General features: G+C 41.1%; 1 protein-coding gene, 5 long non-coding RNA genes and 1 pseudogene across 44 annotated transcripts; 2 read left to right on the plus strand and 5 right to left on the minus strand.

The window, feature by feature from the left end:
- The first annotated feature begins 243025 nt into the window (after window positions 1-243025).
- On the plus strand, window positions 243026-253310 carry LOC140628084 (uncharacterized). Of its 4 annotated transcripts, none has more exons than XR_012026501.1 (6): window positions 243026-243093; window positions 243478-243579; window positions 248381-248548; window positions 250038-250079; window positions 250896-250994; window positions 252067-253310. It is a non-coding gene; the product is annotated as an uncharacterized lncRNA (long non-coding RNA). The 4 variants fall into 4 exon arrangements; XR_012026497.1 differs by having other exon boundaries at window positions 243033-243093; window positions 243438-243579; XR_012026498.1 differs by lacking the exon at window positions 243478-243579.
- Window positions 253311-262901: 9591 nt separating this feature from the next.
- ZFHX3 (zinc finger homeobox 3) lies at window positions 262902-787636 on the plus strand. Of its 34 annotated transcripts, XM_072817136.1 has the most exons (24): window positions 263005-264019; window positions 294451-294561; window positions 369426-369523; window positions 379732-379823; window positions 385613-385721; window positions 416275-416367; window positions 423634-423752; window positions 430496-430641; window positions 432035-432203; window positions 461758-461848; window positions 465127-465366; window positions 470800-471078; window positions 472789-472921; window positions 474825-474904; window positions 515145-515525; window positions 628414-631175; window positions 636219-636715; window positions 690228-690459; window positions 741621-741728; window positions 758652-758785; window positions 758939-759139; window positions 770801-770903; window positions 772127-777607; window positions 781626-787636. In XM_072817136.1, exons 16-24 carry the CDS (start codon window positions 628460-628462, stop codon window positions 783311-783313), a joined length of 11160 nt encoding a protein of 3719 aa, XP_072673237.1. In that variant the 5' UTR covers window positions 263005-264019; window positions 294451-294561; window positions 369426-369523; window positions 379732-379823; window positions 385613-385721; window positions 416275-416367; window positions 423634-423752; window positions 430496-430641; window positions 432035-432203; window positions 461758-461848; window positions 465127-465366; window positions 470800-471078; window positions 472789-472921; window positions 474825-474904; window positions 515145-515525; window positions 628414-628459; the 3' UTR covers window positions 783314-787636. The 34 variants fall into 34 exon arrangements, 33 of the variants coding, with proteins under 33 accessions (XP_072673136.1, XP_072673237.1, XP_072673212.1 ...); XM_072817111.1 differs by lacking the exons at window positions 385613-385721; window positions 416275-416367 and adding an exon at window positions 339269-339408; XM_072817128.1 differs by lacking the exons at window positions 369426-369523; window positions 385613-385721 and adding an exon at window positions 339269-339408.
- On the minus strand, window positions 269846-269983 carry LOC140631298 (U2 spliceosomal RNA; annotated as a pseudogene).
- LOC140624456 (uncharacterized) lies at window positions 395340-400870 on the minus strand. The gene is made up of 3 exons (XR_012023935.1): window positions 400284-400870; window positions 397005-397131; window positions 395340-395609 (listed from the first exon to the last, which is right to left on the minus strand). It is a non-coding gene; the product is annotated as an uncharacterized lncRNA (long non-coding RNA).
- On the minus strand, window positions 526734-541137 carry LOC140628177 (uncharacterized). The gene is made up of 3 exons (XR_012026552.1): window positions 538209-541137; window positions 529844-530015; window positions 526734-528002 (listed from the first exon to the last, which is right to left on the minus strand). It is a non-coding gene; the product is annotated as an uncharacterized lncRNA (long non-coding RNA).
- LOC140628095 (uncharacterized) lies at window positions 543700-551426 on the minus strand. 2 transcript variants are annotated; one of them, XR_012026506.1, is made up of 3 exons: window positions 550559-551426; window positions 546429-549811; window positions 545870-546222 (listed from the first exon to the last, which is right to left on the minus strand). It is a non-coding gene; the product is annotated as an uncharacterized lncRNA (long non-coding RNA). The 2 variants fall into 2 exon arrangements; XR_012026503.1 differs by having other exon boundaries at window positions 543700-549811.
- LOC140628174 (uncharacterized) lies at window positions 676102-681041 on the minus strand. Of its 2 annotated transcripts, XR_012026551.1 has the most exons (4): window positions 680827-681041; window positions 676927-677242; window positions 676377-676453; window positions 676102-676286 (listed from the first exon to the last, which is right to left on the minus strand). It is a non-coding gene; the product is annotated as an uncharacterized lncRNA (long non-coding RNA). The 2 variants fall into 2 exon arrangements; XR_012026550.1 differs by having other exon boundaries at window positions 676102-676453.
- Window positions 787637-1153433: the final 365797 nt, after the last annotated feature.

The raw sequence follows: 1153433 nt of genomic DNA on the forward strand, positions 1-1153433 counted from the left end.
CTTCCCACTGAGAATGCCTCATTTTTAGCCCAGCACACATACTATCACTGTCAATTCTCCTCCATCAGTTTGATTGCTATTTTTTAGATCTTTTCCTTAAACCAAGCCTTTTTCTTTTTTTCATATTTACAGACTTCTGGATTTCTGGAATTCTTCTGTGAACAGGAGAAGAATAAATCAAAGAAGAATTCTTACCTTGGTATGTACACACATCCCGTTGGGGATGCCCTAGAATTATCCATGGAATCCCCTTCACGGTGCCTTTAAAAAAAAAATCAAAGTAGTTGAAGTTTGATTTCAGCAGGGAGGGTATTCTCCTGTTTGATTTTTTAGACATAGTGATTTGGAATATTTGTGGCATAAGACCAAACAACTTAAACGTTAATGGCTTCACTTCACAAACTCCTATGTATTTATTCTGATACTTGTCATGAATTTCACCTCTGTTACTAGGGCTTTGATGTCCTCTGCATAATAAGTACTCATCAATGACTCAACTTTTGTTTCTGAAAAAAAAATTAAGCCAGTTGCTAAAGATCCTATTGGTGTGTAGGTAGAGGAAATTGGCAATTTCTAAGGAAGGTACGGGTGATGAACTTGGTAATTCTAGTGGTTGGTTATGGCTGGTTGTGGTGTGTGTCTTGTGGATGACTCATAGATGTGCTCCTCGTTGAGATTCAATATAACTCTGGATCATCATTGTTCTAGAAATGAATGAAGCACAGTAATGGGAAAATCCATTGAGTAGTAAAATAGGATGTTGTTTGCAAGTCGTTAGATGTTTCTTAGAATTCATTTCCATTTCTAAAGCTAGACCTGAGGATATGGCAGATGTACTCACCAGAAAATTGTGGTTTATGTTTTCCTACATAAGGGGGGATGAAGGGGGAAGAGAGATGGAGTTTGAGTGTTAGGACATGTTGGAAGCAGAACCATATTGACATTTGCCATTCCTAAGCCGCTTTTCTATTCCAGAATGCTTTTGACCATGGGAGCATTTCAGCAAAGCATCTTTCTCTTTGTCCTGAAGTATACAAGGCAATATTTGGTATTGCTTTGGAAATACACTTTTCCATGCTGTGATTTGAAAATAGCAAACTGTTAAGAAAGAGCAGGGACTTGGGTGAATGCATCATTCATTTGATGAAGTGTTGAGTAAACCAGATGGTTGATATCAAATGCCTTGATAAAATATTTTAGAAATCAGAGCTCGTTCTCATTAAAAAAATAATAAGCCTCTCTGGAGGGATTTGCTTATGACTCTCCATTTTGTTTTCATTTATTTCAAATAGTTTTTAAAATTAAATATATCTATGAGCACAAGCCAAGCTAAAACTATAGATGTAAAAAAAAAAGTCAACGGGCTTGACCCCAGATATTTGATCCCTAACTATGGTTCCTGGTTGCCTGGTGGCCTCCTCCTGGTTATCAGAGCAACATCTGCAAAGATGGAGTATTGACATTTGTGCACATTGGAGCCAAAACACTTGAATTCTCCAACAATGAGAACATTGGATGTTTCTCTTTGTGTGTGCTAATGGTATGGACTGATTTTGCAGAATCACTGCAGCAGGTTGTAAATGATGTATGAAATGAGAAATTCCTGTCCAGTGCACAGAGTGAATATATACAGTTCTATGCAGTCACTGCAGTGCTGGGCTATTTGTTTTAATATTTCCTTCAGACATATAGTAATTTTTTTGGTGAGTCATATCCAGATGCTTGTCATTGGCCCAAAGCACAGAATTTCCTTTATATATATTTCAAATGAATTTCACACATGTATAAGTATACTTAAATTAATAGAATACTGGATTGTAGAGGACTTGAAGTTTAAAAAAAGAATATTTTTAGGAAAACAATAGCAATATATTTGTTTTTAAACATTTGAGAAATAGTCAAGAGCCCCCAAATTTAGAAATCCCGTTATGGAAAAATACCCTTTGTTTACATTTAGTATATATCTTTTAAGGTTCTATCCCCTGTGATTAGTTTAGATTGCCCCCAAAACTTATCCTATTAATTTATTTGTAAAGTTTAGTCCTAATTACCAGTAACACTTGAACATCTTTCTGTGACTTCTATAATTTAATTTTTAACACCTACATGCTCTTCAACAGCATGGCTGTAGCTTAAAGAACTTTCTTTAAGCTCCCGTTCCTACTGAGCAGTGAATGTGTAGGTAGTTTCTAGTTTTGCTAACATAAATAATTTCCTATACCAATGCTTCAATGTTTACGTGATTGTTGTCATTTTGGCATATATTTAGTAATGTCAATCTTGCCTCTGCCTTCTCTTTCAAAATTATTTTAGCTATTATATCTGTTTTCCTGTTGGATTTTGATGATGATTAGATTATACTTATAAATGATCAGAATAGAATTGGCATCACCATAATATTGTGGCACTCCATTGGAGAACATACTGTGTCTTTCCATTTATTGGTAGATTTTCTAAGAAGTATCTATTCTTGTATATCAGAAATAAGCCTCTCTAAGTTGCGATAACATTTTATTTAGAGTTTTTGCATATAATATCGAAGTTATATCTGTAAAGTTCTCTTTTTGTGCCATTTTAGTTACATTTTTTGAAACAACGGTAATTGTCGCCTCATAATATTAGTTAACAAGATTTCCCTATCCCCTCTAGCCCTCCTCCTCCACCATCATGCTCTGGAGCAGTTAAGTATGAGGAGTGACCCCTCTTCTTTGAATGTGATAGAATTAATGTCTCCGTCTGGTGTGTTTAGGGGGATAAATTACTTGAAACCTCTAATTTCCTTTCAAGGTTATTGACATATTTAAGGTGTTTTCTGTCTCTTATTGAATCAACTTTGGTAATTTATGGTTGCCTATTGAAATATCAATTTATCTAGAGGTGTAGTTTGTTAATACAGATGCATACAAATTATTCGGTTACCATTTAAAAAAATAATCCTGTAAATCTATTGTGAAGTCACTTTCTTCATTCTTAATATGAATATCTTTATCTTAATGAACTTTGCCAGAGGTATTTTTGAAGAACCAGCTATTGAATTCACTTACTATTTCCATAGTTTTGCTACTTTCTTAACAGCTTTTTTTTTTTTTTTTTTTTAGATTTTATTTATTTTTTTGAGAGAGAGCATGAGTGGGGTGGAGAGGCAGAGGAAGAGGGAGAAGCAGACTCCCCATGGAGCAGGGAGCCCCATAAGGGGTTTAATCCCGGGGCCCTGGGATCCAAGCGGAAGGTAGACACCTAACCAACTGAGCCACCCAGGTGCCCCTCTTGCCAGCTTCTGCAGTTGCATGCTGGGTTGATCTTTCTTGTCATTTATTAATAAAAATATTTCAAACTATGAATTTTCCTATGATTCCCATTTTAGCTGCATCATATGCCTTTTGATATGGTAGGTTCATACTTATTAATAAACTGAAGTGGCAAAAAAAAATAAATAAAAAAAAATAAACTGAAGTGGCATTTTGGTATCTTCTATGACCCCCCAGTTTTTTAAAAGGTAAATTTGAAATTTTATTTTTTTATTTTAATTTATTTTTAGATTTTATTTATTTATTCGTGAGACAGAAAGAGCAGCAGAGACACAGGCAGAGGGAAAAGCAGGCTCCATCCAGGGAGCCCGATGTGGGACTCGATCCCAGATCCTGGGATCACACCCTGGGCTGAAGGTAGATGCTCAACCGCTGAGTCCCCCAGGCTCACCCAAATTTGAAATTTTAAAATGGTTGAATTTTAAAACTCCATCTGTTATGATTAATTTCTCTGAAACATACCTGCTATGATATTTACTTGAATTTTATTGACATTATCTTTGTAGAAGACTGTGTCAGATGATCTTTGGGAAGGAATCCATGGACACTAGAGATGAAAGTTATTTTATTTAGAGAATTTAATCTTATTAATTATATTAACAAGCTGTTCTGTATCCAGCTCATTTTTTATCTTCTTTGATCTTCTTTTACCAACTGTGAGGGAAGTTAGAGTCCTTTATTAATTTGTTCTTACTGGGAACCCTGGGTGGCTCAGCGGTTAAGCGTCTACCTTTGGCCCAGGGCATGATCCTGGGGTCCTGAGATCGAGTCCCACATCAGGCTCCCTGCATGGACCCTGCTTCTCCCTCTGCCTGTGTTGTGTCTCTGCCTCTCTCTCTCTGTGTCTCTCATGAATAAATAAATAAAATCTTAAAAAAATAATAATTTGTTCTTACTATTCTGTAACTTATTTATAGAGATATTTATATTCTGTAAGTCAGTGCAGTATTATCTGACACATAAACATTGTATGTTTGCATTGAACTGTACTCCTCTAATATGAAATCTCTTTTTCAACATATAATGTGTTTTGCCTTGAGTTTTCCTGTGTCTAATATTAATATTAAAACTTCGATTTTCTTTTTATTTGTATCTCTTTAGTATATCTTTGCTCATCTTTTTACTCATCCCTTTGTACTCATTTGTCTTACGTGTGTCTCCTGAAATAAACATACAGTTGGCTTTAGTTTTGTAATCTGGCTTTCTCCTTTTTATTCTTCTCACAGAGAAGTTTAAGGCATTTACAAATATTATCATAAACAAAATATTAGCCTTACTATTTTCATTACATGAAATGAATGTATTACTTTCATTTCATTTTCCTTTTGATTCCTGGGTGATTTTTCCCCCATTCTTTTCTATCTTTGAGCATACACTCTATACTGTTCTTTTTTAATGTCTCATAGAGTGTATGTTTTGTATTAAGTTCTGTTTTCGTTTAAGTCTCTCAAAAGTATTCTTTACTCTATTAATCTCTGTCAAATTTAAGGGCAAAGAGCATTTTTACACCTTCTAGTTAAGTGAAAGAATTTAGCGTACTTCCCACTCCCATACACATACCACTCTTCTCCCTCAGTCCTATACACTGGGCTGTGATAATATGATGGCAGGTTCTAGAAAATTTCTATTATTTTAAGAAATTATTGTTCTTTTAATATATGCCTTCTTTTTCATAAATAATTTTTATGACTCCTTTTTAGCTTTTAAAATAGACTTGATATAATTATTTTGTCATTTCTATATTTAACTGGTTTTACTATTCCTACTTAGATTATTATACTTTATCTTTCTTATTTTTGACCTCTTAATTTTTCTTAATCTCTCTGTGAGTTTGAATATGGCTTTAGATAATTTTTCAAGAAGGATGCATGGTTGGTTTTCTGAATTTGGATATTCTTCCATTCTTTCTTTAGACATACCATTCTTGAGTTGGAATGTTCTCCCTCACAATTCTGTAATTCTGTTGAACGAATTTTTGCATCAAAAGAGAAGTCTGAGGAAAGGCTGATTTTTTTTTTTTTATCATGGATATTGGGGGTAGTGTTGTTTTCCCATGCCTGGAGGTTCGTGAGTCTTGATTCTTGTAACTCAAACATTGTGACAGGATGCATCCAGGTATGAGTTTGCTTTGATAATAAACTTAAAAATCTGAATTCACTGGACTTTTTCCAGTTGATATGTGTTTTCATCTATTATACTTTAAATTATTAATTTTTCCCTGTTAATTCTGATCTTTTCAGGAACCCCAGTGATCTAGATGTTAGTAAGTTCTCTGAAGGTAGGAACCATACCAGTTTTGTTTACTCTTACACTCTCCTGATACATTGGAGATACTAAATAAATACATATTTTCTAATGGATAAGTGAATGAATAAGTGATAAATCCCAGCTCTGACCTTAATAAGTACTTTTTCATCTTTGATAACTTTCATCTTATTTTCCCCTCTGCTTTTGAGGGAATTTGAGGGAACCGAGCTTTATAGGAAACCATAAAGCTGAAGGTTATACTTCAAGGTTAACCTGCTCAAGGTTACTTGGGCATTGACTTTGCTTCCCTTGTCTCCCCTCCCCTGACTTCTCATCAGGATACGGCTTTACCAGAACTGTCTTTGGTTTAAGAACCAGCAGTTTCATAAGCCTGGAATGTTCCTTCTTAACACATAACTCATTTAAATTCTTCCCAAGCAAGGATTAAGTCTAAGTCTAAGGACGAGGTGGGGCAGCTAGTTCTGAGCTAAGATCCAAAGGCCCCCACTTGGGCAGAGAATATTACTGACAACTGAATACCTCTGGGTCAGCTAGTTTTTGCTGCCTAGCCTTCTCTCCCCAACCCCATTTATTGGCTTTAAAAAGCAATCATTTAATGGTTCAAGATTTTGTAGGGCAGTGGTTTGGACTGGGCTCAGTTGGGCAGTTCTCATGTGAGTGCAGTCAGTGGGTGGGTTGAACAAGGGTGAGCCTTATGCATGTTTCTGGAGTTGGAGTCACACATCTGAAAGTTTCTAAAGCAGCACGTGAGGGCCAACTCCAATGCTAAGCACTTTCCACAGCTCTGCTTGCATCACTTTACTAAGGTTCTGCTGCCCAAAGAAAGTCACCTATCATGGATTCAAGGGATGGAGAAATGAACTCTAGCTCTTTTTTTTTTTTTTTCTAAGATTTTATTTATTTATTCATGAGAGACAGAGACAGAGAGAGAAAGAGAGAGAGAGAGAAAGAGGGAGGCAGAGACACAGGCAGAGGGAGAAGCAGGCTCCATGCAGGGAGCCTGATGTGGGACTCGATCCTGGATCTGCAGGATCACACCCTGGGCTGAAGGCGGCACTAAACCGCTGAGCCACCGGGGCTGCCCTGAACTCTAGCTCTTTAACCTTTTTTTTTTTTTTTAATTTTTTATTTATTTATGATAGTCACACAGAGAGAGAGAGAGAGGCAGAGACACAGGCAGAGTGAGAAGCAGGCTCCATGCACCGGGAGCCTGATGTGGGATTCGATCCCAAGTACCCAGGATGGCGCCCTGGGCCAAAGGCAGGCGCCAAACCGCTGCACCACCCAGGGATCCCTGAACTCTAGCTCTTAATTGAAGAAACTGGCATGTCGTATTGCAGTGGCATGGATGCAGGGAGTGGGCAGATTTGAGGCCTCTTTATGATTCACTCTACTCTCATTAGGCCTCTCATTTGAGGCCTCTTTATGATTCACTCGACTCTGGAAACCAAAGGAATTCATGCTGAGACATACGGGCTCCTTGACTATGTTGCTCTCTTGACCAACTCATTTGGAGCTTAATCTAACTCTATAGTGGCGTTTGGTCTCTTCCAGTTGATTTGTGGTCCTGAAATGTTATACCATGTTTCTTCTACATTATCCTTTTGGTATCTACTCCCTTTAATGTGAATTTACGTCCTGTCCATGCATTTTTGGTTACATATACTCTCTTCTTACCTCACTCGTCTTCCTTTTATTATCCTGTTTCTGTTTCCTATTTTATTTCTCCTGACAGTTTCCTGTATTTTTTACAGTGAGGTCTATTTTGCTATTATAGATCTGAAACAGTTTAATTGATTTTAAAAATAATCATTATATGTTTATTTTGTGCCAGGCACTGCTTGAAATGCTAGAAGCACACCAGTAAACAACACTCGGCCCCTGTCCTCAAGAATTTACGATTGGGTAAAAGCTCTGACTTCCTCAAATATAGTATTTTCAGAGGCACTGATCTCCCGCTGAGTTGGTGGGATACTTTTGTTCTCTTCTTCTGCAGTGGCCTATCAGAGATGCTTTGTTTGGCACTTGTCATCAGACTTAGGGGTTTCCTCTAAGGGGTCTGTCTTCTCATGTAATGGTCAGGTTTCCTTCTTGGGTCTGTATCTAGAGGAAATATTAACGTGTGTTCCTCCTTGTTCACGTCCCAGTTTTTGAGGATCATCATCTAGAGATCTAAACCCTGAAAGTCTAGATCTCTGTTAAAATACATAAAACACTCTATTTTCCCACATGTACTCTTGTACTTCCTTTCTTCGGTTTTGAAGATTTCCCAGGGAGGTGCCATACGACCCCACCTCCTTCCTCCACTTTTTTTTTTTTTCTTTTTGTACTTGGAGTTTCTGAATGGATGGCAGAAGGATTAGTGGACAGATTTTTGTAGAAAAATATCCTAGTTCATCATAAAATAGCTCTTGACTGGTATAGAGAAAGGTTCCGGTCTTCTGATCTCTTTGGTCTGTAGACTGTGAGGCTCTAAAGAGTCTTTCACTTGTTGGTGATGGGAGTGAAAAGGATCATTTGACAAGGAGAAATAGATTTTTTCTCGCCTTTCCCTACTTTGTTTTTACTGGTAATATTTTATGCATACAAATGAAATTTGTACTTAATACTGCCTCGCCTTTCAAAAAATAGTTCTAGTTAATAAATATGTTGAACAGCCTTTTGTGTAGATTTTTAAAAATTGTTGAGTGCTATAAAAATTTGTATCACACTGAAGGCAGACTGATGCTAGTGATAATATATGTAAAATTTGGCCAGTGTGAGAGTATAATATGCTTAAATATTTGACAGACACAAAATGTTCTTGATAGCATTCATGAGACTCTAGGAAATACTGTTTTAATGTGTGCTGTTAAAGTAGTTAGTCCTATCGGATACCCTGAAATTCAGAAATGTTGATACAGAAGTCTTCAACACTTGGGATCACTTGATTTCATTCAAGCATGCTAATCATCTCTCAGTGATATTTCAGATCTTTTATTTTCTCCTAAGTTTACCACACTCACCTGATTCCCAGAGTGTTTCTTAAACCTTCCTAAACTGATAAAATCAGATTCTAACTTGGAAATACACCTCCTAGGGGTGTCTCATTAGAAATTATATGATAGTGTTTTTCTAATAGGTTTTATCTGCTACCCAAACTTCTCTTATATACATGACTCTGTCCTTAAACGATCATTGATTTTTATTTGCTTTGGTTACTCATATTTCCTAACATGCATGTTTTCCCCCCTCACATCTGTCCCTTATTCTTAGATAGTATCAATTTTCTTCACCTAGTGTTTCTGTCTTTGAAAAAAGCAGAAGGATGACACTGTTAAATGGGCCATTTAACTGCAGAATGGCATGTCAGACGTCCTTTTTCTATATATATAATGAGAGAGAGATGTATATAGGTTAATGTATGTATTTATAGAGATGAACATTACAGCTATTTTATGATATTTAAGACTAAATGCCACAGTTGTATTTTTTTAAGTAAGTCTAAACTTCCCTTAAAGGAAAGCTGAGAAAAGTAGTAATTTGGAACTAGTTGGCTTAACTTAAAAAGCTCCCCTGTGACATCGGAGTGTGTTTCATGCAATTGCTTTCTCAGACTTCCTCATTAAAATATTGACTACTCTTTTTCTTCAGTAAATGCTAATCCCGGCTCCCATGTACATGTATTTACATTTCACTGCAGGCAGCCTGCCAGGTTAGAAATAAAACCAATTTGTTAATATCACTATTTCCTTTTCAGCAAAGAAAATATGCATTAAATTAAAGACTTTCTAAAAATAATAAGAAGCGGCTCCTGTTGATAACCAACCATTTATTTGTCTCTCTGGTTTAGGATGTAACGGCTCATCTTTCTGAGCCTGCATTTCTCTGCTTCTCTCAGCTCTGGCCATCTCTGCAAAACTCTGGCTTCTGCAAGACCCTTGTCACAGGCCCCGAAGGTCACTCTGGCCCCTTCTCTTCACCTTTCCCACCTTTGCACTTTTGCTCATCCCTGCCAGCACCTATCTGAGAGTACAAAACACTACTTTTAAAAGAGCGTGAGCCAAGTATGGTTAATCCTGGCTGACAACATGCTGCTTTGCTGGAGCATTCTCTCCAGAAATCTTGGAAATCTTTGAACTGCAAGAGGGTCCCCATTTGATTTATGATTCATAAGTGGATCAGTGTTATTAAAATCCACAGGAGCCCTTTGTTCATGTAGCCGTTCTGAGGGCCACCCATCATGCACTTCCAGACACTCTTTTGCACAGGAGCACCTTCCTGGAGCCCATAGCTGTTTCTTAAATAATCCTTCAGCAGAAAGCAGCTGAACACCAAGGAGTTCTAGTAACTCTAGAATGTTTGTGCACGTTGGGTTATCCAGACTTGTAAAGTCAAGTGAATTTTCAATAAAGCCAACAAGTTATTAACCTTATCAGTATACTTTGCCTCGTTGGATGCTACTCTTTGTTGAATATTTTATTTATAAAATGGATTGATTGCTGTTGAGTATCATTCCTATGGCCCATAAGGAAAGAGGAGTCATTTGTAAATGTCACTGTATAGTTGGTGCCAGGAGAAGGGAAACCTGGCATCTAAAAATTGTTGCATGTATTTTATTAGTTTCCCCTGATTTTTCTGCTTGTTTCATTATGTTTTCCCTGTTGTTTTCCTCCCTAGTCAATGTTGGCCTTTGCTCTAATAAGGTTAGAAGAGTAAGGTCTTATTGATCATCTTTGTTTCATTTCTACTTTGAGAAAAATGTTAAAGAAAGAAGAGATTTAGCTTAACTAATTGATTACTTCCTTTCTGGATTTGCCTTAACTGGCTTTAAGATTTGGGGGGCCTTAGTTCTTAACTGCAAAGATTCCATAATGGCCATCAACATGGGAATCTGTTTCCCCCTTTGTTTTTTAAAGATTTTATTTATTTAGTTATGAGAGACACACAGAGAGAGGCAGAGACACAGGCAGAGGGAGAAGCAGGCTCCATGCAGGGAGCCTGATGTGGGACTCAATCGCAGGTCTCCAGGATCATGCCCTAGGTTGAAGGCAGGTGCTAAACCCCTGAGCCACCCAGGCTGCCCCTGTTTCCCCTTTTGAGCTCTTTTGTCTTTCAGTCATCTTTTTTTTTTTTTTTAAGATTTTATTTATTTATTTGAGAGTGAGAGACACAGAGTACAAGCAGAGAGGAGGGGCAGAGGGAGAGGGAGAAGCCGACTCCCTGCCGAGCAGGGAGCCCGACACAGGGCTCGATCCCAGGGCCCTGAGATCATGACCTGAGCTGAAGGTAGATGCTTAATGAACTGAGCCATCCAGTTTTTTTCCATCTCACTCCCATTCCGCTTGAAGGAAATTGTTGGCTTATCTCTTGCATTGTTGGTTTTATATTTCAGATTGGTAGAGCATCATGTCCATCTCCTAAAATCCTGTACAACCTTGAGATGGATTCCTAGTGGGGGCTTACTAGTCTTTCTGCTATAGTTTTTGGTCCTGAAAGTGTTCAGCATTGAGATACTTCTCAGGAAGACATATTTAGCAGTGCAGTGTTGTTCCGTGAGGAAAACTGCCTCATCCAGCTGGTAAGCAATTTATGCCCTGAAGCATGAAGATTTCATAGCCCTTGTAATTTTATCCTTTCTGGTGTCGCTGCAGGTGCTATTTTTATTCATATAAATATTTAATCTTCTATAAAACTTATTAAGCTGTTGGCCTCAATAATATTTTTTGGCAGCAAGTTCCCTAGGTTAAAGGGACACAGTCAAGTACAACAGCTTAGCTCAAGATCACAGTTTTAAATAAAGGTATAAAAGGTGATTTTCTGAGATTTTTTTTTTTTAAAAGACTCCAGCAAGGCTGTTTGGGGTTCAGCTGTGACATTTCCCAATAATGCTGCCACAGTCTCAGTAGCATTGAGTTGGCATTTGAGAGACCAGGAAGCAAGCTCAGTTGAAACTATAGTGAGAGTAGTAGTTATCATATGAGTGTTTTTTCTAGACCTTGCAAAGAGGAAGAACAGATAAAAAGTACGGGCAATATTCTTCATTTTCTTAGCTGCCAGCTTTCACGTTAAGGTTTTTGCATGGCATTTATTTATTTATTTATTTATTTATTTTTAAAGATTTGCTTTATTTACTCATAAGAGGCACAGGGAGAGAGAGGCAGAGATGCAGACAGAGGGAGAAGTAGGCTCCATGCAGGGAGCCCCATGCGGGACTTGATCCTAGGACCCCAGGTTCATAACTTGAGCCAAAGACAGATGCTCAACCACTAAACCACCCATGTGCCCCTACCTGACTTTTAATTCATGGAATTATTTTTCCTTATTAGACTTCTTTTACCCTCTTAAAGTAGTTGGCTACTTTTGATGAATAACCTCTTTTCTTGTAAAAACATAAAATTTCCTGAGTTTTTTGATTTGTTGGAGGACCACCCAGCCATGGGGAGTAGGGTGACTGGCATCTTCTAGTTCCTTTTAGATATTGTCTGGAGATTAAGTGGAGATTTCCCCAGTAGAATTCAATTGAGGCAGATCCACCCTGGACATCTTAAACATAAGTACATTGGCTAACCAGAAGGATGTGAGTTGACTCTGGAGTCATTTATTTCTTTGTCATCTTGGATATTTATAGTGGTTGGTGCATTTGACCTTGAACATTATGGACATTTGTACCACAGAATAGTCTGGCATACATAGACCTATTCTGGCTTAGAGGGTAGACAGTTGAGTTGATCTCTTTTGGCAGCCGTAATATAAGAAGAGTAGGATCCTCAAGGAGGAAAAAAATGAATATACATGTTTTTAATAGAATGCAAACCATGGGACATATAATGGGAATTAAAAATGATGAGGGCTGTCTGAATTCAGAGAAGGAATTGGTTACTGTTGCCCAGCTTCAAGAGAAGCTGATACTTGAACTGGGTCTTCAGGATTCTTGAAGTTTGGACAAGGGATGTGGAAGTTAGGGGAGAGAAGGTAACTGTCGGGGGCGGGTAGCGGGTGGTGGTAATGCAAAAATGGCAAAACTTCAGTGTAATAGGTTTTGTGACTTGTAAAATAGATTCTCACCTAAAGAATCATTAATGAAATTAAGTGTTGGCTCAGTCCATCTTATGTGGAACTGAATTTAGTGCTAATCTTTCTTTTATTGATTGCTATCCATTTTATTGACATAATTCTTTAAAATCTCCTCATGGATCCACATATCAGAGCCCAGTATTTTCTTAAACTCCTTCAACTCCTGTTGCTTAGCAGCTCTTTAACTTCCTAAGTTAAATAAGTGACCAAACTCTCATATATGCTGATGGAATGGAAGAGGGGACCACACATTGGAAAACAGGGTAGCAGCGTTTTATATGGTTGAATATACAGGTACCATATGACCAGAAAACCTGTTCCTAAGGGTTTTCCCAAGAGGGATAAAATTTGTGTTCATGCAAAAACCTGTCTGTTAAGGTTTATAGTGCTTCATTCATAATCTCCCAACTTTGGAAATTGTCCAGGTGTCCTTCAGTTGGTGAGTGGATATAAGCAGTAGTCTAGCCATATGATGGGATACTATTCAGCAATAAGAAGGAATGAATTCCTGATATGTGCAACAACATGACTGAATCTCAAATGCATTATGCTAAGTGAAAGAAGCCAGACTCTGAAATCTCCATGCCATTGATTGCATTTATGTTGCAAAGCTATAGGAATAGAGAATGTATCAGTGGTGGCCAAGGACTAGGGCTGGGCAAGGAGTTTGGAGGAGTGATGGAACTGGGTGTGGTGGTGGTTACCTGAGTATACATTTCACAAAACTCATAAAACTGTACACTAAAGGGAGACCAGAGTGGCTCAGTGGTTCAGCGTCTGTCTTTGGCTCGGGTCATGATCCTGAGATCCTGGGATTGAGTCCTATATCAGGATCCCTGCAGAGAGCCTGCTTTTCCCTCTTCCTGTGTCTCTGCCTCTCTCTCTTTCTCTCTGTGTCTCTCATGAATAAATAAATAAAATCTTAAAATAAAATGACCCCAGGACTGTCCCAGATGAATGGGCAGGGGGTTGGAGGCACAAAGGCAAGGTAATCCCTAAGCAAACGTGCCAAGCAGGCAATGCAAATCTCTGCCCTCCTCTTCCCCTTCCCTCTCTATGTGCTTCCTGGCTGCCTCCCTTCCAGGAGTCGAGGCCCTCCTTGCTATGTCTGGCTGCATCAGGCACCACAATCTGGCCTGATTTTGCTGCTTGAAGGCCTGTGTGATAACCAGCCCACCTTAAAAAAAAAAAACAAAAAAACAAAAAAAACAAAAAAAAAAAAACAAAACTGTACACTAAAAAGGATGACTTTTCTTTTATATAAATTAAATAACCTTGACTCTAAGAAAGAAGTAGGCAATAGTCTGATGTTCACAAATCTGACATTATGACCTCACATTGATACCCTGTGGTTGAACCGTATATGCTTCTCATGGTAGCATCTTCTACATCTTAAGAAGCTTTGTTTTGAAACTTCTATCATCCCTTGAAGGAATTGTTATTTAAAAACCCCTTAGATTTTTGGTGGAGATGCTGAAAGACACTCAACCAACTGAGTCACCCAGGTATGCCTGGCCCATTTTCTTTTGAAATGGATTTGAAGTGGCTCATCTTAGAAAAACAGATATTCTAAAGTTTATTCACTTTGTGGGGTTGTGTTGCCACTTCCATGCCCTTCACTTTGATGGAACAGTCTCTCCATTTCACCTTGGACAACTTTCTACCTTCTTTCTTGGTCTCAGCTTCTCTTCTCAAAAGTGAGCGATTACAGATGATTTGAGAAATCATCTCCTCAGTGGCTTCCAAGTATCCATTATGTCCCCTTTCATTACATTCGTCACACCATATTTATTACTTATTAATTCACCTTCTACATTAGACTATAAGTTCAGTGGGACCAGTTTTCTTTTATTTACTGTGATATCCTCAGCAGACAGGAGGCACTAGTGAAATATTTGTTGAATAACTGGACAGATGTAGGGCACCAGCCATCCCATGAGGGTCTTCCCTCATTCTGCTGACTACATCTGACTGCATGTTTATACCATTCTGTTTTAAACTGGGTAGAAGACTGGTGGAAATAGTTGAATCAAGTATCATCTATGTGCAAAAAAGTTGTTGGTAAGGGGATTGCCGTTACGATTAGTTTTGGTGGATCTGAATGCTTTGTTAACATTTCTTTTTTGGTACATGGTTTGAATCTTTGCCTGTTTCTTTCAGCTGGAATGTAACTAGGTGGCAGCTCCTTCAAATGATTGTTTAGTATGGTCATCTTTGTGCTCTTCATAGTTTATGTATGAGTAGCATTGAGTATGTAGTTGGTGGTTGGTCTCTTGACCTATGCACAATGGCAATTGCTCCTTAGGGTGGCAAGTCCCAAATGGCAAATTATTTGGGCTTTCCAATTTCGACACAGATCTGTGATTATTTATACATATTGATGGATTGATTTTTTTTAACTAGTTACAGTCATTGATTGTGGACTAGCATTTTAAAAAGTAGGTTTCTGAAAGGAAGTAAATATGTGGCCATTACATAGAACTTACATACTATGTATATCTGTGCTGGATATAGAGCCTTTAACTTTAAAATTAAACCATCTTGGATTTTTGTATTAAATGTTGATGCAATTATCAAAGCCCCATTCCTCCATTTACTGTAGTTCTTTGTTCTTAATGGAAATTTAGGTCAGTACTGAACAGTGCCAGGGCATCCCAAGAATTTCCTCCAGAAAACAAGGATGCCAGACATGCAGAAGGTCAGCAACACTTGGCAAAGTTATGTTCCCTCCTTGTGGCAGCAGTACCTGGTCCAGTTGTTAAACAGTGACTTGCAAAAGGATTTCCTTTTTCTCCTTTTTTTTTTCTTTTTTTCTTTCTTAAAGCTCTTGCCCTTCCCAATGTAAAATTATTTTATATCGAGTTCTCTCTGAAAGCAATGTATCTGTTTAGAGAAAAATGGAAAGTAACTATGCCCCATTTTCAAACAGCTACGTTCCCTGCAGCTAGGCTCTGCAGAATTTTGAGTCTTTTGAGTCCAGATGATAACTGCATAAGAGCATCAGGGTGAGGTTGGAGGTAGGTACAGCAGGGAGAGGTTAATTTTCCCATTGAGATGGAAACATCTACATCCTGAAGCCAGTCCAGTGCTCTCTTAGAGATAGTAGACACATAGCACTAGATGCCATTGATTTAACTTTAGTATCTACCTATTACTATTTTGTTCTGATTTTTTTTTTTTTTTTTTTTTGGCTCATGATTTCCAAACTACATTCATTCTTCAGTTAACAAATATTAACTCACCGCCTCCTCTGTCTTTGACACTTTCTGGGTCTTCGGGATGCGTCTTGTCTTTAAAATGAGCCAAGCGCTTTCCCCTTGTTTTCTGTTATCCTTCCAACTATGGAAAGCCAGTAGGACTTTTCTTTATCATCCCCACTAGGAAATGAGAGAGTTTGTGGCTTTCCTCTGAGATTGCACATGAAGTTATTGGCAAGATTGGGACTAGAAACCAGTTCCAAGAAATGTGCTCCCAGCTAACCCCACCATTCATTATACCAGTCAAGACCCGCGGGTGGGGAGTGGCAGTAGTCAAGGTACCCCTTTTGGATTGGTGCCTGTTGTATTTGTCCTTGGATTGTGACCTTCTGAAGGACCACTGAACAGCTTGTCTTTGAGAAATGACCTGCCATTTACAAACAGCATCAAGGAGAGTCAATTAGACAACAGGACGGGAACCAAAGTATTGAGTTTTAAATTTTCTTTTTCTGTATTTGGAAAGAGAAAAATGTGTGACTCAGGGAGAAGGTGTAAAGCAAAAACAGTTTTTATTTAAAATTCTTTTTGCCTGTAGAGACACTACTAATCAGAGTGGGTTTCTTTTTTCTTGCCTCCCCCTTCCCCCACTCCTGTGCTTCTTTTATTTTTTATTTTTTTAATTTATTTTTTTATTTTTGGAAGGGGAGGGATGACCCTGCTGAGTTTTGGAGTATGCCTGTAGCAGCTTTTAGCAAATCACAATCCCAGCAGTAGGTTCAGCTTTGAAGAAAGATTTACAAATCTCTCACTGCTTTATAAATATCTGCATTTATATCTTAAAGAAGAAGAAGAAAAAGCCCCTCACGGTCGGCCTCAGCCTTCTCGCCCTCTCCCCCCTCCCCACTTCCCCTTTTCTTGCTTTCCTCTTTCAGAAATTAAAGATTGTGATGTGTGCAGGAAATGAGGGTCTATAAAATTGTGATAAAATGTTCCTGCAAAATTGCCTTTGAATTTTCGCCTTGAATTGCAGGCGAAATGAAATTGTTCGCTTTCAGCATTGCTTTGTTTTTGACCCCTTTTTGTGAATTCTCAAAGGAAAGAAACATATTCCCATCTTTTATAGTAATCAAATTTATCTGGCATCTCTCAGCCTCTTGAATTACTTATGCTAGAGTTGGCCAGCCTCAGGAAGGCTGTGGCTGGTTTATTTATTTATTGTTCTAAAGTGAGGGTTTTTGACATGAGGTTCCCTACATCATCCTAGGGGAGTATAGGAGAAAAATCGAAAGTGCTTTCTGACATTGCATATGTGTCTTATGTATATATGTGCATACGTGTTGGAAAGGTAAAAGAAATAACAGGGGACTTCATGACCATAGGTCATGGCTGTTTAATATTTTCATGTGAGAGGGAAAAAATTTCATGTTACTGAGATAAAATTATATGGAAAAAGAAAAAAAAATCTGGGAAAACACTTTGCATTTGAACAAAAGTACTAACAGTAACTGGTTGTAAACCTGTTTAGAAACTAGTTGGTTTACCAAGTATTATTTCTCTCTCTTTCTCTCTTTTTAAGATTTTATTCATTTATTCATGAAAGATACAGAGAGAGGCAGAGACACAGGCAGAGGGAGAAGCAGGCTCCATGCAAGGAGCCTGATGTGGGACTCGATCCCAGGACCCCAGGATCATGCCCTGGGCCAAAGGCAGACACTCAACCGCTGAGCCACCCAGGCGTCCCACCAAGTATTATTTCCCTAACAGGTGATTATATCATCTTGTAATCTGAGGGGTTTAATAGGACTGTTTCATATAAGAATGTGGGATCAGAGGGCAAACATGGGCCATCCCCTGGAGCTGCATCCCGGCGAGCCCAGCCTTGCCTGGTTACCCCGGGTTCTCCTGTGACACAATTGATCCTCTTTTTATTTCCAGTGCCTTGTGTTTATGCTCAAAAAAACCTAGGCTGCAGGTGCAAACCTACAGAAATCAGATCCAAGTTTCTAAAGTAAATCTCTCTTACGTTGAGAAAATGAAATAATATACAACTATCAGGAAGAGCAGATAAATGTACTTTGTGTGGCCTAACGTCCACTGGGCTCAAGTTAAAAATTTGCCAAGAGCAATTATTTTTTGAAACTATGACTAATGCCTCACACACCTGTTGTCCAAGCCTATGCTAAGAAACTGTGATGCATACAGTTCCTGGACTTCTTCCATGGGTAAACATTTCTAGGTTTTAACAAGTAACCTCTGTAAAGCTCTAAACAGTTATTTCATTTCTTTCCTATCGTGTTTTATAATATAAGCAAAATATGTTTGTGCCACTACCTATTCTCTCCCTACTAAATTTTCAAAGGTTTTCATTGTGTGTTTCTGGCTTATTACCTATACATTTCCTAAACAGGAACTCACATAAATACCAGACACCTTCTTTACAGCAATTCTTCTTTAGGTCAGTAAAAGGTCCATAGAAGTTTAAGAAAATATAAAATAAAAGTCCTTAGGGGAAGGTGTGATGTGTGTAGTTTGGGTATCCCTTACACACTCAACTCCTTTGATAGTGTAGACTTTCAGAATTCTTGGAAGAGAGGATGACATGCAAGTCACTGATGGAAAACATCTATCTTTGCATCAGCATCTTAGTAGAACAAATCTCAGGATTAAGCAAAAAGTCAGCAGGTTCGGTGTAAGTGAAAAGGTTTGCATTGAATTCATTAGTAACATTAGATTTACTTCAGAAATACTTATTTTAACAATCATTACCTGTGACTAAATTTCTGATAATTTTTGGAGTCGAAGGAACCAACCAACCCAACTGTCACATTTTGTTTTTGATGAAAAAGAGAAGAAGATTCGAGAAGATTTAAATGCAAAAGCCTAAGTTTTCACAGCATTTCCCAGGAGGCTACAGATTTCAAGAGGATGTAGCATTCTTTATGAGCCGTGTACCATAGATCAGCAACTTGCATTTCAATGGCTCCTTTTTTCCCTTCTATATATATAAAAAAAAAAAAAACCTCAACGTTTATATAAATACTTTCACCCACAGAGGAGTGGATTACTGTGATTCTTAATTGTGGCAGATGAGGAAATAGAAAGCTCAGTGTTTATTTGAAATAATTTTAAAAACAGTTCTCTTCTCTCTCCTCAGAGAAGGCAAATACTTTTCTGGTTTGGACACAGTAATTTAAATGTGTCCAGTTTTGCAGTTGTGCCTGCGAATCAATTTAGTGTGGGTTTGTTCACATCTAAAGGAAAGTTAAATGCTGACTTTGAAAGTAGAGAAACGTTCCATAGATATCCTTTGCTTTCAAAAAGCTTGCGTTTGACTGTGATCCTTAAAAGCTCTTATTGAACTATTTTCTTTTCCTGTTTGCAAAATTCACAAAGGGCTGTTCTGTAAGCCCTCTTCACATTTTCCCCAGTTTGTCCTAAATTTTGCCTCAGGGGAATAAACAGCAACAGTGTTCAATTTCCCATTCTGAATGTATATGCCAACACCGAGAGCTTTTATTACGAGGAAAGAAATCAAATCATTGTCACCTAAAGTGCTAATTATGGCTGATAAATGTACGGCATACACTTAATGCAAAGAGAGCTTAGGAAATGATACACCTTCCATAATTACAGTGACCAACCTAGCTCCATCAATCTAAATTTTTTTTCAATCCACGTTCATTTGGGTGGCTTTATTTTTATTAAATGGCTTTCTTAAGCCTCAACAGCCCCACTTGCTGCTAATAAGGAGGCTCACGTTAAGTATTTTGGAGCCGCTGCACTAGGAGGCCTGTTACACGACACACGTGGAGGTGAGCGCACCCACCTGAACGGGAGCCTCCAGCACGTACTGACATGTGTCTCCCACGGGGTGCGGGGCTGCAAACCGAGGGTGAGATTTGCCACTCTTTGCTCGCCTAATGATGTTCTGTATCCGGTTAACTAAGGATAGGACATTGCAATTTCAGGGGGGCCTGACATCCTTGCGTGGAGCTGCCGGCAGACCCTTTGGCCCCCTCCCCGGGGACATTACTGACCCAGGGAGTTAGGCCTGCTGCCCCCGGAACCTTCTCTTTCCCTGTTTTATCCCATGAAAGAAAGCCACCCTGCTCTGCAGAGCCGACTTGTTTGTGGTCCCTAATCAAACCTGACACCTTTCCACAAATGAAATCAAAGTAGGTTTTAATTAGACCAGAGGATGCTTATTTCCTTGGAAGCTGCCCCAGCCCCTCTCCCTCGGGTCCTCCGGCTCACACACTCAGTGGTTGCACACGCACGTGCACAGTGGGCCGCAGAAGCGCTGCCCCCAGCGTGTGTGAGTTCGTGGCAGGCTGCAGGGCCAACTCGGTTTTGCCAACTTGGTTACCACCGTTCTCGGCTTGGGGGTGTTGATATCAGACCCGGCCCAGGTGCCCCCCGTGGGAGCCGGCCCATCTGCGCCACGTTCTCAGCAGCAGCTGAAAATCTAACCTCCTCTTTGTTGGTTTTTGCTGTTTTTCTTCATTCGTTCCCCCCTCCTCCCTGTCTCTTTCTCCATGACTCCTCTCAAGCTCTAAATCTCCTTAATTCTTCTTAAACTGTCTCACATTTCTCTTTCTGGATATTGTTTTTATTTTTCACTCTAGACTTTTAGCAGAGAGCTACTTGTTCTAAAATCTGTATTTCGGAGGACAGCGAAGAGGCCCGTACTTCTTCCACTTCCCTTTGGTTACCTATCTGAGGATCTTTGTGGGCTTGGGGGAAATTAGCGCTCCCTGGTTGAATGAAAGACTTAGCGGGAAATATTGAATTCTGCACTTAGGATTCCTTTTTAAATCTTAACTTTCTGCCTGAATTCAGTTTTCGTTGTATCTAGCTGTATACGGTTAAGTTGAAACAGTTCTGTTTCATTATACAATTATACAGTTACATACAGCTCTATGGGTACATCTTGATGTACAAAGATGTAGTGTTATGGAATACATTTTTTTCTTTTACTCTTAGCTAACACTTTGTAAAAAAAATTTTTATTTGTTTGACAGAGAGAGAGAGAGAGAGAACACAAGCAGGGGGAGTGGCAGACAGTGGGAGAGCGAGAAGCAGACTCCCCACTGAGCAGGGAGCCCAATGAAGGGCTTGATCCCAGGACCCCGGGATCATGACCTGAGCCGAAGATAGATGCTTAACTGACTGAGCCACCCAGGTGCCCTATTAGCTAACAGTTCTTCACTCAATTTTCAAGTTGCCCATTCCTTCCTATCTTTAGTAGGATTTGGTCTCTTTAAAAATAGTAAACATTCGGACTCATTCCAATGGGTTCTTGATTACATAGGTAGGATGATTTAAAGAAAAAAACAACTTTTTTTTTTTTTTTTAAGATTTAATTTATTTTAGAGAGAGAGCACACACGAGGGAGGGAAAGGGTAGAAGGAGAAACAGACTCTGCTGAGCAGGGAGCCCGACTCACAGGGCTCAATCCCAGGATCCTGAGATCGTGACCTGATCTGAAGGCAGATGTTTAACCAATGGAGCCACCCAGGCACCCCTCCGACACACACACACACACACACACACACACACAAGATTATTAAATAAAGATAATTAAAAGATTTGTCATTGTAGCTTGAAAAACTCTGAAAGTGTCAGAAATATTTTAAGAAACTTCCGGTGAGTTTAAAAGACTAGTATTTCCTGAAATGTATACGTTGTAGTTGAACATATTTAATCATAATGATCAAAGAATAAATGTGATGTTAATTGTGGTATTGTATTATCATAGTGGAAGTGATAATGTACTTACTGATTTGGTAATCAGTTTTAGAAAACTAAATAAAAGTTTATTTCACGAGGCAGGGCAAGATGGAGGAAGTCACCTGTCCCCACCAACTTACCTAGATAACTTTCAAATCATCCTGAAAACCAACGAATTTGGTCTGAGATTTAAAGAGAGAACAGCTGGAATGCTACAGTGAGAAGAGTTTGCGCTTCTATCAAGGTAGGAAGATGGAAAAAAAAAGTTTATTTCACAAAGCCACTCCCTAAAAATAATAAAGAAGTGCTTTATTATTTTATTATACCTAAAAATAATAAAGAAGTAATTGGACTTCTTTTTTTTTTTAAGATTTTATTTATTTATTCATAGACACAGAGAGAGAGAGGCAGAGGGAGAAGCAGGCTCCATGCAGGGAGCCCGATGTGGGACTGGATCCTGGGTCTCCAGGATCACACCCCAGGCTGCAGGTGGTGCTAAACCACTGCGCCACCAGGGCTGCCCCTGTAATTGGACTTCTTAATTATGCAGTTTGTGGTAGTTAGGTGTAAGTCAAATAGTAAAATATTAGGAGTAATTCCATTCAGTAGCGTATACCCTAGAAAAATTAAAACCTGTGCCCACACAAAAACTTGTACAGAAAGCTTCATAGCAGCATGATTCATAATAACTGAAAGGTGGAAACAACCCCAAATCCACTGATCAATGAGTAAATAAACAAAATGTGGTATATCCATACAATGGAATATTATTTCGATCATAGGAAGAATGAAGTACTATAATATGGATGAACCTTGGGAATGATTATGCTAAGTGAAAGAGCCAGACATAAAAGATAACGTATAAAATGTTCCAAATAGGCAGATATATAGACATTGAACATAGATTAGGAGTTGTCTGTCTGGTTGGGAGAGGAGGAAGGTGGGTTATGTAGAGGGGAAGAGCTAAAGGGTGTTAAATTTCTTTTTGGGATCATGAAAACTGATGTTGGCATAACTGAGTATACATCAAATCATACATTTTAAGTGGGTGAGTTATATGATATGTGCATTTATAGCTCAAGGCTATAAGAAAAAAATTAGGACTTGTATTTGTATGGTTTATGGTCTTCAATGCTAATGAGCAAAGAAAAAAATCCAATTACTTTTGAAAAAGACAACTATTGTTTGCTTAAAGATACTTTGGCTAGAGTGAAATTTCTGGGTTAACACTCCAGCTAATATTATACATATTGATATTCTATCCTAGGACTTGCATTTTTGTTGTAACAGAAATAATTTATTTTGTGAGTGAAGCTCTGTAAATAATTTCTTTCTATTGGCTATTTTTAACATTTCGATATAAATCAGGTCAAAATTTAAGGAGAGTAAGAAAAGAGGAGTCAGAAGTCGAGTCAATTATTATTATTATTATTATTATTTTTTTTTTTTTTTATTAATGATAGTCACAGAGAGAGAGGCAGAGACATAGGCAGAGGGAGAAGCAGGCTCCATGCACCGGGAGCCCGACATGGGATTTGATCCCAGGTCTCTAGGATCGTGCCCTGGGACAAAGGCAGGCGCTAAACCACTGCGCCACCCAGGGATCCCGAGTCAATTATTTTTAAAATTGTATATGATGCTAAGCCTTTCACATTTAAGTTTGAAAATAGAAATCTTTAATTTTTGTTTTAAAAATTATAAACTAGATAATGGAAGCAATACTTTTCTGTTTCTTATGTTTCTTACCTTTTTTGAGTGTAAAATTTAGCATTGATTTAGAGAATCATATAAAACATATTACGCATATATGTTTTATATATACATTCAATATACCTGATTTTTTTTTAAGATTTTTATTTATTTATTCATGAGACACAGAGAGAGAGAGAGAGGGATGCAGAGACACAGGCAGAGGGAGAAGCAGGCTCCATGCAGGGAGCCTGACGTGGGACTCCATCCCAGGTCTCCAGGATCGGGTCCGGGGCTGAAGGCGGCGCTAAACTGCTGAGCCACCTGGGCTGCCCCATACCTGATTAATAAAACTCCTATGCTACCACCCAGATTGAGGAACAGATCGCCGTCAGCTTCCCTGAAGTCCTTTTGGTGTCCTCTTGAGGACAATCTCTTCATCCTTTCCAAAGATAACCTCTATCATACTTTTTAAGATAATCATTTCCTTTCATTGCTTTATAGTTTGCCAATCCCTGATTTTAGTGATTGTGTAGCTATAGTTTATTCATTTCCATCATTGTCCAGCATCCTATAATTACATCAAAATGTATTTATCTTGGGATGCCTGGGTGGCTCAGTGGTTGAGCGTCTGCCTTTGGCTCAGGGCGTGATCCCCAGGTTCTGGGATCAAGTCCTGCATCGGGCTCCCCCCAGGGAGCCTGTTTTTCCCTCTGCCTGTGTTTCTGCCTCTCTGTGTCTCTCATTATAAATAAATAAATTTTTTTAAAAAGTATATATCTTTTCTATTCTTTTTTTTAAAGATAGAAATACTTTTTATGTTTGATTATTTTTTTTAAAGATTTTATTTATTCATGAGAGAGAGAGAGAGAGACAGAGAGAGAGAGGCAGAGACACAGGCAGAGGGAGAAGCAGGCTCCAAGCAGGGAGCCTGACGTGGGACTCTATCTGGGGTCTCCAGGATCAGGCCCTGGACTAAAGGCGGCACTAAACCGCTGAGCCACCAAGGCTGCCCTGTTTGATTATTTTTAAGTGTTTATTTTAATCACCAGGTGCTCATCAAGGCCGGTGGACTCCTTAATCCCCATCCCTATTTGACACATCCCTCCACCTACCTCCCCTCTGGCAATCATCAGTTTGTTCTTTGCAGCCAAGAGTCTGTTTCTTGGTTTGTCTCTCTCTCTTTTTGTCCTTTGTGTGTTTGTTTTGTTTCTTAATTCCCACATATCAGTGAAATCATGTGGTATTTGCCTTTCTCTGACTACCTTATTTTGCTTAGCATTACACTCTCTAGCTCCATCCCTGTCATTGCAGATAGCTAGATTTCATTCTTTTTCCTAGCTGAGCAATATTCTATTGTACGTATATATCATATTTATTTATTCATCATTTGATGGACAGTTGGGCTACTTCTATAGTTCAGCTATTGTATAACACTACTATAAACATAGGCGTGCATATGTCCCTTTGAATTAGCGTTTTTATATTTGGGGGTAAATACTCAGTAAAATTGCTAGATTGTAGGGTGCATCTATATTTAACTTTCTAAGGACCCTCCATACTGTTTTCTAGGGTGGCTGTACCAATTTGTATTCTACCAACAGTACCCAAGGTTCCTTTTTCGCCACATCCTTGCTTGTGTTTCGATTCGAGCCATTCTGACAGGTGTGAGGTGATAGCTCATTGTAGTTTTGATTTGCATTTCCCTGATACATGATAATGAGCATCTTTTCATGTGTCTCTTGGCCATCTGTATGTCTTCTATGGGAAAATATCTGCTCGTGTCTTCTGCCCTTTTTTTAATTGGATTATTTGTTTTTTGCATATTGAATTTGATAAGTTCCTTATATATTTTGGATACTAACCTTTATCAACTGTGTCATTTGCAAATACCTTTTCCCATTCCATAGGTTTCCTTCCTGTTTGTCAATTGTTTCCTTCGCTTTGCAGAAGCTTTTTATTTTGGTGTAGTCCTAATAGTTTATTTTTGCTTTTGTTTCCCTTGCCTCAGGAGACAGATCTAGAAAAAAGTTACTACAGCTCACATCAAGGAAGTTACTTACTACCTGTGTAATCTTCTAGGCCTTTCATGATTTGAGGTCTCATGTTTAGGTCTTTAATCCATTTTGATATTATTTTTGTGTATGGTATAATCCATTTCAACATATTTTTGTTTAGGGTATTTTTGTGTATGGTACCATTCTTCTGCATGATGCTGTCCAGTTTTCCCAATACCATTTGTTGAAGAGCCTGTCTTTTCTCAATTTGATATTCTTTCCTGCTTTGTTGAAGATTAATTGACCATTTCATTATGGGTTTATTTCTGGGTTTTCTATTCTGTTCCAATGATCTATATGTCTATTTTGGGGCCGTTACCCTACTGTTTTTAATAGTATAGCTCTATAGAACAACTTAAAGTCTGGAATTGTGATGCCTCAGCTCTGCTTTTCTTTTTCAAGATTGCTTTCTATTCAGGGTCTTTTGTGGTTCCATACAAATTTTAGGATTGTTTGTTCTAGTTCTGTGAAAGGTGCTATTGGTATTTTGATAGGGATTGCATTAAATGTGTAGATGAGGGCAGGGCAGCCCTGGTGGCTCAGCGGTTTAGCGCCTGCCTTCAGCCCAGGGTGTGATTCTGGAGACCCCAGATCAAGTCCTGCATTGGGCTCCCTGCATGGAGCCTACTTCTCCCTCTGCCTGTGTCTCTGCCTCTCTCTCTGTGTCTCTCATGAATAAATAAAATTTTTTAAAAATTAAAATAAATAAATGTGTAGATTACCTTCAGTGGTATAGACATTTTAACAATTTTTTTCTTCTAATCCATGAGCACAAAATGTCTTTCCACTTCTTTGTGTCATATTCAATCTCTTTCTTCAGTGCTTTGTAGTTTTCAGAGTACAGGTCTTTTACCTCTTTGGTTAGCTTTATTTCTAGATATTTTATTATTTTGGATGTAGTTATAAATGGGTTATTTTCTTAATTTCTCTTTCTGCTGCTTCATTATCGGTATATAGAAATGCAACATACTTCTGTACATTTACTTTGTATCCTGCCACTTTACTGAGTTAATTTATCAGGTCTAGCAGGTTTTGGGTGGAGTTGTTTGTATCACATCATCTGTGAATAGTGAATGTTTTACTTCTTTATCAATCTGGATGCCTTTTATTTTATTTTTATTTTCTGATTGCTATGTCTAGGACAGTTCTATGTTGAATAAAAGTGGTGAGAGTGGACATCCTTGTCTTGTTCTGGACCTTACAGGAAAGGCTCTCAGTTTTTTGCATTGAGGATGATGTTTGCTATGGGTCTTTCATTATGGCCCCTTATGTTGAGTTTTGTTCCATCTAAACCTTTGTTGAGGGTTTTTATCATAAATGAATGTTGTACTTTGTCAAATGCTTTTTATATATCTATTGAAATAATCATATGGCTCTTACCCTTTCTCTTAGTGATGTAATGTGTCAAATTAATTGATTTGCAAATATTAAATAACCTTTACAACCCAGGAATAAATCCCACTTGATTATAGTGAATGATTTTTTTAATGTATTGTTAGATTCACTTTGCTAGGATTTTTTGAGAGTTTGGAATATTATTAAAAATGCCACTATAGACATATTTATATATGTATTTTGGTACAATTAGACAAGGTGTTTTTTTTTTTTTTTTTTTTTAGAGCATATATGCCTAGGAATAGCAGTAATGGGTTACTGCCTATGACATCCTCAGCTTGAGTTTTAAACGTCAAAATGTTTTTCAGAGTGGTTTTTTTTCAGTTTACAATCTCACTAGAAGTATTTTAAAACTACCATTATTTAATAACTTCCTCAATACTTGATAATGCCTGAGTTTTTAATTTTAGTCAATTTAGTGGTAATGCTATCATTTTGTGTTTATTTGTATAGCCATGATTATTAATGGGATTTTACACCTTTTCATAATTAGGCTTTGAAATCAACTTTTTGTTAGATCTATTCCTAATTATTCAACTTTTTTGATGTTGTTATAAATAGTATCTTTAAATTTTATTTTCTAACTTTCTTTTGCTGATTTATAGAAATTCATGTGATTTTGTATGTTGGTTTTGCTCGAGTGTCCTTTTTAATAATTTATCACTAAATTGGGCAGCCTGGGTGGCTCAGTGGTTTAGCCTCACCTTCGGCCCAGGGTGTGGTCCTGGAGACCCGGGATCGAGTCCCACGTCAGACTCCCTGCATGAAATGGAGCCTGCTTCTCCCTCTGCCTGTGTCTGTCTGCCTCTCTCTCTCTCTCTCTCTCTCTCTTTCTGTGTCTCTCATAAATAAATAAATAAAATCTTTAAAAAAAATAATTTATCACTAAATTATTTTGTATATTAAACATGCACAGTTATATCGTGTCAGGAAAACAACTGCTTACTTTGCTTCATTTAATCCTTATATATTTTGTTTCTTTTTCTTGCCTCATTGTGTTGGCTCTGATCTTTAGTACAATGCTTAGTTGTAGAGGTAATGAGTATCCTCTTTTTCTTTTTTTTTTTCTGGTTTCAAGAGGGAAAGCATTTCTACATTGAATGTGATAATTGCTGTAGTTTGGGGATAGATAACCTATGTCTAATTAAAAAAAAAAAAAACTTTCATTTCCTAGATTGCTAAGTTTTTTTTAAGTGTAAATGGGTTGCTAAATTGTACTAACTTTTTAAATCTTACTTAAATGATTGTATAATTTTTCTTCTTTAATTTATCAATATGGTAAAATATATTAATTGATTTACTAATATTAAATTAACCTTGTATTTCTTGTATAAAACCAAATTAATAATGACACTATCTTTTTATATACTGCTACTATTTCTTTAACTGAATTCATACTTTTAGCTCTTTTCTAGATTTTTCCTCATATCTCAAATCTTTCTCTTGGGACTACTTCTGCCTTTTCTTAGATTATAATTTCCTTTAGTGAAGACATTCTTGTTGCAAACTTCATCAGTTTTTATTTGTTTAAAAAAATGTTTTTATTTCCTCCACATTCTATAATAAGGAATCTGACTCCTCCATTGCTGATGGCTTTTAAGCCTCACCTTCTTTTTCTTCCCCTCTGCTCTATATCTGAGTAAGTGGATAGGAAAGTCCAGATGCTTTCTCCTTTGGCCTCAGTGGTAGAGTCAAACCACACAAGCCCTTTCTTGCGTCTCCTCCTAGGCCCACCCCCTAACAACAATATGAGCCCCCATGCTAGTCATCTTTCAACAGAAGACCTTGAGAGGCCTGCCATGTTCTCCCTAGAAAGGTTCAATTATGTAAGCGATAAACTTTTCATCCCTCTTCATGTGTGTGTTTATGTTGTATGTGTGACATTGGTCTCAGCATCCAAACCAAATTTTCGGTGAGGGTCTACCCTGTCTCCCTCCAGTATGCCCAAAACATTCTTAAGAGATATTTTCTCTTAGTATAGAATTTCATTTTTATAAGTATTTTCTTTTACCATAATGAGGATACTATTCTACTGTCTTTTGGCTTTCAGTGATGCTATTGAGATGTCAGATGTCCATCTAATTACTGTTCTGTTGAATGTAATTTCTCTTTGTATTCTTTTTTTTTTATGGCTGAGGTTAAGCTCTTTACCTTCAGTGTTCTGTAGTTTCACTGTCTTGTGTGTGTTCCTATATTCCTTTTTTTTTCCTCAAGTAATAAAGTTTGAGATCTTTATGGCTTCTTGAACCTGTAGACTGTTCTCTCATCATGTTTAAGAAACTCTCTGTCACTATTCTTCACCTATGTTCTCTTTCTCATTCTGTCCTATTTTTGAACACCCATCAGATATATTGGACTTTCCCATTCTATCATCCTATGAGTCGTAATTTTCTTCTTTATATTCTATTTTTTTTACCTCTCTGTGCTACACTTTAGATAATTTCATCTGACCAATATTCCCATTCACTTACTTTATCTTCACCTGTTTCTTATCTGCTATTATGCTCACTTAATGGTGTTTTTAATTTCAGTTATTGAATATTTTTATTTCTGGAAATTATAGTTTGTACTTTATCAGATCCATGAGGATGTATTTTTACAGTTCTCTGCATGTATTTTCAAGCTTCATTTATTACTTTAACTCTGATAGACCACTGTTTTGTAGTCTGTGCCTAATAATTCCAATTTCTTTTTCTTTTCTTTTCTTTTTTTTTTTTTTGTCATTTGCCCTTCTCTATTTTTCTTGGTAGGGTACTATTTCCTGTTATATACTTGAATTTTTAAAAAAATATGAAATGCTTATTGTCTTTGAAAATAATTACTTGTTTTACTTGAAACTGAGGATAAAAGTGGCTCCTTCCATAGATTATTTGAGTTTGCTTCAGCCAGACACCTAAGAAAATTACCTTCATGACTGCCCTAAATTGAATTCTTAGCATTAGGTTTGTTTGAATTACTTAGTTGTGAATTTAGTCTCCAAATCCAAGTGAGGATAATGTTTTGCCTTTTCTCAATGTCATTTTTCTCCCAGCTCTACTTAGTTCTCCCGGCCACATTACTTCAGTCCCTTGAGAGTGAAAGAGGGCTGGGTGGAGCTTACTTCTGGCTTACTCTTGTTTTGAGGGTGTGAGCCTTAGGGAATCTAGTTTAATTTGGAGTTCACTTTTTTGGAAAATGCCCTTAGGGCCGAAGAAATTTAGTGCTCTGCTTCTCTCTCTGATATTTTGAACTAATATTTTTACTACCTATCAGATCTTTGATTTTAAGAAGTTACTTTAAAAATGTCCAACATCATTTGTGATTGTTTTCAATGGGAGGATTCATCCAAATAGTTTAGCCTTCCATATTCTCAGAAAATAAAGTTTTGAGCCTATTTAAAAAAAAAAAAAAAAAAAAAAGATTCTGATTTGAACCACCAGTTCAGGCTGTGGAAAACAAACCCTGCTCTTCAGCATTGGGAGAAAGTCCAGAGTCACAGGCAGAGGATATATGATCAGAGCCTCTCATCTTAAGATCCCAATTCTAAGCTGATAGAAGTCATCAGTCCTCATAAGGTGTGGTTATCACGGTTTCCTTCATCTTAAAGATGAGTAAACTGAGGCATAGGTAAGAGTTGCTTGTCATCACATGATTATTTTAAAGATAGAGCTGTAACTCAAAGCCAGATCTCTTTGAACCACAACCTATGTTTTCATTCATACATATATTTCCTCCTAGCAGGTTCAAAATTATTCTAACTGTTCTTTTGATTGTGTTGCTCTGCTTTGGCCTTTGGCCTCTTGTGAGTTATATCTACAAAGGCCCTGTAGTCATGGGCTAGTGTTCCTGGGGGTTACCTCAACTCTCTGCCTCTGGCCCCAGAAATCTGAGTCTGTAACCATTAAGAAAGTTTATTTTTATGTCCCAAAAATGTTACAAAGAGACTAATTAGCTCTACGTTGTACCAGATTTACTGACCCAAACACTCTGTAACTAACACGTTTATTAAGACCCTTTCTTGATATAAAACACATACATACTCATCATGGAAAAATCAAAATGCATAAATGAGCAAAACCAAGAAAACAGAGGATACTTGTTATCATACCCAGGCAAAGACAATCACTTGGAAACCCTTCCAAACTCTATGCATATACAGACGCTCTATATTTACATTTATATTCTAAAGGGGAATCATGCCATGCATTGTTTTATAGCTAGGTTTTGGCTGCATGGTATCACATGCCTTAATGATTACTGCATGTTGAGTAGAGAACAGTATATAGATTGAGACCAAAGCCAGAAAGCAACAGGAAATCAGGCCAGAAGCCTTTCCTAAGATATTGCAAGCTTTGCTTTGGGAGGAAAAGAAGTGTATGATATGACTTATTTTCCAATTTCTAATATTATGCAGCAAGTCATTACTAGGGAACATCATTGAAAAGAGAGCACTTGTTCTCTCTGAAGCAGATATAGTTATGATGGTTAACACAAAAAGCACTGTCCCATGTGGTTAAGGGCTATTGTGATTTTATTCCTGTTGATCAATTTCTTCTTAGTAGTTATTTCAAAGCATGTAACATTGAAAATGAGAACCATAATGTCCAAATGTAAAGATATTTGCATGTAGATGACCCTTCAACATAATACTTAAAAGTCCTGGAAAAATTGTCTTTATTTCTATTAAACTTTTGAAAACCAGAAAATGTGGAAGGGCAAAGTTACTCATCCAAAGGGTGGAGGTGATTTTAGAGGATGAGTTCTAACAGCTGCATAGAAGTTAGTATGTTTCCAATCAAGGGATTATAAACAACCATAAAGACCTTAGAATAGAAATTGTCCAATAGTGGGTCAAATCAAACTATAATAAATATTCTTGTTTTATGTTAGTGAATGGTCTGTAGATTTTAAAGCCCTTGCTTATGCACAACTTCTTCTAGTCCTCTATATCTAACTTATAGTAAGTCATTGAATCTCCTTTTTTTTTTTTTTTAGTTATTTATGATAGTCACACAGAGAGAGAGAGAGAGGCAGAGGGAGAAGCAGGCTCCATGCACGGGAGCCCGATGTGGGATTCGATCCCGGGTCTCCAGGATCGCGCCCTGGGCCAAAGGCAGGTGCCAAACTGCTGCGCCACCCAGGGATCCCTCATTGAATCTTTCTGAGACTGTTTCATTACCTGAAAAATTAGTACTTTAGGTTGTTTGCAGTTATACATTATTATTGAAGTAGTAGGGCAGTAGGCACCCTCACACATACATCTTGATGCCTTTGACCAAGTGTTCCTGTAGTAGGGATGCCTAGAAGGGAAAAATTTATATCAAAGATACACATGTATACAATTTTGGCAAACAATTGCCAGATTATCCTCCAGTTCACATTCTTACCAAGAATGTATGACAGGGGCAGCCCTGGTGGCACAGCGGTTTAGCACTGCCTGCAGCCCAGAGGGTGATCCTGGAGACCTGGGATCGAGTCCCACGTTGGGCTTCCTGCATGGAGCCTGCTTCTCCCTCTGCCTGTGTCTCTGCCTCTCTCTCTCTCTCCCTCTCTCTCTCTCTCTGAATGAATAAATAAATAAATAAATAAATCTTTAAAAAAAAAAGGATGTATGGCAGACCACACTTTTTGAGACTTAATATTATTTTTTTCTATCTTTATTGATATATAATTGGCACATAATAATACTACTAACAGTTATTTCTTTTAAGCAGATGGATTCAAATATAAAATGCTATTTTTTTTATTGAGGTCTCCTTGGTATATAATATTATATAAGTTTCACGTGTACAACTTTATAATTTGACATCCATATGCAATACAAAGTGATCACCACTAAAGGTCTAGTTACGATCCATTATTTTTATTTATGTTTCAGTCATTCCTGGTGGGCTTGAACACATTTTTTTATATGTTTATAGTTCATTTATATTCATTTTTTTATAAACTGAGTTTGTATCTTTTGACTATTTTTCTATTGTGTTATTTGTTCTTATTGATTTATAAGTGCCCTTTAGCAGTGTGTATAATATACATGTTTTGTTTATTTAGAAACATGCATCACTAGGCCTAGATTTTCTTTTTTTTCCCCCTCTCTTTTGCTTTTCTTGACTGAGAACTAGAAAACCTTTAATCTTTTTTCTAAACTATGGTGCAGTTTTCATAACTTTAGAATTACTTATCCTTTGAAAGTTGGTACAGTGTAGCCATTTGTCCTGATTTGCCTGAAACAGTTCCTCTTTCTCATATTGTCCCAGTTTAATTATTAATAACGCTGTCTCTCACTCTCCAAAGTGCCTGGTTTAGACGATAAATTATATGGTTCCCCTGGGATGAGCTCACTTAAAACAACTAGCTGAGCCTTAGGCATTTGGGGTACAGATCTTACACAACTTTTTCAGTTTTTTTATATACTTATTGTATATTTAGATTTTTTAAAGTAATTTATTTTTGAGCCAATTTGGAAGTTTGTTTATTTTTCTAAAAAATCATCCGTTTCACTTAGCTTTTGAAATTTATCAGTACACAATTGCATGGCCATCTGCTTTCAAGTATCCTTCTTTCAAGTATCCATTTTGGCTTCTGCATAAATAGTGTAAATAGGTCTCTTTTCTGTTTCCTAAAACTAAGTATGTCTCTTCCTTTTTGCCAGAAAACTGTCTCTTTTACAAATCTTTTCATTTATCATATCACATTTAATGTATTTTTGTTATCTTATTTACACATCTCTGCTTTCTTTGAATTTACCTTTTCTAGCTTTTTAAATTAAATTTAGTTAACTTACCATTCTTTCTTATTTTCTATGAAATACCATATAAACTATAAATTTTGAGCTGTGTACCACTTTGGCCATATCTCTTAGATTTTGAAGTGGGCACTCTTACTGTATCATCTCTAATTAAAGTTTGTAATTTCAGTTTTGATTCTATAGAACTATGTCAGAATATATATACTACATTATTTAAATTTTCCTGAGAGCATTCCTTTGTAATAGCCCACTCTACTTTCTTTAATTTGTCACCTAAGTTTGGAAGTTTATCCATTTTCTTATTTTTCACTGTAATGGTAATACAATGAATATATTTTTTCACTAGTTCATTTCTTTCTTTTTTTTTCTCCTCTTTTAGGGAGAATAAAATTTTAGGTATGGAATTTTGGTCATTGGCTGGTAGTCTTTTGATGCTTTTCAAAGTTACCCATTAGAAAGAAAGCATCAGTTTTCAAACTCTTATCAGCACTGCATGAGAATGTGCATTTCCTCACATCTACAACACTGAGAATTACTAGTTTTCAGCTCTCACAAAATGAGTTAGAATTTCTTATACAGAGGCTAAGGTAACCATCAAGTCTGACAAAATTAGGAGAGGGAAGAATGGTATTAGGGGATCCCAATGTTAGATCTGGAAGGTACCTGAAACATTATGCTATTTAGCTGCCTTATTTTTATATATTATAAAGCTGAACCAGTTTTTTAATGTTTTTAATTTTTTTCTATATTAAAACTTTTTTCAAGTAAATATTCTCAAAGCATCATTAATAAATGTTATACTAGCGATGTTACTTATTTTTATAAATAAAGTAAAACATGGCATATGTATACATCCTCTCATCATCAACATTGGTACTTAGTGCTAACTAGGTAAAACCTATAAATGCTTAGAATAGAGGCTTATAGTTAAAGATGGTTATTTAAATACTACACTTGGAACCCCCAGGAAAACATTTGTATTTACTGTTGGTAGAAAAGTAATCAGGATTTTAGCAGGAAAAACCTTTCTTAACCCTTCTGTTTACCAGTTTTCCCAGAAGAACCTGGTATATACGAGATACTGAGGCAAATTTAGTAATAAACCTGTCCCTGCTTCCCCCAAATTTAGCAATAAACCTACCCCTACATCCCCCAAACTATGGTCAGTTGGTTTATCGTGCCACATAAGTCAGGTGTTCAGCAATATTCTGTTACCAGCCAATTCATCCCTTTATCAGATAGGTCTTTGTGCCAAGCCCTGCTGTAGGTCCTTTGAAGAAGAATGTGAAATATATTGTTGCTTTGTGGTGGGAGTCACACACACGTAAACACTACTTCCAGTGGCATACGAAACACTCTATCGCACGTGTTTGTGTGAGGTGCTGTGGAACACCTTTAATGACCTGGGAAAATCAATGTGCTTCACAGAGCCGGTCAGAAGGGGCAATGCACACAAAGTCCTGGTGACGTGGAAGCATGTGTCCTCTGTAGGGAACTGGGCACCTTTCCGCTGACCGCTGATTAGGCCATGCAGGCTGGGGAACCGTCGGGTTTGCAGTACCTCGAATTAACCAAAGGAGGCTGGAAGTACACCCCTGCGCTTTAGAGCAAAGCAAAGAAGGCCTGGGAGTCATCAATATGTGTTTGCGGTTTAACACCTTAACCCAGAGAGGCTGGGTTGACTGGGAGAGAATGGCGTTGAACCAGAACTCTGGAACCATCCACGTCAAGGATGGAGCAGAAGGGAGATGTTATCTGTGGGTGAGTCTTCTGAAAGACGGGGCTGGGCCTATGACGGGGACAGGCCAGGCCGATGACGGGGACAGGCCAATTCACCTTCCGTCTCCAAAGAGCCATTGGATTTGGCCCTAAGGAGATTATTTGCAGTGACATAAGGACAGGAGCCGATGGCAAAACAGTTCTGAGAAGACAGTTTGGAGGGAGCCGATGTGGATAATCCTTTCAAGAAGGAGGCGAGAGAAGCGAGAAGGGGGAGACGGGACCCAGCCTGCAGATGGGCTGCAGGGAGATGGTGGAGAGGCGCGGCAGGGAGGTGGTAGGACTTGGGGAGCCGGAGCCTCCTGTAAACAAACTTAGGAGACACCCCCTCAACTTAGCCCGGACCCCAAGTTAATGAAACATTGGAATTGCTGGGAAAGAACATTGGACAGCTTTTCAGATTGGGTTTTGAGACAGTCTTCAGAAGGAAGAAAAAGTAGTTTCACCTTTAACAGAACGTTGATTTGAAGCACAGTTCAGTGTGGTGCCGGCTACAAATCAAGGGCATTAAAAAAACGATGTTGTGCTTCGCATCACAGCCCAAGCACTTGGTAATTCGCCTGGTACGTTGGTGGCCGACTTTTGGTTCTGGTCTACATGTTGTTATGGTCAAGCAGAGGGAAAGTAAACCCTTAAAACAATCTCCAGAGAAGGGTTCGCTGGTATTTGTAATCTTGGAGGACCGATCTCATTTACAGTTTTCACTAAATAGCCATTTCCAAAGAATTTTATGCCAAATGAAATCTCTCGATTTCCTCAGTTACTGGCCAAGACCCTTAGGTATGTGCTACAGAGCAAATGTCTTGAAACTGTTTTGCTTGACGTGATGTCTTTGGTTCTTTCGTGAGAGGTGCTGGCAGGACTCCCCGATACCAACATCTCTGTGCTTGGTGTTCCTTTTCGTGACCCTAAGAGTTAAACTGCTGCACTGGGGGATTTTTCTTTAAAATTAATGTAACTGAAAATCCCTTCAAATTGTATTGTTGGCTTTGGTGCAGGGCATGAAATAATTTTCCACCATACCCCACCGTTCCTCGAAGGTCAGCTTTTGAATTGGGCTGTTACTGTCTTGCTGCAGAATTTCTAAGCTACGTTAATTTGGGGTCTGCCGTTGATGGATGGAGCAGTTTGGATTCTGACATGTAGCAGGCTGACTTGAATGACCTGCAGAGGCAGATGTCATTCTGTTATTTTAGGCCTGTTTGTCAGGCAGGAGAAACTACGTCTGTTGGGGTGGTTCTGTGCTGGGTTTCCTATGTGGAAGTGTGCAAATGTGTGCGCTATTTAATGTAGATAAGTGAGGACATACGTGGCATTTATAGAGCATATATAATATGCTGACGTGTAAAGGAACGCACTAATGACACGGGCATTTTGTTTTTATTGGCCCTTTTATATTTTGGTGCTGTAAATATGTTGTGTGGATGTCAGCAGAGGTGTGTATCTTGTATCTTGAACACACTGACCCACAAAGCGGGGTATGGATAGAAGCGTGTATCCATTGATCCCAACTCCTTGCTCTTTCTGTGGACGTATATTCCTTCCATTGAGATCGTTGGCTATGCACCAAAATTGCATCAGTGGAAGGAGAGCATGGGTGGATCCCAGATACCAAGGAAAGCAACGCTGTGGAGTTTGACGTGTGAGGCTAGCAAGGCGGGAGTGAGAAGCCAGAGAAAGTGCAGAAAGGCTCTGTCCACATCCCGACAAAGGACCAAGCATAGGGTCGGAATAATCTGATGAACCATCTAATACAGTGAAAGAAAGTGGTGCCTCGTGGGGAGTCAGAGCCGCTTTCATGAGTGAGTAGAAATGACCCTGAGTTCGTGAGTCGCTGTGACCTCTGGCCATCCACCCCCAAGGACCACCTTTCCTCCTTAAGCAGCTTCCTTGACAAAGGGAAGTGAGTTGGGTGGAAGGGTTCTCAGAAACTGCCCAGATCCAATGTTCCCTGAAGGGAGGATTTGGAGGAAGAAGGTGTGGACTAGCCCTCTTCGTCCCAGCCCAGAGCTAGTTGTACCGGCTTCGTCTACATCTGGGGATCTTGCACAGAGATTAATTTGCTGAGACTGACTTTTGTTAGCTTACTAATTTTAATTTTTATTTATGATGCACACAGCTTTTAAAAATAATACCAAAAGGCTTAACATACAAAGAAGGCTTCCCCAGCCCACCTCCCACACCTAATCCTGGTCGGCGAAGGGAGCTACGTCCCATTCATTGATCTGTGTCTTCTGGGTTTATATACTTCTAAATAAATTCCTTAATTTATCCATTTTAGTCCTAACGCATAGGCTTCTATTTTAGTGGTGAGGATTCAGCTCTCCTCTACATCATCCCCTGCATCCCCTCCCCCCTCCTCCCTAAATTAGTATTCAGGGTCATATCTTTATGCTGAGTAAATGTGTTCTATAGTTAGATTACTTTTATTACACAACATTTTTTTTTTGCACTCGCTTAATTTTAAAGAACTCTTCTCAGGAATTCTTTCCATGTGCTCTAACACCTACCCAATTGTGTTTTCCAGCTAGTCACACCCATCCGGTAGTGTTATCAGCTGCGTCCGTCGGGGGCTCTCCGTACCTCCTGTTCAGTGGGGGCAGCTCTTTCTAGGCCGGCTCCAAGGCCACTTGCTTGTGTTCTCAAACTTTTGTTGTCATCCTGAGAATACCATTTCCCTCTTGCCTATTTTTGGTCACGTTTCCTGGATTTTATGCCTTCTTTTCTCAATTTACTCTCTCAGTTTGTTGGGGCACTTTACTGGTAGCATCCTCAGAAAACAGATGTTTTGAGAACTTAAATATCTGAAAGTACCTTTACCCCACACTTGGAGAAACTAAATATCTGGAAATATTTTTATTCCTTTCTCAAATTTGATCGCTTTTTTGGATATAGAATTCTAGTTTTAAAATAATTTTATCTCAGGTTAAGGCACTGCCCCTCTGTCTTCTAGCCTCCACTGCTGCCATAGAGAAGATGGATGCCATTCTGGTTCCTATTGCTCTGTATGGCCTATTATTCCCCTTCTGGAAACATCTAGAATCTTCTCTAGGTTTCCAGCTTTTTGTAATTTCACAAGGTTGTGCCTTAACTTGTGTCTGACTGCATTCATGGAGCAGGGTACCTGTTTGGAACCTCTTAATTAATGAAGGTTTTGGGTCTTTTAGTTCTGGGGAACTTTCTTGAAATGTTTCTCTGGTAATTTTTCAGCTCTGTTTTCTTTTTTCTCTTGTTTAGAAACATTAATCAGAAGTTGGGTCCTCCTGGATGTATTGTCTAATTTTACTACGTTTTCTCTTCCGTTTTCATTTTGCCTTCAAGAAAATGTCCTCAGTTGTATCCTCCTGCCATCTGATTGGATTTTTTAAGAATTCTGATAATGTGGCATTCTGGTTTTTTAATTGTTCATAGCTACATAGCGGTCTGTTTTTGTTTCATAGATACAATACTTTCTCTCAACTTCCGGAGGGCATTATTTCTTTGTAAAGCTTTTCTTCTGTCTCCTGTATTGTTTCTGTTTTCTTGGAGTTGTATTTTAGCAGTTCGTTTCAGCCCCTACCATCCAGTCATTCCAAATGTGTTACGTTTTTTGACTTCCTGGGTTCAAGAGTAAGGCACTAAAACATTGATTGGCAGGGCTGGTCTAGTGTAGAGAGGGGCAAGAAACAAGTGTTTTTGTTAGGGAACACCTCCCCCCACCCCCCATCCAAGTGGTAGGTCTCCTTCTCAGTGCTGTTCAGTTTCTCTAGAGGACCGTCTAATTCCTTGCCTGAAGGATATAATCCTGGCTGGAAGAAATCTGGAAGCCTGGTGGGGAATATGGTCTGGGGGCCACATGGCTCAGCTTGCAAACGTTTACTTACTGTTCCCAGTGTCATACTCAGGCCCAGGAATGCTGAGTCTGGACCCACTTGAGCTTAAATACTCCCCAAAAGAAACGTCTCATCTTCCTCAGAAATGAAGCAAGAGTCGTGTCCTGGCTTTGCAGGGTGGAGGAGGGAATAGAGAGCTCTAAATGCTCCTTCCACAAACTTGCAATCAATCCTCCTTTGCTGACATTTCTCATCCACTGTCATCTTCTTACCCATTTTCCTTTTTCTTGTAAGTTTAGACCTTTTTTATTCTTTGATTATTATTTTTAAAATTTTCATTACTTTTGTAGGATTGGGAGAGGAAACAGAGATAAACACATGTTCAATCCACCTTGTTTTAGCTAGAAGTCTATGAGGTTTTACTTTTCTAAATAGAACCCAATAATGTGACATATTTCTGTTTTAATATTAACGTTCGTGAAAGGATATAATTAAACCACTCTGCTCTCCAGAGCATACCAATAAAGAACTCTTCAATGACTATTGAGTCTCGTGGGGCTACTGTAAACCCTGGTTTAGAAGATCCTTGGTTTGGAATTTTCTATTTGTGGACAAATGGATTTATCTTCTCCAAAACACAGTAGTGCCTTTTCTTGCATAAATAACAATGGAAAACTCCAGAAGGAAAGAAATATTCCCCGGCAATATATCTGAGCAGGGGATCTGGTATTTGCAGATTCAGCCAAGATTGTAGCAGGAAATGCCACTGTGAACTCGATGAGGCTCCTGATAAAAGTTCTAAGATGTTCTATAGTAGGTTCTTAGACAGGGAGAAGGAGGATATGGAAGAGTAAAAGACATAAAAGAATATTGCCCTGCCACCTCCCTGCAAAGGACCATTACTACATGGTACTTTTCCTGCATGAATTCTTTTGAGCAGACCACAAGCTCACCTCTTTCTGTGCCTGAAAATCTAACAAACTGCTAATATACAACTCTTCTTTCTTTTTATTTTTGCTCTCTTCTCCTCTTTTCAACAGGACCCAATGAAACCTTGGTAGATTTCATCAAAGTTAGAGCCTATGCCCCGAGACCTACTTTCAGATGGCTTCATTTTTAGAACATAGATATAAAGAACCCATGTTAAGAGAATGAATTGGGTTCCTACTCATTCATTCATTCAATAAACATTTGTTGAATGTCTGTCCTCTATCTAGCACTGTGCTTTGTGGTACTGTCATAGCATTGAGTAAACCGTTGAAACTTGCTCTCAGAGACAGTTTGGTGAGAAACACAGATATTTGGTTAAATAAAACACAATGGTTAGATAAAACACAATGCAGCAGGTGCTATAATAGATGTTTATTCATATAACAAACATTGATTATTAAAGGCATATTATGTTTAAGGTTTATTAGGTGCTAATATCCAAAATAGAACTCTTCAAAGGCCTCACAGCCTTTTGAAATCTTTAGAAGGACTGAGGGAAAGAGTATAAATGAAAGCCTTCATGCCATATATCAAGATATTGAAAAGTCACAGGTAAAAATCAACATGTTAAGTAAGATATTTGCAATTTTTAATGTCTACCTGGTCTGATTCCATTCTTGCCTCTTGACAATCCATTCTGGACAAAGCTGTCAGACCTTCTAATGTACATCAGGTTAAATCAACTACTTTTCCTAAAGTGAAATCAATCCCCTATTAATTTTCCTTTTTGAGAAAAGTTAAAATCACACCATCATTGAGCATGTATCTTTACTTTATATTCATGATTATTTCCATAGAATAAAATTATCTCTGCATATGATCATCTTATAACCCTTGAAAGATATTGCTACATTACCCTTAGGACAGAGTTTATAAGTTTATACTCACATTAACAGTGTACATTAAGGTCATTTCCCCTGTACCCTACCTGACACTCGGAATTGTAAGTTCTTTTTTCTTTTTGTATATTTTTTTATTGGAGTTCGATTTGCCAGCATATAGTATACCCCCCAGTGCTCATCCCATCAAGTGCCCCCCTCAGTGCCCGTCACCCAGTCATCCTGTACCCCCGCCCACCTCCCTTTCCACCACCTCTTGTTTGTTTCCCAGAGTTAGGAGTCTGTCACGCTCTGTCACCCTTTGATATTTCCCACTCATTTTCTCTCCTTTCCCCTATAATCCCTTTCACTGTTTTTTATATTCCCCAAATGAATGAGACCATATAATGTTGTCCTTCTCTGATTCACTTACTTCACTCAGCATAATACCCTCCAATTCTATGCACATTGAAGCAAATGGTGGGTATTCGTCGTTTCTGATGGCTGAGTAATATTCCGTTGTATACATAGACCACAGCTTCTTTATCCATTCATCTGTCAATGGACACCAAGGCTCCTTCCACAGTTTGGCTATTGTGGCCATTGCTGCTAGAAACATCAGGGTGCAGGTGTCCCGGTGTTTCACTGCATCTGTATCTTTGAGGTAAAACCCCAGCAGTGCAGTTGATGGGTCATAGGGTAGCTCTATTTTTAACTCTTTAAGGAACCTCCACACAGTTTTCCAGAGTGGCTGTACCAGTTCACAGGGTATTATAAGTTCTTAAAAATACTTATCAATTTTATTGATAATAAGGACACATCATTGCTTTATTTTGGGGCCTCTGTTAACCAAAGAAGGTGAAGACAATTTCTTCTTTCTTTTTTTTTTTATTGGAGTTCAGTTTGCCATAATATAGCATATTACCCAGTGCTCATCCCATCAAGTGCCCCCCCCCAGTGCCCGTCACCCAGTCACCCCCACCCCCCGCTCACCTCCCCTCCACCACCCCTTGTTCGTTTCCCAGAGTTAGGAGTCTTTCATGTTCTGTCTCCCTTTCTGATATTTCCCACTCATTTTTTCTCCTTTCCCCTTTATTCCCTTTCACTATTTTTTACATTCCCCAAATGAATGAGACCATATAATGTTTGTCCTTCACCAATTGACTTATTTCACTCAGCATAATACCCTCCAGTTCCATCCACGTCGAAGCAAATGGTGGGTATTCGTCGTTTCTGATGGCTGAGGAATATTCCATTGTATACATAGACCACAGCTTCTTTATCCATTCATCTTTCGTTGGACACCGAGGCTCCTTCCACAGTTTGGCTATTGTGGCCATTGCTGCTAGAAACATCGGGGTGCAGGTGTCCCGGCGTTTCATTGCATCTGTATCTTTGGGGTAAATCCCCAACAGTGCAATTGCTGGGTCGTAGGGCAGGTCTATTTTTAACTCTTTGAGGAACCTCCACACAGTTTTCCAGAGCGGCTGCACCAGTTCACATTCCCACCAACAGTGTAAGAGGGTTCCCTTTTCTCCGCATCCTCTCCAACATTTGTGGTTTCCTGCCTTGTTATTTTCCCCATTCTCACTGGTGTGAGGTGGGATCTCATCGTGGTTTTGATTTGTATTTCCCTGATGGCAAGTGATGCGGAGCATGTATTCTAAGTCTTTTATTAACACTCTTTAACAAACTGTCTAAGCCAGTTCCTGTGTTTCTATTTGGTTGTTCAGCATTTCATACTCGGCTTAAGCACTGTTATATATTGCAAATTTTTGTCCTTTGTGCTAAGCGCATGGCTTGTTTTTCAATTTGTTTGCATAGTTACTTTTAGTATATATGTTTTGTATATTAGGCTAATCTATAAATCTCTGATTTGATGAAATACTCTGTTTCTGATTCTAAATAATGATATATTTTAAACATTTAGAAAATACCGTATTGGATACCCATACACATACCACCTGCTTTAAAACACACACACACACACACACACACACACACACTTCAACTTATCTTTTTTGTTTTGACATATCTTTGTAAAGACAAAAAATAGGGCCTTAAGATCATTTATACCCCTAATAGCTACTCGTCTCCATGTATTTATTTTTTCATGGCTAGTTTTTGTATTGATTTGAAATGCCACATTAAGTTAGACAAATTCTTTTATATATTCAAGTATATTTTCTCACGGTATTTTGTTCCATTAATCTCCCTTTTTCTTTTCTTTTTCTTTCTTTCTTTTTTTTTTTTTTTTAGATTTTATTTATTTAAAGAGAGATAGAGAAAGGCAGGGACACAGGCAGAGGGAGAAGTAGGCTCCCCACAAGGAGCTCGATGTGGGACTCCATACCAGGACTCCAGGATTATGACATGAGCCAAAGGCGGATGTTCAACCCCTGAACCACCCAGATGCCCCTAATCTTCCTTTTTTTCAAACCAGAACATCACTGTTTTAACTACATAGCTGTATGCATTTTAATATCTGCTACACCAATTCCTCCTTATTCACTTTTTCCCCAAATTTTCTAGCTAAGATCGTTTTTATTTTTCAGATGAACTTTAGAATCATTTCATTAAATTCTACCCCCACTCCAAAGAACCTTGACGTTTAGTGCAATTATGTTAGATTTATAGATAAATTCAGCCGAAGTTAGTAGCTTTATAGTTGTATATCCTTCCATCTAGCTACAAATACGACTTTGTGTCTGTATCTATTTAAACTTTCCTTTATGTTTCATTGTAAAATGTTGCAGTTTTCACCGTATAGGTACCATACAATTTTTATTAAATATGTTTTTGATAATTATGTATTCTAATTCTTATTGTGAATGAGATATTACCGTTATTTTTTCTGCTTATTGCTGACATATAGGAAAGCTTTTTTTTTTTTCAAAAATTTACTGAATTTTACAATTTACACTTTGTTGAGTAGGTTTTTGAGTAGGCTTTTATACTTTTTAAGTTGATTCTCTTAAATTTACCAGGTGACAATTACATCATTAGCAAAATGGATACTTTTGCCTCTTTCTTTCCAATATGTATACTTCCTAGTTATTTTCTTATCTTATTGCTTTGGCTAGAACTTTCAAAACAAGATTGAATATTATGAATAATGACAGTAAGAGCAGGCAAACATTGTTATATTTGTTTTCAGGGTTTTGTCATTAAGTTTGATACTAGCTGTTAGTTTCCAATAGATATCTTTTAATATGTTGAGGATATATTCTCTTCCAGTTCATTGTAATAAGTTTGGTTTAAAGATAGTGAATTTGAGGAGTCTGGGGATACCTAATTGGACATAACAAGCTAATGAAAGAGATCTGGTCAGGACTTTCATTATTGTATCTGAGAATTGAAATTATGAGAGTAGAAGTGAAGTTTTAGGAAGATAAGCTCTTCCAGGGAAAGTACATAAAAATGGTTAAAAAAATAGGATGAGGAGTGAAAATAAGCTACTCAATTTCATTGTCTGAGGCCATTGGTGATGATAAGAGGAAATTACTAATCCTACTGAGTACAGATGTGTGCTGTCCGTCATAAGGGTAGAAGAAAAATTACAAGGGAATCCAAAGAATGCATATCTGGAAAATAGAGAAGCCAATACAAAAGACTCCTTTAAGTAGTTTTATGTTAGAGGATATAGGCTAGTGGCTTCAGCAGGAAGAAGAGGCAGAGGAAGAGATAGATATTGTTGACAAAAAGGAGGAAAATTTTAAACAAAGGAGAGGGAGGCTACTTGGGTGGATATGAATGGTAACAGGAGTAGATGTTCACTAGTCAGTAGGATACAATCCAGATCATAGAGTGAGAAGTTAGCTTTGGAATCAAGGACTATTCTTCTGACATGAGAGGAAAGGAAAGGTACTTCTGTTTCTAACCCACCACTGCAAACATCATAATCCTAGGATGTCAGCTCCTCTTATACAATGTAACAGAACACTGGGTCACACTTCTGTTCATACTTGTGTGTGTGTGTGCGTGTGTGCGTGCGTGTGTGTGTGTGTGAGAGAGAGAGAGAGAGAGACAGACAGACAGACAGACGGAGGGAGGGGAAAGGAGAGAGAGAGAGAGAGTGTGTTTTCTACATTCTGGGCTGAGAACCTGAGTAGTGTGTAGCTCCCTGTACCTCTGACAGAAAGTTGAGTATGTAATTGCTAAACAGCTGAACAATTCATTTATCCAGTGGCTTCTACTGGCTTTCAGAAAAAAAGGTACATCAGTGAATAATGTAGTAGTTTGCTAGAGTACAGCATGTGTCTATTTCCACTAGTAAAATTCCTTGGAAACTCACTACCTTCTCTTTATAATTGTACCACACAAAGAGCTGTGCCTGAATTTTCTTTTCATTTCTTTTTTTTTTTTTTTTTTTTTAGTGAGGAAACTGACAAGAGTCCACTAGAATAAAACACTATAGTATGCAAATTTGAATTTTCTCTTCCACCTCCTCCTCCTCCACTCATGACCTCAAATTATTGCTTTTATGGTGGAACTGATCTTTAATGAAATCATTGAACATATCTTAAAGCCTGGAATAAAAGTTCTAAAACAAAAGTTTAGAAGTTACAAAAGAGAACGTGGTAACTCTCATTTCTTCCTCTCTACCTTCTTTGTCAGCCAACACAGCTTCCACTGACACAGAAGGATTTACTGCTTCTAAGAAGCCTATCCATTAATATTCAAAGAGCACATTGCATCTGAATAATGGGTCCTTCCTGTTGGTTGTCCTCAAGAAACACTACAAAAAAGACCTCTGTGTGCCCTTCTTACTTGTAGGACTCCTGCATGCAAATGGGTTAAATAGCTTGCTGATACAAACTTCTCTGAACACTGTATCTATACTTGTAAAATCTGTATCTATCTGTAAATATGTGGGAAAGCATACCAATGTTTATTCTAAATATTAAAATATTAATATTTTAAATATTAGTACTAAGAGATTATGATTTTTATAATTAACCACATATAAATATTATGAGCTGAGTTGCTTTCTCCATGACTGCATTTTTTTTTTTTACCAATACAAATGACCCTAGAATCATTTCTTAAATTTAAGTCATTTCTTCATATGAGCTACTTTGAAGTGAAAACTTCTCTGAGGAAAAGGAGTAGATCTGGTCCCTTTTTAGGAGAGAAGAAAATAATGTTTAAATTTTAGTTCACCCATGAAGCATAATTTCACATAACACATACATTTCCTTTTTATATTATTGACATCATACAGTGTGTGTTTATAAGTGTGTGTGTGGATATAAACAATATCTATACGTGTGTGTATAGATAGATCTTTGTATTTCACTTTGATCATGTAACATTATATTTTGATCATTTGTGTATATTATAAAAATGTCAAGATTATTGTTTTGATCACTTCATAATATTCACTTATAAATGTTATAATTTTTTACTCTTCTTCTTTTATTGTACATTTAGGGTATTTTAAATATTTTGCTAATAGAAAGAATACTTTGATAAACATCACTGCTCTTAAACCATTGTTTTTGTCTTGGTTTTTTTCCAAGACTAGATGCTTAGTAGTGAAGTTAAGAGAGTCACAAGCCATTTTTAAGGCGCCCGATGCCTGTTGCCAGTGCTTTGAAAGAAGGCCATGCTGTCCTTGCTCCCATCACAGCCGCCAGCACTGAGCAGAGTTGTACCTTTTTTCCTTTATTAAATGAACTACTTTTGGTATAGAGAAAAGTTACAGAGAATAATGGACTCAGACTCACATATCCACCACCTGGCTTAAAGAAATCAAACGTTCCAAATAGACCCAAAGCTCCCATCATATCCACCTCATTTTTCTTCCTTCCTTGATCATTGTTTCATCATTCTTGTATGCATCTGTGTTCTTCAGCTGTACTAGCATCTCCCAAACGGTGACTCATGTGACATATGAAAATACAAGATTGCCTTGTTGATTTAGTTACTATTTCTGTGGTTACCCATGAGTTTGAACACATTGCATGGCTTTGGCCACCCATAGTTCCTTTTAGGTGAATTGTCTGTCCCTTTTAAAATTGGCCTTTGCTTTTTTCTCGTCAGTTTCTATAACTCTTATATATTAAGGAGATCCATCTTTAGACATATTTGTGGAAAACATTTTATATGTTGTCTTCCGATTTTAAGTTAATTTTTTTTCGATTTTAAGATAATTTTTGAAACCTCGACGCCAAAGTACGACAAAGCTATCAATCTTCTTAGGTTAACTTCATCCACAGATTCTATGCTCATAAAATCCTCTGTGTCTGGAATCTGCTACAATCATGTGATTCTCTACTGTTTCTTTCGTTTAGTTCTGTAAAGCCAGGCATCTCCCTAGGTGCTTAGGTTTTAGGTGCTAATGGGGCAAGAGTGAACTTTCATGGGGCTATGTATATTCTCTTCTTCCAAGGGAGTGTGGACACTTTTAGGGCAAGAACTCATACATATCCTAACTGCATGTCCAGTACTAGCCCTGCAAGAACACAGAACTTGCTAGAATGTGTTTTTTTCAATGAGAAAATGACCATTGTCTTCATATTTTGCTCACAGCCATTTTAAGTGAAAACGGTTTATGATGACCCTTTTGAAATCTCACCTGGGCATTTTCTTTCTCCCCACATGCTCTTCTCTTTTGTGTTTCATTATCTTAAATAACCTTAAGTAATATTGTTTACTTGCTTCATTTAGAATAAGCTAAATTTCTACTTAGAGATGCAAAGCATTTTTATTACAGAAAAACACAAGATGTAAACACCAAGGAAAAAGTGAATTGCATGCTTCTTCCAACCTGAACAGCTTGTTGAATTATCCTAACCCCAATTCTGTGTGTAGATTTATAATTTATAAATAGATAGAAATGATCTCAAGATTGATGACAGACACATAGGTGAAGTTACAGTAAGATGATAGATAGATAACAAGACAGATGGAGGTTAAGTGTTTTAAGTTATGTAACCCACTGGTTTTGAAGCTGGAATTTCCTTGACTTTTATAGCATTCATTTTTCTTGATTCTGGAGCTCTGAATGCTGCATCCAGAGTTATTAAAGAGATTATGACCTTTTAATACTTCCAGAGGATGAATTAATATTCCCCAGATGACACTGGGTATTTGTGGGCCATGTTTGGTTTCAGAGAGCTTCCACCTATAAATGTGGAGGGAGGGAGCTAAGAATTCACACCTGACATGCGTCCCCCACGCAAGACCCAACTCCAAGTTTCTCTTCGGCATCCTCAACAATTCTGATTGGTGAGGCCTCATTTCATCCATCTCAGAAATTGCCCTTCGCGGTTCCATGTGGAAGCACACTCTCAGGGAGACCTCTGATGTACAGAATCAGTTTTAAGTTGGTAAAGCCTAGTGCTGATGCACTTTATTACAGGATTAAAACGAGCAGAGGAAAACAGAAGTAGAAACTCAGGGCACCTCTTTCTCTGGGAACGTCTCTTGCCTAACCACCCCCTTCTCCCAAAGAAATTGCATTAAAAAGACATTAAAAAAAAAAGACATTTAGGGATCCCTGGGTGGCGCAGCGGTTTGGCGCCTGCCTTTGGCCCAGGGCGCCATCCTGGAGACCCGGGATCGAATCTCACATCGGGCTCCCGGTGCATGGAGCCTGCTTCTCCCTCTGCCTATGTCTCTGCCTCTCTCTCTCTCTCTCTGACTATCATAAATAAATAAAAATTAAAAAAAAAGACATTTAAATAGCAACGAGACTGTGATTCCTCCTAATCACAACTGGGAAATTAAAATCCTTAACTGGGACCACTGTGGCTTATCCCACTGCTGGTTTATGACTTAACAGTCATAAACTAACCAGCTAAACTTTCTATTTTCTGACTCATGTTCACGAATGTCACCACTGTATCGAAATATGACTTTAAAACGCCGTTAATGAGCTGTTGTTCGTGGTTAAGATGTGGCGGCAGGTCCACTCCCTCAATCTGGTTTCTTCTTAACTTGCTGTCTGTTCCCCTTCCCATTTATCCATAAGTACTGGGTTTGGTGGAACCCAGTACCCTAAACGATACCGAGCAGCACATGGAGTCAGTGGATAATGTAGAGTTGTCTTAAGTCACTTTATGGCAAGGCGAACTGACATTTGAGACATTTTATAATTAACTTCATTTGTTACAGAAAAACAATGTGGATGAAGTAAGCTCCCTAGATAAGACCCGTTTCTTCTGAGAGCAGGATGGCCCCCCTCCAAATGATCAAACTTATTTCCAGTTTCCTTTTGACCATACAAAGGGTTTGGTGTGTGTGTGGGGGGGGGGGGGGCAGGGGGGTGGAACTATATCTGGCAACTTTCATTTGTCTTGATTTTCTTGCTAAATGTAAACTGTTTCAAAGAAGGTTGAAATTAGACTAACATTTTCCAAAGTGTCTACCTTTCAGTCTCACTGAAGAAAACCTCTGGAATTTTTTTTCACTGTGCAGAAATATCATGACACCTGTCTAGACCAATTAGAGAGGGAGAGTGGTTGAGTCTCTGCAATAGAAATGATGGATGTGCTGGGGATGATTTTAGTGACTCATTAGCCAAATGCTACAAAGATATAAAAGTTTTTGTGGTTTTTATTTTCATTTACATCAAGAGCCGGCGTAAACCCGTACCATTCTCTCCATTACCTCTTTCTTGTGCGGTTGAAAGAAACTATCTGTTCAAACCACCCGGCATGCCTCGCATTTAGTATGCAACCTGTCTTGTTGCCAGTGTCTTTTTAGTTATTCCAATCATATTTCTAACTAGTAGGATTTCTAAGCTGGAGGAGGAAAGTGGCAGGAATTTAAGTATGCCTTAAATTCAACTCTTTATGTCCATCTCCCAAACACAAGTGATGGACACGCTATGGGATTTTTTTTTTCTTTTCATTTCCTTTCTACTTCATATCAATTGATGGCATTTGGGTTTGCTTTTGTCTTTTATTACCCTCATCCAGCCTCCAGCCTCTCATTCCCTCCCGGGCTTGGTCCCCATGGCAGGTGCATCTTTCTTTGGTGCCTTGGAAAACACTAGGCCTTTATTCATCTAAGTCCACACTATCATAAATGAAATTTCGATTTGGGTGTAGAGGTGGTCCTACTTGTAATATGAATCATAAACACCAGCAATGCAATTTTAAGAAGCTGATTATTTTTTTTCCCAAGAAGGAAGGAGAATAAAATCTCTGAATCTGCTAGAGTCAGACCACCCTCCCTGCTTACTTACTCCGAACAAAGGCTAGGCAATCCCAGCCCTTCTGAATACCGTATGAAATTCCAGGCAACATACAGAGCATGTATGGAAACGGAATGTGCAGCAGGAGATGGATTGCACCTCTTGCAGTATTTACGTATCAGCAGCCTTGTTTGCGCACACACACGTACGGCACACGGGAGGTGGGAGGAATGGCTGGCTGTTGGTACAGATTTATATTTCCCATCACTGCTCTCTATCCTTTGGGATCAACTTTGTCACGGGAACACCGGCGGGGGTTTATTACAGTGTGTGACAGCAGGTGTGGGGCTGTATGCACATTGTAGATTCATTGTCCTCCTGGATCAGGATTTATACAGTCACACACCCCTTCTTTCCAAGAGCTTACTTGGTGCATGGACATTCGTATATCTCCGGGACCGGGTCCTGCACAATGGCCCTTGGGTCAGTGACCAGATCCTGCACGTCTCAGCCAGGGCGGGGAGTGCATTCAAAAAGATTTGGTTCTAAATGCTTGGTGCTTTTCTTTTGAAAATGTAGATTCTTTCAGAGACACGAATGCAATTGAAAGGAAAAAGGGAGACTCACCATGCAACAGGAAAATCAGAGGTTTACCAGTGTGATTCAGGACAATTAAAATAGACACAGCGTTCTCTAAAGCCATCAATTTAGTTAAATCAGTGTTAATTTATTGAGTATCTACTGCAGGCAAAGCAGGCCTAGTAAATGGTACTAGGAGGAACACAAGAGGGTTTCTAGAGTTAGAAAATTCAACTTCTCAGGATTCAAGTGGTACAACTCCCTTCCGGTCCTCCTGGCCCTCTTGTTTTCTGGTGAAGAAATCCTGTTTAGAACTGAATATAAGGTCATTTGGGCCAGAGCCCTTTCTGGCAGACTATATTTTCCAAGCTTGAAACATAGAGATGCTTTATAAATGGTTGCCTTTTCTCTAAGTAGATCCATAAATTTGAACCCCAGAAATCAACTAATTTTTTACAGCCGCTTAAGAGAAGAATTAAAAACACACATTTGGGTGGGATTTGGTGTAACGATAATTTTTATAAGATTGTAACACAATGATTTGTTTGATGACAAAGCAAGCTTACAAATTGCTTTTCGTATTCCCGGATACATGATAAGGTAGGAAGTAGTGCCTGGCAGGTGGAAAGAAGGGATGAAACTCCAGAGAAAAGCCGTACTGGCAGCAAAGGGCCGGAGACCATTTCTCGGTGACCGTATAGCCCAGATTTTATAGGTGGATCTCATTTCATGTCACTTATTTCTTTCTAATGAAGGCCATTCATCAAATGAATGTCCAAATGTAACTTGATTTTCATATCTCCTTCTCACGTGAACAGACTTTTAAGTCAGAATGTATATATCTTCACTTTAGATTGGAAAATATGGGTACACATTCCCCATGTAAATTTGCATTTAAGGGTAGAAATCTTCTGTTCTGGGGAGGAGGGCACAAATCGAGTCAAGGAAACCAAAACAATATTTTCTTCTTTGGCTCTTTGCTCTGAGTGTTGATTCCTGTGTACCTGGTTCCTTCCTGTGTGTAGGAGACATACAGATATTCCTGCCCAATATGCAGTGAAAACCACAAATTTGTGACATGACGTGTCAAATATGTTACTTAGTCTTATGCGAATGTCCTTTGAGAATATCATTTCCTAGAGAACAGGGGGCCTTTGTAACCTTGCTAGTCACTGGTTCCAGGACTGCTTGGACCTTATTCTAAGACTTGGGAGTTTGCTGGAAATGCAGAGTCCTGGGCCCCACCGTGGACCTACTGAAGCAGAATCTGCATTTGAACAAGCTCCCCAAGGGATAGGGATGCTACTGCCCTGCAGTCCGTACTTCGAATAGCAAAGCTTGCAGCCTTTTGCCACCGGGGTTCCTCATCTGAACCACAGACACACAGAAAATGGTCGGGGAGGGTGTTTTCTCAGTTTTCCACAACTGGTACATGAGTATTACATTCTGGATGCAGAGGTAAGATGTTAATTCATTACATACAACGTATGCCTTGGAGGATTCAGGCTTGCTTCTTTTATGGATACAAAACCAGGAAAGGCATCCAGAATCCCAGACTTGAAGGAGATTTGAGGTTGGTTCTATTACATTTAAACTTCATTAAGTGTGAGCACATTGAGCTCAGCAGGTGTGCATTGTGATCTCACCACGAAGGGTGTGCCTTCCCATTGGTGAAATGTTTGTTTCTATTCTGAATTATTGAGAAAAAACAAAACAAAACAAAACATAACCAGCTTCCTAAAAACTGCAGCATTTGAAAAATTTAGCAGACTTTGCATGCCTGATTTATAAACCCCAGTGGTGCAGATCTATCTGTGGCTGATTTAGGTAAATCAAAAGCATGGCACATGTTTTTCATAGCTCCACATATATATTGTATTTAAATGACTTCAGAATCCAAAGACATGTGTCTCAGACGCCTAAAATAAAAGTCACTCTTTTTTTATTCTTCCCTGAGTGTGTAGCAGGAAAGATGAAATTTTTTTCTGGGCTCTGGGCCCATGAAAATGGGGCCATGATCAACATTATTTGGCAACTTTCACCATTAGCATTCAGTACGACAGTCACATCTGTCCTGGGTGTGTAAATGTGTGTGAGATTGGATCTGGGGGAAAAGCAGAGATGTCTGAGCACGCGGCAGCATCTGGCCTCACTACCTGGAGTAAGAGATCAGGAAACGCCGAGGCACATGACCAGGGACTTCTGACGGTGACCTCCTACAAAATTGGATCAGGCTTTTCCCTGGCAGTTGTATTAAGCTCACACATTTGATGAAATGTGCTTATGAAGCCGGCATATTTGACTGCTTTCTTGCTTTTCCTTTTTTTTTTTTTTTTTCTAGGGGATAGATTCTTTATTATCTGCTGAATTCATTTCACTCTGTCAATATTCTATAGAAAAATGATGGACATTCTATAATTTTGACTTTTATATTAATTCATAATTTTGATGGCTCTACCTTAGGGCTGCTTTCTCTCCCACTGCCTTTCTTCTCTTCTCTCCTTGCCCCTGACTTGCATCTCTGGTTGTTCCATTCAGCAGCTAAGCTTATGACAGCTGCGTTGCTCCTTATTGCCTTCGCATACTGCAGGTCTTTTTTCATATTAAACCCACGATAACGGCAATGAAATTCAGATTTATAGCTGGAAATCAGCCTATTTGTAATATAAAACATAAACATTGGAGCATTTGAAAAAGCCAGAGAATTTCCCCCCCTGCTTTATATTTTTCTTTTCTTGGAACTTCATGACTTGAGTCCCAAACAAGTGCTATTTTAAAATTTTCTGGCACCATGTAATATAATTGATAATAGTGTTTAAGCAGCATCTAATATCATCCAGCATAGTGCAAAGTGAGCCATCCTAGGATATGAGCTTAAAAAATTGCATTAACACTTAGACAAAATGAAATTTTTATACTTGATTTGCTCATGGTTGGACGGATGCAACTAAACACAATTTGAGCTGTCACTTTGCAAAGGGGAAAAAAATATGCAACTTTGGAATGTTTCAAATGAGCCCAATATTAGATTCTATAACTCAGAGTGACACGGGAAATACTATTTGCAACATGATTGGTTCATTAATATTTGGTAATTGTAGTACATCATTTTAAGGGGGAAATAAAATGCAAACAAATGTTTGCTGCTTCCTGTCAGTCACTGCTTTGCACTTGGCACCACGAGGAAAGGTTTGGGAGCTAAAGGATCCATGTATTGGGAAGGTTATATTTTCCCCTCCCCATTTTCATTTTGGAAGAATAATTTTCATCATAAACCAACATGTCAGACAAAGCATCTACATTTAAAAAAATATTATTTCATGATTTTCCACATGCACATTTGATGTAAACCCTGGAGGTGTATTCCCTGAGTACCTATTAGCTCCATTTTAGGGAAATTACATTAAATTATTAGTGACAAATTTACTTGTCTGCCAATGTATTTTTCTGGAATTTTACTACAACATCAATACTTGGCTGTTTTATATGGGCCCTCATTTACCTGTCTTTGAAGGCAGCCACCCCTTGGGGAGCCCTGTCTGTCACTAACAGAAGCCAGAACGAGTCTTTAAGTTTAACATTCGCAGTTTTGAATTAGATGGAAAAATACGTTGCACTTTAAAAATGTAACGTGGCCTTGTGAATTTTATAATTAGGCAACCTGTTTTGCAATCCATTGTCTCGTGTTTTAGGTAAGGATGGAGCAACACAGATCCTCAGGTGTGGGACCTGCACAATGGACGCTGTCTTAAAGTGTCGAATTTGTCTGCTAGGGACCAACCAACAGCAAAATGGGGATAGATGGTCACACTTCCTGTGTTTATCTTGAGGAAATGAGTGCAGAGAGGATTTCCTTTGACTTAGACGAGACTTAATTTTCAGGGTCCCTCACTGGGAGAGTGCCCCTAGTGTCTTGGGAGCTGCTGGGAGCTATGGAAGGCTCCAGGTGAGGAAGGGGGAAAGCCAGGTGTCTTCAGGATGCTAGCAGACATCTCACAAGAAAGGGATCTGAAAGATGAAGACCCAGGTCTCTGTTGTGACTTATTTTCTCCTTTTAAGTAAATATTAATGTTGAAACCTAATTCTGTATTCCTTTCTTTCAGAGAACTCTCTGAATTCTGTTAGCTTCAGACCTCACAAAATCTAGACTTGTTACTAAAATAGGATGTTGTTTTTCTTTGCATCCCAGTTCATGAACAGAGTCCTGGTAAACAGCAGCGTGTCTAACACACAGAACAAGAGTGACATCTCGAACCCTAGAGTGCCGTGGAGGGAAGTTATAAGGCGGGTGAGAATGGGGTAGGAAGATTACTTGAACAGAAACAAAGGGAAAATGAAGGATAATGAAAAAGAATGTAAATCACAGAATTCTTCTTCATTAGAGTTTACTGAAGCAAGGCTTGGCTCTGATGACATTTAAAAACCTCCTCCACTCTATTGTGTCTGGTTCTCTGGTTCGTATATGATTTTTTTTTTTTCTCTGAGACCCCTACGTAGTTTGGTGGAAGGCTTCAGGTCATTTTTAGCTGAACATCTGGGGTCTTCGAGCTGAACAAGACCTTTCTATGTCTTGGTTTTACCCAAAACATGCAGATAATCAATTATTGTAGATGCTTAACTTAGAGTCGAGAATTGCGCAGATATGCCTGTGTCCTAAATTCTCAGGAATTGTTCTGAAGTGTGCAGCTCCGTGCACTTCAAACCTTGGCTGTGGCCTGTTCCTCCTCATTCTCTGTTGGCCAGAAGTCTCCATCTTCCGAAGGCCTTTTCCTTCCCTCACCAAATAAACACAACCATTTAAATGACTTTGACTAGAATATCTGACCTAAATTCCTCCTCTGTGAGGGCTTGGGAGGCCTGACCTTAATTAAACCTCTGTTTTGCCAGAGAACGAGACTGCTGGAAGGGAAGACCATATGAATTTCTGCTTTAATTTCAGGTGGAACAATTGTAGCACCTGGGAATTGATTGTTTATGAAATATTTGTTTTATCTAGCAGTGGTTTGTCAAAACCTGGAAATTTGGCAGTTTGGCAAGTCTGAATGGGGAAGAATAGCTAACCCCACCGAAGGGAAGGGGGACCGTGCTCCTGAAGGGGAGGTCGGTCCTCTTGAGGGAGGCAGACGAGGCGATACCTCAGGACACCTGGAGGAGACCTGTGGTCCCATGAAAGCAGGATTTCCTCCTCATCTTCCTTACTTCACCATGGGCCTCGATGCCAGGAAACTAAAACTCCTCATTCCGTTTAGTTATCACAGGCACCCTGTAAGGTAGACACCATGATCCTCGTCTTCCCCAAGAAGAACCAAGGTGCAGGGCGATGCCATAGTCTGCTTACGGTTCTCTAAGCCTCCCACTGGGATTCCCACCGACTGGCGCCTCCCTCGAGGGCCCATTTCTTCTCTGCTCCATCACCTTCTCCTCCGCTACCAATTCTGAGCATTGCAAATGTTTACTCTTAATTCTTCAACCAATTTTAGAATCTCCTGAACGCTACCTTGTAGGCTTTGACTGTGTTGTCAGAAGTGGAAGAAAAAGCAATCAGGAAATAAAGAGGGAGCTCAACGACTCCAGTCCCTAAGGCATTGCCTGAACTTAGGGGGACAAGATCAGTGATGAAATTGGGGAGGAAAAGACAACAAATCAATGCAAGCAAGCCGGACAAATCTATGCATTCTGTCTTAAGCTGCATCAAGTCAAGCGGCAAAGCACTATGGGGCTCACATTCCTTCAAACCAGACTCTTTAGTCAAAGACAATGTTTAGAAATGTTAGGCCATCCTAACATTGTTGCTAACATCTCCCACGTCTCCACCCCCGATGGCTTCTGAAAACTTCATGATTGCTTGAAACCAAACAAAAAACATGTGAAGAAGGTTTGGGTTGGGGAGCGACAGCCGCCCAGTGGAAATGTCGTCAAAGCCTTTCAGTTTTGTTTTTCACTTATTGCCCTAAGAGCAATATTTATGTTTCCTTGACACTCGAAATCAATGCTTCCATTTATAAATCTCAAGCCGAGAAACAGATGTGTACTGTTACTCTCGGGCTCTTGTTCTTAGGATGCTACCGAGATAGAATCTTCTATCTCTCCGGCCCCTTCGGTATCTTGGGTGCTCCCTACTCGCCCAGTGCGGTTGGAGCCCTGGGCTTTTCAGGGCAGCGGGTGGGTTAAATCACTCAGCTGCATAATGATGAAGTATTTATTAAAGCCTGGGAGTGTGCTAGGTATTTTGGAATTCTGGAAGGTTGAGCCATGCTCCTAAAGGTAGTCAGAGAAACAGCCAACAGTAAAATTGATAGGGCGCCACCTGATGAGACGCTGCGGTGCGGGATAGAAACTGTCGTGGACACTCCTAGAAACAGGGGACCAGGGACAGTTTCACAGGTGTGTCCGGGGGAGGGGGGGTAAGTAGGCAGGAGGTGGCACAGAACATTCCTGGTGGGAGGCACAGGTGAGGCAAGAGGTGGGAATGTCCTGCATTTTGCAGCAGGGTATCAGGAAGAAGTAGAAATGGTTGGATAGAAAAGCAGAGAACTCTGCACACTTGGTAGGCTATTCATCATGAGCCATTGAAAGAACATTGAGTTCAGAAAAGGTAATATTATTGATTGAAATGCCAAGAGCTTTGCAGCCCTATAATTTTATTTTCCCTGGGCTGCTCATTTTTATTAATTTTGGGATAGCTTTGGGTAGAATTTTGAAGGTATCCTTGTCTTGAACCTTTGCACAAGACAGCTTTTATGTTTGATTTTGCTTAGCTTCCCATCTTAAATGTCTGTTGATACGGATCTGGTCAGTGTCTTCACAGACTAGAACATTCCCAATTTAAAAAATGCTCTTCTTTTTTCCCCCACAAGCCTCCTCCAAATTATCCATGGCAGTCAGCTGTGACAGGGCATCGTCCCATCACCCTCACGCTTCATGTCACATCCTAGGCCAGTATGCTGGTTCAGAAAATGGGATCTAAACTTCGGAGAGAAAGCAACCGAAAATGAGTGGGGATCCAAGATTGAACCGGTTGCACCAGAGATACAACGTGTCCACCTTGAATCTTTGGGGTCAACCTTAGTTGGGGGGGGGGCGGCACTGCTTTGTCATCAGAGATTGAGCAGAATTCGTTCTCCCTTTTTAAAAATTCAAAACCATTTCCATCATGAAGAGTCTGTTTCGGGTCTAAAATAAAGGAGTGGGGTTCCTGTCCCCTTTCTGTGGTTCGAAATCTACGAATAAGTCTCTTAAAGGTGTTTCTTGGTTCTTTAATCCCCTCGTGAAAAGTAAGGGACCCAGCTCTGAATATGGACTCTGTCGTTACGAGCTGTGGAACACTGGAGGAGTTACTGAGGTTCCCTGAGCATCTGAGCGGTGTCCATAAACAGAGAATTATAATAATCCTCTACTCTATAGGCTTATGATAAAGAGTATATGAAAATGTAAGAACCTGGCAGAGTGGTACTAGAGGATGCTTCTATCTTCGCGTTTGCAACTACAGAGAGTGTTCTAATCCCAGGATGTGGTGGGATTTAATTTGGTGGAGAATCATCGGCAGGTAAATTCAAGAGCACCAGTGGACACTGATGGCGACCTTGCTTCTAATAGCCTGGGATTCTTAGATGGCCCAGCTTTTAGGAGCTGCCCTAAATGTGGAATCCTATAATGATGATCATTATTGACTGAAGTATGGGTGCCAGACGGCACTGCTAGCGTCCGGCTGTAACAGATTCATTTGCCAGGCAAAAGGAGACCCTGTGGGTTGCATGGATTTTCCGTTATGAGTGACCCGACAGTACCTGAACATTAGTTAAGGACTTAGAAAGAAGTGGCTCAATCGCCACGTAGGCCCACGTGCAGAGCCCAGAGAAGCTCACGGGTAGCACCGCCTCGGGAGTCAAAGAGAAATGACAAGGACATTATTTAAGACACCCAAGTGAGACTACATGAGTGGAAGGGGTAGCATCTGGGTAGCTGAAGGAAGGCGCTGTCATTCCCTTACTCAGAAAATACGTCAGTTCTAATGATTTGAATGAGATTTTTTTTCTCCTTAAAACAGGGTAACATTTTGAGAGTCCACCCTATGATATGTTCTTTTTATAAGATAATCTCCTATAAATGAGGTTTCTTCGGTGATTTTCACCTGGAAAAACAGTCCCAACAAAGACTACACATTTGGTTCATAAGTGCTCAGATGATTGCATCGATTTTTCTAGAAATTTTAATAAAGAAACAATTTTTTCCGGCATCTCCATCGCATATATAAATCTCTCTTAAGTAAATTGTACAGATTTATCTTCCTAGATGAACGCACTGAAGTAGATGGTCAGTTTTCTTGGTGGTGTTTTTCAGATGTTTTTAAACTGTATCCTGTATAACATGAAGCTGCTTGAAGATGATTTATTTAGAATACAAATAATTATATTGTAAGGATGTATATACCACATTTACCCCTGGGTCCCCAGTGGGCATTTCAGCAACTTCTCCTGGAAGAATTCACATCTCGTATTGGTCTGAAATATTCCCGTGCCTTTTATTTGCCCTTTGCTGCTTCCCTCACCCCCCTGTCAGTGCTGGTGAGGAGTCAGCTGCCCGAGTGGTCGGCAGCTAGATCCCATATTATAAGCATCCCATCCTATAAATTACAGCTGACGTGAGAGCCCATTTCTCCGGGTTGCAAGGGTTACTTACCTTCCAAAATGGTGGGGATCAAGGGTGTAGGTTTTGAGCAGAAGGAACTTTTCCATGCACTTGCTGTTTACCAACTCCTCTGCACCTCATCTTTCATTTCAGCTCAAGATGGAGGGTTTATGATTAATACAGTTGATGCAGAAAATGGCCGGGTGCTTGGCTTCTTTTAAATATATCATGCTCGCTGCACACAGACTCTGAGCATCAGTTAGAGAGAAGTGACAGCCGACTTGACCTTTCTCTCTGAAACGCATGTGGAAAAAGGGAATTAGCTTGCTACAATAGTACTTGAACTTGCTTTAACTTATCACTTTCCTCTTTAGAAGGAGGAAGGCACGCTGGAAATGCAAAATCGTCTTCAGGCCTCATGTTGTTTAAAAGGAAATTAAAATTCCTCATAATCTGAAATCAGATGTGTCTTTCGAAGTAAGGTGATCATAATAAATATCATCCAAGTTTTCTTTTCTCTCTCTTTTTTTTAAACAAGCCAATATTTACATTTAGGGTTGAACTGCATTTGTGTATGTGCGTGCGTGTGTGTGTGTGTGTGTGTGTGTATTGGATTTTGCAATGGCTATTGAGCTTCCCCAGGAGAACATATGAACAATAGGTCCACTAGTGAGGTACGAGTTATAAAAGCTTTTAAATTGGCTTCCATGTAACTGGAAACCAAATAAATGGCTATGGATAATGCAAAAGGAGACCTAGCAGGGCTTTTCCATAGTTGCCAATTACTGCTATTAGAAGATCTAGAATGCTCAGCCTATCCCTGAAACCACTGTGATTGACGCAGGCCTCAGCCAATCCTAGTGTTTCCTTGTCAGCTGTCATTAGCCTGTGATCAATTACCATGATTTTAGACCAACTTGAATGGCAAGTAAAAACACATGGTTACCCAAAAGCTCATCAGGTAAATATGCCGTATAAAGAAATATATCTTCTCTGACCTCTCTGACATTTTCAAACTGTTTAAAAGCTGAAGTTAATTCTTTCTGATGGCCTTTCATCTTTAGTTGACAACAGAGAGCCCCAGAGTGGTGACAGCTCTTGTCAAGTGGGACTGTCTTATCAAAAACAATACCCTCCAGATCTTTCAGTCCAAATATTCTAATCTAAAATAATTGCATTTAAAATTTCATGTAGCTTTTATGTCTTCCCTGAACCATCCTGATCTGAAACCGCACGAATCTCTTCCTGCAACCCACTTGAAGCTTCAAGTTTTCAATGCTGCTAGTTTAAAAATGCATTATAGAGGTAGCATGCGAGCATTGAGATTTTAAAACTGTAGCCAGAGTGAAGGGCTACAATTTGTTCAGCTATGTCTTTTTATTTGTTCCCTCACGCTTGGAAGGGGTTTCTGCAACTGCCGGTCCCTGTTCTGTTTCTGTATCACTGTACCTCTGGCGCTTAACCCAAGCAGCATAAAATCTTTGTCTTCGCAAAGACAGCAGAGATCCTGGATTTTGGCTCTGAGATGATATGAATCATCTGTTGAATATTTAGATTTTTTTAACACCACGTGTCCGATACACCTTCTGAACTCAGTTCAGTTTGTGATTTGGAGGAGGCCTGAGATCACCGTGTAAGTGTAAGCAGCTCCCAGTTATCGCCCACCTCCGTGCTGAATCCCATGATATTTGTAGAAGGACTTTGCTGGTTCCTGGATTTGAGACAACTGCCCATCGCCTCTTACCCGCCCTGCTGAGACAGGTACCGATGTTACCAAGGACCAGTTTATATGCTGGGTTCAGAAATCTTTATTGGCGGAAACCTGCCACAGACCTCTGCTTTTTCCCTTGTGAGGTCTGGAGTCTTTTCTCCATTCCATGACCAACCCTATCACAGGGTCATCCCTGACCATTCTTACCCTGGTCTCTCTTCCAGCAGTTGTCTTGGGACACACATTTTCTTCAACCATCCCTTTCCGTCCTTCCCCCCTCTCACTAGATCTGACTTCTGAACTGTGTGCCTAGTTGTATCAAAGTTTTTTTTTTTTGGTTTTTTTGTTTAATAGCTTTTCCCCTGGAATAAGTTATTTGGTTGGGTTTGTTCTGAGAGAGGATAACATTTCAGATTGGAAGAAAAAGTTGTCCTACTCAAACCAGTTTTCATTGTTACAACATAGCAGACTCACTTTCCGCTTACACAGGGAAGGCAGGGCTGCCTTTCTCCTATAGATTTAAGGTCCCAGATTTAAGCAAAAGGAACTGAGAAATAAGACCCTTTAACATCTTCTCTGATACAAATCCTGAGAGAAAACAATAAAAGTGAAAACATTCATTCTCTTTCAGTGCTCATTTCTCTCTTAGATATATGGTACCTGTAGAATATTTGTATTTTTCATTTTAAGCTTTTACTCAAGAAAAAAGAAAAGAAGGAAGGGGGGGGGACCAAATGGCGTTTACATCTTTCACAAAACGAATATGAAAAGGAAATAGTATGTTCAAAATAAGAGGATGTCCTTCAGATCTGGAAGTCTGTCCACTCTTGGGAAAATTTTGTTCAGAATCTGAGTTGCGTTTCCACATCACATGTGAACTCCTGACCTGTATTCCTGAAATGACCTGGTGCCCAGACACACGTGTTCCTGATGTGACCAACACCTGATTACCAACTTCACTTGATTCCCTGCGCATCACACGTATTCAGATGTGAATCATTGCTGCCTGTCCTCCCTTTTCACACCATTCTTTTTCCTTCTTTTTTTTTCTTTTCGGTCTGGTCATGAAATGTCCTTAATCTTTTCTTTCCAGATGTAGATTTCCTAAGGATATTGTAAAAACCCTAAGATTTCATCATTCATTTCAGGCAGTGTAAGCTGTAGTTCTCAGAAAGCCCAGGTTCATTGTATAGCTGGATCTTTGGATCTGAAGGAAAGTTCTAGTAGAAAACAGCAGTGTGCTGAGGGTGTCAAAGCGGTAAGGGCTCAAATCCCAGAAGCTGATTTTATTAGGACATTAGTGGTGCTGTGACCGCACCCTCCCCTTGCCCCAGTGATGGGACTTGGTCCTGCATTGTTTCTGCGAGATTAATGGGTTTAGGGTTGTTTACACATTACTGTTCACAGGATGTACAGATGCAGACACCAGTCCTGAGTCCCACACCCAGTTAAAACTAGTACAAAATCTCCATGGATGGGTTCTACAAAAACATTTAAAGTAGCTATCATCCCCCATTTGGGAACCCCATAGTGCATCATATGCCCCTGAGAGGTTATTTTTGCAGGGGGGGGGGAGGGACTAACATCTTACCATTCCTGTGGCTGAGCAATTCCTACCAGCTTCACTCTCATATAAATTAAAAAGTTACCTTTGTCCCCAAAAGAGCAAGTTGCAACAATCCTACTTGTAAAACTTCCACCTGTCCTCTTAAAAACTGCTGGTTTGTATTGCTCCTGCATCAGGATCATTGTGATTCTTAGAATCCTGCCTTGCTTCCAAAGAACAAAAGCAAAACCAAAAAAGGTATTGGATTTTTCTTATGTAAATGAAAATAGATAATGAGTCAGCATCTCTTTATTACTCTTTTACCCAGAGGCTTTTCTCTTTTTTGAACATTAAGAAGAATTTGGAGTGGAAGCCTTGGTTGGATCAGAGTTTAGGGAAAGAAATTCCTTTTGTCCCACAGGAGCCTCATCTTCCCCAAATGAACAGGCAGCCACTGGAGATTCTGGTGAAATTGTTTTGACCCACAGACAATTCTGAAAGTTTGGATTGGTTTTCTATATAACAGTATATCAATATTGATCACCCGAAAACTAGATTTTTATTTTCACTAACTTAAGTGAAGACTCACTTTCTATTTCACTTTTCGAAATGAATTTTTCACAATCTAATGGAATTAAATTCTCTACTTTGATGTTTTTGTAGTCGTTTATCTTAGATCCTTTTCTACTCTCACAATTTTTTTTCCTCTGAGAATATTAGAATTTAGAAGTTCCATTGGGAATATGCCCTCATCTTCTGCTTTCTTTGTCTGAAGTCCTGACTTTTTTTTTTTTTTCATTTTATTGAGTTTTGCTTTTTCTTTTTGCCTATGCCATTCTTTGCCTTTTCTCTTTTTGCATTATTTCTTCCTCTCATTCTTCTTTTCCTTCTTCCACTTTTCCTCCTTTTCCTTCCTTCCTTGTTGGCTTTTTTTGTGTTGTTGTTTTTAAGATGCAGATACACTATTTTTGTGTGTCCTTTAAGAGCTTTAGACAATTATTCCAAAATGATCCATTACATTTTAGTTTTATCAGAAGCAGACTGTTAAATCGTGGTTAAGGTGTGTTTCATGCTTTTAGAATGCAGTTCACCTAACACTTACAGAGGTCAAGACTAGTGTGTGAGTTACCCTGTGGATTGAAAATCCCTAGTCGCCAGGCAGTTCTTATTTACTAATCTATGACAAGACATCCTACACACCCTCTCGAACTCTTTTTTTTTTTTTTTTGCACCCCACTAGAGATGCATGGTTTTGTTTTTAAGTGGCTTTATTAAGATAGAATTTACAGGCCATACAATTCACCTATTTTAAGTATTTCAAGGAAGGAGAAGCTTCCTTCTCATTTGACTGTGTAAGTTTATTTATTATTTGAAACTGGGAAAGCTACAAAACATGATCAAATGGAAATCTTAAGACATTCTGTGAACCCCATTCTATTTTAATGCATAATTTTCCTATTACAGCGCCTGTTTGCACCTCTGGAGTTAAGGTCACAGCAGCGTTTGCATTATAAACCCTTTTTTCAAGCGTTTATAAATGCAGCTGCTTTTGTTTGCTTAGGACTGAAGCTTGCCTCATGAGGTTTCCATGCAATAGAGCAGCTTTTTGGGGTTGAGTTTTCTTTAACTAAATTAAAATTTTAAAACACCACATTGCCCTTTAAAAAAATCATTGCAAGTGTCAAAAAGTCTAGGTAGGAATTTCTCCCCAAATAATGTTTTTATGCATATGCCATTTTTAATTGCCTTTAGTTTCCAAAAATTCTCCACCGTGCTCAGTTTGTGATTAATGTTATTTGCCTCAAATATTTACAAACCTAAATCCAAGTCGGTTTATAAACTAAAGAAACATGTTATATACAATTGCTGTCTTTCAGCATTGTTAACAGAATTATTTTACAGTCACAATAAAGCCTAAAGATGGAGTGAGAAGATAGCCTGTCATCCCTCATGAGAAGTTATACATATATATGTATGCATTGGAGAGGGCATGTTCTCTGGGAGAGTTTAAAATATTTAGAAAGAAAGCCATTTACATTTTTAGGATCATATTTAGCCTTTTTTCAAAACAGTAGATGTGGGTGGTACAGGATACAGAAACAACCATGAATTATTGAATTGGTCTTAAACGTTAAAGAACATTATATATATATATATGTAAATATATATATATATTTATATATATAAAATCACTAAGCAAAATACAATGTTAAAATGTCAGTGTAACTGAAGTATAATTGAAAATCTTGACTTGGTTTGCACACAATTGCCAGAAACTTTAATCAGACCTTCACTTGGTAATTTTAGGAGCTGTTTTACTTTTCATTCACAGACCAGTAAGTATGAAGTGTAAGCTCACCCTATGTTTCAGAAGTCTGGTTTCACCTTGCTCAATTTTCTTTAAAAGTAAAAGAATATTTTATTGTCCTTTTCATGCCAATACATATTTTGCATGGAAAAAAGTGAATAAGATCAAATGCCAAAGATCACTATTGAATATTGTGTTCTGACATGTAGGTTTTTGATGGGAAACTGCTTTTTCTTTTCCTAAACATCGATGATGCTCAAGCCGAAAGCTTTTTTTTTTTTTTTTTTTTTTTTTTTTTTTAGCCAGGTCTATCTCAGGGTAGACTCCAAGCCCCTAGACCTCAGGGACCCCCTTTCCTCCCAGGGCCATTTGTGGCTTGCCCGGCTCAAAACAGTCCCTGCGGCCAGAAGTTTGGCTGAACGAAGAATGACTGCCTTGCACCCCCACCCCCACCCCAGGCCTTAGGACAGACAGCAATCAAACACCCACAAGCCAAAACTGTTTTTCTAACCTTCTTCCCACCTCCTGACATCCGAAAACAAAACAAAACTAGCAAACAAACAGAGAGGTTTAATCTGGATTTATGAGACCTAGCACGAGGGTGACAGCTGGAGTTTGAGGTTCCAGCGGCGGCTGACAAAGGCGGCATCAGGTGCCAGAGAAAGGTTGTCTCCGAGTCTTTCTGTCATCGGAGGCTGCGACAAACTAGCCGAGCCGATAGCCATCCTAAGCCCTGAAATGTAGTCGCTTGGCTCCCCACCCTCCTGGCTTTTGACAATCCTTTGAATTCAGAATATATTTATCTCATCCAATTTTTTTTCTAACCAAATAAATACAATCCTAAACCAGTGTTAGGAAAATAAATGTATTTGTTCCCTGCTAAGATATGTAATAATCCTCCTTGTCTCTCCCAGTCTGAGATATATATATATATATATATATATATATATATATATATGGACTGAAGCTTGCAATAGCTTATATATATATATGTGTGTGTGTATATATATATGTATACACATATATATATTTTTTTTTACTGGAGATTCTAGGCATCACCTCTGTTGTTGTTTTAAGACGATATTGTTTCATTTAATTGTACTATAAATTCAGGATCATTAGAGGAATGGGAAAAATAATTTTATAAATTCACTGCTAGCAGGTTTCAGTTAACAGACTGTTTCTCCTGTGGGTAAACAACAACAAAAAGGTGCCTTTGAGCGCCTTTATCCCCCGTGAAGTGCAGCTTTGCAGAGCAAGAAATGGAAGAAGCAGGGTGTGGGGGGGTGCACAATGTTTCTGTGTAGTGATTACACCCAAACAAACATGCCTTTCTGTATTCCACATTCACACGTGTGCGAAGAAAAAGGGGCACCCAGCACCCGGGGAAGAAAATACAACGATGGAGGTGTGAAACCCTCTTCTTTTGTGAGTGAACGCATCAGATTTTCATTCTGGAGTGAAAATGAATCCATCATTTCCAGCCCACCCACTATTTCCCATTAATCCCGGAGTAGTGTTTGCTCTGAAGTTAATGCTATTAAGTGTGGGCACTTAGGCCCTGAAAAACCCAGAGTTCAGGGCTCCCTAAGAAAAATTAAAATCCTGTGCTTTATTTGCTCTCCTGCCTGTGGGGTGGAATCCTGCTCAACCTGGCTGGACTGCCGAGGAAGGAGGCACAACAGCTGCCTGTCCACCCCCCCCCCCCCCCCACACACACACACCTGGTCAGAGTACATATTCACAAATCCCAAATACACCTGTACGCATTGCAGATTGGTCAGTTGAATCAAGGACTCTGGGGGTTTTGGAGCCCACATAATTTCAGAGTAATGCCTCTCCCTCCTGTCCGATGAGCTGGAATGAAATTAGGATTTGACTTGATTTGCTTCGAATTTTTGGATGTAGCCATTGTCACTTGGCATCCATAGAGACTCCTCTTCCATGAGTATACATATCCCTTTTTTTTTTAATATTCCTGATGTAGGCAACATGTCTTAAAACAATCCCCCCACTCTCCCCCCTTCCCTCCCTCACTCTTCCTCCTTCTCTCCCTCCTCTCTTCTCCCTTCCTTTTTTTCCCCCTCCATATCATATCACCTGTGGTTTCCCCATTAAGTATTCTCCCAATGGCTTAGGTTAAAATCCACAACCTGAATTCACTTTGTTTTTTAAGTTTTCACTTAAAAAAATAAAAATGTAGGTGCTTCCCATGGTGGCTGCTGGATACCCTCTATTTAAATCTCCGCCTTTCTAAAGGAAAACTTCTTTTCATTGTTGGCAGCACATCCAATTTCCCTTCTGCTCCTGATAGGGACAGTAATGAAGGGCTTAAAATTGATCCCTTTATTTTTTGAAATGGAGGAAGTGTCAAATATTCTAATTTGTCTTGATCATTTATTTTCCACAAGCGGGGAGTAAACACCGCGCCGGCAATTCCTGCACGTTCTGTAGGTGGTTATGATGAATAAATTGGTTGTGTGATGCAGAAGCCAAGGGATGGAGGGATGAGCAAATCAAATGTCTTTGCGTTCTCACTTCTGAAATGGCGTTAAGTCAGAGATTTTTCTAAGAGTGATTCCAAACGTCTGCTTCTCTACCAAAATGAAAGTTGCAGCTGGTGCAGAGCAAGACTGGAAAACCAGAAGGATTTGTGCCAATTTAGAGAGGAGGAAAGACGTCAGATTGAGAAGTTTATGGATAATTGAAAGTAGGGTGGCTGTTGCTGCATTTTGTGAAATTTCGGGGCATCCACAAGTCCCGGGGAGAAAATAAATGGAACCTGGAACCTAAGGAATGAGAAGGAGTAATTAAGAGCTGCTCACAATGAACCCAGTTAAATGCATGTGCAGCAGGCAGTTTTCATGGCCAAACTCACTGACTCACCTTTCCTTTCCTTCCCTTCCTTTCCCTTCCCTTCCCTTCCCTTCCCTTTCCTTTCCTTTTCCTTCTTTCTTTCTTTTCCTTTTCCTTTTTTTCTTTTTTCTCTCCTTTTCCTTTTTGTAAAACATCTTTTAATGCTTATTAAATCTGAAACCAGAAGCCATAAAGCGAGAACTGTGCTTTTGGACCAAAGCTGATGATCACACCACGTATGGTGCCCTTTCCAAGACAGAACATAAATCTAGTGGAGGGTAATTGGCCTGTATTTAGTGATTAGTTAATATTGCGTCACTCCAACTAGAGGGAGAGTCACAAGAAAACATTTCATCTGAAACATTTTGTTGTTGCTTGCTTTGAAATATTAGCATTAACAAATATTTAGCTCTGGAGAAACTTTTTTTTTTTATTTCATCAAAATGAAAAGCGGTGTTGCTGTTATTTTCTACTTCTCAATAATCTCTGAAACTGCGCAAATGATCTCACCTGGCCTGTGTTTGTACCATTTCTTCAAAGCACAGACAGTCAGCTGAATGAAATTCAACACCATGGATTTTCTGCCCTACTGTGGATGAGTATTACTAGGCCAAGCACAGTTCAGAATCTTCTATACCACCCTGTTGCCATGTCGGAAGGCTCTACACAGTCTTGTGTTTTAGACACGGGGCCAGCTTCAAGAGAAAGGGCACAGGACAATTGGGGGAAGATGTGGGATTTGTGTACAGAGAGCTTTGAGACCCAAAGCCAATTTCTATACATTGTGCCCATTTCTGTTCCTCATTCTAGGTGAGGATTGCAATGCTCTTTCCCCACGGTCACCTTTATGAAGCATACCCTTTGTGAATCTCATCCTTCTCTCATTCTTTAGGTCAGGTTATTCAGCTCTACTTTAATCCTTTGTGGCCTATTCCTTGTCGAGATGACTGGTGTCTGGTTTTTCATGATGAAACGTGGTAAAAAGTTTCCTTAAAAGTAGGACTCACAGTGATAATACCTTGTGTTGCTGTGGACATTTAAAATTCATCATAGTTCTTTCACACTTGTTTCCTTGTTGGATCTTCAAAAACAATCGTGTTGGATAACTGGGGATACTTAGTATTTTTCCCATTTTATAGAAGGAAAGATGATTTACATTAAAATCCCACGGAAAGAAATAGAACTGCAGCTCCCTTATTTGTAGCTGGGGAGCTCTATCTGCTAGCCCAGCCAGGGGTCCATAAACTGAATCCCCAGGGCCAAGCCCAGCCTGTTTTTTTTAATGGCCCTGTAAGAGAAAGATAGTTTTTACATTTCTAAGTGGTTGTATTTTAAGTGGTTTCATTCGTACTTACATAAGAGCCTTGATTTCACCTCTTCGGCCCACAATGTCTGCGACAGTTCCTGTCTGGCCCTTTAAGAGAACGTTTGCTGACCACTACCTCATCCTAACCTGCCCCCCAGTCCTACTCCCTAGCCCAACTTTCCCTCATATCCTACTCTCCCCTCCCTGGACAATAGCTTTTTGACTCTGTAAGCAGATAACTCCCCCCCCCCCCCCATGCATTTGGCACAAAAGGTTTGGGGCTCTATGCATGTAGGAATTTGGCTAATACTATGTGACCATTTAACTTACCCAGACAAACCCAAGTATGCCAGTTATGCCTGGAATCCTGCCTTAGTTTGGGGTTAAAGTTGGAGAAGGGGATGCGGTGAAAGTGGAAAAGATCTAGCTGCTATAACTTCAGGGTTTGATTTCCAGCGTAAAATTGGTTTCATTCAAACCCGGACCTCCAGCCACAGAGTTTTCTCTTGTATCCCTGTTTCTCAAAATAAAGGGGAAATGCGTATTGCATTTAGGTCCCTGTGCCCCACCAGGTAAGTCAGGGAGTTCCTTTTTTTTAGCTCCTCTGTAATTGTTTGTAAATAAAGACAACAGAAGAGGCAGTGTTTGCTAGACGTGGGTTCTATTCTGAGAGGGTCTTGAAGGTTAAGTTATTTGAATGACCTCCTCCACCACCCATAGACCTTTCCGAAGATGAAATACTTGGACCGAAATTGTCAGTTTTTTTCCTTAGAGAAGAGCCAGAGCAGCCAGGAAAGTAGAGTGTGACTTTGTTAGGCTCTCAAAAGCAGGTTGCAATCAATGACTCCAGGCTCCACGGTCTCCAGGAGTGGGTCCAAATAACCGTGTTAAGCGAATGGGATTTAAACAGGAATCTGAAACACACAGGTGAAAAATAGATTTTCTTCTGCCTCAGTCTACCCCAGGAGAGATTTGAGAATTTGTCTCCATGTGATGGCTGATGCCAGTATGGTAGCAGACATGAGTCAAACACTCCTCCTACACTGCTTAGCAAGAGGCAGAGAGAACCCAGCAACTCCTCCTGATCCTGGGAAGAGTTAACAAGGCAAATTGCAGGTGAATTAGATTTGAAATCACCTGGGTAGATGTTTTTTTTTTGGGGGGGGGGCACATAATGAGTTCTCTTCTTTGAAAGCTAGTTTATTTATTGCTCCCTTTTCTGAATTATAAAATGTAGTTCAATGTAGAAAACTTGGAAAATCGGAAAAAAATCCATAATCCTTCTATGCAGGTACTATTTCAGCGCATTTAGCTTTAGCTTTATTTTCTGTGTGTGTACAATTTTCACAATGTTGAGAGTATACTAGGTTTCTCTTTTGCTGTTTATTTTAATTAATGATGTAGTATGGGGTTTTTTTCCCCTGGGTGTTTTTGCTGAGCATGTTGATGGTATAACATTCCCTCCCCAAATTAAATAATTATTTCTGTATTCATTCTCCTAGTTTTGGCCATATAACTTGTTTTCGTGTTTCCGTTTGTTATAATAATGTTGTGATGAATTTTTTAGGAGGAATATCTGGAAATGGGATCACTAGTTCAAGGGGTTAAACCCTTTTCAATATCTTGGATAATTTGTATCAACTTATATTCTTTTCGGGTCTCCATGAGAGCTCATTGTCACTAACTTTCATATACTCATTTATTTCTAATCACTTGGCCACTCCAGTTGTTTAAAAGAACATCTTGATGTTTTGATTAAATTTATTTTTTTCATGGACTTATTAACCAGTTGTATTACCTTTGAGAGTTATTGGTTCATGCTTTTGCCCTTTTTTGGGGAGGGTATTTTTTTCTTACTGATTTACATGGTATCTTAAAGCCATCAGATAGTAATATTTTCAAATTATTTTACCAAGGAGGGTGAAGGAAACCAAATGGAAGCAATCAGAATTAGGAATTCATGGAAGTTGTGGTTTTACAAGAAAGATTTAAATAAATGTAAATGTTCTCCTTAAAAGCTTTTTTGGGTATGGTATGAAGATTAGGGCAGACCCCACTGTAGGAAAAAGGCTTTGGTTCTTTTCCCTTCCATTTAGGGGTATGACTGCTTTTCATAGTGGGAAGGTGTTTGCTTCCCTGTCTCTGCGTCCTAGTTAAATTTTAAAATCAGAAGCTCTCCGTTTTGTTATACTTGAATATATAACCAAAACGCAGCCTGGGTGTTTCAAGAGGTAGATTTCTCTTTGTGACCAAACTTTGTGTGGCTTCCCAAATTGAAACGATTAAAACATGGTTTAGAATAAAATATTGCATAATAAAACCCACCACCCAGGTTTTAAAACGCTAACGTTTTGCCATAGTTGTTTCAGACCATTGTTGGTTTTTTTCCTGGTTTTCTTTCTTATAAAATAAGAAGTCACAGTCTGCTAATCCCATTTGCACCCCAACTCCTGAGGTTGACGTGTTTTGTTCTTGAAAATGTTATGCTTTTACTACCCCATGGATGTTTGTTTCAGGATCCTTTATTTTTTTGTGTTACCTTGTTACACTGAGCATCGATTTCAGTAACTTTTTTCCCTTCACTTAACATTATTCTCAAGATAGCATCGCTTTTTAAAATAGTAAAGTATACATTTTCAAATGCTGTATATGTCAGGGAATATCTAGTGGGGCGATATGGTGAAAGTGACAAAATTGAGCAGAGAACAGTGGGGTGCTACAGAACCAGAAATCAAAGAAAGCGTCTAGGAAAGGCCTGTTCTGTTGGGTTACTGTGAGGGATGCACAAAGTCACAAACCTGCTCTCTGCCCTCCAGGAGTTTTATTTTAATTCAAGAAAAAGAAAAGTAAAACTTAACTCACCATAAGTTATGACAGAGTGCTAAACAATTGTTAAACAGCAGTACAAGAAAACTTTTTAAATGTCACAAAGTAATATATATTTCAACGTCAAGACATGAATTGAGTTTTCTAACACTTAAAAGACAGAATGGAAATATATTGGTTAGTAGAACACTAAACATTTTCTGGGGGAAAAAAAAGGCAATCGCTCGTGGTGTTGAGGTTGTCTTCAAATATTTATTAACCACCCACTCCGGGTGGGGTGTTATGTTGTGTTAAGTATAGCCTGCAGGTCTGGAGTTAGACTGGCTTCCAGCCCCTAGGTCCGGGGCACTGGTGCTCCATGATGAATCAGATTTGGGTTTACCCCTCTAGAAAGGGGTAAGGTGAGGGTGGTTGACCAAGCCTCTGTTAACAAAGACAAACTAAATGGTACAGGTTTCAAGGATCCACAATGCTATTAGAAGAGAGACCATGAATTATGCCCTGACCCAAAAGATATGGCAGGCATGGTGATATGGGGCAAGAGGAAACGGGGAAGAAAAAGTTAGCTGTCTTCACATTTCTGGGTAACTTTCAGGTGCCATCTCTTGTGAGGTTTCTCATGATTCCTTCCGAAGCTTTTCTTTAGAAATAGGACACTTTAGACCTTTCTCTGTGGCCTTTGGTCTAATTTAATTAATACAGCTTTTTCCAGATTGGGAAGTTGGTCCAATTGGTGTGCATGAGCGAGGTATCCTAACACTTATGCAAAGAAGGTCTGGGAATTTCCTTACAAACCACTGAGATGTTTCCATGTACAAATAAGATGCTCAGTATATACTTACCAATTCAATTATTTAGCAACTCTAGCCCTCCCAACTTTACCCCAGAAGTGTTGGGGGCCTAGGTGGGGGGGGGGGTATGTGGAAACTAGGAGGGAAGAGCTAACATCTGCAGCAAAATCTGAGCAGAAAACTTCTCAAACAGGTGAAGCCCATCAACACCAATAGGCTTAAGAACTCGCAACATAAAAATTCTACTCTCTGAAGAGAGGACTCATTTTCTCTGTCCTGAAAGTAAGCCTCATTATACCAGGGGAGATGTATTCACCAGTGGATTGTTAAAGTTGTTTTTAATTTTTTTAATGACATTTTAATCTTGGATTTATTATTCATTGTATAAACCATTTATACATTCTCAATCAGCTGCTATCAGTTTTGATGACCTATACTAATGGAGGGAGGCCACTGTGGACAAAATCCAAAGCGATCGACCATCCCAACTCTGTTAATGTTTGCTTGTGAAATATAACATCTGGTTTTTGGCAGATGGGTTCAGATTCATGGGCATGCCACCTGTGCCGTTGCACGGGCTCTCTGCTCGGGAGGGCCCTGCTCCTGACTTAACGCTCTCCTGTCACTGCCTTGAGATTCTAATCATTTTTAAACAAAGGAGCTCCATATTTTTCTTTTGTGTTGGGCCCCACAAATTATGTAGTTTGTCCTAGTTTCACATTGGCTTTTTTGGGATTGACTCTAACACGATTCCACATCTCAGTCAACAACATCCATAGTGACAAAAAGTGTAGACTTCCCAAAGGCAGGCTGGGCGTTTGGTCTCCAGCCCTGTGGTTTCCCTTTGTCTAATACCCACATGGTTAATGGAGAGGTAACTGACCTACAGTGAGAGTCTGTCAAACACCCAGAGCAGAAAAGGGGAGTGTTACGTGTAACTTCAGAAATTAAAAGTCACAGAGAACAAACTTCTCCTTTAGAAGAACTAGAAAGTTATGGAGAAACCCACTCTTTAAGATACTGTTTATATAAATATATGACCAAGAAGGTGTTCTAGCCTCCCAGTGTGAATTTTAAGTCCTGCTCTTGGCCAATGAAAGAGAACAGGTGTGAAGTGAGTTTTGTGGATAAAAGGTAGAGTATCTTGACCTGGCTGGGCCAGGAGAATTTGTCCTGAGGAAAGCCTTGATGAAGAGGAAGCCACAGGAGAAACAGAAGTAGGTACGAGTCTGTGAGTTTCTTCAAGGGTCCTGGGCTTTGACCTTACAGAGAAGCCTTGCTTCTCTCTTAAACATCTGCCTTTTCCCAACTGCCCTGCCCCGTACTTCTGAGCATCCTGGGAGTCAAGGTTTCTGGGGTGCCCTAACTGCTTAACAGGAGCCCTTAACCTCCTCTCTCGTGTTAAATCAACCTTGGAAGTAGCTCATCCTTTCTGCAGGACCTAATGAAGAATTGTTTGGGAGCCACCAGGGGCCATCCCAAATGTCTATGATGATGATAATGTCACTATGTGTCCCAGAGTCGTGCAGGACAAGCCTCAATATTTTTTCATTTTCTCATGCAACAGTTACTAAAATTAGCACCTAAATACTATACTGACTGAACTTTAATGGATACACAGGGTATTCATCTCCTAAGGCTGCTGTAACAAATTACCATGAAGTAGGTGATTAGAACAAGAGAAATTTATTCTGTCACATGACCTTGGTGTCATGCTCCCTCTGAAAGCCCCAGCGAAAAGTCTATTCCATGCCCATTCCCTAACTCCTGGTAGCTGCCGGCAATCCTTGGTTTGTTAGGCTCCAATCTGTACTGTCATCTTCACATGGCATTCTGCTCTCATGTGTTTTCACATGCCTTCTTGTAAGGACAGCAGCCATTGGGTCCAAGGCTACCCTAATCCAATATCCCTTCATTTTAGTTTATTTAGATACTTACATCCTCAAAGACCATATTCCAGATAAAGCCATGCTCGGAGGCTCTGGGTGGACATGACTTTGGAGGGAGAGGCACAATTCAACTCAGTACGTACAGATTTTTTGAAAAGATAAATTCACTGCTCTGAAGTTGCTTGCCATCCTGAGTGGAAAAGAGAAATAGACATATATGGTCAATAGATAAGAAGTGATAAGGCCTATTAGGAATATGTGGGTCAAATACTTTGGAAGCCCAGAGAGAGGGAGACAATTTGCAGAGGGTGAGCAAGGAAAGCTCTATGGAAAAGATGACATGGTTGTTGGGTTTTAAATGATAAGTAGGACTAAGACATGTAAAGATAATGTCCTGGGATTTTGGGAAACAATATGAACCGGGGCAGGGAGGTGAGAATCACTGGAGCACATGCAACCTATGAATTATTCAGGTTAGCTGGTAAATAGAACATGTGGTGATGAACAATATCCAGAAAAGTCAGCTGGAACAGATTATGAGCATCATGAATGCTTGAGGGGATCTAATGCCTGAAGCATTAGAACTTTGTTCAGCATGCAGTGAGAAGTCACTATTTTTTTTTTAAGGAGGTGATAGACTGTGCTTGATCCCTGAAATAGAATCCGTATGGCAGAGATGTATAGGATGCATTCATTCATTCATTTGTGCCACACATAGTTTTCCTCTGCTGGACTCTGAGGATCATAGGAGATCTGAGAATATGATGGTCAATTACAATTACGTTTCCTACCCACTAGAAGCTTCTTGTCCAATAGAGAAGACAGAGAACTAGTTAATAGACATGGAGTATTGTGATCAAACAGGCTAAAGCTGTGATGCAGGGACAGGTGGCAAAGACATGTTTGAAGATCTGGAAGCTACCATTATAGGAACCGAAAAGAAGTTCCTTGGAGGAAGAAGGGTAGGGTAGTAAGTGGAGATGGCCAGTCCAGTGTGGGTAGAAGTAGGGGAGGAGGTCAGAAATGAAGCTACAGAGAGAGAGAGAGAGAGAGAGAGAGAGAGAGAGAGAGAGGAGCAAGTATAAACTCTATCCTAAGGGCAATGCTTTAGTGAGAATAGCATTTTAGAAAAACTTCCAAGGGCTATTTTGTGGAGAAGAGATTAGAAATTGGTGATGAGGGAGAGGGAGGATGGAGGGCCGGGTCTATAGTAGTGGCAATGGAGAGAAGAAAGCAGGTTTAAGAGCTCTTTAGGAAGCACAATCTATTGGACTCCAGAGTGGTTAGATGAAGAGTTGAGGAAGAGACAGTGTCCCAGATGACCATCATGTGAAGGCAACCAAATAAATGATGCAGGGAGTTAGAGATCAGTGGACGTGTTGAGGGGTAAGATGGTGAGTTCAGTTTAAGTGAATTTGAGGCCCTTGGGAGATACTTAGGAGGAGATATCCATCCAGTAAAGAGATACAAATTAGAGTATCAGCCAAAAACGTCTGGACTCAGATAACCGTGTCGAAGCCATCAGCATATTAATGATGATTGAGTGTGGGTAGAGTCAGAACAGAAGAAGACCTACCCAGAACAATATAAGCACAAACAGTTAAGGAATGGGCAGGCAAATGGGACCAAGTGATGTGGCCAAGAAAGTAGGATGCAAACCAGACTGGAATTGACTCACGGATTCCAAGGGAAGACAGTGTTTCAAGAGGGGACTGTTAATTTTTTGTAATACAGCTGAGAGGTCAAGTAAAATAAGGGCTGAACATTGTCCATTGGATTTAGCAAACAAGCAGTACTGGCTCCCTTTCCAAGGGGACTTTGGAGGCCATCATCTGGCCCATGAGATGTGCTGACCTGGAAGAGGGGAATGAAGGCAGAAAGAAATGAGATGATTAATAGGCAGGCAAACAATCTCAAGCTTGGGTAACAAGGATGATGGTGATGTTATTGACAGAGAGAGGGACACAAATGGAGAAGTTATTTATGTGTGGGAATGGGAGATAATGAGCTCCATTACTTGCAGTGAAAGTATCCTGAGGAATTGTGCTTGTTCAGGCAACCTTGAGACCGATACTCTCACACAGATTCCCTTGGAGACCTATGCAAGAGCTTCTCTGAGGTTTTGATGAGAAGTGGAACTGCTGAGTCATACTTGAGTGTAAGGACATTTAAGCCGATTGGGTAGCTCTTCAGGATGGTTCTCCCAGGGCACCTGGGTGGCTCAGTGGTTGAGTGTCTGCCTTCGGCCCAGGGCCTGATCTCAGGATCCTGGGATCAAGTCCCACATCAGGCTCCCTGCAGGGAGCCTGCTTCTTTCTCTGCCTGTGTCCCTGCCTCTCTGTGTTTCTCATAAATACGTAAATAAAATCTTTGGAAAAAAAAAAAGTTTCTCCCATTTTACGCCTCTACCAATAGTGTATGAGGGTTCATGTAATTCCACTTTCTAGTGTTCGTCATTCTGATAGTTTAATGTGGTATCTCACTATTGTTTTCAAAAACATATTACCTATTGCTGGGAAGATTATATCTTCATACATGTATAAATATTCAGATATTTTCCCTTCTTGAATTGCCAAGTCGTATCCTTTGTCCATTTTTTTTCCTTCCTGGTTTCTTCCATCATTTTCTCATTGTTCATTTGTTCATTGTATGTTTTTGATGTTAAATCAGACCAATGGTTTTCATTTTTTAGAAACCCATAAATTTAATGTTGTCATACCCTCAATATTTCTACTGTGTGATCTCTTTTCCCTACCACCTTTCAACATCACACATATATTCTCTCATTCTTTTTCTTTTTATAGCTTATAGGTTTGACCTTTTATTCTACACTTTTAATCCTCCTGGAAGTCCCTTTTGAATATGATGTGACATAGGAATCCACCTGATATATCTCCCTCTGGTGAATCAGCTTCCCCAAATAACTTGGTAAACAATACACACCTTCAGTGGTTGCTTGTTCTGACGACATCGCACGTCTGTGCCAGTTAAGCACGTCTTTTGTTTTATATCTTGATGCACTTAGAAAGAGATCCACATTTTTTGTTCTACTTTATCCTTTGATATAAATTTAAGTATAATTTTGTTCATCTTTTTAAAATCCTGGCATAATTTTGATTGAAATTATAGGCAAATTTCAGACCCATTTTAGAACAATACAATACAAATTGTACATTCATGAATACAAAACTTACAAAACTGTTACATCCATGAATAGGATATATCCCATTCTCATTCACATCTACTTTGTAGTCTTTAATACATTTTAAAACTTGTTTTAGGGACACCGGGGTGGCTCCGCGGTTGAGCATCTGCCTTTGGCTCAGGGCATGATCCCTGGTCCGGGAATTGAGTCCCATATCGGACTCCCTGTGAGGACCCTGCTTCTCTCTCTGCCTGTGTCTCTGCCTCTCTCTCTCTCTCATGAATAAATAAATAAATCTTTTAAAATAAATAAATAAATAAAACTTGTTTCAATTAGGGTCTTGTGTCCTTTGTGTTAGATTTATTACTTCATGCTTTTTAGTTTGGGATGTTATTGTGAATGGCATCTTGTTTTCCACTAGAGTTTCTAGTTGGTTATTGTTGATAGAGAAATGCTATTGATTTTTTTTTAGTTGATCTTATATCTGGCACAGTGCTGAACATTTTTATTAGTTCTAATAGTTTATCTGTGGTTTTGTTGAGCTTTCTATTATAGATGATCATATCAACTACAACAAATGACAGTGTGTCTCTAACTTTCCCATACTCACAGCCCTTATAATTGGTTTCTTGTATGAGCTGGTCTCTGTGGTGTATAAACACAAAGTACCTTTGTTCTTCCTATTAATTGCTCCTTGAAGCCCAAGTGGTGGATTGAATTGTGGACCCAAAAAATATATCCACATCCCAACCTCTGGACCAGTGAATGTGACCTCATATGGAAATGGGGTCTTTGCAGATGTAATTAGAGTAAGGACCTTGAGATGATATCACCCTGAATTTAGGGTGGGCCCTTTTCCCTCCAAGTTTTTATTTAAATTCTAGTTAGTTAACATAGAGTAATATTAGCTTGAGGAGTTGGGGTACATGCACCTTATATCCAAAAGCTGATGTCTTTATAAAGTTGAGGGAGATTTGGAACATACAGAGACACAGCAGAAGATCCATGAAGATGGAGATAGGAATGATGTATCTGCAAGCCAAGGAAAACCAAGGACTGCCTTAGCCAATAGAGTCTAGGAGATAGGCATGGAATGAAGTTACCCTCAAAGCCTCCAGAAGGAACCACCACTACACACACCTTTATTTCAGACTTCGAGTGTCTAAAACTATGGGAGACTGAATTTCTGTTGTTTTGACCCACCAAGTTTGTGGTAATGTGTTACAGTAGCTCTAGGAAACCAGCGCACCCACTGGTGGGCTTAACCTCCACTGACTCTGGAAGAAATTATAGGAAAATCCCATAGCTTTTCTAGCCATTCCATTTCTGTCGCTCCTGCTATTCTAACTTCTTGAGTTAGATGTTTAGGTCCTCAATTCTTAGACTTTATTTTTACTAATATACACATTTAAGGCCATATTTTTTTTCCTCTAATGAGTTCTTCCTGCATTCTGCAAAATATATACACTATATATACACTATACTAAATACACTTACATATGCATATATAAATGTATGTACTGCAAATGTTGGCATATGATATTATCATTAAGTTCCAAATATTTTCTTTTATGTATTTCTTTTCTTTTTTTTTAATTTTCTAACTTCCATTATGGTTTCTCTTTTGAGCTATGAAATATTAAGAAATGCGCTTTTGTTTCTAAGAGTAAGGTTTTTGTTTGCTATTGCTGTTCTTGTATTCTGTTGTTACCAGTATTTGTTTATGGTCTTAGAACAGGGATTAATTTCATCTTTAGCCACATACTCCTTTCTACACCGATTCTGCAGTATTGTCTCTGTCACATATCTAGAGCGATACATTTCCTGATCTCTTTCTAGACCATTCTGCTCTATTGGTCAGTTTGTCTTATGTCCACTAACATCACACTGTTCTAATTGAGATGGGTTCATAGAAACTCTGGTGGGACAAGTCTTCTCTCTTCCCAATCTTAGTTTGGTCTTAATTACTCTTCTAAATTTCTGCTACTAAAACCCCTGTTGGTTGGGATTTTCATGGTCATTGCCTGCTGTCTATGGATGCACCGGGAGGTGACTGATACTATTGTATCCTTGAGACTTTTCATCGTTGAATGTGGCATGGTTCCTATTTATTTAGATCTTTTAAAACTATTCCGATAAATGTTTAGGTTTATTAATAGGCACATTCTGTGGTTATGTTTAAATTGCAAATAGTATCTTTTTAAAATTTAATTTTGTAACTTGTAGTTGAATTATATATAAATGCAATTGCTTATTGCATGTTGATTCAGGGTAACGTTGCTAAATTCTCCTGATAATTTATCTGTAGAATTCCTTTTAATTTTTTACCTTCACAGTCATATCTTATTTGAATAATTTTGTTTCAGTCTCTCCAATCATACCTTTTATTTCTCTTCTTGCACTCTCTGTGACCTCCACTAGAATGTGAATGGGAGTAGTGGGAGTGGGCATCCTTTCTTAGTCTCCATTTCAAATAGAAGGCTTTCAATATTTCATTATTAATAAGATGTTTGCCAGAGGTAAACAGCCTTTATCAGGAAAAGGGTATTTAATTCTATTTCTATTTTGTTAAAAGTTTTCATGTTGAATTGATGTTGAATTTCATCAAATTCTTTTTTGCATCTTTTAAGTAAATCATACTTTTATCTTTAATCTGTTAATGTAGTGACTTATAATAATTAATTTTCTAATCTTAAACTTTTCATCTCTGGGATAAGTCCTTTTTGGACATGGCATATTATCATTTTTACATACTGCTGTTTTGGGATTGTTAATACTTTAGTTAAAATTTTATATCTATTTATTTTTACGTAATATTTTCTGTAATTTTTCCTCCTCACAAGGTCCTGGTCAGAGTTTGGCATCAAATTTTGTTGGCATCCCAAAATTAATTGAGGACTGTTCCTATTTTTTTTTCTTCTTTGTATTTCAGAATAGTTTTGTAACATTAAAAATATTAGTTCCCTGATTAGGGAAACTGAATTGGAAAACCACTGAAGCCCTCTTTGTGGGTGGATTTTTGATTACTGATTTAATTGTTTTAAAACTGCTTAGATTTAGGATCACCTCGGTGGCCCAGTCAGTTAAATGTGTGATTCCTGATCTTAGCTCAGGTCTTGATCTCAGGATCATGAGTTCAAGTCCCATGTTGGGCTCCACACTGGGTATGGAGCCTGCTTAAAAAACAAAAAATAAAAAAAAGTTTATGTTTAAACATTATGTTTAAAATGTTTATTTGGTTTTTCTTTTTCTTTTTTGAGTCACTTTCGGTAAGTCAGATTTTTCTAAGAATTTGTCAGTTTGTCTAAATTTTCAAATTTGTTGATATAAAGTTGGTCTTGCTTTCCTCTTATATTCTTATATCTGTGTAATCTGTAAGTAATCTCTATTTTCATTACTAATATTGATTTTAACTCTTTCCTATTTTTTTCCTCTGTCTACCAGTGGTTTACTGGTTTAATTAATTATTTCAAAAATTAAAAGTTGGTGTTTTGTTGAATCATTTCACTGCATACTTATTTTTAAATTTCATGTTTCTCCTACCCTTATATTTTACTCTTTTCCTGCTCTCTACTTTTTGCTTAAACCGTTTTATTATGGAAAACTTCAAATATATGCAAAAGTAGAGAGAATAGCAAAATGAACCATCATGTACCCATCATTTAACCTCACCAGTTATTGATGTATGATCATTCTTGTTTTATTTATACCCCTACCTACTTTCCCCCACCCTGAAATTATTTTGTAGGGTATACTTCCTGCCCCCATAGAATTTTCTCCATAAATATTTAAGTATGTATCTCTAAATAATAAGGAAAAGTTGTTTAAAAAATTTTTAATTTTTTTGACAAATTTCAAATATATACAAAAAAATAAGAAATATGTTCATCCTTGAACAACATAGGTTTGAACTGCACATGTCCACTTATATGTGGATTGTTTCCTATAAATGCAGTTCAGTACTATAAATGTATTTTCTCTTCTTTATGATTTTCTTAATAACATTTTCTTTAGCTTATTTTATTGTAAGAATGCAGTATGTAATACATACAATATGCAAAATATGTGTTAATTGCCTGTTTATCTTATAAGTAAGACTCCTGGTCCACAGTAGGCTATTAGTAGTTAAGCTTTGGGGCATCAAAAGTTACACAGGGATTTTTGACCTCCTGACTGTAATACAGTGGGCCTTAATGTATGTATCTTCCAGCTTGAACACTATTGATGCATATCTTATTTTCTCTGTATCCCTCCTATTCCCCTCCTCCACACTTTTTAAAGATTTTATTTATTTATTCATGAGAGACACAGAGAGAGAGAGAGGCAGAGACACAGGCAGAGGGAGAAGCAGGCTCCATGCAGGGAGCCTGATGTGGGACTTGATCCCAGGACTCCAGAATCAACCTCCACATTATTTAGACAAAATAATTATTTAAAGAAATATCCACACTTATCTTTCCATTTGCAACTATGTGAATATATCTGTAAAAGCTAATGACTTCTTTATAAGATCCGTGGACATAACACAATTTTCATGACTAAAAATTATAAACAGTAATTCCTTAATATCAAATATCCAGTGTTCATTTTTCTAATTGTCTCATTTTTTACCATTTCCTTGAATCAAGATTTAAATCTATACATTTCATTCATTGATCTGTAGCTTAACTCTCTTTTTTATGTTTAGTTTCCTCATCTCTCTCTTTTACTTCCTAATTTTTGCTTTGTTTTATTTGTAAATTGGTTGATTGAAGAAACCAAATCATTTGTCATGTAGATTTCCCCACAATCTGAATTTTGCTTTTTGCATTCCCTTGTTATCATTTAGTGTGTGTTGTTCCCTTATCTAGTGTAAATTTTTGTTTAGATCTATAGACTTAATTAGATACTGGCTTGATTTTTTTTTCTTTTCATAAAATCTTTATAGGGGTGAGATATACTTCTATAAGGAGACTCATAATATATAACTTTAAAAAAATATTTTATTGGTATCCCTGGGTGGCGTAGCGGTTTGGCGCCTGCCTTTGGCCCGGGGCGTGATCCTGGAGACCCGGGATCGAATCCCACATCGGGCTCCTGCATGGAGCCTGCTCCTCCCTCTGCCTGTGTCTCTGCCTCTCTGTCTCTCTCTGTGTGACTATCATGAATAAATAAATAAAATCTTTAAAAAAAATTTTTTTATTTATCTTATTTTTTTTAAGATTTTATTTATTTAATCATGAGAGAGAGAGAGAGAGAGAGAGTGGCAGAGGCACAGGCAGAGGGAGAAGCAGGCTCCAGGCAGGGAGCCCGACCTGGGACTCGATCCCGGGTCTTCAGGATCATGCCCTGAGCCGGAGGCAGTGCTAAACTGCTGAGCCACCCGGGTGCCCTAAAAAATATTTTATTATTCATGTGAGACACAGAGAGAGAGGCAGAGACGCAGGCAGAGGGAGAAGCAGGTTCCTCACAGGAAGCCTGATGTGGGACGTGACCCCCAGACCCTGGGATCACACCCTGGGCCAAAGGCAGACATTCAACCGCTGAGCCACCCAGGATTCCTGATATCTAATTTTTTTGTTGTGATATTACAGCTATTGATGATTATTGCCTTTATCAATGAATTCATCAGAGGTTTCAAAATGGCAACATTCTGTCATTTGTGTTCTATTTATTAGCCAGAACATTTCTTAGAGCAAAATAACCTCCTCAGCAAATATTTGATTACGGGTAAAGTTTATATAGGAAATGCAGGGCAAATATTTGATTCTCTCCCTTTATTTACCAGTTTTCAAACAAGGGTTGGTTTTCTAAAATAATGATGACCAATGTCATCAAAAATATTTTTATGAACTCATGGAGTTTAATATGTTGATATGTTTAGATGGGCTAAAGTTATTGGTAATAATAATGCCGCTCATGTTGTCCCATTTGTGGCTGTTGGGAATCTCTTTAAATTGGCTCCTGTTCCCTTTTGATAGAGCTTCGGTCATCATTGGCACCCTTCTTGCTTTCTGGCATGACAATACGTTCCACGTTCATTTTGTACAATTCTGTCCCAGACTGGGAATCTATTATGTTTCCAAGGAACTCTGGTTCCTCTTAGCTGAAAATAATTGAGACCACAATCTTGATGGGAGACTTATTCATTGATAGTAGGCCTGTCATGGTTTTTAAGAGTTTTCAATAGATGAAGTTAGAACATTGTTTGTTTGTTTGTTTTTCATGAATTTATACTGATAGTTCCAATTTCAGATTTAGGACTACAAGTTTGTAATTACCTTCATCAACCTTATATCTGTATATCCTTTCTCCCATTCTGAAAATTTCTTTGCCACTATGATTACTTATTTTCTTTATCCCATGATATGCATAGAAAAGTCTCAGCATAATGAAACCAAAACCATCACCAACAATATGATTGTTGAAAACAGTTTGAAATTTTTAGTGTAAATACCATTAAGGCACTTGGAATATTTCTTCTTTAAGGGACGTTGCCTACTAGATGCAATTAAGTGACATTGTTGTACTTTACTTTCCATTTTTAAGGATTGCATTTTTTTTTTGAGAGGATTGCATTTTTAAATTTAATGTTGTTTTATACTTTTACCAGATTCCAAAGTCAAATCCATAATATACAGTCATAGCTAACATTATAATTTCTTTTACTATCTATTCCTTCTCTCCCTATAGCTTGCCATTGTTTTTAATTTTTTGACTTATTCATATATATATGCATAATTTCTCCTAAACTCCACTAAGTAACTACTTTCCCAGTTATCTTTATGTCATTGATTTTAGTTTAACTGCATGTAGTCAGAGAACATTCCAATGTTCTCTGTAGTAGTAGTATATTATGTAACCAGTCGTTTCAGTTCTTTGAAATTTGCTGATGTTTGCCTTATCATTAATACCCAATATATGTCCCATTTTTGTAAATGCTTCCCATGTGCTTGGAAAGAATGTGTATCCTGCTCTGTGGTCAGTTGATGCAATGTTCTATATATTTAAGTTGTACTATAGGAGATTGCTATTTTTGGATGTCAAAATGAAAATTCTGCAGTTTTTGGAAAAGCTAGTCTTGTTTATTTAAAACATATGCAATTAGCATTGTTAGTTTTTTCTCTGAATGGAAGATTTCATTTTTATAAAATTTGGCACTTTTAGACTGTATAAATTATGCAAACCCTCCAATTACTACTTCTCCAGGAAATGTTTTGTTTATTGGGAAGCACTCCAAATCCTGATAAAGGCAGTAGCACATTGGATAAAAGTCTGCTGAGAATGTTGGACACAGCTAATACATGTGGCCCAATTCAGTTAATTTTGCTGTGGCAATCTGTGACGAGCGTGGTAGAGCTTTGGAATCCAAAATCAGTGTGGGTTACTTTTAGATGAGTGTTTGATGCACCTTTTCAATTTCTCGATCATACACAACTTCTACTATCTAACTCAAGTTTTAAAAAGAGTAATACATTATGACTTTCCCAGCCCAACATGCAGTCCCAAGAACCATGTTGGTAGTAGTTACAGTTTTGGTGTGTGCTTGGGAACTTCATCAACATCCAGCCGTTGTCGGGGTCATTTGCCATGGTCACACAGCTGATTTTCATCACTCACTCTAAAAATGTCTCTGTGATAGTAAGAAGGGAGTGTATTTCTAAATGTCTTTCTTTTAATCATTTAGCAGTTAGTGTATTCACCTATGTGATTTTGTATACCTTTTCTATTGCAGTCAGATGTTGAGAAACTGTCACAGAATTCAAATTATGAGTTGCAGATTAGCTTCTTTTACTGGGACTTTGTGTTTTCGTGCCTTTTTTTCTTTTTTAAGATTTAGTTATTTATTTTAGAGAGAGTGTGTACAGGGAAGAGGCCGAGGGAGAGAGAATCTCAAGCAGATGCCCTGCTGAGTTTGGAGCCTGATGGGGTGGATCGATCTCATGACCCTGAGATCACTACCTGAGCTGAAACCAAGACTCAGATGCTTAACCAATTGAGCTACCCAGGTGCCCCAGCTTGTACTGGGACTTTGAATTGACCTTTGAAAATAGTTCTTTGAGATTCTGAACCACCAGCAAACAGCTCTTTAACTAACAGAGCCGTCTCCAAAGGAAGAATTGTTATTACAACCTCTTTCAATGGTACTATGTCTGGTTAAATTCATATGTTTTGGTTAAAAGCATTTAAATTCTTTTGAAGACATTATTATGGGGAAAATAACCAGTAGCAAAAACAGCCCAATTATCAAAGAAAATTAAATAGTATATCAGTTCTAAATTCAAAAGAGACAGTAGGAAATGTACTAGGTAACAATTTTACTAATCTCGGACTATTTTGAACTCATCCTTTACTAGCTATTTTGTGTGGTAAAATGTAATACTTCCATAAGATCAATTTCAGCTTTCTGTTTTTCAAATATTGTATGTTATTACTGATCTGTCTGCTTCACCTATCAGTAACAGAAAGGAATGAGTTAAAACCTTCATCTGTGATTGTCAATTTGTTTCTTTCTCCTTGTAATTCTATCAGCTTTTGCCTTATGCATTTTGAAGCTGTATCATGAAGTACACATACATTTTAACTTTCTAAATTTTCCTTGTGAAATGACACTCTATTTCTATTAAATTTTTGACTTATGGCCTATTTTGCCTGATAATAACATAAGCTGTCATAGGATTTTTTCCCCCATACTGTTGCTTTCATTTACATTTTCCTTTTTTTTTAACTTTCAGTTTTTCTTTATGTTTTAAAATGTCTCATAGCCAGCATATTGTCGCGTTCCTTAAGCTGTATTTTAAAACCTTAAATATATTTTTACCTTGTGTTATTTTATCTTTTATACTTGTATTTCTATGTACAGGTGAGTCTTGAACAATGTAGGATTGAATTGCGTAGGTCCACTTATATGTAGATTTTTTTCTGATAAAATACAGTAGCATAAATGTATTTTCTTTCTTTGGAGTTTCTTAACATTTTCTTTTTTTATCCTTATCATGAGAATATAGTATATAATACATGTAAGATACAAAATATGTGTTAGTTGAATATGTTATTAGTAAAGCTTCTGGTGAATAGTAGGCTATTAGTAGTTAAGTTTAGGGGAGTCAGGGTTATGTGCAGATTTCCAACTGCATGGGGTCAGCTGTGCATTTTTTCCCCTCTCTCCTTCTTTTGGATTAGTTGGTACTTATTCCATGTTTTTTTTCCCTACTGCTCATTTGGAAATGATACACCCTCTTCCTTTTTTCTTTCCTTTTTATTTTTGGTGTTAATTACAGTATGTATTAGTTAATAAAATTCTAAAATCAATCAGTATATTTCCATACTCTTGAGTCACTCCAAAACCCTAAAACATTTTAACTGCATTTACCATCTACATATTAGTAGTTCCATGTTTTAATTTTATGTGTTTAACCCCACAAGTCATTGATTTTAAAATTTTTGTTAATGTACCCACACATTCAGATTTATTTTTTTTATTAATTCACCCACACACTTTTTATCCTGTGTGCCTTTCACCCATTATATCATATCTTATCTTTAACCTATAATAATTTTCATAATGCTCGAGGTATATCCTTTAGACTCTCCTTTTGTAATGGCCCAATGTTAGCAATCTCTTTTTTCATCCTTATTTTTAAAAGATATTTTCTGCACTGTTTGTAAGAGTCTTTATTTATAATTATTTGCTCTAGATACATTGAAATTTTTATTCTGTGGCTTTTTACTTCCATCATTGCTGATCAATAGTCAGTTGTCAATCTGTTTCTTTCTGAAGGCAAAGTATATGCTTATGACCTTTTCTTTTTTTTAATAATAAATTTATTTTTTATTGGTGTTCAATTTGCCAACATGCAGAATAATACCCGGTGCTCATCCCATCAAGTGTCCACCTCAGTGCCCACCACCCAGTGCTTATGACCTTTTCGTTGTCTTTGCTATTTCTCAATTTTATGGTAATGCGTCTAGATAAAGGTTTACTATCATCTGTCCTGCTTGGATTTTATTAAGCTCTATGAATCTGCCTTCCACTACATATGGAAAATTATCTGCCATTATTTCAAATATATCTTCTGTCTCATTCTCCCTGTCTCTCTCTCCTCCTAGGACTCCAATTAAATGTATGTTAGAACTTCTCCTTCTGAATGTCATTTCTCCTAACCACTTTTTCCACTTTTTTAAATTTTCCAATTTTTATCTCTCATACTACACTCTGGGTAACTTCTTCAGATATATCTTCTGATTCACTAATTCTCTCCTCATCTGTTTTTAATCTACTTTTTAACCTGGTCTTTGAGTTTTTAGATTTTGGTGACTATTTTTTTTTTTTTAATTTCAAAATTTTCTATTTAATTTGTTTTTAATTTGCCAGGTCATTTTTCACAATGGGTGATTCTTTTCCTGTGATTCTTATTTTATTCTTTCTTATATGGCCTTAATAATTTATGTGTACTCATATCACAGTCTCCATCAGGATCTGATAAGAATCTATAAGATTCTATTAAAAGTTCTGGAGAGTCAATATTCTGTTTGATGGATTTCGTTAATCCTCTTGTGAAGCAAGTTTTTTTTTTCATGGTATATTTATTAATATGAATTGTGAGCTTATGTTCTATGAAGGCATTTGTCACCCAGATTGGGACATATCTGTCTAGAAGGATTTTGTATACATTAATTTCTGGGATTTGGCATTATTGTATACCTTTTTTTCTGCTTCAGATACCAGGGAGAGATAAATTTCTTTGTTATCTCCTTGAGTAGGTTGGCAAAATTTCTTTCTAGTCTACCTTTTATGAAGCAGGAGTCCTTTGAGGATTTCAAGTGCAGTGGGAGTGATTTTAGCTTCCCAGGATACAAGGCACAGAATTTTCTGTCTCTAAATTTGAAATATGTCCCCTGTCCCTGTGACACTGTGCACAGTGATAGCTCATGTGCTTAACCTCCTGGTTTTTCATTTTTGTTTGTGGATTTTTTTTTTTAGATTTGTATTTATTTATTTTTGAGAGACAGAGAGAAAGAGAGAGAGAGGGAGAGGGAGAGAGAGAAAGGCAGAGACACAGGCAAAGGGACAAGCAGGCTCCATGCAGGGAGCTGGATGCGGAATTCGATCCTGGGATCACACCCTGAGTCAAAGGCAGATGTTCAACCACTGAGCCAGCCACGCACCCCAACTTCCTGGTTTTTAACCCATTCTTTCCTTCTGGTACCTGAAGATGTCCTTTCTTTTTTTGTGTGAGAGTAGCTGTGGATTTTAAAAAAAAACTATTATGCTTTATTTACATTTTCTAGGTTTGTTTCAAATGGAATGGTTTGCAGCTGCAACATGTATTAGGGGCTCATTTGGGGGTGGGTTGAGGGGTGTGCAGGTATGGAGGCAGATGAGAAGGAGGCTTGATTAGTCCAAATATAGTCAGTACATGCTGAAATTTTCATAAGTATCTTTCAAGACAATTCAGGGTCCCCCCTGGGAAGGCCGTGGTTTGCCGATACCCAACAATCCTACAGTTATAATTTGCCCCCTCCATTCTAAAACTAGTTCAAGAAGTGAATCACATAGCTTTTTATATTTGAACTAATCAAATGCTACAATTTATTTAAAACAAGGCAGTATCATAATGACTGGAGCTTCACAGAGTTGTTAGTACCTGGAACTAATCCCCAAACTTTTAGCATGTGGATTTTATATGGCTGCTTAAGCTCTCCTGCTGTGTGTCATCTGATAACACTCCAAGGCAAGGGTTGGGTCCAGATGGGAAATCTGGATAATAAATAGTTATCATTAGATTTAGACTTAATTTCTTATCTTCCTGTATCTTAACTGTAAAGAATGTTGGAAGTTTGTAAGAATGAGATGTTTGTCTATTTGGGGTTTTGTGGGAATAAGTACATCAGAACTTTGGGTTTATGAAGAGTAGACACAACCTCGTGGAAGGTGAGTGAAAACTAAAGTAAAAAACATATCCACAAGAGTTCTCATTTCATTGTGGCCTGATCTTTGCACTGATTGTGTCTTGGAGCTCCTCCTGAACTCTCTCAGGAAAGACATTCTTGCTTCGAGGGTTTTGTGCTATGGATTTTTTAACTTGAATTTTTCCAACAAGCTGTGTGCCTTCATTTGACTTTTATATTCCAGGATTTCTTAGTCCTGTCCACATCCGTGTTTTATCTCATAGTATAATTATGCTATCATTCATCTGAAAAGCTGGATTTCATTTATTTCAGAGGGAACTTGAAGGGGAAGTATATATGTATACCTAATCCATTATTTTGAATGGAAAACTTGTTTAAAGTTTTATGATCAGTGACATGGATGGAATGCAAACATTAACAATTCTTGTCATAGAATTAATGACTATTTAAATATAATACTTAAAAAATATTGCTTGTACTTAAACATTTCTAACTTGATCCCCAGTAACTTACTGAAAGTAACAACAGTAAATTTTTAATAAATTTTTGTTGTTGTTTCTACAAATGATAAGTCTGATTTCATATGTGAACAGAGAAGTCAAATCTATACTACTTATGTAGACAGTATGTCAAAAGAGAAATTATTAAATTTGGTTCCCAAGTACTGTAGTTGAAATACTGATTTAGATAGGACTTGAGGAAGAATTAACATATTTCATGTGAAATCACATGCATAAACAAAAGTGAACCACTCATTAATGCCATCAGTTTATTTTCTATGTTGGTAAGTTGTGCTTAAATTATAACATTTCCTTCTCTCAAAAATAGAGAAGGCTAGTAGTCTGGCTATTATTTAAAGCCTCTTATTTCTAAAATTTTTCTTTAAAAGGCAAGTAGATATTTCTCAAACCTGTCTACTGAATAGGCCTAAAAGTAGTGGTGACCCAAAAGTAGTGGACGTGCTTAGTGTCCAGATTGGGGTATCTAAATACCATTCTCCACTGAAAGGAACTAGGGCTTCTTCTTTTTTTTTTTTTTTTTAAGATTTTATTTATTCATTCATGAGAGACACACAGAGAGAGGCAGAGACATAGGCAGAGGGAGAAAGCAGGCTCCCTGCAGTGAGCCTGACCTGGGACTTGATCCCAAAATCCTGGGATCAGAACCTGAGCCAAAGGCAGATGCTCAATCACTGAGCCACCCAGGCATCTCAGAACTAGGGCTTCTTAAATTGTTGGCTAATTCTCCTCTGGCAGGAAATACATAAGATCACAACAAGATATCTTACTATACCCTCAGTGATAAGTGAACACTGGGAGCTTTAAAAAAAAAAAAAAAGAAGAAGAAGAAAAAGGAATTTAATTGGTTGAAACACAGAGTCCAGTTGCACTCAAATGAAGAAAGGGGGAGAGAGATTGAAGAAAGGAAAACCAAAACAACCAGTATCACTAACTGGATATCATTAGAATTAACTTTCTGCTCTGACAATTGGTAACTAAAAAGAAAGAAATAAGTAAGCACTTATCTTTCCTGTATGAATTGTCTGAATAACTAGTCCCAGTTAATGAGGGAAATTTATTATTTGTTTATTTGTTTGTTTGTTTATTTTTATTTTTTATTTATTTCTTTTTTCTTTTTTAAAGATTTCATTTATTTATTCATGAGAGACAGAGAGAGAGAGAGGGGCAGAGACACAAGCAGAGGAAGAACAGGCTCCATGCAGGGAGCCCGATGTGGGACTCAGTTCCAGGACCCCAGGATCATGCCCTAAGCCAAAGGGAGGCGCTCAACCACTGAGCCACCCAGATGTCCCTGAGGGAAACTTCTTTTAGACAGAAGAATTTTAACTAATACATAGGGAAGAAATAATGACATTAGAGAATCATTCTTTTGGGATCCCTAATGAAATAATTGGTACTTCATAATGCTAAAGACAGGATGTTTTCATTGAATCCCTGTAGCATGTAAGTATTTTATACATTGTCCAAGGAGGAAAAAATAGATATGTGTGTGTGTATGTGTGTGTGTGTGTATGTGTGTATACATATATATATGCATATGTGTGTATATATATATATATATATATATATATAATAAAATTCATTTTGTATCTGTATAATATTCATATGAAAACAGGGATAGGTCGAGTAAAATCTGGAGAATTATTGAATCTGGATAATAGGAATATGGAAGTTATCTATTTTTTTTGCTTTTGAGGATGTTTGGATTTTTTTCATAAGAAAAATTAAAATAAATGCATTTGGTTTAGTTGAAAGGACTGGAGTGGGAACTTTTAGGTCCTGAATTCTTGTTTTAACTCAAGATAAGGGAGGTACTTTTTTCCTTTTTTTACCTTCTTTTTTAGCTGAAGTATAGTCGACACAATGTTACATTTGTTTCAGGTGTCCATCATACTGATTTGACAACTCTATATGTTAATCTGCATTTACAACAAGTGTAGCTACCATCTGTCACCAGACAACACTATTATAATGCTGTTGACTATATTCCCTATACTGGACCTTTCATCCCCATGACTCATTTATCCTGTAACTAGAAGCCTCCCATTCCGCTTCACCCATTTTGCCCATCCTCCACGCCCCTCCCCCTGCCAACCCAGTTTGTTTTCTCCATTTAAGAGTCTATTTCTGGTTTTGTTTGTTTATTCATTTATTTTGTTTTTTAGATTCCATATGTAAGCAAAATCATATGGTATTTTTTCTCTGACTTATTTAACATAATACCCTCTAGGTCCTTCCATGCTGTCACGAATGGCAAGATCTCATTCTTTTTTATGGTTGAGTAATATTCCTGTGTGTGTGTGTGTGTGTGTGTGTGTGTGTGTGTGTGACATCTTTATCCGTTTATCTATGGATGGACACTTCCCTATCTTGGCTATCATAAACAATGCTGCAATAAACAGGGGTGCATATATCTTTTTCAATTAGTGTCCTCATTTTCTTTGGGTAAATACCCAGTAGTAGAATTGCTAGATCATATGATATTTCTATTTTTAATTTTTTGAGGAATTTCCTTACTGTTTTCCACAGTGGCTGTGCCAATTAACATTCCACCAACAGTGGACAAGGATTCTTTTTTCTCCAAATCCTCACCAGCACTTGTTATTTCTTATCTTTTTGATTCTAGCCATTCTTACAGGTGTAAGGTGGTATCTATTTGTGGTTTTGATTTGCATTTCCCTGATGATGAGTGATGTTGAGCATCTTTTCGTGTGTCTGTTGGCCATCTGGATGTCTTTGAAGGTAAGAGAGGTATTTTAAATGAGACAAATAAATTCTTTGAGTGTTTGCTTCCCTATTTATAAAGCAGTTTCCCTCTACATCACAGTGTGTCAAAACTCAGTAATTAGAATTCTGATCTGTAGAAATTTTTTTTAAAAAAGGATTCTGTGCTGAATGTAAGCTTAGAAGAACCTGCATATTCTCCTTTTTTAGAATTATAATACATGTTAGAAAAAAAATAGAATTATAATACATATTTGCATATTAAAGCTTTTGGGAACTCCTTGGCAAATAAAGAATTGATGTAACAATTGAACATCTTGAGCTCTGCATTTCCAAACTTAGCCAGAGAAAATACCCTTCCCCTCGATTTTTTTTTTTCATTTAACACTTATGAAACTTTGAGGAAAATCCTCGACTATACAATCTGTGAAGACCCATTTGGCACAGAAATTCTAGGAGTCTAATTCTGTAAGTTTTTAAAATATCTCAAGAAAATAAGAATTACCAGTTAACACAATGGGAAAAAAAAATCCAACCATTTGTCTGACAGAAGTGTTCATTTAATTCAGTCCAAGTATTTTATCAAGTGGCCCCAGGTAGACCAGGTTGAGTGTTTAAAAAAATAATCTTGGCAGCATCCTATTAATCCAAGCTTTGTTATACTTGTGAAATGCTGAGCTTCAGTAAAGATACAACATTCATTTGGTCTGTCGCAGTGACCAATGCTGATGGCTCGACAGTCAGATTGGTCCCAGTGATTGATGTCAATCAGAAAGCTCAAAAAATGGGCAAGTTCACTGTTCTGCATATTGTCCAGAGTGGCTCATAACAACCGCTGTGGCCTCATTTGGAAAAGATTTGATATTTGACCTGGAACATGTTTGTAACTATTATATATCCCCCATAGATGTAATTTTTCTAATCTTCACTCAGTTATTAAAGCTCATGGGGTGGTAACTATAAAAATGTGAAGGATGTAAGGAGGTCAAGGGCTGACCATCATTTAAATAATTAGTTGTTTTCCTAAAAGATGCATATTGTCTCTTTTATCTTCCTTGAAGACAAGTTCAGAACTTTTCAAAATAGAGGATAAGCCTCAGTCTTAAGGAAAGAAAAGGCTGCTTGCTGTCAATAGTTTTCTTGGGTTTGCTGTTAGTAGAGCTTCCTAGAAGATTGGGAAGTGAGTGAGAGGGAACAGGCACATGAGCTGAAGTGATTCCTTAACAATAGGATAAAAACCCCACCCAAATCTGTGTCTCTCCTACAACTATATAGTGTGTGAGTTTTTATTTTTTATTTTTTAAAAGATTTTATTTATTTATTCATGAGAGACACAGAAAAGGGGTAGAGAGACATAGGCAGAGGGAGAAGCAGACTCCCTGCAAGGAGCCCGTTGTGGGACACAATCCTGGACCCCAGGATCATGACCTGAGCCGATGGCAGACACTCAATCCCTGAGCCACCTAGGTGTCCCCAGCTCGTGAATTTTTAAATGAGACTTTTCATTTTGAGATAATGGTAGGTTCACATGCAGTTATAAGAAATACTACAGAGAGATGTCATATATTCTTGAGATAGTTTCTCCCGGTAACATCTTATACAACCCTCTACCGCAACATTGTACCTAGAATCACAGGGTGCCATTTGTAAAGAGTTTAAAGGAGATGCCAAAGTAAAGAAAGAAAGAAGGAAGGGGCCAAAGGTAGGTGACTGCATAAACTTCATTTCAGATTGCCTTCGTATCTTCGACATTTTAAAAGAAGAAATCCAAATCACTGTCTATTCTCAGTAATGAGGCATCCAGGTGCTTTCTCTCTCTGCATTTGTACAAGTAAATTATATGATTTTCCATGTATATAGAGTGTTAGCATACTCAGAAGTTATCCTTAGCATAAGCATATACAGTATGATTTTGCATATGCTCCCACACACCCCTCCCCACCAAACAGATAAGGTTTCAAATGTCTCAAGGTGCAAACCAAAGCAGATTTATCAGAATCCAGGCCTAATGAAAAGATCCCATGGAATGAATTTGCTGTCTTATGAAATTTTAAACCTGTCATTTATTTTGAATGTTTAGAGGAAGGACTGTACAAAACACCTCTCTGCTTGGGATGTACGTAACGTTTGAACGGTCAGCAGGGTGTTGGCTGGTCATGTCCATTTACCTTTAACAGACTTTTACTCCCCTGGGTGCATCTATGATGATGAAAGAATCATTTCTTTTCTTTCCTCTCTTCTTAATAATTATTTATCCAAATAGTGGTGCCAGATGAAACCTGTGCATTTTCTATTCTTGCCCATCGTTCGGATCCTTGGGTGATGTGAACGTGTGTGTGTGCCAAAGGTAAATATTTGACCGTGGTTCCAGCCACCACTGCACAGCCCCTGAGTGACCCTGCATTAATTAGCTGAGAATTTCAGGGCTTTGAATCTGATTGAATCAAAATATTGTTTTTACAAGTTGATGAAGGCTCTTGATTGATGTGGGCCCTGCTGATTCTTTAAAGGATTAAATTGTATGTACAGATACGGAGTCCTGGCTGTCACTGCTTAAAAGGGGATTGTTTTTTAACCAAGCTAAAAAAAAAAAAAAAAAAATAGTGATATGTTGTGTTTCCCTTCCCGTGGGCGTCGTGATCATTTCAGTGGGCATGTATAAAAGAGAATTAGGAAAATTACGGGAAGTGGTCAAGAAAAACATCAAGTAGAAATAAAAAGGCAGAAGAGAAAGACAAAAGGAAACAGATAAAGAAAAAAGAAGGGGCTTGGCTTCCATTCATCCTGAAAATTCGTTTTGCATGCACATGTCCCATGGCGAAGCCTGCCATATCTTACCCTGGGTTCAGGAAAGGAACACAATCATTGGGACCTAGAGCAACTGAATGGCATGCAGCCTCTCCAGAGACATAGAATCAGAGGGCCTCAGGTAACACAGCTCTCTGCCTACTGAACCCCAGAGCCCCGCAGTGCAAGGGAGGCACAAGACCCTCAGTCAGGCCCTCGGCCAAAGAAAGGGTAAGACAAGAAAAGCTCTAGGAGGAGAATGGCAAGAATAGAGTGGAAATCCCCCGGAAAACCTCCCCTGTTAATGGGAAATAGCCACATCTCCAAACAAGGCAAGTCTTAATATGTTGCCCCTCTTATATTTCTCTTTCTCAAGATCTCTCCTATTGGTCCCCTGTTGATGTTTTTCCTACCTGCAAATTTAGAAAACTTTAATCTAATTTCATCGTGCACCCGTTAACTTGAAAAATGGCTTTTCTCATGGAGTCTGTGTCGTGTAATGAATCAAAACCAATCAGCATACGGAAGAAACAATAAAACGGAGCGCAAATCATCATGTATCCAGAGCAGGGAGATTGCTGAAGATCTTAGCCAGCAACCCCTTGCCCAGCTTCTAAGAACGAACCTCTTGTTTTTAAAGAGTTCTGGGAACATACCACCTCCATTACGTTCCTTTTTGGACAAGTTAGCTAGAACTTTGAATGCTTTTTGAAGTTTTATTTTCCTTTCACTTGTGTCATGGAGGGGATCCTGAAAGTTGGTTAACCTATAATATGGGAAGTGGTGGGCAAAACACAGCGATGGGGAAGTAACCTAGAGCATGGAAATGGGAAATCTGTAGGAAATATAACCATATAAACCTATGGCTTATGTTAAAAAAAAAATCCCTGCACAAAACTGCATGAGGATCATTTAAAAGAGCATGTTAATGAGTTTGTCCTAATTCACTTGGATGGCTGTAAGAAAATACCAGAGACTTTGAACAAACAGAGCAACAGAACTTATGACCAACAGAAGTATATTTATCACAGTTTTGGGGTTAGGAAGTCAGAAATCAGGATGCCAGCAAGGTTAGGTTCTGGCGAGAGCCCACTGCCAACCTTCTTATATCCTCACGAGGCACAGAGCAGACAGGCAAACAGTTGCTCTCTGAAAGTTCTCTTGTGACCCATAAGGACACTAATTTCATTCATGACAGTTTCTACCCTCATGACCTCATCTCATCCTAATTACCTCCCAAAAGCCCTCCTCCTAATACCATCACGTTGGGACTTTGCAGGGAGGGTGGCACACAAACAAACATTCAGTCTACAACACATGCAAGATGTGGGCTTAAAATTAACACATGAAAATGGGAGATAAGTGGAACCACAGAGAATACTGAGTAAGATGTGGTCGGTGGAGAAGACCAGCAGGAGGCAGTGGGTCTTCAGAGGCACCTTGAGGGAGATGGCAGGTGTGAAGGTGCTGAGAGCAGAGGAGACTCTCCTATGGGACAAGGGAGAGGTCTTAAGAGGTCAGGACTGTTGGTGGTTACTTAGCTTGGTCAAGGCAGGAGAGTTTCAGTAAAGAGCTGAAAGACAGTTTAGGAAATGGCTTCTTTTTAAAAATATTTCCTCCTCTTTATTGACCATCTGTATTTCTTCTTTTGTGCATTGTTCATATTGCTTAGTTTTGCACTGGGGTGTTTGTCCTCTATTACCTATTTTAAGCATTTTCTGGGTATTAGATGATTTTTTTTCATATATGATATCGTTCTTTCTTTGCATTTGTTGTTTGTTTCTGAATTTTGTCTCTGACATTTTTTTTCTCTTGATGGAGGACCCTGCCTACCACCCTGAGATACCAAAAGCAGAGGCCACAGACACCTAAGCAGAGGGGTGACAGCAGGAAGAACCCCCACATGAGGGATATATAAGTTCCTGGTCTCTAATCTCAGAGAATTTGATTTAGTAGGTCCATGGTAGAGGGTCTGTAAATAAGCAATTGGAAGTCCCCACTGTTAGGACTTCCAAACTTTAAAATTGCATAATGACATGGGGATCCTGTTGGAAAGCACATTCTGATTCAGTAGGTCCAGGGTAGGGCCCAGGATTCTGCAACTGTGGCAAGCTCCTGGATGCATGGGGCGCCAGCCCCTTCCTGAGTAGCAAGACCAAGATGATCTGATAACCAGGTATCTCTAGGACCCACATCCTGAGAGGATCTGAGGCCCAAGAACAGAGCAGGTGCAGTAACCTATCTATCCACATGCAATTTTACATCATTCCTTTCAGCAATGAGAAATAAAGAGGTGATTTCTTTTTAAAGGAACCAGAACATGACCATAAAACAGTGAGACTATTTCTTTTTTTTTTTGCATCCACATTCGAAATTAGTCTCATTGTACTTTAGCCTCACAGTTAGTAAAAGCGATAAGAAAAAGAAGTCTTCAGGTCTCCCTGGAATATATAAATAATGGATTATTCTTCTAGGTCCTTCTTCCCGTCTCAAGAACCAAGCTGGCATTATTTCAAAAGAAAGGGAGGAAAAAAGAGAGCATAAGAGAAGAGGAAGGGTAGGGTGGGGATGGGAAGAAAGGAGGGAACAGGCTAGAGAGTCAGTCACTGGAGATACTTACTGCTCAATGGGGAAGACCATTGCTGTGAGAGAGAGGAAATAGAGAGCTGCCTCTAAATTGTGTGTGTGTGTGTGTGTGTGTGTGTGTGCGTGCACATGCACAGGAATGTGCATGTGTGTCTATATGTGTATAACTATATAGTGACCTATAATTATGTGTATATATACGTATGTGTCTGTACAGTCATATATGATATGTGTGTATATGTATATACTTAGATTTCTGTGTGTGTGTGTGTGTGTGTGTGTGGAGAGAGACAGAGAAGGAGAGAGAGAGATACATAGAGAGAAATGACCAAGCTGGTTGAACATAAACCATCTAAGGGCACCTGGGTGGCTCAGTTGGTTAGGCGTCTGACTCTTCATTTTGGCTCAGGTCATGATCTCATGGTTGTGAGATTGGGCTCTGCGCGGAATCTGCCTAGCATTCTCTCTCTTGCCCTGCCTACCCACCCTCTCCCCCTCTCTAAAAATTAAGAAAAAAAAATTTTTAAATCTAATTTCTAACAAAATAGTTGGAGATATTACGGTTATGTATAATATCAAGAGATATTAATATAATCCAACAGATTATAATCATTATAAAGTTGACCTTATCTGATACCCGCCTGTGGCAAAAGTGTTCTAAGAACCACACTTCACTGAAACAAACGTTTCTAATCAGGTATAGCTAGAGCCAAGACCACTGACTACCCTCATTCCCATCTTCTCTTTTATGCAGATGAAAGTTCCATCCTCCCTTTACAGACAAAAATCCTGTTCTTTTTCCACGAAGGGCCGGGGTTGCTCTGTGGCATGGCTTCAGACAGCGCGTACGCCTCTACCCCCTTACCCAGGTCAGCCCAAGAACACGATACGCCTCGCCCAGGCTTAGCAGTGGAGCTTGGCCACCACCGAGAAGTCTAGGCAGTCTTCAGCTTACCTTCACTTCCCTTCAAACTGGGGACTTGGGCATAAGAGGGAGCTTGGGCCCGAGGTCTGGACTTCTGGGGGGCGTCTGCTGCGGGGTAAATACTCTTGCAGAGAAGCAGTGCATCCAGTGCAGTAACATGCACCCCCTCCCTTCGTTCGCTATAACTCTCTTATTATCCTGGGCTCAGGTGTGTTGCATGAATATACAATAACAGGGCTAACGAGATGGTTTGGGGTCACAGAGGGATAAACCATGGCGTAATCCAGCTCCGAAAGCCGTTCTGGTAATGAAAATTGTACAGCAGTCTTGTGGCTAGTTTGTAATAAAGATATACAAAGATGAATATAGGTTTCCAGGAATTAATCTGAGAGCATTTGATCCAATTTATACTGGAGTGGCTGCATTGAAGGCAGCTCGGCGGACGGGATTCCAATTTAGGTTGATAGAGTGCTGTGGGGTCCCGGGGAGGAAGGGCTCCCTGTAATTGGGAGATGATTTTATTTTTGAAATGCCCATCTCTTGGCTTTGTCAAAGGCTGTGCCTCTGTCTGCCTCGGCCCGCGTGCAGCCAGGCCGGGCCGAGCCCTGCGGTGTCCGCTTCTGGGGCAGAGTCAGCGTGACCCACAGGCTGCCAGCGCGATCCTTTCCGAGGGGACCCCAGGACACGCTGCGTTTTACCGTTGCCGTCGTTCTGTGGCCGGGGCAGCACTGGGCCCTCGGAGGAGGGGGCTCCGGACGCGCTAGGCCCCTCGCTTCCCCCCTTTGTGCCACCTGCTGAAAGTGACCAGGGTGAAGTCTCCTGAGAGTCCCTGCTCTGAAGCCAGGAGTTCGGGGCAACCGTGCTTACCTTGTCCTTGGAAGGACGACAGGCCCTCAGACGGCCAGGTGCGGGGCAGCACGGGGACAGCAGCTGGACCCCCCCACCCCGCGGCTCCCGGACACCCGGGATTCCTGGCACAGTCGTGACAAGACCGCCGGCCACCCGGGCACGTCGGCTCTGCCGGCCTCTTTGCCCTGCTCTCTGTTGCATTCTCGAAGCTGCCAACTCAGGAAAGAGTTGCCTCAAGAGTACTGAGATTCAGGACCCACTGGATGCTTCCTGTTGACTCTTATTTTTTTTTTTCCGGTGGCATGAGGGCGTCAGCCTCTCCGAGTCCTACCTTGGTAGCTGCCAAGAGAGGCTTGTGTTAAAACCCCTGCTCTGCTTAAGATGCATCCGAAAGCACTGGCTCCTGGCATCCTCCGCTAGCACCTCCGGCCTCCCATTTGTCATCTCATTTAGTCCTTTTCACTGATTTGACTTTGGACGTCTCTGAGTTTATATTTTTTCTCACTGATGAGTTTGGGTATTTGTGATTCACCATCAAAAGATATCATTGTTCTCAGAGCATCTTTTTAAGCCCAATTTGAAAAGAAGTTTGTAACACATTTCCATTTGCGTCGCGAATGACCACTTAGAATTTTCGTATCAGTATTAGAAAAGTTGGCCATCTACCTTTTTGTTGTGGTGTGTGGGAAAGAGATTTACTTATTACTGAAGGCTTTTATTTCTTCCCCCCATTTTTAATCCTATTTTAATATTTCCCTAAATGGTGTACGTTGACTTGTATACTGTACACACAAGGGGGTGTAAGATTTGAGCTGCCTTTAATAACAAATAAAAAAGCAGTTTGTATTCAGCTTAAAATAGCCCACAGCTAAAATGAAGGATATAGCTTTGTAGCCAACGAACCCAGAGAGAGTTTAATCATTTAGCCTGCAGATTACAACTTAAGGCATTTGTAGAGGATTTTCAAATATATATATAGATATATATATATCTATATTCTGGAATTTGCTTATTACTTGTATAAATCACCTTTTTGTTTAGCACAAAACCACAAGCTTTTTAGTTCATTTTTACTTTTCTACTATCTTAGCTTAGATTATCTTGGATGGGAGGTGGGAGTGGTATTTTTAGATGCAGCAAACGAGAAAAAAATGCATTTTCAATTGTCAGTAATATTTAATTTCTATCAATAATTTCTTAATTGTTCTCCTGAAAAGCAAAGCTTTAATGTGTCAGCCTAAATTACAATACAAAAGAAATCAGAAATTATGCTGTTAACATTTCCCATTTTCAGATATTACTGATTAGATTAGAGAAAATTATTCCTTATAATTTCACTATAGAAAAGCTATATGTCTAGTCATATCACTACATCGAAACAAAATTAAGGAGAAACGGTTTCTTAACACAGAGTTTGCAGATTTTTTTTTTTTTTTTTTGAGAAGGAAAGATTGCAGCATCTAATTTTACCCATGATTTGTCTTTATTAAAAGCTCTTGTCAGGGAATTAAACTTTTTAGGTCTGGGCATTGCCTTAAAAATACAAAGCCTATCATGATGTTGGTCTTATAATAAAAATTAGACTGATTTTAATTTAAAGAGATTTATAAGTGGTTCTCTTAGGAATTTTATTGTTTTATTCACCAAGTTAGTAGACCAGTGGAAACATACCAACGATGTTTAGCTTGCAAGTTAATGAAAAACAAATCCCCTATTGAAATAAACTAGATATTTTCTCCTTTCAATATAGAGAGATCAAGTTCATGCCTAAGAAACTTTTCAAATAGAAAAATTCTACTAAATCTCTTTCTCACGTTTTTAAGATCGGATGCCTTCTGCATCATGGAACTCACCATTTTGGGGGGAAATCTCACCTTTTTAGAATTCAGTCTGATGTCAATGTCTAAGATACAAAAAAAAAAAAAAAAAAAAAAACCCACACCTGAAGGAATGAGAAGAGCATTTAATTTGAATGATTTGTCTGTAGGCATCTCAGGAAACACATGTATCGTGCATGAAAAAACCATGCCTATGTTGTAAAAGATGCTAAATCAATGTGTGTTTAACTTCAGATGAAAGTTGAAGAGCAGAAACAAGCATCTATTAGGGAAACACTATATGGGGTTGCGCTTGTGACGGGAATCCTAAGGATGTTTCTGAATACGGTAACTTTTTGGGATAACTCTATGATGAAAGCTTAGGCAAAGCAAGTCTATTTCTTAACACAAATTTGTAAGGACGGTTTTGATATCTTTACCTTTAATGCTTCAAAGAAGTTTTGTTAAAGTCCAGTTTCTGTAAAGTATGTACTTGGAAAGTGTCAGATCACAGGAAAAGAAGACTTTTAAAAATTCAAGGAATATTTGTTTTTTAAGTAAAGCTTCTGAAAACTGCCTGGCAAGCCTGTTTTTAGGATTCCAGATACCTCTGCCCAGGAGCACACTCTACCTTCTCAGACAGGAGACAATACAGGGAAAATGAACGCTTAGGTTTCTAACTGCTATTTACAGCAAATGATCAGTTTGCTATTTTTCTTTCCAAATACGCAGATTAAGATAATAAAAGACGTGACAGTGGATTCCTTGTGGAATTGACTGTTGTTCTCAAGCTTCACCCTGGCCTCAACAGCATTTGTGGGCTCTTCTGGCCCTGCCTGCGAGTATACATGTTTGTATATCCCAGTTTCACTGGCAGACCTAATTTCGGAATACATAATGCATGATTTTGAAACCAATTTGTTATTGTAATAAAATATTTTTTAGGAATGCATGGAAGTACTTGAGAGGAGAATGTTAAATTATACATGCATCGTGGCCGAGTGGATTCATTTAGCACAGTCTGCAGGTGAATCTCCCTGTGACCTTGGCACTTGCTGGCTAGTATAGAATAACAATCAAAGCTTGGATTGGAAATCCGACCATTTCCAAATATTAACAACTTCTTTCAGAGGAAATGCTGATTTCAGCATTTATGTTAATAGGGACATCATTATCTCTTTCAGAGTTTTTAGGGGAGGGGGAGAAATAAAAATGAATGAATGAATGAATGAATGAATGAATAAATAAATAAATAAATAAATAAAGGCAGCCCAGGATCTTAATAGGATTAAAAGCCAGGCTTTTTTATTTGCAAAATGCTAATTTGTTTTCAGCATTCTGTTTTCCTATCAGGGCTTGTTATTCACTACCTTAGGACCCACAGGCCATGGAAGCCTCACAGAATCGCATTGGTAACGATAAGAAAGTGACATTAAAGGTCTCTGTCTGAAAGGAATGCTATGTTCTTTCCAAGCCCATCTCGCCTCTGATAAGTCGGCCTGTGGCAGCGCATTTTCCAGCTGGAGTGGGGAGAGTACAGCCCTGCTGCAGGTCCCTGGCCTGGCTCCTATTTACTTCCCCTCCCATGTTAGGGAACAAACTTTAGTCATTAGAGGGGCATTAATTGAAACAGCCTGCGACCCATATGGATCAGAGGAACTGCCTGGGCTGGGGAAGTTTGGCTGTGAAGTTGAGTGGCCCGAGGCACATAACATTCTATAATCTGCTTATCTTGCAGCCCTTCACCGGTAGCTCACCCATGGCTGAGGAAGCTGAACAACAGAGCAGAGAGAGTAGGCCAGAGCTGAGACCGTAATTCACCATGTAATTTGTTTTGAGATCCCTCTGATAGATTTTGCTTTCAAAGAAACTTGCAAGTGAAGGGGACCCTTACACCCTGAAGCCAGCCTGATCTTGGGACTTGAAAAGGCTGCACCATGCCTGAGCCTGGCGATGACCTTGGGAAGTGGGACTCACCTCTACTCACCTGGGCTGAAAGAGGGATTCCTCTCTGTTCTCCTTCTTTGCCTTTTGCTTTCCTGTCCATTTGGAGGATGAAGAGAGGACATAGAAAAGTTGCATGCAGGTTGATGAAAACCGGGTGTAGCAATCCAGAGAGGCAGGTAATTGTAAGTTCACGTCTGTTTGGCAAATGAGGTGTCCCATTTGGGGTAATACATGCTCGTGTTTTGGTCCAGCAGGTGTGCTAATGCAAGGCAGGTTTCCTATAACTGCCTTATTTAGGGGATGTTACAAATGGAAAGACTATTTAAATACCCACAAAGACATTAACAAAAAAATATTCCGACTCTCAAAACCCTTTTCTGAAAACCAGAAAAAAAAAAATCAAAGGGAAAAGGCCCACGCTTCGGGTTTTGCTCACTTGTGTTTTTAATAGTTGTTTAATGACCTATAAAGTCACTTTTCTAAGAAAAGAAACATAAAGGAATTTGGTAACTAAAAAAAAATTTTTAAAGGGAAGGGGGGGGCTGCTGAGACATTTCCTTCCAGCTGCGGAGAGAAACCGAACTGGCTATTTTCTCTGGTGCTTTGAATGGTATTTGCAGCATTCACCTTTTCTTCCTTCCTTACCGACTTTGTTGGAGAATACAAATACTGAGGCTATTTCTTTCTCCTGCCAGAACAGTTGGTTTGCTGGGAGTTGTGTTTTGTTTTCTGTTTAAAGGAACAGCAGATAAAAGGGGAGGCATCGTCTACATTTTGCTTAGTACATAGGTTTCTGTTCAATGTCCTTTTGGAAAAAAATAAATTCCTTCAATTAGCATCTCTCGCAGAAACAAAGAGTTTGTTCTGTTCAGAGCTCATTATTGAAATATTCTAAGGCATATACCATCATAGCCTGTTGCTATGAAAATGATTTGTAAGTCATGTCTTAATTAAGGGGTGCTTAGGCCCGAAGATATTCAAGCAAACCCTGACTTGGAATGGGAACAAAACAAATGGATGAAGCCTGTAAATGTCCAACTTTGTCCTCCAACTTTGAAAGGTATTTTCTATCTTCCTGTTCCTGTTGAATAAGTACTGTGGAATCTGAAGAAAAAGAAGACAATGGAGCAGACATTGATTCAGTGGAATGACCTTGGCATACAAGAATGTTCTGTTTAGAGAAAATGTGGCTGAAGATGGCTGGTTTTATCCCAGTAGAATTACCTGCAGAAGATCCCAAAGAAGGTAAATGAGGAAATCTTGTAGGGATGACAGTGACTCAGGGTTCTCCATCTTCTTTGAGGGCAGGGGAAGAGGAGTTGGGCTTCAGCTTAACATGGAACATTAGTTGAGAGGAAGAAAAATCGTTAAGTGCTTAAAATGCATTTCCCAGTATGGTGGGTTGAATAGTATCCTCCCAAAATTCAGATCTACTCAGATACTCAGAATGTGATCTTGTTTGGAAATAAGGTCTTTGTAGATGTAATTAAAGACCTCAAGGTGAAATTGTCCTGGGTTTTGGGTGGGCACTAAATCCAATGATTAGTGGTCTTATAAGAGAAAAGAGAAGGAGATGTGACTCATAGAGATACACAGGGGAAAGCCGCACAGAGACAAAGGTAGAGATGGGAGCAATGAGTCTATAAACCAAGGAATGCCAAGGATTTCTGGAAGCTAGGAGAGAGGCGCAGAAGGAATTCTCCATCAGAGCCTCCAGAAGGAACCAACCCTGTTGCTCGCACCTTGATGTTGAACTATGAGATGATAAATTTATGTTGTCTTAAGACACCAGCTTTATGACGATTTGTTATGGAAGTCCTCAGAAACTAATACACCCAGAAATACGGCAGCCATTGTGCATATTTTAAGCCCAACAAGAGAAGATCCTGACAAATACAGATGAATAGGAGATAAATCACATCTTTATCTGCCATCTGCAGAGGCCTCTTGGTCTAGCTGATAAAGCACCTGGCTTGTAGGGTGTTATCAGGATGCAGGGCCCTCTGGCATGCCAAAACAGATCTTCAGCTATCAGGAGACTGCAGATTGAGTAGGAAGCTTCCACAGGGAGTCTTCTATCCAACTGGATATAAATTCTTCCCATTTCTCTTTGGTACCAAAAAGATTACTCTTATGGCCTAGAGTTTAGCCAAGGAATCCTGAGCACAGAGATTCACCAAGTACTCACCTTTCCCCATTACGGCAACGTTAAGTTAGGCACGCACGTGAGGTTGCGTTGTGCGTTCAGAACTCCCCGACTTGGCAGATTTTGATGGCAGCCAACTTAGAGAATATGTTTACATAAAAGAGGGATTGACCTTGTAGTAGAGTATAGAAGAGCACTAAACCTAGATTTGGAAGGAAGGCCTGGACTGGTCTGGGTGATCTTGGACAAGTCATTTAAACCATAGCACCTTTTTTTTCATTATCTATAAAAGTGAGACTAGCTTATTCTCCCCCAGGTTCTGAGGCATAAACAAAATAATATGTATGACAATAATTTGGAAACTCTTAGGTACCCTGCAAACCTTAAGTATTTGAGGTAACCTTTAGGGAAGAGGACCCCAGTTAATTTTTTACTACTTAGCACCACCTTGTGTCCAAGCCACTACTCTTGAATTTTAGAGTTCTACATTACAAAATGGATCGGAGGTCACTGAAGGACTTATTGGAATTTTCTTCCCAATGCCATCCATGTGAAAGCAAAAAGTAAAATTGAATAAACTATCCATGAGCCTCACTACTTCTTAGAATTAGCAGCAGATACGAATATGTGATAGTAGATGGTTTTCTACTACACGGGATACAGGGCAACTGAGAGGCATCTCAAACCCCTCGATTACAGTATTTTTCTCCTAAGAGAACAAAGAGGGACTCCAAAGTTAAATACATTGTTTAGCTACCAGTATTTAACACCATAATGAGAAGATGACAGGATTTTGGAGAAACTGCTGTCTAGTTCCAATAAACTGAGCAGACTTGATGACCAGGCACAGAGAGACCTTAGCAGTAGGATCCTGAAGTATTGGGATTAAGAATGGATTCAGCAAGAGAACATATCCAGTTGAAGGTCTGATGCCATGGGTTGGCCAGAGGGCCTGATGAAGGAGTGCCATGGTGTTTTGGGTCTAGTCCTTGCCTTGTTTGTATTGAGTTTAAACTAGTTGGGGTGGTGATGGAAGCAGACAGAAAGCAGGAAGTTTAGGAGCCAGGGTCTTGGGATAGTGGCAATAACTGTAATCAAATGTAATGATGTTGGAACTCACATCTTCAAGTGATGGGATACTCGGTGTAATCTAAGGATAGAAGGAGTACATCTTATCTTTAAGGGGATGAAACCAAGGGTTGGCAATAGCCGGAGATGAGGCCGGGGCCAATCATTGTGGAAGGGAACTTGGATGTAAACCAAGGTACAGCATGGACTGTGTTATTTCCAATGAGTGAGAAGAAGCTGGGCTTAGGAAGCTTGCAGGTACCAGTCCAGGGAAGCTGTGCTGTTATGGAGAGTGAGGGTGGGTATAAGTACACATGGCCAGGTCTAGATCCCATGGACTCAGGATGGGGAGAGGTGGAAGTCAAAGGTCAGAGATCTTCTAGACCTAGAAATGGGGACTTGTGACCAGGTAGGAAGTACGTGCTTGACTTAGCCTAGTCGTGGCCATGACCGAGTGATAAAATTATGCTCTGACTTACAAACACAATCTGTTAGATTTTGCCCTTGGCCTATCCCTAATATTATGTATCTTGTTTTGGATTACAATTAAAGCCATCTTTGAAGAATTTCATCTATTTGCTTTTTTATTATTCAAAAGATGCTTTGAGTTACTTGAAGATTTATTTTGGGGGTCTTTGACACAGTGCTTTGGCATTTCTTTTGTGGGTGTTTTGTCTTCCTACCTAGACTATAAGCTCTTTTAGGATAGTATCTTTACCTTTAAATGTTTTTGCTTTTTCTATAAAACAATGCTAGGACTGAAAACCAAAACAGACTAAGAACTGAAGCGCAGGTACATGACCTACTGCTTTCTGCAGCCAGGGGTGGGGAACAGCAGGATGGAGGGTGGGAGGAGGGTAGGGAGTGATATTATACTTAGATTATTGCTGTTGCACTCAACATGGAGCTGGGCAGCAACCATTCACAACCCCTAATACCGTAGATTTTCACATGTGACATTAATGCGTGGGAGAATTGGACCTTTAAGATTGCACATTCAGAGGCTAGTCACCCTCCTTGACATCCCCTCCATCGACCAAGTCTTGGTCTTTGTCTTCATTTGTAAAGAGTCTGGGTACCACTGGTTAACTGAAATTTTCCAGAGCAGTATTTGGAATCACTGGCATTAGACCTGCAACTGAATGGTTTACAGTTTTTCAGGCAAAGGTCTTCTTAAATGGAGGCAAGGATTTTCTGCTTATCTTCCTTTAATGGTACAGTAGCTTTGCTAGGGGGTGGATTCTGAAGTATCACTTAACAGCAATCTAGTTCCTTAAGATTCTTGATAACATGGTTTGTATTTCACTACTAATAAATAGGACCAGTTTCACAGAAAGGCTGTTAACAACACAGATGCATTGGATTTGCCTGTACTTAAAAAAGAAAAAAAAAATCATTTTGTTGATTGTGTTTTGACCCTCTCATTGTCATTTAAAAGCCATCTTTGTGAAGGGAGACACCTTCTCTATCCTCCCTGGTGAGACAAGTGAATAAAGATGCTTCTCATGGCCTCTCCTTAGATGCATCCTGTCCTGGCACTTTGCAGTTCAGAGCAGTGGGGACACAGCCTTCCACCATATAATATTTTAATGATGATTCTAATAGAGAAATTCCTAAAACAGGCGCCATCCTGGCAGATCCTAGGGAATGTTCAGATCCAAAATAGTATAGGGACCCAAGGAAGTGGCACATTTTAGGGCAGCCTGCCCTGGGCCCCTATAATAGATTTCCCAAATATTCTGCTTCAGTAGATGAATTTATTGGGCCATCTTTGAAAAGAGACATTAACGACAATGCTTAAAACTATATCCTCTCTGATCGAGGGATTTGCTGTAGAGATTTTTATCTTGCTCGAGTAAGGCAGTGGATGGGGAAACCTGGGTGGGTGGATTCAGGAAATTAGCTTTTCATTTCTGCTCTAGGTGCAGGAGAGGCTCAGACTAGCCTACCTCACTGATTCCAGAGCCCACAGACATAGATCAAATACGCTGGGAGGGCCTGGGACAATTAAAGTCAACTTTTGTTTGGCATTTGTATCATAGAATTTGTTTGTATTTTTGTTTCCTTTTCAAGAATAAGCCCATTTTAGGTAATGAGATTTTATTATAAACTGAAGGGAAAAGAGAAAGCAATCAGTGTGTGTGTGGGGGGGAATCATTTTGAATAAAATATAAGAATGAGAAACCTTAATTATTTTGTATTTGATAAATTCTAAATTTGTGATAATTTGGACCTAGTTAGGAGAAATTTTAGATTTCTGTAACCTCGGCACACAGTTTGTAAGTATGGACTGTGACAAAATATGATGAAGCATTCCTAAGCTAAAGCAACTGGTCTGTTTTTAAGGGTTTGATCTAATTAATTGTGATATGCAAGATTTTAGCACCAGTTGTCTGTATATCTTTCCTTAGGCCTTTTACTTAGAAACAAGTCCTTTTATCTCTGGTGACTTAGGCAATTGTATACACAGTATACGTGGTAAAACCAATCTTTTAAAAAACAAAGAACAGCTCAAAGGTTCAAATGTTTCATGAAGAACAACCTTACCACATAGTTCCCATCTACACATGTGTAGAAATTGAAACATATTACCTGCCCAAAGTCTACTGTTGGTAGAAGAATCTAGAACTTCAGTCCCTTGCCTCTGGAAATCACGTTCGTTCAAATACGTCATGGGATTGTCAGCGTTAGCAAATGAGAACACTGAGCACCTAGATGAATTTGAATTTCAGATAAACAATTACTTTTTGGGGGGTATAAGTATTTCCCGTGTTTGGACATACTCATACTAAATATTTTATACTAAATATGCTAAATATTTTAGCATGTTATCTGTATATATAATACATCCTGTATTTTATAATACATCCTATATAAATACACAGATCATTTATTGACCTTAATTAAGGAGAGATTTAGATTCTGTTTATACCTTTCCTCTGATGATTTCCTATTATTTTGCCTATTCAATCAAACCCTGAAGGTCTCTGTATTTTAAATAAGGGACAGAGTAGCACCGCCCAGTCTCACGGAATATTTTTAACTTGTCCTGCCTCTGACCTAATGGACCATGAAGTAGAAACAACTCACACATGTGAAATTTCAAAGGCCATATCAAGTCCTACCAGCCTCCCATCTCCTGGTTATGGAGGCCTTATTTTTAAATTGCAGACAGTGTCCATATGCACCATGTGCTGTTGATCCAAGTAGAGGTCAGAGACTTGACCAAACCCCCAACCAGGGCTGCTCTCTGAGCACCTTGGAGCTCCCCAAGGATTTTATCATTCTGATCTGGACCTGCTCCAAGCCCATTCCTGGCAATTAAGATGGTAGCGCTGATGATTGAGGCTTTATGAAGTCCTGACTTGATGAGGTAACATAAGGGAAGAACTCCAGTCATAAATGTAAAGAGCAAGCATGAAATCGGTGGGAAATTTGGCTTCCAAAAGAGCGTTTAAAAAATCAGCTCTGTCAATGTCTTGATGATAAAATGGCTTTGACTTTTGAAAGGACTTTGCAGCCAGTTGAAGCACCGACAGGTCTATTAAGGGGTGCTGTTTTTGTTGCCTCTGCTCCCTGGACGCAGGAGGGGGAAGGAGGGCAGTCTTGTTTTTTAGTGCGATGCTTACTTAGAAATAATAAACCGAAGATCTTTGGCACATCTGTGGTCCCTGAAAGAGGCCATGAAAAGACTTCCGTAATTGGGAAATCATCAGCATCTTGTGACTTATTTAACATTTGGTGCAAAGACCAGTCAATAGAAAACAAGTGAAAGCAAAACTGGAGAGAACCTGACAGACAAGCCTCCGATCATCATAGCCCTGGGTTCTCCCCTGCTTCCAGGTCTTTAGTGGATGAAGTGGCAAAGGAAACAAGCCCTTTTAGTTCTTCTATGAAGCCCAACGTTTAATAACAAGCATCCCGGAAGAGGAACAGGTCATATTTGTCTTCTGAGATGTGACGGTTGGTTGGTTCCCTTTCTGAGCACAGACTTGCGCACAGGACTTTGTCAGGGGCTCAGTCCTGACAAGTTTGCAGATGCTCCCGCTCGTCCATTAATCAGATCCAGATGCTTCTTCCAAACAATTTTCTCACTGGCCTTGCATCCCTTCCCATGGCAGAGATGGCGGTGGAGAGAGGAACCGAGGAGAGCCAGCGCTGGCCAAAGGTCTTTTTTATCCTGAGAAGTCCTGCCATGTTTTCTTGATAATTCCATGTTTGTTTCAAACGTGGAGGGTTGGCAGTGGCCAAGCTCGTAAATGTGGGATGGAAGGAAAGCTGCCAGACAGACACACTTGCTCAAATTAGACGCCGCCTCTAGATACCAGGGAAGCATGCGTGTCTCCATTTCCATTCCTCACTCTTCCGACAACTCATTAGGTGGTCCGCTCTCTCCTCAGTTGAACTTGGAAGGATGCACAGAGCTGAGGGAAGAGCAGAAAGAGGGTAATTGCATTAAGGCCCAGTGTCACACAGCTCTTTCCATCAATTAGATTTAGCATCTATCACTGACCCGCCTTTGGAGCCCTTGACTCGTGGGGGGGGGAGTGGACAGAGGAGGGAAAACTTAACATGGAAGGAGAGGTGTTCTCTTTTGTGTGCGGGGGAGGGGGTACGTGAGTGTAGAGCTGGTCCTCAGAGGTTTGGGGTTCACCCCTCCCCCTGGTCCCGCCAGTTGCTGCTCATCCTCACACCCACCACTGCCATTAAGAGCGCCGAGGTGTTCTGTGTTGAATCGACGTGTCCCCATCTGCTTTTGCAATGAGAAATAAGAGGCCCCAGCAGTGACTCCAGGCATTGTGGTAAAAAATCCCGAGCTTGAATACTGTTTGACAAGCGAAAGAATTAACCTACTGCCACATGGCGCTGGTGTTGGGAAGCGCGTTCCTTTGGAAAGTTCCAGGTGCCTTTGCTCTCTGAACACACCAACTGTTTACGAGGCAAAGTTGTCCTCATTTATAGAGGGTCTGTTTTCTTTCTTTCCCTCTTGAAGAAACCTGTTATTCAGTGGGCTGTAAAATGGAAAATAAAGATCAGAGGTAGTGGAAATAATATAATGTATCTGGATAGAAACACTAGAACTCTCCCATAAAATGAAAGGCATTTAGAAATTTTCACCCTATTATTTCACCATGGCCTGTTGGGAAGCTATTCGTCCTGCTGGTCCTCTTGGCCTTGTTCTGGGACATCTTCATAAATTTGTGTTCTCGTTCCTTTAACTCTCGGCTTCCCGAAGGAGGGAGTGCCCATTAAGAACCACTTTGGATGATTACATTTGGTTTTCTTAGCTATAATTGCTTTGATACGGGCTGGCGTGTTATGTCCCCACTGAGAGATTCCAGAATGGCTTTGGTCTCCACCTGGCCATCCCGAATAGTGTGATTTGGGGTTTTTCATGTAGCAGGTAAGTGTTTTTTGTTTTGTTTTGTTTTTTTCTTTTTCTTCCAGTCCACAAACTGTCTCGCAGATAGCATAGTACTAACAGATTGTTGTTTATTTTCCCAAAGCCCCATTTCTGTCTGCTTTACGGTCCTGCCGCTTTGATGGTGCCAGAAACCCTTTGCTCGCCGGATGCTCTCTACCTTCTGGGCAGCTCTGCAGCATGTTTGCCTGGTGGTTGGCTTCCTGCTAGGTGGGCCCGGGGGAGGGTCTGCGGTGCCCCGGCCTCCTTGGGCCCGGCCACCTGGATCCCCAGCGGGCCGGGCTGCCCGGGGGGCTTCCTGGGGTGGAAGGTGCTCGCCAAGCCCTGGACGCGCACCCCCGGGGCGCTGGGCACCGGCCGGTTTGCAGGAGGCCCCTCCCGGAGCGCCTTCCCCGGGTGCTGGTGGCCTTCCTCCGCTCTCCCCGTCCCCATCGCCCCCCAGCAGCCGCCTCTGGCCCCCAGGAGCCCCGCAGGCCCTGCGAAGAGTGCTCCCCTCTTGGTTTCCAGGCCAACAGGTGGTCAAGGGCAAATGACAACTCGAGCTCCCCTCCTGAAGTAACTGGAGATCATTTGTATTTTTTTTTTAAGATTTTATTTATTCATGAGAGACACAGAGAGACAGAGGCAGAGACACAGGCAGAGGGAGAAGCAGGCTCCACGCAGGGCGCCCGACGGGGGACTTGATCCCGGGACCCCAGGATCACACCCTGGGCGGAAGGCAGGTGCCAAGCCGCTGAGCCCCCCGGGATCCGATCATTTGTATTTTGAACCAGAACTTGAGCACTGTCAGAAGGCAAGCAGGCCAACCGAGCGGTGGTGCATCAGCCCCGGGCTGGCGCCCCCTCCGCTTCTCTCTCCTTCCTCGCCTCCGTGTTTCCTTAATCCTGGCTCCGGGCGATGGGCACGACCGTCCCCGGGCTCTGTGCGCCTCGTTTTGGGAAAGCACCAATAGCTTATTAAGGCCAGTGATAATCTCTTGCACTGATGCGTTGTCGCCTTCCCGAGGTCCAATTAAGGGCACGCATCGGAAGCAAGATCTCGTGCACCTCCGGCTCCGAGCCTCGCACAGTTTGCAAACATGCGCGGGCTGCTTCCTCATTTCTGCTTCTGGATGCCACCTGACTTCCTATCACCGAGAGCAGTGTGTCTGCGGTGCAGAAAGGGGACATGCTCCTCTTTCACTGCCTGCCACCCTTCCTCTCCAGACACTTAAAAAAAATTTATTTTAATTTCAGAAGCCTGGCTTTGGGCCCCACCTCTGATGTGAAGCATGGTATTGTTTACCTCCTAACTGCATCCTTTCCAAGAATTGACAGTACTTCCTGAAATCCCACTTGGGCAGGCAAGGGAAAGAAAGCCCCTGCAAATAAGACATGCTTTGCACGTTCTAGAAAAGAGACCTCAAGGAAGTAGCGTGTGGATTTCCCCTCTTCCTCCCCCCATCATAAATTCACCCAGGGCCAGCAGCTTCTTAAAGCAAAAAATGCACAGGGTAAGAAATTTGATATTCTTGTCAGCCTCCACCTGGGGGGGAATCCAGGTGAAAGACATGCTGCTTTCTGGAAGTGACCATGATACTAATCCAGCCAACTGGTAACTGCACCATCTGGGCATTGCCAGGTACCAGGGACACTCTGGCCTCTCGGCCGTACACGCTGGCGAGAATCGGGAGGCCCAGGCCTTCCCAGAGAGCTCTGCCCCTCACAGGCTCCTTCGGGGGTGCTGGGCAGGAAAAGCAGTCAGTCACCTGCAGATCCGCTGTCTCCCGAGTGCCAACCTAGGAAGGAAACCCAAGCACCACTTGGGCGAAGATGAAACCCCATCCTTCCTATGCTCAGGTCTCAAAGGCAAGAAATTAGCAATGCTCTGCCATGAAAAAAGAATCTGGATATGGTAACTAACCCAGAAATAGAAGTTTTATTCTCTGCCACCACGGAAAGTTTTAATCTCTAGGTTCCAGGGGGAAGGATCGGAAGCAAAGACTGAAGTCTCTCTACAGCATGTTGAAGTGCTATTTGCAACAGAAGCGCCGAAGGCAATATTGTATTTTATTCATATACATCTGGTTTATTATGAAGCACCTCCCCCCCCCCCCAACTTGGAGAAAGAAAAGAAGATATTGCCGTGTTATTCCTGGCTTTTTCTTAACCACCCAAAGTAAAGAAATGGCTGCAAAACCTTTAGAAGCAATTCAAGTACCTCGGTGGCTTTCATCAGACGTTCTCTGTACAAGGAAAAGAAAAAAAAATCGTTCTATCTTTTTATTTTTACTTTGCTTTAATCTTATTTGATGATGTCTCAACAGGCTGGGACATGCTTTCTTGGATGGCAATTTCACTGCACCATATGTGTCTCTCACAAGATAGCAGAGTGAGATGAATCTTGGCAGGAAGAGAACTAAACACATCGACAAAGAAAAGAAAAAATTTATTTACTTAACTCCCTGTTGCCTGCATACATTTCCCCCCTTGTACTCTGACTTTCCATACAGGAGTTTAGACTTAGTTTGTTAGAAACAACTGTGTGAAATGCAGGCCCCCATTTATCACTTCTTCTGATCATCTGCTCTAGTTTTTCTGAAAACCTACATTAAGCATTTCGGTGACCAGAGAGTGAAGCACAGTGTATGGGAAGAGAAAATCTTCCCACCCTCCTACCCCAACCCTTTGATGTCAGAAGAATCCCAGACCTGTCCCTAGAAGCCCCAAGAACCCCTCCTCTACCCTATACTTGCTGATGTGCCTGGGGTCTACTCTGTCTTCCAGCCAGGTGGGATCCTCAGTTCTGCTGGACACCCTATCACCATCTCGTCCTCGGATTAGCTTTGGATGTGGTATTGCCATTAGTCATCATAAATGGATTAATAAAAAATAAATAGATTAATATAGGTGGTCTCTGCAGGATAGATTGCAGTCTAATTACTACCAAAGAGATGGGGGGAAAAAAGTTACTGCAGGAGCATTGGAGGTGATGGCTTGGTTTGGGCTGTATTGGGAAATGACTCTGATATATCAGAGTTCTAGCACTTTCATCACAGGGACAAGGACTGTTTCAGAGGGCAGGCTAGAGCCCTGGTCTGGACATTTCGGTCACCTTGGATGAAGAAGGAGGTCGTTCGCTGTTAATGCAATCAGGTCATGTTGGCTAAAGGTCTAAAGACAATGTTAAAACTCTGAAATCTGTATGCGTTCCTATTGCATCACATTTTCAGCATAGCCTAGTGACCTCGTTGTGACCTCTAGTGACCTCTAGTGACATACAGCCCAGAGACTGAAAGTCAGTGAGCTATTTTAAAATGTGTTGAGGTTTAGGTGAGATCTAAATTTGAAAAGATGCAAATAGCAATCCTTTTCATCAGTCAGCTTTGAGAAAAGAGGAGCTGTGAGACTGATTTTCCAGGTATCAATTTTAAAATGCTTGGACACATCATTTTATCCAACATGGATGTTTCATGGGACCAGTGAATGGAATATGCCGCCCCTGTCACCTTTTGGGTCAGATTCACAGGTCAGATTAGGGCAGTTAGCAGAGCCCAGTGACATGTGACAAAGGGTGCCTGAAGCATAAGGTTCCCCTGGAATTGTCAGGCCTGGCCATACTGGGGGGTGACAAGAATGGGACTCAAGTCACAAGAAGAGAGAGTCACATTCAGAATCAGCCTTCAGGTGTGCATGTGTACTGGTATGTGATTTTCCAAGAATTTTGCAGGCATAAATATCAGTCTAGAGCAGGACATTTTTTTTAAAATACATAAAAAGGAATATAAATGCAGCATGACAAACAGGTTGTCTAATGTTCTTTTGCTGCTGGACGAAACGCCTTGCATCTCTCACTTATCCTCAGGTCCCCGGAGAACAGAGTTCAGAAAGAAATTCAGTCTTCTGGTTCTCAGAAAAAAAAAAAAAAAAAATCTCAGCATATAGAGTTGTGCAGAACCCATCCCAATTCCAGTGATTTTTCAGTTAGAAATCTCATCCCAGGGATAACGTGAAAATATTAACATGGAATTATGGTTTCTAATTGTTTTGGGAAGCAGTCTGATTTTATGAACTTAGTGGATTCCACATTTTAGGCCTTTGCAACCTCTGCCTCAGGAACTTACATTTGGATCGGGATAGAATGTAGTTAGTATGTATGAATTTCATGACTAATTTTTAAATTACTAATGGTACACTTATTAGATGGTGCTAGAAACATATAATGGGCATCACAGATATATATTTCTCTTAATTGTGCATACTGTCTTAGCTTTGCACATTGAAAGGAAGAGGTGGGAAAAATTACGGAAAGCAGGGTGAAGGGGGAAGTTTACTGGCAATGATGTAATTTCCCTTTGGTATCTCGTCCCACTAAAAACTCAAGATTGCCCCATTATAAATACCAGATCAATGCAATTTATTTCTTGAGTTAGGGCTCTCGTTAGAAGTCTATTTAGATGAGATGAGTGAAAGATGCACGACCATGCGCTTGCTTGGTAGTGGGCTCGCTCTCCCTTGCGTGCTCTCTCTGTCACACACACACACACACACACACACACACACACACACTCTCTCTCTCTCTCTCTCTCTCTCTCTCACTCATTCAGTCACAAACACACATCTCTGTGTTGGGATTATTCCTATCCTTTCAACATAAAACTTAAAGATGGAGTTAGCAAGTGTTGATAGTTGTGCATACACACACACACAGAGTACACACAATATCAATTGTATATTGAAAGAAAACGAGTTTACTGTAACTCTTCTCCTAAGAAGCATACCGAGATACAAATCCCCTTAAGTTATGTGAAGCCTCCAAATCCACAAAAATCTTACTTTTAAGCTTTGAGAACAAGATACAATAAAGCAGGGTTGTGAGTGTGTGTTTTAATTTATCCAGCTTCTCTGGAATGAAGCAGGCCTGAAACAACATGAAAATGAGATGTAACCTGCAGGGTTTGATAAACTGACTCCTTTCAGAAGAAAAAATACTGAATTTTAGCAAGCTCGAAGGATTCCAAACTGTCTTAGGAGACAAAGCCTATGAACTCTGGAAAAGTCTCTCTCAGGTTTGGATAATGTGAAGTAGACAATGAAAGCCAGACGCTTAGCTCCACCTCCCTCACTCTTGGTTAAACATCTCCCCACAGCTGCTTCCTTATTTATCAGAAGGGTAGTTAATAGTTCAGTAAATAGATTATCTTGCTAATTAGATTTCTACTTTTAAGACAAAACAGATGCATAATTTGGTCAAATTATTAGCTCATTTGTACTAACTTTTTTTTTTTTTTTTTTCTAATCGTGTATTGCTCACTAGTCTTGTTTAAAGAAGGGAGGGTTGTTTCTGTTGGATTCAGTTTTCGATTAGGGGGGCCACTTAAAAATCCCCTCTCATTTTCCCTTCTAATGCAGAATCAGTTAATTCTCAAGAGGAATCCAGACAAGGTGTTAAAACTAGGATAAAAGCATTGTAATACCAGAAAATCTGCTCTGTCAAACCAGAGGCCGCTTTGCTGGTGAGAAAGCAGAAAAAGTAAACAGTAGCGATCTCTCGCGTAACAGAAGATTTAGGTATAATTTGTTTAAATAGTAGCAATAATGATTATTAATTCACCCTTTGAATGTTAACAAAGACCTGGTTTTTGTTAGTTTGTGCTTTCGATTCATTTTCAAGCTGAAGTTTGTTTTAGGCTAATGCTGCCATCGATGGGAAATGCAATTAGCTTGAGCTTCCCACTCCCCTGCCCCCCCCAAACATATTTGATGTTTGGTAATACAAAATAAAATGATTCCCTTCCAGAACACTGCCTTGCAAATGTTAGGATCACAATGGAGTGAATTTTCGTTGAATTCTCCTCCACTTCCCTGGGAAACAATAAGGAATTCTTTTTGTTCTTTGCCACAGAAGGTATAACAAATGGATTTCAAAATACCTGCACTGTATCAGCACTGCTTAGAAGAAAGAGAAAAATCAAAGCGAGAAATAAAAATTACAAAATGGTAGAGCCTGAACACTTTATCCACAATTGGGGTCCGGCCTCCTTGTTGCAAAATTTTGCGAAGGATCCCAGTGGCTGGTTTTTCTCCCTTTGACGCTGGAACGTTAAAACTAGTTTTAGGTATATTTTATCCCGTTGGGTGTAAAAGGGACAGAAGCCCTGGAAGACCTGAGTACAGGGACCCCTGGCATTCTCCAAAAGGCAGTGCCGTACGGGGCCTGCTGTCACCATGGACAGGCTCAAGGGCGAGGTCCAGCCCTGTCCCATCAAGTTTATCGTCCACTCCATCAAAGGGCCTAATGGTCAGCGGAGGGAGCTAAATGTGTCCCCCGTGACCTGACATTAACGGAGGGGACTGGTGTAAGTGTTACTGAGGGGGTCTCAGAATGATTTGGACGCCAATACCCGTTTCCCTCAATAAGCCATCATTTGGGTCATGACTCAATACAGCTTTGCACTGACACGGCCCAGCCCCGAAGTGCTCCTAGGGGACGTGGCCTCACCTCTGAGACCAGCAGACAGCGAGGCTGATCAATGCCCTCTGACAACAAGTGAAACAATCACCTTTTCCCTCACCCCGCCACCTCTTTGCACCTCCCACCCTCTAGGCCATCTGACCAGCTTGAAAATGATAAAGAGAAATGGTTTTATCTAAACATAGAGCCTGACACTGAGAAAAGACAGGAGGAGTGAAGAGAACCGCCCAGTTTGTCGAGAGTCTTAGATTCCAGCTTTTTGCTTCTCATGTAATTTTGATGGAAAAAAAAATCAGTCTGTATATCAAATGTAGAGCTCGACTGATCCAGGAAAAAAAAAAAAAAAAAAAAAAAAAGAAAGAAAAAGAAAGCCCGGAGTTGTGGTGAATATTTCTCTTCAGATTTAAGCTGGCCTGTAAACATTAGCTTTGTAGGTGTTAAGGAGACACAGGGCATTTTCTGTGTTTGGATTGGGATTTTGACAAAACCATATGCATAGGAAATAAATTTAAATTATAAGGTTCTCTAAAACGCTGAGTATTTTTCAAAAGGAAACCAAAAACATAATACTGATGTGAGAAATCTTTAGAAAAGGCTTGAAATACTGTTAAAAAGAAGATTCCCTGCAGAGTTCTAAAATAACCATTTAAACCATTTTTACATTCCTATTTATTTGGATTTGAAACAAAACTAGATAGAAAATGTACATATTCTCTTGTTATCATGACTGTCATTTTCTTCGTGACATAAAAAAATACAAACCCATAATAATTCCCAAGTAAGAAGTGTGACAGATATACATGAAAAAGGTATTTTAAAGAAATATGTAATTTAGAAAATGTTTAAAATCTATACATATGAAAATATTTTAAATGTGTTTGGAATGGTTGAAGTAAGTGGATTAAAACGTTTAAGAATTAGGTTCCATTTACTAATGATAATGTCATTTCTTGGATTGATTTTAATATTTCTTTGTAAAATCAGTTTTAAATCATTTCCTTAAGGCAGAAAAGATCCAGATTAGGTCCAGATTTATACTTTTCATCTAAAAGTACGATTACTTCTGGATGTTTAAAAGATAAAAAAAAAAAAATCAGAAACTTTAGTTTCAAAGCGTCACCCTTTGAACAATTTCTCAATGTCCCTTTTGTAATTTCTGCGAAGAAACTAAAATTCCAAGTGCAATTTTTTTTTTTAAACAAATACCTGTTTTCATTTTTTGGCTGATGAGAGCTATCTCCACTCACACTATTTTGTTTGCTGAAGCAAACTAGAAATGTAAATAAATCAATGGGACAAGCATCCATTACTTTGATTTTTGAGAGAGAATTTTGATTTGCTAGTGGTTTTTTTTTTATCATTTGATGTTTAATTTGTTTCGATAGCAATTCAGTACCACTTTTTATTTAAATCATTATTTATGGAAGTTATTTTTCCTTCTTGGCTTTATTAATTTTTTTTCTATTTTGCTTACGCTCTCCAGCAGAGTGGAGTAAACATAGCATGTATACAGGGTTTCACTGAGTTATTTCAAAAATAGTTTATACTATCAGTTACTTAAAAATGATGTTTAGAAAACGTACATAGTTATATGGGTTATTTCTAACAAAAGAGTGAAGTACATTTTATTCTTTGTATATTAGCTTTAACAACAGATTAATGTCTTCCTTTTGGGAAGCACAAATATTTATTATATAATTGCACTGGAGAAAAAAAAAAAAAAAGGCTAAACACCCAAAGTGTCAAAAGTCAAGCTTAACAAATTTAAAAGCAATGAAATGAAAACCCAGTTAAGCACAAAAGGTCTTTTTTGAATTTAGTGAAAAGCTGTTGCAAGAACTAAAGAAGACGAGATCTGTGCCTCCAGTATTCGGTTTATTAGGTCCAATGCTCTTCTTCAAAGGAATATCACAGCCGTGTGGCATTTAAGGATTTGGAGGAATTCTGAGAATTTAAGTGCTTTTTGCCAAAATGGATTCCGTGTGCACTTTAGCCATGAAAACTGATTTAGGACCTTTTACTCCCTCTTTGTCCTCCAGCTATATTTGTACAGTCAGATAACTCTACCAAATTATCAGGCCGTAGAGGTAGAAAAATCAAGGAGGGACAGACCAAAACAAAAATTCTGCATCTTAGCCAAGGAAAAATCGACTCTTCTGTTTACGGTGAGGAGCACACAGGTGTGGTCACAGAGCTGGCCACCAAAAGAAGAGCCTGCAAGTCTTCAGATGCTGCAGCAGCATTCGGATGTGTCTTTACCCACCCAATGCCTATGAAGATGTTTGTAAATGCTTTTAAAATAACATTGGCCATTGTCTGTGCTTAGAAGTTTCAAAGTAATTCAGCAAAACCATACTGGTAGTGCACTTTTAGAAACAGGAGCTGTAAGAACATGGTAGGGAATGATCCGAAGTGCCCAGGGGAAGCACAGAGCCGGGGCGGGACGTGCCACCAGGGTGGACTCCGTTACTATCCACCCATGACATGTCCCTTTCTTCATTCAGGCTTAAATAAGACAGTTGAGACCTAGTTGAAATAAAAAGAGCACAAAGTCAACCTTGTATTCTGAAAATCAAACCCTCTTGATTATGAAGATTTTTAGCAAGAGCTGTTTCTCGACTTTACATACCCACTTCCACCCACCCGCCCCCTGCCGCCCCCGCCCCAGGTCTGTCCATGGATGAAACCTGGTTCTAGGGTTAGGAAGGAAAGCGACAGGGATCTTGAGAGAACCTGATTTTGAGGTGAGGGTTTCTTGTCCCTGGAACTAAAGGAATAAACCCAAAGAAAGGGAATGTTTCAGGAGAGGGGCCAGAGGGAAGCAAGTCTGAACTTTGAACAAAAAGAATGAAGTAGGATTTAATTTAAACCAGGGTATTACTTTCTTTTTTTATGAGTTTTGATTGTATATAAGATGTTGCACAGTTTTCTTTTTTTTCTACCTTCATTCTATTTTTCATTTAAAGCCAATTTGGTAACATGGGGCTGGTCCTGTAAATATAAAAATAGTACAACAGCCTATGTGCAGGAGGGGAAGAGATGGGGGCATGCACCGTAGCTATGAAGATCACTGACTTTCTTACACAAAGAACAAATCTCTCCATCTATGTTGTCATTAGGACAGAAAGATTTCTTTCTTTCTTTCTTTCTTTCTTTCTTTCTTTCTTTCTTTCTTTCTTTCTTTCTTTCTTTCTTTTTCTTCTTTCTTTCTTCTCTCTTTCTCTCTTTTTTCTCTTTCTCTCTTTCCAATCATTTCAATATAAGAGAAGGACCCCTCTCAAGACAAGCTTCCTGTTTTGCAGTGTTGGATATGTTGTTAGTATAAAATGTGCTTATATTCTCAGCGTCTTACATTAACAATGGGGGCAGGGGTAGGGGGTGGGTCCGAGGGGCCTGAAATGACAGAATGAGAGGCACACAATAGGATGGCCGTGACTCTGAACAAATAAATAAAACATGTGAATCACAGTCTCTGCTCTCTTTCCCTCCTCCCTCACCCCCCAACTGTGATTAAATTTGCTGTGGTCATTTCCCAAATGTGTGCCTGATAGCAGCAGCAGCAGCAGCAGCAGCAGCAACAGCACCCAGAGCCTTTTCTCACAGCGCCCTGGAGCGAGGGCCCTAACCGAGCTGGCCGTCTCCTCTGCTGCCAGTCACCCCCCTAGCGCAGACACGCATGCCGTTCTCATTAGTGAAAACGTTCCCCGTCCTATTGCTGTCACCCCCCAACCCCCTAAAAGGAAAAACAAAACAAAACACAAAAACAAAAAGCAAAAAACAAACGACCGACCCTAGAACCCAACTCTGCCCCCTTAATAAACAGCTTCCCAAACTACCCCCCTCCCTCCAGGCATCACACTGAAACCCTAGGCGCCCGGAGCTCAGTAATGGGATTTCTCATACCCCTTCCTACAACCACCAACGCAGCTTCCCAGCAACCTATTGAATGCACAGGGGGAGAAAAAGAATACATTTTAATACATCGAGGGGAAAAAATGGTTTGGGTCCTGTAGCCCTGTTCTTTAGTAATAGAAAAAGGTGAGGTTGTTGAAGGGGGGGGGGGGAGAGGGGGGAGGAATTTAATATTGCAAGAGATAATAGCAACTATGTTAATATCCGGAATTTTCAATGTACCATAAGTACATTTTGTTTTTCCTTTTAGCACGATTTATAATTAAAGATTTTAATCTGGCTTCACATTGAGTTAATAAGCCCTTTGATTGATTAGGATTCATAAAATTGCCATTTCCCGCTGATGCTTTGTGTTTCTGGGGATGTTCTTTTGAAAAGCTGGGCTAAGGTGAATAGGAAGCAGCCATTGTTTGGGCTGAGCTGTGCCAATTCTGGGAACTCGGAACTGCTTTATTCAGAGTTTGTCCCCTGCAATATCTTGTTGTTCAGCCAAATTAATGCAGATAGGATCTGCTGGGCTCTAGTTTAGCCATTTTTTAGGGGAAAACTTTTTATTATTATTATTATTATTATTATTATTATTATTATTATTATTTCAGCAGGTGTGCCATGCAATTTCTGCCTCTGTTTCCTGACCTGTTCTTTGCCTTAAAAAAAATAAAATAAAATAAAATAAAAACCACAATGAAATCGCATCAAATTGATAAATAGAACGTTCCAAACTGTTTCAAAGATAAAAGAGAGAAAGGCACAAACCAAATGAATATGAATGCAGCAAACCCAAGAAAACTGGCCTCCGATTTTTCTTTTAAAAATTCAACTTCAGAGGCTGTATACCCAATAAATTATCCTCTTGCATTAATGGCCAATACAGCAATATGTGGGAAGTGTCCTCCTTCAGCTAAAGGGATGTCTTAGAAATGTAAACACAAATGAATAAATAGGAGCGAGAGGCCGAGGGAAGGAGGCGGGCGAGGCGGTGTGCTAATGCTGTTTATCAAGTTAAATAATACATCCTGCCACCCCTCCCTCTCTAACCAAGCCCAAATTAAGAGCAAAATCAAGAAACAATGATAAATTCTGCAAAGAAGAAAGGAAGGAAGGAAGGAAGGAAGGAGTAAAAGAAAAATATAAGAAAGAGCCGGTGATTTGAAATGTCCCGTCAAAGGGTCCCTTTTATTCAGTTCATTGTACCCGGCGTGTCTATACGGGAGTGTGTACAAGAGAATTCTTTCTTCCCCCTTATTTTTAGCACGGGGGGAAGAAAGTGACTCTCTTCAGCTTCCGAAAGGCCTCACTGTGGGGACTGGACCAGAGCAAATTCCCTTTGTGTTGCTTGCTCCGAGGGGACCTGCTATTGTTGACCGCGGGGCCTCCTGTAAGACCAGCCGGGCCGGGGCGGGGGCCAGGGCCGGGGCGGGGGGCCAGGGGCGAAGCCTCTGCAGATAGCCTGCCCCGGCCTTGGGGCTGACACTGCCTCTCCTCCGTCGCCCACCCCAGTTACTTGGCATGACCAGCATTTTCCAAGCCTTTTATCATTCGGAGGTTCTCCAAATGCAAACACGTTGAGGGCTCAGGGAGAAAAACTAGGAGGCCTGTGCAGGGCCTGGGCGGCAGGGAGCAGGTCCCCAGGCAGCCTCCTCCCCCCAGGGGGGCTGGGACGGGCTGCTGAGCCCGCCTCTGCCGCACACCTTTACCTGGGGCTCCTCCTGGCCTTTGTGACAACCCAGCTCCGTGTCTGTGCTGCCAGGACCTCCCCGGCCAGCCTCTTCGGGGCTTTGCTCACTGAGTCCCCAGCCCCCTGATCCACGTGGGGGATCCGTCCCCCCGCCCCCGGCCCGGCCCCTCTCCCCCTGAGGTTCCTGTTTTTGCCATAAAACAGCAGACATCAGCGCAGAGTGGGCAGCGGCCAGCCCCGCAGAGTGAAACGAGTTTGGGTTTCTAAATAGACGGCGATGTCGCTACCTACCCCAGGAGTCCGTGCCTTGCCATCTCTGACCTCATGAATCCAGACCTGCAGGCCTGATTGGTGGGCTTTTAAACGTGACTAATGAAGAAAATTGACCCTCGGGGGGGACAGCCCCCTCCCTGCAACCAAACAGACTGTGACCTGATGCATTTTATATATATATATATATATATATATATATATATAAAACTATTTTTTTTGCAAGAAGGAAAGAAAAAGAAAGCAACAAAACAAAGGCCCAAACACACATTGGTGGCAATGCGAGCATAAAATAAATTTAAAACAAACTCCCCCCTCCACCACCACCACCCCTTCTTCTTTTTTTTTTTTTTCTTATCCCAGGTCCTAGGCAATGACAGCAAAGAAAGAATAATTCCCGGTGCAGTGTCTTACATCAGTTAAAGGTACCTTTGAATGAATGTCAGCTCCCTTCTACCTTTAGTGCCAGTCGATCGATGCTTCATTAGGGCCGAATTGTCTTTTGCCCATGCAACCTTGAAAACAGTCCCTTTAATTACCTGTGAGGAAGTCGGGACCCTCCTTTCCCCCTCCGTCTCCTGTCTCCCTTCCCTCCTCTGTCTGTTTCCTCTCTCTCTCTCAGCTCAGGGAGGTGGGGGTGGGTGGATGGGGGTCACTCACATTTATTCACTCAGTCTGAGTTTATCACTCCTCGATAGAGAAGCAGGGAGGAGAAGAGAAGGTGGGGGCGGGAGGGGGGGAATAGCAAAGAAAGAAATATCGGACCCTGAGGTGAGAGGGCAGGGTTCAAGTCCAGACTACAGATCTATTGAAGAGGTTTCAGCCAGGCAGGCCTCCACTTGACTTTCTCAGCAGCCAGCTTTATGGATTCTCAGCTGCTCCCTTTACACCAACGGCGTCTTACATCTCCCCGCTGCTAATTACTAGGGGTTTCTAATCCCGCAGAACTAGGGGGCCCCAGAGGATCTGGAGTGGCCTCTCTCCAGGTCTCAAGGAAAAGGGGAACCTGTTGGCCCAATCTTTCAGAGAGATTGGTCAGAGATACACAGGCAGCCGCACGGCTCGATCTAATCCCTCCCATCAAAACCGAAGGCGTTCCAAATAATTGTAGGCCTGGCAAGTTGAGTGCTGGAAGAAAGTGCATAAATAATCGTATTTGTTATGCACTATTAAAAATTCAGAAAGATTTTAAATTCAAGTGATAATCTGGTCATCCTGAGGGATAGGCTTGTATTTAATAGCCAGGTATTTTTACCTATTCAATTATGATGAGAAATATTCTAATGAAGTCATAAACCTCAGCAGAGAATGTTAATCACCTCTGCGTGCTCTGTTCTCACCGTGTTGAAAAACATACCTGCCCAAGCTGAGCTTCCCCCCAACACGGTAATTCAGTAGCGTGTTTGGAACCCTTCTTCCCTTCCGAGAGGTCCCCAGGCACCTGGAAATAGATAGTTAAAAACCACAAAACTCATCTGATCTTCTCTCCAGTGGCCGTGTTTCTATCCGAGCTGGGAGTCAGGGGTTAAAAATGCATTTCTCCCCAAATTTACACAACCGAATGAAGTCATGTTGCACTATCCCCTTCTTGGCCCCCCAACACCCCCCCCTGCCCCACCCCACATACCCACACAAATCCTGCGGGTTTAGGGTTCCCAGATAAAATACTGGATGCCAAGTCAATCTGAATTGCAGATAAACAACAAATAAACTTATACTTAAATACTAAAATATAAGTATGTCTTAAGTATAAGTATACTTTTAGTATAAGTATACTTATACTAAAATTTAAGTATGTCTCAATTCTTGCACAAGCCATACTTATCCTAAAGAAACCCGTTGTTTATATGAAATTCAAATGGAACTGGGCATCTCTGCGCCGTTTGCTTTGTTTTGTTTTACTCGCTAAATCTGGCAACCCTCGGCAGATTCCTTTTAAATCTAGATATTTTCTGCAAACAAATGAGGGCAGCGATGATTTTTAAGTCACTTGAAAGAATATCATCGTAGAAGGATTTATTCACACATTTTCAGGTCTAGCTTGTGACACTGAAACCTCAGATATGACATGGAGTCTGTCCCCAGTATATGTGCACAGAGTATTATGCCCTGCTGCGTCCACAGCTATTTCATTTCAGTCTCGACATATAATCTGCGCAGGTTGAAGAGGTTAGGGCAGGCACGCACCTGCCTGTGGGGCTCAGTTGTATGAAACCGAGGACCCTGGATAAAACCCCTCCGACCCCTGCTTCGGCGTGCTGGGGCCGTGCCATCGTCCTCGTACCATGCATCAGCCCAGTACTGCCAAGGCTTGCCTCCGCCACACGCGCCCCCGTGGCCCCCGCGGACCGCAGCTTCTCGTCTGGCAACACGCAGTGACCCTCACGCCCCCCAGATCTGGTCTCAGAGAGCGGCGGAGAGGAGGGGGACGCGTCCTGCAGCCGTGCTCAGCACTGGGCCGCACTGGGCAGCCTGGGAGGTCACCTCGTGAGGCTACGGCAGCCAGCGAGCAGGGAGGCCGCCCGGCCGGAGAGGGGGCGGCAGGAGGAAGGCAAGCGGTGCCCGACGTGCGTGGCCAGCTGGACTGAGCAGCCTCGGTGCCCGGGGGTCCTGTCCGGGGCGGGGGCATGCAGGACCCCGGCCTCGGCCCGTTCGCGGGCTCTCCACGCTTGCGCTCAGCTAGGGGCTCGCGGAGCAGCCTCGCTGCCCTTGCTTAGTCCGCGAAATAACTGGAAGAATCGGATTTCTATTCACGTGTCTCCGTCCGCGTGTGCTTAGTCGTTCGCACGGGGCGGGAGGCTGCGGCCGCTCGCGGAAGGTGGCTGGGGCCGGTGGAGACCCCGGAGACGAGGACGTCCCCGCTGCAGAGCGGGAGCAGCGCGGCCCGGCCACGCGTCCGACGCTTTCGGGCCCCTGCAGGGCGGGCGGCGGGCGCTGCTGTCCCTCGCGGGCAGAGCAGAGCAGAGCAGAGCAGAGCAACGTGGGCTTCGACGCTGCCACGGCCTGCTGGGAAGGAGCGTCTGTGCGCCCGGGGCCAAACCCCTGCACTAAGAAGCGGAGGCCAAGGGGCACGTGGCGGCGCCTCGGGTGTGCACAGGCCTCCGAGGCTGAGCACGTCGGTGCATCCTGCACGAGGGTGATTCTGCGGGTGTGCAAATGTGGCGCTCCTGGTGGTGGCTGTGCTCAGGCGTGTTTGGAAATGCCAGCACAGCATTCGATCTAGAAAACAGCGAAGGTGCTGGCGTGCGAAGATGATTTTCGGAATGATACGGTTTCTTTTTCTTTTTATTGTTTTTTTAAATTTATTTATGATAATCACACACACACACACAGAGAGAGAGAGAGAGAGAGAGAGGCAGAGACACAGGCAGAGGGAGGAGCAGGCTCCATGCACCGGGAGCCCGACGTGGGATTCGATCCCCGGTCTCCAGGATTGCGCCCTGGGCCAAAGGCAGGCGCCAAACTGCTGCGCCACCCAGGGATCCCAATGATACGGTTTCTTAAGGGGGGGAGGGGGGCAAGCCACAGGTGGTCAACACTTAAAAGAGAGGAAAAAAAAAAAAAAAAAAGAGCCCACATCTGTGACTTCTGGAGAATCAGGGAATCGAATTTTCTCCGGAGGAAAATATAAACTATCCTGTCTTTTTCCCCTTTGACTGATGCTGAAGTGACTTATTCCTTTTCTGGTAAGGTAGAAAGGTATGAGATGAGGACTCTCATCCAGAAAATTTTCACAAGACCAAAAAGTAGGATTTGAAATCTTTGGGGTGCTGAAGGACAAAAGGGTCGGTTGTGTCCTCTAGAGAGCTTCTCATCATGAGAGAAGATGTGTTTTTCCTGAAAGTAGATGATAAAAGTGACTATAAAAAACAAGCGAACAGGGGCGCCTGGGTGGTGGCTCAGTGGTTGAGCATCTGACTTCTGCTCAGGGCATGATCCCCGGGGTCCTGGGATCGAGTCCCACATCGGGCTCCCTGCATGGAGCCTGCTTCTCCCTCTGCCTGTGTCTCTGCCTCTCTCTGTGTGTCTCTCCTGAAAAAATAAATAAAATCTTTCAAACAAACAACCTACCACCCAAGTTCAGCCTGCCAAGCAGATATGTCCTGTTTCACTGTCTCTCATCTAGGAGTTGAACGAGTCTGGTGGCTTTGAAAGCAATTACTCCGACATGAAAGCCACAGCCATGTCACACCACAGAAACATTTTGTTTAAATACAACGAGCCTATGTTACAAATTATGACAGTGAGCTCCAAAAACCTCACGGTGACACGAGTTCCTGGAATATGTCGCTTGTAGCTGCAGAGACAGAGCTGCTTAAGCTCAGGGATATTTGGGATGCCGCCTCACACCCTCTTGGCACGATACCCACCATAGTCCGAACACCTCCGTCTATCCACGTCTGTGAGTCGGCAGAGATAAAAACAGTGTCTGTATATACTGGGCGTCAAAAAGCAATTTCTTGCTGCAGTGAGTTTAATGTATTCCGTAACCTTCTGTTTATTTGGGTATTATTTGCTGAAGACACTTGGAGAGCTTTGGCGTCAGAGTATAGGAAACCCCAGACCAAGTGTCAATCCAGAGCTCCCCTCTTCACACACCGATGGCCCAGACCCTCTGCAGACGGCAGAGGAGCTGGCTCTCTTTACTGCATAGCATCAAATAAGGCCAGTAATGCTGCTTGTGCTCCTTCTTCTTTCATTGTCCATGTTATTGAGGAAACCCATAAAAGTTCCCTCTTTTGATATCTTGACCCACGGTGTTGCTCGCATGCTGCTTTGTGGTTTAGAGATTTAAAGAAACAGAGAGGGAAAAGGAGTGAGAGAGAGAGTTTGCCTTAGGTGATAAACAGCAGTGTAAGGCCAGAGGCCTTACAAAAAAAAGAAAAAAAAAAAAAAAAAAAAAAGGAAGAAGAGAAGCAGCCATAGCAACAAGGGAGTTTGGAAATGTTCAAGGGTTCAGGAGCTTGCAGGAAGACGTGGGGGCATGTAACCCAGGGCAGAAAATCCATTCCACCCGATAACAATGTAAAAGAGAATTCCAGGCATTCACAAACTCATTTACACTGTAGCTTGAGTGCAGGCGTATGACATACATGTCCGCAGGGGCCAAATGGTCACGTAAAAAACACTTGAATAAGCCACAGGTACACTTGCTCAACTCTCCTCTGTTTTCAAAGACAAAATACAAAAAACAAAAAAACCCTGTTTGATGACATAAGTTATTGGTTTCTATTTTTAGCAAGAAGTTGAAATTAGGTGCCGTCATTCCTGCCCCCATGCCGCCTCCCCCCAGCCCCATCATCTTTCCTACAGGTCCCCCCTTAGGCAGGCCTCGCTGTGCATGCCCCCCCACCTCATCTGTTACCAGTGGTGTTTCTTGAAGTAAGATGTCTTGATGACTCTGGATTCTACACATGTCGCAGGTTTATTGAGGTAACCACTGTCCATTCCATGTGGCTTACGTGGCACGTCTGTCCAAGGCGATGTGCTGATTGGAAAAATGGCAGAAGGAGGTGCTGCTGTTGTGAGTTTGTCTGGTGACCAGGAGGGGCAGAAGTACCTGTTTATTTCTTCCGCCTGCTTCCATGTGTGGTGTCAGGCTAGCCTGTGTGATGATTTCTACACCGTCATGACTCCACTGTGTCAGCGGATGGGTGTGTGCCAGAGGGTGAGGGATCAGGGGCCGTGTGAGGAACAGGACCGCTTGTATAGGAAGCGGTGGCATTTGTCTGTTTTGTCTGCTGTCTGGATATCTCCTCAGACCCTTGCTTTGAGGAGAAGTAGGATTGTTTCCTTGGAAAGAAGAGAAAATGTACATGACTTTTTTCCGGAGAGGTGTGATTTTAGAAATAAATACTGAGGTTTTTATTTCAGGAATGCAGTCAGTATGCACTTATCGTTGGTATAATTTCAGAGGTGGAGTTTGGGTTTTGTAGTACTCAGGTACAGGGTGACCTTTTCCTTTTTTAATGGACTTTTTATTAAATTTCATTCCAATACTCCTTGGTGGGATTCAAAAAAACAAAAAAACTTTTATAGCAGGGGAAACAGGAGAGGGCATATGATGAGAAGCTGGAGACAGTGACATGAAGGCTTTTCCATCTTTTGGTTTAGTCTGGTTAGTGAAAAAAAAATAATGATACAGTAGTCATTGCTGTGTTATGTACATATGTCAGGTGATAATGTGCTCCTCACGCTCAACCCTCAGAATATTCTCATGTGGTCACCTGGATGGTGCACCTCTTTTATTCTCACAGTTTATTCAGACCAAAAACAAAACAAAACAAAAACCAATAATAATAATTTAAAACCCACAGCAACAACAATGACAAAAAGCCAGAATGCAAAAATGACTAGCCAATATTTTTCCAAAGACTTGTCAGGCAGTGAGCCCCATATATGAAGAGTTAAGGCAGGGAGAAAAGTTACTTTAAACAACGGCCTTTTCAATACTACATCAGTAAGTCCCAAACTCTTTGTGCAGATGGCTTATACTACTTGTGGCTTGAAAGTCTGTAAACATTTCAGTAAAGCCAAGACCCTAATGGGTCAGCTTTGCTCTCTTTACCGTACGTCAGCGTTACCTGGTAACGTGTAAGAGAAAGCTGATTTTTGTATATATGCCCTGGCATCGTGTCATGGTGCTCCTGAGCAGTGGCTGAGCTGCTCCAGGTCTACAGAGGGGCTCGCTCGGACTGGCTGGTGTCAGGGCCCTCAGACATTGCTTGCCCACTAAGCACGGCTGTGACCTCTGTATTTACGGGTCTCAGACACGACCCCCCTAAGTCATTAAGGAGTGGCTGCAGAGCTGGGATCAAAACACAGGAAAACACTCCAGAGCTTTCTTCCCTTCAGACTGAAAGTAGTGTTGGTGATGCTGAGCTTGTAGCCATCAGCTCTTGAAGTTTTGAAGATAAACATCAGCTAGAAACATCATGCCTACTTAGGGCTTGGATATTTCGTCTTGAGGGAATAAATTCATTCGGTCATAACTGAGTCAAGTCTCCTATTCACTCAGCATGTGACAAGATAGAGAACTTAACTGCTGGTATCTTTTGGATGCTGGGGTCAGATAAACACTCAGGCAAATCAACACAAACTTGAAACATAGGATTGGCTAATGCTCACTATGCAAGTTTCCTTCTTCTTTTTCTTTTTCTTCTTCTTCTTCTTCTTTTTTTTTTTTTTGTAATAAAGAATGTCATCGAATTAACCTACGCAAATACATCTTCCCAAATAATAAAACACAGATCCCTTAGTTAAATGTGTGCCTACCATATCCTGCTTTCATTTTAATAACAGCAGATTAGGTCTTCCTGTCATGGAGACTCAAAACGGAGTCCTCTGACAAATCCAGAATCTTGTGAGCACTGCAGAGTGACTAGAAGAAAACCACATGAGACAGGAACTGCTTTAGAGAATCTGGCCTAACTAAAGTGGTGTTTTCCCTGTTATATCCTGCGTACCCCTTTAGATGGCACACCCAGCAACATTTCTTAATCGTTTATTTATTTTAAGATATGTTAAAATAAAATTAACACATTAAATCCACCATTTTATAGATATTTTGGCTTAGGTTGCAATTCAATGAAGTTACGCTTTATGCAGATTGAATGAATTGCATTTCTTTTCTGCGGTACATTGACTTTGACGATGCACAGTTATGGCAGGAATCATAAAAGTGGTACAAGAATGTCTGAAGTTGGCAAATGACAACCTTATTGGTAACACTGACCAGTATAAATTGAAGCTGCAGCTCCCCAAATGTTCATCTCCAAGAACCTATTTTATTTTTTTTCCTGATATAAACTTCACTTTTGAAATATCTTTTTCACTTTTAACAAATACACTCTTTATGCAGTCATTTGTTTTTCTGTTTAAAGATACCTGTACCTGATGAACATAAAGCAGTCAGTGTTACTGATTACATTGGTATAACTCCAGCCAACCCCAACTGATAAACAGAGCATGTCTGATCCTTGTTGCTTGCAAGAATCAGAAGCCAATTGAAGCTTGACCAATGACAGGGAATTTATTTTAGATATGGAGAGACATCTCATGGAACCCAAGTACCAATATCAGGAACAGCTGGATCCAGGAATTGGAAGGTGGCCAATGCCCCACTGAGAATTTTCTCTTGGTCTTCTAGCCCCGGTTCTCTTTGCAATCTTTATTCTCCTTTAACAGACTACCTCTTCCTGCTACCCCACCCTCACGGGATACTGAGGATGGCTGTCCGTTTATATTCCCAAGTTATATTCCAGCAATGTGAAGGACTGGTTCTCTCAGCTCTGATTTACTGTCCCTAGGGAAGGGACTCTGGCCTTGCGTGGGCCAGATGTCCACTCTAATTGTACCACTGATATACCGATGCTTGCTCATAGTAGTTCCCGAGAGCCAATGGTTGAATTTTCAGGAATTTTGGCACGCAGGTTATTAAATACAATTATTACTGAAAAGTGAATTATTCAAACTTACAATTGAATAAATTATATTTTTAATGTACTAACTCCTTGAAACATATGACTTCATAATCAGCTTGTTACATTTTACTATTTATGCTCTTGAGGTTATTTGTCTATTGTATCCAGATGGTAGAAGTACTATTTAGTGGTACACTACTATGCGTCTCTTCTCAACTCTCCATTTAGTGGTATAATGTTGGAAGTTTGAAACAACCATGGTGGGAATATTTACGCTATGAAAATTGGTGAACACTACAAATCAGGGTGGTGGCAGTGTTATTTCCTGGAGAGCTGGATATTAAACATTTATAAGTACGTCACTGAATCTAGTCTATTCCAGGTGGCTATGGGGCCTAGGTCCCTTTGCCTGTAAAAAGAATGGTGACAATATCGCACCCCATGAATGGGTCAGGGGAATGGGATCATTAAGGGAACCACTGTAAGCCGGATTCTACACACCAAAATCTAAAGGCTTCGCTTATATACATAGTGAATAAATATCCTGCTGCTTAGTCACGTATTTATGTACTTTATGCTACAAAATTTCCAGAATGCCACGAGAAAGTCTCAGACACCGTTATTATTTGGTAACTTGGTGACAATAATGATAGTGATGATAGCTCACATTTTGAGCACTGTTTTAAGAATTTTTACACATATGGGGATCCCTGGGTGGCTCAGCGGTTTGGCGCCTGCCTTTGGCCCAGGTTGCGATCCTGGAGTTCCGGGATCAAGTCCCGCATCAGGCTCCCAGCATGGAGCCTGCTTGTGTCTTTGCCTCTCTCTCTCTCTCTCTCTTATAAATAAATAAATAAATAAATAAATAAATAAATAAATAAATCTTTAAAAAAAAGAATTTTTACACATATGATCTTACATTATCTTCAGAGTATTTGTCATTTGAACTGAATTCATTTTAATTCAGCAAATAGTATCAAGCACCTGAAATATACCAGGTTCTTTTCTACATATATAAGATACATTAGTGAGCAAGACAGAGATCCCTGGTGTTTTCATTCTATCTGGGGCAGACAGACCTAAAATATACATAGTAAAGTTACACATTATAGAGTGCAGTGGAAAGTGATGCAGTCAGTGGAGTAAAGCAAAGATAGAGCAGGGTAAGGGGAACTGAAAGGCCTGGGGATGGGAATGGGCTGCAATTTTAAATGGGGTGGTCAGAGTACAACTCCTTGAGAAGCCATTTAAGCAAAGACTTGAAGGGGGTGAAAGAGTCGCTTTTGTGGGCATTTGGAAGAAGAGTGTGTTCTAGGCACAGGGAACTGCAAGTGGCATGGCCCTAGGTAGAAGCATCCTTGATGTGTCAAGCATTAAAAAGACCAGCAAGCATTGGAGCCCAAGGAGGAAGAGGAAGATTAATAGTTGGTCGAAGACATAAGGGGGGGAGGGTATAGATGACCTGATAAGACCTTGAAAGAACTTTACCTTTGACCTTGAATAGAAGGGAGAGCCATTAAAAGGTCTTGAGCAGAGGAGTAACATGACCTCACTCAGGTTTCAAAAGGCCCACTCTGGCTTCTGGGTTCAGAACAGAGGGCAGACATAGAAAGGCTACTGTTGGAATCTAGGTGAGTGATGACATTAGCTCTGACCAGGGCAGCAACCGTGGTGGTGATAAGTGGTTGGGGGTCAGATTCTGGGTGTATTTTAAAGGTAAGACTGAGAAGACTTCCTGATGGTTCAGGTGAGGGCTAGACAAGAGACTTCAAGGGTGACTCTAGTGCTTTTGCCTTCGCTTGAGCAACTGGGAGGTTGAAATTGCCATCACCTAAGGCTGGTTAGGTTGAAGGGAGAAAAATGGTTTAGCTGAGCTGATTTTCAGATGCTGTTAAAAATCCATGTGAAGATGTAGAGTTGCCCATTGGATATTGAAATTTGGCTTTTCCAAGGGAAGTCTGAGCCAGAGATGCAAATGTAGGAGTCCTTGAAACATAAGTGGTGTTTGAAGTCATGAACCTGGCTGCGGTCACCAAGGCAATGAGGATAATGAAGAAAGAGGAGGAAAATGGTGATGGAAGAGAGGAAAGGGAGACTAGCTAGAGATTCTTCAGTCGGCAAGAAGGGTAAGGTCTAATATGAAGTGAAGGGACTGGCTTTAGATAAGAGTGTAAGTAGATGATGTGTGGTCGTAAGATGGCACAGTATAGATGTGCAGATGCTCATTGGTGAGTGAATGTGGTAGTCAGAAGTCTTTGAAAATTCACAGTCTCTTTGCTTCACTTTTCTTGGTAAAGTAGGAGGCAAGGTCCTCAGCTAAGAGTGAAGATAAGGAAGACGGCAGTGATGGCTTGAGATGAAAGGAGAAAACGTATAGTCATCCTTGGAGAATGAAATGGTAAATGAACTGTAGAAATACAACATGATCTCTGGACAGCATAAAAGGTCTGCTTGAGATCGATGGTCACGTTATGGGTACAACGATTATTTTTCCATCACAGTGCAGGAAACTAGGCTCAGAGAGCTTAAGTTACTTGCCTAAGCTTCCACACCTAGTAAGTGGCCTAGTCAGGATTTGAGTTCAGGTGGTCTAGCACCAGAAGCCATCCTCTTAAGCACCACAAGCTAGGTTTTTCGAGTTAACTAATAAACAACTGTAATTCTCCTTAGAATGACTACTAAAATAACAGCACTTTATCTATGGGATATAAAAAAATCCACAATTCACATCCACCAAAGGTAATAGCCTTAATTAAAAAGACAAAACAAATCTTATGTAAAAATTCTTAGATAAGGAAAGCAGCAAGGTAAATTCTGGATTAGTGTCTCTTGAAGGGAAAACTGTTACTGCAAGGTTTTCAAAAGCATTTAAAATAGTAGGAGAAGCTGACCTGGAAGCTAGGAAGAAACCCATCTCACCATATTGGGCAGTGGGGATTGTGAAGCAAACCTGTAACTAAGGCAGAGAAGGAAGGCCAGAGCAGTGTCAAGCCCGAGCCCCAAACCCATTACATGTGAAACAGATTCCCATGAGGAAGAGCAAAATATCTTGAGTCTTTTAAAAGTCACACAGTTCATAAGTGTCCCATCAAATAATGATGGCTTGGAGGGAAAAACTATTGGGCATATTTGACCAAAAATACTTATAATTCATTTCTCAGTTAACAACTCTAAGATAGCCTTTCGGTTCTCAGCGTGTGGGCATGCCTCTTCCATGCACGACTCTCCCAGTTGGTGGCTGCTGGTTGAGCCTTCACCAAGGGACAGATCTGAGCTCCAATCCACATCTGGGTGTCAAGTATTTTCTCTGCTGACACCAGGGTTATGAAGATGAATGAAATACAGACTTGACCTCACAAAGATTATGATATAGAAACACACAGATAAGTGGACAATCATTGTGCGATGTGAAAAGTGCGTGGACAGTAAGATATATAAAAGATGACACTTCAGAAGCCATAGTGAGCTTATCTTAATGTAAACTTCCCGAAAAATATAGCAATGCTGACAGGGTTAAAATCATAGCTTAGAGCCTTGCTCTTTAAACAGTGGTCCACATGCCAGTGGCACTGGCATTATTTCTTGGCAGGTTTTTTTCTTTTTTTTTTTTTTAAGATTTTATTTATTTATTCATGAGAGAGAGAAAGAGAGAGAGAGAGAGAGGCAGAGGCATAGGTAGAGGGAGAAGCAGGCTCCCCATGTGGAGCCCGATGTGGGACTCAATCCCAGGACGCCGGGACCACGACCTGAGCCAAAGGCAGATGTTTAACCACTGAGCCACCCAGGTGCCCATTTCTCGGTGGTTTTATATGCACATTACAGTCTGAGAATCTCTGTCCTAACTTTTGGGATAAGGGAAACAGACTTTCAACCATAGGGATGAATCTCTGGAAGTTCTGGTCACATCCAAACTGCTTAGGGAACTTAATAAGCCTGGGACCCAAGTGACCTCTTCCATGCCCACCACAGATTCCCTCGTAGAGCTGAATCTTGGGGATGAGGGGAATTGTTTTCTAAGAATTCTCAGTCGCCCAGTTGCAGCACGTCATCACAAAGCCGGAGATCGCCCAATTAAGCCACCAAGAAGCAGGTGCATCAATCGCGATGTAAAAGCAACAATCACAAATGGCACAATTATTTCCAGCACTTGAAATCAGAATGTTAGAGTGTGAAAATTCTTTTCCACTACATTGCTATCTAGGTGAAGGCATCAAGTTACAGTGCCATCGACTTTCTTGGACGTACGCCTCTTTCGCAAATTTTTGCCACAGATTCTGATGAGTACGTTCTCCATTTGTCACCGGGAAAGGCAGGGGCCAGAGAGCAGATCCGTGGAGCCCGACAGCTGACCTCAGCAGCTTGGAGAAGGCAGGGGTCTTCCTGTCTCCGGGCGGTAGCGCTGCTGGGGAGCTGCCAGCAGCCCTCCCCGTGGGCCATGCTGTTTCTCTCAGCAGGCCACTGGTGGAACACAGCACAGAATGAAACCTGCTGAATTAGCTTCTCCCAAAGAGCCAGAATATTTTTTATTAATCCTGTTCTTTGGCATCAAGCTGCCCGAGTTCTCCTTTCCCATATAGGTTTGCTTTATGAGCTTACCTGAAATTAATAGCAACTCTTTGTACCCAGGGCAGCTTTTCTCTCAGCAGCCACTGTGTGCAATGGGCAAAATCATCATCTACATGTAAGGGGCTGGGCAGGGGGGTGGGGGGGTCTAAGCAGCAGCAAGAAATATAGAAGCAACCCGTGTCCAGATAATTTAGATCCCCCGTATATTTTACTGTATTTTCAAAGTCAAGGGAAAGCTCCTCATCCCCCAGCCTCATCACATGTATTGTTTTCATACAATGTGTTTATGCTGTGTGACCTCTTCCTTGGTGTACTCATATTTTATTCTGTGCTGTCCTCAAGGAAACCCTAGCTTATTAATTGTTAAACACGTTAAGGAACTGGGGATTCATTACATGCTGTTCTCAATTCAGAAGGTTGGATGGCCAGATGCCTGTCCTGTATCCAGGAGGTTGATGTTCAGTAATGTATCATTATAATGTAGCTGCTGTAATGAAGCTGAGGTCCTGGGTGTGATTCCCAGGGCGCCAGTTAGCTCGGTTCTGTGGCTGCAGACCGTGACTCTGTTTTGGCGCTGCACTTCAAATGTTGTGGGGTTGGCCAAAGGGAGACTGGGCAAGGGCCTATGGTCAACACATCATGGACATCTCGGGAACAGGAACTCACAGCACATTCCTTACTGCTCGCCTGTGTGTCCATTCCTTCTTCCAGCCACTGCCAGCCAGAGCTGGATTCTGCTTGCCTTCTCTGAATTCCTACTGCCCTCGCCCACGCTCCTGAAACTTACCACGTGCTACTCTTAGATCCCAGCACTTAGCACACTCCTATATTGTCTTCTCTGCTGGCTTGTAAACTCCTTGAAGACATAAACCACACTGAATACATTTTTACGTCTCTTCCAGTGCTCTTGCGTGCTTGGTGGCTGTGGAAAGGGTGGGTAGAAGGATGAATGGTCGGAGAAATGGGTGGGATGAGTAAGTGTGCAAGGTGTCTGCAAATTTGTTGGCTGGGGCCTCATAGGTACCTATCAAGGACAGAGAACTCGGAGATGTAAAATATGGTATAATAATCATGCCTGGTTACGATGCTACATCTTCCACAAAACTGATCATTCTGATGGGTAGTGTACATCAGTTACCCATACTATGCTGATAATGCATAGAATTTCCCTTCCCGCCATCTGAACCAGATCTTTATAGATATTTAATTCATGTCTAAAGCCTCTCCAGGAGACCTGTTCCCATTTCAGAGACGAGGAAACAAAAACACGGAGCAGGTCCATTGTTCTTCATAAGATCACGTAGTGCATAGTAGGATCAGTGGAACTACTGTGTGTGTTACTTATTTACTGATGTGTAACAAGTTATCCCAAACAATTAGCAGCTTAAAACAACAAACACTTGATGGTCTGTTTCCCTTAGGAATTTGTGCGCAGTTTAGCTGGATGTCTCTGACTCTAAGTGTGTCATCAAGCTGCAGTCAAGAGGTCAGCTGGGGTTGCTGTCTTCTCAAGGTTGGACTGGGGAGGATCCAATCCAAGCCATTCCCATGGCTGTAGACAAGTCTCAGCGTCTTGCTGGTTGCTGGCTGCAGCCATCAGTTCTGGCCTTGGGCTGCATACACATGCCAGTTTATATCCCCTGGACCAAGGAATCAAAATGAGAGAGTGAGAGAGAGAGAGAGAGAACGAACCAGCAAAAGACAGGTCATAGTCTGTTTATAACCTAACCCCATAAGTGACACCCCATCACAATTGGTAGAAATGAGTTGCTAGGTCCCACCGGCCCTGAAGGGGGAGGAAATGACACAGGTCCTGAGTAACAGCAGATGAGGATCCTTGGGGGCCATCTCAGACACTGTGGATCACGGCCTGTCCCAAGGATCAGAGAAGGACCGTCTGCAGACTGCCCCTTATCTGTCTGTACATACAGTGGTGGTCAGAAGGTGGTGCCAAATAGGAGATCACAGAAACCACCTGTCCCAAAAGTGAAATCTCTTTTCTCCATTTTGACAGAAAGTGAAACTCGATGTGGCTTCTTGCCGGAAAGTTCTACCAACCACTCCTCACATCCTGAGTGGCACCTAAGCCTCTTCCACCCCCACTGCCTGCGCTTACTCTGATAGATGGCAATGGATTTCTGGGAAATTCAAATAGATGTATAGCCTCACTCTGCATCAACGTGAGCACTCAGCCCGGGACCCTCTGAGATGGCAGGATTGCTTTCCCAGTGGGATCAGGGCTCAACATGGTGAGTTTGCAGGCAGAGGAAGGAAAAAAAATCCTTCTTGATGTTTGGTGGCTATGAAACTCGGTTCTGAAACCAGTGGTCTCTTGTGTTGGAAATGAATGCTTCGAACTGACTAAAATCCCCTGGGAGTTTATTCCTTTGTGTCTCTTGAAGCGAGGCTTTCAAGATAGATAGAATCAAAGGGACAGAGTGTACCGGATGAGGAGCAGAGGGTATTTTTAAGCCCCTTTTGCTTCGAATGGTCATCTGCCCTGCAAGCCCACTGTTATCACCAAATCTCCTTAACTCCTTAAGCAAGATAATGACTTTTTATTAAAGAGCAATTGCTAGATTATTAGCCACTGGGCTTAAAACACCGAAGAGTCATCACTCTCGGGCTTCCCTTGGCCTCAGATCAACATGGTTTCAGCCGCTTCTGAGATGTGAAGTTCAGAGCCAGCAGTTCTCTCCATCTCCGCTCAGAATTAACCAATAAATTAGAATAACTAAGTGAGTGAGGGTGAGACAAAGGCAGTGTGGAGCCGGGGTCGTCCTGAATATGAAACGGAGCATGGTTTATGTTTTGTATTTTATAGGTTTTAAAACAAAGCTAAAGTATAGCATTAAGGATCAAGGTCAGGGTGTTATCTTTTGTGGGGTGAATGGGGTGGGGGTGGCGAGGTCACAGCTCATGCCAAAGACTTGGCCCCTCCTTTCTCCGTAACATTTATTTTCCCGAGCTTCTGTCTAATTAATATAAGGCCTTGCTCGAGCACACTGGCCCTCATTGGGCCTGTCACTCGTTAATCAAGCGACCCTTCTAGCCTTGGGTAATGACCTTGAAAGAATATATCAGCCCATGATGGCGGAAGTGAGGAATTAAATTGTTTCTCTGAGTGCTTATGGTCATTGCTGACAATTTATATCTCGCAGCTGCCCTGGGCTGGCCATGCCGGCCATTGTGCGGCAATCATTTTCCTGGCCGGGAATGGATTGTGTGCCGGACAGGGACCACGCTGGCCTCCTGTACATCTCCATCTTTTATGGTTGTTTCCCTTCCCCCACCTGCTTTTAATCACGTCTTTGTTTGAGAGCCAGGGATTGTACAAAGTTAAAAGCTTTGTCTTTAAGGCCACCAAGAGCCAAAAGCTTGGGGTAAATCGTGTGTCTGGCTGTACCCTGCTTTGTCTCCGAGCACTCTGCTGTTGCCTCTGCTGATGTAAGGCTTAAAAGGGAAGTGTCTTGAGAATTATGTTAGCTCAAAACTCATAAGAGAAAAATTACTGGAAATATTAAAAGGCTGCAAAGGGTGTATTGTGTACAAGTGATTAAGCCTGAACCCTTCCTGGGTCTTGCTAGGAGGTCAGGGAGATATTGGCTGCCGGTCCTGGGGGGAATAGGCACGGATGGGGACTTTCATCCTTTTACCTTTTATGGTGGTATATTTCAACTTAGTGGTATCTTGGGGTACGCTGGTGCACAGCCAGAGTCGTACCTTCCTACCAAGATAAATATTATATGTACCTGAAATTAAGCACCATATATCTACTCAGAACTTGTGCATCCCCTTCCCTTTCACTGTTTGCTCTCTTTGAAACTAAGTGAGTGAATTTTAAGAGCTCTTTTCCTGGGAGAAAGTTTTTTTCATTGTTTTACTACACGGTTAGGCTTGCAAAAGAATTAAGAGGGAAATTCTTCCCATTACCTAAAATTGGCCAATAAATAGCATCCCTTTGCATAGCTCCAGCTACAATTACTAGATTTTGTGTCTGAAGCCTTATAAATACAATGGTATAGCTTGGATTTGTCCTGGGTTTTCTTTGTGTGTAGACATTCACTAGTTATCACTAAATGTATGTGCTAAAACTTCAAAGAAGAGAAATCACCAGCAGGGCCCTCCAGAGGTGGAGAGAGAGTTAAGTATTTGTAAAACCTAAGTTAGGATTCCTTCCTCTTGCTGGCTCCTGGCTTCATGCCTAGATCTGTTTATCATTATTGGACGGTGCCTTCCATACACAGGGAAAATCCTTTTTTTCTGTATGTCTGTAGGTCTGTATGGGATAAGAGCTTCTGCGGGTCCCAGCTCACCCTCCAAGCTGGGAATCCCCCTTAATATGATGACCATGTTATGTAGAGTGGTTGGTGGAAGGACGGGGATGTGGTGAGGAGAGGTTCTAACTGCTCAGGCACACTGGCCCTTCATGGAAATAGGACAGATATCCATTCTGTCTTCAGCCCATCTGGGAGAAGACTGTGTACAAATGTGGAAAATGAAGACTCCTGGCAACACCAGTGCAAATGAAGGCAGATTAATAGAATGCCCGCTGACAACATGCATGCTGATTCTAGTAAGTTTCATAACACCATGTTTGTCCTTTAAGGCAGAGCTCATGGAAGGCAAGCCACATTGTTTTTATCTTTGGATTCTTTACCATGTCAAATACACTGGTTCACATACACTAGGCATTAAAAAAAAAAAAAGAAGAAGAAGAAAATGATTAGTTGAGTGATGGGATTAACCCATTCATTCCATGGTCAGACTTTGTAAGTCAAGCAGGTTCTGCAGCTTTTCAATTAAACTAACTGCCATGAGAGTGATTCTTACCCTGTGCCTTCCTGTTTTCATTGCATGCATCTATTCTAATGGAAAGAGGGCAAAACTGAAAGTCAGAGTCCTCACTTCCATGCTGATGCCGCCATTCCCTTGAGCATCAACTTTGCAAGAGAGTCATCCCTTCTCTGGGAACATCAGAGTCTATAAATCTTAGACAAAGGGTTTGGACTTGCTAATCTCTACAGTCCTTTCCAGCATGACATTACTATAATTTCCGAGGACTGCTGTCGTCTCGTGGGGGCAGAAATCCAAGTCAGGAAGAGAATATGTTTAAGTATAAAAATGGTCAGGGTTGCCTCTCTGCCTTGCACTTGGTAGGTACCCACCAAAGTGGATGGAATTGGTTTTTGGAAGGAATTAGATGACAGCCAAGAAACTACTCAATTCAAAGCTATGTCCACACTCAGCCTTCTGGCCTTCCCTTACTCAGACATTTATGTCACCTATTTACCATAGCTTTTGGCACAAGCAGAACAGTTTATTATTAATTATCTCTAGTTTTGAAATATAATTCTAGCAAAAAAGGCTACTATTGAAGAGTCTCAAATGATGGAGGTTTTGAAAGTGTCATCTGCTTTGTTACTAAGTTCTTAAAATCGGTCACCCCCTTTTGTACTGTCATTGAGTTGGCTAGATTTTTATGTAACTGTCTGCTTCTGTATTTTCAGTGATGAAGGTCTTAGTCGCTACATCTAAATATTATCAGCTTGTTGGTTTGTTGGTTTTGATAAAGGATAGAGTTTGAGGCATGCGAGAGGCAAGGCAAAAAAACAAAGAGGGGAAGCTTCAGAAAGAGGTGAGAGAGAAAATGTCATCCATCCCCTTTCTTAGTTTGTCATCCCTTCCTTCAGAACATACACATAAATAAATTAACAAAACAAAACAAAACAAACAACCCTGAGCTTTCTTTCCCTCAGCACCATGTCAATTGCAGTGACACATGCATCCGGGGTGAGGGGCCATTTGCAAGGCTGATTGTGCTGTCTGCGCATGTGAGAAATGCCATGAATGTGGAGCATGCTCCCAAGTGTGTCAGTGAACTGTGCCCGTGGGATAGGGGCTTTATATCACGGGGAAGACAGGACCAACCCCACCCCTAAAATGACACCTTAGATGCAGTCAGCAGAGTGTGCAAATCCAGGGAGGACACATGTGGTTATGAGCTTGGAAACCCCTTAGTGTCAGGGCTTAAATCTGCATGGTAAGAGATCTCATTGTATCAGGCAGGAACTGAGTTCCACAAGTTCTTTGCTAAATAGCTTTCATGTGTTTTTGCTTCTTTAGCTTTAAAAAAAAAAAAAATCTTTTCAAATTGTAAATAATCCCAAATCACTTCATGGCAAGTCATGTATATTTGTTATGCCCCAAAACAAGGAACATTCGTGCTCTGATGCCAATGGTCATTGAGTGAATAATGATGAATTCTTCCTATATTCATTAAGTGCAGACACATATAACTAACAGTCAGTACTTCTGTGAATAATTGGATGCCCAGGGCTTCCATGCAAACTTGCTGTAATTTTAGCCATAGGGAAAGGGACCTGGTGTTTTCATCAAGGCTTATGAAATCTTTAATGTGGGAAGATACTACTTTTGCAGGCTCAGGATTCTAAGGACCCAGGGCAGAAAACCACTGCTTTTACTGGTGGAGGTTTAGGCACCATAATAAGCAGAAGTAAAAGAAAGTTGTTCAGTTTGAGAGTTCATCTTTTTGAGCAAGGTCCCTAATCTAGGGAATAAAGAAACCTTTTTTTTTTTTTTCAGTTTTCACAGATGTCCGCTTTTCTCTACATTCACTACATTTTCTCACAGTGGCTTCCATGAGAGTCACCAGGGAAGAAGGAGGGTGACATGGGTTGGGGATAGAACAAGTGTGGGGTTCAGTGTGAGCCAGAGATATCATCCCTCCTCCAACCTGTCTATAGGATCTATCTGTTAATTTTAGTAAAAGTTTACCAGCACTGTTCTGATAGATTCAGAATTAGTGACACAGTGACTTAGGACAAATGATTACTACTATTATTACTATTATTAATGACCATTCACATTCATCTAGTGTGATTATATGTCAAACTCCTTTCCAAGCTCTTTATAATAACCCTTAAGGTAGGTATTATTTTCTACATTTTATTGAGGAGATTCCTCAACCAGAAAGTGCCATAGCCACCGTGACATCTGCTCTTTCGTCGGCTGTACAGCGTCCAACCAACCAACCAACAAGGATACCTAGTTCAAGTTTAATAATGGAAGGCTAAAATTCCCTAACTACGTTGAAAAGCATGGAGCTATTTAGGATTGGCTTGTTTGGTTCAGTCTTTTGCACTGTGATATTTTGAAATGCTGGATTCAGTACTATGAAATTCTTAAGGATCAGAAAATTGGTTCCTGGTTCCTCTAACCTTAATTGAGAGTTTATATCTCCCTTCTCTTAAGGAATATTAACTTGTCCCAACATATTATCACTATCACTCCAGTATATATTTATCTCTGTCCTTCCTTGTCCTGTATTATTCCATGGACGCTTTCAAGGCCGAACATATATCTCCATAGTCATCATTTGTGTGTGTGTGTGTACATAGTATATGCTAAATAAATATTTGTTAAGTTAAATTGCTTTTGTCTAAATTTACATTTAACTCCATAGATGATCCAGTTTATTCCTTTACTGAACATTGATTTCACTTGAGAAGTGAGAGAAGGAGCTAGAAGGTGAGGAAGTTGGGTGGAGACTTTGAAAGGCAACTCAGCTGCTCTCCTAAAACCCAAAGAAAGAAGAAAATCAATATTTGAGCTGAAACTTACCAAAATGGCAATTTCATAGATATTTTACAAAAATCTATTTCCTCAAGTGAAAGCCCATGGCCAGTTTTGCTCCACGTATGAACTTAGAAAAACTTCAAACAGGTTTCTTTAACTATGCATTTAAATTTTGGTTTTCATTCTGGATCAAGAAAAAAGATTATACACTTCTAATCCTAGTTGATAAATTTGGGAATTTTAATGGAAAGTTCTAGAAAATGGGACCTTGGGGATTACATGTAATCATAAAATATACAGCAATCGTTGAAAGACATAATAATATGCAATTAAATATTTTTTAAATGAGGTTTGAAGCAATACTTTTTTGAAGATTTTACTATTTTATGTATTTTTCATTTTTTAAAAGATTTTATTTATTTATTTGAGAATGAGTGTGTGTGAGAGGGAGAAGCAAACCCCCCACTGAGCTGGAAGCCCAACACAGAACTCAATCCCAGGATCCCGGAACCATGACCTGAGCTAGAGGCAGATGCTTAACCAATTGAGCTACCCAGGCACCCTGAAGATTATTTTTTTAAGATTTTTTTTCAGTTTACAGTAAAACTGAGAGGAAGTTATAAGGATTTTCCATATCTCCCTTGCCTTTGCATATGCACAGCCTCCCCAACTGTCAACATCATTCATCAGAATAGTACATTTTTTTCTACCAAGGACAAACCTACTTTGGCACATTATAATCATCCAAAGTTCATGGTTTTACCTAAGGGTTCACTCTTGGTGTTGTATATTCATTGGGTTTCCATACATGTTTAATGATATTTTTCCATGATTATAATATCATACAGAGTATTTTCACTATCCTAAAAATCTGCTGTGCTCTGCTTATTCATCCCCCTCCTCTGGCAATCACCAATCTTTTTACTGTCTCCATAGTTTTGCCTTTTTCAGAAGGTCAGATAGGTGGAATCATACACTCAAGGGCTTTTTTTTTTAAGATTTTATTTATTTATTCATGAGAGACACATAGAGAGAGGCAGAGACATAGGTAGAGGGAGAAGTATGTTCCTTGCGAGAAGCCTGGGATCACAACCTGAGCCAAAGGCAGATGCTCAACCACTGAGCCCCTAGGTGTCCCACTCAGTGGCTTGTTTAATTGATTTCTTTTTCTTAGTAATATGCGTTTAATGTTGTTCTGTGTTTTTATGGCTTGGTAACTCATCTCTTTTTAGTGCTAAATAATATTCCATTGTCAGGATGCACCAGTTTATTTATCCATACATCTACTGAAGGATATTTTGGTTGCTTCCAAGTTTTGGCAATTATAAGTCAAATTGCTATACATTTCTATGTACAGGATTTTGTATAGACATAAGTTTTCAACTCATTTGGATAAATACAAAGTGCAATTGCTCAGTCATATGGTGAGAGTATATTTAGTTTTGTGGGAAACCACCAGAGACATCTTCCTATGCAGCTATACCATTTTGCATTCCCACCAGCAGTGAAGGAGAATTCCTGTTGATACACATCCTTAACAGCAATTGTTGGTGTTCTGGATTTTGGTCATTCTAATAGGTGTGTAGTGATAGCTCATTGTTTTATTTTGTATTTCCCAGATGACACAGGATGGGAGGCACTTTTTAATATTCTTATTCGTCACCTGTATATCTTCTTTCATTAGGTATTTGAAGGTCTTTGGCTCATTTTTGAATCAGGTTGTTTTCTTACTGTTGCGTTTTAAGAGTTCTTTGTATATTTTGGATAACAGTCTTTATCAGATGTGTCTTTTGCAAATATTTTCTCCCAGTCTGTTGCTCATCTTCTATGAGGCAACACTTTTTTTTTTTTTTTTAAGTGAGCTCCGTACTCTGCAGAGTGTGGGCCTTTTAAGTGCCCCCCTCCAACTCAGTGTGGGGCTTGAATTCAGAACTCTGAGATTCGAGACCTAAACTGAGATCAAGAGTCAGACACTTAACCAGCTGAGCCACCCAGGTGCCCCAAAGCAACACTTTTAAAATACATTCATTATCTAAAAGAAAACCTCACTCTTCCCATCCCAAACTTGAGTTTGTGAAAAAGTGCCTGGCATGAAATTAAATCAGGTATACGATGAGTCTATATAAACCAATCACAAATGGCAGCACTTTCCATACTTTCTTTCATCTTTATTTTTTTTTTTCTTTCATCTTTAAATATGTAATTTGCCTTGTACCTAAAATGCTATGGTTTTAGCTTATTAAGAAAGGCATCCATTTTTTTCTCCATTTATACTACAAATATATACATATATGTTTCCTAGGGATTTTCATTTTGAAAATGAAATAGTCTTAATTCCTAGTAGTTTGTAATCAATGCCACTTAAAATAGCTGAGGATAGTTGATTACTCAAGTTGTTGCTTAGTGGCAAGTGACTCTTGGTAAAAGAAATAGTTCTAGCTGTGGAGATACCACAACTTTGCCTTACTCTGGAGAATACCGAGAAGTGCTGGATCTGCCTCCTGAGCCCCTCAACCATTGATGTCCTGGGGAAGAGAAACTCTGGTGAAATGAGAACAGAAAGACTACACAGGTGACATGTGACCAGCAAGAGCCAGGGACAGAAAGATGGTCTCATCTGGGAGGTAGGAAACAGAAAGGGGAAAAGTTTGACTTGACCAAGATTAAAGATCAAATGTACGTGATTCTGAAAGTAGAACAATTTATGAATGAGAATGAATAATTGGCCCAAGGTAAAGAGGAATGGAAAGGAGTTAAGAAGGAAGGAAACATTTTTAAAAAGGAAAGCAGATAGTAATTTAAAAATAAATAAGCTTTTAGAGAAATGGGGGGGTGTTAAAAGCAAGAGAATTCATAGAAAATCTTAAAAGAGATCGATTAAATGTTAAACATTTAATCTTAGATAAATGAAGAGGGAAAGAAATGGATCTTTAGACCCAATATTAATAACCAATAATGGAGAACATGTCTTTTTTCCACTGGAAACTTCCCGTCTTCAAATTTACTGATGCTTTGGCTGTCACAAATAGCCATCAGAGATACTGGAACATTTTTTAGGAGTAAGGTCAAGAAGGATGTGTCATTTTGAATCCTCTGGATTGCCGCAGATCACCCCTTTTTTCCTAAGAAGTTGATGGTTTGGAAATGTTTATATCTCTGTGTTTATGTAGATGAGACTTGGGAAATGACCATTTTCCATTAGGAGACAGTGGATACCATTTAGTGCCTTTGAGATTTTCTTGGACTTTGCAAAATCTCTTTGCCTTTACAGCTTTGCCTCTCTGATGCAACACATCTCAGTGCTTTTTGCTCCATGGCATAATGGCTGCTCTTCTTTTTGGCTGGGAAGACATGTTAACCTTTTAATAGCAAACTGGGCACCAGGTGCCCATCATGCACATTTCAAAGTCCTCTGTGGACTTGGAAATGAAGGCAGGCAATAGAACAGAGCAGGCAAGCCAAAACCAACCAACCAAACAGCTTAGAGATAATTGAGGTAAGAGGAATAGAATTTTTTTTTCCACAGAGAAAAAAATGTGTTAAGAAACTTAAGTTTGTTATTGGAGGAGTTTGCTGCATCTCCCTCCATGGAGGTCTTTAAAATTCTTGTCTGAAATGGTTGACAATGTCTTACGCAGGGCAGGGTCTCCTAGCCGTTAGCCGCAGAGCTAAACTTCCCCCTTGGCTGAGAGCTGGACAGGCACATCTCCCTCTCCTCTCTGAATGGGGAATTAACAGTGATTTCTCCTCACAGAAGGTTAGGGACCTGTGGATAACGTGCCTTCAGAGAATCAATCATTTGGCAAAAGGTAATTGAACAAGGCAATAAAGAAGGAACTAATGGGAAGGTACACAAGTAAATCCTAGAAGTATACTTCTTTATTCAGGGGCATAAGACCTAACCACATGAAAAAGTAAATAACATTTCTAAACAATGTATGCTGAGTCTTAGATCAGTACTTTAAATAGTCAATTGAGAGAAGATGATCTCAGTGTCTGGAAACTGCTGGTGTAGCAGATGCTCCAAGTGGCCTTCCAGTATACCTTACCTGAAACCTGCACTGTCCAGTAATGGCAGCACCAGCCACGTGTGGCTACGAAGCACCATGATAGGTGGCTAGTCCTCACTGAGATATGCTCTACATATAAAATGTGTACTAGCTAAAGACTTAGTATAAAAAATGTAAAATATCTCAATAATTTTTAATGTTAATTACATGATAAAATGATCATATTTGAGGTGACATATTGGGTCAAATATATTGACTAATAAAAACACATATTATTGAAGTTAACCTATTTCTTTTTACCTTTTTAAATGTTGCTACTGGAAAACTTAAAATTACATGAACTATTTCAGGACCTATATCTCTATACCTGAGAGCTTCTTCTGGAGTTGTGGTAGATGGAGATAACTGGGATTTAATGTTCTTCGCTTCTCTACATTGGTCTTCAACAAGTAACTTTTAGGAGCTGGTGTATACCCCAGCTCCTTTACCTTACAGATGAGAGAGTTCCAAGGTGCATGTTTTGAGCCATTTCCAATACTTTTCCCTGTGGTCCCACTCTCTTGCTCATTTTCCTTGCTCTTCCAAGTAAACTAAATGTTCTCAGATTTCTCACCTTACATACTGAGACTACCAACACAAACTCAGACCGTCAGGGAAGAAGGCTGTAGAGTTATTCATGGCATTTAAAAGGTGGATGGGATTTGTAAAGATAGATGGGAAGGAACTTCATCTGTGTATTTGTATACCCATGAATTTTATTGATGAATGTAGAGAGAGACTTTGTGAAGGCAGAGATGATCATGCCTGTTAGAAGAGCATGAGATGACAGATATTTCTAAAGCAAAGGAGATGGATGGGAGACACAGGTAGACAAATATTCAGACCCCCAAATCTGGATGATCCCAACTGCTTTGCAATCCAATAAGCCACAGGGAGATTCTCACTGGTGGTGTCAGATGATGGAATTGCCACAGAGCTCTAGGAGATCTTTAATGGGAATATGGGATAATATGAAGGGAGATTCTGAAAGCAAGCAGCTTATTATATTTGTTACGGGATCATGAAGATCTCAACTGGGGTGCTGGCAAGCAGAACTTAAATAATTATCCTAAATATGTATGGTGTTACACAGTTTACTAAGCGTTTTCATGTGCTCACTCCCATTTTATCCACCATCAACCCAGTGGGGTAAACAGTGCAAAGAAGCATTTTGAAGAAAGATATGACAGGGTTCGTGTGTAACTGGAAAGGAAAGTATGAAAAGTGCCCCACATCAGGGAGAAAAGTGGTATTAGTGTTCAATCCATCTATCCATCCACACAAACCACTCAACACATGTTCACTGAGTACCTACTATATGCTGGACACTGCTCTGGGCCTTGAGAATACAGTTGTGAGCAATTCAGACAAAGCCCTTTGCCCCCATTAGAGTTCACCTTAGAGTTCACATGATAGAAATCATGGGAAAATAAGAGGAAGGGAAAATTATGTTGGGGAGAAGGTGATGATTTTATTTTTAGATATATTGGCTTCAAGGGACAGTTTTCAAATGGAAATGCCTAATGATCTCCAGGCACTTTGAACTGTCATTCTGGAGAAAGGGCTGAGCTAGAGGTATGCTGAACATTACCTGCAAAGAGGTGGTATTTGAGGCTAGCATCACTACCCAACAGCAGCTACGTGTCATGTGCTGGAACATTCAAACAATTAAATTTACACACAGTATAAAAATAAATTTTGGGTACTTGAATATATTTTTCATGTGTGTGAGTATGTGTGTCTCTTGTGTACAGGTATATATATATGTAAGTGTTTACACACTAGTATTTTCTTTCCTAACCATATGGTTCCACGTACATTAGCCACAGTAGAATGTAAGTCCTGTTACAAAGGAAGACGTGCTGCTTTAACTTCCTCTGTACAGCCCCAGCTACACAAGGTGACTTAATGCTGTTATCTTTTCTGGCAGTGACAATATTTAGTGTTACGATTTTGTGTGACTTCCTTAACTTTTTAAAATGCATTCATATAAGGTCATGGCATTGTATTCTTAAAAGAGCCCATGGGTCAATGTTTAACAGTTATTGCGAAGAGTTAGTAATGAAGGTGCTGACATATTTTCCTCTGCATTCTGTCTTTGAATGTAAATTTATTTCATAGGGATTCCTTAGTTCTACGTTATATCCCATGAGTGGCAAATGACCAATGGAAACAATGCGTTTGCATTTGCACAAAGAATATAACATTTTAACTGACTCTACATCATCTTCCAGATGGGCTTGTTTGACTGATTTAGCCCATCCATCCAGCCACACAATCATTCCGTTTAAACAGCTGGTCAAATGATCAAAATAGTTAGACATAGATACAGCTCAAAGAAATGTCTCTCCAACAGAGTCCCAGATTCCTCCATGACAGATTTTAAATGGTCCCAGATTCCCTGTAGCCATAAATCATTTCAAGGGATTATTTTCCAGACTCTTCTCCATTACGTACTTCTAAAGAAACCATCTCCTCAGATTCCCATATTTGTTCTCCCTCTCCTCTCTCTGTCTTCCTCACTCCTCTGACTTCTCCTCTCCTCTCCTTTTGCTTCTCTAGCCTAGTTCAAGCCCTGTTTTATTGGCTTCCGACCTCAACTCCATCTTTGTTACCCAGAAATCCCTTTACATATTTGACTTGGTTATCATTAACCAGTACATTCTGTTCCAATTTAATGTGCTGTGTCCTGCACATCCCCGAGTGCACCGAATTGGTAATTGGCAGCCTGGGAAGCTTAACAAAAAGACGACAAGACTTGCAGAGCCTCAATTGTGCTGCCCTTCTGCACACACAAATCCGATTTAGGTCAATGAAAGTTATGTAGATAAAGGCGTGGAAGGGAGCCTTCAGAAAGCAGATTTCCTGGCCTGTATGAGATTTAAAGCATTCTGGGAAGTTGCATGGCGAAGCCTTAGAAAAGCATTTGGAGCACATGTCTTGCAGGGCATATGCTAGCGTTCTCTTTGGTTTTATTTATTTGTTTCTTAAAACACAAGTCCTTTTGGTTTATGGGGAAAAAAAGAAATTGGAATAAAATATCAAGATGGTAAAGATGACTATGACCAGCTCAACTGTCAATGTCACATATGTGGGAAAAAGAGAAGGAACGGATAGAGAAAGGGGATAGCAGGAACAACAGTATTCCTGAGGTGGATCAAGAACCTTGGTAATTGAGCTCATTCATTTGTTCACTCACTCATTATGGCTTGATCAAGCTCAGTGGCCCACCCTCACCAACCTTCTGTCTCTGACTTCTGGTCAGAGATTGGCGGGGGAGGGGACATAAAGTACTTTGGTAGAAGGTAGCCTTAGACCTGGCAGATATGATGTTTAAATTCATCACCTGTTTTAGTTTACTTTAGTTGATCACCTGTGAATGTTTAGTTCATCACTTGTAAAACAGGAATAATAATACCTATGTTGTAGGGTTATTGATTCAATGAGGTGATAAGTGCAAAATTTGTTCTTAAGCATTGGTTGTTAGTATCACTGGTGGAAGGAAATAATAATAATAAAAAATCAGAATATCAAACTTGACATATAAAATGGTAATTAATAAAAATAGGATCTGATTCATAGAGTTATTGTCAAAGACACATTGGAAAATAGATATAAAATGCTTAGAGTAGTATTTGACATATCATATACCATCAATAGATGGTCGTCAGTATTCTTACTAGTAGTAGTGGTGGTGGTGCTGGTGGTGGTGGTGGTAGTAGTAGTGGCAGTAATCATCACCTTCCAAATACAGATTCATCCTTCATTATGGCTGAAACACTACTTCCTCTTTCCTTCCACTGTCAACCCCTCCTGCCTCGGCAGAACTAGTCACCTGGCCCAGCAGAGGAGAGAGAATGGCTGATATCTTCAGGATGAGTCCTCCTGATTATTCATTGCCTCCCCTGTAGTGGGCCTGAAGAAAAGAGCCATGTGCTTTGTGCTCACTCTCAGAGGTCTAGCAATATGTCTCTTTCATAGCCCTCCTTGTTTCCAATCTTCCAGCCTTACTCCTTCCAGGCTCCTGACCAACCAAGCATTTGCCACTGCTCACAAGGGTTTATATATCTTCTGTCAAACCATTATTTTTCTCTTCACCCCAACTTTATGACCAAATGTCCTAGTCAGAGCTCTGCTTTAGAGGAGAATAACCCATCACCACAGTCTTGTAGGCCATCCTTGAGTGATGCTATCAAATCATTTACAGTTCACACCAATATACTGTGGTAACCTACTCATGAACCACTCCCAAGTTCTTTCTTCCTCTGTCATCTGATCCTAAGGAAATACTCCTACAATGAGCAAATGGTATGGATTGAGGAAAGATGTCAGTGTAACAGATTGGTTGACATAGGGGTCTTGGCCATCTCTCCACATAACTCTGGACCTTCTTACATCTGATCCTGAATATCCCTACTATTTTCACTGTATGATGCTGTTTTGGTCTACCTCCTCAACCTTGTGACTAATGGTTCTACTAACACCCAGCTCATGAAAGGCAGCTCCAGTCACACAGTCGCTTCAAATTCCATGATCAGATTTGCAGTCACTACTTGGACTCCGCTGCACACTAGTGACTACTTTTCAAAGAGCTGTCTCCATCTATCTCATCCATCAAAACAACATGATTTTTAGCCGCCTCCACAATTCTCAGATTGCCAGCTCAACCTTGCTAGCCATTACAATAATTATCACCCTCCTACCTTGAATGGTTAAGTGCCATTATCTGACCTCTATCATTCCAGAATCCTGTCTTCCTCATTGAAATTAGAGAAACTTGTTCTAAGACAGCGTTCGTTGTTGTTGCTGTTGTTGTTGTTGTTTACCTTGCCCTATAGTGGATATCTACCAATGAGTTTCATAAGGAAGTCATTGCCACTCTCACTAGTATGTTCTTTATTGATTCAGTGAAGGGAGTGTTCTCTGGGCCTTTCTAGGTAACATACTCAAGTAGTGCATTCTATAGTCTTAGATGACAAGTCTATTCTAACATTCCTACCTCCTGACCCTTCTGACTCTTCCATGTATACAGTGCCAAAGCGGTTCTATAGCTCTACCCCATTTGCTAGAGGCTATCACCATCCCCAAGTGTTTAGGAACTACCCCAGGCAAGCATTAAGATCGGCTTCAGCTTTCTTTGCCAGACCATACTGGATTCTTCTTATTATGCTAAATTCTTCCTTTATTTGGCTTATTCTCCACCCTTCCTGTTTCAACATCCTTTAGACCCATTCTCATGGATGCTCCATGTTTCACTACAAAAACTTCAGTTCCTTCAGTGAATAAGCTGTTTCTTCCTGGACCACATAATTATTTCCCCTCTTGAATTCTCCTGAGGCCTAACCTTGGTTATCAGGGTATCAGCAACAAGAGTGGGCGCAGTGAATCCTGAGGAGGACAAACACGATCTGCCTCAGGTGAGGTGTTTGTAGGTGAGTCTAGGTAGGCAGAGGCTGTTCTGTTCTGTTCTGGCAAAGAGGAGAGTTGTGTGCCTCTGTCAACTGTACAGGTGCAGAGGAGTCCAGAAATTCAAGATTCATGGGATCATCTACCCGAATGATTACATTTCAGGTTTATTTTTTTTTTAATTTTTATTTAGTTATGATAGTCACAGAGAGAGAAAGAGAGGCAGAGACAGAGGCAGAGGGAGAAGCAGGCTCCATGCACTGGGAGCCCGATGTGGGACTCGATCCCGGGTCTCCAGGATCGCGCCCTGGGCCAAAGGCAGGCGCCAAACCGCTGCGCCACCCAGGGATCCCACATTTCAGGTTTAAAGGTCCTATTATTTTTCTGCGAGTCCTGACTTTGGCATAGGATACCTGTTGAGGCTATGCATTTAACCTCCTTTGGAGATCTTCTACCCTCAAAATTATATCATTGACCTTATTTTCAGTTCTGTCTGCCACATGAGTATAGAAGATGAGAGTCTTCTCAAATACTGCCATAGAGACTGTTGGTTTTTTAGCTGCCTTGGATTGATAGTTGTCTGATTGGAGTTTATCATTTTTTGATTTCCAGAGCAGCTAACAAAAGTCATTCAATTCCATAATATTTATAATTACCATTTCCCAAGGCCATGCAGCTGTCACCAATACCACATGACCTCATGGTTTGCCTTTTGTTTGCCCTTCATTCCAGTCTACCACAGGTGAGAATCTTAGCAATTGTGATGCTACTGCATGTCGGCATCATTACCACTCCTGCTACCAACCACCCTGGTCTTAGTTCCCCCAGGAAGAAGGGCAGGGGAAAGATATTTGGGGAATAATCTCCGAGAATAGAAATGAGAGGTCTATAGGAAAGATATATGGAATAAGGAAGAGATATTAGAACCGGATTATTGAGTTAGTCACTGCTATAAGCAATCAGTGCTTAATCCCATCTGGAACTTGTGAGGAACTTTTTGAGATAGCTCTCAGGGCTGTCTGCCTGGGTTATAAAAGGTAAAAGCAATTTTCTATTAGCTTCCATCTCCAGTGGACCAATTTCAAGGTAGCTATGACTCCTCCAGTGTTGAGCAGGTTTGTACAGGTATCTCATTTCACAACACCAGAGAATTGTATGGAAAATGCCAAAATCATGATGTGTCATCCAGGGGAAAGCACTGTACAGTGCCTGCAAAAATCCTGTCAAATATTTTTGTACAAAACTGGTTATCACATTAATTGTTGGGATAGATGGTGGCAGAGAAGATAAGAAGTGGTGCTGCATGCAAGATTCCACTGAGATCTACCTTTCTAAACCCTAAGGTGTAGACCGAGGGGGAGGTTAGCCAAGGCAAGTACATTGGGTACTGAACATCTTCCTAGAGGAAGAGGTGAAGTAAAAGATGAAGACAAATCTGAGCTGCCATTTATAGTTATTCAGGATGGATACTGTACGGCCCTGTGGGCTGTCATTGACATCACTGTGTTGCAAGTTGTTCCCTTTGGAATTATTCAGTATATCACTTGCATATCAGTACATGGCAACCCTGGGTGATCTTCCTAACTTATAGTAAATAGTGAAGAAAATTTAGTCCATACCCTTCAGGTTTCACAGTTTAGTAGAGGCATCACATAAGCAATTAGAATACTATATGATTGGTGTTACAATTGTGATCTATATGAAATGTTATGGGAAATCAGAATAGCAAGTGTTGAATTATATGGGATTCAGGCTGGAACATTCATTCATCATAAACTTATTAAGTACTTACTATCTAGGTGTTGGGGATACAGTAGCAAACAAGATAGGTACAGTCTGTATCTTGTGGAGCTTACCAGTGTAAGTGGGAGAAAACAGATGATGAATAAATGAACAAGAAAATTACCAGATAATGATAAATTCTATGAGAAGAATTACAATAGGATGATATAATAGCCAGTGGATTGTTACTTTAGAAATGTTGATCAGGGATATCTAATCAGAAAAGGTGACATATGGCCATGATCAGAACTCAAGAAGGAGCTGGTCATATCAAGCTCATAAGAAAAAAATCTCTCTCTTGAGAGGGAACAACTAGTATAAAGGTCTCAAATTCTCTGGGAACACTTGAGAAAGAGAAGGAAAGCAAGACTGTCTAGACCAAGGTGGTAGTGGAAGGAAATTAAGTGGGAGAGGGAGTCAGAGCCTAAATCATGCAGAACTATGTGCATTGACCTTTATTCTAAAAGGGCATTGAAAGGATTGGCTGATAGATCGGTGTAGAAGGGGAACACAGCAAAGAATAGTTGAGAACTTGGTGATGGTGATGTGGTCCATGCCATTTACAGAAACAGAAACGGATCTGGGTTTTAACGTGTGTGTACAAGTTCTCCAGATGGGGGAGAAGGAAGGTATTTTTAAAAGAATTTTAGAATAACTGACAAAGCCCAGATATGAAGACTTTCAGTTCTAGTAGCTACTCTTATGACAATCTGTACCCATGAGAATCAAGGCCAAAGTCAAAGTAGCTATGCCAGAGATGAGACCTTGAAAATATCTAATTAATTAGTATCACCTATGTGAATGTGTTTTTCTCCATGAGACTACATTTGGAATTGATTTGATCCATTGGCACTGAATTTCTCTGGCCCTGAAAGAGTGTGAAGAGTGCCTTGAGTGTTCATATTTGAGCCTTTATACATTTGGCACAGGATTATCTTTTTCCAAGATTTATTCAAAAGACATCATGGATCTTCAGCACAGTTCTTATTTTTGTGGAAGTGTCAGAGACACACAGCCTCCTTTGACAAAAGAGGAGAGAGACATACCGCTTCTATTTGTGCCATTTAAAGCCTAAGTCTTGCTAAGCCAGTTTTCATTCATGTCTGGACGATCATGTACCATTGCGTCTGTGTATATTTCCATTGTGTACTATTCCCCTGGACTGTGTTTTGCCTGTTTTTGATGATGACTTGTTGGATGATGGAGAATAAATTGAGTATGATTCAGGGTTGTCCAAAGTTCAGCTCATGCTATTTCCCTTAACTGGTTCCATGTGATAAAATGAAAGCTTTGTTTCTATGCTCTGCTCTGCTTAACTCATATATGTGTAATGACAATCCTGAAGAGCTGCGTGTCTGTGCTTCAAGAAGAATATCCTTTCACCTGCATGGAGTATTCCATGGTAGTATGCTCAAGTCTTTTCCCCTGGTACCTTTGTGGTAAGATATATGAAGAGGAACAAAAAGTAGTCCTCACTAACCGATCTAATTTCTTTTCATAAATTGTAGACATTTTCCCCCAGAGATCTTAGAATTATACTAAACTTTAATTCTTCCATTGGCCCATCTCCCCCATTTTACAGATGAAGGAGTTGAAGCCTAGGAAAAATAATTCAACATCCTAGCAGCAGAATGAATCTATTTATCTCTCTGTCTGTGAGCTTTGGGTACATGTTCTCAGAGCACCATGCAGATTGTAATGGGTCTGGTTGTCCCAGACCCATTATCCATTGACATTTGGGGAAAGTGACTTTATCAAAGCCAAATTATCATCTTTAAGCATTTGCAAAAGGACTACATATATTATTATCCTTCCCCTCTGCCTCAGTACTAATATTTGTTGAGCTTCTATTATATATAGGCACTAATCTAGTTTAATTTTACAAACATTGTATAAGCTCATTATAATTACTCCATTCTATTGATGGCGTGACCGAGGATTACACGGGTTAAAAACTTGTCTGTATTCTCATAAGTAAAAAGTGGCAGAGCAAGGGCACCTGGATGGTGCATTCAGTTACACCTTGGACTCTTGATTTCAGCTCAGGTCTTGATCTCAAAGTCATGAGATGGAGCCCCACATGGGGCTCTGTGCTCAGTACAGAGTCTGCTTAAGACTCTCTCCCTCTCCCTCTGCACACACACACACACACACTCTCTCTCTCTCTCAAATAAATGAATAAATCTTTAAAAAAATTTTTTTAAGTGGCCAGGCACCTGGCTGGCTCAGTGGTTGAACATCTGCCTTAGGCTTAGGTCGTGATCTGGAGGTCCTGAAATCAAGTCCCGCATCGGGCTTCCCACGGGGAGCCTGCTTCTCCTTCTGCCTATGTCTCTGTCTCTCTCTGTGCCTCTCATAAATAAATAAATAAATAAATAAATAAATAAATAAATAAATAAATAAATAAATAAAATCTTTAAAGAAAATAGTGGCAGAGTTGAATTTCATGGTCATTCTCTGCCACTGAATCCACCAGTGTTTCCATTGTATCTGATGCTAGTTTAGGTACCATGAACTTTCTGGGTTAAGTAGTTATTTTAGAAGTCATCACAGGGTGAGAGGTATTTTGCTATCTAATCACCCTATCCTAGATCCTATCACAGGGTGAGAGGTCACATAAAGGGATATGGCTTTCAGCTCATAACCCAGGATCTATCACGTATACAGTAGGTGCAGTCCATTCTGGATCTTCTACACCACCTTGTTTTTCTATTCTCTCTCCTTTACTGAAACATTTTGCTCTTTTTCTCCTTGAAATGAGAGGACTCCCAAATCAGATTGTGTTTGTTGAAAGAGGTAAAAGAGATGTAGGCAGACATGAGAACAAAAACAAAAACAAAAACAAAAACAAAAAAAACACAAGGCTCTTCCCTCCTTGAAGGAGACAAGGGAAGGGCCTTGACTCTGTCCCAAGAGTGTTGATACAAAACTGGTTAACCTAAAAGCCAAGAGGCTGTGGAGGAAGAAGTGCTCTGTGCTGAAGTCCAAGGAAGGAGCCAGGTGAGAAGAGTCCTGTTGGAGCTTTTAGGGAACGCTGACCATTTCCCACGGCATGGTTTAGAATGGATTTCCGGACACGAGATACACATTATCACCTTGGTTCAGCCAAGAAGAAGGCTCTCTCTGAGGCCACATGCATATTAAAGTGTGTAATCTTAAAAAAAAAAAAAAATAAAGTGTGTAATCTTGCCGTTACTATGGGGAAATAATTTACAGGATCATACAACCCGCTGCCTCCTGTCATCTGCTGGGACCCTGTGGTTGCCGTGGCTGCACGTGGGGACTCGGCTACCGAGTTAATGTCACCTACTGTGTAAAATTGCACCTCAGCAAAAAAAGAAGCCTGATTGGTCTTGGCCAGGGCTACATGTGGTGAAGGCTTAACTAGGAGAAAAGCTATCTGAACCCCTGTGGCTCCTGACCAAGGGGGTGTCAGAGCCAGGCTTGACAGATCTGCATTGGTGTCATAGTGTAGGATCTTTCTGGCTAAAACACATGGACATTCTGTTAGCCGATCTGTGCTAAACTTCAGAGCGTTTCTTTGGGACTCTGTGTTAACATCAGAATGTGAGTATTCAGCAGGGAAAACAAATCTGGAAACTGAGTCTGTATGTCCACAATATCCTATTTATTTTAGGGGGAAACAGAGTTAAGACGTGAGATGTAGAAAGAGATGAGACAGAGAAAATGGGAGGGAACTTGCCCATTAGATTTCTTAGGCATCCCTAAATATCAGGGCCAGGTCCAGGCAGAGTGGCACTGTGGGGGATGTGGGAGGCAGGTTGGAAACAGTAGCATTTCATGAAAATACAGATAAACTTGCTGTGAAAAATCTTGGCATTGGGGGTCCTGGGTGGCTCAGTTGGTTAAGCATCTGCCTTCGGCTCAGGTCATGATCCCAGGGTCCTGGGATCGAGCCCCACGTTGGGCTCCCTGCTCAGCAGGGAGCCTGCTTCACCCTCTCCCTCTGCCCTTCCCCATTGCTTGTGCTCTTTCTCTCTCACTCTCTCTCAAATAAATAAATAAAATCTTAAAAAAAAAAAAAAAAAGGAAAGAAAAATCTTGGCATCTCAGATGAGATCCAGCCAAAGGCTTAGGAGATTGTCTGCAAGATCCACTGTACAACAGACCATCTGTGGAACCAAAGCAAATATTTATCCACTTGAGGTTTCTGTGTCTTTATCTGCAAAATGGTGAAGTTTGAACAAGCTGAACTTCAAGACACTCCATCCCTGACCCCATCCTGCTATAACATAAGCTCTTCTGTCTTCATTGTCTTCACACCCCGTACACACTGTCCAACCCCAACAGGGTACCTTGCACATAGTGGGAACTCAGGAGATACTGAGTGGAGGAGGAGAACACAGCCCGTGGCAGAGTGCCAATCCATCCTGGTGCATCGAGCAGGAAAGATTCTGCTCCAGTGCGTCCCTTAGTGCTAATGTGGCCATGTCCCTTGGTTGCTCCACAACGCCTCAAGTTTTCCATCGTGGGAAGTGAGAGTACATCTCAAGGCAGGCAGAAAGAATCTCACAGTGTCAGCTGCTGGGAGCCAAGTGAGAAGCAAACTCTAGGATCGGGAATGACCAGGTGCAGCTACCAAGACTTACAGCGGTACAAGAAGTAGAGCTTTCAGCCTGGGGAATCATTAAGCATTGGATTCTTTAGACTCAAACCAAGTGGCCTGAAATCTCTTCGATCTTAGCGTGACTTATTGGGCTTCTGATTTTATTTATATGTATCTTTTGCCTTTCTGCTTCTCCCCAATGTGCATCAGCTTTAGTTAAGGCACAAGGGTGACTGGCTAGATAGTTAATGGACGGGTCTCCTAGGAGTAGAGAGACAGAGATAGCTCCTTGACTTTGCAATCGAGCCAGACGTTAGAGTTCATTATCGAAGGGGACAGGGGAAGAAACCAGTTAAAGAGAGAGTGAGCAAGTGGTCAGCCCCACTGTTCAGGCCCTGCCTCCCATAGGTGACGTAAGCCTTCCCAGAGAGGCAAGATTATTTTTTTTATTTGTTTATCTCCACTATCAGGTGGTGCACTGGCTGGCATTCTGCATTTAGACAGCAGAGCAGGGAGGATATACATATATATTTATATTTATTGTATTTTTTCAAGCACATTCATCTGAAAAGGCTTGGGTTGATTAATATTTTCTGCTGTCCGGTAACCATGGCAATAGGGTCAGCAGATATAATACTTAATTTAATCTTCCAGCTGCCTCAGTGTGCTTCACCGGTGTCCCGAATAATAGAAAGCCTTTTGCCTCTCTCTCGCTCTCTCTTGCTCTCTCTCTCTCTCTCTCTCTCTCTCCCCCCTCGTATATTATTATCTTTGCCAGTGGCTCCCTCACATGACCCAAAAGGAATACACTGGGGTTTTTTTTCTCATTTCATTTTGTATATGCACCTAAAATAAATTCCTATGTGATTCCGCTTCCCACTGAGCCAGTTCCCCCATCAACAACCCAACCACCCTCTTCCCCCCTCCACCTCCACTCCCCACTGCTCCCCCCCACCCAACACTCCAGCAGCCAATCTCCACGGAATGACAGGAAACGTGGGAAGATCCTGATAGCTTTCATAGCTGCACCGTAAGGTTTATGAAACACACTCCTCGGCCAAATGAACCCATGCCGACTCTCCTCCCCGCCGCAGACCCAGGCGATTGGCTGAGAGCGCCTTGCTGGTCCGATTGCTCTCCAGGTGGGTTAAGTGCATTGCTTTGTCTTCATTTGGCCCAGTTCCCTTGTGTCATATCTCTTTATTTCCTTTCTCTTTGCCTTCCTCCTCCTTCCCTCTGATAATTATCTTTTTTTTTTTTTTTTAAGCTACCATGTTTTTGCACACACTCAATATTTGGTTGGTTCCAGGAAAAAGGAGAATTGGTTTTCAAACCTAGATAGACTTTAAGCAAGAACAAGCCCAAAGAAAGACAGTCTGGGGAAGACTGAGGGGGTTGAGATCTGAGATGAATATTTTTATTTTTCCCACTTTTCCAAAAAGCTGATGAGAATTCTCGGATTTGAGTTCACTTGGTTCTTTCCTCCTTCGGTTTATCATCCTGCCACTCTTTATTCCAGAGCTGTTCAAAGAAAACATTAAGATTAAAATAATACTTTCTTCCCAAAGCTGGGGAGGAAGGTAGGTGACATGGTGAGGGAGGATATTTAAAAGAAAAAGAGGGCAGAAAAAAGAGAAATGATCCGAATATGGGTTCTAAGAACACTGTAACATTTTTTCCCATTTCTCTTTATTTATTAATCAGACTTTATTAATCCTGTCATTGACTCAAATAATAAACATATTTTCCCCTGTATGCTCCCCCTGTCTACCTTTTGTTGTTGTTTTAGAAAATAGAATAATTGCAAGAGCAGAACAGTATTTTTTAAAAATGAGGAAATGAACGACTATCACCCTCATTTCTTCCTCTGAGGAGCATAAACTCCATTTTATTCCTTCAGGATTTATTTTTCTTTTTGGAAGATACAGGTAAAAAAAAAATTCACAAAGAAAGTGCCAATGGTGCATCCATTGGCTTCGGTCTGAAATTGGGCCAATTTGGTTGATTACTTTTTCCAAAATGGAGGAATCGCCCCACCTGTCTCTGATGACGCGTGTCACGGAGATGGGCATTCACTGCCTTCGCTCTTCCAGGTCAGCTTCCCTTTCCTCCCATTGCCCCTTTCAGGAAGCCGCGCATCCAGTTAAATCATAAGGTTGTCTGCAGTTGACACGGTGCTAATTGAAAGCTGAGGGAGTCGGGTTGGGACGCAGAGGAGCAGGGATACGCAGCTGTCAGTGTCCTCAAGTGGGTGCCGCCGTGGAGCTGCCACCACCAAGAGTGGACACTGCCGTCAGTGCCTTTTACAGACAGGTCTCGTGGGAAGCCACGTGACATTTCTCAGTCAGCTCCTGTTTGGGTGAACATTTATGCCTCGAAGCAAAAGGAAGCCCACAGTTGTCAATACGCTCGGTGTCCCAGACATCCTGGGAGACAGAGGTCCCTGTCGCTTGACCTGGGGCTGTTAATGCCGTGGACCTGCGTGGCCATAACATCCGGGCCCTGGAATGATAGGCACACGAGCAGCTAAGGATGGATGTCGAGACAAGGGCCCTAGCTCATCGCCATGGCTACAGACACCTCCCAGGTGAAGTCCCGGATGGCCACAGGCCACAGGCCACAGGCCACAGGCCCTGTGCCGGGAATGCTCACTCCCATCTTCTGCGGGCACCATCTGGCTCCGATCAGATCGTCCCTCAAGAACGTGGGAGGGGGGCTCTGCAACACGATGGGCCGGAGCCCCAGGACAGCCGAGCGAGCGCCCCCCGACAGTGCCGGCCATCACGTCTAACACGGCTACGCCAGCGTGTCCGGGAGGCGCTTTGCTGTCACACGGCGCCTAGCCTATCTGAGGTGACCGCCATTAACGAAGTCGATTGTATTTATTTATTTATTTGTTTTTATTTTTTCAAAGTTGATTTTAATAATACCCGTGGAAATGAGAAGAAGAGGAAGCCATTTCATGAGTACACAGCTAAGGGTCAGGAAGAACTGGAGTCCCTTGGGGACCTGCGGTAGCTCCAGTGGCTCAGCTGGCGTGGTGGTCCTCATCCTCGGGGGGACCAGGCCAGTCTTTGGCTCTGCTTTTTCTCAGCCTCTGCAGCCCTTCGCTCCTACTTCTGCGAATCCGTCGAGTCTTAGACTAGAGATCTGAGAGATCCACCGATCTCCTCCTGTGCTTCTGCTTCTCTTTCTCCTACTGGCCCCAGTTCTCTGTCCTCTCATGGCCCATCTCTTGTACCTTCTTTCTGTGAGGTCCTCAGCTCCCGCACCACCTGCCATCTTCATGGGTCTCAACTCCACGCTCCCCACGAGCGAGGGTCTGAGTGCTTAGCCTCCCCACGCTGCAGAGCAGCTGCTTAGGCCAGGCTGCTTCACCGGCCACTGGTGCAATATCTATGATTATCTGAGATGAGGGGCCCATCTCTGACTTTTTTAATGTTGTGGTCAATCAGCAGGGCCATAAGGTAGAAAGGAGGCCTGATGACTCCTTCGAAAGGGAGCATGCTGGGCCCCCTTGGTTTCTCAGTAAACATCTATAGCCATTAAGTGTCCCAGGCTCCTCAACTTAACACTGCCTGGCAGGTCTCCTTGGCACTGGGCACAAGGCTTTATCAAAGAAAACCAAGGGAAAAAAAAGGTGCATTTTCCAGGCCGCTCTCCTTAATGGCCTTTTAGAAGTTCCCATTTGTATTCAAAATGGACTAACCACAGTTTTCTTGATCTATGGCCCTTTTTTGCCTGACCTGTGACTTTTAATGCGCTATCTTCAACCACTTTCAGTGGGTTTACCTCCTGGTAGGAAGAAGCAGAAGAGAGAGAGATAACCTGCTGCTTGTGGGAGGCACAGTTTATCAAAGTAAATAAATGGCTCTTTGTTTTGTTTTGTTTTAAATCCTCCATAACAACAACCAAGCCTTGTGTCCATCGGGTCTCTCCCCAGAAGTGGAAGGAAAGCACCTGCAGGGGCTCTTCTTCTCCCTGAGGGGAGGCGCTGGGTGCGGTCCCGCACCTGGGCCCAGGCTGACTCTGAACCTCCATCTCCCCCACACGGCAGCTATCTCCCAGGTTACTTTTAATTTTTCTAATTAATTTTGAGAGCTCTTTGAGACATTTTCCATTTGGTTCACAGTTTGAGTCCTGCTCTGGGGTGTTCCCAGTAAATGTCTTGGTGTCTTTAGCAGGATTCTTTCAGAGTAATGGAACCTTCGGAAGAGACACATCCTCCCGTTTAATTTACACACCCGATCTGATTGTCATTTTCAATCCAAAGATGGCTTTGATTATTGATGGCAACCTATAAATCATGAGCCCTCAGAGCACAGCTCAGAGAGGGAGGTGGGAGACTGCTGGCTAAATATTCCAGAAGTAAGGGGCTTGTGGATGGGGGGGGGGGGGCGCCTGGGTGGCTCGGTGGTTGAGCGTCTGCCTTTGGCTCAGGTGGTGGTCCAGGGGTCCTGGGATCGAGTCCTGCATTGGGCTCCCCACAGGTCCCTCTGCCAATGTCTCTGCTTCTCTCTGTGTGTCTCTCATGAATAAAGAAATAACATCTTAGAAAAGGTGGGGAGGGGGGCTTGCAGATGACACGATTGCTTCTTATGAGGTGCCAGGGGAGCTCTTCTTCTAAAACAGTTGGTTTATTTCACGCTGAAGGCAGGTCTGTTCCAGAATCTCAGATTGTGAGTGGGCTGGTGGGGGGGGGGGAGTTGTGTTGAAGGAGAAACAAAACATGGAAGATGTTTAGTGTACATTTTTGTAACCGTTGGATATTTTTTCTGTTCCCATATGTCCTTCTTTTACTTGCCGAGGTCTCCTCTCACAATATCGATAGTCTCCTCTCATTAAGCTTTTATCTGGATTGTCACAGATTTGGTCTCGTTGGTTCTAGCATGAAACCGTGCCCCTTCCATGTTTGCGCATCAGATGGATATTTGTACCATAACATGAGGAACTTAGGAGGCAATTCAGCTGTTTTCCCAAATGTGTGACTTGGAAAGATCCGGTATTCCACAGTGTGAAAAACACAGATGTCCTCCTCCACTTCAGAGAATGCTTGTCAGTCAGTTGCCACCTGTTCAGAAAGAGAACTGCTGAATGCAAAGTGGCAGCTTGTCACCAACTTCCCCAACCCGAGCGCACTAATTAACTCATGCCCCCTCACGAAAACTCATTTGCAGCCTGCACAAAGATGCCGCTCCCTCTAACATGGTGGCACTCGGGGGAATGCCCCTTGGGGAGACGAGCCTGCTGCTCCCCGATTGTCTTTCTTGGCCATGACCCAACAGAGGAGGTCATGGGCTTGAGGGACTAGAAGGCGCCCCCGAGTGTCTTCCCATGGGCCATTGGATTCTCTTTAGCTCCATAGTATTTACAGGCTCAATATCCTGCTACCTGGGGGCCAAACGAGATTTTAATTTAAATAAACTACTGTAGTTCTGCCCATGATCGTAACCCTCGCTCCAGGTCTCATAAGCACATAGCTCACACGTTTTGGGTGCTGGGATACCATGGGGACAAAATGGTACCGCTCCTTCTTGCCTCTGCCTTGTCGTGGAATCTTCCAGCACCATCCAGATCCTTCCCCCACTTGAGAACAGAAGTGTTCATTCCCCTGGCTGTTGGAAATGTTGGAAGCTGACCGTTCTCCACAGAGCCCTCTCCCTAGGAGTGGCTCCAGGTTAATCAACTCTTTTCCACAGAGGCAGATTACATCCCATTCTGGAGCTCCCCCTCAGATGATGCTTTGGTTTGATCTGCATCACAGTTCAACTTCTTCCTCGACCCGACCCTGCTTCCTTCACCCCACCAGGGGCAGTGCTGATCCTAAACATACTGCTCAATGAACTCCTACCTGGAGAAACCCCTCATAGAGTCTCCATACCTAAGACCCATTCCCATTAAGACCTTCAATGTGGTGACCAAGGGGCAATTCCAGGCATTTCTAGGCAACCCTGAGACCTGAGAGATGCGGTCTGATGTATATGGTACCCTGCTCACCAGTATCCTTGGGCTAAGACATGTGTCTACCACAGCTGCCAAATTTCATGAAAATGCCCATCCTTTAAAATGATGGTATAGCCATCATTTTTCTGTAAAGGAGTATCCCTTCTTCAGCTGTTCAGGGGTTGAGGTTGTAGGTCTTTTGGAAAATGATTATTTTCGAAAATGATTATTTTCATGTTTTTTTTTAATTGAAGTCTACATACATTATAAGAAAGAGCACAGGTCTTAAGTGTAAAGCTTACAGGTTTATTTTTACACACATATACATATATATATTTTTTGATGTAACTAAACCCATATCAATATGTCAGACACCTCCAGCATCCCAGGAAGCTCCCTCATATACCCAGCCAGTGTTCTTCCACCAAAGCCAATAATGTTCCAACCTCGACCCACGTAAATTAATTTGAAAATGATGATCTTGTGCATTTTGAGTTTCCACCTTTCACTTATGGTCTTGGAATTCGGTGAGTGCTGGTGGAAGTCATCATTTCTGTTATGCCTTTACAAAGCAATATTTAGGAAGCAGCGCACACAAAGAAAGAACTCATAATTCCGTATTTACACCAAGTGCTTAGAAGCAAGAGCAGTGACACTGTTAATATTATACACATGCAAAACCAAATAGGCATTTATAATTTGCAGAGAAAATGGTCGCACAATACTACATGACCAAGATGTCAAATTATTTATAACTTAGCAGGATGGTGAGGTTGGAGTTGGAGGGAATCATTAGGCTGGGAGTTTGAAGTTAAATTAGGATACACAATTTAAGCTCTGAATATATCACCTTTTTTTTTTTTTTTTTTTTTTTGGTTCTGTTTTCTAAAAAAGTCATAGATTTTATAGGGTATCACCTTGTAATTCTTATAATCCTTTCTCCGGTGCTGTTGAAGTTTTCCACCTTTTCTCACCATATCCTTTGGGGCACTTCAACCTTCAGTCCTGCTCCTTTCAATGTTGTTGAACCCGGATTCCCAGAAAGTGTCAAGTTGCATTTATTGAGGTCCACAGCAGAGGCTTTCTTTCTCCAGGGGGATGAGGGGAATAAAGATATCGTGTAATAAATGTGGTTGCGGCAAATTTGTCAGATGGTCCCTGACAGGCTGATAGGACTGGGTGAGGCTGGGAGCAGATTTGGAATTTGCTCCTCATCCACACGTTGATCATTTGGAGCTGATGGTGCAGTCTCCACTGAATCAGTCCGGTCCCAGCCAGTGGATGAGGGTGATGTACTTTATACAGGGAGCTTACTATGGGGTCTAGTTCCAGCAGTGCTAGACGGGCTCAGAGAGGCAATCAAAGATTAGCAACAGAGGGAAGCCTAGAAGAACAAAGGGAAGAGGCAATGGTACAGAAGCCGAGGAGTGGGCGCTCTGCATGGAGCTAGAATCACTAGAGGGCTGGCAGGCAGAAGCTGGACTATGCAGGAGAAGCAGCAGCTCCCAGTGGGGCCACCCAAAGCCAAGGCAACAGCGGAGAAGTGGGAGAAATACCTGGCTTCTCCCTTATTCCCACCCCCCAGGTTCATGCCAAGGCCTCCTCTTGGCACGGGAGCTCTGGGGAAGCAGAGTTGGCACAGGGCAGTCCTCTGGGATGCCGAACCCAATGGAAGAAGAGCGGGTTTGGATCTGAGAGCACGGCGGCCCATGACCACTCACCCCCCTTTCCCATATCTCATAACCGACGAAGAGAAACCCTTCCTACCACGTTGATGTAGAGTTCATTTGTTAAGATGTGTTTCTCAGGAGAGCAAAAGCTAACCATTTAGCGTGTCTTTGTTTTCGGGGCCCGGGGACTTGCAGTGGAAGCCTGTGCTCAGGGGCTCTCTGTCTCTTGCTCCGCGGGAGCTTGTGGATACAGCGCCTTACTTTAGGATTTACAGGCTATCTCAGTTTCATAAATCAGCAATGTGCGCCCCGAGTGTGAGAGTCTGCAAATTCTAAACTAATATGTCGCTCTCTTTCTGTCTCGCATCATATTTATGTTAAGGCTCCATAAATCGTGCTGTACGTTTCTGCAGCACAGCCACGATGAAAAGTGATGGAACCAACAATAAGAAAGAATGGAAATTAACATGCAAGAAAACAAAATGAAATAAAAATTCATGTGACCTGCAATTTCAAGCTACTTATTCCAGAAATGTGCATTGATGAGAGAAAGGGAATCAAGCATTCAGTCTGCGTCTAGCCATTTGGCCGCCAAGCCATTCACCCTGTGCTGGCCACGTCGGGTACGCCTCTTGTCAAGGCCCCGAGAACTGTGGCTGGATCAGAGGTGATGGTGGGGCCTTAATGTCTTTTCTGGGGCAGAATTTCCGGAGGGATTTCCTGGTGCATTGAGGTGGGATTGTAAGGGCAAAACCGCCACCTTCAGAGACCAAGTTTCCAACCAGCTGGTGAAGACAGCAGAGGGACTCGGGGAAGCCCTTCTCAGGATTGAGTTGGGAAGTTTGCCATTTCCTGCCTAGCTTAGCAGACCAGAGCAAGGTGGACTGGGGCTGCTCCGTTTTAGCTCAAGCATTTTTGATGTTCAGATTTGCATGTGTTGCGTGCACACGGATTTCTTCCCTCAGTATCGGACCCTGGGCACACCGAACGGCGCTGACCCCGAGCGGTCAGGGCTGGCGCGTGGCGGGTGGCACAGTGGTGCCAAGGACCACGAATGCCCCTGGGCTAGAAAACAGGCCTGCTGGGGATCCCTGGGTGGCGTAGCGGTTTGGCGCCTGCCTTTGGCCCAGGGCGCGATCCTGGAGACCCGGGTTCGAGTTCCGCATCGGGCTCCTGGTGCATGGAGCCTGCTTCTCTCTCTGCCTGTGTCTCTGCCTCTCTCTCTCTCTCTCTCTCTCTCTCTGTGACTATCATAAAAAAAAAAAAAATTTAAAAAAGAAAACAGGCCTGCTGAATGGTTTGGCTGGCTGGTAGAGGGCAGTGATTTCAGAGGGAAGCCACCCAGACGAGAGCATGTCCCTCGTCTTTAGGGGGTTTGCTTTTCAAGTTTGTTTATTACCTGCGAGAACCAACTGAAACATCAGGTTATGCATTAGACCCAGGAATAAAAGGTAGTATTTTAACCTGCTAACGGAATTCTGCCGACGAGTCATGAGTATCAATCCATCACAATTATTAGAAACAATGTACTCTGCGGTGGTAAAGAGATCCAGCCAATATGCAGACGCACACTAAATAAATTCCCTCTTAGACTGGCTGGTTCCTCCCCAGCCCTGACAGATGCAGAAACTGTTTATACAAAAAAGAAGTGTTGAGAAGTGGAACTCAACACTGCACAGGTTCCCTCTCCCCTCCCCCTCAGAGTTGCATTCATTCCTGCAAAGTCTCTGGATAGAGCTTACATCAGCATTCCTCCCCCCCCCCCCCCCCCCGTTTCCCTCTTAAAAACACAGATCAGCTCTGGATTTAGGGGTCGTACATACACAGAATATGATCATCATACTAATGATTACATGTGAGCATCAACAAAAACAGCCTTCTGGGAGGAGGAAACTGCGGGGTGGGGGGAAGATGCTTATTGATTTAGCCCAGAAGATAGGCCTCACCTAGGCATTTGTGCACATACGGATACTTGCTTTTGTTTCTATTTGAGATCCTTTCTTTTCCAGCCACACCGTCATTAGCAGGGAGAGCGTTGGAGGCAGCCCCTCTTTCCTGTAGCCATTTGCTTTGCGTAAACCAGCTAGCAAACCGCTCCGTTAGTATTGATGTAGACATTACCACAAATCGCCACTTAGGGACCTGAACGAATTGACTAACTGGTTTCAGATCCAATACACATAACTTGATCAGACACAAAGTTTAAGTACACTTGCAGGCGTGCCAACTGCACCTACCAGGAAGTGACTCTTTGGCTGCCAGCTCCAAGAGGCCCTAAGGGAGACCCAGGAGAAAGGCATACAGACCTAGGGGCGAGGCAGCAAGGCTGGAGGTCTAACAGCCTGCGGTGGAAAGAAGGAAGGCCTTCAGGGCAGGAAGTAGGGCAAATTCAAAAAGCACATGGACACCTCAGGCCAGGGTACACTTGATACAACTCTCATTAATTTGGCTTTTTAATCCCCCGTAGAGTGGCTCTGAGGTCCAGAAGGCCAAGTGCCAGATGACTTGGGAGATGCCTGAACTCCGATCAGAGAGAAATCTCAGCTGATCAAGGGGCAGCTGTAAGTGCGTCCGCCCTCCAGGCTGCCTGGCACCTGGGAACACTGGCTTTTGCATTACTTGTCCTCTCAGCAGCCGGAAAATGACCCAGGGAGAACTGGATAAAAGTCCCTGGACAGACCAAACGGCGCTGACCCTGAGAAGTCAGGGCTGGTGTGTGTGTGTGGGGCGAGGGGGGTGGCATGATGGTGCTAAGGACCACGCAAACCTGTTCCACCCAATCTGAATGTTAAAGCCTTACCTACTTTTTACAAGCCTTTGGGGTAAAAGTTTTGGCTTTCCTCCATGCACCCTAGGAGTAGGCATGCTGCTTTTCTGTGGCATGAGGCTTTCCCTCAGAAATTATATAGGAGAATGCTGGATGTACAAGTGGAGGGATAGGTTGGATGTGTAGTCATAGGAGTTGCTGGAAAAAAGAATAAATGAGAAAAATCTGTCAGTTCAACACAGGGAGGTGCATGAATGTGTGTGCATATATGTATGTTGGGGTGGGGGCAATATTGATAAAGGTGAAGGCGGGGAGGGTCCTGGCAAGAAAAGAATGTATAGTCTATTAGAAGCAGGCCAGGCTAACAGCTGCAAAACAATAGGTGGCTCAGAGCCGAAGCAAAGTTAGAACAGAGTGGAGGTGTTAGCTGCGGGGAGAGAGGTGGATATGGGGGACTTCAAGAAGGAGGATTGTATTAGAATGGGAAGCCTCTAAAAGCAGGAGAAAAATCCTAGTTTAAACATAGACAAAAATACGTATTTCTTGTATTATCATATATTTATTATATGTATATTTAATATTTTATTTATTTTATCGTTCATTTATTTAACATGTACTTATTGACCACCTACTCTGTCGTCAAAGCATTGTGGATGCAGGAAGAAATAATACAGACATGGCTGGTGACCAGGTAGAGTTTGCAGTCTTAAAATGTTATCTGTGAGCACATTATTGAAGGCTGAAGGCATTTGGCCATGCTCAGTCCTTACAAATTGAAATAATTTAATGTTAAAGGTGATTTTTAAAATGATCTAATAATAACACAAGCAAATAATTGTGACCTAAATGTACCCAGGAATTGTGCTGGTAGATCTCTATGTCGTATCACATCATTTAATTCTCATGACCATTTTATAAGGGAGAAACTTTTAGTCCTGTTTTATATCTGTGACTTAGAGAGGGTAAGGTACATTCTTCATGTTATGGAGGAAGACTTAGTTTTTGAATTTAGGCATATCTGACCCCAGATCCTCTCCTCATTCTATTCTACTATGCAGCTTCCCTAGAAGGCATCTGGAATTATGAAGGTGAAGAAGTCAGGAGGGGCCCCTAAGGTTTCCAGCTAGGATGACTAGAAGGGTGGGAGGTCTGTGACATTAGAGAAGGTGGAAACAAAGCAAAGAGGCGAGACATGGCAATGAATGCCCTTTTGAACAGATTTCATGTAAAGAGACAGTTGGATATCCAGATAAATATAACAGATAGTTGGATATATGTCATTTGAGAGAGATCAAAGTTAGATATACAGATTTAGAAACCTTCAACAAAGGAACCAAGGAAGCAGGAGGACATAGCTGAAAGCAAGCAATTGTTCAAAAACACCTAATGGGCATAATGGGCAAGATGCATCTCATGGACCATCTGGTAGACCAAGGTTTCTCAGACTGAGCTCCATTGACAATATAGGCCAGATAATTCTATCCCGTGCATTGTAAGATGTTTAGCAAAATCCCTGGACTTTACCCACTTAATGCCAGTGGCAATACTCCTCCAACTATAACAAAAATGTCTTTGGACACTGCCCAATGTCCCTCGGGGGACAAAGTTGTCCCTCGTTGAAAGCCACTAGGTAGATGAAAGAAATTCATTCTAGTCCATATGACTATTTATATGTATGCATATCATGATACAGAACTTCTTTATACATGTTAGGTATATCTATGCTACTCTTCCAGTCCGTGGGACTCAATGTTACTCTTGTAATTGCACATGCAATGAAAAATGACTCTGATATGAAATGGTCAGACTGCTGTGTATTTCTGAATGCTTTGGCTCCAGTTACTAGCTTATAATTTGACATTTTTTGAGGCTTGTTCAAGCTCACTTAATTATACAGTTTTATTATAGTGTCTGTGTCAAAGACAGTTGGAACCCACTAACCACCCATGTGCTCTCTTTAATTTCTGAGACAGATGAGTTAGAGCCCGGTGACTAGTTCTAGTCAGTGGATTGAGAGAGAGAAAGTAACATATATCACTTGTGCGCTGAAACAGGGAAAAGCCAGGTGCCTTTACCATTTCTCTTCCTCTGACACAGTGGCACCAAAGGCCATATTCTAGATGACTTAGCTTCAAGGTGGAGAAGGAGTGCCTGAGCCATACCAGACTTTGCATGGATATCATGTGTCAAGTCACTGAGGCTTGGGGTTTATTTATTATCACAGCAGATCTTAGCTTTACCCTGACTAATATAAATATCATAAGTTTAAAGGCAGGAGGAACGTTTTAATGAGCTTTTGCCAAATGCATATCCACTTTATAGGAACGTGACAACCATATATAAAAACTATACCTAATTGGAACGCCGGGGTGGCTCAGTTGGTTGAGCATCAGACTCTTGATTTCACTCAGGTTATGATCTCAGGGTCATGAGATCCAGCCCTGCATTGGGCTCCATACTCAGTGAGGAGTCTGCTTGAGGATTCTCTCTCCCTCTTCATCTGCCCCTCCCCCTGCTTGTGTTTTTTTTTTCTCTCTCAAATAAATAAATCTTTAAAAAAAATGCTATACCTAATAGAGTAGTAAGATAAATGTTTGTCATCATGACAAATCTGGCATCGCATTATGTATTCATTCAAAGAAATATTAGCAGTCACCTCTAGTTTCCTGGTTTCAGTGGAGTTAGTTTTTATAACACAAGATGATTCTGTTAAACAGAGCTTGTAACTATGGAAGGTCAGTCTTGATTTCAGATGTATCCTATGTACTTCAACACTAATTTCCACATGGCTAAACCCAAATAAAAAGATTGCTTGTTTGAACAATAAGGGAATCACCTATGGTTTTTTTTTTCCCTGTGTGCTTAAAAAGTCTTAAAATAGGAATTGGGCAAAACTTCACAGCTCTGTTACAAAAAAAAAAAAAAAAATATATATATATATGAAAAACATCCTGTCTTTGTAAAATACGCTTATAGAAGTGCTGGAATTAATATGATGACTCTTGAACTGGATATCTCAGTTATTCCTCCATCCTAAGTGGCAGTAGAATTCTTGAAATTGTTAGCATGTGGGCTGATAGTATTTTCATTAATTTTAAGGTGAAAATATAAAGGTTTTAAGATACTCTTCTAAAAGTGTTTGAATAACTGCAATGAAATTTTGTGGGAAGAAATTTGTAACAATTACATAAATGGGGCATCTTAGTTTTTATGCTTGATACGATGTTTTTCATATTTATATAGCATGAGTGGAAATGCTTTAATCATTTTGTGATTTTATTGAAGTACAGATCAGATATATCTTGACATTGTGGAACACAATATTTAAGTGACTGAGCCCTTGCTCTTAAAAGAACGCTAATAATGCTGCAATTACTGTGAACTTTGCTTTATTCAGTTGTAAAAAAAAAAATCTGAAAAAAATGTTTTAGGCATTCTGAATCAGAACTTTGGTTCTTATTATGAAGTGTTTTCCCCTATAATCCTATGCTTAAGAAGTGGGGGGAAATTATACTAAAAGCAGAATTATTGGTGAATATTTTCCCTTGATTGATTTAGAAGAATGCAAGATTTCTAAGATAATGCTGTTTAAGGAAAGTTATAGAACAAAATTGCTAGCAGTGGCATTTGTTGCAATTTGGATCCAGTGCATCGGGTAACAAGGGTGTATGATGTTAATTATTGAATTATTCCAGAGCTTTGAAAGGCAAATCTCAGTGCTTCTGTGAATTATACTGGATTCAGTTGGAAAAAAGCCCTAAATGGGATGATCTGCAGAAGATATCGAATCATTTCTATGTTGTTCATCTTACTTTGTCATAAAATGATCTTTTTAATGAACTTTCAGTTCTTAAATCATATCTTAATGAGAACTTGCTAGCCAGATGGGATAGAAATAAAGATCAAATATAGTTGAATGTGCATATAGATTTTCATCAGGAATATATTAGAATCCCAAACATAAGGAAATACAGAACTTTCTTCTCTCCCTACCAGTTTCAAATGCTGTGATCCAGAGGGCATTTTCCCTAATTAAAATATTTCAGGTATCAGAGAAGGTATTGATGGTATTAAAATGGTGAGATCTTTGTGGATAATCCAAATGAATTACTCAGAAACCTTGAGAAAATGTGGAGGGCTAAATAACTATTGAAAATAATGATAATATAAAGAGTTTGCTATGTACTGGATACTGTGCAAAACATTTTGTTTTTTTTTGTTTTTTTTTTGTTTTTTTTGTGCAAAACATTTTGAATGTATGATTCTGTAAAATCATCACAGAAACCATATGAGATAGGAACTAGTGCTATTTCCATTTTACAGGTGAGGAAACTGATGGTAAGTAAGTTGCCCGGGGCCAACAGCTAGTAGGTGGTTAAGCTGGCATTGGGTTCTAGAACAGATACTCTTAATCGCCATTCTGTCTTCGCCCCTAGCAACTGGGCACACAGTTGGACATTACCTTCAGTAGTGGATGGGATGATGAAAATAAAAACAAAAATAACGTCTAGGCTAACACACAACTTTTGCTGGGTTTTGTATGTCCTGTCATAGAGCTTTATTCTTTGCGCTTCCCATGCTTTCCTAAATCGCAGCTAACTGCCTGGAATGGTGGAAACTTGATTAGTACAGCTTTTCCCAGTAGTTTAACCCATCCCACTCCATGTATTCTTGCCCTAACAGAATCCTAGTAGGCAGCCATGTAGATTTACATGCTGTATCCATCCACATCAGTATCAACACCTTTCCGTTACACTGTGCTTCTCCCAGTATGGACCTTGCTGTGGCCTGCCATTTGGCCATGAGATCCCTACTGTTGTGGGCTCTGTTATTCTTTTTATCTTTCCGGCCTTCCCTTAACCCCACTCGAACAGTGCTGGCCCATGTTACTTTTGTCATTACCACCATAGTGAGCTGTCCCTCCTCCTTTTGCCACTGTCCTGGCTGCCATATTTAACCAGCCATGGTATTGTTAAAAATCTAGGTGAATAGCCCTAAGGGATGGCCCCATTCTTTTAGTTTTCTTACAGTATTTGTAGCTTTTTTTTTTTATTTTTATTTATTTATGATAGTCACAGAGAGAGAGAGAGAGGCAGAGACACAGGCAGAGGGAGAAGCAGGCTCCATGCACCGGGAGCCTGACATGGGATTCGATCCCGGGTCTCCAGGATCGCGCCCTGGGCCAAAGGCAGGCGCCAAACCGCTGCGCCACCCAGGGATCCCCACCACATTTTATTTTCAAATTTTCAAGGAAAGTAGCTCTTTTATCAGTTCCTAATAGAGTAGCACTGTTCTCTCAAGTTCTCATAGGCTCCTCTCTTGAGGACCTTGTATCATTCATCTATTGCTGAATAACAAATCACCCGCCAAATTAGAAGCTCAACACAAAAATGATAAATTATTAGGCCACTCATCGGTATGTGAACCATTTGGGCTGAGCTCCGCTGGGACAGCTCATTTCTACCCTCACATAGTGTCAGCTGAACTCTGGGACCTCCGTTGGGTCAACTGTAGCTGGACCTCTCTCTTCATTTGGCTTCTCGTTCTCAATACTAGCCTAGGCTTCTCTCGCATGGTGCCAGAAGCACGAGCAAGCAGCAAGAGAAGACAAACTCCAGGGCAGGGGCACTTTTCAAACTTTTGCTTGCCTCACATTTGCTGAAGTTCCACTGACCAAAGCAAGTCACCTGACCAGTCGCAGCATTAGTGTGAGAGGGTCTACATAATCACGTGCATCACACAGAGATGTGACTCACTGGGTCATTGCTATAACAGGGTTTGGTCAGAGTCCTTCTGGAAATTGCTCAGAAGACATTTAAGCGACTGTGCCCTATCATGGCAAACCCAAACTGTCCATCATCAACTAAAATCTTCAGGTTGATATTCAAGGCTCTCACCAATGTAGCTCTCTTCCAAAACTATCCTTTTATATACCTCTTCAGGAATCCTGTACTCTAGCCACTGTTCCTATTTACCATCTCCTTCCCATTTCCTCAAGGTCAACCCCTTGCTCTTTCTAAATAGCAGTTATTTCAGCTTAAGGAACACTATTCTTCTACCAAACTCCAATCTCCAGTTCCATTTCCCATCATTTCATTTCTGTTATTGCTGTCATCTCCTAAGCCTTATTTTTCCAAGGAGGTTTTATGCTCTAACACATGTATACCTAAGATATAAACAATCATGAGCCTGCATTGATTTGGGCTTATGATGAATCTGCCTTACTGTGAATTCCCTGCAAGGGCTGAAGTGGTTTTGTTCCAGGTTACAGGTAAAGCCTGAAGTATGCCGAGCAGGGCAGCACACAGAAGGGTATATTCCTTGCAATGTTTGTAAATAAAAATGAATTTCATTTCTGAAGAGAAAAAATAAAGGAGGGAGGCCCTAGATTCATCAGGAAGTGAGGAAGGTTCTGGGCTAGAATGAAAACCACATGACAAAACCCATGAGGTCAACAAGCACCATTGAGCTAATTTCAGTATTTGGAATACACACCGGTCTAGCTTTCTGTTGGGGGCTTGCTGGGATTCTCGAGTTGATAGGCTTTCTGGCAAGCAGAATTCCCCAGTGCAAAAACAGAGCAGTGGAGAAGTGTTATCAAGTGACACTTAAGGCCCTCAATTAAGCTGTTGGAAATCAATTAGGCTTTTGGATAATCAGATGGTATTTATTTAACACGTGTTTATGGCTCAACTACTATGTGCCAGGCCCTGTGCTAGGTAATGGGGGCACAATGGTAAACAAGAGAGAGGCGGTTCCTGCTCTCAAGGAGCTTACAGCTTTGGAAAAACGAACAATTAGAGAACTTTCTATTAGTTCTAACACTAGCCACTCTGAGAGCACACAGGAGAGGGCTTACCTCAGACTTGAGAGGTCAGAGAAGGCTGGCAGAGGGAGTAACGTCTAAGCAGAGAGCACAGATGAGTCAGCCTGAGGGGAGAGAGTGTCCACGTGTGTGCTGGCAGGTGCTTGTGTGACAGAATAGAACGGTGCACAGGGATGGTCTGGTTGGCAGATGGTAGTTTGTGTGAAAAGTAAGAGGTGAGAGAGAGCATGCTGGGTTCAAGACGCTGAATCCTGCTTAGTGTGGTTGGACTTCTGAGGAGGAAAGAGGGAGAAATGAGGCCGGTAAGCTGGGATGTACAGGCCTTGTCAGCCATGCCAAGAGGCAGAGCTAGAACAAAAGCCCAACCATGGTCACAAAATGGAAGGGTATTTTTTTTTATCAGATATAGATATAGATTTTTTTTTTGCTTTAAAAAGAATTCATACATGTTAGAATTACACACACCCCCTCACCCCCACCCCACCTCAAGTTTCTCTTCAAAGAGACGTGAAATCTGGATTGTACCCAGCAGTTGAGCATTCTCTATTTAAAACTTGCCAGGAATGGAATGGGTCAGGGGAAGCTGCAGAAAGAGACACATGATGCCAGTTGTTCCCCTGTCTACTGAGTGGGGTTTGGACATTACAGAACAAAAAGAAGCCAGCATCTTGAGCCCTACCTCTCCACTCAGCTCCATTCCCTAGATTGCCCATTGGTCCCATCTGCAGTGACACTGTGCAAGCAATTTGTCATTTCCTTTTACTCATTATTCAACCCTGTTTGACTTTGCTGTGACCTGATCTATTTTTACTCGTTCTCATGTTTTTGCTAATTTTCCAAATGTGCACAACCAGCCATGAGTTCTTTCTCTACCCTTTGGAGGACAAAATTGGTGGGATCCTTTTGTAGCTGCATCTCTGAGGAGACTTTAAACCTTCTAGAACAACTTTTTTGTTTTCCTTATGGGAAATGCTGTCTGGTTTTAAAGGTGTGTGTGTGTGGCTGTACCTCTCTGGTTCTCCAAGTGGACGGTTCCTCTTCCCACCCATGTTTTAACACCGTACATTTATGCAATGTAAAATAAAAATAAAATGCCAAGGCACTGCATGAAATGTCCCTTTGCCACGAGAGGAATGTAAATGAAAGGCCTTATTTCCAGAGAGGCCTTTTTCATCCAGGGCATTCCTCTGGCAGAACAAACAGATGCTGAAACAAGGGAAATTGGAAGTTGATTGCTCTGAAGGAGAGAGTGGTTTTGGAAGTGTGTTTCTTCACGCTGTAACTTTTAAAACACAGTTGGAACTGTGCCCTCTGACGCCCCCGCGCCTCTCAGCCTCTCATTTGGGGCGATTTGGCCCCGAGCTGACCATTCCCCTTCCCTCACCCGGGGCCACACAAAGGGGTGAGCTCATCCCAGCGTCATCTGATATTCCGGGGGCCCATCTGGTCACCAGGCACCCAGCTCCTGGGAACACGGAATTAGGCTATCTCCAGGGAATGCCCAAGGCGAAAGCCTCCGTGCCTCTTCTCCAAGAATTTGGGCCTTAATGCATCATGACTGGAGGTGTTCAGGCGGGGTATCTGAACTGTCAAGACCGAAAAGGCAGCCAGGACTGAACGCTCTTTGGGAGGGAGATGGGAGATAAAAACCCGGCTCTGCCCGCCGAGGCCACGTTCTCTGGACCACCACCGGCATAGGGGCAGGACCCTTCTGGAAAGAGCGCTCCCGGGCGCAGCAGTTGCAGAGCCTGGGTCACCCCCCAGGGCCGAGTCCCAGCGGGGGCCCCGGTGCTCCTGCACCTCTCTTACCTGCACACCTCACCCCATCCACGTCCTTCCCCCTTGCACACCTGACATCCTCATAATCGACTCCCTCGCCGTCTGGGGGGCGGGGGGGGGGGTTTCAGGCTGTTTTCTTATTACTAAATGGAGAGGTATTAACAACACAATGCAGAAATTAAAAAAAAAATAAAGGCAGAGGGTGAGGAGCAGGGGGGCAGAAAAAGAAAAGACAGCCGCCTGCTCTTTTCTTCTTGGTATTATTATTTGTGACAAAGCCCCGGGTCCATTTTTCTTCATAATTTGCAGGACTCCTAATGGGAACAGCACCTCCCAATTACCATGGCTGCCAAAGGCTAATTTGGTTACCCTCCCGATCCACAATAGCGAAACTGTGTCGAGCCTTTGTCGATATTTGCATACTATACATACCAGGAATGTAAAACAGCTGCCCGGCCCCTCGCCCACTACCGCGGCAATTAGGGGCCATTAGCTGGCCGCGCCCTCCCGGCGGCTCCTCGCCCCCGCCCGCCCGGCCAGGGGCTGCAGCTGGCGCTCCGCGGACCTGCGGGGGCGCCGGGCCGGTGACCGCCTCCCCTCCCTGCGCCCCGCCCCGCGCGCCCCTCCGCCCGCCCCTGGGCGAGGTGAGCGCCGCCTCCGGGCTCCGGGCTCCGCGCTCCGGGCTCCGCGTTCCGGGCTCCGGGCTCCGCGCTCCGGGCTCCGCGCTCCGGGCTCCGGGCTCCGCGCTCCGGGCTCCGCGTTCCGGGCTCCGGGCTCCGCGCTCCGGGCTCCGCGCTCCGGGCTCCGCGTTCCGGGCTCCGGGCTCCGCGCTCCGGGCTCCGCGTTCCGGGCTCCGGGCTCCGCGCTCCGGGCTCCGCGCTCCAGGCCGCGCTGCGAGCACCGGGCCGCCTCGAGCCCTAGAGCACCCACGCGGGTCCGCCTTGGGAGGAGCGGAGGCCTCACTTCTCAGTTTTTATTTATTTTATTTATTTTTATTTATTTATTTATTTATTTATTTATTTATTTATTTTTATTGCATCTTAGCCCCACGGAGTAGGGGGAGGACGGGACGAGGCGGGGGGTGGTGGGGGGGAGGCGAAGCATGCGGAAAGCGGCTTAACCGTGACGTGCTCTCTCCTTCGGAACAATGTGTTGTGTCTTGCGGTAGTTAATGGGAAGTTATGGTTTTGAATATAATTTTTCCCCCTTCAAGCTGCTAATTTTATTGACAATATGGATAGATTGAAAGACCCCAAGCTTTTGTGTTGTTTTGTTAAAGCAAATAAGTGAGGCACAAATGTAAATTACATCTCCAGGTTCACATTAGAGGTTTGCAAATAATACTGAGCTAATGGTTATTGCAAAGGAAAATAGCACTGGGATCAATATTCTATACAGTGGAAGGCGATACCTCTCTCTCTTTTAATCACCTCATTGCAGAAATGGCATTGAAATTTGAAATCTCATTTTCTCCATTTGTACAAATTGAACATAAATCACCATGAGTGAGGGGAGGTGGCAGGCAGCTTCACTCTTTGCGGGATTGCATTACTAATTAGTGTTGGGCTAAAGCCGCGCACAGGCCGGGAGAGGTTTTTGCTAGACCTCTGGCCAAAGGCTGGATGCTCTGGAAAGCCTGGGCATGTGGGGGAGGGTCTGGTGGGGAGTGAGTGAGGCCGGGGTCAGCCCTGCAAGAAAGAATGGAGACAAAGGGCAAAAGGCATCCAGGCCCTTGGTGGCTTACATCATTTTCTGTGCCGGGGTGGCAGCTCCCTGCCAATCCCCTTAGATGTCAGTGGGTCGCAATGAATACGACATCACTGTTCCTAATAAGAGCAGGTGAGATGGGACTTCCCAAGCCCTACCTCTGTATGCGTCTGTAGGGGGGAGAGCACAGGGTATGTGAGAACGGAAGAACCCCGCTTGACATGGGCACCCCGGGTTACCTCCCCGCATCTGCCTCCTGTCTCCCAACACCAACAACCCCCCCCCTTTCCTCTTGCTCTTCCCTTCTGTTGTCCCTGGACTTCATACACTTGCATCGAGTGGCCGTCACAGCTCTGAGCTGGGTGACAGATATGAGCTACAAAAGATATTCCGAGATGTCAAAGGGCCTCCGGTATTAAACCCACTTCAGCTCTATTTTCTCCCGCTTACAACTTACTTGACCTCAGTGGTGGGGTCATCGGGGGGAAAAGCAGTCAAGACCTCCTCCTCCTGTTGACCCGAAACAGCTGATGCTTGTGCACTCCAGGACTGGGCAGATGGGAGGGAAGACTGTCTTTTCTTAAAGGTGACAGAGGTGGGTGAGAAAGTTGGTATCTGAAATGCGGTTGGGGAGAGAAGAGAGTGGGGGGGGGGCGCATGGAGAGGCATCATCTTGGCTTGTGGAACCCCTGGATCAAAGACTTTGTTCCTAAGGATTGGGGAAGCCAGCATCGGGAAGAGTTGTGCACACAGAGCCTGGGACTCATCCTTGCAGATGGCCACTTGCCCTCTCACTTGGAGTAAATAACGTTCTGCTGGGTGATGAATGGAGGATGTTTAGCTCATTAAACTTGATACCCCAAGGGCAGGATGGACTGGTGAAATATTTATATATTTATATGAGAGGCTGCTCCCATCGGGACCAGTGTGTGCAGATTAGCCCAAAATGGGACAAGCCGGTGTCCATCAAGGTGAGGCCTCGGCGGTCACCACTGACACCGGCATCCCCTGATGCAGCCAAGGGGTGGCCATTAGGATGAAGAAAGGCACCTCTTCATTGCCAGTCAGGAAGGCCATTAGGAAGGCCAGAGTGGGTCCTGCCATGGCTAAGGAGGATGGCCAGCCAATGTGGGAGGCAGCCAGGGGGCCTGTAGCATCCCAGGCATCCTTGCGCCCTCTTCTGCTTGCCCCTCCTTCTCCGTGCCTGGGGAGAAAGGCGGGGGGACTCCCGTGGATTCATCAACACCCCAGAAATTTTCCATCCTTTTCCTCATTCTTAACAGTGGCAGGAGGAGTTAAAAATAGGGGAGGTGAGGGGGAAAAGTGGAAACAAGATTCATTACCTAAGGTCCTTCTCATCCATTTCAATAGATGAAAGCAAAGAAAATACAGCAAACCCCATCCAAATAGTAAGCAGGTGGTGGCCGCTAATAGAGAAGAAATAAAAACCTTTTAGAAATCAGAGCCAACTACAAAAAACACTGACAAAGTGGAATGAAAGTTCTGAACAATCAGTTCAAAGAAAAGGGTGTTTGAAATAAACCCTTAAAAACATTTCAAATGGTGAAGAAGAAAAAAAGAAGCTGTTTTAGATATTTGGAGCCAGGATGACTTAATCTGGAGAGAGGATTTTTTGGATTCTGCTTTAAAAAAAATAACAAAATAAAACAAAGAAACCCTGATAGGTTCTTGGAGGTAGTGGGGCTTGGACAGACATCCATCAGGTGCACGTGGACTGCCTTGATTACCAGTCCCAAGTCCATAACCAGCTCCTGGCTTGACCTGGGGCTTTTAACCTCCCCATGCCTCCATTTGCCCAGCTATAAACTGGGGTTGCTAATAGGTATGTCCTCTTACCCCCCAGGTCCCTGAGGAGGTATAATAGGATAATGGTCCAGATCCTATTGATAGAGAATGAGTAACTGTCATTTTGTGACCTCTGCCTCTAGAGGCCAAGCAGGTATCCTTCTGGACACCTTTGGGGAAACCTCCCCGCTCTGTGAGTTTCAGGATTCATTAATTTCACATGAGGTGTGCCTCCCATAGTGGTGCAGTGGTATATGATGACAAGATGAGGAAAAGCACACTGTCCCCTCCCTCCAGGTGATCACAGGTTGAATGAGGCAGGCAGCTTGACGGGTGACTATTACGCAGTGTGAGCCAGCAGGCAAGGGATGTCCTGGGAGTGCAGCCTGCAGAAGAGGCTTCCTGGAGGAGGTGATGATTAAGCTTGTTTCTGGAAGAACAGCGGAAGTGGCTGGGTGTCAAGGCTGGAAAGGCATCTCAGCCAAGGGAATAGCATGTGCAAAGGCTGAGAGGGATGAGTTTTGAGAACAAGAGTCAACAGGACTCCTATGGCAAAGGATTTGGGGCGCAGAGGGCAGAGTGGAGACAGGGGAGCCCGGAGTGGGAAGCACAAGCTACCCTAATGAGCATTTGAGTAAGTCAGGAATTGCATTTAGTGGTGCGTCTGGAAGTTGGCAGTTCATACTTGTGGGAGCTCTGAGTCATCAGCAACTCAGGACCCTTTCATTTATCCAAGCCACTTTCCTTGGCAGGTGGCTTTTGTCTTTGACATGCCTTGCAGATGAGGGGGAAGGGTAGTAAGGACACAGCAGAGGTGTGGAGAAGGCTCTAGCACCACCTTTCCCCTCCCGACCCGTGTGGGAGTGCATTTATCCCGGGTGTGGCCCGTGATCATTATCTCAATGAGATGTGCATTCATCTTGCTTTAACACCCTATCAGATATTTGCACCTCACCACCTCACTCTTTTTTTTTTTTTTTTTTTTTTTTTATAAAAGGCCTTGGAATCCTAAGGGATGGACAGGCACACAGGAAAACACTTAAGAGAGAAGAGGATAAGGAATTCAGGGATTAGCTGCAATGAAATAGGACATAGGGTGACAGGATACCCTAAATTTGCCCAGGGGAGGCCTGGTGTGTGCCTATTTCAGTGTCCCATGCAGCTTAACATTTGTCCTAGATTTTACTTTTATTATTTTTATCAAAGTGTCATTGTTAACTGTTACATTAGAATAAGCCAGGAGCGGCTGGTACATCTTCATTTTGTTTCACGGGCTTCTGCCAAGGTCTCAGCCAGCTGTGTGTGAGATGCAAGTTCAGCAAACAGAATTCTCATTGTAACTTTTGGTCAAGGCTGAAAGACCACTTTGGGGGACTGGTGTCTGTTTCTCCAGTTGGTTCTAGAAAGGTCGTGGACACTGCCTTCCAAGTGCAACTTGCACGGTGCTTGCTGCTGATGCAGGGTGTGCTCAGCTGTAAGCACTGGGGTTCATGAACACCTCCGGGTCTCTGGGGGTGAGAAGCTCTAAGGCTCCTACCAGCCACCTGTGCCTGAGACCCAGAGGGTACAGCAAGCCACTGCGATGCCTGTTGGGGGTCTCTCTGGGAAGTGTAGGAAACTACAGTGTCATCATGTAGGAAATAGTGGTCCCATGCAGGAAACAGAGTCTGAGCAGCCCTCCCAGAGAGCAGAGAATGCTCTCACAATAGCACTATTGTCTATTATCATTTAAATCCACAATGTTTATTTTATTATTTGGTAACACTTTTATTTCCAAATAAAGCCTTTCGGCAGCAGTGAGCTCAAAAAAACAAAAGTACATGTTTAATGAAAAATTCATTACTGAGTTTCTTATGAAAGTTGATGAACTTGCACAAAATGTTTATCAACGTTTTCCATCCACTGTGGCAAATGACTCCAGGAAAAAGAGGAGGCAAAATTTGCTAACAAAACATAAGCATCTAATGTTAAGAATTGGTAGTTATTTTAAGAAGACTCTGTTATAGGTGATGAATCTGCAGAAGGTGGGTTTACAGATCCCTCTGCAAAGCATGGGTTTTCATTTGTATCAAAAGATTTTTTAAAAATAAATCTCCCTCATTTTTTAATTCTAAGTATTCTTACAGATGCACAAAATGTGAAATGTTTGCAGTTAATAAGCTGGTGCTTTAAGCGGAAGAAAAACTGCAAATACTTCAAGGCTATCAATTTTATTACTGCTGTGAGATGCTTTGCAAAGAAACTCAGTTCATTCTAATAATTGGTTCAAATTTTTACTTCCAATGGAGGAAGTGAAAATAAAATTTCCAGAAGTTTATTCTGAAGAAGGTGAAATATCCGATCTTATTGTTAGTTAACACTACTGTCAAATTCATTTTTTAAAAATAAACAGTTTAACATTGAAGATTAAATGATTAATTTTTGTAGTGAGAACACACTTTCTTACTTTACTTCTTGGTAGAAGCAACATCATTACAAAATTAAGAAACTTTTGGTGCAGAAATAGGTTTGAGATTGGTTTTGGTGTTCGTGTAATTCATACTTTCCTCCCACTGGGCTGCAATGTTAGATCAATTAAAATAAAAGTTGCAGTGGTTTAAATTTACAAATATTTTTGTATATCCTGTTAGAGTAATTGAACCCCAAAATTTTTGTGATGAACCTGATGGTGGATTGCAAAAAAAAAAAAGATGTTCCTGTCTCAGTATGCACTTTCTCTTTGCTCTCCACCATCTTTGCTGCCTTTTTAAAGATATTGCACTTTTAAAAAATTACTTTTGTAAATCAACCTACATGTTTTGCAGTGGTATTGAACTTCTTTCATAAACACATTTGTAAATTTTGGTTGTATTTTATTCAACATCTGTTGGATAACTTGAACCTAAATTTCCAAAGAACAGAGTGTTTGAAAAACTTCATTTTAAAGCTTTAGGACAATTTTGATCTTTGAATATGCTGCTTACAAACAGGAAGAGTGAAATTTATTCCTATTACAGAAAGGGAAAAAGTGAACAAATTAAATGTGGAGAGCTCAAAAAGTATAGAAGATTTTAATTTCAAAATTATAATTGCTCTTTGGAATATCTTGATGTATTGGAAAACTATTTTGATGACATTATTTTAATTGTATAAGTTATCAGCTTATGATTTGGAGTCACAGACACAACTTATTTGATGGGTTTTTCCCTCAAAATAAATCTATGAAAGATAAATGCTTGGGAGATTAAAAGACAATATCTGAGAAAGTATATGGGCTAAAATATTTACTCATTTTAATATGAAAAACAGAGAATTGGAATATACACTAGTAGAATTTGCTCTAAACTTATAAAGCATATTAGTAACTTGAGAAAAAGTATTTTTCTCAATTAAAAAACAATATAATCTACAGAGGAGATTCAATTGAGGATGTCAACAGTTTCAAATTTATTAGAAACAAAATGCAGTGTTAGTACTTTCCAGCATGTAATACTTCAAAAAGCTTTAAAAATGCAACTTCGAAGATTATTATATGCAATTTTATGAAACAAAAGTATTAAAAAATCTGCGTTAAAAAAATTCTTCAGGGAAACTCCGTGACATAATGATGTTAGAAATAAACATGACTTAAAAAACCATGAAAATATATGAATATATGCCAAGCACCATTATTCTGCTAATGGTATTGCTTAATATTTGGATAATAGATGGACCAAAATAAATTATTTCTAGTTTGCTTTAATGAGCACAGATATATTTATTTGGTGGCAATAACTTCATTTTTTGAAAATAGGTTTTAAATAAAACTCTTTTATGATTCCACCAATATGAATAAAATCAACCTATTGGTCAATACATTAATATTTTAAAATATAGAATTTTGATCATTCCTAGCACTCCCTTTTACTCTCAAAAATATCCTCATTCGGTTGATAAAGTTGGTGACCTCCCAGATAATAGAAATAAAAGCTGAAGAAATCTTCAGCAATAACTCAGCAAGAAGAGTTAGCAGAGGATGGAAAGGAAGGAAATCCATGGAAGCACAAAGAGAGGAAGAGAAGGACACAGGAAAGGAAGTGGGGAGCCCCAAAGGAGCTGAGGCATCGCACATGGCTCGAGAGGAAATCTCTCCTAGGGACTGCATAGACCAGGAGAATCTCAAGTGTCAGGCAGAGTTTGCCAACTGCTGTTGGCTTCCCATACGCCTACCTTATTCTTGTCCTTTTCTTCATTTAAATGGAAGTGACCCCATATACAAGTCAGCTAATGTAGGCTATTGTTATCTGATACAGTTCTACCCTACGTACCCAAAAGAGCTGTGTACCCCAGAGTATACACCTGACATGAGGGTGGGCAACAGGGAAGAAGCAGTGGTGAATCCCATGACTTCATAATATAGATCCCTCTGGTGGGAAGTACCCATCCCTCTTTCTGAAAAAAATCATTCATCAGCTAGAAGGACAGTGCGCTCAGTGCTGATTCTTCCATTCACTAATTCATCTCTTACTCATCCGCACAATCATGCTGTAATCCATTCAACCAAGGAGCATTTGTTGATGAGTTACAGTGTGCCAAGCGCTTTGTTAGGCACTGGCAGGGCACAAAGTGGAGTAAGGTAAAACTCAAAGGTGTGCATGGTTTTTAGTTCCATAGATGGTCAAGGAAGCTGCCAGTTGGAGTGGGGGCATGTTGGAAGCCTATGGGGCACCCAGAAGGAGTGTCTGCTTGGGGGGGCGGTGTGTGGAGGGGGGAGGGTGATACCCGTTTCTCCAGGTAAAATAAGCCTCCTCCTCCTCCTCCTCTGCTGTTTCCTTACCCCCATTCTTCCACCCCATGCTGTCTTACCTGGCAGGTCAGGGTTTTATGTCAGAATGCAAGCCATGGCTCTTTGCTCGTGATATTTTTAATAAGTAGAAGAAGAGCAATAACACGGATCCCTAAGAATGATTCTATTTGCTCCTTGGTGTGCTTTCCAACTGTTGTTTCATTCCTGTCTGCTCTCAGACAGTGTCCTAGAAAAACTTTCAGGACCCAGTAGCTGTTTCCTGTTCCAGGTTCCTCATGTGTTGTTTCTGGGCACAGAAACAAATCCAATTCAAGCAAATAATGCTGTCATCAGGATCCTGTGCAGGCGTTGGAGAGGGGGAGGCCTGGCCAATGGAGTGCTATGTTTAAAATATCTTGAGATCTTCAGAAACATTTGTTTTTGTTCAGAAGTGTTCATTTGATGTTTCCCTGACCCACGCAGTTTCCCTATGGGCTTAAGCTCCCATTTGTTAAAGAAACAGATGGGGAACCAGTTCAGTTTGTGTTTGTTTTAGCATTTAAGACAGCTTACCATGAGTTGGTAGAGTTTGGACATTGCAGAGAGTGACACATTATATTTAGCAGGCATGCAAAGGAACAGAATCATGTGACCAGTTTAGAGAGGTAGAAGCAGGGACCTGCCCAATTGCACAGAATAAATCACTGGTGGCACTGGGAGTAGAGTCCTGTGATCCCACTGTGTGGTCAGGTAACTTGAGTGGCGTGATCTAAGGTGGGCCAGGAGGATCTCAAGTGTCAGGCACATTTTGCCAACTGCTGGTGGTCTCCTGTATGTCTCTTAACCTTCTATCTGTCCTTCTCCCTACTCAAATAGAAATGACTGTACACAAGTCAGTGAGTATAGGTTATTGTTATCTGATACAGTTCCACCCATGGTGCCCCAGAGAGCAGAGGACTGCCCCAACTCACAGGGATGGCCCCTGTCATGGGATCCTAAAAGGGGAAAGCCAGCATGCTCAACATGTTAATTTGGTGAAGAGAGTGTAACAATGGAACTGTTTGCAAAAGCGGAAGAGTAAAGGGTAAAGGGAACTGATGAAGGATGATGAAGAACCTCAGAGGATTGAGGTGGATTGAGACCATGTTTCTGGTCTCTGATGAGACCTGTAGCTGCAGGGGGAGCTGTGGCCATTGGTAGAAGGACGCAGTCACTGCCGTACACATGGGGGCAGAATAACCAATATGACATCCGACCTCCTTCTGGGCCTTCCCATTGGTAAAACCCAACTGTGAGCCGGAGGACCAGCTAATCCAGGGGATGAGTCTGTGGAGGTCAGCCTCCCAGGATACAGAGCAGAGTAGAGAGGGCTGAAGGCTGGCAGATGGGTCTACCCTTAACCCCTAAGAGGGGCAGACAGAGTAACCAGCACACCCCTTACTCTTACAACACCCTCTTGATTCAGGCAACTACCATCTATCTAAAACACCATATGCTGTTTCTCCCTTTGCTGGCAAAAAGCAGAGAATGTGCCTTGCAATGTGGTGGAACTTCTGTCAGCAAACTAGAAGCTTTGTGGCTCCATCCGAATGCACAGTAGAGGCAACAGCCTACAAGCCAGCTAAGGGCGACTTTACATTGTGCCACCACAGGCAAGGAAACCCAAGAGCTATTTCTTTGAGTCTTTAGGTTTGCCATTTTTTTTTTTGAGATTTAAAAAAAATAGAGTCCTGAATTAGGAGTCAGAAAACCTGGGCTCCTGTTCCAGTTGGCTGTGGGTGATCTACTCTGTGCTTTTTGTCATCTGTGAAATGAGGAAATTGGGTTAAAAGCTGGCTTAAAGCTCTGTTGGCTCTAACGTTTAGTAGGACTTTAAATCAAAACCAAAAGACTACTTAGGAGAAATGATACATGTATGCGGGGGAATGTGTGAGCATCCTCAGACATGACTATATGAAGAGGCAAGTGGAGGTTCTGAAATGCTCAGTCCGCTGGACTGGTTGAGAATCATGTGGTCAGACTCAGGAGGTGGGTAGGTGACTTCTCCCCAAGAAGCAAGCTAGCTCACATGCTGAGAATGCTAGCTGCTCTCAGATGCCTCCGCTTGCTTCGGGGTCTTCTCCTGGCTGAGGGTAAGTGTGAAGAGTCAGGCAACATCTTAACTTTGCCCTTCTAGACCCAGGAGAACAGAGAGAGACATTTGAGTCTCCCTTAAGTGAGTTCCTGCCAAGGGAGAATATTAGCAATATGCCTCTGTTCCCTCTCGCCTAGTCCCCAGGGGTCTCAGAACCATAAAGGGTCCCCTGAGATCTCCTTCTCTTACCATTACCCATGTTATTTGAACCTGTAGTTAAGGGTAGACCTGAAGACAAAGGAGGTTTAGAAAGGCAGTCATGAAGTGGATGTCTGTCCTCCCTACCTGTAACATGAGTAGGGTTTGAATAGCCTACCTTGGCCCATCTCTAAACTCGTGATTCAGAGTTGGAGGTTGTGCAATGGTCAGCAAGAGCCTGCAGAAAGAGGTGGCTCTGCTACACCTGCCACTTCATAAGAACAGCCCCCCAAAGCAGCTCCAGTTACACATCCTAAGAGCAATCAAGATTCCTACGTGGCACAGTTAATTGTTGACTATGATAACACATCTTGTTATCAGTTTTTCTTTAATGAATTCCCTAATAGATGTCATTAGGCATTAAGTGCTACATTACTTCCTTTAAGAAGAAGTATTTGAGGAAACTACACACACACACACACACACACACACACAATTCTGAATTCTGACTCAGCCCTGAATGCCATCCTTAGCAATCACCAACCATGCTATGGAATCATGTTCTTAGTGCTGTGCTTGTGTTAGCTTCTTTGGCTTCTGAGAATATGTGTTCCTGAGGATTGAATTTGAAGCTTACAAGTCCATGCTCATTCCAGAAAGGGGGCAAAGACTTTGAATTCTAAGAAATCCATTGGATCCCATAGGAAACGCATAGCCATGATGAAAAATAGATAAACAATCTCAGTTTGTCAGCACCCTGCGTAGGGAATTAAACTCACAACTTCCATGTTAATGACACTTTCACATTTAATTTCCTGTGTGCCACACACACATTTCAAAATGCATCTGCTGAAAGTGGAATTTCAGTCCATAGAGCTGTCTTATTAAGTGAGTGTGTGTGAGGCTGTACCTGTCAAAACAAGATTCTGGAAGCTCATTTAGAACTATAATTTGGAAGGGGGGGGGGGAGATATACAAAGGAGATTGTACCATGTAGAACTATCATTGTTTTCTCGATGTCATTATTGGTATTAGTAAGTGGTTACTTATTAGCACTAAGCATTAATTATTAATATTAATAAGAGCTGTACTGAGCACCAGTAGCCTCCTGTCTGCTATGTCCAACATGGGCCATTCTAGATCATCAGCTTAGGGGATGATATCCTAAACATGAGGGCAGATGTAGACCAAGCAGCAAAGAGCAGAGCCGGAGTCTTGTCAGGGAGGGTCTTGTTACAGGGGCAAATCTCCTCTGGCCTCCAGACGGCCTTGCATAAGTAGACAATGCATTAAAGCCCCCATGAGGATAAACCCACATTATCTGTAGGAGAAAAGCAAGAGTCAAACTTGCTTCTGTAAGTCAAGTGTGCCCCAAAGATGGGCCGCATCAACGTGACCTGGGAGCTTATTAAAATGTGGTCTCAGGCCTCTCCTGGGCCTTCTGAAGAAGAACATGCATTTTGCATAATTCCAAAGTGACAGATTCACACATTAGAGTATAAGGACCCCAGCTAGAGTCTAGTGATTCCCTAACTTTATGGCATAGCAGAATCCTGTTGGGAATTTTGAAAAATCCCAATGTCCAGGCTTTATCCCAGACTGATGAAGTCGGAATGTTGCTTATTATCCCTTCTAGGTGAGATCACCTGTTTAGAATTCCTCTGCTCTCAGGAAGCCTCTGTGCTTTTCTTAGGCATCAGTTATCTGATGGAGGTAGAGGGGCTGAGTGGTGGGAGAGACTGGGGAGGCTTGCTCTGTGTCCCCAGGCACTTTGCTAGTGGCCTCTAAAGATGAAGGCCTCATCATCAGTCTTTTGCATTTAGGGAAGCCTCCGTTTCTTATCTCTAACGTGATGGTGGCAATACTTACCCCACACTTTGGTTATTGAATTCTAAAGCATCTATTATGAAGCTTCTTATTTCTTTCTCCTCCTCACTATATGATCAGGCCAGAAAGGAGACCATTGTCATGGAGGTTAATTGATAAGGGCAGAGCTGACCCTATGGCTAGGAAGAGTCAATAGAAATTTATAGATGTGTGATTAGAGCATTTTAGAGAGACATTCTCCTTGTCTTTCTCCCTTTTTTCATAGTCATATAATTTCTGTGTTGGGTGCATTGGTGCCAAGAGTTAGGACTACATTTCCCAATCTCCCTTGCAGCTAAATGTGAACATGTGACTAAGCTTGCATATCAGTTTCCAGGAATCTCCCTTAAGAGATAGCTTGATCATGCTGCTGTGTTCCTTCTTGGTTCCTGCCATCATCTTGCAGCTTGAAATATAGGGGCGGCTGCCTTGAACCCTGAAGAGGGGGATTATCCACTAAGGGGTTTGGAGCAGTGAGCTGGAAGAGACAGGGTTCTTGAAATGTTTGAGGTACAGAGCTACTTCCATTTGGACTCGATTCATGTGATCATGAAATGAATTTCCATCTTGTTTACCACGATTGTTTTTTTCTTGTCTGACCTTAGCAACTGAATCTAATCCCAGCTGATAAACCATCTATAGTTTCTTCTCCACTGGCCAAAATTCCACTTCTGAAGATTTGTGTCTTTGGATGTTAAAGACTTGTATCACTCATTAGGGCAGAGCTCACAAACTATAGATTCCATAGCATGGGCTCAAGCTTCAGTCTTTACAGGTGGCATCCTTAGTGGGTTGCCCAGTGCCGGGAAACAGTGTGGACAACACTGGGGGGCTGAAAGGCAAGCAGAGACAGTTGAAGAAAATCTACCCTTTCACTATTGTGCCAACTCGTCTTGGGGACAATTTGTCTGGAGAAACAAATTGATTAGCTTGGATATGGTTACCTATTTTTTCTCTAATTTTTTTATTATTAAAATTGGCAAACACAAAAAGTTGAAAAATGTTACCATGAACAACCATACACTCACCATCTACATTGGTGATGTGAACATTGGTGCATACTTGCTTAATTCAATCTATGCGTTTGTCCCTTTGCCCAACCTTCAGCCCATCTTTTTTTTTTTTTTCATTGTATTTCAAAGTAAGTTGCACACATTGATATGCTTTCTCTTGACTTCTTCCCTCTTACTTAAACTTTGTTCACTTTTATAACTTCGCTGTTTCTGTTCAAACCCATTTCCCTATGAGGAAAGAGAGTGGGAGCTCCAGGGCCAAGAATTATGACCTAGAAATTTTTCTCTTGACTCTTTCAACCCCCAAAATTACAGGGCAGTGAGAGGAAGATGGAGACGTTATCCTTCCGGAGATAGCTTGCTTCCTCACTCTCCACTCTTAAATTTGCTCTAAGATGGGTGCATGGGTGGCTCAGCGGTTGAGTGTCTGTCTTTGGCTCAGGGCATGATCCCGGGGCCAGATCGAGTCCCACATCAGGCTCCCTACTTCTGGAGCCTACTTCTCCCTCTCCCTCTGCCTATGTCTCTGTCTCTCTGTGTCTCTCATGAATAAATAAATCTTTTTTAAAAAAATTGCTCTAAGATGGTTCTCTAGATTTCCTTGAGCCCTACGGTTCTCGCCCCTTGTCTGACATGTGCCATTTACTTCCATGGCTTTTTGAGGTTACAAAGATCATTCCTCCTTAGCGAGAATCTTCTCCATTCTCTTCAGCTCCATTCTCTTCATATCTTCCTGCATACGCTCTGCAGTGCAGCCTGCCTCTTTTTGTCTTCTTAGGGCATCTGCCCAGCTGTTCTGTCCATGTCACCCTAGAAAATTAGCTCACCTCCCCTTTGCTCAAAGTTCATGTTTTGCTCTGTGCTTCCTAGCTTAGTGCTTACTGTGGCTGCAACTCAGTATTTTTTTTTTAAGATTTATTTCTTTATTTTAGCAAGAGTGAGCAGGGGGAGGGGCAGGGGGAGAGAAGAGAGAATCTGCTGCAGACTCCCCTCCGAGCATGGAGCCCCACCTCACAACCCTGAGATCTAAATTGTGACTTGAACCAAACTTGGGAGTCAGACGCTTAACCACCCAGGCGCCCTGACACCCAGTCCTCCTCCCACTCTCTGGAAACCCCAGGATATCAGACCTCCTGGAGCTGAAGAGTGAATGAGGATTTCAGGATTTGCTCTCCGTGTTTTCTGGCAACAGGAGAGGTACCTAAAGGGATTAGTTTGATTAAAGCTGCCGCCGCTGGTTGAAAACTCACGATGTGCCCGGCGCTTTGCATGTGTGCACATTACCTCATTTTATCCTTGCAGTAACACTTTGAGGTAGGTACTTTTATTTTTCTTCCTTTTGTAGATGAAGATGGACAGAGAAATAACTGGCCCATGCTTGCTCGGCTAATGAAAGTCTTCTAGAAGTATTTTTTGCATCAGGGAAGCACAGGTTCGAAAGGATGATTTTTACAGGGAATTTGGATCTAGTGTCTTATAGGGCTGCCCTTAGGTTTATATTTTCATACTGCAAGGTTTTTGTTTGTTTCTCGAGGCAATGTTTTTCAAACCAGAATCTTCAGACCCCAAAGGTTTATGAATATTCTTGTGTTTTACTACGTTTTCTTTCAAAGGGCTGTGTGCATTCTTCCAGCTTGAGAAACGATATCTTAGAAGCCAGGAAGGTGGTGGCTTCCCCCCCAGTCTGTCTCCTCCTTGGTGTCATGGCTCCCAGACTTATTCCAGGCCATGTAGCAGCTTCTCCCCTTCAACTAGGTCTCATAGTCCGTTTGGAATAATTTTCTTAGCCATCTTATCTGCACAGCGGGCTGGAAGAGGGGCCAAGAAATGAGAGGACTCAGGGAAAGGGAGAGGTGGATGAGGCTGTATTCCAGGTAGGAGACAAGTCATAGCAAAGGCCTGGAGGTGGGAATTTGCTGGATCTCTCTGGAATAGTGGGGAAGCTCATCACCTGTGGTTGCAGGGCTGAGGATAATAGCTGCAGGAAGGCCTGCAAGCAGCTTATCTGTAGAGCCTTGAATGCCAAGTTAGGAAGTCTGGACAATGCTGTTGGCAATGGGGAGCCAGAGAGGAATGGATGAGCAGGACCCTGCTCAGGTACAGTTGCCAGCAAAGCCTTGGAGGAGACAGAGGAACCAGGACAAGACAGGCAAGGTGGCTTCCCAGATGGGAGGACATGAGGTGAGGAGTGGACAGGGCTATTTCAGCCCTGAGCTGGACCTGCTGAGCTGCCCAGAGAGCCACATGGGAAAGGAGGCTCTCTGGTTCTGTCCCTGCAACATGCTGGAAGGAAAACATAAGCAGTGAAGATCCTCAGCTCTCAAACCCTAAATATAGTTTTTAGCTCTCCTTCTTTGGAAAGAAAATTGTTTAATTCTGCTTCTTGAGCTGCCCTTTGCTTCAGTGCAGCATAAGCTGAAAAGAGAGAAAATAATTATTAACCCAGAGAATCGAAATCAGTGCAATGTAGTCAGTAGTTCCCTGTATTTCTTGTAGGCACTGGAACTTTCTCTGCAGTGCTCTTGCCTGCACTGGGAGACCAAGAGTGGCCTGGTCCCCTGATCTAGTGACCAGGCTAGCCCTCTCCTGTGTTCACAGCCAGCCCTGCCTGCCCCCAGGAAGGTAAAGACCCCCACCCTGGCACAGCCTCAGCAGTCCCCTATTAGGTCACCCCTTGTATGTTCCCACCTCCCCAAGAACCTGAATAAGACCAACAGGGCTGTGGCCTTCAATGGTCAAGGGACATACCGAGAAAGCGAACTTTCCCATGTGGACAAAGGAAAGGCAAGGAGAGAGGGACCCAGAGGCAGGTCAGGGACTAAGTTGGTCCCCAAGCCCCTTGGCGTGACCGAGCCCCAGCACAGCTGTGACATTAGCAGCCGGCATTTGAAGCACAATAATAATTCTTCAGATCAAAGCAGCTCCGTCTTTAGACAATTATAGTAAAATTGAAGCTCTCCTCTAAAAGAAACACATGCTCTTGTTGTGTTTTCCCCCCGCCCCCTCCTTATTTTATTCTTTATGAACAAATTGGTTTTCAGGGCTATAGAAAGAACCGATTGGAAGCTTAAATTCTCACTGTCTGCCCAGGGGTGGATTCGCAGGGGTGGACATGGAACATCTGAAAGCTGATTTTTTTTTTAAATTGATATCCAAGAATAAAAGGGAGAATGGTAGGAAAAGCTGATCAGGAATGAATAAAGTCTCCTTTTAAGCTGAAATAACCCCCTCCCCCCATCTTCCCTCCAGAAAAGCCGGACTGTAATTGCTTGCAATCACTCGGCACAAATTGTCTGCTCGTATTTGCTTTTTAATTTTGTATAATCTGGTCCATTTCGCTCTCTCTGCCTTTGAGCTTAACCTCTCTCTTTTTCTCTCTCTCTCTTCCTCTTATTCCTTCTCTCTTCCTCTCTCTCTTTAATTCTTCAGGGCTATTCAAAAAATTAGTAATAATTCTCAGTGATATTTGATGGCTTTTACCAAGCAAAGGCACTCAGGGAAAAGAAAAAAAAAATACACACACACACATACACACACACACACACACACACACACACCAGAATAGAATAGATCCAGGCTGCATCTGCTTCAATGTTCATTTCTGCTTCCAAAGTATTGTTTATTTTAGTGAATTAATACAGTTTCTTAAGGCATGGTAGACATTTTAATTAAAAACTAGACTGACCCCAAAGTGAGCAAAGAAAAAGCCAGAACAAGAGAGGTGATTTCTCAGGGTAAATGTGCATCATTTTCTTCTAGTTTTAAGCAGGCTTATGTCTACTGGCCCAACAGATCCCCACTTGCTCTCACTCTAACGGGTGTGCATTCTGTTCAATGTGCTGCAATGTCCGTCCTGCCACCTCACCAGCCAGTTTGTTGTGTCTGTTCTTCTGCTTGTATTTTAATTCTGTGGGGCCCAGTGAACCTGGAAGGAGACACATCCATTGGTATTGCTTACTTCTCAACTGTATAAAAGGTGATAGGGATGTGAGGGGGCATACAGGTGGGAGAAGTCCAGCAGTAAAACTCAATGGGCAGAAAAAAGAAGAAAAATAAAAAAAGATGTGGGTGTGAAGAGAAGGTAAACAAGGTGAAAAGCACAGGTGATTCAAGAAGCCACGGATGTGACTCAGATTCAAATATATGCTTTCTGTGGGCACCATATGCTGTGGTCTTCTGGAAGAGACATTATATGCCAAGAAAAAGAACTTTAGTTGAGCAGCATGGCTAAGCGTTTGATTTCTGTCCTGCTTTGGATCCTTACGGTGTGTTTGTTTACAGCTTACTTCTCTGTATTTCAGTTTCCTTCTCTGTAAGGTTAGAATGATGATATAACCTTCCTTAGGGGGTCGCTTACGTGAAATAGCAAATGCGAAGTGCATAGCAGATGCTTAGCATGCTTAGCATGTTTTAAATGTTCATTAACAAAAAAAATTAAAATAAAAAAAATAAATGCTCATTAACTATTTTATTATCAAATTACTTATCAGGATTCAATCAGGGAAGTAGATATGAATATTATGAAATAAAGAATTTATTGTAGGCATTAGAAGTGCACACTTAGGGAAGAAAGGGAGGAAGCAAGATCTGGAAGGAGAGCTAGAGAAACAGAGAAAAATCACTGGCCTGGTGGTTTCACTGCAGAATTCTACTACATGTTTAAGGAATTATCACCAATTCTACATAATTTCATCCAGGAAGAGGAAAAAGTAAAGATACTTTTCCAATCTATTTCATGAAATTAATGGTATCCTGATAGTAACACCAGACTAAGTACCAAAATAAAACAAAACAAAACAAAAACAAAAACAAAAAAACCCTGCAGGAAAACTATGGACTGATAAACCTCATGAACATAGACGTAAAAAAAATTTTTTTTTAATTTATTTATGATAGTCACACAGAGAGAGGGAGAGAGAGAGGCAGAGACATAGGCAGAGGGAGAAGCAGGCTCCATGAACTGGGAGCCCGACGTGGGATTCGATCCCGGGTCTCCAGGATCGCGCCGTGGGCCAAAGGCAAGCGCCAAACCGCTGCGCCGCCCAGGGATCCCCAGATGCAAAAATTTTTAACAAAATGTTAGCAAATACATATCAGCAATATACAAAAAGAATTATATACCATAACCAAGCAGGGTTTATTCCAGGAATGCAAAGCTGTTTGTGTATTCAAAAATCAAACAATATAATCCATCATATTAACAGGCTAAAGAAAGATTGCATAACTATATCACTTGATGCAAGAAAGCATTTGACAAAATTCAATACCTATCCGTGATAAAAATGCTCAGAAAAATAGGAAGAGTCAACTTTATAAAAAGCATATACAAAACCCTACAACAAACATTATACTTTACTTTTTTAAGTAGGCTTCATGCCCAGCATAGGGCTTGAACTCATGACCCTGAGATTGAAACCTGAACTGAGATCAAGGGTCAGACGCTTAACCAACTGAGCTACCCGTGTGCCCCACAAACATTATACTTAATGATGAAAGACTGAATGCCTTCCCTCAAAGATCAGAAATAAGGCAAGGATGACAACTCTCACATTTCTGTTCTACACAGTGCTGGAAGTTCTAGTCAGTGCAATGAGGCCAATGGAGGAAATTAAAGGCACAAGATTACAAAGGAAGAAATAAAATGATCTTCACTTCCTTTTTTTAAAAAGATTGTATTTATTCATGAAAGACACAGAGAGAGAGAGAGAGAGAGAGAGAGGCAGAGACACTGGCAGAGGGAGAAGCAGGCTCCACACAGGGAGCCCAATGTGGGATTCCATCCCAGGTCTCCAGGATCACACCCTGGGCCGAAGGCAGGCGCTAAACTGCTGAGCCACCCAGGGATCCCCTGATCTTCACTTCCATAAGACATGATTGTCAACTAGAAAATTCCTAGGACTCTACAAAAATTAATAATAAAACCATCTAGAATGAATAAGCAAGTTTAGTAAAGCACATACAAGATACACATACAAGAACCAATTGCATTTCTATAGACTAATAATGGATGCATGAAAATAAAATACAGTGCTATTTTTAATAGCTTAAAAATGAAGGAATAGGTGTAAATCTAACAAAACATGCATATCTTGTATGTTGAAAACTACAAATACTGACAAGAGAAATCAAAGAAGACGTAAATAAATAGAGAGAAGTACTATGTTCATGGTTTGGAGTATTCAACATGGTAAAGATGTCAATTTTCCTAGAATTGATATATTCCTCAATGTAATTCCTATAAAAATTCCGGCAAAGTATTTTTGTAAATATACATGGAATTATTAAGAAAATTTATATGGAAATTCAAAGAAACTAGAATAGCTAAAACTGTTTTGAAGAAGAGTAAATATATGGGAGGAAATCAATCTATCCAATGTAAAGACTTGTTATCTCGCTACAGTAATCAATGCTGTGTGGTATCATCACACACATCAGTAAAGAAGAATAAAGAACCCTGGAATGGACCCACACAAATATGCAGAAATTATTTTTGACACGGATATGAAAGCAATTCAACAAAATAAAGATAACCTTGCAGCAAATGTTGCTGGTGCAATTGGACATCCATTGGCAAACAAAAATAAACTTCAACCTAAGTTCACAAAATAAACAGAAATTAATTCAAAGTGGATTGCAGAGTTAACTATAAATCATAACATTACAAAACTTTTAGAAAAAATAGGAAAAAGTCTTTAGGATCTAGGGCCAGGAAAGATTTGTCAGTGTTGACACCAAAAGCCCAATCTATATAAGGAAAACTTGATAAATTGATTCAACAAAATTAAACACTGGCCAAGAAAGATTTCTTAGTGTTGACACCAAAAGCCCAATCTATATAAGGAAAACTTGATAAATTGATTCAACAAAATTAAACACTCTTGCTATGTGGAAGATCTTTTTAGGATGAAATAATAAGCTACAAAGTGGAAGAAAATATCTTCCTATCCAACAAAGGACTAGTTCCTAGACTATATAAAAACTTTTAAAACTCAATGGTAGAAAATAAAAATAAAAAAGCAACGACCCAATTAGAACATGGCAAATGACATGAAGAGTCATTTCACCAAAGATGATATACAAATAGGAAATAAGCACATGGAAAGATGTTCAACATCATTAGCTATTTGAAAAATACAAATTAAAACCACAATGAGCTATCATTACACACCTATTAGATGAGATAAAATAAAAAGCATAGTGACAACACCAAATATTGGTAGGGACGCAGAGAAGCCAGATCATTCATACATTGCTGGTGGGAATGCAAAATGATACAACTGTTCTAGCAAAGAATTTCGGAGATTCTTAAAAACTAAACATGTGATTATATAACCCAGCCATTGTGTTCCTGGGCATTTAATTCCAGAGAAATGAGATATACCATGCAAGAACCTATATATGAATGTTTATAACAATTTTATTTGTTATAATAAAAAACCTGGAAACAACCTAGTCATCTTTAAACAAAGTGTGGTACACCCACACTGTGGAATTCAACCCACCAATAAAAGGAACAAACTATAGATACAGCAGCTTAGATAGATGAACCCCCAGAAAATGATGCTGAGTGGAAAAGCCAAACCCAAAAGGTTACATACTCTATGATTTTATGTATATAACATTATCTAATTGACAAAATTACAGAAATGGAGAACAGATTTATAGTTGCCAAGGACTGAGGAGAGAGTGGGAATGGGAGGGAAGTAGATATGGCTATAAAAGGTCAATAGGAAAGATTTCTGTGATGATGGAAATGTTCTATATCTTGACTGTATCAGTGTCAGGATCCTGGTTGTAATATCGTCCTGTAGTTTTGAAAGATGTGTCACTGGAGGAAACCAGGTAGAGTACATGTGACCTCTATGTATTGTTTCTCAAACTGCAAGTGAATTGGCAATTATCTCAAAAAAGTTTAATTGAAAGAAAAAAACAGCTCAGTACATCCAGTGACTCTACAAACTTTTCCACTTTTAAAATAAAATCAAGTTTTTGTGTTTTCTCTGGTCTTGTTGGAATTATCTTAGTCTATCTCAAATATATGCCTACTCTTTCTTCCTCCCCGACCTTATTGATACCCATCAACAGGTAAGCAAGTCGGGAGGAAGAGAGATGCTGTACAAGGCGGTGGATAAGTTTGTTTGGTTCACAAACAAAGCTCATTATGGAAATGAGCTTCTTAGGCAAGTCAGTTGGAGTACTCTAGACTGGAACATTTCTTGTAGGCAGGTTTTAATTGCCTAATATGAAACCTTATTGACATGTTTCAGTTATGTTGGTTCCCTAATTATTTCAAGCAGGGAGAGGAGAGTTTCCAGAGCAGGTGATCAGAAATCATTTTATTTTTTTTAAAGAATTTATTTGTTTGTTTTTTGTTTTTTTTAATATTTTTTTTTATTTATTTATGACAGTCACACAGAGAGAGAGAGAGAGAGAGAGAGAGAGGCAGAGACACAGGCAGAGGGAGAAGCAGGCTCCATGCACCGGGAGCCTGACGTGGGATTCGATCCCGGGTCTCCAGGATCGCGCCCTGGGCCAAAGGCAGGCGCCAAACCGCTGCGCCACCCAGGGATCCCTATTTGTTTGTTTTAAAGAGAGCAAGTGAGTGAGAGAGCAGGGGGAGGGGTGGAGGGAGAGGGAATCTCAAGCAGAATCCACCATGATTGTGGACACAGGGCTGGATCCAACAAGGTTGCCAGAGATGGCAACCTGAGCCAAAATCACGAGCCAGGTGCTCAAACAGCTGAGCCAACCCCACACCCAAGAAATCATTTTAGAAGTATTATCAAGAAAGAAAATATCATACTAAAGATTGGGGGATAAAAGTTGGGACAAGGAAGAGGTGAACTATAGTAGGGAGAGGAAGGTGATAAGCATGAGGACAAAAGCCAGGAGAGTCAGAGCAGTTCAAAGGTCAGGTATAAGGATTTTACTTGGATGTCTTAGGCAGCAGGTAACCACTCTGGGACTGAAAATTTTGTCTAAAAGGAAGAGAGAAGAAGAAAGAGGGAGAATAATAAGAAAGAAAAGGAAGTTATAAAGAGAGAGGGAGAGAGATTTAAGGATAAATTTTTTAGTTGACTAAAGAGGAGACAGAAAAAGGAGAATCAACAGCTATTACCAAAGTAGGAAACTATTGGGGGCAAGGGCTGCGATGATGCAGGCCGAAATGGCCCTGACACCTTTCTGTGAAGCCAGCACATCGAAAGTGACAGAAGGACCTTTCCAACTACTGAGCTCAAGCACCTTCTTCTTCAGGTAGTGTCAATCTTCTCAGAAGGAAGCTGGGATGGAATGCAACTCCAACCAGGCTTATGTGTCCTCAACTAGGCTGTGTGCAAAGAACTTTCCATGCATTATCTCTTTTAGGCATCACCATGAATCAGGTATTACTCCCTCATTTTATAGGTGACTGAGTGAGGTTCAGAGAGATTATGTGGCTCCTGCAAGGTCTTTCTGCTAGTAAGTAGCACATCTACCTGGAAGGAAACTTTCCACCTCCCACAATGCAATCAAAGCCAGTTGCTTCAGGGCTGCTACTGGTCTATGAAACGAGGGTCAGGTCTCATGGCCTCCATATTTGATGACCAGGATTTATACTCCCAGTGGGAGTGTCTCATCATTACCTCTTGACCCATCAGGCTAATTTCAAGGGAAATGCTACCCCATGGAAGAAAACTGTCGGTTTCCTCGATAAAAATCCTCCAACATTGGAAGGACTATATTGGTTTTAGGGGGAGGGAGGATATAGAAAAGGGAGTGAACTGGGTCTTCCAGTTTACTCAGAAACAGAAGGTGGTGGTCCCCCTTCATTTCTAAGATTGGTGCACTTCCTCCCTTCTAAATGTTATCTCTAGTGTGTCTGATCCTAGAGCTCAGGATCCTTCCATTACATCATACTGAAGGAAACTTATGGGATGATACTCTGACTGACCATTCAAGTGCTTTTGCCTGAAAGGTTATTACAAAATTTGAAAGGGAGGTAGGCAGAGAATTATCAATACTTAAAGTGAATGCGTATGGTTTTTGGTAGTTGATGGTTAGTAGTTTTTTGTTAAATAAATAAATTATCAAATGCAGCTTGATTCCATCTTTCCATCCAGATAGAACATAGTATGACATCTGGATCTCATTCTCCAGGCCTTGGAGCAGCTTCTCATTCATTTCAAGGTTGTAATTTTCATTTTGATGTCAAGGCAGCTACTTTTAGAACCGAAACAGAAGAGATGAAAGTTTGTGATTTTTGAGTGGCACCTCTTTTTTTTCCTTTACCATATTTGGCTTTGGTCTTTTCTATCAGAACATATTGTCCAATGTTTTCACAGTTTTTAGCAATAAGTGTTCTATGTCGAGAAAGTAAAATTTGCCCGAGATTGAATTGTTGTGGATATTTTGTAGAGGATGTAGCCCCAGTGACACTTTGTTTTGTGTTTATCTTTTTGCTTTGTGTAGTATGCAAGGTGATCTATGTAACCACATGTGCCTTTCTGTGCTGCAGAAGATGGATGGATGGATAGATGGGTGGATGGATGGATGGATGGGAGGAAAGGAAGGAGGGAGGGAGAAAGGAAGGGAGGAAGGGTAGAAGGAAGGAAGGAAGGAAAGGAAGGAAGGAAGGAAGGAAGGAAGGAAGGAAGGAAGGAAGGAAGGAAGGGGAAGGGGAAGGGGAAGGGGAAGGGAAAGGAAGGGAAGGGAAGGGAAGGGAAGGGAAGGGAAGGGAAGGGAAGGGAAGGGAAGGGAAGGGAAGGGAAGGGAAGGGAAGAAAGGAAGGAAGGGAGGGAAGGGAAGGGAGGTCAATCTATCTTTGACCTTGGCAAAGATAAATTAAGGCCCAGGTTACTTTGCTATAGCAGCTGTTTTTTTCTGCTTTATGTTCTAATATCCTCAGTTTCCCAACATTGTTATTATAAATGATGGAAAGGAAGGGAGGAAGGGAGGGAGGGAGGGAAGGAAGGAAGGAAGGAAGGAAGGAAGGAAGGAAGGAAGGAAGGAAGGAAAGAAAGAAGGAAGGAAAGAAAGAAGGAAGGAAGGAAGGAATATCTTTAATTTGGAAATTGACCCCATCTCTAGCTACTTTAACAACTCAAGAAATTGAGAAAGCTCTTTCTTTTCTTTTCTTTCCAGGGACTTGAAGAGGGAAATGAGGAGCAGCTATAAAGTGTCCGTGTCTCATGACCCTGTCAGATTCTCAGGGAAATGAACATATATGGAAGGCTACAGGATTTCCTAGCAAAAGAGGCAGCAGGTTTCTGACTCTTGAAAAGAACTCTACCCTCTCTCACACATTCCCCATTGAAGGGAGTGCTCCTCCAGCACCCTGATCTTTTTTGGATTGTTTCCTGGACTGGAGAAGTCTGACTCAATTTTCCCCCAGGTAAGTGATACTTCTCCTTCAGATTCTAAGAATTCTAAAGAATAAAAAAAAAAAAAAAAAAAAAAAAGCAAGGATAAAGAAATAAAAAAAAAGAAATAAACATTGCATTGTTTGGGAAAGGGCACCCATTGCCTGGGTGCTAGGGCATGTGCCGCAAGTGAAAATAATATTGGAAGCCTCTACCAACCTAGGTTACAGGATTTCTCCAGTTGTGCCCCCTCTGTCCTTCCCAAATCAAACATATTCCCTCCGTAAAAATAAATTGGTACCTGCTTCTTAACAAACAAAACCTTTGAGGGCAAAAAAAAAAAAAAAAGCAATATTAAAAAAAAAGAAGAAGAAAATTACACGTGTATTTTCTCCTGACATAGTTTTAAAAGCTGTTTGTAGCTGATTTACAATGCTCATAGTATTCGGCTTTTCATTTGAAATTCTAATAAGTGCTTTGAATGGGTTGGAGCTTGTTAGAAAGTAAAGGGAATGAAATGTCTTCACTGGATTGTGTGGTTTTACTGGCTTCCTCATGGATGTCCTAGTTCTCTCTTCACTGTCACCTTTCTTTCCATGGAATGTTGTTGAGTTGATAGGACAACAAAAGCCAATATGGAATCAGAGGATGGCTGTGTAGAACCATCATGTAGGCTCCATCTTTGCAGTCCTCTGGATCTATATTTCCACCTCTTGGCCTGCATATTCCTTTAATGTGCAAGTAAATTAAAAGAATTATTTTTTCCATTCTCAACAAGAAATTATCCTCTAAAAAATACAAATATAAAGTTTCTGGGAAGTGTTTGGACCTCTCAGATCAAAGGTGCTATTTTTATGGACTAAACATGGTCACTTTTGTTCTAAAAGCAAGTGTTAGCTGATATAAAAACCAGGCCTGTGCAGATCTCGGTTCCTATCAATAGGCCATGCTGTAATTCTATAAGCTGCCCCATCTGTGATGGGCACCAAACAAAGTTATAATGATTTTAAAAAAGGAAGTCAAGTCAGAATTCATTAATGATAAGCTTCCATTTCCAAATCATTTAAAAAATAAGTAGCATGTTCTTGGTGTCAAAGGTCTAATTCTCGTTTGGTCTGACCTTGGCAAAGATAAATTAAGGCCCAGGTTACTTTGCTATAGCAGCTGTTTTTTCTGCTTTATGTTCTAATATCCTCAGTTTCCCAACATTGTTATTATAAATAATGGAAAAATCTTGAATATTTGTGTAACATTATAGAAGATTTGTGACTGAAAGGATAGGATGTTACTTATGCAAACCATATATATCTCTTCCTGTGTGTTCCTAGTCACTTCTCAATCCTCCTCTGGCTCCTCTTCCTTAACCACACAGCCCCTTTCTGGGGGATGACTTTGTAACTTGGAAAAAGAAATAGGAATTGTGAAGGGTTTGAGTGGGTTGAGGAAAGAATAGAAGATGAAGAAATTGAGAACATGAAGATTGGCTCTTCTGAGAAATTTAGCTGTGTGAGTGAGGTGAAAGAGCTTTGATATTTGCTAACTAACCTGAATAAAATTTCTGGAGAAATGGCTGGATTTGACAGGTCTAATGGTCTCAATACTGTGTTCAGGGATTCAAAGAACACATGTGAAATCCTTATAAGATACTTATTCCCTTGGGATTGTCATCAGCTTCAAAATTGTAAGTAGTTTTATTGTCTGCTGTTTGCTTCAAAGAACATGCCATCTTTATGTCATCTGTAAAATAGTTTCAGGTTGCATAAAGTTGTCTGGATTTTCTCTCTAGAATAAAAGCAACAGGGACCCGAAATGGCAGCAAAGGCATGGCTGCATATTAAGGCCTCTTAGGATGTTCCAGGTATCTCTTGTTGCCTTACAAACCACCTCAAAATGCAGTGCTGGAAAATGATGATGAGTTTATTACTCTCCTGGGTTCTATGGCTCAAGAATTCAGATAGGGCGCATTGGGGATGCTGCCGTCTTTGTTTAGGGCTCAGGGCTAGTTGAGTGAGATTATTGGCTATGTTGGATTCAACAGCCGTGTCTTCATGTGACCATATTTCTGGCATCTGAAGAGATTGAAAAAATGTTTTACGTACCTAGGATTTCCTATGTGTGTTAGACTCCATGGTGTCTTTCTGCCAGCTAGAAGAGTTCGTTGTATTTTTAATGTGATTAAAAAATTTAAATAAAATAGTGATTTTTATATATAGACATTGATGAAAGATGTGTTTTTAAAGCAGTAAATTAAAATCTCATTAATATTTCAATGAGAATATTTTGTGCTTATCTGTTTCATCTCTATTTTTGACCTATGGCTTAGAGTTCACAGCATGAAGGAGATGGTGAAATCTGTTCACCATAAAATGTTAATTATAAGTAAATTACAGCACAAACGTTCAATCAGCCACATTAATTCTATATAAAGTGAATTATTGTAGCAGAAAATTTTGAAATGTGACTGAATTTTGTAATCTTCAGTTTCCTTTTTTCTTCCTTTTACGCCAACTCTGATTCCCATGTGTTTATTCCAGAAACTCTGAGTTCTTTGTGTAGAGTTGAGCTCATTCTACTCACTGTGTTTTCAAAGTTAAATACAGTGTGCACCACCCCCCTCCATCTCTCCAAATGATTCTGATTTGTACATAACTCTGTTTGCCCATGGCAACTTAAATGAAAGCTTTGATATTGTTCAAGCAGAGTTTGGCTTTTAAATGAAGGTGTTGGGTTTGTCATATGAAAGAGTTCTCTCCTAAAATATGATCAAAATGTCCTCACATTTGTCATATATATATATATATTATATATATATATATTTGCCATTTTTCTCTTGGATTTAGGTCTGTTTTAAAGTTGCATTTTTTAAAAAATTAATTTTATAAACAAAAACCAATGGATCTTCCATCTAGGATCATCTTACAGAAAAATAGTAAGGGAATCCAAAATCTTACTCAAAGAGTAATAATAATTTAGAAAATGCTTAAAACATCCAGACTGCATATGGCAGCTAAGCTAATTTAATTGTTCATTAGAAACAAAAATACAGGAGCTTCCTTGAACAAGTATGCCTCTATATATTCATTTTATAATCAGAAATAGGGCTACTGCTCATTATTAATAGGATATTGAATGCAGTGACTAGATGCCGTTAGAAGATAAAAGATTTTGCAAAAAAGAAGAAGATACAGATTTTGCAAAATACTAGGGGGATTACTTTTTATTCCTTGGTATAACTAACAGTCAACTGAATTTAAATAAGTAGTCTAAAGGTATTGCAAGCAGGAGCTTTCAACTTGTAGTTATCTTCAGGTCTAAAGTATCTTATGATGGATCTGGTATGCCTCCTTCCACTTATCAAGGTCTAGTGCATCCTAGTGGTTCTAGAATGTTTATGTTAAAAATTTGGATCGTATTCTGGAGGATCCATTTCAGATCCCTAAGACAGAAGCTGCCAGCGCTCTCTGATTTCATCTCACCCACTGTGCTAACATTATTACTCAGGTATCTACTCGGTGACCTCGAGAGAACTCCATGACTTAATGGAACATAAAGAATAGTACATGTATTGTTGCCTACCAGTGTCTGGCTTCTGTATTAAGGATCAGTGTCCCCATTAGTTGAAGGAGGTAGTCTTTGTTCCCTCAGATAAGCCATTCCATTTAACACTCATTAACTCAACAGAAGGCTGAAACATCCAAGAAAAATGGAAATGCTTTATAGACTGGATTAATAAAGGAAGATGCAGAAATGGGAATCAGAGTACTACTAAGAGAAAAAAAAAAAAAACTCCCGCTATAAGAGGGAGGAGGAAAAGAATTTCCAATTTGCTAATGGAAGAAGCTGTTAATCTGCAAATGTATGCAGGCATTGGTGAGTCCGCCTTTGACATGCTCAGGAAACCTTGAGGATTAAAATAGCTGAGAGAGTCAGAATTAGGGATCTGGTAACCATTAAGAGAAAAAAGAAGAATCTGCTTCCTAAGAGGCTAGATCTTCTAAAGAAAGTAGCAGAATAAACAATGTAGTAAAGTTGAAATGAGAGCTACTTTTTTTGGAACCATAAGCAGAAATAAATAAAAATAAAAATAAAAATAAAAATAAAAATGATGTGATGCTTCCATTATCATTTTCTCCCCCTTTCTTGATGCCCCAATTTCACAATCTTGGTTCTTAGTATCTTCCAGCTTCTACTTTTCTTTTCTGCCACATATAAAATCATAAATACATTGATAATGAGGTGACAGATGCCTGTATTTTTTCTTTTATAGAGCGATGACTACTGTTTTTTTTAATAAATTTATTTTTTATTGGTGTTCAATTTACCAACATACAGAATAACACCCAGTGCTCATCCCGTCAAGTGCCCCCCTCAGTGCCCGTCGATGACTACTGTTTTTGTAAAAATTGTATATGTTCACATTTTAAAATTAGAAATGGAAAAGTACAAAAAAGAAAGCAGAGCTCCACTAAAAGTCTCACCGCTCAGTAACAGTCATCTTTCTCAACTGGTGAACACTTCGCCCAAAATTTATCATGTACGTAGAAAAAAGAGAAAAGCAAGAGAAACAGACACAATGAAGCGCCCAAGGAGACTGAGAAAAACTGAGATTTTTAAAGATTTTTAAAGATTTTTTGTATGACAAAAAAAAACTATTAAGGCCAATGGTACTAAATTATTTGGGGGGGTACTAAATTATTATATTAAAATTTAACAGAAAAAATTAAGAGGTGAAACTAAAGAAATTTTGGCTCCTGGGTGTGTGCGTGTGTGTGTGTGTGTGTGTGTGTGTGTGTGTGATGTTTTTCTTTAGAATATACTTCTTAAGTGATCTATCTATGATTAAGAAAAAAGATTAAGAAAAAACTTTGTCTAGATTCCTTATTCTTGTTTAACTTCATGTTTCGGGATTATATAATAGTGGTTGACTCCCTGCTTAAAAGATGAGAAAATTAGCACACAACCACCCAATTTCCTTCCTGTTTTTTGGTATTTAGTGGTTATTGATTTACTTTGTCAAAGTGGTGACATTTGTCATCTTGTTCTCAACCATGAATAACACATTACTTTTGTCATAATTTTATAGATCTATATTCAGATAACAATTCAATGCTCGATTCAAGTTTTTAGGCCTGTGTTCTTAGATTATTAAAATTCCATTTCTTTTTTAGTTGGATGAACTTTGTTTTTAAATAGACTTTTAGAAGACATTTAAATGCCACATTTTAAGCTTTGCATGCTTGAGAGTGTCTGTTGCCTTTTTATTCAAGGTGTAGAATGAAGGCATAGGAAGTAAAATAAAAATGAATTAATGAATAATTAAAGGGACACATTAGCTGGTGGTAAAATTTTCAGATCATGCTTTCTTTCCTCAGAACTTTGGGAAACCTTTGTTCCTTGTCTCCTGGCACCGGGTACTGTCCTTTAATCACAAAGTTGTCATTTATATATTGATTGGTAGATAGACTAGTGGAGTCCATACTGGGAGTTCTTTCATATTTGAGAATGTCTCAATGTTGTGTTTGTATGTGAACATCAGCTTGACTGGATATGATTTCCTACAGAGCATACTTTTTTCCTTTAGCACCTTCTAAATATTGCTTCCTTGTCTCCTGGGATTAATGCTAGGGAAAGGACTGAGGATCATCTAATTTTTCTGTTTATAGAGAATTTGATTTTTCTACCTGAATAACTAAAAAACTTTTTTCTTTATCCTTTAAACTCAGCAGCTAAACCAGAATATGCTTAGCATAAACTAATTAGTGTCAGTTGTTCCTAGAATATACTGTGTCCTTAGATTGATGATCTATTTCTTGATTTTTTAAGAAATGTTTCTTCCCCATATATATCAGAATTTTATCCCATGTGTTGTATTCTCTGCTCCAGGGCCATTCATTATTTTTTTCTTTATCTCTTTTCCTTTTCATTCATTAAGATTATCTCAAGACTTTCCCCTCTGCCACGAATTCTATTTTCAGCCATGTTTATTACATTCTACTTATGCTCATTTATTTATTCATTACATAATGATGTTTTGATCTTCCATTTGTCTCCGAAGCTCCACAATCTTTTTCTTGTATCATTTTGCTACTTTAATAACCTACTGTTTAGTAACTATTTTAGTAAATTTGTGACATATTAAACTATTCTGTAGCACGAGTACTCAAAAAAATTCTATTTTTCTTTGGATTGTGTTTCCTTCCAGGTGAGTATTCCATCTCTCTTCTGTGTATCTTACTTACTTCCTTTTGAATGTTCCTTCTTTTGAAATCCTGACGTAATGTGGGGAGGTCTCTTACTGGATTCATTACCCTGGATGGGCTGTGAGCCTACTGATATCTCCCCCACCTCACATCTAAAAAGGCTGTCAAAATCAAAATCCAAATTTTCACACTTGGCAAATATCCTCACTCACTGACAAATGCCAGTGGGCTAAAGAAGGGCTCTTGCACTCCCTGTTCCTTTCAGAGTTCTAGAAGTCCCTTTAGTTTGACTGGCTTCTTGATTTCTCACTGTTCTATGCTTTTTAGATGTTTTAACACATAGGAAATTGTTTTTAGCCAAAGGTCTAGTTTAAAAGAATAAGTTTGCCATCATTAAAATATACAAGTCCCTTCATGTTTTTAAAAAAATTATTCACTCATTCATTCATTCACTGGTTCATTCATTCACTCATTCATTCTTTTGTCTGTTCTAGCTTAATATGTGAAGCCATATGGAGATCTTTTACACCAGCAGATGTTGGGTAAATCTTACTGCCCCCTTCTGACTTTATCTGAGACCTGTTTTTCCTCCTCCCAATAACTTAACACTCCATCCTGTTGTCCATATCCACAGTACTTTGTTGTTTTTTTTTTTTAAGTAACATTTCTTTTTTTTTTAATTTTTATTTATTTATGATAGTCACACAGAGAGAGAGAGAGGCAGAGACACAGGCAGAGGGAGAAGCAGGCTCCATGCACTGGGAGCCCGACGTGGGATTCGATCCTGGGTCTCCAGGATCGCGCCCTGGACCAAAGGCAGGTACCAAACCGCTGTGCCACCCAGGGATCCCAATATCCACAGTACTTTGAAAGAGGGATTATTCTGATGGACTTTGTCTCAGAGAATCAAGACACAGAATCTCCTGAGATTCTGGTAAATGTCCCTCCTCAGAGTTCACTTCACCGAGTTGGGAATATATCTTATTACCCTGAAGCCCTTGCTCTAAAATATTGAGTCTGGGAAGTTTTTCCTGCCCCTAATAAGACTGAGATCATATAGTGGTAGGGCTTCCATTCTTAAAATTACTTTCCTGAATCAACCCACTCTGCTTTTCATTTGTTTCCAAACTGTGAGATATTCAGGGAAAATTCTAAACATTTTCTTTACTTCTTTCTACATTATTCTGATGTTCAGGGTCTAGTTGAAAGCAGCATTGAGGTACACCAAAATATTATCTCCTCCTCTTTTTAAATGATATTTTGAGGTTACACCATTTTCTTTGACTACCACTGGTGAGCATTTTGCTGATTTTTTTGTTCCTTCTGGTAGATATTAGAGCAGGGAGATTCTGGGTTCTTTTTTTTTTAAAGATTTTATTTATTTATTCATAGACACAGAGAGAGAGGCAGAGACACAGGCAGAGGGAGAGAAGCAGGCTCTATGCAGGGAGCATGATGTGGACTCAATCCCAGGTCTCCAGGATCACACCCCAGGCTGCAGGCGGCGCCAAACCGCTGCACCACCCGGGCTGCCCAGATTCTGGGTTCTAAATTCACTCCCTCATCTCCTCCCATCACATACAAACCTAAGATTCTGCATTTTAGAGAATGCAGAACCTCCTAGCAATATTGATGCTGTCCCAACTGAATGACCACATGTCTTTATTTGGATTCTCTTAGAAATAGACCCTGAGACAAATATCTGAGTAAAAGTGATTCTATCTGTAGGGTGAGCCGAGGACCTAGAAGAAGTATGGGGAAGCAAAGTAGGGAAGAGAAGGTGCTAAGAAAGAGTATATTAGAAAGCAAGTTGACACTGTGGGCAACAGAAGCTTAGTTTAAATAGTAAAACTCAAAGAGTACCTGGGTGGCTCAGTTGGTTAAGTGTCTGCCTTGAGCTCAGGTCATGATCCCAGGGTTCTGGGATCAAGCCCCACATTGGGCTCCCTGCTCTGTGGGGAGCCTGATTCTCCCGGTCCTCCCACTTGTGCTCTCTGTCACTATCTCTGCCTTTCTCTTAAATAAATAAATAAATTCTTTTTAAAAAATAATAAATAGCAAAACTCAGAGAAAAATGGATAATACACACGTTATAGTTATCCCACCCAAGAGAAAAGGGAGCTGGTGTTTTTATACACTAATTCCTGTTATTCATTGGTTAAGACTTGCTCCCAGGAATGTTAATTCCCTTTCATATTCTACCTGCCACATGTTTAAGCAGTGCAGCAGGCTCAGATGGCCAAAGAAAGAGCTCAATGAGATGTGGTCTCTAGAAGTTGGAAGTTGGGCTGTCATGCCCTGAAATGGCAAAATTCAAGGGAAGATAAGTAGGACATACTGTGTGATTGTGAATTTTAGCTCTCTTGGCACTTGGATAGAGTAATACTGGGAAGAAAAGAGATCATCCTAAGGCTGTTTGGTGGTTTCCTCCTTAATACCAAGTGTAGATCTTAGGCAATGTTCCCTCTAGTTTATATAGCTATATCATCCCTTCAAATTCAGTGGATGCACTTAGAAAAAATTAGGGGAAATAATTTGGGAGGCCTATACAAGGGTGAGGGGCAGCTGTTTTAGTTAATAAACTAGAAAAACCATGGATACTTTCTAGAATTAAATATATGTAATGACATATATGGAGACACACATGAATTCTACCCTATATATACATATATGAAAAAAATTTTTTTGATGAAAATGTTTTTATAAGAAATGAGTATAGGTGAACACAAAATAAATGTAAGATGCAGAATGTTAAATGGATACTATATGGACACTTCAATTTAGAGCATTAAGAATGTTGCTGAATTATATTCCCATCTGTTCTGATCTGACATACAGAGAAGGAATTACATAGTTCTTATGGAGGCCACCACATAAATATACTCACCCACAATCCTACTTTCAAATAATCCCTTTTAGGGATGCCTGGGTGGCTCAGCAGTTGAGTGTCTGCCTTTGGCTCAGCGTGTGATCCCTGGATCGAGTCCCATATCAGGCTCCTTGCAGGGAGTCTGCTTCTCTCTCTGCCTGTGTCTCTGCCTCTCTCTCTCTCTCTCTTTCTGTGTGTCTCATGAATAAAGAAATAAAATCTTTAAAAAATCCCTTTTTAAAAAGTATCATACTGATTTCAGTTTTAGAAGGGACATTATTTTTGACTGCTATATATGTCATATGTTAGAATGGAGTCCCACAAATCCATCACTTTCCTTCTGTGTGAACTATCTAACCTAGTGGCTAAAAAGTGGTCAATTACATTAAACCTGAGAGGAGTTTAGCAACTTGTATTAGCAAGCAAGTTGACATTGTGGGCAACAGAAGGTTAATTTAAATAGCAAAACTCAAAAGGTACCTGGGTGGCTCAGTTGGTTAAGTGTCTGCCTTGGGCTCAGGTCATGATCCCAGAATCCTGGGATCAAGCCCCACACTGGGCTCCCTGCTCTGTGGGGAGCCTGATTCTCCTGGTCCTCCCACTTGTGCTCTCTGTTGTCCACAATGCCAACTTTCCAAGCTTATTGATTAAATTAGAGAGAAAATGATCATGTTAAATACAGCAAGTTGGGAAATTCCAGTCAACTATTTTGCATATAAAGTATATATAGGGATCCCTGGGTGGCGCAGCGGTTTGGCGCCTGCCTTTGGCCCAGGGCGCGATCCTGGAGACCCGGGATCGAATCCCATGTCGGGCTCCCGGTGCATGGAGCCTGCTTCTCCCTCTGCCTGTGTCTCTGCCTCTCTCTCTCTCTCTGTGTGACTGTCATAAATAAATAAAAAATTAAAATAAAAATAAAGTATATATACAGAATAGTATACTCTGAAAGGTAGGTGTATTTCAGAAGTCCCACCCAAGGGATTTGAACTGTGTGTATATTCGTGTTGTAAAAAATACCAACTTGCTTCAATCCTTATTTAAAAAAACGTTTTGAGTGTTCTGTGTATATTTTACTGAAGAAAAGCTAAAGCTAGGATGTCAGGTGGGTAAAGGAAGAATGTCTTGATAGTTACTTATGTTATATATATGTTACTACGTATAATATAATGTAATTATCATATATTGTGATATTTGTTTCTCTTTTAAAATAAGAGAAAGCCAAGAAGTAAACTTAACTACTCCCATATATTTTCTGTGGATATTTCTGAGTAATGATTTTCCATATATGTGGAGGGAGGAAGGGAGAGAAGGAGGCAGGGACTAGGGTAGACCAGAAGGAATGTGAAAGAGAATGAACTCCCCAAAGTCATGAAGCCTTGAAATCCTGAACTTTGGTTTCCATTAGCAAGAGATTTGGGTCAGACGTTAGAAACAACTTTTTGGTAGGCAGAGTGGATAAATAAACAGAGCAGATCTCTAAGGGATTTTGGAGAGTGCCCCCTTCTGAAGTGTTTTAGAGAAGAAACTACCATCTTTTATGAAAGGCTTATGTGAAAGGTCTAGGCCAGAATTTGAACATTATTATAATGCCTTGGAAGCTCTGCTTATTCTGCGAAGGGGGATTATCTATTGTTTTAGGAAAATGTACCTTCAGAAGCACATCTCAGTAACTTCCATCTATAAAACCATCTGCTTTACCCAACCTCTTGGTTTCCAAATCTTTACAGTATGTCACTAAACATTTGGGCTGCTCCATATCCTTGCAGATTTGTATCTTCCACTCTTGATGTGTCATTGGCACGTTAGCTCCAAATTCATCTATGAATATACATGTTGTCATGGGCCAAATGTGTCCTCCCTCCCCCCACCCCCAAATTCACCTATTGAAGTCCTGCTCTCTAGTAATTCAGAAGATGACTGTATCTGGAAATAAGGTTTTACAGTGATAATTAAGTTCAAATGAGGTCATTAGGGGAGCTTTAATCCAAGAGGACTGGCATCCTTAGAAGAAGCAATTTGGACACAGCTGTGTACAGAGCAAAGGTGATGTGAAGGCACAAAGGGAAGATGGTCATGTCTAAGGCAAGGAGGGAGACCTCAGGAGAAACTTGGTGGCTTGATCTTGGACTTCTTGCTGACATCTGGATCTTGGACTTCTGGTTGCCAGACCTGTGAGATGACAAATTTCCATTGTTTAAATCCCACCCCACCCCACCTCACCACCCCAGGTTTGTGCTATAGTAGCCCTGACAAACTTACACAGATGTCCTTCCCTTCTTATCATGTTTCGCTGCCCTTTGCCTTCCCTTGGATGAGCAATTAGGCTAACATTTCTTCTCCTTCCAGTCATCCTTAAAACATACCCACCTTCCCTTCCTCAGGTTTCCACCCACGTATCTTCACTCAGAGCCGTCATTTCCCTGCTGCCCTACCCAGGCCTCCATCAAAGAGGAGAGAAAACATTGTGAATACCGAGACTCTGACTGGTGATCAAGTTTTCATGCACACAGATGTTGTCTTCCATCATTTCCATTTTTAAAAAGGTGCACATTTTCGAGTAACTTATGCATTTGTGTGTGACACATTGCAGTTTGCAAAGGATTTTTGCAGATCTAACTTTGCTTAGTCCTTCCCCCATTTCAAGTCAGTGGCTTTTCAAGATCCTGAAATCCAGAGAGGTTAAGTAACTTGATCAAAATTACCCAGCTAGCAAAAGGTGGAGGTGGAATTTGAACCAAGGCGAAAATAAGGATTGTCACTATTTCCCACTGCAGGATGGTCAGCAGAGCTGTTTTATGGTGGGGCTGCTTTTTTCTCCTCTGAATTGGACATTCATGAGCTTTGTGTTGATATGCTTCATTACCTCTGGCTAGGTACTTGCTCACGAATCATTATTACCCCAAATAAATTGGAAGCTCTGGGGAGGCAGGTTCTGGGCTGTGCTTCCTATTTAGTTATAGTGTTTGAGGAATGTTTGTTGATTAATTGGTTAAGTGGACTTTTTTGCCAGAGAATTTGGCACATTTCCTGGCATCCGATTTTCCAAAGATAAATGCAGAAGTGACAGGGATCTCACAACACGGATCTGGTCATTTTAGACAAAGATTAGGAATGGGTATGTATAAAAAAAATACTATGGATTGACATTATATTATAATGATTATTACCTCTATTTATATAGCATTCTCTCTCTCTCTCTCCCTCTCTCTCTCAGGGGTTCATAGTCATTTGCAAGCAGTGGGCCTTATCCTGCTGCTAAACAGAAAATAAATTGCTTATCTCTTGGAAGAGAATTAACTCTTTCAGGACATTGGGGTACCACTTAGTAAATTAGTAATCCTCTAAATGGCACTCTAGATATGTAAGATCCCCCGTATAAACTGGAAAATGAACACATTCCCAGTGCTTAAAAGAAATCAGGGCATGCCTAACAGAAATCAGACAGCAAGCTTAAAATATATGTAATGTGTTAGTCTCTCTCCTCTAATAATTTTGTGTTCCTTCTCATGGAAATCTGTTTGTGACTAAAGATGAATCTATTTGCTAAAAGCTGGCACTTCTGATCTTTTAACCTAGCAATATGAGAGCAATCAAGGGGAAGGGGGCAGATAATAGTGTAGTATAGAGCAGTAGTAGTAGATAGATAGTAGTAGATAGAGTAGTAGTGTTTATATGCACCTGATCAGTGACGATTTGCTCGGCTACACACATTTTGAGAAATTGATGAGAAAGAAAGAAAGAAAGAAAGAAAGAAAGAAAGAAAGAAAGAAAGAAAGAAAGAAAGAAAGAAAGAGAAAGAAAAAAGAAAAGAAAAGAGAGAAAAAAAGAAAAGAAAAGAAAAGAAAAGAAAAAGAAAAGAAAAGAAAAGAAAAGAGAGAAAGAAAAAGAAACAAACCCCAAACATTTGAAAGGCTTGCCTTGATAGTTTCCTTAGATCCTGAAAATGTATATCTACTACCAGAATAGTAGTGAGTTGGATTTAGCCCCGTGGGTCTCCTTGGAACTATCCAAGCTGGGTAAGGGTTCAACCATGAATCAATAGTAGCTTCAGAAATTCAACTCTTAAGCAGTCGGAAATGGAGTTGCGGACATTAACACAAACCCATATATGCTGGAGATTTTCCACTGCTGGCACGGAGAGACTGGAATGGTTAATTGGTACTGAACTGGACCATTTTTTAAAAATAAATAAATAAAACAGATCAACTGCAGGCTTTCTCTCATTTTCCCTTTCCTTCTCTTGTTCATCTCCCACCTGCTGCCTTTCAGACATTGCTTCCAAAATTATGATCTGACCACTTCATCTCATTTAACATTTTTGGAGTTCACTCATTGACTCAGATGCCTCTTGGACGCACTGGCTCGTTGAGGTGTTGCTACGCTGAATTCTGATTGTAATTCAGTAACACATTATTGATTGTTGAGACTTTCGGTTTATGTGCAATGAGATGGGATTTGGAAACTGGTGCTGTCTTATTGACTTTCTGATTTGTGCTGCTGGGAAGCTCATTGGACGGTCAAATGGGTGGCTGCCAAGCAGTTTGGCAGGTCAGGGAACACTCTGGTTATTCCTCTGAATCGCGTAGCATGCCCAACGGCGCCCTCTCCCTCGGATCCCAGGCGCTCAGGAGCAGTGCATTTGACCACTAACTGCCACGCTTTTCCCTCTCCCTCACCCCACACCCAGGAGTTAGTCTCTCTCTGAAACATCATCCCTCCCCTTTGGTTTGTGCTTTCCTCTTCCTGCCCCACTGACAGCCAGCTGCCAGGGGCCTCTTTACACAAGCCTCAGCTTTTCAAGGTAAATATGCCACGTAAGTCCAATTTCAGCAATCCACACACCTCTGAGCCCCTCGAACTCCAAGGAGCATCCTTAAAGAGAAGAATCAGCAGGCTGAAATCAAAGGAGATCAGCAAAATGTCTTGAAAGAGGAAAGGAAAGATGAGCCCCATAGACTAACGGCCTTCATTTTTCCAGGAAGCCATGTGACCGGCGACAAAAATAAACACTAATGGGGAAAGTGTACATTCGGTCTAATTGTATAATTGCAGGTTGCTTTCTGTACATCACACAGGGACTGAAGCATTGCAGCACCGGGAAGCAGCCCCGTGGTTTCCCTCCTGCATGTGTAAACATTTTGCAGTTAGTTGCGCTCTGGCAGAAGTAAAAATCCAAATGTACCAGGTTTGAGGATCCTAGTACCTATTACTCACCATCTCCAGATGAAGGTCAGTTGCAGTAGCGCTCTGAGCCCAGAGGTAGCAAAGTGAGGTGAACAAAGCTGGCAGGAGAAACAGAGCCACTAATTCATCTCCCATGTGGCCCTTTTAATATTCCAAACCACATTTAATCATCAAGCAGTACGTTGAACCAAGGAGCCTGGTCAGCAGTGTCCTTCTGCTGACTGACTTTTCAAACTTTTTAGCAAGTAAGGAAGCTGATGGATTTCTTATCTCCCCGCCTACTGCTGATACTAGACCCTCAGAGACTTTTCTGAGGATGAACAAATGAGGTTATGTTCATTTCTTTTCGTTTTGCCAGAAGGGCAAAACCCCCATTTGGTTCTATCCTAGGATGGTATGAGACTTCCCTTGCCTAAATCTCCATCTCTCCGTTTTTGGCATTTTATTGCTCACGTATTTCACTCTCCTCAGCAAATGCAGCCACCACTTCCTGGCTCTGAGCTCTCAAGCATCTTTGTCTCTGATCCTGGCTGCCATTTCCTTTGCTGTTCGTAACCCCAGTCTCCTCTTGAGTAGAAAACATCATTACAGCCTGGGCAAGTGGGAAGTTTTTTACAAAGAGGGCATTTGCACTGGTGTTGTTGCAGTAATTACCACATTTTCTTTTCTTTTTTTTTTTTTTTAAAGATTTATTTATTTATTCATGATAGACACAGAGATTGAGAGAGAGGCAGAGACACAGGAGGAGGGAGAAGCGGGCTCCATGCCGGGAGCCCGATGCAGGACTCGATCCCGGGACTCCAGGATCACGCCCTGGGCCAAAGGCAGGCGCCAAACCGCTGAGCCACCCAGGGGTCCCCACCACCAATTATTTTCAAATTTTCAAGGAAGCTGGGAATGTGGAAAGAGTTTGAGGTTCTAAAAATTCTAATTTGGCACAAATTTAGTAATAATTATTAAGGGTTATCATTAACACATTATTATTTTTCCACTTTATAACTGAGAACTTTTTTAATTTCTGAATTCTGTATAACCCAGAGGAAATGCATCAATGAATAATATGATCTGCATTTGATATTTGTTATTTTCCCTGTCAATATGGAAAATTGCTAATTCGCAAGAACTTAAAGTACATTTGGGTGATTTTCTTTCATCTAGTTATATGCATCTTGTAATTTGCTTCCACATCCTCTTCACTCATGATTTTTGTGTCTTTGTTCAAATGGCCAAGACTGCCTTTGAGCCACTGAGTTCATAATGATTGATGGACTTATCCTAGGGACCGAATTATCAGCATCTACCCTTCTGCAGGGAAAACATCTTTACCAGGGAAGATCCAATTTTTGTTTCCCCCTATTTGTTGTTAATCTGACTTTGTGATAATGTCATCAAGCCTTATTCTGTACTTTTTCTTGATGAGCTAGAATTCTCTGGAGCTGAGAGTTGCAGGCATGGGAGAGAGTGATAAACTGGGACCATGGAATTAGGCAAATATACTTCTGACATTCCCTGCCTCAGACATAAAATTGATAGGCCCACATTGGCATTTCTTAGAAAATTAAGAATTAAGCTCTGTTAGAACATCTAACTCAAGAAAAGGATGCCAGAGAAAAAGTTGAACATCTGTGTTGAAAGAAAATATTGCCTTTACTTTCAGCTTTCTTTGGTGCCCATTGGTTTAAAAAGGAGGCTTACTATTGAGAAAGACTACAAAGGAATTTTCAAGGACCCCTTTGGTCTGCAAATACTTTGAAAAATTAATAGGCATTAATGCTTCATGGGCAAAAATGGGAAATAGGGCACACCTAGAAACGAGTAAGATACAACTTTCTTTTGATTAACAGTTCCAAGTTGGAAACAGTGTTACTCTCCAAAAGCTGGTAAACATAGACTTGTTAGTGAAAATATTAACAATAGATGACCTCATTTATTCAGAAATTACATACAGTATTACTGACTATTTAGAACAAAATAAGAAACTCCCAAGCAATGGCGGGGGAAAGCCTTCTAACAGAATAAATGGTATGACACCAAATGCACACACTAATACTGATTAGGTAAAAATCTTTAACATATTTTTGTTTAATATGTTTTAGAAATATTTTATTAAGGATATTTAAAGTGGAAACAAAGCTTTGATGCTTGAAGGTGTAAGTTCTAGTTTTCTACCATGTTCATACATGAATACCCTTTAATGCCATGCCAATAAGAAAGGCACTATTGTGAAAGACCCCTTTCCTAAAATTAATGCATTAACACTTTTTGTAGTTTGCAAGTTGAAGATAGTCACCAGGAAGGGAACTGAGCACCTTGTTCTTTGTCCTTTGTTACTTGTTAATTGTGTGACCCTGAACCAGTCATTTAATTTCTGGCCCTAAGTTATTTCATCTGAAGAATAAGGTATTTCTCCAAAATTAAGTTTCTCCTATTTGTAAGAAGTCAAGTGATTCTTAGGCATAATTGGTTCCAGTTGATTATATCAGGTAGCTGGTGGCCTCCAGGCCTCCCCAAAGGCTATGTGGCCAAGAGACTGAGGAAGTTTTTGTCTATGAGAAACCAGACTAACATGAATCCATTATAAGGCATCAGTGGAAGGAAGAAAACCATGATTTGGAACTCAGGAGAATCATTGACACAGATATGTGCTTTGGGTCAACCTCCCTAAGACTCTTATATGAATCCAAAGACCTGTTTTCAGTGAAGCTCTGTACTACCTCTAGAGAATCTGTTGGATTGCTTTGGTGTCCATCTACTGGAGCCTTAAAACAAACCAGAGCCAACCCCCCCACTTCAGCCAGGATATCAACTGGCTTCACTGCCTAGATGGTCTCAGAGAACACTGGGAGCCAGCCACAGGGGGCCCTGATAGCCACAGTAGCAATGGTGATGGATAGTCATTGTCCAGCACTCTGGGCCAAGGGAGAACTCACCACCCATTTGGGGAGCATCAGCAGATATGTTCTGGTGGGGACATCAGTGCTGGGAGGGCACCCTTGAGGTCTATAGGGCAACCCAGCCTTCAGTAACAGATAATCACTAATAGGCTGAAACTGCCCAAGAGGCAAATAGCAGTTTCCTAAAGTAACTCATTTGTGAGTACCTGTAGGAACCAACCCAATGAGTGGGGACACTTGAGGAGAGGCCATGATTCTATGGCAGCCTATGAGGGCACTAGACTGGGAGATAAAATTCATGACTGTGACTGTATCATGGCGGTTCTAATCCAGGGCAATTTTGCCCTTTGGGGACATTTTTGGCTGTCATAACTGGGGGGACACAAGTGCTACTGGTATCTGATAGGTAGAGGACACCAGTGTTACAAGATGCAGGACAGTACCCCAACAAAGAGTTACCTGGTCCAAAATATCAGTAATACTGGGACTGAGAAACCCTATGGCACCCCCTGCAAAAGTGACAAAGGAAAACACAGATTCCACCTACATACCCCAGGAACTTGAATGTGTGCCATATGGGCAACCAGTTTAACAATAAGAATGATTCTATGAAAAAAAAAAAAAAAAAAAAGAATGATTCTATGGTCATAGTAACACAAATCATATCACTAATAATAACGAACATGTACGGAGTTTTATCTGTTACCTGTTAGATTCTTCTAACCATTTCACAGGTATTCACTCATTTCATCTATATCACAACTCTGAAAAGTATTCTTATCTACAACTTATAAACAATATAAATAGTGCTGGAAATGTATTAGAAAGTATCAGCCAAACTGTCTGTTTGATCAATTTGAGTGACAGCTCGGGCAGTCTGTGCAGAAGGGACCATTGAAGTCACTGACCTTGCTCATCTCTACCACCGTCACAGCAACTGGAAAGCAGGAGGCTAGCCCAGCACTCCCACACAAGCCTGTTCTGCATCTTGAGCTCAGCCCCGATTATGTGATCTGAGCACCTCCAAAAGCAGATTATTGTTTTCTGTGGAGTTGTGGGGGGCGGGGGGGGGGGACTGCAAAACCAGAGACAAATCAGCACAGCACAAGGTCACATGGAAAGGAGTTGGCAAGAATCCAGTGACTCCAAGGATCTGTTCAAATGGATCCTGAAGCCTCCAAACTGTTTTTGCCTCAATTATTCAAACACATGCAGATTGTTTGTAAATTACCCAGATAACTGGGGCACATTAGCCCTGCCCTGTTTTTGTAGGATTTTAGTAGATCCACTAATGAGAGGGACTAATTAGTCCTTGAGTCCATTGTTCTGTGGCATTGGTGTCTTTAGAGGAATACCACAGCCCTCCCATTCACCTTTTATCCCAATCAATCGCCTTGTATTTACTAAGGGCCCCAGGAGGGGGGTGCGGGAGGTGTAGATCATTCAATTTGTCACAGCACATATTTTCAGTATTATGATAAGAAGACAAGGGACTCTGCATTTTGTCAACTCACAAGGCCAAGATCGATCAGCAAATAGATGGGCCTCCCCGTATTCTGAATTAAAGTGTGTGTTTTTTGGCGGTTTATTGACAGTTGATAACTACTGACCACTAGTCCTGATAGAGTTACAAAGGTCGGGTCAAAGCAGGTCAGAGCCACAAAGAATGCCTCCCGCTCCTGGAGCCCAGCACCGTCCCAGAAGGGATGTGCAGGTCAATAACTAAGCCACCTGTAGGGTCTGAAGTCTTTTCCAGACTTTTTCCTTCTAGCTGTGCCGTGAACCAGCCCCTGTGCAGCCCCATCCTCCCTTTTTTTTTTAAAAAAAACCCCAACGTGGCTGCTGCCCTGGGGGTCCTGCGAGTGCCAGTGAAGCCAGGACTCCACCAGCAAGGACAAGAGGCTCCGTGATGTGGGCCTAGCTCTGCGCCCCACTCCAGATGCTCTTCTGAAAGGGGTTGCCAGCACAGGTCGCACTCCTGCCCAGGACCTCAGAGAGTTAAGGACACATAGAAGCAAAGGAAGTAGCCGTGTTTATGGCTCCCCCATGAGTGCCAGCCCTCCTGCATACCACTCTTGGTAAGCAGGAGTTTAATTAAAAGCCTTTCAGAATGCCTCTCTGCAGCTGGGGTGGGCCTCGGTCACCAGGAGGGGCCTTTATCAAGTGGATGTGAAAGCATACGAATGATAGGTCTTGTTCCCAGGGAATGTCATCAGGTCTGCCTCACTTGGTGCCTTGCTGGAGAGGAGAGCAGGGTGACTGTGCCCATGTGTTTGATGCAGTATCCATTGTCTACCTGGAAGATGCAAATGATATTCAAATTTGGTTCCAGTGTATAGGCTGCTTGCATATACCCCACAGCAACCCTCAAGCAAGTGACTAATGGGAACATGTGTTCTTTCTATTTTTATAAGGCTGGGAGAACAAGGGGATAGAGGGCTAAGCTTGTGGGGTTTGAAATCTCTCTTTCCGGGGGACTTGCTGCTGTCTGGAATGATAGTAATACCCAGTGGCAGCTCCATGGCAATGGCCCAGACCCGCCTAGATGCCTGGCTCCTCGGAGGCCCTGAAGCTGGGTAAATGGCCCTGCCTCTCCCTCCTATTCAGCCAGAAGAAGACAGACCAGGGGACACACGAGGGCTCTCAGGACAGTGGCAGGACCCCCTCTGTCTCCTTCCTGATGGCTTGCCCACGTATTAGTCTTGGCAGGCCTTTATCTCAGCCAACATCAGTGGCGTGATTGTCCTCCGCATCATTGTTGCTGATCCCATCTTGGCCTGGGTTTCTAATTAGACGATTTCTGCTAGGAGGGAACTTGAAGTTGCCTTAAATAAAACCTGTGCCTCTCGAAAGCCTCTCCTAACCTCTTACAGCCCAAATCGGAAAAAAGTCAAAAGAATGATTCTATCCAAGACAATCTCAGTATCAAAACTCCATTGTTGCTGCTAAGCCCCCGTTGCTGATACTGTTGTGATGGCCGCGGTGGGCCTGCCACACGGCAACTGCCTCTGCCTCGACCCAGCGACCGGGAGTTGTGTGCGAAGAGGACAAACAAGAGGCAAATGAGCCCTTTTCTATGAAAGGTGATCTCTTACTGTGTGAACAATGTGCAAGAATCTGGAATGCTAGGATTTGAAGGGATTGAAACAGATTGACCCAACTGGTGACATCCAACAGGACCGTAAAAAAATCTTTTCTGAGCGGAAGGAAGTGGTTTGGGCTCGGGACTCCTCACCCCTTTGTACAACAGTCTAGCTCCAACTAATTTGTCTTACAGTGTCTATTTCAATAGCCAGACTGTAAAATGAGTTATGTGCTAACTCCAGTTGACTATCCAGGCTACTCGCATGGCTGTGATGAGGACCTTGAGGCCAAATCCAAGATCTTTGAAAAGGAGGCCTGTAATCGCCAGTCACAGGACTGGGAAGTCATGGCAACTATCCCAAGTGTCAACTTAAAAAAAAAAAAATGGTTCTGAGATTTTGAGAAGTTTAGAGACCATCAGACTCTATTTTCTTGCATTTAGATGGGAATCTTCATTGAAACCTAGGCATAGGGCAGCCAGGGTGGCTCAGCGGTTTAGCGCCACCTTCAACCCAGGGCGTGATCCTGGAGACCCTGGATCGAGTCCCACATTGAGCTTCCTGTATAGAGCCTGCTTCTCCCTCTGCCTCTGTCTCTCTTTCTCTCTCTGTGTCTCTCATGAATAAATAAATATAATCTTAAAAAAAAAAAGAAACCTAGGCATAGATACATGTTGATTTTAGTGATGAATTTTACAAATGCTCATCGTAAGTCTTTATCAGCTGAGAAGTTCTTAACAACCTCTTGGTATAAGGAAACCAGCTGGCTGCCTTCATAAAAATCAAACCTCCACCTTCCTCTTGCCATATGGAGGAAAATCTTGGGGATGACATTAGGATGCCAAGATCTAGTTACTTCTCCCTGTGTAGAAATCCATCTCCATTGATATTAGAGGAGGTCCCAGCTAGTCTCAGCAAGGCCATTGGGTATCTCTTTACCCTTGGTTATAATTATTCTTAGAGGTCTGGTGCTTTCTATGCTTCAAGGATTTTTTTTAAAGATTATTTATTTATTTATTTATTTTAGACACACAGAGAGAGGCAGAGACACAGGCAGAGGAGAAGTAGGCTCCCTACAGGGAGCCCAATGTGGGACTTGATCCTGGGACCCTGGAATCACAACCTGAGTCAAAGGCAGACACTCAACCACTGAGCCACCCAGGTGTCCCTGCTTCAAGAATTTTAACCACAGTACAAGCCCCTAACCTTCTTGGGTTTTCTTTCCTGAGGAAATAAATCATGGAATCATATATAAGAAAAGAGGGAATCATGTATAAAAAGATGCTCATCATATTATTGTTGCAAATAATTTTAAAAACAGATTAACTAATTGTCTAACAATAAGTCATTGAGTATATAAATAATGAAGATTTATGGATGTTATATATGTGTGTGGATATATACATATATATGGAATAGTATAAGGCTTGTACAGATCTTGCTTTTTTAAAAATATGAATGTTTTTGAACACTGAAGTGAAAGAAACAGCATACAAATTACATAAAATGGAATCATTGATTATTGTATATATGTGTATGCATATACCTAAAGGGGAGAAATACATATATACACACACACAGACATATGTGATAGAAAGTGATAGAAGAAGGCACCAAATATTGACAAGGACTATCCCTGAATGTGGGAATTGTGGGTGATTTGGGGGCCTTTTGTAAGTTTTCTCAATTTTACAAATGACTTTTACAACCAAAAACATGTTTACAAAAAAAATAAAGCCCAGGCTTCCATAAAAATTAGGGTCCTTTATTTTTAAGGGTATCTCTTCACCAACGTTCCTAGAAACAAGTTGCCGTAGAGAGCATCTATGAAGGCAGAGTGAAGTGAATTGATTTTTAATATCCACTTGTGATTAATATGTAAATTGCATTATTCAGTCTAAACAGAAAACCACTCTTTCTCTGATGTTAGTTCAGCCTCCTTTATCAGGGAAGTGGCTTTAAATTTTTATTTCTCTTTGCTTACGTGGCAAGCAAAATTCATGTCTTGTCGTGTGCTCAAGCAGCCAGAATTTGACCCGCTGGGCTGGCCCATTAAGTCCACAGGCCAGCAATGTGTAAGCATCGGAAATTCAAAGATAATTAGGATGCCATCCCTTCCTTGGAGGGATGTGTGGATTAAGTGAACACAGAAATGTAGACAACTAAAAGTTAGTCCTACGGTCACCTGTTACAATGCTTCTTTCTTACCACCTACTTCATACCAGGCTTTGTCCTATACGTCAATACCTGAGTACATTACTCGTATGTTCACATCAGCCTGCAGCACAGGTGCCATCTCCCCATTTCTCAGATGAGAACAGTGATGCTTCAGCGGCTAGCTGGCAGCTGGTAGAGCCAGGACTCAATGACTCATCTGCCTGGACTGCCTTCTAGTGTAAGTAACTCTTGCACCAAACTGATTGATGCTGGTAGAGAAGAGGAAACCCTCAACTCTGCCTGCAGGCCCTCGCTCCACATGGAAAGGGATTTTGTTTTTTATTTTGTCGTTTGGTCCCCTTTTGTTTCCTGCTGTATCCTTCGCATCTACAACAGTGCCTGGTAAGAATGTCAGGCGGGGGGTACTGTAGCAAAAGTGGCCAGACTGAGCAGGAAAAAATAAAGGACACCAGTTGAATTTACATTTCATATAAGCAGTGAATATGTTTTAGTGTAAGTGTGCCTCGTGCAATACTTAAGGTGTGCTTATACTTAAAAATTATTCTTTGTTAACTGAAATTTACATCATACTAGGCCTCCTGGTATGTCTCGCAACCCTGAGCAAGTGACTGTAGGTTGTGCTCAGTTAAGCTGGTGACAGGTGGGAAGGCCCTCCCCGATTATACAGGATGGACAAAGCAGAGTCATGAGCAAGGCACAGGGGGGTGAGGATGTCTGATTCGTGCAGGGAACTGTGGGCGGCATGTTGGAACCAGAGTGGGGAGCAGGCTTTGTGTCAGGAGAGCAGTGCCTGACTAGGTTTCCGAAGGTTTTTATTTCCCAATAACAATGGTCAGTAGGTGAGTAGCTGTCCCTTTTGTCACTTTTGTGGGGGTGACAAAGGAGACTGGGCCCTCCCAACAGCTGCACTCTCCTGGGCGAGCTTTGGATGTATATCTCTCTCCTTGGACCATACAAGTTCTTCTGTTTGTTATGCCTGTAGGACAGCGATTGGATTAACTGCTACCCTGGTAGGAGGTGCCCAGCAGAATTGTCCTGGTGTGAGGGTGACTGGGGGCATTACCACGCCCAGCATGGGTGACTGGGGGCATTGCTACGCCCAGCGTGGGATGACTGGGGGCATTGCTATGCCCAGCGTGAGGTGACTGGGGGCATTGCTACCCTGGTTTGTGGAGGTTCAGAAAAAAGGAAAAGTCAGGAAGGCAGGCAGGCCAACCGGCTCTTGTCTAGGTTCTCAAGTACCCGTAAGCCCTGCAAGGAATTCTCTTCTGCAGACAGAGGCGTTGAGCGGGTGCTTCAGAGAGCAGGCATGGGGCACACCCACGTGTCCTCTAGAATGTGATGCTGGTGATGCCACAGGGACAGACGGGAGCAGACCGCAACTGAAGTCATTCCGGAAGCCACTGCAGTAGAGGAGGGTGGTGAAGGTGACAGGGCCAACAGGATGTAGAGGCAGTCTAGAGAATCGTTACCCATCCTCAGATCCTTGCAGAAGGTTCTGCGTGCTTCCAGAATGTTAGACTCCCCTTGTGAGCCAGTGATTGCTTGGTGAGGTCAAGTGGAGGGCGTGATAGGTCTAGGGGATGAGGACACACAGTGATCTAGGTGCGTGCAGTCGGTCCTGGTCTATCCAGAATCTATCCACGGGGCATGAAGACGGAAGGAGGCAGCAGATGGAGTCAGAACGAGGCACGGTCCCCCCATTCGCTCTCCCAGCTCCCCTCGGCCAGGGGAACCGGCTGCTCACCTGCCCTGTGTGTCCGCAAGGCCAGGGTGGCTGGGGGCAGGTTGCTCAGAGCGGAGTCGGGCTCACCGTCGGGGGTCGGAGGGCGGCATCCCGCGATCGGCCCCTCACAAGCAGCGTGGGGAGGTGTTTTCTTCCCCAGTAATACGGTTGTCAGAGCCCCTCGCTGGCTGGCCGGCCCGGTGGAGGCTGCCAGCGCCGCGAGCTCACTCTTCTTAATTAGCACTAATGCAGTCAAGCCTGTTTTCCTAGCCTGACCAAAGGGAATAGTAATTAATATGGTGGAGGAGACAGACGGAGAGGTCAAGGCCGGCATGTGTGCCCCTGACCCCGGGGTCACGGGGAAGGAGAGCCTGGGAGACAATAGCCTGGCTCCCACAGGCCTGGACAAAGACCGGCCCCGTTCTCAAACCTTTGCTCTCCGCGGCCTTCCCATTAATGAGAAGCTCTGTCCTCCCACTTCTGGAAAAGGAGTCTATCAGGTCTCCCCGCTAAGGTGTGTGGATGTGAGTGTGAACATAGTGGTCACTATGCGTTTTAAAGGATCATTTTTCTGCCACTTAAACTGCTACCTCCGTAAAGCCCGGGATCCTTCCTTCTCAGTGCTAGTACACGGCTCCTTTTGGTGGTGATGGGGCCTGATCTCTACCCCCAACAGGTAGGATGTGGGCTCCATAGTATGCTGTTGCACCCCGAAGCTTGCACAGCATCCAGGGCTGGGAGCTCAGAACTGGGGATGGACTTTTACAAGCGGGGAAGCGGTCCCCTGAGGGGGAACAGGTAGCTGAAGCCCAGGTTCTTATGTCACCAGCGGGCTGGGTAGCAAACATACTGACCCTCGCATGGCAAGGGCTGAAGGAGTGTCACTCCACCTCCCAGGGATTCCCTGCAGAGAGGGAATGGGAGCCAGTGGGATGGTGGTGAGTGGGATCTGAGTGATCGTCTCCCTCATTAAGGATGACCTGACCACTCCAGATGACAGGTGGACACACTGCGCCATGGCTGAATGAAAATGCATTGGATTCTCTGTGACTCGTCCTTATTTCAAGATATTGGTTTTCCCCGAGATGAATTTGGTTCTTTTAGCTTTTGCCCTCGACTTTGCTTAGGCTGGTGGTTCTTCTTTTTCTTTCTTTCTTTCTTTTTTTTTTTTTTCTTTTCTTTAATTAAATATTGCTGCCTGACTCTTTCAGGTCAGCAGCAATGTCACTAGCATCAGCCATGAATCACAGCCGAGCTGACATTTTAAAAATGGCATCATCAGGGCAGCAAGTGCAGGCCAGACACCCAGGCACAATGGCTGGACCCCGTAAATTACACTAAAAGTCTAATCAGAATAATCAACACACTGACATCTTTATGCATGTGGACAGAACTTGGGGAAGGGAAAGGCCTTGCCTTGGACTTCTCTGAGATTTCCCCTGCAGGAGATAATGATGCTTTTTGAGGATTCCGAGAGAGTTGTCAAGGTGTGTCGTTGAGTACTCCGTTATCTCTTTCTTCATGTTTACATTTTGTGATAAAAACAGATCTAATGAGTGCCTCTCAATAGTGCGTTGGTTTGTATGTACCTCATGCAGCACAGCCATGTATTTTTTTTTCCTGTTAAACACCCCACATACACATATTTCTTCATCAGTGCAGGTGCACATGAGGGGCTCTCACTCTTGCACGCATATACACAGACACACACCTCCAATGAATATGATTGAATTCAGACATTCTTGGGTGCTTCTGGCTGTAGAACTATAGTCAAACTCTTTCCTTGTAAGAGTTGCCTTTCATAATTCTGACCCAAATTCTCTACTGATCCCCATTTATGTGATTTCCTGAGGCCAGACAGGACAGCCACCGTCTGGCTGAGACCATTCATCAGCCCTCACACTCCATTTTAGTTTCTGACCTTTCCCTTTCTCTCCTTTGAGTCTTCTCTCTCTCTCTCTCTCTCTCTCTCTCTCTCAAACTGCCCCCCTCCCTTCTTGTCTCTCTAGTTTAAAAAAAAAAAAATAACCTCTCCCAAAGCTTTGGGCTCCCTGCCTCTAATGGAAGGTCAGGGGTGCTCTTGGCCATACATATGCAGGAAGAGCGCCTCCCGGTGATTAATTGGTACTACTAGGTCATAGGCACCGAGAGCCCATTTGTCACCAGCCCAGCTCTGCCATCATAGCCAGGCTGCCCGGAGCTTGTGGGTGGGAATAGGCAGTTAGTGCCCACTGAGGTGTGGCCAGCAGGGGCCCCAAGGTGAATGCTATGGACTGGAGGCAATCAAGGGTGGCAAGGGAAACAAAAGAAAAAGAGAAGACAAGGCGAAAAAAGAGGATCACAATCAAAAGATGAAAAATAGAAACATTTTCTTAAAATGTTTCTTAAAAGGTAAAGAAATTGGTTCTCTTTTACATTACTTGATCTCTCAAGCATTTCTGAAGTAGCTACTATGTGCCGCAATCCGGTGCCAGACTGCAGTCGATGGAAGTGTTATGAATAGATTTTGCCCATCTGATTTTTACGGTGACCTCAAGAGAAAGACATGGCTAACACTCACATGCTAGTTCTTCACATAGGCACCCCTGAGCCAGAGTCTCTGTGATTTGCCTGAGGCCATCCTGGGAGTGGTGATACCTCTTCCTCTAGGGCTTCTCCTATTTATACCTTACACAAGAGGACCCCCATCAGAATGGCTCAATTCTCCCAAGCCCTAGGTCCTCCAGCATCTTCTGACCAAGCCCTCGAACACTTTGGCTCCTGACTATAAAATATTTGGGCTCTGGTTTGAGTTTTGACTCTTCTATCCATCAGCTATATGGCTTCAGACAAGTCACTTTCCCTTTTTTGCATCCTCAGTGTCTCCATCTATAAAATGGGTTTCATACCCTTAAAATGTTGGTGATTAAATGAGATAATAAGACCCAAGCCATTGAATCTGGCACAGAGTAAGTGATTAGCAAATTCCCGGGTGTGGTGCATATATATTTGTATAGAGACGCTCCTTGAGGGCTGGGCCGTCTGGGTGCCCCCAAGTGGCCGCAGCGTAGGCATGCATCCTGAGCCACAGTCTGGCCAGGGAGTTGAATGCAAGGACAAATGCCCCACAAAGCAGTTTCCAGATTTACTCTTCCCCAGCTTCTCCTTGTTGATCCTCATATCACCAGTCTCTTCCCCAACCTTCATTACAACCATCAACTACAGCCAAGCAATTGTTCAATGAGTACTTGTGGGTCATGACTCCTGGAAAGCACCGTATTAGGAGTTGTAGGGCAGGGCAGGTTGGGGATGAGGGGAGGAAACCCAGCAGTGAGAGAAACAAAAGAGAACAAGAGAGTGGGAGACACTGGACATGGGACCCCAGTTATGAGCCCACCATGCAGACGTGTCCTGCTTAAGAAAGCTCCATATGTGAAAGTGCGCCCCAGTGAACAATTGCAGGAAGGGGGGACTCCTGTAGGATAATACACACTTTTTTACTAAGGAAAGATGATTGACTTTTAGGTCAATAGTTTACACTATTTGACAAATGAGCTGGTTGCAGAGTTCCTTGAAATAGGAAGCTGCCTGGGTGAATTTGATAATAATTCTGCATGCAAGAGTATCAGTAGTTTGAATCATCAGGCCACTCTGCTTATGAACATGTATGTGGGAGGTACAAGGAGAGCCATTTCCAAGACACCAGAAGACCTTGGAAGGATGCAAGGTAGTCACAGCCCTTATTTTTGAGCACCTGCTAGGTACGAGACAATGCGTTGAGCACTTCAGGTGGCTGATCTCACCCACAAGTAAGTTACACAGTAATGTTGGAGTGTATTATTGTTGCTATTTTACAAATAAGGGAACTGGGGTGCTCAGAGTGATGAGTGAGTGGCCTAAAGCCATTCTATGAGTTAGGACGATTTTAGATGAAAGTGGTAAAAAATCTCCTTCAACTTGGCTTACATAATAATAAAAAAAAAGCATCCATCTCACCAAATAACAGTTGAGTGGTAGGGCAGGCTCCCCAGTGGGTGAGTTCCATGGTTCAGTGATGTCATCAAGGACTGGACTTGCCTGATCTCTCCTAAACAATGCTGTCCTTGTGTTAGCTTGCCCCACCTTCAGGTCCCCCGGAGGTTGCAGTAGGGGCACTGGAATTCCAGGTGTCACCCTGAGACCCAATATGGGCCTGAGGTAAAAAGGAAGCATCATGTTCTAGGTTTCGTAGTAGCAGACCTTTGCCCAGAAGCCCCCAGCAGACATTTCTTCTCCCACTTAAGCCAGATTTGAGTCACATGACCAGACCTAAAGCGATCACTAACAGGTGAGAGGAATGACCATGATAGTGTAGACATGTCAGAGGAGGTGAGGACACAGGTGCGCGCGCACACACACACACACACACACACACACACACACAGGAAAGACCATGTGATGACATGGAGAAGATGACACACGGGCATCTACCAACCGAGGAGAGAGGCCTTGGGAGGACCAATCCCCCCAACACCTTGATTTCAGACCTCGAGCCTCCAGAACTGTGAGAAAATAAAATTCTCTTGGGCTGGTTCCCCAGTCTGTGCCACTTGGCTCTGGCAGTCCTGCAAACTAATACAAGAAGAATGAGATTTACAATTTCCCTTCCAATCCATAGTATTCATTCCAGATTGGGAATGCTGGCGGAAGTTTAGGGAGAGAGGGGGAGGACAGTGAAGGAACAGGGAAAGGTGCAGAGGAAGGACTGCATTTGAGAACTAGGTGGAAGGTGTGGATGTGCTTCTTGGGGCAAGTTGATCCATCAGGCAGCAAATTCAGCCCTGAGCTTGGGTGCCTGGAACGTTCACAGCACTACTGACTTACCGTGGATTTGAAAGGGAGAGTTGCTTTGGATGGGAAAGGTGAATTTAATTTAGGAAACGGTCTCTTTACTCTCTGGTAACTATGAAATAAAGAAATTTAGTTATTTTTCTCTGCCAGTCACCATTCCAGGATAGGAAGGTGGATAGACAGTAGGACCCTTGACTTCAAGAAACTGATTTTACTAGAAAGCAAGGACTTCCAGGAGATGAAATACATGCTCTATTTGCCCCCCAAGGGTAACAGAGCAAGTATACTTCTCTGATGAAGAAACCCAAGGCAGGTGGTGGATCTTGTTGCATAGCTGTGCTTTGTCATGTGATCTTGCAGATTGTCCTGGTGGACTTCAGAATGGATTGCTCCAGTTGAAGGAATCTGGGTTGATTTCATTTGTGGCTTTTTCTGAAGTTCCACCAAACCTAAGGCTTTATCCAGAGTAAGTCAAAGCAGAGCAATGCCTCAAGTCTTGCCCTGGGCATGTGGGCTCCTGGGGGGGCCAAATCCAAATCCTGCCTGGCGTCCTTCCCCTGCCAATCTGAAATCTTAGAGAGGAAACTACGGTGACTCATATATTAACAAACCTAGGGCATCTGAAGGCCCACTGCAAATGCAAACTCCCTATCAGCCCAGCCCAAAGTGGGGGGGGGGGGGGGGCTTATGGCAGATCCACAAAGATGACAATTTATTTAGGCTCTCCTGCCTAGAATTTCTTGTCTTTTTTTTCCCCTCTTGATTTTTATTGGCATAAAATGTTTTACATTTACTTTTGCCCATTTATCACTATGACAGCAATGTTTGGATGATGACTGTAAGTGAAATATGTATGCATCCTAAAGATATTTGTATAATTTAGCAAAATTATTTTTCAGGTTCTTTGAAAAGAATCTGCTCAGTTCATGTCTTGCTAGCACCACAAAAACATTTCACTAATCGTACCCTAATGTGGGAATGAACACACATTACTTAAACATACCAAATATGTGAACATATAAATAGCGTTTAAAATATCTCTTACACAATAAATTACGATCACTGTGTTGAAATACCAATTTCTAGAGAAAATTGATTTAGGAGAAATGGCTAATCACAGTATCCAGTGAAAGCAGCATCCTTTCAGTATCATTTAATTTTCAAGCCAAGAGATTTGGACTATTGTTTCATTTTGTGTTCCATTATTTTTTCCCCATTCATTTGCTGAACAATAATCTTCTAAAACATCTCACTTCTGCAGTGGTATCAACTGGCATGATACCAAAAAGATGTAAATGATTTAATTGAATTAGTTTAATTAGGTAAATTAACAGTTAAGCATATCACACACAAGCTTGTTCTGTTTATCCTACGTTATGGAGATAATTTAGTGCAGGAGAACGGGCATGACCAAAATTCCAATGCAGTGAGCCAGATTAGCTGGCAAAAGAAAAAAATACACAGATAGCAGTCACTGGAATTAAATCTGAGTAAATAATTTATGTGCTGGATTCATTATGTAGTTTGAGCTGTAGACAACGGCCAGTTGATAGTCAACGAATGTGCAAAAACATTGCTACTGAGCAAAAGTGTAAGGATAGCCAAAGTGCTCCTGACCTTTCCAGAAGCCTCTTCCCAGGAAAATTACAGCGTTTCTTGGTAATTCGGACAAATTGAGGCAACAAAAGCCTGTCTGCCTAAGCCAGAAATCTGAATTAAAGCCGAAAAAAACAAACAAGCCATGGTTTGATTGCTTTCAAGTCCACACCGTTGAATCAGATAAAACAGAGTTTCACAACCTTGGCACTATTAACTTTCTTTTGGGGGCGGGGGTGGGGGACTGTGTCTTGCATCGTAGGTGGTTTAGCAGCATTCCTGGCGTCTACCCACTAGATGCCAGTAGCACCCCTCTGCCCCTAGCTGTGACAACCAAAATGTCTCCAGACATGGCCAGATGTCCTCGAGTAGGAAGACCCAAATCACCCTCCTTGAGAACCACTGAAATAAAACCATTGGACATTATCCAATATGGGTCTTTAGGAACCTTGCTTTAGTGAATTATTCACAAAGACTTGTAATATTCATAGCACTTACATAGGATGTTTATAAAAATTTGAAAAATATTTATTACCTTAAGTATTTAAAACATCCTGTTCTTTCCTCCTCCATTCATGCATTTGGCAAGCAAATATTAAGCACTGAGCATAGGGTATTGGCAGATACAGAGTGTCAACCTCTTCTGCAAGAAGCCCTAGGCAGACCTGTGGATGGAGGATCACCCCCACTTTGAATGAATGCTGGCAGATATGGGGAGGCAGGGCAGGGAAGTCATGTGTCCTGGGCAGAGAGCCCCAGCCTTGGGTAACTTGCAATGTCATGGAACACAAAGGCCAGAAAGGACAGCAGGTGCCACCACTAAGGCATAGAAAGTTGGCTAAGACATTAGTTGACCCAGTGGCACTGTGAGAAATTAGAAGGTTTTAAGCAAGAGTGTGTTTCATATGATCAGTGTTGACTTCTGGAAAGAGCCAACATCTTTAGAAAGGTTTTTAAGTCACACCCACCCAAATTAAATCCTAACTTTGCCACTCACCAGTTGCGCTGTCTAGGCAAATTGCAGATTTCTGAGCCTCATGTTCTTATGTGTACGTTGGAAGTAATAATAGTTATGTCATTGCAAATTTTGAATGAGACAGTGTATATAAAGCACCTGGCATGATATCCACCCCACAAAGTCACCCAATAATTATTAGTTTTTCTTTTTCTTTTTTTTTTTCACTAGCCCATATATCCCTCTTACATCTTTCTCACAAAGATGCAGTGGAAAACTTACATTTATGAGGTCTGCATTCCCCCACATCTGGGTTATATCGTTTAATGTCACTGAAGTTGTCCAAATCTTGCCACTGGATTTTGTTTACTCTAAAGCTGAGTGTTTAAATCTCTTAAATTGGTAATGTCAGTTTGACATCCATGTTAATCTTCCATGAGATTTTAGGATCTGGAATCTGGAGGTGGCTTTCTCTACCACATCCACTGATCTGGAGCCAAATGTGGCAGTTATTACCATGGGAATCAGGGGCAGCGTGCAAAAGCACCCATTGGAAGAAATGCTCATTTTCTGTATATACAAAGGAATTGAAATGTTTTGCCAAGCAAGTTTCTGGCAACATGTCTTGAATACCCACATTTTCATTCTCTTGGAAAACAGGGATAACCAAATAGAGGAGAAGGGAGACCTGTTTTGCATTTGGAAATACCAACAAAACCACATTCCCACCCCTTCTGCAGATTTATCACTGAGCTTTGTATATATAATGGAATGCAGGGCTAAGCTGTTTTCTTTGCGATTTTGACATGTCTCTTTCTCTCTCGCACATACACCCTTCAGTGATCTATGTAAAAATGAGGAAGACGTTTCCAAGAACACACTTCATTGTCAGAAACATATATACATAATGTAGTAGACACCATGGACAAAGATGTCCTCTTCCTCCCCCCCTGCCCTGAACCTGTGGCTGGGCACTCCCTTCCTGTCATGTCCCGGGATAATGGGATCCCCCAGTCCAAGTTAAGTCAAGTGAACCTCTAAGAGTGCAGCCTTCAGGGTGGCTGGCCTCAGACCCCAGCCAGCCCTGAAGAAACTTCACATCACTCCTTGCTCCACTGGCCACCAACTGCAGCTGGTGAGCAAATCAGAACATCTTTAATCCCTTCCACACCCAGGGACTTATTCTCAGGAGTTTATTTAACTTGTGTGTGTGTGTGTCTGTGTGTGTGTGTGTGTGTGTGTTATGACTATAATAACATACAAGCTCAGATTAATCCACGAGAGAAATGCAAATTCCCAGTGTTCTCAGATTCTAGACAGTTCTAGAAGGAACAGTCCACTGCTGTGCTACATCTATATCCCATTATCCGCTGTCTGTCCATCCTCCCTCTGACTCCACAGCGTTGCCTTTTCTCTCTTTGTAGAAAAATTTATTTTAAAATCATTTTAGGCCTAGTAGAAAAGTTACAAAAATAGTTCAGAACGTTTCCATATTCTCTTCACCCAGCTTCCCCCAATGTTAACATCATATATAACCATAGTACAATGGTCATAACTAGGAAGTTAATAATGGTACAGTATTATTAACTAAACTATGGTCTTTTTTGGTTTTCACCTGTTTTTCCACTCATGTCCTTTTTCTGTCCCAGGATCCAACATTGCATTTAATTGTCACGTGTCCTCAGCCTCCTCCAGGCTAATGTGAGTTCTTTCTTCTCTTGTCTTTTATTGACTTTGACACTTTTGAAAAGCCCTGGCCGGTTATTTTATAGACTCTCCCTCTATTACCTTGTGTCTGATATTCTCATGATTAAGACTAAGATACACATTTTGTGCAAGAATACCCCAGGGGTACCTGGGTGGCTCAGTCAGTTAAGTATCCAGCTCTTGATCATGATCTGCAGGTTGTGAGTTTGAGCCCAGCGTTGGGCTCTTCACTGTGCATGGAACCTGCTTAAGGCTCTCTCTCTCTCTCTCTCTCTCTCTCCCTCGCTCCCTCCCTCCCTCCCCCCTCTCCCTCCCCCCTCCCTCCCCACCTGCCTCAAATAACATATTAAAAAAGAATACCCCAAAAAAACAAAAAATAAAAATAAAAAAAATTTAAAAAGTAAAAAAGAATACCTCAGAAGTATGCACTTCAGGGGGTACATGATATCTCTGTCTCCTTACTGAGATCAATTTTGGTCACTTGGTTGAGATAGTGTCTATTGAGTTTTCCTGGCCTAAAGTTCTTTGTAGTTTATACAACTTTACAGTTAATATCTTGGGGGAAATGCTTTGGGACTTTGCTCATCTTCTATTTCTCCCCAAACTTTTGTCCTCTGGGGTTAACATGTATGGTAGCTACCTCCTGCCTGTACCAACTGTCCCTAGGCGGTTCTCATGGCAATCTTCTACTTCTCTCATTTCTTCCACATTCATTAATTGGAAATCCCAAGATCTTTTGCCTGACTCTCCACAGAACTTGTATCCTCACCTTGTAGGATACAACCCTACCTTGTAGGGTTTTGCCTGATCTCACACTCAGGTCTTCATATAAGATATTTTGGAAAGTGGAAAGGAAGAGGGGAAAAAATTGACAAAGAAATAAAAGAACCCAGAAAGATTCTCATCTGGGCTCCCTGTGTGACTTTAAACAAGTCAACGTCCTTCTCTGAGCCTCAGTGTGTGTGTTTCTTCTGAAAATGCCATCTCTGAGCCCTTTCCAGCTCTAAAGCACTATGATTCGGTGACGGGAGACTAGGTTGTGACCCAGTCTGCAGCTGGTGTCACCAAACTGTCCAACAGTGAGATGAACACAGGATAGCAACAGCCATAGACAGGAATGCAGGGAGAAGGGGAAGAAATGGCCCATGAATCTTTTACAAGCACTAGTGAGACTGACATTAATAATACTTTCCACACCGAGAGCCACACTGGAGGGGAATGCCAAGGTTTGGGGAGGAGGCAGCCCCATTTGGGATAAGGTCTTTTATCTTTGCCTGGCCCCTGAAACAGATGAATCAGCCCTTTCTCCACAGATTGAAGAATCCACACTGTGTGTTTCCACTGTCGATTTCATTACTTTGCATCAGGCTTAATACTCATTTAAGGCTTAATGGCTGCAGAATTACACTGGATGTAAAGTGTAGTTTTTAACAGGATAGTTAAAGAGCTGAAGTTTCGCTCTTATCCTCTATATAAAGCTCATGCAACATGCAGACCTCAAGGCTAAGACATTCTCTCCATCTCTTCCAAGCGAAATCTGTTTCTACTGATTTCCAACAGAGAGCTGATTTTCGTTGCTATTTTAAATATACAATTAGAGATTGCAGGTTATTTTATTTTATTTTATTTTTTAAGATTTTATTTATTCATGAGAGACAGAGAGAAAGAGAGAAAGAGAGGCGGAGACACAGGCAGAGGGAGAAGCAGGCTCCATGCAGGGAGCCCGACGTGGGACTCGATCCCAGGTCTCCAGGATCACACCCTGAGCCAAAGGCAGGCACCAAACTGCTGAGCCACCCAGGGATCCCCTGCAGGTTATTTTATATATCTTTGAGATAGATCAGACATTAGACATCATTTACAAATGTTAGACCACAGACATCATAAAAAAAAAAAAAAAAAAAGACTGAGGGTGAAACATTTGTGATTATAAAAGGGAAGACTGGCTCCCAGAGTTCACTGTGAAGGCTGAATGGGGCAGGACACCCAGGAGCTGATCAGTGGGCTTCTCTGTGACAGGGGGAGCATTCTAGAGATTAAATAAAATCAAAATTAGTCCCCAACTCTTTTTATTTGAGCCGGTATTTGTTAAACCCCTTTTCCCAGCTAGTCTCTTCTCAGATCTGTTAGCAAATAGAGGAATGTACTGGTTTGGGATCAGACCTCTTAATCCTCCCATTTCTAATAAAGGAATTTTCAAAATGTCACTGTAAAATTGCCTTTCTGTAAATATAATTTAGAAAATCACAAGGAGAGTGAAGGTAGGAGAACAAGTAGCCAATTTGGGACAAATTATTGTGAAGATTCTGCATTACTGATTAAACATGAGTTTAGTTCCTTACAGACGGGAACACATATCTCTTACTTACTGCTTTATCTCTAATGCCAACCACAGTGCCTGGCACATGGTGGGTGTTCAGTAAATCCCTGATACATGACTAAATGGTTGATTATAGAAATTGTCTTTGTATGAGTTACACCCCAATACAGTCACTTTTCATTTAGCTTCAAGGTGAGGATTGTAGGTGGGAGGCAATCTAACAACAATAATTGTACATCATAGGCTATATCTTGCATTTATATAATACTCTGTAACAATATTTTTCAAAGTGCACCCTTTAGAAAGTTAATAGATACTATTCGGTAAAAATATATCAAAGTTTGAACAGTGAAGGTTAGACTATTTGTTTGTTTTAAACAGCAGGACTTATCAGAACCTTTGATACCTTGAATGAGTGTTAGGACTCACCAAGGGAGCCATAAAGCATCAGACTTCTGAATCTTTTTTTTTTTTTTTTGGTAGCATCTTTCATGCAATGACCAAATGAACAGTTTGAGAAACATCGATATATACAGAGCATTTTATTTGTATGTATCATTCTATGACATTTCTTTTCTCCTACCTTTGACTTTAGACTCCTACCCTTGACTATAGACTCATATGTGAATCCAGCGCATAAGATGAAAAATGCCCTGAGCATTCCACTTGTTCAGCGAATGAATGAGTGAATGAGTGGCTGTATCAGAATAATATTGTTAGATAAATGATATGGAGAGTAATACCATCATTAACGATATCTAAAAAAGTTGTTGACACTTCAAAAAAACCATGGATGTTCTCATGTGCAACCCTTTCTTACCATCCCCATTGCCACTCCCTCTGCTGCTTTACCCCCAGCATAAACTACTCATTAACTTTTGCTAATTGCAGTAGCTTTTTAACTAGGGTTTCCACATCTTGTCTTGCCTAAGCATGTAAATTCCTACAAGGCAGCATTTGACTTCCTTTGTTTTCAGTGCCTAGCATACCTCCTTACACACAGTGCATGTAAGCTAACACCTGAGTTGAGCAGTCCTCTTAAGTAAGATCCATAATATATCTCTGTTACCTCTTTTCAGTACAGCAGCATAAGGAGACACAGGTCTTGCCTTAAGGAAGCTTAAGTTCCAGACGGGGAGCCCAATTATCTTCTAGAACTTAGAAACATCAAATTTACTAATGGGCTACATTGCAGAAATTTATTTTAGGTCTGTTGTTCAGAATCTGGGTTCAGTTTTCCCTTAGAAACAGTGTTATGCCCGGTGGTTGTATCTCCAAGCCAGCCCACAAAAGCCTATTTAACTTGTAATGTGTCTAAAGTCCGATACTAATAGCAGCCCCCGGGGTTCAGCGGCCTCTCCTCTCAGGCCATTGCCAGTCTTAACACTAGACCTTGCCCTGAGGCAAAGTATGAGGCAGAGATGGGATGGGATCAGGGGCACAGTCTCTAGCAGCTGTGGACGATGGAGGAGAAGGAGGGAGGATGGGAGGCGAGGTCTATCTACCGTGAGCAGGAAGGGGAAAGCAGAAGGAAAGTGACCATGAGAAACTGAGCTAGGGCATCTCTAGTTGGTGATAGCCCTTCTTGTGTGATGGGTCCAATGTGAGCCAAACGCATGAGATGTTAGGGGATAAATACATCCTCTGACATTTGCTTTCATTAGAAAGTCATTGGAAGGCTGCCTGCCTCTGCCTGTCTTGGAGGCTTTGGTGATTCTTCCTCAGGTTTCAGGAGAAACTAAGCACATCAACAAAGAAACCAAGGAAAGACTTATTTCAATATGTGGAGGCATCTACTAAGATATAGGCCGGACTCCACAAACTTAAATGCCTACGGGGCCAGGCAAGCCATGGAGATGGACGATGCAGAGCAGGAGTTAAGGATGCTGAGGACTCTGACAACTAGCCAAACACATGCTCCGTCTAAAGGCAGCAGGTTCTGCTTCGCTTCAGCCAGGTGTTCACCCAGGGCCCAAAATATTCAACTTTTTCAAAAGAAGCTATGAATCTGACTTTTTAGTACTATCCCCTGGATTTTATATGTTGATAGTTAATTTTTTTTTAAATGTAAACATTATATAAAGCAGACATATACACACATACACAGATTTTTGGACCCCACCCATGAAATTTTTGCTGTATGGAGTCGTATTTCACTTAATGTGCTCCTGGGAGGGGGAAAAAAAAGAATTACAAATAGAATGGTGTAGGTAGAACCATATATTCCCATTAGATGGACATTAAAATTTCAGAGATGTTTTCCCTCAGAAAAAGATTTCTGTTCAACAACACACTTGAAAATCATACTTCAGGGAATTGTTGATATACATATTTCAAGGAGCAATTGCCAATTTCTGATAAAATTTTAACAATAATACACCAATCTCAATTACATTTAATTGCTAACACTTCTGACACCCAGGGTACAATAGTTCAGAAAACTGAGGAAATTCTCAAAAAAGGATTAGAAGACTTTGGGCAGAAACTCACATCAGCATTTGTGAAGTCATCCCCAGCACGTGGCCATTCCCATTCTCCAGAGAGTACCACATGTCTTTTTATAGTAGCTACTAGGGTCAGTCGCCCAGTGTCTAGGGGCCTATAAGGTTTCTGGCTATGCTCTGTTCACCCTTTGATAGTGTCCCCCAGCATGAAAGTCCTTGTGTGGTGGTCATCAAAGATATGTTTTGAAAACCGTGACAGCATGGTCTAAGAGAACAGCCATATCCATCTCACATGGCAGCGCTCTATGCTCTGTGGGGGGGCAACTGGAAGTCAAAAGCATAGCATCTTGCCTGAGTTGAGATTCTAGATTCTAGTTCTAGAGCTGCCAGTGTGAGCATATGGGCAAGGTACTCACACTCTCTGTGCCTTAATGTCCACGTCACCAAAAAGGTACCTGTCCCGTGGGTTGTTATGAGAGTAAGATAAGTAATTGTGTGCTTAAGCATAGCATACCATTTTGTCGGCGGCTGATGGTGACTGTTGGGATCATTCGTATTAATGATATCATTAGCATCAACAGAGAGTATGGCCTCTCCTGCTTGGTTTTTCCTCCATGCACCCTTAAGATCACACTGGTTGGGGAGTAGGAGACAGATCAGCATTCAACTGTGCCCTGGGTGCAACCATAAAATAAGAGAGATTCCATGAGTCAAGATTTCTTACCGCTTGATCCAGGATAGAGTTGTCTCCAGACCAAAACCAACTTCTTTTTTCTTGTCTCTGGGCATTTTCAGGGTTGATGATTCAGCCATAGTCTGTCTTCTTTATGCTCAGATACTTCATTGGGTTCTCCAGGGAACGGGAAGCTTTGAAAAGACCGAGCATGTTCTTCTGTCTTGCTGTCTGTGCTGCCTGTCTTGACACTATAAACAAAAGGTACTAAGAAGTTGCTTTTTTGCAAAGAAAGTACTCGTTTTGCGTGAAATATTCATCCGGGAGATGAGTTAATGCTTTCATGTCACCAAAGCTGGCTTTGACCAAATGAATGGATCTGTGTACTGAAAGCAGGGAAAAACCATGTAAAGGAACAGCAAAAATCTCTTGCACAAAGCCATGTTGAAATGAATGGGGAGAGAGCCAAGCTTTTTTGGGAATCCCTAGAGCTCATGTCCACAAAGTGTGATCCAGTCTGGCAGATGAGGACAGCTCTGGTTGTCTTGGCTGCAATTGCATGCAGCTTGTCATCCTCTCCCAGGGGGCAGTTAGGATAGCACATGAGCCCCATATAAGGCCGTACCTGTCTCCCTTCTGAGCAGAGGCTGAGCTGTTTCTTCAGACACTGACACATGGCAGCATCTTGGCCAAAGGCCTGGCCCTCTGGTCTACCCAGTGGGACTGTCAAGGCTACTGCTGCCCTACTTCAAGTGTAAAGGGCCCCAAGGTCAGTTGGAAACCAGATTTCCAAAGCTCTGCTCTGCTTGTGCTCCCTCATTCCCAAAGGAGCAAGTATTCCCAGCCCAGAGGCTCCCAGACACCACATATTGAACCACAGCCCTTCCAGCTGTTAGGATTCTGACTTGCCTTTATTTCTTGGCCAGACTGTACTGGGGATGAAAAGGAAGGGCAGATGTGTCAATGAAGAACCAGTAGCAGCTGCATCTGCTGCTGGTTAGTGTTGTTGGCATTCAAATCCCTTTTTCTGTCACCCCATTGGCTTTAGACCTCAAGACCCTGTCAGGGACTCAGCCTTGTCCTGTTCTTCCCCCTGAGTTCACTCTCTCTCGTGAATTCTGCTCCCAGATTGCTGTTTCTACACATGTATTTTGATGGTGGATAACAACAGAAGGCTTCTCCTTCCTCTGTGTCTGTTCTGATATTACTTAATGCAGAAATGCCTTCCGGGGCCTTGGCATGAGCAACCATCCTTTTAGGTCCTGGGCCAAATCCTTCCACCCAAATGGATGAAGCAGCTCCACAGGCTTCTGCAACTAGAGCTTCTCCCCCCACCCTGCCCCCTGCACCATGATACCCCCCCACCCCCCGCAAACACCTTCCCACTCCTATCCTTGGCTGCCTCCCCAGGGGCCCGAGTCTCTTGTTTCCATCAGAGGAAAGAGTGGGTGCACTTCCCTCAATGACTGTTTGCTTTCCCCCCGCCTGTGGGAATCAGAGGTTGGGGTAGGAATTGATAAAAGTGAGCATTTTGCCATAAAAAGAATCTAAGAGGGCAATGGAAGGCCATCCGTACGATTCCCCAGGCTGTCTGTCTTTGAAAAGGAAGATCTGGCCAAACCTACAGAACTTGCTGCCTCTGGAGTTTACTCTTTATTTCACTCTGTGCAGCACGTCCTTGTGTATGAATTAAAGATTAAAGGCAACTTAACCTGCATTTTGCTATATCTCTATATACAGGAGAGGAAAGGAGGGAGAGGTGTGTGTGTTCGGCATCGTCTCCTGGTTCTAAAACCAGACTAGGGGATGGCACACTAAAGGTGGTCTCTTTCCGACCTGCCACTCCTTCAGGCGGTGGCCTCTGGCAAGTCCTTGAACTGGGCTGTGCCTCCATTTCATCAACCTTAGAAGGAGTATATAAGGATTGTGATAGGACCACCGAGGTGTCCTCTGCCCCGGCCTGAGGGCCTCCTAGCATGGATGACGTCATTACGGCCCTGACCATTTGAAATGGGCCACAAAGCTTGAATTACCCCTCAGTGGAAAGTCAGCATTTGGCCCACCCTTATTTTGAAATGAAATCAACCTTGGATGGTACTAACCTGTAATCCCAGATGCTTCTAGTCCACAAGCATAGGACCTACCTTTTGCTGTCCCTTTGGGACACAGTTCTAACCTCAGCACAACTGATGTTTTGGGCTAGAACATTTTCATGGCAGAGGGACAGCATTGGTGTGCATCGTTGGATGTCTAGCAGCCTCTCTGGCCTGTAACCACTAGATGCCTGTAGCATCCCCCAATTGTGACAACCCAGAATGTCTCAAATTTTGCTAGATATCCCCTGCAGGATGGAAGCACCTTCTGTTCAAGACCACTTAAAATCAGGACCTCTTGGAGGAGGCATCACCAAAAGCCTGGCACAGTTAAGAAGCTATAACACAAATGCATGGGCTGATGCAGTGCCTTCTTCGGGAACTGGAAGGTCATAGTTCAGACAATATAAACTAATTTCGACAAAATTTCAAGAAGATAAGACTGCAAGAAGAAAGTACACTCCCAAGTCATTCTCTCTTATTTTGCACATTTTCTTTATGCCACTCATGTCCTGTTGGTGCAAATCGTAGATCATTGACCCGAGGAAAAGACCATCCTAGAGCTCCAGGGTTGTACTAGCATCTTCTGGGCACTCGGTTTTTCGGGCACAGGGAGGATGTGAGCCGTGAAATATGTTACAGATGCATATGGTCTAGATGTGCCCATTTGGCTCTGGAACTGTAGTTAATGTCTAGGTAACAAGTGTTCAGCAGAATTTATTGCAGTCCACGTGAATGCATGAACTTGGAACAGCTACCTTAAGCTACTGGTATCTGCCAAAATGGGTATGTCTTTAGGATGAGACTTCTAAAATATCAAATAGTAAAAAGGCAGGAAAAATCCCTAACGGTAGATGCTATTACCTGGGGTCATGTGAGATTGTCTAGGTCTAGCAAGGTCCCAGCTGGTCCTGCCTTAACTGTAATCCTGTGCTGGCTCCTCTGGCTGCAGAGACCCCGAGGCAGGGTTTTGTAGATGGATACAGTGATGCCTCTATTATTTCCCCCAAATCAGTAAGTTGTAGATCCCCAACCACAATCACTATTGTCAGAACAGAAAGAAAGGGCTCTTGGTGCCTGGACGGGGTTGACTCCGAGACAGAAGGATTATTCAGGGCGCTGTTCACTGTTGCTTTACACCAAGGCATCCGACAGAGCACCCTGAGGCCAGCTTCCCAATCCAGATGTTTCTGCTTGGCTGCCTCCTCCTCGAGATCAGGCGCTGTACGTGCCCCCCTCTGCCCCCCGCCGCCTCTAGCTTGCACCCCTGCAGGCATCCACCCTGGATGACTCTTGGAAACCACATTCCTGGGAGGAATTGTTTGTATGGCACTTTACAGCCTCCCCTGGAGCCAAGAAAAGATTTACATTTTGCTGTCCTTGTCCAACAGGTCCCAGTCATTTCCTCTCCTTTCAAGAAGATTCCAAATGAACATAAATCTCACCCCGGCTCTGACAGCCCCCAGTCATCTGTTTACCAAAATAAACTTTAAGCATACATTGAAAAATAATTCCTAGTGAAATATGCATCCCCATGGCATTCAAGTCTGGTATTTAATGTCTTTTTTATGGTTAATAATGCATCAAAAGCATCCCCAGTCTGAAGCTGTCATTACATCACATACATGATGTGCAGGGCCCATTTCAATGACTAAAAAACTCAGAGTCCATTTTTATTAAAAAAAAAACCTAATGTATAATTACAGTGGCCTGTTTCCTTCTATGTGTATTTCTTTTTAATAAATCTGCTGCTTGATGAGATCAATCCGCTGAAAATACCTGGAGAGGTTCTTTGCGTTATACAGATAAAGAGGCATGCTATCTAAACAACTCCAAAATCCCCTCATTAAAACTGGGTTCTGTTTGAAAAGCACCCTGGTCCTTTTTTTTTCCATGTTGCTTTATTTAAAAAAAAAAAAAAAGTCATCCAGGATTATATAAAGGAATACAGCTAAGCCTTGCCCTTCTTGGTAGACATAGAAAAAAAATAGAGTATTTGAACCAAAATATCGACATTCATTTTAAATCCAGGCTTCTAAAGTTAAAAAACATCAGGAAAGCTCCATTTGCCTTCTGTTAATGCAAAATGAACATGATTCTAGAAGTCGTTCCTTATTTCCTGTGTGGTGACTGGTGCTGAGAACAGCAGCAGGCCTGGGAGGTATGAGGGGAGTCAGACGTTTCCTTCCTGCCTTACCTAGAGCCTCCTCTCACCCTTTAGGTGTTAGAGCCCCAGATCCCATCACTGCCTCCTGTAATGACCACATTTATGACCAGAAGTGATTTCGTTGCCACTGTGGACCATTTCCAATGGTCTGAGGATGATGTGACTCTGTGGGAGCAGCCAGCTTATAAGTGCTTAGAGGTTGGGCAGTGTCTGCTTACCTTGATTTGTGGCTCTGAAGACCAAGTGAGATAATTAGATAATGTATGTAATTTGCTGAGGATGGCCATGCACCTGGGAGACACTCAGGAAATGGCAACAGTTAGGATTTGGAGAGAGAGTAGAGCAAGCAACTAGAGCATAGCTGTGGGCTCAGATCCTTCCAGTGGGACATTCCTAGACTCAGAAACCTTGTTTCCTTTCGTGTAAACTGAGGGTAATAGTTGCTTGAGAGAGTAGATCTTAAGTCTTCTCACCACACAAAAGAAATAGAAATTATGTGACAGGATGGAGTTGATAGGGTGATAATCATTTTACGACATATAAATGTATCAAATCAACACATCCAATACCTTAAACTTACACAACCTTATATGTCAGTTGTATCTCAATAAAGTTGGGGGGAAATGGTAATTATAGGACCTACCTTACTCTCTTACGTAGTTAGCATGAGTGGACAATGAACTAATACATGTCAAGTGTGAAGTACTTACGCCAACAGCAATACGTATCACCAGCCCTATAATTTGTGAACACTTAGGTTATATGATTTAATAGTCATTGTGTGTCCCCTTCTACTTCGGATTAGCTAACAACAGACGAATCAGACCTGCAGCACTAAGAATGAGCCAAGACTCATCGTAGGACATCCCAAGAGTCTTTCCTCCCCTGCCGAAGTGGTAAACACATGGTTTAGGAAGTAGGGAAAGAAGCCAAGGACAGCTACCTTTGGAACTTGCAGGTCTTGCACTTCATGGTGAGTTCCACGAAACCATTGCAAAGCACAGGCTGTAGGTTGAAGTCAGGCCTTCTTTTGTGCCTGGTGGAGGCCTCTCTGTCCAGGTACTGAAGGCTGGCTCTGTCCACGGAAGCTCAGAGAGAGCTGGGGAATGGGGTGGTTGGAGGGATGCTGTTAGCTTCTCCCCAGCCCTTGACACCCGTGACACTGGCTCCTCGGCTCCTCCCCATGGGGGTAGAGTGCTTCTGACACCAAACCCTGAAAGTTCCCCTTGACAGAGGAAGCATTTGTAGTTTTGCTTTTGCTTTTTTTTTTTTTTTCTAGTGCTCTTCTAAGATCTCCATTGTGGGGTTCCCAGGGGGGACTCCTGCTCCCTTAAAACTCCTTATAGGAGTTTTTCTTCCACCGTTGCCTGGAAAGAAATGTACTGACATCGAAAGCCAAAGCAGCAGTGACTCCGCATGCCACCTGCACCGGGACATTTTGGGCAGTTTGTTCATCTGGCTCATTGACCCTTCATCTCTTCCTCACTCTCCACTGTAACTCTGGTTTCTGGGCCCCCCTTCCCAGGGGCTGACAGGCCTCACAATCTGGAGATAAATGCTGAGGGCTCTCCCTTTCACAGGCGGTTTAAGAAGTTACCATTTGGATGTGTTCACCCCTGGCTTCCTTTCAGCTCCCCGGCACCCCCGCCCACCCGGTTCAGATCCTTTCTTGGTTTCCCTATTGTCCGACTCCACGGTACTTTTTAAAGTGTCAAAGCAAATTTGTGTTTCCCGTAAGAAAGCACCTTTTGCTTTTTGCTTTTTTTAATTGCATGTGACCCTCGTGATTCTAATTCCCACGGAAAACTTAACTGTATCTCTAAGAAAAGGCGCACGCGCATGCACACACACACAGACACACACATGCAGCCAGCAGACGCTCCTGTGCCTTCGCACACCCGTGCAGACACACAATTGCATACCGCAAAGCTGGCTAATGTTGATGCATCCAGGTTGGAAATGACAGGATATTGTGGAGGGCCAGTCACTTAATGAACCCCTGCGGGACCAGTCTTGGTTACTAACAATTTCTCTCCAATTCATCAGGCAGGGGAATCACAGCCCTCAGTGTTTCACTCCATCACGTCCCCCCACTGCCCCCTACTTTCCGCTCTACACAAACAAACCAATTACAGCAACGGATATAAATTGGACCCCTTTTCTGAAAATGCTCCCTCAACCTTTTTCCTGCCTTCCTTATTCAGCTCCAACCAGCCTGCCCACCAAATGGACTGTATGCATCAACGTGCACACCCATGCACACATGCGCACACATACACACACACATGTGCCTGCGTAGGCATACTCAGGCATACTCTTTGTCCCACAGCCTTCGCATACTTCTGGTTCTTTGGTCCAGCGTGGTTTTATCTGTTTTTTAGCCTCTTAATCTACTAGTACATGGAATACAGATTTAAGATCACGTTTCTTTAATTTTTTTCTTTTACTTTCTTTTTATACAGCAGCCAGCCCTAAACCTTCCCCTCCCTCCATCATGACTTAAGGTAACTTCCTAACTTATTCTTGGATAGTCCCTTGTGTAACTCATATTGGTGTTAATTCTCCATCATAGTTGTCAATTGATCATGTAGCGTGGAGGCTTTATATAAAGACCTCTTCCTGGGCAGCCCCAGTGGCCCAGTGGTTTAGTGCTGCCTTCAGCCTGGGGTGATCCTGGAGACCCGGGATCGAGTCCCGCGTCAGGCTCTCCCTGCACGGAGCCTGCTTCTCCTTCTGACTGTGTCTCTGCCTCTCTCTCTCCGTGTCTGTCATGAATAAATAAACAAAATCTTTAAGAAAAATAAAGACCTCTTCCTGCTCGAAGACAACTTTTAGTAAAACATCAGATTTACAAGTCTTAGAAGAAGTGAGAAGTTGCATGGTTGGGATTTGAGGAATTGAAAGTAAGATAGCACAACAGTTTATTGCCTTTACATCAGTGCTACCGAAGGATGGTCCATAGGCCAGTCCTGGTTTGTGAACCATTTGTTAGACGTCCTCCACAAATTTAGCACAGAGATTTAGAGCAAGAATTTAGAAACTTTCATAGTAATCTCCCATTGCTGCAACATTCAAGCACCATGTTATGTTCCTAGTAATTCCTTTTTTACATATTTTACAAAGTCCTGGTCCAGGAAGGATTGGTTGTGGGCAGTGACAGTGACAGAAGGGCGTTCTTCACTGCAAAAAATTGAGAAGTAGGTTATTGCTCATTGTAAAGACATCCAGGTTTACATCAAGTAACAAGGGGTCCCTTTGAATAATCAGATAGTTTTGGTACGATTAAATGTTTACTTACAGATCTTTAATTGTTGGAACAGATGGTGTGATCAAGATAGGGCAGATAGGGTTAAAATTCAGATGCTCCTTAATAGAGATTGACAAAAAATGAAGATAAACTTCGTCTGGACTCGATGAAGGTATGTGGGAAATGATTACATTTTGTGGTGATTCTGTTTTCAAATGACTTTTGGGAAACAAATCTATCATGCAAGGCTACCTTGGATCCTAGAATGGTGAACCCATGTCCCTTTTCTAGAGGGTGACTCTTTTATAACGCTGGGATCAGGCTATCTTACTAACTTGTCTATTAAAAGCTTGATGCTTTTGTTTTTCAGAGGAGGGTATCGTTAGTCCTTCGGCATCTACAGATCTCCATGGAGTCGAAACCTTGTTATTACAGGGTTCTATATACCTAAGCCTCCACAGAGATGTACAAACATTTCAAAGAGAGACTTTTGTTCCCTCTGGCATGTGGAACAATTACCCAATTATCTAAGTAGAATGATAGGTGTCTATGACAGATTGTAGACTGGAGACATTTTAGAAATAATAATAATAACTTGCATCTTTAGTGCACTTTCCCGTTTACAAAGCGAGTCCAATTCTATTAATTCTGTTGATGCTCAGAGCTGGTCAGCAAGGGAAATCAGGCAGTCTATTACCTCCATTTTAAGGTGGGCATCTGTTACCTAGAGCTCATCTGCGCCACTGTCTATGTGTCTATCCAAATGCTGCCCAAGGCCCAAGGCGATGCCAAGGAAATGGAAAGAACCTCTCCTTGCAGTCCTTTTTACGTCGTCGTAAAACTCAAGGAAGCCTTACCAGGGGGGCACTGGGAGATTCCAACCACCCTCTGGGTTTTGGGGTGTTTTTTTTTAAATCAAATACCTGTGGGTGTTATTGGCTGGATTGTGACTGGAGGCAGCCAGAAAAAGGGAACAGTAGGCATTAAAAATGACAAAGCACTTTCATTTGTGAGAGCCATTCAAGGAAGGTGGAAACGAACATATTTTTCTGAGAGAAAGCAATTTCACAAGCCCTGCCTGTGTACAGATGAGCAGGACAGTGAAGAGGCACAGGATGGCCTCCAACATTCCTGGGGAAACAGGGATGATTGATGTTTTCTCATTATGTAGGCTGGGAGGGAGTTTTATGCAAAATTCAAAGAAGGAAAGAAAACCCCAGCTCTTGCCCTTCTTCCTTTCGCAGGGGCCTTCCTTGAACTGGAGATGGCCAGACGTGGCAATAGAGCAGACCCAGGATTACGCAGAGGTGATGGGATCATTTCTGAGGGTAGTTAGATGAGCCAGACATAGCCAGGCCTGGTTGCTGGAGAGGATAATGTTTCCTCCGGGGAAGAACACGAGGTAATAAATGGCTTTTGCAGCAATTAAACGCGAGAGCGAAAGGTGAGCCTCCGACTCCACGGTGCCATCTCTTTTTTAAGAACAACAGCAACGCAAATGACCACGAGGCACCGATTGCAAAGAACCGTCCCCCTCACCTGGACATAGGCGGCTGTTTTCTCTCTTGGTGAACTTTTCACCGCACCTCCTTATGGGTTTCGCAGAGCCGATGTTCCGTGGGAGCTCAGAGAGTCCTTTTCCATCTTGCATTTGCTAAAATGCACTCAGCATCCCATTATTATAGATTATGCAAGATTGTAACATGGTTGAGATGAAAAAGTAGCCCTTGATGCTTCTGAGAGAAGGAATTCAGACTGACCCCTTGGAGACCAAGCTACTGACTCTTTGTTTTTCCACAGATCTACTTGCCTGAGGGAACAGGTCAGCTATTCCTTCCTTTTAATTCCTGTCTTGTGGGAGTTGTGAAAACATGAAGCAAGGAGAGAATATCCCTGCAAACGCGCGTCACATACCCACAGCTCTCCACATAAAGCAAGCTCAAGCACACGCGCACGCACACTCACACATCACACATCACACACGCACACATGCATGCGTTAGAGTCAAGGTTTTAGAACTTTACTTAGGGCAGCTTGCTTATGGGGAAAGGGGCTCCAGAATTGGAGTTCAGGAAGGCAGGGACTCACCTCTACTCTGATTAGCTATGTGGCCTCCCAGAAAGCGTTTCACCTCTCTGGGCCTTTGTTTCCTCATTTGAAAAAAAAATGAAGCTTTGGATTTGATGACTTTTGTGATTCCTCACAGACTCAACGTTCTCAGATTTAGTGAATCCGTTTCTAAATGCAAGCCTCATTCAGGAAGGCTCATGAGGGGTGTGTGTGTGTGTGTGATGCATCCCAGCTGTGCACAGCAGATAATACAAGGACTGTGTTTTGTTGCCTCCCAAGCTCACTCTCCCGTGGACGTGCTCTCTGCTGTCCACCCCTCCCCCTGGCTTCTGTGCACTTTTCATGGCCCCGTTATATCCAGACAGCTACATCTTCTGAAAATCATAATTAGAGTGAGGCTGGCATGACACATCTCTCAAGCCCCAAACACCAGTGCAAACCAGCACTCGATTCCTGTTGGGAGGCAGTCGAGGTAACCACGGCCCACTCGAGCGTGCAGGGAGATTGGCTGTATGCTCCACTGCACCGGAGCATGTCAATACTCCTGAATAAACTAATCAACCCATTTGCACCTTCGTGAAAACGCACCTTGGAGTCAATGAAATAGGCGTGGTAGTGACAATACCAACATAGAGTAGGGGAAAAGAAGGAAGAGGGTTACAAAGAACAAACTCGCTGTTTTTCCAAAAGGAAAGGAGGTGCTGTGTGTCCAGCGACTTGGGGTGAGGTTAGAGAGATGGCCCATACATCCCAGAGATGGAGATCCCTCTGCCTTCTTGCCCCTCGCCATGTCCCCACCTTGATGTCTACACCAGTGCCCCAGAAGGAAGAAATTTCCCAAGTCCCCCTGCTCTTTTGCAGCTACTGTTGAGTAGAAACAAGATGGTCTCACCTTTCTGAGGACTCATTCTACCCAAAGCTGGATATTCAAATTCCAAGCCTTACCTTTGACTTCTTTCCCAGGGCTGCTTAAGACCTGCTACTAGTAACCATCTGTCTTGTGATGGCAAAGGACCAATGCTGGTTCAAGTTTAGAATGTTACTAGAGTTCCTGGTTCATGGGACTGTGCCACTGTGTGCTGTAAATTATGGGCCCTGTGGGCCAGCTCCTGGAGGAATGAGGTCCTATACGTGAGTGCAGGTGGCATCTGGAGATCCCACTTCACCCCTCTGATGAGGGTGAGTCCTATGTCCTCCTAAAGCAGGCAGGGGTCAGTGCTGTGCTCATAAGCTGGCTTTCAATTTTACCAAAAAAAAATTTACCAAAAGAAGCCTCAGTTTGGAGCATTTACTGATTTCTATAGTATAAATGATTCCACTGTCACTCTCACAACAATGGCCAGAGTTGACAACTGGCTTGTGAGATTCCTGAAAATTTAACCACCAGCTCCTATGAGCCACAGGCCAGCCCCACCATCCTGCTGAAAGAGATTCCCATGATGCTAATTAGAATTTCCAACAGTGGTCCAGTGGTCTTCTTCCTTCCCCTAGAAGTCTGATGGGTTGTTTATCCCAGGCATTAGTAGAGAAATGCTAAATGTGTGCTCAGCCGATGCTTCTTTTTCCTGGACTCCTTTTCTTCTTTCTCTGTTTCCATTCGCTAAAAGGACAAATATAGGTCCATTACTTTATTTTTAAAATTTATTTCTTTTCAAGAGAGGCAGGTGGAGAGAGAGAGAGAGAATCTTAAGCAGGCTCCACGCCCAGCACAGAGCCCAATGTGGGGCTTGATCCTACCACCCTGAGATCATGACCTGAGCCAAAAGCAAGAGTTAGGTACTTAACTGACTGAGCCACCCAGTTACCTATAGGCCCATGACTTTATAGTCATTTATTTGCTGAAGACTCCCTAAATTATCTCCCCTGAACCCCAAATTTTTCCATGCAACCTCCACCTCAAACTTGGCACTTTTACAACAGGCCTCTGGATGTCCTCCCCCCAAAACCTTCCTTACAAGTCTTGCCTCATTCAGTAGATGGTACCACTGCTTGCCTGCTTAGGATAAGAACTCTCCTTCATCCTCCACATCCAATCTGTCAGCCAGACCTGCTGATTTTATCTCTTAAACGCATCCTGAGTCCAGCCCTTCCTCCATCCCCACTGCCGACATGCTGGCCCACACCAGCACCATTGCTCACTGTACCACTACACCTAGATCTCCACTGTTCTTCATTCTGTTGTTGACTCCTGCAATCTGATCATAGCCAAAGTCATCATCAATCTCCAACCAAATGGTACCTTTTTCACTCTCTATCTACACTTACCCACACACGTCTTCCCAGTGTGTAAAGCTCCATGGGCTTTGTATCACATTTAGAATTGCCTCCAGACTCCTTATTCTTACTCTCCATCCTCACCCAGTATTGTTACCCTAATCACTACACGCCTGCGCCATTATTTTCCTCTTCCATTCCTCACACACAAATTATTTTCTACCTTTGCATTCAGTTTTCCATCTTCCTGAGCCGCCACGTCTTTGCCTGGCTGACTCTACTTAGCATGGGGGTCTCGTTGTAAACATCACTTCTTCAGAGAGACCTTCCCTGACTACCTTCTGTATGTAGTATCTGGTTAGAATGTAAGCCCCACGAGGGCATAGACCAGTATCAGGCACACAAAGCAAAGGCTATCCGGCCAAGAGGCCCAATGATAGAGCAGCCAAAGAACAGCAAAGTGAATTTCTTGCTCACAAGTGGGCTGTTCAGGTTCCTCCTTTCATGTGCTTCTGCTTCCTTCCAGGGATCATTGCCATCTGCAGGATCAAAGCTGGGTCCTCACAGATGCCTCCCAGTTGGAAAGGGATCAAGTAGGAGGCAGCATACCCAGTGTCTCAAGGTCCAGGCACAGACATGGCTCATACTCCCTCCACCCTCCTGCCACCAGCAAGACTCTTCCACGTGGTGGCTCCTACCTATATTTGAAGCAGGGAAATGGACCCTGTCCTGTGCCTGGAAGGGTACCTGGGCACTTAAAATGTATCAGATGAATGAACAACAATAAAAACAAAGAATCTCCAGTCCAGCAGATAAACATGTCAATTTTCCTTGGTTTGGAAGCTATCAGTGCTGCAAAAGGAGGGTATAAAGGCAAAATACAGCTTTCTCTGGTTGATCCTAAGGGGCACACTTGCACCACAGAAGGCACTCATAAATAAACCAACTTTCAGTCATCATGGGCTGGACACGTTTTCCATCCTCACCTCCCCATAAGCCTATCACCATCACAGAACCTAGAAAGGAAGGGAGTAACGTGTCCACTGGGAGGCCAACAGAGAATACTGTGTCTTTCCCATTTTCAAGCCTCCTACCTTCTTCTGAGACCCCCCAGCCCCTTCTCCCCAACTTCAGCAGAACACTGCATCCCTCCAAGGCCCTGTCCTATTTACTTCAGGTAGGGTGATGATTATAAAAGAACAAAGGAGAAAAACAGGAATCTGATAGTAAGCCGTTGTTTTCTTCAAAACCTTGTCAAAAGCTTACCTCTACCTAACACGTACATGTGAGCACATTTAACTGAGTCTCGTGGGACAGCTGCTGTATACAGGAAGAAATCTGAAGATGCCTTATATGTATGCTCTTAAGGCGGGAAACCGGGGTTTATTAGTGGGATGTCTGCAGTGAGTTTTGCACATTGGACCCTTATTCTGCAGTCAAGTCCAGTCTGTAGTCCTTTTTATTATTTTTTAAAAGATTTTTATGTATTTGGTAGAGAGGGAGAGAGAGGGAATGCACAAACAGGGGGTGCAGGAGAGGGAGAAGCAGGCTCCCTGGATGTGAGGCTGGATCCTAGGACTCTGGGATCATGACCTGAGCCAAAGGCAGACGCTTAACCGACTGAGCCACCTATGTGCCCCTCTATAGGGCCTTTTCAAGTATTAATCACAATCATTTATGAAAGAAAAACAATTGGTATCCTTAAATAGCAGTGTAGGGCTTTAATAACTTCACAAAAAATAATCCATTTGGTGATAGTTATAAGACCATCAACAGTGACGATTCTGGGAATGAGGCAGTAAGCAATTCAGAATTTCTTAAAGAAAATCTCAGATAGCACAGTGTAGGGTTTCTCAGCCTTGATCCTATTTGCCCTTGGGCACAGAGGGTTCTTTGCGGTGGGGGCTGTCCCCTGCATTGTAGGATGTTTTGCTGTATCCTTGGCCCCCAACCACTAGATGCCAGTAGGTATGACAAGTAAAAATGTCTCCAGATAATGTCAATGCCCGTTAGAGGTAAAATTACCATCATTGAGAACCACTGCTTGAGTGAGGAAGCACATGGTCTTTGAGATCAGATCTGGGTTCAAGTCCTAACTCCACACACTGTTAGCTTCAAAACTCTAGGAATATTTCTTTATCTTTCTGGGCCTTGGTTTCCTGATCTGTCAAGTAGTTTTATAAGAGGATGGTATGAGATAATGAACATAAAAGATGGCTGAGGTCAGTGCTTGGCACATAGAAGTAACCTTCTGGAAATGTTATCTAAAGGGTATGCAGTTTCATTTGCTCTGGGACCATGTATACATTTCAGTTAGTATAAAATCTAGAAGGTTATTTATAATGCCAGTTGTGAGGATTTCTTTTTTTTTCTTTTAAAGATTCTATTTATTTATTCATGAGTGACAGAGAGAGGGAGGCAGAGACACAGGCAGAGGGAGAAGCAGGCTCCATGCAGGGAGCCCAATATGGGACTCGATCCCGGGTCTCCAGGATCACACCTCGGGCTGCAGGTGGTGCCAAACCGCTGCACCACCAGGGCTGCCCCAGTTGTGAGGATTTCAACAGGTTTTGTGTATCTTTGTAAGCAGATCTGTTATGTCTCTCTGTGTACTTATTTGAAATATTAATCAGGACATTAGTAGAGTTGGCAGCAAAGAGACAGAAAGGGCTAAAGAGTTCTTGTTCTTAGTGAACAATTCAGTATTTTCTAGCTCTTTCCTTTGCAACAGCTCTCTGGCCCACTGGATATTGTGGTGACTCCCAAGAGAATATGTTTTCCTGAAGGTATCATTGTCCTTTTCCCAGAAAGCAGGTCCCGACTTTTAGTTTATTCATTGCAGTTGGAGCTAGGATGTAGCCTAAAGTGTCAGAGGGAAGATTCACGTGAGAATAGAGGTGTATTGCCAGTAGGAAGTAGAGTTTGTCCTTTAAGTAGATTTAAAAGTTGTGAATGGCTCCAATTACATTAGGTATGGGTTCATTTCTGCTTCAAATTCAATATCGAAACTTTGGTAACAAAGGAACTGGCATGTGAACAGCTGGCCAGATTAGTAGCACTGAATGTTAAGTTTGTATGAAGGAAGGGAGAGGGCCAGGAATGGCAGTGTCTGGATGATGCAATACTGTAACAACTGTGGGGTGACCAGTAAGGCCCAATCATCAGACTGTGGGAACTGACAAGAACTACTGACAGATGACATGCTGATTTCATCAAGGAAATCTTAAGCTTAAATTGGGGGGATAGAAGGAAAAAATATGAAGCAAATTACATTTTAAGAAATTATATAAGGTAGAAGATTTTGAAAAGATATTAAAACAATTCCAAAAGTTTTCTGATACTTTAAAGGAAAAAAAAAAACAAGAATAATAATCAGGAATAGTCTTTATGCCCCAGTTTTCTGTATCTCAGCATACTTTAGGTTAACTAAGAAACAAAGCAAACTTGAAAGTTTAGTGCAGGTATGAAGACACTCTGTGCAACCTAAAAATTAAACAGTAAGGCATGGACTCCTTGAACCAGTGGCTTGAAATGTGATAGAGAATGTGTGCCATGGGTAAACAGAAAGAGATGGAAATAATATCCTTGTGGGAAGTGATATCCCTACAGGAAAGAAATGGAAGTGATGTCTTATTACTCTACTTTGGCCCACCCAGTCAGACAGATCACCTGGCTCATGCTTTCTTATCCATAACTCTGAACTTCATGTATGGAAAATGTACCTTTCCACATATGCTGTGTATCTCCTGTTAAAAATACACTTCCTGGGTCTCCTGAATGGCTAAGTCAGTGGAGCATGCAACCCTTGATCTTGGGGTTGTTGAGCCCCAGGTTGGGTATAGAGATTACTTTTAAAAATATTTTTAAAAAGATATGCTTCATGAAACGTTCTTGAACTTTGTTCAGCATTTCATCTACTAAAGGGTTAAGACAAAAGAGTAACTGCCAATTCTGGACTTAATTCTAATAAATCTAGAGCAACTGGTAGTGAAATCGATTGGTGAGATATATTTCAATGAGAGTTTTAATTTTTTAAATTTAATCTTAATTTTATCAGTTACTCATACACATAGTTTTAGGATATACACTCTTCCTTGAAAGTCACCCACCAGTGCCTCCTGTCCAGAGATGAACTCTTTCAATTATTTTAACTGACATTCTAAGGAATTTATCTCCACATCTCTAAGTACAGTTTTTTGAAATTTCTATTTCTAAATTTTTACTTCTAGGCTTTATCTATTGACTCTGGATAATGAGACCCAGCTCTCTTTTAAACCCCCCTTCAAAAAACCACATAAAACTCCCATCATCCCAATATTGTAGTATGATATTCATTAGATTCATATTCAGCCTGGCTGAGTCATGTAGTATACTATAATTACTCATTTTTCCCCTATATAACTCTGTTTTCAGAGGGGTTTTTCTTGCTTTTCTTAGTTTTCTATGTAGTAATCACAGACATAGCAATAAACTCTTCCCCATTTGTGTACATCTGCTCTCAATATATTCAAATATATTGGGTGTTTTGTTGATTTCATCTTATAAAAGTCCTCTTAGAGCTTTCTGACCTGTTCCCATTAAGACTGGTGGTATCTAAATTTGAAATCCAGTCTTTGCCTCAGAATATCCCTTCCCATCATCCGGGCACTTTTTCCTCCTCTCTGATATGTTGGAGTCTGTTTCCTGCTGTTCCATTTTGCTTAATCCCTACTCAAAAGTAGCTTCTGTTATTGGTTCTATTTTGCAGGTGAGTAAACCAAGGCATGAGGAACATAAATAAAAATTTCCCAAAGGCATATGATCTAGGCACAAATGGCACAACCGGGCCTCAAATCCAGAATCCATCTGACACCAAACCTGTGCCCTTTACTACTCACTGAAGAGTCACGGCAAACGTCTGGCAGTCTTGAGGTGGCCAGGTGGTGGAAGTGGGGGGCACCCACAGGTGGTGAAGGGCCTTGTGTGGGCTGTGCTTCCCATATTCAGGGCATTCTGTTGCAACATTCCTATTTCAAAGCACTTTTACAGTCCCTGACTCACTGTCCCTAATGGCAGCTTCTTATTTCTGGGATTAGTGGGTAAAAAAAAAAAATAGCTTCTGGGCATGTGACACTATTCTCAGGCCTTTAATGTCAGAAATAATGATCGTGTTAAATTGGAGCTCATTACCACAGAATGAGACCTCATTGAGCCCTCTTTTTGGGGGGTTGTTTAATGATCCCCCTCCCCCCCCCTTTTTTTTTGCCTCCTCCTCAGTAGCTCTGACATGGTACACCAGGGGGGATGTGGGTGTTTTGGAGTGGCAAATTTTTAAATAATAAAAAAGATCTCCTTTCATCGATGTAAGGAAAAGGGTTCATCCTCCATTGTTCTCACCAAACGCTGGCTGTTCTTTTGTTATGGTCTCAGGGAAATTTCCTGAGCCCCTTAAGCCACTAATACCAGTTGTATCCCCAGCAGCCACAACACGTGCTTAAAGCATTATATTCAGCACAGCCTTTCCCATAATGAATCTGACAATCCCGTTTTTATGATTTGTTGAGTGGTTAATTCAAAATACACCATTCTGTAGGACTAGCTTTCTGGAGGCCTCTAGCCACTGGCACAGAGGCATGGTCTGACATTCTCAGAGGGCACCACAGGGCCTGATTAGACCATGGCGTCACCCTGTGCCTGGTACTCCAGAAAAGTGAACAGCCATCTCTGCTTGCTGCCCTCTGAAAGCGCCTCTGCTGACCTATCAGGAAGGTGCTGATGGAAGTAAATGCCTTGCTTAGAGACCCCAAGTTGACACAGACTTCTAAGTGTAAAAAGGACAGTGGCATACAGGAGCAATGACAGAGGGGGCAGGGAGCTTATTCCACACCATACAAGGAACAATACTGGGACTGGGGCATTCAATCTGGGGGAAGCAAAATAGAAAGATAAGGCTTGTCCATTGTCTCCAAATCTTGATGTGTTTGTTATCTTATAAAGGGGATTGTCCCCCTTTTCCTGACTGGCCCCAAAGGGCAGAATGGGAATCAAGGGGTAGAAATGATAAGAAGTTAGATTTTCACTCTAGATTTAAAAAAAAAAAGAAAGAAAGAAAGAAAGAAAGAAAGAAAGAAAGAAAGAAAGAAAGAAAGAGCGTTTTCCAAAGGCTGTTGAGAGAGAGAGAGAGAGAGAGAGAGAGCACTTTCCAAAGGCTGTTGGGAGACTTTGCAGGCTTCCCTATGAGCAACTGTGTGCTGCCATGGATTGGAAGTGTCCAGAGAGAGGGGGCGCCCACAGATATTCCAGAGGAGAATCACACACTAGGCTTTAGATGGAACTAATTGTCTCAAATACATCTTGTAATTATGGGGCTGAGTCTAAGAGGTGGAGGTTTATGAATTATTTTTAAATGAGAGAAAGACCTTTTGGCAATTAGAGAAAAGAAAAAGATTTTCCAGATAGTGTTCTACTTTAGAGGTCATTAGTAAACTTTTTCTAAAGGGTCAGAGAGTAAATATTTTAGGCTTTGTGGACCTTATAATCTCTCTCGTGACTGCTCAACCCTGTTAGAGTGCAAAAGACAACACACAATAGGTGTGTCTGCATTCCAATAAAACTTTATTGACAAAACAGGCAGGGTGGGATTTGGCCTGTCACCCCTGCTTTTAAGGATACTTAGCAGTTCCAAAAATAAAAAGGCTTGGCTAATGCCATGAGTGTGCTTGTGAGTGTCACACTCATGTTCACTACAGACATGTGCATCTGTGCTCCGGGGAATGCCTATTTGTTTAAACGTGGCTTCGGGAATAAGGAGTGGCGAGAGAGAGAACAACACCTGCACACGGAGAGATAAAGCCTCCAAGGTGTGCTGGTCATGCTCTGCACAGACCAGTTCGCTGTCGCAGTGATGTAAAGGCTCCAGCCCCAGGGGTACCCCAAGGGGAATTGTACTCAGTGTCTGAAATTCCTACTACTCCGCTCTCTTTGCTTTTGGCATCTGCCTTGTGAAGGAAAAAGCCCGACTAAACGTAACTTTGTCCTGCAGGAGGGAAAAACAAGGTTACCCAGATGGGCTGGTTGTCACACAGGCCTTGAAAGGGCACACTCAGGCCAGGCTGTGGCTCCTGACACAGTGAGGCACCGCAAAGAGGGCCTCGACTCCTGGAAGGGAGGCAGCCAGGAAGCCAGTAGAGGGAAGGGGAGGAGGGGGCAGAGATTTGCACTGCCTGCTTGGCACCTTTGCTTAGGGATTACCTTGCCTCTGTGCCTCCAACCCTCTGGCCATTCATCTGGGACAGTCCTGGGGTCATTTTATTTTATTTTTTAAAAAGATGTTTATTTATTCATGAGAGAGAGAGAGAGAGGCAGAGACACAGGCAGAGGGGGAAGCAGGCTCCATGCGGGGAGCTGGCTAAAACCCCGGGATCACAACTGGAGCCAAGGCCAGACGTTCACCACCCTCACCCAGGTGCCCCAATCTTGGGGTCATTTTAAACAAGATATTTCTAAGCAGCTGTTGAGCATCTGCAGAGACGTCTCCGAGTCCTTGATCTGGCATGATTCCAGGCGGAGGTGTTTAAAATCCTGCAAATTCCAAGTGTCCTGGAGTCAACCTAACTTTCCTGGCGGGCTGTTTCTCCCCAGTCGCCGCCCTTCACTGTTCTCTGACCACTTTCGACGCCAACCGCCCCTTTCTTACCGCACGAACCCTCCTGCTCTGCACGCGGGCCATCCACGGCCCAGGTGGCCGCGGTAGCCCCGCCCCCCGCCCCGCCCAGGTGCGCGCGCACAGCTCCTCAGGCTCCCAGAAGCCCCTGCGCCTGCACCGCCATTTGCCGCCGCTTCGCTTGCGGCGGCGGCCACGTCGTCGCGTCTGAAGGGAGGGCGAGCGCCGCCGGCCCCCCCGTCCTGGCGAGGTACGCTGTGTGGCACTGATTTTTTATTTTTTTAATTTAATTTTTATTTTATTTTTTTGTCCAACACAGAAGCTCTTGGGGGGAAAAGGAAGGATGGAAAATTGTCGAAAATAGGAAAATTGTGCAAGGGCTTCATAGAAATTAACTGCATCCAAAAATCCTGAAAATCATCGTTAATTCTTCCCACAGACCCGGGAAATGAAGACTATGAACGGTTTCTGATTCTCCGAGGTAATAGGTCACCCTGAAGTCTTCAACGTTACTCCTCTTTTCTTGTCAGAAGCCTAAGGTCTGATTTTTCTCTCAAGCAGAATATTATTTATTAGAGGTTTTTTTGTTTTGTTTTCCCCAAAATGTCAGACTCTACCACCATGGAGTTGTGGGATTTGTGAAGCAACTTGAAATGTGAGATTTCCGGAAAGGGAAATGGCGAGGATTTGCTTGCCGAGCACCAGTGCCCTGGAAACCGCATTTCGTGTTAACGGGGCTCGAGGACCTCGTCATTCGCTCACGTAATGACGTAACAATAGGTTATTAGTACAGCGAGGACGCGGGACTCCCACAGTCCCCACCGTCGGACGGCAGGGAACACCAGGGATGTGCTGACGCCCGCGGGTCACTCTGTTTTGTCAGTTGAACAGGAATCCTGGGATGACCGTTCTTGGACTGAAAGAACTGCTTCTGCTTCCCGTTGCCCCTGAGCCCTTTATTCAAGCTACTGGAACAACGGATTCTGAGCGCATTCTTAGTTTCTGTGAAGGACAGCGTCTACAGACTTGCTGGTTCATGTCTCTTTGACCAAATAGAAAACGCCTGTGGGGTAGGAGGCTCTCAGCTTGTCCCACCAATCCTAAGATCATCCATCAGAATTCGGTGATGTTAATGCCTTCTAAGAAGTATATATTTTAAGACCCGAGTATTACCCAATGGCCACTCCAGTCTCTGGAATTCCTCTTCTGGCTTCTACGCATAGGGCCGGTGGTTTGATTCTCAAGGTCATTACCTGAGGACTCTGCAGCCGGTAAGTGGCCATTTTCCAGACACAGTCCTAGGAACAACTCTATTGCTGGGACTGAAATTCCAACATTGAGTTATTAATGTTAAGTTAAGGAATTGTTCCCGGGACGCTGGGGTGGCTCCACAGTTGAGTGTCTGCCTTCAACCCAGGGCGTGATCCTGGAGACCCAGGATCGAGTCCCACATCAGGCTACCTGGATGGAGCCCGCGTCTCCCTCTGCCTGTGTCTCTGCCTCTGTGTGTGTGTGTCTCTCATGAATAAATTAATAAAATCTTTAAGAAAAAAAGAAAAGGAATTGTTCCCTGTGAAGAACTAAAACAATATTATGACTGTAATATGATTTTTGCAATATAGTAATAGTATTACAACTAACCACTATATGTGTTATTTCATCTCACTATGATAACCCCACAAGGTAAATATCTTAAAAATAAGGAAACTGGGATTCAGAGAGTTTAAACTTATCCATACTCACACAATAAGTGGTGGACCTGCGATTCAAATCTAGATCTTCCTGAGAACTGGTGTACTTGATTCCTGTGGGTAGTTTAATAAGACCCTTTCCAATTTGTCTGCTAGGAGAGAGAGAAAGAGAGGCAGGGAGGAGGGAGAGAAGACACATATTGGTTAATTTAAGATGCTAATGAAAGATGCTATGAGAACCTGGAATAGTACTAAAGAAAATACTAACTGGTGTAGTTTTGCCTGGTGTGACCTGCCCTTTGATGGTTCTTTGCGCAGTTAACTTGAGGCAGTATTCATGAGCCCTTTGGCCAGGATCTCTCTTCTGGAAACTGAGAGAATGTTGTGACATGAACTGATTGCAGTTGGAGAGATTGGAGCTCCCAGGGTCAGTAATAGCAACTTTGGTGATGGTCAAGCAACGGGTGCCCCAACTCTGAGATGGGTAACTGTTTCCTACATGCTCTTGTGCCGATGTGCCAAATGTGTTGGAGTCTTAGAAGAGTGTATATGGGAGGAGTGCACATGGACCAAATGTTCAACCACAGTCGAATGGAAAGTTTTGGTAGCTTTTCCCATTAGGACATTTTTTTTTTCAATTGCAAGACTCAGATACCCCAACTCCAAATAGCAGAAGCAGAAGAGGATGCATAATCTTACATAACCGAAAAACTTAGGATTAGGTCCATTTGGACAGCTGGGTCAGTGGTAAAATTTGATTAGGGACTGAAACTAGGTCACCAGCTTTCTTCTCTCCCTCTAACTTGGAGCTATCTCCTCCATACTGGTTCCTTTTCCTTTAGGGTCATGAGATGGCTACAGATGTTCTGGGTGAGAGAGAACAAATTTTTCACAGAAGTCCCCACGAAAGTCACATGGGTCCCGTAATCATCCCTCCACCAATCTTGGTGGTCCAGGGGAAGCGCAGTATGCTGTTTGGTTTAGGCCCTGATCAGATGCTGTCTCCCTGGAGTTAGCCCTGCCTGAGCCCTGTGAGCCGCAGTGGAAGAAGAGACATCTCTAAATAGCTCCCATTGGGAAAGGAGTGAATGGATGTGGAGGGTCAAAAAGCAGAATCTGTCCAACTTTTTGGCTGTTCCCAGACATGTGGATGAACTAAGTAGAGTGTTCTAGTGCCTTCTTTTGGTGAGTGCTCCTAGGCTTGTATCAAAAAGTGAAGCCAGAGAATCAAGGATGCCCAAGACTTCTTTTGATTGTAACTTACTCAAGTTATGTGAAGCTGTAGGACCACATTCGTGCTTTGTATCTGGTTGATACTTGAGGTTTATTAGTTCATCATACCTTTATTTTATTTTGGAAAAGAATGTCCTAGAACCTTGCTGCTCAAAATGTGACTCACAGACTATCTGCATCAGTGTCACCAGGAAGCTTTTTAGAAAACCAGGATCTGTGACCCCCCCCACCTCAGACCTGCTGAATCTAGACTGTGGCCTGGGGCATGGGGCAGCACATTTTTCTGTAAAGGGCCAAATGGTAAATATTTCAGTTTCACAGGCCTTATCACTTCTCTTGTGATGACTCAAGTGTCTTGCTGATGGAGCTCAAAAGCAGCCCATGGAAGATATATAAATAAATTGTTGTGGCTATGTTACAATAAATCTTTATTAAAAAAAAAAACAAACAAACCACCAGACTGTAGAACAGATTTGGCCCTTGGGCTGTTATTTGCTAATCCCTGGCCTAGAGGATAAGATATCATGGCAAGATTTAAAGTCACCTGGTCTTACCTCCACTTTGGATTTTTACATACCCAGATGGATTATTAGAACACAAGTAAAAACAGTCTTCTCATGCATTTGTTTCTTCTTCAAATAGCAGATATTCAGTGTGTTGAATATCTGCTATTTGGGAGGCATTTTGGCGATACAAAAATGAGCAAAGGGATCCAGAATTTCCTGAGGGCCTACAATGTGGTAGTACCCTCCAGAAGGCACACACTCTTCTCATGTGTGCATGTGCACAGTGCAAGGCACTGCCGTCAAAGACCAGCATGTTTGGCGAATAGGGCCCTTTGTGCTCGTCTCCCTGGGGAACCAGACACAGGCTCAGTCATGGAGAAGAGAACATCTGCAGCTTGCCCAGATGCAGCTGTGAGGTGCAGATTTGCAGAGAACTAACAGTGTCCCCCCTCCTCGCCCTCCAGTGCCTTCAGATCCACTTTCCTTTGCCTGCTCCACCAGGGATTGCAGACAACAGAGAGGCCTCCACAAAGATAAGCTGCATCCAGCTCTATGGCAGGCTGCAGGGTCCCTCTGTGGACATGCTATTCTCTTGCCTTTGCAGCAAATGTCAGCTCTGCTGCCTCTCCCTAGGAGCTCACGTCTGTGTGTGTTCTTTCATTTTTCTCTAGAGATCCCTCCTGTCCAGGACGTTTTTTATTTTACATTTGAAAAGGCAGAGTCTCTGCACAGAGCCGAGTTCCCAGCTCTAGGCCCAGCGCTGCCAGAGCAGCCTCAGATGTTTGCCTCTGGCTCCCTACACCCTTGCAGGGGGAGGGGGAACCTTCCTTTGTGCCATTACTCGAGCTGCTGGTCCTGCTGCGAGGTGGGTAGAACCCACTTCCTAGCTGAGGAGAAGCAAGTTGTTACTTCTCTCTGACCACTTACTTACCAGTAGAAAACTCTTGGCTTCATACATGGAAAAAACCGACTCCCAACCAGGTGCCTGGGTCCTCACTCCTCAAGAGCAGAGAAGAAATTATTCAATGCAGTCTTCCCCAACCAGGGGCTGCAGGCACCTGCCCATCCCCTTTCCTGTGTTTGTCAGTGTTCCCCCTTCCTTCTTAGTGTCATCCACTTCTTCACATGCCTGGCCTCATTAGAGCAAGAAGTCACTCATTCCTCAAGATTGCAGTGGGTCTCCTTGCTTCCCCATCACGTCCCCATAACCAGAGCCAAGAAGAACAATCAAACTGAACCATGTGGGCCAGAACAGCAGGATTATCTCAGGATCCACCCTGGCCAGAGCAGGTTCTTGGGTTCAGACAACCAGTAGCCCACATTTGCTTAAGTGAAAAAATTAAAAAAGAGTCATACCATATTGTGAACCTTGCCTTCTCTCAGAGAAAAGATCAAGAAGTCAGGCCAGGAGCCCTTGGCCAAGAAGCCATAGGGAGCATGGCATAGATGTTTTCATCAAAACCAGCCCATGTTTATTGAACATCTATTAAGTCCTCTCTGGGGAGTCTGCAAAAACATCCTGCCTGGCTTCCCTGGTTCTGTGATTGCCCCCTGCCCCCAACAATCCATTCTCCACACAGCAGCCTGAGTGGTCTTTTTAAAACATAAATCATTATCGCTCCCCTGCTCAAAACCGCCAAAGGCTTCCAATTGCACTTAAACCAAAATCCATACCCTTTGCTTATTTTTCTATTAGGCTGTTGCTCTTTTTCTTGCCAGTTGGTAACAGCTCTTTGAGGATTAGAAATAGTCATCTGTGGTGCAAATATTCTTCTCAAATCTATTGTTTTGTCTTTAGACTCTTTATGGCATCTTTTGTTGTATAAAAATTTTACATTTTTATATAGTCAAACATATCCAACTTTTCTTTTATGGCTTCTGGTTTCTTGACTTGATTAAGATGGATGCCTTTCTTAACATAATCGTACTTCTAGTCTACCTGGATTTTTCTTCTAAAAGGTTTTTGTGGTTTATATTTTACATTCGAGGCTTCACACCATTGGAATTTATATTTGTATTTGGTTAGAGATGAGGAGAGCTGGGGGAAGGGGGGAGGATGCTAATTTTATCTTCTTCTAGACCAGAAATTGACAAACTATGGTCCACAGGCCAGTGCTTATGTTTGTAAATAAAGTTTTATTGTAACACAGTCATGGGCATCCATTTACATGTTGTCTTTGCTGTTACTACACTATAATGGTAGAGCTGTGTAGCTGTATCGAAGACCATAAGGCTCACAAAACCTAAAATATTTATTGTCTCTTTAAAGAAAAAGCTTGACTACTACTGCTCTAGATGGTTATCCATTTTTGCCAGCACAATTTGTTAAATAAAACCACCTCTGTCCTCTGAAATGAAATTGTCTTTGTCATATATGAAATTCTAATGTGTCCTAGGATCTTTTCCTGGACTTTTCCTTTCTGTTCCACTGAACTCTTTGTCTGTCTCTCTGCCAATACCATTTAGATTTGATTACTGTGATGTTATATCTGGCAAAGTGTATCCTTCATTACAATTATTTTTCTTTTTTCTTTTTTTTTTTTTTTACTGTTCTCCTGTGATTACCTTTTCATTAGAATTTAAGATATTTTTATCTATTTCCAAAAAAAAAACTTTTTTATGATTCTAATCAGCTCGCATTAAATATATATGTATGCACATATCACTTGTATACATACAGATATACATACATGAAAGAACTTATAGTTTTCCTATCTAAGAAAATACTTTTCTATCTTTTCAGTTCTTGCTTGGGATCTTTTCAACAATTTTATCTATATAGATCTGCATTAGTCAAGGTCTGGTCATAGGCAGAAACCACACCAGTTATTGAACATGGAAAAGATATATAAAGACTTATTAACTAGTGATAGGTGATTAACTTTCTAAAAGAGGTAAAAGAGGACTCTAAGGAATATACGAATAGCAAATGCAGGAAGCAGCTATTATTTGTAGGGCTGAAAGAAAACACTAAAGGGTGGAACAAAGAACTTGGAAGAGGAACCCTCCCCTCAAACCCAAGGCTGAAATTCAGACATCACTGGAGAAGGTGTAGCTCCCACAGGAGAATAGGGCCGAGTTCAAATTATCTTATGTTAAATTTGTCCCTTTGGGGCAGCCCCGGTGGCGCAGCGGTTTGGTGCCGCCTGCAGCCCAGGGCGTGATCCTGGAGACCCTGGATTGAGTCCCATGTCGGGCTCTCTGCATGGAGCCTGCTTCTCCCTCTGCCTGTGTCTCTGCCTCTCTCTCTCTCTCTCTCTCTCTCTCTCTCTGTCTCTATGAATAAATAAATAAAATCTTAAAAAAAAAATTGTCCCTTTGTATGTTTATAGTGTTTTTTTTTTTAATTCTATTGTAATTTTTCCTATTCTCACTTCTAGGTACACATTGCTAGTAGAGAGTGAAGTTATTGATTTTTTGTGTATTTATCTTTACTATCTTTACTCAATTGTCTCATGTATTCGACAAGTGTTTGATTGGAGTCTCTTGGGTTGTCTAAGTATTCAAACATATCAGTACAAAAGAGATAGTGTTATCTATTTTTCTGAATATTCATACCAATGATTTCATTTTCTTACCTCAGTGCATTTACTAGTTTATTAATATTAACTTTAGCAATTTATCTCTTCTTCCAAGTTTTTAAAAATACTTACTTCCCTCTGTCCTTACTTAATTTTGTCTCCTAGATATGTCCAATTCTAGGACTATGTATGAATATCACACCTCATTTCAATTAAAATCTTCTTGTAAAAAAAATCTTCTTGTATGTTTACACTTGATCTTAGCCAAAAGGCCGAGAAGCGATCTTCTTGTATGTTTAATAGATTTTTTCTTTATATATTTAGTTATGTTGTATGGTGCATACAGGTTTATGGATATTATATGCCCTTTATAAACTGTGCTTTTTAACATTATACTGTTAAATTCTGTTCTGTACCTTCACCTTTAAATTCCACCTTTTCTGAAATTCATATTGCTATTTTTGCTTTCTTGCTTTTTTTTTTTTATCCCCCTGGTTACTCTTTATATTTTCCATTTCAATTCTTCTTTCTCAGTTTCTCATTGTAAAGCCAAAAGATACAGCTGTCACTCTGGAGTTTCTCTAGAAGTTTGCACAGTAACTATGTTTCTGGACTCTAATACTTCTGGTTGCTGTTTCCAGTGAGTGTTGATAGCACTTGATGCTACCTTTATTCAAAAGTAAGCATTTCATATTTACTCTGTTATTTCCATACCTATTCACCCCTAAAAGAGGGGATAGTGCACTTGAGCTGGGCATAAAAGGAGATAAGAAATGAGCACGTGAAAAGAAGGGATTAATAAGACGGGAACAATGAGAGGAAAAGCATGAAGGGGAAAAATATATCACAATGGGAAAGAATGCAGAGCAGACCAAATTGGTCAAGGATGAAAGTTTGTGTGAGAAGAAGAGTTATGGTAGAAGGTAATGCTGGATTATTTTGGTGCTGATCACGCTTAGTGTAAAGACTTTGAATCTCATCCTGTAAATAGCAAGAAGCATTTGAAAGTATTGGAGCAGAGGTAGTAGGTACACCATAGCTGCTTATAATTATTGATTTCACAATGGTTATACTGGGTGCATTGGAGTGGTGTGAGAAAGAAAGCAATTTGGTAACTGGTACAATAACATTTCACAAAAGAAAAACTTTAAAGGATCAATAATCATTTGGGAATAACAAATAGCTTCACAAATTATTAAGTAAATGCACATTAAAACAACTATGTGGTAGCTTTCTTCACCCTCAAAATCATTTTAAAGTATAATAATCAATGTTATCAGAGAAAGTGACCTTGACTCTTTCATTTGCTGCAATTGGGCATAGAAAACATTTTAGGGAAGAATTTGGAAATTTGGACCCAGATTTCCTAAAATAACAAAAGTACTTTGACCTATTTTTTTTTGTCTGAAGACTAATCATAAAGAAATCACAATCATAAGTAAACAAGTCTGTGTTTAACATTTTAGATACAAAAATCTCCATTGCAGGACTGTTTTTAATAGCAAAAAAAAAAAAAAGCCACTGAAATATTAGGAGTGAGGTGTGATGTTGAATAAATGGTAGTACAATTATGGTATATTCATGCAGGCAATATTCTTTAGCTATTAAAGATGGTGGCTTGGAGGCCTGGGTGGCTCAGCGGTTGAGCATCTGCCTTTGGCTCAGGACATGATCCCAGAGTTCTGGGATGGAGTCTCACATTGGGCTCCCCAAAGGGATCCTGCTTCTCCCTCTGCCTACATCTCTGCCCCTCTCTCTCTCTCTGTGTGTCTCTCATGAATGAATAAATAATCTTTTAAAAAAAATAAATAAAGATGGTGACTATCAATAGTGAAATATGGTCATAAGTCAATGTGTTTATCCTTTCCTTTTGGTGTCCAGAACCACCTGTGTCATAAAGCAAGCTTCTAAGTCTGCAGGGATCTATCTCTGGGTTTGTTGTTCTGTTTCATTGGTCTCTTGCTGTGACACCACACTGTCTTAATCACTATAGCTTTATAAGTCTTGAACCTAGTAGGTCTAATTCCCCTGACTCTGGATGCTATGTGAACAATAGATTTGGGTGGAGGGACAAAGGGTGAACAAGTGAGACACCGTTGTAGTAGTTGAAGGTTGAGGTAGCAGGGGAAAAGTTTTTGAAAAAAAAAAAAAAAAAGAAGTTACTCTAGTGCTCTACCAAGCCCAGGGTAATATAGGGCAATAATAAGAACTTCTTACCCCCATCCATCAGCAGCTCAATAAAATAAAACTCAATAAAATAAAGCTCAATAAAAACAACTCCTCTCTTCTCAAACCAGTTTTAAAATTATGAAGGAGGAGAAATCAGTTGCTAGGCAGAGTGTTGAATTTAAGGCTCTTTGTCCCCTAACTCACCCACCATGTCTTCCATTTATGGACTGAGATACAGAGGAGGTACATACACCTCCCCCAACTACCACATCCCATTGATCTTTCAACTACAGTTTCCAGAAAGTGTGGATCGTCTCGTCTAGTTGCTGCCATTATAAACACTGTGAATTAGGACTTCAACATTGACTTGAGCCAATGGTGAAAGAAGTGTAACATTGTTACTCACACAACAAACATTAAGAAATCCCAAATGGTTTTGCTTTTTTAGAAGAGCTAATAAATGATGTCAAGGGGTTTCCTTCCTTCCATGAATTAAAGTTGAGCAAGTAGGTGGTGAAAGCCTTGCTGACATGGCTGAAAAATTCTATCGAAGAGCTGATTAAAGGTCTGGGAGAGAAAATGGTCCAAGACCATTTTCTAAAATAATTTTTCAGGAGTTTTCTACAGTACTAAAGAATTACAAGTTAGTAATGACCTTCTTAAATTTGAACTGTTCTAGGATTTAAAACTGTAACTTCAATGATTATGATCCAGAACAGCATGGAAAACTTGTTGGTTCTATACTAAATGTGTGTGTGTGTGTGTGTGTGTGTGTGTGTGTGTGTAGGACATGTATATAATGTAAAGTAAGAAGTAGGTATTATTATCTTTAAAAAGAAACCAAATGAAGTATCAAACATAACTTTTTAAAAAGTTCCCTATAATGAGAAGAAGGGAACACAATGAAGAGGGCCATGATAAATGTCAGGAGTTAAGCTTGTTGGACTATACCTTGTTTTGTACATTTGGCCTTGAAACTGTGTGAAGATTTACATAATTATAAAACAGAAGCAAAATTTTAGAAGTCATTCTTAAAATCAGGATGAAATAAATAGGCCCAACTATGTGTTCAATGGGTGGTATGACCACAGAGATGGACTTGTCTCAATGAACTTAAAACATAGTAATTGGACGTGTGTCATTAAGGATAAAAAGAACTGCAAAAAAATATTAAAGTGTTTCCAGTAATGACATTAGGGATAGTTATAGTGTCATTGTTATTCTGGGACCATTGGGTATATAGAGTGGGAAAAAGCAAATAATTATTTAGGTTAGCATCACAGAAAACTAAGTTTTCAGCATGGGTAAAAGGAAATAGAGCAAAAGGATCCAAAAATTAAATTGAAACCTTATAATTCTGAACTTGAATAGAAAGTATCACTATTAACTACTTATACCATATTTTATCTTAAATATATGTGTGCCTCATAGTTTATATAATTTACATATTAGGTTGTGTATGTGTGTTTCCTTAAACAGTGATGAGCACATTAGCAATGACCTACCCTAGCATCCAGATTGTGGTCTCTAAATATCACTTATCAGTGAAAAATTCCAGGGCTCCTAGGAGAAATGGCTGATTTCAGGTCTGCAGCAAGAAATAGACAAAATGAACTTGGAACATTTTGTCATGCCAGAAAGCAAATACTCATGAGCCAACTTGAAGAAGCTTCTAATGGCTAAACATTAATACGATTACCAATGATAATAACCACAATTAATTTCATTGGATTTAAATACAACAAATTAAATAGGCTTAGATTTAGGAGTTCGTAATTTTTCAAAACAACCAACCAAACAAAACCCAAAGACTCGAGGTAACAAAATCATGGGAAACTCCTCTCTATGGAAGTATGCCAGTTTTATTAGAAAAAGTTCTGAGGGATGGGAAGAGGAGGGGGAGGAGGTTGGAATGATAGAATTAAATGATCACCATTTTGTAATCCTTAATGGATCCAGGCAAAAATCATCAGTGATGATTCACATCAGGAAAAGAGAGCTAATCAAAACATTAAACCCCTCCTGATAGAGATACAAACACCACCACCTATGAAGTAATCTTTCCAAAGAAGTGAATCTAATGAAGCCTCTTGATCCAAAAGCCACTTTACCAAAGATGAGAGGAACAGCAGAACATGTAAACACCACCACGAGGATAAAATCTGCAAAATCCAGGCTGTTTGAAACTCTACAGGACACATGACCCAGTTTCTTCAACAACAACAGTGAATTTCCAAGGACAAAAAGAGTTTGAAAGGGAACCTATTGATTAAAGAGATTTAAGAGACCTGGCAGTCACTCTCCAAGTACAGAACCTTATGAGATCTGGATTCAAACTTTCAAAAGGTAAAATTTGAAAGGACAATCTGGAAAATTTAAACACTGACTGGGGTATCTGATGATGTGAAAGAAAAATGTGGGGGTGTGATAATGGTATTAGGGTTATGCTTTTTAAAATATCTCATTATCTTTTGGAGAGGTATACTAAGATAGTTACAGATGAAGCATATCTGACACTGGCTTCAGAATCATAACAGCGTGGAAACTGGGGTGAGCAATCAACCAAGACTATCCATGAGTTGGTGAGTGTGGAAGCTAAGTGATAGGGACATGGAAGTTTATATTTTTATATTATGAAAAGTTTTAAAAAGACAATCTACATAATTTCATTTTACATATGTATATAATTCAAAACTTGGCATTCTTTAGGAAATAACCAATCTGCCCTCTTAGGCTTCACTTTTTGCCCCATTGTGGGCTCTCTTATCTTCTCCATTAATTGCCTCCCTTGCTTCTGCTGCCAACAGTGAGTTGATGGGCCACTGGCAGGGGCTGGAGGAGCTGGCTAAGCTGCTATAGCCCAGCCTGCCCCGTGCATGCTACATTCCCTCCACATTCACGTTGCAGGAGTATATGGAAATCCCATCAGTTTTATGTGCAATAATATAATGTAGAGTTTATTTTAGCAGCATCACTTTTTTCAGTAACTTTGTGAGTCATTATAGTCCCAAGTTTACACAATCATTCATAGTCTGAAAGGGTTAGCTTAAATTTTTTGCTTAGACTTTATTGTATAGGGAATTCGTAGACCGTAGTAGTGACAAAGAGAGGAGTTTCTGAAGCTCTCTAAATTTCTACACCAAAGAAGTATTCAGAGGCATGGCCTGAGGCACGGAAGGAGAATTTTATCATGTACTGCTTCATTTTGTTCTTTAAACAAGGATGATCTTGTGCACCCACCCCTAGTAGGACTCATACTTTTGCTTTTGTTTTGCCATTACCTCTCTAGCTGGACTGACAGTGGCTTGATTTTCTGGCTGACAGGAATTGAACAGAGAGGCAAAAGAGACAGAACGCCATATTGTCCACATATCCTGGCCCCCTTAGACTCTTGGGGGTCAACCTTCAGGGAATCTCATTTGGATGAGCCAGTCCTAAGAGGCTCTTCCATAGTGCCAGCAGGGGCCTCTATGGCACCTAGGTCGCTGGAGGTAGAATGTAGTTGGACTCTCGTCTTGTAATCCATCTCACCCAAAATTCCTGACTCGAGAGCTCTGCTTCATAAAAGACAGTACAGTCAAGCCAAGGGGCCATGGAATGAATAGCCACCCAACTGGTGAGAAATGGAAGCTGAGAAGCAATCTGACAATTTCTCTCTCTTAAATTAGAGAAAATGGATCTGGAGACTTTGGGAACCTCCCAGCCCCACAAATTTAAGTCCCTAGGCCCAAGTGCTCTAATTCTTCACACTGGAAAACTTAGAAGCCTCAGGACTGGCGGCAACTACAAGTCTGTCTCTGGATGCTCAACTCATTAAACTCTGTGAAAGCAATTTGACAGCATCTGGGACGTGTTTTGTCATTAGGGGTGGGACTGGCACTGTTATTTATTTTAGCTGGGAAGAGGTGTGTGTGAAGGTGTCTGCATGCGAGAGTGTATGTTTCAGATGTAGGTGTCACTGAGTTTGTGTGTGTTAGGAAGGGGTGTGAGTTTTTTGAGGGCTTCATCACTATTTTTGTCTGGTGTGGTTCCTCCTAGAGAAATGGCCCTAAGCCCCTGAGTTTAATTCATCTGGCAATTCTGTGCTTTTCTTCCAACGTTACTAGAATCATCCAAAGCACTGTCCTTCCTCTCGACCATTTTGACCAGATCATTCTGAGCAGCCACAGAGAATCATCTCTGAATTTTACATGCCCCTGTCCTTTCACCTGGAGGAGGGGGTTGTCATTCTAATCGAACAACAACTTTATTACATGATGTGAGGAGTAAAATCTCCTGAATTACTTTCACTAAATTCCAGTTTAAATAAAGTCTTGCAAATAATTACTTGAACATAAATTATTTACCCATTAATTCTTTATTTGAATTTGGAGGAATTCAAATATGTTTTCTGGCAAGTGCTTCATGATAAATGACTTGCTTAATTGGCAGTAAGAGTGTTATTCTTATAATTTCTAGTGTATAATAAGCAGAACCCAGCCATTTCTGTCTCATGTGTTCCTTTTTAAACCCTTTATCTCCCTTAAAAAAATCTTGTTTAATAGATCACAGACATGATCTTTTAAACTGTTTTCAGTAGTTATGCAAAATCTTCACAAAAGTACTGGTGGGCAGACTACAGGGACTTCTCGACTTTAATCAGCCATGAGAGTAGCAGGATTTAGAAGTCATTTCTCAACTCAGGATCACCTGCAGAAAATGAAAAGTCCCAGGGAAGACTGCTGAGTATAAAATGCCATTGTGTACATAGACTTTTATGGACTCTGAAAAGCCCTTTGACTCCTTGGAAATAGAAGCTATGTTGGAAGTGGGAAGAGTAGAAAAATTTGTGTGACATGCGCATGTGAACGCAGCACTGATGTTTAGGCTTAAAAAAGAGTGAAGAGGTCTGGGAAGGGGGCTCGTAGCCACTGAAAACCTTAACTGCTTGCCCAGAGGGGCTGGGCCGAGACCTTGAATGGGAGGGAAAGGGCATCAAGATCAGTGAGAGAGACTTTGAACTGTGTGCTAGTGACATGGACTTCAGAGCCCCAAACCAGACAGCAATAATCCAAGAACTGGAGCAAGGTATGGAAAATGGGCTCGGCATGAGGAAGAAGAAACCATATTTAAAGGAAGCATGATAAAGGATAACTACTGTTTAGGAGAAGCTGTAGACCTCACTAGTGTCTACTAAAGCAAACCGAGATGGGTGACATGGGGTTGCAAAAAGCCCACTGGTTTCTGCTGGCAGATGGAGCTTCCAGTCCTGCCTATGGCACTTCTCATTATGTGACCTTGAGCAACTCATTTCACTTCTTCGGGCTCAGTTTCATCACCCATACAGTTGGGGGTTAGAATGGCAGACTTTCAGAACGCTTACAGATGTAACATTCTACAATTCAACAATGATGTAGAAGAGGAGAGAGTTTGGCTCTCTAAAAGCACTCCAAAGTTAGAGAATTATCTCCCAAAGCTTTTTTCTTCTCTTCACTCCTAAGCATCTTGCAGCTCTGGGGAGCAGCCACCCATGCATCTATGGTAGACTGTCCAGAAAACAGGAAAGGACCCATCAAGTCGTACGATGGCTAGATGAAGAGGAGAATGATCTAGATTTTATCGTGGCTGGGGAGGTTGAATTTCAAAGCAGTCAATACCAGGAGAAAAGAAGCAGCAGTCTCAACCATAGCCCAAGATTGCCTCTTGACTGAGCCCGGGCACTGTGCTCTCCATGTCGACCCTGGAATGGAAGCCTCTCCCAGTTGACCCTAATAACATGGTAATCACACCGACAGCCCTACCATAAATAGAGAGGGGGGAAAACTCACAGCCAGGAAATTTGAGTTGAGCCTACATCATATTATGGGGTTAGCACATGGGCTTTACTGTACACTGGCTAACCACGCCAGGCACCTCTGAGCTTCCTATTTATGTTCATGTACCACCCAATTAACACCCCATTAATGGCTGCACACATACATGGGCTTTGCCTTGTCACCACTGCCCTGCAGCTCTTAACTCCCCCCAACCTGCCTTCCCATATAATAGAACCTTAATTAATACTCTCCCATTCAGCCAGAACACAAGCTGTTAAAAAAAAAAAAATCAAATGGTTTTTGATGAGAGGATGTATGCAACTTGTCAAATGTAGCCATTCTGTGGGTCTCAGAAACAGACACCTAGGTGAGAAGCTGGGTGGGTTACAGGGACATGTGCCAGGTGCCATGAAAGCCATCACCATACAATTGGTTTTCTGACTGGATTTGAAGTATTTCCAAAGAAAGGCTGCTGTTGTCTATCTGTTCTCACTGGCACTGGTCTTTTATGGTTATGCGGCAACCAGAAACCAGAAGGTTGAGGTGGGAAGCTGGGAGCTCGGTGTGAAAACTCCTGCCTTGAAGTTGCAGTTTCAGGTGATGAATAATTCCTTGCCTTGTAGCATGGAAGGAATCTTTTGTGTGTCTTAGAGCCATATCACGGACAGACTGACCAAGTGATATATTGAAACGATTTCATAGGTTTGGTTTCCAGGGCCTTGGAGCTTCAAAAGGGCCTTAAATACAATCTCAAAACCAAGGAGGGACCATCCTCATTCTAAGTAATTAAGCGGAGTGTTCTATAGTCTGTAGTATATTTTGCTTGGTAATACATTGCTACTTGATCCTGTCTGTGCATCCAAGTCATTTGGAGCTTGATAAAAATACAGATGCAGAGGTGGGAGCTCCTGAGTATGAATCTCGAAGAGTAGCTAGCACCTACCATTTTAACAGGCATGCGTGGTTTTATTGCACAGTCAAGATTGGAAACCTCCAGCAGGGTGCTTTATGGTTAAGCCAGAAACTTTCACCTGTGTCATTTGGTGAAATTTTGGTTCTCCCTACAACCTGTGAGACAGGAATGCTTTCCTCATTATATTGAGAAGCCAGGGAGAGAATCGAAAAGCTCCAGTGCTTTGCTCAAGGGCACAGGGCTGGTAGGTACCCGAGGCAGCCTGGACCTCCACTGCAAGGACTGTCTTCATGGGGCCTGCGTAGTTGCTCAAGATCTGTCAGTTAGGAGCCCCCTGCTTGGTTTAAATCTCTGCAACTGCCATCTTGAAATTCTTAATAATTTTTGAACAAGCGCACCACAATTTCATTTTGCACTGGGTCCCACAAATCATGTAGCCAGTCCTCCTGTGTACATCGTGTTGCTTCAACCATTAAATCCATGCTGGGGAATAGGGAGTGTTTCCCCCCAAAGTGAATCCCAGTTCCAGAAACGTTAGCTTACGTGTGCTAGATTGGCGCCCCAGGGGAAAATAATAACAATATATGAAAAGACTTCCACTTACTGAGCACTGTGTTCTGAGCCTTTCCTAGATTTGATCACCTCATTCTCACAACAACCCAGTATCATTATTGTCACCATAATTTCCAAGTGAGGGAACTGAGACACAGAAAAATTAAGTATAAAAAGAGAGGTCATGCCTATATGATGACAGTGGTTCTGGATTCAGATCTCACCTCTGCCACTTATCAGCTGTGTGACCTTAAGCAAGTTACTTGACATCTCTGAATTTCAATTTCCACAACCAGCAAAATGAGGGTAATAATAATTGCTTTAGAGAATTGTTCTGAGCATTAAATGAATTAATATGAACAGAGAGTCCAGCACACAGATACTCAATGAATACTGGGGCCTTTAACAACCTTTGCACTCAAGAATATTACCCATTACATACCGAAATAGGTATTTAAATGGTACCTTACTTAAGGATCTGAAGTGTTTTCACAGCACTGGATAATATAGTCAAGGTGCAATTAGCCATACATTATAATATTTTTAAGTGATTCAAGTGACACTTCTTATGTCTAAGTGTAATCTTTCCCACTTTAGCATTTATCATAGTTTAATAACTTCTGAATGCTGTTGAATTAAAATACCATTCTGTCTGGGGACACATTGACCCTTAATGTGGTAAAACTCATCCAGAGCTCAGCTAGAGCCTCGCAAAAGGCTCTCCAGAGCAACTGAACTCATATGCTCTTTGGACAAAAGAGAAGACCCTAAGTAAAGTGGAGAGTCTGTGACCTTCTGGAGAAACCAGACAGCTTCACACCCAAGTGAGGAAAAGGCATAGGCTAGGGGCTTACTCATCATAATGATATCTCAACAACACTTTACAGAGATTTTTTTTTTTTTTTGGTAATTCTCCCATACTTAATAAGCTCATTTGTTCCACTCAACAACCTGTGTGGTAAAAAGATGTGATGTTAAGATTTTCTTCAATGGTCTCCTCTATATATGCCCAGCAGAGTATGCCTACCATATGCCTATATCCTGTATTCAGTGCTGTATGTAGATTAACCCTCAGAGCTCTCATACAACCTGCAGGGTAAGTAATACTGCCCATTTTACAGATGGGAAGAGTGAGGCTCAGTGTCTAGAATCAATGTGTTTGATGGTGGAGGATGCCAACCCAGAGTGGGCTGGCCAGAGCCTGTACACCTTAAGTCCTTATTCTTTCCATCCTCAAGCCATATGTTCTTCATACTCTTTGATGAGAAGGAAGAGGCCAGGCATAAGGAAGGTGGTCAGTAAATCCTCAGTGAATGAAGAATGTGAGCTGGATAGAAGAATACTATGGCCTTGTGAACTGGCTTGAACATGTGACCTACTCAAATGTACCATTGTTCTAAATTATTTGAAAGCTATGAAATATTTTTTAGGGACCACTTTTCTTTTCTTTTCTGTATTGCATGCCATTCTTCCTCCTTCACGTCCTGAAGAGAACCAGCTTGATTTAAGGGCATGTGGTCTTCTTGGGCAGTTAGCCATCTTGGTTCAACAGTTTCATGAAAACTCTTTCTGTCTTGTACATCTCAGACCTGGCTCAACACCCATGGACTGTCATTCTCCCAGTGACCATTCCCTGGGAGAGAATTTAATATTTTGTAAGTCATGTGAGGTCATTGAAGAGAGAAATCCCTTCATTCTCCAGAAGTTTCCTGGTGAGCCCCTTGGGACCTGGGCAACTAGATGAAGATTGCTCACTGGGTGAGAGAGGAAGTGTGTACATATGTGTGTGCATACACTTGCACTCAGTGCCCATTCCAGCAGAGTGAGGGCAAAGGACCCCACAGGCAAAGTGTTCATGATGTGCTTTCCCAAACTGGGTGCTCAGAATGTTGGGAGATAGTTGTTAGACACGAACCCTCCAGCTGTCTCAGAGAACATTAGAATCCCAACCACAGTGGAAGATCGTATGAGATATGGTGATTTGAACTGGACTCTGTAGTCTTGACATGGTCATAGAGCCCTCTGAGAAGTAATGAAATCTTAGAGCCGGGAAAGAATTTTCACATGCAATCCACACACACACACACACACACACACACACAGTTTTGTAAGTAGTATCAAGTGATTTGTGAAATCTGTGAATTCCTCTATAAAAGTACTGCTCTATGACATTTCTTTCCAGTCTCAAACAGTCTCTAAGACCTATGTTTTTCTCTTTTATCCATTGCTTTCTGTCACTTGTTCCACTTACAGGTCAAAACAGGGCAGGGTTATATTTTCTACAGCTTCTTAATTCACCGAGTTATATCATAAGTCCTTTTCCATCTTCCTGCAAAATCTTCAGAATGACCATTCTCATGGCTGCAGAATATCCCATCTGGTAGCCATCTCACCCTTTTCTTAAGGCCTCTGTTATTGGTGGACATTGCTTTGGTCTCTAATTTTTGTCTATTTTAAGCTAATATTTCAGCAAGCAGTTTGCCCCCAGCATTGCCCATTCCTTGTTCACACTGTCAAACCTTTTCCATTTTCTGGAAGTATAATGGTGGCCATCATTTCTCTTTGCTTGATTTAAATGTATTGCTCTCTGTCCTTCCTGCCTGACCTCAGTGCAGTGCCTTTCTTCTCTACCTCCTCACCTGGAGGCGTGATTCTATCCCACCTTGCCACCACCAGTTGTTCCTTTTGCTTCTCTCATACCTTTGGCTTTTCCCTTTCACCATGCCTGCCAGATTCCTTTCGTCTAGATCAGTCTCGCCTCCATGAATTTACAAGTGCTGATTCCTCTGCCTGGAGTACTCTTTCTTGCCACCTGCACCTGGGAATCTGTACCAAGCGTTAGGCTGAGAAGAGCCATTGCTTCACAAGATGACGCCAAGGGGACAACGTGACTTTCCATAGGGGCTATAGAGCGTTATAAGCTGAGCTCCGGAGGGCTCATGTGGCTCTGTGCCCATGCCTAAGGAGTCAGTCTCTGCAGAAGTGGAGATTTTCGGGATCTTTATAGGTTCCCGAAGCAGACCTGTGTACTGGAAAGAAGTCAGTGTTTAGAATGGGGCTGACATTAAATCAAGTCACAGCTCTGCCATTTACTAACTCTGTGACCCTACATATGTTGCTAAACACCAGTTTTTTCCATCTGTAAAAGGCTTCGTGAGATGTTCCCTGGCCCGGTGTGGAGCCCCTTCGTTAGTGTCTCATACATGGTCTTTCTCCACTGTCACGAGCCTTCCCAGGCTGGCAGCGTCTGGCCTCACACTTGGCTCAGAGCAGACACCCAATAAATATTTGTTGAATGAATAAACATTGACTGGCAGCTCTAAGGCGTGGGCACTGGCTCTCATCTGCATCCTCGCTTGTTGCAGCCCGGGCCAAGCAGTAGAGGCCGGGAGCCTGCAGTGGCCCAGGGCGATCTCTACTTGAAGCGATTGGGAGCGTGCACACAGCCGGGCAGCAGCTGTCCCCACAGAACCCGCTTGGCTGGGTGCCTCCACAGAGACACACTAATGGTTACAATCCCTCCTGTTCCTTCGGCCGAGTGCCGCTCTCCTCAGAACATGTGGCACTTCACAGAGTTCATCTCAGGGACATGAGGGGGTCAAGTGCCACACACTTGCCGGGTGCCCTGTGGAGGCTCATGTCCTCTTCCTGCAGGTGGAAAGATGGCAGAGAGTGCTTTCAACAGCTCTGCCACCATGGGGCCTAGAGAGCTAAGTCAGGATCTCTTTCTGGTCTTGGTGCATCTGGGCAATTCCATGGGCCTGGGTCAGGCTCGGCTGATCTTGGCCGGGCCTCGTGATCTATCTGCAGTCCCAAGGTCTAGGCTTTGGCTCTGTCACTTTTGTGAATGGAAAAATGTCCCCCCCAGTGGCAACTGTGAGATGGGAAGAGGGAGATAAAACCTCGCAGACCTAGACTGCTCACTAATAAACAGTGCAAGTCTACAAACTTCTTAAAACTCAGTCCCAAGGGTTTAAAACTATACAGAATAGGAACGTCGTGCAATTCCCCAGCTCAAGTTGGGATGATGGTGGGCCAAGAGGTTTGCTATGCCCAGGAATTCTGCAACCATGCCTCACCCAGGCTAGATCATGCTCCTCTGTGATAGCATCCTGTGGTTTTCCTCTCTGACACTTGGCTGATTTGTAATGATTTATTAGCTTGATTATACATATAATTACACATATAGTCTCCTTGACCAGACTGAAAGCTCTGTGAGGTCAGAGAGTACTTTTGTCTAGTTTACCAGATATATCTATATATCTATATCTATCTATCTCCATTATAGATAGATAGATATATATATATATATATATATATATATATATATATATATATATCTCCATTACTAAGTACACAGCACTCAACAAGTCTTTGCTGAATGGATGAATGAATTATAAATCTCAAATGAATAGGAAAAAATAAGCCAACAAAAATCAAGTTACAGGAAAGGAAACACCTTGTATCAGGATAAAATGGCATTTATTCTGGATATACCTAAACGAGAGCCTTACTTGTAATTTCGACCTGCATTTGTACAGTGATATTAGTTATTCTTTGTTACACAAAATTGATAATGTACATTTCTATCACTCTGTAAGGTCAGGGATCTATCTGTCTTGCTTACCCATTGTATCCTAGGGGTTAGCATACTACATAGCACAAATTATGTACTAAATAAATATTTGCTGAAGGATAGATGGAAGGAGACTGCAGATGCTTTAAAATTCATCAGTCCATGCCCCATTAATTAAGAATATTGGATAATTAAGACATACTCTAATTGAGTTTTTCTCTTTACATTTTATTTATTTATCTTGTATTTATCATCATTCTCTGCCTCATCTAGAAAGAAAAATTGAAGTGCCAGCAAAATAAGTTTATTATGTACTATTCTTTTACTCAACAAATATTTATTATGTGCCTATTTTAAGCTATGCACAGGGTTTGGTGATGAGGCTGTAACGGGAGAAAAGACAGTTCATAGTGTCTGTCCTCGTAGATGTTCTAGAATTGAAAACATTTTGGCCAACCAAGTCAGTAGAATCTGGAGTAGTGTTTAAAATATGTACCAGTTAGCTTTTGCTGCATAACAAACCACCCCAAAACTTTGTACTTGAAAACAAAAACCATTGATTTAATTTGTGACTCAGCTTAGTCGTGTCAGCAATTTGATCTGAGCTCATCTGGGCAATTCTGCTGACCCAGGTCACATTTAGCTGATCTTGGCTAGGATTCATTTCAGAGTCTGCAGTGAGCTGCTAGGCTGGCTAGGGATTGGCTGAATGTCATCTGGAGTACCTCAGTTCTATTCCATGTGGCCTCATTTTCCAGCATGTTAGCTGTGACTTATTCACATGGACATCTCAGGGTTCCAAGAGGTTGAAAATGTAAGCTGCATGGATGCTGAAGGCCTAACCACCAGAACCCACACAGTGTCACTTCCGCTGTATTATTTTGATCAAGAAACATACAAGTCCAGACCAGATCCAAGTGATAGAGAAATAGATTCCACCTTTGGATGGAATGTGTTACAACGTATTATGGTCATTTTTGAAATCTACTACAACGTATATTTTATTATGATAAAATTCCATAACATAAAATTTACCATCTTAACTATTTTTAAGTGTACAGTGCAACAGTATTAAATACATTCATAATGTTGTGCAGGCATCACCACCCCCTATTTCCAGAACTCTTCATCTTGTAAAACTGAAACTCTCCCCATTAATAACTTTCCATTTCCCCCTCCCCCTAGCCCCTGGCAACTACTATTCTACTTTCTGTCTTTAGGTCCTCTATAAGTTACTCATATAAGTATAATCATACTGTATTTGTTCTTTTTGTAGCTGACTTTTTTCACTTAGCATAATGTCCTTAAGGTCTATCTAAGTTGTAGCATTTGACAGAATTTCCTTCCTTTTAAAGACCAAATAATATTCCATTGTGTATATATGTGTGTATACACTACCTTTTGCTTATCCATTCATCTATTGATGGACACTTGAGTAGCTTTCACATTTTGGCTATTGTGTATAATGAACATGGGGATAATAATATCTCTTTGAGTTCTTACTTTCAATTCTTTTGGACTTTCTGCACATATTCACCAAAACATGTTTTAAATCTTTTTATCTTACTTTAGAAGTCCTCACTTGTATATAAACTAAGCATGATACTTAGAGAGATACGGAGCTGCCAGGAATTTTATTTGACAACTTTTGGTAACTGTTTTAGATTCCTTAATTCTGAGAGCCTGTCTGCTTTCCCCCTAACCCTATATTAGGGTGATGCTATTATTCATTTTCACCTCCAAGAGACAAAGACTGCTTCATCACTGTAAACGCATGAGGGCAGTATCAGTGGCTAGTGTTCAAGGACCCTATTAGTCCTGCAGCATCTTGCATCAAGCTACATGTCTCAGTCATATACCAGGTATTGAAATATTAGATGAATTCATCCACAGTTCTGGATATATCTTTGTAGCTCATTTGTAGTATCCTTCAGAACACTCTGTGAAGTGTGCCATGTGTGTCTGGTGAGGTCTGACACCCATTAGACACTACTGCTGTAATTGGATGCACCAGGCCCCATGAGCTGGTGCCTAGGTGTGAATTAGATAGAGATGTTTTTGACTGTTCCTCTGGCCTCCTGACTCTGTTCCTGGGTCATCCCATGGCAGTCCAGGCCTCCAGGCAGCATACCTGACCTCAGCTGCCCAAAGATATGGGTAAAACAGTAGGGAACTGTAACAGCTCCTGTATCCTGTTTGCAAACTGACAAAACACTGAGCTCTCAGTGATCTGAGCTTCTACTGATTTCCTCTCCTTGGATGCAGATATTCCTTGGGTAGAGAGTGTTGAGGGAACCAGAGATCCTGGGGAGACAAGGGAAAGCGAGAAGGCACGTAGCCCAGGGTGGAAAGCCAAACCATTTTTGGCTACCATAATTTCTCCCAAATCATGTTGGAACAAGTTGTCTGGGAGGGATTTCCCCTCCGTGAGGATATGAGAAATAAAAGTTGCTTACTAAGTCCCTCTGGGTGCACATTCTTCTCTGAGGGAGCTTAGAAAGCAAATCAACACATTGATTTAGGTTGGTTATAAGCACAGAGGCAGGGGGATGGACTGTGTGGTTAGAGGCAAGTTGACTTTTTTTCAGTCATTGTTTACGGATAGAAATCCCTCGTTTTGGCCATGCTGTTGCCATGTGTTATGGGGAGAACTGTCATCCTCATTTTCAGATAAGTAAAGATGGTCATTTTAGCGTAATGTTGCAGTAGAAAGTCGTCTCAAAAAACTATATATTATCTTTGAGTGTATATATATATATATATATATATCTGTTATGTAGAAGGTTATGTAGAAGGTTAAAAAAATAACTTTTTGTAGAAGGTTATGTAGAAGGTTATGTAGAAGGTTAAAAAAATAACTTTTTTAAATGGATGGACACCACACCCCTAATTTGTTCACCTCTACAAAAGTAGAAGGAGATCAGAATTGGAAATGGTAATGAAAGAGAACTTGAGCTTTATCTATATTAGTCTATTTTTTTTAAAAAAGAATGGATTTCTATGTATCCTTTGTTATTAAGAATTAAATTTGAAAGAGAAAATAAGGAAAGTCACTTCTCTTATCTGATAAGTAGAATCAGCTACCTCCAGACCTAGTGGCTTAAAATGACAGCCATGTATTATTTCTCACAATTCCAGCTGGGCAATCCTACTCTCGCATGACAGCTGGGGCCACCACACGGCTGCAGTACACTGTAAACTAGGTTGGAGCTCCAGGCTCTCTACCCACTTAAGTCCAAGCTTCTTTGCAGAATAGTTACTGGCTTCTAAGGGTACAAGCCCAAATGCAAGCTCTTACCAAGCCTCTACTCTGAATGGAAGGCTGATGTCCCATTGGCCAAAGCACCTCCCATGACCTCAGTGGACTCAGTGTGGGAGGAGCAGACAAGGGCATGAATCCTGGGAGGCGGGTTCACTGGGGGCCACCAGTGTCCGCAGTCTACCGCAGTCCTTTGGTTATTCCAAACCACACGGTTCTCTCGGGGACAGGACTCAGACATATAACATGGTAGTTGCTGACACTTTCCAAGCTTTGACGAGCCCTCCTAAATCTCAAATTCAGGAGGGCAAACTACCCACCTTTCCTCATTTGCTCTTAAACTTGCTTTTGCTTTTTCATTCTCCATTCTCATCTCTACTTTCCTCCCTCATTCAGGATTTTTGGTGGGGAAGGGGCAGGAGGTTTGTGATCCTACATTACTTTGTTTTGCATCACTCCCTGAGCTGTCAGGTCAGAAAAATAGAAAAACTGATCCTAGCAGCTTGCAAAGAGTTAATAAAAGGGACAGCATAAACTTCTAGGTCCTCTCATCAACACATTAGGCTCTCAGTTATTGCATGTATTTAGCACCTGCGCACCAAACACTGCCATATGTACAGTAAGACTGTATTCTCAGGGGTTAACAGTGCCAGCTCTGGACGTGGGTTACCAGCTTCAAATGCTGGTTCCACTCTGTGTAACCTGTGGCAAGCTTCTGTGCCTCAGTTTTTTCATTGGCTGGCTGCGAGGATTAAATTAGTCCATTAGCTCAAGATTATCCATTGCTATTATAATTACCATCGTACCATCATCACCCCCAGGATCTTGCTTAATTCTCCTAACTTCAAGTTGTAGATGTTAGCTCTCTTGTACCTATCAGGAGCCTGGGACACAGACAACTTGAGTAACTTACCCGAAGCCACGCAGCTAATATGTGATCAACCCAGGATTCAAACCAATGTCCGTCTGGCTTCACAACTATGCACTCAATCACTACATGATATCTTACTCAGGGTTACAGCCCCTCGGACAAGGTAACTTCTGGTGGGTGATCCTAATTTAGTTTTCTACCAATAGTTGTTTGATCATTTAAAAACGCAACATCTAACAAGACCTGCCCTATGATCAATACCCATCTGCATTGAATCTTTAATGCTCCGTCTTATCAAATTTGTGGTGCAGTTTCCACCACAACTCAGGGGGGAAATAAATGTTCTCTTGACTTTAAACACACACTAACTTGCGAACACCGTGCCTCCAGGCTTTGGTGGCTTGTGGGTGAAGGGAGCCACTCTCAGGTACATCTGCATCAACCCAGTGAGAATGCAGTTCTGGATGAACCATGCCACCACAGGCCCCAGTGAGCCCCACAGTCATGGCCCCTCCATCACCAGGCCTTCCTGTCCCTTATTCCAGGATCTGAGATGTCTCCAGATGTCCCTGGGTGCACAGCACACCACCAGGCAGCCTCTCCACTTTGTCCTAAACTCAGCTGTAATAATAGGAGCTTCTTGGGCTCCAGGGTCTCCCTGCTCTAAACCCTCCTGGCCCCAACACTTTCCCCAAATACTTAGCAAGCCAGAAACTTATCCCCCCATCCTATAGGCTCTAGTCTAACACTTGTCACTGCTGTACAAGTTTCCACATTAATTAGTGTCGTGCCTTCCCAGTACTCCTCCTCCACTCCAGCCAAGTTCCTTGCACTACTGTCTCCTATTTTGCTCTGACCTCTTGTTCTGTGCTCACGCCAGGGGTCCTTGCTGCAATTCCCATTCCTTCTTTTTATGCCCACTTTGAGTCTAATAATCTTTCATGCCTTGTTAGAGCTTCACCACAAAACATTCAAGAAGAGCCCAGCCAATTTTCTTTCTTTACCTCTTCTAAACCCCTTCAATATTTTGAATCTAAAGAGCATGATTTAGCAATTGTCTATTTCTTTATGTTGTCTTTCTTTGTGAGCTGAGCCATCTCCCCAGGCAGAAAGCAAGATCCTCAATTTCCAAAAATTATATTATACCCTCTTTTATAATCTTCATAAGAACAATAATGGATAGCATTTATTAAGTGCTTATTAGGTACCCAGTGGTGTTTTGAGCAGTTTACAAGTGTTACCTTGTTTAGTCCTCACAACCGATTTGTAAGATGACATTATTACCTGCATTTTGCACGTGAAGAACCAAGCCTAGGGGTCAGATAACTGGCACCAAGACATCTAGGTGGCAAGGGATGAAGCCAGAATTTAAATCCTGGTAGTTGGACCACAGCAGCTGCTCTTAGCCACCAGACTTTCGGTAGTTAACACAGAGCTGTTTTATAATCAATACTTGTTGTGAAATGGTTCCCTAAAGCATACACTGTCACTGACTCTATGGAGTAACCACATATAAGGATGAAATACAATCTGAGTTTGTTTCTGTACTGTTGCATTGCAAATTTCCCCCAAAATATAGTTGCTTCAAACAGTGTTTATCATCTTAGCTTCTTTGAGTCAGAAATCCTGGCAGAGCTCAGCCAGGTGCCTCTGGCCCCGGGTCCCACAAAGCCTGCAGCCTAAGTGTCAGTCACCTCAAGGGTTTGCTGCAAGCTCACTTACCAGGTTGTTGGCCAGGTCCAGTTCCTCTTGAGCTAGAGACTGGAGGCTGCCCCCAGTGCCCTGCCATATAGCTTCTCCGCAGTGCAGCTCACAACATGGCAGTTTGCTTCATCAAAGCATGCCAGGGGGAGAGACGGAGAGAGTGCAACCAAGACAGAAGCCACAGTCTTTGTAATCTACTTCTGGAAGTGACATCCCAATGCTTTTGCCATAGTCTGTTCATTAGAAGCAAGTCCCAGGTCCAGCCCACCTCTAAGGGGAGGGTTTTCCAGAGGGTTGCAAATACTAGAAGGTGGAAATCATTCAGAGCCATTTCAGAAACTGCCTACTACAAATCTATAAAAGCAATTAGGAGAGGCCTGCATTAGGAAGGAGCATTCAAGCTGACCCCTGACAGATGAATAAGAGTTGGCCAAGATACATGCATGGGGTGAGGAGGCCAGACAGAAGGAAGGGACTGAGAGGCCTTGGAAGGAGCTGGTCTTGTCCAAAGGACAGCAAGACACTCCATGAGACTAGAGTGTCAGGGGGACAGGGAGAAAGACCCACGATGAAGTGTGGGTGAGCCCTCCGGGCATATCTGGAATCTTCCTCCTCCTGAGAGCAATGAGAAGTCCCTGACAGATTTTCGGGAGTGACATCAGAGTATGGAGAATGTGTTAGAGAAGACAGGAGTGGAAGAGGGTGATGGTGGGGGGTAGGAGGCTATTACAGCTGGGGAGGAAGAGATGTGATAAGTTTGAGATAAAACTGAGATGAAGAATTGACTCAACCATCCTCCCGTCCAAGACAAAGGATTGTTCAGATTTCAAAGTGCTCAACAGTTCCTGCTAGATGAGACCTAACTGCTTCCACACTGCTGTCTGGGAGTCCTGAGTAAAACTGTCATCCTCCGACTCTGTTTAGAATCTGGAGGAAAGGGGTCCCTTTAGGGTAAATCCTCTTGGCTCCTGATAGGATCACCTTGCCACTGAGCTGGCTCCTCTGGAATAGGGCTGTGCGCATTCTCTAGGCCATGTGTGTGCCTCTGTGGGTCTCTCTTTCTCCTCTGTCCATCTGTCTGCCTGCCTGTCTTCTAAGGGGCTCTGGCCTTCCCTTTTCTCTTCTGACTTGCCATCTGAGATACCCAGGCCATTTCCATCACCATCTGTTCCCTTCCAGAAGACTTCACCACTGTCTTCCCATTCCTCTTTCCTCTTTCATTGTGTGTCATCAGTATCATCAACACTTATGTCTCATTTTGGGTTTTCTCAGAAACAGAAGCAGAGATGAAAACTAGAGACATTATCTGTTTGGGAGGTGATTCCAGGAAACACCAGCAGGAGAGTGGGGAGGGGAAATAAGCCCATAATATGTGTATTATTGAGGACATTTCCACTGTGGACAACTGGAGATTCATCCTGCTGGGCCACTTCAGTGCAGAACAGACACTCAGAGTTGCCCCACCCGAGGGGTAAGGAACCCCAGTCCATCTTTGCTTGATTGCTCCCCACCCTGTTGGCTCTTTGGCTCATCCCAACGCAGGCTTGGAGACACACAGCCCAGAAAAGAAGGCCCTCTCTGGGGGAGTTACTGGTGTTTGCTGCCAACAGCCTTCATGTGGAGGTTTGTTGAGAGGGCATGAGTGGAACTTAACAAAACCTAATGTAGTAATAATAGCTAGCATACTTTCATATAATTAGTCTATGTCGTCCTCACAGATATGCTATCTCAGTCCTTGACACATGAAGGTGCTCAGCAAATGTTAATTATACTTGTTAGTGTTGTCCCTATGTTGTCCAAGGTCATCCAGCTTGTAAATGTCAGAGCTGGGACTCCCACCAGGTCATCAGTGCAGAGTCCACTGGTCTTGAGGTTGTAGAACAAGGAACATGTCACTGCAATGAGGGGTCCTGCCTCAGCTGTAGAGACAAGTTGAGAAGAAAGGTGGAACGGGTAATACAGGGGACTGACTCTGCAACATGGCCATCTTGCCCTGGGTCAGCCCAATTAGCAGGATTTGTCTGATAAAATTACAAAGAGGGAAAGCCCCAAATGACCCCTGGGGATGTACAGGAGAATCCAGGAAGAACAAATGAGAGTGAAAAACTATATACCAACTGTCTCTCTCCAAGCCAAAAGTACCAGATTGAAAAAAACGAAAATCCTGTAGGCACCATCTCGTATTTACTTCTGGAGACCAAACTAACTCATTGGACTGCTTTTTTGGGAAATTGCACCGCTCAGAAGGAGCCCATCCAGGTAAAACTAGGTGGATTCCTTGGTTGTACCTATTGTTGACCATAATCTTTTGTTTTAGCACCTTGATGGTCTTTCAGAAACGTGGGTCTCTAGAGTAGATTCTAAGCAGAGTAGAAACCATGAAACGGGAAGGTTGCTGGAGGGGCAAAGTGAATGCTGGACATGAGAAGGTCTATGGCTGTAGGCTCGGCTCTCTAGGTGACCAGACACCATTCTGAGTAAGAGAGGAAGGGAGGAGACCCCAATATCCGGCACTTCTGCTGTGTGTCAGGCAGTGTCCTTCATGCCATCGCACAGAGGCCCTTTATAGTGGCCCTGATCATCCCCTTCGTATCAAGTCTGAGGCCTTAAACAGCTGGCCCAAGGTCACCTCTATCAAGCCAAGAAGCATTTGAACTCATATATCATGGCTCTTTCCTCAGTTTCCTTTTGTGCTTTACGGAACTCTTTATCAACTGCATAGGAAATGCCTTTTTTTAAAGTATGATTTTCTGTACACATTGATGTAGATCATTGACAAAGCAGTGTGTGCCCCAGCTCCTGCTCTGCTATTCAGCACCCCTTTAGGAGGAGGTGTCCCCAGAACGCTCCGCCTGCTGCCCTTTCTGTACCAAGTGAAGAAGGCTATTACTTGGGAGAAGGTTCTCCTCCTTATCTGCAGGTCATCGGGACCCCATCTGGTTCTGGCCAGAGAGTTAGCAAAGCCCAAATGGAGAGGGTTTTTTTAAAGCCAGGTTTCCTTTTTTATTATTATTATTCATACCAGGAGACCCCTGGGAAAATCTTTATCTGCATTAAAACATACATAAGAAGAAGAGAGAAGAAAAGGCAGACAAGAGTGTGTCCTACAAAGGGTTTCTTTGAGCCCAGCTCTGTTCGTCTGTCAAGTTCTTTGCGGCGCTCTCCACAAAGATGGAATCTGGGTTCAAGGTTGAATGGAAGCCGGCTCCTGATGGAACGGCGTATCCCCTGAACACACCTCTAGGAGATTAGCCCGTCATTAAATATTTGTAGGATAACAGGAGAAGCCTAATTTAGTTTTTGTTTCTTTCTCTCTGTGGTTTAATCACAGATGAAAGAGACTAATAGCACTGCAGAGCTTTCTGGTGATCAAAGGCCAATCAATCCCCTTTGTGGAGTAATTAACTATTTGCTAAACTTGCAGAATTGATTTCCATTTAGGGCTAAGAGAGAGGGTTTTAAATGAAGACCGATTCACCAGGCGAGAGGAGGGAATCTCGGGGCTGATGCCAGGAGATACTCAGGGTGATGAATTGGAATCTGCTAATTAGAGACTGAAAAATACAGCCAGAACCTGACCCTATTCAGGAGTACTTTAGGGGAAGGACAGGCAGGAAGGAGGCTGGACGGCGATGCTGTCTTTATCCGCCAGGCAGCTGTGCACACTTGAAGTGCACACTTGGGGAAAGTGCTGGCATTCTGTTTGGGGCAGAAAAGGTTTGATTGCAGACACCAAACGGGCCAGGAGGCAGAGTGATGTGGCCAGGAAGTCAGCAGGTGGCCAGAGGGTGGAGCCCTGTGACATGAGGGCCCCATGTGGGCATGCCCCAAAGCACCGAGCTGATCCTTACGGACCCTTGAAATTCCACTCAGGCACTTGAAACTTGCCTTTGAAGTCAGTCGAGAATTTAGATGCTGTCAGCATAGAGGCCCTGAGAATCTGACCAGTTGAATACATGCAGGACCTGAAATGAAAAGTCAATGCCAGCTTGAAACTACGAAGACTTGAGACAACCTATTAAGACGTCTGCTTAGGGTTGCCAGATAAAACATAGGATGCCCAGTTCGCCGTGAGTTTCAGATAAGTGAATGATTCTACTTAGTATAAGTGGGTCCAAATTGCCTGTTGCTTTCGTAAAAGTATGTCCCAAATGATTTGGGATTGCTTAGAAATTCATATTTAACTGGCTGTCCTGTAATTTTATTTGCCAAACCCTACAGCCTCCCTCTAGTTGGATTCTGGTTCTCTACATACTGGGTTAGAGCTTCCAAGTCTCAGTTTTCCTCCCTGAGTAGTTTGCTTCTCATTAGTAGTGACCGAGTGTTTTATTATGAATATTAAATATGATAACTGGATGTGATCCCTGCAGACAGTGCGGTGCCTCGCATGGTTTATATTCTCTGCACACGTTACCTGTGATTATAGTGAACGCTATTGATTTGATAAATACAAATAATAATCTTAAGTATTAAAAATGTATTTCCCTTTTTCCTGTCTCCTCCTGTCCTGTATCTCCAGCCTCTTTTCTTCCTCCCTGTCTTCTCCTGCCTCTCCTCCCTCCTTCTCATTTTGCACTGTGAATCAGGTGTGTGCTGCAAACATCAATGTTTTCATGTAAACTGCAGCATCTCTGTCTGTTTTCTCTCCTGCGAAGGAGCAGGATGGGTGAGTGGCCATGACCCAGCTCATGGTTCTGATGCTGGAATCTCCGCCATGATCTTTTACCTTGTTGTGCCTCAGTTTCCTCATGTGGAATGATAATAATGTGACGTGTAAGATTAAACGAACTCATGCAAGGAGCACACTTAAAAGAGTGTCGAACTCCTTATTACCATTATTCCTCATAACATTTATGTGTTAGTGAGTTTGGGTTGCCCCAGAAATAATGCAGTAAATGTTCATCTATTTCAGTGAGATCACTTGAGTCAAGCTGGATGCTGATTCATCCCAAGGGAGCAAGTAAATGGATGTGGATCCTACCTTTGGTTTTCTCAATTCTGCTAAGGCCAGAGGAGCTCCGAGGTAAGTGAAAACCAGAACTCAGTCTTCGGTGACATGAGCCCACGCGTGGTTTCAGTGTTTGAAGTAAATGAGTACATTCTTCTTGCCTCCTGCAGACCTGTTCTAGCTATGGATTACCATTTTCCAGAGCAGAGGTTCCCAGCAGGTCGATTGTGATTGAACAGTGTTTCTTGAGAACTTACAGGATTGATTTCCTCAAAGGCCACCACGACCTCTTTGCCACAGCCAGTGTGGGTTCCCCCGGGGAATAAGGTCAGGGCGATTGAGGGTATTTTTTTTCTGTGTCTTGCTTGGCCCCCAAACCATACAGCTCCTGGGAAAACAGTCCAGACCAGGCACCTGCACAGGTTGGGGACCCTTGCCCCATACCAAGCCAAATTAGAGAGACTAGACTAGATAGCACTGCTAATTGATTAGCAGTCTATAGACTTCACAGTAGATGAGGTCTCAGATGAGGAAAAGATTTGGGCAAGCTGATTCCATCATATTCTCTTTATACTACCCCAGAAGTAGCCAATCATGCCTTTACTTTATGCTTTATATGTAAGGGGCTTGGTTCCAGAAGCTGGGCACCTGTTACCTTAGTTTAGCCTTATCACAACCTGATGCAGCAGGTACTATCATCACTTCCATTGCACAGATGAAGAAATACATGAATGGGGAAGTTAAGCTGTTGTCCAAGTTCACACAGCTGTCGAGTGGCCCTTTTGTCATTACAGATCACTTAAATGGGACTCCACAAATAGTAGCTGAGTCCTAGGTTAGACAGTGCAGCGCACTGGGTGCTAGGTACCCAAGGATGCCTCAGACCCCATTCTCGCCCTTTCTGTGAACTAGAGACATGAACTAAAGAGATGCGTATCGCCAGTATGGTAAGTGTTCAGACTGAGAGAAATATGTGAGTTTCTGAAGAGATGAGAAAGTGATGAGTAGAAAGGAAAAATGGGGTCTTTGAGGCTTGCCACTATTCCCACAGCCAAAGAGAAGGTATTTCATTTGGACATCCTGGCAGGGGTATAAAGCTTATCATACTGCAGTTAATAGGCCTCCTGGCCCTGGGAACCCATTGAGATTTAGAAGATTTTTGTAACATTCAACTGGAATTTCAAAGATCATGCTGTATTTGACCAACTGGGACCAGGACTGAGTGATTCTAGGGAGGGTCTTTTGCAAAAGTGCCCTGTGCTGAGAGGTCAGCCCCACCGACCAGCCCTGGCTGGCTGGACACACAGGGGTAACTGGAACCATGCTGCCAAGAAGCCCACAGAGAAGGGAAGAGGTTAAACATGGTAGTGTTTTAAAAGGATTCTGTTTGATTCTTTATTGTAAATTGAATTCACCTATCAAACAGCCAGGACTTGATATTCATTGGCACATGAGACCGATGTCTCTGCAGCTCCCCATAAACAGGAGCAAGACAATGGCCACTTAAGACGGAGCTGTGCAAAATCTCCATTGCTCATTAAATTATTTAGGAAGGGGGGGAGAAAAGTAGCTGGAAAGAAAACAGATAGCTTTCCCAAGTGGTGTTCAGAGAAGGCACCTCGAGGCCGGCCGGCCCCTGTCCAGGGCTGACCAGCAGCGTTTAAATGCAGGGGCTGCCGTGAACTGACTCACTGCCGGATAATTACGTTAGGGACCAATACGGCCTGTTGAAAATCAATTCTGTTGGACCAGTGTGTTTGTTCGGAAAGCCACTCAGCCAATTCAGGAGTATATTAGGCAGCAGGCCCAGTGCGGTGACCTCTTCCGGATTGGGGTTGACACTTGAACGAAGGCGTTTGTCCAGGTAAAGGACAGTGCTAGCAGCAGGCCCTTATCTCCCCTAAATTGGATTACTCAGATCTGCTTGTTCTCTTTAAAGATTGCTACTCTTGGGTTTTTTCCCCTCTCTTTCTATCTGTCTGAGATGGTTACCTAGTGATTACTGTTTAACTTGCCATCCTTATGTATTCTCAGACAGTTAATGCTTAATGCCACCAGTGTCACGTCCCGTTCATACGCGGAGAAGGTCATCTGATGGTGATACCTTCCTTCATTTTTCCGGTCATCAGGTGCACCAGTGAGTGGGTTGGGATCCAGGTTGGGATCCTGGCCTGTGTGGTCTTAAGGAATTCAGAGTTGGCAAGCCTGTGATTCACTTTTCAGGGAACATAATACAATCCTAGAGATAACACAGACTTTCCCTCAAATGTGCCAATTCCTTCCAAAGGAATTGCTCCCAAGATAGTTTGTGTGGCTTGAAAACTCTCAAGCCTGTTCACCAACCAGTGTGCCTTGAGTTGGGGTGCCACCAGGCCACCAGGACCATAGACAGCAGCTGCCTGCAGCCCTCTGGAGCGTTATCACCCTTGATGGAAGGCAAGAGTACAGGAAAAATGCTCACTGAAGAGGGTGCCTCTGAGAATCCTGAGAAACCAAGCATGGGCCAAACTCTCTTGCTAGAGTCTTCGCTACCCGAACTTGCAACAGCTGCCACCATACCGAAAGTGGTGTAAGGTGTCAAGAAGACATTGAGAAGCCCAGGGAATCCCGCATAAACCTCTTGAAAGAATCCAGGAAAGACTTATTGCTGCAATTATGGTTCCTTTAATGACACATAAAATTAACCGCTTCACATAACCATTCACTTTGACAGCTGAGGATTTCACTGTGATAAAAGTAGGGCCACGCACACTGTCAGTGATTTACATTTCCGTATCCCAAACCCTGTCAACCAATTAGACTGCAAGAGTGAGCGGCACCATTTTCTAATGAAGCTATAATCAGGCTGCTCCCTCACCCAGAAAGAGCAGATATTCTTGTCCTGAATGGAGAAGGTAATGATCAGGGAAGAGGGTTTGAATAAATCAGATGTGATATCAGCATAGCTTGCCATAGGTCCATTATAATTGGAATCTGGGCTGATGGAGGCTCAGCATCCCCTTCCAAGTGTTTCACTTAAAAGAAAGTAGGCTTTTCTGTGTAGAGAAGAGCAACATGGTTTCTGAAATAAACAGTTGGGAAGGCAAAAGGCATGGGTATCAGGCCTGAGTTCTCAAAGGTCCACTGAAATGTGGGGAGAGAAGAAAAGAGGGGAGGGAAGGAAAGTAAACAAAAGGGAAAGAGAGAGAGAAAGGCAGAAAGGCTCATGGGAGGGAGGGAAAGAAGGGTGGAGGGAAGCCTAGAGGGAGGGAGGAGGAGGGAAGGAGAGGAAGAGAGGAAGGAAGGAGAAAACAGAGAGAGGAAAGAGGAAGGAAGGGATGGTAGGAGGGAGGGAGGAGGGAAAGATGAAGGAAGATAGATAAAACTTGCTCTCTACCCAAGCTTCCTCACATAGAAAAACTGATTAATAATATCTATGCTCCTTGTCTCTTGAAATGATGGAAAATGAAACGAGATCCCGTAGGTGAAAGATACGATGTGATGGCCTTTTATTAATATGGCTGCTAACCCACCTCTTAGGGGTTAGCACTAACCACAGCGCAGCGGCTCACAGATCCTCTTTGGTGATGATGATTGGGTACTTGGCTTATGGTAATTCTTCTCATGAGCTAGTTCTCCAACAGGTGTCAGGGTAACTCCAGGGAGAGGGAGAGGGAGAGGGGAAGGGTATGCAAAAAGTATTTAGGGGAATTCCAAGGAAGTGTGGTTGGCAGCATTGACAGCAGAGCCTCCCAGTTCTCTCTCCTGCGTCCTTTCCAGATTTTAAGATTTTCAGTACCATTGCTGCATCAGAACAAAGGTGTGGAGGCACTGGGAAGCTGTGAGGAATCCCTTGGGAGATTCCTGGGTGGAAAAGGATAAAAAATGCATCCTGGGAATCTTTTCTGCTTTGATCTATGTTATTGAGGCTCCAAAAGGAAGGCCGAGAAATTCAAGATCCATTGGGTCCCCAGACAGGATCATGAAACCATCCCCCAGGTTGCTGCTCCAGATTTTTTTTTGAAAAGTATTATTTTCCCACACTGTGTTTGAAGAAAATCATTGCTTCTCAACTGAACCAATTGTATTGCCACAAGAAAACATCTGATTCCCTATATAAACACATCAGTGTGTTTCCAACAGTTGAGAATTCCCTGGATTTCTGGCAGCTGACTTGGCAGGGCTCTGCTTCATGCTGGCCTTGGTGAGGCCAGTCATCCCCAAGGGAATTCTCTCATCCTTCACTGGGAACACAGGTCCCATGAGAACCTCCCAATGAGCACCAAGGGTTCAATGAGAAGAGATTTGAGTGCACCGCTCGTGCCAATTTGGCTCGTTGGCTAATTGCACTGTGTGCAGAAAATAACACCTGCAAAGATCAGTCCAGCCTCTGAGCGCCAGACTCTCAAAGTCAACGACAAAGCTCTCTGGGTGAAGCCCATCAGTAGAAACACCCATGGAAACATCAAACAGCGGCTTCAAGTGGAAAGGGGCTGAGAGCAAAACTTTAAAGATCAAGGAGAAGGCTAAATTGAACCGAATTCTTTCAGGGTCTGAAGAGGATGGAGGCCCTGGCTTGGGGGCTGGGAGGGGGGTGAAATGACACATCCTGAGGGTGAAGGACCCTTCCAGAGAGGTGATTAACAACACATCGCAGAAGACTTACTGACCCCTCCCATTTTCCCATTTCCTCGAAGAATGGGACAATACTGAGCGGCTCCTTCAGACTTATTTTCTAACCCATGTCAAGCAAGCTTGGAGTGGTGGGGTGCTGGAGGTATAATTACATGGAGCATGCCTTGACCGCCAGCACAAAATAAACCATGGCTTTAGTAGGTTGGGGGCAGTTTCCTTTTAAGCAGGCTGCCTTTCCAAGTTCAAGGAGATTAGTAAACAGAGACAGAGGGGCCTTGTTTATAGTGACAGTGAAGCCAGCCACGCTGGCCCTTTAAAAGGTGTTTGTGAAGCTGCTTTTTTTTTCACCCCCACCCCCGTCACCAATGGGCTGCCTAAGGAACAAGCTTGATATTCTGACAGCTTTTTAAGAAATACTTAAATATCGAAAGTTTTCACTCTTTTCTGTGTGTGCAAAATATCAGCTTAAAACCCAATGGGAGTCAAAGTTCTTGCTTAGCATACAAAGGCTTAGGAGTTTTATAGTATTCAGGACTTTAATCTACAAAGTATAATTTAATCCTCTTTGTGCTATCTGCACCACAGAGCCACGGTTGTAAATAAACCGTATGGTTGCAGTGGATGCAGCCACAGCTGCCTGCCTCCATCACTCACCCTTAGTAAATATTTCTGCAAAACAGATGAAATTAACTACTGTAACAGATAAACAGAGGATGCAGCGCTCAGAGCAAATGTTTTACCATGGCAGTCATGCTGAAACACAGCCAACAGCTCCAAGTCGACACTTGGCTACCTGCCAATGACTTTCTATCTGCCCTGGGCCCCGGTGAACTGGCTTCCGGTACCTACCTCTGAGAAAAGTGAAGATGGCACAGATCTACCCATGAAGCAAAGAGGGTTTGTGTGAGGGACAAGCCGAGTCATCAAAGCTCACTCAGATCTGCTGGTGTGCTGATGTGTGTTGCATTATTCCATGACAAAGCTGTGTGCAGTTGGGAGTTGCAGGGATATCCCGTCTGGGCATTGAGGCATGGAGAGCGGAGCCGAGTCAAGTCAAGGAGAGGAGGTGGTTCCCTTGGAGGTGAGGTTGCTCTAGGTAAAAAGAACGACAGCAATTGAGAGTCCTGCCACATTGGGAAGTAAAATACGATGGAAGAAGATTGCTGGGGATGACCTGGAGGGAGTACTTAACTGGTACACTTGGGCGCTGTGGTCATTTGGAGCAGTAAACATTTGAGCAAGTCACCTCTCTATGACTCCGGCATCACAGAGACCCAGATTTGAAACCAGATTCTTGTATCTGACAGCTGTGGAATTCTGTGCTGGTTATTTTACCTCACTGAGCTTTCTTTTTCTTCCCCTGTAAAATGGGAATGATCATACCTCCTTACAAATTTATGAGCATGAGGATTAATTGGAAAAATCATTATCATTCTTAAAGGAATTATTTATTATTTATGATTGCAATAGTGAGGATTTAGTTCATGATATAGGGTGGAGAAGAAGCTCCTGTCTCTGCCTTGCACTCTTTAAGCCATGGGTCTTTTTGACTAGGGCTGTGGTCCCCATTTCTAGCATCTGAAACTCATGATAACCACGGGTGTCCTGTTCCATGGCTCTGTCACTCTCCTTAAGAGGTCCAGTGGTCCTCTCTGCTTCAGATACCACAGGGCTTGGCTGGCTAAGCAGTAAGCTACCTGTCTTCTTCTGAACTCCACCAAACACAGGAGGCCCTGCGCTTATGGCTGGGGCAAGGCGACAGAGAGCAGGAAAATACAGAGGGTCATAGGTAGGTGAGATTGTCAAAGCCAGGTGTTGGCCTGTGAGGGACAGGTATTTACCTGAAGACTGAGGAAGTTCCAAAAGGCAGGTAGAAGGTGAATCAATCAGATCCATATATCCATGCTGTGCTGCAGGGTCCCCATACCTTCAGGGAAAGGAGGTGCCATGCTTTCATCCCAGCCTGGGAGACATCGCCAAGAAATAAAGCAGCACACAGAAGTGGCTCAGTAGAAAATCTTGGTTTCTTATGGGCTCAGCTTCACAGCTCAGAGCCAAGATGTTCCAAATCCCAGCCACAGCTGAAGCTGTAACACATGTGCCCCAAAGGTTGGCAGGGCCCCTAGCTGGAATTGCCGAGGGACACAGCAGCTCCAGAACAGCTTTTGAGAGTTCTCACTCACTAACATCATGTTTGAAAATAGCCAGGCCTAATTGGATAATATTTTTTAAAACAATAAAAAGGATTTAAATCCTAGGCTATACAAAAAAAAAAAAAAAAAAGCTATTAACTGGGAAGAGGATTTTTTTTTTTCCCCAGACCGATCATATTCACACCATTTAAGCTGGGAATGGGGCTGAGGAATTCCACCAACAGTACAGGAATACTCAAGGAGGGTTTGGTCCAGCTTGGAAAACAGAAACCCCAGGGACCCAGGTTCTCTCCAGAGCCTCCGAGTTGCTGCATCAGTGTTTTCCCCTGAGATGTGGTGTGTATCTATGTCATTTTTCTCAATCATTTAAGAATAGGTTGCTCATCTTGTACCCTTCTACCCCTAAACACTTCATTGCATATTTCCAAAAAACAGGGATATTATTTTCTATAATCACAGGACAATGATCTAAATCAGGAAATTGAAAATTTATACAATACTGTCAACTAGTCTGGAGTCCAAAGTCAAATGTTGTTCATTCTTCCAATAATGTGCTTTACCCAGGACTACGTACTGCCTGCAGTTGTCACATCTCTTCGGGTTCTTTTGAAATAGAACCTTCCTCATTCTTTCTGTATCTTTCCCTGTTCTTTCTCTTTAACCTTGACATTTTTGAAGAGTACAGACCATTTATTTTGTAGAAGGTTACTCGATTTGGGTTTGTCTGATGTTTCCTTGTGATTAGATCTGGGTGATGAATTTGGGGCAGAAAACACCCCAGAAGTAATGTTGTGTCTCCCTCGGTGCATCCAGCCAGAGGGATGCGATGTTGGGTTGGTGTCATTATTGGTGATGTTATCTGTGATTACTTGGCCAAGGTGCCGTGTGTCAGGTTTCTCCACTAGAAAGTTGCTTTTTTTTCCCCTTTGTGATTAATAAGAAATTTATGGAAGATACTCTGAGACCATGTAAATATGCAATCCTTATCAAACTTGTACCCGCTAATTTGAGTCTCCATTGATGCTTAGAATATTTGCCAAATGGTGATTTTTCTCATTGTGTCATTCCACATTTATTAGTTCAGTTCTGCTGTTGAAGATCCTCCCCTATCCCATATTTATGTTTATTTATTGATTCATTGATATCTGTATGAATTCATGGAATGTTATGCATTATTCAATGGATTGTAATCCATTACTACCACTATTTATTTTCACATCCACATTGTCTCAGAGTTGAACAGTGGGATTCCTTTCTGTCCTTTTGACATTCATTTTTTGAGCAGTTTCTGGAACAAGATGTTCAGGCTCGTCTTGTACCTTACCTGCCCTGAAATCGGCTGTCTTGCAAACAGGGCCTAAATCCTTTGAATAACAGAAAATGGAATTTTAAAAACCAAGATCTGGGCATCAGGTTCTGGGCAGGAGAGCTAATAGTGTGTCATTGTTTCTAGGCCCTCTCAATGGACAGAGCTAAGATCTGTATCTGTTTTTAAAACATACTGATACCTTCAGTTCTAATCCCACTGCATTCTGGGCTTCGCCTTCTTGAATATTTTTTTAAAATTACTACTTCTCCAATAGTGAGATATCTAGCTCCCCTTTTTTTTCAATATATTTATTCCTTTGCTGAATCCTAGAATACATACAAAGTAGTTTTTGAATCATTCAATCATACCACTGTAAAAAACAAAACCACTAATTAGAGTTCAATATTTCTCTATGCTTCTTTTTGTCTTTAGACTGAGGATATGTAGTCAAAACACTGTCTTCGAAATTTACTTCACATAATTCTCCCTCCACCCTTTGTTCAGCATGGTTATGCCATTCATTTGAAATCTAATTTGGTTCATTTGTTTCTGTTAGGAGCTTTCTCCTCATCCTTGTAGATTCTTTGAGTACACGAAACACTAATATGACTATAAACATCAAAACTAGTTAAAAAATGTTATCCAGAGAAGCATCACTCCCCTTAACTCCTCCTCCCTATGGCCACACACCCCTAACACGGAACTAATCTCCTTCACTTCTGGTTTTCTCCCCCACGTTTCTTTTTGCTAGCATAATTAAATACATATACAGTTTGTTTCCTCTTCTTTCTTATAAAAAAAAAAGTGGGGGGGAGAACATGCTATAAATTAATTTTTGTACTTTGCTTTTTGCCTTTAACAATGCATCCTGGAAATCATTCCCATCAGCTCACGGAGCTCTTCAGTGTTCTTTTCTGGCTGTGTAGTATTACACTGAGCAAATCTACCACAGTCTGTCCAGCAGGGCTCTTATTGGTGGAGATTGAAACTGTTTCCAGTGTTTTGCAGTTACAATGCTTCAGTATTCAAGCTAGCATATAGTATTTTCATATAGTTGGACAGCATCTTCAGGGTAAATTCCTAGAAGTGAGATTGTTGACTGCTAGGAATAAAATATATAGTTTTGCTAGATATTGCAAAATTCCTCCTTAGTAGTCATACCAATTTGTTTTCCCTCAAAAGGTATGAGAGTGCCTGTTTGTTTTCCTTTGGCCTCATGAGCAGAATGTATCAAGCTTTCTAATATGTACCACCAGTCTCATAGGTGAGCAATAATATCTCAGTGTCAGCTTTTAAATCAGCTTTATTGAGATATAATTCATATACCACACAATTTACCCACTTAAAGTGTACAATTCAGTGGGTTTTAGTATGTTGATAGATAGCTGCAACCATCACTATGTCAGGTTTAGAAACCCAGTACCTGTCAGGTACCACTCTCCTACTCCGCATTCCCCCAGTCCTAAGCAACTATTGATCTACTTTCTGTCCATAGATTTGCCGGTTTAGGAAATTTCATGTAAATGGAGTCATACAATATGTGGCCTTTTGTGATTAGCTTCTTTCATTTAGCCTGTCTTCAAGGCTCATCCATGTTATGGCATGTACCGGTATACCATTCCTTTTTATGACCAAGTAATATTCCATTGCTCAGTCAAGTAATATTTTTGTTTATTGATTTGTTGATGAACATTTGGGTTGTTTCAACCAGTTGGCTATTGAGAGTAATCCTGCTATAAATATTCATGTATTTTTTTTTCATGTGAACATAAGTTTTTATTTCTCTTGGGTATATATACCTAGGAATGGAATTGCTTGATCATATGGTAACTATAATTGTTGGAGAAACTGCCAGACTGTTTCAGTGTGTTTAGACTATTTCGCTCATGTGTGAAGTTGAGCATTTTTTCTTATGTTTAAAAGGCTATTTTTATATACTTTTTCAAATTGTCTGTACCTTCCCTTTGCCCATTTTCCTATTTGGTTGTTGGTTTTTTCCCATCAGTTTTTGAGAATTCTTTGTATATAACAAATTAGTCTTTTATCTGCAATACACATTGCAAACATTTTCTCTCATTTGTTATTTTTTTGTTTTTACGGTATTTTCTTCCATACAAACCTAAAAAAGATTTTTTTTCTGCTATCAGATTTATCATTTTTTTCATTTATTGTCTTGGGACATTGATTCAATTTAGAAATCCTTTCTCCATACCTAGGAATTCACCCATGTTTTCTTCCAGGACTTGTTGTGTTCATTTTTTCCTATAACTCTCTGATCCTTTTCAGAGTATATTCTTGTACATGGTTGGAAGCATAGGTCTAACTTAACTAATTCTACTAACTGGCTACCTAGTTGTCCTAGAAACACTTATTAAAAAGATTATCTGTACCCTAGTGATTTCCAGTGCCACCTTTATGTTTACAATGTACTAAATTTTCATATATGCTTGGGTCTCTTCCTAGACTTACTGCTTTCTTCCAGTGGTCTATTTATTCAGACACCAACACCATGCTGCCTCATTTCTTATGAGCAAGTTTGATGACCTTCTCTGGGCATCTGTTCTTTTGCTACGACCCTTGCTCTCAGAAAGTCCTTCCCTGTATTTGTGTTTCTGTCTCATTGCAGCTTAAGCTCATTTCCTCTGTGAGTTCCTGTGAATGCAGGGCTCCCTTTATACACTTCTCCCTGAGTTGTCAGGTGCTATGGGCTCTCTCCCTTTATGTAAATCTGGCCGCTGCTTTCTGGCCCAGAGGTGACTCTCTCTCATTGACAGCCCTGACTGCCGACTTTACAAGTAATTTGCTGAGTTTGTCAAGCACTGCAGAATCATGTAAATGCCATTATCGTTTTTGTCATCATCATCATCATCAACGGAAGCATCAGCGGCTTCCCTTCCTTTGCCTATTGTTTAGAGCAAATGAAGTAGCTGCTGATGTTCAGAACAGAGGCTTTATCTGTAGACTATCCAAAGTCATAGCCCTTGTAGGTCAGTTCATATCTTAAAGGTGTCACATAGGCCAGGAGAAAGATCGTCATACACCACCTACTCTTTGTGGTTGGGAAGTTGATATGTCTCACATGGGTTGGACAGCAGTCCTCTACCTGTACCCCAAATGAATTTTCTTTCCTGATCTTGGTGTGATAGCAAAATATCTAATTGAAAATATATTTATAATTCAGAAATAGTTGTTTTTAAGAGTGCCTGGGTGGCTCAGTCAGTTGAATGTCCAATTCTTGATTTCAGATCAGGTCATGATCTCAGGGTTGTGGGATCAAGGTCGAGTTGGGCACTCAGTGCAGAGCCTGCTTAAGATTTTTCTCTCTCCCTCTATCCCTTCCCCATGCTTGCTCACTCTCGCTCTCTCTCTCTCTGAAAAGAAAAGAAAACAAAGAAAGATATTGTTGTAGACTCCATAAATCTATTTATCTCAATATTATAAGGGAGAGTATAAGGTTATATATGCTTGGGACAATTCACCACTATTTGAGTACATTCAACAAATATCTGGTGAGCAACTGGTGTGTGTAAAGGCACTCTAATAGAAACTGTGAAAGACTCAAAGATGGATAGTACAGGATCCTGTCCTTTAGGAGTTCACTCACAACTGCAGAAGATAACGGCAAGAGAGAGAGCTAGGCACAAGCAATGTCATTATAAGGCAAATGAGAACAAGTGGGAAAAAAAAGGAAAAGTCCTATGTGAGTGTAGAAGAAAAACTACTCATTCTGGGGTCTCCTTGGAAGAGATGAGACTTAAAATTGGACCCTGAAGAATAAGTTGGATGACCCAGGAAGATAATCTGGCATTTAGAATGGCTTAAGCAAAATTACAAAGGTTAAAAAAAAAAAAAAGAAAAGAAAAAACAAACAAACAAAAAAACAACCTTTATATTGAATTAAGCCATATGAAAGGACTGTTTTGTAGGTCAAATCAGTCACATGCGGTCAAATGTATATGATTCACTCTAATACATCATTTGTGAGGATACTGCAGACTGGTTATAAATCTCATAGAACTAATAGATTAATCTGGACAGGTTAAGAGATCTTATATGGGAGACCAGGCTGTATAGGATTTTGATTACTAAGTTGAAGAATTTTGCCTTTATTCAGTGAGATTCATTTAATTGTTTATTTATGAAATATTTGTTAGGTCCCTATTATGTGTCCAACCTCCTGATTGGGGAAGCTTTGGGAACAGAGCCATGTTTCAGAAGGATAATTCTGGCAGTGGTATGCATGGTGGAGTGCAGAGAGGAAGCAGTGTGAATGAGGAAACTACTTAGGAGTTCTAGGAACTGAAGAGTAAATGAGGACCTGAGGCAGGATATGATCGTGAATAGGAGGGATGGAAGTGAAAGCCATTCCAGAAATGGAATTGACTCCAGCCATTGTGATTGAATCAAAGTAAAGGCAAGGGAGAAAAAGGCCAACCAAAAGTCTCCTAGCTGCCAACTCAGGAGAACGGGGAGACTCCCATTGACTTCCATCTCTTCATCCATTTATTCATCCATCCATTCCACCAGTGTTTATTGCACACCAGCCATGAGACGAACAATGTTCCAAGAGCTGGAGACACAGCAGAGAACAAGAGAGGCACACATGTCTAATGCAAAGAGACAGGCAAGGAATAGATAAATAAATTAACATATGATGTAATGGTAAAGATGGGAAGCACTATAAGAAAGATTATTCAAGGTAAGAGAACTGTGGAGAGTGGAAAAGGTATATTTGCAAGGGATAATCAAGGACTATGAGCAGATGAATTTGGAGCAGAGACCTGAATGATGTCAGGGAAGGAGCATGAGAAAACCTGGGGGAAATTAGTCCCAGGAAGAAAGTACAACAAATACAGAATCCTTGAGGCAGGTATAAGCTTGGAGTGTTTGAGGATCAGCTCTAAGACCAGGAAAGTTCGATTGAATCAAGAAGTAGGGAAACCAGTAAGACTTTAATGGTGGGATGGGGCAAGAGCATGTCATGGCAAGGAGTTTGATTTTATTTTGAGCATACGAGATTTGGAGTTTGAAGAGATGGCCTTTTAAAGTTTCTCTGGCTCCTATGTGGAGAATTGACTGTAAAGAGACAAGAAAGGAAGAAAATATGGCAGGGTTGGTGAGAAGTGGTCAGATTCTGGATGAACATTGACATTACAACTAACAGAAGTTGCCAAGGAAATAGACACAGTGTAAGAGAGAAGTGGAAGTAAAGGATGACTGCCATTTCCAAGTCAGAGGAAGGAGCAAAATTTGCAGAGAGAATCAAGGTTTCTGGTTTGTATTTGTTAAGTTTGGTACACTCAAGTAGAGGGAATGAGCAGGCAGTGGGGTACAGGAGCCTAGACCTCACAGGAGAAGTTGAGTCTAAATTTGAGAGTCACCAGCATATAGATGCATTTAAATCTCTGAACCTGAATGAGACATCTAGGGAGTGGGTGTAGACAGAGAACAGGAGGAGTTATCAAGCTCTGTGATCATCAGGTAACAAGGGAAGGAAGAGCCAGAAAAGGAGACTGGGAAGGAAGGGTCGTTGAGGGAGAAGAACCAAGGGAGTTTGGTGACTGGGAAGCCCTGCAAAAGAAATATTTCAAAGAAGAGGGGATGGCTGGCAGTGTCAATGCTGCTAAGAGGTCATATAAGATGAGGACAGAGAATTGACAAGAAAATTAGCAAGAAGGAATGTTGGTGACCTTGTGAGGCAGTTTTAGTGGTGTGGAGGAGGAAAAAAAATCTGAGGAGAAAATGGAAAATAAGGAACGAGAACAGAAAATATAGACCACTCTTCTTAGGATATTAGCAATAAAGTGGAATGGGAAAACAAAATGATGTTTTGGGGATGGGGATGATATGTGTTTAGACATGGAAGGGCTGACAATAATGATCAAAATAAGGGAGAACATGATGACTAGTAAGTAGGGCAGAGGGGGCAGGTTGGAGAGCACAGTGGGGATGTTGGACTAAGATAGGAACTTGGAACCTTTTACCCATGTAAAGAAGGACACAGATGAAAGGACAAAGATGCCAAATCCATATATTTGGCAGTAGAATGTATGAGAAAGTTCTTTTTTTTAATTTTTATTTATTTATGATAGTCACAGAGAGAGAGAGAGAGAGAGAGAGAGGGGCAGAGACATAGGCAGAGGGAGAAGCAGGCTCCATGCAGGGAGCCCGATGTGGGATTCGATCCCGGGTCTCCAGGATCGCGCCCTGGGCCAAAGGCAGGCGCCAAACCGCTGTGCCACCCAGGGATCCCCGAGAAAGTTCTTATTATTGTCATTTTCTTAGTGAAATAAGAGGCAAGGTGAGAGTTAGGATGGAGGAGGAGGTGTCCGACTTTGAGGAGAGGGTGAAGGGTAGGAGAGAGAGCTGGGTGAGTGAACTCATTAGCCATGTGTGCTGGGGTTGCTGGTGAGATCCAGTGGTAAGGTCTACATGATGCTTGTGGTTGTAAATTTGAAGTAAGATCCATCACCTTGGCTATGTTGTTTTCGTTCAGCACATTCTGCTCTCACCTACAGGTAAAGAATTTTTTAAATTGTATTTTTAGAGAGAGATATAAAGAGTACGTATGCATATGAGTGGGGTGGGGAGCAGAGAGAGAGAGGGAGAGAATCTTAAGCAGGCTCAGCACAGAGCCTGACTCAGGGCTCGATCTCACAACCCTGAGATCATGACCTGAGCTGAAACCAAGAGTCAGACACTTAACTAAATGAAGCACCCAGGTGCCCCATGGTAAGGGTTTTATTTGTTATTTTTTTTTAAGATCTACATTTAATTAAGCAGAGTCATGGTTTTGACAAGGACAGTGGAAAGTAAAAAGGTTGGAAAGAGGCTGAGGTTATGCACAAGAGAGGGATTTCATTATAAACCCTCATATAAAGAATGAATAAGGAGGGGAATGAAGCCTGAAGCAGACGACAGACATTGAAGGAACCCAGAAAGGGGTTGAAGATTTGGTGAAGCTGAAATACTAGAAAGAGTAAGGTGAGAAGATGGAAGCTTAAAACAAAGAGATGCTTCAAATAGAGGGTATTAGAAATGATGAGGTTGCTGGAAATGACAAGGTCTAGGGTACGACTGTGACCTAAGTGGGACAGAGAAAAAGAGCATTAGGAGTGAACAGGTCAAGCAGCTGAGAGGCCAGAGTGTTAGATGAATTGTCTATGTGGATATTGAAGTCATCGAGAATAATGACAGGGAGTGAGAGAGACAAAGACAGTTGATCCAGGCATGAAAAGATTCAGTGAATCAGTAGATGTGTTGTGCAAGGTGGTCAGGGACTGCTGTGAGGAGGGGTATTGGGTGGTACCATGCAATTGCATGTTCCTCAAAGGAGGTTTTGAAGAAGAAAAAAAAAAAGGAGGTTTTGAAGAAGAAAATAAAATCAGCCCAGAAATAGCAAAATGAGTGGCCATGAAGATACCCACCAACCTCCTGGCTCTATGGTATATGGGATGTGGGAGGAGAAAAGTCACCACTTAAGGGAACACAGGGGAAGTAGTGACTTCCAGAGAACACTGGTGTAAAACAGTAAAACATTTACAGGAGAGGTTCGAGTGTTGGGAGATTTAGGTGGTAACAAATCATGAGGTCCAGTGATCATGGATAAAGATTGGGCCAGACTAGGTTAGAGCTGTACAGACGCGGAGGGCAGGCATCTGGGGATATAGAGATGGTCTAGAGTCTTGAACTTACAGATAAACTGAGGTAAACAGGGATGCAAAACATGATGGTATTGAACATTTTGGTCTTTTTAAAGGGTAAGTTCTGAATTACTTCTCATTCTTGAGATAGCTCTTTGGCTGGTGGTGGTGGTAGGAAGTAGTGGGTGATCAGACCAGGAGGCCAGGGAACCCTGGGGGCCTGGCTTCAATTTTTCTGTGGGTAACATTACAACTGGATAGGGAACTTGTAAGGAGGAACAGTGGAGTTTTATGGGATGGGGGAAGAGAAGGAAGATGAGATGGACATTGGAAATTGTAGCTGTTGTATCTTTGATAAAGCAGATGGCCCTTGAGGGTAGGGGAGATGAGGTCACCAAGATGGCAGAGAATGGATTCAGCTTTAGTGGATGGGAAATTTGGGGCACAGGATTATGAGGAGGGTTAAATGGGGTAAATTCCACCCATTAGATAACTATAGTCCCTGGTACTTAGTAGGTGAACAGGGTTAGTTTCCCCACCCCCCTCCAACTTCCCCTGCAGGTGCATGCAGGGGGACCCCACAGGACGAATGGCAGTGTGGACATGGATCCGTATAGATCCATCTCCAGCTGTTAGAACAACTTAAAACACATGAACTGCTGCAGATGGCTAGAGGCAGAAGTGGGCATTGAGTTAGAAGAAAAAGAATCTGTAATGTGCAGTTTTGTAGAAATGTGGCCCAAACATTTCAAGGCAGTTGCGAAAGCTCATGATGTTGAGCCCAGCTATTGGCAGAATCGAATAGGAGAACCTTTAGTATATTAGGGACATTATCGTAAGTGCATGAAATTTAGCCAGAACAAATGCAATCAATACCTTGATTCCTGAGTCTGCATTGGCAACCAACAGTAGAAATAGCTGTCAGAATTGTATTTGAGTTTGTTTTGATCGCTTTAACTATAAAGTTATAGACGGTTACATCAGTACCTTAACTACGTCAATTAAATGAGACAAATATTCTGTAGCTGATACTTGGCACTTGGAAATATTAGATAGAGTCAGAAAAGTTATAGAGTAAAAAATAAGCCTTTTGAGGAGTTCTTTATCACTTCATTTTTTTCATCTCCATTGCACTCCAGTGTTTGTTGAATTCAGAGTTTTAAAATTTCTGGGAATTCTAAAGTCACCAGGAAAAGAAACTTGTCTTCATTTGTTTGTTTGAATTCTTTGTTTCCTGGGGAATAAAAAAAGGACAGGACCCTGCACATAACCCTTGGTAAACATTGTTATTATTACTGTTATCGCTGTAAGAGTTTGGCACTCTTTTCTCAAATTTACCTTATTAACCTAGGAAAGTCAGACACATTGTGCATTTCTTGGCTTTCCTGAAAAATAATCACATTTGGGGTATTTAAAGCCCTGGTTTTGTCACAGAATAATTGATCCCACATTTACTAATTGAATTTACCTTTAAATGTTTTAAACTTTGTTGTGAATAGAGCTGCCTTAGGTGTTTTTTTCTTTTTCTTTTTCTTTTTTTTTTCCTTTTGTGAAAAGCAGGCAAACTCAAGAACAAAACAAGCCATCAACATTAGGGTAGAACAAAGAGAGTTCTTGCGTCAAGCAGATTCAGAAAGCATTCATTTTCCAAAAAGGGATGAGAAAGAAAAGGAGGAAAAAGGATCCCCTTAACCCATTTAATGGAAGATCCTAGGACTGAGGGGAGGAGGGGCCAGGTTCAGACTTGGCGGCAACTCTGAAGCCTGTGCACTTGCCCCTCGCCTCTGTCTTGGAGCCTCTTGAGCCGCAGCAACTTGGTTCTAATCTCTCCAAGCACAAAGGAGAGCGACTGCAAGTGGCCACTTGGCCGTGGTCCTTGGAGCAGCGGGCAGACAATGGGCTTTCTGCCACCCTCCAGGGCTGAAGGGGGCAGGAAGTTGACATCCGTAAAGGAACCACTTCCTTCAATTCCAGGAACTGAAGTGGTCTCCTGGAGGCAAGACTGTATTTCATTCTGGCCTATAAGTTTATTATTCTGTTTGTCCTCCACACTTAGGGTAGTTAATGAGTTTTTTGCCTTTGCTGATTTTCTGCCCTCACCCTCCCCTCACTCCATGACACCCAGCAGTCTGTCCTCTCTCCTCACCACGAGTCAATAAACTCAACAGCCTCATCATCCTTCTTACCCTGTGCAGCTTATCCTCAGCACAGAGGCAGAGATGAAGCTGATTGCTCTCCCTGGACTCTCTGCTTTCTCAGAATTCTCTCTCCTACTCTGGCCCTGGGGACTCTGTCCTTGTTTTCTGCCTTTCGTGTTAACCTGGCTCTTCTTTCCCCTTCCACCTTCAGAACATAAGCTCTGCCCCCAAAGACCCATCCTTGGCACCTTTCTCTTCTCTCTCTGGTTTCATCCTGAATATTCCTCCCCATTTATTTCTGTGTGCATCATCCATTTTCAAGTCCGCATCTCCAGAGATTTCACCTTCTAAACAACTCACCTGCATGAGTGTCAGGATCTTAAACTCATTGGATATAAGGTGGAAACTAGCAGCCTATCCTTAACGTGCTCCTCCTCTTGTATACTGTCTTCCTTATAAAGGTTCCTTGGTGACTTTTGTCACTCAGGATAAAAGAAAAACTCCTTTGACTTCCTGTTCTCCTTCATCCCACATCCAATTTGTTATCAAATCTGACTGTCTCTGTTTTAAGCAGCTCCCTCATTCATCTTCTCCTTTTCCATGCCCCTTTGCCATTTCCTCCTAGTTTTGGACACTTACTACCCCTGGAAAATCAAAATGCCTTCTGCCTATCTCTCCCACACATTCACCTTCATTATTGCTCTATGTCAATCCATCCTGTAACCCCCCCATCAAATTAATATTCCTAAAATAAAACCATGATCAGGATTTCAGTAGGCACCATACAATATATTTAATCCCTTCCTCCCCTAAAAATATCTGGCAAATAAATGTAGAGGGAGGGAGTGAATGGATGAATAGAAGGAAGGAGAAGAAAGGAAGGAAGGAAGGAAGGAAGGAAGGAAGGAAGGAAGGAAGGGAGGGAGGGAGGGAGGGAGGGAGGGAGGGAGGGAGGGAGGGAGGGAGGGAAGGAAGAAGGCACTGTAAGAGAGCAGCCGTAGATTTATTCCTAAATTTGTTGTTAATTTGGCCTCTGGAAAAAATCACTGACCCTTCCTGTGCCTCAATTTCCCTCTTAGAAATTGTGAAAACTCTTGTCACCGATCTTGTTGCATAGAATATATTCTTCACTGACTACCTCAAGGATTCCACAAGCCCTCATGGAAAGAGATCACTGCACATTTATTAATACTATTGCCTCTTCTCCTTTGTGGTTTTGATTAGTTCCAAGCCCAAGTGTTCGCTGGTCACATAGTCCTCTTCCATTCTGTAGGATTAATACTCTTAAACACCGGCAAAATACTCTGTTTCTCCTCCTAACCAGATAAAAGTTTTGAGAGAACTTCGAAGATGGTTTGCTCAATAAATGTAGTGGAAAGAGGCAAAAAGAAAAGTAGCAAGTTTTTCTCTGGGGTAGTAGTTTTAACCAGAAGCCTTTCTGACTTTAGATACTCCAGAGCATTTGCAGACAGTGAGAATGACAAGCCAAGTTTCCCGGTCCATCCTTCTGGGAAGAAAGGGCAGCTTAGGGCTTCATGCTAATCTAAGTGATTTCATCGCTCATGAACAAGCTTGGGTTCCTTCCTATCCCTTGACAGTAGATAAAGTTGGTTATGTGCTTTCTTTCTTCCCATGTATAATTCCCGTATAAAATCCCCATCTCCTGGAAATGACTTCCTATTTATTTAACAGCTCCAATTTTCCCCAAATTCCATTTATATCATCTGACTTTATATGTAGCCAACTTTTTCAGGGTACCAAAAATATCTCCCAGCCAGCCCTTTCTTGGGAAGGAACTTTGGGAAAGAGAATCAATATGCATTTTTGGGTCCTTGGGCTCTTTAAAATGTACCTAGTCCACTTACCATAAGACAGAGTTGAATGTGGCCAGGAGAATAGCAAAAGATTTTATTGCTTACGTCTGCCTTGTTTTTCCTTCTGGTGTATGATGCAGTACTTTTAACTACTGACTAACCAACTCTCCTCCTATGTAACCCTGGTTTGGGTCTTTCAGATCAGGGGTAAACACTGCTGAGTTTAGGTTGCAGCAATCTTTTTCCAGTTCCAAGATACAAGTTATTGGATAGAAATGTCAAGGCTTAAAATCTCCCCCCACCCCCATTATTGTTCTTAAGTTTTGACATCTTCTCTACACTAGACTTAGGTGTCACATCACTGTAGATATAGCAGAAGTTGCCTATGTGTTATTCTAATATACCATATCAACAGTCCACATTCTTCCACAGAAAATGCCAAGACTTCTAGGGATGTTCACCATTGAAATAAGTCGGAGAATTACTCCTTTTAACTAGATCTCATGTACAGATTATGACACTCATGAGAACAAATGATGCTCCCTCTGTACGGACCAGATAGCATGGTTGTATTCTGTTGCAACAGAAGATGAGGGACTCCAGGCAAAAGGCTCAACCCAAAGTACTGCTCTTGTTACACAGGGTGATGCGGAACACATTCTTTCCAATGGTCTCTCTCATATAGTTTCTGCTCTTGGAATGCCCTTTCTGTAAATATGGCCCATAACTTTCTCATCTAAGATAACTGAGATAATCTGTGATCAGTAAGAAAAACAGATGCATAGGAATTCATCAGAATAAGACCAAAGTGAAGAGAAAAGAAGAAACACAAATGAGTCTGGGTTTGATGCTATTCTTCCTTTCAGAAGAGACAAAACCAGATAATGGGGGAACCAAGGTGCTGTAAGCCTATTTATTGTCTTGGCATCTTTCTTTTAGTTACCTCCCTCCCCTTCATCAAATCACAATGACCCATCTCCCCCAATGCCAGGATGTCCTCACTGCCCCGTTATGAATGGTATTATTAGAACTGACGAGCTCTTTCCCACTCAAGCCTACTTTCAAAATTTAGCCAGGCCAACTATGTCTTAAAGAAAGCCCTTAACTAACAATCAAGGCACTTTCAACTACAAAACATTGACATTTTGTCTCTCTCACCTTCCCTGTGTGGTATGTAATGTAATAGACTATCTCCCAACACATGTATGTATTGCTTGCCTCTACTTTGCTTTATACGCTCTACCCTTCACCACAACTGCAATTAATCCCCTTTTTAAGATCTATATTAACTAGAGCCTGAATGACAACACCCCAATAACTATATCACTTAACCTGCCCCAATTCCTTTTAAAATCCAATTCATTGACTGCTTTCTCTTTGCTTCCTGGTCATCAACTGCTCCCTGAGCCACCTGGACTTTTCCTCTTGCCCATCAGTAGGTGGCTCAAGACTCTCCTTTCTCTTTCCCCCTTCCTGCCCTAAGTGTACAGCTCTGAGAGTGGCGCTTAGGATGACCCTACTTGATCCCTGTTACATTCCTCCAGGGTTGTCAAAGGTTTGCATTGTGTCCCTGAGTAGCTGGGGCATGCCATGAAGAGCAAGCACGGCCCAGCCCTAATCATGACAACTTCAGCCCCAGTGAAAGATGAATAATAATAACTGCTCTAGCCAGTCCCAGAAGAGCCCACTGAGGACGTTTGTTTTGGAATAATGAATATGGAAATTTGGAATCCATAATAAACTGCAAGCAGTCTTTCAACTCACTCGTGCCGAAAATTCACACTCGCCTTTCCCATAACTTGTCACTTGTGTTTTTTATTGTTCGATATGTAAACAAGGCCGGGAAAGCCTTTGTTCCTTGGTGCCTACTTAGATTTGCCCATTAATCCCAATCCCCCCTCCCTTTCCCACCAATGCATGCAGGATTACACAAAGCAAAAGTCATTAATTTTTATCTCTGACTATCTGTAGGGTTTTTAATGTGGCCTGGCTTGCTTATGCACCACCAATTACATGTCATAAGTGCTTGTAGATGCTGGAGCAGTATCATGGGCTGATGAATCACTGCCTCCTCTCCTGATTAGTATGCAAGGGGCCGTGTTCCTCCTTGAGCAGCTGGCATGCCAATGAGGATCTGGCTCCGCCGGTCAAGGCATCTGGACATGAATTCAATATGGATTGCTTTAATTAAATGGCTAAGCGCACAAGACGCTAAGAAACAACTCCATCATTGAGTGAAACTCAAAAATATAGTCGACAGAAGCGAGAGGGTGGAAAAGGTAGGAAAATATTCCATCATCACTGCCCACTCTACCTTAAATCCTTGAAAAGCACCCCCCCAACCCCCTCCATACCATGTGAAGCACAACCACTTGCTAAAAGCATGATGAATTGTGGAATCCACAATGAAACACTGGAGGTGAATCCAGTTCATCACCCTTAAATTTAGAAATCAAAACAGCAGAGCAAAACCTACTCTTCTGCCCTTTGAAAAGGTTTTATTTTAACTATACACTCGATTGCAAACTACTGATGCGGCGGATTTCAAGAAGGAAGGATGCCAGGAGAGGTGGGTAGTAAAGTCTGAATGTACCTGTTACCGGCAGTCTTGGAGGAAAAGAACAAGCTAATGCAGCTTTGCAAATATCAGGAGGCCCAAGTGGTCCGTCAGTGTGCTAATTGGCTGAAGAGGAGAAGGGAAAAGCAGCATGGATTCACACTGTCCACTTGGGATGGGCTTTGCATAGATCAGAAAGATGAAGTATCTGGCAGCTCATGTTTGCTTTCAGCCTACCTTTTATTAGTCTATTTCCATAAGGAAACAAATGGAATATTTTCATAACGAATAGCTGTTGTAGCAGTAACCCCAGTTTTATTCTTCTGAGCACTTATCTTTAATTCTGTTGCAAGTTTCCTCTTATCTTCACCCTCACTGTATTTGGTTTGCCAGTGTATTTCACTGGGAGGCAGGATAGAATCATGGCTGAGAGTAAGGGCTCAGGATTCAGACGCATCTAGACCGTTATCCTGGCTTCATTCATTTCTAAATGTGCGGTTTTAGGCAAGTTATGGGACTTCTCTGACTCTCCTTTTCCCCCATCTCTGAAAGCAGGGTAAGAATAATACCTACCTTACCAACATTTTGTGAAGATTGATTAGTCCACATCAAATCTGTAACACACACTGGAGACTCTCAAAAATGATGGCCACTATTAATGTTTGTGGAATGTGTTCTTGTCAAGTGTTGATGTTTTACTGACCACATTCAGGGAATACCTGTTTCCTGTAATTGACTAGATTTACCTACGTATAGCAGCAAGGATTTAAAGAAGACCTTTAAAATATATTACTATGCAACCACTACCGCTCCAGTTTCTACTTCTTCTCTACCCCCGCCCCATCAAAGATTTGGTACCTTCAATAATAACATGCACTACAGATGGACCTGGGGCTCTATTTTCTTTTTTAAATAATTTATTAAGATACCATTGTTAAAAAGACCCTGAGGCACTCTGCTTTAAAAAGGTGGGGGAGGGATATTAAAAATGGTAAAAACATTCTTGCTGGCCCTCCTCCCTTAGTCTAAACTGAAAGGTTGATGAACAGGGAAGGAAGTTAAATGCTAGTATCTGTGCTTTCTCTGTCCTTGCATGGTGCATTCTCATAGATTTTATAAATCCATGGGGGATCGGAACAGTCCACGTCAGCAAGATCATCAGAATCCTAAGAGTCCCCCAGGGGCAATGACAGAAAGCCAACTGTCCGTGGTGCACAAAATTCACTTAAACCACACGTGGACAGTATGTGAGATTGCACATTGTGATCAATCACAAGGATTCCATTCCAGGACAGTTCAACATTTGACACACCAGGCTACTAGATCTAAGCTTGACATAAAGGCAGAATTCTTGAATGCTAAGGCAAGACACTCTCCTTTGGACCTGCACAAGATAAAAGTCCAATCTAGGTTCTCCTTAGAGTACCATTCATTCACCTGCTAGCTGCCGTCTTTGGAAGGAAGCGTGTTAGTAAAGATGGCTATCACTGGAGAAGGGGCCTATGATCTGATCTAACTCTGTCTTCATCTTCAATGTTTTAAAAATAGTGGACCCAGCTCTCCTTCTGGGGAAGTTGGGGGAGGAGATAGAAGAAGGTGGTTTGGTTGAAAGCTGACTCTTTGAGGCATGAGAAGAGGCTCATACCTGGTCTTGTGAAGTAATTGAGACATTGAGCAACAGTCATTACAGGCGTGTGTAGGACACAGGAGTAGGAAAGAGCCTATTCAGGTCTGCAAATCAGCTCATATATCATATGAGCTTCTCCTTGTTCCAGGTGGATAAGAGTAAATGTAGGGCATACACAGAACTCAAGAACAAGTAAGCCAATGGCCTATCAGAAAACTACTATATGCCAACAAAAAAAACAAAAATAATTCAAACATGAAGACCCATAACCATTTGCCCAGGCTTCTTTCTAGCCAAATGTTCCGTTTTATGTTATTTAGACAGGGCCTTTCAAAAAGACTTTGTAGGATATGGTTTCCTCAGTGGTGAGACATCTCCTCTACCTACAAGTGTCTAAGTCCCATTTCAGTTCTTTAAAACCACAAATACATGTCGAAAACTAAGATGTCAAAACTATCTAAGATGTCAAAATATGAACTTCCATAAGTTTGACAAAGGGATCAATTCCCGTACCTCCAAGGTAGGTTGGTGTAAGGTGTTTTAATAAATTAATTAATATCTAAAGCTCCAAATGACCACACGTTGCATAAATGCAATGAGACTTTAAGGAGAAGGTAGATATGAAACAGGAAGAACTCTAAGTCACAGGGAGGTGATCTGCCCCTGACTACTGCTCCCACCACCACAGACCTTGAGATCATGAACATGTCACTCAGCCTCTTAGCTTCTGTATCCCCATCTGTAAAATGACCATGCCTCTCTCAGGCTTCGAACCTTCACTGGCACCCCCACTGCTTGAGAATCAAATGCCAACTTCTTAGCATAATCATTGGAGCCTCTTGTGATATGATATGGCCTCAGCTCACTCTTTCAGCACCATCTCTCCTATACTCGCAGAGGTGGGCCACATTCTCTAGTACTGGCATATATATACCTCTCTATATCCTGCTCCCTCCACTTGGCATGCCCTCCTGCCTTCCCCTTTTTGGAAACTATCCCTCATCCTCCCAGGCCCCACTCAAATGCACCATTCCCCTATGTAAGGCTTCTTTAAATTCCATAGGCAGAGTTAGCAGACTCACCCCTAGATCCTCGGACACTTTGTTGATACTTCAGTTAGAATAATTATCTTGTTCCATAATTATTTGTTTCCACATCTGCCCCAGCACCAGATCTTAGTCAGTCTTCATAGACAGCATCTTTAAGCACACAAACCCTGTCACCATGTGTGAGCTATAGTAGATTTCTAGAAATGTTTATTAAATTTATAAATTAGTGAATTTGAGAGAATAGACCTTAAGGTAACCATCCACTTCTCTCCATCTTCGTGTCATCATCCTAGACTAAGCTACCATATTGCCTCTTGCCTAGATCACTCCAGAATGCCCTCTTCTTCTGCCTTTCTATGACCCATTCTCTACCCAGAAGTCTAAGAGGTTGTGAAAGAGTCAAATGAGACCTTATATACATGGAAGATATTTGTAAATTCTAAAAGCATATACACATATAAGGTTTTTAATTATTTAATTTTATGCCTGTCCAATTTTGATTTTTAGAATAAAAGTGATCAAGGGAAATGTTGAATTCTTTAAGATAATCGGAAGCACTCTGAGCTGTCACAAAACTGGGGCTGAGAACTACAGGATGCATGATTGTTTTCTCAAGCCTGTTCCCCATACCCAGAGCATGGAAACTCTGACTTCACCCTTTCAGTCTTCATGGGTATCCACTCCAGAAATTCTATAGTTCCTGTCAATGGCCCTGAAATTATAGAGTTCAGGTGAAGCCTCACCCATCCCTATACCTCCTATCAGTGGCCTTTTCTACTGTGTGTAATGTTGAGCATAATGGCTAATGTCACACCCATGCTAAATCAATAGGACACTTTCCTTCTGCCCACTTTTGTCACTGCATTCTCTTCTCTCTCTTTCTCCATTCTGCTATGCTCTGCCACCCACTTTCCTTATTCAGTTTCCTTTTGGGAAACTAACTTCTTGCATCTATTCTTCCCATAAAATTGACCTTATTCTTTCTTCTGCCAAAAATTGTGGCATCTTTTCATGATAAACACTATAAATGGAAGTATGAAATTGCCAGCACACTGTGATTCCAACCTTCCTAGCTACCCAAAAAAGAAGCTACTGAATCAAAATGTCCAAATCCATCTGCTTCTTTCCATCCTAGATTAAGGCACCATTGTGTTTTGTGCCTGCACCACTGCAAAAGTCTCCCTGTTTCCATTCTTCCCTCCTGTGGGTCATTCTCCATAGAGAATTCTGAAAGATCTTCTTAAAACAAAAATAAAACAAAACTGAATCAGATATATCATACCATTTCCTTGCTTAAAATCCCACAGCGTTTCCCCATAGCATATAAAATTGAGGTCAGACTCCCTAGTCCAGCCTATGACCTCTGTGTGATCTGGCCTTGACCTCCACCCTTTGTTTTTTCTCTCTTCCCTGCACAAGCAAACCCAAGACTTTGTACTATCTGTTCCTTCAGCCTGGAGTTTTCTTTCATTCCCTCCCATTACTAGCTCTGGCTTACCATTCAGCTCTCAAATTATATGCCATCTCCTCAGAGAACCTGTTTCTGCTTCCAACCTAAAGTATCCCACTGTATTAATCAGGCCAAGCAAGGTTGTGCTGTGGTAACAAACTTTCTAAAACAAACAGAAAGATTTGTCTTCTGTATTATTTTACTAGGGCTGCCAAAACAAAATGCCCCAGTTTGGATAGCTTAAACAACAGAACTTTCTTTTCTCATAATTCCAGAGACTAGAAGTCAAAGATCAAGGTGTCGGTAGGTTTGGTTTCTCTTCAGTCCTCTCTCTAGTTCACAGATGGCTGTCTTTTCACTATGTCCTCACATGGTCTTACCTTTGTGCACACATATCCCTGATGTCTATTTGTGTGTCCAAATCTCCTTTTCTTAAAGGACACCTATCACATTGGATTAGGGCCCAACGTCATGGTCTCATTTTATGTTAATCATCCTTTCAATGGTCCTATATCCAAATACAGTCAAATTCTGAGGTTCTAGGTTCATTCAACACGTTAATTTCAACAACATTATTCAGCTCATAGCAACTCCCTCATTCAAAATCTACTGAGGGTCCAGATAACTCTTCAGAGCTATTGTCCCTCCATTCTTAAAAATCCATGCTCCTACCATTTCTTTGTGCTTGTTTGTTTGCTTCCTTTGTTTTGTTTAGGTTTGGTTTGTGGGGTTTTTTTTGGGGGGGGGTTGTTGTTGTTTTAAAAAAAACAAACTCTTTTTTTAAATATTTATTTATTCATGAGACACACACACACACAGAGAGAGAGAGAGAGAGAGAGAGAGGTAGAGACACAGACAGAGGGAGAAGCAGGCTCCATGCTGGGAGCCTGACGTGGGACTCGATCCCGGGTCTCCAGGATCAGGCCCTGGGCCAAAGGCGACGCTAAACCACTGAGCCACCCAGGCTACCCGGTTTGTGTTTTTTACTGGGTTTTGTTGTTGTTGTTGTTGTTGTTGTTGTTGTTTTTGCTCCTACCATTTCAATATAAGCAACACAAGGCCTCTTCCTTGGTTGCCACAGTAGGGTTAAAAAGTTCTAGAGTATTGAGGTGGCTGTGTGGCTCAGTAGGTTAAGCATCCAACTCTTGATTTTGGCTCAAGCCATGATCTCAGGGTCATGAGGCTAGCCACACATCCAGCTCTGCACTCAGTTGAGGGGTCTGCTTCACCTCCTCTCCCTTTGTCCCTCACCCTACTTTTGTGCTTGCGCGCTCTCTCTCTCTCTCTCTCTCAGATAAATAAATAAATCTTAAAAAAGAAAAAAGTTTCACACACTGAAAATTAAATGATCCAGCCAAACAGTAATATGATTCACATCTATTCCAATTTCACTGGCCACATCATTATCAAATTGCCATGCCTTACTTCAAGGAAGACAGAAAATACAAACCTTTAAGTGCCCAGAAAAAGAGGAGAATGGATATTGGTGAATGGTAGTAATGCTTACCACACTGAAAGATCAGTCCTCCAACCTACAGCAGAAAACAGAACACTGTCAACTTGTCCATGATGATTAAAAATGGGCTGCGCCTTTTGCCTTCCAAGAATGACATTGATGTTTCAGGAAAAATCAATCTAACAATATCAAGTCCTGATTTCTCAGTGAATTTCAGAACCTTCCAACTCAATTGCTGCCATGCATATTAGTCACCTCCTGTCAACCCAGACCATTAGGTCTAGTCTCGCTACATTTGACTGCCTGCCCAATCCAAATGTTCTTGTCAGCCACTCTAGTCCCTCTTTCACTCATGTCAGAGATGTTCCCATCCATTGTACTTTCTCCTGGACTAATCTCAGCCTGAACCACTCAACCATACACTTGGACCCAAGCCATAGACCCCTGCTGAGGGAAGTCATCAAAGCAAGTGGATGTGGCCTCCCATGGAGAAATGCTGTATGATACTCTGTGATACTTCAAGGAGACTTTGTAGCTCCTGAAAAGATCTTGAATTCCCTTGTCCCAGCTTCTTAGCCCCAGGCCAGCCCATCTCTGCTATCTGCTGACGTCAGGGAGCATTGCCCATCTTATCCACCCCACTCTACTCCCACTTTCTCCACACTCCTCATTTCCCAGCTTTGAAGCTCCTCAGATCCTTCTGTGTGCTGCTTCCTGAGTTACCATTAGACATACACAGCCTCCCCTAACCTGACAAATTATGCACTCAATTTTGCCTTTCACTCAAATTACCAACCTGTTTCCCACCTTCATTTCTTAGTCAAATTTCCCGAGCAGGTGACCCATACTCACTGCTTCCAGTTATTTATTTTCTTGTTATTGCTTTACCTTTCCCACTCCTATTCTGATGAAAGATAGCCAGGGCCCTCCTCCTCCCTCACTTCCTGCAAATCTACTTCCTCCTTGCCTTTGGGAATCCCACATTTTGCTGGCTCACCCCCCCCCCCCCCACCTCTCTGACCATCTTTTCTGCCTGGTGCTCTGGAACAAATCTGGCCACTCTAAGCAGATGGCTCTCCTTCTGTCCCTCAAACAACAATGCTATTCTTAATGTCTGCATCTTTGCCCTTATTCTTCCCCCCACCAAGAATGGCTTCTCCACTCCTTTCAGGTTTCTCTCACTCTTTTCAGGTCTCACCAGGCCCTATGAAGGGCCATCCTTTCCATTAACCCTTTACTCTCAGCTACTGTGATCACTCCTCTTCTAAACCTAGAACATCTCAACCAGGCATTGACCAACTCTTTTGGTAAAAGACCAGATGGTGAATATCTTAGATGGACCATATAGGAGAAACTATTCATCTCTGCCATCTTGGGAGAAAGCATCCACAGACAAAATGTAAATGAAAGGGCATAACTATGTTCCAATAAAACTTTATAAGCACAAGTAGCAGTCTAGTTTGGACTCACAGGCAGTAATCTGCCAACCCCTGATCTAACTTGGATTTTTAGCCTTAACTTTTTTTTTTTTAAGATTTTATTTATTTATTCACGAGAGACAGAGAGAGAGAGAGAGAGAGGCAGAGACACTGGCAAAGGGAGAAGCAGGCTCCATGCAGGGAGCCTGACATGGGACTTGATCCCAGGACTCCAGGATCAGGCCCTGGGCTGAAGGTGGCACTAAGCCACTGAGCCACCCAGGGATCCCGCCTTAACTTTTTTAAATAGCATGTTACTCTGCCCATATGATCACTTTATCTTCCAACTCAATTATAAAGTCCCTGGAGGTAGAAACTCTGTTTCATACTAAGAGTATGTTGAAATATACTTAGTAAGACTCTATAAGCAGTTGTAGGTATTCAGGAAAGGGAGTGAATGAGTGTAGAGACAGGCCTTATGATGGGGAGACAGCTGGATGCTCTGTGGTTGGAGCACCCAGCAGAGCTCCCCAAACGCATTGGGAGTTCAGTATTTTCTGTTGCAATTCTTTCTAAAAAACAGTTCCCAAATCAAGGCCTGTCAAAGAAGATTGGAAACCAAGAGCAAGTCTGCCTGCACACCCAGAAGCCATGTGACATCCCCGGGTTTGCTCTGCAGTCGCGGTGGGACATCTCTAAATTTCCTCGTCACATTTCAGTATCACAGCGTTTTCCTATCACTCTTCAACCTGATGGAACTGTACATCAAGACATGCTACATAACCTTATTATTCTGTTATGGCACATTTAAATGGGGGAGTTTCTTTAAACCGAGCTGCCTTGCCATTAAATGTGTGAAAAGTATATCATAGGCTGCAAAAAACAGTAACGAAGATTCAGATGTCTTCCTTTTTTCAGTGTTTTCAGACTGATTTCATCTGTGTCCAGGCTCCCCCTATACCTCTGTGTCTTTATACTGCGCACCAGACTGGTCCCGGGGCAGGTCTCGGGGCTGCCCTCACTCTTGGAGCTGGGTGCACACGACCAGTGCCGCCTGCTTACTGAGCAGAGGCAAATCTGCCGGCACCAAGTGAAGGGAAACAAATGAACTGTGAGGGCTGGACTTTGATGCCTTTTGGTTGGGAAATCACGAGTTTTATTTCCAGCCTCTACCTCTGGGATTTTTATGTGCTTAACGATTTCGTACACTTTGTAGTTATTTTGGTCCTCAGGAGGGAACGTGAGTGTAGCTGTCATGGAAAGTTGATAGACACCAGAAGGTTTCTCTCTTTTTTTTTTTTTGCATACAGTTTACCATGCTTATGAGGAGATCCTTACCCACCGTTTTGGGGAGAGGGACAAAACTGATATTTTGTCAGTAGTCAAAATACAAAACAAAATGAAAGGTGTCTAGCAGAGTAGCAGAGGAAGGCACGTGGAGTTGCCTGCTAAGCCTGCCTCCCTGGAGGCATCCAGGAAAGAAAGTTCTGGAACAAATACATCCAAGCTGTGTTCTGCACTGGACCCTTCCAAAACAGTTGAAAAAATTGTTGGCCTGTTGGTTAAGAGCTCGTCATCTGAAAATTAGGCTTTTCTCTGTCACTAAAGTAGCGCTGGAATGAATGCTGCCAGCCACAGACTGCCTAGGTCAACAGAGAGTAACAACAATTAGTAAAATGTAAATGCTCTAGATTGAGCGCGTCCACTTACAACTATTACCTCATTTAATCCTGCCAGCAATCTGAGGACTTTGGGGACTCTTCTGCTCCCACTTTTCAGATCAGAAAACTGAGGCTCAGAGAGATCACCCAGCTACCCAGTGACAAAGCATGGCCTCCCCCCTGAGCTGTCCTGCCTCCCTGTGCTGGATTTGTTTATATAGCTTTATGAGGAAGCCAGAGAATGTTCTAGGACCCTGAGAAATATGAAGGAGTGATGTTCTTCAGCCTGAGACTCAGGAAAAGCTGGTGTTGGGAGTGGAGAGACAGAAATGTTCAGTGGTGTTTGGCTTTGCCTCTGTCCTCATACTCATCCCCGCCTGCTGGCGTCGCAGCTCCATGTCCCCCGTCCTGGGCCACAACACGAGCTCCCAGGGCCCAGGTCCCCACTGCTGGTACCTGGTCCCCGTGCACCCAGAGCCCCGGCGTAAAGCAGGCGCCAGGTCAGTGGCTGACGTAGAACCCAATCCTCTGGCTATAGGGCAATTGTCATTAAAAAAAAAAAAAAAAAAACACCAGTGACACTGCCAAGCTCATCTTTCTGCCGTGTTGTGTTTCCAAAGCAGGAGACTTTTGTGGCTTGTGAGGCCACAGACTTTATGATAATGAGATTTTTAAATAAAGCGCGGCCAACCGTAGCCACTGAGAGATGGGAAGGGGGCAGCGTGAGTGAAGGGAGCACAAATTTGGAGGGTTCGGGCGTCTACAGACGGTTTATGGCATCACCGGGACCCCGCCGTGGGCTTACACAGCCCTGTCATCCCCGCCTTTCTCTTCTGTGGGCCTTAGCCAGGCTTGCTCAACAGCTGACAGAAATCACACTTGGGTAGGTAGGAAGGGTTGTTGGGATAATATCTGCAGAATTATAGCCACCCCTCGATGTCAGCAGGGGGAAAAATTGTCCCCACATTAAAGGAGACGTGAAACCCGCTTTCCAAAGGAAATGCTCCCCACTAACTCCGAAGTGATATGATGTGGATCGGTGGCTGTCAATGGACTTTTACATTCAATAAATAAATGCTGTGTAATTTGCCACCTTCATTGTTATTAGAGTATTTTATTTAAGTGGCGGTAGCTGAGCTATTGGCTATGTGGGCAGCTCGTGCGCTGTTGATGTTTGCCGGAGCCGGGGTACTGCAGGTTCATTTGGCATGTGTTTTTTAAATAAGGAGTCATTAGCCCAATGGGCTGATTTGGATGACGGATTCCGCATCAAACAAGACTCGGTGTCTGTCTTCTGAATCTCAGGCCCTCAATTTAGACACAGAGCTGAGGATCTTTCTTTTCAGTTATTGTATCCCTGTGGTTTTTCCCTCTTCCAGACCTCCAACCTTTTCCTCCTCCTTCTCTTCTCCCTCATTTGTACTGGTTGCTAGTCTCTGTCCAGCTCTCTCTGGAGATAAAGACTCGCTTTAGCATACAGCGCGCTCTCCTTAATGCAACCGAGTTCACTCTCATCATTTTAATAGTGGACCTAAGGTATGTTGCCATGTGAACAAGCCATCATGTCACCATAGCAACCAGCCAGATTGCTGCACACCAGTCTGAGGACTGGACCTTTTTTTCCCCCCTCTCTCTCTCTTTCTCTTCCTCGCCTGGGCTCTTTCTTTTGTTAAATTTGCTGAAGTGCTCACAATAGGAAGATTCAGTCTGCTTTTTCAAGCAGGGTTTCATTTAAACCTGTAAATTGTTGTATAAACAGAAAGGCCAGCGTGGCACTAGACTTACTTTCAAAGACGACTTGATGAGGACTTTGAATGTGGACCCCACCCCCACTCTCTGCCATGCCTTGCAGTTTGATCAAAAAAGGGACGATCACACGTATTGGTGGCATTTGGACTTAACCAACCCCCCGCCCCTGAGTTTCTTCTTAGCTTCCCCCAGCAGGGACTCCATGACTCTCCCGCACAGGCCCGGTGACCATAGCTAAGCCCTCAACTACGCTCGGAAGCCCTTTGCAGTTTCTGAGCTCGGTAGGACCCGAATTAGACCCAATTAAAGATGTGGATTCTCCTTCCCCGTTCCCTATTGCCAAGTAACCTGTGCTGGCTCCAATTCCAACCGCGTGGGGAGAGCAGGGATGTTGAAAGGACAAATGATAAAGGGACATGTGTCGTGTCCGCCTGCCCATATTCATCAACGTTGCTTGGCCTCTGATGCTCCTAACCTTCTCAGCTTTGTTCGGGGAAGCATAAAGAATCATTCTCCCAGGGCCTCACATCTTTTCCCATTTTATCCCCTGCTCTCTTGTGCGTGGTGCATCTATTACCTGCTCAGTCCCCGCACATCTCTCCCCCGCCACCCCCCACCCTGACACGGCTCCCCTTCCCTTCGGCTCCTCGCCCCTTCCGTGGCATTTACTGCCGCGCCTGTGCTGACAGATGCACCGGGCATCCAGGCTGCGTGTGGGCCCGACCACAGGCTCAGCTGCAGGCCAGCCTCGGCCGGAGGGTACAATGAACTGCCCTCCACGGGCAAGAAGGACCAGTTCAGCTTTGTGCATAAAATTACAGCAAACAAGCTTCAAATAACACGGGACACTTTCATAATTGATTTATGCAGGGGCGCTGAAAGTTCTATTACCTTTTGTTTAGCTCAGGGGGCCTGACTCCATGCAATCCATTGCTGAAACTAATTACAAGATATAATTAAACTGTGACACAAAGATATTATACCGTTAGTTTACTAATGACACCGCGAAGCTGTACCACCAGCACAGGACAGTGATTACGCTTCATTTATTATTTATCCTTTTGCTAAATGAGACGCTGACATTTTCAAAAATTACTTTGAGGTTTCTTAATTGTCGGCAGCAGGATGGACTAGAAGGAGATCTCCTTCCTCTTAGTTACTTATCCAAACCTCAGAAGCATTATTAGCCAAAAGAAAAAAGAATAGGGGAGTGGGGGGGGGGGGCGCAAAAAACAGTCTCCCAATAGTAATAAGTAAAGCCTAATTGCATCTTTGGACATTTTTGAATTTTTACAAACAGCACTCCGTGGTAGACAGGGCTGCTGACCCAGGGTCTAGGTCCAGAGGAGAGGAAGCATTGTTGGGAGATTCGAGGTGACTGTTACTCTGTGGCGGGGACGAGGGCAGGTGGCCCTGGGCACGTATGGGAGGAGGCTGGGCATGAATGGCTGGAAGCTGACCCCAAGGCCTTGTCCAGGAGCCCGATTCAGGAGGCAGAAAGCAGGTAGGGCTCTGATGTTACTATTATCATCGGGCTTTCCTTTGACAGCCTTCCCCTTACTGGTTTCCCCCGACAACATACTGCATTAGCAATGCTGACATGAAAACTTCTGCATGTGAGAAAAGACAGGTCTGCTTATGGTTGGGACTAGGGCTAAGGCGGCTCTGGTTGAGCCTTTCCTATTAGCTCATCCGGGGATGAGGGGGTGGGATTTCCTCTACGGACCCACTTGCCCCAAACGGATGCTTTTGCTCCGTGGGAGGGTTTCCTGCCTCATTTTCCCTCACTGTCGGTATCGCTCTGCCTATTGTCAGACAGTGCCCTGGAGAAGACTGGGACTGGCGGCCTGGCCCAGCTTTAAGGGCCGGCATTCTCCGGGCCTGTGTATCTACCGTCCCCACTCTCTGTGTGCAGGCCTTGCTTTATTACTCTCTCTCATTCACCACATTCTCAGAACAATAAAAGATTAATTCACTGGCCGCCGCTTGATGAGTTTTTGATGCTGCGAATCTGTGCACACACGGGTGTGTCTCCTGACGGCCCTTCTGGGTCAAGCACCCTGCGAGGTACCCTGGCCCCGGATGGCCACTAACCTCTCCGTAACCCCAGTGGTGATGCAATCACAGCAACCACTGGTCGGCTTGAGACAGGGTTTAATTTCTTCTGAGTGTAATGGCATCCGGCATCTATAATTATGCTATTTTCTCTCCTGTGCTGATTAAATACGATTTACCCAGAGAGCTAAATGATGAATATTTGAGTGGAGTGTGTTGAGCCAATAGCTGGTAAAATAGCCACAATAAATAAACCTGGAGGGGGGAAGGGGCTTGGCCAGGTAGCACAGGCAGGTGCAAGTGGGGAGAAAGGATTAATGCTGAGACCAGAACAGCATCCACCCCCCCAGCACCCCACCCCAGCTTCTATTTAAAGGAAAAACAACCCCGAAAACTGGAAATCTCACCTTGAGATCTTACTGAACCTCAGCAGTAGTTAAACAATCAGACTCCCCCCCACCCCCCTCCCTGCCATCAATATCGTGGTTGGGTATTGTTTCCAGAGCCCTCCCACCATCACCATCACACTACCACCCCCACCCCCCCTTGCCGACAAGAATACTCTTCATTCCCTAGCACGGAGCTGAGAAATGAAATTCAATATCACCTCTTCCCTGACCCTGGACCCGCTCATCTCACAACTCCTGTGTTTATTAAAAAGAGGCCTGGCTTGTCTCAAGGTTCCTCTTTCTGTGTCAAAGATTCTCACAGATGGAGTGAAACGTCTGTGCTCTTCTGTTGAAAGGACCAAGAGCCTGATACCAAAACCGGTCGGGAGATTCCTGCAAGCCTTTCCCTATTCTTAGCCCAAAACACAAACAAAGAATCTTCAGCGATGGCACTTCCTTTCCCCACCCATACCATAATTTCTATGTGAGATGATGACGTGGCTGTTTGCAGCTACTGGTCGGGAAGGCAGCATGAAAGTAGAGACCTACGCGTTGCACTGTTTGGAAATACAGACATGGAGAGGATGCAAATGGAACAGTTTATCACCAAGAATTTACTGAGGTCACCAAAGTATTAGATTTAGTGAGGGTAGAGAATCTCTAGCAAGTATATGACAAGGTCCTTTCTTTCAAGGCACATAGAGTGTTATTCGGTAAAAAAAAAAGATTCTATACACATGGGACCATTTGAGAACAATCCCAAAAGCAACTCCTGAGTATCAAATTAAAGGATAGTGATGACATAAGTCACCTGAGGTCAGAGGCGGAATAGGTCATTGTGTGTTGGGGGACAGCAGTGCCCACATGGTGACCCTTAAGGTGGGTGGAAGCTAGGGCATGAGAGTGGATACAGGGAGGGACGAAAGGAGAGGCCAGAAAGAGAGGCAGCAGGTGTCTGTATAAAAAGCCCAGTGTCGGGGATCCCTGGATGGCTCAGCTGGTTTAGCACCTGCCTTCAGCCCAGGGCGTGATCCCGGAGACCCGGGATTGAGTCCTACATCAGGCTCCGTGCATGAAGCCTGCTTCTCCCTCTGCCTGTGTCTCTGCCTCTCTCTCTCTCTCTCTCTGTGTGTGTGTGTGTGTGTCTCTCTCTGTCTCTCATGAATAAATAAATCTTTTAAAATCTTTGAAAAAAAAAAAAAAAGCCCAGTGTCCTGTTGCCTTTAGACTTTATTGCTTAAGACCCCGCACTTTCTACATATCCAGTTTGGCTTTGCTAAGTGGCACTCACTGATGCTTGAGGTTACACTGCAGTGGGAATAAGGTGCACACTGGGAACCTTCCCCTGGGGTGAGAAACCTACTGTCTCTGATAGAACACCTAGGGCTTGCGTTGGTCTAGAAGCTCCTAAATTTGTTTGCTTCTTCATATCTACTTTCTTTGTGATGAAGCATCCGAGAACAGGAGAGACCAGGGCCCAAGAGCCTCTCACGGTAGACAGGCCAGGGTGGGCCAGCTGTTCATGGCCGCCTGAGGCTGGACCTGGCAGGGGTGGCCTGGGCAGCAGCTCTGGGCGGTGGATGAGGTTGTGTCTCACCTATCTTTGACTTTCAGGCTTTAGCATCTCCTCCTTTAGCGCAACACCTTCCTCCTTGCAACTCCCACGGGGGCTGCAAATGGATTTAAAAGCTTCTCTTACATATAACTGTAAACGGGAAGTGAGCGGGCAATGACATCCTCATAGGGAAATATTCTTTGAGCATATGTTGGTGCATACAAAGAAAATACCATTTCCTTAGGCACTTTGCGTTTGTTAGTCATTTTGCTTTCCTTCCTTCTTTTGCTAACCTTGCTTTTTTCTTTTTTCTTTACTGCTGAAGGCTCATATAATAAAACCATTGTATTTCTGTTTGGGTCTGTTTCAATGCTTTTTTTTTTTTTTTCCCCCCCGATACCTGGTCCCATGGCATGTTTTTGTGCTGCTTTTGTCTGTTTTGTCTTTTTGTTTGGAAATTACGCAAAAGATGAGCCACCAAAAGAGAACACACTCTGGATGGTCTAAAGAGAGACTAGTATTAATGAAAATCTGGCAAAAGTGAAATTTAAACTGAGAATATCAAGAGGGTTTTTTTTTTTCTCTCAGCGAAGGCTTTAGTAAACCAAAACGTAGAAATGTTATCACAGGAATTGCTGAAACCAGGGAAGACTCAAAAAGCTTTGGAAAAAGAACAGTGCATGCACATGCTTCTGCTTTTTCATCAAGTAGAGACCAAGAGGAAATTTCATGTAGTTGGATTATTTGAAACATCTGGGTGGTGTTTAGCCATAATTCAAACACAAATTATCCAATGAGTGTGGAGGGTAGGGGTAGCAATACAGTCTCCTCTTATTGAAAAGCATTAAATATTCAGTGACTTCTTTTTCACTTGAATCAAATGGTAGCAGGAGGAAGCAAAGGTATTGGATCTTTTTGTCTTTAATCTGTTGATTATTGAGAAATGTCCTAAAGTGATGGAGGCTATCTGGAAGGGGTAAAAAGGCCACTTGGTAGAGGGAGGAGCCCAGACATGACATCTTTTCTCCCCAGCCAGCTCTTCCTTTTCCTGCTTCAGGAGGTTACCTCTACTAGTCTCCTAATGTCATGTCACCCAGTCAGGCAAACATGCCACAACTGATAGAACAAATAGCTCCAGAGAACTTCACATAGAAACTCAGACTATATAGCCGGCTGGTCAGTTTCCATGCTGGCTTGGCCATCTATTAGTTGAGTGGCTTTGAGCAAGCCCTTTGATGTCTGAGTCTCTGTTTTCTCATATTAAAAATGAAGATAATGATTGTACCTACCTGCATTGGTCAGGGTTCTTTAGAGAAACAGAACCAATGTGGTGTGTGTGTGTGTGTGTGTTTAGAAAGAGGTTTATTATAAGGAACTGGCTCACATGATTATAAAAGCTAACAAGTCTGAAATCTGCAGTGTGGGCCAGCAGGCTTGACAGCAGGAGAGCCAAGAATATAGTTCCAGTCCAAAGGCCAGCAGGTGGATCCCCAGAAGAGCTGATGGTATAGATAAAGTCCAAACACAGTCTGCTTGAGAATCCCCTCTTTCCTGAGGAGGCTAGTTTTTTTTTGGTTCTGTTCAAGCCATCAACTGATTTGGTGAGGCCCATTCACATTATGGAGAGCAATCTGCCTTATTCAGAGTCTACTGATTACATTTGTTGATCTCATCCAAAATCACCCTCGGAGTTGACACATAAAATTAATCAGCACACTGCTTCATAGGGCTGCTATGTGTCCCTGACACATAGTATGTGCTGTATAAGTGTTTGTGCCATTACCACTATGACTGTGATGACAGTGAGAATTATTAGTAGCTGTTACTGATACCACTGTGGAGTCTAATATACCAGGTTTCAAAACCCAGATCTACCATGTGAGAGTTTGTGATCTGAGCAGGGGCTTCAACCTTCCCAAGTCTGCACTCCCTCATCTGTAAAATGAGGATAAAAAGAAGAAGGTGTATTAAACAAGTGTATGTAGGTACAGCATTTGGAATTGTGTTTGACACATGGTAAGCACTACACAGTGTTTGCCACTGCAGTTAATATAATGATGCTGATGAATATCACCATGATTAGCAGTGCACCAGAATCTGACACATTTCTGGCCTCGGACAAGATCCTCAAACCCTCTCCCCTGCCCAAGGCTCATCTATAAAATGGGGATACAGGCGTAGCATTTTGAACTATGTTTGATTTTAGTAAGCATTATAGGGGTGTTTGCTACTATAGCCATGATGATGATAATGAGCATTGCTATAATTAACATTGCTGTAGAACTTGATACATTTATTAGGTGTTGCTTTGGACAGGGTCCTAAACTTACCCCAGTCTGCATTTTCTCACCTGGGAAAGGGTGTTAAGTTGAAAGGAACAAGTTAGAGCGTGGGTAAGCACTTGGCCCCATTCCTGGCCCATGGCCCATGGAAAGCATTCAGTGAAAGTTGGCTGTTGTGCATTTCTTTATGCATCAAGCACCAGGTCCTGGGAACACATTCATAGCAGCACTACTGTCTCATTTTCTCAGCTCTCTGTTCACTCTATAGCAACCCTGATGCACTGTCACAAAGTCAGTGGTGGGGACCACATGATGTCCCAAGTTAGCCACCCTATTTTCGTATAACTCTTAGATTTAGAAGAGTTTTCTTTTCTTGTTTGGAAATTATGTGAAAGAAGATAAGTTATCAGTTAATATCAGTGGTTAGTGCTAGCTCTGTGGTCTGGGCCCATGCAGAGCGCATTTGTCCCTCTCCGTGTGACAGCCCACCAAATATTTGAAGACAGCACTCACTTCTCTCCTAAACGTTTTTGTCATCAGACTAAACATCTCTATCTCTTTCACCCTTTTGTCACATAACACAATTCCCAAGCTCCTCACTTTATTGATTGCTCTCATCTGGACCTACTCCAGGCTTTCAGTGGTCACCCTAAAATATGTCATGTGGACTGTATTCAGCCCTCCCGATGAGCACACTTGCCCTACAGAGGACTGCTACCTACCTCATCCTCGTACAACCTTAATTTATTAAGATGTCATAGGTTTGCCATAGTTCTTTTAGCAATCCCTTCTGGCCTCTCCTGTTTTATTTTAAGCTTTAACTGACTGACACCATTTATACATGGACTGGTCATAAGCAAGACTGTCCTCCTCCTGCCTTTGATAATTGAAGCTTTGAACCTATGTGTGCATGTCTCACAGTCCAGTTATATTTGATCTTGTTAAGAGTAGCCAGTATTTCAAACTACTGAGATGTTTGACAGACAATTATTATATTTTTATTAGAAAATGATTTTGTGCTTACTGCAAGATATTTGGGAGATACAGATAAGCGCAAAGATGAAAATAAATATCATTTATTTCTCACCATCTAGAAATAACTATTGTTGGCGTTTTGGTAACTTCCCAGACCTGTTTCTTGTGTTGGGTATATGTGTGCACTTGTCATTACAAACTTGGGGTCACATCATATATAGAGTTTAGATCCCTCTTTTTTTCATTTAATATTAACCAGAAATTTCTTACATAATGAAATTATATTTGGAAATCTGAACGCAAAGTACATCCTGTGGACATTTGGATATTCCATAATGTATTTGACCATTGCTATTGTTGGGAATAGATTATTTCCAAGATTTTGGTATTAGAAATAATGCTTCAATGAGCATCTTTGTCTATATCAGGATTTCTCAACCTCAGCACATTGACATTTGGGGCTGAGTAATTCTTTGTTGTAGGTGCTATTCTGTGCTTTGTAAGATATTTAACAGTATCTCTGGCCCCTACCTACTAGGGGTCAGGTACATACACCTGCCCACCAAGCTGTAATGATCAAACATGACTCCAGACATTGCTAAGATTCTCTTAGGGTTAAAATTGCTCCCCCTCCCAAGAGAGAACTACTGGTCCCTGTCTCTTCAGCTGAATGCAAAGGAAGGAGGACAGTGCACACAGCCTATCCCAACTGCAAAGAGTAAGGACTACATTGTTAATGAATTTTAAAACAATTAATAAAACCAACTGAAAACTTACCCATTTGTTTTATCATCATCATGTCCCAATAATGTCAACAATGAAAATTTCCTTCCTACTAAGGTAGAATGCTCCTGTTTCTCTTCCATCACTACCACCCTCAATAGTTTCGCCATTGTCCCTTTTTTAAAAAAAAGTCCCAAAGCACACTGTTTATGTTCCGCCAAAGTTAGAGAATTTTAACAACACAGCTTTCTGGGTGAATTTTGCCTATATTTTTGCTTATAGCTCTCTTGTCGCAGATTTCAGACCCACTGGGGACAGAGCTAGGAGATACTTGCTCTACTCACAGTCGTCTCGTCCCTCTGTTGGGTACTGTTTTCTTACTGGATCAAGTTCAAGGAGCCTTACTCCCTCTTCTCTTCAGGTGTGTTCTCTCTCTGGTTCTTGGAAACATATGCCTGAGGGTTTTGGGGCACTTCCCTAGTTTGCTAAAATATGCTTTCGTTATAATACTCCTCTGTTTAAAAATTATTTTCATTGCCTTTATTTCCTGCCAATCAAGTGTGAATACTGCTTTAACCTGCCCCCTCCCAGACCATCAAACTGAATTTCCCACAATCCCTTGACAGGCCACGTCTGTTGCATAGACCCAGTCTCTGTGCTGCTCCAAGAGCAGACACTAGACTTGGTGGCTTCACCTATGTTGCTCCACTTCCTTGGAATGCCCTTCCTGTTTCCTACACAAATCCTACACACAGGAAACCTTTCTTGGGCTCTAAATCTCTCATTGATATTCTGCTTCTCTAAGCTCTTTCTTAAGTGATTTGTATCTTATCATATCATTTAGTATCCCTTGGCACTTAGCTTACCCATCTATGTATTTCTAATTATTTTAGTAACTTAGTCTTTTTTTCTTTTTCCTTTTTTAAACTGTGAATTATGCATACTAGTTTCCTGGTGTTCATTTCCCATCTCTCTCTCACTAAGCTGCTGCTGAACTTCAGTGGTCAGAAGTAACTCATGAAATTGTTCCCATTCTAGTTTTTTTTTTTTTTTTTAAGATTTCATTTATTGGTCCAGGGGAAACATAGAGAGCTATGGAGAGACATAGGCAGAGGGAGAAGCACGCTCTTTGTAGGAAGCCTGATGTAGGACTCAAACCCAAGACCCCAGGATCATGACCTAAGCCAAAGGCAGACGCTCAACCACTGAGCCACCTGGGTGCCCCAGTAACTTAGTCTTATCTCAACAATTAGAATGTCTTACCCTTGAAAATCTTCTCGAAAACAAGTCTATAAATATTCAATAAATAGCTGCTTATAATTCGCTCTGTTCCAACATTACTTAACTTCCTCATTTCCTAGCTTAGCTCTATAAAATTCAGTGCAAGAATTAAAAATATGTGTTTGAGTCATTCAAATATCTTAATTTAACCTTAAAATTAAATTTTTAAACTTAAATTTAAAATTAAAATTAACAAGCTAGACATCCAAACCTAAATTTCCAAAAAAGTCCCAGAGTTTTCCATCCCTTATCTATCTGGTAAGTATTTTCTGCAGGCATCAAATGACCCGTAACTATCTCTAACAGTTCTAGCACCCATCCGCTGGCCCCTTTGGTTGTTTATATCCTTCAGCTTTCAAAGCCAAGCCACCATTTAGCACAGATTGCAGAAATCATGGGAGCTAGCAACTTCGCTGGCTAGAGTGCTGGCTCTACAGAATCAAGAAACTTCCTAAATTTTCTGTTTAATGTTCCCGTAAAGGTAATTACTAACCTTCTGGGTACCTGGTACCCATTTCCAAATGTCATCCCACAGTTCATTTTACATGAAAATAATACCTAATACTTCTTGTCATTTCCCCCAATTTTTCAAACTCTGAACTTTTAAGAAATTATCATCATTGCATTATGAGGGGGAGGAAATGAGGAAAAGTTTAAAGTTGAATTTTTAACAACCCAGAATACCAAGAAATCAAAAAGATGCCGTAGGAGGAGAAAAGATGGCCAAGGTGAGAAGGGAAGAAGAGAAGGATCTTGCATCTAGGTTTCACTTGATAGTCAGCATAGTGCTTTTGTGTCTCCATCTGTAGGTCCTGTTGCCATACTGCCATCGCCAGTCACAGGGGTGCCCAGAGAGCATACTGGAACAAAATAAAGTTAACCTTGACTTGGTAACTGGCACAAGAGATTCAAAGGGCTGTCCTAGAAGAGACCAAATTCTATTCTGAGGATATGTTTTTGTAGAAAGAAGCAGATTTTCCAGTTTCAGAGAAACAAGAGAGTTCTTTTAAGTCCAGCCTCCAAAAGCTCCTTGACCAACAACCTTCCACACTCACTGTCCTCTTGGGGTCAGCCCAGATTGATTTAGTGATTAACTCCAACATTTTTCTGGCTTCTCCACTACACCAGCACATTTCAGGTTTCTAAATATAGGTCAACCCAGGCAATTAGGAGAGAGCTTCTGTTTTTGAAAGGTATTCAGCAGGCAGAAAGCCCAGTTTACAAATGAGTGATCATGTTTGGCCTCAGTTGACTTGACTGACAGGGACTGCTATATTCTCAGTGATGTGTTGGGATATATGAGAAACTTCCACAATTATTACATCAAAGACTATATTAACCATAAGAAACTTTACTTTCCCATCAAAAAGTGTATTTGTCACTGACCTTTATTAAGCACCTTCATTTTAGGTTTTGCCAGTTTTGTGATCTTGCTGCTCCTGTTGAATTGGAGAGAAACTGGGGTTATGTTGAGGGAACCCACAGTTCCACTTACCAGTTGGTCATGAGTAACTTAATCAGCAAAGGTTTCAATATGGTTTCCACCTCACTCCACACCCTTCTCTCCGTACTACCCTAAACTGGGAAATTGATCTCACTGCCTTGGGAAGCTAGAGATGATAATGTGGCCTTGACTCTGGCTGGGTAGGACATTATTTAGGAGGTCACCACTCCAGGCCAGTATTCTGCATAAACGGTCAGAGTCCATTTGGATGAGGCCTTGCAGCCTATCACTGCTGGACCCCAAAAGTCAATGGCCCCAGATCTGACCCTAAAAGAGAGTCTCAATGAGGCACTCTTGTCATTATCCCTAAATGAGATGATCATTTCATTTTGGAGAATTAGAAGTATTAAATGTGAATATTCAAACTACCACAATTTTTGAAGCTCCATCTTGATATTAATTTTGGAAAAAAAAAAAAACATATGTAGACCCAAGAACAAAATATATGGGAACAAAGGAACACATGGACCCTCCCCTGGGTTTGGAGCCTGCATATACATGTTAGGGAAGGAGAGCAGTACTGTGCACATAAAAACTTGGTTAAACCTAAAACCTTGTTCAATGTATGGTCCAGCAGTGTCAGCAGCATCTGAGAGCCTGTTAGAAATGCAGACTCTCAGGACCCCCAGACTTACCGAATTTGCATTTTAAGATCTCTAGGTAATTCCTATGCACTTTGCAGTTGGTGAAACTCTGATCTAGAAAGCCACCAAAGTTTGGGTTTGGTCATCAGACTAGGATTATGTGGATTTCAATGCGCATAGATAGTAGCTAGGACTATACATTGTTCCTGTCAGGATACTAACTACATTTTCCCCTCTCTGAAGAGGAAGCAGCATACAAAATGAAATAATCTACCATTGTGAGATGTTAACATATCAAAGTCATATTTTCTTTCTTCCTTTCCTGTGCTCTCTCCCACTGTAATGGATATGGCTGGCACGTTAGTAATGCAGAAACTTCCTGGGACATGGGACTTTTCAAAGGGGCGGAAATTCCTGGGCATTGCGGTGGTGAATTTTGGCTTCAGCACTGCCAGAAGGTTTCAAGTTGCAGAGATGATAAAACATACCCGGCCATGTGGGCGCTCATTTCTAGCTGGGCAGAGACATGCGAGTCAGTGAAATCTGGGAGTCGACTGATTATAATTCCTAAGCTATAGTAGCGTCTTTCTTCCTCATCTTTAGCTTTCAGACTGCGACAACTCATCTTAGATGTCATCTCTAGACTATTTCTGATTCCATTGTCCTCTTTTCGTGGACCAGCTGCCTAGAATCTGACCAGGGCAGCAACAACCTAGCTGAGCCTCAAAACTAATTTCCATTGCCCTCCCTTGCCATGAATTATTGACTCAGGATGGGCTTTCCTCTCCTCCAACAGCTTTGCCTGGTAGAAACCCCTTTCTCCGACCACCCCAGGTGAATTGCTTCCTTCTTGAGGACTCTGAATTGCCTGGCTTATTCCTCCTTCCTCCCACCTAGTCACTGTGGTCACACTGGCGGCTCCTCCACAATTGTGAGGTAAGCTCCTTCCTGCCACTCTTGGGCCATTTTTCCTAGGCTGCCCTTTTTTTTTTTTTTTTAATTTTATTTTATTTTATTTTATTTGTGGTCTCTGTCATTCTGCCGGGGCAAGGGGGTAAAGAGATCTGACACTAAGTGCGGGGAAATGCTGAATCTGGAATCTATCTTCCAGACGGCACAAGAATAAAAATTCATGGCAGGACAGCAGCTGCTGACACACTCCCAAAGACATATTGCAGGTAGCATTATTTATTGTGGCAAGGAGTTCATAGAAGTGCTACCTCAAAGCACCCTGAGAGATCCTGAAAAGCCCATCTCCCATCACGTGAGGCAGATTTATGGGGGCTGCTCTTAGAGAGGTCAGGCGGTGCGGCTCAGGACGCGGCTCCTTCCAGAAAGCCTGGATTCCCTTAACATATTCAGTGCAGTTTGATTGGTTCAAAGGAGGGCTTGAGTCTGTAATGTTGACCATAAAATTGCAGTGACACGCTGCTTTAGATAAGAGGGCTGGAGGAAGGGGGCAGGGATGCAGCCAGCACAGGCAAGACCCGAGCATGCGTTCATATTTTAGGTTAATGTGCGGGAAGAGGATGGGGGATGGGACCGGGCGGATTAATGTTCACACAAAGGAAAACTGAAGCCACCAGCCTGGACACATCAGACACCCTGCCTCTGTCCACAGAAAGCCACATGCGCACAAACACATGGAGACATGCAGGGACCCGGAGGTACCACCCAGACTCCCCATTGTCCTGGAGTCACCAGGAGGAGGGGACTGCATTCCCCATGACCCTTCCCAACTAGATCAAGGGTCTCCCAGGCTCTCATCAGCCCTCTTGAAATGGTGTCATTCCCCACGCCGCTCACTAACCAGCCTTAGATGCGCAAATTCCCCATCCACACCCGTCACCGAGACACAGCTCAGCAATGAGCTGCTTGGACAAGCTCAGTGGAGCCCAGATTGGTGCTCCTGCGGCTGCCGGAGAAGGGCGCTGATTCCTCTTTTCTTGAAAGAGTGACATCCGGTCAAGCCAAGAGGCCGTGAAGGAATGACTTCCGTGCCTTTTCCCAAATCTGGGGTTTTAGAATTTCAATCAGATGGGTGAGCACCACTTACTGATTCCAGGCGAGCGTCTTCTGGATGAATTTGTTTATCCGGGTCAGTGTCTACTGGTAGTATTTCAGAGCCACCACATTTGTAGACCAAATTCTTGGCCTTCTGTGGGCAGCTTGGTTAAGAGACTTAATTGCTGTCAACTTTCCACATCTGAGTTAGAGAGATGGACTGTACAAGGGGAAGAGATGGCCATCTAAATAATTGAGGTTATTATCTTTTTCTGAATTATTCAGCTAGGACCTAAATTGTCCTATAAATTCACAGAAAGGTAGGTTTTGGTTTGAATTATACAGATAATAGCCTTAATTCTTCACTTCACTCAATCCTGTAGGTCCAGTTGAAAAGTGACTCTTTCTTCCTTTGTTGAAACCGACATCATTTAGATTTTTGCATCTGCCTGTCTTCAGCTTCCTACCCTCCACCAAGTCTCTCTTCTGTCTTCTACGTGAGGCGTTTGGGCCATCCATCTTGGTTCGTGAGGTTGGCCTCTGGAGTGTGAACAGTGGGAGTGGGAGCCTAAAAATTGTTAAACTTACTAAGATGGAGAACCTCTTAAAATATATCTATTGCTTTTTCTCCTTCAGAACCCATTTCGAGACTCCCCATAATTTGCATCCCCTGCCAATCTCCCATCTCTCATCCATGATTTTTAAGATCGAAATCCCTCCCACTCTTTAATGTTGCCTGCTCACAGCAGATAGTCCCAGGCACTGTTATTTTTCTACTTGGATTCCAGCTCTAGCATCCTTGCAGGCTCTGTCCTGAGGGATGTGACCACTGACTTCGTCAAATCCAGGAGACCACTCGGAGACTCTGAGCACCACTGCTCAGATGGTCATCCTTGCCCATTGGCCTAAACAGTCGCTCCTCCGAGCACCACTGTTGACCTCCTGAGGTCCAACGCTTGACCTCATTAATACAAAAGGGGAGAAAGCTAAGTGAATGTTTTCACAGTCGCCTTTTTCTGCAGGCCACCTGGAGGTTATCAAGGCCAGAGGCTGCTTTCTAGTTCATAAACCTGTTAGGGTATTCGGAGTCATGATTCTCTTATTCAACTGTCTGTGCTTTTCCTTGGGACAACTAATCCCTCAGCGTGACTGGTGGAAGCCGCAGTATTGATTTCTGTGTCTCTCTAAACCTCAGTTGTGTTCAACGCTTGTTAGACATCTGAAGGAATATCCAGTGGGCTCTGGGGGCAATTTGAGAGCGAGGCGCAATAGGCCCGCTCTTAAGAGAAGTTTCTGTAAGGTTGCCGGGCAAGCCAATTGAATAAAATGAGAAAGAGAGGGGATGGAGAGGATGAGAGGGAAGAGAGGAGGGTAAAAAAGAGAAAGAGGAAAGAGAAAGAGAAATGAGAGAAATAGGAGGGGAGAGAGAAGAAAGGAACGAAAGGAGGGAGAAGAAAGAGAAAGGGGACTCTGTCTCCGCTAATAGGAATCTTAAAGGATTTTCATCTTTTCTGCTCCTTTCCATCACAACTCTCCCTTTGTTAATAAAAAAGCGCTTTTCATTTTCTGATCAGCTCCAAATGAAATGAGAGGGTGTCCACATGTGTGGCTGGTGCAGACGCAAGGGGAATTGCCGAGGGCGTGGCCTTGTGGCTTCTATGTAAATAGGGAGGGCGTGACCGCAGATGCACCTGCCGGTGATTTGAAGCCTGGAGAAAGGTTGATGCAAAACGCAGGGTTCTCTTCAGGGTTACCACATGCTTGAAAGATGAATGCTTCTCATAACAAGAACAACAACAAAAGCACTGGAATATGATTTCATTGCAGGAATTATAATCTCAAAGTGGAAGACTGGCTCACTGCAATAAGGCATCAGAGACTTGGCAATGATTTTCCACTGTCATTCAGTAAGAATGTCATTCGCTTCTTTAACATACCTAGGTTGTAAAGCCTCTAGGTCAGTCTAAGTTCTCAACTGGGGGCAATTTCGCACCTCCCTGCCCCTCCCTCTCCAAAGGACATTTGGCAATGTCTGGAGACATTTTCCATTGTCACGATTGGCGCATGCTACTGGCATTTAGTGGGTAGAGGCCAGGGAAGCTGTTAAACACCCTACAATGCACAGGAGAGCTCCCCCCACCCCCCACGACAAAGAATGGTGCAGTTTGAAATGCCATTACAGCCAACGTTAAGGAACCCTGCCTCAGCTCTGAAAAAAATATGATTTCCCATTTTTTTCTGCCGTATTTGCTTCCCACTTCTACCTAAGACATTTCCTCAGCCAGTAGTATATGATAGCTACCTCTAGGGAATTAAAAAAAGGAAAAAGAAAAAAGAAGGAAAGACAAAGATGCTTTTCTGTCCAGGCCACACTTATCAAACCTCTCTGGGGATAAGGCCCAGGAATCTATACTTTGAAAAGTCATCCATGTGATTCTTACAATCAGATCTGAGGATCCTAGAAAAAGATAGGTAGCCCTTTCAAGAGGCTGTCGAGTGTGAGAGCACATGTCCAGATTGCTTTTCAATCAGAAATCTATTTCCTGAGTTCTAGAATCGGAGGAAGGTTGACCAGCCTGACACAGCCCAGAACAATGCAGCTCCATCTTATGGATGCTGTAGCATTAAGTCTCATTTCTCTACCTAAGAATCATATTCTGCTCCAGCATGAGTGTTTCAGACTCTTCCCAGCATCTTGCCTTCCTGAGCTGGAAACGCCTGGACATTGGTCTGCAAAACCCGAGAACTCTTGGCCATTAGAGCCCCTGTGTGCTGGGGCCCAGAGCCACCTGCAGGCCATGCCAAGATTACCTTCATTGTCAGGGCTCTCCAGGTAGAATTTAGAGGAGTCTGTTCAAATGTTCACAAGCTATTTGGACCACATCAGACCCGGCCTCCGAAATGGCTTCCTCATGTCTTTGTCTTCTAGCGTGGGGCTTTTGGAGGGGTCCTTTGTCCTACCAAGTGGCTCTAGGAATATATTTGGGAAAGAACAATAGCAAAGGAATCATACCAAGCTCATTAACAGAAAAAAGGCAGAGCAATTCATGGTATATAATAGTCAAAATAGAGCAGAGACTTCAGATGATACCATGGATCAGTAAGATTTATAAAATCCATTTCTGCCACTGAGAGGAAGGAGAGAGAGAGAGAGATTAGGAGATTACTCCAGTTGTTAGTGATACTTGTCATAGTCCTCTGCTTGCTGGGCCTGTGGAGAGCTGACTTGGAAGCACAAAATGCTTCCCATCACTTTCCCTTTGCTTCCTTAACTCCTGTGAACCTGGTGGTCCCTAGAATGTGCACAGTGGAATACAGGGCAGCTTGCATAAATAGGGCCAAATGGTCGACCCTTGCTGGGCCAGCCTCAGTCTGCCCCTCCTAAACTGAGACGTTTTATTGGTTTCCCTCTTCATCTGCAGCATGGGCTCTTGCCCCTCCTCATTATCATTACCTTTCCGAGACTCGAGCCTGCCCCTCATCAAGATTTATATCGCCACATTCATTAGGTGATACAATACTGTCAACAGAATCAGCAGTGGCAGCAGCGGCCTCATTATCTCCGTGGTTAACCCCTGCCTCCCCAGTGCTGGGCCCTGTCAGGGATTTTAAATTCAAATTAAATTTTCATGCGGCAGCTTTGATGTTGGAGGTAGAACTGCCTAGTCAGGAGGTGGCTGGGGGAGGAGATGCTATTGTTACCTTACCTCTCCCTCTCAGGGGCTCCAAGCAGCACGTCCTCAGAAGACATTCTGGCTTTGCGAGGGACTCAACAGCACATTCTGCTGCTGGAATTTATTTTGTTTTCTGGTTGGAATAAGATATTAAGGAGGATATATCTCAGAGATCTATAGATCATACCAGATTGTCTAAGGACTGGAGTATTTGGGTCCAGGTGCTCTATGAGACCCTCGGGGCCAGCTAAGGGATCCCAGCCTGTAAAATAATAATCATCATAATTTAAATTCAGAGAGGAAATTAGTCACTTTCGAGACTTTCTGACATGAGAAAGAAATAGCACCCTTTTTTGGATCTTTATCTCCTTGTAGCTCTCTGTGGGTACCCAGATGTTGGTATGGTTCAAGATATCAAAAATACACATAGTTTTGATCTTTGTGCATGTATGCACTAAAGTTAAGTTGTCCCAGGCATACTTGAAGCACTGCAAAGTCCAGAGTTTATTTTGGGCATCGTTACAAAGTAATAAAATGAATTTTCACTCTGGAACTGGCATATGGTAGATACTTGCCAAACATTACTTTCTCCTCCACCTACTGCATCTAACCTCACACACACACACACACACACACACACACACACACACACACACACCTGCCCTCCGCCCATGCCTTTAGAGTGATGATCCTCAGTAAAAACTTGTCTGCTGGCCTGGCTTGTATCCTAATAGCATCCCAGCTGGCCATTTCAATCACATGGTAAGGCCCAGAAGCCTAAAATATACCCTGTGAGCTTTCTACCTAATTGCCCTCTATAACAATCAGCAACAGAAATGGTTGATTGAAGGAGTAGACCTAAGTAAGGTCTAATATTAATTAAGTTCTCACTATGTGCCAGGCATTATGCTAAGTGCTATCTCATCTTATTTATCCTGCCCCACAACCCCACATGGTAAAGTTATTATCACACAATTTTCAAAGGAAGGAACAGAGGCTCAGAGAGGTTCTGTAACTTGGCCAAGGTCACATAATAAAAGAAAGGTTTGGAACCTCTCCTGCCCTGTCTTCAAAGCCTATGCTCATTCTCCCTCTACTGCTTCTTGTTTCTCTCTTAAAATGAAGAGTTCACCTTGCATCAGATCCACATCTGTCCTCTTTGACTTCCGCATGCTAAAGAAAGTGAGTTGCAGCTGGAAGTCCTACCTGTAATAGTTTAGCTTTCATTTACCTCATACTACTTACTCAAGTCCCATTATACCTAAGGGTAAAAACAGGGATCATGTATATGTTATAGGCATACATATCTGTAGCAAGCCTCTCGTGTCTATGTAAGAGGACAGGATGACCAGTTGTCTCAGGAGTGGCAGTGCCTCTCCACACTCACGTGAGTTTGCCCTAGAACTAGCACCTACATTACTAAGCACTTGGGCTTTGAGACCTGAGTTTGCCTCTCCACAGCTTGCTAGCTCAGTGACCCAGGGCAAGTACTTACCCCTTCCCAACCTCAGTTCCCATATCTAAAAAAAAGGGGGGTGGGTAATAGTCCTTCCTGCTTCACATGACTATGACAAAGTTAATGAGATGGTGCATATATAAAGCATTTTGAATTGTGCACGGCCCATGGTAGATGCTCACGAGACACTTATTATCATATTACCATTTTACCATGGTTGAAATCATTAGTACTAGTATTTAGTCCTAGGCAAATCAGTGCAAAGAATCTATGCAGAACTAAGACCCAGTACGTAACAGCTTGTCTTGGATAACTGATCAAGGGCATGGATTCTATTTAGTCATCTCGTTGAATAAGGGACTGAGAAACAGAGGGGGTAGGAAGCAAGAAGGAAACCATTAACAGAATTGTTGTCTGATAAATTTGTTAGATTTTTTAATGTATGAGTCAATCCTGAACATGCTAAAAGAGTAATTTTCTAATTGTGCTGATATATATTATCTCCACATTAGAACGGCACTGTCTGTTCTCAGATATATTTGCAGAGTGAGCCCTAGAAATGCAGCTGTTTTGTGTTAATTTCCCACATCGAGGGTATAGAAGGCCCATTAAAGTTCTCTCATGCTTCCTTCCCGGACTTTATTTCCGCAATCTTCATAATTCAGTTGTAACATTGCACTTACGCATTATCATACAAGGTCTTGGCTTGTAGTGATGTTTTTAAATGAGAGAATTTGGACATTTTTATGCTTTTTCAGTTATGTCTCTTAAAATGAAATTTCATAAGCATTTAGCTGGTAATATGAACCAATTGCCTGAGTTATTTCCAAACACAGAATACAGAGGTCAGGATACTATGGTTTGAAACACACACACACACACACACACACACAGGATTGTAATGAAAGGCCTAAGACTGTGAGCCTCTCTGAGGATAATGTATGAATGGTGGCTAAACCAGGGGAGCCCATTCCGGGAGTCACAACAGTGGCTGGGACACCATTCCTGGTGTCACTGCAATAGGAAAGGGGCAACGAGCCACAGGCAGCTGCCTCACATTGTTGGGAGTGGGAGAAAGCCACTTCCTGCAAGAGGTCCCTAACAGGCAAAGGCCAGCCAGGCAGGGCTTTTGGCTCCCTCTGCCACCACCCTTCTTGCCCCTGCACCTCCTGCCCCACCACAATCCCCTGCTCTCCCAGTCCCTTGGCCAGATGTGAAAGGGCAACCACTGCCTTGTTATCCCAGGCCCCTGTCCCACCCAGTCCCACTCCACCCTTGCTCTCACTCCTTGCTCTCACTAACCCCTCATCAGCCGCTTCGCAGCAGCCTCCTGCCTCTGCCATTAACTGAAAGGCAGATGGCTTTGCTGACATCCTAAATGTTGTTACCTAGCTCTGGAAATAGAAAACGAGCAACCCTAAGGACATGGCACATTATTCTGGGGGGATTTCAAACATCACACAAAAAGGTTGTGGAATTCCAGAAAATGTGCTGAAACCCAGTCATATAGTTGGAGCTTCATTCTTAGAGCCGGCGAGAGAGGTTTAATAAGCACAGCAATTAAGCCTTCAGAAAATTCACACTTTTCTTTAGATACTTCCTGCAGACTTCTTCCTCCAGTTGATACCAAAGCCTAGACACGGGTGAGTTGTGTTTCCTAGCAATTTGCCATTCATTCTCTAGTGTAAGTGCCAGTGAGGGTACTGGACACAGAAAAAGAGAGAAGCAAAGATTTTGAGTGGTCCCCCACCTGGCTCAATCCCTAGACAGTCAAGGCTCGTTGCTCTTAGAAAAGTATGGCTGTGCGTGTTAAGACTAATATTCATCCACCAAAAAAAAAAAAAGAGAGGATCCGCACTTTTGCCTCTTCCATGGCTAACACACCTCTCCCATTTGGGTTCCTTGCTCCCAAGCCTGTTGCAAATCAGCACACTACTTAATGATCTCTTGTGTTCTCCTGTCTCCAAAAAAAGTATAGGATCCAGCCACCTACTTTCTCGTTTTAAGAATTTGGGCTGATGTTTGTAGAAAATATAAGGATGATCGACCTATCACCACTGTAGGTGGAGGGATTGCTTATCTAGGGAGAGACTTTGAGGCTCACGGTGTGGCATCCATCACTTGGGCGATTTTATCCCTTTCTGGGAAGATGTGATTCTCAACCTTATGGGCTAGGAAACTGATGTTACCCATGTTCTAGGGATAAGCCCTCCTCTTCTCAAGGACAAACACTCTTAAACAAATGTGTGAAATAAAACAAGGGCAGTTTACAATCTTACAATAAAAAATATAATCCATTATAATAAATATTCAAACACATCCAGCTGTTTTTGTCACTAAAAATAAAAGTACCTGGGAACCCAAGTCATCATCAAAATATAAATGTTTTAGGGGCACCTAGGTGGCTCAGTCAGTTTAAGCGGTTTTTTTTCTTAAGATTTTGTTTATTTATTCATGAGAGACAGAGAGAGGGAGCGAGAGAGAGAGAGAGAGAGAGAGAGAGAGAGGCAGAGACCTAGGCAGAGGGAGAAGCAGGCTCCGTGCAGGGAGCCCGATGTGGGACTCGATCCCAGGTCTCCAGGATCAGGCCCTGGGCTGAAGGCGGTGCTAAACCGCTGAGCCACCCAGGCTGCCCAAGTGTCTGACCCTTGACTTTTTAGCTCGGATCATAATCTCAGGGTCATGAGATCGAGCCCAGAGTCAGGCTCTGTCCTCAGTAGGGAGTCTGCTTGAGATTCTTTCTCCCTCTCCCCAGCCCTTTCCATGCACTCGCCCTGACTCTCTCTCTAATAAATAATCATAAATATATTTATATATTATCTATATATAAATGTGTTATTTTGTAGTAAGAGGCAGCTGTCCCAAGACCAAAATTCACAGAGTTGTAATGCTGAGCCCATTCTTATGGGAATTTCTACTTGGACAACCAAGGAATAATCCAAAGGTTTTCTAGGGAATCTTCTCACTATTGCTTTCATGTACCAATAGCAGAAAATAGAGTAGAATAAAATATGGGACATTAAAGATACTGAAATCTCATATGTACTATTTATAGTCATTCCTGGCTTTCATCTAAACTCATACTCCCCTTCCCAGAAATTTCAATGATCTCCCTGAAAATCAGTCTACCTTTACCCTGTTGGTGTTGGATCCTTACTTAAGGGTGCTATGAGTTGGTTTCAGCTTTAATAGGATTCAAAGCCTCTTTCATAACCTTGTTTCCTAAATTTCTCATCAACTGTGACTCTTGGTATTATGCAAGAGTTCTCAAAAATCCTAACCTTATAATGGTTTATCACACCTGCCTATGGCTCCTTTCTCTGCCCCATCTCCCCACCTCAAACCTGTGTTCTTCCTCTCTGAAGATTTGCCTATGACACATACCAGCTGGTTTTTAAGGCTGATGCTACCTTTGGACACAGTGTGTTATCTGTCCCTTTTTGTTACAGAATAGTAAGAATGACTTCTCTCTGGAGGCCACATGCTTCCGAGGGAGACACCATCCTTGGATCCCAGCAGTGTTGTCTTGTCTCCTAAAATTCTCAGTGAATACTCTGTCTTCCGTTTTTAAAATTCAGATCCCCTACTAAACATACCAAAAAGTCCTGACTTTCAGCCTGAGGAATACTTTCCATTTTCAACCTATTACACAGACTAAGATGTCTTGGGATCTAAGTTTTCCAGGCTCATGTAGCCAGCCCCAACCATACACAACCGTATTGGTGACCTACCAGATACCACGCTTTTCTTCTCTGTACCCCACACAGACATACACAAGCATGCAATAAAGTATCAAGAGTCAAACAATTCTGCTTAGATGCTTCAGGAAGACTTGGAAAGAACTGATGGCAACAATTGGTTTTTGATTATTGCCCAGTTCCCTCCAGAATTTAAATATTGTGAGTGAGTTCTTATTTTGGCCTCTTAGAAGTGTTCTATTAAAAATGAAGCCTGGGATGCCTGGGTGGCTCAGCAGTTGGGCATCTGCTTTCAGCTCAGGGCATGATCCTGGAGTCCTGGGATCAAGTGCCACATTGGGTTCCCTGCATGGAGCCTGCTTCTCCCTCTTGCTCTGTCTCTGCCTCTCTGTGTGTGTGTCTCTTATGAATAAATAAAATATTAAAAAAATAAAAAATAAAATAAATTAAATGAAGCCTGGCAAATCTGTAACTCTTAAATATCAGAATGTTCTAGATTTGGGCTGGATATTAAAGCTGCAGACACTTCAATGCCCCATCACGCAGGACTAGGGAAAGCTGGAACTTCTTTGCAGTCTCTGAATCCCATTATTAATAGGTCTGACAAGACCATCTCCCTCAAAAAAATTCTGCATCCCCAAGGCCACACCCTATTCTGTACTCAGTAAGGTATACTGATCACCAGATAAGGTTATTCCCTGCCCTGGTTCCACCCTTTTCTGCTGTAAACTACAGATTTCCTTTTCCTCTAGATTTACAAATGGCAATGAGCAATGCTTACTTTTGTTTTATTTTTGTTTATAATTTTCTCCTGAATCTCTACAATTATTTGTGGGCGAGTAACATATTGAACTTCAACCTGAGACTTAAAGAGCATTTCAGAACCTCCCTTGTATCAATACTTAGCAACCGCAATTCTGAGCCTGCTTACTCCTCATCAGAGGGGACATTCAGAGGACCCTATCAAGACTTTTTCTGCAAATGTAGATAAAATGTCAAACAAAGGGGAAAAGCAAGAAGCTTAACAAATGACTAGCAACTGAAAGTTCTTCCCCGAATATATGGAATGCTCAAAGCCAGCTCTAAAGCTAGCCCAGTTAATCTTGGCAAGGTCATACAGAGCTCTCATGTGGAATGATGAAAAGTATTTTCACAAAAGCATGTCAAGCTTTCTTGAAATGACCATGATGGTCTTGATAGATTCTGGTTCCAGAATGTGAACAGTCAAAAGCACATACCCAGTACTTCAGGGTCAACACACCTGGTCACCAGGTGCTCAGGACTCTTAGGGCAGCTATCCATGGGAGAGAAAGGGAGAGGTGAGGCGAACAGATGCTATCCACATTTCAGGCTTTCTAATCAGGGCCGAGCAGATGCTCTCCTGAACAACTCCATGTTGAGATGTCACTAATGTAAAAATTAGTGTTTTTCTCTTTCTGCCAGAATACAGGATTTACATGATCCCTCACACATATCCCTGGAGGACTGGGGTATAATCTCCTAACCAGCAAGGAGCCAATAAACCTTCATTCAGGGGAAAATTTAACTCTCAAAAAAATTCAGAGACCTTGCTTTCACTGGAGGCTGGCCAAACTCCTCTGCCTGTGTCAGGGAGCCCATTCTCATTTCCAGGTGTAGGTCTTTCTCACCAGCCTGTGGTCTCCTGCCTGTCCTGTGATGGAGGTCATGAGCCAGGGTTGTATGAGGCAGCCTGTGATACCAGTGAGGAGGAAAATGAGGTAGAACCCAGGTTTAGGCAAATGTATCCCAAGCAGGCATGGGATCGGAATGTTGGCAAGTGCCAACCTTGGGCACTGTCAGAGGGAGTGGACGCCCGGGAGAGCAGTTGGACTTTAGCTTAATGAACTGCATGGTAGGGCTATGGGGGTTGGTACATTGTGGCCAGAAAAATCAGCTGATCTCCTGGAGCATCTCTCTAGTGGCTTTACATCTTCCAGCCTCTCCTGGTCAACTGTGGAGGTCACTCAGCCCTGGTCAGAAAGTTCTTCTGGGGCCATTCCCACATGCCATGTTTTTTCTTCTTGCTCTTCATATTCTAGATTTCCCATTTGCTCATTCATGATGCTCTTCTGGGTTTGCTTTTTTTTTTTTTTTTAAGATTTTATTTATTTATTCATGAGAGACATACACAGAGAGAGAGAAAGAGAGGCAGAGACACAGGCAGAGGGAGAAACAAGCTCCATGCAGGGAGCCTGATGTAGGACTTGATCCCAGGACTCCAGGATCATGCCCTGGGCCGAAGGCAGACGCTTAACCACTGAGCCACCCAGGCGTCCCATGGCTTGCTTTGAATATGATTTTACTCTACTAACCAGGTGCTTAACTCTCCTCCCAAGCATATAACTAAGCCCCAAGGCCATCTAGGAACTTGGGAAAACAGAGGCTAAGAGGCTGGTGGCTCTTCGAAACCCATTTGTTGCTTCTCCCTCACCATCTACTTGATACTTACAGAGCACAGGGGTGAGGAGACTCTGAGCTAAAGCAATGGGGCAGATCCTCAGTGAAAGTTGGGGCACCACTGTGTAATGTGTAACATTAGAGAAGAAACTCAGCCTCACCATTAGGCTCATTCTCTGAGCCCCAAGCACAGCTCGCTTGTATTCTTCATGTTCCTGCCTATAACAGGGCCTTTGCATAGGCTCTTCTTTCTGGCTGGAATGCCTTTTCACCTGCTTCATGCTGACTTGTCTTTCGCATCTCAGTTTCTCCACATTTCTTAGAGAAATCTCTGACTACTCAGATGAAGTCGTCTCCTTATCAGGTTTTCATGGTGGTAAACACTCTGCATTTTATACTCACTTCATCATGTTGGTTAGAGGCTCTCTCCTTTATTTAACTATAACCTCGATGAAGGAAAGTACAGGGTCTGTTTGGGCTCATCACTAAGTCCCTCAGTTGTAGGCTCAGTACCTGATTTACAATAGGCACTCAATAAATACTTCTTGAAACTTTGTGATTTGTAGATATGAGCTTTCTTAGTTTATCCGTATGTGTCTATGTGCATATGTGACTTATACTCTAATGACTGTAGCTTCTCCTGAATAATCTTTATACTACAATTGATACTCAGAAACTACCTTTGCTCAGCAGTCCTGAACCAAAGAAGGAGCCATCCCAAAGCATCCTGTGTAATTTTGCATGGGGCCTGGTGTGGATGCCCACCCCCTCTCCCCACGCCCACCCCGCCTCCCCCACCGCAAGCCTGCCTGCAAACCCTTCTCTGTCACATTCCCTCCCTAATCTTGGTTTATGTTCACATCTTGGTTCACCTGCTAAGTTCTTTCCCTCCCAAATGGCACCTAAGTGGCTGGGTGTGTCTTTAGCCCCCATTGACCCATAGGGCTGAGACTTAGAGCATACAGGAAAGGGTGGGGCTCCCACGTGTGTGGCTAGTAGCCTGGAAATGGTGCCTGTGGTGACAGGGGCTGGCAGGTCAGCCAGGGATCTCAGTGGGGATCAGAGTGCTGCCTCAGAGCTGCAAGAACTGCTTCGTGTGCCCCATCCCTTTCTTGTTAGACATGAGTCCCTGGGGCCCATCCCATGGGGTGCCAAGCCAGGTGGTGCTTTCCTCCGCACTGAAAGCAAACAGCTGGGGTCCCCTGAAGATGTGGTTTTGAACCTCCCACTGACATTCCCACCTAAAGGGTGGTGTAATTGCTGATGAGGGAAGCCCATGCCTCGTTCTCCCCTTCACTAGGTGTAGCTGGAACAGGAGCACGCATGGAGGAGTGTTAGGGGCGTTTTAAATCACTAACCCAAGCCCCAAGCTTGATCTGTTGTTTTTGGAGGATGTTTGACCAGGCGCAGGCACCTTCCTCTTCCTCAGTCATCCAGCCCTGTAAATAGTCCATCGCATGCTGGATGGGGCCAGCCCTTGGGTGGAGGGGCCTCTCCTCATTCGGGTCTTGAGCTCCTCCACTGCACGCCTTCCCCTTTGAAGAAGCAGGTTGATTCAGTACTTTTGGGACTTGGTGACATTAATGGATCTGTTTTATGTAACACAAAGTCGTTATTAACAGCATCCTAGATCATAAAAAAGGTATAACAAGAGACAAAGAGGTTTTCTTCCCCCCTTGAAGATAATAGCAGTCAGACTGAAGAAGAGAGAGGTCATGGAGCTGCTCGCTGATTGGTGCCTTCCACCCCGCATTGACATTTCTGCAGTTTCATCAGAAATTCTAAATAATCCATGTGAAAACGGACGGTTATTTACCGAAGATATACGCACTGCATGGGCCCATAATGCACTGAAGACATAATCTTGGCTCTCAGAGCTGCCTTTTTTGTGTGTAGCTGCCGTGGTAGCAGCTGCCGCAAGCCTCAGATGAAGGGGACCTAGGCCTTGGTGGGGAAACTGAGTTAGTGGGTGACAAAGTATGGGGGTTTGATAACACGAAGCCTCAAGAAATCCATCTCTGCTGTGGACAGCAGGCGGACTAGCTAAGTAGGCACATCTGGCCAGCAGCTTTAGCCAGGACCAAGTCACAGAGCCTCCCCGCACAAGCAAGCACCTTGGTGGTTTTTCAAGCTGGTTCCCATTTTCCAAAGGTAAAGAAAAGCATCTTCCGCCCTCCGTGAAGGAGCAGACCCATGGGATTCTGTCCCTTGGGCGTTGTCATTGAAGAGCTGGAAGCGTGTATCAGCACGGAGGGCTCAGCCTCTGGGCTCGTTTTTCCCTTCCATGCTAATAGGAAGGATCTAGAAACAGAATCACATGGAGGGGTGCTGAATCCCACTTCCATCTGGGGCCAGGAGCTCTGATTCCCTGGTTGGATTCACATTGGGTGCTTTCAGAGCCTGCTCCTCTGTCTCCTTCCGATCCGCCCACCCGCAGCACCATGGTGGCTGGCCTTCTCCCCTGTCCCTCTGCGGGATGGCAGGCAGGAGATGTGGGCAGCTCGGCTGAGGAAGAGCCAGCCCCCCTTGCTCCTCCTGGGCTCCCCTCTGAGACAGAACATCTGAGAGCAAACAGACAGGGTCAGAGGATTAATGGGGACACAGGCATTGCATCCCTGCTGGCCCAGGTGCTCAGTGCAATGTTCTCAATCCTGTGTGTGAGGGGACAGCAATGGGGACAGCGCAGCAGGACCCCGCTGAGCAAGGCTCCTGGGGAATGTGAATGTAGATGTTTGTTTTCCCAGGGTTTGAATAAGCCTGATGCTGGGGGGTGCTTGCTCTTTCTCTCACCTCTCTCTCCTTCCTAGCCCCCTCTCTCCCCTCCTCTCTCTCTCTTATACACACACACACACACACACACACTTGCACACTTCTGCACCCACACACGGACATTTCAAGGTGATGGGGGTTTGGGCCACTCCTCCTGTATATCAGCTGCACCACTTGAGTTCAGATTCAGCTTTTATCCTCTGAGTCACAGCTTGGTAAATCTGGGGAACATACTTCACAGGGGTTCCTGCAGCCATTTCCCAAATTTGTTGCAGCTTGATCTATAGGGTTCTGAATTGCTGCTTTTCATGAGGTTACTTCAGGAGGAGAGGGAGAAGGTGTGTGTGTGTGCATGCGTGTGCACACATGTGAGAGACAGACAGACCACGGGAGCTGCAAAGGGAAGGATTGGTTGGCTCAGTCTAAAGCATTTGTATGGTAGTGCCTTCCAGAAATGTTTGCGCATGACAGACTGTCCCAGATCCAGCCGGGCAGAGGCAGTTTCCAGCACATATTATGAATTCCAAAATGTATAATAAATACACATTTTACAAAAGCAGTATGTGTTTTAAAATATAATATATGCAAACAATCTTATAAATCACTAGGCTTGACACTAGTCAGCCGAAGAGGTTTCTGGGGAAATGGTGTTGTGTGTGTGCGTGTGTTTTTAATAATGTAAAAATATGTGTAATATGTTTGAAAAACAACAGCCAAAAACCCCTTCTACCTGCCAACTCTACAGTACTTATTTCCCAGGAGCCTGCTGTATCCTAGACTCTCAGGAAAATAAGTGGGGGGTTTAAATAAAAAGTATAAATATAAATAAAACAAGAAAGCTCCACCCAACTCAGGATATATTTTCCTGATGGACTTGAGCAGCCCAGGCTTCATATGTCAAAAAAACAAGCACTTTGTGATCCTGATGCAAAGGTTTCTGTAACATTATTGCATGAGGTGGAGGCACAGATAGCAAGAGGAGAGTTTGTTGAAGCCCCCACTCTGACATACCCCATGGAGCCTTACGCTGTCATGGTGTGTTAAGGGCTAAATGTCAACCCAGACTATGGATTTTTGTGCCCTTTGTCGGCTAGAGACACCCTTTGGATTTTTTTCAGGCCCATTTCTAGTATTTAATGGTTTAATGGAGCTCTCCTGGTGTTAAGTAGCAATGGTCACAGTGGGATTTCTGGCTCTCACAATTACTCTCCACTGGATCTCCTTAATCTCTTCAAGTAGCTACGTGGGTCTCCTCTCCTTGTGGGTACTGCCTCACAGGGCATCAGCATCCGGGCCCTAAGCCAGGGTGGGTGGGCAAGCAGTGAACTTCACGTGCTTCTCCGATCTGCCTCCATCTCCACAAACCCGACCGACCAAAACTGACAGAAGGGACAAAATTTCTTAAGTGTAACAGCCAAATTTCTAGCACAAAAATGAGACAAGTGCTCAGACCAGGCGAAGCATATTTATGAAGAAAAATTCAATTGTAACGTGCACACTGGGGAAAAAAAGAATATATGTGTTTATTTAGACAAAATGATATTTATTCCAGTGTTGTTTATAATACTGCAAAAACAGAAGCAAAGTAAATTTCCAACCATGTGAGTTCTTTAAATAAATGATGGTACATATGTGCAGGGGAATACTTTGCTACCATTACAAAAAGAACATTTAGAGTCTTGGAAAAGTTTCATGATATAATAGGAAATGCAAAAGGCAGGTTACAAAACAGATCCATTTAAGAGCACTCTGTGTTCTACCACGTATGTTCTTACCATCATGTAGTACTTTTTTTTTTTTTCATCATGTAGTACTTTTTGAAGGCTATGGACAGAGTGCTAGATAGTCACTATGAGCCCTTTTTAATATTTTCATATATGATAATATAAAATTATACATTTAGTCTATATTAATACCCAATATAGATTTACATTTGTAGAAACATATTTGGAAGAACGTACCTGAGAATGTTAATACTAGTTATCTCCAGAGGAGGCATTTGATATCATTTCTTCTTTCTTCTCTTTTCCTAATCTGTATTTGTTTCTGCAGCGAATAAAAACTGTTTTTAATAGGAATAAAAGATATATTTTATTTTATTTTATTTTTTATTTTTTTAAAGATTTTATTTACTTATTCATGAGAGACACAGAGAGAGAGAGAGAGAGAGAGGCCGAGGGAGAAGCAGGCTCCATGCAGGGAGCCCGACGTGGGACTCAGTCCTAGAACTCTGGGATCACACCCTGGGCCGAAGGCAGGCACTCAACTGCTGAGCCACTCAGGCATCCCAAAAGATGTATTTTAAAGAGCATTTTGGTGGCCTAGGAAAATAAGCCAAGGGTTAAACGTATAAAGTCTATACATATAAAGTAGAAATCTAGCAGTAGAAGCCTGAGTCAGCCAGTGTCATTGCAGAACACCTCTGACCCCATGCTCCTTTAGGAAAGTCGCACTGGTGGCTCCCTTGTTTGCTTCGTTCTGGGCCCCCATTAGTGGGCAGTCACCCCAGGACCAAGGCTGTAGAGCTACAGGGAGAAGTTAGCATCAGGTTCCAAACTTTAAGTCTTTCACATTGGCAATTGGAAATGGGCTCTGGCCAGAAGTGACCCAAATGACCCTTTTACTCTTGGCCTTGAAATACTTATCAGTAAAGGGGATGGGACTCAACGCATAGAATCCATCATAGCTCTTCTTCACTCCCTCCTTGCTGGATGGTCTTTGATCTGTTCACTCACTCCAAACCAGGAACTTATACCACATTGCAGTACAGGCATATAAAATAGGTAGAGTGCCCTCAAGGAAGCAATGCCAAAGAAAGCATAAGAATAATGTTGGTAAAGAGTTATCCTAAACCAGGTGTCTGAAAAGTTTTATTGGAACACAGCAACACTCATTGGTTTATCTATTGTCTATGGCTGCTTTTAGGCTACAGTACAGAATTGAGTAGATGACCTATGGCCCACAAAGCCAAAATTATTTTCTATATGGCCCTTTACAGAGAAAGTTTTACTTAATGTTTCATTATGTATTTGGAGGTTTTTGTCTGTCTCCTCTGTCTAAGATGTAGTGTCTGTGACAGCAGGGAATTTGTTTTCCCCCATGGTTCTCTCCCTAGCATAAAGAATAGTGCCTTACACATATTAGATACTCAATAAATCAACATCAAATGAATGAAATTTAGCATAAAAATGACAAATGAGGGACTTAATCTGGAGAAAAACAGAAGCCAGGGAAAAGAGGACCATACTATGCAGTTGTATCATGCTGTTAAAAAAATGTAATACAAACATATTTTTAAGGGAGACCAGGAAAAGAAAGAGACCACAAAGTTAAAGAAATTGAGGGGAAAAAACACTATTATGGAGCTCATAGATAAATTAGGATAGCAAAGACTAAAATATTGCTAACTAAAATAAAATTCTGATATAAAGAATGCTTAAATTAATCATGGTGAGTACAGAAGAAAAAAATAAATTGTCATCAGTGTGCAGTCTGAAAGTGATTCAACATAAAGATGTTCCTCAAATAGAGAGCCCACAAATGAAATTTCTTTCAAAGATAGAGTGACCAAGAGAGCTCTCTAAAATGAGAGAATAAGGATATTGCAAAGAGAAAATAAATTCATTACAGACTGGTAGAGAAATAACCCTAACTATATTCTGGTTAAAATTTTTAACCTTAAGAACGAAGAAAAACTATCCAACTTTTTCTCAAATCTAAAATACAAGTCTCCACCAAAGAGGATGTAGTAGAATCTGACAACCTTTTGCCCTTGCCAAAGCAACACCCATTAACAGAGATGGGGAATAATGTCTATTAAATACTGGAGGAACCAGTATGATTCCAGGATGGGGAAAAAAAATAGAAGGTAAAAGTTTATCTAGTTTACCAACATATCTAGAAAAATAAAAGATGCAGACAATCCATAGACTTCAGAAATTTTCTTTAGGTTTGCAATTAGGTTTTTTCATATTGTGTTTCATTTTGGCCTATCTGCTAAATTTATTTGAGGCATCATTGTGTTGGGAGTCCAGTGGATTCTCATTTGATTGTCTCTAAAGCTGGCTTCTCCAAAGTACAGCCCTAAATCTGGCCAGCTAATCAGGTAGGCTGCCTCTCCAATTCCCCAATGTCCTGCTATTAATTTTGTCTGATTAGTGTGCTCCACTAAGCCTTTGTAACATGTATAATTATTATTAGCAGATTATAGGAGCATTTTAGATACTTTTTAATTACTTGCAGTATCTTATTTTTGGAGCTGGTGATTGCTCCTTTGGATCTACCCCTGGACTCTGTTCTGAGAGGAGCAGGGTTAATATTTCATGCAATCTCCTTTAAGCTTCAGCTATATGTCCTTATGCCTTGAGCCTGTTCTGCTGAGAAATGACTTCCATTACCTGCCAAGTTTCTAACTACAAGGAATAATGCCATTGTTAAGAAGATCCAAAAACCACATGAATGAAAAGATCTGACTGCCTTTACTACATTTTGTAAGACCTTGAATGGTGTAGCAACAAAAGAATTACTCGGTATTGATATTTTAGAGAGTTCAGTTGCAATTTCCACTGGGATCCTCATTACCTTTGTCCTGAAATCATCTTCCCAATGTAAGACACAATGTTCCATTGCATATGAGCTCTTCCTTTCCTTCCTTGTAACTATAACATAGTATATATCACTTTCAAATCACTAATATGTGATAAACTATAAATACATTGCATACTGCTGACTCCAAGTAGAATAAAATACCCAATAGGCTTATTTATGGCAGATATATGCATCTTTTTTGATGGATAACAAGAACATGATCACTCTCTGGTACTCAGTTCTCTGAAAACTTCTTGAAGGGAAAAGCCAATACTGTTGACTGGTTCTTTGGGGTTACAGTTCCTGTCCTAGTTTAAAATTTGTGCAAAATAAATTAACTGTAAGGTGGGCAAAAAAAATATGTAGGATAAAATGACTTGCATCTTAATTTGCAAAGATTAGGAATGGGCTCTATAGACAGGAAGATTAAGACTACAAGAGAAGTTGTATTAGAATCAACTGAGAAAGTAGGAAGAAACAGCAGAGAGATGAAAATTCTTTGAAGCTGCCCTCTGGAGCAAGCAATCACCACTTTCTTCCTCCATCAGAATGATGATTATGCCAAAAAATCGCCTGCTGGGATTGCCTTAGTATTTTGGCTGTCTGGGACTATAATTACAATGTGGTAACAATGAAGTTGCATGACAGGAGACTTCCAATGACAATACATACCTTATGTTAACTGAGTAGATATTAAGATGTGTATTTTTACCTTGATTCAGTTTGAGAAACTTCTTCCTTGGGTTTAAATGATCATTTATCAAATGAATGGAAAAGAAACAAAAAAGCGCCCAAGAGTATTTCCTTTTGGACATAAAAATTGAAAAGACACATCTCTCTTTCTACCAATGCATGGAAGATGAATTAAAGTAGAATGAATCAGAAAAATCTTCAGTGATGGCTCTCCCAGCTTTTATTAGGTACATTGGTGTCCTACAAACAGAAATGCTTTCATTGGTGACAACTACAAAGTGAATAAAGTCATGAAAATTTAATTTATTCTACAATTTGGGGAGTTATTCTCCTCTATAAATGGTGGGCCCTAAGGAAAATGCTATCGTACTTTTGGATTTTAATAAAGATTTCATGCACCCAGTAAGAATGACAAATAGGATGCCACCTAGAGCTAAAAGCCACAGAGAGTGGCCTTGCTCTGGGACTCTGGAGGCACGGTGCTGCCCTTGAGAATGATTCATCATCTTAGGCAGGGTTGATATTAAGTAAATCTGGGGTGACTTTCAGTTCATTCTGAAAATTAAATATTTTCATTAGACGGAAAACAAGGACATGAACATGCAGTTTGTCAGCCCTGAGATTTACCATGATTAAAATGCTGCAATCGTACCCACAATGCTTCTTCTAAGTCACCTTAACAAGTATTTGTCAAACCCTTAGCAAGTTCTTTAGAGGGGAAAAAAAGGGTGAGACTTAATCACTTAAAGATCCAGCTTATGTTTAATGAAAACAATTCAGGATACCAAAAAAATACATATATAATTTCACCAATTTCTCAGTTTCTACAAAATCTTTGTAGATTTGAGAGAAACTTAGTGTTTTGTTCATATTTGACCTAATCATCAGAAGTTCCTCCTACACTTTGGATGATAGAAAGGACTGACTTTTCAGTTGTTGTTGTTGTTTTTTAAGATTTATTTATTTATTCATGAGAGACAGACAGATGCAGAGAGATAGGCAGAGGGAGAAGCAGGCTCTGGGGAGCCTGTGGGGAGCCCAATGTGAGACTCGATCCCAGGACACCAGGACCATGACCTGAGCCAAAGGCTCAACCACTGAGCCACCCAGGTGCCCCAACTTTTAAGTTTCTGAAGAGCTTTGATTTAGCTCATATGATGGAATGTTTGTGCTTACTCCAAAACATGCTTTCTCCCTATGGAAACAAAAACGCCCCTCATTCCTGGAAAATTTGGCTTAAGTGGTTACCCTGTCAGGCTGCTATTACAATACTTTTGAACAAAATAAACAACCAGAACAGAATTTATGACAAGATGGTTTTATATTTGAGAGCCAAAGAAATAAGGGAGGGGTATAATTTCCTCACATTTTATGGATTTCAATATTATGCAAACCTATACCATGTAAGTAATAATATGTAAGAAATACAGCCATTGGAAAACAATGACTACTCCAATGCCTAATCAAACAGCTTCCTAAATCAAACAGCACGACCAACTATGAGAGAGAGAATCCGTATTCTTCAGTCCACCATGTTAAGAAAAAAAGAGCATTAAAAAGTGAGACATGAAGTATCATCATCCAATAAGACCTCAATACTATCCTTCCCTGTCCCTCTTCATCACTCTTTATTGCTGCTGACTTTAGAGTAGAGCAAAAAAATGGTATCTGTAGGTTGAATTCTTCAAAAGTCTCAGTATATTGCTAAGCAAATGAGAAGTTTAATTTATTGACATATTTTACTTCTTTTCTTGTCCTTTTTTTCCTTCTTTTTTTTGCTTACTGATTTGATAAAGAAAATAAATAAAACTCAAAAACTCCCAAATATTAGGAATGGAAAAGGGATGGTAAGTACAGACAGATTGAAAACTTTAATAGTTATAATTTTATGTCAATCACTTTGAAACATACAAAAAACCTTTAAAGTCATCAAGAGACAAATATAAAGCACATAATCTCCAGAGGGAACAGAAATAATAGCAATTTAAAAATTGAATATATAAACAAATTTCCCACCAAAGAAGACAGTGAATTCAGAAACTTTTAACCTCTCGGAATGGCTAAAATTAACAACACAAAAACAACAGATATTGGCGAGGATACAGAGAAAGGGAAAGCCTCTTGCCCCCTTGATAGAAATACAAACTGGTGCAGCCACTGGGATAAACAGTATGGAGGTTCCTCAAAAAGTTAAAAATAGAACTACCCTATGACTCAGCAATTGCACTACTAGGTATTTATCCAAAGGATACAAAAATACAGATTCAAAAGGATACATGCACCCCAATGTTTATAGCAGCATTATCAACAACAACCAAACTATGGAAAGAGCTCAAATGTCCATCAACTGATAAATGGATAAAGAAGATGTGCTATATCATATATATATATATTGGAATAATACTCAGCCATCAAAAAGAATGAAATCTTGCCATTTGCAATAACAGATGGAGCTAGAATGGATGTATTATCCTAGACAAAATCAGTCCAAGAAAGCCAAATACCATATGATTTCACTCATGTGGAATTTAAGAAACAAAATAGAAGAACATATGGGAGAGGAAAAAGAGAGAGAAGGAAGCAAAGCATAAGAGACTCCTAACTACAGAGAACAAACTGAGGGTTGATGGAGGGAGGTGGTTGGAGGATGGGCTAGCTGAGTGATGGGTAGTAAGGAGGGCACTTGTTATGATGAACACTGGGATTTGTAGATAAGCAATGAACCACTGAATTCTACTCCTGAAACCAATATTATACTATATGTTAACTAAACAAAATACTATTTAAATAAAATTTGTAAAAAAAGAAAGAAAAGAAAGTTTTACAAATCTGTGCCAAACTTTAAGAAACTGAAAAATCCCTAACTTAATCTATTTCAGGGAATTTTTTTAAAAGAGGAATGTTGCCCAATTTATATTACGAGGCTAGTATAATCCCCAATTCTGGGAAAACCAAAACAAGAAAAGAAAATTAGAAATCAAACTCATCTGTGAACCTAGATGCAAAAGTCCTAAATAAGCAAACAAATAAACAAAAAACTAACAAATCTAATTTTGCAGTTTATAAAATATAAAAATTCATATCAATAAAGAAGAGTTAATTTCAGGAATGTAACATGGTTCAAACTCAGGAAAACAAATTATACAAGCTACCATATTACCAGATGAAAGGAATAACATCATATGATCACTTCAACTGATAGAGAAAATCATCAAACTAAATAAATTTATGTACAATATAAAAATTCTTAGAAACCTAGTCATAAGAAAGTTTTGAACCCAATAAAGGGTATCTACCAAAAAGATGCAGCAAATATCATACTTAATAGTATCCCCACTCATGTCATTATACTTGGAGACCATAGAGGAAATTAAGAAAATAATATTGGTAGTTATTTAAATAAATATATATAGATGCTGGCTAGTAATTATTGTGAGTATGTATGTATATTCACATATATATATGTATATGTATACATATGCCTATACTGGCTAGGATATTGCAGGGAGGAGGTAGGGAAGAGTGATGGAGTGATTTATCACTATCAGATTATCAAAACAAAATAAGAAGCAACAATAATTAAGCCAATTTGATGTTGGTAAAGAAATTTCTGGAATCCAGAAATAGACCTAAGTATGAAGTAAAGATAGGATATCAAGTCAGTAGAGAATAGACAAATGTTGATAAATAATGTGGAATACCTGACTAGTCATTTGAGGAGAAAAGAAGTGACATCAATAAACCCAATAAATTCCAAATCAATCAAAGGCTTTAAAGTGACTAATAAAAGCATAAAAGTTGTAGAAGATGGCATAGGTGAACTTACTGTCCTGAAGTGGGAACACTTTCTAAGAAGAAGATAAAAAACCAGAAGCCCTCAAGGAAAAGATGATAAATTGGCTATATGAACCCAAAACGAGAAGCTGAACCCAATGCAAAAATAAGCAATGAAGAAACATCAATGTGATAGTAAAAGTCAACTATCAAATTTGCAAAAATGCAGCAGTTTGGGAATAAACCACCATTCTTTGTAGGAATCTAAATTTGTGTAACTATCTGGAGAGCAACTTGGCAAAAACTATAAAAAATTTAAATATGTATTACTTTATATAATATTCTGCTCACAGGAATTTGCAGATATGCCTCAAAAGTACACCAAAATGTATATACAGACATACTCATTGAAGCATTATGTTCAACTAGGGAGAAAAAACACTCAATATTTAGCAAATGGGGGTATTGATTAAAATAAGGCTTGTAGGTATAACCTATGATGGAATACTATGTGGCCTTTAAAAAGAAGGGGACAGATCTGAATAGACTGATATGGAAACATTCCTAAAATATACCATCAAGTGAAAAATACAAAGTACAGACAAACATGGGTTAGTAGGAGTCTACTGAGGTAAAAAAAAAAAAAGGATTATATATATTATGGTTTTTTTAAGATTTTATTCATCTATTCATGAGATACACAGAGCAAGAGGCAGACAGACATAGGCAGAGGGAGAAGCAGGCTCCCCACAGGGAGCCCGATGTGGAACTTGAGCCCCAAACCCGGAATCACACCCTGAGCTGAAGGTAGACAATCAACCACTGAGCCACCCAGGGATCCCCCCGCCTTTTTTTAAATTATATATTGTATTATGTATACTTTACGTATAAAGTTTTATTATATACATGTGGAAAATGTTTCTGAAAAGATAAATGGAAGTGGCCTGCTGGGGAGAGTGAGGACTTAGTTGTTGTTTATGTCTTCCTAGTTTTAAGTTGAATTTTCTAACCACGTGGATAAAATACTTCTAATTTTCATATCTGACAGGGGTTATTCAGATAGTAGTTGTATGGACCATTTATATTCTTCAGATTTTAAAATTTTTTTTATTTAAGTAATCTATAACCATTATATGCCTTGCTCTCTTCACTACCTCCTTGTAGTGGGTAAACATCAAGAATATGACTAAGAGAGAGTTAGGATACCCTTTCCAGTTAATCTCACGGGGGCTGATCCAGTACAGCAGGAATAGGATTGTGTTCTAATGGGATTTTTACCCCCTGGGGGTCAAAAGTATAACAAATATTGATTTAATATTTTGGCAATACACCAATAATACTGATAATATTGATAGTTCTAAAAGCCACATTTCTTCTACTTTCCCCAAACTGTTAGAAATGGCATTGAGCTTACTGAGGGCAGCGACTGTGTTCTGTTTGTTTTATGTCCTCCCTCAGACTTGAGCACAGTGCTTAGGACAAAGCAGATGCTCAGTAACTATTGATGGAAGAAAATTAAATGAGAAGCTTTCCCTTCCTTTCTTCTATTGGCCACATGTTTGCCCTGGAAGATAAATGTCATATGCATCAATTTAACAAATGTATATTGTGCATCTTTTTAAACATAGCTATTCTTTAGAGTAACAGATCTCAGACTTCTTCACAGACCACTAACATTTCACAAAAACAACTGAGAGAGACAAATATAGGATACCCAGTATTTTATTTTGCAATGCAAAGTCATTTGAAAACATCCACTACAATCTATTATCACTACCATGCATTTAAAAATGTGAAAAAGAATTCAACACAGGAAGGAAAGAGGGAAGGAAGGAAGGGAGGGAGGGAGGGAGGGAGGGAGGGAGGGAGGGAGAGGGAGGGAAGAATAGGAACCTATAATCTCAGAATAAAAGCTAGTTCTTTAACTATAGTTAGTGTTCCTTCTTTCATCTCATTTTCACCTCTAAGTGATGAAAATGCTGTCAGGGATGAATGTTATCTCATGGACTGTGTGACCTTGGCCAAGTACTGGGCCTTCCTGAGGTTCAAGTTGTTAGGCTGTAAAACAGGGCAATAACAGCACCCAGCTCTAGGATTATTACGGGGATTGAAGGAGGTAATGCACATAAACCACATACCATTGCCAGGCACGTAGTAAGCATTCAGTAAATATCAGCTATTATTATCCTTGTGGATGATGTGGTTGTCTTGGGACGAAGACTAAGAGGAAAACAGACCTTGTTTCTGCTGAGAACTTAGCATCTAACAGGGAAGAGAAACAGGTGGTAGGAAAGGGCCCAACGAGTGATGTGGATGATGAGAGAGGCATGGAGGTGTGGTCAGGGGAGGGAGGCAGTGCACCAGATGGGACGAGGTGCCAGGTCTGAATCAGCCGGGGTGGGTTGCTGCCCTTTCTCAGGCGCTTACCATGCTCCCCGCCACCAGGTTTGTATCGGGTGCTTTACAATCAACTCATTTTATCCTGGGTCAAAGCTGTGTGGCTCTTCCTACTGTCATTCCCATTTTCCAGGTAAGGAAACTGAGGTGTGAACTCACAAAACTAGTCAGTAAGAGAGGTAGGATTTTGATCCAGTTTTCTCACACTTGAAAGCCGGGCTGTGGTGTAGACCAAGGCATCTGTCCTGTGCTCTTGGCAGTGCTATGCTGTCCCTAAGAGCAGTGTAGGCTTTAGTCAGCAGGAGCCATGGAGGAGTAAACAGGGCCATGACCTACACACAGGGCTGCTATAGGTGATACAATAAAGTAGTGAAGACTACAAGTAAGTAGACTGCTTTAGAGGGAAACCAAGAGGGCCCATTTTGTTGAAGTGGTTGATGCTTAGAATGAGCACTGTGTGCCCAGAATCTTCCCTCATGGCTTGTAGCCTAGACTTGGTCATTAGTGGACAGTATGTAACTGCGTGGCTCAACCCTGAGGCACATTCCACTCTCTGCCAAGCTCTAAAAAATGTCCGTGCCTGGGCCACACCCAGAAAAATTAAATACCAGCCTCTGAGTGAAGCCCGATGGGAAAGATTAGGTTTCATGAAGCTTCTTGAAAAAAAAAAACAAAATCACCACCAACAACAACAGCAAAATCCAATGCTTAACATTTCTTTAAAATGAGTGCAAAGGGGCTCCTGGGTGGCTCAGCGGTTGAGCATCTGCCTTCGGCTCAGGGCATGATCCTGGGGTCCCGGGATCCAGTCCCGCATCGGGCTCCCTGCATGGGGCCTGCTTCTCCCTCTGCCTGTGTCTCTGCCTCTCTCTGTGTCTCTCATGAATGAATAAAATAAAATCTTAAAAAAAAATAAAAATGAGTGCAGAAATTATACAGATTACTGAGTTTCAGGTCCCTTGCTTCCTGATAACAACCTGGCTTCTTCCCTGCCTTCCCAGAATATTCTATAACTCCTAGCATAGCCCAGCATTCACAGGGTACCATGCAAGTGAGGGGTCCTTCCTAGCTTCAAGGGAAATCTGTGTCTGGCCCTAGGCATCTTTAAAAAACAAAAAAACCCTACCTGATTCTAAAGAGCAGCCTGATAAAGGACCTCTGATCTCTATATTGCGTTCATGCCCTCCACAGGACAGAAGAACCTCTCACTAAGTGGCCAATCCACCCTCTGGGGCCTAACCTCTCCCAGAACATATGCACACATCCTAGTCATGTCCACTGGGAACATGAGCCACCATCTTGCCTCAGTCAATCATCAGATATTTATTGAAGCACCTGCCATGCACTTGACCCTGAGCTGGATGCTTTGGGGTGGGAAGGAGATGAAAAGACCCAGACCCTATCCTAAGATGAGCTCAATATGTAGGAAAAGTTAACTTAGAACAGTGTTGCTGTCAGTGACCTCATTGCTGGGTCATTACTTTGTTTTGCCTTTCCTGGGATGCACTTTTTTTAGGCCCTTGGGAGGGTTTTGACAAATCTCTCCTAAAATGAGGTGCATGAGAACTTGCTTCAACAAGAATTTGGGTAGAGTGGATTTGAGGTGACTATTTAAGGTAAATTATAACATGAAAGGTATCTCAGAATCATTAGTTATTAGGAAAATATAATTTAAAATCACAACGAGATACTTGCAGGTGCCTACTAGAATGACTAATATAAAGTGCTGGCCGCGAGAACTGTAACCCACATACACTGCTGATAAGAATGCAAAATGGCACATCCACTCTGGAAAATATTTGGGCAATTTCCTTTTTTTTTTTAAGATTTTATTTATTTATTCCTGAGGAACACAGAGAGAGAGGCAAAGACACAGGCAGAGGGAGAAGAAGGCTCCCTTTGGAGAGCCCAATGCAGGACTCGATCCCAGGACCCCAGGATCATGACCTGAGCCGAAGGCAGACACTCAACCATTGAGCCACCCAGGTGTCCCTTGGGCAATTTCTCATAAAGTTAAATATATAACCAAGGACCAAAGAATTTCACTCCTACCTACCCAAGAGAAATAAAAATTTATGCCCAAAGACTTATACATGAATTTTCACAGCAGCGTTGTTCCCAGAGCCAAAAGGGGAAACACCAACATATGTAAATCCTGGAGAATGAACTGGGGTTCATCCATGGTATACCACTTAACAATAAAAAGGAACAAACTAAAAAAAATAAAATAAAAAAAAATAAAAAGGAACAAACTGCCAATCCATGGGACAACGTAGGTGAATCTCAAAAGCATTGTGCAAAATGAGAGAAGCCACTAACAAGAAACTGCTTACTAAATGATCTCATTTATATGAGATTCTGGAAAAAAACAATAATAGCAGTGAAAATAAGATCAGTGATTGGGGGGTCTGGGAGCTGGAAAGGAAGAGTAACAAGAAAAGAGCAAGAAGGAATTTTTAGGGGCAGTGGAATTATTATATATCTTGATTGTGGTAATGGTTACATGACCGTTCACATTTGTCAAAACTCAGCATGGTACACATTAAAAAGATGAATTTCTCTGAATGTAAATTATACCTTAATAAGCCTGACTTCTTAAAAATTAAAATAAATGATAAATATCAATTAGGATAAACAGTGCATTCTTAGAATAAGGACAGCTGTCAGGTTAGAGGATGACACTTAGAGGAAACAGTAACCAAGGAGCTTTCCACTCCGCAAGTTGGCTCAGGTCTTTATTCCCATACGCTATGTCCGCAGTGGTTGCTGAACGGTACCTAGCATCGGGCACTGCTCAAAGCCAAGCTTCTACACAGTCATGGGGCATTCCCTGGGCCTCCCTGTCAGCAGTTGCCCCACCAGTAATAGTGGCCTGAGTCCCCTGCTGCTGTCTGTTCTCGTACGGAGGAAGCGTGTGTTCAGGACTGGCACTCCCCACCCACACTCCAGGCCTCCCCTGGGTCTCCATGGTTATCACCCGCCAAGAGGAGAATGTAATGTTTCGGGTTGCACCAACCCCTCATTTTAAAACAAAAGCCTAATGAAAGGGCAGGTGTGCCCGGAGCCCTCTGTGATTAGCTGTAATTCTTGGCAGAGTGTGACATGCTTATTCTTCTGAATTAGCACAGGGCACAAGGCATTTACCACGGTGCTAATTGCTATTGGATGAAAACAAGCAGCCCCAGTATGTGGGCATGAGGCAAGACAAAACAGATGCCAAAGCCATTCAGAGCCATACCCTGCATTGGGCGCTGCGCCGGTGGCTGAGAACACGTTTGTCTAAATGTCAGTCTCCTGTGGGTAGGGTGTGGGGAGGCAAGGCTGGAAGCCAACATGATTCTGGTTGGGTAACTGGGCAACCGCACACCCTCCTTCCTCCCCTCTGATACAGTCAACACTTGCGTTCACTGCTGTTCTTTATATTCATGTAGAGTTAGGGAAATAATGTGCACATTCTAAAGCATCTCCCCCTAAACTCCACAGGATATGGAATTTCCTCTGGAAGGGAGCAATTGTGCTCAAGCAAAGCCAATCGTAGGCGAAGTTTAACTCATCTACCAGACTTCTTCAAAAATGCGAATGTAAGAGAAATGACAGATTCAGTGTCATTTACTGTGGAAAAAAGCCTGTGCATATACCACTTCTTCATTTTTTTTTCTTGTCTTCCTCCAAATCACCAAAGACATGTGGAGATAGACATACCAGATCTTCTAAAATCTTCCAAATATAGTCATGGAGGCCAATCATAGAGTTAATATCACTGTCCATTTTTATCAGCAGATATTCCCAGAGGTGGTGATGAGGGGACTTCATTAATTGAAAAGTAAAATATTCTTCTTTATGGTTCTTAAACACTTTTCCTATAATTTAAAAATAAAACTCTGGGAAAAATAAAATGGGAAAAATTCACTTAATGAAGGGTAGCTTTTCACCTTCAAGGTAAACGGAATCAGTGCTGAGTCTTTCAGATTCTTCTGGAGTCAACTGGGTCTGCTCCTAAGAGTCTAGTCCAGCTGCCCCTCAAGGCTACCACAGGCTGGACCAGGCCTGCTGATGGAGCCCTCTCTCAGGCAGAAAGAAGCCTGGACCAAAGGCGTCATGACAGGTTGTCATGGCTCAAAAGGGAAAATGCTTCCTGTAACATCCTTTGTATAAGGAAGCTCCATATTTTAGTGACTGTCCTATTTTCAAGGAGGGGATTCTATGTTGTTCAACAACAACAATAACAACAACCATCACCACCATAGGCCCAATATGGTATCACTCAGATTTCCCAAAGCAGAGCTTTGTACATAATCTAATTGCAGTTTCAGCCTACCCCAGAAATGTAGTCTTAACCAATCAGAACTTTCTCGGTCAGGCCAATGAGCCTGCCACTTGGATTCTCTCCATCCATACCTACCCCCCATCCCCATCCCAGCAAAAACACTGAGACCATCTGCATGACAAGATGCTTTGCTTTTCCCCCTAAGGGAAAGCCACCTAAAGTAATCCTTTCCTTCTGCCAATAACTTTCTAGACCCACCTTCCTTCTATAAAACCCTTTGATTTAGTACCTCCCATGGGCTTCACGTCAGAGCCCCCTCTAGATCGGGGTTGCAGATGGGATGCTGCCCCATTCTGGAATCATTTCATAAAGCTAATTAGATCTTTAAAATTTACTTGGCTGAATGTTTATTATTTAACAAGATAAATACAGATCTGAGCCTGGTTAGTAATCACCAGGGACTACTTTGTATGCCCAAATTCTACTTCTCCCAAACCTCAGCATTGAAGCCTGGCTGCCCATCACAGTTTGGGGTGATCATGTTGAAGCCATGTGTCTCCTGATTAAACCAGATAACCCCCCAAGACCCTGGACCCCTGGACTGCAGTGGACATTCCCCAACTGCAGATAGAAGCAATGGGTATTCCACAAGAAACCGAAGGGAAAGATGGTTAATTAAAGTGCTTGCTTGATGCAATTGAAAATGGATCAGAGCTCACTTCTTCTTGCCTTGCTCGATTCCCAGTCAAGTTCCTCTGCCTTAGATAGTTTTTTCCCCCACTCAACTACACCACACTCCCACAAAAATGTGACCAAGCCACAAATCATGTTTTTGCTTTTTCATTACCAAGCACTCAACTGCAGGGCTATCCTGGAGGTGTACTGGCATTAGGCTTAGGATACCTGAGTTCACATCTCTTTTCTGGGTCTCAAAAACCAAGCAGTCATGGCCAAATCCCTTATGCGCTTAGAGTCTGTCTTTGCATCTGTAAAATGGGGACACAATGATGAATATTTCTCCTTCACAAAAGCCTTGTGAAAATTCTAGGTAATAACAACACCTCTCATGGTGGCTAGCACCTCATAGCTTTTCAGGTATTTCTTGAATTGCAATGGGGAAAGTGTAGATATTATCTTGTATTTAAGTTTGCTTCAAAAAGGGAACTATATAGGGGCACCTGGGTGGCTCAGTAGTTTAAGCGTCTGACTCTTGATTTCGGCTCAGGTCAGGATCTCAGGATCACGAGATAGAGCCCCACATGGGACTCTGCTTGAGATTCTCTTCCTCTTCCCCTCCCCCTGCTCTTTCTCTCTTTCTCTCTCTCTCTCTCTCTTTCTGTCTGTGTATCTGTCTCTCTCTCAAAAATAAATAAATCTTTTTTTAAAAGGAAGCTGAGGGATCCCTGGGTGGCACAGCGGTTTTAGCGCCTGCCTTTGGCCCAGGGCGCGATCCTGGAGACCCGGAATCGAATCCCACTTCGAGCTCCCGGTGCATGGAGCCTGCTTCTCCCTCTGCCTGTGTCTCTGCCTCTCTCTCTCTCACTGTGTGCCTATCATAAATAAATAAAATAAAATAATTTAAAAAAATAAAAGGGAGCTGAATAGTCATTCTTGAAAGTGTGTAGTAGTTCATGCCCCCAACCCCAACAAACAGCAGAATTTGTAATGCTAGGCTTATAGAAACACTGGCACCCAGAAAGGAATCCAGCTTGAGCTGCCTACTGGGTGCTGCTGGCAACAGGCAAACAAGCTTTGCTGTGAGTGTTGTTTTGCTTGTGGCACCTAAAGGTTACATTTGCATTTGTAATCACTGCCCTGTCACGTTTTTGATAAATTGAAGAGCAGCCAGTTCTCTTGAAAAACTTGAGTCCCCTCACAGTAAAGAGTAGGAGGTTTGTTCTCCAAACTGACTGCCCCAACTGCCACGTTTCCTCCATTCTCCATTAGCAGTTGAGAGAGTGGTCAGGTTTGGGAAATTCCTGCTGAAGATAAAGTAGCTCATGTGACGCCCACACCCGGAGGCTGTTTACATTTATATTACTGTCCTTGGGAAATCTTGTTTTTCCCTTTGGGGACATTTGTGCTTTGGCCAGCAGACCTCAACTCCCATGAGGACTAGAAGCTGAACCACTTTCTGATGTCTCTTGTCAGATCACTGCAACCATTTTTATACAAATGCCCAGAAACTTCCATTTAAAGTGGAAGATCTCCATGTGGGACAGAAAACCAACCAGGGAAATTCCAAAAGGGCCGATAAGGTCATGAACCAGAGTTTCCAGGGTGACAACACAGAGATTTCCTCGTTCCTCCTTTGAAGCACCTTTCAAAAGTACCAAATACCCCACAGGCTGATGGGAGTGGTCAAAACCACTTTCCTCCAACCTGAGTGATCAAAGCATCTCAGTTCAGTCCAAGAGTCCTGTGAAGAAACTTGCCATTCACACAAAACCAATGTGCAATTCAAGAATGATGGAGTTCTGAACGCTGTGTCCAGCACCAAGTGAGAAGCCAGGGAATGACTCCAGTGAGAAGGAACAGCCTCCATTGTGACCCCAGCCCACTCTCTGCTGGGCCTCTCCTCCCCTCATGATTTCTGGGTCCCCAGCTGACTCCACTCTTGTCTCCTGAGCCCGTTTTTCCTTTGCCTTGTGCACCTGGCCTCCTGGTAATGGAGGAGCCAGAACTTCCTAAGACTGTGATGAGAAGAATCTTGGGACTTTAATCAGGAGCCTAGTATCTTTACAACTGTATGAGAGCAGTTAGAAAGAAAGTCTTAAAAGGGAAAAATGAAAAAAAAAAAAAAGCCTGAACTCAGAGGGATGGGGAGTGGGTGTAGGCTACAGGTATGAAATTTAATGGGAACCGGAAACCCTTAATTGATTTCTAGAAATGGAAATGAGCACCTTGAAAGAACAGGGGTGGGAGTGGGTGTTGTTAATGAAAGCCAAGTAAAAGGGAAATGAGGGAGGAAAGGGAGATGATAAATGAAAATTTGGGATCATATGACTCAAGGAAATCATTCCCTGGCTTTCATTTTCATAGGATGTTCTCCTCTGTTTGCACAGCACCTCCCAGGCAGTGCCCATGAAGCCCCCTCCCTTTTATTCCTACAGGAATAATCTAACAACATATTTGCATTCCAGTCTAGAGTCTGTGAAAGAAGAGGTGGGATAGGAGGGCTCTCCAGCCAGCAGTTTCCTGGGTCCTGTGCCAATCCCTCTTGCTGTTGTTCAGCTCAAATTCCGTGGGATGGCTGGGCTGGCTGGACAGCTAGGGTAGCTCTGCTGGTCTGGACCAACTCGATTGATTTTTGTGGTCTGCTGGTGGCTTGGCTGGAGTTGGATGATCTAGGGAGGGGGCATTTCACTCACGTGTCTGGCACTTGGCCAGCTGGTTGTTGGTCTAAGAGGACCTCCACTGGGACTTCTTGTCTGCACTCTATGCGGTCTCTCATCCTCCCACAGGCTAACCTAAGCCTTATCCTAGAGCAGCAGTGTCCAAGAGAGTGAGAGCAGAAGCTGCAAGACCCTTTGAGGCGGAGGCTCAGATCTCACACAACCTCAATTCTGCTATATTTGAAGAGTGGGGAAATAGATTTATCCCCTTGATGGGAGGAGCTACAAGGTGTGTAGTCATTTACAGTGTAACACAGCTGGCAATCCCACCACTGATGTTCTAGGATTGTATCTACTTTCGTTGACTATGCCATGTTGGACCACCACTTTTTCTCCTTGAGTCCCATCTTTATCTCTTCATCACCTGGAAAATAAGAGACATGAATTAGATTATCTTTGAGGGCCCTTCTAGCTCTAAAATTTCATGATGATAAGAATTAAAATTTAACAAGTATTGGGGAAGATGTAGAGAAATTGGAAAATTTGTACATTGTTGATAGGAAGGTAATATGTTACAGCCCCTGTGGAAAACAGTAGAGGGGTGGGTGCCTGGCTGGCTCAGGCAGTAGAGCATGTGACTCTCGATCTCAGGGTTATGACTTCAAGTCCCACACTGAGGACAGAGATTACTTAAAAATAAAATCTTAAAAAAAAAAAGAGAGAGAGAAAGAAAGAAAAGAGTGATGTTTCTCAAAAAAATTAAAAATAGACTTCCAGGATCCCTGGGTGGCGCAACGGTTTAGCGTCTGCCTTTGGCCCAGGGCGCGATCCTGGAGACCCGGAATCGAATCCCACGTCAGGTTCCCGGTGCATGGAGCCTGCTTCTCCCTCTGCCTATGTCTCTGTCTCTCTCTCTCTCTGTATCTATCATAAATAAATAAAAATTAAAAAAAAAAATAGACTTCCATATGATCTAGCAATCCTACTTCTGGATATTTGTTGAAAAGAATTGAAATCAGGATCCTAAAAATATATTAGCACTCCCATATTCATTGCAACACTAATCACAATAGTCAAGATGTAGAAACAACCTAAATGTACTTTTATGGATGAATAGATAAAGAAAATGTGGTTTCTACACACAATGGAGCATTATTCAGCCTTAAAAAGAAATTCTGCAATAATTTCAAATGCAGCAACATGGATAAATGTAGAAGTCATGATGCTAAGTGAAATAAGCCAGTCACAAAAGGATAAATACTGCATGATTCCACTTACATGAGGTGTCTGAAATAGTTAAATTCATGGTAGCAGAGAATGTAATGGTTAGTTGCTATGAGGACTTACAAATCAGTAGGTGTAAAGTTTCACTCATACAAGATGAATAAGTTCTGGAGATCCATTGTACATACAAGGTTGTAGCTATAGTTAACAATACTGTATTTATTGTACACTTAAAATTTTGTTAAGAGCATGGATCACATATGAAATGTTCTTACCATAATAAAATTAAGATAAAAACAAATTATAGCTTATATCTATCAAGTGATTACCATGTGTCAGCATGGTTTTAAGTGCTTCACAGGTAATAACTCATGACCTGTAATCCTCACAGCTATCCTAGGAGCCCCACTTTACAGGATAGGAAACTGAGGCACAAACCGGTTAAATAACTTGCCCTGTCACAGAGCTAGAGTGGCAGAACCAGAATATGAACACAGTTCCCTGACTCCGAAACCTGTGGTCTTAACTGCTAGGTTGTGTGGCCTGCCTAAAGCATCACCATTCTTACCTGAAGCATTGAATAACAACAATGCATTAAAGATGATCTACTTAAGGACTGCTCCTTAATGTGCTCCTGTGCTTTTAAAGGTTCTTTTCCTGAAACTCAAGTATAAAACATAATTTTCCTCTCAACTTCCTTCTCTTATAACTTTATCCATCCTTCTGCCCATTTTTTCATTCAACAGATAGTTCTCAAATTCACATATATATGAGAATGTGTCATGACTGGCAGTCATATTAGCTTGACACTTTGTGTCTTCACTCTTGCTTCAATTTCCTTTCCTCTGGCTTCTGGGTTGATGATATTATAACCATATAACAGATGGAGAAGTTAAATCATAAAAGTATCATAAGACTGTTTATATTTATACTAAGAGATACTTATCCAATTGTAGTTATGCTTTTAGCTCACCTGTTGTCCCAGAAAACAGATTTCCTCTTTTGATATTTGAGTTCGTAATACTTTATATTAAAATAATACTTCATTTTATGTTTTATAGTATTTTTTAAATATTTTATTTAATGAATAAATGAGAGACACAGAGAGAGTGGCAGAGACACAGGCAGAGGGAGAAGCAGGCTCCATGGAGGGAGCCCGATGTGGGACTCCATCCTGGGTTTCCAGGATCACGCTCTGGGCCAAAGGTGGTGCTAAAACCACCCAGGCTGCCCTGTTTTATAGTATTTTTTAAGGCTTCATATGATTCCAAATTTAAATGGTACAAGAAAGTTTATGATGAAAGCTTTCTTCCCTCTGTTGTACCCAAATGGCCCAAATCTTCTACCTGTAGTCAATATTTTTGGGGTTTTGTAAGCTTTTCCAGTGCTATTTTATGCATTTATCAGCAAGCATATACACATATATATGTGTATATGTTTTCCCCTTTTAGCACAAACTGGTACATAGTTTACCAGTAACAAACTGGATACATAGTTCTATAAATTGATTTTTTTAATGTAACAGTCTACTTTGGAAATAATTTCTCAATCTTTTATGGATGCATAGTATTCAATTACATGGACCTAAATTATTTAACCCTCTTGATGAACCTTCAGGTTGTATCTAGCCCTTTGCTATTCTATATAATGCTGCAATTAATTATTTCTACATAAATCTTGTTTAAATGTATAGGTATATCTGTTGCAGAAACTTCTGAAGGAGAAACCACTAAGTTAAAAGTTAGGTCACCCATTATAAAGAACACACCTAGCACTTGTATCTTGGTTTCTAAATACCATTCTCCCCTCAAAAAAACCAAGGCTCCTTAGAAAATGGTCAGTTCCAGAACAGGAGCTGGGCAGGCATGAGATGAACCTGGGGCATCTTAACAGTGCCAGAAAGTAAGGAAGTGCTAAAGAATAATGGAGGGTATATCAAAAGGACACAGAAGTCAGCTTGAATGAGTGTTCACTGACCAGGCGTGAAGCAATTTGGTCATGATAACTAAGGACAGTAACCCAATCTGAGTCTGACCTGATATAAATAGAATATCACCATAGTCACAAAATATCTCCCCAAAATACTAACTTACAAAGGAAAAAGCAGTAACTTGGCAGATGCCACCATAACCAAGTGATCAAAATAACATGGCCAGTAGTGGGACAAAGTGACATCAAGTGTGTACTGCCTGAGAACACAACATGACTTCCAAAAATGCATACTTTCCATCTAATTATAGGAAACATCAGACAAGCCAAAAGTAAGGGATATTCTACAAAATAACTAAACAATACTCTTCAAAACCTCCAGCAAGACAAAAAAAGACTGAAAAATTCGTCCCTGTTAAATGGGACTAAAGAGACAGGACAACTAAGTATAACACATGACTCTGGATTGGATCTTGGAAGAGGAAGAAAATACTTTCTTTTATGAAGGACATTTACTGGGGAGTGGATTAAATTTGAATAAGATATGTGGGTTATATAATAGTATTTTGTTGATGCTAATTTCTTAGTTTTTTATAACTTTTCAATGGTTAATAATGCAATGTCTTTGTAGAAAATTTTCAGAGGTAAAATCATTTTGGAAAGATAATATATGTGTGTGTACATTTATGATGCTTATAGATACAGATACGTACAAATGAAAGAGAGAAGGAGGAGGGAAGAGAAGGAGAAATTGAGAATTATAATGCAAATATTATAAAACACTAACGTTTTGGCAATTTGGGTCACACTAAGAATTCTTTTCACTATATTTGTGAGTTTTCTGTAATTGTGAGATTCTTTAAGTTAAAAGAAATACATGTGCATTTGAAATTTTGATAGATTTTGTCAAACTGCCTGCTATAGAAGCTGCAAAGACTCTCTCCCCCCACCAGCCATGCAGGAAAGTGGCACTTGATATTTACAAAATATACTCACGCACTACGCCAGAAGAATTTATTACTACTCATACGAATACGCAAAGGTATTTTCTCCATTTTACATAACTGAAGCTTCCAGCAGTGTAGACAGTAAGAGGAGTGGTTAAGAACACAAGGTTTTGAAATAATAATTATATGCTATTTCGCCCTAATCAGGCTGGCAAACATAAAGTTTGAAAATACTGAGCATTGGCAGGGATGTAAAGAAATGAAAACTCTTACAGTCTGTTGGAGGGAGTGTAATTTAGTGCAATCATTGTGTGGAGTGATTTGGCAATATTTAATACAGTTGAAGATGTGCACAGCCTGCAACCCAGCGATCCCATTTTGAGATGTGTGTCCTAGAGAAACTCTTACACACATGCAGCTGTATTCCCAGCCATGCAACTGAGGATAGTAAAAATGGGAGACAAACTAAATGCCCACCAAGAGGGGAATGGTTGAACATATTGTGGCCTGTTCCATACAATACTGTAATTAAAATAAAAGTATTAGTGAAATAGTTTCAGCATAGAAGAAAACTCTAAATATAAGGTTGAGTAAAGAAAGCAAATTGCAGAAGCAAGTGTCCCCTTTCTATGCATTCTGGAGTGCTATATATGGTTTGTGAACATACATACACATGGAAGGTGTATAAAATCTTTCCCAGGGAATTTATAGTACCAGCTTCAATAGAATGGTTATTTAGGTCAGGAAGTGAGAGGAACAGAATGAAAGGGGGAGACTCATCTGTATCTGTAGCACTTTATTGCCAAAAAAAAAAGATACAAAGTAAATATGACAAAAATATTAACATTTGTTAAATTCAGAGTACTAAGTACGTAGGTATTCTTAGATTATTCTCTTTGCTTTTTATAATGTTTAAAATATAGCAAAAGAAAAAAGTGGGGAACAGTGAACATGTGCCTTCATGTCAAAAATCCTGGGTTCAAATCTCCAACACTTACCAATTGTATACATAGGGTGTTTTCCTGGCATCTGTGGACTTCAATTTCACCCTGTATAAAATGTGTGTAGTATTGCTTACTTTGAAATGCTGGTTTCAAGACTGAATGTGATGTATATAAAGCTCTACCACGACACGCTAATAGGTGCTCAAAACTAGTAGGTATTACTATATCCAGTAATTCTCAACAAGGGACAATTTTGCCTCCCCCACAGGGGACATTTGGCCGTGGCAATGTCTAGACACATGTCTGATTGCCACAACTAGGAATCACTCATGGCATTCTAATAAGTAGAGGCCAGAGACGATGCTAAACATCTTGTGATGCGCAGGATAGTTCTCCTCACAGCAAAGAATTATTTGGCTCCACATCTCAGTAGTGTCAGGATTCAGAAATTCTGCTCTTTCAAAGTGGTCCAGAATTTGAACTGGACCTCTTGATTCCCAGTTGCCGCTACAACACATGATGCTATAAGAACACAGACTTTCTATTAAATGACTTACATAACTGGTGATGGGTATTCACCCTCATTCTAACCAATCAGCTTCCGAATGGGTAAAATACACTACAGAGCAGAACAACTGCCTGGCATAATAAAAATCTTCATAAATATTGAATGAATGAATGAATGAATGAATGAACAAGTCAGTGAATAGTGCAGCCTCTTAAATTGTGAAGATCTAATCACTATCCTTGGCATAACTTCTCTGATTGTCCATTCATTTAAAATGAGGAGTCTACTCAGTTTTCAGTTTAATATATAAAGAGAAGAACAAGTGAATGAGAAGTTCTCAGAGCCTGGTCAGAGGGGTCTTCTATGAACTATGAAGAGGGGTCTAACTATGAACTAACCTTCCAGCGGCCCTTGTCAAGGCACATCTGGAATTTGCTAAAACGAAGAACCCTTCAGCTTCAATTTGCCATGGCCACACAAAGTAAAATGAGAAATTAACCTAAAGATGAAGAGTATAATTGACATTTAAATCTGATTTGGTTCTAGCATAGCTTATGAAGAGTGCTTATTATTTTAATGCAGCATCAGGAATAAATACAATTTCTTGCAATTGTTTGCTCTTTGTTTTATCTCAGGCACTGATTTGGGGGAACCTGGACATTGTGGTTGTTCAAAGGACAACTATGAATCCCTTCTATCATCTTCTTCACTATGGATTTTAGAGAGGGTAAGTACCATTTCTTTCTGAATGTTTGCTTTGACAATACTGAAGATCTCACCAATTACCTCAAAGGGTATAAAACTTTTAAAAACAACTCAGCCATATTCTAATTTCTACTTATGTGTGTATGTATCCAACTGGACTCGTGGTTTGGTTTCCACAAACCATACGGTATAGTAAATGCAAAAGGCACAGTAACTAGATTTTGCTTCTAGTCTTGACTTTCCACCTTTAACTGGCTGAGTGACTTTGAGAAGGTTACCTAAGCCCTCAATTTCTTCATCTGCCAAATGAAAGGTTTGGGTTGGATTATTTAGAAAGTATTTCTCTCAACTTCTTAATGTCACACCCTCAGGAAGATTGAAAGGCAATGATTTAAAGCAGTGACTTTCAAAATATAATGGGCAGTACATCTGCTTCTATCACTGGAGTGCTTGCTAAACATGGGCATTTCTCGAGTTCCATGCCATACCTACCAAGTCAGAATCTCTGAAGGCTAAATAGCAGAAATCTGCCTTTTTGAAAGACTCCTCAGATAAACTGAATGCACAGTGACATTTGAGAACCACTGTCTTAACCACTTAAGCGTCCTTCTGTTTACATGTCATTTAGTTCTGTGGGATGTGATGAGCTAGGTCTGGGCCAGGCAGCAACTGGCTGGAATCACTTGTATTCATAGAAGAATTAACAAGGTCGGCATTGATGGCTGTTTTACCTTTTGTTTCTTGGCTCTGTACTTTCCCCTTTGGCTCAGTCCTCTCCTCAACACTACTTTGGCCAGATCTAGGTGTCTTACATGGGCTCCTTGGATCTCCTCCCCTTGGCTGCAGTTGAATGAGAGTAAAATCCTTTTGGAAATTACCATTAAAGGATGGCATCTCTTCTAGACTCTATTCAAAATGTGATCCTGTTTGTGTGTGTCACTCCCAGAGATGTCTGGAGTTATTGCCTCCTCATCTTACAATGGCTTTGCCATCAGTCTTTTGCTATGGAGGGTTGGGCTTTGCTCCCAAGGATGTCATCACTATGAAATAACTAAGGGGATGTGGACAAAGATTAATCATGTTTGTGTGGAACCAAGATGGCAGACTTCTAGAGAGAAGGGGCTGTGCCCTGAGATCCCAAATCAGACAGCACCAGACCATGCTCAGAGCTCTGGACTGAGAGTCAGAAAAGCATTCGACTGCGCTATAATCTGGTTCAGTGGCCAGTACAGCATCCTTGGCATTTCAGGCTTTCTAGGTTGTGTGCCTAAACCCTCAAGGAGTCATAGGCAGCCCTGAAGAGACTTATATCTTAAAGGAAAGCTAAAGCCTGGCTTTGAAATAAAACAAGGTCTCCCAGTACTGCCTGCAGAGACTTCCTATGAGGACTAGTATACTTGCTCAGTGGGGTGACTGTTGTTCTTCTCCAGAGCTTTACCAGATACTATTTTCTGGCATCAAATAAAGGGAAGTGGAGCTTTAAGAACATAGTGCTGCTGCTGTCTGCTGTGGGTCAGGCATAAAACTCTTCTCCCAAATCACGCAAGACATTGGATGTGATATGTCAGGTAAGGAACTAACAAGTGCCCCTTCATGAGAGAACCACTTGCCCATAAAGAGCGTTCCAGATGACACCCACTGCTGGCTGGGGATGGATGTGGGCTTTATTTGATTTGGGATTGATTTATTTGTTTGCTTTGCTTCTAGAACAGCATAACTTGGATTTAATGTCTCAAATACTGAATCCAATATTTCTAGGTTCACTGACTTGTTATTATTTAGCATTTATGAAGTATATGTCAATGCACTTGGTGCTTTACAATGACTCATAAAAAGGCATGATCCTGGTTGTTGAGCATACGGTTGCTATCAGTTGAATTACTGCCTACGTGAAAATGATCACAGGACAGATCTGGATATCCTTTGCCCAGAAAACAACTATATATCTGGGTTCCTCACTGCATCCTAATCCAAACAGAGGAAGGGTAGCTGCTGCTACCATTTTGTTAGCAGTATCTTGATACAGTGGAGGCATCATATAGTTCCTGACACTAAGGAAAAGCTTAGCAAATGTGGATGGATGGATGGATGGATGGGGGGGGGCTCTCTCTTCAGTGGATATATGTCATTTCCTATTTGTCCCTCCACCTAATGGCTTTATTTATGCATTTACAAACCTTGTGGTTATAGACCTGGTTGACTTGGAAGGGAACTGTCACTTAAGTGGCCTTTTGCATTGGAGATGAAATCAATATATCTATGATGTGGACAGAAACATAATGAGAAACAGATTACCCCAAATCATATGAACTTGTTAACAATATTATATCAATATCAATTTCTTGGTTTTAATTATATAAGATGTTACCACTGGAGAAAGCAGGGTGAAGGGTTTGGGGGAAATCTCTATACTATTTTTGCATCCTCCTGTGAGTCTGAACATCATCTACACGTCTTTGTAGCTACCTCTTTGCCTATATCTTCCATTCACTAGGCCTTCCACTAATAATAGCAGCCCAAGTATGTCCATTCAGGACTTCCAAAAAAGCAGAAGCTAAAATAGATTTAGACATGTGAGAGATTTATTGGGAAAAATGCCTGGGAAGCATAAAGTGAGAGGGAGTCAGGCAGGAAGAATCTTCAAACTGCCAGGCAGTTCTAATACCTGTAAAAGGAGAGAGGGAGGAGGGATTGGGGAGGAAGAGCCTCAGACTGCAGAGAAAGGTCAGAGGAAAAATTCACCCAAGCCGATGAGGAGTCCCTGAGCAAGCTTAACTCTGAGAGGAGTCCCACATGGGGGAAGGGGGTACCTCCACTAAGGTTAGTCCTCACTGGAGCAGCCCGGAAGCAGCCTGGGACACATATTGGGTAAATCCAAAGGTGCAAACACTTCAGGAGACTGTCGGTCAGCTATGCTTCCAGAGCAGGTTACCTTAAAGGGAGAGCTGAGCCTCCAAGGCCATCATACCAGGCAATGTTTTTCTCTCAGTCCTCTGGCTGTTCTATCCAGTCCTTAGTGACCTTGACCCCTTGTCCCTCAGTTGGACACATACTCTAACTCCCAAACCAGAGTGAACTCCACCATCTGCTGCTTCTATGTATCTGCCTCCTGCCCACACATAGTTTTTAAAAAGTCATACAGTGAGCCAGTTGATCCACCATATGTGTCATCCAACATCAGGTAGCCCTCATTCCCCCCAGTATCTTTCACCGTCCTCCTCCTGTTGACTCTATGTCACACTTCTCACTGTGTTGATTGCAACCCTGCTGCACTTGGATGGAGTACACATGCGGCCCACACTGTGGCTGTTTGCTGGATGGCCTACCCCCATGCACTCCCTAAGTGCTCCTCTCACCATCTCCACATCTATAGATTTCTTCATCCTTTTCTCCTTTCTTTAAGTGTTGGAGGAAGAAAGGCCCTTCTCCCCCAACACTTCATCTTGTACTGTGCCTTCCATGACCTTTCACCTTATCTCTCACGTCCTTCCTCTCCAGATGTTCTCTGCCTTTGGCTTCTAGGCCATGTTGCTCTCATCTCTCTTCCTCTGTCTGACTTCATCCTTTCTGACTCCTAATTGCCTCTAAATGTAAATGTCCCCCACCCCCAGGACTCTGTCTCTATCACTCTATATCTGACTCTACATTCTTCGCTATTTCCATGACTTTGACTCTCCATGTTCTGCAGAAGCTCTAGACCCCCCTCTAGCTTCCCTCTCAAACTCCTGTTTCCCAACAGTATTCTGAAGCATCTTGCCAGAGCTTCAAATGCCCTCCCACATGCTCTTCTCCTCCCAGCCTTCCTGTTTCTCCTCGTGAGACCCCATTCTGTCACTCACCCGGATTGGTTTCTTGTAGTCATCTTAACCCTTGACATCCATCCCTCTGGCCTTCCTCCACAGAGCCTCTCCCAGCCTCTACATGCCCATGGTCACTGCCCTCCTTCCAGCCCTCACTACCTGTCCTTCAGGTTCCTGTAGACATCTCCAAAGTGGCCTTTCCACTTGAGTCTTCCTCCTTCCAGGCCATAATAGTCACTGTTTCATTTTCCTAAAAGCATAGTTTTCATTATATTCCTTTTGTGCTGAAAAACCTTTGATGGCTTTACATTGTGTATTCCACTCCTTCCTGCCTGGTAGCTAAAAATAATCTCCTCCCAACTAAACTGCCATATTTTTTTCTGAATGCCTTTCTTTTAGCGCTTATTATTAACTGATTACTAACAGGCTAATTCTCCCAGTTCTGTGCCCCACCCCTCACTGATCTCCAAAGAAATAAAGATGTGTGTGTGTGTGTGTGTGTGTGTGTGGTCTTATTCCTAACCTATTTCTGTATGTTTTTACCTGGAGCAACCAGCTTCCTAGAAAGGACACAGGAGTAAAGCATTCTGTTGGGTTCTACTCTTAAATAATGTAGTGACTAGGAGCAAAGCTCTGGGATCCACTTGCCTGGGTTCAAATCCTATAATCTTTGTACATATAATTTCCCTCTGAGTCTTGAGTTTCTTCATCTATAAAATAGGCTAATAACTATGTAGTGCCATAGGATTATTACGATGACTACCTAAAGTAATGCACGTTAACAGCCTTAGAACCATGCTTGGCACCTAACGGCGCTCAGTGTTAGCTATTGTTATTACCATCATCATTATTGTTTTATCACACTTGCAGCATGACATTATCCACAGCTTAATTAGTCACTGTTTGGCACAAGAGACTAACTTGGGAATTATACACAACTGGTGAATTAATATCCTGAGTACTTCCACTAAGACATCAGGCTAATAATTTTTGGTACTTTAGATAACCCATGATGGGTCCCAGAGGATCCTGAAACCAAGAATCTACATTTTTCCCAGTAAGAATGGATTTTTTTTTTAACTTTTAGCTTTCCATAGTTTAATGTAACAGCTTCCAGTACTGGACAACTGTAAGCAGAGCTGAAGAAGGAAAGAAAGTCCTATTGACACAGAAATCTGTTCCCCCACATATGAGATAACACACATGGTTAAGGCTGTAAATGAAACCAAGGACCTGGCAAAGGTGGTAAAAGATAAAATGTAGGAAGAGGGAGGGGCTATATTAGAGGAAGTTTTAAAAAAGCAATTTGAAGCAAGTCAATTCTAACAAAGACATTAAAATGAGGGTGAAAACTGGGCAGCTAGACGATTGTACGACATAGCAAATATAATTAATGTCACTGAATTGTAGACTAAAAGTGTCACATTTTATGTTATATATAGTCACACAATAAAAAAGTAAGTACACACACCAGAAAAATGAGACAGCTAAAATGTATAGCAATTTATAATAATGGTTTTATTTCAGATATGTTTTTTATATGACACATCTGCTTATGTCAGCATAGTGTTCATTGGGCATCTACTACGTACAAGCACTGTGTTTGGTATATTGTATCATGGTATGTAGCTATATATTTTTTTATACTCACATGATCATTACTGTTGATGACAGAATTGTATTACCCATGAAAGTGTAAATGTCTATCAATGCAATCATCATAGACCTATGGGCAAAGTACACTTGTCTTTATTGAAGCACAAGAAAGATAAGGACTTGACTTCAACATTGCTTGAAAAGAACCTTCTGCTTTAAACTTAGACAACTCAAGTATGAGCCAACCAGCATCTATATACTTATAAGATCCTTAGATCACATAGGTGATATCACCTCCATTTAGAAGCTTGGTTGCTTTTGGACTCCTCTGCATATTTAGGGAGAGGAAAGGGATAATGACTCTGTCTGATATAAATGATCATCTTAGAGTCTGTCCCCAACTCTCTTTCCCTAGCTGGAAGAGGAAAAAAAAAAAGGAATAAGAAAGGAATAAGAACAGGAGTAGTGATGCTTATGGAAGAGCTTCTTATAATGGGAAGGAGAATCAAGCAGACTTACCAAAGGTAGGCAGGTTACACTTTGGTTAAATTTGATTTTGGTAGCAACATTTAAAGCTTTGGTAGACACAAAAGTTTATTTTTACTGTAAAATGTAATGTATATTAGAAAGAGCACATACATATAGTTTAATGTATAATCATAAAGCAAATGAGTATGTAACTGCCTCCCAGGTCAAAGCATGGGACATTGACATCCCTTCAGAAATTCCAGCCCCCACTGTAAGTTCCTTCTTGATCATACCTCCTTCTCCAGTATTGATAACCATTTTCCTGAATTTTATGGTCATCACTTCCTTGCTTTTCTTCAGGGTTTTTGTTGTTGTTGTTGTTGTTGTCATTTGTGTCTTGCTTCTTTTCTTGCTTCTTTCCTTCAACATGATGACTATAAGGAATGTTCTTCAACATGGAATGCATTCATTTTCTTTAGTCTAATATTCTGTTATGTAAGTAGTATGCACAGTATTGCTGTTGATGCATACGTGGTTGTTGCTGTGACATTTTTGTCCTGTGTCCTGTGCCCATGCTCACAGATTTCTCTCAGGTGGTACTTCTACTTGAGAAATCATTACCATCACCCTGCAGGTTCACAGATGATGAGGCTCCATCCTCAGAGTGTCTGATTAGATGGAACACGGGTAGCATTTGAGAGTTCACATTTCTAAGAAGTTCCCAGGTGTTGCTGATGCTATCAGCCAGGAATAGGGACCACACTTTGAGAGCCACTGATTTAAGTTATTGGGAGGGATTGGGGGGGGGGGTGGTCAAGGAACATGCATCTATTCAGCTTTACTAATTAACGAAAATCTGTTTTCCAAAATAGTATCAATATAGTATATGAGTATCCCATTGTTGTGTCACACCCATACCGACACTTGTTATTGCCAGAATTCAATTTTTGCCAAGTCAGGGGGTGTAGAAGTGGCCTCTCATTGTAGCTTATTTTGCATTTCCTTAATTCCAATGAATTTGAGCACTGACTGGCCATTTGGATTTTGTGTGTGTGTGTGTGTGTGTGTGTGTGTGTGTGTGTGTGAAGTCTCTATTCAGTCATCTGCCCATTTTTTGGTGGGTTATCTGTCATTTTCTTACTGATATGTCAGTTATATTTATTGAAAAAAACACGATAAAAATTTCATTAATGCTTAAAACTTTTTAAAAAGTCTCAGTATAGTTTATATGACAAAATCTCCTTTAGTAATAGCAAGAATGCGGTATGAAAGAAGTCATTAGATAGCCTCTCTTTTGCAGATGGATTCATGGAAAATAAGTTAAGGAAGTTTGCTCCAAACAAATTTTCTCCAAACTGGAAAGGCAAAGCCGCAGAGAGGAAATATCAGCATTCTTGATACGTTCACTGAGACTGTGGCTATAAGCACAAGGCCATCTTTAAATGATAATAATGCAACTGAAATAGATCATTCAAGGAAAGGAGAACTATTATTGAGGCCAACATGACCATCGACACTTGTTAGCTTGTCTCTGAAGAACAAAATTCTGAGCAGCCAAAGCTTAAAGTAAATGAAATCGTATCCAATTCTCAATCTAATGAAAATGCTTTGGGCTCTGGGCCAGAGAATAGATTCGAACCATGGATGGGAATTTTTTCAGGGCCTTAAATTTAAATGACTAAAATTATTTCTAAAGTACCATTCTACTCAATCTTTTGGAATAAAAACATGGCTTTCATTTTTTTAAAAAAACTTCATTTCAGTGTAAGGGTGGAATACAAGATCTTTACCCTTAGGTGGTCCAGAAAAGCAGATACTTCATTCTAGTGCATACTTCACATGGAGTAGATGCCTATTATAGCCACACACACTCCACATATAAATATACACAAAAAAAAAAAAAAAATTTACACACAGACACCTTATATATACAGTAAACATTCATATGTGTATACACACATGTACAAACACACATGCACATATATACACAGACTATTAAATACACATGTATATATGCACACACACATACTTTGTGAACAAAAACTTGAAGCAAATATGCATATATGTCAACTTAGTTTAAAAGGATTTTTCCATTTTGAAAACACTATGTATTATATCGTGAAAATATCTATAACCCTCAGTTTCTTAACCAGTCAAGAACAAAGGAACCATTTTAGAATTACTAGTTTAGGTAAAACTTAATTATCTAGGAACTGAAGGCATTTGAAAGTTCTAAGAGTGGAAAACTGTAGCTTATTTTAGGAATGTCATATCTAAAGAATATATAGGCTTGCTTTAAAATATAAGCATTTAGGGGCACCTGACTGGCTCATAGAAGAGCGTGTGACTCTTGATCTGGGTTTGAGCCCCACGTTGGGTGTAGAGATAACTTAAAAAAAATTACTTTAATAAATAAACTTTTAAAAATGCAAACATTTAGAAGGAAAACATGTTGCTATGGCTCCCTCTCACTCTCTGGCTCTCACTCCCTTAAATAAATAAGGTAGAACTAACAGTAAGTATAGATAAATCAAGAGTTTGGGATCTGTATAGCTGGGAAACATCCTCCCCTGCCCCCATAGGAAGCGTAATCAAGCTGCTTCCTAAAGCCCTTCCCCTACCCACAGCAGCTCAGGGCTCAGTGGGTGGCAGTACCCAGCTGACTACTTGAGCCAGTCAGCCTAGATTCTGTATTCCCAATCCATTTGCCTCCAGCTTCCTGATCCCTGTTCATGATCATAGCTCCAAACCTGGGTGGGGAAGTTCTGTTTGGAAATACAGATTCATAAATCTGTGACTTAAGAGCCCATCATTGGTTAAGCCTTCTTCCTCCAAGCCCCTGGCCATGAGGAGGAAGCCTGGGCTCAGTGATCACCATCAGGCCCTGGTATTCAGGACACTTCATTTCTGGGACCTCCATGGACCAATGTGGATCAGCTCCCTCCTAGAATGTTACAACTCTGGGGCTTGGAATCAAGAGACAAAGGGCCACCTATCAGCCATTGAAGGGTACCTGGCCATGCCCCCCACCCTTACCATAGAACATTGCCTGAACACCCTAGGACTGCTCAGAGGGGAGTGGATCTTCTCACTACGTTCTCAGAGAAGGGGACAGGGAATGCTTTGTGTTATGACACAGTATCTGCCACCCACAGCTACCTGAGGTCCATATCCCACTGGAGTATGTGCAATTACGGTCCAAGGCCAAGGGTCAAAACTTCTTGAAGTCCATGGATCTAATGGCAGCATAAGTGCATCTGCCATTCCTTCATACCTTATAGGGCCCTTACTTTTCTTACTATTTGACCTCTGTAATTATCAAGACTTTAAAGTATCTCTGATCATTGCAGAGTTGTGGTGACTTGTTTTGGAATAGTTAAATCAACATTAGGGACTACAAAATAGTGAGGTTTTTGGAGGTGCTGAAAGAGCCCATAGAGGAGCCAGCTTTAGACTGTACATATTCCCTTGAGCTCCCTTCAGCCCTTGTAGGGCCCTAAATGGGGTCTTCCATTTCTTTCCACACAATGTCCTAGGATACAATCCTCATTTATTTTCATAACCTTATCTCAGATGGCCGTCTCATTTGTGACATCTCTTGATTTATTCGTGTATTTATTCATCCAACAAACATTGATTCGGTCGGTGTTTCCTATTTGGCTGACAATGTTGAGTAGTGGAAATCTACAGATGAATAAAATATAGTCCCTTTCCTCGATGAACTTACAGCTCACCATAGGAGACAGATAAATGAATTAACAGTTAAAGAACAATATAGTAACTGCTGTTAGCTTTGGGCGAAACAGAGACAGAAGCTTCTAAATCAGTTATCATGTCCAAGAGAAAACAGTTTGACCACTTCTGGCACCCATCCTCTTTTCACAGGATTTCCAGGCATAGGTTGCTGAGAATAACCAATTTCAGGTCATGCCCGCGTGGAACTAGGATCATGTTGATGTGCGTGGCTGTGACATCCACCTACAATTGTAGAACTTCCATTCTCACTCAAAATCTCCCTCAGGCACTCTAGGAAATAACCCACAGGGACTATGTCAAGTGTATTTACATACGTCCTCTCTGTCCCTGATCTCTGAGTCCTCTACCACATAACAGCCTCTGAATGTGCCTCATTCTGCCACTGTCACAGCTGCTCTGAGGGTACATGGCTGCCATCCAAGCAAAAGCACTGCCTCCAGTCATTCCCAACACTGGAGGCATTGCTCTCTGCCAGCTTTTCCCCACTGCCAAAACTGGGGATATCCCATATCACTGTGCCAGTCACCAAGGAGAATCTGTTGAAGCTGGCACTGATATGGCATGAGAACCCATGTCCACTTCAGGTTGAAATTTCTCATTTTTGTTCTACATTCAGTTATCTTGGTCCCCAAGTGCTCCTGGCTCCCATGTCGCACTACTCAAAATGGCTCTATGTGAAACTCGCTCATGAGCTTTTAACTTATCACCAAGACTCAGACCTGTGTCTGGGCTTTGGCCTGGAAGAAAGAAGAATGAAGGATCATCTTCACGGGAAGATATCCTGTGCCCCAAATCTGCCCACCCTATTTATTACCCTGTCATTCTTCTTGAGTCAAGTTTATATGCCTGACCTTCTCCTCAGGACAACTATTTTTCTGGATGATTTCTTCATCTGCTACTCAAATATGCTGCCAGCAGATCTTTCCATAACTCTCCAGCCACACCCAGGGGTGTGGAATTCCCTGTGGATGCTGCTATTAAATTTTAGATCTCTGTTGGTATGACAGGCAAGGTTTCCTGTTAATTGTGAATGACAGGCAAGTGGAGGAGCTCTCTATCCTCCATTTCTCAATTCAGATATTCTCAGGTACCCTCTAAAATAGTGGCAGCTGAATTAAGGAGATATCCTAGAAACCAAGAAGAATTTCAGATCTAGAAGCATCAAATACTATTGGACAAGCAGTGCCATTTCCCATCCCTCCCAGGGGCCAACATACCCAAGATAGCCTTCATGAGTATCACATGCTAAAAAATATATAAGAGCCTATATCCTGCTTATGCAACTTTTCCTTTCAAGAGAGGGCAGCCTTGCATGATGCCATTACCTCCAAGAGCTCCTGCCCATCAGTGTACCATTTAAACCTGAACTGGAAGATGGCTTCCCATCCAATAGAGACTAAATGTTGGAGAGACTGACATTCCTGAACTTCCATACATGTCACTTTAGCAACTTTCCTATCTGTTATAGGGCTTTTATTTTCACTTAAATACAGGTAAGTAAATAGCTGCTAAATAGTTGGATTCTGGATAAGTGAGATGCTGCATAAAGCCAAGCTAAGTCACTGAACAGACTATACCAAAAAAAAAAAAAAAAAGCATTGTGCTGGATGCTTATATGTATTCATTGTGATCTTTTTTTATTCCTGGAGAATGATGGAACTGCTGAAGCAAAATCCATTGAAAGCTATTCACAATTTAGCATTCACCATCATATGGAAATGTCAGTTTCACTAACAAAAGAAATATTAGAGACATGTTTAATATAAAATGCAAATATAATAGCTTGGTAGGCTGGATAAGTTAGCAGTGTTTCACTTAAACCTATTACCTTGGTGGATTAAATACAGTTCCAGATCTTTTGCAAAAAGGATATTCTGATGAAGTTACATCTTATACCAGCTTTTGTGGCTTATCAGTTCAGTTGCATATAAGTAGAAAGAGGACAAAATAAGAGTGGGATACAGCCATAGAGAAATAGGAGGATCTGCCCCACAGAACTTCCAACACCCACAAAGAAATACTGTTATTTGCTCAAGATTAATTATGAATAATTATGAATAATTTGTAGCAAAGATTAATCTGTCACGTGATAAAATAGGTGAGGGTGCACCAATCCTACCAGACTTGCCTAACCACTTCCAAATTTTGATACTTGCTTGTGTAACCCAATTCAGCTGAACAGAGGTGGGCCCAGCCTGACCTGTGAAACTGGCTCTGCCTTAGTGCTTCTGTAGCCATGTGGGGTACCCGGTTCCCTTAGCTGAAACCCCACAACAGCAGACCCCTCCCTCCTGTGACTGTCACGCACTCCAGACTATGACCTCATCTTCACCTCCAGGACTCAAATGCACATCATGCCTTGTACATGGCTTTTGTTTTTTTTTTATAATTACCATGTCCTGCTGGATATAACATCTTACTTAAATGCCACATAATTTATCATTCTGTGGCACTACCCAGTACCTTCAAGAGCTCCTAGAGGATTAGCTTCCCTCATCTCCCATCCTACACCTCCACACCAATGGAAGTATTCTGGCTCCTGAAACAGCACACTTTGTACCTCCACTCGGTAAGACAGGCTTGGTGGAAATTAACCAGCCCCATCCATTTTGTCCAGACCAGTTCTCTTGTCCCATCATTGCAGGATTACTTATAAGCTTTGAGGTTTATACCTCAGATGGCATTTCCCTGTGGGCTCTTCCAAAGGAGCATCTTGCAAATTACTGCAGAGAACTACAAAATAACCAAACCCTTTTTAAAAGAGCATTCCTTCTGTAGCTTCTGTGATTCTTTTTGCTTTGTATTACATTATTATACTGGGAATATGATTTGTTCATAGCTATATATATATATAGATAGATAGATATTTATATTTTTATATACAGTCAAAAAATATGAAGAGATTATGCTCAGCGATTCCTGCTCTAAAATACTCTATTTGCTGTTGCTACTAGCAGCAAGTCTGCCAAAGAAGATAATAATCCATAGAGCAATGGTTACCAGTCTATTGGATAAGGAAGAAAAGGTGGGAGACAGATGATATTTGTAAAAAGAGGTTCTAGAAGGGAAACATGGGCACAAAGGACTTCACTGAATAGTTGTGAACTGGACTTCAGAGAGCTGTGTTCCACTTTTGATTCTGCCCTAACTAGCTGTGGAATGCTACACTGGCTAATCCTGTTCAGCCTGTACAGTGGTTAATCCTGTGTAGCTTCTGCACAAATGGAAGTTGCCCTAGATCAGGTCTTTCAACTCTGGTCTTCCATGTTTCCACGACTATGTACTATCCAGATGTCAGGGCAGATGGCTAGTTAGGAATCTAGAAAATTGTAACAAAAGCAACAATTACCAATTCTCATTTTCATAGTATTTTCTGCCAGACTTCAAGCTCAGCACTTTACATAACATTATCTCGTTTAGTCCTCACAGACATTTCTGGAGGTTTGTCTCATGGTCCCCATTTCCCAGAAGAGGGAACCGCTCTCAGTGCAATTATCCAATTCCATTAGGATGGCAGCAAGAATACATAACAGAGCTGAGATTCCAGTCCTGTTAGAACCACCTCCAAGCTCACTTGTAGTGAGACACCGTAAGAAGTTCCAGAACCTCTTCTCATCACTCAAGATCTGAAATCTTGCCAAGCTTTCCCTTCCCTCTACACTCTAAATTCCTGATTTACCCCTTCTCCTGACTTCTAAAACGCTTATGTGTCTGTGCCTCTGGCTTGTGTGAAAGGGTAACATAGAGTTCTTCATCCATTCTTTGCAACCCGATGGGAATCAATAAGAAAACAGCAAAAATAGAACTTCTGAGCAGCCGCTTGCAAGATGAAATATAAGTAAAGATATGACCCAAAGAGGGCAAGACTTAGCTCAAAAGAATGGCTTTTTAAGACAGTCATATAAAATCCTCTTAATATAGGCAAAGATACCTAACATGAGTCAATTGTAATTTTGCTGAGGCCACCTTTAAATCATAAACACCGGGTGGGGGTGGGGTGGTAGTGGGAGATTTCACCTACCTGGCAATGAAGTCTAAATAATTGCCCAGCCTTCACATGTTATCAGAGTAAACCAGTTTTGTTTCTTTGGGGAAAATGTGCCATCCCACCCCCAACAATATGACAACTTCTAGTGAGTGGTAATTACGTATGTGAAGAGTTACAAGAAAACGAAGGTGATCCTTTGCCAGAAAGAAGTTTTGTAAAATTAAGGAATGAACTCCAAAGTCAGAATTGTGCTTGGAACAAGGTCATCATAGCCTCTACTTGGAAATAAGCAAAAGCTCTAATGTTTTATCAATATACTCTGGTAGTACAGTCAATCTTCATCCACAGATTCTATACTTACAAATTCACCTCTTCACTTCAATTTATTTGTAACCCACACAGAAATACTTGCAGTGCTTTCATGGTCATTTGTGGATATGTACAGAGAAGGAAAAATTTTGAGTCCCCCTGCATGTACATTTCCAGCCGAGGTTGAATGAGGCAACACTCTGCTTTCCTGTTTGAATTTTCATACTGTAGACAGGTGTTTTATTCCCTGTGTATTTAGTGCTACATATTTCACACCTTGTGCTTTTGGTTTACTGTATAAAATGACTCCTAATCATAAATGCAGAAGTGTATAGTGTTATTAAGTGAGAGCAGGCTGTGATGTGACTTACCGAGAAAGCACATGTATTAGATAAGCTTCCACCAGGCAAGAGTTATAGTGCTATTAGCCATGAGTTCAATACTAATGAACTAACAATATATATTAAATAAGATATCTTTAGGGGTGCCTGGATGGCTCACTTGGTTAAGTGTCCAACACTTGATCTCAGCTCAGGTCTTAATCTCAAGTTTGTGAGTTCAAGTGCTGCATTGGGGTCCACACTGGGCATGGAGCCTACTTAAAAAAAAATTTTTTTTAAGAAAAAAGAATTTTTAAATAAGGTTAAATAAGGTGTCTTTAAACAGAAACACACATAAAACAAGGCTATGCATTGATCACTTGACAAAAATATGACAACCAGAGGCTCAAAGGAACCTAACCCTGTACTTCTCCTAGGAGCAACAGTTCAGTATTTACTAATTCAGAGTCTCTGTGGACTTTATAGAACATAACTACCATGAAAAATGAGAACTGGCTATATTTACAACTTTAGGAATTCTTAATGATGTCTTGAGCTATTTCTTGGGACTAGCAGGGGACTGTGGACCTAACGATTTCATGCCATTTTCTGCTTCATGGAAGATGGGAATTTACAAAGCCATCCTTATTCTTCCTCCTATGGTAGGCAGCTTTCATCCCTATTCAATTCAACCAGTATTAATTGAGTGTGCCAAAACCTAGTGCTATTGGAAGATATGCAAAAGAAGCATTTAGCAGTCTGACCTCAAGGGATTTTTACCTTTGTTAGAAAGACCAGGTTTAATGTGGCAGATATAGCCAGGTCCAAAGCAAAGTGGAAACATCTTAGAAATGGCAGGGAGAAGAACAAGCTCCCTGAGGCATAACCTAAGGGAAACAGGCTATTTTTCTAATAGTAACCTTGAACTGTTAATTTAGCGTTTCCTCCAGGAACTCTGCAAAGGAAGTTCAGCTTTAGCCAAAGCTTCTAATTAACTCCAAAGTCTCTACCACATCAGCAAACACCTAAAGACCACCCCAGTGTTCATTTCTCACCTGACAGAAGTCAAAAAACTGATGTAAGTGAGAATTGCACCCTAGGAAATCTTTTTTCACCATGGGAAACGGTTGCTGTATTTCCCTCATTTTGATGATTTGGGGGACCCGTAATCTTATAGCAAAAAAAAAAAAAATAGCATTTATGATACTCAGAATAAAAATAGTAACATTAATTTATTAGACACCCAGTATATAGTAGAACCTGTGCTGTGTTCTGGGAACACAGAAATAAAAGTCATGGTCTCTACCTTCCAGGGTCTCATAGTCCAAAGAGAAGAACCTGATTATTGTGCCAGTGGAAAAAATGCTGTGAGACAGGAGGCCGGGGTAGGGGGTTTGTGACAGCACATAACCTATTGTGGCGGTTTGGGGCAGAGGGTAATGCTTCTTGCTGGAACAGAATCTTGACGGTGAAAGAGTTGACCAAATGACAGAAGTAGAGGTGAACATCCAAGAGGTGGGAACGTTGTATGAAACCCTCGAGGCATAAAATAGTCATGGGTATTCCGTGACCTGTAGCACAAAGTAGGAAATGGAAGAATTTTAGGAAAGAGGGCTGGGAAGATGCAAGATCTTCATCATGAGGAGCCTTGAAGCCCAAGTTAGAAAGCTCAAATCCACTGAAGGTTCATAGAGGCAAGCGAAATAGTTCTATTTGCACTTTCTGTAGATCAATTAGAAGTCATACAGAGAATGCATTGTGGGCTAGGCTCCTCTGAGAATGAAGAGAACAGCTGGGCTGGTAGAAAAGCCAGTGGAGAAATAAACCAAGAAAGGAGTGGTCAGAATGTGGTAAAAGAGAATGGTTAGAGAGGAATTAGGAAAGCTGAATTAGAAAAACCTGAAGAGTGTGTTGCAATGAAAGGTGTGCGGGAGAAGGGTTGCTTAAGGAGGAGAGGGTTTGGGGATGATGAGGAGTTAGGAGTGTATTGAGTTAGGACTGCCCAAGCTGATAGCAGCCAGATACCCAGAGCCGAGCTCAGGAGAGTGGTTTGACCTGGAGATGAGAATTCCAGGAGATGATCAGTTTATAGATGAGTGTCAAAATCAAGGGTTTACGTTTATACAAGGCAAAGTATGTCCAGTTGAGAATAGAAGAGGACCAAAGAAACACTTTTTGGGGAGTACTGATATTAAAGGTGTTAAAAAAGACACTAAGTCTGAGATGAAGCAGCCATACATGAAGGAGGAAATCCAGCATAGAATAGTGTCAGATAGGAAAGAGGAGAAGAGTATCATGGAGAAGGGGGTGATCAACAGAATTTAACTGCAGGGAAGGAAAGCACAGTTGAATGAGTAGAAATGAAAGCAGAGGGCTTTGTTAGAGATGCAAAAGAAAGTGAAGCACTAAAAACGGCAAATGTAGGCCAGTCTGTGGGTAAACTTGACTTTCGAGGGAAGGAGAGAGATAGGCACAGATAACAGGAATGGAAAGCTAAAGATGGTTTCTGCGAATGCCAGTTGGAACTGAGCAGTGGCTTTTAATTGCTGGCAGGATGTAAGGAGCACTTTCAAATTGCACGTGACTACCAATTACACAGATTCCAAGATGAAAACCGTGTAATAAGGGTGTCCGGTAGGGGGATGAGAGAGGATGGAGAACAGAAGAAGCCTCGGGTGAGAGATTCTGAAGAGGACATTCCTAGGAGAACCTACAAAGAATAATAAAATGGCATCAGATTAAGACTCAGAAGATCCATGAATGCCTCTTACTAGTTTTCAACCTTATACAGTTTTATCACCTCCCAGAGCCTGAGTGTCCTCATCTGTAAAATAAGCTCAATACTATCTGCCTTGCCAGGCTCTAGTGAGAATTAACCAGGATAATATGCATGGAGAGCACTTTGGAAATTGCAAGACCCTGTTAAAATTGTATGAGAAGAGGGGGCCCTTCTTGCTGCCCTTTACCATTTGCTGAGGTGTCTCTTCCTGCTGAGGTTATTTCAGGTGCCATGGGAAAACTTCCAAACTATATGCAGGATCTCTCTTCTGGGGATTTCTATCTTTTTTTCCTACCCACTTGAGATGTAGAGTTCTGTGGATGAATAAGAAGAAAAATATATTTTAATTTCCTTTAAATATTAGCAAAGCACTAATCACTAATGGTAACAAAAGATGGAGATACATATGAAAATATGCAAATACATTTCTAGGTATTTAATCTTCCTAGTTATGGTCTTTATAAAAAAAATCTTTAAAAAAAATATCTTTGTAGAGATCACTACCTTAGAAAAAGATGGCATTTCATCATGCCTGCTAAGATGCCAGTGACCACAGGGCAAGTACACCATCCCCTCTTTATTGTTTTAAATTAGCACTTTCCTCTTGGTCTAACAATATATACAGTCCCATTGATATTCGCCTTGTAGTTGCTAATATCTATATATTTTTAACTGAAACAAACTAAAATATTTCATAGAAAGACTGGGCATCAAGAAAATATAAAACAAAACGAACATACTTAGATGCTAGGTATTTTGAACCAAAGCATAGATTGCAAAGTGGCATGCTATGGACCAAGACCACCTTCAAAAATATATTTTGTTTGACCCAAAGATCATTGAGAGAAAAAACAAAACAAACTTTGAGCCAGTATTTCAAAATCAATATAGTTATATTTAAACACACTACCAATACCTACCGCCCCTTAAAACATTGGAAGATGAGGCAACATAAAGCACAGCTTTTCTTCCCCTTAACAGAAGTGAGTGGCTCTGTTGCCACTTCATCCCAAGCTCTACTCTTCCCTATTGCCTCCTCAGGCTGGTGCCCGCAGGTCCCTGAAGTATGTCGGACAGTATGACCCCTGGTATAAGGCAAACCAGTACAATGCACAATACAAAGGAAAAGAAGAAGTTTGTTTCCAAGGATAGATTGGCTAAGAGAAAGAAAAAGGAAACAAACTTTTCCCAGCCCGAATACTGGTAGCGAGTGCCTGCCCAATTCTTAGCTCTTAAACAGCATTCTATCTGTATTACTATGGGGCTCTGCAGAAGTACAAGTCAAATCTTCCTTGTGAGCGTATGATAGAGATTAAAATAAAAGCAGCTACTTCCTCTGGGAAGAGTCTAATGCATAGCCCAAAAGAAAAATTTGTATTACTTCAGAAGCTGAGGCAATTTGCCAGAAGATCCCAAAAGGCTCTTCCTATCCTCACAAGGTCAAGAAAATTTGATAACCGCTGATGGAATGGAAAGACATCTGGTAGACCACACTTAGAGTTAGGAAGATAAAGCTCATCTCTAAGTTTTATTAATACAGACATACTGGCCATGGCTGGTCTTTGCCACAGAGAAGAAATTCCCAAGCAGTGCATTCTTGGGCTCTCATCAAGTGGTCTGTTGTCTGTGGAATTTCCTATTCTCCAGCCCCAGAGCAGAAATCAACCCCCACCCCACCCCGGCTTTGGCCGTCATGAGGTTTAAAGAGGATCATTTGTTTTCATTACAGCCCCTTGAAGCCCTTCCTTCCCTCCTCATTAATGAATTTCCAGTCTTTCATCAAAAAACAAAAACAAAAAAACAAACACAAAAAAGGACCTAACAGAGGACATGGTTAAGTGGCTGGCGCGCATGGCGACGCCGGCTTTAAAGAGAGTAGATGGCCATTTACTGATCGCAAGGAGGGGTTGACATCCTTGGTTAGTATGCTAATTTCTTCTCTTGCATTTAACATTCAGATCAGGTCTGTACAGGCCCTCCAGAGCCGCAGAGCCCGGGCATGGGTGGCTGTCTGCCTCACAGCGTTGAGCATTCTCGGCATGAATTACAGAAATGCCCAAGCATTCTCTCTTGCTCCGACTTCGTTCTCTTTTTCCCTCCCTCTCGGAGGGACACACAGACACAGAGCCACACATAGGTAAGCACACACCACGCATAGTGCCACCATCCACACGCACACACACACACACACACATACACACACACACAAGCATAGGCGCACACACACATAAACACTATAGACACAGGTCTCTATGAATGCTGAAGAAATGCCACGCAAGGTGCCCGAGTCATCCATGACTGGCTTAATTCCTCCTCCTTTTGGTGTCCAAGGCACACTTCTGCAGGATAGATTTCTCCTGCTCCAGAAATTCGCCATGTATTGGGGAGTCCACATTTAAAAAGCAACATGAAGAATCAAACCCCAACCAGAAGGAGGACATCTTATCTATTGACCTTCCAGTCCCAGAAATCCTTAAAAAAAACAAAAAACAAAAAAAAAAAACCAACTCCATTCATGTGAAAAAGGACCAGATAGCTCGGTTAACTGAATACCCAGAAAGAAAGAAGATCCAGCTCATCACTTTATTCCTTGAGGTCTCCACCTTGTCATGTGTGTTTGGAAACCTTTATTAAAAGGGTCCTACTGGTGACCCGTTTGGGATTCACCAAGCCACGGCCAGGTGACAACAGAAGAGGAACCCCAAACTATCTCCCCCATTCACATGGCGGTTCAAATGGCAAAGACAATCGCCTGGCATGATTGCCAGAAGCCCAGTCTACGGAAAACTGGATTTCCTCAACCTCCTTTTTTCCAGAATATTTTTGTAACCTTGCAGCAGCTTCCTGGAGACACACAGAGAATCAGCAGCTCCTATTATCAGAAGGCACATTTAGGGGTTGCTTTTAATAAACTGGAGCAATTTTGAACAAGCAGGAGCTCCAATTAAAAGGAAAGGACAGGTTGGTTTTGTTTTTTGTTTTTTGTTTTTTTTACTGTTTTGTTTCCTTAAAGTGTGGCATAGCTGTGTAACCTGGCATGCCGTGGCTCCTTCCTGGGGACACCGGTGGTCCCTGGTCCTGTCCCCTGGTGCCCGCACAATATTCCATATTTGGCCGAGGAACCCCGGGCAATTCCTATCGGAGCCTCCGACAGGAGTAAGGGGTGTTTCCTCTGAGCTGCAGACTTGATTTGCCTCGATTTTTTTTTTTTTTTTTTTTTGGCTCTGGTCCAAGATGTTTTCCTGTCATCATTTCACTGTCTTTTCCTGTAATCCCTTTTTTAAACATTGCCAACAATTAGTCGATTTATCTCCACCACCATCACCACCACCACCCCCACCTCCATATCCACGCAAACACACACTCCACTAAGCCCCATCACTGTCTTGTTTTGCCTTGAAGTATAAGAAATTACAGCTTCTCATTAGCTGGAGAGCACGTTTGGAACGGCTTTGTGTTTACTCACTTAGTAAGTGATGCTGGCTTTTTTAATTATTCTCCCTCCGCGTGCCATCAGAGAGCAGCAAGCTGTTCCAGCCAAACCAAGCGACTGCGTATCCTCCGCAAGGCAGTTGGAAGCAATCGTGTTTTACCTCCCTGGTGCTGCTTTCTTCCTTCCGTTGTCAGCAAGCCAAGGAATCCCCCCAAAGCTCTTACGTAGGAGATACCAAAACCGTGAGTCACGTCTCAGTCCCCGAGCAGAGGGAGTCCGCTGCGTGAGGCACAGAGCAGCACACCAGGATGGGGCTCTCCTCCAAGCCACCGAGATCCCGGGACCCAGACGCCCATCGCCACTTGGTGTTTCTTGCTATTGCTCCCTCTTGCTCTTCCACCCCGGGTCCCTTCCTTCGCCTTCGAGCGCCTTCCTCTTTTTCTCTTCCTTTCTGTGTTGCCGTCAGCCGCACACCCAGCAAGAGCTGGGTCCCTCTCGCCTCCTGTTATTTTTTTTTTCCCCTGCAGCAGGCTTTGGCTGCTACCTCTGCAAGCTGGATCACCAAAGACACACGACTCACTCACAATGAATAATCAATACAGATATTGATCTGCGGAAAATGTTTGTAAATTCCTGAAAGGGAATCAGGAGCAGGGGGCAGGGAGGCTCGTGGGGGACGACGCTGGAGTGCTCGTGGCGGTAGCAAGCAGAACTTCATTTGGATCCCAGGTCTTGCTGGCTCCGAGGTGACGGTACCGGAATGCGTGCGAACGAGGGTGTGCGCGTGTGAGTGCGCGTGTGCCGAGGCTGTTGTGCAGTCTCCTTTCTCTACAGCTGCTCTCCCCGAAGAATCAAGAGCCAAATGGTCGGGAGCCCCCGTCAGTGCCATGTCTTGGCTGCGGGCCAGCACTGTTTTGTTTTCATTATCACACGCTACTTTGCAATTTGCATAAATACAGGGTTATTTTTTATCGTGTCGCCCAAAAGATAGAGAGAGAGAAAAAAAATAGAAGTCTTTGTTGTGTGCAAGAGGGGCTTGCCGCCTACTCATCATGGCTAAGGATTTAGTGTATGTCGAGGGCTCCAGAAGAAATGCGGCCAAAGAAGTAGCAATCACAGGGAGGAAAGAATGCAGGAGAGACAAAAAGAGGACTTTAAAGAGAACTGCAGGGCGCTCAGCTTGGTGGAACCAAATATTAGGGATGCATTTTCGTCCATAAAGAAGGGGTAGAGAAAGAAGAAAGGGCGCCAAGGTCTAACCAGTGCCCTGCAGGACACAGGCTCCGCTCCGGCAGCTGGAATGGACCATTTGTTCTTGGTGGGAAAGGTACACGGGCCATTGAACACAAACTTGCTTTGTCCTGCCCTCATCCGAAACCTAGAAAGAGCAGGAGCAGAGGAAGCATTCCCTCAGAGCGCTCTACGCCAATGGTTTTCCAGTAGGCAAGGAGTTTGGGACCTTGGGCTTTTATCCCAGAGCCGCATCCCTTCCACTGAGCCTCCTGCATTGCATCATCAGCTCTAGTAGTGAGAGCCATGCGCACCCTCCCCTTGGCTTTGGCCGTGGAGACGAGGCCTCCTGAAGCTATACTCCCAAGTGGATGCCAGGCAGGCTCACATGTCCCAGGGAGTGGCACTTCATTTCAGAAAAAAAGCTTCTAGCTCTCTCAGGCCATGTGGATGTCCCCCTTTGATTTCTTACTCTTTCATCTCTCCCCCACTCTGTTTTTGTGGTTCAGTGGTAAAATCTCCTTGGGATCATTCTATTCCTTTCTCTCATTGCTCTATCTCCTGCTGGCCTGGCGACAGAACGGGTATGTCACCTTTGAGATAGCCATCTACAGGGGGAACCTCCACAAGAGGATTCAATTCCAGCACCCCCTGTCCTGAAAGGAGCTGTATGCTTTATCAGCCAGCAGCAGCAGCAGGAGGAGGAACATGGGTTGTTTTTTTGTTTTGTTTTTTGTTTTTTATCCCCATTCTGGCTTCTGATTAGCTCCAGCAATCCAATTAGCAGAGGAATTTATATCACATGAGCTGAGGTGCCCCTACTCATCACAGCAGCCCAAACCCACTCATAAATTCTGCAGATACTACATCCTCTTGGGACATGGATTAATTACAACATCAGACCTTCCTGAGTGGGTTGACCACTGAAGGTATATGTGAACATCAGAATTGAAAAAAAGGCAAAAAGGCAGGACTTTTGTGCCTTACCAAGGATGCACGAAGGCTGCTCTGTGCACCCTCCACTATGTGCATCCCTCATTGTTCCAATGTGCATCCAAGAGGCCAAGTGGACCAGAATTGAGCATTATGCAGGAGTGGCTCAATCATGGCACACCCATGTATTTTCTTCCTGTCTTTGAGACGTTTATTGTGAAACTTCAGGGCTCCTAGAGACTGGCTGATTTCCTGCTTCCAGCCTATACTTCCCCCAAAATAGTTAAATTATTTAAAATGGCTCCATGAAGAGAAATGTCATTATCTTCATTGGTATTCCATTCTAGTTGGGGACAATCGTGATATTGTACTCTTATATCTATCTGCAACTTCATTCCAAATTTATCCTTGCATTCATCAATCTTGAGCATCTATCTCTCCATTCATCTAACTATATTCATTTATATATCAACTCTTTATTCTGCTTCCCAGTCATCTGTTCATCCGTGTGCGTCTAGCTATCCATTTTCTAACCAGGTATTGATCTATGAATATCTTTCTATTATCTGTCATCTACTTGCCTATCCTTTGTGTCTCTATTAATTCATTCATCTGTATTATCCATCTGTTTTTCTATCTATTCATTAATCTATTCATGTATCTATCCATTCAATCATCTATCATTTGCTTATCGGTTACCTTTTACTTTGTGCCTTTTGTTGGCTATGATCTTAACAGAATCCCAGATTCACATTCTCAATCATTTTTAAGGTAAATACTGCCCAATTTCCTAATGAAGTCTATAAATGCTTTACACTTCGTTATCTGTTCTCTGGCTTAAGAGTCTTATAAATTAAAGAAGTCAGTAAAATCGCATGATTTTAAATGAGTTAAAAACTGCAAGGAAAATATTTTATCTTGAATTCCTGGGATATTTTCTTTGCTTAATAGAAGTATGCATTTCTACTCCCTCTTAAACCATGGCTTTAAAAGAGGGAAATTTCAGATAATGTCTTACACATAAATCTCATTCAGGATGTTGTGTCTACCACTGAGAAAACTTCATGCAAGTGACCCAATTCAACCAGAGTTAACTTGGGATTATTTTTTATCATAAAGCAAAGCAGACACTAAACCCTAACGTGGTAATGTGGTCATACTTGCTTGGACTTACCTTGTATCCAGGTTGGCGGTCCGAGCAGCAATTTGGGAAGTAAAAATAGATTTTTCTTCCTTATTACTTTTATTCAGAAGGCAGTCAGGTCTGGACCAAAACTGGAGATTCAGCGTCTTCTCAGAATGACCCCTAGTTTGTTAGCATCCAAGAAAATGGGTCAGTGAAGCATTATTGGGTTGGCGAAAAATGTTAATGGATGAATCTCATTTCTGTTTGGGGCAGAAACTGCCATTTGTTGCTGTGAGTGAGGACTAAGGCATTTGGTGGACTTTTCTCTGTGTTTGCAGGGAATCACTTCCCAAACAGCCTGGGTCAGAATCCGAAGAGTAGTCAATGTTATTGTCTTTGGCACTAGCCATCTCTAATATTCTGTTAATTTGTAGCCAGTATTATAAATTAAGGATCCAAGTTTGGCTGTTTGTCTGCCTGTGTGTGTTTAACTAAATTTAAGTGTATTCTTTAGGATAAATCCAATAGAGACCTCAGTGGTTCTGGAGTTACACTTCTCAAAGAGCAGACAAGGACCTGAGCCATGTATCCTCCAAAAAACCGAGGCGGATGGAAATCACTTCATTCTTCTTATCATGTTACTTCCATATGTCCCATCACCATAGCTTGCTGGATCCCATTGTAATCAGAAATGAAGTTACATGCTTCCATGTTCAAGTCTTGATTTTTTTGCCAGGCTAACCAGGGCCAACTTCTTCTTGAGGCTCAGGAGACACAGCACCTAAGGCCCACAACACTTTTAGGGGCCCACAGAAATGTCTTAATTTCTTCTAAAGTCATTAAAATGGTAAAGGTTTTGGTCAGAGAAGATGGACTCTTTCCAAGTTTTTTATTTTTAAGTAATCTCTATACCCAACCTGGGGCTGGAACTCAAAACCCTGAGATCAAGAGTCACATGCTCTACTGACTGAGCCAGCCAGGCACCCCACTCAAAGAAAATGCTTTAATATCTACTGTTAATATATTTATCTTAATGTCAGTGCAGTCATAAAATAGAAGTTTGAATAATTGTTTAGGTAGGAAAGAGCCCATGAAGGCAAAAACACCCAGCACTAACAAAAGCTACGCATGATGTGGCTTTGATGTTCACCAGATCACTTTTAACTTAGTTATGCTCAAGCCAGCCAGGACCTACTCCGGCGCCAAACTGCCTGGGTTCAAATCCTAGTGTTGTTGCTTTGCTAGAGTCATTCAACTTCTCTGAATCTCTCCTTAGCTGTGAAGTGGAGACAATGATATTATCTAATGCATAGGGAGGCTGAGGAGGTTAAATGAGATAATATGTATAAATTGCTTAGCACAGAACCTATGTGTAATAAGGGCTCAACAAATTTGTTATAGTAATTGTCATTGTTCTAACTCTGATGTCTTTACCTTTATTGTCTGCCTCTCTGTAATCCAGCAGTTATGACTAAATCAGTTCCTTTAAAAAAAAAAAAAAAAAAAAACAGATTATCTCCTAGTCACCGTGGACAGAAAGAAGAAAAAGGTGGTAATTGAAGTTTCTTCCCTATTCTGGAAATCAGGAAATTTTCCTCTCTTAGAAGTAGTAAATTCTGTACTCTCTACCTGGAGCCAGGTCTTTATTCTGTATTATAAAACTCTTCTAATAAATCAGTGTCATCTGTCTTGATCGGAGATTTGATTCTTTCCTAACCTAAAACAATTCCTGCAAAAATCTTATTAAGAACCACAGGTTAAAAAGAATATTGTCAAAACTTTCTCTCTCCTTTTTTCTCTTTACTTTATTATCCCTTCATTTTTTTTGTCATTTAACTCCAATTATGAGATGCTAAGTGCTTTTGGAAATTTCATTGTTAATATCTTCTTACAGTGCTATTAACGTAAATCAAGTTTAATAGTGTCCCAGAAAGTGTAAAAGCAATCAAAAATTCAGTACTCACGAATCATTCTGTAATTTCAGCATAAAATGTTAATAGAAATAATATCCAATACCATAAAATATCAGTAAATTCAACTTTAAATATATGTGATGAATTACTTCTCCATCCTATAGCATTCGTGGAATATTTTGGTATGAAGTACTTAATTGGCCAAGCCATACCTCAGTCATGCTAAGGCCGCCAGAAGTCCCCTCCTCTGCTTTTCCTCTTACTAGCCAATCCTGGCAGAGTAGACAGCACAGTGACAGGCATTTCTTTATCCCAGACATGCTGAGTTATGTGGCCATTGGGAAAAATGACTCTGGATCAGGGTGGGGAAGTATGGTCAACTTGAAGGAATTCAAATTAATGAGAACAAAGACGTTTTGGCTCAATTCGAAGAATATTGATCAGCAGCTACAAGGCCTTAGCTCCATGTAATCAGCACAGATGGCTAAGATAGAAGCCCTGTCCTTGAGGAGCTCACATCTTATGAGACAGGCCAAGGCCAGGACACATACGACCCAAACAGTATTTCAGGCTCAGCTGTGAAAATGACTGTCATGTTCACCTATAGGTAAGGCTCTAAAGAACCAGTAGTTGGCTTGTAAATTGTAAAAGTTGGCTAAAGTAGGCAGATTATATGTGCATGTAACATGTACTTTAAGCATTTTAAATGTAAACCACATACATCTTTTTTGCATAAACCACTGTGCTATTGCTTGTCTACAGTTTCTAGTCTTTGAAGTGAAGGGAGAATTTAAGGCATTCAAGAGGCCATCAGAGTGAAGAATCCTTCCATTACATTTGTCCTACCTATATGGCAGTTGTCAGTGACTTACCTGAGCGTTTTCATAGAGTTAGCTTAGCCATCAGAGAAACAACTCTTCTTGCATCCATATATCTCTGGCTTATATTTTATTTAATTATGAATTTCATTAGCAAGAATGACTTTAATAAAAAAGGCTGGGGACAAACACAACTGACTCTTAAGAAGGGTACAACTCAGCTGGTGAAGGACTACTCAGGTGCATCAGGGGGTAGATTATTCTCTGGGATGCCATGGGGTACTGTGGGCATCTGTCAGTGGGGCTTGCCCAGGGAATGGAGAATGACTGCCAGTCCAAGTAGTCAGCAAAGTGGGTGTTGCTTCAGGAGTTTCTATCCCATAAACAGAAAGGTGAGCCCAGAGATAAAGAATACAATGTTGGGTCAGATCACAGACCACATGGGCCAGTAGTCAATCTCTGCTAGGATCATACAATGTATTGTATAACACAATGTTAATGGTCCACCTGACATCAGGGAGCCGAGTTAGTATCTTTATACCCATAATTGAACAGCTTGTTGTGACTCTGACCTCCAGTCATATATTCAAATCTCCTTACACCCGGCTTCATTTATACCCTATGAGGATATTCAGAAGAACAGATCTCAAATGTTTGCTCTCTATTGTAAATAGTCATATTTTCTGTATCTGTCCGAAAAGGGCTTTCCTTACACCAGTACTTCTTCAAGTGTGGAATGCATACCTGAGGGATGAAAGGCCATGTTTGGAAGAACACTAACAATATGTCAAAAAATTAACATTTATGCATAATAAAAATATAACTACACAATCTCATGTTTTCATGGATGGTGTCTCAGGATGAGGCTAAGTCCACTTAAGTAGAATTGTGAGTCTTTTGAAAGAAAAGCGTGAAGACACAGTGAAGGTGATACAGGAATAGGACAGAATCATGAAGGTGACAGTCAAACGACTGAAGTTTAGAAGAGCTAGCGTAAGCTTGAAGAGAAACCTCCAAGTTCAAGTATTGTACAGTTCAGCCCCTCCACCATTCAGACTTCTCCAGCTGAAGGCTCTGGACGTCATAGGTAGTCTGTATTCATGTGAAGCAATCATCTTCCTGATTTTTGTGCCTATTTTCTGTGCCTTACTATCTATATCCGTTTGATTGAAATATTTGGGCTTGCACTCACTGGCTTGCACTTAAAGATACCCAAGAGACTTCTCGTTAGCAAAAAATTCTAGGTGGTTGGTACAGCCTTTCATGAGTCTGCCAACATGGAGTCCTTTTTCTTATAAACAAGACTCTGTTGGCCACAGTTCTACAAAAGCTCTTCTTCCTTCACAGGCCACACCTAGAGATACAATGCAAGGCACTTAGAAACAACACTTGAGGAATATTACTTATTTGAGTTGACTTGTCTTGCTTAGGTGAGGTCGACCTGCTCTCCATGACTCTGTCCTTGGAAATTTCCATGTTCAAGAAAATTGATACAACCACAGAGAAGCGACCTCAAAGCTCAATATGTGGCTGATTTGAACAAGAAAAATTTCTGGGCATTTTGTATACATGTTGTGCTGCTAAACCCACCTTTTATTTTGCATTTTCTTACATTGTAAGAGAAAGTAATACTTTAAAGCCCTGTATTTTCAATATGCCTTTTTGTATTGTCAATCTTAGTGTATGACACTCCTATGAGGAGAGATTATTCACACCTAGTAAGTATCTTGTTCATCTATAGAAAATAATTATAGCCATCAGTGATGACTTCAGAGTGTTCAGTGTTGAGGAGCATAAGAAAAAGATGTGAGAGGTTTCTGGGAGACAATCAGACATGGGGGAGAAGAAGGTTCATCACTGAGTTTCATATAATAGAGAAAATTTTTAAATAACCTGAAAATCCAAAAATAGGGGTTCTATCAAATACAATTTAGTCTGTCCATACCATCATATACTGGACAGCCATGTTGTGAAGTGATATTTAAAGACCTGGAAAGTATATACAATACATAAAGTAATTTTTTTAAGTTAAAAAAATAGCATAGATAAGAGATCCCAATTTTATTTTTCAATCTATAAAAGTGCAACCCAAAAGTAAAATGTATAAAATGTATACTCATATGTGAACAATCTGTAAAAAGAAAATAAATACTTACATATAAAAGTGCATAAAATATAGACATCAAGATTGTAACCATGAATAAAAGTATTTCAGGGGTTTTTATTTTCTTCTTTTTTTCCAAATTGTTTATGATGATCACATATCTTTTATGTGAAAAAAAATCACAGATACAGATATATAGTTATAAATTATAAGACAAGACACAGATAGCAACCTGACATACAGAATTACTTTTATTTATGAGGCATTTGGCTTTAATGCCACCAATTTTGTAATCCTAGAAGCATGTTTATCTAGTAAACCCTGTTTTCCATTATGATTATGGCCATGGGTTGGGATGTTGTGATTAGTCAGATCTTCTCAGAAGTATCCCACATGGAGTACCAGTTTTCAGAGAATTCAAATATAAATACAACGAAACTAGGCAATATCAAAAATAATTTAATCATTCTGAGTTGATTCAGAAGGAATCTCATAATCCCTTAGTGTTCCGATATTCTTTTCATTTGGAACATCAGTGACCTCTGAGTGGAGGAAGCACAGAGGTGAGAATTAATGTGTCCAGTTCAGTGCCCAGCTCAGCATCTCCCTAAAGACTTCCTGGCCCGTCCATTACACTGAGGTGATGTCATCCCATCTCTCTCTGTGGTCTTGGGTTTTTAGTGTATACCTCATCCTATAGCATTCAGTCAGCTCTTTCCCTGCCTCTAGTCTCCCAGACCCTCATCCTGGACTCCCTAAGGCCCCATATCCTGACCAAGAAGGAAAGCTTAGCCTCAAGCTCAATCTTCTAGGAAAGTCAGATTGAAGGCATGTCCAGGACCTCAGATAAGGTGGCTCAATTACAACAATGGGGTTCTGCTCTGCTTCCTTGGTCCCTAATGAATTCCAAGGTACAGTGGCCCGAGGGATCAACCTTTGCATTCCTGTATTAGTCCATTGGGGTGGCTGTAACAAAAGTACCATAGACTGAGTGACTTATTTTTCATAGTTCTAGAGGCTGGGAAGTCTAGGATCAAGGCATCAGTAGATTCAGCATCTGGTTGGGGCCCGCCTCCTGGTTCAGAGATGGTCCTTTCTCACTGTGTCCTCACTCTGAGATGTCTTTTATAAGGGCGCTAATCCCACTCAGGAGGATTCTACTCTCCTGACCTAACACCTTACAAAGGATCTCCTACCATCACATTGGGGATTAGGTTTCAACATATAAATTTGGGAGAGACACAAACATCTGGTCTATAGTAATTACATTGCTGTTGGAACAGTGCTTCTGGACTACAGCCTTGTTGTATCCATTAGGATATGCCCAGCAATTCCCTAGAACATTCTTGTTCCATACACACATCCTCCTTCTCACACACAAACACATCCATTCACAGTATTCCACCAAAAAGGGTATAGGGATCTTGTTACCTACAGAGCATCTTATGAAAATTAGAAGATGGAGACCATCCTTAGAAGACAGACAAACAAACAAAACCAAACCCCCCTGGGTAAACACAGCTGCACAGTCCCTTTATGTGGCAAACATACATTTCAGCTCCCAACAGCTCCAGCAGGTAGATACCTTTGTGTAGCACAAACACTATACAATAAATAGCAGCAATGAGAGATTCCACAGTCAAAGAATTTCATAAAATACCATATAGTGTATCTGGCCTCTTGGAGGTTCAGGATGCACATGGTTATATTAAAAGGCTCTGCAAAGACCTGTATACCAAGACCTGTTTAACTTCCTTGAACCTAGCAGACTTCACCTCTCAGATTTGCTTGTCAGTAAAGCCCACTCCTTTTTTTTAATGATTTACATTTCACCTAGCTTTCCCTCAAATGTATTTTCCTTGGACCCGGCTAACTGGAGAAAATAGCCTTCAAGCTCTCACCAACCTCGACTCCTGTATAGGACCAGTCCAGAAGCAGCCATCACAGCACTCCCTACTCTCTGTCCTATGGGCCATTCCCTTCATTTCATGTTTCTTATCACTAACCATTTTTTGAAACAGTGATAGAAAATTGTAATATCCCTCAGACAAATGACCTCACAGGCCCAAAAGGGCCTTAGCTGTCAACTGGGCACATCTTGGATACCTATTGTGTCCCAGTCAACAGATTTCCCCAAGGCTTAACTCCCTTTTGGTTCCATAGTATGACTTATTCATGGATCACCTACATTATTCCCTAATTATTCCATATAATTCTTTCATCATTTCAAGTCACCCAAACACAGCCCTTAGAGGCAAAGACATGAACTTATCAAGCAATTTTATTGAGTGTCTCTTGTACAGTACCTGTTGACAGTCTACTAGGAGTAAAACATGCTGAATAACATGACCATTAAAAACTGCAACAACAACAACATTTGAGCTGCATATTGTTTATATGAATTTCTGTTATAATGAAAATAAACTAAGGGGCACCTGGATGGCACAGTCAGAGAAGCATCAGATTCTCGATTTCAGCTCAGGTCATGATCTCAGGGTCATGCAGTCAAGCCCTGCATTAGGCTCCATGCTCAGCACAGAGTCTGCTTGAGATTCCCTCTTCCTCTCCTTCTGCCCCTCCTGCTCATGCTCACTCTCACTCTCTTTCTCTAAAATGAATAAGTAAATCTTTTAAAAAGAGAGAGAGAGACTCAAGTCAGGTCCAAGAACCCAAATGTCCATCAACAGATGAATACATAAACAAAAGGTAGTATATCCATGCAATGAAGTATTATTCAGTTATAAAAAAGAATGGAATACGACAAATGCCACAACATGGATGCAACTTTGAAGACATTGTTATGTTTAGTACAACAAGCCAGACCAAAAAGACCACATATTATGTGATGCCATTTTTTATGAAATAGCCAGAAAAGGCAAACCCATAAATACATAAAGCAGACTTGCAGTTGCCAGGAGGGAGGGGGAAGAGGAAATGGGAAGAGACTGCTAATAGGTACAGGAATGACGAAAAAGTTCTGGAGCTAGAGAGTAGTGATGAATGGTTGTACAACCTTGTGAGTGACCTAATGCTGCTCCATTGTGCACTTTAGGATGGTTAAGATGGTAACTTTTATGTTATGTGTGTTTACCACAATAGAACACTGTAAAGATGCTTACAAGAATTAGTTGGTCATTCCCTAGAGCCAGCTCAGGATTATTTTCCATAATCCTCACCCATAAAATTTCACTGGACAGGTTAATCACTACTTCTCTATCATGAGGTTTTTCAGATTAGAATTCCTTTTCATTGTGTAGACCAAACAATACTGAGTAGTTTCCTTTTTCTTATTTGTGCATGGTTATGAAACATTATAGAATTTTCCCATAATGCTATCTCTAGCCTCCTAATATGTATAACTCTAGGTAAGACCATACTGTATTATGCTCCATTCTGGGTACCCCATACTGCAAGATGAGTGATTCCAAAGCTACACTAAATATGGCTTAACTGAGGAGATGTGAGGGTTGGGGGGGAGGGGCAGGGGAAGGATGGAGTGACATAAAAGCTTTCCCTCTTAGAATCAAACTGAAGGAAACCATAACTTCTGTACTCTAGAAAAGGCTCATGGACAATATAAATCTCATAATATAAATATAAATCACCAATCAATTTTTCCTTAGTCCTTTTTTTTTTCTTTTTTTTTTTTTTTTTTTTTTTAGTCTTGGCGTCTATAGGTTAAAAGAAATTGGATTTTTTTTTTTTTTAGGTTAAGTACAAAGCCACCAGCAGGGGGAAGTACACAAAGGGATGTCAGAACTGCCTTGGGGCCCCAAAATGTCCTGGGCTCCTCTGTAAACAGGGGGGTTTCTTTTGTGCCTTCAGTTGAAAAAAATAGCCCTATTGTGAGGCTGTGAGAGAAACAACCTTTAATCCTTGCAAAGCCCAATAATATTATGTATATTGACTAAAACCCTGTAGAGTGGGCCTGACAGGGTTTTTTCATTACCACGGTACATTGTAACCTAGCTACCTTTGAAAAGTAACCAACATCGAGAGGCACTTGACATTTGCAAAGTATTATGGGTGTCCTCTCTATGTCCTCTCAAGTTCCCAAATTTACAATGGTCTTAATTTAAAAGTTAAGCCAGGGGATCAATTGCTTAGTGTAGGGCCAGGCTGCCCTTTTTAAAACAAAACAAAAAATACCAAACCCCTGTGGGCCAGTGTGACCTGACTTCCTCATGTGGCTCAGGTTTTGGTGGGCTGCACGTTGTCTTGTGTTTAATTTTGAAGCAAGGTGTCCGAACCCCAGCTGGATGGTCATGTTCCACTCCTCCAGGTGTTGCTGAGATGTATGAAGGCAGCAGCAGCTGGTAATGAGTTGGTGAAAATGAAAAAGGAACATAAGTAGCTTCTTTAGCAAATCCCCTGGAAATGACACAGAGCCTTGAGGATCGATAGCATCGATCTATCCCAGGGCTACAGCCCTGTTCCATCTGACTCGTCTGCAACAGTCAGTCCAAGGAAAATAGCAACATTATTACGGGCAAAACTGTGACCAAATCAACTGGGAAAATCAAACTCCGGCCTGCTTTCAGCTCCCTCTATTTGGGCAGTGGCCATGGGTCAACATTAGAGCAAGGATCAGGCTGAAAGCCCAAGGGAGAACTTAAGTGGGCCATGGCCTTGCTTTCAGAACATATCTTCATGACCTTCAATGGTATTTGCACCACTGTCTGTCTCCTACGGAAGCCCAGATCATTGTGTAAACCTAGATTCCTGAACTGGGAAATTGGGGGATCTAAGTTACTTTCTTAAAAATGTTCAGACAACATTTGAGTCTGTAAGCAAATGGTCTTATTGATGTTCCCAATGAAAACCAGCAGGTTATAATCATTATGAAGTAAATTCAATTTGTTTACGATAGGCTGGTGCTGACACTTCAAAGGTGAATGGACTGACTCTTGACTTGACTCTGGAGTTCAGTCTTCCCAGGAAGATAGATACAATACTAGTGATATCCAGTAGGATAAGAAGTGTTGTAGCAGATAGCAGAAGTGCTATAGAAACCCCAAAGGAGGGGAACCAATCAGGTCGGGAAGGTTTTGCAGAGAGACTGACACTCAGGGTAGAAATGGACTGAAAGAGGCATTGAGTGCCGTGGTAGAGAATTTGGACTTGTCCTATGAGCAGCAAGGAGCCATGAAGCCAGGGACTAATACAATCACATGATGGTCTCAGAAAGATAATTCAGGTGGCAATTGTACCAGTCAGCCATCACCACAACACTGCTATGTAACAAACCTTCCGAAAACATGGCATCTTGAAACAGCAAACATTTATTTTTCCCTTGCCTAAGCTGGCTGTGGCTCTGCTCTGCTTGTCTGATCAGCTGAGCTTGGCTCCAGCCTGTGCGATAGGCTCAAGTCAGCTCCAAGTTTCTTGTCATTCTTATTAGACCGCTTGTTATCCAGTGCTTATTATTCTTATACAGATAACCAGAGCATAAGAGCAAGAACAGAAGGATGCAGTACCTCTTGAGCCTCAATCCAGAGCGAGCATGCTCACACACCCCATTAGCCAAATGGAATCACACGGTTGATTCGCACAGCAATTCAATGAGGAAACATAGTCCACTTGTAGCGGGAGGAACTGCACAGTCACAAAGCAAAGGGTATAGCCATGCAGTTCTAATACCCAGAGGTCAGGAAGCACCGCAAACAGCGATTCCCTCCACCGTACCAGGAGGAGGACAAGCGGGGGGTGGAGAACCATCGGCAGCTTATGATATGTTGAGTATGGTCCATGTAAAACAGACGGAAGCAATTCACTGAGTGACACAGAGAACTTTTCTGAAACTACAGAGTCCAACCAAGTTGGCCTCACCCATATATTTAGAACAGGGAGAAAACGCTAGCTAGAACATTATTAAATGGTTGGTTGAAACATTTAGGAATTCCCGGTTGAATTATAGTCTTGGCAGCAGCTGCCTTCCAGATCCATCTGGTTTGAATTGGCAAAACTGCAGCTGTGCTTGTTGGTACGGGTAAGCCTTTCTTTTGAGTAATGGGCCTGCATGGAAGGGGTGGAGAAAGGAAAGAGAAGGATGAGGCTGTTGTCATGAAAAATGGGTAGAGAGAACAACAGAGCTACTACTGTTTTGCTCGGCAGCATGGAAGTGGGCCTGTGGTTCTGGACTGGAGGACAGACTCTTGTAGGATTACTGGTCCCCTCTGCTTCTCCTGAGCTGTCATACCCAATAGATGCTGTCACATTGCATACTTGGGTTATGAATTGATTGTTTCGCTTTTATGGGACTGGTATAATTAGTTTCACATTTTTAATTTATAGCATCAGCTAAGCTTTTTAATCCGTTATTTATGGCAAAGAACTAAGAACTAAATTGCCTCCTGCCCCCCTCACAGAAAGCATTTCAATCCCACAGTTTGGTATCAGTTATTTGGTTAAGACATGTGGCCTCCTTAAAGGAAAACTTTTCTCACAGAGGAGTTGCTGTGGCTTCTTTGCATTTCTTCATGTTTGAGTCCTGGAAACCCAGAAAAAAAAAAAAAAAGCCTCAAATGTTTAAATGGAGTAATGTTTCTCTAAAGCGCTGCTTTAGGAGAAAGTGGAGCTGGCAGGGTGGAGAAATTCATGCCAGAAAAGTTCCATTGAAAGAAAAGCTCCTGTGTTTGGTGGCATTTTCTGTCTCTGGCCGCCCCCTATGCAGTACTCGGGCGTATCATTATCTTCCTGAAACAACGAAGGAATGCTGAGCGTATGAGAAGTGAACTCAAAGAGTTGGGGTGTGTAAGAAGAAATCTGTGCTGTTAACCAAGGGTCTTGGAGGTTTAGGTGAGTGAAGGACAGAGCAGCCTGGTAGGCTCAGAAGACATCTGGTCTGCCTCCAGTCTACTTTGGGAGAGCAGCTGGGAGGTTTTTGGCATCTTCCTCCTGTTGAGTTGTATCGATGGCCCCACCATAAGTCACTTAAAAAAAAAAATCACAGTCACACTTATGGATCTGGAAAGACCAGATGCCTCATAGCTCACACTCAGCATGGTTGCTGAGATGGCACGGAGGAACATGGACTCTCTCCAGACTGGTAGCCCCCATGGTAGCTTGAGCTGTAAGCTATAGTTTAGGCTTCCATCCTGGCTTTGATCCTTTGCCCAAGCCCATTTGGGCTGGAGTGTTGAAGGGTTAAAGATGAAGGAGCAGACCGCAGCAGGAGCAGCTCCTACAGGACAAAGGAGGCATTGATACTGAGCTGGGGTCCTCCCCCTGCCCCTGCTCACATCTAGGCTGCGGGGTCTCAGTGTTTACTGAATGTTAAATAAATACCAATTGAATCGTATGTTTAATGAGGTGTATCAAACATGTAATAAGATACATATCTATTAAACAGTTGTGAAATCTCAGTAAATATGTTCTTAATAATAAAGGGTGCAGATGGTTTGCAGATTGGACCAAAGAACAAAGACTAAAGGAGCTTATGGAAGGAATAGGAGAGCCATCTTCTGAAAACTGAGAAGACAGCTGATTCTCAGCCAGAATTTGATACATGTATCTGTGCTCAACTAGAGCAAAAATGGGACCCAGGCCCATTAAGGAGGAGACTATCAACTTTGAAACCTAAAGACTAGGAGAAATAGCAACTAAAATTAAAGACAGAGAAAAAGCTCACAAAAATGTCACCAATGTTTGAAATATATCTTCAGGTTTTAGCAGTACACGATTCTCACCATCACACGTTCACCCCTTGAGTTTCCCCAGGCTGCAGGGCCTAGCCAAGTATTAGAAAACAAAAGAGTCACATGATATGTAGGTAAAGGATTATTAACTTGTTTTTCTTTCTCTAAAAAGTGGTAATTATCATATTATATTGCAATATGCTATCGAAGTTACATCAGCAAACTACTATTGAAAACTGATCTCTTTCTCCTTGCACACACAGGTCAGGCTAAGAGCCTGGATATGCGCGATTGTTTGCCAAATAATTGGTGCTTCCAGTGGAGGGAGAAGAGGGAGAAAGCAAAATTTGCAAAGGGTGGGTGTCTCAGAGTGAATTCTGAAATAAAGACAAGGCTCATGGTCACGCTTCCCAACCTTTCTCAACTCTTTGCACACAACGAAAATGATTCTATTTGTTTGGCTGACTGGAATAATCAAAGGCTGGTTGCTATCGGCCCAGGGACTCTGATCCCTCAGGCCTTGCCATACCATCTTGAGGGCAAAATGAATCATTTTCTCGACACAGTTTGGGAAGCTATGTCCTATATGATACAGAGACACTGGAGCTTCCAGACATTAAGAGTAATGTTCTGTCCTTCAGATCAGAAGCCATCCCAGATATGAAGCAGTCAGAAAGTGCGCAGGTGTATATACGATTACAATAATTAACATTTATATTGCTTCCCATGTGTTTGACATTGTTTTAAGTGTTTACATTTACTAACTTCAACAACACAATAACTATGACCTGGGTATTATTATTACCTCCACGTAAGAAGGTGAGGAACGAACGTGACACAAAAAGGGACACAAAAAGAAACTCACTTCCCTAAAATCCCCCAGCTGGTAAGTGGTAGCAATGGGGTTCTAAGCCAGCTGGTTTGGCTAGCCCGGGCTAGCCATATTTGTCACTCCCACTCTGTAACAGCACTTTCCAAAAATTTTTGAGTGATGGATCACATAGAAAAGACCTTCTTTAGAGTATATTGAAGTAAATACTGGAGACCCCTCACCGCCCCAAGCATAGGGCTGGGGCCAGAGCGGTAGGTGAGCTGAGCGGCTGCATAGCCCACACCAGAACCCTCTAGCACTATACTATACCCGTGTGCCATGGCATACGAGTTTAGACGTTCTGCCCTGTACAAGTATCTAGAATGTTCACAGCAGGGTTATATATAGCAGCAAACAAATGCCTCCCAACAAGGCATTCAACAGACTTGTGGCCTGTTGAAAATGTGTAAAGTCCATATGCTAACATGCAAACCTCCCTAAGATTTCATAAAGTTTGATGTAGACGTATATTTGTTGGCTCAGAAAGATGTTCATAACACATTATGGTAAAAAGAAAATCAAGTGACAAAATAGTAAATAGAGTTTGACCTCATTTTCATTTTTTAAAAAAGAACATAGGTATTATGCATACCTCGTATATCTGTTTACCCTATCTTTTTTCCATAATGAACATGGATAACTTAAAAGTTTTTAAAAAGGAGGGGATTCATCTGCTTAATCCTACAGAGGAACTATGAATGTACAGGTTCCACTTCACTCTAAATGTAGTTTCCCCAGACCAGTGACTTTCAACCTTTCATTGTCATCGTTTCTAGCAGCAGAATTCTTTTTCTAATAAAATCTTACTCGCAGCCTCAATATATAAAAACAAACCAAATGGAGCTTCTCTGATTGAAGCCAGGTGTGAAGCCCAGAGCCCACCACCCACTTACCACCCTCCTTCCCCACCACTCCATTTCCAGTTGGGCCCAGTCCACGGAATGCTGCCCTGGACCATTACAGGAGAATCTTTGTGGCCCAAAAAAAAACATGCTTTGGAGGAGTAAGTCCATCTCAATCATCAAAATCATTATAACTGAGAGAAATAATTGAAAACTTGTTTATTAAAAAAGAAGATTCTTTAGGACTTAAATTTAAATGTAGGCTTTTACCAAACCCTGTTCTATGGATAGTAAATAGAGACAACCGAGTAGTTTATCCATGTGGCAGCTTCCTTGTACCTAGCACAATGCCTCCATCATGAATACAAGTTACCCTGCTTTGTATATTTACTACTACTTGATTTCTGTTCATTGCTCTGTTGTCCTTAAGTGTCATTGAACCTCAAGAAAAGTCCAGAAAGAAGCCCAATGGCCCAGATACTCTACTTTCTCACACCTTGTTTAAGTTTGCATTTATGGTAATTACCTGCCTTTTCAAGGGGCAAATCAATTGCTGTTGGTGGAAAGTTATTTTAAAGAAAACTGGGTGGTTGTGTTTTTTTAATACAATATGGTCCCCAACAACCAGCATTTGTGGCTGACCAATCATGGCAGGGTGCGACAAAACAGAACCAAGCCACAATACTGCCCTGATGTAGACTTTGAATCTAAATTCAGGGCTGTTGACCTCATCTTGTGTTTCTCTAGAAAGGACCCAACAGTCAACCGAAGAGGTAACTTTCTGCTTGTATTTACTATTCATTCTCAAGAAGAAAGCTGAATGATCCATAACGGGTCCATGATCATTCAGTCATTGGAGAGCTATAGTTTTTGTTAACTTTGCCTCCCAACCATTCAGGAAACCAAAATAATATTTGAAAAAAAATCTTTCTGAAAAAGAAGCCTACAAATTCCTACCTCTTTCCTCTTTCCATGGTTTTCATGTCTGCCATCTCTGTTCCTCAACATCAGAGTAGCCTCGTGACTCTTAGAAAGGATTAATTGCGACACTATAAGCTCAACTCTACTGAGCTGAGTCGAAATCTTGTTCTGTATGCTACAGGTTATTAGGGTTAGCTGAAAGAATGTGCATTTATTTACTGAAGGTACTTTATAAATCAATATCTTGTTTTTGAATTCAGGTCAATAGGAATAACTCTGAAACACAACCAACAACTATAGCAACCCTAAAACAGCACTTTCAACTTATTGATTTTTTAGAAAAGTATCTTTTCCTGGCATTATTCACACACCCTTGATAAGCAACTCAATGCAATCAAAAAATTTAATGGATTTTTTTTACCCCCCAAATATATATTTATATATTTTTCAACATGCCTTTGAATTGCAGCCAGTTAGGTTCTTTGAAAAGGATAAGTTCGGGAGAGACATGAAAGATGGAGTTTGCATTTACTCCTTCCCATTTGTACAGGGAAGCATTTTGCTGATTCAGTGTTAGGGCAGAGCTCACCAGATCCAACAGCTATTTACCATTTAATTTCATTCAGTCTTTCGGCGATTTTAGATATTTCTCTAGTTTTGCTGAGAAAAATTCATTTCTTGTCATGTGCCAGTATTTATCAAGCAGCTTCACCAGTCATGGTCTTGACCTGGGGCACTTCAAAAAGCAAATGTGTAGTCAGAACATTTCTTTCCTTCCAGGCGAAGTATTCTTAATCTGGGTGTCCATAGACATCAGGGTATTGGTGAAGTTGCAGAGTTATTCACAAACGTGTGTATGTGTGTGTACATGCATGCGTGTGCATGCTTCTTTCTTGGACAAGGGACAACATGCATGGTTCCTGGGGGAACCATGGCCCTGAAATGGCCATGAATTGTTGCTCTAGAACAACAGTTCTCGAAGTGTGGTCTGGGAACCACTGGGTTTCCTGTTGTCTCTGAGGTCAAATTATTTACATATTAATAGAAAGACATCATCTTTTTCACTCATTCTCTCACAAATGTACATTGGAGCTCTCCAGAAGCTACATTAACATATTATATTGCAGCAGATTGAACTCAGAAGCAGAGCTGAGAAACTAGCTATCTTCTCTTAAGACTAGATGCTAGAGATTTACAAAATGTGATGCACCGCCACTCCTCTCACCAAATTATTTTGGCTTGGGACATGTAATTGTTTTTATGAAAATATGTGATTTGTGTTAACATATAATGAGTGCATTATTTTATTTCTAAATGAGTCAGTTGTTTAAAAAACATTTTCATTTCCATCTTTCATATATCCAGACAAAACCTCGTTGGCATCCTTAATAACTTTTCAGATTGTAAATAGGCCCTGAGGCCAAAAAAGGTTGAGAATCACTGGTTTAGAAGATTTAAGACTTTCTTTGAGCAACACTAACAGACCAAAGTAAAAATAGCCATACGGTCTGAGAATTAATTTTCCAACTAGACAGTTTGTGCTGTTCCTTGAATATTGGGTTGAACCACATGAAATTGCGAATGTTCAACCATTATTTGCTTACAAAAAAAGGGTCATTTCATTTGGTAAGCCTAATAAAAAATGATATTATTATTTATTATGTCTTTGGCTTTTCAGATTTGATTGGGCAATGCTGGTAAGTTTCACTGCTTTGTGTGCACATCCTTATCCTTATCCTGGTTCCTTTTGTAAGCTAACATTTTCCTTTCTAAGTACTTTCTTCAAATTTTAATTATGAAAGTAATATATATATGACTTAGGAGAAGTATAGAAAAGTACTAGAAGGGACATCCCAGATCCACCATCCAGAAATAGCTTCCTGTAGAGTATTCTTACCAATATGTTACTTTCACTCAGTTATCAAGGCACAGTTCACCAAAGTAAGAGCATACTGCATTTTTTCAATCACAAATCCTATGTTTTTCATTTAACACTATTATATTAACATTCCCCATTTTGTTTAAATCTCATCACTAAAAAATCTGTCATATTTTTTTCTGATTATAAAAATGAACAGGCTCATCTTTTTCATCTGTGAAAGTATAGAAAATTGTGAAGAATTAAATCTTTCAGTTAGCATTCTCATGCCATGCCATGCCATGCCGAGAATGCCAACTCATTCCTTTGGCTTCATTATTACCTAGTTGCTAACCAAATGAACTAACTCTAAATATCTCCATTCAGAAAAATCATGCCCATGATTTTGTTGTATTTTTCTCTGTTTATGCATATTGTTTTATACTCTATATCATACCGTTTACATGGTTTTCCATTCTGTTTTTCATACAACGAACAGTTTTTGTGTCAGTGGAATGCTTGTCATAAATAGTTTGTTTATGGGATAAGTTTTATCACGTGATGTAACATTATCTATTAACTATCCCACTATTTTTTATATCACTGGCACTTTCTCACAAACATAAATAAGGCTGCTGTGAACATTTTGAGGCATACATAAATCTTTTTCTCTACTGGAGTTTTTTTCACCTTGTTTCTCAAAAATGGAATCATCCCAACTCAGAGGTTCCTGTCACACAAGTGTGTCACTGATGGTGTTAAAGGAGATAGTAGTCCTGCAGGAAAAGAACAGGTCCCCCAGTTCTGCAGTATTGAGCCAGAGGGCAGGAACATACATTTGGCTCATTTCTTGCAGATTGCTTTCTAAAAAGTTGTCCTGGTATACCTTTAAATGTGCCATGTTGGAGTGGCTATTTTATTTATCTGTGCCAGAAGTGGATTTTCCCTGTGTCTCTTTCCCCTCCCTACCCCTCTTGTCTCCTCCCCTCCACCCCTCTCCCTTCCCCTCTCCTCTGTCTTCCAAAGGACATTAACAGGGAAAATGTTATCTTATTTGGATGATTCTAATCTGTAGTGATGTAGAAATTGTTTTCCCAAATATTATTTGCTGTCTACTGACTTTGCCTCCCTCTCTAGTGAGTCACTTTTGTTTTCAAGGTGGCTAACTAACACTGGAGTCAAACCTTAATAGCTCTGGTCTATAGTTATAAAATGAGTGAAGCCAAATGGCCCACAGGGCACTGAACTCATTCTTTTGGCTTCATTATTACCTAGTTGCTAACCAAATGAACTAACCAGCCACTGTTGGAAATATCCCTGGCTAGAAATACAAAATGTTAAAACCACAAGTAACCTTCTCATTATATCCTACACTGGTCAACATCCCACTGCAGTCTAATTTAGGGCCCTATAATTTAAGAGGAAAGTGAATAACTTATACTTCAAAAAAGGAGTTTATTCAAAGAAGAATAAACTTGAAACTGGCCTTATTTAACTGGGAAACAAGTGGTTAGGAAGCCCTGCATATCATCTAATACCTCCCTATCTCTTTCTTTGGAGTTGAAGTTTCTTGAAGGCTCTCAAGAGCCTTTCTCTGGATCTATGTATCAACATATTTGAGATAGTAAGTCTGACAAGACAGAGCCATGTCTAATTCTCTTTTTACAATTTTGCACCATTTCCTTCCTAAGCATGGCAGCCTGTGTAGGAATTAAAAAGGAAGGTGGGAGAATTGTTATATATGTATTTAATGAAAAAAAATACTGAATACATGATAATATGCGAGAGGGCTCCAGATGCCAGTAAGAATCTTTGAATGATGGATCTTGAGAAATCCTACCAAGGTGTAGCTGTAAATATGGTCTAGATAGCAAAGGCAATTATGAACCATGAACTTCCCTAGGGATAAAAAGAAATCAAAATTGAAGGAGAAAGACCCTAAAATGAATGTCTAGAGGGATGCTTGGGTGGCTCAGCAGTTGAACATCTGCTTTTGGCATGATCCTGGAGTCCCAAGATCGAGTCCCACATCAGGATCCCTGCATGGAGACTACTTCTCCCTCTGCCTCTCTAGCTCTGTCTCTCATAAATAAATAAATAAAATCTTTTTAAAAATAAATAAACGTCTAAAAACGGGGGAGTCCTTGTTTTCCTGAGTTCTATTGGCCAGATCTATTTATTAATTATCCCTAGGCCTGACCAATATGAATGATGGTTCATAGTGATGACCTGGAGGTGAGGGGCAGAGTAAGAAGTGCTCTTGAAGTACCCTCTAACTCTTCAAAGAAATACCAAAGTAAATATATTTTTTTGTGGGCTAATTCTTTCAAAATTGGTAATCCATGTGTGGTACGTATGATAATTCCATATATTGTTTTATTTAACCAGAGCACTACTTGAATAATCCATTTCCCTACAACAGTGAAGAGTTGATGCTAGTCTTTAAGATGGAGCTAAGCGCCAATCAATTGCATCTCTATTGTACATTGCTCAAGGAATTTACATGAGCACAGCTGAATATCAGTTGTTTTCTTGCTCTGTGATAGAAGTTCATTTTTAAAACCCCAAATTGCAATTTGTCAAAGTCCATTTGCCAGTTCTTTAACAATTTCAGCCAAATTGTAAATTGTATAACTGTCTACATCATTTGCATACATAATCATGTTAGAGTGATGGTATAATCTGGGCACATCATTTACGGGAAAAGGGAACAATAGCAGCCAGCTTCCAATTCTTGGTATACTCAGAGTAATTTATTACGTGGCTGATGTTTTCTTTCTAATTTCCACCAAATGATCTCTTTTAGAATGATGAGCAGTAAGGATGGCTGTCCCTTGTGTATTATCTTTACTGCTTTCCTAATCTTGAATTGAGAGCCAAGATGAGCACCATGTTACATGTCTGCTTCATTCACACACAAACACACACACACACACACACACACACACACACACATGCACGCACAGTAATTTCAGTCCAAATAATATCACAAGAGTTCAATGAAACATCCTCCTCAAATGATGCCCCTGTGTTAAATTAATTTAATCTCTGGATCTAGTTATTGAGTATTCTTTTCTGTGCATTGACAATTTGCCAATTGCTTGCTTCCTATTTTTAATCAATCTTGCAGATAATTTACCAGCCAACTAAATCGTTTTACTGGCCTATCACACTTCTCAACCCGACAGAGAGCAAAAGTAAATACAATCAGTCTTGTGTTGCACCATCGGAAATTTATGATGACCCCAGGCAAGTAGCTTTCTGCAAGACTAATTTATGTATAGTCACATCTGTCACTGTGGCACTTGGACACGTCTTAGGTTTTTTTATTAGTTATTCCTGGTAACAACCCAGTGAGATCACAAGGTAAGTTAGATACACCCTTTCTTAAGAGGCCTCTGAAATTCATTAGATGCCCACATTTTGAGACTCAGCCTTCAAGTCAGGAGCATGGTCCAGACCATAGATCAGAATAATCTCGAGTCCTAAGACTCAGAATCTCTGCCAGGCCCAAATTCATTATTCTGCTTATTCATTTCTTCCCCTACAATAAACACTGTAGCCCAGAGAGGAATTCACTTCCCCGGGGTCATAAAATAATTTAGTAATAGCAAGATTAGGCTCCCTTGTAAGTTAATGGTTAACACAGACTCAGACAGATCTGGATTCAAATCCTGCCTTAGTCATTTACTAATGGTGTGACTTTGGACAGGTTGCCCAGCTTCTCTTGCAACACCATCAGCTTCTTTAGAATGAGGAAAACAGCCTGGATGGCTCAGTCAGTTGAGTATCCAACTCTTGGTTTCAGTTCAGGTCATGATCTCAAGGTCGTGGGATCGATCCCCACATTGGACCCCACACTCAGTGAGGAGTCTGCTTGAGTTTCTCTCTCCTCCTCTCTCTCTGCCCCTCCCCACTACACACACACACTCTCTCTCTCAAATAAATAAATAAATCTTAATACATACATACATATATACATAAAATGAGGAAAACAGAACCTACACTATAGAGGTTACTATGAGAGTTGAAGTAATAACAGCTCCCCTATCTGAATGTTTCTGGGCTAAGCTGTGTATATTTCCTACTGTGTTTAATCTGCACCCCAGCCTTGCAAGGTATGGAGGCATATCTCTGCAGAGAGCTCCAGATATAGGATCTATACTTGCTGTTATTAGGATACTATATGGTAAAGAACACCAGCTTGGTTGTCTTCTTATCCTGTCTGAAAACCTGCTGTTTATTTATCAAAACACCTTAGAATCCAAAGAGAAATTTTTTCAATTCAAGTTGCAAAATCACAGGTTAATGGAATTTAAAATAATTTTGGCTTAAAATACTCAAGTGTGGGCAGAGAGCAACTGATGAAGCTCTCTGCTAACTCTCAGAACAAATCCATATAATCTCAGCTTTCATATACAAGCATGAAACTCAGCAGATCCAGCTGTCTCCTGAGTTACAGATTCACAGTGCCACTACCTCCAGCACGAGTCAAACTCATGACTACGGAGCATTGCTGAACAGTGGTTTTATACACACAAAACTCTTAGAACAGTGTGTGTCCTACAGTAAGAGTTCAGTTAGTGTCGGATCAGCTTTTTTAATATCCAAAGCTAAGAAGATTCCCCTATCCAGTTTGAGATTTGATGGACTGGTACTTTTTTATGGCCTAATGATACCATAGAGCTTTCCATGGATGTTTATGGGACAGAAACGCATGTGCACGCATTATGGGCAAGGCATCTTTAGAGATAGAAGGATAAAAAAGATGTGAATTTTGACCTCAAAGAGCTTACACTCTGTTGAAAGAGTGGTGGGGATCCTGTCCATAATGCAAATCAAACTGTGGAAATTTTTTTAATAATGTATATAAGTAAAATGCAATAGGACAGGAGGGATCATATAAGGAAGTGCCATGAGAGCAGAGCCCTGAGGGATTAAGTCACACTTCCTTCCTTTTAGCCATCTATTCACCCTTCCTATCCAACAACAGGCTCTAAGTAATAGGAATACAAGATCAATGCATGTATGATCTCCATCATCAAGGCCATTTCAGGTATAAGGAAGAGAGACACATGTAGATCAGTGGCTACTGGACAGTGGTGTGGGTGCTCATAAAGTAGGCACAAAGGGGCTATAGGAACCCAGAGAAAGGTCTTCTAAATTGAATGAGAGATCAGAGAAGGCTTTCAGGAGGAGGTGATGCTTGAACCAAATTTAGAATAGCTTAGGGAGACTGAGAAGAGAGTAGAAGATGAGGAAGAAAGAACAAGCTAGGTCAAGGCATAGAGGCAAGAAAAATGGTGGAGCTTTATGGCACCCCAGCTAGTTCAGAACATGCAAGAGGATAGGGAATGAAGGCACAGTAAGGTAGGCAGGATGGCCAGGACTCTGATGCAGCCAAAGCAGAGCAAGGGAGGGAGAGGGGGCAGCATAATCAAAGGCATTAGATATAAGAGTGAATTACGTGAAAGACAACAAGTGGTGTAGCATGGCTGGAAGAGAGATGAGTCTGGGAAGGTAAAATGGGGCAAAGTCCACATTCCTCCAGTAGAATTCCTGTCTGGCTCTCTCAGCACTGTCTGGTTGGTCCAGTTCTCAGTGATACAGTGTAGTCATTCTGCCTCCAGCAACTGAAACATCTTCCCCTGCCTTACTGATAGTTTTATGACTTTGATTTTGATTCTGGGCCAAACTGGCCATATGGCCAAGCTGCCTTAGTACAGAAACTCTTTGAGCCATTTGCCCTAGGTACCATTCATATTTTTCTTCTCAGGCTTCAGACTTCTCTTCCATGTGGCTTTTGACTGACCTCATATTTTGGCCAACAGTTAGTGTTGGAAAAAGATGGTTAGGAAATAAATACCTAGGAGATAGTTGGTTCAAAATGAAGACATTCTTTGAACAGTGTTCATTCTAGAGAATCTCGAGGACTCAGCAGTGTTGGATCTAGCCCAGATTTTGGCCACATCTATGACTTCTAACAAGACTGGTATTCTTACCTATTGGCCTGAGGTAAAGAGTGGGTGTTGGGCTGCAGCAGCTGTAGAGTGAATAATAGTAAATATAAATCTCTGCATTCAAATGTCTTTTTTTTAGAAGATGATTATATAAGTCACAGAAAAAGAAGGCTCGTCTTTTTATGATCTTGCTGTTTTCTGGGAATTTTGTCAGTCTATAGAGAAGAGTCTGATCACTTTTAGATTGCATTGGATTCCTCAAAAATACTGGCATGCCCCAAGCGCCTTTTCTTTTTTTAATATATCGTCAGTATTAATAGCTGATGGCATTTTTTTTCCTAAAAAATTTAGTCCAATAAATGCATACTATGCCCCCACGTCTTTGTTTGGTGTTATAGATACCAGTGAGACCCTATGCCTTTCTTCAAGGAGATTTCATGTAATTCAGGATTACATAAAACAAAACAAATCTCCCTCTTCTTTATTATATTTAAAGGTCTTTCAGTATCTCTCTTCTTGCTCTAGAAGAGCCTTTCTCAGACCAAGTTGCAGAATCAAGTCTAAGATGCTTTAGTAGCATTTTCTTCTCAGCTGAACAACAAAATCATTGAATTCCTTTGAGTCCAGTGAATCTGCCTTAACAGTCCAGGTTTATTTCAGAACAAAAAGAAATCCACTTGGAAAATGTAGAGCCTTCATAGACAAAATTGCCCTGACTAATCAAGCTCTTTAGGCTGAAACTTGTATTACTTCATACACTAAAATGCCTGGGGTAGGTGGCTTCAGGCTTAGCTGGATTCAATGGCTCAACCAGTAACACCTGTCTTACTTCCCGACTCTTCACACCACCTTTGTTCTGTTTACCTCATTCCCCAGCGGGCTGTTTGCATGTGGTAGCCCCTTGCAGTTCCAGGCTCACATCCTGCTCATATAATCACCCCAAGGGCCAATGGTTCTAGCAAAAGTCCTAGTTTGGGCTTTCATTATCTCAGTGTGGGTCCAGACTGTGGACACGGTGGTGTGGGGTCCAGCTGGCCAGACTCAGGTCAGCCTGGACTCAGGGGTTTGGGTCAGCCCTACCCAACCAACCAGACTGAGGGCAAAGTCAGGTGTCTCCTTACCAAAGAAATTTAGAGTCAATGTTCCAAAAGAAGAGGAAGAGAGACAGAGCAAGCAATAACCACTGTCCACTGCGATTACCTCAATACATTCTAGCATATTGGAAAATCAGGTGGTACAAGTCAGGTAAAAAACATACAACTAAAAAAAAAAAGATAGTAACAACAACATAATTACTGATGGTCAATTAAAAAGTAAAATATGCCCCCCCAAAATTTTGGGTTTTTTCTTGATCTTCAAATGCCTTTGATTTGATTATTTGATTGGATTATCCTCACTGATTTAAACAGATTACACTGCAATTGGCCTAGGTGATTCCTAAACTCATTTTAAACAAACAAACAAAAAAAAGTTGGGGGAAAGGGGGGTGGGGTGGGCACCTGGCTGGCTTAGTCAGTGGAGCATGTGACTCTTGATCTCAGGGTCATGAGTTCAAATCCCATGTTGGGAGTAGAGATTACTCAAAAATAAAATCTTTTAAAAAAATCCCACAGTTCTATGAATTGGTTAGGTTGATTAGTTCACTGTTTTGGAACCATCTAAGGAAGGTTTTTGGGTCATAAAATTAAGTAAACTAACATAGTACTGTGTAAACATTCTGACACTCATCAGGTTTTTTCAGGCCATAGTTTCCCTAAAAGGCCAATCTAAGATACACCCCTTCAGGGGATTCTTTATTTAATATCACTTCATAGAAGAAGTGAAGATGGAATTCAGCCCTATATTTGGATGAAACTATATCATTTTTATATGATTATTTAATAATATTATATTTTTTCTTCAAATGTATAAGCACATTCTCACCATGACTCAAAATATATAAAATAGAAATTCATGAAGGAATTTTATGGGTAAAATGGAAAGTATTCCATAGAAATATATAATAAAATAGCTGAATAAGTTTTTAATGATAAACTTTTAAAAGCAAAATAATAAGGTCCAACTCTGAGACTAGAAATTCCACCAATTTTATTTGATTTACTAGTATGGATCAAAATGATACTTCCCTCAAAAAATATATAATTTTTAGTTTATTTTCCTCTTTATGACACTGGTGTGTTTTACCCAAACAAAAACTCTCCAGAAGATATTTACCATTTCATTCTATATTTTTCTATTGTGCTCATATTTTCTTTTACTTACATTTTTTCCATGGGAACCTTGGTCCCAATAAAAAGCAAAAATCTATTTCATAAATTGACAAGAGTGGCGACTCCTTTTTTTGAAAAAGATCATAATAAACCCAGCTTTATCAGCTTTACAGTTATTTCATAAGCCTTTTTTTTAACTAAGTACTGCCATCTACAAAACACTCTTAATTTCATTTCTGAAATAAAATTTACATGAAGTTCAGTAGCTCATTGAGAATGCAACAACATTCATTGTGGAGTTAGCATTGTTCATCTTCTCATTGTAGCATTTGAACTATTGTGAGGCTATCTTCCCATCCACCATGGCCTCCCACAGGTACTTGTTTTCGCGATGAGATTCGCCAATCTTTCATTATTCCAGAAAAGATAGTAGCCGACTGTCTCTCTCTAGTGGACTCGGTGATCTTACCTTGAGGTGTTAAGAATCGCTAAGGGCTATAAGGACTTGTGTAAATTACAGCCATGCAGAGAGGTGTTGAAAAATCAATAAGTAATGAAATAGTACTGGAGTGAAGTAGCCAAGAGAGCAATGGGTGGGAAACTCCCGAGGATGCAGTTTCATTTTGTCAAAAGGTAAAAGAAGATGTTCTGATGTGTTTCGATAAAACTGGCTTCCTTGGAAATGAGAGGCTATTGGCATAGATGGCGGGAGAGTCATTCCAACGCGCCATAAAATACAGTGGACTGTGGACTTCTTCGTACAACAGTTTAATTTTAGACAACCATGCATTTCATTCTAGTGGAGCAATAAGTAGGGCATTTTCTTCAGCACGTTGGGTGTTTGCCCTGTCACAGTTTTCTGTTCCCTCAATACTTGAGTGCACCCCCATTTCTTCTCTTCAGGGGATCATCTATATCGCCTTCACAAATCATCTTCATCCTTTCTGATCCTGCTTTAGCAATGTTCCCTCAGAAAGTCATAGTGTGGTTGCCTGCCCACCTGCTCACAGAAGGCTCTAGATACATTACAGCCTAGAGGCTGAAAGTCTCTTCTAAGCCTAGTAGCCAAAGGGCTTTGTTTTGAATGAAACATTTGTATAGTTGAGAAGCCCTGAGCTGATATTTAAATCTCCTGGTTTCTTTTTCTTTTATTTTTTTAATTTGAAATGACATATATCCATGTTTCTTGTGTTGATGACCTGTTTTGAGGAAGTAGAACTGATTTTTTACAAAAAGAAGTTCATGGGGCATTTGAATATAAAAAGGAAGTGGGTGGGGGAGAGAGATCTAATTCAGTCAAGTTTGTTGGAGAGAACCTGCTTCCCCCCTGCTTCTGGGGGAAGGACCCCTTTGTCTCTACCCTTCCCAGTGGTGATAATGCCCTTCACTCCTTATGTGTCCATCTGGTATATAAATGAAGCTATCTACAGAGAAGGATCAACCAGCCACCAATTGAATCTAGAGTCCTAGATCAAGGAAAGGGGAACCATAAACATGCCACCCAAGAACTGGTTGAAATGATGGAATTACACTTGCTTTTTGTGTCTCTTTTTTACTTACATGTAGCTTCTAGCCTTTGTTTGTCGATACACCAATGAAACCTGAAAATGTCCCCAAGCTGTCTTTTGGGTCAGTTGGTGTCACTCCAGCAGTAAGAGTTGAAACTTAAAAAAAAAAAAAAAAAAAGATAACCAGTATGGAAGAGAAGAGAAGAAAATAACCAAAGTTTGAATAACCAAAAGACTTGTAGTCTTGGTGGTACTGTGACTTGTGTCTTAAAATACCAAATAAAATATTCTACTTACCTATTTTCCCCTTACAGACACCCAGGTACATCTGACCGCTGACAAGCAGAATCTTTCATATCTGATAAAGCAGGGCAGTAACCACAAAGTGAAAAGCATTGAGATGTGAACCAACTACCAGTCTATTCCCAGCCTTTTTATGATATGTTGAGTATGTTTCCCAGTAAGTAATGAACTGGTCTTAAGTATTATTTCTTATTCTATGACTGTGTCTGCCTTTATCATGTAGTATTGGAAATGAAGACATATATACATTTAATAGAACTATGTACACTTCAGGACTCAGGAAACCACTTTCTCTCTGAAATATCCAGATAGAGAGTAAGTGGCTTGGGTAGCTTGAGTTATCTGGTGATTTGACTTCCCCCTTTCACTTACATGAACATATAGAATAAATTGCATTGTTTGTGCCCGGCATCTACTACATTTCTAGATAAGAGCACAAAGATGACAAATCCAACAGACCATAGACAAGTACTTGTGTTGCTCACTATAACCATTATGCTTGGCTGTCCTCTACGTGACATACCCACAGTAAATCCCTGCTAGTCATGCTTCCATACCATGGACATAGCAATACCCATCTGCTCTGACAATTCATCTGTTGATGCCATTATCCATTGTTTATGACATTGCAACCACAGTAATGAATTGATATGTCTTGATCTTTGAAATGCTCAGACAGGAGGCCACACATTATAAGAAAAAACAATGTCATGACAACTCTATTCGGCAGGGGTTGGAAATGTATATTGTGCAGGAAAATGCATTAAAGTTGAGAAGGGTTTTGTTTAACATGATGGTTTTAAAGACGTAAACAATTATGATGGGCAATAACTCCTTCAATCAGAAGATTGTGAAAAAGCTCTACACAGGGTGCTGGTGTGATTCCAAGTCGTGCTACCACCACAAAACACTAGGGGTCACCATATTAATACCAGTGTCCTGGCTCCATTGCCCTCCAGAGAGCCTACCATCCCAAAGCAGTAGGCTCCCTGTTTATTCAAGGAATGTTGCTCAGTGCCTATCTTCATGACGTGTAACCATTTGCAGTTATTTCAAGCTCCACTAAAATAATGGGGTAGAGTCCTCTCTAGGCCTCTTTATGGTGAATGACATTTTTTTAAGGGCCACCTAAGAGCATCAATCCAATATTTTGGGCTAGAGGTAATTATAAGGGGTGTGCAGGCCAATTAACCAAATATAGAACATTTTCATTCAAGAGCTACACAGTATGCCAATTCAAATGTTCTGCTAAAGCTTGAGTCTCTCAGACCAAGATGATACTTTCCCATTTGCCAGGATGGGGGCTTCTGTTGTGTGTTGACTTTAAAAATGAATGTCTTGCTCTTCCTTTGTTCCTCATCTCTATGCTTTCGATCCCCAACTCAGAAATTATTTTCCAAGGACAAAATTTCAGCAGTTGTCTATCAGCTACAGATAGGCAGTCCCCAGGCTTCACCACAGCCCTTAGGCTCAGAATGGGAAACGGGTGGCCCAGGTCCATAGGGGGCCCCAACCTCCTAGTGACATGATTCTACTTACCCCTTTTTCAGCTTTAAAGGATAATCCTACCCACCCCACCACCATAAGCAGGAAGCAGTAGTTATCTCATTTGGGGTAACGCTTCTGAAGGCTGGGATTAAAGCAGTTGAAGATCTGTGAACAGCATTTAAACCACAAAAAGAGTATTGCAAGGGAAGCAGATGGCAGGTGATAATAATGGTAAGATCATAGCCTAGCTAAAGTGCACTTTCAAAGTCAAAATTAATTTCAAAGCTTCTGGATTTGTACATGTTCTCAGTGTTTCTCTTTCATTTATTTACTGAGTACCTAACACATGGAGGCATGTGTTAGGCAATAGGGGAGACACAAATATATACATGTGCAAAGAAGATAACTAGTGGGTACTGTGTCCTTTTCCTTGTCCTCACCATTTGTGCAAGTGCCTTCCTTACCCAAATATATCCCTTCTGTACCTGCCACTTGTCTCCTACCCCATTCAGTCATGGTCTCTTGCTTTCCTCTGCATTCCCTCCTCTTCTGGACTTCCCATCACTTACCTTCGTCCTTCCTTTTTCTCTCTAGCCCATTTGATTGTACATAATTATAGAGAAACTGAAGTGTACTTTGTAGTATGCACTTACCCTCCTTAGACTTCATTTTAAGGCAGGCATTTCTTTCTCTAAGAAAAGAAAATATTGATATGACTTTGATCTTCGCATATAACCTTCAACCAGTTCTTTTCTGCGGGTTTATCAGCCCTTGATAGAAAAAAAACAAGGGATATCCTCTTTCTTCCCCTAGAACAACCATAGTTTAGTGGGAAAGTGGTTGAAGATATTTCTATGTAGCAAATTCTGCAAAGCCCATGGTACAGAAGTAGAGAAATAAATCAAATGCATACAAAAGGTATTTGTTAAGTAGGTATTTTGGGAGACTTGAAATATGCTTCTGTCTAACCTGAAAATTAAACTCTTGTGGGTCTAACCCATAATTCCTATGAAATGACAATGGAGTCATCCAGGGTATAATCATATCGAAGGGTGTATTATTTGCCATTATTTGTTTTTTAATTTAAGTTCTTCCAAATTCTAGCCTATAAACACCATACATAAGAGAGTTCTTTAACTAGAAATAAGGAAGCTTTCATTGTTAACTCAGAGGTTCATGACTTTAACCTTCCATTTCTCCAGAATTGGAAATTCTTAACAAAGTGACCCTTGGTTATTTGCAGCTGCCAAACAGTGGGAGTAGAGAGGGAGAAAAAATTTCTCCAAGGCTCTCAGAGCAGTGTATATTGGGCTCAGACAAAAATTGCAATGGTATGCATCAAGGTCAGAGGCATAGTACTCAAGAAAGAGATAGTTCAGAGTCAGTTATATCATACATTTTGTTTTCTTTTTGGATCTCTAGTTGATGGCAACCATAATATAATTTTCTGATCAGAGATTCCTCCTCTTTACTACATCCAAGGCTATACCTGAATGTTCCTGATAATACATTAAATGAGAAGGCATTAAAACACAAGTTCCTAACCAGAGGTCTATGGGCCCTAGTAATTCCATGAATAGGTTGGAGCCCCCTGAAAAAAATGTGAAATTTGGGGCATGCATTAACTTCTCTGCAGAGTCTATAACGTTTATCATTTTCTCACTCGAGCTACATTCCCCAGGAGCTTAAGAACCCATTGGATGTGAGTGTCTTGACTCAAAGAGGTCTTTCATGACTGAGTCAATAATCTCCTGGTCAAGCTTTATCATCACATGAACAAAGAAAATTCAAGTAATAAGGGCAGCTCGGGTGGCTCAGCGGTTTAGTGCCTGCCTTTGGCCCAGGGCATGATCCTGGAGACCTGGGATCAAGTCCCACGTCAGGTTTCCTGCATGGGGCCTGCTTCTCCCTCTGCCTGTGTCTCTGCCTCTCTCTCTCCCTCTGTCTCTCATGAATAAATAAATAAAAATATTTTTTAAAAAAGAAAATTCAAAAAAAAAGAAAAAAGAAAATTCAAGTAATAATAATAATGCTCTTGACACTGATGTGGGTGTTACCTAGTTGTATCTCTAGGGACAATGTGAGCTTAGTATCCTCCTACTCCAGCAACTTCCCCAGAAGTCAAGTTACCCATAATAATAATGCTCTTAGTATTGGCTGAGTGTTTATCATATGCCAGAGCATCGTTCTAAGGACATTATGCATATACATTTAATCTTTCTCCCAAAGGAACTATTATGATCCCCGTCTTATAGTTGAGAATGCTAAAATACAGAGAGGTAGGCAGCTTGCCCAAGGATACAAGGTGGGAAAAGTGGCAGAAGAAGACATAACCAGGGTCTGGCCTCAAAGTCCGTGGGCTTAACCAAGTGCTTTAACCACTATGCTCTAGAGCCTCTTGGCTGAGGGGTACTCCCAGCCAGGGTTTGCCCCTTTCAAAACAAAATGGAACTGAGAGTCAAAGGAAATGTGGCCACTAAAACATGAGTAAGAAAATAAAGCTTACTTGCTTCACCCCACTACCCATTCCCAGGATAGTAGCAATTCAGGGGAATATGAGCAAAATGCCAAGGTACTCGTCGGTGCTGGCGAGGGCTCCAGGGGCAGCAGGCAGGGTCATGGGGCCCAAGGGAACTGATTGGTCCTTAGCTTTCAGGATCTGTGGTCCCTCACATTCGAATAGTACTTTCCAGTTGGCAATTCACAAACCCTTCTCTCCTTTCTTTTAACATTCCCTGCCACCTGCAAGGAAGACAAGGGGTAGATTTTTAACAGACTAGGAAATGAAGGCCCCAAAAATTTGTACCTTCCTTAAGGCCATGGGACGAGGTTACAATAAAGTTGTGTCTAGGGCCTGAGTCTCTGGACCTTGGGTTCAGTTTTTTTTTCCACTGTTTTTGCTGCCTGGTCTTTCAGTGTCACTTGGTATTGGAAACTGAAACACCCCATCAGGCAAGAATTCCATGTACACCCAACTCCATGCAGCAGATTTTTTAAGTTTTTTTTTTTTTTTTTTTAAGATTTTATAGCGGACACCTTTTTATTTGTGGGCACATTTTAGGCCCCAAACCGACACAAAGCACATTACTTCCCTCATCTCATTTAATCCTCAAAACAACCCAGTGAGGTGACTGTTATTTCCCCAGTTTCGCAGACAGGGAAACTGAGGCATGATAGCACAGCTAGTAAACTACAAACCTGGACTTCAGACCCAGCTATGTCCCATTCCCCACCGGTTGCTCTTCACCACCGGGCCATGCTACCGTCCAAGGAGACAGGAAAAAGCAGAGGAGGAGGAAATGAACAGCCTATTTTGTATGATGAGCAACGCTTTCTACCTTCTCTGAGGACGGCGCAAACGGAAATCTGTTTCAAGCACCAGCACATAAGGTTAAAATTAAAGAGGACAATTATGAGCGATTAGTCACTGGAGTGGGGCTCCATGGGCGTCTTCAAAAATAGGATCAGCTCTCACTCACTTGGACCTGGCACAGAGGAGCCGCCAGAGAAGCCTTTTCTAGGCTGGGATTCTGTGATTAAGTCTTTTAAAGGAGCCGGACTGCTGAAGCTCGTGGGAAACAATGGCCCCATTTCTCAGGGGCCATCGAGTCAGGCAGGTCCCAAGGATATGTCCTTGGCTCCCAGCGATCGTGAAATCAACACCAGAGGCGCTGGCGCTGGATCACTCCCCTCGGCAGAGCTCAGGAAGGGAGCAGCCACTCAGCCCTTTGTTCCGAAAGCCCAGGAAGCCGGGCGGCCAGTGGTTAGGGTTTCAGCACCTCTGAAGGCACCGGTTCGAACGGCCGCGCCTCCTCAATCTGAACTCACCCTGCGGTCCCCAGAGAGGCGGCCTGAATGGACGCGGGAGGCTGGGCAGGGCTTTGAAAGGCCGGGGGGACAAAGTGCTGGGAGCGAGACCCGGAGCTGGAGGCACGGGCGACAAGCGAGGCTTCCGCGCCAGCTGCCAGGCCGAAGGGGCCCCTCCGCCTCCGGGTGCCCCGGGAGGAAGGTGAGCGCCCGCCTGGGTCCGAGCTGCTGGCCCAGAAGGCCGCGCCCTTGATGTGCTGGGGGGGGGGGGGGGGCGGTAAAACTCCCCTTTGTGGGCCCTTCCCTCAGCTTCCAGCATTATGTCTACTAAAGAGTGTTTTCATGTTGCACAAGAGGCCCAGCTCGACCAGGGCCACAAGCCAGAGAGGCCACAAGTCTCCCTCCAAAGGTGGCTCAGAGCCGCGGGCAGCACAGCTCAGGTATCTGGCTCCAGCCCGCAGGGAATCTGGACTTGTCCTCCAGCAGCAAAAAATATGTATCTCGAGGGTTCTCCCTGACAGAGCTATGGGTAGGAGGAAGCCAGAGCGTGGACTGACTTATGGCCACTATAGAAGGAAAGGCGAGAACTAGGGGAAGGAAAAAAAGACAACAAAACAGGTGGAGTAGAGTAGTGGAAGGGAGGGTTTTATGTGTGTGTGTGTGTTGGGGGGGGGTTCTTTTCTTTCTTTTTTTTTTCCTGCAGCAGTGTCTCTTTTGGAGATCTAAAATCTGCAAGTGTTACGTCAAAGCTTTCTCCAAATGACTTGATGAGGGTTTTTTGTTGTTGGGTTGCTGCACTCCCGGGACTCATTGGGATGGCAGGATAAAAATTAATTAGAGGCTGTTTGGAGGGGGCTTTGCAAGACAGCCTGAGGCTACGCTTCAGTCTGGTTGTTAGAAGCAATATCATCACCGCCTCCTCGCCGAGCGAACAGACCTGCGCTGGGGCGGCCGGGGGGAGCCACGGAACGTTCAACACAGACATCAGAGCCAAGACTTCCTCCCAGAGAGATTACTTACCACAAACCAGTGGATCTACCTGCTGACAACCTCAGAAATATGTCTTGTTTCATTTTCAGATTTTTAAGAGGGGTTACACATGAAGCTTACAGAATCCTGATAAAACCGCTCCAGGAGGAGGACGTACCGCCTCTGAAAATGACATTCAGGCCAGGCAAAGCCACCAAGCAGACATAAGGAAGGCAAGAGCCTTTCCAGGTGTGGATTTGCCTCCTCTTCGGGGGTGGCACACTGAAAAGGGGACTTCTAGAAGTTAGCACGTTTCCACATGACCAAGGCTGACCAATGATTATTTCAAATTCAGGCCATTTACAGGGAAAATAACCCAAGCTGTCTTTGCTCTTCTGGTCTTTATGTTTCTCCCTCTGCTTCCTTTGCCCTGAAGTCCTCACACCACCTCTCCTCTCTTATCCACATGTAATCCTCCCCTACCTGAATGTACTGGGTCAATGAGCGACCTTGAAGTTTAAATAATCGGGAATTGGCTCCTCGAATCCAGATAAAATAGTTCAAAACACAATATTAGCCCTGACGTTTCAACAGCCACCAGTAGCTCTTCTGGCTCTATATTTCACCCTGGAAATGGAATGCAACGTGAGCAAATTCCTGGGTCCCCTTCTTAAGAGCATTTTCAACCATCATGAGAAGTCTTGCCCACTTCATATATGTAGTTTATCTCCAAGGCCAGCATAATAATGTTAGCTAGTTAGTCCTTAAAACATTTCCTGGGATGCAAACAAAATTCAGATCCCTCTTTTATGGATGGAAAAACTGAGTTTGTTTGTATTTCCCACGTCCAGAAAAAAAAAGAAAGAAAAAAGAAAGAAAGAAAGAAAGAAAGAAAGAAAGAAAGAAAGAAAGAAAAGAAAGAAAGACATCTATGTGTGAGCTCAAAGAAAATAGGGCAACTCCTAGGGCCCTTCCCGCTCCCTAAACTTAGCTGTGTCCGTTTTATTGCCTATAATTGCTTCCTTGCATCATATTGAGAGGTGGGGAGGTAGGGTAAACCAATGGGAACAATTGCCAAAAGAAAAACAGCAAGCTTTCCCCCAAACAGCTGTTTCCAAAATGAATTCACCATCTGCATAATCTGAAATGGCAGGGCCTCACAGCATTTTAGCCACTTGACACTTTCAAATGCGCCTTCTTTCGGGTGAGTCTTACTCTCCCAACCTCACAATCAAAGTTGATCATGGTGCTTGCTAACATCTTCAGAAGAAACGAAAAGACCTTCTAGCAAGGCTCACCATTGAATCCGAACACTTGGCTTACTTCAGAAGGGGTGCCAGAGAATGGTGAGCCAAACTAACAGCACTTCCATGCCCCGATGGCATGTTCTTACACATTACCGGGAAGACAAGAACCAGTCCCCGGGCACGGAGACAATAGTAACTGGTTACCGAGCTCAGGGGGGAGCCTGAGAAAACCCCTTGCCCGTTTGCTCCCTGCCAGAGGGAGGCAAAAGGAGATGGGTGAGGGCTGCATTCAGAAACTAGGTACCTACTAAAGTGAGGGTCAGGGGGTACGACTACATAAAGCCAAATCCTCTCCACTAAGTGCTTTCAAAACTAACCAGTCTGCCTGAAAATCAATCTGCCGCTTTATAAGCAGCCAGCATATTTAGAACCATGGAAATTAAAGATGGAAAAGACCTATTAAGTCTTCTAGAGCATTCCCTAGGGCCCAGTGCAGACTCATTCCCTGAGGTATATTTGTTAGCGCTATGTCAGGCCTAATTTCAAGTGTCTCAAGCAATGAACATGAAGGAGGCAGAGACAGAGGTGTCTGCCCACCGCAGTGAACAATGATCATGTGATTAGAGTTCTCCCAGCTGCTCGCTGGCCTTTGGCATGCCCGGAAAGGGTTTGGATTCCCCAGGGCTTGGCCCAGAAGAAAGCAGCAGCTTCTAGAAAGTAGAGACATAGAGAACATCTCTCTACCTCTTTGTGTTTAAGCAGAGTAACACGGTGTCTTTCGGAAGCATCCAGGCACCAGCCTCTCTGTAAATAAATTGCCACAAAGGAAGAACAGAGAATCCAGGTGTACTAGAACTCATTTTTTTTTTTAATAAAATAAATCCTACCCTTAAGGAATCCAACCTTCCCTCTCACGGGTTTTATTCTGGGTTGGTCAGCAGTCAACTAAATCACCTTTCCAACTGGTGACAGAATGGAGGAAGTACTTTCAGAGATGCCAGGACTTTATTCTAGAACATTTAGGACCAAGTGAAATGAAAATAAGAGCAGGTGGCTTCACAATAGTACAGTCAAGGGTTTTCTGAGAAAACCATTTCTCTCTTTGTCTCTGTTCCCAGCTAGAGAGGAAGCAAGTGAAATTCACAGTTTCAGGTGGGAGCGTCTTCAAATGGCTGGAAACAGAAGCCAAAGCTAATAGAATCCAGAGAACAAAGGGATCAAAACCAAATACAAACAATGTTCTTTTTATCTCTCAGTTTTGAAATGATGGAGAAAGTCCCTTTAGATATTCTAAATATTAAAAATTCGAAATCTGGGCATTGTCAGGTCCACCTCTGCTCTACGACATGAGTGAAATGAACAGTGAGTCATTCACTGGCCCCGGGCAGAAACCCTGCGACAGTTCTCCTCTACCCAAAGATCGGAAAATTGTGACCGCTTCACATTTCTGGGAATAGGATCATCCAAAGAGACTCTCCTGCTCCATTTCTGCTCTAAAGAAAGAACTCCATTTTCTTTGCCGGATACTTGAAGCAAAACTGAACTTTTACAAGCCTGGAGTTTGACTCACAGGCCCATTCACTCCTGGAGCGCCGCCCCCCACACCCCCACACACACCCTTCCCCCTACAGCCCTCTTCGTCTAAAACATTATCTCATCTCAGCATTGCAGCTTTTTTAAGTTCAATGTCAATAGCTAGTTAGGAGAGGGCAGGCGGGTCAGGGCTTAGGACTCCGAACCGTCCTTGACGTTTCTCTCTAGACTGATGTGCTGTTTGCATCAGCCCAAAAAAAAAAAAAAAAAAAAATCCCCTCTTAACTATCTGAGAAAAGATCAGAACAGGAAAATGTCAGTTTGAGAGCTAAAAGAATTCTGATAAGAATGAACTGGAAACGAGAGAAAGAATGGAAGAAATGCTGTCACTCTAAGAAGTCTTTAATTTAATGTTTTTAGACAAATATGTTCCCCGCTGAGTGTGTACGTGTGTGTGTGTGTGTGTGTGTTTCTCACACACAAGTCTTCCATCCCTCCACCGCTTTTCCAAATGCTCTTCTTGAGAGAAAGGGCTGTCTATTTTGACTTGATTTGATTTGATTTTTACGGTCTTTCCACAACCTTTCAAAGCTCTGGAAGGGTCAACCTCTCTGGCCTGAAAGCTGTGAGCACATTCACTCCCACAGAATTTCTTCTAAGCCCTGGGACAGTTTCCACTTTCAGAAGTATCCATACATATTTTTAGAGTTAGAGAGATAATTTAAATTCTCAAGCTTAATTGAACCGACAGAGTGCCGAGCGGAGCGCTACAGATGGAAACACTTTCCTGGTGTGACGACCTCTGAGTTCAAATTTAATACCTACATAATAAAGGCTTGAAGATAATATAATGGGCATTGTTTCTCTTGCCCCCCCCCTTATTATTAGAGGAAATGGCGGGGTGTTTTTAAATACAGGCTACACGAAACATCAAGAAGTGACCCCCATTAAAAGAGATATTTTTCATGAAGAAAAGGCCGAGTCTTTGATGAATAAAACACTCAGTAGGAGTTAAGTGTTCTTCTGAATGAGAAAAGAAAAAAGTTTTCTGGAAACCAAGGAGCTGCCTGGTTTACCAACAAAGTGTTTATTGAGTACCTCACTCTGCACCTGGCATTCTCCTGGACATTTTGTAGCATCGCAGCTAATCCCATAATAATCCTAAGAGGTGGATATTACTACCCGCACTTTCCTGTTGAGGAGAAAGAGACGAAGTAAGAGTGGGTTTGCCCAGGGTCACACAGAAACGGTGTGAAAGACTCCGGGTGCCAACCTCTAAGTACGGGACATCTCCCGTAACTACTGCGCTTGTTTGTGTTTTTTATTCATTTTGTCAGGACGCCTTACACGTCCTGTATTCAGCTATTTGTAATAAGTTACAAAAGTTCTTTAGAGCAATTTTTTCAAATTTAACTGGGCGTTCTGTACTTTTATTTGCTAAATCTGGCACCCCTAACATCTGGGTCTCATGATCCCAAATCCAGAGGTTTCCCCCTTCTTTCACACAAAAGGAATGTTTGGTTGGTTGTTTTGTTTTGTTTTTTTTTTTTTCCTGGACATTTCATGAAACAAGCAATATTTACAATAGGTTTGGTGTATAGTAGTTAAGAGTGTGGACTCTTGAGTCAGTCAATTAGTTCCAAATTCTCACTCTGCCACTTGCAAGCAGTGGGACTTTGGCAAGCTTCTCAACCTCCCTGAGCCTTGGGTTGCCTATGGGTAAAATGAGATCAAGAGTAGTGCCAACCTCATAAGGTTGTGTGGAGAGTTTTCTTTCTTAAAATTTTTATTTATTCATTTGAGAGAGAGAGAGAGAGAGAGCGCGCGCGCTTGAGACAACACAAGCGATGGAGAGGGAGAAGCAGGCTGCCCGTTGAGCGGGGAGTTTTTATGCGAGGTTCAATCCCAGGACCCTGGGATCATGACCTGAGCCAAAGGCAGATGCTTAACCAACTGAACCACCCAGACACCTCAGGTTGTGTGGAGATTTAAAAAGAGAATGTGTGTAATAAAATAATTAACTCGGTTCTTGGCACATGGTAGGCATTCAAGAAATATTAGCTCTCACCTATGCCCTCAAAGTCATTCTACGATGGCCCTTCCAAAGCAGAGCTCTGTTCATCCCCTTGCTTTAAGACACTCCTTCATATAGACAGTACGGATTCCTCAGCCTTATAATATTTCACGTGTACTGGCTCCACCAAACTTCCCGGTCCTATTTCCAGCTTCTACACATAGGAGATAGTGTTTGTCAGGATAACTTGTTGAATATAACTCTGAATTTAATTAAGGAAACAACTACATTTTCAGGTTTAAGTGTGAATTCTTCTCCCAAATGAGATTCAACGAGTCCTTGGGCCTCCTTGTCCGCATAGGTGGCTATCAGTTTTGAATTCAAGATGCCAGAGAGCCTAGGATACTCTGAGCAAGAACGCCACACTGGAGGGGCCAGAACGCTAGAGAAAGTGCCTGTAGGAAGACTTTTGTCAGGCAGAGACTCCAGGTTTTGCTCTCCAGCACCCTGGGGCTCACCACCAGCCCCTCCCTCTGACCAAGCCCATTTGAGATGATTCCCTACTTGAGTCACATCGCCTCCTGGCTTAGAAGCAACCAGGCCATAAACACCAAGGAGGAATTTTACTGGCCCATCCCCAGCTTGCCCTTTTATTGTCTGGCATTTCCTGTACCTTCTCTCGAAATTGACAAAAGTATCTTCTACAAAACCCGCGTTTGGTTTTCCGGGCTCAGATTTACGTTATCCGTGAAGGCTTCCTACATAGCTGCATCCTCTCCTTTCACGCTTGCCGGCTTGGCTCCGGGTTCCCCCTGTAAGGCTGAGACAGGCGGGGTCAGCCGCTGTGTGGCCACTTCCATCGCTGACCCGGGAGACACTGAGAAACCCCCAGTCCCTGCTGGCACCGCCGTCCACATGGCGTCCCATGCCCAGGACCGGAGGGCAGGGGATCAGGTGGGAGGTGAAGTCAGAGAGGAGGGTGGAAAACAACCCGAAGGAGCCGGCCTTCCCCTGCGAGAGAAAAGAAGCAGTAGGCCAAAGGCTTGCCTTAGTGAACACCAAGGATACAAAACAGGCCTCTTTATAGACACATGACCTGCATCCCCGAGGCCCTGCTCTTTACGGATTCATGCACTGGCATAAGTTCTAAATTGCTGCCAGTTTCACAACTGTTTTTAATTTAAAGGCCTTCAGGCCATGATATTCCAGGGCAGGGAGAGCTTTTTCGGCAGGCAGAGCAGAAGAACGAGATCAGAGCGCCCCCACGGTTTGCGACAGCCCACTTCGCCTCCTCCAGCCTCGGAAATCCTAGTTCATTTCTCTCCGTTTCCAGAACGTACTTCCATTTGGAGATAAGCACACATGCTGGAAACCATTCAGCGGAGGCTCACGGGGGCAGAGCAGTCAAGCGTAGCAGCTATAAACATAACTTCCTTTAAGGAAAAAAAAATAAAATAAAATAAAAAGGACGTCTCAGAGTCTTCCAGAACTTAAGACAGTGTGTGACGTCTGAACTGTAACATCAACCATCTCTGGAGGCTGATGGAAAGAGATGGGCTCAGTGACACCCCCGGACAAGGAGTTCACTCAGGCAGGGAATGCTTGACAAATCCCTTCAGGGAGGAAAAAACAAAGGAACACTCACCTCACTTTACAGTAACCCAGTTGCGAAAGAATGGGAGAGTGAGCCAGGATAATTATACAGGCATTTTATTATCCACTGCTGCCTTTTAAAAGGCAAAGTATGAACTTCTAAATGCTCTTTTGGGATCTTCTCCACTTTTCGTCTTCCCAGTTTCAAGGAACAGGCCAGAAGAATCCGGACCTTGTCCAGCCTGTTCTGGACCTTTGTGCCATTTAGAAAAGGCTACTCCCTCTGCAGGGACAATGAGAAAAGAATGCCCCAGTTGATAGACAAAAGCCCATGGGCTGCATGTTTGAGTGACCAACTTCTCCGGTGTATGAAGAAAAAGTTCCATCTCCCTCCAGGTGGACATCCCTCTGTGACAGGGCACATGGCACGGCAGCTTGGCAGATAGAATGTCGGCTGATTTCAGCCTGCAGTTGCCCCTCAGAGGGGCACCCTGATGAAATCCACGCAACACCCAACCACGCAAATGGGAATTATACCCCCAGCACACTTCCGTCATTTATTGACATCACCTAGATGATCGTCTCCCTCCTCCCAATCATCAAAGCCTGTTTATCCCACAACATTTTTTGCCCAGTTCCCTCTGAGTGATGACTGCATATTCACAGCCAATGGCACAAAAGGAAAGAAATGAAAATTGGCTTAGAAGGGCAAAATTTAACTCCAAGACCATTCGTAGATAACGGAGGCAGCGGTATTGTTAAAGAGCCCTCACGCAGGTGCCCCCTATCCATCATACACAGACGTGCACTGCCACTTATCAGAGCACGGTGGTTTGGGGAGATGGTCACACTCCCACAGGCAGAGCTGACAAACAGAAGTTCACAAGGCTCTGGAAACTGGGACCTTGCTTTAAATCCTGCCTTCTACAAATTGTTCTAGACATTCCCAAAGGAATTTCTCCTACTCAAGAAGAACACCATATAGAAAGAAGCACAGTGACATGGACCACATAATACAGCTGGAGAGACCAGGATGGCAGAGCAAAGCTCTGGCTCTCCCTGGGAACACCAGCATTGGCACACCAGAAAGGGTAGGCAAGGTAGATGGGCATGGAAAGCTTCCTGGCAACAGTTACCAGCCCCCAGCCCCCCTGTGCAGGTGGGCTTCATGCCCACTCTTGTCTCCTATGTCCTTCCTTCAGCATCTGTGACCTCAGGACCCCTGCTGGCAGGCAGGGCACTCAGCCCAGGTGTTCCATATCCTTCTAGTGAGTCTAGACCAGACTTGAGAGCAAAAGCAAAAAAGAAGAAGAAGAAATAAGAATGAAATAATAGGATCCCTTGTGAATGGATCTAAGTCCTGAATCTCTTCCCAACATGCCTTTAAATTTTCCCTACAAATATTTGGATCTGTGCAGAGCAAGTCTGATTTCGTAGAGAAACTTGCTCTCTCGATGACCCCTGGGTCCAAGAGTTGGCTGGAAACAGAAATGACTGGCCAAAGCCTGGATGGATTCAGCTGGGCTCAGTCCCTGAAGGCTTTGTTCTTCAATCTGTTTATACAGTTTCCCGTAGGAGTCTGTAATTTTAATCAGTAAATATCTCCCTTGATTTATCACCTTCTATTGACATAGTGGTAATTCAAGCAGTGGAACTAAAGCTGGGCCTGCTGTGTGTTTTTTCCCCTCATTGTGCCCGGCCTCTGTTTGATTTTTCTCAGTCCTCTTAGATAATTGGTCCGCCTCTAACACTCTCTGTATGACCGGCTGTGGTCAGGGGTCAGTGGGCTCCCCCTTCCGAAGAGCAGGATGTTCTAACCAATCACGATACAGCCCCATCTTGAGTTTGCTAAAACCAGAGCAGACAAACCACAGACTGATAGGACCCAGTGGATTTCATTTTAAAAGTAGAAATCCAAGATGCTTATAAAGAACTGTTATTCTCTCTAGCTCCAGAGACAGTTTGGAGACTTACTCTACTGATTTAGTATCTCTGAGTTGAGCAGAGAGATCCTCCTTCCTAAACGTTTTGGAGCTGCCAGTTTCCACATGAGCAGATTGATCCCTCTGTAAACATGCCATTGGGTAAGGCCTGGTACTCGTTCTGCTGTTTATTCAAGTGTTTATTTATTTAGCATTGGTACCGATGGAGTGGTAAAATTCACTGGGCACCCATATCCTGATCTCAGTATCACACTTAATCAAAAATGATCTCCTTGATGGCCAAGGTAAAGAAATGAGGACTTGATTTTTAATCAAGTCCTTGAATCAGGTAGATTCAAAGCTGGCTTGATATGCTCCAAGGTTCTGTGCTAAGCTGCTTGTGTTTGGAGGTGGCCTAGAACCACAAAGAAGGTCTCAATGTTGGAGAACAGGGTCTAGATTTCCAGAATATTTCCATGAACTGAATTGATGGGCTGAAATTTGAAAGATACAATCGATGTAAAGTTTTGAACTTTGGTTCCAAAAACTAAATGCCAGGGCACCAAACAAGGGCAATCTGTTTAAACATAAGTTTTGTGAGACTGTGTTAGTAGTTTTGAGGTCCACAAGCTCAGTATATTTACTGTATGTCCCTCGGCTGCCAAAAGTACCAATAAAATCAGACTGTGTTGGTATGAGAATGGTTCCCTTTAATCATTTCATTAGACTTGACTTTCATTGAAGTTTTTCATCTTTTTATTTCCTATAATAACTAGAACATTGCCTCATATCACAGAAGCTTATTTAAGTATCATATGGATGGACGGATGAATGGATGGATGGAGGACGGACAGGTAACAAGGGAAGAAAGAGATCCATTGGTCAACACCTATCTTAAAATTGTGTCCAGTTTTCAATGCCATGTTAAAGGATGGACATGAATAAAGTATAATGTGTCAAAAGAAGAAATGTCCAGATAGTGAAGAGTTTGAGAATCATGACATAGGTGAAAGAATTAAGAAAGCTGGTACATTTAATCTGAAATAGGAGAAGGCAAAGGGATCTTTGGGTGAAAGAACACTGGGAAAGGGAGAGAAAAATTATCCAGATTTAGAATTTTGAAAGCTGATGTGTAGGAGAGGGATCAAAATAATATCCATTGCCTCAGAGAACAAAGCTAGAAGCACATGGTAGAAGCTATAGAGAAACAGTAGATCTCAGCTTAGCACAAGGAAGAAATCTTTACCAGTTAGAAGGGTTTTTGGTACCTACGGGGAAATGGTCTGATTCTACTGATGGGTCTTTCTCTTTCTCACTTACAGTATCATACACAGCCCCTGCCTGGAGCAGCTCCTCCACTAAGATGCCTTTACAACTAATTGTCAATAGTCCTTTCTCAATGCTTTATTTAATAGTGCTTTGTGTTAAATTTAGTTTATATGTCTGTCTCCTTCACTAAGTTATAAATTCCTTGAGAACAAGGCTGTTGCCTTTCATATTCTTTATACGTAATAGACACTCAATCAACATTTACTTCATTTGTCGAGTTAAATAGGACTTGGCAGCCTCTTTGATTCAAGACTAATACCAAAAAATTCGTTTGGTTTAGTCTGAGATCTGTGGAAGCACAGACTCTGGAATGGTAATATAGCAATGTTGGCTCTCCTCCAAGGTTCTGTGTATTTGGGGGAAGTGATCATCTGTGAATCTACTTTTCCCATCTTTAAAGTAGGGAGACCTGTAAATTCTAGAAAATTCATTGCAGTAAAACCCATTTATCTACTTCCCATCCAAACCTATATAAACCAGTGAAGTCTTTTACATATAATGGAAGAGATCTTTATTTTCTTCTTCTCTTAAAGCAGTTAATAGCTCTTCAGTCTTTTCCTAATAACTCAAATCACTGAATGGTTTAGTCTGGAAGGATATGCAGATTTCACCTTCAGATCGTATTAAAGGAACAGAGTGCCTCAAATGTGCTGATAGACTTGCTTTCACGACTGAGTCACAGTGATGGTACAGATGGAGGTGGGGCCAAGGATGAAATGATGAAGGCAGCTATCCTTATGCTTATTCTCTTAGATGAAAAGAAAAGCTCTGATGCAAGCCCTGGGCTATTTCTCATGATTACATCATTGCCTTCATATTGTATTAGATTCCAGGGTGGGGCTGGACCAGCACTTCAATGAGAAGACCTTTCTTGAAGCTTAGCACTTATCAATCCTACAGTCCATCACACTGCCACATTCTTTCCCAAAGGTGGCAGCATTCTGGTGAATGGGAAAGTAAAATGATTTCCAGAGAAGTAATTAGCAAAGTGCACAGAAGCTTAAGGAGGGAAAAAAAAAAGGACAGGCTATCAATCAATAAATAATAAAAAATTCAGTCGAGGGCATTTTCCATCCTGGTGTTCTTGATTATGAGAGAGAGAGAGGGAGAGAGAGAGAGAGAGATTCATGAGGACAGGTCAGGTTACCTCTTCTCAGCTCATACTAAGCTCAGCTTCCATATATACAGTGTATACACAGAGTGAGTGGCGATAAAGATAAAAGATGGGAACTATAATTTCACCTCTACCTGGTTTCCTACCATCCTTCTGGGCTTTCAGGTGGGGCTGCAAGATCCCTGATCATAGATGTTTGTGAAGTAATTGCATAGACATTGATCTCTTAATGGCAGAAAATGAGTTAATTCATCCCAAACCCTTCTAACTTGGCAGATAAGGAGTTATTAGTCATCAAACTCACTCTGCGCATTATATATTCTATTATTTATCATTTACATATAAATGAAAGCATGAGCCTTTCACAGAAGAAACTGGCTTACAAGTAAGAGAAAAAGAGTAGAGCGATAGAGGAAGGATGGAGCAGCCCCTGGATGATTCAGAGAATTTCCAACTCCAAGAGACCAGAGTCAATAGTGGCAAGAGGAGGAGAGAATAAATAAATATAGGATTTGGAGAGGAGAGGGTGGCCTAGGAAAAACATGATGGGTTGGGAGGAGTGGTTCTGGTATTAAAAGAGGAAAGGAGAGGAGCTCGACTGATTCATTTATGCATTTATTCCGCAGATGTTTCTCGTGCTTGATAAGAATATGTAGTCATAACCCTGCCCTCAGGTAAACAAATCACATGTAATTGCCAGCTGGAAAAAGTGCTAGGAAGGAAACAAATAGAATGTTCCAGTACAAAATCACGGGATTGGGGGAGAAGGAGTAGGACCCTATTTAAATAGACTGATCAGAGATCTCTAAGGAGTTTGCATTTCAAGTCAGGTCTGAAGGATAAGAAAGCACCAGCCACACAGAGAGAAAAAGGTGAGTACCAGAGGCTTTTGTGAAGGGAAGTCCTTGGCAAATTCAAGGAAGCAAACTGTGAATGGCATTTCCATTTATTGAGTGCCTATCGAGGACAGACCCTGGTCCAGGTGCTTCATGTGTGTGAAAGCCTCTATTTCTCTCAGTCCTTTACATAGGTGTTGTTGCAACTCCCGCTGTACCAGTGAGGAAGATGGGGGGCTAGTGTTTCTGCAGTAGAGGGCCGAGAGGGATGGCTCAATAGCAAGTGGGAGAAGTAGACAGGGATCTGCAGTTTCCAGCAGAGACGCGCAATTCCTCTGATTTGGGTTTTTAAACCGCCCCTCTGGCCTCTCATCGATGAGTAGACAGAAAGACGCAAGACAGGACCTGGAGGGACCACTTGGAAGGTGTTTCAGTCTCCAGGCAAGACTAGAGGTGGCTGGGCCAGGAGGGTGGCAGAGGAGATGGCGGGAAGTGGTGCATTCGAGGCATGTTTTGGCCGCATTGAGATTTGAGAGGCAGCCAAGCAATGAGGACACAGAAAGAAAACACATGGACTCAAACCTAATCCCAGCTGCCTTCTACTATGAAAGACAGGGAGGGAACCAAGAGAGTGTTGAGAAATAGACTCCTTGAAATTGGAAGACTTTCAGGCCCCGGACCAGGATCCTGCCGCGCTGTCAGTATAAAACTTAAATACCCATCGCCTGCATGTTGCGGTTTGGCTGCCCTAATTTCTCTCATGTTTTTTTGTTAAATGGATAACACACACACATACGCACACACGTCCCTCCTGATCCACTAAGCATTGAGAAAGAGTCAACAAGAAAGGTTTCCTTCTGGAACCAGAGAAGTCTCCACGCAGAGAAGTGAGACCAGCTATTCAGAAACTGCAGTTAGAAAAAAAAAAAAAAAACGGAAAAACAAAAGAGACCAAGAAGACTAAACCGCGTAGACAGCTCACCTGGGGAAAACAGGTCTCGCTAACCTCAAGCCAATCATTAACCCTGTCCAAGGCCATCGGGACACTCACTCGCTCGGGAATTTTAGGAGCCTGGAAACTAAGAGCAAAGTTTATTTTCAGAACAAGGCCTGAAGAAGGAAGCAAAGGATAAACAGAGACCAAATGTTTTAATGATTTGAAATGGTTTCCACCCAAACACCGTTCCCCAAATCTTAAAAGAACAGAGGTCGGGGAGGACCGCTGGGGAGCACTGTCCGTCAGCTCTGTGCCGGGCAGCCTGCAGGGGCCCCATGCTCTCCCTGCCACAACACTTCTTCACTGGCAATGGCTGGGGGTACCTGGAGGCCAGTTTGTGACTTGGCCAGGGCCGGGCATTGAAGCCTGGTGAGTTCTCCGGGCGGCCATCTGGAACCGTCCTGGCTGCAGAACGGTAGCCACAGTCGGCTCTCCAGGGACCGCCTCTGACTTTCATGCGATACAGTTCTTCATCTGGGTTTTATAGAGAACAGGGGTCTTGACCCCGGAATGGGAGAGAGCACAGCCTTGTTAGCACCCTGTCCGGGGAGAACTGGAAGGATGAATGTGGGGAGGAGGGGGCCCCGGGCAGGCCGAGGCGCGCAGGCCCTCCAGCCGGCCCTCGGCTCCCGCGGGCTCCCAAAGCGCGTGGCTCCGGACCAGGAACCCACTCTGGGCACCTCGGGGAGGGCGGGCGCAGAGGACAAAGGTGTCGGGAAAAATAACTGCTAATATGATCAAATGTGAGTGGATACGACAGGCCGCAGCCCATCGAAGATCTCAGGAAACACAGCTCGGAAAAAGTACAAAAGTCCTTCAGTGTGAGGTAATGAGGCGCGTCTAATTATATTTAAGAAAGAAACAGCAAGAAATGCTTTCAAAGCCTTCCCCCTCTTTCTTCCCCCCGCGAACCAGTCCAAATCCCAAACGGAGGGACACCGTCATTTCAGAGAAAGTGAGGAATTTCTGAGAGCATCACGGGAAACAAGGTTGTGATTTTCCCAGAACTGAGAAAAACTATCACACAAACCTTCCCCTGGCCCTCCTCTCCCCTCCCCCAAAAAGCTCCCATCAGGAACCAGCAGGGGGAGGAAGAAAAAAAAAAAAAAAAAACACACAGGCGGCCCCACCATGAGAAATCAAGGCAGTTGAAATGACATTTGACACCGCCAGGCCACAGCTGAAGAACAAGGGAAAAGTTTTAGGGTGACTGTCACTGACCCATAGTCTCTCACTCCTAACCTTGCTTTCCAACATATGTTTCTCATTTCCTTGCTTATAGCTGGTCCAAGCTAATGATATGTGTTTTGGCCGGGATCCCGTGCTTGGCATACAGCCGGTCTTGTTCTCATTGTCCGGGCTACTTACAGAAACCTCTTTCTCTGTCTCTTTCTCTCTCTCAAAAAACCGGCTTGAAAGAACAGTAAATATGCAAAACAGCCCCGCGCTCTATACAGCTACCATCTTGAACATGGCCCCCTCTACCCTAACACACCCCACAATAAAGGCCTGAAGAGACTGCCCACGGGTGAGGGGTACGTTCAACACAAAAGCAGTGGAAATTCAAACAAATTGGCCCATTAGAGTCTCACACGGCTATAAATACAGCTCGGCGCGGGCTATTTTGAGGCATGGTGGCATGGGAAAGTTCTGCCTGGAATCTTGAGTTTGTCAGAGGAGACGGATCTCTCCCAAGACATGGGAAGAAGACGAAGCACGCAGCAGACAGGGAGGAAGGAGGGCATCGGATCTGGTCAGCTCCAGGGCAAGGTTAGCATCAGATGAGGAGACTTGGCCAGGCCTCCCCGCCTCCCCCGGCCCGTTCTCCAGCGCCACTGGCCTTGCCATTGGAGGTTTGGGCTCTGGTGTCACTCAGAGTGTCCATAACCTCTAAAAAAGCTGAACATGCCCTTTTGCTCCTCAGAGGTCAATGGACCATTTCACTCTTCCTGAAAGACCGGGCAGGCGAGAGGAGGAGGGGTGGGAACGAGAGCAGCCTAGCTAGTCTGGGCAGGCCCCAGGCTGCAACCAGCATCTCTGGCTGACCACAAGGGAATCCTGGGGACGCCATTTTTTTGCTGGTCAGACCCCAAAGTGTGGCACCCGGTACATTTATACTATGAAATTAGAGCAGACGTGTGGATTTTAGGACATTGGGACCCTTACTGAGCCTTAGCAAAATATGCAGGCAGAGAATGCATATGCAAATATGGAGAGCTGCTTCACATTTCCCCTCGGGTGTGTCAACAGATGGCAATTAACTGCTAGCAGTTAGGAATGAGTAAACACAGAAAACACGGATATTTCTGCATTGTGTACCTGCCCGCTTTGGGGGAACACAGATTCCTCGGATCCCTCGCCGTGCAGTCCCTCTGCTGGGTCTGCTGTACTGTCCTTATTTTTAGTGGACCCGGTATCTGTTTCTGTTCAGAAAGCATACCCAGGATGACTTTGGATTTTTTCACTTATTTAATAAGACTGAGCACCTGCTGTATACCAAGCACTGTCCGAGGCATGCGGTCGCACAGCCTGGGGGATGCATTTGATCTGTCCCCGACCCTAGTGCAGTTTTCTTAACTGCACATCCCACTTTGCCCAGGACAGCTCAGTTTATCTCTGTTGTCCCCTCTGTTGTGTAATTATTAATAGCGCTTCTTTTCATTCTCCAAGTGTCCCAGTTTGGATGATAAATCATATGGTTACTCGATCTACAGTCCCTTTTTTAAAAGTGCTTTTTTTGGTATGAAATCTAATACACAGAGAGAAAAGTGCAAAAATATAGCATCCTCTATTTCTGAGGCTCTTTGTAACTTGCAAAAGTCAAGAGAGGGTTCCCAAATTATCAAGACAATGGCTTCAGCAGATTAAATTTTAATTAGTTCAAGAACAGGCTCCACTACATTCTGGGCTTGAGTCCTCACCACAGGCTGAAGTTGGTTCTGCCCTCCCAGACATTGCCTGCTCTGGATTTTCCTTGTGGCATCTGAAACCTCACAGGGACTGCCACCACGCACGGGGACAGCTGGGGCATGCGAGGGCACTTGTCCCTGTACAGGCTAGAAAGGAAGAGCCATTCGGGTTACCATGACAACACTCTTTCCTGAAAATCTCTGACTGACACTTCCTGGGGAGACAGGAAGTAAGGACAGGAAGACACCGAGGTCACTCTCTTCCCATGTCCAGTGCTCCCACCTCCCGGACTTGTCTGATATATGACCTCTTCTAGCTGAGTCTTCTCCTGTTCCCATCAGCAAAGCTGTCCTGGGGGCGAAGGCAGCCCACTGCTTCTGTCCTTCCCTTCTTCACCACTAGCCGGTGGAACCTCCCACGTAGCTCAGTAAGAAGCTCTATAGAAGTAACTAGATGCTCCAGAAAGCCACAGAGCTGATTCCAAAGTAAAAGATGAAAATTTGGGGGCACCTGGGTGGCTCAGTGGTTGAGCCTCTGCCTTTGGCTGGGATCGAGTCCCCACATTAGGCACCCCACAGGCAACCTGCTTCTCCCTCTGCCTGTGTCTCTGCCTCTCTCTCTCTGTCTCTCATGAATAAATAAAATCTTCAAAAATAAATATTTTTTGGACAATTTGCACTTTCATAATCCATGTGACGACATGTAATAATCATTCAACAAATGTTATTGGGTGCCCACTGTGTCAGGCCTTGTGCTAAAGATTGGATGTAGGGTATTGACCAAAATGGGCACGGTCTCTGCTATCATGGAGCTTACAGTATCTCGAGGGAGACAGACATTAAAGGGATAATCCCGCAATAAATGCATAACCACGGATTGTAGTAAGGATGACAAAGGAAAGGTACAGAGTATAAGAGAAAGTCCAAGGGGACCCAACTTACAGTTGAGTGAACCAGGGAAAGCCCCCCTAATAAGGCAACTTTAATCTAGGACTTAAATGAATAGGAAGTAGGTAAAGAAGTCCATTGATATCAAAAGCCCATGAGTCACCACGGTATTAAGCCTAACTTTCATATTTTACTGAAATAGGTCACTTCAAGATCAGAAGAGCTTTGGGATGCCTGGGTGGCTCAGTCAGTTGAGCATCCGACTCTTGATTTTGGCTCAGGACATGACCTTAGGCTCATGGGATATAGCCCCCACTCCTCAAGCTCAGTAGAGAGTCTACTTGTCTCCCTCTCCTTCAGCCCCTCCCCACAGCTCATGGTCTCGCTCTCTCTCTCTCTCTCTCTCCCTGAAATAAATAAAGTAAACCTGAAAACCTGAAAAGGAAAAGGGATTAGAAGTGTTTTGTGGGTATGTCTTTCAAACCTACAGATTTATAACCTGCACCACAAATAAGACAAGGAGGTAATAGTAGATCACTTCTAGGTTCTTAGTTAATTGTTTGAAAAGCTATAGGTGAGGTATTTGAAATTTAGAAAGTGCTCAGAGCATGGCATTCATCTCCCTGGAGCTTTTTTAGCAAATGTGGGGTCTCTCATATATGAATCCCCAACACCTAGCATGATTCAAAGTAGATTTACATAGTAAGTGCTCAATATACATTGAATGAAGGAAGGAATCCAGGAACAAACGAATTAACTTTTATAGGATGTCTTCTGTGAACCAGGCACTAGGCCAGATATTTTCACAAATATTCTCTAATCTCAACACCATAACATGATTGCACCTTTCTCGAGGCTAGGATTCTAACGTGCTGAACTGAACAATAGCTCTGAAAATAATGATAAAATATGACCCTAATGAAGTTTGGAGAAGCAGATGAGGGAGAAAGTGCTTTTCGGGAGCATTTTGAAATAGCAAGGGAAGATGCAAGCCAATGAAATGAAAAGGCACAAATGCTCCAAAGAGTCACGGAAGTGAGACCAGAAGGCTCTCATGGGAGGATGTGAGGCAGGATGGGCAGCAATGCTAAAACCCACAGAACAGTCTGGGCCCCTGCAACAGTCTGCAGAATGTTTTGTCGGTAGAGATGATGCAATTGGAGTGTGTTGTCCTTGAGACAAACAGTAAACATGCCCTCAAAAGTCTGGGTGGCGGATTGTGTTTGTAGAGAACAGAGAGAAATGAATTTGGGCTCGGTGGAACATTTAAGCGCAGAGAAGCTTCAGAAACAATAATGTTATAAGGCTAGCAGTTATGGGGCAGGTGGTCATAGGGCCATTTTCTGAAACAAATGTAATAAAGGGAAGTGTGAAGTAAAAAGTAGCTCTGAATCTCACTGGTTTGAGAAAGGACATTGAAAAAAGAAGAAAACTAAACACAGAATTTTATATTTTAAGGGGTTCCTCTAGTCTAAAAGAGACAAGTCTTATAGTGAATGATTCAGACAGGAGAGTGTAAACAAAGGCAGGAGTTTATGCTATCAAAGATGGGAATGGGAAACATAGAATCATCTTAGGCCCAGAAATCTCTACATTTAAAAACCATCCACAATAAATTGGGGATGAATGGAAAAAGGAAATGTCTGAATAGGTTCAAGGGGGTTGGAAAAAACCCAAAGGCAGAAATGATTGCCCCTTGTAGGGGGCTCTGCTTTCCAGAGGATTTTCTGCAGAAATGGACCTGAGCTTAAACTTGGTGCTCTGTTCGGCTGAATCCCGGCAGTTCTGCGGGATGGTGACAAGTTCTATAATTGTCCCAGCTTTATTGTTTTTCCTCCACAAACCTATTTGTGAAAGTGCCATAAAATCGTCTTACCCAAAGCTCTCAGTTTCAGGAAATATGATACACCGCAGATCAGAGGAAATTAATATTTTTTTTTTATTTCGCAGCGTCTGGGCCCAAGTTCAGCACTGAAATGGTTAAAATATCAGCACATTTCACTGGTCTTGGGTTACTCATAAACATTCAGCAAAGCAATTTCACTCAATCGCACATATTAACTGCTTAAGTTCTTCTCTCCGAGGATGTGGGCTGTTATTTTATGCCAAAAGTCCTGTAATTAAGTTTGACATAAGCGCATGGATTAAATATGTGGTTGGGGCGGGGGGCGAGGAGTGGAAGGTTTTCTCCCCTCGCCGTCTTGCCATATGGAGACTGTAACCAAATAATGTGCAAAAATTTTTAAGAGAATTTCCAATCTTATTACTCACTGTTGTTTATCAGGTAAGTCACAAGGCCAATGCACTTACAAAACCAGTTTTTCTTTTCCCCAATCTGGCAATAAGAACAACACAACAGTATTCTTAAAACAGCCCCTGGCCCTCATAGTACAGTCTTTATAAGGCAGACCACAGGACAGCTACTAAAACCCCTCTGATGGGCAAGCAACTGTGGCTGTCGTTTGGAGCTAATTTGTCAGACTGATCATCCAGGCATCTATTTTGAAAGCGGAGACCATGATGAGGGTGTGATGCATCGCATTGCTTTGTCAGTGATGGGAAGGCCTGCACCATTCAGATGCACTTCATGCTGTGGGGATTTATATCATGTCCAGAGTCTCCCTGTCCAAAGGGTCCTCAGGTGACTCTGAAAAGGCCCAAATCACTTAAGCAGCATAATAACAAATTTACTTTCAATTTCTGGCCATATTCATGAAGGTTACTTGTGGTTTGAGATATGAATGCCCTTATTCCTCCTTTCCTAAAAACAGCTGAAAAGAGTTTTTTGAAATGTTGGAAAGAGAAAACATCCTTCTTGAGTCCCCCCGCGCCCCCCCCCACATCGGAGGGAGCGCCCAAGAGATTACCCCGAAAAAGGAAGTTAAGCGGCAGGCTACCTCCTACCTTCCATCCTGTTAGACTTGCTCTAGTGCTCTTACCCAATTCTGGATCTTTCCCTTCACTGGTTGAACTGAGTTCGCTACCTTCTTGGTGGCTTCGTCCTGCTATACCTTCTTTAAAGCGTCAAAGCACATCATCCAAATCACTGCCACCCTCAAGTTCTTTATACCTCACCATCGCTCTGAAGAGTCTCATCGTAACTGTTCCCAGTTACCTTCTGCTGTGTCCGTATAACTCAGCCCTGAATCTTCTCCTTTCGGAAGGCCACCGTCTGAGCTTCTCAGAACATTGGAAACCCCATAAATCCCCATGTTGTGCTAACTTCTCGAGTGGACTTCTGACCATTTTAGTGTGTCCATTTTTATTTTATAATAGGTGGCACAAGCTGAGAACAGTGTTGAGATAAAGCCTTGATATTTGCTACAGAGGAGTGAGAATAATTTACTTAGGTTCAGCACAACCCTCTGTATTCCCCGTAATTTGAAGGAATATCTACAATATCATTCAAAAGCCCATCCCAAACCCTTCAGGGATGTTCTTGTTTCTTAGTTTATCTTCCTCATTTTATAACTTATATTTCTGCTCATTAAATTACATAAGCCTGTTACTAGGTCCACAGCCTTAATGTATTCCAGGCATTCTGAATTGTACTGTACTCTTCTGTATTATCCCCCCAATCTGGTACAAAATAGAATTACCTTCGACTCTACTATCCGTGTTATTGTTGGAAATTGTCTGATTCTCTTAAATGGTTTTCACTTTTTCTTTGATATCTTTGGTAGTTCTTTTTTATTCTCAAACCTTACTCTCTGGAGGAGCCAGTTCATAAGACTTGTCTAAGAGAGCTGATGAAATGTGCACCCATGTCCTGGAGCTGGGCTGCCTCGGTCATGATGGGTGGGGGGAAAAGACAGAGTGGATTGCCCCTCCCTGAGTCTGGTCTGATGACTTGAAATTAATGGGACTGACCCAAGGCACTCTGAGGGAGATGGGCGCATTCCACTTTCTAACCATGTCTGGTTGCATTCTCCATGGACCCGTCTGCCACTGTCTTCTATCAGTATCTTATTCCTCCATAACAACTCCAAAAAGAAGGGAAAGCCAGGCAAGGGTACAAGACTGGGCACCAGGTGGAGTGTGGCTGGGGCTGCGTGAGACTGCCCTGAGTGGGACATGTGTGGTATGTGAAGAACCCAGGAGCCCCAGCAGAGTTGTACAGTTCTTCTCAGAGGCCTGTTGAAAACCTTCTGCACTTGAGCCTTTCTCATCTGTGTCTCCAAGTAAGAATCTAACTCCATTTTTCCTCTTAGATGCTATCAGGTCTTGCCTCCAGGCTGGGATAATTCTAGCATGGATCATGTATTCCTCCTGCATTCCCTGTCTTCCCTCTGATGTACCCATGGGACTGAGAATCTATTGGGGATGTTTGAGGTCTGTGCTCACAGCTTTCTAAATCTGGCAGTTGCCCCACTGAAGAGGATGGTCATTTTCTCTGCAGTTGATGCATAGTGTTTTTTCAGTTCCAGTCTTCTTGAGTATGATTCGAAATTACACACCCCCATGCTTGTAAAGGAGTCGTGGAACCTAACAGTGCAGTGAATAAGAATGCAAGCTCTGAGGCCCGACCACCTGGGGTCAAATCCAAGCTCTGACATTTATTAGCTGTCCAACCTCAAGCATGTTAACTTAACCCTGGTGACTCATTTGCCTTATGCATATCACAGGGAATAATAGAACATTCCTCATGGGGTCTTTGTGAGGATTAAGCACATAAGGGGTTAATGAGAGAGCCTGGCCCATGGAGAGCCTTCAGTAGGTGTTGGCTATCTTCCAAATATTCCAAGTAATGTCAGCTACATTGTTTTTGGTTTGAGATGAACTGGTCCTTCAAAGACCTAAGATATTCAAGCTCTCGAGAGGATGAATGCTGAACACATCCCTGTCTTCAGGTTGTACTTTTCTTGACAGCATTTAAATATAACCTTTCGTCAAAACTAACAGTCAACCCATGACTCAACCTCTCAAAGCCTCGTATTATTTAAGGACATGAGGACTCAGGAAATGGAAACACCAATGCAAAAATTAATACAAGAATTTAATTTCAAAATGCTTATTGTTTCCTCTGCTGGATATAGATACAAATTACAGTTCTCATATGGGTTTCCCATAGAGGCCAGAAGCTTGCTAGAGTTTCAGGGTAAACCAGCAGCTCTGCAACCTCCAGCAAGAGCTTCATCCAGACTCCTGACCCTTAGCTGCCACACTGGGGTGATTCACTGTGCCATGCCTACCTCACAAGGCTGTTCCAAGCAAGAGAGTAAAAACATTTGGAAATATAATCGTTGTTATGAGACACATAGTTTCTATTAAATAATGTATCTTAAAATCAATAATACCACTTTTTAAAACTTATGTATTTATATTCATGCAGAATATTGCAACATACTCTGGAGGACTGCCTTTCTCCCATCTCATTGTCCAGGTGTCCTTTTCTAATGCCCAAAGTAAGCCTCACTTCTAAAAAGTCACCCTGCACATAGACATACAAATGCAACATTACATTTTCTCTCTTTTGAACTATTAGCTCACTACTGTCATTTTCACTTGCTTTGGTACTTAATTATCTATTCCAGGAGTCAGAGGGCTTTTCTCTAAAGGTCCGGATAGCAAATATTTTAGCCCTTGTGATCCATACTATCTCTGTCATAACCACTTAACTCTGCTATTGTAACACAACAGCACTGTAGACAATATATAAATGAATGGGCATGACTATTTTCCAATAAAGCTTTATTTACAAAAACAGGTACGACCCATGAACCATAGTTTGCAACTTCTAATTAATAGCCTGAGTTGTTGTTGAACATTTTTATTTGTGCCTCTGTAGTCTACCCAACTGGACTGTCAGAACCTCAAGGACAAGAGTCTTAATTAGGTGTTTGTAATGCCCCACTTCCCATTTCTCCTGAGCCTAGCACCTGGTTCAGTACATACCTGTTGGATTAAACTATCTCATGGGAAAATTGTATACTTATTGTGAGTGAATTAACTTAGGCAATCAAGCCATGCTGAAAGCCCTAAAGAGTTAAATCAGGGAAAAGAGAAATGTTGTCCCTATGGAAGGAGAGACAGCCATCTGCACGTCAAACATATGACTGTAAGAGAAATGTTGCCCACTGATCACTGTCAGATCCTGAAGGAAAAGCTATGGAAAACACCTGAAGACCACATGTTCCTGGAATTTGAGCTCTGTGCATGAATAATGTCATAGAAGACCCAGAATATGGGTAGCCTGACTCTTTCCTAAGGACATAGTTGTAACTCTGAATTTACAGACAGTCACTATTCTTTGAAGGTAACTCTTTTATTATTATCCATAAACTTAGAATAATAATAACAACTTCACTGTTGTTTCCCATATAGATTTATCTGAAAATAAATATTTTTATTTGTGGAAATATGATACTTCAGCGGCAGGGAGAATAGTGGTTAAGAAGAGCAGGACCTAGAGTTACATCTCACTCAAACCTATGAGCCTTTGAGTAAGTCACTTAACCTCTCTAAGCTTCAGTACTTCCTTCTGAAATGGGAATCTGGAGAGGGTTAAATGAAACGACATATATGAAGAACTTAGTATAGGGCTCAGGACTGAGTGAATACTCAGTAATTATTAGCATCTAGTAATAGCAATAGTAGTAGCAGTCAAAATCACAAGACTCAACGATATTTCTTTAAACACAAACATGTGGCCTAAGGATTCCATTCCTAAGCACACCCAAGAGAATTGAAAACTTATATGCACAGTAAAAAATCCATATACAGAGAAACCTGTACAGGAATGTTGATAGCAGCATTATTCATAATAGCCGAAGAATGGAAACAACCAAATGTGCAACAACAGTCAAATGGATAAACAAAATGTGGTATATCCATACAATGAAATATTATTTGGCCATTAAAAAAAAAAAAACAATGGAGTGCTGATGCACACTACAACATGGATGAGCCTGGCAAACATCATGTTAAGTAAAAGAAGCAAGTCACAAAAGACCACATTTGTGTATATAAGTTCATTTATATGAAATGTCTAGAATAGGCAAATAGGTAGTACAGAAAGTAGATCAGTGGTTGCTGGGGGCTGGGGATGGGTGTGATGTCAGGGTGAATGTGGAATGACTGATAATAGGAATGGAGTTTCGGGGGAAGGAATGATGAAAATATTCATGGGGTGCCTAAGTGGCTCAGTCAGTTAAGCATCTGCCTTCAGCTCAGGTCAGGATCCTGGAGTTCCAGAACTGAGCCCCAAGTCCAGCTCCCTGCTCAGCAGGAAGTCTGCTTCTCCCTCTGCCTTTTACCCCATCTCGTGCACTCTCTCTCTCTCTCTCTCTCTCTGAAATAAATAAATAAAATCTTTTTTTAAAACTCCAAAAATAAATAATGGTTATTGTTGAGCAACCAAAAATAAATAATGGTTATTGTTGAACAACCCTGTGAAATACTAAAACCACCTTAAAAGGATAAATTTTATGGTCTGTAAATTATATCTCAAAGAAACTCTTTTTATTTTTTTTAATTTTTTTTAAATGTTTATTTATTTATGATAGTCACAGAGAGAGAAAGAGAGAGAGGCAGAGACCCAGGCAGAGGGAGAAGCAGGCTCCATGCACCGGAAGCCCGATGTGGGATTCGATCCCGGGTCTCCAGGATCGCGGCCTGGGCCAAAGGCAGGCGCCAAACCGCTGTGCCACCCAGGGATCCCAAAGAAACTCTTTTTAAAAAACATTTTAAAAAAGTAAATTAACTATCCTCACAAAAAGCAATCTGTAATATATAACTTTTTTCCCCTTGATATGAGCCAGAAGTTTATAGTTTAAGAATTCTACACACACAAAAAATGTGTCATGTGCAGATAGATTTTAAAAGCAGATTACTTATGGGGCACCTGGGTGGCACAATCAGTTGAGTGTCTAACTCTCGGCCCGGCTCAGATTGTGATCTCAGGGTGGTGAGATGAAGCCCCACATAGGGCTCCGCACTCAGCACAGAATCTGCTTGAGTTGCTCTCCCTCTGCCCCTCCCCCTGCTTATGCTCCAGCATGCTCTCTGTCTCTAAAATAAATCAATAAATGTAAAGAAAATAAAGGCATTTTAGCTATTAAGTTCGTACATCCATGGTGTTTAAATGTACTCATCAAGGATGTGTATACATAATCTTCATTTATAAACTCCAGTTAGTTGTAAGAATCACTCAGTCAGGTCACCTGGGTGGCTCAGCTGGTTAAGCATCTGCCTTACTCGGGTCATGATCTCAGGGTCCTGGGATCAAGCCCTATGTTGAGCTCCCTGCTCAGCAAGAAGTTTGTTCTCCCTCTCCCTCTGCTCCCCACCCCCAAACACACTCATGCTGTCTCTCTCTCTTTCTTAAATAAAATAAATACATAAAAATCCAAAAAGAAAGAAAGAAAGGATCAGTCAGATTCAATAACTGTGTTGAGAACCTACTGTGGGCTGTACATTAACTAGGACATAGAGACATAGGGGAGAATAAGATCCTAGGATCATGAACATTTATGGTTCCGTAGGTCTCTTTGCACATCACACCAAACAGGGTGATTTCATCTCATTCCGCTTTTCTGTAGTTTCTGTATCATAAGAACAATTGCATTTTTTCTAAATAGCCATCATATTACCCTCTTAAATCTGCCCTTTCACATCCTTCTCCTCAGGGGAGGTCACCTCCATCCCCGGTTGAAGAATCATCATTCTGGATTCTAGAAGTTTCAATGAGTTCAGAATCCCTTAGTTTTACAAAAAGAGGTAAGGAGACTACCAGGCCATGTATGGGTTATATTTTTTCACTTGGGGACCTGCAGTAAATGAGAGATTCTCAGACTTTTATGAACCTAAGAATCCCCCAGGAACCCCAGGCAGGTTCCTGGGCCTCAGCTACAGAAAGGCAAATTCAAGAGGTTCGAGGAGGAGACCAGGAGACAGAATATTTAGCAAGTACCCAAGTCACTCTGATGCAAGAAGGCATGAACCACACTTTGAGAAATGTCACGCTCAATGTTGGAAACCAGTGAAAGCATTGCCAGATGTTTACTGTGCACCAAACTTAAACACGCACATTCTAGGCACTTTGGGTGATACGAAGACATAGAGTCTCCACAAGGAGCACATAACCAGGTCTGGAAGACCTGAAGGACACAAGCATGATAACTGACTGCCTGCTGGACATGATCTATAACAAATGAGTGGCCAAGCCCCTCGAGGCTGTAAGAATTCAGAAGAGCACCACAGCCCCATGGGCCCCAGTGGCTGAAGACCCTTACAGAGGAGAGAGCTTACTTAAGCCTAACCATAAAAGGTAACTGAGATTGTAAAGAGGTGAATAGAAGGATCTGATGCAGACAATGGGGGAAATTTGTCTCAGAGAAGTTGGCCATAGTATGTTTACGTGAGGAATAAAAAGAAGCCCCATGGTAAAGCAGAGTGAGGTCAGATTCTGGAAGGCCCTAAATGCTTTTCCAAGGGACAGGGATTTTACCCATTGTGGATAGGGACCTACTTTCAAACAAGAAAGTGGCAAGCTGAGATCAGGGCTATGAAAGGCTTCATCCAATAGTAAGTCACTGTGAGCATTTTCAGAATGAAGTGACACATAAATAATGAAGTAATAGCAGGACAGAAGTAGAATCCAGAATGGACTGAAACAAGGGAAGACTAGAGATGAGAGAATTGTTTGGAGGGTCTAGGTTTAATCCCCACAAATAGCTTCCCCCCCTCCCAAACAGCCAGAATTCCTATTATACTTAAAAGGGAAAAGCAATGTTGATATTATTTCTTTCTTACACTCACAATAAGAGAGATGTTACTTGAAAGATGCAATCCAGGGCTCCTGGGTGGCTCAGCAGTTGAGCCTCTGCCTTTGGCAGTGATTGCAGGGTCCTAGGATCAAGTCCCACTTCAGGCTCTCCATGGAGAGCCCGATTCTCCCTCTACCCATATCTTTGCCTCTCTGTGTATGTCTCTCATGAACAAATAAATAATATCTTAAAAAAAAAAGAAAGATGCAATTAGGAAGTAAGATGAGAATAGCAATAATAAAGGACACAACGATGGAAGAAAGGATTTATTTAACCAGCCTCGGAGACAGAAAACAATGCCTGGAAGGTGAGACAGAGAAAGGCATGGAAAGCCATGTCTTCTCATCCTTAGGACCTCGCTCATGAGAGCTGGGAGGAGCAGCATAGCTTCCCAGGAAAATGGTCCACAAACACGAGAAGCAACCTTCGCAAATGACCACAATGACTACTCAGGAAAACTTGGTAAGACTCTTAATCAGAAAGGGAGAGCTGTCATTGTGTAATAGTTAATAATCCTAAATCCAAACAATGCCTTGTGTTTAAGGAACTATGTCCTTTGCAATAAAGCTTACAAGAGAAAAATAACAAGGCACTTGGTTCAGGTCTGTTACACAGCTTTTGCCATGTAACCAACCACCCCAAAACTCAGTAGCTTAAAACAGTAAATCATTTCTCACAGTTCTGTGGGTAGGCGGGACAACACACCAGGTCTGAGTTGGTTTGACTACAAGGGATAAACAAGAATGGCCTTGTTCTCCTGCGCTGGGCTCAGTGTCAGCCCAAGTGACTCCCCACCCCATGACAGACTCGCCAGGGCTTCTTCACATGGTGGCCTTGGGGTTTCAAAGGGCAGCAAGAGAACCAGCCTCAGGTCTCAAGCAGTTTCGAAGCCTCGTTCGCCGTTGCCCCGTTGGCCAAAGGTCACACAGCTAGACCACAGTCTTGGAAGGCTCTGCTTGAGAGCACAGAAAGAAGGGGGACTGTCTGGCCATTTGTACTCTGTCTAATATATCATGCTCCTCTAAAGGAAGTGGCAACTGTCTGCTTAATCTTGCTTAAAGGATCTGGAAGGATAAGGGTCCATGTGGGCTTACGCTGTACTTGTCTGAAAGCACATATTTGAGCTGCTGTGAAAGAAATTCATAAATATGTATTACTGATTTTTACAAAGTCTTTTAAAGAGGAGGAGAGAGAAAGAAGGAAAGAGGTTCTGAAGAAAGGAAGGAAGAAGGAGGAAGACATCTTTCTTGGCATATCCAATTTTATTCCTTTGCATTGCCAGAACACTACCAATCCCATAAAGATCCTAAACTCTCTGGTTGTCATTACTTGTCTTGTAAAATAGCCTCCTATCTCCCACACTTCCTCATGGGTCAGGCCTCGGCGCTGGGAGGCGCTGGGAGGCGCTGGGCCGTGTGTGTGTCGGGGAGGCCCCAGTAGGGGAACAGAAGCCCACATTTCCATTCCACACAGTGGTAGTGCTTCAACTGCTGGCGCAGCGTCAGGAAGGCCGAAGATGCAGACCAGCAACGCCCCATTCTTAGGACATAATTAATGCGCTGTTAATTTTTTTTTCATCAACAAAGGATTACCAAAATACCGCATGATTTCCTTCAAAAATGTGACCCTCCCTTTCCTGTCTCATTTTTCTTTTCCTGGATCTGAACGTGGTTTCCATTGGCCTCACGAAAACAGTCATTTCTGTTCATTTTCCTCAACTTGTCTCAGCTCCTTGATCTTAAGGAGGGCAGACAGGCTAAAGCCAACTATCAGTAGAAATTTGAAGGACTGCTTCTCTCACTCAGAGCTCTTCTCAAAAAGTGCTTCTCCCCCCTTGTGAGGCCAGTGGCTTCCTCTATGTCCCACAGCAAACCTCATGGTGTTATAAAAAGCCAACTAACTAAATAATGCCATAGGAATCTTAATGACTAGGGTTATTTGGCCAACAACATTACACAGTTTTTTCCTCTCAGAATTCAAGCATTTAAAATTACAAATATCCCATCCAATTCAAATTTAATTACCAGTGTTCAAACTTTAAGAACTTTCTCGTTTTCAATTATGTATAATTGGAAATAATGAACTACAGCTAAAAGATGGTGATTCGGCTCCTTTTTTTAAAGGGGGAGCAGGAAAGTGGCATAATTGTTATCTCTTCCTGATAAAAAATTTTTCTTGCCGACTGCCTTTTTTTTTTTTTTTTTTACCAAACTTCCCTAAATCCCCCAGGCCAATTTCTCCACGTTTATTTATCATCAACCACGAATGAAAACTGTGATGAGTCCTGATGTCTGAGTTGGCCATAGACACTGTAGTTTCCAGAACAAAAGCCCATGTCTGAGAGCCGAGCCAATGCAAGCTTTGACAATGGCAGAGGGCATGTGAAGTAAGAACTGTCACGGAAAACCCAGGATTTAACAGTCACCAGCAGCCCAAAGAAGCTCGGAGCTACTCCGCACGATCTGTTGGGTGAGGAAAGGAAATCGGATGGGTGGCAAGGAGGGGCCCCACAGTACGTTTGGGGCTTCCAAATGATCCCACTCACAACTTGTTCTCCTTCCTGTCAAAGGCTAGACTTTAGAGTCAGCCACTTCTGGTCATGCTCCAGAGACGTGGCCTCTGAGAAGGCAGGGCCGGAAAGCAAAGCCTTCCCTCAAGACAGCCCTCCCTGTCTGGGGACTGTCTCCTTGAAGTAGGGATGGGTTCATTGTTCTCAGAAAAACCATTTCAATACTGTGCAATCTCGTCCATTGTCTCTAATGACCATCTTTTAAAAAAAAAAGAGAAAACACCCTCCCCCCCAGTTTTTTTAGTACTCCAAATCACTTCTTGAAGTGAGAACCACCCACCTGTCAAATAGCTCTTATAATAACCAGAAAAGAAAGTTTCCCCGTACGTGTGTGGACACATGTCCATACATGTGTGCGTGTGTTGTTATTCCACTAGCATCCATCAGAATGGGCCACATCTTGTCACCATGGGCAGTTCTGTATACATGGAAGGTTGAGGAGACTTTTCTTTCCACTCAACTTTCTCTCTGGAAACAAGAGTCCTTGTGTCTGGGAGATGCTCCCAAGTTTCATGCAGGAACAACATCCTTTCTATTAACCAGGAAAACCTAAAGCTCTAAGGATTATTCACCTTTGAATGTGTGCTATTTTGGCTCTGGAGTAATCTGAACTCTTTTTGAGGCGGGGGGTGGTATCTATGCCAACTGAAAAAAAATCCCACTTTATGCTGGGATTGTATTCATGCGTCTTTCTTTCCATAATCTTACTTTGCAGTTTCTTTTTTTTTTTTAGTCGACTTCACTGCACTCGTCTCCCCCATTCTTTACCCACCTTTAGTATTATAAGGTTTTCTGAAGGCTGAGCATTTCAGATCTGACTCACACTGTTTCCCCAGAATGTATTTCTGTTTACCAAAATCTCAGATTACCATGGCAACTATCAGGAGTCCCTAAAATGTATGTTGCCTTTTCTGTGCTCAACCTAGAGCCGAGTCACTGCAAATGGTCACAGGGATGACATAAGAATTACATCCATGGGGGAGCAAAGAGCCGCCCACCCTCAGCATCACCAATTTCTTTCCATTTTCGTGTGTCTCGGGGGAGATCGAATGGCAAACCTAGGAGGATAGTAAACTTGTCAGGACAGACTCTTGTTGTTTCGCAGACAGGGAGCCACTGACTGTCCTGTGCTGTGTGTGCCCTGTCAGTGGTTCAGGACAGAGAAGAGGAAACGCTGAAAGACGGAACAGGAAACAGATGGGAGATGTGATCTCTCCCAGCTCCCCAAATTCTGAAAAACCTCAGACCAGCCTGGTTGCTTGAAGATTAAGACAAAAAAGTGAGATCTGTGCCTTTCCCAAAGAGGGGCCAGCAGAAGCGGGCACAGCAGGGAGTCCTGTCACAGGGACCCCAGATCCCATTGGCTGCGGTTCAGGGCCAAGGGGAAGTGAGAAAGCTCCATCGAGACTGAGCCAACGTGGGCCTGGAGGTGGGGAGGAGCCTTACACTCTTGCAGGGGGAGCCTCAACCCTCGCTTCATGTTGACAGCTGAAATCTCTGTCATCATGTGCTTTGGGGTTAAGAATACTTCTTTCTTTACCAAGAATTAGGAGGTGTTTACTAAAAATTAGGCCTGTAGGAGCACCTGGCTGGCTCAGTTGGAAGAGTGCCCCTGACTCTTGATCTCGGGGCCGGGGGTTCAGGCCCGGGGGTTCGGGCCCCATGTTGGATGTAGAGATTACTAAAAAGCAAACAAACAAACACCAAAAAAATTAATGAATTTTAAAAATAAAAATTAAATAAAACCTTAAGTCTGTAACGGTGGCCAGAGGAAAGGGAGTCAGTCTTCCACCTCTGCAGGCTTTAGGGATCATGCCAGGAAAAGGAGGGAGCAGAGTCTGGAATCCATGGGTTGGGATCATTTTCAATGATTTCCCTCCCCCAACACAGAGACATCAAAGAATCTAAATGGCATCCTTCAAATTCACTTGAAGGTGCAATTATATGTCCAAAAATGATTCCTATGCCTGCGTTCAGAGCTCTGGGAGAAATTCTTGAGGTGATTGTTTCCCGGGAGGAGATTAGGACGCACATCCAGCCTAGAAGTTTCCTTTGCTTCACTGGTTTGGCAAAGAGGGTGTGGGAGGAGGGGGAGAGGGGCAGTGATCCCTCCCGAACCACCAGCAAGTTGAACCTGCTTTCTGAGGAGATGCTAAAATCCCAATAGCAACACCATCCAAAAATCCCGGACACCCCTCCCCCTCCCAGAACACCACATCTCACTTGTGACCTTGTACAGCCTGTGGTCAGGAAAGAGCCTTTGAACACATCTCCAGAGCTGCCACGATGAGAAGGTCTTTGATTACTCAGTTCAGCTGGTCCTCCCTCCTCTGTAATTCCCTTCTTCCCTCCCTCAGCCCTCTTCACCTTGTCCGGTAGCCCAGGCAGGTTTGGGGGTTTTTTCAAGGCAACCCATTTTTTTTTCTCTTTTCATTTTCCTATAGCATCCTAAACCTCAAGATGCAGTTAACGCTAATCCTGATTTATTTAGGGTTTATCTGCATTATTAATTCTGATCATGAAAAAAAAAAGTGCTCCAGGCCCTGGTTTGTATACAAAGTTTGGGTGTTTGTGAAAGGGGCCAGCAATCCCTGGGAAACCGATTTCCTTTAGCCATCTTTTAAATGCAAACAACTCTTTTGCTAGATTGAAAATATTTCTTGAGATGGTCCTCTCCTTAACAATTTCATTTATTATTATCCAACACCTCCCCCCCAACACCCCGCCAGTCAATATCCTTTGAAGCTGCTTCCTGCATTAATCTGGACTTAATATGGATTTAAACATTTACAATGGAAAATAATTTGGGTTAAAAAAAATAATCTCCCCTGATAAAGCTAGAAAACCCCCACGACTGTCAGCATCTCTGACAGCCAGGAATAGAATGAGATTCTTGAATATGCATATTGAAGAAAAGGAGCAGCAAGTCTACCAGGGTGTATGTTATATTTTATATTTGTCAGCTGTTATGACTGGACTGGAGCTGAGTGATATCCCGGGTCTTGACTTGTTGTTTGAATGAATTCATCATCACTCAGAACATAGGAACTGTTACTTGGTACCCAGAATATACTCAAAAATGCCTTCCGTTGGAGTGAAAGAGAGCTGTCTCTCAGAGGTAGCAGCCTGCATCCATCACTCCCAGCCGGGCTGCTCAGGAGCTAGGGGGTTCCAATGCCCCCTCCACCATCCTGTCCAGTCTTGCATTTTCCACTTTACTGACCAGTAGAACACTGGAAATAGAAAGTTCATATTTCTCTGGGCAGTCCCCCAGCGTGGCCACTGTTATCAAGGGAATTCATCCTGGATGAAGGAGCCCAGGGGACTGGAATATTTTCATAGGAACTTAAAGGAATTCAAATCAGACCTCCAAGTCTGTTTTGTCAGATCTTGGCACTTCAGGCTGACCTACAAAGGTTTTGATTTCTTAGGGTCTTGCAGAATGAGGCTAGACTAACCCCAAGAAGCACCCCCTTTCAGGGATGGGAAATAATGTGGCATGGATGCCATCATGCCTCATTCCTATGCCCATGGCAGATATCACTGATCAATCCCAACATCCTCTTCCATTGAGCCAGAAGGCAGCCCCTGCATCCTTCTCAACACAAGGCCTCAGGAGGCACTGCCTCTTGTTTGGGACACACATTGAGAGCTACTTGCCGTTGCTGCTGGGCCCTGTACTACTACTTCAGAAGACTCTGAGCTGATCTCCAGGCTTTCAGCATTCCCCTTCAGCCTAGCTTGTGCACCGATACTGGTTGTGTTCCTGTCCTAGAGAATATGGCCCCGTGGTGTTAGAAGCAAGTCTGACATGAGGGCATATAAATTCATTGTACAAATTTTAGAAAAGGCAGATATACAAAAAAGTGGACAATTAAAATGACATAATTCCCTTAGGATATACATATTGATGTATATGCTTCTCTTTTTATAAAATATTTCTTTTTTTAGTGTTAAAAATTCACATATACTTAAAAAGTGAGTGAATTTTATAAGTTCTTACCTATAAATTGCACCTTAATAAGCTGATCACCTATCTATATATTATACATTTAAAAAAGTGTATGTAGTGCATCTGAACTTTCCGTGCATTTTAAACCAAAATATGGGTTTCATATTTTATATATTCTATTGAAGAGTCCATAAACGTTATTATCTGTACACTTTTAGATCCTAAAATATAGTTGAGCAGTCTTAGGGCATATACCTACACTTCCAGCATTCCAAGGATATCTCCATGTGTTTGCCCATTCTTTTTTAAATTTCTTAACAGCTTTATTGAGGTAAAATTTACATCCCAAGTAATTTACCCAAAGTGTGCAATTTCATGGTTTGGGGTATATTCACAAGCTTTTAACTAATATTTTTAACTAGTATTTTTTTGAAGTAGGCTACACACCCAGCATAGGGCTTGAACTCACAACCCTGAGATCAAGAGTCATCTGCTCATCCAGGCACCCCTAATTAATATTTGATTTTGCACTGTTTTGATAAAGATGCGCAAATGTTTTTCCAGTTTATTTCATGTATTTTTACGTCTGTACCATGCTATTTTATAAGCCAGCCCAAGACAGGAACTATGCGCTCTATTTCTTTTCTGTTATGATAATAATATTAATTAAAATTACATCAGCTGTTATTTACTATGTATTTTTTTATTTCATCTGCAAAACAATCCTGTGAGGTAGCTGCTGTTATTTTCATTTGCTGTTAGGGAAACTGAGGCTCAGGATGATGAAGAAACTTGCTGAAGGCCACTCATCAGTGACCTGGTAGTCACTGAACCACATTAGCCCCCAGCTAAAAGGCATTCTTAGAGGCCAAGTTAATGATACCATCTACCTGCCATTCTGCTCACCTTGGTCCTGGCAACCTGAATGAGTCTCTGGGGGTGAAGGATCAAGTCAAAATGTCTCAAGTCTTCATCCCCTGGCACTTGTGATTGCATCCATTCCATTGTTCTCTTGGCAACGACTAGCTCCCCACAGAGCTCCTTCCATTTGGTAGAAGAAATCACTGGATATCATTTTTGGAATTTACCATTTTGGAATAAAACTTTAGAAGAAGTAGTTAAGGCTAACAAATTAGGATCTTCTCAACTCCCAAAATGTACCATTCTGTAGAGCAGCGTGACAAATGGCAGGATTGGAGAACTCAGGCTTCCCATTTGGGACTTCTAGAACTGTCCAACTAGCTTCCTAATATACGCTTGACTGTACTGTGCCGTCATCTTCAACAATAAGGCAGGTTACATTCGTGACTCTACATATCACAATGAAGACACTCAATAAATATTAAATAATAATTATTGTTTCTTTCACATTCACTGACAGGATAAAATCCCAGTAAAGAACCTTAAAGGTCTAATTACTTCGTTGGCATTGAAACCAAACTGCTAGTTGAGAAATTAATTGTGGAGCCGTCGGAGATGGAGTAGTAGGAAGTTGTTTTGAGCAGTGATGTCAGTCTGAAACTCCGAGGAAGATGTGGAGCAATAAACACCAACGCAAACTGCCGAAAGTAGCTGAGGAGGAGGAGATCAGATGTGCAGCTGGCACCACACAGACTTCTGTTCATTTACTGATTCCTTGGGCACACAAAATACATGTGGAGTGAGTGACCACCTGAGTTAATTAATAAGCAGAAAATGTCTCTAGAGATATTTAGAACCATGTGGAGATGATCTCCAGCACAAATGAAGACCCAGAATATTAATAACCACAATTATAAGAGTAATTAACATTAGCTGAGCACCAGCTGTGAGCCAGGTCCTATTTCAAGTGCTTCAAATATATTATCTCATTTAATCCGTATCACAAGTTGTATAGCAAATATCATCCTCATTTTTAAAATTAGAAAATGGAGGCACAGAAAAGTTAAGTAATATCACATCCCAACATCACACAGTTGAGCCGTCCAAAAAATAAATAAATGAAGAGTGCTCAGTTTCAGCCAAGTGAAAGTATATTCATTGTGCCACTTCCTAATCTCTTAAGAGATGACTGAGTTTCCAAGACCCTAAAGAAATAACCAGAGATCGCCCAGTCCGTAGTCTTCAGACTGCTCCCCTGGAACCAGGGGAGTTGCTTCAGAGGTCAGTCCTACCAACAATAAAGTATTTGTGCCAAACAGGGATGAGTTCAGCCTTTGCTGCTTGAACCTACTTTAGTTATAGGATTTCCACATAACATTTTGTTTTCATACAAAAGAGAGAAAGAGTATTCCATTGGTATAAGTCTTAGGCAGGCAAACATTTTCTTTAAAGGGCCTGATAGTAAATATTTTAGGCTTTGTGGGCCACACTGTATCATGGCAACCCAACTCTGCTGTTATAGTACAAAAGCAGCCATGGACAGTATGTACATGAATGAATGTTGCTGGGTCCCAATGACACCTCATTTATAAAAGTAGCCTCTGGTCTAGGCCATCCACCTCTGGTCAAGTGGAGTTTGCCCAAACTTTTTGAATAGGGGTTATCGTGCCTGCCCACAAAAAAAAAAAAAAAAAAAAAAAAAAAAAGTATACTGTCCAAGACCCCTATATTTATTAGTACTTGTCATCTATCAGAAAGTCCATGCCATAGTTTAAGGAAAAGGAAACTAATGTGTATTGAATGTGGATTTTGTGTCAGGTAACCTGCTACTACTGGTTCTCCATCTGAATTGATCCTCATTGTAATTATGAAAAGTGAACTGAATGACCCCCCCCCCTTTAACAAAGAAGGACACTGAGGCTTACACCATATTGACATGGCTTAAAGCCACATTGCTGCCTTGTGACAGACTGGAAGGTCATCTATAAGTTACCCACTGGCGATTCTTCTCTAGGGAAAAGCAGTCAAGTTCACATCATAACCTCACTTTGCTGCCCCCTAGATACTTCACGAACATCTCTATTAAATTAGGGATTTCTATATGAGTTTTCCCAAGGCTTACCACGGGAAGTGGATAACCTTGCAATTTCAATAAGCTATTCTCCCAATTATGCTTATAGTCATGTATTGTCTATCTTACCAGGTTGCATTGGGGGTGTGTATTAGGTAGTGATCCTCCATGATTCATACGTCTTTTGTCAAGATCATTTTTCATCTCTATACTTTACTCTCTACCTCTTGTACTTGCCTCTCTTGAATTCATACTGTGCTGAGAAATTTTGGAATTCTAAGTCTTCAGTAAACTCATTTTCTTCCAAACATCCACTGGCAGTACTAGCTTGGTTATATGCCACCAGTAGATAAAGAAATTTAATTTCTTCCCCTGCATGGGATAGGTTGAAATTTTGAGGCTGAGGTATTGATGGTTGGTGTACTGAATCTCTTCCAGAACACACATTTATTGTCTTCCTTCGTGTGCACCAAAATGCCTTGGAATGAAGGACCTTTTACATCTATTTTCAACTCATTCTGGATCGGTTTCCTTTTAAGAACCATCAGCCCCATTCACCTGGCAATCGGAGGTTGGTGCCAGAAGTCAATGAAAGCATAGCCTCTGGTTATGCATAGCTCTCAGATCCAAAAATCCAGGTCTGTGAGCCACCATAGCTTGCCTCCACAACTGAACTGTAACCCAGCTACGTGTAAAGCAGAGGAGAAATCCATCACACGTGGAAAACTTAGCCATCAATAAGCAGCTCTGCAGGCCTTTCAGTTGAGGACCAACCACAGAACTGGCTCTCCATCAACAATCAAACAGTCTTTAGCTGTGATCAGCCACTTCCGTCACCTCTGAGACTGGCAGATTTCCAATAAAGCCAATAGCCCCCTCCCCCAGGGTAAGGTCATCAGCAGGAGGCAGGCATTGTCGTTTAGCCAAGCAATTTGACAACAGTGTTAGCTTACACTCTATTAGCCAGCAGCTACACCCTGACCCCTGACCCTGACATTGACCTCAGACAGCCTTCTCCTGAGGTAGACTCTGATCATTTGAGGTGGCCCGCCCTGCTGGTTAGCATGCGAGAAGGCCCATCAGGACCAAGCAGGGCTCCCTAGTCACCCCCACTCCCAACAGGAGGCTTGAGGCTTGAAGTACAGAAACAAGCCAGAGTTGAACCCAAGATGGCAAAGGTGAACATTCAGAAGCATATCCATCAGCAGCCTGTCACCAAAGGGCGATGTAAGAACTATGGAAGCTTTCAGCGCAGGGGTAGCCATTGTCTCCAGACAGTTCTGCTCCTTAATGGAAAAGACATATCAAAATATGGCTTACAAAATACAAAATAATGGACTGAGATGTACATTATATGAGGGTGTTAGATTGCAATGTACTTTACAGTGGGGGAATTAGATTGAAGTGTTATGCCAGGGTAGTTAGGTTGAAATATGGATTATCCTAGGAATGTTAGCTTGAGATGTGCTTTATAACACAGTTGTTAAATTAAGATGTGCTCTTCAGTGCAGGCATTAGCCCAAGATGTGCATTATAGCAAAATTGTTAGGGGAAGATGTGGATCCCACTTTGGGAGGGGATAAGAGAGGAAAACACCCTGTGTTGAATATTATTCAAGGTTACGGAACGTCTTCTGCATTACGTGGGTTGCAGGGCTTTGAATGCGGGGGAATGAGAGAATGCAATATATAATGTTCCTTCCCTGCTCCCTTCTCCCAGCCAAACAACCTGCCACTTTCCCCACTTTTCCTGTTAGGGACTTACAGGCCTCCCCCATCAATAAAAACATTAGCTCACTAAACAGCCTGATGGCTTTTCCTTCCCTGGCTTAACCCTTCGGGAGCTGGGGTTTCCTTTGGATTTGTAAAGATATTGATCCTGGATAATGTTTGCTTTTCTAACTCTCTCTTCCCTAGACTTGATGGATAGGTTCAGGGCTACATCTCGGCAGCCCATGCACCGCAGCTACCCAGGGAAAGGGGAATGGGAAGCAAGGCGAGCGTTCGGTAGTTAACACCATCGGAATGCTTTTTCTGGGATGGACAGGCTGGGGAGAAATGTGAGGGCCACAGTCACTTTTAATCAGCACAGGATTTCACTTTCGATTTTGCTCATTCTTGTCCTGATCCCTCCACCAATATTTCTTTAGTTCAACTCAAAGCGTTGTATAGTTTCTAATTAATATCAGATGCTATCTCGAGGTTGGCTGCCCTGAGTTCCATTTTCAAAGACCGCTTTTTCAGTTAAAGAATCTCTAGCCTTATCAACATGGATGAATCCCAGTAGCTATGTTGTTTGCTTGCAACGCTGGCCGAGGTGGGGACGACTTTAATAAACCCTCACCATAGATATAAATCTTACCCAAGAAAAAGAAGTGAAGAGGAATGGGAGCATCATCTCGCTCATTAACCACTTGGCCTACGAAGGTTCGCTGTCTTCCCAACAGTGTTTTTGTTCTTTCTTCTCTTCCTTAGTTCAGAAGATATAATTTACAGCCTCCAGAAGTCTAGGTGAGCGCAATTGGATGATGTCCAGCTTCGCCGGAATCAGAGAGGTGAGTTCCAGCCTTCTTGTTTCTCAATGAAAGAAAATGTTATACCAGGTGAGTCAACTCAGTCGAAAAGACTAACCTGCCAGACAAGGGCACCAAACAAAACCAAACAGTTCAAAGGAAATTGCAGTGTTACTAGACACCTCTGCATTGTGCCCTGCGGTTCCAGGAAAGAGGCAAGTGGGCACTTCTGTGTGCATTTTGTCAGGCTCTGTTTCTCTAGACAGAAAAGAGGGTTTGCTGCGGGACAACAGCACTTTACCTTCCCTGGCGGAGCTTGCCATGGGCAAAACACAAGGAATAGGAGAGAAATATGCTGGCCAGGTGAAAAGCAGTTTCACCCACCCTAGGATGTCTTTCCCAATTTTAGCCCATCAGTATTCCCGCTCCTTCTCTCAGCATTTTTGGGGTATGCACTCTGGAAGTTTGCTGTGTTCTTTTCTCCTCTTGGTATCCATTCCTGCCTCATTTTCTAACATCACATTTTCCTTAAAAATAGGCTATGAGAGCTATTTCTGTCTGCTGTCAAGGGATCTGTCCAGCCAGACTCCCACGGGATGTAGGAATGAGTTTAAAACCAATCCCGAAGAAGAAAGAAAAGAAAGGGTTGGCTTAGTCCCAGACTCTGTTTTTAAACAAATCTGTTGGGTCAAGTGATGTATTTGTGGCCCTTCCCTAGAAGGGGAATTACAGTATGGTACTCTTGAAAACCCTCTAAAATCCCACCCCAAAGAAGACACCACATAGGATCACAGGAGAATCCTGGTGGCCTGGAGGTTGGAAGCAGTTCTGGAGTCAGTCCTAGTCCATCATTTGCTTGCATTGTGGATTTGGGCAAATCACTGGACTTTTCTGAACCTCAGTTTTTCCATCCATAAAATGGGTTTGATGGTAGTAGCCACCTCACAGGGATATTATGAGGGACAAATGGGCTAATGTGTATAAAATGCTCCGTCTTTGGCCTGCCACAGGGTAATCACTCCACATGGAGTGGCTGAGAACTTTATAATTTTATCACCATACCAGCAGCTAGCAGGAGCAATGTGCCAGTTTACCACGGGCTCTGACACTTGAGTGTCATACCACCACCAGCACTGACTTATCACATACCACGCCGACCCTCATGTGTTCATCAACCCATCTAGTTTTAAAAACATGCTGTATCCCTCAGCCTTGCCCCTTTCCAAGACTAGGGTTTATGAGGATTTTCTCTGCAGAGGAAGAAGGGCAGCCCTGCCAATGAGGGGCTAGACAGATTAGAAGGGCCTCATTGATGGAGTATAATCCCCCTCTGTACTCACCGGTAACTATCCATGATTGTATTTCAAAGGTAACTGTTCATCTCCACCGTGGGGATTGGCGTGCACTCCACAAATAGGGCCTAATGTGATCCGACAGGCCTGATTTCTCCAGATATATATTAAAACAACATGCCCAGTGCTGATGGCTCCAAGGTCCTGACCTTTAGCAAGAACTTATGACGTAAGGCAACCTGCCCAGGAGAGCAAGTGGAGCAGAAGGCCAGAGGGACAAGGTCATCAGCTAATGAAGTGGTCAGCATTGAGTTTCTGTCACTCAGCTGGTTAAGAGGAAACTGAGAGGGAAGTAAAAGAAAATGGGAGCATTTGAGAAACAAAGAGAAGGACCACGTTTGAGCTGATGCTCCAAAAGTGAGCAGATGTTGTCAGAACCAGGCTGAGGAAACGCGGCCTGTCTGAGCCTTCATTATAGCCTCGCTCAATCCTACCTGCTGAACACAGGCTGGTCAAAAGAACATTGGGAAGAAGCTAATTCTGTACAAATGCCAAGTTAGAATGAAAGTGAGCAGCTCCTAAAGCAACCTGCTCTTTGGTTCCTATCAGCCCCAGACATACAGTAAGGACAAGTGGTCAAGAACAAGGGCTTCGAGATGTGTTCCAGGCCTGTTCCGGGTACACTACCCATTGAGCTTCAGCATCATTATCTGGAAAACTGAAAATGGTCCCTACCTCAAAGAGGGGTTCATAGAATTACAGGAGAAAATTCATATCAAAGGGCATAGCATGATGTTTGGCATAAAGTAGTCACTCAAGTGTCAGCAGCGACCATTGTTATTCTGTAAACACAGACAATCTCAGACAGAGAGTGAGTGCCTGGTTTTAAAAAATGGGTAGTAAGTCGTGTGTTACAGACTACGAAGTTGGTTCCACCGGTTTCACACTGGGAATTCTAATGTTTCCCATTAGAGGAGCACTTCAAACTTTTGAATGACTCGCCTGGTTGATGAACATTTATTGAAAATTACTGAGTGCTGAGCACTGTCCTTGGTGACGCTGAATCAACTTTGTTCTTCACCACCTTGCTGGGGAGATGGAAACATCGAGACTCAGAGCCTAAGTGGTAGTATACTTCGAGAATGTAGCATGGGGTAGAGACAACGACTCTTCTTGAGAATATCAGAGAGAAGTCAAAGAGAGGAGGACATTCATTCCTCTTTCATCACTTACTCCTTCAGATGATGCCTTAGGGTGCATAAAGCTGGTGTCACTCTCCCCATTCATTTTATGTATGAAAAAGTTGAAATCCAAAAAAAAAAAAAAAAAAAGGTTGAAATCCAGGCAGGTTACCCTTGCTTTTGTTTGCAGCAGTTCATAGGAGAACTGAGACTGTTACCTGAGTCTCCAAGCTTCCAGAAGGGAGATTCCTCAGCAACATCAGGATGAATTATGCCCACTGATGGCCATCTGAGATCCAGAACCATTTCTCCTAACTGGCATTATCATCGTAGCCAGATTAATAATCCAACTCTTAAGTCCCAGTGCACAGAGATACAGAAGGCTTCAGTTCCGTTGCTGAGTTATTCTAAAGGTTCTTTCAAAGCTTTACCCTCTTACTTGTAAAAGTGAAGTGCTCTCTAGATCAGGGGATGAAAATGATAGACTGAGGACCAGCATGCTAATCTCAGCAATACCCTGGTTTCTTTCACATCCCGCAATCACTGATGTTTCAGGTCCCCAGATTAAGATACTTATGTTACCTGCCCACCTCTACTTTACAAAGATGATAGGAGGATAAACTGAAGGCATTGATCTGGGGAAGTACTTTGAGTGTTTAGTGGGGAACATAAAGTCCCAGTGGAAGTGATTATCAAATTAGGCTGTGGCAGCCTAGGAATAAAGACTTAGAGCGTCACCAGGGCCACCAACCCCTGTGCTGGTCATGACCCAGACAAACATCCTTCTCAGGATTCAGTTCCTTGGGACTTTTCTGGGTTTCGAGACTCCAGTGGAACAGCACAAATACGTACCATTAACCAAAGCTACTCTCTTTTTTCTTTCAAATATGGACCTAGCCTCAAGCTTTTTTCTGATTGTGGAGATAGTATATAGTCTCTTTTTAAGATGCAAGCAGTTTATCAAAGTATAATGAAAATTAAAACCACCCAAAATTCCACCACCCAGAACAAACACTATTAGCTTAGACTACCTCCTCTCAGACCTCTCTTCTGCACACATATGCATATATGTGTCTTATTTTATGTTACTGGCATTATATCATACATGCTAACCAAAACAATAGACCATGTCATTGAATTATAACTTCACGTTAGATTCATTTTCAATGACTACATAGTAGTCCACTGTTGGGTGTACCATCAGTTACTTAACTAATGTCCTACGGAAGGCCAGTAATGTTGCTATGAACACTACTCTAATGAATATCCTTATGCTTAGTTAATCTGTCCAATTATTTCCTTAGGATAAATTCCCACAAGTTGGAACTGTTAGGGAAACTACTCCCTTCACCCACTGTTAAGAAGGATTTACCTGGAGCAATGAGGGAATAGAAGGGCAAGGACTAACCACACTGGAGAGTCCCTTCAATCCTAGTGATCCTCATCTATTCATCCATGGGAAAATGAGCATGACAGAGGTGAATTTTCATCTCCCCAAGATTAAGTGTCACACCATGAGGTTCTAGAAGCTTGAGTTGTTTTGTGTTGTGTTTGATTTTTTTTTTCAACTACTCTTCTTGCCCTGGCCTTTGGATCCATTGCACACCATACAACCCACTCTGCAGTACTCTTCCTCCTCAGACACTGACACGGTGGATTCCATTTTCTCTTTACTGGGTTTTCTTTTGGGTGGCTTTTCTCTGTATGGGGCCCAACGGTTGATTAACTCCTTTGGGTTAGAGTCAGCACTGAGGCCAGCCAACCAGTGAGTTGGGTTGCGTGATTACATTGCAATGTTTTAATTTGTCTTTGGACAAATTCTCATAAGCTTTCCTGAGAAAATCTCCCATTAGACGTAGTCGTTTAATTTAAGAACGGTTGGGAGAAGAAGATGAGCTAAGATGACAGATGGAGGAATGCAGATGTGTACGTCTTAGGGGGACTCAAAAGCACTCTGAGGATTTGGCATCCAGTGAAGCACAATGTCGGCTTTTACTGCTTGTGTCCATGGAGTTGAGAAATTTTCAAGAAATCATTAAAATACAGGGATTTGCTTAGATGACAAGCAGGTTTTATTATTTTTTCTTGTCTACAAAATCATAACAAGTTCAACTAAGGAACTAGCTAGCCCCCCTCCCACACACACACACTCCCCAAGTCCAGAAAACATAAAAAATAAAAATTTGAGTAGCTTCTTAGGGAGGCAAAACAAAGCAAGAAATAATAATAAGGCTGCTGTTGGAGAGAAGTTTCCTTTGGTCACATTACCACAAAGATAACTTTTTAAATTCCGTGCTTACCCTGGTTTCCTTCAAACAGTTTTTCTGGACATCCTAATTTGGAGTTTGTATAATTCAACATCTATTATTGTTTTAGGACCATGGTTATTATTTTTAATTATAATTTAAAGCTGCCTAATATACCCAGAGGTCACCAGGCACCTAAAAGAAATAAATAAAAACAACTTGCCATTTTTAAAAGCGGCATGTTTATTTGGAAGTTTCACAAGCAACTCAACTAAGACATCATAAAACCTTCAAATAAACTAAAACGGAAACAAAATAAAATGTCCAGCCCTAATCTCCTTAGAAGGCAAGCAGAAGAAGGTTGCAGCTAGCTGAATGCTAGCATGAGAACGTTCAGAATGATTTTCTTACTGAGTTTGGGAACTCCAGGGTATGTCTTCGTGCCCACACTCTATATTGCAATCTGTATAGTCCTGGTCCAAGATTTGTAATCCTCGAGCCTCAGTGTGAAGTTTTAGTCAAAGAGAGGTCAGTCTAACAACACACTTGGTGCAGAAAAAGCAGAAGACATGCTAGAGGCATGGAAGTGCCTACCCACTGACTACTTCATCCAGGTGGCTTTGGATGGCCTTCTCCAGTGCAGGTGTCCATAACGTAGATTCAGGTCTCATTAACTCTATTTTAGATGTAAAATTACTGAAATATCAAAGTCTACTGATTTAACATTTGGAAGTCTAAAGAAATTTCAAAACAGTTCCATAATGTTTCTACATGTGAGTTTCCATAACAGAAAACAGTAAAATCATTTTCAAACCATTTACTGCTAGTATTCTCCATGTAATCAGAGCTGTTATGGTTTGTTAAGCAACAGAGTTATCTAGTGGGAAGGAGGTTTATGCTGCTCCAAGACCTTCTAGCTACATAAGTATGCAAATCTGTAAGTATTATAGAATCTGTTGAACAAGCATAGTTAAGATTTCCAGAGGGAAGCATCTATTCTCTCCACTCCCAGAATAGTGTTAGATAGTTCAGAGTGACTCTCTTTAGGGCCCAGAGAGCTGTACTGTCAAATTCAGGTCACTCAGAGTTCTGAGGCTAAGGCAGAGAGTGGTGTTCTCAGAGTGGTACAGAAAAGACTCCTGGAGATCTCTGTGGAAGAAATAAGAATGAAAAGAGAGGAGAGAGTAGAACAGAACAGAAGAGAAAAAAAGAAAAAAAGGAAAGAAGTTGATCCCCGCGATGACAAACTTGAATGGCTGCAATGATTAAGCAAAAAATATAAATAGGTGAAGTGGGCAATAGGGAGTGGTGGGGACTGTGGAAAATGTGCCCAGCCTACAGGGCATCTGTTGCTCAAATCCAGCTGAAGGCTTTCAGGCCTAGCATAACCAGAGCTTTCAGTTTTTCAAGAGAGGCTGGAAGTGTAGATTCTTTTCACTTGAAATACCTCAAATTTCGAATGTTGGCCATCAGTTTTATTCAGATACCCACACAATATTTGTAAATTGTATGAGATAGAAGTAAGCAGTTGGGAACTAAAAATAGCAACAGGTTTTGAAGCATGGAATGGATAATTTATATTAAAGAGTTCTTCTTTCATCCTCTGCCACAGATAAGGGAGAGTCTTATCAAGCCTTAGTACTAATTCTCCTCTATAAAGGAAAATATATATTTTTTCTCTCCCTTCTAGCCAGTGCCCTCAAGTCTAAAATAACTTTTAATCTGCTTTATCCTGTCTTTCTGATTCTCTTTGTAAGTATTGGGCTGGCGAATGAACTCTGGGTATACTGAGCTAAGCAAATGCTTATGATCTCTTAGCCTTCTGAGATGGGGATGGATTGATGCATAGAAAAGATTTGCAAAAGGTGGAAAGCTGTTCTGAGCCTATTTGCAAAATTTCTGAGATAAATTACAATATAGTTTATTAATTATTTAAAGATATTATCCTTACAGCACTCCTGGCATTTCACCTTAGAAATATTGGTATTTGGAGGTTATATTAGTCAGTTTTTATTAAATAATGTTGCAGTAACAAATAATCTTCAAGTCTCAGTGGCTTACAACCAAGATATATTTTTCATGTATAGGTTGGTTGCATCTCTCCTCTAGTTCATCTTTGTTCTGAGCTCTGGGCTGAAGGAGCAGCTCCTCCCACGATATGGTGCTAGAAGGGAGAAGAGAAACCACATGAAGGCTTTTAAAGCTTCTTCTCAGAAGTAGCATACATTACTGCCTCTCACGTTTTATTGGTGGCCAAAGCAAGTCACATGGGCACGCCTGACGTTGATGAGGCAGGAGACTTATTACCCTCTCACAGGGAAGGGCAATAATCAGGAACAATTAAACAATCTCCCGCAGAGGTACCACCTTGGGGGCTTTGGAAGAGAAAAATAATGGGGAAGCTCCCCAACATCTCATGTTGGAGAAACAAAGCTGACCCTTGGCTCCATTCTGACCTCCGAGGGGAGCATTGAGGTAATTTAAGTAGAGAGTGGTTAAGGGCATGGTATCTTGAGTCAGACTTCCTGGGTTTAAATCCTGGCTCCACCATTTCTTGGCAGTGAGGCCTTGGATATGTTACTCAATGCTTCTTGTCTCATTTTCCTCATGTAGACACACCTACTTCATAAGGCTGTCGAGAGGATTCAATGAGTGAGGATATATGTTGAGAAGGAGAGAATATTTAGAACAGTGTTTGGCACATAATAAGTATTGACCATTACTCAGTGATGATGACTGGGAAGCCATCAGGTCAAATGCATCTCAGCCACCTTCTCAATAAAGGTCAAGATTTCCTGTTATAGAAAGACTCTTCCAGGCCTTTTCAACTTCAAAATCCTCTATTAAAATGCATTTCTGGAAGGGCTAAACCCTTAGGTCTTTATCAACTAATACTTTGTGGGGACTACTTTGGAAGCAGATTCTAGCAGGATAAGATGTAAGAAGAGTCCTGGAGACAGTGAGGCAGAAAACAGAAGTTGGGGAACAAGGACCCCTAGAATAAATTTGTCACACATGATGGTTTTACCAAGAGCTAGCTGACTAGACCAGTAATTCTCATCCTTAGCTACATCTTCAAATCCCAGGGGATGCCAAGACCACACCCTAGGTCAACGATATCAGACTCTATGTGGCTGGGATGCAGGACTCAACACCTTAAAACTCCCCCATAGTCTTTCTATGTCAAACCAAGATTGATGCATTGGAGCAGTCTACCTTCCACTCAGAGTACCTGATTGCCTCCTTCGTGGTACATATTTTACTCTACCATGGGTCTGGATTAACCCTATCTCTCCAGCACAGTCCAGATGAACTGACCAGGAGAGGAACACTTACTGACAAAGACAAGGGAGAGATATGGCCAAAGTGGAGCATTCGTCTTTTCTCCCCTTCTGATTGATCACTTTATACAATAATAAAACTTTTAAAAGGTTGAACCTGAACTGAGGCTGTGACTGTGACACAATTAATCAAACTCTTGAAGAATCATGTTACATTATGTGCTTCAAGCATTGATCCACTTCACTAAAAGTTGGCCTGAAATATTACCTACACAGGATACTAGATTCCTAAGAAATGGCCAGGATGTCATCTATTGCTTTGCATCTCCAAATAATATGTGGACCTGCAGCTGAGCAAGACCATACAGCAGGACAGATTTTGACACATCAGAGGGTACATCACCGGTCCCTACCTTGCCCCAGATTGCTGGGAGTAGGAGTACAGAGAAGAGAGGGCTGATGATGATGTGTTCCTTAAACCTGTTATCACTAAGCCTAGATAGCAATGATACTGTTCATCCACAAGGCTCCCAGTCTCCCTACCTGTTTTTTTTCCCCTACCTGTTCTTGAATAAAATGCAGACAGTGTCAGCATCCCTGGCACCATAAGCCCTACCCCATGGAGGCACATTTTTGGGGTCCTCTCTAAATCTAAGTTTAACAACAAATGCATCCTCCTTTTTAATTCACAGATACACATCAAGTCAATAACAATATCTAGCATCTCCATGCAGTTCTTTTCAGTTAGACAAATACTGAAAAGTGCCCAGACCATTTGAGCCTCACAACACCCCCAGAAGGTAGTTAGGTGAGCCAGGATTTATGATCCCCATTTTACAGAAGAGGAAATTTGCTAGGGAAGTGATGTGAGTTGTGAGGTCATGGAACTGGTGGTAAAACTGGAACACCTGGTTTTAGGACTCGGATCCTGTGTCTTCCAGCAACTTCCAGGCAACATAGGAGACCACAGAGGAAATCAGATCTTGTGCTGGCCCCAAGGCAAAATCACATTATAGACAAAGCTCCTTGGATGCCTTGCCTCTTGCCCTTCACCAGCCTTCTTCCTCTCCTCCAGGTGTCCCTCTCACCTTCTGCCCTCTTAATGTGTCAGCCCACACTTTCATAGGGTCCCCTGGGCCCAGGGGTCCTTCTGTGTGCTCCACTACCCGCCTCTTGAAACTACCCTGGTCTTTAGCTGGCCCAGTGGAAAGACAGATGTGCCCTCCAAGCTCAGTTCACCCTTGAGACCTAGCTGCATGACCTTGGGCAAATTGCATTATGCTTTTAGGTTTCCCCTTCTGCAGAATGGATTATTACTAGTACCTACTTCTTGGGGCTATATGGAAGATTGTACAAGTCACGTACATAAAACACTCCAGACCATGTCTGGCATTTATTAGGCACTTAAAAGGGGTAGTCATTTCAGAAATCATTTCTGTTTAGTCATTAATTGTATATGATAGCAAGCAGTTTTCAAGACCTACTATGTAATGCTATATATCAAATTATGCTCAGCACTTTTCATGTACTATTCTCTCACTGATTCCTCAAGACAACCCCATGAAGCAAGCACTATTATTACCCCACCTGACAGAGGAAGAAACTAAGAGATTAAATAGAGCCATCTAGACCCTAGATTTGGCCTCCGTGGGTGTAACTCCAGAATCAGCGCTCAGTTTAGGCATGAACTTCAGCTGTGGGAGGTGGGGGGATAACAAACATTTAACATTGCCTCCTGCCAGTTACATTTTTAACTAAGAATATCTCTGAATAAAGAAATAACTTAAGCATACAGTGCTCACATGGAGAGGAGTGAGTCTATGATCGTGAAATATCTGCCAATATAGCCAAGAGGACAGACAGACCATAAGTAGGAAAGAGGGCTTTCTAGGTCCTGCTAAAATTATACTATGAATATGCTTTTTAAATTGAAGGAAGAAATCACAAGAACATGTTTGTGGGACATAGGACTTAGCTCAGGTGAGGATAGCAGGGTTTTTCATTTTTCATTTTGGACTTTTCCATATTATTTGAATTTTCAAATAGAGCTCCCATGTTGATTTTGTTTTATAGCAACAGGATTTATCAGAACCATACGACATTTTATTTTGTTATGTATTATTTTTTCCTTGTACACTTAACATTTAAAAATTAATGAATGTCATCCTCAAAAATTATACCACACAACTAACCACCTTCTCCACTCCAATGTCACACCCTCAAGCTGCTTATCATCTTAATACAAAGAGGAGACAGGAGAGGCAGAAAAATAGGAGCGCCCAGCAAGATGGATTATAATTAAGTGCCTGAGAATGCAGAGCCATCTCTTGAGACCATAAGAGTACAGCTCCCTTCCCAAACATGGTATTTTCCCTGATGGTTTTTTTTCCCCCACCAGAAATTTTCCACTTTAATTATGTGGGTTAGGTTAGAGAAGTTCACCTTCGGAACTTTAAATGCGCAAACAGCTAATCCCTTCCATAAGACACATTTCTGGGAAAGCCCAAAGATAAATGTTTACAGCCTGTGCTGAGAGAATAGAACCCAGTGAAATTGGAAGTGATTTAAGCATTATGTACCCATGCCCGAAGAAACAAATTAGAAAGAGCTCTAGCCTCTACGTTCTGGAATCCTGACCTTCATTCTCACAAAGAGTGGAATCATTGGCAACACTCATAGGCTCGATTTTTTTTTTCTCCTTTTTCCTGGTTTTGACTTCAACATGAGGAGGATGGTAATTAAAACCATACTTAAAATATTAAGTCTACTACCTAAAGGAATGAAGTTTATTGAAGTTGCTAAGTGTTCAGTACAGAAACTCAAAATAGCCCAAGCATACTCCCCTCGGCATATAACCAAAATATTTGTTGAAAGGAACCTGAACATAGAAATGGCACACACGTGTATACACACACACACACATACACACACACACATCAATACATTGATGTATCAATAAATGGAATACATTTGTCAAGTAACTAGAATTTGACAAGCAGAGAGCAAAGATGACCCCCTAATTAAGGTACTTAGAAGGAATGTTAGTCAGCAAAATTATGAAATGGTCTCATAAGAGCACAGAGAAAACAGGGACCAATAATAGATACCAGTTAACCTCTTAGAGATTGAGTTTTCTCATCAATCATATGAGGTCAGTATCCATTTGGGAAGGATATGGGGAAGTCGTAAGGAGATACCCAGCATGACAATTGGCACAAAGTAAGAAGGTACTTAGTTTAAGGTCCTTTGCTCCTACAGGGTCTCATAGCCATTCAAGTGACAGGAGATGAGCACTCTTCCTTCTCCCTATAGGGCTGGATGGGCTCTACAGGTCAGTCCAGATAAACTCCAAGTATGGTCAAGAAGTCAGTCACCATCTTTCTCTCCCACACCTACACTCATAAGGAAAGGGCAGCATGAGGTAGTGGCTAAAAGTTGAGTCCCGGGTTCAAATACCAGCTTCGGACATGGGACAACTCATGGCACCATCCTGAAGGTCACTGTGAAGAATGAATGTGAACCTGAATGACAGGTGCTCAGCACATAGCACGTCCTGACTGTTCTGGGCTGCTCTGCTCCCCGGGGGCTCCTCTCCCACCTGCATAGCTGCCCAGATGCCCTGTAGGCTGGACACGAGGGTGAGGAGCCTTTTAGGAGCTGCTAATAACTGTTTATGAAGGAGTCATAATAAGTGCTACCAATTACTGGACTGCTATTATGTGCCAGGCACTGTATTTCAAGAAAATCTTCACTGCATTATTTCATTTTAACTCTACCAGTAGGAGGGAGGCACAAGAGTTTAACAGAAAAGAAAATAGACTTTAGAGGCATAATTTGAACTAGCCGCCCCCTCCATCCTTCATCATAGCTGGTGACCTCTGGAAAAGTATTTAAATTCTCTGAGCCTCAGTTTCCTTATCTTAACAATGGGTATAATGTAATGTCTACCTCCTAGGGTTGCTGTGAAGACTTAAAATTAGATGGATAGATAGATAAATAAGTAGATAGATCATAGATCTCTTATATATATGTACATGCACACATACATATAAAATCACAGTGTACCGGGGCACTTGGGTGGCTCAGTGATTCAGTGTCTGCCTTGGGCTCAGGGTGTAATCCCAGGGTCCTGGGATTGAATCCAACATCAGGCTCCCTGCATGGAGCCTGCTTCTCCCCCTGCCTGTGTCTCTGCCTCTCTCTCTGTGTCTCTCATGAATAAATATAATCTTTTTAAGAAAACCACAGAGTATAGTACAGGTAAGATATAGATCTCTTATATATGTATATACACACATATTCATATAAAATCATAAAGTACACACACAGATATTTATATAAAAAATGCTTAGGTTCCTTTCAACCAGTATTTTGGTTATATGCTGAGGGGAGTATGCTTGGGCTATTTTGAGTTTCTGTACTGAACACTTAGCAACTTCAATAAACTTCATTCCTTTAGGTAGTAGGCTTAATATTTTAAGTATGGTTTTAATTACCATCCTCCTAGTACAAAACCTAGAATAGAATGTTTTTAAAAAACAAGTGAAAAATGGCATATGATAACACAGTAAGATGTGTGTTATTATCCCCATTTTATAGATGAGAAACTCCTCAGAATGAGGTCCTCTGACAGAGGCCATTCATCCTCTTTTAGTGATAAGGTGTTTCCTTGTTGTATCATAAATGAGTAAGAAATTGATGTGGAATTTTAGAAATACCCAGGATTGGGGTAACAAGTAGAGAAGAATATTCCTGACAGGCTCAAACCCTACTGAGGCTTTGGGGATGAGGGAAGAGGAACAGTGAATGATCAGAAGAAATATTAGCCATATTTCCTTCTTTTTTTTTTTTTTCTATGTTGAATGCTTGGGGATGAGACAGTTGGTGAATTTATTCCCAAGCCTCTACTAGGAGACATGTTATTTATTAAGCACCTAGGCTGACAACCAGGATAGGAAAATAGTTAAGGGAGAGTACTCTAGAGTCACCTGCCAGGGTTTGAATTCCTGCCTGTCATTTATAAGCTGTGTGACCATGGAAAGTCTTTGGACCTCTGTGAACTTTGAGTTCCACAAACTATAAAATGAGGATAATAAGAGATCCTTTGCAGGGCTGCTTTGAGAATTACACAGTTAATAGAGGTAGAAACTGTGTTATGCCTAAAACTTGGAAGCATTCCATGCATCATAACTTTTATTATTGCTGCTGTTTTTATATGTTTTATGTGCATCATCCAAGATTTGGGTAGATTAGGCAATGGCCGAATCACCCAACTACTAGCAACTGGTAGACATGGGATTCTGAAATCTGATCTACCTGTAGCAGTCAGAAAGGTTCACTTATGCTGTATAACAAACAAGTCCAAAAATACAGTAGTGGGACACAATAGAAGCCTATTCCCTACTTAGGCAAAATCCAATGCAGTTCTAAGCAACTATCCATGTGTTAGCTTAACGTTCCAGACGGGTCTGCTCTTAGCCACACCACCACGTCGTGATGACCGTGGCAGGCAAAGAACAGGAAAGCTGTGCACTAGCCTTTAAATGCTTCCATGCGACGGTGCACGTGACTCTTCTACTCACACCTTACTGGCCAAAACAAGTGACACAGTCACGCCTACCTCAAGAAAGAGACATGCAACCCTTCTGAGCACATGGAAGTGGAGGAAATTAAGTTATCAGCGAACACCGGAGCCCAAAGCCAGCCTCCTAAGCAGCTCGGCGGTGCTCCCGCCCCGGTCAGTGCTGGGTGCGCCCGTTGTTCAGCTCTCTCTTACTGCAGCAGTAGGTTCCTACAGCCCTTACTTAAGTTCAGAGAAAAGCATCAGCATTTTAAATGAACTAGTTCATCGGTGACTGTTTCACAGATTCCAGGCTGGCTCCAGTCCCCTTCATGCGTGGCAGCACAAGTCGCTCCAGCTGCTCCCTGGGAAGGCTCTGGCCCCCAAATATTTAGTTAGCAGCCATTCAGTTAAGTGGAAATGACTTTTTATCGGCTCTCCCCTGTACAGCTGCCACCAGCAAAGGCCGTCTCCTCCTTCCCCCTTCTCTGCCTGGCAGTCCCCCCCACCCCCCCATCGACAGCCTTTAGCTCTGATCAATAGTAACCGCTGTGTAACAGCTCACGCCCGGCTGCTCTGCTTTGCATCGATCAGACCCTTCTTCCAACAGGTAGTCGGCTATTTGAGGCAATGACTTGAGATAAACACCTACTTTTCCTTCAGGCTAATTCATCTCAGGTGCATTTCAAGGAGGCTCTGCACCCCGTCTCTGTGAGACAAGCTGAAATCATAGAGTCAAGATCAACTCCTCGTGGGCTCAAGATCCTACGAGACCTTTCTTCCACTCCCCTTTCCGCCCCCCTTCCCTTGTATGTTGTAAGTGCCACTTATAAACAAGATACCAAGACTTGGGACATTGAAAATGCCACTTCAGAAAATGTGTCAGCCAGCTGTCCCTCTTTCCTTTTAATGAGATGCATCCGGGACTGCAGAAAACCAAAGGCCGCCACGGAGGCAGCATTGTCGCCGGGCAACCAAGCATCCTTCCAGCTTCCCCAGAACTAATCTCACAATATCCTGCAACCCTGGTCCTCTCACAACCTCAGGGGGAAGTCCTTGAATCCACCCCCATCCTCGTTCCAGGCTCGCAAGTGAATGTGCCGGGAGCTGGTGTTACAAAACCAGTTGTTATTTTGAAATTGACTGGGGGTTGGTACAACTTCAGGGCATTCTAATCAGAATGCAGGCAAGACTGGAGGATACACACTTTTCCCCCCAACATGTACACTAAGCGGGGCTGAATGGTACACCTGTCAAAATCATGACTCTGTCACCTGAATCTCAGAACTCCTGTCCTATCTCTCTTTTTTCAGACCCCCTCACATACCCAGTTCATCAGTCCCTAAGTCTCTTGAGCCCTCCCTTGCAGTGCAGTGTTCATGTCCTGGCCCCTCATTTCTGGTATCATCCTATTCCAGCCCTCACTCCCTGGTGCTCGGACCATTGCAGTACCCACTAGCTGCGTGCTTGGCTTCCGGTTGTTTCTGCTTTGTTAGTTTCACCCTGTACACGGGTTAATCTTCCTGGTGACTACCTTCTCTTCTCAGAAGCCCTCAGTGGCTTCCTATCACCTACCAGCATGGAGGCCAAATTCCTTAGCTTATCATTCCCACCCTTCAGACACCTGGTCCTTACCTCTCTCTCCAACTAACTCTAACTCTTGCAGTCCTCCAGCAGAAACCCTGCACCCTAATCCATCTACGTGACTCCTTACTTCTTCTATGATGGTTTTCTAGCTCCGTGCCTAAAAAATGAATGTCACGCCCCACACCATCCTTGAGATTGTTTCAAGTCCTAATTCCACTACTTATTACCTGTGTGACCTCAGTTGAATTATCTAACTTCTTTCTGCCTCAACTTCTTATCTGTGAAATAGGGATAATAATAGTATCTACCACAGGGGCGCCTGGGTGGTTAAGTCAGTTAAGCATCTGCCTTCCGCTCAGGTCGTGATCACAGGGTCCTAGGATTGAGTGATACGTCTGGCTCCCTACTTCTCCCTCTACCGCTCCCCCTACACATCCTCTGTATGTGTGTGTGTGTGTGTGTGTGTGTGTGTGTGTGCGTGTCTCAAATAAATAAATAAAATGTTTTAAAAATATAGTACCTACACATACGATGGTCATGTGGATTAAATAACTTAACATATGTAAGGCATGCAGAATGGAACCTGCACATAGTAAAGTCCAAGTAAATGTTTCATCTTATCGCTCTTGGTTATTATTTTGCCACTTCCTCAAGTCACAACCCAAAGCATGCCATCTCCATGAATATTCTCCAGGTTACCCTAGCAAAAAAATATTCATTTCCTTTTCTGCCACCCAGAGCCCTTCCTTTATACTGATAATGTAATAATGATTGTTGGGTGTTAAGTACATGCTCAGTACTTTTATATGCATGCTTTTAAATTCTTGGACCGGGCTGCCTGGATGACTCAGTCAGTTAAGCGTCTGCCTTCAGCACAGGCCATGATCCCAGAGTCCTGGGATGGATCAGTACATTAGGCTCCCTGCTCAGTGGGGGGCCTGCTTCTCTCTCTACCTCTGCCTGCCACTCCCTCGCTTGTGTGTGCATTCTCTCTCTCTCTCTCTCTCTCTCTCTCTCTCTCTGTCAAATAAATAAATAAAATATTTTATTTATAAAATTAATCAATTAATTCTTGGACTGGACACCTTCTGTTTGCCCCACATCCATTCTCCCTCCTGTTCTGTCTTGCTTTCGGCCACTAGAGGCTGATCTGTATGTCGGCAGCTTCGAGTTAGATTTGGCCAATGAGGAGTGCTGGCAAGAAGTAAGCAGGAGGAGCAAGTATATAGATCAGAGTTTTTCTTCCTCCAGCTCCTTTCCAGTGGTGTCACTGCAGAACAGCTTCATCTCTCAACCTAAAGTCACCGCTCCTGTCAGATGGCCCACTTGGACCAGCCTGCTCTGTCTCCAGCTCCCAATCACCATGTGCTCTCCTTGCCTCTTCACACCCAGGATGGTAACATGGCCCCAGGGCACTGCACTCTCCCTGTGGTTGCCCAGACTCCAACCACACTTTTGTAAATACAAGTATCGCTTGATAAAACCTCCCCAAAATGTCCTCATCCCTGTGTGTTGCCCTGGCTGATGCAGTTCTCTTTACAACCCTGAAAATTAGGTACTACCATTATTACCAAAGATCATACCAAGCAAGTGATGGAACCCCATCTACCTGATTGCAAAACCTGTACTCTGAATCATTCTGTTATAGTAAGATGTAAGGTACCTGTTTCTCTATATATTTCCACACTTCTTAGAGTATATTAGTTTGCTTTGCTATAAAACACCCCAAAACTTAGAGGCTTCAAACAAGGATCATTCATTATCTCCCCCCATTCTGGGGACCAGCAATTTGGGCTGGGCTCAGCTGGGATGTTCTTCTGCTGGATTCACCCGGATTTGCTTGTATGGCTGCAGTTAGCTGGAAGATTTTTCTGAGACCTGGTGGTCCCCAGTGGTGTCATCTATCTGTCTGGAAGCTGTTGAGAAGCCACAGAGGTGACCAGGCCACCTGTCTCCAGTATCTAGCAAGCTAGCCCAGACATTTTCATACGATGGTGGGTTCCCAAAAGAACCAAAGAGAGCAAGCTCCAGTGCACAAGCACTTTTCAAGTCTCTGCTTGCATCAGGCTGTCTGACATCCCATGAGCAAACCTAGCTTTAAGGGCTGGCAAAATCCATTTCACCTCTTTGGTGGGAGGAGCTGAAAAATACTTCAGCTTTTCTTTTCTTTTCTTTTTTTTCCCCCCTTCCAACCTACCACATGAAACATTCTTTCTGGAAAGATCTGTGTCTTGACAACTTCATATCCTGTATCCTCATAACCCAAGTCAGAAAAGCAATGCGGGCAGGTCCTATGTTTTAGTGGGTGGGGAGTATCCACTTTATGAATATCTGACACTCTTCCTGCCTGTTAACCACCAGACTGAAAATAATTCTGAAAGCAAAGTCTCTTAAAACTTAGCATGAGGGAGTGGAATTTTTTTTAATTAGGCTTCAGCAGAATTTTTAAAAGAATCTTTCTTTTCTTCAGTTGCCTCTCCCTTGTTATAAATTTTAACTCCACCCAGTGGCATACCACAGCTAGCCTGGCTTCTCCTTCCCAGTCTTCCACACCACTGTTTGCTTGGCTGCGATGCTTAGCTCACATTGCCACAAAAGGCAGAGGGAGAAGTCTTGCTTCCTGCTTTCCTCACTTCCTCTTTTCTTTCTTCCATTCCTCTTGGGGCTTATTCTTGTCTGTTCACTCCTGCTCTGTACCATCTGGTGCCCTCCTAAGCGCTAGATTCTAGGAAGAGTTGGAAGGTTTGCCTCCAGGGATGCCCTGTATTGACCCCCAGATTGGGCACTGCACATCATTGTGCAGCCAGAAGACCAGACCATTAGGAAGCCCTAAGACAGAATATTAATCTAAAAAGTAGTTGTGTATGAAATTATACTTTGAAATACCAATGAGATTATGAACTTTATATGGTTAGCCATTTGTGAATTCATTTCACAAGTATTTGTTGGATAACTACTACTTACCAGGCACTGTGCAGGCCCTGAAGTATAAAACATTGGTCACTGCCCTTGAGAAACTTACAGTCTGGGGGCAGGTGGGAAGAGATAGACACATGAAGAAATAATATCAGTTAGTGAGGTAAGTGATAGCACTTATAGCATATATGTAAGAGAAGGTCACAAGAAGGCAAGAGGCTGCTGTACCTAGCCTTGGTGATTGAAGGAAGCATTTTCCAGGAGATGACATCTGATAAACTCTAGTCCAGAACTGTCCAGTAGAAATATATTATGAGTCATGTATGTAATTTTAAGTTTTCCAGTAGCCACATTAGAAAAGTAAAAACATGAGGCACCTAGGTGGCTCAGTTGATTAAGCATCTTACTCTAGATCTCAGCTCAGGTCTTTTTTTTTTTTAAAAAGATTTATTTATTTATTCATTCAGAGAGAGTGAGAGAGAGGCAGAGACACAGGCAGAGGGAGAAGCAGGCTCCATGCAGGAAGCCTGATGTGGGACTCGATCCCAGGTCTCCAGGATCACAACCCAGGCTGCAGGCAGCGCTAAACCACTGTGCCACCAGGGCTGCCCTCAGCTCAGGTCTTGATCTTAGGGTTGTGAGTTCAAGCCCTGCACTGGGCTCCTTGCTGGGTGTAGAGCCTACTTTTTAAAAAAATGAAATAAAAACAAACAGGAGAAAATAATCTTAATAACTATATATATATATATATATCCAATATATCCAAGCTATTAACATTTCACTACCCAATCAATATAAAAGTTATTAATGAGATATTTCACATCCTTTTTATTGTACTAAGTCTTTGAAATCAAGCATTTATTTTATACTTACAGCACACATCAATATGGACACCAAGTGGGCAGCCCGGGTGGCTTGGCGGTTTGGCGCCTGCCTTCGGCCCAGGGTGTGATCCTGGAGGCCCAGGATCGAGTCCCACGTCGGGCTCCCTGCATGGAGCCTGCTTCTCCCTCTGCCTGTGTCTGTGCCTCTCTCTCTCTCTGTGTCCCTCTCATGAATAAATAAATAAAATCTTTAAAAAAAAATATGGACACCAAGTTTTCAACAGTTAACATAAAATGCAGTCCCATCAAAGCAATGAAGGTGTGTTTAATAGAAACATATTTTGTATTGCTCCAATTTACAATGTTTTATTTAATTTAATTTAAGTGGAGTAAAATAGACTCAATTTCTAACTTCCACTAGCCACAACTCATGAGCTCAATAATTATATGTGTCTAGTGGCTGCCATATTGGAGAGAACAGGTCTAAAAGGATAAATAGACGTGAAGTAAAGAAAGTAGAGAAGATGGGACATTCTTGAAAAGAAAAAAAATAGTGTGAGCAAAGGCACAAAAGTTAGTTAGCATGCAGTATGGAACTCTGCAGTTTGATATTATTGTGACATAATAGATAAGACTAGTGGTGGGAAATGAGCCAAAGGTGAAAAGATAGGCAACAGTCATAATGAGCCTAGAATGCTCCAAAAGAATTATATATTTCATAAATATATACTTAATATGTGGGAAATTGAGCACAGAGAGAAGTCTCAGGTGTATGCTCCAGCCAGGACCACTAAAATGTAATGTAAAGGAATCTAGACTCCTGGTGGCCTAGGACAAAGGCTTAGCAAGTCTACGTCTGAGGTGACAATGCTTTGCAAAACAAAGTATAGAGTCGATGAAGTACATATTTTCTCTAAGTAAGAAAAATCAACTCAAACAGATTTCAATAAGGTGGTTTACTGGCTCATATGGGGACAGTCCAGAAGTAAGGCAGACCTTGTGGTGGTTGGTTCAAGTGCTCAAGAGTATAATGAAGGGCCCGCCGCCCTTCTTCCTCTCTACTCTGTCATTCACAATGCTGACCTCATTCTAAGACCTGCTCCCCTTGGAGTCATAGGACGACTGCCAGCAGAGTTTGAAGCCCCATGTTTCCTCATTCACATTCAGCAGTAGAGAGTGTTCCATCATTCCAAATAAGATTCCTGAAACGTATCTGATGAGACCATCCCAAGACACAATGCCCATACCTTGAGGAATAACAATAATCAGGAGTTAAAAAGGTACAGACTAGCTCAAGTTATTAATAGCTCAGAGCTAGAACAGCCCACAAACTCCATGGGCTGCATGGGCATATAGTAGCCTGAGAGAAAATCTGGATACTATTAATATGGGAGAAGGAGACATGAGTGCTATGAGTAGCAACCAATAAATGTCGACTACAGTCCACCCCTTCAGCCACTCAACATCTGTTCATGCCCATCTGCCACAGAGACACTTTCACAAATGCCCACATCCACATAAACATTCATTCACCTCAAATGGAAAGAACCCAAAGGCTCGTATAACTACATCTTGTGAAATCCCTCTCCTTGGAATCCAGGCATAATTCCTTGTGGCTCAGTGACCTTTGGCTAATGGTAAATTATCTGCACAGTGGATAAAAAGCAGGAGGTATATAGTAAAAACTCTATTTGGGAAAATGGGGGCAAAAAACATATCATATCCTGTAGAGCAGAAGTAATGAAGACTCTTGGCAACAGGAAAGATTCTTGGCAATAGAGACCAACGAAGGTCATCTTTGTCCAGTTGTCCTTCATGAGCATATCTGAGAAAGGCACTGGGAGGATGTGCTTTCTGAGAATTATATTCCTTTAGCCATTGACAACCATTTGGTGGAAGTTTGAGGTCTTGAGATTGTCTTAAAGTTTGCCCTAAAACTTGAGCAACTGAAAATAACTGTAATTTTACACAGTTTCTTTGGCAACACAGTTCGTGGAAAGTTTAGGCCTTTCACCTTTTGCTTCTAGTCAACTCCATTGAGTAGCACTCATAGCCAAAGGTTTTGTTTGGTTATGAATTTGAACCTGGAAATGTGTATTTTCTAGCCAGAAACCTCTGTGCTTTATCTGTCTGAGTAGGCTACTAACTTTCAAACTTTTTGGCCATGACTCACAATAAGAAATTCATTTTAGGGATCCCTGGGTGGCGCAGCGGTTTGGCGCCTGCCTTTGGCCCAGGGTGGGATCCTGGAGACCCGGGATCGAATCCCACATCGGGCTCCCGGTGCATGGAGCCTGCTTCTCCCTCTGCCTGTGTCTCTGCCTCTCTCTCTCTCTCTGTGACTATCATAAATAAATAAAAATTAAAAAAAAAAAAAGAAATTCATTTTACCTCATTACCTCATACCCGGTATATAATTATGCATATGTATATATTTATGTATAATCAAATCACAAGTTTCATGCAACAGTATTTACCCTTACTGCATGAGATGCATGGTGATATTTTCTATTTCATTCTATTAAAAGAAAGAAAAGAACAGAGAAAAGGAAGAAAAAGAAAAGAGAAAAGAAAAGCTGGTCACAATCCACTAAATTGATTTTACAACCAACTAATGGGTCACACCCAGAGTTTAAAAGCATTACCTTTAGTTGAGGCCTAGTTTAATAGCCTCTTTGTTCATTTTAGCTTCTGCTTTAAAGGAAATAAAAATAATAACAAACTGAGGGTTGCTGGAGGGGATGTGGGTGGGGAGATGGGGTAGCTGGGTGACGGGCATTAAGGAGGGCATTTGATATAATGAGCACTGGGTTTACATGCAACTGATGAATCACTAAACTCTACCTCTGAAACTAATAATACACAATATATTGATTAATTGAGTTTATTTTTTAAAAAGATTTTATTTATTTATTCATGAGAGACACAGAAAGAGAGACAGAGACTAGGTAGAGGGACAAGCAGGCTCCTTGCCAGGAGCCCTATGCAGGATTTGATCCCAGGACCCTGGGACCACACCCTGAGCCAAAGACAGACGCTCAACGGCTGAACCACCCAGGCATCCCTGATTAATTGATTTTAAATAACAATCAATTAATAGGCTTCCATGGAGAGATTCTTATGATTTTTTCTAGCCTTCAGACTGCTCCCAGATACAGCTTCACAAATCATGTGAGTCTTCCCTTTCTTAGAGAATGTTTAATGGGATGTGCTGGGACAGCCTAGGATGGGGTGGGTCAGTAGGTTTCTGTGTCCCTATCTCACCTCCTGGGAATCCTCTGGTCTCCCTGCATCTGTGTGTATTAACCTTGATTTGAGATAGAAAATGTGGCCTTGCGAGCCCCATGGGCCCCAGGGTAAAGACTTTCAGCCATATTGAATTACAAGCCATAGGCAAAAGGGCTCTCTCTTAGCAAAACCATATTCCCTTCACTTTCTGCATGAAAACAAGCCTCCCTCAGCCTGTCTCTTATAGTACTTTATTGAAGGCTGCCAGAAGTAGCCAACCCACTACAACATCCTGAACTTTTTCTACCAAATTGAGCTTCAGTATATAGCCAGCCTGATCCCTAGGTACAAAAAGCAACATTTTCACCCATTGTATAATGAAGACCTCCAACTTTCCAGCTTGGGGTCTGGCACCCTCATAGGCCACTCCTGGCCTCCTCCAGTTGCAATTCCATGATTTAGGGGGTATTTCTTACAGTACTTTCTGGTCCAAACTCTCATTTTGCCCCCTTGAAAATTAGTCTGAGTCTTCTAAACCCTCCTTGTCCTAAGGAAAAGGCCATAAAATGAGTAGCCTTCAGCAAATACCTTTTAATATGTTAGTCAGAATTTTTATAGGAGCCCCCACCACTTCTGGAGTGTCAGGACTTCTGCAGAGAAACTCTTAAAGATAGAAACAGTCTTGAGCATCCAAAGAGCTGAATCTCATTGTGGAGTTTTAGGCATAGGACGGAAGGCAGGATGATGGAATGGGGAGAGCGAGACTTTTGGAACCAGGAATCCTGGGATTTGAGCCCTGGCTTCATCGTGAGCGGTGTGAATTTGAATCAGTTACCTCTCTAAGGCTCGTTTCCTTGGCTGCAAAATTGTGAACAGTAATATCTCTTATGATTGTGAAGGCTAAATTGGAGATATAAAGCACCAAGCACTAGGGTGGCCATAGAGAAGGTGCCAAGAAATGTTGGCATCCCATTCCAGAAGTATGGAAATGTGATGAGAGATGCTGAAGGAAGCCAAGTATGCATAACAGGTTCCAAGAGCCTATAATCTTGGGGCCAGGGTGGCCCTGGGATCCCTAGAATCAGACCCCAGGGTCCCCCTAAAGGCACCAACTCAACAGTGCCTGCTGACACTTGAAGATGAGACAGCCAGGGTTAGAGTTTTCTTTCCTTGGCCAGTGCTCCTGAGCCTCCAGGTGTCAACTCCTGCAAGGAAGAGCCATGCTCAGAGCTGGTGGCCAGCAAAGAAGCCTGGAGAGAGGAACTGTAGACAGATACTTCTGTGACTTCAGACTCTTCTGGAATAGTTACAGCAGGGTCTAGGTTCCCAGGATAGAAACAGAGGCCACCTATTGCCTATAAGCTGCCCCTGTGATGAAAGACAGGCCCACCATCCATCTCATGAGGTGGCAAAGCTTAGATTCTTGTAGAAAATCGGTAAATGAGTCTGCCCAATTTTTTATCACAATTTAAGGGAGGATTAATAAATAATATTAAAAATGCAACCTTGGTTAATAAAATTCCAACTTACCTTCAACCATCATGTCTGGTCACCAAATAGCCTCAGAAAAATGAGTAACGTAGGCAAAATTCACCACCACCACCACCCACCCCCACTTAAAGTTTCTGAAAAGAGGATGACCATTCGTGAGGATGACCACTTAATTTAAACCTTTCTACCCCCACCTTGTAGGAATCAAGACCTACCGTATGTGTTTGATTCCACTTCCTGTTACGTCTTCTAGAGCATTCCTTCCTGTGCATTTGTGGCATGTACCTCCTGGCCTCGCCCCAGCAGGTCACACAGTGGGTATATGTGACAGCCCCTGGGGGTTCTAGAGGCTGAATGATAGTTGCATCAAAGCAACCCCCGGGATGATGCCTGACTCTCCAGGCTGTAGCAGGGGCTCGGGTGTGGATACAGGCCGTGTGCATCATGGCCTGCCAGCAGAAGCTTTTGTACTTCCTCAGGGCTTTTGCTAACCTTCATCTAGAACTTGCTCTTGATTTCCCAGCCAGGCTTACTGGCCTTCAGGATATGGTAAAGGGTCTTATGTTACTATTTCCTAGGAATACAAAATGCCTTCCTCTTCCCTTCCCGGCTCTTCTTTCTGCCATCTTTCTTCTTTCCTCTCCTTGTTTCTCATCCTGTCCCTTTCACGTGTCATCCGTCCTCTTCCATCCTGTTGTCCACCTTCTTTTGGTCCTTCTCTTTCCCTAGCACTCTCTCTTTTTTCTCCTGTCTCTCTCTTCCGCTCCCTCTTGCATTTCTCTCTTCTCTACTTCTCTCTCGTCCCCCTGCCTTCTCTCCCATGACTATTTTAACTGGTTCACTGGCTGCACTGTTCTATTTGCTCGGTCACTTTGAATGTGTGCCCAGAGATGTTCAGGCAAAGGGAGGACTTTGAAAATCCATAAGCCAGTCACATCCAGGGTGCAAGGGTCCTGTGGTGCCTAGGCCTGAAGCATAAGCACTGTCTCCATGGCGTGGAGGAGAGAATGGACATGCCCAAATCAAAAGCGGCTGCAGACCTCCTTAGCTGATCAGCCAGGCCCCTGGGTCAGCAGCTGGAGACCCTTCACCAGCTCCCCTTGATGCAGAAGGAAAATGGGTGATATCTGGCATGCTTTTCTCCACTCCCCCCTCACTAACCTCTCCTTTCCCACCTTATGAGGAAATCCTTCCTGTGTGGCTTTGTTGTCATCATTTCAATTTAGGAGACCAAGAATCCCCATAGTTTATTGTATCACACATCCCTCCCCACTCCTCCCCTCTCTCCACTTTCTTCTGTCCTCTCATTTTTATCAACTCCTCTGTGGTCTCCTGCCTCTCTCTCTTGGTTACCCTTCCTTGTTGATGTTGTTCCTTATTTCTCTCATCTCCCTGACTAAGGAGTACCAGGAGCAAAGAAAAATGGGGCACTCTGGAAAAGTTAGTCAAACATATCTAGGGCATTATCCAGAGTTTTCTCTAGAGACACCCAGACACATGATTCCAAAATTCCACAACCACAAACCCACTCCCCAACCTCTCTCAAGTGGGTTCTTAAGTGAGGAGAATTGGTGAGCATTGACCTGAGTCTAAATCCAGGTTCCATCACCTGCCTCTTGGTGTATGCGAGACCTGGAACAGATGTGTTACACCTTCTGAGCCTTGTTTTTCTATCCGTGAAATGGGACAGTAATACTTCTGGGAGTTCCAAGCACAGAATGAAATAGCAAATATGACAAGTGTTTGGAATGTGTTAAGCACTCAGTGAATATTAATTTCCTTCTTTCCTCCCTGAGAATATTGAACCTGTAGGAACTTAGAATAAATAATAAAGCTTGGCAGTTGAAGCTGGTAAGAGCACAGCATTTCATGTATTGGTTGGTACTGTTTCCTGTGGATAGCAAGACCCTGCAGGTCAATTTTTGTTCTGGGTATGCTTTAGTAACTGCTTACATTCTTCAGTGTTTAAATACTGACTCTTTTCCTCTAGTTGGTGTGATGGCTAGATCTCCCATAGTGTGCTTATTTATTTATTTTTAATTTCACTAGCAATGCGTGAAAGCGTTCTCATGGGAAAAAGCAAAATCAAACAAGATAAGATAAAATTAAAATGTCCTCTGGCCGCCCTCAGAAACATGGGGTGTCACCCAGAGGTGACAATGGCATGACGTATCTTCACTCGAACCAAAAGGATAAACTTTCATTCATGTGCATATGTGTACATATAGAAATGTCCAGATTTATTTGGGGATTTTTTTAACATAAAATGTATCCTTACTGTCATTATTTTGCAACTTGGCTGTTTGTTTCTTTATTAGGTGAAATGCTCTGGAGATGTTTTCTTGTCATTATGTAGAGCCCCACCTCATTTTTTCCTGCTGCAGTGTATTACATAATCCTCCCACTAGAATATAAGCTCAAGAAAGAGATGTTGTCTTTTTCAATTCTTTATCCTTTAAACCTTTAGCATTACCTGTCACATAATAGGTGTTTTACTACTAGGTTAACAATTAAAATATTTCTTAAATCACTGAGTGAATTGGAGAATGGGGGTGGCTCAGACAGTTAAGTGTCTGCCTTCCGCTCAGGGCATGATCTCAGGGGCCTGGGAATGATCCCTGTATTGGGCTCCCTGCTCAGCAGACAGTCTGCTTCTTCCTCTGCCCCTCACCTTGCTCATGCCCGCTCTCTCTTTCTCAAATAAATAAAATATTTTTTTAAATGCTTAAATGAATTAGTATGGATATACCACATGCATCTTTTTCTCCCCCAAGGTGGTCCCTAGATCTTCCTGCATCAGAATCACCTAGAATGCTTTTTATTCTTCCAAGATTTTATTTAAATTCAAGTTAGTTAACATATAGTGTAGTATTAGTTTCTGGAGTAGAATTTAGCAATTCATACCTTACATATTATTAAATGTACCCAGTGCTCATCACACAAGGTGCCCTCCTTGATGCCCATCACCTATTTAGCTCATCTGCCCCCCCCCCCATCAACCCTCAGTGTGTACTCTATAGTTAAGAGTTTCTTATGGTTTTCCTGTTTTTTAGCTTATTTTATTTTTCCTTCCCTTCCCTTCCCCTAAGTTCATCTGTTTTGTGTCTTAAATTCCACATATGAGTGAAATCATATGGTGTTTGTCTTTCTCTGACTTATTTTGTTTAGCATGATATGCTCTGGTTCCATCCACATCATTGCAAATGGCAAGATTTCATTCTTTTTGATGGCTGAGTAATATTGTGTAATGTATATACACCACATCTTCTTGATCCGTTCATCCATCAATGGACATCTGGGCTCTCTTCATAGTTTGGCCATTGTTGATAGTGCTTCTATAAATTCTGGGGTGCATGCGCCCCTTCAAATCACTGCATGCATTGTTAACCATTCCCCTACTGATGGACAATACAGTTTGTTTGCTTCCTACTGCAAACAATACTACAGTGAACATCCTTATTCCTGCCTTTATGTGCACATATGAATGGATTACTCTACCATAGGCCCTAAGAAGTAGAATTGCTGGGCCAAAGAAGACTTCTCTTTTTTTTTATCAATACTGCCAAAATGTCTTCCAAAGACTGTGGTGCCAGTTTATAAACCTACTGATAATATCTTAGGTGTCTTTTTGACATATTTCCAAAATAATCATATGTAGTCCTTTTCTGTTTTGATTCCAGGAAGGGTGGAAGAATGATGACAATTAGAAAAGAAATAAGGGGAGGCCTAGAAATTTATTCATTCATTCATTTGTTTTCTAACCATTGATTCCATTCTAGGCCCTGGTCTAATGCTGGGCACATAAAGATAAATGAGGCCTGGTCCACACCTCAAAGGATATCATAGCCTGGACTTAATACTTAAATACTCAATTTTTAAAAAAGATTTTATTAATTTATTCATCAGAGACACAGACAGAGAAGCAGAGACATAGGCAGAGGGAGAAGCATGCTCCCTGATGCTCTCCATCAGGGGAGCCTGATGCTGGACTCGATCCCAGGACCTTGGGATCATATCCTGAGCTGAAGGCAGATGCTTAACCACGGAGCCACACAGGCATCCCTAAAATACTCAATTCATAAAGGCAATGGCATGAAGAGACATGACAACTAAAATGCAAGGTCTGATCCTAAATTTGATGCTGGATCAGAAAAAACACTAGCCATAAAGAAAAATATTGGGACATTTGGTGAAATTCAAATGCAGGGCAGCCCAGGTGGCTCAACGGTTTAGTGGTGCCTTCAGCCCAGGGCACGATCCTGGAGACCCCAGATCGAGTCCCACATCGGGTTCCCTGCATGGAGCCTGCTTCTCCCTCTGCCTGTGTCTCTGCCTCTCTCTCTCTCTCTCTCATGAATAAATAAATAAATAAAATATTTAAAAAGAGAAATTCAAATGCAATCAGTGGATTAAATAATATCATATTGATGTTGAATTTCTTAATTTATACTATCATACTGTGGTTATATGAGAAACCATATTTTCTGGGATGCCTGGGTGGCTCAGTTGGTTAAGCATCTGCCTTTGTTGCAGGTTGTGATCCCAGGGTCCTGGGATTGAGCCCAATGCAGTGGAGCTCTGCTCAGTGGAGAATCTGCTTCTCCCTCTCCCTCTGACCCTGCTCTCTCTCACTCTCACTCTCACTCTCTTGCTCTCACATGTGCTCTCTCGCTCTAATAAATAAATAAAATCTTTAAAAAAAATAGAAAATATTCTTTTTCTTAGAAAGTACACATTGAAGTGTTTAGGGGTAATCTCTTCAACTGACTCTTAAATGGCTCAAAAAATAGGCATTTATATAATACAAAGCTTTCCAATGGAACCTTCCACAATGATGGAAATGCTCTATACATGCTCTGACAATATGGGAGCCAAAAGCTACATGTGATCACCAACCACTTGAAATATGGCTAATGCAACTAAGGAATCGAATTATTAACTTTATTCAATTTAAGTTTAAATGACCACTTGTGGCTAGTGGCTACCATAGTGGACAGCAATGATATAAACAGAGAAGGAAAAGAATAATAAAACAAATGGGACAAAAGTGTAAAGAGTTGAAACTTTATAAAGAATAAGTGGAGGGACACCTGGGTGGCTTAGTGGTTGAGTGCCTGCCTTTGGCTCAGGGCGTGATCCCAGATTCCCAGGTTCAAGTCCCACATCGGGCTCCTTGCATGGAGCCTGCTTCTCCCTCTGCCTGTGTCTCTGCCTCTCTCTCTGTCTCTCATGAATAAATAAATAAAATCTTTAAAAAAAAAAAAAAAAGAATATGTGGAAATTCTTTGAGTTATTCTTATAATTTTTTTAGGTTTGAATTAGATATTTTAAATTATATAATAAATGCAACATCATATCAGGGAAATTCAAATTAAAATATCACTGAGATATATTTTATTATAGTTAAAATGTCATAAATAGGGATGCCTGGGCAGCTTAGTGGTTGAGTGTCTGCCTTCTGCTCATGTCATGATCCTGGGGTCCTGGGATCAGATCCCTCATTCAGGCTCCCTACAAGGAGCTGCTTCTCCCTTTGCCTGTGTCTCTGTGTCTCTCGTGAATAAATAAATAAAATCTTTTTAAAAAAATAATAAAATGTCATAAATAAATAAAATTATACTATCTGGAGGCCATGAAAAGGGCACACTCAGACATTACTATTGGGGATGCAAATAGGCACAGGCTTTTTTGCATATCCCACAGAAGTGCTTGCCCAAGTACATGAGAAAACATGTGAAGATGTTCACTATAGTTTTATTTGTAATACCAAGAAATTGGAGATAGTCAAAATGTTCAACTAAAAAAAAAAGATGTTCAACTAGATAATGGTGAAATATATTTCCCTTTGGTCTTATCCTGAATTACTATAAACTCTTCACCAGATTGAGGCAAATCTTTATGCACTGGTATGGAAAGGTGTCCAAGATAGATAGTTGGGTTAAAAAAAAAAAAGGCAATTTACTGGACAAAATAGTTAATATGATTGCATTTTTGTAAGAAAAAAACTCTAAACCACACACACACATGCACACATAAGCATGCATGCATTCACACACACACTCTCACTCACTCACATTTATATGTACATAGGAAACTGGAGAAATACACATGAAACAGTTGCCAGACCATTCTCCACAAGTTCCCCAAGTCCTGTGGAAAGACCACCCAGATACCTCCCTCGGGTGCTCAGACTGGCTGTGGAGGGTCCTCTCTGAGGCGCCTTGTGCTGTAACAACAGAGGTGCCTCTGGCCAGCCAAAAATCTCAAGCTGGTGCCCATCAGCTTGTTAGCTGTACCTCAGAGCCTGCACAGCCGGGTCCCCAGGAAACATCCCCTCACATGGCCTGCCGGTTCCAGGCCTGCACAAGGCCCCTCCCCATAGCCACCGGGCCTGCGGGGCAGGCAGGGTCATTACTGAGTTCCAAAGAAGGGAGTGTTTATTATTGTTGTAGGTTTGATGCTGATCCCAAAAGGACCTAATCAACAGGTAATAAGACCTCATGGGAGCAATTAGAAACCTCAACTTTAACCCTATTAGAACCACAGCAGGGAAAGCTACAGTCACCACATGCACTGTGCCCCTCATTCTACAGGACCTGACTGGGGAGGAGATGGAGGGGGGATTGTGGAGAAAGCCAGAGATGTCTGGTGGTTATGCTTAGGGATGAGTTGAGAAAGGAATGGGGGTGGTGAGTGGTGAGCAGGGGCACATCCAAGTTGGATCCAAAGTTGGATCTACCCAATGATATACATCAGCAGCATTATCATCAACCGTTAATCCAAGAGCTGTGCTAGGTAGATGGGATACAAAGATAAATAAGCCCCTACCCTGTCCCTAAGATGCTCATAGAGATGGGGAAAAACATTTGCCATACAACAGTAGCTACACAACAGAATGGGTTTATTTAGGGCGTAGGGGTGGGATAGAATTATCAGCCTTACTGGGTGAGTCAGGGAAGGCAAATGTACCAGCAAAGTGCTATCTTGTAGGTAAATGTGACAACAGCCGTTGGTTGGGCACGAAGGGCTCACATGGGTCTCCTTTTGTCCTTGAAGCTGTTTTAAATCCTTTTTTCTTTCTCAATAAGGTTAGAAATAAACAAAACCAAATAGTAATTAATTTTAAAATACAGGACCCCTGGGTGGCTCAGTCAGTTAAGTATCTGCTTTTGGCTCAGGTCATGATCTCAGGGTCCTGGGATCTAGCCCTGAGTCAGGCTCCCTGCTCAGTGGGAACTCTGCTTGTCTCTCCCCCTCAGACCCTCCCCTTCTTCTCTCTCTCTCTCTCAAAAAGATAAATAAAATCTTTTAAAAAAAATTTTACAGACCTACTTTTTTGGTGTTGCAAGTGACTCACCTGCCAACAAGTTAGTTGGAAAGTTAGTCCCATCCATTAGCACAACTTAATAATGCCTGATAAGGTAGTAATGTCATGACCCACTTCTCATCACCCACATAGTGACCAAGAGCACAGTTGCATAATTATTACATGAGAACAAGCTTGGAACTGGACCGACTAACTGCACACAGGCATATCGTCATCATTGTCGATGGATATTTGATAAATATTTTGATTACTTAACATTTCCAAAGCAGGGCCTCAGTGATGAATGATGGAGACAAGGAGACAAAGTTACATCTTCAAAGGCCAGGTTGGCCCCCAGTCTTTTCCAACTTGCACACAATTACAAAAGCTTCTCTCGTTGTTGCACAAATATACACATTTTCTAAAACTAGCTGCAAATGTCATGTCAGCTTGGTTGGCAGATTTGACCAGTCCCGAGAGCACAATAAAATAGCAAAATTGGATAGCAGTACGACAGCCATCTCACTGCTCAATCTTTTATAGCCTTTGAAGAACATCATCCTTGGAAAAAGAGAGTTTGTACATATGCTGCTTGCTTAATCCTGGGTTCTCATTCTACTAAGACAAGAGTCCTGGAAAACAAAAGCTGACACCATACTAAAACCAGTGTACATTTAAAGCCTTCTCAGAGCTTCGTAAAGACCTTCAACTTTATTAAATAAAAAAGAAATGTAAAATTACACAGATTCTTACATTGTAAACATTCATCCAGCCACCTAGCACCTGGTACTGGGTCTGAGAAAAAAAGAACAAGACAAGATCTTTGCCCTTAGAGAGCTTGCCCTCTAATTGAAGGAAACAGAAATAACCAGAACATGATGGCACAGGTCAGAAGTAGCAGAAGCTCTGGGATCTAAGAGGATAAACCCCTAATACAGATGACAAGAGGCATCAGACTACCCCCAGTTAGCTTGGAACTTCGGCTATATTACCAAACTCCTTTTCTTGATTTCTAGGCCTTTCTCAGTATCTGCTTGAACAATCCTGGTTTGGTCCGAAGATCCAGGATCTATGTCTTCACATAGATCATTTTAGATCTGTGAAGAGGTTTGCAAATAAAAAGGTGTTATTTTATTAAACCCAGAAAACATTCATCAAACTCTTAGAATTTTCTAGGCACTGTGATTGGAACAGAAAGAAGCATAAGACCTAATCCCCACCCTCAGGAGTTCATGGACTCACCGAGGAGTTCAGATACAAAAACAAATTAACTGTAATTCAATATGAAAAGTGCCATAATAGAGGGAGGTTCAAAGTACCGTGGAAACACGGATGAGGAAGTAATTAATTCTCTGCAAGTATCTGCAAATGGGTAGCCAAGGGGAGGAGAGATGCTGCAGGTGGAGAGAGCTGCTTCAGAAAGACCTGGAGAAATGGGGGGCACATGTCTTGTTGAAGGATGAAAAGGAGCCTGGGTTGGCACGATTGAGTATGAGGTATATGGGGCAATGCCTGGAGATGGGGATGGAGACTGGAGATGCTCTTGGACCAGGATTTTAAACCTCATCCAATAGAAGCAAGAGCCAGTAGAGGCCTTGTAAATGGAGAGCCACCAGGACCCAGTGGCTACCTGTGCTAGGAACCACATTAAACACTCACAGGTGTTTTTTCTTTCAACCTTTACAACAGCTTTTGTGTTAGGTGCTATTATTATTATTCCCATTTTACAGAGGTAAAACTGAGGCTAAAAGAGGTGAGGAACTTTCCCAAGATCCCCCAGTGGGTGACAAAGCTGAGGTTCTAAGCTCAAGGCCAGATAGTTGTTGTTGTTTTAATTTAATGTCCATCTTTGCAAATGCAAATATAATGAAAGATGCAAATACCAAAGATGCAAATAGATCAATGCTAGCTAGAGAAAAGCTAGCCATGATTATGATTGCAAAAGTACCTTGGATGTTTGAAAAATCTATACAAATATCACTCTACATCAACAGTGGGCCTGTGGTCGAGTAATTCACTGCTCAATTTAATTCAACAAATATTTTTCAACGGACCAGCATCATGTGAGGTCCTATGCTATAGAAAAGCAGAGATGACATAGCAAAGAAACTCACTTCTGGGAGCTTCAAGTCCAGTGGAAGAAATAGATAAACATGCAGAGATATATCCTGAAAGAGTGGACAGAAAATAAGTGTTGGAAAAAAGGGGAAATGTGTACCCTGGATTTGAAGGCTGAATTTGAGATGATTCCCAATTTTTTTTTAAGATTTAATTTATTTATTCATGAGAGACACAGAAAGAGGCAGAGACAGAGGGAGAAGCAGGCTCCATGCAGGGAGCTTGACGTAGAACTTAATCTCTGGTCTCCAGGATCAGGCCCTTGGCTGAAGGCAGGGCTAAACCGCTGAGCCACCCGGGCTGCCCTGATTCCCAATTCTTAACTTAGAGGTGCAGAAGTGATGGTGGTAGAAACAGTGCTGAAGAGGTAGCCCCAGTTAGCAAGGGGCACATTGGGAGGGTGATAAACAGGGAGGGGATGACTGGAAGGTTGAAATTTGAAGCTTGTGGCCTGTGGAGCTGTGGTGTCATTAACAAAAATAAGGAAGTCAGGAAGAAGCCAGTCTCAAAATAAAATTGAATTCAGAAGAAATGCTACACTTCTTTGTGGCACTGAGCTGGATATCTCTTAGAGCAGCATTTTCAACCAGGGGCAATTCAGTGCCCCCAAGGGACTTTTGGGGCTCTCTTTTTGGTTGTCACAACTCAGGGAGGGGGGTACTACTGGCATCTATTGGGTAGGGACCAGGGATGGTGCCACAATGCACAGAAGAGCCCCCACAGCAAAGAAGTATCTGGCCCAAAATGCCAAGGTGGAGAATTCATTCTTAGAACATCTCCAGAAGTATGGCCTCAACATCCTATGCGAAAATGGAGAAATAAGGATAATTCAAAGGAACAAATGGATTGTTTTTCAAAGTACATGTTTCTAGTGATAAAAATCAGAGGAAGGGCAGCAGAGAGCTTTGTAAAGGATTCCAGAATGTTCACCTGTGATGACTACATTCTAGGCCTCCAAAGAGCTCATACCACCTGTCTGGATTCCTTCTTTCTCCTATCAATAAATGGCAGGTGTCAACTTCAAGCCAAACCCCAATCTTGTGCCTTCCCTCCGCATACAGAATCCTACTCGTGGTAACTGTGCAATATTTTACTGATATGGTAATCATATTACTCATGCCAAAAGACTGTGTTCCCAACTTCATGAGTAGTTCTGAGGGGTCAAAACTGACCTTAGAAATTCTGCTTTGTGGGGCATCTGGGTGGGTCGGTGATTGAGCTTCTGCCTTCAGCTCAGGTCATGATCCTGGGGTCCTGGAATAAAGTCCCACATCAGACTCACCTTGCTTCTACCTCTGCCAATGTCTCTGCCTCTCTCTGTGTTTCTCATTAATAAATAAATAAAATCTTTTAAAAGAAAATTCTGGGGACGCCTGGGTGGCTCAGCGGTTGAGTATCTGCCTTCGGCTCAAGACATGATCCTGGAATACCGGGATCGAGTCCCACATCGGGCTCCCTGCATGGAGCCTGCTTCTCCCTCTGCCTGTGTCTCTGCCCCTCTCTCAATCTGTGTCTTTCATGAATAAATAAATAAAATATTTTTTTAAAATTCTGCTTTGGTAGGTCTTGGATGGGGCCCAGAAATGAGTGTATTTAACTAGTACCCCTGGAATCTCTGATAAGATGGGCCATGGCCACAATTGAGAAACCCTTGCTATAAGGGTGCAAATGGGGCAAGGGATGGAGGGGTATTTGCATCACACTGGGCAGGGCAAAGGCCAGAAGGGCTCTGAGCTGTTGGCATGCAGACCAGGTGGGTCTCAATGAGTACAGAATGAGTGCAGCAGATGAGAAGAGCCTGGAGCACGAGAGAGGACATGGTAGGCTCTAAGAATCGTTGAAGAGAAGAACACCAGAGAGGTGCTGGGAATCAGTTCTTTTCTGATGTTTTACTCTCAGAATCCTTTTTAAAGAGAATCCTGGGAATTCTAACCCATAAACCAAAAAAACAAAAAACCTGGGAGATGTTCTGATTGAAGTAGGGTGGAAGGGCTGTCTTGAGCTCTGCTGCTTCCTGGTATTTCTGAGAGCCAAATTTTACCAAGGATTTGCAAAGTTAATCAAACCCAGCCGACCCTGTTTGGCCAGACCAAAGAGGAAACAAGGCACACCCATTGGTCAGATCACATCAACTCTTAAGGATCTACTGACCGATGTTTATTTGTTCATTTGATAAATATTTTCCCGACTGTCTACCCCGGGCCAGAGACTTTTCTGGAATATGAGCAGTATAGTAGGGTCATCCATATGTTGTCCACTTTTTCATTCTTTCTCTGCTTATTTGCCCAGCTCACAGAAATTAGAGAAAGGAGAGGAAAAGAAACTAAAAAAATTCAATCCATTTGTCTCCTTGCTTACAGTTTTAATGAGCAGTGTTATGGTGGAGGTTTGGAAATTGTCAAAAATTAAACCTAAGGCTTCTACCCAGGTGTTCCTTTTTTTTTTCTTTTTCTTTTTTTTTTTTATTGGAGTTCAATTTGCCAACATATAGCATAACACCCAGTGCTCATCCTGCCAAGTGCCCCCCTCAGTGCCCATCACCCAGTCACCCCAACCCTCTACCCATCTCCCCTTCCACTACCCCTTGTTCATTTCCCAGAGTTAGGTGTCTCTCATGTTTTGTCACCTTGGCTGATATTTTCACTCATTTTATCTCCTTTCCCTTTATTCCCTTTCACTAATTTTTATATTCCCTAAATGAATGAGACCATATAATGTTTGTCCTTTTCCGATTGACTTATTTCACCCAGCATAATACCCTCCAGGTCCATCCAGGTCGAAGCAAAAGGTCCCCAGGTGTTCCTTATCTGAATTCTCCTTGCCCTCCTTCCTCATGTATAATGGGCTTATTACTATGGTGAGATGGTGAACATCAAAGTAGCATCTCACGTACTCAAGACAATGTTCCCAGGAAAGGGAATTCCCCCACGAGGGCCTCAGAGGGTCAGAAGTGGAAGGTCCCCTGGGATAATACCAAGACATGGTTGGTGCTAACAGCAGACCGAGGGACCCAGATCAAGAGGAACATGTGACCTGTTCCTGCTTCCTCCCTACCCACCCCCCTTCTGCTTCTCCTCAGGACACACAAAGCTCACCTCTTAATATTTCCAAATAATGCTGTTTTAAGAACCTGGCTGTCTGGTGCATGACAAAAGTAAAAAACCCCCGACAACAAAAATTACTATTCAAAGTAAAGTATTATTTTAGGGTGACATTATTTTTTAAACTCACATTTTTCATTTGTTATAACATGTAGCAGTTCTGTGAACACATAGATAAGAGGATACAATAGATATTTGACAGTGTAGTTCTCAGAATATTTGCATATCCAAGAGATTATTTTAGCAAGTATACTTAGACTGACCCTATTAACCATTCACAATATTTTGTCTTGAATCCAATTCACACTCTATAGACATGTCCAATTCACATTTCAGCTCTTATGCTGTTTTCCCTTTTAGACTTTATATTAGGAAATAAATCCATAACATCAAATTTCATGACAACATCTGCTCTGGCTGACATGATTGAAAGGAAATTTCACTCATGCCAGATTATTCTGTTTCTTAATTTGTTCTTTATCATAGCTGAGAAGCAAGCCTGTTTTAGCAAGTCCAATGTAGAGAATGGAAGCTCCTGGTACAGAACCCACAACCTATACCAGCCTCAGAGATGCTGAAAATTAACTATAAGCAGTCCTCTGGGGCGGAAGTGTTGATAGGATGGCAGGAGACTAATTCCCAGGCCTGAGTGGTTTTGCTTTTTGTACCCAGGCCAGCTCTGCCAAGCTAGCAAGTAGAGTACTCAATACAAAGGCAGATCCGTGTATGTAACGTGCAATGACCTTTTATGAGAAAATAATGTAATGGTCAAGAAATATTAGTCTCTGTACATTAGGGACTCGGATTTTTGTATACAAATGTTCATAGCAGGGGGATCCCTGGGTGGCGCAGCGGTTTAGCGCCTGCCTTTGGCCCAGGGCACAATCCTGGAGACCGGGAATCGAATCCCACGTCGGGCTCCCGGTGCATGGAGCCTGCTTCTCCCTCTGCCTATGTCTCTGCCTCTCTCTCTCTCTCTGTGTGTGACTATCATAAATAAATAAAAATTAAAAAACAAAACAAAACAAATGTTCATAGCAGTATTGTTCCCAATGCCTGAAAAGTAGAAACAGCCCAACTGTCCATCCACAGTTGAGTGGTTAAACAAAAGTGGTATCTCCACGCAATGGAATATTATTCAGCCCTAAAAAAGAATGGAGCTCTGGTCCACGCCGCAACACGGATGAACCTCGGAAACATGCTAAGTGAAAGAAGCCAGCCACGAAAAGGCAGATATCGTATGGTTATACTTATATGAAATATCCAAAAGAGTCAAAGCTATAAAGACAGAAAATAGATTAGGGGTTTTCAGAAGATGAGACAGGAGGGAGTGGGGAGTTAATGCTTCATGGGTATAGAGTTTCTGTTTGGAGTGATAAAAAACTATTGGAAATAGTAGTGAGAATTATCCATGCTGTAAAATGATTGATGCCACTGAACTCTACATTGAAAAATGAAATAATTGTATATATTTAAATAATGTTCATATATACATACCTATGTGTAGATATGGATATGTAGATACATGGGTGGATGATAGACACCTCCAGATAAATCCTAAAACCAGACAATCAAAATAAAAAAAAAAAACACATGAAAGCTATAAATAGGAAATTAAATAAATGGATGGTACAAAAGATAGTAAGCAGCCACCTCAGAGCTATTCAATTCAAACTGTCTCAGAGTGAAAAATATCTATAATCTTCCCCTTGCCCGGGCTTCCCCTTATGAATGTGGGTGTTTGTTTACAGCATATATTTGTGGCTGCATTTTGAGACCTCACCTCCTACACTTGGGGTGATGGCACCTGTCTTCTCTGGCTGAGTTCCCTTCTGGGCCGACGTGAGATGGGCTCCAGAAGCAAGCTTGCTCTCAAACACACTCTTGCTTTAAGGGGGAGTTGGAACACAGCATCCCTGCCTTCTCCTGCCGTGTTTCCTTGCCACCATCAGACCATTGCTCCTACTAGGAGGAATTGTTTGTTTTCACCGGTTTAAGAAACACGAAGGGATACCCATAAAAGAGTCTGTGGAATGTGGGGAGGTCTCTGAAGCTCACAGGCCATGAGAGACCTGCCCATCTCTCAACCTCCAGCTCCTACTGGTCATCATGAGAAGAAAACGCTACTTTCTGGAACCGTTATGGGAGCCCAAACCCAGCGCCAGCAGCAGGAGCAAGCAGGCAGGAGCAAAGTCTCGAAAACCCTCAGGGGATGTAATCACATTCTCCAACCAGGTGCTAGGAATAGGCTTGTGGCTTCCAACCTTTTTGGCCCGGGGCCAGAGTTTCCAGGCCTCGCTCCACCCTTGGGCTCCTTCCCATCATCTTCCCAACCAGAAGCTTGTTAACTGTTTTCCTGTGCTTTTATTCAGATTTCAAGGCACCCTCTGTGTGTTAAACTTCAAAGAAAGTTTGTTCCAGTAAGTGCAGTGCTGTAGCAAGTGGAAGCGCCAAACAGCTCTGCGGAAAATGATTTTGTTAAAATGAATGGTGTTGGGACTCAGTCCCCATCCCCCCCCAACCTTGCTTTCAAATGAAATTGCATTTGTGTCTGGATTAAGTTGCCCGGTATCAATCCTGAAATTTTTAAAGATGAAAAGCAGAACAGCCACACAATATTTAAAATGTGAAATGATTACAAAATGGCACTGGGCCAATGTTTATGAATCATTGAATATGATCATAAAATCATAAAAAATAATCACCAAAAGGTAAATAAATTACCCAGCTTACTGCTTATTTTCACATAGGGTCTGACACAAAAGCTGCAGCCATGAATGATTTATACCTGTTTTAACAATAATACTCATTTTACTGAAAGATGGTCAGCACTTGGGCTGCTGTGGGCAACATGCCAGTTGTCGAAAGGTTAATGTTTCAGCAGCAATACATTAAATTATGAATAATACTGGTCCCAAAATGGAAGGTTATTAGCTCAGTATGCTTAATTAGCTCAGCTAGAACTTTGCCATCAAGTAGCAGTGCCCATTACTGCAGCCGTAGCAATGATGAGGGATGGCAGCGTTGGGACTCTAATGCCAGAAGCGGGGGCAGGTGGAGAGGTGGGGGGGGGGGTACGAGGTGTGTCCTTGATTTTCACTTCACTAAGTGTAAGGCTCTGAGAAGCATCTTAGCAACTGGTTTCCAGCATTTTGAACTCTCCTGTAGCTGATCTGTGAAGACCCCCGGGGGGGGGATTATTCGGGCAGGTATGGCCCCTGGGGCCATGGACCACCACGGCCTGCACTGCATCTGCTTGCTGCTGCTTAGCTGGGACTAGAGTAGCGGAAGGCACCGTTCACAGGCCGGCCCTGCCGTCAGCACTCCCCCAACAGACACCTTCATTAAACAGCTACTACACACAGGCCCGGACCAAGGGGTTAACAAGAGCGGATGCAAGCCACGGGAGGGAGGAGACAGCCTTACACCACCACCAGGCCCCTCGGTTGGGGCCAAGGGGCTGACACGAAGGGAAGGTTGAGAATGCCAACCCGAGGCCTGGAGTTGGGGTAAGGGTTCCTGGAGAAGGTTCCTGGAAATGGCATTTCTTGAAGGAAGCTCCATTTGCTCTGATCTCTAAAGGGGGAGCAGGAATTAGCCGGGTGGGTCTCCAGGAGAAACCTCCAGGCAGGGAATATTGTGAACCGTGTTCGGGTGTCCGAAAAGGAAGAGACTAGAAAAAGATGCAGCCTCCAGGGGGGTGTTGGAAGGACGTTTGCCCGCCAGAGCCGCGGCCGTGCCCCCACCTGCCGGCCCGGTGCGTGCCCGCCTTGCCCGCCCGGCCAGGTGTTCGGCCCGACGCGCGCCCGGAGTGGCCAACACTCACCCCCGGGGCCGCCGGCGCCCCGGCCGGGCTCCCCTCCTACTATTAGTAGCTTGTTTTTCTAAGCCCTAAAATTCATTTTCTTTTCCCGCCTTGCTTCCAGAAAAATAAATAAAAGTGAACACATCACTCATTTAAGACGAGGAATGGAATTCAGGGTGCGTTTTTCTTTCTATTTTTGTGATTAGTTAGAATTTTCCTGGGAACGCCGCCAGGAGGGCATTATGGTGAGATAATGTCCTGGATTTAATCAGTGTGGCGATGGCGAGCTGCGCTCTGCGGGGAGAGGCCGAGTTAACGCATCCTCCTCTGTCCCGCCTGCTTTCAGGATGCGACGGGCCGGCCGGAGGTGCAGCCGAGACTGACAGGTGGCAGGGCTCCAGGCCTGTGTGACAGCCCACGGGTGGACAGCATGCGGCCGTGACTCACTCTGCTCACGCGGGACCCGTCAGCTCGTCAGCAACGAGAGCCCTGAACCACCCCCTGTCCCCAAGGAGCTGAGGGAGGAGGGCCCCACACCTGACCAAAGGGATCAACCTTGGCCCTGCCTCCGGTGGACCCTTCTGGAATCTTCCCCCGTGGCTTTCAGACGGCTGTTGGCCTGGACACACTCCTTGCCTTCAAACGTGCATCTCTCCCCTTTGCGTCCCAGACACAATGTGTGCAGAGGAAGCACGAGGCTTCTAGGGGAACCTGAACTCAGCAACAGGTAGGACCGGATCGGCTTCTTAGCTCTGCGTGTGCTCGGTGGTCCAGAGAGACCCAGAACCTCTGCTGGCGGTGACAGCTGGTGGCTTGCGGTCCTCGGAGTTGTTCTGCTTTCCTAGGTGGTCTGTCCGTCACGGGAGAATGAAAGAGTCCCTGGCGGGGGCAAAAGAGGAGAGGATAGCTTTGAAAGATGTCTTAGGGAGATGTCTGAAAGGAAGGAAGAAAATGAGGACCCGGGGAAAAAGGAGAACAAGTGTCACCTCGAGGAAGGGAGCACAGAGGACAGGTAAATGGATGCAGATTGACCTTTCTCTGCAATTAGCACCGGTGGCCGGGAAACCAGGAGCGCATGGGGCACACAGAGCCTTTCACATTTACTGTTGTCCTTGTTAAGTGTGGGGTCTGCGGGAGCCGTCTGTTCAGGTGAGGGCAGTGGAGAGAACAGGATGCCCCAAGCAACCCATAAATAGCAGGGTGAAGACAAAGTGTTTATTACTTAGCCTCATGAAGCCCATATAAGTGCTCTCCCAGGGTGCAAGAGAGCAAGAGCATGTGTGAGCTGGCCCGCGTGTGTCTCGGGAGTGGGAGTCCCAGAGCCGGTGTTCGCGCTTGGCTTGATTCTATGAAGGCGTCTATTTGATGGAACGTACTGGAACAGTTCATAGCCAGCCCAGCAAACCTTGTGTGGAGACAGAGCTTTCTTTTTCTCTTCCCTTTTCCTGTTTGCAGTGAGAATGAGGCCTTTCTCTTCTCGGCTCTTTGCTCTCCCCAAAGTTGTCTCACGAGGTCATTGGCAGCTGACAGGCTTCCTTTCAGTGCAAGGTTTAGATGGAAACAATGCTCTGTTTTCTGGGGGGCTGGTGAGGCTCTGGGCCTATTCCCGACCAGGCTGCCCTAAATTGAAATGGGTTATTGTTTCAGTAGGACTGTCTGTTTCTGCAGACAACTCAATCTATGTGGTGTAGGACTTTATCCTTGTGTGTGTGTGTGTGTGTGTGTGTGTGTGTACATATACACACACTTATCATCAATACTGAACAGCAGAAAGGTTTAAGATCATCATGTTTGGTTTCAAGCCTGGTTCCACCAGTTACAAGCTGTGTGTCCTTGATCAAGTTACTTCCCTCTCCTCACGATACTGTGATTGCATGATACATATTTGACAATGAGCTTAAAACCACATTTTAAAAAATAACTTCTACATCAACAGAACCACTTTTTAAGAGCAGTCAAGGATATGTGCCAACTGTTCCACTGAGTCTCCTGAATACTGAATTTATTGGTTTGCAAAGGTGAATGGAAAGTAGGGGAGATCTGTGTTGTCATGGTCTTGGGTCTTGAAAAATCTTTATTGATGTACTCAGGCTTGTCATCTGTACTAACCTTTGTCACCAGACGATAATGTTTTGAGAATTAAGAAAGACTTTCAAAAGTATACAGTGGGAGTTTCTGAATGAGACACCCTGCCCCCCAGCTCTGCAAACTCTTTCATCTGATGAGAAACAGCAAATAGATAAAAAGCAATTCACCAAAACTAAGGTTGACTATTTTTGATCATTATTCATAATAAACATAATATCAAATCCCAGAGCCCTCAGAGGAAACAGTAGGATAGAGACAAGACTTAGCAAGGCCCAGCCTCTAGGATGCAAGGATCCCTCTGGCATAGCCATCCTGGTGCTGGCTGGCGCCGCAGAAGTGTTGCCAGCACAGAACTGTGTGCCGGCCTTCCAGGAAGGTAAGTCAGTAGCTTGGCCAAGAAAGAGGGATTCCCTGGGTTTTTCCAGTAAATGCAGTAGGAATCACAGCCCCTACAGTCACTGAAGGCCATTGCCAACTCCTTTGTAGATCTCAATGAGGTGGTCTCTTCCAGGCTGGCTGGTCAATATCCTTTTTGGAAGAGCCTAATGCTGCTCTCTACCTGGTTAGTGGTCCTTACTGCTTTTTAAATCTTCCTACCAACTTTCTTTCCTTCCTTCTACAAACATGTATTGAATATATCCATGTGGCAGACACTGTGCCAGGTACATAGTACTCATATACTAAAACAAATGGTCCCTGAGCTCAGTGGATAGCATGGTCAGTGAATCCATGATTTAATTGCAGTGGAGTCCTTGATATTTCTTATATTAGACCCTTTGTTCAATGATACAGTTGGTTTCATGTTGCTCCTGTTTGAGTTTTTTTGTTTTTGTTTTTGTTTTGTTTTGTTTTGTTTTTGTAAAAGATGTGCATTGATTAAAGAGATGCAAGTACATTTTGTGAAGATATAGTACTACCTTTGCCTTTGGAAGTAGGTGTATGACTATGCAGGCTCCAGAAATCTGGCCCCAGGGCTGCATCAATGTCCCTGTGCAGAAGCCCCACCCAACCCAAAGCCTTCTAGTGAGCTTTACTTTTCTGCTTCTGGCTCTCTCTGGCTACTCTCCAGCCCAGTACTCCGGCCATGAAGATTAAGTAGTATGACCTCCCTTTTCGAAACCCACATGGGACCAAAAATCTACTGTTTAGCCAACATGACCAGCACCACTGGAGTTGGAATATCAGCTTCTTGTGATGAGTTCTTATTAGCAGTTAAGTCATCTGAAACTAATGTCTCAATACCCCGATCTCCTTTGTCTATAAATTTGACCGCCTTGACCTTCAATACCTACTTTGTAATGTTTTAAACCTCATTTGATTACCTGGATTTGTGACCTCGAAATCTGCTTTGACTTGCCATACCTACCTGGTCCCTAAAGCCTTGAGTATGAAGCCTTAATCCTCATTCGCCCAACTAATACCTCCCTTCTTCTTCTCCATGCTTGGATTTGACACTAAGACAGACTTCATTTAGGTGATTCCTCTTGTACTCAAGGCTATATGTAATCTTGGAGATGGTGAGTACAGGTATATAGAATAAAAGAAATTAAAGTCCAGCTTATCTGATAAACTTTTTTGTCCCTTACAGTTTAAAACATTCCCTGATCTCTGAACCACATTAAATCTCCTAATGTATTAGAATTAGGCAACGCTATCTTTTACTGGAAAGAGCCCAGAATGACATGAACAAAGTAATCTTTTCCATGAAAGAAGACATATGAATGCCACTTGCTTATAGAGTCCCATGGGATTCTCGTCTGTCATCCTCCATCTTTAATTAGAGTTGTAATCTGCTCTCAAGGGGCATCTGGAGGCTTCATTAAATCTACCAGCTTCCCTATGATCTATAAAACTGGTGCTGTTTAAAATCTTGGTCAAATAAAAAAATATCAGGAAGTTGGGGGAAATGTATCTGTTATCTAGGAGCTTCAAGTAAAATGAGTCCCCTTTCATACTACAGGACTATGACTTCTCTTCAGTCAGCACCAAAACAGCACCCTTTCCAGTTGGTACATTTGCTTCATGTCCACCTCACATTCCTGAAGACTTAAGTCTCCAGTTACATCATTAGCAGCTGTAGTTGAGGGCTTTTTTATGACCATGAACATGGCTCACTGATGCTTCTTGCACGATTCTACTGAGCCTGCATTCCTTCATCTGTTGAGAAGGAGGCTGTCTTCTGAGCAGAGTTCACTAAGCCTTTCCAGTAAGCTACTCTGAAGCAAAACCTATAGCTATTAGGGGTGCTCCAGAACCTGTCTACTTCCATTCCAGCCCACTGGCTAGGTCTTCCAGCCTCATAATAGAACTGCAAAACATCTTACAGTGATTGTCACCCATCTTACTTCGCAGATCCCCAACAGGTAGCTTCATGACCCTTTGAGATGGATCAATCTTTCCATGCTTGGCACTAGAATCATAGCCCTAGACCAGGGATTCTCAATAGTGGCACTGGATATTTTAATTGAAAATTTTCATAGATATAATTACCATTGGTATTTTGAACCAGATATTTCTTTGCTGGTGAGGAAGGTTGTCGTGTGCGTTGGTGTTCAGCAGTATCCCTGGCCTCTACCCACTAGATGCCAGTGGCACCTGTTCCTCAGTTGTAACAAGTAAAAACGTCTCCAGACATTGACAAATATCCCTGGGGCAAGGAGGCAAAATCATCCCCTAGTTGAGAACCACTGCCCTGTACCTCATGCAGAACAAGTAAGTAGACCTGGAGCTATCTGGCTTTTCCAGTGGGGGAATGTTCCAGAGTATTTATGGAATCTTCTCTGGCCTACAAAACATAGGAAAGACAAAATGTGACCACAAAGAAAGTCACATGAGCCATAGGAACCACAGGACTTCGCATCATTCTTTTTTTTTTTAATTTTTTTTTTTATTTATTTATGATAGTCACAGAGAGTGAGAGAGAGAGAGAGAGAGAGGCAGAGACACAGGCAGAGGGAGAAGCAGGCTCCATGCACCGGGAGCCCGACGTGGGATTCGATCCTGGGTCTCCAGGATCACGCCCTGGGCCAAAGGCAGGCGCTAAATCGCTGCGCCACCCAGGGATCCCGCATCATTCTTTTATAGTTGTTCACTCTACTATCTTATATATCAGAGGATTATTCAAATCTGTTAGCAGTTGTGATGTAGAGGGAAGCCAGATTTCCTTGTCCAGCCATCTCATGTCCTATTGATCTGCTTTGTCTGTGTCATCATGAGGGGTCTTATTAGAATGAAGCCCATAATATGTTTGCATGTCATGCTGACTTAGGTGGCTCCACTAAGCCAAGGTTTTTCTTTTACTTTTTTTAAGATTTTTTTTTTTAAGAGAGAGAGAGCACGTGCAGGGGGAGGGGCAGAGGGAGAAAGAGAATCTTCAAGCAGACTCCTTGTTGAGAGGAAAGCCTGATGCGGGGCTCAATCTCAGGACTCTGAGATCATGACGTGAGCTGAAATCAAGAGTTGGCTGTTTCACCAACTGGGCCACCCACGTGCCCTGCCAAGATTTTTCTGAAATGCACTTTCCTGTGTCTCGTTTGGTCATTGCCACAGATTCTAGTAAAGTGGTAATGTTTTAGAAACTGTGTCATCATTTCTCAGTGTTTTCATCACACTTCATCTCAAAGAATGCCTTTATTCTAACAAGCTCATTTGAATGGGCAGTGACTAAAAGAAATAATTGGGCCTGTGGAGATCTGTCCAGGCACACCACTTCCTTCATGCCTAAGAAGCAGAGTCTCCTAGTATTCACTACAGAGTCTGCTTTCATCCTGTACAAAGAGGTAAAGTAAGTTAGTGGGAATAAAATGTAAAATTCATTCATTCATTCAAAGAAAAGTTTTCAAAGAAAAGTAGGACATTGTGCTAGTTACCACGAGATATTTAGAGACACATAAGACCCAACTTTAGAGTTCAAGAGCTCCCTTTCCAGTAGTAGAGTCAAAATGTGGGCAAGAACATTTGCAATACAATGCCTAAGTGCCATAGGCATTCAGAACAAGGTCACAGGAAAAGGTGGATTCTGCACACTACACTCCATTGCCTGGCCACAGATTCTAGAAGGCATGTGTAAATGACCCTCGAGAATACTTCATTTTCCTCTTCGATATGACAGCAGATAAGGGAAATATAGAAGACAAAGAACAGTTGGGATTTATTGAGGCATTTGGCAACATGGCAAATGACAATTTATCCATTTACCTTATGGGAAAAAGATGAAGTAGGAGTTTGGTAGAGCTGGTTGACCATCGTTGGTGTCACTGTAGAGGGAAATTCTGAATGCTGGGACATTAAAGTTTTTTATCTTAATCCATGCACAGTTTTTATAAAGTCATATGTTGCAGAATATAGAGTTCAGCAGATTTTGATAAACCAAGGCAATGAATCAAATCTAACAAGACAAAATATAATGCAAGAAAATGGGATGTCTTGTCTCGGATCCAAAAATTCATCTGTGCAAACATGGGGGTTAGGTGCAGGCTAGACAACAGATGTTTAGAGAGCAATTTTCCCCAAGATTGTGTGTGGATTAAGAATCATCTAGCATTCTTGTTTAAAATGTGAGTCCCCCCAAAAAAATAATTAAAATAAAATAAAATACAGATTCTCAGGTGTCCCCTCCACCCCCGATTGTCAGACTCCACAAATTTGAGGTGGTGCCCAAGATTCTCCATTTATCAAGGCTTCCTGGGTCTTTGTGAAATAGAAGCTTGTTAGGGACACTCTGTAAACCGCTATCTTAGAGGTTTAAATTGATAGCAAGAGGATTCAACAATTGTATTGAGCAAAGTGTAGGTAAGGAGAAGAAAGGAGGTGATAAACCCTGCTCTACTGTGCTAGGTAGAGGAGCAGATGTAGACAGTTTGTATTTAAATTTGGGACACCACCCTTTAAGAGAGTCAGACTGAGAATGAGGAGGCAAAGGACTCAGAATCAGGTCTTGTAAAGAGCAGCTGAAGGAACTAGTAGTGCCTAGCTTAGAAAGATCAGAAGAGGGCAGCCGGGTGGCTCAGCGGTTTAGCGCCGCCTTCAGCCCAGGGCGTGATCCTGGAGACTCGGGATCAAGTCCCACATCAGGCTCCCTGCATGGAACCTGCCTCTGCCTGTGTCTCTCGTGAATAAATAAAGTCTTAAAAAAAAAAAAAAGATCAGAAGAAGACAGCACAGAGGAAAGATTGTGCCAGGGAATTAGACTTGCTCTGGGTGGCCTCACAAGGTGACACAGGGACCAGTGGGCAAGAGCTACAGGAAAATCACTTTGTGCTCAAAATAATGGCCATCCTTCTCCAATAGTCAGAGCAGTCCACAGGGTTGGGGGTATCCAGTCATGGGCCGGAGAACATGTTTAAATGAGTCTTTTAAGAAGTTGGCTGTAAATAGAAGGGGTTGAATGGGTGATGGAATCCGGGGAAGTTTTGTTTTATTTTGTTTTTTAGTAAGAGAGAATAGAGCATGTGTAGGTTTCCAAATATAAATGGGTTGATTAAAGAAAGATAGGAGAGTCATAAGGCAGGCATGCCATGAAGACAGGAGTAAGGAGAGAGAAATAGAAAGTGGGGGAGTGGAGAGACCTGGAAAGGTCGGGCTTTAGAGCCCAGGAAAGATTTGCAGAAGTAAAGCAGAATAAGAGAATGGAGGTAATGGGTAATGATACAAAGGCATTTAATAGTGGAGAAGAGGTTGCAGAGCAAGGCACTTCAAGGTAATGCAATGAGCAAGTTGATGAAATTGATTCCAATCATGGTTCCAAGACATAAGGGTTTTAAATCTTTTGCTGTATGTTAAGAAAGAGTGCAGTTGGTGGGAGATCGAAAAGGGATGGAGTAGCAGGTTTGGGGAATTTGTTCAGGAGCTAAAAACCATCCATGATTGGCTACTGCATTGTAGAACACTGTAGAGGATACAGTCAATTCAAGCTACTTACATCCCCAGCAGTGTTGAGCAATTTGGAGGCCAAAGTGAGAGGCAGGTAGCAGGGCTAACCTGAGCATCAGCATGGTGCACCCAAGAAAGGATACAGGAACTTAACTTTCAGGCTCACAAAGATTGGTAAAAATCAGGCTTTGTCCTGTCAAGGGCGACTTCAGGGGCTTTAAGCAAGCATCTGTCTCCATTAATCTTAGAAAGCCCAAAACTTAGAGATACCTAGAAATACCAAGAGACCCCAATTTCATTTCAATGAGTGGCCTTTGTGCTCCCATCTTGGTCTCTACAGAGTTGGGCCTGGGCTGACTTTAATGTTGTATACATGCAGTGTGGATTCTAGAAACATTGACTTTTTAATAAACTCTGAGATTTTAGGAAGTGTGCAGAACCTAAGGTAACTGTAATTTATGTTATGTTGTACATTTAACGGCTTTGACTTGTGTGAGACTGCCTTTGGTCTTGAGCCCATTCAATTCAGAAATCCATTTGGATTCTATCTAAATCCATAGTAGAGATCTGGAAACGGGCCTGTCAAAGTAGAGTTCTTAAGCTTTGACCATTTGTTACCTCATTGTTTTCGAATGATCAGCTTCAAATATGCCTTAAATACTGGTAGAAACACCTCTTTTTTTAAGTAGACTTTTTTGTAGGGCAAAGTTTTTTATAAGGGAATCTGTTATTGTTGGCTAAAATCATGGGAGAGTAACTTCATTTTTAAGAACTTGGAAAGACTGAAAAGAAGCAAGATTAATGCCTCTATTTTTAAAAAGCAAAGAGGAAGTTCGTAATGTCCTAATCTGGAACTTTACCTGGAAAAAATGATTGCCAAATCACTTCTAGAATAATCTGCAGTGAATACAGTGTTGGGAACTTATATCACTTGACAGAACAAGTCCTGTCAAACTGATTCATTTCCTTCCATGAAAAAGTAACAAGATTTTAGTAGATTGAGGGGAAATGATAAATGTAATCTATATTTTATTTAGCAAGATGCTTGAACCTGCTCCATCCAACATTTTGGTCGATAAATTCAAAAAATTGGGGCATTGGCATTAATGTCTAAGGGGCAATTGAGCTCCTATCCTGGGGTCTGGATTTGATAGCACATCCTTTTTGTAACAGGGGAAAAGTTACCTGATCTGCTTTAAGAGGAAGAAATAGAAATGATAGTAACTTACCCCAAAAGGATCCTTTATGCTCTGAAAAAATTTATCTGCTGTTTGTCATTCACGGTTTTGATTATTTAGATATGCTCAGAAGATTGGTTATGAATATATATTTTTTTATAGAATAAAATAGATGCTCGCTGCTCACAGTCATTCATATAACCCATTTGTACATCCTCCTGAAAATTCCCCAAGAACTTCCTGACAGAATCGGTTCTCAGGCCTCTCTATCACCAAAGAAGGGGGAAAAAAATAAGAGGAAACAATAACTCTGAAAGCAAGTGAGATGTGTGGAAATAAATCTGTCATAGTCTGTAATTCCAAAAGGGAAAGATACTTCTGGAAATTCTCTTCTGGCCTAGGAAAGAATCTGTTTCTAGAAATGGTGACGATATTATGTTGATGATTATTCCTTGGATTTACATATCTCCTGTGCTGTACAGAGCCCACGCACCTTGATAACTTGTGTCACTTTTAACTATTAATCTTTCCAAAGCCCTCCCTGAGGAAGTCTGGTGGTTGCTTTCATTCTTCATTTCAGTAACCATGTGCCCAGAATTAGGTATATCAGGTACCTGTGTGTGCAGAAAACTTGTCCTTGATAATATAGCTTTATCTCTGCCCCATTTCCCACTATTTCTTTCCCCCACTATCTGAAAGTAGAGCGCTCCTGTGAAAACTTTCATAAGCCAAAATGGTGTAAAGCAAAGCAGCAATTACCATTAATTTATGCAGGAAAATCTTTGAGTGTTTCCAGACCCCCAAAATAACCTCTCTTAGGCTTTTCTGTTACCTTAGGACACATCATTGCTAACGGATGCACAAAATAAATCGAGATAAAGCACAGATGCTCATAGACACAGTTCAAAGCTCTGGCAGCTGGTGCCGAGATGCTGGGAGTGGATATAGAAGGAGCTTGGTGGGGCCACTCTGACTGCTTGGGGTGTGTGTTGCCTCTCTTAACGGCTCGCTGCAAAATAAATGCTTAACGCTGTTTTTGTGTTTTGCATATATATATATATGTATATATATATGTGAAAACTGTCTTCGGATTTCTTTTGATTAGCAAAAATAGGTAATAGGTCTCTTGTCAAAGTGAAGTCGAGCAATGTGAACTTTTGAGAGGCAAGGACTGTCTGTGCTGCCCAAGTGAGCCCAGAGCCCAGTAATAGCTGGAAAGAATGTCTTGGGTTTGTGTGAGGCTATCTAGCTTATGAGGCACTTCCACAGGTGAGTGGTGTCAGGATAGTAACCATTTGTACCGTGTACTGGAACACCTGCCAGGTGGTAGGAATTATGACAGACACTCTATATTAAGCATCTTACTTGATCTTCCAACAACCCTGTAGGGTATGTATTGCTGCCTTCGTTTTACAAGGAGAAAACACGGTCCAGCATGAAGTCACTTCCTGGAGGCCCTCTGGCTCTCTTTGGTGGAGCTGGACCAGAACCCAAGTCTTTGGTGATCCTTACACTCTCTAGGTCTTAACAAAAGACTGATTTTTTCCAGGTAGTTGTGGAATTTTTTCTTCTATTTATTTACTTTCCTATATGTTTTATGTATGTATGTATGTATTTATTTATTTATTTATTTGACTTTCCTATATGTTTTAAAAACTGTTGATTTGCGTATTGTGCATCACTGCGATGTATGGCTACTTCTGGTTTGCAGGCCTTTGTGCTTGACCATGATAGGTGTCTTTCTTGGGCTACCAGCATCGCCTCTCTGACATCCTTCCCCAAGTAGTTAGGAGAATGGATCTATGCTCTAGGTGTTAGCAAAAAAACTTTATGTCCCGTGGTCATCTGCTTTGAGACAGGGGAGTATTCGGCATCTCAGTCACAGTGATGATGAAAAGTGATTGCCAATTTACGTTATGTTATTGTTTGCCATTTTATCCCAGCCCACAGGCTAAGCAGTTGAGATTGTTTCTCTTAATAAGTAATGATGAAGTAAATACTTTTTTTTTTTAAAAAGAACCATTTCTCAGGAAGCACTCAGTGAAAGTCCTAAACTTTATTCATTCATTCTGTGTTTGTTGAGCATCTCTCTATGCCCAGAACTGTTTTCATCCTTGACTCATTATTAGCAATTTAGTGTCATCATCGTTGTCATCCTCCTCCTCATCATCAACATTATCATTATCCTCCTCTTCACCACGGGCACATCACTGAGTACCAATTAGCACCGTGGGCATTTATGGAGATGCGTACAGTGTATACTCCATATGGTGCCTATCCTTGGGGAAGCAGGTGGGGTAACACATAACATGAATACAAATGTATTCATAAGTGCATGTGCGTTTCCACAGCATCACAGGTATTTGAGCAGTGAAACAAATGGATCTTATTGATGTTATTTTGGTGCGTGTCAACTAATCCAGGAAACCTCCCCCAGACCGCTGAATATGAGAAGCCAGGTGAGGTCCACTCCAGCCTCAGGTCTCCATTCGGGGAGGTGAACCTGAGCTAGACTCAAAGATGGGAAAAGAACTTCCTGCACATCCTTTCCCAGATCCCTCCAAAGTTGAAAGCCAGCATATTCAAAGACCTAAAATCCTCCTGTATCTTTTGCATAATTCACCTCTCTCCACCACTCTGGGCTTTAGTTTGACAAACAATGATAATAACTGGATAGTGTAGAATTCATGACAGAGGCATCTCAAACCCACAGGGATTTGGGAACCTGTGCTCCACCCTATTCTTTTGTGCTGTTACGTTAGCCAGGGTCCCATAAATATTCATGGAGATGATAAGAATGACATTGAGACTCTGCATACCACTTTATTTGGGTTCTAAAACCACAAAAATCATTTAATTGACCAACAGAGCTATCTACCTAATTGACAACTCAAAACAGCGAGTCCTTGGCCTATAACATTTGGAAGTTTAAAATTAGAACTTGCACAAAATATTTAAAGCCAGTAGAAAGTTCTGGATTTCCAGCCTGTCTAAAGAGGATTTAGATCTTAATATGCCTGAAGAGGCATATCTAGGACTGAACCTCCTCCAAAGACACCCCCATCTCCCCTGGCTTTGTACATCGACCTATGAAAAGGTCTTTCCAGAAGGTGACCTCATAATATCTGAATTCTCACCTTACTGGCTGCCAGGGCCATTTAAATGTGTGCTGAAAACATTTTTCAAGAAGTAGGAATGCATCTGAATGTTGAAGAACAGTACTATTTTAATGTTGAAATCCATCCCTAGATTTTACTAGGGTCTTTCAACAGGATGGTATTATTCCTGATTTTCAACATAAACCAATAGTAAACATTCCCACTAAAACACTCATGTCCTCCTAGTAGGGTTCCACCTTTATGAGAGTTGAGGATTATGAGTTCACACCTAAATAATAATTACTTAATGGTCTCACTCCTTTGTAAGAACTTTGAAATTCCAGTTAACAAACAGTGTTATATTATTTTCGGGTGCACAATACAGTGATTCAACACTTCCACACATCACCCGGTGCTCATCAGGACAGGTGCCCTCCTTAAAACCCATCACCTGTTTCACCCACTCCCACCCCCTGCCTGGTAATCATCAGTTTGTTCTCTATCATTAAGAGGGTTTCTTGATTCTCCCCCCTCCCTCATTCTCTCATTTTTTCCCCCTTTGCCTGTTCGTTTCTTCAATTCCACAGGAGTGAAATCATACGGTATTTGTCTTTCGCTGGCTGACTTATTTTGCTTTTAGCATTATACTCTCTAGCTCTATATTGTTGCAAATGGCAAGATTTCATTCTTTTTTATGGCTGAGTAATATTCCATTGTATATATTAATGATCTCATTCTTGCATGACTTCACATGCCTCCTTCGACCTCCCGCCTCACCCCAAACTACAAGGTGTATGAGCTCAGGAGCCTGGGGTTGGGAGGTGGGAGAGAAAGGGTGGTGAGAGTCTATTTTCTGCCCCTTTGCCAGGGGCTAGCCCACTCCTTTGAAGGCCCCCGTTGTTTTACCCTCTGGCCTCACCACCTTACAGTCCACTTCTGAGGCAGTTTCCAGGGACATCGTATCTCCACCTTTCCATAAAGATAAATAAACAGTTTGAGACTCCCCTGTCTTTATTAAACATTTCCTCTAAACTGCATGCTTTGGCTCTGCGCCCACGGGCATCAAGCAAGCCTTCCGGGAGCAGTCCAACCCCACAGCCCTGCCACTTGGTTCCGCGCACAAATAGCCCTTTGAGCAGGCAGGAGGCACCTGCGCTGACCACTGGTCCTCCTCTCTGCCTCCAGGGTCCTCCCAGCTCCCTGGGCTGGAAGGGTCCTGAGAAGCCCCCTCAGCCCCTGACAGAAGGAGGCGCAGCAGCAGCAAAGACCAGGAGCCAGATGCCCGTGCTCCCTCCACACGAGGCCAAGAGCCGCTGGGACCTGTGGTCTGGCTGTGGGGAAGGGCAGGCACCCCATCCTGCAGCAGAGAGGAAGCGTGGGAGGGAAGCTAGAAGAAAGGCTGCAAACAAATAAATAAAGGAGGCATGTTTGACCAAACCCCCAACACCTAAATCTCCAAGCCCACTGGAGCAGGAAATTGAGTGGCTGGACGAGGCAGCCTTGCTCTGGCCTCCCCGCCACCCCCCGCCCCTCCCAACCATCCTGGGCCTCAGGAAGGGTCTCCAGGCCTTCCAGACCTCTTTTTTTTTTTTTTTTTTTTTTTAATAAATCTCCAATCTATAGGGAAAGAGGAAGTGTATTTTTAAAACCAGTGGAGACTCCATGGCCACAGATCTGAAAGAGATTGAAAGGGGGCAGAGAGGCTGGTTGAGAGGAGGGAAGAGGATTCCCAGAAGTGTGTGCGTGCGCGCGCGTGCGCCCCACCGTGTGGGAGACAGCCTGCGAGGAGAGAAAACAAAGGAAAGTGTGACCGGGAGAGTCAGAGAAATAAGTGGGAGAAGGCGCGGGCGCCGGGGGAGGGGCGGCGGAGGCCCGAGGCCGGGCGCGGGCGGGCGGGCGCACGTGTGCCAGGGGCACGGTGAGCTCAGCATTTCCTCCTGGGCCGGTCACGTGGGCCTCGCCAGGTAAACAGGCTGCACCCGGGCTCGGAGGAGGTAGCGCCCGCGGGGGCAGGGCCTCCCCCCGTCCCCGCCCCCCGAGCTGGTTGCAGGCGGCGGCCAGGTGGACTCGGGCTGCAGCGGCCTGGTGACCGCGCAGGCCCGCGACCCGCGGAGGCCCAGCTAGTTGCTTTTATAATTAGCTCCGAGGAGTTTAGAGACGTTTTGATTTTAAATAAGAATGGAGCTTGGGGACGAATGCCTGTCAAAGCTCGGATGCTGCCAGAGAGTCTGGGGCCCGGCATTGCTTATCCTCATTTGTCTCCTTACAAGGTTGGGGGGAGGAGGGGGGGGCCCAGATGGGTGTAGATGAAGGATGAGTGGGGAGGCCGCAGCTGAGAAGAAAAGGATCAGGGGCGGTGATTATCCATATTAGGAACAAGGGAATGCTAACAGGCTGTAGGTGAATATATTAAAGGACACAGCTCAGAATGTGACCGGGGTGCCCCAGGGAGGCAATGAGACCCGGGAAAGAGATCAGGGGATAAGAAGACGTTAAGAGCAGAGTTTCAAGCATGAAACTTTTGCTTTTTTTTTTCAGGGTGATACAGAAAAGGGTCCCTAACCAAACTGCGGCGGGAGTTCTGGGCATTTTGGAATGGCAGAAATGTGTCTGGAAACTTTATCTGAAAAGCTGAGCGGATGGAACAGGTGATTTTTCCACCTGGAAAGCTCTAGACTCCAAAATGGGGGTGGGGGGGGAATGGAGCGTATGCCTCTTTCTTCGAATTCCTGGAAATAGAGCCTTTGCATCTATGATAAAATAGCTTATTTAGGTCATTCTTTGAATAATTTTGAATCAAAATGAATTACCTGGGACTCCTGGGTGGCTCAGCAGTTGAGCGGCTGACTTTGGCTCAAGGCCTGATCCCAAAGTCCCGGGATCCAGTCCCACATGGGGCTCCCTGCATGGAGCCTGCTTCTCCTTCTGCCTGTGTCTCTGCCTTTCTCGCTCTCTGTGTGTCTCTCATGAATAAATAAAATCCTTAAAACAAAACAAAACAAAATGAATTACCTTATCTTGGTCATAATTTTCTACGTCCTTGTGAAAACTTAGCCAAACCTATGGGAGGGAGACTGACCCACCGTCCCAGTTTCCAGAGTTGAGGGGGTTCCCGGAATGCAGTTTTCCATCTAGTGCAGTGTTGGACAAAGTGGGACCAGTTGGTCAGCTGTAGTGGGAGGCCTAGTCTAGTCTAGAGAAATAAGAAGGTAACTCATGCCCACCCTGTTCCATCAACAAAACAACATCAACAAAAGCCCTTTCCTCCATTTCTTCCACTCTCTCCCCTCCTTTCTTGCTCTCAGCTGTCCCTGACCCATTTGAGTATATGGGACTCTGTATATGGACTTGGGAGCTGGCATACGCAGCTACCTTGAACAGTTGGCTTTTGTTGCTCCTGGGGGGAAAAAGGAGGGGAAAAAGAAATGTGCATCCTCTACCCCCCCCCTGCCCGGGCCCTGCCCACCCCACCCCAACCTTCTTCATTCAGTGGGGGGGAGGAGGAGCCCATCAGTGCCACGAGTGTACTTTCAGCCCTTGGGTTGAGAGATAGATATTTGATACCCCTCTCTGCTAACTAAATACGTCACTCTGACAAGACTCCCAGCCCAGAGTTATTTTTGTGGCATTATGTAATTGGATTGCCTGGTCAGGAGTACTTCCTTAACAAGGCTTTCAGCAACCCCTCCATGTGGGCCTGGCCAGTCCTGCCCAGTTCCACACTCTCGCTTCAGCCCAACACAACCCAGCTCATGTCACTGACCCAATTACGACATCCCCTCGCTGCAGAAGCCACACCCCCCTGCCCCTCAAGGAGTGCTTCAGTACCTAGTGGCACAGGGAGGCCAGGGTTGGCCAGAGTTGGCAGGAGACTCTCCTGTAGCCTTCCTCCAATAGCCACAAAGCAGGCATGTCTGTTCTGAGGGGGCTGCAGGCCTACAGCTGCAGGACAACGCTTCCTGGCCCCCCTCCCCCCAGCAGTGTAAAACCGAGAGCTCCTGGGGCCAGCCCCAAGAGTGACCAGGAGACCCTCCGCACGCCTGCCATTTGGATGTCACTGCCCTCTCTTCTTCCCACTTTCTGAATTTCCTCACATTTGTTCATGAGTAATTGGTCATCTGATCATCCCTTCCTGTCAGCCTGCTGACTCACAGAAGTTAGGAACTCAACTCGTCTGAGCTTCAGACACAGAAAGAAAATTTACAAAGGAAAGCGAGAAAGGCCTGGTATGATCTTGCCCTGGTCTGGCTGGGGCAGGCCCACACCTCCAGGAGTCCAGGGGTGATTGTTTCAGGGTGATATGATGTTGCTGTCATCCTGGGCTGGGGGCCTGTTCATCTTAGGTTTCCTTGTCCTTTCTGTCTGTGGCCTTTTGAGGACAACCTCCATGACTTTCTATGATGGGTCTCCCAGCCCTCAATCCGTATCAAAACCAGAGAGCCCTTCTCAGAATCTATTTCTTTCCTTCCTCTCAGGGCATGTGCACTGTGTATCTATCTCTCTTTTATTTTCCCTGGAGTCCCTGGTTCTCCTGACCTTGACTAGAGGCAGACGGTGTAATAAAAATAGCTCGAAAGCCAGATGGAACTGGGTTCAAATTCAAGTTGAGCCACTTAATAGCTGTGTGATCTTCATCTCTCAGAGTCTGATAGTCGTCATCTATAAAATGAGACTGATAATACCAGTTTCCCAAGGCTACTGAGAAAACTGAATGCAATTCATGTAGAGTGCCAGCCACCCTTGAGCACCAAGTAGGTGCTCAACAAATGTAGGGTTTTCAGGGAGGTAGGGAAGAAAGAAGAGGGCTGGTTTGCCAGACTCCCAAGAGCAAACCTCGTCTGCTTTACTACACCCCTGATCTCCAGCCAGAACACTCTTTTTAGGGGTGCAGGATTGAATCTCACCATCATTTGGGGGAATGAGGTCAGGAGGGAAAGAGCACCAAGAACACAGACCCCCATGGCTGTTCCTTTTGGAGAACCTTCCCAGTCTGACACTCTGGTCTCTACATACCCCCTTACTGGCAGCGTGTCCCTGTAGACCCTTCCAGGGCTGGGCACTCAGTTGAAGGTATTTGCTTCTAGTTTGCCTGCACCCAGAACAAAGAGAAAAGGGACAAGAGTAGCTTCTCCCCAAGTGTCCACTTGTGTGATCCTTGCATCCTTGTTGCAGTGCAGAGTTCATTCCAACTCCACAGCAGGAACTAGTTGGAACCCATAGGTCAGGGATCCCGAGAGCAAAGTGAGGTACAAATAGCCACAGGCAACATAATGGGGGGGCAAGGAAGGAGAGGTTCCCTGGAGGTGGGGAGAGATGGGAAGAGCCAGCACCTGGGGGCATCTCTCCCTGAAGTGCACAAACAGCAAGAGGCTCTGATGTTAGCTGTACCTGGGGGGAGAGGGGAGGAACAGGGGGAGATGGAGGAGAGCCTGTGGCAGAGTGCCGCTGTTCCAGTTGGCAGGAAGCCCTTCCCTGAAGACTGTGAGTTTAACCTTTAGCATTCAAGTGTCGGGGCTGAAGTGTCGTTCTGAGCACTTCTTCCTGCTGGAGCGCTCCCAGACTGCAGAGAGGGTCGGCACCAATCTGCCTTTCCTTTTCTCTTCCCAGACAAAATGAGAGGGAGGGCGATACCCAGAACCAACCACACAGACACAGGCACCCCTCATGTCAGGCCCTTGCTAACCCTAAACATCTAGTCCCACCTCCTCAACCAGCCTAGTTTCTGATCAACCTTAGTGATGAGCAGGACCCCAGGGGGCTCTCCACTCCCAGATCTCCCTGGTCCATAGGGTGCACAACCATTCCGGACTGGCCTGAGTTGGAAGCCTTTTCTTGCAGGTGGACTCAGGGCTCCCAGCAGCCCCCCGTGGTGGCTGCTGTTTGCCCCCCTTGGTGTCCCACAGGACAGGGTTGGAGCATCTGTGTCCTGAAAGAAGCTGGGAAGCCCAGGGAGGGCAGTGGAGAGGGAATCAAGCCCTGGGAGCCCAGGGTGGGGAGTGGAATCAGAGCTGGATGCAGGCACGGGGCTTGGGCAGCTCAGCTCAGGCCTGAAGTGCATGGATGACTTGCCCTCTCCTTCCCAGGTGGCTGCTGGGGCCAGGCCCTATGCCTGCTGGTTTTCCTGGGGGTGCCCTGCAGGGGCATAATGGGGTGCTCGGATTGTTCCGCAGCAGGCCATTTACTCACCCAGTTGAGGGGGTGAGGAGCCTTGCTAGGCACGCACCTGCGAGGGGCACCTGGGTCCCAGGGCAGTGGCTCTGCGCTGGCTTCGGCTCCCCAGCCAGCTTCTCCAGGGGCCTGAGCTCCCAGGCTTCCTCTCAGGATCCCGGAGCCGGCAGGAGAATAAAGATTTCCCGAAATGGGGCTGGGTGTGCCAGACATTAAGGACGCAAGCCCTGGCTCAGTGAACTGTGGTGAGTGTCTCAGGAAACTGTCAGGATCTTTGAGATTATGGTTCCTGGGGAGGTGGGAACAGTGCCTGGTCCAGGCGATGCTGAGCCCAGGGGGCAGGAGACGAGACGCACAGACGGTGCGCCCTAAGCCAGGACCAGAGGAAACTGGCCTTGAATGTTCCTGCTGCCCCGCTGAGCCCTGGAATTAAACCTGGAGGTGGCCATGCCCACAGGGGACCACTGCCCTGCATGCTGCCCTGGCACGAGTTGGGCCCGCAGGACATCTGTGGGGAGCCCAGCTACCAGAGCCCCGGCCCAAGAGCCCCGGGGTTGGCAAGCACCTGACCACGGGGCTGCGCCCTGCCCTGCCCTGCCCAGCCCTAACCAAGCACTGGCCCCAAATTTTGAGCCATCCGTGTACAGGAAGATCGGGTTTGCCTTTTTCTCTATTTCTAAGAATTGGAAACAAACGAATTGGAAAATTTTTGCTTTGGAAAAATATCTGTTCGATGTCGTTTGGTGCTTAAATTGTCCTTGGAATTTTTTTCAGCTTCATTTGAAAAAGAAAAGGAAAGTTGACGCGAGCGCCCCAAACCTTGTTTCTCTTTAAATCGTCCCCTTAGACGTACAGTCGGTTACTGCAGATGTTTTCTGGGGCGAGGAGAGCAAAATGGAATGGGAGGGAGGATGAAGACTGGGAATCTCTGATTTTAAATCCCATTACTGGCTTTGAGGAGAGGCGTGAGCGCACGCGCGCGCGCGCGCGCACACACACACACACACACGCGCGCACACACACACACACACACAAAAATCAGGAAAAGATAGTTCGTCCCCCACTGATTTTCTTCACTTCAAAGATTTCCCTCGCCCCTTAAATCAGAAATATTATGGTGCTAGGTATTTCTCAGGGAAAAAAATGCACGTTTCTTCAGAATATGTACACGGCATAGGTCCCTTTTTTACATTTCTCAGCAAAAAAAAAAAAAAAAAAAAGCGGGGGGTGGGGGTGAGTGGGAAGGCACTCAATTCCCTGGCTATTAAACAAGCCATGCCTGCAAGAAATGCAGGCATCGGGGGATTGCTCAGCCGCGCATCCCTCCATTAGCGCACGCCTGCGTGTCTGCGTGTCAACAATGCACGTGCTACCACGGGCACTGACTCCCCACGCCAGCCCTAACGGGCTCTGCGCAAAGGGGTGCCAGGTCTCAGGTGCCCGCTCTCAGCCCTGCTCCCTAGCCCGCCGCCCATGCCTCCCAAAGATCCCTTTTTTCCTGCCTCTGGCTGGCAAGTCAGAAACCTCCATCGTTCCCCCCGAAAGTTATGCCCTTGGAAATCCCCAAAGCGAACATAGCCCGACCGAGGGTCTCTTGCCCTCAAGTTGTTCACTCTGTTGTGCAGAGACGAGGTTAGTTCTCTTCTTCACCTGCCCCAGGCTTTAGATGGGGTGCAAACTTCTGGTACCAGGTCACCAACAGGGAAGCCAGCGCTTGCCAGCGGTGCAGGCTGTCTGGAACCCAAGAGAGCCACCAACTCTGAGACGACTCCTGCCCCAAGGTTGGATCTCAGATTTCCATTGCAAAGGATCCGAGGATACTGGAAATCGGACTCAAACCCTGGAACTGACTAATTGCCCTGCATTTTCACAGTGCGCCATGTATTGGGAATCAAGGGCAGGCTTTATCATTTGGAACTCTTTTCAGTGACCCAGGCGCTCTAAGTTTGGGGCTAATTCTTTAAAGGGTTTACTTCTGAGAAATAGGGAAGAAAGAATGAAAAAATGAAACATACCCACAATCCTTGTATTGGGGATGGCACTCAAGAGTAGGTTGTGGTCTCTTTTGAATCGGAGTTCAAAGAAAAAAAAAAAAGGCTTGTTCCCTCCCCCTTGCCCCAGGGATGAAACCTCTCTAGATTCGAGCGGCCAATTTGGTTTGATTTCCGTGGTTTGGAGGCTCTGGCGGGGTTAGGGGCGCCGGGGCTAGGAAGACAGACCTCAGCTGCCTACTGGACCAGCTGGTCCACTCTTGGCCCTGGAAGCAGAAGCGGAAATCGGGGTGATTCGCCCTCGCTCCGACAGCTGGAGGGAGCGCCTGGGGAGCGCGTCACCGAGCCTCCGCGGGCAGTGCCTTGTCTGTGGACACCCTCATGCGCTCATCTCCCTACCCACTCTTAGCATCCCCCACCTGTTTTGTGTCCCCCCAGGGATCCAGTTCTCCTCTCTCTCTCTCTCTCTCTCTCTCTCTGTCATTTCCAGCCAGTTCTTTTCCCACCAAAAACTCCTTTTCCTTGGAGTAACTTTCCAAAAGAGCTGTCGTTATCCTAAAGCCCAACCTGGTGGGGGGATTTGGGAAGCTCTTTCTCAATTAAAGCTCCTTTTGTGGGCACCGCGTATGCGGCCCACGGTGCCCAGGACGTCACCTGGGCACTGAGCCCCACAACCAGGTGCTTCCGTGGAGCGCCATAACAAAAGGGGACTTCAGATGCTTTGCTCTTTTCCAGTGAAAAGGCTCAGAAACAAATCTGAATTTGGGTTTTGGTTATCTTTCAGGCGTGAAAAATATTTTGACAAAAGTATTCTCCAGGCTGCCCAAGCTGGGGGGAAAGAAAGCTTTTGGCTGAGATTGTGGGCACAAAGCAAGAAGCTGCATGTAATGGACACCACTGTGTACATCTGCTCAGGAGGATGAGGAGGAGTGGGATCCGAGTCTGCGGGGTTGGCGCCAACATCCAAACTCCCCCACCCTGGCAAGGGCACCCCTGTCTTCCACAAACGGGGAGCATTTTTTTTTTAAACCCAGACCCATCTGCTCACCCTCTGGTGCATTAAGAGCAAACTTTCTGATTTGGTGTTTGGGGCTTGGATAACAGAGGCTCAGCACTGGGATAGAGCTGGGGCTGGAACAATTCTGGATGCTCAGAAGGACCTCACCCTGCACCCCTAGCAGAAAGGGGAACTGTTCCATTTGTCTGGGGGTCAGAAGGTGGGCTGGGAGGTCAGGGAGGAGGGAATGGATGGATGGAGCGCCAAGTGCCGCGCCTGGCTGCCTCTCTCTCCTGTTTCTCCCTCCCTACCCCATCTTCTGCCGTTTCCAGAGGCAGGAGAAAGGTGATCTCGGACTTGACCCCTAAATCACAGCTGCTGGTGCCGGCACCTCGCTCCGGGGAGAGCGCAGCCCCTTCCCAGAGCTCGGGCGGCTTTAACCCTTTCGCTTCCTGGCGCACGGGGCTGGCGGCAGCGGAGCCTGTGACCCCGGACCTGGAGCAGCCCGCCTCCTCGGCGCGGCACCTTGGATCCCACCGGGAGACTACAAAAGGGCGAGACTGCAGGGTGCTGCGCGCCTGGGGCAAGGGCCGGCCAGCCCCGAGCGCAGCCAGGGACCCCGAGGAAGAGCCCGAGTCAGCGGAACGAAGAGGGATGTTTGGATCGTGTTAACTACCCAGACAGATGCACTTCAGCATGTCTGCATTTATGGGATCCATATGTTGTCGTGGCAAATGAAAGGAAAGTAACATATACATACAATAGACTTAGAATAACAATACACATTCAAAAAGAGACCCGCACATTCTTCACCCTGCAACCCTGCTCTCAGATCTAGCTCTAGAGTTGTGCGCAGAGGCGTCCTTTCAACCTCCCCTGGCTCCTCACGGATTTTCTTTTTTTTTTCTTCCTCCTTCCTCCCCCCCCTTTTTTTTGTTTGTGTGTACCCCAACACCTCCCCCCCCCCAACCAGAGGAAAACCCAAGGCCCAGAAGCTAGGCTCTTTGGAAGTGAGATCTCCTAAGATCCCCTTCACCTCTCTTTCTCCTTAAGACTGGCCCACGGCATCTTCAGCCCTTGGACCAAATAATATCTGCTCACATTGCAACCCCAGATTCTGAAAATTGCAGGGAAGCAGATTCTTACTCAAATTCACCATCCACATCTTCATCATTAAACCAACACTTCTATTTTATATTTGCAAAAAAAGTAGCTTCAAACAGATCTGCAAACAAAAACCCCCAGCGAGAGCACACGCATAGCTCTGTACAGTACCTGCATTTATGTATACCTTGTATATTTGTGTGCACATATATTCAGCACACACAGAGACGCAAAGACATCTAAAGTCATTCAAATGTATATTTATGTACCCATTTATGCATATATCTTTGTGTTTGTATCCATTCATTTGAGCGAGAGGCAGAGAAATATACACATCAATGCAATACTTAGCCTACATTCTACTTTCTGTCCCTACTGTAAATGTCTTAAAAACAGATTGGTCTAAAATTTTCTGCCCTCTTGCCAGCTAAATGAAGGATTTAGATTCTGAATTTCTTGGTTCCTTTTTTCATTTTGTACATAAAATAATCCATATAGATGCTGGATTATCGCCTAAGCATTATTCAATCATACAAGCTTGGTACCTCTCCTCCTTATAACGAATTCACTGAGTAAAATTAGCATAAGTATTTACCAGATTAAGCTGACATTTTCCTATATTGCAACATGAAATACATTTATATCCAGAATTTCCCCCAAATAGCCTATGCCAGTGGAGATACTGACTTCCTCCGCGCTGTTTTGTATAACAAGCTACAAGTTCGCTCCTAGTACTATTTACATTTTTAAAAGAAAATAAATACAGAGAGCATTAAAGTGAGTTTCCAAGATCTACAAGGAGAAATTTAATTCTGCTGCATCTTAAAAAAATAAACCAACAGAATTATGAAGATTTGTGAAGATAGATAAATAAGAGGCAAATATACTCCTGAAGGTCTGAGCAATTTTCCTTACCTGATGTATTATGGAAAAATTCAGAATTTACCAGTCTTCTTTCAGTCAGCTACATTTTACACTGACCTGCACTTTGGACTGAAAGGGAAAAAAAAAAAAAGATTAACTGTTGCCAATGAAAAATTTAAAATAATAATCAGAAACCGGACAAACTGAAGGTAAAAATATACAATGGTTACAATAAAGATAAATATTTATTTAATCAAAGTAGAAGTTGTGTTTGGACTGTAGGAATGTTTCATCCTTCCCTTAAAAAAAAAAAAAAAAAAAATCAAGAAAGAAAAAAGCCAGAGTCTTTGCAGGCTCCTGGAGAGTTCCCATTGTCCAGGGCTATCGAGAGCCCAGAATGGCATTAACCTCACAAAAGACACATTGTGCAGGGGACAAAAAAAAGCCCCTTCTTCTACAATAACTTTTAGCTTTTTTATTTTTAGAAAATGACAAAGGTTTTGCAAGCACTGACTGGTGAAACCTGTAGCAAGCCAGGCTGGACTTGGCTTTATTGATCAACTGTCCCGCATGGAAAAGCAGCCAGGAAAAGTTTGAATGGCAATCCAGATTTGGCTCATAGAGAGGAAACCCCCGATTTTTCTAAATGTATTTTCTTTTTTTCTCTCTAAATAAAACAGCATTATTCCCAGAGTGAATTCACAAGGATTAGATGAGGTAACCCTGCAAAATCCTAAACCGTTTTCTCCTCCTAGTCCTGACTAAGAAGCTGCATGCTCTTAAGAGCATTGGAAAAATCTCTCAAAATGAAGAATTCCTTTCTAATCAAATAGATTTCCCGATTAATTCCCCAATTCTTTCTAAAATAAGTAATCCAGTGAGGCTGAGGGAAAAAAAATCTTTTTTTACCCCTAAGAAAAATAAGTTTTGGTGAGAGCTGTCTACCTGATGTTACAGGGTTCACTAAAAATACCTTCAGAAACATCAATGTTGTTTTTGCATTTGTTTGCAGATCACTTAAAGTGCAAATTGCATTTTATTTTATTCCAGACATTGTAATTTCAGTGGTACTAGTTCATATTTAGAACTTACATAAATACATACTTGTCATTAAAAAAAATCTATTGCATTAGCAGTGACGCTAAGGCTAGGATTTGAAAGAGGGGGTAGAGAAACAGAGAGAGAGAGAGAAGGAGAGAGAGAGAGAGACAGACTGAGACTCTTGTTCTTCCTGCGTTTGTTTGCTTGCTTTTTGGAGGTACCGTACACCCGCCTAAGTGATGGCTTTGATGTACTGGGAATCGGTACAGTAGCAGGGTCCCTGGCTGCTGTCTTTGATTCCAGGGATCTCCTTTGGGCTCTGGTGGGATGTACTGCTCCTAGTCTTTATCTGAAATCCATCCTCTCATTTCAAGCCCTTTGGCTTCGAGACTCTGCTCCAAACTCTTGGAGGAAGCTGTGAGACTTTTTTTTTTTTTTTTGGCATGAGGGAAGGGGTATATAATTTCCCCCCTTTCTCCACTCTAGACCTTTCCTCGCTATTTAAATATATTGGCTTTCTTTCTTACGAATTTAGTTTGAAATTATTTTTCACTGCCTTTATTACATCCCTGCTTTTGATGGCAAAATAGCTTCCTGTGTTTTGAAAACATCTGCTTTCCAGGTTTTACACGAGAAAATTGATTTTACTTTTCTCTTAGGTCCAAAAAGGTAGAAAGTTGGACTTGTTTCCAAGTGCAACTTTTCCTTTTCTTGTCTTTCCTTTAAGTTAACCCCCTTCTCAGTTCTGTTTCACTTTCCCCCTTTTATTCCTTCTAATCATCACTCCTGCTTCCCCTTCTCCTTCTAAAGAACCAGAGAAGATTGATTGCATCTTATTTCAGAAGACAAAATTAACATATCATATATATATATATTTTGGTCTAGTCTATGGTACGTGCTAAAGTTTTGTCCATATTATTTTTTTTGTCCTCTGATTTTTTTTTTTTAGGGGGGGATAATTTTCCTTTTTGGGGAAAAAAAATCTCAGATTTGCAATTTAAAGTGGCCTCTATTTTGTCTCGAGCTGCTTCTCTGCCTTTCACTTAAATCTTTGCTTTAAGCTGTCCCACTCCATTATTGCTTCCCCCCACCCTTGCTCCCTTCTTCTTTGAAGATGCTCTCTTATTTAATTTAAACATTGCTGCATTTGGCAAAAGAAAAAAAAAAAGAAAGCAAGAAAAAGGGGAAAAAATAAGAAAGAAAAGAGAAAGAAAAAAAAAAAGGAAAGAAAAAATCTCAAAAAAAAAAATCTTAGCCAGGTTCCTATTGTTGCTTCTCTGCATTTCACTTCTCGGTGTGTATGTGTGTGTGTGCGTGTGTGTCGTGTGTGTGTGTGTGTGTGCGTGTGTGTGTATGTGTTTTTAATACATGCATAAACTTTTGGTGCCTCTCTCCCTCTTCCTGGGCTCTTCTCCCATCCTCTCTTCCTGCTCTCCTTGCCCTGCTCATCACTTTCCCCCGGTTTTTTTTTTTTCCTCCCTTCCTCCCCTCTGCCTCCCTCCACCTCCCCCTTTTCTTTTTTGCTGAATCTTATTGATCCAGAAGGTGGCTAATTAGCCCTTCCCGTCGTGCCTGGGTAATGAAGCACATGCGCACTGAATTAATCACAGCCATTTTTTGCAGGAAACTAATTAGCAGAATAAAGATCCAAAGACTTTTTTTTCTTTTCACTCATCAGCTCCCACTTCCAGCGCGTCCCCTCCGACCGCTGCAGCCGCCGCCGCCGCCGCCTCCTCCTCCTCCTCCTCCCGGCCGCAGCCGCCGCCGCCGCCGCCTGCTTTGCATCCCAATTACAGCCTAGAGCCGCTGCCGCCGCCGCCGCCGCTTCTCCTCCGTGGCCCCTGCCCGCTCCGGGGGCTGTAAACTCCCCGCCAACCATGCTGCTCGGCGGCAGCGGCGGCGGCGGCTCCGGCTCCCCGGCTGCGGCCGCCTCCCGCCCCGGGCTCCGCCGAGCGCGCTCCAGCTCCGCCGCCGCCGCCGCCGCCGCCGCCAGCAGCGCGTCCTCCGCCGCCGCCGACCCCCGCCAGCCGCCGCTGCTGCCTTGATGGGCTCCGCGGCCCGAGCGCCTCTTTTCGGGATTAAAAGCGCCGCCAGCTCCCGCCGCCGCCGCCGCCGCCAGCAGCGCCGCTGCAGCCGCCGCCGCCGGAGAAGCAACCGCGTAAGTGGCAACTTTTCCCTCTTTTTTTTTCCCGCCGCCGCCGCCGCCGCCGCCTGCTCCTCCTCCTCCTCCCGCCGCCGCCGCCCGGACGCGGGGCTCCTCGGGGCGCCCGGGCTGCTTTGCATGGGGCTCGTCCTGCCCCCTCCCGGCTCCCGCGCCCGGCCGCCGCCGCCCGCGCTCCCCGCGCCCGCGCCCTGCTCGCTCGCTGCGTCCCGCTCGCCTTCCCCCTGCGCCAAACTTTCTCTTTCTCTTCTCCTTCCTCCTCCTCCCGCCGCCGCCGCCGCCGCCGCCGAGCCCGGGCCGCCCCCTCCTCCTCCCGCCGCCGCCGCCGCCGGCCGCCCGCGACCCCCGGGAGGGTGGAGGCGCCCGGGGCGAGGCCCGCGCGCCGAGTTTGGAGGCGCCGCGGGGCAGGGCCGGCCGGGGCGCGGGCCGAGGGCGGGAGGGCGGCCGGGGTCCGGGCGCCGAGACAAAGGCGGCGGCGGCGGCGGCGGGGGCGGGGGGCCGCGGTGCCGAGCGCCCCCGCCCCCGCCGCCCCCGGCCCCCAACTTTGCCCCACCCCGAGAGGCGCCGGGGCCCCGGGCTGAGCCGCCGCGCGGGGCGCGCACCCGGCCGAGCCGCCCCCGCCGCCGCCGCCGCCGCCGCCGCCGCCGCCGCCACCGCCGCTGCTGCTGGTCGGGCGGGCGGGCGGGCGGGCGCCTTCCGCGGCGGGGCTCGGCTCGCGGGGCTGCGGCCGCCCGGCGGGAGCCCGGGTCCGACAGCGGCGCGGGGCGCGGCGGCTCCGCCCGGCCCGGTACCTGCGCGCCCCCTGCCCCGCCGGCCGCGCCGCGAGCGCCCGCAGGGGCCCTGCCCCGGACACTAGGGGCTCCCGGGGGCGCGGGGCGCGGGGCCGCCGGCCTCGCTCCTGGACCAGCTGGGCCGGGGACCTCGCCGCGTGCCTGCTGCTCTTTCTTCGTTCTCCTCCTTCTCTCTCTTTTTTTCCTTTTTGTTTCTTCCTTCCCTTTTTCTTCTTTCTTTCTTCTTGCTTCCTTTTTTTTTTTTTTCTTACACGAATCTGGGATAGTTTACGTGCCATTCCCCACTCACCCCCTCGCCCTGCTTCACTCTTTGCCATCAGGCGTTTTCATGTACATCTTTTTCTTTTTTTTTTTTTTCGTATCTCTTGGAGGCTAGATGTGAGTGTATTGGATGTGCTTAGTATATTTAAATCGTGAAAGGACTCGATGAGTCGTAGGTTTCTTTATTATGTTCAAAAAATAACATTTTACTTTACAAATTAATCTGTTGCTCGGAAGCTGACTTTTTGCAAAAGGTTGTGCAATTCCTTCGACTGGGGCAAATTCTTTGATTACAAGTGCTTTCAAAAATCACCCACTTAACTTTTCCCCCTTGTTGCTTCCAAGTTAAGGGAAATATGACAATTTTTATTGGTCTCAATCATTGAAACGTGATCTAAGGACTATATGGAAGGAGGCTGATTGCCTTTTCTGGCCTCCACTTCTAGTGACTTTGAAAAGGGGGTTTGTTAAGCACCTTTGAAGAAGATGACATACGGTGATCGCTTGACTGTAATGCAAATTGCAAAGCATAAATTCACTTTGGAATTAAAAAAAAAAGAATCCTTTTGGGGGGAGACACTTGAGGATTTATGATGTTTTTTTAAAAATTGTTTTTTTTCTCCCTACTTTGGGAGAATGGCTAGTTACAGAGCAACTTATTTGGAGGTCTTCAGAAAGAGGCTTGGGAAATGGAGAGGGGAAAAGATTGATCACAATCTGCATAATCAATAGGGCAGCGTGCTGCAATCGTGTACCTACATTTACTGTAAATTTCTACAATATCTGCAGTGTGGGTGCTCCAGTGCCTCAGTCGGCTTCTTAGAGCGGATTTAGAGGCAGTACAAGCAGAATTTACTGCCCAGCTCTCCGGAACAACATAGGGGAAGTCCACTGGATAGTGGCTCATTTAAGAACTCCTTCATTTTACTGTACATTGGGGGGGGGGGGGCAGATCTGTTTACATATGTGGATTTCAGTAAACCCCCAAGGTGTGAGTATCCTGTAGGTTGAGGGGAGTAGGAAGTATTGGGGGGAGATTGGGAGTAGGTGTTCGCTCATTGAATCACCACCTTGGGGGCCCTCCTCTCATCTTATGTTAGATATCTTTAGTGCAAATAATTTAGAAATATGAATACGGTAGAGAGTAATACACCAGAGATTGAAGCAATGTCAAAAGTAAGGATTGCTGTGTGTGCATTTGAGAGAGAGAGAGAGAGAGAGAGAATACAGACACTTATCTTATAGTCAGGCTTGAAAGCTTGGTGGTAGGTGAATCCATATTTGGAGATGATTTTGAAATAGTCTAGCAAATGGTGCACGAACAGGATTTCGTAAAAAGTGTACATGGAGTCAGTTTTGAAAGGATTGTGGTTTGGGGAGATGAGGTGTGGGCAGGAAAACCCACTCTAGGCCTGTAGCCTTCTTCTGCCTGTGTGTCTCCTCCCTTCCCCCTCCCTGAGTTTTAGTTTTTAATTACTTAATGCTGAAACGCACAGGGCTTATATAAATATTTGCAAATGCTCTTTCCTATTGATTTCTCTGAATAAACTGCCCTGCTCAGGTCCAGAGAGGAGGCAATTCAGATCTGTGGACTTTTTAAACATATAAAGTCTCTGGAGGAGCGTTGGTCTGTGCATGCATGTGTTTATGGGTAGAGTTGTAGATACGAAGATTTTGGGGGGCTTTAGAGAGAGTTCAGGCTCTCGGCTGTGTGAGCTGTGAAAGCTGGGCTGGACCTGGCCCCACGGCCTGGCATCCCTGACAGATTGTGTGTGTGTGTGTGTGTGTGTGTGTGTGTGTAAGTACATAGTGTGTGGGTGTCTACACTGGGGGAGTCTGAATGCATATGCACTTATACTCCCTTCATCCCCCCCCCCCCCCCCCATTACATATGGAGCAGTTCCAGGGCTCGGTGACTGCCTTCTCCTCAGGGTCACATTGAGTTCGAATCTGACCCAAGGTGCAGGAATCCTGCAATAGGGAAATAAAAGAATATACAGAATGGGGTCAGGTCAGCTGCTCAGAGGCCAAAACCCCTACAGCTGCTTTGATTTTATTTTTTTTTGTGTATATTTTAGGCTCCTCCTGCCATGTTACAAATTGTGCCTCCCCCTCTCAGGTGTTTGCTCTGTAGCTTAAAGGCACCAGAGCCTCTTCCTGCGTGGTTGTCTGCTCCCAGCAAGAACAGAAAACCCACAATACCAAATCCAAAACAAAACAAGAGAGGAGGGGGGAGAAGAAAAACCCTATTGAGTTCAGGCAAATAAGGTTGGGTCTCCAGATCCGATTACAAAGCTGCTTTGAATATGCAAGACAGCACACAAGACCAGTTATTCCAGTTACAACAAACTATTAAAAAAAGAGAGAGAGAGAAAAGAAAAGGCATGTTTAGGTCGTAATTTGTTAGTACAAGGAAAAGAATCCCACATAAAGCTGCCCTCCCCCCTCCCACACACCCCTTTGCTGGCTTCACATAGAATTCACTCACCCTTTTCCGATGAGTCTACTATATAGGTTCTTTTATTAAAATCTTTTGGGTTTAGGAAGATCGCTGCAAGCAACACATTTTCTGTATTTTTTTCCCCTTTATCTTAGAGGAGAGTTGGCAGGGGTTCTGTGGTTTGCAGTTACACAATATGTTATCATGTTTTTAATCACTAAATCATTGCAGTGGTTATAGATTTACAGTCTTGGGGTATTACAGAGAAGAGAGACGGCGGCTATATATATGCTTTTAAATTACACCGATGTAAACTGAGTGCGGCAGCTGTGAATATGGTCGGCAGACTTCGGCCCCCCCCAGCTTCTTAGCTTCCTCCCCCTCCCCCGATTTTTTCTGTATTGTCTAGCTTTCTCAAAATAAGCTCCCCCCCCCACACTCCTGCACCCCTTGTCTCTTCAGCCTCCCCCAATTCTCATTGCACACTTCTAACCCCAGATAGGTTAGAATTCAAACTCTTGAAATATAACTTGGGATCCAAGATGATCATAATGGCAGTCATAATAAAAAGAGTGGATTTACTAAGAAATCCTCTTGGTTTCCATACCGACCTCCTGTATAAGGATGGAGGGCTGACGGCAGACCGGGAGATGGGGGTGGGCAGGGAGAGGGAAGGGAAGGCGGGCTCGTAGCGCTTGCCTGCTTGGAACCTCCAGTGGCCTGTCACCGAGAGCCCACTTTCAGCTTCTGTTTTTCATATTATTATGTAACAGAATCCTTGGCAGCATTAAAAATTCAGTATTACAAGCTGATTGTAATGCTGCCTCATTAGACAGCACTGTCTGGCCTTGTATTAAGTGAAACACAGAGCATGGCTTTTAGATTATAAACACCAATAAATATTAAGGATCAGCAGAGGGGGGAACTCGTCAGCTGGGTTTTTGGCCCCTTCTGGTTTTCTATCTCCTCCCATCTTCTTCCCTTCATCCCCCCCCCTTCCTCCCCCCTCAACCCCCTCCCCCTTTGGTAACTGTCATCCGTTTTCTTGGGATGCTGATGTGTCGACCCTGGTGACATTTTAGGAGGGCTTTTTATAGAGTTATCTTGTATACACAAAAGGTTTGGAAGTTTGTTTTGTTTTGATCTGCAATAAACAGGTCCTTCACTTTGCTGATGTCATTTCCGTTCATATTTGAGTTGTTTATTGTGTTTCTTCGCTGGGCCCTCTCATCCCTACCCCCACCTCGCTTTTTCAGCCTGAGCCTGGGACTGACTGCCTGGGGAAGGGGGGGGGACGTGTTCCCAAGCTGCCAGGTCTGGGTTCAAAGGCTGAGGGGTTGCGTGTCACTGCCTCGTCCTAGGGTTCACCCGCTGGGGAAGATGTTTCCAGGTTAGAATCTGGTTAAACACTCCGACATCCACTTGCCCTGGCATTTCCATGGCATGCAGTGATTCATCTCAGCTTCCTTTCTTTGAAGCACCCCCCCACACCCACACCCACACACCTATGTCTTTAGTACAGCCTTATTGTCCACTTCTCCAGGCACCCCTCCACCCCCCCCCAAAAAAACCCCAACCTCGTAGTGATGACTTTGATTCACTCGCAAATCTGAAGCTGGCATTAGCGACTTCATGCTGTGAAAAAAGAACATGTTTGCAGGCGTTGCCCCACAGCTTCCCGACTATCACCTTCTATCCCTATTCAGTTTTTCCCCCCTTTTGCGTTTATTTTTCTACTCCCTGCCTTTCTGTAGACATAAAGGCAGTTCTCTGGTGTTACTAAAAATGACCACAATGTCCAGTGTCTCTTATTTCCATGTGATCTACAATTGGAATCCTCCCTTCTCTAAAAAAAAAAAAAAAAAAAAAAAAAGAAAGAAAAAAAAAAGAAAAGGGAAAGAAAAAAAAAAGAAAAGGAAAAAAAAAAGTAGGGTGGGGAAAGGAAAGAGGGAAAACTTTGTAGGTCCCCAAGGCTTTCCTCTAATAGGATGATGGGTTTTAGGTTTAAAAAAATATTATTGTTTTGTTCTTTTAGGTTTAGAAATAATAGGGGGAGAGGGAAAAGCAGTCATTAGGAAGTTCACTGAGCTGCTTTCCAACTAAGACGGGTGAAAAATGAACCTGCATTGACACTTGGCTCCATGTGAAAGCCCCAGTAACCTCTCCCCCCTTCCGTGGCCCTGGCCTTTTGTTCCTGGAAAACGGAGCTAAGGTGCTTTTTCTCCCAGACCAAAGGCAGCAGGCAAGGAGTCCCCTTGTGTGCGCATCGCCTTTAGATGGCCTTCTCATGGTTATTGTCAATGCAGACTCCCCCAAACAATTGCTCCAGGGAGACACAAAAGCAAAAACATTTGTCCTATTTTTTTAACCTCTTTGTTTTAGGTTTTTTTTTTTTTTTATCCATTCTTTAAATTTCACAGTTTCTATTTGTCTGCAGAGAGACAAACGAAACAGCATGAAGCACATTTTACCGTAGGCCTCACTGAGGATTGGAACAGCCTCAATAGAAATCCAAATTCTAAAACACTGGCTGACTTGGAGGATATGTGAAATTTCAGCTCTGGCTCTTAAGTCAGATTAGCACAGATTTCAAACAAAAACGCACCAAAATGGAAAGATAAGAAAATGGGATTCTCATTTGGGAAGTGTGAACTGGGTCATCTTTTGTTTATCTCTTAGTGTCCTGCCCCAAGAAGTGGTTGCTTGATAGGAAGGCATTGCAAAAGCTAAATGAAATTCTTCACTTAAAAAAAAAAAATCTGATCCTGGGTATTGTGCTCCTGGCATATTGTTTAATTGATTGTTTTAACACATGTGTATGGGAGCTGTTGGTACATACTATGGAATTGATGTTGAGATTTTTTTTTTTTTCAAACTACAATTAATATAAAGAGGCCACATTCCCCCCCCCACTTTCTTTCCTCTCCTGTTTGCTTTTTCCTTTCTTCTCCCTCCAACCTGCTTCCCTCCAAGAATTCTGTGGTTTGCATCAGGCTGAGCGCAAAGGGATGTGTCAGACAGTGGGGATGGCCCATGATCGAAATAGGAATCCACCTCTTTTTCCTGGCCCCAAACAAAGCGCTTCTCAACTGTAATGTATGGACTCTGGTCGCGATGCTATCCTTAAGCATCTGTCTGCCTTTTCATTAAAATTCTCAATTTCAAGGTTTAGAAACACAAATGTAAGAATCCCCCTGGGTATAAAAGTCTTGCATGGCAAATTCTCTTTGCCCTTTTAGAAATAATATTTTTGTTTAAAAAAAAAAAGAGGGAGAGAGCAATCCCTTTACCTAATGCTTTAAAGCTGTTTTAAGGCAAGTTCTTTATATTTTGCGGTCTTAAACTTAGGCTTTGCAACTTAAAATTAATTTGGAAAAGCTTCCAATCAGTTTTTAGAAAAAAAAAAAGGTTGCTCATTTGTGTCTTTCGCATGTGTGTCATTGACAGATTTAGGGTCTGATTTGGGGAGGGTGGGCAAGTAAACTAGATAATGCTCCAGCCATGATTTGGGGGTAAAAATTAATCTCTGGAATTAGCGTTGTAGCGATAGATGGAGGCCTTGAGGTATGTGTCAGAGAAATGTGAATCAAAACATCTGCGCGTAGGCCTTGGCACACCAGCCTCCCATGGTTATGGAGGTGAGTGTGGGCAGTTCTGAGGAAAGCCTGTATTCTCTGTCACACCCAGGAGGGCCTGATCACCCGGCAGGTACCACATCCCTAAATATAACTGCCTAGAAATGAAGGGGTGAATCCAGGGCATGGTGTGCAATTTAGCTCTAAATGACTTTTATTGTTTGTTTCAGGGACTTTTGTTTTTGCCCTCTCCTGGCTTTTTCTTTGTTAAACCCTCAAGGTTATTTAAGCACTAATTTTAAAATCCGTGTGAATGTATATTTTCATAAAAATACAGGGATCTGAAGGAATACACTAATCTCCCTGAAACCCAGCTGTGCTGTGAAAATAGAGTCCAGGTTTAGCTGGAAGTCAGAATGCTGACATTCACTGTGTCTGAGCTCAGAGATCATATTTACCTTTGCTGAAGTGAGGGGACACAGCTCTGGAGAATGAATGTGTATGTGGAGAGAAAGGCAAGCCAGTTTGGCTCAGTTGGGATCACTGTGATTTACCAGTCAGTTAAGTGTTGGGGTGGGGTGGGGGGGCTGGCCTCTGGCTTGGAGAGTGGGTCACGGGAGGAGTAGGGAAGAGGTCAGCATTCCCTGATTTATTTTTAAATATTTATCCTTTTGGCTGTTGCCAATTACGGTGTCCAGAGGAGATGAGACTGGTTATGGAGAACTGCCTTTTCTGAGAGTGGGTTTATTTGTCAACAGTGTCTAGGAGCCATGAACAAGCCAGGCTGCCTCTGCTGGGTAGGCCATGGGTTTAACTACAGGCATCTGCCCTCAGAAGGGCCAGGGCCTTTCAGAGCTGGAGGACAGGATTTGCAACGTGTGTTTCAGGGAAACTGTTGATTCCATCCCTAAGTGCAAAAGTTTCAGAATCCCTCTGGAGAGGTATTGTTTTGTTCCTACGGATTTTAGTATGTGTGCTGCTGAAGCGATTGTTAATAGGGGAAATAAGTTTTGGTAGAGGTAATGCCCCAGCTTTTTGGCAGTCCTGTATAATGCTACAGAGGCCATGCATAGATTACTTGCCTGTGGATTCACCTGTTAAAATTTTGCCTGTAACAAAGGAAGCTGGCCAGCTCTGAGCACATACGTAGCTGGTGCTGGAGTAAGATAGAACCACGGTCACTCTCAGTTCTACTTGTCAGGTGGCCGCCCCTCGGGACCCTGGCAGGATCCTGCAGATCCCCCCGGGGCCTTCTGTCCAGCACCTCCACATCCTTCCAGCTTACTTTAGAGCAGGTTCTTCAGCATTCTAGCTTTTATTTTATTGAAGTTATTTATCTGTCGGCCCACCAGGTTCGTGATGTCACCAGATTATGAGGTCGTCCCCTGTTAATAAAAGTTAAGATAAAGCAGCAAAATTAGATTTTCTGGGAGTATAAACATTTTCTTATTGTCTCTATCTAACAGGCTATGGGGTGGCTCCGAGGTAGGACCCAGAAGCCTGGGAGTCCTGAGGTTCCTGAAGACCTTTCCAAAGTCATATCTGGGTGGCGGGCGCCACGTTACTTGCGTTATTGCTAGCATCATCATCTTCATGTATTATTCATAGTGACTTTTTCAATTAAATTATTAATTGGTTTTTCTTTAAGGTGTTCTCAACTCCTGTGGCTAATATAAATAATAGTATGTTTTGAAAACACCACCTGTTCTTGGGTCTAAAGTCAGGTGCTCTGGAAACAGCTCGACAGTGATCGCACTCTGGTTTGCAAAATCATCCTCCACTTTGCCCTTTTTTGCTCTCCAGTCCTCCTCCCCATACACTCTCTCATGTGTGACAGAATTTGGCTTGTGCTCTCCTTTGTCCCTAATCGGACATGATTCCCTAGAGGCAGTCTTTTCTCCCAGGGCCCTACCGGAAGGAAAAAAAATTTTTTGGAGTCTCTTTTCTGCACTAAAACGTTAAGATGTAGGGAAGGGGTTGTCTGTCCCCAACAGGTTGGATGTTTACGTTAATTTGAACCCAAATTACGTTGTGCAGAACGCCTTCTACGCGGTGATGGGATAGTTTTAATCAGCCAGGCATCCTCTTTCCCCCTGCATCAGTGTGTGCATAGTGCTGATACGGTTCCATACCTACAGCTTTTTGCCTCGTGAGCTCATTGTAGTTCTCACCCTTGCACGGGTCATTGTTGCGCAGTTGGACTCTTCGAGGCTGTGGGGCCAGCCTGGGTGGGTGGCTTTCAGCAGGGGACAAGCAGGTGCCTTTCTGTGCTGAGAGAATTGGGCGGGAGTAAAATCAGACAGAGCTGAGTGTGGGATTCTGAGAGGCAGGACAGGGCACTTCCGGTGAGGTTTCTGTAGGGCTTGCCTTTGCATATCAGAATGGAAAAAGGTGAACCTGGGGAGATATAAAAACGTCCAGCAGTTGGCTTTGACCAACTGGGGTGCCCCCCCTATTAAATTCGACCTGGCAGTAGAGTCTCCCCGGGAAGGGCCTGATGTATGCCTTATCTGAAATGATGTGGGTTTTTAAGGCAAGTCTTAAAAAAAAAAAAAAAATATAAAAATAAAAAAAAAAAAGAGAGAGAGTGTAGGCTTCCCTTGCAAGCTGGGACTTCTCTTCCTGTCTTCTTTCTTTCTCTCCCTTGGAGAACTCTATCCTTAAAGTCTCACTGGAGAGCAGGGGATGTTTTTCTAAGTTTCTGCAGCTGAAAAACAGAAGTACTCTGTAAAGCAGTTAATAGGATGGGTGTGTGTGTGTGTGTGTTTCCAATAAATTCCTGTCCACATTGGCTAATGTCCCCGTGCTGGAGTGGCCTGGCTGTGACGTGGATGGGGCCCGAGGCCGAGGGCTCGGGTTCTGAGGCCCCAGGCTCCCTTTCTTGTGGCCGAGGGCGCGCCCCTTTCTCCTCGTCCGATTCTAGGCCGGCCCCTGACTTGGGATGCGCGGGAGCGGGGTCGCGGCCCGGGAGAGACGGGGCTTTGTTCCCGGGGCGGCCCGGCCTGCGCAGCGCGGCGCGGCGAGCGCCCCCGGGGCCCGGGTCCCCGCCGCCGCCGCCACCGCCACCGCCACCGCCGCCGCCGCCGCCGAGCCCCGAGCCCCGAGCCCCGAGCCCCGAGCCCCGGCCTGCGCCCGCGCGACTGTAGATGTCAGGCTTTGCCCGGGGAGCCGAGCGGCGGCGGGGCTGGGAGTTTCGAATTAACCTTCCGCTTTGTTGCTGTGTAATGTGGATCCCCGAAGGCCCCCCGCCCCGCCCGCCCCCTCCCTCCCCCGGGCGGTGAGCCTGCAAACTGCGAGTTGAGCTTCATTTACATAAAGCGATTCCGGGCGGGCGGCGAGCCGGGAGCCGGGAGCCGGGAGCCGGGGACCCGGACGCGAGCGCGCCCCGGGGGGGCCTCCCCGCCCCCACCGCCCCCACCCTCCCCGCCGCGCGCCCCGGGGCGCCCCTCCCCTCCCCCTCCCTCCCTCCCGGGGAGGGGCGGCCGCCAGCATGAGCCCCCGGCCCCGGCCCGCGGCCCCCCTGCACCTAGCCGGAGCCACCCCGGAGCCCCGGAGGAGGCCGCCCGGGCTGGGCAAGCGCGGGGCGCGGGTGCCGCTGCCGCCCCCGGGACCTGCGGGCGCCGCCTCCCCGCGGAGGTGCGCGGAGCCTTTGTGTGCCAGGTGAGTGCAGCCTCGCGCCCGGCCGCGGCGGGCAGGTGCCGCGGATCTTGGCTGAACTTCCTCTCCGCGCGGGGCCTGTGGGGGAAGGGCGGGCTGCATGCACTTGAACTAGTGGATTCCGGTGCAAGCTACCTGGGGGTGGGGAGCGGCTCCGCTCTGCTGGGCCCGGGGGAAGCCCGCCGCCTTCCATCCCCCCACCTCCTCTCTCCCTCTTCTTCCCTTCTTCCTTCCTTATTTTGCTTTTGGGTTAGTTCCTGCCTTCTGAATACTTGGCAGCGCTAGTGTCCTTTAAAAGTTTGGGTTCCTCCGCCCCCCAAAATGCACCCTCTTCACCAGAGAAGTCGCTGGTCAGTTTGAAACAATGTGAAGAATGCGCTTATTGTGGCCTCACTGAAGGGAGAACCGGGTTTGGAGCTGGAAGGCACCTTTGGAGAGGAGAGCCGCTCGCCCACCCTCTAATTGGAGTTTAGGTCGCACCCTGGGAAGACATTTCCGTGGGGAGAGGGGTGGAGGAGAGGCGTGGAGAAGAGGGAGAGCTATGATGTTTGTCCTGTTAAAGGAGAGAGATTGCCCAAGTTAGGTCAACAGCAGGGGGAAAAAAAAAGTAATCATTGTTGCACACTTAGTAGAAGGAAAAGAACTTTCTGGAAAATGGTCTCAATGCGTTGGACATACCTGTCTTATAAGAATGGTGAAACACCTGGAGGGCAAAGACCATCCCTGGTGCCTGGTGTATTACAAGAGTGCCCTGCCTGGCTTTAGCGGTGCACAGGATGTAAACTGGTTTAAATGAAAGCCATCAGCAGGTGAATCCAGGAGCGTCGTCACTGTCTCCACCCCCCCCCCCCCCCCCGTTTGTGTCATTTCACAGGCCTGGAAGACTCTAAAAGCCCCTGACAGATAAGCTCAGAGAGATCAGAGGGCCCCCACTTGGGCACAGGGAGAAGGCCTTTTCCTAGGGCTGGGGCCTGCTTGGTGGAATGTATCAAGGCACAGCAAGGAAAACAAACTTAAGCCTTGAAGGTAGATAGTGAGAAGGTTACACGTCATCCTATTTCACCCCATGCTTCGAGATCCTTGGAGACAAGTCACTAAATAAATAGAGTATAATTTAAAGCTCGCTCTCACTAGTTGAGGAACTTTGTTTCTTTGCCATCAAGCAGCAGGTGCGAGTTTGTAGAGTTGGCCCCTTGAGTCCCCTCATTCCTAAATTCAGGAGGTGTCAAACCTTCGTGTTCTTTTAATGGCTGTGGTTTCTGGATAAGTTTCAAGGGGAAACCCTAAAAATCATGAGTTCCAGGAGGCTGGGCTGGAGAAGGAAGCCCGAGTGCTGGGGCAGAGACCTGCATGTGAGAGGAAAACCTACACCTTCCAAGGTAACTGATCCAGAGAGGCCAGGGCCTGAGCATGGCCTGTTCCTTGTTACTAGAACAGCCACTGGCGGCCTGAGATTCTGAATCCTCTTTACCCAACCCAGACACGAAAAGCAAGTAAGGAACAGAGGTGGGATGTGTGGAAAGTCAGGATGATCCACAGTCCTCAATCATGTAAGGGTTTCAGGAACAGAGTCCTCAGAGAGAGGCATACACCTGGATGTTTGCACACCTGTATTTTTGTCATTCTCTTTTGCAGAGACCCGGAAGGCCCCCTTTCAGAGGGTGTGTGGCTATGAAGGCCAAGAGAAACTTTTCCTCTCCCTCGTCCTTAAATTACAGGACTAAGGAGACTGTCTGCATTTACTTTCCAGCATGTTTTCAGAGAGCGTGTAAGTGCCTCTTGGAATGGGCTAGGGTCACACTTTGCTCTTTTATTTAATTGCCCAAGTGTTATTTAACAACATGGGGCAGATGCAGAAACAAGCACTTTTACACTTTAAAATCAGCCCTTTTGGAATCAGAGGGAATTAAATGACTTGGAGACCTTCTGTCTTCCTGACATGGGTCACCTCTCTCTCCCAGCTCTCTTTTGAAGTGGCTGTACTTTCTCTGGGATAGAGCTGCTGTTTTCCAGCTCTCCTGAAAACAGTTGTGATTGACAGGGAACTATTGGGAAACACTTGGTAACTCTTCAAAAAAAAAAAAAAAAAAAAATCTGAGCTGCTTCCCCAACCACCTGAAACTTTAATTTTGGTTTCTTCCCTTCCGTCTTTTATTTGCACAAATGAATACTCAGGGAGGGTGGAAAGGACCCAAATAAAACAGTGCTCCCCGCAGGCCTCTGTTTGGCTCCTTCCAACAGGACAGCGAAGTGCCTTCCTTCTTGCTGCTTTGGGATTGGCTCGGACTGCCGTGTAAACTCGGTGCCAATTGGACTGCCAGTGGCAAGGAGCTAAAATAAGCGAGATTTCACTTTTCATCATTATTACTTAAAATGATGATTGGTAGGCGCTACCAGGACAGGCCTGGTTCACCTTGGGTGACCCACAGGTGGAATAAATCTGTGATTGCGGAATCCCAGTGAAGTATTATCTGGGGCTTGTGATGATTTAGTTCAGTTACCTCACTTCTGGTCACAAGTGGTATTCGGGGAGTGTGTCCTTACTTATTGTCACTGTGTGCTGTTGGGCATTGGAGTTTTTGTTTGCTTGTTGCTTCTGAGGGGTTACTGTGAGAGCCTGGAAGTGCTGGGGGGCCCAAAGCAGACCTTCACCTAGGACTCGATTTGTATTGTGGACTTGCAGCAGCCTCAAGTTAACATGTAAATATTTAAGTGACTAAGCAACATTTTATAAAAGTGTGGGGAACCCTTCAGAACACTAGAAGGGAGAGCGACTTATTACACCCACTTTTTAGAGTATCTAGTTTGCTTCCTAACCTGAAGGGTTTACGCCTCATCATCTTGGTGAGATGACAGTGATAGTGATTCCGGCCTGAAGAAACTTGCAGGCTTCATCTCACACTTGCTAGGATTACAGGGATAATGCACCTGACTCTGTAACCTCAACAAGCATGGTGTGTGCTGTGGTTTATGCTTTCATTTGTTATTAAAATGGTTACTTGCTCTTAGGCTGGCCTATTTCTGTAATGCTGGGGCCTGCTGGCCTACTCTGCTTCCCAAGGCTGGTGTAATTAACCAGGATGGGGGCGTTACCATCAAAACACAACAGGAAGGCAGATTCCATTGCAATGCACTTCACAGGGGTATCCAAATGCTCTGGTAGGAGAATTTGGTCATAATGGGGATTGTGAGAAATCCCAGCACAGCCCAGAATCACCATGCTCTGCCTGGGTTAGAAGCTGCGGTCCAGGAAGTAGGGACCCAGTTTTAATGGAGCGCGGGCAAGGGAATGCCTTTGCAGGAGCTAGTCTCAGCCAGACTTTAAAGGGTGCCTTTTCGGTCCAAAGCACAGTGTCCTGAGTCCTTAGGCTGCTCAAATGGAGAAACATACAGAAGCTAAGATTGAGTCAAATTGCCCCGAGGGAGGAACTCTGGCAAAAATCTTGGCTCATTGGCAAGCCACTCTCAAAATCCAGATTAAGGAGAAAAAGTACAAAATCAACAACTGTCAGGTTTCCTTTCTATATGATTTAAAGTTGGCTGCCAGATTGTCACTTTGCACATGTTCAAAGAGATCAATCAGATGTTAGAGGGTCCCCTCCCCCAATGTGGTAAATGTCTCCTGTATGGACAAGAACTGGGGAATTGACAGCAGCTTTGTGCTGAAGCTTCACAGCAGTGAGACAACTTGAATGTTTTTTTGTTTTTTGGGTTTTTTTTTTTCTTTCTTTCTGGTTTTCATTCTTTGGAGCAGAGGACAGGATGGTGGAGACAAGGCCGTGAGTGGTCTAGCAGTGATGGATGTGTTTCTAGAGAGTTCTTTGCCCAAGAAAGGTGCCTTAGCTGCTGCTTTGTGACTTTTAAAGGTGAATTTTTTTTCCTTTGATGTTTCTTCCCTTCTTTCACCCTTCATTGCTGGAGTTTCTTGCTTTTGCAAGGATAGGGGTGTGAATAAAAATGGGAAACGAGACAGAGAAAGTTTGCTAGGTGACAAAATTGGCTTCATTTCAGAGTAAGACTTCTGTTTTGTTGGTTTTAACCCCAGACAGGACCTCTTAGTAAAATGCCTGGGCTTAATCTGCCTTTTGGGTGAAGCCTTCTCCCTTCCCACAGGAGGGTCCTCATTCAGTCTGTCAATAGGAGGATTAATGGGGGGGGAGTTGGGGGGGTTGGTGCACCCCTCCAGAGGGGCCTTCCCTGTCCTTCTGTGCCCTGAGGGCAGGGGTCTTAGGTGTTTGAGCTGCTCATGCTTTAAATTTTGTCTCCCTCCAAGATTTTTCCATCCTCTCCCCTCCTTGAAGGCTGCCATGGAAGGGAGGAGTGGGGTGGGCTGAACCTGCACTCCCTTCCCGCCCCCTGCTCCCTCTGGCTCTTGCTGGCTTGAGACTGAAGCCATGAAGACCCCCCTGAGCAGTGAACTCAGGGAGTTGCCAACATCCATCTCCCCTTCTCTTCTGCTAATCACATAATAGCCTTAAAGGCTCTCTTAAATGATTATCTTGTCTTTAATTTTTTAAGTGGGCCTTTTGGGGCAACATTTGGGAGTTCATAGAGTATCTTCCGTCATCTGAACTGGGAAAACTGGCTCCGTTGGACTCTGTGAAAAGACAGTGGAATTTTCATCTGCTGCTGATTTCACGGACTGTCCTGAAAGTGATTTTGGCCACAAACCTTTGATCTGGGAGTGAGACACTCCCCCCGCCCCCCAACCTCAGGCTTCTGGAGGCAGAAATTGGAGACTGCTCAGATCTCCCTACTTTGTGTGTGTTGGTGTTAATGTGTGTGTGTGTGTGTGTGTGTGTGTGTCTTGGGGCAGCAACAGCCCTAGAGAAGAGCCGGGTATTTGGGTGATGGGAGTGATGGGAGGCTAAAGCGAGGTAGGGGCTAGCAGACCAGGAGGGGACAATGTGTAGACTTCCTGAGGGGTAAGGAGGGCTGACCTGCTTGGAGATTGGGGGCTGGGTGGGGAGGAAGTGGGTGCAAGAAGACAATTTTGTGGTTTCTTGGTTATGCCCAGTTTCACCCAGGAATGTGACTGGGGAAAAACATGTCTGTGGCCTGTGCACACCTCTGCCGTGGGCTCTGCATTTCAGCCTTAAACTGCCAGTTCCCAGGCAGGTGCGGGACTTCTCTCTTGGATCTCTGGAGTCAGATGAGCCGAGGGAAGAAAAGACCGAGGGGCTTAATTTGATATTTGATTTCAGCCTTGCAGGCCCTCCCCACCCCCCCCCCCAGTCCTATAAGTGCCTGTTTAAATATGGAAGTCTCCCTTCAGTGTATAAAAAGCCCTTTTCAAAAGAGTTTTAACTCTTGTAAGTCTATAAAAAGTACATACGTGTAGACACGAACTTATTTGCTTCCCACACTTAACGGTCTCTGAGTGGCCTGTTTGGGACAACTTTTCTCTTCCTGACATCTTTTTGTCCGGTGAGAATGTGCTAAAAAAAAAAAAAAAAAAACCAAAAACCAAAAACCATGTGTGTGCTTTTTTTCTCCCTCTCAGCAACTTTCCTTTCTTTTTTTTTTAAACAATTTTTCTTAACTGCTCAAGAAACAATGCACGCCTCTTCCACCATTTCAGGCCCTGCTTCCTAAAATGCTCTTTGGCTCAGGGCCCTGGTTCTTAATGTACATTTGGCTTGTAGGGGGAATGGGTTTTGCTTTTCTTGTAACAGCTCTGTATTTCTCCATGGAACATCTGCATCCTTGCTTACAGCGTCAGGTCAACTTCTGGATACTTATGAAGCCTGTGAATTCACTGTGTGTCAGGAGGTTGGTGTCAGTGCTCAAGTGACTGTTGTTAAATACCACCTCTGTTTTACCAGCTTCTTGAATGGTGTCACTTTTATGTTCCATACGTAGTTCTTGCCAGGGGACAGGCTCTGATAAACACTGTCAATCGGTGTACCTGGCTGTATGAACACTTGTTACCTGGGCCTACTTGGCTTCCTTTTAAAATGTATTTCCAGGTAAAAGATGTGACAGTAGTGAAAATGATACAGCTCAACATCATTTGAGATTGAGCATCAACATCGCTGAGATTTTCAAAGAAGTTGGGTCTGGTTTTTCCTCTACCCAGAGGCAGAGTTGTCTTTAGGGAAACAGGAGAACTCCTACATTTTTGGGAAAGGCCCGTCACTTTATTTTGCCCTGGCTGGGGAAGCTGGAACAGTTGTCCAGACAGGGGAGACATTGGGGAATAGACGAGATCCTAGTGCAGACGCTCAAGTGTCTAACTGGAGGGAGGTGCAGTCTTCCTCATTGGTTGAAGGAATGAGATAATTAGTAAAACCGGGGAGAGGTCACTTTAGGATCAGAGAGCGGCTAATGAGCCAGTCCTTACACTGGGGGTTCTTTTGCTCACACTCGGTTTTGTGGGAGAAGCGGAGGTGAATCAGATGAGCCTGCTTTTTTTGGCAGGCGGGCTGGTGTTCTTCACCCTGCGGTTAGCGTGTACCTGTCTGCCTGCCGGGGTCACGGACCTGAGGCCCAGCTCTGGCCTGGCCTAGCTGTGTGACTGGACCAGTCATCGAATCTCTCTGAGCCTTACTTCCTTCATCTGTAAAATGGGCATAATACACACTTCACATTAAAGAGGGGGTTCAGCTCCGTAGAAAACCGCCTTCACGGCAGTTGGCTTGCAGAGTGGCCTCTCCACAAATGATAGCGCCCATCCCCAACCTTCCTCTTCCTTTGTGTTTCTTCCATTGTGGCCGCTGCCCTCTGCTACTTTTGTCTTTCAGCACCCTGGAAGAAATCAACCCAAAGGTCCAGCATTTCTTCCGCTCTCCCCTTAAGGGCTGGGAATAAGGCCAGCTCTTTTTGACCTGCTGCAGCTAAATGTGTTTAGGAGTGAAGCAGACAGAGCGTCCTCATCCTCCCCAGCTCTCCCCTCCCGTGCCCCCCACCCCGCCCCCTGAAACTGGCAGGCGGCCCTCTAAGTGAGCAGCCCACTCAATGACCCACCTAGAGAGGCCTTCCCGGGCTGGCTTGTATATGCTAATAGGCCTGACTTGTCCTGGCTTGTTTGTAGTGATTTGTGGAGGCATTTATATGCAAATACTATCAACTTGCTGAGTTAATTATCATGTGCCTCCCCCCCACCCCCCCTTCCTGCTTTGCCTCCCAGCCTGTCTCTGCGGAAGGGACTGTTCTCATTCATCCTCCGCTCTTCCTCTCTGGGCCTCGTCTGTCCATTGCCCTGTCCCCTTCCTGTCCCTGCAGGTTGGATCACAGCTCCTTGCTTCTCAGTCGCCCATCACTGGAACCTCTGAGTCAGGGGTGGGCATGCAAGTGGCTGGCCCAGTTGAAATCCTCCATGAGTGGGGTCATTTTGCATGGAGGGTGATCTGGGTCCCGTTGCTCTGAGTTTTGAACCCCATCTTTTTACCTACTAGTTTGAAAAACAGAGCTACCCAGACCTATCAACCCATTGACACCGTCCTCAGACTGGTGAGAAAATGACTGTTGTTTTAACATTATTACTCTTACTCTTTTCACATGCCCACATTGTTGATGCCACGAAATCTTGTGACCACCTCTAAGCGTGCAGGCAAACCATTTTGTGAAGGGGCGCCTCCTCTGGCCCCCTGCCCCTGGAAATCTGAGTATTGAAAGGTGCTTGAGTGGACCTCAGTTCTAGTTCCTTCCTGTTTGTGTGTGGGCACTGTTCACATTTGCGGTTGGGTGGTTCTTCATTGGGGGACGTGGGGGGTATCACTGACTTCTCCCCACTTAGTAGCATGTCCCCCCCCCCCCCCCAAAAAAATGCCTCTAGGAATTGCCCACGGTCCCCTGGGGAAGCAGAATCATTCCAGGTTGAGAACTGCTGGGACAGAGATTGCATTTGTTCTGTTGGATAAAAAGATGGCAGATTCCGGCCTCCTCCAAGTCAGACATGTTGACCGGCCTCTCAGCTTGTGATGTGACCAGCAGATATCAGATGTCGCCATTTGCTTAATTTTTGTGTCTTTTTAGCATTTGAAAACTAAGAGCCTTTCCTTTTAGGGCATGGTAACAGGTCCTGTTTGAGGCTCTATCACTGTTGTCCTCTAGAGTGCTGTCCCGTAGAAAAAGAACCCAAGTCCTATAGGCAATTGTACATTTTCTTGTGGTCGTGTCACCAGAAAGTAAAAAGAAACAGGTGGAATGAAGTTAAAATGAGGGATGTCTGGCCAGCTCAGTCAGTAGAGCCTGTGACGCTTGATCTCGGGGTTGTGAGTTCAAGCCCCATGTGGGGTATAGAGATTATTAAATAAAAGTGGGTATTTTATGCACCGCATGGTGTGACATTCTTGTTCTAGCAGTTGGGACGAGCGGCATTTCCAGTGCCCGGGAGCCCTATGTGGCTAGTGGCCGCCCTATTGGGACACCTCAGCAGTATCTAGGATGATTCCAGCCCTTGTCAGTGCTGAAATCACGCTATTTTCTACTGAGTCCGGAAGAAAATTTTTTCCTTCTTTCTTAAAAAAAAAAAAAAAAAAAAAACTTTATGTTTATTCTCTGAAAAGTAGGGCCTTGAAGGCACAGCTGCAGCCACAGAGCCAGGCAGAGGGAGCTGGGCCTCTAATCTCTGGGGAAGCTCCCCCGGCCTCCGTGGGGGAGGCCCTCTGGGCAGTACCCTGGGCCGGGCCTGGAAGGAGGGTAAATACTCTGAGGGCTCAATGTACTCTCTCACACCGCACAGACTAATGGTTCGGGTTAATTTTGTGTACAAGGTCCCTTTTGTTGGAGAAGGGGGTGAAAGTCCGCAGCTGTGACCGGAAACAGGGCAAGGGCCTATTGGGATGACCTTGTTTTGGAAAAGTCTAAATGGAACACTAATGGCAGAGATCTGAGACGGGTGATGTATGTGTGTGTTTGACTGGGCCTAAAGATAAGGTGAAGAGTATTTTAAAAGTTACTTTAGTGCAACCTTCCAGATAATCTCAGGCCTGGGGCCAGTTACAATTTATGGTGAGCTGGTAGTCAGGCCTGTATGTTGGCCTCATTTTATCTTTTGAGTCCAGGCCCTGTAACTTAACTGGTGGTGCACTGTTTGTTTATTTTATCTTTTTTTTTTTTTTTTTTTTTGGAGGGAGGCGGTGGGGGCTCATCAGGTTTTTCAGTGAAGCATGGCAACATTTTATAATGCATGGAGAGCTGTTAGTATTCCTGCTCCCGAGTGCCTGGGGACACCTCCCTCCTAGCTGTCCTTCATATAATGTAAGCTGGGATATTAGCCGTAGAGTCTCCAGAAGCCTGGCCTGCAGGGCCACACCTCCCCCAGTGCCACCAGCCTGCTAAAGGTGCAAGCTAGGGAGGAGGTGTGGGGGCCTTAATATAGCTCCGGGCCCTAGGTTTCTTTCATGTCTGAGGTCAGCCTTTTCTTCTTGCCTCTCCAGTTACAGAAACAGCGTCTCTGGGCTGTCCAGCACACCCAGCACACTTTCCTGTCAGGACAGCTTTGGGCGGTGAGATCCCAGCTTGTTCTGGACAGCGGATAAGTAGGGGTGTCTTCTTTCACCCATGGTACCCTTTCATCCCTACACTGAGCCATTCCCTAAACACTGCCCTTCTAGAGTGAAGAGATCCCAAAGCTTACAAAGAAAGTCACCATTGATTTGATCGATGGATTTGCACGGGGACTGCATGCTCAGCTTCCTAGGCCAGGATTCCCTAGGAAGCACCTTGCATCACAGAATACTCCCAAGTTTGACGCTCGGAGAAGATCTATTCCTCAGCTACTGGGGACTTTGCTTTTAATAATACATTTTCTATAACCGGGTTGTGGCACTTGGGTGTCGTTGAGTCTTGCATGGTTTCTTATTTGCAGTTTGATGAGGTATAGTTTGGTGTGTGTGTGTGTGGGTCTTTTCTTGGGGGATGGTAAAGGATAAAATGGGAGGTTCTTTTAGGGTTTGGACTTACTTATAAAAATAATTTATTTATTGATAGATTGGAGTATGTTTACAGATTTTTTGAGGGGTTGGGGTGGGGGATGTGGTCTAAGATTCCTTCAGACTTTTCACTTTACCTCTCTTGTAAGCCACTGCCATCTGCTTTAAAAAAATTATTTTTTCATTTTAAATCCTCAAAGACAAAGGGACCTGGAAGCTCAGACCTGTCCTGCCACATTCCTGAGTAATTTGGTTTTGATTAACCCAGGGAGAAAAGTTGGTTTCTCCTAGCGACCAAGGGGATCAAAGCACCAGGAGGGGCAGTTCCCCCTAATACACACAGCGGGCCCCCCCCCCCCCCCCCCCCCCCCCCCCCCCGCCTCCCACCTCCCACCTCCCACCGCCTGCTCCCCTTCCCTGGGCTTTTCAACCTCCCGTCTTTAGAAAGCCTGAGCAGGAGTTATTTCCACTTTCTGACTCTCAGAGAGGTGGAAGTGTATCATAGAGCTTCGGATGGACAGACCAGGGAGAAATGACCCCCCCTTCTTTTCTTCCTAAACTCCCTTTCCCCCCACAAAGCTGCAAAGCACATTCCTGTGCTAATCCTGCTGCTGGAGGAATGCAAATGGCTGTAATTGTGTGCCCCAGGACGGGCCTTCCGCATCTGTGCTGCTTTTCTTCTTTGAGGAGGTGGCTAAAAAGTTCATTTACATGGAGAAATGAGACTGGCCTGTGATCCCTAGTGGTAGGATGGGCACTTTCTAATAGGGAAGGGGCCATGCCTGTGTTCTCTGTTGCTCCTCCTCCCCCTTCTCTCCCCATATAAAGTGTGTGTATACTGGGGTGGGATGCGGGGGTAGGTAGCAGGCTCCTGCTGGGCATATTTTATGGGATGGGGAGGGCAATTAAAAGGGGAAACTCTGCTCCTGACAGTAAGAAATCAAGCTGGAGTATTAGGCAAGGCTTGGAATAGGCAATCCTTGCCTTAAACCACAAGAAACGACTTTTCATTATTATTTTTATTTATTTATTTATTTATTTTTTCATTATTATTTTTAAAGGCAAACTCTTGGTCTCCGAAGTACTTGGTGATGTTTTGGAAGAGGTGCTCTATGCCACTGACCTTGTCTACCTTCTGTTAGACACCTGATCTGACCTTCCACCTTTTTTTCCCCCCTTGCAGTTTGGCAGTGGCTTATTTGGATACTAAGAATTTTCAGGGCAATTAGAAGTATCACCTGGGAGTCGGTACATTGTAGCTTTAGGGGGATGTTCAAAATAGACCAGAAAATTCTGTCTCAGTCATATTGAAGGACACTGAGCTCTTGGCTGAATCAGAAGATGAGAGGTAGACCGAGGTTCTAGGACATCACTGTTCTAGCTGGAGACATGGTACGAGTCACATGCATAGCTTTAGATTTTCCAGTAGCCACATTCGAGACATTAGAAAGAAAGTGGTAGAATTATTTTTGATACTTTATTGAGCCCAATATTCCCGAAATGTTGTCATTTTTAACATATAATCGAGATAAAACTATTAATGAGACATTTTGCATACTTACAGGCAAAAAAATCCTGTGTGTTTTCTACTTCCAGCACCTCTCACTAGGACTAGCACAGTTCATAGGCTGGGTAGCCAGAGGGGCTAGTGGCCACCTGTTGCACTGGGCAGGGCTGACTCAGAGGATGCTCCCTGGGCTCCTCTGAGGCGTTCCACAGATGGAGCTGGGTCACCATTGTTTTTGTGACCAGCTACTTCCACTTACTGGAGTTCGGGGCGGGGGGAAGGCCACAACTACACACAGTTTCTTCTATAACAGCTGCCTGGCTCTCCTGACACCCTCATGGGGTTGTCAGGAGGCAAAACTCTGGTGCTGCTGTGCAGACATGGAAAGCAGAGGTATCCACCTGGCTTTGAAGGCCTTTCCAAACAAAGAATCCCAGCAGTGGCAGCAAGGTGGGCCCCTCGTAGGAGAGGGGGTACAGCAGGACAGTAGTCATTGGCCTTGAGACGTGGTGTGTTCTTGACAACATTCTGACTGCTTTGCATGTCCTCCCCCCTCTATTCGTGAAATCACAGGCTGGTAGACTGCAGGGCTCTCTAGAAGCCACCTGTTTCTCCCTTTCCATGGTGGCTTACCAGCTTGTGGCAGGACTGGGGGTGAATCCAGGACCATGGACGAGTGGGTACCTGGTGCACCGTCCGCTCTGACATCATGCAGGCTTCCTGGCGAGTTTGCTGGGCAGGTGTCGTTTGTTGCTTGGAGGGGCCCTCCTTTCAGCCTCTGCAGCACTACCCAGGGGTGTAAGAGCAGGAGCTACTGCTGTTGATCCCGTCACCTATCCCAACCCTAACACTCTTCTCCTTTTCTTCCCCTAGTGTTTATTTTGGATTTCTCATTTCTCACAATAACTCAGTGCCATGCACACACAGAGCAATCTTTTCTCTAGTCTAGGGTTAGTGGGCATCTCTAGTTGCAGGAGGTGAAAGGCAGGGCCAGAGAGAGATAAGGAAAACCCAGAAACCATCTTGCATGTGAGGCTCAGGGATGTGATAGAGACACTAATCCCTAGTCTAGACTTTTTATTTTTTTATTTTTTGTAGGTGAGAACAGAAGGTTTTTTTTTTTTTTTTTTTAGATTTTATTTATTTATTCATGAGAGACACAGAAATACAGAGAGGCAGAGACACAGGCCACAGGCAGAGGTTGAAGCAGGCTCCCTGTGGGGAATCACACCCTGAGCCAAAGGCAGACTCTCAACCACTGAGCCACCCAGGTGTCCCCAGAGTTTTCTTTTTCATAAATAATAATAATAATAATAATAATTAACTAAGTAGGCTGCCTGCCCAACATGGGACTTGAACTCACGACCCTGAGATCAGGAGTCTTGTGCTCTACTGACTGAGCCATCCAGGCGCCCCTAGATTTTTTTTTTTTAATAGGCTGTTAATATTTTTCCCCTGTTCACTTACGAGGTGACTTCTCAGAGCTAGGTGACTCAGGTCCTGCTAACTTTACAGCTCTTAAGAGTGAAATAGCAAGGAAAGCTCTCCCCTGGCTTCTGCTAATAGAAAGAGCAGTGGTAAAGTGAGTCCCACAGAGGATGCATCTTCTTGCAGAGCCTCGGTGAAGGACTGGGGTTTTCTCACTATTGATCTTAGCATTCCTTAGTCGATGCGTGTGATAAGAACAGTTTCCCTTCTGCTTTGCCGTGCCCGGGGCACACAGCCAGCCTCAGCTGATTCTGGGGCCTCCTGGGGAAGGACAGTAGCATTTGTGCCCCCAGTAAGCCGAGAGGCGGGCACGGGTTTGGGGTTTTAGGGAGGGGGAGGTATCTGATTCCTTCAGCAGGCAGGAAAAAAAACTGTGAAAGTGTGAGGTTGAGTGGCCCCCGGCGCCGGCCTCTGCTGGGGACGGAGTAGCGCAGCTGTCTGACCCCGGGTGAAAAGTTCAAATCTGCATTTAAAAAGAGTGCCAGGACCCACCCCCCCTTCCCCAGTCAAGTTGAACCCGTTCACGTTTTAGAGGCCGTGGTCAGGCCTTGAGCTGGGATAGCCAGCGGCTCCCGGTTCCCGGCTGGCCTGACCCGGGGTGCCGGAGGCCGGGGAGGGAGAGGGGCAGCCTCGGGCTCCCTCCGCCCCCAGAAGCACTGCTCGGGCTACCCCGCGTGCTGCTGCGCCAGGCGCCCACCACCCCTCCTGGAACGATAGGGAAGTTTCTTCTTCCGTCAGCCAAGGGGAGTTTAACCCCTCTCTGCGCACGCTCTGCTCTGGGCAGGGCCCTTCCTCCTCCGCCGTCCTCCCTCCGGGGCCGCATGGGCTGCGTGGAGGTGCTGGCCGGGCGCCAGGGACCCTCCTGGGTGCGGGGTGGGGTGCAGCAAAGTGAAGTCTGGTGGCTGAGGTTCCCTTTCCACGGAGTGGATGCTCCCCTGTCTTGTGGTTGAAAATGCCGTGCTGGGCTTGTTTGGGCTGGGTCCCCTGGCCCTTCCCTCTGTGCCACCCCGCTGTCTGTCCCGAGTTCTTCTCCCACCTGCCACTGCCTGGGGGAGGAATTCTAGTGATGCTGCGAGGGGTCAGGAGGGCTCTATCTGGGGGGGGGGCAGGGAGAAGGGGTGGGATGGAAAGGGGAGCCTGGCCTCCTCGTCAGCATCACCCTCATACCCTCCCTGCCAAGGAGTGACTGAGAAGCCACCGTGTCCCCCTCCTCCCCTTGCTCTGTTCCGTGCCCGCTACCCACGTGGAGAGAACTATCTGGCCGGTGCCCGGCCCGGCGACCCCTCCCCGCGGCCTCTGATTAGTTTACTTCCACTGTTAGGTGAACGGAAACAGTTCGGCCTCCCTGATTTTCTTCCCTAGAGGGCCCAAGTCCGAATGCCAATGGGGATCGGCCCCCGCGGTGTCAGTGACTCTCCCCAGCCTCTGCCTCTGCAGGTTAGAGACCTGCCCGGAGGAGGATACAGTCGCCTGCCAGCTGCCGGACTAGGGGCTGCCCCCGTGTTCTCTCCCTCCCCTTGGTTCTGAAGGCGGAGACTGGAAGAGCGATGGTGGGAGGCCCCTGTCTTGTAGGATGGAAGAGCGCAGAGAGGAAAGCTTCTCTCAAGGGGGAAGTCTGGCTATTTTGATCTCTTGTTTGGGGAGGAAGAGACGTTTCCTGTGCTCCCCTCATTTTGTCAAATGCGCCTGTGGATTTTGATGATCTGGGTAAACTCCTCCTTTAGCACTGACCAGGTGGCATAGTCTACCTTTGTTTCATTTTGCCTGACTCCTCCTTCTGGTTTAAAGGATAATTAGGAACTTAAGGCTTCTGGACCTCCCGCCCTGTAAGAAGTGTGGCGAAGGATCTGTTTGGTCAGCGTGGCACATCTTTCATTTGCCCTTAGCGGGGTAGGACATCTGTATTTCTTTTTCTTTTTCCTCAGGGGGGGACATGGGAACTCAACATCTGGAGGGCCATACAGGGTCACTTTTTCCACAAGGTTCCAGAATGTATGTTCTGTTAGGGAGCAGGCCCCAAAGCTCCAGTGCCCTCACTTCCCCACCCCAACCTCTTCTCCAAGCTTCCCCCACCTGCTTCCAGTGAAGTGCACCTGTCTTGGCAGCCAGAGGACCTCTGTGACCTGCAGGGGAGAGGGTGCAACATCATCCCCCAGTATATTTGCCTCTGGTTCGTGCATTCAAGGCCCGGGCAGTTCTCTCTGTTGGCTCTGGTGGCTCTCAGTCCAGTCATGCCATCACAGGGGCATTTTAATTAGCAGTGCCTTAGTCATTAGTGAGTTATTGTTTTTGTCTGGAAACACTTAAGTACTGTTTACTCGATGTCTCAACGAAATGCAAAACAGCAATTAAGCAGAAATTTGTTGTATGAGGCAGGAACCAAAATGGATTGTCAAAAGCAGGTTGTGGTTCCTCCACACCAAGTAAAATCACTTTTCCTTGGGCCTCCTGATGACTGGAATGCTCCACATGCTGTGTCTTCATGTCTTCATGACCTGCTCCCCAGAGTTATCTGATAGAAATACTCAGGAGCTTGATGTCTTCCTGTGTGTTCCCTTCCTTGGTGTGGACGTTTAGGTTTGGTGAAGTGTTAATGTTTACTTTCTTTTCTTCCCTACCCCCCTTTTTTTTTCTTCTGGTCTGCTCCCTGGATATTTGAAAAGCCCTTTTCAAATGAAGATTAATTATTTGTGAAAACTCCTACATGACTTCCATTTATAGAACTTGAATGTATGTTCTTTATACTTCTTGAGATCAGGTCAGGTGCCACCGTGAGTCTTGATAAACCCTTCATGACCTCTTGAGAATGTTGAGGCAGTGGGATAGATACTCTTTTTTTACTTAAAATCTTGTATGGATTCCTGGAAGAAGGCTCTAAAGCTAAGGTGGAGCTGGAGAGAGACTAGAATGCTCTCCATCCCCCCCCCCCCAAAAAAAAAAGTCTGGAGGATGTGCCCATGCATCAGCTGCCCACAACTTTTGACAGGGATCCAAAGCAGGGAGCTGCTCCTTGTGGAAACCAACAGCCAGCCGCCTTGGTAGGGTTCTCATCCGCCAGAATGCAAGGCTTAGGGATAATGCAATCAGAGGAGAACTCTAAGGGAACTGTGTAAGGGGAAACAAGCAGACTGTGAATTATTATATCATGTTGGCCTCCTTTCCAGGAGACACTTTGGGAATAAAACTCTTCACACCAAGTTTGTCATCGGGGACCCTGGTTTCTCACTGCTCAGGCTCTTGTCTCACGCTGTCTCTTCTTTTTTTCTCTGTTCCCTTCAAACAATATCTTCTGACTTCCAGATTTCTGATAAATTGATAAGAGGCATTGCGTGAGTCAATAGAGCTGTAGACACTTTGCCAATATAACCCCGGCTCTATTGATCTGCCAGTAAATTAAAGTCTTACTTAGAGGCTGCCGATATTTCTAATCTCCTGCCTCACCAATTACATCCTCCCAGCTACCTGGAAAGGGGACTTGAGCCTTAGAACCTTTTTCTGTTGTTTTACAAGGGGACTGCTGTCCTTCCGAGGCATTGAGGACACTTGCTTTGCTCATCTGTTAGGAGAAAGGGGGAGCGTGGAGGAAAATGAACCAGATTAAGTCATTGTATGGGATCTGTTTTCAGGCTACCAATTCATTACTAAAAATTTCTGGAAAACAAATTCCATTCAGGTGGTTATGTACATTTTATAGTACATATAAGTCTGCATGCTCCTCTTCCTCTTGGATTTGCTCCAAATTTGGAGGTAAAGCTGAGAGTAGCTGCTATTGGAGACACCCTGGTGGTATTTTATGACTCTGACTTTTTAAAGAAATATTTTATTTTTTTAAAGTAATCTCTGCCTCCAGTGGGACCTCGAGATCAAGAGTCTCGTGCTCTTCTGACTGAGCCAGCCAGGCACCCCCCACTGTCTCTCACTTTTATTTATTTATTTTTATTTATTTGAGAGAGAGAGCATGAATGGGGAGTGGGGAGAGGGAGAAGCAGACTCCCCGAAAGGAGTCAGATGTGGGGAGGGAGGCCGGGGTGGGAGTGGGAGCGCGGTGGCTCCATCCCAGGATCTTGGGATCATGACCTGAGTCACTTAACTGACTGAGCCACCCGGGGGTCCCTGTCTCTCACTTTTAAAAATTGTTGACAGTCTTTGTCTTGGCAATGGAAGAAAATGTGAGGTTTATTTGTTTTTTTTATTAAAAGCTGGGTTATTTGTGTTTGTCACTTAAAAAAATGCTGGAGAGTTTGTGGAAAAGAAGAGATCAGAGAGGGTGCCCGAGATAGGAATGATTGGAGGTGTACATATGTGCTGGCTGCGTCTTGTTCTGTTGTCATTCTACATTCTCATTGCAGCAGAGGAAAGATGGAGGGAGAATCCATTTCTTTGTCTGTTGTAAATTTTGCCCCCTCCTTGCCCCCACTCTCAATCCTCTGCCCCTCGCTCACTGGTTTGAAGTTGAGTAACCATAACAACAGCTTCAAGATGTCCCCGCAGGTACAATGGGGCTCATAGAGTTCTCTACTGGGATGCCCACTTTCACTTTCCGCCATGGCGGTTTGGGCAGATCATTTGTCTGATAAGCTCCTTTCATGTCCCGTTGATGTGGTTGGCTTTGAGAAGAAATCTCCAGATAAATGCTGCGTTCTCTCTAATACTCCAGAGCAAAAAATCAGTGGGAGGGATCATTCTTTCCCTCGCCCAACACATACTCGTGTGCTTCTACCTTGAGTGTTAACTCAAAATGGTTTTTTAAAAGTAGGCTCCATACCCAGCGTGGGGCTTGAACTCACTACCCTGAGATCAAGAATCGGGTGCTCTACAGAATGAGCTAGGCAGGCACCCCTCAACCTTCTTTTAAACAAACAAAAAAATGCAGCCCTGGAGTCCTGTCTTTCTCTAACATTGTGAGGAAGAAGTGTTGGGAATGGCCTGTGTCCCAGGTAGTAGGAAGAGCAGCGTAGAGACGCTGTGCCCTGGGCGTGTTTCTAGTCTTCCTCTGTCTTCTCCCTCCCTTCACCTCTCTAGTGGGAGAGGTTGATGGTCAGCTGAGGTCAGGTAATGTGGGAATTTTGCAGGAGGCGGGGAAGGGAGTTCATCAGCTGGCTGAGTTAGGGAGGGGAATGCAAGGTGCATGGGGGCCCAGGACCAGGTGTGAGGCATTGAGTAGCCTCCCCTCCTTAGCCCAAGCCTTGCAGAACTGGCTGAGATGGCAGCGTGTCTGAGGCGGTGGAGGAAATCGGCTTCGGGGTGGGTTAGGTCTCCTCGCATCCCGGCCTGGAGACAACCTCTCCACGCTTCCCTTGGCTCCCTTGGGCTGAGTGAGTGAAGGAGATGTTAGACAAGGAGAAGCCCCAGGAGGTTGGGATTGACTTTCCCCTTTGTTTGGATTGCATTGTGTTGTAGGAGGTGTTTAAATCTTGTTCACACCTGTCGAGGCTGAGGCCTGGCTTTGAGAGCAGTTTGTAACAAGACTTCTGTTGTTGTTGCCGAAAAGGTTTCTAGCTCACAACAGAGGAACTTTATTGTAGCAACTTGTTAATGTTCAATTAGGCAAATTCTGGGTGCCCCAGGGCAGTGGAAGGGCGTGCTGACTCTTCCTGGCGGCCCCTGCCCCTGTTCAGGGGATGGCATGGGGAGGAGCAGGCCTGTCCACGGGCTCCTCCTCCAAGGGCAGGTGGGGTGTCCGTGGAAGGTGAGAGCCCCGCCGAGGGCGAGGACCGGGGCTCTGATGGCAGCTCCGTGCCTTCAGTTCCCAGGCTTCCCCTGTGTGTTGGCTCGCTGACTCTCCTGCCCGTGGTGGTGGTGGGGGGTGTAAGCTCATTCACGGTTGTGTATGCTTTGGGCCGGTGACCCCAAACCCAGCGTGCGGCAGCTTTAGCACCCTGCTGCCCCCGGCCCTGCAAGCCTGTTACTTTGGGAATCTGAGTCTAACTGGCCACACCTGGGTATGTTCTCTGGCCGTCCTTCTGGCACCAGTCGTCTTGAATGACCAGTCAGCCCCTGGATGGAGGTCGCTTTCCACCTCCTGGGGACCAAGGTCCTGCAACCGTGGTGGAGGAGAACAGGAAGCTTATTTCTCTTAATAGGAGGCTTGACTTGGGGGCATCTGAACACGTCTGGCGGACAGTTGTCCTTCTCACGGTGGAAGAAGGGGGGGTGCTTGGAGGAGGGATCGGAGCTGTGCTTTAGGAAAGAACCGAAGGAGAAGCTCAGGCCGGACCCCATCCGTCCTCCCCCTGGCCGACGGTCAAGGCGCATCTGGGACCTGCAGCCGGCCGGCGGAGGCAAGTGGGCACCCCGCTCCCCACTGTCTCGGGGAGTCCTCTGTCCTGGCAAGGCCTGGCTGTAAAATATTGCCCCCGTGGCAGCCTCGCTGCACAGTGTTGAGCGATGAGGAGTGCGGGGCACCCGGCAGTGTATTAAACACTAGTTGAGCACAGGAGGGGCAGTATATCACAGGAGAGAGATAAGCAAAGTTCTCTGATAGTGGATCAATAAGGTTAGTGACATCATATCTCAAAGTGAGGGAACCTGCTTTCTGCACAGCCATTTATCAGATCACAGCCCTGGAAGGGCATTAACCCCTTTCTGGCCAGACTTTTTTTTTTTTTTAACTGAACACAGACTAAAACTACTTCTTGGTGAAGGAGGGGTGAGGTGTCAACACCCACCCCCGCCAACACTGTGTTTAAGGAATCTTCCAGTGCTAGTTTTAGGGATGCCTTTGCAGTTAGCATATTAACCCAGCAGCAGTGGCTTGGGCATGCGCTGTGTGTTTGTGGAAAGTTTCTTAACTTTGAGTTTTGTGCAAAAATTCTCGTAAAAAGTCCATGTTTCTCCTGAAGTCTTCAGACTATGTCAGCATGTTATGGGTGTGCGGCAATATTGCTGTCAGAGACCTGGGGGCTGGGGTTTATGTTTGGTGTTAGAAGGTAAGCAGTTGGACTGGACTGATAATTAAAAATTGCAGTAGGCCAGAGAAACAGTCCTGATTTGTCTTTTTTGACATTGCGGAGCTCTAAACATTTTCAGGTCCCCCAGTGGTTTGGAATTGGCAGGCTGCTGCCTGTAGGCCTGCTTGTGTATGGTCTGTGAGCTCAGAATGGTCCCTACGTTTTTAAATGGCGGTGGTAGCAGGTTGGGGGGATCAAATGGGGGAAGGGATCAAAAAGAGAATGATATTTTGTGACACATGCAAATACGTGAAAATCTTGTTTGTGTCCATAAATAAGGTCTTCCTGAAAAACAGCCAGCCTTGTTCGCTGACGTGCTGTCTCCGGCAGCTTTCATGTAGCAGTGGCACAGCTGAGTAGCTGACACAGAGACCGTGCAGCCCACAGAGCCAAAAAATGTGTACTTTCCTCTTTGTGATAAAAGTTTGCCAAACCCTAGTCAAGCTTCTCATCTCAAATCGGCTGCGAACTAGCTGTATGACCCTGGGTAAGTCACTTTCTCTGTTTCACTGGTCTGTGTGATAGAATCTTGTCCCTTACGTGCTCCAGGGCGTTCGGGAAATCCAATGAAAATGTGCGAAAGGTGGGTTTGCGAAATGGCTAGCGTTTGCACAGTGCTGCTTGTTAAGTCAGCAGACCCTTGAGAGTGTAAGCCTGTCTGAGGCTACTCAGGTCGTGGGGGGTCTTCATCCTAGACACCTAGTGCCCGGTGTGATCGTGTGAGCTTTTTGGGGGATTGTGTATACCTTGTCTCCTTCCTGTGTTGGGTTGGGTGAAGTTGGAATTTCTTTGACTCCATGAAAACTTGAAGGCATGCATCTTTCCTGGAGTGAACATCTTCTGCTTTGTAAGGGACCATCAATTTTCCTCCGCGACTGCTGAGATTTTTATCCTTTAAGAGTTGGATCACTTTTCTTTCCTTCCCACTGGTGATTTATAGATGGAGAGTCCAGGCCTTTTCCTGTAGGTCTCGGACTGTTTATCTTTTTGGTTGGGCCCTGACAATATGCTGGCTGGAATATTCACACTGGCCAGGGTGTTTGGGGGCGAGATGCCAGTTGCAGGGCCCAGGGGTGGTTGGGGGGAGGAGGGAGGCTGGAGATTCCAGCCCAAAGCTTAATGGGCTGATGTCCAAGTGGAAAGTGTATTTTCATTGAGGAAGTGTAGGTATTAGTGGAGCCTGGATTACTGTGTGATTGTGCTGTCAATACTGCAGTATTGAGTCTGTGAGAGCCCGCACAATACAGGGAAACACTTAGCTCACTACTGCTGCTTATTGAGAAGCCAATAGCAATTTACTTGCTGACACTTGACATCAAATCCATTCCCAGAGGTGGAGCTCCTGCAAACTACCAGGGGAGCTGTCTTCCCTTCCTGGGGCGCTCTCCTACCTTGGGGGTCCACCTGCGTGTGGCCTGCAGGGCCAGTGGCTGCATCCTAGTGGGGGGAGGGAGTGGGGCAGGGTAGTAATGCGGGCTGTGGTCCCATTTAACTTTTGTAGCAAACATCTTCTTCTCTTCCTAATCACTGTTGTACTTGTCTTCTTTCAACAAGTGCTTAAATGACCCTCTCTTCATCCCTCCCCGGGGTGTGAATTTTCTGCATGTGGGAACTTTCTCCTCCTCTTTCCAGAAAAAAAAGTTTGTTCCTTAAAATGGATACATGAGGAAATCATATGTGGGAGAGAGGCGAGGAGTGTCTCATCTCCAGAAGACGGGCGGGTGTCTGTGGGAGCAGTGAAGGCTGGGAATGTGCTGTGTTGAGGGGTAGAGAGCCTTCCCCCCCCAACCCCCGGGAACCCATGGTAGGGGAGCAGGGACTCCCTGTGGCCACGCTCTGGGGGCACATGTGACTCCAGGGCTGCTGGGATTGGGCACAGCCAACACTCTGTTCCTTCTGCAACTACTCATGTGGAGTCTGTCTGCTAAGTGTCTGGTCGCTTGATTTACAGTGTTTTCACATGGCCAAGTCATTTAGATGCCTTTAGACCTTGGATTATTCTCCGAATAGTCAGCTCACAAATTATGGTAACACGATTCTGGGAGGGCAGTCTGATACCCAGCGACTTGGGGGTGACCTGTCCACGGTTCCCATTGGTACCTTGGCTTCCCTGAATGCTGCTGCCATTTGAGTTTTGTCTCTGTGCGTGCCTTGGGACCCAGTCCAGATTTTTTAGTGTGTCTTACATGGGTTCTCTTTGCAACCACGACTTGGAGGTTGGGTGAAGGGAGAATCGGGCTGGGTTGTGAAGGTTGGGTGATCTCCAGCCCCATCACCATGGGATGGTGCCTATGGCTCGGGGTCTGGGAGGGAAGGCGAAGGAGGAAGCCTTTGCCCGTGGGATGTCATGAGGCTCCCTGGGAACAGGCCCTCAACTCCCTGGAGTCTATTGCCTGCAGCCTACCTTACTCCTCGCTGTCCCTCCCTTCCCCCACCTTCCCTGCATACCCCCAAAGACTGGCTTACTTCATTCATGTCCGGCAAGACTGTGTGCCAGTGAGATGAGGGGGTTCTGTTTGACCTTGTATCCAGTGACCTTGACTGTGTCCAGAATTTGATGCAAACACGTGGGCAGCAGCCTGTGTGTCCATTGCCGATGGCGCACCAAACTGGGGATAGTGTGTTTTAGTTACCATAATGCGCATATTTTGTTTATAAGAGAATTTTCTTTGGGAAGGTGATGGTGCTCAAAGGAAGTCACTGTTCCCTGTTCATAGATGGGGCAATGAAAACTGGTGTCCCTTCCAGTAATCCTGTCCTGAAATGGAGGTGTCCCTCAGAGCTTTGTTGCTTCTTGTCAGAGTCTAACATTGGATGGGGGCTTGGTGCCTTTGGACCAACACCATGGTGTGTGTTGCTGGAGCGTCCTCCTGCTTACTCCAGCTCTGGGATGGCAGGTGGTGTCAAGATGACACAGAGCACGCATGGTGGGTTTGTGGTTTCACGATGCTCACACGAACCGATTCAGCCCCAGGCGTCTGTGTCATGGAGAGAGCAGCTTGAAGGATGCTTAGGGGTCCTTCTAGCTCCACATTATCACGGGTAGGAGTCTGGGGGTGACTGAGCCTGTTTGGGCGCCGGGAAGTATTGTCATTTGGCACACTGACATTGCCCAGTTCCCGGAGAAGTGGATCACGATCCGGCTGTTCCTCGGCTGGTGGTTTTAGTGGATTGATTGCCAGGGAAAGGTCTACCTGGGTGGCCGGGCTGGTTGCCGACCAGCGTAAAGAGGTGGAGGCCTTGGCTTTCTCCAGGACAGTTTGCAGGTTTAGGATTGTGTGGGCATTGGCTCATCTGCCTTCTAGATTTAAGGAGGGGGCTCCTGGCTTTCTTGGCATCTTTAAGAGACTCTCCAAAGGCTGTGTTACTTTGGCACTTGTGAGAAAGGCCTGCATTTTAGTAAAATTTGGGGAGCTGTTCTGTGCTTAGCAGATTTCACCTTCAGTTTCTGGGATTTGGTGCTCTTTTCATCCCCATGCTCACAGGCCTAGCCTGGGCCCCTGTCCCCTTGTGTCCGAACTCCTGCTGTAAGCTCCTGTTTCTGTGCCGGAGATTGCAAGGTTGTGGCCTACAGGCAAACCTGGCCTACGGGTTCAGCACATACTATATTTTAAACTTCGGCATATTTCAGTGTAAAAATCTGAATTGGCGCCTTCACTTGGAAAAATTGGGAGATTTGGCACTTCTGGAACTCAAGGGCAAAGCCTGGCCCCTCTTAGAAGGAGCATGTGCTTTTTCAGATCACCAGGATAGGTCCCTGTTGTTCTCTTACCTTGCACCTGGCCAGCTCGCTCTTGTTGGTTACTTGCCTGGCCCTGGGGGTGGTGGTGGTGGTGGTGGTATATGTGTTCTGTGATCGCTCTGTGTTCACTGTCCCTGAAGCTATTTCACTGGTTCTCAGTGGAGGTGATTTGACCCCCGTCCTGCGCCGGGGACCTTTGGCAGTATCTGGAGACATTTGTGGTTGTCATTACTGGGGTGGGGGTGGGAATAGGAGAGATGCACCTGACATCTGGTGGGTGGGAGCCAGGGACACCTCTGAACCTCAGTGCACAGGATAGCTGCCCCCCCCCACCTCACTCACAACTGTCCAGCCCCAAATATCAGTAATACTGAGGTCAAGAGATCTTGCTTTATTATCTTCTTCTTGTTCTCCTGCCTGTAGCAGCTCCTTGACGCCTAGCATTTTCTACCTGCCTGTAAGGATTTGCAGACCCTGCTGCTGCGAGACTGGCGCTTCTCACCCATCTGGCCTGCCCCACTTAAGTTCCTGGTATGGGTGCTTTTGTCAGGCTGCCCTCAGTGCTGCTGTTTCCTCTGGGTGTCAGGCTCCTTTTCTGCCCTTGACCTTTTGTCCACTCCTTCGTCAGATGTTGGAGAACTTGCTGCGTGCCAGGTCCTGTTCTAGGTGCCAGTGATAGCTCAGTGCAGCAAAGGGAAAAAAGAGAAAAATCCTCACCTTCAAGGAGGGTATCCTCCCCACCCTCCAGCCCCACATACTTAGTAAACTGTGCTGTTTTAAAACCTGTTAAATGCTGTGTGGGGGGAAAAAAAAGCTAAGGAAAGGAAGAGGGAGTGCCGAGGAGGATGTGGTTTGCAGGTTAAGTGGGGCTGTGAAGGCACATGACAAGGGCTGCTTTTGAGCAAGGACCGGAGGAAGTCCGTGATGGTGGAGGATTCTGGACAGAGGGAAGAGCCCTTCAAAAATCCCGAGTGGGAAGTGTTTGGCATGTCTGAGGAGCAGCAGGAGACCTGCTTGGCCAGAGTGAGAGTGTGAGAGGGAAGGAGCAAGCAGGTGGTTTAGAACCTCAAAGGCCACGCTGTGCATCATCCTCTGCCCCATGATGGGAGGGATTCGTATGTAGGAGTGGTGTGACCAGATCGGGGTTGGCAGGCTCCCTCTGGCAGTTGTGCTGGGCTTCGAGAGGAAACGAGGGGACCAGGGAGAGAGGATTGCACCAGCCAGGTCATGAACGCCTCCAGCCAGGACCCTTGGAGTGCGAGGGTGAGGAGGGGTATATTAGTTTCCTCTGGCTGCCATAACAAAGTGTTGTAAACACTGGCTTGAAACAGCAGAAATTCATTTTTTCTCATTTCTGGAGGCTAGAGGTCAAGAAACGGGCAGGACCATGCTCCCTCTGAAGGCACTAGGCAAAGATCTTTCCTAGCTTCCAGTGGCTGTTGGCAATCCTTGGCCTTCTTTGGTTTATGGCTGAATCCCTTCAGTCTCTGCCAGTCTTCATGTCGCCTTCTTCCCTGCGTGTACCTTCGTGTGCCCTCTCCTCTTTGAAAGGCACTAGCCATTGGGTTTAAGGCCCACCCTAATCCAGCACAACCTTGCCTAACTTAATTGTACCTGCAAAGACCCTGTTTCCAAATCAGGTCACATTCTAAGGCTCTAGATAGACGTGAAATTTGGAGGGGCACTTCAGAAGCCACTACAAGTGGTCACCCTCTGGGATATATTTTGCAGGTGGGATATGGGGTGAGAGGGAAGGAAGACTGAAAGATGCCTGGGGTGACAGGAAGGATGGGATTCCTCCTCAGAGGCCCTCCCTCTTTTGCCTCAGAGCCACCAGCCCCACCTCTTCGGTTATGACTTTGCTCACCCAAGTGAACCTGTCGATCTTTTAATGAACTACTGCATGTCTACTCAGTATAACTGGTTAGGCCTCTGAGTTAGCCACTCAAATATTTAACTTTAATTCTAAATAAAAAAGAGAGGTAACATATCTTTCAGAGGACAACTGGACAGGAATTTAAGAGACTTGGTCTTCAAAGCCCTGGAGCCCGAGCTCTTTCAAGTCTTTCTCATGATTCTGTAAGGTGGGCAGGGTGGGGATGTGTCACTGTCTTAGATGGAAAAAAAAAAAAAAAAAAACCACCTCAGTGGCTAAGTGTTTTAAGAGGATTGCCTAACAGTTGGTTTAAATCTGAATTTGAACTCCAGTGGGCAGGCAAGGCACCACCACTGATGGGTGTTAGCCAGTGGGATGGGGGTACATTATAGGGAGACATTCTCTACTCCTCCTCCCCTGCCACCCACCCACCACCCAAGGTGGGCTGAGGATCCAGACCGAAAGGGGCCCCAGAACCACCTGTGTGCATGTTGGGTGCTCGACCTTTGAGGGCCTATACAAAGGGAGGGAATGGGCTACATGCCTCTTGCTGACATGGGCAGGTGTTTCCCTAATAATTTTAAGAGTGTGTAGAGAGAAGAGGGACAAATTGAGTTGAGCTCTTTGGCAGAAACTATTTCTTTTTTAGAAAATTTTAATTTAAAATTCAATTTAGGTAACATAGGGCAGCCCGGGTGGCTCAGCGGTTTAGCACTGCCTTCGGCCCAGGGTGTGATCCTGGAGACCCGGGATCGAGTCCCACGTCGGGCTCCCTGCATGGAGCCTGCTTCTCCCTCTGCCGGTGTCTCTGCCTCTCTCTCTCTCTCTCTCTCTCTCTCTCTCTCTCTCTCTGTGTGTCTCTCATGAATAAATAAATAAAAAAAAAATCTTAAAATTCAATTTAGGTAACATAATGCTGTATTATTAGTTTCAGGGGTAGAACTTAGTGATTCATCAGTTGTATACAACACCCAGTGCTCATTCCATCAAGTGCCCTCCTTAATTCCCATCCCCCCACCCACCTCCCTGGCAGGAACTATTTCCTATATAAACCCGAATCTGTGGTCACTGCTCATGCTTAGTTTGTTGGCTGGCATACGGACTAGGGGCTTGTGCCACCAAAGGCTCTGGTCATGGAAAAACCAGGGACTGGATTCTTGCTCTGATACTTCCTAGCTGCGTGACTTTGGAAAAATGATTGGGACTCTCTGGGCCTCACTTTTCCTTGTGGGCAAAGCAGAATCGCTACTAGTACCCATCTCCCCAGTTGTCAGGAGGGTGAAGCAACAAGTGCAGGTACAATAAAGACAGACCAAGACTGGTGACCATACTTGTAATTCCCTGGCCTTCCCTTAGACCAGAAAATATTTGAATGGAATAATATCCAGAACACATAGGGTGTTGAAGAATCTCGTGGAGTCGAACTCAGCTCCGGAGAGCTGAACTGATGAGATCCACTGGAGTTCAGCCTCTAGAACTTCAGTGCTGAGTCATGGCTGACAGGCGCTGCCAAAGTCAATACAGTGGGTCCAGCCTGGGCAGCTGGATTCACGGCAGTGTGTCCCACGTGACCTACATTTCCCATTTTCTGTGTATTTCAGAAGCTCTCCCATATGGTGAGGCCATTCTTGGACCTTACAGGCGGTGCGGGGGTTGTTCTGCTTTCAGAATTTAAGAGGCAGACCTTTTGTTTTGAAACTTCCCGTAAGAAATCAGAACGATATCTTTACTTTTTTGATAGAATGATAGCAGTGTTCACTCCTTTCACGGTTCCCCTGGGCAATCTCCCTTTGATCTGATCTGAAATTTGATCTCGATTGCTAGGAAAGTGTTCTTCCAGTGTCGGGTTTCTGGGATGTGGTTCATGAAAGTTATTTTTGAAAAATTTTAAGTGAAGTATCCTGGTATCTCGGGAGAGTGATGGATACTGGTGCCGCGTGTTCTGGTACCGGCGGCCTTTCTCACGTTCTTGGTACCCCCCCCCCCCCCCCCCCCCCCGCCGCCACCCTACCCCTCTACCTCTCTCTTAAACGCTCAGCTCCCAGACCAAGAATGTGAAGGATCCGTGTGAGATGTTGCAGGGTGGAGTGGATTTTGTCTTTCAGCAGTGATAGGGTGATAGTTCACATGGAATGTCTACAGTTCTTTCAAAAGGTTAAAGGGCTCAGGACAGGACCCAAGCAAAGTCAGAAGACATTCTTTTTTTGTTTTAAGTGTTTGTGCCCTGCTAAGAATGGCAGACGGCGCTCTTTTTTTCTTACCAGTGGGCTAAACAAATAAAGAGTCCTGGTTGTGGGTAGATGGAAGAAGAGATCTCGAGAAGGCTCTAGAGAAAGGTCATGGGGGTGGAGATGCCAAGCACATTATGTGATGCGGTGGGGTGGGGAGAGACCTGAGACATCTCTCTAGGAACTGGCTCAGGTTCTGGATTGAGGAGTTGCGTCCTGAGAGTATCGATGACTCATGCTGTGCAGGTTCAAGCCCTCTTACAGCAGGAAGAGCTCCACGTAGAAGGGTGGTGGCGGGGGGTGCAGGTGCACGCCGGGCGCTGCGGCCACCCAGGCTCGGCCCAGGTCTGGGACAGGAACGTACTGCCCCTTCCCTCCGCGTGTGGCCGAGAGGGCCCTCAGTGGACACGGGAAGGGGGGGGTGTGTGTTCAGATGTGGCGGGGCGTGGCCGCGGCCCGTACAGCACGTAAGTCCTTCGCACGCGCTCGCGGCGCTGCTGGAAGGCTCGAAGGCCCCTCTGGGGCTTAGTGTGTTGTGCTCAGCCTCTTTCCTGGGCCTTATAGTGGAGCAGGGAGCAGACCTTTGCTCGCTGTTGGCAACTTCGGCGGCATCGGGCCGCTGCCCGCGATGAACTGGCCACAGGGTCTTTGCCTCCGAGGACTCCGTGACTGGAGACAGGCTGAGAAGGTGCCAGAAAGCTGTATTGCTGTTTTATCTCCGGTCCGGCGACAGCTCTCAGGACGGCCGCGAGGGGCGTCGGGGGAAGCGTAATGAGGGGAATGTGCTGGAATGCCGGGCTCTGTCTCTTGGGGGCCTGGCCTTAGAAAGCTGGGCCCGGGCCCTTGTGCAACCAGAAACGCACACGGCCACGAGGGCGCCAGCGGAACTGGACCCCGAGTTCTGGAGGGTGGCTTGAGGGCTGCTGGCCTTTGCATGAGAAGAATTGTAGCTTTGGGGGTAAAATTGTGGCGGACAAGCATCGGGGCGATGTTTTGGCGCACTGAGTCCACCATTTAGAGTTTATAGAGACAGACTTTGGAGTCTCAAGATGAGCACGTGGCAGCGTACACCAGGCGTGGGATGGTTTAGTTGAGGAGCCCCTAAAAACTTCACTTAAAACTCTGGCCATTTGTTGCCTGAAGTTAATTTTTTAAAACAAAATCAAAACCCATGAAAACATAAGTCTTCCCGCCTCCCCCACGGAAAACTCTAGAATTTCCAGCTAAATTGGAGAAGACCTTCCCAGAAAAGAAGATGGTAAAAGCGTAGGGGCAAGAGGAGGATCTGTGGAACTGGTGATGGGACAGACACTGTGGCCCGAGAGCCCGCCAGGGCACGAACTCTGTGCGGCAGCGGGTGCCTTGGCTTACTGGGTTCCCTGCTCACGGCCATCCCTAGCCCTGCGGCGATCCTTATCATGCCGTAGCCACTCAGATACCTGAAGGCGAGGGTGGACAAGTCCCCGGACAGGCTCTGATTGTGGGGGTGCTAAGATGCAAAGGCTCTTTGTGGACGACTATGTTTTCTAGCACCGTGGAATTGGAGAAGTCAGCTGTTAGGTCGTGCCATAGACCAGAAAAGCTCGGGGTAGCCTTGTAGAAGAGGAGGCAGTATTCAGATGTGAGGGCAGCCAGCGACGTGGGCGGGGAGCCTGGGGAAGTGTGGCAGAGGACGGACTGGTAAGGCTTTGATGGCCTGGCGAGGGGAACCTTTGGGGTGGACGGAGGGAGGGTTGGCAAAAAACCTGGAGTGCTTTCAGATCCAGATATCCCTTTTAAGTATTCCTGCTCCTGTGGCCTGCAGAGGATGTTTTCTGGGACATCTCCCAAGCCCTCTTCCCCCATTAAAAACAAAATGAAGACCCCTACTCCCCTTCTTTCCCAGTGCGTTAAGTAAACCCAAATCATGTCTTAAGATTGCATGCTGATTGCTGACCCAGCGATTGGTATTCCTTTGCCTTTTTAAGAGAAAAGCTCATTAAAGCAAAAGGAGTATTTGAGTAACTCTCTGGGGGATATACAGCCCTACAGCTGCACTTGGGTAGGGTCCTAAGTGAGCTTACACTGTAATGGAGAGATTCTGCTCCAGAGCTACCCGGCTCTCACCAGGGCGTGATCCCACATCCGTGGGAGGCACGGAGAATATTCTCGGTTCACGCAGAGGTTACAGAGTGGCTGTAAATGGACATTCATATAGAAGAAGAGGAAATTACTGTAGTCAGAGCTCTGGTGCAAGGGCTTTAAAAGAAGGCCATAAATTAGTCATAAGCGCTAAGGAAGATGGGATTCTATTTCTAGGGCTGGTTTATTTTGAGGAGGGCATCAGAAGCCATAGGTAAAGGGAAACTGGTCAAGTAGCAGAAAGATCTTGACTCCTGGGCAGGTTAGCTGCCTGTTTTGCCAGAATTCACCTTCTCTTAGACTTTGAATGTTCCGAGTGATGGGTTTGTCAAGCAGGATTGCTGAACGGGAGCCCTTAGCGGAAGGTTGGTTTATTTATTTATTAACGACTTTACCGTGTTTAAAGGAGCACTTTGGACGTGCACACTGAAATTGCATGTCTAGATCCCGTTGAGCAGCCCTAGCTGCCCCAACTTAAAACGTCATGACATGATACTTCATGCTGATGGTTGTCATAAAGGAAACGGGCTAGCCTGGGAGCATTCAGACAAAGCAGAGGGTTGGTAGGCTCCGGGGAATGAAGTAGCAGTTGGGTATGGTGGGTTAGGAAGACGGAAGGCCTGACTTGTGATGGAAAGAAAGGTGTGTGAGACTGGAGTAGGACCCTGGTGGGATTCTCCTCTGCATAGTAAGTGAGAAGAATGTTCTTTGTGCAGAGGCTGACGTGAAGCACAAATGCATTTAATTGCTCTGCAGCAAAGGTCCTCCCCTCACCGTCGGCCCAGACGTGATGTGGGACCTTCTTTAAGGCTCCATGGCCTGGTTTGGTCAACAGTGGCCTGTACCTGTGTGGTTTGTAAAACTAGTCCTGGAAAGCTGGCTCCTGTGGAGGTGTTGGGCAATTGGGGCCGGCCGACAGCCAGCTTCTGATGTGGTTGGCTGCCTGGCTCACACCTCTTAGGTGCTGGCAAGATGGCAAGATCCAATGGCCCCAGGCTACCACGGAGGTGGGCAAGATGCCATCAACTTCCAGAGCCTTCCTCCTTTCTTTGTCTTCAGGGGAGCGATGGGCACAGGCCCTGGTTTTCCAGTTCCTTAGGCTAGCTGCCTGGCATCACAGTGAGGCTTTAGGCTAGCCCACCCGTGGGATCTGTTGGGCGAGGTTGGGTGAGGTTGGGTGAGGTTGGCATGTCCTGGCTCTGTCCATTTGATAAAAGGAGATATGGATCTGGTGATTCTTCCGTGTAGATTTTCTTTTTTTAGTCCAATATCTGCTATTAGATAAAATAAAAATGTACGGATATATTCTTTGTTTAAATACTGTTTCTCTGTTGTCCCTATGGCTCATTGTGGATATTTATGAATCTCGGATGTGACAGGCTAGTATGGGAGGTTTTTTCTGTCTACTGCTGAGATGTCCCACTGAGCACTACCCACAGGACACAACTTCCTTATGGCATTGAAGACCTCTGGTTCTAATTTCTGATGATGGGAAAGAGAGGATTTGGCTGGCTCACAGAGCCTAGGGGGCAGGGCTGTGTGGACCTGAAGGAGGACACCTCATCATGAAGTTCAGGGACGTTCCTGCTTCTGTGTGTTCATTGTCACAGTCTCCAGAAGGGTCATGTTCATTTCCTACTGATGCTGTAACAAATTGCCATGACCTCAGTGGCTTAAAGCAACGTAGACAGGTTGTCTAATAGTTCTGGAGCCCAGCAGTTGGAAATCCCTTTCACTGGGCTAAAGTCAAGGTGTTGCCAGGCTTCATTCCTCCTGGAAGCTCTGAGGGGAGAATCCGTTTCCTTGCATTTTCTAGATTCTGGCATCCACCCATATTCCTTGGCTCCTGATCACTTTCTCCATTATATCGCCTCTTGCTCCTATCGTCATGTCTCCTCTGTCTCATTCTTCTCTTGTGTCCTCTTTTTTTTTTTAATACCCAGTTCTCTGGCACTATAGGGACCCCTGTGATTATATCAGGCCCACCTGATTCTCTTTCACAAGATCCTTGGCTTGATCCCACCTGCAAGGGCTCATTTGCCATTAGAGGTGACATGTTCACAAGTTTCCCCGTGGTAGGACATGGATCTCTTGGGGGCCTGTCCACACAGGAGTCCTGTGGTGGAGTTAGTGCAGTTAACTGGGAGGGAAAGGCCCATGTGGGCTGGCGTTGAGTAGCAGGGAAGCTAAAATTAAAACAAGTGTTCCTGTGAAAGCTTAAAGCAGTGTACCTGTTCTGGCAAAGGATTTTTCTTTGGGAAGGAGGGGAAGGCTTTGAGGGGGAAATTGGGTAGCCTTTCTCCTCCCCAAATAACACGATGTTGTTTGGTAAAATTGTAACGTAGTGAGGCACCAAGAGCAGTCCTTGAGGCAGAAAGAGAGTGTTTATAAAGGTTTCCTGAGGAAGAATCCAGGCATTGTGAGAGTAAGAGCAGAGTCTCAGGGGAGTCTGACAGCACTTGAGAGGTCAACTGCAGGGTACCTGGAGGCAGCCTCCAATGGTGGGGGGGATGGCGGCCTCCTCTCTGCGCTCCTTGTACAACCCCTTGGACAGGCGCCTCCCCTCCCTGAGTGGCAGGTCCGTGACACGTCATCAGAAATGGTTCTGGTGTGCCCAGGCAGTATGTCCAGTCACTGGATACGGACTTTTTTGGCAGTCCAAGAGGAGGGCACGTTCAATAGCATGGGGATATGTTTCTAGAACTATCACGGATACATTTTCTACCAAAAGTCTGTTGCAGGTGATTCTTCATTTCTTGGCCTGGCCCCTGGAAGTATTAGCGTGAACTCTGGAGTTGTCCCTTTTGGATTAGAGTAATTAAACAGCATCATGGAGGAATGTGTTTGGTTCTAGTGAGGATCTTAAAGGCACGATGTTTGGAACGAGGATAGGTGGTTGGTTGCCTAGTTCATATCCCACGTGCCAGGATCTCAAAACTCAAGAGAAAAATGATTTTTTTTTTATCACATTCTTTTTTTTTTTCTTTTCTTTTCTTTTTTTTTTTTTTTATATCCAATTGCCAAGATTATGAAGAAAGAGGTTCCAAGAACTTGTGGGATGGAGGCCAGGTGCTTCATGGCTTGCGGCCCCCGTCAGGTGTCGGCCATGGGCCTGGGGCCCTGTCGCAGTGCAGAGGTGGTGCCGAGGTGGGGTGAACCGCAGTGTGAGATTCTCCACCTGCCCTTAGACACACCTGTTCCATGAGGCGAGGTGGTGCTAGAGACCCGAGATCACATTCTCAGGCAGCCGACACCACAAGGCACAGCTAGGAAGACTCTACTTCTTCACACGCATCAGATTTAAGTAGCTCTGGCTGTGGTTGTAGCTTGAATGTGCTTTATGCTCGATGAGCTGATAGCAAGCACTCCGTTTTCTGAAGACAGTGTTTCAGTACTGGTGGAACAGGCCGCCGCCTCCTTGGGCCTGCAAGGCAGTAGTTGGCTTCTTCTCTGTGATGGAAACCTGCCCAGTGCCCCCAGGATTTGTATCACATACCCAGGGAACACACACACAGACACACACACACAAAGGGCACCCCACCAAACCTGAGTTTAAGGGCACCATGCTTCACCCCAGCATTATTTCTGGAGTGTTAGCTTAAATCTTAAAAATGCATTAGGGGACTTGTGCCTCCTTGATTTGAGTAGAGCCTGTATGGGGGACAGTCCGGCCTCGGAGGGAGTGGTTTCCGAAGCTGGACACAGAGCATGTCGGCTGACTGGAGACTTCTGGCTGCCAGCTCAGGCCTTTTATGGGGTGTCTAGAGTCCGCTCCCTGGAGAGAGGAGGAGGCTGAGATGAGGTGACCCGGTTCTGCAGGTCAGCAGGGGAGGTTCTGCCTTGGGGCGATGTGCCGAGCGCTCTGATAATGCAGCATTTTTGCTTTCATGCATCTTAAACGTGGATTATACTATTAATTACTGCTGGACAAAAGGATTAGTGCAGCTGGCCTGCTTTCCCCTCTGCACTTTTACACTTCCCCTTTGCTAGGGGATGGCCAAAGGGCAGGAGGTTTTCCTGTCATCTGTCTTTTGTTTTAGCAGCAGTGGCTGCTAAACCTTCTGGGCTCACCAGGACAGGGGAATGAATGGGGCACAGTGCAGAGTCTTGAACTCCACTTGGCCCGTGGGAAATCAGTGGAAGTGGGGCTCTTTCCTTCCCCAGAGCTGGACGTTCTTTGCCAGGCGTCTGGATGGCCCTTCCCAGCAGGGAGAGCTGCCCTGCAGCCTCTTAGCTGTCAGAATGCCTCGCTAAGTATTCCTTTCTCAAGGGGCTGCGCCTGCATGGGTGCTTTCAGTGATAGTCCCCAGGTGCTGTCCCTTTAAGAGTTTCTTAAATGATCAAGGAAAGTACAGCGGATGGCTGGGACTCCCGCCACTGGTCCCCTCAAGGCCGCCCCGGGGGGGGGGGGGGGGGGGGGGTGGTGGTGGGGGGGGGCACCCCCCACCCCCCCCCCACCCCCCCCCCCACCCCCCCCCACCCCTTGCCAGGTTGGAATTTTGGTAACCAGCCCTGAGCTAATACCATGTAATCTGAATCTGAGACAGTTCCTAACCTTTACTACCACCTTCTCCTCGCATATCTGGTATGGTACAGATCTTGAGGGATTACATTTTATATTATGTGTTATATATGATATTAATGATTACTTCTTATGTCTTCCCTGTCTGTATTCAGGCTAGTGGACTAATTATTCATCCATATGGAATATTTTTTTAAATGAGGCATTAAATAACATCCCTGTAGTAATACTCCTAGGAGTATATAACTTGGTAGTGTTTGTGTTATAATCTGTTGTGTGTGCAGGCGTGTGGCTGTTTACTGGCATCCTTCATTATACGGTAACACAATATACACAATTTCCCAGTCGCAGGAATTAGAAGGTGGGAAACAGATTTCTTCAGCGTCAATTGGAAAACAGATTAATGAGTTTGTTTTTTCTTCTAAGAAATTTGACATTGCAAAATTGGTGGGAAGGACAGTGGCATAATGCTTATAATCACAAGTTCTTTGAATTAATTTTGGAGTAAAATTCATTTTAACTAATAATGGAGAAGTCTGCAACAACCAAGAGGCACAATGTGGAGCCTTCCTAAAATGGGAAAGGCTCATTTAGGGTGAAACTGGGAATTTTACCATCTTCTCAATTTCACATACATGAATGAATTCAGATTTCAAAATGGTAGTCTGGTTGAAACCTGATTAAACTTTTTTTTTTTTTTGGATACTTCCTTTTCCTTGAAGCTCTTAATTCTGAACTTGAACTTGAAGGTTACAGAACTAGAAAAATTTTTTTCCTCCTCCCTTCTCTAGCCACAGATGTTTATCATTTTAGAGCCAAGTTCTAGCTCCATGAAACTCATTTCTAAATTTCATCAAAGAAAGTATGGAAATATACTTGGTTATATACTTACACAGTCTGAGATGGTTTAATTCCATTTATTGAGAGATGGCATTGCTTTTTAAATTAATTTTTAAAGAGGCAGTACATGCCCATAATAAAATTTTCAGAAGGTACAGAGGAGAATTCCTCTCCCTCTCTTCCTGTACAGCATGCAGTCACTTAGTTCCCCAGAATCACCTGCTATTGTATCCTTTCTAGAAGGCATATATTTGGAGAGGGCTGTCACAGCATCATAAAATATCTTTTTCACGACTTAGTGTTTTCTGTCTAAAAGATTTTTTTCCCCTTTGTCAGAGTTTCTTCTTTCAGAGATGTTTTTATCCTCTACAGACTACATAATATTAAAAACATCAATGAAATCCAGTTACTTGGAAATTTAAAAATATTCTCCTGAATCACTCAGGTCAAAGAGAAGATGATATTATTATTAGAGAATCATTGAGAAATACTGAGAACTCTGTACACATAAATGTCTGAGTTATTGCCAAAGTTATATTCAGGGGCACATTCATAGCTTTAAATCTTTTTGTTATTATGGAGGAGAAAATGAAAATAAGTGAATTAAATGTTCAACTCAAAGTTGGAAACAATAAAACAAGCCTAGTGAGATGCAAATGATATTAACGAATTAGAAAACAGACAAAACTACTGGCGAAGTTGCAAATCTGAGAGCTATATATTTGGGGAAAAAAACTTAAGAAAATAGAGCAGACCTCATGCTTCATTAAGAAAAGAGAAAACCCAAATATACAAAACTAAAAATGAGTTGATGTGATGGAAAAAAAAGAAAAAAAAAAAAGTAGCAAATTATAAGTTGTATGTGAAGTAGTTATTTTATAACAAAAATAAAATAACTTAAAATACAACAATTTTGAAAATCTCAGTTGACATGGCTGTTCTAGGGAAATGACTCACAAGTTTGAAACTTGAAACAAGAAACTGGAGAAGAAACTGAACATTAAAAAAATACTTTGAAAAAGAACTCTGGATGCAAGCAGTTTAATGGATGAGCTCTTTTAAACTTTGGGGGACAAAATAATTGCCTGCTAAATAAACTGTTTCAGAGTGTAGAAAAAGAGATAAAGCGTTCCAGTTGATTTTTACAAAGCTGGCCTAATTCTGGGAACCCAACATCATTATAAAGATGACACAAAAAGAAGGCTGAGGACTGTGCTCAGGCATAAGTACGGATGCAAAAACACCATACAAAACAGTTGCAGATTGAATTCAGTGGCATTTTGAAAGAATCATGACCACATAGGGTTTATCCCAGAATTGTAAGAAGGGCTTAACATTTATAACGTCTGTTCTTCAATACATCACCTACATAGAACAAAGAAGAAAAACATAATATATATTAGAAAAAAAAAGACATTTGGTAATTTTCTACTCTTATTCCTAGTTTGCTTAGATTTTTTTTTTTTTAAACCAGCCTATAAAGAGATTGCATTAATTTGATGAAGAAACCGACAGCCCTAGCCCTCTCAGCTGGAAACTTACTGATGAACGGAGGTAACAGAATGAAACTGGGAACAAAAACATAGATTGCCCAATGTACTCAATTCTTTTTTCCTGCCTTATTGAATTGGCCAGAACGTACAAACCAGAGTCAAATAATGATTAAAAAGAAACAGGAAAACTCGTTTGCACGTGTTCTCTTCCTAGAATACCCATTACACGTTTAAATTGAATTAAGCGTAGAATTCAGTTACGAAGTAAAATTTCAAAAATCATTAGCTTTCTCATATACCAGGAAAACTCAGAAAGTAATATGGAGCCCACTTAATGCAATGGAATCAAATAGAAACGTGTGTTTGATAAAAGTAGCATTTCAAATAAGTGAGAGGAATTGACATAATAAAAGCTTATGTTTTTCAGTACTTCTAAGTGCCAGGCATTATGCTAAACACTTTCACAGGAACTTAGGTCATTTGATCTATATAAGAACTGTGTGAGGTACTCACTATGAATAGTTCCATTCACTTGTGTTCAGAGAGTTTAAGTAACTTGCTCAGAGTCCCTCAAACTTGAATACTGATCTGATTGACAGCAAAACCAGTAGTCTCTGACACTGTGCTTTACTGCCTGTAGTATTACACAATATTGTATATTGTGCAATAAATTGTTGTAGTGTAGTTAGATAACCAAATAGGGAAAAAATTAAGATAGGGCCATTCCTCACAGCATGTAATACCGTAAATTCCAGATAAATTAGAGAGGTAAAAAGAAAACTGAAATCATGAAAGAGCTACAAGAAAATACAGGTTAATATTAATCTTAATAGGGGATGGGGAGAGATACTAGACCTAGTTCTTCTAGTGAAGAAATCATAACAGACTGATTTGCTGTATTAAAAAATTCTGTGTCCTGGACACTAACAGCAAAATGTAAAGGCACATGACACACCAGGAAAAAATGTTGCAAGCACATATAGTTGACAGAGTTAGTCCTGAATATCCTTAACAGGTAAGGAGCTCTTAAAATCAATGATACACAAAGTAGAAAAATGAGCAAAGTGGGGCATGTGACTGGCTCACTTGGTGGAACTCGTGACTCCTGATCGCAAGGTTGGGAGTTCAAGCCCATGTTAGGGGTAGAGATTACTTAAAAATCTTAAAAAAAAAAAAAAATGAGCAAAGAATATGAATGGGTAAGAAAAAATATGAATGGGTAACTCATGAAGTATAAATTCAGGTTGCCTCTTCCATTTGAAGAGTCAAATAGCTCCTTATTTTAATTTATTTGATTGCTAGTGAGGTTGAGTTTTTTTTGTTTTTGTTTTTGTTTTTTAACCAAGAATTTATTAGAAAGCAAATACCCTGTTATGGTAAAGGGATAGAAAAGTTGGTGCACACTTTCTGAAAAGTAGTTGGGCAGTATGTGTTACAAAGCTTTAAAGTAAGGTGTATTTAGGGACACCTGGGGGGCTCAGTGGTTGAGCATTTGCCTTCAGCTCAGGGTGTGATCGCTGAGTTCGGAGATGGAGTCCTGCATCCAGAACCTGCTTCTCCCTCTCCGCCTGTGTCCCTGCCTCTTTCTATCTCATGAATGAATAAATAAATCTTAAAAAAAAATTAGGGGATCCCTGGGTGGCCCAGACGTTTAGCGCCTGCCTTTGGCCCAGGGCGCGATGCTGGAGTCCCGGGATTGAGTCCCACATCAGGCTCCAAGCATGGATCCTGATTCTCCCTCCTCCTGTGTCTCTGCCCCCCCCCTCTCTCTCTCTCTCTCTCTCTCTATCATAAATAAATAAATCTTAAAAAAATAAAAAATAAAAAAAATAAAAATTAAAATAAGGTGTATTTAAATTTGTAGGTTTTCTCACCAAAAATTTGCTTCTCTGTATTTTGTCTTGCCTTTTTTACCATAGCCTATGTTACCTAATAAAGTACTATGTAATTTTTTAAAAGATTTTATTTATTAATGGAGAGAGGGGTGTGTGAGCAAAGGAGAGGGGCAGAGGGGGAGGGAGGGGACAAGCATACTTCTGTGCTGAGTATGGAGGCCGTATGTGGGGCTCGATCTCGTGGCCCCGAGATTATGACCTGAGCTGAAATCAAGAGTTGGATGCTTAACTGACTAAGCCACCCGGGCGCCCCTAAAATACTATAGTTACCTTTAGTACCTTGGATTGCCTTTCCTGCTGAAATATTAGCCTCATAAGGGCAGGGATCTTTGTCTGTTTTTCTTGCTAATTGTTGCCAAATTTCTAGAATAGGATTGGTAATCCAGCCCCTTCATTTATAATAAAAAAAAATCAGTTGTGCAAAAGAAATTTATAAATAAAGACTTTATTATAGACATTTATAATAGTGAAAAATGGAAACAATCTAAATCTCTCACAGGGGATTGATTTAAACTGTGGTGCATCCATATGGCAGATTCTTATGTGGCTATTTAAAACTCCTGTCTCTTGGTTATGGATGTGGGAAAACAGTGATGTTCAAGTAAATTAAAGGGGGCTGTGTGTACCTTAGAACTTCAATTTAATTTTTAAAATACGGAGAGGGTAAAGAATATGCATAATAGAATATTAACTGAGTGGTTATTTCCAGGTGGTAGGAGTGCAGGCTACTTCTAATATTTTGTTTTCTGAACTCTGAATAGTGAACATCTGTTACTTCTATAATAAACCATACGCACGTCTAAGAGTTGGTGAGAGCGTAGAATCACGAATAGCACTGGTCTATAGCCATGTCTGGAAGACTTGTGGAAATTATTCAGTCTTGAGAATTAGCAAGAGCCTAGTTTAAAAAAAAAATTAGCAAGAATGCTTCACAAAATGTCCTTAGGCTACTCAGTCTTAAATATTTATGCTCTTTAAATGCCCGGAGTGTGTGTTTGTAAAAATATTGGAAGTCTTAGTCAGTGACGTGAAAGCTGGTGGAATCCTGGAGGTGGCGAGAACTCCTCTGCCCCAGGTGGGTTTTCCTGTTGGAAACGCGCTGTCCTCTTCCTGGTATGTTGTAGAATTTCAAAGTAAATTTACGGTGTTGCCTCAGCCTAAGCCAGGAGTGAGGATTTCCATTCACACATTAACCAAGAGGCACAGTGTCTACCTGTCGTGACCCATCGCTGTGCAGAAGGATTGGGGGACAGGTGTAGGAGAAGCTGCCAAGTGGGAGGGTGAGGTGTGGGGACAGTGGGCCACCATCAGGCCACCGCAGACGGGAGCGAACAGCAGGGTGCCAAAGAGGAGTTTGGAGCTACTGAGGGGATTTTCTTGGCCAGCAAATCAGAAATATGTTCAGCATGTTTGGGCTGAAATTTCCCAGGTCCTTAGAGTCACGTGGCCTCTCAGCCAGCATTTGAATCCTGTCTCCCCTACTTTCTGACTCTGGGTCTCAGTTTCTTTTTCCGTAGGAGGAGGAGGTTAGATTAGATCGTCTCCTGGCTCTTTCAGATCTGACCTTCTAAAGGAATCTGATGTCTTTTTATTGTTAAGGTGTGCGTTTCTTTTTTTAAAATTCATTTTAAAAATTTACTTACTTATTTTTAAATAAGCTCTATTCCCCGCCCGGGGCTCAAACTCATGACCCCGAGATCAAGAGCTGCATGCTCTTCCAGCTGAGCCAGCCAGGAGCCCCATTGAGGCATGCAGTTTAGGCATCTCTGTGTCATCCGTGGTGATGGAGCGGCCCAGCGAGTACTGTCACTTCAGAGCTCCGTGGACTGAAGCATAAGCTGGTTGGTAGCTGAAGTTGCAAGAGGAGGGGACAAGTGGCTGTGACTGGTGCACCTGCCCTCAGTTGAGAATCCCAGCCTGGCCAGTTCCTCCTCCTCCCAACCTTCTCTCCCCTCCCCTCCCCTCCCCTCCCCTCCCCTCTCTCTCTTTCTTTCTTCTTTTTTTAAGATTTTTTAAAAAAAATATTTATTTATGATAGTCACAGAGAGAGAGAGAGAGAGAGAGAGAGAGAGAGAGAGAGAGAGGCAGAGACACAGGCAGAGGGAGAAGCAGGCTCCATGCACCGGGAGCCCGATATGGGATTCGATCCTGGGTCTCCAGGATCGCGCCCTGGGCCAAAGGCAGGCACCAAACCACTGCGCCACCCAGGGATCCCAGATTTTATCTATTTATTCATGAGAGACAGAGAGAGAGAGGTAGATACACAGGCAGAGGGAGAAGCAGGCTCCATGCAGGGAGCCCAACGTGGGACTTGATCCCGGGCCCCCGGGATTGCGCCCTGGGCCGAAGGCGGTGCTAAACCGCTGGGTCCCCCAGGGATCCCCCAGCAGGAGGGGCAAGCGTTCATCTCTCTCCTCGGTGACAAGCGAGCCGGGAAGGCAGTGGCTTGCTTCAACACCCGCTGCTTCCTCTGCGCCCTGCGGGGTGCCCGGGGTGCCCGGGCCGCCATCCGAGCTGAGGCCGCGGTCCCCTGGGCCACAGGCTGCCTCCCTGCGGGCCGCGGTGGCCTCTGCCCAGGGCCTGGGGCCCCGCTGAGGGAGGGGAGGGAAGGGAGCCCCGAGCTATGCGCAGCCTCTTTGTAACCTCCCCTCTGAGGTGACTGGTTCTGCCCTAGACGCTGTCAGAAGTGAGTCACGCGGGCCGTGGGATCCCAGGGGCCCGCCCACCGGGGCTCCTGAGGCCCCAGAGACGTGCTTCGTGCCGTGTCAGGCCCCTGCTAGATGCTCCCAGCCCGGTCGGGGCCGGCGGGGGTCAGGACCTTGGGGGGCTCCCCGACGGCGGGGCCGGGCTCCAGCGGACACCCGGGCCTTGCGGTGCGAGCGGCTGGCGGCTCGGGCTCCGACTCCTCACCCCGTGTCTGCTGGGTGTGGTGTGTCTAGTAATTTGAGAGGGAAATGGGCGTTTGGCCGATGAAAACGTCCAGTGTGTGTTTCCGTGGCTTGGGCGGCTATTTAGGGAAACGCCCGGGAGCCCTCCGGAGCCGCCGCCCGCGGGGCCCAGCCTCCCTAGCGGCGTCCTCGCGGGCCTCTGGACGCCCCCACCTGTGAAGTCCAGGAGGTCGGCCTGTGCAGCCTCTGCTAGGGGACGCTCCACTGGACAGAGCCGGGTGCCAGACATTGCCACAGCCCTCGGAAATGAGTAAGAACAAAAATTGAAAGCAGCGACCTCCCCCTAGAACAAGCCGAGCTTTGTGCAGAACAGGCTCCAAATATGAAAAGGCCATTGTTCCCGGATGGCTTTTTAATTAATGCTCACCACTCACACCCATCGGCTCGCCAAGAAGAGCTGCCTCCTTCCTTCCTCTCCACGTGCTTTTGGCCTCCTGCTTCTCCCTGCCTGTTGCCTGGGGGACAGGTCGAGGGACCCCCGGGGATGGGAGGATGCCAGCAGACAGCGTTGAGGCAGGGTGCTTTCTCCGTCTCTCCTGCCCAGCGTACTTCCTACGGGGAGCCCCCACCTGTCAGAGCGTGGCCCCCCACATTTCCAGGTTCAGGATCCAGGCCTGGGCTCCTGGAGCACACACTGTGGCCTCAGCGCGCTCGGTTCACCCTCGCAGGCAATGCTCGCACTTTCTCTTGCCTCCGCCAGAACTCTGAACTGCTGGCTGTGCATTTTAGTTTCCTCTTGGTCGTAGCGCCGTTAGAGCTGAATCTGGATGGATGAGCCTCCAGTAGGATCTGGAGTTTGGGTGTCACTTTCTAGGCCAAGTCCTCTGCTCCTCTGGGTAGGGCCGATGTCCATGCAGGGAAAGGGGCTGATGTGGGAGTTGCTGCTGCGGTGATGTGTCTGGTGGGCTCTGTGGAACCCGGCCCTGGCACAGGAGACGTGCTGGCCCAGACCTGACTTGCATCAGGCTCACTCTTTGGCAGAATTGGGGTCCTGCTGGGGCTCGGCGTTCGGGACAGATGTATCATCCCCGAGCTGTTGTCCTTCAAGTAATGTTGTGTCACCCCTGCCATCTAGGCTGAGCCTACGGGGCTTTCTGGTTAACTGCTGCTGAGAACATTGCCTCAACATTTTATCTTCTGTGGAAAAAATTTTCTTCTGTTTATAGCAACTCCCAAAGAGATGGGTTCATCCCGAGTCTTTTGGTGTTTTAGGATCCCCGCAGGCACAGCCTCGGTGGATTATTCTCTGTAGCTCTGTGTCTTTGGTGTATGGACGTCTTGTGGGACTAGGGTAGAAATAACACACTGTCGATCAGTGTGATCTTGAGTTCGAAGTGGAGTCTGTTGTACGTGAGAACACACCAACGTGGAGACGTTATGTGGCCACTACAGGGTTAACTACATATTCTCATGAATTTTCAAGTTAGAGGGTTGTGAGGATTTTAAATTAAGAAACCCCAGGGGTCTAGTTGAATGGTGGACAAGCCCTGGAGAGAAGATCTGATTGACCAGATAAGTTGTACGGGATTCCTTGAAAATCTGTTCATTCCAGGCCCAGCCAGCTTAACTTCTTGACATGTCACCCAAATATAATTGTAAATGCCGTGGGAAAGAATCTTGAAGTAGGGGTGGGTTCTGTGAAGTCTGTGAGTGGGAAAAACAAGCATGAATTATTACAGCGAGGCTGGATTAGAGTTCTGTTTTAGGTTCTCATCAGCAGAGGAAGCCAGTGCTTCAGATCGCTGTAATTTGGTAGCCACCAGCCACACGTGGTTGCTTTGCCCCTAAAATGTGGCTGACCCGCATTGAGCTGTGCTGTAAGTAGATCAAGCACCAGGCATCCGGGCTTTGGAGGAAAACAAGGGGCAAATATCCTAATAAAATTTTGATGGATTACATTTTAAAAAAGAATTTTAGCCATATTAGAATTATAATTTGACCTGTGTCTCCACTACACCCCCCCCCCCCTTTATAATGTGGCTAAGACTTTTTTTTTCCCTTTGCTGGAATTTTAAAAACATTTTTTATTTAAATTCAACTTAGTCTACATACAGGCTACTAAGAAATTTTAAGATTACATATGTGACTCTCATTTTAAAGATTTTATTTTTGTAAGTAATCTCCACACCCAGCGTGGGGCTTGAACTCAGCCTTGAGATGAAGAGTTGCACGCTCTGTCGACTGTGTGGCTCCCATTGTAGATGAAGGATGGCTGAACAGAGGAGACCCCAAGATGTGCTTATTGCCTTTCTTGGTCAGGAGTACTACGATGAATGCTGTGGGAGACAGTCTGTGTTTGCTTTTTGCATTCACCCACCCCGGACAGAAATTTGTAAGACTGTGTCCCTCCGGCCACGTTCTGACTGTAAAGTGATGGGACGGACAGATGCCATGGCCAGGAGAACAAGTCGCCCCACATTCTTGGGGAGGCATGAGTGCCATTAGATGCACAGGGGCTGGGGGGCGGGCCTCACCATGGTGAGCCCCGGGGCGGGGAACACTATTGCTCAAGTGCTGGAATAGCACCCCTTCCCATCCACCCCCAGTAAAGAATTCTTACCCAATGGAGGGACCTTGAAAGGAAGACTCTCTTGCTCAGATGGACCCTGGACCCTCTTGGTCCAATTGTTCCAGGCCCACGGGCAAGACAGCACCATCTAAATCTTCAGGGGTATTAAGACCTTATCTCATCATCATTGATGGGAGCTAGAGAGCACTTTCACATGGAACCTGTTTGTGAAGAAGGGGTGCCTTTATATAAAGCAAAGTGTAATTTATGTCGGTCATTTCCTTTCCCATGTTGGTTTGGGAGCATCCTTTTTTTTTTTTTTTTTTTTTGTAGCAGGGCCCTACTGTTCTCTTTTAAGAGGACCAGATCTTGCCCTCATGCACAGAAGAGAGAGGTGGGGAGGCTTTCTTGGCAATAAGGAATGTCAACCCTCACTGTTGGCGTTTACCAGTGGAAGGGTCAAGGGTTCACCGTACCAGTTGTCAGTAGTAATAACTAGAGGGCTAGCAAAACGAGATTGACTCTAAGTTGCTTTTCAGTGTGTCTTTCTTGTGATTCTGTATCCAGGGTACTGGTTAAACCAGTCTGTATCTGGCTGATTATTATCAGTAAAGTAAACTTAACTCTATGGCCAGAAATAGTCTCAGCCAGCAGCTTGGGTTTACCAGGTGAAACTGCCATAATGACTGTGGTTTGCTTTTCACAGAGGGCAGTCCATCTTCGTGTGAGAAGTTGGGACCCATCTGCCCATGGGGGTGGTGGGAGGGGTTGGGGGGAGGACTGGAGCCCCCCCTCCCCTTGTACGCTCACAGCCAGTTATGAATGTTGTTATGAGGTTGGTCTCTTTCCGCAGAGAGTTGATGAATGGTTGTTAGCATACTGGTCCTTAAGAACGAGTGGGTAACTGCATGATTTGTAGATTTTGACCCTTTGCTGGGAACCTGCTACGTGGCAGTCGCATGGCGTTACCGAAGATAAAAAGCCACAGCCCGTGCATGTAAGGAAGCCATGTCTGGTTGGACTAGTAGTTACCCCACACATAATTACCTACATTTAGGGGCTTAGGAAAAGTAGAAGAGCCTATGAATAAATAGTCACAGGTAAGTGGAAGACAAGGATGGCACAGTGCCTCTTGAACAGAAAATTGAAAAATTCTGGAGCTCAAGGGCTTTGGTGGCCGGAATAATATAGATGTTTATTTGCATTTTTGGTTTGCACTATTTTCATATGTGCTCTTTTGACCCTTTTCACAATCTCAGAGGTTGTTTGCCCAGACCAAGATCTTTCCTGGGTTCATGGTGAGTTGCCAAGGCCCTGTGAACTTTCATGGTTCACCTAAAGTCATGCAGATAGGGAAGGGCAGGGCTCATTGAGGGGCTTGGGGGCTGATTCGTGTGCTCTTGCTGCACACCGTGCCGTGTCCCTCGCCTATAGTTTCTGCAGGAGCTGGGAATGACTGGTAGCCTTTGTATGTTTCATCTTCGAGGAATTTGGGGGCTGGCCCTGGGGAGAGGAATATGGCAGCTGTAGTTGTGGATGTGACTGGAGGGACAAAAAAAAGGTGTCTATCAGAGAGGTCTGTGCCAGCGGCTTAATTTCCTTTATTTCAGGACTGGAAGTTATTTAAATTACTTTATAGACTTCCTGTTTCCTTGCAAGAGCTCATTAAGTCCAGGCCCAACTGCTGCATTGCCTTAATGCAGCCATTAGACCTGCAGTTCCCATTTGAGCCTCTAGGACACCCGGGTTGGAGAGGTCTGTACTGAGGAAGGAGGTGAGTTTGGTAAGCTCATTTATGGTGACCCTTTCACAGACATCCAGTGATGACCGGACATCAGTGGTCTAACTTAAGGATAAAGAATTGCCCAGTGCTCTGGACACTGGAGACAATTTTCTGGACTTGTGAATTTTACCCATATATATTGGGGATGAGGCAGGCACATCTCATCAGTCCATAAGACCAGGCACCCTGCTTAGATTTTTGGCTACTGGAGCACAGCCTTGGACTAGCTGTGGCACTGGAAGCGGATGTGTGTGCTGGGAAGGCTGAGGATTTCCCCAGTGATTAGGAACGTGTGTGTTGGTATAAATGTGGATTACCTTTACCCTGTGTTTTACTTGATAGGAAGGCTTTCAGACGGGGGTTTCAGAATCGCACCACAGCTTTTGAATTGTACCCAAAGGCAGCTCTTGAGGAGATAAGTATTTGACTAGATGGTTTACCTTTAAACTCACCAACAAAATAATTTTAGGTGACCAGGAAGTACCCCGCCCCATGCACATCTATAATTGATCCATCAGGGGAAACCTGTCCCTGCGCTCTCTCTCAGGCCTGGATTTGTTGCAGAGTGCTAATTAGAAATCATAGCAACAACAAACAGGTGTTATGAGGGAGCATAAATGGTGTCAACATCAAGAAGCTGTCACTGGCTCCCTGTGGATGCGTGGGCCAGCTGTGATGCAGGGAAGCCGTGCTGCTTACCTGCCATCCACCTGGGGGAAGGTAGAGATCGACTAGGTTGCCACCTTCCTTGACTCCGTGACTTTTACTCCTTGGCTCGAAGTCCTTTGACACACAGTTATATCCCTTTGGTCCTCAGTACATACTCAATCTCAGCTGGTCCAGAAGGTCTTGCGGGGACCCCACCGCAGGAGGCCAGGAGGGGCATCATTCCTTACTAACAGGCAGGCGAGGATCTTTGTAAAGACGGAGTTAATACGGTGACTTAAATGCATAAGAGTCAGACCTGCGTGTCCCAGTGAATGCTGAGTCTTAAATATTCATTTACAATGTTAAAGTCTGTAATTTCTTCATAAAGAATTCTCAAATGATAAAGATGACCTGGTAGGCGTCAATTCACTTGTATTTTCGAAAAGCTTTTGAAAAGGTCCCTCATAAAAGATTAAGAGAGAACAAAACCCCAGTGTGGTGTAAAGTCCTTGTTGTGGATTAAAAAATGATAAAGTGACAGGGAACAGAAGGATCCTGGTGGAGGCCCGCTGCTCGTGGTGGGCCCGGGTTAATAGAGGGGTGTCTGAAGAGTCTGTAGTTGGGGCTCTAGTTATTAAGTGCATTAACTATTTGGAGAAGGAAACGGAGGGTCGGTCAGTGCAATCGGCTGCCATAACCCTGGTTTTTGTCGCGGATTCAGCGCAGAGTCTGTAGCGCCTTGAATGCGCCAGGGGACCGGGCGGCGCGGGGGCAGAGGAAATGAAGTTTGAGGAAGTCTGGAGCATAATTCAGACTGGCAGAAAATCTAGTCCATGCGGCCCCCGAGGAAGGAGGCTCAGCAGTCATCATGGGCAACTGCGGTCCAGTCGAGTGGCTTTTTTTTTTTTATTTTTTAAGGACAAAGCAGATCAGGACGGGGTGGGTCGAAGAACGAAGGGCTTCCTTAGGGAGGAGGGAACGTGCTGTGGTGCTGTTGGAATCCTACTGTCCTGCTGGACGTAGGAAGGAGGGGCAGTTCTCGAGAGTCTTTCTGTCCGTGTTCTCTTTTATGCAGTTGTGTTTCTTTTCAGTCACGATGAGGGCAGCCTGCTGTACCTGGACATGCCTGCCTCTTTATTCCTCTGTGGGGACCTGGCGTGCTCCTCTGACACACACTACGCATGTGTCTCACAGCGGGGGATCCTATGGCTCCCTTAGGATAGACCACGCAGCCCGGCATCTCAAATTTTCTAAGTACAAAGTGGGGGCGGCCGAGCTGTTTGTGGGGGGGCAGGTGGCTGTGAGTTGAGTGGATGAGGGGGGTGTCCTGGGGAGGGCGTGCAGGCTGGGCAGCAGAGCAGTGCAGTGTCTCCTGCCTGCTTGCAGTTCTCTTTTGCTGCCTCTTTAGGGCTCCTTGCTGTGATCCTTCTGTGGCTGAAAAGAAAGTTCCTTGTGCATGAACATCTGTCTTGAGGGCTCGTACGTTCCTGAATGGGCTCTTCCAGGCAAGCCATGGATTTCTTTCTTAGTTGCCCTTCTTTATTTACTAATTTCCTTTGGTAGCTGTCTCCTTACCCGGGTCCCGCTTTAATTAAAACCTGGAAAATGCTGGCCTCCCTCAGAAATGTTGCTGAGTCCCTCCTTTTGGCTGTGAGCAGATGCCTCTGTGTGGGTTGGGGTCCCCAGCAGGCCGCTCCCCCCACCCCACCCTCTGGGAATTTCTTCAGTCTTGATCCCACATAGTTAGAAGCTGCAATAACTACTTGGTTGCTAATTACCCGGCCTAACATTAGATCGGTTTACAGGGGAGCTGGGAGCCTGTCAGCAAAGGTCAGCCTGAGGTCCTCCCACTAACCAGCCCTCTTGTGATCGCAGTGCAAGGAAGAAGGCATTATCAGGGAAGGCTGGGGGGGTGGGGGGGGAGGGTGGGCGGCTCCCGGCTGTGGGGTCCTTGCTGGGGGGATGGGAGATGGAGAAGTGTGCCGCTGACGAATCTAAAGGGGTCAGGGAGGCGCATAACCCTTCTCACAACCTTTCTCAGAGAGCCTGGAGGGGGTTAAAGCCCTTGCTTTCATCGAGAGGGTGGGATGGATGGATGCGTGGAGCAAGCCAGGATGTGCCGATGGTGACTGTCCCTGGTTGACTCTGTTAGAAGGGACAGTCCAGCCAGAGACTTTCAGGGGAGCAGCAGGGTCTATGAGAGAGAGCTCCCCGAACCTTTTATATCTTCTTACCACCTGTATATACTGTGTTGTTGGCTTCATTATTTTTCCTTTTCATGGGCTCTCCTATTAAACCCCTGAATACCTGCTCTAGCATTATCCCAAGCAATGACCCTCGACCAATCACAGCTCTGGGCTGGTTGTATTGGTTCAGATATTACATAGATAACGATTGCAATTTAAACTGTTCATCCACATACTACCTGCCATCACCCAGCCTCTGGCCAGTGGAGCTTGTAGTACATGCTAGAAAACAGCAGTGGCAAAGACACTGGACTGGAAGTCTGAGTAGAGCTTGCTCTCAAGCCTGGCACTGCTTTCTCGTGACCTGTGGGACTGTGGGTGAGTCTCTCTGCTTCTCTAAGCCTTAACAGGGAGGCTCATCCAGCACCTACTGTGCTAAATACTTCGCTGTCTTCTTAACCCTTACAACCCCCTGGGGCAAATACGATCTTTACACCCATTATACGGCTGAGGAACCCAAAGTGCCTTAAGACCTTAAAGATTTTAAGTGGCCTCTGTGCTGGGATGCCAGCTGAAGGCACATGGCTTGTGGCCTGTTCTGTGCTGTCTTGTGTCTTTTTTTTTTTTTAATCCACCCCAACACGGGTCTGTCCTGTATCTGCCTGTTGGGCGCAGTGTTAGAGAAAAGTCTATTGAAGTGGGCAGGACTGGGAAGGAAAGAAGGCTCAGCTTCTCACGGGTGGGTCTCTCAACTCCCGTCAGCAGCTGTGGCACAGCCCTGCGTGCTCAGTTCCAGTTGTCTGGCCCGTCCCTGGTTGGGACAGGCCTGGACTTCCCCTGCGTGCTCCCCCTTCCCATCAGGGTGAGATCAGTATGTGGTCAATGGGGGCCTGGGAGGCAGGGTTACAACGTGTTACGTTGATAAAGTTCTTGCAGCGCAAGACACAGCCTCAGAGCAGATTGGGAACTCTTTGTTCAGTCTTGTTGCAGGTACAGTGAGTCTCCCCAGCGCTGTCAGGACCCGGGAGGACTCTATGCCGTCCTGACCCTCGGAAATGGCGGGGGTGAGGGGGAAGGCAGCATGGGGAAGGGTGGCAGCGCTTGCCCCTCCACCGCCCTAAGTGGAACAGCTGTTCCCCTTGCTACCGTCCTTAGGGGTGTGTGCCCCTCTTTGGACCGAGTCTGAAATGTTTGGGCTCAGACCTAATACTATCTATCTATCTATCTATCTATCTATCTATCTATCTATCTATCTATCTATCCATCCATTCATTCATTCATTCATTCATTCATTCATTCATTCATTCATGAGAGACACACAGAGAGAGGCAGAGACATAGGCAGAGGGAGAAGCAGGCTCCCTGCGGGGAGCCTGAAGCAGGACTGGATCCCAGGACCCTGGGATCACGACCTGAGCCAAAAGCAGCCTCTCAAGCACTGAGCCACCCAGGTGCCCCGGACCTAATACTTTTTGAGAGGTGTAACAAATGTTCAAAAAGGAAAAAAACCCTGTGCTCTTTTTTAAGTTTAGAAGGTTTGGCTGGAGGGGTCTAGCAAGTGGGCTATGGGAAGTTGTCAGAGGAAGGTTTGGAACCAGAACCTGGGCCTCTGATTCCTCTTCTTTTCCTGTTTCCTGGGCCCAGAAGCCCCGGGCCTGTGCATGAAAGATGCTTTACAAAACTATTTTTCTGAACTTCCCCCTGCCCCCCGCCCCGCCCCCGTGCTGACGAGCAGAGCATTGCTCCCCCCATATAACTTAACGTTCTGGTAATTAACATATAATTTGATACCTAGAAATTCATGCTGGGTGGAGCTGGAGAGGATTACTCAGCTTTAAGCAATTTAGACTCTTGGGTTATAGAACTCTATGTGCTGTGTCCTGGCTCTCCTATTACTGCTAACTTGTTTTGCCAACATCCTTCCTACTTGTTTCTTCCTTCTGTCCTGTGCAGATGAGTGAAATGATGATACGGTATGTTTTTGCGTTTAAACAACTGAAGGGTTGTTGACCTCTACACGTGGACTGCCTGCTTCTCCAGTATGTGTGTCCTCAGCTCTCTTCTCTCACTGGCTGGTGGAATTGGATGGTGCCATAGTTTATTTCACTTGCTGCTTCTTCATCAAGGCGGTGCCATCAGTATTAAAAAATGCAGTAAGTAATTATCAGGGAAGAATAAAGATGAAAAATTAGGACGATTTTGCAATTTAAATTTATTTAGAGTGTACGCTGACGGTTATAAGTTTTGTTGGAGAGATTATTTATTGTGTTGACACATGTATTAATGTGCATGTGGAGGGGGATGGATCCTCGTTCTTAATGTATGGGATACTGGCCCATTTAAAGATATGAAGACTAGGTGAACTCTGACCTGGAGCTGAGATTCAGCATAGTTGAAAGCCCATCAGGATATTGTGAAGATAAATCTGAATGTCCCCACTCTTTGAAAAGAGGACATTTAGAGCCATGCAGATGGGAAATTGTATATGCTGTGAACTCAGAGGAAGGAGTGAATCCCTTAAAGAACAATGGTAAGTGGGTTCTGATTTGCGGGACAAGCTGACTCTCCCCTCTCCAGGGTCACAGCTTCTTGAGCCAGTGGGTTGAGGAGGATCTTGAGTCCTGGTCCCAGCTGAACATGCTGTCATCACTGGGCTGCAGGAAAGGTAGGAGCCAGGAGAGTAGCTCCAAGGCAGCGGATTTGTTGCCTTCAATGGACTATGCTCTGGAGTCTTCAGGGTTTGAGAACTTGACTTTGGAAAGCTTCTAAATTTGTTCCTAGTGGGTTGATTTATTTTGTTGAGGTCAAATTAGAGCTAATGGCCCTAATGGTTTACAGTGCTCCTAAATGGTTCTTAGCACTTAGGCAGGCTCGGCTGGCCATTTTGGGCGGGTTTCCAAGTGTGGACCATATCATTTCGAGGGTAAATTTTTTTTGTTCGGGTTATTGTTGCAAGTACTACCTATATGTGCAAGCAAAGTTAAAAGATAACAGCAGAATTAGTCACACTGAATATTCAACTTTCTCTTGGTATCAAATGCAGGAATGTATTTGTTCACACGGGCCGTGTGGGCATATGGTGAGTGAGCATGGCGTCCAGCTGGGAGCTCAGGAGTTGGTGATTGTTATCTGCCACTTTGCCTAGGAGTATATTGTTCATGAAATGCAGTAATAGGGAAGCCTCAGATTTCCTTCGACTGTTCCTGGTTGCCAAGTAGCTCTTGTAAGAGCAGGTAACCAGGTTAAACTAATCTTGGTGCATCCCTTCCAGCCATGCTGTGATATCTGTGAGTTCATGGCAAGGTCTCTGGCAAGAGGATTTCACTCTGCATAAAACTGGCTCCAGTCTCCTGATTTCTGTGTGATTGGGAGTGGGCGGGGCAGACAGGTGTCTGCAGAGGAGGTGCGAGTCTCTGCTGGCCCACAGAATTGAACCATGCATACGTATGCATCGGCAGGCTCTGTGGGCACTGAGCTCCCAGGGCTGTGAGGTGCCGCCTGCAGGAGAAGAGAACCCAGAGCCTAGGGGTTTTACTCCGTAAGGTGGAACAAGGTAGAGGAAGGAGCACTGGTTCAGGATTTCTCCATGCTTGCATTAGGAAGAAATAAATCAGTAAAAGCTTCCTTCAGATCATCTTTGGTCCCTGAAATCAGAGTAGTGACGGCTACTGAAGGCCAAGTCCAGTCAGATTCTGTTGTGGGTAACATCTTATTGGCCACCATGGACTGAGCCAGAGCTATGATTGCAGGTTGACTATGGGATGGGGGGTTTTGCCTTCTGATTGCTAACAGGATGGCCCCTGGGTTCTTCGCAAAACTTGGGTTCCTTTATCCCCTCTTGCATACTCTGAAGACCCGTTTCAGTGTATCTGCAAGCTCCGCTACCCCTTACTTATTCTCGAGACGCAGAGAGTTTTCCCTTGAGCACGCTGAAGAACATAATGCACCGGGGAGATGCCTCCTTCAAATGAGGAGAAGTCTCCCCATCCTTCTAGTTCATCTGGGAAGTAGTACCACATCGTCGCCAACAGTGCTGGGCTGTTAATCCGGAAGCTTGGGTCTCAAGGCCCGTGGTGGCTGTGTTGGTGACCAAGAACGAGTTCACCTCCGCCGTGCATAAAACGAAGCTTTCTCCTGGGGCAGGACAGGACTTGAGGGGTGAGCCCAGCGTGGTGGCCCCGTCACTGTCGCCGTCCCCGTGGGCTGTGCCTGTGGACGCGCTCCCTCAAACCGGCGTCTGACCCTGTTCAGTTGGTTCCATGGCCACCAAGTTCTCCAGAGAAGTTTTAATTACAAACCAAGGTGATGTGGTTTTCTTAAATGTGTCGTAACAAATGGATGTTAGTCCAAGTAGCCCTGCGCAGCCCCTCCGTCAATAAAACCCCGTAATTATCACCCGGCGGCTGCTCCGAGGAAATCTCCGCGCCCTGAGTGTCTGGGCGGCGGCTGCGCTTCCGGCTTCCCTTTCCTGAGTTGGGGGCGCGGCCGGGGAGAGGCTGGCCCTGTCCCGGGGGGAGCCGTTAACAGCCTGGGGGGGGCTGCTTTTTTGGTGGTGGGCCAGGGGTGGGCGTGGGGGAGGGAGGTGGTTAAAATGGAAGACCTTGAAATGGCAGATCTTTATTAGTTTTGTAAACAGCTTTAGGAAGCGCTGGGAGCATCTTGCAGGGACCCTGCAATTATCATAATAAACAGTTTTATCATCTGCTTGGCAATCAATATTGTGGCTTATGCTGCTTTAGTATCTCAGTGGTATTGATTACCTTAACAACTGTGCTGCGGTCAGCTTCCATTAACCCTTGCTCTGCCGGCAGGAGCCTGCGCCGTCCCGGCCGGGGAAGCCTGCTCTGGTCCCAGCCCGGGCAAGTGCCGGCATTTGACAGCTGGCCAGAGTCAACCAAAGCTTTTATCTCAAGGCAGCCAACAGAAAGGAGGGTCCTAACCAGGGAATCCTGAGGCTAATGGAACTTTTCAAAGGCATTTTCTTTTTTCTTCTCTTGTTTTTTCTCTTCTTTCCTTCCTTCCTTCCTTTTTTTTTTTTTTTTTTTTTTTGGAGCTGGTGTATAAAACAATCGTATTACTGGGTTTCAAATGTGACTCAGGAATTTGAATGTTAGGAGTGAAGATTCTGGTTCTTCCCTGCCTGGCTCCATCCGGTGCTCCTCTCAGCTCCACCTCCACTCTCCCCAGGGGCGGATGGGCAAGCGCGGAATCTTGCTCAGAGCTGCAGTGCTGACGTCCTTACACAACAGACTCTGAGCGTTTGTTTTGCGATCTGCATTTTACTTTTAGAGAGAAAACGCTTATTTGGGGGCATCTAGCTCTAGGATGCAGTGGGTGTCTGAGGTGCGTTGGCCAGTCAGAAGGTGGCAGAGTGCTGGAGAAAGGTTTGGGTGATGCTATAGATTATATCACGCTCACTGGCTGTCCTTTGTGTCTGGTCTGCTGAATGCTTATGTTCCCCTTTTCTTCTGATGAAACAAAGGCAACGGGAACACTTAGCTCTCAGAAGCACCTGGGGTAGAGTCCCCGGATCAAGCCAGTAGTTCGGGACTAGGTAATAGTAGGTGACAGTCATCCAGAAACTTTAGATACAAGATCTTGTCAGCCATAGAGGTGGTGGTGTGTGTGTTTGTGTTGACTTTCTATGTTGGCTTTTTTTTCTTTTAACTTTTCTGTTTTGCTTTAAATATGTATATATGTGTGTGCATATGTGTATATGTAAGTAAGTATGAAGCTGGGGGTGAGCTTGCCCACCATATCCAGTGGCTCAACCCCTTTGGTCTAATGTTAGTGAAGACTACCATAGGGGGTGTTCAACACCACATACTTGACAACACAGGTGCTGTTGGACCTGGGTGACGTTGAACCTGGGTGACGTTGACCTCTAATGAGAAGCCAGCTACCGCATGTAAGAGTCAGTTTGTAAAGTTGTTAAGTGTCACAGTGTCGCTGGGGAGTGGAGGAGGAGGAGGAAAAAGCAGAATCAATAATACTTGGAGTAGGAGGTGAACGAACGGTGTTAGCAGCTGCCACCTTCCTGCCCTTCTTGCCAGGCTTCAGCCTGAGGCTTCCTTGTCCTTCATGGCTGGGCAAGAAAAGTCGGGAATAGAAATTTATCAGATAGGGAGGAGGCCAGTAGGTATGTGATGAAGGTGAGGGTTGTGAGCTGAGCTTTAGGAAGGTGGACGTAAGCAAGGGAGTCATAGGTATATGGAATTCCCAGCCAAGGGATAAGAGTCCATAAAAGAAAGTATCAGGAAGTCAGGCCACAGAATCTGGGCAGCAAGAATGTAAGACTTTATCTGGTGAGGCCCAGGTTAGTGATAGTAAGACTTGACCTTGGCATCAAGCTGCAGGTTTGATGGGCAGGGCTGAGCTTGCAGATGGCATGAGTAGATAGACCTGCGCAGATGAGGGAAGGGTCCCAAGGAGTCTTTTCTGTCCAGAGGGGAAACTGGTGGGAGTGATTCTCTATGTGGTTGGAGAGTCTGCACAGGATCATGGCTTAAGCCTCCCCTTCTGACCTTACCTTATCAGGTCATCCTCTCTGTGACTGGGATGTTAAGGGATCCTTGTCCCTACTGTCTTATATTCTGGACCCATACACTTCTATCCTCATTCTCCTTCTGCCCAGACTACATTGGTTCCACAAATTAGAAAGTTTTATTTTAAGCATAATGCTCTTCCTAAAAATGTCACATATCAATGAGGTTCAGAGGGTGGGTAGTAGCTATAAAGTTAACCCTGATCCCATTGCTTTTCCTCATGATAGGAACTGTAGCTCATATGGCTCCACCATGATGGCAGGGGGTGTCCTAGACTGCTCATGACCATATAATGTGCAACATTTGTGATGGGAATGAGGCTAGTTCCCCAATTTTTGGTTTCATGTAGATTTGTGCTTGTAAATCATGAACATGGGCCATGAAGCAGTAATACTGTGGCCAGTATCACTCTTTACATTACCCTCTGGGGTCTTAATTTGAACTCTGTGTTGGTACCAACTCTTCTAAATCTGACCTCATTCATGAGGATCTCTTAGACATTTGTAGCATTTTACTCTCTTCTTTTCACAAATAGCTTCTTGGGCCGAGTGGTCAGACTGTTGCAGGCAGCAGGAGTATGGTCTGTGTGGTCAAGAGCATTTTAGAGGGAGTTGCACTCTGTCTGAGAGTCTCACTTCAGCATTTGGCGCTTTACTAGGTGCTTTTCCAAGCTCTGTAACACTCTGATCTATGTAAAATTTTGGGACTTAATGTCTTCCATCAAGGTTCTTGGCTGTGTGGCACAAGCCAGTATTTGGTATTATTTATAACTCTGCTTTTTTAGGTGTGAGCAGTGAAATATCTTTTCTGGGGATTTTTGGTGATTTTTTTTTTTTTCCAGAAGATAAAACGTGATTTTGAAGGGTTTGGAGAAATGATTCTCCTTCAGGAAGTGGTATCTTCACAGAGGAAAAAACCACTGGAGTAGAAACAGGACACCTAATCCTGGTCCCTGATCTGCTACTTACCAGCTGGTGACTTTGGAAAAGAAAGACGTACGGTTGTTACTGTAATGTGTGATGAATCTCTTTAAACCTATAGGATCTGAATCGTGATTCCCATTCTGTCTACTTAACAAGACAAGATTGCTGGAGGTCGAATGAGAAATGAATATAATAGTTTGAAAAAGTAGAAAACATGGTGTAAATTGAGGGAGCATTGTTATTTGTTCCTGGGGAAGGTTAATGCTGGGTATGATTGTTTCCTTGGTCAAATACTAATGCCACTGTGGAAAAGTCCATTGCGGAGAGTATTTCCCAGAAGCTGCAGCACGGCGATGGGTGTGTATGGGCCCACATGTGGCAAGAAGCCCACTTGTCTTTGGGCCATCCTACTTGCAGCTGAGCCCAAGAGAACCAGCCCAGTGGGAAGCAGCTCAGTTCAGACTTTACAAAGCAATTAAGGTGACTTATAAAACATTCATACTGAGATGAAAAATGATGAAGTCAAAAACAATGGTTGGCAAATATTGCCTTATTTTGTAAACTGACTGAAAGTGTTTAAAATTATTTTTTAACCCGTTAAATAATAAGCAGAGGCTTTTAACTGTCGGTGGATGTGGTTTTCTTAAACAGTTTGGCTCCAATCTCTTACGGCATCTTAGGCTGTGAAACAGGGCCCATATTGCTCGGGGATGGTGATAGTTACCACATGTCAGTGTGTACGGACCGAGCCCAGAGTGTGATGCAAGCTGTCTCTTCTGGTAGCGACATGGTGGTGCTTGGTACCTTCTAAGGGTAAGAAGAGGGGTGGGGTCACCAGATAGTGAGTTTTGAAAGCAAGATATAGAGATAGCTGGGGCCTGAAAAGGACTTCTTGAGAAGCCCTTCAGCTTTGTAAAGAAAGGAGAACCCATATTTCTTTGGCAGAAGCTTTAGCTGGCCATGAACATGTCAACTCAAGGCTGAGGGGCTTGGTTCTGGCCAGTGCTGTGCTCTTTTCTAAAGTTGCTCCTGAACTGCGTAACGACTGGGCTTGCTTCTTTTAAAGAAAAACATGCATTATGTAAACATGGGATAATAGAATGCACCCATCATCTAGAGTTAACAGTTCACTTTTTGTTAGATTCGTTTAATCATTTTGCTCATTGGCTTGGATTTTAAGTCCAATTAAAGGTATCATGTGACTTTACTGTTTTTTTTTTTTTTTAGGTGACAATAATACTGCATTTACATAGCAATTTAACAGATTCTTAACATCATCGAATCCTAAATCACTTTTTAGAATGATCTGACTGTCCCCAGAATGGCTTTTTACAGTTGGTTTGTTAAAATTGGTATCCATTGGAAGTCTGTGTGGTGTATCTGGTTTCTTAGGTCTCTTTACCTGGGGACAGCAACTACCCCCCTGCCCAAATCCAGCCTCCATATATGCCCCGCTTCTCCCGTCCAACCAGCCCATGGATTTAGAGGGATAATGAGGAATAGCTATGTGTGGTAGGAAGAGCATTGTTAGTCTGAAGATAGACCCAGGTCCTCTTCCTAGCTCTGCCACTGACGAGCTCTCTGACCTTGGGCAAACCACCAACACCCTCTGGGGTCATTATTCTTGTCCATCAAAGGAGGCCATAAGACTGAATGGTTTCCAGCTCCAGCATTCTCATTAGGACCTCTGCAGAGAGTCACAGGGCTGGAGGCGCCTCTCGCTACCAGTCCTTATCCCAGTTTCTGTAATTGAGAATTTATTGGTGCTAAATATTGAGTGGTTGGCTTGTTCTTTTTCTTTTGGCCACTATGAGTGGTGTACCTAAAACAAGGTTATTATGTTTGTGTTTTTGTTTTTTTTTCCTTTCTGGACTTAGAAAGTTTAGAGACAAATCTGTTGCCCAGTGTGCTGGTTTATTACTCTATACATACATTCAAGCTTCATTTTTGGCTCACATTTTCCTCCATTCTTGTTTTTTTTTTTTTCTTTTTTTTTCTCTTGCTCTGGCCTTGGTTTTGGCTCTGATGTTGTATTGTACATTCTTGTAAGCAGTATAAATAAATGACTGCGTGTGGGGTGTTCTTACGTGACTCTGAGATTTAGTTTCTATGCTGGTGGAGGCCAGGGACCCCTTTCTTATGTATCGTCTGTTTTGTTCAGCCACAGGTTAGATGCTCAGAAAAAGCTTACTGATAGATTTTGGTTTGACCTCCTGTCATTGCTTTTGCATTTAAAAGTTTCCTATTTTAGTGGCCAAGCGTTGTTTGGAGCAGTGTTAATTTTGTGACAGTCCCCTGGTTCTGCTCTGATTCACGATTCATATAGCAAAACAGTCAAAGGAAGTCTGGTAAGCCACTCAGCTGGTGATGTTTTTCTGTTTGTTTTTGTTTTTGTTTTTTTATAGAACTTGTCTTCCTAAGTAGCTCCTTGATGTGTGTGTGTGTGTGTGTGTGTGTGTGTGTGTGTGTGTGTTTTCCATAGGCCTTTGGTGAGTGAAGCAATATTTGCTGGGCCAACAGTTGGGAGTGGGGGGGATCTTAACTGCTAAAACAGTAGCCATTCTTTTTTTTTTTTTTTAAGATTTTATTTATTTATTCATGAGTATACACAGAGAGGAGAGAGAGAGAGAGAGGCAGAGACACAGGCAGAGGGAGAAGCAGGCTTCACGCAGGGAGCCTGACGTGGGACTCGATCCTGGGTCTCCAGGATCACACCCTGGGCTGCAGACAGCGCTAAACCGCTGAGCCACCAGGGCTGCCCCAACAGTAACCATTCTATGCATTCCGAAGTTCACTTCTGGTTCTGGCCCTGGACACAGGGCTGTTGTTGGGACGTCTGGGATGATGGAGATGGATGGATCAGAATCTGTCAACTGCCATCTCCAGAAAAAAAGTAGACTAGACAGTCAGATGTGCTGCAACTTCTCTTAAGACTCTAGTGTGAGTGAGCAGGTTTTCTCACCGACACTCACTCAGCCTTCCCTTGCTAACCCTAAGTAAGGCATTGGTCCCTGCTGGCTCTTTCCCTCCCCTTCCTGGAACTCTGCCTCCTTGACTGTCCAGGAGAGAAGAGGGATGGATGTTTGTCCTGGAGTGTGAGGGGAGGCTCAGAGTTTGTACGTGCTGGGCACCTACCATAGTGCCTGGCGCACAGTAGGCGCTCAGAAATGGTAGGTGCCTTCAGGAAGATTTCCACGAGTGGTTGGGGATTATATTTAACTATTGTGTTAACTATGTGTTAAATTCTCTTTTCTTGCTGGTTGACACTTGGGAAAGGATCCTTTCAGCATTGGCTTTGAGGGGCTTTGGAACTTGATGTTGAGCACTCCTATTCAGGGTCCCTGGGAAACTTCTCTGTAATTGATAAAGAACAACTGAGATGTCCTTGTTGGCTGAAGGAGTCCTGTTGTTGGTCCCAAGCCAGCAGCGTGGCATTTATCTTCTCATTGCCATGTTGAAGAGAGCGCTTCAGATCCCCTGCTCTGTGCGGACTTAGTCCAGAGGAAGGCGAGACCCCTGGGGGGTCTTGGGTGTGGCAAGGAAGTTGAGGCTCATGGCTTGCAAGTTTTCTTCTAATGGAATTTCCCATCACTTACTGCCCTGCTGATTTCTGATCAATGAAAATGAAATTGCATCACCTCCTCAGAGGCTCCACGTACGCCTGCTGCTTCCAGCTGTGTCAGTTCCGGTAAAATAATCTCATCAGGCGTGCGAGAGGGTAATAGGAAATAAAAATAAAAACCCACAATTAGCAAGAGGCCTTGCAGCTGAGTAACACTTTCCATCCCGGAGGCAGAAAGGACTGGGTAGTGAATGCTTAGGAAAGATTCCCTTTACAAAAAAAAAGAAAGAAAGAGAGAGAGAGAGAGAGAGACTCCTAGTCTTTTTTCTTCGTTTTTTTTTTTTCCCTCTCACATCTCCCTGGACAGTCTCTCCACCCCTTCCATGTGGATGATTTAAGATTATGCCAGGGTTTTTCCTGCCCTACTTCTGAGGTCAGTAGACTTGCTGTGCGCTAGGCATATTCTGGGGTGGCTTTTGTTTTGTTTTTTTTTTCCCTCTCCTGAGAGGCCCGCAGGTAGACACCAGAGCAATTCCAGGCGCTTAAGCATCTCACACTGGCCTGCGACAAGGAACCAGATGGGCAGGGAAGAGCTGGAGGCTGAGTTAAGGTTGGTGACTAGACTTTGTAAAGCTGGTTCATTCGAATTCGTAGATTTCATGCTTTAGTTTTTATCGGTCGTATTGAGAATAAGACCTGCCCCTGTGGACTGCAGTGAACATGGGCAGACACCAACCCGAGCACCTCTTGATAAAGATTGGGAGAGAATGAACACTGCCTCTGGAACATTCTCCCACTTAAGTGTGTGGAGCTTATAGAGTCATTGAGTCTAGCCTAAGGAGGAGCTGAGGCCAAAGAAACCAGGAAGGGGGGGAATAGAAAGGCCAGGTGAGGATATGGGAAACCTGTTAGATCACCTGCGAGGAGCCAGTAGAAGTGGCATCGTATCATCTCGTATCACCTTGACAGCGTCAAAGGAAAATAGGTGCTTGTGTGAAGGCCATTGCATTGGTGCTGGCAGTTTGGCATGCCCTTCATCCCAGGAGTGGGGACAGTTCCGCGCTTTTGGGAAATGGCTGATCTCAGACACCCCTGCTCTTCCTTTAAATGCTGACTTCCGTGTGGATTGAGGGTGGGACCCCCAAGAGGGGAAAGTGGGGGCTGCAGTGTCTGCAGTGCTGTAGGGTCTCAGGGCAATGGCACAACTTGCCAAACCATGTGTTGCAATAGTCGAACCATGGCTTTAAGTGCAGTGGACATCAGAGATCATCACTGAGCCCATCTGGTTAGTAGAAGGACAGATTCTGGCAGGAGAGCAAGAAGACTCTGGAATGGCGGGCAGCAGTAATCTAGATAATGGTGTTGATAGGGTGAATCCAGTGGCCATGGGAAGTGCCGAATCTGTCCCTACCAGTGTCCCGATCGTCACCGTCCAGGTTCTTATCTCCCACGCCTGGACTCTGATGAGAGCAAGCGAGTAGGACTCTATTGCTAGGAAGGATGCTGTGTATATTGTAAGCAGTCCATAAATATTTGTCATGTGAACGAGCAAAAATCATTAGAGCAGTTAGAGAGTTTTGGGCTAAGCATTCTGTGCAGGAGCTTAAAACTGAGACCTGTAGAGTCAGAACCCCAGTAGCCTCTCTATTATTGTGGTCCGTTTACTGGCCAGGTTGGATTTCCTTGATTTTAGCCTGACTTAATATGGGAGATCTTCTGGAGATGCAGGAAGAGTTTCTAGAACTTCCTCTTGCTCGAGCGCTGTCCAAGATGAGGACTCCCGTCTGGAAGTTTTGGTGGGATGAGCGCAGTTCTCTCGAGGGGCGAAAGGAGAGGTGGTGCGTGGTCAGGACGGAAGCTGACATTCTTTCTTGCTAATGTGCATTCTTCATACATTTGTGTGTTTGTACAAATACATTTCTCCTCTCTCATCTCAGACACTCAGCCCAGGGTCTTGATCTACATTGATCACATTTTATGACTTGAACTGGCAATTCGCCCCTGGGGATCAGACCTAACCAGGGTGTTCAGGAAGCCATTAAGGAAAAATATATAACCACACTCATTCCCAAACTCAATTGTTTGGTCTTAGCAGTGCTTGGAAAAGAGACTTTCAAGCATAATTAATCCAAGGACTATTTAATGTGGACGTTGGTGAGGCTTCACAGCAGCTATTGACTCAAAAGCAGATTTTGGAGTAGCAAGAGGAGAAAGACCATCTGGGAACTTTTTATTTTTTAACTGTGTTTGAGAGGGTGTAATTATTACCCACAGTCACTTAGTTCTTGGGGTGGCTTCCGGAGGGTTAAGGAAGTGAGAACTCTTGGATCCTTGTACTTGAAGAAGAAATTTCCCTTTGTTGTTCTGCTGAATTCCCAGGGCCACTCTTTGAAGTGGCCAATGGTAAATGTGTCTCAATCTGTTTTTCTTGACTAAAAGTAACAGTGCGCATAATGGATTTCCAAATACCACATGGGATGGAGAAGGGGCTGTGAGGAATAGGACGTGTCATTCGGTTTCATACCCACCCAACTGTGTTTTAAGCTATGGAATTTGGAAATGCTTCAAGCCACCTCAAAGTGCAAACAGACGGCACCTCTTCAGGCTGCCTCACTGTCATCCAGGGTCCCGATGGCTGCTCTTGCTGCTTTTCTACTCCGCCCGAAGGAAGGGAATTAAAATGTGCAATAGCTCCTCTGGCCGCCAGGATTCAAGGACTACCCAGCATGAAATAATGCGCTTCTCACATCTCCAGTTGGGTAAGATGGAGCAGCTGAGGAGGAATTCTGAGACAGAATCACTGTCTACATGTGTGCCCTCCAAATACGAAGTTGCGGGGGGATGCTTGGCAAAACTCACCCAGGAGAGGAATCTAAGGGCATCCGGTCAAGACACGCCCTTCCTGGGACAACCTTCGTGGCAGTGTTGCCTTTGCATGGTCATCCCCTCTTCATGCCCTTGGCCATGGCTCGGCCCTTTAGTTTCCATTCCTGCCCCTATTGATGGTGCCTCTTTGCTCCCTGCCACTGAAAAAGCTGTTAATGCTAACGAGCCAGGGAAGATCTGAAGAACTTGCTGTGAGGGCATTGGTGAGAGGCTGTGTGTGTGTGTGTGTTTGTGTGTGTGTGTGTAGCCCCATAACGAGCCTTCGAAGGGCAACTCTTGTTTGTTTTGTCATGATGCCAGTTCCGGAGCCTTGTGCCAGAGTGTGCTGCTGCTGGTGAGGCCCCCCCCCCCCCCGCCCGTGGCGGCTTTCTTCCTGCTAGGAGGGAAAGACACTCCTTTTACAGAGGCATTTTAGAGATGCTCGTTGAAGGGGCCTTTCCTTCCCCAAGGCCACCACTCACTGCACCTGTACTGAGCTTTCTGATTGTCCTGGCTACAACAGGCAGTGGCGGAGTTACTGGAGAGCATGGCTCTCCTCCGTCCAGGAAAGCTGGGTGGTGTTTCCTAGGTGCTGCCACAGACCAGAGGAAAGCAGCTGTGACGTGGAATTCATCTGTTCCCACATAGATCAGATCTGTATAAAAGGAAGCTTAAGGCCCATGGCTGCTTCTACTTGCATTCCTTTCCAAAACAGCAAGTGCAAACAAAGAATCTGCCCAAGTTGGTTTCTCTTGGGTCTGTGCAGCCCTGAGCTACAACAGGTACACCTGCTCTTCCAATTAAATGTTCTGCAAAGAACTCCCTAGTATGAATTCAAGAACCCTAGTAGACTCCTTATCCTAGTAAACTAGTGAGCATGGCTCTGATAACACTTGCCACGAGGCAGTAACCTTGTATGCCGTCACTGGTATATAGTCCATGCCTGACTCCACCTCCCCCTCTCCCCTCCCCCCAAAACAGAATTGTACTTAGGGATTTGCTTGGCTTCCTGGATTTCTGTTTCATTGACCAACTGTTTAAGGGAGCCAGAATGAGGCTGCCTCTGTAGATCTCAGGCCTTCTACAATTCTGGAAAAGGAAATTGACACTATGAACCACAAAATGGTAAAGTACTCAAGTATTTGCCTGAGCCTCAGAATTAGGATGATTAGGTCCTTGGTGATTAATTCCATGTCACATTGGGATCAACATGCTCCTGCTGTTACTTCTGGTGTTTCGTAGAAAGAGAAAGCGTGCTATTTATCAAGTTTTTGTCCATATTGCGTGGTCAGCATTGCGCTAAGAGACAAGCAGTAACAGCCGATTTTTGCCCTCAAGCAGATTTTTCCCCTCAAGCCGCTTATGGTTAGGTTGTTTTTTTTTTTTTTTTTTGGTTAGGTTGTAGAGCTAAAAGCGACCCCGGTGAAACAAGGAGCGACAGTGCAGTGGCAGTGTGGTGATGATTGACTGTGGTAGTACCAAGAGGAGACAGAACTTCATGGGCTCCAGTGATCAGAGAGGGTTTTATTGCCTGTGTGTTGGATCTTAAGCTCCTTAAAGGATGTCCAACGTTTGGGTAAATGTTGAGGAAGAGAAAACACATCCAAAGGGCCTAGGGCTGCAGGGACAGCAGCAAGAATGCATAAAAATGTGAAGATGATGGGCAAGAGACTCTCTTCTTGAAGGGAAGCGAGAGAGATGATTGAATAGTGGCCTCGGGGTAGATTCTAGAGTGTTTGAAAACCAGTATGGAGAGTGTAAGGATGAATACTTTGGTGGTTGGCTCTTGTGGGGGAGAAAAGCACCACATGGATATGACATTGGGAAGGCTAGACTGATCATTCTTTTCTATTTTCTGGAGTCAAAGATAGTACCAGGAGGGAGCAAGACCAGACTGGTTGGTCAGTGAGGGGCACTTCCTTTCAACCGTGTTGAGCCCTGCTGAGTGTCGAGTAATGGGAGACTGGCCACTTACAGACATCTTGTGGTCTGCTGAAAGTATGAGGCCCATATGCAAGCGATAAGTCAGGAATTGATATTCTTGTTTGGGGAGTCAACAGATAATTTCAGTAATTGAAACCACAGAAGTAGTTAAGGTAGTCGATGTACAGAGATAAGAGCAGAGAGCCAAGGAGGGTGGAGAACATGATGGTTAAATGCTGGAGGAGAACTAGAGGAGAGGTTTCTGTGGGTTCAATAATAGGGAATCTTATCAAATAAGTGGAAAAGTGCAGAGCTGTAGGAATGGGAAGAGGGACAGGCAGTGAAGAGATCAGAGAGGAGGAGAGCCAAAGAAGCATGCCAGGGAAATGAAGGGGTGATCTCAGGGTGGGGTGGTTGGCAGTTTTGAATGCAGGGAGAGATTGAAGATGTTGAAAGTAGGAGAAGAAAAGCCACTGGCTGCCCTGAGGAGGGCATCAGTGACCTTGTAGGGAGGACAAAATCTTGGAGACATAGGGCCTTCCGACCTACCTGACGTGATGTCCAGAGAGCCCGTGATCCTGCCTTCTGGGAGGGCCTGGCAGCCGTGTGTACCGTCACTGAGCTGCACAGTTGGATCCACTGTACAGCAGAACTTGAGAAGTGCAGTAGATGTCTCTCTAAACTCATAGAAGAGGAAAAACTCATCTGGCTGTACAAGATTGGTGTGGGGGGAATGAAGCAGAGGGCAGATTCCACTTGTTTGAAGGAGCTGAGGACAGATTGTTGGAAGCAAAGGGAGAGTGTTGTCTGAATTGGCGATGCAAGTGGGTCAAACTCTCATCCAGGAGCTCAAGGGTAGGGGAATATGGTAGAGAGCCGAGCAGGAGATATCACCAGTAAAATCCCACAAAGCCCTCTTATTAATCATCAAAAAAGGACAGTACACCCCTGCAGTAGAAGTAACAGACAATTCACAAAAGAAATACAAATGGGCCATGTCTTATAAGCAAAAAATCTAAGTTAAAATGAGGTATCATTTCTTGCCTGCCAAAATTATTATTTTTTTTAAAGCAAAATAATGCCCACTATTGATGAAGGGGCAGGGAAATGAATGCTCACGTGCCATTGAGGATGAGTTGGAAGGGCTTTCCTAGGGGGCAGACTGGGAAGCCTTACCTATTGCTAGCTTTTAGGCCAGCAATTCCACTTCCAGAAATATGTCCTAAGGAGATAGAGGTGTAATGTCACAACTAAGATCCTAGGTTTTACAACAGGAGGAAAGGCTTACCTACTTTCAGAGGCGACTTAGCTAGTCTGTGACTTACATAAGCTACTTCACCTAAAGCCACAGCTCCTTCCTCTGTAAAATGGGTTGTTGCAAGGATCAGTGAAATGATGTGTATTTTAAAAAATGCTTAGAACCATGCCTGTCCTACCAAGCGGGAAGCAGGGGAACTGTTATTTATTTGTATTATTTTGTTAACATATTTACAAAGATTTATAAGAATATATTGCAGCAGTAACAGCAAAGTACTTAGGAATTACCTAAAAGTCCAGTAATAGAATTTGGTGAAATGATGCTATGTCCAGAGGCCGCAGTGCCTGTGTGGCCATTGATGCCGATATACGAAGGATATTTAATGTCATGGGAAACTTTTATGCAAGCTGAAGTTAAAAGGGTGGCTCACATAAGTGTGATCTGAGGTTGGCAAAAAAAGATCTGCATCTCTAGGCATGCAGAGGAAAAAAAAACCCCTAAAAACTATGACTCTCTGGCTGGTGGAATTATAGGTGATTTTTCTTTTAGCTAGTGAATCTTTCTGCACATACCCATTTTTTTAAAATAATGAACTCACACTACTTTAATCAGGAGAAATTATTTAAAATAAATTTAACATCATGAGATGCCAGATTGAAACTGTAATGCGCCCAGATGGCACATTTTTACATCTTCTCCTAGCTTTTGCTCTGCAGCCCAGCAGCAAGAATGGAGAGATCAGAAATAGGATCTTTTGAGAGGGATTTTGAGGAAATTGGGAGGAGATGAAACGTTTGGGGTGCTGGCAGAGAAAACAGTGAAGTAGTTGGTTACAGTTAGCGTGGGACGGTATCCCATTTAGCTGGGAAGACAGCAGGGGATGGATAAAGATGGGGTGGGTGCGCTGTGCACCTGCCAGGTAGGGAGGGGCGGCTGATGCAGTAGGATAGTAGGGTAGCTGCTGTGTTTGGTGAAAGGAGGTGCTGTTTGACACCTGGGGCGGAGGGAAATCAGTGCTTCATTAAATCTAGGTCAGGAGAGAACCATTCAGGCCAGTGATGGCCAAAGATGCTAGTTATCTGTCTTCAAGATATGGTGGAAAGGCGCAGGGAGGATGGGCACTGAGGTTAAGTACCTAAGCGCTGGGATCCAGTTACTTGAATAACAGGTTGAATTGCCCCAGATAATTTTTCAGAACAAGCGTTCTAAGGAACAGTTGGGTAGTTTTGCTTTTTTATTATTGTGTTCATGGCTTTGGTCGTTGTCACATTGTGTATATGTCCACATAGTTGGTAAGAAATTGTATTCCTCAAGTACCAGCTCATTTTTTCCAAAACAATAGAGTGGATTCCTCACCTGCCTCTGCTTCAGATCTTGCAACGCCGTCTTCCTCCCCTCCCCTCCCCTCCCCTCCCCTCCCCTCCCCTCCACGACTCTACTGTAACCAGAATATCGTGGTAGTTGTGGATTCCCTGTAGAATGGACTGAGCTAGCAGTTTTCACTTCCAGGCTGATTTATGTTCACGCTGGAAAGAGCACAGATGCACTCATTAGCGAACATGAAGCCCAGGGCCTGGACGACTCTGTGGGCCTTACATGCAGTGGACCTCCTGCAGCACGAGGGACCTGTTCAAGCACGTGTGTGTTCTCTGACCTTGCCATAGTTACAGAATAATTCTTAAGGCTACTGGGAAATTGCTACCAAGCCGATGGAATCTCACCGTTTCATAGTTTCACACTTACTGACTTCTACACAGTGGCAATATACAAATACAGTTATTGTAGAAAGCATAGAATGGAATTGGATATGGTTCTTCAGTAGATTCTAAGTTAAACAGATGAGGGTATTATTTCTTTGTCCCTTGAATGAGTTTCCTACTTATCTCAGAATCTGGGTTGCCTTTGGGTGTTTTTTGGGGGGGGGGGCGGGGAGACGTGGGAATGGTTTATTCGTTTCTGTGTATTTTTCTCTCCCGCGTGTTTTAATCTAGATTTATCAGTGCTCACCGTCTGTAGGTTGTGGGGTTTTTTTTACGGTGGCTGCCCTGGTCTTTATTTTTAGAACAGCATTCACCAAGTTAGGGAAATCTGCCCTGATCCAACATCACTGATGTCTTGGGTAAATGTCTGTCAGCGTTGTGTTACTTGAAATTCTGCCCAAGTTAGAATGGTCATTGGTCTTCTCTAACTAGAAAGCTCTGTCTAGATCCTCTCTTCTAGGGGAAGGGAAGCCCAGGTTTCTAGGTTTCTCTATACCTGTCTGTACCTTCCTGTCTAGCCTTGCAGCCTGCTGCTTGCCTGGAGATGTGCCAGCAATGAATTTCACATAAAGAGAAGGATATGGGGATCACATGTATTTTTGGTGGTTCAATACGGAGAGTCTTGCACTGGACAATCACTTTTTCCTCCTTGTTTCGACATAATTTTAGATGTTCAGGAGAGTTGTAATAACAGAACAAAGGATTCTCGTATACCCTTGAGTCAGACCTCATGTTAACGTTATCTCATATTCTATCTATACGTACGTATGTGTGTATATACACACACACGCTCTCGCTGATTTCTCCTAAGCCACTTGAAAACTGAAACATCATCTCTAAATAGATCTGCGTGGTTTTTTTCCTAAAAAGAGACATTCTCGCGTATAACCACGCCATAGTTACCAAAACTAGAAAATTAATAGGCATCTACGACGATTATCTGACCTACAGACCTTATTCAGATTTTGCCAGTTGCCCCAATTATGCCCTTTATAGGGAAAAGAAAATCCAGATTATGTGTTCTGTTCATTTGTCATGTCTCTTTAATCTCCTTTAATCTGAATCTTCAGTCTTTCTGTTTCATGTTGCTGACATATTTGGAGAGCATAGGACATTTTGTAGACCGTCCTCAATTTGGATTTGTCTGATGTTCCCTCATGATTAGATTCAGGTTTTGCATTTTTGGCAGGAATGTCAGGGAAGGGATGTTGTGTTCTCCGTGTATCCTCTCGGGAGGCACATGATGTCTATTTGCCTCATTCCTGGTGATGTTAACTTTGATCATGTGGTGAAGGTGGTGGCTGCCAGGTTTCTCCACTGTAAAGTTATTGTTTTTCCTTCTGTAATTAATAAGTGTCTTGTGGGGAGATACTTGGAGACTGTGTCAGTATCCTGTTACTATGCAAACTTTCATCCACCAGTTTGAGTATCCATTGATTCTTCCTTGAGTGGATTATTATGATGATGGTTACCAAATGGTGATTTTCTAACTCCGTAATTCCCTCTGTATTTATTCGTTGGATTTCTGTTCGAAGGAAGAACTTTCCCTAATCCCACATTTTCAAAAAATTTATGAAAACTATGCAATTACGGATTCTAATTTTTATACGTTGGGTTGTAAACCCTGGCTCGCATCATCTTCTTGCTCAAATTGTCCCAGTTTGAGCAAGGGAGGGCCCCTCCAACCCTCTCCTGTGACCTTTTTAGCATACTCTCTTCCTTCTTAGAGCACTTCCTTAGGTTCTTGCTCAAACAGATGCTTCAGGCTCATCTTGCACTCTCCCTGTCCCCAGGCCAAGAACTGGCCATTTCTTCAAGGAGCCCTAGATGGGGCTTCAAGGAGGCCATTTAGTGGAGAAAGATACTTCTTCAACTAAGAGATAAAGAAACAGAACATGTTCAGGGATCATCTTGTTTTCCCCTCTTCAAGTATTATCATTTCTCCCAACACCTTAATTTTCCCTACAGTTTTTTATTAAGTACATATTATGTCTTGGATGTGGAGAAGACAGAGATGGATGAGATATGGAACAAATGAGTGGCAGAGGGAAACCAGCCAATGGATTTACAGCAGGGTGATAACCCCACAATTGCTGTGTTTTTCCATACGCAAAATGCTTCTGTGGAATCACAGAAGAGGTTATAGTTGACTGAGGAACCCATTGGATGAGCCACACATCTTCACTTTTCATGGGACTGAGAGGCTGCCCGATGGAACCTTCTGGCCACAGCAAGATCCCCTTCTCCATTCATGAAACCAGAGAGTGCGGTATTTCACAGAGTCAACATTCTGTTAGAGAACTTTAATAATCTTGAGAAAGACTTTCATTTCTCTGAAACTGACCTCGAATTCCTCTTAAATTCCTCCTCATTACCCGTAGTTAAATGCTGAAGCTAGATAGAACACATGTGACTAATCCTCACTGTATGTAGCAGGCGTAGTTGAAGAGAGCTGCCTTGCCCTATGATGGGAAGTTCTCTCTTCTATTCTCTCTGAGCCTCCACTGGTCAGCCACTTGACCATGCTTTGCTTTGTCAGCACCCCTCTTACAAGGTTCTCTTGAGTGGATCATAGCATTCTTCATGCAGAGAGAGAGAATGCTGGGGAGGTGAACGCTGCTGAGTTTCCACCTGTATGCTGTGGTCCTATACTCGGAGGTCACATCTCTATCTTTGGCTGCCAAGTCAGTGTGTTGCTTCCACTGAATTCATAGGGAAGTAACACCCCCGGGTAGTCTTTGCATGAACTCTGGTTAATCCAAGTCTCTTCCAGTCTCTGTTGGTTTTACTGATTGCATGAACTTAAAATGCAGGGCTTCAGGATTTCATCTTGTCTTTTGGGGCCAGTCGTTCCCCCTAGCTGAGATCTTACTTTGAGTCTGGATGCCACCATTTGGTGTAGGACTTAGTCCTCTTAGCTATATGTACTTCACATCATGTTGCATGTGCTTGTGCTCGTCTATGAAGTTGTTGGTGTGAGTATAGGGAACCAGGGACAAGACAGGATGTTGAGGCGTGCCACTACACACACTGACATTTGAGCGGATACTTTAGGTAATAAATAGCATCTTCCAGCTATACAGTCAGACAGACTTTATTATCTGAAAGACATTCTGGTATCCTGGATACCAAGATATGATAAACTTTGGGATACCTTATTAAAATCAAAAAGTTCTCTCAAATGCATTTCTCAGATCATTGAATCTCTGTGAAGCTATTTTTCAGTTTATGTGAATGGTGCTTACTGAACCTACAGCTAATCGCTAATTTCCCAGGACCTCTTTAAAAAAAAAAAATTTCCTCCCCCCCCTAGATGCTATTCAGCAACCATTGAGTCTGTTCTATAACTGTGGGGAACTTGCATTATATAATCTGCAACATATCTTTTTAAATCTGTTATCACTTTATCCAAAATATGTAATTCTTTCCCCTTCTCTTGCTTTATATTATTTCTGAGCGTTTTCCATCACTTAATGTTCTGTTTCTTTGTGGTCTCTCCCCGACAACACTGTACACTGAATCCTGTTTGTCGTTGATTCCCTAGCATCTGTACATAGTAGGTGCACAGTGAATAATGAATGAATACATTTTTCTGTTTATGGTCTCTGGAATCTGCCTCTTTTTCTTTAAAAAAAAAAAAAAAGGATAATGGGCCTGCCATTTAATTCCTTAGAACACCAACCCCCACTCTTGTTACCTCTTCTGTGTGAAGACCTCCAGGTGACTGTCCATCCCTCACCCTATACCACTCCAAAAAAGGGGCATGCGTGTGAATAGGCATGTAGTTTTTACACAGCAGTCCTAGACTCCCATGATCTTTGAACAGTCCCAGGTAGGTAAAGATTGAATTTGGGTGTTGGATATAAGGATGTTCTGGAGTTCTCTTTAAAAAAATAGACTTAAGGGGATCTCTGGGTGGCTCAGCGGTTTAGTGCCTGCTTTTGGCCCAGTGCGCGATCCTGGAGTCCTAGGATCGAGTCCCGCATTGGGCTCCCAGCATGGAGCCTGCTTCTCCCTCTGCCTGTGTCTCTGCCTCTCTCTCTCTCTCTCTCTCTCTGTCTATCATGAATAAAAAAAAAATAGACCTAAAAGAAAAATGTCATAGGGGTGGCTCAGAACACAGACTGCACAGCCAGATGATGGTTTTAGCTTTTAGGCTATATAACTTGTACAACCTCAGTTTTCCCATCTCTAAAATGGGGATGTAAGCAGCACCTGCCTCACATAGCAGTTATGAAGGTGGTGTAGTACCCACAGGCTTTGACGTGATGCCTAATTCAAGAAGTGATGGCTTCCCTTACGATGGCTCTAATTTTAAAAAGCTTCAGGAAAGAAAGGCACAAAGGAGGAAATGAAGTCACCCATAATCTCATCCCCAAGCAATGACCGTTTTAAAAGTTATGATACAAATCTCCTGTGTTTCCATATGCAGACCTATATGAGCTTCATTCACTTAGCATCTGCTGTGAGCATTTTCCCACGCCTGTAAGTAGTTTCTTTAAACAGTGATGTTTTATAATGTCTTATGGAACTCTATGCACTATAATTTATTTGGAGAGCCCTTGTTTTGCCAGGTTTTAATTTTTCCTGTTAAGAATGTTATGATGAGTAATATTTTATCTCTGTGCGTCTCTTGGGTCATTTCCTCAAATGGGGGAATTGCTAAGTCAAAGGGCATGTGCATTTTTTGAGGCTTTTGATACCTATTGCCAAATTGCCTTCAGGACAGCGATGCTCCCTGACTCGCCCTCCAGCAGCGCGGGTTGCTTCTGGAGAATCGTGCGCCTGCTGGGTCACTTCTCTCTGGCGATGCCCATGCCGATGCCCAGTGGGTTACTCACAGAGGCAACACTTTCTCGCAGTCTGGATTCTCTTGTTTTTCCTCTCTTCCCTTTTGTTTCTTTTCTTGGTTTTCTGCCAAACAGCCTCTTGTGAAAGGACCGCCTAATTAACCCTGTGCTAATTAACAATTTAAAATTACACAGTGTGACTGTTCATGTTTAATTCTCTGGGAGCTAGAGCAACAGCAGGAACCCCCTCCCCTCCCTAATAACTATATCCTGCCTCCCCTGCGCCCCCTCCAAGCTTCTCAGTAACTGTTGCATTATACCCAGCCCTGTCTCCTTAAAGGAATGTAACAAAACTGTCCTTTCACATCTTCTCAGTAGAAAGAGGGAGATGAATGACTTTGTTAGTGGTAGGCCCAGTGGTATGGAGTTTTTTCATTTTTTGAAAAGATTTTATTTATTGGATGGGGGTGGGGTGGGGTGGGGTGTGTGGGGGGAGCCCAAGCAGGGGGAGGGACAGAGGGAGATGCAGACTCCCCACCGAGCAGGGAGCCTGATGTGGGGCTCCATCCCAGGATCCTGAGCTGCAGGCAGATGCTTAACCCACTGAGCCACCCAGGTGCCCCAGTTTTATCGTTTTAAACAATCTTTGGAAAATAAAGACTGCTGTTAGCAAAGATGCAGGGGGCTTTACAGATCGGTTCCAAGGGAATGGTAACTTGTGTAGAGTAAGCGTGGGGGCTTTGATGAAGATGTTGGAACTTTGCTGTATAAGATGACTTCTCAAACGGCAGATTTAAACATGAAGCAGAGAGAATGAATGGGAGAGAACTGGATCATTCCTGTGTCTCCCCTTTGACAGGAAAGATGTGCTCTTTTGAAATTTAACTGAATTCTTAAAACCCTGCACATAAACACAAAAACCATGTTGAGTACAACATGGGGGGAGTCCTGAGTAGAATGTGTCTGTGTTTATAAGGGAATTTAGGGTCATAAGCATCAGAAGAGAAGCAGGCTGCAGACAGAGTTGTGGGTTTGTGATGTGTGAGCTGGCCCTGGTGTGAGTGAAGGATGAGGAAGGGGGTGCAGAGCCAGGGATGGGTGGGGGTGGGGGTCTGGACAGAGCTGCTGCTGGGGCTGTGTGGGGACCCTCTGGGTTCCCAGGCTGCCCTCTATAACTGAAGATCATTGATTTTACGGGAAACCGTGTTTACAGACAGAGTGCTGATCGACCTGCCGAGTTGACTTCTGCCTCCTTAAGTAAGAACTACCTTTTTCTTATTGACTGGCTGATAAACAGAGCGAGAGGGACAGCTGGCTGGGTGGGGGAGTTCTGGATAGCCTGAGGTCTTTAAAGGATTGGGCAGGTTTAAGAGATTTCTTCATCTCTATCCTCAGGTCCCTGCTGGTCCACCCCATCCTTACACCTCCCTGGGACTGGTGGGAGAATCCAAGATTGGCCCTGCCTGGTTACCTAGCAGTCCAGGCACTAAGCATGGAAAAGATGGCAATCTGGTGAAGATGATGTGAAGCAAAGAGCATCTCAAGCTTTAATGCCTGTCCCCAGGGGAAACATGTTAAAATGCAGATTCTGATCTGGAGTGGGGCCTGAGGGTCTGCATTACACAGGCTCCCTGGTGAAGAACGCTGCTACTTGTCCTCGAGCCACATTTTGCTTAGCAAGGTTATAAAAGATTCTGCTTGTCGTGGCCAGCAGGCATTGAATTCAGGAAGCTCTGATCCTGAAGTGGGATCCTTCTTTCCCACTGGTGTCTTAATGGGCTGTTGCCACTCCTTGTGAATGAGTGGTAACTCACGTGGCCTCTCTTTGGGGCAAGTGTCACCACCACGGGGTCATCTGTCTTTCAGAGGTGGCCCCAGTGTCATCCTTTCATGACACTTCTTGCTTGGGAATAGAAAACCAAGTTAGGCGAGTTTTTAAAAGTCCCAATCATTTAGCTGGATGAGGAGGAGGTGGTGGTGGTAGGAGAGAGCAGAGCAAGAAAAGCCCACCAATTAATTGGTAAACGCTTGCAGGTTTCTCTGGCCTAGCCCAGGCTGGAGAGGAGATTGGCTTTGCTGTCGATACACAAGTCCCTAGTGAAGCATCAAAGCTGTTCTCCTTTATCAATCGTGGCCTCCCCTTCCAGCATGTTCCTGTAACTTACCAAGCATTTATGACATTGATTTTACAATCGGGCTGTTAACCCTCCCGCCCCTTCAAGCCTGCCAACCTTTTGGGCCCGAGCTGCCAATCAGATGTCGTCCAGCCAATCAGGTGCATCTTAGGAGCCACCCTGGATTCTCACCTGTATCCCAGCTAAGCCTTTTGAAGTTCCACTGCATTTGCTGTTTGGTTTGGTTTAGTGTAGTCATCTTTGTTTAAAATCAATGTGCCTTTTCTAAGGTACGTGGAACTTTGTTGTTAATGGATTTGGAGGTTATAAGCTTGAGAAGTGGAGTGTCTGTGTGTGTGTGTGTGTGTTTTGAACAAAACAGGACACGTTCTTCCAAAAAGTTATTTTTTCCAGACTTTTTGGTAAACCTGCCTTCCCTGTCTTTTCCCGAGGGGGAGCTGTTGGCTCACTGTGCAGTCAAGAAACAAGAAATGAAAAAAGAATGGGAAGATGGGGGTGGGGTGGGGGAAGAGAGAGACCAAACTCAGCCAAAACCTTCATCCGATGTGTATGAATGAGATGTTGGTGGAGAAGCAGCCAAGTGTTCTCCAGGAAGGAGGCGTGGCCTGGGGAGGGGTGGCAGAGGGAGAGTGGCCTGGGGATTTGCAGGCGAACAATCAGGGCCATTACAAGAGGCTGAGTTGCCTGTGGGATCCGTGCAGGCATGTGATGATGTGACCGCAGGAGCAGAGAGGTGGCGGGGTGATCTGATGCCTCCCTCCCGGGGATGCAAAGTCTCAGAGGGCAGACTCGGCTCCATGGCACTTCGGAGCCCGAAGCAGAAGAGCCCCGGGGCTGAAGGACAGCTGCTTGAGCAGCTACTAATAACTGCGGGGCAGGTGTGGAACGGGGGCCGGCCGAGCCCAGCTGCTGTCTCAGCTTGCCGCTGAGATCCCCGGCAGCAGAAACCACCACACCAGTGGTCACTGGGCTCCATCCAGACAGGGCAAGAATGACGCTGCCGGAGGGGCAGCCGGCCAGTCGAGTCTTCCCAGATACATCAAGCTCAGATTTTGTACCATCACGTTTTTAGTCTGAAGCCAGCTCACTCACAAGCAGGGGATGTTCTGTGGGTTTGGGGGGGAAGAGATGGGATTTTGGAGATCTGCCTGCTGTTTCGGTGTCCGGGTGACGTTGGGCCTGTTTTTACATTCAGCTCCTCAGTTTTACTGCTTGTCAGTGGTATGGTGCTTCCCAGACCCAGAGAGGACGTATGTAGCCACAGGTTCTATTCAGGCTTGCAGAGCACGTCTGAGCATGCAGCCCTCATCACTGCCCTTTGAGCTTCTCAGACTAGACGTGTGGCCGGTAAGCGCAACAGCAGCTCCACCTCTGAGTCTGCCAGCGTGCCCCCACGCAGGCCTTTTCTGGGGGTACACGATCCTCCTCCTCTCGTCCGTCCCTTCCTGGTGGTCCCTTGGCCCGCAGACAGTGTGGTCAGCCAGCAGTGACTCGGTGGTGGCCAGCTGTGTGCCGTCGGCCCGCCTCTCTGTGTCCTCGGCCCGGCCTGGCGAGGTGACACCATCCTCTTCTTCCACCGTGGCTCGAGGCCGGTCCTCACTCGAACGCTGTGCTTGCAGAGAACGGAAAGTCGAACTGGTCTCTCCAGGGGTAGAGCAGCCGGCAGTCCGAAGACAAAGAGGGAGTCTCCTGTGTGCCCCCCCTGCCCCGTGCTCCCCACTCGTGCCGCAGACCCTGGCCTTAAAGATGCTGGTGCCACCCGCCTTCCGCGCGCTCGCTGGACGGCGTGGGGAGATCGCTGGGGTCCCCGTGGCCCTCGCGGTCTCTGTTGTGGGTGTGGACGGAAGCCTGTTAGAGTGCTCTGTGCGGGACCTAGCCTCGGCCCTCCTAACCTCTTTCCTTTCTCTCTCTCTTCCCCCTCTCTCCCTCCTCTCCCCCCTTGCCTCCGCTCTTCAGGTCCGATCCGTACTGGGTGCAATGAAAGCTCCACGCAGGCCTTACCATGGAAGGCTGTGACTCGCCTGTCGTCTCGGGGAAGGACAATGGGTGCGGTATCCCTCAGCACCAGCAATGGACTGAAGTCAACAGCACCCACCTCCCCGACAAACCCAGTAGCATGGAGCAGTCCACAAGCGAGACCCACGGGCCCCTGGACAGCCTGAGGGCCCCCTTCAATGAACGCCTCGCGGAGAGCACCGCCTCGGCCGGCCCCACCGCCGAGCCCGCCGGCAAGGAGGTCAGCTGCAACGAGTGCTCGGCCTCCTTCGCCAGCTTACAGACCTACATGGAGCACCACTGCCCCAGCGCGCGCCCCCCGCTGCCCCTGAGAGAGGAGAGCGGGAGCGACACCAGTGAGGAGGGGGACGAGGAGAGTGATGTGGAGAACCTGGCTGGGGAGATAGTGTACCAGCCCGATGGCTCGGCCTACATTGTCGAGAGCCTGAGCCAGCTGACCCAAAGCGGGGGCGCCTGTGGCAGTGGCAGTGGGCCTCTCCCTTCGCTCTTCCTGAACTCTCTCCCCGGGGCGGGGGGCAAACAAGGGGACCCTTCTTGTGCTGCACCAGTCTACCCACAGATCATCAACACTTTCCACATAGCCTCATCCTTCGGGAAATGGTTTGAGGGCCCAGACCAGGCTTTCCCGAATACCTCAGCCCTGACGGGTCTCAGCCCCGTCCTGCACAGCTTCCGCGTTTTTGACGTGCGACACAAAAGCAACAAGGATTACCTGAACAGCGACGGCTCTGCCAAAAGCTCCTGCGTATCCAAAGATGTTCCCAACAATGTGGACCTGTCCAAATTCGATGGCTTTGTGCTCTACGGCAAGAGGAAGCCCATCCTGATGTGTTTCTTGTGCAAACTCTCCTTCGGGTACGTCCGTTCATTTGTGACCCACGCGGTGCACGACCATCGAATGACCCTGAGTGAAGACGAGCGGAAAATTCTTAGCAATAAGAACATCTCCGCTATCATCCAAGGGATCGGCAAAGACAAGGAACCCCTTGTAAGTTTTTTGGAACCAAAAAACAAAAACTTTCCACACCCTTTAGTCTCCACAGCTAACCTCATAAGCCCCGGACACAGTTTTTATGGTAAATTTAGTGGCATTCGAATGGAAGGGGAGGAGGCTCTCCCAGCCGGCTCTGCTGCTGGCCCCGAGCAGCCCCAGGCTGGCATCTTGACCCCCAGCACCCTCTTGAACCTTGGCGGGCTCACCAGCTCGGTCCTGAAGACCCCCATTACCTCAGTCCCCCTGGGGCCTCTGGCCTCCAGTCCTACCAAATCCTCAGAGGGCAAGGACTCTGGGGCAGCAGAAGGAGAGAAGCAAGAAGTGGGTGATCCCGATTGCTTCTCCGAGAAAGCAGAGCCAGCCGAGGAGGAGGCGGAGGAGGAAGAGGAGGAAGAAGAGGCGGAGGAGGAGGAGGAAGAGGAGGAGGAGGAAGAGGAGGAGGAGGAAGACGAGGGTTGCAAAGGACTCTTTCCAAGCGAGCTGGATGACGAAGTGGAGGACAGAGCCCATGAGGAGTCTGGGGCCGCGGCAGGTAGCAGCAGCAAAAAGGACCTTGCTCTCTCAAACCAAAGCATTTCTAACTCCCCCTTAATGCCTAATGTGCTCCAGACCCTGTCGAGGGGCACAGCTTCTACTAGTTCTAACTCTGCTTCTTCCTTTGTTGTCTTTGATGGTGCGAACAGGAGGAACCGTTTAAGCTTTAACAGTGAGGGCGTCAGGGCCAATGTGGCAGAGGGCGGCAGGCGGCTGGACTTTGCTGACGAAAGTGCCAATAAAGACAATGCCACAGCACCAGAACCAAATGAAAGCACAGAGGGCGACGATGGGGGCTTTGTCCCCCATCACCAGCACGCTGGCTCCCTCTGCGAGCTTGGGGTTGGGGAGTGCCCCTCGGGGAGTGGCGTGGAGTGCCCCAAATGCGACACGGTCCTGGGCTCCTCCCGCTCGCTGGGCGGCCACATGACCATGATGCATTCTCGGAACTCATGTAAGACACTTAAGTGCCCCAAGTGCAACTGGCACTATAAGTACCAGCAAACTCTGGAGGCACACATGAAGGAGAAGCACCCAGAGCCGGGGGGCTCCTGTGTCTACTGCAAAAGTGGGCAGCCCCACCCTCGGTTGGCGCGAGGCGAGAGCTACACGTGTGGTTACAAGCCTTTCCGCTGTGAGGTGTGTAACTACTCCACAACTACCAAAGGCAACCTCAGTATTCATATGCAGTCCGACAAGCATCTCAACAACATGCAGAACCTGCAGAATGGAGGCGGGGAGCAGGTGTTCAGCCACTCGGCCGGGGCGGCGGCCGCAGCTGCGGCGGCGGCGGCGGCCGCGGCGGCCAATATCGGCAGCTCCTGCGGGGCCCCCTCGCCCACCAAACCAAAAACCAAACCCACCTGGCGGTGCGAGGTGTGCGATTACGAGACCAACGTGGCCAGGAACCTGCGCATCCACATGACCAGCGAGAAGCACATGCATAACATGATGCTCCTGCAGCAGAACATGACCCAGATTCAACACAACCGCCACCTGGGCCTCGGCAGTCTGCCCTCGCCCGCCGAGGCCGAGCTCTACCAGTACTACCTGGCCCAGAACATGAACCTGCCCAACCTGAAGATGGACAGCGCCGCCTCGGACGCGCAGTTCATGATGAGCGGATTCCAGCTGGACCCCGCCGGGCCCATGGCCGCCATGACGCCTGCTCTAGGTGAGGCTGAGCGCGCGTGTGTTTGTTCTGATGACTTGAGTTTGGGGAGAAGTGAGGATAGACTGAGGTCCCCGTTGATACGGTTGGTTCTGTCAAGTCCTGTGGATGCGGCTGGTTCTTAATTCTCTCAAGAGTTGTTTGGTGTGGCCTCGAGTGTCTGATGATCAGATATTTTTCTCAAGGACCCCCCCTCCGTGTGCGTCCAGCAGACACACGGTTCCACTCTGGCTCCCACAGGCCGGGATGAAAATTTAAGTGTTGCCTCTAATTTTTGGCTTCTGGTCTACTCTCCTTTCTCTTCCCGTCCTCTTTTCCTTCGTCCCTTTCCCAGTTTGAAAACTCGCCACGATTACCTGAAGCTTTGGGGCTCCATTCGATGTTCACTGTAACTTCCAGGACACTTGCAGCTCGAGTTTTAAATGGGGGACAGTCCTCTCCGTAAGAGCAACTCAAAACCGTAGCGTGCCTTATTCAGATAACTAAAGGCTGGGTCTGTGCGGAGCGGGGTGCCATCCAGATACGTTGCTCAGAGTTCTCCAGCGTGTTCATGAGGATCTTGGTGAAGGAGACCCGTTCCTTTCCTTTTTTGTTTTGCATGAGTTGTCAGTGATAGGTATAGTTGGGAATTAAATTGCCCTGGGAGTGGTGTGCTAGATGAAAAATGAACAAATTCTAAAGTTGTACATCAAAGAAAGTGAAATTTTAACATCCGCTAGATGCTGGTTATCAGAGCCTTTGTTACCATGACAAAACAACCCATGTTAGGGAAGGTGAGTTGGCTGTGTCCGGATAGAGGATCTTACCATCTGGTGTCATAGATGTAGAATGGGATCAAGGGGGTAGGATTTGGATGCCAAAACCATGAGTCTTTGCATGAAAAGCATCGTGTTCACTTTTAGGGGGAGAGCTTCCGTAGCAAGAAAATGTACGGGTCAGTTTCATGAGGACCATGTGATGGTTGGGCCATTCCTGTCCCCACCACCTGTCCTTCAGACAGGCATTGCCTGGGTCCCTATCCCCTGCCCCTGCTAACCTCCTGGGACCAGTGGTAGCGTTGGCCTGATTAAACAGTATTCCCTTACCAACGTGGGAGTAAGTTCTCGGCAACCAAGTGTGAGCGTGTATCTTGATTCTGACATGGTTTAGGTTAACGCCAGGGGCCAAGCCTCACCAGTCGGCATGTCTTCGTGTGGTGCTTTAGTGCTATTTGTTGTTGATGAGTTATATTTTATAGCACTTAATTTGTTTTTTCCTGCTATGCATTTAAATTTGAATCCTTGCTACTTTAATCTTGTTTTCTATTTTGGAATATTGACCTGTGGATCCTTTATTACCAAACGATTTGAAGATGTTTTACCAACTGGTTAATAATGGATGCACAGGGATCAATCATCTTATCTGTCCCCAGAGTGAACCACAGGGGATACACACCAAAGGGTGGCATCATACTGTAAGACTTTTTTTTTTTAAGCCTCTGGGAATTGGGGTTTTCTCATCTGGAGATTTAAAATCTTGGGGAGGCAGATCTTGGAGTAAATCAAATATAATGTAAATGGAATGAAGACACAGAAAATGGATGGGTTCATACTGGGTCAAAGTGAGATCTTTTTAATTACCTTGAAAACCAGTAATTTTGACTAAGGCTTGAATTAAGGTGGAAAAATACCGTGCTTTTTTACACAAGTGTCTGTGAGTCTGCAGGGCATCATGCATAATGGGCATATGGCAGATGTAAAAGAAACAGAAGAATGAATCCCTGTGTTCTGGACGTGCATAGCTGATCCATACTTGATTTTTTAAAGCTAGCAGAGCTTTTTCTTCTAAGGACCTTACCCAGGTCAGCCAAGCAAAGGCCCTTCAATTTTCAGAGTTACTGCCTATCAGCCAAGGTCAGTCTCTGGAAACCTCCTGGGCCCACCTCAGGCCATAAGAGCCGCTGAGATGGAGCGAGAATCACAAGTACTTTATCCTGAGTGGGTGAGGGTATGAGAGCACGTATCCAAAGGACTTACGGTGTAAGTCAGATGACCTCGATAGGAGCCAACAGATGCAGACGTGAAAGAGCCATGACATTCAGTTCTGTCTGCAACCCTACTGATCTTTCCATTAGGCCATTTGTGAGAAGGCTGTAGGTGTTAGGAGGTATTGCTGGGCTCCGCAGGGGGAGAGACATTTTTGTGAAATACACTCCTGCTTACAAAGTTACTGTTGGCCTACTTCCTTTGACAGAACCTTCTCTTTTGTGATATCAAGCAGATGCTGATTCTGGGGATGCCTTCTTTCTGGAGGGCTCGAAGGAGAGGGTCAGCACCCTTGGATCTGGTCTGGTTGGTTTTGCTGCCATTTGTAGATACGATATTAGGCTTGAGGCCATCTGAATATCCTTCCAGAAAGCCCTTTAGATGATACAGTTTACTTATTTAATTTTAATGATTTTACATATTTATTCATGAGAGACCCAGAGTGAGAGGAAGAGAGACACAGGCAGAGGGAGAAGCAGGCTCCCTGTGGGGAGCCTGATGCCAGACTCCATCTCAGGACTCTGGAATCACAACCTGAGCCAAAGGCAGATGCTCAGCCACTGAGCCACCCAGCTGCCCGATGATAAAGTTTAGAACAGCGCTGAGAAACCGGTAACTTGCAGGGGCATCTGCCTGTTACCCAGAGAACCAATTGGCTGTAGGACACCTGCGTGAGGTTTAGTGGGTCCTCTGCCTTCTGTCTTTGAGTCTAGAAGGTGTCTTTTAATCCACAGCCTCTCTGAAGGTGTGCTAATTCACAGACTCTTGTGCCAGGGTGTAAATTCTAGTGCTAGACGTGGGTGCCCCCTCAAAGACAAGGTGATCTCTCCAGCGTAGCTCAAGAGTAAACCTCTGTTGAGTTCTCACTCACAGAGGGCTCTCTTCCTAACTTCCTGTGCACTGGGCTAGGTTCCTCCACTTTTTCTTCTTGGGGGCTGAATTAGTTCCCTCTAGCTCTTCAGAATTGTAGGATTCTAAGCCTTGGGTTTGTTCCTCCAAGGTATAGTTCTCCCAGGGAGTTTTGGCTTGCCTGTCGCCTTCATTTCACTGCTTCTCTGTGTCTGTCTTTGATTTGCATTTCAAGAGCTTGGAATGGGAATAGGGACTTATTTCCTCTGTATGTTCTGAGGATTTCTCATTTTTACTCAGGCATCCAGCAAGTGACAGCTGAATTTCTCTTTAGAGCAATATTGATGTGCTGAGGTTAAGTTTAAAAAGTGGAGACGATGTGATGCTTCAGGTGGTTGGCATCAGAAACAAATATATGTTTGCTCCTTGTCTTACCCTCTGGGCAGTTTCCGCTTTTACTGAACACCGCGTGTGTTTCATGGATGCTACTTGGCCTTCTTCCCCATTAAGGGACGGAGCTTTTAGGCTTTTTTTCTCTTCTTTTTCTTGTCCTAAAAAGAATGTCTTAGTTACGGCTCCTCTCACCAGGGGAGATGGCAAGGGAGAAGACAAGAAGAAAGCTTCCTGAGCCTTGTGGAATGCACGTGCAAAAGATTTCTGTGGCTTGCTAGATTGTCCACAGGCTTCACACACAGCCAGACTGCTCAGTAGAACCTGTAAGTGATCTCACTAGACGTGCCTTGTGTAGCATAAATAAGAAAATCATTAAAAAAAAATCTTTTATTTGATTAGTCACTAACTTGGATTGTAATCAGTCGTTTAACAAAAAAATAACCTCAGTCCAACCACATGTAAAAGGTCAAGTCTGAGTATCACTTGGGGAGGGGTAGGGGCAAGCATAATAGCTCAAGTGTGCATGTGTTTGGGGGAGAGGTGGAAACCAGAAGCCAGTGCTCAGCGTCCTGCTTGACAGTATGCTGCTAGGTAATGGAATGAAGATTGCTCTTTCTGAGCGTTTTTCATGATACAAGTAAGAGTTTGCAGTATTAATTACCACCGGTGAATGAGAGCCCATCCCTTGGTTAATGCAGGACACTGATGGGCTGAGAAATAACAGGGGTGGAGAGGGAGGAGCAGAGCCTTCTTCACTCTTTTTGGGAACTGTTTAGCTGACCTTTGCATTTCATTACTCCTCTTGACCCATTTCCTTAACCTGTAACATTTTGGTTCCCTTTTAACCTTGTGCTGCACAACATTTGTGCAGGGGCCTGGGTACTCTCTAGAGGCTCAGTGAGGAGAAGACTGGACTCTTGCCCTGAAGAGGCTCTCTGTACGAGTCTCTGCCTGTGGCTGATGACAACAGAATGTGACATGTCCCATAGCAGACCTATGTTCCATGCATTGTGGGGGCTCAGGAAAGGGAGTGACTGTATTCTTGGGGAATCGTGGGAGGAGCTGGCACTGTTGACGGGCAGTTAGGATATTAACCTGAGAGGTATGCCAAGGAACAGGGGAACCGTCCCCCAAATCTCAGATTTAGAGCTACATTCTCCACTGCAGTAGCCACTAGCCATATGTGGCGATCTAAATTTGAAAGAATTAAAAATAAATAAAAATTCAGGTTTTTGGTTGCAATTTAGCCGTGTGTCAACTGTTCGGCAGCCATGAGCACATTAGACAGGGCGGGAAGTTCTGTTGGGCTGCACTGCGGTAGATACATTCTGGGCCTGATTCTGATTTACCATGAAGGCTTCATATCTCAGATTACAGCTGGAACTAATTTCCAACTTTTAGAGTTTCTGATTTTGTTGTGTCCAGTGGATGATGTTTATTCCTGTCTTTTCTTGGATTTGAGTGAGGGACCGAATTGAAATATTCAAGAGAATATGGTTCTAAGTGTTCTTTTTCCAAAAGGAAAAAAAACCCCACAACACCATGAAGCCTTCTACAAGTTTCAGAATGTCCCTAGGAAAGATCTGAACACATAAAGTTGAATTTTTGGGGGTGGGGGTGGGGGATGGTGTTTCCGGTTAGCAGCACCTTGCAACACTTTAAATGTGATCTTTCTTCTCCTGGAACCTGGGTTGAGGGTGGGGGAGGCTGGGTGGCGCCGGCATTAGGGCCGTAGCTGTGAGCCTAGTCTCTGATTGTCTTCTCCTCTCCTTCCCTGCAGTGGGCGGTGAGATCCCCCTAGACATGCGCCTCGGGGGCGGGCAGCTGGTGTCGGAGGAGCTGATGAACCTGGGCGAGAGCTTCATCCAGACCAACGACCCGTCGCTGAAGCTCTTCCAGTGCGCCGTCTGCAACAAGTTCACCACAGATAACCTGGACATGCTGGGGCTGCACATGAACGTGGAGCGCAGCCTCCCAGAGGACGAGTGGAAGGCTGTGATGGGGGACTCGTACCAGTGCAAGCTTTGCCGCTACAACACCCAGCTCAAGGCCAACTTCCAGCTGCACTGCAAGACGGACAAGCATGTGCAGAAGTACCAGCTGGTGGCCCACATCAAGGAAGGCGGCAAAGCCAATGAGTGGCGGCTCAAGTGTGTGGCCATCGGCAACCCAGTCCACCTCAAGTGCAATGCGTGTGACTATTACACCAACAGCTTGGAGAAGCTGCGGCTGCACACGGTCAACTCCAGGCATGAGGCCAGCCTGAAGCTGTACAAGGTAAGACCCGGGCTGCCCCCTGGAAGGCGCACGTTGGGTCCCCGGGACTTGGGGATGGACGGGCACGGATGACAGCCCGTGTCACGGCGGATTTGGTGCCTGGTTGGTGACTGGGTGTTGGAAGGGGAGCTGGCATCCGCTTCCTCATGAAGCCCTGATGTGGTGGCAGCTTCTGGTGACTGCAGGTTCTCTTTGAGATGTGCCCCATTTGGAGGGCAGCTTGATACTGAACCCCTCGACTCTTTACAGTTGGCTTTTTCCCCGACAGTTGTTCGCTATGGCTTTTGTGTACCTTTGCGTTCTGGTGCTACCCCGTGCCCTGCGTGCTTCGTTTTCTCCTCTTCTGTCTCGTCCACTCCCCTCCCCCTTTTATCTTCTCTCCTGGACGCCCCTGGAATTCTTAGTTCATTTATTTGTTGGTTCATTGATTTGTTCGTTCACTCCTTCAGCAGATACATGTCGAGCACCTGCTCGATACCAGGAGCTGTTCTGGATGCACAGAATAGACCAGGAGATCCCTGCCCTCATAGTGCCTCCATTCTTCTGCAGGGAGATGGGTGATAAACACGATGAATAAAATACGGAGTTGGCTGGAAGGTGGCACATGCCGTGGGGAAAATTTAGGATCATTTGATGGGGCTCCTTTGTTCTTTGCCCCTCTGCTTCCTTGTCCTGTGGCCCCTTCTCTTCCTCATGTTTACATTTCCTCTCTCCTGTTCCCCTGGGCCTCTCCCGTCCTCCATCCTCCTCCTCTCCCACTGTCCTCTTTTCCTTCCTTCCTTCCCACCCCTCCCTGCCCCCTCCAGGCTCTCTCTTAGTCTATAGACAGTAACGGTGAGGAGGAGGTGCTCACATACTGTAAATAGTCCTTTCACTTGCGAGGCAGAATTGCTCCAGACGTTTCTATTGATTTTCACTGGACTTAAAGCCTCACCTTTTTCTCTAATCATCCCATAATGGCTTTAGTATGAACAATCAGGTACAAATTGCCATAAATCTGCCCAGCCTCCTCCCACACACCGTCCACACCCTCACCCTCCCTTTGCATTTTCTCCCTTTTACCATCACCCTCCCCTCTTGTTGCCTTCCACGCCAGTTCCCACATCTTTGGGCCAAGGGAGCCTTTCTGTTGACCCTGACGTATAGTTTCATCCCCTTCCTACTCATGGCGATTTTAAAGGGAGACTCCAACGAAGGAAGACTTCAGGTCCTTTCCCCATATCAGTCTCTGCCGAGGTTGGTAACTGTGATTCATTTTACAATTGCTCGTTTTCAGCTTGGTGGGAGGCCTGTGTAGCATGGGTCAGAAACCATGTTAGGGAGAGGAGGAGAAGGCCGAAAGAACAAGGTAGTGGGAATGGAAGGTTCCGGAATTGACTGCCGACACCAGTGTGAATGGGCTGGTGTGGTGCAGTGGGGGAAGGTCTGCACACCAAGCAGCCAACCCTCGTTCTAAGTGAGCAAGAACCTCCCTGGATGGATTTGTTTTGTCCCCCCATTGAAAGAAAAGGCTCCTTGTGATCAGTTTACGTTAAAAGTCTGAAGTGGCCATAGGGTGCTGCTGATGTGGTCAAGAAAACCTGATGGAAAACCCATAGAAAAAAACTGTTTCCAGAGGACCTGACTGAGCAAAATTAGTTCAGTTGTCCGTGTGGCCATGGAAGATCGTATGCAACTCTGATGGGGGTTGTTGAGAAGTGACAAGAAGCCAGCCTCTTCCGTCCGAGGGGATAAAAAAAATGCCCTTTAGATTATAAAACGTGCATGGTGGTGATTAACTCTCCACACTGCATCCTCCAATAAGAGTATATATATAAATATATACACCACACCCTTGGCTTTGCTTCTGGAGGGCCTGGACGTGGTGGATTCACTGAGATGATCCCTTATGGTCCCCAGACCACTTCACAGGTCACACCTAACGAGTCAGGTTGAGGCAGTTTCTGAGGTGGATGTAAGGGAAGCAATTTGTGTGTTTCCATATGTGTTTTGCTGAACTAGGGACACTCATCCTCCCCAGCCTTATTTCTCTCTCTTTCTCTCTCTCTCTCTCATTCAAAAGATGGAGAAATCTCCTGCTTAATAAAAGGCAGGTGGAACGGCCATAGATACTGGGGTACAGGATAGAACTTGGGAGCTGGTGCTTGAAGGAAGTCCCCCGACAACGTGCTTGGCTGGCACAACCCCCGGGGATGAGCACCCCCCACATTCCGAGCAGAATTCCCTGTGTCAGGAGCCGTGGGTCATTAGTCTGGTCTCATTAGTCCTTGGGTAATGAATGTCCCTTGGCTTGCTGTGGCTCTGCTGTGGGGGCAGGGAGCTCTCACCCACTCCCGAATGACAACACAAATGGGCTCGTTCTGAGACTTGAGCCAAGCCTTTCTGGCCCACAGTGCGATGAAAGCAGGCTTCTCTTGCCACTGAGGGGGCTCACTGTCATGGGGTGTCACGAGTCTGGAGATTTGGGGTGGGGACTGGAGGTGGTTGAGAGTCAGTTTTTCTCTAGGCCCTGGTGTGGCCTGTAGTAAATGGAGATTGATTGCATGTTATTTTTCCTCTTGCTAATGTAATCCATTAGCCCAGCACATGCATAATCAGTTTAGAGCACAGTTAACTGGATGTAATCGAGTTCTTTACTGTCTGCTAGAGAAACAGCTCCAGATGCTGCTGACCTGGGGAGGGCACCAGGCTTCTCACACAGAGCCCTCCTTACTCACCCCTTCCCCATGGCCCACCCTCATCCCCCACCCCCAACCCCCTCCCATCTTTGTCCCTGCCCTACCCCATCCCAGGTCTTTTGGTGAAGTATTCATTATTGGCCAGGGCAACTTCCAAACTTGGTTTCTGCAGCACCTGCTCAAGCAGCCATGATGTAGTGGACTTCCTAATGGGTCTCCCAACCCTCTCTTTCAACTGAGGTCTTTCTTCCCTCCTCTTCCTTTTTCATGTTGGAGGACACAGAATAGCCGTCTCAGGAGATGCAAGCAGAGGCGTAGCTTTCTGGTGTGTCGTTTGACCTCACTGGTCCAGAGTCCCTTCTCTTGGTGTCATAAATGCTGGGACATATGTTGCTCTATTAAGACTGAGATGCTTGAAAGCATGAGATAATTTCTCATCCGGACTGAGAGAGGGTTTCGTTAATCCAGTGCCTCCATTCCACCTCCCCAGAGAAGAACAGAACCAGACAAAAAACCCTGGTGCTATTATCACCCTTGCATGGAATTGTCAAGTTTTGATTGTGTGAGAGACGTTTTTAAATCAAGATTCCTTTCCAGTGAATTCTTCCTCCCTGCCTCCTAGAAGTGGAGGGTATGTGTGTATGTGTGTGTGTTTGTGTGTGTGTTGGTGAGGAAGGGGGCCTTGAGCTGGGGAGCCCCAGGCATTGGATGGAAGCTGCTTCCTTTTGTCTGGGCCCCTAGGTCACTTTGTGAAACACTCAGGATTGAATTCCTTGACAGTTTTTTGGTGTGTCTTCAAGCGTGGTGGGTCCTCTGCCCATGCTCTCACACCTGCAGTTACTGGGCGCACTGTGATTGATCGAGCCAGTGGGAAGGCCAGCAGCCCAGTCCAGCTTAGAGGCTGGGCTTCTGGTTTCCATCTGCTGTGATTCACCTGAGCCAGAATGGAAGCGTGTTGTGGGAACGGTCTTTGTCTCCCATCAGGGCTCGAGCTCCAGAATGTGAATTCTGCATCTTTTGCTTTCCCATGTATGTGGATCCCTCCTCTCTTTGAGGACCTGCCGGCTCTCCCTCTGTCTCCACCCACACAGATGCGGCATGCTCTTGCCTACCTTGAATAGAGGAGTGGCCCACACTGCGCCATTCTCCATGCTAGCATAGGCCCTAAGTCCCCAGCGTGTGCGTTCCAAGTTGGTGTGGGCTCTTATGTGTCTATGTGGACTTCTCCGCTATGTGACAGCCATGGCGAGCCCTCTGAAATTCGTAGTGTCTTCTGCTTGGGGGAAGAGAGTACAGAAAGGACAGTTGGCAATCAGTGCACACCTGCCAACGGTTAGAATCTGGTTTTCCCTTTGATATTTTTCTTAACACCTGAGAGCCATTGGACTGGAAATCCATCAGCCTTAGCAGATAGATTAAGACCCCACCAGAGTCTATTACTGAGAGAGTTCCCAGCTGAGATGCCTTTGATTGGACCAAGCCTGAAGGTTTCATATTAATCTTAAATTATACGCAAAGGAGGTCATCTCCCATGGAGTTGTGTCTGGGCCCCATGTGAGTTACCTTGGGCCAGCTGGGCAGAGGGTGAGACATGAGCTCTACTTGGCTGAAAGCAGGAAGTAGGGTATGACACCAAGTAACTAAAAACACCCCCCAGCCCCCACCTAGTGGTCTTTAACACTTGCCACCCTCTTGGGATTCTGCAAGGTGAGAGGAAGTAGGAAACCCTCCATCAGACTCCACATGACTTGAGAATCCATCTTCTCAGTTCTTTCCCTGACTCATGAACTCATTAGGGCTCACTCCCAGCAGAGTCTTTAAATTCATCATAGGGTGGATGGACAGATCAGAATATGTAGAACAAATCCGACAGAGACTTCATTTACAGTCTTCATTCTTTGTGTGCTCCTTTATGGTTACACTTGGGGGGCAGTTTGTCTTAGGAAGACAGCTGCATGCTTCATGCCCATAGGTGGTGACTGGTAGCCTTTGTCTGGCTATGGAAAGCAGAAAGCATAAATCCTCTGGTGAAGCTCGCCTCCCTCCCTGTCCTCTCCTCCCTCGCCCTGCTATGTGTTTGAAGCGCCCCGGCAAGTGTCATCTGGTTTACATCGTCATTCTGGAACTGGTTTCCTCAAATCTTGTTTTCTCATTAGGTTGATTTTTTTTTTTTTTTAAGTGCATACTTTTGCCTTCTTCTTCCCATACCTTGGTGCCTTCATCCAAAATTGAAAGGAAGGGAATGTTTTCCTGTGGTTGATTTAGGAGGTGTGAAAAGCCAGATGTTTTGGTAAATTCTAGCCCATTTTGTCTCTGTGCCCTCTGTCTCCGAGAGTAGCTAGGTGTCTGAAGTTCATTTCCCTCCCTTGATTCCTGGGCTCATGGATGTGAGCCTCCTGGAGCAAGGCTCAGAGGTTGCACACAGGCCCCATGGTCGTTCCCACGGGGACTGAGTTGGCTCTGGTGGCATTTCTGACCACCGGTTAACTTAAAGGGGTCCCTAGTAGGAGGCTTGAAAGGTCACATCTTTTTTGGAGGGAGTGCTCATGCCCTGACAGAGTTAATCCTTCACTGCTGTGGTTCTGTGGCCATTATATTGCCAGTGTATGCAGTGTGAATGTGCTCTGTGAAGAGGTTCCCACGCCCTCCCTTCTTCTTAGAACAGTCCCACCCACCTTGATCAGTATCCACCTACCCACCCTCCCTCCTCCATTCCCTGCTCTCCACTCCCCACCCCGCCCACCCCAACCATGGGTATCACTTCATTCAGAACATTCATTCAGTGGACTGGCTGGCTTTATGCACAAGCTTTGCCTGGATCTCTGTGGTTCTAGTTTTGTACATACCCTCATGTCAAGACGGTAAGGTCAGCGTTATGTTTTGGCTCTGTGCTTTAGGTGCCACTTAACTGAAATCTTATTAGATGTGCCTAGTTTTAAAAAGTCCAGTATTAAATATGCCACCATTGAACAGCTGTGACAGCAACACGCTTTTTTTTTCCCCCAAATGCTTTTAATAGTTTTGTTTTCTGCCCCCCCCCCCGCCAATCTTTTTTTTTTTTTTTGTGCCTGGTAAAGAGCTAATAAGACCCTTTTAGAATATTATTATATTCTTAATGATTTCTTAGTAGACTGGCATTCCATGTTTACCTCAAGTGGAAGCTAATGATAAAATGTGGATTCCTTATATTTTATGGTAAAAATAATTAGTATGAGTAATGCATGTTCACTGTAGAAAATAGGAAAAATTCAGGCAAACGCAAGAGGAAATAAGTATCAACCCAATCCTACCATACAGCAAAGTATTTTTATTTCCTTCATTTTGTGTATAACAGGCATTTTACAAAATTGGAATAATGTTGCATATGTACTTTTCTAATATTTTATAATATCTTTAAATAACTTTTTAAGTGGAAGTCCTTTTTTTCCTCTCCAAATCACTGTTAGGTTTAGATTATATCCTTTTAAGCTTTTTTCTCTGCTTACACTGATAGAAATGGGTACATGTACATACTATTCCCTTAAAAAAGCTTTATAGACACAGGTTGTTGCTTTCAGCTTTTTTTCATGTAACTTTTTATCATGAACATCACTCAGGTCAGTACATACAGATCTAGCTCACTCTTTTATGGCTACGTAGTGGAATAGTAGTATTCCACATATTAACTGTCATGAAAGCTTACCAGCAGAAATTCTGATTCCCTCACTACAAGTTTATAAAAAAATCATCAAGTCTTTGCAGTTTAGTAGGAGTTATGAAAAAAAAAAAAGAAAAGAAAAAATGCATAGCAGTTTTGAAAAAATTACTACAGAGTTGGTCTTATGCAAAAAAGAAAAGAAACAATAAAAGACCTCGGTCTCAATGATGGACAGGTAGGTTATGTGCCTGCCGTGTTTTGATACTATAGACAGTGAGGTAGGGAACAGATGGGTACATATATCTGTCTACACTTGCGCTGTCCCAAGAAGTGGGGTCGTTGGATTCTGGAATGTAATGCCAGCAGATATTTTTTTACTGCCTCTTCCGACAGAAGGTGACCATTTTATCCCCTCCCTGTTAGGTGACGCCCAAAGCCCCAATGACCGACATAGTGTTGTTACTTTCCTAATTTTGTCCAATAACATGGGACCCTTTAATTACTAGATAGGGCGAATGTTTTTCCATGTATTTATTGGTCATTTGTTTTTCTTTGGCAGCATCCTGTTCACAGCCTTTGCCCTTTGTTTTTCTTGGTTCTTTTTTCTGATTGATTGGCAAGAGCCAGGTGTATCAGGGCTGACCGTCCTTGTGTGCTATGGACATTGCATTAGTTTCTCCTGGTCTTTCATTCACCTTTAACTTAGCTTATGAGGCATTTTAACATCGAGGAAATTTTCGTTCGTATGATGTCCAATCTTTGCATCTTTTTCCCTTACGTTTCTAGCTTTTCTGTTTTCCCAAGGAGGCTCTCTCGGCAGCACTATGACATTATAAAAATAATGGCACCTATACGGCATTAATTCCAAGCTGGGTCCTATTACTCAAGCTTTCCATATATTAATTGATTGAATCACCTGTTAATTCACCTGTTTTTAAGTGGGGAAAGCAAGGCCGAGGGAGGTTACAAGTCACAAGCTAGTGAGTGTTGAGTATTATTGGAGTGAATGTTCAGACCCAAGCAGGTTGGTGCTACTTGACCGATATTTTCCTCAATACTTTCCCTCTCCACTTAAGTCTTTAATCCATGAGGAGTATATTTTGTGTACGGTACATCGTAAGGACTCTGTTTTTCTGTCTTGTGTGATTGAGGACTGTACTTTCTTTTAAAGTGGATGGTTGATCGTCCCAACAATTTCTTAAATAACCATCCTTTTCTAGCTGATGTAAAAAGCCATGTTTATCGTCCCTTTTTGTCTAAATCTTACAGAGCCGATTTAGATCAGTCTGAGCATATTTACCAGAGTGGTGTTTGTTGAAAGCGCCGTGGAAGGAAAAGAGGGAACCGAGAGAGACGATTACAATTCTCTTTTCAAGACATGTAAAATCCTGTGGATGAAATTTCTTCCTCCTACCTTTTCCTGTTTCTCTCCAGCATGTTCCCCAGGGTGAAATTCCTTGGATTGATTACCTTCATCAAATTCACTAGGATGAGGGAGTCTCCAGGAGAGACCAGATTTGGGAGAGGGACTAAGTTTCTTATCGTTCTTTAATGGAGATTGGGCTTAACCAAGTATCTTTAAAAAAAAAAAAAAGAGAACAAATACTGAAACTTCTAGAAGTTCTCTTTTCTGAAGTTCTTACTCAGATAACAAGGAGACAGCCTAACTCTGTCCACATATTTCCAGTATAAACTGTTTTCAACTACTGGTGCTAAGTCTCCTTTTGATTTCCAGAGGTGTGCCAGAGTTCCTGATTCAGGCTGAGAAGCAGGGAGGTCTCACTCCAGATAATCTAATAGCTACCACATTATCAAAATACTTGAAAGCATCCACCCTCTCAGTCCTCAAGCCCAAAGCCCTAGATCTTCTTGTGGGAGGAAAAATCTCAAACTGTCAGTCCCCTCCAGCCATGGAGAAGAGAAAGTCACACTTGGGGAATGCTTTGCACGAATGCCATCTGGTGTCCTAGGGGTGCTCTGTAACCCGGAGGAGAGTTTTGCTGCGGATATTCCATTGCCTCCACATTCCAGAATAATTCCACACATTACCTTCGTTCCAGGTAGACCCACTCTAGCAGGAAAGCAGTGCCGTAGAAGGGAACAGAGGTGCAAACCCAATTTCCAATCCTTCTAACTGGCTGAGGACCTGCTCTAAAATGACTTATTTGAATACATTTAGTCCCAGCAGGTGTTGCTGGGGTGTTTGTTTGTTGTTGTTGTTTTTTTAAAGATTTTATTTATTTATTCACGAGACACACACAGAGAGAGAGAGAGAGAGAGAGAGGCGGAGACACAGGCAGAGGGAGAAGCAGGCTCCATGCAGGGAGCCCGATGTGGGACTCGATCCCAGGACTCCAGGATCAGGCCCTGGGCTGAAGGTCATGCTAAACCGCTGAGCCACCTGGGCTGCCCTGTTTGTTTGTTTTGAAAGGGAAATTATAAAGGAACAATTAAGCATTGTCAGGAATACTGTCAGGAACAGGCAAGAGTTTTATTTAAATAGTGACATAATACCCCTGAACCATAGTCTTAATCCTTGTTCTCTTCATAACTTGAAACTGCAGATGCCATGTTACTTGTGGGGTGGGAAAGGCTGTTACTCTGAAAACTAGCAGTGAGTCCTTTTAAATACTTTAGTATTTAATAAAATTAGTGGGTTTCCAGCACCTGTTTTAAAGGTAATCAGCATGTAGGGTGAAAGGTAAAAATGTTGGACAGAAAATCTGTTGCTCACAGCCATGTTGGAGATTATTGAGACCAGGGAGGGACATTAGGGTGGTGACCCCGAGAACTGAACAACCACAGTGGGAGCCTCCAGGGAGAGGCACCAACTTTAGCAAATAAAAATGTGAAATACCCAGTTACATGGGAATTTCAAACAACAAATAGTGTTTTAGTTATACGTATATCCCACAAACTGTCATTTCATTGGCTTATCTGAAATTCCCATGTAACTGGGTGTCCTGCGTGTTTTATCTGGCAGCCCTGCCTTCGGATGGTGAAGGAAAAACTCTTTCACAGCATTGTGCCAACAGGCTCAACAGGAGCATCAAGAGAGATAAGTGGCTTCCTTGTTGGTAAACCTCTTTTTTTTTTTTTTTTCAGTGATTCCCAACAAAAGAGGAAAATGACAACCGCCTCTAATGATGATTTCCAATTTTTGTTATTTATAGAAAACTGTCATATCAGATTTTCACATTTTCTGCATTAAATAAAGTGCTTTTCCTATAATGAAATCTGAAATTTTCTCCAGAGCTATTTGTTAAAATTTGCTTTTCAACAATTTTTTCATTATTTCCTTTTACTGAAGTGCTTTCATGTCACACAGCGAGACAGACGTCAGAGTGCCCAGTTGAATCCACTGCAGCTGTGCCAGATGCTTCACCTCACGCTCGGGCTCGTCTGGCCTCCCTGAGCACTTGTTATTTGTATGTAGTTGTTAGAAATTCACAGTACTTGAGCCCTGGCCATTGTACACAGAAGACCCCAAATGCTTCCCATATAGAAGATGCTAATAGGAATTCCTGAAAGTAGATTTGGACTGGGACTAATCATCAAGAATAATCAGGGAACTTTCTCTAGGGCCCACGTCCTCATCTTATAAAAGGCAAACTAGTTAGAAGGTTAGAAATGTTTATCTACTGATAGTGTTTAGTTTGTAACCTGTTAATTAGCAGGGCAGCTTCTCAGCCCCAGAACGAGGCCTCCAAAGCATACCTGGTCTCTTAGGTCAACAGTTTTAACCATCTTCTCGTTCGCCAGGACAGCCTTGCATTGGACTTGTGGGAGGGATTTCCCATCCACTTGCTGTGCCCATTGAGTCTTGCTCTCTCTGGTGACAAGCTCCTGCCTGAGGAGTGTTGGGTCTTTGTAACCACGCCTGAGGTGACATATTGTACCAAGTAGGCCTTGTTTCCCTGTCCCTCGGAACGAGGCAGGAGACTGGGCATGGGTACCTGTGGTTCTGTGTTGGGATGTGTCCCTGGACCTGTCACTGTCATTGGCTTTCCTCTCGCTGGTTCAGGCTCCAGCCCTTTGGATAGCATTCCCCTGCATGGTCTCTGGAACACAAATGAACGGGAAAAGAATTTCTCCCTTTGGGTCAACAACATTTAGTGAGTGCCAGTTTCATGCTAGGCTCTGGATAGGATTTTGTGTAGACTCAGGCTAATGAAACGTATTACTTTTTTTTTTTTTTAAAACCCATTTTGTGTGGGGTGCTCGTTATGAGTAGTATGCGCCAGGAGTGTGTTTTGCCTCCCATGTCTGTGCTGTGCTGTATGGTGACCTCCGCCACCGCTCCTTATTTCTGCTCGCAGTCTTGCTTCTTGATCTGCGTTTGGCCACAGAGTGCCCTTTGGCCAACCAGGGGGAGATGAGCAGATAACCGGGCGTGGTGCTGAATTAGGCAAAGATTATTCTTCCCGAGACTGGGGGCCTGGGACATTTTCCTGATATGTTCTTATTCCTGTGTATCTTCTAGCAGCCCCCCAAGGCAGGGCAGATGACACAAACCACCGCACCCTGGTGATACCTTTGACAGCTGAGGAGGACAGACTCCTGAACAACCTCACGGCTTTTCTAACAGGATTCTGTTGCCCTTACATGTCGGAGGGGCAGCGGCATCACCAGGCTAGTGGTTGATGGAGCAGTCTTGGTGCACACATGTAGTTTTCAGCCACTTTGTTCCTGGCTCTTACATAGGTGCACCCTTGGGATGGTGGTAATGATGTTGGCGTTTTGTGTTGGTTCCTCATTTCCCCGTGGCCCTTCCGAGGGAGAGCACGGGTCCTGCAGAGGTTCTGCAGGTGAGATGTTGGGGTTCCTGAAGATCTCGGAAAGGCTCTGATTTTATTTAGGGCAGAGACTGTCCTAGTGGGCTGACCCTGTCTAGCATTGGAACTCCCATTGCTGGGGTGCCTGGGTGGCTCAGTTGGTTAAGAATCATTTTTCATCTCAGGTCATGATCTCAGGGTTCTGAGATTAAGTCCTGCATCAGGCTCCCTGCTCAGCGGAGAGTCTGCTTCTCCCTCTTCCTCTGCCCCTGCATCGGACTTCTGCTTTCTCTTGATCTCTCTCTTTCTCTCAAATAAATAAATAAAAATTTCTAAAAAGACCCATATTGCTGATTTAAACTAGGGCTCCCACAAGCTCAGTGCTCCACATCCCAGGCTCTTAATGAACCAGTGGCTACCGAGGGCCAGGAAGGTTCTCTGAGCAGTATTGGCAGGTGTTTTTCCCATGCCTAGGGCACTCTGTGCATATGTGTGGCGGTGCATAACAGTTCCCGGCCAGCTCTGGTGTCCCCCACGCCGAGGTGGTTTTTCAGCGTCATCTTCCCGCCTCTGCTGGGCCTTCGTGTTTCCATATTGCCCTCTCCTACCACCTACCAAAAACAGATGGTTTTTGAAAATGATTAAAGACAGAAGGAGCTGCAGGAACATTCCGAGGCTCTTCCAGGCGGCCAAGCCAGGAGGCGTGGGTCCCTGGACTACCATTTCCTCAGTGTCCTAGACGTTAGTCCGCCGGCGTGACTGCAGCCAGCTGTGCTTGAGGAAGTGCCGTGGGGAGCCTTGTGGCTGGAGGCATCTGCCTGTGTGTTTGTTCCCTTTCTGGTCCTCAGATTAGGATCTCACCAGTGTTATTATTTTTGCCCAGACTGGGTTCCCGTTAGTGATGGCCATAACTGCCAGGAGAGGAAGACTGAATGGCTTCTCCGGGGACAAGAAATCTATACTTTGTCCAGTAACGTGTCCAATGTCAAATCCAAATGCTGCTCTGTCCATCTCCATCATCTCGCTGTGATAATTTGCACCTCTGAGCCTTTGGTGCTTTGAGTTTATCCAAAGTTCGGACTTTTCCTCTCTGACTTTGTAGCTCCCAGAGGATCCCAAAAGTCCCTTTGATGTTTCTGCCTTCTCACTGCCTCCCACAAACACTGTCACATGCTTTTCTTCTTTGCCTGGCCTGTTCTTTATTTCTCTTGAAGTGTGGCATTTGGAATAAAACCTCACCTGAAGAAGTCTCAGCAGTGACAAAGCCCAACTCCACCGAGGGGAAACTAATTACACAGCTAATTAATCCAACAGATGTCATCGTAAGTGCTCATTTCTTTATAACGTGGATGCACACATCCCGCATTGCTGAGATGGGCTTTGGGCCTATTGCAAAATGTCTTTTTTTATTTTTTAATCGGACTTTAAGGATGAGTCTCTTACCTGTCCCACCTTTATGTTCTAGTGACATGGCCCTGCTTTTCCAGAAAGCTTTCTCCTTCTCCTGCAGCCACAGATGGTATCTCTGCCCTGAGCACATGTCACAGCATTTGGCACCAAGCTGGTCTGCATGTCATGTGTTAGTTTGTTTCCCCAACAGGTTTTTTTTTTTATTTTATTTTATTTTATTTTATTTTATTTTTTTCCCCAACAGGTTTGTAAAGCTCCTCCGCTTTACAAAGAGGCAGGTATGAGCTGCCTCTACCATCATGGGTATCTCTCAGGAATACAGCACAAAGGAAGACACATAGACACCAGGAGAGGGTACAGATTTCTTTCCCTTCACCTCATTGTCTTTCCTGAAAGCAGGTTCATTCACAATGAAAGTAGCCAAGGCACGTTTGAAAGGAGCAGTTTTGCTGTCAGATGGTTAAAAAGTACAGAACACCCATGATTTTGTTAGTAGAATTGAACAACTTGTGTATTCTTGGAGGGTAAGGAGGCGTGTCAGGAAGCAGGAGGGAGATGGTGTTTTCACCCCACCCCCCCACCTTGGTTAGGTGTAAAACAGGATGGCAGGATGCACCTGGGGGTGTGGCTGGTGGCCGTGGAGTTCAAGTCAGCAGCCTGTGCCAGCGGGCTCGGACTGGTTCCTAGTGGGGGTAGTGGCACCTGCCCAAGGCCATGCTGACCGAGTCTTGTTGCCAACAACCTCCTTGCACTGTGTCATGCCCACCCTGTGAGTGAACTCACAATGTCCCCTCCCAATTACTGGACCTGGAAATGACCTGTTTTACCACTGCTGTGAAACATCACCAGTGGCTCCCACGTGGCCAAATCCATTGGCCATGTTTGAACCCCATGTGACTTTTCAGCACCCTGTCGCCCTTTCTCTTCCTCCTTTTCCCTCTGACTTCTGTGATACCAGGCTTGCGGTTTGTCTAGGCCCTCTCTGGACCTCCTCTGTAGTCTCCTTCCTGGCTTCCCTTCTTCTTCTTCTTCTTTTTCTTTTTTTTCCTGGCTTCCCTTCTGTCACTTAATGGTAAATACTGGTTTCCAGGGCTTGCCCCAGGTGCCCTCCTTTTTTCCTGAGTGTCTTGTTTTATCCACTGCTCTTAAATGTCTACCTTATGATGACACTCGAATCTATATTGTGAGCCCTGAGCTCTCTTTTTATCTACTTCCCTATAGGATCTTTCCATTTGAATGTCTGATAATCAACTCCTCAGACTTAGCATGGCCTAGGGAGAAGTCTTCATGACCATAACCCCCAGACACCTTTCTCCTTTAGGCTCTCCCAGTTTGGTGAGGGCCACTGGCAGTCTACCATGAGCTCAAGCCAATAAGCCAGAAATTGTTTGTGGGTCATTCTTTCTTTCACTCCCCTGCAGCCAAACCATCAGTATGTCCTGTTGGCTCCACCTTCAGACTCTGTTTCACTACCCACTCCATTGTTTCTCACTGTGTCAGTTCTCTCCCTGCTTCTGCTTTGGCCCCTTAACAATCCACCATATATAGTGATTTTTTTGAAGAGGAAAATCAGATCCTAGCACTCCCCTGCATTGACCCAACAGTGGCCCTCCATCCCACATAAAATAAAAGCCAAACTTGTTACTCTGGCTTACAGGCTCCCCTGTGATCTCTGCTCCATGCCAGCTTCATCGTGTAACACCTTCCCTTTGCCCACTGCACTTCAGCCACACTGGCTTTCTTTGTCTGCATTCAGTATGCCATGCTTGCACCTGCCACAGGGCCTTTGCAGCTGTGGCTCTGCTGCCCAGAATGCTCTTGACCTTGGCACTCAGCTTTCATTAAATGTCTGGTCCCCAATTACCTACTCTCAAGCCACCATCTTTTTACTTCATCCAAGTTTACTTGTCTGCATTGACAGTTACTACCTATTTTTCTTGCTTGTTCATAGATTTGTCTTCTAGAAAATCAAGGACTATCATTGTCTTCTTAGTGGCTATATCCTTGGTGTTTGGAAGAGTATCTGTCAGCAGCCCAATAAATGTTTATGGGAGTGACAAAAGTACTAACAGAATGTGTCTGTGCTTCCCAGAATGTTGTGGTACAGCAGCCCTGTCTGAACAACTTGACTTTACAATTCAGAGTCCAAAAGCATATGTTGGAGCAAACCAAGGGCATTCCAGAGCTATTCATAACCATGTTCTTTACCATCAGTTCTGTGCAGAGCTATCTTCCTGTGTTGATCCCCAAGAAACCGTCTGGTCCAGTTGTATAGCATATGTCCAGGTATTTTGAAAATTCCCACGTGCTGCTGGCTTTGGCCTGGTATCCCAAAATTCTGCCGATCCAACTCTTTCTACTCAATGGTCCTAGAGATTGATGTTGTGGTAGGAAAATTAATGATGCCTTGCCCCTTTCGCTTCATATTACGATCCATTTTTATGATGGTCTTTCTCCTCATCTCAGTTATAAGACCCTCAACAGTAGGATCTGTTTATTCTCATCCAACCTTATGTCTTTCCCAGTGTGTAAAAGATGTTAGGTAGGCAGTGTCAGCTGAAGATTTAATACGCAAAGACAGAATCTTAAACCTAGAAATGTGCAGATTGTGTTCAGCCCTGAGAAGCCTCCTCTTATTTCTTTAGAATCTCCTCTGCTCCATTTACTCTCCTTCTCCCTGGGCAAATGTCCGTGTCTAAATGACGCTAATTAGTCCCAGATCTGGTTGTCCCCAAGAGATCCATGAGCCCGGTGGCAGAATGTATTCCCCGTAAGAGAGGAGCTCTAGTCTGTTTCTCTCTTCCTGCCCCCCAAGTTCAAGCTGCACACCTTTGAGCACCATCCGTGAGGGGGGCTATGTACGAGCTTCTTCAGGGCTGTGGTCATAACTTTGTAAATTTGGTTGACTATGATTTCCAAAGAGATCGTTTTACTTCGGTGACTCAGCTTATACATATATAGTGAGATTTTGTATATGTCATTAAAACAACAGTTTTATAATTGTTTTATCCTTACCTCATGTGCTGCATTATTGATATTTTCATTCTACCTGCTGTTTTACACAAGTATTGGTTCTACCCACTGCAAGGATTTGAAGATCCACTAAGGCAGTGATTCACAGCCCAGGGAGCTTTAAAAACAAATGCGTAGGCCTGGCCCGACCCAGCCCATGGAGGTTCTGATTTAGTTTACTGTGGGCTTCTAAGGTGTAGCCCTGGGTTGAAAACCATTGCAGCAATGGATCACAACCCACAATGGGAAAATGCAGGGTATGAAGGGGGTGGTGGTGTTTGATCATTGAGTAAGAAGGGTCAAGTGTGGACACGGAGTTATCGAAGTCTGAAGGAAGGTCGGGGAGGATCTTGCATCCAGTTGGTTAGATCAGAAAAGGCCTCCTGAAAGAGAGGGACGCTGGACTTCGGGCAAGATTTGAAGAGAGAATGCTCACAGATGGGTAAGCTGGACAAAGGCGTATTCTTTTCTCCTTATCAAACCTGAGGGATATTACTAAACTGAGTTTAGTAACTAGAGTTTTCCTTCATGCACTTGTGGCTACTGTACCTCTTCAAAGAAAATCAGCTATGAGCTAATAAACATTTCATACTAATAACTCACTGGAATTGGGGCCTTTTTAGTGTTCTGCTAGGAAGGAGGTTTGCTTCATATGATGAAAGGTCTGTTGAAATAATAAAAATACTTAAAAAAAATACCCCAATATTAACCACAGTTAATGCTGTACATGCTGAAGTATATACGGTCTGCAGTTTACTTCGAAATACCTTAAGAAGGTAAGCTGCATTGGATAGATATATAGCAAAATATCAGCTTTAATATCAGGGTGGTGGAAATATTGGTGTCTACTAAGTGATTTTTTTTCCAACTCTGTAACTTAAAAAGGTTTGTAATACAGTGTGGGGGTAAAATACTAAAACCTAATGGGTAGGTGTTCTTTCAGTATGAACTCAACCACGTAGAAGTTTTGTGTTCACTGTGAGTTCTTTTCCACCCCCACTGTCTCCTCTTTGCCTTCCCATGCCACGGGAAGAGTAATAGTGATGTTCTCTTGTATCTCTGAAGACAGAGCTCAGGTGAGTTGTTGCTGTTTTTTCCAGGTAAGGGCATGCATTTCATTGGAGGCTGGAACACGCCCCAATTGAGAGCATTCAAACCATTGCAGGAGAGGTGGTGGGAGTCCAGCAGGCTCTTGGTCCTTCCAGAAATTTTAGATGCTCATCCGATACCGGACATTGAAAACTTGAACACTTCAAGATATGTCCAAATATGTTCAGGGAAATCAGGGCAATTCTTGGAGTGTCAAAGAGAGAAAGTCTCTCTGGTGTCAGGCTGTCTAGGTTTGAACCCTAGCTCCTGTCTTTCACAGTCGTATGGGTTGGACATGTAGCTTATTCCTTCTGCGTCCTTCACTGTAAAATGAGCTACTAAAAAAAAAGGTGCCTGGTAGTGCTGTTTAGTGAGTTAAATGAGGTAATACATGGGATGTGTCTGCAGTGTAGTCAGCATGTGGTGCAAAACACTGCATTAGTCAGTCTTTATGAATACTGTTTTTCTGCATTTGATTTTCCATTGTTTTAGGCAGATCATGTAATCAAAGTCATTTTATAATTTGGTTTTCCTTAGCTTTGAACCTGATGCACTTTAGGTTTTGAGGACAGCAAGTCGTGTGTGTGTGTGTGTGTGTGTGTGTGTGTGTGTGTGTGTGTTTTGGTTTGGAGGACGGAGAAAGAATTACTCTTGAGAAAAATGTGACCAATATGTAGGAAAATGAGTTTGAGCAAGTAGTTAACCTTGGCCAGTCAGTCATGGCCTGATCTCAAGAATGGGGGGCTTGGAGAGATCACTGTGTTGCCTTCAAGCCCTGACTATATTCATGACTTTGTAATATTGCCCCGCCTAACCTGGGGGACTTCACTATTTGATTTTTTTATTTTCTCAACAAAACTTCGCTGCAAGCCACCAGCATACCCATATTTCCCTTATGTGACCAAAATTAGATATGCAAGTAAGAATACAGGCTTGGAAACGGGGACGGAGTACACACCACACTCAGAGAACTTCTTTTTCTTATATTTCAGAAACATATACATATTTCTGATGAAAACTAATACATATTCACCCCCCCCCCGAAAGAAATTAAAATTCACAAATGCACAGCCTGGAGGGCAAAGGTTGGAAAGGGAAAGTTATATTCAAGTTAACCTAGAGTGCATTTGATTTTGGTGTCTCTTTATGATTTTAGTGTCTCTCTATGTTTTGTATTTGTGTCTGTTTACGTCTAGTCACCTTGGCAATACCACAGAATATCGTAGAGGAGGAGCAGCCTCTGAACACAAGTGAAGTATTAACGCTGCAAAGCTGCTATACCCACCTTGCCTAAGTGAGTTCATTTATATTGAAAACCACAGTGTTGGTGGCACGGATGACTTAACATTGCCTTAGGAGTTTTCTTTTAGTGTTTACATTTGTGTCCTTGCTTGTGGCTGTCCCATCCCACTCTGCATTCACTGTAGGGAACACCTGCAGTCAAGTATGCAAAACTGTTTCCATGGCAACCCTTTGTTATCCATTATTTTAAAAATATTCCAAAATTTTGCTTCAGCTGAAACTTTTGCTTTTTTAAACCATGCATTCCTCCTCTTCCCTTATTTGTACATTGCAAGTTAATCTTGGCTACTCAAGTTCTGGATGTTTTCTCTCTACCCTACCTCTTTTGAGAGCCGATGTTTTTTTCTTTTTCTTTTTCTTTTTCTTTTTCTTTTTCTTTTTCTTTTTCTTTTTCTTTTTCTTTTTCTTTTTCTTTTTCTTTTTCTTTCTTCTTCTTCTTCTTCTTTTTTTTTTTTTTTTTTGGTTTAATGAAATAAATGGTTAAACCCAGGATCTCTGATTACAGCTCTGAGTCAGTAAGTGGGAGGAGATGCCTCCCTCCTTGATTTGAGAGAAGCAAAACTGAATGCGAAACAATCTTTAACATCTGAAATGATGTGCAAAGTATGTGCAACAGAAAAATCTCACCAAGCTCATTGCCTGCTTGATGATTAGATCAGCATGAGCGGATCTGGAAAGTATTCTTGAGAAACAGAGCAGCTCTTTGTCATTTGAATGGTGAATTTAAAGGCCACTCTGAGGACTGAGTTTTGGCAACAGGAGTTTCATGCTGGTGTCAAGGGGTATGTAAGGATCATGTCCGGGACTTATGTTTGGAAACACCTATGAAATGAAATGCAAATCAATGGCAATAACATGCTAAGGTTGCAAATTTGAACCCAAATGAGGAAATGCAAAAAGAAAGCTTTGCATAGCAACACTCATTTCACATGCAGTAATTATTACTACCAAATATGACATTCTAATGTCCAGGGCCTGAGACATGAGCATGTCCGACAATTGCTACTCCTTGGGCAAAATTTTACAACTATCGTATGCACGTCTTTTGCATTTCTGACACACTGAGTGAAGGTAATGATTCTGTTGTTTCCTGCCAGTATAATCACAATCTTCCTTACTTTAGCAGTGTACAGACATTGTCTTGTTTTCTTCCCTGCTCGGTTTTATGGGTATTTCTAAATGTGTCAGTTCTGAGCTGTGGCAGTGGCAGGTGAAGGCAGCTGCTAGTTTGGTTTTGTTGTCGTTATAGCTTGAATTACTGTTGTCTTCCTAGCTGTTGAGATTTTGCACTGCGCCTGCTAGGCCATGTGCAGTTTGTATCCTGGTCATTTTGGGTGTCAGGACGAAGGACCTTTGTTGGCCTCCTTGGTCTCAGTGTACTTTGGACTTAAAGAAAGCCTGTCTGTCAGAGTACATCACTTGGATCTCGTATCTTCTCCCCCTGCCCCTTTTCAAATAAGTTTACTTTCCTTTTTCTTTTCTCCCAACTCTAAGTAGTTCGGCAAAGACTTTTTAGTTGCAGAAGAATCTGGGAATTTATCAGATACCACCGCTCCCTCACCTTGGGGTGACAGAGGGAACGGGCAGGAAGCTGGTTTTAGCAGGAATGCGTGGGCCATATGGGCGGAGTATGTGTCACGTCTACTTTTTTTATGGTACAGGTTTCCTTTCTTCTTCTCCCTTTTCTCATGTTGGGGGCCTGGGAGCCCAGCATCCTTGTGATTGCGCTTGATTCAGCATAATTGATGTGGTCTCATTTCCCACAGCTGATGAGGATTATATCAGCTTGGTTTAACAGTCTCATTTTCTGCTCCCAGTGCACACTTGTTTTAATGTGTTTCAGTTAATGAGGTAGAAGAGAGAACGAGGTGTTACTGTTTATACACAGACAGTGAGCTTGTGCACAGAGCCCCTGCCACAGCCCACGTGGCCCCGGGTGTCCTCAGGGGCAGGTCCCACAGAGCGAAACCACCTTTTTGGAACATGGGTTTTTTGGGGCTAATGCAGATAATGATTATTACCCATAAGCTTTGTCAAATAGTCTTATTAATACCATTTCTCTTTTCTCGATGTGTCTCGTCATATGCCATCATCAAAAGACTGTAACTTAGCTCAGAGTTTGGGGCATAGTTGAGGGAGTCAGTCTGCCTGCCTTCCACCAAAAGCCTTTTCCAGCTCTGCCCACCCCTTGATGGAGGCCTCCCGGAGGCAGGTTCGGAGCCATCGAAGCAGCGCAAGTGAAAGTTTTAGAAGCTCCAAGAGGAGCCATACCCTTGAGTGGGGACTCCTGAGGGTCAGAAACAGACACCCTTGGTTCTGAGCAGTGACCCTGGTAGGAATGGTCAAAGGGCTAGAAGAAACGTCCGGGGTAATTCTCAATGAAGAGGGGTCTGGTTTGGGTCATGACTTGGCTCTTGCTCCTTTGGGGTTGGAGGCCATTGTGCTTGAGGTACAGATGGTGCTCCTCCTTCCTAGACCTGCGTAAGGGTCCCTGGGAAGCCAGGGCTGGGCGGGCCTTTTGCCTGCATTCAAATCCCTAGCTTCTGGATATGTGAACAATAAGAGGAGTACCAGAGGGTACAGCAAAAGGAACCCTTTCCTTCTCGGACCAGCCTGAGCCACCTTGTCAGCTACATCCAGACTTGCGGACAGACATGCTCGTAAACCCCCTGGCCCCTCTCCTGCCCTATTCACCTCAGCTCTTTCTTTTTCTTCCTTCTCTCTCTCAACGTGGAGTGCCCTAAATGGTTAAACTGAGTGCCTGGCTTTGGCGTGGTGCCAGCCCCGTGGGGCACTGCGCAGACCGGAGGCCCCCAGCGCATCCCAGCTTCCCGAAGGCGCGGCGGCCGTGGGTTTCAGCAGGAATTAAACAATTACTAAGTCTTAGTCCTCCCCACCTTCCGTGGATTGACTCTATAAATTGTCAGCCTGTTGACATTTTAATGCGAATTATGTCATGTGGTATCCCCTTTGATTTCGACATGCCTCAGTTTGTAAATACATGAGCCACTCAAAGGCTTGTGGTTAGCGTACACTCCGGAGGCCTCGGGGTTTTTGGTGGGGGAGAGAGAGCTCTGGAGAGCACACAATGCTGGGAGTGTGCCTGGCGTGGAAAGCCTTTTACAGTTACTCGGGGTGGCTGTGAGGGCGGGCTGGCCTTGCAAGGGGCCTGCCGCGAGCCCCAGCGCTGAGCTGTTCACCTTCCTGTCCCGCCCCGGGGCCCTGGAAAGTCCCCCACCTTTGGGACCGTGTCACAGGATATTTTTACTGGATGCAATGATGGCTGAGTGTTTCCCCTAAGTCACCGTGCAGCTCTGTTCCTCCTGCTGTGGAGCATGAGGTCACCTCCCCCATCACCAGCGCCTGGAGCACAGGCTGGATTGACTCTAGATCCCAAAGCAAACCAGGAGGCCAAGAGAGCAGTACCTGGTAGCAGGTGTTTCCTTCCCCAGGGCTTGGCTATCCCCTTGGGAGAATGGATGGGAAAGGATTCTGAAGGATGTGACCGATGGGTGCAGATTGGGAAGTGGGGGAAGAAGAGCAGTGCAGGGTAAGGGTGGTGCCTGGTAAGGATGGGGCAAGGTGAGGACGGTGCAGGGGTAAGGATGGTGCCTGGTAAGGGCTGTGCAGGGAAAGGATGGTGCAGAGTAAGGATGGTGCAGGGTAAGGACGGTGCAGAGTGTGCTACAATATTCGGAGGAAGAAGGGAAGGATTGGTCTTTGTGCAGTAGGGGAACAAAGTGGAACATTGAGGAGTCTGCATGTTCAGATTCTCCAAGTAAAACTCAAGGGAGGAGATTTTGAAGTGGACTGGAGGAGGAGTTCTCTGGGGAGAACAACCATGAAGCTCTCTGGTCCCAGCACCCTTATTTCTTAGCTTCTCTTCCCCTTGTTTGAGACTCTCCTTTAACACGAGTAACTCTGGAGGAGCTAGTTTCCTGGTGGTCCTTTGGATGTAGAATATCAAGGCTCAAAAAAGTTGGAATTAGCCATTTTGAGATTCGATGTGTTATGCCCAGAGGAGTTTGGCCGGGATGACATTGTCAGTAGTCACATAAGAATGGACCAGACGTAGGAAAGTTGGTTCCTGCTTGGCACAGAAGGGGCACACAGTTGCTTCCCTCTTCTGAACACAGCAACTGCTTGGCCTGCTGTCTGTGTTGGAATTTGGCTGACTTACAAAAATGTCATGGGATCTCTAATGGCCATGGGTGGTCGGGACCTCTTTCCCACGTGCTGAGTAATTCCAGTTTCATGTGTGAATAATGCCCAGATTAAAGCAATTAGAGCTACCCATAATCTGAAAAGGAAGAAGGGACCCGGATTCCTGTTGATCAGAGACACTTCCACCTCGTTGATTTTCTCGGGTAACTTCCATAAGTGCTCAAAAAATTCTTTGAAAAGTGGGTAATCCCAACAAGTGTGTTTGCAAAGGGGGTTGCTGCAGATGACTCTTCTTTTGCCTCTTCTGTGGATTTATTTGGCTTTTATTACTTGGGGGAAGGAAGTGAGTGGGAAGGTGGAACCAAATGAGGGAGAGAAAGAGAGAATACACATTGCCTAAGAACACTGTTTAGTTGACTCCTATGAGAAATTTTACCTGGTTTCTCTTCAGCATCTAGTCAGAGTTTAGTTGTAAGAGTATACATGAAATAAAATGATAAGACATGAAAACAGTTGAGGCTCATAAGAATATTACTCTTTGTTAATTAAAAAATGTTCCAGGTCGCCTGTGGGTGGCTCAGGTCATGATCCTGGTGGTGTCCGGGGATCGAGTCCTGCATCAGGCTTCCCTCAGGGAGCCTGCTTCTCCCTCTGCCTGTGTCTCTGCCTCTCTCTCTCTGTGTCTCTCATAATAAATAAATAAAAACCTTAAAGAGTTCCAATTGATATTTATATTTTTCCAAATTAAAACAAGCACTGACTGCCCAGGTAGAAAATGAGCCTTGTGCTTTGTTTAAAAAAAAAAAAATTCATAAAATGTGGTTTACAACATGTACATAGGCCTCAGTTACCTAATTCCTCGTTACTGAAGTGAATCTAAGTTAATTGTTGATAACATGCTTTCAGACAAATTTAGGGTCCCTTTCAATAAATTGAAATGTATTTCTCTAACTTGCTAAGGAGTGGGCAGAAGCAGGCTCTGTCTCTTTTCATTTATGTCTTCCAGAGGATATAAAACTTGTAGTCACTGCTGCCCTTGGCTGGCACCCATTCCAGCCCCCTCACCAGTGGTCAGAGGGTGACACTTGGTTTCTCAGCCTCATAAATGAGAAGAATTCTGGATGATTGTAGCGTTGAAGGTGGGGCGAATCAGTGAATTGGCTTTCATTCCCTCTTTCCTCCTTCTTCGCCCTTATTCCTTCAAAAATAAAGGCAACTTAGGGTTACCTGGCTGGCTTAGTCACTAGAGCATGTGACTCTTGATCTTGGGGTCATGAGTTTGAGCCCTACTTTGGATGTGGAGGTTACTAAAACAAAAAATAATTTTAAAAAATCAACTCAATGTGTAATGAAAGGTAATGAAGAAACACAGGAGCGGGGTAGGTGCTTACAGGTGTGGGCCGTGTTTTGGGACAGCTGGGAGATACATCATCAGAATCACCCATCCTTGACCAGCGGCATGTGTACTTAACTTTTGCCGCTATTGTTGGGGGTGTTTAATCTCACCTGCAACGTGCTCATACTCCCTGAAGGTTCCTGACACTCAGGGGGCTTTAGAATTTGCTTGCCCTTAATAGAATTAGGGGCCTTGAGATTCTTTCTATTGAACTTTATTAAAATAAGCATTGCTAGCTAGCTAGGTGATGGAATAACGTCAGAGTAAAAAATGTCCTGGACTCAATGATGGCCACGTTGAATATGAAACTGCACTGGTGGTGGCCAGTGCTTGTTCAGAAGGAAGAAGTCAGCTAGTTTATGGGCAGCAAGGCCAAGTGGGCAGCCGACTAACCCATTTCTATAGCACAGCAATGGCTTTGTGTTAACTCCACATTCCAACTTGTTCCAGCCCTACAGTTATTTGCATAGCACACAAACAGTGGATTGTACAATGCATACAGGTATCGCTGGCATTGGCAGTGGACCACGGATATGAATGGGACCTGTGTGTCCCTTTTGTAAGACCTTCCCCAAGCACCCCTGCGCCTGCCTGGAAGAAGTTCAGTCGTGCATGCGGGGTGTGTGTGTGTGTGTGTGTGTGTGTGTGTGTGTGTGTTTGGGGTGAGGTGTGCCTGGCCTATCTGCGTTCTCACTTCTGGGGTCTGAAAATGGACTTATAGAAAGAGCAGAGGAGATGGGATTACAGTCCCATAGGAGAGAAGTACCTTGAGGAAGAAAACCCAGGAGGTTCATTTAATGAGAGAAAAACGGGGAAGTTAGAGAGAGGTGGGGGGGGGGCAGTGATGAGAGTGAATGAGAAGGGTTTCTGACAATTAACTAATTCTCCTTGCTCCAACCCATGACAGAATTAATCACACATTAACACACTGACAGCAAAATTAATGTCATATGCAAATTAATAGTGCAGGCTTGGCATTCAACAGCCTGTTGGCTTTTTAAGGCTGGCGTTGTAGTTACACCCCCAGCCCCAGCCCATAGGCTGCTGCATCATTGCCACCCCACCCTTTTTCTCCCGGAGAATACCCACCGCCACCCCGGAACAGAGCGACATCCTCTCGGCCGGCTTGAGACCACTTACGTCAAAACCTTATAAGCAGTGGCGCGAAGTCAGGAATGAGAAGCATTGGTTAGGACCCTTTGGGCTCTAGTACTCTTTCCGCCACCGTAGTTTTGTCATCGATGGCTATTCTTACAGGTAAGCGGGCTTATTGGAGCTCTCCTAGGAAGCCACCACACTTGCTCCTGAGGTGTCATCACTAAGAGGCGTGGGGTCGGAGGGAAGAAGGAGCGTTGAGCATTAGCTCGGTGGAATCTAAAGTCATTCAGGTTTTTGTGATGAACTACAAAGTGAAAATTGTTTTCTGTGGCTTCCAAGAGGCTTAACCTGTTGAAACCAGCTCCAGAAGAGAAACTCCGAGCCTTTTCCTTGAGGCTAGAAAATAAATAAATAACCAGAAGAAAGAATAGTCTGTTTTAGAATATTCTGCGGGCTGAACTTGCGTGCCTGGGGCAAGTGCGAGCTAGCCCCGTTACGGCCGATGACTAACCCACTTGTGAATTCTCCATCCGGGATAATTATTATTTTGACACTTAATGAGTAACAGCGCTGTGAAGCAGGCGTTATACAGAACATAAAGACGTGATCCTGCCCCGGAGGCCCTTCGGGAAGGACGAAAGCAATTCAAAGTAGGATAAAAACAGTCAACTGTTTATGTTGATTTCGAATGAGTATTGGCATTTTCTTAGCGGTGCTGATTTCCTTGGCTTTTTCATTAGCTCCCACTTCATCTTCTACCGAGGAGAAGAGACTTGAGATTGATGAGGTCAGGACAGAGATCTGGGAAGCCGTGTCGCCGGCTGGGGAATAGTTTCAATTCCGGGGTGACTGGTGCTTCTCTTTGTTGTGGGGTGTCTGAAACAGCCTTGGAGACCAACTCCCTGGCCGAATTGGGGCAATAGAAATTGGGACCCTGGAAATCACGAACATAGTATTTTAATTTTATAAATGAAGTGAGGAGTTCTGATATATCAAAGATAAGAGTACATCTGTCTATAGCTTTTATCTGTGACATCCAGGTGGATAGATACCGGCTGATGAACATTATAGACAACATGTATACGACTTAAATACACATATACAGGACGCCTGGGTGGCTCAGCGGTTGAGTGTCTGCTTTCGGCTAAGGATGTGAACCCAGGGTTCTGGGATCGAGTCCCACATCAAGCTCCCCAGAGGGAGCCTGCTTCTCCCTCTGCCTGTGTCTTGGCCTGTCTCTGTGTCTCTCATGAATAAATAAATAAAATCTAAAAAAAACCCAACACACACATATGCATATAAACATACGCACATATACACAGATGTGTGTATATATGTGCTGTATTTTTTTATATGGTGTAGTGTCTTAGACTGTAAGACACTGCTAATTTCATCAGTCTTCTAGTGGCTTTATCACCTCTGGGTGATAAACATGCTAAGGACCCTGGTATGGACACAACAGGAAGATGGATCGGAAGGTGGGATTCCGTTCTGTTCCTAGCTCTGACATGTACCAGCCCCTGAACACGGGCCTTAATGTCATCTGTAAAATGGAGCTGTGTGCCTCCCGGAGTTCATAGCGTAGGGTATCCTGATCGAGGTGAAGGAGTTATAAAAACTGCATAGCACATAGTATTCTAAAGTGAACGTCTTATGATGAATATCTGATCACACAGAACAGTTTCATAGATAAAAACCAGGCAGTGGGAGAGCACGTGGAGTTGGCAGTGCATTATCTAAGGACATAAAATGGGCTTGGCCACACACATGTGTGTCTAGTACTTTTTTTTTTTTAAGATTTTATTTAGTATTGGAGAGAGAGAGAGAACAAGAGAGCAGGGTGAGGAGGAGTAGAGGGGTAGGGAGAAGCAGGCTCCGTGGGACTCAATCCCAGGACTCTGGGATCATGATCTGAGCCGAAGGCAGATCCCTAACCAACTGAACCACCCAGGGGCCCCACCAGCCCTCATTTTTACTCCAGTCCCTGTGTTGAAGGTGGCAAGATGGCTCTCCTTGCTGTGACTCTAAGGCTGGCCTACATGTAGCATACACTAAGGAAGAGTTCTCCTCTCACTTGTCACCTCCCACTTGGCATCCTTGGCATAATGGATCGAGTAGAATGTGATAAAGTCAGATTGAGAGAGAAGGAGCAAGGGATGGTGGTCAAAGGGAAGGTCGTTTGTCTGGAACAGGTGGACCTGGGCTGGCAACATGGGATGGGCCTTGCAGTCCTACTGGGGTAAGTGGGGGGATGACTGAGAGCTAAAATCCACTGAGAAGCAGGTGACACCAGTGGGAGTGGGCTTGTCCAGGTAATTGCAGAGAGAAGAATTTGGGTGCAGGGGAGAACAGTTAAGCTAGAGTGCTCAGTGTCATTGCTCGGGGTCTGAGTTCTCAAAAGGACCATCAGATGTGCACTTGGGGTTACCGCAACCTTGGGATATGGAAACTCGTCTGTTGTTTCTATCCCGTGGGGGAGGGGCAAGGGCTCACAGGTGTGGCTGTGCTCTGCACCCGCTGCAGAGCTGGGGATAAGCAGGTACAACCACCTCCATAGTGGATCCCCAAAAATACTCTTCTCTGGAGCTTGGCTTTGGAGCTGCCTCCCTGATGGGAGTTGGGCCTGCTTTAACTTTTGCATCTGTGCATGTGGCCGTTTAAAATTTTCCCTAGATGGCCTTGCCTCTGATGTTGCCTGTGAAGGTTGCTAGGAAACCAGCAGAGGCCTGCCGTCTTGCTCAGGACAAGGCCCCAGCCAGCTTCCTGGGGCCTGGAACCAGCATGCATCACAAGCACATGAGGGCTGGAGCTGGGCCAAATGCCCTGGGCCCTGGGCCTCTCCCTCAAAACACCTTGACTCCTTTCTGCACGTTCAGTGGCCATTGGCCCCATGGAAGCACTGGGGAGAGGCCATGCTGTGTCTGCATCTCTGTCATGCCTGTCCTCTTGGTGGCCAATGACTTTATTAGGGAATAGAGATAGCCCACGGTCCAAGATTCCCTCTGATGTGCCCCCCCCCCCCCCCAGGTCTTTGTCAGGTCACACCCGGGCAGACCAAATTCCCTCTCAATTCTTTGTCCTCCTCTTTGCTACCTGCCTGGTCTCTTGCCTAAGCCCTGTGTGTCCCCTATTTCCTGAGCAATGCCTCATGCCTTTTGAAGAAAAGAAAAAAGCTGGTTATGTTTTTGGCCGTGGAGTTCTGGAAGGAAGTAACCATGGTCACATTTCCATGAAGAACTTGTCCAAGTTTCTAGCAGCTGCATCTCCCAGAGGCTTTACTCATCTCTTGCCCTGTTTCCGTCCTGTTGTCTGAGCACAGTGGTGGGGTGTGATGGAAGGAGGAGGATGGGGGACGGTAAGTCACAGCTGGCCTCTGCAGTTAGGAGGCCAGAGAATTGTGGCACATTCTGTGAGGCGTTTCCTCTGAGTTTTGTTCGATTGGCTTTACGACCTAAGCAAATTGTCTTCTTCCTCTTGGGGAAACTGCTCTGCAGGTAACACACAGAGTGGCCCTTTCCTCCCTAGATGCTTATTTTACACTGATCCTGTTCCTAATCACGAGGGAATCCAGAGGCTCATTCCTGTGTCCTGGTGGGGAACACTGAGCGTAGTGTCATGTTTTGCCAGTGCCTGTCCAAATGTAAATTGGGCTCGTTGTTTGGTGAGGCCCTCTGACTTCCGGGCATTGATAAGTCTGAAACACTCTTCATTGTTAATTTGTTTTATTAATTTGGTAAGATGGTCAGTTGGACTGGTTAAAATGACAGCAAGTCCTGTGGGTTTCTGTGCAGCTATTAAAGATGATGGTGCTTCTGTAGTTTTTAGTGGGAAAGATAGATGGCTCTAACATAGGAGAAAAGTGTTCTCTATACGGATTATTCCATGTATGTAAAATTGTGATAGATTGTGTGTATAGATTAGAGGTGTCAAGATGGGTGTTGGCCAAAAGTGTTTACCTCGGTGATAGAATTTGGTGATTTGTTACCTTTTTTTCCCTTTCTATGTTGCCTTAAAAAAAAAAAAAACAACAGCAACCAGATATCATTTCTTAAAATCTATTAAAGACATCACCTTCCCAAGAGTTCCCATATCTGTGCATGAGAATCAGGTATGGGTTCTCATTCTTTGAAGCAGAGATTCTGGGGTTCTGCCCATGATTTGAGTGTGTGGGCTGGGGAAATAAAAGGGATCTGTGTTTCTAGCAAGCTCCTCATTTACCTTGGCCTTGAAGGGCGTTTAGGAAATATTGATGCTGATGAAGGAATATTTTGTAAAAATACTAATAAACAGGGGCACCTGGGTGGCTCAGTGGTTGAGCGTCTGCCTTTGGCTCAGGGTGTGATCCTGGGGTCCTGGGATCGAGTCCCACATCAGGGTCCCCGCATGGAGCCTGCTTCTCCCTCTGCTTGTGTCTCTGCCTCTCTTTCTCTCCCTCTATGTGTGTGTGTGTGTCTCTCATGAATAAATAAATAAAATCTTTTAAAAAATACTTCAAAACAATGGTCTTCAAGTTTCTTTGAATGTTTTCCACCTTTTTTTTTTTTTTTTTTTTTTACATCAGTGAGCCTAGGGATACCTCTCATTGGGAAAAAATCCTTTCTGTTGGGGTAGAGTCTGTTTCTTTCCCTGCAAGGGCAGAGACTATTGTTTGCTGTTCCTCTCTGGTACCACAGTCTTCCTGATGATACTATTATTTTGTAGAATGTAAATGATACTGTCTGTATCATTTGCTTTTGTAAGTGGCTTCTTTAAACTTGGCTCTGTGTGCTTTTCTGGATGTCACTAAATATTTTTATACTGTGTGATTGTTACCAGCTGCACAGTGTACCCAGGTGTGAAGGTACCATAGTTCATTTCGCCAAGCACCCCACCCTCTCTTGTCAGTTGTTACTGTTGCAGGAACCCTCTCTATTGGACAGAGTACACATCCCTAGCATTTGTAACTGATTCTTGCTATGAAGCGGCTTCCAAACTCCTTAGCATCCCCATCTCCTAACACTGAATTGCGTGTCTCCTGAGTGATGGTGCTCATTATGGGATGTGGTGTTCTTACTGAGACCTCACTGTTTCATTACAGTCTTTCTCCTTTCTTGAATAAAGAAGATGCTTAACCATTGAGATTTTATTCTTTTCTTAAGAAGCCAGATCAAGGGGTGTCTGGGTGGCTCAGCAGTTGGGTGGATGCCTTCAGCTCAGGTCGTGATCCTGGGATCTGGGATCGAGTTCTGCATCAGGCTCCCTGAGGAGCCTGCTTTTCCCTCTGCCTGTGTCTTTGTACCTCTCTCTCTCTCTCTCTCTCTCTCTGTCTCATGAATAAATAAATCTTAAAAAAAAAAAAAAAAAAACTTAAAAAAAAAAAAAAAGGCCAGGTCAGACCCTTGGCTCCAGTGGAACCTGCGGTCCCCTGAACTGATCAGTCTGGTCAGTGCCTTCGTTTTCATAGAACTGACAATTAAACCGAGTCTCCCTGTCTGCCAGCCCTGAGGACACAGGACTTAATGTAAATTGCTCTTTCTTTCATCCTGTTTATTGTGCTGTTTCAGTGCATTAGTTGGCCGCCCTTTCAGTTGTATCCTATCTGGAAATATGATAGGACAGTGGTCATATTTACATATTTTTAAAATTTATTTTTATTTTTTTATTTTTGAGTTCAGAAACATTCCTTGTCCATTGTAAAACAAAACTTCTGAAAATGTGGAGAAACACAAAAAAGAATCATCCCTAATCTCACTCTTCAAAGATGGCTCTAATTTTGAACATATTAGCCTTTTCTGTGCACATGATATTATCTAGTAGAATTTAAATGATGATGTATGTATGTCTTGTAAATGGCTTTTAAGAACTTCACGGTGTTTGTTTTTTTGTTTTTTTGATATCAATATTTTCCTACCATATGATGTTTAATAGCTGCACAGCGCACCAACGTATGAAAGTACCATGATTTATTTAGCTTCCCCTCTGTTTGGTCTTCAGGTTATTTTCAGTTTTTCACTAGTAAAAAGAAAATTTTAGTAAATACATAATATACACAAACAAATTAAAAGTGCCCTTTTGATATCAAAGATGTGAAACACATATGTGCTCTTACTTTTTTTTTAAAAGATTTTATTTATTTATTCATGAGAGACAGAGAGAGAGAGGCACAGATACAGGCAGAGGGAGAAGCAGGTCCATGCAGGGAGCCCGACGTGGAACTCGATCCCGGGCCCCCAGGATCACACCCTGGGCTGAAGGCGGCGCTAAACCGCTGAGCCACCGGGGCTGCCCCGTATGTGCTCTTAAGAGTTTCACAGCCTCCTTCACCCAATCGTGGTTTTGTACTGTTCATGATAGGAGTTGAGATTTCTGAGTTTAATATTTTGTACCTCGTCAGATCTTTTCATTTCTGCTTCCTTCCCTTTTGTTAATCTTAGAAATCCCTTTACCCTGCCAAGATCAGGTTCACTTATATTCCCATTTAGTTCTTTTGTGATTTAATGTTTTGACACTAAACTCCATGATCCATCTGGAGTTTGTTTTGGTATATATTGTGAGGCAAGGATTCTTCTGTGTTCATTATTTTTTCTCAATTAGTTGTCTATCCCAGCCCCATTGACTAAGCAATCCACCCATCCTTTCCTGCAGTATTTAGAAATGCCACCATATCCCACGCTGCATTCGTATTTGGATCTGGTCCTAGACTTTCTCTTGTTCCATTAATTTGCCTTGACTTGGGACCATACAGAACTTCTTTTAGTGTTGTACTGCCTGATGTTAAAATATAATAATTCTCCTTAGTCTCCTTTTTAAAATGTTTTCTAATTATCTATTTATTCTTTCCTGTGGCTTTTAGAAAAGTCTTTTTGGTTATTGACGGGGATGACTCCTGTCTCTATGCACATCTCATTAGAAATGTTAGATAAGAGAAGTCCAATTGATAGTGATGATCCCCTGTAGACCTTTTGCCCCAGGTTGACTTTGATGCATGATCACTGTTCTTTGGGTTCGTATCCTGAGATGCAGAGACACCTCGCCATCCTAGAATCACATCCTCCTGGGACACCTGGGTGGCTCAGCAGTTAAGCATCTGCCTTTGGCCCAGGGGATGATCCTGGAGACCCGGGATCGAGTCCCACATCGGGCTCCCTACCTGGAGCCTGCTTCTCCCTCTGCCTATGTCTCTGCCTCCCTTTCTCTGTGTTTCTCATGAATAAATAAATAAAATCTTAAAAAAAAAAAAAGAATCACATCATTCCATCCACAGACTGTTCAAAGGTATGTCATGAGAGACCACATGCCGTGTTAATAGACCCCCTCTGATAGTCCCCTGACCTACCAGTTCAATATTAGTAATAGTAGCAGTAAGGGCATTATTGGGAAGGAAGAGGCAGAGAGGGACAGTGTTAAGGAAAGAAGTCAGTCTATTGTTCTGTACTTGGTGAACTTGTGTTTATTTCTAGGGATTCATTGCGTTTCTCGGTGCTTACGAATATCTGCTCAAAGACTTTGGGTTTATTTATTTTTATTTTTTATTTTTTTGCCACAGATAATGCTCCAGGCCATAATTCTCAGGTTTTGGCACCACTAAGAGTTAGGAAATGTGTCCCTCTTGAATGCTGCTTTATCTTGTCTGGATGATGTAAAACACTGAAGTGTAGTGTGTGATAGAGAATACATTGACATGTCAAGGAGTTACTTGTGGGGTGGTTGGCACTACGTCCTGTTTCTTTTTAGAACAGCCCTTCGATAGAACCGTGCTTGGCATGTAGTGAGCACTCAGGTATCAGCTGCTGAGAACAACTCTTCTCTGCACTTAATAAAATAGGTATAAGGCTTTTACGTTTCTGAGACTCTGTCCTGAGAGGAGGCAGTTGTCTTCCGTAAGCTCTAGCTTGGTGGACATGTTTCTCAGAGGGCAGCAGTGCTGACTGGGACACTCAGCTCCAGAGACGAGCCATGGGCCGTCCCCACTGTTCTGTGACGCTAGGCAGTCGTGGATGATCTGCTCTCTGCCCACTCATGAGGTGGGTTTGCTGTGGGGGTAGAATAATATGCGTGTTGTCCTCCTTTGTTAGAGCCATTTTATTTAATTTTTCTTTTAAGATTTTATTCACCTATTCACGAGAGACAGAGAGAGAAAGAGGCAGAGACACAGGCAGAGGGAGAAGCAGGCCCCATGCAGGGAGCCTGATGTGGGACTAGATCCCGGGTCTCCAGGATCACGCCCTGGGCCGAAGGCAGCGCTAAACCGTTGAGCCACCCGGGCTGCCCTGTTAATGTCATTTTAAAGGCACATATTTGCACTTGAAACAAAGGACAAACCAAGGCAGGCTTAAGACCAGTAGAAATGAATGCCAGATATTTGGAGGAGACTGTGGGGTGGACATCCAGGAAGGGGGCAGTTATTGCTTCCTGCTTACTTCTTCATGTTTCTTCTGTGTGGCAAAGGGTAATGGTCAAGATCAATGTGGGAATTGAGTCATGTGGGTACTTGGGGGGAAGTAGCAGCTCTTATCCACACTTCCCTATCTTTCTAGAAGTAGCTCATTTCCTTGTTTCTTTTTGATGTCAGAATATGAAATCGTTAACAGTTGGGATTAAACCAGCCCATGTTACAGATCTCGGGGGCTCTTGGGCTAAGTTTCCCCACCTCTGACTGGGCTGGCGGTCTCTTTGTGTCTTGGCATCTTCTCTCTACACAGCCAGACAGACTTGCTCCAACCCTGCCCTCTGCTTTGTTGCTGTCTCTGTCACCGTGAACCTCAGAAGATATTGTTACTGGAGGAGACAGTTCCTGGCTTGGTCTGTGACAGGGGCTGGGGTAGTAGTAAGCATCGTGGTCATTGGATGTTGAGCATCTTGCATACCTATTGATGGGGAGTGCAGAGCTCAGGTGCTCTGTATTTCTTGCCACACTGTAAGGACCACTGCCTTCTGTTGGAGACTCCCTCCGAGCATGCCGGATTTGTCGATGCCCTGAATGCCATGATGAGTATGACTCTCTCTAGAGAAGCCTGTATGTATCCCATTTGGTTCTTGACATCTTACTCCGGGTCACTCTCTGTTACACTTTGCTGCTTCATTTGACTAGCTTGAAATTTTGGAATTGTATATGGAGAAGCAGGAGAGCACAGAGCTCTTTAGACAGTGCAGTATTTAGAGCCAAGAGACCTGTGTTTGAATCCCCCTGTGACGTAGTGACTGTGTTAATATGAGCAGGAAATTTGACCTTTTTGTGCCACATTTCCCGACCTGTGATTTGGAGTTGATTGTTGTAATGTTGCCGCCACATCCTCTTAATCAGGGTGTTGAATGAGATAATATTGCAGTTGGCTTATTGCAAGGACTCTGCAGCTGTGGGCATTGATTCATCTATGTCATGGAGAACCCAAGGGTTCAAAACAATGGCAGCAACTCTCCGACTTTTGAGACAGACATTCTCACTAGATACTTCTTTTTGCCTGGAGAAGCTTATCTGTGTTACAAGATATTTTTATTTTTATTTTAACACCATCATAACCAGAAGCTGGGAGCTTCATTTCCCTCCTCTTGAGTGTGGGCTGGACCACATGATTCATTTCTGATGAATACAATATGGAATTGAAAAAGGGGTAACTTGCCCATGGAGGAGCCTGGGAGGAAGGGGCCCTCCTTCACTAAGTGATGGAGGTTAGCGTGAGCACAGATCAGTCCTGTAGATGTCACATCGGCCTGAGATGATGCCGTGGGAAGGGTACTTCTCCAAAACCCAGAACCTCGCTGTAATCCCAAGAAAACATCAGATAAACCCAGAGTGAGAGCTGCTCTAGATACCGGACCAGAGGTCTTTGAAGGTGTCCGGGTCCCAGAAGACAGAGGAACTGTCAGGGATTGGAACAGGTGCAGCAGCTAAATGCAGTATGGGATCCTGGTTTGGATCCAGGGACTAAATGGGGGTGTGAACAGAAAAATGGGTGGAATCTGAATAAAGTATGCTTTTCAACAGTAGTATTGCACCAATGTCTGTTGGTTTTGAGGAGTGTCCCAGTTGGCCAGACCTAAGATGTTAACAGTACAGACACTTGAGTGAAGGGCATGTGGGAACTCTTTGTACCTCCTCTCTATGATCTCAAACTAAAAGGCTTAAGAAACCAGACAGAAACAACTAAAAACCTCACAGTGTGTGCTCGTGTGAGAGATGTTTCATCGGTGCAGAAGAATATGAAGCCTCAGCCCTCCGTCCCCTCATCTGTGATTGTACTTCTCCAAGGCAACGACTCTTCACAGTTGATGTACCTTCCAGACCTTCTTCTAAGTGCATATAAACACTTTTACTAAAAAATTTGAAAAGCTTGAAAAAAACCCCCAAAACCTCCCATTCTGATTATCTGCCTCAGACGTTGCAGAACTTTTTCATTTTAGTACAACTGTTTTCCAAATAGAATCCTTTTCAGACATACTTTGGCTCTTCCAGAAGACTTACTTAAAGCAATGTTTGTGTAGCCGGTGCTTCATTTTATTTTCCACTCGTGCTCCTAACCCATCCAGGTCCCATTTATATTGCCTCTGCCCTTGCCAGTCTTTCTAAAGCCGCCGAAATTAGCATCATCTGAGAATTTAATTAACTTGCTGTTTACTAACCCTCTCCTTTCAAGATAATTAATGAGGATGTGAAGTGGCACTGGGCCTGACACCACTCCCAGTGGCACCTGAGCTGGCCCCTACCGAGCGGGCCTCTCGGGGCTGCCCTCTCTGCCTCTGTTTACCTGCAGCCAGCCCCAGGCTGCGGGGCCACCGGGGTGCAGGTGCTCATGGCCAGTGTTTGCTTAGAATCAGGCTTCCCTGCCTTGCCTTTTACCCACTCGCTTTCTGCTTTGTTAATTAAAAAGCCTCATTTTACTTGGAATGGAATGCTTATTTTATGTTATTCCCGAGACGGAGTCTACCTTGCAGGGCTTGGAATTAAACTGGCCCAGAGGGTCAGGTATCCTGAGTCCCTTTTGTTGCCATGAAGATGGCAGCGTAGCATCTCCTGCATTCCCCTGCTCCCGACCCCCCACCCAGCTTTCTGCTCAATCCACGGAGCAGATTGCCCAGAGGTTGCCCTGGGCCTGGAAGTCACGCTGCCCGCTAGAACTTGCTGTGACGATGGAACCGCTCTGTAGCCGTGCCGGCCAGCGTGGTCCCCACGAGTCACCTGGGTTCCTGGAGCACCTGAGATGTGGCTTGTGTCACTCCTGATTTTATTTAATTCTATTTAATTTAAACATACACAGTGCCCAGTGGCAAGTGGCTACCCCCTTGGGCCACCACCCTTGGCGACGTTGTCTGCCTCGGGTTATCCGTGGTGGGCCCAGAGCTCCCGCCTGCAGACAGGGCCCCCCACGCAGCCTTCTTCTTTGGCAGAGAAGGTAAACTGATCTCACCCTCACATTCGGCAAGCTGTAATTAGGAAGGTAAGTTTTCCGAAGGAAAAAGATGTTACTTTCTAAATCCAAATGTAAATGACTTGGATTATCCGTGTCACTGAGCACTTCATTCATGCAGATAATTGAGAATTGACAGTGTCCTTTTCCCTCAATTACTTCCTGATAGTTCCATGTGTTACAATGGGAGAAACATGGAGCTGTTTTTAAATAGCTATGTTAATGTCCTCATTAATTTTACCTTTTTCTACCAATTAGCCAACATTAACTCCTTGGCAGAATTAAGCCGCCTTCCCTCACGGAGCCACGTTCACCCCGACCCCCTCGTGGCGCGAGGCCGGCCGAGCTCACTCTCGCCCCGTGTTCCGGGGCGCGGCCCAGCGGGCCCCAGTTTTCGGGAGGGTCTTCGTACGGGGCCGTTCCTGGGGTGCCAGAGGACGGCACGACCAGCTCGGAACCAGGCCCGGAGGCCCAGGCGGCCCGGGCCCAGCTTCCCCGGCCTCCACGCCCAGCCACCCTCCCGGCGCGTGGCGCAGGTGCCCGCAGGGGCCACGCGGGTGACATTCGTGGGCGCGGGGAAGCACCTGTCCTGCCTTAACTAGGCCCAGTACAGCCAGATAGCCCTTTGTCATTTTCTTTTTTTAAAGAGCTAAAAGAAAAAAAATCTCAACTGTGTGGGAAATTCACAAGATTTCTCAAGTGTTAATCATTAATGAAGAATTTTTTGAAGTGAGAGCCACACACTTCATACCTTCCGGCTCCCCCAGGGACTGCCCCTTGGCTATCCCCGGCTTCCCCCCTCTGTCTCTCTGTCCCAGGAAAGGCATCTACCTCCCCTTAATTTCACAAGGAGGCAGTGGTGAGACTCGTTTGAACTAACGAAAAGCCAAACCGTTTGAAATCTCCGCAGGGCTAGATACACAGGGATGGTGTTATTGAGAAAACACTCAAATATTTTATTTTTTCTAAATCCAGACTTCCTGACCCACTCTCATTGTTAGATGTCGGGATCGTCGCTCGCATTCTCCTTCCCAGAGACGCTCAGGAAGTAAGAGCAGGATGAGCAGGGAAGACACACGGGGATGAGAGTGACCTATTTTTCCCCCTTCTCATTTCGCTCCCTTGCTTTTCAAACCTGCATTATTTTCAGCTACTAGACGGCACAGAAGTAACCGACCCTCTTGCTGTTAGTAACTCCTTCATCAGCTTAGTTAGAAGTTGACTCACACACAGGTATTGTTTAGTTCTGAATAAATGGATAACCCTGACTTACTCATGCAGCATTATTAGACGTGTTTGCAGAATGAGATGCAGACTTTGAGAAGGAGTGCCACGGGTAGAGAACATACCTACACACAAGTTCTTACGTTCGAAAGCATGAAAACAAGGGGGTGAAGTTTAATTGTCCTTCTTTCTTTCATAAGGGCTGAGTTTCTTTCATAATTCCCAGTTAAATGGTGCTTGAGTTACTGTTGGCCTTTGGTTTGAAACTGCTTATTTTAATACCAAGTTTGCAAGCCTTGCTCTTACGGTGTTTTGACAAGTTGCAAGGAACTTATTTGGCTCAACAAAGTGTGTGTGTGTGTGTGTGTGTGTGTGTGTGTGTGTGTGTGCTTCTCTCTACTCTTCTTTCATACTCCAAATGAGTAAGTTTTTCACAGTTTTTCATCAAGAGTCAGCAGGTCCCTGCCAGAGGAGGGAACTCAGCCAGCCCCTGATTTTTATAAATAAAGTTTTATTGGAACATGGCCACATGTCTTATTTTACCTATTGCCCATCACCACTCTTGTGCTAGGAGAGTAGAGTTCAGCAGTTGCCGCAGAGGCCATATGGTCCTCAGGGCCTGTTTAAAATAGTTACCATCCAGATACTTCCAGACTGCTGGGCTAGATGGTAGACACATGTCTTTGAGGAGATTGTGTTTTTCTGAATTGTGGGGAGACTGTGGACTTCTAAGAAATCGTTATACCAAAATGCAGTTGTTGTCAGCTCACTTGGCTGTGGTTTATTTCTGTGATCTTAAGAATCTGCTTATTAGATGTTGAATGCGATGACCCTGGTTTCATGGTAACTAGACCTGCATCAGCTTCTCACTAATGTACTGCTAGTCATTTTGTTCAGTAGACTGAGTAGCTTTCAACGTTTCTATGGGAAGGACACTGCTCATTAGTGGATGTGTTCAGCCTTCAGCTTAGCTAGAAATCTGAATGCTTCCTCAACCTGAAACCGTGGGCATTATTCTAAATGTTAAGTGATATAGCTCTCTACAAAGACAAAGTGCTTCCTGGTCATTATTAGCCATGTGCCATCGCTGTTCCTCACGATGATGCCACGAAGTAGGTTCTTAGTACCGCCATCCGGATTTTATCAGTGAAGCAGGAAAGAAGGGTGACTTGCTGAAGGTCACATAACAACAAAGCCCGCTGGCAATTTGTGTCATCTCATGAGTCATGTTGGTACTGGCGAATGCAGCTGGCACCAGCAGCACTCACACCCAGAGGCAAGCCAGTCCTCCTGACAGGTTCTTCCCCTGAAACACCCGTGATTTCGTTAGTGAGGTAAGTGAACAGGCAATCAAGTAATTAATTCACCTTCGTGTAGACAGACCTAGGACCCCAATGAAATCAGCTGGTGAGGAAGGCTTTCTGAGTCTTCAAGTGCCCCTTCCAACCAATTGTCGTCACCTGACCCCTTTTTCAAAAAAAAATTGTTTACTTGGCCACTTAGGAAGTACATTCCCACTGATGTGCTCCCGGGAGTCTCATGGCTCCTCATTGTGAGGTGGTGTTACTCCATTTCACTGTCGAAGGAAGGGAGCACTTAGTGTCAGAGCCCCCTCTCCTCTGTATGGCTCCTGACTTAAGCCCATGTTCTTGCTATAGAATAACCTGACGCTTGTGTGGCCATGGGAGGGCGCATAGGCTCTTAATTCAGGAACCTTCTAGTCTCATTGGAGAATATGCCTCAAACACGATGCTATTACCATACCAGCATCTAGGGTGTCCGTGGGGGAAAAGATGTGCTGAGAGAATAAGTCTCTGAGTTCAAGAGGGAAAGAATCACTGTAGACAGAAACAGGGTGGGAGATGGGACACACAGCTGGGGATCGCCTCCAGGGCTGTGGAGATGAGAGTTCCAGCTTTGGTGTGGTGGGGAAGGCATCCAGGTGGCGCTGCCATCTCCCCACTTGCAGAGCCCGGGAGATGGGATGTTCAGAAAGGGCGGCAGGATTTGGCTGAGCTGGAATGGAAGTATGTATAGGATGGAATGGCAAGAACCAACCGTCCCAACACACACACACACATACACACACACATGCACACAGACACACACAACAGACCACTGAGGGACCCAGGAGGAGACAAGGGTGGTACAAGGGAGTGATGGGTGCAAAGCACTGTAGTGGACGACCGTTCTTATGTACAGAGAATGACCATGATGTTTAGAGATTAATCATTCCATCATTGTTATTTGAGGAAACCAGAAACAGGAATGTGGATGGACAGATGGGCAATGAATGAATCCAGAGCTGAAAGAAAGGCCACTAACGGCCATAAAAATACAGGTTTTACCAGAAGCTGGAACTGCCTGTCGGTTCCTTTGGCTTCATGTCATTATAATGTAATCTGGAAAGGTCATTGAGAAATTGATGTTTTAGGACTTAAGCCTTTAAAACACCCCCTAAAAAAGTATCTGTAGTTTGTATTAATACTTGCAGAGCAGGTTACTGGATTTGAGATTCCAAAGACGTCACCCGCCAGTTGGTGTGGTCAGTTGGCTTCATGCTGTATCCCTAGGAAGAAAGCACTGGCAGGTTTGTGTCCAGATGTCACCATACACCAGAAACAGTAACTGCTAATGTGTGTAATGCATGCAGTGGTATCCGAGTGCCCCAGAGCTGGAAATCTTAGCAGTATTCTTGCTTACCTTACTTATCTCCAGCCTCCTCTAAACCCTGTGCCATTTTGCTAAAAAAAAAAAAAAAAAAGTTTCCAGTGCTGTCTTCTTAAATTCAGTTTTCTGGAGCTTAAATTTTACTGACGAAAATGGCACCTGGTTCTCTAGCAGGATTTGCAGACTGTCATCTGTCTGTGGCAAGTCTTTAATTGGGGTCCTTCCCACCTCCTCACTGGTTGTTGGGCCCTCTGAAGCAGAATGAACTGGTTGACTCTAAGGGGAGGATGTCTTGATCAATGTGGACTTGCTGAGGAAAAACCTCCCCATATTTCACTATTTAAAATAAGCTAAAACAAACAAAAAACCCACCTCTCTGACTGACCCCACAGCCACGTTCGAGGGGGGGCTCAAGAGCAGCTCTGGAGGTGGGCCCTCCCAGCACATGCCTGGAACCTCTGGGGAGGGTCTTCGGGGAGCTGGGCTGGCAGCAGTGAGCAGGCTGGGAAGCCGGGAGTTTGGGCATAAACCAGGAAGGGACAGCAGCTCATCGAAGTCCAGGTGGAGAACGTTCACCTCTTCACAGGTCTCAGAGTTTGGAAATACATGGAAGTAGACGTAACCCATTTTTTTAAGGGAGCGACGAGAATCGAGGGTCCCTGCAGGAGCAGTCCTCAGCAGCCATCAGCTGTAGAGGAAGATGGGAAGTTTGGAAAGAAAATGAAGAGGAGCCTCTGTGTGTATGTTTAAAAAACAAACAAACAACAGAGTCCTCATTCCGACTTCCCCACCCCGGGGACAGTCCCGCTGCTGGGCCTGTGTCCCAGGAGCGCCCATCCAGCCATCTCCTTTCGGGTGTCTGCACCTTGGTGCTTGGAGACACTGCACGTTTAGAGCTAAAAGTCGTCCTCTATTATTTTTAATCTGTAAAGACATAGCAGATCTAGCAGATGCCACCGTCTCATCTTCAGGGTCCCGACGGCTTGAGTGACTCCCTCACCCCGGGAGGCGTTTGTGGACTTAGCTTTCTGTCCCTGTTGTCTGTGATCTTCTGCTTAGATGCTTCTCAGCACATCCAAGTCTTGTAGTTACTTGTCAGTCAAATAGTAAAGAGCTCTCCTGAAAGGGCCTGTTGGGGTTAAAGCTGTGTAAATATGTAGACAAAATGGAAGGATAGAGTGCTGGTGACCAACTAAGTTGTTGTCTGGCTGGGGGACACGTCGGCAGATTCGGAGTGGGCGAGTAGAAGCACTTCTGCGATTAGTATCCTGAAAAATGAAGTCACGGCCTACAGCCATTTACAGTAATTATATCCCGCCATGAAATCTTATTCAAGCAAGTGGTAAATATTAGCAAACATGTTTCTTCTCTCAGTCCCAGCCTCCTGTCTTGGCCATCAAGGAATGTAGAGCCCACTGTGGAACCGAGTGAAAGCTGTGCCTGAAAGCGATTAGCGGGACACCAAGCTGGGGATCGCCTCCAGGGCTCTGGAGAGGAGGGTTCCAGCTTGGGTGTGGTGGGGAAGGCATCCAGGTGGCCCTGCCATCTCCCCACCTGCAGAGCCCTGCCGCCTTTCAGCAGGTTGGAGGCGGGGCTTGGGAGGGTTTCCAGTCAGGAAAAGCCCCCCCCCCACACCCAGAACAGGGACCAGAAAGAGTAGGGTTGGTGGGTGAGGTGGGCAGCAAGCACCAGGAGGCAAATTGTGTGTGTCAAGTGTGGGACGGAGTGGAGGATTGAAAGCTGAGGTGGAGGGATAGAGTCTGGGCTAGAATGGAAAGGTCTACAAGCTCAAGACCAAGAGTCACAATGAAGCATTGGAGAATTTTTCTCGTTTGTTCAGACTTTCCGCCAATAATGTTTAACTACCTACTGTAGGCCAGGAGCTGTGCTGAGACAGCAAGATACAGCTGGGTCTCCCGGCCTGTGAGTTGCTGTTCATGGGGCAGCAGAGAAGCCAGTGGTGGTTCGTAACCTAGTGAGAAAAGTAGAGCATGGAAGTTGCTACCGGTGGGCAGGGGGACCCAGTGGGGGAGAGATGGAATCTGAGCATTAGGGAGGCCTTGGGAGAGGGAATGGCCTGTGAGCTGGGCCTTCACACCAACGAGGGGTCTGATTTCTCCAGCTGTGTATTTATTGTCTTCTGTTCTCACCCGGATAATCTATAAAGACCCGGTTATTCTCATTTTACTTCAATCACGTTATGAGACTGTTGACGTTTGCAGTTGGGTGGTATGGGCCACTCCGTGATCTTTCCACACTAATAAAATAGACTTCTCACAAGTGCCTCCTCATTCCTTTGGTGTCATTAGTGCCAGAGGCTTCGCATTCTGGAGCAGGTGGGTGGTGGGCGCTGATCCAAACCTCAGCGAAAGTGTAGGTTTCTAGCTGTATCTTAGACCCTGAGCTGTTACTGATCCACAAGAGACCAGCTTGCTGACTCTCTGCAGTCTTGTGGTCCTCCCTGCTCAAAGCTGCCTTGCCTAACCCTCTGAGATGGTGACCCTCACATGGGCTCTTGTGGGAATCACCTGGAGAGTTTATTAAAACCCAGATGGCTGGGCCCACCCCCGGACTCCTGTGGGTCTGGAGGGGTTTCTAGGGAGTGCTGATGCTCTAGGCCCAGGGGCTGTACTTGGAGAACCCCTTTTTGGGAAACCCAGCCACCGGGAAAAGGAACTGCTACAATGTAGGTGAGACCTTCCCTTAGTGTGGCCTTTCTCACAGACTTCGGCAGGGCGTGCTCTCCACAACCAGTCAGTGAGAACAGACGTGAAGCCCCACTGTGGCTTCCGAGGGAGGGGAGACCGCTCTTCCACCACCCCCATGAAGCCCTCCTGGATTATCCTTTTGAGAACTCAGCCTCCTGCGGCACCTGTGCTGTTGGAAGAGGGTGCTGGGCCACATGAAGTGGGATTCCAGATTCTTGACTTGCCACCCCTTCTTCTGTGAGGGAGCAACCGTTCTCAAGACCCAGACTTGATCCCAAAAACCAGTGCCAGCTGGGAGGGGTAGCAGGTTTTCTTCCTGCCTGTCTTCAGTTCCTGGCCCCCACAGTCTGGCAGTGGGACTTGAGGATTCCATCATGTATTCATTCTCTCCTGCTGGCTGGTGTGGGACCCTTCGGTGAGAGGCCCTCCCCTCGTGATCTGGAAATGGTGTTGAGGAGATGAGGGTGCCAGTATTCAGTGACAACTGAGGCAGGCTAGCAGACACCCAGATATAGTCCAGTCCAGCCCAGTGAGGGCTCCCGGTCTTTGCGCTCATGCCCAATGGAATGATTAATCGACGTCCTCCACTCTGCTGGACAATTAAAGAAAGCAGAAGAAGGAGGGAAAAGTCTTCAGTTAGACCTAATTTGGCACCATATTGTTTTCTGTTAATCTATTTTGTTTTCTGTCCGTCGGTCCCAAGGGATGGATGCCTTGCTGCTTGCTGAAGCATGCATAACTAATGTCCTCATTAAGGGCTGATCTGTTTATCAGGGCCATGCGAGGAAGCCGGCCTGCCAAACCTAGGCACAGGCTGGGGGCCGTTACCTCCCTCTGGGCCTGAGCCCCACCTCATTAAGCTGGTCCGGGCTATTGATTGGGAGCCTGTGTTTGGAAGAGTCTTACTTACTCCATGCATTATCTTGACAGATTGATCAGACCTGATTGAGAACCTCTTAAAGGAACGAACAGCTGTAATGGGAAAGTTGGACTCTGTCATCCGTTAGGATGATTCTGGGAGCAAGAAGAACAAGGCTGACATCTTGGAGCAATTGTATTTACAATTAACATGGCTGAAAACGATTGCCTCTATTGATCCCCCCTTCCTGCAATTACAGCCCCATTGTTTACATTCCAGCACTTGAGTTATAAAAAGGAAATTCAATAATTATTGCATTATTTAAAGTTAAAGTGCCACAGAGTTTGCTGGCTACGCTTGCTGGTTGATTTAACGTTCAGTAAAATCCATGCTGAGCTCTCCATCTTGAGGCCGAACAGTATCGGCTTTTAATGAGACCTAAAAAGGGGGGAGGGGGTGGGGAGGAGAGCACAACCCCGTGCACTGGGTGTTTGTCTGGGTTATTTATGGGGGAACCCGAAAGCAGGGCCGAGAAACTAGCCGTGTCATCCTTCGCAAAACTGTATCCCCTCTTGCCACGTGGCTGTCCCCGCTGCAGCCGCCAGCTCCTGGCCTCTCAGACCCGGCTCTGCTTCCTCCAAAGAAGCGTCTCCTCTTCGCCCTCCCTCCCTCCCTCCCTCCGTGCCCCCCACCCACGAGCCTCACCTCCCCGGCTTCTTTAGCCTTCAGCGGGATCCAGGGAACGGAAGAGAAAGGGTCGAGTGCCTGAGCAGCCACGGTGATGACATCGGAGGCATTTGTTTAGAGGGGATTTGCACCCCTGCCTTGCCACCTTCCCATTTTCTTTTTCAGGGACAAAGAAAATAAAAAAATAAATGAAGCTCCTCTTAGAAGGAAGAAGTCAGCCCGTGTGTGCTCCCTGCCCCCCTTAACTCCCCCCCCCCATTGTCCATCTCACGCTGGCTGCCTCTTGTCTTCTCTCATAATGAAGGTGATGAGGGTATTTGTCAGCGACTCACAGGAGATCAAGACAGGCCTCTAGGTTTGAGCGCCAAATTCACGCTCTCAGCAGCAACGGCCGGAAAGTTCAGGAGCGTGGGAGGAATTGTAAAGACCGTTTTGTTTTTCTCATATTTGGTTGAAATTCTTCCGTGGGCTCAGTTCCAGCCAGACATCTGGACAGGTGTGCTCAGCAGGGTGGCGAACTCACGAGGAAAAAGTGATGCCTCATGCTTCGCCATCAAGAGTCACGCTTTCAGCGACGGCCCCAGGAAATTTCAGACTGCAGGTGCAGAAGGGGCGAGGGAGATGAATAGGGCCAATTCCTACTTTTATGAAGTATCTGGAGCAGGCCAGTAGCAGGCAGCTGCTTCCGTGTGACTTTTTCATTAAAGAGGTGACTTCTTGTGTGCCAGCATCATCGCATGATTTATCTAGTGCAGTTTGCTAGAATCTGAAATACTCTTTGGGAAAAGGTGGGTGCAGAGATTTTAAACTCTGGAAATTTTTCTTCTTCCAGGGGACTGTCTCCATGTTTTCTCCCTGGGGTCTCTGCTATGTGGCAGTTGCTGTCCAGAGCAACAACCCTCAGAGTGTGGTCCCAGACCAGCAGCATCAGCGTCTCCCTAGAGATTGTTAGAAATGCAAATTCTTGGTCCCCACCCCAGACCAGGTGAATCAGAAACCCCTGGGGTGCCCCCCTACAATCCTAGCATAACATACCCTCAGGTGCTTCTGGTACGCGTTCCAGTTAGAGAACCACTGATCTAGAACACCATCTGCATCATTAATAACCAAGCCCATGGGGTTGTACCTGCCAATCAGGAGCAAGGAAGCAAAATGTGGGCTCAAGGTGGAAAGATGACGGCCGTGCCAAATACTTGGGTAGTCCTTCACATCCTCCGAAGGATTTGCACGTTTGTTTTCTCATGTGGTTTTGAAAATTGCCTCTGAGGAAGACAGGGCAAGTATAAACATCTTCACTTTACATATGAAGTAACGCACCTGTTTTGACCAGCAGGCATGGTTTTCTCTGCTGTGTTGACTGTTACGGGATTGGAGATAAAATAAATCCTTCAGAGCAGATTGAGGGCATCAGGGGCGTGTCGATCAGCCATCTCAGCTGGGTTCTCTTTCCTTTACCTCGTCATCACCTGGGATGTTGGCAGACATGATAAAGAATATGGTTCTTGATTTTCATTATACTGTGACACCCTGAAGGGGAAAGAGACCCGGTAAACAGATACAGTTCTGAGGCAAAGGCATGGGCTGGAGGTGTGGATCCTGGCTGTGCCTGCAGCAGTAGCATAGCTTTGGACGAGTGACTTAAAATTAAGTACAAGGAAGGAGTTTTACAAGGAAGAAGTTGGTCCTGTGTGGTTCAGTATCCCCTCCATGTTATAATTTCTATTGGTCACAGATTCTTTACTGTCGGCTAGGGATTCCTCTTTGGGGGTTGGGGGTGAGGGTCCCAGAGAGTGTGGGACAGGCACGGTTGTATGGAGAGAAATGTCAAATAGGTAAATTCAGTAGTACTTCATTTTTTTTTTCCCATTTCTATCTCTAATCGCAAACCTTAACTAATTTGAAATATATAATGATAATAATAATGGTAGCCTTATTATAAAGGTTAACCGTGCATCAGGTACTGAATTAAGCAGTTCATATGGATTATCCCATTGAATCCCCCCACCAGTGCTCTCTGGAAGGTCTGTTAACCATCCCAGTATTGCATGTGAGTAAACTGAGGCCCAGCAGTGTATATAACTTGTCCAAGGTAGCACAGAGTTAGGGTTTTCCACCGGGTTGCCTTAATTCAGAGTGTACCTTAAACCACCAGCATTGGCAACATTTTGTCACGGAGCTGAAGGAGGACACGCTAGAGTAGTGCGTAGATGGTGGCCCATATTTTTATTTGGGAGTTGACATCTACGGGAGCTGGAAAGTAGTACTAGCAAAGAAATACATCTTAATGAGTGGGGAAGGTTCTGTAGCCAGTATGTTATCCTAGCAAAGGGATAATTTTCAGATCCTATGAGCTTTTGGTAGATTCTGGAGGGTGGTCAGTTTGATGTTCACCTTGTGGGACCCACTTTGTGATTTCACCCACTACATAACCTCTTTCAGCTTCCTTGCTCTGTGTCTAGATGCTCATTTGACCCTCATGGAAACTAGCCCTCTTTTGGCTTATGACCTCATGTTCTGATGGGCCCCCCTTGGTTCAGGAGAACTCCTGTATACCTAATAAGCTCCCTCTCCTTTCTGGAGTTTGCCCTAACAGAGGGGAATGAAATCTATTATGTGAAGGCATCAGCATTCCACAAGAGGCCATATTTAGATTTCTTGTTGTTAGATTCCTTAGAGGATATACTGTATGTCTCTCAAGGAAACGCTAGTATGGAGACTTCTGAATCAGGAGATGTCATTCAGGTAGGGGGAAAAGACACAGGGATGGGAAGTCTCACCTTCGGCCTCAGAGCTCAGATACAGAGAATGAACACTCATGGCTTGTCCAGAGTCTGGCCTAGAAACCAGAAAATAGGTCAGAGTAACATTAAATGGATTGATCTAAGGGAACATTTTTACTTCCTTTCACTTTCTCTTATAAATCATGGTTGGGACTTGTATCTTATGGTGTCTGCAGGGCTCCTACAGCGAAATAGGACTAAATTAGCATGTGCCAAGGATGAGGGCATGAGTGGGTGAAAAGCCAACATTAAACAGAAAATACATATATATTTAGGTTGATCTTCTGGAAGGTTTCCTAAGAATGTGACATTAAGCTTGAATCTGTAACATAACCACTGATTAAAAAATTAACTGCCAAAAAAAAAAAAAAAAATTAACTGCCTCCATTCCCAGTCGCATTATACCTGCAACAATTTATTTTTTCAGCGTTCAAGGGGAATACCTGGGTTTGGGGAATCTCATGTTCCAGAATGCCCCTGCAGTCAGCGCCATGTAGTCAGATGGCTGTGGACTTGGCATCAAGCCTCAGCTTCTAGTCCTATTTCTTCTTCTTGAGACCTGGAGGGGAGGCCCATGACCTCTATGAGTTTTGGATTTCTCCAAGGACAGGAGCCAAATGCTACCCACCTCATCATGAGCTGGAGGAAAAGATCACAAGTCGCCGTGGGTGTTTTCTTAGCAGTCCATGCCGTGAATGGGCACGACAGTCACTTATGTCTTCCTTATTTTATCTTACGATTTGGGGAATTTGTAAACTAACTGGACCTTCATCTTCCTGTTCCTTCTCACTGGAAGTGGTAATGATTTGTATAGTCCTTGCCCAGAGGGCAGAAGCTGGAGCCCCTGGCACACTGTGGTTAGCAGTGTCCCCTCTGAAGGCCGATGCAACGGTGGCCGCCTCCATCCAGGACCTCAGTTTTACGGATTGGGAGGCCCGCCTAGCTGCCCTTGCTTGGATACACTTCACATGCACCTCAACAAGTGTTTTGGGGTTCACACTGCATGCCTGCTATGGAGATGCCTCTCGGTTTCTGGTATCCCCTGGGGTAGCCCCTTTGCTCAGGGGGATGTCTCGGAGCTGCTCCACGCCATCCATCACAGGGCTCCACATGCTCAAGGAACAGAGATTTGTTGGATGCGCAGAAAAGCGTGAGAGGGTGGGTGAGGGCGTGTTTATAGTAACAGGTGTTACTCCCCTGAGGAAGCTTCATTATGAGTCCTGTGTGTTTTCATTTGTGAGTATGTGTATGTGAATGTACTTTGTCCATTTCTGCTTTAAAGGGAAGGCTTTGACAAAACCTGATCAATATTTTGCATTCCATGCATGAAGAACCAGATGTTAGAAGTTTCTATCACTGGGGAGGAGGAAGGAGCAGGGCCCCACCAGATTTACAGAAATCAATGTTCTCTGACAGAAGTTGGTTAGTTTTCCTGGGAAACAAGTAACAGGAACACATTTTTTTGATTTTCACGATGAATTATTTTCTAACAAGAGCCTTCTTTTCCTCTCTTTGACTTCCAGTTGTTGGCCAGGGTGAACGAGCACCACATATTAATGGCGTAGAGTCACAAAGTAACACAGGCTGCCTTCTTTCCTCTCCATTCTTTTTTAATTATTAATTTGCTTTTTGCACTTGGATTTATGTACCAGGCTCATTGTTGGAGGTGCTTTTTATTACAGGGAGGGGTTTTCTTTCTGAGCCTTTCCCTCTCCTCCTCCCACCACCCCCAAGCTAGACCCACAGGGGAAGATGGGAGGCCAGTAGGTGTTTCCATGTCCATGGCACAGGAGTGTCACCTTCCAGCTAAATCGAGATGGGACAAGCATTTTAGAAGAGCTCCAGCAAGACCAGGAAGAGGCTGGGGAAGAGGTCCTTGAACAATCTAAGTGAGCCCATACTCCCTTGTTTTCAGGAAAAAGCACTGGCTGCCCGTGTGTGTGTGACAGGGACCTAATTGCTCACGGTGAGGACAGTCTGTTATCTGCTGCATGGTGGTAATTTGGAAAAGTCAGAGAATGTTGGGCCCTTCTACTTCCACTGATAGTCAAACTAGATGCTTATTTCCTTCTTAGGGGTCATTACACTTCTTTGAATCTTCGAAAGTAAATCATGTTGCCAAAACATGGAGGTCTCTGTTTCTGGAAATGACTGAACCACTTCACACACCCCCAGTGTCTTGCAAGCACTTTTTAAACCAGCCAGTGACATTGAGGAGAATCAAGGGAACCCTTGGGCTGGTTCAAGGGGTCATAGGTCACAGGTCCGAGTGAGTTTGTGTAGACCTCAGTTGCCACTATTCTTGAGCTAAGTTGATTTTTCTTTCTCAATTTATTCATTGGTCTTGCTGCTGCTTCATCGTTATTAGTTTGTGGGTAGATGGCAGTTTTTCTTGAGTAAGCCAGTGATTTTCACTGGTCTGGCCAGCATAGTCTCACAATGATAGTGAAGCCAAAGTGATACCTTCCCTCCTGTCCCCTTGGCATGTCGTCCAAGTCACCACAGTCATGGTCTTAATCATCTATAGGTTAAGGGCCTGGGATAGGGCATGTTCTATGTGTGTGTGTGTGTGTGTGAGCATAGCCACTGAGGTATTAACAGACACTTAGAAGGGAATCAGAGCCGACTTTTGCCCAGGGTGCACAGCAGCCGGTTTTCTTGGAGTCCACGGGTACCATGGGTACTTCATAGCACACTAGGCACTGAAGTTGTTGGGTTGTTCTTTTTTTTTTTTTTTTTTTTTTTTTTTTTTTTTCAAACTGTGCACCTGACCTGATGGAGGTAAACAGTTAAGAATCTTACCTGCAGAGCACAGAAAAGTGGAAAAAGTAAAGACTGGGTCCACCCATCCCCAAGGATGGGAGGTCTCTGTGGTAGACAGAGGGCTGGAGAGTCCAGGATTTGTGTGGGAGAAAAATTTCCTGCCTGGCGAGAAGAGCAAGAACTCTGAAAGGAGGCAGCTCCTTTATTGAGTGTTCCACTGGGACTTGTGCCTTGGTGGATTCTTCATATATTACAGTGAATTTAATTAAATACATTGGGATCCCAATTGAGGGTATTCTAATTAGCTGGGTCAGGAACAAATTATACTCTCTCCTTCTCCAAATGAAAACATCTACTCTCTTCTGAAGGGAAAGCATGTCCTTGGCTGACTGGCTTGCCCTAGTGGAGTCCTCACTGGTCTACCCAGCCCCACCTCCTCTTACTGCTTTTTATTAGGCAGGTGCCAGGGGTGGAATCCTGGGGTTACAGCCAATGCCACTTGGGAGGGAGAGGGCATCTGGTTAGCAGGTTGGGGCATTGACCCACTCAAGACCTGGGAAATGACCAGATGGTGCGGAGAAGGTCACAGAGGGTGGAACCCTGCTGCTAGCTTTTGAGTCCTGTTGGCTCTAGTCTGGACAACTTGAGGAAGTATTGAGAACTTACAAAATTCGGTTAAGAACAGGATCTTTGATAAGCACATAGACTCAGGTTGTGAGCCTAAGTTTGGGTTGAGATGTAATCAATAAGCAGGTTGTTTCCTGACAACCAAAAAATAGTTTAATCTGGATTTTTTTTTTTCTGGCTTTCAGCTCAGAATTTTGAATTGAGCTTTTGTGTACAAGCCTCCGAGAGAAGACCCTAAATGTTCCCTAGGCCAGACTCAGGGGAAGAGGCCTTGGCTCTATTTACCTCGTTTCCTCTACCATTTGTAGTGTGTGCCCATTTCCCTTCCAAATGGCTTTCAAATGTCAGACAGAAGAACTCCTTGTGGCACAAGAGATTGCCATTTACCACCGTGAGTTTGTGTAAAGTGGTTTTGGAACATTTTCGTCATACTATTTTTAAATCAGGAGTCCCCAGTATGTTGTTTGTGTCAATGCAGGATTTATATAGTTCTATCACCCAAGAGCCCATAGATTTGAGAACAAAAGACATTTGACATCTCAACTCCCATCCAACTCTTTTTGGCCACGCTATCCTCTCTTCTGGCTCAGAGATTGGAAACTCCAGCCATTTGGAAAAGAACCTTCGTATCCATATTAAAATTTTATGTGTAAGTTGCAGTGCCTTAATGCAAGGAAATTCTCTCATAGGAAGGTGATGGGAATTTAGGGGTGAGGCTTTAGTGATTCTTCCTCTGACTTCATAGTTGATAATACTCCTGAAATCCCTTGATCACACTTATTGCTCTGGATTCCATGCTTGTTTTCCCTGTTATCTTTTATTTCATCAGTTATTGTTGAAACTTTAATAAATGTAATACTTTTGGTCTTAGTGATCCAATACAGTGTTCAGATATGTTTCCTTGTACTGGCTCTTTTACAAGTGTCCTGCTCCTTAATCCCAAGCCAAACCCTTGCTCCCAGGAATATCTTAGTCCAGTTTTTGGCTTTTTGGAGGGACTTTGTGGAGAAGTCAGGGAGAATGAACATGGGCAAGCTCTTCCTATACCTTCACATCTATCCCCTAGACCCTCTTCTTCCCAGGGTTGCAGCCTCTGGAAAATAGTGCTTTCGTGCATTCCATCCTCCTGAAATCCTCTGCAAGGAGCCTTGTCTCAGACCAGGCAAACTGAGGATAAACTAATTAAAAAAAAAAAAAAGCAGCTCAAATTTATTTCAGAAAAAAAGTAGGTTTTCATTATCAATCATTGTAGTTGCCTTAACCGTTAATAACGAGCTTGCTAGTTCTTCAGACCCCTCTGTTTGTGAAAGTGCTCTAGAATGGCTTTCACTGGTTGGAATACCGCGTTGTTGCAAATCTCTGCTCCTGAGTGTATCAAATCACCCATTTGGGGCGAAAGGAGGGATTGTTCTCTGTTGATACCTATGAAGCCCTTCACGTTTTTACCTATATGTTGGCCTCAGAGCAAGCATGTATTATGGAAGAATGGTTTAGCCAGTTTACACAAATGAGAGCCTGGGCCTCCCCTTCTCCTCCCTCACAATGATTTTTCTGCAACCCTCCATTGGTGCATTCATATTTCCTCTTCCAGTAAGGCTCGAATGTGCTTCTAGAGTTTTCATACTTTTCCAGTGAACAAAGAATGTGTACATGTGTGATTTGATAGGAAGTGCTGGTAAGGCCAGCCCTCTGGTATTTTTAATACTGGGTGGAGCGCAGGACGTTTTAACTGCTCTGCCTTCTCAGTGTCTCAGATTATCATCTGGACAAGAAGCCCATCCAAGCAGGATGAGCAACAGTTTTCAAGGCTTGGACGCTGAATGGGACAAGTAAAGGTCAAAAAGGAGAGGAACAGCACAAAGTAGTTCCAAAGCATCTTCTGTGTCTTTTGTGGAGGTCCTTGTGGCAGGCTCTGGGATCTGTGGATGCAGGTGCAGAGAAGGAGGGTAATAACACAACGGCTATCTGAGTTTCCTCCTCCTAAAGGATGCTGGGAGATATGAGACCCTGGTTCTAGTTCTCTCTCCCACTGCTAACTAGCTGGGTTACCGTGGATCATTTGCTTAGGTTTTTTGGAATTATTTCTTCTGCCTTCTATGCAGCCAATGGAAAAACTTCCTCTTCTCCTAAAATGGGTCATTTGTAAAGAAGAAGATATCCTTTCCATACCAGGAGCAGGTCACTTCCCCAGCTGTTAGGAGAAAGGGTCCATGGCTTTCATCATATTCTCAGAGAGGCACAAAGAGGCTGTGAATTTTGTCCTTGGATCATCTCGGAGTCTTCTACACACAAGAGAGTATGGGGTCTGCTGACTGTTACTGTGACCTTTTCTGTTCTTGCACCCCTAACTTTAATCCTGTGTGTGCCTGCTTTCTGCCAGCTTTGGGGCTTCCTTGTTCTGGAATCAGTACTGTGTCTACACAAACACAACAAAAAGTGTAATTTTGACCATCTGATGCACTAAAGCCAAATGACCTTCAGATGTTGACAGGGAACCAGTCTGGAGAAGTTTATTTTTTCTGTCTTTTTTTTTTTTTTTAATCCAAAGGAAAATCTAATTTTAGGTTCTTCTAAAAGACTGTGGTTCTAAATATAAAAACTTGACCTGTCATTCCTGTGAAAAAGTCAGACAGCAGCTTTGGCTTGGTGTTACTGACCTAGGATTCCATACAGGGAGGGTGGCCATTTGGCCATCACCTAAACTAGGATTTGGCTAACTTTTTCAGTCAATGACCAGATAGTGATTCTGGAGGCTTTGTGGGCCATCCTATCTCTGCTGCAAGTACTCAAACCCTGGTGCTTTGAAAGCTGCCCTCGACAACACGCAGATCCATGGACGTGGCTGTGTTCTGTTAAAACTTTATTTACAAAAATAGGCAGCAGGTTGGATTTGGCCTGCAGGCCATTGTTTGTCAGCCCTGATCTGAATAAAGCAGGGTGTGCTGGAGAGTGAAAGGGGGAACCTTTGATTACTGTGCCAGGAAGACCTGTGTGACATGGGGAGGGTCCGATCCGTCAGCAGGAGCAGCCCCGTGAAAAGCCACAGGGGAAGGGACAGCCAGGGGTAGGGGGCAGATGGGAAGGAGAGTCCGCTGGCTGCCGGCCCTTGAAGAATTGCTGGGGGAAGGTAGGTGGGAGAACATAGAGCAACCCCTCCTAGGAGTCCGAGCACTGGGCTGTGGCCGGTCCGGGGTGGGCTGATGGTGGCGGCGGGCTTCGAGTAGCTTACCCTCTCCTCTGCCCTCGCAGCACCTGCAGCAGCACGAGAGTGGAGTAGAGGGCGAGAGCTGCTACTACCACTGCGTCCTGTGCAACTATTCCACCAAGGCCAAGCTCAACCTCATCCAGCACGTGCGCTCCATGAAGCACCAGCGCAGCGAGAGCCTGCGCAAGCTGCAGCGGCTGCAGAAGGGCCTGCCGGAGGAGGACGAGGACCTGGGGCAGATCTTCACCATCCGCAGGTGCCCCTCCACTGATCCGGGTGAGTGGGCTCTCGGTGGGCCTGGTGCGGACCCCCGAGGGCTGTGGTTTGCTGCCGCTGGTCCTCGTGTCCGTCCCCGACCTCATAGGTGACACACTGTGTTCTGGAAGGAGTATCGTGAGCGTTCTTGCCTTTTTTTTTTTTTTTTTTTTTTTTAACTAAAGGAACTTAGCACCGCTTTTCATCAGGTGTTACGGGCCACTGCCTGGTGAGCAGGACAACTGGAGATGTTTTGTTTTCTATCCCCAAATTCCTCTGGTTATATATACTCAACATTTCACTTTATTACTTTGGATGCACATAAAGCAAATGCTAAATCATGTGTTGCTCAGTGGTAAGAACGGGCAGTTTGCGGCCTCCAGGCCGGTGCAAGGATGAACGTCAGAGGGGATCAGCATAGCTGGCACTGGTTCTAAACATTTTTTCGGGTTTGGGGGCGTGTCTGCAAGTCTTGACCCTGCGCCGCCGCCTGCTTCTCTGCAGAGTCAGGGCCTTCCAGGGGGACCTCGCCCTCTCTGCCTTCCTTTCTGTGCTCCTACCATGGCCGCTTCCTTCTGGGCCATGCCTCAGCCTGTCCCCGTCATCAAACCACCCTTGAGAGTTCACCACTGACCTCGGATGTGCCCAATCCAGGAGCTGCCTGCAAAGCCTTTTCTTCTTTCTGCGGTCTCTGAAAGTATTACATGGTTCCATCCCTGAAGTTCCCTTCCCTGAGCTTCCAGGGTGTATTTCTCTCTTGTCTTCCTACTTTTCTTGACAGTCTTTCTGTGCCCACCCCTGGCTCATGGTATTCAGTCGGCCCCACATGCTGACATGAGCTGGGCATCAGGCCCTGGCCCTTGGCTCCCAGCCTTTTAAAGCTTTGATCTCCTGGCGGTACCAGATGCACTTGAGACAGCTCCCTGCATTTCTCGTTGGTGCCACGTCATGGGCTCTGAGCTCACCACTGTGTCCTGCAGACTCCCCTCTCCTGGGGGCTCAGTGTCCCACCACCTGGTGCCACTGGAGACTCAGGGCCATCCTTTGTCCATTCATCGCTTGTGGCACTGTCCGCCCCTGAGCTGTAGTGGCTGAGTCGGGGTTTTTAATCTCAAGTTTACCAAATTTTTCATTTTTTCTAGTTTTTAAAGGCAACAGATTATAGAAACCTAATGAAAAAATGTCATGACCCTCCCACATCCCATTGCCCAGAGCAGTATTTCTTAATGTGCTTCTACTACTGGTTCTTGATGTTTTTTTTTTAATGTTTTAGACATTATCTATTGACTTTCTGCTCTGAAAGAAGGGGATTTCACTAGTACACCATTCTACAGACTACACACTCATCTGCTCACACGCACCCCACCCACAAACTCACAGACACCCCAAACTACACATGCACACCCCATGCCCTTTACACCACATTCCCCAGCCCCCCTGTCTACCCATTCTTCCCCTCCCTCCATCATCCATGATGATTAAATAATAATTTTGGGTTATATTAATATTCAGTGTTTTCGTTATTCTAACTCTATAAATATTAATCATAGCTGAGCCATGTAGAGTTTTATAATTTCATTTACCTTCTTGTACAACTTTTTATTTTCCCTGGTTTTCTAGGTACCTATGATTAATTCATGGCTAGCCCTCTGCCAGAGTAGACATTTCTAAATCTCTGAAGGTCCAGCCAGATTGCTTGTTCACTGAGCTGCATTCCCTCCTGGAGGCATCTCTCCTGTGCCCTCCAGAGCCCTCTGCCCCCTGGCCCTGTCCCCATTTCCCCCCTCCCCCACTGCTCCTTTGCCCCCCTCCCCATGTAAATGAAATGACTGGATATCCCAAGGGGGGAGAATGTGTCCTCCCTGCTGGAGTAGCTGAGGTTTCATGATCACAGCAGAAAGGCCAGTCCTCCTGGCAGGCTGGGTGACTCATTTCTTCCGGAACCCAGGAAAATTTCTTGGGTACCAGGATAATACTCGTCACCTCTGGGTTGCTGCACAACTGTCCTTTCCCGTATTTTTCAAATGCCTCTTCTGGTTAAAGTTCAAATGCCGTAATGTCCAGGTCTCCTGCTTGGCGTGTGACCCCGTCCCTCTGCATGTGAACACTCAGGAGCGAGGCATGAAGCCGGCACCCGCAGACCCATCTGTGCCCGAAGACTGAGCCCATTGTGCCATCTGGCTGTGGGGGTCCTCATTTTGGCCTCTGTGTCATCCTGCCATTCCCACTATTTTGCTGTGGAGTCATTTTACAGGATTCTCCTTCCTCCGCCAATAAATGCTGACCTATTTATTTTAGAGTTGGTGAGGTTTTTTGTTTTGTTTTGTTTTGTTTTTAATTTTTTTCTTTTCTTTTTCTTTTTCTTTTCTTTCTTTTTTCTTTCTTTCTTTCTTTCTTTCTTTTTTTTTTTTTTTTGGCCAGCTCTGCATACGTCATTGTTTTAATCTTCTGTTAAAAGCCGGTCCTTTTTGCCCTTCAATTCTTTCTTTCACTCTACTCAGAATTCCCTTTTTATTAATGAGGTGCCCCAAACTAAATAGTGTACAGCTGCCATTTCACCCGGGGTCTATGGACTGGAACAAACGGTTCCCTGTTTTATAATGTAATACTTCTATTTATGCAGTCCGCTCTGGAATTGCTTTCTTACACCATTGCCTTCTGGGTTTCTCTCATTTAATGCGTATTAGAAGTTATTTTTCCCCCTGAAGTGTATGAGCAACTTTAGTCTAGATGATAGACTTCCTTTCTGTATTTCAAAATCCTTTTGTATTGTCTTTGGCCTGAAGTCCTGTTTTGGCTCTGCACCCTCCTCCCTCCCCACGCCCTGCCCTCCTCCCACTCATGCTCTGCTCAGGCTAAGTCCACACTCTTCGCTAACGACAAAAGGACAGATTATTAGGTAATAGTCACATTGACATTAAAAGTAACTCGGTGCCCTTTCAGAAACCCCTTTACGACAGCTCATCTTAAAATATATCCTCCCTCCCCCCAGGGATTGGCTTTTAACTTCTTGAAAGAATGTTTTTTAAGAAAAGGAACATTGTGGACCTCATAGAATGAAGACACAGAAGGTCATCAACTTCAAATTTATCAACAGAGACTTGATCACATATTCTTGATTTTCTCTTCTCTCACGTAAGGGTCAGGACATTGATCTTTAGCTGGAAACATCAGCTGTGTAGCGTGAAGAAGCCTCAGGGAGTCTTTGAGCACCTTTTGGGGACCTGCTTGTTCTGCCTGTAAGCTGCTTGTAAATGGTGTGCTGTCTGGAGTGTTCTCTATGGGCCTCCTGTCAACATCTAGTTAAATGATGGTGTTCTCCTCTCCTTTCCTCCTCTGTTGTTCATACACCAGAAAGTGTTACAGAAGAAATAACTTCCTTTTCTTCTGTGAGCTCAGGACCTCCTATCCCAGGCCCCTGTTGTTCTCCACCCCCCACCCTACCCACCCCCCCCACCCGCAGGTACCCAGGCTTCCCTTGCTGCAGCTGGTGGGGAGAACTCCGGGAGAGTTTCTTCCCTCTGGTTGACAAAAGTAACTCTTCAAATTTTACCTGTTCACTTAGGTCAGTATGTTTTCCAATCAGTCCAGTTCACCACATAGCCTGCCAACCCTGTGTGAGTTTGGAAGTATGGAGAAGGAAGAACTGAAGTTGTCTGCTGCCCTTTACAACTCTGCGGTCCTAGCCAGAGTTGACACCTGTCCCTGATCGTGTGATCCCCAGAAAGGCCTCATGGCCAAACATAAAACCTTTAGGTCCTGCCCTGCACCAAAGGGCTAAGTCTTTGGTTATTGGAGGTGCGCTAATAATTAGGCCACTGTCCTCTACATGGTCCTGCTTGTGGTCCAGCTTTACCCTTATGTCAGTGGACAAGCCAAGTCCTGTATCATAGCATCCTTAACCTAGCATGACAGTTCTGTGGTTATGCTTAACAGCCTCACCACCACACTAGACACACACACACACACACACACACACACACACACACACACACAGCAGGGCTTCCCATTTCAAAAAATGACTTGGAAATACACAGCTCCGAGAAAACAGGTCACGTTCCCTGTCACACCCCGACCCTGGCCTTGTTGTTTGGTTATTGACTTGAGTGCATGTTCTGCAAGGGAGACTAAGTGGTGTCTTGACTTTGTTGGGATTTGGTCTTTTCATTTCATCCTTACAACCAGGTGGAGGTAGAGAAAGCCCATTGTTACGTGCTGACGCACCGGGTTCTCTCTCTCAGCTGCTGGCACTGGCTATTTACTTCCCCTTAGTTGACCAGAAGATCTTGAAAGATGGAAAGCTCTTGCAGGTGGGTCATGTAGGATCAGCTTCCCTGTTTGCTTATGAAAAAGGCATTTCTGGCTCCCGGGTGAAACTGTAGTTAATTTCACTCTCCCGGTGCCCTGAGCTTCGAGGAGACAAGAGGCCTTTTGTGTTCCTGCTGTCTGCCTGCGTCCTCCTCCTCGTCCTCCTTTTTTTTCTCTGTCTCACCCTTGCCTTAACTACTTTTTCCTTCACGTAGTCCTGGATCTCCAAACTTCGTCCAGATGTAATTTAACAGTTCTTAATCGCATACCAACTTGCATACAAGACTTTGCATAAGTTGAGGGACGCCTCTGACGACGTCTCCTCTCATCTCTTCATGTGGATTCCCTGGTGGATAGGCCAGCCCAGGCATTCGAGGCAATCAGATGATGACTCAGTTTACAGAGATAACAACTGTTCAGAGTCTAAGAGAATATTTTGTTTGGAGCGGAAGCTGGCATCCCCCTTTCCTGACACATCTTTGGCGCTCGAGATAGCGAATTTCTGGGTCGGGAGGCAGAGGCCAGCCAAGTGATGATGTGGATTTGGTGACAACCTGTACTGAAACACTCACTTGCTTCGCTTGATGGATTATTTTTTCAATCAACTTTCAGGGAGTTTTGCCTAACTTTTACAGCCTAAGAGAGTAAGAAAATGTTTTTTCAGCTTTCTCATTTTTGTTCCATTTTTATTTTTCAAAATTGGGATAGGGCTGCCCTCTAAGTATGAAGTACATGATTTTGTTTTTGTTTTTTTTTTTTATAAGTAGCTAAATTATATACAATTGTAGTATAATTTTTCTCATAGCACTGAAATATGTTGTGGCCAGTTCTGTAATTCTGAAGCACTGTTTTTGTAAAACCGAACAGCAGTGTTCTTTCTTTTTTCCTTTTTAGTGTATGTCTCGTTGATGGGACTTGGGAAAGGCATAGGGGTACCATATTTCTAACTAAAGACGTGGTGTGAAAAGAGCACATCCAACAAATCAGAGTGAGTGAAATTTTAAGCACTTACGGAGGAGTGGAGAAAACAGGACTTTATCTGTTTTAAATACATTCCCTGATAAGGACTATTGGAACAATAGAATTGTAAACTTCAGTGTGCTTTTTGGAAAGGTGTTTTACAACACACAGATAAAGAGATATCATTATATATCAGCACGAAAGGGAGCATAATACCATTAAAGGAAAAAATGGAGTTTAGGGAATGACATGATTTGGTTCTGTTAGTTTGATTACTTTGATTCTGTTTTTGAAAAGTATTCTTCTTGAAGCTTTTAACATAACCAAGAGTTTGTAATTGGCGTCTCTGGCTGTTTCGTGGGTGGGCTCTACTTACGTGGAGTCTGATAGGGTGTCAGGCACACGGCAGGAGCTCACATATCCATGGTGCTTGTAGCTAGAGAGACCAGCATGGTTGCTACCGGTATATATACCAGGGAGTAAGTCTTGGTTGCCTTTTGTTCGTGGAGTTAGTTTGCTGTTTGTCACTGGGAAGTGTACGGAGTTTGATTACAGTCTGATCCTCTTGCATTTTGCATCTATGTGGAGAGGACAGGAGTAGTCTTCAGGGTGTACACTGTCTTGTTTTTCTGTTGGAACAGAGTCCCTGATTTGCCTTAATTAGTCCTCTAACAATCTACAAAGGTCAGCGCCAATTGCCTGTTCATTTACATTTGTAATTGTGATGGCTTCTGATTACATATTCCTTGCCCTAGTCCTTCCTTGGAGTATGTGCCTGTGTGTCCTCCCCTCCCCCTCCTCCCACACCCCCGCACACGCACCAGGCCATTGTGGAAGCCACGGATCTGACTCCCCGTACAAGAAACCTTGGTGGTGAGGACCCAGCCTTCTCTCCAACTTCAGCGTCTATTCTAGAAAGATGTCTTCAAGAGGTTATTGCTTCTAAGTTAGGAATATGATGAAGCCAGAGTCAGGCAAGCAAATTACGTCGATACCAGGCAAGAAATCTGAGAGCCATTATCTAGGAGCCTTCTTGAACTGGGTAATTAAGGGCAATTAAACTTTTCTGCTTGCTCTCTGCAAAATATGCTGATGATCTGGTCTGTTGGAAGGTGGACACGTGCAAAGTGCAGTTTTGCTGCTGTCCCGTGCCCCTGGTCTGGAAGGGTCTCTCCAAAGAGGATAGGACCACCCCATTGTTGTCGCTTGGGCAGTAGGTCCAGAGTCTCCAACCTCCCGTGTAATCTGTTTTCTCTGTCTTCTCCAGGACAGACTAACATCCATACCAAGACATTGACCTTTTATTTATTCTTTTTTAAGATTTTATTTATTTACTTATGAGAGACACAGAGAGAGAGAGAGAGAGAGATATTGAGGGGGGCAGGCAGAGACACAGGCAGAAGGAGAAGCAGGCTCCATGCAGGGAGCCTGACATGGGACTTGATCCCGGGTCTCCGGGATCAGGCCCCGGGCTGAAGGTGATGCTAAACCGCTGAGCCACCTGAGCTGCCCGGACATTGACCTTTTAGAAGTTATTTAAAATCTGGCTGCAGTTGGCCAAGTTCAGTGATTCTCACCACCGTTTCATATTCTAGATCTGCCATTCACCAGTTAATTTGTTTTTATGGGATGATCAAAGCTACCAGGGGTTGGTTGGTTTGTTTTATATCAGTATATAAAACTAGAGCATATATTGCCCCGTACAGTGGGCTGTACACATGGCCACATGCTGCTGGGCTCTGTAGCCTTGTTCCTGGTTGGTGGCTCTCGGTTGTCCTCCATACTGTCCTCTTAGGGAGGTAGCAGACTGTGCCTTCGTGGCCACCCAGTGCTGTCTGTTCTGAGAGGCAGCAAAAGCATGGCCACTCCCTTCCAGGGAGGGTAATAATAAGGGGCACTGCAAAAGAAAAGAAAGAAAAGAAAAAAGGCACCTGTTGGTGGTTATTGGAATTAGGAGAGATGTACACGTGTGTGTGTGTGTGTGTGTTGAGGGTCAGCATTGGGTGTTGCCCTGTTTAAGGGAGCCCCAAAACACAGGAGCCCCCAGGGGAGACTTAGAATGACATACTATACCAAGTGTTATTTTAATGAAACCTTTATGCCAACTCACCTTTGAAAATGGATGTCCAAGGAACTTGAAAGTGTGCAACATGACCTTCAGTGAACATCGGTTGTTAGCCAGCGAGTGGGTGTTCTGTACCTGGATTTCATTCGAGGGGAGGGACCTTGTGATGACAATTATCACAGGAGATGGCAGCCGCATCATGTGTGCATATCCCTCATCTCGGTCTCTGCACTTAATACCTTTTGGGTTGCCCAAATGTATTTTTCAAGAGCAATAATGACTTGTATTTGTTTTGCCTTTATAAATGTGCAAAGAATCCCTTTCTTGGGCTACTTACATTCTATATTAAACTTGTTCCTGACCTTGGTTGGGGGCCGGGAAGGAAAATAGAACATGCATCTCTTTGCTTACAGAAATAGCTCAAAGGCTTCTCAGACTTAGAGATGTTAAGGAACCCCCTTCAAACTGTGACCCAATTATGAGAATTATAGCCACATATGATTTTTTTAAACATTGACTAGAAGTGAAAAGTTTTGTGTCCTTCCAAATCTGTATAAGCACTGTCCATAGCTCCCTGATTGTTGGGTTTCTAGATTCCTGAGAGCAGCAAGGCAACTCCTCTACATTCGTTGCCTGCCTGTCCAGTATTATAGTTGCTATGGCTACATGTGGCTGTTGAAGTTTAAATCAATTAAAGTCAAATAAAAATTTAAAATTCAGCCTCTGTGTCATCCTAGCCAAATTTCAAATGCTTAATACGACATGTGGCTCCCAACTACCTTGGTGGAAAGTACAGGTTCAAAGCATAGTTGGGAAGGTTCTTTTGGACGGTGCTGGATCCTCACTGGCATCCCTCGGATTTCTGACAGGCCCAGGCTGGATTTGAGCTGCATTTTTCTATAGCGTTCTTCAGCTTCCATTTTAAAGAGCATGGTGCCCACCCACACTACCTGCTTTCGGTCATCCTGGGTGGGTATATTCTTTATTGCTTTCCCATCTCTCTTTCTGCTGCTTTTTCCCAGTATGAGAGCAGATAGGCTTCAGATAGGCACGTAAGCGTCTTAGTGGTGTTGAGGGAGTGTCGATGCATCTTTCAGAGTACATGCTGACGGGCTTTTTATGGTTCACACCTCAAGACTATCTTGAGACCTTTGGTGTATATGTTAACAAAAGGAGCTATTGATTGCTTTTTAAAAGATCCTTGACCTTTGCTCTAATTAGAATATTAAAAATTGGACCGTGTGTGATTTTTCTTGGAACAAACCTGTTGTTTTAACTTAAAATTTTAGCTCAAACTGTCATCTTCTTATAAAGTCAAAAAAAAAAAAAAAAAAAAGAAGAAGAAGAAGAATCTGTGTTCTTTTCTTCCACTGTTTTCATTGGTTTAAAATCCTGAGTGTAGGACAGAGTTTTTCCTTCTGGACTGCCTTAGTTTGCTTCGGGCTGCCACACCAAAATACCATGGACTGAGTGGCTTAACTAAGAGAAATTTGTTTTCTCCAAGTTCCGGAGGCTGGGAGCCCAAGATGCAGTTATTGGCAGGTTCTATTTCCCCCGAGGTGCATCTGCCCGGCTGCGAGGCTGCTGCCGCCTGTTCCCACGTGGCCCTTCCTGTGTGTGCACCTCCCCGGTCCTCTGCACGTCGAGCAAGGACACCAGGCAGGCTGGCTCAGGGCCACCTGAGCGGGCTCCTTGTGCTCAATCGTCGTTTCAGAGGCCCTCTCTCCAAACATAGTCACACCTGAGCAGCTGGCATTAGGGCTTCAATGTCAGAGTTGTGGGGGGACACAGTTCTGCCTGTCGCGTGGGCTTTCTGAGGACCCCCAAGGCCTGTGGCGGATTACTTTCCCCTTGGCCCTTTGGAGGGGAGGGAGGGGGAGAGTAGAGGTGGACGCGGAGGTGGGGGGAGGCCTGCCTGTCCCCCACGGCTCCCACCCTCCATCCTCGTTGAGGCCCCGGCATGGCAGGACCCAGGGCCAGCTCCCTGGAGGAGACTCCGGAGGAGGGTGGAGGTGCCCAGGACCCTTGTCAGCTCAGGAGCACCATGCCCGCAGAGCCCGCGTCACCGGGGTCCCTTGCCTGTCCCGGCCCAGCCCCTTGCACACCGGGGAGCCCGGGACAGCCGGCCCAGTGCCCTGTGCAGCGAGGCTCTCCAGCTCCGGAAACCTGCTCCCAGGTCTCAGCACCAGTAAAAATCGTCCTAGGGGGGCGCTCCTTGTGGGGCTTGGGGAGAAGGTTTGGGCAGGAGGGATTTATAGCCATAGCGACTCCTTACCATCGCCCACTGGTGCTTTTGGGGGCGAGCAACACTCACTGGGTTTGTGGAGAGTGTTGGGTAGCTCTGGTTTTTGTTTGTTTGTTTTGTTTTCTGTTGGGGTAAATGCCCCCAGGGCCTTGCCATATTCTATGACTTGTTATGGTGGACAGTTCTGTAGGGTGTCAGTTGGTTGGGCTTCCATCCAAAGGATTTAGATTGCTGGAAGTACCCGAAGGATGTTTATTCTTTGCTTTCACCCTCTTCCGTGTTGAATACTCCATGCTTGATGCTATAGGAAGGACCCAGTGCAGAGGTTTTCAGCCTTCATAACTTGCATTTAGGGCCTATCTCCATGTCTGTAAGGCAGGCGCATCCTCATCCCCAATTCCGATCTCAGTAAACATGAGCCGGGGATGCAGGCTTTAAAGCCAGCCTCCAGAAGGGTCTTCCTTTACTGCAGTAGCATAAAGCAGAAGCTCTTCACCCCTTCACAGCCGACTGTCGATGTCTCGAGGCTCTAGGTTCCCAATGTTCTGGGCTGTCTGTGCTCAGTGCCCTGTGGGACTCGCGGCTGCCATATTGGACACTGCAGACAGCAGACATTTCCTTCCCAGCAGAATGTTCTCATGGACAGTGCAGCTCTAAACAGCATCAAGGCTGCTGTCGGAACCAACGCTCAGGGCGATGCTCTACCTGCTGTGTCTTCCCTCATTGCTGTGGGTTGGCTGACTCATCCAGGGGATAAGTAGTGCTTTGCCCCAGGGACAAGGCTTTTGATATCTAGAAAGGAATGTGGTCCATTGCTGGATTCTCAGTATGGAAAGGAAGAAGCCTGTAAGACTGAGGTGAGAGAAGGGGCCACAGTGATTTGTGACTCTGCACACATCAGAGTGCAAGCCTGGGTCTCCTCTGATGCTTAGCAGTGGTTTACATGGTCTTCCTAACTTTCAGAGTCCTCTGTGCTTCTCTTGTGTGAGTTGGTTCCAAAAGCATCGAGAAACCCCCAGGAGTGGCGAAGGTAGCTCTAATCCGGTCAGCTGGGGAAGGGGTCTTCGCTGGAGTGGTTCCAGTCCGTCACCAGCACAAGAACCTTGTGAGACCCTGGTGTGATGGGGATGTGGCCATCCACATCCTGGCCATCTGCCATGCAGACTGCTGTCCACCCCAGGCATTTTTATGGTAATAACTGGAATTTTGTAGTAGACATTAGCTGGAATTTGGCTTGCTGGGTCTTGAATGATTAACAAAGCAACAGCAAAGGCTCTTTGGCAGTACAAATCAGAACAAAATAAAGACTGGGCCACAATTTTTTAAAAAGAGTGGGAAAAGGACGCCTGAGTGGCTCAGTGGTTGAGCGTCTGCCTTTGGCTCAGGGCGTGATCCCAGGGTCTGGGATCAAGTCCCACATCGAGCTCCCTGCATGGAGCCTGCTTCTCCCTCTCCCTGTGTCTCTGCCTCTCTGTCTCTGTGTTACTCATGAATAAATAAATAAAATCTTTAAAAAAATAAAAAGGGTGGGACAGTTTGGAAGGTACAAGGAGGATGGGCATGTGCTAAAGACTTGGGAAACGAAGAGGTGAAGATACGGTGTAGGTAGGGAAAAGACCGGATTTGACCTTTCTTGGTTTTAGAAGAGAACTGTGGCTGGTGAAGATGTGACTGATTTGAGTCCAGAAGTCAAGTCCTTTAGCCCTGCAAACACAGACGTGTCCTTAGTATGGCCAGGCACCTCTCTGGGCTCTGGGGAGGCTGCCAGCAGGAGGAGAACACAGAGCCCGGACTTTCCCTCCCGTTGAGGGAACAGACACCAATAAACAGATACAGAACATCAGGTGTGCAAGGTGCTATAAGAATAGAGCCGGGCGGGGCTGAGTGAGATAGTAGAGTTGTTTTTATAAGGTGCCCTGGGAAAAGTCTCTCTGGAAAGGCGACCTTGGAGCTGAGGAGGAAGGCATGAGTGAGAGCCGTCCTGGCAGAGGCCCAGCGAGTGCGAAGCCCCTCAGCTGGGGTTGGAGCAAGAGGGCAGGCAGAGGGCTTGGCGCGGAGGCTGGCTGCTGGGAGATGTGGTTCAAGCAGCCCCATCCCTTGGGCCCTGGCCAGGCGTGGGGTTTTGAATTTTGCCCCCATCAATATGGGGTCATTGGCAAGGTCTGCGTAGGGGAGGCGACAGTGTGTGACTTACACTACTAGTCAGGTTGCTATGGAAATTTGCATGTCTAGCAGAGTTCAAATATGAGTTGTGTCCTTCCCCATCACCCCGCCGGGCAGGGAGGAAAGGGGTGACTGCAAGTAGAAGGGGTGCCACTGACCCTGAACTGCCCCGAGGCTGCTCCTGGGCCCCAGCATAGCACTTTGCCATCCTCTGCCTTAGCCCCGAGGGTCAGCAGCTTTTTTCTCCAAAAACAAAATCCTTAACTGGTGACTCATCCTCTAAGTGTGAAGCACAGGAAAGACTTGTCCTTTTGACTTGAGGATGCGTTGTCTCTACTACAGTGTAAACACCAAGCACAAGAATGAGAAACTGTCTCTGGGCAGGGTGTGTGTTAGGATAACCAAGGCAGAGGATCAGAACCTCCCATCTCCTCCCACCCTCCACCTTCTTTCTGATGGGCACTGACGGTGCACAGAACCTGGTGGACAGGATTGCCATGTGCATTTCTTTCTTTCTTTCTCTCTCTTTCTTTCTTTCTTTTTTTTTTTTTTTTTAAGATTATTTATTTATTCATGAGAGATACAGAGAGAGGGGCAGAGACACAGGCAGAGGGAGAAGCAGGCTCCATGCAGGGAGCCTGATGTGGGACTCGATCCTGGGTCTCCAGGATCATGCCTTGAGCGGATGCAGATGCTCAGCCATTGAGCCACCCAGGTGTCCCAACCATGTGCATTTCTAAAACAAGAATTTCATTTCACTGCCTGCTGCTGTACTCTAAACAGGACTCAGTGCCCCGACACCTTTGTCATCTTGATGTCTTCGCTGCTGCATGTCCAGAGGTCATTATCCCACTCAGGGGGGCCAGTGACCCAGCTCTGATTTGCGTGCCTACGCAGCCTTTCACAGCCAGGCCTGATCTAATTCCACAGCCATTTTATTCTCGGCGGACATGTGCCCGGACCCCAGGCGGGTCTGAAGACTTCCTCAGAACACATAAGACCAGGGAGATTTGTGCCATACTGTACTGTTTTCTCTGGGCTTTGCTTTAATCAGGAATGCAGACTGGTGTGTGTTTGTGTGTGTTTCCAGTAGATGGTATGCAGACACGGGGCTTTTGGTCCCTTTTGTAAGACACGGGACCAAGTTTTACATGGCCAATTGGGGAATTGTGACTCATTTTCAGTAGCTGTTTTAGGGCCACTCCAGCCCCCTCTGGGTGCCTTCCCCTTGGCATTGTCAGGCTCATGTTGAAAGATCCCTGGAGGGAAGGATGTTGGTATGTATCTTGGGTATTTGGAAAGAATTTTTCAGCCACACCTGGCTGCCGTGTGTGAGGACAAATTTAATTTATTTTAAAAATCTGGCCACAGGCGGTCTGTTCTGTTTGTTTCTTTGGTGGGGGGGGGGGGGGGTGGTGAATGGGAAGAGGAGCAGCAAGCTATGGTTTGCGTTTGTTTTCTTCCAGATTTGACCAGCCAGCAGGAGAGATAATCTCTAAAGGATATGAAAGGTTTAATCATTTTAATTTTGTTTTTATTAAAGTTTATCATAACTTTTTTTTTCCCCCAACATGCCCTGGAAGAACAGAAGGGAGACAAGAGGAGGTAACATAAATATACACAAACCCTCAAGCATTTGGTTCATAAAACTCTCTAATGGGCGGCACCACGTGGGGAGGAGGTGGTTGGAAGGCTGGGGACATCGGGCTGACCAGGGCATGCTGTGACAGCCCCAAAACGTGGCTGGCATCTCAGAAGCTCCCCGTCCCCCTCCAGCACACGCTCAGTGCAGGGAGCTCACGGCTTTCATTGCACAGAAAGAGCACCAGCGCCAACTGTTGTCCTGTTCTTAGTTCTCAAGTGGGCCGGATCCCTAAGCTGTTTCTAGCTGGAGAAGGCCACACGAACAGAGAACAAGAGAACGTGCTTCTGTTAGACTCCTCTAACCCCGTATCGTAACAGTGAAATACTGAAACCTGGAGAACACGAAGACTTGCTTTAGGCCAAAACCTCTGATGTGGCGTGCTTGCGTTTTATGAAACACCAGCAGTCTTTAGTGTTTGAATAAGCCTGTCCCATAAATTATGGTAAAGCAGAGCAGATAGGATCCTAGTTTAACAGTTCTTCTGGCTCATTTTCCCCGTCGGGCAGTAAAGTAAGTTTGTGTCAGAGTTAATTGACGTGGCCAGTGTGGCCAGGGTGAGGGCTGGAGCCACTGCAGCCCCGCGCCGGACCCCGTCCTCTGTGGCTCGGAGCAGGGGCATGAGTGTCAGGGTGTCAGAGTCCTGCTGCCGAGACCCGATGGGCCGGGGCATACCCCCCCGGGATGAAATCCCGCTCGCCGCTCCGTTCTCACGAAGCCTGGAAGCTCCACTTGCCCACGTCGGCCGTTTCTTTAAGCAGCAGGATTAAAGCTTTGTCATCTCGTTAAACCTGACGACGCAGGTAGTTCACCTTCACTGAGGCCTAATATCTGCGGGTCTTGAAGTGTTGGTGCATTAGAGCTTCGAGTACTCGGTCTGCTGTTTCTCTGGGGGAAATGGTTTGTTCCTCGGGGGCAGCTGTGATGCCAGTCCGCGCACCGCGCGTAAACCGCCCCGAGGCTTCTGCCAGCTGCTGCGTGAGTCAGCGGCCTGGTCCCAGCAGGCTTTGTGGTCGTGGGTTCCGTCAGGGTTCCCTTGGGGGCTGGGGACCCCCTGGGCTTCTGGGCTGTGCCTGGTGGTGCCGGGGCTTCCACGAGGAGGCATGTTGGGGGGAAGGCTTCCCTGCAGGGCTGCGTCCACACCCGGCCAGGGCTCCCCACTGGGAAAGAGACCCAGACCCAGACGCCGCTCCAGGCTTGCAGGCATCTGCCACGCCCAGCTGGCCGTGTTCCCGACGCGCGAGTGTGCCAAGCAGTCTAGCAGCCTGGGACTTTGGAATTCTTTTATGGGAGTAACTCGAACCAGCGAGGGGCAGCTTTCTTGGTCACTCTCAGCTGGAGTTGTAGGAACAGTGGAAGCGAACAAACGCCCATACCTTTCCCCGCGGGCTTATTGACTAGGGCTGGCTGTCCCCAGGTTAGGCCGCCCTCACTGCCGGTCCCCTGTGCTGGGCTTCTGTCTCCGGTTGATCACAGAAAATCTGGTTTGTATAGGAGGGCTTGATCCTGTATTTTTTGAAGTTAGATAGACTACGAAGATCGTAGTAGGTGGGGAGACAAACAGACAAAACTACTATTTTATCGTAGCATTCAGCTGTGACTTACAGGGACACCCCGAGAGTGGCATCAATGAATTAGAGTTTTCGTTTTCCTTGGCATACTGACTTGAGAGGCACACAGTCCAGTGCAGGAGGGAAGGCCCCACAGGATGAGTAGGGACCCACCTTCCTTCCATGTGTCCAGACGGCCCTGGTGGCTCCAGCACCAAGCTTCTTCTTGCATCTCATTGCCTGGAACTTGGTTGCATGACTCTTCCCACGCAGTGGAGCCTGGAAGATGCAATTCTTAGCTGGAGGTACTGCCTCCCCAAATAAAATGAGTGCTCTGTTCACAAGGAAGAGCAGTTATTACGAAGGCAATTAGGAATCTCTGCCATGCATCTTTTAAAGATAAGGAGAGGATTAAGTAAACTGTTATGATTATGTGGTGGAAATCTGGATAGCCATTAAGAATGTTCTTGATTAATATTTAAGGATGTAGAAGCAGTTCAATAGACAGAGACGCAAGTCACGAGATCCTATGTGGTTGTCCTAGTTTCCTTTAAAACATATATAAATATACTGAGATGGTTATGGGTGATTTTTATTTCCTTCATACTTTGTGTGTGTGTGTGTGTGTGTGTGTGTGTGTGTGTGTTTTCAAGATTATCAACAATTGGCACTTACAGCTTTTACGATGGGGGAGGGCGGGAATAGCAAACTTTAAGTGTAAAGAGTAGAGAAGTTGGTAATTACTACCTCACATTTGAAATACACTTGATGGAAAAAATAAAATGAGTAATAAAGGGGAAAATCTATAAACACGTAATGATAATGGGATGGTGATGGGTAACGGTAGTGCTATGGATTCATCAAGAACAAATCCCATCATCCTAATAAGATGAAATGAAATAATGTATGTGAATTCTCATTGAAACGGGAAGCTGTATTGTACAAGTGCAAACTTATATTCTGGGGACTCTCAGTGTACTTCGGAAATACTCACCTCCCTCTCTAAGCATTTTTTCTCAAGGTTACTCAGTGGTAACTCTCTTCCTCGTTCTTGCATTGGAAACTCTGGAGATGTGTGGAGCTTTGCAGCTGTTTCTTATGCACCTGTTAGTTGTAAACACTAGTGTCTGTGAGGGATTATAAGAAAATAGAGAAGTGATCCCACCTATGATCTTTTTTTGGTGATAAGAGACACACACGGACACACACAAGATTTAACAGGGTTCAAGATGACCCACTGTAATTACCACATAGTAGGTCATGGCAATAAATATCCTGCAATTCTTGAGTAACTGGGGAAACTCTGAGGAGCAGGCTAACCTGTTCCTGGAAGATGAAATGGGTGGGAGCAGGCGGAGGAAGAGGACCCAAGGGCGTGGGATGAAGTGCATGGGTTTGGATGAGGGGTTCAGGAGCCGGTGAGCAGGTAATTCTAGCTGGAGAGAGGATGTAGGGCCAGCATCAGCATCAACAATTGGAGTCCCGTTTTCTTCCATCGTTTGTCTCTAGCTTCCTCTCTTTCCCCTCCACCACGATTAGTCTGCTCTTTTGAAAGACAAATAGGATTACAAGTGTGAATATCATAGACTTATTAAAAACAAACATATAAAAACTCCCCTGTTCCACAATCTGATCAGACTCAGAGCCTAAAGAGAAATTTTCGCATGTTGGAACCCGACTAAAATGACGACTAATAAATAGGAATAATGTATTGATTTTTGGGCTACTGTGTGGAGGGCAACTCCAAGTGCTGGGGACAGCTCTGTTTTTATTTAATATTTTCATTAGTCATTTGAAAACAATAAATAGTAAATGAAATTTCCATATAGTCTAAAATGCTTCTGTAGTAACGTGTATGATTGCAAATATTTAACAATAGGAAAATTAAGTAATTGCACTAGGGGTGTTAGGAATCTTACTCTATTTCATTTTAAATTTGCATTTAAATTTTTTTTATTTTGATATAACTTTAGGCTTACAGAAAAGTAAAGAGTAAAAGAATTCTTATAAACCTTTATCCAGATTCCCCAAATCTTAACTTTTACTGCATTTGCTTTACCAAGCTCTCTGTTTCACACCCTCTCATCCTCTACATACATGTGTAAAATGTATATGCGGTTATGCACATTGTTATTGTTCCTCTTGCTCATTTCAGCCATGGTGCCCTTTGATCTCTAAATATGTTAGTGTGTATTTCCTAAGCACAGGAACACAGTCTTAAATAACCACATGGAAATTACCCAGATCAGAAAATAGCATTGATACAAAACTTCTTGGCAATCTACAGATCTTGCTCAGCTTTTCCCAGTAATGTCCTTTCCATGAAAAGAAAATCCCAGATCACTGGTTGCATTCAGCTGTCCTCTCCGATGCCCTGTAATGGGGAATAGATCCTCAGTCTTTCCATTTTTCTTTCACACTCTCAAAATATTTGATGATGAATACAGGTGCATTATTATGTAGAATGTCCTTCAATTTGGGTTTGTCCGGTGTTTCCTTATGATTGGAATCAGCCTTTGTGTTTTGGTAGAAATTCCAAAAAAGTGGCATCATGCTCTTTTGAGAGCATCCTCTGACAGAGGGACATGATATGGATTTGTCTCTTCATTGATCACTTAGTTATAGTGATATGTGATAGTTGATGTTGAAGCTTGTGTAAAGTAAAAGATGGAGGAGGCTCTGGGCTAGTGGAATGAGGGTTTAAGAGTGAGGCATTTCCTGCTCTTTAGGTAGTTCTATCTGGAAGAAATCGGGAGAAAGTAGCTAAGTATGACTGCAAGGTGCCTGGTGTGGGTACCGAGGTGGGTTCTAATGCTCCAAGTGGGAGAGACTAAGTTGAGAAGTCAGTGTGGGCAGAAAAGAGCATGAAAAGGATGTTATTATTGAAGCCACACATTCTTCCCTCATCTCCCACTTTTTTAAGGAAATATATCACTTAACTGGTGCCACAGAGTCTTACACATAATTATAATTATGTGCTGTTTATTTATCTCATATTGTTCCAGAAAGGTTTGATAGCCTCATTTGGCTGACTATTTAACATCTTCTTACTCTTCATCCCCATAATCTTAAACCTCCACAGAGCGGGCGGTGTTTCTTAGGCCACTGTGATCGGTAGCACCTGACCCAGGACCCATCCTGTTGATCAGTAGCTCAGCCAAGGCCATGCTTCTTTGGGTGCCGTCTTGCTAGATTCCTATGGGCCCTGCAGTGGGCTCTGAGACGCCCTGTCCCACACACTTACTCTGTTCTGTCCTCTTTGCTGTTGTTATCTCTGTCCTGGTCCACAATCATTGCACCCTTTTAATGACTAGTGAGAAGTAGCCCAGAAAAACCTGGAGAGGTTGGTGCATGGACCAGGGTTATCCTTAGAAAAGGAAAACTGCCACCTTGAGAAACAAATGCCTCTTTTGTTTCCTGAAAAAGTTCATGCTCTTTCTGGGTCTCTTGCCTTTTACCTTGGCCAGAAAGTGGACAGGAAATGACTGCAGGAGCAAAAACAGATAATCCAACCAAAGAACTGTGGATTCTAGGTTTCAGCTGGTGTCAGCAATAAATGGAAGAGGAGTCTGACGGCTCCTTGACTTCAGAGGGCACTAGCTCATCGGATCGCTCCTGACGGTCTTCAGATTTGGGCGTGTTTTGTCTTCCCAAAGAAGTTTCATGTGTCTTTCTATCCTCTGGATAGAAGGGGTTGTTGCGGGGGAGTGTCGGGGTGGGGGACACACAATTGAGAAACAGTCCTTGTCTTCCTACTCTGGATTCCACGAAGTACACCTCTTTGTTTGATACCGTGCATATTTCCAGGGTTCTGGTGTCTGGGTGATGCCATTCTGGACTTTGCCCTACCCTGCTTCAAAAGTGCTGGTTTTTCTGAATTTAGTGTAACTACTCAGGGTGTTCTCATAATATGCTACCCTGCCATCTCTTGCTTTGTAGAATAGAATTAAGGGTGTGCTCTCTCAGCAGGGGCAAGGATGACAGGTTTCTGGTATGTTCGAGGCTGGTGGTGAGATGCCAATGGATGATCTCATGCTGGGTTAGTGACACTCAACACTGGACCCTCCATGTCAGTTTTGCTCAGCTCATTGCTGGGAAACATTCATGTCAATGAATTTTTAAATTCATTTTTAATTAGTGTATAGGCAGCTCCCCTCCAAAAGGGAAAAAGCGGTACATGCTTATTATGTCTTAAAATGCCATGTGTGTACGAGGGGTTGAGAAATCACACAGCCCATGAGTACAAGACTTCCGCCTCTCCAAAGATAATGACCTTTCATATTTGCAGAACTTCCTTCCAGAAAGACTGTAATTTACGGAATGTGGCTATTTATTGCTTATTCTCTCATTGCCAGATCATTTTTTGACATCAGGTAAAGCCGTGATGAGGTTAGTGGGTTTGGGCCTGTGTCGGTGATGGATAGTGCAGCCTGGTTTGGCTCCATGAAAAACCGTCACTCCTTGACATTGAATGTGTTCAAAAAGGTGAAATCACTTAGAAGACCCCCTAGAATAGACTGGAAGGGCCCGTACATGCCCTCAGACATTCTGCTGTGACCCGGAGTCCATCCCATTTTCCTCTGCGGCCCGTCAACTCTGAGGAAACCCCTCTTTGGTCCTTTCCCATGCAGTGAACATTGGCAACTCTCCAATCAGACCTGGTTGTAAGAGCTTTTAAAAGTTACGTGGGAGTTTAGATCTTGGCTTTTCTGAACTGGCTGACATTGGTCGAGTTATATCCCCCAGAGATTCGTGACCTTTTCAGGTGGTCTGATGAAGGAAATGATCCTTCACCTGAGAAAAAGGCATGCATACAAACATTTTTGCACATTTACTTTGGACTCCCGACTGCGCACCTCTAAAGCATCAGTTCTCTCATCTGTGAGAGGGGGTGGCCACGCACCTCTTGGGGGTCGGTCTCATTGATTCTCATATGACAGGTAAGTGAGAAAATGTACGTCAAAGTGCCTCTTGTAGCCTGAAGCCTGGCACATTCTTTCTGAGCTTCAGCCTCTCCCATTTCTCTCCCTCTCCTGTTCTCTCTCTCTCTCTCTCTCTCTCTTTTCCAAGTGCAGTGCCTTGACCTACAGTACATTTGGAGGGAGAAAAGTTAGGCTCATTTCATTTTTGGAACACTTGCTAGGACAGAGGCCTGCCAGATTTTCATTTTATCTGTCCACAATGATTTCTTTGTTCCTTTTTTCCTCCCTCCACTTTGGGCTTCTCATGGCCGGAAGCTTCACATTATCTTTCTGGTCTGAGCGTCAGTATACTCGCTTCCTTCCCGTGGGAGGGGTCCCGTGCTGGTTGAGCTTGGGGAAGCCCTGGGTCTGCCTCTCCCACTTACGGTTGCCTCGGAGCTTTGCAGAATCTTCACGATGGCATTTCCTCTGTCCTTGGGGGCAAGGGAAGCCCTGCTCCAGATTCCATGCTTCAGACAAGCACGAGTAGCCTAACTACGTCCTTGGCCCACAGGACACTTGGCTCCCCAGGGGGCCTTCCTGGCAGATACCAGGGCCTTCATCAGTGGTGGATTCGGGAGGAGCCCACTGCAATAGTTGAAGACTTTGTTGTGGGTTGGAGGTAACCATGAACACAGTGGTGACTTGCCTCCATGGCCAGTCATAGGCAAGGAGAGGCCCTTTCCGCCTGCCTCTCTTTCTCTTTCCTGTACCCCACCCTATAGACAGAGGGTCTTGACTCCAGCCCTCAGATCGGGACATTGGGTGGGGACAAGGTCCGAATTCATTTTTGGCGCTCTCTAGAGAGCAGTCGGGGCTCTGGTGCCAAGAAAGGTTTGTGACAGCCCAGGTGGCTGGCATGACCCAGCATGGAACCACTTTGAGGGGAAGGCTCATCTGAAGACCCGTGGCCTAACTCAGGACCTAGTGTGCTTGTTTGTGAAGTGGGGGCCCTTGGTGAGATCATGCCACAAATGCCTTTTCCCCGTCAGCCTGCCTGGTCCTCAGGCCGGTCCTCGGTCTTGTTGTTTGATTCCAGCTCTGCCTGGATACGTGTTGGTCCCCTGAGAACACTCGGTGGTAGGAGTACTTCAAGTCACAGGTTCATTTTGAGAATGTGAAAAACTCTTTTAGGTTCTTATGCTCACGTTCCATTTTTTATATAAAATAGTTCACAGAGGTAGTTGAGCTGGCTGTTGCCAGCCTGAGGGTAGGAAAAAATACAGAATATATTCTAGGATATTCTGGTAGGCAGACAGATGTTCGTCTCACCTAGCATCTGCTCAGGATCTCTGAGCTGGAGATACACTCACCCTCATCTTCATTCTTATCCTTAGGATTCCAGAGACCGTCAGTTTTCAGCCCACATCATTGTGACTCAGAAACTGAACACCACTTCCATTGGATTGCCATAGGTTCTATCTTCAGACTGAAACATCTGGATATTTCCAGACAGCTTCCCATGTGGGTGACTGATGGCTTTAATTCTTGGTTCAGATTCTGAGTTACGCCACAGCTGTTGGAGCTGGAATGGGTAGCCCCAGTGTATATCACCAGTGTGACTGGGGACATGGGTGGCTGAGGAGAGGCTCAGGGGAACATGGGCCACCTGAGAGGTCAAGCACCTCTCTGCCCTCATGAGTTGGCACTTCATCCACAGGTTTATAGGAAGCTTTCAAAGTTTTATGCATGTTCATGACAACCTGTTTCCAAGATCTAACATTTAAACTATTGGAGTGGCATGGGAATACTTTGCATCTTTCTGAGACATGGGGTAAGCACCCCCTCACAACCATGTACAAATACATGGGAGCGTAGTACCTTGACTTACTACTAAATAATTGATGTGGCTGTGTGTGTACACGTTCCGTGTATGTTTTATAATGTGTATTTAATGCAGCTTCCTCTGTGCCACGCATATCTGAAGCCTTGCAGGCATGATCATGAACATGGGTGACACATTGAGGGCCTAGCTGGTGCAAAGGTCCTGGGGCAGTAGGATGGCCAGTGGGGTGGGCGTGTCCTGGGAAACAGGAGGCAGGTAGCAGAGGTCACTAGACCCACCTCTGGAAGCAGAGCCCAGAGTTTGGGGTTTTTGAATGCTCTGAGAGGAGGAGTTTAAAAGTGGCTTGGGATGGTTGGACTCACCCACAGGTTGCATGGCTTATACCTTGTCCTACATTCCTGTGCACATAGAGGCTTTGTCTCAGGAAGTGGAAGACTCAGAAAATGAGGCAGAAAAAGTTACATCTATTCTTGTGTGAAATGTACTTAAATCATAAGTACTTTCGCGTTCTTGAATCTTCTGCATCTTGGTATGTCACTGTTTCAGACAGAGTTTTCTGTGATGTCTTCTTCTAGTCCCGGACTCTGATTTTCAGGGCAGCATTTCAATCTTCCTTAGGGGTGTTGAGTTGTTCTCTTGTTCTCATAGGACTGAAATTCTGATGGTGTAAGGAGTCATTGGTGTAGCAAAATGTGTGTGTGAGTGGAAAAACATTTTCTTTTTACGGACTTTGAGGACTAGTCCAAGATCCAAGGTAGGACTCACTTTTGCTCCCTGGGCTGCAGGGATGCCCACATGGTGGTGCTTGTGCTCACCTAAAATGGGGTGGCCTGTCTGCATCAGAGTTGCTGTCTCTTCTCGTCCTGCGGGTTAGGTTCACTCTGCACTATTACTAATGTGAGAGTCTCCACCAAATGCTTGGAGGAAAGGTCTCATGCCCCTTTGTCTTTGATGGTATTATTCTTCATGTAGAGGTTTAACTCTGCAGAAGCAGGACATGCTGTTTGACATCTGGTGCAAGACAGCCCTGTGGCCGTAGGGGATCTTAGGTACCAAGGCACTTCCGGAAGAGAAGTATAGACATACGGAGGATGGAGGACATGCCTGTCTGCCAGCTAGTGGGTTGGTGAAAGAAGGTACAAGAGAAGAGGCGTAAGTGGACTGTTTGCTGTTGGCCAGGGAGGACAAGATGAAGGGAAGTGGTGAAAGTAGTGTTTGTAATTTGGAGAAACTCTGAGAGTTTATAATCATTAGTTGATAGACAAGGGATGAATTTTCTTTCTTTTTTTTTTTTAATATTTTTTTTATTTATTTATGACAGTCACACAGAGAGAGAGAGAGAGAGAGGCAGAGACACAGGCAGAGGGAGAAGCAGGCTCCATGCACCGAGAGCCCGACGTGGGATTCGATCCCGGGTCTCCAGGATCGCGCCCTGGGCCAAAGGCAGGCGCCAAACCGCTGCGCCACCCAGGGATCCCCAAGGGATGAATTTTCAAGAGATGGCAAAGCAACAGCCAGGCTTGGGTCAGGATCTGTAAGGGAAGGGTGATGGAGGATTTAGCTAAATCCTTGCCCAGCATGTGAGGGAAGAACACAGAGTGGCAGCTCCAAAGGTGACCTAGAAGTTTGTAAATTATGAAGGAGGCAGACGGGGACAAGTTTTTGGTGTTTGTTAAATGATGAAAAAGGGAAAAAAGTGTACTTTAGCAAGTCTTTTTTTAATAGCTGTTAAATATGTGGATTGGCAGCTTCCCATGGGAACATGGAGACCTCAAGGACGATCCCCTATGAAACAGGGAAGGGCTGTTTGTGCACCGCCCCAGACCCACAGCTTTAGGGGCGACCCATGTTTTCCTCCCTGCCCTAACAGAAGATCAATTTTCCTGGATGGGAATCTGAATGTATTGAAAATAATTGGCAACGAGAGCAGCGTTAGATATGTGAGTGTGTCCCCCTGAGAGGGAGGACTCCGTCCTCAGGGAAGGGAACATGGTGCCCCAGCTCCTGGGACTCTGGCCTCCCCGTCACGCCAGGACCCACAAACATCCATCACCTCAGGAGGCACCGAAGTAAGAACTCTCCACCCCTTTGGAGACGTCCCAGTTGTGACTTTTGAAACAAGCTCCTCTTTTCCCTGTTTTTGTTGTTGGTCCCCCATTTCTGAAAACCAGACTCAGAATCTTGTGGCCTGGCGGCACAGCTGCCATCAGGAACACTGTTGCAGTTGGGTCCTCTCTAAATAAACTCCCCGGACTTCAGAAATATGAACCAGGAGTGGCCAGACAGATGTGTCCTTATGTCCATAACCAGAAGTGGCTACACCGCACTGTCCCCTTTCATCACAGCACCGTGCTGTGATCTTGCGTAGCTGGGCAAGTCTTTGTAGAGCAGAGAATGGTGCCGGCACAGCTCACATCCACCCTGGCCTCCACCTGAATTTTAGTGAAGATTGTGAGCTGCAGCCTATGGTTTCTTCTGTTGTAATGCGGAGGAATTTAAAACTATATTCTAAGTTCTTGGAGGTGTTTTTTCTCCCTCGATGGTAGAAAGAAATAAGTGGGGTCTTGTGTATGAACCAACAGATTTTTCTGGAGATTTTTTTAGCACACGGAAGCTAGGGGAAGAAAGCCGAGGTGGTGATGGGGAGTGGGGTTTTGTCTCTTGCCTCTCTTTGGCCTCACTGAGATGATAATGGTTGTCACAGAAATCCACACCCATAGACACAACCTTTGACCCATTTCCACCCACAAAGAATGGAATCCAGAGAACTTTCCTGCCTTCTGGACATGAAGAGAATGGCTGAGTTGGTAAGAGGGGAAAAAGAAAGAGAATTGGCTTAACTGTTTATTTATCTGAGCTGGTTGTTTCTAGAAAGAGTAAGTCAACATCATCTTTTTGGTAGAAATGCCCTTCCGTGGATTGCTTCGAAAGAGAAAAACAACTGAAAGATGGACGTTCTGTTCTCTTTTTTTGGAAACCTGAAGTTGTGTCTCGCCCAGTCACTGTGGGGAGGAGGGCTTGCAGACTCAGGAGCCAGCAGGGAGAGGACGCAGAGGTAGCCTAGGGATGCCCCTGCCGTGGCCGGCCCAGCCCGCCCGCCAGCTCAGTGGACGCAGCGGCGGAGCGTGAGAAGCGGGCAGAAGCTGGAGTTGAGCTGGGCATGGCCTTCTAGATTAGCTCCCTGAAACTCCCCTGTTTGGATTGGCCCGGAGCGGAGCAGGAGGCCCAGCCAGCTTTCCGAAGGGAAGCCGGCCTGCCCGTGCGTCTGCCCTCCTACCTCGTCCAGGTTGTGGCAGCCCGTGCATAAATGGGGCAGCGTGTCCACATCTCTCCTTCCCTCTGCACAAATTGGAAATGACTAACCTTGCCATATTTAGTGCAGCGCTAACGGCCACTCGCCTCTAAGGGGTAATCATGCAGGCATAAATTCGGAAAGTTGCTAAGCTATGAGCAGTCTTATGAGCATTAAAAGTGTCCTCTTTGCCAGAAAGGTCATTCATAACTTGGCTACCCCGCTGATGTACAGCCAGTGATATTGATTGATTAATGTATAAAAGCACTGGATCCATTTGCTTCTATGAAAGAGAATAAAGTGCAGTCGACCCTCTCTTTATTTTCACCTCATCCTTTTGTTTGAAGGACATTTTTCCCCTTCTTTTTGTTTTGCCGGCGAGGTTTAAGGGGGTTACAAAAAGCCAGTTTCTGCCAAGTAATGTGTTCACAAAAAGAACATTGATTCACATCACTGTCGCTTGAATTACCCTTAAAGGTTTGCCAAGGAGTTGCTCTTATATTAACCTTCTGTTCGCGAAGGAAGAAATAAATAAATAAGTCATAAAGTCAAACCCGTTGCTCTGGGTTTAGTTTTGGGCTGGCTCTCCAGTCCTCTCTTCCATGGCTGACTGGTGGAAAGGCATTGTCGGGCACGGCCCTGGTTAGTGTTGGGGTCTGAGGTGGGGCATACCAAGGGAAGCGAGCCCCCCACCACCCCACCACCCCACCCCAGTGCCTCAGCCCTCCTGGGTACCAGATCCTGGAAGAAACTGAATTTACTTCCAGTGCAGAGATTAGTTCTGATTGGCTGCCCCGCATTCAGACTGAGGAGCTGCGGTTCCCTTTCCTCGCTCTCTCAGGCAGTTCACACAATCAGGTGGTGGAAAGGGCAAGAAAAACCTTTCTTTGTCTGGGAGATGAAGGATTCTGGTGGGGAAGACAACGTGGCTTTTCTCCTCCGACGGAGGGAATTCGTTATACAGTCTACAGGGGCGCCCTGAAATGTCCCAGTTCTTGACAAACCTAGCGGGGCCGCCGCCTGCCGTGGGGGGAAGGACTCCTGTGCGTTTTTAACCCTCAAACTAGGTCTGTTTAGCCTGTGTTGTTGTTGTTTTAATTTTTCTGTGATCGGATGGTCTGAAGATTTTCCTGTTCTTGAAAAACCAGAATGGTGCTGGTGGTCCCACAGGCTCACGTGTATTGATTCGCCGGTAGGGTGGTAAGGCCCGGGGCTTCTGCGGGACAGAGCAGAGCCCCTTGCCGGCGAACACGCTCCGTGACGAGGTTTTCTTTCCAGTGACTGGGCAAGAAAGGCCTCGGGGCGAGCTCGGTGCTGGGCACTCGGGGGTCGCCGGTCAGCCTGGCCGCCTTGGGCCGTGCAGTACGTGTCCCCAGCTGGCAGGCTAGGGGCGTGCGGGCTCACGGCGGCCGAAGGGCACGACCCCCCGGGGGTGCAGTCTGCGGCCTAGGCCGCGGGTGTCGGGAGGTCTCCAGGCTGGCGGCCCTGCCCGTCTGCTCCTGGGAGCCCCGGGCCGCGCACTTGGCAAATCTTGACCTGGCGCTGAGGACGCCCAGGCTGCTCGTTCAGCGGGGCCCGGCGGAGGCGGCTCCCCGGACGGCCTGTTCCGTGGGCTCACGGGTCCTGGGAAGGGAGGTGTTGACGGCCGGCAGGCCCAGAGGACGTGCTTCTGTGCTTCGGCAGCGCCTCTGCCTCAGTGGCCCTGGAGCCTGGGCCCTCGGATCCTCGCGCACCTCCCGTCGGCCCCCTGCGGTGCTGGAGCAGCCCGTGTTGGGAGGTGAAGGAACCCCGGCTGCAGCGGCTGCCTGCGGCGCCCAGGGCTCTCCGTGAGCCGCCACACCTGGCGGAAGCGGGTCTCTCCTGCAGGGCGGCCGCGAGCGCGCGGTTCACCGGCGGTTCGGGTGTGACCGCAGGCCGCTGCTCCGGGCCGCTCACTGGCTTCTTGGTTCCGGAGCGTGGAGGGGCCGCAGCAGCCAGGCGGCCGGGAGAGCCCGGCCTTGCGGTTCCCGGGACTGTCCTCCGCTCCCTTCCTTCCCTTCACGCCAGCTGCAGCTCCTCATCCCCAAGCTGACCCCGAGACGCAGGTGAAGTGTTGGCCCGTGGAGGGAGCCAAACTAACTTCCTGGAATTGTTTAATTAGAACCTTGTCTAATTGCAGTCTAAACACAAGTGCCTTTTGTTGACGAAAGGCAGCGTGTGTGCTTGGTGCTCTTCTTGTCCATTTTTTTCCAGCTTGGAAACCGCCGTTTCCAGGCCCACCGTCCGGCAGGAGGCAGGGGGGGTCTCTTGCCCGTGGGGGAGATGTCCCACGACTCCTTTCGTCGGTCCCTGTCGGCATCTTACCTCGGTCGTGGTCACCCTTCTGATTGCCTGCAGGGAAGCACATTTCTAAGCCCCTTCACCTGCTAGAGTCGTCCAGAAGCCAGAGGCAAACCCGCAAGTTTGTCCAGGGTGAGCATTATTTTCCAAATTCCCGGTGCAAGACTGGACATACACGTATTTTAATGCTGCCGTTTAAAGGGGGACACCTTTCCTTGACTGCCAGGTGAGCCATGCGCTCCTTCCGTTCCCCCTCCCTCTGCCACGGTGATAGGAGCCGGCTCAGAAGATACACTGAGAATGAGTCCATCTTCTTCCCTCTGTCGCTGCAGAATAAATTAGAATGTGCCTGACTTCATAAAATGGCTTCATCTCCTGCCGTCTTCCCCATCTCCAGGGTGCTCCCTCCGTAGCGGCGGGCTCGGCTCCCAATCCTGGCCGCCGCCGCACACGCTGCGCACCCCCCAGCCTCACGCACACACGGTTTCACACACGCGCGTATGCACCGGCTTTGGGGCATCCTAATGCCTGAAGGTGTGGAAATTGGGCACTAGATCTCATTTTCCCCATTGTCAGGCGTGATAGTTATAATTGATGTAGAGGTCAGTGCAACTCGCCGTCCGTCTGCCATTAACTCAGCCTCCTGGAGTTGCTGCGACCACAAAGTGGAATATACTTTGGGGGAAAGGGGGCGAGGCTGACGATGGCGCGTTGCAGCATAAATCTCCTGGCTCTGCCCCGGCCCTCTGTTTAATTGGAACCTGTTTATCTCTGGGGATGCTGGAGCATTTTGCTCTCTCCCCGTTGCTCTCAGATGGACTGATGGGAGTTTGTTGTTTGAATTGGGAATGGTTTTTCCATTTGAAACACCACCACCCCCTTAAATTCGTGTTTTAATTCTTATTTCCTAGGTTGATTTCTTTTCCCCCCTTTCCATCCTGACACTAATTATGCCAGCCGCGTTGGGAGCCCTCGATGCTGGGAGGTACCCAGATAAGGGTTAAGAAGGGTTTTAAAAACAGGCTGAACTCCTTCTTAATGAGGCTCAATCGGGCTCTCCTCCGGGTGGTTTTGTTTTGCTGATCTGTCAGTTTTTCAAGGATTTAATTGCACTTTTTTCGTATTAGTCTTTGAAATTGGCCTATACCATCTTGCTATAAAATAACATTTAAAAAAATAAAGGCAAAAAGTTGGTGGCTCTTGTCCCCTCCTCCCCTCTATAGTCGTTGGGGGGTTTTATTTTTCACTTTCTCTCTCCAGGACCGTCTTTCTTTCCAGTCACTCTTGGGAGCTGGAGGCAGAGAAGAGCCCAGCCTGGGAGCGACAGCAGGGGTCACGGAGAGCTGGAGTCTCCTGGCCCCCGAGGCAGCGGCCCCATTTCTAGGCCTTCTATGTTTGGGGCTTCAATGATGTGGCCCGGCCTATGGCTATCCTTCTGGGTCTGCCCGGGATCGGGGACAGGTGGGGACAGGCTTCCCGCGCACATGCACCAACTGTGCTATAGGCATGGGAGCCACCAGTTCCATCAAGTGGTGCCAGGCCAGCTAACCAGCATCTTGGGTCCTCCCTCAACCATGGGAGGTGAAGAAAAGAAAAGGTCCAAAAGACAGAAAGCAGAAGTTGCCAGGCGGGGGCGGGGGAGAGAGGCAAGGCCATATCCTTTATGCTATTATCTTTATGGCATAGAAAAACATGCTCGAAGCAATCAGCATGAAATTCTTAATTGCTTTGCTTACTTCTGCTCTCCTCATGGGACAGATTGTGCAAGTGCTGGAGCTGCCAGGACCCTCATGTTAGCACACTGTCCCTGCTGCACACACTATTTTTAACTAGTGCTTTGTTTTGCAAAGATGCACAAAGCTTTTTCTTTTCTTTTTTTTCCACCCCCTTCCCTTCCCGAGGATGCTAATAAACAGCAGAGGCAATAAAGAGCCGCTCTAGCCGCCCTGACAGCAGCTACACTTGATGAGGCCGCCCGCCTCCTGCTTCCTCTCTCTCTGGATTTCGTCATTCCTTCCCCTTTCAGCACAAGTTTGGGCTTTTAAAATTGTTTCGAATTTTTGCTTCCACGTCGCGAATCCTGGGAAGAAGCTGAGTCCCCTTCTCCCTCCACCTGCCCTCCTGGTGGTGCTGTGCTGCCTCCCTGTGCTCCTCACTCTCCTGATGAGCACCTCTTCCTCTTGGAGATTGCTGGGCCCCTCTCGAGAGGGTGTAAAATCCAAGAACCAGATCTCAGAGATTTCAAAATAAAATAAAAGTAAACTCTGCTTAAAAAACACTTTAGCAGGAAAGCCAGGCTAATTGTAAATCAATGGGTCTTAAAATGCAGCATCGATCTCCAGTTAGAAGTTTGAAGGGGAAAGCGGTAATTACTGCACCAGAAGCTAGTCTTTCCTCTTAGTAAGTTCTGGGCAGAAAGAAGGCTCATTAGGGCCGCGCTTCGGAATCCGAGTAATTAGTTTAAAAAGTACTTTTGTGGTGTTATTCCCTTGGCTAGAAATTATTGGAGTCTTCACAGATTTATAGCTCAATTCTGATAAGATTTGATTTATTATCGCGTTTGGAGTGGAAAAACCTGGATACATAATCACCCAGGTGAAAGATTCGGGGACAGAGTCTTGGGAATGAGTCTTTTTAGAGAGTGGACAGGGTCAGATTCTGTAGTGATTCCTACTGTTCCCAGATAGAGGTGAATGTGACCAGCTTAGAACCCTAGCGTGGCAGCCCTGTGAGGACACTGAAGGCCAACCTTGTTACCTGTCCCTCCGATGAGCAGAGACCTAGGAAAAGGGGTGGTGGTCTTGTCCAAGTGCATGCTGACAGGATGGTTCATTGGCAAGATTGGTTGTAAGTCAGCCCCTCCTCTGTCACCCGTGGTGGGTCTGCTGGAGGGTAGATCCCGTGGAGGCAGGAATGTGCCCTCCTTGTCCAGTTGACTCCACGATGCCTAGACCCTTAGTAGGTGTATGCTAATAGATGTGGTTGATGACTTGGTGAATCCATCAGTGAATAAGTGTGACAACCCCTCTTTCCTGTCTTGGAGAGAAAGCATCTAAGCCCTTGTCTTTGGGAGAGGAAACAACCCTGGAAGCTTTCCCTCTGGTTCCAGTAGTAAGACAAGGACAGTTGTCATTCTCTGAACCCACCTTTGCTGAGGAATCAGGCAACTCTTTTTTTTTTTTTTTTAAACATTTTATTTATTTATTCATGAGAGACACACAGAGGCAGAGGCAGAGGCAGAGGCAGAGGGAGAAGCAGATCCCATACAGGGAGCCTGACACGGGACTCGATCCCTGGTCTCCAGGATCATGCCCTGGGCTGAAGGCAGGCGCTAAACCGCTGAGCCACCCGGGCTGCCCAGGCAACTCTGTCTTAAGGGGACTTGTGTTTTGCTTCCATGGCAGATCGTGAAGACATCCTTCCCTTTTTATTGTAAAGCAAATACACAACATAAAACAGTACTTTTAAGCCAGCTTTCATCGCACTGTGGCACAGCTGTCTCCATTTTGGCACGTTATCTTTCATGTGCCTGTGTAGCGGTGCCAGTGAATTAGCCGTGTGTGTGCGCATGCTTTGTCAGCTGAGGGCTGGGAGTTTTTACATTCTTACTCGAAACTTTAAATTACCCATATTAAAAATAAATAAATAAGTAAATAAATAAATAAATAATCCATGTTGCTTTGAAGAGAGGCTCTCCAGAGCGTGCACTTCACTTTTCATCTAGAGTGATACGTCAGACAAAACAGTGCTTTGTGAACTTTTATTAGTAGAGCTCTCTTCTCTGAAAAATCAAATCTGATTTTCACCCAATATATAAATAATTTTTCTAGAAAAGCTTTATAAAATGAAAATAAAGCAGAGGTGATCAACATTTTGATCAAAATGAAGAGTTACGGAAAGGTAGTTAAATAGGATCAGCTAAGCTTCTGTTTTGTTTATGTATTTCGATTTGGCTCCATTATTATGCAAATCTCCTTGTTCTTGCGGAAGTAGTTCCAAGTGCTAACTGTTTTTATAGCATTGTGTCTTGCAATCTCAGAAGAGTCTCCCATAAAGTAGGGAGGGCAGGTTACTCTGGGGTCGACGCAAAATCTTGCGTGGCCCGTCCACCAGTGTGCTGAATTTTGGCGTTTACCATATTTGAGTAGGCTTTATTATTACAACATTTGGTAATGACCAGTAACTTAATACACAGCCGAAAATTGGAATCAAACTGTGCAGAACCCCTGCAAGCATCACGGGCTTTGGACGCCTTCGCACTGCGAGAGCTCTGCTTGGAAGTACATATGCCCCAACTCCTGCCCCTGGAAGGCCCAACGGCTGCTCTTACTGAAACAGTCACCCACCGTGGAGGGGAGGGGCTGACCCAGGGCCCCTCATCTGGGTATCGCCCCGTCTCCTGTGTGGGGTGACCGCTGCGGAGGGTGTGCAGCCTTCTCCACGTGGCGTGGCTTTCCCGGTTAAGGAGGTGCTGGCTTCCCTGGGAGGCCTCCTGCCCACGGGCCGGGGCGTCTCTCTCTGGCCCCCGCCTGGTCTGTTCAGGACTTGCCTCTGCCCTGTGAATATGGAAGTACTGATGGTCCACGTGGAAAGATGTCACTTTCTATTTATAAAACAGAGGAAATATTTCTACTGTTTATCCTAGAAGCCCCGAGCTGTGCTTCCAAATGCTGAGAATTACATCCCTGAGCCGTGGCCTTAGTCACCCTCCTCTGCTCGGTCACTGCTCTCCCAAAAGCAGCTTGCTTTCCCACCCTGTCTGCTTTTTACCAATTCTGGTTGCTTATACCCTCTCTCCTTGAATTAAATGTTTGTGCTTGCAAAGTTTATTAATAGTACTGGCACCGCTGAGTCGAGTAGTGATTTTCTTCCCTTTTTACATTTAATTTATTTTTGGCTTTTAGAAACAAATCTGGAATAATATTTCAAGCATCTCTCTTTTGGGAGGCAAACTGCAGGTAATCCTTTTAAAGCATGTCTTAGGGGTCAGGCGTTCCCCACTTACCCTCCTCGAGCCATAGGTCTGTCCGTGCATCCCCTTTGCCAGAGCGTTAATGCCCTGGTGCTCACCAGTCGTCAGTGAAGTCCAGCTGTAAATCCTTGGTCCCGTGGATCCACCCACACCCAGTCCCTGAGCCTCTTCTAAAATAACTGAAGACGTGTTGCTGCCCAGAGAAATTTTTCCTCAGCTGTGACTTTATAGGGATGTAAGTGCTGTTGAACAGATTTATCGTATGCATTTCAGCAAACATGAGAATGCCCCTATGTGCACAGATTTACTGGGCACATGGCGGTTCCTAACATGGAACGTCCTTTTTTGGTGCCGGAGCTTGGGATTTAAGATGAGCAGGCGAGGTTCCCGTACAGGCCCCATCAGTGGGCTGCGCCGACCGAGGTGGATGCCACTAGGTGTGGTCAGCAGATGCGACTGTGTGCCCAGGAGGCTGGGAGGTCTGGGAAGGCTTCCCTGGGCAGGCAGAGGGCTGATGCCTGTGGTTTGTGTTTTAGGGCCCGTGTGATCATTGTCCAGAGGCCCGTCTGGGGACCGGATCGTTTCCATCAGGGTCCAGTCCAGAAACATCTCCTGATTCCTCCAGCCCTCCTATATAAGAGTCCCCAGGCTCTTCCCATTTTCCTTCTAGCTTATGTATCCTGCACAGAGTAGCACTTTTGTCACGAGTGGAACATGGAAAGGTGATTTCCAAGTGGAAGGATAGGTGTGATATTTTCCCGCCCTGTGGATAGATGAGCCCCAAGTGGCCCAGAAGCCACCTGGAAGTCAGTTGAGAATTGGGGACTCAGAGGGAAGGCATGCTTGACATGGCTCTGTCCCCTACCCCAGAACAACCAGGCAAGCGAATGGCAGCCTCTGGCCAGAAATTGATTGCATTAATTGATATGCCAATAAGAGAGCTTGTTATATCCGCCATTGGTTAGGAGGCCAGCTAACAAGTCCGCTGATCAATGGCACCAATAAAGATTTCATCCATTAATGAGCAACATGGTAATTAATGTTATCCATAAACCAATTAGCCTGGCGAGCTAACGCTCCGGCTTGCGCTGGGAGCAGCTATGCCGAAAGTGGGCAGGTGCCCACCCATCCGGTGTGGAGTTGGGTCTTCAGGCGGTTTTGTGGGGCCTGACTGAGCCTGAGGCTCCAGGGGCTTTATTCCAAGTGGAGAATGTGCAGGGGCGGGGGGGTGCACACCTGCTGAGAGGAGAGCAGGACCCTTTCTCCCCAGCTCCTTCCCGCGCAGCCGGCATTCCCACGCCAGGGGCTCAGGGGCTCAGGGGCTCAGGGGCTCAGGGGCTGTCAGGGGCCATAAGGGAATGACCGTAGGCCCAGCTGGGCGTGCTCCCCGGGGACACCGGGGCGGGGGGGCGGGGGACACTTGCACACACTGCCCTGTGCCCTCCTGGAGGGCAGGCCGAGGCCTCTGCTGGGAACCCTGAACGGCGGCAAAGCCGTTAACATCCCGCCAGCCCCCTGCCCTCCTGTTTCATTTAGGAAGAGAAATTGTGTCAGAAGAAAGAAAGAAGGAGAAACAGATGATTTGAAGCTGTGCCTTTTCCTTCCCCCCGCTGGTTTTTTGAAATGACATCAGTGGGTTGTTTGCCAAGCATAACCTGGCAGCCTGGCGGCTCTGCCTGACTGCCTGAGATTTCTGGGGACCGTGCAGCTCGCCAGCTCCAGCCGTGGCAGCGTGCCAAGGTGACGTTCCGTGACTAAGCAGAAACGAGGGAGAGGGAGAGAGGGAGGAAAAAGGTATGTGTGACTGGGGAGCTGGGGGAGCGAGTGGTCCCGGGCCTGGGTGTGGCGTGGGAGCTGTGGAGGCATGTCCTGGGGCATCCGGTCAAGAGGGCGGGTGTCAGGGGCACGCACTGGCAGACCAGGGTTCGGCCCTGTGGCGCGGGGCGAGGGGGGGGGGCGGGGGGCGGGGGAGTTCGGGGCAACAGCCCCACAGGCAGCCGGGGAGGCTGCTGACCTGGGGGGTCTGACTTAGGAGGGACCCGAAGGAGCCGAAGTGAAGGTGACAGCCCCGAGGGCCTGGAACTGTTGAGAAGGAGGCTTAGGGAAGCTTTTATCAGCATCAGGCCCAATACTCCTCAGCAGAGTTTCCTTTGCATTGTTAGGTATTGACCCTCAGAGACCCCTTGTGGATTCCCTAATTGAAAATTAATACTAGATCAATGCCATGGGCAATTTGCATATTGATCATAAACAACTTTGAAGGCACCGAGTGTGCAGCAGATCAATAGGGCTCCTGGATAGGCTGCGGAGGGAGCACCTCCCAGTACAATGCACTCCGAGAAAGGTTAATGATTTGGGAAGTTCCTAACTGCTCATCGCTGGGAACGGCCCCCACACCGCACAGCATCCGCAAGAGCAATTAGTACGGCCTGCGAGCTGCCCACTGCCCCCAGCCCTGCCCGCCCCCCACCCGTGGAGGGAGGGCGACTGCTGGTGTGAGGGAAGGGGCGGCCGAGTGTTTTCACAGTTGCCTTTTTTGGTGATGGATGAAGTCTTGGGACAGTTTATTCTGGGAAGTGCGCTGTAAAAGGCAGTAACCAACTTACGGCTCCCACAGTTGTTCTGGCCCCTTCCCCAAAACACAGTTCTCCTGATGACGGGAATGGAATCGACTGCAGAAGGGGGCCCCGGCTCCCCAGGCTTCCGGTCACGGCGGAAACCCCAACTCACGTGCGCTCTGAGCCGTCCTGGGCTTTGGCCCCTCGTGCATCGTGTTCCGTTCAGCTCCCAGCTTTCTGGGGTTTGCCGCCTGCTCATCGTCCGCGCTCCCTGCGTGGTGCCTCCTCGTGCCTCCCCGGCTCTCGGCCTGGCTCTCCGGGCAGTATGGGCGGCTCCCGTGGGGTGCTCTGGCCGGCGCCCCTCCGGGCCCCTCCCGGCCCCTCCTGTCCCCTCCTGATTGCTTTTTTTTGCGGGGGCCCCTCCCTCTGTCCCTTCTGGCCGAGATCCAGCTCCTCTGGTCTCCTGGCCGCCCTGTGGGTGCTCCGGAGCCCCCGAGGCCGTGCCCACTCCCTCTGCCTTGGGGGCCCCCGGGGACTTGGAGACGGCTGGGCTGAGGACCCGGGAGCCAGGGGATGCCTGCTGCCTGGACCACAGGCAGCCACCTGGCTCCGGCAGAGGATGGCGGCGGCGCCAGGGGGGTGCGTGTGCGTGGGTGTCACGAGGGGCAGACACCTCTTGTGTCGTGGAGTGGAGCAGGCTTTTTCCACAGCAGCCGGTGTAGGAAGAGCCCGGCGTCCGGCGTCCACGTGCCTGGGAGGGCGGCCCGCAGCCTTGGACCCTTACTCCGTCTGCCGGCGCGTCGGAAGTCGGTCTGTGGAAGGGCAGTAGGGCTCCGGAGGGGCCGTGCAGGGTGCCCGGGGCTCCCGGCCCAGCTCCCGGCCCAACCCGCTCCTGCTGCCGACGCTTCAGCCTCGCAGGGAGGTGCTCTGGGCCTGGGTGTCACGGCGGCCCCCGTGGCCGAGGGGAGTCGGGGCTGCCCACCCGCTCTGGAACCCGCTCATCGCCGTGGGCTCCCCCACCCCGGGAAAGGGCCGGGCTCAGGGAGACTGCAGATCTCTTGCACACACGCACGCACACTTGGGGAAGCCCCCTCGCGCCTGTCCTGGGAAGCCCTGGCGGCGTGAGCCCGTGGAGCTGTGCAGGATGTCTCGCCCACGCAGCTCTCTGCCCACGGGAGGAGTCGTCTCAGGCTCTACTTCCCAAGCAGGGTGGGGGTGTCAGGGCCACGTCTGCCCAGAGGAGGGCAGGCTAAAGGGGAGCCCCTTGCGTGCTAGCGGGGCCCGCGCCCCCACGACCTGTCTGCGCGTCTCCTGGCCCTCTGCGGTTGTCCGGGCGGTTCCTCTCTGCCACCTGGGCCCCTGAGCCTCACACCCTGTGGCCTGCAGGTCTGGATTCAGTGTCGCCCGCTCTGAGCTTCCAGTAGGAAATGACCCCTGGGATTGCTTTGTCCCCCGTCCCTACTTTCTCGTCTTTGCCCATCGGCAGCTGACTTGGAGTAGTTCTTTTACTATCTATCCATCTAACCCTCGCCCCCCCAAGCCCCTGTTTTGGCCTTTGCCCCCCTCCCCTTTTAAAGAGTTTATTTATTAATTGAGAGACACAGAGAGAGATGCAGAGGGGGAAGCAGGTTCCCGGTGGGGGGAGCCCAATGGGGGATTTGATCCCAGGACCCTGGGACCACGCCCTGAGCCACCCAGGTGCCCCCACCCCTTGTCCTTTGAGAGCAGGGAGTCTCCTGCCTTGTTCCCAGCTGTGTTGTCAGTTTCTGGAATGGGTGGACATGTGGTGGATGGATGGACAGATGGACAGCCTGAGCAGGAGTTGAAGTTCTCATGGGAAGGCCCCACAACAGCTCTGAATGTGGTTGTGAAGAACGTGGGCCCTGGCCTCAGCTCTCTTACCTCTGAGCTGTGTGACCTCTGCCACTAATGTGACCTCTGTGAACCTCAGTTTCTCCCTCACCCCTTGGCAAGGGAGTGAGAATAGCATCTGCTTCAGTTGTGTGACTGCTGTGTTCCACCGTGACTGCTGTTATCAGATCCTAACGACTCGAGCACGTGGAGTCCTTGTAGGCACACGGTACCGGCTTGTGGGATCAGGCTCTTTGCAGGGAGGGATTTCCCAGGTAGGAGGGAAGGGAAGCACGGAGTGTTTTGTACCGACCAGCCCCACTTTGCCAGCCTCTCCCTTCCTCCTCTTCACGGTCAGGGCATTTGTGACTGGGGCGCAAATGGCACCCGGGCTGGAGGCTCCTGGGGCAGGCTGGGGGTGGCCTGACAGGGAGCGCAGGAGCACACGGGGTCGGGGGAGGCCTGGAGAGCCGATGTCAGCTTGATTCAGGGCCCAGCGGGCAGGTGCGGGGCCATCCCCGTGCATGTGATTACTTCATTATGGAGCTTTTCATTGACTTGGCTGCGCTGTGCTGATGAACTGAGACTGGGGACAAGGGCGCATAATTGAGGGAAATAAATTCCCATCACAGGCCTGGCTGCAGCCAGGAGGAAGCGTCCACCTCCTCTGGGTGTGTGATGGGGGTCGGGGGGAGGGAGAGGGTGTGTGCAGGTGGTCCCGTCTTCCCGGGATGCACCTCCCCTTCCCTCCTTCCCTTCCAGAACCTCACGGGCATTGGCTGCAGGCCTGGTGAGCAGTGTCTTTGCAGACCTGCCTCTGTTTCCCCCGCTTGGAGCTGCTCTTCGAATAGCAGCTCTTTGGCACTTGGTCGTGACCCTCTTTTGATTCTCTTCCCGGGATAGGAACCTGCGGGGCCTCCCTCCATCCCTCCACATACCTGTTCTTCCTCTCACCCAGTCCATCTCCCTTTGTCCATTTGTCTGTTCGCCTTCCACTCTGTGCTCTCCCTTAGCTCTCCATGAAGCCAGAGGAGGGGGAGGCACTGGTGCTGCCCTTCTTAATTGAAATCCCATTTCATTCATCTGGGAAGTGGGGAGGGGGGGCAGTTTTCCCAAGCAGCTCACTCACAACCCGTTCAACAGCCATGGAGCTGGACTCCAAGATACCAACATCGTAAGAAACCAACTCGGCAACCAGAGTCATTTGCATTCAGCTAAACCGAAAACCACACAATCAGCCACATGGTTTAACCACCACACACACAGAAATGTCGTAGTGCAGTGCATTTTTCTCAAAACCAGGAAATTAGTGGCTCAGGTCACCAGAGCCATCTGAAGTTGGTCATTACTAATCAGTTGTTTACAGCAAAGAGATTTTTTTTTCTCCCCTAGTGTTTTCTAGGCCTTAAAAACATTTCCTGGAATCCTGACTGAAGTCAGTGTGTGCCGTGGGCTGGTGATACACATAATGGCTGGGCTGGGGAGGCAGGTTGCCTCAGTTACAAAGAAGCATGGGTGGCGTGAAGGCAGAGTAGAAAAGAAATGGAGAGCCCTCACTTGACACCCTCTGACCTCAGCCGGTGGAGCTGAATGCTAGAGAGCCAGGACTGAAATTGCAGTCACTTTAGATTATTTGGAGCGAGGAGAGGCAGGGAAAAAAGGGTCTGTTGACTACAGGAAGCTGAATTCTTCCTCTGCTGAAAAGCTTATTAGTGGAAGGGGAAAAAGCAATTACTTGGCTTTTGCTAGTTCTCTGCAGCGGGGATTCGGGGCTGCATCAGCCCCTTGGACCTCACCCAGGATCCAGAAGATCTCTGACAGGCTCTGCCCTGAGCCGTTTGGGAGGAGTCCTTCTGGGACAACCCCCTTCCAGAAAGAGCATGAAGGGAGGGAAGGGACAAAGTCTGAAGGAGAGAGCGTGTGTGTGTGCGTGTTTGTGTGTGTGTGTGAAAGAAATTGTGAGGTGGCGGGGCAGCAAGAGCTGTGGCTTATTGTGGCCTTAAATGTCGTGGTTTTATTCTGAGTACCACGTTGCCACTGGGCAGGAAGTGAACAGGATACTACTTGCCTCAAAACATGGATTCTGGATCCTTGGGGGATGGTGTTTGGTCTGTGTTGGGGTTGTCAGCCCATCCTTACCCTTGCTGTTCGGCCTTTTGTGTCCGAATGTAAAGAAAAGCTGGATGCGGCTCTGAACAACTGTGGCACCACTTAGAATCTGTTTGCCTCAACATTCTGGCCTTTCCACAGGCCTTTGCTTCTTTCTCTGCTCGTGTGACTGCGTGAGCAGCACCGTGGCCACCTGTTCCCTTCGCCCTCCTTTGGATGTCCTGACCCTGTGGGCTTTAAGCTCCCCCTCCCCAAGCCCTGGCTCTTCTGGTCTGGAAGATCAAGGTGCTTGCTGGTAGCTTCCCCAGATCCCTCAAAACAAAGGCAGATCCCTCTGATGACCACGTTGCTGCAAACAGCCGGTAGTTCTCCTGCATTTGTTGACTCGTGCCCAGTTTTCTGTTCTTCCAGCTTGTCACCAGTGTCTTCCAGGAGTTGGATCCATTTGTAGACTCTTTTGAGCCGGAAATTGACCTTTTTTCTTCTGCCATCATTTATATTAAATATAAAGATACAAATTGTTTTTTTGTTTTTTTTTTTTCTTTTTGAAAGTTGCTTGCTGGTTACTGTCGAAATCCCTCTCTTCCCTCTCCTCTTCCTCCTTGTGATTTTTAAAATTATTGCTCGGCAAGTGAGAAATCACTTCTTCTCTTCCCTAATCATGGGGTGGTTCTTTTCGGCTTCCTTCAAGACTGCACTGCTTTTCCACTCCTTCTCATTCACACCTTTGGCTGGCTTTACTCCTTTCCTTGCCACGAATGTTGGCCTTACAGAGTGAAGCGAAACAGTTGACTCATTGCAGGCTTCATTTCCATGCTCCCTCTCTGCCCAGGGTCCGTATTCCCACAGGAAAGAGTTGTCTACTTTCGGAAGTTTGGGGGGATTCCAACTTAAGAGATTCCCTCCAGGAGCTTCTAGTCCTTTTTCGGGCACAGCTTGCACACCGAAGAGTGTAGCGTCCAAAATTTCTATGTCTGACCATGTACTGTCAGTCACCACAGATCCCTTATTCCTACCTGTCCAATTCTTGGTCGCTGAATTCATACTTTCTGCCCAGATCCTTGGTGACCTGCTCATCTCTTGACAACATTGCCTTTCCCTTTGGTTTCGTGTATTAGTTGTTGTCGAATGTTCCCACCATGGAAAAATATGGGTAAGGATCTAGAATTTAAGTTCTCTTGTAGAGTCGTTTGCCTCGATGATTATGACTGCACTTCTGTGCCGTCAGAAGGTACATTACAGTGTGAGTTTGGGGACGTGTGGTGGACTGCATCCCCTTTCCGGGGATTCTAGCCTGTTCTCAGGTGGAAGAAAGCTCTCACGGGAGGAAGGCCACACAGATGCACCCGGTCCTGAGGCCGAGACTCAGGTACACTTAGTAGCTCTGGGAGATTTGGAGATGGGTCACTGTAGCTAAAATCATCGCGGAAGGGCAGGTGTGCTGCTGGTGGTGGTATTTGGTCCTGCCCTAGAGAAAGAACGTTGCATTGTACAGGATCCAAATTTTTAAGATATAGAGGTTTTGTAGGCGACCACTGGCATGACTTTGGAACTTTCTCAAAGAGAGGAAGGAGATCTAAGAATTTCCTTTCTCCCTTTGGGCACAGAAGAGCTGTACAAGGTGAATGTTAGAAATGACAACATTTTAGCAATCCCATCTGCTTTTTCTCACATGGATGCAGGAAAGCTCTTGAACATAAACCTTTGGATTTTCTCAGTCCCTCAGCTTCCTGCTTCACTTTCTTTGCAATTTCCTAGGAAATGTCAGCTGGAACGTGCTGCTGCTGCTGCAGCCCCCGCCACCGCCTTAGTTTTTCAGGCTGAAGTGAACTTGGGACTTGATGGTTTTGGAGAACGGCCCAGGTTTTTACTTTCCCTGCATAGACACATCCTTAAATGTCTCAGGTGTGACTGTAAATGCTTCTGGCAGAGGCAGGCTCTTCCCCGCTATACCAGGCAGTGAGTGCGTGCGAGGCACCTACAGACTCCCCTGCATGCTTGCAGGTGTGGGACTCGGTCCCGGGCCATCTCTAGGGCCTACGTGTGTCCCGAGCGTCAGACTCTGTCGTCCAAAGTGCCGTTGCATCTGTGGTGGTCTTCGTGCATGCCACCTTTGGGGTCTGGCCAAAGGAGAACAGGTTGAGCCGGTGTTTTCTGGGTGTAGTGTTGCCTGAAGTTGGCCAGATGTCTGTTTCCTAGATTTTGGTTTGGAAAGTGTAAGCCTTTGTGCTTTATTTTTATGAATCAGCTTGTTTTACCAGCTGTGCATCTAAGTGGCTGACGATCATGCAGGATGAAGCTCATTGACAGGCAGTCCGTCACTCTGCTGTCCACCGGTGGGAGTAAACTGCTGTTTCTGCGTGCACTCTGTGCTCTGTGGGGGACAAGGCTGATTTCTTAATAGGCTCCAGACCCTTTGGGTGCTGTGGGCATAAGACCGAGGCTGTTAGCAGGCTGGGAATTCCAGCCCCTCACTTGTGCCAGCCTGTGACTTAGTTACTGGAGTCATGGCTGGATTTTTCTTGGTGGCGTGCTGTTTGTTTTGATGGCCAGGAACAAACTGCTCGCCTGTTTCTCTTTCGTTTTGCTTTTTTTTGCATATCCTCTCCCCAAACAGCCAGCCCATCATTCCCCTGGGCATGGGCACATCATGTCTCCCCGGTGTTGTAAACGCCTTAGGTCTATGCAGCCAGCCCTCCACCTTTCGTTCCCATGCTGTCATCCCTGTATAGATCGCATCCATCAGCGTTTGACATTCCTGTTCAAGGAGCCATCCTGCAAGGTCTCACTTATACCCATTAGGTTCTAATCACCACCATCTAATATCACTTCTGGTACATCCTGTTCATTTCCCATACACCGTCATTTGTGCATAGATGCTTAAGTACACTTACAGGCTTTCCTTGACTCTCTTCACCCCCGTATTTCCAACATTTTCCAATTAAAAATAAATAGGAAATTATTATTTTTATTATTATTTTATTATTTTTTAATAATAATAATTATTATTTGCATTAAGCATAAGACCTCTCCCTGACTCACCAAGTGAGTTTCAACTCAGGAGGATGATACCGGTCTGTTAATGGAAGCTGTTATTTATTTATTTATTTTTAAAATTTATACTCTATCACTCATGTGTGTTTATCTGTCCTGTCTTCTCCCCTCCGACCATGGAAGCCTGGCAGTGTTTATTTCAGGCAGAGTGTTCTTGAAAGACAGATGCTGGTAGGGACTGCCCAGGCCTCACACCTGGGATGTTAGAAAGCTTTCAGGCACATCTGTTTGGGTGAAAGATGTCCTTTTCTGTAGAGGAGGGGGACTAGGAGGGAAATGGTGCCCCATCAAAGGGGCTTCCCTTCCTCATCCCGTCTGGGCATAAACCCCCAATTCTGACCCTATTTCCAGACACCTTAGATGATACTTCCAAATCCATGAAGTGGTTCTGTGGTGCTGAGCAAATGCATGAGGGCCCCTTCCTCCTCTGTCTAAGGCTGTCTTTCTACCAACCTTGGCTTTTCTCACCTTTGCCCATCAAATACTCTGTCATCAAGACAAGACACCATGACTCACTCTGTCCCCTTCTCTGCGCATTCCCAGTAGCATATGGAGTTTGAATCAGTATTTTCCTCCACTACTTTGTTTTTACCAGAGGTCGGAAATAAAACACCCTTCTTGGTTTCAAGGGCCTTCTATTTTGCATGCCTCTTCTTTCCAGAACATTCCAGTTTGGTGTGAGGTTAAACTGTGCAAAATACTGTTTGAAAGAAAGGAGCAAAAGAGAAAGGAACTTGTCAAAATGCATTTGTTAGATCACATTTTAAATGAAGTACAATTGAAGGTACTTTTTGTCCAAAGAAAGGAAAAACCCCTGCAAATCCGCTGAGCTCCCAGAGAGCGCGCCTCCTTTGTCGTCGCCCTGACATTGAAGTGTAATTTTTCATGGTTATTTGGACTGGAAAATGGGGGGGACGGGGAGAGATGGGTCTGCGATTATTTCCCATAAATGACAACACAATCACATCACGCTCCGCTACAAACATGCTCGGGGAATTTGCCTTTTTACATTTCATGTGTGAAAGCAAAGCAGCAATCCTGGCTCCGTAGAAATCCAGGGGAGCTAATCCCCGCTGAATTCCCTTTCCTTCGGAGTTCGGGACAGAGCCGGGCTTCTTGTTCGGCGGTGGATTCCGAAGCCATTTCAGGGGTGGGTTTGTGTTTTACAAACTGGAACTCGCATCTTTCAGTTATTTAAAAGAGACAGAGAGAGAGAGCGAGCTAGAGAGCGAGCGAGCGAGAACTCTTCCCGTGAATAGCCACCAGGCGAGTCCGTAGACATATTTAGTCCTGTGTGCTTTGTCACCGCACATTGGCTTTTATCCTTTCTGCATTTCTGCAGGAGGCAACCCAGGTGCTTCTGCTAAGAACACAGATAAATGGAACTTGTTGCAATCCTGGCTCGAGGCGGTTCCTCCCTTTCTCTCCTCCCGTGACCCCCACCCACCCCCTTAATTTTATCGCGGTTTTGACAGACCGTTCCCACTGACCAAGTGGCCCTGCCCAGGAGAGGGCCGGTGGCAGGACCTGTCCCTCGCCACACAACGGCAGTACTTTCCACGTGGCGTGGGCCTTCTGCGCTGCGTCAGAAGGGGGCACGTTTGCTCCGGGAGGCCTGAAGAGGCCGTAGCGCTCGGGAGCTGGGAAGCGCTGTCTCCGGCCCATGCACCGGCACCGGCCGGGCCAGCTCAGGTCAGCAGCCGAGGGAGACTCCGCCAGGCCTGCGTTGTCGGGCGACCTTGCTTTACCCAGCGGGGGCCGCGCACACAGGCTGCAGCACGCCCGGCCTTCCCAGGCTCCCTCCCGCCACACGATCCCCATTTTTCTTGTTTCTATAAACAGTGGCACGATCTTCAAATATACAAAAGCATAAATGGTCTCTATTCTCCAATTATTCATTTTAATAATACCCGGAGTTGCCTTCAGCGTGTTGATTCTTTCAGCCTGGTGCCAAGAGGCAGGGTCGCCAGGGCGGGGGACGAGAACAAGGCCAGGGGAGGCAGCAGGGAGGCCAGGGTCCTTCGGCGCCGGCTTTTCCTGCAGAGCTTTTCCCGCAGGCCCCTCGAAGGCTGCCGGGCCTCCACCACCTTGCGCGCTCTGTCCAGAAACTCCAGGCTCTGTGGCCCCGGGTGTACTGGGTAAACGAACACCTAGGGGTCAGAAGAATTCTTGCAGTAAACCGATTCACCTTTGAGGATCCGCGTGCACGGTGCACCGAGCTCATCCCTGGCCGAGGGGCGTGTGTCTCCGGCGAAGCGCGGCCCCCAGTTCCTCTCCTGCTCACGTCCCCTTTCTCTTGGAGGACTGAAATCCACGTGTAGAACCATCGTCTTCTACGAGGCAGTTTTGTTTAAAACAACTGGTTAGCACTGTGGCCACATTATTTCTTAAAAAGTGACCAGGGTGGGAAAACCGCCCACAGCAGCCCCAGGCCAGCCCCAGCTGCTCTCCCTGGCTGGCAGAGGAGGGTCCTTGGCTGGACGGCTCAGCCTGGCACGGGGCTCAGGGTGGGAAGAAAATCGACAGGGCCACAGACGGGGGCCGCCCGGAGGGGAGGCCTCCCTCTGCTTTTCCCGTGCTCCGGCGCTTCGATCTTGTGCAAGAGAGGGACTTGAGGGAGGCCGGGGCAAGCAGGAGTGTGCAGGGCCTGCCTGCCTGTCGTCTCTGTGGGGAGTGGGCTTCTCACCAGATGCCTTGGGCTCTGCTGCTGCTCTGGAGCCCTGATGTCTGCTGGAAAAGAAATGTCTTACCCTGAGAAGGGGGGGGGGAATATTATACTTCTGCTGGATAAATGAATGCCCCAGGCTTGAAGTCTTGGAGTCCTTGCCTGCTTTACCCACCCACCCCCCCGCTCCCCACACCTTTACCCAGCCTCATCCTTCGCCCCTTTAAGGTTTCCTGCCTAGACTGTGGCAGTTGCATTTTACAATGTTCCACTTGCCAGTGTCGGTTTGGATTCCTGGACCCTTTGCTTTGTGATGTTGCATTTCCCCTCAATTTATATACCCTGTTAGGATGTAGAAAATAGAATGGACCAATTCAGCTTACAATTAAAAATACTATCCAGGTGATTACACACAAGGCACTTCAGGGGAGACTCTACGGTTCCCATTCCGTGTGTCGGCATGAAAACATGCAGTCACGTTCGCCAAGATGCTGAGTATATAAGGCGTGTTAAGAGAACGATACACACTTGTGGTAAGCAAAACCACGGTAACTTACGGGAAAATTTCTGGGACTGCCTCATTGTTGACCAGAAAACCTAATCGCTCGATGCTATGCCTCGCGTAGTGTCCAGCCACATGGCCAGGGCTGGAAAGAAACCGCCGGGAGAAAACCCTGAGTTAAATGTCCCCGGAAATGTGCTTGGGAATGTAGCAGAATGGATTCTTGGGTCCTGGATCTGAGCGTCACTGGACAGTTGGGAGAGCCCCCCGGCGGTAGGACCCGTGTCACCATGTGGTGAGATCATACTTGCCAAAATGTCACGGAGGGAGAACAGCATCGTTCATCCCAAGCGTTGCTGCCATTTATCTCTTCCTCCCCGGCTTGGAGAGGGAAGACAAGAGTAGGGGTGAAGAGCCGGGAACAGCAGGGCTGGCTGTCCGTCAGCGCCGTCGATCGTATCCTATTATGAGTTTCTGTTGCAGTAGAATTCTGGCGCACTGGATCTTATTAGAAGTAGCGGTCTAGGCCTTGGGAGTATCTTCTGTATGGTGGGATCTGATTTGACTTTATTCGCAAAAGGAAGCACGCATATTCTGTAGGGGATGTATAGCCAGTAGAGGTTTCCTACGGGTAACAAAAGGCCGAGAGGACTGGGCACATTGGAGCGCTCTACCCTTTTCAGTTGTGCCAACCAACATCTCAGAAGGGCAACAGATGGACCACAGTGTCCTACGCTGAATCTGTAGCCACCGAGTCCAGCAACTGCGTAGGACTTACAGCAGCAGGGGACCAGACACAGTCATGGAGTCCCACCCGCTACACATGCGGAGACGCCAGCGTATGTGGCTGCCACGTTCCATGGTCCTCCTGCCGGTCCTAATGTTGCAGGCCTTTCTCACAAGCTTCTGTGGTTGTCGTTGGTTAATTAGGTTGAAAATGGAGAAAGGAAAAGCTTTAACCCTATCTTCAAAGTAGGCAGATTGGTTATTTTGTTTTTCAGAGAAGAGGTCCTATATACAATTAAAACTTGTTTCTGGTAAACCTCGTTCCAGGAAAGATGAGCTTTTAACAAAAGGCTTTTGACAGCTGCAGGCTATTTCATTTTTTTTAATGCCGAATGAAAAATCAATACATTTTTCTGGGTTATACATATTCAGAACAGGCCTGATATTTCCATTATAATGGAAAGTGGGTGTCTGTGCACATCTCGCCTGTCAGAGCTGCACCACCGCATTTTCCAAGCCACTGCTAAATATTTCAAACCTGATTTGATTGTGGTTCATGACAGCTAATGTTTCTCAGCTCTTGAGCCTGCCGACAGGCGAACGCACTTTATTTCACCCTCACCCTCAAATATGGCTCACCCCAAAGAAAAAGGAAAGAACAATTTCATTCTTCAGGGATCCCGAATTGTTGTTGTATTATTTAAGTAACGCGATCGCCTGAGAGCCCTGGCGATTCTTAGGAGAATTTCTAAATTTCTATCACACCAAGGTACTCCGGGGCTTTTGTGGGGTTTGGGGGGAAGGTTTGAGTTGATCTACATTGCCCTGTGAAGAGTTAGGAACAGAGGGACTAGTCCTCGCCATTGACCGACTCCCCTTCCGCCAAGTCGGAAAGCGATTTGTGAAGGACACCCAGTGGACGTGGCCCTTGGCCCCGGTGCCTTGGGAGCGTATTGTGTTCTCGGCAGCTGCCGCGTTTCCTTGGGTAACACGCTGGGGGCATGCGTGCCGTGGTAGCCAGGCAGCCTTTACGGTGAGGCCACCTCCGCTCTTGCCTCGGCCCAGTCCTCCTTTCGTTCATCAGTGTCCAGGTGGTTCATAAAATTTTTGCAAATCAGCACGGGGCTGCCAGGTGGCAGGGACCCCTCCTCCTGGAGCAGATGTCACCACACGTTGGGGAATCACACGGTCGCCCTCGCCAGCGTTAGCCGTATAAGGTATGTGAAGAGAATCATTGGCCTCGGTGGTTAGCGAAACCACCCTGACTGAAGGCAAATTTTCTGTAGCTGTGGCATCATCACGTCAAAAGCGTGAGGTGCCCCAGAACGCTTCCCTTTTAGAATATATTTCTCTGCTGAAATTCTCACACCTGCGGGCTCTGCGCTCCGCCAGGAGACAGGAGCGAGCAGCCTGGGTTTGGCCCGAGTGCTAGTAAGTGCTGTCTGGGAGAAGCGGTTGTAAAAAGGAGGCATTGATGGAAATAGATTTTTTTTTTAAAGACCTTCAGCCACTGTTTTATGGAGAGGCTGAAGGCAGAGGGGTAGCAGGAAGACCTCCCAGTTATTCAAGATTTGCTTCTGTTTCCTCAGCCCTTTACCGTAAAAATACATTCAAATAGGAGGGGTGCCCTTGCCTGAGGCCCCTGGGGGGTACCCATCACAGCAGCCTTCTGCTCTAGGGTTCGCAGCGGCACCCTCTCTGGAGTCTTCTGAGAAGCAGACGTGCCGCCCGGGTTGTGCTGGGCCTGCTGCCTCCTGCCAGGACCAGGCAGGGCATCGGGAGCAGACCTGACCTCTTCGCCCAGGGCTTGGCTGCGCCCTTGAGAGGACGTTCCTGGCGAGGAGTTAAGCTTGGTTCTGGAATATGACTAAACTCTTGGGGAAAAGTGGTTTTGATTTGTCTGTTTCAGCCTTAAAAGTAGCGCATTGGCTGCCGTGTGTCTTACTAAAGGGAAGCAACTTCATCCACTGAGGGAAAGACAGGATTTTCCAGATAACACTGGATCGTCAGTCCATCAAGTCTTTTCCTACCGTCTGTCAGTTGCCGATACTATTTAGGGGGGAAAAAAAAACCCAAACAAACCCAACTTTCGTAATGACCCCAGCCGGTTGCCACTGACTTCCGGGGTGGAAGATGCAATCTGTGAGAAACTGCCCTCCTGCCTGCTTGCTCCATCAGCATGTGGGTGTCAGATACACCTTCCGAACGGGAATGAGGACTGGATTAGCAGCCCCAGGGGTGCAGAGGGCTGAGGCCGTTGCTTCCCGGGTCCCCACATGGTTCCCGTTGCTGCAAGACCAGGCCCTTTCTTGGGTGCCAGAGGCCTGGGTCTCAGTGAGTGGGGTTTCTCTAGGCTTGGGGACCAACAAAACACCGCCCACAACACATTACAGGTCTGAGCTGTCCAGACAAATGCATAGTTTGTATCTCTGTTTTTTCATCATTTCTCTACCTTTATTGGTATTCAGAGCTCACAGTTTTCTGGTTACTGTCAGCCTGGGCTTTCATCCATTTTAAAGAGCAATTTTTCCTCTTGCTGTTGATGATGATGGTATAAAGACAGATGGTGTAACTGCTTATGAATGTCCTATTTTATTTCCCCGGGACCAGACAGTTCACTTGAAGACGTATATTATTTCCACATGCTCAGGTTGGGCCGCCCAGACGCTGTCTGCTGGGTTCAGCGAGCTGCCCTTCCGGGCCTCGCCATGCAGAGGGCGACACCTGTAGGTCGTAGGTGGAAGTGCACCCTGCTCGGCTGCGGGACCGGGTGCTTAGGTGGGGGTGAGGACGCGGAGCCCCTTGTGAGGGAAGCTGTCCGGGAGTTTCCTGAGCATTTCTTCTTCCACCAAGCATAGAACAGCCTTTTGGTGAATGAGTGATAAATGATAATATGAAACCTAGGCACTGAAAGAAAAGAAGAGGTTTGATTTCTAAAGAAAAGGAGCGGGAAGAGAAAGTGAGTTTCTGAATTCACATCTGTCCCCCGTCCACTCAGTAGAACTCAGCTGCCTTCACTTTTCTGCTTGTAGCAGGGCAGGGAGGGAAGAAAGCCAAGAACCCAGGAGGCTGATAGAACGAGGGCTCAGGAATATTCACAAAGCCCTGTGCGGTTTCCTTGCTTGTTGTAGCGATGACGTGCTTATTCTTCACACCCTGTGTCTTCTGAATAAGACCTATTTGGAAGGGCCCGGAGAACTGGGGCCAGTGAGAGTGACCGTGAGTTCCCAATTCCGAGCTCCGATGGCTGTGGCCCACACGATGTGCTGACCTTGGAGGTGGTCTCCCTGCGGGCCCACTCCTTCCTTCCCGCCTCTGCAGAGCAGCACCTCAAATGCTGTTCTCCACATCAGGGTGTTGTCTGTTTCATAGGTGTCACACTGTTTGCATCTAAGGTGATTGTGTGTGTGTGTGTGTGTGTGTGAGCGAGTGTGAGAGAGAGAGGTGGAGAGGAGGGGCCACTCGGCCATCTCTGCATAATCAAATTTGATTAATATCTACACTACTACAGATAGTTTGTGTCACAGCATGTACTGGGGCGAAGGAGTGTATTTTAAGAGCCCTCGCTCCTTTGGGCAGACCCAATTTAATACTGATTGACTGAATTCTGGTATCACCATTCAGGAAAGGATTTTATAATTATAGCATTGAACGGTTCTATCAAAAGTGTAAAAATATGCATTGAACATCCTGGTTCAACATAATTAAGACTATGCATACGTCATACTGTGTAGTTTGGTGGTTATTCTCTACTAACACTTGTATATAAATTTTTTTCTCTACTCAGTGGCGTATAGTGTTAATATGGCACTGTATATCAGATTGACTTCACACCATGGTTGCCATGATTTTTTTCTGAACTAAAGGGGGGTATGGGGAGACCTGACGTTAACTTCACTATGTCGTAAGACAAAAGGGAGATGCAGAGATTAGATGGGGAGGCCTCTTAATTGGGGATGAAAATAAGCACTCTGTTATTTTGCCTATGTTCCCCAGGACTGCCTCATAAATCCTGGATTGGTGGGAATGAAGAGAGAATGTTCCCTGACCCCCGAATTCAGTTTTCCAGTCCTTGGACTTCCATTGTTTTTCCGGGAAGAATTAGGAAAATCTGACTTGAAGTAGATACTTTCTTCTTCAGGTGTTTTATATACCCTCTGAGGTCATTTTACACTGAACTCCTCTTACTTCCTTTGCACGATGAAATTTAGAAGCTATTTTCTGCAGGTTTGGGGAGGGTAATACCCTGAAACATTGAAAAAGTAGGATAACAGCTCCAGAGACCTAGAGTGACACCGGTCTGAGCCCCAAGTCCCAATACTCGGTTCCTGTGCATCTGGTCTGGCACCAGCCCCATGTAGTCAATGCAAGCAGCCTGTTCTCGTGTCCCTACATCCAGGACAGTGTGCTCTTCAGAGTCTGCTAATAATTTCGTCATCAGCCCACCTCAGTTTGCCTGAATTTGTTAAATTCACTCATTTAACCCATTCTTAATAAATGTTTTGGATAATGATCCAGAGAGCCAGGAGAACAGGAGAGAAATCTCTTGCTCCCTTTCCATCAATATCTATAGGGTATCTTATAGCCTTTTCCTTCCTACTTGTGCAGGTGTTTTATGTCAGGAGTAACAAAATGACCATGTTGGAAATGACCATTCTTCTGTCTTCACCCAAAGCATTCTGTATTGAGCTGGAGAGAATTTCCATGGCTAGTTTTAAACCAGTGTTGGGTAAAGAATGGACTGGCTTCAAAAGAAAAATATGTGATGCTCTTAGAAATTTGTTTCCCTTTCTCTATAAATCTAGCTTCTTGCCACTGACGCCTGGCATGCCTACAGATGTTGTTTGTACAGATGTTGTTTGTTTTCTAGAACTCTTCACATTAATGAAATCCTATCACTGATAGTCTATGATCCTTGAGACTGTGAGTAATTGTTAAAAAGCAAGCAAACAAAAAACCAACAACCACCTCCCGCCGTGGTCTGGCACGTGCACACATACTTCGTGGCCTCTGCAGGGTCCATGGTAGGATCTAGCCTTGTTCACATCCAGGACGCACTGGGGTCAGAGCTAGGCAAGACCCAACATGTGGCTCCCTTTTTGCATTTTCAACTATAAAAGACTTGCATGCAACTTCAGGAATTTAGATGGGAGCGATTTCTTCAACAGGATTGGCTTTACGATATTAAAAGTTCAAATGAGGCATTCAGAATCCATCTGGAAATACCTAACATCCACACGTCTAGAGCGAGTCCGTCTCCTACCAGTGAATGGGGAAGGGAAAGACCTCGGCACCCCCGTGGTGCAGGCAGCCTTTCGGGGGCCTCGAGGAGAGAGGAAGGACCATCATTGGCATCTGTGTATTGTGGTTGGTAATTTTTTGGAGTAGGAGGCAAGAGTCTTTCATCTTCTGATCAGTTTTAATCCTTGACATTTTGTTTTTCTTCTATTTCAGAAGAAGCCATTGAAGATGTTGAAGGGCCCAGTGAAGCGGCTGCTGATCCAGAGGAGCTTGCTAAAGACCAGGAGAGTGGAGGCGAGAAGGACCAGAGCAAGTGGACAGGTAGCGTGTGCGTGCTGCCCTTGAACCCCTGACCTCTCTTCCCTGGAAGAGTGAGGCTGACAGGTCAGGGAGTAGATGCATCCTTAACCTACCCAGAAAAACTGTTCTGTGTACTGGGAGAAGGGTCTGGGTTTTGCTTTTTTGAGTGGCCAGCTTCATTCTCCTTCTCTTACGTTATATGAAAGAATTTTTAAAGCTTTTCTTAAATGGCCCCAAAGCCAGCTTGTTTATTAGAGCATCCAGGTGTCTGGCTCTATGCCAGGGGCTTCTGTGTTTCTGAGGTCACACTGCTTTCTGCAGCTTCTCTCTGGAGCTGCTTCACCCTTGATGGAATTCTTCCTCCATTGAAGGTCCAGTTACCTAGCCCTGCTGCCCCCAAGCCCAGTGGCGGGGTTTGCCCTGTGCACCTTGACTGGGAGGTCACCCATGAATCTCCAAGGAGTCAGCATTGCAGAGCAGGCTATGTTCTGCACACTGCGTGTCCCACCTTGCCCCCGTGGTGAGCGCCCACACCTGAAACGCACCCAGAGCGGGGCAGGCAGTGAAGCCAGGCAGAACGACATGGTACCAAAACCAGAAGAAGTTGATGTCAGGAAGGGAAGTGCTATTTCTGGAAAACTTAGTATTGTGAGAGGGGGAACAGCTATCTCTTGTGATGATAGGATTGCTGTATTGGAGGAAAGAAGAGCCGAGACTGAGAAGAAAAGCTTAGAGGTGTTTTGTTGTTGTTGTTGTTGTTGTTGTTGTTGTTGTTGTTGTTGTTTTGGAGGAGCCAAGTTGTTTCTGAGAAGAGTTCTCAGGACAGGTAAGTCTCCCAGAAACCACCACAGTTCTTAGAGGAAATGGTATGACAAGCAAAGGAAATTATTTTATTTGGTCAACCTAATTCTTACTGCCTTCCATTATTAATATTGTGATACTTTGTGTTTTTTCAAGAAAATATTTACCTTCTAGAGTCTGTATTGGTTGGGCCTTTGTTACTTTTCCAGGCACGACTGTTCTTAAATCATGTCAGTGTTGGCCTTCTCTATTTAAACAAGATACAGAATCTTGGAGAGAGGCCAGGGGAGAGCAGTGAAAATCACTGAAGGCTGAGAAATATTGCCTCTGAAAAGAGGCTGAAGAAATTGGGGCTGTTCAGTCTGTAAAGGAGAAATTCGAGAGGCAGCTTAACAGCTTCCAAATTTCAGGAGGGATGGGGCGGAGTAGGTGATGCGCCTGTTCAGTGTTTCCTGGGACAGAGAAACAGGGTGTCACGGCCGCTGAGTGAGCGACTGGCATGCTAGGTGGACTTAACTGTCCTTTTTTGAACTGTGGTGGCCAGAGGCCTGCGCTTGAGAGATGCTGAAGGACAGGGCCGAGCACCCTAGGAGGGGTTGCCAGGGCAGGCTGGGAGCAGGACACAGATGTCTGTCCTCAGAGGTCTTGATCACAGGGGAGGATCGCACTGTGTTGCTTGTCACACTGGGTTTTTCCTGTTCTGTCAAAGCGAAATGGACACACACTTTGCAGATAGAGAGGATCTGGGCAAAAGGATTTCACACTCGCTGTTGGAAGGCCGAGTAACCTTCCAGGCCATCTGTCCTTTGTTTTCACAGTGTGGGTCCCTGGTTTCTAATCCTGGCTCTGCCACTTATTAGTTATGTGACCTTAACCTTTCTGTGCCTCTGTTTCTCATATGAGATGGGGGATTAAAAATAGTACCTACTTTCAGAGGATCGCCGTGAGGATTATATGAATATGGGAATCTTAGAACAATGCCTGGCATATAGGAAGCTCTATGTTAGGATGGTTTTTGTTGTTATTTTAATAATTTAGTTAGATGAGGAAAAGTAGTGGGGGTTTCTGTTTGGGTCCTTTCCTATGAATGTGAAACTGTTGCCTGGCAGGTGTGGTTTCTAGGAGTTTCGAGAAGCTGAGGGGAGGAACAGCATATAAGAACTTAGTAGGATCACGCTGATAGTATGTGGTGTGCATTGCCTGCATTCTGTGTGCTACAGACACTGAGTAAATGACAACATGTAACTGCCATTTGCAAAATACCCACTGTGCGCCAGGCTCGTACCGGGCATCTCACACGTGCTCCCCTAATTCTAAGACTAGTTGAGGGCAAGCTCGCTCAGTTGAGGGTAAGCTCGCTCGGTTGAGGGTGGTTCATTTAAATCACATTCAGAATGTTGAGAATTCAGTGGGAGTGTGTCCTTACAGAGCTAGTGGACATGCCAGGCCATCAGGAGCACCATAAATATGAGCTCTTTAATAAAGCCCCACTTTCTCGTTCGTTCGTTCGTTCATTCATTCATTCATTCATTCATTCATTCATTCATTCATTCAAACAACAGTCTGTACTGTATCTCCAGAAGATAGAGATGAGACAGAGAGAGAAACCATGGATGAATAACTCAGAGGTGCCCCTTACCAGTCACGTAGTAATAAAGTGAGAAGGGACAATTCTTTCCTGACTCCTGCGAATGATCCTCTTTTGACCCGAAGCATAATTTTGTCTATGTTGTCTGAGTGTGTAATGACAGGCTTTATTAAGGTACTTGAGCCGATTTGATCTTGGAATCGATACAGGTGGCAGCAACCTCTTCGCAGCTTTCTTTGGGATCCTTACTATTTTATAAAAAAGAAATATCTGCGTTTGTTCCATTTATGCCCTAAATTGAACTGTTCCTATCTGATTAAATGTGATGGGGAGTGCTTCCTCCTAGCAAATAAATAAATAGTGATTTCACAATTTGTACTGTTGATTAGTGGCCGCTCACGGTGCAGATTAATAATATTTCAAATGAGCCTGGATAATTGACATTTTCTCGGCTATTGATTACGTAGTTTGGGGTTTGTACAGGAATGGATAATCTTTGCTAAAAATTTTTAGTCATTTATTTTTATATTGGAATGGGACTCCTGATTTCCTTTTTGGTGTCCGTTGGTCATCCTCTTTGGGCTTCTTTATTTAGATGTCAGGTCTTTGACCTCAAGTGGCAGCAAGGCAAGATAGTGGTTTGAATCACAGCAGCATTGATTCCACGGCCCGTGGCTGGATCCCAACCATGAGCAGGGCACCGGGCAGAGTTCCACCGATCACAAGTTCCATGATGACAGGCCCTGCCTTCAGGGAGCGTAGCACTCCGTGGGGATTTCAGGAACAGACCTAACCATCAGAACCGTGTTCTATAGGCCAGTGCTGCCCCTTGGAACTCCCTGGGCTGATAAAAAGGTTCTGCCTCTACACAGTACAGTACGGTAGCCCTAGCCACGGCGGCTGGTAAGCCCTTGAAGTGTAGCTAGTACCACTGAGGCAGTAGATTTTATTTCATTGCAATGCATTGAAATGCAGCTCTTTACACCCTGAAAGTGCAGCTGTAGATAATCAAAAGGAACAAAACTACCCCTGAAAGGATGCACCCCAGATACTCTAATTTCCCAGTTATTGTTAAGGCCATATTAAGCTTTACCTGTGTACCAGGCACCGTTCCAGTGCATCACACCTGCTTCCCAGCGGGCATGCCAGGAGTCCTCACAGGTGCACAGGTACTGATCTCTAGGGCCCTTGAGTTGGCCAGATGGGGCTGGGGGCTGCTGAAGCAGGGACCAGTTGGATTTTCATCTGCCCACACTAACTTGCCCTCATTTTCTGCGTACACCGTGACATGAAAGAGAGTTGGGAAGCTCTGCTTTACACACGTTCCCGCCTCTCACTCTGTGAGATAAATGCTGTGAGTAACCATCCCCCGCACCCCTTCCTCAGCCCCCTACCACTGTGCAGAGCGGTAAACTGAGCCCGGGAGAGCTAAGCCTGTGCAGGGCGCCAGAGGCACACACACGGGTTCAGATTTGCAGACTGGCCGTGCTGCTTAGGACAGAGCCTGAGTTCCTACAGGTATACTGTCCCATCTCTCCAAGAATGGGATTTTTCAGCATGATCATTTGATCTTGCTTTCATCTCCATTTTGGAGAGTAGCATTCTCTAAAGTTGTACAGCAGCAACAGTAACATGACAACGACTTGCTTGTGCAAGAATGAGTTGGATCGTCCACCATGAATATACTTGGTAGTAAGTCCACATCTTGCTCAGTGGTGAAGTGGACCACTCAGCTAATGGCCTTGGTCTCTGGAGCCTCGGGCATCTCATCTGTAAAACATGGAGAGGTGACACCCACCACCACACCCTGGGGTCCATGATGAGAGTTCTTGAGGGTTCCACGATGGCCAGTGGTGGCACATGTACAAATGGCGGCCTTTGATAAGCCCTTCAGAGATTGCATCCACGCACAGTGAGTGTAAAGCACTCTTGTGGGCCAACGGAGGGTGCAGGAAGGTTCTTTGAAGCTAAGTCTCTTTCCTAATGCACAGCAATTTCCACCGTCCAACTTTGTGGTTTTCTCTTTTGAAACATGAAAATGATCCCTCGTTCTCTTTTAGCAGTGTGTGGATTTAAAAGTGTGTGTTCTAGATTGAAGAGCCCCCAGTGTCGGCAACTGAACAATAATTAATGCAGTGATTATCCAATCAACCATTAATTGCTATAAATTAAGTGATATACAATTAATGTGATGCTTTATCACCAATAATTAGGGGAAAAAATTGAACTCTTGGCAAAGAATCATAGCAAGATGGTTATTTAAATCCTGTAGCCGCCATGGTTTCCAGCCACAGAGCACTAAACTGGATCTAGTTAAGCTAATTTGAGACAAGATGACCAGGGGGTGTTAGTGCTTTAAAAAACAAAGGGCCACAGCCCAACTGAAAATGCCAACATGATAATGCTCCAGAAATCTCTAACTGATGTCCATGTCTCTATTTTTGGAAGATTTTGAGTTATAATTGTAGTTCGAGTGTTGTTTTTCTAGGGGAATGGCCTGAAGGGACTTTATTTTATTAATTTTTTTAAAATCCATGATGCTCACCTAACACAGAGCAATTAGTGCAGTGGAGCGTCCCTGATTTGAATCCATGGAAGATTGCTATTAAAGGAGGTATTAGCAGGCCGGCAAGGTCTGGGCGACTGTGAGGGAGAAGTGTGTTTATGGAATATGGTGCTGGCAGGCATGATTTCAATCGGGTTTGACATGTTTAACATAAATGTATAGTGTACAGCTCTTGCTGCATATGAATAATTCCTACAAACCCACTGCCTTTCTAATTACTGAGGTTGAAAAAAAGCGGGTCAGGCACATCCTGGTGGAAATCTATTACCAGCCGTCCTCCTATTCTCCCTGTTGTTTACAGCTTTGTATAAATAGGGATGCCACTGTATGGAGAACTTAGTGCCTCAAGTATAATCTGTGACAGAGAATGGAAAGGGGCTGGAAAGAAGTACCTTTTTTTTTTTTTTTTTTTTTTAATTGAGTCGATTAAGATAAAAGAAAGTATATGCTGAGAGGAAGTGTTACGGGTTTGGAGTAGCTCTGGCCAGTTAGGAGCCAGGAGCCCCAGGCTCAAGGCCTGGTTCTGCCGCAGAGATGAGCCACATGACCTCAGGTCTCTGGTCCATAGTTTCAAAATCTGTAAAATGGCAGGTTTGTACTAAATAGGTTCTTGCAGTTCTGGAACTCCTTAAAGATAGAATTGGGGGAGGAAGAGTTGCACAGGAGAATCTTGGAGAATATTAATTTCTAAAGTTGGAATGCTGGTAACTTGCCAGGATTTCCCTAGTCTCCCACCAGTTGCGATGGCGTGGGCCAGGAGTCTGCACTGAGTTCACGTAGGCCCCTTCGGCTTTTTTCCATGAGGGTCGAACCACGCCAGGCCGCCTTCCTTGGTGGGGTAGCAGAGCTCTACATGCTCTCACCTGGTCCTGTGTGACTGGAGTGCATCACCCTGTGTTGTCAGAGCCCCGTGTGATGAGGACATCAGAGGAGGAGCCCCTGGAGATTCATGTGGGTGCCTTTGAGTAACCACCCATCCCAGCTCTGTTTTTGGCTAGAAACCAGGCTGTTCACCACCAGCACCATACCTCTCTAGAAATCATTTCAGCCTAAATCTCTGTCCTTCTGGCATTTGGTTCTATTTTTCTACCTCACCCAAAAGTAAATTTGTCTTTGCAGTAGGGTGTGTGTGAGGGAATGCTGGGAGCCTGGCTCACATGGCTCCTTTGTGGTTCACATTCCTGCCAACGGAAACCGTTTTTGGTTTTACGTTTCACACACGGATGGGAATTGTGCAGCTATGTGGGCTTTTCCAGAGTCCTCTGTTCCCTTTCTCCACCTCCATTCCCCACTCTCTTTTTTTCTTTCTTTCTTTTTTTTTTTCCAGGCCGCTTTCAGTATAACTTGGCTGCTTAAAGTCACTGCAGGCAGAAATCTGCCTCACGATTGGAAACAAACCATTCGAACTATTTTTATGTTGGGAAGCAAAAATAGATACAGGGTGTGGTGTATCTCTGGACTTGCCTGAATTCCAGTAATTCAGAGGTCTTGGCTTTGAGAATTTATATTGTAAATTCTAAGAGAGGGAGAGGGACCACATCAATTGAGCAAATATTTTTGCATGCAGTAACAAAATTAGCAGAGGTAATCTAAGGCAGATACAGGATATGCAAAAAAGTAAGGAACTCCCTTTTTGGGACATCATATGTAATCACATAACCGTGGTACAGTATGATGAGAACACTCATCCAAGGTATAAAGGGCAGTAGAAATGGAGATTAAGGACCAATCATTTTTCATCACTGTAGAAAATACCTTATAGATTTACATATTACTTTTGCAAGGGGGCCCATGTGAATCTTGCTCTGTTTCAGTTTTAGCTTTTGTGCTGATGGGGGAAGCACTTCTGTTATTAGAATCCTATCTTAGTATTTGATTTAAAAAAAAAAAAAAAACCACCATAGTGCCTTTCTCAGAGGATATCTGAACATTTCATTAGACTTTCACATTCTTCCTGGCCCAACATTCTGTTTTGTAGACTAGAGAAGTATGACACATAGATGGTGAACACCTGGGGGCCAGATTTGTGATCAAATCACAATTTGCCTTGTGGGTCCGGGACATACTCCCCACCTCATAAAGCTAAAGAACACATAACATGGTAGCTTGCTCTTATTATATGAAAATTGGAGAAGACGACTTGAAAATCCTGTTTCTCTCGTTTTCAGACAGGATTGTGAGTTCTTTATGATCTGAGTTTTGTGGTATTCATTCACTTGTGTGTGTGTGTGGGTTTGCTTCATAAGACTTTCTTTTTTAGAGAGCAGTTTTAAGTTTACAGCAAAACTGACAGGGAGGCACAGAGATTTTCTATCACCCTCTGCCCCCACGCATACATAGCTCCCCCTGACAATCAACATCACTCACCAGAATGCACTTTTTTTAAACCAGTGATGAACCATTGACACGTCAGAAATCACTCCAACTCCACAGTTTGTCTTAGGATTCACTCTTACTGTTGTACATCCTGTGGGTTTGAACAAAAGTATACTGACATATATCCATCATTATATATATTTTCACTGCCCTAAAAATCTTCCGCGCTCTGTCTCTTCATCTCTTCCCCATGTGGCATTCATTCATTTCTATAATTTCCAGCACTTAGCAAGGACTTGATACCGTTGTTTGATTAACAGTCAGTTTGGTTAAATAACGTGACCATAGACATTTTCAAGTCCAGGACATTCTACTTTCTGTTAGACATCAAACCTGTGGGTTAGTAGGATTGCTCCATGTTAGTATATAGAAAAGGCAAATTTTGGGTATCTGTGCTTCTTTAACAACGAAGCCCCTCATGGGCCCATATTATGTTCCAGAGCTCTTTCTAAAAAGGAAACCACAGCAAGCAGTGTTTGAGCTCTCACTGTGCGCTAGACTCTGTGGTAGGCTTTGTATGTCCGATCTCTTGCCAGCCTTACACAGAAACCCTGTGAGTGAACACTGCCATCCTACTGTGGATGAGGAAACTGAGAGCTCAGTGTAGTCAAGTAAAATGCTCAAGGTGACACCTCCAGGTTGGGAACCAAGGTGTGGTGAGCACTGCAAACCTCTGCGATTCGTTACCTAGCAAGAGGGGGGCTGATGTCTTTGTATAAAGGGAACTCCTGTCACAAGAAAACATGAGGGTAACATCAGCTCTCAAGAAGTCCCTAAAGGTACACAAGAGCCACATCCCCACCCCTTTGCACAGATCATTCATCTCAGCCCTTTGGAATGCTATGCGCAAATCCTACATGGGACTCTGGGTACTGAGAGAAGCATTGATATAAATGCGTACGCGGTTCCCCCTCTCTCTACTGTGAGAGGACCAAGACCAGGCCTTTCTAGTGGTCTTAGTACTTATTTTCCACCCTCACAGGGGCTTGAGTGGTGTCTTAGATTCTCACACTGCCCTGCCAAACCTAAACTAGCAAGAACAAAACAAAACAAATCCCCAAAACAGACAAACAAAACAAAAAACAACCCTGGGCAGATCACGGGGGATGAAACGGTGCTGAGAAGTTCAGTTCAGAGCTCTTGGGACCTGCCACCAAGGCTGGGCCTGGATTTTATTGTTGATTTTCACAAGTTCACTTCTATTCTAAAAATTTAATCTTTTAGGAAGATAGGTTTGGAATGGAGAAAAAACTGGAAGAGTATTGTTACAGTCCAGTCTCTGGGAATCTATGCTGTGTTGGGGCTCAGAGACCCTAACTAACCTAATTAATATTTGATTTGATGGGGACTGGATGAACGTCTGTTAATTAACTTTGGCCTGGTCTCTGAATGACCCACAGTGCCTCTTTGTTTTGCCCTACATCTTAAACCTCTGAACTGTTTCCTCTGTCATTTCAAGGGTCTCGGAGGTCCTTTCCACTCTGGTTTTCTCCAAATCCCTGGTCTTCACAATCCTGTAATTAGGCCAGGGGGCAGAGTGATAGCGCAGCTCCTACCTTGCCCCCTGACCATGGCCATCCATCTTCAAGGAAGCCGTGACCACAGATGGCACCTGGGCACAGCTCAGGAGGCTGTGCCAGAGGGAGCCGGCAGACTTTGGGGGAAACTGACAAGAGGCCAGAAGTGGGCCGGCTGGTTAATACCTCAAAGTGAGGGATCAGGGCTGGCACATAAGCCAGGCTCATGGTGACAGCCCAGTGTCTAGAAGTTATTAAATAAAGTGACAGCCAATATTGGTCTAAAAGGTGGTCGCCGGTGGCTCTGTTTTGTAAGGGTGGCTCCTTCTCAAACTTGATACACGGGGGCAAGGTATCTTGAAATCGAATTGCGGGATGGCCCTGGGGGAGCTCAAATCAGTACAGTTAAGCAGCCTTATGCATATTTCAATAAGGAATTAGTGTAACAGATTGATGCCTCTGATGTAGGGCTTAGCACTATTTTTTCCCCAAAGATGCAGAGCAAGAGCAGCAGCCACTTGTCTGCATGGGGCCACCATCCCACCTGAGGCTGCTTACTGGGAAAGCAGAGCTCCCCCCGCCCCCCAGCCCAGTGTGATCTTCCTTTCCCAGATTGCTGACTTCAATGCACAGGGGCTATGGAGGATCTCTGCGTCCTTCCCAGGGGGACCCTGGGTTGATGAGGCCCGCTGGTGCCAAGACCAGGCAAGCAAGCACTGGCAAAGTGGAAAGAGCCCACAAGTGTCTGCCCCCTTTTCACTGAAATTCTCCAGGACAGATGGAAAGAACAAGACTAGCGGGTCCACCACCTGCTGGGTCCCCTCATTTAACTCTGGTCCCCACCAATTACAGAAAGCATTGACTCTGATGGTGGTTTTCAAAATATGGTCCATGAGCCATCAGCATCACTCAGGAACTCACTCAAAATGCAAATTCTCTGAATCAGATGTATTTTGGGGGGTGTGGCCTGCTATCTGTGTTTTAACAAGGCCTCCCAGGGATTTCTGACACACACTTGAGTCTGAGAACCTTGGGGCTATGATCTTAGGACATGCTTTGAGGTTTTTGAGAACTATGTCTCCTCTAACTGAATGGCAGGTCCTAAGCCCCTGCTGGGTGCAGTAGGTACTGAGCTCTCCTGAAAGGTTGTCGTGCCTAGAGAGAAGAGGCACAAGTCCTGAGTTGGGCAGATATCATCTCCTACAGCAGGACTGGAAGGGAGAGAGGTTTGGTCAGAAAGACTGGTCACAATGAGGAATGATTCAAGGCCTAGAAATCGTTCCCTGATACTGGCTACAAGTAATAGGAGGGAAGGGGACACAGTATCTTTGTACTGTTGCAATCTCCTGTGAATCTATAATTATTTTCAAATAAAAAGCAAAGTAATAATAATAGCAGCAACAGCAATATGTAAGGTCTTCTGCATTTCCAAAGTGCTGGCCTGTCGAGTTCACATCTGACTTGGAAGAGAAAAATAATTAGCTGTTCCCTGAGTATGAGTTACACCCATCTGTAGTATTACTCAAATTTTCTTTGAAGCCCTTTATAGAAACAGAAAGACATGTCTGATAAGTTGATGATAACAGTGTGTCTTACTCTACACATTGAGGCATATTCTTACACTTCTTGAGTAGGTGGTTGCACTTCTCTAAAACGCTTTCTAGGGATGTATACAAGTAGCATAACTTGCACTTAACAGAGAATTAGACTGTGTCTGAACAGAACGTTCTTTCGTAACCCCACTGGGCTGGAGTTTGAGACATCCCACACCTCTGGGGCAGGGAAAGAAAAGGAGCCCCAGCTTTGTTTTAGCCACAGCATGGAGACCACCCCCCTGGGTGCGTGTAACCAGTGTGCACCTCTGATTCCTCTTTGAACCATCTTTAAGTGCTTGGAGGCAGAATGAGACCATGCATGTTTAAAGACCAAGTTGGCAGCAAAGCAAATCCTTTAGAGGAACTGTTGTTGCCTGTATTAGGGGAGGAAGAGAGTTCAGCCAGATCGCTGGCCACTTATTAAGTGCAGTAGTTCCATAGGAGATGCGAGTATGAAATCCTAGCCTGTCCTCTGGGGAAGGAACTGCCAGCAAATGCCAAGAGCGCCTCCACTTTCAGTGACAGTATAAAGATCACAAAGTCCAGAAGCACAGATTACCCTGTTGTAAGATTGCGTTTTTGTTGTCTGGAGGAAGTATGAGGCTCCTGAGAAGCTGAAGGAGAAGACCTATGGAAAGATCACACTGTACCTTTCATTTCATTGTAATTATGAGCTGAAATGACCATTTTCAGATCTAGGGAAGCTTCTGAGTCCAGTGTGCTGAGGTAGTTATCCCAACTCAAACACTGATAGGGAGGTGTGTGAATTTTTTTTCTCCTAGTCAATGGAGATAGATGAAAGATTGCTGTAAATTTCTGGGGCAGGTGGCAAGCTGGTTTACCGAACGCAAGGCGATGAGAACCTCTGGCTTACGGAAAGTAGCATGAATTAATAATCATTTAATTGGCTCCTCCATTATGTTGCTGGTTTGGGAGATGGAAGTTTAGATGGAGGGGCTGTCAGTGGTACTTTAGCTAAGGTTTTGACGGTTGAGACGTGGAGGTGGCGGCTGCCTTTGGCTTCTCCACAAGGAGTAAATGTCTGGCAGCAGCCAAGGCCCTCGGTGGGCTCACCTTGGGACCCCCACAAGGTGGAGGATCCAAATGCCACCCCACCATGAGGAGAAGAAATGCAGAAGAAAACTCCCAGCAACATGAACAGCTCAGTGCGTGCCCAGGAGCTCCCTGAGGGGGAGGTCCCCGGGCAAAGGGAGGTGGCCTTTGGCACAGATCTGCCAGGCCAATAGCCTCATTGGTGTGTTGAGTGATGAGATGAATTTTGTTTGTGAAATATAAAAACTACTTCCAAGTACTGTAGTTTTTTGGGAGGACAAGTTGATGTCTTGGCTGATAGTTGGAGGAAGCAAAAACTTCTACTTTATTTCCTATTTTTCTTAAACTTTCTTTTTCATGACTCAGCAACTCCATGCCTTACCTGGCTTCAGAGTTGTACAGACCACATCACCAGATGACAAATGGGTCATTAAGTCCACTGGTGGTCTGTTATATCGTGAGTACATCTTTCAAGCCTTCTTTGGTCAAAATTTCAGTGACTCAGATTTTAATTCATTAGTGAGGATTGGAATTGGAAGACTGGTTCTATCAGGTGACATTATAGAGGCTGTGTTTTCAACCATTCTTGGCCATTCTATAAGCTCCCTAAGTTTATACTATTCTTACCTCTTTTTTAAAGTAAGTCACTTCATACATGAAACTTTATTCGGCTTGTTTTAATTATTTTGTGTGCCTAGAACTTAAGACTATTTTTTGAAAATTGCAAGCAAAACCTGCATGATTTCAGGTAGGTGCTCCTCTTCTCCCAACTTCCTCTAATTAAGTATGACAAGAGGGTACCTTTTTAAATAATTATTTTTAGAGGCTAAATACTTTCCAAATATGTTAAAAGCATGAGTAATCTGGAAGTTGATGTCTCTATGCATAAATGATCCTTCCCCCCACCCCCCCACCCCCTCCCCAAGGAAGCCATGCCTCGACAGCTGTGTTTCCTTTGGGGATAAAATTATTTTGCCTCATGTATAGAGAATAAAATAGTCATGAATCAGGTCTGCCTCTCTTAGTATTTGTCTTTGTCAGTTGTGGTGGCCAACCCATCACAGTTCAACAGGAAATGGTGGCTTTTGGCCTAGAAAGCCAACTTTGAATTTTTCGTACCCTATAAGGAGGACATGCCAGTCCTTTCTGTGCCTCATCAGCAAGTTGGGTAGGACAGCCATAACCCCTAACAAGCAAGGCTTTTTCACTCCTTATAGAAAGTTGTGTGGCAAGGAATGTACAGCTCACATACTATCAGGTTGTGGTAGGGGTTTGACCCACCATCCCACCATCACTGTTCCATCTGCCTAGCTTTATAGAGTATGAAATCTGTAGCATATGCACTTCTGTGGTTCCTTGCCACATTTCTATCCCCCCTCCAAGTGCCAGGAGCCCAGCATGTTGCCTGTGGAAGATTCGTTGAGTTTTAACACATATTTTTGTATGATACAGCTGCCAAAATGAGAAAATTGCTTTAACCAGCAAAGTTAAAAAAAAAAAAAATACCACCTGATGTTTTGCACAGTATGGATCCAAATATCAACGTTTTCATGGACAGTTGAATTTAAATGCTGAACTATTTAATTATAATATTAAGAATAATGTAACTACCTGACAACCTTAGAAAATGGGAAAATGGTCCATGATTCCATTACCTAAATACAACAATCATTTTCTTCTAGTCTTTTCAAGTACCTGTTTTTTTCCATAGCTATATCATGGTGTAATGCACATTTTATCTTATTTTTTCTTCTGATAAGCGTTCTCAGTAACTTTCTACATTGGTTCACAGCTATCATTCTTAATGTCTCTAGTATCCAGTAGAGGAAGCTATACCATTGTTTACTTGACCATGCCGTGATATAAGAGACCTAGATTGTTTCCAATTCATATTGTCATTATTATAAAAACCACTACAGGTAGTAACCCTTCAAGTTGTTTGACTTTATGTTGCCAGTATAACCCAAAAGTTCCAGGCACTGTTTAAACCAAGGCTTGTCTCTGAAGTGTATGTATTTTCAATTAACTACTGTGATGTCATAGTGGCCTTAAAGTGACCAGTAATTGATTCTTTAAATAATGTTTCCTAGACTGTGACATCTCTCCTAGAATTTAAGTTAAAGTTTAGAGAAGTCTTTAAAGCAGAAAACCACAGTACTTTCTCTCTTGGTATTCATACAACCTCATTCACTTAGGCCTACAATGTATGCTAGTGACAGAACTAAAATAGAAATTGATTTTGAGACTCGGGCCCTTTTGAAGTAGTTCAGAGAGAAGCAGCTTGAGGAAGCCTCAGACTGTGGCCTGTAGTCAACCTTCATCCAGCATGCCTGTGGAGAACTTGCACAACTGTTTGCACGTCTACAGAAATTGTGTAAAAAACGTCGGTGCCATGTCTTGATAGGGATCAATATTGTAATGCCTGGGGTTAAGCTAGGAGGGGGGCTGTCAGCCTAGTTAACCTAACTCTTAGGAGCAGTCCCCACATCACCCAGGGAAACACAATGGGATTGTAACTGGGTGTTAATGGAATCTATTACAAGAGTGGCACAGCTTTATCTTCAGGGAATGAGCTAGTGAGCTGCAGGTGGCTGATGTCCACTTCTAAACAGATGAGATCTAATAAACAGTGCAGGGTGTCCAGGATAGAAGGGAGATGAGCCCCAGAAGTTTTTACACCAGTGGGTTCAGTGTTTCATATAATAGCAGGGCTGATGTGTTATTGCAGAGAAAGAGGAATGAGAGGGAAAGTGCTGATTTTATTTTTTAAAACACTTCATAAGACACGTTAGCTTGAGCTCACAAAGGAAGGTTTAGAATTCCAGAGCAGGGCAGCTTCGGTGGCTCAGCGGTTTAGCGCCGCCTTGAGCCCAGGGCGTGATCCTGGAGTCCTGGGATCGAGTACCACATCAGGCTCCCTGCATGGAGCCTGCTTCTCCCTCTGCCTGTGTCTCTGCCTCTCTCTGTCTCTCTTTGTGTCTCTCATGAATAAATAAATAAACTCTTTAAAAAAAGAAAAAAGAAAAAGGGTAATAAAAGTTCCCTGCTCCGTGCAGGGGGAAGGAATAGTGGCTTCTGAAGCCAGAATTCTCACCTCTGTAACCTCATCACAGTTCACTGTGGATGGCACCTTGAAGGAAGAGGATGGACTCTGGTCAGATGAGCAAGCTGACACCACACTCGGCTACCCAGTGTTTGTCTTGCAGTTCCCAGGGAGTAAGATGAGTTGGCTGATCTATCCTCTGCTCATCCACTCACGCAGCCGTGCAACTGTGCAATAGACCACCTTTCCAAAGGGGGTTAGTGGCAAGCTGATTGAGAGCATTTACAGGATAGTGGTATGGTCCCATAAGAGAGAGTGCTGTTTTAGGTCAGGCAGACTAACAAAAATTGGGGACTGAGTGTTTGGAATGGCATCTCTATCTTGGTTTGCCTCTAGTGGAAGGAAGAGCAAATAGCAGCTCTTTCCTAACTCTAAGCACAGCCGTATTCAATGCCTATAGGTTGCAGGTGGAAATGGGGAAGGGGAAAGGATGGCTATAACAAATAAGCATCTAAAGTATCTCCTGATGCTTCCACTCACCCCATCAGTAGAATGCATTTGAACTATTAATATAGAGAGGATAACCAATAAGCAAAAAATGAAAAATGGAGAAAAAGGAACCTTCTGGGAGTGGGGGGCATTTAAGTCCCTGAACCATTAGTTAAGGACTCCTGTTGTGGGAGTGTTCAGGTAGGAGCCCATGACACCGTGAGGCCGGAAACCTGCGACATGGGGTTCTTTGAGGAGCCGAGAGATGGGAAGTGGGCCGTGGGGAAACTGGTCTAGAATGTTACAGCACCTAGTTAATCGGCAGCCAGTCCATCACATTAAATATCCAGCCGTCATGTATTACCTTTCAAGTGAAAATGAATAACTCCCATTAAGAGCAAAATGGGTTTGAAGTCGATTCGAGACAGATTAAAGTACTGTTATGAATGTGTGTGTTGGGAGGAGGAGGGGTATGTGTATAAAATGCTTGTCCTTGTACTTTTTAAATAATAGATGCCCTACAAACTTATGTAGACCAGGTTACCAAGATACTGGGGTTTAAAGGTCACAAGATGTGCATTCTGGGAAGAGCATCAACTTCCTGGAATATTTCCTGCATTTAGCAGTTTTTTAAAAAAATTATTTGGGCCTTATGATTTTAATGAATAAAATTGATTTTCTAAAATTGTTCATTAAAGCACACATCTATAATGACAGCATCTTGGTATCCGTGTCAGAACAGATTTCAATGTTGAGTGTAAAGTAGAAACACAAGCTAGGTACTAGACTGGGTGAGACAGGCAGCCGTTTCATGAAAGGGCAAAAATTAGGCTTTCTAAACCAGTGGCCTCAATGCTGGTCAAATTATTTTTCAGTGAGGGGAATGGGTATATATTTCTCACTACCATTTTCAGGATTTTAATAATCATTTTTAGCAAAATTACGAAAAATGAAGTTGTATCCAAAATAAATGAACTAATCTTCAAATACGGACCAGGTTTTGGAATAACCACATCTAACCATTTTGGGATTTGTGTTTACACTGGAGAAACCCTATTTATCCTGGTTAAACCCTTAACCCAGCAGTTTTTTTCATCAAAATCTTCCAGATCCTTTTCCAGAGAACTCCTCCTACCTATACTTCTGTACCCACTGTTTATTACTTAAGTCTCATGTGACTCTCCTCACTAATTAGTGTTTTTTTTTTTTTTTTTTTTTTGGTAGAATGGGGTTTGTTTTGGGTAAGCAGAGAGACCTTCCCCCTTACCACCCACTCTGAAGACAAACACTGGTGCCTGGAGCATTGGCTAGATTATAAGTTGGATTCATGTCCTACCTGTTCCATTCTCCAATTACTTTTTCCCCAAAGCAGGTTGCTAAACCCAAACTTGATTTTTTTCCCCCCAAGTATTTGTATGCAGATATCTGTGTGAACCTTTCTCAGGTCACATTTATTGGGTCTCCTGTGATGTGCTGTGCTGTGATTCCAAGCACTGGAACAGTAAAGGTGGGAGCACATAGTTGATCACCTCTGTGCAGAGTGTGTCTGGTACTCAAGTTGACTGGTGGTCGGCAGAGCAACTGGTGAGACTCTCCCATCCACTCTCAACCCTACTGCCCTCCATGGGCCAGCAGGATGTGTGTTGTTTGGGGGAGGTCAGTACACTGAATTTAGATTAATCTACCTCAGAGCATTTTAGTCCATTTCTTTATCTTTCTTCCTTAGTGAGGAAAGAGGAACACTTGCTTCTTTTCCAGCATGCTTGAGAAGTCAGCCCGGATGCTCATCCTACTTGAATTTTGGTGTTTCAAGAAAATCCTGTGCTATAAATGAATGTTGATTTTCACCCAACACAAACCCTCTGGGAGCTGGCCTGGCCTGGCTGCTATATCGCATCTTCTGCTTTTTCTTGCAGCGTCGTCCAGCCAGGCAGAGAAGGAGCTGACAGATTCTCCTGCAACCTCCAAACGCATCTCCTTCACAGGTAGCTCGGAATCTCCTCTCTCTTCAAAGCGACCTAAAACATCAGAGGAGACCAAACCAGAGCAGGTGAGACCAGAAGGGGCCTTGCTGACGGTAGGGGGGAGGGGAGTGTTTTAGACACCAGCGGGAAACAGACTCTTGGGTGGGTGGGCTTGGGGCAGACAACAGGCACTGATGGGAACTGAAGATTCAGCCCGAGGGGTGGGTGTGTCCCCACAGATGTACCAGTGTCCCTACTGCAAGTACAGCAACGCCGACGTCAACAGGCTCCGGGTGCATGCCATGACGCAGCACTCCGTGCAGCCCATGCTGCGCTGCCCCCTGTGCCAGGACATGCTCAACAACAAGATCCACCTCCAGCTGCACCTCACCCACCTCCACAGCGTGGCACCTGACTGCGTGGAGAAACTCATTATGACGGTAAGGCAGCCAGCAGCAAGACCCGTGGCTTCTCTTTTCCCAGAGGTCAAAGGTGACATAGGAGCGTGGACAAGATCCTGTGTTGTTGGTTGAGAAAGCCAGTATAGAGTTGGAGATGTCAAAAATGATCCTAGTTTTGTGACCTTTGTTCTTCTGTATCTTCCTTAAACGTGGCACACCATGGTGTGACTGTGGCCAACGGCATGAATATGTTTGTGTTCTCCACTTTCCCTTATTATCCTCCCTCCTGGTCTGGTACAAGGTCTAGATGAACTAACCATTTACATGAAGAAACTGTTACTTGGACTCGCCAAACTTTCATAAGTAGGTTGTGTTCTTGGTTGCTCTTAATCTCATTTCATCCTCACAACAGCCTTGGTTAAGAGTTTGACCTGTTTACATTAACAGAGAAAATCTAGACTCAGAAAAGTTGGCTAACTTGATGGCACTTGTAATGTCAGAGTTGAGATTTGAACCCGTATTTTCCAACTCTGAGTGTGACCCTGTAATGTGAGAGTTTCTCAAGTGGATACTTTGATTCTCAGAACAGGAGGATGGTCAGTGGGATAGCACATGTTGATTCATGGATAAGGGCTTTGCATTTTGGACATGATGTTGCTGCACCTATAAGTTTACCGTAAAGATTTAAATCTAATTGTACTGTGAAGACTTTTCAAAACACTACAGGTGGATACATTCCTGCTTTTCTCTCTGTGGTAGGGCTGCTGTGCAAGCCCATTCCTGATCACTAGTGGAAAAACTACCAGAGAATTACTATTCTCACCTCTAACTTATTTCAACAATAGAGTAATAAGTTAATTTGATTGCCTTTTTGTCTGAAGATTCCCAGAGAGGTATTCTTTCTAGGGAATTCCATGTTACAATGTGCAGGTCACAGATACATAACCTCTAGGCATTTCCCATTCCATTTGATTATGCAAGATTAATGAATAATGTTCCAAGTAATGTTTAGTCATGAGGTACATACAATCGATAATGCATCCAGACAACTTTAGCAGCCATTGGGAAACCTGAAGGTGACCTAGCATAAGTTTCATTTCAGAAATCTTTTCAAGTATAAATTCACTTTCCGTGGATATTTTCAGATAGATTGGTGAATATCGTGAGAAGATTGTGAGTGGAAACCTTTTCCTTTGATTGGATGAATTTCTATAGGTATTGGCATTCTCACCAGCCTTGGAAATAACAATGGTTATTTCTCAGGCCTCGTCATACTTCCCACCGATGGCCTGGAACCACAGGACCTGAAGGAACAGGAGATGTGGGAAACATTTTCAGTATCTAATGACATTTTTCTTTTGCTCAGCTATTTCTCCTGTTTAATATAAATCTGGTCTAGGAGATGTGGGTTTATAGTAATCCGTGAGCTTATATTAAATCTGTGATCTATAGTAACTTGAATTTATAGTAATCTTTTTGGAGACTCCAGTGAAAGTGATTCTGTAGCCTTACTGAGTTATTCTCTGCACAGTAAAGTTGGACAAACTCTGTTAAGACCACCACTGAGGATTCTGCATATATAAAATTGTGTGTACAATGCCAGGGAGCTGAAGAACACCTTCAAATTCATATATGGAACCAGGCTAATAAATCCTGTTCTAGAAGAATCCCTGACAGCATAAATATGGAGGAAAAATGTACTCCCTAAAGAGGTTACACTTGGTACCTTTTACTGAAACCCCTGTGTACCTCGTGTACCTCATCTTCCCACAGCAAATAACAGGAGAGTTTTCTATAGAAGTGGAGACTTTTACGTTTTAAATTTTTAATTACAGTATAGTTAACAGGGTTATAGTAGTTTCAGGTGTACAATATAGCTATTCAGCAATTCTACATGTTAACTCAGTGCTCAACACATCATGATAAGTGTATTCTTAGTCCCCATCCCCTTACCCCCATCTGGTAACCATTAGTTTGGCCTCTATAGTTAAAAGTCTTTTTCTTGGTTTTCTTGGTTTGTCTCCCTCTCTTTTTTCCTAGTTGTTTTGTTTCTTAAATTCCATATATGAATAAAATAGTATTTGTCTTTCTTGGATTTATTTTGCTTAGGGTTACACTCTCTAAATCCATCCATGTTGCTGCAAATGGCAAGATTTCATTCTTTTTTGTGGTTGAATAATATTCTGTTGAGTATACATATGACATCTTCTTTATCCATTCATCTGTTGACGGACACTTGGTCTGCTTCCATAGTCTGGCTATTGTAAATAATGCTGCAGTAAACATAGAGGTGCATATAGCCTTGCAAATTAGTGTTTTTGTGCTCACTACCCAGTGGTGGGATTGCTAGATTCTATTTTTAACTTTTTGAGGAACCTCTATACTGTTTTCCACTTTGGCCACCAGTTTGCATTCCCACCAACAATGCACAAATGTGCCCTTTCCTCCACATCCTCGCCAACACTTTCTCTTACGATTTTGATTGTAGCCATTCTGATAAGTGTTAGGTGGTATCTCACTGTGGTTCTGATTTGCATTTCCCTAACGATGAGTGATGTTATGCCTCTTTTCATGTGTCTGTTGGGCATCTGTAGGTCTTCTTTGGAGAAATGTCTGTTCATGTCTCCTGCCCATTTTTTAATTGGTTTATTTTGCGGGGGAGGGGGGAGTGTTGAGTTCTCTAAGTTCTTTATATATTTTGGATACTAACCCTTCATTGGATATGTCCTTTGTAAATATCTTCTCCCATCCAATAGGTTATCTTTTGGTTTGTAGATTGTTCCTTTGCTATGTTAGAAGCTTTTTATTTTGATGTAGTCCTGATAGTTTATTTTTTATTTCCCTTTCCTCAGGAGACATATCTAGAAAAATGTTGCTACAGCTGGTATCAGAGAAATTACTGCCTGTGCTCTCTTACAGGATTTTTTTAAAAAGATTTATTTATTTTAGAGTGAGAGAGAGTGTGCAGTGGGAGGAGCAGAGAGATGGAAAGAGAGAATCTCAAGCAGACTCCCCACTGACCTTGGGGCTCCACCCTGACATTATGACCTGAGCCAGACTCAAGAGTCCAACATTTAACCGGCTGAGCCACACAGGTGCCCCTCTCTTACAGGATTTTTATGGTCTCAGGTCTCACATTCAGGTCTTTAATCTGTCTTGAATTTATTTTTATGTATGATGTAAGGAAGTGGTCCAGTTTCATTCTCGTGCATATTGCTGTCCAGTTTTCCCAACACCATTTGTTGAAGAGACTGTCTTTTTCCCATTGGGTATTCTTTCCTGCTTTGTTGAAGATTAATTGACTGTATAACCATTTCTGGGTTTTCTTTTCTTTTTTTTTTTTTTTTTAATTTATGATAGTCACAGAGAGAGAGAGAGAGAGAGGCAGAGACATAGGCAGAGGGAGAAGCAGGCTCCATGCACCAGGGAACCTGACGTGGGATTCAATCCCGGGTCTCCAGGATTGCACCCTGGGCCAAAGGCAGGCGCTAAACCGCTGTGCCACCCAGGGATCCCCCATTTCTGGGTTTTCTGTTCTGTTCCGTCGATCTATGTGTCTTTTTTTGTGTGTGTGCCAGTACCATACGGTTTTGACTACTACATCTTTGTAGTATAACTTGAAGTCTGGAATTGTGATACCTCTAGTACTTCCTTTTCAAGATTGCTTTGACAATTCAGGTTTGTTTTTTGTTTTTTTGTGGTTCCATACAGATTTTAGGATTGTTTTTTCCAGTTTTGTGGAAAATGCTGTTAGTATTTTGATAGGGATTACATTAGATTTATAAATAGCCTTGAGTAGTATAGACATTTTAACAATATTTGTTCTTCCAGTCCCCTGGCATGGGATGTCTTCTCATTTCTTTGTGTTGTCTTAAGTTTCTTTCATCAGTGTTTCATAGTTTTCAGAGTACAGGTCTTTCACTTTTTCAATTAAGTTTATTCCTAGGTACTTTATTATTTTTGGTGCAATTATAAATGGGATTATTTTAATTAGAAATGTATACATTTCTGAAAAGTGTGCAAATTATGGGAAATGCACTGATCATAGGAAGTCACTCTGCTAGCAACAAGAGAAAGTTGATGGATTCAGAAGCAAGTTGAAAGTTATGAGAAATGTAATCATATAATAGTTTCACTCTTAAGGGTACATATAAGGGTGATTTGCTATTCTCTATGTGAGAAGATGGAGTTACTGCATGGCTGTCAGTATTGAATTGGCTTTTCAAGCTATGTGGATAGTTTGCAGTGAAGTGAAAAAGCATTTCCACCTTGATCCTTTAGTTCAGCAGGAAAAGATGAGCAACCAGGGTTAGAGGGGAATTTGTGGCTGTAACTTAGGGTGAACCCAGAATCCTGTTTGAAGATTGCAGTTTGCCCTAATGAATCAAAACAGATGTCACTGTTCTTTCTTTGGAAAGTTTGGTGTTAAAATGGAATTTTCAATTGTTTTACAACTAAGTGATTATAATAAACTTGTGGTTAAAATCATGCCCCTGGAGGGTATTTTACTGTAATTTTATTAGAAAATTGGCCATGGGAAAGTATTCGTTGGGCTTTCTGACTATACATCTGCTTGTTCCTGGGCAACTGGAGTGGGAAACTCTGAAAACGGCATGATGAGAAATGCCCCTCAAATCAGAGCTCCATTTTTAAAAACACATCATCATTAAGGAATAGCCAGTGTATGGTCATTCATCCTGCAAGAGGAGAAAGTTATGTCTGCTTTGTCCCTGAGTGGCTAGGATGAATGGCAGTGAGAGGAGTGAATTCTCCTTCCTTGCCAACTGGTTTGACTGTTAGCTGTGGTCACCTGCAGAACAGGAAAAGCCAGAAAAACCCAAATAGACAATTCTTGGTAGACATCGGGTATGTCCAGGGTATCTAAAGCTATAAATTCTGATAAACATTTTCTGCTGTCTGGGTCCAAGGTCACAGGATTTGGCTTGAATTGGGTTTCAGTCCTTCTAAAAGTAAATTTCACCCTGATAAATGGAAATAGATTACTTTCTACACAATGTCTTTCCGTTCAGTTGTAAATGGAGAGTGTTTTGAGGAGGCTTCATTTAATAATACCTTATCAGACAGCTTTCAGGAACCTGCAGTGTCTAATATGTCTGTTGCTATGGTAACAGCTGCTTGCTTATGCTCTGCATCTCATATCTGTGTCTTCCATGGGCCCCCTTCTCTTTACCAATGAAGGGGCTTGAAAAATATTCTCCACTGGGAACAATTGCAGCTCTGGTCCCTCCACTGTGGAAACTGCACCCGCAGCACTTCATTCCGCTTGGCCTATGGAAACAGACCTCCAAAGAGTGTCTTTATATACGTCATATGAAAGAAGGAAATCTATAAAGCCTAAGGGCGATGAGACAAGTGCCCCTCCTGACCTAACCGAGCAGGCTGCACCAGTGTCAGCTCCACAGAACTCTCACCTACTTACAGAGAAGTTAAGAGATTTCAAATTGCCAGTGGGGACTAGGAGCCGCTTTTCTGTGCCCTCATTTTCCTACTCTTTTGGGGAGGGGACATGGTTCTGGCCCCTACATAAGAATGGAAAAAGACCACCTATCATGCATTTCAATACTCTTAAATTATTCTAATTGATCACTATCCTTCTAAGTGACAGGACATACCACTGGGCTCCTGGAGTATTAATATAGGGGAATTATTTTTGTTCCTCAATCACTTAACAAAATATGATCTCATACTGGAGATGGGATGGGTTCCTAAGCAGCCCAGGAACACCGTTTTTCTGGCCCTTTATCTTTTCTCCCTTTGGTAGTTCTTAATTATCCTGTATTTTCTGACACACACACATTTTCCTTCTCTGCTCCTGGCCCTGTACCCTGCACTGCCTGCAGTTTTCTCTCTCCCCGCCCCCCCCCCCCCCCCCCCACTCAGGAGCAATAGTTTATCTCCTGTGATTTTTTTCAGTCATTTTCTGTGCCTCCCTGTGCTCTTATGCCTGTGCATCTCTGAGTTCCTGGGACAGGCTGGCTGGCTGGCCCCCCCCTCACTGGGGCAGCGGGTAGCCACTAGCCCTGGGGCTTTTGCACCTGCGTGGGTACCGCTCTCACTTTGTCTCTATCTCAGAGGAAGGTAATGAAAATAATCGGGCTTCATTAATTCCAAGCCCTGTGAGATGATAGCCATTTGGAGCCTGTTTGCCAATTAGATGGTCTAAATTAGAAGTGACCTTGGTATACTGCCACTGCTTGCCTCTCTGAGTCTAATGAAGCTTTTCTCTCCAATCCATTCTCCTTCTCAACTCTCTTTTCTGTTGCCCTGTTTGTATGTGTGTGTCAACTGCTCCTGTGTTTCCTATTCTCATGCTCACCTCCTTATTATTATTATTATTTTTGTCTTTCTCATTCATAGTTTTAAAACTCTGGTTAGGACTGTGTTGGTTTCTGGCTCTGTAGGGTTTTTTCCCATGAGTTTTAGGTTAAAGAAAAAGGATAGACAATCACATAGAAGACATTTAGAAAGGAAACAAGCAGAAAAACTAGGCCTTCTAACCTCTGTGGTCCAGTGCCCAGCCTGGCACATTTGGAAAATAGTAAAAAGGGAAAACAACTTTGAAACCCTGCTGCCAAGAGGTGCTCTGGTTTGCTGGCTGCAGAAAAACAGCAGCTAGCAGGCCCAGCGGCTGGCTAGGTGCAGAAGTGCACAACCCACCTTCCATTGTAGCCTTTAGATACACCACTAGCTAGAATGTTTAGCTCTGGAAGCAGTTGGGTTTTAGCTTCATTTTTTTTAACCTAACCATTTCCTTACAAGGATGTAGAGACTGGCCAGGTCTGTATCAGGACAGCCTGTCTGAGGCTTTCTCTTTTCCCTTCCACCTGAGGTTCTTCATTCTGTTGATTTTCACTGAAAAGTCAAGGATGTGAGGCTTTCTTGGGAGTCTAGGTTTTGGCAAATGAATTTTTTCACTTGGAATAGTGAGCCTTTTAGAAGGATACCCTAGTTAGGTGAGCAATGTCAAGTAAGGTTGTAGGGATGAGGGTCTCAAAGAAACTAGATTCAACATATTTTCTAAGAAAATACCTTTGCTCTCTAGCATGTGGAACACATTGCTTGTATCGATCTAACCTGAGACAAGGTGGCCTTGAGAAGTCAATTTGCAGGGACAGACCCATGAGAACTTAGCATAGTATATGTACCTCTTGACTTCTCGGGGTGCTGTATTTGACCACTCCACATCCAGGACAGGAAGAGATGAGGGCTTCTTATAACTCCAGCTGCTTTTACCAAGAAAGATAAACACTAGTGGCCCCTCCCAAATGTCATAATGGGACCAGACCCATATCCAAGCCTCTTGGTTTTAGAAGGAGTGTCTTTGGGGCTTTAGGGTCCACTGACCAGATAGAAACCTGAAAGGCATCAAATCGTAATCCAAAACAATGGTGAACCAAACAGCGGTAGGAACCTAGGTATTTATGAACTTAGGTCACCTCTGGGTGACTAAAGATCGTTAACTTGAGTCCATGGATTTTCCCTTAGGGAGCCTGTGATTTCCTGAAATTATCTACAGTAGTCTCTGTGTGAAAGTATTTCTTCAGGTGTCTGCAGCCTTCATCAGATTTTCTGAGGTTATGATCTCTGGAAGGTTAATTATTCTGGCTTGTGAGTTTTTTGGGCATAAGGACAGTGTCTGACTGTATCTTACAAGCATGTAGTATAGGGACCCTGTACAATATATAGTGAATGATGGTCAAATGGATGGGTGAGCAGAATCACTTGAGGCCCCTCCTTCTCAACACTAAGTTGTTTTGAAATTGCTTAAGCTTGAAGACTTTTAGTATCAGTGTGGAATGCTTTTATTTCTATTGCTATTTATGAGAACTGTTTATACTTGAAGATTTCTAGCATCAGAACTCCACATTTCTCTTACATACATGAGACCTGTAAGTTCGAAAGATACCAGAGCTACTGTTTCCCAACTCTCAGCACCCCAGCTCAGATAATTGTTTTTTTTCCTATATTCCCATCGACTCTGCATACTCTGAGGAGAACATATGTGGCATCCAGAAGATTACCATGGAATTGCCATTTGCCTGGCTAAGGCCAGTCTTGGAAGACCCAAATTCTGAGGAAATAATGGCTCTAATCAATTGAATTTTCTTACTAGAGCAAGGTTTGTTTTACTTTTGGTTAAACGTTTTTAAAGATTTGAGAGAGAGAGATTGTGTGTGTGTTTGTGTGTGCGTGCGCACGTGTGCACGCATGCAGTGCATGCACATGGGGGGTAGGGACAGAGGGAGAGAGAATCCCAAGCAGACTCCTTGCTGAGCACAAGGCTCACCACGGAAGACTTGATCCCAACACCCCAAGATCATGACCTGAGCCAAAACCAAAAGTTGATCACCCAACCAACTGTGCCCTGTGGGTGCCCCAAAAGTCTGTTTTAAACAGTCCCAGGTCCCCTCTATACATTGAGTATTGGGGACATAATTTAACATATTTTATGTTTACAAGTGTACAGATTAAGAATCCATCTACATGGATGGTATAGTGAAATGTAGAAAGTATAGTTGTGTGTATCCATTATATATTGTCATCTGGCCAAACCTGTAACTTTTTGTTTGGCTTCTGAGCCTGGGATGGAGTAGAAGTGGGGAGAGAGAAGACAGAGGGAGGAAAGAGTGTTTCCATGCATGTGTTTTCTTTGGAGAGGAAGGTGATGCCATCCAGTTATTGGAGGGCTTCTGAGCTTTGGCCACATCTGGGATGGCTGTGGTTATGCTGCAGTCAGGTTGTGTTCTCTTGTACACCTACATGCTCCAGTGCACCTAGCGAAAGGGAAGGTCTTCATAGAACTGTGCTTAGTACACTTGAGTGACTGCCCTTCCCATGACCTTCAGCTGTCCATCAGATGCTGTGGCTAGAAGAGTCTGAACCTTCCACACCATTTGGTAACCAGATAGGACTGGAAAACAAGGGGGATGCCAAGGCAAGTGTTGAAGGAACTCCATGTTTGGCAACTCTCCTTTTCCTTGGGGAGCAGAACTCCTCCATGAGCTGTTGGCAGAACTCTATGGCTCTTTACAAAACCTGCAAAGTTTGAGTGAAAAGCTTTGGAAACTCATGGGAGAGGCAGGCCTAGACAAAGGCATGGGAACTTTAGTGTCTGAGGATCACCATGGGGCCCTCCAGTAGCCTGTGCAAGAAAGAGGCTTCCGTTCTCAATCTCTGTTGAGACACATGTGCCACCAGAATTTCTAGATCCTCAGGATTCCCTTTAGGGACATTCCTTTTTGCCCCCTGGGAATTTCTTGCCCATCAAAATTTTATATCCCTTTTAGCCCCCAGAGGGAATTTGGGTACACTGCAGATGAGAAGATGCAGGTAGATAAAAGTAATTACTTAAACACATATGGGGCAAGACTTACAGGTTTGGAGGCCCAGATTAAGATGCAGAGGAGCATGTGAGGTTGATGATTATATTTCGGGAAGAGTTAATTGATGGAAGGTGAAGGCAGACAAAGAACCTCTGCTTACTGCCTTCTTGAATCCCAATCAGGAATTATGATTAAAGTCGCGGCGAGACAACAGAGGGCTGATGAATTGGTGTCTTTTTTTTTTCTTTTTTGCCGTCATTCACACTTGATTGACTTCAACCTTTCAAGTGCAAAAGTCTCTCTTTTCCATTATTATTCATAGCCATCTGAGTTTTTCTAATTAAAGTGTATGAAAACAATTACTGATCCGTCGTACTGAGTCTGTTAGAGGGGATGTCTGCCTTACTGTAATGCGTATAAAAAGCCCACAGTTTTCTATAATGATGTGCAGCTGAGGTGTTAGATAATTTTATTCTTTTTTACTCTGTAGGGCTTTTTTTTTTTTTATTTCTCATGATTCATTTTTCATAATTCCTAAAGATCCCTGGAAAGGACTGATCCTGCAGCTACAACCGAGAAAGGAGGTGGGGGGGAAGTCTTTTTTCCTTTCCCTTTCTCCCCCTCCTGCCCCCAACCTCGTGCTCCCCCTTGGCTGAGGACTATAAATTAATCGGTGACCTTTCACTTCTTGGATTCCCGCTGGACTCCCCAACCATACTGGTCAGAAATGCTTTCTATTAAAAAGAAAATAGATGGAATGAGTTTGGCAATCTCTGCTCCATTCCTAACGATTCATCAACAGCTAGCCTTAACCAGCTGCTGACGAGCTTTGTGTGAGGGTGCAGATGTCTGTGAGCAGGAATTCTCTGTCACACACATTCACCTGCCATGCACCTGCTCTTCAGAAACACGAGCTTTCTCAGAACCTTTCTCCATAGTGCCTGTTGCTTAATGTTTGTACCTACATGCATCTGGGTTGCTGAACCCCTAAATGTACTGAGGAGTTACCTTTTTGGTGTTCATGGGGACAGCTGTCTGGGTTTCCCCTAGCACTGGAGCCTTTCACCGATGCTTCTAGGGAACATGTCAGCAAGCTATTTTGAGCAAGTCCAGGATCTTCAAACCATTAAAAATTAATACTAATTTATTTAATTTTGAGCAGTAATCTAGATGTTCCAATCTTCGCAACAGCAAGTGAAGATATTATCAAGATACCTGAGTTTGATGGGAAAATTATTCCTTCAGGTAGGGCTGGACACCATGTAGAAAGGTTAGTGGTGTGAGTGAAGTTTCTGTTCAGTTCATTTCTCAGACTGTCATCCAACAGGAGACCATTTCTTATTCATTTAGCAAGATCATCACCTACTAGCCCTCCACCCTATAGCAGGCAAAGGAATATTACTTCTTTTAAAATGAAGAATCTTTAATTCTTATGTTGAATTTGAGGGCTGCTTATCATGTAAATGTGGAACAAACGATAACTTCTTCAGACAAACTTCTGGCCACATGTCAGAGAAGCCTAGAGAAAAATATCCAAGGATCTAACCTGATCCAGGCTGATTCTGGAATTGCCGTATTAGCAAACAAACAATAGCCATGGTGAAGGTGGGGCTGCCCTAATGTTAAATGCTGTGCAGGGTACCCTTTGTGGCTGGGACACTGGCCAGATGCTCCCTCTGATGCTGAGCACCTCAAGCAAAGATTCTAGAAGAAATTCTGGTTGAAGTGAGCTGTAAGAAATGTTCATTTGCACTCGATCTAGCTTCTAAAGGGTTACAAAATGTTGTTTCCTGGAGAATCTGCCAATGTGTCTGCGTGTCCTTAGCCTTCTCTTTGTTCTCTTCTTTTCTTCTTACCCTTTCCTTCGCTCTTATTCCCCTCCTCTTCTTGCCTGAATACATTTTGAAAACAGTACTACAATGCTCCCTGCTTCAAGATTACAGTGTACTTTACTAGGTATGATTTAATTAGGGCCCTTATTATGTTTTCAGCAGCTTAAGGTGGGCCTTTCAACTTATCTACCTAATTGGTTGCACAAGAAGTTTCACAGCCCATGACAAAACATTGTCAGTGATCAAAGTCAAAATTCTGCATAAAGGAAAAATATTAATAATAAGATTATTCTTCAAGTGTGCACTGCTAATTATGTCCAGAATGTAACCGTAGAAACACTTTTGACTGATGTGAGCTTTGTCTAATAAACATGAATCTTCAGTGAGCTATGAAAAGTGACACTTCCAGCTTTACACTGGTGAAGGCTAATTTTGCTTATTAAATAATTTTTACACATTTCCCTATTTTGTGTCTCTTTCCTCTCCATTTGACTCTCCTCATTTCTCTGCCTCTTACTCCTCAGGTGACCACCCCTGAGATGGTGATGCCCAGCAGCATGTTTCTCCCAGCAGCTATTCCAGATCGAGACGGGAACTCCAGTTTGGAAGAGGCAGGAAAGCAGCCTGGTTAGTGTCATTCTTGACGCCTAGAAATGGAAACAAAATGAAATATTGGGCCAAAATATTCACTGAGCAAGAGTGCCAAGAATCCTTACAGTCCTCCTAAGGTGAATGTAACTGATTAAGAGATGAGGGGCACTGGTGTCACCTACTTTATACTTTGGTTCTTGGCATGTATTTGTACCCTATTTATATAGTTGAAAGTGGAAAGAAAATAAGGTGAGAGCCAGTGGGATTTTGGTGGACACCTGTTCCCCCCCAGACTATACATTTAGGGAGTGAATAACCAGAGACTCAGTTAATAGAGCCATGACTCACCATCTCTGAGGACTTAATTATTAAGACCTTCTAGAGCATTGGAGGCATTTCAGGGCACTGATTTAGCTGTCTCTCTCCAGGAGCTTCCTCTGCACAAAGTTCTTCTTTGAGTCTTCTGGGATTGCCTTGAGCTCTAGCATAGAAGTACATTTGGAAAGAACATTGTTTTAGACATGGATGCTGGTGCCCCATGGTGGTTCCTAGCTAGATGGGTCGTTAGGCCTCCACTTTAGAGGCTCTCCTACATCTTTCACCTTTTGTCAGCAGCTGAGATTTAAACAGGGAAGGCTTGAGCCCCACTACTGCCCCACACCTTCCCCCATAATTTGTCCATATTAGAAGGTAGATACAGCTGACTTTAAAAGGGTCAGAATGATGATACCACTGTAGAAAATAATTTTGATGTATTTTAATGGCCACTGAATGTTTGTTTAATAGTCAAAAGTAATATTATAACAAAATAAGCTAAAAAACATATTCCAGAATTTCTTATATTACAATAGACAGCAGTTATCTTAAATTCCCCACCATTTAGGATAGCATTAAATCACATATTTTATAGTTCAAGTCCATGTTAAAGGAGAATCCAGTCTAAGATCACAGTTCTTGAGAAATTTAAGATTCTGAATTAAGCAACTGAATGGTGTGTAAAGACCATATGATACAGACCTATTATGAAGGAAACTTTTGTATTTCCTTTAGTCCCCTCTGTTCATGTGCATTTGCTTATAATATGCACTCTTTCTAGGGGGCTTTATGGAGAGTCTGTGTTCCAATTGGGTATTTCCCTTACTATAAGATTTTGTATTCATGAGGACTTGCTAGGTAGATAGTTCTGGGTGACATCCTGAAACAAAGCCTTCTTTATCATTGGGCTTGGTTTTTGTTTTTGTTTTTGTTTGTTTTTACAGAAACCTCAGAGGATCTGGGAAAGAACATCTTGCCCTCTGTAAGCACAGAGCACAGCGGAGATTTGAAACCCTCTCCTGCTGACCCAGGCTCTGTGAGAGAAGATTCAGGCTTCTTATGCTGGAAGAAGGGGTGCAACCAGATTTTCAAAACTTCTGCCACTCTTCAAACGCACTTCAATGAGGTTCATGCCAAGAGGCCTCAGCTGCCTGTGTCCGATCGCCATGTGTACAAGTATCGCTGTAATCAATGCAGCCTGGCTTTCAAGACCATTGAAAAGCTGCAGCTCCATTCTCAGTACCATGTGATCAGAGCTGCCACCATGTGCTGTCTTTGTCAGCGTAGTTTCCGAACTTTTCAGGCTCTGAAAAAACACCTTGAGACAAGCCACCTGGAGTTGAGTGAGGCTGACATCCAGCAGCTTTATGGTGGCCTTCTGGCCAATGGGGACCTCCTGGCAATGGGAGACCCTACCCTGGCTGAGGACCACACCATAATTGTTGAGGAAGACAAGGAGGAAGAGAGTGACTTAGAAGACAAACAGAGCCCAACAGGCAGTGACTCTGGGTCGGTACAAGAAGACTCAGGCTCAGAGCCAAAGAGAGCTCTACCTTTCAGAAAAGGTCCCAATTTCACCATGGAGAAATTTCTAGACCCTTCTCGCCCTTACAAGTGTACTGTCTGCAAGGAATCTTTCACTCAAAAGAATATCCTCTTAGTGCACTATAATTCTGTCTCCCACCTGCATAAGTTGAAGAGAGCCCTTCAAGAATCGGCAACTGGCCAGCCAGAACCCACCAGCAGCCCAGACAACAAACCTTTTAAGTGTAACACTTGTAACGTGGCCTATAGCCAGAGTTCCACTTTGGAGATCCATATGCGGTCCGTGCTGCATCAAACTAAGGCCCGAGCAGCCAAGCTGGAGGCTGCAAGCGGCAGTAGCAATGGGACGGGGAACAGCAGCAGTGTCTCCCTGAGCTCCTCCACCCCAAGTCCTGTGAGCACTAGTGGCAGTACCACCTTCACCACCACCAACCCGAGCAGTGCTGGCATCACTCCAAGCTCCAATTTACTGAGCCAAGTGCCCACTGAAAGTGTAGGGATGCCGCCCCTGGGGAATCCCATTGGTGCCAACATCACTTCCCCTTCAGAGCCCAAGGAGGCCAATCGGAAGAAGCTAGCAGATATGATTGCATCCAGACAGCAGCAGCAGCAGCAGCAGCAGCAACAGCAGCAGCAACAGCAGCAGCAACAGCAGCAACAGCAGCAACAGCAAGCACAGACACTAGCCCAGGCCCAGGCTCAGGTTCAGGCTCATCTGCAGCAGGAGCTGCAGCAGCAAGCTGCCCTGATCCAGTCTCAGTTGTTTAACCCCACCCTGCTTCCTCACTTCCCCATGACCACAGAGACCCTGCTGCAACTGCAGCAGCAGCAGCATCTCCTCTTCCCTTTCTACATCCCCAGCGCAGAGTTCCAGCTCAACCCTGAGGTGAGCTTGCCAGTGACCAGCGGGGCACTGACACTGACGGGGACAGGCCCGGGCCTGTTGGATGACCTGAAGGCTCAGGTCCAGATCCCACCACAGAGCCACCAGCAGATTCTGCAGCAGCAGCAGCAGCAAAGCCAGCTCTCTCTGGCCCAGAGTCATTCTGCCCTTCTCCAGCCAAGCCAGCACTCCGAAAAGAAAAACAAATTGATCATCAAAGAAAAAGAAAAAGAAAGCCAGAGAGAGAAGGACAGTGCCGAGGTGGGAGAGGGCAACCTAGGACCCAAGGAATCGCTGCCAGATGCCTTGAAGGCGAAAGAGAAGAAAGATTTGGCACCAGCAGGTAGTTCTGAGCCTTCCATGCTCCCTCCACGCATCGCCTCAGATGCGAGAGGGAATGCCACCAAGGCCCTGCTGGAGAACTTTGGCTTTGAGCTGGTCATTCAGTACAACGAGAACAAGCAGAAGGTGCAGAAGAAGAATGGGAAGACTGAGCAGGGAGAGAATCTGGAAAAGCTTGAGTGTGACTCCTGTGGCAAGCTGTTTTCTAACATCTTGATTTTAAAGAGTCATCAAGAGCACGTTCATCAAAACTACTTTCCCTTTAAACAGCTGGAGAGATTTGCTAAACAGTACCGAGAGCACTACGATAAACTGTACCCCCTAAGGCCCCAGACTCCAGAGCCACCGCCACCACCTCCCCCACCACCTCCTCCACCCCCTCTTCCTGCAGCACCACCTCAGCAAGCTTCCACGCCAGCCATCCCTGCATCAGCCCCACCCATCACTTCACCCACGATTGCACCGACCCAGCCATCCGTGCCACTCACCCAACTCTCAATGCCCATGGAGCTGCCCATCTTCTCACCGCTGATGATGCAGACGATGCCACTGCAGACCTTGCCGGCTCAGCTGCCCCCTCAACTTGGACCTGTGGAGCCTCTGCCTGCAGATCTAGCCCAGCTGTACCAGCATCAGCTCAATCCAAGCCTCCTCCAACAGCAAAACAAGAGGCCTCGCACTAGGATCACGGATGACCAGCTCCGGGTCCTGCGGCAGTATTTTGACATTAACAACTCCCCCAGTGAAGAGCAGATCAAAGAAATGGCAGACAAGTCTGGGTTGCCCCAGAAAGTGATCAAGCACTGGTTCAGAAACACCCTCTTCAAAGAGCGGCAGCGTAACAAGGATTCCCCTTACAACTTTAGCAATCCTCCTATCACCAGCCTGGAGGAGCTCAAGATCGACTCTCGGCCCCCTTCGCCAGAACCTCAGAAGCAGGAGTACTGGGGAAGCAAGAGGTCTTCAAGAACAAGGTTTACTGACTACCAGCTGAGGGTCCTGCAGGACTTCTTTGATGCCAATGCTTACCCAAAGGATGATGAATTTGAGCAACTGTCTAATTTACTGAACCTTCCAACCCGAGTCATAGTGGTATGGTTTCAAAATGCCCGACAGAAGGCCAGGAAAAATTATGAGAATCAGGGGGAGGGCAAAGATGGAGAGCGGCGTGAGCTTACAAATGATAGGTATATTCGAACAAGCAACTTGAACTACCAGTGCAAAAAATGTAGCCTGGTGTTTCAGCGCATCTTTGATCTCATCAAGCATCAGAAGAAGCTGTGTTACAAGGATGAGGATGAGGAGGGGCAGGATGACAGCCAAAATGAGGATTCCATGGATGCCATGGAAATCCTGACACCTACCAGCTCCTCCTGCAGCACCCCAATGCCCTCACAGGCTTACAGTGCCCCAGCACCATCAGCCAACACAGCTTCTTCTGCTTTCTTACAGCTCACGGCAGAGGCTGATGAACTGGCCACTTTTAGTTCAAAAACAGAGGCGAGTGATGAGAAACCAAAGCAGTCTGAACCTCCCAGTGCACAGCCAAACCAAACCCAAGAAAAGCAAGGACAACCAAAGGCAGAGCTGCAGCAGCAAGACCAACCCGAGCAGAAGACCAGCGCAGCCCAGCAAAAGCTCCCACAGCTCACTTCCCCCACTTCGTTACCACAGCCTCCTCCACAAGCACCCCCACCTCAGTGCCCCTTACCCCAATCGAGCCCCAGTCCTTCTCAGCTCTCCCACCTGCCCCTCAAGCCCCTCCACACGTCGACTCCTCAACAGTTGGCAAACCTACCTCCTCAGCTAATCCCCTACCAGTGCGACCAATGTAAGTTGGCCTTTCCATCGTTTGAGCACTGGCAGGAGCATCAGCAGCTTCATTTCCTGAGTGCACAGAACCAGTTCATCCACCCCCAGTTTTTGGACAGGTCACTGGATATGCCTTTCATGCTGTTTGACCCTAGTAATCCACTCCTGGCGAGCCAGCTGCTCTCTGGGGCCATACCTCAGATTCCAGCCAGCTCGGCCACTTCTCCTTCAACTCCAACCTCCACGATGAACACTCTGAAGAGGAAGCTGGAGGAAAAGGCCAGTGCGAGCCCTGGAGAAAATGACAGTGGAACAGGAGGAGAAGAACCCCAGAGAGACAAACGTTTGAGGACAACTATTACGCCAGAACAGCTAGAAATTCTGTACCAAAAGTATCTGTTAGACTCCAATCCAACTCGAAAGATGTTGGATCACATTGCGCACGAGGTGGGCTTGAAGAAACGTGTGGTACAAGTCTGGTTTCAAAATACCCGAGCCCGGGAACGGAAAGGACAGTTCCGGGCTGTGGGCCCAGCCCAGGCCCATAGAAGATGCCCATTTTGCAGAGCACTCTTCAAAGCCAAGACTGCCCTCGAGGCTCATATCCGGTCCCGTCATTGGCACGAAGCCAAGAGAGCTGGCTACAACCTAACTCTGTCTGCAATGCTTTTAGACTGTGATGGGGGACTCCAGATGAAAGGAGATATTTTTGATGGAGCCAGCTTTTCCCACCTGCCCCCAAGCAGTAATGATGCCCAAGGTGTTCCCCTCTCACCTGTGAGTAAAACCATGGAGTTGTCTCCCAGAACTCTTCTTAGTCCTTCTTCCATCAAGGTGGAAGGGATTGAAGACTTTGAAAGCCCCTCCATGTCCTCAGTTAATCTTAACTTTGACCAAACCAAGCTGGACAATGACGACTGTTCCTCTGTCAACACAGCAATCACTGATACCACTACTGGAGATGAGGGCAATGCAGATAATGACAGTGCGACGGGAATAGCAACTGAAACCAAATCCTCTTCTGCACCCAATGAAGGGCTGACCAAAGCAGCTATGATGGCAATGTCTGAGTATGAAGATCGGTTGTCATCTGGTCTGGTCAGCCCAGCCCCAAGCTTTTACAGCAAGGAATATGACAATGAAGGTACAGTGGACTACAGTGAAACCTCAAGCCTTGCAGACCCCTGCTCCCCGAGTCCTGGTGCAAGTGGGTCAGCAGGCAAATCTGGAGACAGTGGGGATCGGCCAGGGCAGAAACGTTTTCGCACTCAAATGACCAATCTGCAGCTGAAAGTCCTAAAGTCATGCTTTAATGACTACAGGACACCCACCATGCTAGAGTGTGAGGTCCTGGGCAATGATATTGGACTGCCAAAGAGAGTTGTTCAGGTCTGGTTCCAGAATGCCCGGGCAAAAGAGAAGAAGTCCAAGTTAAGCATGGCCAAGCATTTTGGTATAAACCAAACAAGTTACGAGGGACCGAAAACAGAGTGCACTTTGTGTGGCATCAAGTACAGCGCTCGGCTGTCTGTACGTGACCATATCTTTTCCCAACAGCATATCTCCAAAGTTAAAGACACCATTGGAAGCCAGTTGGACAAGGAGAAAGAATACTTTGACCCAGCCACTGTACGTCAGTTGATGGCTCAACAAGAGTTGGACCGGATTAAAAAGGCCAATGAGGTCCTTGGACTGGCAGCTCAGCAGCAAGGGATGTTTGACAATGCCCCTCTTCAGGCTCTTAACCTTCCTACAGCATACCCGGCGCTCCAGGGCATTCCACCTGTGTTGCTCCCCGGCCTCAACAGCCCCTCCTTGCCAGGCTTTACTCCATCCAACACAGGTGGGTTTTGTTCCAGGTGATTCTTAAAGCATTTAAATTGCTGCCCCATTAGCATTCTGTTCTCTGGCTACCACCCAAACCCTTTGAATGTTGGACAGATAGGAAGAAGCTTCCCTTTCAGGTTTTCTAACAGCAACAGAACTTCTGGTCCCTTTCATCGAGTCTCCCTAGTGCTGTGGTGTATATGGTTCTAGGACTTCCCAGTCTCAGGGATGGGATCCTCTGGTTGGAACAGTCTGCTCTGAAATTATTCTCTTGCCCGATGTTCAGTAACAACCAGGGTGTATGCTACAGGGAAGAACTTGAGGGTCCTGGCGTCCTAAATCCTGGGGTGTTTTCAAGAACGCGGTTTCTAGCAGAGACCCTTTCAGTCAGTCTTTGTGAAACTGCCAATCCCCTCTAGATATTTGTTGAAAATAGAAGGCATTTGAATATCCTAGCTAATTCTGGATTGTGCTCTATGGAAACTGGTTTAAGAGAACTTAAATCAAGTCCTTGTCCTTACCTGTGGTCCCTGCCCCTGTTTTTAGAGAGCTGTGCTGCCAGAACTGCTGTCACAAAGAAGCTCTCATAGATGGATCCTGACTCCTGGCCTTCTTCCCTAGCCAGAACAACAGTGTTTACAGTAGTTCTTAATGAGACTTTGTACTCGAATGCACTGACTAGGAATCTCGTATTGGGCAATATGGTTCTGAGTCTTCAGACAGACAAAAAACATTAATGCTCATTTTTAGGATCTTCAGTCACCCCTTCATTTCCTTTTGCCCATCTCTTTCTTGCTCCCCCCAGCTCCCTAATTCAGTCATATACTTGGTACTCTTATTTTTCTATTATTAATAGGGAGTTTGATAGTTCTTCCTGTGTCCTCTTGTTCCTCCTTCTCTGCCGTCACCCCTCTTCTCTGGAGCCAGCTGTCTTTCCTAAACTGGACCTCCAGGATCCTGTGAAACTTAGGCGGAAGTTAGGAAGTCATGCCCCTCCCCCATCCCACTCAGGGCCTGCATTGACCACTGTACTTTAACCAAACAAGAGCCTTTCAAGTGCCTCCTTGCCTTCAGAATGTGTCCCCATTCTCAGGGGTTGAAGTGGTAAAAAGGTTAAGATGTGTAAGTCATTGCTTACCATTGTTGGCAAGTAAGGTCACAGAATTCTGCTAAAGCCAACAAGACATAAGGCAAGAATCAAGCTATGGAACGTGTCTAGGCACTGAATTGCCTTTGCAACCCAGGACCTTGGCAGAAGGGCTTGGTTTCGTAATAATGTGAAAAAAAAATTAGAATTAGAATGTCTGATCTATTCCCCTTGTTTTACAGATGAGAAAACTGAGGGCCAGAGAGGTCAAGACCATTCAGCAAGCTAGGGTAGGAGCCAGAGCTCCCACCCAGGCCTCCAGGCTCCCAGTGCTATGTGCTCCTTCCACAACACCCAATATGAGCCAGTCAGTCAACAGGTATATGTTTAGTGCTACTCAGGTTCTGACCACTAACAGTGGACTCAAGATAGAAAGGTGTGCTCTTAATTACTAGAGGCAGCCAGGTGTGCCCCAGTTACTACCACCTGACTGTACCACAGCTCGCAGGAGCGCTGGATCTGGAATGGGGAAAGGAACTTGTATTTAATATGTCAAGTCCAATGGTAAGCTCTTTCCATATGACCTTCCATTTAGTCCCTACAACCATATATTATGGGAAGTTGAGGTTCCATGCAGTCAGTGGGTGGGCATAGGGCCAAACAGCAGCTGTGTGTCAGACACAATCCTTACAGCATCAGTCTGACTCCAGAGGCACATGTCAGGCATCGGGGATGAGATGCCTTATTAGTGATAATCTTGCAGATGAGAAAACTGAGGCCACGGAATTATTTTGCGAATATATTGAGCTACTACTACATCATATATGGCTAATACAGAAGTTGGTAAATATAGCAAGGGTTCTGTAAATAATTCTTAACCATTCCTTTCTCTTCTATTCAAGATACAGAAGTCAGTTTAAGGCCTTCTGACCTGGATTTTTCTCCTGAAAGCCTGATGCCACAGAGATGGAGAAATCTCTAGATGTTTTCTCCTTGCCTCACTGATCTTTTGGCTCTGTCTGGCTCCAACCTATAATATGGAGCAGGCCTGTTGCCTAGAAGTACATAGAGAGAGAGAGCCATGTCCTAAGTTGTTGAATTCATAATCCATTCGCTCTCCATCTTGTACGTGCCAGTTTAACCAGTGAACCTTTACTGGCTTTTTCTGAGTCACATACTTCTTTGTGGTTTCAGTTCCGTCTGTGCATTGAGGAAACTGGATGACTTCATTTCAGTAGCCCTTTTCTGCTGTTTTGAAAGAGTAAATTAATGCTGCTCTGTGAAGCCAAGGGAGGCATCCCCCTTCGCTTTCCAAACATTAACGGCTATTTTTCTGGGATTGGCAGCTTGAGGCAACCTTGTCCTCGTCATCTGAAGTTTGAGGGGTTTTAAATGTTGCACCAGTGTGAAGTCAGCATTGTTTTCACGCATATCTAGGCTTCTGTGTGTTTTCTCATAAGGACAGTGTCATGTTATAGAACACACCCCCACAACCCCAGTTTTTGGCAGAAGGTGGTCCAGATGAAATAGGAGCTGTGGAATTTTATTATTTTACATTTTGATGCCCTCCAAAGAAGGGATGAATACGGTCTAGTTTCTTAAGTGTGGTGAATGTAATGTTCTGAGGTCCACTGCCTGTGAATTCTTCCCAGCATCTCCTGATTCAGCACATCTGGTCTCCCTGCCCCACATTGCTGTCCTCCACCACCACCACCACCACCTTGCTAGTCTTTTTGTTTTGTTTTGTTTTTTAAAGATTTATCTATTTATTCATGAGAGATACACAGAGAGAGGCAGAGACACAGGGAGAGGGAGAAGCAGGCTCTGTGCAGGGAGCCCAATGTGGGACTCCATCCTGGATCCCAGGATCACGCCCTGAGCTGAAGGCAAATGCTCAATTGCTGAGCCACCCCAGGCATCCCCACCTTGCTAGTCTTGATGCACCTATAGCAATGCTGTCTTCCATACCTGGCACAAAACACTCAGAGTAGGAGAGAAATATGAGTGAGGATGGATATTAAGCTCTGGGCTGAGTGAAGGCTTTATAAGCAGAGTGTGACTGCAGATGGGTATCTACCCCATGCGGGCCTGGTGACTTGGTCAAAAACCTTTACTACCTATAAGTATGAGTAGGTCGTGATGTCTTAGGAAGCACTGGTGCCAACACACTGGGCTGTTCCCATTTCTGATACTGCTTTTCTCCTCTTCTTGGGGGTGGTTTCTCAAGCATCTGTATGTCATTCCAATGGGTAGGAAGAGCGAATGCTCATTTCTCCAGTAAACTTTAGATTCATATGCCTACACGGTTACATTTTTCAACAGATTTGTTAAAGTGCAGATTAGGTGAGCCTAGGTAATGGGGACAGTTTTCCCTGAATAGATCGTTTTTATTTCTTCCCATTGTTCATCCTCCTCTCTGCCCTCTTAACACATCCATTCAACTATAGCAGTGGAGACCAGAGAGGCACATGTGTTTGTTCACGTGGTCTTGGGGCTTGGTCAGGTTTCTTGCTTTTGTTCTTTTCTCCAGTTACCTCTGTCCTCTACAACTTCTTCTGGTGGGGCCTCTTAGCTATACTGTTTCTGTGGAGCTTTGATGAAGGACATTGGTTCAAATGTCCCAGCTGTAAACACCTAGTTTGGGGAACTGGGCAAAGAACATATGAATTAGTGGGTGTGGCATGTGTGGCAGGAAGGTGTTAGAAGTTGTTTAACTGAAAGGGGAACTAGGGGAGCTGACCCAGGATTGGGCCCTGATCATAGAGTATAAGGCTATCCTCCCCTGAGCCTGGTGAGACCCCTCTACTGAAAATGGTGGTTTGGAGAGGATCTTTCAACTTTAAACCTTGAGATCTCAGACTTCATGCCAGTGACACAAGTAAAAACATCTTGAGCTTCATCCTCAGCACCCCAGACTGACGTATGGTTCTGTCTTCGTTTCTTTCAGCTTTAACGTCTCCTAAACCGAACTTGATGGGTCTGCCCAGCACAACAGTTCCTTCCCCTGGCCTCCCCACATCTGGATTACCAAATAAACCGTCCTCAGCGTCGCTGAGCTCCCCAACCCCAGCACAAGCCACCATGGCGATGGCCCCTCAGCAACCCCCCCAACCCCAGCAGCAGCAGCAGCAGCCACAGGTGCAGCCGCCGCCGCCCGCAGCTCAGCCACCACCCGCACCACAGCTCCCACCGCAACAGCAGCAACAGCAACGCAAGGACAAAGACAGCGAGAAGGTAAAGGAGAAGGAAAGGGCACACAAAGGGAAAGGGGAGCCCCTTCCTGTCCCCAAGAAGGAGAAAGGAGATGCCCCCACAGCGGCCGCAGCCACGATCTCAGCCCCGCTGCCCGCCATGGAGTATGCAGTGGACCCTGCACAGCTGCAGGCCCTCCAGGCAGCCTTGACTTCGGACCCCACAGCGTTGCTCACGAGCCAGTTCCTTCCTTACTTTGTACCAGGCTTCTCTCCTTACTATGCCCCCCAGATCCCTGGCGCCCTGCAGAGTGGGTACCTGCAGCCTATGTATGGCATGGAGGGCCTGTTTCCCTACAGCCCTGCGCTGTCGCAGGCCCTGATGGGGCTGTCCCCGGGCTCCCTACTGCAGCAGTACCAGCAATACCAGCAGAGTCTGCAGGAGGCGATCCAGCAGCAGCAGCAGCGGCAACTGCAGCAGCAGCAGCAGCAGCAAAAAGTGCAGCAGCAGCCCAAAGCAAGCCAAACCCCAGTCCCCCCGGGGGCTGCTTCCCCAGACAAAGACCCTGCCAAAGAATCCCCCAAACCAGAAGAGCAGAAAAACGCACCCCGTGAGGTGTCCCCCCTCCTGCCGAAACTCCCCGAAGAGCCAGAAGCAGAAAGCAAAAGTGCGGACTCCCTCTACGACCCCTTCATTGTTCCAAAGGTGCAGTACAAGTTGGTCTGCCGCAAGTGCCAGGCGGGCTTCGGTGACGAGGAGGCGGCGAGGAGCCACCTGAAGTCCCTCTGCTTCTTCGGCCAGTCTGTGGTGAACCTGCAAGAGATGGTGCTTCACGTCCCCACGGGCGGCGGCGGCGGCGGCGGCGGCGGCGTTGGTGGCGGCGGCGGCGGCGGCGGTGGCGGCGGCTCGTACCACTGCCTGGCGTGCGAGAGCGCGCTCTGTGGGGAGGAAGCTCTGAGTCAACATCTCGAGTCGGCCTTGCACAAACACAGAACAATCACGAGAGCAGCAAGAAACGCCAAAGAGCACCCTAGTTTATTACCTCACTCTGCCTGCTTCCCCGATCCTAGCACCGCATCTACCTCGCAGTCTGCCGCTCACTCAAACGACAGCCCCCCTCCCCCGTCGGCCGCCGCCCCCTCCTCGTCCTCCGCTTCCCCCCACGCCTCCAGGAAGTCTTGGCCGCAAGTGGTCTCCCGGGCTTCGGCCGCGAAGCCCCCTTCTTTTCCTCCTCTCTCCTCATCTTCAACGGTTACCTCAAGTTCATGCAGCACCTCAGGGGTTCAGCCCTCGATGCCAACAGACGACTATTCGGAGGAGTCTGACACGGATCTCAGCCAAAAGTCCGACGGACCGGCGAGCCCGGTGGAGGGGCCCAAAGACCCCAGCTGCCCCAAGGACAGTGGTCTGACCAGTGTAGGAACGGACACCTTCAGATTGTAAGCTTTGAAGATGAACAATACAAACAAATGAATTTAAATAAAAAGATTAATAACAAACCAATTTCAAAAATAGACTAACTGCAATTCCAAAGCTTCTAACCAAAAAAAAAAAAAAAAAAAAAAAAAAGGAAAAAAAAGAAAAAGCGTGGGTTGTTTTCCCATATACCTATCTATGCCGGTGATTTTACATTCTTGTCTCTTTTCTTTTTTTCTTTTAATATTCAAAAAAAAAAAAAAAGAACAAAAAAAAAAAAAACCAAACCCTTAACCCTGTTACATTGTGTCCTTTTGAAGGTACTATTGGTCTGGGAAACAGAAGTCCGCAGGGCCTCCCTAATGTCTTTGGAGCTTAAACCCCTTGTATATTTGCCCCCTTTTCAATAAACACCCCACATTGATAGCACAGAGGAGCCCGGCATGCACTGTATGGGAAAGCAGTCCACCTTGTTACAGTTTTAAATTTCTTGCTATCTTAGCATTCAGATACCAATGGCTTGCTAAAAGAAAAAAAAAAAAAAAAGAAATGTAATGTCTTTTTATTCTCAGGTCAATCGCTCACACTTTGTTCTGTTTTCAGATTCATTGTTTTATAATATATTATTTTTTCAGTTTTTTTTTTTTTTTTTTTTTGTTCCAGAAAAGATTTTTGTTTTGTTAATTTAAAAACGGGCAGAAAGTATTTGAGAAAAACAATGTGAACTGCTTTAGCTTTCTGGGGATTTAAAGGATAGCTTTTCTGCTGAAGCCAATTTCAAGGGGAAAAGTTAAGCACTCCCACTTTCAGAAAAAAAAAAAAAAAAACAACCCACACACAGAGTGTTGAGGACTTGTAGCTTAAAAAAATAAGTTTTAAAAACTGACTTTCTGTATTTATGATAGATATGACCATTTTTGGTGTTGAGTAGATTGTTGCATTGGAAATGAACTGAAGCAGTATGGTAGATTTAAAAGGAAAAAAAAATCTTTTGTGTACATTTAGCTTTTTGTATGGTCCAGCTGACAGCTCCTCATTTGATGTTGTCTTGTTCATTCCTAGCAGATAGATTGCAATCCGTTGATTCGCCTAAGCTTTTCTCCCCTTTGTCCCTTAATTCCACTTTCTCCTTCCTCCTCCCACCCTATAATCTCCCACTTAAGGTAGCTGCCTTCATTTCTTAGAGGGTAGCTACAGAATTATTTTATAAAACTAAAGAAAGAATTTCAAAAGGTTCTAGGGGTCATTAGGATCCTCACAGATTATTTTTGGTTGGGGAGTTGAAACTTTTTAAAGGCATATAATTCTAGTTACCTATGTCTGTAAGCCTTGTGCCATTTATTTTTTATTTATCCTTCCTTTAGCTTTTCTTTTTATCCCTCCTTTTCTTCCTTGTTTGGTAGATGCTTCAAATATTCTTTTCCTAAACTAAAGCATTTGTTTCGGTTTGTGTAATTGGGCTGTGTACTTTTCTTTCTAAAAAAGTTTTTGGTTAGGGGTTTTGTTTTTGTTTTCTTTCCTCTCAGAAAAAGAAATTTCATGCTTTAAATAAAATCCAAAGACACACCCTTTCACTGCTGATGCAGAAAAAAGGGAAAGGGTTCTTGTTACTTGAGAATTTGTTTCTGATTTAAACAAACAAGACTTAGTTTAATAAAAGAAAGAGTAAAACAAAAGATTCCCAGGTTGTTATGTGCTTCTTCTGCAAGCAGAGAGGCAACTGTTAATGACAATTCCATATACCAAAAGACACATTTTTTACTTCAAAGTTTTGTCCTTGTGTTAGGCAGTCTGAGCGGCGAGTGATCCAGAGTGCAGCCAACAAAGAAGCAGATAGCAATGTACAGAGAGCAAAAAAGGAACCGTATGTGAGGCACTTGTATTTATGTTAATATCTGTATTCCTGTAACACATAACACAACGCAACATACACCCTTTCTCATCTTAAAACAACGATCTGAACTTTGAAAGGAAAACTTTGTGCTGCTAAAAACGTAGATTTTGGAGACAAATAGATGCTTTGCTGTTTCACTTTCATAGCCAAACATCAACAGAAATAATCTCCCCTTACCCCCAAAAGTGTGAAATCCTTCTCCCCTTCATTCTCTTCCTTATGTTTCAAAAGGGAACTTTGAAGACTGTGAATGCAGGTTCCATTGGTCATCTTTCAGGCTTCTTTCCCCAGTGCTGAAGCCACTCAACGACTTTGCAAAAGACTGGAGCATTCCAAGATCTGAAAATGGATTTCTTTTTTTCTTTTTTCCTCTTTTTTAGCCGGGACTATTTTATTTTTATGAATTTGTTTTTGGTTTAATGAAAGAGTAGATCCTGAACTGTTGTATATATTTCTAACTAGGCTGATGCACAGTGCAAATTCCTTTCTTTTTTTTAATTTTTTAAGTAGAAATACCATCTAACTATTCATACCAATATCCAGTTGTAGCATAAGGTGTCAAAAACAAGTACACAAAGAACATTTGCTGTTTTAACAAGCTGTTTTATTTTAACAAGAATTCTTGTATTTCTCCCTGTGTTTGAGATGAACATTTTTAAATTTTAAAGTTGTACAGTTTTTTGTTTTCCATTATTTTATCGTTTGTAACTCTATGAAATATATATATATTTTTTGCCATTTAACTGTTGTATGTTACTCTGTGTCTGTATCATATAGAAAAAATTGTTTTTGTTTTTGGTTCTCTATGTGATACCAATTAACAATTTAACACTAGCTTTACCTGTCAAATTCTGCTAGGTTTGTTTTTTTTTTTCTGAAAACTTTGTTTTTAAAAATGATATTGCTTGGTATTAGTGCAATTTCTATCCCTTTCCCTCCTCCCTCAACTTTAAGTTCATTTCCTTGTAATTTTGCCACCCCCTCCACAATGGTGGGGTTTTTTTTGTTTGTTTTGAGCTACTATGCCATCCTCCCTCTGTGCGGCGGAGTGACTGTCAGTGTTTTGTGAAGCCATGCCTTGACCTGTGGGTATATTTGGCAACAGCAAGGTGGTTGGGTAGATTGGCTAAGCATGCTTCCACCCACCAGTGTTTCTCAGAGGGGTTATGTGATTGTTTCATCCTGGAGTGGGTTGCACATTTGATGCTTTCCTCTACAACTCTACCACCCACATATATGTTCACTCAAAAAAGAAAAAAAAAATTATCAGCATTAACTCAGAAGTAGCAAAGCAGTCAGTAATGGTGACAATTAGAAGCCAAATATGAACTAGTTAGATGTTTGTGGGTTGACATCCACTATGGCTATGACTGGTATCATTTACAAAGCATGAATTCACTACAATGCTCAACTGTTTAGATTGGTCTCACTAGAAGAATTTAACTCCTGTCTGTTGCATAGTAGGTAGCTGAATAGGATATCTCAACTCACTTTTTAAATTAGTTCTTCACCTCTACTGACACTTCATGTTTTGGTTGGTTTGGTTTTTTTCCCCCCCAAATAACTCCTAAGTGTGGGTTGGCACTTGACACCATTCAGTCATGGCACCATATGAACCCACCAAATGGAATTTATTTCAACCATCCTTCCTCCATCCTTCCAAAAAGAAACTTAAGAAGGAAACACACACACAAACATACACACACGAAAAAGTTGAAGTCTAGGAATTTTTTTTTAATTAAAAGTTATTTAAAGAGATGAATGTGGCCAAAGTTTTACATGATTGAAAATAAAGTAAAACAGACGGCATGTGTTTAAACCTGAGTTTATCAGGCATGGCAGGAAGTTGCAGGAGAGAGAGGCAGTGACCCAAGCCAGTGCACTTGATGTTCATGGACATATATTTTTTTTAAATAAATTAAATTAAAACATTTTAAATATAAGCATAAATTGAGTTGGTTGTTTGTTGGCGCTGAGATACTGCCCACTGTGAAACAAAGCTTTGACTAGTTTTTTTTTGTTTGTTTACTTTCTGGGGGGGGAGGGGGGCAAGTTTGGGTAGGAAAGAAAGCATAAATGAACGTGACCCTGAGGTGAAGAGGTATATGAACAGCCTTTGCAATGTACAAAAAAACAAAAAACAAAACAAAACAAAAAAAAAACAAAAAAAAATAGAGCAAGTGAAACCAAAAATGATGTTCTTGGTGTTTTTCTATAATGTAGTCTTGTTAGCTTTTTTGTTACTGTAACAATGCTGATCTCGAACTGTACCAAAATACATGGAGACTAACAAACAGAACCACATGGAACTTTCAAACTGAAAAAAAAATTTGTCACAAAAACTTTGTTGTCATAGTTAAGTTGATTGTAGATGGTAATTGAATATACTCCTTTGAAAATATTTCATCAAGTATGTTTCCTGCTCATTGTGATACATTAAAAAAATATGAGCAAAAGTTCTTGTCTTATGCCATCAGATTTTGTGTGTGTGTGCGCATGTGTGAGAAAGGAGACCGATGACTGGCAAAATGTAAACAGTATCCTGAGGTTGCATATACTTATTCCAAGGTACACAGCTCTTTAGTATTTCTAAATGTCCATGTGTTTCCCATCTCTTGGTGTTCATGAAAGTGCAGCAGGTTTTCACTGTGGTGAATGAATTTCATTCATTTCTCAATGAAATACCCTTCTCAGCTTATTTCATTGAGAAGGGTAAGCCTGACAACTTGGATAGTATTTGACCCTCAGCCCTAATGGTGTGTGTGTTTTTTTTTTTTTTTCCAAATGTTTATATGAAAATCTTGGACACTTGGTACAACCACAAGCAAGTTAGTTTTGCTGGTGGCCGGAAGAGAGGTAAGTTAAACTTTTCTGAGATGGGAATTGGATCCAATGTTTTTAACAGAAGGATATAAAAGGTAAGTTGAACTAAGTAATATTCACTACATCTACCTTTCCTATGGAATTTGAGATAAGAATAGTCTGCAAAATAGTAATAATGTTAGTCATTCCTACATAGAGAATACTCCGTTCTCTTACAAAAAAAAACAAAAAACCTCTTAACAGCACAAAATGCCTGAAATTCATTAATAAGGACTATATCCAAGATAAGGCTCAAAGGCCTTCCATTCATCTCTAATTTATAGTCACAGCTGATAAATAATTTACAAAACTCTAGTAGCTGGGCTTGGATAGCATTGCAGGCTAGTTATGTCCTTGCAAGGTCTGCAGCATCTGCCCTCGGCCAACAGGGGTATTTTCTACCTCAGGAGTTAAGCTATGAAATCCTCTCCTATTGCATCTGACAGCCATTGTCAACCGAGTCTTTTTCTTAGTTCCTGGAGCAGGAATTCAAGAGGCAATGAGCCTATTGGCTAAAAATGTCAGAGAATTCTACAACTGGCAGAGGCATTGCTAGTGCTTAGAAAGGAAAAGTTGGTTCCCTTGCCGATGCTAGAACCTCTATGCCAAACAAGTAGCATCACTATCCCTAATAAAACCCTGATCTTTCCCGACACATTGTACCTTTCTTTTGGGTGTTACTGCAGAAGCACAAGGCTTCTATGTCAGTATGTTTTCTTGGCACACAGTTATGTCACTGATCTTCTGACCCCACAGAAAGGTACAGTATGATAAAAACTGTTCAGACCCAAAGCCACGTCTGCCTTTCTAAGCTATAATTATTTTAGGATCTGGCAGGATCACACTGAAACATTTTAAATTGAACTATTTTGCAGAGAAGTTTTGCTGTCTCAGCTCTTTAGAGGACTGTAACTACAATACAATTCTTCTACAGATAAATTTTTAACAAAATAAGACCAAACCTTAGTGATGGTTGAGCCCTTTGTATCAGAAAATCTCTAAGCACCTGAATTACATTGCAAGGGGTTTGGGCAAGGGACTTGGTTACTAGAAAAGCTTTTTCTTAAAAGAAAAGGAGGCTTCCAATCTGGCTTCAATATCATGCTCATGTGGATATTAATCTCCTTGGAATTAATAGTACTACACACACACACACACACACACACCCGGAAAATGTGAAACGGCAACATCTTAAAACGGGTGATAGGTGTTAGGTAGCTGTTTCTAATTTTGCTTTAAAGAAATGTCTGTAGTGCCTAGCTCCTGTTATGGACTAATGACCTTCCAAATCTCACTTTTAACAAGTTTAGACTTTAAGTTACAAGAGCACAAGCAGTTTAAGAGTCAAGTTGAAGGATGAGAAGTTTGCACCTGCTGCTTTGCTCTGCAGCCTTAATTACAGCAGGACACATGTGCTCTCACTCAGTCTCTGTACATTACTGCTGGGGGTGGACCAGCCAAGGCTCTGGTAAAACTTGTAAAGGAGTTAGTGCTCTCAGGGCCATTAAAGTAGAGGCAGCTTTCCATTACTTTTTACTTCACAGCAAAGGTGGGTATTTTCTTTCCTTCTTTCCTTCCTTCCTTCTTCCCTCCCTCTTTTTTTCATCCTCTTTTAAATTAGAGGCACATATTTTTAAGATGTCTTGGCCAATTAGATTCCTCTCAGTCTATCTTGGGGTTTTAAATTATAGGTGCAAAAAAAAAAATAAATTATAGGTGCAAAAATAAATTTGTTCTTGATCCTTTATGACTGCCTCATTTCTTATCCTGTATGGAACAAAGAGACTATGTAATCGGATTTATGAGTCCTTTAACATGGGAATAAGAACTTTCAGGTGAACGGTTTCAATCTTGGACTAAGAAATCAGTGCAAAGAAGCAGCTTAGAGTAGCAAGTGAGGTAGGCTTCAGTAAATATTCTCTGTGTCCTTGTAATGCCAAAAACTTCCTTTTGACACTTGCTCTTGTTTTCTTATTCTTTGTACACTACTGTTTATTGAGCTCCCTCAACTGTTACTATTTTTTGGATGTCTTCTATAACACCTTATATTTGCATGATACATGAAAAGTACTTTTGTAAAATTACTTCTCGCTTGTTCCTCAAAATGATCTATAAGGTAGGCAAAGTGGGTGATATCACAGGTGTTCAGGGTAGGGAGGTAATGAGGGGAGAAGGCATTAACCATATGTTTAGCCTTTGTCCAGTGTTCCTTCTTCCCCTACACAACCCACATACTATTTCCTGAGAGACACTAAGGAAAAGTGTCTGAGAGAGTGGGCTCAGGAGTCAAGACTAACTGGGTTTGGGCAGCCTGGGTAGCTCAGCGGTTTAGCGCCGCCTTCAGCCCAGGGCGTGATCCTGGAGACCCGGGATCGAGTCCCATATCAGGCTCCCTGCATGGAGCCTGCTTCTTCTGCCTGTGTCTCTGCCTCTCTCTTTCTCTCTCTCTCTCTCTCATGGACAAAATAAATAAATCTTAAAAAAAAAAAAAAAAGACTAACTGGGTTCATTCTGGCTCCAGCACCATGACCTTGATTCTGTTATTTATTCCCACTGTAAAATGAGGATAATGGTACCTGTTTCACAAGATTGTTGCAAAGATTAAATAATATATGCAAAAATGTTTTGAACACTGCCTGGTACATACTGAGTGACAAATACCTGTTGCTAATATTTTTGTCAGTTTTAACACTCCACATCTCTTTTGCTGTAGGTTCCTTGGGACTGCAGCTTTCTAAGTCCTACTTTAAGTCGCAGAGGGTTGGCAGGGGGTTGGGGGAGCTGCAACTGTATACATCAGTCCCATTAAGCCCTTGCCTTATATTTCTATTCAGATGCTTCCCTGTCCATAAATATCTCAGACGATCCAGAGGACCCTCAGGGAGATTCTGCTCAGAACTGTACAGAAATGCGGTGCAGGAGCTTGCATTTCACTCTTTCAGTGCCCCACTTCTAATTAATTCAGTTAGAAGAAAGGATGGCTTTAATTTGTTTTTGTTTGCAAGAGTAAACATAGTCCTGCTTTACCATCCCTTGACAGGTGAGCAGCTTAAATGTCCGGGGTTACAGAATAGAGAAAATGGAATAGATTGTGACAATTTGCCCACTGCCATGGCCTATTTTGAGGTGATTCAGATACACAGCTTAGAAACTGTAGCTTCTAAAATGAAACTGTGAGAGTGAATGAACTGTATGTGAGACAAAACTGAAAGAGTATCCACAGAGGACTGTAGCAATAGGATTCTTCCACCCCAAAGCACAGGAAGAGTTTTTAAGATACTATTATTCTAGTAAACTACAAAATAAGTATCTGGAAGAGGCATGGGAACAAGTGAAAAAAAAAATTAGCACAGAGTAAAGGTTTGAGTAGAATGTTCCATGATTGCCTCTGCAGATAAGAACTTATCAGTGATGTAGGTGGGTATAGCTCCATCTGTGAACTTCCTTCATTTTTAAAAAACAGTGATGGTACTGGAAATAAAAGAGTGATATTGGTGTGAGAGGACTAGTAAAAGCTATGGAAGATGGTGAGTGATTTGTCCTTTTCTCTGAGAATAATAACCTATAAATGTACTTTGATGTATTGCCTATAGATAAGATTTCATTATAAGGTGTCTGCATTTGATTCGTTATAGGGTTCTAACTTTGCCAGTGAATAATTTTCAAAATCTGACTTGTATTCAGCTGAATTAGTTTTTTTTTTTCACAAACTGTAAAATTGCTGCACTGATGCCTCATCTGAATTGTTTCCAATAAGAAATCTGCTGTCATCCTTTTTTTAAATAATTTTTTTCTCTAGTTGCTTTTAAAATTTTGTTCTTTATCACTAGTTTTATCACATCATGTTTTGATTTTGATGTACCTTGGTGTAGTTTTACTTCTGTTTCTTATGCTTGGGTTTTGTTGAGCTTCTTGAATCTTTGGGTATTACCTTTCATCAAAAATGGAAATTCTTGGGCAGCCCTGGCGGTTTAGCGCCACCTTCAGCCAGGGCGTGATCCTGGAGACCCAGGATCAAGTCCCAGGTCGGCCTCCCTGCGTGGAGCCTGCTTCTCCCTCTGCCTGCATCTCTGCCTCTCCCTCTCTCTGTCTCTCATGAATAAATAAATAAAATCTTTTAAAAAAAAAAAAGAAAGAAAGAAAGAAAGAAATTCTTCAGCCATTGTTTCCACAAAAAAATTTTTCTATCCCCCTTCCCTGTAGGAACTGCAATTATCTGTTAGGCCATTTGAAGTTAACCTGTAGCTTGCTGATGCTCTGGTTTCATTGGGGAGAGGGGTTAGGGAGAGGACAGGAGGTTACTCTTTTCTTGTGGGTTTCATTTTCCATAGTTTCCAATGCTGTGCCTTCAAGTCCACTTACCTTTCTTCTTTATGTGACATTAATCTCATCCAGTGTGGTTTTATGTCTCATATCTTATAGTTTTCATCTCTAGAAGTTTGAGAGTTTTTTAATATCCTCCATGTCTCTATATAACTTTTGAACAGTTATAATTGCCTTACTGTCATCCTCTTCTAATCCTCATATCTACATAAGTTTTGCATCAGTTCAACTGAGTGATTTTTCTCCTCATTATGAGTTGTGTTTTCCTGCCTCTTTGCATATTTGGTGTTCTTTGATTAGATCCTAGTCATTGTGAATTTGTTTTGTTGGATAAATATTTTTGTATTCCTATAAATTTCCAGTTTTTTATGTGATGTACTTAAGTTATTTGGAAACAGTTTGATGCCTTTGGATCTCATTTTAAATTTTGCTGGACAGAATGAAAACACTATTTAGTTGAGGGCTAATTATTTCCCACAACTGAAAAGGACCCTTTCTGAGAACTCTACTCAAATGTCCCATGGGAAAAAAATGTCCATGAACTTTACCAGTCTGTGTGAGCATCAGGTGTGGCTCCCTCTAATCCTTTCTGTCTCACAGTTTCCTAACATGCAAGCATTGGTCAGCACTTTTCTGAATACTTGTTGGGGTCCCTGTAAACATCTCCAGAGGTCTCTCTTTACTGTGTCCTGCAAATTCTGGCTGCTTTGGTTTCCCCAGGATCAGCTTTATTTCTTTAAGCCACAGTCTGCTGGGTTCTACCTAGGAATAGGTTCCATATCCTGTGCTGTGGCCTAGAAACTCTCAAGAAACTAAGAGGGAATAATCAAAGGGCTCACCTGTTTATTTTTCATCTCTCAGCAATCACTGTCCTTCACTGTGTAACGTTAAGTGACTGGAGAACCATTCTTTCATGTATTTTATCTTGTCTTTTTAGTTGTTTCAGCTGGGAAGGTAAGTCTGGTCTTTGTTACTCCATCTCAGCTGGAAGCAAAAGTCAAATTTAGCTTTTAGATATATGCAAGCAAAGTCCTATATACATTTCTACAGTGCTACCTACACTTAAAAATTTCCCAAAAGGTTTGATATACATAGGAGTCTTATTTCCCCAGCAGACTTCTCTGAACATGACATGGTACTGAATCACTCTGAGGATAAGGATTGTAACCTATTCATCCTTTTGCTTAATCACAATAATCACAAGTGGAAGAAGGGTAGGTAAACACACAAATTCTTCTAGCCACTTTTTGCCATACCATACTGCCAGATAGAATGGGAAAACCATTTCTAAAGTTTCAAAGTCAGCCCATGGCAGCAGAAATATTTCTGATGGTAAAACACTATTTTAGGTCTTCCCTTTTAACTATAAGGGCTATCACTATTCATAAAGTTATTTAAGTTTTTAAAGAGAAAAAGAAAAAATACCACAACACTTCCATTTCACTGTCTTGTTTCACTCAGATCATTTTTTAGGACACCTAAGTGTGGCTCAAGAGATCCATTTGGAAGCGTAGTTCATACTATGAGGTGAAATCATTGCACAAATACAGAGGAATAATAAAAATCAGGCCCTAGTAGTGAACTAGAAGTAGTTATTCTTGCTAAACTCAAATCGTGGGTTTTTTTTTTTTTTGGTATGTTTGTTATTTTGGCAAAAATTTATTTCTAATTGGGCATATAATACATAATTCATGAAATTCATAGAGTGCTGACTCATTACTTGCTTTCAAAACTCTCAATATTTGTTCCAGGGTATCTTTCCCACTATATTCCCACTATATTTATTTGCAAATAATCTACTCCACTAAAACTAGCCTACCTACCAAACACACCCTGTACTTTCCCCTCTACATTTAAAGGCTTAGAAATGTTATTTATTCCATGACTCTCATCACATCTTCCCAGGTCCTTTTCTGACCCCTTATTGTAGCATACATAATGTGTTTTTGGCAATGATACATACATGTGTTTTACCCTTAGATCACCTGCTATCCTACATATACATTTAATATTTGAGTAAATTAAAGAATGAATAAAGGAAAGGGTAGTCATATTCATCTTTATGCTTCTTAATAGGAAGAGAAGTCTTAAAATGAATGAGTATAGATCAAATTATATATCCTTAGGATAAAACACTAGAAAATTTTCAGTCCCAAACCTGTAAGTAAGGGAGATATTTTTCAGCAGATAGTAAAGGAGAATAGAAATCAATGAAACAATCAAATGGGACAGGATTAAAAACTATATTAGGCAAATGTTTGCTTTTTAGGAGAAAAAAATAATTGCAATAAAAACAGCCTAGGAATTTAGAAGTACCAGTTGAAACCCTTTGTAGCTTTCAAAAAAAAAAAAAAATGAAGGAAGGTATTAATTAGTTATTTGAAGAGTTACACGGTTATGTTTTTCTAATCAAAATGGAAACGTTTGTAGAACATTTGAAAAAGCCAGGCCTCACACCAAACCCAGAATGAACATCAGAATATAACCCTAATAGAGATGGGCAGCCCAGGTGGCTCAGTGGTTTAGCACCGCCTTCAGCTGAGTGGGATCCTGAAGACCTGGGATCGAGTTCCACATCAGGCTCCCTGCATGGAGCCTGCTTCTCCCTCTCCCTGTGTCTCAGCCTCTCTCTCTGTGTCTCTTATGAATAAATAAATAACATTTTTAAAAAAATAACCTTAATAGAGAGAATTAAATAATTATGAAGTCTGAAATTTGCCTTCAGTTTTCACCAGCTGGTTTCTTTGGTTTACTCATTAGAAAAAAAGATAAATGGAATATTTTTATGATTTTTCTGTCTGTAAAATCTCATACCAATGAAGATATTTCCATAAGTTATGTATAAATGCAATATAATGAAGTATAGAAAAAAAAGATGCAGATTTTAAAGTTCCTCTTAATGGATGGGTCTGACTTATAGAGTATCCCATATAACTTTAAAACATTCATTGCTATCAAAGACCTATAAAAGTAAACATCCCCTTTTCCCCCCACAAAAGCAGCATGCCCAGAATATTTCATGGGTAACTTTCACCAAACTTTTTAAGGCCACTGCAGAGGCAACTGCAAAGCCACTATAGAGGGATAGGTGGATATAAAAAGATATGTGAGGGGGAAAAAACTAAGTACCCAAATCAAAATTCTAAATCACATGAAAAAAATTTACCAAGATAACCAAGAACTTAACAGTCAGTAGATGGATTTACTTAAAATCTAATGGCCTATGATCCATTAACTACTAATTATGAAACAAAAGCAAGCAGGTATAACCAAGAAAATAAAAGTACTATATATGGGGGTGCCTGGATGGCTCAGTTAAGCATCTGCCTTCCACACTAGGTCATGACCCCAGGGTCCTGGGACTGAGCCCTGTGTTTTGTGCTCAGCACAAAGCCTGCTTTTCTTTCCCCCCTCTGCTACTCCTCCTGTTTGTGCTCTTTCCTTCTCTCTTTCTCACTATCAAATAAATAAAATCTTTTTTAAAAAAGTACTATATATGAAAAATATAGAAATTGATTTCAATAATAAGTGACAATCAAAGAAACAGTTACATGGTTATTTTTCAGAATGGAAAAATACTTTTCAGATTGAAAGTACATGTAGTGTACTGAGGATGAATGAAGTCCATACTGAGACACACTCCAGTGAAATTATAGGTAATGGGTAAGCTATTTTTCTCCTTGGTGGCTTTTATAATTTTTACATTTATTATTTGGCAAAGATAAAATAATTATCCTGTGAGCAGATTTTTTTTTTTATCAGCAAGAAAAGATAAAGGAGACAAAAGAACCACAGCCAGGAGGTGCTGAGAGAAAAGCAATAACAATGTAGATTTCTATATCCAGCTAAATTACCATTCAAGAGAGGATAAATAAATTCTGGGAAAATTCTAATAGAAGCTAACTTTTAAAATCTCACATAATTACCCCCATGAAAACCGAATGACTAAGAATAACAAAACCCAAGTCCACAAACAAGATCTACCAAAAAACAAACAAACAAAAAACAGGTGTTAAATACCTTCCCAAACCCTAAAATATGAATAGAAACAAACCATCAAAGCTACATGTGCTACATGGCATTAGCAGTAAGTGTCTGAGAAGTGTCAGATGACCTTGAGTATAGAGAAAACCCTAAAATAGCCAATAGGTACTCATGAGAACAGCTGAAACTAGGAGAGGTTCTGCATGCTTTATGAGGTGAGGAACCTGAGGAACAGGGCAAGGTAAGATCTGAAAGGACTGGAATTTCAGTTCCTTTTAGACAGAACACTCCAATGAGAAGAAATGGTGATTGAGATAATTCAAATTGAGCAAGACAGGGATAATAGGGAGGGGAAGATGAGAGGGGAGAAAGAACATGTGAGACAGCTAATGTGCAAGCAAGCAGGAGCACAAGATAAAAGTGAGGAGCACAAGAATTCTCCTAGTATGAGACCATATTTTTTTTTTTGAGACCATATTTTTGAACACTTCATGAAAATAATGTAATAGGGACTGCTAGATCCAGGAAACTAAGAAAGGTATCCCAACTGATCTACTCCTGAAAGTTCAGGAAAACTAATTTCACATAAAAATGATTAACAAGATAGGATGGTAGTTGAATCCCATAAAAAGTAATTATAAAAAAATGAAAGACACACCCATGAATAGATGAACATTATGCAGCTTAACATTTCAAGATGAGCCAAAAGGAAACTTTTGAAAAGATACTAGATATAAAAGAACATTAGAATAATCAGAATTCAGATAACTTGGAATAAAATTAGAAAAGTTAATTTTTAAAAATGGATGTGTAAACAAAAATCCTTTAAGAAAAGTGGAAACTGAAAAATTTTAAGATTCAAAAAGAAATGAAGTTTTTTTCTCTGCTTCCCATTAAAATGTAGAAAGCTGCAGATTCTCACTCCCACACAATGAAAAAAATGGATTATCTACAAAATTATTTTTCTTGAGTTTACTAGAGAGTTGAGTTAGATAACAATAAAGTAATCTGGGTTCCAAAGAACAACAAGCCCTTCCAAGGATAGAAGACTCACGACTGTCTTGCCTTCAGCAGAGCACAGGAGAAAGAAACCAACTACAAATTTAACAGAATGCTAATGGCCAAGTGACAGGATTCACTTGCAACCCTTCCACATGAAGAAACTAGTACAGACCTGTGGGAGAAAATCAACTGCTACTGAGAAATAAGCACTAAGCATTTGCCTGCTTCCCCAGACCCTTCTCTACTCCAAAGTAAAAGCATTAAAGAGGACTTTTGCCCCAAGTCACAGGCAAGAAGTGGCTAGAGGAAGAGGTAGAAAGGAAAAAAAAAAAAAAAACCTACATCCCTGGTGCAGGGACAGTCAAAGACCTTGGGCCCAGAATCCTATATTAAGCAGATATATGCAGGAAGGAAGGAGGAGGAAGCAGAAAACTCCTGCTCAGGGCCAAATACATATGACGAAGTAGAGTTTGGTTGCCAAAAGGAAAAGAAGAAAGAGCAAAAATGCTGATGAACTTCTTCCAAGTTATGCAGGGACTCCCTAAAACTAAGTCTGAACCTAGACAATAGAAAAACCCTCGCTGCTTCCACCATGAACCTACCACTAAGGGATGAGCAACAGTAGGATTCCTTCTTTAGAAAGACTCTTTTCATTGTGTAGACATACAGTAGAGCAGCTGAAAGCCCAATGGAAGAGGAAAAACACTGAGGTAAAAATCCTGATACTCACACCACCAACCTAAACACAGGGCAACAGCAGTACAGAATTAAAGGAATTGGAAGTTCATGATGTACTGATAAATTCCTGATTTTAATTGACTCAATCCTGCAACAGACAAAAGGCATGCTCATTTCTAAACATAAATACTGTTTACCTTACTCCCTACTATTCTATACCACCAAGAAAGCAAAAAGAAACATTTTGAGACTACTTATGGAAGTAAGTAGTCATTCACAATGTTAACTTGATTAAAAAATAAGAAGAAATGATCAAGTCTCTAGATGCAACTAACTACCAATTCTCCAGGTGTTCTTTTTTTAAGATTTTATTTATTTATTCATTATAGACAAACACAGAGAGAGAGGCAGAGACACGGGCAGAGGAAGAGGGAGAAGCAGGCTCCATGCCTGGAGCCCGACGTGGGACTCGATCCTGGGTCTCCAGGATCACGCCCTGGGCCAAAGGCAGGCGCCAAACCACTGAGTCACCCAGGGATCCCCCTCTCCAGATGTTCTTAATCATGTCCCCCTAAAATTCTTATATTGAATTCCTAACCTCCAGCATCTCAGAATGTGACTGCATTTGGAGATAAAGTCCAAATTAAATTAAAGATAAATGAGGTCAGTGGGCCGGGCCCCATTCCAATATGACTGGTGTCCTTAAAGGATGGGAGATTAGAACACAAAAACATACAGAGGGAAGACCAGGTAAAGCCGCTAGAAGAGGAGGACCATCTACAGGTCAAGAACAGAAGCCCTTAGAAACCAATCCTGCCAGTATCTTGATCTTGGACTTCTAGCCTCCAGAACAGTGAAGAAACAAATGTGTAACATGTTTAAGTCCCCCAGTCTGTGGTGTTTGTTATGGCAGCCTGTGCAAACTAATGCACAAGGTATATGGAGAAGAGAGGTACACACTAAATTATAGCACAGAGATGCAATAAACAAAAAATAGACTGCGAGAAACTCTCTAGATCAAACAGTTCTTTATCAAATAAATTGCAAAGAGAGTGAAGAAGTTGGAAACAAAAATACCTATGCATTAGAAGATACCTAAAAGTTATATTAAAAACAAGGTGGCAACATGGATTTATGTGGATCCTCATTTGTATTATTATTTAAATGATGATATTTGAGAGAATTAGAAATTTGATCATGACTAGGAACTTCATAATATTAAGAAACCATCACTAAGGGTAGAAATTAAAGCTCAGGACTTCCAAAAAGAGGATTTAATAGGAGACACTGTTTAGAATAAACTAAGACCACAAGAGACTATAACCTTAGGATTTGGGTAATCTAAAGGTCGGACAGGCCTCTCACAGGTTTACAGTCCAGGTTCAAATTCCCTAGAAAGCCCATTGAATCTCAATCTTTAAACTTGGTTGTCTGGATTGACAGGAGATAAAATTAACCTGACACAGCCAAAAAAGAAATCAAAATATACCCTGAGACACATGAAAATGGAAGAGCAATACATAAAAACTTATGAAACTTATCCAGAAAAAGCAGTTCTAAGACAGAAGTTGTCAGCAATATATACTTACTTCAAGAAACAAGAAAAATCTTAAACAATCTGGGGTGCCAAGTGTGGCTCAGTCAGTTGAGCATCCTCCTCTTGATTTTGGCTCGGGTCATGATCTCAGGGTCCTGGGATCATGCCTTGCCTTGGGCTCCCCACTCCCCACTTTGCCTGTCTTCCTCTCCTTGCATGCAGAAATAAATCTTTTTTAAAAAACCCAAATGCTAAAAAACAAAACAAAAAAAACAAACCTCAATCTAACTCTATGCCTCAATGAATTAGAAAATGAACAAATGAAACCCAAACTTTGTAAACATAACAAAGATCAGAGTGGAAATAAATGAAATAGAGACAAAAAAAGGCAATAAAAAAGATTTATGAAACAGCAGGTTTTTTGAAAAAACAACCCTTTAACTAGACTTAGCAAGAAAAAAAGAGAAAACAAATAAAATGAGAAAGAGGAGATATTACAACTGATACCACAGAAATACAAAGGATCATGAGACTACTATGAACAATTATACACCAATAATTGGACAACTTACAAGAAATGGATAAATTCCTAAAAATATACAACCTACTAAGACTGAATCATGAAAACAGAAAATCTGAACAGATATATTACAAATAAAGAGCTTGAATCAGTAACTCAAAACTTCCCAACAAATGAAGTCCAGGACTGGGTGGCTTCATTGATGAATTCTACTAAACATTCAAAACAGAATTAATATCAACCCTTCTCAAATTCCTCCCAAAAAACATTTTACAAGGCCAGCATTGACACCATAAGACAAAGACACCACAAAAAAAAAAAAAAAAAAGAAAGAAAATTACAGGTCAATATTGCCAATGATCATAGATGCAAAATGCGTAACAAAATATTAGCAAACCGAAGTCAACAATACATTAAAAGGATCATACACCACGAGCAAATGAAATTTATTCAGGGATGCAAAGATGGTTCAACATCCATAAAATCAATACGATATACCTCATTAACAAAATAATGGGAAAAACACAAATGATCAGCTCAGTAAATACAGAAAAAGCATCTGACAAAAATCAACATCCATTCATGATAAAATTCTCAACATAGCGGGGTGGAGAAGGAATGTACCTCAACATAATAAGGGTAATATACGACAAGCCCACAGCTATTTAATGGTGAAAAACTGAAAATTTTTCTCTAAGATCAGGAACAAGACAAGGATTCCCACTCACTTTTAATCAACATAGTATTGGAAATCTCAACCAGAGCAATTAGGGGGAAAAAAAAAAAGGAAAATAAAAGGCATCCAAGTTGGAAAGAAAGACATAAAACTGTTAACTACTGCAGATGATATGATGTTATACATCGAGTACCCTACAGAGGGCACCTGGGTGGTTCAGTGGTTGAGTGTTTGCCTTTGGCTCAGGTTGTGATCCAGGAGTCCAGGATGGAGTCCTGCATCAGGCTCTCCACAGGGAGCCTGCTTTTCCCTCTGTGTCTCTCATGAATGAATAAATTCTTAAAAAAAAAAAAAAAGAAAGAAAAGAAAACCCTAAAGACTCAACCTAAAAACTGTTAGAACTAATAAATCAATACACTAATGTTGCAGGATACAAAATCAATACACAAAACTTCTGCATTTCTATATGCTAATAATGAAGTATCAGAAAGAAATTTTTAAAATCCCATTTTCATTCTTATAAAAAATAATAAAAATTTTAAAATCCCATTTTTTATCTTCTCAAAAAGAATAGAATACCTAAGAATAAACTTAAACAAGGAGATTACTGATAACTGATAAGACACTTATGAAAGAATTAAAGAAGACAAATAAATGGAAAAATATGTCATGGTCATGGATTGGAAGAATTAATATTGTTAAAATGTCCATACTACCCAAAGCATTCTATACTTACAATAGCCAAGACATGAAAATAACCTAAATGTTCATCACTTAGTATATATTTTGGTATAGGAATAGGTATACACACACACACACACACACACACACAGTGGAAAGTCATTCATTCATAAAATGAAGGAAAACTTGCCACTTGTGACATGAATGAACTTTGAAGGCATGATGCTAAGTGAAAGAAAGAAAAATACTATATGATCTCACTTACATGTGGAATCTGAACAACAACAACAAAAAACCCAAAAACAAACTTACAGATACAGAGAACAGATTAGTGGCTGTCAGAGGTTGGGGTATGGGTAAAATGGAGGAAGGTGATCAAAAGATACAAACTTCTAGTTATAGTTAACGATATTGTATTTTTGAAGGTTGCTAAGACAGTAAGTGTTAGAAGCTCTCATCACAAGAAAAACAATTATAACCTTGTATGGTGATGAATGTTTAAACTTACTGCGGTAAAATCATTTTGCAATAGATCACATGTCAAATCATTAAGTTGTACATCTAAAACTAATACAGTGTTATATGTCAAATACATCTCAATAAAAATAAATAAATATGATATTAAATAATTGTGAAGTTTTAAAAAATGTATGAAATTGAAATATTCAACATTAGCATTTAGATTAGAAGATATCAAAAAGAGTTAAAAGCTTTTAAAGATATTGTATTATCCAGGAAGGAAGTAGAAGTACTGATTACCATTCGAGTTTTATAGGTAAAGAATGATGGTTTTAACTTTTATGCATTTATACATTTGTATTCAGTAGTCAAAATTACAAGGCAAATGCTGAGTTGAATGTTTTATCAGTTCAGTAAGTAGTCTATTAACTGAGACATTCTTGCCATAGAGGAGAAATCAGCATTCCAAAAAAAAAAAAATTTAAGTTTTTAACTTTCAAGATTAGCAAAATAATTTATCTACTACTAGCTAAGCCTCAAACTCTACTACATTTAAGAAAAAAAAAGTCTTTGAGGGAAGCCCGGGTGGCTCAGTGGTTTAGCACCGCCTTCAGCCCAAGGCGTGATACTGGAATTCCGGGATCGAGTCCCACGTCGGGCTCCCTGTGTTGAGCTGCTTCTCCCTCTGCCTGTGTCTCTGCCTCTCGATCTCTGTGTCTCTCATGAAAAAAATAAATAAAATCTTTTTAAAAAAAATCTTTGAGTACTAAAGCCTTATTTTTAAATCAGACTACTGATGTAATCATATATCCAGTAAAAATCATCCTTTTTAGGTGTACGGTCTTATGAGTTTTGACAAATGTATGTATTATATATGCAACACCAAAATCAATATATAGAATTATATATTATTACTGTCTAAAAGCTCCCCCTCCTTTGTTGTCAGTCCTCTCGTAATCCCCAGCCAAGTCACCACTGATTTTTCTCTCCCTTACAGCTATTATGCCTTTTATAGAATTTAATATAAACAGAATTATATAGTATGTAGCTTTCCTTTTGTACCTTCCTTATGTCTGGCTTGTTTCACCAAGCATAACTGTCTTTGGAGATTCATCCATGTTATTAGATTTATCAGTTCCTTTTTATTTTGGAATACTGTTCTATCATATATATATCCACGTATAATATATATATATATATATATATATATATATATATATATATATATATACACACATATATATATTATATATACCAAAATTTAGTTATCCATTCGCCAATTGACGCATATCTGGGTTGTTTCCAGTTTGGGATAATTTTTAATAAAGCTGCTATAAATTTTCATATATAGATCTTTGTATGGATACCTATTTTCTTTCCTCTTGAGCAAATACCTATCTGGGTCATATGGTAAATTTAACATATAACTTTGTTATGAAGATACATATAGTGGACAGATTCTAAGATGGCCCCCAATTATTGGGATACCTCCTGGTATCTATGCCCTCTTGTAATAGCAGAATCTTGTAAAGCAGAATCTACTTCTAAACAATAAAATATAGCAGAGGTGATAAGGATGTCACTTCCATGATAATGTTACATAAAATTATAATTTTTGTCTTGCTAGAAGACCTTCTCTATATATTCCCTTCCTTCTTGATTCTTTTTTTAAAAAGATTTTATTTATTTATTCATGAGAGACACAGAGAGAGAGAGAGAGAGAGAGGCAGAGACACAGGAAGAGGGAGAAGCAGGCTCCATTCAGGGAGCCTGACATGGGACTTGATCCCGGGTCTCCAGGATCACACCCTGGGCTGAAGGCAGCACTAAACCACCGGGCCACCAGGGCTGCCCCCTTCTTAATTCTGATAAAATAAGTTGCCATATGTAATGGTCCATTAGCAAGGAAGTGAGAATAACCCATAGCCAGCAATGAACTGAGGCTCTTAATATCACAGCCCACAAAGACTGTTGTTCTCCTGTCAACAACAACATGAACTTGAAAATAGGTCCCCATTTAAGCCTCAGATGAGACCCCAAATATGACTAATACATTGACTGAAGCTTTGTTGCAGACCCTAAGCAGAAGAGGACCCAGGAAGGCCCTGCCCAGAATTCTGACTCCTAGAAACTGAGATAATACACGTGTTGTTTTCAGCAGTTAAATGTATGTAATTTGTTTGTGGCACTTGATAACTATACACAGTCTGTTCCCTAAAATAATTACACCATTTTATATTCCTACCAGCAATAAATGAAAGTTCCAGCTGCTCTGAACGCCCACTGTACTTGGTAGTGTCAGTTTTTGTAAATTATAACAATATTAAAAGGTTTGTCTACTGGTATCTCATTGTAATTTTGTGTTTCCCTTATGACTGATAATTTGTGCTATATATTCATGTGCTTATTCGCCATGCATATTTTCATTTCATTAAGATTTTATACTGAAGAGCAGAAGCTTTAAATTTTAAGTCAAATTTGTCAGTTCTTCTGTATTGTATACTTACTGTGCCTTAGGAAATCTATGCTAATCTAAAGTCACAAAGACTTTCTCCTTTCTTTTCTTGTGCAAATCTTATCATTTTAGGTTTTACATTTAAGACAGGGATTTATTTTGAGGTCTCTTTTTTTTGTATAGTATGTGAAGCATGGATTGGGGTTCATTTTTTGACATGCAGGTATCTAATTATTCCAATACCATTTGTCGAAGAAAAGACTATCATTTCTCCATTGCATTACCTCGGCATCTTTGTTGAAAATCAATTGACCATATATGTAGGTAGCACTGAACCCACTAATCCTAAAATTTGTATGATACTATTGTCTAAATGTTGAAAACCTAATATCTCAGGTGATACTATTAGGAGGTGGGGCCTTTGGGAAGTGATTAAGTCTTAAAGGCAGAGCCCGCAGGAATGGGATTCATGTTCTTATAAAAGAGGCCCCCAGAAAGCTACCTCACTTCTTTACCATGTGAGGATACAGTGAGAAGTCTGCAATCCAGAAAAGGGCCCTCACACAACTATGCTGACACCCTGATCTCAGCCTTTCAGTATTAAGAAATGGGATAAATTCCTGCTGTTGAAGTACCCTGTCTATAATATATTGTTATGGCAGCCCTAACAGACTAATGCATATGGAAAATACAAAAGACCAAGATGAACCACAGTGATCTTGAAAAAGAAAGATATCTGGTAGAATGTGATATAAAGCTATAGTAATTAAAACGGTGTGAATAAATACACAGATGGACAAACAGAACAGAGACACAACAGAGAGCCCAGAAATACACACACATATATATGGATAACTAATCTATGATAAAGTTTTCTTTTTTAAAGATTTTATTTATTGATTCATGAGACACACAAAGAAAGAGAGAGGCAGAGACACAGGCAGAGGGAGAAGCAGGCTCCATGCAGGGAATCTGTGATGAAGTTTTCAGTTGTACTTGCATGCAATATAAAAATGTCTTTCCTAGGGCAGCCTGGGTGGCTCAGCGGTTTAGCAGTGCCTTCAGCCCAGGGCCTGATCCTGGTGACCTGGGATCAAGTCTTACATCGGGCTCCCTGCATGGAGCCTGCTTCTCCCTCTGCCTGTGTCTCTGCCTTTCTCTCTCTCTCTCTCTGTGTCTCTCATGAATAAATAAAATCTTAAAAAAAAATTAAAAAATAAAAATGTCCTTCCTAGCAGAACTTTTTATAAAGGCCCCAAACTGAAAACTTTTTTATTTATTAATAAATATTCACATAGTAAAACTTTAAAGAAAAGAATGTAATTTCCATAAAAGCTAGGACAGTGGTTACCTCTGCTCTAGGGGTGTTGATCAGAAAGGGGCTTGTGGATAAAGGAACGTGCTTCTGGAGATGTAGGGTTCTGTTTCTTAACATAGATGATGATATTTCCTTTATGTATATGATTTAGTTAAACTATACTTTTAAGTTTTAAAAAAACTTTTTTTTTTTTTAGATTTCTAAAATTTATTTATTCATGAGAGACAGAGAGAGAGGGGCAGAGACATAGGTAGAGGGAGAAGCAGGCTCCCTGTGGGGAGCCTAATATGGAACTGGATCCCAGAATCCCAGGATCAGGCCCTGAGCCCATCAGCTCAAACACTGAGCCACCCAGACATTCCTAAACCCTTTTCTATATATGTGTGTTTGCCACAATAAGTTTTAAAATATATGAGAGGTAGAACAGTTTACATAGTATGCTAGTATTTGTATATAGAAATAAATTTTATTTATAAAGTGCATATATGTATATGTCTGTGTGTCTCTCTAATGGATTCATAAGACACTAGTAGCAGTGGTTGCTTTAGAAGAACTAGGGGCCAAGGGTGAAAGAGAGACTTAATTTTCATTATATTCCCTTTCTGCTGTTTGAAATTTATACCAAGTATATTACTTTTACAAGACGTGTTTTAAATGTTATTTAAAACATAAACAAGATGGCAAGGAGCAGGGTCCTCACCTCACCCGGCCCCACCAACTTACCTGGATTACTGTCAAACCATCCTGAAAACCTACAAATTCGACCTGAGATTTAAATAGAGAACAGCTGAAACGCTACAGAGAAAAGGGTTTTTGCTTCTAAAAAGGTAGGAAGGCGGGGGGGAGGGAATAAAACAGAATCCGGGGGGGAGGGGTGCGGCGAGGAGCTGGGCTAAGGCCGTGGGGAGAGCCTGGGGACAGGAGAGCGCCCCCCCGCCCCCCCCCCAGAAGCTGGGCCTGGGCCTCTAACACCCCGCCCGGATTCCTCCCGGAGGGCAGGGCACTCAGCAGGGACGCGGGGCAGAGCCGCAGGAGGGGCGGTGGAGCCCCCAGGCCCCGGGGTCACTGACAGGAGGGGCGCCGGGGGAGAGCGGGTGAACGGCTGGAGCGCCTGTGGCCTGGGGAGAAGCCGCGGGTCAGGCGGGGCTCCGGGCGGGCGGGGGGCTGCACCTGCTGCCTTCGGGGCCGGGCTGGGAGCTAGATTCCAGCGGTGCAGGCCCCGGAGTCCCGGAGCCCAGGGGACACAGCCCGGGATCCTGTGCTCCCTCAGGACAGGCGGAAGTGGAGAGGGCCCAGGACAGTGAGGACGCTCCTGCCCCGGGCGTCCCCGAGCTGCACAGGTCAGCGCCCCCCGCCCCGGGCGCACCTAGGCCGGTGCGGACTGGGAGCTGCGGTGGTTACCGGGAGCTGACTCCAGGGCTGGAGACCCGGCTGCCGCCAGTGGGGTTGTTCCTCCTGGTGCCACCCTGCGCCGGGGAGGGGGGCTCCCCCAGGTGCACACACCTGAGAGTCAGCACGGCAGGCCCCTCCCCCACTTCCCAGAAGACCAGCTGGAAGGACAGGGGAAGAGCAGGTTTTTAACTAAGCAGCGCTGGAAAGCTCCAGGGGAAGTCAAGGGATTTACAGTATATAGAATCAGAGTGTACCCCTATTTTTTTCTTCCTTTTTCCAGTACAACTCGTTTTTATATCAGACTGTAAATTTCCATTTTTTTCTCTTTTCCCACCTTAACTACAGTATTTTACCACCTCTTCATTTTTAAGATTCTTCCTTTTTGACTTTCATATTTCTACAATTACAGGTCCTAGATATATTTTCCACTTCTAGATTCCCTTCAATATTTTCAATGTTGGGAGATAGAAAATATATGTTTTTTTTGTTTTTTTGTGTGTGTTGTTTTCTCTGCCTCATTGTGTTCTACAATGGCAGAAGATAATGCCTTTTAAAACCTGACCAGTATGCACCCAGAACCAAGGGGTATATACTGTGCTGGTTCATTCTGTGAGATTCCCCATTCCCTATCTGCCCCCCTTTTATCTCCTTTATGTTTTGGTGATCAATGTTGGGGCCTTCTACAAATATTTCTGGTTTACATAAATTTGACACTGAGCATATTCTAACATACAGAACTTAATATACTCAGAAACAAGAGGATCACTCCCTGGAACCCCTCAGGTAGACTATATTCTCCCTCCACTACAACTTCATCACCACCACCATCTCCAGTTGCCCCCTTTTCTTTCCTTCTTTTTTTTTTTTTCCTCTTCTTCTTTGGGATTCTTGGCCTTTTATTTTTTTTACTACTTTGTTTTAAGATTTGTTTTTTACTTGAGTGGCCCTTTTGTTTTATTTCTTTCTGAGCTTTGTCTTCAATTTCTAGTTTCTGACCTTGAGAATCATCTAGGGTGAAATTTACTTAGGTTGTGGTTGATATTCTTGACTCAGCCCACTCATACAGCCACTCTGCACTGAGCAAAATGGCTAGAAAGAAGAACTCACCACAAAAGAAAGAATCAGAAACAGTACTCTCTGCCACAGAGTTACAGAATTTGTATTACAATTCGATGTCAGAAAGCCAATTCAGAAGCACAATTATAAACCTACTGGTGGCTCTGGGAAAAAGTATGAAGGATTCAACAGACTTCAGGACTGCAAAATTTAGATCCAATCAGGCTGATATTAAAAATCAATTAAATGAGATGCAATCCAAACTGGAGGTCCTAATGATGAGGGTTAATGAGGTAGAGAAAAGAGTGAGTGACATAGAAGACAAGTTGATGGCAAGGAAGGAAGCTGAAGTAAAAAGAGAAAAACCTTTTTAAAGGTAAAAAGACCTTAAGGAAAGGTTAAAGAAAATAAATGATAACCTCAGAAGGAAAAATCTACGTATAATTGAGGTTCCAGAGAGCGCCAAGAGGGACAGAGGGCCAGAAAGCATATTTGAACAAATCATACCAGAAAACTTCCCTAATTTGGGGGGGGGGGGGGGAGAGGCATTCAGATCCAGGAGATATAGAGGGCCCCCCCCCAAAAAATCAATAAAAACCGTTCAACACCTTGACATTTAATAGTGAAACTTGCAAATTCCAAAAATAAAGAGAAAATTCTTAATGCAGCAAGATATGAGAGATCCCTAACTTATATGGGGAGAAATGTTAGATTAACAACAGACCTCTCCACAGACACCTGGGCAGGCTGGAAAGGGCTGGTAGGATATATTCAGGGTACTAAATGAGAAGAACATGCAGCCAAGAATACTTTATCCAGCAAGGCTCTCATTCAGAATAGAAGGAGAGATAAAGAGCTTCCAAGACAGGCAGAGACTGAAAGAATATGTGACCAGCAAACCAGCTCTGCAAGAAATATTAAGGGAGACCCTGTAAAAGAAAGAGGAAGCCCAAAGAAATAAGCCACAAAAACAGGGACTGAATAGATATTACGATGACACTAAACTCCTATCTTTCAGTAGTAACTCTGAATGTGAATGGGGTAAATGATCCCATCAAAAGGTGCAGGGTTTCAGACTAGATAAAAAAGCAAGACTCATTTATTTTCTGTCTACAAGAGACTCATTTTAGACCTAAGGACACCTACAGCCTGAAAATAAAAGGCTGCAGAACCATTTACCATTCAAATGGTCCTCAAAAGAAAGCTGGGGTAGCAATCATCATATCAGATAAAGTTTATCCCAAAGACTGTAGTAAGAGATGAAGAGGGACACTATATCATACTTAAAGGGTCTATCCAACAAGAGGACCTAGCAATCATGAATATTTATGCCCCTCATCGGGGAGCTGCCAAGTATATCAATTAATAATCAAAGTAAAGACATACTTAGATAATAATACACTAATAGTAGGAGACTTCAACATGGCACTTTCTGCAAATGACAGATATTCTAAGCACAACATCTCCAAAGAAACAAGAGCTTTAAATGATACACTGGACCAGATGTATTTCACAGATACATACAGAACTTTGCATCCGAATGCAACTGAATACACATTCTTCTCAAGTGGACATGGAACTTTTTTTTTAAGATTTTATTTATTTATTCATGAGAGAGAGAGAGAGAGAGAGGCAGGCACAGAGACACAGGCAGAGGGAGAAGCAGGCTCCATGCAGGGAGCCCAATGTAGGACTCGATCTGGGGTCCCCAGGATCATGCCCTGGACTGAAGGTGGCACTACTAAACCGCTGAGCCACCCAGGCTGCCCGCACATGGAACTTTCTCCAGAATAGACCATATACTGGGTCACAAATCAGGTCTCAACTGATACCAAAAGATTGGGATTGTCCCTGCATATTTTCAGACCATAATGCTTTGAAACTTGAACTCAATCACAAGAAGAAATTTGGAAGAAACTCAAACATGTGGAGGTTAAAGAGCATCCTGCTAAAAGATGAATGGGTCAACCAGGAAATTAGAGAAGAATTAAAAAGATTTATGGAAACTAATGAAAATGAAGATACAACCGTTCAAAATCTTTGGGATACAGCAAAAGCAGTCCTAAGAGGGAAATACTTCGCAATACAAGCATCCCTCAAAAAACTGGAAAAAAACCTCAAATACACAAGCTAACCTCGCACCTAAAGGAACTGGAGGAAGAACAGCAAATAAAACCTACACAAAGCAGAAGAGAGTTAATAAAGATTCGAGCAGAACTCCATGGAACAGAGACCAGAAGAACTGTAGGACAGATCACCAAAACCAGGAGTTGGTTCTTTGAAACAATTAATAAAATAGATAAACCATTAGCCTTATAAAAAAGAAAATAGAAAAGACTCAAATTAATAAAATCATGAATGAAAAAGGAGAGATCACAACCAATACCAAGGAAATACAAATGATTTTAAAAACATTAAAAGCGGTTATATGCCAACAAATTAGGCAACCTAGAAGAAATGGACACATTTCTGGAAAACCAAAAACTACTAAAACTGGAACAGGAAGAAATAGAAAACCTGAACAGGCCAATAACCAGGGAGGAGATTGAAGCAGTCATGAAAAACCTCCCAAGACACAAAAGTCCAGGGCCAGATGGCTTCCCAGGGGAATTCTATCAAACGTTTACAGAAGAAACAATACCTATTCTACTAAAGCTGTTCCGAAAGATAGAAAGGGATGGAATACTTCCAAACTCGTTTTATGAGGCCAGCATCACCTTAATTCCAAAACCAGACAAAGACCCCAACAAAAAGGAGAATTATAGACCAATATCCCTGATGAACACAGATGCAAAAATTCTCAGCAAGACACTAGCCAATAGGATCCAGCAATACATTAAGAAGATTATTTACCATGACCAAGTGGGATTTATCCCCGGGATGCAAGGCTGGTTGAACACTCGTAAAAACAATCAACATGATAGATCATATCAACAAGAGAAAAAACAAGAACCATATTATCCTCTCAATAGATGCAGAGAAAGAATTTGACAAAATACAGCATCCATTCCTGATCAAAACTCTTCAGAGTGTAGGGATACAGGGAACATTCCTCAGCATCTTAAAAGCTATCTATGAAAAGCCCACAGCAAATATCATTCTCAATGGGGAACCACTGGGAGCCTTTCCCTAAGATCAGGAACAAGACAGGGATGTCCACTCTCACCACTGCTATTCAACATAGTACTAGAAGTCCTAGCCTCAGCCATCAGACAACAAAAAGAAAAGGCATTCAAATTGGCAAAGAAGGAGTCAAACTCTCTCTCTTTGCAGATGACATGATACTGTACATAGAAGACCCAAAAGTCTCCACCCCAAGATTGCTAGAACTCATACAGCAATTCGGCAATGGGGCAGGATACAAAATCAATGCCCAGAAATCAATGGCATTTCTATATACTAACACTGAGACTAAAGAAAGAGAAATTAAGGCGTCAATCCCATTTATAATTGCACCCAAAAGCATAAGATACCTAGAAATAAACCTAACCAAAGAGGCAAAGGATCTATACACTGAAAACTACAGAACACGTCTGCAAGAAATTGAGGAAGACACAAAGAGATGGAAAAATATTCCATGCTCATGGATTGGAAGAATACTGTGAAAATGTCAATGCTACCCAGGACAATCTACACATTCAATGCAATCCCTATCAAAATACCATGGACTTCCTTCAGAGAGTTGGAAATAATCTTAAGATTTGTGTGGAATCAGAAAAGACCCCAAATAGCCAGGGGAATATTGAAAAAGAAAACCAGAGCCGGGGGCATCACAATGCCGGATTTCAGGTTGTACTATAAAGCTGTGATCATCAAGACAGTGTGGTACTGGCACAAAAACAGACACATAGATCAATGGAACAGAATAGAGAACCCAGAAATGGCCCCTCAACTCTATGGTCAACTAATATTCGACAAAGCAGGAAAGACTATCCACTGGAAAAAGGACAGTCTCTTCAATAAATGGTGCTGGAAAAATTGGACAGCCACGTACAGAAGAATGAAACTAGACCATTCTCTTACACCATACACAAAGATAAACTCAAAATAGATGAAAGATCTAAATGTGAGACAAGAACCCATCAGAATCCTAGAGGAGAACACAGGCAACAATCTTTTTGAACTTGGCCACAACAACTTCTTCCAAGATACATCTATAAACGCAAGGAAAACAAAAGCAAAAATGAACTATTCGGACTTCATCAAGATAAAAAGCTTCTGCACAGCAAAAGAAACAGTCAACAAAACTAAAAGACAACCTACAGATTGGGAGAAGGTATTTGCAAATGACGTATCAGATAAAGGGCTAGTATCCAAGATCTGATAAAGGGCTAGTATCCAAGATCTATAAAGAACTTATTACACTCAACAGCAAAGAAACAAACAACCCAATCATGAAATGGGCAAAAGACATGAACAGAAATTTCACCAAAGAAGACAAACACATGGCCAACAAGCACATGAGAAAATGCTCTGCATCACTTGCCATCAGGGAAATACAAATCAAAACCACAATGAGATACCACCTCACACCAGTGAGAAGGGTGAAAATTAACAAGACAGGAAACAACAAATGCTGGAGAGGATGTGGAAAAAGGGGAACCCGCTTGCACTGTTGGTGGGAATGTGAACTGGTACAGCCACTCTGGAAAACTGTGTGGAGGTTCCTCAGAGAGTTAAAAATAGAGCTATCCTACAACCCAGCAATTGCACTACTGGGGATTTACCCCAAAGATACAGATGCAGTGAAAAACCGAGACACCTGCACCCCAATGTTTATAGCACAATGTCCCCAATAGCCAAACTGTGGAATGAGTCTCGGTGTCCATTGAAAGATGAATAGATAAAGAAGATGTGGTCTATGTATACAATGGAGTATTACTCAGCCATCAGTAATGTAATTTGCTTCAATGTGGATAAAACTGAAGGGTATCATGCTGAGTGAAGTCAATCAGAGAAGGACAAACATTATATGGTTTCATTCATTCGGGGAATATAAAAAACAGTGAAAGGGATTATAGGGGAAAGGAGAGAAAATGAGTGAGAAATATCAAAGAATGTGACAGAACATTTGCTTTTGTTAGACCCCTAACTGGGCAACGAACAAGGGGTAGTGGAAGGGGAGGTGGGCGGGGGGATAGGGTGACTAGGGGATGGGCACCGAGGGGGGCACTTAACGGGATGAGCACTGGGGGTTACACTACTATATGCTCGCATATCGAACTGCAATAAAAAATATACAAAAAAATAAAGTTTGAGAACAGGTTGAAAAAAATAAAACAAACAATAAAACAAAAAGTACACGTTATACCACATGATCCTGATATTACAGTGGGACAAAAAAGAGTGTCCATTTCAGAGTTGTTCAGTGAAGAAAAGATTTAGATACAAATGCTGCTTCCTATAGCCACAGCTTACCTCTTTGGGGTAAGGTTTTAAGTGTTTTGGTATAGTTATACATCTCTGGTTTTAAGTGTTTTGGTATAGTTAACACCATAGCAGAGTTTTATATACTAGTGATGAAAAAGTCACTTTGGTTCTAGGAACAAGAGAAACTAACAGGTGACTGATTGGACAAGGCTTAAATTTAAATGTGTGTCACTTGGGAATGAAGGCATTTCTCTCCCTTCGACCTGAAGATTTACTTCTATCCACATCACTTGAATATAATGGCAAAGCAAATTTGCAAGCAAATGCCCAGAATCATGAGGTGGCTAGCACAAAACAAACAGTTCTAAGATTTTTCTAAAAATGTTCTGTTCTTTTGGGTTTTTCTAAAAATGTTCTGTAAATAAATCACCATGTGCTTTTTAAACACTCAAAAAAAAAAAAAAAACTCTTCTGTATGACAATACTCACAAGGAAGGAAAACAGACAATCAGAAGGGAGTTCTTATTTAGTAATGTGTTATGTAATTTTGCAAAATTGTGGTAATTTTAATAACATTTTAGAGCTAGGAATATGAAAAAAAATTCTATGCAATAGTTAAAACTCATTCAGCAAAGAGTACTTCACTGAATTCTCTTTCCTGAAGGCCCATTTGTGTATCTTTTGTTCACTAGGTCATCACTAGGTTCTAGTGTCTTGCCTACCTACTCTTCAGCTTGTCTCAAATTTTAGAATGAGGACTACATGTACATACTCCTGAGCTTGTTTCCTTTTCCTTTCTTTCTTTCTTTCTCCTCCTCTCCCCTCCCACTCCCTCTCTTCCTTCTCTTCTCCCTTCCATGTATGTGGTTTGGGATTCCATCACCAGTGACTGATTATAAATGCCCTTCCATACAGTAAACTGAGGAAATTACAGGACATCTTTTCCTCTTCTATTTATTTTTCACAGTAAAAAAATTTCAAGCTAAATAGTCACATTGCTCAAACATCTCTTACCTTGCTGAAACATTCTTCTGGTAAAACATACTGTAACACAGTATGGTAAAGATAAATGAAAGACATTTACTAAAGGAAATGAAATATTTTCTGAAACTTCACTTTTTTTTTTAAAGAATAATTTATGTCACAGCTTTTTTTTTTTTAACTTAAAGGTCCATTAGATATAAAGACTGGCTATATTAACACACAAGAAATTATGATTCTCTAGCAAGAGTTTACAAATTATTTCCCACATTTTGATATCTAAATGCAACCATTAGAGCTAAAATTTATAAAGGTATGCACTCAAGATCAAAGCATCCTAGTTTATTCAGTTTTAGGTTTGGACTCAGCACTTTAAAGCCATGTTCTTTACTGAATGCCAAGAAGAAGTGAATCATTGAAGATTCCTGGCTGATACAGTTGTGAATTCCAGCAGTGGTCATTCCTCATTTAGTGACAAGCAAGACTGAAAGGCCAAGTGTATTTTTATAAGTAACCACCTTTCCTTATCTTCTCTACCATAACTATGAGAAACAGTAAACAGTGTCAATCTAGAATGTAGCCTTCTCTGATTACCCAAGATGACAAGAATGTAAACCCTGGTGCCAATAAAATATTCTAATCTGTAAAGCAATGAGTCTTTCATGAGTCTAGGAGAGACAGCTGAAGGGATGTCAACAGGAGTAGAAGGCAAGACATCTAGTCCAGGACATCTAGGACATCCACTCTGAGTTAATTTGATAGCTCTCATAATAGAAGAAAGTATTAAAAAAACAAAAACAAAAAATAAGCCAGCAGATATACTAAGGACAATGGAATATTGTATCTAAAGATGTGGTAGCCTTACTAGGAATATCTAGTTGCCTCCCCTCTTCAGATAAAAACTTCTTTGAATTCTTAATGTGTTTTGACAGGATATCTATCTGAAGTCTTGGAAGACATCACTGAGAAAAATCCTCCCAGGTCCTTGTTAACAAGTGATTTTAATAGTTGTCAAATGCAAACAGACTAATTTAGACCTTGCTGCTTTTTGTTTACTTTTTGTTTGGGTCAGTTTTAAACCTTTTCTAGGATGTATCAACTGCTCAGCACCTTTCAGTTTGTGCAGAGAGGAAGGGTAGAGCAGTGGAGATTCTTTTAAGACACAGTTGTTTCCAGAGAAGTCTGAGTTTCTCTGTTTATAATCGTAGGCAAAGGAGCTTTGAATTTGAGAGACTAAAACTCGACAAAGAGTTTGCCGTCTGTCACATCCTGGTGCTTGAGGCTCTCAAAGAAGAAATGAAGCACATCTGACTATCCTCCAACAAAGACTGCCCTCTGATGTGTCTAAAAATAAAGCTGACAATCATAATCAGACTCTTCATGAACTGGTACTCTATCTGGACAACTGCATAATATCTAGATTGTTGATACCTTGTCTGAGGATAAAATTTTGTCAGCTATATAGGAACCAAGTTATCCTGGAATACAGTGAAATAAAACATCAAACTTTCCTTTCAGCTTACCAAGCAGAGCAAATGATACTCCTTTAAGTTGGTTTATTTCCCTTTTCTCTTACCTAACCAACTTTTCAACCTGGCTCTTTAATTTGGGGCTGGAACTGACTGGAACTTTAAAATGCTTTATTACCATTTATGTGTTCTCATAAGCACACTGGTTTATTCCCTTTTGAGGAAGGGTCCTGGTAGTAATGAGTTGATGAGTTAACTCTAAGAACCCTTAATTATTTCCACCATTTTCTCCATGTGTTTCCTTCACTGACTGTGTGGATCAGAGGCAGGCTGCTGCTTGTCAGAGATTGGTAAAGTCACTGGCCTTCACTGTTGGCCAGGAACTCAATTCTGCAGTATCTACATTTGTGGACAGAGTATCCTGTCTCAGAGTTTGTGCAGCACCTTCTGTTTTTAGTTTACTGGTGATCGGGGCACATCACAAGAACTTGGGAGTGCAGCTAAAGCCAAATCAGACTTGACAGAAAATTATTAGCAGGGTACAGAAGGAAAAAAGATCTCTCTTCCTTTTTGTAATCAGGTTAATATGTGCATGGAATGTTTCACTTAAAAAGGTAGTGTGTTTTGGCAAAGCTGGTTTCTTAAGTAGAATTTCAGTTCCCATTATGCGAGGCTATCCATTGCTGCTCTGGCAGGGCCTTTGATCAGTGAACTCAGTGGGGGAGAAGGGCATAGGCATATTAATAACTTCAACATGTGGCCCTTCGGCCCAGCTGTACCCTTGTCTTGGAAAAAGGCCAACTGGAAAGGGTTTTCTTAACACAACCTATGTATGCATATTTTACAAAGGGGTAAAGGGAAGATAGGGGTTCAAAGAAGGAAATACAATCTGGTTTTATGGTAGTTCTTTCTCTTGTCTCTGTTCCCCATTTGGGCTATCTGCTACTACATATTTGGATCCTATGGACTTTGGCTCCATCCACAACTTTTACTATCTTTGTTTCTTCTGCTATAACATTATAAAGACAAAAGCTGCTGGTTTAATTTACATACCAGCTCAAGACAAGGTTAGGGAGGCAGGAGGCTCTGTAAGAGTCTATAAGGATGAGAGATTAATGGGAACCAGGTGCCTGAAATAGGAGCCCAGGGTCCATTTTGCCAGGACTGTATCTTTTGCCCTTTACCCCTGCATTGGTATTTTTGACTGTTTTATTTTAACAATCACAGGCTTTAGGACTCATTAAATTACTGCCATAGACTACAGCCCAGCCTGCTCTTTTTCTGTGTTTCCTTATATTATTTCGTACTGTTCTCCTTTCATTTTCTTCTTCTGAGATGTTCATTTGCCATGTATCCCTGTCTGGTCCTGAAAAGGTTCCCGAGTGACTCTTCATCATAGTCACAGAGAGCAGGCTTAGCTTGTTGTAAGTGGCTTTCCAATGATGACCCCATCTGACATTCATCTCTTGTTCTCTCTCTTCTCCTCTTCCTCCTTCAATTTTATGATAGTGTTATCACTTCCCTGATCCAAATCATTTATGCTTCTAATTCCCTAACTGCTTGATACTAAGTTGTAACAATGGATTAGCAGGGAATGATTCCACAGGTGAAATGATACCCAATGGTATATGTCAATTAATATACAGATTTGACTTCTGTAACAAAGGCCAAAATAACAATGGCTTAAACAAGACAACAGTTAATTTTTGTGTCATATAACAGTCTGAGTTTGAGCAATGTGGGAATGAAAATGTGGCTCCATTGTTTCCGGGATCATAGCTCTTTCTATCCTGTTGCTTTCTTATTCTCATCACCCAGATTCCATCACATTGTCCAAGATCATTTCCCCAGCTCCCGTCCCCAGATTCCCATTCCTGCCAGTAGGAAAGGAGAAAAGGGAGGTGAAAACATGCTCCTTCCATTTTAAAGGTGCTAAGTTGTATTTACTACTTCCCATATTCCACTGCCTGACCACTTGGCCACACTTGGCTTCCAGAGACTGGGACATGAATTCTTCTTCTGCTGGTCTTCTTTGTCACAGAAACCTGCTTATCATTTTGTTTCAGACCACTATTGGGATTGTGAAATTGTTAGATAGCCATAAACTGAACTAGCACATTATGCTGACTTGTTGGAGAAGGTGAGAATTATAAGAAAATGACATGTTTTTTGTTTGTTCTCTGATCACCTCCACTCATTTGTTCACTCAATAAAGTGAGCATGCCATGTACTGTGGAAGCCTCTGGGCCTACAAAATTGCGTTCAAAACTCCTTGCCTTTATATATCTTCCCACAGGTATGTGAAGGAGTCAGAAAACAATGCCAATGTATATACATATGGGACCTTGGTGGTACTCTCCCAAAAAGTATGTTCAACAAATGAAAGGAAAAAAGCTAAGTAGGAATGTGATAATAAAAATGTGTCAGAATAAGAAGATTCAAATTTATCCTGAAAAAGGCAATCGTGAGATATCAAAGATAAATTATCAAGAAATAACATGAATAGATTTCTTTTTAAGGGCATGATTCCTCTATAAAAAAGATACTTGATGAATACAACTATATTAAGATTTTTAAAAAGTCTTCGTAGGAGGTGTCTGGGTAGCTCAGTCAGTTGAGCATCTGCCTTCAGCTCAGGTCATGATTCCTGGGGGTGTTCTTGGGATCTAACCTGGTGTCAGGCTCCCTGCTCAGCCAGAAGTCTCCTATCCTTCTCCCTTTGCCCCTTCCCCCTGATCATGCTCATTCTCTCTCTCTCAAATAAAAATTTTTAAAAAGTCTACTTAGCATAAGCATCATGAAAAAAATCCAAAGATAAGTGACAAAATGAGAGAAATACTAACTACATGTATGACAGACAAGAGGCTAATTTCCTCATATAATACAAAAAAATAACTCAAAATAATAAATTTAAACACCAGTAATACAAGAGAAAACTGCCCCCAAATATGACGGACCCTTCACAGAAAATAAGTTACTAATGACTTTCAAATATAGGAAATACATTCAAACTCTCTTAAAACAAATTTAAAACTTGACATATTACATCTAAAGTTTACTAATGTACTTTATTGGCAAAGATTACAGGAAATAGGCACTCAGGGCAAAAAAAAAATTAGTCCAAAGTAAAAGAAGTACTTTACAATAATAATAGCAAAAGGGTATACCCCACTGTGGTAAACAGGCTCTAAAATAGCTCCCAATGATACCTGCTTCCTAGTATTGATGACTTTGCTTAATCCTCTCCCCTTGAGTGTAGGCTGGACCTACTGACTCTCTTCTCACCAAAAAAATATGATAAAAGCGAGGAGATGTTATTTCCAAGATTTAGTTAAAAAAGGACTCTAGCTTCTATCTTGCTCTCTTTCTTGCTTTCTTCCTTACTAACTCTGGGGGACACCAACTGCTGCATTGTAAGCTATCTCTAGAGAGGCCCATTTGGCAAAAGCTGGTATCTCTAGCCAATATACCCAGTGAAGACCTGAGGCCTGCCAACAAGTGACTGAGCTTGGAAGTGATTTTCCCACAGTAGAGCACTAAGATGGCTGAAACCCCAGTCAACAATTTGCAGTCTTGTCAGATTCTAAGCCCAAGGACCAGCTGGGCCATGCCTGATTCCTGACCCACAAAAACTGTGATATAATATATGTTTGTTGTTTGAAGCCACTAAGATTTGGGACAGTGTGTTACAGAGCAATAGATAACTAATACAGGTTCTCATATCTGGAAGTAGACTGCTGCCTTGGCTTTGGGACCAGGCAGTGAGCAGAAGCTGAAAGTATTTTGGAGGGCATTTTAGAAAATGGGCATTTTAAATGCCCTTAATGGAGTAATTAGTCAAAATCTGGACTTTGAGGATGTTGCCATTAAGGGCACAAAAGAAAGTGAAGAACATGTTATTGGAAAGTAAAAGAGGAATCCTAGTTATGTAGCAGCAGAAAGCTTAGCAATACTAAACTGACTTGAGTAACATGGAAAACAATACATGTTGAAAAAACTGGGTGACCTAGCTGAGATCCCCAAACAAACTGCTAGAGTTACTGCTTTTTTCTTTTTTGTTTGTAATTAAAAAGAAGAAGAAAGAAGAAGAAGAAGAAGAAGAACAACAACAACAACAACAACAACAACAACAAGAAGAAGAATGGTTAAAAAAAAAGGAATCAATATTGAGGAATTAAGATGGTGGAACAGAAAGCACTACTTATTCATCTCCCTACCTAAATATTTGTTAGGCAGAATTTTGGAACTCTGAAGTCTATTCAAAGGCAATAGCAGCTACCCATTGCCCTCTCCCTAGGTGGGTGCCAGGCATCCACGTACATGATCCAGGAGCACCTTGCATGCAGCTTGGCAAAATCAGGGTAGGTGTGTGCCCTCCAAATATTGAGGATCTGTGATCACTGGCGGCTGCTTCTTTTTAAGTTTTTATTTGAATTCTAGTTTGTTAATATACAATTTTATATTAGTTTCAGGTGTACAACATAGTGATTTAACACTTTCATATATCATCAGGTGCTCATCACAACAAGTGCCCTCCTTTATCTCTACCACCTATTCAACCCATCTCCCCTAATAACCATCAGTTGACTCTCTGTAGTTTCTTGGTTTGCTTCTTTTTTTTTTCACCACTTTGTTCATTTGTTTTGTTTCTTAAATTCCATACATGAGTGAAATCATACGTATTGCTGCTTCAGATTACAAAGATGCAGACACAGGGATAGGCAGCCAGTGCTGCAATCCTCACTGCCATTGATGAAAGCTCACTCCCTCCAACTGAAGCAACTTGAAAGAGATTTAAAGTGTGTGTACATTTACTCCCACTTCATTTTTCTCTTCGTCCCCTTGTTGGAGTCATACATTTAAGACTATGATATGCAAAAGCAACCACATATACAAGGGAATTTAGGAAGTCACTTTACATACAGGCTCAGAAAAGACCTGAGTTGGCCTTAAGTTTATATCTCAGGCTGACTGCTGGAACAGAGACAGCCTAGAATTAAAATATTTTTTAAAAAAGCAAACCTTGGAAACAAAGACTGTTTAATTACTTCAACAGAACTATCTATTGAATCAACATAAACTACCTCTCACAAAGATCAGATTGCAGATGAACCAAAGATTTTATAATAATTGTCTTAAATATGCTAAAAGACAGGAAGATAAAATGTCAAGGAAATGATGTACAAACACAGTGGAAATGTCAATGAAGAGAAAGATAACATAAAATCAAAAAGAAATTTGGGGCTGGAAAGTACAACTGATGAAACATCCACTAGAGAGATTTGAAAACAGATTTGAATAGGCAGAACAAAGAATTGGAGAACTTGAAGAAAAGACAATTGAAATTATCAACTCTGATGAACAGAAAGAAAAAAGACTGAAGAAAAGTGAATAGGGTCCTAAGGTACCTGTGAGATACCATCAGGTGGAAAAACATATGCAGCACAGAAACCTCAGAAGGAGGGGCAGCCCCGGTGGCGCAGCAGTTTAGCGCCACCTGCAGCCTGGGGTGTGATCCTGGAGACCCAGGATAGAGTCCCATGTCGGGCTCCCTGCATGGAGCCTGCTTCTCCCTCTGCCTGTATCTCTGCCGCTGCACCCCCCTCCCCCCCCCCCCGCTCTGTGAATAAATAAGTAAAAAATCTTAAAAAAAAAAGAAATCTCAGAAGGAGAAAAGACAGAGAAAGGGGAAGAGAGATTATGGGAAGATTCACTTAAGAAACAATCATTGAAAATTTCCCAAACTTGGGATCCCTGGGTGGCGCAGCGGTTTGGCGCCTGCCTTTGGCCCAGGGCGTGATCCTGGAGATCCGGGATCGAATCCCACGTCAGGCTCCCGGTGCATGGAGCCTGCTTCTCCCTCTGCCTGTGTCTCTGCCTCTCTCTCTCTCACTGTGTGCCTATCATGAATAAATAAAAAAAAAAAAAAAGAAAGAAAATTTCCCAAACTTGATGAAAGCAATTAATATTAAAAAGGCTCAACCAACTCCAAGTAGGATGAATTAAAAGAAACCACACCAAGACACACTGTAACCAAACTGTCAAATTTCAAAGACAGGGTTCTAATCCAATATGGTGACATAGAAAGACCCTGAACTCACTTTATCCATGGAACCAAATTATGCCTATTTATAGAACAATTCTTCCAGTAGAACCAAGGGCTGACTGAACAGTCTGAATAATCAAAGATAGATAACAGCAAGAGAGATGAAGACATGCCACAGTTTAAAAGAGTAACCAGCATACAGTGGCCTAGCTCCAGTCAGCCAGCAAGTCTCCAAACATATATCACCTACACAGGGGACACCATATACAAGACCATTCCTTTAAGTTTAGGAGAAGTAGTCACTTCACCTAATCTATAGAAACAAACAGAAAGTCAAGCAAAATGGACAGAGGAATATGCTCCAAAAGAAAGAACAAGAATAAAATCTCAGAAAAAGAACTAAATGAAACAGAGATAAGCAACATGCCTGATAAAGAACTTGAAGTAATAATCATAAAGATACTCACCATGCTGGAGTAAAGACTGGAAGAACTCAGTGAACTGTCAATAAAGAAATAAAAAATATTAAAAAGAACCAATTGGAGTTGACAACTGAAAAAAATATACTAGAGGGAATCAACAGTAGATTAGAGGATGCAGAAGAAATTATCAGTGATCTGGAACATAAGGTGATGGAAAGCACATAAACTGAACAGCAACAAGAGAAAAAAACTTAAATGAGGATATATTAGAAGACCTCTTAGAAAATATCTAGTGAATATTTGCATTTTAAGGGTCCCAGAAGGAGAAAAATGTAGAAAATTTATTTGAAGAATAACTGAAAATTTCCTAACCTTGAAAAGGAAAAAGACATCCAAGTCCAAGAAGCACAGAATTCCAAACAAGATGAACCCAAAGAGGTCCATTCCATACACATAATAATTAAAATATCTTAGCTTAGGGCTCGCTTCAGAAGCACATATACTAAAATATCAAAGCTTAAAGATAAAGAGAGAATCTTAAAAGCAGCAAGAGACAAAGAAAAAGTTCCCTTAAAGGGAAAACCTATAAAACTATGAGCTAATTTTTCAGCAGCAATTCTGCAGACCAGAAGAGAGTAGCATGATATTCAAAGTGCTGACAGTAAAAACCAACAAACAAGAATACTCTACCTAGCAAGGTTTTCATTCAGATTTGAAGGAAAGATAAAGAGTTTTCCAAACAAAAGATAAAGGAATTTATCACCACTAAAGTAGCCTTACAATAAATGTTAAAGGGACTTCTTTTAGTGTAAAGAAAATGGCCATAATCAGAAATAAGAAAATTATGAATAAAAAGATGTAAAATATGACAACATATACATAAAATATGGAAGGAGCAAAAAGGTAAGAAAAGGGGGGAAAAGCAAGTTTTTTTCCCTTTTCCTGTGTATGTTTTTAGAATTATTGAACTTAAATAACCATCAAGTTAATATAAACTGCTGTTTACTTATGATGCCATATAAGAACCTCATGGTAATCAAAAACTCAAAGCTTATGATACACAAAAAATAAAACCAAACATAAAATTATAGAAATGCATCAATCACAAAGACAGCAAGAAAAGAAAGAACTATAAAAATGACCAGAAAACAAACAAAATAGCAATATACACATACCTATTGATAATTACTTTAAATATGACTGGATTAAATGCTCAAATCAAAAGACAAAGGGTGAATGAATAGATAAAATATCAAGACCCATCTCTATGCTGCCTACAAGAGACTCACTTCAGATCTAATGACAAATACAGATTGAAAATGAAGAGATAAAAATTCATTATGCAAATGGAAGTGGAAAAAATGCTAAGCTTGCAATCCTTATATCAGAAAAAAAGAGACTTTAAAACAAATAATGTAACAAGAGACAAAGAAGGGCATTACAAAATGATAAAGGGACCAATCCAAGATATAACTATTATATGCAACCAACAAAGGAGCACCTAAATATATAAAGCAAATATTAACAGACATAGAGAAATAATAGTAATACAATAATAACAGAGGACTGTAACACCTCGCTTCCATCAATGATACATCATCAAGAACAAAAATCAGTATTGAATTAATGTCTTTGAATGACACATTGGACTACGTGGACATAACAGATATATACATAACATTCCAACCAAAACCAACAGAATACACTTTCTTTTCAAGTGTCGATGGCACATTTTCCAAGATAGATTACATATTAGGCCATAAAACAAGTGTCAGTAAGTTTAAGCAGATTGAAATCATACCATGCATCTTTTCCAATCACAATGGCATGAAACTAGAAATAAATCACAAGAAAAAAAATTGGAAAAGAAAAAACAAATGTGGAGAATAAACAGGACACTGAACAACAGATAGATCAATTAAGCAGTCAAAGAAGAAATTTTAAAAATACTTGGAAACATACGAAAATGAAACTATAATGTTCCAAAATCTTTCAGACACAGTGAGAGCAGTTTTTTTTTTTTTTTTTTTTAAGATTTTATTTATTTGAGAGAGGAAGTAAGAGAGAGACTATGAGCAGAGGGGAGGGCAGGGGCAGAGGGAGAGAAGAAGGACAAACAGCAGCTGAGCAGTGAACCAGACATGGGGCTCAATACCATGGGATCACAACCAAGCTGAAGGCAGATGCTAAACCGACTGAGCCACCCAGGTGCCTGTGAAAGCAGTTCTAAAAGAGAAGCAATGCAAGCCTATCTCAAGAATTAAGAAAAATCTCAAATAATCTAACCTTATACCTAAGGGAAATAGAAAATAAAAAACAAAGCCCGAGGTGAGTAGAAGAAAAGATATACTAAAGATCAGAGTAGAAATAAAGTCATAGAAACCAAAAAAATTATTTAAAAAAAAATCAATGAAACCAGCAGCTGGTTCTTTTAAAAGACCAACAAAATTGACAAACCTTTAGCCAGACTCAAGAGCAAAACGACTCAAACAAATAAAATCAGAAATGAGAGAGAAGTAACAACTGACAACACAACACCACAAATATACAATTGATTATAAGAGAATACTATGAAAAATTATATGCCAGAAAAACTAGACAACTTAGAAAACTGGATAAATTCCTAGAAACACATAATCTTCCAAGAATGAATCAGGAAGAAAAAGAAAACCTAAATAGACCAATAATAAGTAACAAAACAGTAATCAAAAAACCTACCAAAAAATAAAAGTCCAGGACCAGATGGATTCACAGGTGAATTCTACTGGAATTTAAAGAAGAGTGAATACCTCTTCTCCTCAAACTATTCCAAAAAATACACAAAACTCTAAGAAGAACACATAGGGGGAAAAAAGATCCTTGACATTGGTCTTGGCAATCATTTTATGGAAATAACACAAAAAACATAAGCAACAAAAGCACAAATAAACAAGTGGGATTGCATCAAACTAAAAAACCTCTGCACAAAAAATAAATAAATAAATAAATAAATAAATAAATAAATAAATAAAGCCAACAAAATGAAAAGGAAATCCACTGAATGGTGACAATATTTGCAAACTGTGTATCTGATTTATAAATGGGCAAAGAAACTGAATGGATATTTTTCCAAAGCAGATATACAAATGGTCAACAGAAACCTGTAAAGATGCTCAACATCACTCACCATCAGAGAAGTGCAAATCAAAATCACAGTGAAATATCGCCGTATAAAAAAGATAAGAGATAAGAAATGTTGGCAAGGCTGTAGAGAAAAGGGAATCCTCATGCACTGCTGGGAATGTAATTTGGTACAGCTACTATGAAAAACTTAGTAGGGAGTTTCCTCAAAAAATGAAAAATAGAACTGCCATATGATCCTGCAATCCTATTTCTGGGTATTTATCTGAAGGAAACGAAATTACTATCTTGAAGAGATACATGCACTGTGGCATTATTTACAGTAGACAAGACATGGAAACAACCTAAGTGTCCATAGACAGATGAAGCAATAAAGAAAATGTGGCATGTATATGAGTATATACACACATACTATTCATTTATTGATTCATTGAAAATAAGAAAATCCTGGCATGCAACAATATAGAGGAACTTTGAGGACATTATGCTAAGTGAAACAAGTTAGAAAGAGAAAATACTGTTATGATCTCACTTTTACGTGGAATCTAAAAAAACCAAACTCCTAGAAACACAGAGCAGACTGGTGGTTGCCAGGAGCAGGGGAAATGGATGAAGGGCACAAACTTCCAGTTATAAGATCAGTAAGTCCTGAGGATTAAGTACAGGATGGTGACTATAATTCACAATACTGTATTACATACTTAAAAGTTGCTAAGAGAGTACATCTTAAAAATTCTTGTTACACACACACATATATATACACACTCAAAATGGTAACCATGTGGGATGATGGGTGTGTTACCGCTTTATTGTGGTTATCATTTCACAACATACACACATCATCGTATACTTTAAACTTACATGGTGTTATATGTCAACTATCTCTAGAAAAAACAGAAATTGAAGAAGACATAAATAAACGGAAAGATATCCCATGCTCATGGATCAGACACTGTGAAGGTGTTGGAACTATCCAAAACAATCTTCATATTTAATGCAATCCCTATCAAAATACCAAGGACTTTTTGCATAAATTTTAAAAATCCACCCTACAATTATGGAAAATCCTAGAATATGGAATTTCATTGGGCCCAGAATAGCCAAAAATAACTTGAAAAAGTCGAATAAAGTTGGAGGACTCACACTTAGCATTTCAAAATTTACTACAAAGCTACTATAGAACAGTGTAGTACTGGCATAAAGACAGACATATAGACCAATGGAATAGAATAAAGAGCCCAAAAATAAAACTCCAGATATATGTTCACCACGGACTTAACTGTGTCACTTCTCCTCCATTCAAATGTTGGAGCCCTAATTGTCCATATGATTTTATTGTAAACAGGGCCTTTAGGGAAGTATTTAAGGTTAAATGAGGTCATAAGAATGGAGCCCTGATCAGTTAGAATTGGTACCCTTAAAAAAAAAAAGGAAGAGACATCAGAGCTCCTTCTCTGCCCTGTGAGGACACAGTAAGGAGGCAGGAGTCTGCAAGCCAGGAAGGTAGCTCTCACCAGAAGCCAACTATGAATGCACCCTGATCTTGGATTTCCAGCCTCCAAAACTATGAGAAGATAATCTTTACTGTTTAAGTCACCCAGTCTATATGGTATTTTATTAAGTGTATTTTACAATTTAAAAAAATTTAAGGCATTCAGAACCTGATGATTTTGAAAATTTGCAGCCTCTTCAGATTTAAAAGATGCTAACATTAAGAAATAACTTCTAAGAAAAGTTCATACAGTAGCACTACCAAGGGAACCCTGGTCTAAAGGTGACACCAAGGGTATGACTAAAACTTGTTAGACTATGAAAGATAAAAGGTGCTACCTTCAAAGCACTATGCAGAGTCACACAAAGGGCCTTTTTAAAAGATTAAGGGTGTGCCTCACAGATCCTCTCAAACAATAGGGTCTCTAAGAAGCTCAAGAGCTTTATCCTACTGACATCTAGGAGCCTAAGATAAAGAAGGACTTATCTAGAAGAGTTTTCTGGTTGTGACTTTTATATAATGGAGTGGACCCTAATGAAATTCACAGGGAACCCATACTTTTTTTTCAAAATTTTTTTCAGCAAGAACTCTGTCAGCTTCAACTGAAAGGGACCAAATGAAAAGTTCAGTAAAAAAAAAAAAAAAAAAAAAATGTTTTTAAAACCAAGAGACCCCCCCCCCCCAAATTCTACTGGCAGAAAAAGCAGGCTGAAACAACTTTTAGACTGTAATGTAATACTTTTCTTTAAAAAGAAAGGATGACTCTGAGGGTAAAACCAGGGGCCCAGAGAGCTGACCCAAAGCTATGAAGAAGCATTCCTAGGTCTTGAGAATGTATAAGGGAACTTATAACATTGGTCCAACTGGATTTCAGAATTGCAATGGACCAGGGACCCTTCTGTGTCCCCCATGAGCTCCCTTTTTGAACAAAAGTGTCTATACTGGTTATCCTATGCCTTCCTCACTTTTACATTTGTGTGGGTAAGAGAAGAGTTTTACAGATTGAGAAGAACAGCCAAGAGCTGTAAAGAAGAAACTATACCTGAGGACCCTCATTTACAATTGGATGTGATTTTAGATGATGAGGTTCTGAATTGTGAGTTGATACTATAAACTGGGTGAGACTCTGGGGAATCTTGGAGGGGAGATGAGTATATTTTGCATATGCCAGGCACATGAGTTTTCGAAGACATAAAGAAAACTATAATAAATAGCCTCTAAAATGGTCCCAAATGCTTCCTGCTTGTGTTTATACCTTTGTACAATCCTTTCTTTGAGTACAGACTGTCCCTACTGATGCTCTTCTAACCAAAAGATTGTGGCAAAGTAATGAGATGTCATTTCTGAGATTAAGTTACAAAAGGACTCTAGCTTCCATCTTGATCACTCTCTTGCTTTCTCCCTCACTTACTCAGAAGGACATCAACTACCATGTTGTAAGTTGCCCAGTGGAGAGACATATGTGACAAGGAGATGGTATCTGTAGCCAATAGGCCATGAGAACTTGAGGCCTGCTGAGAGCCAGGTAAGTAAATTGGAAGCAAATCTTCCCCTAGTTGAACCTTAAGATAACTTCAATCCTGGCTGACACCTTAATTGCCACCTTGTGCAAAACGAGAACCCAAATATACCACGTCTGGATTCCTGATCCACAGAAGCTATGAAATAATAAATGTCATTTAATGCTGTTAAATTCAGTGGTAATTGGTTATACAGCAAGTGATAACTAATACATACATACTAAAGATCTAACAATCAGTAATATTATGTTCAATATGTAACTAATATACGTATTATATTTAAATACAGTGTACATAATGTATCATCTTTTTAAAAACCTTGGAACATTAAAAAAAATGTTAATCATGGGCAGCCCCAGTGGCCCAGTGGTTTAGTGCCGCCTTCAGCCCAAGGCGTGATCCTGGAGACCCACAATCAAGTCCCACATCGGGCTTCCTGCATGGAGCCTGCTTCTCCCTCTGCCTGTGTCGCTGCTCCTCTCTCTTTCTGTGTTCTCATGAATGAATAAATAAAATCTTAACAAAAAAAAAAAAAGGAAAGAAAAGAAAAAGGCAGAAAATATAAATATAAAAAATAAAAATGAGGAAATAACATTTTGTAATATATCTAAGTCTGGTCAATACACTGTGCACCTTAAACTTATTCATGCTGTATATCAATTATACCTCAATAAAACTGAAAGAAATGAGTAAATATAAAATTATAACAGATTACTATTTAATTCTATGTATTGAGAATATTATTGAAATGAATGGTATTTTAGGAAAATACAAATCATAAAAATGTGCCTCCACAGGAGAGAACAAACTTTAACAGATTAAGTACCATAGAAAAAACATTCTTTAACTACCAAAGAGCTACCATTCCCCTTCAAAAATGTACCAAGCCAAGAAGTTTTCAGTAATTTACTTTCCATCACAGAAACAACCTGAAAACTAACAAAACAGCTCTTCCATAGGTAAAGACAGAAAGAAAAAGCCACATAGAGAAGGACAAGAAAGTGAAGTTGGGAACCAAACTTCTGTCACTGGTGACCCACAAACAGGAAGAATGTCCCACGTGTGGAAGTCCTGAGTGAGGGGATCAAGCCCCACATCAGGCACACCCAACCCTGGCGATCTGTACTGGGAAGATGAGCCCCCGTAACATCTGGCTTTGAAAATCAGCAGGGTTGGGCAGCCCCGGTGGCACAGCGGTTCAGCGCCGCCTGCAGCCCACGGCGTGATCCTAGAGACCTAGGATCGAGTCCCACGTTGGGCTCCCTGTGTGGAGCCTGCTTCTCCCTCTGCCTGTGTCTCTGCCTCTCTCTCTGTGTGTGTGTCTCTCATGAGTAAATAAAAATAAAAATCTTAAAAAAAAAGAAAGAAAAGAAAATCAGCAGGGCTTAACTCTGGGAAAGCAGGAGGGCTATAGGAAACTGAGACTATACTCTCAAAGCACCAGGGTGCTATATCATGCTAAGGCCCAGTCCAAAGGCAGCAGTTTGAAAATCACCTGGGTTATTCCTAAAGGAGATTTATTTACTAATTCTAGAGCATGTGCCTGAGAGCCAGAAATCTGTAGGAACTTTCTCTAGGAATAGAAATGCTGGCCAGCACTTTCCCCCCATCTTTTAGTCTAGCTAACCAGATTCTGAAGGGAGCCAGTTCTGACATATACCTAGCTTGCTAGCACTTTCACCCTTCTCTCACATTTCTATGCAAATGCATCTCACCCAGCTTGCCCTCTCTGGCAGCCACCCCTCCAAAGTGGTTCCTGCCCAACCACACCTAGCACATAGCTTTGGTCAGGACTAGCATCCCTCCAAAAACAGCTCCCATCTCAGCACAATTGGCAGGCATCCCCAGCCAAAATCCACACCCCTCCAAAGCAATTCCTGCCCTAGAAAGGTGGGGGGCCCAGCCTCACCCACCAGGACATCAGCAGTAATTGCAGCAGGTCCTTTTAGCCAGCTACATCAGAGGCCAGTGCTGCACACCAGGGTGTCCAAAGTAGTCTTGGCAGGTCATTGATGTCAACAGGGCTGGGGGCCAGCCCTGCCCACCAGTGCACCATCATCAGTCACAGCCCAGTCACAACAGGAGGACCCACACAGCCCACAGAGGTGATATGCCTGGAGTGTATGGTTCTCGCAACCTTGGGAGATTATGCTACTGAGCTCCCATAGAATGCCTCTATGCAAGACTGCTGCTTCCAAGACCAGGAAACATAGCTAACCTATGTAATACAAAGAAAAAAACACAGAGAATCAGACAAAATCAAACAACAGAAGAATATATTCCAAACAAAAGAACAAGACAAAACCTCGGAAAAAGAACTAAAAAAAATCAAAATAAGCAATCTACCTGAAAAAGAGTTCGAAATGATAGTCATAAAGATGTTCACAGGACTTGAGAGGACTGGATAAACTCAGGGAGAACTTCACAAATTAAATTGAATACAATAACTGAAATGAAAAATACACTACAGGGAATCAATAGCAAATTAGAGAATAAAGAAAAATGGATCAGTGATCTGAATGATAGAGTAGTGAAAACCATCCAAACTGAACAGCCAAAAGAAAAAAGAATGAAGGGTTAATAGGTAAGTAGGGTTAATATATAGGTTAAGAGACTTCTGGGATAACATCAAGTGTACTAATATTCACATTATAGAAACCTCAAAAGGAGATAAGAGAGACAAAGGGCAGAAAACTTGTTAGAAGAAATAACAGGTGAACACATCCCTAACTTGGGGAAGGAAAAAAACATCTTCAGGTCCAGGAAGCACAGAAGAGCTCAAAAAAACGATGAGCCCAAGACAGAAAATAATTAAAAATTGCCAAAAAATAAAGAAATAATCTTAACAGCAGCAAGGGAAAAATAATTGGTTATTAAAATAATTGGTTACATACAATAGAAACCCCTTATGGCTGTCAGCTGATTTTTCTGCAGAAACTTTGTAGGCCAGATGGGAGTGACCTGATACCTTCAGAGTGCTGAAAGGGAAAAACTCTAAAACCAAGAATACTCTATCCGGCAAAGTTATCATTCAGATTTGAAGGAGAGATAAAGAGTTTCCCAGACAAATGAAACTTAAAGAAATTCATCACCACTAAAATGACCTTAGAGAAATGTTAAAAGAACTCGTTTAGACAAAGAGACCATAACTAAAAATAAAATTAAGAAAGGAAAACATTTAAGTGATTAAAGCAAACATAATAAAGGTAGCAAATTAATCATTTATAAAGCCAGTGTGAAGGTTAAAAAACAAAAGTAAAATCAATTAGTTTATAATAATTAATTAGGGTATACACAAAATAAAAAGATGTAAAATATAACATCAAATACATAAAATGTGGAGAGAGGAGTGGTGCTTATAAGAATGTTTGTGAACTTAAGTAACCATCAATTTAAAATAGAGTGCAATATATATGTTCACACACTACATACATATACACACACACACACATACATATAGAACTATATAAAGGACTTTATGGTAACCATAAGCCAAAAACTTTTCAGAAAGATATACAAGAAGTGTAAGTAATCCAAGCATAGCAGCAAAAAAAAATCATCAAATCACAAGGGAAGGGAGCAAGAAAACCCAGAAAACAATGAACAAAATGGCAATACGCATATACCTAACAAAAATTATTTGAAATGTAAATGAACTAAATGCTCTAACCAAAAGAGACAGGGCGAATGAATGGATAAAAAAATCAAGAACTATCTATATGTTGCCTCCAGGAGATTCACTTCAGTTTAAGGCCACAGTGAAAATGAAGACATGGAAAAAAATATTCCATTCAAATGGAGTGGAAAAAACAAAACAAAACAAACAAAACAAAAAAACTTTAAAACAAAGATTATAACAAAAAACAAAGAAGGATATTATATAATGAAAAAGAGATCAATCCAATAAGAGGATATAATAATAGAAAACATCTATGCACCCAACATAGGAGCACCTAAAATGTATAAAGCAAATATTAGTGGACATAAAGAGAGAACTGATGATAATACAATAATAGTAGGGACTTTAACACCTCACTTACATAAATGGATAGACCACTAAGAAAGAAAATCAATAGGGGAAACAGTGTCTTTGAATGATACATCAGACCAGGTGTACCAAGGAATTTACAGAACATTCCATCCCAAAACAGTAGATAGAATATGTACACTTTTCAAGTGTACATGGAACATTCTCCAGGGCAGACCACATGGTAGGCCACAAAACAAGTCTCAATAAATTTAAAAAGACTAAAATTTTATCAAGCATCTTTTCCAACCTCAAGGTATAAAACTGGAAATCAATTACGGGAGGAAAAAAAATGGAAAAACACAAACATAGGGGCTAAATAACATACTACTTACTAAACAACTAATGGGCCAATGTAAATAAATCAAACTGGAAATCAAAAAAACACATGGAGACAAATAGAAAGTGGAAACACAATGGTTCAAAATTCCCAGGATGCAGCAAAAGCAGTTCTAAGAGGCAAGTTTATAGTGATACAGGCCCACCTCAAGAAATAAAAATAAAAATAAAAAAAAAAAATCCCAAATAAACAATCTAACCCTACACCTAGAAAAAAAAAAAAAAAAAAAAGCACAAAGGTAGTAGAGGTAAAGAAGTAATAAAGATCAGAGTGGAAATAAATCAAATGGAGAGTGAAAAAACAACAGAAAAAAATCAATGACTTCAATACCTGTTTCTTTGAAAAGACACACAAAACTGATAAACTTTTACTCACACTCATTGAGAAAAAGAGAGGACTCAAATTCTAAAATGAAAGAGAAGTTACAACTGGCATCACATAATACAAAGGATTGTAATAACTATTATTAAAGCTTATGTGCTAACAAACTGGACAACCTAGAAGGTATGTATACATTCCTGGAAACATACACTCCTCCAAGACTGAACCAGAAAGAAATAGAAAATCTAAGCAAACCGCATAACAGTAATGAAATTCCACTGGTAATCAAAAAACTCCAAAAAAACCCAAAAGTTCAACATAAGACCGTTTCATAAATAAAATTTACCAAACATTTCAAGTAGAGTTAACACCTGCTGTTCTCAAACTCTTCCAAAAATTTAAAGAGAAAGGAATGCTTCCAAGTTCATTCTACAAGACCAGGATTACCCTGATTTCCAAACCAAAAATACTACAAAAAGGAAAATTACAGCCCAATACTGCTGACAAACACAATACAAAAGTCCTCAAAAAAATATTAGCAAAGTCAATACAACAATACATTAAAAGGATCATAAATCATGATCAAGGGCAATTTGTTCCAGGGTACAAAAATGGCTCAATATCTGCGAACTGATCAATGATTTAAAAAAATGAAAGACAGTAATCCTATGACCATCTCAATAGATGGAAAAAAATCTGATAAAATTCAACATCCATTCATGATAAAAACTCTCAATAAAGTGAAGACATAGGGAACATACCTCAACATATGAAAGGCCATATATATATAAACCTACAGTTAACATCATACTCAATGATGAATAGCTGAAAGCTTTTCCTCTAAGAGCAGAAATAGGACAAGGATGTTTATTCTTGCCACTTCTATGTAACATAGTACTGGATGTCCGAGCTGTGGTGAACAGATAAGAAGAAGAAATAGAGTATCCAAATTGGTAAGGAAGAAGTAGAACTGTCACTATTTGCAGAGGACATGAAACTATATATAAAATACCCAAAAATTCCACCAAAAAACTACTGGACCTAGTAATTCATTAAAATTGCAGGATGCAAAATTAATATATAGATCTGTTGTGTTTCTATATACTATTAATGAACTAGCAGAAAGAAAAATTAAGGCAATAGTCCCACTTAGAATTACATCAAAAAGAATAAAATAACTAGGAATAAATTTGACCAAGGAGGCAAAAAACCTGTGAATTGCAAACTATAAGGCACTAATGAAAGAAACTGAAGAAGACACAAAAAAATGGAAAAATATACTGTGCTCACAGACTGTAAGAACTAATATGGTCAATGGAACTAATATGGTATTACACAAAGAATATATAGATTCACTGCAATCCTTATCAAAGTAACAATAGTATTTTGGGTGGCGTCTGGGTGGTGCAGTTGGTTGTGTCCAACTCTTGGCTTCAGCTCAGGTAAGGATCTTGGGATCATGAAATCACGTCCCACATCAGCCTCCAGGCTCAGCATAAAGACTGCTTAAGATTCTCTCTTTGCCCCTCCCTCCTCTCTAAAAATAAATTAATAAATCTTTAAAAAATATATCAACAGTACTTTTTCCAGATCTAGAATAAATAATCCTGTAATTTGTATGGAATTATGAAAGATCCTGAATGGCCAAAGCAATCTTGAGAAAGAACAAAAATGGAGGTATCACAATCCCATTCACAACAGCTAGTATCAAAAAAAAGAAAGAAAGTATTGTCAAGAATGTAGAGAAAAAGGAAACCTCAAGCATTGTTGATGGGAATGTAAATTGGTGCAGCCACTATGGAAAACAGTATGAAGGATTCTGAAAAAACTAAAAAATAAATACTATGCAATCTATTAATTCCACTTCTAGGTATTTTCCCAAAGAAAATGAAAACACTAATTCAAAGAGATACATGCACCTCTGTTTATTGCAGTACTGTTTATTATAGCCAAAATATGGAAGCAACATGTGTCCATCAACAGATGAATGGATATTGAAAATGTGATACACACAAACATATACACACACAAATCAGCCACATAATCAGGAATATTAATCAGCCATAAAAAAAAAATAAGATCTTGCCATTTGCAACAACACAGATGGACCTACAGGACTTAAGCTATTTATCAAAGAATGATAAGTACAATGATTTCTCTTATATATGGAATTTAAAAAAACAAACAAAAAATAAAAATAAACTCATAAATACAAAGAACAAATTGGTAGTTGCCAGAGAGGGTTTGGGGGATGGGTAAAATGGGTTAAGAGGATTAAGAGGTACAAACTTCCACTACAAAGTCAGTCAGTCACAGGAATGAAAAGTATGGTAAAGAAAATATGGTAATACTGTACTGGCTTTGTATGGTGACAGATGGTAACTACACTTATTGTGGTCTTTTATAATGTATACAAATCTTGAATCATCATGAAACTAATAATATACTGTATGGCAACTATATTTGAATTATAATTTTAATAAATGATGATGAGGATATAATTCTAAAACAAACCAACCAAGCAGCTTCTGGGTTAACACTGGGACCTTACAGATCAAACATTTGACCATAGGACACATAGTGACCTATGTTCAGAACTATTGAACACAGGTCATAAAGTTAAGTAGGTCTACCAGTAACCCATTTTAAGATAGAAATATTACACATAGGATAATCATGAGGAGGACCAGAGGGTACACAGTAGCTGTTATGAACATGTAGACCAGAGAGCTTTATCATTCACCATCATTAACAAGAGCCTCTCCTTCAGTTCATATCTGTGAGCTTTGTATAACACACCTATATACAATATACCTCTGTAGATCTTATGAAGAAGATAAATACATTTTAAATTTTGATGGAATGAATGGATTAGACTTAAGCCAAAAATGGATGGCAACTGCATTACAGCTTCATTCAGGAGTGGCCTTGAAAGACAGTGGAAATAAAAAAATCTTCCCAACTGTCAGAGCTTCAGGCAGTGGTCATCCCCTTTATATAGAAGAAGCGGCTTGTGGTCAAAATATGCATGGATTCATGGGCAGTGACAAATGGCCTAGCCTACTGGTCAGGGATATGGAAGATAAAAAGTTGAAAGATTGGAGATAATGGAGATCTGGGGCAAAAGTATAATGAAAGGCCTATTAGAATGAAGGCATGAAATGTGAAGATCTTTATATCATACATTTATGTTTACCAGGAAACATCTATCATGGAAGGAATGCTAAACAACCAAGTAAACAAAAAGACTTGGTGATTAATATTAACCTATTTTTGTCATTGGCCATGCAGCCAATAGACTTCTGAATGCAGTGATCAGGGTGGTAGACATAGGGTATACATGGGCCCAGCAGCATAGACTCCCATTAACCAAGGCTGATTTAGCTACCATTGTCTGTAAGTGTCCAGTTTGCCAGCAAAAGACAACAGTGCTAAACCTCAAATATGATAACAAGTCATGGAATGCAAAGTTGATTACATGGGGGTATCTTTCATCCCAGAAGGGCCAACAGTTTTTTCTCATGGGAATTGACACCAATTCCAGATATGAATTTCCCCATTTTTGTTTCAGGGCCTCAGCCAGGACTGCTGTCCAGGGGATTAAGGAATACCTGATCTATAGGTATAAAATCCCACATAACAAAGCATCAGCCACTTTATAATAAAGGGAGTGTAGACATGGGCCCATGGGATCCCCCTGTTAAACCATCTAGAAGTTGCTGGTCTAACAAAGCATTGAAACAGACTGCTGAAGGTACAGCTGAAGTATCAGCTCAGAGGCAAAACCCGTTAGGGACGGGGAGCCATCCCCAGTTCATCGTATACACACTGAATCAGAGACTTCTATGTGGTGCTGGTCTCCTCAATAGGACACAGCATCCAGGAACCAAGGAGTAAAAGTAGGATAGGGTTCCATTTACATCACTTCCAATGATTTATCAGGGGATTTTGTGTTTCCCAGGTCCACAATTCTGGTCTCTATAAAGTTAAGGGTCCTGGTCCTCAAAGAGGGAATACTTGCACCAGGAGATATAGCACGAATTCCTTTAAACTGGTATTTCTGAGCTACAGGTCAAACCTACCCACATGAGTAATCTGGGCTACTTACTTCTAAGAGGAGTCACCCCCTTGTCAGGGGATAAAACCATAGACACCAGAAGAAACAGGGTTTCTGCAATACCGCGGGGCAGAAAGGAATATGTGTGAAATTCAGGACACAACTGGGCATTTTTTAGTATTTTCTTGCCCAACTGTCACTGATTTGACAAGGCCAATCCCTAGCCTGAGAATATTATGGTTAGCAAAAACCCAGACCCCTCAGAAAAAAGAGTTTGGGTTACCCTTGCCTGACTTGCCCTATCAGGCAAGTCACTGAGACAAGCTAAGAGTGAGAGGAATTTAGAATAAAAGTGGAAGATGGAGATTGACAATGAGTATCTGTTGTGATCTGAGACAAACTTGCAAGAGTGAAATTGCTCACCCTGTAAATTTCCTTATTCTAAGATTACTCTCTGGAATAGAGGTCCACCAGAGTCCTAAAGGAGCTGCTACCCTGAGTATGAAAGAGGAAATCTGCATCATATGAGGGTTGAACTGTGGCAGACCTGGAGATGTACTGCTCAGATCCCCTTATATGAAAGGATTTGGTGCCCAGGTCTGAGCAGTATGGTTAGTTGTCAACACGGCTGTTAGTTTCAATAGGGTCTGCTTCAGCTTTTGAATTAAGGTCATGCATTTTTCAGTGTAGAAGCTGGAGAATGATTGAGCAAGGGAGCAGTAGCTGAAAGCACATTCTTTTCGGGGCAAGCCCAGCAAGGCCTCAACTACGTGGAGGTACCAGGGCCTAGCTAATGTCTGACAAATGCAGGACTTCTCTAACAGGGAATCTTTGCTCTGGAGTGACTCATTGGGCTGACAAAGACTGAGTCAGGCCAGAATTGTGGACTAATCCCTCTCTCGACCCAATTGCGCTTCTTTTTCCTTCTAAAGGTGTTACTTGCACTCCTAAATCCATCTCAGTAACTGCTTCCCAGAGAATACAATCCAAGTTACTGAGGTAAGCCCGATACTTCTTTTCATTATAAGTAACACAGTCTTTTTGTGTGAATGAAGAATTCATTATTTTTGGAATCTAGTAACTTTACTATGATAAAGTTTGTTTTGACTATTTGGGGTCAATTTTGTTCAACATGCATTGTGTGGCCCTTTCAATATGTATAGATGCAGAACTTTCACTTTGGGAATGTTTCTTGAATTTTTTTTTAAGATTTATTTTTATTTATTTATGGTAGACATAGAGAGAGAGAGAGAGAGAGAGAGAGAGAGGCAGAGACACAGGCAGAGGCAGAAGCAGGCTCCATGCTGGGAGCCCGACGTGGGACTCGATCCCGGGACTCCAGGATCGCACCCTGGGCCAAAGGCAGGCGCGAAGCCACTAAGCCACCCAGGGATCCCCTGTTTCTTCAATTTTATCTTCAAATATCTGTTCTATTTTCTTTTTGTTCTTTTCTTCTTAGATGACAGTTATGCATATTTTAGGACATATATAACTTTGTTTTGTACATCTTTTTCTCCCAAAAACTCTTTTCAACTAATTACTCATTTTTATTTAATGTTGTTCAATTTTCTCATTTCTATCCTCTGTTTGCCTTTTTGAATACTTACTCTGTTCCTTTCAAGGTCTCTTCATCCCATTATTTTTTCACACTTCTTTCCTAAGTAATTATATCCAGCGCTTTATTTCCTCCTCCCATTCTACCATCACTTCACTGTATTCTTGCATTCTTCGCGGACTTCATTCTAGAAGTAATTTCTTCGTTCATCTTTTTTTTTCATTGAAGCCATTCCTTATTTATCTCCTTTAACAATCTAAATATATTTTACTTTAAACTCCCAAGAAATTGATTGTTTGGAGTAAATTCCTACTCTGATTGTCATTTTGGTTGGTTTCTCTTGGATAATTAAACTCGTTTCTCAAAAAAAAAAAAAAAAAAAAAAAAACTCGTTTCTCTGGAATTTTGAGCTATTTTGAGGTTTATTTTCCCTGCCTCTTTCTCTTGCCCAGTGTTCAACCCAATCACTAGTCCGGTAGTTTTATGTTTATCTCCATCTAAATCCTGATCCTTCAATCCAGAATGAGGTCTGATAATGGCATGTTAGGATTCCTGTTCCAAGTAGACATAGGGGATACCCCTGATGCTGTCACAAAGCTCACAAGCAGCTTGGTTCTATTCTAGTTATGAGAACCTATCTTCCTTCAAATCCTGAAGTTTTCTGAAAGTCACAGCCCAACACAGTAACCAGAAACTTTTCTTCCATCAGCCTTCTTTCATGAGGAGGTCCCTTACCATAGCCTTTGAATTCATGAGGTAATGAGGTATTTGCACTCCTGAATCAAATGAGCACTTAAAGTACTCCTTATCTCATGGGAACCTAATAACCCTCCTTTGGGGCGAGGGGTTTATTTGTTTTTTGGTTTTGTTTCTAAAGATTTATTTATTTATTTTAGAAAAAAAGAGAGAGCACAAGTGTGAGGGGCAGAGGGAAAGGAAGAGAGATCTCAGCACAAACTTGATGTAGGGCTGGATCTTATGACCCTGCGATCCTGAACTGAGCTGAAACCTGAGTTGGATGCTTAACTGACTACCCCAGATAGTCTCCCCTGCCCTTTTGGGGTTTTTTTGTTTTTGTTTTTTTTCCTTTTGGTTTTTTTAAACTCATAATGAGGAAGGGCCACTGACTTCAGTTTCACTTACTATTTTGCTTTTCTGTTCTATATCTGATCAACAGAGATGTTTATCTGTTTCTCACTTTACCTATGTCTTTTGGTGTTTTAATATTTTATTGAACACTGCTAAGTAGTAGAGTGTTTCATATCATAAACTTGTGAAGTCACTGTGATAGAAACCCCTGGCATTTAAAATATGAATTATTTGGGGGATCCCTGGGTGGCGCAGCAGTTTAGCGCCTGACCTTAACCCAGGGTGTGATCCTGCAATCCTGGGATCGAGTCCCACATCAGGCTCCCTACATGGAGCCTGCTTCTCCCTCTGCCAGTGTCTCTGCCTCTCTCTTTCTCTGTGTCTCTCATGAATAAATAAAATCTTTAAATAAATAAATAAATAAATAAGAATTATTTTTTAAATTTTTTGGACAACTGAAAGAGCATTTGGAAAAGAAATAATTTGGATCCCTACCTATATCTCTCATGAAAATAAATACTTGATGAATTAAAGATATAAATTTTAAAATGAAGCCACTAAGTATTACAAAGATTTTTTTACAAAGGACACAAAAAGTGGTAAACATAAAGGAAAAAAATGGATAAACCTGACATTAAATTAAAAACTATTGCTCGAGGGATGCCTGGGTGGCTCAGTGGCTGAGCGTCTGCCTTTGGCTCAGGGTGTGATTCTGGGGTCCCAGGATCGAGTTCCATATGGGGCTGTCCGCTTCTCTCCCTCAGCCTGCGTCTCTGCTTCTCTCTGTCTCTCATGAATAAATAAATAAAATCTTTAAAAAAATAAAAACTATTGCTCAACAAAGACTCCATTAAGAGTAAAATGCAAGCTACAGAGTAGGAGAAAATATTTGCAATATGCATATCCAATAATAGACTCCTAACCATATACATATATATATTTAAATTACAGATCAGTAAGATAAAAAAATTCAATTTTAAAAAACAAGCAAGAGACTGGAACAGGCACTTCACAAAACAGGATATCCAAGAATCTAAGAAACATATGTAAAGGTGCTAAATAACACTAGTCAACAGAGAAATGCAAACAAAAATCACAATGAGAAGTCATCATCTACTCACCTGAAAGTTGGTAAGGATGTGGAGAAACTGGAACCCTAAAACACTGCTGCTGGGGGTGTAAGTAAACCCACATTAGAAGACAGTATCCACCAAAACTCAATATATCAAAAGTCAAACAGATTAAGTCACAGCCCCTTTCAAAGTCATATAAAAAGGAAGTGGAGGAAATGAGTTCTATCTGATGTCAGCCTTTGTTCTTTACTGCTACCCTGCTCTTACAGCATAACCCACATCTTCAACAAACACACCAATGCCTTAAATAAACTTTCTTTCTTTTTTTGGTTCAATGCTATTTGACTTTGTTTAAAATGGAAACCCTTATCATAGCCTGGCCCTTGGTTGATTGTCAGAGTTTACTAAGCATCTTAATGGAAGTCTAGAACTGAAATACTCGATCAGGATCAGGAATAGCAACAAATAAACCTTAGAAGCTGTTATTTTCTGATTTCAAGTGCAGTGAAGTCCCTCCCAATATACATCGGAGTTATTGTTTTAAACCAGTTTGCTTTGCTATAATTTCTCTGGATTGTATCCTTATTGTTCAGAACATCCTCACTTCCTGCCCAAAATCAAAATTCAAAGCCATGGTCTTGTCTAGTATTTAGTTTCTGGTGTCTTGGGTCTATTATCTTAGAGTCCTATGTAGTCTCATGTTTGTGGGTCTACTAAACCTGATGTTTTATTACTCATCTGAAATCAGTTACCTGAAATTCATCCCAGGTTTTTTCTTCTAGAAAATGTTTTTACTCCTGTTGCTTACTAGGATCTAGTAGATCTGCAACATTAGACTAAAATTTGTAATCCCTGCAGTCAAAATTGTTTAAAGCTTTTCCAAATGTTTGTCTTTTGGACAACGTTAAACTGCTTTCAATGCCAGTGCATGAGTGTCTGATCATACAGAAGCACCAAACCTGGACATCTAAATTTTCTTGTGATAATTAATATTGCCACACTGATCTGTTAATGTGTCTTACTACTATCATATTGGAACCTAAAAGGCATACATGAAATACTCCATTAAAAAGCAGCAGCTTAGAAACCTCAGAAGTTCAATTTGTACTGTTTTTTGTAATAGTAATATTCACTCTAGGCTGCATTCCCTCAACTAATTAGGAATCTTTTAAAAAACATTTTAGGAATCCTTTTTAAAACATTGAAAACTTTTAGACAGTACCTAAAAGAGAGAATGAAGACTCAAATTTCAATAAAAAGCCTGAATATTTCAAACAGTTTGCTGGAACAAAGTGAAACAAGGAAATCTCCCCAGATGTCAACCTTTTTCTCTGGAGATCAAGAGGCTTGAGCATGGACACGAGCAAGGAAGAGTATACTTCTGAGCTATGAATCTGCAGGAGAGCATTTTCTTGATTGATTAAAGAAGGAAAAAAAAAAAAAAAAGCTGAGAATTAAAGCAATCTGGCCAAATGAGAGAACAGGTTTGTAATGACTTTTTCCTCCTCAAGTCATTTTATGACAATTCTGCACATGTGGGAAAGTATAGGCTTCTTTACCACAATTTTCATTTCAGATTCAGACTCTGAGACTGTGAAGAGCTCTTCAATATGAACAACAGCAATGAAGACTAAACATTTTACAGAGAAGTTAATGTTGATTCAAATAAGTCACAAATAATTTCAAATATTTAATAATATGCATATTTTTACATATGCGTATTACGATGGATTGCTTTTCATCAAAGTTTTGTTCATATTGTGCTATATGCCCCACTGCTCATATTCATTTTAAGAAACCATGGCCCCATTTCCTTTGCTCCTTTTTGTAGTTGTCTCAGTTTGCTCAGGCCGCTATAACAAAATGCCATAAATAGGGTAACTTATAAACAACAGAAATTTATTTCTAAAAATTCTGAAAGCTGGGAAGTCCAAGATGAAAGCACCGGAAGATACAGTGTCTGGGTGACAGCCCACTTCCTGACTGACAGGCAGCAATCTTTTTATTGTGTTCTCACAGGGCAGAAGGGGTGAAGGATCTCTCTGGGATCTCATTTTTAAAAGCACTAATTCCATTCCAGAGCCCTCATGACCTAATCACATCTCAAAAGTTCTACTTCCATACAGCATCACACTTGAGATTAGGTTTCAAAATACAAATCTTGGGACGATACAAACCTTTGGTCTATGGCAGTTTTTTAAAAATTACCCTTATGCTCAAGTTTCTTGCATTTTCCTAAGTTTCTAAGACTGCTCTGCCTCAGCTGAGGGTTCTCCTTTTGTCTCCAAACCCGGGTGTTAAACAGTTCTCAACAATAAAGTTTTGAGTGAAAGGCTGTGGGATGGGACCAGCCAGAAGAGACTGAGTGAAGGCAGTGGATATTAGGTTCTGAGGTAGGACTATAATAGCCAGGGATATCCCAGAACCTACCTGTCTCTACATTCAGCCACTCTGGAGAAAAAACTTCCAATGGACAATTACCAGTTTTGCCTTCACTCATTCTTACAAAATAACAGATAACAGATCTGTTTTCTTCTAAGAAGAAGAAAGATATTTTTTTTAGAAGTAGCACTTGTCCCACAACTATATAGTCAACTAATCTTTAACAAAGCAAAAAAGGATATTCAGTGGAAAAAATACAATCTCTTCAACAAGTGGTGTTAGGAAAACTAGATAGTAACATGCAGAAGAATGAAACTGCACCACTTTCTACGCCACACACAAAAATAAATTCAAAATGGATGAAAGACCTAAATATGAGACAGAAAACCATCAAAATACCAGAGAAGAACACAGGCAGCAACCTTTAACCTTGGCCATAGCAACTTCCTACTAGACACATCACAGACACAAGGGAAACAAAAGCAAAAATGAACTGTTGGGACTTCATCGAGATTAAAAGCCTCTGCACAGTGAAGGAAACAATCAACAAAACTAAAAGGCAGCCTACAGAATGGAAGAGGATATTTTCAAATTACTTATCTGATAAAGGGTTAGTATCTAAAATTTATAAAGAAATTATCAAACTCAACAGTTAAAAACTAATCCAGTTAAGAAATGGGCAGAAGACATGAATATTTATCCAAGGAAGACATCCAGATGGCTAACAGACACGTGAAAAGATGCTCAACATTACTCTTCATTAGTGAAATACAAATCAAAACCACAATGAGATATCACCTCACACTTGTCAGAATGGCTAAAATTACCAACAGAAGAAAAAACAGGTTTTGTGTTTGTGAGAATGTGGAGAAAGGGGAACTGTCTTGCACTGCTGGTGGGAATGCAAACTGGTGCAGCTACTCTGGAAAACAGTATGCAGGTTCCTCAAGAAGTTAACAATATAACTACCCTATGATCTAACAATTGCACTACTAGGTATTTACGCAATGGATACAAAAATACAGATTAGAAGAGAACGTGTCCCTGATGTTTCTAGCAGCATGTCAACAATAGCCAAACTATGGATAGAACTGAAATGTCCACCAACTGATGAGTGGATAAAGGAGATATGGAGTATTACAGAGTATTACTTGGCCAGCAAAAAGAATGAAATCTTGCCATTTGCGACAATGTGGATGGAGCTAGACTGTATTATGCTAAGCAAAATTAAGTCAGAGAAACACAAATACCTTATTATTTCACTCATATGTGGAATTTAAGAAACGAAACAGATATATCTATAGGAGGGGGGAAAATAAAAAAGAGAGAGGGAAACAAACCATAAGAGACTCTTAGTGACAAAGAACAAACAGCTGATAGAGGGAGGTGGGTGGGGGATGGGCTGGATGGGTGATGAGCATTAAGGAAGGTACCTGCTATGGTAAGCTCTGAGTGTTGACTGTAAATGCTGAACCACTGAATTGTATTCCTGAAACCAATATTGCACTGTATTTTAACTAACTAGAAGTTAAATAAAAATTTGAGAATAAAAATGAATAAATCAGACAAGATAAAAAGAAAAAAGAAAAGAAAAAGAAGATACAGCAGCACCACTTGTGCTGAATGTTATTCCCATTGTTCTCTTGATCCTCATCACAGTCAAAATTCATTTTCTGACCTCCTGTCAGGTCATTTCCTGCAGTCTTCTCATACCTCCCTGAAATTCTCTTTGCCCCAAATGGTCATTAGATCACCTCTTTTTTATAAACATGCAAAACAGTGAATTTCTGACATTCATTGAATTCATTTTGGCATTCACAGTATTCGCTAAATTATCAAAAATACAAAACACCAGTTTCCACCTCTGACATACTAAATTAGAATCCATGGAAGGGACACATGAATCTTTACTATTTTTTTTTTTAAAGATTTCATTTACTCATGAGAGAGACACACACGGGGGGGGGGGGGGGGGGAGGGCAGGGACACAGGCAGAGGCAGAAGCAGGCTCCACGCAGGGACGCAGGGAGCCCGACGCAGGACTCGATCCCGGGTCTCCAGTATCAGGCCCTGGGCCAAAGGCAGCACTAAACTGCTGAGCCACCCGGGCTGCCCCGAATCTTTACTACTAATAGGAATCTCAAGTGGTATTTTCATTAGGTAACTTTAGGATACACTTCAGAAAGTCATAGGACTCCTGATTATATACAAGGCAACCATATAGTTTATCATCCAAATAGGACACTTTGGAAAAGTGAAAGCAGAGATATTAATTTGTTGGCCCAAATGGCAAAAATTGGCACAATTCTGGGCAAATCAGGACATACAGACATCTTATGATCATGTTCATCTCCACCCAAGTTGGAGATCCTTTTATGGAGATATAGTTTACATACCATGCAATTTATCCTTTTAAAATGTCCATTTTTTTTAGCACATTCAAAAAGCTTTGCAATCATCATAATGATTTTTTTTTAAAGATTTTATTTATTTATTCATGAGAGAGAGAGAGAGAGAGAGGCAGAGGGAGAAGCAGGCTCCATGCACCGGGAGCCCGATGCGGGATTCGATCCCGGGTCTCCGGGATCCCGCCCTGGGCCAAAGGCAGGCGCTAAACCGCTGCACCACCCAGGGATCCCCATAATGAATTTTAATACATTTTCATCATCCTCAAAAGAAACCCTCTATTTGTTAGCAGTCACCCTCCTCTCCCCATGCCCCTTTTATGGAGATAATCCTTTTATGGAGATATAGTTTACATACCATGCAATTTATCCATTTAAAATGTCCATTTTTTTTAGCACATTCAAAAAGTTTTGCAATCATCATAATGAATTTTAATACATTTTCATCATCCTCAAAAGAAACCCTCTATTTGTTAGCAGTCACCCTCCTCTCCCCATGCCCCTTCCCAGCCTAAGCAACTACTCATGTGTTTTTTGTCTCTGTAGATCTGCCTATTCCTGAAATTTCTTATAAATGGATTCATACAATATTTGGTCTTTTATGATTCGCTTCTTTCACCTAGCATAATGTTTGCAAGGTTAATGTTGTAACATGTATCAGTACTCCATTCCTTTTTATTGCCGAATAACATTCCATTGTATGCTTATACCACATTATATTATCCACTCATCAGCTGATGGACATTTGTGTTGTTTCTACTTTATGGCAATTATGAATAAGCTGATATGAAATTTGTGTGCAAGTTTTTGTGTGGGACATATATTTTCATTCCTCTTAGGTATGTACTTACACTATTCCTCCCCCCCCCCCTTTCTTTTTTCATCCCTATCTCGGAAGACTCTAGAAGAATTCACAAGAATTGTAGAGGAGTAAGATTTTTCAGTAAGAAAAAATGAAAGGCAGAAAATTATGTTACTCAAATGAGGTGAAATACTGATTTTGTTTTTACTTTTTTTTATTTTAAACCTATTTTGTTTTTAAAATACACTTATATCCTTTCTAGCAATGACCCAAATACTTGTTCAGAAATTGGAGTGACTGAGGAAAAAAAACACAGAAACCAATCTTAAGAATCAGCAAAAATCCCTGCTGGGCTACCAAGGGTCCTTCTTTCAGAGTTTAAAGTCATTCATCTAAGAACAGATGGACTAATACATCAAAGCTAATATAACAGTTGCAAAAAGCTCCTGGGTCTTTGTTCTCTGGCCAAATATTTGCATTCTGTGTCTTGAATCAAAACTTTTAATTTCTAGTGTTAATGTTTTACTCACTGATGACTTCTTTAATTTGGACTTTTTCTTTAAAATGCATGACATAGGCAGGCTGAGCTTTCAGAAAATATGTTTAACCTTATAAAGATCTACACATAGGTGTAATGGTCTTATGTTAGGAGACGCACAGTAAAGTTAGTTGTGTTAAAGTAAAATCAATACAGAAGAGAAAATTAGAAAGGAAACAGATTTTTCTTCCCTCTTTCTTTTCTTTTTTCCCTGTCACTAGGCTGTGTGAGTTTGGAACTCTAGGAATTATAACATTATAAAAATGTCCAGGTTTCCATTCTAATGGGTTCCAGGTTTTCCTGCTATGGGGATGAAACCAGCAGACTTAGTAAATCCTTATTTATTTGTCCCAAAGGCCAGGCAAAACTCTTTCTTCTCTGGTGCTGGTTTCTATTCATTCATTGCCTCTTCTCAGGTTCTTTTGCTGCCCATCATTAATCTTTCAAGCTACAGCTGGGTGGGTTCAGAACAAAACCATCAGAGGAGCTGAAAAATGAAATATTTACCTGCACCAATGGGGAAAAAAGGCCTATCAACCTTGTCTATTCAGCGCAATCACATTTTTATTTTATTTTATTCACTTTCTAGATAAAAGACAAGATACATATATACACTCACACACATATATATATATTCCCTCTCTGTGTTAATACATTTTTTTTTTTTTACTATCTATCTTCATTTGTAATGAGTGTAATATATAGAGCTCAGTTAGTTACCATGGAGACACTGGTCCTCTGTTTCTTATCACAGAGCCACACTATCGTCTGGTGTCAGCCAAGGAGGGATGACAAAGGCCTCCCCAAGAGCCTAGCTCTGCAATTACTGAGCAATCAAGCGCCTCTTTTAATAGAGCACATCCAGGTATACATGGCTTCTTGCTCAGCACTGTCTTCTCTTTTTCCCTTTTAAACTTACATAGCAGGATGTAGTTACCGGGTACAGATATCTCCCTCTGTTAGATGGCCTGTTTATTCAGGATCTCAGTGATATTCTTTAATTTATATAACAGAGCTCATTAGCTACCATCCTCTTTACTTTTAAATGTCTCATATTTTTTAACTTCAACAAGTATTATTTTCTTCTGAGGATATATAGTGTTCTTCCCTTTATGCGTTAATCTGTTTTTATGGTTTGTCAATAACTGATGAAATGAAGGAGTGGATAAATGAAAACCATAGTCTCTAAATTTCCTCTTAGTGCAGATTTTTCCTTAACTTCTCTAACCAATTTACTGCAGCTATCAACAAAAAATTTAAACACTTGAATGACTGGCATTCTTTCTTTATCTTCTTTCTGGTGGTGATATATATGAGAGGCTAAATGAACCAAAAGTATATAAAAGGAGAAACAAAAAGCCTAATTTTTCCTCAGGGATTTTTAATTTATTTGGAGGTTGGCATGACTTTCCAGATTTGACTTGGATGCTCAGACTCAGACATAATCTAAACTCACTTGGAAATTTGGGGTGAAATGAGGTATGAAGGTAGGCCCCAAGGCATTCTGTTGGCCTAGATCTGTAATTGTAGATAGGCTTCTTACAATAAGAGCTAAGTTTTGCCCTGTGTAGTATCTATAATGTTATAAAACATACAGTTGTCTTGATTCTCTTAAAAGGTCTAGAAATTTGCTAACATGCCCTCTTTCCAAACGAAGATGTAATGCTCAGGCGTTTAAAAGCATGATGATGGCTGGGGTGGGGAGAGATGGAAACAGTACGAAACTAAAAAGGTATATGACCTGGTCACTGCTCTGAAAAAAAAAAAAAAATCTAATTGGGAAAATAAGCCTTTAAACTTATGTACAAGGTTAATAATATGAATTAGAGAGCAAAAAGTGGGGGGAGAAAAAAGATCCATTAACTCCAGAGTTAATAAGATTTATGGAAAGAGGTGAGATTTTAAAATGTTCTTTAAAGATGGAAGAAAAGGAAAAAGTATTCTAAGCAAGGAAAATAGCAGAAGCTAAAATGTGGTGGAGGGAATGGTCATGGTCTTCTCAGAGGATCATGATAATGCTACCATTACTCAAGCTATCCTTGAGATTCAAGAAAACTTCTAGAATCAGCTCAATTGATGATGTTAATTTCCTATTATACCCTTGCCCCCAAGAAGCTTTTCTTTCCTTCAGTAGAAAAGACAGACTTGAAGGGAGGGAGGAGAATGGGATGCAGGGGAAGGCAGGAGGGAGTGGGAGAGGAGAGGGCAGAAAAAGTAAGGAGAGGGAGGGAGGGAAGGGGGAGGAAGGGAGAATTCAAAATGTGTATTAAAAATGACATAAAAAATGAATAACAGAGGTTGCCAATTATTATTATTTTTTTTGCAGGTAGGAGAACAAAGTGGGTTTTTGCAGGCAGAGTATGAACAGATTCTGTTATATGATCCCTATATGCCAGGAATGTCATTAATTAGATAAAAATGAGTGACTGGATACTTGCCAAATGTAGCTCAGGAGATCAAGGGCAACATACATGTTTTCACCTATGCTCTGGAATCCTTGGTATAGCTATACAGTACACATAGGTTTTGTCAGGAGTTTGACAGGAGCCTTAATTAATACTAGGTTTTTAATAGACCACTGACTCCAGGCATTTTTGTTCCCAAAAGATGGTCTCATAAATATACAGTTTCTTTCAGCTGGACACTGGAGAAAAAGATATTTGATCAGTGACATAAGCTGGTGGGAAAAGCCAACATAAAAGTTTATTGGAACTACTTGAAAAAGTTTGCAGAAAAGTTTACTGGGAGGTGACTGGAAGGAATGAAGATATTCATGATAACCTAACAGCAAGTCCTCCATAATTGTGTGTACCAAGCACTGCACTAAACACTTCATATACATGGTCTCATGATCCTCACAAACCTCTGACATAAAGAGTAGTCACCTCCACATATTATAGATGAGAAAACAGAGTTTCAAGAGAGGTTAAGTAACCTGTCCAAATTTATATAATAAATGGTATGGACCTGATGGAACACAATGACCTAAATCTATGATAATAAAGGCAGACTGCTTCAAAAGACAGAATTACTGTAATACATATTTATTCAGTATTTTCCTCTTCATTTCCTTTGATAAGCATTGTGACAAAAAGGCATATATGACTGATCTATATTTCCTCTGTAAATATTATCAAAAAGCTAATAATTGAAGAGGATATTTCTGGATACTCAGAGGAGGAAGATCGGAAACAAGGTATTCAAAGATAAATTTTTCTTAGGACACTAAGGGAAAAGGAGTAAAACAGTTAAGATAATTCTGTTCTTTAAAATGGTTCATCTTGTCTCTTTAGTAAGAAGAAATCTGTGCAAAAAGAAAAACAAAAATTTGAAAGTAAAGATCTTTTACCAAGTACCTTCTCTCATTCATTTGCCATTCAGTGCCTGTAAGATTACAAGTCCCATTGAGCTTTATTTACCTCATAACCTGGCCTTCTTATCATTCCTTCAATAAGCCAAGCTTGGTCTTATCACAGGGTGTCTTTGCAATTCTTGTTCCCCAACCGGGAATTTATGGCTTACTTCTGCTCAACATCTGTGGCCTTTAGCAGTCAGATCCTCAAACTGATCTTTCCAGACTAACCTGTTTAAAATATTTCTCATTCCCTGCCCACAACCCACTCTCTTCCTCACCCTATATCTCGATAGCCTCTTTTTTCCTATTCACTGCACTTATCATTATCTGAAGTTCTTTATTAATTTTATGCATTTTTGTTATATTTAAATATAAAATGTTTTATTCATTATTATTTTTCTAGTACTTAGATGAGTAGTTGGTACATAGTACACACATGGTAGCTATTTGCAGAATGACCACTACCAGCCAATAGGAACAGGGCAATCCTAAAAGAGATACATTTGATAATGCTTCACAATTTATAAGGTGGTTACAAAAACTTCAAAGGTCAATATCCTACTAGAGGTTGATCTGCATATCAACTAGTCATATCAAAAACACTAACAAATCAGAGAATTCTGTTTGATAACAGAAATCTTATTTGCATGAAGGCCCTCAGGTCAATTTAAATTCTTGGCATAGCTGTATACTCAGTTATTCTCTAAATTCTTTTCATGGCATTGATAAGAAGGATTTTTGGTAGAAGGCTGAAAAGCAACAAAATGTGTTATTTTAATGAGTTTTAAAGACTTTATTGCCATTCCCAACATACAATAATTCTTGCTTGCATTTGCTGGAAATGTCCCTGTAAACACAGGTTTTTATTTCTGCTTCTCTGACCAGTACAAGTTATGCTGCTCTGAACAGCTGGAATCAATGTTATAGGCTGAGTATCTGTGTCCCCTAAGAATTCATATGCTGAAATCTATTCCCTCAGGGTGTGATATTTGGAAGTGGGGCTTTTTCAAGATGATTGACGCTTGGGGGCAGAGCCCTCATGAATGGGATAGTGTACTTATACAAGAGACCCCAGAGAGATTCCTCACCCTTCCTACAATGTGAAGACAGAGAAGATGGCCATCTATGACCCAGGAAGCAGGCTTTCACCAAACAATAAATCTGCTGATATCTTGATCTTGGACTTCCCAACCTCCAGAATTGCAAGAAATTTCTGGTGTTTCTAAGCCACCTGGTTTATGGTATTTTGTTATAGCAGCCTGAACAAAGACACCATAGTTAACAAATGAAAAACTGCCCATCAAAGCAGGTAACTTTTTTGTCTATTTATAACCCAGAGCTATTTTGAAATTTTCTGGGTATTTGGGGAAGAATGGCATCCAGACTGAGAATGCAATCTCATACTCTTGAATGTTCACACATTTCCTTTGCTGGTTTATTAGGAATTATGAAATGCCCTTATGACTTCCATCCTATTCTGAGTTCACTGGATTGATGTTATACTGATGAATCAACAGACTGGATCTATTTCCTGCCACTCAATCTCCCACTACAGACCTTGGCAAGAACCAACATATTTGAATTCGGTAGAAGGTACAGGTAGCAAATGGTTAATTCTAACCTGAGAAGTAACTACATTTCATAAACACTAAATTACTGGCATCCTCACTGCCAAATGATTGTTAGCTTTCATTTGCAAAAGGAGGGTCTGACAACACATATCAATATAAAACCTTATGTTGGAATTGACAAAGAGATCCTAGTTCCTTCTAGTATTTCCAATGTGAGTCTTGACTTTTGCTAAACTAATGACTGAAGGTTTTTCCTACTGAGTCTTGTCTTTTCAACAAGAGACAGAGACTATGTTCATAATGACTTCCATTCAGGTTTCTGCTCTAAATTCATCATGAAGTTCTATTTCACTTTTAGGATATCATACATTGTTTCAACCCTCCTTTTCCTATGGGAAGTGAAAACTTCCTTTTCCCTGGGATATACCTGGTGGAAAAAAGCCCCACTTCCGGTATAGTCTCCAGTTACAGAAGCCCCTCCTCACTGACAGCAAATAGTAATCATTCTCTTTTTGTCTTTTTGTAGTGTTTTTATTGTAAAAATATATATCCTGTTATATATTAATTAATTGATAATTTTTAAAGATTTATGTCTTCAAGAAAAAACAAATATTGGTAATATGGAGAATATGGAGAAAAAAGGAACTAAAGCACTGTTGGGTAGGAATGTAAATAGATGCAGCCACTATGTAAAATAGTATAGAGGTTTCTAAAAAAAAATTAAAAATAGAAATACCGTATGATCCATTAATTCCATTACTGGGTATTTACCCAAAGAAACAAAAACACTAATTCAAAAAGATATATGCACCCCTAAGTTTACTGCAGAATTATTTACAATAGACAGGACATGGAAGCAACCTAAGTGTCAACTAATAGACAAGTGGATTTAAAAAAGGAGTGTATATACATACATGCATGCACAAATATTACGCAGCCATAAAAAAAAGTGATCTTGCCATTTGAGACAACATGAAAGGATCAAGAGCGTATTGTACAAGTGAAATAAATCAGACAAATACAAATATCAAATGATTTCACTTAAATGTGAAATCTAAAATAAAATGAACAAATAAACAAAAAGCATAAATAGATCCATATGGACAGAGAATAAACTGATGGTTGCCAGAGGGAAGAGGAGTGAGGGGATGGGCAAAATGGGTGGAGTGGAAAACACAAGTGCCTATGTATGGAATGAACAAATCATGGTACTAAAAGGCACAGCATAGGAAATATAGTCAATATATTATAATGACATTATATGGTGACAGACGGTAGCTACGCTTGTGGTGAGCATAGCATAACACAATGGAGAAATTGAATTAGCACTATATCATCGACTTTAATTCAACAATGTTTGAAAACTGTACTCAAAAAAGTTTTTTTTAAATAATAAAATGAATTTCTCATAAAAAAAAGATGTGTGTCTATACATAGTACGTTTACCTTGGAAACATTTCTAGCAATTCCAACTTATAAACTTGCATTGTGGTTCATTTGCCTGAAAAGAGTATTTTAAGTAAAATTAAATACTAAGTTCAATGTATCATATGAAATTTTTCTAGGAAAAGTTGTGGCCCTTTATCACCAGCCCAGAGCAGATGCAAGGTGATAAGTGAAAGCTGATCCGATTAGCACATAGAGCAATATTTAGTGAACTGCACATAGGTCAACAATATGTTAAGACCCTTAATAAATCTAACAGAATATAGAAAATGGTAGTGTTAGAATGCATCTTCAAACAGCTATGCAAAGCCAATCAGGCTACTTAAATTTAATTTAAGTCCCCTACCTAGCTTTAGCAGTACCTAAAGTTAACGAATCCTGGCTTTCCCATCCTCCTTCCTATTTTCATTTTAATAAAATATAAAAAACAGTAACATAAAGAAAAAAAATCAAGATGTGGCAGTGTCCAAAAGCTATATAAACAGTAGGACATGGTAAATAAAATAAAGGAAAGACCAAATTCTGGTCCTTATCATTCAAGTATTTTTTATCCCCATTCCATAAGATTGTATTCAAGGAATTATCATTACAAATTAGGAATTACTTTCAAACTTTATTAAATTTTCTTATTAAAAAGGTAGTATCTGCAATATTACTGATGATTAAATATGTACGCTAATATTAATACAACCAAGTGACTATTTTCCTCTATCATAATAACCTGGCGAAATTATATATTTATTCCACTGATAAATGTACTGTACTTTTTTTGTTTTCTAGCAAATCTCTTTTGGAATTGCCTTTAGTACCAGTTTAAGAAGCCACAAAACAAAACCCATTTTATTACTTTTTAAATTCATCTTTTGTTTTGTTTTATAACCAGAAATCTCCCACTTTGGTCACTAGACTTATTTCAAAATGACTTCTGGTTGTTTCAAAAACAAAGATATTCTCATTCAAAAACTTGAAATGTGGGAATGTGGGATGCCTGAGTGGCTCAGCGGTTGAGCGCCTGCCTTCAGCCCAGGGAGTGATCCTGGGGTCCCGGGATCGAGTCCCATGTCGGGTTCCCTGCACAGAGCCTGCTTCTCCCTCTGCCTGTGTCTCTGCTTCTCTCTCTCTGTGTGTGTGTCTCTCATGAATAAATAAAATCTTAAAAAAAATTTTGAAAAGTTAGTATGTGCCTGTTTTAAAGACTGTGCAATCTCTTACTTACATCTCTTCCTTGTCATTCCCACAGCCAGTGCCCCAATCCAATCCCTCATTTCCTCTTCCCAGATCTCTCTTTCAGCTAATGTCCCTCTGATCTTCAGTTATGCACAGTACTGCCAGGATTGTCCTATCAAAGCACAGCTTCTATCTCTTTGCCCCCATTGCTCAAAAGCTTTCAGGGGCATCCCGGAAAGAATGTCCACCCTCCTGCCTTCTAACACTTACATAATGCTTGCTATATGCTGGGCACTGTTCTAGGTGCATTACATATGGTATCTTATTGTTCATATCAACTTAATAAAAAAAAATAAAGATATTATCCCCATTTTAAAGATGAGAAACTAAGACACACAGTTCAAGTCACTTGTCAAAAGACAGTTAATATGTGTCAGTACTACGATTTATACCCAGGGACCCTGGCTCCAGAGTTCTATCTCCCTGGTTTCTTTTCTTACTTTACCTACTATTCAACCATTCTCTAATTGAACCAAGTGCTTTTCTGCTTTTGGTCCTTTGTTTACAAGTTTTTTCTTCTTGCCTGACATATCCTTTTCCCATATTTTCCTACCCATATCCACCAAGATCCATCTGAAATACAACCTCTTCCATGAAGCTCAACCAGATACGTCATCTATTTCACTCTGCTTCTTTTATAACTATTAAAACATTGTATTTTGTACTATATTAATTTGTACATACATTTCTAAATGTTAACTCTGAAGGAAAACCATTTCTTATTTTTTACTGTCCCCCTTCAGCATTGTTACTATTACTGACAGAAGGGAGAGTGGCAGACAATTGATATAATTGAAAATAAACAAACTACTAGCCAAAACAATCTTGAGAAAGAAGGACAAAGCCAAATACTCCCAGATACTACGAAGCTACAGTAATCAAAACAGTGTGATACTGGCAGAAAAAAAGACACAAAGATCAGTGGAACAGAACACAGAACCAGAAATAAACACAAATTTATATGGCCAATTAATCTACAACAAAAGAGGCAAAAAAAAAAAAAAAACAAAACAAAAAAAAAAAAGAGGCAAGAAAATACAATAGGGATAAGATAATGTCTTCAATAAATGATGCTGGGAAAACTGGCCAACTACATGAGAACAATGAAGCTGGACCACTTTTTTTTTTAATAATAAATTTATATTTTATTGGTGTTCAATTTGCCAACATACAGAATAACACCCAGTGTTCATCCCGTCAAGTGCCCACCTCAGTGCCCGCCACCCAGTCACCCCCACCCCCGCCCTCCTCCCCTTCCACCACCCCTAGTTCGTTTCCCAGAGTTAGGAGTCTACTGGACCACTTTCTTATACTATACACAAAAATAAACTCAAAATGGATTAAAAACCTACATGTAATACCTGAAACCATAAAACTCCTAAAGGAAAATATAGACAATAAACTCTTTACTGGTCTTAGCAACATTTTTCTAGATATGCCTCTGCAGGTAAGGAAAATAAATGCAAAAATAAAACTATTGGAACTACACAAGAATTAGGGACTGCTCAATGGGAGAAATTTATAAACTATATATCCAATAAGGGGTTAGTATCCAAAATACACAGAAAACTTATACACCTCAACACCAAAAAATCCCAGATAATCCAGTTAAAAAATGGGTAGAGGACCTGAATGGACGTTTTTCCAAAAAAGATATATAAATGGCTAACAGACATATGAAAAGATGCTCAATATCACTAATCATCCGGGAAATATAAATCAAAACTACAAATAAGATACCATCTTATACCAATCAGAATGGCTAAAACAAAAAGACAAGAAATAACAAGTGTTGGTGAGGATGTGGAGAAAAAGGAACATGTGTGTACTCTTGGTGGAATGTAAACTGTGCAACCACTGTGGAAAACAGTATGGAGGTTCCTCAAAATATTAAAAATGGAAACAGCATATGATCCAGTAATTCCACTTTTGGATATTTAACTAAAGAAAACACTAATTCAAAAATATATATGCATTCCTATGTTTATTGCAGCATTATTTATAACAGACAATATAGTATCAATATAATACTTAGGAAAACAACCTAAGTATCCATTGATGGATGAATGGGTAAAGAATATGTGGCATATATGGGACAGCTCAGTTGGTTAAGCAGCCAACTCTAGGTTTTGGCTCAGGTCATGAACTCAGGGTCATGAGATGAAGCTCCAAGTTGAGCTCCGTGCTTGGTATAGAGTCTGCTAGGGATTCTCTGCCTCTCCCTTGTCCCTCTCCCACTTAGGTTTTATCTCTCTCCCTGAAATAAATAAAATCTTTGAATAAATAAATGTGTGATATATACACAACAGAATATTATTCAGCCATAAAAAATGAGATCTTGCCATCTGAGACAACATGGATAGACCTAGTGGGTATTATGCTAAATGAAATAAGTCAGACTGAGATAGAAAAATACCGTATTATTTCATTTATATAAGGAATTTAAAATATAAAACAAGTGAACAAATAAACAAAAAAGCAGAAATAAACCCATAAACACAGAGAACAGACTTATGGTTGTCAGAAGGGAGTGGGGGAGGAATAGATAGGTAAACCATGTGAAGAGGAATGGGAGATACAGGCCTCCAGTTATGGAATGAATAAATCAAAGGGATAAAAGGCACAGCATAGGGAATATAGCCAGTTGTATTGTAATAGCTCAGTATGGTGACAGATGGTAACTACACATGCAGTATGTATGGCATAACAGACTGGTCAAATCACTATGTGTACACAAGAAACTAATGCAACAGTGTATGTCAACTATACTTCAACTAAAAAAAAATAAATGACAACTGATGAGTAAAATCATGCTACTTAAAAATATGTACTATAGGCACTCTGTAAATGTTAACTGATATGAAAAAATGAGTATATTCAAAAGACTGTACTAAAGGCTCTGAACTCTGAAAGCAATTCCAGAACTCCTGTGGACATTGATGCAATAAATATGTATCATACCAAAAGAATCTCTTTTAACCTGACAACTAATTTTTATGGACTCAGTGAACCATTACTACTTATTGAGTACCCATTCTGTGCCAAGCACAAAGATATAAAAAAAAAAAAAAAACAACTAAAGTTCTAGTGTATTTCACACACACAAAAATCCAGCTAGCTCCCTCATATTTTTTAGGGAAGCAATATTTCTTCTTTTTTTTTTTTTTTTTAATTTTTTTTTTTTATTTATTTATGATAGTCACACACAGAGAGAGAGAGAGGGAGGCAGAGACACAGGCAGAGGGAGAAGCAGGCTCCATGCACCGGGAGCCCGACGTGGGATTCGATCCCGGTTCTCCAGGATCACGCCCTGGGCCAAAGGCAGGCGCCAAACCGCTGCGCCACCCAGGGATCCCCGGGAAGCAATATTTCTTAATGAGAAAATATTACAGAAAATTCTCCTGTGCTGTAAGTTTCTAAAAGACATACTAACAGGGCCTAGGTCTTCAGTGGGGATAGTCAGAAGGAACTCAAAGAAAAAGTTCTAAAAACAATGATCTATAATTTATACACTCTCAGGGACTTTCAGGAAGAGAAATTTCATGCTTTATATATTTAACATGTAATAACTACTATGTATAGAATTTGTGGGAATATGAGATTCCTGGGTAGAAGATGCTACAGTAGTAGTTCAAAGTCTGAACAAAGATGATAGCTTTGTCTGCCATCAAAAATGCAGCTTTACTCTATCTATTAAGGGGTATGTTTGAAGCTGTGCTATTTCCTAGATCTCTATATGATAATATCCTCAAAAGAGAAGACTAGGTTTTTAAGAACTGCAGATTTTTCTTCTTTATTTCCACAGATGTCTGCTTCTATTTTGAGCCACTCTTCCTCTTATTCGTATGGAATAAACTCAATCATAATGTTCCTTTGCCTTCAGTTTTTGTTTATTTAATTAAGATGATTTTCTACATGAGTAATTATAAAGGCCATAATTATACTATCAAGTTTCTGCCAAAGTAACAATCTAAGGTTAACACTTGGCAATATTTAAATCTAAAACAATATAAAAACCCTGAGTATATGAATAAGGTGGATTTAATCAGGCTATTTCCTCTGGAGTGTAAAAGAACATTCTAGCTGTCATTGTTTATTATTATATACTATTTTAAAGAGAAATAGTTTATAAGCTATTATAAATAGTAGATGGCTGTGCCAAACCAAGATCCTTCTGAATTTATAAAGGCAGCAGCTATTATAAAACCAGGAAAGATAATATGACAATAGAGTAAAATAGCATAAGCAAGGTATACATTAGCAGGTAATATTTATGGTTAAGATATTTTGGGATAGCAGAATCAGAAAATTGTGGGAGTCAAAAGAGATTCCTTAGAATTTTCTCTTTCATTTAGATGGGAACATATGTGCATACTTATTCTAGTTAAATTAAGAGCACTCTTTGTTTTTCAGTCTCTCTTGGAGTTAGAGATTTTACCATCCTCTTTGGTCATCCATACTGGGTTTACATTACATTTAAGTCTATTTCTCTTCTTCTGTCCTAAAGACAGAGAACTGACAACTATCCTTTCTGCAGCAAGAGCCTTCCTACACTTGAAGATAACATTTAATCACTCATCAGCCTTATTATCTCCAGAAAATGAAAGAAGATCAAAATAATTTTTAAAAGATGTCAGAGGATATGATTTAATGTTACCCACACATAACATTCAAAAACCTGAAGCCAGTGAGGGAAGAGGAAAGGAATAATCAAGAATAAAGGAACAGCAGACCAGATTACATAGGAAATAAAGGCTATAAGGAGAGAATAAAATAATAGATCCATGATGGGCTTCAAAAATACGATTTGAGTGCTTATATATACAAGGCACTGTGCAGAGTACTTTATATATGCGTTGTTGATATCATCATCTTCATCCTATTAGCTAACACTTAATGTGCACTTTGCATCAGGCATCATTCTATGTACTTTTCATATATGAACTCATGCAATCTTCGTGACATCTTAAGGGTAGGATTATTCCCATATTTCAGAAAAGGAACTAAAACATAGGTTTATAAAAACTTCAAATTCTTGGTGCATTCTATAAGGGACATCAAAACGTCTCTAACAAATGAGAAAACTTGAGTACCACAGATTAAATAACATAATAAAAATAGTTGTTAAGTGACAGAGCTGGGATTTTAAACCATGAATTATCTGATTCCAAAGTTCTTTTTGACTACATGTTTAACTTGAGAGAAGAAAGAAAATAACAACAATAAGCACAGTAAGAACATATTACATACCAGGCACTGTTCAAAGTGTTCAGTATTAACATATTGAACCCTTATAATAAGCCTATGAAAATAGGTACTATTATTATTCCCATTTCACGGTTGAGAAAACCAAGGTACATGATCCTTATCTATCTGGGTCATTCAGCTGCTAACTAGGGCATTGGGACTCATATTCATGAAGTCCAGTTCCAGGGCTGTGCTCTTACCACAACACTATACTGTCCCTTGTAATTAATATATATAAGGGGAGCAAATGTTTGCAATACTGATGAGAATAGTCTCACAGGTAAATAGTCTCACAGTACACTGGCACTACTCCATAGCTAACATTTATTGAGCATTTACTAAATACTTCTGGGGGAAACTGGGATGGGCCACCCAGATATTCCTTTAGGAATGAAGGACTTATTTCACCAGCTAATGGGAGACCTGAGAGAAGATGGCCCTCAGTTGAAAAAACTTACCTGTAGCTCTCAGTTGAAAAAACTTACCTGTAGGATTGGCTGAGGTCTTTGCTGGGAATGCACTACAACTCATTTTCCAGAGGTGCTGATCCCAAGAGTACTCCCTAATAAATGGTAAACATCCTGAATGCTCATCTCCATGTAACTCAACCTGTAACAAACTTTGTATAATCTCTTGTAATTCTGATCATCATATGAATCAGGTGTTATTACCCTCACATACTTATTTTACAAATGAAGACACTGAGGCTTAACTTGCCAGAGATCACAGAGTTGGTCAAGGTTGGAAACAGAATTTGAACTGAGACTAATTCTGGACACTCAACTTCTACATGATTTTATATAAGAGAAAAGTTTCAGTAATTCAGACTTATTATTAGTTCAACATATATTTAATACTGAAGAAAAAGAGGCACTCTGAAAGACATTGACATCTTGAGGGAAAAGAAATCTAACATTTTGTTTAAAGCATAGGTAACAATCATGGAAGTAAGTAGCATGACCTTGAAATACAAACCAGGTGGCCTGAAAAGGAAGCCTAGTCAAGAAAATACCTGAACAATTTTTCCTCTATGCTTTCTACAAGTTATTTCTTGGGAAAACAGAACTGAGGACAAAGAAAAGTTCCCATTTGATATGGGAGAGAAAAATGTTCAATTAAAAATAAACTCTCGCACATTAAATTATCTTACATTCAAAGAGAAAAGGCTTCACTCTCCAATATGCAACATTTACCATCTGATACATCTATCCAGCATCTTTTCTCATTAAAGAGAAGCTGAAAACATAAAATGACAGCATATGGTTCTGACTTCAATGAAAAGTTATAGGATCTGATATCTGTCCACAATAGTCTAAGAGACATGGGATAGTGTTAAATGAAGGGGTGGAGAAAGGGAGTTGAGGAAGCACAGAGCCACAGCTTTTGCCTGAGCTAGCCTATACAACTACAGATTTTCTCCAGTGTTGTAAATTTCCAGGCACTATTACCATCTTAATTTTCTCACATTTTCCAGATGAGATTCAAGAGATAAACAAATCCCTTGACTCAGATGGAAGCTTAAATTGTGGACTCCACTTTTAAAAATTATACCTCTTTTTTTCTGGGCATAGATAATTTCCTCCATTTCCAACAGAGGGAAGGGAAAAATTGCAACTAAAAAAAACCCTTACAAATATTAAATTTATCCTTTCAGTACTCATATGTCCTGGTGCATTCTTGATTTCACTTAAAACCAAAAGTAAACCTAAAATATACCCAGAACATAAGAGGACCTGAAAAACCAAGTTCAGAGAAAATGGGATGCAGTTAGCAAAGATTACATGCATCAGTGAACTGTACTAAATTGAACACTTTTAAATGCCAGAGATTTTCTCTATGAAACTGGGGGGGTTTGAAAGAAAAATCAATAATGTTGGAAAAGAGAAACCTTCTTCACACATCTCTAATTAGTCATAGCAGAATCTGGTGGATTTCCATATTACAACTGGATCAAACTTCTGAAACTGGTTTTGATCCCAGACTCACTCAGTACATCTTCCAGGAGAAGTTCCACTCAAGACAATCAAAGGCTTTTCAACCTTGAATGATCCTCAAGATCACGCTTTCAGTCTGCATCCATCCTACATTATGTTCTGCGGCTGTCTAATGTTGCCTACAGCAAATCTCCCTGGAATTACCCTGAAAGAGCTCCATTTATAAAAACAGGCAAAGGATCTTCAAACTGTTCAGCTTCAACTTTAGCTCGAGCTTTCAAAATCTATAATAATAAGTAAAACCAGGCATAAAGAGGCAAAGTTCTTCAGATCTTTTATTTTTTTTAACAAATCAAATAAATATTGGCCATATTGTTTATATTTAGAGCATGAACTCCTCTGTAAAGTCCCTGTTCAAGTCTAATAATGGACTAGGTAAAGGGTTTCTGTATTTTTCTGAATAATCAATACCAAAGCCACTGATGCAAATTTATTTGAACCCCAGGGAACACATCCTTTGAAGTTCTGGGAAAATTTTAAATATAGTGTACAAATCAATAAGTGGACAAAAACATCTCTTTCAATGTGTTCATTTTTATTTGGAGAGGAAATATTTATCTTTAAATGTAATCTCTCTTTCATTCCATCTGTGAACCCTTTACCCAAATCATTTATTCTACAAAATAAACTCATGACAGTCAGTTGACCTTAAATTTTTTTTTTTTTTTTTTTTTTTTTTTTTAACCAGAAGTGGTGTAGTTGTCACCTTTCTGAATGGGATGATTTCTCAAGCCCAAAACATAGTATTCCTCTTTCCACCCTCTTGTAATGCTATTCTACTTTGCTCTCTTCCCAACCACTTCGCATCCAGTTTTGGAGCCTCAATAACCAGAATGGTTTGAGGGCATTTCTAGAAGGGATTCAACTGGCCTGGTTTCGTGGTATGCGCTGTTTCGAATAGGATACATCTAGGAGATTAAAAATATATTTTTTCATTACTGCCTATTTTCACAGTCCACTGAGCAAAAATACAAAGCAATTTTTTTTTCCTCTCCCCATTCTCCCCTTTTCCTTCGTTCTCTTTCTTCCCCTGTGGAGTTCAAATTAAAGAAAGGTGAAAATTGAAGCTGTTGTAGGCAAGGCGATTGCAACATGCATATTTGATTTTTATGATGGATCTAAATTGCTGAATAAGGCCATGGAACAAAGGGAGACTGCAGCTTCCTGCCCATCACAAGCAGCCACTGAATGCAGAACAAAAGCTTCGGCCATTAGGGGCTCAGCAGGGAGACACATTATATAAATGACTTTGTCTTTTCTGCCCCCTCCCCCCTACTGGGTGCACTGGACAGGGATGGGTGTGTGTGTGCCTGTGTGTATGTGTGTGTTATGATTTGCCAGGGCAAGAGATAAGAAATTCTGGGAGCAGCAATAGGAATAGAAATGTACAGCACATTATGATCCCAAAAGGCCATGCTTTACTCTTTGGACCAGTGTAGCTCCCAGTGCTGTAGTAAGAGCGCCACCTAAGACAACCACTCCCCTAAAGAAACTTGGCATCTTTTCAGAGTAACCTATAGCTTTTCTTTTTACTGTTCTTGTTTCTTTCATCAGGAATGATAAAGCATAAAGAAAAAACGTGGAAAAAATATGAAGGCCTAGTATTCCAAGGTAATTGCCAGACCTGCTTAAAGAACAAATTGACCTACCACACAGTTCATTGTGGCACTGGTTTCCTCAGAAACTACTACTCTTAATTCCTTCTTCTAGACTCACGGCTTTTCTTTTGGCAGGAAGAGAAATATAAACCAATAACAATCCTAACCTATCATATAGTGAAGTCAACCGACTTTTAAGAGGTCCCCTGTGGTGGTGACTTGAATAGGTGCTACTGTTCTATCTGGCTTGAAACATCAGCAGTTCTGCACAAACACACTCAGCAATCTTTGCATCTAATTTGTTTTGTAGAAGGACTTTAGTATGCTTCACAAAAATTGATTATTTTACTAGTTCTAATATCACTGAAACAGGTAGGAAATAAGAGGCTCTAACTTCAAGTTTAGAATGGTTAAGTACATTGAAGGTGACACACTGAATTGCAGCAAGACTAAATGAAACCCAGGTCACTGGATGCTCACTTCAGTTCTATCACTACAAGTTTCATACAAATTGTAGGAAGATGCTCTAACAGTCCTCCAACTGTCTGAGGGATAGTAGAGAAGGTAGTCCCATTGTGGACCAAAATAAATGAAAATCACTGTCATGTGGGATCCCTGGGTGGCGCAGCGGTTTGGCGCCTGCCTTTGGCCCAGGGCGCGATCCTGGAGACCCGGGATTGAATCCCACATCAGGCTCCCGGTGCATGGAGCCTGCTTCTCCCTCTGCCTCTCTCTCTCTCTCTCTCTCTCTGTGACTATCATAAATAAATAAAAATTTAAAGAAAAAAACCACCTCTTTAAAAAAAAAAAAGAAAAAAGAAAATCACTGTCATGTGCTGCAGAATCCCCACTAAGGGTTCTTAGAACGTCCCAAAGACAAATTCAACATATGAATATATACAACCTTAAGTAACCTAAGGGTGAGTGAATTGTGTAAAGCCAGCTAAGTGAAATACTATGAGACAACTGCCACTTGTCACATACCATCATTATTCTGTCTTAAAATGGGCAATTCATGTAAAATAAGGTAGACTCTTATGATTTATATGAAAGCTGAGAAGTCTTAAGAGACAAAGCATGTTGTCACCGTAGAGTAATTCATTTCTGAGCTACAGAGGTCATCAAGCTTTTCACTAGTTCTTTTGGATCTACTTTAAGATAGTTAAATCCCTTTTTGGTGAGTGGGAAAAGGTCTCTCAATGAAGACTGCTTAGATAGAATTGAGATTTATGTTTATCAATAGTTTTAAGCAACAGGGCTGAATAGATGGTTAAGGGAAGTCCTTAATGGCCTGAGGTATGTGGATGAGAACCAGGATGGATAAAAAAGCAGAAAGACGAGTATAGTAGAAAAGACTGCTGTATAGTCATTCACTTCTTTATCGGAATCTTTTCTGGATCTTTTATCCAGGTGTCAAATATTCACTAAGGGCCTACAACAATTCCATGAACTATAGACTGACAGTAAGACACTATCCCTGCCCTAAATAAAATCTTATGTGTGGCTGGGGTTGTGAAGATATTATATAATTATACAAATATCAATATACGTTAGTATATGGCAAGAGACAAGAAGAGAAAGTGCAGAATTCTACAAGAATGTTAACTAGGAGGAACTACTTCATCTAGAGGAAGTCAGGGATGGCTTTAATGACCAAGAAACATTTAAGCTAAGACAAATATATGAGAAAAAATATATGTACTCTAACCAACTACATTTCACCTTCTGAGATGTCTCAAAGTATCAATTAAAAATGACAATCAAGGAAATTATGTTTAAGTTCTTATTACTTTGCTTAAAAGTAAAGCAAAACACCAATTTGGCTATAAATGCTTTAGGTAATTAAAATTCAATTATTCCAGAGTAAAAGCCAAAGGCAACACTGGCTAGAGCTGCAGGGTTTAACACAGTAGATACTAGCCATACATGGCAACCTCAATTTCAACTGATTAAAATTTAGATTCCTTAGCTACACTAGCCACACATGGTTCAGAAGTCACCATATTAGACACTGCAGCTAAAGACTATTAGAATTAAATAAAATTAAACATTCAGTTCTTCCATTATACTAACCATATTCTGAGTGTTCAGTTTCAAGTGAGTAATGGTTAACACAGTGGGCAGCAGATAAGAACATTTCCATCACTGTAGAAAGTGCTAATGGAGAGCACTGCATTACTATCTGGCGCCTTGTTGCCTCCCTAACCTCATTTTACATTGCTCTTGCCTTACTTATGCCACTTTAGCCACGCTGGAATCTTTACTGCTCTGAGTATACTCAGCATGACCCAGCCTCAGGGCCTTTGCAGAGTTTGGTCCCTACTTTCCTCTTCAGCCCCATGCTGTATGAGAGTCTCCAGCTGGTTTATCCATCCTGAGCTGTGCCAGCCTTCTTTCTATTTCCCTTATTCTCAAGGTCTTTATTGTCTCAGGGCTTTTCATATATTAGTACCTTCCTTTGTAAGGCTCCTCCTTCCCTACTTTAACTTTCCTTCAAATATTAGCTTACTTATTATTTTATCAGAGAAGCCTTTTCTGATTAGGTCAAATTTTCCTTGTACAAACTCACATCCCTATCTTGCATAATGCTTTTTACAATAGCACATTTACATTTATTTGTCATTTTTTATTCATAAAACTCTCCTCTGATCAACTGACAGCTCCATGAGGGCAGGGATCATATCTGTTTCTGACCACCACTATATTTTCAAAAGGTAGCAGAATGCATGGAACAAAATAGGACATAAACATAATAATATTTATAATTATGAAAGAATGAATAGATGCTATAGAAAAAATAGCCAATGGTCAGTTTAAAAAATATATATATTGTACTGCTTCTTCAATGCATGTCAAGTGCCCAAATACACAGTGAGCAAAACAGAATGACAGGGATTGTAATAATTTCAGAGGTAGGATATATTTGTTTCAGATAGATAAAAAGTACTGTTCACCCAATGGATAACAGAATCATAGGTATAATTTGCATTCGTTTTGCTTATCTGAATTGTCTAATATTTCTCCATAGTCATGTATTGGTTATAAGAATATTATCTTTAATTGCAATGTCCAAAGTTATTCTGCTCCAGTGCAGCAGAAAACCAAAATACATGGGAGGCACAGTGGTTAAAGGGGTGTTTTTTTTTTCCTACCAGACAAGCCAGAGTTGAATTCCTGTCTCCTGTTCTTTTGCTGGTGACCTTGAGCATATATACTCACCTCTCTAAACCTCATCTTTCAAATGAGATAGTAATATTCACTATAGTAGGTGGTTGTGAAGGTTCAATGAGACAATGGATATAAAACATTCAATAAATGGTAGCTTAAAATCTACATGCCAAAATGACCATATTTAAAGTGTAGGTGTACATAAACCTCAATAACTCTCTGTTATTAATCGTTAATTTGAAAGTAAAAGATTTTAGGTCATAGATTCTAAGTTTGTCTTCTCATGCTAGATTTCCTCCTAAGATTACACTATCTTTCTTTTGAAAGTGGCTGCTCCACATACTCTAGAAATTGAAGTTAGTTCCAAGGAATTAAATTCATTCACTTATTCAACAAATATTTTTGTATGCCTTCTGTATAACAGGCATTGCTGTGTTAGGGATAATATGGTTAGCCAAACAGATATTAATATATCTCTTTCAATCTTAATAGCCTATGTGATTCTGGGCAAGCATCTAAGATAAAAACTTAGTTACCAACTGTTACATAAACTATTTGCATTAATCCAGTAAGAATATATTTGAATAAATGACTTAACAAGTGCTTTTTATAGATGTGTGAAAAGTACTTTTATAAAGATATTCTCTTAGCACTGTTTATACTATTGAATATTCAAATGCCTAATAATGTATTAGTTATATTAATGGTAATAAATTCACAAAATAGAATACTATGTAACTATTAAAAATGCAGTGGTAGAAGCATTGTAAACATCTTCCTATACCAGTAGGAACATGTTGGTAAGTTTAAAACGTTTCAAAATTGTGTGCTTCATAAGAATCTATATAAAAATTATGTTTATACAAGCAAAAAAGACCTGAAGGACATTAAAATATTATTTTCTCTATCAGTTGTTCATAATGTGACTAAATATTAGAGTCAACATGGCAGGGCACCTGGATGGCTCAGTTAGGTACCTGCCTTTGGCTAAAGTCATGATCCTGGGGGTCCTGGGATTGAGTCCCACATTGGGCTTCCTGCTCAGTGGGGAGCCTGCTTTTCCCTTTCCTACTCCCTCTGCTTGTGCTCTCTCAAATAAATAAATATTTTCTTAAGTGGCAATTTAAAAAATATAGAGGCAAAGACACAATTAGAAATTATGATTTAAATAATCCTCCAACAGGCCCAAAGCATCAATATTTAAAGAATGCATACTTGACAATTCCAGTGTACATTTAGGATTGAGAAACATTTTTTCCTAACTATTGGGACACTATTTTACTTTGTTATCTGTTTTTCTAAATTATATACACAAGTATCATATATTCTTTATACAGTAAAAAAATTATGCCACAATGTAGAGCCCTGTTAATATTACTATATGTTGCCAAATGGTGAAGTAGGATATATGGTAATGTCTCCCAACTTTTTAATTCCTGAATTTAGTTAGTTATGCCTTCTTTTATTTTTAATGATGAGTTCTGTCTGGGAATAAGTATCAATTTTATTTCAAAGAAACTACTTTTGGCTTGTTGATTTGTTGAATATTTATTATTTCATTAATTACTATTCTTAGTTTTTTCCTTCTAGTTTCTTTTCGTTTGAATTTGTTGTTTTTTCTTCCTTCCTCAGATAGTTGCTCAAATCACTTTTTCAGCTTTCCGTCTTTTCTAACATGTGAATCTAAAGCCAAAATTTTCTCTGTAAGCTTGTTTTAGCTATACACCTACAAGTTTTAATATATAGTATTTTCATCAGTATTTAAAAATATTTTCTATTTTTCTTTTTTTTCCCTTGAGGCATGAGATATTTAATGTTCTATCTTTAAATTTACAAATATATAGGGATTTTCTAATTATCTTTATGTTATTCTTTTGTAATCTAATTCCATGATGATCTGAGAAAATATGATTTCAATCCTTTGAAATTTGATAATTTCTTTATGGATGAACTATAGTCAAATATTTAAAATGTTCTGTATGTACTCAATAATAAAGGGCATTAAGTAGTTTTAATATTCATTTTGAAGTTTTACATACAAGATAAGTAAATCAAGCTTGTTAATTGGGTTAAAATTTTCCTTCTATTAATTTCTGTCTGCTTGTTGTAAAAGTCATTGAGAATGGTAAGTTAAAATCTGTGATCATTAATTTTCATATTTCTCCTTTTTTAAGATTTTATTTATTTATTCATGAGAGACACAGAGAGAGAGGCAAAGACACAGGTAGAGAGAGAAGCAGGCTCCATGCACAGAGCCCAATGTGGCACTTGATCCTGTGACTCTGGGATCACACCCTGAGCCAAAGGCAGACGCTCAACTGCTGAGCCACCCAGGTGCCCCATATTTCTTCTTTTTGAATTGTAAATTTTTGTTTTCTATATTTTGAGGCTAATTATTAGGTACATATATATTCAGAATTATTTTTGCTTACAGGTAAATTAAGTATTTTGTCAAGAAACATCACTGTTTATCTCTAATTTTTTTTTAATTTTTATTTATTTGTGATAGTCACAGAGAGAGAGAGAGAGAATGAGGCAGAGACACAGGCAGAGGGAGAAGCAGGCTCCATGCACCGGGAGCCCGACGTGGGATTCGATCCCGGGTCTCCAGGATCGTGCCCTGGGCCAAAGGCAGGCGCCAAACCGCTGCGCCACCCAGGGATCCCTATCTCTAATTTTTTTAATGACAACTTTGAGCATAGCTTTCTCATACTTGTTTTGGTTAGTGTTTAAATGATTTGGTACATTGTATTATTGACCATAGTTCTTCACCCCTTCATTTTCTGTGTCCTTTGCCATGTGACTACTGTTCCTTCTTCTAGAGATAGAATACCTTTCTGAGCTTTGACTTTGGATTAAGTCACATTACTTATTTTAGCCTTGAGATGTTAGTAGCTATAGTGCATACAGAATCTTGAAATGTGTTTGTTCAACTGAACTTGCCCACGCATCTGACATTACTGTAAGAATGTGCCCTAACTACATAGGTGGGAAATAGAGTAGACTTAGACCTAAATTCCGGTTTGGAGTCTAGACCAGCTCATTCTAAGATATATAAAAAAGAATAAATTATTTTGTTTTAAGCTACTGAATTAGAGACATTACTATAGCAAAAGTGAACAGCTATAGAAGAAGTAAGCTGTAAGCAGGGTGCTCCAATAGCAAAAAACTAAAATACATAATAGTTTAGAACCAGGAAGCAGGTATTGAGGAGACTCTAATAGGAAGCTGGAAAAATGGCAGGGAAAAAGAAATCAGAAAAATTATGATTCATATAATGGCAAACAGTTGGCAAAAATGTTGCATGGGATAATCTAGCAGAAAATAATTTAATAAACTTACAGAACTGGGGGAGGAGATTTTGAGGAAAAATGTTAAATGCACAAACTATTTCATTTGGTAAGATTCTACAAGAAAGAGATGACTTGAGAAAAGGCATGATCCATTTGCAGGCAAAATTAAAGAGATTATAAATTGCCCAGACATTTCAGATTGGAAAATAAAACATTCTCATCTAATAAAAGCCCTAGCCATTAAGAAACAGCTTGAGAAAAAAAAAAAAAAAAAAAAAGAAACAGCTTGAGGGAAAAGACTAAACCTAGGGCATTGGGTAAAGACCAGATCAAGGATAATGGCTATTGAACATTTTCTTAAGAGCTCTGGAAGAATTAAGATGGTACCTTGCCTATCAACAACAAAGGTAAACAAGTTAATTTCTAGAAATACAAAAGGCATAGTCCCACAAAAGTGTGACATCCCCCAAGTATCTGTAATTTAAGTGTAGAGAGAAGGGCAAGTCTCAAATAGAATCAGGGGTTTGGTTTTGGCATACAGAGTTGATTAGAATCAAATATGAAATCCCAGTTTTTTAAGAGAGATGAATCAGTAGAAGCACTGCCCACTTGGAACAAAAGAAATTGTGATATTTTGAGGCAAAAAAGACTTCTGGATACCATTACACACCTTTTAGAATGGAAAAAATCCAAATCAGTGGCAACATCAAATGCTGGTTAGGAGGTAGAGTAACAAGAATTCTCAGTCATTACTGGTGGGAATACAAAACGGGACAGCTACTTTGGAAGACGGGTTAGCAGGTTCCTACAAAACTAAACATACTCTTACCATATGACCCAGTAATCAAACACACTGGTATTTACTGAAAGGACTTACAAACCCATGTCCACACAAAAATCTGTAACATGGATATTTATAGCAGCTGTATTAATAACTGCTAAAACCTGGAAACAACCAAGATGCCCTTCAGTAAGTGAGTACTTTGGTACCTCAACATAATGGATTATTATTCAGCACTAAAAAGAAATGAGCTATCAAGTCAAGAAAAGACATTTAAGGAAGAGCCTTAAATGCATATCACCAAGTAAAAAAAGGCAATCTGCAAAGGCTTCATACATGACGCATGATTCTAACTATATGATATACTAGAAAAGGCAAAATTATGGAGACAGCAATAATATCAGAGGTAGCCAGGGGTTGGGAGAAGGAAGGGATGAATATGTGGAGCATAGAGGACTGTTAGGGCAGTGAAAATACTCCATATGATACTATAATGGTGGATAAATATTATACACTTGTCCAAACTCCCAAAATGTACATCAAGAGTGAAATCTAATGTAAATTATAGACTTTAGGTGATAATGTGTCAGGGCAGGTTCATCAACTATAACAAATGTACCATTTTGGTGGGGGGAGGGATTTTGACAATGGAGGAGATTAGGAGATATGCAGACAATGGGTATAGGAGAACTCTGTACCTTCCTCTCAATCTTTTTGTGAAGCCAAAAAAAAAAGAAAAAAGGACTTCTGGGGCAGAGGATTCTAGGAAGATGGTAGAGTAGGAAACATTAACTCATCAGAAATCTGTCTCCTCACCTAGACAACTATTGCACCAATGGAATCTGTCTGATGTAACTATTTTGGAACTCTGGAGTCTATCTGAAGGCTTGTAGCTAGGTTTCCAGGGAAGTCTTGGACAGTAAACAGTGATAATCTCTGGGAGCTCTTAATACAGCATCAGCTCCTCACCCCCCACTCCCTAGCCTCATGGCAAGCAACTGTGTACACGATCCTGAAGCAGTTGGTATGCAGCCTGTGAGAATCAAGTGTGAAACCAGACCTTTTCCTTTAAATATTTGGGGATCTGGGCTCTGACTGCTGATTGCTTCTCCTGACAGTGGAAGGAGAGATACAGAGCCAGGCAGCTGTTACTTTAAGTTCATCTACCTCCATCCAAAGTGACTTCCAGGAGATTTAAAGGCTTCACACACGTTTTATCCTCCTGCCTCATTAATGTTTATGTTTTTCTTCTTTTGGAAGCCAGATATTTAAGAAGTAGGATATTGGAAAGCAACTGCATATATAGGGGATTTAGAAAGTCATGGCAAAGGCCCAAAGAAAGGAGAAAGCATAGAATAGATCTAGAAAGACCTTAAGTTTACATCTCAGGCAGATCCTCAGCACAGAATCAGGCTACGAGAACAATAAAAAACAATGACAACAACAAAAACAGCATATGGTGGCAAAGAGGGAAAATATGCTTTTGAGCTGCTACATTATATGATTCAGTTTTTGTCTAGTTTTTACATAAAAAATCAAAAGGCATACAAAGAATCAGAATAGTATTTCCCAAAGAAAAACATTAACAGAATACATCACATTAACAGAATGAAGGAAAAAAATTACATGACTATCTCAACTGATGTAGAAAGAGCATTTGACACAATTCAATACCTTTTCATGATAAAAACACTCAATAAACTAGGAATGGAAGGAAAACACCTCAACATAATAAAAGCCACATATGAAAAACACACAGCTAACATTATCCTCAAAGGTCAAAGGCTTGTTTGGAATGAGACAAGGATGTCTATTTTTGCAACTTCCATTCAGCATAGTACTCTAAATTCTAGGCAGAGCAATTAAGCAAGGCATCCAACTTGGAAAGAAGTAAATTTATCTCTATTTGCAGATGATAAGATCTTATATGTAGAAAGCCCTAAAAAATTGGACAAAAACTTTTTAGAATAAGCAAACTGAGCAAAATAGCATGATACAAAATCAACACTCGAACAACTGCATTTGTATACATTAACAACAAGCAACCTGAAAAGGAAATTAAGATAATTCCATTGACAATCCCATCCAAAAGAATAAGATACTTAGAAATTTCAACCAAAAAGGTAAAAGATTTGTACAGTGAAAACTACAAAACATTGGTGAAGGAAATTAAAAATTACTTAAGTAGAAGAATAGGCTATTGTGGATACTATTTAATACTGTTATGATGTCAGTGCTAACCACGGTGATCTACAAATCTGATTAAATCCCCACTGAAATTCCCATGATGCTTTCTGCAGAAATAGAAAAATCCATCCTAAAATCTGTATGAAATCTCATGGGACCCCTAATAGCCAAAAACAATCCTGAAAAAGAATGAAGTTAGAGGACTCACACTTATGATTTCAAAACTTACCAAAGCTATAGTAATCAAAACAGTATGGTGCAGGCATAAAAACAGATAAACAAATGGAATAAAGAGCCCAGATATAAACCCTTGTATACATGGTTGCTATGGACTGAATTGTGTCCCCCCCCCCCCCCCGCACTCCACAATTCATATTTTAAAACCCTAATTACCCATGTGACTGTGCTGGAGATACTTTAAAGAGTGATTAAGGTTAAATGAAGTGACAAAAATGGATCCCTGATCTGTAGACCTAGGGCCCTTACAAGAAAGGAAGAGACACTAAAGGTCTCTCTCTGCCATGTGATAACACAGCAAAAAGCAGCCCTTTGCAAGTCAAAAAGAGAGCTCCTACCAGAATCCAACTATGTTAACACCCGGATACTGGACTTCTACCCTCTAGAACTGTGCTAAATTGATTTCTGTTGTTTAAGCCACATTTAAAACTTAACCCAAAATGGATCAAAGAAACATAAGAACTAAAATTATAAAACTCTTAGAGGAAACATAGGACAAAAATGTTACAAAACTGGGTTTGGTAAAGATTTCTTGGAATGATGCTTAAGGCACAGGCAATAAAAAGCAAAACTGGACTTAATGAAAATTAAAAACATGCATCAAAGGACACTATCAATAGAATAAAACTATAACCCACAGGAGAAAATATCTGAAAATCACATATCCAATAGGAATTAAAATCAGAATATACAGTGTCCTCATATATTATTCTTATTGTGAAATCTGCGTCTAAAACCCCCATCATCTAAATCACCTGTATAAGTCTCTTTGTATTGGGTGTTGTTTCTCTTGTTTTTTTTATCATGCAGTTTTATCTTTTGTGCCTATTTTCTATTTTGACTGAACACCAGTAAGTGTTCCTCTATAGAAATTTCTGGGAGTGGATAACTCCAGTAGTAATTCTGTATTACCTAAACCAGATCAAGATTTGAAATTATTTAAAATTGGTTTTCAGGGGCATCTCAGTGACTCAGTCAGTTAAGCATCTGCTTTGGGCTCAGGTCATGATCCCAGGATCCTGGGATGTCAGGCTCCCTGCTCAGCAGAGAGTCTGCTCCTCCCTCTCCCTTTGCTGCTCCCCCTGCTTGTGCCCTCTGTGTCAAATAAATAAATAAAATCTCTTTAAAAATAAATAAAATTGGTTTTCAGTCTCTGGCTAGGCTGGTCTATTTCAGGTTCATCCTTCCTCTGAGATTTTATCAGGTATTATCCCCCTCTTTGGGGGCCTTGAACTCTAGTTTTTCCCACAGACTTCATGATTGTGAGTATCGCAGGCTTTTAGCCATCTTTATTGGAAATGGCAGATACTCAGATCTACAAGAAATGGCAGAAACCTCTAAGGGAAAAACACCTCTAAATGCCAGACTCATCTCTCTTGAATGTCCTCCTAGTTGGTCTCATAGGTTCTCACTATACTGTTAGTTACAAGGCCTCAAACAGATTTTTGTTTCTATTTCAAAAAAACCACTTTCCTAATTGCTCTCAGTAGGAGAGATGGTTCAAATTGCTTAGTTTAACATTATTACTAGAAGCTAAACTCCATACTCACTTACTTTTTAAAAGGATATTTATTTGTCAAAGTAAACTTCCATAAACTGGCCTGCAGATCATTTATATAAGAATTATCTAGGGTGCCTGGGTGGCTCAGTTAAGTGTCTACCATCTGCCTTCAGCTCAGGTCCTAGAATTCAGCCTGAGTGGGGCTCCCTGCTCAGCTGGGCATCTGCTTCTCCTTCTCTCTCTGCCCTCCACCTCATGCTTTCTCTCTTACTCAAATAAAATCTTTTTAAAAAAATGTTTAAATGCAATTCCTAAATTCTCTCTCCAATCTAGCTGAGTCAGAACTGCATTTTTAACCAGCATCCTGGTTCACCGAGTACCCATCTGTATATAAAAATAAGTAACTGGGGCAGCCCAGGTGGCTCAGCAGTTTAGCTCCACCTTTGGCCCAGGGCCTGATTCTGGAGACCTGGGATCGAGTCCCATGTCAGGCTCCCTGCATGGAGCCTGCTTCTCCCTCTGCCTATGTCTCTGCCTCTCTCTCTGTGTCTCTCATGAACAAATAAATAAAATCTTTTTTAAAAAATTAAGTAACTGGAGGGGCTCAGTGAAAAAAAAAAAGTGTTAGACTTTTGATTTTGGCTCAGGTCCTGATTTCAGGGTCGTCAGATCAAGCCCTGCACTGGGCTCTGCACTCAGCAGAGTATCTGCTTCTCTCCTTCCTCTGCGCCTCTTCTTGCTCATGCTTTCTCTAAAATAAATTAAAAATAAATAAATAAGTGGAGAGATACTCTTTTTTATTTAATGATAATTGACCACTCAGTCATAAAGTTACTACTTTACAGAAAAGTTAATGGGAATACTTGTCTTCTAAACAAAAAATCCTAGTATACTTGCATTTTAAAATGTAATTAGGTAGGGGTACCTGGGTGGCTCAGTCAGTTAGGCGGCTGCCTTCTACTCAGGTCATGATCTCATAGGTTCTGAGACTGAGCCCCCAGTCAGACTCCTTGCTCAGCAGGGAATCTGCTTCTCCCTCTGCCTTTCCCCTGCTCCCCAGCTCATGCTTACTCTCAAATAAATGATAAAATTTCAAAACATACATTAACTTCATGATCCTGTATTTAAATATAATGTTGGGCAGCCCGGGTGGCTCAGGGGTTTAGCGCCGCCTTCAGCCCTGGACCTGATCCTGGAGTCCCTTGCAGGGAGCCTGCTTCTCCCTCTGCCTGTGTCTCTGCCGCTGTCTCTCTGTGTCTCTCATGAATAAATAAATAAAAATCTTAAATATATATATATACACATATATAACTGTTATTTTCCTTTTTTTAGTTTAGCTATTTTTAAGTAATCTCTATACCCAATATGGGGCTCACACAACTTTGAGATCAAAAGTCACATACTCTTTTAAGCCAACCAGGCACCCCATGTACACTGTTACTTTAAAACATTATTAGGGGATCCCTGGGTGGCTCAGCAGTTTAGCGCCTGCCTTTGGCCCAGGCCACGATCCTGGAGACCTGGGATCTAGTCCCATGTTGGGCTCCCGGCATGGAGCCTGCTTCTCCCTCTGCCTGTGTGTCTGCCTCTCTCTCTCTATGTCTATGATGAATAAATAAAATCTTTTAAAAAATAATAAATAGGGATCCCTGGGTGGCGCAGCGGTTTGGCGCCTGCCTTTGGCCCAGGGCACGATCCTGGAGACCTGGGATTGAATCCCACGTCGGGCTCCCGGTGCATGGAGCCTGCTTCTCCCTCTGCCTGTGTCTCTGCCTCTCTCTCTCTCTCTGTGACTATCATAAATAAATAAAAATTAAAAAAATAAAAATAATAAAAATAATAAAAAACAATAAATAAATAAATAAATAAATAATAAATAAATAAATAAATAAATAAATAAATAAAACATTATTAGGAGATCTATATAAGATATGAAATGTAAAGAACCAAATCAAAAAAAAAACTCATCTTATTAATAAGATCAAGATGTGTTAGGGACGACTGGGTGGCTCAGTGGTTGAATGCCTGTCTTCGGCTCAGGGCCTGATCCCAGAGTCCTGGGATCAAGTCCTGCATCGGATTCCTTGTATGGAGCCTGTTTCTCTCTCTGCCTGTGTCTCTGCCTCTCTCCGTGTCTCTCATGAATAAATAAATAAAATCTTAAAAAAAAAAAGAAAAGAAATGGGAAATAATTTTATTTTCTCACATACATAACCCCTAGTGGCATGTTAGATAGCTTATATTCATCCATGAAATTTCAAATGTTTATAGCCCCTTCTCATTTTACAAAACTCAAATCTAGTTTTTTTTAGTCAAGTCACACATATTAACTTCTATTAAACTTGACTTTAAAAAAAAATGAACTTGACTTTAATGTCTAAAAATATAGTCTTATTAATTTCCTTTTATTAATATCTTCAAAATGCAACACAATCTTCTTGGGTAGTCCTACCAAAAGGAACAGAAATATATAATTGTATTCCTTTCAACTATATACTAGCTTTTATATGATTATTGCTTTACCAAGTAGGAACATTTTAATCAATTTTTTATTTCCCTATTATTTGTTTCTACCTATTCCTTAGTCAACTTCACAAATATTCTGCACAGTCTTTGATCTTTTAACCTAGTCTAACCACAGTGTCTCCCAGCATGTTATTCACCCTCTTAGATTCTTCATCTCTGATAAAAAGGTGACCTTCAGGGGATCCCTGGGTGGCTCAGCAGTTTGGCGCCTGCCTTTGACCCAGGGCGCGATTCTGGAGTCCCGGGATCGAGTCCCACGTCGGTCTCCTGGCATGGAGCCTGCTTCTCCCTCCTCCTGTGTCTCTGCCTCTCTCTCTCTCTCTATGTCTATCATAAGTAAATAAGTAAAATTTTTTTTTTAAAAAAAGGTGACCTTCAATTGTGCTATCCAATCATCATTGGATTTTGAGTCATGACTTAGTCTGCCTCTTAAAATCAATGTGTTTTTTTTTTTTCTTTTTCCTGTCCTGTAACAGACTTTTAGTAAAACTTTGGTAAAACTTTCAATAAAATATTTTACAAAACCCAAATCCAGACTGTATGTTACTAGGGAAAAACAAAGCCAAAAAAAAACCCAAATAAACAAGGTTAAAAGAGAACCTACCCACTCAGGGATTTGGGGACCATATTGATGGTCAAATCAAATTATTTAAGCCAAGTATATTTTGTCTGGCATAAACTTTAAGAATTGGCTTTTTATTTGATTCTGAATTCTAAATATAATTATATCATGCTCTACTATTCTCTACCTCCAAAATATTACTCAAGTCCATAAATTAGCCATTTCTGAGAATTTATAGCACTGAGTTTAATAATGACAATGTATGTTTAAAAATATATGTCTGTGTTGCTTAATTTAACACACATTTTAAATTATGTACATAATTTTCTTCTACATTCTGGTACTCCCATTCTTATTCCAGTCCAATTTATCTTTCTCGATATTAAAGTCTGGGAATCTGTCCATTAGTTCCTCTCATGCAAAGATTTTATTACTCAACCATATCTGAAGGACTGCTTTCATCAAGATTTCTAGTAATAGGCTCTCCCTGTCCTTATGAAAATAACCTTCAATGTGGAGAGCTACAGTGTGAAGAACATTAATGAGTTCATGACTGGTACTCTTTCCTAGTTATGGTGTGAGTTAGGTGTGAAGACATACTGCCAGGGTGAAGATGGGGGTTCAAAAATGAAATCATTATTACTAAGTGAAAAATAATTGATATTTAATTTGGCAGAACTTCATGCCTGAGGGGCAGTTAATTTTAATGTATTTGGTTCCAACTTTAATGGAAATATTAAGAGAAAAATCTTATGGGAATAAGGTTAAAATCAATAAGTGTTAGGAAAACCTTAGAACACATTAGAAACAAACCCATTGCTATAATCATAAAATCTCAGATGTTTCTCCTGTTTTCTCTTTTAGGCTCAAAAAGAGGCTAAAATTTGAATTAAGGGGTTAGAAGATTTTTTTCTCGTCTTTGTAAAATTGAGTAGATAAAAGGACATGGAGAGAAACAGGACTGTTTGACAATCCTTCTCCTATGATACCACCCCAAACATAAAAAGATCTAAATGGTAGCTCACCAAATAATGTCTGCATAAAAAGAATAAAAACAAGTCTGCATAAACACTTTAGGAATTTTAATTATACTTTTTGTTTGCTGCATATTTTTTCCTTTGTTCAGGGACTTGCAATGGGAAAGGAAGCTGTGCCCCAAGAAAATTCCCAGAATGCACCATGATTTGTGCTGCATTTGAAGCCTCTGCTTATTAAGGACACCTATGAGTTTCTTCTTTGTTTTTTAAGAGGACAGAACCCAGTAATAACTCAAATGCTCAGACCTCTCCCCAGACATCATTTTTCTAACAGTCCAAGAGGAGCTGATTCAAGGTCAGAGGTCATAGGCTGTGCTCCCATTTGCCAGCTGGCAGTAAGCTCCAAGGACAGAGGGTGCAAGAAGCGTGACGATTCCTGAAGATGCTCATTCACAAAGCACTGAGAATATCCCCACGGATACCTCAGAAATACTCATTTTATGTCAGTTTGGTGGGTTGGAGAAAAGGGGGTCAATTTTCTGGGATAGCTTTGCAGAGCTTCACATCTCTGATCTCATCTCACTGAAGCTGACTTTATTTTACAATAACACAATAAAGTCTAAGAGAGGATAAAAAGTTTCTATTATAAACATTATCTGCCCTGTGACTCAGAACAGAGCTATACTGACTAAAAGGCAAATATCTGGAAACCTCAGTTGAGAGAAACAGTGGCTAGTATGAACATTCTATCTAGAATGACAAGAAAATTTCCAGACAGAGGGAAATCAGGATATTGAAATGTTGATCTACAGTAATTTGGGGTGAGTTCTTTCCTCAAACTTATTCTTGAGTTTTTGTGCACTGGTCCCATACCACATTCAGAATTTGACTGTTTTTTTCTTTTCCTAAATGGCTAAACTGAGATGCTGTGTGTAAGAAATGGAAAGTGACAAGATATGACCGAAGCATTGGAAATCAATCCAAACTAAATGTGCTTCTTAACTATAAGTGAACAGTTGAAAACAATCCTCTTTTATAGCCATGGAGATAAATACTCTGTTTTTATTAGGAAAAAATTGCTTTGGACTGAATAAAGTCATTTGATTAACAAGTCAAAGCAGATGGTTTATTGATGTTTCAGAAAGGAGTTTACAAGGTCTAGTGAAAAAAGAGACCTAGCTCTGAATTAACAAATTACCCTGGTATATAGGACATTGACAGTTCACTGTTAATAGATTTATGGGCTACTGCTGGGTGTTTCATCCCTGTTTGGTTTATTATGATAAAATATTGGGGCATGGGTAACCTATAGCCTTATTGCAATATACCATATTGACCTTTGAACTTTAGGACCTGACAGCAAAACTATGTATTAGATTTTTAATTTGTCTTAATCTAACAGGATCAACATCAGTGTTGTGTGGTTTATTTTGAAGAGGCCATTCAGTGTAACTAACACATGGCATACTGGCTTGGGATTTACTAGAACTCAATAAATTAGCTCTCAGAGGTTATAAGAGTCACATGTTAAGATCCAGAAGTCACTGGTGAAATGGCATGTGGTTTGAGTAAAGAAAGTATCTGTAAGGAATCTCACTCTTCAACTTGGAAATATTTTTTTGTCTCTCTGGAAATTTCAGAATCTTTGTATTTGACAGTGCATCTTCTGACTTCAATAAATTTTTTATTTCTGGAAGTTCTTCTTTTTTTTTTTCAATCTGCCTGGATATCTGTCTGTTCTCTTTTCCATTTCTTTTGTATCTTTAAATGTTTAGAACAGTTATTTTATAGTCTTTATTTGAGAATGCTATTATTGAGAATTCTTGGGCATCAACACTGCTAGTTTGTGTCCTAAATTTGGGTTACTGAGTTCATTTTTTTTTTAATTTTTATTTTATTTTATTTTATGATAGGCACACAGTGAGAGAGAGAGAGAGAGAGAGAGGCAGAGACACAGGCAGAGGGAGAAGCAGGCTCCATGCACTGGGAGCCCGACGTGGGATTCGATCCCGGGTCTCCAGGATCGCACCCTGGGCCAAAGGCAGGCGCTAAACCGCTGCGCCACCCAGGGATCCCTACTGAGTTCATTTTTAAGTGAGGTTATATTTGTGGGAATCCTTGAATGAAGTTATGTATCCCCAAAATTGTTGCTTTCATTTCTTATAGATGCTGTCTGGATCTTTCCAGCCCACGGTGATTATTATTATCATTATTATTATTTTTTTAGCCCAGGTTGGTTTTTATGTCTGTTTCTGAGTTTAGGAATTCCTGAACCACGTAGACAAGGTAAATCTGACCCCAAACAGGAATGGGGGCAGGCCTCGGGCTGTGGATACACAAAGGAAACTAGATATTTCATTTCTCTGTCTCTCTATTAACCCCCCTTAATCCAGAGCCCAGGGCTAGAGAGACAAGTTTTCTTGAGTTCTTACTGTCCCATTGGGAAGATTTTTTTTTTTTTTTTTTTTTTTTAGTTCTGCCCTTTTACTTGGGACGTAGTCTTTGGAGGACTTTGAATTTCAGCTACAATTGTGTGCCTTTCACAGCTCCAAGTCCAACATGGTAGGTTAAAACCACAGACCCTTGGATACTGAGACCAGCAAATTCCTACAGGCAGCTGCAGCTATTAACTCACACTCAATTTCTTTATCATCTTAATTTTAGGCTACTGGGAAATAATTTTCCTTTCTTGTTTTTTTCTCTGTTACCTCAGTTATACATTCAAAAATATTTTTAAAATAGCTTATGCTGAAATATTTGATAGCAATTTTCAGGTTGACAAATTCACCAAACTGTTAGGACTGAGTAGTCAGAACTCATTTTAGAAATGCTCCTTTTCACACAAATGAATTAAGTAGATGCAGGAAGGAATCTAAGGCTTAAAATTTATCCTATCAACATAATACATTTCATGAATGACCTGGTTTATTGCATTAGCCTATATATTTCATCATTGCTTGTTTCTTCTATTCGGTCTGTTTTCTATATTCTGGATGTAGGGTTCAATATTTTGGGACAGCACATGGAATGACACATGAATAGCTCTTTAGAAAACTACCATGTTTGAAATACAGGGACTGCTTTAACTGGCTAGTTTTATTTAAATTATCATTAAACTTTCATGATATAATAAACATTTAGCCTGACATGGTTATTTTCAAAGGGATTTTACATGGATCATTCCAAAAACTGGAAACCATTGTATTGAATAAGCTCACAAATACCTTCCAGAAATCTGCAGGCCTTAAAACATTTCTGCTTTTCCAGAGAAGCAATCACCAACCAATGAATACAACTAATGCTTCACTCTTCTGTGGTTCCTACATTCCCTGCTGCCATCATATCGGATGCAACACGCTTCAGCCTAATGTGTATTGACACTACAGATTAACTAAAATACAATGAAAAAGAACTGGTAAAAGTCTGAAAGTTATAATTTTGATAGGTATCTATACTCCTTCCAGATAAAAGGAAGGTTAAAATGGGGATGAGGAATAAGTCAACAATAAAAAAAGAAAAATATTGATGAAATAATACTGTAGGTTTTCTCCAAAGAAGTCATGGACATCTTCCAGAAATTAGGTTAATCTTATAGCATGTTATTTAATATAAAATATTTAAATTACTTTTCTTACTCTGTGTTTTTGGAATAATACTTATTACAAATAAGAGAGTGGAATCACTTAGTGATTAAGTAATTCAAGGGCTCTATAAAAACTATTTTTGAGGTATAGGCAATAAAATCATTGTTGCTTGGTTCACATGGAGAATGGTGATTGCATCAATGACATTTTTCTCATCTCTTCATTCAATCTTAAAACTTTCCTTTGAGCATTCCATGGATAGAGGAAAGGATCCATTTAACAAAAATATTATTTTAAATTTTAGTTTTGTAAAGATAGGAGCAAGATTATTGAACTGAATGGAAACAGTGGTACATAGATATTTCTATCCTTGCCCATTTAATTATACCAAAGGACTTTTACTTAGTAACTCAACTTGTTATTTGGATTTGGGGTTCTTATTTAATTTTGACACTCAGACTCATTATCTGACGATTTCTGTTTATGGTTCAGAGTCTCTCCTTCAAAAACACACGCACACACGCACACACACACACACACACTCTGCATACTTTATACTGAAGCTAACATTCAATTCCACCATTCTGTAAACTTATTATTTTCTGCTCTGCTCCAAAAAAAAAAAAAAAAAAAAAAGATTAAGACTAAAAGAAGGGCCATTTAAAGAAGATGTCAAAAAAAAAAATAAAGAAGATGTCTAAGATATTTTAACACATTATTCTGAAGCTAGAGGAAGCAATGGAACAGAAGAATAGTTCTGCCTCTTAAAAGTTATACACTATTAACTCTGATACAAGAAGAAAAAGTTCTAGATTTTGATAAATTATGTAAAAGAATATGAATTAGATGGCATTTTCCATAGGAATTTAAGAGAAAAAGGCAGAGTTATTCTGAATTGATGAAAGGGAAAATATCTGAAATCAGAGAATATGCCTTTATTTGCACCAAATTTTAGTTTTGCAGTGGTGCCAAATGATATCTGCATCCGAGAACAGCATGGTGATGAACAGAACATGAAAGCATCTTTTACTGTGTCTGCCACTTTTCTTTATTGACTACTGGACAGATAGATACAAAAATTCTTATGATTTGTTCTGCTGCCCCTTTTCTGCCTACTTTACTGTAATAGGATCTGCAGAAATAATTTGAAAGGCTGTAAGATAATTTAGTGTTTAAGCCTTCTTTCCTCCACCCCCTTTACACTTTCCATAAGCACTAAGTACCCTTGAAGTGAACTAATCCTGCTGTAAAATATTACTTCTGGTCTTATTCTTATCTATCAACTGCCCTCAGTTTTAATTACATGGCTTCAGATTAACTGTGGTTGAAATTACTATTCTTTTTTTTTCTTCTCTTTGGACTTCACTTTCAATAATTTATTTTTCTAAAAGCTATTTTCTTTCTATCTCTTCACCATGCCCTGCCTCCCTTTTCTCTCTTTGTCTATAAGTGTATTGTGTAAAAAAAACAATTCTAGAAACTCAATTTTCATTCTCTCAAAATTTTATTAAAGAATTTTTACTCTTTAGAAAAATAAACTCCAATTATCAATATACCTTTAAATGTCTGAGTAAATATGCTTTTTGTGTAGATGGAAACTCTTATTCTATACTTGAAAATTAAAGACCTGGAAGTGAACCTATATACTGAGAATAATATATTTTTATTACCTTGGGTGATATAGCCCACCCAAGGTAAACCATAGGCTAAGAGGATACTTGAACATCTAGGAAGCTGGACATATTTCTGGGGTGACTCTGGAGCACAATTTGCTGTGGTTCAAAGACAGACTCTTACTGACAATGTGATAACAAGTCTATACAGTTAGCTTTAAACAATGGAGAGATCAAAACATAAGTATTTTTGCTTTAGGGAAACCACCTCTAATGAGATCTTAGATATATTTCAGTAAAGTAGTAAAGCATTTTGAATTTTATCTTTTAGATCTTAACTGATTTTCATGGCTAGGTTTTTATCCATCCCTTTCTCCCTTTAAGAAATCTTTAAGAGTTGAGATGTGCTTATTGAGGGATATACAAGGGGCCTCCAAGCAAAAGCAATCCAGTTTTAAAGCAAGAGTTCTGATAAAAAGTCATAGGCATAAATTGTTAGCCTAAGCAATGCATTGAATAATTTTATTTAATTAACCAAGACCACCAAGTAGCTCTGGGATGAACCCATAATGCTATTCCAATTTCTGTCACTCCCAAATTAACATAAATTCCCTTTTATAAGGTGTCTATGATGTGTCTTTCATTTTGAGTTTTTAACCTATAAAGATAAATGAAACCATTTTTAAAGGTGGGAAAATACTTGGGAGTTTGTAATCACAAACAACTCAAGTTTATGATGTAAAGGAGGGTTACAGTTAAGCTAGACACCGTGGAATGTTATTTTTTTAAAGATTTTATTTATTTATTCTTAAGAGACACAGAGAGAGAGGCAGAGACATAGGCAGAGAGAGAAGCAGGGTCCATGCAGGGAGCCTGATGTGGGACTTGATCCCAGGACTCTAAGATCATACCCTGGGCTGAAGGCAGGCACTTAACTGCTAAGCCACCCAGGCATCTCTATGAATGTTATATTTTTGGGAAAAAAACAATTAAAATGAAAAATATTATGAATGAAATAAAATAAATGGGGTGCCTAGGTGGCACAGTCCATTAGGTAAGGGTCCATTTCTTGGTTTTGGCTCAGGTTGTGGTCTCAGAGTCATAGGATCATGGGATTGAGCCCTGCATGGGGCTCTATGCTCAGCACAGAGTCTGCTTCAGATTCTCTCTCCCTCCCCTCTGCCCCATCTACTGATGTTCTCGCCCTCTCATTAAAATAAATTTAAAATTTTTAAAAAGAAATGAATAATCGAGAAATGAATAAAAGAACTATATAGCAAATATTTTTAAAATGGAAGAATGATATGATATAGTATGCTAATCATCAAGGAAGTCAAAGGAGACAAAAAAAGCAAAATGAAATAATGTCCGATTGAGGAATTAATGGAAATCAGAAAGAATTAAAAACAGACTCAGATGGAAGTGGGACAGGACCAAGAGCACAACAAATGAGACTCAGATGGAAGTGGGACAGGACCAAAGCACAACAAATGAGAATTTGCAGGAATGTTAAATAGCTCTTTTGCTTAACTTCTGTGAGAAAGGCCAATAATAAGAAAAATAAGAACTTTATACAAGATGCCAGTAAGGGAATCCAATAGTAGAAAAATCTATGAGTCTAAAGGGCTAATATGGAGATTGGAAAAAACAATCTTGTAAATTAAATTGACCGACTGACTGATTGAGAGAGTGTGTGTGTGTGTGCAGGAGCCTGGATGGGGGAGAGGCAGAGAGAGAGTGAGACAGAGAATCCTAAGCAGACTCCAAGCCCAGCATGGAGCCCCACATGGGGCTTGATCTCATGACCCTGAGATCATGATCTGAGCCAAAAGCAAGAGTTGGATGCTTAATGGACTGAGCCAGCCAGGCACCTCTGTAAAGTATATTTAAATCTAAAGATTTAGGGGTATCTGGCTGGCCCCATTGGAAAAGCATAGGACTCTTGATCTCAGGGTTGTGAGTTTGAGCCACGTCAGGGGCAGAGTTTACTTAGTAAAAAAAATAAGTAAATCTACAGATTTGTATGAACTAGTCTTAAAAATGAATAACTATGGAGCATCTGTAACTGATCTTGGAGTCGAGTTAATTCCATTATCAAAGGACAAACTAACAAAGAGATGCTACTTCCACATTCTCAAGAAATGAGAATTTGAAACCTTGTGTTAATATAGCCTGGGCACTGGTTCCATGAAACTATAAACCCACTGCCAATTCATATGTAAGGAGCTAAAAGAAAGATGACAGATTACCAGCAACCCTAATTTTTCCTAAGTAACTCATATCAAATAAACCACACCAGCTTTTCATAAAACTTAAGATTTACTTCATAATGATAATTTAGAATGGAGAGACCAAGAATATTTGTTATCTCCCCAGGCAAGAGAAACAAAAGCGAAAATAAACAACTGGGACTATATCAAAACAAAAAGCTTCTGCACAGCAAAAGAAACTATCAACAAAACAAAAGGCAAAGTACTGAACTACTGAATGGGAGAAAACATTTGCAAATCATATATCCAATGGGGAGTTATTATCTAAAATATATAAAGAAAAAATATAAGAACTCATATAACCCAACAACAAAACAATCCGATAAAAAAAGGGGAGAATGGTGGCACAGTGGTTTAGCACCTGCAGCCCAGGGTGTGATCCTGGAGACCCGGGATCAAGTCCCACGTCGGGCTTCCTGCATGGAGCCTGCTTCTCCCTCAGTCTCTCTCTCTCTCTCTCTGAATAAATAAATGAAAAAAAAAATGGGGAGAAGACCTGAACAGATACTTTTCCAAAGAAGACATACAGATGGCAGAGACATGAAAAAGATGCTCAATGTCATTACTCATCAGAGAAATGCAAATCAAAACCACAATAAGATATCACTTTACACCTGTCATAATGGGTAGAATCAAAAAGATAAGAAATAGCAAGTGTTGATGAGGATGTAGAAAAAGGAACCCTCTTTACTGCTGGTGGTAATGTAAATTGGGCAACCACTGTGGAAAACAGCATAATGTTTCTCAAAAAATTAAAAAATATTAATACCATATGATCCAGTAACTCCACTACTGGGTATTTACCCAAAGAAAACAAAAACACTAACTTGAAAAGATATATGAACCCGTATGTTTATTGCAGCATCATTTGCAATAGTCATGACATGGAAACAATCCAAATATCCATTGACAGATGAATGGGTAAAGAATATATGGTATAGGGGCACCTGGGTGGCTCAGTGGTTGAATGTCAGCCTTTGGCTCAGGTTGCGATCCTGGGATCCTGGGATCGAGCCCCTCATTGGGCTTCCCGCAGGGAGCCTGCTTCTCCCTCTGCCCATGTCTCTGCCTCTCTTTGTGTCTCTCATGAATAAATAAAATCTTTAAAAAAAAAAAAAAAAGAATATGTGGTATATATACACAATGGAATATTACTCAGCATAGAAAAGAATGAGATCTTGTCATTTGCGACAATAAGGATGGATTTAGAGGGTATTGTGCTAAATGAAATAAGTTAGGCAGAGAAAGGCAGATACCATATAATTTTGCTTTTATGTGGAATCTAAGAAATAAAACAAATGAACAACAAACCCATAAATACAGAGAACAAACTGGTGGTTGCTAGAGGGCAAAGGGTTGGCAGATAGGCAAGAGAGGTGAGGGGACCAAGAGACACAAACTTCAATTATAAAATAAGTCGTGGGGATGAACAATATAGCATAGAGATATCTTAAGAACTTTTTAAAAAAAGATTTTATCCATTCATTCATGAAAGTCACAGAGGCAGAGACATAGGCAGAAGGAGACACAGGATCCCTGGGGGGGAACCCAATGCAGGACTCGATCCCAGGACCTCGGGATCACGACCCAAGCCAAAAACCGATAGATGCTCAACCACTGAGCCACCTAGGTGCCCCGTATTTTAAGAACTTTTTCAATAGCTGATTAAAAAGAACAAATATTTCTAGTAAAAAAAAAAAGAACTTTTTATGATGACAGGTGGTAACTACACTTATTTTAGTGAGCATTTTTTAATATACAGAAGTTTTGCATTATTATGTTGTACACTTGAGACTGATATAATATTGTATATCAACTGTTTCAATTTTTTAAAAGAATATTTGGATATTATCAGGCATTTTTCAATACCAAATTATCATTTCTAAAAATTTATGACACTGAATAAACTCCAAGAAAATAAATTATGGTATGGTTTCTATATGAGTCTATAAAGGTGACACTGAAGTCTATTTCATTTTGATTACATATTGCCTGATTACCTGCAGTTGCAACGAATTCAGTGCAAAAGACAGTGAATGTAAAGTTCATCATACCACATGTTAGAATTTGATGAATAGGTCGGGAATAAAGAATAGTGATCTATGGTAAAAGCAATGATAATAGAAAAACAGTAATAAATAGAATTAAACCCTACATTACTTTCCCTCTTTATCAGTGTCTAAAATAAACATTAACTCATTTGTTTTAAGTTAATGGAACACAAATCCGACCATTAGGTTTTATGAACAAGAAAAAGATGTGACTCTTGATTATTCTTATCCAAATTTTGTGAAAAGATAGAGTAGCTAAGGGGGAAAAAGGAGTCAAGAAGAAAAAGGAAAACATTTAAGCTGGTATTTAGAGATATTTGGAGTACTCAAGCATGTGTCCAAAATCTATATGGGGACACCAATTTAAAAGATACTGCAAATTCTATTATAAATACCTCTCTAAATGTCAACACCACTGCAAAGGAAAGTAACAGTAACAATGAATTCAAATTATGATGAAAGGATTAGAGGATAAACACCAGACGAAGTTTTCCAAATTATCTAAATGGTTGTACATTTTGTATTCATGGTTTAGCAGACTGCTTCCTTTTTTCCTGCATAGCATGGGAAGGAGATTACAATGATAAAAAATAAGAATTATAGAGCTCTCATTCCATGATTAGGATAGGTGAATGACAAAAATAAAACAAGAAAACATGGAAATCTAATGCTATAATTAGGACAATTCTACACTTATTTTAATATTTTGTTACCTTAAATAAAAGTATGAAATATAAGGGACAATAATCTGAGATTAGGAAAAAATTCTTAGGAATATTCTCATAAGAGATAGCACAATAGAGTAATTTAAAAGATAAAGACAAAACTGGAGGAGCCAGACTCAGAATAAATTACCCATTTGTTAAAGTGAAATTGTAATCCTATCTTCAAAATGATGAATTCCTAAAATAACTATACAAAAGGCAGCAATCAATAATCCTAACTTTCATAAGAATAACAAGAAAATACTCCCCATCATCTTCCAAGTGGTCCTTAATAATACCTTTAAGAATCTACAACCCGTCTATATGGTAAGTTAACGTAAATTTAGGTAACAATGACGGCTCCTGATAAACACAAGTAATTCATTACCTTAAAAAGCAGTAGAGCCTGGTAACTCAGAAAATTTACATATATTATGAATGACAGATGCATAGGAAGTTAAACTTTTTAAGACTTGAAGTATGGCAGACAAACACTCTCTCCCATAAAACCTGCTTGGCTTGGCATTACTTTTGGAAGCTGAATACCATGCTGGTAGAGCTGCAGGTATAACAATGTACGGTAAATCTTATGCTTCTTGTACTTTATGATTATGTCATAAAGAATATTTCTTACAACCATAGTAACCTGACTATATTTAGAGTGCAAAAATAACATATTCTACCAAAATCAACATTAAAAATCAACACTGGAATCCAAAAATTCCAGGTCTAGCAGCAAATTTCCTGAGATAAGTCATACTAGCTCTTTTTTCCCTAAACCTTACTAAGTTATATTTGTACATGTGTGTGTGTACATATTCTTTTCACCACTATGTTGAAGACTCAAGTTTTACAACTTTGTTGAACATCTTCAGAATTACTATAGTAGCAAAATAAGAATATTTCTCCTTTTCGTGCAATTATAAAGAATCCAGAACTCTTATTATATGTTGGCAGTAGTAAGCATGTTAGAAATAAACGTATGCTACCTTTAACCAAAACCTATATATAGATCGTAGTTTACAAATACAAAATATTTAGCAATACAGAATTTATTTAAAGGTGTCAGAGTTCTGTGAGGTTACTTCAATTCATGTCTATATAAATATCAATTGATCACAGGTGATGACAGCCGGGGCAAAGCAAGAAGAATGATGAAAACAGACCATGATAACTAGCTACACAATGAATGAAACCAAGAAATCTAAAGATTTCTTAGAGGGTGGATTTTGATTGGTTTATTATGGGAGAGTTAGAAGTCAACAGTCTTAGGATGAAATCTGAATAATCAGGAAGTCTACTTGTAACTTACATTCAGAGATGTTTCTAGGTGGTAGAGCCAATATGAGAAATCTAGCACTCACCATGATAAAATCATTAAAGAGAAGTCCAGAAAAATCTGCAACTTTGCAAAATGAAATAAAATCTTGCTGGTGCAAACAAACAAAAACCCAAATAAGTTAATTTCATTACCGTTTAATCAACTTTGCATTTGACTATAACAAATACTTTGTTCTATTGCTCACGTTATTTTTCTGTTTTGTGATTATAAAAATCATTTGATAAAAATACAGGAAGTTGGTAAGGGTCAGAATTCAAGTCTATTGTTTTCATGAAGAATATCTGGGGGGCAGCCCCAGTGGCTCAGCGGTTTAGCGCTGCCTTCAGTCTAGGGTGTGATCCTGGAGACCTAGGATCAAGTCCCAAGTCAGGCTCCCTGCATGGAGCTTGCTTCTCCCTCTGCCTGTGTCTCTGCCTCTCTCTCTCTCTGTGTCTCTCATGAATATTTGGGAAATTATTAGAAGCCCTTCTCAGCCACAAATATTCAAAATGATTCCCAATACGCTGGCTATACCACTGCAAAAGATTTAAAAATAAAAAGATATCCTAGGCACCAAAGAACTCATGGCCAAGGATCTAGTCTCAGCTTCTAAGAGAGATGAAGATGTTAAGACCTAAATAAAAATCAAGAAATGGTAACAAATAGCATCCAGATGACAAGAATATTTCGAGGCATATGTGGCTTTCTAAAGATACTAAGTTGTAGATGAGCAAAAATTAGATGTTTAATATCAATAGTAAACTAGATTCTTGTATGCTTTAAGTCAGTGGACACGATCAGTTTTACTATCTATTGTTGAAGTGACTGTAGAAATGACAGCTATACCTCTGACACATGAGTCATGAAAAAATAATGACCAGGTTACCTCGAAGAATATAAAGAAGGCAACTTTTTGGAGTTTGCCACAAAAGTGTCTAAGAAAATACTGAACAATATGAATTATTTCAGGTACAGAATTATCAAGTCCCTTTTTACTTCCTGTCACAACGTTTTTCAAAGAATTAATGATAAATGTGCTTATATCTAGTCTTTTAACCTCCCTACACTTCTGGTGTTTAGGGTTCTGTATTTTATGAGAGTTAAGGCTGGGTTGTCCAATAACAAATAATTTAATAACCAAGTATAACACCTAGGCATCTAGAGCCTGAACTGAGGGAACAGTTCTTGTTCTTTATACATTCTTGTTTTACATATATATGTATATATTTTATATGTAGAGCTATATCTCTACAGTAAGAAGCTTTGCTGAAAAAGGAGAATAGATGATATTGTTTAGTTTTATAAAGATCTTGAGACAACCATATCATGTGTGTACTCTGTAGGCATCCAAGCAGCCATATAATTAACACAAATATCCTCAATGCATGGAGAACCTTAGAATTCATTTGATCCAGCCTCCCATCCAATGTAGGATTCTCCTCAGTTTCTTAAAAATACAACATCGAGCACTAAAAAAAAAAAAAAAAAAAAATCAATTTATTGTGTAGTATCCTTTCCCCAACTATGCGGGGTATTCCTTCCTTCTTCTCTGTGCCCACTATGACTATATATAAAATAAGAGGGGGTTGAGACAAGATCTCAAATATTTCTTCTAACTCACTGATTCTCATAAATATTTTGTTTGTTGTAATCTACTGAGCCTAAATATTATGTATGCCCTTAGGATTATACATTTTTTTCATACAGATGTTAAAGAAATACATACTCTTAAACCATAAAAATAAAAATTCATAGACTTTTTTTGTACTGGGAAAGTTTTTTCAAAAGCATCTATTATGTTATACTTAATAAGTATATGTAGTCATATAGAAGAGAGATTTCTTCATATATTATTCTGAATGACTCCTTGCCAACAGGTGATAATGCCTTGGGGTTTCCTGATATATGCTGTGATCACTGGAATATTGCACTGCTACTAGAATTCTGATCTATGTGTTTTTTTTTTCTTAAAGTTGTTATTCAGTAAGGTCTCAAGTACAACACACTTCTCAGATGTTACTCTAGTTTATGCTCTGTTTTATAGCTGCTGGTAGGAGCATATGCATGCATTTGCAAACAAGGCTTGCATCATTGGGATGTAGATGTGACTTAAGCTTCAGTCAGTTTTAGTAAGTAATCAAGAAAGGCTATATTAATTTAATTTAATCTTAATGAAAATGAGAAATTACAAAGAATTTGTAAATTTAATTGGAGAAACAAGGGAGAAGGTTAAAAAGAGGTAAGGTTCTCTGAGGCTTAGTATAAGTTATGTGTTTGACAAAGGGTCACCTATGTGGGATATGAATTAGAATCAGTAGTTATGAATGGAAAGACTGGTGAAAAAACTCAGTATAATTTGCTGAAGATAAACATACTTGTCAGCCATGTTCTAAGGCTTAATCATTTTTATTACTACTTCTATTTTGTTAATGGTAGTTAGGTACCAACTTGACACAAAACGAATTCTGTCTTCCAGATGTCATTTTACTGGAGGTCTGAAGAACAGACCATGCTATCCTCTCTTTGTGGTATGTAGTATATGCAGCCATAATCTTCAAAATCACTGTATCATAAATTTCTATCTACTTTAATATTCATTTTCACTTTGAGGTCCTTTTGACCATTTGATGACTTTCAGATCGCAATTCCTTTTAATACCTATTCTGCTTTATTGTTTTTCTCCTAATGCAGTAGTAGTTTCTATTTTAGAGGGGTAGAATCTCATCTTGTTGTCTCCACTCCACATGTCTAAGTTCTCTGCATACCTTTATATTGCTTTGCTGCCCTTACTGCTATTTGCAATTTAATATAATCTGTGAATTTCATTAATATGTTTTTTCCTCTCTTTTCTACATCATTAATGCAGCACCTGGGTAAGACAGGACGTAACACTGATCCTTGCAGCACCTAGACATATTCGCCAATTTGATACATTTCCTTTTATGGTTTATCAATATTTTTTATGGTTCTCCAGCCAGGTTTGAATACATCTGACTCTGTTTATATCCAGGACAACTTGAATTAATTGTGCACAGATGTCATGAGACACTGCATCACGGCTTCACTAATTTGAGAAATACTACATCCCCTATATTTTTTCACTTACTAATATATCTACAAAACTCACATTTTCAGATTAGCTTAATATTTATGATTCTAACAATCTATATTTAGTTCTCTTTTAATACTCGTGCCATTATTTCATAGAGATAGATGATCTTCATTCTTTGAACACTCCTTTATTAAACTTTTAATTTTGTAACAATTTGAGATTTACAGAGAAGTTACAAAGATAGTAGAGTCAGTTCCCTCTTACCTTTTCCCCAGCTTTCCCTAATATTATCTTTAAAAATCACGGTAGAGTGACGCCTGGGTGGCTCAGCGGTTGAGCGTCTACCTTCAGCTCAGGGCATGATCCTGGGGTCTGGGATGGAGTACCGTATCAGGCTTCCTGTGTGTCTGCCTCTCTCTCTCTCCGTCTCTCTCATAAATAAATAAATTAATCTTAAAAAAAAAAAAAAACAACCATGGTACATTTGTCAAAACTAAGAAGTTAACATTGATATAACACTATTAACTACAGATTTCATTCACATTCCACCCATGTCTGTCCAGTGATCTTTTTCCGTGCAAGGATCTAGGATACCACATTGCATTTAGTAGTTATGTTTCCTTAGTCTCAAATGATCTGTGACAATTTCTCAGTCTTCCCTTGTTTTTTATTCCATTGACACTTATGAAGCATGCTGGTCAGATATTTAGTAAAATGTCCCTCAATCTGGGTTTGTTGGACATTTTATTGTAATAAGACAGGGGTTATGTTTTCTGGAGAAGACTCCTACAAAGGCAAGATATCCTTCTCACTGTATCATACTAGGAGTATATGGTATTAGCAGTATTTATCACTGGTGATGTTAACTTTGATAACTTGGTTAAGGTGGTGTCTGCTAGATTTCTTCACAGCAAGTTAGAAATTTTCCCTTTCCATACTCTTCTATGCATTCTCAGTGGGGGTTATTATAATATCCTCAAGGAAGTAAAAACTCATTCCTGCAGGCAAAAAAAATTTAACTCTTTTCATGCATAAAATAGTGGATATATAAATAGTACATAAAGAGATATACAGTGTATTTATGGTAAAAAAAATTTCACCTGGGTGAGGGGGGCATTATGAAAAAATGTCTAAAAAGGTTCCTGTGTCTGTGTGGAGTCGGGGATGGTTTTTTAAAGGAGGAGGCTGGGGATCCCTGGGTGGCTCAGCGGTTTGGCGCCTGCCTTTGGCCCAGGGCGTGATCCTGGAGACCCGGAATCGAGTCCCGCGTCGGGCTCCCGGCATGGAGCCTGCTTCTCCCTCTGCCTGTGTCTCTGCCTCTCTCTTTCTGTCTCTATGTCTATCATGAATGAATGAATGAATGAATGAATGAATAAATAAATAAATAAATCTTTAAAAAAATAATAAAATAAAGGGGGAGGCTGCTGGTAGATACTTCCCTATTCATTGGAAGCAATGAACCCCACATTGGAAGGGAGTAGAATTAAGCCCTAGCTCCTAAAAAGGAGAGAGTATATACACACATTATTTGGAATTTTTCTGTAAGGATATTTCTTTTCCTGTAAGTCATCATTTTGGTCCATTTTCTGTCAGTAGTATGTTAGGTCTGTGTTTCTGTAATGGTTTAGGTCTTCTAACAAGCATATCCAAATAGGATTAGGTAAGCAAAAGATTTGGGGATTTGCTTATAATAGGTGATGAGAAGGGAGCAAAGGAAGGTAAGAGAGCCTCCAGGCTGTGAAGGAAAAAGGGAAGAAGGAGGCCAGGTGGGAAGAGCATCAGACTGCAGCACAGTTCTAAGTAAGTTTTGGCTCAGTCAGTGGGAAGTCCTTGAGTCAAAGTATGCCAGTAAAGGAGTCCTGCATCTAATTGGAAAGGACCCGCTTTACAACACCCATATACAGTCATTGTCTGGAAGGATCACTTGGGAATCCTGGCCTTGGCATGAATTTGAGATTGGGTCTAAAAGGCAGCAGATGGGGTCATCAGTCATTTATGTTTCCCATAGCAGGAAATCTAAGCACTACATTTTCATGCCCATCACATTCCTTACTTTTATACAGTTGTATTAAAAGTCCAGAACTTATTTTTGAAATAATATTACCTAATTCTTTCCACATTCTAAGAAGTATGTTTTTATTTTTTGTTTTTCAAAACATAGCTGCATACAACACAGTAAGCAGCAATTTCTTAGAAAATATACCCTTATCAAAATATCAATAGCATTTTTCACAGAACTAAAAAAATTATCCTAAATTTGTATGGAACCGGGCAGCCCCAGTGGCGCAGCGGTTTAGCGCCGCCTGCAGCCCAGGGTGTGATCCTGAAGACCCTGGATCGAGTCCCACGTCAGGCTCCCTGCATGGAGCCTGCTTCTCTCTCTGCCTGTGTCTCTGTCCCCCCCCCCCCCCGTCTTTCATGAATAAATAAATAAAATCTTAAAAAAAATGTAAAAAAAACCCTAAATTTGTATGGAACCACCCAAGACCCCGAATAGCCAAAGCAATATTGAAAAAGAAGAACAAAATTGGAGATATCACAATCCCAGATTTTAAGAGATACTACAAAGCTGTAATAACCAAAATGGTATGGTATTGGCACAAAAATAGATACACAGTTCGATAGAACAGAGAGCCCAGAAATAATCCCACAATTATATGGCCAGTTAATCTTTGACAAAGGAGATAAGAATATGTAATGGGAAAAAGACAGTCTCTTCAACAAATGGTGTTGGTAAAACTGGACAGCTATCTGCAAAACAATGAATGTGGACTGCTTCCTTATACTATACACAAACTTAATTCAAAATATATTAAAGACCTAAATGTAAGACAGGAAATCAGTAAAATCCTAGAAGAGAACAAAGCCAGAAACTTCTCTGACATCAGCCAGACAACTTTTTCTTAGATATGTCTCCTAAGGGAAGGGAAATAAAACAAAAATAAACTATTGGGACTACATCAAAATAAAAAGCTTCTAACACAGCAAAGGAAGGTCAACAAACTAAAAGACATCTACTGAATGGGAGAATATATTTGCAAATGATATATCCAATAAAGGGTTAGTATCCAAAATATATACAGAACTTCTACAACTCAGCACCAAAAATAAACCAATTAATAATGGGCTAAAGACTTGAATAAATATTTCTTCAGAGAAGACACAGAGATGACCAACATACACATGAAAAGATGCTCAACATCATTCATCAACAGGAAAATGCAAATCAAAACCACAATGAGGTATCATCACACACCTGTCAGAATGGCTACAAAAAAAATACTAGAAACGAGTGTTGGTCAAGTTGCAGAGAAAAAGGAATCCTTGTGCACTGTTGGTAGGAATGCAAACTGGAGCAGCTCAAATGGAAAACAGTATGGAGGGTCCTCAAAAAATTCAAAATAGATTTACCTTGTGATCCAGTAATTCCATTATTTAACCCCAAAATAAGAAAACATCAATTGGAAAAGATACATGTACCCCTAGGTTTACTGCAACATTATTTACAAGAGTCAAATTATGGAGCCCAAGTTTCTAATAATATATGAATGAGTTAAAAAGATGTGGTATACACACACACACACATACACACACACACACACAAAATGGAATATTACTAAGCCATAAAATAGAATGAAATCCTTCTATTTACAACAACATGGATGGATCTAAAAGGTATAATGCCAAGTGTAATAAGCTAGTCAGAGAAAGACCAATACTATATGATTTCCCTCACATGTGGAATATAAGAAACAAACAAGCAAAGAAAAAAAGGAACAAAAAACCAGACTCTTAACTATAGGGAACTGATGGCACCAGAGGGGAGGTGGGTACAAGGATGGGTGAAATAAGAGTACACTTATGATGAGCACTGGGTAATGTATAGAATTACAGTGGAATTAAAAGTAATAATTTTTTTTAATTAAAAAAAGAAAATAAAGGAAATCCTCACACGTGCTCCAACAAAGATGAACCTTGAGGACATAATGCTAAATGAAATAGGCCAGTCACAAAAAGACAAATACTGTATGGGTTCTATACACAAGGTACCTACAGTAGTCAAATTCATGGAGACAGAAAGCAGAAATGTCAGGTACTTGTGGGAAAGGGAATGGGGAACTGTGGCTTAATTGGTATAGAGTTTCAATATTGCAAGATGAAAAGAGATCTAGGGATTAGTTGCAGAACAATGTCAATGTACTTAACACTACTGAAATACAAACTTAAAAAGATGATTAAGATGGTAAGTTTTATGTTATTTTACCACAATTTTTTAAAAGTCAGTTAATTGTTTAGAGCAAAAATAGCAATATGTATTTTTGAGCTTATAGAAAGTATAGATGTAAAAATAATGACAAAATTAGTACAAAGAATGAGAGGGAAGTATATAAAATTACATTGCTGTAAGGGAAGTTATAAGTCAAGTAGTATAACACTAATCCAAGGTAGACTGTGATAATTTAAGTACGTATATTTCATTTCTAAAGGGTCCTATTAAATTACAACACAAGTATATATGACCAAGCAGACAAATGAGGAGATAGAATAGAAACCGAAAAAATACTCGATTAACCTAAAAGAACAGAGGAGAAGAGGAATGAAAGAACAGAGAATACAGGGGACATATAGAAAACAAGTATCAAGATGACAGAGTTAAATTCAACCACATCAGTAATTAAATTTAACTTAAACACACCAATTTAAAAATATTCTTACAAAATACATTGACAAATATTAACAGCCCTATTTACGAAACCTTTTTATTTTTTTTAAGAAACCTTTCTAAAAATAGGATTTTAACATGAAAATTTATATATCGATATAATGGCTCATTCTTCATATAGTTATGATTTTACCGTATGTCATGGTTATTTATAAATATATATGTTCTATTAGTTGCCTGTATTACAGATATTTAAAAAATGCTTCTAATGAGACATACTATAACATTTCTCTATGACAAAAAGGAGATGGTACAAAATCAAGAAAATTTCTACTAAGTGAGTTATTTTTAGGGGGATTTTTCTTCTTCAATGAATTTCATTCTAAACCATGTCTTGCTGTTTTCTTCAACTGTTTCTATGGTCTCTATTTTTTTTTTTTTTTAAGATTTATTCATTTATTCAACAGAGAGAGAGGGAGTACGGGTGTTTGTAAGCAGGTGAAGCAGCAGGCAAAGGGAGAGGGACAAATAGGTCCCCCTCTGAGCCGAAAGCCCAACGTGGGGGTCGATCTCAAGATCCAGAGATCATGACCTGAGCCGACGGCATAGGTGTAACCAACTGAGCCATGTATGCAGGCGCCCCTGTATCTTTTCAGTTTTATAGATTTTACAGAAATAGAAACTAAAAAAATATTTCAATATCTTAAGTTTCTTTTTTTTCTTGCCATGCCAGAATGCTATTTATTATTTTTTTTACTGGAGTTCAATTTCTTTTTTTTTTTTTTAAATATTTTATTTATTTATTTAGGATAGTCACAGAGAGAGAGAGAGAGAGAGGCAGAGACACAGGCAGAGGGAGAAGCAGGCTCCATGCACCGGGAGCCTGACGTGGGATTCGATCCTGGGTCTCCAGGATCGCGCCCTGGGCCAAAGGCAGGCGCCAAACCGCTGCGCCACCCAGGGATCCCTGGAGTTCAATTTCTTAAGTTTCTTAATAAAATTATTTACATATCAAGCAAAGTTCATAGTAGCAAACAGATTTTTTTTTTAAGATTTACTTATTCATGAGAGACACAGGGAGAGCATAGAGAGAGGCAGAGACCTAAGCAGAGGATTTGATCCCAGGGCTTGATCCCAGTCACAGGATTTGATCCCAGGACTCTGAGATCACAACCTGAGCCAAAGGCAGATGCTCAACCCCTGAGCAACCCAGGTGCCCTCAAACAGATTTTTTTATATGGAAATATCTAAATGTGAGACAGGAATCCATCAAAATCCTAGAGAACACAGGCAGCAACCTCTTCTACTTCAGCTGCAGATGAACTTCCTGCTAAACACATCTCCAAAGGCAAGAGAAACAAAAGCAAAAATGAAATACTGGGACTTCATCAAGATAAAAAGCTTTTGCACAGCAAAGGAAATAGCAAAACTAAAAGGCAACCCACAGAATAGGAGAAGATATTTGCAAATGACATTTCTGATAAAGGGTTAGTATCCAAAATCTATGAAGAACTTACCAAACTCAACACTCAAAAAAACAAAAAAATCCAGTAAAGAAATGGGCAGAAAACATGAACATATATGCAAAGAAGACATTACATACAAATGTCTAACAGACACATGAAAAAATGCTCAACATCACTAGGCATCAAGGAAATACAAATCAAAACCACATGAAATACCATCTCACACTGGTCAGAAAGGCTAAATGAACAACTCCGGAAACAAGAGATGTTGGTGAGGATGTGGAGAAAGGAGAACCCTCTTAAGCTATTGGTGGGAATGCAAACGGGTACATTCTGGAAAACAGTATAGAGGTTCCTCAAAAAGTTAAAAATAGAGTTACCTTCCAACTCAGTAATTGCACTAGTAGGTATTTATCCAAAGAATACAAACATAGTGATTTGAAAGGGCACATGCACCCCAGTGTTGATAGCAGCAATGTCCATAATAACCAAACTATGGAAAGAGCCCAGATGTCTACTGGCAGATAAATGGATAAAGAAGATGTGATATATACATACATACATACATTCACATAATGGAATATTACTCAGCCATCAAAAAGAATGAAATCTTGGCATTTGCAATGTGGATGGAACTAGAGAGTATTACGCTAAGTGAAATAACTCAGAAAAAGACAAATACCATATGATTTCATTCATATGTGGAATTTAAGAAACAAAACAGATGACCATAGGGGAAAGGAAGGAAAAATAAGACTAAAACAGAGAGGAAGGCAAACCATAAGAGACTCTTAACTATAGGAAACACACTGAGGGTTACTGGAGGGGAAGTGGTTGGGGGGCTGGGATAATTGGGTGATAGGCATTAAGGAGGGCACTTGATATAATGAGGACTAGGTGTTACAATCAACTAATGAATCACTAAATTCTACCCCTAAAGCTCATAATATACTGTATGCTAACTAGAATTAATTTAAATAAAAAGTTTGAAAAAAAATCTATGTTATCCTAATGATGCATGTTTACTTTTAGTATTATCATGGCCCTTTTATTTCTTTATTTCATTTGATCCTGCTCTTAAGAATTATTTTTTATTGTTACAAAAAATGGAAATCTCTAACAGATTTTAAGTATCTTCCTCAGTTACCTCTTTCACATAATGACAATCTCATTTCTTTTCTCCAGTTTCATTGAGATATAATTGGTATACACCACTGTACAAGTTTAGGGTGTACAACATAATTGTCTGACCTACATATATTGTGATAAGATTACCATAATGTTTAGTTCTCATCTATCATCTTATATAGATACAATAAGCAAAAAACAAAAAAGTTCCTTGTGATGAGAAGTCTTAGGATTTACGCTCTTAACTTCACATGTATCATATAGCAATGCAAACTATAATCAACATAAAAGGTACATTACATCCCTATTACTATTTATCTACCATTAGAAGTTTGTACTTCCCCTACCGGGGTACCTCCCCTCCCCCGCCTCTCATAACAACAAACCTGACCTCTTTTTTGAGCTTTGTTTTTAGACTCCACATGTGAGATCATACAGTATCTGTCACCCTCCAACTTATTTCACATAGCCTAATACCTTCAAGGTCCATCCCTGTTGTTACAAATGGCAGGATTTCCTTGTTTTGCTTTTTTATGGCTAATATTTTACTGTGTGTGCATATCACAGCATTTTTATCCATTCATCTTTTGATGGACACTTAGGTTGTTTCCCTGTCTTGGTTATTGTAAATAATCCTGTGAACATGGGGGTGTAGATATTTTTTTCTTCACATTGTAAATTATGCCTAATCATCCCTAGCTTAAATTTTCTTGCCATCATTTATTTTTCAACTCATACCAACCACACAGTTGTGTAAAACCCCCTCTATTAAAGGGTACCAAATAGATCTTCACGTTCACCCCATAACCCTTGTAGTTCTCATCCACACTCGACGATATATTCTTTATTTAAGACTCTTGGTTTTGGTTTATCCAAGTTTTCTCTCCACCTTCTCTTTCATATGTTGCCTCCTTCATCTCAAGATCTCTAAGAAAACTAATGCCCCAATTTTCTCCATGACTCTCTTCTTTTTCCTTTCTCTCTCTCTCAGGAATCTTTGTTTTTATCACAAGGGTTTTCCAAATTTTTTCTTCACCCTGTACCTTTCCCAGGCTCTTACACTGAATTTCTTCCTGTTAAATAGCTCCATAGATGAACTTCATTTCCCTCTAAACCAAATACCGAGTGTCTATTAATGGCTTATCATCTTCTCTTTCACTCAAGATTTAATCTTTAGATTTTTTTAAACTTCCTTCTTACAATGGTCCACAGATCAATGTGTTCTTAAATTGAGGTCTTAAATTAAAAGATTAAACAACCTAAATAAAAATCATGAGTCAGGGTTGTTAAAAATGCAGATTCAGTGCCTCACCCTGGACTAACTAGGATTTCACAGGAGAGTCGCAACCTGCTTTTTAAACAAACATCCCATCTAAGTCTTAGGCACACTATGTTTGTGAACTAGTGCATTATATCAAGTATCATCTAATTCTGCAGATTCTACCTTTTCAATGTTTCTCATTTGGTTCTCTCCTTTCCTGTGGCCTTTACCCTAGTTTCAGGCTGCTTAATCTTTTAGCTGGACATCAGTAATAGGACTTCCTTGCCTCTAGGATATTTTCCACTCTAATTCATCCTACACACTGGAGTCTTATTAATCTTACTAAGTCACAGCTCTGCTCATATAATGTGACAAGAATTTATTGAGAGCATACTATATACTAGGTGCTCTAGGGCAGGAGGTTCCAAATGGGGCTGATAATCAGAGTCATTAAATGAAAGAAGCCTTTTCAAAATAGATTCTCTATCACCCCTCCAGGCCTATTAAATTAGAATCTCCAGAAATAGAGTTGAGAAGTTTATTTTTAAAAAGTTCCCCAGGTGACTCTGATACTTTTGGGCAACATGAGATTGGTTAATATAAAGACTAAGACATTCTTGTGTATTTCAGAGTATACTGGGAAAGATGGGAACATATACAAATAGCTACCACATAATACATTGATTAATGCTGTATAACAAGTACCATGGGCCGTAGGAAAGATTAATTCTAACTGCATTAAATACCTTTAATAACACACCTAGCTGGAAGAAATCTTTTCCTCCTCTAATTTCCCACAGTACTTTATCTATAATTCTCTTAAAGTCTCACTTTTATCTTGCACTATAATTATTTTTGTCTATGTTTCATGTCTTCTACAGGATACTTCAGGGAAAAGCTTTGGCTTTAGGAGGGCAAATAATCTGACAAGGAATTTTTTGAGTTCTAGTTTATTTACAGGATAGACCTGTATCAAAATAAATAAACATAAATCATGCATAGTTATACACTTAATAAATAAATAAAATCTCAAAAATAGGATGTCCCCATAACTCTCGGATATATGAGGCCAAATTTGAGGATTTTAATCACACTACAGCATTCAGTAAAGTTCTTTCAACACAGCAGGTACTCAATACAAAGTTATGTATGAACCAATGGGATTTGGGGAAAAATGCCTTTGGATATAGAAAAACATACTTAATATGTCCAGCATCTATCATAAAAGGTTATAGATTCCAAATGAAATAATATGCTGGTGGTTTTTGCAAACCAATGTCTGTAAGCCAAAACCAGTTAGTCTGTTTGTTTTGTTGGAATAGCCCAGTATTATTAGGGTGTTTGTTTATAAATTTTAATTTAAATGTCTTTCACTCAGGCAGATATTCTGATTTACCACAGGCTCTACTACTTCCTATTATCTCACATTAATCTGATTACATATTTATGTCTATATAAATGGTCTAAATAGGAGAGTGCTAATCGTGACAGACAACTGCTCCCAACCATTTGTGCTTTTTAATTGTTGCCTATTATGGGCTGGACTGTGTGCAGCCCCCATCAAACCCCCATATTCCTATGTTGAAGTCTTAACCTCCAGCTTCTCAGAATGCAGTCATATTTGAAGACCAGATCTTTAAAGAGGTAAATAAGCTTTAGGATAGTATGAATCGTGTTTTTAATATTTTATTTATTTATTCATGAGAGACACAGAGACATAGGCAGAGGGAGAAGCAGGCTCCTTGCAGGGATCCCGACGTGGGACTCGATCCCAGGACCTGGGATCACGCCCCAAGCCAAAGGCAGATGCTCAACCGCTGAGCCACTCAGGCATCCCTGAATCGTGTTCTTTTAAGAAATTTGGACACAGAAGTTTACATACATATAGGAAAGACCATGCAAAGACCAAGACAGAACATGGCCATCTATATAATCCAAGGAGAGAGGCCTCGGGATGAAATCAACCCTAACAACTTGATCTTGGACTTCCTACACTCTAGAATTTAAGATAATAAAATTCTACTGTTTAAGCCCCCCCAGTCTGTAGTATTTTGTTAAGGGTGTCTGAGCAAACTAATACAGCTACCCAACTATATTTAATATTAATCTTAGGCATTTTTATATCAAAATCATGTTTACCATGTGCAAGTCATTCTGCCAGTACACTGATAAATATCATTCTAAGCATCTTAGAACCTAGTAGATGATGCAAACTATACGTACAATACATTTAATCAACATTAAGAAACATTACAAGATCCAAAGCAAAAATGCCAAATAAAGAGCACATTATAATTCTATATGCGGGCTACATCTCAAAAACTTCAAAATTTGACCTAGGTCTTGAAGGATAAGTAAGATTCAGCAAAGCTGTGTGGAAAGGACATCTGGGTGAGAGGAACAGCATACAAAGTCAAATGTCTACTATTTGTAGAAACATTTTTTCCAAGTATAAGTACATCTAACAAGTCCAAGTTTCCTTTCTCAACCCTAAAGTCACTAATCATTTTTAAATTAATGACCAAGTCCTTATAAAATTTAGGCTTTTTTTTCCCTGCCAGATAAAAAACAGTCCAAATGACTTTGTTCAGTACAATACTGACATCCAAAGGTCATTCTAGTTCATCTCTAAGATCTCTTGGGCATCTGCTAAGATTTAGTTTTATCTTCAAATGATCTGTGAAGGCAGTTAAGGTGCTCATGGAACATTCTCTTTTGACGTTCTGGCCATTTTTTTTTCCATCTCTTGCCTATATATCAAACCTTATCACATTAGAATGGCTCTACAATGCAGGTGGTCTGTGTTTTCTTAAGTGCCTCCTCTTCTGCAGAATGTATTACACAGTTCATTAATGTTTCATACCTAAGCATTCTAATGTATTTAATTTTTTATTTAATGAAATTTCTAACCTACAGGCTGAGGAAGTTATTCAAAAGGTCTCATCCAAGCTACAGGAAAAGTGCTCATTAGCAGGGAGTTTTGAAGATGAAATATTAAGAAAGAGGTTGGAGGGACCTAAACATAGATAGATCTAAGCCTTCATAAATACTTCCCTGCCCTAATTCTAGAGGAATAAATTCTTCCTGATAGGCAGGGAAGTTTTGGTGAAGTTTTCTACAAGACTTTGGTGACAAGAATTTAACAGTGACTTTTGCTGCTTCTTAAAACATGTGTTTCAAAGCAGCAAGATCTTTTTAGAAGAATTATGTGTCTTTGAAGAGCCTTATTTCCCCCCTATCATTTCAATGTTTACTTTCATAAGTAAGACTGGAGTGAGACCAATACCGTCCAATGAGATTCACGTTGAACCGAAGGCGCCATACTTAGCACCTAGCTCCAATTATTTTAGATTACAATGATTCTCGGAAAGAAAGGAGACAGCTGAATCGGTTGGATTCCTGGAACGGTTTAGGCTCAAAGCACCTGGCTATTTTACCGTCTGCCTTTAGATTTGTGGGAGATCAGGAACTTAAGTCAGAGAAGCTTTGCGACTGTACAGAAAATTTGAAAATTCAGGTCTTTGTCCATTACCAAGTTAGGGCGGAATTTGGCAGTCAGGAAGAACCAAAATTTTAAATTTAACAGTACGTCGAATGACGCCTGTGTTTTAAAACTACAAAACGTGTACAGTGAAGTAAAAAAAATCCGCACTCTAAGTTACTGAACTTCCTTTTTTTTTTTTTTTTTTTTTTTTATCACCCGCTCCTCTCCTCGAGTGACGAAGTGGACTAGGGTTTCTATAAACCCTTACTTAACGAGAGGGTAGGGTTACCACACGCTTACCTTAGGGCAACAACTTGCACTTTGTAACTGGACAGGAATATCGTTTGATGACAGAGAAGGGTAAAGGAAACGCAGGCCTGTGGCGGGACCCCACCGCACGCCCACCTTTACTCTCGAGGAACCTGCCTCAGCCCGCCAGCTCCTCCTTCAGCTTGGCAAGGCTGCTTTTCCCGCGGAGTCTCGTCTTCCGGCCACAAGTCACCTTGGCCCGCCCACCCGGAAGCCGTCGTCTTGGCAACAGAGTATCGTCCCGCCCTTATTTCCCTCGCCACGCCCACCGACTTGGGCGTCTGGCGCTAGTCTGGCTTTGATTGGTCGATCTCTGCCTCACTCTACGAGACGTTTGGGGCGGCGCGACTCCAGCCCTCGTATTTGAATTTGTGGCGCGTAGAGTTCGTGAGGTGCTGAAGGGTGGCTGGGCGTCTTCCTGGAGCCCGGTATCTTGTGGTGAGCGACCCTGAGGGGAAAAAATGACAAAAAGGACGGCGGGAGGTGGAGGCGCCCTGAGTCAACGTGGCCGTCTCGAGATGGGAGACTTCAGCCGAGCTGCGTCAGTCGCCTGAGGCAGGACCTCTCTTCGCGTCCTCACAGCCTTTAGGTTCGTCCTCACGTATTCCCTGCGATGTAGACTGCACGTCGGCCCTCGGTCAGTCGCCCCTGAAAAGGCTCCTCCTAACGCCACCTTCCCTCTTCCTTCAGTGCCTCTCTCTTCCCCCGCTCCTCCCCCCCCCTCCGCCCCCCGAAACAACCCTCGAGCTCGGAAGCGCAGACCCCCCTCGCGCCAACTACACTCGATTCCCCACAGCTGTCCTTCATGAGTTATATCCTCGTCCTTCTCCCGTGCAGAATCAGAAACTAGTATCTGCCCTTGACTGTGGAAAAATGTCTCCGCAGCAACTGGTGAGCGGCCCGCGCGCCTCACACACTGAATCCAGACCCTTCCTTATCGAGGATGCTGCTGTCCTCATCTTCCCAAGTGGGATGTAGTCAAGGTCACGTGGAGAGCGCAAGTGAAGCGCGGTTAAAGCACCACGGAAACGTAAGTTACTGTTGTTCGCCCTTGCTGCCTCGGAATGATGAGGGATTCCTCCCCGAAACATGGTTATTTTGTTCTTGGTCAGACCTGTGGATACATGGGTTTCAGTTGTATGTTGGAGTACAAACTCTGAGGCTTGATCTCAAACAAAAGCAACCACTGATTGGAAACCTCTTCACTAAATTTCAGCTTCTTTGTCTGGTATGACATGATTTCCCTCCACTCCCCAATGTATTTAATGTCAAATTGAGATTCAGGACCATTTCAGAAATTTTTAAAGTATAAACATGGACAGCTTTCCCTAACATCTCCTGTCTATGACCTTGAGAATCTTTTCTTTCTAATTTGACAATTTATTTTTTTAAATATTTTATTTATTCATGAGAGACATACAGAGACAGAGAGAGAGAGCGAGAGAGGCAGAGACACAGGCAGAGGGAGAAGCAGGCTCCTTGCAGGGAGCCCAATGGGGGACTCGGTCCTAGAACTCTGGGATCATAACCTGAGCCCAAGGCAAATGCTTAACCGCTGAGCCACCCAGGTGTCCCTAATTTGAAAATATAATGTAATTTTCTATTTCCATGTAATTTCTATTTCTACTATTTATACTTTTCAATGTAATTTCTATTTCTATTCACCTCTAGAACAGAGGTTCTTAACTTTGCGGGGTGGGGTGGGGTTCGTAGTGCCCTCTAAGAATCAAAAATTTGGGGGGTCTTGTGTACAATATAACACACAAAAATTTTAACTCAATTTCAGGGAGTTTTAGAGTCCACTGTGAAGCATGGACATGTATGTAGGGCCCCAGTCCAGTTCTAGAAGTTTATTTCTATTTTTTTTTTTAAGTAGTAGTAGTTATGCAGCAAAAGCAGGTGTTTTACTTTAAAAATGTTAATGTCGTTTAATTTCTCCGTTATGAGACTTACAGTTCTGAGGGAAGTGGGGTTTGAGAAGTCTGAAGTAGTTGAATTAGTAGCAAAAATTTTTAAAGGAGCACTAATTTAAGAATTTTACAGAAGTCAATGAAGTGCTTCTTAAAGTCATAAGAGTCTCCACAGATGAGGGTAGTATATGGGCACACAGGCATACAAGAAATAAGTTGACAAGATTTTATATCCAGTCTTTTTGAATTAACATAAAAAGGAGGAAAATTCTTGATCAACTTCAGGAGTTAAAATAATTTACGTGCCTTAATTTTTTGGATGGTTTATATTGAAGTAATTTTTATTGTGAAATTCTACCAACATGTCTGTTTTCCATCGTCTTCTGAACTATTTCAAGCATTGCTTTTTCACGTTAGAACTTCAGTTGAGGGACGTCTGGGTGGCTTAGAGATTTGAGCATCTGCCTTCAGCTCAGGGAATGATCCCGGAGTTCCGGGATCGAGTACCGTGTTCAGCACCTTGCATGGTGGCTGCTGCTTCTCCTGTCTCTGCCTCTCTCTCTCTATCATGAATAAGTAAATAAAATCTTAAAAAAAAAATTCAGTTCACCTGAAATTTAATTTTGTGTTTGCGAAGAATGGCTTTAACTAAGTTTTTTTTGTTTTGTTTTTTGTTTGTTTGTTTAATTGCTGTTTTGTAAACTGTGGCCCATGGGCCAAAGCTGGCCAACCATTTTTTTTTTTTTTTTAATACTTTTGGAACACTGACACATCCATTTGTTTACTTGTTGGTGTCTACTTTTGTGCTACTCTGTCAGAGTTTAGTAGTTGTGACAGAGACTCAAAGCTTTATATATTACCGTCTGTCCCTTTACAGAAAAAGTTTGCCAGCCCCTGTAATAGTACATTCTTTCCTCACTGAGTGGAGAATGTAATGCTTATCCTATGTAGTTTCCGTATGTTCGTCTTTGTTTTTGTGTTTTCTAGGCTATTTGTCTAGCTCTGTACATAAACAATGTTTTCATTGCTTTAGCTCTAAAATAAGACAGTGTACAATAGGTAAAATTGCTCCCCTTATGCCTCATACCAAGTTGTTTTTCACCTTACTTATTCTTGGCCCTTAGATTCTCCATATTAATTTCATGATCAGTGTATTAAATATCATGAAATATCTTTTTGGGGGTTTGATAGTAATTACTTAGAATATACAGATTATTTTGGGAAGAATTATCTTTACAATATTGAAGCTTCCCATCCATGAACATAGTATATCCTGATTATGTCTTTTAATATGATTTTATAACTGTTTCCTTCAGAGTGTATTTAAGAGAGATTAGTCCTTGGTTTTGCTTTCTTGTGCTTAGTTTTAGAAATAGGGCAAGGCTGGCTGGTTCTTTAAGCAATGTAGGATGTAGTCTCTCCTCTATTTCCTGAAAGAGGTTATATAGAATTGGTATTATTTCTTTGTTAAATAGAATGCAGCATTGCATTGGCATTTTCTTTGTGAGGAGGTTGTAATGAAAATAAGAAAATGAGAACATAGTTTACTTGCTTACGTCTTAACATTTCTGTCACTTTATTTCTTCTTGTAGGTCTAAGTTTGTATCATTTTTCTTAGGTCTGAAGAACATCCTTGAACATTTTATAGTGTGGCTTGTTGGTGATGGATTCTATTACTAGTTATTAGCTTGAAAATGTTTTTATTTTGAATTTTGAACTGTATATATGATTTTGGTTTTTAGCACCTTTGTATTCTTGTTTCTGTTGTTTTTAGTTAGATATTTGAAGTTGTACTTTGTTCTCTTGTATGTAGTAATGTGCCTCTTTTTATGGCTGAGTTGTAAAAAACTTTTTAAAGGTCTTATTTATTTATCTGACAGAGAGCAGAGCAAGGATTTACATTTTAAAACATATTGTTAATGAAATCTTATGCAGCCTTTTGTTTCTAGTTCGTTTCACTTAGCATAATGCATTTAAGGTTCATCCTGGTTGTTGCATGTATTACTAGTTTACCCCTTTTTGTCTGTTGAGTAGTATTCCATTGCATATATGTACCAAAATTTGTCCATTTACCATTTGGTAGACATTTGGGTTGTTTCCAGGTTCTGGCTCTTAGCAATAAAGCGGCTATGAATATTGGCTGATAGGTCATTGTGTGATTATAGATTTTTATTTTTCCTGGGGTCCATACAGGAGTGAAACTATTGGGTCATATGGTAAAAATATTTTTAACTTTATAAAATACTGCTAATTTTCTTTCCAAGTGGCTATTTCCTTCTGTTTTCTTATCAGCAATTTAAGATTATTCTCATTATTGTACATTCATATCTGCTCTTGGGTGTTATTAGTAGTTTAAAACTTAACTATTCCAGTACATGTATATTAGATATCTCATTGTAATTTTAATTGCATTTCTCTGATGACTAATGATGTAGAGTGTCTTGTGTATTTATTTGCTTTATGTATAATTTTTTTGGTGAAGCATCTTTTAAAATCTTGCTTATTTTTTATACAGATTTATCAAAGTAAAATTGGCATGCAATAAATCTTATATAGTTAAGTAGTATATGTTTTGATAAGTTTTGATATGTATTTACACCTGTCACTACAATCAAATTAATAGACATGCTAAAACATGGATGATCCTTGAAAACATTATACTCAGTAAAAGAAGATAATCACAAAAGGTTATGCATGGTGCAAATGTATACAAAATGTCTTAATAGGCAAATCTGTAGAGACAGAATGTACATTAGTGTTACTAAGGGACTGGGAGAGGGAGAAGGGGAGTGGAAGTGGAAGTGTGGTTTCTTTTGGGGGATGATAAAATGTTCTGGAATTAGAGCTTGTGATGGCTGAGTACTTGTGTAAATATTCTAAAGAACTACTGTGTTGTTTTTTAAAAGGAAAATTTATGGTAAGTAAATCTGTTTTTTAAAAAGAGGGAAGGACACCTGGGTATCTCCATCAGTTAAGTGTCCAACTCTTGATTTTTGGCTCAGGTCATGATCTCAGGGTACTGGGATTCAGCCCTGCGTCCAGCTCTGCACTCAGTGGGGAATCTGCTTGGGATTCTCTCACTTCCTCTCCCTCTGCCCCAACCCCCACTCATATTCTCTCTTTCTCTCTCTCTCTCCAAATAAATAGTTTTAAATGAAGAAACCCACTAGTTATGATCCATTAACGGACTGTTTAAATAGCATTACTTATAATTGCAAAAGCATGGAAACTAACTCAATGTCCATCAGTAGAAGAATGTTTAAAAAATGAAAAACTTGAATGAAAAATTGAATGAGAAAGAAGCTATTAAAATAGTCAAGCAGAGAAATTTGTATCAATAGGATGAATCTCAATCCTAACTTGAGCAAAAAAAAAAAAAAAAAAGATTGCAGAGGAATCTATAATAGGTATAATACAGAATTAAAGTTTAAAGTATATAGAGGGCAGCCCAGGTGGCTCAGCAGTTTAGTGCCACCTTCAGCCCAGGGCGTGATCCTGGAGACCCGGGATCGAGTTCCACGTCAGGCTCCCTGCATGGAGCCTGCTTCTCCCTCTGCCTGTGTCTCTGCCTCTCTCTCTCTTTCTCTCTCTGTCTCTGTCTCTCATGAATAAATAAATCTTTAAAAATATATATAGAGATAATATTATGATTTAGTAAAAATATGAAAAAATAATGGGATTATAAACATTAGCTTCCAGAGAATAATTGGTTGTGGAGATAACTTGTGATACGTACTTGTAGCAGGGAAGAACAAAAGAGCATTACTAAGGAAGAATGCATAAAGTGCTTTAACTATATTTGTTAATGTGTTATTTCTTAAGCCATGTGATAGGTATACAGAAATTTTATTTTTTATTTTTATTTTTTTGAAATTTTATTTTTAAAATATTTTAAATAATTTTTATAAGGAAATATAAAAGATAAAGCAAATGAAGATGGAACCATAGAACCTGGAAAGGATAAGTAAGCTAAAATTTTTTTTTAATTATAAAAGAATAACAATGTCAAATGTAGAATTGAGAAAAGAATGCTGAGGGAGAACTGATTTGCATAAATGAAGTTATAAATAACTTCTTTTAAAGTTATGTTTTCCTTTGGGAAACCAAGCAAAAATATAGAGCAAGATGACCTGGAAGCAATTTCACTAACATATATTTTGCAAAGTGGTACTACTCTTAGAAGTCAAATCAATGCCTTCTAGGAGATTTTAGTCAAATAGTCTCAGAGGAGAAAAATATAAGGATGTTGGATAATAGGAACATGAGATCGTTCTTACATGGCATAGGAGCTCAGTTATAAGATAATCAGAAGGTACCCAGACAAACAGATTACACATGTGAAACAAGAGGATACTTGGGTGGTTTCTGGGTGTTTGATATCAGACCCCATTCTAGTATCAGGGAATACTAAAAATTTGATCCCTGTTCACAAAGAGAAAAGGAATTTATTCAAACTATACCATCAAGCCTTTTGCCCCTTTATAAAGAAAGGACTTTGTAGAAGCTGTGAGTTCAGAGGGCTAGGGTTATTTAAAAAGCACTACCCACAGAGATAAATGAAGAAAACAGGAATTCCAAGAGACTTCCAGAAACCCAGACCTGCAGAACATGGACAGGGATTATACAAATTCTGTACAGGTTCTTTAATTTAGTGATATTCTCTATGTTGGATCAAATGATACCTCCCTCAAAAATATGTTCAAGTCCTAATCCTGGGTATTTGTGAATGTGACCCTATTGGAAATAAAGACTGTGCAGATGTAACCGAAGTTAAGATCATACTGATCGGGACACCTGAGTGGCTCAGCGGTTGAGCATCTATCTGCCTTTGGCTCAGGGCGTGATCCCGGAGTCCCAGGATCGAATCCCACATCGGGCTCTCTGCATGGAGCCTGCTTCTCCCTCTGCCTATGTCTCTGCTGTTCTCTGTCTGTCTCTCATTAATAAATAAGTAAATCTTAAAAAAAAAAAATCATACTGATTTAGGGTGGACCCTAATCCAGTGACAGAGTGTCCTTATATAGAGAAAGGAGAAGGAAATTTAGATTTAGGGAAGAAAGGAATAAAACAAAATCCTAAGACGTGTTTCTATAGTAGTGAATAGCCAATTTATGACAAATACCCTAAAGGAGTCTCATTTGTTTTTATGTGGAATCCTCAAGATTCCTTAGAGTGACTTTTCTAAGTATTTGACGTTACTCTCAAAAGCAGTTATCATTGCTTTAAAAAAATAATAAGCAGGAATAGTAATAGCAAAGCAACAGCTAAACTAACATTTATCATCTTCTAGTTATCTCATTTGTTTCTTTTGATAACAATTATTCTTCTTTCATAGATGAGGAACTGAGGTCACTGTTAAGTTGACTTACTAAAAATAAAATCAGCATCTCAAAAAAGACATCACCATCTCCCAAAAGAGTAAGAACAACAGAAATTCAGGCATTAAATAGTACTGGTTAACAATTGTCTGAGATTCTAAGCTTTAAGAGATGTTTGAGAATGGAAGGGTGAATGCAGACATTTTAATTATATGGTCTGGAGTTAAACTCATGCAACAAGTATCTTGTAGCTGCTATAGAAATAAAGATGTGGGGATCCCTGGGTGGCGCAGCAGTTTGGCGCTTGCCTTTGGCCCAGGGCGTGATCCTGGAGACCCGGGATCGAATCCCACATCGGGCTCCCGGTGCATGGAGCCTGCTTCTCCCTCTGCCTGTGTCTCTGCCTCTCTCTCTCTCTGTAACTATCATAAATAAATAAAAATTTAAAAAATAAAAAAATAAAAAAATAAAAGAAATAAAGATGTGATTTCTCAATCGTCATTCTATAAAGATGACACTTTATTACAGTTTGCTAGTTTTATTCTCACATTTAAAAACTACAGGTAGTTTTTTTTTTTTATTTTAACTTATATAGCATGCATTTTTGTTCTCTACTAATGAAGATCTATCTGGAACAATATATACAACTCACTGAATCTTCTTCAGGTTAAAGAAGCTTTAAAACTATCTGCCATCATGAGACTTCTAAGAGTATACATGGAACCAATTTATATTAAAAAATAGATATTTGGAGTGCTTGGGTGGCTCAGTCAGTTAAGCATCTGCCTTTGACTCAGGTCATGATCCCAGAGTCCTGGGATTGAGTCCCACATCTTTTTTGCCATCTGTATATCTTTTTTGATGAAGTATCTGTTCACATCTTTTGCACTTTTTGCACTTTTGCACAGATGGCCATAGGGCAACTTAAAATGCTACAAAACTCATTTGTTGTTAAGGAGATTTGGCTGTTTTTCTTGAATAATCATTCCCTGAACTGCTGCAAGCCTTTGGTTAATTTCTAGCATTCTGAAAAAGTTTATTTTAATAGTTTCTGTTAATGCTGTCATTTTTTTTATGAAAGAGGATTTTCAGAGGTCTTGAGGTTATCAGTGATGTCCACCTTACTTTTTGTGAACAATGACACAAAATTTATAAGTTAGTGCTGTAAGATCTGGAAATATTCCATGCCTGTGGAATAGGACAAGATCTCAATTAATTTACCAAGGAAGGTAATAGGCTTGCTACACTTGTATAAATGAAATCTTTCCACAATGTTACACTCATTGATAAAGTATCAAAATTTATCAAGATGTCTCAGAGTGAAGTTCAACCATGGAGGTATGGTATCTTTTGAATTTCTTTCAATTCAACGGAATCTTACAGAGAAGTCTCTGCTTCTGATCCTTGATAGGCCTAAGATACAAATAGGAAGAAAGACGGAATCTATGGGGTCAGAAAAAAAAGACATAAAAAAACCCCTAAGCATGTCTAGAAAAGAACTGTGGCTACTGGACTAACGACCTGACTGAAATAAATTACATAAGCCAAGCAACTTTTTGAGAGAATTGTATATTTTAGTTTACTAAGCACATAACAGTTTTCCAAAATGATTGTACCAATTTGCACTGTCACAAATAGTGTATCAGTTGAGATGATTAATCAATCAATCAAATAGTGTATTAATCTGGGGCACTTGGGTGGCTCAGAGGTTGAGTGTCTGCCTTCAGCCCAAGTTGTGATCCTGGGGTCCTAGGATTGAGTACTGCATCAGGCTCCCCACAGGGAGCCTTCTTCTCACTCTGTCTATGTCTCTGTCTCTCTGTGTGTCTCTCATGAATAAATAAATAAAATCTTTAAAATAGTGTATTAATCTTGCAGCAGTTATAGTAGTAGTTTAATTGGCATTTCCTTGGTATCTAATGAAGCTGAACATATTTATGTTTTCTGGCCATTTAGGTTTCTTTTTTGATGAAGTGTCCATGATTTTTTATTGTTTTGGTTGTTTGACATGTGGTAGAGTGTCAGGTGCACAAATCTTAAGTGTACAGTTCAGAACATTTTTTATTGTTTTTGGCATTTATATATACATCTAGATCAAGATATAGAACATTCTCAGCATCCCATAAGTTCCTGTTTCATTCCCAATTACTACCACTTATCTTCCCAGAGATAACTACAATGTTCTCATTATTATCGGCATCAATGAGGTTTATTCCAAATTTTTTTTTATTGTGGTAAACTATACATAATATAAAATTTATCATCTTACCCATTTTAAGCATGCACTTTAGTGGCATTAAATACATTTATAATGTTCTCCAACTATCACCACCACCATCCCTCTTCAAAACTCTTTTCCTCTTGTAAAACTGAAATGCTATACCCATTAAACAATAACTTATTTCCCCCTTCCTCCAGCTCCTGGCAACTATCATTCTATATTCTGTCTCTGATTCTGACTACTATATATGTATATACTGCTGTATATAGTGTGTATACTATCTACCTCACATAAGTGGAATCATATGGTATTTGTATTTATGTGACTGGCTTATTTCACTTAATGTCCTCCAGGTTCATCCATGTTGTGGCATATTGCAGAATTTCCTTTTTAAGGCTGAATAATATTCTATTGTATGTATAAACCACATTTTGCCTGTTCATTCATTGGTTGATGGACACTTCAGTTGCTTCCGTGTTTTAACTATTGTACATATCGCTGCTGTGAACATGGGTATACAAATAACTCTTCAAGACCCTGCTCTCGATTCTTTTCAGTATAAATGCAGAAGTAGAATTTCTGAATTAGATGGAAATTCTATTTTTAATTTTTTGAGGAACTGCCGTACTGTTTTCCACAGTGGCTGTACCATTTTACATTTCTACCAACAGTGTACAAGAGTTCTGATTTCTCCACCTTTCACCAACACTTGTTATTTTCTTTTTTTTTTTCTTTGTTTTTTGATAGTTGTCCTTTTAATAGATGTGAGGTGGTATTTTCATTATAGTTTTGACTTGCATTTCCCTAGTTCCTAGTGGTTCGTGATACTGAGCATCCTTTCATGTACTTATTGGGCATTTATATACCTTCTCTGGAGAAATATCTATTCAAGTCCTTTGCCCATTTTTGAATCAGGTTGTTTGTCCTTTTGTTGTTGGATTTCAGAAGTTCTCTTTACATTCTGAATTTTAATTCCTTATTAGATTAGTGATTTGCAAATATTCTATTTTATGGGTTGCTTTTTTATTCTGTGGGTAGTGTCTTTTGTTGCACAAATTTTATATTTTTCATAAAGTCTGATTTATATATCTTTTGTTGTATGTGCCTTTGGTTGTCATATATGAGAAATCATTGCCGAATCAAATGTCATGAAGTTTTTGCCCTGTTTCTTCTAAGTTTTATATTTTAGGTCTTAGATTTAGATCTTTAATCCCTTTTCAGTTAATTTTTATATATGGTTAGGTAAGGTCCAGTTTCATTCTTTCACATGTGATATCCAATTTTCCCAGCACCATTTGTTGAAATGGCTGTGCTTTCCCCATTGAGTGGTCTTGCTACCCTTGTAAAAGTCGTTTGACCAAAGTTACCTAATTTGTTAGTATATAATTCTTTATTATAATTTGTTGTCACACTGTGTATTTCTGTGGTTATCTTTTGTATTGTTTTCCATTTCTCGTTTTGATTTTTGAGTCTTCTTTTTAAAATCAGGAAGTGTGAGTCCCCAGCTTTGTTCTCCTTTTTCAAGATTGTTTTGACTATTTGAAGTCCCTTGAGAGTCCATGTAAATTTTAGGATGAGTTTTTCTATTTCTTCCAAAACATCATTGGGATTTTGATAGGGATTGCACTGAATCTGTAGAACACTTTGGGTGGTATTGACATCTTAACACAGTATTAAGTCTTCTAATCCATGAGCATGAGATGTGTTTTCATTCATTTGTATTTTCTTTAATTTCAGCATTGTTGTGTAATGTTCATTGTACAAATCTTTAATCTTCTCAGTTAATTTCTAAATGTTTTATTATTTTTGATGCTATTATAAATGAAATTGTTTTCATACTTTTTAGATTATTCATTTTTAGTGTATAGATGTATCTAACTTTTGTGTGTTGATTTGTATCCTATTTCTTGGCTGAATTCTTTTATTCTAAATTTTTTTGTGGCATCTGTAAGGTTTTCTACATAAAAGATCACATCATCTGTGAACAGAGATAATTTTATGTATTTTCCAGTTGGGATATCTTTTTTTTTCTTAAATGCTCTGATTAACATCAATTCATTTTACCTCATTTTGAACTTCATTTACAAGTATGTGCTATTTTGTGTCTAGTGTGTTTTACATAAAATAACACATGCTGTCATTGAAGACTTTGCTGGATAGTTCTAAAGTTATCACGTGGAAGACCCTTTTTATTTTGTTTTAATTTTCTACTTCTATTATATGGGATCAGAGAACACTATTTATATTGTTTCTACTTTATGGAACATATTGAAGTATTCTTTGAGACATAATATTTGGTCAATGTTTGTGAATGTCTCATGTACACTTGGAAAGGAAAGTATTTGTTGTGGGAGCTTAAAAATCTAGATACTGGCATAGCTTTGTTTAGTTTATGACTTCTTAAAGAAATTTTTTGTACATTTGTCTTATACTGAGTTTTGGTATATTGAGGTCTTCTGTTTAGTTTCTTTCTTGCATTTTTATTTCTCCTGGACTCATGTTATCAAAGTAGTTGCCATGTTATTTGGTGTGTAGATATTAATAACTAGTATATTTTGCATGTGGTCTTTAGGTCATAAAATGTTTTTTAGTATGTAATGTTTTGGGGGCTCAGCTCTACCATGTCTAATATCAGAACTAAAACACCTACTTATTTTTTTCATTTGCCTTGAAGACCTTTGTACCCTATATTTTTACTTTTTGAATCACTTTATTTTATTTTTTATTTTTATTTTTATTTTTTTTAAAGATTTTATTTATTTATTCATGAGAGACACAGAGAGAGAGGCAGAGACACAGGCTGAGGGAGGAGCAGGCTCCATGCAGGGAGCCCGATGCGGGACTCGATCCTGGGTCTCCAGGATCATGCCCTGGCCGAAGGCTGCACTAAACCGCTGAGCCACCGGGGCTGCCCTGAATCGCTTTATTTTAGATGAGTTTCAGCAATATATTGAAGAGTTGAATTTTACTGAGTTAATTTGAAAGTATCTTAAAGATAGTTAAATCTTTATGTGTAATCTCTATACTAACACATTATATATTGTACATATTATGTTTTCTTTATATATAGTATATTTTTATTGTACCCCATTTTATATTTTCTTTGGTATTTGAAAGGTTTATATTTTTGTTCTAGTGGTTATTTTATGCTATTATTTATAATGTCCTTAATTCAGTTATCTTCTTGGCGCTTACTTAGAATTTCATTGTTTTGTTTGTCAGTTTAAATAAAATAACTTGAGCACCTGGGTGGCTCAGTGGTTGAGCATCTGCCTTTGGCTCAGGTCATGAGCTGATCCCAGGGTCATGGGATCGAATCCTACATAGGTCTCCCCACAGGGAGCCTGCATCTCCCTCTGCCTATGTCTCTATCTCTCATGAATAAATAAATACAATCTTAAAAAAAAACAAAAAAAAACTTGATTCCTACTCTCCTAATAACTTTCTTTGTATGTTACCGCTGAGCAGTCTGATACCAGTTTGATTTTGCTTCCTTTGTAAATGACCTCAGAAGATTTTTTTTTTTACCTTTGTAACTGAAGCAAATGAGAGTTCATCCACCCAATGAGCAGCAAGCGAATAAAATTCGATACTGAGTTTCTACAGTGAAGAAAGATAGGCTGTTTATTGGTGTGGTGCCACCCAGGAGAACAGGGAGCTAATGTTCAAAGGTTTTGAATCCCCGATGACTAATAAGCAGAGGTTTTTAAAAGCTGAAAATTCAGGATAATGTTCTCAGGATTTTGAACCATGGTGATTGATTAGGTATTAAGTCCTATAGTATTTATTTTCTTGATTATCTTTTTCCTCCTGGCATCTCCCTATGTGGTTTTGATGTGATGGCTATACTAAGGTTGTCATTCTGCTTTAGGGAACTGTTCATTCTACTTTAGGGGACTAGAACTTCAAAATACTCTCTGCGTATTGCCTTAGTAATATATTTTTGGAGTACAAAGGCAGAAGTTCTATATCCTGTAACTATTACTAAGCTACAAACTGTTATTTTTTTTCTGGTAAACCTTGCACATTTTTGTTTGTTATCTTTGGAAGAACAGCATCCCACAGATTTTTCAGGGGACAATTTTCTGTTCTTTCCTAAGGCAATTTTATGGGTTTCTTTAATAGTGACAAGGGCTATGTGACTCTCATCAAAAGTATTTAGGAGCCATATGTTGAAATTGTGGGGTATGTGGGGGTTTGCAGTTTTACCTTTATTTATTTTTTTTTTAATAAATTAATTTTTTATTGGTGTTCAATTTACCAACATACAGAATAACACCCAGTGCTCATCCTGTCAAGTGCCCCCCCCCCCCAAGTGCCCGTCCCCCATTCAATCCCATCCCCTGCCCTCCTCCCCTCCCACCACCCCTAGTTCGTTTCCCAGAGTTAGGAGTCTTTATGTTCTGTCTCCCTTTCTGATATTTCCCACACATTTCTTCTCCCTTCCCTTATATTCCCTTTCACTATTATTTATATTCCCCAAATGAATGAGAACATACACTGTTTGTCCTTCTCCGATTGACTTACTTCACTCAGCATAATACCCTCCAGTGCAGTTTTACCTTTAAAGTCCAATTATGTATTGGATACATCCTAGAATAGAGTATTTGTGTCAATTTCTGAGATCTTTCATAGGCCTTTTTAATATATACATTCATGTTTTTTTATTTCTGGTTATCTTTTTTTTATATTCAAGTTTTAAATATTAGCTCTACAATTTTATGTGTGTTGGATCCTCTTTCTCTTTCGTGTATATTAACAGTTTTTCCCTGATTCTTATTACAGTCTTCATTTTGTTCTTTTGCTATTTTCATCCTTTCATTCAGTGCCTCTTACTGTATTTTCATTCAATTCAATTTTCTCTTGAGTCATTTATAATTTATTCTTCATTTCTAAAATGGCTTTTGTCTCCTCAGTTTCTTTTATTAGACCAGATATCTCTCATTTCACATCTTCTAATGTGAAGATTTAGAGCCCATTTTTGTTCTGAATTACTGAATGTTTGATTTGAGGGTCTTTCCCTCAATACTTGTAAATACCATTTAACAATATATAATTCAGGCTGAGATAGTATTATAGTTATCTCTACCTTACAGTCTGTCTGTCTGCCTTCCTTCCCTTCTTCCTTGGAGAGTAGTGTTCATTGGCTGAAGGGTTTTGGTCTTATTTTCTGTTTCCTTTTATAAACCTATCTACAGTTGTTGCCATATCAGTTATGAAATTTAATTTTTCTTGAGCAGCAATAATAGTTCATAGTGAAAATGGTTAAAGGGTTTACAAGATTTCTTAGTTCAAAAGCTGTCCCTTCTGTTACTATAATGAAATATCTTGAATCTGTGGTGCATTGGTTTTGGAGAGTGACAGGGTTTGAATCCTCTAATTTTCTGCTTCTTTTTTATACTTGTAGGACCATTATTGTTTTCTTCTTTCTCTCTACCACCAAACATCCAAGAAGTACCACTTCTTTGTCTCCTCTAGAAGTGGTACTTCTCAAGACTGTCACTTCTGTTTCTTGTGATTACAAACCTCTTCTTTTTGACTCCACAGTAACCAGTGCTGGATCTAACAGGTCTTAAACCTATTTTAAGGATTTCCCACTTCCTGGTTCTTATTTTATCTGTACTTTGTCACTTTGTCTTCTCTTCTACATGATCTTTATTTATCTTTCTTTTTAAAGCATAGATTCTATGGATTATGCTAGTCTTTATCTCTTAGTTATGCTGTATATTTTGAGGGTTTTTTTTTCACTTTATTTTTACAGATTAAGGTTATGTGGAGATATCAGATTTAAGTAGTGGTTCTTATTTTATTGGGAAACTGGGGTCTTCTATTTTTTTCAAAGATTTTATTTATTTATTCATGAGAGACACAGAAGGTAGAGACACAGGCAGAGGGAGAAACAGTCTCCATGCAGGGAGACTGATGTGGGACTTGATCCTGGGACTTCAGGATCATGCCCTAGGCTGAAGGCAGGCACTAAACTGCTGACCCACCCAGGCATCCCAATCAAAGGTATTTTGAAGTGCACATCTAATAACTCTAGTACCCGTATATCCTGTAGATCTGTTTCTTTTCTTTTAAATTTTATTGTGGTTTTGTCTCTGGATATGCCTAGTAATTGTGAATGGAATGTGAGACATTGGATGTAATGTTTGGAAGATCTGAATGATACTAACCTTCCCCAAGGTTTTTTGTTTTGCTTCTGATAGTAGGTAGCATATGGACAGTTAAACTCCATAAAACCTGAGATTGAGCTGATATATAGCTGGGTTTCATTCTTCTGTTACACTATCAGTATCCAACCTCAAAAATTTCCCCCCCAGTCTGTGATACTGTTAACAATTTTATTCAGCCTCCTAAGTGAGTATTGGCAATGACTTAAGAGAACTGATGCTGAAAGTTGAGCTTCTTTTTCTAGTTCTTTTTATTGAAAAAGCTTCATTTAAGATAATCTGCCATGTCCTCTCCACCAAGTTTTAAATTTTAATTATTGTGTATTTAATTTGTATAGATGTCTTTTGAATATTCTAGGTCATTTATTTTTAATTTTCTGTTCTGTGAAATGTTTACACTTTAAAAATTGTTTTCAATATATGTATATGATCTGTTTTTGACAATTCCAAGAAATGAAATCCTTATAAGTTCATTTTTGCTGGTTCTCTTTCACGGTGCCTTGTTTACTTATGTATTTAATAGTTTGTTCTACCAGATAACATTTGCGATTGCTGCAATCTCGCTTCTGGGGACACTACCAGTTATGTACCAGTTTATGTTTATTTACTTATTTATTTATTTTTGGATCCATTCTGGTGATAAGAATTTAGCATGTATATTTACTTGAGTTCCAAGGTTGTGGTTACAGCACCTTGTGGTTTTATGTTTTCCCTGCTTTGCTCATTGCCAAGACAACTGTCCTTACAGTCCCTCAGGCCCAGGTTCCTGATGGCCTTCACATTGAGGGGGTGACCCTTTGAGTTCCCAGCTTCATAGGATGAGAGTCTCATGTGAGGCTCTTAGGTGGTGTTCATGTTTGTCTTCTAACCTTCATCCCAAATAAGGTCTGTAAGTTTTGGGTCAAAATGGTTGACCAGATATTCTTAAAAACAAAATCTCCTTGTGATTTTTCTGAGTTCCACTTTCACTTAGATTTTGAGTTGATAACTTCTTACTATTCTCATGAACTAGGATGCTTTTAAGAAGGTATTTTTGTATATTACCGTGCATTTTTAGTTGTTTTCAGTGATGTAGTTGGTGTACATACTGTGGTTCTCAATATTGCCTGAAACAAACTTCTGCTTGATCATAAAATTTGTAAAGCCATTAATAAGAACTTCCTTTTTGGGGGTGCCACTTTGTTCCCACTACACTACCACACATATCCATACACTCACACTTTTCAAAGCTAACAGTTTCGGGGCAGCACCGATGGCTCAGCAGTTTAGCACCGCCTTCAGCCCAGGGCCTGATCCTGGAGACCCAGGATTGAGTCCCACCTCAGGCTCCCTCAATGGAGCCTGCTTCTCCCTCTGCCTGTGTCTCTGCCTCTCTCTCTGTGTGGTCTCTCGTGAATAAATAAATAAAATCTTTTTAAAAAAGAAAAAAAAGGAAACAGTTTTTTCTACTTTTTAAACTTTGCTTTTAGGCAAAAGGTTTGGAAATACATCTGGTATCGTCTGTTAAGTTGGAGTTTTACTTTTTCTTTTAAGATTTTATTTATTTATTCATGAGAGACACAGAGAGGCAGAGACACTGGCAGAGGAAGAAGCAGGCTCCATGCAAGGAGCCCGACGTGAAACTTGATCCTGAATCCCGGGATCACGCCCTGAGCCAAAGGCAGATGCTCAGCCGCTGAGCCACCCAGGTGTCCTGGAGTTTTACTTTTTTGATGCAGGATTGTAATTGTTATTGCTAATATTTTTTAGGCTCTATGAAGCTCTTAAATAGTTTTCCAAAGGTCGAGGTGTATGTTACAATCAATTTATCTGAGATATTTCTGTAATTTCAAAAATTTACTTGTACTTAAGTTTTACTTTAATAGTGAAAAGTAAGTAAAGGCTTAACATGAAAAGCAGGAATAGTCCCCCTTTCTAATTTTGCACCCCTTACCTCTCCATTTCCTGGATGGTTAAAAATTTGGTAAATTGATGGAAAGTTTTTTATGAGTTTGTATACTTATATACGTAAATTTTCTTTTTTAAAAAAATATTTATTTGAGAGAGCAAGCACAAGCAGGAGGAGGGGCAGAGGGAGGGAGGGGGAGAGAGAGAGAGAGAGAGAGAGAGAGGGAGAGGAAATCTTAAGCAGACTCTCTGCAGAGCATGGAGCCCAACATAGGGCTTCATCCCAGGGTCCTGATATCATGACCTGAGTGGAAATCAGGAGTCAGATGCTCAATTGACTGAGCCACCTAGACGCCCCATGTTTATTTTCTAGATAGTTTCAGAATTTATTTTATCTTTCTTTAAAGAAGAATACCCCAAGGACAAGGACGTATTTTAAGATAATTTTTAAATAGCTTCCTTCTATTAAAGATTATGTAATCACTGTAGTTGACTTATTTTTTTTTTAAGATTCTGTTTTGTTCATTCATGAGAGAGGCAGAGAGAGAAGCAGGCTCATTGTAGGGAGCCTGAAGTGGGACTCAATCCTGGATCCCGAGATCACACCCTAAGCCAAAGGCAGACACTCAACCGTTGAGCCACCTAGGCACCCCCTATTAGTTGATTTAAAGAGATATTCTGTGGTAGAGTAATACATAACTTGAATATTCCTTTAGTATTTGGCTTTGTAAATAAATTCGAAAAGTGATAATCTCATAACATTCTTTTTTTTTTTTTACTTCTTTCTCACAAAGTAGCAAAATAAACAAAACCATCATTCTTTTCTAATCTTCAGAAATAATTTCTTGCTGGCCCTGGATGAGAGACTGTTTTCAAAGCCATCATATGGTATCTACAAAGCTAAAGTTTAGACCTTGCAGTTTAGACCTCTGTTGCAAGCGCTTCTAAATTACAGAAGAGAGCTTACACTTAATCTTTGGATAGTTGAGGACTTGAGAATGAAGCAGTTAGGGGGAAAAAGATCCCTTATTAGAAGCATAAAACCTACTGACTGTATCTTGGCCAGTGTTCCCTTTTTTCCAGTAAGCTGTCTGCTATACAGAGGTGTATAACCCTAATGGCTTGTTGTATGCCATTAAAAGGTATTGTACACTCATAAAGGAATGACATTTTGATCAATGCTGTTAAAAGAATTACTGCCTTGACACAGAAAAGCTTTCCTGCTGCAAGTTTAAAAATATGCCTTTAAAAGCTTTTTATTGAATACCTTTGCATCCCTCAGAAATGTGCCATTTTGGCATGAGGTTACTCTGAAGTAGTCCACATTGTAACTTCAATGCAAAACCTCCTATTTACCTTTGGAAATAGCAAAGCCAACACAGGTATTTCCCTACCAAATGGAGCTTAAAGACATGGTAGCATCTTAAACCACTGTATCTTACCTAAAAATAGAATTTTTGTAAAGAGAAAGCTGAAACTAAATTATTCCTTTTCATTTTGTGAGGCATTTTTTTTTCATGCTGTTTGTTTAAACTTTGTGGTTTTAATTTTCCTTTGAATTTAGAAATCATGTCTTTCATCCAGTTCAGATAGCTCTTTTCTAATCACCTGGGAATTGGTTCTCTTAAATGGTAATGTGTTGGATGTGAATTTCCACTGTTTCTTTTTCTTTTATTATATTTTTGATTAGGAGTTTATGAAAAACATGTTGTAATAGACACAGTCTTCCAAAGCTGACAGTTTCTTCTCACACAGTCTCCTCTAGGTTTTCTAATGTGTCATTGCTATAATTTTAGCCTTACTTCATATTTTGTAAATCTTCTGCTATTACCTAATTTCTGACTTTATCCTATATTATTCTGACTTGTGAATGGAGCATTTTAAAGTCCAAAACCCTGAAAGCCACACTTTTCTTAAATATGTCACTACAGAATGATTATTTGCTTGATAGATTTTAATTTTTGTACTCTTTGAATTTGACACTTTCAATCTTATAAACTTTTTACACATTTCAGGGTATGGGCATACTTTAGCACAGATAGCATCAATTTTTATATAACATGTTGACTTTGTCAAAATCTGTTTTACTTGTAAAAGCAGATGTTTTATTATTATCAATAGTTGTATTGGTTGTTTTTATGATTCACTACCCACTTACTGGCAGAAGATTCATATGTAATATTGATAACACTAAAACTCTTTGTATTTCTTATGTGCCATCATATTCTGTGTTAAAGTACTTCCCAGGCTCAAAGAAGTTTGATAACTGGTCAAACAACAAGGAAGTTGTAAAATTGGGACTCTAGTATAGGCAGTGTGACTCCCAGCTATTATCGGAATTATACTATTGTGTAATTCTTTTTTTTAAATTAATTTATTTATTCATGAGAGACAGAGACAGACAGACAGACACAGACAGAGGGAGAAGCAGGCTCCATGCAGGGAGCCTGACATGGGACTCGATCCGGGGTCCCCAGGATCACGCCCTGGGTTGAAGGCGACGCTAAACTGCTGAGCCACTGGGGATGCCCTTATTGTGCAATTCTAATCCTTCTTATAATCTATTTATTTGTTCTAGGTGGTATTATCCCCATTTTACAAGTGAAGAATCTGAAGCTCAGATAGGGTAAGTACTTTGCCCATTGACACAGAGTAAAGGAGTGACAGAGATGTCATTTGAAACAAGATCTGTTTGACTTCAAAGTGTATTTTCCACTACATTTTTCTAGTTATTTTTCTTCAGCCTTCTCATCACACCTCTTAATTATCATTGTGTATTTAAAGATGGTTTTTATTAGAAATTTTGAAATAGGAATTCGTCTCATGATTTTCACTTATGATTTGGAGAGAAGCATATTGAAAATAGAGTACATAGCAGGAAACCTGACTTATTGTACTGTCTCTGATTCTAGCCATATGACATTGGACAAATCACCTTTTTTGGGTCTCATTTATAAAATGAGGGCATTGGACTAGATGATTTTAAAAGGTTTCCTTGAACTCTAAAATCTAATTTGACTCTATTTTGATTTAATGTTTACACCTGTTCTTTTTAGCACACATACAACTTTATCATCTATATTTCAGCCCATTAAGTATGATATTTTATTAAAGTTAGGGGGCAAGGAGCTCTGATTTTTATTCTTTACTTGCACTATTACATCTGAGGTTGAAATTCAATAATAGAAAGAAATTCCATATAAAGTAGTAATTAATCTTATTATAAAAGCACTCTTTCTTTTAAACTACTCAAGATTCTCATAGTTTTTACAGTTAGAAACAATAATTCTGGAAATCTAAATATTACAAAAGGAAATAAATTATTTTTAGTACAAAATGTTTCCACCAAAGGAGATAAGAATAGGTGACTGCTACCTTCAAAGCACTTATAAATTCTTAACTGTACAATAACACTATTAGCAACTATAATAGTAACATTTATCGAGAATTTTATGCTACTGTGTTGTACTAAGATTTTATATACATTACATCATTTAGTACTCATGAAAACCCTATGAGATAAGTGCTATTATCCCTATTTTACATACTAGGGAATAAAGAATTAAAGAGGTTAGGCAGTTTTCTTAAGGTTACATCATTGGTAAGAGGTATGTAGATCTAATGAATGCTACAGAGATTTTCCTCATATTTATAACATAGAATAATTGTAATAGGTTACCAATGTTTACCTCTATGAATATGATTTAAGCATGAAACCTTTTCAGAATGAATAAGTCTGATGATAAATGGCAGTTTTCACTTTCTCATTGCCAGTTACCTATTTTATTGATATAGTTATCAATAAAGCAAGTTTAAGTTTTTAACTTAAAGCAAGTTAAAGCATACATGCACATGCAAGTTGTGGCTGTAGATTAGGGTTTTCAATAATCCCAGTTTGCCCAGGCTTGGGTTTCTGGATCATGGAACTTTTGGTGCTATAACTAGGAACTTTACTAAAATATAAACAGGGGCTATTATATATATATATATATATATATAGTATGAGTATGTGTGTATAGGTAGATGTATATGTGTCTAAAGTAATGGTAGTAGTTAGGCTACAGGGACTTCAGATCTTGCAGAGCTTAAAACAGCTCTGAATTCAGTGCCTAGACTGATATTTGTCTGTTTTATTAGCAGAAAGCTTAGTCTCCTGTGTTTTCCCTGTTTCAGATAACCTTTTCTTGTCATCTAAGAAATTAATTTCTTTGTTGGAATCATTGCAAGTAAACTTGATAGCAGGAGTGCTGTTATTGAAGCAGCTTACACAGTGATTTGCTAAGTACAGCCTCTTCATAAAAGGTGAAGCAGAAGTCGATTTATCGATCACCACCAGGATTTCAGTAACCTGTTGAACTACCTGATTTTTTTCCCCCATTTTCATAAAGCCCACTATTATTTCTCTTTGTACAATTAAATTTAGTTGTTTCTTCGGAAACACTTTTTCACATGTATTTGCGCATGATATAAACATTTTTTGTGTATATTTGCTCTTCTATAGAATTGGAACTGTCTAAAAAACTTATGAGGTTAAGCCACACAAAATTGCCAAGATTTAACTTTTTGACCTATAGCAATGGCAATTTCATATAGCTCAACTAATAGTTAATTTAACTTTTGGTTATTTGGAAATATTAGGCTACTAATTTAGCTCTAAAGATTCCTTTGAAATCCTGTTTAATATTAGAAACTGAATTGAACTTTGGGCTGATTACTCTATGCTATTCATTTGCTAAAAATACATGTTAAAAGACATAACTTTTTTTGATAGATTTATTTATTTATTTATTTATTCATTCATTCATTCATTCATTCATTCATTCATTCATGAGAGACACACACAGAGAGAGAGAGAGAGAGAGAGGCAGAGACACAGAGACACGGGGAGAAGCAGGCTCCATGCAGGGAGTCTGATATGGGACTTGTTCCTTGTCTCCAGGATCACGCCCTAGGCTGAAGGTGGCGCTAAACCGCTGAACCACCCGGGCTACCCCAAGACATAACTTTTGAAATGTGGTAAAAATGAGCACTGCATAGCCACTAATATTTGATAGGCATAAAAATGTATCTTAACTGAAGGTTAAGATCAAATTTAACCATTTTTCTTTCTCAGAATTTTGACCCATTATATTAATTGTAAGCTATAGTAGCTTATGTAAATGTTCATTTTGGAAGAAGAATGCTTCTTTATTAGAGTCAGATTTAAAATTGTTGCTGTGGGGGATCCCTGGGTGGCTCAGCGGTTTAGCGCCTGCCTTTGGCCCAGGGATCGAGTCCCGCATCGGACTCCCGGCATGGAGCCTGCTTCTCCCTCCTCCTGTGTCTCTGCCTCTCTCTCTCTAGGTCTATCATAAATAAATAAATAAATCTTTAAAAAAATAAAAAATAAAAACAAATTGTTGCTGTGTTATTAAAAGAAACAAATAGTAAACAGTAAGATTATTTTCTATACCTTAGGCAGTCAATCTGATGTGAGATTTGCCTTCTTTTTTTTCTTTACTTTTTTTTTAAGATTTTATTTATTGATTTTAGAAAGAGAGCTAGCAAGCAGGGTAGGGGCAGAGGGAGAAGGAGAAAGAGTGTCAAGCGGACTCTGAACTGAGCAGGGCTTGATCTTATGACCCAGAGATCACCATCTGAGACAAAACCAAGAGTCGGCCGCTTAATCAGCAGTGCCACCACCCAGGCACCCTGAGGTCTGCCTTGTTAATAATTTAGGTAAATTTAGGAAGTAACTGAATGTTTTCAGAAGAAATGAAAGCAGTTACTACTTGTCTCAGCCTCATATTGCTAGCTATCAAAATTTTGATATTTTAATGGTATATATATAACACTGTACATGTGAATTTTTGGTATTGAAAGTATACTTTTTGTTTTTTTTGTCTCTTGCTCTTTTAATCCCACATTTGTGTAACACTTGGCTCATAAAAAGAGAAGAGAATCCTTTAAGGTTTCTAGTTGTAGATACAGTAGACTAAGCTGATGCTGAGAAATGATTCCACCTTATAAAAATAGCAAACTAATATAGAATTTTAAATAACTATAGCTTTAAGACTTTTGCATCTCTTAGACTTTTATATAAATCTTTACCAGTGTCTTGCAAAATTGGAATTCATCTTTGAGTCTCAGTCTTTTTCCCATCATGATCTTTCATAAGTACTTTCAGCAGTCTTAGTATATCTCTTGATTTGCATTTGCCATCAATAGCACATATTTTGAGAGTCCTGTACCACTGAAACATTGTACTCAATCTTAAATATTTTTCACAAACTACTTTGTGACTATTAAAGAGCAATGTGCCTGAATTGTGGTTTGGTAGATCTTTGTAATAGTGAAATATCCTGATTATCTGGACTGTCTTAAAAAATACATTTGTAGGTCTTTAGAAAAGAAATAATTGTCATTGTTAAAAGCTCTGTTATGAGATAATAGACCCAAATATAATAAAACATGTTCCATTGGTCTAACATGTCTAACTTGAGTCTCTCTCTAAATGGTTTAGCTTGAAAAGCTGAAAAATAAATACGTGTGAAGCTGCGATGATCTTGATCAAATGGGAATTTGATAGTATTGCTTTTTTTGGAGACTGAATTCATGGGGCAGTTGACTAGAGGACATGATGTGTCTTTGATCACGAAGTTTCTTTGATCACAAAGATTCACATATTATAAGTGTACAGCTCAATGAATTTTTATAACTTAATGATACCTATGTAGCTAGCACCTTGATCAAGCAATAGAATTTAACCTGTACCCTGGAATCCTTATTAGTGCTAACACCTAACTGAACACCAGGCTCTATCTACCTAGCTAAATTTTAGCTGAGTTTCAAGTAGTTATCTAAATTTCAAAACTTATGAAGAGCAAGATTACTTAATATTTGCACAGATTGTCCAGATGGTTATATTATTTTTGTCTTTGACATACTGGCTGGGCATACTTATATTCAATTTAATTCTATAGAATTTTAAATGTATAAGGACAATCTCTGAGAGTGATCTTGATTTTTCTGATTAACTACGTTGCTTGGACAGTCACTGACATTCAAAACTGATTTGATTGGCCCCTTAAGTTTCTCTGTTTTGAGCTGCTGAGCTTACAAAACTCAATCATATGCAGAGAATTTGCCATTCAGATTGACAGTTCTGTCAGGTCAGGTGGTACGATTATCATGCATGCTGCAAATGCGTTGTTATTCCTTGTTTTTTGTTTTTTTTTTTTCCCCTTGGAATCTAGGTGGAATCTTGGTATGTGAAGGTGAAAGGCTAGAACATCATCTGCTATCTCTGCTTAGCTTTAGTTTCTCTACTGAGTTGCCATTCATGTGTGCTGAGCTTTTCCAGTCACAGCCCCAAGCTCAGTTTTTCACTAATGTTTTGTCAAAGAAAGATCTGTCCTCTTTGGAAAGATTGAAATGAGTAATAGTCTTTCGACACTATTGGCAAGTGGCTTTCACGGTTCATGGCAGATCTAATGAACTACAGCTGTCTGCTTGGAAAATTCTGCTTTTGATTGTCTGAAAGGATCCCTGTAATATGGGCTTGAGTTTGTGGGTGCATTAAAACAACAACAACACAATCTTAACAAACTTACTGCAGTTGAAACTGCAACACTTTTTGCAGAAACCTGGCAAAAGGGACACCTGGGTGGCTCAGCGGTTGAGTGCCTGCCTCTGGCCCAGGGCGTGATCCAGGAGTCCTGGGATCGAATCCCACATCGGGCTTCCTGCATGGAGCCTGCTTCTCCCTCTGCCTATGTCTCTGACTCTCTCTCTCTCTCTGTCTCTCATGAATAAATGAAATCTAGGAAAAAAAAGAAAGAAACCTGGCAAAATGAGTAATATAAACTATTTGACAAAGGTAGTTTTTTTTATCAAGACCTGATTTTATGGTATGTTTGTTCTACAAAGTCAGTTGTTGATTCTTATTTAAGAGCAAGGAAACTACACTCTACAGTGTGGATTGTATATATCCATCTTCTTGGACCATCACGTTTATCTACATTATACAATTAGGTATACCATGATATGAGAAAAAAATTGTGTTGCATGGAAACATATGACAGAGTGTGATGAATTTGTGATTCAGTGGAATACACAGTTTATAAACATAGTTATACCCAAATGTAGGGGTGCAACCTCGGTTATTCCTATTATTTTTAAAGTGGAGATTGATCTCTTACAACTCTCACAGAGAAAAGTAACCAAACCATTTTGTCTAAACTCTTAATGAAGGAAGTGTTCTATCTCAAGGTGGATAACAGATCTACCATTATGGGCTAGGTTAATGGTATTTTATTAATTTAACTGAACAGCTTTAATGTATCAGTTTCAGGAAAGTATTTTCTTTGAAATGGCTTGATCACTTATCCAAAGAAGACATTGGGAATAATTTAGTTGATTATTTTCATATTACCTGCAAGTAAGCTCCAAGCAAAAACTGTCCAACATTCTAATTTGTAAGCATAACTATGTAGTGACTTCTGACAGCCAGTTTTTATTCTCTCTGGATGTTTGAATGGAGTACCATTGCTCCTGAGAAACAGGATTCAGGCAAAAGGAAATGCAGAGAGAGCATTCAGTAGCATTGTACAAATCAGTGGAGTCACTGTTGGCCATTGTAATAGTTCTAACTATAAAACAGAGCAGATGGAGGATGTCAACTAAATTTTCACATTCACATCACACCAAAAATTCTTTGAATTTACTATGAGAATCTTTATAGAAGAAGGCATGAATCTTGTGACACATGGAATGATATTTAGGGCATACAGAGAATCCTTGGCACACAATACAGACAGAATCAGGGTGATAATACATAAGCATTTGAAACAGGATCAGGATGGGAATGTCTCCTCTTTCCATATTTACTCCTTAGTAGAGAGAATTGGAAGTTAACATCACATTCATGTTCCATGTTACTTATAGTTTATGAAATAAGCTCATTAGATATGTTCTATGTGTATATTATTGGTAAGTAAACTAAAACACAAAAGAGGAAAGGAAAAGGGTGGGAAGTTGTGAGCTTTCCAATAACAGAATCTATAAAAAGCTAAATAAAGTAAAGAACAAGGAGGAAAGCAGTAGAAATTAAGGAAGGCTCTTCATTAAAATCACAAATTAGATAAGATTCTCCCTTCCCATTTAATTAGATCCTTCTCTCATTGTCTTCTCTTTGTGACCCAATTATTTTTTAGCAACTTTATTAAAATATAATCCACATACTCTATAGTTCACCCATTTAAAATGTCCAATGCAATGATTTTTTGTTAAACCCAAAGTTGTGCAACCATCACCACAATCAATTTTAGAAAATGTTTGTTTCCCAAAAGGAAACCCAATAATCATTAGCAATCTCTCCCTATTCTCCCCCAATACTCCAGCCCTACAACCATCACTCTGCGTAATCCAAATTTTAAAAGTTGTTGATTTGAAATCCCCAGTATAATCAGAAACACATGACTATTGTCTTGTTGATAGAAGTCTTGTGAATTAAAAGGAATGACATAAAACTGTATTTTTAGGTATATATAATTATGTATAGTTTCTTAAACATTTTCAAAATTTTGTGGGTTTTTTTGTGGGTTTTTTCTTTGTTTTTTTGTTTGTTTGTTTGTTTATCATGGATATAGACCTGTTAAATATATCCCCCTTAACTTGGTCCTTAACTTGAAGATTCAGAATATTGATTTTGTCTGAGTCCTAGAGTTTTTGGACTAAGAGATTCTGACTCATTCTAATAGCACTCACAAGACACTAATATATAACTCAGAAAACAAGTATAATGTAAAACAGTATAATGTAAAATATATTCACCTAGGGGATTGGACACTGTCCCCTGAATAGTACATTCTCATAAATTACAGGGCAAGCCAAAATATTATCATAAATTGTCTTGTACATGTGGAATCCAAACAAGGAAACTAGTTACATGGTTCAAACATTGAGTAGTACCACTCTCTCATAGTCCGACTGGTAGGCAGAATGATGGCCCCCCAATGATATCAATGCTCTAAAACTTACCCATAAACTTTGACTTAAACTGTAATATACAACACCTCTTAGTATTTCTTTTCTTCTCAAATAGAATGCTTTAAGAAAAACCTGGAATTCTTTTTCTGTAATTAAAAAAAATTCCTGGGGATCCCTGGGTGGCTCAGCGGTATGGCACCTGCCTTTGGTCCAGGGCACGATCCTGGAGTCCCAGGATCAAGTCCCGCATCAGGCTCCCTGAATGGAGCCTGCTTCTCCCTCTGCCTGGGTCTTTGCCTCTCTCTCGCTCTCTCTATGTCTATCATGAATAAATAAATAAAATCTTTTTAAAAAATAAAAAAATTCCTGATTGGAATTATGTCTTCAATTATTTAAATCTCTAATGCCAGGCAGCCCGGGTGGCTCAGCAGTTTAGTGCTGCCTTCAGCCCAGGGCCTGATCCTGGAGTTCCCCTGATCCTGGAGTTCCCCGGATCCAGTCCCACATCGTGGTCCCTGCAGGGAGCCTGCTTCTCCCTCTGCCTGTGTCTCTGCCTCTCTCTCTCTCTCTGTGTCTCTCAGGAATAAATTTTAAAAATCTTAAAAAAAAAAAAATCTCTAATGCCTATTGAGTGGCTGACATATAACAGACAGCAATAAATGTTGGTGGAACTGAACTAAACTGAGTTCTACGCAGTTGTTCTTTCACAACCTGTTTTGAATGAAGGCCTTTTGTTATTACCCTAATTTAGGCCTATGATAGCAGTTTTTGAATTGTCCTTTTTGTCACTTGTCTTTTCTTTATTTAATTGATCTTCCACAGATTAAGCAACAACTTTTGTACATTATATCCTCCTTATTTAGTCGTTTTTATCTTCATCCCATTGTACATTGCCTAATAACATACTCTTAGCCTGTTGTTTGCCGACTTCTTATGGCATGGTACCCTTAGAAAATGATATTTCTCTGGTACAGTTGGGTAGAAGGCAAATCATCTCACAGCTGGATGGTTTGGACTCCAATGTCACCATCTCAGTGTACCTGTCACCCAATCTAGGCACAGCAGTTTGCCTGGACATACCAGTTAGGAAGTGCTGTTTAATCTAGCTTTTGAGACTTAATACAATTGGAATTCATCCTTTTAGAGAGCTATCTAATGAGCACCATAGCATGTGTGCATGCTAAGCTCTGTGGGTAAGAAATTGAGAACACCTGATGAACTATCCTCTTTTGAAACTATCAATTCCAGGAGAGAGATCCACTTATCATCATTCTCAAAGTGGATTTTCTGTTTTGAATGATCTATTTTTTCTTCCTCATCTGTCTGAATCTTTGTACTATCTTCTCCATGATGCTGTCCCTAATACAGTTAAAATACGCAGTCTTACGTATTGTATTCTTTTCGTTACATTACTAATTCATCCAGCTTAGTGCCCTCTGTAAAGCTTAGATTAATTCTTAATTAATTCCTATATTCTTATTCACTTACTATCTCATGTTTGTCATTTTTTTCCCTTTGTATTGTTATTAACTTGTTTATGACTATTCATCAAAATATTTACTCCACTTCTTCTCTACAACTTTATATTGTATAAATTCTGATTAATAATTAACACTATTACAATAAGTATAAAATAACATTCATTTGTAGATATATTTGTTAGGTAATAGCATATGTTTTTTGAGCCCATACTTGGAACAGGTATCCTAATAGCTTTATGTGTATTTAATGTATTTAATCTTTACAGCAGCCCTAAAAATACAAAATGTTTATTTTCCTGTTTTAGAAATGATGAAATTGAGGCACAGATAAGTAACCTGCCAAAAGTTGTACAGCTCTTAATATCAATGCTAGGATTGAAACGTGATCAGTTAATGCAGGTACTTCTGATGTAAGAGCCCGTACTGAGAATTCTATGTAATTCTGTGCCGCAAAAAAGACTAGTTGTGTGTGTCTGAGTAGACCAGCAGGTACTGATACTTAATACTAAGGTTTCCCACTAAGGTGAGTTAGAGAAGTTGTAGTTACAAGGAATATGTACTCACAATAAAGGAGTCAGTGTTATAAAAATCAGAAGTTTTAAAGAATATTTTTTATGGAGCATCTATATGTGCCAAGAAATGAACTGAGTACTTTACATATATTGTCTCAGTAAAGTCTTGTAGTAATATTATTGAGTAATTAATATCATTCCTGTTTTGTACATAAGAAAAAAAGAATCTCACATAAGTAATTTGCCCAAAAGTTACTGAGGTAGGAAATGACAAAGCAGAGGTTGGAACCTGGCATGTCTGCCCTATTTTCTTTTATTGTGCTGTGCTGCTTCTCTGATGATACAGTGCCCTAGCAGAAAAGCAGGGCATAGGCAAACAAGCTATTGCTAGAATGTAGCTAGAGCTGGGCTTAATTTTGGAAAATAGCACTGTGATGAGACTACAAATTAAAGCTTAAGGATTATACCAATATTCTGGAGTAAATCCAGCAAGGGCAATATGTGTTGTTATTAAACTCTTACCTTACGATCTTGGCTAAGCTTCTTTCCCTTATTGTGCTTCAGCTTAATCTTCTACGACATATATGAGGTTAATAGGCATCTATTTATATTCAGAGATGTTTTATGATGTTAGGAGTAGTGTTTAGACTCTGGAAGTAAGTACTACATAAATACTATTTTTTAGTTCTTAGTCTCAATGCTGACATTTGACACCACCATGTTTTTCCTTTATAGCATCACACTTTCCTATGTCTTTTTTTTCTCCTGACACTAACAAAGAGATTTGTTCATAGAGAACTGACTCTGAAGATGACAACTCTTTCGTTGTATCTCAGTGGCTTAGGCTTCACATGAGTTTCTTCTCTGTCTTTAATTAAACTTGTTTTTTTTTTCCCAGTGTTGTAGCTGGGAGCACTGTGTTGACACAACTCACTCTTGTACAGAAGAGATTAAAATGTCAGTGTTCTAATGTTCTCATCTGTGGGAAAAAGAAAATATTTGGGGTATTTTATTTATAACTTTTAAAAGACTCCTCTGTGGAGAAAGATTACTTGTAAGATGGAAAACGATTTGACAGTTAAAGGGACAGAACTCTAATAGTGGTCTAACAAAAAAAGGAGAAGAAAAAGTATGAAAGCTTAATGAAACTCCATTCTAGGTATTTAAAACACATCTTTCTATTTCCTTCTTAATTTTCACTTAATTGTATTTTTTAATTCCCTAGTGTCCTGCTTAATCCTTCCAGATGCTGTGCAAGCAGAATATTGACAGTTTCCGCAAAAGGCAGTTAGTCAGTCATTACAGTAAATACATATATTATGTGGAAGAGGACTACTAGTCAAGGGAAATGGAGTTGGTGTATTGAGCCTGTAACTTTCAAATCATAAGTCTGAATGTATCTATTTTTACAATGGAGTCATTAATATTTGCTAGCTATTTAATGGTGAATAGGCCAGCAAATTCATCATGCTGCAGCTTGAGACCCTTTTCTGCCTGTCAGGCATTCACAGGGTATAAGCTACATCAGTTAATGCTGGGTGCCATGCAAATTTTGAAAGTCGTAGTAAAGAGATAGATTTGATGTAAATTGATAAGGTAGGGACTTAATAGTAGGAGCTAAGACTTACGGAACACTTCCAATGTATCTGAAATATTTCCATCTATATGCATCAATGTATTGACTGTCTAATCCTCAACAGCTGTCTGAGGAGGTAATTTTATCTTCATTTTACAGATGGGAAACTGAGGTCTATAAATGTAAAATAACTTACCAAAACAACCCAGGAAATGGAGCAACTGAGTTTGAATCCAGGGGATTTGGTTCTGAAGCCTATTCTATTAGAGATCTTCTGAAAGTATATTAACTTTTGATATTGCACAGTTTAGGAGCTTTTACTCTGGTAACATTATTAACCACCATGTAATATTGAGTAGATGAAGAAGATAAGTATTTAAAATGACAAGGAGAATCTCTTCTTAGGTTCATATGGTACGGGTGGCAAGGCAAAGTTGCTAGTCTTCTTTGGGTATATCTTTATTGGCAAAGAAATTATGAATTATTCTGTTTTGCCCATATAAAGGCAAAAGGTAGCTTTCCAGAAAGGCAGACATTAGCATTCCAAGTGCCCGCTCTGTACTCCTAGTTTTGGAAGTTAGCTGCCCTCTAGCAGAGCATCTGTCTTTCAGACCTTATTTAGAGATTTTCCTGATTTGAGTTGTCCCCTGGGTTAACAGCTGTGGAATCTGCATTTCTTTGGCATTGCTCCCTTCTATGTAAATTACAGATGTTCTCTAATGCCCTTTTGGGCTACATTTGGAAAAAGAGGAAAGAGTAAAAGTTTTTTTTTTCTTTTTAAAGTGAACTACCCTAGGTTCTAAGTAGGAGGAAATACATTTACTGAGTTTTTTCCCCTTTATGTTTCCTTTCAATCGTTGAAACTACTCCCTACAGCCCTGCTGCTATGGGATCAATTTGTTGGCAAGGGTTATTCAAACATGAGCAGAATTTGTGTCCTCTTTGGATTAAAGTGCTAAAGCCAACAATAACAATTTTCATGTGGGAACTGGTGCTGGATACCCAAGTCAAACTGTGCTTGGTGGTCTGTAATTTACTCCAGATAAAAAACATGCATTGGAGGGGAAAGAGGGTTTTTTCCCAGGTTTCTATTTGTTTTCATTTTCAGTCTTTTTTTTTTTAAATCTATTGTTTTTAAACAGACACTAGAAATCCTTTTTATTTAGTCTCTTGATTTGGGGGTGGTAGTGTAGGGTACTTAAAATGAGACATGTAATAGAGTTCTTTTAATTAACATTTATATTAAGATATAACTTACAGTTAAGTAAATAAATCTGAAGTATACAGCTTAATGTATTTTGGTATTTATTTCTTCTCTGCTTCCATTTTACTTAACTTTTACTCTTTTAGACTGTATAGCTGAAAGGATAAATCGTATAATCTTGAAGACTGTTATAGTTAATTTAGATTTTTTGCATTTCAAGCTCATTTGGACCTATTTTCACCTATTTTTCTCTGTATTCCCGGTTCAGCTTTCCTCTTCTATTCTTTCAACAGTTATTCTAAATCCTCAGGGCTTCTTTCTTAGTATTTCCATATTACTTTTTATTGTGACATTACCTCTTCAATAAAGTGAAGGCATTCAGGAGAGAACTCCCTTGTTTATCTCTTGCTAGCCCTCTCATTACTCCCTCTGCTTTTAGAAATCATATCCTTATTTGTCCTTCCTACCTGAAGCTGTGCTCTCATCCACTTGTATCTTCTCAGTGATTGCTTTTATCAGTTTATCCCCATTTTCCCCTTAGCTTCTCTATTGACTTTTTTTTCTAAGCAATAGGCACAATTGAAAATTCTTGATTAAAAAAAAAACAAAAACAAAAAAAACAGATAATACAAAGTTTAGCTTTGAGCCTGTACCATCCTCTAGTTACTACCCAACTATTATCCTTCCCCGTTGTGGTCATGCTTCTTGATTACTGTTTCCACATCCTCCATTTGCTCTTATTCAATCTTTATATGGCTTTTTACCTTTCTTTCTCCACTGAAAGCACTTCTCCCAAAATTGCTAGAGATTTTTGCCAAGTCTAGTAAATACCTTTTTTTGGTAAAAGATTTTATTTGTTTGAGAGAGAGTGAGCACAAGCCGGGGTGGTAGGGGATGGGGGAAGGAGAAGGAGAGGGACAAACAGACTCTGCCCTGAGCCAGGGGCCCATGGCCTAGAGCCTGATGGTGGGGCCTGATATCAGGACCCTGAGATCATGACCAGAGCCAAAATCAAGTCTGTTGCTCAAGCTACTGAGCTACCCAGGCACCCCCTAGTGAAGATCTTTTGCCCTTTTTGAAATTCTTTCTGTTGGTTTGCAAACTCTGGAGCTTTCAGGATATAATCTGAAATTGACCACCTTAAGAGGAGGGCAGAAAAAGACAAAGAGATAGACTGCACCATACATATGAGGTCATAAACTGGCTTCAGACACATGTTCAGTCCATGTGGTCTCAACAACACTTTATTCTTTGAAGGCTTTGTCCTTGAAATGGCTCCCACTGCAAGAATGGTAGACAATGTGTATATTGCAAGGACAGGGGATGAAGTCATGACCATCCAACTGCCCTGGTCCAACTAGAGAGTCAGTGCCTAGTCCAATCCTCTTGTTTATCTCCTCCAACACTTCCTTGATGTCATTTTCTCTCGTTTCTTCTTCTTCCTTTATGACCCTTACTCAGACTCCTTTTGTCAATTCTAATTTTTTTTGCCTCTCCTTAAAAGTAGGAGATCTCCAAGATTATTCTTTTTTTTAAATCTGACTTTCCTTCTGTTTTATGTGTTTTATGGGCAATCTGGTCCATGTACACAAGATTTTTAGTTATTGCCTCTACCTCTTATGTCCTGATACTTACTAACTCTATTTCCAAGCCTCTCTCTTGATCTACAGCTTTCTGTCTGACAGTTATATTTGGATGTGTTGTAGGTACATATGAAAACCTGGCATTATTATCATACTGGCATGTCCCTTTCCCAAACTAAAACCTGGCATTATTATCATATTGGCATGTCCCTTTCCCAAACTAAGCGTGCTTCCCTTGTATTCTCTAACCTAGTTGGTGGTACCTTCTGCATTCATTCTTTAATTCAAAAGCTCCTCACTCCCTCCCTGTCTCCCTCCCTCCCTTCCTTCCTCCCTCCCTCCCTCCCTTCTTTCCTTCCTTCCTTTTTCCTTAATGTTCTTGCCAGACACTAAGTTCTGTCACACAGAGCTGCAAGGATATTATAAGGTCCTTGCCCTCAATTACAGAGACTAATAGGAGAGACAGAGGAACAGAGAATTACATTGCTTTACAATGTAGAGAATACAGTGATAGAGGTGTATTCATATGTAACACACATCCTTTTCAAATTGTAGATTCAGGAAAAGGTTCTTGGAGAAGGTGATGCCAGAGTGGAATCCTCAGAAGTAGGAGCTTGGCATGACTCCTCCCTTTGCCTTTTCCATTCTCCTTCATTATTAGTGAATCTCATTAACTCTAGACTCTTAATATTTCCCAAATCTGTCCCAGATCTTTCTATTACCTCTGCTACTGCCCTAGTTTTAAGTTTTAAGATATTGGTGGATTACAGCAACAATTTCCTAACAACCTTACTCTCTCCATTCTTCGTGTTTTCCCAACTCCCATCAATTATCCACATTGAACTTTAGTAAATCTTTATTTAAAAAAATATGATCATGCCCTTCACAGAAATAAATATCAAATAATACCTCATATGCATATATCACGTTTTATTTATCCATTCATCTATTCGTGGACATTTGGTGGTTTCTACTTTTTGGCTATTAATTATGCTGCTATGAGCTTTCATGTAAAATGTAAAATTGTGTGGACATATTTTTTCATTTCCCTTGGATATATACTTAGGAGTACAATTGCTGAGTCATACATCCTTTGAGGAACTGCCAGAATGTTTTCAAAAGCAGCTGCCCCATTTTACATTCCACCAGCAACATATAAGGGTTCCAAATACCCCACATTCTTGCCAACATTTGTTATTTCCTCCTCTTTTTTAATTTGGATACCAACTAGTGATGCTAAGACTAATGGATGTGAAGTGCTGTCTTATGATGAATTTGATTTGCATTTCTCTGATGGCTAAGAATGTTGAGCATCTTTTTATATGCTTGTTAGCCATTTGTATATCTTCTTTGGAAAGATGTCTATTCAGATCTAGTTTTTTAAATTGTTATCTTTTTATTTTTGAGTTATGAGAGTTTTTTTTAAAGTTTTCTTTTCTAAGATTTTATTTATTTATTCATTCATGAGACACACACACACACACACAGAGAGAGAGAGAGAGAGAGAGAGAGAGAGAGAGAGAGGCAGAGACACAGGCAGAGGGAGAAGCAGGCTCCATGCAGGAAGCCTGACATGGGAGGGAGAGAGAGAGAGGCAGAAACACAGGCAGAGGGAAAAACAGGCTCCATGCAGGAAGCCTGACATGGGACTCGATCCCAGGTCCCCAGGATCAGGCCCTGGGCTGAAGGCGGCGCTAAACCGCTGAGCTACCCGGGCTGCCCTGAGAGTTTTTTTTATATTCCTCATATAAGTCCTTTATCAGATATATGGTCTGCAAGTTATTTTCTCCCGTTCTCTGGAATTGTCTTTTCACTTTCTTGATACAAGTGTCTTTTGAAGCATACAATTTTTAAATTTTTTTTTAGAAGATTCTATTTATTTATTCGTGAGAGACACACACACACAGAGGGAGAGACACAGGCAGAGGGTGAAGCAGGCTCCATCACAGGGAGCCCAATGTGGGATTTGATCCTGGGACTCCAGTATCACTCCCTGAGCTGAAGGCAGACACTTAACCACTGAGCCACCCAGGCATCCCAAAATTTTAAAATTCTGATAAATCCCAGAATGTCTATTTTTTTCTTTTGTTTCATGTACTTTTGGTGCATATCAAAAAACTTCTGCTTATGGATATCCTATTGTTTTGGCACTGTTTGTTGAAAAGACTCTTTTACCCCCATTGAATTGACTTGGAGCCTTTGCAAAACAAATCTATTAACCATTTGTAAAGATTTATTTATGGACTCTCAATTCTATTCCATAAATCTATCTATATGTCTATCCTTATGCTGATAGCACATTATCTTTATTATTGTAGCTTTGTATTGTAAAATTTGGAGGTATGAAGTCTAATTTTGGTCTTCTTTTTAAAGATATTTTTGGCTGAGGTGCCTGGGTGGCTCAGTTGGTGAAGTGTCAGACTCTTGCTTTTGGCTCAGGTCATGATCTCATGGTCGTGAGATCTAGCCCTGTGTTGGACTCTGCACTGGGCACGGAGCCTGCTTAAGTTTCTCTCTCCCGCTCTCTGTTTCTAAAAAGAGAAAACCATAATTCCTATCAAAATCTCAGGAAGAAAAAAGAATAAAGATATTTTTGGCCATTCTGTGTCCTTTGCATTTCCATGTGAAGTTTTGGGCTAGCTTTTCATTTTCTGGGAAAAAGCAGCTATTATTTGGATACAGATTGAGTTGAATCTCTAAATCACCTTGGGAATAATTATCATCTTCACATTCAAATTCTTCAAGAATTGTCATCACATTAAATTCGTCACTCTACTAACGTGGGATGTTTCCATTAATTTAGACCTTCTCTAAGGTTTTCAACAGTGTTTAATGCTTCCACTATATGTTTTAAATTCTTCTCTTTATTTCAAAGGATTTTATTCTTTTTGCTGGTATAAATGGACTCTTGTTATTAATTTCATTTCTGAAATTATATTAGTACATTTGAGTTTTGTATATTGATCTTACTGAACTGGTTTGTTAAATCTAATGGATTTTTAATGGATCCTTAGAATTTTTGATATACAAGATCACATCATCTGCAAATTGGGATAGATTTATTTTCTTATTTTCAATCTGGGTGCTTTTTTATTTTCTTGACTAATTACCCTGACTAGAGCTTCTAGTAGTGTTAAATGCAAGTTGTTAGAGTGGACATCCTTGTCCTTGTCTTGTTTTTAGGAAGAATGCATTCGCTCACTCTTATCATTACCTATGATGTTAATTAACTTTGCATTTTTCTTAGATTCCCTTTATCAGGATGAGTAAGTTCCCTTCTTTTCCTAGTTTGTTGAATGATTTTTTTTTTTTTTAATCATGAAAGGATGTTGGGTTTTAACAAATGCTTTCTCTCTATTTAGACAATCATGTGAATTTTTCCCCTTCTGTTTTATTGATATAGTATATTGCATAAATTGATTTTTGGATGTTGAGCCATTTCTACATTGCTAGGATATATATCACTGGATCATCATGTGTAATCTTTTTTTTATGTGGTGCTGGATTTAGTTTGCTAGTAACTGTCAAGGATTTTTGCATCTATATTACTAAAAGATATCAGTCTGTACTTTCCAAAGATGCATTTATCTGGTTTTGTTACCAAGGTAATACTGGGAATAAGATGGGAAGTATTCCCTGCTCCTGAATTTTGATAGAGTTTGTGTAGATGTAGAATCAATTCCTTTTACATTAGTGAACCATTTTACCCTGGCATTGTGGGAAGTTTTTTGTTTTTTGTTTTATTTAAATTCAATTAGCCAACATATAGTACATCATTAGTCTCAGATAAAGTGTTCAATAGTTTTTCAGTTGCATATAACACACAGTGGTCATCACATCACGTGCCCTCCTTAATGCCCATCATCTCTTATTACACAGGACTATTCATATTTTCTGTTTCTTCTTGAACCAGTTTCAATAAGTAGTTTATGTCTTTTTCTAGGAATTTGTCAATTTCATCCAAATTTTATAAATTGTTGGCATACATTGGTTCATAATAATTCCTTCTAGTTTTTTTTTAAATTTCTGTCCAGTAGTGATATCTCCTCTTTCACTCCCAAGTATAGTAATTCACATCTTCTTTTTTTGTGTCTTCATCATTCTAGCTAAAGTTTGACAATTTTGTTAATCTTTTCAAAGAACCCATTTTTGGTTTTGTTAATTTTTCTTTTTTTTTTCCTATTTTCTATTTTATTTTTCTACTCTAGTTTTTTTTTTTTTTTTTTTTGCCTGCTCTAGATTTAGTTTTCTTTTTTCTAGTATTTTAATGCAGAAAGTTAATCTTTTGATTTGAGATCTTATTTAATGAAGGCATTATAGCTATAAATTTATTTTTTATTGAAGCATAGTTGTCATTCAATGTTATATTAGTTTCTGGTGTACCACATAGTGATTTGACAAGTCTATGCATTACACAGTGCTTACCACAGTAAGTATAATTACCATCTGTCACCATATAAAGTTATTACAGTGTTATTGACTATATTCCCTACACTGTACTTCTCATCTCCCTGACTCAAATCACTTTACAACTGTAAGTTTGCACATTTTAATCCTCTTCACCATGATTTCCCACCTCACTACCCCCTTCCCTCTGGCAACCATCAGTTCTCTGTTAATAAATCTGTTCTGTTTTCATTTGTTTGTTCATTGCTTTTTAGATTCTACATACAAGTGAAATCATACGGTATTTGTCTTTCTCCACTTGACTTATTTTACTTAGCATAATAACCTCCAAGTCCATCTAAGTTGTTGGAAATGACAAGATTTTATTCTTTTATATGGCTGAGTAATATTCCATTGTGTATATATATATATATATGTATGTGTGTGTATATGTATTTATATATATATTTATATACACACACATATATATATATATATATATATATATACACACACATATATATATATACACATTACATCTTCTTTATCCATTCATCTATTGATGGACACTTGATTGCTTCCTAAACTAAACTAAATAATGTCTCAGCACAGGGCACTTAGGAACTTATTTTCCTTCAGAGCTGTAAATTTCTATTTTAATACTGCTTTAGCTGCAGCCCATAATTTTTGCTGTTTTGTTTTCATTTCTTTTCATCTAAAAGTATTGTCTAATTTCCTTTGTTATTTCATCTTTGATTAATTGGCTATTTAACTGTATTGTTGTTTTTCACATATTTGTGGATTTCTCAAAATTTTCTTCTATTACTCATTTCTAACTTCAATCCACTCTATATGATTTCAGTCATTTTACATCTTTTGGGAATTATTTTATGCTCTAATATATGGTCTGTTCTGGAGCACATGCCATGTACACTTGAGAAGAATGTGTATGTCACTGTTGTTGCGTGGAGTGTTCTATAAGTGTCTATTAGGCCATGTGAATTGATAGTGTTGTTGAGGTCTTCTTTTTCCTTGTCAATGTTTGTGTGGTTTTTCTTTCTATTACTGAAAGTGAGATATTAAGGTCTCCAAATACTGTTTTTTAATTGTCTATTTCTCCCTTCAGTTCTGTCATTTTTTTTCCTCATGTATTTTGTGGCTCTGTTGTTAGGAGCATATATATTTATAATTGTTAAGTATTCCCAATGGATTGACTTTTCTACCATTATTAAATGTTTGTATTCATCTCTAGTAACATTTTAACTTTAAAAACTATTTTGTCTAATATTAATATAGCAACTCTAGATTTCTTATGATTGTTGTGTAAATGATATGTCTTTTTCTGTCCTTTTACTTTCAACCTATTTAAAGTGTATCCCCTGTAGAGAAAGATAACTGGTTCTTTTTTTTATCCAGCTTGTCATCTTTGCATTGTTATCATAATAGTACAGTTGTGCTGTTAAATTGTTGGTTGTGTTTCATTGCCTAACTAAACTCCCCAAATATAATGATGCTTACGGAGACTTCACATGGAGCACTTTATGAATTTATTCTTCTTCCTGTCCCTACTCTAGCATTTTGAATGCTGCCATTGTTACTGACTAAAACCATTGTGCCTCATATCATGTAGGTTGTCTCATTAGCAAAAAAGTGTTAGGTATTAGTGGTTGTTAGGTCACATTCCTTTGAGTCAGTAAAGTGTAACATATGTATTAATGCAGAACTTATTTTTTCCTATAGCAGAAATCTCCCTTTTCTAATCCTAACAATGTTAAAGTTAGAATTTTGGCTTTGGATTTGCCAGGAATAACTTTACTTTACATGTATAATTAACAAGATTGAGTAACAGAGCAAAAGAACATAATTTATTTCTACACTGTGGTAATAATAAAACTAATTTTGGAGCTCCACATTATTTCCATAGTTGGATATGTTTTAATAAGGGAGTGGCTTCCTCTCACTAACTTCAGGTCACACCAAAAAACCTGCTTTTGCATAAAGGGGACTTAACTTATTTTCTAAACGAAATAATCTCAGCACAGGGGGCTTAGGTACTTATTTTTCTTCAGGGTACAATCTAGAATCTATTAATAGGAAAGTAAAGTTCAGAGTTCCTGCTTTTGTTGATTCAGTGCTTTACAACCTGAACTGTTCCTTGGGGCAAGCTATTTCTCAATTCCATTTTCCTACCTTTACTCTGAAATTGATAATTAGACACTATAGCTATAAGGTAACTTTAGTGTTATATCTTGCTTATTTAAAATCAAGGACATTGGAGGTAGGGGAATGACACTGGAAAAAAATAAATATGTTTTTAAAATTTTATAATCCAGACTTCTATGTAGTAACATTTAAAATAAAACTATAAAGGGAGTTCTGGGTGATGTTTCTAGGTTTCTATTTAATTTTTGGTTGAAAATATTCAATGTTCTGTCAATTTCTTTGCATTTCTTAAGTAAGAGGCACCAAAGAGTTCAAATTTTGACCCTTAAGAGTACTTGTGGCTTAGTTATGTATTACCTTCAAATTTAATTGTTTGGTCTGTGTTCTCTGGAATTTTAAAGCAGAATTAAAAGAGCACCAAACTCTAAATACTTTCTCTAGCAGTACCTGCTATTTTTATTTATGTTGAAAAGCAATTCGGGACCCCTGGGTGGCTCAGCGGTTTAGGGCCTGCTTTTGGCCCAGGGCATGATCCTGGAGACCTGGGATCTCAAGTCCCGCATCAGGCTCTCTGCGAGGAGCCTGCTTCTCCCTCTGCCTGTGTTTGCCTCTCTCTTTCTCTGTCTCTCATGAATAAATAAATGAGGTCTTAAAAAAAAAAAAGAAAGAAAAGGAAAAGCTATTCAACTTAATGGAAAAAAGGTAAATGTTCTGGTAATCACTCTGTTCTGTCTGTTCTGTCTTGATCATAACTTATCTTATTTCAGTAGAATATGGCAACTAACACATCATCTCATTTTAACAATTATTGGTTGAACCTAATCATCTTTAACTTTCATAGTTTTGTCTCAATTATATATTCATAATGAGAATGCCTCACAAAAGGTCTTCTTTCCAAACTACTGACATATTCCATTGGAGACCAGAAGGCACCATTGACTACCTAATAGCTGATATTTGTCCCTTATATGTTATCTTTTATATCATATGCTAGTGTCCACTGTGAAAGGAACTAGAAGCCACCTAATCAGTAAGATCCTATTAATTTTCTGCTTCTCACTCTCTATATATTATTGAGGTAAATTTGCAAACAATAAAATACATTTCATTTTATTAAACAAATTCCACAAACTTTTTTATTTAAAATTATTTTTATTATTTACTTTATTAAACACAAATTTTAAGTATACACAAATATGAAAACTAACCCAGTTTAAGTATAGGATATTTATATCACCTCAGAAAATTCTCTTGTGCCACTTTCCTGTCAGCCAGGAGTTGAGTGTTTCAGTGGGTTTCCAAACCCCTTCTGAATGCCTGCTTTCTTGGATCACTGCTGGTACTAACTGTCCCCGGCCATGTCCCCCAGGATATAGACTCTAAAAGAATGCTTAGCTTGCAAAGTGTTTATTAAGGAGTGCCCTTGGGGGGTCAACATTTGCAGAAGGCAGGGGAAAAAAACAAAACTGGGGTAGTAGGAGAAGTCGAGCTGCATGAAGGCCAAATGCCAGCCTCGACTGACCCCATGGGGAGCTCTGGATCTTGATTGACTTTATAGTTATTTGGAGTTAGGGCCAGGGGTGCAATCCTTTATATTCTCATTTTCATAAGCCATTGGATGTGGACTACCCTGAGAAAGGGGTCTAACCTTGGAGAATGTGATTCTCTGCAGCTGAGACCACAGAAAGGCCTATCAGATGAAGGCTGACCACTTTCACAGCAGTCAGGCAGCAATTCCTTCATCTGAGGGGAATCTGCAATGTACCTGACATTGTCTCTCACACCGTAGTTAAAGAAATTCAAGAGCTGCTTGCACGATTTTTTTATTCAAGTCTGGAGGGAGGGAACCAGAATTAGGAGAAAGAGTAATTGATAGCAGTTAAATACTAGAAAATTTATCATTACATATACTTACTTAAAAATTACTCTAATAATATCTTTCAATATATTTTATGATTTATTCATTCAAGAAGTAGTTGAGAGTATATATAAATGGAGACATTTATCTTTCATTTTGGCCACCTAGAAGCTGAACCTTTATCTTATATTTGGTGATTTCTCTGTATAAGATCAAGCTCAGCTGCTACTGTGGAAGCTGAAAATGCAAGGTGCATGTATTTCCAACCTGCTTGCAAGAGGTGTAAGCCTATATAACATGAGCTCTGCCAAAAAGACAAAACTCTGGATCAGACTTGCCTGGTGAAATGAAGGAGTAGATTTTTTTTTTTTTTTTTTTTTTTTTTAATGATGGGATATGTCAGCAGAAGCAGTAAGTAAAGCAACATCCACTTTCCAGACACAGCAGCCTTTGTATCACTAAACTCCATTTGGTGGTGTTAGCGATGTAAATATCCAGACCCAAAGATAGTTTTCTCACCAGACATCTGCTTAATTCAATGCAGTTGATATCTATTGCTTGCCCTCAAAATCCCTGACTAATATAGCCCACCCTCTACCAAATGTTAAGACATTAGGATTATCATGGTGAAAAGAAAGACAAAGTCCAGTGGGGAGAAACTAACAGTGAGTAAAAATAAAATATAATTCAGTGACATGAGGGAAATAACAGGGATAGATAGGCAAGGAGAAGGTTGGAGATGGGAAGCAAGGGATCCTTAAAGAAAGTTAAGAAGCTTTCAAAAAAAAAAAAAAAAAAGAAAGTTAAGAAGGTAAAATGATTGCCCTGAGACCAGTAGGCTGTCTGTCTGTCTCAGCCAGAGACAACAGCAGTTGCAATGTAGGAAAGAATGAACGTGACTTAATTATTAAATCAAAAGGAACGTAGTGGTTGTCAGTTAAGTGTGCTTAGCTATTTTAGTAGAATTTCTTTTAAAGCAAAACTCATTTTGATATGGAAATCAATGCTATAGTTGATGTCTATTAATTCTCATGCAACACTGTTTAGACCAAAAGCTGTATTAGTATCATCAGGGGAATTTTCTATAAATACTTATTTCTGGGCTTCACCCATAGAGAATCTAATTAGTCAAATTTGATAATCATTAGTACTAGACTATAATGTTATATGTGGTAACACTGTCTGCAAAGTAGTAGCTTATTTTAGTTTTGGGTAAATGACAAGAGAGTAACAGCTCTGGTTACTGCAAAATGGTGTGCATAAGTCCTGCGTGTAAGTTTGATATATACCACTGTACTTGATAGACCTAAAGCTTTTACCTGACTAGAAATAAAGCAAGGAGAAATCAGCCTTTCTTTAAAGTTTGCCTTTTTACGTAGAGGTATATACTAGTTGCATTCTACAAAGTAAAAAAAAAAAAATCTTAATTGGAAGTCCAGTTGCTAGGTGTATCCCATAAAATGAAAATCCTGGTAATTCACAGTAACATCCAATATCAAATACTCAGATCTCAATAAACTGAATCTTTGTGTGAGGTTATTGGTGATAACATAAAAGGGTGTTGGGTTTTTTTGTTTGTTTTTTTGTCAGTAGGACCCATTTTTTTTCTCCAGAGTCTCCAAAGATATTGTTGATCAGCTTCAGGTTTAGTTAATTTGAAGGAAACCCCAGTCCATCTTTTCATTGACACATGTGATATCAAGTATATCCTACCAAAGGGTAAACCTAACTAAAGAACTCTGAGTGGAAGGCAAGCTATGTTTTATGAGGCCATAGACGACTTGGAGTTTTTCTAAGTCAGGACAAATGCATGCGAGTAAGAGCTATGCTATACTTACCCTCAACACAATCAGGAATTAGACAGTTTTGTCTCCTGAAATATAAAATTTCACCAGAAAACCCATTGCCAAAAATATAACATCATATTCAAATGTGAGAAAATTATTTTCTCAGATCCTGTGTTTGTCATGCTGGTGTCTGGTACATTTTACCACACTTCACTCCCCCAAGCTGGGAATAAACATGCCACTTCTTCCTGAAGCAATACTTTCTCTTGATGCTCATGATATAAAACCTAATTTTCATATGGAAACAAATATAGATATATTCTGGACTAAGGAAAATGCTATTTTTATTAAAATGTGTTGTTAATATGTAATGATTTATTATTTTAAAATGATTTAGCAAATGTTCCAAAATTTTTCCCATTTTAATTTCCTTTATTTATTTATTTATTTATTTCCTATTTATTTATTTATTTGTGGATGGGAAGGGCAGAGGAAGAGGATGAGAGAGAGAATCTTAAGCAGACTCCACACCCAGCATGGAGCCTGATGCAGGGCTCACTCTTACAAGTAAAGAAGTATGTTTTGAGTATATCAACATTTTATTTTTCTTTAAAAACATTTAGTTACTTTTTAAGGAAACAATGTTTTTTAAAAATAATTTTTTAAAGATTTTATTTATTCATGAGAGACACAGAGAGAAAGGCAGAGACATAGAGGGAGAAGCAGGCTTCTCGCAGGGAGCCTAATGCAGGACTCAAACTCCAGACCCAGGATCATGCCCTGAGCCAAAGGCAGATGCTCAACCTCTGAGCCAACCAGGTGTCCCTAAAAATAATTTTTTTTCATGGTAACACATTTCCAGTTTTTAGTAGAAGTAAGGGGAAGAATGATTGTATTTACATTTGTTTTGTTACCAACCCTTCAGGAATGGTTTTGTGTATTCTTCCAAAGTGAGATAAATTGATCATTCGAGTTAAATCTTCTTTTCAAACTTTCTGATATTAAAAAAAACAAAGGATTACTTCCTAGAAAGAATTCCCAATTCTTTTTTTTCTGAAAAGACTTTTAAAATAGAATTGTTACCTGCAAGAATAAATGTCTTACTCTACTCATAGGTAGATGTAGACATTTGACAATTATTTCCTCATTAAATGAAAAATGTCTATGGAAACATTTTTTGCACTTCAAGGGGATGAATATTTTTATAGTTTAAGCTGGCATCTTATTCATGAATGCTAGGTCTAAGGCTTGAAAACATCTGGGAACCAGTTAAATTTTGAATAAAGTCAAAGTCTTCTCTTCCGTAAGCAATAGCTTTAGTGACTGTATGTTAAGATGGGAGTCATTACCAAGAAAGGACAGTAAATGTCAATGGGTATCACTTGGGAGGACAATAAATATCAAAGTGAAAAAGAAGAAGTGAGGGGTGTTTGTGGTGGAGTCCTTTGGTGGTATCCAGTGGGAATATTCTAAATAATTTACAGCAATTACAGATTTTAGGAACTAACCATCAAATAGGTATGGCCAGCAAATCTCTACCATGGTTAGCTGGTTGGCTGGTTAGTGTCCTAGATCAGTATCACTAGCCTACTATTTATTCTAAGTGTGTGGGTGGTTTTGAGAGAGGAAGGTCAGGAAATGCTTGTTGATCATACCAACCACATATCAGATGCTCATGCAAATGCTTTGACAACTTTTTTTAAGTGAACTTTTAAATGTGGAATAAGTTTAGATTTACAGAAAAGCTGTATATCCCTTAGAGATTTCACTTTACCCTCATGTTACCATCTTACATTACTGGTTGCTTTCTTTTAATTCGCATAAACAATCCTTGAAAAGAGCCACTATTATTTTGTTTTTCCTTAAGCAGAAACTTAGGCCACATTGTGAGGAATAACTTTTCTTCTAATTCAATAAATATTTGAGTGCACACTATGTGATAAGCATTATTTTAGGGTGGCTATGAGCATATAATGGTAAGATGATATGTTTGCCTTTATGGGATTATAATATATTATTCTGTGTAATATTGTATCAAACTAATTTTCTTTTTGCACCTCTAGGAAGTCATTATAGGAAAAGCACTGGGATATTTATCTCATGGGTGAAGTAATATGAATATTATTTCCCCCTACTACCCAACATTTCCTCAAAACTATGAGATCTAGTTAGCTCCACATCTCTATACTTAGCCACCTTCACAAGCTGCTCTGTAATGTTAATATATACCACTTTGGATTTCTGATCTTCTGATACCCTGTAATATTTATTGCTATATGTTGTCACCCTTCAAACCTTCTTTGTTATAACCTAAACTATATTGGCTCTAAAGACAGTATAGATTATGTGTATAGTTCTCAGCATCCTAAGAACCGTGGGTTAGATTTTCAGTGAGAGAATATAACCTCAGCTCCTGCTAACCCTAATGGGAATCCCGTGACCACCTCACCACACCCCTTGCTGAAAATGCTACTATTCCTGAGGGGGTCACTGACCTTTACATCCATTATAGAGGTATGGGAGGAGCAGAGAGGGAGAAGTACCTTAAGTGATAGGTTAGCCACAGAGAGACAAAAGAATAATCAGAGCACTTAGAAGCTGGAGGAAGCTTAGGAAAGAATGGGGAAGTAAGCTTCTTGTAACCGGGATCCCCGCTGTCCTCTATTTTCAGTGTAGCAAAGCAAACTGGGCCCCTATGGACTGTAGTACTAAAGAATGAATTATGGACCTGAATAGTAATGTGATGGTGCTAATGATTTCATCAGTGACCATGGCCCTTGTTATTCCTTTTTAGGGAGGGGTGTGTGTGTGTGTGTGTGTGTGTGTGTGTGTGTGTTTTGGGGATGATTTTATTTGTTAAAGAATTTACTTGGCTTAAAAAACAAATTGTCGTTTTTCTATAGTTATTTGGTCATCATGAATTTGGCAATGTGAGAAACACTTTATATATTTCTCTGCAGTCATACTGACTGAGTAAACCAGTAAGTTACATCATTAAATTCTGTGTTTTGTCCCAAGCATATATAGCTTTTAGCCAGGTCCTTTTTCTTTTAGTCTTTTGGAACTTTCTTCAAATTATTATAACAAAAATAGAATTTTTCATTTTTTCTTAACTTTTTTTTCCCCATTTAATCCCATCATCTTTTAATTCATTCTCATACATAGTTTTATTACCTTCTGGAGGCAATCAGATTTCCTTTTGTTCATATTTACTTTTTTTTCAGAAATCAAAATTTTAATCTTGATATTTTTGAGTTTTGTTAAATACCTTTTGTATTGACTTATAATGGACTCCTAGTTATCAATGGGAGATGTTCTGCCACTAGCAAAGCAATAATGAAATGAATAATTTTTTCTAGAAATTGTTGTTCCTCTGACTAATATCTAAGATTTAATGCAATCCAAAACTAAACTTCAGTTTAGTTTTAGAAGTATTTTACATCTTCTCATACTTCTCATCTAAGATGTTCCTGAAGACTTTATATGTTCTTCATGCTCTTTCTCAACTGTACTCTTATGATATTATTGTCTTTCTGGAATCTTATAGTCTCCTCAAACTTTATTTTGATTTTATAGTTTAAAGTTTTCAAAGATTCTCTCATGGGATCCTTGAAGAATTAGAAATGGAAGCGACCAAGAATCATTCTTGAGGCAACCAAGAATTATTATTCAACCTATTCTTGAGTATGTGACATTGGCCAGCATTTTATGGAAGACAAATGATCTTTTAGTTTCAAGGTAAACATCACCTAATTCTCTTGATATTCCACTAAATTCCAACCTACAAATAAGGAGGATGGAGATGCAACGCTATGCTTTGCTTTACTATACTATGCTAAAATATTGCATTAAATGAAAAATGCGAGGATGGGCATGAAGATTTGCATGAGAAAAATGTACTTGGAAGAGGTAGATATCCTCCAAAGAATATCTCTTCTACTCAAGAGTACCCTTTGCCACTAAAAATAAAGAATGACTTTGAGCTAGTTGTATGCAATGGAAAATGAAGTAGAGAATGAATAATTATCTGTAAATCTAGATGGTCATCAGGATCATCTGGAACATCTATTTTTTATTCTTCTACCACAAGAGCATGACCTTTATGCAAGTGATAAAATTTGCATTTCTGTTAAGTTTAAGACTTCTAAGAAATCCCCTTTCTTTTCTACAAAAGGACAATTTAAGATGTGTCACTGAGACTCCTCACATTGTCTTCTATGCTGAATACTGCTTGCTGAGTTTAGATTGCCTATTTCTATCTAGTAGTTTTATCTTCTAGAAATTGCATAAGCAAATAATTCTGTTGTCATTTTCCTTGAGGTGTGTATGTGCCTTTCAAATATTTGGTTGGAAACAGAAGACTGTTCCTGTCTTGCTCATCTGGGTAAAACTCATTTACTGTTTTTCCTTTTAAACTGTTAGTTCAAGTGACCTTACACACGAGTCCCAGCTGTGCATTAGCATTGCTTGGGGATGTGTTTGTATCTTTTGTCTAAAAATACCCAGCCGGTAGGATTCATGATCCATGAAAGCTAATTGAAACAATTTCTCTTCAAGTTTTGGCAAGTGAAGCATGCATTATAAGCATTAATATCTATAAATTGAATTGTTAATGAATCTAGACACTAATAATGAATGCAATTTTGCAAGCTTAACTAGAAACACTAAAATTATCAGGATCTGGAGCAGAATTTTCAATCATTTTTGCTTATTAAATAGCAAAGCTATGCTTTTAATAAGCTAATCATTTTTATTTGACCCCATAGGAGTAGCTTAGTTGATTAGAAACAGGTTCTAAGAGCAAAACAATGTTGTTTTTCTCTTACTGTTTTAACCACCAAAGCACTGAAATTTTAAGATGGATATTTGATCTCACAGTCTGTATCTTCTAATCACATTTGTACATGCATTCAATACTTTATGAAATATGTACTTATTCCATGTCTCTTATATTATACTGTATGTCAGATATAGAAATTGATATAGATATAGTTAGATATATCTCCTCTTCAGTTTTTAAAACAGTTAGTGTCACAATCGATTTAAACAAATGGTCTCATTTCACATGCAAACATCTAAGATTTCATTATCAAGGTAATACAATTTTGAGCTTCATGGTTGCCTGATAGTTTTATTATTTTCTGAGACTTAGTAACTTCTTTGATCTATATTTCCGTTTAAGTATCAACTCTGATAACTTTCATAGACCCAGTTTAAAAAACAGCAAAATCTAGTATATAATGGTAAACAGCAGTGGAGTTTTTTCTCCTCAGTGCTTGAGTGACTTGACTTGAGATAGTAAGTCATGCACTCAGAGACGCACTTTGGTGCCTCTCACTAGCAGTACAGCAGAGTTCCCAAGTGGCTTGAAAGAGTTAATGCACCTTTCTGCATCCTTTCACTTATTACTCAGGAATTACTTAAGCCCTGGAGATAGTGAAATAGTACTAACTCAGAATTCGTGGCATCTCTGTATATATTCTCACAGAAGTGAGTGAAATTGGGACTTAAGGTTCCTTTTCCGATTGCTTCTTTCCCTGCAGATCTTAAGGATATTGACCATTCTTTGGGTTTATTTTTTTTTTATTTCTATTTATTTATGATAGTCACAGAGAGAGAGAGAGAGAGAGGCAGAGACATAGGCAGAGAGAGAAGCAGGCTCCATGCACCCGGAGCCTGACGTGGGATTCGATCCCGGGTCTCCAGGATCGCGTCCTGGGCCAAAGGCAGGCGCCAAACCGCCACGCCATCCAGGGATCCCCCCATTCTTTGGGTTTAAACTATGAACAACCAAGAAGCTGAACTGTAAAAGTTGAGTCTGATAGTAAATATGGGCTTTTGCCCCAGAGGTTATGGGCTGACAGTTTTGTGGAAAGGTAGAGGAGCAAGGTTGTTAGGTTTCGTTGGTACTGGTTTTTTTTTTTTTTTCTTAGCATTATTGTATATTTCTTTTGACAACCAAATATGAGAATCTATGCACTTGGGAGAATGAAATATATGACAAACATACTTAGGAATATAGTGTGTATTGCATTACCATTTATGGCATTTTCTTCAGGAATTATCAACCAGCATAGATATGATAATTATAGATATGCACTTTTGTTTTCCAACAGCTATTCACTTCACTTAATGAAAGCTTATACCTCAACTCTCTTAAAAATGGTCCCATCAAAATGGCAGTTGAATGGTCTTAGAGCATTTTGTACTGATCTTCTCAAATGCTGATCAGTCTCTATATCTGTGACTGGATCAGCCCAGAAAAAGCTTCCTAACCACAAAGGTCAGAAAAAAACCCCAGCAAAACAAAAATCTTCCCCAACGAACTATTCAGAGTATGTTCATTTCTTAGTTAATAAACTTTTACTATTTTCTGGGATTTTTAATCAAGACTTTAAAGTATTTTGTTTTGAATTTAGGCTTTAGGCTTTCTTACCTGTAAGAGATAAGATTTGGGTTGATTATAATTTTTGTATCATTAAATTATTCCCTAGGTTGCAGTCCATCCTGGATTTTACTACATATTTTTACTAACTTCCAAGAACAACTAATTTTTTTAAGTGTTTATTTATTCATAAAAAACACAGAGACAGAGAGAGGCAGAGACACAGGCAGAGGGAGAAGCAGGCTCCATGCAGGGAGCTTGATGTGGGACTCGATCCCAGGACTCCAGAATCATGCCCTGGGCCGAAGGCAGGCACTAAACCACTGAGCCACCCAGGAATTCCCCAAGAACAACTAATTTTAAAACTGTGTAGAAATTCTCTCCAGAATATTCGGTCACTTGGTAACCATTTGACATGGCTCCTAACTAGCAGCACAGAAGTAATAAATGCTCCTGGGTAAGCGAGAGTTTTTGCTTACTTCAAACTTGTTGCCATTATCTGGTCAGTTTCATGGATATTAATTTCACAGACAAGTCTTAATAGGTAAGATCAACATATAAGTAAGAATACTTTCAGAGCAGGAATCCTACTTTTCTTTCTTATCTAAATATTTGAAAAAAATGTCCATCAATTCAGTTTTTTGAAGTATTTACAATATTCTGGCCAGGAGATAGTCTAATTTAGAAAGAAGGCAGAATCTTTGAAATAAAATTTATTTCTATTTTTAGTTGGAATGAAATGTGCTATGTTATCACTGCAATATTTGATTTCACACACTGTTTCTCAAAAATGTTTCTTTTTCTACCTGTGGTGTTATAAATACGAGGGCCAAAATATATGTTACGCTGAATGACATACCTCATCCAGGGCAAAGTATGGTTGAAAAGATGTCTTTAACATAGATGTCTTTTTCTCTTATAAGTGCATTAAGAAGATAGCATCCTATAAAAGAAATTAAAAGCAGTAAATGAAACATGAACATAGGAATAATTCATATTGTGAGCTTAATTCTTAAAATATCACCATCTTAAAATATATTATTATCATCATAAACTCTTTTTTAGTTAAAATAATAGGGCTTGAAGGTTTGTAATTTTTTAAAGTCTATTTTGTAGCTCATATTTTAAAATTACAGTGTTAACAAAGTGTTTTTATACCAAATCTTGAACTATACCTAAAATTTGTGGTTAGACATGACCAAGAACTAGAATTATCTTTAAATCTTCAGCCCTGTGCTTTTCACAGTATCTTCCTATAACTTATATAAGACAAGAAATCAATGGGAAACACCTTAACATTACTTATATCAGGAACCCAGCAATTCAAACATCTATCAGAATGGATAATTATGATACTTGGAAATTAGGATTACTCGTTAATATTATTCTGTTCTTAGAAGTTAACTTAGAAGTCCCTAGTGAAATTATGTTTCTTATGACACCTTTTACTGTCATTGTGAGACCCCCATTTGTCTCCTTTCACTATAGTACAGACTTTAATGTGGATTCTAAGACTCTATCAGTTATAACTTTATCTAAACTATATCTAAACTATAGTAGATTAAGCCAGTATGTTTTCATAAAATAAGTAGTCCTGAAGTCAGCAGTTCAGAGCTGGTTCGGCTACTTGAGGAAGTCATCAAGGACCCATGTTCCCTCTGGCAAGTTCCTATTCTTCCAGCTTTGTTTTTTTAGTCAAAATGGTTACTCCACCTGCAGACATTATATCTCCATCCCAGGTAAGAAGAAGGGAGAAATAGCAAAGGACAAAATTCATCTTGCTAGACTTTATCAGGAAAGAAAAGACTTCTTCAGGGACTTTTACTTATATTTTATTGGCTAGGATTGTCACCTCATCACTCCTAGTTGTGAGGGAACCTAGGAAGGTGAGAATTTTTTTTAACAATTATTTTTAATAATTGTTTTTAATAACCATTACATTCTCAAGCTTAAAACTTCAAAGTGCAAAACTGTAAATAGTGAAAATCTTCCTTGTCTATCACATCTTCTTCATTATTTCACTGTCATGACTTCCTGCCCCACTACCACGAAATAGGTAACCAACCATTGGTGTGTCTCTTTTTTATCCTTCCAGAAATTTTTTGAAAATATACTCAGGCTGATTCACATATACATTCTTACCCCTCCTCTTTTTAAAACATAACTGATATATGAGACAAGTATCTTTAACTGTTCACATAGCTCTCCCCACCAGACTAAGCCAAACACATAAGCCAGAATTCTCTTAATTAGAAGGAAAGGATACTAATAACATCTGCCATGTGCTGTTTTATTTATTTATTTATTTGTCCAAATGGAGTCTAGTAGTATCCCAGATAGCACTGAAACTATTGATTCTACTTAGCAACTGACAAAGGTATAAGTTATCTTCAGAACAGATACCTGAGTCATCTGTGTAGCAGTGCCTTGTGTGGAGAATATGATGAATAAATGTACAAAATGGAACTCATGATGTCTTTTCCCCCATAACTGCTCATCTTCAACTCAATTAACAAAACTACTATTTGGTAAATTGTTCAAACCCCACAAGTGGTCACCCTTGATTTCTCTCTCCCCAGCCTCCAGATGCTTCTTTTTCTCTTCTCTTACACCAAAGCTATTCACTTAGTAAATCCTGCTGGTTCTACCTTCAAAAGATATCCCAGATACCTCACCCACTCTACCAGTACTTCTCTTCCAGGCCTGACCACCATGCTCATCTACCTACTTCCCTTCTTGCCCCTTACAATTGATACAATAAACTAAGTGACATTAAAAAACAAGAATTTCCCTGAATAAACCTCTCCAAAGGCTTCTGGCTGTAATTAGGATGAAATCCAAAGACTATCCTGAGACACTGAAGCCCTAGCTGTTTGTCTACTTCTTCTTTAGCTCCTCCCACTCTAGGGTTTCTTTCTCTTGAAGATTGTTGGAACAGAAATATTGCTCCTGCCTTAGTATACTTGCGTATTCAGCTTCCTTTGCCTAAATGGCTTTCTCTAAGATGCATGCAGGACTCTTTATTTAGGACTCAGCCTATACAGTACCTCCTCATGGCAACCTTTTTTTCATCTATTCTAGCCCTTGGTACTTGTACTCCAACATTTTCTATTCCATTTCTCTGTTTTATTTTCCTCATGACACTCTTGCTATCTAAATATTATGATTTATAAAATTATTAATTCTCTGGTTTTCTCACTAAAATGTAAGTTCCTGCTGAGTTCAGGGACTTTGTCTTATTAACTTTGTCATTCAGTAAACATTTATTGAGCACCTGCTTTGTGCCAGACCCTATTTTGCTATATAGGAATAATAACAAGAAACGCAATGGACAAAAACTACTACCTTCATGGAGCTTTTATTGGTGTGTGTGTGTGTGTGTGTATGTGTGTGTGTGTGTGTATATATATATATATATATATATATATATATATAGGAGGACAGACATTACACAAAGAAGTAATAAAATACATAATACTTCAAGTCCTATTAAAAATATGGAAAAATGTGGAATCTGGATGTTGGCAATTTTTTTATTTCTATTTGCTATTTTCAGAGGAATGTGCATAAGAAACCACCTAAAATTAGTGACTCACAACACATGACATTTTCTCTGAGTTTTCTGGTGTTTATATAATCCAAGCTAGACTTGTTGTAGTTTGTGGTTCAGTTACAGGTATATTCCATGTGTCTCTGTTTTTCTGGCACTAGTGGAATACCAAATCCTGTTATAATCCATGGCAAAAGACAGGAGGGCAAGAGACCACGCCGAGCAGTGTAAGCCATTTTAAGTCTGCTGAACCATGTCTCTTGACTTTCTAATGGCCCAAACAAATTAGTGGTCAAGCCTAAAGTTTAGGGGCAGGGATCTACATTCTGGCCACCATTACGCCAGAGTGTGGATATGTAGTACTAGTGCGGAAGAGTAAAAAATTGAGACTGATAATGTAATCTAATGTAAGGTCAAAGGATTCCTTGCTGTCAGTTGAGTAAAGTGAGAATCAAAGGAGAGAATCATGTGGATGTTCAGGGAAAGAGTGATCCAGGCAGATAGAACAATAAATACAAATTTCTAAGGTGGCAAAATAGCTGACCTGTAAGAGGAACAGCAAGAATGAGGGCAGTATACAGAGTGAAGTGACTGAGAGTAACAGAAAGCTGGAGAGATTGTGGAGCATGAGGGAAGGTGAGTTTGTAGATCAACTAAAGACATGGGCTTTTTTCAGAATGTGATGGGAAGCCATGAGAGGGTTTTGAGTAGAAACTTAAAATGGTTTGATCAAGACAGAGCCTGGCACAGGGTAATTGCCCAGTATACATGTGTTAAAAGAATGTGTGATGAAAATACTGTGACTTCAGTAAATCTTCCGAAAATGACAGGAGAAAAATACTTAAGAGTGGGAATGGAGTAAAATAACCAAGGCCTTAGGATAGTTAATAATAATAGTTGTTATTAACAATAAAATACAAATAGTGCATAAAAATATGCATAAAAATAGTGCAAAAAGTGCAATAATAATAGTTGTTATTAACAATAAAATACAAATAGTGCATAAAAAGGAGATAACCTAGTGAGAAAGAATAAGATCACTTGCCAAGCAAAAACCTTTGATGAAGTCTTTTGAGTGGAACCCAAAGAAAGACCCATCGTGTTTGAAATTGAGCTAATTATCTAGAAAGTGCAGGATTGCGCTTGGTGGCCATCTTTTAGGAATCTAAAGGGGTTGGAGGGCTTGTCAAATGTGGGAAGGAGGTGATTTTAGATAAAAAGTCACTGCAGATTGTTAAAGGCCTGCACATATAGGAGGTACTTAAATATTTACAGAACTAAGAATGTAGTGGAATTGCCTAGTTTTCAGCCCTGACCCAAAGAAATCAGGCAAGATTTAATTCTGTTCTATGGCTCCTGTTATCTTAAGCAATTAAAAGAAATTTGTAAACTTTACCAACCCCTGGTTTTAGTTCTCTTCCTGGCGTAATGGGCCAGCTATCTCCAAAACAATTTTATTCTTTTATCTATCTATCTTCTGTCTGATAGCATTTCTATCAGAAGATGATTTTAAGAGAGCAAAATAGTTTTGCAAAGACATTACATATTTTTATTTTCTGGTTGAATATCCAAACTAACCATCCATGAAGAATTTTCTTGAGCTGTACGAAGATTATCTTTCTGAGTATCTTTTGCTTAAGATTTTTTTTTAAAGATTTTTGTTTATTATTTCATGAGAGACACAGAGAGGCAAAGGGAGAAGCAGGCTCCACTCAGGGAGCCCGACGTGGGACTCAATCCCGGGTCTCCAGGATCATACCCTGGGCTGCAGGTAGCGCTAAACCGCTGTGCCACCGGGGCTGCCCTTGCTTAAGATTTTTAATGAAAGTTAAACTGGTCTGAAAAATCTAAGTTCTCTTTTCTTTTCAGCCCTCTATTGCTCTTCTCTTGTTTTTCTTATAAAGATGACAGTTGGTCAACAAAAACAATACCAATCACATTTCTTTGATGTCATAAGTATTCTTTAGTCAAGTTAGACTTAAGTTTTAGGGAGAACTTTAGTTCATATTCAAATTCAGTCCGGTTTCAGAGTCTATGCTCTGTGTCTCATCACACAAATTTTTAAACACAATAATTCTTATTTATTTTACAATTAGTAATTATCCATATTCACTACCATGCCACATTGGTATCCTTGCTCATTTTTGGCTTTGTTCACCACTTCCTCTTGGGTTTGATTTTCTCCTTGTTAGAGTACATCATAAGTATAGCTTCCAACAAAGGTTATGGGTGATAAAATTTTAGTTTTATTTTTTTTTTATTTTTTTTTTTAATGTTTATTTATTTATGATAGTCACACAGAGAGAGAGAGAGAGAGAGAGAGGCAGAGACATAGGCAGAGGGAGAAGCAGGCTCCATGCACCGGGAGCCTGACGTGGGATTCGATCCCGGGTCTCCAGGATCGCGCCCTGGGCCAAAGGCAGGCGCCAAACCGCTGCGCCACCCAGGGATCCCTAAAATTTTAGTTTTAAAGGTCTGAAAATATCTTTTATTCACACTCTTTCTTATGTGATAAGATTTTGAGTTTACATTTATCCTTGGCTCCACAGTTTGATATTTTGTTGCTACTGAGAAATCTGTCATGTATATATATGACATATACATATACATATATATATGTATTTTTTTTGTAGATAATGTATTTCTTGGAAAGTAGCCTTTGCATTTTTCTAATTTTTTTAATGCTCTGTGGCTTTATTATAATGTGGGTCAGAGTGTGATTTTTTTTTTTTAACTCCTACATGATGTTTGGTGGGACTTTGTAATCTGGCAATTAGTATTTTTCTGTATGTTTGGAAAATTCTCATCCATTATCTGTTCAATTGTTGCCTCTATTCTCTTTTCCTGGTGCTTCCGATTGTGTTAGAGCTCTGTATTTTATCTTCCATTTCTACTGACTTCTCATTCATATCCTCCATCTTTTTATTTCTCTTACTGTGCTTTGGGAGATTTCTTTCCCCTTATTTTGCAATTCACTAATTCTCTCATTAGCTTTGTCTAGTGACCTATGTACTTATATAAATGGAATTTGAAATTACAACATCCATTTTTCATACCCAAATGTTCATTTTAATATTTTCCTATTTTATGATCTCACATTCTTATTTTATTAGTGCTCTTTCTTCCCAATGGCTCTTTAGACATTTATGACCTACTTAAAGTCCCTTTAAATGTTTTGCTACCACAAGCTTCTAGGGTGAATGTCTTTGAGTTGTCTTTATTAGCATCAGACTTTTTTAAAACTTGTTTTCAAAATGGTAAAATATATTTTCATATAAAAGAATAAACATGAGTATGTGGCTCTAAGAGTAATTGAACAAATATCTATGTATATACTTCCCAATTGAAGAAATAGGACACATCAGTATCTTTTTTTTTCAGCAACTTATTTTTTTATTTAAACTTAATTAGCCAACATATCATTATTTTCAGATATAAAGTTTGTTAGTTCATCAGTTGCATATAACACCTAGTGCTCCTCATATCATGTGCCCTCCTCAATACCCATTACCCATTTACCCCATCTCCCTGCCACTTCCCCTCCAGCAACCCTCAATTTGTTTCCTATAGTTAAGAGTCTCTCATGGTTTGTCTCCCTTTCTGATTTCTTCCTATTCTGTTTTCCCTCTCATCCCCTATGATCCTCTACATTATTTCTTATATTTCACATATGAGTGAAACTATATAATTGTCTTTCTCTGATTGACTTATTTCACTCAGCATAATACCCTCCAGTTCCATCCATGTCAATGTGAATGTTAAGATTTCATCCTTTCTGATGGCTGGGTAATATTCCATTGTATCTATATATATGACATCTTCTTTATCCATTCATCTGTCAGTGGACATCTGAGCTCTTTCCATAGTTTGGCTGTTGTAGACATTGCTGCTATAAAAATAGGGGTGGATATGCCTCTTTGAATCACTATTTTGGTATCCTTTGGGCAAATACCTAGTAGTGCAATTGTTGGACTGTAGGGTAGCTCTATTTTTAGCTTCTTCAGGAACCTCCATATTGTTTTCCAGAGTGGCTGTACCAGCTTGCATTTCCACCAACAGTATAAGAGGAGAGGGTTCCACTTTCTCCACATCCTGGCCAACATCTGTTGTTTCCTGACCTGTTAATTTTAGCCATTCTGACGAGTGTGAGATGGTATCTCATTTTGGGTTGATTTGTATTTCCCTGATGCTAGGTGATGTTGAGCATTTTTTTTTCATGTGTCTATTGGACATTTGTATGTCTTATTTGGAGAAATGTCTGTTAATGTCTTCTGCCCATTTCTTGACTGGATTATTTATTTTTTGGGTGTTGAGTTTGATAAGTTCTTTATAGATCTTGGATCTCTTCATCTGATTTGCTAATTATCTTCTCCCATTCCTAAGGTTGCCTTTTAGTTTTGTTAACTATGATGAAGTCCCAGTAGTTCACTTTTGCTTTTGTTTCTCCTGCCTTTGGAGACATGTCTAGCAAGAAGTTGCTGCAGCTGAGGTAGAAGAGGTTGCTGCCTGTGTTCTCCTCTAGGATTTTGATGGATTCCTGTCTCACATTTAGATCTTTCATCCATTTTGAGTTTATCTTTGTGTATAGTGTAAGAAAATCATCCATTTTCATTCTTCTACACATGGCTGTCCAATTTTCCCAACACCATTTGTTGAAGAGAGTGTCTTTTTTCCATTGTATATTTTTTCCTGCTTTGTCAAAGATTAGTTGACCACAGAGTTGAAGGTCCATTTCTGGATTCGCTGTTCTGTTCCATTGATCTATGTGTCTGTTTTTGTAGCAGTATCTCCCTGTCTTGATGATTACAGCTTTGTAATATAGCTTCAGAATTGTGATGCCACCAGCTTTGGTTTTCTTTTTCAATATTCCTCTGGCTATTTGGGGTCTTCTCTGGTTCCATACAAATTTTAGGATTGTTTGTTCCAGCTCTATGAAAAATGTTGATGGTATTTTGTAGGGATTGCATTGAATGTGTAGAAGGCTCTGGGTAGCATAGACATTTTAACAATATTTGTTCTTCCAATCCATGAGCATGGAATATTTTTCTTTGTGTCTTCCTAAATTTCTTTCATTAGTGTCCTGAAGTTTTTAGAGTATAGATCTTTGTTTAGGCTTATTTCTAGGTATCTTATGATTTTGGTGCAATTGTAAATGGGATTGATTCCTTAATATCTCTTTCTTCTGTCTCATTGTTAGTGTATAGAATTGCAGCTGATTTCTGGACACACCAGTATTTTAAAAGCACATACGTGTCATCACCTTTGCTTTCCTCAGACTTAACTGCCACCCTGAATTTTGAGGGAAAGCAGCTATTGCTTTTCTTTGTGTTTTCCAACTATGTGTGGATTCCGAAATGAGAGAGTCTTCAGTTTTGCTTGATTGTGAAACTGATATGCATGGAACCATCCTGTGTGTATTCTGTGCTTCCTTCTTTAGTATACAATTATGTTTGTAAATTTCAGTCATGATGAATGTAAACTCCAGTTTCCTTTTCATTTCCATTGCTCTGTAACATTTATCCATTTCACTATTGGTGGAAAATGAGGTTCTTTTATGGTTTATGCCATTAGAAACAATGCTACTAAGAAAATTTGTGTGTGTGTATCTGATGTACACACACACACACACACACACATCTAAGCTGTATTTTCTAGGCTGTGTTCACCTCGGAGTGGAATTACTGGGTCAGAGGATATGTGTATGTTAGCTATATTAGAAACACCAAACTTATTTTCCAAAGTGCCTCTACAGGTTTTTGCTTTAACAGTACTCATGAATTCCTCTTGTTTCCCATTCTGACAAAATTTAGATTTGTTAGGATTTTTTAAATATTGTCAATATTTTATGGGTCTTATTGGTCTGAAATGTATTTTTGGTTTTATTTTGGAGTTACCTCATAATAATAAGACCATCATATGTTTATGAGCCATTTGTGCTTTTTGTTCTCTGAAGAGCTCTTCTCTTTTGCCATCTTTTCTATATGTTTATCATTTTGTATTGATTTGGGGAGTTATTTAAATATACAGGATATGAATCCTTTATTGGATGTATGTATATATTGCAAACATCTTTTCTTAGGTTGTGGCTTATCTTTGAAAGTTTTTTTTTTTACTGTGCTTTGTTTTACAAATGTTTGTAATTTTAATGTGATTCAATCGTCAATCTTTTTTTTTTTTAATATGCTTTTTGTTTTTTGTTGAAATCCTTCCCTGCTATACTGTTATAAAACTTTTGTTTCATATTTCTTTTAAAGCTTTAATAGTTTGTCTCTCACATTTAGGACTATAATCCACCTGGAAGTGATTCACTATATAGTGAGAAATAAGGAAGCAATTTCATCTTTTTCCATATTGAAACCCAACTGCCCCACCATGGGACTGATTAGTCTAACCTCTCCTCATTGATCATTACTGCCAGCTGTGTTGTAAATGAAGTTTTCATAATAGATAGGTCTGTTACTGTTTTCTTTCTTTTTTCGTTGTTCCCTGTGCTACTGCCACTGTCTTTATCTTGGCTTAAATAAGTATTGGTATTAGAAGAACATTTTCAGTAGAACAGATCCCTCAACTTGTCCTTCTTCATGAGTATAATGGCCATCTTTGCTTTTCCATATGTATTTTATGATCACTTGTCAAATTCAAGGAAAAGTCTATTAAAAATTTTAAATTTATAGATTAATTTGGGGGAGAATTGCTTTCTTTAAAATATAGCATCTTTCCATAAATATGTATTATTTCTCCATTTATTTATCTTTCTTATTGCCTTTTAATAAAGACTTAGAAATTTTTTCATAAATCTTTTATATATTTTTGCTCTATTTGTAGCATATGTGTTTTTGTTGCTATTGTAAATGGTATTTTATTTATTTTATTGTGAAATATTTTAAATATATAGATGAGAATAGAGAAAAATATAATGAACACCTATGGACTTAATCCGAGCTTTGTGAAGTATTAGCACTATGCCTGATTTCCTGCTGCTGATCTTTCTCCTCCAATTAAGCATAAATACAATTACAGTTCCTACTGTTCCTCTCCTATCTCATTCTCTTCCCTCCCTCCTTCTTTAGTGTTTTCCAAATCCAATGTTTTCATTCTTACATGTTTTTATATTCCCACTACATGTTTACATATTTGTGAGCAACATAAAGTATCGTACGTGTTTTATAATTTGAATGGATCAATGTCCTTTATTAAAGCGGTAGAGGGTTGTTGTTTTTTTTTGTAGTTGTTTTTTGTTGTTTTTAGTAGTTGAAGAAAGTAGTGTCTAAAGAAAGTCTTTCTACTCAGAGTATTGGTAATTCTTTTCTCCTGGGTTCTTACTAAACATTCCACCTTTGGGACTCATACTATTTTTCTATGTGAGAAAGCTCTAGAGAGAGGAAGATACACAATTTTCAGATGAAGGAGTATGTTTGAGCTTAGTCATGTATGTTTCCCCACTGACATTTTCATATCATATGAGGAATATTTGACTTAATTATTTTAACTATAACTCAATGAGGTGGAATTTTGTTACCATTGACATTAGGCATTTTTAGGTCTTGCCTCATTCACTCATTTCCCCATTTCTTATACACTTAGGCAAAATAAATAAATGATAAACAAGCAAAAGACAACCTAAATTATATATAGTGTTTTACAAATCCACTAAACTAAATTTTCTCTTTAGCTTTGACACTAAAGATAGAAAAGAAAAGTTATCACTTTTTTGGCTAGATAGTTACTATTGTCTGGAAGTAAACTGAAGAATTTTCTTGATTGATTTAAAAGTACGGGTTAGTTTTCCCTAGCTGCAGATTTATCTTCTCCCAAATTTCAAACTAATTCAAGTGAGGTTTTGTGTACTTTGAGCTAAATATCAACCCATCTCCATGTTTCAAGAAATGATACATGGATGCATATCTGCTTTTATTCTCTACTACTGTAATGCTTATTTACATGCCTAAAGGAACTAATTACTGCTTTGCCTGAGCAATAGCAAAGCAATAGCAAAAAACTATTATACTCTTATAATAGTTTACCCATGGGTAAAGGAAATCAATGGACATTTAAATGGAGTACTTCATGAAATACTTAAGAATTCATAAGATAAATTCTAAATACTAACTTCTGTCACATCACTTTTTCTATATTAATGGTACTGTTAGAACTAATGAATCAAACAAGGATTATTTTGTAAGTGATTTTAGTAAGACAAGGCAGATGCTTTATACAAATATCTGTTTAAATAGGAAGTCAGTTTTTACAGCCCTTTATAAAATACGCTTTTTATAAAATTTCACCTAATAGTGATAGAATTTAAAATTCTATTTATTAAAATAGAAAAGAAATTTAAATCACATCCAAAAAATATACTGTTTTCCAGAAGGAAGTAATAAAATCAGAGAGGAAAAATTATTCTAGAAGATAAAATTCTAGAGCTATAAATAGAGTCATACTGTTCTGTAGTTCTGAACATAGAGGGTAACTTTAATTTTAAAATCTGAAGAATTAAATATTTTATACAAGGAAAGGTAAATATTTTTATTTTGCTTCCTGAAAATGCCTTTCCCTGGGTTCTTGACACCGGGAAAACACCACAATAGCAATTTCTGACTGCTAGCTTTTGTGACTACCCTGTGTATGTATGTGGTCATGAAGCAATTACTGCACCATTTCTTTTTTTTATCCATCATAGATAAAGAGCAAAGAATACACGGTAGCTTAGATGGAATCTGCACTCTCAAAAAAAAGATACCTGAGTTTGGGCTACTTTAGCAATAAATGGGGATTCCTGTGAGCTTGTCCATCTGTACCTTTTTAATCCCTTTAGGTATATAGCAAAGGACTCCTGCCATGTTTGCTTTAGACGTAACTGTAAGGGTACAGAGAAAAAGGCCACAGAAGCTCTTTGTTTCTTGGCTGTCCTATCTAGATAAACAAGGGCCTGCAGCCTCAAAGGAGACTGCATGTATAGAAAGCCAAGCTGTCTATATAACCTAGCAAGGACTTCGACTTCAGGCCTTTTTGTTTTATTATCCATACTTATTATTTTATGATGTTTGTTACCTTTATTTTTTATGCTTAAAATATTTTTTTTAAATAAGGAATGTTTGTATTCTAAAGCGAAAAAGAGTATTTACTGAAATGTAATACTACTTTTATATCTAAACCACATAGGTCTCTTCTCCAGAAGCAACCACTATCACCAGCTTCTGGTCTGTTTTTACAGAGATGTTTTATGTATAAGGGAATGTATAAAAATACATAACATATGCATAGATTCTTTAATAAGCACATGTGTACACTTATGATAGTATCCTTTATATATTGTTATGCACCTTGCTTTTATAACTTCACAAGACATCTCAGATCATGCCATATTAGTACCTGTAAAGCTGCCGCATTTTTTAAAAATACAGCATATTGTTATATAGAAGTCTTTAGCCAGCTCCTTCATTTCTGACATTTAAGTTGTGTTTAGTTTAGTTTTTTTTTTGGGGGGGGTTGTTTTGTTTTTAAGAGAGAGGTAAGTGAGCAGGAAGAGAGGGTGTTGGGGGAGGGAGAGATCCCTCTTAAGCAGGCTCCACACCCAGCACAGAGCCTGATACAGAGCTCCATCTCACAACCCTGAGGTCATGACCTGAGCTGAAATCAAGAGTCCAGGTCTCACATTTAGGTCTTTAACTCATTGAAAGTTTATTTTTTCATATGGTGAATGAAAATTGTCCAGTTTCATTCTTTTGCATGATGCTGTCCTGTTTTCCCAACACCATTTGTTGAAGAGACTGTCTTTTTCCTGTTGCATACTCTTGCCTGCTTTGTTGAAGATTAATTGACTGTATAATTGTGAATTGACATTTCTGGGTTTTCTATTCTGTTCCATTGATATATATGTCTGTTTTTGTATCAGTACCATACTGTACTGATTACTTTACCTTTGTAATATAACTTGAAGTCGGAAATTGTGATTCCTGTAGTTTTTTCTTTTCAAGATTGCTTTGGCTCTTTGGGGTCTTAAGTTCTATACAAATTTTAGGATTGTGTGCTCTAGTTCTTCTAATCTATACTTTTTAATTTTTTATCAACTAGGAAGGGGATATTAAATTTTCTAATTATGGTTGTAGGATTTATGTATATCTTCTTTTATTTCTGTCAGTATTTGAAGTTTTTGTTATGAGATGGATACACATTTACTATTATGTCATCTCGCTAAACTGACCTTTTTTTTTTAATCATTATGCGATGTCTTATGTCTGATAATATCCTTGTTCTGAACTTGATTTTGTCTGATCTAAATATAGCAACTTTAGCTTTCTTATGCTTAATGTTTGCATTTTTTTGTTCTTTTACTTTTAACCTTTCTGTATTTTATATTTAATGTGTGCCCTTATAAATATTGATTCTCATTTTTTATTGTCTGACAGTTTCTTACTTTTAATGGAAATGTTTTGGCCACTTACATTTAACTTTTAATGTGCTTTGGGTTAAGCCTACCATCTTGTTATTTTTTTTTAAAGATTTTATTCATTTATTTGAGAGAGAGAACACAAGCAGGGGTGGATGAAGCAGAGGAGAGGGAGAACCAGACTCCCCACTGAGCAGGGAGCCTGCCATGTTGCTTGATCCCAGGACCATGAGAGCATGCCCCAGGCTAAAGTTAGACATTTACCCAACTGAGCCACTCATGCACCCCTTGTTTTCTGTTCATCCTTTCTTTGTTCTTTTTGCCTCCTTTCCTGCTTACTTTTGAATGAATTAATAGTTTTTTAATATATACTACTGGTTTATTAGTCACATATTCTGTATTATTACTTTCAGTGTTTACTCAGGTTTATAATATTCAATTTTAGGTTATCACAGTCTGCCATCATAGAATATTATACTATATCACATAATTCTACTTTCCTCACCATTCTTCTTGTTTTGGGTATCATAATTTAAATTTTCATTCCCTTATAAGCCAACTGTACAGTGTTTAAAGAAATTAAGATATGAAAGAAAAATATGTTTTATATTTACCCACACAGTTTTCATTTCCAGTGCTCTTCATTCTTTGTATAGATCTGGTATTCTCCTTTAGCTTGAAAACCTCTCTCAACATTTCTTGTAGGGCAGGTCTTCTGATAACAAATTCTCAGAGCTTTTGTTTGTCTGCAATATGAAATTCTTAGAAAAACATCTTAATCAAATGACAGATTTTAGATAATACTATTGATGGTTCTAGATAAACCCAATTTACATGCTTTCCTTACCCCCCTTTCTTCCTAGCTCCCCTTCATTTCCGAATTACAAAATGCATCCAACCATTAACCATTTTGGAAAATGAGGATTTCATTAACCCTTTCCATACTACTTCCCTTCACAGCTTTGCTCCTCTTTTACTGTCTGTTATTAAAGAATACCAATGCATGTCAAATTCAAAGTAGGTGACCTGCTCAGAAGGTCTCTAGTTTCATCAACTTAGAAGATTTGGTATTGTGGGCTCACCCCTCTCTTTGCACTAAAGGTCTTTTCAAGAAGAGGCAACATTAGGGCATGACCAGGCATTCTGTAAAACTAACAGAAGGCCATTTTTAAATTGTACCGTTGTCTGCAGTGATTAATAGTTATATTGTTGTACATGAACAGTTGAGGCCATAAAGGAAAGTGAGGGGTTTTCAAGTTATACAATATTTATTTCCCTGTTTTATAGTTAAGCATCTTTTATCTCTTGCTGTGTCAAGATAAATAACTTTAGCAGAAGTGTCTAGTAACCAAGCTTATCGCCATCAACTTTAGGAGACTGTTCTTGAACTGCCAGTCTTCTCTCACTCTACATTCAGTCCATCAGCAAAACTTGTCAGGTTTACTTCCAAAATATATCCCAAATATGACCACTGTTATTTATTTATTTTTTGCCTCTAGTGTTCCCCCTTAGTCCAAGATACTTTGTTCTCGTATCTAGCCATCTCTAATAGCCTCTTAACTATCTGTCTGCTTCCATTTTTACCTCCTCAAAGTCTGTTCTCTGCACAGAGTCCTCTTTTTAAAACCAGTCAGATCATATAACTTCTCTGCTCAGAACCCTCTAATAATTTGCCTTTTCACTTGGAACAGCATCCTGTCTTCACCATGACATACAGTGCCCTTTGTAGTCTTGTCCTGCCTCTCATTGCCCTCCACTTTACCCCTCACTGATTCTGCTCTGACACACTGGCCTCCTTGCTTTTCCTTGAACATGCTAAGTATGCTCCATTTTCTGGGCTTAATGCTTACTGTTTCCTCCACCTGAATGTTCTCTCAGATGTTCTTAAGTAGGTACCATTTGCTCAGACTTCTGCTCAAATTTATATCCTAGAACACTTCAAAAGTAGGAACTCGCCCACTTTGCCTCCTCCCTAACATTGTTACTCTTTATCCTTTGTCCCTAATAAATGAACTGTGGCATAGAGAATATAATTCAGGCTAAGTAACGATTTTTTAGCAGAAGCTTTTTTGAAAGCTTGGTCATTTATGAAGCACGTGTTTACATTTCTATGTGTGCATTCTATGCTTCTTAAGCAATTGGTTTACTACCTAAAGTGCATTATGAGTTATGTAATGACAAAGTTATTAGAAAACTTAGCCAGTGATTAGAAAAGTTACTGGAAAACTTTGTGGCCTACCTAGTGAATGTGTATCCCTGCATTATAGAATACATTATTTATTATTTCATTCTGTCTCTGCCCTGTTTTTCCCTTTTGTTTCACATTTAATTTATGTTCTGGTATTATGTAATGTATTTCTTTTTCAAGCTGTCTTAAATTATTTCTGGAACAAGGTAGGATATAAATACTTAAACCTAGAAATTATAGCATTGCCTAAAAGTATAAGCTAGTAGAACTGCCAAACAAAATTAAATCAGTTGTCTTCCATATGATTACTGTTTTTGGTTCAAGAGAAAAAAATGCATAGTGACATTAGTAAAACGTAATATTTAAACTTAGGGAGAGAATTTTTCAGAGTAGGGAACATTTATGGCATAGTGTGTCTAGCATATCTTTTCTGGAACTTTCTCTTTCCATTCTAATGTTCAACACATCTCTTGGTCCCAAGTGTGCACTTCAGAGATACTTAGCTATTTGTCCAAGCTAGACATAGGTCCCTACCTACGTAGGCAGAGTGAATAGGCCCAGAAATAGACACATGGCTCATTAGTTGGGCCAGTGAAAATCTTCCTAAGAATTTTGGATTTGGAAAAAAAAAAAAAAAAAAGAATTTTGGATTTGGGACTGAAAGACTAAAATTAAAGCTGTGAAATGTATAAATTCCTAGGTCTAGGTAGCCACCTCTTTCTTTATGTGGGAAAAGCCAGACCACAATGATATAGAGGATTAAGCTGGCCCATAAAGATAGATGGGATATGAGAAAAAAATCTGTAAAAAGTTCTGTGTCTTTGTCCTTCATTTTTATACAATTTTTTCTTGTACTCATAGATACCCCAGTATGATTTTAGTAAATTTCTCATTTTGCTAAGCAATTCGAGATAGTTTTGGCCACTTCTAACCAGAAGAGCCCCAAGTGATATAGATAAGGAGAGTAGTAGGAAGTACATATGGGTATAGATAGAATCCATATCTTCCCTACCTGAACCCGAGAGTCTGCCCAAATATACAGAGCTCTTATTCCTAGAATTAAATTATGAAGATATACAAATTTCTGAATAGTTAAGAATATGTAACAAGGGACACCTGGGTGGCTCAGTGGTTGAGCATCTGCCTTTGGCTCAGGTCATGATCCTGGGGTCTTGGGATTGAGTGCCCCATCAGGCTCCCCACGCTGATGTCTCTGCCTCTTTCTCTGTGTCTCTCATGAATAAATAAATAATATCTTTAAAAAAAGAATATGTACCAATTTTCGTTAAGGCAGTTTTCTTCAGGTTTAGACCGTTCTAAGTTTTTTATTTAATATTTTTATTTTAGAATCTGATACCTATGCTCTTATAGGAAGCAATGAAATCAGAGCTAATAATAATATCAGGCTATATTTGGATTAAAAAGCCCTTAGAATAGAGTGAGCTTTTGTGTAATATACATTGTTTCATGTGACTGAATGTTTACCAAAGTCTCCAGGGACGAAGATTTTATCACTGGCAGAGCCCTAGCAGCAAGAGCTTTCCTCTTCTCTTGCAATCAGCACCTTGTTTAATGTTTAAAAATATTTGGCAAACACAACAGAAGGAAGATTGTAGATGTTACCTTTAATTGGACTTTAAAAATTAATATGATGAAACAGTGTCCCAGGGTTTGCCCTTTTGCCATTGACCAGATAAAGAGAAGCCAGAGTATTTGTCTCAACTCTTATTTTGTTCTTAAAGAAGATAGAAATGATCTGTTCTAAGTGGTACTATGACTAGTTGCATTTTGAAGTTTTATGTGTGTGGGTGTACACAATCTATGTTCAACAATGTAATGATTTTATATATGAGAGGAATTATTCAGACGACATGACAGTGATCACAGACCAAATATTTCTACCAATAATCTCACATTTTTTTTTCCCAAAACAAAGATGCTAGATGCAGGAAAAGTGATTAATCTGATTTTTATCTAAGCCCTTGGCAACTTCTAATGGATGTACAAATTAAACACCAAAACAGAGAATACAAAAATAGTGTTAATAACACACAAAGTGAAATTTTAATTTTTCATTTTTTTCAATTAACTAAAAAATCAAAGCACATATTTCTGTATCTTTAGAATTAGTTTGATGCCACAGGGTGACTGAGGGTCTTTCTTGAGAACCAGTGACTTGTGGCTTCTCTCTGGGATTAATGTTCCAAGCCGCCAATCTATGTCACAACCAGCTCCGTTAAAAAAAACTCTTCTGCCCTTTAGGTACTGTTGTGATTTCTACCAAGACAAAAAAGTCTAAGAAAAGAACTACTCTTTTCTAGTATATTAGGGCTTGGATTCCTTTGGGTGTGTGTGTGTCGGGTGGGGGTCTCCAACATAATGCATGCAGAGATTCTCATCTGCTAGTCAGGCCTTCCTCACCTAACTGAGGTCTCAGCCTATAAACATCTGGAATCATAAGCATCTCTTGCACTTAATGATGAAAGTATAGAGTTTAGATCTAGGTGGAACCGAGTAAAAATCATTACTTCTACCTTTATTTTTTTTTCATTACTCCTACCTTTAATATCTGCACATCCTTGAGAAAATTATATAGTTTCTCAGTCATGCTTTTATCTACCACAAAGGGTTATAATAAGATATTATATCTGAACTATTTTTAGTTTCTCTCACATTCCTTAATTCCACCACGTTCCATATTTCTGTCATCCTTGATCATGAACCCAAATACATACTGGCCGCTGTCGTAGTCCTTTCTTTTATTTTAAACTTTCATCCAAGTAATGCTCTGTGTTTGACCTCATGATCTTTCAGTGCTTTTTCTCTTCCACACCTTTCCATTGTGCCCTGTAGAATTTGTCCTATAAGAAAAAATTATCTTAGGTCTTCAGCCTTTTCAGTTATTCTTGCACTCGTTTCACATTTGGAGCTACCCTAAGAATTTTATTACCTCTAGATCCCTCTTGAGTGGAAACTACTTTGCTCCCTCATTATAATCTAATACTGGTTACTCATTATTATTTCAGGTTCCTTTTTGCTGTTTATAACCCATCACTCCTCTATCTTCTGCTAAAAATAATCCTGTAACACAGCAACCTTTCAATCATCTGACTACCTTGCTTTTTGGTGGTCATGTACCAATCTCTCAGTTATTGTTCTATGTTAAGTAAGAGCTTATACCAGGCTGAGTGCTTTCCCCCCTAATTTTGTATTATTTTGTTGTTCTAGATGCCATCAATATACTCACTTAAGATGTCCTGTCTGATAACATAGCCACATAGTTTCCTGACATCCTTAACTCTTATCTTCTGTGTCTGGATTCCAACCCTGAAATATCACCTGCTCTCATACAATATCTGGAGATAGCAAGCCAGTCAATTATTTTCTGTACGTATTCCATCTCAGTTCACCCAGGTGAAAGTCTCAGCAGTTATACTACTACAGAATCTTAGAAATCACTGACTACTAATTTTGTCCTTATTAACAGCCAGCCAGTGGTGAGTGAATCAACTCTAGAATCTCACCCTTAGATGTACTTTCTGAGACCATTTCTGTCACCAGCTCTCTTAGGTAAAACGAGAAGCACCTCAAGAAAGCAGAGCTTAAGAAAGATTTGTGTGCAGTGATTTATTTAGAGAGTATTCTTAAAAAGAAAGTGAGGAAAGCAGTAAAGGGCAGAGGAAGAAGATGGGCAAAGATGTGGTTTCAAAAGAAGTCTAGTCTAGCCTTAGCTTGATCCCATGGGAAGCTCTGGAAAGTAAATGGTACCATGGAATTATCCCTTGTGAGACCAAAATCTGATGGCTTGGTTTTTGTAAACTTGTATTTGTTACTCAAGTGTGCAGGCCCCCAAGGTGGTTGATTCTATAACCCAGATATTACTGAACAAAGAGACACTCACTGACAGGGAGTAAATTTGATAACCTTTTTTAGGATTAAGAACCAATCTTAATTAGGTTCCTAGTATTCCATTGGAGAATTACATTTATATTTCACTTACCTGGAGGCATAATTATTAGTTTCCATTTTTTTCTATTGTAAACCAAATGTTTACAGTACAAACCATTCCCTAAATAATGAACTACATGTCACTTTTTAAAGTAATAATAAGATAATTGGCAAATATGAAGAAACCCCAGATTATCAGCTTTTTATTGTATCATACTAACACAATTAAGGATTATTGAGTTAAATTTTGGTTTAAAAGATAGAAATATATTAAAGTTGTTGCATGGATATAGAGATGAGAAGTGGAAATTAAGATGGAACCAACTATGAAAGTAAAATTTTGATAACTAAAAAAGAATGGAAGTTTAAATTTATTAGGGAATAAATACATTTCTTATGTTTAGGTACCCACATGAGTGTTCTATTCCCTTAACAAATATTTTGAAATATAAGACTTGGCTGAAGGGCAGGTTAGGGGATCATCTTATTGGCTCAAGTATGTGAAATCAGACATATATGCCCTACTTAGGCCATAATAAGTAATATTAGAATGTTTATATACCCCTAAATGAAAAAGAGGCATATCACACCCACAAAGACACATACCCACAAACTGTTCAAAAATAAGGTAAGGGGTATTGATTAAAAAAAGAATAGAAAATTGTGTATAAAGCTAACACTAGAGATTTAGGTAAAGTGAAAATTGAAGGAAAAAAATGTATGCTTTCTTCCAGGATTATTGAAAACATATCAAAAGATATCCATGTGGAAAGCAAAATATTTAGAGGGGGAAAAAAAAGGAATGAATTAATATAAGATGAAAATTGATAATTAAAATGCCTGATGTGTTCAGTTTTTGAAGAATATCTCTTAGCTATAAGGATATGTATATGATTGTATAAACAAAAAAGATAAACTCTTTTCATAAAATGCACAGAAGCAGTTATCCTAAGGGAGAGAAAAGAAAAAGCTGTAGATAAGTAATTGTTAATGTTACCAATAGTAGCTTTTTAAAATCTGGGTAGTGGGTATGTGCAGTATTATTTCTAATATTACGTATTGAAAACATACCTTTAGAAGTCTGATATACTTATTCATAAAAATATAATTAAAAATAGGTTTTAATACATAAAACAATTTTAAATAACCAATAAATTAAAAAGAAATCACAGTTATAACTGTAAAGGAGGAACAAAATAGTGCTAAGTTCATATGAACCATGAACTGATTTAACTTACCAATTCCAAAATATTTAAAATAGAAGCATTTTTTTTTAAGATTTTATTTATTCATTCATGAGAGACACAGAGAGAGAGAGAGAGAGAGGCAGAGACACAGGCAGAGGGAGAAGCAGGCTCCATGAAGGGAGCCCGACGTAGGACTTGATCCCAGGATTCCAGGATCACACCTGAGCAGAAGGCAGGCACTCAACCACTGAGCTACCCAGGCATCCCAAAATAGAAGCATTTTAAATTAATTTCTATCACTTAATATAAGAGAATACTGTTAAGGTAAATTGGTATCAAAAGTTTAAATTCATTGCACAACAGAATTTGGAATAAGAGATCTTTGATAATTTTACATTATATATGTGAGAACATCATAATGAGGTCTTAGACCACATTTAGGATATGTAGAACTGCAGAAAGGTGGAAAAGTGACTGCAAAAACATTGTTAATCTTCAGAGAAATTATCATAATAGCAATTTAGTGTTAATATTAAAAAAAAACAGTGATCTTGAGTATGATTCTGTTGTTAGTCCACCATTAGCTACTCCTAAAATACTGAAATAAATATCAAGTGGCAAAAAGTGGTACATTTTTAAGACTATAGCAAGACTACAAACATGAAGCAGCATTAGAATTTTAAAAAATAAATCATTATAGAAAAACTTCATTAATGATTTATAAGAGAGGATACACATCATGTTAATTAAATTTACAGATGATACTAAATTGAAGAGTGTTGACAAAACCAGTGAGGGCAGATAAAAGGGACCTAAAGTGGTTAGAAATATGGGCAGGAAATGAAATGTGATTCAACCTGGAAAAATGTAGCTAATACATCTGGGGAAAAATAATCAGAAACACAGCCATTCAATTGGCAGGATATATAGTACTTGGAAAGCAGTAATACCAAGAGACTTTGAGATGATAGTGGGTAGCAAATTATATATGATCTTGTAATGCAATATGAGAGTAAAATCAGTCAATGAGATTTTAGTCTGTATATGCAAAAGCTTCATGTCGAATGGCTGGAAGATAAAAGTTCTGTAAATGGTATTGCTGAGATCATAACACAAATACCACTTTAAGGTGTAAATACCTCACTAAGTAAATTGAGTAGTGCTCAAACTAGAAAATACATACATAATAGGCTTTAGTCTTTAGCTTGAAGGAGAAGATTAAAATAACAAAATATATATTTGTCCATCTCTAAGTCCAGTTATGATAACATTTCACAAATATTTGAAAGATGTAAACATCATGGAAGCCAAGTCATTTTTAAGAGTAGAATAAGGGGTTTCTATTCAAGTAATGGGATGAAATTAAGTAACGGAAATTTAAGACTGAATCTGGGAAATGTTTCCTGACAGTGAAATCTATTAGTCTCTGGAATGGATTCCCTAGAGGAGAGAGGGGAAGTTCCATTGCTCTAGTCATTGGACTAGATCAAGGCTTGGACAACACATTATTTAAAAAAAAAAAAAAAAAGGTAAAAACTAAATTGACCATTTTGCATTGGAAAGGATGCACACAGTAACATTGTTGGGTCATCTAATTGTTGTAGACAGTCTCGGACTTCTCAGACATATCCTATTATTAAGGAACTGCATGTTATTTTTTAATGAATGATTTCTAAAAGACCAATTTATGTTTTCTAGCTCTGGACTTCAATTTCCTGGATTTTTTTTTTCTCCCAAGTCGTAGGAATGCTAGAAAAGAAAACACCCCTCCTTTTCCCTGTTGATGAGATATGGCCTTAAATATTCCAAGCCTTTTGGATCAAATCAGATGAGGTAGCTAAAGTCTCACTTACACCAGTGCATTGAAAACATATTTTTACTGCAGTTTTGTAACCACAACTATGCAATATATAAAAATTCATTCACTTCCTTTTTTGGGTTAATCCACAGAGAGATTTTTACCAGATGGTATCCTGAAGGTACTATTTACTTTTAGCAAAGCAATATAACTGAATTTGAAAAATATAGAGTAAAGTATGCACTTCATCCCAACATTAAAACATTCTGTCAATTGTACTCTTAAATTAGCTAAAGTTTGTCTGTAACTTGTTCTCTGTTACAGCAGAGTAAAATGACTATGGAAGAATACTGGTAAATGACAATTTTAACCCAAAGTGTGATTCTTCTAAACAAAAACAAAATAAAATTAAATTTTGTGACAGATTTTTTTTTGTTTTTTTTTTTGTGACAGATTTTAAAGGTAAATTTTATAATCTATATATTTATGTTTTAAAGTGTATATACACACATACACACATATACACAAATATACACATACACACACTATATTTCACATGATTAGTCCTTGTAGAAAAAAAGTAAAGAGAATAGAGGCTCCAGTTCTCAAGTACTTTACAGCCTAGCTGGAGAGGAATATGTGCAAAGCAAATATAGGTGGTGTAGATATATGTCAGTTATTTAATAAAAGCATTTGGATGGAATTGTGCAAATTATGAGAAGATGACAAATAGATTTGATTCAGTAGAGTGGAGAATCTGTTGAGGTCTAATAAGGAATGAACTGGGGAAATGAGACTACAGAATTATAATAGTATATTAGGGCTCTCCAGAGAAAACCAATAGGATGGAGACAGATGAATGATTGATTGATTGATTGATTGATTGACAGATTTACATTGACCTTGTGATTATGGAGGCTGGCAGGTCTAAAATCTGCAGAGCTGTTGTTCCAATTCAAAGGCTTTCAATCAGGAAGACCAGATATTACACAGTTTGAAGGCCATCAGGCAGAATTCGCTCTTACTAGAGGAGAGTCAGACTTCTGTTCCATTCAGACCTTCAACTAATTACACTAAGGTCACTCCCATTTTAGAGTACAATTTGCTTTATTCATTCTACTGATATTAATGTTAATCTCATCCAAAACTACCTCATAGAAATATCCAGAATGCTTGACCAAATGATCTGGGCACCACATGACCCAGTCAAGTTGACATATAAAATTAACTGTCACAGAGACTGAGAAGAATTTGATTTATAGAGATCATTTGTAAATTTTGGGGTAGGAAAGTAACATTATAGAGATAGGACTTGAGAACTATTCTAATAACAGTAAATAGAAAAGATAGGAGAAGCAAACTTGATTCAAGAGAAGTTAGTAGCTTTGGAAAAAGAAAGGAAGGAGATCCATGGGACGCCTGGATGGCTCAGCAGTTGAGCATCTGCCTTCAGCTCAGGGCGTGATTCCAGGGCCCAGGGATCAACTCCCACATCGGGCTCTGTGCGGGGAGCTGCTTCGCCCTTTACCTGTGTCTCTGCTTCTCTCTCTCTATGTCTCTCATGAATAAATAAAATCTTAAAAAAAAAAAAAGAAAGAAGATCCAAAAGACATTTCTAAGGAGGAAAGAATCATGCCTTGTTCATAAACTATAAATGTAGAGTCTACTAATTTCTATTTAAAGACAGATACCAATGTGGTGATTTAGAGTTCAATAGAAATGGGAACATTGAGAAGATTTTTCTGCTCTATTTTGTTGCCAATAGGATTAATTTTGTCCACCCTTGAAAAAACAATTTTGAAAACCACGGTTTTATTCATCTTCAACTTTAAGTTAAAAATATTTTTGAGGGAAATAAATGATCAGTTATGATTTTGGTGTAACTAAAACAAAGTATAGTATAACATGTCATGTATAATTAAATAATATAAATTTTAGGTGTTAACAAGCCATTTAAGTAGAAGTGAGTTACATAAGTTACATAAATACATGTGGGTTAAAAACTACCCTTTTTTCCTTATTGATTAGGTAGTATTACTCTAGGAATGCAGCCTCCCTGCTATCACAGAACTAGGGCACCTGTTTTTTAATTTTGGGATGTTTTCATTTTTTTTTCGTTGTTGTTGTAAGCAAAATTAAAAAGTTCCTAAACCAAATAGGTAAGAAAAAAACCCACAAAAATTAGAGGTAAATCTTGACTTTAGAACAATTCACACTTTTAAACAACATGTCTTACATCTAATCTCAGAAGTAGAATTCAAATTTACTAAAGAGAATTCTTGTGTTTGTGTATTACTAACATAAGACCATTCTGAGCCATTATTGCAAGGTGGTAACCTGTTGGGTAGCAAACACTTCAATTTGCAGAGTTTTTACTTCCTTGTATTTATTTATTTATGTTGTTTTTTGCTGCAACTTTCAAATTTGTCTTCCCCAAACCCTGTAGAGATTCCTTAGATGCCAATATTGAAGAAAGTGCAGGAGTCTGAGTGGGAGAGGTCTGAATCTCCACTCGGCTTCAACCAGGGCAGCTCCAGATTATTTTTGTTTTATTGAGTTTCTAAGAAAGATTTCTTTTGTCCATTCCTGAAAAAACAATTTTGAAAACCACAATTTTATTTCACTTTACTCTTAAATATGTTAGAAATGTTTCTGTCAAAGATTATGCTAAAATGTAAAGCTATATTCTAGATATTTTATAATTTGTATTTAGCCCTTAAGAATATCCCCCTTTTTAAACATAAAATTATGATTCCACTTTTTTAAACAATTATCTAGATATCATTTTCATACCATGCAGTTCTCCCATTTTAAGTGTGCAATTCCATGGTTTTGATTATAATCGCAGTTATGCAGTTATCACTACAGTCTTAGGACATTTACAACAGCCTAGAAAAAAATCCACTCCTTATTTCCCCCTAATTCTCGCAGCCCTCTTAGCCCTAATCTACTTTTTGTCTCTATGGATTTATCTATTCTGGATGTTTCATATAATATGTAGTCTTTTGTGACTGGCTTCTTTTACAAAGCATAATGTTTATGTGGTCATCTGTGTTGTAACATGCATCTGTACTTCATTCCTTTTATTCTTCAGTAATATTCCATTCTGTGTCTGTTACCACACTTTACTATTATGATATCAGTTTTGCACATTTAACGTCCATTCAAATATTAAGAAACACATTATGTACAAGGACAAATTACATGTAAACCATGTAAAATTTTCATCTGATTCAGATATAATTACTATGTTTAAAGTGATATACTAAATATCATAAGAGAGACCAAAAGAAGGTAAAATGATATCTTAAGAATACTGTTTTATGATTTACTAACGTCCTTCCCATATTTTCTAATATTCTAACTTCAGTAGTCTGTGGATAAGCCTCATTCTTTTTTAATCCCAAAGAATTAGGACTTTATGCAGTTACTTAACCTTTCTGGAATTCAATTTACTTATCTGAAAAACAGAATAATAATAGAAAAGTAAAAATGAAATAATAGGTATAAAATGTTTAAATGGGACCTGAAACATAGTTATTTCTCAGTAAATATTCTAAGATCAGAAAACTAATTTATTGCCTCCCAGGACCATTCTTTTTTAATATAGCCAGTAGGCAGATTTATATACTCAATACTTTCATGTTGCTAGTGGCCATTTTATTGGACAGCACGGATAATAGATTATTTCCTTCATCGTAGAAAGTTCCATTTAACAGCAATGCTATAGGATCTTAAAATGCAGAATTACGGTTAGGACATATACATGACTGCCAAACAAGGAACACAATTCTAAGGGAATGATTTTGATGGTTAGTATCACATATCCTCAGAATGGGATGGGATGTCTTCCTTCTGTAATGATCAAAGCCTGTGGAGGAGATACTATTTGAGCTAGACCTTGAGGTATAGGTATACACAAAAGAAAGGGATTATTTAGTAGTATCCGATTCAGTGGATATATACCAAAGCACTAGGCATTTAAATGAAGAAAAGGATTAATGAGAGAGTAGTGAAAATAATATTAAGAAATTAGCAAAGGGTTATAGAAGGTTTTTCTTTGCACAAATTTTTTTGTACTTTCTGTCAACATTGGAAGTCATCAGATTTTGAGAAGGGAAAGTATATGTTAGGGTGTTTGATATGACAAAATTTTGGGATGGATCACAGACTGAAAGACTTTGTAAGAAGGTGTTACCTTCAAGGCTCTTCATGTATTTTAGGACATTTATGTCTTTTCTAATCATCTCTTCTGATGACTAAGCATCCTAACTTCAACATATCTTCTTATAATGTAAATCTTGTACTAGCTCCCTTCTTTGGATTCATTCTAATTGGTCACTACCTCTCCTGAGAAATGGGGTGCCCAGAATAATTCACAGTGTTCTTGTATGGTTTGACCAATGTAGGATTCTGGGCAGTTATTTCTTCTACATATACAGGTATTTTATATGTTGATGTGTTGATAACTAAGGAGTATTTCAGCTGAAATTTTTAACTAGAATTTGGAAATTAGCACTGGTGCTTTATTAAGTATTCATTTCATACCTAACATATGGCATGTACTTTTTAGGTGCTCAGAACTAGAGGTAGAATTTTAGTGGTAATTAACTGCAGAGAGAGATAGATAAGAATTGACTATATAAAAAAATTGACTATATACATAAATATATTTATTTATTTCATTATATATATTTAAGGGAAAATAGTATACCAAGGACACAGAATGTTTTTGAGTGAATTTCTCTGAAAGAGCTAAGGAAAAGTAGTAAGAAAGGGATGCTAAGTATCTAAATGAACCAGACAGAAACAAAGAAAGGAGAGAATTTCAAGAAAGGGTAAATGAGGGACACCTGAGTGGCTCAGCGGTTGAGCTTCTGTCTTCGGTCCAGGGTGTGATCCCGGGGTCCCAGAATCAGGTCCCGCATCAGACCCCCTGCATGGAGCCTGCTTCTCCCTCTGCCTGTGTCTCTGTCTCTGTCTCTCTCTCTCTCTCTGTCTCATGAATAAATAATAAAATCTTAAAAAAAAAATAAGGGTGAATGGTTAACAGTATCTGAACTTCCAAGAGGCAAAGGCTACTGAATATAGCAATTAATATATTCTTGATTATTTTTTTATGTAATGAGAGTGAGCTCAAGCTTTTAAAAGATTAAATTTTCAGAGGTGCCTGGGTAGCATGGTCAATTAAGCATCCAACTCTTGATTTTGGCTCAGGTCATGCTCTCAGGGTCTTCAGATCGAGCCCTGCATGGGGCTCTGTGCTCAGTGGGAGGGTCAGCTTGGGACTCTGTCTCCGTCTGTCCTTCCTTATTGTATTCCCATGCTCTCTCTCTCAAAACAAAACTAGAAAGACAGTAACTTTTAGTGTTAAGACAGAAACAGCATCTTATTATGGACAGAAAAACAGAGAGTAGGCTACAGAAGTAGTAAGAGACTACTACTATACACATCTTTTTGGGGTGATTTTTAGAATTAGCCAACTTGACTCTATTGTTTACATGAAAAAATAAACAAGTAATAATCCAGAAAAGTCTTTAAAAGTAGCATGATGAAGAGAGACTATCCCACTCAGATGTTAAAAGTAGTACAAAGCAAAAAAAAAAAAAGGCAGTACAAAGCTAACTTGATTTAAATAATGTGGTAAGAACACATGAATAGACAAGCAGATCAATTGAATAAATGGAGAGTATGGAAATAAATACATATGGAAATTTAGCATATAATAAAGGTGATGTTTTGAGTTAATGTGAAAAAGGTGGATTATTCCATAGTAAATGATGTGACAACTGGTTAGCCAGTGTATACATATAAAATGTTGGGTTCTTACCTTACAGCTCATGGCTTATGGAGCAAAGATTTATTCTTTAAAAATGAAAATATAAAAGTATTAGAAAAAACTCTGAGATTTTTTTTAATTACAGAAGAAAGACATAAACTTCAGAAGTCATAATGGAAAATATTAATTAATTTGACTAAAGAAAAAAGAAAAAAAATTCCATGACCATAAGAGGTGCCTGGATGGCTCAGTTAAGCATCTGACTCTTGATTTCAGCTCAGATCATGCTTTTAGGGTTGTGAGATGGAGCCTGGCATTGGGCTCTGGGCTGGGTATGGAGCCTGCTTTTCATTTGCTGCCCTTCCCTTTCTGTGTCCCCGCCTCAAAAACAAAACAAAACAAAGCAAAACACCATAAGCAGAGTAAAAAGGCCAACTCTAAACTGGGGAAATATATTTGTAATTCTATATTGCAGATAAAAGATAACATTAATACATAAAGAGCTCTTACAAATCAATAAGACAAATATTAACAATTTGAAGAATATAAATAGATGATGAGAAACGCAATACAGTTTCGTAAAATCCTGAACAGATGCTCATTTTTTCTTAGAATTTTGAATTAAAACTATACTGAGATACCATTTTTCGCTCATTAGATAGGTAGAGGTAAAAATATTGTTTTGTTGTCAGGTAGTAAGGAGGAAAAAGCATTGTCATAAATGGGAGTCAAAGTTGGTGAAAACTCAAGAAAACAACTCATTAATAGTTCTCAAAATTGCTGTACATGTGTTTCTGACCCAGGAATTCTACTTTTAGGAATATATACCAAAGACAGGTGTACCCACACATGAAAGGTTCTATGCACAAGAGGAGTCCTGGCATCATTGTCTGTAAACACTGAGAGTGGAAATAAGATAAATGTCCACCAGAGACGACTACTGAAGAAACTCTGGTATAATTTTGTGTATAATTTATAAGTAGGAAAGAGCTATCATCATAACACAGAAGTCATGTTGATTTCTATGTGATTTTCCCTCGCATGTTAATGCACTTTGCACTGAGTAACAGTGGCTTCCAGTGCTTTTTTTGTGCTGTCTCGCCCATTATTAATGACTGCAGCTTGAACATTGTCTGGTAAGCTTCCAACCAGCCTGACTATTGGGAGGCCTGCAGGCTAGGAACTGGGAAAAGGAATGTCTTAGTTTGGGTTCCCCAGGAAAGACCCTCAGATATGGATCTGAGAACTTTATTTTGGAGGTGATCTCAAGAAACATTGTTAGAGGATAGTGAAATAAAAGTGCAGATTAATAGTCAATAAAGGATGCAAAATCAAGTTAGGAGTACTGTGTATAAATTATCCATAAGAGTGGAATATAGATGCTTGAGTTATCCTACTCAAAGATAGGGCAGATTCACACTGAATCCTATCAGTCTTTGGTTGACAGCTTTTACTTTTTTTGTTTTTAATCTTCCAACCTGCTGTGTACAAGGGCAGAGTGGCTTAGGAGAGAGTCTTCAGGCTATTAAGCCCCTGCTACAAGCAAAAAGAGGTGTGTGAGGAGGAAGGAACAAAGGTGGAAAGGAGGGTTAATACCCACTCTGTAGGCAGCAGGATGGGATGAAATCCGCTATGATAGGCTGCAACAGGTAACCAAGGCCAAAAGGATTTGGAGAGGGAGAGCTAACTAGTCTCCAAGTCTGCAAGCTCTCTTTCTTCAGGATAATTCTCCAATATTTATCTCAGCAGCCTGATTATTTTGCAGAAACCTCAGGTATTTCAGTCAACTTTTATAGCAGAAATACCTGTATTTGTTGTAGTCATGCTGCTGAAATGAAAGATGTAAGACAGAAGTACCTGTACTATGCAGCTGTTAAAAAGGTTTTTAGATGGATCAGCCCTGTATCGACTATTGGAAACATTTCTAAGATAAATGAAGTACACATACACAGAATAAAATAGTGTGAAGAATGTGTTCAAGAGACAGCTACTCTCCAAAGATTTATGCTACCCTTTTATAAAGTATTTTGAGTAAGTGCCAAGCCATGGACTACATTTTCCAGCCTCCCTTGCATCTAAAAGGACCTAAAAGTCGTCTAAATGACTATTATTTCCAGTGGAGTATGTGCAGAGTGATCTGCTGACTTCTGGGCAAGGTTAAAAAGCAGTTATATCTTCTATTTTTCTTCATTTGCTGCTGAAGTGAAGACTTTGAAGCCCTGGGCTATGACAGAACTTGGACTCTTGAGGCACACATGGAAGGTTGCCCAGTGAACATAGGACTGTTGGGTGTATGCAAACCAACCTTTCATTTTGCTAAACTAAGACTTCAGGGTTTAATTATTGCAGCAGCTAGCATTACCTTAACAGTATATTGCCATTTGAATATAACTATAAAATTGAATGTATAAATATATGCTTCCATACGTATAGAATGTGATTGAAAGAATACATAAGGAACTAAGAATGGTGTTTCATGCAAAGGTACAAAATGGCAAAATATCCAAGGTGATTTTCTGTAGCATTGTTGGAAGAATACAAAATTGGAAATAACTGAATGGTCCAATAATAAGGGATTAATTGAATAAACAATGGAACACACGTACACAGAAAAATAAAGCTCTATATACCAATGTGGAGATATCTCCATGACATATGAAGATGGCAGTGGAGGAAAAGGGAGGAATGAATTATAGAGGAATGTGTATTGTATGTTACTTTTTTGTAAAAAAGAATGGAGAAAAAGGAATATGAATATATATTATATAAATATATTTATATTTCCTTGTATTTGTGTGAAGAAACCAGAAAGAAAAATAATAAACTAATAATAAAATGGTTACCTAAAAGTAACCTATAACCTATAGTTAACCTATAGTAACCTATAAGTTGATAAGAAATATGGAAATGGTCAGGAGTGGGAATGAGATTTCTTTTTTATGTGTTTTTATATAGGATTGATTGTTTAAAACTTTTACTACAGACATTATATACAAGAAGAAAGAGTAGAATAATGAACCTTCAGACTTATCACCGAACTCCAACAATTATAGATGACCTATCTTATTTCACCTATAACCTCATGCCCATACCCCTTCACTAGGTTATTTTAAAGTAAATCTCAGATATATCATTTTATTTGTAACTATCCATGTATATATTTCAGTGTGTATCTTTAACACATAGGAACTATTTTTTTTAAATTATTGTCACACTAAAAATTATAATTTCTTATTATAAAAGAAATTTAAGGGCCACCTGGGTGGCTAAGTGATTGAACGTCTGCCTTTGGCTCAGGTCATGATTCCAGGGTCCTGGGATCGAGTCCTGAATTGGGCTCCCCACGGGGAGCCTGCTTCTCTCTCTGTGTCTCTCATGAATAAAGAAAGAAAATCTTTAAAACAAAAAAGAAAAAAAAGAAAGGAAATTTAAAGAACACTTAGAATACATTTTTGTAAACATTACCTTATTTTTCACCTGCCCTGTTTCCTTCTCTGCTTGCAGAATCTGAATTTATTATAGTGCCTTATAGTATAGTTTACTGATAAATTTTCATTTGGAAATAATTTAATCTCAGAGTAGAACTATAAAAATATTATAAAAAATTTCTATATTCTCTTCAGACAACCAAATTGTTAACATTTTACTGTATTTGCTTTGTATCATTCCTTCTCCACCCCTCTCTATATATGAATTATGTGCATCTATTTATGTATACGTAGTTTTATTCCAGATCACTTGAGAATATGCGCATATTCTCTATACTCAAATACCTGTTTTTTTATTTCCTAAGAATATTCTGGTACATAGTCACAGAAGAAATTAACATGGTTCAATACTATTATTTAATCTGTAAACCTGATTTATATTATGCTTATTTTTCCTTGTAATAGCCTTTATAGCAGAAAAATTTTTTTCTGAATCAGGATCCAAACCAGGATCATACAATGCATTTTTTGTCATATCTCTTAGATTCATTTAATCTGGAATTATTTCTCTGTTATGTGTTTGACATTTTTTAAGGAGTATAGGCTAAGTATTTTAAAGGATTCCCTCAGTTGGGTTTATCTGGTGTTTTTTCATGATTAGATTCCGATTATGAACTTTTTTGGCAAAGATACCACAAAAGTGATGCATCTTTTTCAGTGTATTGCCTTTGGAGGCATTCGATGTCTTTTCTTCCCATTTCTGTTGATACAATCTTTGAGGTTTAGGTGGTAGTTGGTAGGTTTCTCCATTGTAAAGTTACTTTTTTCCCCCATGTAATTAATAAGAATTTTGTGAGGAGATAATTTTTTAAAGATTGATTTTATTTAATTGTTTGTTTGTTTATTTATTTATTTATTTATTTATTTATTTATTTATTTAAGAGCACAAGCAGGGGAAGTGGCAGGTGGAAGGAGAGGGAGAAGTTGACTCCCCACTGAACAGAAGCCTGTAATGGAGCTGATCCCAGACCCTGGGATCATGACCTGAACTGAAGACAGAGGCTTAGCTGACTGAGCCACCCAGGTGCCCCTGTGGGGAGATAATTTGAGACCAGAGAGATATTTTAGTCTTCATCAACTTTTCACCTATTAATTGTAACATATATTGATGTTGTTTACCAAATAGTGACATTATCTTATTCCTTCTACATTTATTAGTTGGTGTCCTACTCTAAGGAAAAACTTCTCTCCAATATAAAAATATATTTATATCAATTTATATGGGCTCAGATGTTTATACTGTCCCAAATTTGGCCAGTAGAAACCTCTTTAAGCTAGCTCTTGTGTCCCTTTCAGTCCAGCATTTTTTTTTAAATCACTTCCTTGCTTTCTGATATAGCAAGACATTCCAGGCTTATCTTAGACATTTCTTCCTTCAGTCCTTCAGTCTCCAAGGAAATGGTTTCTTTTAATACTTGAAATTAAGATCCTCATACTAATCATGTTTATTATTGAATAATTTTCCATTCTTCTAGGCCCAATGTTGACTCTTGAATCATGTACATGTATTACCCTTTTAAAATTGTAATTTAAAACTTTAGACCCCAAATACACCTGAAATCACAAAAAGATTGTAAAGCCAGTGAATACACTATTAGGAAGATTTCATATAACATTTGAGGATGCTGACTTTGGAGTTGGATAACTTTGGAATCAAATTTATTACTACCAGTTACTAGTTATTTTATTTACCTACCAGTTGGAGATGGCATAACAAACAGTTTGTTGTGAGGATTAATGAAATGTAAAACTGGTGACATATAAAATACATTTAAAAACATAGCTATTGCTTTATGAATAATTATATTAATAGTATTTACTGTATTGAACATTATATTTGGGAAATATTTGTTGAGTTGAATTATAATGCTTTCCTCCCTTTATAAGATATACTTCTAGATTCATTAGTGATAAAATGTACCTGAGCATTCCCTAAGACCATGAAAAAATATGAAGTCAAGTAACTTTTAGTCATGGGGACAAAAACAAATTGGAGTTACTCTTCAGCTGCAGGATGTTCTGAGATGATGGAAACTTGAGTTAACAATGCTTAGATCAGACTTGTTCGATAAAGACGGAAATAATTTATGAAAGCCATTCTAGGTTAAACCTATACCTACCTTATTACTAAATATCATCGAGTCTACTATTACAGTATTTTATACTTTGCTACTCTAGGGGTAGAGGATGAAAGTGAGAAACAGGAAGAATAGCAGAATATTGGATTTAATATAATAATAGAACTCCTGCAGCTTAGCATAGAGAGGAAGAGAATGTTATGGTAAATTAGATTTTCAGCCAGTTCATACTTGTCATATAATGTAAAGGTGTTCCAACAGATTCTCAAGTTCAGGAAGATAGCAAGTTGACTGCTTTTGCAGTCACAACTGTTATATTTTCTCATTTTCCAATAGTTATGGACCATTTTATATTCAAAATACCGAAGCGGCCACTGATGGAACTACTATTATTGTTACTAGTATTCACTCCTACCCTGTCAAATCAGCAGTATATTCAGTGTTTTGGATAGGGAAACACAGGGCAAGCTACCGCAGGATTACAGAGGTTAGTCACATATACTGTTGGAAAAAACAGGGCTGAAGAAGAACCCTTTTCTTCAGCATAACTCTCTATATTTAAAAATCTTTTCCCATGAGCATTAGAACACGGAGGATTAAAGAACAATCCTAATTTATAAAGTGATTGCCGGGATCCCTGGGTGGCGCAGCGGTTTGGCGCCTGCCTTTGGCCCAGGGTGCGATCCTGGAGACCCGGGATCGAATCCCACGTCGGGCTCCCGGTGCATGGAGCCTGCTTCTCCCTCTGCCTATGTCTCTGCCTCTCTCTCTCTCTCTGTATGACTATCATAAAAAAAAAAAAAAAAAATTATAAAGTGATTGCCAACATGAATCAGATGTTTCTCCTACTTATCTTTTCATGGTTTACCTTAAAGAATGTATGCTCTTGGGATGAGTTGGTAGAGTATGTGCCTATGTGTAAATGCATGTGTGTGTGTGCGCACGCGCGCGCATTTTAGAAATAAGGAATACAGAAAACATAAAAAAATTGTGATGGATAGCCAAATTGTTTTTTTTTTTTCTTCCTATATACAAGGAGGCAAAGCAATGGAAGGGAATATAAGAAACAGAGATAGCTATCATATGAGAATTATGTATTAACCGTAATGGGATTTCATATATATTCTAATAGTTTTTTAAAAATAAGTGAGCTAAGATATTCTATGCACATTATAGATTTATTTTCTGAGCAGTATAGTAAGGATTAATGAATAATTGTATGATACCTTTATGTGTGCAGCTAAATGATATTAAATAGTTATTGCTATTGTAAAACATGGCAGTGTGGCACAAACTTGTGGCAACATGTGCAGCCTCTTCTCAGAAGACAGTGTAGCATGGTATAAGTTTGTTACTCCTCCAAACTTCTCAGTGCTTACTAGTGGATATTTCAATTTGGACATATAAAACCATAAACTAGATTGCATAATCTTAGTACAAAAAATTTCTTGGGGGAATGTTCGTTCAATTTTCATTGCTTTTTTAGAATCTAAAATTTACTTTGAAGTAATTCTTTTTAAAATATAGAACAAAGATTGAGATGAAGTCCTTTATCTTTTGTTACTCCTTATACTGACTCTGACTATAATAGTTTTAATAATTTAACTGTGATGCATGTGTGGCAACTTAAATCATCCCTCACTACCACCATTTTCTCCCGTACCAATACAGAAACAACACTTAGTGCCCCAAATAAACCATGCTCTTTTATTTCTTCATACTGTTTGCTCTAAAAGGAACGTCTGATTCCCAGGAGCCCCCCTTGTTTCACTCCAGTGTTATTTTCTTGACTAACTTCAAGGTAGCTTGCTACATCTACTAGTAAGATTACCCTGACCACCTGTCATCATCAGTGGTCTTTCTCCCCATTACCACCATGGTTGAGAGTTGCCTCAATTTTTAGTTCCCATATCACCTTGCCCTTACTGGTTTCATTTCCCAAAGCATATTGAATACAGATTTTTGAGTAATAGAAGACTACAAATATATTGCACCAATTTTTTTCCAGCTTTATTAAGATATAATTGACAACATGTTATTTTAAGTGGGAAAAAAGTATAACCACTATATAATAATCCACTAAGGATATATGAAAAACATAAAGCCTTTACAAAACTACTTTTTAAGTGCATACATAATGAACTCAGTGGGTCTGTATGCAGTATGAAATTATAAATGCACAGTATCAGAAGTGAATTTCACTATCTTTCTGTATTGCAAAGAACATGTAAAGCACTTTTTAAATGGAAAGTAAGGATCTCCAAAAATCTAGCCCTCTATAAAAACTTTGGCAAAAATTGTCAAGATCAACTTTTTGAGATCTTTGGAGTTTAACCAAAGGTTTGCCACAGCCTGAGGAAATAAAAATAGCTGAATCTCAATAAGAACAGCAGGCTTTGTGGTATTTTAACCTGCCTTATTCCTATAACCTTTTCCCATGTTCTGCAGTAGCCTTGGAAAACAACATCCTCAGAACCATAGTAGCTGTAAAACCCAGCAGCTTAACAGCTACTGGAAGAAGCAGATTGGGTTTGGAGCTCTCCAGGAAGTTCTGTCCCCAGAGTATTCACTATTCAACCTGACAGATCTCTAGAAAAGCCCTATTCACAGGGCTTGTCTTTGTTGGACCTGACTCAGAGCTCACTTAGTGAGGAAAGCTTTCTTGCTGGGACATTTGTTGAAAACAATTAGAAGCAATTCTTTAATATCACAGCTACCAAAGGCAGTGACGCAAGTTGAAGCCAAGAAAAGATGGACCAAAATACATAGGAATGAGATGCCTGTAGGAGACTTTGAAAACCTTGAATATACTCCTGTAAATCTAGAAGGCCACCTGCATGTACAGGCTTTATGTAGGCCTCAGAAATACCTGAACAGGTCTTAAGATTTAATCTGTTTGGACTTGATGCTTTGTATGAACAGGAAGTAAAGAAGATGATAGTAGAGGAATGAGGAATAAGGAACAAAAGAGCTATATGACCTATTGAAAACAAATGGGCAAATGTTGAAAGTAAATCCTAGGCTATTGGTAATTACATTAAACGTAAGTAAATTAAACAGATTTGCAGAATAGATTAAAAAATAATCCCATCATATAATATCTACAGGAGATATACTTACTTTATTATTTATTTTTGGCTCCAATAGTAGAAATTTATTTTCTCAGTCTTGAAGCTAGAAGTTTAAGATCAAAGTTATGGCAGGAACCAAAGTTGGTTCCTTCTGAAACTTCTCTTCTTGTACCTGGCCATCTTTATGATCACATGTTCTGTGCCTGTGTCCTAATCTCCTTTTACAAAGATACCAGTCATGTTGATTAGAGCCTCAACATATGAACTTGTTTTATCTTCATTACCTCTTTTAAAAAGCCCTAAATTAATGAGACATATTTTACATTCAAAGACATAAATAGTTTAAAAGTAAAGGACAGAACTTTATCTTTTGGTGTAGTCTCAAAATTTTAATTTTGCTCTTGTTTCCCTTGCCAGAGGAAACCTATCTAGAAAAATGTTTATAACTGATGTTGAAGAAATTACTACCCATGTTTTCTCTTGAGTTTTATGGTTTCAGTTATTACATTTAGATCATTAATCCATTTTGAGTTCATTATGTGTATGATGTAAGAAAGTGGTCTAGTTCCATTCTTTTGCTTGTAGCTGTCCAGTTTTCCCAGCATCATTTGTTGAAGAGGCTTTTTCCCATTACATATTCTTGTCTCCTTTGTGAAAGAATAACTAACCATATAATCATGGTTTTATTTCTTTTTTTAAAGATTTTATTTATTTATTCATGAGACACACAGAGATATAGACATAGGCAGAGGGAGAAGCAGACTCCTCACAGGGAGCCTAATGTGGGATTCAATCCTGGGACCCTGGATCACGCCCTGAGCCGAAGACAGATGCTCAACACTGAGCCACCCAGGTGTCCCCATGGTTTTATTTCTGGGCTCTATTCTGTTCCATTGATCTGTTTTTGTTTTTGTTTTTGTTTTTTTAAGATTTTATTTATTCATGAGAGACACAGATAGAGATAGAGAGAGAAGGAGACAGAGACAAAAGCAGACTCCATGCAGTGAGCCTGATGTGGGACTTGATCCCAGGACTCCAAGATCATGCCCTGGGCCAGGTGGAGGTGCTAAACCACTGAGCCACCCAGGGATCTCCCTGTCTTTGTTTTTGTGCCAGTATCATACTGTTTTGATTACTACCGCTTTGTAATATAACTTGAAGTCTGGAATTATGATACCTTCAGTTTTGTTCTTTTTCGAGATTGCTTTGGCTCTTTAGGGTCATTTTTGGTTCCATAGAAATTTTAGGGTTATTTGTTCTAGTTTCATGAAAAATCTTGTTAGTACTTTGATTGGGGCTACATCAAAATGAGGTTCTACACAGTGAAGGAAGCCATTGACAAAACCAAAAGGTATCCTACTGAATGGGAGAAGCTCTTTGCACATAATATATTCAATAAAGTTTAATATCCAAAATATATAAAGAATGTATACAACTCAACACCAAAACCCCTAAGTAATCCAGTGAAAAAATGGTCAAAAGAGGGATACTTTGCTGGCTCAGTCAGAAGCACATATAACCCTTAATCTTGGGGCCATGAGTTTGAGCCTACATTGGGTGTAGAGATTACAAAAAAAAAAAAAAGAAAATAAATAAATAAATAAATAAATAAATAAATTAATTAATTTAAAAAATGGTCAGAAGACATGAACAGACACTTTTCCAAAGAAAACATACACATGGCTAATAGAAATATGAAAAGATGCTCAACATCACTAATCATCAGGGATGTGCAAATTAAAACCACAATAAGTTACCATTTTACACCAGTCAGAATGGTTGAAATAAAAAGAAATAACAAGTGTTGATGAGGATGTGGAAGAAAAGGAACTCTGGCGCTGTTGGTGGAAATGCAAACATTGCAACCAGTTTGGAAAACAGTATGGAAGTTTCTCAGAAAATTAACAATAGAAATATTAAATGATCTAGTAAACTCCACTAGCATTTATCCAAAGAAAACAAAGGAGTAATTTGAAAAGATATATGCACCCATATGCTTATTGCACCATTATTTACAATAACCAAGATATGAAAGCAACCCAAGTACCCATCAATAGTTAAACGAGTAAAGATGTGACATTATGTACAATGAGGTGTTACTCAGCCATAAAAAAGAATGAAATCTTGCCATTTGCAGCAACATGGATGAACCTAGAGGGTTTAATGCTAGGTGAAATAATAAGTTAGGGAAAGACAAATACTGCATTATTCACTCATATGTGGAATTTAAGATACCAAACAAATGAACAAAGAAAAAAAGAGGCAAAAACCAGACTCTTAAATACAGGAACAACTGGTGGTTGCCAGAGGGGAAGTTGGTAGGATGTGTGAAATAGGGGGGGGGGGAAAAAGGGGGATGGAAAAATATATATCATGGAAACAATAACAAAATAGACCTCAAGTGGCTATATTAATAACAAATAGATGTTCAGACAAAAATTGTTACTAGAGTCAAAGCAGAAAAGTTTATAATAAAATGTCAATCCATCATGAAGATATAAAAATTATAAACATATATGCACTAATAAATGACCCCAAAATACACAAAGCAACAACTGACAGAATTGAAGAAATAGACAATTTAAATATAATAGACTTTGGGTACTCTACTCATAATAACTGATAGAACAACTAGGACGAAGATCAACAAGGAAATAGAAGAGCTAATGACAATACCAAGTAATAAGAATTGACATCTATAATTATCCCATTCAACAACAGCCAGATTTTCATTCTTCTCAAATGTATATGGATATTCTCCAGAGTAGGCCTTATACTATGCCACAAAACAAGTCTCAATAAATTTAAATGATTGAAACCATATGAAATATATGTTTCAACACACTGGAATGATATTTAAAATAAGGAAAGGAAATTTGAGAGATTCAGAAATACATGAAAGGTAACATACTCTTAAGTAACCAGTGAAATGAAGAAAAAAAGAAATTATGAAATACTTTGAAATGAATGAAAATGAAATCAAAACATAGCAAAATTTATGAGATGCAGCTAAAGCAATGCTTACAGTGGAAACTTACAGTATGTTTCGCTCTATTAAAAAAGAGGAAAGAAGGGCACCTGGTTGGCTCAGTCAGTGGAACATGTGACTCTTGATCTTGGGGCCATGAGTTCAAGCCCCACATTGAGTGTAGAATTTATTCTAAAAAGAAGCAGCAGGGCAGCCTGAGTGGCTCAGCGGTTTCGCGCCTGCTGTCAGCCCAGGGCCTGATCCTGGAGACACGGGATCAAGTCCCATGTCGGGCTCCCTGCATGGAGCCTGCTTCTCCCTCTGCCTGTGTCTCTGCCGCCCCCCCCCCCCGTGTGTGTGTGTGTGTGTGTATGTGTGTGTGTGTGTGTCTCATGAATGAATAAATAAATAAAATCTTTAAAAATAAATAAATAAAAAGCAGCAGGAGGAGGAAGGGGAAGAGGGTGGAGCTGAAATAAAAAATCTCATCATAACAAGTGATAAAAAGAACAAACTAAACACAATGAAGCAGAAGAAAAGCTATAAGAAAGACTAGAGCAGAAAAACACAACAGAAAAATAGAGAAAATCAACAAAACCAAAATTTGATTTTTTAAAAAGATTAACAAAATTAACAAAGGTTTAGCTAGACCAACAAGAAAAGAGAAGACTCAAATTACTAAAATCATGAATGAAAGAGGGAACAACACTAATGAACCTACAGAGAAATGAAATGAAAAGTAATCTAAGGTAGCACTATAAACAACAAATTAGACAGCTAACATGAAATGGAAGAATTCCTAGAAAGACTAAAACTACCAGAAGATGAAAAATCTCAATAAACCAGTATATTAAGTAAAGCAATTGGATTAGTAATTTTAAAAACTTCCCATACGCCCAAGCACAGGTAGCTTCATTGGTGAAATTTACCAAATGTTCAAAGAACAGTTAACACCAATCTTTCACACATGCTTATTACAAAAAAAATACCTGAAGAAGGACACTTCCCAACTCATTCTATCAGACCAATATTGACCTGATACCAAAACTAGACAAAGACAAACGTGAGAAAACATATTGACCAGTATTCCTCACAAATACAGTGCAAAAATCTTCAATAAAATACTACCAAACAAAATCCAAAAACATATTTTTAAAAAGCATATGCTATGACCAGGTGGGATTTTATCCCAGGAAGGCAAGTTTGATTTAACATTTGAAAATTAGTTACTGTATTACATCAAATTAATAGAACAAAGGACATACATACAAATATCTTATTTCAAAAGATGCAGAATAAGCTTTTGACAAAATTCAGCATCCTTTCATAAAAACACTTAACCAGCTAGAAATAGAAAGGAAATCCCTTAATCCAATAAAAAGCATCTATAAAAAACCCACAGCTAACATCATACTTAATCATGAAAGACTAAATACTTTCCACCTAAGATCAGAAACATAATGAGGTTGTCTACTCTCAGCATTCCTATTTAGCATTGTACTGGAAATTCTAGCAAGTTAAAGAAAAAGAAGAGACGTCTGCATTGGAAAAAGAAAAGATATAAAACTCTTTTGCAAATGGCATGATCTTATATATGGAAAATCCTAAAGAAGCCACAAAAAAACTCATTAGATCTATTAAATGAGTTCACTAGGGTTACAAGATAAAACATGAATATACAAAAATAAATTCCGTTTCTGAACGTTTGTTCCTACAGCGTAGGCCCAATTTCAGAAGTCACTACAAAGCTATGGTAATCAAGACTGTGGTACTGACAAGGAGATGCCAAAAATGAATAGAATAGAAATCCCAGAAACAAACTTTGACATTTATGGCCCATTGATTTTTGACTGTAATGAAGATAATTCAGTGGGGGAAGAAAGTAGTGTTTTCAACAAATTGTGCCAAAAGAAGTAGGAGTCACATGGAAAATAATGAAATTTGACCCCTGCCTCGAACCATACATAAAAAAATAACTGAAAGTAGATTTTATGCCTAAAAGTCAATAGCTGGAACTCTTGTTAGAGAGCGGGAATAAAAATTGATGATCTTGGGTTAGGCCATGGTTTCTTAGTCACCAAAAGCACAGTGACAAAAGAAAAAGATAGATGAAAATAGACTTTATCAAAACTAAAAGCTTTTGTGCTTTAAAGGTTTATGCCGAGAAATTGAAAGACAACTCACAGAATGAGAGAAATTATTTGCAAATCACATACCCAAAAAGGGACATCTGTAATATATTGGGGGGGGGACCATCTTATATCACAACAAAGAGTACCAAACCACCCCATTTAAAAGTTTGCAAAAGGTTTGAAGTTTTCCAAAAAAAAGTAGACAAATGGTCTGTGAGAAGATACTGAATATTATTACTCATTAAGACAACTCAAACTGAAACCACAATAAGATACCACTTCATTCCTACAATAAATAAATCAAAAAGAAAATAATAATAAGTGTTGTCAAGGATGTTGAATAATTGGAACCCTCATATATTAGTATTGTGAATTTAAATGGAACAGCTACTTTGGAAAGTAGTTTCACAAAATGTTACACAGAATTATCATATTACCCAGCAATTCTACTCCAAGGAATATATCCAAGAGAAATGAAAACATGTCCACATAAAACGCCACATTCATACAAGAATTTTTAATAGTATCAAAAAGTGAAAATATAACTGAGAGGTAGAAGTGGAAAGTAAGCCTGAGTAGACATTGAGAAGGTACCAAAACTGTCTTCCTCAGAAGTGGTGGCATCAGCTATTATTTCTGGGCGTACTCTGGGCAATTGGACATTATATTGAGAGCAGTTACATTGCACTGGACATTAAGAGAACCATTTCTGCCAGTAGTAAGTCCCAATAAGACTGGTGTTTTTCTGAACTATGAATCAGGTAAGGATTCCTTTTATAATATGAATAACAGGTCTCCTCTATGTGTTTAATAATTCTTTTACAGAAGCTGTTTGGCCCTATTTATGTACTGGAACAGATTCTGAACCTCTTAAAAAATCTCTTAAGTAACAGATTATGAAAGATGAAATACCTGGGAAGTGATTCTGTTTTAGTTTTTAGGGGTGGCTTAGCCAGGAAATTTAGTTTCAGTGATTCTGGATTCTTTTTAAGTTTTGCCCCTGGAAATCAGAATAGATTTTTCTCTTTCATTTCCAACAACTATAAAACATTCTAGTAATGCCAGTTAACATAGATAGGGGTATCAATTATCAAGTGCTTTGAAATAGTAAGATAAAATATTTGAGAGTTGTTACTTAACATATCCAATAAAACATTTTATTTTTTAAAAAATGAAAATAACCCAGAGGTCCATGAACTGATGAATGGGGAAAAAAAACTGTTATATATCCATACAATGAAACATTATTTTACCCTAAAAATGTATGAAGTAGTGAAAGAATTATGCTAAGTAAAAGATGACAGTCACAAAAGGCCATATATTATATGATTCCCTTTATATGTAGCAATGTTTTTCTTAAAGCATTCAGCCCTTTTGGATAAGAGATGACTTAATGTTAAATATTATACCTGTTTCATTTGTATCTTTGGTAAGTGGAATAATGGCAAACAGAATTACTTCTTTTGAATAGCTATGAAAGGTCGAAACTGGAGAGTTCCTATTTATTTAGCTGTCATATGCATTGCTGATATAAGGGAAAACTGAAAGAATTTCTTTTAGTGCAGTGCAGTGTGAAAGTTCATAAGGTTAGAAGTAATTTTCATCCTGACTTAAACTCATAGGTAATTTTTTTTAAAAGATTTAATTACAGTTGTCATTTTTGTGATTTCTACTGAGGAAACAGTAGGGAGAATACCCTACTGAATGTTCTCTCTCATTCCTGAATAATTATTATATTTTTTGAAACAATGACCTTGTCAAGTGACACTTGGTGGGAAGGCCGGAGAGCATCTGATTTTCAAAGTGCTTAAATTCATGCATAGTAATTTTACCTTTTTAAAAAATTTAACATTTTGACTAAATGAGTCCTTTGATTTTTATTGGTACTTTAATGCTGGCTCAAGTAAGTGATATTTGCCCTTGATATGTTGGTTGAAAAACAGAAAAATCCTTTGAGGAAACTTACTGCTGGGGAAACTTAAAGTTTATGGAATCGTGCCATTTTTATATGTGTTAAAATGTATTTTAAACCTGAAAAAAGACAGACACTAATATAAGCAATACCCTTATGCATACTATACAGGTTAGTAAGTTCTTATCATTTTCTATGATTGCTATAGAATTATTAAATACTAATAATGACACTTTATAAATATAACTTACATATCCCAAGTCCCATTAAGTTTCTTCTCAGAAGTAATTTGTACCTTGATGTTAGTGGGCTTTATTCCTAGGAAATTTTAACATTCTTATTATGTATTTATGTATCCAAAAGCATGTTTTTGAGCAATAAATGATATCACACTATGTTATTCTGCAATTTGCTTTTTTCTTCAACATCCTATTTTTGACATTTAATTTCATTGATGCATTTAATATAGTATTTTATTTTGTAAGAGTATGTCCCCATTTATCCATTTATCTCTTCATAAGCATTTTGATAGTTTCTATTTTTTTTACTATTAAAAACAATGCTACAATGAACATTCTTGGACCTGCCTCCTTATGCTTACATGTAAGATTTTTTCCCTGGTTATATGCATAAGGTGGAATTACTGGGTACATGTAATATTAGATGTTGCCAAATTGTTCTTGAAAACGGTTGTACCAATTTACATGTCAGCCCTATCCTCAGCCATTTTGTAAACACTTTACTGAGATATAATTACATGCTATAAAGTTCACCTATTAAAGCATACTATTCAGTGACTTATGAATAATGTTTTTAGGTACAAATTTTTGTGTGAATATAGATTTTTATTCTCTTGGGGGTATTCCTAGGAGTGGAATTGTTGGGCTGTATCATATTGAAAACTCTGTGTTTAACATTCTGAAGAAGCACAAAAGGTGGCTGCAATATTGTACAATCCCACCAACAATGTACAAGGGTTCTAATTTTTCCACATTTTTACTAATACTTGTCTCTTTTCATTATAACTATCCTAGTGGTTATGAAATGGCATCTCAGTGTGGTTTGGTTTGTTTGCATTTTCTTAAGAACTAATGAGCATCTTTTCATATGCTTGCTAGCATTTCTGTATGTCCTTTGAAGGAACTTTAATTTTAAATCTTTCTTTCTTTCTTTCTTTCTTTCTTTCTTTCTTTCTTTCTTTCTTTATTTATTTATTTATTTATGAGAGAGAGAGAAAGAAAATGTGTAGGAGGAGAGGCAGAAGGAGGGGTAGAGGGAGAGGAAGAGAGAGAGACTCTCAAGCAGACTCCTCCCCACTGAGTGCAGAGCCAGACATGGGGCTCTATCCCATGACCCCTGAGATCATGACCTGAGCTGAAATCAAGAATTGAATGCTTAACTGACTGAGCCACCCAGGTGCCTCTCTTTTACCTATTTTTTTAAGGTTGGTTTTTAGTTTTTTTATTATTGAGCTTTATGTGTTTTTTCCACTTTTGAATATATATCCCTTATCAGATCCATGAATTGCAAAAACTTTCTCCCTTTGTATAGCTTGTGTTCTCACTTTCTTGATGGTGACCCTTGAAGTACAGAAATTTTTAAATTTGATGAAGTCCAATTTATCAACTTTTCTTTTATTGCTTGTATTTTTATTTGATTATCTAAAAATATCATTGCTGAAACCAAGGTCAACAATATTTACTCTTATGTTTTCTTCTAAGAGTTTTATAGTTTTTCCCCCTATATTTAGGTATTTGATCTATTTTTAACTTAATTTTGTATATGGTGTGAGGTAGAGGCTTCATTCTTTTACATGTTTATCTCCCTTTGTGGCAGCAACATCTGTTCCATTATAGATTTATTTTGGCACCCTTGTTGAAAACCAGCTGATTATAAACATACAGGTTTGTTTCTGGTATCCTAATTCTCTTTTATTGACTAATATGTCTGTTTTATGCCAGTACCACCCAGTCATAATTATCGCGCTTTATGGGAAGTTTTGAAATCAGAAAGTATGAGCTGTACAGCTTTATACTTCTTTCTCAAGACTGTTCTGGTTATTCAGGATCCCTTGCACTTCCATATGAATTTTAAGATCAGCTTCTCAGTTTCTGTAAAATAGCATCTAGGATTTTGCTAGGTATTGTGATGAATCTGCAGATCAATTTGGGTAATATGACCATTTTAGCAGTATTAAGTCTTCCAGTCCATGACCATTGGATGTATTTCTGCCTATTTTAGTCCTTAAAATTTTTTCAACGGTATTTTATAAGTTCTAGCTTGCTTTCTATTGTTACATTATTCCTAAATATTTTATTTTTGTTGATGCTATTGTAAATGGAATTGCTTACTTAATTTTATTTTGAAATTGTTCTCTATATGTTGGTGGTATATAGAGATAAAACTGATTTTTTATATTTTTGGTCTCATATCTTGCAATCTTGATAAATTCACTTAATGATCTAATAGTTTTTGTTGTTGATTCCTTAGGGTTTTGTATACAGGATCCAGTCAAGATTTTATCCATGCTATCGAGTTTTTAATTTCAGGGACTATATTTTCACTTCTAATTTTTTTCCACATCTACCTATTCTTTCATTCCTGCCTCTTTCATTTTATAATTTATTTTTTGTTACTTATACCTTCAAACATTTTGAATGTTCTAATACTTATTTTAAAGTCTTTTAGAGGGGATCCCTTGGTGGCTCAGCGGTTTGGCGCCTGCCTTGGCCCAGGGTGTGATCCTGGAGTCTGGGGATCGAGTCCCACATCGGGCTCCCAGTATGGAGCCTGCTTCTCATCTGCCTGTGTCTCTGCCTCTCTCTCTCTCTCTCTTTTTCTCTCTCTCATGAATAAATAAATAAAATCTTTAAAAAAATAGTCTTTTAGACTGTTTCAGTAGAGTGAATTTGTTTTCATACTTGATCTCTTGGATACCTTTGTTAAATTTAGATTTCTGTGAATTTTGGTTTTCAGGCCTATTTTGAGTGAGAGGTTTTATGAGTGTTTTGTTCTTTTTATTTGACTCTGTTCATTTCTCCCTATAATGATCTTTCAATTACCTGTATCTGGCTCCCTAAAGCTCCTGTCCAGTCATAGATCTTATATTGACAGTTTGGTGTTCAGCCCAGAGTGATATTAGGAGTTACACAAATTCAGCCACAGATCCATCTTTCACGAGGGTGGGGGACCCCACACCATCCCCCAGTGTCAAACCATAAACCTGTGTATTCCTTCTTTCTGTGAAACCTATGTAAACCACAGTAGCCTGATCTCTTGCTACTACTGTTTCTCTCCAGAGTCCAGTAGCCTCATTACTACACAGTTTTGCATTTCTCTTTCCATTCTGCTCCATAGCTTATAAGCTTATTTATGTCTTTTTGTTGTTGTTATCCATATTTGTATTTTTTCTACCATGTTTTCTATTTTGAGCAGAGGGTATATGTGTAATTTCATATCAAATTTTGAGGTCACTACATCTTCAGTACTGAAAGCCCAATAATATTTATTCTTCAGGTGAATTTTAAATTTTCAAAAAATTGAAAGTAATGTGTTTGCTCTCTCATATGGAATGTTCTATTATTATGAAACAAGTCATAAAATGAATATTATATTTACATTATCAAATAGGTCCCCCCTTAAAGGAAAATCTTTTCAGTAATAACTATCATTTGAATATTTATTTGCCCTATGACAAGCACTGTGCTGAACATTTTACTGTGACATTTTATTCATTCACAACAACCCTACAAAGTAGAAGTTGTCATTATTTTTTTTTTAATTTTTTTAATTTTTATTTATTTATGATAGTCACAGAGAGAGAGAGAGAGAGAGAAGCAGAGACACAGGCAGAGGGAGAAGCAGGCTCCATGCACCGGGAGCCTGACGTGGGATTCGATCCCGGGTCTCCAGGATCGCGCCCTGGGCCAAAGGCAGGCGCTAAACCACTGCGCCACCCAGGGATCCCGAAGTTGTCATTATTATAGCATAATAAACTGTTCAGGAACGTGTAAGTAGTCAGTAGAACCAATATTCAAGTTTAGGTTTGTCTGATGTGAAAGCTTGTACTTTAAATTACTTTTTTAAGTGTTTATATTTTAGTTGTTGGGAAGTTCACATTCACTTCTCCCTTTTGATCAATTAGTACAATTTTAATGATATTTTGCTACAGAAAATTGAGAAACTTTATCTGAGAAGGAAACAGACTAGATGTTTTCAGCAGTTGGTCAGAGGTTTAGCTATTAGCTATAGTGTAGTATTTCAGAATACAGTTGAGAGATGTTCTCTAAATTGGTGGGTCTTCCGTGATAATCATTTTTGTTATTATTTAAACTTTCAGAGGTGATTGCAAGAGACGTTTTTTTTTCCTATTTGTCCATTTTCATTACTTTTACGTTATGAGATCACTTCCATAGAGGGATACTTATGATCGTGTGTCTTTGGTGACTATTTTTTGATATAGGGCTAATTCTTATATTTTATTATTCTAAGGAAATACAAAGACATATGAGACAAACCTAATGCAGAAGGGCAAAAGTAAGGTAGAGTTGACAGTAATGAATTCAGTGATGTCTCTGGAAGTTTTCAGCAAGATGCCTGTAGTAGGAATCAACAGATAAAGAATTAAACCTAAATCTCATGTCCTGACAGCATTTATTAACTAACTGAAATATGCGGGTATATCCAGTGAGATAAAAGGATGATAGAGAAGTTTTCACTCTTTACTGGATAATTGAACTTAAAGAATAATAATGACTGGATAAGAATAGTATTGTGAAAGATTTTAATTTGTGAAAAATGGAATTAAAAGAGCAGGCATCAGAATCAAGTGACTTAGAAGGAGCTATGTGTAGGACAGAGCTCTGCTATGCTAATTAATAAGAACCTCAGTCCCAGTTTGCAGTGGAGCTTTGGAGGAACATGATGTTAGTTAGATTTTTAGTGATGAACTAAGTAAGGAGTAGAATAATTCTTAATAGATTGAAACTGCTTTTCTAAAGTTTGTGTTATGCCACTTCGCTTTTACGAAAGACATCTTAGTACCTGTTTTCACTAACTGAAAGAAATATGAAGAGAATGTTTGCTTTTATGAAAAAAGGGGGAATGCAAAAATGGCATTCGGCATTTGTTTTGCAGCCAGCGCACACCCCTAACCAGCAAGAGTGGCACCACCAAGCTCCTTTCCTGGGAACTACATTCAGCATCTCAGCATTAAGCCCCCATAGCTTTGAACTGCATCCTTGAGCATGTGTGCTTTATCTTGATTTATTTTGTGCATCTGTTAGCAAGATGTGTCCTAAGTTGCAGAAATGCCCAAGAGAGGTTATTTTATTTTATTTTTTGGCTCTGAGAATGCTCAAAAAATTTTCCATGTAAATTAATGGTAATTGCTTCTTCACTTTATGCCTTTTTGGTTTATGAAAGTTTCCATAGGAGCATTCTACTTTCCAATAGTAGGGGAAACCTGTATCTGCTGAAATGAATCTCCTCCACCCTTTTCTTCTAATTGTGGGAGATAGTTTATTGGAAATCTCAAGTTTGAACTACTCAGACTCTGTATCCCATTCCTCTAGGGCCAGCTCAGCCCTTCATCTTGTCAAAGCAGATAGAACAGCCTACAATTTGCCATAAAGGGGTCCTTGGGATGAAGCATTTTAATGTCCATAAAGAGTAGATGAGGGCTTCATGTTTAAAGACTCCCATGGAACATTTCAAAGAGCATGGATTTGTCTTGGTGCCCTTTGCCAAAATTAATAGATTTGGGCTGCTGACTTGGAGGAAAGCTAAGCATCCAGGCCTACTTATCATTCAATGATATTTTGCTTTATCTATCTAATTTTAGCTGAGATGCTTTAAGACTCACAACACATTGAATAAATAATACTTAAATAAGAAAGGCCACTAATTTTAGACCTAATGTCAGTTAAACAGAGGAGAGATAGAGTTACAACAATATTATTTTAGAAATTAAAAATCAAATACAGTGATTTAGAGAACAGATCAAATTGATCTAACTTTTCCATTGTTTTTAAATTTTTTGCCTGATTTATCAGTCTGGGGTGGAATTATGTTTCTGGTTCCAAATAGGTGTTCCAACCAAGAAGCTTTCTGATGAGAAAATGGCACAGAGGAGTGTAATAAAATGCCAAGTATTTTTTAATTCTTCTCATGCTCTGAGAACAGGAATATCTTAAGCTTTGATAGAATGGTGCAATTTTATATTTTCCATTTGACTACTCTAAAAGGTTCATTGTCTTTTAATTAAACTACAGGGGGGAAGAGCAGAGATTAAAAGATGTAGTAGTATAAAGCGGATGGCTTTTAGCTACTAGTACATGAGTGAAGACACCACAATAAAGCAAGATGGAGTGTAGCAACAAGTTTTGTGCCTTGAAGCTTCCTCTTGTCTGACTGTGGCAGTAATTTGGAGTTAATTTGTGCAGCTTCTCAATAAAAGACTGTGTTTTATATTCTCTGATTCTTCCTAGCATCTTTTCCCAGCTATTTGGTTTTTTGTTTTGTTTTTGTTTTTGTTTTTGGCAATCTGCTAGTTCCCTTTATTTGTTAGTACTGAAAATGATTTTTATTTCTCCAAATGAACTTTATATAGATTAGTATTTTTGAAGGCTGTATTCTAGTTGCTTTGGAGATGTATCTAAAGTATCCATCAATGTATCTTTAACCATCATCACTCCATGATATGTTCTTGAAACACAGTATTAGAGCTCTCCCACCTGCTCTTTTATCTTTCCTTTTACGAGGTCCAGTGCAGTTTATACAACTAGATGTGATAATCAGGTAATCCCGTTAAGATGAGAAGCTTGGACCAAGCTCAGTGCATGAATATTTCCTATTCGTCACCTGTTTTTTACTTGAGGTAGTAGCACCTTCTTGAATCTCCTACTTTCTATTCTTACTGATAAGTAGCAGTCCACTTTCTCCTGTAGTGATTTATAGTTTTGGCGTAGAGTGAATATTTGGGTTTCTACATTTGGGAATATTACTGCCTGGTAGTTGGCTTATTTTCCTTTGTCTGCATGAAGATTTTTTTTCTTTGTGTCTGTTTTTCTCCCTTTGCTTTCTACTCCCCCACATGTCCCCAAGTCCTTCAAGCCAATGAGGCTGTGGTGACACCTTCTGGGCAATGATGGGAGTGAATTACAGCCATAAATTGCATGGTGGTGTTATGCATACCAAAGATTTGGTTTATGCCACCAAATTTAGTTTGCTTCATCAAATGAACCCATACAGCATTCTGCTTCTGCTCAGGGTTTCTAAAGGTTGTTAAATATTGATATCATTTCTTACTAATGAGGAAAGATTTGTGGATATCTAAATAAAAAGCCAGTAGACCTGCCTATTTAATCAATGTAAAGGATATGGTACTTGGTTGGGCCTGAAAATGAATGTCAGCAGAGGGAAAAATTAGCAATTGCATGTCATTAGTGTCAACACTGTTCACTATTGTTTTTTGTTTTGTTTTGTTTTTTGCCATGCTCTGATACAACAGTATCTGGTTACATACCAGTGCTTCATAGCAGTGGGAAAATGTCCTATAAAAAATATCTCAGTAGAAACAATATCTTGTATCATGACCATCCACCATTAGGACCATGGAGGATAAAGATTTCTCCAGAACCACTCGTGTCCATCCATACCTTCCATTACTTCTAAAAAAAAAAAAAAAAAAACATGTAAGGAGTCTTCTAGGTATCCTCTGTGGGAACCTTGTTTTTTTTCTGTTGAGACTTCATTTCTTCCACCTCTGCTTCAAAACTAACTTAACTCTTGTATTAAAAGATTTTAAATATAGCTTTTTCATACACAGCATGAATACATTAAAAATTTACTATTACCAATGTACTTTTTTTATTGACCTTTGGACAGAGAACATGATACAGCTATAGTTTCTAAGAAAATCACTAGACAATTCTAGAGATCTCAACCATCTTTTTACTATCTTCAATAACTGAAGGAAAAAATGTGTAAGTATCAGGCAACAAGGGTGTGAGTAGCTCTCAAAGTGGCTATGAAACAACCCATCTCTATATTACCTTATAGGGAATTCCCTTATGGAAAAGCACAAGACACTAATTGTAAGGGTGAGGACACCTGGCACAGTTGGATATGCAGCCTTTATTGTATTTTATTTTTTTTTAAGATTTATTTACGATAGAGAGAGGCAGAGACACAGGATGGGGGAGAAGCAGGCTCCATGCCGGGAGCCCGACGTGGGACTCGATCCTGGGACTCAATCCTGGGACTCAATCCTGGGACTCCAGGATCGCACCCTGGGCCAAAGGCAGGAGCTAAACTGCTGAGCCACCCAGGGATCCCCAAATATGCAGCCTTTAAAATGTCACTGCATGGCTTATCTTACCTCTTTGCATCATTCTTTGGTCAAATATTGCTTATTCAGTATATAACATATGCATTTATATTTGGTACAGAACCCAATATTAGTACTATGTAATAAAATCAAGGCAAGGACACATTGCCTTCTAATTTTGATTTACAAACAGATGGTAGATGGCTGAAAAAATAGAAAGGAGCTATTAAAGAAAAACTGGGGAAAATGCTTTCATGAAGTTAAAATCTAGTTTAAAATACTAAAAGTGTGAATGAGTAACAAAATATCATGTAGTAACTGTGGAGATGATGGTTTTATTTGAAGTGGGGGGAGGGAGGAGAAAGCTAGAAGGAGGCAAAAACACAATTTGGCCTAAAATTGAATTTCTCTGATAAGGCATTTCAGAAGCGGCTTGTCTTATTCACTCAGCAGCAAAATAATCATATGCGCTTTAATAATCTTTATTTTACAGGAGTGCGTTGCCAGGGTAACTGAATGTAAGCAGGGGAACAGCACCTTGCAGATCACAAAGGCAAATCTGTGGAAAGAAATTTCACTGAGTTTCTCTTTTCCTCACCAGTGTAATAATGACTCTTATTTTTCCTATACTATTTAATAATCTCACATAAACATTTTTTCCTTTTCCCTTTTCTGTATCTGTTTAAACACAGAAAATAGCATATATCTGGAACTGCCAAGATCAGTGTGCTAAGCAAAAAAACAGATGTTATATCTTTAGCATTTTTATATAATTACTTTTTATTGCTGTCTTACCATATCTCCATCCCTCCCAACCTTATTGTTATTTCCTTCTCTCTGTAAACCTGATGATAGTATTCCAAGTAAAGAGGACTTGAGGTGGGAGTTGGTATTTGGCTACATTAATCAAAATTTATTAGCTATGCTTGCCTGCATGAAGATTCTAAACAGGCAAGGATTCCAACTGAAACATCTATCTTTTTGTAAGGGTGTAAATTGAATTACAGCAAATAGAGTGACAAGCATTCAGGCAAACATGCAAAAATAATGTTTTCTATACACTCATGCACACACACACACACATATATACACACACATTCGTATACAAGGGAAGAAAAGGAGGAAAGGAAGCAGTGTTAGATTCCTTTAGCTTTCCATTGGGCACTGGAACCTGAATTCAAGCTAGGAAATTGACTGATGTGAAATTAACAAAATCAAAGTTTCCAATGCATTTTCAAAAGAGATTTAATTATTATTAGCATTTTTTCCTAGAGATTATTCTTTCATCCTGGATAAATTTGCATAAATACTTACAATTCATACTAACTAAAGCTACCTTAAAAACAGGTAATTGTAAAAGACCAAGTAAAATTTGAAAAGGCCAAACAAGGCCTTATTAAAATGGCAAATCATAGGGAAAACATTCCACAAAGATTTGGCTAGTACACCTCAAATGTTGAGAAAAGTGAAAAAGGGTCATGTTGAAATAGTAAGATTTTTGATGTTCCAGAAAGAACTTTAAACCCAAACACCACAGTAGTCAAAAGTTGCATTCTCATCAAGTACCACTGAAAATTCTTAAAATTTTAAAACTTAACAAAGTTCATTTGAAATTGTTTCTCCTTATGAAAACTGTTGGCTTAAACTCAGCTCCTAATAATTCATTCTATACAGAGTCAATTCTTTTGGGGCTTTCCTAGAGCCAGTATCTTCCTTGCTATAAAATCTCTATTTGACCTCTTTAATGTTAATTGTTTCTTAAGAGCTTCTAAGTTCCCTAAGCTAACATAGCCAAAACAGAAGATATTTTTCTTTCATTGGGCTCTTGTTTATGTCTTAGATGGAATGTTCTGTGGAAATAAGGTTAGCAGTTTTGGGCATGGAGCAGCATGTCTGTTTTCTTAGGATTTGAGCCATAATTTATCCTTGGTGCATGAAAATCACCAATAACTTTTCATTTTAATTTAATTGTTATGAAAAGAAGCATATGGTTGGCAAATGAAAACATAGCGGTAAGTAAATACTATTCCTTTAGTGATCTCACTTCAGCTATAAACATTTTTTCTTTTTTTTTTTTTAAGATTTTGTTTATTTATTCATGAGAGACACACAGAGAGAGGCAGAGACATAGAGGGAAAAGCAGACTCCCTGTAGACAGCCTGATGTGGGACTCAATCCTAGGATCCCGGGATTATGACCGGAACCAAAGGCAGGCGCTCAACCACTGAGCCACCCAGGTCCCCAGCTTTAAAGATTTTCAAATCCTCTGCTAGCATTTTCTGTTCTTTATTTGATGAAAAATAATTCTTTCCCCTCAACTCCTAAATTTGGTTCAGCTTTGGAACCATGTGTAACAATCTTAAAATTGGGCTCTCCCTGTTTGTCTTAGCTGGAACCCTAAGAGAAAAGATTTCACAGTCATATATGAAAACGTCCTCCAGTTTATACATGAAGAAGAGAGAGAAAACCAGTTATATGATTCTTAAGCTAGTTAATCATGTCAAGCATATAAGCAAAGGAGAAGCTGAAAATTAAGGAAAAGAAATTTTTGGAGGAGTTGATATGCTTGAGTGTCCCATCACACCTCCAACGGGAAGGAGTACAGATGCGTCTCCCTTCATTAAGGGAGAGAAAGGCTTGAAGGAGATGACTTGGAAAGCTTAGTAACTGACCCCTGCCACTTAAGAACTGCTATCTGACTCATGCCTGAAAAATCTAGAGCTTGAGATTGATTGGCAGCTGCTTCAAAGGTATTGTGATGAAGAGGCTATGTTAGGTGACCTACATTCTCAGAGTTTTTTGAAGCAAATGTTACTTAAGTTTATGGCATGAATTAAAGGTAGGCATATGCACAAGAGAGATGATGTAAAGTTGTCTTAGATTCAGAGACTTCCTAAAGGAGCCCATTGATCCAAATGGTGAAGTGAACTGCTATCTTTTCAGGAGCAGTGGGATGAAATAGAGCCCCACCTCTATCAAAGGATCTGCAAATGAGAGTCAAGACACCCTATTTCCCACTGCAATGGCCAGCCTATAGCAGAACTGAACTGGGAAACAAAAGTAACTATAACTTTGAAATTTAAAGTTGTTTTTTTTTTTTTTTTTAAGATTTTATTTATTTATTCATGAGAGACACAGAGAAAAAAAGACAGAGGCACCGGGAGAGGGAGGAGCAGGCTCCATGCTGGGAACCCGCTGTGGGACTCATCCCTGGTCTCCAGGATCACACCCCCAGCTGAAGGCGGAGCTAAACCGCTGAGCCACCCGGGCTGCCCCAAATTTAAAGTTTTTATTACTAGACGAGATATATTCATTGTTGAATATTTTGAGTACTTGTAAATGCACAGAAACAGAAAATCTGCCTTCAATTTCATGCAAGGGTGTGGGAAGCCCCATAGAGTAAATTAAATGTCAAACTGACAGAAAATTTTTAAATTTTTGTATTATACTTAACTTAATGATTTTACGTGTGTGTGTGTGTGTGTGTGTGTGTAGCAAAATGGTGATCTTGAAAAAAACAGAAGAGTTGCATGTTGGAAATCATATTACCCATGATCCCTAGCTTATTGTCTCTATCTTTGGAGGCAATATTTCCACCCATTCTACATGATTCTATCCATACTTTAGTAGAAGGTACCAAAGCCAGGCAAACAAGAATAGTAGGCAGGAAGATTTTTGACAAATTGTTTTCTCTGTAATTTTATGTCTTTTCAAAAGCCCTTTTACAGCTTTTCTTGATTTAATATTTTGCTGTGTCTTTCTTCCTTTGTCCAGAGCTGAAATAGGGGTATTAAAAATCAAGGAACCTTGATTAACCTACAAATGGAATCTTACATTACTAAACATCTGAAAGTTAATGGTAGTATCTTTAGAAGGACATGCTCAAGTTCCTAATGTAGTATAATGGATTAAATAATAAAAAATAGCTACTGTAAGCTAATTCAATGTTTTCTAAAGTTTAGTAATCTAAACTTTAGAGTACTTTATATTTTGTCCAAATATATATTATCATTGCTTCCAGTTTCGTTTTTCTAGGGACACTTTGGCATCTGAGTTTTACAGGGCTTAATTGGATTAGACTATACTTACACCTTTTATTGAATTACTTGGTAATGGTGGGGCTCCTTAGAATGAGGAGAGATAATGACAGGGAAGAATGGATAGAAAGTGAGATAGTAGTAGACAGATGTTAGAAAAAAGTAGTAATAAAGTGAAAACAACATAGAGCTCTTTGGAAAGTATATGGTAAAAAAAAAAAAAAAACTGGAAGTCAGTGCTAATGATGTGGGCATGGACAAAGGAGAAATGATGTCTTCATAAGTTAGATCTCATTAAAGCTTTTTAGGTTGATCCCATAATGCCCTCTACAAAAAAAAAAAAAATACTCTTTTTCTTGACCTTAACATGAATTGTGTATCTTAATTCACACTAAGAAATCAGTATATTTTCTAAAAGTCTCTCTCTTACATATACAAACATGTATTCACACACAAACTTACAGGGTAAAATGCAATTTTTAAATATAGTTGGTCTCAAAGCTCTTATACTAAATAATTCTCTTTTTTCTTTCAAGATTTCATTTAAATTCAAGTTAGTTAACATATAGTGTAGTATTAGTTTCAGGAGTAAATTTAGTGATTCATCAGTTGCATTTAATACTTATTGCTCATTATAACAATTACCTTCCTTTTAATGCCCATCACCCATTTACCCCCTCCCTCTTACCTCCTCTCCAGCAACCCTCAGTTTGTTCCTTATAGTTAAAAGTCTCTTATGGTTTGCCTCCTAAATAAATAATTCTTATTAGTTGAATGAGATTTTACTTATCATTTATACAGTGATTTATATTATAATCTATGTAAATATGAGCGTTTTTTTTCTCTGATGTTCATTTGTTCTATACAAATATGTGTGTATACAAACATTTGTGTTTATTGGGGTGCTTGCATGGCTAAGTGGTTGAGCATCTGCCTTTGGCTCCAGTCATGATCCCAGGGTCCTGGGATCGAATTCCACATCAGGCTCCCTATGGGGAGCCTGCTTCTCCCTCTGCCTATGTCTCTGCCTCTCTCTCTCTGTCTCTCACAAATTTTTTTTTAATTGTATTTAGTATAAAATTTAGTTGATGCAGACATTACTAAAAATTGTCATTGAAATACATTATTAAGGAAATTGTCTTTATTAAACATTGGTAGCTGTGCTCATAATTTTATTTCTAGTCTCAGCTCGGCCATTTAATCTGTGAGACTTTAGGGCGGTCACTTACCTTTCCAAGTGTCTTCTATATCTCACCTGTAAAGTAGAGTAATTCTTCCCCTGCTTAAACAATAGAGTTACTGAAAAAATTCAAGATAGGGAAATACATAAAGGGTAATATATATCTATGTAGATATTTCTTAATGATATTCTTTTTCATTATTATGATTTTAAATGCACGAAAGTATCTAGTTGTGCTTCCTCCTTCCCATTGCTGAAAATTGTTGAGTATAGATATATTTTAAGTCAATAAGAGGATTTATTAGGTATCACAACTAAAGGCAAGTCATAAATTTGAGGGGAAAACAGAAATTTCAGTTTTTATTCATTCAGGAGAATGGAGTCAAAGTTGTTAGAATACGGACATAAGAAAGAAGGAGTCTTATTTTGAAGAAGGCTGAAAGAACTTTGAAGAGCTTTCCTGAATATTCTGTTTAGACATCTTAACCTGCATTTTGGCTTTTGGATAACAGACCTTGCATCTCAGTAGGAGAATAAATCAAAATCCTTTAAAAAAAAAAAAAGAATAAAAACAAATGCACTATGCTTTCTTCTTATGGAACCCACACACATCCATAGAAATGTGTTAAAGAGGATAAGAAAATAAAATAAAAATAAAGAGGATAGAGCCTCTAGGACTAGAAATGAGAATAATGTAATTCATCAAAAATAAAATATGCAAACTCTTAAGAGCAAGTTTGGGGCTAGGGCTAAGCCTGAAACCTAGTTCATTTAATTCAGTGGAAATAATGAATTAAATAAAACAATGGAAATAACTTTTAGAAACAGTATAATACTAACCCCGAGAATCCCTCTCTCCCTCCCTTTACTACCCTTTCTGAATCCCAAGCGTTGGAAGATATTTGAGTAATTTGATGTTAGTGAACTGATGGGCAGGTTATCCTCTTGGTTATGGTTTCAGCCCAGTGTCATACGTGATAGCCAAAATATGTTAAACCTTCCAAATAGAACACAGATCAGAAACAGGGATACATGACTTCTTGAGACAGCAAGCATCTGTCCAGTTCCCAATTGTAAGAGTTATAAACTTATTAGACTTTTGATGTGAAGTTAGAAAACAAGACAAGGACCTCTGATATGCTAGATCAGAAACAAAATTTTTTAATTAAAAGAATTATATATTTTTATTTCCTTAGCATATACCCTGTTTATAATGCTCCTTCCTTTGTTGGAAAATAATATAGGCTTATAGGACTTTCTTTTTCCCTGCAAATTAACTTAGGGCATGTATGTACAGGCCAATGAGGAAAACCTGGTAAATAATCCTCTTCCTATTTTAAAAACTATTTCATCATTAATATTAATTAATACTTTACAGTATCTTTTTTGTGAATAATTTAGGAAGTATTTTCCAAAGGATAAGACAGAGAGATACCACCTCACACCAGCGAGAATGGGGCAAATTAACAAGACAGGAAACAACAAATGTTGGAGAGGATGCGGAGAAAAGGGAACCCTCTTACACTGTTGGTGGGAATGTGAACTGGTGCAGCCACTCTGGAAAACTGTGTGGAGGTTCCTCAAACAGCTAAAAATATACGACCCAGCAATTGCACTGTTGGGGATTTACCCCAAAGATACAGATGCAGTGAAACGCCGGGACACCTGCACCCCGATGTTTATAGCAGCAATGGCCACGATAGCCAAACTGTGGAAGGAGCCTCGGTGTCCAACGAAAGATGAATGGATAAAGAAGGTGTGGTTTATGTATACAATGGAATATTACTCAGCTATTAGAAATGACAAATACCCACCATTTGCTTCAACGTGGATGGAACTGGAGGGTATTATGCTGAGTGAAGTAAGTCAATCGGAGAAGGACAAACATTATATGTTCTCATTCATTTGGGGAATATAAATAATAGTGAAAGGGAATATAAGGGAAGGGAGAAGAAATGTGTGGGAAATATCAGAAAGGGAGACAGAATGTAAAGACTGCTAACTCTGGGAAACGAACTAGGGGTGGTAGAAGGGGAGAAGGGCCGGGGGGTGGGAGTGAATGGGTGACGGGCACTGGGGTTTATTCTGTATGTTAGTAAATTGAACACCAATAAAAAATAAATTTAAACATAAATTAAAAAATAAATTAAAAAAAAAAACTATACAGAAAAAAAAAAAAAAACAAAGGATAAGACAGATATGTTCCATGAAAAACAAGACTTTGCGACCTGGGAAATTATTTCTATGTTTCGTTTAGATAAAAGAAACTCCCATTGTTTAATACCTTCAGTTTGAATTCATATTTCTCGAGCTTTGATTTATCTTGTTACGAGGATATATCATTGACTGAGAGAAAAGCAAGTCTTTATTAATACGATTATACTAACCTTTATGATATAAACCATCTACTAATTTTAGAGATGATTAACTGAGATATTAATAAGAATGTAATTGCAAGTCTGAGTTGCAGTTCAAATCTCTAGTCCTCATTATACTAGGCCATATGCACTGGCAATTGTGGTTTTCTGTTGCTATTGGGTTTGAAATGGTTGCTGACTACTGTAGGATCCCATGTACTTTGAGGGTGGATTTTGGCATGACCTACTTCAATATAATTCTTATTAGTAACTTCATTGAAGTGTTAAATGATAAATCCTTTGAAATTTTTTCTTTTGGTAATCCAACTTAACTATATTATGAAAATAGTAATAGATTTCTAAGGAGGCAAGAGGGGTTTGTGTATGTGTGTGTGTTAGCCTTTAGTCTTCTCAAGAGCAGATAATTTGGGGTTCTTTCTGTCTCTAGGATTGTTATTTAAGGATGTAGTTGATACTTTCCTATGTAAAATAAGGATTTGTGAGAATGCTTTTTCATTTCAGGGCATGTATATAAAATTCACATATCACAAGACTTTAATGATTCAGTTTTTTACACTAAAGCAGAGTAATAACACATCTTTTTCCCCTAAAAAGTATCATGATATGGATGATATATTCCAATTGTGATAAATCATGTCAGAAATAAAATAATTTGTCTCTAAACTTTAAGTGTATTTACACCTAAATTTTGAGACAGTGGAATTCATTTAATATTTTTGTAAGTGATTGGCTAGCATGTTCCCCATTGAAAGCAGAGATAGCTATAGCTAATTACAGACTACCAAACCTAGGGAAGTTTTATAGATTGTTACAGCTGAAAAGGAATATAAAGAAGGAACACTAACTAAATTGTACAAAGAAATGAATTTTCATCATTATAACCAACAGTTTGTTTCTGACTGCCTTCTCTTCTCCACCTCCCTATTTCCCTGTACATGTTTCCATTTAGGAGAAGTAGTGAATATTTTTATGATTTTTTTCTCTAACCAAGATCCATTTTCTATTAAGTGAACAATGAGGTGACAACATAGTTGTACTAATGTAGTCTTACATGGTGGAGATTCTTTAGCTGTCATGGCTATAGAGAGTCTGCTTTTTTAAAAATCTCCTTTAGCTGGGGAAGAATTAACTCATAATTTACTTTAATTTTCACAAGGAAAGGTAAAAGTTTTTATTTAAATAAGCCATCATATGTTCAACAGCTTAAATTAGATGATTTACTTTTTCCTGTCATGGTAACCCAGATTCATATGTCTTTGAAATGGAAACTGTCCTAACCCCATAACCTCAACATCACTGCGAGTAAAACTCGTTCTAATTATGACTGTATAGTGTGCACATTAGCATTGCTAATCAGCTTACTGCAGTGGATTTGTATCTTCAATACTGAGGTTCATAGAATGTCCATTGACATAATTGAGCTCTATACCAGTGCCTAGATACTAGTGTTTTTAAACCACAAGTCTGAAATTCATAATGCATACTACAGTGTGTGGAAAAGACTTTAAACCATGTATAATCTTGGTCACTAACTTGAGTTTCCATACAGTTTTATTTATCCAAAATGTTTGTGGTACCTAATACTGTATTCCACTGGATCTTTAGCTTAAAAAAATAAAAAAAAATAAAAAAAATAAAAACTTGAGCTCACTTATTTTGCTGTATTTGTTTCTTTTTTGAGTGAGAGGTAATAATCTCTTCTGGAAGAAGATTTCTTTGTCTATATTAAAGAATGTCTGATAATTTCTAGAATTCACTTTCAAATTCTGCATGAGATCATGATTGTCACAAATGAGTATTAATTAAATGTCCATTGGGTTCTTTACATTATACTAGGTTTTGCAAAGATTCCACTGAAGATAGATAATAGTATATAACATTCAGGGGTGGGCTAAGGTGTAAAAGGGAGAAGATTCATGTGAATACAATTTCATACATATATAAAAATGAAGAAAATAGTAATATAATTGGATCATATGTATATATTTTAGCAAATATATGATATACTTTAGTGCATATGAACAGGGCAGAAATATGAAAGATGTATATGAATAATTTATATATTTCTGGAGAGTGAAACAAATCCTTATATAAAATATTCCTCAAGTTGATGAATTATCAAGAATAAAGCAGAATATAATAGCAGTAAATGATTAAGAATCATCTTATGAAAAAAATTATCGCTGCACACATATGACACTGCTTTCTTTAGTGGAAAATACAGTAAAGTATAACTCTTGAAAGAAAAGAATTTAAGATGTTAAAAATGTTTACTCACCCAGGCTATACTGTATTTCCCCAGAAAATGCACTATTAACATAGACTCGTTTTCCAAAAGCTACAAAATATGCAAGGAAACAGCCAATATGAATAAGTGTCAGTAGACCCCAAAAGATTTTTGCTCCAATGGCTGTAAAATGACATAAGAAGATTTTCATGTTAAAAAGACGACTGAAAAATCCATATGTGGAAAACAGAAGAAAAAGGCTGAAGGGAAGATTATCATGACTACTGTAGTAACCAATGTGAGAAAATTATACTAACCTAAATGAAGTTCATAAAACATAAATTCACAAATTTATAGTGAGAGATTGCAGAAATAAAAGTTTGAGAAAAAGAATTAATGAAGAAAAGGAATGATGATAAAAAATATCCATTCAAAAAAAAATATCCATTCATTTAAGGGGTCATTCCACACACATTTATTACATTACTGCTCTTTGCCCCCACAACACTGCTAGGGGATATATGAAGAATAAAATGATTTATAAGAGAATTCCTGGGCAGGGAACTTAGAATTAACTTGAAAACCCTCCCACTACTAAACATGCAGAAATGGTAAATAAAATGCAACAGATTTCCTTTTGAATGTTTAGCTGTGCTTAGGAGAAAGTAAGGAAAATCCTTAAGACCTATAAATGGAGAGGGTTTAAAAAATAGAGTCATAAGCATGAGTAACATGGGCTACCCTGGGCATGGTGGGTATATGGGAAAGGGTGAGGGAATATCCTGGCCTCAGGTTATAGATTTAATAGCCAATCACAATTAGGAGACAAGATTTGGAGCCTACACAATGAAGGGAGTTAGAACTGACATCAGTTTGCAGGAACCTTTAGGCGTTTTATCAAAGAAAAGTTTGTGTGTGTGTGTGTGTTGTTGTTGTTTTTTAATCTCTCTAGGATAGGCAGAACACAGGAAGATTTTTTTCTCAACGTGGACTCTATGTCTAAATGGAAAAAAAATTTCTAACCATAGACATACATTTTTTTAGATTTGAGGTTTTAAATCAATACTTCTTACATGCCATATGCTGAGAAAGCAATGAAGTAGTAAGTGAATGTGAATACTCCCTAGGTGCCTTACAAGAAACTAAAATAAAAGCCATTCTAGAAGGATGCACCCTCATCCCAGGCTATACTGTATTTCCCCCCAGAAAATGCACTATTAACATAGACTTATTTTCCAAAAACTACAAAACAGCCAATATAAATAAGTGTCAGTAGACCAATATATACCAGGATTAGCCTTTATCAACTTCAGATAATTAATAGAGAATGTAAATAGAAAAGTATAAAATATTTTCAACAAAGCATCAAAACATAAAAGCAGAATACCTAAAAAGGAAAAATTTGGCCAGCTAAGAGAGAATTAACAATCAGAAGCTAGATCAGAAATTACCCTAGAAGTAGTACAGAGTTGTAGAGATAGAAACTGAACTGTGGAGTTTCATAGATATGGCAAATAAAATGAGAAGATCCAACATACATAGAATAGGAGTTACGGATGGAGACCATAGAGGAATGAAGGAGACATACTATTTGATGAAGAAGTTTTCCCAACAGTTAAGCACCTAAATTTCTGTATGAAATACTTAAACTTTAAGTATCTGGAATAGCTTCTCTTTTCCTGACTGTCTCATGATTGATATAATTTCATCTGAGCTATTAAGAATGAGAGCATAATAAAATCATTTTAAAAACAAGAACTGAAAGATTTCATTCACTTATAGATGCTCTGAAAGAATTGCTAAGGAATACTTCAAGTAATAGGAGAATGAGCCTAGAAGGAAGAGGGCATTATGCTGAGTGAAAAAAGCCAATCTCAAAAGGTCATATGAGGTGTGATTCCACTTAGACACCATTTTCAAAATTACAGGATTATAGTGAAAGGAGTGCATATTAATGGTTGCCAAGGGGTAAGAATGGTGGTTGGGGAAGGACAGAGAGGGGTAACTGTAAAGCACAAGAGAGAACTTGGTGATAACAAAACACCCTGTTTCTTAATTGCAGTGGTGGTTACCTGAATCTTCACATGATAAAATGGCATAGAACTGTACACACACATTGTACCAGTGCAAACTTTCTGGTTTTGGTATTTCTGCCATAGTTATTTAAGATGTAACCATTGGGAGAAACTGAAACATGGGACCTTCCTGTATTATCTTCGCAACTTCTTTGAATCTATAATGATTTCCAAAGAAGTTTTTTAAAAAGGAAAAATAAAAGTGAAACTGAAATACCGGACAATAATGCCATGTAAGAAGGAAGAAAATTTTGCCTTGAGTGACAAATTCCTTGTATTATTTGAGAAGATGATATATTGATTGCTATTATATTTTAAGTCCATTTTCCATAGTAAAAGCTTAAATGTATCCATTAAAATGTAAAATTACAATGTTATTTCTAAACATATAAAGAAATGAAAAAGGACAGAGTAAATAAAACTTAGGAGATGAATTTTATTTCTAGCAGTGGGGTTAACTAGGTACTAACACCAACTTCCCACCAAAAACAATTAAAAATGTTAAATAAGACTTAATTTAATTCTATCCATGAATTGGTAAGAAAATATGAGAAATTCAAGCCTAAAACTGAGTGGAAGCAAGAACCTAAGCCAAGTAAGGAGTCAGCTTTCACCTTGAAGACATTTACTGAATTGGGTTGAACCTTTGGTTTTTGTGTTTCCAAGGTAGAAGGAATAGTAGTCAAAATTCAGGAACTACTCAAATAAATATCTCCTTAAAACTGAGAACACAGACTAGAACTGTAAGGAGGATACAAAATGATTGGAATTAAAAGTTGGATTCCCTCTAATCTTCAGAAAGAAATATTGGATATTTAGATATTTATTACATTTAGGCTATGGTGAGGTAGGTAAGTATGCAAAAATTTATATGGAATTACTAAAAGAAAAATAATAGGTAATATAAATATTTTTTTAAGTTTGAAGAACTGTATAAATTTCACATAGACTTTAAGGAAAAAGCTGTACTGGAGATAAAGACAAGCTACTACATAAGTATAAAATTTTCAGCTCACTAAGAAGATACTTTTCTAAGTGTACATTATAAGAGGGTGTAAAAGTAAATAAAACAAAAATTGACGAACTTATAAGGAGAAATAGATTCACCAATCTTTTTCATAAGCATTTAACACATCTCTCAGTTTTTGCAAGATCTATCTAATACTAATAGGCTGATTGCTATATCTACACATTAAAATTAAGAGCTAGTCATACTTTATATTTTATGGATACTCCTTTTTATTCATTCAATATTTAATATAAACAATTTTTAATTTAAAAAACTGTCAAGTTTACAGCAGAAAAAGACAAGTTCTAAGAAAGCAAATAAAAATATTAAATTCAAAATAATATAGAAATGTACTCAACTATTAGCTTTCAGAGATGTAAAATACAGTGAACTTATCAGATCAGTAAACAGTGTTGTCAGATTTTTTAACCTACATTTTGCTTATAAGAGGCATAGTTGACACATTAAGAGACAAATTAGAAGTAAAAAAAGATGTGAGGCAAACATTAATAAAAAGAAGACTAACACACTGATAGCAGATGCAATTTTTTTAAGGCATAAACTTTGTTATACTACAAATTAAAAATGAAAGACTCCAAATAAATATAAAAAAGGTTGTATGCACCTATTAACAAAGTCACAAATTATATATAGCAAAAATTGACAGAATTACAATAAAATGACAAATCTATAGTCCCGACTGGAGACATAATACACTTCCCTGAATAATTGCTCAAGCATACAAATTATTAATAAGGCTAGAAAGAATTTGAAGAAAACAATTAACAATGTAATCTAATGGGTAGATTTATGCAATGATTCTAATATTTGTGAATTACTTTTCACATAAATATATAACATTTGTAAGGAGTTGCCATAAACTAGGGCACAAAGGAAGTCTTAACAAAAGCTGAAAAAAAAATCAGGATCATACTACCTGTAATCTATAACCCACAAAATTAGAAATTAGAAAAAGATAATTTAAAACATCCCTTAACCTTGGAAATTTAAAAATAAACTTCTTAAACTCATGGGTCAGAATAAAAATTGCAATAGAAGTTTGAAAATTTTTGGAATGACACAATAATAAAAATGTACCATTTCAAAGCTTGTGAGATGAAGGTAAGGAAGTACTTAAAGGAAAAGTTATAGATAAATATCCAACTAGAAAAACAGGGAATAAACTGAAAGAAAGTAAAAGGAAGGAAATAAAGAGCTGAAATTGAGGAATTAGAAAATATAGAATAATAAGATTGTTCTTGGAAGAGACTAGTGTAATACATAAACATGAAACAAAGCTAATTAAGAAATCCACAAATAATCAGTATTAGAATGAAAAAGGAGTCAAGAGCTACCGATGCATTAATATTTAAATACATAAGGGAATACAGTTTTTAGTCAAGAGTTACCTAGCTCTGTTCCCCTGGAAAGCTGTTCCCTCTGTTCCCCTAGAATTGCAAATAATAATTGAGATTGATTTTTGGAATGTGACCTATGTTTATGTCAGGCACCAATGCTTATGGTAAAAGTGACACTTGATGAGTAAACCACATTGGCCTGGGAGGGCTGTAAATAAGCTATTAGAAAACCATAGCTTTAAACTTCCCTGAAAACCTTGGTGACTTTAAGCTGTATCTGTAGAATTATGAAAGAAAATATTAATGACCCCTGTACCCATCCAGTGTGATTTTGTTCCTTCATATCTGAGATTAGCTTCTGTTTGGTGGCCTATTGTGAAGAATACTCCTATTGAAGAAAAATGCCTGAATTGTCCTGCCAATCTAATGTATATCCTGGCCTGAACTCTGTTAAAAGAATTTATGTCAAGAATGTTCAATAGTAGTTATGTGAATCTAACTGTTAGTTAAGCTCAAGAAACTTCCCTCTTGTGGGCATAAATTATGGCAATAAAGTTGAAAACTTAGCTGAAATGGATAATTTCCCAGAAAAATAAAACTTGCCCAAATTGACTCAAGAGCAATTAGGAAACACAAATAGAACTATAACTCTATAAGAAATTAATATACCTCTAACCTATTAAGAAGTTAAATTAAAAAAAAAAGAAATTAAATTTTTTGTTCGCTGAAAGAAATAAACAGTGAAAATATATTCCAGAGACAGGGAAATCATTTTGTTAACATGTAATAAAGGCAGAAATGCTCATGATAGAGCAAATCCATCTATAGGTACTACCCTAAGGAAACTCTCATATATAAGCACACAGAAATGTATAAGTATATTCATTTCATCATCATAAGAGTGAATAATTGGAATTCTCCATCAAAAGAATAAACAAATCTGTGATGAATGTAAAAGAATATTACACAGCTAATGAATGAACTATAGCTGTTTGCATCAATATAAACAAATATGGAAAACAATGTAGGACAAAGTAAGCCAAAATGTACTATTTACATTGGGATGTCATTAATGTTTTAAAATGCTGAGTTAGTTATATATGTAATAAAAGTATAAAAACATGCATGGGAATTGAGGATAAGTTACTCCTACTAGGGGAAAGGTTTGGAATGGAGAGAACTGTGCAAGTGCTTCAGTTTAATCTCTAATGTTTTATTTCTTCAGTTGGGTGCTGGTTAAATTTATCTTAATTTTTTGAGAAACATTAAATATTTTATTTAAAAAGGTATGTAAGTTGAAATACCAATTTTAATGTACTTAAATTACAGCAAGGGCTCTAAGATGATAATAATTCATGTTACAAGACCTTACATAATCACCAAAAGGATAGTAAAAAGAATAGCTATTGCAAAATTTAGGTAAGTGGACAATGCCTTCTCTGTTACTGTGATAAAGTTTCATGGAGAGGGAAGCACTTCATCTAGATAAAATTCTAATTGATTTGTTTTTAGGGTTCTATTTTGTCCTTTTCCTTTCACTATGTATTTAGTGAAATCCCTGTGGCATATCCACAAAAAGGTTTAGTTGGCAAAGCATGGGGTGTGTTTGAAGCAAGGCAAGTAGATTAATTTAAAAGGGGCAATGGATTTGTGAAGCAAATAGTGGACATTAAGGATATATGGGGTAAGATTGTTATAGATCTTGAATGTCTAGTATAGAAATTTAGACCTTATTCTTTAGTCTGTTGTTGTTTTTCCAGTTTTTCTATTTAGCCATGATTCATTTACATTGTGACAAAGCAGGATACGTTTACATCCTGATGAAACACATGACTAGGAAAAAAGTTTCACAAAAGTATGCACCTGCTTGAAAATCCTGTTGTTAGCAAATGGGATGCAATTGAATGCCTTCAAATAGCAAAGTGAAATGTAAACAAAAAACATCTCACCATAGTTTGCAGTCTACTTTAAAGTGAAAAGATTCTGGATTTAGGGAGACCAAGTAAGAAGCTGTTGCATATGACTAGGCATAATGGTCTTTATCAGTTTAGAGAATTGTGAAGGAAGATTTAGAAGATCTTAACATCTTTCAGAGCCCAAATAAGATTTTATTACCAAGAGTATTAGAAACTTTAACAAAAATGTAAGAATAAGGCATCTGGTCTTTGTCCTGAGGTATTTGAATTCTCACGACACATGGTGAAGGGACAGATTGTGACCCACATATGGGGTTGGTGGTCTGAATTTATGTTAAAGAAAACACCAGTGATTTCTAAGAAAAGTACTGAAAACATGAGGGCATTTACTTGGGGTCCTGATGTGAAGCTAAAGTTAAGCAATTTGGCAAATGGTGGCAATATGGATATTGAAAACTAGCAAGGTGAAATAGACTGTGTATAGACACTGGTCATTGATTAAGTAAGGGCAAGTAAATGAATAAATGTGAATTGGATGGGAATTGGGCTATGGTATTAAAGTAGCCTTACTTTAGAGTAAAACGCAGGAATAAAAGATGCAAGACATTTTTCTAATTCAGTAGGAAATAAGACTTAAAAACAATTTCTGAGAGAAAATACAGAACAACCATGGTGTCAATTATAGAACTGAGTCTGAAGCAGTTTATAGGGAGGGATATTTTATAACAGCATGCTGATGATTTTGTTTCCTAATATTGCAGAAGAGTAGAAAAGAGTAAGAACAAGAAACCAATGTCACCTTTTACACCAAAGCTGTTTCACTTGTAAAAAATATGATAAAACACTTCTTTGTCAAAAGAGAAACTGTACTTAGGGGCACCTGGGTGGCTCAGTTTGTTAAGTGTCTGCCTTTGGCTCAAAGTCATGATCCCAAGGTACTGGGATCAAGTGAGGCTCCCTGCTCAACCGGGAGCCTACTTCTTTCCCTCTCCTGCTCACTCATGCTGTTTCTTACTATCCCTCTCTCAAATAAAATATTTTTTTTTAAAAAAAAGGAAACTATAATTTTAAATTGGCTAAATTTTATTTTGGAGTATCTTCAAATCTTTAAGATGATGCTTCTAACTTGGTTTCTGTTTTGTTTTGTTTTGTTTACTTCTTTCTGCCCAAGCCTATCGCCTTTTTTAAATCAATTTTTTAAAATTTTGAGATAATCACAGATTCACATTCAGTTGCAAGAAATAATATAAGGAAATCCATATACCCTGTCTTCAGTTTCCTTCAGTGGCCATATCTTACAAAACCAGAGTACCATATCACAACCAGGATGCTGATATTGAGACTCTCAGCACACAGAATATTTCCATCACTACAGGGAGCCCTCATGTTGCCTTGTGTATAGTTAGACATGCTTTTCTCCTGCCTCCAACCCTCCCGAACTCCTGGAACCACTGGCAGGAATGAAAATAGTTCAACTACTTTGGGAAAATAGTTCAACTACTTTGGCAGTTTCTTAGAAACATGCACACTCACATCATGTGATCAAGACTTTTTTTTTTTAAGATTTTATTTATTTATTCATGAGAGACAGAGAGGGGCAAAGACACAGGCAGAGGGAGAAGCAGGCTCCACGCAGGACCGAGGACCCCAGGATCATGCCCCAAGCTGAAGGCAGATGCTCAACCACTGAGCCACCTCAGGAATCCCATGATCAAGACATTTTATCCTCAGATGCTATAAGTGTTTGTGTATAAGTCTTTGTATAGACTATCTAAAAGAAAAAGAAATATATGGCTATACAAAGATACATATTCATAGCAGTTATATTTATAATTAAAAAATGGAAACCAAAAATATGCCCATCAATAGATGAATGGATAAATACCTTTGGTATATCAAAACAGTAAAATACTACATGGCAATAAAAGTAAATACTGATTGCACAGTACTATAGAAAAATAATTATGATGAGTGAGTGAATTCAGACAAGAAAGAATATATATTGTTTCATTCATAAAATAGTCTAGAAAATCCAAACCAATCTAGGACAGAAAACAAATCTGAGGTTGCCTGGGGATGAGGGTGGGGGTAGGGAAGGGCGGGAGAGAGGGATTATCAAGGAGCATAAGGAAATTCTAGTTTTCTGAGTGAGGCATATATTCATTATCTTGATTATGATGATGGTTTCACAGGTACATTCATAGGTTATAACTTACAAATTTTACACTTTAAATATGTTGTTTATTATACTGTAATAAAGCTATTACAACAAACTATATACATTCAAAAACTGGAGAATGATTTAATTATGTTATATAAAAGTAAATTTTGAACACTGTAGCTTTTAGATATCATGTTTTTGAAGAGTAGTTAATGTCAACAGAAAATGCTCATAATATTCAGAGATGAGTGCAGTTCTGATTTACAACAGTCCATTAATATTTGTTGAATGTTAAATGATTGAGGCAGTGTTAAATGAAAAAAGCAAGATATAGGGCAGCCTGGGTGGCTCAGCAGTTTAGCGCCACCTTCAGCCCGGGGTGTGATCCTGGAGACCTAGGATCAAGTCCCGCATTGGGCTCCCTGCACGGAGCCTGCTTTTCCCTCTGCCTGTGTCTCTGCCTCTCTGTGTGTGTGTGTGTGTGTGTGTGTGTCTGTCTGTCTGTGTCATGAATAATCAAATAAAATCTTTTAAAAAAAAAGCAAGATATATAAAAAATGTTATATAAAAGGAACTGGTAGTATGTAATCTTTTGGGATTGGTGCTTTTTTTTTTTTCTACTCAGCATAATTCCTTGGAGATTTTTGCTTGTTTTTGCACGTATCAATAGCTTTTTTCATTTTTTTGATGAGTGATATTTCAGTGGTGCGGATGTACCAGAGTTTAACTGTTTACCCTTTAAAGAATATCTGCGTTGATTTTGACCTGTTTATGAATAAAGCTGCACGTATTAGTTTCCACTGGCTACCACAACAAATTACCACAAACTAGGGCTTAAAACCATACACATTTATTCTCTCACAGTTCTCTAAGGCTTGGAGTCTGAAATTTGGGAGGACCCCACTCCCTCTGAGGGCTCTGGGAGAACTGATTCCTTGCCTCTTCCAGCTTTACTGGCTTCCTCAGCTTGTAACCAGTCCCTGCCTCTCTCTTCGCATTGCCTTCCTCTCTTCTGTCAAATTATCTCCTATGTGTTTCTATAAGGACACTTGTGTTTGGATCTAAGGCCCACCTGAATCCAGAGTGATCTCTTCATGTAAGGATCTTTCATTATATCTATGAAACCCCTTTTTCCAAACTACACTACTCATGTATCTATTTTTGTTGGCAATTAAATCTTCATTTCATTGTGACATATGACCTGGAATGTGATTGCTGAATTGTATGATAACTACGTGTTTAACTATTTTTTCTTTCTTTTTTTTTTTTTTTAAGAAAATACCAGCCCATTTTCCATAGTTACTCTGCAATTTTACATTCACACTAGCATTGTATAAGCAATCCAGTTTCTCTGTGTCCTGAGCAATATTTGATGGGGTTGCTATTTTTTTAAATTTTAGTTATCCTGGTAGGTGTATGGTGATGTCTTATTGTGATTTTAATTTCCACTTCCTTAATGGCTAATGGCTAATGATGCTGAACATCTTTTTGTGTGCTTATTAGCCATCTGTATATCTTCTTTGGGTAAATATCTCTTCATGTCTGTTGCCTGTGTCCTAATTGGATTGTTTGCTTTTTTAAAATGTTGAATTTTTTTTTTTAATTTTTATTTATTTATGATAGTCACAGAGAGAGAGCGAGAGAGGCAGAGACATAGGCAGAGGGAGAAGCAGGCTCCATGCACCGGGAGCCCGACGTGGGATTCGATCCTGGGTCTCCAGGATCGTGCCCTGGGCCAAAGACAGGCGCCAAACCGCTGCGCCACCCAAGGATCCCTAAAATATTGAATTTTAAGAAGTATTTACTTAGTCTAGATATTAATCCTTTGTCACATTTTTCCATTTTCATTTGCAGAGCAAATGTTTTTAATTTTGATGAGATTCATGTGAGCAATTTTTCCTTTCATGATTCCTGTTTTTGGGTGTCAAGTCTAAGAACTCTTTTCCTAGCCCTAGATCTGGAGGATTTTCCTCCTATGTGTTTTGCTAATAGGTTTTTGTAATTTTACATTTTATGTTTAAATCTGTGATGTATTTTGAATTTTTATGTAGGTATGACAAGTTTTAGATCAAGTTGCATTCTTTTGCCTATGGATGTCTAGTTGCTCTAGCACCATTTGTTGAAAGTTTATCTTCCCTCCATTTGGCAATAAAAAAAATCATTTGGGCATTTTTGTGTGGATCTATTTCTGTGTTCTTTATTTTCTTCCATTGACATATATCTTTATCCTCCCATGAATACTGCACAACTGAATACTGTAACTATAAGTTATATCTTGAAAACAGACTGATTCCTCACACTTCATTTTTTTTCAAAAGTATTTTACCTTGTCTAATTCTTTGCCTTTCCTATGAATTTTGGAATAATCTTGTCTATATAAAAATTCTTTGTGGGATTTTTATAGGTAAAACTGTATATTAATTTGGTGAGAACTTAAAGCTTTACTGTGTTGAGTCTTCCAATCCATGAGCACAGTATGTTTCTGTATTTATTTTTATCTTCTTTGATTTCTTTTATCATTGTGCAGTTTGCAGCATACAAGTCTTGTATGTATTTTCTTAGATTTACTCCTCAATATTTAACTTTTTGAACTCATTGTAAATGGTATTGATTTTTTTTTGGGGGGGTGCCATGTGTTCATTACTTGTATACAGAAGTACAATTGATTCTTGTATGTGTATCTTATATCTTGCTGAGCTCACTTAATAGTTTTAGGAGTTTTTTATAGATACCTTTAGATATTCTACATAGCTAGTCATGTCATATGTAAATAAGGACAGTTTTACTTCTTCCTTTCCAACGTATATGCCATTTATTTCCTTTTCTTGTCTTATTGCATAGACCTTCTAGCACTATGTTAAGTAAGAACAATGAAAGGAGACTCCTTGTCCTACTCCCATTCATAGAAGGAATGCATTCCATCTTGACCATTCAGTATAATATTAGCTGCAGGTTTTTGCTCTTTATCAAGTTGAGGAAGTATCCCTCTATTCCTATCATTCTGAGCATTTTACCATGAATGGGTATTAAATTTTGTCAAGTGCTGGATTTTTTGTTTTTGTTTTTGTATCATTTGATATAATCATGTGATATACCCTCTTGAATTTTAATTTTAGCCAGCCTTTAATACTGTAATAAACCTCACTTGGTTTTGGTATATAACCCTTTTTGTTTGTTGTTGGATTGTATTTACTAATCTTTTGTTGAGCACTTTTGCATCTATGTTAATAAGGGATGTTGATCTGAAGTTTTCTTCTTTCCTGTCTCATTAAAACATGTGAAGCATGCATGGGAATTATCAATGTCAAATTCAGATTGAGTTACATGTAGGGAGGCAAGAAAGAGAGAGAAATGAGGTGGAGAAGCATTACCCACAAGGTTTAAGTTGTAACTATAATATGTTTCTTAAAAAAACAATAAGCAGGAATGCCTGGGTGGCTCAGCAGTTGAGCGTCTGTCTGTAGCTCAGGGCGTGATCCTGAAGTACCAGGATCAAGTCCCACAATGGGCTCCCCACAAGGAGCCTGCCTCTCACTCTGCCTATGTTTCTCTGCCTTTCTCTGTCTCTCATGAATAAATAAATAAAATCTTTTTTTAAAAATTAATTAAAATGGAAATATTAAATTTGACAAAACTAAATAGTGATTATTCAGACATTCCATGACATCATTCCTTTTACTTCTTTATATGCTTGGAATTTTTTTTTTTTAAAGGAAAATAAAAACAGTTAAAATATTTTGCTAAAGGACCCAGGCACCACCTACATCTTATTTTAGGAATAAAATTCCCAAAAGAGGGATGCCTGGGTGGCTCAGTGGTTGAGCGTCTGCCTTCCGGCCCAGTGTGTGATCCTGGAGTCCTGGGATCGAGTCCCACATCGGGCTCCCTGCATGGAACCTGTGTCTCTGCCTGCCTCTCTCTCTCTCTCTCATGAATAAATAAATAAAAATCTTTAAAAAAAAATCCCAAAGGAAAAGGGTTAGTAAAAATTAACAAAAACCACTGTGAAGGAGAGTAACACAGCCAGTGTATGTAAAGTTAATCCATTTGTACCTGTGTAGCTGGCTACTAAATGTTCAATTTAAACTTCTATGTTTGAGGTACTGAGTACCTTCAGAGTCCACAGGCTGAGCTTCACGTTACAAATATTTCTTCTCTTCTGCTGTTTCTCTCTTTATCTATGTTCCAATGTCTTTTTCTTACCTCTTTCCTAGACGTGATGCTAGTCTAATGTTTTGTCCTTTCATCTGTTGATGAGAAGCGGGAAACGTCTTTATTTCAATTGATTCCTTTTCTAAGTCAAAGGGCACACACACGAGAGACTTAAACCAAGTCTCTATGCCTATAAAAATCCTCAAAGAGGTTTTTTTCAAAAAGTGGGAGGTAACATTTTCAGGATCCTCCTGTAGAAGCCAGTTCTCTTTTCCCTTTTATCTCTAGCCTTCCTTACACAGAAAGCTCTCTTTGTTGAACTTCACTACCAGGACAGGTATGTGTGTCAAGTGTTTGTTATGTATTAAAAGAGCTACTAATTTGATAATATGTAAGTCTTAAACATGCACACAAAAAAATCCTTTGTTAATTCCTATAAGAAAGTATAGACCCATTTAATGTAAGTATTACATAGAATCTGGTTCTATGAGGATTCTATCTGATTCATCATAAAAATTGAAGGACTTTGTTAATATATTTCATGGTTTTCTAAGCCAGCATAATAAGGTAATAGAACAAATTTTCAGTTAGCAATCATATTTAGTTAAGCCCTATAGATTCTGTTATCACCAATAGGCAAATCTAGGTTATTTATGTTAGGTGGTGATAAGTGCTATAAAGAAAAATAAATTAAGGTAAAGGAGATAGTGCTAAGGGCTGGGAGTGGTTGCTCTTTTATATGGATGATCAGGGATGATACCTGAAATAAGTAAGAAAGGGAGGCATGTGATTCTGGGGAAAGAATATTTCAGCTAGAGGGAGCAGCAGTTACAGGGCTCTGAAATTAAAAGTATACTTGACACATTCAGGAACAAGACCAAAGGAGGCTGGAATAGAGTGAGTGAAGGAAATGAAGAATAATAGCACATGAGGTCAGAGGGTTGGGATAGAGGGTGGTCAAATCAAGTAGGGCCTAGGAAGTCAAGGTAAGGACTTTGGCTTTGACTTTAAATGATATAAAAAGCTACTAAAGGATTTTAATCGAAGGAATGACCTGATATAATTTATGTTTTTAAAGGGATCATTTTGTCTGTACAGAAGGGAAGATGCCCATTAGATTCTTCCTTTATAATTTAGGGAATTTTAGTGAAATAATAAGTTAATATTTATGTGCTAATAAATAGTAATTATACCATATTTTCCAAATATTCTTTTATTTAATAATTACCACAACACTATGAAGTAGGATCCTAATTATCTCCCATTTTACTAATGAGAAAAGTGATACACAAAGAAGTTCAGTATATCACCCAAACCCACACAACCAGTAAGTATCAGAGCTTGGATTCCAACTCAGGCAGTCAAACTTCATTGCTTCCACTCTTAATTAACAAAAACGCCAGACTGCCTCTTGTACTTCATGGTGGTATTATGAAGAATGTGTGGGTATATATAGCTTTAAAATGTTATAATCCACCCAGTATATAATACCAATGAAGTAATGGAAAGAATAGGATTATTACGATCTATAAATTCTGTAAATTTTTAAGGCAAGGGATAGAGCTTGTGGTAGATCATTGACTTGAGGGGGAAAATGGCTAGTAAAGGATATGTGTACTGTGTAGAGATAATTTTTATTGGAGGAAGAACATTTCTCTAAATGTTTAATTAAAAGGCTAACTTAAAGACCAGGGAAGGATTATATTCTAAGTGGCAATATTTAGGCTGAGTGAGAATTGATTGCTGCTGGATAAGATTAAATTTGAATAAGATCAGCAAGTATCAGACACAAACAAACACACACAAAAAAAACTAAAGATAGAAGTTTTGTCATCCCATAGAAGAATGAACCTCTAATATGCCACAATATGTTCTGAAAGTACCTACTTCAATAATTCTTTACCGATGTGCTGGATTTAACTGGTTTTTCAAGATCAGTTCCATTTCAAATGAAAATGTTTCTAGTGGTGGTTTAAGATACTTTTTTCCTGTTTGGTTTTTAAACTGAGTCATCCAATTTGAGACTATTGTGTCACATTTTCCACCTTTCATTCTCCTCAAGAGGCAAGAGTCAGGAGAAACACAAGTGATGAACATTAGTGGCAGAGTGTGTGGTTACAAGAATCAATAAACCACAGGATGCTTCAGATTCTGAAACAGTGAAAAAAGGTGAGGCCACTATGTGAAGTCCACAGAAAGAGTGATTGTCTAAAGCTGGTGGTACTCAGAGTGCAAGGACCCAGCTCATAATTAAAGCTTCCTTATCCCATTATAACTCCTTTTACATAGACATCCTGAGAGAACCCATAATCTTGACCATATCTGAATTTTTACAAAACTGATGTTTTACAAAATAACAATGCAGTTTAGTAAAGAAATAAACACATACTATGTAGTATATAAATTGTTATTGCTATGGTGTTAAACAGCCTTGCCTGAAGATTAAAGAAAACCTCCAGGCCCAGATTTTAAAACCCTAAAACCAGTTCATTCTAATCTCTCTAGTCTCTTGTGATGACCTTAAAGCATCACCACCACAAAAAAACTGTTTAGGATTTATGTTTTGTATTTTTATTAAAATTCTTTCTTGCCCTTGGCCTGATTTTTTTAAGTTTATTTTAATTTCTTCCACATTTAATTGCATAACTCAGACTTAAACTTTAATTGCCAGATCTTTAATTGATCCTTTAATTGAACAGATATAGGCTGTACTCTGAATTCTAGATTAGCCAAACAAAGAGAAAACTAGGAAAGCCCTGACAATGCTTCCAGTTTTAACGTGTCACTTGTCTTCATTTCTTCAATTCCAGCTTTTATCCACTTAAATCGAGTGGTGTTAGCTTAGATAGAGACTTCATAATAGAAGTAGGCTTTTAGAAATGAATTTTAAAAGCAGAGGACTTTTTCATTGTTTCAGGAATGAAACAGAAAATATGACAGTAGACAGGAGACAGTAAGAATGAAGATGAGCTAAGTGGTTTAAAAAGACACAATTTTCAGGATTAAAGAGAAGAGGGATGTTGATGGGGGCAAATTGAAGGAGGTCTCTCAATATGAAAACAGTAAGTATAGCTGCTCCTTGTATATATTTAAATTAAGCAGCCCTTTAGCTTGGCTATGTAAAGCCAACAATCACTGAGCACCCACTATGTGCCCAACAGTACTTTACTTGTCTCAATTTATTTAATCCTCACAACAATGATATGAGGTCCTTATCATTATTCTTCCTATTTTATGGTTGATTAAGTGAGGCATGGAGGAGATAAGGAACTTGATCAAGACTATGTATCTTTGAGTGTTGATACCAGGTTTCAAACTCAGACTGTCTAGCACTAGAGAGTCTCCGCCATTAACCACAAGGTAAATCAACTCTTAAGATTGCAATCCTGTACTTTAATGCTATACAGCAACCTTAAAAGTATTTTTTGCATAAGTCTTAATTTGTTGTGTATCAGAAATGAGGATAGTCTAAAGATAGGAATGTGCCAAGACGCAGAACCTGCCAAACATGTAATAGAAGCTTTCTGAGTTGGGAACCTTGGTGTCTTATTATATTTGATTATTTGAGAAAGAGAAGGGAGTTTCACTCCACACCTTCAAAAGTTTTCCTAATCTCTATACTTGTTTTGTATTGATACAAACTATAGAAGCTATTTTCTAAGTTTATCTTTACAGACAATTTTTGGAGAATCCTACATTAAATGGATAGGTATACCCAGATGAAAAAAATAGGAAATACCAACAATGGAGGAATCTGCTATAAATAAAATAGGAGAATGAACACATTGGAGATTCTCTAATTTACAAAAAAAATTTAAAAGTTAGTAATGATTGTGTTTGTTGGTGTGTCTCTGATCTTGCACCTTTCTGCTTTTCTTGATTTCTGATGTTTCTTTTGCTAACTTTTCCTCTCATTATAATAAAAGTCATCTTTTAAAAGCTTCATGAGTTTGAAAAAAATTAATTACAGAATTAATTAATTCTGTGGAATTAATTACAATTCCACAATTGATTTATAATTTTTAAAATGTACTGACTTAGGGGATCCCTGGGTGGCTCAGCGGTTTAGCGCCTGCCTTTGGCCCAGGGCTTGATCCTGGAGTCCCGGGATCGAGTCCTGCGTCGGGCTCCCGGCGTGGAGCCTGCTTCTCCCTCCTCCTGTGTCTCTGCTTCTCTCTCGCTCTTTCTCTCTTTGTCTATCATAAATAAATAACTAAATCTTTAGAAAAATAAAAATTAAAAAAATGTACTGACTTAACTTACTGCATTATAAACTCATATCTAAGGCAGAGAATATATGGTCTCCTTATAACTTCCCACGATATCTATTCCGACAGATAGTGGTGGTCTAATATGTAATCATTAACGAACAAAAACCTTCCTGGGGACTGTTGAACTCACCAGAGGGAGAAGTAAAATAAAATTTAGAATCTTCAAAAGCTGATGTAGGAGAAGCAAGTACTGAGGAATCATGAGTCATGAAAATAAGGGAACTTAGAGCAGAGTAAGAAAAACGCATAAGTACCAGAGCTGCCTATGCCGTTATTATAAAAGTACAGCAGGTTCAGTTTCCTCCAAAATTTGCAGTGTGCCAAAAGTAACTTGTGAGTTCACCAGAGGCTTTATAAAAATATAGGGAAGGTGATATCAAAACCAAACAAAATTACTACAAAAAAAGAAAATTACAAACTGATCTTTCTCATGAAAATAGAAAAATCCTTAACAAAATGCTGGCAAATTGAATTCAACAATATGTAGAAATTATTAGAAATAAAGGCCATGTGGAATTAATTCCAGGAATCCGTGGATGCTTTAACATTTTAAAACCAGTGTAATTCACTATATTAACAAAGACAGAATCCCATGTTCATCTCATAAATTTTTTTAATCTTTGATAAACTTTATAATAAAAAAATGGGACTAGATAGGATGCTAGGGTTGCTCAGCAGTTAAGAGCCTGCCTTTAGCCCAGGGCGTGATCCCGGAGTCCTGGGATCGAGTCCCATATCTTGCATGGAGCCTGCTTCTATCTCTGCCTATGTCTCTGCCTCTCTCTCTTTGTGTCTCTCATGAATAAATAAATAAAATCTTTTAAATAATTAAATAGACAGACTGGAAAGGAGCCTCCTTAACCTAATTAAGAGGATCTACAAAAATCAGACTAGAATTCAAAACAAGACAAAGATGCCTACTAACTATCATCACTCCTATTCAACATTGTACTATACTATACAATACACTGTATTATAACTGTACAATAAGACAAGAAACTAAAATCAAAAAAGAAAATTGTCATTATTCACAAATGACATTAATATACATGAAAAACCCAAATGAATTGACAGTCTCATATCTTTGGGATAGGCCATAGGCCATATTTCTTAAACAGGTCACAGTGTTAACTACAAAACAAAAATGAGTTCATTGGACTACATTAAAATTAAGAATTTCTATTCATCAAAGACAGCCTTTAAAAGAGCAAAAAGGCATACCACAACCTAAAAGATAACCGCAAACGTGAACTGACAAAAGACTTGTATCTATATTTTTTTTTCAAAGACTTTATTTATTTATTCATGAGAGGCACAGAGAGGGAGAGAGAGAGACAGAAAGACAAAGACACAGGTAGAGGAGAAGCAGGCTCCATGCAAGGAGCCCGACGCGGGACTTGATCCCGGGTCTCCAGGATCACACCCCAGGCCAAAGGCTACACCACTGGCCACCGGGTCTGCCCATTTTTATGGCTTTAATATACATTTTTGTTATGTCTAATAACATTAAGAGCGTTTTTTATAGGTTTATTGCCTATATGCCTATTGCCTCCCTGCATGGAGCTTGCTTCTCCCTCTGCTTGTGTCTCTGCCTCTCTCTCTCTCTCTCTGTGTCTGTCATGAATAAATAAATAAAATCTTAGAAAAAAACATAAAAATATGGGTCTCCTAGGTGGCTCAGCAGTTGGGCACCTGCCTTCAGCTCAGGTAGTGATCCCGGGATCCAGGATCGAGTCCCACATCAGGCTTCCTGCAGGGAGCCTGCTTCTCCCTCTGCCTGTGTCTCTGCCTCTCTGTCTGTGTGTCTCATGAATAAATAAATAAATCTTCAAAAAAACAAAAACAAAAAAACCACCATTTAAAAAAAACATAAAAATAGCTAAAATACCAACAGTCAGTGAGAAAGAATGACTGGAATTCTCACATGCTGCTGGTTGGAGTATAAATTAATAAAAGATACTATGGCAAAAACTGCAAAACTGAATATAAGCATTATCTATACCTAACACTTCCACTCCAGGTATGTTCATGAAAGGCATGTTGTAGAATGTCTATAGTATATATATATATATATATATATATATATATATATATATATTTATTTATTTATTTATTTCTAATAGTCACAGAGAGAGAGAGAGGCAGAGACACAGGCAGAGGGAGAAGCAGGCCCCATGCACCAGAGCCCAACGTGGGATTCGATCCTGGGTCTCCAGGATCACGCCCTGGGCCAAAGGCAGGCGCTAAACCGCTGCGCCACCCAGGGATCCCTATAGTATATATTTTTAATAGTCTAATACCAGAAACACCCCAATTGTTCTTCAACAGGAGAATGGATAAATATGTGGTATAATCACACAATGGAACACTTTACAGCAGAGGTCAATAGACTTTTTATATAAAGAGACAGATAGTAAATATTTTAGATTTTTTATGCTGTACAAATTTCTACCCCAAGTACTCAATTCTATTGTTACAGCAAGAAAGCAGCCATTCACAATACTTAAACAAAAGATCATGACCATATTTTTTTAAATACAAAAATACAATACTTTATTTGTGAACACTGAAATTTGAATTTCATTTAGTTTTCACATGTGTTGAACATTATCTTTCTTTTAATTTTTTTAAAATCACTTAAATATGTAAAAATCTTCTTTAGCTCACAGACCATACAAAAACCTGGAACAAGGCTACATTTGGTCCACTGGCCATAGTTTGCCAAACCCTGTTCTACAAAAACAAGAATGAATGAACTACAACTACATACAACAATGTGAATTAATCCCACATAATTTTGAGTAAAAAATGTGGATGCAAGATAGTACATACCAGTTGGTTCCATTTATATGAAGCTCAGAGGTAGGCAGAATTAATCTATGACATTCAAAGCCAGGATAGAGACTACCCTTGGGGTAGTTGGTAATGACTACATAAGAAGGGCTTCTGGGACTTAGTAAAGTGTTCTGTTTCTTGGTCTGGATGCTGGTTAAACAAGTGTGTACACTAAGTGAAAATTCATAGATTACACTTTTGATTTAAGCTCTTTTCAGTATATATGTTACTTGAATAAAAGCAGTATTAAAATAAGAGGCTATTGCTTATGTGGAATTGGAGAGGGGGAAAAGAGGTATATACAACAGTAGTTTTCTACCAGGAAAAAGAAAAAGAAAAAGAAAAGGCACAGCAATCAATGGCACAGTTTTTTTTAAAAATCACTGAAAAAATTATGTCAATAACAAAACTCCAAAACAAAAGAGAGCTGGTGAACATGCAGTGAAATATTATAAAATGGCTGAATTTTTTAACTCCTTTTTTTTTTAACTCCTCTTCAAACACTCTTTTAAAAGGTCATTTCTCTATTTCTTAAGGAAAATGATATAGATGGACTTCATTGCTGAGGAAATCTCCAAAAGTAAAAAAATCCGGGGATCATTTGACATTTCATTAAACCTCTAGCCTTTTCAAGCATCTCCGAATATGGACTGATTAGTTCCCTTCTGATGTCTTTGGATCCTGGTAGTACTACAGTTATAAGTAGGTCATACTAAAGTCCCAGCCATGCAGGCTTGAGAAAATATAGCCTTTTCATTTTATGATCTAGATCCAAAATTTACTTTTCAGTTTTTATGCTCAAAGAATTCAAAGAATTTTTTCCAAAAAGACATACTATATATTTAAACTTATAGTGATTTAAGTTCCCATGGGTTGGTTCCATTGTTTCATTGGTACATGTGGGAGATTTAAGAACTTGTCTTGGGGTTTGCTGCAATAGCCAAGGGACAGCTGTAGCTACAGAATTCCATGAAATTTTAAAATAATTTTTTAAACTAAGAATGTATAGAGGGAAATGGAAGCTGTTACATAATTAGAAACCAATAAAAATAGATACAGTTTTTAAAGCTAGAATACTATATACTTGATAAACACTCCCTTTACAGTTCCTTGGAGTATTTGCATAATGCAACATTAACTTATTTTCCATTGCTTTTGCAATTCACCTTTGTAATGTTACTGAGAATTTTTTTTACTGAATTTCTTTTGTTTGAAACCTACTTTATATACATATATTTTTATCCTCTTGAATTGTCATCTTCATTTGCAGACCAGCACATACAAACCATTCACCCTGATTTCTAGAATTTTTTATAGTTTAAAAAAAAAAAAAGCCCTGCTGCTTATGGCTATGATACCTGGTATTATTTATGGGTTTTCATAAAAAAGAGGGGGGTGAGAAGAAAAAATACATTCCTCTTTGGCCTCTCTCTACCTTCTCCTCCTTCTCTATTCCCCCTCTCCACAGAGGAGTTTAATTTTAAATGATAAATGTGGAAATTAGAGACCATCGAGAAAATCCAATTTGGTGAGGAGTTTTAAAAATCCCATAATAAACGCAGAGTGAAATGTATGATTTAATGCAGGGCGCCAATGGCTGCTATTATGGGCTATTAGCAAATCGGGGCTGAGAGTGAATCTTTATCACTTGGTGAGTGCGGGTTGGTCCTGCCTTTCCCTCTGCTATTGATTTGTAGCCGCTTGTCATAATGACACCGGGAAGCAATGAATGGAAGATGTGCTTTTGATAGGATTCAGGGGGGTCTTGGAGGGGGGAGAGAAAATTCAGCAAGTTTTCTATCTCTTCTGCCTGATTAGATTTTTTCTTCTTTTAAGAGCTTTCACATTCCAATAAAAATGCTAAATCAGCTCTGTACAGAATGGTTAGGGTGTAAATAGCTAGTCACATTTAAAGAAGGAAAAGATATAGAAATACCAACCAAACTATGTAATGTTAGATGAATTTGACTTTATAGAAATGGAGTTGTGCATGTGTCCATGTGTGTGCATGTGTGTGTCTGAACACATGAAGAGCAGAGTGAAGGAGTGTCAAGGCATAATGCTATCGGTACACTTGCTATATAAAGATACACCTATATTTTTGTAAGGATATGATGGTTTCCATTCCATATATGATAGAAGGTGGTCTAGCTTTATGTGAATGTCCTTTTTATGAAGAGGATATATCGTGTGTATGTGTGTGTGTGTGTGTGTGTGTTTAACTCCATAAAGGACACACACAACCAGGTATACTTGTGCTAATGATTAAGAAAATTAAACCCTGTAAATCTAATTGGTCATACCAGAGCTTTACACAAAATTTTCAGCATAGGGAAAGCATACTGTTTGAGAACAAAGGCATTCACATATAGGGTGATCCAGTGGAGGGGAAAAAAAAAAAGATTTCTCTGTAGAAAATCTACATAAAATTTTCTTTAGAATGAGTTAGCTGTGGTTACATGGAAATGGTTGGTTTCAGTCTCAGTACATTTTGTTTTTCCTTTTTTCAGAGGAAACCATTGCTTTCCTTCCAGGTTCTTTTATTCCAAGATGATGCAGGGCATTAGAGTTCCTGTCTTGCATGCAGAAGTGCGTGCATGCATGCAGGCAGTGTGATATTAAAGCAATGGATATGGCAGATGCGGGCATGAGGGAGGAATGCATTCAAGGAACATATTAGACCATTTTGTAAATTGTATGCCAGGATAAAACCTACTTTCCCACCTGTTTTATTTCTCAGGCAAGTCAAGATGACTTTTAGTGAGAAGAGCACAGATTTTCACATAGATATTTGTTAAATATTTGTGGTTATAATGTATCCCTTTATCCTTACTGTTTGAGGAAGAATAAGAAATACTAAAATATGTTTTGAGGGGTACCCAGGTGGCTCAATCAGGTAAGTTCCTGACTCTTGGTTTCAGCTCAGATGTTGATCTCAGGGTCCTGAGATGAAGCCCTACATGGGGCTCTGTGCTTGTCCCTGTGCTCTGTGCTCAGAGTCTGCTTGTCCCTCTCCTTCTGCTCCTCCCCCCTACACTTGCTCTCTCTTTTTCTCTTTCACAAATAAATAAATCTTTAAAAAATAAAGTACACCACTGAACTTAAGCAGGAACAAGGTATGGAAAATAAATACCACCTGGATTCTTAAAGACAAACGTAAGCACCACCAGGTTTTCTAGTCTGTTGAAATATACATGAAAAAATTAGATAGGCCTGGTTTATAGAATTTAATGTCAGAGACCCAAAAAAAGTAGCTTTGAAAAGAAAATCAGGGATCCCTGGGTGGCGCAGCGGTTTAGCGCCTGCCTTTGGCCCAGGGCGCGATCCTGGAGACCCAGGATCAAATCCCATGTCAGGCTCCCGGTGCATGGAGCCTGCTTCTCCCTCTGCCTGTGTCTCTGCCTCTCTCTCTCTCACTGTGTGCCTATCATAAATAAATAAATAAATAAATAAATAAATAAATAAATAAATAAATAAATAAAAAGAAAATCAGAACTATTAACATATATTTCTTGCATTTGAAGTAAAAAATGGCTGTCCTACTCTAGGTATTAATTTCACTAAAACTGTGTGTGTGTGTGATTTAAAATCAATTGTAAATGATATGGATGTTTTATAGAGATGTGGACCAAGAACAGAGACAATTCATCTGCAGTTAGAACTTGTGCTCCATAGGGACTACTCCTATTCGCCATACCACCTACCTGAAAGGAGCTTATGAGAGCTTGTACCTTTTCAGACTTTGAGAACAATGCCCTTTAATAGAGAACGTTTCACAGGCTATGTAAACAGTTGTCAGAGTTCATACACTCCCATCTTCCATTTGAGGACTATGCCTAAACTGTGATAAATTAGAATGTTGCCATTTATTATGTATCATTTATTAAAAACTAATTAGGGATAGGAAGAGGTATTTCTCCATTTTTCAGTGGGGGGTTTTATTTATCATATATAGTAAGTAATTATTGTTTGGTCTATATATGGCTGTTTCATACTACAATGAATTACATGTATTAAAGTAATAATACCATATGTTCACACAGCCTTTGTTCTGAAGTAAAAGCATAATTAATCATTCCAAGAGCACAATGAGGTAGTCGTTTCCATATTTTATATATGTTAAGTGATTTCTACTGTTATCTAACCAAAAGCAATAGAGTTGAAAATAGAAGTATGAAACATTTTATATTTCTTACCCTAAGGTTCTATAAATATAAAAATAAGATATCTCATTCTGTAAATTGGGACAATTATATATTTTAAAACTTGAAAAATTTTCTGAATTATCTGTGCTATCATTTGCTAGGAAATCTATGCAAAATTACAATAAAGTTTATTTTTCGTATAATATGTCCAGTGATTATTTCTTTTTTCAAATTGACAGGGTGAACAGTTTCTTACTATTGAGCACTTGACTTGTTTGAGGCTTATAAGTAAGATATATAAACTATCAACAACTTTTCTGATCAAGATTAACTCAAATAAGTACACGAAATGAGATTATATTTTGTTTACAGAGTGTTTCATATGTATTAGGTGCTAGTATTATTGTTATGATTGCTTTTATTATAATTGAACAACATAGGGATAAGAGTCATAGGAGAAAAATAACCAAGTATTTACAGATATAAATAGAATGAGGGAAAGGAGAAACTCAAGGCAAGAATAAATCATTATTTTTTGTAAATAGGAGACTAAGAATAAGGCAAATAAGATGGAAGGAGAATTAGAAATTCCTGGACATAAAAATATTAACAAATAACAGGTAATAAAAACAGTGCATTGAAGAAACTGTCAGAATAAATGGAAACAAAGATGTTAAGCAGAATTTAACCTAATGTTTTAAACATCTATTATCTTCTTAAGCTTTTGTGGAGTAGCAAAAGACAAAGATCTTTTCAAAAAGTGTTTACAGCACAGTAAAATTTCTATAAGCTCTATACATTATCACACTAATCCTCCCCATTATCAACACTCCTGTGTGGTTTCTGGCAAGAGTTACTGCCTCTGTTTGATGGAGAAGCTGAATCACAGTGAACACTGACTTTGTCAAGGTCAGTGGTGAGTCAGACAGAAATAGAACCCAGAGTTTTTTACTTCAAATACCATGGCCCTTTTATACCCTTCTCTGTCTACTGTTGCCATCAGTTTGCTAGAGTCCCTGTTCTATTTGGACACCAAAGATTTAAATAACACAGGTACTTCAAGGCCATGTTTGAAGAACATTCCATCTCTAAACGTTGTCATATTCTAGAAACCTTAGGACATGTTACCTTCTATTTGTGCATCTTATATTTTGGGATTGCCATTATTTAGCATTTTGTTTAAAAAAAAACATTTTAATTGCTTTTCATGCATTGTGCACATTTAACCTTACTAATGTGCACAGTGCAGAATAAAGTAACAGAATAACACTCCCTGCAAACAAGCTAAACAAAAAGTGAAACAAAACTAAAAGATCTATGAATTCTAATTCTTCCTTCAGTGTTCTTACTTTCCTCATTTGTCAGAACACTATTTCAGAGATCTTATATTTACATATGCTCTGGGCCAAGTGTCTGACTGATCCTCACTTTAATTGTTAAACAGAATGACAGCAATACATAAACATGTACACATGCAGACATACCACACACATATATACATGCATTAACATTAATAGTCCTTTTGAGTACTCAGCTTTTCCTAACACTCTCACACTCTGGCTTTATTTAATTCATTGTACATGGACTCTTTTAAAAGGGAAAAAATTGTGCCATGGGTGAAGTAGTATTTTATGGATTTATACTAGTCTCGTGGTTCAAATTCATTGGTGTGTATTAAACAATGAAAATATTGGGAAGCCTGTGTGGCTCAGCGGTTTAGCGCCTGCCTTTGGCCCAGGGCATGATCCTGGAGCCCCAGGAACGAGTCCCATATCGGGCTCCCTGCAATGGAGCCTGCTTCTCCCTCTGCCTGTGTCTGTGCCCCCCTCTCTCTCTGTGTCTCTCATGAATAAATAAATAAAATCTTCTAAAAAATAATTAATTCAATGAAAATATTGGTTTCCAGAAACACACCTTTAAATTTCTTTGTACCAAAGTCAAAAACTGTTCAAAGGAATACATTGCCATTATTTAATGCTGTCTTTTGGAATATCTCATGTTTTCTTTTTCCTGGAATTTAAAAATACACTTGCCTTATAGTCAGGTAATTTGTGTTTCTGTGTTCTCCCACCAGAAATTTGAAGTTTAATACAAACAATTTTCTAAAAATTTTTCTTAGCATCTCACCAGTCTAAGTAGGTAAATTTCCAGAGATCCAGAGTTTGAGAGAAGCAATTATTGTCACTATTTTTTTTTTATTGAACAAACTCCTGTTTTATAGGTACTGTGAAGCATACTAAAATTTTTGCAGATTTTCTTTAAAAACTAGTCTTTCAGCAAAAAGCATGTTACTTTTAAAATAGATGTACCTCATTTCTTATAAGTTAAAAAGAATAAAACCCTCTCATTCTTTAATATACTGTAGGAGTCTTACTTGGCTAGCATTACAAGCCAGAAAACTGATCTAAAGCATCGTTTATCTTTCTCTTTTGGCTAAGGTTTCAAAGAAAACCTAAGGTCCAGTATAACCAGAACAAATCATGAAAAAAAAATTTGGTATGACAACATTTCACTTGCAAGACAGCACTAGAGGGCGCTCTTCAGCAGGTTGCAAGATAAGGTCCTTCTTACTGGTATCAGAGCCTAAGTTGGTAATGGATGTTTGAGGAGCTTTGAAGAAGGGGGACAGGGACAGCATTTAACCTTTTAGAAGATCTACTCTTCCCAAAAGACTAGAAACTCACCATCATTGCCAATAATACAATACTATATTTCTTAAAACATATTCTTAGAATTTTCCATGAAGCATTTATCTCTTAGAAATTCATAATCTCAATTATATCCAAGTGTCTCTCCTTTCCTGCAGAAAGGAGACTTTTTTTTTTTAAATTAACTATGGTAAGGTTGTTCCCTCATGTTTTTGTTTATGTCAGTATTCTTTTTCTACAGTAGGTGAATAGAAAAAAAAAATAACTATTGGTACTTCATTTCTTAATAAAAGAAATGTATTTTTTTCTCCTCTTAATTTAAAACAGCTGAAATTAAACCCAAAGTAACATTTTTAATCCTCTCTGATAAACCTTTTTCCTGTCTTTTCCTCCACTGTAGTTGGAAATCTTTTTATTTTTTTTCTTCAGAGTTTGCTTTGAAGCAACTTGTGCATACTATTCTGATCCCCTTTCCTACCACTTTATTCTAGTCCACAACAAGATGTGCTCTCTAAATCTCTTATAATTCTTTCTTTTTTCCTTCCCTTTTTTTCCTCTTACATTTTCATTTTCTCTTTCTTAATATACCATGCTATGAGGCTACAGGAATTTGAGTAGTATCTGAAGGTTATTAACTTATCTTTTCCAACAAGAATTCTAAATCTTTGTCAACAATTGCATTTAGATGTCTGCATACAGTAGAAACACAGTCAACAGATTCCCATTGTTAAATGGTTATGGTTGGGTTCTGCCATGGCAGCAAAGCATGGCAATTAAGAGATTGGGCTTTGGAGTTAGATCAACTTGAGCTCCTACTGGCTATGAGTGTGAGCAAATTATTTAACATCTATATGCCTTAGTTTCACTATCTGTAAAAGGGGAGTAATAGTAATACTTCAAGAGTTAAGACTGAAAGAGTTAAGACACACAATAAACACTAAGAAAATATTTGTAGTTAATTATTATTTGTATATAGCTCTGATCTCTAATTGTTAATATGACCCTATTTTTATGCAATACCTGTTTGTTATAAAGTCTTAAGATTATTTACTTGTTTTTTAAGTAACAACAACAACAACAAAAGTGAAACCAGAGACTGCCTTGTTTGATTCTTAAAAGACCTTTGAGAATAAAAACCAGGAGTGAGGGGATCCCTGGGTGGCGCAGCGGTTTGGCGCCTGCCTTTGGCCCAGGGCGTGATCCTGGAGACCCGGGATCGAATCCCACATCGGGCTACCGGTGCATGGAGCCTGCTTCTCCCTCTGCCTGTGTCTCTGCCTCTCTCTCTTTCTCTCTGTGTGACTATCATAAATAAATAAAAATTAAAAAAAATAAAAAATAAAAAAATAAATAAAAACCAGGAGTGAAAGGGAATAAAAGGAAAGGAGAGAAAATGAGTGAAAATATCAGTGAGGGTGACAAAACAGAGAGACACCTAACTCTGGGAAATGAACAAAGGGTAGTGGAAGGGAAGGTGGGCGGTGGGTTGGGGTGACTGGGTGATGGGCACTGAGGGGGGCACTTGGCGGGATGAGCACTGGGTATTATGCTATATGTTGGCAAATTGAACTCCAATAAAAAAAATAAAATAAAATAAAATAAAATAAGAGAATAAAAACAAGGGCCAGAGTGTCAATATCAAGGTGACTATGTTGCAAAATTTAAGGAGGAACTTGCCCTTAGGTGCCAACGCTGTGCTTGCATAATGCTGAGACTGAGCACCTCCTTGATTTTTGTGCCTTAAACATCTTTCTTGCCTCTCTCTAGCCTGGCCCTGATAAATTTTCACTTTGACTTTTGCTGTAAGTTCATGGAATCAGTACTTATAAAAAAGATAATTTGCATGTGGTTCGGTGTATATGCAGGACTTGGGCATAGAAAAGTTTAAGGAACCTTATGTATGCAAGACCTTCCAATCTCTGGACTGACTTGAAGATTCAAAGTATCTTTGTAATTCTGATGGGTTTTTAACTCAAAGTAATAAAATGCCTAAATATCTTGAATACTAAATATGATATAATAACTGTTTTTATTTATGTCAGGCATATATGACCAAAAAAAATCCAACTTTAGCCATTAAATCCTTTGGGGAATTAAATTTATCTTTAACACAGCATGTTTTAAAGCATTCTAGTAAGGTTACCAATCATTCTTATTGCACACAAGTCATTTCAGTTGAAAAATGACTAAAGTAAAATAAGAATCACTAGTGTTATATCCAGAAACTAAAGTTACATGCAGGTTTAGACTGTAAATAGCTGCATTGCAATTTAGTAAAGTGACAGTGCTAGTGTTTGTTTTGGTCATCATTGAGAGATACACACCTGTAAGGGAAGAATACCTTCTTGTGTTTTCTTACCAGACTAAAAATTTATGTGTGATCAAAGAAACAACATTGCTGTTCATCAGAGACATTGTGTCTTCCACATTACACTCAGTTCCAAAGCATTTGTTATACTAATAGTGGAAACACTATTGTCTTCAGCACTTTCATTTTAAATATAACTTGTTGAAATTCATGTATTTGCCTTATTTGATCCCATTTTCATACATCCTGGTGATATCAGTATATCAACATTTGTAAATATAAAAGTCTATATCTGAAAAAGACTACAGGCATAAAACAAGATTTCTTGATTAAATCATAATATCCAAGGCTATCTACTTAGAGCCCTTTCCTGCTAGAACCCTACTCAGAACCCTTTCCTGTCACTTAGTAAGCTTTTCTTCTTTGGCTGTGATTCTTTTTGAGTCTAATAAACTGAGTTAGATTTTCCTTATAGCCCAAGAAAACGAATGACTTTTGAAGAAGTATTCTTTCCTGAAAGTCAAAACTGAAACCTGTTCCTAAAGAGTGTTACTGTTGGATGACATTTTGCTATAGATGATATTTTTCATAGTTATATAACACAAAGCAATTTTGGTAACTGAGCAGGAGACTAATTTCTGTGTCATCTGAACAAACCAGTAAACTCATTTGGTATTCCTAAAATCTTTCTTCTCCTCATAGTTTGTATCATAGTAAAGCTGTCATCATTTGTTCCTACATTATTACTATAAATATGCAATGTTTACTCTCTACACAATAAGTCTTCAAAAGATTTTGACTGCTATAGTTGTTACTGTTTCTAAGAGGGATGTTTAGTGTAAGATGTACTAAGAAAATAATCTAATAGAATAGTTATGAGTGCAGCCCTACATTTGAACTCTGGCTCCTAAATGAGTTAAATTACTTCTCATAGTCTTAGTTTATTCATGTGTAACATGAAAAACAATGATAACACCTATCTCATAAAGTGATTATAAAAAGTTAAGGTAAAACAATAAAGTGCTGATTATTATTTGATATGGGAAGGCTTATGAGAATTTGGTACAGTAAATGTGTTCTTTTCTCCAAAAATACTAAAATAACTTGGCTTTAAATTTTTATTTTAAATAATTGGAGAATATTCTTTTAAGAGATCCCATCCATACCTAGACTTCAAATTATCTACCTTTAATGCTTTTTTTTTTAATTTTAGTTTTGATTCTTAAATTTCTATCTTTTGTCCAGATTGACATCTCTAAACATAGCCCAAAATCACCATGTCCAGAACTGCATTCATGGTCTTCAAATCCCTACCTTGAAAAATAAAAATAAAAATCTGTTCTTTTGTCTTTCAATCCTTACCTTCTATAAATGACTTCACTATCTAATTGTAGAAACATAACAATCCTTTTTTTACCTCCCTTCCCATGTCCAGTTCATCAAGTTCCATTAATTTTACTTTACAAATATCTTAAATTCAACCACTTCTGTCCATATCCCCTGCTACCATCCCAAGCCAAGTTACTGTCATCTTTTACCTGGTCCACCACAGGAGCCACCTTTTTCCCATATCCACTTTTGCTTCTAACAATCACTTCTCCATATCACAACCAAGGTCATCTTTTTAAAAGACACAGATCTGATTATTCCCTTCTGTTCATGAAACTTTTCAAAGACTTTGCATTTCTCCTAAAATGAAGACTTAACATCACAAACGTGGTATTCCAAGCTGAGCATGATCTGGACTTTGTCTCACTCTCCACCTTTATTATATTACATTCTTCTCTTTACTTCCTATTTCAATCACATACCCATTAAATAGGATCTTTGCCTAAATCTTTCTGTTTAGAATGAGCTTTTTCTCCCATCTCCATTTTCCCTAAGTAACTCCTAATCATTCTTCAGATCCCAGGTTAGCACTGAATTCCTCAAATCTTCCCATACTGTCATTCCTTCCCCACCAAACTGAATTATTTCCCTCTCTTCTAGGCTTTCATAGATCCCTGTGATATTTTTTATACCACTTATATAATTTTTATTATACTTATATTATTATTTGATTAGAGTCTATAAACTATGTGAGTGGAATCTATGTCTAGTTTTGCTCTCAGTTGAGTCACCTGTGCCTACAAAAATGTCTAGAACCTAATAAATATTGTCACATGAGAGAAGGAAAGTAATCACATGATTTAAAAATGGCAATATTCTAAATCTTCAGATATAAAGAAACCTTAGAAAGCATGTAATTATATATTTTTGCTTTATAGATTAGGAAACAACATACTGAGATATACCTTCCTCTAATAGAAATTTTATCTTAGAAAAAGCTTTGACTAGATCATACTGATAGAAATGAAAGGCAGGGCCAGTCTCTTGAGTAAGCAGCCACAACCTATCAACTAAGCAGTTCCATTTCCATAATTTCTATTTAATGAACCATTAGGAGTTATTGCAATTACTCTATGTCCAAATAGCTTTAGTAGCTAATAACTTATTTATTATGTATTCTTCAATTGCCCTATACCTTTGTGCATTCCAAAATAATTTTACACATACACATAATTTTACATATATATATTTGGATGTGTATATGCATATATGTATGAATATATGTTCTTTCCTTCCTTCCCTCAAAGATAATGAATAAAATGCAGGCTGAAGTTTGAGAGATACTATTTTATACTATAAAACTGTGAAAGAAAAGTCAGAAGACAAAATATTCATAAGGAAAAGGTGTCACAAAGTGCTTAATAACTTACAGGACAATGCAGGATGTCAAAGAGACATCACCCCATTTTAACAATGAGCAAAAGCCAGATAACCTACAAAATCATATCTTTCTTGAATAATCAGAGAGTTGAATTTGTGAAGCAACCAGGTAAAGTGAATTCCAAAGAATAACAAGCTTATCCAAAGAAATGGGGCACAGTTGTTTCATGTATAGTAAAGAATACATGGCCTCCATTAGAGTATATACAAATAAAACAAATTATGCCAACTTCTTAAAGGCCCAGTGTGGGTAAATATGACATTTTAGAATTCCTGAGAGTTCCAGGGTTTCTGCACTCACTTGCAAGCTCTTTTCCATAGACTTCTACTACATGAAAAAGTTAGAGGGCAGATCAGTAGGTGGGAGAAAGCTTCTTTTGGTTACATTCAGACATGAAATTCTACTTACTTCCTGGACACTTTTTTCATACAAAGCAAAAATCTGAAGCCACTGGGGTAAACAAGAAACTCTTACTTAGCATTCAAACAAAGATTTGCTACTTCTAGAGAAGGGGTAGACATCAAAGCCATCACTCCCCTGTAGATTAAGAACTATCATTATTAAGGAGTTGAGTCAATTTAGTTTGTAGTTTAGGACAAATATTTTTTATCTCAGTCTTTACTACACACAATGTTTAGGATTCAATTTAAAAATTACAAGACATACAAACTCAAGGAAAAACAATTTCAAAGAAGGAAGGTTATTAACAGAGCTAAACTTAGAGATGATACAGATATTGGAAAACGTATACAAGGACTATAAAATTACCATGATTAATAAGTTTAAGAATCTAGTGAAAAGGATAGATGACATTCATGAACATGTAGGGAATTTCGGAAGAGATGAAAACTATTTTAATAAGTACTCTATATTGGGTGATGGGCACTAAGGGGGACACTTGATAGGATGAGCACTAGGTGATATGCTATATGTTGACAAATTGAACTCCCCCCCAAAAAAAAAATTTTTTTAAGTATTCAATAGATATACTATGAAAAAAAAATACCACAGTCGAAGAATTCCTTTGATGGCTTATCACAGATAATACACATCTAAGGAAATAATTAGTGAACCTAAGATAGATCATTAGAAATTATCTAGAGTGGAAAACAGAGCAAAACAAAGCAGTGGTAAAAAACTGAACAGAGTACCCAAGTACTGTGGGACAATAGCAAACAGTCCAATTTATGTATAATTGGAGTCCCAGAAAGAGGAAAAAGAACTAGAGAGAGGAAAAGTTTGAAAATATAAAATTGAGTATTTTCCAAAATTAAGTAAAGACAAAATAGCACAAATTCAAGAGGACAAGAAGATAAAACAGATACCTGCCTTAAGGGACATCATTATTAAATTGCTAAAAAATAATAATAATGAAATCTTGAAGGCAGCCAGAGGAAAGAAAATATTATAAAGAAACAAAGATCAATATGGCAAACTTATCGTCCAAGTTTGAAGACAATGTACCAATACATTTAAAGTGCTGAAATAAACTATCTTCCCAGAATTCTATATCTAGGGGAATTTAAGAAGAAATAAAGAACTTCCAGTGAGCAGAAACTGAACAAATTTTATTTTTTTTTGAACAAATTTTATACAAGAATATTAGAGGAAGTTGATCAAGCAGAGTGGGATACTCCATGGAAATTTGGACCTACACAAAAAAAGAGTAGCAAATATAAGGAAATATTGGTAAATATAGAGAAACTTTTTTCTTATTTTTAATGTCTTTATGTAAAATGGCCATGCAAAACAAGGGTCAGTTAATTACAGTCCATGCACCACATTTGATCTCTGGCCTGCTTATGTATAGCCTGTGAGTGAAGATTTTTTTTTCACATTTTTAAAGGATTATAAAAAAAAAAAAGAATATATGAAAGAAATTATATATGGCCCAAAAGCCTAAAATATTTACTACCACAACAATATCACAAAGGCTGGGGAGAATGAAATGAAAGTCTACTGCCGTAAGTTTGAACATTATATATGAAGTGATATAATGTTTGAAGGAAGATTATGGTAAGCCAAGTACATATATGTGTATATTATAAACCCTACAGCAATCGCTACATTTAAAAGGGAGGGGGGGGACGATTATTAAGCCTGTAATAGAAATAAAATGGAACCATAAATGAATACTCAGTTAAATAGAAAAAAACAGGGCAGCCCGGGTGGCTCAGCAGTTTGGTGCCACCTTATGCCCGGGGTGTGATCCTGGAGACCAGGGATCGAGTCCCACGTCAGGCTCCCTGCATGGGGCCTGCTTCTCCCTCTGCCTGTGTCTCTGCCTCTCTCCCTCTCTCTGTCTCTCATGAATAAATAAATAAAATCTTAAAAAAAAAAAAAAAGAAAACCACATAATATAGATTGGTGGATGTGGGGGAGGGAGAAAGAAAAAACTAACTGCAAAGTGGTAAGTATGACTGTCTATGTTGGAAATCCTAAAGAATCTACAAAATTAAGTGCATTCAGCAAGTTCATAGGATACAAATTCAGTATACAAAAACCAATTATATTTCTCTGTAGTAGCAATGAAAATTTGGAACTTCAAATTTTTAAAAATACCATCTACAGTAGCACCAAAAACATGAAATAAGAGGGATAAATTTAACAAAACGTGCAAGATTTTTACAATGAAAATTACAAGATGCTGCTGAAGGAAATTAAAGAGGACCAAACTAAATAAAGAGATCTATCATATTTATTGATTGGAATTTTCAGTATTATTGTCAGATCTCCCCAGTTACCTATATAGATTTAGTGCAATTTTATTAAGAATTCCAGCAGACTTTTTAAACATAGAAATTGACTAATTTATGTGGAAAGCAGAGGAACAAAGAACAAAGTTTGGAGGGCTTACACCAGTTTATTTCAAGACTCACTAATACCAGTAATCAAGATAGTGTGGTTTTTGCGTACAGTTAGATCTACAGATGAGTGGAACAAAATAGAGTACAAAAAGAAAACCACATAAATATGGTCAATTGATAATTGACAGAGATGCCAAGTTGATTCAAATGGGGAAAGGGTAACCTTCAACAAATGATGCTGAAACAACTGGGCATCTGTATGCAAAAATAAAATGGAGAGAGGAGGGCAGAATAACTTAAACCTTGACCCGTACCTTGTACATTGTACTATAAAACTTTTCTTAAATGAATTAAGAGCTAACTAATGAATCAAGAGCTAACTATAAAATCTACAGAGGAATATGCAGAATAGAATCTCTGACCTTGTATTAGGCAAAGATTTCCTTAAAACAAAGACACTGGGACCCCTAGGTGGCTCAGCTGTTGAGCACCTGCTTTCAGCCCAGGGCGTGATCCTGGAGTCCCAGGATGGAGTCCCACATCAGGCTCCATGCATGGAGCCTGCTTCTCTCTCTCTCTCTCTCTCTCTCTCATATGAGTAAATAAAATCTTAAAAACAAAAAACAAAACAAAAAGACACTAACCATCAAAAAAATTGATGATTTGAGTTTCATCAAAATTTTTTAAAATTTGTTCTTAAAAGTGTTAAAAAAGGAAAAGCTACAGACTGAGAGAAAATCTTTTCAAACCACAGAGGTGATAAAGATTTCTATCTGGAGCATATAAAAACTCTTACAACTCAATGATAAAAAGATAAAAAACAAACTTTAAAATGGAAAACTGATTTGAACAGACATTTCATTAAAGTGGTCCTTTGGAAAATAAGCATAGGAAAAAATGTTTAACATTATTAGTCCTTAGGGAAATGTCGGTTAAAACCCACAATGAGATACCAGTACTACATCTAAAAAATGTCTGAAATGTTTTCAAACCATGATAATTCTAACTGCTGGAAAGATGTAGAGCAACTGGAACTACTATATTTTGCTGATGGAAAGGTACAAACATTTTGGAGAACATTTTGGTATTTATAAAGTCAAGCATCTATTTAACAGATGACCTAGAAATTCCACTTCTCAGTATTTACACAAAAGTTAATGAAAAACAGAAAAGGCACCATTATAGGGATAGAAATCAGATCAGTGGTTGCCAGAAGCTGGAACTAGAAGGAGGATTTTGTAGTAGAGGGCATGAGGAACTTTAGTGGTGCTGGAAATATTCTGTACCTTGATTGTGGTGGTGGTGGTATAATAATATATTTGTTAATATGTTATAACAATATATTAAAATTTATGAAACTGTGTACTTAAGGGTGAATTTTATTTGCAGTAAAAAAAAAAAAGCTACCATATATGGTAATATGAATGAATCTGGAGGACATTGTATTAAGCAAAATAAGCCAGAAACAAGAAGAAAAATATCACATGATCTTATTTACATATGGACTCTTTAAAAAAAAAGTCAAAATCATGGTAACAAAGAGTATTAGAAAGTAGAATGATAGTTACCAGAAGCTGAGCAAACTGGAGAAAGAGAAAATTTGTACCCTTGATCAAAGAGTACAAACTCATTTCAAGGGAACAAACTTTCAATTATAAGAGGAATAAGTTCTGAAGACCTAATATACAGCATTGTGACTGTAGTTAATAATAATGTATCATGTGCTTGAAATTTGCTAAAAGAGTAGCTATCAAGTGTTTTCACCACAAATGTACACACAAACACACACCTGCAATAACTATGGTTGGTGATAAATATGTTAATTTGATTGTGGTAATCATTTCATAATGTATTTAGATATCAAAACATGTACACTTTAAATAATTTTTATTTGTCAAAAATAAAAATTGGAAAAATATGAATTTACAGTATATGTCTCATTAAAGCTGATTTTTAAACTAAAAAACTATATAAGATTATAACATTGGCCAAAAACTTTATATAAAATATCGACTATTGAAATTTTGAATGTCATCATCAGAGTAAGAAACCATGCTGTATAATCTCTATAAATTTGAGTACTCTTTTTCAACTCTCACCTCTAAGATGCTATCACCTCAAATATTATAAGAGTCTCATATATAGGTTTTGCTTTTATAATTTTATGTAATCTGTATTATGATTGTAGATATCTTTATGGCTCAGTGATAATTGCTATTTCTAACCCCAAATGTGACAGTTTCCCTTTTGATAGACTATTTAATACTTTAAGAATTGATATCCCTGGGTCACGTAGGTGGCTCAGTGGGTTAAGTGTCTGCCTTCAGCTCAAGTCATGATCCCAGGGTGCTGGGATCGAGCCCCGAGTTGGGCTCCCTGCTCAGCGAGGAGTTTGCTTCTCCTCCTCCCTATCCCTCTGCCCCTCTCCCTGCTCATTCTCTCTCTCCTGCTTACTTTCTCTTTCTCAAATAAGTAATGTTAAAAAAAAAAAAAAGAAGAATTTGTATCCCTGAACCACTGTGACAAGTGGGTCATATTATATCTATTTAGGTAATAGGAGTTTCTATCACATTTCAAATGTTTAATAACTGTACTTAATTATAACAATAATATTTATTGAGCATTTCAATGTTTTAAACACTTCTTTATTCTTCTATATCCTTGTTGGCCTTTATTCTACTTACTCTATATATTCAGATAAGAATGTGGTAATCAGTTTATACTTGCAGATTTGTCTCTTTTTTCCTCTCAGGCCTATCAATTTTTTGGTCCTATATTTTGGAGCTCTGTTATTAAGTACACATACATTTAGAATGTATATGTCTTCTTGATAAATTTTCCTTTTTATCATTATGAAATGGCCCTCTTTGTCTATAATATTCTTTATAATATTCTTTACCCAGTTGACATTTTGTCTGATAATTAATATAGCCATGCCACTATTCTCATGATTTGTTTATGAATGTTAAATATTTCCCCATCCTTTTACTTTTAACCTGTATCTTTGTATTTAAACTAGGTTTGTTGCACACAGCATATGGTTAGATTTTGTTTTTTTTATTCATTCTGACAATCTCTGACTTTTAATTGTTTAGCCATTTGCATTTAATTTCACATTATATTCATTTTATATTACCAATAGTTGATTTGAATCAACTATCTTGTAATTTATTTTTTCTTTGTCTCATGTTTCCTTTTTTTTTTCTACCTTGTTTTTAATTACTTGAATATTTGTATTTTACCTCCTCTGTTGTCTTGTTAGCCAAACTTGTATGTTTAATATTTTTAGTGATTGCTCTAGGGTTACATAACACATTTTAACTTCTTACAATCTACTGTGAAATAATAGTTTGCCTTGTCCTGTATAATAGAACTATTTTACAATATTATACTTTTATTTCCCATTCCTAAACTTTGTGCTACTGTTCTCAAAAATTTTACTTTTATATAGTTACTAGCCCCACAATACAATGACAGTATATTTGCTTCAAACGAGGGATCAGCAAGCATTTTCTCTAAAGGTACAGATAGTAAATATTATTGGCTTAGTAAGCCATATGTTTGTAACTACTGAAATCAGCCATCAGCCATACATAATGCATAAAAAAATGAGTTTGGCTATTTTTCACTGAAACTTTATTTTTCCAAAACAGGGACCAATCTGATTCTTGGGGCTATAGTTTGCTATTGTTCTAAATAATTATCTTATAAATCTGAGATTTAAAAATAAAATAATTTTTATATTTATTTACACTTTAAACTTTCTTTTGCTCTCCATTTTCTTCCATAGGTACGTATTTCCATCTGTTGTCATTTTTCTTCTCCTGAAGAACCTTAACTATTTTTGTTGTTGTTGTTTTTAGTTTAGGTCTTCTGGGAATTGAATTCCTTAACTTTTGTTTATCTGCAAATGTTTTTATTTCACTTTCACATGTAAAGGTTATTTTTGGTGGATATAGAATTCCACGTTTACAGTTTTCCCCACCCCCTACCCCATAGCACATTAAAGATATTCCTTTGTGTGTGTGTAGCTTCATTGATTTTGAAGAGAAATCAGGAGTTGTTGCTTTTTCTATCTACTTTTCTGTAATATATCTTTTTTCCTCTAGCTACTTTTAAGATTTTCTTATTATTGCTATTTTCAACAACTCAATTACGTTTTCCCTTGGTATGGTTTTCTTTGGGTTAATCTTGCTTAAATTTATTGAACTTCTTAATAAATCTGTGACTTTGCACTTTTCACCAACTATGGATATTTTTCAACTAGTACTCCAACAAATATATTTTTATGCCTCTCTTCATTTTCCAGGAATTCTAATTGCACATATGTTAGATCAGTCGCTATTGTCCTGCATGTCATTGAGGTTCAGATCATTTTTTTCTCTTTTCTATTTTCTTTTTGTGCATTAGTTTTGATAGTTTTTACTGCTGTGTCCTTAGGTGCTCCCCTTTTAAGCCCATCTAGTGTATTTTTCATTTTGAATAATACATCGTTCTAGATCTAGAATCTTTTTAGAGGTGGGTTCAGAGGAGAGGGAAAGAGAGGATCCTAAGCAGGCTCCGTGCATGGAGCCCAACATGAGGCTCAATCTCAGGACCCTGAGATCATGACCTGAGCTGAAATCAAGAGTTGGATGCTTAACTGACTGACCCATGTGCCCCTATTTGGTTATTATTTCTATCTTCCATTTCTTTCCTCATTATGTTCATGTATTTTCTTTAAGTCTTTGTACGCATTAATAATAGTTGTTTAAAGTTCATGTATTGCCATCATCTGTTTTGTTTCTAGGTTTTCTTATACTCACTGACTTTTTCAACTAGGTGTTGAGTCACATTTTCCTGCTTCTTTACATATCTCATGGTTTTTGTTGTTTTTGGTTTTTTTTTTAATTGAATGAGTATTATGGTAGGGTCTAGATTTTTTTGTCTTCTATTAAAGTGTGTTAAACATATATTATCAGGCAGCTAGATTACATATGGATTAGTTTGATGCTTTTGAGGCTTGTTTTTAAAGGCTGTTTTAGTCAGTCTAAAGTAGTCTTCATTCAACAGTTAAGTTAGCCCTACTATTACCTTAAGACATGATCCTTTGCTGAACATGCTACATAGTCAACAAGTCTCTCTATGCTAGCTGGTCAGAATTTTGATGTCTTCCAATCTTATATGAGCTCTGAAAGTTATTAAATTTAGTTTCCTGGTAGTTCTTCTCCTGGTCCTATGAAGTTTCACCCTACACATAATCAACTTAGTATTTTGTCAAAGACTCTAGGAAAAAAGTGCCAGAGTCCCCCTGTGATTCTCTAATATATTTCAGAAGTCTGGGGATCCCTGGGTGGCGCAGCGGTTTGGCGCCTGCCTTTGGCCCAGGGCACGATCCTGAAGACCTGGGATCGAATCCCACGTCGGGCTCCCTGCATGGAGCCTGCTTCTCCCACTGCCTATGTCTCTGCCTCTCTCTCTCTCTGTGTGTGTGACTATCATAAATAAATAAAAATTTATAAAAAAAAAAAGAAGTCTGTAAATGTAAAACTACTATATAATCATACCAGAGCCCATGAGTTCAAAACTATCCTATTAACTATTACACAAAGATGATATTTGCCTTTCTATTCTCATTGAGTCATTAGTATATGATGGATTTTTCAGAGTCTACATGATATAAAGTACTGAAACAAATTGAACTCAGGAGTAGATTTGAAAACCCAAATGTCTTCTGTTAAACCAGAAAATTAAAAATCACAAAAAAAGAAGAAAAAAGTGAACCAATGCTACTCTCTTCTTGTAATTTTTGTTTTCACAAATTAGTTATTTCTCATAGAAATACATCATATATGGCTTTTATGTGTTTTATTTATTTATTTATTTATTATTCATGAGAGACACAAATAGGCACAGACACAGGCAGAGGGAGAAGCAGGCTCCATGCAGGGAGCCCGATGTGGGACTTGATCCTGGGTCTCCAGGATCACTCCCTGGGCCAAAGGCAGCACTAAACCACTGAGCCACCAAGGCTGCCCGGCTTTTATGTTTATATGAATTAATAAATATTACAAATATTTCAGAAATTTACATTTTAATTTTTAATAAACTAAATATTAATAGATATAATCCATCTAAATAAAATCTCTGAGGTCCTCAATTTTTAAGAGTTTAAGAGCGTTAAAGAGGCTCTGAGACCAAAAAGTTAGAGAACCATTGCTCTAGGGAATAACTACGCAGCTTTTTGGATTTCTTCTTCATTGAATCACCCTCTTCTTGGGTACCCGGAAAAAATCCAGGTGCTTTGGCTACTCTAAACTTTTTTTCTGTTTCCTCAACTACATGAAACTGTCAGGCTTTGCTTATTGGTTCCTCTTCCTGAGCCTTTGGTCTGGAAAGTGCCTCCAGACAGAACGTTGGGGTGATTGTGGGGCTTACCTTATTTATTTCCTATATTTTGTCCAGTTTATCTGTAATCACCCCCAGCTTTCTGTGTGGAGGCACTTTCCAGACCACAACCTGGGCGGGGAAAGCAGAATATGAACATATAACGCAAATCTGATACTAGTAACTCCATTGGTTATCCAAGGAAATTGTTAAATGCTTTTAGATGAACCATCTGATTTAATTCTCACAAGAACACTACTAGTGGGAATCATCATTTTTCCCCCTTTTAATAGAACAGAAAAGGAAGTTTTATGAAAACAGGTTGTGGTTCAGCCAGATCCTGAGCCCTGGTAGTCAGATTTCAAAGACTTAAACTCTACACTGCAGTGCCTTCCATTGATTAAACTATTATTTATCAAGTGCATATTATATGCTAGGCACAGTCAAAACACTGGGGAACACAGCAGTAAACAAAATAGACAAAATTTTTGTCCTTGTCAGTTAATATCCTAGTAAGGAGAAATGAGTAAATTAGATAAATAAATTATATTTCTGTTAGATAACTATTCTGGAGAAAAAGAAAGCAATAAAGGGGAATATGGAACAATGCTGAGATGGAACAATGTCTATTTAAGATAGGGTATGAAGAAAAGGCTTCAGGAGAAGATGATGTTAAAGGAGATGAAGAAAAAATCCTAATAATTAGTGATATACCAAGAGGAGGGCATGGCTCTGTCAGAGCTATGAGGTAAGAGTTGGAAGCAACTTTGAGGAGGCCAGCGTGCAGAGTAGAGCATGCAAGGTAGAGAGCAGTTGTCGGTGAGATCTTTGATGTAATGTAGGACTAGATTGTATAGAGCCTTGTAAAATCTTTGGTTTTCACTCTGAATGAGATGAGACTACACTAGAAGTTCTTAAGCAGAGCAGTGGCACAGACAGATTTCTATGGCTGTTATGCTAAAAAATACACCATAGAAAGGCAAGAATGAGAACAAGGAGTCCACTTTGGAGGCTTTTGCAATAATTGAGGTAAACTCTGATAACAACAATGGAGATACCAAAAAGTGGCTCGTTTTTTTCTTCACAAGAATAACAGTAGCAATAATAATCATCTATATGGTAGTTAAATTATTTTTTTTGTCATTTGTATTAAATTCCTTAAAATATACTTTTCTTCATCATATATCATGTGTCAATAATTAAGGTAATTTTTTAAATCCTCTATGTCAGGTGTTCTTTTTCTCTATCTTAATATTTTACAGATTTGATGTATTTAAAAATAAATGGCCATACACACATGCACACGCACGCAGAAGTTTGATTACACTGTCATACACAAACAGTTAATCATATGCTGGTGCTCACTTTACACATAGGCCATTTGGCTTATCCACGCACCTCTTGGAATCTATTGTTTGCAAACATTGCCTGAGGATCCATATCTTTCTCTGAGGATTAACTCTATAGAACACAGCTTGTCCCTTCTTACCATGTGTACATGAGAATTAACTGCCTTATATAGCCTTCTCTGAGACCTACTGGGAATGAGACGCGTCCTTCTGTTTCAGTTTACAGAGAGAAACCTGACATTGCCGGTCATTCTTTAGAGACAATAGCTTTATCCTGATACTTAATTTTTCCTAGGGACAAACAAGCAAGTACAGCCTTTCTTTAAAGGGCCAAATGAGAAACAAAAACAACAACAAAAAAAAAAAAAAGAAAGAAAAATATCTAAGGTCTTTAGTTATCTATGGACATTTGGCTTATCTAGTTGTTAACAACTGTCTTTGAGAGCTCATAACAGCCCCAAGAATTAGAGGTTTAGTTTGTGCTTTTTATTTTCACAGAAGTGAGTTTATCTTCATCAGATTGAGTTGAAAACCTTTAAGACTCAAGAAATTGATTCTCAAACCTACTAATTTACTATCTTCATTAACACATCTCCTTTTATAATGGATCTTTACACCTTGGGTCCAAGATGGTAAAAGAGCTGGTTTTCAGTCCTGTTAACATCCTGGGTTTATTTTTCTGTACTACGCACAAATATATATCAGTTACCCTTTGGAACTGTGGTTCTATAATGCGAAAATACAGAAACTGAGTCCTAATAAATTCCTTCAGAGTGGCACCAAATAGCAACAACTTTTAGCTGCTATTTTCTGCAATAGAATTTTGATTTATAAAATTATTGGAAGAGATCTTAACATTGAAGCTTATTATTGTTTGCATCACAAAGTAGGACCATCCTAATCTTTGATTTTTTTCTAAAGCTGTTAGATTTTGCTCTGTTAAATTTTGCATTGATTAAATGTACTTAATCATACTTACTTTTTCCCCATTGAAAATCAAAGAAGATTATAGATAACATCTATAATGCAAGATTGTCATACTAAAAATATCCTAGTAGTTTGACTCCTCCTACCAATAGAATTGAAGAACACACTGTGCTATGTTGTCAATCCAGAAAACATCCCAGTTTCCCTTTAATAACATATTATAAATTTAACATACCTTTATGTGTTTGAATTGCTTTAAAACCTATTTTTTTTCCTTCAGATAGCAATTTCTGAAACTTTTCCTTTCTTACATCAAGTAATCCTCAGTTTCATTTCATCATGTGTGTTCTAGGTTTACCACTTTTAAGCTTCAAGAGATGCCCCTAGTTCTAGGATTTCGTAAATCAGCTTTCATCCTGTCCAGAACCTTTATTATTCTCAGTTCTCCAGACTGAAGCATCCTAATCATTTCAAGTGTGTCTCCCAATTCACTAGCCCCATTGACTTTAGTGACATTCAGTGTTGTATCTTTTTTTAAAGATTTTACTTACTTGAGAGAGGAGAGAAACAGATCAAACAAAAGCAAAAAGCAAGGGGCAGAGGGAGAGGGAGAAGCACTCTCCACGGAGCAGGGAGCCCAATGTGGGGCTCTATCCCAGGACCCAGAGATCATGACCTGAGCCAAAGGCTTAACCAATGCTTAACCAACTGAGACACTCAGGAACCCCTAATGTATTTTTAAGGTTTCAGGTCTACGCATAGAATATCAAGCATGAGTGTACCCTACTTCCATATAAGAAGCTGCTTTGTGGATTCATTCTCATATAGCATGCCTTTTCAATGCTTCCAGCATTTTATTTTTAATTACGATTTTGGCTACTGCAACACACTGAACCAAACTCTTCAGGGAACACTTAAGAAAAGCACTCATTAACATAATGGATTATTTTTTGGCTTCTTAAGGTTGAGTCACCTTAATTAGTTAATTATTTCTCTGTTTTGTTTCTGGTATTCATTTTTTGTGTCTTTGGCCTGTAGATTGCTTTCTGACAGAGTTAACTTTGAATTTTTACATTTTTATTTTAAGCACTTGAGCTAATTTTTGTGAGAGAGAGAATACACTTGCGCACGAGCACAAGAGGAGGGGAGGGAGAGAGAGAGAGAGAGAAAACAGACTCCACACACAGTGCAGAGCTGGAGGGGGGCTTGATCTCAAGACCTCAGATTATGACCTAAGGCGAAATCAAGAGTCAGACAAGAGTCAGATGCTTTACTGACTCAGCCACCTATGTGCCTTGCAATTGAGCTAATTCTTTACAAGACATTTAAAATAGTATTCTAACTATAAATACACTCATTCGTACCTTATACAAAATAAATTGAATATCCTTGATATCTCCCATCTTAGGATAACTTTAGAAGGGAAAATTGCAGAGAACAGTGGCTTCTGTTGTTTTATAGAGTGATTTGCCTTAATATATGGATATCTTTATTTCTACTCAAAAGATAAAGTTATTCCCAACTACTAACCGAACATTATTATCTTTAGTACTTACAATACCAACTAGTGTTCATTTTATCCTCTATATCACTCATTTTTATTATACTAGCAGTGCCAAATTTTGAGACACAAGTAGCTGCCTTTCTGTATTGGTGAGAATTGGAGGAATGAGGAAACTTATATACCAAAAATAGTTGTTATTCTTTTTCGTGAAGAAGCCTCTGAATCATGCTCTAGAAAAAAAACATCTGAATATATTCAAATGGATTTTCTCTCTGTGATTTAATTTAATAGGAATTGCTATACTTAAAAAATGGTGGTAAGGGGCACTTGGGTGGTGCAATCATTTAAGTGTCTGACTCTTGATTTTGGCTCGGGTCGTTATCTCAGGGTCGTGAGATCAAGTCCCATGTGGACCTCTGCACTGAGCTGGGAGTCTGCTTAAGATTCTGTGTCCCTCTCCCTTTGCTTCTCCTCTCCCATGCTCACTCACTCACTCTGCTCTTGCTCTCTCTCAAATAAATAAATAAATATTTTTTAAAACTGGTGTGGAGGGGGATCCCTGGGTGGCGCAGCAGTTTGGCACCTGCCTTTGGCCCAGGGCGTGATCCTGGAGACCCGGGATCGAATCCCATGTCGGGCTACCGGTGCGTGGAGCCTGCTTCTCCCTCTGCCTGTGTCTCTGCCTCTCTCTCTCTCTCTCTGTGACTATCATAAAAAATAAAAAATAAAAAAAATAAAAAAAATAAAAATTGGTGTGGAGGGCAGCCCAGGTGGCTCAGCAGTTTAGCGCCTGCCTTCAGCCCAGGGTGTGATCCTGGAGACCCGGGATCGAGTCCCACATCGGGCTCCCTGCATGGAGCCTGCTTCTCCCTCTCTGCCTGTGTCTCTGCCTCTCTCCCTCTCTCTCTCTCTCTCTCTCTCTCTCTCTGTGTCTCTCATAAATAAATAAAATCCTTAAAAAAAACTGGTGTGGTTATGGGCAGGAGCATCAGTGGTTTGATTTTTACAAACTACCTAGTGCTTTTGCTTCTGAATAGGCACGAAGGATTTGATACATAATTTTATTTGACTCACAGTGTGTATGCTGCTCAATTTACAGAGAGCAACTGGAACTTCAAGTTCAATTATGTAGAAATCAAATGACTGTTTAAATTTGAAGGCAGAGAACAGAAAGGACTAGAATTCCAAATTAGTATATCTAGAATATATAGATGCTTATTACTTTCACAAAATCAAGAAGAAATGACTTCCTCTGGCATTTAAAATTGTAAACACTTTTAGGGTCTTGATCAGTCATTTTCATAAAAGAATGAAAAAGATTCCATCCTCCCAGCTAGTTAGTGCATGAAAGAAAGCCTTATCACCAGTTTATCATAGAAAGAGCCAGCATTTCACTGATAGTATCCTATCATCTCAAACTCTGGAGTGACTTTGGATAGGCAGATTATATTCTTCATTTCTCTCAGAGAATATATAAAGTTTTATCCACTTACAGCTTTTATCTTTCTTCACAAAACCATTTTCCAAACTGCGTTGAAATATAACTTTATGAGGAAAAGAATTCACAATTCCTAACTGAGGAATGATTTTATGGACAGAAAACTTCAGAATTCTAATTTTTAAAAGGGATTGGAGAAAGAAGTGATGCTATGGAGAGAATATTGATCTAAGAAATAGGAGGCCCAACTTTTAATCCTGATCCTGTTGTTAAGTAGCTGTGTGAACGAATGAATCACTTAACCATCTTTTTAGCTCAGTTACCCCCTCTCTGAACTAAAGGGATTAGATAAAGTGATCTGATCTCTAATGTATAATTCTGTAAGGAAGGGATGGATCTCTTTCTTCAAAATTCCATAGCCTCATTTAATGGGAAAAAAGAAAAATATAAAGTAAGTTGTGTGGGTATGTGGATCTAATAGTATTTAAGATTATATTTATTTATTTGACAGAGTAAGAGAGAGCTCAAAGCAGGGGAGCTACAGGCAGAGGGAGAGGGAGAAGCTGACTCCCCTCAGAGCAGAAAACCTGATGCAGGGCTCAATCTCAGGACCCTGAGATCATCACTTGAGCCAAAGGCAGACACTTAACTGGCTGAGCCACCCAGGTGCCCCTAAATCTAATATCTGCTAATTTGTAACTGTATCCATAAAGTCCTTGTCCAGGAGCTCTGTGTGCTTTGCATCTTTTCCCCTATATTATATAGTGGGGAAAGGATCAAACCAGAAGCATACATTTTGTTCACTGAAGGCTTTTAACAAATACAACAGCTTGGGATGGTGTGACATTGTTGGTTATTGTGTCCTAGTCTAGAAATTCATAGCTAACTTAGGGATTTTATAAAGCATTTGCACTCCCCATTCTTTATCAATCACTGACAGACTCATTGTTTTATAATGTACTTCTCAGCAAGCTGTTTGCGACTCATCGCCTGCCTTGCTTTATAGTCTATAAATATTTAATTCTTTAATAAACTGCTTATATGTAATATAAAATGACTGATGCTGTTCTCTCTTCCCTCTTTTAATAGTGCTACTATTTGCAAAACAATTCTTATTTTTTTTTCTAAATAGCAATATGTTTCATAAATGTTTGACTTTCCTTTTTCTAAGTAGCAATTTATTCTGGGAGGTTGGTAGAATGACAGGCAGAGAAACAGCCCCTTGCCTCCTGGGAGTCCAGTATAACTCTTCCCTTACCCTCACACCTACCAAGCTGCAAATTGATGAGGTAAAGAATATGGGACTTCGGAATTGTAACAGAGAGCAATCACCTGTCTCTCTACAGACCAAGTGTGCAAAATAGCCTTTAAATCTGTAGACTAAATGTATGCTTACAATGAGCAAATACGGTTCCCTCTTTGCTTTGACATCCTTTGTCTAGGGGAATCATAAAAGATAGTCAGGGATAATATACCAACACCTTAGTGTTCTTGTCTTCTTTATAACTGTGTACTTTATTTTTGAATGTTGGCTGATTTGCTTTCTATGCCATGAAATGACTTTTAATATTTAATGACTCGTTTTTTTAAATTGGATAAGTCAGACATTTATTGAGTGCATATTGTGTGCCCTGCACAGCTGTTAGGATGTTTTCAAGTAAGCTACTATTATTCTTCCTTGATATTTCAATATAATTTATGAACCCCTAAAAATTGTGAACTCCTTTGGGGGAGGGCAGAGAGGGTGAATTGGGAATGCCTAAACAAATAATGTTTCATTGGTGCCTACCGGTAATATACATGCATTATCCCATGGCATTAACTCAGTTCTACATTTCTTTCACACACTGCCTTCACTTAAGTATGTATATGTGTGTGTGTGTGTGTGTGTGTGTGTGTGTGTGTGTGTGTGTATTTTTTTCTACTAGAACTTAGTATATTTAATCTGGAAAAGCATGAGATGAATGAGGGTAGAACATTTGCTTACAAGTTAAAAAAAAATCTGGTTAAATGCTACTTCCACCATGTATTAGCTATTACTTTAGGCTTTTCACCTGATCTTTCATATCTGCAATATGAGTATAATAAAAATATATCGTTTATATGAACACCTATATAATGGACCTTCAAATAATGTTAATTCTCTGTCAAAATGTAAAGAAAACATCAAGACAAAATCAAAACAAGTGTTGATGCAAAGATGGCATTAATTTTATACAAATAGGACATAGTATTTCAGTTGTTTATATAATGATGGGTTTTTTTCAGCAACAAATACTTTAAATTGATGCTCCCTGTTTAATTGACAACACACATTTATGAGAAGACTTATTAGGGTCTCTTACTGTGGAACAGAGCTTTTTTAAACAAAATTTGTGTAGGTCAAGCTTTTATCCTTGTTTCATAATCCATATGATAGATCTAAGTGAGATAATTTGCTTATACAAGTCAGATTATTCCAGCCTCATGTTCCATGCACCCTGCCTCATTTTATATACTCTTCCTTATTTCACAAATATTATTCCATTTTCTTTTTTCATTCATTCAACATTGACATCATCACACATGTGCTTCCATTTTACACTTTCTAAAACAGAATTACCTATGATACTATCAGTATAACTTTCTATCCTATTGAAACATCATAAATTCAAACCTGTGTGGGTGTCATATCAGATTCCCTAATGAGTTCCATTTCCCCTGGTTGTAGTATCTAATTTGCTTCTGAATCCGATTTTACTTCTAACTCTCTTCCTGACTTGATCTATATTTGAGCAATCATTGTCTCATATCTAATTATTTCCTTTGCATATTCAGTTTTATTGGAATGTTATAAAGGTCAGTGAGAAAGAATAGATAATTTGAATAATAATAGTAACTATTATTATCTTTATTATTAATGATTGAGTTCCTACTGTATACTAGGTATTGCTTTAGGATATATAACATTTTTCCCTTAATCTTACTCAAATAAGTTAGAATTTAAAGTTCACAGATGAGAAAAATAGAGCATATGTAAGTTAAGTAACTTGCTCAAGGACGGACACATAGCTAGTAAGTAAATAAAACTAGGATTCTAACATAGGTCTTAATGACTCCAAAGCCTGTGGCTGGCCATATTGCCTTTTGAGAATCTCAGCAAAACAAGTGCTGTTTTCATATTGTAAAATGATAGACATAGTTTCTTTTTTCATTTTAAAAGTGTCATTATTCAAAGAACAAAAATTTAGTGTCAGTTTGTATTCACGTGATACCTTTCTTTTAAAAGAAATAGTGTGTTTGAAAGTTCTTTGTACATTATAAAATCCTAGATAAGTATAAGGTATAATTATAATAGTAGTAATTAATTTGAAGCACCTTTATAAATCCTTATCAATAAGTATGGATTTTTATCCCAAATATAGGTATATTTTACTCTGTATAACAAACCTTTTCCTAAAAAATTATAAATAATTTTTTAAATTCTAAAAATACAATACTATTTTAATGTATAAAAGAACTTAATATTTCTGGGTGAAACCTATATCAAAGTGAAGAATTAGTCTGTAATGTGACTAATTCCTTAATTATATGCTTTTAATCTTACATTTTTTAGTATTAAAAGTTTTTAAATAAGATTATCTTAAATAGTGTTGACAACACCTAGAATCTCTTAAAATAATTGCCAAAAAGACCATGGGAAAGCTACTAACATATTTTTGAGGTCAGAAATCATCATAATTATAGCTACACATTACAGAATTCCTAGCTTTATGTTAATCCATAGCGTAAAGTATTATTTCAACACTTTGATGGCCACTAAAATATCGACAACCAGACATATTTTATTAGGGGAAAAAAAATTAAGTCCCTGTCTATAAATCAGTTCAAATATTTCATGTATGCTGTGAACACATATACAAACAATGCTTAGATTTGAAAGATATTATGAGAAGCCAGATGATTTCTTTATTACCTCTCATACATTTTCAGAAAACACAACAGCTAATTCTATTAAAACAGTATTTTAAATTTTTTTTCTGAAAACCCAATAAAAATTTCAAATCTTTTAACTAATTAATTCTCCATGTAGGACATCCATTACTTCACAAGACTAAATTCTTTATGCTCCATTCATTAATTATTTACTTTAACCTTCTGAAAATACTATTTCTGTTTTCTGCAAAGTTATGAAAGATATATGTTATCTATGTATCTATTTGCACACATAAAGAGGCACATAAAAGCATGGTGATAATGAGTTGAAAGCCATATTTTTAATCCCTAAATTGGCCAGTTGATTGTAATCTCTCCATGATCACAAACTACATTCCTAACTTTAGACATAGCATTCATTAATGGCTATTATGTCAGTAGGGGACAAAATTTGAGTGGAAACATGGTAGAAAGCATCTGGGTAAGCATAAAAATAGGTATCAGAAGTAAGTATAAAAATAGGTATTGTTGGGATGCCTGGGTGGCTCAGCAGTTGAGCGTCTGCCTTTGGCCCAGGGCATGATCCCAGGATCCAGGATCAAGTCCCACATCAGGCTTCTTGCGGGAGCCTGCTTCTCCCTCAACCTGTGTCTCTGCCTCTCTCTCTCTCTCTCTCTCTCTCTCTGTCTCATGAATAAATAGATAAAATCTTTTTTAAAAATAGGTATCGTTATGGTAGATATTCTACAATTTACTTAGCCAAGTAAAGATTATATATCTAGCAATCTTGATTCAGATCCTGAAAAAAGTACAAGTTCATGATATAATGATCATATAGAGTCAACTATTCAAATGCATGCTCAAAGTTTCATCGTATTACAAGTAGAATTTCTGATAGATTCCTGGTTTACCTTACTGATAATTCACATCCTCAGTAGATGGAAAAAATGATAAGGAGACTGATTATATGAGCCTAATTTTGATCAACAAGTGAGAACTTCTCAGAGAGGTATTAAAAAAAAAAAAAAAGAACCGTGGAAGAAAGTAGTCATTTAATCTTAGAGCTTAAAATATCCAGAAATGAGGAATATTGGACATAATCAGATGCCTTACAGCTACCTGTCTAATAAGTTAGACCCTTTAATTAAAATTAAATAAAATTAAATATTTTATTCAGTTTTTCATTTGTACTAGCTAGTGTCTACCCTATTAGACATCACATTTCCATCACTGCAGAAAGTTCTTTTGGACAATGTTATCCTGGACTTCAGAAAGACAGATTTTTAAATATAATATTAAGGGTAAATATAACCTCAGGGACATCATCTCTAAAACGATAACCCAAGAGGGATCCCTGGGTGGCGCAGTGGTTTGGCGCCTGCCTTTGGCCCAGGGCGCGATCCTGGAGACCCGGGATCGAATCCCACATCGGGCTCCCAGTGCATGGAGCCTGCTTCTCCCTCTGCCTGTGTCTCTGCCTCTCTCTCTCTCTCTCTCTCTGTGACTATCATAAATAAAAAACTTAAAAAAAAAAGACGCCTGAACCTGAGCTCCAGGTCCATTAAAAAAAAAAAAAAAAAAGATAACCCAAGAAAAATAGGAGGACCTTCAAAATAACACTAAAATTGCATCTAACACATATCACATTATATTGTAATTGACTTATTGTATATTACATACCAATCTTTAAGGCACAACTGTGTCTTTCTGTTTCACTGAGTTTGAGACATATTAAGTACATTACTGGGAACTTAGTAACTGATAAATAAAATTAAAATCTGGCAGAGAAAGGGCAAGGAGGATAAGGTGAAGAAGAACAATGCAATTTCTAAGGATCTATTTGATCAATTTTAGATATAAATGAATATAGAAGATATAAAGAAGAACATAGAAGAGAGAATTTTTGAGCTGTTTTTAGGGAAAAGTAAAAGATAGACTTGCTGCAGAATTTTGATGTTCTGTTAAGAAATTACTAAAAGAATAGGAGGGACTGAGGGAGAGAAAGAATGAATTATTCTTCTTTTTTTTTTTCCTCTATCAATAAGAATGAGCTTCAAATAAAAAAAGACAAGAATAAGATTTGTGGGTAAGGGTTTTTAGCCCAAGATTGGGCAGAGATTAAAAGAAAACAACTAACTGTTGGAATTCAAGTGTCCTATCCCAGATATATTACTTTCAAAGGTACTATGATATTTTGCAGTAAGCTTATGAAACTACGTCTGCAGTTGCCTTGAGGAATCACACGTTTTTTAAGAAAATATACAGATTGGGAGATGTGCCAAAAGCCTGAATAAGAGGAAAAAAGTCATTCCCAATGTTTAAAAGTATTACATTTTAATTGTGAAATCAGGTATGTACGTTATTTTTTTTGTAAATGCTTAAAAAAGGGACTTTTGATTACTAGGAATGAACACAAGTTCACAAAGAACAAATATCCTCACTTCCTTTTCTGATGGCATTATTTCAAAAGAATTCTATAATCAGAGTATATCTCAAACTTTCAGTTTTCCTTATTTAAGATAAGATGCTAAGAAGTAGATCAGAAAGCTACTGAAAGCTAAATAGAGTTTTCATCATTCTTACAGTGCTAGGAAGACAAAAATTGGAGTTCAAGAGCTGTCAAGGAAATGGGACCTAGGAGATGAGGTGAACCAGATATAATCTGAGCTTTACAAAGACTACAATCGAGCTTTAAATCAACCTATTCACTTAACTAGATTGAGATGATCTCCCCTTGTTCTGCCATTTTCTTCAGAAGAGGATATCATCACCCAGAGCCTGTAAAATTTTCACACACAATATCTGGCATCAATTTAATACTGTCCAGGAATGTATATCAAGAATTAGAACCAAAAGAAGTGGGAGGAAGAAAGCAGACAATAAAAACAGACTCACAGAAAACCAGATATTGGAGTTATCAGAAATAGCTATTTACCTCCATAATGATAACATTTTAGAGAACAAAAGAACTGCAACTCACAAAAAAGAATCAAACATATTCTAGAACTGAAAAAAAACACAATAACTGAAATTAAGGCACCAATAATTAGATTTAATACCAGATAGGAAACAGATGAAGAGAAGACTGTTGTATGATAGAGCAGTAAAAAAATATTCAAGCCAAAGTGTAAAGAGATTTTTAAAAATGAAAAATAAACAGTATAAGATACATATGAAAGATACTAAAAAAGTCTAATGTGTAATTGGAATCCTACAAAGAAAAGAGAGATTGTAGTAAAAGCAATGTTTACACCGATAAGAACCAACAATTTCCAGAAGGGAGAAAAGATATCAAGCCACAGGTAGTCCAAGCATGATAAATACAAAGAAAAGCACACCAAGGCACACCAATAAAACTGAAAATAAAAGAAGATAAAGAAAGACATATTATTTTATAGATGCAACAATAAGACTGACGGCTGACTTCTCAACAGAAATGATGGAGACCCAAAACCTATGGAATGACATCTTTTAAATGCTGAAAGATCTGCCAATCTAGAATTCTATATTCAATTAAAATATCCTTCAAAACTGAAGATGAATTAACTTTATAGACAAACAAGAATGGAGAGAACTTATGAGCAGCAGACCTGCTCCCCAAAACCAGAGGGAGTTCTTTAGCTAGAAGAAAAGCAGTCCCAGAAGGGAACATGGACAGGTAGGAATGAACAAAGAACAATGCCCAAGGTATATATGTTGGTAAGTCTAAATGAATTTTGACTACACAATAAAAAAATTAAAATATGTGAGATTTAAAATACATGAGCAATTAAAACACATGTTAACATAAACATAAAAGATGAAGAGGGTTAAAAAATGAGACTAATGTATTACTAATTATCTAAAAGACAAACGGAATAAGAAAAAAATATTTTATTAATCCAAAGGAACACAAAAGAGGAGTGAAAGAACATGAGTCAGGTGGAACAAACAGGAAACATAATAAGTTGATATGTATATAATTTAAGGTATATCCATAATTACATTAAATATAAGTGGACTCAATTCTGTTAAAAGACAAAATTGTTAGATTGAATAAAAGATAATAGCATGACACAAAGAGAAGTTGAATCACTATGTTGTACACCTGAAATTAACATTATATGTGAACTAAACTCAAAAAAAAAATTTAAGAGAATGTAAAAAAAAAAAAACGATAAAATTCAACTAAAAAAATAAAATCCAAAAATTGAAAGTAACAAGATTTTTAAAATCCAGCTATGCCAAAATATAACTAGAGTAACTATATTAATATTAGACAAAGTAGAGTTTAAGGCAGGAGATATTATTAAAGGATCAGTAGACCATTCTTAATTTGTTTGCAAGTTAATAACATAGTCACAAAATATATGCAGCAAAAATTGACAAAACTAAAAAATACATACACAAATTTGCATCTTAGTATAAGACTTTAGCACTTCTTGTGGTAACCAATAAAACAAATACACCAGCAGACAAAAAAATCAATTAGAATATGGGTGAACTAAACAATTATCCAACATAACTTAGTTATATGTAGAACACTGTATCCAACAATGGCAAGATTCTTTTTTTCAAGTAGATATTTACTAAAATTGACCATAAGACAAGTCTGAAAAGCAAAGATTTAAATCACTCAAAGTAGGCTCTGATGACAGAAATCTGGATATCAAGAATAAGAAACTGAAAATCAATAATAGTAAGATAACTAAAAATTTTGTGAATGCTCAAAGGTGTGGAACTTAAGCCATACACTTCTGAATAACCTATAGGCCTAAGAGGAAATTATGATGTAAATTGGGAAATATTTTAAACCAAATGATGATGAAAATATGACATATGAAAACCTAGGAATTACATCTCAAGCTATGCATAGAGGGAAAAGTAGAGCCTTTAAACAAATGTTTAAAAAGAAAAATAGGCTGAAAATCAATGATAGGATTACTTTCTCAGGAAATCAGAAATAGAATAGAAAGGAAACCCAAAGAAGGTAGAAGGAAGAAGGTAAGAACAGAAGATACTAGAAATCAACTGTATAATACAGGAAATCAGTAGAATATCTTCTCAAGTACCCATGGAATTTCAAAAAGATAGACCATTTATCAGGCCATAAAAAGTCTTGAGTTGCAGAATACATCCCCTGAATACAGTAGCGTTAAGTTAGAAATCCATAGTAATAAGATGCCTAGAAAATAACCAAATATTTGGAAATAAGCAACATATGTCTAAACATAGGTGTGCAAGATTAGAAATCACAAGAGAAATTGTTTTACATCTCTAATAAACGATAACAAACACACATTCTATGAAAGTATGTGGTTGCAACTAAAGCAATTCTTGGAGACATATAGCTCTACACATCTATATTAGAAAAGTGTAAGATTATCTAAGATTCAACATTGTGAATCTAGAAAAAGAGAAGCAAATTAAACCCAAAATTTAAGAAAGGAAATTATAACATTAAGAGTAAAAATCAAAGAAAAATTAACAGACAGAAGTTGATTCCTTGAAAAGACTAATAAAATTGATTTTTTAAAACTGACCAAAAAAAAAAAAAAAAAAAAAAGGAAAGAAAATAGAAGTCACCAATATCACAAAAAAAAGAGGGACATTACTGAAGTTTTGACAGGAAAGAAGTAGGATAATAACAGGATATTTGAACAACTTTGTTCCAATCAAGGTAACTAAGATGAGATGGAAAAATTCCTTGAAAAACAGGTTGCAAAAAAATTGACACAAGAAACTGAAAATCTGAAGTTCTAGATCACTTTCTTAAAAATCCAATTTATGATTGGAAAATTGCCCACAATTTGTAGGCCCCATAGCTTCACTGGTATATTCTATCCAACATTTAAGGACAAAAAAATAACAATCTTACACAAACTTTTTCAGCATATAGAGAAGGAGGACACTTTCTGACTCATTTCATAAAGTCAGCAAGACCCTGTTAACAATACCAAACAAAGTCATTTTAAGAAAAGAAAATTAGAGACCAATATTTCTCATGGATAATAGGATGGATTCCAAAATCCTTAACAAAAAATATTAACAGATCAAATATTGCAATCCATTTATACATGATTGATAGATCAGTCAATCATGACCAAGTAGCATTTGTCCCAGGACAGCAAGGTTGGTTTAACATGAAAATCAGTCATTGAATTTCACCATGGCAACAACTTTAAGCTGTCATTTGTTTCAGTAGAGGCAGAAAAGGCATTTGACAAAATTTAACCATTCGTGATTTTTAAAAATTCTTGGCAACTTAGCAACCTCTTCTACTTGATAAAGGTGTTTTTCTTAATGATGAAAGACTGAATTTTTTTCTCCCCTAAGTTCAGAAACAAGGCAATGATGTCCCCTAAGATTGGAAGCAAGGCAAAAATGTTCATTCTCATCACACACCACTTCTATTCAACATGGTACTAGACGTCCTCACCAATAAAATAAGATAATTTAAAGACAAAATTTAATGGACATGATTACTGCAAATGAAGACATTAAGCAGGCTATTCACAGATGAGATTACTGCATTTGTAAAAAATTCTAAATTACCTTTTTTAAAACTACCATTTGTGTACCAAAAAATGGGAGGGAAAATGTATTAATATCATATTAATATTTGTGTATAACATATTATGTCTGGAAGGATAAACAAGAGACCAGCACAGTGATTACCAACTTGGAAGTGAGGTTAAAAACTCATAGCTAGAATGGGGGACTAGAGAGAGACTTTTTGCTTTCTATATTATTTAAATTATTAATATTTAAAAATAATATTTTACCTATTCAAAAATCTTTTTTTTAAAAAAGGTTCTGAAAATTGGCATTGACCTGTCAATGTGGTAAATAATGAGCATCTCTGAGTTACCATAGTTGTCTACACCAACCATGATAGAACTCTCTTATCAGTCTGTAGATTTCATGCAGCACGATCATCATTTCAGAATTACACATATATTTTTAAAGGAAACTTTTCAAGGGTCTTTTATGAACTGTATTCATATAAGCTATAGTTTGACTTGATTATTGATCATTCACATTTTATCCAACATGGAAACCTATTTAATGGTTTCTCATTAAACCTTTCCATGCATCACTATTTAGAAAAGATTGAATGTTATTTCCTTCTCCTTATTTTTCTCAAATACTAAGCAACACACTAAAGTAATAATATAGCAACAATAAAATATAATGTTATTTAGTGTTTACATGCAATACTATACTAAATTCTTTGCATGCATTGTTTCAATATTTAACAGCCATAATTCTGTCAACAAAGATGGAAAAGATAAGAGGTTAAAGGTTTGATTCAGATTCAGATTAAATAGCCATTCTCCAATTAATCATTCATTGTACTCTGTAGTTTGGTACACTTTACCGGTTGAGAATCATGTAGCAGTTGAGAATATGTGTGTGTGTGTGTGTGTGTTATAAGGGAAACTCATAAATGGAAATATTGAAGATTAATGGGTGAAGAACAGCAGAATTTAGATTATGCTTACATGCTCATGTATAAATAGAGTCCAGTTCAAGTAGACATTTGTACAAGAACATAGATCAGAGCAAAACTGTCTTTGTCTTAAGGTAATTTAAACAGTATAAAATTGTTTTACCCTGAATTATTAAAATAATTTAAACTATGTATACCTGACCAAGGAAGTAATGAATTCTCTCTCTCTTTCTTTTTTTTTTTCCGACTGCTGCTTCTTGCTTCAGTTTTCTTTGTTAATCTTTTGAGGCTATTCGTATTATTCCAAATATTTTATCAGTTTTGAATCCAACCAATAGACTCATTCACTACTTATTCATCTCTATTCATCATAAACATGCACTAATCCACACTGGTAATTTCAACATTCCGAAAATGTCAGAAAACCACAGTAATCTTTACCCTGAGAATGAAGCGGCAATGACATTATCAGGCCTGCGTAAGCACTCAGTTGATTCCATCTGCTCTTTAGCAATGTATACTAGGATAGCACCAAGAATTCCCTCTGTCACGAATACCTGGACCAGGAGCACTCTACTGCATCCCCAAATTAGGAGTAGCTGTGCTTTTGGCTTCCGAGCTGTAGACAGCTTGGTGGGGGACAGGCACCAAGTTGCCGCTGCTTTCCTCAGCCTCAGACCTAGAAGGGCCTGTCTCGGTGCTCATCTTGTAAACCCTGATAGCTCCCTGCAACAGGAGCCCCCATCTGAGACTAATGAAGGAAAGATGGTTTCTGAAAACCTCCTGCACTACAGAACATTATGCTGTGGCTCTGAACATACTCCTCTTCGTGTATTCTCTCTTCTCCTCTCCCTTCCATATCCATGCCCTTGTTTAGTTCCAGTTTCCATTAGAAATGCTATCTGGGCAGCAAATTTCACAGATTGGATCCATCTCGATGCTGCCATGCAAAGAAAACACATCTGTCTGACTCTTCATTTAAAATAAGGAAAAAAATTGAAATAGCAAAATGCTGTAGTCGCTCTGAGCTATTTCCTAATGAACCAGTTTGTCCCATGAGCTGTACTGAGGAGCTTCTTCTCCTCGGTGAGAACTCTTTATGCATATTAATATTATGCATGTTTTCCATGTGACTCCTTCTGACTTGCCCTCACCCCATCCTTTGAATTCATTTAAATAAAAATAATTTATGTGGACATTCCTTCAGTCAGGATTTTCTCTCCTCTTTTCTTAAAGACATTCATAATATTTCGCTGATGCTTTGCATCCAAACCGAGTCGTTATGCTTTTGCATATCATTAGGGCTTTATAAAGAACAACAGCGACATCTGCATGTGCCGCAGCGCCAAGGAGATAGGAAAAATACCGAAAACAAACTCCGTATTGGCTTGGAGGCTGTCTGGCTCTCTCTCTCCCCAGCAGCCCCTGCCACCACTATGGATAGGAGTAATTGTACAGTGTAATCACATCATGCCTCATCTGAATATTCATAACAGAGACAAAGCTTTGGAGGATAAGGGAGGAGTGGGGATAATTTAAATATAAAACAGCATCTCATTTCCAAATCAAGTTGTGCCAGTTAGACTCTGCACTAGGATTCAATATTAAACCAACATTGTTTTGCAGTTTGGAAATTGGAAGTGAAGAAGATGGAAAAGAGAAGACACTTGATAAAGAAGAGATGACATTATATTCTCATTCTTGACCAAGGAAAAACAAAACAAGACAACAACAACAGTGACAGAATAAAAATACTTAAAGTGATATTTGAAGAGTCACCAACAGTGGCTAACCAGCTGCTGTTGTACCAGGAATGAAATAGCCTATTGAGGGAGCTTTAAAAGCTCCCAATTAATATGTTGTGCATGTATTACATCTACAAAGAACTCACTGTATTCCTCTCTCCCCACAAATCCCCCCAATACACACATATTCCCTAACCACCACCTTTCTTTCCTGTCGGGTGCAGGAGAAAAAGATCAGAGCTACAAAATAATTGACTAATCGCTCCGAAAGTGACAACATCCCCCTTAAAAGAAAGGACAAAAACAAACACATACAAAAAGGTGACTGTTCATTAATGAAGGGATAAATTACCGATGGCTTCTTCATTCTCTTTAGTTCATTACCCCCCAAAAGAAACTATAATCCACGTGTTAATATTTCTTGTCTTCGTTTTCTTTTGTTTTAATATGATGCTCTTTATTTTTTTTTTAACTGTTGGTATTTGTAGAAGCCTCTGCCACTGCATTCCCCAAAGAGCTACTAGTTTCAACCCACTGGAGTTTATATTCCTTTAATTGTCTAGTGCAGGAACATTTCTGCTGTTTTTAAAAATATACCACTCTGCAGGAATTAGAAGAATCCAAGGTTGTATCCAACTTCAAAGGTTTCCAAGTCATAATGATTTTAGCAAAAGTAGAAGATAGATCATGGAACAAGTCCCTGTTTGAAGATAAGCATCATAGGGACCTTTTTTCTTCCCTCTCTCCCCAACTTTGTACTTCTCCTGGCTCTGAATGCCCCTCGCTAACACAGTTTAATGATATGCAAATGAAATATGCATAAAACCATTCTACTGTATGATGATTAAACACTGGAGACATTAACAGCGGAGGCTTCACTCTTTGTAATAATCCTTCCCGACCATCCACTTTGATTGCGGAGTTATGGAAACCCATAGCAGTTGGCAGAGAGAGTGAAAGAGCAAGAAGGAAGGAAAGGTGCAGGGACACATCACCCATCTCGATGCTTCTCCCACTCCAGGAGAGGTTCCCCCCCTTTGTACTGCGTTCCTATTGCTGTCTTTTGTAATCCATCCATGCAGTCACACCAGAGCGATTAACGGGGAAAAAAAAAAAAAAAACTCTTTTCTCTTAATGTTTCAAAGCTCATTAGCCAAACGATTATTCCTCATTAACAGCGAAAGCTCATTCATTAAAAGGAAGAATATGCCCAAAAGATGCCAGCGCGGTTAATCCTGAGTCCCGTACTGGGCTGTAAATCCCATACTACTTGTATATTCCATGCGAAAGGGACACGCGCCAATCCACATTTAAAAAAAAAAAGAAAGAAAGAAAGAAAAAGAAAACAGTTTGTGTGTTTTGTAAAATCCACAAGAGCAGCAATTAATATTCCCATAGAATGACTTTATTATTATTATTTTTTTTTTTTTGTCTCTCTCTTTTGTTTCCAGCGCCTGCCCCTGGCTCAGTGCCTGGTGCCAACAGAACACCTTTCAGGATCCACAGCAACGCAGACAACGTAAGTACCAGCCGTTTCCTGAAACCCCTTTTCAGATTTTTTTTTTAAACGACCACCTAAAACATAGAGACAAGCCTCTTCCCCCTTCTTTCCCCTTCTTCTCCCCTGCGTTATGCCACCAGGGTTTCCTAAGTAGCACCTTCCAAATCCCTCTGCCTTCAAGTTTGTGCATGTCTGTGTGGCATCCCTCCTCCTCCTTCACTCCCATAGTGGATCTTGTAAAAGGGCTTCAGATCGGCCCCATTCATCTCCCTGGTGATAGCAGTGAATGTAGATAAATCTCTGACTGCCTGCTTGCTGCTGGAGTATGATTTTTATTTTGTCTTCTGTGTATACCTGGGTCAAAAAGTGGGATTGTATGCACACACATACATGCACATACACACATTTCCCTCTCTCTCCTTCTCTGTCCTCCTCTCCTTTTCCTCACACATGCATACATCCCACAGTATGTGTATATATGCATAAACATACACACCTATATACATACCCATACCTATAACACAAAAATATATACATATCTAAAGGTTTAATTTGTCTGAAAATAATGTGTATTTATATACACATACAGCCTTACAAGTGTGTCTATATCCAATCGATAGGTGCCTATCTTTCAATTTATACCCATCTATGTCTCCATTTAAATATTCCCTCTCTTCTCCCAGCAGATGCTGTGTGCAATTGCAATCCAGGATTGTATAAGCAGTATTCTTTCCTTATGATTTCTATTTGTAGATCTTTATGCTCCCTTCTCTGCCTTCTTCCGAGCTGTAGAATTGGCATCTTTCCCTGAGGTTTTCCGAATGGCAAGTGGCACCGGCTGTGGCATGTATTCATGCCGCTTCCTATGGCATTTCTCTTCCGATGTCTGCTTTTTCTCTTTGTTTGTTGTTGACTAGGCTGAATGGTGAGTTGTTTTTTTTTTTTTTAAGTTAATTATAAACGAAGTTGAATAGCAAACAAACCAACAGCTTGCCCAAAAAGAAAAAAAAAAAAAAAAGAAAAGAAAAAGAAATAGCCCCACACAAGCGCCTTCTGCTGCAACAGATGCCCAGATCACCCCTGGCATGGGCAAATGGGCACCCGATTTTGGTGGTTGTTAATTTTTTCTGTTTGTTGCTGTATTTGTTGTTTGTTTTCCTTGTTTCCTTTTGATTTTTCAAGGAGTCCAAGATCCTGGCCTCTGCTTGGAACGGAACAGTGTCATGGCGGAGACGACGGCCTTTGTCTTGCTGGGTGTGAAAGCATCCGCTGTGCTGGCTCCACTGCGGCAGAATCAAGTTTAAAGGAAGAAAGTGATTAAAGTCAGCTTTGTGCCTCTTTGGTGTGGAAGACCCCCAAACCCCAAGTAGCCGAGTCCCTGGGTCCGAGGAAGGGCTCATAGTTGGAGCAGCCTAGGCTGTAATCCTGGCACTTGCGCCTTCGGTTGCTGCTTTCTGTTCGCTCCTGGGGGTCTGGATAATCTCCCTTGGCTTTACCGCACTGCCTGGCCCGCATACAGGGCCCTCGTAACATATACCCGCTGCTGCTATCGCACGAAACTGTGGCGTTGCCCCTGAATGGATGGCACTGTGCCAACTCTTCTGCCATCCGCCCTTGCAGCTTTTTTCTTTCCTCCCTCCCTCCCCTTCTTCTCCTCCTCCTCCCGTCGACTTGACGTTAATTAACACACGGGTTAATTGATTTTAAAAGCCGAAGAATTACAGTTAACTTTTCCCACAGGGTACAGACGCCAGCCGCTTGGCACACTCTGCCTTTCGCACTGGTGCAGGGGGGCAGGGAAAGCCCGCAGCAAAACTGGCAACTGCTGAGGGAACGTTGCCTGCTTATTGGAGTAGAGCCGATAGAAGTCGACATGGTACTGCCTCATCCTTACAGTATATATAGACATTCTATATTTTGTTAAATAATCAAAGCACACTCTGTCTTTCTTCTCCCTCCATCTTTCAAAACAGGAAAACCCTTCAGAAGTTCTTGGGGGGGTGGGGGGAATCCCTCCCCTAGCCCATTTATCTCATCCTTAATATGCTTTTTTTCCAATAAGAAGAAAATCCTTGAAGCCTCTTTTCACTTACAAGGAGGAAGGCTACCCTTTCCCTAAATATCACCCCTAAAGAAAAAAAATTTTTTAAGGAAAAAGTTCCATAAAGTTTCTTACTCTGTATTTAGTGTTTTAATTTGTTCTCATTCCTCTTGACTCAGATGAGTTATTTATGATGGAAGATTTCACCAGGAAAGTAGGTACATTGTAATTAAGAACAAAATTCATGTGAAAGCTCTTTTTGTTTGTATGTTTGCAGATTTTTGCTTTCTGTCCCCTTCACCCCTTCCCCTGTAGAAAATGAAAGCAGTTGATACTGTAGTTGGGAAGGAGACAGGCGAAGCTGGAAACGATGCTTTCACCTTTTCATGCTTTCATTTTATTTCATTTTGTTTTTTAAAAGCATGCAGCAAGTGAAGCGACAAGAGGAATCCATTATGCAAATCATGTCACTTTGCATAATGTCTCATGACTGGAATATGCAAATGAGCTGTATAATTTATGAGTGCCAGTGTCTGTCTAAAAGTGTTTCACATAATTTACAAAGTGAGTCTGAAAGACATGGGGAAAGCAGCTCTTCCAACCCCACTGCCAAGGAAGCTCTGTATATTTTCCTATAAGTGCTCCCTGGTAATATTGTCAAGTGCTATTTAAAAGAAATTAAGGTTCCAAATATTCATGAAAGACAAAGCTTTTCCTCTCAGTCTCTTCACCCAAATTCTTTGCCTAAAAATTTACAAGAAACTAAAAGACTCTAAAGTATTAATTTTTGTATTCAATTGGAAAAAAAAGTTTGAACCCAACTTGCTATTTGTGTATGGATTTTCCTTTCTAAAGCAAGGTATGTCTTAGAGAAGCAGACACCTTATCTATTTGTCTGGATATTTGAAGACAATAAAATGGGATTTCTCATTTTGGTTGGTTTTGTGTGCCCTGCTATGTGCAACATTTTATACATTATATTTTCTTGGATGTGTAAGATATTTAATATGGAAGTCAGATGCTTTTAAAATTCCTCTGGAGGTATATAATTCTGCTTTCAGAGATGTCTTCAAAAGAGAAATGCCTTTCATTAACTAGGTTTAAGTTCACTAAGTCAGCTTACTTGGCTGATCCTTGTCTTAATTTGGTAACTTTTTTGAGTCAATGATTTTGAGCCCTTTAAGAAACCTTAACATTTTTGATAATCTGCCCTAAACTGCCCTTATATTTTTCATTTCAATCATAGTAAATTCTGTGAGAGAAACATACAGGGTGCCATGAAAATGTAAACCAGGAGTAACTGATCATGTCAGAAAAGGCTTCCTGAAGAAAGTGACTTCAAGGTGAATGCTGAAAATTGAAGAGAAATTAAACAAAAAGAGGGAGAAAATATTTTCCATGTAGAGAAATATATTCAGTAAACTTTAAGACAACAAGAAATTTGGCTGCTTGGAAGAACTAAAAACCTCTGTGGCCAGAGTATAGACAGTGGGTCATTGAATCATACTAGGAGCAGATTAGAAGGTAAGCATATGGAGAAATAACATTCATTATCTGCATTTATTTGCTGGTACATGGTCTCTTCTGTCATTATTAAGTGTATATACATGTACTTTGTTGTGTTCATATTGAAAAGTACTTACTACCATAACTTTTATAAAATACTTTTTTATTTTTCAGATTCATGTATTGAACCATCAGATTTCTTTTTTTTTTTAATATTTTATTTATTCATGAGAGCCACAGAGAGAGAGAGAGAGAGAGAGAGAGAGGCAGAGACATAGGCAGAGAGAGAAGCAGACTCCACACAGGAAGCCCGATGTGGGACTTGATCCCGGGACTCCGGGATCACACCCTAAGCCAAAGGCAAACGCTCAACCACTGAGCCACCTAGGCATCCCAAACCATCAGATTTCTGAATCCAATCTATGTGACCTATTCTTTCTCTTTGTGAAGTTTTATTTTTAAAAAGTTAATGGCCATTCAGGAAAATAAAACTAAGAGGAATGTTCCACCTTCCAAGCATAAAATACAGATTCTTTTTGAAAATACTTGGAAGATTCACAAAAATAGATTACTTTCTGGCCTTAAAAAAATTAAAGTATTGAGGTGAGACAAAATATATTCTCTGACTACAAACTGAACTAAACATCAATAACAAGAATGTGGGAAGTTAAGCAGTCACAGTGAAATTAGAAAATATTTTGAATTAAATGACAATGAAAATGCACTATGTAAGATAAAGCTAAAGAAGTACCTACAGAGAAATCAGATTTAATGCCTTATTTTAGAAACCAAAAGTTTTGAATCAATAATGTCTTAAGAAAACAAAGTCAAAACAGAAGAAAGTAAGAAAATAATAAAGATAAAAGCATAAACCAATGAAACTGAAAACCGTGGGGAAAATCACTATGCCAAAAAGTTGGTTCTTTGCAAAACATACTAAAATTGATAAACATCTAGGCAGACTGAACAAGAAAAAAAGTGAGAAGACACAAATTATCACAACTAAGAAAGAACAGTACTAAAGATCTGACAGATACTATATGAATAATAAGAGATAAGTAAATAACTTTGTCAATAAAGATGATAACCTAAATGAAATGGAAAAAATCATTGAACAACTACAAAAATTCAGTGAAGATGAAATAACTGGCATAGTTTTATTTTATTTATTTTTATATTTTTTAAGAGTGTATTTATTTATTCATGAGAGACGCAGAGAGACAAAGACATAGGCAGAGGGAGAAGCAGTCTCCCGGAGAGCCTGATGCAAGACTCAATCCCCAGACTCCAGGATCACGAACTGAGCTAAAGGCAGATGCTCAACCACTGAGCCACCCAGGCACCCCAGCCTGCATGGTTTTATGTCTATTAAAGAAGTTGATGTGTAGTTAAAATACCTTCCTTTTCTTTAAAACACTCAGCACAGATGGCATCACTGGCATGTTCGACCAACATTTAAGGAAGAAATCATGCCAGTCCTAAACAATTTCTTTTAGGAAATAGAAAATGAAGGAATACTTTCCCACACATTTTATGAGGTCAGCATTTTGTTGATACCAAAATCAGTGCCATTGTAAGAGCAGAGAACTACAGACCAGTAACTCTTATAAACACAAAAAAATCCATAATAAAATATTAACAAATTGAGTTGAATAATATGTAAACAGAATGATACATCATGACCAAATCAGGTTTATTCCAAGAATAAAAGGTTGGTTCAACATTCTAAAATCAGTATGATTTACCATATCACTATATTTTTTAAATCATCAATTCAATGTATTTGATGAGGAGGGAAAGCCACAGTATTAAAACAGTGTGATAGTGATGGTAGGTTAGACTGAAAGATTAATGGAACAAAATAGAAAGCCCAAAAATAGACAAAAATTTTTGACAAAGGGTCAAAGACAATCCAATGGAAAGAGAATACTCTTTTTAATACATAATGCCAGAAACAAGTAAATAAATACCTTTATCTATATTTTACTATATACAAATACTAATTTTAAACTGCTAATAAAATAAAAATCTAACACTCTACAAGTTCTTGAAGAAAATATAAAATCTTTGTGACCTGAGGCTTAGTAAAAGATTTTATATATGAGGGAAAGAAACCTGAACCATAAATGAAAAAGATAAGTTGGACTTCAGGAAAGTTAACAATTTCTGCTATTTGAATAACATTGTTAAACGAGTGAAACAATAAGCTACAGACTTGAACAAAATATTTAGACCCAGAATAAGGAAAAAATGAATCTAAACCAAACCAAAATGATACAGAAGATAGAATTAGTAGATGAAGACAGCTGTCATAAGTGGATTTCATATATTCACAAAGTTAGAAATCAGGAATATATTAAATAGGCACATTAAAGATAAAAAATACTCTACTTGAACCTATAAAACTAAACTACCTAAAACTACCTAAAACTAAAACTAAAAACTCAACTACCTAAAACTACCTAAACCTAAAACTAAAAACCTAAAACTACCATGTCTGGGATGAAGAATATCATGTCAGGAAGTGATTTACAGATTAGATATTTCAGAAGAAAAGATGAGTCAACTTCAAGACTTATAAAAAGAAACTATCCAAAATGACACATGGAAAGAAAAATAACAAAAAAATAATTACCAAAGCTTCTATGAGTTGTGGGGTAACTTTGTGTGGCCTAATTTTTGTGTAATTTTTGGAATCCTATGAAGGATAAATTCAGGAGTACAAAAAAAAATCCAAGAAATAGTTGAAATTTTTCCAAATTTGGTGAAAATTATAAACCCAACAGGTCCAACTGTCTCAACAAGATCCATGCACAAGAAAGAAAAGAAAAGAAAAGAAAAGAAAAGAAAAGAAAAGAAAAAAGAAAAGAAAAGAGAAAGAAAAGAAAAGAAAACTACACTAAAGCACATCATACTCAAATTGCTTAAAATCAGTATGAAGTAGAACAATTTAAAAGCATCTAAAGAAAAGAAGACACATTATGTATAGAGAAACAAAGATAAAAATGACAGCAGATTTCTCTTTGGAATCAATGCAAGCCAGAAGACAGTGGAGAAACATCTTTAGAGTATTGAAAGAAAAAATAAAGTTAAACTGAAATTCTATAAACAGAAAAAGTACATTTCAAAGATGAAATACAGACTTTTTCAGATGTACAAAAACTGAAAGAATTTATCATTAGCAGACCTGCACAACAAAAACTGTTAAAGGAAACTTCAGACAAATGGAAAATTATACCACATAATGAAAAGCCTTGAAAATGGCAATTATATTAAATTTTTTAAAAATTATTAAATATGTTTAAAGGTAATTGATTATTTGAAACAAAAATAATAGCAATGTACTGTTTTTATAACACAAAAAGCGAAATCCATGATAAGAGTAGCACAAAAGCTATTGAATAAAATGGAAAAATGAAAGAATTATTATAAAGTTCTTATACTGTATACAAAGTGGTATAATATCATTCGAAGTTAGACTGATAAAGTTGTATACTATAAACTTTCTTAATTTAAAAATAGCTATAGTTAATAAGCAACAAAAGAGAATGGAGTTCTCAAAAAATGCTCGATTCCAAACATATAGCAAGATAATAGACTTAAATGTCATCTTCAGTAATCACATTAAATGTAAATGGCCTAACTACACTAATTAAAGGACAGAGATTGCTAGATTATGTAGAAAACAGCAAGACCCAAATATATGCTACCTACAACAAAACGACTTAAATATAAATATTCAAATGGTTTAGAAGTTAAAGGATGGGAATAGATATACCATATTAACACTAATCAAATGAAAGTTGGAATATATGTATATTAACATAAGGTAGTATATTTCATTGTTTATAGACCCTAGAAAGATGAAGTCAGCCACTACTGTATTCTTTTGCTTTCTTTAGTGACAATTAGACCTTAGCTTCTCTTTCAATCAATGGATTCTGGATCTGAGAACTGTCTCTGGTCTGGAAATTGCAAGGGATTATGACTTTCCATTGAAGTGGCCAACTTTTATCTCTCTGTTCATTCAATCTTGATCTTTTTTTGAATATGTGTTATGAAATACCTCTAGTGTTTTATCTTGCCTCTAGTAATATGTTCTATGAGATATGTCCATAAACCCCTGTGGATCAGGCACCCTCTGGTTGCTATTTGAAACTTGCTTCCAAATCCTTCCAGGGAACATAGTATAAGCTGTATTTTATGTATAATGTCCACTCCAGCATACCCATTTCTCTGAGGTTTTTACTGCTTTCTGAATAGTTTATTACACCATTTATCAAATCTCTAAAATGGGCCATCATTCTTTCACTTTTCCAAGAACCACCCCGTCAGTGTATTAAAAACTGACTCCAAGAATCCTTGTCAGGGCATTAAATCTGAGTCATGGAAAAGATCCCCCATTAAGCAATTTATATTCCAATTCTCTGGTCCAGCACCCTCAAGATTCCAGGCATATTCTGACAGTTCCTACACTGCATATTAGCCAGGTGCATCTACTCTCTTTTGGCAATAAATCTCTCTCCTCCCTCAGCAAGCCCAAGATTTCTCCAGTGGGGCCATTCTGAGATTTGACACTCATTCCTCTGGTGCCCAGGAAGTGAAATGAAGTCAGGTTCTGAAAAATAAAAGCATTATAAAGCACCTGCTTCATTTGAAACCTGTGTGGTCATCAAATAAGATAGAGTCCCTATCCCCTAACAAGTGGAAGTGGTTCTCTTTCTTGGGCCCAAAGATGTTGAAGATAGTCTGAGTGCTCAAAATTCTCAACTGCATCAGTCTTAATATCCCCACATCAGGGCTCAGAGTCCTACCTCTCCAATAGGGCCCTGACATTGGCATAGAAGACTTGACTGGGTGAGAAATCAGCCTTCTCTTTAGCTCTGCAACCCTTATAATTAAGTTGCATTGCTAATCTTAAGTCACGTTTGCCCTTTGATTTGTATTCTTTACTTTAAATTGGTACTTAACTGACCTAAGTCTGTCATTCTTTTTTTTTTTTTTTTTTTTTTTTTGGTAAATCACTGGTGTTCAGCCATAACCACCCAGTTCCACAGTCCTAGTAATTTCTTCATTGCTCTGAAATGCCAGATAAATTACACAAGCTGGTACACTTCTTTATCACATCTCATTCACCATGGGTAAGAAATCTTAACCTTTGCACTACTACAGCCTGTCAGACTCTATGCTTCTAACTCTCAGTCCTGGTAACAACTATCCTAGATAGAGTTCCCTAAAGGCAGAGCCCTCATGGCATCTGGAATAGCCCAGTAGCCAATAAATATATAAAAGTGTGTTCATTAGTTGTGGAAATCAAACCAATGAGATACCACGTGTGTTTGATAAAAATGTATACTCTGCAGCTGTTAGGTATAGATTTCTAATTGGTTCATTTGATATTTGTTCACATCTATATCTTTTCTGACTTCTTGTTCTGTCAATTACTGAAAAAGTGTTAAAATCTTCAATTATGATTTGGTACTTTTTAATTTTTCTTTATTTCTGTCATTTTTGTTTCATATACTTTTTTACTATTAGATGCTTACATGTTTAAGACTGTGGTACATTCTTAATAAATTAAACATTTTATCATTATGAAATGTTTTTCTTTGTCTCTGGCAGCACTCCTTGTTTTGAAGTTTACTTTGTCTGATATTAATATTAATTGATTAATCATGTTTCCATAATATATCTTGTTTCACTAGAGCATAGTTCTTAGTAATGCATACTTAGGTGGTAAATTTACTAGGAGAAGCTGGTAATTAGATAACCTAAAAATCAAGGCATTAGTTTTGTTTGGGAGAGGCTGAGTGTTAAGCAAGGATGATAATTGGAACATAGCACTTAGGATGTTTTTCTGTCCCTAACAAGACTGTATATTTTTTTCACAATTGAGTAGTGGTAACACAGATACCTGCTTTATATAATTCACTAAGCATATAATTATATATCATACACTGCCATATGTTTTATACTTAACAGTGAAAAAAGTTAGAAGCCAAAAAGAATGTTCATTATGTCATGCATATAAAAAAGTTTACAAACAAATTAGCCACATGCTTTGTTACAAAGGAAATTTCAATAAATGTCAAAAACCTGATATTATTCAGATTGTGTTTTCTCAGCAACACACAATCACATTCAGAATCAACCATAAAAAGTAATTTTTAAGACCCCATGTGAATAGAATGTATAATTCAAGTAATGGATTATAAACCACAGCGTTAAATAAATATCTGTGAAACTACACTGATGTAAAAAAATTGAATAGGGCAAAAGGACAGCTCTTCTTTCTAGCAAAATTCCAATAAATAAATGCAGAAATAATAATGGAGATAGAAAATCACTATTTGGCAAATATTCCAATAAATAAATGCAGAAATAATAATGGAGATAGAAAATCACTATTTGGCAAATATTAGAGAAATAATTATTGCGGTAAATATCTAGATGCTAAAATTGCTGGATAGAAGTATAACAAGAAAGAGACTATTTATCTTTTACTTGCTTCTTTATCCCAACTCAAAGTATCTCCCCTGTAAGATATGAATTAATTACAAAGGGAAAAATATGATTTTACTGTGGAGAATCCTGGCATAAACCACCTTAAGGACTTATTTTTGCTTGGCTGTTAACACCCAAATTATTTTTAGGGGTATATTTCACATTTAACTGTTTTCTTTAGTGTTAAGGATCTTGGAGGACAGACCCATTTAATCTAACAGTACTTATTTGTATTGTTGGAACATGGTTTGGATTAAGAATTAATTTAGCCTTCCAAAATTGCTTTTTTTGTGCTAAACTGTGAATAATGTTATGTGCCCTGCCTGAAACTAAGTAATATTTTATTGTTCTTTTTCATAATACAAATGATGTTTGCCTAAAACAGACCTTAAATCCATTTCCACTTCCAAAGAATTTTGAGAATTATGTTTGGCAGCAAAACTTAAATCAAGGAATAAATTTATACTACTTTTTCTTCTTCGTATAGTAAATCACTTTTAACCTCTTCCTTTAGTGGTTGTGGGATATTGCAGTACAATGCTGAGATCATCTCAGTGTGTTCCCCAAATACCCAGCTTCCTAGCCAGGCACACCGCCTAAGGGTTCAATAAGTAGGTTAATTCTTCCTTCAGGGTTGGCCTGAGGGTTAAAGTTCCTGATGAACTGAGTGGAACCTGCATACCAGAAGAAGGTGAGTAGCTAAAGTATATGCAATGCTGGGGAAGAAAACCACTCATGTACAGCTGAGGTCACAAGATGATCTTTATCCTACTTCATGTAGTTCATCTATTTCTGTTTTATTGTTAATTCTTTGACTTTGGCTTATTTTACAGCCCTATTATAGCCAAGCTCTTTCAACATCTGACAAATGATTATTATGAAAACATCTTGCAGTATTTTAACACATTTGTTTTAGTGGAAGTTCTAAATCCTATTTATTTTTGTGTTTTCATTTATTCCAAATCTTTTCCTATTTTACCTTTTTATAAATAAGATGAATTAAGGAAAGAAAAATCATGATGATGTGTAAAAGTTTAATTTTACTTGATTAAATATTTTTTCTGACATCTCAATAATAATAATAATACATGCTGGTATTTTTTATGCTTTTGTTAGCCATTATCCCCATTTTTAACAGACTTTACATTTTACTAGAGAAAAAAAAGCAAACTCCCTGATTTTAATTAACTTGCCTAAAATCATGCAGCAGGTAACAGCAGAATAAGAGTTAATAGCTACATAATAGTTTTAAACTCCGGTCTCTCTGGCTCCTAAGGCAAAACTTTTTCTTCCATGCCAGTACTTTTCAATCTGGGAATCCTAAAAGTTTGGAGTGTCCCCAAATGTCATCTTATGACAAGTTTTTCATTCTTTCAACACATTTACTGAGTGCTTATGTGTTGGATGCTATTCTAGGCATTTGAAATACGTTATGGAGGAGAAAAAGAAAATGTTGCTGCCCTAATGAGCTTACATTCTCATGGGGATGGAGGACATAGACAAAGAACAAAGAGGTAAAATATATATGCTAAAAGGTGATAACTACTTAAAGAAAAAAAAATTCTGACAGTTTTAAATTGTGCTTCCATCTTATTGATTATAAATATTTAATATAATGATATGAATAATCTTAATGACATCCTAACAAAGTACTGACTTGTGATTTCAGAACAATTATGTATATTGGTGTTTTCTCTCACATTTTTGGCTAGTGAATGCAAAGAAATGTCATGGTGCAATTCAAAAGTGAATTTGTCATAATGGTTCAAAAAGGATTGATTCATAACAGCATGGCAGTAAAGCTTTGCACCATGAATCCAAAATTGCAGCACTTGGTTCCATATTGAATTTGTGTTACTGTCGTTATTACAAAAGCCCTTTGTGCCTCTTTGAAATAATTCTGGGGTGTTCAATACCCTGTTCTAAATTCCATTAGAGTATTTAGTGTAGATTTAAATAACAGGAATCTTTAAATGTATTCTCAAAAGATATCTCTACAATGTTAATAATATGCCTCATTAAAATAGGCACTCAAAAATGTCATAAACAGGAATTAAGTATATATCAGATCATACTATACTATCAAGCAAAGCCTTTAAATTCTGAAAAAAAATAAGTTTAGCTTATATATATGTTAAAGTACTGAAATATTTAGCATGAAACTCAGTGAACAGTAAGGCCACTTTATACAGTATGCTTACATGAAAAGGCAATATCTATATTGGTAACATTAAAATTTAAAAATACAGAAAAATGTTAAATATAGAATCAGTCCTGAAGAAACTTCACTCTATATTAAACCCAACATTAGCAATTTAGTTTTAGTAAAACAAATTAATTTCTTATTATGTTTATTTAAATATTATTTTCTGTTTTTAATTTATAAATTTTAGTTTTATACTTATAGGAGCTTAAGAAAATGCATTATATCTAATATTATGTTTATACATATGTAAGCATATAATATTAAGATTCTGTGGGATTATATTTTAAGAGGTTTGCATATTTCTTACATTTGAGAAACACTGCGCCATGCAGCACTGTCTCCTCAATAAAACTTTGATAAACAATGACTTTCTTTGAACATTTTTAATGCACCAGCCAAACTCTCTTTGACTTCCTCATTACTGTCTGATAGGCTACTGTCTTTTGTAAGAAATATAGTCTACACCCTTCCCAGTTCCCATTTGTAATGCTATGAGCAATTAGTAGTGATTCAGGTTGCTGATCAGATTCAAACTGTTTTCATTCAGAAATTACAGTTTGGTTGGGAAATTTTTACACATAGTAACTCTTACTGTATACATCCTTATCGTAGAAATTCCAGTGATTCTATCCTTTACTGTGTTTTCATGTTAACATTTTTACGATTCTAAATTCCTAAATTTCTGAATTTAGGTTATTAAGAGACTTCACTGAAGTAGAATTAACATGTGCATTAACCCAATGTTTATTATATTTCCCTTAAATAGTCCTATTCTTTTAAATATTAAGAAAAGGAAAATATATTCTCTTTCATAGTTACCAGGTATTCGCTACTTCTGGTTCTCATAATTTCTTTCTATATATATGTTTCCATCTAAGTTTCCTTAACCTGAAGAGTTTCTTTTAGAATTTCTTATAGTACTGCTCTGCTGACAACAGGTTTCTCAATTTTTGTTTTTCTAAAAATGTATTTATTTTGCTTTTATTTTTTTAAGGTAATTTTCTCAGATATAGAATTCTCATTTGAGAGTTCCCACTGTCCCCTCCCCCACAGCACTTTAAAGATGTTGTTCCTTGGGACACGTGGGTGGCTTAGTGGTTGAGCATCTGCCTTCAGCTCAGGGCATGATCCCAGAGTCCCAAGATCAAGTCCCATATCGGGCTCCTTGCATGGAACCTGCTTCTCCTGTCTCCCCCCCTACCCCCACCCCACAGCCTCTCTCTGTGTCTCATGAATAAGTAAATAAAGTATTAAAATATTAAAAATTAAAAATTAAAAAAAAAAAAAGATGTTCCATTCTCTCCCACCCTCCATTGTTTCTGATGAGAAGTTGGTTGTAATATATATCATTTCCCCCTGTTTGTAATGGAGGTTTTTTCCCCAGTGGTTGCTTTTCTCTTTTTCTGTGTTTTCCATCATTTGATAAGTATGTGCCTAAGCATGGTTTTCTAGGTGTTTATCTTGATTGGAATTCATTGATTGTCTTGGATCTGTAAGTTTATGGTTTTTTAGCAGTTTAGGAAAAATTTTGACATTATTTTCTGAAATATTTTTTCTGCCCAATTTTCTTTCTCCCTGTGAGTACAATTAAATATAATTTAAATCATTTAAATATGGTCCCACAGGTCATTGAGTCTTTGTACAATTTTTTGGAATATTTTCTATTATCTATCTTCAAATTTACTATCTTCTTTATTTGACTATAATCAGTTCTCATCCAGTAAAATTTTCGTTTTAGATACTGTATGTTTTATTTCTAAAATTTCTATTTGATTCTTTCCCTTTTTTTTATACGTTATATTTTTCTGTTGAGATTCTCCTATATGTTCAAGTTAATCATATTTTTTCCTTTAATCCCTTGAACATATTTATCCTAGCTGTTTTAAAATTCTTCTAATTATAACATCTGGGTCATTTTAGTATTGGTTTTTGTTAACTGTTTTTCTCTTGAATGTGGACCATATTTACTTGTTTCTTTATGTTTAGTATTTTTTTATTGTACCCTTGTAGCAACTATGGATAGCCTCATCTAAGTAGTGTTGATTGTGTTCTAGCAAGCAATTCAAGTGGTTCAGCTCAAACATCAAACTCTTCCCTGAGCTAAATCTTCATTTCTTTCCAACCTTCCAGCTGTTGCTTTCTGCCAGGCCCTCTGCACATACATTAATCAAGATCAGCCAAGGATTTAAAGGAGTTGGTATGTGGATTTTCCTCTTCCAACTCCTTAGCTTCCCCTTTTCTGAGATTTTTCTTTCATTTTCTAGCCACGCCCATAGGCCCAAACTCTTCCCTCAGAATCCTCAAATCAGTTAGGACTACAGTTTTCTGCTTTAGTTCCAACTGCTCCATGCATTGCAGACTGAGATGTGCCTTTAGGTGAAAAGCCACATAAATGCATTGATTTACTTCATGTGTCAACTCCCTTCCAGTTTCTACCTGCCTTGAAATTCTCTCAGGTACATTCATTCAAACAACTTTTTTTTTTTAATTTTTATTTATTTATGATAGTCACACAGAGAGAGAGAGGCAGAGACACAGGCAGAGGGAGAAGTAGGCTCCATGCACCGGGAGCCCGATGTGGGATTCGATCCTGGGTCTCCAGGATCGCGCCCTGGGCCAAAGACAGGCGCTAAACCGCTGCGCCACCCAGGGATCCCTCAAACAACTTTTTATATTTTTCCCCATTATTTTTATCTGCTAGTAAGGTTAAGAAGGTTAACTTAATAAAAGCTACTATACCATTATTAAAAGTGTAACTTCTGTATCATATTCAAATTTGAAAAATAACTATACACAGAGAACACTCCTTGTTAATAGCATCTTCTTCTCATCTCATGAATGCAATAAAGATGTTTTCATAATTCACTGAGAATATTCATTATAGGTCTTATGTGTTTCTTTCCCCTAACCTATTCTCTTTTTCCTCAAACTTCCTTTTTTCCTTGTTTGGCTTTTTAATGTGTCAAAAGAGGACCTTTGTTCAAATCTCTTGTCCTTTCCATTTGTATTTGAGTGGAAGGTACTAAAAAGATCATTGAAAATTCCCTGTGCATAAGTGTAGGTTGCTTTCTTTTTCTTTTGGTATCACAAAGTTGCTTTCTTTTGTGGGTAATTAGTTCGTTTTATTGACTAATGACCAATGACTGGCCATTTATTTATTAAGATTTAAAAAACTGACATTTAGTATCCTAAGTATTTCTTAATCTTTTATTTATGATGGTTTTTCAGAAAGGATATTTCTAAGTTCTTGTTTTGAGAATATGGGCTTGCCCTCCAGTATTCTTGGAACCATGTTTGGGAGAGAAGCTAGTAAGGTCCACATTTACTACATAAAGTTTAGTTTAGTACATACCATAACTCACCATTTTTCAGCATGAAAATAGTCTTCAACCCAATGGTGGTTCCACATCAAAGTCCCACTGATTGTGCCTCCTCAAAGTCTTCTCCATGGATAAGAGGGGAGGGTTGTTCAGATATATGGTTGACAAAGGCTATATGTAGATCTAACTGCTTCTTATTCAAACTTTTACCTAATACAAATAGTTTTCTACATTAGCTATACCCCCACATTCAGAAGTATCTAGGACCTATAATTTGTCTTTACGAGAGATATGAATTGACTTGTTTCTGAGCAGCATACCCTCCTGTTTTATGTTTCTATTTTCAAAGATTGATTGAGTCAGTTTCTATTTATCCACCTTTCTTCTGGCCTCTAAATGTTGTTTTCTCCTCTTATCTTTGGCTTTGTGAGTTTATTCCTTTTTTATCATTCTATTATGATTTTAGTGGAGTTTTCAGAGTGAGAAACCTAAGTTTATATGATCAAGCCACTATCTTTAACTATAAATTGGTTTTCTTTATCTATGTATCTTTGGGATTATTATGATAACTTACTATCTAATCTACTTGTCACTATTCTCCTAACTCTAATTCATTTTGACATTTACTTGGACCCCCCACTTTAAACTTCCAGTGGACAAAGACCCAGACTTGGATTACTTGAGTTACTGTAGAATTTTTCTAAGGTCTAAAACTATGAATACTTTGTCATTAGTCAGAATATGGCAGGAGTTTTCTACTTTCATCCCTCACAGAACATTGTTTAACAATCAACAATCAACCACAGATGAGATTAACTTTGTGGGAGTCCAAGAGTCCACCAAGGAAGTTCCAGCACACTGTTAGAACAAAAAAATCCAAGAATAAATTCACAGAAGAGGGTAAAAACAGTTTTACCTGTGTCACCTTGCCCCCCAAACAGCACAGCTCAGCACCAGGAGACATCGCTTGGCCACAAGTGTTTTCTCTCACAAAACAAGTCTTAACACATTTAAAAAGATTGAAATCATGCCAACCTTTACCTACAGTAGTATGAAACTAGAAATCAGTAATAGGAGGAAAGCTGTAAAATTCACAAATTTGTGGAAATTATACACTCTTGAACAACAAATGGGTTAAAGAAGAGATAAAAAGGGAGATAGAAAATATCCTAAAACAAATGAAAATAGAAAAACAACAAAACTAAGCAAAACATTTTGAAGAGGCAGGTTTATAGCAATAAATGACTACATTTAGAAAAAGATCTCAGAAAAGCAACTTAACCTTACACTTTAAGGAACTAGAGAAAGAAGAAGAACAAACTAAGCTCAAAGTTACAGAAGGAGGGAAATAGAAATTAGAGCAAAGATAAATGAAATAGACAATAGAAAAACAGTAGAAGGAATTAAACTAAGAGCTAGTTTTTTTAAAAGATAAAATTGACAAACTATTAGCTTGTCAAATAAATGAAATCAGAAATAGAAGAATAGATGAAGTCAGAAATGAAAGAGGAAATATTACACTGATAACCACAGAAATACAAAAGAGCCTAAGAGATTACTACAACCAATGGTAAGCCAACAAACTGGATAACCTAGAAGAAATGGATACATTCCTAGAAACATACAGTATTCTAAGACTGAATCAGGAAGAAAGAGGAAATTTAAACAGGCTAATTAATAAGGAGATTGAATCAGTAATCAAAAACTTCCCAAAATAGAAAAGTCCAGAATCAGATGGCAGCACTTATTAATTCTTCCAAACATTTGAAGAAGAATTAATGCCAATCCTTTTCACATTTTTCTAAAAAACTGAAGAGGAGGGAACACTTCCAAACTCATTATAAGCCAGCATTATTTTAATACTAAAACTAGTCAAGGATACTAGAAGGAAAGAAAACTATAAGCCAATATTCCTAATGAACATATATGCTAAATTTTCAACAAAATACTAGCAAACCAAATTCAAGAGCATTTTTTTTTTAAGATTTTATTTATTTATTCATGAGAGACACAGAGACAGAGGCAGAGGGAGAAGTAGGCTCCATGCAGGGAGCCTGACATGGGATTCAATCCCAGGTCTCCAGGATATACACCCTGGGCTGAAGGCAGTGCTAAACCGCTGAGCCACCCAGGCTGCCCAAGAGCATATTTAAAATAGTCATTATACCATGATCCAATGGGACTTATCTCTGGGATGAGAGGATTCTTCAACATATGCAAATCAATAAATGTGATACATCACTTTAACAGAATAAAGTAAAAATCATGATTATCCTGATACCAAAAAAAATTTTTTAATGTAATATTCTTTCATGATAAAAACTCAACAAATTAAGTATAGAAGAAGTGTATCTCAATATAATAAAAGCCAAAACTAACTTCATACTCAATGAAGAAAAACTGAAAACTTTTCCTCTAAGATCAGAAACAAGACAAAGATGCTCACTCTTGCCTCTTCTACTCAACATAGTAGTGTAAGTCCCAACCTGAGCAATTAGGCAAGAAAAAGAAATTAAAGATATCAAAATTGGAAAGAAAGAAGTAAAATGTCCTTCTTTGCCAATGACATGATCTTAAAAATAGAAGACCCCAAAGACTCCAAGAAAAAAAAAAAAAACGTTAAAACTAATAAACAAATTTAGTAAAACTGCAGGATAGAAAAACAGCATGCAAAAATCAGTTGTTTCTATACACTAACAAACTATCTGAAAGAGAAATAAAATAAACACATTTAAAATAGCATCAGAAAGAATATAATATTTAGGAATAAATTTAACCAAGGAGGTGAAAGACCTGTACCCTGAAAAGACATTGATGCAAAAAGTTAAAGAAGTCACAAATAAAAGATAACCTGGGGGGATCCCTGGGTGGCTCAGTGGTTTGGCGCCTGCCTTTGGCCCAGGGTGTGATCCTGGAGTCCTGGGATCAAGTCCCATATTGGGTTCCCTGCATGGAGCCTGCTTCTCCCTCTGCCTGTGTCTCTGCCTCTCTCTCTCTCTCTCTCTGTCTCTCATGAATAAATAAAATCTTTAGGGGGAAAAAAAAAAAAGATAACCCCATGTTCCAAGAATTGGAAAAATTAATTTGTTACAATGTCCATACTGCCCAAAAATGATTGACAGATTCAATGATTCCTATCAAAATTCCAATGACATTTCTCACAGTGGAATAAAAAATAGTCACAGTTTGTATGGAACCACAAAAGACCCTGAATAGCCAAAGAAATCTTGAGAAAGGACAAAGCTGGAGGTATCAGACCTCCTGATTTCACACTATATTACAAAGCCATAGTAATTTTTAAAATATGATACTGGCTTAAAAACACACACATAAAAAAAAAAAAAAAAAAAAACACCCCGCACACATAGATCAATGGAACAGAATGTAGAACCCAGAAATTAACCCACATATATACAGTCAACTGATCTCTGGCAAGAGTACCAGGAACACAAAAGGCGAAAGAATAGTCTCTTCAATAAATAGTGTTGGGAAAACTAGATCACATACAAAAGAATGAAATTGGACCCAATCTTACACCATATGCAAAAATTAATGGAAAATGGATTAAACACTTAAACGTAAGACCAGAAAAACAAAATTAGAAGAAAACAGGAAAAAGGCTCCTGTGTTGGCATTGATGGTTTGGCTATGACACCAAAAGCATAGGCAACAACAGCAGCAATAAAAAAGTGAGAATACATCAAACTAAAAAGCTTCTGCACAGCAAAGGAAGCAATGAACAAAATGAAAAGGCAGCCTGTGAAATAAGAGAACATATTTGGGTATGTCAGATAAAGGGTTAATACCTAACACAACTCAATAGCAAACATATAACCTAATTAAATAATGGGTAAAATAACAAGACAGTTTTCAAAAAATTTATGAACGGCCAACAAGTACATGAAAATTCACTCAACATCACTAATCATTCAGGGAAATGCAAATCAATAATACATGAGATATCCCCTCACAATTGTTAAAAGGATTATTATCAAAAAGATAAGAGGGGCACCTGGGTGGCTCAGGTCGTGATCCTAGAGAGTCCTGGGATCGAGTTCAGCATCAGGTTCCCTACAGGGAGCCTGCTTCTCTCCCTCCCTCTCTTTCTATCTCATGAATAAATAAATGAAATCTTAAAAAAAAAAAAAATGTTGGCAAGGAGGTGAGGTAAAGGGAACCCTTATATACTGTCGATAAGAATATCAACCATTATGAGAGACATATGGGAGTTCCTCAAAAAATTAAAAATAGAACTATGTGATCCAGCAATCCACTTTTGTATATATATTCAAAGGAAACAAAATTAGAATCTTTAAGAGATATCTACAGCCCTTTGTGCATTGCAGGATTACCACAATAGCCAAGATATGGAAACAAGTGTCTGTTGAAAGAAGATGAATTGATCAAGAAAAAGTGATACACACACATGCAATTGATTATTATTCAGCCATAAAAAGGAAATCCTGCCTTTTGCAACAACATGGATGATCATGAAGGACATTAGATTAGATGAAATGAGCCAGATAGACAAAATACTTTGTCTCACTGATCTGTGGAATCTACAAAAACAAAAAACCCTTGAACTCAGAAACAAAGAGTAGAATAGTGGTTCCCAGGGACTGAGGTGTGGGAAACATGGGGAGACATTGGTCAATGGATACAAACCTTGAGTAATAAGATGAAGAAGTTCTGAGGATATAATGGACAACATGGTGACCATAGTTAGTAATACTGTATTATATACTTGAAAATTGCTAGGCAATGAATGTTAAATGATCTCACTATGACAAAAAAAATGTTAAGTATGTGAGGTAATGGCCCCTGTTAACTGGATTGTGGTAATCATTTCACATGTATATTTATATCAAATTATCACGTTGTACACCTTAAACATATGCAATTTTATTTGTCAATTATAGCTCAGTAATGCTAGAAAAATATTTTGTGATTTTAATGAGGTACTGATACAAAGAATGGCAGAGCTGACAAATGCTTAGAGTCAGAAAGTACAGTACAAGTCTTCTAGAAGCAGCCAAGTACCTAGTTCTGTTAGATATAGGGGATATGGTAAAAAAAAAAAAAAAAAAGGCAACATGTGATAGAGCAAAATAGTGACCTTTAATGGCCATTCAAGAGAAATAGATTTGTTGATAATGCTGTTTTTTTTTTTAATTATAGCTTCTGAGACAACTACTAAACTAGAAAAGGAGTTCTGTTTGTCTAAGAGATTGATGCAACTCTTTATTTTCTCACACTTTTCTCCAGCATATTCTATGTTGGTTTAAGTAGTCAGAACTAATGACAGGCTAGGGAAAAAATATATATATTTTATTTTTTCTGCCCTTTTAGTGGAGATGGGCAGAGGTTGTTGAGATTGAGGACTTAGTCAACCGGTGTCTCTAAAAAGTATCTATCACAGTACAAACTGCAAATAGGAGAGAAGAAATTGATTGTCTGATCCCTAACACTAGCTGGATAGGGAGGTTTTTCCTTAAAAGCATTATTTATCCTGCGGCAGAAATTGGGAGTGGTCTTGGAAGCAAGAGGGGACATTTCTTTTGCTCTAGGAGCAGATAAGCAAAAATTAACAGAAGACAGCATTGTATTAGTCACACTAGTAGCTGAATCTGGAAATCTCTTCAAATTTATCTGCTCTGTATTACTAGCAGCCTATGTGTATATATGCCAGCCTCAAAGATTTGAGCCTAGTCTGTTAGTATGTGAAAACCTGGCTGTGAGCCAGTCACAAGAAGCAAGGTGGGTAAGTGCAGCTGAACCTCCGCCATGCCTTGGGAGGTTTTCACAGGCTCAAAAGCTCAGCAGCAGGCTTGCCCTGGGCAGGGTGACTGGGTTTTCAGCTGGAAGCTATGTCTAATTTATTATGGCTCATCCAGTGCTGAACACAGAGTGTGGCAACAGAATATTTTAATAGTTACAATAAAGACTGTGGTGGGGCTACTGAGTTGTCTTTGTTTCAACAGGTGTATCTTGTGCCAGTGACATTAGTAACAGCTGAAAAGGATTCATCTCCTTGGTTTACTAAGCAGAAGATAGTTACCAGAACTGATCCGTAAGTCTAAATAAGCATCCCCAGAGGTCTTGGAGTTTTCAGTGAAGTGAGTATTCTGAGGAGAAAAGAAAGGGATAGAGGCATTTAATTTGAAAATTAAAAGGAATACGACATTATTTTGTATCCTAGGCTGATAAGAAATGTGTATACGGGCATACAACAACCTTATATGTGCTGAAAAGTATGTACCTAAAAGTACTTAATATAGTAGTAGGATATCACCAACTGCATACACAAATACTGAGTATATTTTGTCCATGTATAGTCATCCAGGAAAAGATTCCTGAAGTTAAATTCTGAACTGGATTTTTAAGAAGAAGAAGCCTATGAATCTCTAAAGATGAAAGAACATAATGGTATATAAAGTTAAAATCTAGGCTACCAAAATAAAAAATTCAGTTGAATTCCTTTTTTGATTGCAGAACAAATGATCATCTGCAGAAGTTTTTCCCTTCCTTTTGATGATCTCCCACTCTCATCACACTAATGAAGTTGTTCTTTCAGCAGTATTGTACCTGTGGCAGACCTGAAACATAGAAGGCAAGAAAAGTCAAACTTGGGGATAGAAAGAATAGTGCAGTAAGTTGAAGTAGGATGTCTTTTATGGAAGTAAAATTCTGGCTAATAAAATTGTAGTTCCAATCATGAAGTGCCTTGAGTGATAGACTTACTAATTAAGATTTTAAAAAATAAGGAATAGGCAGCCACTATGGATACATGAGCTGAAGAAAAAATAATGTCGTACAAATACTTTCAGTTTGGTTATTGTGGGAAAAGTAAAATGATGAGGGGAATTCCTAATAAACCACTGTAAATAATCCACACATGAGGTAGTTAAAGTCAACTGGGAAGTGGAGCAACTGGAAACTGGAAGTGGGGAATGATGAGACTATAATGTTAACAGAACATGAATTCCAAAGTTATTACAGAGAAAAGATTAGCAGAATCTATAACTGTAGTTCAAAATAGAGACGAAGGGAAAAAAAAAAGACACCAAAGTTTATAAGCCTGGAAACACTGAAGATGTTGTGGATAATTATGGGAAAACGTGTAAAGATAGCTCTTGGGGGGAGGGGAGATGGACTTGTTTTTCTTTTTTTTTTTTTTTTTTAGGAGGATGGACTTGTTTTTCAATGTGTTTCAAGAGTTGTGGCATTTAAATTAAAATGTTCTATGCACAATGGTGGTTAGGGAACTAGAAAGAAGGTAAGACGTGTATTTATGGATGAGTATATGGTAGCCCAGACCTGGTGACATCTGAGGCCGTAAGAGTCATCTAGAACCTTTAAGAAGGACAGCGTCAAAGAAGTGAAAAATTTGGAAGTTAGCCTTGGGAAATTACCAGAGTTATAGGAAATGAACTTGTGAAGGACATATCATTGAGCATTGAAAGGAATTGTTTAATCTCTAATTCTTATGTAATCCACAATGGTATGAATTCACCCCTAAAAATCTACAAAAATAAACCTCCAGTCTGCTGCTAAGAACCTGAAGGCACAGTGTTTCATTTAAGCCAAAGCAAAAGAGAGTGGAGAAATAACTTTGATGGTTTACAATGTATGACATTGCAGGATGGTGCAGGGCTTCTCCAAATAGTACCTTTACTTCCACAATAACTCAGTGAAATTACTGTCCATCTTGTACTGATGAGGAACTGAAAGCAAACTAATTGTCTAAATTTCAGAAGGAAAGAAAGGAAGGAGGGAGAGAGGGAAGAAAGGAAGATTGAATTTGGATGAGGAAGTCATTCTCAAGTATTTACTTGTGATTTGGGAAAAATTATTTCAACATAGGCCTCCTTTTAAAGAGGGAACTTCTGGGGCACCTGGGTGGCTTAGTCAGTAAGCATGTGCCTTCCGCTCAGGTCATAAGCAGGGAGCCTGCTTCTCCCTCTACCGCTCCCCCTGCTGGTGCTCTCTTTCCTCCCCCCCCCCCCCCCACCCCGTCCCCCCTTTAAATCAATCAATCCTTCAAAAATAAAGATGGGAACTTCTCTCTTGAAAATCCTTGCTGATGGTAGAAAACTGTCTTTAGTTTGTCATGATCAATCTCTCATAATGCAAAGACATAATAAACAAACCTAGGCATCTATTCTTAAAATTCTGCCAGGTTTATTATAAAAAATTGATGGGTTCAGTGTTGAATAAACTTTCTTAATGTTTTATTCAAAATACATATATCTGTTTAGAGATATTTCATTTCGATATAACTTTATACTTCTCTGCCTACTGTTCTTGAGGCGCTTTTGTTTCCATAAACTACTGTTTTAAAGTGTAGAAAGGAACTGTTCCAGTATATGCCAGAAGGAAAATAAATTTATAAATATAATAGGGAAAATACAACTATCCTCATTTTATTGTAGATTCAAAGAAACACATGCTAATTCTAACCCCTTCTCTTCCACCTTCTAAAGCCTCCTTAACACTATCTTCAGTTTATTGTACTTCTCTTTCCCACTCCCCAACTTTTCTGCCCCTCCCTCTCCCAACCACACCCTCTCCCGACCTTTCTCTCTCTCTCTATTCCATTAGTTTAAACCTTTCCAGGGTAGATCTATTTTGTATAGCATGATCTACTCAATCTGAAGAAGTGCTAACCAGACAATCTCCCCAAAATGTGTTCACAAGTAGCCTTTAAAGTAGGAAAATGGGATGTAAGCTGGGAAAAGCTTATGTTCTAAGTTAAGTATAGTATTATACAGACCTAACAATTAAAAATATTTCCCTGTTATATGCATTAGTATGTTTATATATATGGATGCTTATTCTCTTTTTTTTTTGTAGAATATTTAATCTAAACTTTTTAATGTGTTATGAAGATACTTCCTAGGTAGTCACACCATCCCTTCATTACTAACCTGCCCCAATATTAGTTACAGTCTTTGTAGTTTCTTAAAGTTTATGTTTTTCTAGGTGTCCTATATGTTTTCCATTAGTTAAGTGACTCTTGAAAACTATTCTTGAATATTAGAAATACAAAACAGTCCCATATATCCTTTATCCAGATTTTCCAGTTGCCTTATTTTCTATACTCAATAGGCTCTAGATCCCATCCAAACTATGCACTGAGGTGCACCAATGCACCCCTGGGCCTTATAGTCAATTCACAGGGCCACTGCAGGACTTTTTTAAATTTTTGAGAGAAATGTAGTGACATCTGTTGGGCATGACCTGAACTACTACTATTAAGTTGGTATTTTGTTTTCTAAAGAAAAAGGCCCTAATGAACTGAGAAAGTTTGGAGTTTGGGAATCTTTTGCTCTAGGCATTAAAATTCACTCACTTTGTATAAAATTAATATTATAATCATTCTTTTTATACAATTGATCAAAACAATTTAAATGTATTACCCAAATTTGATAAATAATTATTTTTAAAAAGGAAATTTTTTATCAAAAACATCTATTAATGAAATTCATAGGACTCCTCCTGTCCCCCCCACCCACTAATGACCCCATTAGTTCATGTCTCTCTGTATATGAATTTTACTGAATGGACTGAATCCATTTTTATTTATATTTTTGTTTTGCTGAGGTAAGCCTTGAGAAAACTTGTTTACATAAGTAAATAGATGGATAAAGACAGATTTATTATAAAAAGGTCATTAGACTTTGAACTCCTTTTGAGTTATATTACAAATATTTATACAAAAAAAAATGAAAAACTACCATACCTATAGAAGGATTTGTTGTCTAGACCTGTGCTGACTAGTAGACATTAGCCATATGTGGCTATTTAATTTTAAATTACTTAAGATTAAATAAAATTTAAAATTCAGTTCCTCATTGCATTAACATTTCAAGTGCTCAAAAACTATGAGTAGCTGGGGGCTGCTGTATTAGACAGTGCAGACACAGAACATTTCCTTCATTGTGTAGAAAGTTCTTTTAGATATGGCTGGTCTAGACATTAAAGTCTTCTTTCTTGACACTTATACCAATATTTTAAATAATTTCTGTTTTTGGTACCCCCAGCATTTTTTCTACTCCAGAATAAATGCAGCATAGTTTTTTATTTTAATTTGCTTTTTTTATTCAACTTTATATTTTTGAGATTCATTCATTGATTTATGTAGCTTTCATTCATTTGCTTTACTGTTGAATATTCCATTGTATGAATATACCTTATCAACCTTCAAACACATGGGACATTTTTTCCAGTTTCTCTGTCATTAAAATCAGTGCTGCTCTGAAATTCTTGTTTGTGTCTCTGAGGGCCTTTGTGTAAATTTCTCTAGGATATATATTCAGGAGTAGAATTTCTGGGTCAGAGGATATTTTCCACGTCAACTTTATTGGATAATGCCAAATCGTTCTCAGAAATTGCTATCCTAATCCACTCCACACTCCCACACTCCTGCTTCTTCATGTGTTATTTCAAGTTAGGTTTGGCTGTGATTGACAAAAACAAAGAATCAAACATTAATAACATTGGCTTAAACAACAATAAAAATTTCTCTTCATGTAGATCACATGCAGAGATAACCAGTCTATTGCAGTATGGTGGCTCCAGGCTCATTAGGATCCTAGTCTCCTTTCTTGTTGCTCTACCATCCTCAACATGTGTCTTTCACTCCATGATACAAGGAGGCTGCTTAATACCTAGCCATCATGTTTGTGTTCAACCCCTCAGAAGGCAGAAAAGGGAAAGAAATTAATGCCTTCCCTAACATTTATAAAAAACATTTTGTAGAATCTGAGCAATCTATATCTGATTTTAACCTATTAACCAGACCTTAGTCACGTCACAGCAAGCTACAAGACTGACTGGAAAATGAGGTCTTTATTCCAAGTGGTTATGTGATCAGCCAAAAATCAGTGGTCTTTTGACAAAACAAGTTAAAAAATATTGGAGGACAAGTGATTTCTTTCACTTTTCATACACTTTCCTTTACTTCCCTGATTACTGGAGAGGATGAACTTCTTTTAAAATTTATAGGCCATTTGAATTTCCAGTTCTATGAAACAACTGTTTATTTCTTTTGTTCATTTTTTTCAATGTCATTTTATTTTCCCTCTTAAGTTTCAGGATTTTATTATACATCCTGAAATAGTCCATCTGCTTTTTTGTGGACTTCCTTATATTTTGTGCCTTGTCCTTGTAACCAGCATATAACAGAAATTTTAACACTCAATAATCTAAAATCATTATCTTTTATCTGGTGAATTTAGTCCATTTATTGTGATTACTGATATGTTTCTATTTCTTTTATTATTGTATTCTACACTATTCTACTTTTTCTGTCTTTTGAAAATTTTATTTTGAATTCTGTCTTTTTCATTTGTTCCCCTACTAGTTTAGCAGTTATCTGCTATATTACTACTATTTTAGTGGTTACATTTTAAATTCTAATATGCATACATGTATAAAATCTAAAAATAATCAAAACATTTACAAGAACATTTTTTTAAAGATTTTATTTATTTATTCATGAGAGACAGAGAGGGGCAGAGACAGGCAGAGGAAGAAGCAGGTAGAGGGAGAAGCAAGCTCCCTGCAGGGAGCCTGATGTGGGACTCGATCCTGGGACTCCAGGATCACGCCCTAGGTTGAAGGCAGGCGCTAAACTGCTGAGCCACCCAGGGATCCTATAAGAATATTTTAAATTCTAATATACATACATGTATAAAATCTAAAAATAATCAAAACATATACAAGACTTTTAGAATATTGTAACTCAATCTTTTCTTTCTGCTTATTTGATGTTGCCACTTTCTTAGTCCTAGCTTATCTTTTAATCATAGACATTAGATGTTTTTGTAATTTTTTCTTTTTGAGAAACAGAGCACCTGAGTTGGGGAAGGGGCAGAGGGAGAGAGAATCTCCAGTAGACACCACATTGTGGAACTCGACATCATGATTTTAGCTCACAACCCTAAAATCATGATCTGAGCCAAAATCAAGAGTCAGATGCCTAATTGACCAAAGCACCAGGTACCCCTATAACATTTTATTTTTATATAATCCTAAACTTTCCATAAAATTTGCAAAAGTTGTACAAAGAATTCCCATATATACTCTACCCAGATTGTCTAGTTGTTGACATTTTGCCCTATTTGCTTTATCATTCTCTCTCTCTGTGTCCTTCCTTTCTACCGTCTACTTCCACCTAAGAGTAATTTGTAAAGTTGGCATTGTTATTCCCTTTTACCACTAAATATTCCAAGTGTATTTCCTAAGAGCAAGGCATTCTCTTACATAACCAAGTACAATTGTTCAAATCTGAAAGTTTTACATTTTATTGGTATGCAATAGCCCATATTCATATTGTCAGTTGTTCCAGTAATGTTCTCATAACTATTCTCCACCTACCCAGTCCAAGGTCTAATCCAAATTACATGTTGCATTCAGTTGCCATGTTTCTGTAAGCATATTTAATCTAGAACATCTCCTCAGACTTTCTTTGTCTTGCTTGACCTTGAGATTTTTGAAGGCCAGTTGTATTTATAGAATGCCCCTGAATTTAGTTTTGCATAAAGTTTGCTCACAGTTAGATCTAGATTAAGTATGTGGGACAGAAATAGCACAGAATTGATGGTGAGTCCTTCTTAGTAAACCATATCAGGAGGTCCATGATTTTAGTTTGCCCTGATACATGTAATAGTAAGTTATATCACTTGGCCAAGTGGTGTTTGCCAGGTTCTCTTCACCATATAAGTTACTGTTTTTTCCTTTGTAATTAATAAATGATGTGTGAGTAGATACTTTAAGACTATGTAAATATCCCATTCCTCATCAAATTTTCACCAATTTGTTTTAGCAATCAAATGATTATCTAACTCCACCGTTCCTTTTCTATGTACTAGTTCACATTTTAATGTAAGGAAAATCTTTCCCTTCTCCCTTATATTTGTTTGTTTATATCAGTATTGTTATAGACTGCATATTTTAGTCTCCAACCCCTACCCCCATATTCATGTGTTGAAACCCATATTCCCAATAGAATGGCAACTGGAAGTGGGGCCTTTGGGAGATAACTAGATTATGAGGATGGAAACCCCATAATGGGATCAGTGAGTATCCTCAGAAAAGAAAAAGAGCTAGACTCCCTACTGTCAGTCATATGAGAGTACTAGGAGAAGATGGCCATCTGCAAATTAGGAAGGAGCCTTTCCCCACACACCAGCTCTTCCAGCTCCTTGATCTTGGAGTTTGCAGCCTCTAGAACTGTGAGAAATAAATATTTGTTGCTTGAGCCCAGTTTATGATAAATTGTTATAGCAGTATGAACTGAATAATGCAAGTATGGACTCATAGACATTTATTTTATTCCACATGTTGTAGTCCAATACTGTCATCATTGATTTTGATATACAAATTATCCCAGATTTGTCAAACGAGTCCTTTTAAATGCTCGTGCATCTTGTTTTATTTCCCTACTATTTTTTGATCATTTCCTTGCTTTCTTGAACAAAATATTCCAGGCTTGTTTTATACTTCCCTAGTTCAGTCTAAAATGAGGCTTTTTCCTGTGGAGCCTAATTGCTTTTAGTGGACAGCAGAATTTTGAAAGCAAGCTCTGTACACTAAATGTGTTCACTTATAACTAGTTTATCATTGCATCTAGCCACGCAATTGATAGAGCTATAAAATGTATTTCTAAAACATGTATATGCTGTATATATACACCTACTTCTATAATTTTTTTTTATCAAGAAGTGTGTTCATCCTGATAACTCCAATTTTAGTTCAACACCATATGTCATATTCTGGTATTTCCCCTTTCCCTATTTGTAACCCCCTTTAAAGACATCTGGCTTCCATTATGTCCAATATGTTTCCTCATTTGCTCTAGTTTACAATTCACAGAAGTTACTTTCAAATTGCTAACAGATATCATTGCAAAAGCAAGCCTACTAACTGGAATTTAATATTTTATAGTTTTTTTAAGCTAAAATTCACATATAGTGAAATGTATACATCTTATGTATACAACTTGATGAGTTTTTTACACTTGATAATTTTAACTACATATAGTCTCTAGAATGTATACTTGTAATCTGTAAGACGTTTTGCCTGAAATCATTTGCTCCACTATTGCATGAAATAAAGACCTAATGTTCTCATTTTATATAGGCATGTTGATTTAAATATACCCATATCTAATATACTCCTTCCTAAATTATTTATTTTTTGCTTGTCATTTCTTATTGCACATACCTTCTTTCTGGGATAATTTACCTTCTTTTTTTTTTTTTTTTTTTTTTTTTTTTTTATAATTTACCTTCTTCCTAAGGTATAGCCCAGAAGAACTCCTCAGTGAGGTTTAGTTGCTCGTACTCTCAGTTTTGTCTGAAATGTGTTAATTTTATGGTCATCTTTTAAAGATGATTTCCTGAGGATACATGTTTAGGTTGCAAGTTCTTTTCTCTCAGTAATTTAAATGTATTATATCTGTGATTTCTAGTTTCCATTGTTATGGTTGAAAAGTTAGATGTCAGTGTTGTTTCTTTCATGGTAAATGGTCATTCTCTCTGCTTTTAAGATCTTCTCATGTTTGGTGTTTTGAAGATTCACTCATAAAGTAAAATATATGTGTGGATTTCTTTATATTTATCCTGCTCAGGATCATTATGCTTCTACATTCCAAATATTCATGTATTCCAACATTTCTGAAAAATTCTCAGTAATTATATCATTGAATACCCTTTTTAATCTTCTTTACTATAATACTTAAAAACTATGAATAGATGGGTTTTAGACCTTTTAATTATCCTCCACATATCATAATTTCTTTTTTTTATATTTTCCATCTCTATGTCAGTTGATGCTTTATTTTGGCTTAATTTCTTTAGTTTTATCTTCTATTTCACCAATTCTCTCTTCATCTATATCAAATCTGATGTTTTCCCTGTCCATTGAATTTTAAACTTTAATTATTTTTTTCATATACAATCAAAAGTCTGTTTATATTTTATATTCTCTTATATCTGGCTTATATTTCTATTCCCTCCTTTATTTCCTTACACATATTAAACATACTTATTTTATATTCTGAATTTTATAATTCCAGTATTTGAAGTACTAGCATTTCCTCACCAGATTTTTCTTTCTGTTTTTTCTGTCAGCTCATAGTATCTTGTATCCTCATGGGCTTGGTGATTTTTCTATTTTCCATTATGAGATCATGTAAACTGGGACTCTGAGCAATTTCTATGAAGCCAGGGTTAAAGACGAATTTTCCTAGAGTAGATTTGCATTTTCTCCTTCTAGATTCCTAGAAAGAACTATTGGCCAAAGATTAATTTCTCAGCTTTTGGATATTTTTCAACCCATATAAGTTTGTGATTTCAATCTAATACCCAGGATTGACATGACAGCTAATTTCTGGTTATGAATTAGGGTACTCATACAATCTTGGTTGTATCTTCCCAGTTAAAATGCCCTTTATTTTGGTATAGTTATTAATAATACCTCTTCCACTTTTAGAAGATTTTCTGTTTGGATTATACATTATATGCCACCCTATTGCAAATACTTGGAGGAGAGACTTTTTGTCCCTTCCAACCATAGCCATGGTTGAAAAGATATTTATTTCTTCTTTTGCAGGGCAAAATTTCTAGTTCACATTTTCACTGAAGGTGTATCTTCCAGAATCCTGATTTTTAAGTTGGGGTTTCCATTCCAGCTTCTCAAATAAGAAGCCCTAGGTTTCTGGGTATTGGCAGATGCCCTGAGGGCTGCTGCTGGCTTTAACATGTTTACGTCTTTGGATTCATGCTTCTGCTTAGTTCTTTGCCTCTAAGGATTTTCCTTACTTTATTGTGAGCTCAGCTATATATTTAAAAGGATGTTGTAAATCTTTTATTCAGAATATTTAGTTGTTTAGTTCAGGAAATTTTTTCCCCCTAGAACAAAATCCCTGGGCTCCTCATAAATACTGATTTAACTGCTTGTGGTATTGGAAGAGCCAGTTTTTCTGGTATTGAGGTAGCTCAGAAACTTCAAAGAGCAGCTTTCCTACTTGAGAGCTCTCACTTCTCCCACTTGGTTGAAAATAGGAGGACAATTTACCTGAAGAAAAAAAACGTGAAAAAAATTATATTTTAATGTTTTATATTCTCCAGATACAAACTGAGAACATAAAGTAAAATCAGTTTTATTTCTCTAACAAAAGAAATAGGCAAGTGCCAGCATGGAGGATAAAAGATACTATTATCGTATGCATTTTATAGATGAAGAAAATGAGGCATAGAGAAGCTAAATGACTTACCCATGGCCCACTATTAGTAAGTGATGAAATTAATATTAGAACCCACAGCCAGCCTGTCTATAATATGCATACCCCTAACCACTAGCTTACATGCTCCTTGGCACAGATATATGCATTCTTCTATCATATCATAATAAAAAGTGTGCTCATAGGGGAAAGTACTGCTACACTGATACCTATTATAGCCTTCTTAGTATTTTGGATGTTGATAAATAACCAAAAGCCACTCAATAACAAATACAAAAGGATATGGATAATAAAATGCAATCTTTGTTATAGATTATAAGAAGAACTATGAGGAAACAGAGCTCTTAATCCTAAATTGTAAATGCTTTCTATTTCTCCATTCCTGCTTTTTCTGTTCTACCTCTCTGAAAGTTTCTTTCCTGTTTACCTGAAAATTTCTTGTTTGTGCTTTAATACAATTCAAGTATCTCCATTAAAAAAAAAACAAAAAAACAAAACAAAAAAAAAAACTAAAATCCCATTCTCCCCATAGGCTTTTCAGACAGAATTAATGATTTTCCTCATCTGTGTTCTCATAGCATTTTTACATATCTTTATAATAACTCACCAATTGTATTATATTGAACCACATTATATCATCACTTTTACATGTCAAAAATGGTTGAATGTCAGCAAAATCATATGGTTCAGCATTAATTTATTGTGAATACATATGCCCTATTAGATTTAGGGGTAGAGACAAGGTGTCATTTACCTTTCTTTAACTTAAGGCTTGAGCATATGCTCAAAATATGATTGTTGATTTGGATGACTGCTGATTAGTGGGGGCAATATTAAAAATTATTAATCACTAACATACATTGCAGGGTCATTGACCAATCAGAAAAGATACTGGCATTAAAGAGCTGCTAAAATGTGCCCATTTTGTTAGCTGCACATTAACCCAGCCTATGCCAAGGAAATGTGGACAATAAGACTTTTGGGGTTGTAATGAAACCCCAAATGGGATTCTAACCAACTACATTTAATGCTTGAAACTTCTCTATAGCAGTGTCACCAAATATCACTTCAATCTCTGGTAACAAAGAACTAAGAACTTTGTGTAGTAATCAATTCTATCTTTGAGCGCCTCTTATCCCTAAAAAATTATTTCCCCCATTAGACACTACAATAATTCTTTCTTTTAACTTCCATTCACGGAGCCTAATGATATGCCTAAGGGCTTCAGCACAAAAGTATCCTTCGTTTCTTAAACTAATTATTTTACATGGCTGATATTCCCCAATAATAGTATTATTCTTTGACTGTTTTTCTACCTATGATGCCCAGACTGAGCCTTATATTCGGAATGGGACATGACCAGAACAGTGCAGAGCAGAACTATCCCATCCTTTATCCCCATTTAGGGCATGGTTTGATAGTGTGATACACTAATGCATTTCCTGTGATATAAAACAAGAGTATAACCCCATCCTAGGGAGCCATGTTATATAGAAAGGACAGGCTAGATAACTAAACTAGACCAGTGGTTCTTCATCCTGGCTGTACAACAGAACTACATAGCCTATGAGCTTTTAAACAACAAAGATGCCTGAGCACCATGCCCAATTTAATGAGTATAACAATCTAGATGTGGATATTTTGGAAAGGGTATGAAAGACAGTGTAAAGTGATCAAGAGTGCATGCTCTGGTGCGAAACTGCCTGGATTCAAATCTGGACTTACATAAATTTAATTTACTTCTGTAAATTGCTTTAACTCTCTGGCTTTCTCATCTCTACAAAGATATAAAGATTCAAAGAACTGTTGTGAGGATTAAATGAGATACTTTAAGTAAAGAATTGAGAGCAGTCCCTCTCGCTAAGTATGTAGAAAGTGAATATTGTCTGTTATTATGATCTGGATATGTTTAAATCTCTGCTGCTGGTTTTCATTTTTCATGCACAGGCTGAGAAAGTATTAGTAAAGGATATGATTTAACATGATAGTTGCCTCTGTCAAGCAAGAATTCCTATTCTTAATTCCCTCCTTTCTGGTGCGCTTATCACCACAGTGACCCCAAAGAAACTTTAGCTTGCAGGTGATCATCAGGATATAACTGCTGCTGAGACAGTGCCTCTCCCTTCCCCCACACTACACTCACTGAATGCTCTGGATCAGTGCTTCTCATGCCATTGGATCTTACAATATAGTTTAAAAAGTAGGAACATGGATTTGCCGACCTTTCACATTTACAAGCAAGAATATTCAAAAATCATAATCATATCTACTGTCATCATAAAAGACAAGACATTGAAACATTAAAGAAATAGGAAGTTGTAATCTCAGGATAAATTAATAAGGCTACCATAACTAAGTTAAACCTATGACCTCTCTATCTATGACTGCAGGTTGTTTAATTGCATATCTTTGTTTATTACAGATGAGGAAAATTTATCAGTAGTAAGCATCATCACTTTCTTTACCCAAACCTTCACTTTCAATTATAATTATAGCATATGCATAAAGAGTCTTTAAATTTGGTAAATGCTGCCTGACTAGAAAAAAAAATGCCATTCTTGATTTACAGCTATGTTTTTGGCATATTTATGTTTCTGTGGCTTTTATTTACTAAATTGGGTTTACTTGATAGTCTACCTTAGTAGAATATTTATGTAGCTGTATTTTAGAATAAAAAATAACATGTATTTTCCTATACAAGTTTTTCTCATTTTAGCTAATGAAAATTGTGCCAATTAAGCAGTGGGAAAGTATCTGCCAGTAGTTAATGCTAATAGAGACACTAGAGCGTTCTCTCTGCTATTAATCTGTGGATAATGGAAGGCCCATTTCTTAAGTACACACAGAAGAAAGAATAGAAAAAATACTGGCTATGACACCTAATGAATTGCCTTCCTCCCACACTACTGTGCCCTTGTAACCTAGGGCATGTAGAGCAGGCTGGCAGCCATCACATTACAGATATAAAAGTGCTAGAATCTCTTGGTTCTGTAGCATGTTGCCTGATAGATTGGTGAGTAATGTACTTGAAGAGTGCATTACTGAGCTCTAGACTAATGGCCACCTCTTGCCCATGGCCTTTATGGTAGATCATTCATTGTGCTGCCTCATCAGCTTCCTGCCCTCTGTATCTGGCATGAGCACTGGCAGTTCCAAAACTGATTAATCCCCTAGGAATTAGTCCCACTGCAGATCTCAGTGTGGATTACACAAAAATGAGAATGTTCTGGTGCTATAGGGACAGCATAGCTTTTCTTTGAATTCAATAAACCTCACTTTAGAAGATGAAATTTCCTCACCAATCTGTGTATTGCCGTGTATGGCAAATTTTATACAATTTTACAGATTTCCAGTAAAACAAATGTGATAATTCGTAACTTCCAGGTTTTAAGTTATACAGGATAAAAAAAATTTAGAGGGAGTATCAACACTATAAACTTATAACTTATCAGTCTAAGGAGACATCACATCACAATGTCACGTATATTGTATTTTTATTTAGTTTTTCTCAGATATGTTACTGATTCCAGAATTTTTTTTTAAAGGTAAAAGGTCTATACTCTCTACTTAAAAAATCTATTTAAGTAGACTTTCCTCTGACAGACTTACAATGTTATATTTACTATAAAAAGTCACAAATGGAATTTGATGTTAGGATTTTATTCCATGGAAATGATGACATAACATTTGCTTTTGATTTAGTACAGAAAATTATCTTGATTTTTTAACAGTAAAAAATTCTTAATTTCTATATTGTCATAGATGAGGTCTGTGCAAATTCTTGATTTGCTATTTATTATTAATTACAATTAGCACATTAAAGGAATAAAAACAAATATCTTAGGTCTTTTGGTGCTTTAATCAGCACAAGGATATCATATTTCTTCAAATTCAATTTCCTGAAATTGAGTATGTGAAATAAGACAAAAGAAACAAAGGCAAATAGTAGAAAGCCATGTGTTACTCAGGACTAAGTACAGACTATAGTTCTAGGAGAATTTGGAGGAGAGAGAAGTAAATGATGGCTGAAGGAATAAGAAACATCATGGAGGAGATGAAGGTTAAGCCAAAGTGGGGGTTTTGAAGTGGTAGAAAATAAAGTACAAGGTGAGAGGACTTCTGACTCTGCCAATATAGTTGACAAAAGCACCTAGAAATTCTCCTGCTATAATCTCCTGGAAATCTAAGTAAAATAGAATAAATTTCCTTTCAAATACATATCTTCCAGAAAAAAATGGTAAAAATATACAGGGTTCAGAAATGTGCTAGAAACTTATAACCAGAGTGGTAAACATGAGGCTGTGTATGCCCTAAGAAGTTGAATCTGGTGGGAGATGGAGTTTGTTGATCTTGGAAATCTAGAATCCTGAGTTAATCATGAGCAGATTGAAGGTGAGGCCTTGGGCCCACATAATCCAAGAAGTTGGAAGTAAAACACCATTTGCTTCATTTCATACCGCATTCTTAAAAAGCCAGCACCCCGAAGTCCTTAAGTAACACATAATTTTTGGAAGAATAGATTAGAAGGTTAATATACCTACTGCATAGGAAAATGACAAGGAAACTTGTCAGTTTTGAGTTTGGATTTTTTTAAAAGGCAATCTTTAGGGGATCCCTGGGTGGCGCAGCGGTTTGGCGCCTGCCTTTGGCCCAGGGTGCGATCCTGGGGACCCAGGATCGAGTCCCATGTAGGGCTCCCGGTGCATGGAGCCTGCTTCTCCCTCTGCCTGTGTCTCTGCCTCTCTCTCACTGTGTGCCTATCATAAATAAATTAATTAATTTAAAAAAAGGCAATCTTTATTAAGAATAATTGCGAGAGGAGGGGCAAGATGGCGGAAGAGTAGGGTCCCCAAATCACCTGTCCCCACCAAATTACCTAGATAACCTTCAAATTATACTGAAAATCTATGAATTCGGCCTGAGATTTAAAGAGAGAACAGCTGGAATGCTACAGTGAGAAGAGTTTGCGCTTCTATCAAGGTAGGAAGACGGAAAAAAGAAATAAAGAAACAAAAGGCCTCCAAGGGGGGAGGGGCCCAGCCCAGGAGCCAGGCTAGGGCGAGCGTCCCCAGGACAGAAGAGCTCCCTCCTGGAGAAGAAGGAGCTGCACCAATCTTCCCGGGTGGAAAGGCGCCCGCAGGGAGTTAGAGCAGGACCCAGGAGGGCGGGGATGCCCTCGGGCTCCATGGGACAGTAACAGACACCTGCGCCCCGGGGACAGTGCGCCGAGCTCCCTAAGGGCTGCAGCGCGCAAGGCGGGACCCGGAGCAGCTCGGAGGGGGCTGCGGGGCCCGGGAGCAGCTCGGAGGGGCTCGGGCAGAGGAAGAGGCTCCGTGCAAAGGGAGCTGCGCGGCTCCGGGAGCAGCTCGGAGAGGCTCGGGGGGAGGCTCAGGGGAGGGGGCTGCGCAGCCAGAGCGCGAATCCAACAGCGCAGGCCCTGGAGCTCAGGGCGCCGGGACACAGCCCAGGATCCGGCCTCCCCCCCGGGACAGGCAGAGGCCGGGAGGGCCCAGGACAGCAAGGACGCTACTGCCCCGAGCTGAGCAGATCAGCGGCCCACCCCGGAGCCTCCAGGCCCTGCAGACCGAGAGCTCCGCCGGAGTTACTGCGGGAGCTGACTCCAGGGCTCCAGAGCTGGCCGCTGCAACTGCGGTTGTTCCTCCTGGGGCCTCACGGGGTAAACAACCCCTACTGAGCCCTGCACCAGGCAGGGGGCAGAGCGGCTCCCCCAAGTGCTAACACATGAAAATCAGCACAACAGGCGCCTCCCCCAGAAGACCAGCTAGACGGACAAGTTCCAGGGGAAGTCAGGGGACTTAAAGTATACAGAATCAGAAGATACTCCCCCGTGGTTTGTTTGTTCGTTTGTTTGTTTGTTTGTTTGTTTTTTCTTCTTTTTGATTTCTGTTTGCTTCCCCCACCTTTTTTTCCCTTTCTTTCTTTTTCTTTCTCTTTCTCTTCTTTTTTTTTCTTTTTTCTTCCTTTTTTTCTTTTTTCTTTTTCTCTTTTCTCTCCTTCTTTCTCTCCTCTCTTTTTCTCCTTTTCCCAATACAACTTGTTTTTGGCCACTCTGCACTGAACAAAATGACTAGAAGGAAAACCTCACCTCAAAAGAAAGAATCAGAAACAGTCCTCTCTCCCACAGAGTTACAAAATCTGGATTACAATTCAATGTCAGAAAGCCAATTCAAGCCAATTCAATATACAGCTACTGGTGGCTCTAGAAAAAAGCATAAAGGACTCAAGAGACTTCATGACTGCAGAATTTAGATCCAATCAGGCAGAAATTAAAACTCAATTGAATGAGATGCAATCCAAACTAGAAGTCCTAATGACAAGGGTTAACGAGGTGGAAGAACGAGTGAGTGACATCGAAGACAAGTTGATGGCAAAGAGGAAAACTGAGGGAAAAAGAGACAAACAATTAAAAGACCATGAGGATAGATTAAGGAAATAAACGACAGCCTGAGGAAGAAAAACCTACGTTTAATTAGGGTTCCCGAGGGCGCTGAAAGGGACAGAGGGCCAGAATAGGTATTTGAACAAATCCTAGCTGAAAACTTTCCTAATCTGGGAAGGGAAACAGGCATTCAGATCCAGGAAATAGAAAGATCCCCCCCTAAAATCAATAAAAACCGTTCAACACCTCGACATTTAATAGTGAAGCTTGCAAATTCCAAAGATAAAGAGAAGATCCTTAAAGCAGCAAGAGACAAGAAATCCCTGACTTTTATGGGGAGGAGTATTAGGGTAACAGCAGACCTCTCCACAGAGACCTGGCAGGCCAGAAAGGGCTGGCAGGATATATTCAGGGTCCTAAATGAGAAGAACATGCAACCAAGAATACTTTATCCAGCAAGGCTCTCATTCAAAATGGAAGGAGAGATAAAGAGCTTCCAAGACAGGCAGGAGCTGAAAGAATATGTGACCTCCAAACCAGCTCTGCAAGAAATTTTAAGGGGGACTCTTAAAATTCCCCTTTAAGAAGAAGTTCAGTGGAACAATCCACAAAAACAAGGACTGAATAGATAACATGGTGACACTAAACTCATATCTCTCAATAGTAACTCTGAACGTGAACGGGCTTAATGGCCCCATCAAAAGGCGCAGAGTTTCAGAATGGATAAAAAAGCAGGACCCATCTATTTGCTGTCTACAAGAGATTCATTTTAGACAGAAGGACACCTACAGCCTGAAAATAAAAGGTTGGAGAACCATTTACCATTCGAATGGTCCTCAAAAGAACAGGGGTAGCCATCCTTATATCAGATAAACTAAAATTTACCCCGAAGACTGTAGTGAGAGATGAAGAGGGACACTATCTCATACTTACAGGATCTATCCAACAAGAGGACTTAACAATCCTCAATATATATGCCCCGAATGTGGGAGCTGCCAAATATTTAAGCCAATTAATAACCAAAGTGAAGAAATACTTAGATAATAATACACTTATACTTGGTGACTTCAATGTAGCTCTTTCTATACTCGATAGATCTTCTAAGCACAACATCTCCAAAGAAATGAGAGCTTTAAATGATACACTGGACCAGATGGATTTCACAGATATCTACAGAACTTTACATCCAAACTCAACTGAATACACATTCTTCTCAAGTGCACATGGAACTTTCTCCAGAATAGACCACATACTGGGTCACAAATCGGGTCTGAACCGATACCAAAAGATTGGGATCGTCCCCTGCATATTCTCAGACCATAATGCCTTGAAATTAGAACTAAATCACCACAAGAAGTTTGGAAGGACCTCAAACACGTGGAGGTTAAGGACCATTCTGCTAAAAGATGGAAGGGTCAACCAGGAAATTAAGGAAGAATTAAAAAGATTCATGGAAACTAATGAGAATGAAGATACAACCGTTCAAAATCTTTGGGATGCAGCAAAAGCAGTCCTAAGGGGGAAATACATCGCAATACAAGCATCCATTAAAAAACTGGAAAGAACTCAAATATAAAAGCTAACCTTACACATAAAGGAGCTAGAGAAAAAACCGCAAATAGATCCTACACCCAGCAGAAGAAGAGAGTTAATAAAGATTCGAGCAAAATTCAACGAAATCGAGACCAGAAGAACTGTGGAACAGATCAACAGAACCAGGAGTTGGTTCTTTGAAAGAATTAATAAGATAGATAAACCATTAGCCAGCCTTATTAAAAAGAAGAGAGAGAAGACTCAAATTAATAAAATCATGAATGAGAAAGGAGAGATCACTACCAACACCAAGGAAATACGAACGATTTTAAAAACATATTGTGAACAGCTATATGCCAATAAATTAGGCAATCTAGAAGAAATGGACGCATTCCTGGAAAGCCACAAACTACCAAAACTGGAACAGGAACAAATAGAAAACCTGAACAGGTCAATAACCAGGGAGGAAATTGAAGCAGTCCATCAAAAACCTCCCAAGACACCAAAGCCCAGGGCCAGATGGCTTCCCAGGGGAATTCTATCAAACGTTTAAAGAAGAAACCACACCTATTCTACTAAAGCTGTTTGGAAAGATAGAAAGAGATGGAGTACTTCCAAATTCGTTCTATGAGGCCGGCATCACCTTAATTCCAAAACCAGACAAAGACCCCACCAAAAAGGAGAATTACAGAGCAATATCCCTGATGAACATGGATGCAAGAATTCTCAACAAGATACTAGCCAAGAGGATCCAATAGTACATTAAGAAAATTAATCACCATGACCAAGTACGATTTATCCCCGGGACACAAGGCTGGTTCAACACCTGTAAAACAATCAATGTGATTCATCATATCAGCAAGAGAAAAACCAAGAACCATATGATCCTCTCATTAGATGCAGAGAAAGCATTTGACAAAATACAGCATCCATTCCTGATCAAAACTCTTCAGAGTGTAGGGATAGAGGGAACATTCCTCAACATCTTAAAAGCCATCTACGAAAAGCCCACAGCAAATATCATTCTCAATGGGGAAGCACTGGGAGCCTTTCCCCTAAGATCAGGAACAAGACAGGAATGTCCACTCTCACCACTGCTATTCAACATAGTACTGGAAGTCCTAGATCAGACAACAAAAAGACATTAAAGGCATTCAAATTGGCAAAGAAGTCAAACTCTCCCTCTTCGCCGATGACATGATACTCTACATAGAAAACCCAAAAGTCTCCACCCCAAAATTGCTAGAACTCATACAGCAATTTGGCAGCGTGGCAGGATACAAAATCAATGCCCAGAAATCAGTGGCATTTCTATACACTAACAATGAGACTGAAGAAAGAGAAATTAAGGAGTCAATCCCATTTACATTTGTACCCAAAAGCATAAGATACCTAGGAATAAACCTAACCAAAGAGGTAAAGGATCTATACCCTAAAAACTATAGAACACTTCTGTAAGAAATTGAGGAAGACACAAAGAGATGGAAAAATATTCCATGCTCATGGATTGGCAGAATTAATACTGTGAAAATGTCAATGTTACCCAGGGCAATTTACATGTTTAATGCAATCCCTATCAAAATACCATGGACTTTCTTCAGAGAGTTAGAACAAATTATTTTAAGATTTGTGTGGAATCAGAAAAGACCCCGAATAGCCAGGGGAATTTTAAAAAAGAAAACCATATCTGGGGGCATCACAATGCCAGATTTCAGGTTGTACTACAAAGCTGTGGTCATCAAGACACTGTGGTACTGGCACAAAAGCAGACACATAGATCAATGGAACAGAATAGAGAACCCAGAAGTGGACCCTGAACTTTATGGTCAACTAATATTCGATAAAGGAGGAAAGACTATCCATTGGAAGAAAGACAGTCTCTTCAACAAATGGTTCTGGGAAAATTGGACATCCACACATGCAGAAGAATGAAACTAGACCACTCTCTTTCACCATACACAAAGATAAACTCAAAATGGAGGAAAGATCTAAATGTGAGACAAGAGTCCATCAAACTCCTAGAGGAGAACACAGGCAACACCCTTTTTGAACTCAGCCACAGTAACTTCTTGCAAGATACATCCACGAAGGCAAAAGAAACGAAAGCAAAAATGAACTATTGGGACTTCATCAAGATAAGAAGCTTTTGCACAGGCAAAGGATACAGTCAACAAAACTAAAAGACAACCTACAGAATGGGAGAAGATATTTGCAAATGATGTATCAGATAAAGGGCTAGTTTCCAAGATCTATAAAGAACTTCTTAAACTCAACACCAAAGAAACAAACAATCCAATCATGAAATGGGCAAAAGACATGAAGAGAAATCTCACAGAGGAAGACATAGACATGGTCAACATGCACATGAGAAAATGCTCTGCATCACTTGCCATCAGGGAAATACAAATCAAAACCACAATGAGATACCACCTCACACCAGTGAGAATGGGGAAAATTAACAAGGCAGGAAACCACAAATGTTGGAGAAGATGCGGAGAAAAGGGAACCTTCTTACACTGTTGGTGGGAATGTGAACTGGTGCAGCCACTCTGGAAAACTGTGTGGAGGTTCCTCAAAGAGTTAAAAATAGACCTGCCCTACGACCCAGCAATTGCACTGTTGGGGATTTACCCCAAAGATACAGATGCAATGAAACGCCGGGACACCTGCACCCCGATGTTTCTAGCAGCAATGTCCACAATAGCCAAACTGTGGAAGGAGCCTCGGTGTCCATCGAAAGATGAATGGATAAAGAAGGTGTGGTTTATGTATACAATGGAATATTACTCAGCCATTAGAAACGACAAATACCCACCATTTGCTTCAATGTGGATGGAACTGGAGGGTATTATGCTGAGTGAAGTAAGTCAATCGGAGAAGGACAAACATTTTATGTTCTCATTCATTTGGGGAATATAAATAATAGTGAAAGGGAATATAAGGGAAGGGAGAAGAAATGTGTGGGAAATATCCGAAAGGGGGACAGAACATAAAGACTCCTAACTCTGGGAAACAAACTAGGGGTGGTGGAAGGGGAGGAGGGCGGGGGGTGTGGGGGTGAGTGGGTGACAGGCATTGAGGGGGACACTTGACGGGATGAGCACTGGGTGTTATTCTGTATGTTGGTAAATTGAACCCAATAAAAAATTAATTTATTAAAAAAAAAAACAATAATAGCAATGACCTGCCATATATGAATTTGGGGAATACATTATTTATAGTACCTGCATTGTCTGGTAATTCCCAAAGCCAGGAATTAACAAAAAAGTTTGCCCTGTAAGGTAGCTTTACTACCTTCCTACCCAGCAATTGCACTACTTAGTATTTATCCAAAGGATACGAACATAGTGATTCAAGGGGGCACATGCACCCCAATGTTTACAGAAGCAATGTCTACAATAGCCAAACTATGGATAGAGCCCAGATGTCCATCAACAGATGAATGGTTTAAAAAAAGTGAGATATATATATAGTGGAATATTACTCAGCCATCAAAAAGAATGAACTATTGCCATTTGCAATGACATGGATGAAACTAGAGGGTATTATGCTAAATGAAATAAGTCAGAGAAAAATACCATATGATTTCACTCATATGTGGAACTTAAGAAACAAAGAGAGGAACCTAGGGGATGGGAAGGAAAAATAAAATAATAAGATAAAAACTGAGAGGTAGGCGAACCATAAGAGACTTGAACTCTAGGAAACAGAGGGTTGCTGGTGGGGAGGTGGGAAGGGCAGAGGGATAATTGGATGATGGAACATTAAGGAGGGCACTTGATGTAATGAGCCCTGGGTGTTACATGCAACTGATGAATCACTAAGTTCTACCTTTGAAACTAATATAAATGAATGAATGAATGAATGAATGAATGAACTAATAAATAAATAAAATTTACTCTGGAATAGTAAAACCCCTGGAAAGAATTAACACAAAACTCTTTGGAAGTACCTTTTATAGATAAAAACCATTGAAATTAGCTGTTGATTCAGTGTTATGTAACACCAGAAGTAAGTATCTGTAGTAAGTGGCAGTCATTAAACTAGGTAAGTAGCAGGATTAAGCTCCCCCAAGCTGTCAACATTTTTTAGGGAGAAGCAGAATCAGATTTGTAAATATAGAGAACAAGCTGATGGTTGCCAGAGGGAAAGGGAGCAGGGGGATGGACAAAATGGGTAAAGGGGAGTGGGAGATATAGACTTCTAGTTATGGAATAAGTAAGTCCCTGGAATAAAAGGCACAGCACAGGGAATATAGTTAATGAAATTGTAATAGCATGGTTTGGTGACAGATGGTACCTACATTTGTGGTTAGCATAGCATAATATGTGGAGAAATTGAATCACTAGGTTGTATACCTGAAACTAATGTGAGATTGTGGCCAACTATCAAAAAAAAAAAAAAAAACTTTTTTAAGCAAAAAATAGTTTTAGGGAGACATTAGAGCCAATGGAGAAAGGCAATAATTAAAAGTTAACAAATGAGAATTTTCCAGAACACATGGAAGGCATACATCTTCAGATTCAAGGAACATAACAAAATCAAAGCCTGAGAAACCATTCCAAAAAATTCTATAGTGAAACTTTAGAATATCAAAAACAAAGAGAAAAATTTTAATCAATTAGAAAATAAAAATCATCAATGAAAATAGAAAAATTATAACTACAGCAGATTTCTCACTAGTAACATCATAGGATAGAGGGCAATGGAGTAATAGTTTCCTAAAGCTGCAGGGGGAAGAAACTATCAGTCTGCAATTCTATACCTGATAATTTTCATTTAAGAGAAGATTTTAAAAATGACTTTTTCAGACAAATGAAAACTTTGAGCTTATCATTGATATGCTTTCCCTGGAAAAAAATATTAAACAATGTTCTTCACAAGGAAGGAAGTTTAACCCAGAGACAAGGTGAGGAAGGGAATGACCAATAATGAACAAAGAAGATGACGAACACATAGGTAAATCTAAATGATCTAACTGTATAAAACAATGATAAAAATAAGTGTTTTGGAGGGGCACAAAAAGAAGCTAAAATACTAAAAAGCAATAACATGAAAAAAGGAAATTTAGTTCTTTTACTTATTTTTTGAGATATAAATTAACATATGTTAGTTTTAGGTTGCAGAGTCCATTTATTTGTGAAGAGAGTGATTAGTTACAATCAATTCAAATGTATATGTTCAAAAAATGAGAAGTCAAGGAAACAAGTGAAAGGTATGGATAGGAAATAAGTAAAAAAAGGTAGCAAATGATATAATTGTTTACATATAAATCCAAGGAAATCTTTTAAAATATTAAAGCTAATAAAAGTACAGTCAGTGGTGCCCGGGTGGCTCAGTCAGTTAAGCATCTGACTCCTGATTTTGGCCCAGATCATGATCTTGGTTGTGAAATCAAGCCCCATATGGAGCTCAGTGCTGGGTATGGAGCTTGCTTGAGATTTTCTCTCTCCCTCTTCTACCCACACTACCGCTCACTACATGCACACTCTCTCTCTCATTAAAAAAAAAAAAAAAAAAAAAGTGCAGTCAGATAACTGCATCCACATTTAGTAAGCAAAATGTAAGTTACATTCTACACATCAACAAACCATATAAAGTGTAATTTTAGAAAAATGTCAATTTATGATAACAAAAATTGTAGATACCTGGGAGTAAATTTAACAAAATATTTAGAGAAACTTCTAGAACATTATAAACCTTGTTGAAAAAACCTTTAAAAAGTTTTAAATAATGCATAAGTATACACCGTGTTTGCAAACTGAAAGTCTTAATGTTGTAAAAATTTAAATTCTCCCCAGATTGACCTATAAATTCAATTCATTTCAATTAAAAATCCAAATCATGAAAATAGGCAAAGGAGTATGCTCTCTCATAATTTTCACTTCCAGTGTTCACAGAGCTATTCTAACATATTTGTTTTTCTATGTGAAAGTTAGTATCAGTTTGTCCAGCTCCACAAATTAGTTTGGTGATATTTTATTATAGTTGTATTTAACTTATAAATCCACTTAGGGAGAACTGCCATCTCTATTGCGTTTAGCTATTCTAAGAACAGGTGATGTCTTTCCATTGGATAAAGTTTATTTTGGGGGCTTCAAGAGTGTTATTAATAAATTTGACACATTCATTGTTGAGCTCATTTATAGGTGTTCATATTCTTCTTTCTTTGATACTGTAAATAAATGGTACTATCTCCACTATTATTTATTGTGTATGTAAAAAAGGCTTATGATTTTGTATGTTAACTTCAAATCTTACTACTTCACTGAATTGTTTCACTTAGTTTTATTTATTTTTCTTGGTATGTATAGGTATACTGTGAAATACAGTTTCACTCCTTAAGCTATTCCTCTGCCTGTAGTTGATTTTTCCTGTCTAATTGCATTGGTTGATACCTCCAGTGCAATGTTGAATAGTAGTGAAGATAGTGGCCATCTTACTTTGTTTCTGATGTTAGTGGAAATGTCTCCAGTGTTTCCCAATTATAAGATACTGACTTTAAGATTAGGGTATAAATTTTATCATGGTAACAAAATATCCCACAGTTTCTATTTTCTTAAGCATTTTTTATCATGAATTGGTGATGAATTTGGTCAAAGACTTTTTCAGCATCTATAGAGGTAATCATATGATTCTTTCCTTAGATTGATTAATGTGGGATATGATATTAATGGATTTTAAAATATGGGACTAAACTTGCATTCCTGGAATAAATTCATTTGGTCATAGTGTATTATTTTTGTGGTTTTGGATTCTGTTAGATAATATTTAGTTTAGAAATTTTGCATCAGTATTCATTGGCTATAGACATAGCACCATAATTCTCTTCCTTTGTATTATCTTTATCCGGTTTATATATCAGCGTTATACTTCTTTCATAAAAGAAACTAGACAGTTTTCTTTCCTTCTCAACACTGTGGAATAATTTACATTGCATTGGGACCATCTGGTCTTAGGAAGAAAAGTTGAATTTTTTTTGTGAAAACAACTGGGTCTGGTGGTTTTGGGGCAGTAGTTTCTTACTAGCTCACACCATTTCTTCTACACTAGTTGGTCTGTTTAAGATTTCTTTTTTTTTTTTATGATAGTCACATTGAGAGAGAGAGAGAGAGAGAGAGGCAGAGACATAGGCAGAGGGAGAAGCAGGCTCCATGCACCGGGAGCCTGTGTGGGATTCGATCCCGGGTCTCCAGGATTGCGCCCTGGGCCAAAGGCAGGCGCCAAACCGCTGCGCCACCCAGGGATCCCTGTTTAAGATTTCTAATGCTACTGGAATTAGTTTTGGTAAGTTGTATATAAGAAATTACTCCCTTGATAAAGGTTTTCAAATCTATGTAGAGGTCTGCAAAATGGGCTCTTGAGTTTTTAATTTCTTCTGTTTTAGTGATTATTTACCCATGTCATTTATGATTTTGTGTAGTTCTTCTTTCTCTTTTTAAATTTTCCTTTGATCAGCTAGGTAGTGATTTTCTCAGTATTGTTAATTTTATCAAAAAAACAGAATTTTGGGGATCCCTGGGTGGCGCAGCGGTTTGGCGCCGGCCTTTGGCCCAGGGTGCGATTCTGGAGACCCGGGATCGAATCCCACATCGGGCTCCCAGTGCATAGAGCCTGCTTCTCCCTCTGCCTATGTCTCTGCCTCTCTCTCTCTCTCTGTGACTATCATAAATAAATAAAAAATTAAAAAAAAAAAACAACAGAATTTTGATTAATTAAGTATGTGATTTTTCTTTTCATCTCTTCATTAATTTCTGTTTTTGTTTTTATTATTTCCTTCCATGTATTTTTATTTTGCTTGAGTTTGTTGTTCTTTTTCTAATTTTATGTGGGAAATTTGGTTAATTAATTTTTATGCTTTCATTTTTTAAATTTTTAAACAGTTTTACTGCCATCCCTGTAGCAACATTTTTCTAGATATGTCTCCTGAGGTGAGGGAAATCAAAGCAAAATATGAACTATTGGAACTTTTCAAAATAAAAAGCTTCAGCACAGTTAAGGAAACAACCAACAAAAGTAAAAGACAACCTACTAAATGGGAGAAGATATTTCAAATGACATATCCAATAAAGGATTAGTATATAAAATATATAAAGAACCTATACAATGCAACAACCAAAAACCAAATAATCTGATTAAAAATGTGCAGAAGACATGAATAGACATTTCTCCAAAGAAGACATACAGTTGGCCAACAGATATGAAAAGATGCTCACCATTACTCATCATCAGGAAATACAAATCAAAACTACAATGAGATGTCACTTCACACCTGTTGAACTGCTAAAATCAAGAACACAAGAAGCAAGTGATGATAAGGATGTAGAGAAAAAGAAATCCTCATACACTGTTGGTGACAATGCGAACTGACACAGCCAATCTGGAAAACAATATGGGGGCTCCTCAAAAAAATTAAAATTAGAACTATCCTATTATTAGGATATCCTAATATCCATTAGTTACACTACTGGGTATTTACCCCCAAAATATAAAAACACTAATTCAAAGGGATACATACATCCCTATGTTTATTGCAGCATTATTTACAATAGCTAAATTATGGAAACAGCCCAGGTATCCATCAATAAATGAATGGATAAATAATACGTGTGTGTATATATATATTATATATATAATAATGCTCCATATGTATATATAAATATATATATATACTCCATACATGGAGTATTATTCAGCCATAAAAAATGATATATTGCCATTTGCAACAACCTGGATGGAGCTAGAGTATAATGCTAGGCATAAGTCAGAAAGACAAATACCATATGATTTTACTCATATGTAGAATTTAAAAAACAAAACAAATGGACACAGGTAAAAAAGAGAAAAATAAACCAAAAAAAAAAAAAAAACAGACTCTGAACTATAGAAAATGAACTGAAGTTTACCAGAGAGGAGGTGAGTGGGTGGGGGAATGAGTGAAATAGGTGATGGAGATTAAAGAGTATACTTACCATAATGAGAACTGAGTGAATAGAATTGTTCAATCACAATATTTTAAACCTGAAACTAATAAAATACTGTATGCTAACTCTACTGGAATTAAAATTAAAAACTTTTTAAAAAGTATTACTGCCATATATACAACAAATTACTTAAATGTAAGTGTATAATGTTATTGGCTTTCATATTAGTATATACCTATGACACCATTACTACAGTCAAGATAATAAACATATTTATCACTCCAAAAGTTTGTGTCCTTGTATGTTCCCCTTCCCCTCAATTCTGCCCCTTTTCATCCCCAGGCAACTATTCATTTGCTTTCTATCACAACAAATTAATTTTAATTTTCTAAAGTTTTATATCAATGGAGTCTTACAGTATGTATGACATTTTGTCTGGCTTATTTCACTCAGGATAATTATTTTGAGATCCATCCATATTGTTCTATATAACAATAGCTTATTAGTTTTTCTGTCAAGTGGTTTTCCATTCTATATATTATACTTTATTCATAACAATATACATTTGAGTTGTTTTAAATTTTTATAATTACACATAAAGCTGCTATGAATGTTTGTGTACAGTTCATGTATGGATATATATGCTTTCATTTCCCTTGAGTAAATACCACTCTACCCAATGAATGAAATGAAAATACTTTCATTTTTCTTGGGTGATATAATGGTGGATCATATAGTAGATATGTGTTTAACTTTTCTTTTTTCTTTTTAAATATGTATTTAAATTCAATTTAGATAATGTATATTGTTAGTTTTGGAGGTAGAATTTAGTGATTTATCAGTTGCATATAACATCCGGTGCTCATTATATCAAGTGCCCTCATTAATGCCCATCACCCAATTACCACATCCCCCAACCCATCTCCCCTTCAGCAACCCTCAGTTTGTTTCCTATAATTAAGAGTCTCTTCTGATTCACCTCCCTTGCAGTTTTTATCTTAATTTTTCCTTCCCTTTCTCTATGTTACTCGGTTTATTTCTTAAATTACACATATGAGTGAAATCATATAGTATTTGTTTTTCACTGACTGACTTATTTCACTTAGCATAATACCCTCTAGTTCCATCCATGTCATTGCAAATGGCAATATTTAATTGTCTTTGACAGCTGAGTAATACTCCAATATATGTATATTATATTATATTATTAAATAAGTAAGTAAGTAAATAAATAAATAAAATCTGTATCCATCTGTTGATGAACATCTGGGCTCTTTCTGCAGTTTGGCTATTATAGATGTTGCTGCTATAAACATTGGGGGTGCCGGTGCCACTTTGAATCGCTATGTTTATTTATTTATTTTTTTTTTTTAAGATTTTATTTTATTTATTCAGAGAGAGAGAGAGAGAGAGGCAGAGACACAGGCAGAGGGAGAAGCAGGCTCCATGCAGGGAGCCCGACGCGGGACTCGATCCCAGGGCTCCAGGATCAGGCCCTGGGCTGCAGGCGGCGCTAACCGCTGCACCACCCGGGCTGCCCTGAATCGCTATGTTTATATCCTTTGGATAAATACCTACTAGTGCAATTGCTGGGTCATAGGGTACTTCTATTTTTAACTTATTGAGGAATTTCCATACTGTTTTCCAGAGTGGGTGCAACAGTTTGCATTCCCACCAACATTGTAAGAGGGTTCTTCTTTCTCTGCATCCTAGCCAACATCTGTTGTTTCCTGAATTGTTAATTTCAGCCATTCTGACCAGTGTGAGGTAGTATCTCATTGTGGTTTTGATTTAGATTTCCCTCATGCCAAATGATGTTCAGTATTTTTTTTTTTCACATGCCTGTTAGTCATTCGTATGTCCCCTTTGGAAAACTGTTCACATCTTCTGTCCATTTCTTAACTGGATTTTTTGTTTTGTGGGTGTTGAGTTTGATAAGTTCTTTATAGATTTTGGATACTAGTCCTTTATCTGGTATGTGATTTGCAAATATCTTCTCCCATTCTGTAGATTGCCTTTTAGTTTTGTTGATTGTTCCCTTTGCTGTGCAAAAGCTTTCTATCCTAATGAAGTCCTAATAGTTCAATTTTGCTTTTGTCTTTCTTGCCTTTGGAGACATATGACTGACATCATACCATGCATATTTTCATACCACAGTGCTATGAAACTTGAAATGAACCACAAGAAGAAATTTGGAAGGACCACAATTACATGGAGGTTAAAGAATACCCTACTAAGGAAAGGATGGGTCAACCAGGAAATTAAAGATTTTTAAAAATACATGAAGCAAATGAAAATGAAAACACAGCAGCTCAAAACCTTTGGGATGCAACAAAGGCAGTCTTAAGAAAGTATATAGCAATACAGGCCTTCCTCAAGGAACAAGAAAGTTCTCAAATACACAACCTAACCTTACACCTAAAGGAGCAGGAAAAATAACAGAAAATAAAGCCTAAATCCAGCAGGAGAAAAGAAATAATAAAGATTAGAGCAGAAATCAATGATACAGAAATTATCTGTATCAGTTAAATTAAAAACAATTAAAAACAATTAAAAACAAAACAAAACAAAAGCCAGTAGAACAGATCAACAAAACTAGAAGCTGATTCTTTGAAAGAATTCATAAGCTCAATAAACCTTTGGCCAGACTCATCAAAAAGAAAAGGGAAAGGACCTAAATAAATAAAATCATGAATGAAAGAGGAGTTATCAAAACCAACACTGAAGAAATACAATAGTCTGGAAGAAATGGATAAATTTTTAGAAACAAATAAGCTACAAAATTGAAACAGGAAGACATGGAAAGCTGAACAGACCCATAACCAGCAAAGAAATTGAATCAATAATCAAAAATCTCCCAAAAACAAGGGTCCAGGGCTGTAAGTTTAACCTTTGAAGAAACAGCCAAACTGTTTTCCAAAATTATACTACTCTACATTTCACTAGCAGGGTGATTTTTCCAGTTTCTCAACACCTTGCCAATACTTGATAGGGTCATGTTTTTTTCAATTGAGACATCTAATAAGTGGTATTTCATTGTTGTTTAAATAACTTTACTGAGAAAAAAAAAATAACTTTACTGAGGTACATTTTATATATAAAATCCACCCATTTCGGGATGCCTGGGTGGCTCAGCATTTAAGTACCTGCCTTCGGCTCGGGGTGTGATCCTGGAGTCGCAGAATCGAGTCCCACATTGGGCTCCCTGCGTGGAGCCTGCTTCTCCCTCTGCCTATGTCTCTGCCTCTCTCCCTGTCTCTCATGAATAAATAAATGAAATCTTTAAAAAAATTTTCACACACAAAAAAATTTCACCCATTTCAAATACACAATTAAAGTTTTAATTTCTAATTTTTAATAACTTGAGTGGTGCAATGATCATCATAATCGGTTTTAGAACATTATCATCCTCCTAATAAGACCTATTGTGCCTACTTATTATTAATGTATTTCCACTTCCAGTCCTAAGCAATGAATAATCTTCTCTCTGTGTTTATAAATTTGCCTTTCTTTATATTTCATATAAATAGAATCATACAATGTATAGTATCTTACATCTGGCTTCTTTCATTTAGCATGTTTTTGAAGTCCATCCATGTCAAACTATGTGTCTGTAGTCTTCCTTTTCATTGCTGAATAGTATGCAGCTGCACAGTTATACCACATTATGTTTATCTATTCACTTGTTGATAGAAATTTAGTTTATTTTTAGGTTTTTGCTATGATGAATAATGCTGATATGAACAACCACATGTAAGTCTTTGTGCACCTATTTGTACTTCTCTTGGGAGTGGAATGATGAGCTATGTGGTAGTTTTATGTTTGGCTTTTAAAAAAAAATTGTCAAACTGTCAAAATAACTGTATCATTTTACATTCCCCACAGTGATATGTGATGGTTCTTATCTCTCCATATCTTTGACAACTTATTGTCTGTTTTATTTATTATAGGCATTCTAGTAGTTATGAAATGGCATCTTATTGTGATTGTAATTTGCATTTTCCTATGAACTAAAAATGTTGAGCATCTTTTCATATGCTATATCTGGTGAAATATCTATTCAAATATTATGAACATTTTTTTAATGAGTTGTTTTGCACTACTAAACTTAGAATGTTTTTATATGTTCTGGGTAAAAGTGTTTTATCTACTGTGTGACTTTCAATTTTTTTTCCATCAGTTTTCTTCTTCTTACAATGTCTCTAAAAGAGCAGAAGTTCTTATTTTGATAAAATTCAATTTCAATTTTTTCTCTTATGGGTTATGATTTTTGCACCATACTAAGAAACCTGTGCCTAGCCCAAGAATACAAATATTTTTCTCCTCTTTACTTTAAGAAATTTTAATGTTTTAGAATTTACAGTTCTATGTTTTGAGTTATGCTTTGTAGATTATGCAAGATATGTATTAAAGTTCATTTGTATTGAAGTTCATTTGAAGTATATTTCTAGTCCTAGCATTATTCATTAAAGAATACCATATTTTTTCTATCAGATTGCAATTATACCTTTCTTGATAATCAGTAGTCTATATAAATGTGGGTCTGTTTCTAGTCTCTCTACCGCTTCCATTGATTTACTTATCTGTATTGACAACAATACTATACATCTTAATTACTATAGCTTTATGGTGTGTCTTGAAACTAGGCAGTTTAGTCTTCAAATTTGTTCTTTTTCGAAATTCTTGGCTAGTCTAGGTCCTTTGCATTTCCATATGAATTGTTAGTTTCTATTTTTAAAAATGTCTTCTGGAATTTTGAAGAGAGATTGTATTCTGTTAATCAGGAAAGAATTGACACGTTAACAATATTGAGACTACTGATCTATAAACATGCTGTATCCCTCAATTTATTTAGGCCTTCTTTAACTTCTCAGCAGTGTTCCTAGTTTTCATTGTACAGGTCCTATACATCTTTTGTCAGCTTTATTTCTAAGTATTTCATATTTTCAGTGCTATTGTAGGCAGTTGTGTTTTTAATTTCAAATGTTTGTTACTTGTACATAGCATAGAATGAGTTGGAAGAAAAATTTTTTTAAAAAAGAATGTGTTGGATGTATTCTCTCCTCTTCAATTTTCTATAAAGTTTATATCAAATTTGTATTTATTCCTTAAATGTTTGGTAGAATTCTCTCATGAAGTAATCTGAGCCTAGAATTTTCTTTGTGGAAAAAATTTAAAATCAGGGTAAGTTCTTTAATTAAAAATAGGACTTTTGGGATCCCTGGGTGGCACAGCGGTTTAGCGCCTGCCTTTGGCCCAGGGCGCGATCCTGGAGACCCGGGATCGAATCCCACATCGGGCTCCCGGTGCATGGAGCCTGCTTCTCCCTCTGCCTGTGTCTCTGCCTCTCTCTCTCTCTCTCTGTGTGACTATCATAAATAAATAAAAATTAAAAAAAAGAAATAGGACTTTTGAGCTCTCTTTCTTTTTAAGTGAACTAGTTTGTATTTTTCAAGGATTTTTTTACACTTGTTTTTACACTTAATTGAATTTATTGTTACAAAGTTTTTAAACTTTTTTAAAGATTTATTTATTTATTCGTGAGAGACACAGAGAGAGAGAGGCAGAGACATAGGCAGAGGGAGAAGCAGGCTCCTCATAAGGAGAGAGATGTGAGACTCGATTCTGCATCCCGGCATCACACCCTGAGCTGAAGGCAGACCTGAGCCACCCAGGCATCCTAATTATTACAAAGTTTTAAAAATAATATTATTTTATTACTCTTTTAATATATGTAGAATATGTAGTGCCATCACCATTTTAATTCTTAGTTTTGGTAGTTTGTGTCTTCTCTCCTTCCTGATCAAGATGAGAGGAGATTTATCTATTTTATTGATCTCTCCAAGCTTTTGGTCTTTTAATTTTTTTCTTTATTTTTCTTTTTTCTATTTTATTGAATTGTGCTCTGATCTTTATTAGCTTTTACTTTTCATTGTATTGGGTCACATTTACTCTTCTTATTTCTTAATATGGAATCTAAGGTCCTTGGCTCGAAACCGTTATTCTTTTCTAAAATGGGCATTTCTTATTTTTTCCCCTGAGCACTACTTTAGAGGTATTTGACAAATTTGTATGTTTTGTTTTCATTTTCATTCAGTTCAAAATAATTTCAAATTTCCTTTTGGATTTCTTCTTTAACCCGTTGTTGTTGTTGTTTTTAACAAGTGTGTTGGTTTCCAAATATTTGCAAATATTTGTGGATTTTCTCATAGTTTTCTGGTATGAATTTCTTAAGTTAATTGAACTGTGATGAAAGAAGGTACTTTGAATCACTTGAATCCTTTCTATTTACTGAGAGTTGTTTTATGGCCTATAGGACAGTCTATTGGTAAATGTTACATTTGCACATTTAAAGAATATGTATTCTGCTGCTGTCGAATGGAATGTTCATTAAGTGCCAATTAGGTCAAATTGGTTTATAATGCTCAAATCTTCTAAATCTTTACTGATTTACTGTTTGCTTATTCTTTCCATCATTGAAAAGGGGGTGTTTAAATCTGACTGTATTTGTGAATTTTGCAGTTCAATCAATTTTTGCTTCATGTGTTTTGCATTTGTTTAATGCATTTTAAAACATTGTTATTAGGTGCATAAATCTTTAGGATTGTCCTCTTGATGATTTGACTCTTTATCACTATGAAATAACCTTATTTACCCCTGGTAATTTTATTGTCTCTAAAATATACTTTGATAATAAATATAGCTACTTCAACTTTATTTTGATTATTGTCAGCATGGTACATATTTTTGCATCTTTTTTAAAAACTACTTTGCACCTTTAGATTTAAAGAACCTTTCTGAGAAAACAAATGAGCATATGGGAAGGGGGAAAAGAAAAAACAAAGAGAAGGAAGCAAGCCATAGGAGACTCTTAATGATAGAGAACAGAGTGAGAGTTATGGAGGGAGATGGGTGAGGGATGAGCTAGATGGGTGATGGGTATTAAAGAGGGCACTTATGGGCACTTGGGTGGCTCAATAGTTGAGTGCCTGTCTTTGGTTCACATAGTGATCCTGGGGTCCTGGGATTAAGTCCTGCATCAGGCTCCCTGCAGGGAGCCTACTTCTCCATCTGCGTATGCCTCTCTCTCCCTCTGTGTTTATTTGGTAAATAAATAAAATCTTTAAAAAAAAAAAAAGAGGGGGGCATTTGTGATGAGCACTGGGTAGTGTATGTAAGTGATGAATCACTGAATTCTACTACAGAAATCAATATTGCACTGTATGTTAACTAACAAGAATTTAAATTTTAAAAAATAATAAATACTTTTCTGTAGGCAGGAAGTAGTTGGGGCTTTTTTAAAATCCAACATGAAAATCTTTGCAACTTTGTTAGGATGCTGAACCATTTAAATTTCATGCAATTTTGATGCCTTTTTTTTAAAAAAAGATTTTATTCATTTATTCATGAGAGACACAGAAAGAGAGGCAGAAACACAGGCAGAGAGAGAGGAGAAGCAGGCTCCATGCAAGGAGCCTGATGCAGGACTCAATCCCAGGAATCCAGGATTAGTCCCTGAGCCAAAGGCAGAAACTCAACCACTGAGCCACCGAGGCATCCCCTGATGCCTTTTTTATTTTCTTTTTTCTTTTTTTTTTTTTCAAGATTTTATTTATTTATTCATGAAAGACGCAGAGAGATATAGAGAGAGGCAGAGACACAGGCAGAGGGAGAAGCAGGCTCCACACAGGGAGCCCAATATGGGACTCGATCCCGGGTCTCCAGGATCAGACCCTGGGCTGAAAGCAGGCACCAAACCGCTGAGCCACCCAGGCTGCCCCCTTTTTTATTTTTATACAACCAATTTTTTTGAAGTATAGTTGACACACAATGCTACATTGGTTTCAAGTATACAACATAGTGACTCAACAACTCTATAAATTATGCCAAGCTCATCTCTTGGTGCCTAATTTAAATCTACAATCATTTTATTTGTTTTGTTTGTTCAAGCTGTTGTTACTTTTTTTCCTCTTTTTTTTTACATTCGTTTGAATTGAATATTTTTATTCCATTTTATCCTTTTCCTTAGTTTCCTGGTTATTTCTCTTTGATTTTTATATTAGTGGACTTTTTTAAGGGCTCATAGTATACATCTTTAATTTATCGTGGACTACCTTCAAGTGATATTGTATTGCTTCATGTATAGAATGTTCAATGAAATACTCCCATTTCCCCCTTTTCAACCTTTGTGGTATTGTTGTCATATATTTTCCTTTTATTTATAATACCATACCACATTATAATTATTTTCCTTTAAACAATCTATTGTAGGGCAGCCTGGGTGGCTCAGCGGTTTAGCGCCGCCTTCAGCCCAGGGCGTGGTCCTGGAGACCCGGGATCAAGTCCCACGTCAGGTTCCCTGCATGGAACCTGCTTCTCCCTCTGTCTATGTCTGCCAATCTCTCCCTCTCTCTCTCTCTCTCTCTCTCTCTCTCTCTCTCTCTGTGTCTCTCATGAATAAATAAATAAAATCTTTAAAAAAATCTATTGTAGTTGTGAATTTATTTTATATCATTTAAAGGAGGTGGAACTTGAAGAAGTTGATTACTACATAGTTTTAATCTACCTAGATATCCACCATAATATATCTTAATGAAATGACAAATATCTTGGAAAGATAAACATATTTAATCAGTTTATATCAGGTAAGATCAAGGTTTTACAATGTGCTAGAAAGGAACTCTATTTTGAAAGATACTTCTTTTATAGAGAATATTTTGAAAATAAAATACTTTAAACTATTGACTTCATGATATGATTTTATAACTATACAACCAGAAAATATAAATTGGAATGATGTCTGTGTAGCACAGTTATGTTAGTTTATAAGTGATTGTTCCCACAATGTAAATATTTTATGCCACAAAGTAAGAGCAGCCAAATACAATGTATCTAACACAGTTGAGCAAATCATACTTCAGTATCAAACATGATGTCCATTCATTCCATGTATTTTCTCTTGATTCATTTTGACATAAGCCCTTGTAAACATAACTCGTAACCTGAATTGGGGATGAAAACAAGAAAAATATATCTTAGGAGACGCATATGTACAATTACTTATAGTTCAATGTAGTAAGCACCATAATTGAAATAAAGTTCTAAGGGATCATTCACAAAACAACACCTGTCTGAAAAATCCAGAAAAATTTTAAACTAGAGGCATCAGTCTTAAATGCTGAAAAGGAGTTTGTCAGAGCAGAAAGTTGTATAAATCATGCCATGCACAGGGAATAACGTATAAAAGTAAGTTTTAGAATGAGTAGGTCAAGCAGGAACTGGAAGGAATTGTGAATAGTGTACAATGTAATTTTGGCGAGTGGCTATAAAAGAGGCCAAATAGACTAGGTCAAAAGTGAAACAAATCTTTTATATCATGAAGAGAAATTTTGACTTCATTTTTTAGGGCAAAGATTCTTATTCTGATATCCATGTGCTGCCTCCTGCCCCATAGTTTTCACAGATGGACTTTAGAGAAATCAGTAAATGCAGAAATTGAATGAAAAAACTATATTTGTTCTGTTCAAAGAATTTATTTAGTCTATAGTATTGAACTTATTGGCAGAAAAGCTGTTAATGATATTCCCATATAATCCTTTAATATCTTAGAATCTATGGTGATATTCCCTTTTTCATTACTGATATTGCTGATTTATCTTTTGTCTATTTTATTATTACTATTATTATTATTATTAAGGATTTATCACCTTTGAAATCTTATCAAATAACAACCTTATGGGTTTGTTCTTTATTTGTCCATTTTCTATTTCATTGATTTTCACTCTTTAGAATTTTCTTCATTTTACTTACTTTGCACTTCTTTTCTTGAAATCTTGTGGTGAAAGCTTGGATCATTTATTTTAAGTCTTCTTTTCTAAAATAAGCATTAAATCAATTATTTTTTTCTTCTAAGCATTGTTTTAGCTGCTTCCCACTACTGATTTTTTATATCATTATTCACTTCAAAATATCTCATAATTTTTCTGTGATTTCTTCTCTGACCCATGTGTTATTTAGAAGTTGGTCATTTATGCTTCACATATCTAGGAGATTCTTCTATATAGTTTTATCATTGATTTCTAATTTAATTCTGTGATCATAGAATCATGGAATACTCTGTATGATTTAATCTTTTGACATCTACTGAAACTTGTTTTATGGTCCAGAATATGATATATCTAGTCAAATGTTCCATGTGCCCTTGAAAAGCATGTGTATGTTTAAAATTTCTATTGTTATTCTCTCTTTAGTCTTGTTAATTTTTGCTTCATATATTTTGATGTTCTGTTGTTAGGCATATACACATTTAACATTTATGTGTTCTTTGTTAATTGACCGTTATATCATTATAAAATGACCTTCTCTACCTATGGCAATATTACTTGTTTTGAGGTCTACTTTGTCTCATATTAATGCAGTCACATTAGCTTTCTTATGATTAGTTTTTGCATGGCATTTCCTTTTGCATTCTCTTATCTTTTGACTAGAACATTTATCCCTCTTACCTTTAATGTGAATATTGATATGGCTGAGTTTATATCTACCATCTTGCTATTTGTATTGTATTTATTCCATCTCTTCTTTGTTCCTTTGATCCTCCTTTCCTGATTTCTTTCAGATTAAGTATGTTTAGGTATACTGCTTTATCTTTTTTTTTTTTTTTTTTTAGCTATATCATTTCTTTTAACCTGTATCATTCCCCGCCCCCCCCGTGGTTACATTATGTACTACTATATGCATACTTATCACAATCTATCTTGAATTATTATTGTATTCATTCGTGTATAAACTAAGGACCATCAACAGTACAATTCCATTTATCTCTTTCCATACTTTGTGCTATTTTTGTAATATATTTTATTATATATTTTATAAGCTTGTTAAATAGTTATTTTATTAAATATTGTTATTTTTATTTCACAATCAATTGTCAAAGGAATTTAAAAAATATTATTTTTACTAACTCTTTCTTTTTTCAATCTATTTCCATTTCTCTTCACCCCTTCCTATAGAGCGGAGTTTCTATGACATCATTTCAGTCTTTGTTTATCTGAAAATATCTTTACTTTGCCTCCATTTTTTGAGAGATCATTTCACCAGCTATAGAATTCCAGATTGATAATTTTCTTTGTTCAGCACTTTTAAAATGTCATTCCATTTTCTCCTGATTTCCATTATTTCTTAGGAGAAGGGAGAAGTTAGCCAGAATTCTTATCATCGTTTCCCTTCTGGGACTTCAATTACATATGTGTTATACTGCTTGATATTGTTACATGAATCACTGATACTCTTCAATTTTTTTCAATCTTTTTCTTTCTGTTTGTATCATTCTCTTGGCTTTTTTCATATTTCCTTAATCTTCCACCTGCATTTAGTCTCTTATTAAGACTTCAGTTTCTTTGCTGAAATTACCTTTTTGTTCACCAATTCTGTTCATCCTGTTCTCTAGGCTCTTGAACATATTTACAAAGCCCTGCTCTGCTAATTACAATATCTGAAGCATCTGTGTTAATGTTTTTTCTCTTGATTGTGCATCACATTTTCTTGCTTCTTTACAGATCTCACGATATTTTCTTACATGCCAGACATTGTGCATAGAAGAAGGATAGAGATTGTAGTGTGTGTGTATATATTTATATTTATATTTCATTTGGCTTTTTCTGCAAGGGAGTGAACTCTTTGACATCTAAGGTGAAGAGGTTATAATTCAAATTTTACTAATCAAACATCACTAGAGGTCATGTTAATCTGTGATGAAGCTACAGTTTTAATAAAGATTATCTCATCTTGGATAGCCCAATGCTCAATCTCTCAGGCTGCTTCTATTGAGAAATTAGTCTCTTTTATCTTATTAGTATTGGGCTTAGAAGGTTTTGGCCTGTAGTTTTGGCTAATTTCCATTCATCTCTGTATTTAGCTGCATTGGGGTTCTAGGCAACCTGAAGAATGTAAAAGAGTAATCAAATTCTTTATTCTTCAAACCCTGCCTTCACTATTGCTCTCTCAGCAAAATTTGGGGTAGAGGAAGAATTATTATGCCAAGTAAACTAGTGGTAGATATGCGGCTTCTCCAGACTCCAATCTGCCCCCATCACTATTACTAGTAGCATGATTGATTTCCTCTTAACTCCACAAAATCTCCCCATTTTTCATAGACTTTTTTTTTCTGCTTCTGCTGCTGCTTACCTTTAGTTTATCAAGGGGTGCCTGGGTGGCTCAGTTGGTTGGGCAGCTGCCTTCGGCCCAGGTTGTGATCCTAGGACCCAGTCAGGCTTCCTCTCAATGGGGAGTCTAGTTCTCCCTTTTTTCTCTGCCCCTCTGTCCTCCCTCCTTGTGTTCTGGCTCTCAAATAAATAAATAAAATCTTTAAAAAAAAAAAAGAAAGAAATGAGTTTATCAAGATGACCTTATATCCACCACTCTTTTCTAGTTAGTCTACATTAGTATGATTTTTTTTTATTTTATCTGTTATTTTTTCATGTTACCATGGAGAAAACAACAAATTTATGATTTTAGAAAATTTTCCAGGAGTTGTATGGCCTTTGGATTAAAGTGGTGAGTGGAGACGGAGAAACTTTTATGGCTGATTGTTATAATCTGGGCTAAAGACAATAACCTGAACCAAATGTATTATAGAGAAATGTAGAAGAGTGAACCAATCTGAGATATCAGGATCTATATCTATGGCAATGTGGGAGTGCTTCAGAATGGAAATTAATAATGGGAAATGAGATTATGGGATTGTCTGGGAACCAGTTTATGAATATATGATTTTTAATATTTAGTAGGTCTCAAGGATTTTTGAGCAAAGAAGTTTAGAGAATAAAGTAGTGTTTTAAAATATTAGTCCAAAACACTTCTACAATCATAAAATAAAATGAAGTAAATAAAAATATTAGTCCAGAAATGGCAAGGAAAATAGACTGGAGAGGAAAATAAATTTAAGAATAAGAGAGTCAGGTGGAAAGGATATTGGTATAATATGTAAGACTTACTAAAGTCTTAAACTAGGGTGGTAGAGCAGGAATGAAGATAGAAGAACAATAATGATAAGCAATAATAATCTTAATAAGTTTATTTTTTCCATATTACAAAGGGGCACATCATTACCACTCAAATGATTAATTCAAATCTTTGTCATTTTATCATCTTCAAAGTCACTATGTACTTCCAGAATTTGACACCATATTACTAAGTGATTACTCAGTGTGCAATAGGAGAATAAGAGGAAAATAAACCAATTTACATGATTAAAAGTTTGGTAGCATCTTGGCTACAATTAGAATCCAAGCTCATAAATGAAGTCTCATAAATTCTAAAGAGTTTTCTATATAAAATATACTTTAAATAGGAACATAACTAGGGTTTCAATAATATAAAAGAATAGTGCAATTAAATATACAATTATAAAAGGTAATCCTGATTTTCAACTAATATCATGAGAATACTTTTCTAAAAATAAACTTTCTGTAAACAAAGACTTTATCCAATATGAATATGAATCCTGGACTATCCTGAAATAGGAAACAGTGAGGCCTTTCCATTTTCCCTCTACAGCTAACTTTTCCAGAAAGAGACAGATAATAAAAATTTTAGAGTTTATTAGCTGTAAGTCTCTGTCACAAATACTCAGTCCTATCATTGTGGCATGAAAGTAGCCCTGGGCAATTTAAAAGATTGGACATGGCTGAAGTCCAATAAAATTTCATTTACAAAAACAGGCAATGGTCCACATTTGGCTTGTGGATCATAGTTTTCCAGCCACTGCTCTACAGAGTCTTTCTATATGGGAATATCCTGGAGACTTAACTCTTAAAGTATAGTCTAGAGCAACTCTCTAATAGAAATGTAATGTGAGTCACATATAAATGCTTAATTTTCTAATAGCTATATTTAAAAAATAAACAAGCGAAATTAATTTTAACAATGTTTAATTTAGCCTAGTAAATCCAGAATTTTGTCATCTTAACATGTTATCATTACAAATGTATTAATGAGATATTTTACTTTCTTTTTTTTCATACTAAGTCTTCAAAACTTGGTGTGTATCTTTGGCTTACAGGACATCTCAGTCTGGAGCAGCCACATTTCAAGTGTGGCTATCAACTACTGTATTAGACAGGGCTTGTCTAGAGACTTCATAGTTTTCTGAGATCTAACTGCTTCTCTTCTAGCTTGGAAATTGCCCACTGGTAAGACCATTTCTCATCCAACAAGGTGTTCCCAGTACCCTCTTCCTTCCCTAGTCTCAACTTTTTCCACCTCACCACTATATACTACCCCAACCAGTGCATCTCAAACTGCTATGCATACAAGACTTATCTGGGGATATTGTTAAATTGCAGATTCTGATTCAGTAAGTATGGGACAAAGCCTGAGATTTTGCATTTGTAATGAGCTCCCAGGTAGTGCCAGTGCTTCTGGTCCAAGGACCATACTCTAGCAAAGATAGAAAAGACCACTCCTAAAGGGATAGCCATAACTGGAACTGTTAGCCTACCTTCCCTTAAGAAGCTAATCAGACCTAGTCTCAGCATGCCTAATAGCCTATTCAGGTCATCACCAGAAATGAAAACTTCCAAGATAGCACCACCCAACAGGAATATAATTTGAGTTATATATGTAATTTTAGATTTTTTTGTAACCAAATTTAAGCTTTTAAATAGTGAAATTAGGGATCCTAGATGGCTCAGTTGGTTTAGTGTCCAACTCTTGATTTCCACTCAGGTCATGATCTCAGGGTCATAGGAATTAAGCTCCAATTTGGGCTCCACACCCAGCATAGAGCCTGCTTAAGGCTCTCTCTCCCTCTGCTCCTCCCCTACTGCTCCTGCTGCATTCTCTCTCTCTAAAAAATAAAATAAAAAGTGAAATTTAAAAAAAAAAAAAAGTGAAATTAATTTTAATAACATTTTAAACCTGATATGTCCAAAAGATTATTTCAATGCTTAATCAATATGAAATATGAGATATTTTAAATTCTAAATCTTCGAAATCCAGCATGTGTTTTATACCTACAGCATATCTTTTTTTTTTTTTTTTTTTTTTTTTTAGAGATTCCATCTGTTCATGAGAGATACACAGAGAGGCAAAGGCATTGGCAGAGGGAGAAGCAGGCTCCCCACAGGGAGCCTGAAGCAGGATTCAATCCCAGGACCCCAGGACCATGACCCAAGCCAAAGGCAGACACTCAACCACTGAGCCATCCAGGCGCCCCCCTTACAGCATATCTTAATCCTGACCAGGCACATTTCAAGTGCTCAATAGGCACATATGGCTGGCTAGTAGTTACTGCTTTGAATAGTGCAGCTTAAAGGTCATCATCATAACCTGTACGTTCATCCCATTGTGGCTCTGTACATCCCCAAACCCCAATTTCCTATCCCTTTCTATTTCCACCAAACCCTCTTCCTATATTTTCTGGGACTCACGGTTTATCATCAGAAAAAAAAAAAAATCCCCTGTATTATTAACCTCATAACAAAATGTTTGTTTCAATTTCTCAATCTAACTAAAACCTGGTTATCCCTTAGGACACTGCTTTTCCTCCTGCCCTGTCCAGTGGTGGTTGCTTTCTGCCATATATCCTCAGCCTTGAGGATGAGATAAATGTCCTCCTTTCTCCTCCTTTCTCTCCATTCAGATCCTCTCAAAAACCCATTCTTTTGAATGAAATACCAGTAGATTATATTACTTGCTATCTTTCATTTTTGTGGTCATTTACTTAATTTCCTGAGTAATTTACGTAGTCAGCAGCTGGCTCACTATATTTCTCTGCACCATCTCACCTCTCAACACTTTTGGTGACTTCAGCAACCACATCATTCTTTGATTTCCTCATTTCTTTCCTTTCTCCCTTTCCAGTTACCCACTACACCACTTCCAAAATCTAGATTTTAAAATCCCACTTGAAAATATGTTTCTAGCTCACTGAAATTTCAATATCTAGATACCAATCGTCAACCCATTGTACTGATACATCAGCTAGTTCAGCCTCATATTCACTTTCTTCATGCCATTAGTCCTCACATCATCAATATTGTATTCCATGGTCCATTAACTATAACCATTCAGTTGTATACCTTCTTACTCATTTTTCCCTTATTATACTTGCTGGTAAGCCCAATATTGGTAAATTTAACACACCACCTGTTCTCACCTTTATCTGAACAGCCAAATGTGTTTGGGGGACATGCTGACTGGTCTCATTTACTCTTTTTTACTATGCATCTCAAACCATCCTTTGTATTACTCTCCCTTGATAATTTTATGTCTTATTTTACTGAGAAATTAGAAACTATCAAAAGAGAACTGATTTCTCTCATAACCAAATCTAACACCTATAATGTCTATTTTCCTTACTATTATAGTGAATGTCATGTCCATTCTTCTGTCTAAGGCCAGTGCCTTGACTTGGGAATTGGATCCCATCCCTTTAGTCAAAGCCATGTTTCCTGCAATTATACATTTTTCTTACACATCATTCTTTTTTGTTTTTAATTGGAATTCAATTTGCCAACATTTAGCATAACACCCAGTGTTCATCCTGCCAAGTGCCCCCCCTCAGTGCCCATCACCCAGTCACCCCAACCCCCCGCCCACCTCCCTTTCCACTACCCCTTGTTCGTTTCCCAGAGTTAGGTGTTTCTCTCATGTTTCTTACACGTCATTCTTTTCCTTTTCTGTTAGGGTCATTTTTGATGGTGTACAAATATGCTGTGGTTTCTCCCAACTTAAAACCATCCTTCATTCCAATATAACCCTCCAAATACCACTTTGTTTCTCCACTCTCTCTTCTGAGAAAACTCATCATTAGAGTCTATTCTTGCTAGCTCATTTTTTTTTTGTTTTGGTTTGGTTTTTTTCACCACTCTACTCCATTTTGTCTGTAATTCACTTCAATCTAGTTTATGTCCTTATCACTCCTATCACTTATGGAACTTAAGTCAAGGTAACCAATGATTTCATCTTGCCATCAAATAACCAATTCTCAGTTCTCATTTTACTTAAACTCTTGCTGACATTTTATACAGTTGATTACTCTTTTTTTTTTTTTTAATGTCTTTTTTTGTTGTGGTGGTGGTGGTTTCTGGTTATTCTCATGTAATCTTGGTTATTCGGTCTCCTTTGATGCCTTTTTTTTCTTCCTGACCTTTGCTTTATGGAATGCCCCAAAGCCATCCATGGGGCCTTTATTTTTCTTCTAAACTCACTCCTATGGTGACCTCATCCACCCTGAAATAATTCAATAAATTTGCAATTACAAATATATATCTGACTTAATCCCAGACCCCTCCTGTGAGCTCTACCTTATCAACTCTTATAAAACTAATGGTCACCCCAAGTTTAACCTGGCCAAAATTTTATTTCTGTCTTTAATCTGTTCCCCCTTCAGTCTTCTGGTACAGAGTTAAAGCTGTCACCATTTACTGGCTCTTTCATTTCCTTAACAAGTCCTATAGCTCTATCTTCAGAATATGTCCTGAATTGCTCCACCTCTCACTACCTCCACTGCTACCATTTTAAGTCCAACATACCATAATAATTTCTTGTTTAGACTTCTGAGATAACCTTCTATCTGGTCTCCATTCTTTTATTTTGCTCTCCTATTCTCATCCTTGATTCTTTTCTTTTCAAAACAGCAGGAATGGTCTCAAAACATAATACATACTCTTTGATTACTTTCGTCATGGTTAAGATAAAATTCAGATTCTTTATTATGGTCTTTAAATGTCTACTTCTGAATACTGCCTGTTTCTCCCACCACTTTCTCCCCCATTATCCCACTCCAGCTGCATTAGTTATATTTAAATTTAAAGATACCAAGCTTGTTCTAGTCTCAAGGCTTTTGTATTCTGTCTGGAATACTCATCTGAGATCTTCATAGGGCTTGCTCTTTTATATCATTAATGTCCCAGTTGAATGTCAACTTCTAAGTAATAGATCACCCTATTTCAAATAATTCCCCTTAACACTCTCTATTCCTTTACATGGCTTCATTTTCCTTCATAGTGCTTAGAGCTGCCTAAAGTTGCATTTTTAGTTGTCTACTTAGTTTCTATTTTTTGCTCCTTCACTAGAAAGTAGGTTCTACAGATGAAGGGGTCTTGTCCTACCCACTATTGTATCTCCTGCATCTAGGAGACAAATAGTACAGAGTAAATGAGTCTGAAAGATTTCAGGAGACAAGTCAGATGTCTGACAAAATCAGAATTAGTTGCTTGTATTGCCTTCTAATGCCAACCTAAGCTATATTAAACCAAAGAGCCTTCTAAGAATGAAAGGTTCTAGTACAAAATAATTGCTGTAATCTTTTCCATACCAGGGCACTTGTTAGTGTTGGATGCAGATATTCTCACTGATCTCTGCTAATCAGTTAATTTGCCTGTTTCTATCTATAGTTACTAGCTATTAGTTTCTCCTGCCCAGTATCCACCTAACTTGCCTTACGAGAGCTTGCTTTTAAACCAGGAATTTTCTTTGCTTGCTTTGCCATCTCCTTGCTTGGCTTTTCTTTCTTTAACAAGCACAACAGCATGCTGCTGCATCTTCAAAGAGTAAATTAATTCCGTCCGCAAAAGGGTCAAGTGCTAGAAAGTGCATAGCCATGCAGTTTGCATGGCAGGATACAGAAGATATGATGCTAATAAGATTCTAAGATGAGAACAGCAGACTGTCTCTAGGGATTCAGATGAAGGGGTCTGTAAATTTTAAAAGAAATGGTCTCCGAAAACTAATGATGTCTGCTTTCCAATTCATTAATAATGTGGAGTGGGGAGATGGGAGTGAGATCCAGGCCATGCTTTGAAATATCAAAATGTAACGAGGAAGAAAACAGTAAGAGTGATCTCAATGGGGTCATAAAGCTGGGAGAAGGAGGCAAACTTTAAGAAGATGTGGTGGTGCTGTATGTAGGGGAGGGAATCAATCCACCCCATGTGTGTATATTTATGTGCATATAGTACCTTTATCTACACACGAGTAGATAAAAAGTTCTTCTGCTAGGAAAAAAAACCACTGCAACATTGATAAGGCTTTTGCAATTTTCATATTTAAGGTGACTCAGAGAGAATATTTCAAGTATTGTAAAAACATGTCTAAGCTGTCTGCCTTTCTATATTTACAAACCCTGCCCTTCACCTCTTTGCATTGCATACAAGGAACTGAGTAACAAGAACCTCAACCTTGTTTGTAGTTAATAGTGGAAGAAAAAAAACCCTCAGGCAAAGCCTAATGAACCAGGAGCAATTCTGAGCTCTCCTCTATAATATCTGCCGAGGTAGTGTCTTTCCAAGGGCTGCCTGGACATATCGTGTGACCTTGCTGCTTTACATCATTAAAATTTCCCATTACTGGAATGGTGTTTGCATGGAGAGGCCGTTGTGCAGATATTATGGCTGAGTTTCTCCCTGCTGCATTCAGAGTTTGTGCTAATAGAAAATGCCTCTCTGCTTGAACAGTTCCCTCGAACTGAGAGGTGTGCAGCAGCAGGAGAGTTTAGCTTTGGCTTTTATTTTGACAAAGCTATTACATTTTGCAGATTGAGGTTATGGTCTTTTCTCCTATCTCAGTATTTTATCTGCATGATATTTTCTGATCTCCCTTTTAAACCCCCATTAGTTACGATTGAGGCTCTGGGGTGGCAGCCTACCTTGGAGCCGTGATATCGTCAGCTTTTCTTACAAGCCACTAAATAGACTGACTGATTCAGTAGTGTCCACTCATGTGGAACCTTTCCAAAGGGGCTAGTCTCAGAAAGGAGACCCTTGTGTGTGTGTGTGTGTTTGTGTGTGTGTGGAGATGTTTACCTTCAACCCATAAGGGACCAACAATCTTAAAAGCAAAAGTGCAGCCTCATTCTCCAGGGCCATAAGTTCTGTTGGCCACATCTTCCTCCTGTGCTTTCTTCTTCCACAGGTGGCCAATTGCACCTGGAAGCTGTATGAGTTGACAGTACTGGTGGCATTTCCAAATCCCAGGCTTACCTTTAGCTTGTTTTACTACCCTCCTAAAAAGCTGCTGTTCTGCCTCTTCTGTTCTAAACTTTGTTTCATCAAACATAGTCACACTGTCACATGTTCATGGAACTCTAATCTTGAGATTTTAGCAGTAAGTTCCACAGCAATGAATGCTTTTGCCTAGAGGGAATTGGAAATATTTCAAAGTACTGGTTATATAGCCATAACTCTTTAGAACCAACTGAAAAAAGAGATTCCTTGGCCAGTCCTTCCAAGTCTAAGTAAACCATAACTGATTGAGAGATTTTGAACCCAAAGCTAGTGCTCCAATTTCTAAAGCAAGGTAGTGTGACCCTTTTTCTCGGTAGCTTTCCTATTTTAAGTAAGCACAGTGAATTCTTCGTGATAAACAGTTCTGCAGCTGGGAGTGTCACATAGCCACAAGCCTCAAGCACTTTGCTTTGTCCACCTTCTCTTGAATGTGTTGGATGTGGAGTCTAGAGTCAGGAGTGTCACAGAGAGGGGGTTGTAGAGGTGAGGAATTTATTTCCCCAGGAAATCTCATTAGTGATGCAGCGCCTGTTTTTCATTGAGGTTTCTGCTCCTCCGCTTTTGTTTTCGGCTGAGTAACCGAGCCTGAAAGCCGTCTGGTGACTCACAAAAGGTCACACTGAGAGTCAGGGGCACGGACCAGAGCAAGCTGCCTACCTGTGATTGATGTGTATTAAAGCTGTCTTGAGCTGCTCATAAACACAGCAAGAATCCTGTTCTCTTTTCATCAGTGCTCTTGACCAAGACTTGATTTACTATTTTGAAATCAGCTGCTCCTTCAGTCCTCTACAATAGCTTCTTTAATAGCTTGTCATAACAGTTGATGACGATTTGGAAAAGCTCACATATTCAATATATTTTTTAAATTGACTTTGCACTATTCCAGGTACCACGGCTTTATAAACAGTCTAATTGTTCCCTGAGTGTTTGCTGACCTAAAGGAAAGTGTTGATGAATCAGATCCTCCTTTTCTATCTGTAGGGTATTGAGATGTGTATTCAATATCATAGCAAATCACTGCTGAAAATTGGTTCCATGTCCCTGAGGCTACTTTCCTCAAAAGGTGAAACAGCAGAAGTACCTGCGAGAGAAGACTGGCCAGCTCTGCTATTTCTTGATGAGATTGCTTTAAAGTTTGTATTGAGAAGGGATTGAAATTGGATCTGAGTGTTTTAAGTGACAGTACATTTCTTATTCTGGTAAAGAATAATAAGCATCATCTATACCCATTGAGTGTGTTTATAAATTTGACACTTGTGGCCATATGATAATGAAGTTTAATACTGATGTCAACATGGCTGAGAGATTAGTCATATAACCTTAGAAGAAGTGAGTGCACACAATATGTAAGATTTAACTGAAACACAGCAACAATTAAAGACTGCTCTCTATTTCTAATCACTTTAAGATTTTTTTTTTTTAATTTATTTATTTGACAAAGAGAAACAGAGAGAGAGAGCACAACAGGGGGAGCTGCAGAGAAAGAAAGAAAGACAGGCTCTCCACTGAGCAGGGAGCCGGACTTGAGGCTTGCTCCCAGAGCCAAAGGCAGATGCTTAACCTGAGCGACCCAGGCGCCCCTATTTCTGATCACTTTAATTGTTACATTTGATGGCCAAGGCAAGTTGAACTACTGCCTGACCTTATAGCCACTTCCACATCTGTGTCCTGAAATGCCTGTTGGGATGATCTTCAGAATATCTCACAACCCATTTGGTAGGTACAACAACCATTCAGAATGAATTCACCAGTCATTTTAAATAGAGGCCAGTGCCACTGTAGCTGAACATCCAACTGAACATTCGCTTTGCTCCTTATTCTTCTCCATATGTACACATTCTGTCCTTCAAGTCTTGTCCTAAGTTTCTTTCATGAAGTTTCTTCATTCTATACTGTTTTATTTCTTTATTCTAAATTCCTACAATATTTAAATAGCTGATGTCTCCAAATTGTCCCTCTATTATGCACTAGCTTCTATTGTTATTCTACTTTTTAAATATTCTCCATAGCACAGTGTTGTGTGCATATAGACATTTCAAAAATGTTTTTAAACACAGAACATTGTGGTGAAAATACCTAGAAATGATGTTGAAATTGTTACATTTGGTGTAATGGTAATTTAAATTTCCTTTGTGGACTTGAGCTTGGTATCCAAGTAGCCCTTTTTCTTCTAGAAAACCCACCTGAAAAAGTTGCATTTCAGCAAAGAACTATAGCATCAAGACACTATCACCAGTGCCTTTTCCACTGTAAGTTTTTCTTCTCTTTCTTTTTCACTACCTGGAAAACTCTACCTGTTTTCTAGATAGTGAGACACTTTGCTCCATTCTCTATAATTTGGAGTAGAATTGTGATATGCTATAACAAGAAAAAAAGCTCAGTTTTCACCAGAACCTATGGAGGAGAGTTATGTTCGATATAGTTGATCATATGATATATATATTTATAATCATAGTTTTGGACTGGAGCTACATATATAATTTCTCTTCAAAACAGAAAAAAACCTACATATAAGGAAAAGTTTATAGAAAATCCCCAAGTATTTGACTTTCTGTTGAAAGTTAAGTTTATTTGGAAATAGGAAAATATTTTTCCCCCACAGAAATGATATCAAGAGAGTCAAGGTTTCCAGCTAGCCCTATAGCAAAAAAAGAGGCCTCTACTCTGCTAAGAGGGTTTTAGGAAAGAAAAGTAGAGATTAATTCTCTGAGAAAAATGCTGAGAATGGCACCTCTGAGGCAGTGAGTGTCATCCCCAAGTGATGGTTAATGTATTTCTTTGATAAAGCTAGAGTAAGGTGTAAGGAGTCGTGTAAAGCAAGTGCAAATAAGAGAGGAATTTCCAACTGCTTGCTTCCTGAAACAACTAGGATAAAGATGTAGAATAGGGGATCCCTGGGTGGCGCAGCGGTTTGGCGCCTGCCTTTGGCCCAGGGCGCGATCCTGGAGACCCGGGATCGAATCCCACATCAGGCTCCTGGTGCATGGAGCCTGCTTCTCCCTCTGCCTGTGTCTCTGCCTCTCTCTCTCTCTCTGTAACTATCATAAATAAATAAAAAAATTAAAAAAAAAAAAAGATGTAGAATAGTAAAATGAGTATCAGAACAGAATTAGGAGAGATAGTTTTAGCCTGGCTCTGTTACAAACTCTCTGGTTGACCTTGATCATATCACTGCACCTCTCTGGGCCTGTTTTCTCATCTATACAAATGAAGGGCTTCACTATACAATGCTTCTTTTATCTAAAGCAAACCATGACAAACATCTCTTAATAATGCCATCTCTACTCAAATCCCTGCTCTGTCCTCTTCATGATACATCTGTATCTTCTTGCATTTGTTTCATTCTGCTGAATACAGCCACTCCCTCCACTCCATCAACTTCCTCTCACATTCACTTCTCCACAGGCTAACAATAATAACAGAAAGGAGAAAAAATGCTTAAGCACCTACTGGTTATCATAGACCATATTCTGTTTACTATAAATATGTCCATATTTATTCATTGTCTTCATATGAAAGCCCCTTCTTTATTTCTAGAATATATTTTAAACATCTGATGGATTTGGAAAATATTTAATAAAGACAGTTATGTTGACATGTGGAATTAAAAGCAGTATCCCTTCACAATTTTTCTTAAAATATATTTGCAAAGCAAAAGGAATGATGCACTGCTAAAATAATTTAGCCCAATGAAGCACTTGGGAAAAGCAGATGGCATGTCAGCATAGGAGTGGTGGACAAAAACAAAAATAAGCTAGTTGGCTTATTTGCATTTGATTTCTTCATGGCATTCTCCCAGATGAAAAACCTGGCTTACCAGCTGGGGCACCTCAGTTACAATTTTGGTTCACCTCCAAAATGTTTTGCTTGGGAATTACATAAGGATATGAGAAAACTTTTGGGGGGATAAGGAACTTGTGGAAATATTTGATACCTTGATTCTAGTGGCAGCTGTACAATTGTGTGTATATTTACTAAAATTCATAAAATTGCACACCTAAAAAGAGCGAATCTTACTGAGTATAACTTATGCTTTTTAAAACCCGACTTCACGGGATGCCTGGGTGGCTCAGTGGTTGAATATCTGCCTTTGGCTCAGGGCATAATCCCAGGGTCCTGGGATCGAGTCCCACACTGGGCTCCCTGCGAGGAGCCTGCTTCTCCCTCTGCCTATGTCTCTGCCTTCTCTTGGTGTCTCCCATGAATAAATAAGTAAAATCTCAAAAAAAAAAACCAAAACCCAACTTCAAATAAAAAGATTATAAAAGATACCTGCATCTATTCTAGAAAAAAAATAAGTGGTTTGTAGACTTTTTCATTCAATTATTTTAAACTTATAAAAGCAAACTATAAGAAAATATGAGATAATATTTTTTAAATTAAACTGACTCAGAAAGAATGTCATTTTTTCTATTCTTTTAATCTTTCTGAATGCATAGCAGAATAGTGCTACTTGTGCATACAATTGTCTCCACTAGTTTTGGTAGAAACAAACTTACTTCTAGTTGGTACAAACCAATGCTAATTGTTTTTATGACACTGCCAGATAAAACCACTTAATTGTATGCTACTTGTGCATACAATTGTCTCTACTAGTTTTGGTAGAAACAAACTTACTTCTAATTGGTACAAACCAATGCTAATTGTTTTTATGACACTGCCAGATAAAACCACTTAAATTCAAACCACTATTAATTTGGTTTGAATTATATGTAATTTCATAGTGAATTGAGAGCCACTCAGTTGTATGGCAGTGTGTGTGTGTGCTTATCCCCCCTTTACAGAATTATAAATAATCTTCCCTTACAGAAATATTATTACTTCAAATTGGCTGCTCATTCTGTCACTGCTTACTTGAGTCTGATTCTTGTAGCTCAAGTTTTGTTACTTTTTGTCACATAAGAGTGCTAGTAGTATCCTGTAGTATTTGGATGAATATTTTCAAAGTTCAATTTTTTTCCATATAGGTCCCAATAAGGATTATATAACAACTAACAAGCTTGTATATTCATGAATAATTTATGTCCTTAACTGCTATACCATTGGAGGTGGGAAGAGTTGTAAGCAATGTGCTAAAAACCTGTTTTCCAAACATGTTCCTTTCTTCCACAGTAATAGAGTTATAACCACCAACATAGTAGTCGCATTTCCCAGCCTCCTTCACAAGTAGTTTTGACTAAATGAGTAAGTTCTCTCCAGTGGTATGTGACAGGGCATAATGTATACCACTTCTAGGCTGGTGCCTACAACCAGGTATGCCTCCTCTCTACTATCTCTTACCTTCTATTACTTAAAGAAAAATAAAGTTGGTATGTGCTTCTTTGCTTTAGTGAGCAGAAAAAACAGAA

This window comes from Canis lupus, chromosome 3 (assembly GCF_048164855.1).
Source record: "Canis lupus baileyi chromosome 3, mCanLup2.hap1, whole genome shotgun sequence".
Taxonomy (NCBI): domain Eukaryota; kingdom Metazoa; phylum Chordata; class Mammalia; order Carnivora; family Canidae; genus Canis; species Canis lupus.

Bases quoted from the DNA above. Each gene is read 5' to 3' on its own strand.
- ZFHX3 (XM_072817035.1), top strand. From the start codon at position 628,460: ATGGAAGGCTGTGACTCGCCTGTCGTCTCGGGGAAGGACAATGGGTGC. The intron at 690,460-741,620 runs GTGAGTGGGCTC...CTTCTATTTCAG, and splicing joins GTGCCCCTCCACTGATCCGG to AAGAAGCCATTGAAGATGTT. The intron at 758,786-758,938 runs GTGAGACCAGAA...GTGTCCCCACAG, and splicing joins AGGAGACCAAACCAGAGCAG to ATGTACCAGTGTCCCTACTG.